Here is a 1,153,433-nt window from a genome sequence, read left to right on the forward strand (position 1 = left end):
ATAAGATGGGTGGTCTAATACTAGGATGCCATACTCTGCTAGAAACCTCTTGACAGACAATGCGGCATGAGCAGGTGCACTGTCTTGATGTGGAACATATGACTTGTTCTTCCACAATTTGGGTCTTTCTTCCTTATTTTCTCATGGAGCTGAGCAAGAACCTCAAGGCAATAATATCGATTAATAGTCTGACATTCAGGAACCCCGTGAAGATACAACATTCTATGACTATCGTCCTCTCGAATAAGCTCAGCCCTTCAAATGCATAGATTGGCACTTAGTTTCTGAATCATAAATGAAAAACCAAGATTTGCCATGTTGTCACTCTTTCCAAGAAATTAGGATAATTTTCAATGGTATTCAAAGTGTCAGTACGAAGTTTTTCAGAAGATGCTTTTTGTTCGCTCTAGAGAATTTTCAACACCAACACCAATTTCACACACACTTTTCTCATGTTAAACTGGTTATGTAAAATGTACCTTATGCATTGTGTCCTACAGTTACAGCAATCAATCAGACATTCAACAGACAGTCAGGCCAAATCAGATTAAGTACATTTTCGATATTTTCTTCTGGTTTTTATGTTTAAGGGTGTCCCAAGCGTGAGTCATCTCCCCATCTCAGCCATCCCCGAAGCACTAGAACTATTCAAACACTCGCAAATGTGATGCGCAGTCTTCAACATACACGTCTTTTAGTGGAAGATTGGTTTCAGTAACAGTTTTTACAAGTCTCATGTGAAAACTTCACAATTCATTGCTCTATTATTACATTTACCGTTTTTCGAGCAAAACATAGTAATGGCTCATAGCTCTTATGCAAAAATAAAGGTCATGGCCACAATGATTTGTCTACAGACGCCAGAAATGGTGCATTAGACTGAGAAGTAACTTCACAGTTACTGGTCATTTATCTTTGGCACCTGCATACCTACTATGTGACAGAACCAGTCCCGTTATATATACTGAGGGAATCAGAAAAATAAAGAAATAGGTAAAAACTTGCCCCAACTGGAATCTAACACCTTATATAAGAGGAGTGCTCAGAAGTTAAGTTTATAAAGCCTGCAGTGAAACCTGTACATTTCATTTCGTACAAAAAACACAGAAAACTGATAGTACATGCACTGGGCTATTTTTTAACAGTCCCCATGCCAGTTTAGGCAATTGTGGAATCGTAGGATGGATTTGAATATACCTTAGTGGTAAAAATCCTATCGTCATGTGATCAGCCACATTGACACAGTGTTCTAATACCTCGTCTGAAACAAATTATTGGTCTCCTAGGTGCACCTTCCAGTAGGGAAAAAGGTGAAAGTTGCTTGTAGCTAGGTCTAGGCTGTAGGGATGGTGGTCAATGAAGTGCCAGAGAAACTGCTTCAAAAGCGTGGTTGTCTGCTTGGCTTTATGAGGCCACACATCTTCATCTTCATGAAGGAAGAATACACAAACAGTGAGATGTCCTGAACATTTCCTGCAAATCACTTCACATAATCATGTCAAGGCCTTGCACCATCAGTCAGCAGTCACTGTCACTGTCTTCCCACTTTCCAAAAACTTCACGAGTATGACACCCAGACTGTCACAAATCATTGTGGCCTTGTGCCTTCCTCGTAGATGATACAACCTTAAATTTCTATGTCTTTTGAGAGGAGGGATTTTCCCCACTCCATTTAGAACCACTTGGACAAGAGGTGTTGTAGTGGATGCATGTTTCATCAGTCATGACAATGCGGTGAAGGAAACCATTTCCTTTCCTGGCAAACAGTTGCACAAGTTGCAGACTTGTCCCAACGCTCTTCTCCTTGTGTTGGACTGTTACAATTTTGTGTAACCCATCGGGAACAATATGACACATACTTCCAAATGACATTCCCATTTCCACAATCAAAAGCCGCAACGTGTCCCCATTGTCTAAAAATCAGTTCCTCCACAAGAACCCATAAAGGAAGTCAACAGGTCCAGTGGATGTTAGCGCAAAAGAGGCTGTCTAGTGATTTACTGTCACAAGCCTTTGAAAATATATAGAAATGTCAAAACAAACGAATGAGGATTCTCAAGCACTATGATCCTCATCAACATTCTTTTCTCTACCACCCACGAAATTTCAACACCACTCCGACAACAAGATGACACGACATTACAGTCTCTCTGTAAACCTCTACCACCTGCCAGTGTATTTCAGCTAAGGGTTAATGTTTCACCCATAGAAATTTAATAACTGATCATCATTCTGACATATCTAGAGAGAGAGAGAGAGAGAGAGAGAGAGAGAGAGAGAGAGAGAAAGAGAGAGAGAGAGAGAGAAGAGAGAGAGAGAGAGAGAGAGTGTGTGTGTTGGGCTTATGGGTGCTCAACGTCGAGGTCATCATCAGCACTCTGACACGCATTAGAAGAAACAAATGGGTACAAATTTAGTAAAATGGAAGCATACATGCAAAAGAGCGGGAAAAGATACAAAATGTTGTATAAGAAAATAAAACTTAAGGAAAACAAAAAAGGAGTGTCAAGCAAGGATGCCACAGGAAATTGTCACTGGCTGGCCATTTACGTAAAATATGGGCGAGCCAGTCATCCTGTGAACAAATTAAGACCCTCTCCCTAAAATCTTGGTAAAAACATTGGACAAGTCACAGAACTTTAACCACATTCATTTGATTATTTCCTAAAAGAGATGGCAGATCTTCCAGCAGGTAAGCCGCAGCCCGCTGGTCAGAAAATAAAATGTGGCGCACAGTGACCTGGACGCCACAAGCACGTATCTAAACAACCAGATTACATTCCAAGTCCATTAAAGGTACATGAGGTTGAATGTAACACTAAATCAAAGCAAAAACTCTGACACAAGTGTCAGTTCAAATATTTTAGAACAAAGCTCAGATTTAAGTAATGTAGGGTCTGAAGGAGTGTAATAGTGATTTATTAAAACTAAAGAATACAGCAGGATGCTGAGTTATCTACAACACACCCTCGCTGCCAGAAGTTGGAGCTACTCAAACTCTCTGGGAAATATTAAACGATGTTAATGCACACTGCAATTAAACTAGTGGAACATTTATGTGACAGATTTCAGTCAAGAACTTCTTATTAACTGAGTGGATTTTAGTTGTTTGGTAGCATCTGGTAATAATTTACATGACATGTAAGATGTTTTCATACGAGCAAGCACAAATAATCTAGTATCGACCTCCACAGAAATGATTAGTTACAGTACGGACAGTCAGATTACAGTAAGATTTGGCTAAACATTTACATTTCAACTATACAGAATGTCTCAGGGTTTTAACTGTTTATGGGAGATAAAAGAGATGAAAAAGGAGATCTGAAATGGTAGATAGGTGCCTCGTGCCTATATTAAGCAAAAAGTGAAGTACGTGGATCAACGGGTCAACTGGCGTACCCAATGATACATGTTGGGGTACGTTTTTTCATGCCATACACGGGAAGAAGTTATAAACATGTAGCATATTACTTCCTGTTTCAATAAATGAAACTATCCTTTAGTTCTACCGATAACTGTTCTTTCCATTTTATTTTCTCTCACTATCCTATCAATAATTCTCAAATAATTACATAAGTACATTAATAATTTACACTTAAGACAATGTCAGTTTGTAGCAAACTAACAGAAGTTTAATATTACTGTAAAGCCAGAAACATGGAGATAAAAAAAGAAGGGAGGTGGCATTACATTACAAACCTGAAGCCAATGTCCGCCATCTTTACTAACCCAAAACATTGGGTTTACTGCAGTCTTAGCCCCATAGTTCACCACAGTGACACTTACCCATGATATCACTCTGTCACATTACTAGAGCAAATACGCATTCAAGAACAGAAAAACATTCAAAATTGCCTTCCTTACACTATGCTATTTATGTTAGCTCTATAAGAAGCATTTGTAATCAGTAGTCTGCTAACGTTCTGGGCTACTTAAAATGGCAAGAGGCCCCGCCATATCTGGTTTCAAAACAACATACAGTGAGTCTGTAGTGCCATCTCCTGTCTTTTTAACCTCCATGGCCAGAAACAATGTACATAACCTATATAGATAGCCTTTTTTACATACAAATCCACCAGTGTGAATGTGGATGTTTGCGTTGCCACATCAAGGAGGCGCAGGATGATAAGTCTAAATGTAGACTAAGTTGGATGACTTGTTAACATCTGATTAGATCCAGGTGAGCTCAGCAAAATCATTAAGATTCACATTACCCCCCCCCCCCCCAACTTCACTGAGTCCTCCCGAAAATACTCAGCACAGTGCGAAATTTCAGTTAGCTTCACAGAGTGGTATTTTTCAGTAGGCACGATATTCTTCAATTCAGCAAAAGGTGGTGTCAGTCAGCATCATTGAAATTTGTTCACAGTATAAAGGAAGTTGACAAGTCCTGCGGCAGCTAGTACAAAATAGTCTACCAATCCATCGTCACAAGCCTTTAAAAAATATTGAATGAATAGGGGGATGAGAATACTCTGTATCTGATATGCAGTCACATAATCCGGGAGTGCCACAAATCTGCTATGGAACAAAATTAGGTCATCATGCAGAATGAATTTAAAGATTTAGTTGATGATGAAAGAGCAAAAAATTACAATATTCGACACGTGGTATTCATTGTTCTGTACATCAAGAAGCATTTTGTGCTAAATTTCAGGTATGGAGCATGTAATGTAATCTGTGGTACGAATAATAAATTTTCAGAAACTGCATTCATTATTACAGTTTCAGTTCCAACCATTTTCATCCGGAATGGAATGCAGGCATCACATTTGAAGTGGACTGCTCACAGTATGACACTGCAAGCTAAGAAAAACTTGTTTCTGATTTAATGGGGATGCATTTCAAAAGAAAATTTCATTGTGGAAGGGAAAAAACTTGGACGAAAAATACTGACAATGTTCCGTACGCTCACTACCGTTAAAGAAACGCAAGGTTTGAAGAATTCATTGTGACCTTGAAAAAATTACAAGGATTTTGAGGTCACTGCCAATCTTACATCTGTTTTCAAACTGTTTATGAGCCATTTGCCTTTTCAGTTGAAAGCAGCCTTGTGCATGTGCACATGGAACTGATTGATCTGCAATTTAATTCCTATTTAAAAGACAAATTTTTTCACATTAAACCAGTTCAAAAGGTGTACGCGATTTTCCCCGGGGGAAGTTTTCACTTCTCCATAATGAGGTTGCAAATAATGTTAAAATATTTTGATTAACGTATTTATATTTGAAAGGCTTTGTTTATAATGAAACTAAGGAAGTCATGATTACATGGCATCCAGATTGCGAAAATTTGTGAAATTACACTGTTTGTCCATACACCAAGTTTGTATTTTATTAAAATTATATTATGTATTCTGCATGCCAAAATAATTAAATAATACTGGAATCTTGTTTAATCTATTATCTATGTTCCGGAGAAATACATATATGAAACCAAATCATACGCAGTGCGACTGGGTGAGAGAGCTATGCACAGAATGTCCTGACGAAAAAGGTATGTCATTGGTTGTTTCCACAAAGCTGAAATACTAAAATTTTGAGGCTTACTCAAAAGTTGCGAATTACAGGAAACCACACAAGTCACAGTGGTACAGTTAATATATCAAATCTGAAACATAAATATGAGATGAGTGTCGAGTTTTGTATGCCAGCCCTAAGGAAGGTTAAAGTTTGTAAAGCATAGCAGTGACTGAAACAAAGAAATCACATTTTCATAAAATATACGCTGTTATATAGGACGGCATGCCTATTGTAAAATAGGGTTACAGGAAATACCGACTGCTTCCATACTGTGGTAGTAGGTGTTAGGATATTTACCAGGGACTTGTACATCCACTTTATAAAATGGGAAAAATCTGGTACGGATCTGTATAAACTGTTTTGTAATACACTGCTCTGAAAACTTAACAGTGAGCGAGATAATGTAACATGACATTAACTACCTGGTGGTGTCTGAAGTCACGTACAGACAGCTGGATGTCACATGGCATGAGATCAGCATTACTGTAGGAAGTGCGGGAATGCAGAAAAACTGTATCAATCAGCAAACAATTACGATGCATTGCAGCGCTTTTCTTAATTGCAAAATGGCCCAGAGAGAACTTTGTGAAAGAGGGTGCAATTGCAACCACATTTAGCAGGACTACAAGGCATGCAATCTCATGCTCCAAAGTGGCATGGTGGCTGCATAGGGGTGGTCTCTTCGTCCAATGATCAGTATGACGTGTTCCAGTGACATCTGCACATCAGCGGTACCATTTGAGATAGTACAGAGAACATAAGCATAAGGAGGACTGTGGTCGTGTAAACTTCTCTCATGAGAGCAGATTCAGATTCAGTCTCAGTAGTGGTTCTGGACATACCCTCAGGAACATGATGCAACTGCAGTGCACCAGCTTGGAGAAGCAGACTATGCCATGACACTGAAGATGACTTCACAAGAAAGAATCTCATTATCTGTCAATTGGGATAGAACCGTCACTCTTTGCTGACAGAGAGATCATGCTATGTCATGCTGAATGAATGAATTATAACTGTTTTTGCAGTGTTCCTTGATCTCCACCAATTGTAACAGAAGCCAAGTGGGACTTCATTCAACGTCAGAAGTTGTTCCAAGACACAGACGAATGCAACATTTCAAAATTACATGTTCATCCATGTAATCTGCCAGACGTTCCACAATCAAATAAGACGATCTCTCTTGCTAAGCAAGATGACTGTTGGTGCATGCACATTGGAAACTGCTGTAGTATTACAATAACATCTTATGCAACTTTACCAGTATGACGACTCTACACAAAGTGAGAAGACAAGGTAAACAAGTAGGGGGTCTTAAGTGATCCGAATCGTGTAACATGAAGTGGCTTGTCACACAGAACTGTAAAGGTGAGGTGATCTAAATAGCGAGAGATCTCACTCTCAATGACTTTCCTCTACAAACAACACAAAACTAACTGTGTCAGATTAGTAAAACATTCCACACTATTTAAGTTTTGCAAACATCAATGAAAAGAAAGCAGTACTCATTAGCGCACACCTGTTCACCAATCTGCTCATGAAAACTGGCTTTTGATTTTAAAGGAACTTCTCCCTTCTTTAAGCACTGCATCATGAAAGTATATATACTTGAATTTAAAATTATGGCAACTTAACAAACTGTCATTCCTGTGATGACTGAACAGTTTGCACCACCCAGCACTACATAATGAGTCTGACAGCCACATTTTATCGCAAGTGCTCACTACTCAGGTGGGAACTGAGAACGAGCACTCTTACTTGTCTAGCTGCCTCCTGCACAGGCCTGATTTAGTGCATGAGAATGAGAAATGAAAATTTAGCTTCTGCCTGCTGAGATGTGTGAAAGAAATACCTGCTACTGACATCTTGTACACACAGCAAGTGTACTATTGGCAGAAAGGCTACAGCAACAGGTTTCAGGTGCTCCCATTATTTTCACTACTACCCGTCTTTCATACTGTGTGTGTCAAGATTAGGAATGTGTGGCCATCAGGAAAATGGAAACTTGCTTTCAACAGGCTGGCATATGGAATGTTAAGAATCCATTATCAAGCAAGTAGTTCAGAACATTTACAAAGGCGGACATAAGTTGAAGTTAGATATAGCAATAATGAAACAAGTGCAGTGGCAGGAAGAACAACACTTCTGATTAGATGAATACAGGGTTATAAATACAAAATCAAATACAAGTAATGGAAGAGTGCGTCTAATGTTGATTAAAAGCAATAGGAATGTGAGTAACCTAATACAGACAACACCGAGTGTGAAAAACTATAAGATAAGAGAAATGAGTCAGGTAGTTATGGGATACATAATTTAATAGTGACTGAAAACTGAAATTCAACACCAGGAAATGGAAGGCAAGGAAAAGTAATTAGAGAACATGAGAAAAGCCATCTTGTGAAATGCATAATTTAGTCATAGCAAAAGCTTGGTTTTAAGAATCGTAAGGCAAGGTTTTATACATGGAAGAGACCTGGATACACCATTAAATTTCAGCCAGGTTATGTACAGGGAATACTGTCTTCAAAACCAGATTCTAAAATGCATAACACTTTCATGGGCAGATGCTGACTTTTGAGCATATATTTTTTGTTTATGAACTGTAGATTAAAACTGAATAAATTGCAAAAAGGTGCAAAATTAAGGAGATGGAACATGGATAAGTTGGAAGAACTAGAGGTTGTAGAGAGTTTCAGAAGGAGCAATAGGCAACACAAAAGATGACAAATGGGTAGCTCTGAGAGATTAAATAATCGAGGAGACAGAATCAAATATGCAGAACAACAATGCCCAATAGAAATCCTTGGATAACACGTGAGATACTGAATTCACAAGAGGAGACAACAAAATAATGGAAAAATGCGACATGAAAAAAGGAATACAAATGACTAAAAATATGACTGACAGAACATGTAAAATGGTTAAGCAGGTGTTGCTCAATGACAAATGTGAAAGCATGCACAACAAGGAGAAAGGAAAATTAAAGAGACTTGCGGAGAAAGAATAAGCAGCTTTATGAATATCAAGCACTCAGATGGCAAGCCAGTATTAGCAAAGAAAGGAAAAAGAAGGTTGAAGGGCTATACAATAGACATAAGCTTCAAGACAGTATTATAGAAAAGCAAGAGGAAAATAACAAGGGACGCGGTGAAGAATTTGACAATGTGGCTAAAGGAAATGGTAAAACTGATAAGACTTATTATGACAAGAAGAAAATTTTTATCTAGTTAGAGGGAAGAGTGCGCAGGAAAAATGGTAGATTGGCACCTAGGCATAGTAAGCAGATTCATAGGGGTGAAAGATAGAGACAAAGAGGCTTGCGGAGGGTAGACAAGCAACAAGAGCTGCATCAGACCAGGTTTTGGACTGAAGATTATGATTATGATAAAAATACAAATCTGCCCAGCAGAGTTAACTGCAGACCTGGGAAAGGGTGGCACCTTGGTCTTCTACATGCCCCAGAAACATGCGGAGAAAATATTAATAGCCTACAGTTCAGTATTGTTATGATGGACCATTGTCCTATATAGCACAACAACTCACCCACACTTTAATTTGAGAGTAGTTCACACGATCACTGTCACAATACTTATTCACAGTGTTATGTATATGATATATTGATTGTGTTAAACGCAACCTCACATGTCGAAAAATTCAGTTTACATGAGAGCAATAAAAATTATTACCTCAATATCAAACAAATGTAAAACTATCATCAATATAATACATTTCACTAATAAATTATTACATGAAAAAAATTGGAAATTATAAATTTCAAGTAATGCATTAAATAAAATTTGACGTACTATGTTGTTGTATGAATGAACTGACATACAAGGTTGCAGTTGAACACCATCAACAAGCTTTCCTGACATTGTCTTCCCATTTGTATGTGTCCGCTTCGCTTTCCTGAAACCACGTTGTCTAATTTGCTACTTTATTCTAGTGCCTATTGAAACCAAGCTCCGTAGACAGAACTACAAGGTGCCCATAAATTATCTTTACAACTTAAACTTTAATAACTATACTAGATGTTAATGAACGGTTTTCAACATGTGGTAAGATAAATCAAAGCTTTTTTTAACCATCCAGGTAATGCAATTTCGACACGAAACTAAACTTGAAAACCTGATAAAATGTCGATGTCTCGGGAGAAACCTTAGTGTGTGGCCTGGTCCATACAGATGACATTTAATACCCCAAATGCAACAAAACTTTCAAACATAGTAGAGGAGGCAACCACCATCCCAAACAACTATTCAGGCTTGGCATACGTCTTTTATGGAAACAGAGTGTTCTCCATAAAAAGAGGGCATGTTTCAGACACCAACATGGAAAACACATGGCAGGCATTTGCAAAGAGTCTGAAAAAAATAATCTATGCATACGGAGGCCAGATAGTTGGAAATGAGATGATCAATGGACAGGACTGTTTGCAGTCGATATGCTAGGTACGACTGAACCAAATAATAACTTCCCGGAAAAAATTTGTTTCTCTGATAAGATGACGTTTCACGTATCCAGTAAACTGAATCATCATAATGTTCGTATAGGGGGTTCACAGCAGCCTCATGTTACACGTGACTTGGAAACACACAGTCCCAAGACATATTTGGTGCAGACTGATGCACAGCTGCCTCATTGATCCATTGTTTTCATTGAGCCTGCTGCCAATGGTGGCGTTTACCTGGGCATGTTACAAGAGCTTGCTGTGCCCCAACTGGGACACCTACAACCTGATGTCATATCCCAGCAGGATGACGCACCACCCCACTGATCCCTAAATATCCATCGATTTCTAGACGACACTAAACTACTGGGTCATCAGTCCCGCCTTATGAGAGGAACAAGTAACAAGATAAAAAGTGAGAAAAAGGGACTTGGCTGCTCAAACTGTGTAAGGAAAACAAAGAGTTTTAGAAGGTGTGACAGTAGTTATAACACGACAGGTAAAAGAAAATAAGAGATGACCCAGGCAGCAACTTGCAGAGGAGGGTATAACACCACAACAAGGTGAGAGGGGAAGAAAGAAACCAGTAGTCACTTAGTGGGAATGGAAAGCAGCGTGTAGTCACTCTGTAGGTATCTGTCACAGGGGGAGGCTCTCACCCCCACAACCACCCCAAACCTGGAAGTGGAAAAATATTATAGGTTAGAGTAAAATCCGATCTCCCTCTGGAAACGCAACCCTCTGGTAGTGGCAGTCACCTCACCCCAAAGCATCTGAGGTAGGCAAGCTGAGAGCATGGCACTTAGAAGGAGAAGTGCCGTTGTTTCTGTTTTCAAGATATCTTTCATAACGGTAGTTCTGGCACCAACTGACAAACAGTGCAGCAGCTGCATGTGGTTGGCTGAAGTACGTTTCTAACAGTGCAACTCATAAGACACATTTAGAATTGTCCCAAGAATTTTAGCGGATGTGAAAAAACTGAACTATTAATGAGAGATATGAGTACCGTTATATATCAGATGCACTCAACTCCAGAATACCAAGTAACTCACTCTTTTAAAATTCCCCTTCATACAAAATATTGACTTTTACGAAACCATTTGCTCAGAAAAGACACATTCTCAAACAGTCATGCTAAAGAGTACATTGGAAGTTTCTCAATATTTAAGGTCCAATGGTTTTGGGTAACAGGAAAAGTCAACCAAGATCCTCCTGAATGTCATTTTGGAATTTTGAGGTCTGTAAGTTCTGACAACCATTCATCAACTTTGGATTTTCTGCAGTTACATATGTTTAGTTTATCACATAGCAGGTTGCATTGTTTAAAAGGTTAATAAAGAAATCAGCTAATGAAGTGCCGCTTTTTCTTTCACACGAAAGAAATGAGCAAAGACCTCTTGTAGCGAGGACTGCGAAGTCATCATGCGAGATTTTCCAAAATTTCCGACAACTAACAGCTATCCATTATACTGGTGAGTCCATATTATCTTTTATCTCCTAGTCCACACTGTATATTTCAGTGCAGATGGCATAATTCAATTATATTGTCTTAATCTGATCAAATATGGCGTTTTCAAATTGTGTAAGACCCAAACAGTACATATATTGAAATGTTCCTCGCCCAGCACCAAGTGCCAGTACAGCCGCTTAGCGGCAGGTCCGCAAAAACTTGTGAAGTGCCTACACTTCTTCATCTAGATGTTATGCTAAGAGCGTGCCGCTGATCGGCCAGGAAGGAGCTCTCAACAAGAATAAGTGCTATTGTCAGTAGACTACTGCAGTTGCAGTGTGCAGGATCCTCCTGACATAGAAGAAACTTGTGGCGAGTCTCGTGTTGCCGATGCACAGTTGGCACAACACAATGGCATCTTTCCGAGGGGCCTGGAAAGATTTATCCCACACTTTGTGGACCTTTTAATTGCTCTCAACTTTTTTTGGATTGTAGTAGCCTGCCATTCTAATTCCCAGAGCCTCAAAATATTGTGTCAAAGTTGTAATCTTACATCTGTGCTCAGCATCTCAACAGTAAGTTGACCAACTGCAGTTGCATCTTTAGCTAAACAGTCGGCAAGTTCATTTCCTGGAATGTCTATGTCCAGATGAAGGTCACTGCCATTCCAGAGCTGTACAGGTCAGCCAGTAGATCCTGGATGTTGGCGACCAAAAGATTTTTGGGATAGTATAGGGTTATGACTTGAGCAACTCATGGAATTGCTAAGTCATGGAATTGCAACAGATCAGATCAGAAAGTTCAACCTGGCCTGGGATTTGAAATACTGCAAGCCACATGTGGCCAACTCTGCGGTGTATACACTGCAGGCACTCAGCGGAGAGTGCTTCTCGTGCCCCCTTGCATGTGTAAAACCATAACTGAATCGGTTATTGACTTTCGATCCATCTGTGTAGATGTAGTGGAGGATTGAAAGAAACGGGGGGAGGGAAGGGGGGGGGGGACTCTAGGAACACAGACTAACAGAGGCTGTGTGTAGGTCCGTCAGTAAAATATCGAGTCAGATCGCAGTTGGTCTTCCCAGTTTTGGGCAATGCACAAACTGTCTCAACTGCTGGATGTGGAACAGAGTTGGGTGACATAGATGGGTAGACATCTGATGAACTGTGACTGTGTAACTTGCCAAGAGCTGCTGCCATCTAACACGCAGTGGTGGTGATACTAGTTTCCACCAGGAGGCTGTCAACAGTGCTTTTACGGAAGGCCCCCGTTCCCAACCACATGCAAGTGTCGTGAACTGGGTCCAGCAGGCTCAGTACAGACAGTGTTACTGACCCATAGGCAACACATCCGTAGTCCAAGCAAGATAATATCAGCGCTTTGTAAAATCCCAGAAGAACTATGTGGGGTTCATGCCCCACGAGGAGTGACTACGGAAACAGAGGGCATTCAGCTTCTTCATGCAAGTTGCCTTGAGCCAGTGGACATGTGGCAGTCCTCAGAAGTTGGCGCTCAGCAGCATGCAGCGATGCAGATGCGTAGTACAGGCGAAGATCATCCGCATACAGTGATAGAGACTGTGGGATCAGCAGTGTAGATAGTGTATGACCTGCTAGGTGGTATTTTATGCCTTCTGTACATCAAAGAACGTAACACTCAGATATTGGCGATGCGCAAAAGCACTACACACTGCGGATTCCAAATGAACCAGGTGATTTATCATGGACCAGAAAGCTCAAAAGCTGCTTAGGAATTGTGATATATGCCCTCCAGCTTCAAGGCACAAAAAGAGACAGCAGTTGACCATTCGTTCGAATAGCTTACACAGCCCATTCGTCAGTGAGATTTTCCTGCAGTTAGTTAAATGTAGGTCCTTTCCAGGTTTCAGGGCAGAAAAATAATATTTTCTCACTATTGACAGGGAAATACTTCCTCCCACCAAATGTGGTTAAAAAGCCCGAGGATATGTTTCATTTTGTCGGCACAAAGATGATTGAGCATTTGGTTGTGACGCAGTGCCAAAGTGCTGCAAAGTCTGTAAAAGGGATGTTATATGATAAGAGAGCCATGTGCATTGAAAGATGGCAGGCGGGACCCAATACAGCATTTCTGGGTCAGGAAACGAGGATGATAATTACTGTGAGTGGACACTTCACTGAAGTGTGTTGTAAAACATTCGCCAAGTATCACGGGGTAAGTGCAGATGTTAACATTGACAAGGATGCCAGGAACCATCGTGGGTGGTGGATGGCCGTAAATGCGGCAGAGTTTAGCCCATGCTCGAGATGATGGGGTGTGAGATCGCATAGTTGACATATATTGCTCCCAACACTCCTGCTTCCTTTTCTTTATCAAAAACTGCGCTTTTGCTCGGAGTCTCTTGAAAGCTATTCTCTTGAAAGCTTCATAGAGGGATGGCACTTGTACCATACAAGCACCCTGCGGTGCTTCCTTACAGCTGTGGCTATGCCTTCAGACCACCATGGCAGTGGCAGTCATCAGGATGAGTCTGAAGAGTAGCTGCTGCAGCATGTGTAATACTGTCAATAGTACCCCGTACTAATTTGTCGATATCTGTCACGACTGGCTGCGTAAGTTCTAGATTGTTGTGAGTGGAAAGGGAAAGAATGATAGGAAAATGGTAACTGTCGCAAAGATTGGCAGGGATGAGCAATTAAATCAAAGGGCAAGACACTCTGGCAGCAAACTGCAAGATCAGTAGCTATAAACATTCCGTGGGCCACATTGAAATGGGTTGGATCTCCAGTGCTAAACAGGCAGACATCCAATTCTGAAAGAATGTGTTCTAGTACCTGGCCTCTGAGATTTAATGTCGCTGCCCCACAAAAGATAATTCAAGTCCCCCTATAAGAGGAAGGAGCGGGGAGCTGTGACACTCATTCGAACAGCTCACGATAATGGAAAGATCCGTCTGGGGGTAGATAAACACTGCATATTGTCATCCAAACTGACAGGTAGACATGTAATGGCCACAGCTTCTACTGCAGTGGTAAGGGGCACATGCTCACTGAAAATATCAGAGCGTATGAGGGTACAAAAACCCCACCAGACGCCCTCAAGACATTTGTGTGATTGTTACAGTATGGTTGGTAGTTTATCTGAGCAGGGAGGTGTGTTGCCCTAAATGGTGTTTGCTGATGGGCTATGCCAATTGCCGAGTAAATAGCCATTTAGCCATTAAATGACAGAGTTCGGTCAGATGGCAAAGTAACCATTACAGTTCCAGTGAAGGAATACTGGAGTCAGGTCTGAGAAAGTGGAGAATGGAAAAGATGGGTGTGATTACTTTGTTACCAGGTCGTGGTTGACCTGATTGTGGGATCCATCATCCAAGTGCACAGGCTAGACCACTGCAGGGCTGGGGAGCGGAACATCCAAAGCCTAAGAAACTAGCTTACCTTTCTGCTTAGCCTTCTTATCCTTCTGTGACTTCGATTTCTGTGAAGATTTCCCATTTTTTCTTCCGAGAGAGAAGAGCGCCATACTTTTCTGCAGCCAGCAGCCTGTGGCTGTTGGTCCTTGTCTTGAGAAGGGGGCCACCCTGACAGGTGTCCTCACCCTGACGCCAGAGAATGACTTGACATCTCTGGCCGCACCAATGGTGTGGCAACCACCAGTACTATAGGTGTAGGGTATGAAGGAGCTGACATTCCCTCCCCCAACTGTGGGGCAAGCCCTGGAATATGACAAAGGCCAGGAGTTTTCGTGCGAGACCTTGTCATTGTGTGGACCGTGACAACAGTTGCAAAATTCAAGGCCACATTAGTCAAATGAAATCTGAAAGACTTTTTCCTTGCACCTTGGTAAGACAGGCAGTCAAGCATTTTATACTCTTGAATTTCCTTCTCCTTCTCGAACATCGAGCATTGCGGTAAACAAGGAGGGTGTGGTTCCGCGGGACAGTTGAACACTGTGGTGGTTGGTCACAAGGACTGCCGTCATGGGATGCTCATCCACATTTTTTGCCCTACATATAACCTCATTAGAACAGCAGGAGGACATGTGCGCGAAACTTTGACACTTAAAACATCTCATTGGAGGATGAAAGTAACACCTGACATCTCACCTATAAATCATGACCTTTACCTTCCCACGTAAAACATTGCCATCGAAGGCTACGATAGAAGCTCCAGTGTCTGCTCTATTATCCTAGGGTCCCATCTGGATGCGGCAAACAAAATGGAATCAAAGCCGTGCCAGATTAGTAGCAGCTCTTCAGCAGTTTGTAGCATTAGGTCCCAATGGAAGGTAACACCTAGAATTCTAGTGAGCTTGTTATGAGGAGCAATGGTGATTGGTGTATCTCCTAACTTCACATAGGCCTGAAGTGCCCATAATTGGTTGGTGTGTAAAGTTTTGATCAGCAAAAATCCGTTTCATATTTTCTCTATTGCTGCAATCTCTCAAAACCGATCATCAATATTTTCAATGAAAAACATTGGCTTCGTCGAATCTTGACGCATGGTCAATAAATCACTGTTCCTGACTGATGAGGTGACCGTTTCATTGTGGATCATCCATCTTGATGCCACTCCTATTGGAGGCTCTCCCTGTGGGCAATACCCCACCAAGGTAAAGGTCGCCTGGCACAGAAGCCATTGCCTGGAGTCCCGGTACCCCGAAGTGGATAGGCACCTATTCCTTGGCTGACACAGGGAGGTCACAGCTGAGGCATCAGCAGTGCAGTCCCTGCATCGTCAGGGGGCTACCATCAAGAGAGTATATGACAACCCCACCACGACAAACTGGCTACTGTCCTGGATTTCAGGTGCAAAGGTAGATCCACTTGATTGGAAAGTGCAAAAAATAACAGCATACAGCGGAGAGGTAATCCACCACAGTACGGCATTCTTCTCCAAACGGCCCGCACTTCAGTAAAATTTGGAAAGCGGAGGTCAAACTCAAAAAGGGGACAAGAATTTAAAAAGCCAAAAAATGTGAGGGAAAAGTGTTAAAAAAGTGAAAGGAGTAAAAGCCTTCAAAATTCCAAAGACCGGTCACAAGACCAAGGTAAAAAACTCTATGCAATAAAGAAGACTCTTATAGTAGCCTCTTATGATGAGCAAGAAAGAACCACGGGTCTATTCTAGCCACCGAAGGGGAATTGTTTTGTAAAGGATTTGGTGTACCAAACCAAGGTTAGAGACCTACAGGACTTCAAGGCTTGCAATCACAATACATATGAACATGTCACTGTGGACATCTTGAACCATATACAGAGAGTAAAACAAAGCTTTGTGTGTTTCCTTTTCGCATGTTGAAAACCATTTGTTAAAATCTAGTACAATTTTAAAGATACTAAAAGTCAAGTTGTAAAGTTAGTTCGTGAATAACCTTTATTTTTGGATTTTCTTGTTACCCTTGAAGCAATAAAGGCTGTAAGTTTTTGAAAAGTTGATACTACTACTAATTGTCCATAGCATCAGAGAAACTGCTGCATAACACATTTATCTATATCTATATATTTGTTGCACTTTGCTACTGCTTCTTTGACACATACTTCAATCCCAGTCCACTCAGCACTGTCCTTTCTGTTGCAATTTCCAGACCAATACAACTTCATTATTTTGTTTGCAAACTTTCAGCTTTTCAATGAGTACAGTGACTTTCTCCTTCTTACCACCAAGAAGATGGCAAGCAGCATTTGAATTTTCCATTATCACCTTGTGTGCCTGCATTGTGAGATATTAACATGAGCAACTCTGAAGTGGTACAAGACTGCACCTAGTCACCGCGTCACGTGATAGCAGTCAGTAAACATTCACCAAAACGAGAGTGCAGTAAACACTGCTAGTATTCATCCAAAGTTATCTACACTGCTGTGGATAGAATGCATATGTGCGTGTGCGTGTGCGCAGGGGGGAGGGGTGGTGGGTAGTGGCACGGAACACACTGGCTGATTTGCTTATGGAGTCATCCCATTCTGTTGCATGCTCTTGTTACTTACGGCACTATTTTTGAGGCACATTTAGTAGGTGATGGCACTACTTCGTAGTCTCAATATAAGTCGTGCACAAATTGAAAACTAAAATATATAGTGTATTATTTCCATACGGCAAAATCTGACACTTTACTGGAGTAAAATTAGAATAAAGTACTCGATTTACCAGTCAGTGGAAAGAGTCAGACAGTGCTGATTTACCGCACATTCTGCTTTTGCTTATCGAGTTCAAAAAGTCAAAATTACATGTACAAAAAAAGGATTACTAAATAAATGCTGACAAAGTAATTGTACACATCCAATGCTGTAAATACCTGGACAACAACACCATCTCCAAGTGTTGCCTGAGAATCAACTTGACTTATCTTAGCATGACAGTCATGAAAATTAAGCTGTTGAATTTTTTGATGGATCTGCTTTTGTCCAATCACAGGTGTCGTTTCTCTATTGGGTGCATCTAGACCGCCATGTACAAAGGAGGAATTATTGTTGTAAAACCTGAAAGAGAAACTGACTTAATAAGAATCCATTCCTCCATATTAAAAGCAAAACACATATTCAAAAGTAACAGCGTCAAGAATGACAAGTGAAACACTTCTTCAAAACTACAGCAACACAAAAAAATCTGTTTACATATCTAAAGCACGTATGAATTACTTCAAATTCTAATACTCTGCCAAATGAAAGATCAAAATTTCCACAGCAATGAGAAGATTTGGTGCTGCACTGTTTGAAAGTAACTTAGTACTAACACACCTGTTGACAGCCATCTAATGTTTATCTACATCTAAATCTATATTCTGCAAACCACTGTGAAGCACATTGCAAAAGGTATACGCCATTGTACCAGTTATTGGGGTTTCCTCCCATTCCATTCGTATATTGAGTTTGGGAAGAATGACTGTTTAAATACCTGTGTGTACTGTAATTAATCCGATGTTGTCCTTACGATCCTTATGCGAGTGATAAGCAGGGATCTTAGTATATTCCTAGAATCATCATTTCAAGCCGCTTCTTGAAATTTTGTAAGTAGGCTTTCTCAGGATAATTTATCCCCAGGAGTCTCTGCCACTTCAATTTCTTCAGTATCTCTGTGAGACACTCCTACGGGTCAAACAAACCTGTGACCATTCACACTGCTCTCCTCCGCACATGGTCAATATCTTCTGTTAGTACTATTTGGTACAGGTCCCAGGTCTCACACACTTGACTGATATTACAAAATAGGTCACCCGAGCGATTTGTAAGCTATCTCATTTGCAGACAGCATTTTCTCAGTACTCTAACAATAAACTGAAGTCTACCTCGTACTTTAACCATGATTGGGCCCATGTGATCATTCCATTTCATATCCCTACAAAGTGTTACATCGAGGTATTTGAGTTGGCTGATCCCAGCAGTGACAAAGTAATATTACAGTCATACGTTACCATGATTTTTTTCTTTCTGTAAAGTGCAAAATTTTACATTTTTGAACATTTAAAGCAAGTTGCCAATCTTTGCACCAATTTAGAATCTTTTTAAAATCAGAAAACGTTTATGCAGTTTCTTTCAGACTGAGCTTCATACAAGGTCTGTCCAAAAAATCCCGGAACTTTGTCCACAATTCCCCCCCCCCCCCTTTCTATACTTACCTTTTACTTATTGTGCATGGCCTCCTTTGAAAGACTCTTCTCAACAATTGATACCCCGGTGCCAGCTCCATTTCCACCGGCAGAAGCAGTCTTGGTACACCTCTTGCGGCATCACAAGGAGCACCATATGTGGATTTTCTTTTATCTTGTCTATCGTTGCATATCTTCGTTCTTTCAACAGGGTTTTCAAATTTGAAAACAAAATAAAGTCCACAGCGGCGTGGTCTGGAGAGATTTCATTTTTTGTGCAACAGTCACACACCAAAAGGGATGAATGCACAGGTGATGCAAGAGCCATGCCTTGCCTCTCCACATTTTGCAGATTAGATGATGAAAGCCGTGAATAGAAAGTTTAGTTACAACATGTCGCTGTTCGAAGTTTGGTGCTGTCCATGAGTGATTCGTCATTGCTTCGGTGCTATAGAACACCGGCCATATTTTTTCTCGTTTGTCCTCCATGATCTTCAGTTGCTTTCCGGAAGCCCTGGTGTGTGGCATCATATATCGAAGTCTGATGTCTTCAATTAGGAATGTGTCTCTCGCTAGCAGGTACATTAGTCTAGATCTTGTTGTCTTTGAGAGACCTAGTGCTCTTTTTAGATAGGTCGATTTTACCTTTTCTAGTGTTTCTAGATTTTTTTCTGTCAGGTGGTCCCATATAACCTCCATCCCATAGGCCAGGATTGGCAAGATTTTTGTGTTGAATAATTTCATGGCTGTTTCTAGACTGAGTAGGCGGATGTTTTTGATGTCCTGTATTGCTATTATTGCTTGGGCTGCACGTTCTGTTGTATTTTTTGTGAATCATTTGGCTGTTGGTTGCAATGTCACTCCTAGGTATTTAAAGTCTGATGAGATTTTTATTTTTTGTCCTCTGATGCTGATTTCCGCATTCTTGGGTGTTTTGCCCCCTTTTCTGAAAATTACCATTTCTGCCTTTGTTATGTTTATGTGTAGTTTGTGTTCACTGCACCATCTGTCTATTTTCTCAATGATTCTCTGCAGCTTCTGTATATCTGTTGAACCTACTGCTATGTCGTCAGCGTATGCATATACATACACATTTTCTTCATTTTCTCCAATTCGGAGTACTTCTTCAGTGGCAAGAATGTACAGCAAAGGGCTCATTGGGTCACCCTGTAAGACTCCGTTCAATTGCAGAATGGGGTTCGAAAAAGAGAGGTTGTCTGATATTATGATTAAGTTGTATTTGAGGATTGACTCGATTCTTGCCCATACGCTATCTTCTCCCATTGTGTTTTCCAGTTTTCGGACTATGAGATCTCTTTCCAATAGGTCAAAGGCTTTGGTAAAGTCTATGAGCACTGTGTAGAACATTTGCTTCTTTTGTAGCGCTTCGTCAATGATGTTTAGAAGAAACCTGACTGTCGTAAGTGTTGATCTTCGAGATCTGAAACCCATTTGTCATTCTGGGAGATGACTGTCCACAGAGGCTTAGATTTTTTGTGTTATCTTTGAAAATATCTTGAATTGAGTATTTTCCAGGGCTATGCCTCTCTACTTGTTTGGGTCCACTGGGTCTCCTCTACCTTTGTAGAGAACTTTTATTGTAGAGTGTCTCCATTGTGTCTGAATTCTTCCAAGCTCCAGGCATTTGTTAAATAGTTTGGTCCATATGTGTTGGAGGGCCTCTTTTGCATCTTTTATATGTTCATTATGTATATTATCGGGTCCTGCTGCTTTCTTGTTCTTCAGTGCTTTTATTACTTCTTTCACATCTTCTTCATTTAGAGGCTCCCATATATTGCCTTTTTCCTTAGTTTGATGTTGTTGCTCTTTCTTTGGGGGTGTTTTGATTCCTCGTTTGTTCAGTTACTTACTGAAGTGGTCTTCCCATTCCTTCAGGTCTATATTTGGTATACGAACCATTTTTCTTGGTCTTGCTGCTATGTATGGGTCTTTCTCTGCTTCATCCGCTTCTCTTTTTGCCTCTCTTTCTATGTATTCTTTTTTCTTCTCTCGTATTAGTTTTTGTAGATCCTCCTCTCTTCTGTGTACAGTTTGTATGTTTCCTCATCATGCTGGTTTCTTTTTAGTCTGTAGAGCATTCTTAGAACAGTGTTCCTTTTGCTGTAGCATTCAGCATCGAACCATCTTTTCGCCCTCCTTGTTTTGGGGATTGTTTGTATCACTGAATTTTTTAGGAGGTCTTCTATTTGGTCTGTCGCTTTTTCAAGGTCTCCTTCTTCTATGAAAGTTTCTATTTATGTTGATTGTTCTTGCTGGTTTGTTAATTTTTCTATATCAATTTTTCTTTGTGTGATTTGGTGGGTCTTTCTTGCTGGCGGTGACGTGACGATATTTATTTTTATCTTCATTGGAATGTGCTTTCGTACAGGAGTAATGGAGTCATGCCATATTGGTTGAATACTTCCTTCTATTTCTCCTCTTGTTAATGCGATATCAATGGTGCTTTTCCCATTGTGGCATATGTATGTAGGTATCTGTCTATCGTTAAGTAGGGTGAAACCACCTTCTCCTAGGGTTTCAACAACTAGTTTTGTTTTATAGTTTTCTGTGTCTATTCTGCAGTTGAGATCGCCTGCAGTAATGGTGGGTTTGCTGTCGCACTGTTTGATGAGTGCGACTATTTCGTCAATTATTTCTACAGCATTTGTGTGCTGTTTAAAATAGGCTGCAATTTAATTTGTGTTTGCTGCTTCTACTAGCATACTACTTTCTTGTTTTATGATTTTTTTGGTGGGCCTTCTCTATATTGGAACCCTTAAGGAACCCAAACTGTGACTTGAAAACTAAATTCTTTGCCGTCAGCTGCTTAACAGGACACTTGAAAACAACCTTTTCAAATATTTTGAAAATCCCGGAAAAAATGAAATTGGATGATAGGTTGTCTGTATCTTTCTATCTCCCTTCCTGTCAAAGAACTTACTTTCAGCATATTTTAGCCAGTCTGGAAATATTCTACTGATAAGAGAGGATTGTACAAATAACTCAACTGAAGTGAACACCCTTTGATGAACTTCGTTGATGTGTTACCATAACCACTAGAAGTTTCTGATTTTTAAGGATTTTATAATGGGTGCTACTTCTTTTGGAGTAGTCATTTCCATTTTATTGAAGTTATTCATAGAGACTGGTCTCAGATATCCCACAGCACTGTTTACTGAACCTGATGACCCCAAACTGTCAGTAACAGAAACGGAACACTTGTTTTAAGAGGTTTGTAACACTACATACACTTGTTACCAATGTCTCATTTATTTTAGAGCTATCTGTTCCTTTTCCTTTCTGGCTTCCTCCTGCCTGTCTTCGCTATATCCCATATAGTCTTTATTTTGTTGCTGAAGAAATTATCTTTTTCTCATAACAAAACTGCTTATGTTTCTGGTTTACTTGCTTCAATATATTGCAGTATTCTTTGTAATGCTAACATCAGAGCTGTTCCTAGATAGTATATACACTTTTGTTTTTTGTCCACATGATACCTTTATACCTCGTGGTTTATTTTTAGACTTCTGTTAGGTTTCAGTTACCTTCAGGGGGAAAACAATTTTCAAATGAGGAAGTAACTTTATTAATGGATGTTTTGTATTTTCCATTTGAATCTGAAGAGACAGCTATCCAGTTCATGTCTTTGAGCAACCTCCTAAAATCCTATACTCAGATTTAATAGATTTTATATCCCAACAAGTTTCAACATTTACTATAAGATGCTACATGTCATGATCAATAGTCCACTTACTATTTGTTTTGTGATATGGCTTTTTTCCCCAAGATTTGTCTACAAAGATATTATCAATGACAAACTCAGAATAATTACATACCCTAGTTGCAAAATTCATGGTAGGTATTAAATTTAATGACAGCGATTCTGATTGCAGTAATGTTTCACTGACGGAGCTTTTCAATAAACCCACATTTGAATCACCAGCAACGACTATTTCTTTGTTTTTCACTGTGAGATGGGACAACCAAGCTTCCAGAATTTCTCATGAAGGACCAAAGTTTCTTGAAGGTGCTCTGTATATACTTACTTTGGCTTTGTGGAAGATCATTTGACCATATTCTACTACAGTCATCACCGAAGGCTTCATGCAGTGCTCTCATGAAAGCCAAATGTGTTTCATTCAGCCTCTCTCTACCTATAGCCTTATGCTACCTATCATGCAGTATCTCTTATTTGGCTATGTGGGACAATTAAGGATGTACCTGATATCCAATCATATAGATATGTAGGAATATTTTATTCTAAATTACCAAGAGCGATGTGGAGCCATTAACCAATTGTAAAGGAAATGCCTTATCTTTTACTGGTCGGTGGGCAAAGACTACAGAAACTGACAGACCATTTACTGGTTAATGCCAACAGCCATGCCATAATGGTAACTCCAGTCCCATCAGATCAGTGAAGTTAAACCTGTTGAGTTTGACTAGCACTTGGATTGATGATTGACTGGGTCTACCAATCCCTGTTGGCAAGTGGGGTGCACTCAGTCCTTTGAAGCCATTGAGGAGCCACTTGATTGAGAAGTAACAGTCGGGAAAGTGGCTTGCTGACCACATGCCCCTCCATACAGCGATGCCCCACAGCTGAGGTTGACACTGTAGTCCGTCAGTACCACTGGGCCTTCCAAGGCCTGTTCAGATGGAGTTTTTACCTTTAGTGGTTAATAATTGGTTCATTTTAATGGAAAGTATTTTCAGTCACATCAGCAAAGCACAGAAAATGTAATGCCACTATCAAAGTGCAATTTGTTTTATTCTGCCTGGGTAGTAGTAGTTCAAAATTGGTACTATGTATCCTTTCAATCTCAATAGGCAAGTAAACAATTATATTTGTATGAGGGTCCAAAACAGGCAAGTCCACAGTTTGTTGTTGCTGAGGTCTTCAGTCCAAAGACCGATTTGATGCTACTCTATCCTGTGCATGCCTTTTCATCTCCAAATAAATACTGCAACTTACATCCTTCGGAATCTGTTTACACAGATACTAACACGGTAACACCATATATAAGGAATCCAATGCAAGATTCTTAAGACACGGGAAAACAAAATAAAGCAGCCATGTGAGAAGACAACAATTTGAGAAAAGCATACGAAGAGGTCTGACAAGTCTTCAAAGTGGATGAAAACAACATGATTTAATAGCAGGTTCCTGAGCCAGTATGATCCTATTGGTAAGCTGACATCTTTAAGATTCAGGAATTCTGTCCAGAAGACACAATTACTCAAATGACGATGGTAATCAGCACTCTGCAATAATGGTGGTGTACAATTTGGCACACCACCTAGTAACATCAATCTGTCACATCTGTATTGCATGTATTTTGAAAGAAACATTAAATATTTAAATACATTTTACTGTTAGAGCATGTATTACCACTGCTGTGTTTACTGCAAATGGCACAGCAGAAATTACATGAAGCCAAACAACAGTGTACAGCATACATTGTTTTATGAAAGAGTAAGAAACAGAATCTTAGTCTAATGGCACATGTCCCATTGCTGGCAGTATAACGAACTACTGGGGCCACTGGTGTGGGAGAAGCTCGTGACAACGTATTTTTTGTCTCTCACCGCACAGAATATATATTACACCCACATATTCAAATATGACAGTGAACAATCTATTAATTTGGTTTCTTTCTGTATGTACATTGTTAACACAATCTGTTTCAATTTTAAATGTGTCTGCTGTCATGTTAAGTCAAAAAATCGGAAAATCTAGGCTGGAACAACAACATGGAAAGGGTAGATTGGCCACAGTCCTTCAGAAAACCTTTACACACACACACACACACACACACACACACACACACACACACACACACACACACACACACACACAGTCTAAAGGCACCACAGTGTCTGGTCTTAGCACCTAGACACAGTGGCCTTGTGTGTAAGAGTTATGCTTGTGTGATACAGTTGTTTGTAAATGTGAGAATTTTCTGCTTCTGAAAAAAATTCGAAAGGTGAAATATTTCACGTATTTTTCTTCATTGTGCCTGTCTGTGAATCAATGCCTCCTCTATATGGCAAGTAGTGAGCTACACTTTCTACCATCTTACAGCTTCTTGTAGTTTTGGGCAAGTTTGCTCTGCAGTTCCTTTCTATCATTCAAACAAACCTCCACTAATCATGATAAGTGTGTAATTCATTTGAACTGGAATGTAAATTTAAATCACGGCGGAGGATTACATGATTTAATGTCCCTCAATTAGTATGCCATAGTGAGCTGTGGCCAGCTGCCATTTCTCTGCCAAAATTTTTCTGGCTGCCAAGTTCTCACTCCTTTCCATACTAGGTAGCACTAGTGGCCTTGCCAACACTACCTCAAAATGCACTAATCATTTCTGACAGAGTTTTCCCTGTCTGAACATTTGTAAACCACACCATTAATTGCTCCTGATTAGTATAAAATGTGTACCCACACTATGACTTCACAAATGAAATGATGTACAGAAACAAAAAAAATACAAAACTGGCTACTCTTTTCAACATCAAGGCAAGGATACCAATAAAATAACTATTTTAATTCCCCAGCTGTACAGAGTCAACAGGGGTACACATGACTTCCTTGATCCCTGTACTGAAAGTAATTACCTAAGCCCCAACATTGGGGGGGGGGGGGGGGGGGGGGAACACTGAAGAGCAAGGCAGAGGGTACTTGGCACAGAGTACCATATATTACGGTGGTTGTAGTGTTCCACTCACATGTAAAGTGTGTGGAGTATGAAAAGAGTTATTGTTTAAACTCTTCTGTGAAAAATGCAAGAACTTAAGATGCGACTTAACTGTGTGTAGCAATTTATACGGAAATGACCTTAACAAAGCCAACAAAAGCAGATATATTTTCACAGCTGCAGAGATTTGAAAAAATGAAACAAAACATTCCCAAGGCTCCGTCTCTTAAGTTATTACCTAAAATTCATGAACTAAATAACCCCTAGCCCTGTGGTCATCATCATTATCCATGCAACAACCTACAATTTAGCTCAATTTACTATGAACAGCATACGCACACTGCAAACTGAAGCCTAAAGAACTCCACTGAGTTCTGAGAAAATAAGCAACAAATGGCATACAACAGAAACACACACACAGTAGGAAACACAACAGAAAGACAGGCACAGAACCTAGCATGCATAACTAACGTGTTAGCCAGCTGTAAACTTGCAATTATTGACTATCTGTAGACCAAACTTGTAGGAACTAAAGAACCAGATACACAGAGCATTAGAAAAGTAACACTCAACTTTTGTATACAGTTTTGTTGATCAGAAACAACACTGAACAGATACGGAAATTGATACGAAATTTTTTAAAACTAGTAATAGCTTGCAACAAAAATTAATACTGGAAGATAACTGCTGTATTCTAAAATCAATAGCCCAAGGAAAAATGTACTAAATGAATACATATCAGCCTTCAATAGAACAACATTATCTGCCACAAAAGAAGAATATTATAAATACCCCCCCTCAAAACACACAAGATTATTATAAATACCCCCCCCCCTCAAAACACACACACACACACACACACACACACACACACACACACACACACACAGAGAGAGAGAGAGAGAGAGAGAGAGAGAGAGAGGGAGAGAGAAAACGGCAGTGAAGCTTTGAACTTTGTGGACCATCCTTCAAGTTAACACACAAAACATAACATATGAAGCACACAACAAATAAATAGCAGACAATCACACTAACACAACCAATTTTTTTGTGACAAAATAAAAATAAAAAAAATCAGATCTTCCATTAACAAAGAAAACAGTGTCTTAACACATTGAAAATGACAGGAAACAAGGGTAGAGAATCAGAAATCATTAGATGAAGTGCCCATTAATTATGTGTATCAACCCTTGCAAAATATGATTCTTAAATGTCTCTTTTTTACATGTATACAAATAACTTAAATTTACTGCAACGAGGTGGTCAGTGGCACAGCAGTCAAGCTGAAATTCTTCATCTACATCTACATCTACATTTATACTCCACAAGCCACCCAACGGTGTGTGGCGGAGGGTACTTTACGTGCCACTGTCATTACCTCCCTTTCCTGTTCCACTCACGTATGGCTCGCGGGAGAATGACTGCCGGAAAGCCTCCGTGCGCGCTCGGATCTCTCTAATTTTACATTCATGATCTCCTCGGGAGGTATAAGTACGGGGAAGCAATACATTCGATACCCCATCCAGAAACGCACCCTCTCGAAACCCCTACACCAAGCTAAACCGCGATGCAGAGTGCCTCTCTTGAAGAGTCTGCCACTTGAGTTTGTTATCCATCTCTGTAACACTATCATGCTTACCAAATAACCCTGTGACGAAACGCGCCGCTCTTCTTTGGATCTTCTCTATCTCCTCTGTCAACCCGACCTGGTACGGATCGATGAGCAATACTCAAGTATAGACAGAACGAGTGTTTTGTAAGCCACCTCCTTTGTTGATGGACTACATTTTCTAAGAACTCTCCCAATGAATCTCAACCTGAAACCCGCCTTACTAACAATTAATTTTATATGATCATTCCACTTCAAATCGTTCCATATGCATACTCCCAGATATTTTACAGAAGTAACTGCTACCAGTGTTTGTTCTGCAATCATAATCCTACAATAAAGGATCCTTCTTTCTATATATTCACAATACATTACATTTGTCTACATTAAGGGTCAGTTGCCACTCCCTGCACCAAGTGCCTATCTGCTGCAGATCATCTTACATTTCGTTGCAATTTTCTAATGCTGCAACTTCTCTTTATACTACAGCATCATCCGCGAAAAGCCGCATGGAACTTCCAACACTATCTACTAGGTCATTTACATATATTGTGAAAAGCAATGGTCCCATAACACCCCTGTGGTACGCCAGAGGTTACTTTAACGTCTGTAGACGTCTCTCCATTGAGAACAACATGCTGCGTTCGGTTTGCTAAAAACTCTTCAATTCAGCCACACAGCTGGTCTGATATTCCGTAGGCTCTTACTTTATTTATCAGGCGACAGTGCGGAACTGCATCGAACACTTTCCGGAAGTCAAGGAAAATGGCAACTACCTGGGAACCTGCATCTAATATTTTCTGTGTCTCATGAACAAATAAAGCGAGTTGGGTCTCACATGATCACTGTTTCCGGAATCCATGTTGATTCCTACAGAGTAGATTCTGGGTTTCCAGAAATGACATGATACACAAGCAAAAAACATGTTCTAAAATTCTACAACAGATCGATGTCAAAGATATAGGCCTATAGCTTTGCGTATCTGCTTGACGATCCTTTTTGAAAACTGGGACTACCTGTGCTCTTTTCCAATCATTTGGAACCTTCCGTTCCTATAGAGACTTATGGTACAAGGCTGTTAGAAAGGAGGCAAGTTCTTTCGCGTACTCTGTGTAGAATCGAACTGGTATCCCGTCAGGTCCAGTGGACTTTCCTCCGTTGAGTGATTTCAGTTGCTTTTCTATTCCTTGGACACTTATTTCAATGTCAGCCATTTTTTTCGTTTGTGCAAGGATTTAGAGAAGGAACTGCAGTGCGGTCTTCCTCTGTGAAACAGCTCTGGAAAAAGATGTTTAGTATTTCAGCTTTACAATGTCATCTTCTGTTTCAATGCCACCATCATCCCAGAGTCCCTGGATATGCTGTTTCGATCCACTTACTGATTCAATGTAAGACCAGAACTTCCTAGGATTTTCTGTCAAGTCAGTACATAGAATTTTACTTTCTAATTCACTGAACGCTTCACGCATAGCCCTCCTTACGCTAACTTTGACATCGTCTAGCTTCTGTTTGTCCGAGAGGTTTTGGCTTCGGTTAAACTTGCAGTGAAGCTCTCTCCGCTTTCGCAGTAGTTTCCTAATTTTGTTGTTGAACCACGGTGGGTTTTTCCCGTCCCTCACAGTTTTACTCGGCACGTACCTGTCTAAAACGCATTTTACGATTGCCTTGAACTTTTTCCATAAACACTCAACATTATCAGTGTCGGAACAGAAATTTTCGTTTTGATCTGTTAGGTAGTCTGAAATCTGCCTCCTATTATTCTTGCTAAACAGATACACCTTCCTCCCTTTTTTTATATTCCTATTTACTTCCATATTCAGGGATGCTGCAACGAGCTTATGATCACTGATTCCCTGTTCTGGGCTTACAGAGTCGAAAAGTTCGGGTCTGTTTGTTATCAGTAGGTCCAAGATGTTATCTACACAAGTCAGTTCTCTGTTTAATTGCTCGAGGTAATTTTCGGATAGTGCTCTCAGTATAATGTCACTCGCTGCTCTGTCCCTACCAGCTGTCATAAACATCTGAGTGTCCCAGTCTATATATGGTAAATTGAAATCTCCACCTAAGACTATAACATGCAGAGGAAATTTATGTGAAATGTATTCCAGATTTTCTCTCAGTTGTTCTGCCACTAATGCTGCTGAGCCGGGAGGTCAGTAAAAGGAGCCAATTATTAACCTAGCGCGGCTGTTGAGTATAACCTCCACCCATAATAATTCACAGGAACTATCCACTTCTATTTCACTACAGGATAAACTATTACTAACAGCGATAAACACGCCACCACCAGTTGCATGCAATCTATTCTTTCTAAACACCGTCTGTGCCTTTGTAAAAATTTTGTCGGAATTTATCTCTGGCTTCAGCCAGCTTTCCGTACCTATAACGATTTCAGCTTCGGTGCTTTCTATCTGCGATTTAAGTTCAACAACGCAGCTTCGACAGTTTACAATTACAATACCGATTGCTGCTTGGTCCCCGCATGTCCTGACTTTGACCCGCACCCTTTGAGGCTATTGCCCTTTCTGTACTTGCCCGAGGCCATCTAACCTAAAAAAACCGCCCAGTCCACGCCACACAGCCGCCCCTGCTACCCATGTAGCCGACTGCTGGGTGTAGTGGACTCTTGACCTATCCAGCGAAACCCGACACCCCACCACCCTATGGTGCAAGTCAATTAATCTGCAGCCCACACAGTCGCAGAAATTGTTACCATAGTATAATACCTTTCAGGCTGAAAAAGTCTGGAGGGGGAGTGTATTATTGATGATGATTACTACTACTACTACTACTACTACTACTACTACTACTACTGCTAGTATTATTATTATTATTATTATTATTATTATTTGGGTTGGGGGGTGATCGACATCATGTTCATCAGTGCCCTGACGAAAAGTCAGCATGCTAATCTCATGGGTGGAGATGAAGGCTGTTCCCAAATGTGCGTAAGTATGCCGCCTTTTCCCACCAATTTAAGGATGAAGCCTGACAGTTCACAAAATTTCACCACCCTGGTAACACTGAAATCGGTATCCGAAAGGATGGTGGGCACGTCTTTTCATCGAGACTGAGGGCTGCCTTAAGATCAGTACAAAGGACACATGTAGTCCCAATATGCTGAACGGAAAGCAGCATGCCACAAACTTCACAAATTGGTGGATCATCCGAGTGGAGGAGGAAGCCATGTGTTAAAGGGCTATGCCCAATGCGCAGTCTGGTAAGCAGAACCTCCTTCCAGCGGTGAGGCTGACATGAAGTCCGTCAAGCCTTTGTAGTTGATTTGCGCAATCGCAGTTTGTTGTCTGTCAGCTGCAACCATTCAGTCTCCCACAGACACATGATGCAACTGTCAGAAAATGAGATGATGGTGTGCAACAGGATGGGACATTGATGGAGAGCACCATCCCAACATGCTTCCTTGGCAGCTATGTCATTGCCCAGTATCCCAATGTGGCCAGGTACCCAGCAAAAGAACACCACCTTGCCACGGTGTTGGAGCCTCTGTAAGGAGTCATGGACAAGCTGAATCAGCGGGTCTACTGCATACATATGGTGAAATGCTTGCAGTGCACTAAGAGACAGAACAGAACAGAAACATTGTACGGTGATGACTGAATCCTCTCCTGTGCCATCAGAATGCATGTAATTCCGCATAATAATTTGTAAACTGTTCCGGGAGATTCACTTTAAAAACTCTATCAGGGAAAACACCAGAACAACCAAGAGCATTCTCTTGCTGGCATCCACCTCCATAAACAACAATAAAACTGTGGTATGTACATAAAATTGACAAAAAGAAAATTGTAAAAACAAAATCTGAAGTACAAGTTTTCTTGTACTGTGTCAAGCTTAAAATCGCCAAATCAAGGCAAGAATGTGTTCCATCCCTCGCTGTGCATTTTAATGCCTAAGAGATCCAGATCTTTGAGACAGTCTGTAGCACGTATCCTGAACGGCTTGGTCATGTGGGGCTGATTCCTGAACCCTCATGGTGGAGCACGTCTTAACATCCTGAGGTAGGAAGGACGGGCCAATCCATAATCATGCTACCATAATCTAAGCGCGATTGAATAAATGCCCGATAAAATTGCAGGAGGCGGAATCTGTCAGCTCCTCATGTTTTTCCACTGAAGCATTTCAAAATATTTAATGACTGGAAGCCCTCTGTTCATTGATCTTTCAGGTGTGGGAGCCAAGTTAATTTCGAGTCAAATAATAAACCCAAAAACCGCACAAGTGTCAGGAAGAGTAAAAGATTGCAAAGTAATCCACAAACAAAGAGCATTTGACAGGGCTCCTGACTGCAGAGGAAATGCCACTGAAAGCAATGGCAAACAATGACACAGGACACTGCCCTGGAGGGCCCCATTCTCCTGAACACAGCAGTCAGACATGGCATCGTCAATGTGATATCAAAACGTTCATGTAGTCCCAATTCATGAAGTTGGCGAAGGAAGTTGTACGCCAAGTAGTGCAACATGCTTTTTTGAGGCCAAAGAACACACAAACCAAATGATTTCGGCATAAGATGGACCCCTGCATCATCGCCACCAGGTAACTTGTCAAAAGGGGAACAGTAGCACCTGAAACTCCAATGGGAGCATCTCAGGTGACCTTGGGATTCTGAGCAGCCAGACGAGGCGACAGTTGACTACGCGTTCAAGAGTCTTACCCATACGACTGGTAAGTGTTACACTTCGGGAACTGTTAGGGGCGCTAAGGTCCCTGCCCGGTTTCCAGAAAGGAATCAATATTGCCTACTTTCAAGTTGTAGGGTACTGTCCACCAAACCAGATCTTATTGAAACAAAACAAGAGCAGTCTTTTCGCTTCAGGGCACAGATGACGAAGTATGGCATAATTGATCTAATCAGGGCCTGGAGCAGTTTCTCTAGCTGCAGACAAAGCTGACTCCAGTTCCCACATGGAGAATGGAAAGCTGTAGACTTCCTCATTATGCGGGAAGAAATTGAGCTTCCTCATCTCTGCAGTCCTACGGAACACGTTAAAAGCAGGAGCTTGTCTGGATGACATAGTAACAGTAAAGACGTGTTCATCTAAAACCTGAGCCATGTCTTCTGGCGTGCCCACCAAGACACCCATTACTTGACAAGGCTGCAGGAAACATGTACTACCATTGCCTGAAATCGGTCTTATTGATTCCCAAACTTGCGCTGTGGAAGTGGACTGATTAATGGAAGTTGTGAATTCCCTCCAGGAAGCCCTCTTCCATTCTTTCATCACTCGCCTTACACGTGCTCTCGCAGATCTGAAAACATGAAGATTTTCTGTCATTGAACAGTGCTTGAAGTTCCGCAAAGCTGTTCATCTAGACCTGATTGCCAATCGACAGTCGTCATTCCACCAAGGTACAGGCCATCTTCTGAGGTGGTCACTAGACCAGGGGATGGACTCTGCAGCAGCCCACTGGGACTCAAGTGATATGGGCCACCATCTTCTGTGCACTATCCTGTTATTCAAAAATAGCCTGTTGACTCTGGTGCAACCGATTTGCCCTTTGTATCATACATCTGTGTGGTCTCCTGTCAGCTATCACGCTAGTCGGCAGACAGATCCACAATGGGAAGTGGTCACTAGAACGTAAATCTGGAGCCAATCCCCACTGAACTGAGTCTGCAACTGCTGGGAACAAAATCAAAGATCAATGGCTGAAAAAAAAACCTGTAGCCGTGGAAAAGTGTGTCATCTGGCCAATGTTCAGAAGGCAGATACTGTAGTACACATCCACCCTGGGCTCGGGCGCCACAGCACAGTTGCGACACCTGAGGATGGGCTTATGAGAGCCTGAAACCAGTCTCAGAATGGACAAGTCACTTAATCGTCCAACCCCTGGAGCAAGTAGTAGCCGAGCCCCACAGCACATTCTGTGCATTGAAGTCTCCCACAAGGAGGAATGTGCACGGGAGTGCCCAGAAGAGGCCTGACAGTGCGTCTGCATCCAAAGCACCATTAGGGGTAAGGTACAGGACAGAAGAGGAGTGCCATCTGCCTGCCAGGCACTCCAACATTAGTCCTGTCTCCATTAGTATCGTCCTTCCAGTATGCGTGGTAGCTCCACAATGCAGGTGTGTCAGTGACTTTATGATGTGTTTCTTGTAAGTAAATGCAGGATGGTTTCTCCTGGACCAGGAGCTGCAATTCTTCCAAATGTGAGCGACATCCATTCAAATTCCACTGCAACCATCAATTTAGGAAGAAACACACAACTCACAGGAATAGCTTCATATTATTATTCAAGCGTCAGCTAGTTCAGGTCTTTCAGCATCTCTGTGATGCTTTCTCCACTAATCAACATATGTCTGCCACCTGTGTTACTAACTACTGGGCCTTCATGGTCATTCTACTTCATAACCTCCACAAACCGTTACACCCTAGTATTTGTACAAGTTGATCAATTCCAACTGTGATTAACTGATATCTCAGTCTTAAAATGTCAAATTTTTGTAGTTTTTGATGTGCACAATTTTACATTTGTGAACATTAAAAGCAAAATGTCAATATTTGTGCCACTTAGAATTCTGTTCAAGATCAGACTGCCTATTTGTGCAGATTTTTTTCAGACAGTACTTCATTACATATCACTGCATCATCCACAAAAGTCTAAGGTTACTATAAATATAGTCTGTCACATCAATTATAGACAATATGGACAGCAAGGTCCCAACAGTTCCTTGAGTGAAACTTTCTGTATACGTCCTCTCCTAACAAATTCTTCCATCCTCTGCTTTTATACATTCCAATGTAGCCTTCATATAGCAACCTACATATCAGTGAGTCGTGTTCTCTGCAGTATGCTCGTCATTAATATCTATTATATTTACTTTCCCTTTTACTCATAGCACAGATCATTGATAATTACAGCCTGTAACAAATTCTTTGCATTTGTCAGAAAGGGTGCTTCCTATGATTGTAGACAGACAGTTTTGTACATTGCCTTAACAAGCTCTATTAATGAAAAATAGACAATATGGCTTATATAATGTACAGCAAGTGTTGCAAAAAATGTACTATTTGCGGAATGTTCATGACTGCAGCCAAAACTTTTCCACGAGTGAATTGTACACATGACCCAAGTTTCAGGATATTAACCGTTTGAAGAAGCAACAAAAAAACAAGGAAAACTGAAAGGAATTTCCATAAAATTAATCAACACCAAAAAGGACTCATAAAAATGTGAATATCATGTTATATCTTGATTGCATACAAGAATATCATACCAGTCATATAAAGAAAGTCCAACAAATTTATCAAGTAGCATGCGAGCTGCAATGTGGGTGAGACATAAAAAGTTGTCCGAGTCAACCAGTATCACACCGGATAAAATGGGCTGAACCGAAAAAGCAGGAAAGCAGCAACAAAGAGGCACACACTGCCTGCTTAATGTAACCTATGACACAACCAGAACTACTACATACGAGACATGGGCTAACATTACAATGGTGACACACAATCCGTAGAATGCCTATCTGTGAACCTCAAAAGAAGCTTAAAATGTACGTGCCCTGTCCACTGCATATTGCAGAAGCCCAGCAAGACTAGTCAACAGAGTGCCATGCGAATCTTTGCAGTTCAGACAATGTCAGAAAGGTGGAAAATTTTAGGAACTGGAGGGAGAGGGGGAAAAGGGGGGGGGGGGTCCACTCCTTTACTTTTATATATTTGAATGACCTTCCACTCAACATTCAGCACGCAAAATTTGTAGTTTTAGCCAGTGAGACTAGTGTTATAATACATCCCATTTGAGAGAAAGCAACTGAAGAGTTGGTAAATTACAATTTCCATATTATTAAGTGGTTCTCTAAAAACTGACTCTTCCAACATTTGGGGGGGGGGGGGGGGGGGGGGAACAACAACAACAACAACAACATTACATTCATTTCTGTACAACAAATAGTCATACCAAAAACAGATGCAGCAAATCATCAGGAAACCGTAAATAAGGTAGAATGCTCCAAATTTTTGGGTGTACACACTGATGATTAACTGGAAGGAGCGTACTACTGAGTTGAAACAATGAAGCTCAGCTTCTTTTGCTCTTCACATAATTGCTTATCTTGGAAATAAACCAATCATCTCCTGACATATTTTGCATATTTCCACTCAATAATGACACACGGAATAATTTTCTGGGTAAATTATTACTTAGGAAAACATACTGATTGTACAAAAGCAAGCAGTAAGAATAATATGCAATTTAACCCCAGATGACATACATACCTTTTTTAGAAGCTAGGCATTTTAACTGTAGTGTCAAAATACATATATTTGCTAATGAAATTCATCAAAAACAATCCACCACAGTTTCAGAAGAGCAGTGCTGCACATATCTACAACACTTGAACGTAAAACGACCTTTATTTGCCCACTGTTAAGCTGTCAGTGCCTCAGAAAGGAGCTCATATGAAGTGACAAAAATCTTTGATCATTTGCCCCAGAACATAAACCATCTTACATATAACCAAGAAAGTTTTAAATGTAATTTAAAATATTTCTCCTGGACAACTACTCCTATTCCACTGATGAATTTTTACTTAAAAACTGGTAGCCAGTAATTGCACAGCTATGACTAGAAATAATGTTTTCATTAATGCTGACACTAGTCATGTACACACATCCTGTAAACACTCATTTCACACCATTTCCATAAAGAATCATTCAAATGCTCTACGGAACGTGTAACTAACACAGTACAGTACTGGCTGACTCAAAAACATTCCCTTGCCTCACCTGCACGGGATCTCACATGCTACTTGATAAATTTGAGGGTTTTTTAACTTCCTTGTAAGAAATCAAAGTATAATTTTGTGTTCACATTTTTATGGGCGCTTTTTAATATTAATTTTATAACGCAACCTTCTTAGTTTTTCCTTGTTTTATGCAGCACCTGAAGATGAGATTTGCATACTGAAACCCATGTCATTACGATATTAGCCAAATCAAGGTTTAATCAAGTACAACAGGAGCGGATTTATTCGTCAAGAAAAATGTTGTAAAAATGGTAAAAATAAAAAATCATGGAAAATGTTTCAAATGTAGTCATTTCTACTGCAACAAACAGATAACTAAAATAAATGAATCATTGTGGGTATTGTTAAGTTCCCATGGACACTTAAAATTTCTCAGTTCCTAGCAAAATACCTGCACTAATCCACATTTCCTTGAGTATTATCATAGGTTCAAAACACACAAGAGACTACTGCTAGCGGAAGAAAAATCATTGAATGACAATATATAATTCAGAAAATAAAAGCTAAGTATTTCGAATGATAGAACACAGCAGTTAGTCATCCTTTTCTTGCAGGTTTCATTTGGCAACAGGGGACTGACGCATTAGAACATGCATTGACACTATAAAATGGTGCAATGATAATGGCTAGGCACTAGCCAAAATCTAGATTTGCCAAACAGAAGCTGCAAGAAAAGGACTACTGAATGCTGTGCTCTATAATTTTAAAGTCGTATCACAGTTACCTAGTGCACCCATGTTCCTAATTGAGGATAACCTGGAAAAGTTAAGTAGCTGCAATTTTGCTTTCAATGTTCAGAGATGTAAAACAACAAAAAACCACAAATGTGGCATCTTATGACCACGACATCAGATACTTACAACTGGGATTGGTCAACTCTTACAAATACTATGGTGTACCAAGCTTATAAAACAAGAAACTGGAAAAGTTAGCAAATATTGTAAATGATTATTTCTCTGGTATTAAGGAGAAGCTGCAGAACACACGTAGTACTCAAAATGACTTACACTGCAAGCACAATGGTGATGTTTCTAACAACAGAGCTTGAAGTTTGGAAGACAGTACGACAATTAAAAAATAAGAAGTCAGTGGGCATACGTGAGATTCCTGTCTGTTCTGAAGGCAAGCGTAGATAGCATACAAGCCCCAATAACAAGCATAATAAATTAATCTTTTAATTCAGGTGTTTTCCCAGAATATCAAGAGAATGCATTAGCTGTGCCCTTGCTAAGGAAAGGTAATGCAGAAAGCAAAGAGAACTACACACCAGTCTCACTGCTGTCTTCATTCTCAAAAATAATTGAGACACTCATGAAAGATGCAGAAGAAGTACAATATTGGCCACTGCAGAATTCACTGGCACTTTAAGCTCTTTATAGGGATAATTGTTTTACAAGCATTTTCTTAAACATATCCAAGGGTTTTTACACTGTTGCTCATAAAATTCTACTGAGCAAACTAGAAGTGCCAAGTAGAAGCAGTAGATAGAATAGTGACAGTGAAAGAGTCGTTCAAGCGTTACTTGGCAAAAAAGGTGCAGAAGGTGGAGATTGTTCACGTCTGCTGATGATAATTTTTAATAAACAATTGTCAGACCAAAAATATATAAACATTAGGGTTCCTTAGGGTAGTGTATTGCATACAATTCTGTTTTTAATACATATCCGTGACTTTCCAGACACTGTAAGACATGGAGAAAAAGCTCTCTTTGCCAATAACAGCAACATCATAGTCATTGTTAAAACATCAGAACTCTTATAACAGATAGCAAACAAAACCCTGAAGAATGTTTACAATTGGGCACCATATAGTACATTAACATTAAACAGAAAGAAAGCGAACAGCCTGCATTTCAGCATAAAAAGAGAAAGCAACTGTGTCACTTTAAGTGTAGATAATTCTACAGATTGTGTAGCAAATACAAATTTTTACGGTCAAACATTGTTAGCTAACACGGTTTAAACAAAAATATTGGCAAACACAATGTAAGCAGCATGCTACATCTTGCGATGTTAGCATCAATTCGTAACAATGTCTTGGAGTGACATACTATGCCTACACACATTCTATTTCTTGGCAATGGGACTCCTTTCGAGAAATTGTAGGCACAAAACATGAACACAGTGTTTAAACTGCGGAAAGGCTCATAACAACAATAACAAAGTAGTGGTTGGGGTCTCACATAATAGCTATTTAAAAAATTAGGTATCCTTACTGCACCAAATGAGTACATACACCATTCTGTGGCATCAGGCAAGATATTAATAAATACTGCACTAATAGTTATATTCATAATCACGGAACAAGAGCTCGTTTGAAATTACATTTACCCTCAAAAAACAAACAAAACACAAGAGTATTTTATATTGGGGATAAAATTGTATAATTTCAAAAGGAAGTGAAAAAGTTTAATGAAATACATTTATTTACGTAGGCAGCTAGAAAGTTCTTCACAAGTAATGCATATCACTGAATTCAAGATTACTTAGAGGACCCAAGAACAGTGGGTAGACATGAAAGAGGCTACTACAGAACCTTGTCACCTGTCCTATCTGCATAGGCTACCAGCCCTATACTCTTAAAGCATAGCATGTATGCTATGTTTTATATTTTGGCCTATTAATTGGCACTGTATTATCTTGAGAAAAACTATATCACTGTGAAACCATCTTTGGATGAATAAAGACAACTAAATCAAAAAAGAAATAAAATCTATACCAGAACATTGCCATGGAAAAGATAAGACTGGTTAATAACAGCACACAAAAACGGGGATTAATCAGTCTTGCACTTAATTTAAAAATAAAATGACCGAGGCAGTAACAGCACCAACCACTGACTAACCAAACTATTTTAATTACAATAGCGTCCACAGCCAAAACAGGTATTCGGAATGGTAACTTCTGCCACATTGATTCGATTAAATATTCCTTAAATTTCCACTGACACCTCCAGTTCACCAGTATATTTGAAAAACGATTTCAATGACAGATTTGTTTAACCTTGCATTGTAATTTTGGCTGTATATAACGTGCCATGACAAAATTCCTATGGTTATGGCATATATCTATTGAACTTTAGTGATGACAACTTTACTCATATCAGAAATTTGACACGAACATGCTTTGAGTCATTTCTTCAACACACACAAGTCAGTCTGCTGCTCTTTCTTTCAGTACTTGCTTACCAGCTGCAAAGCAAGTTAGAAGCAGCACTGCCCTTGCAGTAAATGTTTAAACTCTGCATATGGCTGTATAACAGATGTGGGCAAATAATTATCTTGGAGTCAATAACTACTGATCAACAAGGACATCAATACCTTTTTCACAGTTTTAAACAAGTGAATTTACTCGTAAATTGAGTAAAGTATCTGTAATATCTGGTAAGACTCCAAACAGATTCTTTTGAGCATGGGCTCTCCAAAACAGGTTAAAATCATTTGAGACATCAATATATTCCAGCACAATGATTTAGGCCCTTATGTGGAGTACTGTGAATTGTCCAGAGATAATCATTTGTTAATCACACTACTAACATAACTACTCTGAAGGACAGATCATAGGAAATATAATTTTGGATTTGTTTTTGTGTTTTTCCATTAGAAATAACAGAGTATTGGGTCCTTATAACCTTAATTACAGAGTAGGTGGAAGTCCATTATCAGTCATACAAGATTTGACTATTGTTAATACACTTTCCAAGGTTTTGCCAGGTCATGTGTTTACACATGTCAGGAGATTTGAGTATCACTTTATTTAACAAGGGTTACATTAAGATGATGAATATCTTGTGATGGTATTTTTTACTTGCAGACTATCACAAATATTATATCTTACAGAACAAAGTTCAAGTGAGGATTTTCTTTCCCAATGGTCCCTAAACGATTAGCATATTGTTTGCATAAAATTCCCCACACCGAATGCAGAAATAGCGAGAGTTTAAAAAAATCTTACCCTCTAGTTCTAGATAAATTAGAGACTCAACCTAACCCACAACACTGGCTATTCTACAGATCAATACATCAACACCAGTTAAGATTACCTACTAACACTCGCCAACTTTGCCAAGAAACAAAAACCTATCAACCTTCAACCTAACCAAGACCTCAGGCTAGGTTCCAGATCAGTCCATCAAATCTTACAATCTACTCTCTTTCTGTTAAAACACTATGACATCAATTAAGTGCAACAGAAAAAAAGAAGTGTTCTATGTTATCAGGCAAGTTTTAACATACCATTTATGCCATGTATACAGTGTGTTAGTGACCCTAAATTGTGTTGGCCCTTTTCTTTTCCGGCCAATTCAGAGGAACCATTAAAGCAATCAATACATCCATTTTAAGCATGGGCCAACTGAAGAGAAAAATTATTACAATCTGTCACATTCATCACAATTACTTGTGTTTTAATACTAAAGAGCATTGTCAATAAAATTCTTCTGGGTTTGGGATCGCATTGTCAACTATAAAACTCTGACATTTTGGTGACTATTGCAAGAAACCTTCCTCAGGGTGGATTCTTGCAACAGTTGCCAAGATGTTGGAATAAATACAATACACCCTGAGAAAGGCGTCTTGCAAAAGTCGCCGAAATGACGGAATTTTTAATAGTTGAACATTCGTTCCTACACTCAGAAGAATTTTATTGACTGTGACAATGAACGTGGAAGCCTATGTTTACAATAAAGACAATTGTTCTTGCATATTGCAATCCACAGAAGTACTAAGGCTACATATTAGAAACTTGCTGCTCAGTTAAATCTGAACACTGAGAACAAGGAATTTACAAGTCAACATCTTTAAGTTAGATATTAGAATTTCAGTTTTTGTTTTAATTTAGTATCCTCATACCTACACACCATTTATATAATTCAGTTTTAGCGCAGGAACCAATCTTAATTACAAACAATAATTACATTGTTTGCATTGAAACCGAAAATGAATGATTCAAGACAGTCAATGAGGCAGTAAAACCCAACTACGATCAAACTAAAATGGACTGCACTAATGTCCTCAGAACTATGAAAGTCATTACAGATACTCATCAGTCTAGAACACAGACAACAAAAGTGTTTACAACTCAATGATAACCGTAGTAGAAATTTTTGTAATTATCTGAATATGGGAAATAAAACCACATAATGCCAAATATCTGTAATACATTCAGTGTCGAAAAGTGGTTTTTAAAAGATAAAATTTACTAATAATCAATGTTTTTTCTTTAATTTGCAAGATAAGAACCTTTTTAAATCAAATTACAATTATTTTTGCTTTTTGTCTTCATTTGATTAAATTTATCTTTTCTCACAAAGCTTCATGAAAGCCCCTTCCCTGAACACCAGGAGAAAAAAATATTTAAAAAATATCAAAATCACAAATGACACACAGGATATAAATGAAATGAGACATAATAAACAAGTGCAAAATGTAACGCAACAATGCAGAAACATTATGCACACATGAAACTTGAAGTTTGCAGGAATTTAGGAAAATCAGCAGCCAACTGCAACCAGTTTTGAACCAATGCTCATGCAACTACAGACCGAATGAATTACACAGATGCACTGTTGAAATATTGTTTCTGTGGTGTAGATATATAACTGTTTTGAATTATTGTTCTGCAGAACCAAAACTAATGGAGAGGGAGGATAAAGTCCCAGTAACCAAATAGGTTGCACTTAGTTGGGGATCAGTACCTTTTTAAAAGACAATACTGTGTGGCTAAGGACTAACTATTGTGTTAAGGAACTTACTTTGTTGATGATCAAGCAGCCAGTAAACGTAAAGTTTTTTAAACATCAGACATGAAACCATATCGTGGATGACACTGAAACATGACACTTATCTATTTATTATACACGGTTATGTCTACCTCCCTCCACTCTTCAAACCTCCACAATGTTTCTGCAATTTTTAAGTGGCACAACTACCTACCAAGTTAGTGTGTTTATTTCAAATGGCAAATCTGCTATCAATTAACCAAATATATAATTAGAGAATATAAAGAAGAAAGTCACAGAGGTGAGGGCACTGATCACATGGAAACACATGAGCTTCTGCTTAAAATGTAGCATCAAAAATGTGGTACACACTTCACCTCCAAATACATGAACTGCATTCATCATTTACAAAAGACACCTATTTCAAAGTTTCAATATTACAACAAAAAGGTTACTTTTCCATTCAATACAAAGACTCCAACATTAACAAGATTCTTAATTCAAGTACCAAGGCTTCAGCAGATACATCAGTGCGACATTTATTTAACCCTCAATAACAAAAGATTTGTCACAAAACAAGGATAGATAACCCAGTTTTCTGCGTCCAAATTGCAGTACCGACTACAACTATTTCTGTACCTATCTCTAAACTACACAGTTTGCTAGGTTATCAGTAAATCCACACATTACTGTGATGCACATGTTCAATCGCTAGTTACGAACATGGTTGGAAAACTACAAACAACCAGACGCTGGCACTTCACCCAGTATTATCAATCATTCCCAAGCACAAAATTCTGCGTTTAGCAGTTGCAGAAATACGAAGAAGACGGCATAACCGGATTTATTTTAAGATCTACGTGAAGTCAATGGGTTTACTAGTATGGAAAATGGGTTACTCTCTATTTCATTTAAAATTTAAATGACAGGCACAAATATCTTGAATACGAACAGCTTCTATTTATGGCAAAGCTGTTATTACCTAGTTTAACCACTAGAACCGAAAGTCGTGGATACTGCTTACACTAACCCCAAGAAGTCTTCAATAACAACGTATTCGAGAGATATCTGTGGGTTGACGATTCTTTTGCGCTAACAACCAACAGTTTAGAATGCTTTGTATTGCTGGAACATTATCTTACCTATGAAGATGTGCTGGTGCTTTATTAAGCAATGTGTAGTACTGCCGCACGAACTCACGGCCTACGCATTGAGGACTTGGGGCGGCTTCCATGACCATTTCCCAACTGATGTCTGTGTTCACCGTGCAGTAAACAGAAAACTAAATCACGTAGACGGTTTATACGCCGCAAATACTAATAACTCTGCAAACGGATTCCTGCGAACAAGCACAATGTAAAACATTTGAACTTCTTCGATCATTGAACATATCGCGGCTTACGAATACAGAGGATTTATAACATAATATGACATACAGGTTAACACAAACTGCAAGTCCTTCGAAGCTCGCTATAGTTCCAATTGACTGTTTCTTATGTCAAAGAATAAAACACACCCGACTGCAACAACGTAACCTATCAAACTACTTCGATGGTCAGAGACGGAACAATAGAACGCATGGGCACGGCATGGCGGTTGGCGGGTAAAGAATATATACACAGCACATCAAGGCTTCGTAAAGCGGAGCTTCAAAGAAATACTACTCTCCCTACTGAAAAGTAGCCAGCAAGGCAGTGAAATGGCCGCGTTCAAATTGCTTACCTGAATCACCGAATTGCATATACACTAACACATTTTCATGTTCAGATCAAACGATGTTATAAAAACGCCTATATGGCCACAATTTGATATAAATACTCAACAGCATGTATACCAATCCCTCATCAAAATTATGCTCTCTGATGCTTGTTCATGCACAGATGCGTGCTGGCTTTGCGGTATTGCAACATAAAATGTGGTCCCTGCCCGAGCCGGTGTAGCCCCCGTATAACAGCGCCATCTGCGCGTTATAGTTCGTGTGACATTCAAACCATTTCCAAATATATAATTTAGTTTACTCGATTATGCAGGCCGTACGAGAAGCATACGGCAATTTCCTTGTACTATCATTTCTCCGTTTAAAAGGCCGTGTAATTGCTTACTGTGTATTCTCATTCTTACTTTATGAAGGACCACATGCTTTAATTACCCTCAAGTAGTTTCATTCCATACTTTTATAACATTGCTTCAATTACCCTCATAGTAACGTTTCATTTCATACTTTTACATCAGCAATATACCCAAAGTGCTTCACTACAAATCTTTCCAATTCTTAGACAGCCTTTAAGCAATTTTCAATTTTCTTTCATCACTTTAGAATTTTTTTGAAGTTAATTTTTTAATTTCAGATTGAAGGGAAGGGTAGGGCTTAGGATTGGCAACTAAAAAATGGTCAGCTTTTGTACATAAATTTTCTTTATTCAGACAGTTGCTGTCCATACTCAAAAAGAATTAGACCCATCAAATGACAGGTAACATAAAAAATCTTCCACATAATGAATTAAAATTTGTCCAATTCTAAATGGTGACAACACTGACAATACAAGGGCTATTGTTATGAAATGTTTCGTACAAAGTTCAAATTAAATACATTAACACATCTGGTGTTCTTTTATTAAAAACTGCACTTATACACACAAGTCCATTCACTTTCACACATGCTTTCACTGCACTGCTGCAGAGCTTCTCATGGAATGATGTAAAATGAAGATGAGACCACATACAGGACTAATCTGCTGCTGAAAAAAACAAAAAGAAATTATTAGTACTGAGAATTACAATACAGGCAGTGGTTTAAAAGTTATAATTCAGAAAATGCTTAGGTATGATATAACTACTAATGCAGATATCACTACATCAAAGGCTGACATGAAATTCTAGTATCTTTTCGAATCAAGGTAAAGAGGGAGCAAAATAAACTACCAAACTAAACATTACTGCACTTTTACTTACCAAGACAAACACAAGACACAAGTGTGAGCGAGCGATTTAATAGGGCTGGTGTCTCTGTGTCTGGCGGCTCCCACCCCTCTGCTTCCCACCACTGTAACCACCACCTGTACTGCCTGCAACAATCAAACCCCAAACCTGTTACTTACCCTCCCATATAACCCTGCAATTGAGCTGCACATCAAATCTACACTACAAACAATATTCCCAAAATTTAGAATAGCACACTCAATTGCAAGTTATTGCTCTTAAAATCATACTAAAATGATAAATGTAAAGTACTTATTTCAGATAAAGCAGTAATGTAAACTTGAAGTGGTGCAGGTCACTTAAAGTGTCCATCAGAAACTAAAATATCTAGCATACTGTACAGGAAAACTAAGCCTACATCTGAAAGCGAGCATAACAGGCATTCTAATTTTACTAGCAGAAGTGGGGTGAGTTGCCAGAAGCCACAATAGGCTTTTGCTGACACCAATTTTTTTTTTTGTTGGTAAGTTCACTTTGCATCCCCCTTACCCAGCAACCAAATTATAAAATAAGCATGAAGCTGCTGCTACCCTGACAATTAGATCCAATCCACAAACTTAAATTCTATTGTACCTACTCAAGTCTTTCAGAAGACTACACCAAAAGTAGGTAAAATTTTTCAGGGTCAAGGTAAAACTCCAGCAGCAGCACACTCATGTTAGTTCAAATCTACAAGCAATTTAGGCACATGCTTTGACATTTAAGACATGCACATGAGGCTTGTGCAACTACTAAGCAACTTACCTAACCACTTCACAATTTATTCAGGGTTTCATACTGACAATGATACAACAGCTTTCACTCTCGCCAATCGTGCACCACATTCCACACTCCAAGAATAGTATTAGGTGAAAATATAAGATGAAATGTGAAGGGTTGAAAATGTATAGAAGAAACCAACAATCCAAACAACCAAGCATCCCAACAAGGATGACTTACATGTTATTCCAAACTCACTGATACATACCCAACCTCAGTTTATTAAACAGTAAATATTAATAAAAAGAGCTCAACACCATAACATGTAGCCACTATGTGCAGTCATTAAATCAAAACTGTCGACAACATTTAAAAAATCAAAATTTGCAATCTGAGCTATGTATACGGCTTCTTAGATTGAAAAGTTCCGAATTTTGCATTCAGTCATCTTTTGTTCAACAACTTACATAACATAATAGCATAGTATCATCTTCCATATATTTGTATTGGATCCAAGTTTAATATTTGACAGCACTCTTTACACACCACCACACTGAAGACACACTATCCAGATTTCTAAACAGTTCACATGCCATTTTATGTCCAGCAGTAATCTACTGGCCTATCGTAACAGCTGTTAAGCATTGATATATTTTGAAGCATAAATCCCAAAGGCACTTACACCAAACCCTTTCCAATAAGAGTATTTAAAACTGTTCCTAATGTGAATAGTACAGTTTGCCCAGAGGAGTTTTAACAGCTAACTATTTTAACAGCAATCTGATCCTGCAACTACTTGCATATACTATCTACAAATACCAAGCATAAAAAGCAAATTTCTTGCACAATCCACAACTTTTACGTCGCAAGCTACTGTTAAAACAGTATTAATGCATGAACATTTTACACAAGGTGTGATCGAGGGAGGATTTACTCAAATCAAATCAGTTGTCAATTCTGAATACCTTTCCCACGTCCACCACCTCTTCCACCACTGTATCCGCCATCATAACTATTTCCATATCCTCCGTAGTCTGGAGTGGAAAGAATCACATTAACGACATCTAAGAATTAGACCTTTAAAAATGTCTAGACAAGAAACATTACCGACTGACTTTCCCAAAAGCAAGATGTATTAATTATTGCAAGATTTATGCCACAGCCGTAATCCACAACATGCACCCATACTATGTTTAATGTCTGAAAGTAACTCCAACAGAACTTAATTCCCAAAAGAGCAACAAGCAATATATAACAAGCAGACAAATTTCTGGTAAGAAAGTTACCATAGTTTCCATAGCCAGAATAAGGTGTGTAATCATATCCTCCATATCCACCATAATTTCCGTATCCACTTCCATAATAATCATACCCGCCATATCCTGCAAAAGAGGAGTTTCAAGTAAAATACAGTCACACCTCTGGCTGTTCTGGTTAGAACACCATTATTTGTACCTACCTCCATAGCCTCCTTGGTCATATCCACCGTAACCTCCATAACCTCCCTGGTTACCCCAGCCTTGACTACCATAACCTGGGAAATAAATAGATTTAATTGAAGTCATCAGCAAATACTGCAAATTCAAAGAAGCATAAAACAAGGTAAAGGGGAACATCTAGCTAAAAGAAAAATGGAGTCATCAGCAAGTAAGTAAATCACGGAACTCATCGGTGTCCTAAGGTATATCATCACAACTCCAGCAAAAATTTGAGAAACCACATGTTCCCCTTACCTCCAACCTGAGCTCCCCTACCTCCTCTGCCTCTTCCACGGCCACCTCTTCCGCCTCTGCCGCCACGGACTCCACCCATGCCATCTGGTTTTGGTGTCGCTTTTTTAACATCCACCTAAAAAAATTACAAGAGTGATGTACATTTTCTCAGGTATCTAGCACAAATTTATTCAAGGGCAATTTTCCCACCCTGCCTATCTTAGTAATCAGCCAAACCACAATGAGCGGTAACATTCTTAAGTATACAGTAAAGAACGATTCCCTATACTTTTCAACACAAACTATTGAGTGGCAAATATACAAAGCTAACACCTCAGTACTCAAGGTTTTGAGCACATGTGGTGAGACATTATGTCCTTTTATTACTAGTAGTTCTGAAGTGTCATTAAAGAGTAGTGCACACTTTAAAAAGCCAAAATCAACCTAACCTATAACAGCCTTAGTGTCAGAATAAAAATGTCTTACATTATGCATTTTAAGTTACATGAAATAATGAATATGTACCTCTTTTCCATTTATGCTCTGCTTAGGAGATTTTAACAATTCTTGTACAACTTGTTCAGATTCAAAAGTGATAAAGCAGAAACCTTTTCGCTGGTTCTTTGTCTTGTCAAATGGCATCTCTACCTCTACTATCTGGAAAGGAAACACTGTTTAGAATACTGCAAACAAATACAGTAAAATATTAAACATGGAAACAATAGCTTACTGTTCCATATTGTGCAAAGTAGTTCTTTATGTCATCATCTGACAGCTCTGGAACCAGGCCACCAACAAAAATCTTCCCATGCCTGGCCTTTGCTTTTTTTGGGTCAACTTTTTTGTTATTTATTATGTGGTCCCCTGCACTCAATACCTGCAATGAGAAACAACTTTTCAGGTGTGTACAAAATTTGATACGTAAAACATAGAATAAACAAACATCAGAGGCCAAAGTGACATCACATAAGTCAGTAGCAGAACTGACAATAGTTATCATCATTCACTGAAACAGAATAGTATACAGTTTACATTCATACCTTGTCAATTGATTCTGCCTGTGAGAAAACAATGAAGGCAAACCCTCTTGACCTACCAGTGCTTGGGTCAGTCTTTACATTAATACTCTCAATCTCACCATATGTTTGGAAGTGTTCCCTAAGTTCCTCTGTAAACAAAAAGATGGTTTAGTGAAAATCCAAAGCTATTACACATAATATTGGTTTGGTCATGTACTTACTGTCAGTTGTTTCCCAACTGAGGCCACCAACAAACAGTTTCCTGGAAAGAGAAAAAAAATCAGTATTATGAATTATCAAACAAAAGCATTGTAATGCATGGCATTTACTCTCAAAGGAAAATCTTCGCCATGAACATTAAGTTGTACTTTACTGTGCACCCATTCAACTGCAGCAAACTGAACTGAACTGTAACTAAGTTCGTATGGCATCTGAAAATATTGATAAAATGTCTGTAACAACTTATAATGAAGGCTTGGGTGGCATGGCCGCAAATGCAACAGGTTAACATGAACAATTAAGTGAACTTGCAAATAGTACAGAAAAGATGAGAATGGTCATGTACTTTAATGTGGCCAATCAAACAAAAGCAAACAGCGTTAAGTTTGACCAGTATGGAAATCTGCACTTTACTAGTGACCACAAGAAAGTAACCCAGGAATAAATACCATGGGTCAGCAGGCTGCAGGCAGCAAACTTGCGTCTCGCCTTATGAGCGTGTGTGACCTGGAGGAAAGGAAGGCAGGTTAGTTCACAGAAATCTTCATACATCACGTTAATATCTAACCTGTCTGAGCAAGACTATAGTGAACGAACTACTCCATTGCTGGGAATCCAAATTTCTCAAGAGTCAGGAATCTGTAAGCAGTCTTCTGATCTAACTGTAAAACTAATTACAACATTTGAGCAAGATTTAATTCTCTTGAGAAGCCAACAATTAAGTTACTAGTTTTTCAAAAGCTAGAATCAAAATTAAATCTGAAAAAAAGTAAAATCTGGTTTGATAAATCCATAAGCACAACATAGTTAGCACTAATTTACTCAATTACCAGTTCCAGTATAATTGCACTACATAAGCATCAAAACTTTGAAAGGTAAAAATGTGGAATGTTTATTGATGTGCAATGTTTACATATTTCAGGCTTTACAGTCCAAGACCCATGATAATGCAATGCGTTCAATTTGCAATCTCAACAGGCTGAAAATGTTTTTCACACGAAAGATTTGAAGACCTAAGCAGAAAAACTGTGCTTAATGCAGAATAGCGAAGTCTGCAACCGACAGATATATAGCATAGGGGTACAAACAACAAAGGACTCCAATCTTAACAGGCATCCAATTATCCATTACTGAGCTCACAGTAGAAAAATTACCGTGAGAAGCACGTTTGGAACATGCCAAGAAATTGCGAACTTTTACCAGGTACTCTTACAGCTCGTCATGATACCTAAAAAATTGGAGTTTTACACTTAATTCACCTCGAAATAGTGAAACACTGACCATCACGAAAAAGCTGAAAAATAATCAAGCAATACAAGAGCAGTTAGTTTCTTACAAATGACCTCAACTATACACACACTTAAAACTTAAACTACCATGGATCTTGGAATGAAAGCACGAAATGTAACTGCACAAGTCCTTTATGAGAAATATGAACAAACTTAACACACGTGCGCCACTTTACAATTGCAAAACATGCTGGAACTCGTATCTTAAAGAATTTTTGCAGTTGCTGATATTTATATATATATATTTTTCTTTTACATAAAACTTAACATGATGAAAAGTTACACAATATCCACCCCACATGCATCCTCAAAAGCACCCATGCCGCTCCCTCTCCGAATGTATATTACCAGCTATTTAGAACCATTTCAGCCATGCTCACAAATGCGTGAAGAAAAAAAAAAAAAAAAAAAAAAAAAAAAAAAAACATCCCCGCAAACTCAATTTCCTAGTTCAGCATCCTAAGGAGTGAAAAAACAAAACTTCCAAATGTGCGCGCCAGCTACAACATGGCGCCTCCTTATCCGCAACCGCCATTACAGTTATTCAGCAACGGTAATGAAGTACGCGAGGCCGTCCTGTTCCACTTTTAGTAGTAACGACATAGCAATTACTCTCAAATTCAATTTCATTACACACTGACCTCTTAATTCAATATTTGCCCAACCCCTTCCCGTTGGAACAATAAAACCGAAGTTCAAACCGGAAAATTTCTTACGGCGACAAAAATAAAAAAAAAAAAATCACCTGAAACTTATGAAGAAAAGTTATAAAGATTTAATTGTCATTGAATTACCTGTCGTCGTCTCTTCCTGGTGCTTCCGCGCTACCGCTGTCTGCTGGCGCATCACCACCACCTCCGCCAGCCTCATTTGTTCCTTCTCCTTCACCATTAACTTGTTGCTGTTGCTGCTGTTCGTCAGACTGGAATTTCTGTTCACCACCGTCCTGCTGATACTCTCCATTTCCCATCTCATACTCCTGATTTTCAGCCATCTCTAATCTCTGATCCTCTCACACGTCTTCACTCTACGACCGCTGGAGTTGAAGAGACAAGCAGGAAGGAAAGCGTCGTAGGTCTAGTTATAATGTAGACTCGCCCAAGGCTTGCGTTGCGGTCACGTGTCTACGGCTGTGGCTGTCCAGCGAACCTTACCGAGCTGCCGTGTTCTGTTATGAAGGGTGAAAGTAGGTAACGATTTGCGGGAAAACTGGACCTTAAGGAATATTCCCGCTTAAGAATATCCGAAAAATTAGTTTATCTTTCATTTAGAAAATAGCTAATATTTTTGAAGAGACGACATTGTCTGTGGTTACGGCAAAAAAATGTGAACTCTTCCGCAAAGACACCTATTGTACTATCAAAGATCTTTGACAAATATATTTTAAAGGCTAGGACCACGGTCAAACTTTTGTAGATATCGTTGAAATACTCGAGTATAGCGTAAAATAAAATTACTTTTATAAAAAATAAAAAAGTTGTTTTACAGTGTAATTCGACCGTAAGAGACATCTCACCACTAGAGTATTATCAATAAAAGTTGGGAGTTTAGACTTACGATTTAGCTATTTAAATCATTACAGTATTCTAACAGAATGGGTTTCATCTGAATAAAATCTTTCGATTATAATAAGTGAACAGTTTACAGCTCGTATAATTAAATTGGGAATCTGAAACAAATTCACAGCATCGTACGTAACATAGGGCTTCTCACAATTTGTAAATTAGATGTGGCACCGCATCGTTACGTTTCTGCGGACATCTGGATTTATTGATACATGTGCAGGTTCCACACGGAACAAACTAAGCTTAGACATTATCGTGTGCCCGTTAATTAACTGGATTCACTGATAATTATGAGAAATGACAAATTCGGTTTTTCTTATTTCCACTTCTATAAATACTAGATGAAATGTTTTGCTGGAAAAAATTACTACTATCGAAAAGTGACTTGTTCGTCTAGGTATTTAATGTAATACGCAGATCGACAGCATGCGTCTTTATTTTTTCGGAGACTAAGAGTTTCTCTCTATACAATTAAGACTAGAACTTTCACTTGATCAAATGTGAATACTGAAGACCGTGATTAACAAACAGGTCGCATTTTTACAACAACAAACCAGTTCACAGAAATTATTTTTTTAAGTCATTTGTGTGCTTTACTTTCTCTGACTTGGTTTGTGTTTTTGTATTGTATATTGAACTGTAACAGAGTAATCTCAGATACTAATCGGAGGAAGATAAAATTTCTGATTAAGCACTGAAAATCGACGAGATGACACAGAAAGCAAGCATAATGTCAAGCAAGGTATGCATGTTATCATCAGTTACAATTTTTTTGATAACATAGACCACAGTATTGTTAATCACTTTTCATCACCCACCCAATATATTTTAGAATCAGTTCAAACCCTGAACGTCGTCGGAACACTAATAACTGAGTAACAATTACGATACACATTTGGTTGGAAACAGATTCTGGTTCGGAGCGAACACCAACAATCATCTGTGTACATGTGCACAATAAATTAGCAACGGCTTCTTAAATTGGGTAAACAGAACAGAAAGTCGCCATTCCTAAAGTTAAAAAAAATAAAGGTACCGTATTTTATCAGAGCAGGTAACATTCATTATAGTATGATTTTACGAAAAGGCAATATTCGTTATTTGAACCTTCGCGCGCAATATCTTGGAAAAGTCGACATGATAAGGAACGACTAGTCTTAATTCCGTTGATGCATGTAACGTGATATGGCTCACAACCGAACAGAAGAGAAAGCCCGCAATGCAACAAATTATTGTGAAGCGTGGGAGGTCAGATAAATCTATGCTGCGGTTTGAGGAAACGCACTGCCAGTGTACGTGAATGTTATGCTGCGTGAATGTTATGCTGACTTTACCGTCCTACCCCAAAGCTGACATTTATTTCACAGTCTAAAACCGTAACGGTTGTTGTTGTTGTTGTTGTGGTCTTCAGTCCTGAGACTGGTTTGATGCATCTCTCCCTGTTACTCTATCCTGTGCAAGCCTCTTCATCTCCCAGTACCTACTGCAACCTACATCCTTCTGAATCTGCTTAGTGTATTCATCTCTTGGTCTTCCTTTACGATTTTTACCCTCCACGTTGCCCTCCAATATTAAATTAATGATCCCTTGATGCCTCAGAACATGTCCTACCAATCGATCCCTTCTTCTAGTCAAGTTGTGCCACAAACTTCTCTTCTCCCCAATCCTATTCAATACTTCCTTGACAGTCTAAAACCGTAACGGTAACATCTCGAATTCAAAAAGAACACAGGAAGTGGGTGCAAGCGCTGACAGAATAGTGACAGTATGTCGAGTAATCAGTGTAGAGGTAGTCATTTCGAATATTTGTGCTAAGAGATTATTCACTACCAGTACTTTGTTTACGAGAGTCGGCCGGTGTGGTCGTGCGGTTCTAGACGCTACAGTCTGGAACCGCGCGCCCGCTACGGTCGCAGGTTCGAATCCTGCCTCGGGCATGGATGAGTGTGATGTCCTTACGTTAGTTAGGTTTAAGTAGTTCTAAGTTCTAGGGGACTGATGACCTAAGATGTTGAGTGCCATAGTGCTCAGAGCCATTTGAACCGTTTTTTTGTTTACGAGAGGAGCAAAGACAGCGACTTACACTCTTTTAACACCATTCCACGTTGCAAAGGGAGTCAACCATATGATACAGATATACAAAGTACTTTGAGGAAAAATCCTTACAGTTATTTCACCAATAAAATTACTTTAAAAAATAGTTATTTCAGAAGGTCCCGGTGAACTGATTTCATTGCATGACTGAAAAACATAACAAGAATTAAAGAAATTTCAAATTAAGCAGCAGAATCGAAAACCACGAATAAAATAAATTGCAAGGTCGTTACTTGCATAAATTTGTATCAGGAAGCTGATTAGAAAAATAAAAAATGTACTTATAAAACATCCTCTGTACTTAAAGAAAAAAGTTGTCCACTTTGAGTAATACTTCGTAAAGTAATCAACGGCTTGAAATACCGATGGAGGTCACTTACGAGGAATACACTCATGTTTTGTACGGGTTTCGTGACACTTTCAGATTTTTATCGGCTGATACGATGGATAATACTCCCGAGCAGAGCATGTAACCGGACTAATCTCACATACGTATAAAATAAAACCACTTCCCCTTTTTTTGTACAATCAGTCATCCATCTCTTTTTATTCGGTTCTTCATTCGGTATTGCCCAGCTCCAGATTCTTAATATCTAAATACTGATGGCAACAAGTACCTTCAGTAATGAGTATTAGCTATGTATTGTTTTTACACGCAGTTCTTACGCTCCATTGTGCGCAAGTTACCTAGTTACTTAAGTCGGATACCGTCATATGGATGTCATTTTCCTCTACTAAAGTCTTGACAACTATGTGTAAGACGAGCAGTAGAAACATGTATAATTTCCTGCCACAGAAGGATGTTTAAATGTTACACGGAGAGAGAGAAAAAACAGAACGAAGATATATAAGTAACTGAAGTTATTCCATAAACGTCTTAGCTCGCTGCAGAATTTCAGAACCATCTAGAGACAAATCAGCTAACTGCGAAGATATTAAAACTTAAAACATATTTATACGTCCCAGAATGAGATTTTCACTCTGCATATTTATACGTCTCTAGTGGCTGAACGTTAGTATGCGAACTAATTAATTTTATCTATATGCGAAACGGGAAGCTAAGCCAGAAACGGCAAAGCGACTCAACATAATGCTTCGACGAGAGCGCCCTTCTGCTTCGCTCGCGTAGACTGTACGATATACACAGATTTTTGTTGTTTTTCTTCAGTCGAATTTTTAAGTTGTTCACAAACTGCAAAAATCTATATTTTTCACCCTAATTAAGGCCATAGAAGCAATTTTTGTTAATCATACCTTTTACGTTCTTATGATGTTATTTCGATAGAAACTTTCATTCCTAATACATTTTTCTTTTTATCTACCCGAGAAGTAGTTTCAAAAATACTTTAGTAATTCTTTAAGAATGATATATTTTCAAAACAACTTTCACCCCTCTATTTAACCCCTATAGGAGTTAAATTTTCAAAAATGTTGAAACACGTATTTTATAAAGGCAGCGATAGGCCTCCTTGCAGGAAAATTAACATGTCGGTTGGCACAGCTGTGCACAATGTATATGCAATATATGAAACCCAGTATACCAATAAATGCAATCAAATTGTATCACATTTGATTCAGTACTACAGTATACATAATAAGGTATCAACGATTCAGGTGGTAGAGGGTGGAACTCGGCATAAAGGGAAGTGGGCTCTGTGCGGTATTAGTGTGTGCGTATATGCCTTTACTGCAGATAGAAAACAGGCTCAATTACTGACAATGCGTAGTGTACATAAACCGCGATTGTGAAAGTGCCAAGGGAAAGCAGTTATCATAAGATTACAAAGAAAAAATCAGTCCGTACACGGAAACGAGGCTACCTAATCATAAAATTGTCAAAGAGGTAAACTGTTCGAGTACAGAAATTGATAATTTCATTAGATTGGCTCATGGGCAAAGCGCAAAACATGGGTAAAGTAGAAAATAATCTGGGCTACTTCTGCGTAAAGCAAGGACCACAAACCGTTATTCTTCTCATCTTGTTGCTGATTTAGATTGCCAGTAACTGCCAGACGCGTACGAAAAATTTTATCACATGACAGACGTGTTGCGTTCAAGAAACGACTGCAGAAACCTGCTCTAACACCCAAACATAAACAGGCTAGATTGGAGTGTGCTGAATAACATATGTCATGGACTTCAGAATGGGATGAAGTGATATTCAGTGATGAAAAGAAGTTTAGATGGGAAAGGTGGATTTCAGTATTGTTGGTGTGATCCGAGAACAGAGCAGCAGATAAGAATGAGCAGAAATTTTGTTGGTGGAAGTGTTATGATTTGGGCAGACTTCTGTGCAAAAGATAAATAACGCACACCTCATGCACACGTGACCACCAACTCCGACAGCTCGGGCCAGAAAACCGAGATGCCTGAGTTGGCGGTCACGTGTGCATGAGGTCTACTTGCTGGTGTGAGTGAATGGTGTGTGTTTCTCTTTTTCTGACGAAGGCTGAGGCTGAAAGCTCGTGTGTAAGTGTCTTTTAATTGTGCCTGTCTGCAACTTAGTGTGTTATCATTACGGCAAGTAGACATCTTTCTTTTCCTACATTGCTGATATTCCTATCTGAAGTTTCCACTGTTTGATGTAAATTGAGATGCTAGAGACATAATTGATTAGAATATATAAAGATCTAGGAAAGGAAAATTTAGTATTTCAACAAGATAATGCATGTGTGTATATTTCTGCTACACCCAAAATGTGGTTAAAGGATAAGGATATTGTTATCTTGCCCGGATTTGAAGCCCGTGGAAAACCTTTTGGGAATACTTGCAAGCCGTGTTTATCGCAATGGAGGGCAATTTAGGCTGTATATGAACAGAAAACACCAACACGAAAAGAGCGGGCGACAATTTCAGTGCAAGAGCTACAAACCCTTACAAAATCAATATCGAAGAGAATTTTTGAGGTAGTTAGGAAGAACAGAGGTTGGACAAAGTACTATCAATGCAACAACACAACACAACAGTGAGTGCCTTTAAATCAGTTTCCACCCAGAAAATGCAAACGCCTTCTTTTATTATTCTCGTTATGAAAGAACCCATGTAATTCCGTCATGATAGTTTATGTCTTGTATGTATCTATTACTTTCGTGGAACGCTGCCTTTGATTTCCTCAACTGTATTTCACCCTCTTAAAGGTGGAATTTCAAAAATCCCTTCATAAACAACGTCAACAGCATAAGATCAACACTCTCTCCTAATTTCAAGCTCTCTGGGCTGTCAGTCAGGACATTGCCTTTTATATATATGCTTCTATAAATGTGAGACTGTCCCCGCTATTAGCATATCCATAATGCTACTCGAACTCCATCTTTTATCGTGCCTCCCCCCTCAATGTTGCTCGGGCAAAAGTAATTTTTTATTGTATGTTATGTTATGTAAATTACCATATTTCGACAAATATTCCTTATAGAAAATATTATTTTGGAATACGCGACGTTCTTGAAGGCAGGGAGCTTTCACCAGGCTAATGCTAACTGAAGTACGCTGGATGTTTTATTCATGAATTATATCCATATCCATATCGTTTGTATTTATATTTACAATGGTGAATTTGATTTAATCTCTTCTTTGCATAGGAGGAGATTCATCCAGACATCTGGCGAACGTGCAATAAGATCCGTGCTGCCGTAGCCCAGAAAAACGTCAGCCTGTGGGATATTCTCAGTCCCCTCGACCCGCAGAAGGACTCTTTGGTTTCCGGTCAGTAGTAAATATCATTGTTATATAACTATTTATATTTGTTTCAGTTTTTGGGGAGAAAATCATTTTCATGTGGACATGTCCTTCATTGTTATAATGTTGACCATCCCTCAGGAACTGAAATAGATTCAGACTGTGTACCAACTGAGATTCGAATCCAGACACCTGCTTTCGTGGGATTCCCCTTCCCTATGCAGGTACGCCTCACGAGCGAATTGAAAGCAACAACATGCTGTTCGCCATCCACAATGGAGACAGTGAATAAACTCTTCTTATTACTTAATTGCACAGAAAGTCCGAATACCATGATACACTTTCTCTCCTTCTAGAAAGGCTGTGACACAGGATATTGTAGCGAGAGCCCAGAGAATGTTTCTACAAAGAGTTAGACTAGTCTTGCTACATTTTCCTCGGGGATACTAGTCCATCATGCTTTGTGGGAGAGCCTCTGTAGATTGTGGACACTAGGAGGGACAGCTGCGAAAAGTGTGATTACCGCTTTGAGTATCGATACATCACGTTGTTTTAGACCTGCGGCGCATGCAACTAGTAAATAGTTTAGTCGCTGAATATAACCTGCTCCACATTTGGGGATGCTGTACGTGATGGGATCTTTTCAAAGCTCCCAAGTTTGGTCGAGGTTTCTCTTAATCGCTTTTCTTTTTCGCTGATTCAAGTGGCCAACAAGACATGCTTGTCTGAAGAACATCATTTTCGCTTTTGCCTGTCAGCTTTGTTTCAGTTTCGACTGAAGGGGTCAGCGACAAACGACAGGTTTCGTGCTCACGTACATGTCAAAAATTTAAACATCTTGTGGCATATATAAACATTTCATGTCATAGTCAGCATAGTAGAAGCATTGGGGTCAAACAACACTTCCTTCATGTATGCATAGGCACCAAAGCTTTCACTTAAAGCAGTTGTAAGTTCGTGATGATTGAAATGAAGCTGATAGCTAAAAAGTACCCTCCAAAAAATTTCTGCACGACTTGACGCAAATACCGGGATTGTTTCTTCGAAAAGGGTACGACAGTTTTCCTTCCCTATCCTTCGCCAATCCGAGCTATCGTTCGTCTGTAATTATCTCTTCATCGGTTAAACGTTAAACTATTATCACGTCATCTCAGCGACCGCTGCGTTCTAACTGGAGTGGTATATTATGATCTCGTGGCAGCAGTAAACGGTGAGCACAATTTAACCACTATTCAGTGGGTAACTCTGACCCCGAGGACGCTATGTCACACATTCCTCACGTAAAGGAAGTAGTTAAACTCGTATGCCACCTGAACACTTTACTGTGAATCTTAAAAGTCAGAAGGTCAATGGACGTAACGTAGGGAAGGAATAAAATAGAGGAGCAAGAGTAATTGTCGTTATGAACAGTGAGCACATCAGAGAGTAGGTTCTGTATTTCCCATTGGAGTAAAAAGTAAATCTTTGAGAGAAAGATTCAAAACAAAAAATTTTCCTTATACATAATCCATGGCAGCACACCTTACGCTGGTCAATTAAAAAAGCAGCAGCGCGCGAGGCCAGATGTCACTGTTTATTCATTGGATGGGAAGTCTCTCCGACGATGAACGTGTGACACATGACAATTGCAGAGGTTATTCAGTGTAAGACGATGAGAATAACTGTGTAAGAGTCACCAGTCGCTTGTTCCAGTATCACGAATCTGCTTCTCGTAAAGTCCATGCGACGCCACTTTTGCCATTCACTTTTTACTACAAAAGTCTGAATGGTATACTGTTGCCTAACTTTCTTATAATGTGGTCCTTTCATTTTTCCTTATATTTACTAATGCCGTTCAACACTGGTTTTATTTTTAGCTGTTTGCTAATATCTTCATTACGGAATCTGTTTAACCTAGTACAACCTTTCACGCAGTAAATCTTCTATACTACTGTATAACGACAAATTGTTATTAAATGCTCTTACCAAAAGCCTCGAAAATAAATTGACTGACCTATTTCAAATATTTACTCGATATTCTAATGAACATTCTGACAGACATAGGCTAATGTTTGGGCGGACACAAGCTATTCCCCAAGAAACCTTCCAGCACCGGATTGAACATATGCCTGCGAGAGTGGAAGTTGTCATCAAGACTAAGGGTGGACCAACACCATAATGAATTCCAGCAGTACCGATGGAGAGCGCCACCAACTTGTAAGTCATTTTCAGCCAGGTGTCCGGATACTTTTGATCACATATTGTAGGTTCCATCCCTATTATATCTCTCTCCATGAAGAGCTGCGTGGAAACGACTATGAGAATCGTGTTAACTTCTATACAAGGGCATGAAGACAGAATATTCCAGATCTGTCATGTATCTTGTTTAGTGATGAAGCCACATTTACCAATTATGGCCATGTGACCGCCGAAACATGCACTATTATTGAAAATCCCCTTTGACTTCGTCGGATGGAACGTCGGCGTCCATGAAGTGTAAACATGTGTAGGATAGTGAACCATTAGCTCATAGGCCCTTTATTCATAGACGAAACACAACGGGCACAAGTATCGCAGCCTCTTAACAGACCATCGTCCACGGATGCTAGAAGACGTTCATCTGCAGACTAGGAGGAATCTATGGTACCAAAAGGATGACCGTCCAGCCCAAAGCGCACCAAATACTTCAGTATGTCTTCACGAATTGTTTCCAAATCGTTGGATTGGGCGCATGAGACCTGTACCTTGCCCGGCCCGTTTCCCGGATTCGACGAGTGTAGTGTTTCTGTGGGGAAAGCTGAAAGACGCTGCCTACAAGGACACGTCAACTGCATCCGATGACATGCAACGACGTATTAGTGCAGCCTGCTCAGACATCTCCGCTGAAACGCTAGCTCGTGTGTAGCACTCGTTCCATACCAGACTAGAAGCATGTATTGCCGCTGCCGATGGTCATTTTCAACACAACGTGTAATGGTCAGTTGTCTCGTTTCTGGTCAAAATTCACATAACGAGTGCATGCGTTGTTCTTTAGTGTGCGCTACCACAGATATTGTACAAGTGTCGGTGTGGGAAGGAATTTTCCAAAATATGACACCTCATAAAAGACTCGCACTAGAATCCTACAACAAACACCACTGACATTGCAATTTACCTTACGTTTAGTTCGTTAATATCAATAGGCATTGTTCCACTTAAAAAGTGTATGTTTGCATAAAAATACACTTTCCAAGTATTACTACAGTCTGTTGATTAGCTAACAATACGAGGCCGTGACTACTAATACATTCTGTGAAAACCACACATCAGTAGCACCTTCCACTTCCGCAATATTTGAAGTGCAAGTTTTAGGTGTTTCACCCTGTATATTCTTTCCCATTACGTACATATATTTTTTAAACAAAAAGTGTATGCAGAGCAGTGAACTGGTTTTCTTTTCCCTGCTCGCGATCGGTTTTCACAGAAAACAGGAAAGATGTACTTATCGTTTATCGGCTTTTGATTAGTGTATTACTACGGAATCCGAATTCGCGATGACACTAAAAAAGGCTCAGGGTCAGAGAGAGGGTAGAAGCAGAGACAGACAGGGGGAGGGTTCTGGATTCGCTTGTGCCTTTGTATCTGTGAATAAATTGTCAAGTTTACTTGCACTCATACTTATTTGTTACTTATAAAACAAGTTTTTGGAAACAAAGGAGTTTGGTTGAGAAATCAGCGAACTGTAAAAAATACACACCGACTTCGGAAAGTATATTGCACATGTCATCTCACGCTAAGACCGTTGAGCAACAAGAGTGCTGCATTGTCAGAATAGGATACATGTTCCAGGTTTGCTGCAGAGACAGTTCTGCTGCGGTGTGGATAATAGGTGCATCACAGTGTAGGAATGAAATGGCGCGGCAACTTGAAAAGTACTCCGTAGTTGAAGTAATCGTGACAATACGATCCTTGTGGACAAAATGGCTAATCTGCATTAAGATTCACCTTGAAACTCTGACGATATACGAACCTAATGCAATGTCGCGTCCAACCGTAATGAAATGGTACCAACAATTTGGCTAGGCGGTACTAAGGCCGCACTGACGTGGCTGATGCTGACAGAGATTATCAGACTTGCACCATGCGATTTCCGTATTTTAGACAATCTGAAAGACTTTCTGGATCTGGAGGGGAAGAGATTTTCCAACAATGAGAACGTTCACACGGCGCTTCTCGAATGGCTCATGACTAAGGAGTGAATTTCTATCGTCAAAGATCTGAACGATTGGGAGAACGCCCCGAGCACTGTTTACTTAAACATGGTGACTATGTTGAAAAATGGTGTCATCTATCTGTGTCACTTTGAAGTGTACTGCAGCATTCAGTAAAAGTTATTTGGTCTGCCATAATAGTGTGTAACTTACTGTTTGAAGCCCCCTGCAATTTTAGCTAGCTCTGAGCACTATGGGACTTAACATCTATGGTCATCAGTCCCCTAGAACTTAGAACTACTTAAACCTAACTAACCTAAGGACATCACACAACACCCAGCCATCACGAGGCAGAGAAAATCCCTGACCCCGCCGGGAATCGAACCCGGGAACCCGGGCGTGGGAAGCGAGAACGCTACCGCACGACCACGAGATCCCTGCAATTTTGCTGGCACTTAACTACTATTCATTGAGACGAAAGACGAAATTGGCGAACTACGTAAAGAACGTAAGTCATTCCATAAAAATACCACAAAGCTTAGTGCAGAATGTAAAGTAAATCACTGTGTAAAATCCTTACATCCGACAACCACTAATGTATAACAGAAACATGACTTCGTCATTTATAAGATATAACCAATTACTGATATCACACAGGTTTTATCACACAGGTTTCTGAGCTTGTGCTCCACACTCATATAAACAAGCAGCAGTCCGATCCATGTCAAACAGGATATACATTTTACACTAAATTAACACCTAGTGCAGAAGTAAATAGACACTACAAAAATAGGAATAAACAATAGATAATAACGAAGTTGATAGATGAGCAAACTATTAATAACCAAAATGAGACGAACTGAAATTTCGCTTTCATTCAAAGACAATAATTACGCTGAAGTCACCTCGCTTTTTGATCGTATCATGAACGTAAAAAAAGGAGAGACATGGTTCTTGATACGGTGTGTGGTCACCATGGACGGAAGTGCATGCTTCGCAGCATGTTCCCACGTTGGCCAAAAGGTTAATAACGGGTTCTTGTGGTAGGGCGTTCTATTCCTCCACCAACGCGCTTGATGGTCGTTGGCGCATGTGGAAGTGTTGTAACACGTCTCCCCAACGCATTTTACACGTGCTCGATTGGATTTAAGTCGGAGGAACGGGCAGGCCACTCTATTCGCCGAATATTCTGTCATTTCAAGAGCTCCTACATCTGCGCTCTTCTATGCGGTTGGGAATTGTCATCCATGAACATGAAGTCAGGGCTGAATGCAACACTGAAATGTTGCTCATGATGAAGGAATGCAGTGTCACAATAACATTGACCGGTGAGTAACCGTGTTCAGAGATACGTAGGTCACTATGCTCATGTAAATTATACCTCCCCAAATCATAACATCTGGACCACCAGACAAATCATGTTAGACAATGTTCTTGGAAACACTGCGTACACTCATATGGCAAGAAGTGGGAACCCATAATGCACTCAGGAATGATATGGAACACTATCCAGCGGGCCGCGGTGGCCGAGCGGTTCTAGGCGCTTCAGTCCGGAATCGCGCGACTGCTACGGTCGCAGGTTCGAATTCTGCCTCGGGCATGGATGTGTGTGATGTCTTTAGGTTAGTTAGGTTTAAGTAGTTCTAAGTTCTAGGGGACTAATGACTAGACCGTGGATTTTAGGTAAAAACCTATTTTGTTCCTGAGTTCCTATTTGCATAAAAATTTGTACTTATGCGTTTCATGACTATTTACACTTAATAGCGTTAATTCTTTATTACATCAAGAATTAACGCTATTAAGTGTAAATAGTAATAAGTACAAATTTTTATGCAAATAGGAACTCAGGAACAAAATATTTGCATAAAAATTTGTAATTACGCGTTTCATGACTATTTGCACTTAATAGCGTTAATTCTCGATGTAATAAAGAATTAACGCTATTAAGTGTAAATAGTCATGAAACGCATAAGTACAAATTTACAAAATTAGATGTAATAAAGAGAAGAAAAAGAAATTGGATTGGGCATATATTAAGAAAGAATGACGGACTGATAAAAACAGTTTTAGAAGGTTATGTAGAAGGGAAAAGGAAGCGAGGAAGGAAGAGATTCCAGATACTGGATGACATGATGGACGGTACAACATACAGCAGCCTTAAGAAGGAAGCAATGGATCGCAGAAAATGGAGAGGCAAAGGACCTGCTAATATAGCAGATAACTGATGATGATGAGCGTTAATTCTATAGGACCTAAAAGAGCCTATTTCGATGTTAGTGCCTATTTCGGCTTTAATATCCTAAAAAGTGCCTATTTCATCGTATAAGACAGTGGCTCCAAGTTTTTCCACGCTATACGACAGATGGAAAAAAATATTTTCTGCCCAGCGTGCAGCAAGGTGGCTAGTTGATATGCGCTCATGCTTCGTATTTGCCTAACGCTTCGGTCTTCTTTTATTTTTTTATATCGCTATCCCTGTTAATACCAAATACTCTTTATAGGTGTTTTATTATTCATATGTAAAAACAGATCACGGATCTTTAGGTTAAAACCTATTTTTTTCCTAAGCTCCAATTTGCAGATAAGTTGGTACTTATGCGTTTCATGACCAACTAAACTGAATACCGTTAGTTCTATAGGACCTAAAATTGCGTATTTCGACGTTGACGCCTAATTTTGCCTATTTCGACATCAAAATCCTAAAAAGTATCTATTTCGTTAATCTGACATAGAGTTCTTGTGTTTTCAAAGATTAGAAAAAGGATGTAAACTTAGGGCTTTACGTCTCGTCGAAGGCGAAGGTCGTAAGAGACTGCTTACAATTCCTTTGCTTGCCTTACTACCAACAGCACTCGGCACGGTTGAATGGTCATCTATCCAAGTACGCCCCGAGCGCGACAGTGCTTAACTTCGGTGAGCGAATGGGAACCGGTCAGAGATTTGAGTTACACATTAGAATCGAACGTGGGAGTACTGTTATATCTGAAAATATTTCGTTCGTAGGATTCTGGCCAGCTGTGTATTTTCGCAAAGAAACGGTTTCATAGGCCTTAAGCTGAGCACGGATTAAAAAATCACAGTGTTAATCGTAGACGCCCCCTATAACTAAATTACTGCCCTTCGCGCATTTTCTCGCTGTTGTCTACAGGCAGTCCTATCAAACTACTCAGTTTCATGAAAGGTATTATACGTGAATTTTCCGGTTCGAAAAATAATTTTCCAGTAGTGAGATGTTTTCATCTGAAGCACCGGTAGATTCCATTCGCTTGTCCAGAAGGAGCGGCCATCTGTCAGGTGCCATATGTCCAGCAACGAGTACGGTACTTCCCCTACCGCTCCCATGCACCGCAGTAAAAAAAAAAAAAAAAAAAAAAAAAAAAAAAAAAAAAAAATACAGGTCATCATTCACTTTTTCCCAGCGAAAACAAATCAGTACATTGTGTAGTGACCGACGTGTTAAGTGTTACTGACGTTCTAAGTGCAAAATAAATTCTAATTTCTGTGTGAGAATACTACGCAATGCTGAAAACAACTAGTTCAAAGTCTATTCATATAAGGCAGTGGCTACAAGATTTTCCGCATTATACAACGGATGGGAAAATTATTTTCTGTCAAGCATGCAACAAGGAGGTTAGTTGATGTTTTTCTTAGACTTCTTATTTTCCTGTCACGTAGGATTCTTTTTTATCGCTATACTTAGTAATACGAAATACTGTTTATAGGCCGGCCGGTGTGGCCGTGCGGTTCTAAGCGCTTCAGTTTGGAACCGCGTGACCGCTACGGTCGCAGGTTCGAATCCTGCCTCGGGCATGGATGTGTGTGATGTCCTTAGGTTAGTTAGTAGTTAGTAGTTAGTAGTTCTAAGTATTAGGGGACTGATGACCTGAGAAGTCAAGTCTCATAGTGCTCAGAGCCATTTGAACCATTTTACTCTTTATATGCGATTCTAAACTGCATTTTCCTTTTCTATCGTATTAGGTTTCGAGTGTTAAGAAATCTCACTTAACTCAGCATGCAGGTGGAACCGCACATAAAGCTAATGTTGAACGAAAGTCAAAATTGAAGCAAACTCTTATAACCAATAAATCTGGTGAATCCTCCGAAAAAAACACGTTCTGCAGTGATTTGTTTCATGCACTTGTGGCAGCAAACATCCCTTTTCGGAAACTAGAAAACCCTATTCTCAGAGGTTTTCTTGAGAAGTACTGCCATCATTCTATTCCTGAAGAGTCAACTTTACGTAAGAATTATGTGGATTCAGTTTACAATGCTGCATTGCACAGAATCCGAGAAGATGTTGGAGAATCTTGTATATGAATTTCTGTGGATGAAACTACTGACAGTCTTTGCCGTTACATTGTAAACCTGATTATTGGCAAGCTAGATCCAGATGCTCCATCCAGGGCTCATTTGATTTACTCAAAACAGCTTGCAAAAACTAACCAACAAACAATAGCACAGTCTGTGAACTGGCCTGAAGGAGTTGTGTGCAGCTGCCGACACACTTAGTAGAAAATCCAGCACTTCTGACTGCAGAATTCCTGTCCAACATGTGCCGAAAATGACGTACGCCTCTGTCACATCTGTTGATGTAGAACGTTCTTTTTCAGCGTATAAATTGATTCTGACTGACAAGCGCCACTAGAAAACCTAGAATAGATTTTGGTTATTTATTGTGAAGCCAACTATGGTCAGAATATGTGAAACTACGAATGTATTAATTAAACCATTGCCACTTCTTTTTTTACGGAGATTTTTATCTTGGAGGAACTCAAAAATATTTGGAGCTATGTTCAACATTAATGTTGTAGATTGCTGTGCTCTGTAACTGTGTAAATATACATTCCCCTTGTTTTAATGACTAATAAGATGTTCATACTGTCAACACTGTGTATTTTAATTTATTTTTATTTTCTCTGCATCATTTTTATTAGAGCCTATTTTAGGTTTTATATAGCCTAAATGAACTACTGAAGGAGCCTATTTTAGGTGCCTAAAACACACTTTTTTACGACCTAAAAATCCGTGGTCTACTGATGACCTAAGATTTTAAGTCCCATAGTTCTCAGAGCCATTTGAACCATTTTTGAACACTATCGTTTTGGTGACCCAGGTTTTATAAAGTGAGAAAGTATAATGATGGATGGGCGTACTGGCCTCCATGTGCATCTTTTCAGGAGTGCAGTCGGACTTGAATAAACTTTTATTGACGACAATGCGGAACCGCACCACAGGTGGTGGAGCTCTTGGAACGAGAGGATATTCGGCCTTCTCGTTCCTCCAAATCCTATCGACCACATACAGGATGCGTTGGAGAGACATATTGCAGCACATCCATACGCACCAACGACCATGCAGCAGTTGTGAACCGCGCTGATAGAGGGCAGGAACGCTCTGCCACAGAAACTTTGTGGCCTGCATGGGAGCACGTTGCACAGCACGCGTTGCCGTCCACGATGATCACACTCTCTACTAAGAATCACTTCCCTTCACCTGTAATGCCCAGCAGTGACTTCAGTATAATTATTGTCTTTGAACAAGAGTGTCATTTCCAATCGTCACATTGCGTATTTCTTTCAGTTACCTTCTGTACTATACTATAGCAGTTCTTTTCATCTCTAGTCCAAGTTTCATAGATCTGTGTTGACAGTGACACATTATACGAAAGTTATTTACACCATTCAGTATGTTCTAATAATTACTACACTTATTATCATTTGTATTACTATTATTTGCTGCTCATGTACTATGCGTATTGCAGTGACAATTCATCAAAGATTTTGGGTTAGACAAAAGAACTGTAAAAATATATATATGTTGAACGGGACAAATTTATAAAATCACAACTAATTGAGGAATTTCAATTACATATATTTGTCCTTCCCAAAACTGGTCAGTTCCAACAGTCAACTCGTTTGAGGTTTCTAAAAGCACGTAATACTTTCACTGTAAAAGAAGACTACATCTTTTACCGATCATATACATTATATCGTACGGGTTGCAATAACTGAGGACCTTTCTCAAACACCTATTTGGAATACATGTGCACTATGTTCGTGAGTGACATTGCATATTCTATGTCGTTTATAGTTTCAAAAATGGTTCTAATGGCTCTGAACACTATGGGACTTAACATCTGAGGTCATCAGTCCCCTAGACTTAGAACTACTTAAACCTAACAAACCTAAGGACAGCACCCACATCCATGCCCGTGGCAGGATTCGAACCTGCGACCGTAGCAGCAGCGCGGTGCCGGACTGAAGCGCCTAGAACCTCTCGGCCACAACGGCCGGCTTTATAGTTTCACTGCTCAGTAAACTCTCATACGAAATTTACTTTTTCATTATAGAGAGCTGTACGTAATGTAATTATACTTGATTTCTAACCACAAAGTAACATTGAAATATGGCCTAACCAACTTACTTGTTCGCAGAAGAAAAACTTAATTCTAATAGCTTGCTTTTGAAGATGGAGCTACAGGCTTGGAAATGAATTGTCCACAATAAATTATTTTCTGTCAAGCATGCAACAAGGAGGTTAGTTGATGTTTTTCTTAGACTTCTTATTTTCCTGTCACGTAGGATTCTTTTTTATCGCTATACTTAGTAATACGAAATACTCTTTATAGGCCGGCCGGTGTGGCCAAGCGGTTCTAGGAGCTTCAGTCTAGAACCGTGCGACCGCTACGGTCGCAGGTTCGAATCCTGCTTCGGGCATGGATGTGTGTGATGTCCTTAGGTTAGCTATGTTTAAGTGGTTCTAAGTTCTAGGGGACTGATGACCTCAGGTGTTAAATCCCATAGTGCTCGGAGCCATTTGAACAATTTTTTGAAAGATGAGCTTGCGTTTGAAATAGGAACTTCCTCAGTACATTGTGTCGCAGTTTTTTTTCTGTCCTCCTTTCGTGTGTAGTATTTGATGAAGACACTTAACTGATGATCCGGAAATCATTTAAGATTTTTAACAAGAGAACTGTGTTAGCTTTGATAGGAGAACTGTTTGTTACTAACAGATCCTACACTCAAAGTTTGCGTCTCATATTATACATAGAATAAGGTTTGAAAGAGCGAGAAAACGAGTAATTTTGATGCGAATATGCAGAGAATTTTCCTAAGCGAAGCGCAAGAGTGTCAGTTAGTTTGAGAGAACGCTATAGAAAACACAATAAACGCTAGGACATGCAAAACGTAGCTGTCACCTGATGATGATGGCTTTCATATAAAAAACCAAACTCCTTTTTTTGTAATAATGGCCAACACTACAGCGCGAAAAAGGCGTTTTGTCTATGAACGGAAACTTATGTAGCTGACGCGAAAAATGTCCACTCCAATAAACTTGCGTTCTGGTAGTTTCGTTAGTGATTATGTATAACTAAAGAAGCCACAGTGCCACGAAGTAATAACGTCCAATATAGACCTTGCCAACCTGCGATTTGTATTTGATTGCAGAGTCGGAGTTCTGCAACGCTGTGCGCCAGGCGATTGGGCTGAGTGACCTTGAGGCTGCCCAGGTGGCCGCTCACTTCCGAGCCAACGGCGGTCGCATCCTCTACCGGCAGTTCTGCTCGCTCATACATGGTCAAGGTACCCACTCAGCCGAGGATCAATTCCACATTAACACATACGACTACAAGATTCACAAAAGCACTTTTAAACGCGTCCGTGGCTGCAAAGGACACTGTGGAATGTAAACTCTGTGAAAATTATAGGTAAACATTGGAGTAAGTAGTCTGTTGTTTATCTGTTTATCTTTTCCATTACAACTGATATTAAAAAAGATATATCACGAGTGCATTCATGGTAGTTTCCTTTGCGTGGTGGGAAATAAATAACTATATTTACTAGAATCCACAATTGGCAAGCACGACGTGATAGTGAACACAGAAGAATCACTCCAAACATTATTTCGATTTTACTGCGGCATTTTAACTACGTTTTGTACAACAAACTCATCGTTGAACGACACCAATATGGAAATACCACGTGTGGCGTGAAAATGCCACCTGTCTATCCAAAAAATGTAAAGACGTTGTTTTTTGCAAGTGGAGTCCTAATTTATCACCGCAAATATTACCAACGACATGACAAGTATAATTTCGTTTTGGGATGCCTAGCAAAGTTGCTGCGCTAATTAATTATCGTGTCCAAAACATCATCAGCCTCTCCATACACAGACTTAAAAGCACGTCTTACCGCAGAATTTGACGAATCAGTTATATATTGTCTCAGCTAAATAATTCTCATTCTATAAGATTGCTCCCGTTATTTTCATACTTATCTTTGGTTACTTCAGATATAAAAAAAGTTTTGCATCACCTCAGTTCCCAGAACTCCTGAAGATAGACGTTGACCGTGGATATTGTATCACAGACACAGTCCCTTTGACTGTTCAGGGATGTCACTAAACCCGCTCAAAGACGTAAACAACCATGCATGAGCAGCGACATTAGACGGAGGGGGCCGACAGCCGATCAGTTCCACTCATTCCACTAGGAAGGAGGTACATGGCTCGTGTTGTCTGTAGTTTAATCATGCCTAGACGGTCATGCCTAGACGGTCAATACCGTGGTTCGATCGCGTCTGCATTGTTACTTTGTGCCAGGAAGGGCTCTCACGAGGGGAGTGTCCAGGCGTCATGGAGTGAACCAAAGCGATGTTGTTCGGACATGGGGGAGAGACAGAGAGACAGACACTGTCGCTGACATGTCTCGCTCAGGCCGCCCAAGGGCTACTACTACCTATGGATTATGGCTCGGAGGAACCCTGACAGCAACGCCACCATGTTGAATAATGCTTTTCGTGCAGCCACAGGACGTCATGTTATGACTCAAACTGAGCGCAATAGGCTGCATGATGCGCAGCTTCACTCCCGACGCCCATGGCGAAGTCCATGTTTGCAACCACGACACCATGCAGCGCGGTACAGATGGGCACAACAAAATGCCGAATGGACCGATCAGGATTGGTATCACGTTCTCTTCACCGATGAGTGTCGCATATGCCTTCAACCAGACAATCGTCAAGGCGTGTTTGAAGGCAACCCGGTCACGCTGAACGCCTTAAACACACTGTCCAGCGAGTACAGCAAGGTGGAGGTTCCCTGCTGTTTTGGGGTGGCATTATGTGGGGCCGACGTACATGGAAGGCGCCGTAACGGCTGTACGATACGTGAATGCCATCCTCCGACCGATAGCGCAGCCATATCGGCAGCATATTGGCAAGGCATTCGTCTTCATGTACGACAATTCGCGCCCCCATCGTGCACATCTTGTGAATGACTTCCTTCAGGATAACGACATCGCTCGAGTAGAGTGGCCAGCATGTTCTCCAGACATGAACCCTATCGAACATACCTGGGATAGACTGAAAAGGGTTGTTTATGGACGACCTGACCCACCAACCACTCTGAGGGATCTGCGCCGAATCTCAGTTGAAGAGTGGGACAATCTGGACCAACAGTGCTTTGATGAACTTGTGGATAGTAGGCCACGACGAATACAGACATGCATAAATGCAAGAGGGCGTGCTACTGGGTATCAGAGGTAACGGTGTGTACAGCAATCTGGACCACCACCTCCGAAGGTCTTGCTGTATGGTGGTACAACATGCAATGTGTGGTTTTCATGAGCAATAAAAAGGGCGGAAATGATGTTTGTGTTGATCCCTATTCGCATTTTCTCTACAGGTTCCGGAACTCTCGGAACTGAGATGATGCAAGACATTTTTTGATGAGTGTAGGAATTACTAACCTCTGTGCAGCATATAATGTGTGTCTACACAAACAAGACAAATTATTGTAGAATGTGTAACAATGCAAACAGTAAATTCTCTACAGTCGTTCTGGGCATTCTGATACTGTCTGTGTTGCATATGCTTTCACCAGTTAAATATGTAGTCATTTTGAGAACAGTGCCTTATCTCTGCCCCTCATTTTACTGTAAGCCTGTCTCGACAGAGTAGCGAACGCGAAATAATCTGGCTGGTGAGGCGATGGGCTGTATCAAGAGACAATCAGTGATGTGACATACCAGCCAATACACACACGAATAAAATTTCCCCCATCTGCCTGTAGTCTGTTCTTCGACATTTGTGCTGAACAGATTGCGTTGATTTTAGTATCAGCGGATTTATGCAGACCGCCGGTTTGCCATTGTTGGATTCAGTGCGAGCGACGCATAATATTAACAACCGTTAGAGATACTGTACAGGGTATTCATATTTTTGGAGGGAGATTCAGTAGCAGAGACATGTCCTCATGCAAGGCATGCCCCAACGTTGCTCGAGAACAACTTAAGCGTGTGGTATGGGGCAGATACAAAGAGCCGTTGTTGAACAGAGCGCTTTCTGGCGACCACACAACCTATCGTAGACGATTGCTGAATGGTCTGGGCGACGCTTAAAAACGAAATAAACGGCTGGCAGCGGAAGTTTTGTTAATTTGTTCACTGCAGTTTCATTCTATTAAATATTATAAAAGTTATTTTTGTGGCCTACTGTCCGAAGACTGATTTGATACACTTGTCCACACTAACATATCATGTGAAAGTCCCTGCGACCGACACCAAATGGAACTGTTTATTATTGGTTTGGTGCATAAGTTCGTATCGTTTTTCTATAAGTTTAATAAACACAACAGATACACGTAACAGACTCATCAATAACATGTTCTCCTGCACTATTTACAACAGTCTTCCAACGATGGGGTAACTTTCCGATTCCGCGACTGTAGCAATCACGTGGTTTTGAGGCGAAGGATTCGTCGAGCCATGTTCGGAGCGCGTTTTCATCGGGAAAGGATATTCCTTGAGGGTTGTTCGACAGAAAAATGGTGAAAATCTGAGAGCGCAAGATCAGGTGAATAAGGTGGGTGCAGAATTACTTCCCAACCCAACTCCCGTATAGCATTTTTTGTCAGTCTAGCAGAATGAGGGCGGGCGATATCATGAAGTAGTATTACTTTACCTGCCTTCTTGGTCGTTGTCCTGGATTGCTTCTGCAGGACGTCTCATTTGATGACAATAAATGTCAGCAGTGATGACTGCACGTCGGGGTAGAAATTTGTAGTACACCATACCGTCGCTGTTCCACTAGATGTAGCCGGCCGAAGTGGCCGTGCGGTTAAAGGCGCTGCAGTCTGGAACCGCAAGACCGCTACGGTCGCAGGTTCGAATCCTGCCTCGGGCATGGATGTTTGTGATGTCCTTAGGTTAGTTAGGATTAACTAGTTCTAAGTTCTAGGGGACTAATGACCTCAGCAGTTGAGTCCCATAGTGCTCAGAGCCATTTGAACCATTTTTTTCCACTAGATGCGTAAGATAATCTTTTGTAGGTGCGCGCAGGTCTATGCACGGGGAGCTGCTGCTTATCACAGTTCATCACATTTGCCAGTTCCAGAATATAGTGTCGTGTATCATTGTGGATTAATGCGTTTAAACGATCTGCATCAAACCTCGAAGGCCTTCCTGAACATGGTGCACTGTCATTCATAAAAATTCCATCTTTGTTTGGGAACATGAAGTCCATGAATGTCCTCAAAAGGTCCCCAAGTAGCCGAACACAATCCTTTTTAGTCAATGATCGGTTCATTTGGACCAGAGGATCCAGTCTATTCCGTATAAACACAGCCCACACCAATATGGAACCACCACCAGCTTGCTCAGTGCCTTGTTGGCAACATGGGTCCATGGCATGCGACACACTCCATCACTTCCACTAGCTCTTACCAACTGAAATAGGGTCTCACCTCACCAGGCCACGGTTTTCCAGTCGTCTGAGGTCCAACCGATATGGCCATGAGTCCATAAGAGGCGCTGCAGGCGATATCGTGCTGTTAGCAAAGGCGCTCGCGACGGTCGTCTGCTGCCATAGCCCATTAACGCCAAATTTCGCCGCACTGTCCTATCGGATGCGTTCGTCGTATGTCCTATATTGATTCCTACGGTTATTTCACGCAGTGCTGCTCTTCTGTTGGCGCCGACTACTCTAGCAAACGTCGCTGTTCTTGGTCGTTAAGTGCTGACCGTCCGCCACTGGGTCCTCCGTGGTGAGATGTAACGCCTGAAGTTTGGTGTTCCCGGCGCATTCTTGACTCTGTGGTTCTCTGAATATTGAATTCCCTAACGATATCCGAAATGGAATGCCCGATGCACCTAACTCTAAATACCATTCCGCATTCAAGATGTTAATTCCAGTCGTGCGGCCGTAGTTACGTCGGAAATTTTTCACTTGAATCATCTGAGTACAAATGACAAGTCCGCCCGTGCACTGCCCATTTATACATTATGTGATCAAAAGTATCCGGACACCTGGCTGAAAATGACGTACAAGTTAGTGGTGCCTTCCATCGGTAACGTTGGTATCCAGTGTGGTGTTGGCCCACCCTTGGCCTTGTTGACAGCTTCCACTCTCACAGGCATACGTTCAATTAGGTGCTGGAAGGTTTCCTGGGGAATCGCAGCCCATTCTTCACGAAGTATTGCACTGAGAAGAGGTATCGATGTCGGTCGGTGAGGCCTGGCACGAAGTCGGCTTTCCAAAAGAACCCAAAGGTGTTCTATAGGATTTAGGTCAGAACTCTGTGCAGGCCAGTCGATTGCAGGGATGTTATTGTCGTGTAACCAGTCCGTCACAGGCTGTGCAACGTTGGGAAACAAGAAGGTGCTTAAAACATCAATATAGGCCTGTCCGGTGATAGTGCCACGCAAAACAACAAGAGGTGCAAGCCACCTCCATGAAAAACGCGACCACACCAGAACACCACCGCCTCCGAATTTTGCTGTTGGCACTACACACGCTGGCAGATGAAGTTCATCGGGCATTCGCCATACCCACACCCTACCATCGGATCGCCACATTGTGTACCGTGATTCGTCACTCCACACAACGTTTTTCCACCGCTCAGTCGTCCAATGTTTACGCTCCTTACACCAAGCGAGGCGTCGTTCGGCATTTACCGGTTTGATGTGTGGCTTATGAGCAGCCGCTCGACCATGATATCCAAGTTTTCTCACCTCCCGCCTAGCTGGCATAGTACTTGCAGTGGATCCTGAAGCAGTTTGGCATTCCTGCGTCATGATCTGGATAGATGTCTGCCTATTACATATTACAACACTCTTCAACTGTCGGTGGACTCTGTCAGTCAACAGACGAGGTCGGTCTGTACGCTTTTGTGCTGTACGTGTCGCTTCACGTTTCCATTTCACTATCATATCGGAATCAGTGGGCCTAGAGATGTGTAGGAGTGTAGAAATCTCGCGTACAGACATATGACACACATGACACCCAATCACCTGACCACGTTCGAAGTCCGTGAGTTCCGCAGAGCGCCCCATTTTCCTCTCTCACTATGTCTAATGACTAACGAGGTCGCTGATATTGGGTACTAGGCAGTAGGTGGAAGCACAATGCATCTAATAAGAAAAACTTATATTTTTGGGGGTGTCCGGATACTTTTGATCACATAGTGTACCTTCTGTACGTGATACTACCGCCATCTGTGTATGTGCATATCGCTGTCCCATGACTTTTGTCACGTCGGTGTACATGGGATTCACTAGTCATCCTACACACCTAAGTCGACTACACTGCTACAGAATCGTAGTATGCGCTTACACGACACGCAAAACTTCATCGGATGAAATCGTGTGGAGTATTGGGCATGTGGAGCATGTTGTGACGTACATTTTGGAGAATTTCATACATATAGATGAACGGAAGTTCCTCCATTTTTAACTCAGTTCAGCTTTGTGTGCACAGATCTGTTTGTGTTCTACAAAGAAAGGTACTGAACTCGTAGTAATGCGAAAAAAAAACAGGATCGAAAACACGGCTTTAATGACCATTCTACGAGAAGGTCACTGAGCCGCGGTGCACATACGAATAGGACAATGGTGGGGAAGGAAATTAGCCTTGTTGTCAAAGGACCAATGTTGGAAATCGCCCCAACCGATTAGGGCAACCACGGGAAAAGTAAATCTCTATAGCTGAGCAGTATATTGAGTCCCTCTCCCCCCGAATACGAGTCTAGTGCTTCAGCCACTACGCCATCTCATATACGGTCTGTACGAGAGTGGGCCTCAAATCAACTTCTGGAGTACCACTTCGCGTTTTACATATTTACAGAAATCACGTCAGAGTGATTCACAAAACCACAGCCAGTTCCCTTATACAAATGTCGGTAATAATCCAACATAAATCAATGTAAATCGCGCACTGATGTATGCTCATGGGCATTCCACGGAAGAAATCGGAGGACATTCATTCCTTATATAACACTGTGCATCCTATTAGCCGACATTTTTTTACCTTAACAGCCCCTATGGGAACATTATAGAAATAGATGAACTATATTTGTAGACTACGTTCTGAAAACTGATACTTTCAGTTCTCTAAGTAGAATTTCACTAGATATTATGCAACTTCAAGTCTCTGCTAGTTAGATTTTCCACTCTCCCTGCAGTTAAACACATCTTTGCACATTCTCAAGCCACCTGGGTGTTAAAGCCTGAGCCAGATACTAAATACTTAAGTAGCACATAACACGTACCGCATGACTTGAGTAAGAAACTCCTTTCATAGCAGAGCTACTTTAGCAGTTTCCATTATCCATTCGCAGTTTAGTCTATATGGTCCAACAATAGGTCACCACGCATTGTGAATTTCACGTACGTTGAGAGACGTCACGTGACATCTGCACAAAACCGATCTCCCAACGAATAAAGATGACGTAGAGAAAAAAAGTGTGGTAAAGTGCCCGAGTACAGTTCCAAAGGTCTTGTGTTCGAATTCCTGTTAGTCCCGGCATTTTTATTTGTGACTTATCACTTCTCTCGCTTTTGGAAATGTTTGTTGATGTGAAAAATGCCGAGATGCAGCGTGATAAAAAATGATTGTGTGGCATTGTTGACCGGAATAAACTGTAGCTTCACGGGTAATTGGGTGGGTACGTCTTCTGAAGGTCGGAGAAAGACAAAGGCGTACCACATCTAATAGCACCATACCTAGTAAACCAATGTGGTGCTCAAGCTAAACGTCAGATTGGCGACAGCTTTGCATAAGATTAAAAGCTATTAAAAGCTGTATGCCAGTCATTGCAGCAGACTGACGGGTTTTCGCTAGATGATTCGACGTGTTTTCACTGGGTAATTGGGCGTGTTTATCTTATAGCTGGAGGCTGTGACTGCTGTAGACTAACCTGTAAGTGTTACCAAAATATGGATTCATTTCTGCACTAAAAATGTCGGAGACACACGCTAAATATGTGAAATACTTACTAAAAAAATACACCAACTACATTTAAAAAGAATGAACTAATTCATAATAGAGACTCCCAGCAGACGCTGACGGTCTGTTAACAATTCTTAAGATCAATGGCAACAATTTCTCGTTCTTAACGACTATTGTTTACGTTTCTTACACTATACTACTAATATTACGTCAAATACTATGGAATCAATGTCTTTCTTTATTCTCTCAAAAAAAATTTCCAAATGTAGAAATATTTATCTCCATTTCGCTTTACGTCAGAGAGCAGAACCTGAATGCAACAACGTCGCTTGGAGAATAGTTCACCAAGGAGCCCTCTGCTTCCCCCTTTAGTACCGAGCTGACCCCACGAATAAAATTTAACCGCCAATTCCTTACCGCCATCTTCCTTACTTTTAATAGAAATAGAATCTCTAATATAAGCAGGCTGTTCCTCCTTGGTAATGGAATTTCTTATTTCCCGAGAACACACTCAAGGAAGTCCTTTATCAAGTCATTTGATTGCGAGTGCCCAGTTACTGAAGTGTGATCTGTAATATACCGGCTCAAAATTCTTGCTTTCGTATATACTTTAAAGACAGCGGTTTCTGTGCGAATTCTCTGGAACCAGGGCAAGCAAAACCTTGTAACGAGTTAAAAAATTAAACGTGTATTTTCATTAACTGTTTCAGTGTAAACAAAAACTAGTAGATATGAACTCTAGTGTTCTAAACATAATGTTAAAATTTGGACTCGGAGAAGTCTTGGTTACGTTTCACGTCGATGAACATGAGAAGATTAGTTTGCTATTTTCGTCAGCAGAGGACTGATTTGCGTCATAGGTTCATAACTTATTCTAAAACCCAAAATTTGAATGATATTGGGTTTGCATAATCTGATATGGTTGCAAAAAAACTTCATCGTAAAACTAGAAACTTATCTTCTTAACATTTTCTAAGTGGTCAGAATAGAACATAGCAGCCTACAAGTTACATGCCTCACATTCAATCCAGGTTTGGTTGGACAGCCGTGTTTCTGGTAACACTTTCCACAAGAGTTTACTCTCCAGGGAGTCGAACACCTTTACTATATTCACTGCAGGATGGAAGCATCTTAATTCTTCCACCACTTTGCGCAGTTCTTGAAGCAGACCCGTTACTTGCATAAATTTGCAACAGTTAAATCTTAAGCGCTTCTGTTTTCTTCATATATGCACCAGTATCTGTCACCATGATGCAGAACATTTTCTCATCTTCTTCACTGAGTCATAAAATACATAAAGACTTCGTCAATAACATTGCATTAATATTGTTAAAGCCCAAAGGAAATACGCTACCTTTCATCAAGAAAGGGTTACCGATAATTGTATATCAGTCAGAAAAAAGTAAATTTATATGTCCTCACAGTTTCAACAACACTCGTGTTGTTTATCGGCTCCAGTACGTAATTAACTGTAAGAATCAGATAAGGCATTTCAGGATCACTTTAATTCAAGTTTCCAACAGCCACGTTACAAATTTATCTTCTGTCGGAATCGACGGTCAGTCCTACAGGAAGGCAAACGAGAGTGCCGCCAATGTTCTTCCTGACGCTCTGGTTAACCTGCAAATTGCAAGAAAATGATAAGCATGCAACGTTATAGTTTTGGAATCAGCTCTAAATGAAGTGTATCAAGGTAATTCTTTCTTCTTGCCGAGTTGCTGGGATTCATCATGCCAGGTGCGGTTTTTTGTAAGTGAGTGTTGTGACGATACTGATTAGACACATTGCGTTATGTATTGTATTGACCGGGACTTTCTGGAAGGAGGGCAGGGCAGGTGTTGGCGAAATTCAGCGTTCGCTAAAGCTCCCCGCTGGTGGGACGAGAGACGCGTGGCTACCCACACTCTTGAGGCGGATTGTGGCTGAATAGCTGCGTCTCGAGATGTTCCCCGAATTTTTCGGATGGGCCGCGTGAGGCAGCCGACCGAGAGCTATTTTCTGGTCGGCCGTACCATTATCCACCTTTCTGCTGCGTGCTGGGCTGTTCTTCGTGTGGCTGCTGAAACCCTTGAGAAACGCAATTGGGCGTTTCCTGTATCCATAGCAGAGGGGAAGCCACACCCATATTTTCGCACACAGCGTGAGAAATAAGCGACTTTTCGCACAGTAAACGTGCAGCCAGTAAGGAAAGAGAGTACTGCCTATAGCCAGCTTCTGATTAGTTTACGGCAATACAACAGGAGCGAACGGGAAAATTTAGGCAGGCCCTCCTTGCAGTGTGGTGTGGAAATATAAATTCACGATGTCGTGGTGCGAAATCCTGTGGTTGGTTCCCTCCATGTGTGAGAGCAAAGTAAAGGGGTTGGAGAGCAGACGGGCAGCAGACGGGTTGCTGGGCGGTCCTGTCTGGCACAGCAGAGCGACGTTTACTTCATAGAGTTACGAGCAGTGTCCGGCCCACCCTGACTCTTCTTGTTGCTGACGATGGTCAAGAATAGAAGTTATGCTGCTTGCAGTCTGTGCAGCTCGCAACTCGTCAGTGCCTCCCGCCGGCCTGTGTTGCTATTTGGATGAGAGTTTCTACTACGAAGATCGTGTCCCGAGCTTCGGCGGAATTGCTGCATTTGCGAGCTGCCCAGGCTCTGATAAGTAGTTTGGCCAAGAAGTTAACGGCCTTCCAAATAGCTTTCAGGTGCCTTCTGCTTTCAAATTTTAATTCCGAAATCAGTTTTTAATTTATATTCCCGGAATAATTGGGATTTTTATTGTACTTCATGTTCAGTGGTTTTATCTGGTTGAGAAAAGATCTTGTCAAACTGCCTATTGGCTTCTGTCTCGGGTTCTTCGGCCGACGTTCATCTAATGATTTTTCTGACGTTTCGCCAGCACGAGTGGCTGGCATTGTCAAAGCTTCACCCTCCATTGCCGGTGGTGAACTGGATGCGAGCTCGCGGCCGCAGACTATATGTACAGGGCTATTACAAATGATTGAAGCGATTTCATAAACTCACTGTAGCTCCATTTATTGACATATGGTCACGACACACTACAGATACGTAGAAAAACTCATAAAGTTTTGTTCGGCTGAAGCCGCACTTCAGGTTTCTGCCGCCAGAGCGCTCGAGAGCGCAGTGAGAGAAATGGCGACAGGAGCCGAGAAAGCGTATGTCGTGCTTGAAATGCACTCATATCAGTAAGTCATAACAGTGCAATGACACTTCAGGACGAAGTTCAACAAAGATCCACCAACTGCCAACTCCATTCGGCGATGGTATGCGCAGTTTAAAGCTTCTGGATGCCTCTGTAAGGGGAAATCAACGGGTCGGCCTGCAGTGAGCGAAGAAACGGTTGAACGCGTGCGGGCAAGTTTCACGCGTAACCCGCGGAAGTCGACGAATAAAGCAAGCAGGGAGCTAAACGTACCACAGCCGACGGTTTAGAAAATCTTACGGAAAAGGCTAAAGCAGAAGCCTTACCGTTTACAATTGCTACAAGCCCTGACACCCGATGACAGAGTCAAACGCTTTGAATTTTCGGCGCGGTTGCAACAGCTCATGGAAGAGGATGCGTTCAGTGCGAAACTTGTTTTCAGTGATGAAGCAACATTTTCTCTTAATGGTGAAGTGAACAGACACAATGTGCGAATCTGGCCGGTAGAGAATCCTCACACATTCGTGCAGCAAATTCGCAATTCACCAAAAGTTAACGTGTTTTGTGCAATCTCACGGTTTATAGTTTACGGCCCCTTTTTCTTCTGCGAAAAAAACGTTACAGGACACGTGTATCTGGACATGCTGGAAAATTGGCTCATGCCACAACTGGAGACCGACAGCGCCGACTTCATCTTTCAACAGGATGGTGCTCCACCGCACTTCCATCATGATGTTCGGCATTTCTTAAACAGGAGATTGGAAAACCGGTGGGTCGGTCGTGGTGGAGATCATGATCAGCAATTCATGTCATGGCCTCCACACTCTCCCGACTTAACCCCATGCGATTTCTTTCTGTGGGGTTATGTGAAAGATTCAGTGTTTAAACCTCCTCTACCAAGAAACGTGCCAGAACTGCGAGCTCGCATCAACGATGCTTTCAAACTCATTGATGGGGACATGCTGCGCCGAGTGTGGGAGGAACTTGATTATCGGCTTGATGTCTGCCGAATCACTAAAGGGGCACATATCGAACATTTGTGAATGCCTAAAAAACTTTTTGAGTTTTTGTATGTGTGTGCAAAGCATTGTGAAAATATCTCAAATAATAAAGTTATTGTAGAGCTGTGAAATCGCTTCAATCATTTGTAATAACCCTGTACCTGGCGCGCCAACGTCCGAGGGCTTCTCTGCGGTCATTTCCGGTGCGGTTCTCCTCTTGCTACCTGCGACGGTCGTTCGCTGCAGCACGGGAAGCCAGGATCCGTTTACCTTAAGGCTTTCCTCTTTCTTATTGAAACTGTTCGCGTGTTTTTGTATTTCTACAGCTTCTCTGAACAAGCGCGTGTGATAGTGCTTCTCTACAGCTAGAACTTCCGTGTCGGCGAATTTTATTACGTGGTCGGTCCCATTCAGTGCGTGCTCTGCCACGGCCGATTTCTCCACCTGCCCCAACCTGCAATGTCGCTTGTGCTCTTTGATCCTGGTGTTAATTGATCGTCCAGTCATTCCGACATAAACTTTTTCGCATGTGCATGGTATACGGTATATTCCCGACCTTGCAAGTGGGTCTCTTTTCTCCTTCGCCGATCTAAGACACTCTTTGATCTTCCTTGTCGGTTTGAAAATCGTCTTTACGCCATGTTTGCGCAATGTACGGCCGATTCTGCCCGTCACTCTGGGAATGTATGGCAGAAAGGCCGTACCCGTTCGAGCCGTCCTGCAACTACTTTAATAAGGCGACCCTCCCTTAATTTAAAACAAATATCACCAGGTGGTTTTATCTTTCTGAACTGTGTGCTCACTGTGTCGGTGTTCCACAGTTAACAGGTCATTACTGATTAATCAGGGGAAGATAATTGCCGCATTTCTGGTTTATATAAATATTTTTATTAATTTTTTTATTGATAAATTGAAATTCTTCTGCTTCAGCACGTAGCGGAGAGAGTGTTTGGCTTTTTCAGTATCATTCTGTGGTGTGATAATTTCACAAGGTAGTAATTTCTTGGTGGAATTAATGGTGTTCCGAGTTCGCGAGTGTGGCAAGCAGGCTGCACTGACGTCTGCTGAACTCCGAGCGATCGCAAACGCGTAAAACAAAAAAAGGACAAGAAACTAAGTGGGAGTTCTCAGTGTTAAGTAGATAGCGAATTATTGCTTATGTGCATATATGTCATAAACGAGACATAAAGTGCTTATCTTTTATGATACATTCATTTAAATGATATTCCACTACGTTTTTCTCATTCGCTGCCTTTAAAATGAGCGGGTGGTTCACGTTTCGAAACATCGGCGGTAATCGAGGACGTTACCCGGTTGCATTTCCGTAAGTTATTGGAATACTTACGCTTGTTCCGCATAATTTCTAAGAATTTTTGGTCTAAAATTATCCCGATATTCAATATTTTCTTGTGTGATCGTTGTCGGTTGGAAACGTTTTCTATTTTTTATGTTATTATTGCTTTCTGTCTTTACCATGGCCCTATTTCCATTAAGTTCAGTTACTTTCCTTGTGAGTCTGTCTGATCTCATTCTCTTTTACGACCGCGAAATTGCACTCGATGTTTAATCAATATCACTGTGAATGTTTGTGTAGCATATGACCTCTTGCTTTCTTCTTTTCTCTGAACTGATATTCTAAGGATTGAGGTCACGCAATCTCCTATACCGTTTTCGTTCTCTGTCGTCGATGTTTGGTATCTGCTACCCTGTTCAGAATTACTGTTCATGATGCAGAGAGTCATAATGATTTGGTGATACAATTGCAATATTTCAGCTATGTTTCACTGGAAGTACACATCTTGTTTGAGTCAATATATTTCCAATTTAGCTTTCCTTTCGACTGCATTGTCTGAATTGTTTTAGTGAGATCTTTAAATTTAATAAATTTTTGTTTTCTTTATATTCCAATTGACCAATAAGGATCACGTAACAACTACAGTTACTCTTCTTTCTTTATTATCTATTTTTCCAGTGCTCCTTTATCTTGTCACCATGTTGCCTTTTCCTATCTTCTAACCGTGTCGTTCCCGATTATTTCTTCTGCCTTGAGGGCCTTATAAATTTTGTATTTTTTTAGTAAAAGCTTTTCTTTCTGTTGTTTCTGTTCTTTGATTTTATTTCTTTCTAGTCAGTTTCTTATATTTATGCTATTTCATGCTATTGCTGAATTCTTTGTCCAGAAATACAGGCATATTTGTTTCGTTAGCCTGTTCTCTTTTGTTTGGTAGAGGATTCTCAAGAAGATTGACCATCGATTTGATATTACTTCTGATTTTTGCTAAATAATTTGATAGATGTTCTCATTAGTTTGTATTTTCCAACCATCTGTGGGCTGTGTTTAACTCACTATTTTTGTAGTAATCCTTTTTTCGAGTATTACTACAGGATGATTTACAAAGAAAGAACTGATTTCAGTTGTTTATTACAGACAAACTATCAAAGACAGAAACACATTGCCGGCAGGAGTGGCCGTGCGGTTCTACGCGCTACAGTCTGGAACCGAGCGACCGCTACGGTCGCAGGTTCGAATCCTGCCTCGGGTATGGATGTGTGTGATGTCCTTATGTTAGTTAGGTTTAATTAGTTCTAAGTTCTAGGCGACTGATGACCTCAGAAGTTAAGTCGCATAGTGCTCAGAGCCATTTGAACAGAAACACATTGCGCATATCACTGGATAGAGGATGATTCAAAGATTTATGTTCGCATAGACACTACACCATACACTCAACAAAAGCATCACATCTCACAGTAAACGCTAGCGCTGATGAGTGGACTATCATGTCAGGCGATTCAAACCTTTGTAGTATATTTGTATCAATTCTGATCATGTATTTTTTTGGGCTGTGCCCACAAGGATTAATGGGCCCGCGTGACATGTAATACGGCCTTAACAGATGCGCCCTGCCCGGCGGAGGTGCAACCGCAGTGGGCGGACGCGCAACACGTGAGGGAATTGTCTCAGTGCGAGGAGCGTCGCCTGTGTATGCTGCTGCGAAAGCTGGCTGCCGCGGTCGCAGCGCGCCGTCTCATACTCAGGCCCTACTTCTACGACTACGAGCTAGTGAGTACAGAGATCCGTCTCAGCTTCGACAACTTTTTCTGTCACTGTCCATACTACTGTTGTGTCTACGTCGTGTCTCTTATTGTTTACTTTAACTGCTGCTGTGGGAGAAGAATGTTCTTTAACCACATATGGACGCTTGAATAAAAAGATAGACCATGTCCTCTTCTAATAATAGAATACATTAGAATTTCGTTTTGTTTTATTTTATTTTTTTGTGATGATACATTTAAGAGCGACTTTTGTCGGAATGTGCACAGATCACCATCGATGTTTCGTTGGAGCCAATTGGGCAACCTGTTGATTGCGGCCGTAACTCGGCCGAAAGGTGAATAACATCTCGCTGGCTAGTGGTTCCCGGTGAAAGAAGCGTCTGTTGTGAGCGACATGGTGAAATAGGGAGGACAACTTATCTTCCCGAGCCACGCAGCAAGTGAACCCGTCCGAGGGTCACGTTTACCACGAAGCCTTTGTCATACCTAGACTAGTTATGGAACCATAGTGGCTGCAAAACCTCTGAGGCTATGTGTGAACACCATACGGACGTGCAAAGTGTTTCTTCCCTTTTGTAGAGTGGCATCTGTGGTTTCCGGACGACAACGTTGTCTGAAATTCAGCTGAGATGACCTAGCATGGCAGTGGGTGGCAATGTGGTAGCAGATTGACCAACGGGAGCTCGATTTTTACTGATACAATCAATTAACAGAGCAAGAAGACGAAACGTATGCCTCAGTGCTAGAGGGAATGAGGGGAGCGCAAAAAGTCGGTGTTTCCCTAACTAATGGTCCCTCTAAATGTACCGTCACATTGTTCCGATATGATCAGCATTAGAAAATTATAGTTACGATATAATTTGACTTCCAGAGGTCGCTTTGGCAAAAAAATCCTCACTTTTACTGTAGAGCTACGGCTATTTTGAGGAAACCTTGACCATGTCCTTCAAGCTGCACATCTGAAAAATGAAAGAAAGAATCAAGCAAAGACCTTACATACATGATGTACCCAAACATTATGAAATTACGATTTACTCCTTCTCTACCAGCACTGGAGCTGCTGGTTTACTCACATGTTCATAACTCTCGTCATAATCATTAAATCCATCCTCTGCTGTCAGATTCTGATAGAAGATGGCACAGAGGAGCTATGCAAGGAAGAAGTTTCCTGGAGTTCCGTAGCTTTACAGAGTCTCTCGCTTGCTGTCTCAACTTTCCACAAGCTCATTAGCATTTTTCAGTGTCTCCCTTCGTTCTTGATTTCAAGGATGGTCATCAGTCTTAAATTTATTACGTATTTCACAAGTCTCTTTCTCTGAAGTATGGCAAGACGGATTCAAATCTTCATTTAAACATTTAGTGTAGCCCCATTTCTTAATGGACTGCAGTTCTCCAGCCCATCAAAAGCCCTAAATACAGATCTTTCCGTATGAAGTGATATGGTGAAATAACCCTCTTATCTGGTGAAAAAATAAAGAAGGACAGAAAGCTAAAATTTTACAAAAGTGATGGCTACCCCTAGTGTAATAGTTGAAAGTGAATCTTGAACATAAACTAAGAGAAACGAAAGCTGAATACAATTGACTGAAATGAAATTTTAAGGTAATTTAAAATATGTACACCCGGAGATCAAATACAAAACAATAAGAGACGAACTTAACATATATTGTATTAAAAAAATAAAAAAATCAGAGCAAGGCTGCATGAAATGGATACAACATATCAACAGTATGGGGGAAGACAGGTCAGTTAAACAGTCAACACAATTAGAAACCAAAAAGAAAGAAAAATGTAGGACCACTGAAGAACAGATGGCATCAGTGAAGACGGAACAGGCTGCGGGTCTACTGCATGAAATGAGGAAGAAAAAGATCTCTCGTATCCCACTACCCATAAATTTTAACTTGCACTCGATGGACATGGCTTATTTATATTATTGAACGGGGAGGTCTCACTTAGAAGTACATCGAAACGTTAAAAATTGACGGAGAAATACACACTGTAGTACATCCCCCCCCCCCTTTAAAGATTTCTGTCTTTGCTAGAAAAAGCAACTCCAAAACTCAAAATTGGACGTGGTCTGTTTTTTACTCAAGCACCCACTTTTTTATTTTTTTAATGCATTACAGCGGATTTAGCAGCCTATGCTCTATCTTCAAGCAATGTACAAAGTTTTATTGCTTGTACCTCTCATGAAAATGGAGCGTAGGTTCGGAAAAATGATTTGGTGCAGTAAAAAGCGTAAAATATAGGTTGCGCACTATTTCTTCTTTTCTAATTGTCTTTGGTTAGAAGGTTATGAGCATACTACACTTCAAAGAATTATCGGACGACGTTAGACATCCACGTACCCTGCTGTCGAAATGGGCTATGTTACCACCGATGAAAAGACACCTTGAGTGTTTTAGCCATGTAGAGATGGCTAATTTCCACCCAAATAACTATTAATATGAGAGTGCCACTATTATGCATATTATTGATAAGAGCAACAATAGCACAATGTCTGTACTTTAGAGACAGTTTTCTTTCTAATTCCTGTAACATCCAATGCTCTACGCTATTACCAAAAAATTATTTATTCCTTCCATTCGCTTAATTTAACATATGGTGAATTTTGCTTTTTGTTACAAATGACAGGTTATTTCTCCGGATCGATATTTCGTACCTCATGACTACGTTAAGGGACGCTTTTCAACTGCTGTGAATGGACAATCGTTGGCCAGTGGATCAGCTATTTCATCCATACTGACACCTCTGTTTTCATAAGCTTGCCGAAAACATAGTGCACAGCGCTTCCAGTTTACTTGACAGCTGAACTACATTTACAATACAATGAAAAAAAAAAAACCTGCTTTGTAGCTAGAGACATCTCAGGTTGGGTCACTATCATCACAGTTATAATTTTAAATTTACAGTGACCATCATACCTGTGGTGCGATTGGAATAAGTTTTAGAAGACTAGTACAAATGCCACAATATTCATATCTAGCATTTGATATTTTCTAAATGAAGCTCTCCGTTCTAAATGTACATCATCTGAACCTCTAGGCTGTTTAGTATGTAACATACGGCGATTGTTCGTGAATAGCACTTTGTCCTGTAGTGATAGTTACGTGGAAATTTTACGTTTAAAAGCAGTTTATTGATGAAGTGCATTCGGGTTGCTGTCGTAATTTTACGAATGAAGATACACTCCGTCAGTCCAAAAAGTTTCGAGACTGAATTAATAAAAGATAGAGAATAGTTAAAACGGTGGTTTTAATGCCTCCTCTCCCCCCCCCCCTCCAGCCACCCACTTGAGTACAACACACAGGAAGTTCATAAAGCCACGTGAAACTGTCGAAAAGTCCTTGTTAGGGATATTGTTCAATTCTCTTGTCAGATTGGCGGTTATGTCGTCAAAACGTTGACTCTTCACGTGAATTTACTTTGACGTTTTGTGGTAGGTTCGTTTTGATAACACGAAGTCTCGTCACCCGGAATGCTCCCCCCCCCCCCCCCCCCCCCCCCTCCATATAAGAACAGTCCGCGGAAGAAGTCCACGCATCATTGTTTTTGTTTGATGTCAAGGTTCGCGGCACAGACTTTGCAAACGCTTTTCTCGAATTTAAAACATTCTGGAGAATATCTTGAACACTTGATTTAGAGATGGTTCTCAATTGCAGTATTCACATAACAACGTTGACAAACTACGGTCACACGTTCACTATTTAAAGTTGTCTGCAAGACTGGTCGAATGCAGGACTTAATTCAAGCTGTTACCGTAGTTACTACGTTGAAGTTGGTTGTACGCCGGGGTGTATTATATGGACGTCTGCACGATTACCTCTTAAAAACATCCTCCCATGACTATGATAAAACATATAGACGGCGAACCACATGTTATGATCTCTTCAAGTTAACGAGCTAAAGACTTTCGACTCAGCCTGCGCAGTGAGCCAGAACTGCCACTTCGGTCGATAATGTCCTAACTGTCTTCCAGAATGATGCACAACTTTACGTGATGTTATAAATGCAGACGGCACCTACTTTAAGGACCACGCGTTAAATATCCTTGAACGGGAAAAATGAAAAGTGAGTATATACAGGGAGGCGAGGTGATTCTGTAGATACCATCAAGTGCCAGCTCGATCTGCTTAGGCATAGATTTTATTATTAACTGACAATGAACTTTGCTTTACCAATTTTTTTACTTTTTAATTATTTTATCATTTGTCATAGTTAACACTTTTCCCTGGTATATTCCTTTCATCTTAATTATACAGGGTGGTACATTGATAGTGACCGGGCCAAATATCTCACGAAATAAGCATCAAACGAAAAAACTACAAAGAACGAAACTCGTCTAGCTTGATGGGGGAAACCAGATGGCGCTATGGTTGGCCCGCTAGATGGCGCTGCCATAGGTCAAACGGATATCAACTGCGTGTTTTTTTTAAAACAGGAACCCCCATTTTTTATTACATATTCGTGTAGTACGTAAAGAACTATGAATGTTTTAGTTGGACCACTTTTTTCGATTTGTGATAGATGGCGCTGTAATAGTCACAAACGTAGAAGTACGTGGTATCACGTAACATTCCGCCAGTGCGGACGGTATTTGCTTCGTGATACAGTACCCGTGTTAAAATGGACCGTTTACCAATTGCGGAAAAGGTCGATATCGTGTTGATGTATGGCTATTGTGATCAAAATGCCCAACGGGCGTGTGCTATGTATGCTGCTCGGTATCCTGGACGACATCATCCAAGTGTCCGGACCGTTCGCCGGATAGTTACGTTATTTAAATAACAGGAAGTGTTCAGCCACATGTGAAACGTCGACCACAACCTGCAACAAATGATGATGCCCAAGTAGGTGTTTTAGCTGCTGTCGCGGCTAATCCGCACATCAGTAGCAGACAAATTGCACGAGAATCGGAAATCTCAAAAACGTCGGTGTTGAGAATGCTACATCAACATCGATTGCACCAGTACCATATTTCTATGCACCAGGAATTGCATGGCGACGACTTTGAACGTCGTGTACAGTTCTACCATGAGCACAAGAAAAATTACGGGACGAGGACAGACTTTTTCCGCGCGTTCTATTTAGCAATGAAGCGTCATTCACCAACAGCGGTAACGTAAACCGGCATAATATACACTACTGGGCAACGGAAAATCCACGATGGCTGCGACAAGTGGAAAATCAGCGACCTTGGCGGGTTAATGTATGGTGCGGCATTATGGGAGGAAGGATAATTGGCCCCCATTTTATCGATGACAATCTAAATGGTGCAATATATGCTGATTTCCTACGTAATGTTCTATCGATGTTGCTACAAGATGTTTCACTGCATGACAGAATGGCGATGTACTTCCAACATGATGGATGTCCGGCACGTAGCTCGCGTGCGGTTGAAGCGGTATTGAATAGCATATTTCATGACAGGTGGATTGGTCGTCGAAGCACCATACCATGGCCCGCATGTTCACCAGATCTGACGTCCGAGGATTTCTTTCTGTGGAGGACGTGGAAGGATATTTGCTATCGTGATCCACCGACAAACCTGACACCTTGCGTCAGCACATTGTCAATGCATGTGCGAACGTTACGGAAGGCGAACTACTCGCTGTTGTGAGGAATGTCGTTACACGTATTGCCAAACGCATTGAGGTTGACGGACATCATTTTGAGTATTTATTGCATTAATGTGGTATTTACAGGTAATCACGCTGTAACAGCGTGCGTTCTCAGAAGTGATAAGTTCACAAAGGTACATGTATCAAATTGGAACAACCGGAATAAAATGTTCAAACGTACCTACGTTCTGTATTTTAATTTAAAAAACCTACCTGTTACATACTGTTCGTCTAAAATTGTGAGCCATAAGTTTGTGACTATTACATCGCCATTTATCACAAAGCGAAAAAAAGTGGTCCAATTAAAACATTCATATTTCTTTACGTACTACAAGAATATGTAATAAAAAATGGGAGTTCCTATTTTAAAAAACGCAGTTGATATCCGTTTGACCTATGGCAGCGCCATCTAGCGGGCCAACCATAGCGCCATCTGTTTCCCCCCTTCAAGCTAGACAAGTTTCGTACTTTGTACTTTCTTCGTTTGACGCTTATTTCGTGAGGTATTTGGCCCGGTCATGATCAATGGACCACCCTGTATATATGATGATGGTAGTGTTCGAAACGTCGTTATAAATAAAGAACTATATTAAGTGTACTCACCTCATATGAGACACCACAAAAGAAACTGAAAAATATTCAGGTAACATATTCGCACAGTAGCGAACAAAAGTAATGAGCCCCATTCTTAATTCGTGGCGTTTAGAACTTACCAGATACGTAATGACTGCAAAGTAGACCACGCATGCAAGGTTGTATCTGAAAATTCTTATCTACCGAGTCAAAATAAATTGCAAAATAAGTTAGCTCTCGCTGCTTATTTCGTTTTTACACAATTAGCGTTTAACTTTCGTATTCACCAATTTCAGCATTTGTGTCAGTTAACCTTAATATGCATTATTAAATACTTTCGTACGTATATTTAGTCGTGAAATCTTTCTGTTTGAATTTTATTATAATTCGCTCGACAGTTATGACATACATCTGTTTATAGACCATGAAAATATTTGCTATTAAGTTTGTACGTTCTTTCGACGACAGTAAGTTACAGATACAGTAACTTGACGTAACTGCTTGATGCACATTAAAAGTCAAGAGGAACAAAAAAACGCAGTCTAACATAAGGTTAGGGGAATATGTCAACAATAGACCGAGACCACAACGAATCTCAAGACCACGTGGCGCAATTGTTCCGACAGGATCTTGTCAGTTATGTCCGTCAACCTAACGGAGGAAAAATGTCGTAGGTAAACCTTGGCATGTGGTGATGACAACCCGTTCAGTTGGTGCGAACGCCGCAGTTTAAATCTCGAGGCAGGACACTTTGATGTGTCATGATGTTGACATCACTTCCTGTGCAAATCGACACTTAACTAGTCATACTCCCATGCAAGCAGCGATTACGGTGGTTTCCTGAACTGGCTTTGGAATGTGTAACGACGATGTCTGCCAACAAAGCGACAACACCGGTGAGTGGTATTCATCGGTAGCAAAGGGAAGAATGTTGCTAAGGCTATGACGTAACACAGATGTACTGTGAATGAAAACAGGTTTTGAAATACTTCTCCTAATCTCAGAGTATTCGAAGCAAGGTTGAAGAGAGAAAATTGAAACGTCTGAATTTGTACTCTCTGTTTAACGCTGTAATCAAAATTTCACATCAAACGCGAATTTTTATTAATTGTCATTTGTCCCGTGCTTATCACTTTCACTCAATATATCTGCGAGTTTATTATACTAATTCTACAATTATAAGAAGCGCTAAAACTTAGTACTGTAACCGAAAAAAGGCGTCCCTCTACGTATTATTAAAAATCTGCCCTGACTTACCATTTCCGAGTCATTCAACCATCTTCCCAGTGACGTAGTCATTAATTGTTTGTTATTTTAGGAACAGCGATCGCTCTTGTGCTAATTTTGGTGGTGATACCAGAATTAGTTACAAGTGTTCGTAAAACAGTCATAAACAATTGCCTGAATGGCAATAGTGCGGAAATAAAAGAAAAAGCTACGCCTCACCCTCCTGATTTTATAGTATTGGACTTCATCAACGTTCGCTCATCGTAGTGTGGTTTAGTTGGATATCTGAACGAAATAGTACCTCTCTCAGCTAAATTTTATTGTGTGGTTCTTGACACCACAATTCGATCCAATGCCCGCATCTCGTGGTCGTGCGGCAGCGTTCTCGCTTCCCACGCTCGGGTTCCCGGGTTCGATTCCCGGCGGGGTCAGGGATTTTCTCTGCCTCGTGATGGCTGGGTGTTGTGTGATGTCCTTAGTTTAGTTAGGTTTAAGTAGTTCTAAGTTCTAGGGGACTGATGACCTAGGATGTTAAGTCCCATAGTGCTCAGAGCCATTTGAACCATTTTTTGAATTCGATCCAATCCGACGCAACAGGGTTATTTTTGGATTGCGTCTGCCTTTGGATTCACTAATTCATATTGAAAGTTTTACAATACGCGATTAGCTGTCTGCATATTGTACGTAGGCCATTATGGGAACTCATCTCGGCATCATGTAAATGTATGGGAAACCAACGAACTTGTGGTTCTATATTATTCGACTAATTCTTTAACTTCGAAGTATTTGACTGCGACCCATTTACTTTACCACTAAACAGACTGTTACCTCACCTTATTGAGCATGTATCTTTGCTTTTTTATTTGTTCAAAAAGTAACTGGAATAAAAGAAAAACGAGATGTTTCTGACGTATCCCTGGGTGGTGGACAAGAGTTTGAAATAGGAAACCATGTTCGCGCGCTTTCTCCGTGCCGCAGTAACAGACGAGTAAAATACTTTGCTCGGCTTATCAATGTGTGCAGGGTGAGAGAACACTAACAATCTATTGTCACATTGGTAATGTATAAATTTGTAGCAAACAATCTAACGCAATAACAAAGCTCAGTTGTAACCACTGAAGTAGTACTGGAACAGCAGGCAGCCTTCTATGGCAGAAGACGCACAGGTGTAATGTGGTATGTGGATATTTTACTTGAGTGTACTGTAAGACTGATTTAGGTTACCACGTTAGTTTGATGGTTGAAACTGTAATTACTGCCTGTCACAGTAAATTATTGTCGCCCTTCATGTAGTATTGGCCTAATAGTACAGCACGTTTTTACGTATTTACAATAATTATTCCGTAGCATCAACTGTCTCCTACAAATCTTCAAGGGTCATTTACAAACAAGTTGCGTGTCTGCATTTGAATTTTCTGAACTTTGTCGCAGGCTTGCATGGAAACGATCCAGAGTCAACGGATGTGTTGTTATGGAAAGCATGTGAGGTAACGGGCGAGTTGCAGCGCCCTGGAAATATTCTAAGTTCAGAGTTGGCGGCCTCCTCTCGGGCCGCGCGGCAGGCCGAGCTCGTTAGCAAACACGTGGTGCCAAATGTTTGCCGGACCAGAGGGGTAGCCCCAGCGCATTGCCCAGCCGCGTGGCTGGGAATTCCGCTGTGACGGGGACGGTGCATTGTGTCGATGAATGAGATGCCAGGTTCCTATGAACAGTTGCCAGCGGGCTCGTGCGCATGCGCAGAGCTGAATTCGCGTATGAGCAGTGCCTTCCTCTCGCTTCTGGCTACTTGAAGCGTGGCTGTTTGCCGTATGAGCAGTAGCAGCAAGTAGCCATATGCTACCCGGAAAAATTTTTCCAGCGCGCCCAAGCTGCCAGATTCACGCATGCGCGGAGCAAGCTGAGTTACAGTGGGTGGATACTTCCCCACGTGATCCGTGTATATGTTTCGTGTCTTCGTAATATTGCTGGTCTATTCGTGTGGAATTTAGAGGGTGGTGGGGCATTACGTGACCATGTGCAGCCCTGCGGCATGTTGTTGAGAGGGCGTACAGAGTTGTACTTAGATCAGTAGTTTATCATATCCCACCCAGATGAAGGATGCAAATAAAGAAGCAGTTTTGGCATAATATCATTTAAAAATTAGACTCCACAGCTCAAAGTACCATAACATTTTGCTATGGCGTGACTTTGACAGATCTTTTTTTTTAATTCGTACTCTGCAATATTGTTATGTAGCATTTCCAATCAGATTTACATCTACAAAGCACTGCAAAAACGCTAGTGGGATGGAATACGGATTTCTTGCAAAAAAAAAAAAAAAAAAAAGAAAAGGAAGTAGTTTCTTTTGCAGCTTACATCAGAATAAAGGACAATAAATTTCATGACTATTTCACAATGTGTAAAAAATTAACGATGTTGTCTGTGAGGCAAAGAAACTGACAGTTGTATTCTACTCTAGGAATAAATATAAAGCCATGTGGGGAGTTAAAACGATAAAACACGGTATGCTGCCAGTCTACAATTTAGCATAGAATGGCATTCTATGAATTTAAGATGTAAACACAAATTAAGAAATACCCTCAGGCCTAGAGGAAGTACTAGACACAAGTTCCTTGTGATCGAATAACATTGTTTCACAGAAGGCAGATTTGTAAAATTCTGCTACAGATGTCAATATATTTGAAACAAAATATTTAGTTCAAAACTACTGACCAAATTTGCCTACTTAGTGAGCTTCAGGTCGATGTTTACGTATGTTCGTACGTATGTAGCACTAAGAAGTCTTACAGTGTCATAAAAGGAACGGGACATCAGAGACTACTCCAGCAACATCGTAATTTGGCCAGTGATGCGGCAACTATGTATCCCAGCCCCTACACAACTAAACCAGCCAAAACATTTAATATTTCAACTCTGAGTCAGAGGGTGCATAGTTATTTAAAAGCCCGCAAGCAAATACCTTTAAAATCTATGACCGCATTATAGTTCAAAGAGTTCGTTCTCTGATTTTTGACTTAGCGAAGCGCGTCTTAAAGGCGCCGTTTTTTTTAGATATACATTATACACCACTTCTCAGTATCTTCCTCAGATTCCCGTAGGAATACCATCTTGGCCTGATACATGTGTGGAATGGCAAGTCGTCAGAGGGACACGGCTGTGAGAGGCTCTCGCGCGTATTCCCGACGTTCAAGAATTGAGTATTACATTCCGCAATATGATCATAATATTGCAAAATGATATTTTGTCAACGAAATGTTGATATTACAAGTAGTGCATTCACTTTTCATGGCCATCTTAGGCCTTCCATGGCATACAGCAGAGCCAGGAAACTTCCCCTCGATACAAAGAGTTTGGACAAAGAAAATGTCATATGCCGTTAGAAACTCAACAACCTACAACGGTCACTTAATCGTCTACTTGGGAAGATTTGCTCTCGACCCGTGCGACCCAACTATCCAACACAGCTTTTCTAACACAAGAAACTTGGAAGTTACTACAGCTTTCTTACACTCTCCACACAGTCAAACCAACGTCTGCCTAAATGTTCCATCCTTGTTCTGCTGGAAGCATCCACAAGACATTTGGATAACCACGTGTGGTACTTATCACAATAGAGAACTCAGTATGGGTAACAGTAAGTTTTAAGGCAGAAACTGTCTCCAGGACCTCTCAGATCACAGAATGATTCACGACAGTTTTGAAGACTGTCGGATAGACTGTCAGTGACAGAGCACCTTGTGTTCCTGTTGCTAATAAGGCGAGTACGCCGTTCGTTTGTTACATATATTTTACGAGCTTCCAACAGGAGCGACTTATTTACGGATACCTGTGTAGTTATAGTTCGTGCGTGTTCGAGTGCTTACTAGGCATAACCTTTTATTTTAAGAACTGTGTAGCATATAGTACCGCCGTTGTTATCGACCCTCATATCGTACAGGCTTTTGTTTGTTTTGCTTAATGTAGCCCAGTGTTGGTTGGACCATCACTGCGAGAGCATGTCGAATTCATGCTGCTAATAAGGCGAGTACACCGTTCATTTGTTACATATTTTTACGAGCTTCAAACAGGAGCGACTTTAGTAATGGATAGGAATTGTGATTGCTGTGTACAGATGCGAGCTGAGTTGGTGAGGCCGGCCGAAGTGGCCGTGCGGTTAAAGGCGCTGCAGTCTGGAACCGCAAGACCGCTACGGTCGCAGGTTCGAATCCTGCCTCGGGCATGGATGTTTGTGATGTCCTTAGGTTAGTTAGGTTTAACTAGTTCTAGGGGACTAATGACCTCAGCAGTTGAGTCCCATAGTGCTCAGAGCCATTGATTGAGTTGGTGACCCTTTGCTCACAGCTCCAGGCTGTGTTGGCTTCTGTCACATAGCTTGAGGCTGCTGCCAAGTGGCATCACTGTGGGGGTCAGACGTGGGGATGCGAGGAACGCCGAGCACGTCCCACGTGTCTCCCGATAGGTCCACTGCTGTGGCTGCCCCGGGTACTGCCTGCACTGAGGTTGACCCCACGCCCGCGGTCGAGTGATAGGTCATTGTAAAGTCTGGCAGACAGCGAAACACTTTCCAGGGGCCGATTGTAGGACCTCCCCGGTTCATTTGATGAACAGGTTTCGGGCCTTATCTGTGACTGACGTAGTCTCTAAGACAGATGCAGTCGTCCACCCTGTTTCAGAGGAAGCTTCTCGACCTGCAGGGCCTGGGCATTCACAGAGGGTGAGTTTGCTTGTAGTTGGGAGCTCCAACGTTAGCCGCGTAATGGGGTCCCTTAGGAACATGGCTACCAAGGACGGGTGCAGCCAACTGCAAGTGGCTCATGTCGGTACCAATGACCTGTGTCGCTTTTGATCAGAGGAGATTCTCTATGGTTTCGGGCGGCTAGCGGAAATGGTAAAGACTGGCAGTTCTGCTAGTGAGATTAAGGCGGAGCTCACCATCTGCAGCATCGTGAATAGAACCGACTGTGGTCCTTTGGTGCACAGCCCAGTGGAGAGTCTGAATCAGAGGCTCAGGCAGTTCTGTAACCGTGTAGGGTGCAGATTCCTTGACTTGCGTCAACGGGTGATGGGTTTCAGGGTTCCACTTTACAGGTCAGGAGTCGCTCAAATAGTTATAGGCACAGAAAGCTGGCTAAAGCCGGAATTCAGTTCAGCCGAAATTTTTTCAAACGATCTAACAGTGTTCAGAAAGGATAGATTAAATACAGTTGATGGTGGAGCATTTATTGCTGTCAGAAGTAGTTTACCTTGTAGTGAAATTGAAGCAGATAGTCCCTGCGAAATACACTCCTGGAAATGGAAAAAAGAACACATTGACACCGGTGTGTCAGACCCACCATACTTGCTCCGGACACTGCGAGAGGGCTGTACAAGCAATGATCACACGCACGGCACAGCGGACACACCAGGAACCGCGGTGTTGGCCGTCGAATGGCGCTAGCTGCGCAGCATTTGTGCACCGCCGCCGTCAGTGTCAGCCAGTTTGCCGTGGCATACGGAGCTCCATCGCAGTCTTTAACACTGGTAGCATGCCGCGACAGCGTGGACGTGAACCGTATGTGCAGTTGACGGACTTTGAGCGAGGGCGTATAGTGGGCATGCGGGAGGCCGGGTGGACGTACCGCCGAATTGCTCAACACGTGGGGCGTGAGGTCTCCACAGTACATCGATGTTGTCGCCAGTGGTCGGCGGAAGGTGCACGTTCCCGTCGACCTGGGACCGGACCGCAGCGACGCACGGATGCACGCCAAGACCGTAGGATCCTACGCAGTGCCGTAGGGGACCGCACCGCCACTTCCCAGCAAATTAGGGACACTGTTGCTCCTGGGGTATCGGCGAGGACCATTCGCAACCGTCTCCATGAAGCTGGGCTACGGTCCCGCACACCGTTAGGCCGTCTTCCGCTCACGCCCCAACATCGTGCAGCCCGCCTCCAGTGGTGTCGAGACAGGCGTGAATGGAGGGACGAATGGAGACGTGTCGTCTTCAGCGATGAGAGTCGCTTCTGCCTTGGTGCCAATGATGGTCGTATGCGTGTTTGGCGTCGTGCAGGTGAGCGCCACAATCAGGACTGCATACGACCGAGGCACACAGGGTCAACACCCGGCATCATGGTGTGGGGAGCGATCTCCTACACTGGCCGTACACCACTGGTGATCGTCGAGGGGACACTGAATAGTGCACGGTACATCCAAACCGTCATCGAACCCATCGTTCTACCATTCCTAGACCGGCAAGGAAACTTGCTGTTCCAACAGGACAATGCACGTCCGCATGCATCCCGTGCCACCCAACGTGCTCTAGAAGGTGTAAGTCAACTACCCTGGCCAGCAAGATCTCCGGATCTGTCCCCCATTGAGTATGTTTGGGACTGGATGAATCGTCGTCTCACGCGGTCTGCACGTCCAGCACGAACGCTGGTCCAACTGAGGCGCCAGGTGGAAATGGCATGGCAAGCCGTTCCACAGGACTACATCCAGCATCTCTACGATCGTCTCCATGGGAGAATAGCAGCCTGCATTGCTGCGAAAGGTGGATATACACTGTACTAGTGCCGACATTGTGCATGCTCTGTTGCCTGTGTCTATGTGCCTGTGGTTCTGTCAGTGTGATCATGTGATGTATCTGACCCCAGGAATGTGTCAATAAAGTTTCCCCTTCCTGGGACAATGAATTCACGGTGTTCTTATTTCAATTTCCAGGAGTGTAGTAAGGGTGGATGTTAAACTTGACAATCGGACTAAACTATTAATTGGATTGTTTTACTGACCCCCGACTCAGAATATATAGTTACTGAACAGTTCAAAGAAAACTTGAGTCTCATTTCAAATAGGTACGCCACTCACACAGTTATAGTTGATGGTGACTTCAGTCTATCCTCGATATGCTGGAAAAATTATACGTTTAAAGCCGGCGGCAGGCATAAACCGTCGTCCAAAATTGTACTGCATGCTTTCTCAGAAAATTATTTTGAACAATTAGTTCATGAGCCCACTCGAAGCGTAAATAGTTGCGAGAGCATACTTGATCTCTTAGCAACAAATAATCCTGGACAAAAAGTGAGTATCGTGATGAATACAGGGATTAGCGACCACAAGGCAGTTGCTGACAGGATGAATGCCGCGACACCTATAACCATCAAAAAGAAACGCAAAGTATGTCTATTTAAAAGAAGCTGGTAAAAATGCTCTTGACGTCGTTTTAAGAGACAGTCTTTACCTCTTCCGATCTGGTCATGTAAGCGTAGAAAAGTTGAGGAATGATTTCAAAGAGAGAGTATCGAGAGCAATTGAGAGATATAAACCACTTAAATTAGTAAGTGATGGTACTGATCTCCCATGGTACACAAAACGGGTCAGATCGCTGTTGCAGAAGCAACGAAAAAAGCGTGCCAAATTTAAAAGAACGCAAAATCCGCAAGATTGGCAAAGTGTCGCTGGAGTTCGAAATATAGCGCGTACTTCAATGCGAGATGCTTTCAATAATTTCCAGAACGAAACTCTGTCTCGAAATCTGGCAGTAAACCCAAAGAGATTCTGGTCATACATAAAGCACACCAGTGGCAAAACGCAATTAATACCTTCATTGCGCGATAACAACGTTGAAGTCACTGATGACAGTGCCACTATAGCAGAGTTATTAAACACGGTTTTCCGAAACTCTTTCACCAAAGAAGACGAAGTAAATACTCCTGAATTCCAATCAAAACCAACTGCCAAGATGAGAAACATAGAAGTAGATATCCTCGGTGTAACAAAGCAGCTTAAATCACTTAATAAAGGCAAGGCTTCTGGTCCAGATTGTATACCAGTCAGGTTCCTCTCAGAGTATGCTGATAACAATAGCTCCATATTTAGAAATTATATACAACCGCTTCCTCAAGTCACACCAATACCCAAAAAGGGAAGTAGGGGTAATCCGTTGAATTACAGGCCCGTATCACTAACGTCGATTTGCTGTAGGGTTTTGGAACACATACTGTGTTCGAACATTGTGAAGTACCTCGAAGAAAACGATTTATTGACACATACTCAGCAAGGATTCAGAAAATATCGTTCTTGTGAAACACAACTAGCTCTTTGTACTCATGAAGTAATGAGTGCTATCGACAGAGGATGTCAAATTGATTCTATATTTTTAGATTTCCAGCAGGCTTTCGACACTGTTCCTCACAAGTGTCTTCTAACCAAACTGCGTACCTATGGAATATCTCCTCAGTTGTGCGACTGGATTTGTGGTTTCCTGTCAGAAAGGTCACAGTTCGTTGTAATAGAAGAAAAGTCATCGAGTAAAACATAAATAATATCCGGCGTTCCCCAAGGAAGTGTTATAAGGCCCTCTATTGTTCCTGATCTATATGAAAGACATAGGAGACAATGTGAGTAGTCCTCTTAGATTTTTGCAGATGATGCTGTCATTTACCGTCTTGTTAAGTCATCAGATGACCAAAACGAATTGCAAAATGATTTAGTTAAGATATCTGTATGGTGCGAAAAGCGGCAATTGACCATGAATAAAGAAAAGTGTGAAGTTATTCGCATGAGAACTAAAAGAAATCCGCTAAATTTCGATTACGCGATAAGGCACACAAACATGAAGACTGTGAATTCAACTAAATATTTAGGGATTACAATTATAAATAACCTAAAATGGAATGATCACATCGATAATGTTGTGGGTAGAGCAAACCGAAGACTGCGATTCATTGGCAGAACACGTAGAAGGAGCAACAGATCTACTAAGGACTGCTTACTCCACGCTTTTCCGCCATTTTCTGGAGTATTGCTGTGCAGTTTGGGATCCGCGTCAGGTGGTACTAACGGGTGACATCGAAAAAGTTCAGAGAAGGGCAGCTCGTTTTGTATTATCGCGAAATAGGGGAGATAGTGCCACAGACATTATACGTGAACTGCAGTGGCAATCATTTAAAAAAGGCGTTTTTCGTTGCAACGTGACCTTCTCATGAAATTTCAATCACCAGTTTTCTCCTCCAATTGTGAAAACATTCTGTTGGCACCCACCAACACAGGGAGAAATGATCATCACGATGAAATAAGAGAAATCAGAGCTCGCACAGAAAAATTTTGGTTTTTCCCGCGCGCCGTTCGAGAGTGGAACGGTAGAGAGACAGCTTGAAGGTGGTTCTTTGAACCCTCTGCCAGGCGCTTTATTGTGAATAGCAGAGTAATCACGTAGCTGTAGATGTAGACACTGTCTTCACCAAGATTTGACCTGGAAACAGTATTTCTAAGGAGAGTAGCATTTAAATGTTAAGACTTCACTATATCGTCGACAGGTTACACAGTATCTGATACTCCCTTCTCATTATAAACGCGTTGTGCTTTGGGTAAATCTGAAAGCTACTTTTTACAGTGCTTGGAATGTCTATTAATTAGCACTTTCTATTAATTTATCCAGCACGTATTTGACACCTAATGACAAGTTGTCCGTTATAAATCCAGCAAAGCCAATTTAGTAATATGCCATTCAGAACAGAGATTAAAATTACCTGCTTAATAAGAAAAAAGCATAGCTAAATACCCAGGGACATTACTTAAAATAAAATTAAAATAAGTAGTTCACCAAGCCAACAACATTTCAGGTATATCAGTCGTATTACGGTTTTGTTGTTAATTTTTTTGGTGGTGGTGGTGGTGGTGGTGGTTAGTGTTTAACGTCCCGTCGACAACGAGGTCATTAGAGACGGAGCGCAAGCTCGGGTTAGGGAAGGATTGGGAAGGAAATCGGCCGTGCCCTTTCAAAGGAACCATCTCGGCATTCGCCTGAAACGATTTAGGGAAATCACGGAAAACCTAAATCAGGATGGCCGGAGACGGGATTGAACCGTCGTCCTCCCGAATGCGGAGTTAATTTTTTTGCGCCAGCTGGGAAGAGAATGTTCGGCATATCTTTAAAATTTAATTTCTTTCGCAACTGTCGATACGTAGCCAGTGATGTATGTTTTGAAGAACCGTGTCGTAATACTGCATTCTTTTAAAATCCTTTACAAGATAATGAGTAAAACAAAACAGCAGAAAGAATTGGCACACAGCTTTAACTGGCGGATCAACACTATGCTAGTTGATGAGTAGATATGGAATGCCTACAGGTGTTTGAAGCAATGCTGTTAAACAGTACCTGTAGTATTAATATCGAATTTAACTTCGGTGGTGACAGAAAGCGCGATCATTAGTCGTTGCGACAATAGAATTCCTAGAGAGAGAGAGAGAGAGAGAGAGAGATTTTTTTGGGGGGGGGGGAGGGAGATATAAAGGTGTTCCGAAATTATTCTGGAACTCTGGCCTACTGTCCAACAGCTTAGTGCACTTCGGCTTTTTACAGTGTTTTAAACTGATGTGCGAGAAGTCATGGGATACCTCCTTTTGCCCGGAGTAGTGCAAGAACTCGACGTGGCATGGACTCGGCAAGGCATTGCAGGAACACTGAGCCATGCTGCTCTACAGCCGTCCATAATTGCGAAAGTGTTGCCCCTGCAAGAATTTGTTCACGAAAAGTCTCTCGATTATGGCCCATAAATGTTCGATGGAATTCATGTCGGGCGATCTGGGTGGCCAGATCATTCGCTCGAATTCTTCAGAATGTTCTTCGAACCAATCGCGAACAATTGTGGTCCGATGTTATAGCGCAATGTCATCCATTAAAGTTCCATCGTTGTTTGGGAACACATTGTTTATGAATGGGTGCAAGTGGTCTCCAAGTAGTCGAACGTAACAGTCTCCAGCCAATGACCGGTTCAAAAGAATCAGAAGACCCAATCCACATAAACGTAGCCCACACTGTAATGAAGACACCAACAGCTTGCACAGTGCCTTGTTGACAGTTTGGATCCATGGTTTCGTGGGGTCTACGCCACACTAACTCTACCATCAGCTCTTGCCAAGTGAAATCGGGATTCATCTGACCAGCCATGGTTTTCTAGTAGTCTAGGGTCCAAACGATATGACTACGAGCCCAGGAGATGCGCAGCAGGCAATGTCGTGGTGTTAGCAAAGGCAATCGCGTCGGTCGTCTGCTGCCGTAGCCCACTAATGCCATATTCTGCCGCACGTTCGCCGTACGTCCCGCATTTTCTGTGGTTATTTCACACAGTGTTGCTGTTCTGTCAGCACTGACAACTCTAGGCAAACGCCGCTGCTCTTGGTCGTCAAATGAAGGACGTCGGCCAGTGCGTTGCCCCTGGTAAGAGGCAATGCCTGAAATCTGGTACTCTCAGCACACTCTTGACACTGTGTATCTCAAAATACTGAATTTCCTAACGATTCCCGAAATGGAATGTCACATGCGTCTAGCTCTCATTACCATTCCGCGTTCAAAGTCTGTTAAGTCCCGACGTGCGACCATAATCGCGCCAGAAGTCTTCTCACATTACTGACCTGAGTACAAATGACAGCTCCGCCAGTGCTCTGCCTTTTATACCTTATGTACGCGATACTGTCGCCATCTGTATATGTACATATCGCTATCCCATGACTTTCGTCCCCTCAGTGTATCAATGCGAATGTCGCTCAAGACGAACAATACTTGCAACTTGAAACGAGTCTATCTCAGCTATTTAGGTCAGTTTGCTTATAGTACGGTCATGATTTTCTTTTAAGCTTGGTTTTTAAGATTTGACAATATTTGCCATCGCCGATTTGGTTATAACAAAACACTTAACAAATGGATCTAGGTACCTGAAAATGGCCGAAATTATGCAGTAGAAGACTTGAGGGGTATAGAATCGTTAACAAAAAGCTATTGCAGGAAAATTGGGTATAGATTGCTTTCCATGTGAAATCCAAGTGGAGGGTCTTCTTTGGGATGGAGGTTCTGTTATCTCACAGCAATTCGTGGGCGACATTGTAGCGAGATAATACTGATATTTCCCAGAAATGAATACTGTTGGAGTCACCATAAAAGGCAAGCGTGTTCAGTTATGAAACACCACTCGAATGCAGCACGAAACCAATAGCAAGCAAGCAACTTGCCAGTAATTGTATCACCTGTTGGCTTTTGTCTCTGGATCTTCGGCCGACGTTTGTTTAGTAATTTTTCTGAATGGCATTGTCAAAGAATCAATCTGCATTGTCGGTGAGGGACTGGAGTCGAGCCAGCGACCGGAGATTACTGACACATACCTGTCGCACCAGCGTCTGCCGGCCTTCCCCTGGTCATTACGGCTGTGGTTCTCAGGTATGAACATTCATAAACATGACAACAGTTATAATAAAAATAAAGAAAGTCTTAAGGGAAAACGGATCTTTGATTCCCATGCTGCAACGAACGACCGTTGTAGTTAACCACAGCCGTAATGACCGGGTCAGACGCTGGTCGCGAGCTCTACTCCAGTCCGCCACCATCAGCGGAAGTTAAATCTCTGACAAGCCTGCCACAGTGCTGGCGAAACGTCAGAAAAAAAAACAGTACGCAAACGTCGCCCCAAGTTCCCGAGACGAAAACCGGCAGGCAATACGTCAATTGGTGGCCATAAATCTTCAACAATATTCATCATCATCATCTTGGACAGTTTCCAGCCACTGGCTGGGTCTGTCGGGAACACAAGCCTCTCCATCTTCAACAATATTGCTGCAGTAAATATGTCTCTCCACCTGACGAAACTAATTTGTATTACAAAACTCTCTCTATAATTGGATGCTGCACGTTAGAAATATTTCGATACAATACTGTGATGCTAAAATTTCGCATTTGTGGAATTAATTTCAGGTATGAACGACTTAACTTCAGACTATTAACAACAGTTTGCGTTTCATAAATGTACACAGTATTTTCGCCTTACATTTATGAGTCGTGTAACCACAGAGACTAATGAAATTTTTGTTGTGCTGACGTAATCATTACTACATACTATGTATTAGACAACAATGAGGTCACTTACCTGCTTCTATCTACAAACCTTGCGGAGGGAACTGTTATTATCATGTTGCCGAAGCTCGTGTTGTGACTGTATCTCAGGCCCCTTGACACCTTTCTCGTTCCTATGACCTTATCTTGTATACTACATAACCGTCCACGACGTTATTGTTAAGGTGTTACTTTCTCACCTAGGGCTCTAAGGGAGAAAGGGTTATTAACGTTTAAAATCTTGTCGACGAGGATGTCATTAGGGACGGAAAATGACATGCATGGAGGTTTCGATGCGATAGTAACCAAATACACCAGACAGGGACGTATTGAGCTTTTCAGATTTAAAGACGAAAAGACAAAGGGAAGTTAAAGAGTTTAACCTCCATCAAGATTAAGTTTATTGAGGTGGAGCACTGTGTCGGTGGGACAAAGATGGACAATAATATTGGCTTTAGCTTATTTAAGAGAACCGTCCCGAAATTCGCCTGAAGTCAAAAGTGAAACTACTTAAAACGTGAATTTAGACCCCTCTGCTCCTAATAACTAGGCCGGTGCCGCGCTTTGTTCTCTTCAGGATCGAAGAGCTAAGGCAGAACTCTACGACCAGTTTTAGGATGTTTTCTGAAAACTTGGGAAGAGCATTGTATTCAGCACATGAATTCTCAGAATATAAGATACGTGAGCACGGATATATGATCCACGCATTAGCAGATGTGGGTGACTACGTATGGTCAGCGGCCTACAAGAAACACCGTAGTGAAAATAGGTAACCGAACGATCAGGGCAGATGAGATGGTGGTACCCGTAAAACCACGTAGGTGTTCAATAACACCTAGTAAAAAGTAAATTCGCCCACAACCCGAGGGTTGACTGAAGATAACATTGCTTCATTGTGTGTGGTCCCACTGGATGTAAAACTTGATATTTTCTTACCTTTAGCCGACTGGAAAACCAGCTTAACTGATCAGTTACAGAAGGATCCAGAGTTTGACAGGAAACTCGAAGCAAGATGTAATTAGAAAATTCACGAGGCTATCAAGCCACAACTAGACTATAAAAACTGCCAAAATACGATTCGGACTGTGGATAGTCACGCCCACAATTTGAAACAGCGTACAGCGTGACTGGACTCGTTTCAAAAGCCATCTTTCTCCATCTACCCTGAAAACTGTGGCACCAACTAGATATAACAGTTATCCTGTCTTACCATATGAGGTATGACCTATATTTCGTTTTAACTTGGAAAACTGGAAATTTTTGGTAAGGTCTTATGGGACCAAACTGCTGAGGTCATCGGTCTCTAAGCTTACACACTACTTAATCTAACTTACGCTACGGACGACACACACACCCATTGCCCGAGGAAGACTCGAACCTCTGACTAGGGAAGCCGCGCGGACCGTGACAAGATGCCCCAGACCACTCGGCTACCCCGCGCGGCATGTTTTAATTTCAATTCAATATTTTCTTTAGTCTCAGTTGTTCAAAATGGTTCAAATGGCTCTGAGCACTATGGGACTTAACATCTGTGGTCATCAGTCCCCTAGAACTTAAACCTAACTAACCTAAGGACATCACACACATCCATGCCCGAGGCAGGATTCGAACCTGCGACCGTAGCAGTCGCGCGGTTCCGGACTGAGCGCCTAGAACCGCTAGACCACCGCGGCCGGCAGTCTCAGTTGTAAGAGACAAATTAGCGAAGATACACTATGTGATCAAAAGTATCCGGACACCCCCAAAAGCCGGCCGCTGTGGTCGAGCGATTCTAGGCGCCTCAGTCCGGAGCCACGCGGTTGCTACGGTCGCAGGATCGAATCCTGCCTCGGGTATGGACGTGTGTGATGTCCTTAGGTTAGTTAGGTTTAAGTAGTTCTAAGTCTAGGGGACTGATGACCTCAGTCCCATAGTGCTTAGAGCCATTTGAACAATTTTAAACACCCACAAAAACATGCGTTTTTCATATTAGGTGCATTGTGCTGCTGTCTATTGCCAGGTACTCCACATCAGCGACCTCAGTAGTCATTAGACATCGCGAGAGACCAGAATGGGGCGCTCTGCGGAACTCACGGACTTCGAACGTGGTCAGGTGATTGGATATCACTTGTGTCATACGTCTGTACGCGAGATTTCCACACTCCTAAACATCCACTGGTCCACTTTTTCCGATGTGATACTGAAGTGGGAACGTGAACGGAAACGTACAGCACAAAAGCGCACAGGCCGACCTCGTCTGTTGACTGACAGAGACCACCGACAGCTGAAGAGGGTCGTAATATGTAATAGGCAGACATCTATCCAGACCATCAAACAGGAATTCCAAATTGCATCAGGATCCACTACAAGTACTATGACAGTTAGGCGGGAGGTGAGAAAACTTGGATTTCATGGTCGAGCGGCTGTTCATATGCCACACATCACGCCGGTAAATGCTAGACGACGCCTCGCTTAATGCAAGGAGCGTGAACATTGGACGATTGAACAGTGGAAAAACGTTGTGTGGAGTGACGAATCACCGTACACAATGTGGCGATCCTATGGCAGGGCGTGGGTATGGCGAATGCCCAGTGAACATCATCTGCCAGCGTGTGTAGTGCCAACAATAAAATTCGGAGGCGCTGGTGTTATGGTGTGGTCGTGTTTTTCATGAAGGGGGCTTGCACCCCTTGTTGTTTTGCGTTGCACTATCACAGCACAGGCCTACATTGATGTTTTAAGCACCTTATTGCTTCCCACTGTTGAAGAGCAATTCGTGCATGGTGATTGCATCTTTCAACACTATTGACCACCTGTTCATAATGCACGGCCTGTGGCGGAGTGGTTACACGACAGTAACATCCCTGTAATGGACTGGCATGCACGGAGTCCTGACCTGAATCCTACAGAACAGCTTTGGGATGTTTTGAAGCGCTAACTTTGTGAAAGGCCTCAGCGACCGACATCGATACTTCTCAGTGCTGCACTCCATAAAGAATGGGCTGCCATTGCCCAACAAACCTTCCAGCACCTTCCAGCCTGCGAGGGTGGAAGCTGTCATGAAGGCTAAGGGTAGGCCAACCCCATATTGAATTCCAGCGTTACCGATGGAAGGCGCCACGAACTTTTAAGTCATTTTCAGCCTCATGCCCGGATACTTTTGATCACATAGTGTCTGCCAAAATATAGCGTTTAACGTATTTACTTGAGTAAATGATTTGTTCTTACCTTATTATAAAGTTCACTATCAGTTACAACTATTACAATAGAATATGGCTGTCTTAACAACGATGAGAAAAGAGAGGATGTACTCAAAGTGTTGCTGCATGAATCATCCTCTAGCTGTAACTCCTCATTTCTGCTATTTTTATCACCTGCGATTGTTTTGAGTAAGGAGATTATCTATTACCCATGTAAATATAGGGAAAAAACACCAAAGAAGCCAGTGCATAACTCGTTGCTCCTGTCTTTATGTTTCCCATTTCGCTGGCTACAGCGTTGCTCGCTGTAAGACAGAGTGCACGTAGAACTCGGGATGGCATCACTACAACTTTGTGAAAGAAGATGCCGCACCGAGGAGATTCAAGTAGCTGCGACACATTTCACTCAGCATCCAGTGAAGCTCGTTCAGAAACAGATGTTTGTAAGGAAAATGGCAAACGAAAAATCGTTATATTTTGTAGTGCTTTTATTACACATTTTTCGGTTGTTTTATCTACACGCTTTGAACCCAGTCATTTATAGCTAGTACATTTACAAAGTAATATGTTCAGTCAATTACGCACAGAAATAATACACTGAGATCTGTGTAATTGCTAAGAATGACAGTCGTTTGACGATGATAGCAACACTGAGCACACAATTTCCTGAGAACCATAGTGAAGAAAGTACTTGATCAGATTTTCAAGGACAGAATCTCTCATGTACGTATTCGTAAAAATATCTGCTCAAAAGTGCAAAATATTCCGAAGTAGGAAGTAGTATAACAAAAGACATTTCGTAGGAAGTCCAACAAAATTACATATATGTTCTCCATGAACTGCTGCACGCAAATGACTATTGTATCGTGACATAATTTAAGTGTGAAGTTTGAGAAAGGTTGGTATGTTGGCTAAATTACTCAGTTACTCATGTTATACTACACGATTCTGAGGATCAGGCGCAAAAAAAAAAAAAAAAAATATATATATATATATATCATACACACATTCTTCAAGCTTATTCTCTTTCGCAAACCTGTCAGCGGTTGCGATATTCGGTATGTACACCTTCAACATTACTTAACTGAAAATATGATATTACTAAAAGGACATGGACTAAACGCATAACAGCGTTTAAACTTATGAACGAAAATGATGTTCTTGAATATGAAATTCTTGTTAGCGGCAGAAGAAAGCAGAGCATTTCGGTTACATATCGCTATAAAAACAATATGTCACGAAGAGAGTTTAAACATGGATACAGGGGGAATGCATGTTACAAGGAGTCCAGCCGTCCACCAAAAATATGAGAAACAAGAAGACTTAAACACAAAATTTATCGCAGAATTTTCCATCTTCAGGAAGAATAAGAGGTGAAATGAAAAAGAGTCGAAAGTTCAGTTTACCACAGGAGAGAAAAAATTGACATATTCACATATGAAGCATTCATTTTCTTGTCGTAGTTTTAATTCTTTAAACGTGTTGTACGACATTTTACAACGTGATGGAAAATAATTTTTCTCTAAATGTAAAGAAAATTCCTAGTGCATGATGAGACGGCCAAGAATGTCAAAGCGTTAAATGAGACAATCGCAAGCCCGTCTAACGCGATGAGAGATGCGTAGGCTTGGAGAAATTACGATTTATGAGTACTAGCACATAACAAAACACAAAGCGCAAACAAGTGAATAAATACTTGTTCGATATGTTATAAGAACAGAGATAACTAACATGGAGCATGTGACAAGAAGTTTAGGTCTGTCACATGGATCAGTCTAGCAAAAGTTCAGAGTCGTGCAAGCGTTTCGATCAAGCTAGAAATGGTTATCTTGGGGGTAAAGCTACACAGCTTTCCGCATAGATGAGAGGATGAAATGACATATTTCTTGCACTCGAGAAACGTGAATCCTCGAGAAGATATGGACTGATACTCGATTCTTCATGTCAAAGGATCTGCACGTGAAAGGCCTATGTATGTCCAAATTATGTTCCACGTACTTCATATTACCAGACCTTTCACTTTCTAATTACTTTATTTTCCGAAATATGAAGAAATATTTAGATTCATGGAATAAGCGATAATATGTAATAATAAACCAGGTGGAAAATGTGTTCGTTTGTGAAATGGCGAAAGTAAGCAGAAAATAAAGCGTGTAAGATTGTCAACTTGCAGGTTTTCATCACACTTTTACAATTTTCATCTCCCGATGAACGTGGGAACTTTTCAACTCCTCTCGTATTTCACCTAAAATTGACACAACGGAAATAAAGTGTAACGGGACCTAGCGAGGGTACACAGTTTGGCAGGAGTGCCGCGCACCACTGAGAACGGCAGCGGCTGAGGCGCGGTTCAGGCGCGCGGACTCTGGTGCGGGGGCTGAGAGGCGGCGGTGGGCGACGCGTGCGCCTGCGCGCCGGCCGGCGCCTGCTGCGGAGGCGGCGGCGGGCACATCATGGCGGCGGCGGCGGCCGCGGCGGCGGCGGCCTGCTGGGGCTGCGGCGTGGGCGGCGCCCAGGCGGGCGGGAAGCCGGCAGGGGTGGCGCACTCGTAGTACGCCGGCTGGAAGTGTGGCGCGCCCGCCTCGCTGTACTTGCCCATATCCGCCTCGAACAGCACGTTGTTGATGGCGTGCTGCACGATGGCGCGCGTGCGGTGGTCGAGCGCGCGCAGCTTGTTGGCCACGTGCTCGCCGTAGACGGCGCAATCGTCCCGCGCCAATGCACCCGCCGTCACCGCCGCCTTGAGCAGGCCGCACGCGTCCGCCAGCCGCGTCTCCTCCGACCAGCCGCGCTTGCGCTTCAGCGCCGGCTTCTTGTCGCCGTCCGCCGAGAACCGCTCCAGCACAGCGCTGTCGCCCGCCACCGGGCTATCCTCGCTGTACTCCATCTTCAGAACGTCCGTCGGGATGTCCGGTTCCTCGTCCGTAATGAAGTCCTCTCCCTCGTAGTCACCGTCGTCATCCTGGCAGAAGAATAATATCGAAGAATAACACCAAACAGCAGCACTATTTATTCACTACCTGATACGGCCAGCTATTACAATTATTAAATAAAAAAGTTACATAACATTTCATTAAATACTGTACAAAGCAAAAAAATAACAAGAAAGCCTACAATGAGCAGAACAGACGTTAAATAGCAAACGACCACAGTCACTTTTTCATGACAGACTAAACGTCACTGTTGATGTAGAAATGTCAGATTCGTAAAGGCAAAATACACCGAAGTGACATGTTCGCATGTTATTCAGTCTGTATATAGAGCAAACAATAAAAGAAACCACAGATAAATTTGGAAAAGGGAATAAACGTTCTCGGAGAAGAAATAAAAAATCAAGATTTCCTGATGACATAGTAATTCTATCAGTGACGGTAAGAGTTCAGAAAATCTGTTGAACGCAATGGGCAGTGTTTTGAAAAGATGCCATAAAACGAACATTAAGAAAACTAAAACAGGGATAATCGTACGTAGACGAATTAAAACAGCCGATATTGGTGCAGTTTGATTAGTATATGAGCCTTTAAGGGTGCTATATTAGATCTGCTATTTGGCCATCAAAATAACTGACGTAGATGCGAAAATATCGATGTCAGTTGAAGTTGTTTTCTTTGAGAGCTAAAGGACGATCCTGAGAACTGTTCCAAACCTGTCACCCAGCGGCTGGTACGTACGGTTACCAGCGAAGAAGCAACGACTGTTTTGAGAATCACAACCGGTGTGCACGCTCTCCACGCCGTTATGACGTGCCCCTGTTTGCCATAGACAGGCATAAATGACTTGGCGTACCGATGCAGAAACTTTTTGCACCAGCGTGGTGAGAATATTAATTATGTTGGGTATTACTTCCACACAACGGGGTACTTTCTATCTGACTATGGATAACATTTTGTCACAAGAGTTAATTACTTCTTGAAACACATTCTTAAAATACTTGGTAAACGAAGCCATATGAGACCCTGGTTTACAGAGAGATTTCTATGTGCATTAATATGTCGTATCTACTAGTACGAAAGAAAAGAAACTAAGTTAATGCTCCACCGGCGACAAGGTGCAACACTACGACATTTGGACAAATAGCAGTCCTCTAATCGTCTGAAATGATATAGGGTGATAATCAAAACCAAACTCGCGATAGTCAAACGTGGACTTCAACCCCGTTTCTCCCGAAGACGTTTCCAGTGACTTAACCGCTACGCCATCTGAGCTTAAGTGAGAGCTAAGTCTAGAGGATGAGCTATGAATACAGTATTCATCCCCCTTACTAGAAGTTTCGGAGTTCATTCTAGACCCCACAGCAATCCTTTGCGAATAGATACACTTTTATTGTTATGAGGCTAGTTACTCTCGTGCAATCTTGTAGGAACATACTAGACATAGCGTCTCTATTTCAATCTAACCAGCCAATATCGTTGTTTAATTGTTCAAGCTGCCTCTCTTTTCGTCTCGGAGCTGAGCAGATGCAATTTCCACACCTTCCATCTGGGAGATTGGAGGAGAGCTTACTGCGGATCTGTACGGTATTTGGCGAGCGGAGAGGACTCATTAGTTTATTAGAATGGTAACGGATACAGTAGTAGTGGAAATAATACAAAGGCGGGGTTCACGGAGGTAACAGTACAATGTCTGAACCATAAATGTATCGAATTTACTATGGAAGTAGTACAGGCATATAAGACATAAACAGTCATAGCGGAATTACACAGTTTCTTTCATAACATGAATAACAAAAAACCAGGCGTTTGCATTTCCTGGATGGAAACGGGTATAAGTGCACTCTCCTGTTGTGTTACTGCATTGTTAGTATGTTGTTCAATATTCGGTCTACCTCTTCGGCATTGATTTTGTTAGGCCTTGCAGTAAAATTGTCGCCACTCTGCTCCTGTCGCCCTTTCAGCTCATATACGGTCTCAAATTGCCTTCCATTCCGATAAACAGGCTTGCAAGTGTTCACCAAAGATTTTCCATGCTATTCAAATCCGGGCTACGTGCAGACGAGGGAAAGACATGAAATCTTTATCTTCAAACCACTTATTGTTTGTAGAAGAAACGCACACAGATTCATTGTCTTGTTGAAATATTATACTTCCGTTCCCTAGGTTCTTACACGTTCTAATCAATTCTGTCTCTAACATCTCTGTGTGCAAGATGGAGTTCATTGTTGTGTTCAGCCAAGCAATGTGACTTAACTTCACCACTCAAGTCTGTTCAAATAATAACACTTCCACCATAAAAAATTCTGCTCATTGTTACCTGCTGCTCTGTTCTGTGATCATGTTAATAATATTGAAATCCATCCTGTCCATCTAAATCAAACTTCTTCTCCTCGTAATGAAGATCACTTTATCCCATTCCGAAGATCATGACAGATGTTTTTCACCAAATTCCAATCTCGCCTGTTTATGTTTGGATGTTAGAGCGTGTTTCTGCAGTTATTTCTTGAATGCAAGATGTTTGTCATGAGGAAAAATTTGTCTTACACGTCTGGCAGTTACTGGCAACTGTAAATCAACAACAAGTTGAGAAGAATAATAGTTTGTGGCCCTTTCTATGTCTCAGATAATTTTCTACTTTGCCCATAGTTTCCGTTCTATCCATATCGTGCCCCCACTCTAACGAGATTATCAATCACTGTACTTTGAACAAAAATGGTTCAAATGGCTCTGAGCACTATGGGACTTAACTGCTGAGGTCATCAGTCCCCTAGAACTTAGAACTACTTAAACCTAACTAACCTAAGGACGTGACACATATCCATGCCCGAGGCAGGATTCGAACCTGCGACCGTAGCGGTCGCGCGGTTCCAGACTGTAGCGCCTAGAACCGCTCGGTCATCCCGGCAGGCGTACTTTGAACAGTTCACCTTCTTAGCAATTTGACGATTACAGAGTTCCATTTCATTGTACACACAGATTTTTGAATTTTAATCACATATGATAACTTTTCTCAATCACATAATGATAACTTTTCTCTGCGTAACATTATCACAATCGTGGTTCACGTACACAACTCGCATTATCACTAATGGTGTCTGTTTTCTATCTGCAGTAAAGGCGCATACGCACACACTAAAACCGCACAGAGCCGACTGCCTCTATACCGAATTCCACCCTCTACCGCCGCGCGGGGTAGTCGTTCGGTCTTAGGCGTCTTGTCACTTTTCGCGCGGCTCCCCCCGCGAGTTTCGAGTCCTCCCTCGGGAGTGGGTGTGTGTGTTGACCTTAGCGTAAGTTAAAAGTTAGATTAAGTAGTGCGTAAGCCTAGGGACCGATGACCTCAGCAGTTTGGTCCCATAGTCATAAAAAAAATAATTAAAAAAATACCCTCAACCAACTGAATCGTTGATGTCTTGTTATACACTGTGCTACTGTCAGCAAACGCGGTACCACTTGACTGTATTTGTCGATAGAATGGATTTCATACTGCTGCATATACACTGTGTACATCTGTTCCAACCGACAATGTTAATTTTCCAGCAAATATACTCACTTCCACTACTGATAGGAATCTAAGTACAACTGTTTCTTACAAAATAAAATTAAAAGGTACCCCTTTACAATAGTTGCCTGCAATAAATACCTACGATGTAGATAATTACTTTGCTAACATACAGGTAAGTTCCTATATTCACATTTTTCATAGTTTTTGACGTAGGGCAATAACATAAAAAAATACCACGTTGAAGAAAACGAAGGATGTACTGTATTGGAATACAATCATTGACATTTTTCGAAGACATCGAAGTCGGCATTGACTAGAAATTATTGATTGTGACTATTGCAGTTTCGGCCTTACGGCCATTATCAAGTGATATACTGGAAAAGACTGTGCTTTAGCAGAATGTAAAACCTTTACAATCTTCTGACATGTATTTATATCATCGTCGTGCCTGCACCTTTTGACAGTGTCACTATCTTCAACATACACTGATTAGCCAGAACATTATGGCCACCTACCCAATAGCCGGTATGTCCGCCTTTGGCACTGATAATAGCGGCGACAGGTCGTAGCATGGAAGCAATAATGCCGATGCAGGAAGTTGACATCGCATCTACGCACGCATGTCGCCCAATTCCTGTAATTTCCGGGGAGAGGGGCGATGAGATCTGACCCCACGTTCAACCACATCCCAGAAGTGTTCGATCGGGTTCGGATCTGGCGAGTTGGGGAGAATGACGCTGCTATCGCCTGGACGGGTTTATATCGATAGTAGTTCGGTGGTCATAATTTTCTGGCTGATCAGTATAAAGCCCAACGAAGCATTGGTCCTGTAGCAGTTGGGGCGAAAATATATTCACAATTTTACGCGACAGTGACCTCCAAACATTAAAAATTAATCAGTTGACTGACGTAAAAAAATTGGTATGGCCTACTGAGGACTACATGAAATAAGTTCTCATTTCTTTCTGCTAATTTCTCCTTTCTTTCTTTCTTTCCAGTAGTTTCTCATTCTTTTCCTATGTTGTGTTCTTTCTACTGACCGTATTGCGCCTGCCTTTTTCTATGTTTTCTCTCGGCAGCCTTTGAAATTTTTTACTTTTGAATTGATTTTTTTTTCATATTTCTTCCTCCGTAATTTCCATTTCCCTCATGTTTGACTGACTTCTTTGACCAACGTCACTGTCGTTTTTGGATTCTTGTCAAACAACTAAAAATTCTTTTTGTTATTCTTTTCTCATCTTGTCCTTTAAGGTGTCCATAGTTGAACAGAACTCTTTTCTTGCTCATCGCGTCTAATATACGTTTTATTCTTTCATAAAGTACTTTATACCTTCTTAATTTTCTTTTCCAGTAGTCATATATTGGTCCCATAATTTTTGTATTTTCTTTTCCTTCTTTTCTATTTCAACTAACTGTTTGGCTATACAGCGTGATTTTTTCCACCGTGTACAAACTCTAGGGATTGATCGAAGAGAGGGTACGGAATAAAAAAGGTCCAATGAACTTATGAGCGGAAATGCATGCTAGAGACCATTTATTCAATCATAAATTGTTACAGAACTGCGGTCTAATACTCGCTGTTACCATGCAGCCACAGTTACAGTATGTGCTGAAAATGGTTTCCATGTGCCTCAACGCATACGTGTACGCGCCGTAGCATGTTCTGTCTCACATGTTCACATCGGCCAGGCTGCATCCGAACAGTGTCAAAGGCAGAATGAATACGCTTCTCCGGTGTTTCCACATCTGGAATGTGCTCTGCATACACGATACTTTTGAGATGGCCCCATAACCAAAAATCGTACCGGTTGAGATCCGGTGAACGAGCAGGCTGGACCCTCTCGTCGGATCCATCGACCGGGAAGACACGATTAAAATGCGTCAAGACGTTAAGTGGGCTGGAGCACTATTATGGTAGCAACCACAGAACCCTTCGAATCATCAATGGCACTTCTTCCAGCAGGGGAGGCCAAGTCACCCTCAAGAAACGCCGATAGTTGCAGCCAGAAACGGCGATAGTTGCGGCCTGTTAGGCGACGTGGAAGGTACATTGGTCCCAAAATACGGTCGCCAATTATTCCGGCCCACACATTCCGGCTGCACCGATGCTGATGATGCGCTGTCACCATACCATTGGTGTTCTGTATACAATCTCATAGATGAGTGTTAAGAAAGTTGAAGATAAAACTGCGCGTAAAGGTGGCCTCATCTGTGAGTAGGATGGATGAAACAAATCCCGGAATCACGGTTACCTGGTGAAGAAACCAGTGATAAAACTGCTTCCTATGTGGAAAGTATGCCGTTAGTAAGTCATGCACACGCCTTAAGTGATAAAGGTAGCAACAATTGACACGGAGAACGTTCATCATGGTCGTCTGGCAGGCCAACTGCCTAGTACTCAAAGGCCAACTGCCTAGTACTCAAACGGCGGTCGCTTAACACAGTGTTAATCACATAGTCCTCAAGCCTGGTGTCCGAACATTTCGGGTACGTCCTTCATGATTTCCTACTTCCTGAAACAACCATGTCTCAGACAAACGGCGAAACACTGTTGCGAACATTGAATGCTGTGGTTGTTGTCGGCGGGGATAGGTCTCCTTATGCAACATTGGTGCCCGCGGCCCGTTGCTATTTGCAACACATGTTGGCAAGCTCTCGATATGAATTCGAAACCATTGTGTACAACGTTGCATCACATCCACTACGAGGTGAGTCAGCAAGAGAAGAAGTAAATCGGACACAACATATGCCGTATGAGGAATAGTACCACTCTCTGGAAGGAAACCATGCCTACTGTAACTGCATGGTACAGCGCGTATTAGACTGCAGTCTCAGTAACAAAGTGTGACTGAATAAATGGTCTCTAGCATGGAAACCATGCATTTCCGGACATAAATTATTTAGAATTTTATGTTCCGTAACCTCTCATCGATCAATCCCTAGAGTTTGTACACGGTAGAAAAAATCAACCTGTATTTAATGAAAGGCATTCTGTACCATAAGGCATGACAGTGTTGTCGTTCTTTTGTTTTTACATTTTTATTTCAACTATCACATTAGCGTTGCACAATGCCATTGCCTGCTTCGACCAGCCATTGGTCATCTGCAGGCTGAAGGCAGACGTTGCTAGTGGATACTACTGCGTTGTCACAACGGAAACTGCTTGAAGCATGTGTCTTTATACATGGATCAGAGTAACATAAGTGACTCGCAGCTAAGCCGTTGCAGCTGCAACCAGAGTACGAGGCGAGTCACGCCTTCTCTCCTGTACACAGTTATACTACTTCCCTATCTCAGCTGCCTTTACTAATCAATGTTTGTCCGCCCCTGGTAGCTGAGTGGTCACCACGACGGAATGTCGTACCTAACGGCCCGGGTTCGATTCCCGGCTGGGCCAGAGAGTTTCTCCGCTCTGGGACTGGGTGTTGTGTTGTCCGTATCATCATCATTTCATCCTCATCGACACGTAAGTCGCCGAAGTGGCGTCAACTCGAAAGACTTACACCAGGCGAACTGTCTACCCGACGGGAGGCCCCAGCCACACGGCATAATCAATGTTTTTTCTCAGTGGTGTAGGTTTCTTGTACAAAACTTGTGAAACTGCTTACGAATGCGATAAAACTTTCATGATCCTACAAAGTAAACTCAGTGCTTCATGTTCATGGGGTACGCATGAACGTCCTCACGGTGTAACTGCACAGCTGCTACTGAGGCCATATTGCGCTTGGGGCGAACCGACAACACCAACCGTTCTCATGTTCACTTTGTTATTCTGATCCATGCATGTTCTGAAGATGACCACTGACTAACCAAAAGCAGCAACAGCATTGTGAAATGCTCATGTGACTGTGTAGAAGCAAATATAAAAATAATGATACTCGACTGATAAGGTTAGGGGACCTAATTCTGCCACCGCTCCTAATGTCGACACCCCCCCTTCAAGAATTTCCGGTTTCCACAGTTGGTAACCAACGTTTAGCTGTGCGCGCACATACTTAACTCATTCTATTGCCTTGTTGAGAAAGTACGTTCTATGCAACAGGTTTAACTTCCATGTGCGAGCCGGCCAGAGTGGCCGAGCGGTTCTAGACGCTTCAGTCTGGAACCGCGCGACCGCTGCGGTCGCAGGTTCGAAACCTGCCTCGGGCATGGATGTGTGTGATGTCCTTAGCTTAGTTATGTTTAAGTATATCTAAGTTCTAGGGGACTGATGACCTCAGCTGTTAAGTCCCATAGTGCTCAGAGCCATTTGAACCATTTTTGACAATATGGCAACATACCGAAGATTCTGTAATGTTAAGGATGGGTGGCTCTCTACGATGCCAAAATGCCTAATCATGTGGTTTCCGTCCTGATTAACCCTGCAAACGTCCGAAAACGAGATTCGAACCGACCAATGACGATCATCAAATTATGAAACCCTTCATGATGACGGAGCTAGAATCAGCCATCATATCATCCAATAGAACAGCCCGCGGATCGAATAATAACTGCTACTTCATGATTAATGTCTTGCTATCAAAGGAGAATGATTCTTCGTCATCGTGAAAAGCCTGGAACCTCGCAGTGTTCCAAACTGAGAGCCTTACTAGTCTCTCTCCTTCGTTAGTCTTACAGAGTTGTAAGGCACTATGATAAAGGTTTGGTTCTGCGTTCTGAGTCAAATAGAGAAAGAGGGTTTTATTCCGTGGTAGCTCCAATAAAAGTAACGAACCACCAATATCGGGATCATTGAACATAACCGGTATTGTAGGTTTATCGACCGTGGTGGAACACGTGCTGTGAGAGAACAACGACATAACAAAAGTTGCTTACAGACAGGCACGGAGTGAGATGCAGCCTCTTGCCGTGGAGAAGGGCTACCACGTCTGTTTGTTCAAGGAAGCCATAGAAATTCACGAACATGGCAATGGTTTTAGCAACGAAGATGAAACAACGGGTTCTGTATTCCCGCGCGGCAGCTAACAACTGTTGCAGGTAACAAGGGGAGAAACTCAGCGGTAACAACTAGTCAAAGCCGTCAAGACGTTGGCGCGACAGGTATATGGGGTGTCCCTGGAGGAACGGACACGGTCGACCATTAGGAACAAAAGTGTTTGATGAATACGGGCTGTAAAATACATGTCTTAAGAGCTTTGAGCTTTCAGTAGAGATAACATACTGCCACCTCTCAAAATATGGAAGAAAAGAGCTTGCAGTAGAAGCGATTTGTTTCACAGTATCGAAGATGAAAAAGTGTTCATAGATCTTCAAGTACGCATTTTAGAGCGCATGTTTACTAGAATTTTTGCTTCAAATGATCGTTACTGTCATATCCCTAAATACTGACCATTTCTCCTGGAACACCCTTTGTACAATCTCCCACCGCGCGTTCGAATTCAGCCCTCCACCAGAAATGGAGGGTGAATCTTTACCAATATACCAGCCACTGAGCTGGCAAAACGTCAGAAGGATCATTAAGCAAATGTTGCCCGAAGATCTTGAGACAGAATTCAACAGACAGTCTGTCAAGAAACGGCTACGAAATCTTAATCAATTTTGTAAAATTAACTGCATGGATCTTTTTTAAAATTTAGTATAGCTGCGGAATCCAATGTGTGAACTTTTCATAACTTATAATAGCACATTTATTTGACTTTATAATTATTATTGTATTTACTATCATTAATGTGTCATATACCGTCGCCTAAAGGTTAAATCATAACCTCAGTAGTACATAAAGGCTGTATATTGTAACCTGTCTAATTCGATAAACTTTCTACGACATTTTTCAAAGTATAGAGCCTCAACGTCTAGTGTGAGTTCTTACAGGATCCTGTTGCAAGCTTTGCAAACGAAATAATGTTTTGTTTTATAATTAAATTAAAAACGTGAGTAAATAACGGTCCTTGCGAACTAATAACTTCGGTTTTTCCCAGGATAACTGTAATAAATGCCTTTTGTCTACCTGCTCCTTTGTCAGGAATCTCTAAGTAGAGCAGGGAGACGTTGCAGGGCATGCATTGCTGTCCGTCGTGGTCACACATCCTATTAAGAAACACATCCATCCATTTACAATGTCCCGAGGAAGCATTATGAATCACGGTGACTGCAATGCAATTATTGTCCTTGAATAAAAGTGTCACTTCTGCCCGTCACATTGCATAATTCTTTTAATTACCTTCTGTATTGTACTGTAGGTGTGCTTTCTATACATGTGTGTTCCTCGTTACATCGAGCTATGTTACTTGGCAGTGCCACATCATCCGATAATTACTTTCGCCCTTCAGTTTTGCACAAGGGTGTAGAATAGTTTGCTTGTTTTTAAAGTGGTCCACGGCTGTAGTGTGTGGATTCAAGGACTCAGTCTTGTAACTTTTCCATTGCTGCGAGGCAAATAACAGACAAACAGGATATTTGAGAAGTACAGCAGCTTTTGAAACGCCTCCTACAAGTACATAACGGGAAATAATGCGGTTATGTCAAAAGTTATGTCCTTTGGATTTAACAAAGTGTGATATTGGTTAAAAACAAAATCTCTAGAACAGATGAGATGGATATGAAATCAGGAGCTCTTCAGGAAAACTGTATCAGGTAACATTGTGTCTGAACAGAGATAAATTCAATCGGAGATGTCGTCCACTGGAAGAGAACATTTGGAGATGTTTCTCGATGTACTAGGGAGATTAACTGTAAGATCAGTCAGTAAAAGGATTAACATACTTCCTCACTAGTCCCCGAACCTGTCTAACACATTTACTTCTGGTTGGCAAGTGTTAACAACTGACTGTGATTATTAGAGTGCTAGAAATAAACTCCCGATTAAGTAATATTTCAATGTGCTATGTGTGCGTAACTTGTCTCACACTTGCGCTGTAGGGCTCTTCAACACACACACACACACACACACACACACACACACACACACACACAACCTCAAGGACAGAATCTTAGCTTCAACTTTGCCACTGGCTCCTCTCCTTCCCTTCGAAACCACACAGAAGCTCACCGACAGTGCTAGCACCGCCAAGAGGTAGGATGGAAGGGGGTTTCTGAATTCCCGACGACCTCAGTGTTGTTACAGAGGGTGAACCCTTTACTGTCTGGTATGTGGTGCGTTGATCATATGTGACCATCTGAAACTGTGTAATAAGTTGATGCTTTGAATCGGTTCATGTGGTGTGATTTGACAGTTACCTTACTGACGGATCTGGGTTCGAAAACCGCTCCAGTACACATTCTCAGATTATCTGGGCAACATTTTATTAATAAGTTCCGTTGCTGTGATCTAAAGTGGTATAACATATGAGTGTCGTGTCTTGAGGCAGATGACCGTGTTGGATGAATGCAGTATGTATATCTGGAGGAGGAGGTGATTAGCGATTAACGTCCCATCGACAACGAGGTCATTAGAGATGGAGCACAAGCTCGGATTAGAAAAGGATGGGGAAGGAAATCCGCTGTGCCCTTTCAAAGGAACCATTCTTGCATTTGCCTGCAGCGATTTAGGGAAACCACGGAAAACCTAAATCAGGATGGGTGGACGAGGGTTTGAACCGCGAATCCAGTGTGTTCACTGCGCCACCTCTCTTGTGTGCGTATAGCTGGATCAAGCGATAAGTATGAATAGCGTTGGGGGTGCACTACGTCATGTTTTTTGGAGAAAAGAGGGCCTAATTATTTTTATATTAAAGTCGAAAGAAAAATGGAATACTGACTATAATTATTTACAGTCTGCATTTCCTCTCTGGAGAAGGAATACCAAATAAGTCACTAAGACACACAATACACCTAGATTGGCACGAAAATATCGGATGTCATTAGTCGTTGTCAAAATATAGTGAAATCCGGTAGCGGAGGATAGCCCACTCCTTTAAATTTGTGCCAATGGAACCGCCGAGTTCATCCCCCTCCGACGGGTGGCTCATCAGTGTCACATGTCATCAGCTATACAAGACACTGGGTGGAGGTTTGACTGTAGAACTGTATAGCATCACCTCTCCACCCGTTGCTGACATAATTACGGTGATAATTTTCTTACAACGCGGGGATTCTATCTTGTTACCTCCATGTTCAGCTTCGCTACAAAACAAAAAAAGAAACACAGAAATACAGCGTCCGGGTGCAACCTCGGCTACGGAGGCGGCGTGGTAACAAAGTTGCTGTTGCTGTACCTAACTTGGTTTGACGTTCGTCATAATTTCATAAACTGCCCATATTCACCTCAAAATACATTTAGTGCCTCGTTTTACGCAGATCCGGAGTTAACGCGATTCGTTTGTTTGAGTGCTGCGCACCTCTATTCCCCGCTCCGCCTACACAGTTTCGTGCGGAATCGTTTTATCCACAGAGATGGCTTGATTGATATATCATCGAAACAAAACAGAACTGATTCATTTGCATCAACAAGAAAAGGAAATCATTAACTTTGGAATTTGATCTTAATATTATCAAAGTATTCGATGGAAAAATTAAAATTTGTTAGTTGGCAAAGAAGTTTGATTTACCGGTATCAATAGTCAGAACAATTATAAAAGATAAAGGAAAAATACTTGAAGCTGTGAAAAATGCTTAGTCTTTGAATTCAAGAGTCATTCGTAAACGTCATGGTATTATCGCTCAGGTGAAAACAACGTTAAAATTATGGTGTAATAATCAAGTAAGAATGAAAAATTGTTCTGTTGATCAGAAGACGGTTTGCTCTCAAGCTAAGCTGATTTTTGAGAGACTGAAAGAAGAAGCTGGGGAGGCGGCTAAAGATGAACGCTTAAAGCTAGTAACGGTTGGTGTAGCCGATTCAAAAGTCATTGTAATTGGCATAGAATCGCAAAACGTGGCTAGACAGCAAGCGATGGTGAAGAGAGTGCGTCGCTCTATCCAGAAAAACTCAAGGCAATTTTAGACGGAAGTGGTTATACTAGCCAAACTATATTCACCGTATATGAAACTGATTTGCACTGGAAGAAGATGCATAAAAGGACTTTAAATGCACGTGAAGGGAAAACCTTTCCAGGTTTTAAAGCCACCAAAGATCAATTGATAATGATCGTTGGCGCGAATGCAGCTATGATTGTAGATTCAAATCTCTCTTAGTATATCGCTTAGAAAATCCAAGAGCATGAAAAAATAAATCGAATGCTAGGTTTCCTGTAATCTGGAAGTCGAATGCTAAAGCTTAGGTGACAGCTTCCATTTTTGAGGACTGGTTTGGTCATCACTTCATACCTTAAGTCGAACGTTACTGACAGTTAAAACAAATCCCATTTAACGTGATGTTATTAAACGACATCGCACTAGGACATCCTCCTGTTGCTCTAATTAATTTCGACTCACATGTGACAGTTGTATTTTTGCCACCGAATATGTGTATGCTTCAATCGACTGACCAGGGAGTCATTCTTGTCAGACAAATTTAGAGGTGGGTGGCGATCACTTTCAAGAACTGTTGAATTCACACAATCAGTAGCTGACCATTGATGAGTTTACTGAAATGCGCGAGCGAGAGCAAAACACTGAATAACCTGTTTACAGCTCAATCAGCAGATGAAATGATAGTTGCAGACTTGACGTAAGGCCTCAGTTCAGTTGAAAAAGGGTTTTGATGCGGCCCGCCACGAATTCCTCTGCTGTGCCAATCTCTTCATCTCAGAGCAGCACTTGCAACCTAAGTTCTCAATCACTTGCTGGATATATTCCAGTCTGTATTCCTCTATAGATTTTACTCTCTACAGCTCCCTCTAGTAGCATGAAAGTTATTCCCTGATGTCCAAACAGATGTCATATTATCCTGCCCCTTCTTCTTGTCAGTGTTTTCCACACATTCTTTTCCTCCCCGATTCTGCGTCGAACCACCTCATTCCTCACCTTATCGGTCCAAATTTTCAATACTCGTCTGCAGCGCCACATCTCAAATGATTCGATTCTTTCTGTTCCCACAGACCATGTTGCTGTACTATAAAACGCTGAGCTCCAACCGTACATTCTCAGAAATTTCTGCTTCAAATTAAGGCCTATGTTTGATACCTAGGGTGGTAACATTAAGAGTGCAAGGGGAATTCCATTCTTAAATGCAGAGGAGATAGCGGATGAGAGAGAAGATTTGTCTGATGTGATAGAAGAAGGAACAGGAGTCGATTTAGAGGGGTTAGGAAATCCAGTATTAGAATCAGAATTTAAGAGAGCTTTCGAGGACTTAAGATCAATTACAGCAGAAGGGATGGATAACATTCCACCAGAGTTTCTAAAATCAGCAAGACAACTATTCACGTTGGTGTGTAGAATGTTTGAGTCTGGCGACATACCATCTGACTTTCGGAAAAATATCATCCACACTGTTTCGAAGACTTTAAGAGCTGAGAAGTGCGAGAATTATCGCACAATAATCGCTTAACATCTCATGCATCCAAGTTGCTGACAAGAATAATACACAGAAGAATGGAAAAGAAAATTGGGGATGTGTTAGATGACGATAAGTTTGTCTTTAGGAAAGATAAAGTCATCGGAGAGTGAATTCTGACGTTGCGGTTGATAATGGTAGCAAGACAAAAGGAAAATCAAGACACGTTCATAGGATTTGTGGACCTGAAAAAAAATCGTTCAACATTGTAAAGCGGTGCAAGACGTTCGGAATTCTGAGAAAAATAGGGGTAAGCTATAGGGAGAGACGGGTAATATACAATATGTACAAGAGCCAAGAGCGAATAATAACAGTGAACGCCGGCCGCGGTGGTCTAGCGGTTCTAGGCGCGCAGTCCGGAACCGCGCGACTGCTACGGTCGCAGGTTCGAATACTGCCTCGGGCATGGATGTGTGTGATGTCCTTAGGTTAGTTAGGTTTAAGTAGTTCTAAGTTCTAGGGGACCGATGACCACAGATGTTAAGTCCCATAGTGCTCAGAGCCAATAACAGTGAACGACTACGAACGAAGAGCTCGGATTAGAAAGGCTGTAAGACAGCGATGTAGTCTTTCGCCCCTACTGTTCAATCTATACAGCGAAGAAGCAATGTAGAAATAAAAGAAAGGTTCAGGAGTGGAATCAAAATCCAAGGTGAAATAATATCAATGATACGATTCGCTGATGACATTGCTAACGCGAGTGAAAGTGAAGTATTACAAGATCTGCTAAATGGAATGAGCAGTCTAATGAGTACAGAATATGGACAGAGAGTAAATCTAAGAAAGACGAAAGTAATGAGAAGTAGCAGAAGTGAGAACAGCGAGAAACTTAACATCAGGATTGATAGTCACGAAGTACACTCCTGGAAATGGAAAAAAGAACACATTGACACCGGTGTGTCAGACCCACCATACTTGCTCCGGACACTGCGAAAGGGCTGTACAAGCAATGATCACACGCACGGCACAGCGGACACACCAGGAACCGCGGTGTTGGCCGTCGAATGGCGCTAGCTAGCTGCGCAGCATTTGTGCACCGCCGCCGTCAGTGTCAGCCAGTTTGCCGTGGCATACGGAGCTCCATCGCAGTCTTTAACACTGGTAGCATGCCGCGACAGCGTGGACGTGAACCGTATGTGCAGTTGACGGACTTTGAGCGAGGGCGTATAGTGGGCATGCGGGAGGCCGGGTGGACGTACCGCCGAATTGCTCAACACGTGGGGCGTGAGGTCTCCACAGTACATCGATGTTGTCGCCAGTGGTCGGCGGAAGGTGCACGTGCCCGTCGACCTGGGACCGGACCGCAGCGACGCACGGATGCACGCCAAGACCGTAGGATCCTACGCAGTGCCGTAGGGGACCGCACCGCCACTTCCCAGCAAATTAGGGACACTGTTGCTCCTGGGGTATCGGCGAGGACCATTCGCAACCGTCTCCATGAAGCTGGGCTACGGTCCCGCACACCGTTAGGCCGTCTTCCGCTCACGCCCCAACATCGTGCAGCCCGCCTCCAGTGGTGTCGCGACAGGCGTGAATGGAGGGACGAATGGAGACGTGTCGTCTTCAGCGATGAGAGTCGCTTCTGCCTTGGTGCCAATGATGGTCGTATGCGTGTTTGGCGCCGTCCAGGTGAGCGCCACAATCAGGACTGCATACGACCGAGGCACACAGGGCCAACACCCGGCATCATGGTGTGGGGAGCGATCTCCTACACTGGCCGTACACCACTGGTGATCGTCGAGGGGACACTGAATAGTGCACGGTACATCCAAACCGTCATCGAACCCATCGTTCTACCATTCCTAGACCGGCAAGGGAACTTGCTGTTCCAACAGGACAATGCACGTCCGCATGTATCCCGTGCCACCCAACGTGCTCTAGAAGGTGTAAGTCAACTACCCTGGCCAGCAAGATCTCCGGATCTGTCCCCCACTGAGCATGTTTGGGACTGGATGAAGCATCGTCTCACGCGGTCTGCACGTCCAGCACGAACGCTGGTCCAACTGAGGCGCCAGGTGGAAATGGCATGGCAAGCCGTTCCACAGGACTACATCCAGCATCTCTACGATCGTCTCCATGGGAGAATAGCAGTCTGCATTGCTGCGAAAGGTGGATATACACTGTACTAGTGCCGACATTGTGCATGCTCTGTTGCCTGTGTCTATGTGCCTGTGGTTCTGTCAGTGCGATCATGTGATGTATCTGACCCCAGGAATGTGTCAATAAAGTTTCCCCTTCCTGGGACAATGAATTCACGGTGTTCTTATTTCAATTTCCAGGAGTGTAGATGAAGATACGGAATTTTTCAACCTAGGCAACAAAATTACCAATGACGGACGGAGCAAGAAGGACACCAAAAGCAGACTAGCAATGGCGCAAACGGCGTTCCTGGCCAAGAGAAGTCTACCAGTATCAAACATAAGCCTTAATTTGAGAAAGAAATTTCTGAGTATATACGTTTGAAGCTCAACATTGCATGACAGTGAAACATGGACTGTGGAAAAACCGGAACAGAAGAGAATCGAAGCATTTGAGATATGGTGCTGCAGACGAATGTTGAAAATTAGGTGGACTGACAAGATAAGGAATGAGGAGGTTCTGCGCAGAATCTGAGAGGAAATGGATATATGGAAAACGCTGACAAGGAGAAGGAACAGGATGATAGGACATGTATTAAGACATTAGGGAATGACTACCATGGTCCTAGAGGGAGCTGTAGAGGGCAAGAACTGTAGAGGAAGACAGAAATTGGAATGCGTCCAGTAAATAATCGAGGACATAGGTTGCAAGTGCTACTTTGAGATGGAGAGGTAGGCACAGGAGAGGAATAATTGGTGGCGGGTAGCATCAGACCAATCAGAAGGCTGATGACGCAAAAAAAAAAAAATATTAATACATAGTCCTTAATTTGAAGAAGACTTCTCTTGGCCAGGAATGCCCATTTTGCCAGTGCTAGTCTGCTTTTGATGTCCTTGTTCCATCCGTCATTGGTTACGTTGCTGCCTACGTAGTAGCATTCCTTAACTTTATTTCGTGACCATCAAACCTGATGTTAAGTTTCTCGCTGGCCTCATTCCCGATATTTCTCATTACTTTCACTTTTGATTTACTTTCAATCCTTATTCTGTAGTCGTTAGACCCTTCATACTCTTCAGCAGATCATGTAATTCTTCTTCACTTTCACTGATGATAGCAATGTCTTCAGCGAATTGTGTGATTGTAATTTCACCTTGAATTTTAATTCCACTGCTGAATCATTCTTTTTTTTCCATCATTACTTCTTCGTTGTATAGATTGAACAGTAGGGGCGAAAGACTACATCCCTGTGTTAGTGTGTTACATCATTTTTAATCCGAGCACTTCGTTCTTGGTCTTCCACTCTCATTATTCCCTATTGGCTCTTGTACATGTTGTATATTACCCATCTCTCTCTCTCTCTGTAGCTCACCCTTATTTCCCTCAGAATTTCGAACATCTTGTATCATTTGACATTGTCGAGCGCTTTTTCCGGGTCAACAAATCTTATGGACGTGTCTTGACTTTTCTTTAGTCTCGCTTCCATTATGAACCGAAGCGTCAATTATCTCTCTGGTGCCATTACCTTACAAATTTTAGAGAAAATAGACTCCAATAAATGCTCATTAGTGCTAGAAAACGGGGAATAAAAACTTGATTAGCATGCTACGAGGAAATTTTGTGTGAGAAGAAAAAATTTGGCTCGTCAGGCGACATTGTTTTTATGAAGCTTTCTACGTCACAACGTATTCGGTGTACATTGTTACAATATTGTACCGTAATATAATTTGTTGTATTGTTGAATATTTTATTGTACGTTTTTCTTATAAATTACCTTGTTTTCTTTAATCTCTGGTCCCAAATGAAGACAATTTGTATGTATTAATACGCAAAATTGGACACCGACTTCAGCGAATTCGACCTACACGGTTATCGCTCGGTTCCATCTATGGCGGAAGTCGTGTTACTGTACGAGGTATAGCTTAGCACTTCACGTTAAAAGTATTGTTCATTGAAGTCTAACGATGAATAGACAGAAAAGTAGGTGCTTTCTCGATAGTCAAATTTAAACGAGACTGTGAACTCTAATCAGTTGGTGTAAACTATTTTTGAAAATGTCTTACGAACTAAACAACCAATATAAAGAGAAACGTACGTGGCTGTTATGCACCGCCGTAGCAAATGAGAATCCTACAGAAGAAGTGGAAGAAATAGGCTCTGTGCCAATGGAGAGATGGTACACAAGTAAATTTGTGAATAACGACCACTGACGAACGCGAAAGACGTACATCAACCATATACAGGTGCGCCTTGCAGAAACAAGCATTTATTTTATTTTACTAGATATTTACAGTTTCTAGTAATACTTCATTGCCTTGTGACGATTGCACTAAAAGCGAAACGCGGTTAAGAAATAAAACACTCACATACGCCTTTAATAACTCCTTCTGACGTTCCCGGTACAGAACTAAAGTTGGAAGAGATGAGTACTTGCAACGAGAAGCACAAGTAGATAACCCCTTAAAGCTCCATTGGACGGGCAACGTAGGAGAAAAGGCCGTGAACTTCAATTCTATCTTTCCAACTAGGGCGTACATCTCAACCCGTATCTTTAATTACTGTGCCACATTTTCCGTAAGAAGATCTCTCGTGATTATGGACGAACGTTGATTGGAATGCCCCACGTTTCGTCAGCGCTCTGTTAGTCTCGTTCAGTATCCTTTGCACACAGTTTAGGGTAACGAACGTTGTTGAGCTGCGGTCATTAGTAGTTCCACGTAGCTTGCGCATACTAGCATAACATAATCAGATAAATGCAGTAAAAACTGATGTTTTCACAAGGCAATACACTTGAGCAGGCAGAAACTTAGAGACCTATTCGAACGTCAACCTGGCCCATGACCCCGAGAGTTAATCCTATAAGCAAACTGTCAATCGAAAAGAACAATTATTTTAATGCTATTTCCTGTGCGCACGAAAGAGAAACGATATTGATTTGGGACACTGACACTGATTTGCGGTTTTTAAACGTGAATACTTAAATAGTTTTATGAATTCCATCAAGTGATTTCAAGTCCATGGCCAAAATAAGCCATCTCACTGTTACTCGGAAATCACTGTGCGCTGGTTTACTTTACATATATCCTGCTACTTACTTCTGAAATTACGAGAATCTTTCTTTTCCCCAGATTTACAACTACATTTTATGTTACGGATATGATTTTTGTAGCCTTTGTTTTGTTTTCATAGCCCACTCATAGCGCTTTAGAATGGTTCTAAGACTTTCGATTGGTACTGTAATTATTCTGCATACCGTTGTTCCAAACTGCTTCATTTACAATTGCTGTTTCAATTCTGTGGAATTCTAAGTTTTGGTCTGGGATCAAAACAGCCAAACACGGAGTTCAAATGGTTCAAATGGCTCTGAGCACTATGGGACTTAACATCCGAGGTCATCAGTCCCCTAGAACTCAGAACTACTTAAACCTAACTAACCTAAGAACATCACACACATCCATGCCCGAGGCAGGATTCGAACCTGCGACCGTAGCAAGCGCAGTTTCAGGTTGAAGCGCCTAGAACCGCTCGGCCACACCGGCCCCCGGCCGGCCAAACACGGAGTCTCGTGAACGACTATGCAAAATGGCAACAAAAAAAAAGGCCACAAAAACTAAACGGCAGCAAGCTCATCGTGTGATAAACTGAATGAAAATAGTGGCAACACCAAAAATTAATTTATGTAGAGTAATGAAATTTCGGGAATACATTTGCCAATATATTTGTCAAGGTTTAAGTGATTAACGTTGCAAGATCACAAGTTAATGTAAGCGTGAGATAAGCATTTGCAAATGTGAAATGCTGGTACATTAGTAACCTGTGTAACCGCCAGAATGTTGAATGCAAGCATGCAAATGTGCTTGCATTGTGTTAAGTTGCATAGGTGTCAGATTTCAGTTTGGGGGCGGAGTTCCATCCCTGTTGCATGTGGTTAGTCAATACAGGGGCGACTAATGCAGGCTGTGGATGAGCTGGAGTTGTTATCCGGTGATATCCCATGTGCTCAATTGGAGACAGATCTTGTGATCGAGCAGGCAATGGCCACATGTCGATGCTCTGTAGAGCACGTTCGGTTACAACAGCGTAATGTGGGCGAGCGTTATCTTGTTGGAAAAAAAACTTGGAATGCTGTTCATGAATGGCGGCTCAACATGTCAAATCACCAGACTGACGTACAAATTTGCGATAAGGGTGCGTGGGATAACCACGACAGTGCTCCTGCTGCCATTGCACTCCAGATCACAACTCCATGTGCTGGTTCAGTGTGTGTCGCATACAGAGAGGTTGGTTGCAGACCTTCAACTGGCATCCTCCTTACCAACACATGGCCATCACTGGCACCAAGGTAGAACCAACAGACCTCCACCCCGCCCTCCAATTAGCTCTCGCTTGACACCACTGAAGTCACAAATGGCGGTGGTAATCGATTTGTAACAGTTCGTCGCGACACTGTGGTCCCAACTGCTGCTCAGATTGCTATTGCGGATGCAGTACGATGTGCCAGAGCCATACACCAAACACTATGTCTTCCCTCTCGATAGTGCCACACGGCCGTCCGGAGCCCGGACGTTTTGAGACCGTACATTCTCATGACTACCGCTGCCAGCAGTCATGTACAGCGGCTTCATTTCTGCCAAGGCATTCTGCAACATCGCAGAAGGAACATCTAGCTTCTCGTAGCCTTATTACACGACCTCGTTCAAACGCAGTGAGGTGTTGATAATGACGTCTTTGTCGCCTTAAAGGCATTCTTGACTCACTATGTCCAACCTCAAATCTCAATGGTAACTAACACTTACAACAGTTACAAAAGGTATTTAAAGCAAACCTGATTTGCATCCTCATTGTGGCTCTATTAGGGCTACTCTTATCCGACTGGCGCGAAATTTGAATAGACGTCTTTCAGATGTAGAAACACGCCTACCAATTTTCGTTTATGTCACACAACTCCTCCTTGGTGTTGTGATTTTTTTTTTTTCGTCAGTGCAGAGTTGAATCAAAGTAAATCTTGTTCAATCTATACTTTGGAGCTCCGGAACCGTAACACTGAACTTCTTTAATTCATATACCTGCGATTTTCAGAAATTTACCCCGTTTATTAATGTACATTGTGGCGATTTCAGAATTACTCCAGCAATACAGGGTTCAAATGAACGCAGTACTAAAACTGCTCTTATGAGCGAAGTAGAAGGGAGATTTCATGTGGGCCCGAAGCAGAAGGGAGATTTCATGTGGGCCTCAATGGCTACGGTAGCTGTTAAGCTCATACAGAAATTACAGAAACACTGCAAAGAGACAATTGTCATAGCTTTGAACCTTGCTAGGTATGGAGGATCTCAGTGGTAAAGACACTGCAGTCGTATTCGACAGGAGAGGGGTTCAAATCCCTGTCAGCGAATTGTAATTAAATTTACAGTGGTTTTTCTAAATAAACTGCAGTTGACTGCAGAAACAGTTAGTTTGAATATGCTGCGACCAGTTTCCTTCTCTTTCCTTACTTCATGTTCAACAATCCATGTTTACATAAATGAATGTCCTTAAAGGAAAGAAATTTGACGAACAGATTACCCTAGAAAGAAACGAGCGGAAGTTTCATCATGGGAGTTAGCATAACAACTGGAAAATTCCGGAATAAGGGACATTCGTTTTGGATAAGAACTTTACAGCCTGAAAATAAATTTTACCAGAGAATGGAGCAGAATTTATACTTGCTGAGGACAGAGCTGTCTAGTTAAATTTATCAAAGACGAAGTAAACAGTCAGCAAGCTGGAATGAAAAGAAGTATTGCGTGATCTGATAAATATTAACAGACTGGGTGTTCTCATGAAGAGAACTTACAATCAGACGAGTATTGCGAAGATATAGGTATAATGAATATTTGAATTCCTAGGTCGGATTACATAGACTGGGTAATTTACCTACACTGCGTCCTCGCAGTTCCAGTAGACGAAATAGTTCCGGAGATGGCCAATAAACTCCGTGGCAGACGCTACAAAGGAGGTAATGTTCATGTCGGTTAGGTCTGTTGTTAAAATTTCGAGAGATCATTTGCCAGGTAGGAGCGTACAACGTTTTACTTTATCCAGATACATTTCAAGAACTACTCAGACGAGAAAATCAGAGAAATTTGAATTAGCATGGAGACTTAGAGGCAAGCTTATTTTCGCAACACCCATTCGCGAATGGAACAGGGAAAGGGTGAAATAGCAGTGGTACAACATGTGCCCTCCGCCTCACACCGAAAGGTAGATTGTAGAGCACACACGTAGACGTGAATTTAGATGTAGATCACGTGTTCATAATCTACATTTCGCCAAGGATGACACTTGGGCAACAGGAAACGTGTTTAAATGAAAGCGTTTCACATCAAAGCAATCACTTTAGTTGGGATGATAGAAGGGGAGCAATTTGCTGTATATTGATTATCTAAGATATTTTGAATCCTTAGTGAACTAAATAACAGGATGACGCTTACCGAACTACATGAAATAAAATCGTCATAACTTCTGAAAGGTTTGCGTTAGGACGTTCAAACTGCACGGTTGGCCGCGGAGCATGATGGGAATTAGTATGTGCATGGTTTCTTTTGGCTTAGCGACGAAGCCCACTTTCATTTGGATGCGTTCGTCAATAAGCAAAATTGAAACTTCCTGACAGATTAAAACTGTGTGTTGGAACGAGGCTCGAGCTCGGGAGGAGAGCTTCTGTGAAGTTTGGAGGGTAGAAGACGAGGTACTGGTAGAAGTAAAGCTGTGAGGACGGGGCGTGCGTTGTGCCTGGGTAGCTCAGACGGATGCCGGCACGGTAGCTCAGCATGTTCGGTCAGAGAGCTGGTTGGCCTCTGTAATAAAAAACTGAGTGGAAGGATCAACATACGGACTTGACCGGATGTCATGTGACGTCCGCAACGACCAAACACAACGATAAAAAAAAGAAGACGGTAGAGCACTTCCCCGCGAAAGGCAAAGGTCCGGAGTTCGAGTCTAGGCCGGAATACTGTTCCAATCTGCCAGAAAGTTTCATATCAGCGCACACTTCGCTGCAGAGTCAAAATTTCATTCTGAATAAGCAAAATTGGTGCAGTTGGGAGACTGAGAATCCGCATTTTGCGATCTAGAAGTCTCTTAAACCTCAACGGGTGACTGTGTGGTGTGCAATGTCCTGTCAAGGAATAATCGGTGCGATATTCCTTGTTGGCACGGTGACTACCGAACGGTACGAGAAGGATTTGAAGATGATTTCATCTCCCTTATCCAAAGTGACGCTGATTTCGACAAGATGTGGTTCCTGCAAGACCGAGGTCGACCCCATCGAAGCAGGAGAGTGTTTGATATCTTAGAGGAGCACTTTGGGAACTGCATTCTGGCTCTGCGGTCACGAGAGGCCATGGGCATGGGTCTCGATTGGCCACCATATTCTCTCTCTGGATGTGAACACTTTCGACTCCTTTTTGTGGGGCTATATTAAAGACAAGGTGTACAGCAATAACGCCAAAAAACATTACTGAGCTGAAAACAGCCATTCATGAGGTCATCGACTGCATCGATGTTCCGACACTTCAGCGGGTCATGCAGAATTGCGCGATTCGTCTGCGTCACATCATTGCCAATGATGGCAGGCATATCGAATAGGTGATAACCTGAATCCGAGTATCTGTAGTGACGCTTACATGTTGAATAAAGTGAGTGCACGCCGTAGTTTGTAACTAATTTACGTTTTTGTCATATAGTTCAATAATTGTCACCCTGTACCACATACTGTTCGTTTCATGTTTGCGTCTGCAGTCAGGAAACACAGATGTACAATCTAGCGCTTTCTAAAACATATATACCTATAAAAGTAAAATTTCGATACGACATTCGCAGACTGTTGCAGAAAATATGATTTGTAAATAATGAATGAGAATTTCCCAAAGGAAGAAGGTTAGAGCGCAACTCTTCAAAATCATAAAATGATGCAGCACTAATTGCCGTTGGGATGCCAAATGTTTTAGCAGATACCTTGTTGAAAAAATCATAACGAAATACTGAAGGAATGTAGGTTGTTGTCGTTACGGTGGTCTCCGATCAGAAAACTGGTTTTAGGCTCTCTCCGCCCTAATATATCCTCTTCATCTCCTCATAACTATTGCAGTCTACATTCATTTGAACCTGCTTGGAATTATAAAACCTTTCTCTCTTTCTAATCTTCCAAGCCCCGCCACCACGCCTTGCACCAACCCCCCTCCTCACAAACTTACCTCCATCATCAAATTATTATTTTGTGCATCAAAATGAATCCTACCTGCCTATTCCTCCTTTTAGTGAATTTGTACTGTCAATTTATTTTCTCCTTAAGTCTGCTCAGTACCTGTTTATTAATTATTAGATTCACTCATCTGATCTCCAGCATTTTTCTGTAAGACCACGTTTCAAAAGCTTCTATTCTTTTCTTATCACTTTCAGTAATATTTATCGTCCACCTTTCATTTCTATATAAGGCCATACTCCAGACAAATAACAGGTTGGAGCAAAAGTTCATGGCGTTTTTATTTTGCTGTTGATATTCCGGTTGCTATGGATTTATTTGTTGACTGTCATTTTCATTTGTAGTTAGTTCACTGTTGCTCTTTTAGTTCACATATTGCCATTTGGAGATAGTGGGGCTGTGGACGCTAGAAAATGGGAGTGCCAAATGGAGAAATCAGAATATTTCCAACATATTCTTCTATTTGTCATCAATAGAGGGAGGCGGCCAGAAAAATTTGCGCCGTGTATGGAGATAATAACACTGGACAGTGCAAGGCAAAAAAATGGTTTTCTCGTTTTAAGGAGGCTCATTTTGACATTAGTGGTCCCCCACGTTCATAAAGGCATGGGGACTTCATGAAGATCGTTTAAACGCATTAATCCAGAATGATCCATATCAATGTACTAGAGAACTGGCTGATTTGATGAACTGCGATCATTCCACCATCGTGCGACTTTTGCGTGCAATGGGGAAGATTAAAAAATAGGGTGTACGGGTACAATCACAAAATCACAAAAATCAGAAAGTGGCCATATGTGCATCTCTGCTTGCTCGTCGTCAATTGGGTCATGAACAAAACCAACCATTCCAATCCTATATCGTTACTGGTGACAAGAAATGGCCTCTTTTGGCTAATATAAGGAAAAGAAAGGAATGGTTGGGCAAACAAAGTAGTATATCCACGTAAAAAGGCTTGCGCGCATCCGCAAAAGATAATGTTATGTATCTGGTGGAACAGCGACTATGTGGTGGACTACGAATTGCTTCCCCCAGGTGTAGTCATCACTGCTAGCATTTATTGTCAACGATAAAGGCGTCTTGCAGAAGAAATCCAAGAATAACCACCTGGAAGACTGCGTGAAATGGTGCTTCTCAACGACCGCATTCTGCTAGATTGACAAAAAACACTATTCAGAAATTGGGTTGAGAAGTCATTCCGCACCCACCTGATCTCGCGTCCTTATATTTTCACCTTTTTCTACTCTCTATCGAACAACTTCAAGGAAATTTTCGTTCCGGATGAAAATGCGCTGTGAAAATGACTCGACGAGTTCTTCGCCTCAAAACCCCGTGATTTCTGCAGTCGCGGTACCTAGAAGTTACCACAGTGTTGGCAGACTGTTGTAAATAGTTAAGGAGAATATATTATTGATGACTAGAGTCTCTCTTCTGTGTACCTGTTGTGTTTATTAAACTCATAGAAAAACGCTACGAACATATGCACCAACAAACTATATTTCACATTTGCTAATAGTTAAATTTATACTGCAATATTAAAATGTTTCTCTTTTTCAGTATTTTTTCTCTGCATTGCCAGTCTACATTTTACATCTTCTTTACCTTACTCGTCATCAGTTATTTTGCTGTCCAAATGGAAGAACACTTCTCTCAATTTCAGCGTCTCATTTACTAATCAAAGTCCCCTGATTTAAGTCTGTTACACTCTTTTATCTTTGTTTTATTTTTATTTATGTTCATTTTATAACCTCTTTCCCACACTGTCCTGTTATTGCTACACATATGGTGGAGACCTGGACATACCGAAACTACGAGGAAAGAAGTCTAAAGGAACTGGCAGTATGGGTTTGGAGGAAACTAGAGAGTGTGAGTTGGGAGGATAGCATGGGGAACGAGGAATGTTGAGAAGAGCTGGGGAAAATGGATGGCCTCTTAGACACCAGAAGGAAAAGGAAGAAAAATCTATGCCACGTCTTAAGAAAAGGAACTGGGAAGGAATTGAAAAGATAGAAAAAGGAAAGAGAGGGAGAGGAAGATTGTGATATCAAAACAGTGTAAGGGAGGAAAAGGACAACTATCCAGAACTGAAGAGAGATGCACGGTACAAGGCGAGGTGGCACAGTATCATGCCTGGGGGGGGGGGGGGAGGGGGGCTGCTACAAGGCAGAACCACTACTGATTATGATATTTTCTTTGAGAAGTTCCCAAGGGGTTTTACGCATCGGCAAATCATCCATAGACACTTAGTAAGGGAGTTGTGAAACGCTCCCTTGGGGGGTTGTTCAAAATTTCTTTGTTGAGGGGGCACACACACACCCACTTCCACACTGCAGATAGTTTCTTTTATTTTTGGGAAAATCATATGGGGTCAGATCAGGACAATTTTGTTGGACACAGAAATTTCTAGATTCATGTTTTCGAGCAGTAATCGTCTTTTACTAACCCTGCGAGAAATCGCATTATCGCTATGGAACTAGATGCTGCAGCATTGTCTCTACATCTACATTTACATCTGCATCTAAATCTGCAGGACTACCCTGCAATTCACACTCAAGTGCCTCGCAGAGGAGCCATCGAACCACCTTTAAACTGTTTCTCTACCGTTCACACCCGAACAGCACGCGGAAAAAACTGAGTTAAATCTTTTTGCGCGAGCTCTGATTTTTCTTATTTTGTTACGATGATCATTTCTCTCTATTTAGATGGACGCCAGCAAAATATTGTCTTATTCAGAAGAGAAAGATGATGATTGAAATTTCTGGAACAGATCCAGCCGCAACAAAAAACACCTCTCTTTTAATGATTGCCACCCCAACAGAATAAATTTTTGTCTTTCAAGGGTTTTCGAACCGTTACTATAAATTCACATGCTTCCCACCCTTTCCTGTACACCATTACACTATCAGTGATACGTCAAACAGATTGCTTGCAATTATACCTACATAAAATTTATGTATATGTCTAATAACTGTCACTCTACACCTTTTTTTATTCAAAATGTTGTAGGCTTATTTGCGTTTCTTAATGTGATTACTGTACATGAACAGAGAAGCGTATGTTATAAAAAAGTGTAATTTAACTGAATGATTTTCACATATTTATTATTTTGAATGTGAATAGTATGCGTTGTTTTATTGTTTGGTTAGTGTTTATAAAGCAGATGTTACGCCATTTCGTAATAGGACAGTCAGCTAGAAAGGAAGCTTTATTTTCGGATATCTTCAGCTTCACGCTATTGCTTGACAAAAAGATTTCGACACTCTTGAAAGTGTTTCATGAAGTGTTATGTTGTGTTTCAGTACCTGTGCCAAGCCCGAATCTCGTCCGACACAGAGCGGAATGAAACATCACTGTTTCGATACAAGCACAGGTGGACTGAAACAGCCTTATTTTGAAACAACGATGCAGTTTCTGTGTCTGGCTCGAGATCGAATCTGGTCCGGTTATCCGAGACAGGGTCGGAATGAAACACCACTGTTTCGGAACAGTGAACCACAGCCGTTCCGAAACACTGAAACAGTTCCACGTATCGATACACTGTATCGAAACATAGAAACAGTGGCCAAGTCTAGTGCGTAAGGTCCAACTGTCGAATTCACTGTATCCGTTGTTCCAGAGTCGTAATGGATCGCGCTTGGGAAGTTCTTATTGGATTTGCCTCCAGACACTGTCTGTGCACTTCGTCATCATGTAGTTGGCCAGCGCTGCGCGTACGCCGTCCGATATTTCGACGCAAATGAAAGAAAACACGAACTGAAACAAATTGAATGTTTACAACACACCAAATTACCACGAATTGATATCACTTCAGTCTTTGCAACATCAAAGATTTTATCACCAACTATAACATTGAAATACTGGTTTTATTTGTATTCCTTTCTTTAAGCGCAATATCACTGTTCAGTGCGGAATTTGTTTTTGTTATGTTCCTATATTGTCAAACCCACCGTCGCATTTATTTTACTGGGATTTCCGCGCAAAACTACCATCCTAATTTCTGACTTTTCCGGTGGATTTTCGAAAAATTTTCATTCATACAAGCTTTAACCTGACAATTACGAACACAAAAACAGAAAGAAATCAACAAAATCAGTTGAGCATTTCTTAGGCGTTCTTTCATACATTTACTTTTATTGGTATAGATAAATGTTCAAGTGATGTACATTGCAGAGTTTAATAATGAACAGTGAACAAAAAATAACTGCTGGCTGCCACAATATCGGTGATGAACCTGACTGCCACCAACTTCAGCTCATTATTACGTGCATCATCAAACTACTGGCGCCAATGAAAAACTGTTTGGCTTGAAGCAAAAGGAATTACAGCCAGCCTTTGGGTGTGCTTTTGTCATTGAGTGTCTGAAATTATTTACGGACAAAGCCTCACTACTTGGAAGTGAAAATAAAAGGCGTACGACTATCTAATTTTCGAGTCTCATTTTCACATATTTGTTACGTTACAGCACAGGGATTCATCTTTCGCTTATCGTGCTCAACAGTCAAGTCGACAACATGGTCGCTCCGTATCGGACTTCAAGGCTCATTTGCAAAGATAACGGAGAAGACACTCTAGTTCCACACCCTGATATACAATAGGAATTCGCTTGGCTACATCCAAAACAGCCCTAAACGTCATACTAAGAAATGATTTTGAGCATCGCCTGTTGTGTAATAGAACGCCCAAATCTCAGTCCTGCCGCCTCACATAATGTGACCTGTGATGGTCGGACTCTGACAGGAAACACTTAACAGTATTTAGTCATGTTTCATTCTTAAAAACTACGCGATAGATATTATTTTCCAAGAGCTGTACAATGACCTGAGTTTAGCAGTTGGAGGATATCCTGAACGGTTAAACGATATTCGTAGCCTCCATGATGTTCATAATATGTATATGAATAGTACGTTTCCATGTTTCCGCCTTTCTGGACGATTCCATTTATGGGAAAAATGAACACAGTTTGGTTGGACATCTGCTAACATTATGAAGGCAGTAAAACCCGAAAAATCTCGTCTGTGTGAAATCACTGGGAAATGATTAAAGACAGGTGATGTTAGGGCATAATGCAAACGATGCCTGTGACGTAAACAGCGCGCCATTCAACAGGTCTACAATGGGGAAACTGAGTTAAAAGCCTTCATTGTTATTTTGCTCAAGCCTACTACTAGTCTTTTCCTATGTATTTATACAGTTACAAACCTTTTCTTATTCTCATCACATAGATTGCTTTAGAATAATAATAATAATAATAATAATAATAATAATAACTAAAGATATTCGAAGCAGAATATAAACTGCAGGCTGGCAATAGCAAGAAATGCTTTTCTGAAAACGAGAAATTTATTAACAGGAGATGTAAATTTAAGTGTTAGAAAGTCTTTTCTAAAGATATTTGTCTAGAGTGTAGGTTATGCGGAATGGAAATGTGGACTTCACACGGTGCTGGCAAAAATAGAAGCTTTTGTAATACGGCGCTACAGCAGAACGCTGAAGATCATTGGGTCAGATAACCAATAAGGAGGTACTGAATCGAGTTGAAGAGAAAAGATATTTATGGCACAACTAGACTAAAAAAGGAATAGATTGATAGGGCACATCCTGAGGCATCAACGAATCATTAATTTCGCCAACGTAGAGAACTGCCAGAGGAAGGCCAATACTTACTTAGAGTAAGCAGTTTCAAAGGGAAGTAATTCAAAAAATGGTTCAAATGGCTCTGAGCACTATGGGACTTAACATCTACGGTCATCAGTCCCCTAGAACTCAGAACTCCTTAAACCTAACTAACCTAAGGACGATACAGCGCACACTCCACTGCAGAGTGAAAATCTCATTCTGGTAACCTAAGGACATCACACAACACCCAGTCAGGGAAGTAATTGCGGTGGTTATGCAAAGATTAAGAGGGTTGACCACGAGGATGGAGAACTGCATGAAATGAGTCTTCCGAATGTAGACAATAAGACACAACAATATGGATGTTGGCTGAAATACACTTGCGGTAAACTTTTATGCGACGTCTATGTCTATTGTAGTTTAGTAGAGTAAGGCATACCTGCACTGTATACAATATATTACAGCCTGCGAAAAAAAGAATACTTACGTGCAATTTGTACAGTAAATATAACATTCAGAAAACAGATAGGGCGGCTGTTGTTGGCAGAACTCACCTCAAAGTTGTGCCTGTGGCGGCGAGGCCGGTATCTGTCAAACAGGAATTTGAGACTGTTGAAAGCGAACCACGTGGAGTGATACACCTCCTCCGGGCCGGTGCCCGAGCGCCGCAGCCCCTCCTTCTGTCGTTCTCGGCGGAAGGACGACAGTAGCGAATTCATCTTCTTCTTCACCTCCATGACGTCGCAGTTGAAGAGCTTGGCGATCTCAGCCCAAGCCTCGTTGCGACGGTTGGCCAACTTGTAATAGTTGTGGCTGACGTCCCAAAGAACGGGCCGATCGCGGTAAGCCTCTATCAGCTGCAAAGACAGGTCGTTTGACCACTCCATCTCGACGCGACGCCGCCGAGCGGCTCTCGTCCGATACGTGGCGTGCGTTGTGGAAAGAGAGCTGAGGCGCGGGGCAACGAGCGCTGGCGAGCGCGGGATACCGGCCGAGCTGCGTCCGCCGCGAATGCGAACGAACAACTGAGCTGGTGCGCCGCCGCGGCCGGCGAACGCGTGCGAACAAACACGGACGGCGGCGAAGGGAACTGCGGCCTCGGCGCCCGGGGAGGGGCGCGCACAAACACACACGCGCGCGCACACACACACGCACACACACACACATATAGACGGTCGCAGCTACGCAGGAACACGTGCACACACACACACACACACACACACAAGCGCGCGGACCCGCCACGCACGCTAGCACGCACGCCATCATGCACGTCCGCTCCGCCCTGGCCGTCCCGCACGCACTCACGCGCGCACGCAAGCATGCGTGCACGCACCGCGCCGGGCACTCGTTTTGCTGTGGCCTGAAACGCGAGCATCGATCGTTGTTGCAGGGGGAGAGGGGTAATGGGGGGAGAGGGTGGCCCGCTGGAGCGCAAACTAGAGCTCTCAATTGTGATGTTCGTTCTTCATATAATTATTCGCAATAATCCAACCACATCAGAGACAGGCAACACTTAGCTCACTGCACGAGCGTAACCCACTGCTTGTGAGTTGTAATTCGCTCGAGTTCTGTAGCATCTTCCCTGTCTTTCATTCCATCTGCATACGTAGCCGAATTTAATTTTTTTATTTGCATAATGGATGTGAAGTACATTTTCAGGAATTCCAAACTACGTTTTTGCGTACACCGGCCTCGCACTTAGGACAGGTGGGCATTATATATCCCACTCAGATCATTCTCATTAATGGGTTTAATGCCAGCATGCTGTATCTACCAATATTCATGTTGCATTTGTTTCCCAAATGTAATGGTTTGTCGGACTTAATGGCAGAAGTCAATGCAAGATGGCATATTTTGTTTTTTAAACAGAATGTAACGTCCCGTTGACGGCTAGAGATTCACCAGTAAATAAGCGTTAGACGAACCAAGAGGCATCCTTATTGAGGCCCAATTAAATCACCGACTATCCAGATGTATTGTTTTCATGGGTGCATATAGTGATGCAACCATTTAGTCAGCACGAAAATATTTCGTACTCTAGGGCAGTGGTAGTCAACCTGGTCCCTACCGCCCACTAGTGGGCGTTCCAGCTTTCATGATGGGCGTAAGGGTTTAAAAAAATTCATTAGGTTTTCATAAAATTGTGACACAAAGTATTTGGTAAGTAATTATTATTATTATACGCTTTAACTTACCATAACTCTGCTTTGTAAGGTTTATATCATAAAGTTACTTCCCTACTTTATAAATAACCATTGCTGTGGAACCCGTGGGTGATTAGTTTTTACTATGAACACAGGTACAAAAGCGGGCGGTACGTGAAAAGGATGACTATCCCTGCTCTGGGGATATAGCCATTGTCAAGGTCGTGCGCTATGCTGCACCAGTTCTGTATATGGTTCTTTTCATCCTTAAAAAAAGCATGAGATTCCCCGTTGCTCCACACCTCTTACTGCTTGTTCATCACTCCGTTGTCTGCTATTCTATAAGCAGTGTCGTCTTTGTATACATTTCATTCGCTAGCGGAATGTGTGAAAATTTTGTTTGTATAGGTTGTTGCCTACTGCAGTACGCTACGCCGTTTTATGAACAAAATAAACGGGCGACAGGAATAATTTTTCGATAGTTTAATTAATGACAGGAAAATGGTTAACCTATAGACAAATTTACTGCTATTGCAAGAATTTTCTTCCGTTAAGGCTTACTGGAAGGTACTTCTTACTTCTTTACTAAGTAATTTTTTTATTTATAACGGACACTTTTCAACAACAGTCCCAGTTAAATATTGGTGATGGTCGTTGTGTTATTCACATGATTCCAACAGAAAGATGATCATTCATGCTCTGCTTCTCGTGTTCGTTCCGTCTGCTAATTTAATGGGACGGGAGTAGTCGTAAAGTTTTAGTTACCGCCTCGAGGAAATTAAAATACGTAATCAATTTTCCCCCCCATGAACCATGGACATTGCCGTTGGTGGGGAGGCTTGCGTGCCTCAGCGATACGGATTGCCGTACCGTAGGTGCAACCACAACGGAGGGGTATCTGTTGAGAGGCCAGACAAACGTGTGGTTCCTGAAGAGGGGCAGCAGCCTTTTCAGTAGTTTCTGGGGCAACAGTCTGGATGATTGACTGATCTGGCCTTGTAACAATAACCAAAACGGCCTTGCTGTGCTGGTACTGCGAACGGCTGAAAGCAAGGGGAAACTACGGCCATAATTTCTCCCGATGGCATGCAGCTTCACTGTATGATTAAATGATGATGGCGTCCTCTTGGGTAAAATATTCCGGAGGTAAAATAGTCCCCCATTCGGATCTCCGGGCGGGGACTACTCAAGAGGATGTCGTTATCAGGAGAAAGAAAACTGGCGTTCTACGGATCGGAGCGTGGAATCTCAGATCCCTTAATCGGGCAGGTAGGTTAGAAAATTTAAAAAGGGAAATGGATAGGTTGAAATTAGATATAGTGGGAATCAGTGAAGTTCGGTGGCAGGAGGAACAAGACTTCTGGTCAAGTGACTACAGGTTTATAAACACAAAATCAAATAGGGGTAATGCAGGAGTAGGTTTAATAATGAATAGGAAAATAGGAATGCGGGTAAGCTACTACAAACAGCATAGTGAACGCATTATTGTGGCCAAGATAGATACGAAGCCCACACCTGCTACAGTAGTACAAGTTTATATGCCAACTAGCTCTGCAGATGACGAAGAAATTGAAGAAATGTATGATGAAATAAGAGAAATTATTCAGATAGTGAAGGGTGACGAAAATTTAATAGTCATGGGTGACTGGAATTCGGTAGTAGGAAAAGGGAGAGAAGGAAACGTAGTAGGTGAATATGGATTGGGGCTAAGAAACGAAAGAGGAAGCCGCCTGGTAGAATTTTGCACAGAGCATAACTTAAGCATAGCTAACACTTGGTTCAAGAATCATAAAAGAAGGCTGTATACATGGAAGAAGCCTGGAGATACTGACAGGTTTCAGATAGATTATATAATGGTAAGACAGAGATTTAGGAACAAGGTTTTAAATTGTAAGACATTTCCAGGGGCAGATGTGGACTCTGACCACAATCTATTGGTTATGACCTGTAGATTAAAACTGAAGAAACTGCAAAAAGGTGGGAATTTAAGGAGATGGGACCTGGATAAACTGAAAGAACCAGAGGTTGTACAGAGTTTCAGGGAGAGCGTAAGGGAACAATTGACAGGAATGGGGGAAAGAAATACAGTAGAAGAAGAATGGGTAGCTTTGAGGGATGAAGTAGTGAGGGCAGCAGAGGATCAAGTAGGTAAAAAGACGAGGGCTAGTAGAAATCCTTGGGTAACAGAAGAAATATTGAATTTAACTGATGAAAGGGGAAAATATAAAAATGCAGTAAATGAAGCAGGCAAAAAGGAATACAAACGTCTCAAAAATGAGATCGACAGGAAGTGCAAAATGGCTAAGCAGGGATGGCTAGAGGACAAATGTAAGGATGTAGAGGCTTATCTCACTAGGGGTAAGATAGATACTGCCTACAGGAAAATTAAAGAGACATTTGGAGATAAGAGAACCACTTGTATGAACATCAAGAGCTCAGATGGAAACCCAGTTCTAAGCAAAGAAGGGAAACCAGAAAGGTGGAAGGAGTATATAGAGGGTCTATACAAGGGCGATGTACTCGAGGACAATATTATGGAAATGGAAGAGGATGTAGATGAAGATGAAATGGGAGATACGATACTGCGTGAAGAGTCTGACAGAGCACTGAAAGACCTGAGTCGAAACAAGGTCCCCGGAGTAGACAACATTCCATTGGAACTACTGACAGCCTTGGGAGAGCCAGTCCTGACAAAACTCTACCATCTGGTGAGCAAGATGTTTGAGACAGGCGAAATTCCCTCAGACTTCAAGAAGAATATAATAATTCCAATCCCAAAGAAACCAGGTGTTGACAGATGTGAAAATTACCGAACTATCAGTTTAATAAGTCACAGCTGCAAAATACTAACACGAATTCTTTACAGACGAATGGAAAAACTAGTAGAAGCCGACATCGGGGAAGATCAATTTGGTTTCCGCAGAAATGTTGGAACACGTGAGGCAATACTGTCCCTACGACTTATCTTAGAAGCTAGATTAAGGAAGGGCAAACCTACGTTTCTAGCATTTGTCGACTTAGAGAAAGCTTTTGACAATGTTGACTGGAATACTCTCTTTCAAATCATGACGGTGGCAGGGGTAAAATACAGGGAGCGAAAGGCTATTTACAATTTGTACAGAAACCAGATGGCAGTTATAAGAGTCGAGGGACATGAAAGGGAAGCAGTGGTTGGGAAGGGACTGAGACAGGGTTGTAGTCTCTCCCCGATGTTATTCAATCTGTATATTGAGCAAGCAGTAAAGGAAACAAAAGAAAAATTTGGAGTAGGTATAAAATCCATGGAGAAGAAATAAAAACTTTGAGGTTCGCCGATGACATTGTAATTCTGTCAGAGACAGCAAAGGACTTGGAAGAGCAATTGAACGAAATGGATAGTGTCTTGAAAGGAGGATATAAGATGAACATCAACAAAAGCAAAATGAGGATAATGGAATGTAGTCGAATTAAGTCGAGTGATGCTGAGGGAATTAGATTAGGAAATGAGACACTTAAAGTAGTAAAGGAGTTTTCTTATCTGGGGAGCAAAATAACTGATGATGGTCGAAGCAGAGAGGATGAAAAATGTAGACTGGCAATGGCAAGGAAAGCGTTTCTGAAGAAGAGAAATTTGTTAACATCGAGTATAGATTTAAGTGTCAGGAAGTCATTTCTGAAAGTATTTGTATGGAATGTAGCCATGTATGGAAGTGAAACATGGACGATAAATAGTTTGGACAAGAAGAGCATAGAAGCTTTCGAAATGTGATGCTACAGAAGAATGCTGAAGATTAGACGGGTGGATCACAAAACCAATGAGGAAGTATTGAATAGGATTGGGGAGAAGAGAAGTTTGTGGCACAACTTAACCAGAAGGAGGGATCGGTTGGTAGGACATGTTCTGAGGCATCAAGGGATCACCAATTTAGTATTGGAGGGCAGCGTGGAGGGTAAAAATCGTAGAGGGAGACCAAGAGATGATACACTAAGCAGATTCAGAAGGATGTAGGTTGCAGTAGGTACTGGGAGATGAAGAAGCTTGCACAGGATAGAGTAGCGTGGAGAGCTGCATCAAACCAGTCTCAGGACTGAAGACCACAACAACAACAATCAATTTTTGTTTGCAGTAGACATGGATGTCTGTCGTCCTGGTAAAGACCGAAATTCCCGTCCCAGAGTACCGTAGCACGCCGCAGAGGAGCTCTCCACTGATACCTACATCTACGTCAGTATTCCGCAATCCACCTTATGGCGCTTAGCGGAGGGTACCCCGTACCTATACTAGGCGTTTCCTTTCCTCTTACACTCGCAAATAGAACGAGGAAAAAATATCTTGTCTTCGTGGTCCATACGCACATTATATGTCCGAGGCAAAAGAATCGTTCTGCAATCAACTTCAAATCCGGCTCTATACATGTTCTCAATAGTTTCTCTCGAAAAGAATGAACCTTCCCTGCACGAATTCCCATTTGAGTTTCCGAAGCATCTCCGTTTAACTCTTGCGTGTTGTTCGAATCTACCGATAACAAATCTAGCATCATGCCTCTGAACTGCATTGTTGTCTGCCTTTAATCTGACCTGTTACGGATCCCAAACACTCGAGCAGTACTCAAGAATAGATCGCACTAGGGTCCTACATGTGGCGCCTTTACCGATGAAGCACATTTTCCTAGAATTCTCCCAATAAACCGAAGTCGATCATTCGTCTTTCCTACCACAATTCTCAAATGCCCTTTCCATTTCATATCGCTTTGCATTGTTACGCCCAGGTATTTAAATGACGTGACCGTGTCAAGGGGGACGCCACTAATGCTGTATCCGAACATTACGATATTATTTTTGCTACTCATCCGGATTAACTTCCAGTTTTCTACATTTAGAGCTAAATGCCATTCATCAAAAGAATTAGGAATTTTGTCTAACTCATCTTATCCTCTTACAGTCACTCAACTTCGACAACTTAACGTACACCACACAGCATCATCAGCAAACAACCGCAAATTGCCACTCGCCCTGTCCGCCAAATCATTTATGTGTATAGAGAATAATAGTTGTCCTATAACACTTCCCCCGCTGCACTTCTGACGATACCCTTTTCACCGATGAACACTCGCCTATTCCATAAGGTCGTATCTTCGTTTACAGTCGGCAGTGTAGCACCGTGTCAAATCTTTACAGAAATCTAGAAATATGGAATCTGCCTGTTGATCTTCGCCGAAAGAGTTTCGCAGAAGCGATGCTTTCTAAAACCACGCTGATTCGTGGACATAAGCTTCTAGGTCTCAAGAAAAGTTATTATATTCGAAATGAGAATATGTTCAAGGAACCTGCAGCCTACCGAAGTTAGGAATATTGGTCTGTATTTTTTCGGGTCCGTTCTTTTACCCTTCTTATACAGGGTGAGTCACTAACTATTGCCACCAAGAATAGCTCCGAAAGTATGATAGGAGCTGAAAAGTTTGTGGGACAAATGTTGCATGGGACAACGGAAGCCATAATATGACATTGGTTTTTTGTTGCTAGGTGGGGTGGCTTCAGAGATATGAAAGTCAACTTTTTTTTAATGGGATGCTATACTTTGGTACTTATTTTCTGATAGCGGCTATCGAGACGAATCCTATGATGTGCAACAGTAAGGTCTTTGAAGGTCAACGAAGGTCACAAAAGTGACATGAACGTCCAATTACAGAAGGTGTTTGGAGTGATGACCATTGGTATCAATGCAGTGCTGCAATCTTATCATCATGGATTGACTGGTATTCCTTATCACATCGGCACTTATCGATGCACATGCTCTGACAGTTCTCTGGCATATCCTCAGATGTAACTGGAACATCTTTATAAACAATGTCTTTTACGAATCCCCACAAGAAAAAATCCAGATATATCAAGTCTGGCGAACGAGCCGGCCACGACACATCTCCTCCGCGTCCAATCCAACGATTTGGCAATTGTCCTGCGACTCATTTCTAGCCATCAGCGAAAAATGTGCCGGACACCCATCCTGTTTATATCACATTCTGTTCCTTGTTCCTAAAGGTATTTCTTCCAGTAACAGAATTAATGTTTCTTGCAGGAATGTGGTGCACTTCCTAGCATTAAGATTTTCTTCAATGAAATAGGGGCCTATAATTATGTTCCCCAAAATCCCACACCATACATTCACCGACCATTGTTTTTTTGTGTGCAACTTGCCGCAGCCAACATGGATTTTCAGTCGCCCAGTAATGCATGTTATGCAAATTAACATTTCCGTGGTTCGTGAATATAGCCTCGTCAGTAAATAAAATCAAATTAATAGATGTTCATCCATCTGAATCTGAAGTTGAGCCCATCGGCAGAATACAGTGCGACGCATACAATCCGTACCAGTTAATTCTTGGTGGGAACTGATATGGTAAGGATGATATTTATGGCGATGCAGCACACGAACAACACTACTCTGGCTCATGCCAGATTCCTTTCAGATTTGACGCTAACTAACACAAGAATCTCGAACCACAGGGGCAAGAGTACCAATTTCTGTTTCCTTGTTACTAACTTTCCTTTGCCAGATATGTTTTCGATGCGTTAAAGATCCAGTTGTTCTCAATTTATCATACACATATTTAAATGTACTATGTGTAGGGTGAGTATGTTGAGGATATCTTTCAGGGTATAAGTCTCTAGCTCTCACTGAATTTCGTTGGCATTCTCCGTAAATGAGAAGCATATCGACTTGTTCTTCGAAGGAATACATCATTCACATTTGCTTGATTCGACGATACTAGTCGTACCGTTCTTATTAGTGTTGTATTGCGAAACCGTCGAATGGTGTTTACATGTCAATGGCACGTTGAATGGATACTCCGTATTCGGCGAATATTTACTATTTACACGATTTACGAGAGAGAATTGTAAGAGCATGTGCTTCGACATGCACCGAAGTGGTAAGGAATTCCACTCAATCCATGATAAGAAGATTGCAGCACTGCATTGATACCAATGGTCATCACTTCGAACACCTTCTCTAAATGGGCGTTCTGCCACCTTTGTGACCTTTGTTGACCTTTCAAAGACCTTACTATTACACATCATTGGATTCGTCTCGATATCCGCTATCAGAAAATAAGTACCAAAGTATAGCATCCCATTAAAAAAAAAAAAAGTTGACTTTCATATCTCTGAAGCCACACCACCTCGCAATAAAAACCAATGTCATATTATGGCTCCCGTTTTCCCATGCAACATTTGTTGTCCCACAAACTTTGCAGCTACTATAATACTTTCGGATTTATTCTAGGTGGCAATAGTTAGTGACTCACCCTGAATAAGCGAGTCACCTGCACATTTTTCCAGTCGCTTGGGACTTAGCGCTGGGCGAGAGGTTCGCGATAAATGCAAGCTAAGTGAGGGGCCAATGACGTACTCTTTGAAAAATTGGAATAGCAAGGATAATTTGGTTTCATTAGCAGTGAAAATGTGACAGCTGTGTATGGCTGTTCCAGAGGGCTAAAGAAGTGATCTTAATTGACCTGACGGTGGCGCGATGATTTCAGTGTATACTTGGACTGCAGACACTGCAGACACTTGGACTGCAGACACCTCCTGCATACAAATGTTGAATCGTCCTTTTATGCCTCAATGATGTCGTCAACATGTTTTCAAACTGATAAATGGAATCGCACTGTTGCTCATATCTCACCTAGCTTTTAGGGGATCTGCTGTTCAGTACGTAGTTTTCTCCTTGCCATTCCCATCACACCCATTACTTCCGCAAGGGGATGTAAACTGTATCACCACAGTATATCTACGACATACCAATCTATTACGCACTCAAACCCACAAGAAAGGGTCTCATTTAAGTACAGAATAAGTCTGCAAGCGCCTTGTTGTGCATGTGATTGCTTAGTTTCTCACGGGAGGGTTTATGTATCACCTCCCAGTCACCAGAGCATATCAGTTTCCGAGCTTTCGGTGACTCTCATAGAGACCAACAACAAACGTTAAAAATGTCAGTCAGATTCGTTACAGTTGAAATTCAAAACAAAATTATTTTTATGCTCTTTCTCTATAAGATGGATTCCAGGATTATATCGAGATTGCTGACACTCGAACTAAAAATTAGAGTTGTGTACCTTCTGATGTTCCCATCACTGTCTTCTGTTGCGTGATGTCCTTAGGTTTGTTAGGTTTAAGTAGTTCTAAGTTCTAGGGGACTGATGACCATAGATGTTAAGTCCCATAGTGCTCAGAGCCATAACTGTCTTCTGGTTTGAATTTGTCGATGTCTCGTAGTTCTGAATTTCTGCACCTGAAATGGATTTGTGTTTCGACCGTGGCGGTGCGGACCTATCGGCCTTCGTCACTGCTACAGTCGTGAGTAACACTCGAAATAGAATCCTTAAAAATAATATGAAACTCTCGTAAATGAACAGTAAGAGTTCCTTCCGTAACCCTCTCAGAACTTTGTTCTGTCAACATACAATAACTTCGTATGTACTAGATTTCTTTAACATCGAAAACATCACAAATGTTAACTTCTCCAGCTATCACATAAATGTGTGGCATAAATGAACGTTCTACAAGCTGCTTGGATCACTCGCAGTATTGTAAAGCTGCGGGTATTTGCTCTGGACTATCGCGCTGCTCCAGTCTGGGACGAAGATGCATGGAACGTGCATAAACGCCCACGCAGGTATTTCATCTCGTGGAGTTACTGCGATAGCCACCCCACGTTTAAGACATGCGATGTCCCTCGTTACACAGCAAAAGTAATTAACAAAACCGCGGACAATTGCACTCTCCCAAATATTTAATCTTTATATAGCTTTTAGTTAGTGATCACCATTCGTTGGCCAGGTAGACGGAGGGTTGGTTACACGTGACTCTATCGGAGTGATATGGAACACCACAACAGACAACAGTTCTACGACCTAGCTTTAATACGTATTACGAAAAATGTTACTCTCTTCAGTATCATGAAATGTCTTCAGTTTAATGGGAAAAGAAATCTTATCTCTTGCCACTAATATGAAAATGGAGAAAGCTAAACATCACTGTCTGATTAGGGATATTTTCTTGTCCATTAATAATCAGCTGTTCCACACAGAGGTAGGTAGAAAGCTGGAGACGTGTTAAAGTTGTAAACAATTCATAATGCTTGGCTAGTAGGTCACAGGCCACGATTGTGTGTTGAAATCCGCCAATAATAGGTAAAACATCATTATGCCAAATGACATGACGCTTAAAATACCCAGCTACTCTTCCCGCGAAGTTCGTTAATTATTGTCTCCACTCACAGTAGCATCTTCGTAGTTGAGGAGAACAGTACTGTTCCTGGCTTCAGATGCTGTTTAATGGACATAATTTTTTTAAAAAAACAAGGTCTGAACTATTTACTCATGGTTTATTGACTCTTCCCCATCACTTGAGATAGGAGGTTCGACAATTCACAAAATTTTACCGTTTGTGTTACACTATCGGCTACGATGGTTGACGGGTCTCCAGCGAAGTTACGTACTGGCCTTATGGACCAGACTTGGTAGCATTAGTATCAAGGACGCGGGAAAGAGAAATAATGCAGAATCAATTCAGTTGAAACACTTTTAATGTGCTGCTACGGTACCATTACTTCTACAAAAGAGACTCAATATGTCGCCCGTCAGTGTCCAGAAGAATCTGAAAGTGTAGGATTGCATTCTGCGCAGCAGAAAGAAGCATATCCGTGGGTATTTTGGCTACCTCTCTTGATATGCTGTGCTTCAGATCATCACATGTGTGAATGTTCCCCTGGTAAACCCTATCCTTCAGGTAGCCCCATTACCAGAAATCACAGGGAATGAGATCAGGTGATTGTGCTGGCCAAGCATTTTGAAACGATCGTCTGATAATTCGATCGTTTCCAAATGTGTTCCGGAGAAACAGGTGAATTTCACGAGCGACGTGCGGTGGTGCCCTATCTTGCATGAAAGCTATTGAGTTCAATGCATCTCTCTCCTGTGGGGCGGGCATGACATGCTGACGAAGGATGTCGCAGTAACGCTGGCCATTCACACTGCACGTCTTTAGTCCTTGAGCGCCAGCCTGTTCAAAAAAGAAATAACCAATGATGAATGTAGCCATGAAGCCACACTATACAGTGACACGTTCGCCACACTGAGGAACTTTATGCACAGTGACTGGAGGTGAAGATCCCCACACTCGGCGGTTCTGTGTGTTCACCCCACCCGTCAGAGAAAAATTAGCTTCGTCCATCCATAGGATGGTCCAGGGTCAGGTCTCGTCAACTTCAGACCTTACGTGAAAGTGGAGAGCGAAGTCAACAAATCGTTGTGCGAGCTGTGGAAAATTGATGGTAAGATCGAATGGGAGCAAACTGCTGAGGTCATCGGTTCCTAAGCGTACACACTACTTAACCTAACTTACGTTAAGGACAACACCACCCATGCCCGAGGAAGGACTCGAACTTACGATGGAAGGAGCCGCGCGGACTGCAACAAGACACCTAAAGACCACGCAGCTGCCCCGCGCTGCGCGAACTGTGGTGCGGATCTTGTATGGATATCATTTGAGAATGTTTCGAAGCACCTCCCTTATAGTGAACCACGGGATTTTCAACTGTCGTGACACAGCAAGAGCACTGCTTGACGATCGGGAATTGTGCACAGCGTTGTCTGTCATAGCAACAGCGATTTCATCAACCACCTGTGGTGCAACCGGTCGTCGGCCTCTTCCGGGAGCGACACCCAGTTCTCCAGTTGATTTGAACTTTTTCATCATGCTTCGCACAGCAGGTGGAGAAAGAGGATCCTTCCGTAATCATTGCAGCCGGTGATATTCTCGAAGTACAGCTGCGCATTACTGTTGTTTTGATAACAGAGCTTCACCAGTGATGCCCTGCTTCTTCTGTCCAAGCTCTTGTTGACACGTCAACAAGTGCGCTGCGACTGGTCAGGTGTGTAGACTATGAATCACGATGACTGAGCATGGCACCTGGTGGTCATAGTTGGAACTGGACGGTGGCGCTGTGATGCATGGAAATCAAGCACCCTATACTCTGGACATTAATGCTGCCAAGTTTAGTACTTGGACGGTAACTAGTTTCCGTGTTATAACGTGTTAAATAGGGAAAGTTTAATTATAACTATTCGGTACTTAGAGAATCTAATTGCCGTACGGATCGCATTCGTTGGAAGACTGCCGAAGCTTTCCCAATTCTGCTGCTGATGTGTGCATCATATCTCCGATATTACAGATAAGGCTGCCGACATAACTGGATGTCAGTCAACATCTTGTAGTACCTTTAGTTGTATACTTTGTGGTGTTTCTGCGAGAAGAACGATGTCATCAGCAAAATCCAGATCCTTAATTGTTGTGATTGCTGCGCGCATCTCGGCTTCTGTAATATCACGATTCTCCCATTAGCTCTTGCATTTCTGTCTCATTTTCCAAGTTTTAACCCATCGATTAGCTTGTTCATGCCTTATGGGAAGAAGTTTGCCGTTTTATTCTTTATGTGGACGTTTAAAAAACTGTGCTCTGCAATAAGTTCTCGATCGATAGGGTTGATATCCTTTTGTCATTTCAAGAGGCAGTATTTGGGTCGTCTCTGTCTTTCCGCTCAAACCACTATTTTTTTTTTCTTTTGTTGGTTCTCCAACTGATTATGACTCAAAGTTCTAACTCGGAATATTTTCGTCTAGCTATCATCTTAAGCGTTAGCTTGTTCCCGCTGTTGCTTCATCATTCTTTTTTATCTATAAGATGCCAAATTCAGTCTTGGATACATCGCTCTTTCTGTGTTACTCTCCGTCGTCCAGCTGTCTCTTCAGCTCATGTACTCGCTGAATCCCAGAACTTAAACCATTGCGTTTCATCGTCATCAGGTAGATCTTAAAGTGCTTGCAATCAGTTTTAAGGCTGATTATTAATGCATTTTGTTGCTTAAGTTGTCGGCGTTGCTGCAAATTGACCTTTACTTTCAAGTCCGTTCGGACCAAGAAATGGTCCGACCCAATTATACTCAGCGCGATAGGTTCGGGGATCTCGCTAACGTGACTTCAGTGGGATGTTTATACAAACGTAGTAAATTTCATTTAGAATATTTCCCTCAGGCGTGCGCTGTTGCTTCTAATGTATCATTTTATGTTGAAAGAAACTGATGCAATACAGATTCCACGAACGCCACGAAATGATCTGAGCCGGCCAGTGTGGCCGAGCGGTTCTAGGCGCTTCACTCCGGAACCGCACAGCTGCTACGGTCGCAGGTTCGAATCCTGCCTCGAGTATGAATGTGTGTGATGTCCTTAGGTTAGTTAGGTTTAAGTAGTTCTAAGTTTAGTGGACTAATGACATGTTAAGTTCCATAGTGCTTAGAGCCATTTGAACCATTTTATTTGAATGATCTGAAACGTGAGCATTACTTCCTTATAAACACAATGCATGATCAAAAACCCGCTCATCGTTGCGTACGACTCTTATCGATTGGCTTCGCACACGCATTTGTTTCATAGAATCACGTTCAGTGCAAGCCGAAATGCCACGGTAGGACTTATTCAATTCCCGGAACCCGGTCGAGCTCACTTAACATGCTGAAATGGCACCCTTCAATTTCAACGTAACACTCTGTCGTTTCATGTTTCCATTTCGCTTCGCCGCTCTTTGATTGCCTGCGTTTGGTCGAACACAACATTCTCGGTCACACGGTAGAGAACGCCCATAGGCCTACTCGTACGTGGTTCTACAACATTTGTATATGTAACACAGAATAAGAATAATATGTAACGTTATCAGCAAAAATCTCAAAAAGTTCTTGGCCCATTTACTTCAGATTTTCACACGATACTCTAACAAATGTACGAACTGGTATAGGCTACGTACTTCTAACATATGTGGTACATAAATATATATGTAATACATAGAGGGGAAACGCTGTTATTAAATATCTCGAAAAGTTCTTGACCGGCATTTTTCTTATTTTTACACCATACTTCAACAAAATTTCGGACGGACATAGACAACATATTTTTATAGATACATGGCACATAAAAATATATGTAGTAAGTAAAGGGGAAACGATCTTAGCAAAAGTCTCGAAAAGTTCTCGACCAATTTAATTCAAATGTTAACATTATACTCTAATACACGCTCGGATGGACATAGGCTACATATTTCTTTAATATATGTGGTATACAAATTTATACATAGTATATAAAGGGGAAACATTGTTAGCAAGAAGCTCAAAAAGTTATCGACCGATTTACTTCAGTTTTTACACGATGCTCTATTAAAAATTCAGACGAACGTAAGCTATGTAATTTTTTGAACAATCTATAGAGTTTCCATTAATGCCGACAGGAAGAAAGACAATGCTGTTCTGTGAAAATGTATGGTTTCTTTTCTTTTTCTCAGTCAGTGTTACCTTAGATATCAGGGCATTTAAACCATTAGACAAATTATTTCTTCCCCATATATTCTTTTTGCTTATATATATTTTAGACAAAACAGTGTGCTGTTCTGTTCTCTTCGTAGCAACCAGTTTTAAGAGGAAAGACAAATGATGTATTTATGGCTTATCGATTTATGACTACAATACTACTATAGAATCTGAATCAGGCGAAACTTTGCAATCCTACATACTGAGATATTAATATAATGAGAAACACTGTCATTGACAGTAGACAATAGACCAATAAAAAAGACTCAAGGTTAGAGAGGGTGGGGAGAGGAGATGGATGAAGAAGGAGGGGAGGGGGGAGAAATGGATGGAGAAAGGGGGAAGGAGATGAAGTGAGAAGGGGGATGAGGAGAGAGATTGGGGGAGGGAAGGAGATGGGAAGTGAGAGGCGAAAGGAGGAGGAGATGGACAAAGAAACGGAGGAGAGAAGGAGACGCGCAAAGAGAAGGAAGAGATGGAGGTTAGGACGTACATACAATTCCCTATTTAGCAATTGCGAGCTTTGCCGGGTTCGCTAATAGTTCATATTAACACACGGTGTACTATCAAAAATCATTAAGAGTTCTTTCTCTAGCGTTACTGAAGATATTTTTGCTCTATAATATATAGGTAAAGTCACTCTGAATAAGGTCAGCTTTTAGGTTTCTTGCGCAACGCCCTGTGTGAACAGTAAACACAGTTTTTTCTCACTGCATGTAAAAGGTTATAATTATGTGATTCATACTATTACTGAATTTTGGCTTTCTCAAGCCGTGCTAAGTGTATGTATATGCAAACAACTGAAAAGTGATTTAAAATCAGTTCAGCCATACTGATTCAGACTTGCAGTACCTTAATCGTATGAAAGAGCTATTTGAGTACGTATTAAACGCCTCTAGGTAATCGAATGATTTTTTTCCCCAACCACTCATCGCTGCGGAAGAAGATCTCTGCAGTGTTTTACGCTGTAAACCGAAATAAATAATATATTACAATGACATTGTTTGAATTCTTCATTGGTTAATTGCCATAACCTTAATCTCGACCAAGAAAGCAAATACATAAATAGTGCAAAGTCTGTTCATCAGTCACTAGCAGAAAGTAGAAAAGTATTCTCTTCTGTTTCGTCAATAGAATTCACATTATGGGCGCTAGTTGTGAGATTACGTACCGAATGACCAGAGACTCTTTCTGGATTTTTTATTTGTATTCCATTATAAACTCAAGTGATATTGGTTTAGTGAATAAATGTCATGCTATAAATCTATATGAATGGACACTGATTTCCGGGTGGCTACAAGATTTTCCGATTGACAGAGTTTTCAATGTGGCACAGGATATCTACGTCTACATCCATACTCAACAAATAACTAAAACGTACAAGCGATTCAGACTAATCCATTCGCAGCCGTATATGGAAGGAATAAATGACTCCTAGCATCATTACGCACGTGCCGAGCGAGTTAGCGCAGAAGGCGGGAGGAGTGGGCTCAGAACCCCTCTCAGTCATCCTGACTTAAGTTTCCTTCGGTTTCCTCAAAGTTTTCAGGCAAATACCTTACCTGTCCTTCAAAATACCACAGCTATTTCCTTATTTCATAAGCGTGCAAGTAATCAAAAAATGTGTCTCTAGTGGCCTTGATATACACATCATCATCTTCTTCCTGATGTTACGACATTTCTGTGAACTTTATTATTAGTCAGACATATTTGAGACCACCTGCGTTGCTATATCTTGTACACGCTCCATCCTCCGATATTATGCAAAACTTTATAGCATAAGCCTTAGTAATATTGTATGCATGTGATGTACCTAGGAATATTGACTTGCAGCTGTTTGTGTGCCACAAGTTAGTAGATGTCACTGCATGACCGCGAAATCAAAGGCTACCACTTACTTATCTTTCACTCATGGAAGTACTTGTTAATGTAAAAAATGGCGAGTTGCTCCATGGTTGTGAGTACACGTTAATCTGTAGATCCCCATTTAAATGGATGGGTAAGTCAGGTGTTGACTACGACGTACTCCCTAAAATAGGATCACGCCTAACTTAATTGGAATCCATTGAATACCGGTGGCGTACAGCGGCCGTCGAATACTCAAATGTACAGAAGGCAGCATTCGGTCACAGAATCCGTAACTTATTGTAGATCTAGATTTCGACTATAACAGTCACCACAGGTATATTAAAAGAAGTTTCATATAAGCCTAACCATGTAAGAGCATAAACACGTATTTACGAGACAGAAACTAAACCGACGCCGTTGCTGGTCACACGTTTATGCTCTGACATGGTTATGCCTGTATGACTCTTCTGGTAAAGCACCGATGATGACTATAGTATAATCGAAATCTAGATCTGCAATAAATTACGGATTCTGCACTGACTGCTGTCCTTCTTTACATTTGAAGGATCATGCCTAGTTAAACATTGTGGCGTGCCAACCAACATTCGAAAATCAAATGGTTCTAAACACTATGGGACTTAACATCTGAGGTCATCAGTCCCCTAGACTTAGAACTACTTAAACCTTACTAACCTAAGGACATCACACACAGCCATGCCCGAGGCAGGACTCGAAACTGCGACCGTAGCAGCAGCGTGGTTCCGGACTGAAGCGCCTAGAACCGCTCGGCCACAGCGGCCGGCCAACCAACATTCGGGTTGATAGCAGCTTCACCTTTCACTTATTGGCAGTATTTCACATGACAAAGTATGACAGTATTTAATATTTAAATGATTAACCAATCTAACAATGCTAAAGACTTTACTCATACTGTTGTCTATGTAATTCCAGTCAGTAAAAAATGACCTACAATGATTAATAAAAGAAATAATTTAATGTTACGAATGATGGTGGACGTAACCGATCAATCACGAAAGTGCGTCTTGCGTGGGCAGGCGGGAAATAATAAGAGACTCTAACGGAGTCTAAGACTAACCTTTATGCAAACATGTATGCACTACGAGTAGTTATTCCGTTTAATCAGAAGTAGGTTAAAGATAACGTTTGCCTCAGGAAATGTCTGTACCCAGTCTAATCCTGACTTCGAGATTGTGAATGCGTATAAATTAGCAGTGCTTCAGTTCACCTATAAAAATATTATTACTTCTTTTTTGCTGGTCTTTGAAATCAAACTGGCATGAGTGGCCGAGCGGTTCTAGGCGCTACAGTCTGGAACTGCGCGACCGCTACGGTCGCAGGTTCGAATCCTGCCTCGGGCATGGATGTGTGTGATGTCCTTAGGTTAGTTAGGTTTAAGTAGTTCTAAGTTCTAGGGGACTGATGATCACAGAAGTTAAGTCTCATAGTGCTCAGAGCCATTTGAGCCATTTTTTGAAATCAGAGACCTCCTTTGTTCCATTCTTCTCTGTCCATCGCGGTCCTCCTCCAACTCGTGACTCAAGCTGCTTTGAGGAACTCCTCCATATCTTCAAGTCACACTTTCTTGGGACTTCCTCTCCCCTTCTCCCTTTAAGCTTTCCTATAAACACTTTCTTAGCAATTCGTGTTTCTCGCATTCCCTGTACATGTCCTAACTATCTTATGCTACCACCTGGACTTGACGGTTAAAGATTGTTCCCCCTGGGTTGGCTGGTGTTTGCTGAATTACCCTTCTGTAGTGCTAAGTTAGAGAGTAGCGCAGGGATCTCACCTCCCTGCCGCAGCCCACTCCCCACATGCAACTCTCCTGACAACTCGTGCTCTATTCTGAACTTGTCAAGCGTTGCCTTCATTGTCATTAAGGACAACCTCACTAACATTAACAGCCGTTTCCCTCTTTTTTCCCCCAAATTTTAATAATTCGCCCTCTATGCCATCTTCTACTGCTGTTTTATTACTCTTTAAGTTTTTACTTGCATTCTTCACTTCCTCTAAGTCCGGTGGTTCGACTTCCTGCTCTTTCACATCTGATTCTGTTTCTGGTTCCAAATCCTGTTCCTCCTCTTACACATTCAAGGTTTCCTCCATGTTCCCTCCCCCTTTCCGTCAAATAACTCAGTAAAGTACCCTTACCATCTTCGCAAATATAAATAATCTATTACAATTACATTGTTTGAGTTCTCCGTTAGTTAATTGCCATGACCTTAGTCTTGACAAAAAAAACGAATACATAAATATTGCAAAGTCTGTTTATCTCCAATTACGTTTCCATCCTTATCGAACACTGCTCTCGGCTGGAATCCTCTCTTCCTTCTCTAGGTCTTCCATAGAACTTTCGTATCTCATTATTATCACTCATTTCCTCCAACTGCTCTCTCTCCCTCCTGTCATAATACCTTTTCTTCACTCTGCGTAACTTATCCGCTCTTTTCCTCTTCTCTCGCTGGTCTTCCGCCGCTAGTGTTGTTGTGTTCCTTTGCAGCATTCTTTGTCTCGCTTCATTTCTCTCTTGGATATCCAGTGAGCATTCCTCTTCGAACCATTTCACTGTTCTCTGGTATTCTGTCCTGTCCAGTACTTCTTCCATGGCTGCACTGGTGGCTGTTTTCGGTATCCCCCAATTAGTTCCCCTATCCCCTTTGTTCCATGTACTCTTTCTTTTCTCGATTATCTCTTGTAACTTCTTCGTGTACTGTTCCTGCATTTCTTTAATTTGGAGACTTTCTATATTGTGTTTTACTTTTCCGCTATTCATTTTGATTCTTGCCACATCAATCTTCTGTCTAACAGTAATGATCTGTGTCTCCATCCACTCCAGCTTCCATAATAACTGTTGTGCGCCCTTTATGTATAGTTTCTAGTTCCAAATCCTGTTCCTCCTCTTCCACATTCAAGGTTTCCTCCGTGTTCCCTCCCCCTTTCCGTCAAATAACTCAGTAAAGTACCCTTACCATCTTCGCAAATATAAATAATCTATTACAATGACATTGTTTGAGTTCTCCGTTAGTTAATTGCCATGACCTTAATCTTGACAAAGAAAGCAAATACATCTTTCTCGCAACTACATCTGGCGGTGCCCATGTGCACTTCTTAATGTATTTCCTTGGATGCCATGTACGTTTTATTATCATCTCTTGTCATTGGCGAACTCTGTCAGCCTTATTCCGCTATCATTACTGATTTCATGCATACTTTTTTTTCTTATTGTGTTTCTGTACGGTTCTTCTTGCCTTATTTTTGCATTCAGATCCCCAAGGATCATTTTTGCATCATGCCTTTAAACATTGCGCCGATGTCCTCCTTCGGTTTGAAGTAAAATACATCCTTCTCATATTCATCTGATTCCTCTGCGCAGGCATAGGCGCACATCATTGTAATATTGAAAAATTTTGCCATAACTCTCAAAGAATACAAACTATCGCTAACTGCTTTTAAACTAATTATATTTGCCTTCTTCAGGACATCAAACACATCCATGCCCGAGGCAGGATTCGAACCTGCGACCGTAGCAGCAGCGCGGTTCCGGACTGAATCGCCTAGAACCACTCGGTCACAGCGGCCGGCGAAGAGGGGAAGGCAACGTTTGCTGCTTGCAGCAATGCTGGCACCATTACCCGCGTTTTGTCTTAATACGAAATCAGAACCGGCACTCGCGGAAATACTGCTCGCTTAAGTGAAACTTCCGTCGCATCGGATTGCAAATCACCTTATTTGATGACATATTTATGCTCCAGAGTTTTCCTTACAACTTATGGTAAATAATGAAAAATGAAAGTATATGAATGTACAACTTACGACACTATCAATCGAAAATGAAAAACTGATTTTTGGATCTGTTTGGACAATGCATTTATTATACACAGCACAGCAGTAATGTTTACAAAGTGTAATTAACTTTGTCTGGAACAATTGTCGAAATGATGTTCACTATAATCACTGTCATTTGTGTTTGATTCGAATCGTCATCATCAGCGCTTGGTGATCTTCATCAATAATCATTTCCGTTATTCCATCTCGTGTCCAATACTCTTGCTCCAGCTGCTGCACTTTTCTGCAGTAACCTTGCCAGTCCTGTGCAGTAACTGAAAGGACAGCAACATTAACAAGATTCTACAATCTTTCCTTCGACGTTTCACCAGTGACATTGTTCTCCCTGAAATGGTTTTATTTTGGTCCACGCCTATTCTGTCGGATTTAGATAGCGCTTGTAGGGTGGTAAACGGATTACTCTGTGGCCTTCTTTATTTTAGATAACAGCTCAGCCTCCCTCAATGAGTCATTGCAGTTAATTTGCCTGTCTCGCAAATCACAGATTTGGGTAGAATATTACGATCCACAATATCTGAAAAGTTGCTGCTAACAGTTCCTTGCGTCAATCTTCCTGACAAATTAAAACTGCGTACCAGACCGGGGTCTCAGGTTCGAGTCTCGATCCTGCTCACTGTTTTAGTTTGTCAGGAAATTTCAAACCAGCGCACAGTCCACAGCAGATAGAAAATTCGTTCTAGTTTCTCCCATCTTGCTGCAAGTACTTGCAGAATTTGTCATTCTGTTGAAGTATCTCTCAAACTTGCGGAAGTTGTGTGCTATCAGTGCGAAAATATCACTGTCGAAAAGGTTGCGCTGAAACACATATACCGTTGAAACTCCTAAACCCGTATAATTGGCACCATCAGTTAAGGAAGTGGGAAATGAGTGTACCGGTCAATATGTTTCATCAGAAGGGAAAGTGGACAGGCAGTAAAGAAGTCTTTAAATTTTAGCTATTTTTTAATGTTACCGCAAACAGAAATGCATTACATTTGTGATAAAGGTGGTAAATACTGCATGCAAAGATCGAAGAGTAACTAAAAGGCAATTTCTGATGAGATGTACAATATGGTGTTTTGAGACACTTTGCTCTGTTGTTTCCATTTATCGAATATTTGATTCTACAATAGACAAGATATGTATGAAATCTGCATACATCGTCAACATTTTTAATCTAAATGATTAGTTCATTATAGTTTCTTGATATCGTTAATATGTACTCCTCTAGCACTTTTTCTATTTTTTTATTGTGTTTCGTCACGATTTTTATTTATTAATAATAATGCAGCAACAGTGGCGGCTGCTCTGGTTTTGAAGGAGAACTGCACTTCTGCAATAAGTACTTGCAGCAATTTCCTGAAATAAACTGGCCCCAGTGACTCGAAGCAGTAAACCTGAGTAAGTCTTACTTGTAACGTAAACACCTCTGCACGTGCTTACAGAAGTTACTTGCCAGTGGACGTAATACTTGGGCGTAGTACTTGGCATCTAAGGGCAGCTAGACGTTGGCAGCACTCGGGGACAAATGAGTATCTTTTTAGTATTGAGCCGGACGCGGTGGCCGAGCGGTTCTAGGCACTTCAGTCCGGAACTGCGCTACTGCTACGGTCGCAGGTTCGAATCCTGCCTCGGGCATGGATGTCCGTGCTGTCCTTAGGTTAGTTAGGTTTAAGTAGTTCTAAGTTCTAGGGGACTGATGACCTCAGATGTTGAGTCCCATAGTGCTCAGAGCCATTTGAACATTTTTTTTTTTAAGTAGTGACGATTTCCTCCGCTTCTGGCAGCACTAGCGGAATCGTCAAGTTATCGTGGCTGAACACTACTGTAGCTATGGCCCACAATAATGAGTTCGAGATTGCATGCAGACAGCAAACCAACAATTACTTGCCAGACCATATATGGAACGATTCGTGACGATTTCTTGGTCTTTATAATGTATTGGAGTGACAACAATGACTCTGGGGAAGTAAAAATAATAGCGTAAAAATGCGAAAACGTATAAATGGAAAACGTGAAAGTGGGTTAACTTTGCATGTTAAATCGAAAAAGTGAGCAGTACATAACGTAGAGCCGTGGATAACTTAGAGACGAGAAACATATAAATGCTATTTTACCGTATGTCCAAATATACTATCCAAGTTAGGTTAAAATAAAATGTAATAGCATGAGAAGTAATTGCGATATGTATTGCTGGTATGTTTCTACAGGTGTGGTAACTGAAAATGATTGTTTACACACCTAATACGCCCCAATGTGTGTACCGTTAGTGGCGAGACAGGCATCTAATCTGTATTGCAATTTTTTTTCATGTTTCTTGCAACATTACTGGCGTAACATCGACGGTAGCTGCACGAATGCAATGGTGCAGAGCTGGTGGATCACGAACTTGATTCTTGATAATCGCCACAGAAAAAAAATGTCTGGCCTGCTAGGGGGCCAAGCAAGCGATGGATTACCTCTTTCAATCTAGTGATCTAGGAACTCGTGATCCAATAAATTGCTCACAATGTTCGCAAAATGGCATGGTGTGTTATCCTGTTGAAAGATACGTCACGAGGGAGTTGTGGCACCAGTGTAACATACTTCAGCTCCGCGAGAGAAAGCGCACGTATCACCTTCTGAGGTGGAATCTAAAGTGCCTACTGACGCTCGCTTATGTTAACAAAGCAATTATGGGCTTCTGCACGAAGTACCAAGTAAACACAGAAAGATCTTTATTACGTTTCAAATTACCACATGTTATATTATCATACGTTTAACCCGGACATCCTGTAGTAGCTGGTAGTGTTCTCAGGAGAGACTTTGTATGGCAGATGTTTCTGCATAACCTGAGGAACGAGAACACCTTGAATTACTTTACCTTATGCTGACTGCTGGAGTAACTCTTCTTCTCATTTATGTCGTCTTTCACTGTTGTGTATGATCGCGTCTTTATATTTTTGTGCATTAGTGAATGTACTGACTATTGCAGAAAAGACGTGTATCATACACTGACAGATGTGGTAAAGTGTTACTCCAACAAAGCACCTTCCTGATATTTGTAAAACTTCACGTTACGTTCATCACAAAAATGGTATTAAATCATTGAAGTTTTATTCCATTCGGAATTGATGTCTATCATCAGCATCAGTGTGAGATGTGGCCCCCCACTGATGTGAATGCACTTACATATCCGTTGCAGCATGGAAGCAAACAGCGTCTGGACCACTGAATGTCATCTTTCGGAATTTCTTCGCAAGCTTGAAATACATGTTATGTTAGTTAATGAAGATTGCTGGCAAGAGGTAGGTATAAAAATATGCATCTTTCCATTACATCCCAGAAACGATCTACGGTTGACAAACCAGGAAAAGAGACAGGCCTGTCAAGGATCTGCAAAATCGTCAAGGCGTTTATGGTGTGTGCTGCAGTCTGCGGTCTTGCATTATCGTGCAGGAATATATCATTCGGTACCCTCCTCACGAAAGTTATGAAAGCAGGGTTTACTATTTTTGCCACATACTGGTAAGCAGAATACCTTCCTTGAATAATTACCAAATCAATTGTGTTGTCATATCTAAAATCCCCACAAATAATTATTACACGTTTGGAGGGTGCTGTCTGGAAAATCGTAGTTCCCTATGACCTCTCGCCACGTAATCTGAGGACCATCTGACCGCCACATCACTGAGACCCCTCGCTGTTTACAATAGGACACTGTTGTCCTGAGTCCACCTAGGAATCCTTCGTTCTGCAATCATTGGATTTAACCCGCTGTAACTGCGACTAGTCGGTATAACGCTCCCAAATCTCTCATGCCACTGGAAGACAGCAACAAGCTGCACATGCACATCCTCTGAGCCTGCTGTATTGCGATCTGCAATCTAAGGGTTTCAGTAAAGTATATACAATAGACATTTAGTTCTCACGCCATTCTTCATCTGTAGCTGTGGCTTTTTTTCTATATTGATGAAAAAACTCTCGTAAGGATGAAATTTTAGTCAATATATCGCACAGAGATAGAAATGCTGGAGCATCAGTTTCATCAAGGTGTTCATAGTGTCGTACTTTCCACTCCCGTAAGTGTGTTTATCTAAGTTCCAGAGAAAAGGCTCTTTCTTATTATTGACATTCGAGTCACATCTAGTTCCCTAGAAACAAGCACACTTGACTTTGCAGCGTGGTTAGCAGACAGTTCAGCTATACTATCATTGATTTCGCAATTATTTGATGTGAATTACTGAGAATTTTCCTCTGTTGGATGTACTTCTGAAACTCAGTGTCTACAAATAAGGGGTTACTTTTAGGTAGACGGCGACGTTATGAGAGACCATTTTCCTTGATTAACTTGAAAATGGTAAACAACAATTAGCCCACAGTAGAAAAGTCTTGTGGACGATATAAATGAAAAAAATCATGAGAAGGGGCTTGAGAGCAACCCATCTACTCACAAAGAGGAACTGGAATTTCTACATGCATCGACATCTACATCGATATTCTGCAAATCATATTTAAGTGCCTGGCAGAGGGTTCATAGAATCACCTTCACAATTTTCTCTGTTATTCCATTCTCGTACATCGCGCGGAAAGTTCAAATGGTTCAAATGGCTCTGAGCACTATGGGACTCAACATCTTAGGTCATAAGTCCCCTAGAACTTAGAACTACTTAAACCTAACCAACCTAAGGACATCACACACACCCATGCCCGAGGCAGGATTCGAACCTGCGACCGTAGCAGTCCTGCGGTTCCGGACTGCAGCGCCAGAACCGCTAGACCACCGCGGCCGACCGCGCGGAAAGAACGAACAGCTATATCTTTTCGTACGAGCTCTGATTTCCCTTATTTTATCGTGGTGATCGTTTGTCCGTATGTAGGTCGGCGCCAATAAAATATTTTCGCATTCGAACGAGAAAGTTGGTGATTGGAATTTCGTGAGAAGATTCCGTCGCAACGAAAAGCGCCTTTGTTTTAATGATGTTCACCCCAAATCCTGTATCATTTCAGTGACACTCTCTCCCATATTTCGCGTTTATACAAAAAAGTGCTGCTCTTCTTTGAACTTTTTCGATGTACTCCGTCAATACTATCTGGTAAGGATCCCACACCGCGCAGCAGTATTCTAAAAAAGGACGGGCAAGCGTAGTGTAGGCTGTCTCCTTAGTAGATCTGTTACATCTTACTAAGTGTCCTGCCAATAAAACGCAGTTTTTGGTTAGCCTTACCCACAACATTTTCTATGTGCTCCTTCCATTTTAAGTTGTTCGGAATTGTAATTCGTAGGTATTTAGTTGAATTTACGTCCTTTAGATTTGACTGATTTATCGTGTAACCGAAGTTTAACGGGTTCCATTTAGCACTCATGTGGATGACCTCGCACTTCTCATTATTTAGGGTCAACTGCCAATTTTCGCACCATTCAGATATCTTTTCTAAATCGTTTTGCAATTTTTTTTTAATCTTCTGCTGAATTTATTAGTCGATAAACGATAGCATCATCTGCAAACAACCGAAGACGGCTGCTCAGATTGTCTCTCGAATCGTTTATATAGATAAGGAACAGCAAAATGCCTATAACACTACCTTGGGGAACGCCAGAAATCGCTTCTGTTTTACTAGATGACTTTCCGTCAGTTACTACAAACTGTCACCTCTCTGACAGGAAATTACGAAGCCAGTCACATAACTGAGAAGATATTCCATAAGCACGCAATTTCACTACAAGCCGCTTGTGTGGTACAGTGTCAAAACCCTTCCAGAAACCCAGAAATAAGTAAACAATACACTTAAGAGGCGTACGTGACACATTTTCCCACGGCTGAAGTGTTAGCGATATCGATCGCTTCGGATTGATGGAACACGGTAAGCAGATATAAAATATTTCCTACGTGGCAAGTCCGTTCAGTCTGTATGAGAGAGCCGAGCATGTATAACCGTCAAAGTTTTTGGGCAGCTGACAGAAACGTTTTGGGCGTGTATCATATCTGACTCGGATATTGTAGTAGGCCTACCTTTCTGCAAATACATACTTTTGATTTTTTGTGTGTTCTATAGAAATCTTACAATTTAAATAGCGAAATAAAATAGAGCAATATAAAAGATAGTTTTGTAAGGTTACCACGCGGCCTTAAATGTTTCTAATGTGGCTCATTTAAACTATAAACTATTATAGAAATAATTTCGATTTCTATAATAAAAAATCGAAAAAATCTACGAAAAAGAGTATAAAATTATTTTCATTCCGCAGCCTCTCGAGCAGGTAAAAGGTACTAAGAGATTTTTGCAATATATTAAATTGGGGCATAAGTTGGTAGGATTTTTGTTTTGCGTGTTGGTATACCGATTGCTATGAGTTTATTTATCGATTGTCATTTTTTATTTGTGGTTCACTGTTTGCTATTTGAGTTTACATAGTGAGTGGAGCTGTGGACGCTAGAAAATGGAGGGCCAAGTAGAGAAATCCAAACATTTCCGACATTTTCTTCTGTGCGAGTTCATTAGAGGGGTGGCAGCAACGAAGGCAGCCAGAAACATTTGTACCGTGTATGGGGATAATACCACTGGGCACAGCACGGCAAGAAAAAAGTTTTTTCGTTTTACGAATGGTCGTTTTGAGATTAAAGACTCCAAGTTCAGGAAGACTTTCGGGGTTTGATGAAGAACGCATAAACACATTAATCCACAATGATCCACGTTAATGTACTCGAGAACTGGTAAGTGTAATGGATTGTGATCATTCCACCATTGTGCGACATTTGCATGCAGTTGTGAAGGTTTAGACATCGAGTGTAGGGGTGCTGCATGCTCTAAGCCAAAATCACAAAAATCAGCTGGTGGCCATACGTAAACCATCTGCTTGATCGTCATCAATTGGTTCTGAACAGTGGCCTTTGCTATCCTGTATCATTACTGGTGGCGAGAAATTGCGTCTTTATGGAAAAGAAAGGAATGGTTGAACTCAAACAATGCAGCAACTCCCCGTACGAAGACCTGCGCGCATCCACAAAAGATAAAGTTATGCGTCTCGTGGAACAACCTTCACAATGAAAATGCACTCCTAACATGGCCCGACGAGTTCTTTGCCTCAAAACCCCGTGATTTCTACAGTCGGGGGAGCAGATAGTTCCCCAGCATCGACAGACTGTTGTAAATAGTGAAGGAGAATATATTATTGATGTCTCAGGGCTTTGTTATGTGTATCTATTGTGTTTATTAAACTTATGGAAAAACGCTACGAACGTATGCACGAACCTACACCGAAGCGCCAAAGAAACTGGTATACGCATACGTATTTAAATACAGCGATATGTAAACAGGCAGAATGTGGCGCTGCGGTCGCCAACGCCTATTATAAGACAACAAGTGTATGGCGCAGTTGTTAGACCGCAGTGCCTTTATCTGCCTGTTTACATAGCTCTGTATCTCAATATGCATGCCTATACCAGTTATTTTGTTGCTTCAGTGTATAGAGAAGACACGGTTATTTGCAGAAACATCAGAGCTACAGCTAGGATGCTCAAGAATGTTTATTACAAGTTATTGATGAGTAGGAGCACGTTGTTGCGATGAAAGAACTATCTGCAGCTTTAAGAACTTGAAGTCGAATATCACACAATTCAAAACTGCATTTACGTTGACGACGGAAGCCCGCGTTGTCTGCTTTATAAACTGGGATTTTCGGGTTACGGTACGTCCCGAACAACACCTAACACATCATCTTCTTTAACTCTTGGCTACGGGTTGCATTAACAAAACCACCTTCACCGCCTCTAGAAACATATATTATCTGCATCACTAGCGACGATGTGTGTCGTAATCATTTATTAAGAAGTTCTTAGCCATAGAAAACGGAAACATCCCCGGTTTGATGTGGGCTTTCAAAATGAGAAGCAACACAGTTTTGCATAACGGCATGAATTTAATGTGCAGGCACCGCTATGATCTGCTAGTACGAAAGAGAAACGCTCATCAGTTTCCGCACTGCAGCAACGAACTGTTCAGCGACGATTGAAGTCGACGTCAGTGGCGAGAATTCTAAAAGCTTATTGTACCCCTCCGAGCCCTCGAGAATACTAGTACCACTTCCATATAGTTTTTGATGTTGCGACTGGCGGAAGAAATCTTGTGATTACTTCGACGGATATACTTTGCTTCATTGCCATTTTTGAACATAAATATAAAATTAATAAATAAGTTAATGTCTAACGCAGTCCACACCAAAGTGTTTTGAGATTAGCATTTTATTTTAGGGAATCTGTTACCAACAGCGCTAGGGCGCCTCTCTTTGTGTCCGCTCGGCTTCAGAACTCCCAGGAGAAGAAATATTAGGAGTGCCCTTCTTCATTATTTTAAGACATCTGAAAATGAGACTATGGCAGAGATAAAACTACTCAAGTGAGCGCCAAATTGGCGGCAAGTATCGCAGCAGAAGAAAGGCTTTTCGTTCGCACCAGTTCAGAGCACTATAACAACAAAACCGTTGTACAGCCAGAAAAATCTCCCAAGGAGATAAGTGGCATCAGTTATTAGGAAAAGATTGTGACGCGCATGTTTCCCTGCACATCTCTACAGGATTGGAGTGATAGATCTCCCACGTGCAGCAAACATCAGGAAGACGACGGAGATCTTGGTTAATTCATATTAGAATGTTTTAATAAGCTCCACATTAAAACAAAATGTAGAAAACCTCTAAAATGAAAATTTTCTTGCCAACAAATTTTAAAACATTAACGAATGGTAACGATCTCAGAAGTAACGCTTCAATAGCAAGTTGCCTACAAGAAGAGGACACTAGCACACCAAATAATGAATGTGCCATTTTTGAAATGTATAAAATACCTGTGTAATTATGATTTAATTGTAGGCATTAACCTAAGTAATTTGCTGTAAAAAGGCAATAAAATTAATAAAATGACACAATAATAAAAGATTCGCAGAGATAAAAAGTAAAGACGAAACTATTGCCTAAAGCCACTACACTAAACTGGCAGTATTATATCGCAGCCAGGAAAAGTGTGATATACCACAGAATTATCACCTATTCATCGCTTTTCTTATTTCTACTGCGACATATCTTGATCCTAATTAATGAACATCAGTACCAAAACTGAAATTCACAAAAGCTCAGGAGTAAAGATCCTCAAAATAAGGACTCGTCTCTTTAGCTTAAATATTTTTACAGTTTTTCTAATATCTCCAGAAAGATTTGATCATTCAAGCAAATATAAAAATACATTTTTACATCGTTATGTATTTCTAAACGCTGAATTTCAAATCCAGGACTCTCACTCCTCAGTTGGCTGAACTGTTTGTTATAATGGGATTTCTGAAAGAAACGAGCCAGAGGCATAATTACAGAAACCAGTACCTGTGTTTTAGAAGTATTGTCCCTGGTTGTTGAGACACTTGTCCCACTGTGACTCAAGGCGGTGAATGGCTGACTCATAAAATTCCTGGGACTGCGGTGTTAACCAGTTCCGCATGTACAGCTGGGCGTCGTCGTCCGAGGTGAATCGTTTGCCCCTCAGAACCTTTTTAAGGGGACCAAAAATGGTGTAATTACAGGGACAACAGTGAATGCCAAGCGGTACTCACAAACCTTGATTACTCATCGCGAAGCAATCAAATCAAAACGACCAGGCAATCTCACCCGTGGGGTCATTCTGCTCCGCGACAATGCAAAGCCTCACACAGCCAACACAGCCACGGCCCTCCTGCAGAAATTTAAATGGGAGTTTTGGTCGCCTTAAAAAGGCTCTGAGGTGCAAACGATTCACCTCGGTCGACGACGTCCAGCTGCGCGTGTGGATCTGGTTAACATCGCAGCCCCAGGAATTTTATGAGACAGCCATTCAACGCCTTGTGTCACAGTGGGAGAAGTGTCTCAACAGCCAGGTTCAATACTTTTAACATTCAGGCCCTGGTTTCTGTAATTATGCCTCCGGCTCGCTTCTTTTTGCACGCTCTTATACTCCTATCATTTTCTTCTTTTTACTAATTACTCAAAATATGTCTCACGAAGTATTAGAAAGGCCATTTTTCCGCCAGAATAGGTATTTCAACATGCTGCCGAAGTGCATTGCTGAACTAACATGAATACACCTGGCACAACGGGTACTGGCGTTACCAATTTAATATCAACAAACATCGCCCTCTTGGTCCCTTGGACATCAAGAAGGAGTTGCAAGACATAAACGGAAGTTGGTAGACGTGTTTTTACGTCTGAAAGATGATACCATTCAAACTTCGCACCAGTCGCATAAGAATGGCGCAAGGAGTGCAGATCTGGCATGGTCGTGAACGTTAGTTACCTTAGAGATTGGACGTGGTGAGCTGACGTTATTCAAGAATACCTTTAAGGCGACAAAGACGCAATTATAACTGAATATGAACAAGGTCGTGTAATAGGGCTACGAGAAGCTGAATGTCCCTTCTGCGATATTGCAGAAAGACTTGGCAGGAATGTCGCCACTGTACATGATTGCTGGCATCGGTGGTCACGAGGATATACGGTCCTAGAAGGCCGGTTTCCGGAAGGCCACGTGGCACTACCGAGAGGGAAGACTAAATTGTTCGGCGTATGACTCGCACATCGTACTGCATCCGCAGCAGCAATTTAAGCAGCAGTTTGCACTACAATGACGCAACGAACTGTTACAAATCGTTTCCTTCAAGGACTGCTCAGAGCCAGACTCCATGTAGTGGATATTCCACTGACATCAAACCACCACCATTTGCAGCTTCAGTGGTGTTTTCTGATGAAAGCTGGTTCTGGCTCGGTGCCAGTGATAACCACGTTATGTTCAAAAAGAGGCCAGTTGAGGCCCTGCAACCTCCTGTTTGTGTGCTAGACACACTGGACCTACACCTGGAGCTATGGTCTGGGATGCAATTTTGTGTGTCAGCAGGAGCACTCTCGCGGTTATCCCACGCACCCTGACTGGAAATTTGTACGTCAGTCTGGTCATTCGACCTGTGGGTGTTTTCCAATAGGATAACGCTCGCCTACATGCGCTGTTGTAACCCAATATGCTCTACAGAAAGTGGACATGTTGCTTTGGCCTGCTCGATCTGCAGATCTGTCTCCAATTGAGCAGTTATGGGACATCATCGGACGACAACTCCAGCATCGTCCACAACCAGCATGAACCGTCCCTGAATTGACCGAGAAAATGCAACAGGCATGAGACTCCATCCCTAAAACTGACATCCGTCACCTATCCAACACAATGCATGCACGTTTGCATGCTTGCGTTCAACATACTGGCGGTTAACCGGTTATTAGTGTACCAGCATTTCACATGTGCAATGGCTCATCTCGCGCTTACGTTAATGTATGATCTTGCAGTGTTAATCACTTAGAAATGTTACGTAGACAAATGCATTCCCAAAATTTTACTACTCTACATTAATTATATTTTGGTGTTGCGATCTTTTTCTGTCAGTGTAGATACAGTATACAAGTCGAGGTAGGCATCGAATTTACTCTGTATACACGTAACAAATATACTTACACGTACACTAAGCTTTAAATTTTTTCTAACATGTTATCCTAGAATTATATTAAAAGTAGGATTCATCCCATAGTTTTGGCCATTTTTTGCCGGACGTTTCCTTTGATTGCAAGGGAAACAATAGGAACTGGGAATCCCCTCGGAAATATTCGTAACTACGACCCCCCGCTTCCCGACTACAGCAATGTGTCAGAACTCGAACAGCCCGCTGTGCCTTTAGGAATAGAAGATACAAGAAACTATCAAACACATTTGGCGCTGCTATTTATGGTTTTTGTGTATTTAAGTTATATGAGCATAGCAACAAACTGATATAATATGAAAAACGAAGCGATTGGTTTTACAGTCGCATGCTTTCAACAGACTTTTTACAACAACAGAAAAATGAATGTGGCGATTACTGCGTTGGGTGCTTTCACTCACTCCACGTGAGGATTAGTCGATGAGGTATCTGGCAAACTGTCGGTTTGAGATAACTGAACGGAACGAAGTCGTGGGTTTAACTCGGGTAACCGTCAGGGCCCAGGTATTGGTCTACTCTCATCTATCCATCGACATATGCGCTCAAGCAGACACACTAAGTACGGAAGCGGAATTGTGCGTCCGTCGATGAATTGCTAGTAGTATGTCATACAAGCACTCTGCTACTAGTTGTGCAAGAATGGCCCTTTATTCGTCTCTATAAGCCTGTTTAGCAATGTATGGCGCCCGATAATTGAATATCTCGTTTAACTCTTCAAATAAAGTATTTTCGGATCGATGTTGATGTGAACTGTTCTTCTCATGTGAAGCCTTCACGGGTTGTCAGCCGAGTAGCATCGTCGCTACGAGACGACGATGCTACTCGGCTGACAATCCGTGAAGACTTCATATATGAAATTCGCCGAGAAAGCCTGCACTCGCATATAACTTTTCTTCTTATTTTTTACGTGTAGAACTGTAGCCATTAGTATCGTGCAATATTTTCCATACGCACTTCAATGAGAATATGCGATGTAAAATGATACGTTCTTTACGTATTGCCTATTGCGTTTTGTCTCGAGGTTTTTAGCTGCCGTTTGCTTAACGAGTTTTCTGATATTTTCGAATGGCATGAGTGGCTGGCATTATGAAAGGTTCACTCTCCTTTGAAACGATTCACGCTTTTACTCACATTCATCTTTCGTAATACATCTAGCTCGTCATTAGTATAACATTTTTACCTATTGCATTTTTGAATGCTGCAACTGCCGTGTCTTCTGTAATTTGAGACTCATTTTTACGCTTTTATATACATAGCGTAAATACGTTTAGGTTCACTGATGCACTAAAAGTATTTGTACTATGGATATAAAGCCGGAAAAAAAGAGACTCGAATGACAGACAAAACGGCAGCTGCAGCATTCAGAAATGCAGTCGATAAAAACGTTAGACTGGTAAAGATCTAAATGTATTATGTAAGCTGAAGATGGGGGGAAAGCCTGGAATGCGTCCTTGCACACAAAAAAAAGGCTGGTTGCTATATTCCTTCAAGTAACACAGTCCACATTCACATAGCTTAAACGTCATTGAAATGGAAATGAGCGTTTGGCGTCATTGGCCGGGAGGCCCCTCGCGGGGCAGGTCCGGCCGCCATATCGCAGGTCTTATTACATTCGGCGCCACATTGGGCGACCTGCACGCCGGATGGGGATGAAATGATGATGAACACAACACAACACCCAGTCCCTGAGCGGAGAAAATCTCCGACCCAGCCGGGAATCGAACCCGGGCCCAGAGGACGGCAATCCGTCACGCTGACCACTCAGCTACTGGGGCGGACATTAAACGTCATTAATATTAATCAAATAATATCAGTAGAAATGTTGAATATTTATTCAGTCTTTTCTCTTTTTAATTTATAAAATTCAAGCAGAAGAGTACGTTAATTTCTTGTTTTGCTGTTTCTAGTTGAAACGGCATATTTAAGTCATAATTTTTGTAGCGAACGCTCATATTTCATTTGTAAGAACTCTTCAGCTTTACCTTTTAGTCCAAGAAGTAGAAATGGATGTTTCAAATTCGCTACCAAGCAAGATTGTAGTCAGGCAGAGGAATTCCCAATTGGAAATAAATGGGAGGCGATTACCACTTTTGACATTTCCCTTACAACCATGGAAAACTTCCTGAAAATCTTGGTCGCAATCCAAAGTTTGGAATTACTTTTAATTTATTTTTGGGACAACGTTTGAATCACAGATGCTCATTTTCTACATCTACATCTACATGGATACTCTGCAAATCACATTTAACTGCCTGGCAGAGGGTTCATCGAACCACCTTCACGAGTCTCTATTATTCCAATCTCGTATAGCGCTCGGAAAGAATGAAAACCTATATCTTTCCGTACGAGCTCTGATTTCCCTTATTTTATCGTGGTGATCGTTTGTCCGTATGTAGGTCGGCGCCAATAAAATATTTTCGCATTCGAACGAGAAAGTTGGTGATTGGAATTTCGTGAGAAGATTCCGTCGCAACGAAAAGCGCCTTTGTTTTAATGATGTTCACCCCAAATCCTGTATCATTTCAGTGACACTCTCTCCCATATTTCGCGTTTATACAAAAAAGTGCTGCTCTTCTTTGAACTTTTTCGATGTACTCCGTCAATACTATCTGGTAAGGATCCCACACCGCGCAGCAGTATTCTAAAAAAGGACGGGCAAGCGTAGTGTAGGCTGTCTCCTTAGTAGATCTGTTACATCTTACTAAGTGTCCTGCCAATAAAACGCAGTTTTTGGTTAGCCTTACCCACAACATTTTCTATGTGCACCTTCCATTTTAAGTTGTTCGGAATTGTAATTCGTAGGTATTTAGTTGAATTTACGTCCTTTAGATTTGACTGATTTATCGTGTAACCGAAGTTTAACGGATTCCATTTAGCACTTATGTGGATGACCTCGCGCTTCTCATTATTTAGGGTCAACTGCCTATTTTCGCACCATTCAGATATCTTTTCTAAATCGTTTTGCTATTTTTTTAATCTTCTGCTGAATTTATTAGTCGATAAACGATAGCATCATCTGCAAACAACCGAAGACGGCTGCTCAGATTGTCTCCCGAATCGTTTATATAGATATGGAACAGCAAAATGCCTATAACACTACCTTGGGGAACGCCAGAAATCGCTTCTGTTTTACTCGATGACTTTCCGTCAGTTACTACCAACTGTCACCTCTCTGACAGGAAATTACAAAGCCAATCACTTAACTGAGAAGATATTCCATAAGAACGCAATTTCACTACGAGCCGCTTGTGTGGTACAGTGTCAAAAGCCTTCCGGAATTCCAGAAATACGGAATCGATCTGAAATCCTTTGTCAGTAGTACTCAGCACTTCATGTGAATAAAGAGCTCGTTGTGTTTCACAGGAATGATGTTTTCTAAGCCGATGTTGACTGTATGTCAATAGACCGTTTCCTTCGAGGTAATTTATAATGTTCGAACACAATATATGTTCTAAAATTCTGCTGCATATCGACGTTAACGACATGGGCCTGTAATTTAGTGGATTACTTATACTATCTTTCTTGAATATTGGTGTGACCTGTGCAACTTTCCAGTCTTTGGGTACGGATCTTTCGTCGAGCGAAAAGGAACCTAATTTGTATACAGTCTGGACCAGAAGAATTGCTTTTATTAAGTGATTTGAGTTGCTTCACTACTCCGAGGATATTTACTTCTACGTTACTCATGTTGGCAACTGTTCTCGATTCGAATTCTGAAATATTTACTTCGTTTTCGATTACGAATAAGAAATGTCACTTCGGTTTTCTATAGAATTACGAAGCCTAAGTACTGATAATGTGTAACGACCTGTTTGGTGACAATAACTCCCCTGTAAGAGTCAATAAGAATCCCACAAGGACCGGTAGAATAAATTCCAGCTCGCGACTCGAGAGGGTTTTTAGATAACACCAGCTGATACTATACTTCTTCCAATTCAAAAAAACTACGATACTCTTCAGTATTGCTTTTTAATAAATAATACTATATATAGTGCAGGGAAGGATACTCTTTAGGATCACGTTCAAATTTCGTCGAATGGTTTCTGGCAGTTGCTAGTGGTTCCATCCCGTACACCACAGCAAAAATTGCGGTCGCTCTACACTCCAAAGAGATCAGTACCACTTTCAGTGGGGTTGGAGCCCCAAAATGTCCTTAGAGAAGGTTTGAATGGACGGAAGGGATTGGGAAGGGAGGAGGTTGGGGAGGGTCAGCAGCGTCAAAGGTTGTCAAGAACGTTCAAAATGGTTCAAATGGCTCTGAGCACTATGGGACTTAACATCTATGGTCATCAGTCCCCTAGAGCTTAGAACTACCTAAACCTAACTAAACTAAGGACAGCACACAACACCCAGCCATCACGAGGCAGAGAAAATCCCTGACCCCGCCGGGGTGGGGAGCGAGAACGCTACCGCACGACCACGAGATGCGGGCGTCAAGAACGTCATTTTGTGCACATCACACTGTGAAGCGTCGTTATTGACTGCAAAATGTGTGTCAATAAACGCCCCAAGGGAAGGGGTGGATTCGTAGACGACCTTCACGTCCCTCCTGAAGCCTTTTCGTGTTGATTCTCCGCGACGATGGGTGTGAAAGGTTTTCCTCAGCCGCCCATAAGAAAATCCCATGATTTCAAAGCTGGGCGTAATGGTTCTGACCTCAGTCGCATAGGCATCAATAGATGGGATGGGATGAGATGTGGGTAATGGTGAGGGGGGTGGGGGACTGACGATCATCCCATCGCGTGACAGAAATGGGAATTTGGTGCCAATGTGACCATTATGAGCCCACCTTACACTTCACATGTACTGCACGTGCCGACACCTAGCTATTTGAAGCGCCGCCGAGCCCGAGGGTGACGTCGCAGGGTGCCATGCGTTTTCACCGTTACAGAGGAGGTTTGCAGGCACCTTTCAGCGAGATTTCAAACATCTGCGCAGCAACGGGAGCCAATTGCGGAGTTTCAAAAAAGGGACCTTCAATTCTTTTGAATTCTTTTGTGCAGAGTATTTATGAGATTCAGACAAAATCTGTGCGATTCGTCGGTGCTTGTATACTGAAGGAAAAAAATCGCAACACCAAAAAATAATTAATGTAGATGAATTAAATTTCGGGACAACGTTTGTTTAGGTAACATATTTAACTGCAAGATCACAGCTTAATGTAAGCGCGAGATAAGCCATTGCTAATGCGGAATGCCGGTATATTAATACCCAGTGTACCCGCCAGAATGTTGAATGCGAGCGTGCAAATGTGAATGCACTGTGTTGTACAGAGGCCGGATGTCAGTTTGTGGGATGGAGTTCTTGTTGCACTTGGTCGGTCAATACAGGGACATGCTGTTTGTGCAAGGTGTTGGAGTTGTCGTCCGATGATGTTCCATGTATGCTCGACTGGATACGGATCTGGCGAACGAGCAGGCCAAGCCATCATGTCGAGATAGTGCACGTTGGGTTACAACAGCTATACGTGGGCGATAGTTATTCCCTTGGAAGACACCGCCGGTAATGCTGTTCATGAATGGCAATAGAATAGGTCTAATCACCAGACTGACGACCAGATTTGCCGTCAGGGTGCTGTCATACGAACTCGCACCTCTGACTATAACTCCAGTTGTAGGTCTAGTGTGTCGAGCACGGAGAAAGGTTGGTTGCGTGAAACACGACAGAGCTCTACCCCACCCTCCAATGAGCTCTCGCTTGTCGCCACTGAAGTGGCAAATAGTGGTGGTTTGGGGTCATTCGAATGTACGCTACAGGGCGCCTGGCTCGGAGCTGTCTTGAAGTAATCGATTTGTGACAGTTCGTTATGTCACTGTGGTGCCAACTGCTGCTCAGACTGCTGCTGAAGATGCAGTGCGATGTACCACTCACACGCCGAACACGATTGGCTTCCCGTTCGGTAGGGCCACGTGGCCGTCCGGAGTCCAGTCTTCTTCCGACCGTGCATTCTCGTGATCACCGATGACAGTAATCGTGTATAGTGGCTACATTCCTGCCAAGTCTTTCTAAAATATCGCAGAAGGAACACCGAACTTCTCGTTTTCCTACTACACGACTTCGTTCGAAGTCAGTGATGTGCTGATAATGGCGTCTATGTCGCCTTATGGTCATTCTTGACTAACATCAAGTCACCACGTCCAGTCTCAAAGGTAACCAATGCTCACGACCATTAAAGCGTGTATATAAAGCAAACCTGATTTGCATCCTCATAGTGGCGCTACTAGCTCCACTCTTATATGACTGGTAACGAAGTCTGAATAAGCATTATCTTTCAGATGTAGAAACACGCCAACACGCCCACCAACTTTCGTTTACGTCACACAGCTACTTCTTGGTGCTACGATTTTTTTCTCCGTCAGTGCATAATTAGCGCGGAAACGTTACCGAAGTGATTAACAAACACCAGTTACAGATACCCCTAGAAATACATAGCACGCAGTAAAAAATTTTGTACTTAAAATTCTGAGAAATAGAGATCGAAGGCAAGACAAGGACCCATTATGTTACCCTAAGTAACATCTTGTTTTACGACGACAGTAAAACTGCAAAAAACAAATAAAGCAACTCTTGGCCTATAGAAATGATACCGTAAGTGTTGCTTTCCGAACATCACCCGCAAATAAAATTTAAAAAAATGGGAGGATGAAAGAGGAAATACTGTTTTACTATCTAACCTCTACCACTCATCGTAATGTGTTTTAAGGTGGAGAAACGATGATGCGAGAGACGTAAAATGTAAATATCGTGTAGAACTATTGGCTGGGATTAGGTATATCCCATAGCGCGTGTTCAGGTGCTTGACAGAAAGGTGCCCAATGGTCCCTTCACTTGCGGATGTGAGCGAGTTGTATCGCATATGTATTTTCAGAGTGTAGTATTGTGTTTGTGTTGTATGGTGATTATGAGAGAAGGGAGAAACGAAACCAGGTGTCTGCACATAGCCTTCTACTCTCGAATAGCACCGTTGAGTTTAACGTCCCCATCCGACGGACGGACCGCCATCGACAGTGTCACATGCCCTCACTTCACGAGGCACTGCGGAACACTTTGAAAATGAATCTACAACATCGTTGCAAAGAGTAGATATCAGGAACTTTAAGCCAACACCTCTCCTCCCCTCGCCGGCCAAATACTGGCAGCGAAAATTTCATCCACCACTAGGACTCGAACCGACTTGCCTACGAATCGAACGCCACCGCACGCCTAGGTTTGCAACTTTGGCTACGGGGGCGGGCTGAGTAAATTATTACAATGATAGAAAATATTCGCAAGAAATAAGTTATTTATAAAAACGCTATTTTTATTTTGAGTTTGCATTTGACCAGTTATATCGATACAATGTTACACTAGTGTGTACGAGGTTACTGGCAGTTGAAGTTTCATTTATGTGCAACGGCAAACTGATGCTTCGTTTCCATGGGTTTTGTGAAATGTAGATAACTAACAAGTCAGAAGCTTTCGTTATGCGAAATATATCTGTCCAGATAAGGTTAGTCTTGGGATTTACGCATCTCTTTTTTCTTTTATTAGTTGTCCAGCTACAGATTACCACTACTCGTCATGAGGCCGGTGAATCCCCGTTTTGTTAAGCTCTTACTTCATCCATCTCACAAGAGCCACGTACATGTTACAACAAGAAGGGGCCCAGTTTTAAGACGATGCTTCTGGTAGCTCTATGAAGTTGCAAATGAGTTAGAAATGAACTGGTAGTATTTGTGAGGACAGCTGTTTTTTGGTGTGCAAGAACGTCCTTCGTAAGGATGAAAGACTTCACGTTGTACATTACATACAAAAGTTTCATTTAAGTGCAACGGCAAACTGATGCTTCTTTTTCAAGGGTTTTGTGAAGTGTAGATAACTAACAAGTCAGAAGCTTTCCTTATGCGAAATATATCTGTCCAGATAAGGTTAGTCTTGGGATTTACGCATCTCTTTTTTTCTGTTATTACTTGTCCAGTTACAGATTACCACTAATAGTCATAAGGCCGGTGAATCCCCGTTTTGTTAAGCTCTTACTTCATCCATCTCACAAGAGGCACGTACATGTTACGACAAGAAGGGGTCCAGTTTTAAGACGATGCTTTGATAGCTCTATGAAGTTACAAATGAGTTAGAAATGAACGGGTAGTATTTGTGAGGACAGCTGTTTCTTGGTGTGCAAGAACGTCCTTCGTAAGGATGAAAGACTTCACGTTGTACATTACATACAGTGGTGTGCAGAACTTAAGGACGGAAATAATTTTCGCATGAGGTACCTTTGCCAAGTAACATAGCTCGATGTTGCAGAGCATGCATTATTGTCCGTTGTGATCACGTACCCTGTTAAGAACCGCGTCTCCCTTTTGTAATGTCCAGGGACCATCATAAATAGTGGTTATTAGGGTAGTTATTGTTTTTGAATTAAAGTGTCATTTCTCTCCGTCTCACTGGGTGTTTCCCTCGGTGACCTACTGTACTATATTGTACTAGTTCTTTCCGTTTGCGGTCCAAGCTTCATGGAACTATTTTACTCAGCAGTAAGACATTTTGCGAAACTACACTCAGAATGCATTAAAATTTATGGTGCATCTATTTTTCAGCCACATGTGGTTTTCGAAGGTGCTCGGTGTCAACTGACGAGTGTTGCTCATAGTATGGGTTTTGGTATTTTTTTCTTTTGCTAGATAGTTTGATTACCGAGATGTCTTTGCTGTGTGAACATACACTGACGGAAAAACATCGTAACACCAAAAAATAATTGATGTAAAGTCATGAAATTTCGAGAATGCATTTGTCAGGGTAACATATTTAAGTGATTAACATTACTAGAACACAGATTAATGTAAGCGCGAGGTGAGTCATTGTAAATGTGAAATGCTGGTACATTAATAACCGGTGTACCCGCCACATTGTTGAATGCAAGCATGTACAAGTGCATACATCGTTGGCACATGTCAGTTTTTAGGATGAAGTTCCATATATGTTGCTGCTGGTCGATCAATACAGGGACAGTTAGTACTGGTTGTGGATGATGCTGGAGCTGTCGTCCAATGGTGTCCCATACGTGCTCAATTGGAGACATATCTGGTGAGCGAGCAGGCCAAAGCAACATGTCGACGCTCCGTAGTGCTTGTTGTGTTACGAAAGCGGTATGTGGGCGAGGATTAGCCTGTTGGAAAACACCGCCTGGAATGCTGTTCATGAATGGCAGCACAACGAGTCTAATCGCAAGACTGACGGACAAGTATGCAGGGGGTGCGTGAAATAACTGAAGAGCGCTCCCTCTGTCGTACGAAATTGCATCCCAGACCACAACTCCAGGTGTAGGTCCAGTGCTTCTAGCGCAAAGATGGGTTGATTGCAGGACCTCAAATGGCCTCCTTATAAGCACCACATGGACATCATTGTCACCGAGGCAGAACCAGTATTCATCGAAAAGCACAACAAATCAGCACCCTGACCTCGAATGATCTCTTATTTGAACCGCTGCAGTCGCAAATGGCGGTGGTCTGGTTTCATTGAAATGCACGCTACAGGTCGTCTGGCTGGGAGCAGCCTTTGACGTAACCGATTTGCAACAGTTCGTTCTGTCACTGTGGTGCTAACAGCTGCTGAGCTTGCTGTTGCAGATGCGGAACGATGCACCAGACCCGTACGCCGAACACGATGGTCTTCCCTCTCTGTAGTGCCACGTTGCCGTCGTGAGCTCGGTCTTCTTGCGAATGTACATTCTCGTGACCATCTCTGCCAGTAATCATGAACAGTGGCTATATAGAGGGTGACTATTATCGAACTACATGATAAAAACGTAAATTAGTTACAACTGCGGCGTGCACACACTTTATTCATCATGTACACGTCATTACAGATATTCGGATTTCGGTTATGACATATTCGATATGCCTGCCATCCTTGACGATGATGTGGCGCACACAAATAGCGAAATTATGCATGACCCGCCGAAGTGTAGGAACATGGATGCTGTCGATGACCTCTCCTGTTTTCAGTTCAGCAGTGGTTTTGGGATTATTGCTGCACACTTTTTCTTTAATATAGCCCCACAAAAAGGAGTGACATGTTTTCATATCCGGAGAATATGGCGACCAATCGAGACCCAAGTCAGTGGCCTCTGGGTACCCCAGAGCCAGAATGCGGTCCCCAAAATTGCTCCTTCAGGACATCCAAGAAATCCTGCTTCGATGGGGTCGAGCTCCGTCTTGCATGAACCACATCTTGTTGAAATCAGGGTAACTTTGGATAATGGGGATGAAATCATCTTCAAAACCTTCACGAGTCACTGGGCGGAAGGCGAAAAAGGGAGCACGTACAAGATGCTACCCAGTGCTGATGATAACTATGGCCAGCACGGGATGCTCTCCTGCTGACCCAGCGGTTGGTTTTCCCACGCAGTCCGGACAAGTGCAAAGTGTCATTGGGAGCTCCAATGTTTGACGGATGATGGAGCCCCTCAGGGATATAGCAGACAAGGTGGGAAAGAATGCCAGTGTGCATGCGCTATGTTTGACGGGGGGTTCTTATTCGTGATGTGGAGAAGGCCCTGCCGGCGGCGCTGGGCGCACTGGCTGCATACAGTAGCACATGTCGGCACGAGTGACGCCTACCGCTATGGTTCTGAGGGCATCCTCGGCTCCTTACGGCGGACAGCAGATTTGGTGAAGGTAATTAACATCGCACGCGGGGTGCAGGCTAAGCTGCCTATTTGTAGCATCGTTCCCAAGGTTCATCGCGATTCTCTGGTTTGGATCAGAGTGGATGGTCTAAACCAGCGAGTTTCTCGACCTCCGCTATCGGGTACAGAATTTTAGTGTTCCCCTTAATATGTCAGGCGTGCACTATACGCACGAAGCGGCTATTATGTCTTCAGAGAATGTTCGTCGTCACAGATGAGAGGTAGAAAAGGTTAATATGATTTTAGTAAACTGCAGCGGCATCCAAGGAGAGGCCTCAGAATTAGTACAACTTACTGAAGGTTGTAATGCACAGATAGTACTAGGAACAGAAAGTTGGTTGAAACCGGGCGTTAATGAGAACGAAATCCTAAGTTCAGATCGGAATATTTATCGTAAGGATCGGTTAGACTCAATGGTGGCGGCGTGTTTATTGCAGTAAGGAAATCGATCGAATCTAGCGATGTTATCACGGATTCCGATTGTGAATTAATCTGGGTGAAGTTAAATATTAAAAATCGTTCAAAAATGGTAATCGGGTGCTTTTATAGACCGCATGGGTCAGGAGCTCTAGTGACAGAGCGCTTCAGACAGAACTTGAAGAATACCGTTAATAATTTTCCTGATCGTGCCGTTGTAATAGGGGTGACTTCACCTTGCCAGATATAAATCGCAAGTGTCATGCTATCAAAACTGGTGCCAGAGACAGCGATTCGTGTGACGTTGTTGTGTATGTCCTGTCCGAAAACTACTTTGAGCATATAGTTAGAGAACCAACTCGTCAGGGTAGACCTACTGGCAACAAACCGACCTGAATTTATCGAATCAGTTAACGTACAGGAAGATGTCAATGATCATAAGGCTGTGACAGCATCTATGACAAGAGTCTTACGAATAATATTAAGAAAGGTAGGAATATATACTTGCTTAGCAAGAGTGATAGGATACAAATCTTATAGTATCGGAGCAGTCAACATCAAATACTCGATGGTGAGGACGATGATTTGGAGAACATACAGAAAAAAATCAAAGGCATCGTGCTATATGCCATAGACAGGTATGTTTTGAGTAAGGTCTTAAGGAATGGGAAAGACTCACCATGATTTAACAGCCGTGTTAGAAAACTGCTACGTAAACAAATACAGTATTTCAGATTCAAGAGAAGTCAAAACCTAGCTGATAAAGAAAATCTGAACAAAGTGAAAATGAACGTAAGAAGTGCAGTGAGTGAAGCGTTCAATGACGTTGAAATCAAAACTTTGTCAACCGATCTGAGTACAAACCCTAAGAGGTTTTGGTCGTATTTAAAATCGGTAGATGGGTCAAAATCGTCTACTCATTCACTCAGTGACCGTACTGGCACCGAAACAGAAGATAACAGAGAGAAAGCCGAAATACTGAAGTCGGTCCTGCGAAACTGCTTCACCGTGAAAGATCGTAACACGACCCCTCCTTTCAATCGTCGTACGAACGTCGAGATGGTAGATATTGAGATAACCGATCGCGGAATAGAAAAGCAACTACACTCGCTTAATAGTAAAAGGCGTCAAGACTAGATGAGATACCTATAAAATCATACAAAGATTCTAGCAATGATTTATCGTAGATCGCTTGAGCAACAAAGGGTACCTAGCGACAGGAAGAAAGTGCAGTCCATTCCCGTTTTTAAGAAGGACCATAGAACAGACACACGCAATTATAGACCCATATCGTTGCCGTCAATCTGTTCTAGAATTATGGAATATATTCTTTGCTCAAGAATTATGACGTTTTTGGATACTGAAAATCTCCTCTATAAAGATCAACATGGATTCGCAAACTGGCATCGTGCGAAACTCAGTTCGCTCTGTTCCTCCATGAGATCCACAGCACTCGATACGACGGTGCTCAGGTTGATTCTGTGTTCCTTGACTTCAGGAAGGCATTTGATACTGTTCCGCACTGCCATTTAGTGAAAAAATACTAGCCTATCGAGTATCGGAGCAGAGTTGCGATTGGATTCAAGACTTCCTTGCAGATAGAACTCAACACGTCACTCTTAACGGAATAAAATCGACAGATGTAAAGGTAATTTCCGGAATACCCCAAGGAAGTGTGATAGGATCGTTACTGCTTACAATATATATAAATGATCTAGTAGAAACCATCGGATGCTCTCTAAGGCTGTTCTCAGATGATGCGGTTGTCTGTAATAAAGTAGTAACGCCAGACGATAGTAACGATTTGCAGAATGACCTCCAGGGAATTGATGAATGGTGCAGGCTCTGGCAGCTGATCCTGAACGTATATTTATTAACACGTTGCGCATACATAGGAAAAGAAATCCACTACTGCACAGCTACACTATTGATGACAAACCTCTGGAAACAGTATCTACCGTAAAATATCTAGGGGTAACTATCCGGAGCGACCGTCAATGGAATGGCCACATAAAACAAATAGTGGGGACAGCAGATTCCCGTCTCAGATTCGTAGGAAGAACCTGAAGGAAATTTTATTTATTCCCGAAGGAAGTGATTTACAATACTGTTGTGATTTGAAAACCGTTCATCTGTCCTGCGTGGTAGGGACCAGGTAGGACTGATAGAAGAGATAGAGAGGACTAGGTAGGACTGATAGAAGAGATAGAGAGTGCACTTTCTGCGAAGAGCCGGACAACATATTGCTGCCTTCCTCCCCCCGCCATACACCATTAGGTGGCTTGCGGAGTATGATGTATGTTGTTTTCTCTTTAGCCGATTTTATGTCGTCTCGTTGTCTCTGTAGAGCTGTACCATGGAAAACAAGGAGAGGATGTTGGTTGGTGGTCAGTATCATACACGCAGTTAATAACTGGGTTCTTTATTCACAAATAAAGTTAATTTAAGTTTCCATGTGCTGTGGTACAAGCTCTCTTCTGTATAGTCCACAGAGCCTCAATGCTGTTGCATGTTCACTATAAGGTTGCTTTGTGATGCCTGTCTCTGTACTAGAGGCTAAGTCTGCAGCTCCATCGTGGTGACACGCTGGAGACTCGAACTAACTTTCATAACAGGCTCAGACTAACTAACTGGAATGAACTAACAGAATAACTGGCCCTCCGGTCCGCGCGGCGATCCTAAATACTAGCGGCTGAGAGGGCGTTGGCGGTACGTTTCCAGCGAGTCTTGTCATTGGCCTCTACCGATACTCTCGTAACCTCTATGCCGCTTGGTGTGCTGGCGCCGGCGTACGCCAGCACAATGAAGATGTAGATGCATGGCAGAAAGTAAGTCCCCTAGCAGCAGTTATTAGGATTTCTTCCCATTCCATTCATGTATGGACCATGGGAAAAAATTGCTTGTATGTCTCTGCACGTGCTGTAATTATTCTGTCTTGTCCTCATGATCCGCATGTGAGCGGCGGTACATAGGAAATTGTAGTATATACCTAGAGGCATTAATTTAAACCGATTCTTGAAACTTTGCTAGTAGATAGGGACAGTTTACGTCTATCTTCAAGAGTTTGCCAGCTCACTTTCTTCAGCGTTTCTGTGACACCCTCCCACAGGTCAAGCAAACCTGTGACCATTCGTTCTGCCCGTCTCTGTGTACGTTCAATATGCCTCATTACTCCTATTTGGGCCGGCCGGAGTGGCCGAGCGGTTCTAGGCGCTACAGTCTGGAACCGCGAGACCGCTGCGGTCGCAGGTTCGAATCCTGCCTCGGGCATGGATGTATGTCACGTCCTTAGGTTAGTTAGGTTTAAGTAGTTCTAAGTTCTAGGGGACTGATGACCTCAGAAGTCAAGTCCCGTAGTGCTCAGAGCCATTTGAACCATTTGAACTCCTATTTGGCACGGATCTCACACACCTCGTGAATGCTCTACAATGTGTTGCACGAGTGATTTGTAGACTGGTTGCATGTCCCTGGTGTTATACCGATAAACCGAAGTCTACCACCTGCTTCATCCATGACTGAGCCTATGTGCTCGTTCCATTTCATATCCCTACAAAATGTCACACACAGGTATTTGTATGAGTTGGCCGATTACAACTGTGACTCATTGATGTTATAATCATAGAATACTACGTGTTTTCGTTTCGTGAAGTGCACAATTTTATATTTGTGAACATTTAAAGCAAGTTGCCAATCTTTGCACCACTTTGAAATCTTATAAGATCTGACTAAATATTTGCGCAGCTTCCTTCAAAGAGTACTTCATTGTACATAACTGTATATGTGCAAAAAGTCTGTGGTTACTATTAATCTTGTCCACAAGTTCATTAATACACAATGTAAGACGCGCGGAGTGGCCGCGCGGTTTGAGGCCGCATGACACGGATTGCGCGGCCCCTCCCGCCGGAGGTTCGAGTCCTCCCTCGGGCATGGGTATGTGTGTTGTTCTTAGGATAAGTTAGTTTAAGTAGTGTGTAAGTCTAGGGACCGATGACCCCGGCAGTTTGGTCCCTGAGGAATTCACACACATTTTTGAACACAATGTAAACACCAAGGGTCCCAACGCACTTCCCTACATCTGACGGTGACTCTCCATCCAAGATAACATACTGCATCCTCCCTATCAAATAGTCTTCCATCTAGTCACAAATTTCACTTGATATCATCATACTTTTGACAACGTCGATGTGGTACTGAATCAAATGGTTTTCAGAAATCAAAAATACTTCACTACTTGACTGCTTTGTTCCAAAACGTTCAGTATGTCATGTGTGAAAAATGCGAGTTCGGTTTCACACGGTCGTTGTTTTCAATATCCATGCTAGTTGGCGTGGAGTAGGTCATTCTGTTGAAGATACCTAATTATGTTTGAGCTTAGAATATGTTCCATGATTCTACAGCAAATCGACGTTGGGGATACAGGACGGTAATTTTGTGATCACGTCTACTATCCTTCTTGTAGACGGCTGTGACCTATGCTTTCTTCCAGCTACTGGGCACGGCGTTTTGTTCGACGGATCTATGACAGCCTATAGTTAGAAGAGGGGTTAACTCCGCTGAAAATTCAGTATAGAATCTGAGCATTTCAATTTTTGCTTTGCTACCCTCCATTTCAGTTCCTGCCTCATTCACTAGGGAGTGAACCTAATTTTGGTGCCGTTAACAGCCTTTACATATGACCTGTATTTCTTTGGGTTTTCTGAAAGATCATTTGACAATATTCTGCTATGGTAGTCTTTGAAGGCTTGACGAACTGTTCTCTTGACACCCAAATGCCTTTCATTCAATATTTCTCTATTTTTAGCCTTATGCTTTGTTTTACACCTATTGCGCAGCAGTCTCTGTTTCTTTAGAAGTTTCTTTACAGTGGTTTTATACCAAGGAGGATACCTCCCATTATAAACTGTCCTACTGGATACATATCTATCCAGTGCATGGTCAACTATTCTTTTAAACTTGAGCCATAGTTCCTCTAAATGCTCCTGCCCTGTGCTGAAAGTTCCTCAATGAGATTTGACACTACTGATTTTTTATCTAGTTTACTAAACATATATATCTTTCTGCTTGTTTTAGTTCTCTTTTGTACTTTGGTGAACATTGGTGTCACAATTCCATCATGATCACTGATATCAGTTTGGATGTGGACATCCTCAAAGAGGTCCAGTCTATTTGTTGCCATTACACCTAATATATTTCCACCATGAGTAGGGTTCCGAACTATCTGTTCTAGGTAGTTTTCAGAGGAGACATTTAGTTAAGTTTCACGGGATGTTGTAACACGCCCACCACTAAAAAATCAATAATTTTCCCAATTGATTGTCAAATGATTGGAGTCTCCACCGATGATTACAGGGTTTTCTCTAAAGTTTTCGATTACATCACGAGATCAGTCTGGTCGGCAATAGAAGTATCTAATTACCATTTTATGCTCAACCCTGATACTGAGTCTTACCCAATTAATCTCACATGCAGATTGGGCTGCTTATCATGTGTATATTCCTGACTACATGAACCACACAACTCCAATTCATTTTTACTACAGTAATAATTACGCCTTTACTCGAATCTGCTACCTGAAACAAGTGATTGTTTTTCTGTCTCTCATTGTCATTTTCATAATGTAATCGGCGTGACTCACTGAGCGAGTCTCAATTTTTGACCGGTTTCACATTTAAATTCTATTTCGCACCACCATTAGTCAAAACTGGCAATATTCACTGATTGGAAGCGTTCATCTTTAGACATGCCAGAATCTTAGCTTTGAAAACGATATTTAGTTTACCAAAAGCACTCCAGGTCATAATTGCTCTTCTGTTTATTTCCATAGCTGTCTCCCCAGTCTTTGCTTTAATTGTTCCCCCTCAAAAAAAAAAAAAAAAAAAAAAAAAAAAGTACACTTCAAAGCCAGCCGCGGTGGCCGATCGGTTCTAGGCGCTTCAGTCCGGAACCGCGCGACTGCTACGGTCGCAGGTTCGAATTCTGCCTCGCGCATGAATGTGTGTCATGTCCTTAGGTTAGTTAGTTTTAAGTAGTTCTAAGTTCTAAGGGACTGATGACCTCAGATGTTAAGTCCCATAGTACTCAGAGCCATTTGAACCATTTTTTTTTGCACTTCCAAACTTCTTCCAGGATTGTCTGCAGTACAGTCAAATAGTATTATATCAACCACAGTATGTAATTGCTTCGGATATTTTCGATTAAACTTATTCATTCAATGTCTTCCAACTTTAATTATGTGAAAACGTCCCCTACTGCCACCAAAAGTGGTTTTGGTGATGTGAACTCTTCTCGTCTGACTCTTTTTCCAGTTCTTAATTTCTGATTTTCCCGTTTAAGTTTAATGAAAGATATATGAGTAGCATTGACATGTATATTCTGCAGTATACTCACACTGTTTTCTCTAGGTCTGGTATATAAAGAATTTGTTGAAATCGAGTCAAAGGCTTTCTTAAAATCTAGGAAACCCAGACAATGTAGTAATTCACATCCACTGTTCCGTTCTGTTGTTTATTAATGACTTCCAAATGATTTAATGTGTTATACCCACTTATAAAAAGAGCTTGTTCCTGTGCCCCAGTGAAATCGAAATTTTTTCTGTGCCATTGCTTACAAGTTTAATGTTCTTGTGTTTTAATAAAATAGAATTTTTTTCTTATGTGACTGCGTGTAAGTGTAATGAATGCATTTTACATTAATGAGGGGTGGGCTGGTAGATCTGTATTTATTAATAACTTATCTGTCACCCTTCTGTTGAAATGGAACAATTACAGCGTTTTTTACTTCGTCCAGATCAAATATATCATGTAAAGGCACCTTGCCTTTCTTCATACGCCGAAGGGTTGAAAGAAAGTAATTTGGAATTTTAATTCAACAAACTTAAGATATGTCAAAACAACAGTCTGCTGAGTGTATACCTGTGACGGAATAAAAACTGTACTTAGAGCAGATGGTCAAAAATCTACATATAAGCTACTGAAATTGCAATATATGACGTTGGACTTTGCATTTGAGAGCATTTAATAAAGGCACAACGCAACATGTCATTTTCTCTTAGAAACAGTCAACAGAGAGCCATTGTGTAGACAGAAGTCAGTAGGATGGACTAAGATTTTATTGTAGGAATTCAAAGTTTCTCCCAGAATTGTGGGAACATACGGTCAGAATTAAACCCAAACATCTCCCTTTTAGATGTCAGTCCACTAGCCTTCAGGACAATGTGAGTAGGCTACATTGCAGTTCAGGTAAAGGTGACCATAGAAGTCGATTTTCCATTTCTTTTTGATGCTGTGAAATGTTAAGTATCTCTTTCGTCTGGATACCTAAAATGAGAGCTTGTATATTGTAAAATTGTATTTGTGTTGTTGCGCATGAGCTTAGAATGAAAAGAAGGCAGACAATTAAATTCAGTGGCAGCATATTGCCTCCTATTACTGTATAACAAGATACCATAAAACTTAGCCTTTTAGCCTTCCCGTCCAAACGACTGATCATCGAGTACCTCTATAAGACACTGGGGTATAACCCAGGATATAGATCCAACCTTTTCGTAACTAGGACCCATACACCGTCATTTCTCTTCTTTATGGTCAAGTATTAGTAGCAAAATACAGAATGGGGCAAATAAAAGTGGTTTGGACGAGTGAATACGATTGGACGTGAATGTATGTATACAAAGACCCCCTGAGACGCGCAAACCCCTTACGCCCACCAAATGATCCACATCAGTACAGAGCGTAGTGTGGGCTATGTCAGTGTGAGTGGAGCAATGCGCAAGGGATAAGGGCACTCACAGTGGAGCAGCGGATGTTCATTGTGGTAAGATACTTGACGACGTAGTCGTGGAAGCGATGTAGTCAGCTGTTTACTAAGAAGCTGAGTGGTGTCAAAGAGCCAGCAACGAGTGCCATGCAACGATTAGTCCGAAAATGATGTCAGACAGACCCGCACACCATAAAATGGCACTCCAGTTCACAAGAAAATGTTTCAGAGTCCTACCAAATCAATGTTACGCTTGTCGCAACAATCCGGCATATCACGTGGATCATGCGGACAAATACTCCATCTGGACTTCCACTTGCATCTCTACCAAGTGTCTGTTGTTCAATCATTAAAACCAATATATGCTCCTCAGGGCCTCCAGTTTTGTGAGTGGCTGTTGACTGAGATAACAATGAATGGCTTGGACATGGATCTGTTCTTTATGTCATCTGAAGCCTGGTTTCGCCTGAATGGTTATGTCAACTCACAGAATCATAGGTTCTGGGCAGCAAAGAATCTGCACAAATTCCATTAAACACCATTACATTATCGGAGAGTTGGGATTACTAGGGAAAAAAAAGCACAGCCCCACTCTGCATTGTTGCCAATTTATTCAAGATGCCGGATCCAAGATAGTGGGCATATATGTGGCAAAGTCGCAGTGACGTCATGACAGGAACTTCAAATTTTGGCGGGAAAATAGGTCAATTTTTTCAAATGGTTCAAATGGCTCTGAGCACTATGGGACTTAACATCTGAGGTCATCAGTCCCCTAGAACTTAGAACTACTTAAACCTAACTAACCTAAGGACATCACACACATCCATGCCCCAGGCAGGATTCGAACCTGCGACCGTAGCAGTCACGCGGTTCCAGACTGAAGCGTCTAGAACCGCTCGGCCACCGCGGCCGGCAGGTCAATTGGACTGCCTTCAATAACCTAACCCGCTCCCCTCTCCTCCCCCATCTGGAAATTGGCGGGAAAAGGCCTCTGTTGGTGCTGGGATGCTGGATAGATTGGGCGATATATCTTTATTTTGTATCCACTGTTTATTTAAACAATTTGAGCTGTCACAGACAGTAGGTCCATCCAGTATGTTCACCATGAGGTCCAGAGTCCAACTGACTAGTTCACAACACTGCCACCAGAAGACGCAATCGATCCTCATCTCCACTCTCCCGTGATGTGATCCAAAATGGCGATCTAGGTAAAAAATGGCAGAAGGACTCAACCCACGTGTAGCTGCTGGATGGCGAAGATAGACATCCTAAAAATGACATAAGCACGTGCTATGTACATAGTCCTCGCATCACTAGATGCTTCCCACGAAGTCGGTTGGTCAACCACTGCAGCCAGTGGTCACAAGTCTACTGCCCGTGCACACATGCTGGCCCAATGCGCTACCAGTGCGCCCTCCACGGACAGTGGATTATCAGTGAACTGTTGTACTAAGTCTAGTGAACTGTTGTACTAAGTCTGGCTGGTTCCCCCTGGCATAAAGATATTACTGTTTCCAACATATGTATTTTCGCATGGTTTGCCAAAATATCATACCACTTACGCGATAGTTCTCGATATCAAGCACATACCAGTATGCTACTGACTAGTTGCATAGTCTAATTCCGAAGATAAAGACTGGAACCTATTTCTCTAGAAACTCGAAACTAGTAACTTCTGTCGTCTGTGAAGATCTTTATGCGAAATCTCGAAAAAATGGAAAAAACTGATAGCTCCACTGATTTATTTTTTTATTTTTATTTTATTTTATTTTTTTTATTTTTTATTTATTTATTTTTTTTTTTTTTGCGAATTCCGATGTCAGTGATATAACAGTGAGATGTGGTACTTAGGGAACGGCAGATTTCGATGTGGACGGGGCCTTACTCAGTTACCGTTGGATGCTCAGTTCTTTAAAAAAATCACGTATACTTTATTTGGAACGAATTGCATATAAGTTTGACAATAAGGAACAATTATCAAATTTGACTGTTAACACAATATCTAATTAAAAATTCTTTAGACAGATTGCATTCACGGCTGAAGGCCTTATTAACAAGAAATTCAAATATTTATCGGCTGAAGGCCACAACAGCAGCAATAACTCAAACAAATTAATGGCTGAAAGCCTGGATATCAAGTTTCTTTAAAATCCATAATAACAATCAAAATTTCTTTTTTAAACAATCATCACGATCAGACCAAGGGGAAGTGGTCCTCAGACAGTGCTCCAAGGGTGTTATACTCACTTAAGGATGGCAAGTCAAATCAGTCACAGTTTAAACGCAAGACCAACACTCTCACAAAATGTATCTAACGTCCGATGCCCAATACAACCATGGAATAACCCATGTCAGGCAGACGGGCGGACTACACTCTTGACATCGTAAAACGACAAACATTATACAAGAGAACATGTTCAAACGCAAGAGTAATCCGAGGTAATCACAACAAGTTGCCTCCACGAATCCAGTATGCAGACAATATCACAAACAACTCAAACAATATTAAAACCAGCCACTGTGGACCAACAGGACGAATTACAAGTCGACACAAACACGGAGGAGCCAGAAACGGTCGGCAAACCAAATACACGTCGTCCGCTGAGGCAAGCGACCGAACATCCAACCAATGGTCTTTCCCACTCAGGTCAGGCACGGAAAGGTCCCAGTATGAATCATCGACTGACAACTTATTGCCATGAGGACACTTTGACGAGCGGAGACACGCACACAAGTGAAGGTTGCACTACTGTAATATAACGATCCATTCAACTTAAACTCGCTGAAGCTGGTCCTTGACGTGGTCGTGCACTCTCACGACCACATCCTCCCGTCGGGCAGTGCATGTAGGTCGCCAACGGTCGGGCGAGTACTGGCTGTGCGTACCTCACTGCTTCTCCGTCCCCCCAACTGACCTCCGACACACGACGACCCGGAAATACTAAGGTCGTTCGAAAGATAGCCCACAGTACTGGCTATCGATAAACGCCGCTGCTGCCACTCACGGACAGACAAAGCGAGCAACGTAGTGTTGCCAGTGAATCGAGAGGTCACAATCCGAATTCACGATGCCAACCTGTCAACGGCACAAACAGAAGCCGGAGCACGGCTCAAACAGATTCCAAATCATCCTTCTACTTTACAAAGTCAACTAAGGTGTATCTCATGTCAGAGAATCAGCAAAAATTTGTTCCACTTGTATTTCACCATCTAGATGCACACAATACACACCACAGTCGATGTTCTCTCAACCAAATGAAGACGGGAAATGTGTAGAAGCAGTCAACTGGGCAGTTTACATAGAAGGGAACAACTGTCAAGTGCAATCACACGCCCATATTGAATCTTCTCAAACTTCCACGAAGAACACATGCGATCACGAAGGCTGCCCAACACATACTGAGTATTAGTTCGCTATTCACGCACTTGGAGGGTGACAGGGTTAGGTCAGCTGCATTTTGTATTCCAGCCCATCCAGTTCGAATGGCTCCCACCATAAGATGGAAATGTCAGTCGTTCTGGCCACAGGCTATTGCTGTAACTCACGTTCCCACACCCGAGACAGAATCGTCCTAGGAAACCAGCTACATATATTATATCACCGTACTTACAACTAAATATTACGATTGCAGCCTCAACCTGATAACAGCCGACGATCAGCAAAGTATCAGGAATACCCCTACAGACGGCAGTGGCTCTAGAAATACGAAAATCTGGGGCTATCTTATGATTGGGCATAATTTTCCACATAAATGAATCTTTTGTTTCCCTTGCGACCATTGCAGTTTTCCACGTCAAATCCATACATCCCCTTGCAACAAGACATAGTCATTTTCGTTGCACATGTCGTAACACAGACCACAGTACACAGCCTGCTGATCACAGCAAATCTATCACACATCCCCTACTAACTATAATACTTCGTTAATAATTGAATGCTGGTGATACCAAACAATACTAAGGGAAAGTCCGCGTGTGGATGGACATGTCTCAATTGTTTTTTCTTGTGAGTGGCTCCAGTGTGTCTTAGGAAGAGAGAAGTAATCGTTTTAAAGGCAACCAGCTATTAAAGAAACGCGTTTCCAATGGCTATGTTACTGTCACAAGCGGTCTTATTTCTACTGGCGCACACAAGTATCGCTAACCATATCCATGTTAAAAACTACTCAAGCTTTATAAATTGAGATATGGCATTACCTCTTAATGAAGTGGTTTTCCACACAAATACCGTGACCCTGAATACAGACAGCGATCGCCAGGGTATGTATTAATAGACCAAAAGTACAGGTGCATGTCGTCAGTGGTGCAGTGCTGTAAGCTCGTAACAAAATCACTGAATTTAGGAAGTGATTCGGTTAAGGAAAGTGATACGAAGCTGGTATTTGCAACTCCCTCATGCTGTCACCAGATACTTCTCCAGTATTTGTAACACATTCTACCAGATGTTTCGCAATACATTCCTTGGGTTATGGGCAATGGCTTATTGAGAATGATCAGATACAGTAGATGGTGTGCTATGCAACGAATCACTTTAAAAAAAATGCAAGGGAAGATTGAGGGCATGAGAAATGTGCACTGGCTTTGCAGATCTATAGTGTTATGCTTTCTGGTAGAAAAACTACCTGCGCTTTGGAATCAAGTCTTTCCATTCAAGCACATACCTGCGTTGGATCCTATGAAGATGTCTTGTAATGACTACAGCCACTAGTGAACATTCTCTGTATCATCGTTATTTTGTTCCATCCAACAGAGAATAAAAGACTATGAACTATAAAAATTCTGCTAGCATCATCCGGTAAAGAACATATTTTAACCGTGGATAACCGTGGATAGCTGATGCCAGTGGGAACCAAAATTACTAATGTTGTGTAGGTCGTCAACGCACAATTTTAAACTACGGGAACTTGACGCCACACGCTCTGATTGGCCGCGGGATTGCCCTGTTGCCGGATGCTCTGGGCAACACATGACCACAAATGCTTTGCCTGCCGGAGATCATAACGTATCCAAGGCAGCCCACATGACCGTTGGTAGTGCGCCAGTTTTCCACTCTGGGGCCTGGGGGCGAATCCGCCAGGGTCCTGACACAGCCATTGTAGTTTCATGATAAGACGTACTGGGAACAAACTCGTCAGCAGATGTTGGTCGCCTACAGAAAGTCTTTTACAAATTGCGTGGGCCCTGAAAAGGGCCTTTTTTGTAGCTAGGACACTGTTTACTTAAAGCAGGTGCTTGAATTGGCAACCCTCTGACGCACCACAAACTTGGTAACGTCGAACAGTGTTTTGCCGAACTCTTTCAAAGATTTGTGGTATTGCCTGATGTGATTGGCGGCATGTTAAATGCGATCCATTAATTCCTCTTCGTTTCTAGGTGTTTCGCACACGGGTGGGTTAACTAGAACCTTGAAGAATCCCCACAGGAAAAAGTCCGGTGGTGTGAGGTCTGTTGATCGCGGGGCCCATGTCCTATGAGCACCTTTGCCAATTACCCAGCTGTCGAGAAGTTCATTTAAATATCCGTGCACAGCATGACCGTTATGTGTGAGTGCCCCATCATACTGCAACCACATGTGTAGCCGTATGTCCAGGGGGACATCTTCCAGCAGGCTGGGTAGACTTTCCTGCAAAAAATGAGGGTAATTTGCCCCAGTTAGTTGAGGAGGTAGATGGGCTGGTCTAATCAGATGGTCACCCATAATGCCTGCCCAAACGTTGAGCGAAAATCGTTCCTGGTGTCTGCGGACGTACATGATGTGAAGATTTCCCCTTGCCAGTAATGAACGTTTCGAGTGCTGTAAAGATCATCCCGATGGAAGGTGCACTCTTCAGTAAACAACACAATGGCGGGAAGTCAGGATCGGATGCAAATCGTTGCAGAAACCACCATCAAAGCCCTAGCCTGTGCTCATAATTCGCCACAGGATTTAGGTCTTGGACAGGGTGGAAACTAAATGGATGCTGGCCATCATCGCTCAAAACCACCGAGACTAACCGATGTCATGTCCAACCGATTGAGTACTTGTCGTAGGTGCTTCCTCGAAGTTCTTGAGAACAGTCTCTTCAAATGCAGCATCCCATTGCGTATGAGGTCTTCCAGCATCACCATGATATCCTGCTAATGAGCCTGTTTCGCCAATTCGCCGGTGAATTGCTGTAAACATTCGTGGGTGTAGGTGGTTTCTTGAAGGGTACTGTTCCTCATACAACCGTCAAGCTTCATGTGCTTTACCATTGGCTAGTCGATAAACAAAAACCATATCTCGTTGATCCTCAAACGAATACTGTGCTGCCATGTTTACTGTATGACTAAATCGCAGGTGACATGTGTGTGCTCCGAAGCGAAGCTTACATGTGAATGCCTCTGATTTCGGGTGGAGACAAACAGCAAGACCTATTCGACACGTGTGTGTATCACATTGGGCAGTGATGGGGCGAGGGATGATTGCATGTGTGAACCGACAACCATAGCGCTGCCTGTCAGCTGACGAATGACAACAGAGAAATCCCGTGGCTAATCAGTGCATGTGGCGCCAAATTTCCATAGTTTTAAAATGGTGTGTTGTTGACCTACACAACATTAGTAATTTTGGATCCTGTTGGCATCAGCTATCCAGGGTTAAAATTTCGTGACACAATTCTGTGTGCTGCCATCAAGCATACACACTGACCTCCATTAAATATACAAGTACTGATCCACTTAGTGATCGAAATCGCATGCACAAACCAGTGGGAAGTGTCATCGCGTGTACTGTATAAGGATCATACCCACAGACTGTTGTGTTGTTGTTTGATACATTGTTTTTCTGCTGTAACATGTCCAAGCAGTGTAGTACATAGCTTTGTACACCTCCATACATTTTGTTTTCTCCACCACACCTTCCAGATTTGTGTCAGGTTCTAAACTGACATTAACACGTTTCATTCCATTGGCTGTGATTGAAAGCTGGACATTGCACAGTGTAAGTTATGCCGCTACTCCCACAACATGCACACGGGATTATTTTAAGTAAAAGACAGTGATAACATATGGAAACTGGAAGAGTTTTGCGGCGTTGTGGAGCGATTCCAAACAGCTGTCCGAACGTGATTCACAGCCTCTACGCTTAAACTTATCTTTCACAGTGACAGGGTAACAGATGGCTTAGTGTTCCATTTCAGTTGATTCTTCATATTGTAGTCATGTAATCGATTAGCCTTTCGGTGCTATTTACCCCCGGAAGGTGTTGCCCCTCCTTCAAAACTCTTTCTCCGTCTCAAACAAGCGACGTCAGTCAATCATTTTGTGGTAATCAGTTGTGTATCAGTGGACGGATGAGATGAAAAAGATGCCGTCAATGTACTGTAATAATCATCACAATGGATAGTGTGATCAATTTTAGCAATTTTGTCAGTTTTTCCCTAATTTCAACAGCAACCAATGATGCGGCAGCATGCTTCCCAATTTCTGTATCATCACTAAACTACCCTCACTACTTTGCGAGTACCACATACATGATTATGTATGTAGATGGGTGCCTGCACAGTACGTCGATTCATTGTTAATTCCCGTAGATATACATCAAAGTATACCAGACAGTGATCTACTTATTGCTAGCACTTCGATCATCGTGCGTAATTTACGATTACGATTACGCATCTTTTCCTATATGGATGGAAGTCACAGGGCATTTTAGCAGTCTTAGGATAAAGTTGGAGACTGAAAGATGTCCTCACTGTACATTTGATGAAGGAACAGAGTCCGTAACTGTCGCGCTATACAGCTCTGGAAACCTACAATGTGCACGTACCACAAAGAATCGATGTTTTCTTCAGTGTGAAATGTAGTAGTTTTTTCATTTTACAGTTTGTCATCGTAGTTCATAGTAGAGAAACTTGCAAGTATAATATATGTCATACACTGGAAATATATTTCTTACATTTGAATACTGACAGCATTGCATTCCACACAACTAATAGGTCGGAAACCGCACCACTCTAACATTATAGCGTGTTTTAATTGCAGATCTGTGTAGCCTTAGGAGTCCACGTGTTTATGTTCTCTCTTACCAATACCTTCTTGGCACTGACCCTTGACACCAGAACAATACTTTAGAATCGATAGCGCAGCTGATATACATAAACTGCTTCAAACTCTATCTGGAGCTGCATCATGCATAAAAACCTCACGTTTCTGCTTCTTAATGGTCTGTTATATCATCACCACACATTTATATCTGATACACACCGATAAGAGTTGCTAACCCCCTCAACATGTACGTATCTGGAGACGTCTTGTGCACTTGGACGGGTGCCGCGAGTAAGATTGGTACAGAACAGTAGTTACGGACTCGACTCGCTCTGTTCCTTCATGAGAAGTGGAACATAGTGTTCTGCTTCTGGTCACCTGCAAATTTAATCAGTGGCAGTGTTGCAGGGAGCATTGGTCAAAGATACAATGAGGAGATCTTTCAATCTTTAACTCTATCCTAAGAATGCGGGAATGCTCTGTGACTCCCATCCAAATAGGAAAAGATGGGCAGTCGTAATCATAAATTACGCACTATGATCGAAGTGCTAGAAATATGTAGATCACTGTCTGCTACACTTTGGCATATACGAGGGTCGTCCACATGTAAGTTCCGTTTCTGTTTCTATCTGCGGCAGCGCTACGATCGCAGTTCCGAGCATGCGCGGCAGTTACTCTGACTCAATGAGAAGACATGTACGCCATTTTTAGATCGATGCTGCCGACGTGTGCTTTGTAGTGCTGCTTTATAGTGACAGCCGTAATTTAAAATGCCGCCGCATGTGAAATCAGATCTGTGATTCATTTTCTAAATGCAAAGAAATTTAAACCAAAGGAAATTCATCGGCAAACCTGCGAGGTTTACAGTCAAAATGCTATGAGTGGTTCAATGGTTAGAAGGTGGTTAATGATGAACACTTACAGGAATTTCACTGCGACGCATTTCATCAGCCTCCGTACAGCGCAGACCTCGCGCCTAGCGACTTTGATCTCGTCTTACATCTAAAATCTGTCCTTGGTGGTCAACACTTCATCGATGATGATGAGCTGAAAGAAGATGTTACCACATGGTTGAACACACAGGCGGCAACCTTCTATGAAGAAAGCACACAAAAACTTGTACCACGCTATGTCAAGTGCCCACAAAATTTCGGAAGCTATGTAGAAAAGTAGTTTAACAGTTGTAGATTTTTGTACAATAAATATTTTTTCTGTATCTGTACAATTTTTTTTAATAATCAAATAGAACTTACTTTGTGGACATACAGAGTACGTTCAAAAATTAACAATGAACCGATGTACTGCACAGTCATCTATCTACACTCACAATCTAGTGTATGGTACTCGCAAAGTAGTGGAGGGTTGGTTTAGCAATGATACAGAAACTGGAAAGCATACTGCCGCGTCATCCGTCAGTGTTGAAATTACGGGGAAACTGGTAAAATTGCTAAAATTGATCACACTATCCACTGTGATGCTTATTATAGTACATCAACGATGTCTTTTCCATCCCATCTGTCCACTGGTATGCTGTTGATTACCACATAATGATTGACTGATATCGCCTGTTTGAAACTGAGGAAGAGTCTCGGCAGAGGGGCAACACCATCCAGGGATGGCAAGCATCAAAAGAGTGACCGCTTATATAACCACAATATGAGGAATCAATTGAAATGGAACACCAAGCGATCTGCTATCACATCAGTGTAAAGTAAAGTATAAATGTAGGGGCTATGAATCACCTGTGGACAGCTGTTTGGAAACGCTCGCCAATGCCGCAACACTCTTCCAGTTTCCGTATGTTGCGACTGTCTTTTACTTAAAATCATCCTCTGTGTGTGTGTTTTGGGAGAAGCAGCATAACTTAACACCGCGCAATGTCCAGCTTTCAGTCAGAGCCAATGGTTCAAAGCATGTTAATATCAGGTTAGAACCTGATACAAAACCTTGAAGTCGTGGTGGAGAAAACAAAATGCATGGCAGTGTACAAAGCTGTGTCATATGCTGCTTGGACGTGTTTCAGCAAAAACGAATGTATCACACATCAATGCGCTCTTGCATTGTGGATATGGTCCTCCTTCAGTAGAGGCGATGACATTTCCCACTGGTCTGTGCAGACGACTTCGATCACTGAGTGGATCAATACTTGTATATTTAATGGGGGTTAGTGCTTATGCTCAGTGCCAGCACATACACGGTATTTGTTTTCGACATATATATATATATATATATATATATATATATATATATATATATATATATATATATATATATATATCTGAAGAAAGGTAAGTGGTAAAATCTTATCATGTTCTCTGCCATATGACGTTAGTGGAGTTTTTATAGTTTTTAGTTTTTTATTCTCTACTGGATGGAACAAAATAACGATGATAAAGAGAATGTTTGGGTGACAAACATGAGTGCACGCTGAGGGACACAGATCTCCTACGGACTGCAGTACCGATATGTAGTTTGGAGAGGCACTGCAATGCGACAGAAAAATCCTCGTCTTCTAACAGTTCATGTCCTATCTTTTTGTGCTACTACCTCGTTTTTCGGGAGGAAGCTTCGTTTGGCGTTGCTTCACAGCTGTGTCACTCTGTTATTTCTAATGACAACACTGAGGCATGTTCCACGTGGGAACTCTATTTTTGATAATGATTCTCCACCTAGAAAGTGATATACATAGATACCGCTCTGTCTTCTACTAATATTTATTGTGCTTCTTGGTCATCCATAATGTTCACTAGGCAACCATCATTATGAGTGCTGTTAACAAAAAAATCGTGTTAAACGTTCAAGGCTCAAAACAGTGGGCCATCCTGATTTAGGTTTTCCGTGATTTCCCTAAATCGCTCCAGACAAATGCCAGGATGGGTCATTTGAAAGGGCACGGCCGGCTTCCTTCCCCGTCCTTCCCTAATCCGATGAGACTGATGACCTAGCTGTCTGGTCTCCTCCCACAAACAATCCAGTCCAACCAAACACAATAAATAAGTAACCAGGTAATGATGCTGTTGGCTGGTGTGTCGCTAGGTGCTCTGCCTCTTTCTGGTGCACATCTCCTTATTTTCTCATCGCTCTAAGAATAGTGCAAACAACGCTGTCAGTGGCCTATGAGGCACTGCACGATCGTTTTGTGGAATGATGAGCAACCTTGCATTATGCGGCATTACCTCAGCGCGTGTGCACCTGGCGGATGCCTGAAGAAATTTGTTTACCGAATCTGTTGTGGCGGCAACGAAATTCGGCGGAAGTGGTGTGATGATCAGGAGATGTTCCTTCGAGATTGAGCGCTGATCATTAGCTCTTGACGATGACTAATGAATGTACGCGATTAAGCATTAATTTTAGACAGTAGCATGTGCCCTACACTGTGGCTACACTTGGTAATCAGGTCTTCTCGGTATGTGGTTGACAATGTTACTCAACACAAAACAACCGCTGTTGCATCGTGGTTCGACGAACCCTTCAGAGCCTGTCTGAATCCTACTGCACTTCTATGGAACATAGGTTATAATAGGCGCCCAAGGACAGCTTAAAGCTTTTCAGCTATATGAAATTGATTCTGCATCATAACCAGTTTTACGCACCGTCCATTATCAAGCGATGGATGATACGCAGACAGTATTCGTATCTCATGTAAGAAGCAACGTTCTTCATAGCATCACAATATATTATTTCAGTAGTCTGGACCGTTCACTGTGGTTACACACAATTAGTCAGTACTCTTCTGGTACCCTATATAGCAGTCACAACACTTCTGATGAATGTTCGCAATACACAGCTGCGTCGTCCACTAAGACTTCTGAAGAGAAATTAATGTTGCCTGCCAGGTAATTTATACAGGGTGGCCAAAAACAGTATGGGAAGTTTGTAAGGGTGTTGCATGGGACGTCGTGCTGAGAAATAAATGTCAAGAAAAAAATTCTTTACGTAGCGCTGTTTTCGAGTTATTTAGCAATCAAGTTAGCGAATCAAGTCGTCGCGCACGGAAGTTGAAGCATATGTACGCGCTAAAATGCGATAGCACGTAGATATCTGTGGGTCCATGCGTTACCACTTGTTCAAATGCTCATTACCAGTTAAAATGTGCCATTTTCGAAAGTGATGTATTTTAACTAGGTGAGCAAAGGCTACGTTTGTTCAGTTTGAGGAAACCAAACAGAGAACAAGTTTGGCGACACTGTCTCTGGCAAATTTTCGCAAACGATGACCTGGTTGGGTGACTTCAATCGTAAATAACTTGGAAACGGCACAACGTATTGAATTTTTTTCTTATAAGTTATTTCTCAGCACAGACTCCCCTGCAACACATTTCCAAGCTTTTCAGGCTCTTTCTGACTACCATGTGTATAGAGTGTTCCAGATCAACAGTACAATCCCTTATTACGTAACAAGATGCAACAGAGTTTTTGTTTGGTGAAATGCGTTCTAGGCGTGTCTTATAAGACAGGACTGAATGACGAACCTCAAATTGGTTAAAATCTGCTGGAAACGAAGATACGAAGCCAAGTTGAGATTTTGAAATCATGAGACTGTAATATTAATAGCATTGAACAAAGCTTTCAAAAATGAACGTTTCTGTTGGTAATTTTTTTTCGACATGTTGCACAAATTCGATCACATCATCGAAACAATACGTGCACTGATGAATAAAATAGCTCCTAAACAGAGAAACAGGCATTTCGTTGGATATTATATGGGATTTCTGCTGGTATAATGAGAAGAAGATATTTCCCTTTCACTTCTGATTTTAAATAAACTTACTTGATGCAATTTTTACGCAACGATAAATCGCGTCGAAACAACGGATTCGCCAGTTTTTGGTTAATTGTGAGAAGTATTCAAAAAATTTTCTACTTTGGTCTAACTAAGATGGCATCCGTTATTGTGAAATTTTTGGTGCCACAAAATAAATCTATAGCTGCCAGTGACCTAAATGCTTATGGAATTCCATTTTAAATCCGTCTCTCATAATAGGACGCTGTTGTTACACTGTGCTCTCGAAGCGTCTCCAAGACGAGTTACGCGTGACGATGGTGATAGTCAAGTCACCGGTCCTTCTCTCCCACTCAGTCTCTCGGTAAAATTTTTGATTTGAAATGCACCTGGTCACCATGAAATCTATCTTCCTGGTTCCACGTTAATAACCGATTTACTGGTGAATCTCTTTTCAGCACGTGTAGCAGAAATTCAGAGTGTGATTCAGTGTTTGACTACGTTGAGAAAATTAGGCAAAATATATAATTAGATCATATATGAATCAACAGAGTGCATAGGACCATTAATATTGTCAGTGCACATCAGTGATTTTTCATACAGGGTCAGCAGCGATATAAGATTCTTTGCTGACTACGCTGGAATCTGCGAGGAAGTGTCATAGATGAACAATGATACGGAAATGCGAGAAGACCTGCACAAAATTTGCACCTGGTGCAATGCATAGCAGCTTTTTATAAATGTAGCCAAGTGCAGAGTGATGATGAATAGAGGAGAAAGAAAATGGTAGTATCCAATTATAAAATTAACTGCGAACATCTGGAGATCTTATGTGACGATAACAAGTTCCTACTCATCGCTTTTGAGCTGGTGCATTGTGGCGTGCTATATTTGCTTGTATCGCATTTTACACGAAATTGCGCGGACGCATCGATTTCGAGAAAAGAGGATTGTACCGTAGATCTGGTATACCCTGCACATAGCGAATAATGCGATCCTAATACTTGTGGTTCGCCTGCTCTACTTTCGCTTCGGACGATATCTGCCTATTGAGTTCTGTTTCGTACGGATTCTTCAGTCAATTCATCCAGATAGCTGATCAATTCTCCAGAGTACGAGTTTAGTGTCTTCAACGTAGATGCTGTCTCGATCATATCGGTTTCTGGACCACCATATTTCCTTAACTCATTATTAAGTATCTAAAAAAGGCAGCGCACGTGATATTTCGAGCCACCCGCACCTCAGCTGGTTGTTCCTTCTACGCCGTTTGGCGCCCGTGGCGGTGAGCTGAGAGCCGGCGCGGCTCTCGTCGTGACACGGGGCCGTCAAGACGTAAGCCGACGATGTGCTGACGTCGTCAGTCTTTACTTGGCAGTCGCCCGCTACGCTGGAAGCCAGTTAACAGTACGGAACTGCTCGCTGTTAGTAACGAGCCAGTCGAGTTCCGGTGTGCCGGCCAGCCTGTGGATGGTTTTTAAGGCGGTTTTCCATCTGTTTCGGCGAATGCGGGCTGGTTCCCCTTATTCCGCCTTTGTTACACTATGTCGGCGATTGCTGCGCAAACACTCTTTCCACCTACGCGTACACCAAATTACTCTACCACACAAACATTTGGGGCTACACTCGACTGGGGCCGATCTGCACACCTTGGGTTCGGTGTGGTGGGTGGGTGGACTGCTTTGCCCTGTTCTGGGGTTGTGAACCACTAAGGGCTACCGTGTGACGAAGCCTCTCCATCGTTTCTAGGTCTCCAGTTCAATGCACAATATAATCTTGGTCCTATAAGCATTGCCACAAATAAAAACCTATTAGATTAAAGTTCAGGGAACGTGAAGGCCAGAACATTGGACATTCACAATAATGCATTTCTCTTGAAATGCTTCATTTAAATACACTCCTGGAAATGAAAAAAAGAACACGTTGACACCGGTGTGTCAGACCCACCATACTTGCTCCGGACACTGCGAGAGGGCTGTACAAGCAATGATCACACGCACGGCACAGCGGACACACCAGGAACCGCGGTGTTGGCCGTCGAATGGCGCTAGCTGCGCAGCATTTGTGCACCGCCGCCGTCAGTGTCAGCCAGTTTGCCGTGGCATACGGAGCTCCATCGCAGTCTTTAACACTGGTAGCATGCCGCGACAGCGTGGACGTGAACCGTATGTGCAGTTGACGGACTTTGAGCGAGGGCGTATAGTGGGCATGCGGGAGGCCGGGTGGACGTACCGCCGAATTGCTCAACACGTGGGGCGTGAGGTCTCCACAGTACATCGATGTTGTCGCCAGTGGTCGGCGGAAGGTGCACGTGCCCGTCGACCTGGGACCGGATCGCAGCGACGCACGGATGCACGCCAAGACCGTAGGATCCTACGCAGTGCCGTAGGGGACCGCACTGCCACTTCCCAGCAAATTAGGGACACTGTTGCTCCTGGGGTATCGGCGAGGACCATTCGCAACCGTCTCCATGAAGCTGGGCTACGGTCCCGCACACCGTTAGGCCGTCTTCCGCTCACGCCCCAACATCGTGCAGCCCGCCTCCAGTGGTGTCGCGACAGGCGTGAATGGAGGGACGAATGGAGACGTGTCGTCTTCAGCGATGAGAGTCGCTTCTGCCTTGGTGCCAATGATGGTCGTATGCGTGTTTGGCGCCGTGCAGGTGAGCGCCACAATCAGGACTGCATACGACCGAGGCACACAGGGCCAACACCCGGCATCATGGTGTGGGGAGCGATCTCCTACACTGGCCGTACACCACTGGTGATCGTCGAGGAGACACTGAATATTGCACGGTACATCCAAACCGTCATCGAACCCATCGTTCTACCATTCCTAGACCGGCAAGGGAACTTGCTGTTCCAACAGGACAATGCACGTCCGCATGTATCCCGTGCCACCCAACGTGCTCTAGAAGGTGTAAGTCAACTACCCTGGCCAGCAAGATCTCCGGATCTGTCCCCCATTGAGAATGTTTGGGACTGGATGAAGCGTCGTCTCACGCGGTCTGCACGTCCAGCACGAACGCTGGTCCAACTGAGGCGCCAGGTGGAAATGGCATGGCAAGCCGTTCCACAGGACTACATCCAGCATCTCTACGATCGTATCCATGGGAGAATAGCAGCCTGCATTGCTGCGAAAGATGGATATACACTGTACTAGTGCCGACATTGTGCATGCTCTGTTGCCTGTGTCTATGTGCCTGTGGTTCTGTCAGTGTGATCATGTGATGTATCTGACCCCAGGAATGTGTCAAAGTTTCCCCTTCCTGGGACAATGAATTCACGGTGTTCTTATTTCAATTTCCAGGAGTGTAGTTACGCACATTCATTACAAAGAATGGTGCTGCATTACCATGCTGAAATCATACTGCACCAAACACCAAGTGGAACGTTTTGGAATGCGCCAGGCAAAGTTGGGGTGTTACGAAAAGAATGACCTGTTTCCAAAACTCCGTATTTGTTGAGAAAAACATGCTACAGACATGGGACGAATTGCGAAGCACCCAAAAAATCATAAAGTTTTAGTTATGCTATTATAAATGCTCTATGTGCCCACCAGCAACAGCACAAACAAAATCTAGATGATAACTGAATTCGTCATAAACTTTACACAATGTATATAATTTTACAGAAGTTTTGGCATCTGTTGTTCTATTTGTCACGTCTTCTATGTCACGTGGTAAAAGGAAGGTGAACACTCTTTCCATCACACATCCCCACGAGAAAAATCGGATGGGATCATGTCTAGCGATATTGAGGCCAAGAATGCAGTGCAGTGTCTCGGGATCCCATGCACTCTATCCAGCGTTGAGGCAGAGTGTCATTGAGAAGCTGACATACGTTGCTGTGCCAGTGTGGTGGAGCTCCATCTAGTTAGAAAAGAAGTTATCGGGCTCCTCCTAAAGTTGTTGAAAAAGCCATTGCTGCAGCATTGAAGATACCTCATTCCAGTCGCTGTGTCCTTCCCCAAAAAGAAGGGAGCACACACTTTTCATGGCAAGAAATTTTCTGGAATCCCCATATGTGCACATTATGTCGGTTTACTTCATCTCTGAAAATTAACCATGGTAAAAATTTACCGTCTTCCATGTCCTCTAGCGGAGCATTGCTGAAGTCAACCCTTTTTCTTTTATCACCAGCCTGAAGAGCTTTCACTGACAGCAGTCTATATGGTTTATAGACAAGAAGTCTTAGAACTCGCCGGAAAGTCGTATGAAGCATTGCCAGTCCTCTGCTTTCTCCACAAGTAGACTTTCGTGGACTCTATTCAAACGTTAGCCGAATTTTTTCCATCATGTCATCAGAGGTGTGAGGTCGACCTGGACTCCTACCTTAGCACATGCATCCTGTCTCTTCAAATTGGCGATACCTGCGCAAACCATCTTACTTCTGGCTGTCTGCAAACTGAGAAGACGCATTGACTGACATCTAAAGGCGATTTTCTGAAACTCTAGCCTACGCCCATTCAAACAACACACACTTTTCCTTGCCGGCATGTCCCATGTTTTAGAATTGATACCGCCCAAAATCAGGTAATTCTTTTTCAAACACCCTGTATTGCAAAGTATTGCACGATATAGGTGCGCATTTAACTTGTCTGGCAATAGGTAAAGGCACAAAAGCACTCCTATCATGATTTCAGCCCACAGAGCTATGCCAAAATATGTCTGAAAGCCATGTTCATCAGTGATAAGTTGATTATGTTCTGACCAATAATGGCTGTTGTGGAGGTTGAAAATACTTTCACACATGAAGCTAGATTCCTCAGTCCATACCACGTTATTTATAAAATGTTCGTTATCATCCACTTTGGTGCAGAAGCTATTCACAAAACTGTACTTGTTGAATGCGGTCTTCTGGTGTTGAGTTAACATGTAATGTTGTCTGTCCAGTTCTGCATCATGCAACACTTCAACAACCAGTCTTTGAGATATCTGGAACAGCCTTGCAATATATATATATATATATATATATATATATATATATATATATATATATATATAAAGTGTATACATACATATATATACATATATTATTTTTGAAATATCATACATCGGATGCAGTATTACGAAGAAATCATCAGATTCTGTCTTTATCCGCTTCTGCTCACCTGTACAGTAAATTCCACTCGTATCTGCCTCAAGCCAATGGCTGCCTCACAGTACTCGGGGTTTTCACATGTACATTTAATCTGTTTCTCTTTTGGTTCTGCATTCATGAGCAATCAAAGGTACTGCTCCAAATCATCAATATGTACGCTATGCACATGTAAGAAGTTCACAACATCATTGTATGCAGAGTATATGCTCAGCAACAAATGACTCAGTCTCTCCAACGCAAGGTGCAGTGCAGTATCCAAATCGTATAAGTTCGTGACTGACGTGTGTTGTAAATAAACACACTTGTCTCCAGATTTCACACATAGTGCAGAATCATCATACACAGTTGCAATAGATAGTGTCACACCAGTAAGGTGAATACCACAGGGATGGAGAGTTGTACTATACTCTGTAGTCATCTGCTGATTGATGTAGCGCTCTGCACAACATATTTCATCCCAGTCGACCTCACAAATAGGCACTTTAATACCCTTCGATGCATTTTCAATTTCTATTCTCGCATGCAAGCCCCAATCATGATGCACTTTGTACCCATGTTTACACATTTCATTCCACTGAGAATTAAATTGTATGTAGAACTGAAAAGCATGGATACACTTGATGCCGTCTTATAAAAAAAAAAAATGTTCAAATGTGTGTGAAATCTTATGGGACTTAACTGCTAAGGTCATCAGTCCCTAAGCTTACACACTACTTAACCTAAATTATCCTAAGGACAAACACACACACCCATGCCCAAGGGAGGACTCGAACCTCCACTGGGACCTGCCGCACAGTCCATGACTGCAGCGCCTTAGACGGCTCGGCTAATCCTGTGCGGCCCTTCTTATCCACAGCATCTGCACTCTGTGCCTGCACTAGCACAGGGATGTTCTGCTGAGATGGGTCTCACGTTGATGATCAGTACTGTCCTCCATATTGCTGTTCTTTAGGACCACCACCAGCATTTGATGTGTTGCGAGCACACTGCGTGTCCTCATCACACAAATCAACGAGTGGGACAACATCAACTCCTTGTCCTGCTCCAGCAAGTGGGCTATGTGCACTACAGGATCCCATGTGGTCACTACAGGTTCAGACATGCTGGAGGTTGTTGCTGCCACAGGTCCAGAAGTCGTTGCAGGTCTCAACAAGATGGCAGCTAAGGCTGCAGGCTTGGACACATTGAGGGCTACTATTGAACAAAGATGAGGAAGCATTACATATGGACCAAGACACTGAAAACAACCAATAATAATAATTATAATGCTAACCACAGACAAAGATGTAATATGGGGTACTTACTTTCTTCCTGATCTGCAGGGCTATTTTGGACTGCAACTGCTGTTGATACTTCATGGTTCTTTTTCATCTGCTGTTGCTGCTGGCTCACTGAGCGAGACTGAGGTTACAGTGGTGCTGAGCCTGCCCTATACCCCCTCCTATGACATTAACAGATGCTCTCATACTACTGGCTGAAGTCTAGCACATGACCAGATTCAGGGTCCCTATTGGTACCCGCCATTTTTTCCCCAGACCGCCATCTTGGACTACGTCACAGGAGAGATCACAGCACCCTCCTGTGGTGGTACTGTGTACTAGGTCAGTTGGGTTCTGGACGTCATGGTGAACGCACTGGATGGAGCTACTGCCTATGACAATTCAAATTTTTCAAATAAACAATGCATGTAAAATAAAGACTTATATTCATTCTATGCAGCAGCCCAGCACAGGCTGAGTCCTTTTCCCATCATTTCCAAGGAGGAGGTGGTGGTTGGATGACTTAGGTTAGTGGAGGTATCCCAATTGACTATATTCCCGCCGAACTTTATCTGCTATTTTCTTAGGTTAGTGGAGGTGGCACAGCTGTTACAACACTTGACTCGCATTCAGGAGGATGATGGTTCAAACCCACCTCCAGCCATCCTGATTTAGGTTTTCCGTGATTTCCCTAAATCGTTTCAGGCAAATGCTGGGATGGTTCCTTTGAACGGGTACCTCCGACTTCCTTCCCTAATCCGAGCGAGTGCTCCATCTCTAATAACCTCATTGTTGATGGGACATTAAATACTAATCTCTTACTCCACCTCCAAGTGACCTTTTTTCTGTCAAAATTTGAATTTCCTGCCATTTTCTTGTGGAGGGGGGTGGAGGGGAGAGGAGGGGTATGGGGTTAGGCTAGTGGAGGTAGCCCAACTGACATATTTTCCCGCTAAAATTTGAACTTCCCACCGAGACGTCATTGCGATATTGATACGTCTATCGCCGCCATCTTGGATCCGCCATCTTGAATATATTTGGCAACAGGGCAACGTGAGGCCATGCTCTTTTTGTCCCATTGCTGCCTTTGAGGGTACCGTACGGCATACTCATGAGCAGGCAGCAGCAGCAATTTCGTTGTTGGATGCGCACCCAGCACAAAAAGCATATTGACGTATTCATCTTTTGTGTTCTCCTTCAGGAAGCTGTCCTACAGGAACTTGACAGGACCAGCTATGGTTGTGCATTGCCCAGTTAATAGACACATGCACGCCGTTTAATGGAACCCGCTGTTATGTGATAGGCTTTTGTTGTGTGGCAAAATGATGACTTATTTATAAACGACACGAGTGCTATCGACCAGGGATCTAAAATAATAAGAGACGGAACCTGCCAAGGACTTGAACCATAGCCCCATGGTGGATGTGGGTTTGATGTCCCAGTTATCGTCTGGCGGCTGATACACTAGTGTGGCGTGATAAACGTTGCTTTGTACATCCCGATGTGTTGCGCTATGTGACAGTGTTGCCAGCTCCTCGTTTTCACACATGTGCTTTCAAAGTGCACCTGATTTGATTTTGCTAGATAAACTTTTATCTTGAATCTGGATGAGGAATTGTATGCCGACCTGCAAGTGCAGTATTTTTTCTTCACCCGGTATATTCACATGTTCCCATTACACTGTAGGTTCTGTTCACTGGAGACAGTTGTAACCAGTTAATCCATGAAGGCCAGGCGATCCAGTCACACTGTCAAAAGAGACTAGTTTTGATGTCAGCTCTGTAACTCCCCTTTGACGCGCCTTCCGTGACATAATTCATTTAAACAACGAGTAGTATACGGCTGAGTTCTTAGCCTTGCTGAAATACTCGTATTGTAACGAATTGAGCTGATCTCTGAGCTACTGTTCGCATACGCTGAAATTTATTTATTTTTTTGCAGCTTCCCTAGGAACCCTAGGAAGTGAGCGCTATGGTGATATTAATTTATCGAGTTCTGCGTTGTGAGTTTAACAAATGCACGATGTATTTCCAACAAACAGTATGCATAGTTATGAATTTTCCTTGATAATTTTCACTAGCCATTCTAACGGTATAAATTACTCTTCGGTATCCGGTCAATTCGGAATCAGCACTTAGTTTCCACGAGTTTTCCCTGCACCTTCCAGAATTCGAGTGCAAACTTTTCCAGCCACTGGCGGGGTGGGGTGGGTGGGTGGGGGATTGCTGCCACAATGACAACTGCATTTAACATCGACACATTTGGTGAAGAAGAGAACAAAGTAATCATCCTTTTGGCATTTCGAACATCCGCCATGACTTGTAACAGTGTCGCATGTACCTCCTGTTCTAATTCATTCTTAATCATGTACTTTCCGTTTCCAAATGCCTACAATTTTTTTTTCAAATTTGTAATGTTCGTATGTATGTGATTCAGTGTCACATACTCTTCGGTTTCCTCACCTCCTTCCAATATTCATATTCTATTTGCTCATCTACGCCCAGGCCAGCTTAATTTAGTTTCGAAGATTCCATCGGCATTTCCATTCATTGGTTCTATCTCAGAAGTCAATGCATACCTTGTTTAGCCCTTACTGCAGATTAGTTCATGATCATTCGTTATGGTAAACCTTTCATTTTCCTTCTTCTTTCATACTCAATACACAATACAAGAAGATTTGTCCTCAAGAATTCTGTAGCAAAATCGATTTCCTTCTCTGCTGTCTAACTCATGTTGCGAGGTTCATACCTCAAACCTTCTTCTTCTCCAGCTTATCAATGCCTTTGTTTATCCAGTTGATATCTCTTACTTTTCTCTCGTCCCAGAACCTATCGACTTATGTGTGGAAGGGACCACTCTATCAAAAGGCAGAAAGGAGAACTCTGTTCCGGCGGCTGCTCTTACCAGATTTGTCATCAGGTGTTACTCCTTAGATGAACTGTTGTTACTTTGTCTTGAGAGACTTCCTTTCCTGAAATGTGAAATGTGGGCCACGCTTCATCAGGCTCTGTAACACGTGGGTGGTTCCTCCGATAGCGTTGCTCTCCTGCCGACATGCTCTTAAATTTCAAGGGAAGACGCAAACATGGTAGCCCCACATTACATTAATGTTTGTTTAAAAAGGGTTCTGTACTGTGACTGTCTTAATTTTTTCTTTCTATATTCTGATCAACTTCACTGTTTTCCTTGATGGCAGCATAGACTCTAAATCGCGCATAGTAGACCACACATTTGACGAAAGGGTACTGATACGATAAAAGTTCTGACAGGCTTGCACACAATATTTCTAACTCATACAAAATGCAAATCCTAACATGCCAAGTAAAAATAATCATATTTTGAAGGAGCAACGTCAGCTGCAGCAGAATATCCGTTACAAAATAATTATGATGAAAATCTTCACTGAGATGTATAAGTTATTCGCAGATAATTAATAAATAAGAATAATCTTTGTTCCAACAAAAATTTGTACATAACGCCAGCTCTAACGTATAGACAAAACTTGGCAGCCGCCTACGGCACAAAAATTAGGGCCAAATACAGAAAAATTTGTTTTTCCCGTCCGGTTGCGTTGTTAATCGTTTTGTCTTGTGGTCAGCATATCGTAAAAGTATTACTCACACGGCACGCGAGAACCAGCGATGTACAACTTCACTCTTCTGCTAGAACACGTTGGTTGGTTCATTTGGGGGAGCGGATCAGACAGCGAGGTCATCGGTCCCATCGGATTGGGGTAGGAGGGGGAAGGTTGTAGGGCGTACATTTCAAAGGAACCATCCCGGCATTTCCCCGAAGCGATTTAGGGAAATCACGGAAAACCTAAATCAGGAAGGCCGGACGCTGGTTCGAACCGTCGTCCTCCCGAAAGTGAGTGCAGTGTTTTAACCATTGTGCCACCCCGTTCGGTGCTAGAACAGGGATACGCTGAGGAGCTATGGGCTCCACAATGCCTCTGCAAGGGCTCCACCAAATTAATACCAACCTAAAGGGCAAAGCGCATCAAGTCCTGTCGCACACTAAGAAAAACAACTCCTATAAATATCGTATCAATGTCGGCTTTATAAAAGTTATTTTTTCTTTCAGGGTGCAACGGTCGAAAATGAGGCGACAATCTGCATAATATATCTACAGTAACGCTACGATCAAAAACTACAACCAAAACAATTTAGCTTGTACGAGTAGGTACGTCGCGACTCCATACTCATCAACCGGACACAGTGCTTGTAGTGACGCTTTGCCCCCCCCCCCCCCCCCCCCCAACCGCCCTCCACGCCACCCTTCGACTATGCTTTCTGATCTACAATCACCTCTAACCGACTCGAAGGATTTTGTCGCTTCGCTATCTATGCTTCGTCGCCTGGGGTTATATAAAACCGTACCGTCCAGTTCCTTCTCGAGTTTGCGATTGGAGTCCAATTCGTCATGGCGAATGCGCGCTCCTCTCTCGGTCTGCAGTATATTCGATTCGTCTTTGTTGTTGATTACAGCTATAAAATTCAATATCTTGTGGCAATATTATTATATGTTTGTCATGTTATAAAATTAAACTGTTGATTTTATAAGACAAAATGAGCATTGTCTTAAACGTGTGGCAACAAAATCTTGCATCGAACGTTCATAGGTGGTTTGGCTAGAAAATGCGACATCGACTTCAAAGATTTTCGATCAAGAACGTGAGATTCAAGAAGGAGATGTAACAACTTCAAACGACATGGTTTAAGCGGTAAAATACCTAACGACTCACTAAAGACGACTTTAAAATATGACGAATCTTACATTAATCTCGGAGTTGTTGATTCTACGGCTCACCTCTCTTCCTGTTACGTAGCACGCTACTTCTAAGTAGTTTTGTGGTACCTGCTAAGATGCACAGACATATAGAAATTGTACATCCTGAATGCAAAGACAAGAATGAAGAATTTTGTACACGTAAGAACAGTTATGAAGAAGTCAAAAAACCATGAAGTATGCGACCCAAACGGTGAACGTAAAAGCAACGGAGGCATCGTATTTGGTTAGTTATCACATTACACAAGCGGGCGAAACGGACACTGTCGCTAAGAATTTGATAAAACCATGTATGGCAGACATATTACAATACATGTTAGACGAAAAATCTGCAAAGCATCTCTCTACAGTGACACAGCTTCGTATTAACGATTTCGCAAACTGTATGAAGCAAGTGCTAGTTGGTTGCCTTGAACACAATAAATTCGTCCAATTAATTCATATTGCAAATGAATAAGATGACTAATCTTGCTGGACTGGCCATCTTGCTGATAATTTTTTGATTGCACTCAAACATTCAATCTTAATTGTGCATCGCTATCGACTAGCACTAACGAAAAAGAATTTTCTAACACGATCAACAATTCTTTTGATATAAACCATCTCGACTGCAACCCCATTGTATCGATATTTGTAGAGATGAGCTCTAAGTAAGACCTGTAAAACAGCCGGTACAGTATCATCAGCACAAAGTGAAGCGCCAAACTAGTTCTAGCCATCATATTCCCGTAGACAATTACCGCTATAAGGAACAAGCCACCAAGTCTAAAAAATTTTCTCGATGAAGTGGTAAAAATAATCAGCTACGTTAAACCACCACCTCTTCAGTACCGAATGCCGATTGTTTCCAATATTGTGTGAAGATTATGGAAGGAGATAAAAAAACACTACTGTTCCGCGCCAATGCAAGATGGTTATCTCGAGGTAAGGCCTTAACAAGATTATCAGAACTAATAGCTGAATTACAAGCTTTTATGACTTACATTTCCTTTAAATTAAAAGATCGTTTGAGCGATGTGATTTGATTGTTCGGACAATCTGTTTTGGTAGATAATTAATGGCTCTGAGCACTATGGGACTTAACTTCTGAGGTCATCAGTCTACTAGAACTTAGAACTACTTAAACCTAACTAACCTAAGGACATCACACACATCCATGCCCGAGGCAGGATTCGAACCTGCGACTGCAGAGGTCGCGCGGTTCCAGACTGTAGCGCCTAGAACCTCTCGGCCACTTCGGCCGGCAGATAATTAATGAATTAAATCAATATTCACAAGAAAAACATACAACATTTTCCAATACTAATAACAAAAAAACCACCTTCAAAAAATTATTTTTGGATTGTTGGCAAGAGAGAACAAGAATGATTTTTTTAACAATGAATGTGTTCGTTCGTGAGACATATTTGAAGAATTAATCCAATGGCTCCAAGGTATGCACACATCTTTCGAGACGTATTTTTCTGAAGGACAGAATACTATACTGAAAATAAATTCATTGCTTCAGAATCCTTTAGTAACAATTTTGCAGCAGCTGGAAAGTATGTTAAATGAAACCTATGAATCCTTTTTAGAAATCATATCAGATTCAAGCATAGAATCATTGTGCAAAACACTGTCACTTGATTTTTGGTGCAGGATTCGTGACGAATATCCACAACTTGCCATATAGGCTGTGACTGTTTTCCTCCTATTCCCGACGATATACAAGGGTACATAAAGTCCAGGAACACTTTCAATTATTTATTGTACAAGAACCAAACATTGTACAGATATCATGCGCATGTAATTTTGAAGAGAAGTGTGTGTAGTGAGTGAAGTGCTAAGAAACAACGTGTGTATAATGTGTGCAGTGACTGATAGTGAGAAACGAGTGAATTGTGTGGCATTATATTATTTAATAAGTTATTTGTAAAAAAAAAGGTATTGTATACCAGTAGTAAATCTAATGATAGTCTCTAACTAGACATCTGTAAATGTATCTGTATACGAATTAGCTTATTTTAAATTGGTCTAAACTTGTAAATACTTTGACATACCATATATCCTTGTAAAAAGAGATCTACAGATGAATAAAGCTACTACTACTACTACTACTACTACTACTACTAGTCCTACTACCACACATGGCAAATCGCACTTGAGAAGTACTTGATGCTTTCCAGTGGAAGGTGCTTCATCATCCGCCATACAGGCCGGATCTTGCACACAGTGACTACCATCTGTTTGCAGCGATGAAGACCTGGCTCGTAATGCAACACTTTGACGACGATGAGAAACTGCAGGAAGCGTGACTAACTGGTTGAAGTGTAAGGTGGCAGAAGTTTATGAGAATGGAATTTCAAAGCTTGTGCGTCTTTACGATAAGTGTGTGGAAACTGTGTTGAAAATTAGTGTTTAGATGTCGCTTTCAACTGAATAGAACATCATTTTTCCATATACTTGGCTTTTTTTTAAATACCAAAACATAATCTACATTGTGGATAAGCCATCTTATTTACGAGTGACCTTTCTTCACATGTAATGTACTATTTACACAGTTATAGTTTAATGTGTGACATAAAATTAGGTGATATTTTTTGTCATTCTTTCCACCAAGTTTAATAGATGGTCACTGGAAGTTTTTAAAGATCTCACTAATTACCTTAAATGGGAATGAATTGTTTCTCTTTTAATGTTTAGCACTGGTGTAAGAATCAGAAATTTATTTCTGTTAAAGTGAATGTCTATGGGGAACTTATTTTAGAAAAAAAAGAACAACACATTTCCACCATCACTATATTTAGATTTATTTTTAAAGATCTTACCTAGAGCTTAGGGAAAAACAACTAATGTTTAGTGGAGCAGAGGGAAGGGGTGGGAGGTGGAAACCTCGCATGTTATGTCGCTTGTATATAAGTATGTCCTCGAACTGCCTGTGGCTACTGGTATTTGTTACGACTCTCATTTACACTTGCACTTTTGGAAAAACGTAGACCTTGTAGCGGTTCCACCTGTTTGTTTCATCGGTTGTTGATTGTCCTCGGTGTCGATGTACTGGGTGAAAAATGGGGTGTGGAGGTCAAACACGAATTACTTTAAATGATGTAGCCGACAGATGCACAGCTGCGTTTCACAGTCTTTTACTTTCAGTTTTCACAACCCCCTAATAATACACAGTTATATTTGGCCAGTACACTATTGTTTAAATATTTTGCAGGCAAACCTCCACATACTGCTATAATAGTTTACTGTTGAACATCTACGAGCAAAAAATACATAATCACTAAGTTAACAGTTCTTGACGAATAGAAAGGTATGTAAGGAAACAGACACTGTCAGTGCTTTAACACATGGCCTTTTGGAGTAACACTTATTTCACCGTCAAGTTGATGCATTGTTGTCATTCTAACCAACACAAGTTCCTCATCTGAAACTCGGCTGTGGACTGACTGTCTCGTGAACAAAAATCGGGCCCTTATATATCCTCACAATAATAGGTTCTGAAACTACACATTGTTTAATGTTAAATTTACAGAAATTGCAATTAAAACTCAACTCATTAAATTAACTGAATTCATAGAAAAATTCCGTCTTTTTAACAGTTTCTTCTACTACGAGGGTTAAGCCGAATTATTTGTTTAAATCACGAAATTAACAAAATTAAATCTGGTGTTACATTCTTTAAAACTGAGAGCCAACCTTTCTCTTTTATGGAAATGCAGATGATATTCATGAATGTTAATTGTAATTAGTTACAAGTGAAAAAACGAATTTAAGGAGACAGATGGCAAAACTAGAGGGGAAGTAAAATTTTCCCAGTTTATCTTTGTTTGTACATCAACAATAGAATTTAAGTTATGAAACAGTTACTAATTTCACCCTATAACAAAAGATACTAACTAGGAACAGTCAAAATAAATTAGAAAATCAATTACAAACATAAAACTAAGCACGACATTAGATCTGCTGTTATATTCTTTAAAACTGAGGGCCAACCTTTCTCTTTTATGGAAATGCAGATAATATTCACGTATCTTAATGGTAATTGAAGAAACAGATTTAAGTAGGCAGATGGCAAAACAAGAGGGGAAGCAAAAATATACCAGCTTGCTTCGTCACAACCTGATTGTGAGAAGTGAGAGACAGAACCCCACTTCTGGCGTCTTGAGTTTAGACGCGTGGCATTGGTGTGCCCACTTGGAGATTATGTTCCAAAAGCGTCCACATATCTGTCCACATAACTGGGGTTAATGTGGTTGTGTGGATATGTGGTTGTGTTCGTGCTGGCGAAGACCAAAATATTTTATTTCTTGTCAACCCCTACTCAAAATTTTGTTGTTCGTCCATATCTGCTTTTCCGATTAAACAACCTTCAATTGTAATATGATGTTATTAAGAATGATAACCCAGTAAAAAAAATTTGTGGTAAGTTCTATGGGACCCAACTGCTGAGGTCATCGGTCCCTAGGCTTACACACTACTTAATCTAACTTAAACTAACTTACGCTAAGGATGACATACACACCCATGCCCAAGGGACGACTCGATACCACACGACAAAGTTGAGACCTTTAGAGGGCACCTTTTCAATTAGATACTGATTTCCTACGGGTCCTGCATAGAGCCAAGCGTTCGCGAAGTGTGACGGGCAGGCCAAATAGTGTGGCGTCACACGTTCGTCGCAGAGCCCGCGTTATCTCGCGGGCCCCGACTGAAAGCACTTCACACCGTAATACATCAGCTTTGCCCTCACAATATGACTTTACGCTATCACTAGCACCGATCAGACTGGTACTAGAAAACGCGGCTGCCCTGTGAGGGGAGAATTGTAGACAAACATTTTAGTCTGCTACGAGGTCTCCAGTGCCTAGTGCTACATCGCACAGTGCACCTTCCTCGTAAATTCTCGACAAGGAAATGCGTGACATTACTGGCATTCCACTACCTCACACTCGTTCCAAAGTGACTGCTCCGCAGTTCTCTGACAAGTCACAGCAGGCAGACAAGAGGCTGATCTCGAACCTGGGACACTAGATCCATAGACGCGGCACCACTAGGTGCTTAAACTAAACATATAATCTGCAAACAGCCGTATATTTTGGCAGTTATGAGAACAACTAAGTGATCGGTTTTCTTAATTGCACGGTATTCTTCTAAGATAATCTTAAGTCAAATTAAATTAAAAATTCTTCATTACACAAAATAAACAATTACCTATTCCTCTGAGACGTAAAACGAAAATATATTAATAATATCGCTCATTTTTGCTATACTTATTTAAAACTTAGGACACAGACATAAGAATAACGTTGGTTGACATGTCTCTATATCCTGATGATTGATCTCCTTATTCTTTCTTGTCTTATTTCTCGTGGTTGCATCATTAGCGTGGAAGAGCCTTCTTTAGTTGTCCATTCTCTACTACATTGTTAAAAATTCTAAAAAACCTGGGCCTCACTTGTCTATATTTGTCTGAACACGACCCTAAAAAAGCCGGACACATGACAACCCTGTGTGGATTCGACTACTAGTGACAGCATCAGTTTAAACCGACACGCCTGTTACTGAGAAATGGCGTCAGATGAAAATAAACTCTAAGAAGAAGAAGAAGAAAAAGAAGTAGGAGAAGAGAAAAGAAGCAAAAAATGAAACACACCACGAAGGAATTATCCGGAAATCCTATGGTGTTGCTGGCAAAGGTAGGGTTTGGTAAGCACGAAGACAAGCAGTAGAAACTTTTGCAGTGGCGCATGCGGGAAGTCATCTTGCCGATATGTAAGCCCAGGATGGCTTACCAAGAAGGACAACAAAACGGGGCGCAGAACATGGTCGGCGTACCGCTGTGCTGTAAGGGTGCCCCAGATGACAACTGAAGGGGGTTATGCTATGAAAAGAAATGGCACTCTGGACCATCCTCCTGCTTATCCCAGGTCTGAAATCTTATTGACTGGAGCATAATAATTGTCTTCAGCGATGAGTCTTCCAACTCAGCCCCGACAACTAGCGAAGACGGAAGTGGAGACAGCCCCAGACAGCAGTGGCATACCAGCCTGACGGCCATACGGCTTGACAACCAGGAGTGATGGTCTGTGGCACCATTTCTTCTCATAGCATTACCCCTTTAGTTGTCAGCACAGCGCTACGTGGACGATATTCTACGCTCCATTTTATTGCCCTTCATGGCAAGCCATCCTGGTCTTAAATTGCGACAAAATAATGCTCGCATTCACACGGCATAAGTTTCTACTGCTTGTCTTCCTCACGCTTGCCAAACCCTACCTTGGTCAGCAAGGTCGTCGGATCTCTCCCCATTTGAGAACTGTTGAGCATTACAGGCAGGGCCCTCCAAACAGCTCGGGATTTTTACGACCGAACACACCATTTGGACAGAATTTGGCATGAAATCCCTCAGGCGGACATCCAACAACTTTATCAATCAATGTCAGTAAGTGCTTGCATAAGTAACAGAGATGGACTGATACGTTACTGACTTGCTCAGTTTGTGAAGCACTTTCTCTTGAGTAGATCATCCAATTGTTCTGAAAGTTTAATCATTTGTTTATCTGTACATGTACATCACATCTACTGATTTCTGTCCCATTCGGATAACTCCTTCGTTGTGCGTCGTTTTTTTGTGTCGTAGACTTTTATTATTTATTTATCTTAAAACATTAGAAGGAAAATTGTGTTATATGTACAGGATTGATCAGAACTCATAGAGAAAACTTAACACATCTCACAAGGGAAGGCCTTAGACATGGCCAAACGATTAAGTCATGTTTCACTGATAATGTAGAACTCTAATATTGTCAGAAAAGAAGCTGCGTAGCACCGTGGTGTAGTGGATATGATAATAAACTTGCATGCAGGGTCGTGAGTTCAAAACTTACCTGCACTGTACAATTTTAATTTCTATATTCGGTTCGAGGACATTCTAGAAATATCTACAAATATCAAGAATCATTGTACTGGAATGTTCTGTAGCTGTATATACATCGTATGTGTTCTGGACGGAGGCAGTTCGCTCCGCGCTCTTGTATGTCCAAGTGCTGAATAAACCTTCGTTAAGTAAATTTAGGGTTCGTCATTCATCTACTTATATCTTCCTCTCGTGACATTATTCTGGTGGAGGCGCCGGGTATTGGAACTTGTGATACCGCACATTATCGACGACACATAGGCTCCCATCAGGCCACGACAGAGCCACCGTTTACCTGGCGAGAAACCCGAGTTCGAGCCTTATTCAGCAGATCGCAATCTATCAGAGACAGAAGAAGAGGAGGACGTCACGATGACAGCAACTGTGTGCCACCACATGAGACATCCTTCCGGGTTCTCTGGTGACGATGGCCAAGATCCAAACAAGTGGCTGAAGGTATATGAGCGTATAGCCAAATTTAACAAATGGGATGACACCGTGTGTTTGGCTAACGTATTTTTCTGCTTGGAGGGCACTGTCAAGCAATGGTATGAGAACAACGAGAAGTTCACAAGCTGGGAAGTATTCCATGCGGAATTGCGCGAGTATTTCAGCGACACACAACTACAGACATGCAAGGCTGAAGATAAATTAAAGTGCAGGGCATAGCGTCCAGGAGAAACGACAGCATCCTGCATTCAAGACGTCTTGGAGCTGTGTAAAATAGTGAATCCTCGAATGAAGGAGGAAGATAAGATTGCACATCTCATGAAGGGTGTTACTGAGACATTTATCAAGCTCTACTCCCGAATGAGGTTTCGACAGCAGACGACTTCCTAAAATGGTGCCAGTATACAGACAATGCATCAAAAACGAATTACACGCAAGAAGTTTGAACGGCTTCCAAACGTCGTATCGTTGTCTGTGATGGAGGAAGAAACTGATTTCACAAGTGTTCTTCGTCAGGTAGTGAAAGAGGAAGTTCAGAAGGCACTTGGATTGCATGGCGAGCAAAAAACCAAGACGCTTCAAGAGGTCATAAGGGAAAAAGTGAACCCAATCCCTCGTCCTTCATTTCACTTTAAAACGGTGAAAAAGTCGAGACCCAGGCGAAGTTACGTTCCTACAACGCCGCATGAGGAACCTGTTTGGATACCAAGGAAGACTGATGTCTGGAGAACCCATGATAAGCAACCAGTATGTTTCCACTGCGGACGACTGGAGCATGTGGTGCACTATTGTCGAGAAAGGCGGCGGATATTTGATGACGCCCGCGCCAGAAGACAGAAGACCGTTCTTAGCCGACGCCAACTCCGGGACGATGAAGATGAACACGAAGATGTGGGTGCAGGATGACATAGGTCACCACCCCCGCAAGCTAGCTGCTGGAGAGGACGCTCCCCAACACGGCGATCAAGGTCTCCATCGCCGTTTAGAAGCTCCAGCCGATCACCTAGCCGCCGCAACCTGGAAAACTAAGGGGTGCGACCTTCCTTGGAAGTGAGGCCGACGAAGGGAAAAATCCTCCGCCGTCGATCACCACATAAATGATAGGAAACTACGTCGATATCCTCATGGATGGCCGACCAGCCCAAGCTCTTGTGTACTCTGGAGCATCATATTCAGTTATTTCGGAGAAGTACCGTCGCCAGTTGCAGAAAACCTTATTCGCCGACAAAAAAACATCTCTGCTGAAGGTGGCTAATGGGAAATATGTAAACCTAGAGGAAGGTGTGTCATTCGTGTGGGTATAAGTGGCCATACACAGCCCTTAGAATTCATCGCCTTACAAGACTGTAGTCATGACGTCATTCTCGGATGGGACTTTTTAAAAGCTTCTCAAGCAGTTATAGATTGTGGTCACTCGAAGATTATGCTAGACGAGATTAGATACTGTGGACAGGAAGATGCGCATCCGAGTGTGTGGAGGCTATGTGTGCTGGGTGAAGTGATAATTCCTGCAGTCAGCGCTAGAAAGGTAGATGTCATGTGTCATGCCATGCATCAATCCATGGATCTTGCAGTGGAATGTAAGAGAACCATACCACTGAAGAATAACTTGGTGATCCAGCCTCTGTCGTCTCGTCTAAGAGCGGATTCGGTGAATTATGGACAGTTAGCTGTCGCCGAGAACCGCAGATCCTTCCAAGACGCCTGTGCGTTGCAACCGCTGAGCCGTTAATTGAAGAACAACTGAGCATCATAGAAACCTCCCATGCCGAGTCTGTGGGCGAAATTAGCGCTACCACTACGAGACAAGATCTTCTAGTTCGACTATCACCAGATCCCACTAAGGAACAACAGAAGAAGCTACTTGCCATTCTTCAAGAGTTCTCTGAATGCTTCAATCCACAGGTGTAGAGCAAATTAGACAAATCGACGGTGAAACACCGGATTAGTACTGGAGACCATGAACCAATAAGGCAGAGAGCATACCATGTGTCAGCAACAGAACGTCGAATAATTCGCGACGAGGTAGAGAAAATGATGAACACTGACATCATTCAGCCTTCGCAGAGCCCATGGTCGTCACCCGTGGTTCTCGTCAGGAAGAAGGATGGCAGTTGGCGCTTTTGTGTTGATTACAGGAAGCTTAACAAGATAACTAAAAAGGACGTTTACCCTCATCCACTAATTGACGATACACTAGATTGTCTGAAGGGAGTTAAGTTTTTCTCGACCATGAACATGTACTCGTGATACTGGCAAATAGAAGTAGATGAGGCTGATCGTGAGAAAATTGCATTCATCACCCCAGGGGGCCTGTGTGAGTCTAAGGTAATGCCGTTTGGTTAGTGTAATGGTCCAGCAACTTTTGAACGAATGATGGATAATCTTCTAAGGCACCTGAAGTGGACGATGTGTCTTTGTTATTTAGACGACATTATAGTGTTCTCAGAGACATTTGATGAACACATAAAAAAAGACTGAGGGCCGTTCTTAACTGTCTCCAACAAGTCGGACTGAAACTTAGTTCAAGAAGTTTCTCTTTAGAGCAAAAGAAATCAAAATACTTGGGCACCTTGTGTCAAACGAAGGTGTGCGGCTAGACCCAGAAAAGGTCAGATCTATAACGGAATTTCCTATTCCTAAAAGTATTAGAGAAGTGAGAAGCTTTCTCGGGTTGTGTTCTTATTACCGGCGTTTTATCAAAGACTTTTGTATCAAATCCAGGACACTCCAAGAGTTTAAGAACCAATACTAACTTTATCTGTGGTGGTGCTCAACAAGATTCTTTCGATGTGCTGCGAAAAGCTCTGACAACTAACCCTGTACTTGGTCTGTATGATGAGAGAGCACCTACAGAACTACACACAGATGCCAGTGGGTATGGGATCGGTGCTGTTCTGGTGCAGATTTCGGATGGAAAAGAGAAGGTTATAGCCTATGCTTCTAGGACACTTATAAAAGCCGAGACAAATTACTCAGCTACAGAAACAGAAAGTCTTTATGTGATCTGGGCCATGTGCAGATTTCGACGGTATCCCTATGGAAGGCCATTCACAATTGTTACAGACCATCATTAATTTGGTGGTTGACAGGTCTTAGGGATCCAACAGGACGACTCTCCAGGTGGGCGCCACGTCTTCAAGAGTATGACATTACCATAGTGTACAAAAGTGGAAGAAAACACCAAGATGCCGACTGTCTCTCAAGAAACCATGTGAAAGACCATCAAGACTTTGATGAAAATAGTGACTGTCTCGCTGCACTCCAGGATCTCTCTGCTGAGCAGAAGAAGGACGCCAAGACATCTCAAATTATGCTTGCCTTAAATCAGTAAGAGGATGTGAAAGGACAATTTAAGGTAGGTAATGGATTACTTCGCAAGAAAAACTTTGATCCGTTTGGAAAGAGGTGGCTACCAGTGATTCCTAAACACATGCGCCTAGCTGTTCTACAGAAATTCCATGACACACCTGAGGCCGGACATTTAGGATTTATTAAGACATACGATAGGATCCGCAAGATTTTTCTGGTCAGGTTTATTTAGGAGTGTCCGTCACAGTGTCGCACTGTCGAGAGTGTCAGAGGAGAAAGGCAGTTCCTCAGAAACCACCTGACCGACTCATACCAATTCCACTAGCCGAAATGCCTTTCCAGCGAGTTGGGATTGACCTCCGCGGACGATTTCCAACGTCTGCTAGTGGCTATAGATGGATTATTGTTTGTACTGATTATCTGACGCACTATGCCATTACAAAAGCCGTGAAAACAGCTGAAGCATTCGAGGTAGCCAAATTCATCATGGAACACATTGTATTAAAACACGGTGCCCCAAGGTCGTTAATTACGGATCGAGGGAAAGTTTTTCAATTCAATCTTGTGACAGAGATAAACCATCAGTGCAACATTACTTATCACATGACGACTGCCCACCCTTCGCAAACTAATGGGCTTACTGAACGCCTTAATAACACCTTAGCCGAAATGTTATCAATGTTCGTCATTGTTGAGCAGAGCAACTGGGATGAGATGCTACCTATCGTGACGTTTGCCTACAACACCGCCAAACAAGACACCAGAGGATTTACGCCATTTTTCCTGGTGCATGGGCGAGAGGCGACGACGATGATGGACACTGGTTCCGTTACACCTTGATGACGTGGACGACGACTACATCAGCCAGGTGTTAACCAGAGCTGAGGAAGCTCGGCAGTTAGCTCGACTCCGCACACAGCAAGCTCAAGAAAACGATCGCCGAAGGTATGACGCGAGCCACCGCCGTGTCTACCAGCCTGGTGACCTCGTCTGGATCTTCACTCCTGTTCGGAAGGTTGGTCTCTCTGAGAAGCTCCTCAGGCCCTACTTTGGATCTTATAAGGTTATAAGACAGTTGTCTGATGTTACTTATGAAGTTGAAGATTTCGACCCTGACACAAGACGACGAAAGATCAGAGATACGGTCCACGTCCTTCGAATGAAGCCCTATAAGGATCCTGCAACCCAGAGTAAATTCGAAGCTCCAGCGACACGCAACAAGCGGAAAGGTAACGAAGAACGTAGCAGCAAGGTAAGTTCTAAAACAATTATCGCCAGATCGAACATCAGTTACCGGGAGTCGGAGTATGCAGCACCGATGACTCGTTCCCGGATTAGGAGGACGTAACACCGAGACGTTGTTCTCTTAAGCAGGGAGCAATGTCACAGAAGAAGCTGAGTAGCATCGTGGTGTAGTGGATATGATACTAAACTGTTGAATCGAGGGTCCTGAGTTGAAAACTCATCTGGACTGCACGTTTAATTTCTATATTCGGTTCGAGTACATTCTACAAATATCCACAAATGGCAAGAATCATTGTACTAGAATGTTCTGTAGCTGTATATATACTGTATGTGTTCTGGACGGAGGCAGTTCGCTTCGCGCTCTTGTATGTGCAAGTGCTGAATAAACCTTCGTTAAGTGAAGTTAGGGTTCGTCATTCATCTTTTCTAAGAGAACCACTTTGAAGTTCATAACGCGCAATCTGCTCAAAACTGACGGGATCGATAGAAGATTGAAAACTGAGTATTTTTGGTCGTCTTATATGGGGTCAGCAAAGGCATGTTTTACGAGTAATCAAGAAAAGAAAATTTTATGACTGTCGTTTGTGTACCCGCAAAGATATCAAGGAATGTGTAGCTGGTCGAGCGACCAAGGTAACTGTGGGGAATGGAGGACCTGTGTGTGTTTAGTTCCTAAATGCATTCTGAAGTGTTTTTTTTTCTCTGTATCGAAAGGAGTGGGAATATGAGGATTAACAAGGTAAATAAACCTATAAAGGATAATACAACCTATGTAAATAAATTTCACAAATAACTTGGATTAGTGAAGAATTAAAATTTTAATCCTTGTCGTTTTACAGTTGCTCTTTTCCTCACTATGTTACATGTTCTCACACTCATTCGAACAGCCAGATGGTTGGTACTTATCATATAAACAGTCGATGCAAGTAAGTTATAGTCACAGCTCTAAGAACATTTATTGTACGCAGTCCTCCAGCAACTAAATTGTTACTTCCCAAGATTCGGTGGGAAACATACTTCTCTTACATTTAAACATATTTCTATTTTGGGAATTAATTGTGATATGTAGAACCTATAACATTGCCTGAAAAATCGATGCTAAAACTTGCATATGAATAATGGTTGTTACTGCATCCGTTCAGTAGTGAAACACCGCCAGATTTCCAGAAGCGAAATCAGTTATCCTTTACACGTACGTGCTTTCCATCTATAGCTCATAGGCATTTTGGGAAGTGGGTTCTATCATAACATGCTTTTGCTACATTTATTCAGTCTTCGGTAGTCTTTGCGGTGTATCAATAAGTTGAAATCATTTCCATTATTTGACTCACGCACCTTGTGGTCTTCTGTCCGAAGACTAGTTTGATGCAGTTCTCCCCCCCCCCCCCCCCCCCCTTCCCTGAACACACACTTCACTCCAGCACTAAATTGGTGATCCCTTGATGTCTCAAAATAAATCCTACCAACCGATCTCTTCTTCTAGTCAAACTGTGCCACAAATTTCTTTGCTATCCAGTTCTATTCAGTACTTCCTCATAAGTTACGTAATCTACGCATCTAATCTCTAGCATTCTTCTGTAGCACCACATTTCAAAAGCTTCTATTCTCTTCTTGTCTAAAGTGTTTATCGTCCATGTTTCACTTCAACATATGACTAACTACATACAAGTATTTTTAGGATGGACTTCATAACAATTAAATCTAGTCCTGATGTTAACAGCTTTTTCTTCTTCAGAAACTCTTTTCTTGTCACTGCGAATCTAAATTTTATATACTTTATGCCTCTCCCATTATCAGTTATTTTGCTGCCCAAATAGCAAAACTCATCTACTACTTTCGGTATCTCATTTCTTAAACTAATTCCCTCAGCCTCATCTGATTTAATTCTGCTACATTTCATTACCTTTGTTTAGCTTTTGTTGATGTTAATTTTATATCGTCCTTTCCAGACGTTGTACATCCCGTTTAAGTGCTCTCCCAAGTTCTTTGCTGACTCTGACAGAATTAGAATGCCATCGACAAACCTCAAAGTTTTTATTTCTTCTCTCTGGACTTATTTCCTACTACATTTTCTTTTGGTTTCTGTACTGCTTGCTCAATGTATAGATTGAATAACATCGAGGATAGGCTACAGCCCTGTCTTACCCCGTTCTCAACCACTGCTTCTCTTTCATGCCCCTCGACTCTTATAACTGCCGTCTGGTTTCTGTATCCTTTCGCTCCCTGTATTTTAGCCCTGCAACCTTCAGAATTTCAAAGAGATGATTCCAATCAACATTGTCAAAAGCTTTCTGTAAGTCTACAAATACTAAAACGTGGGTTTGCCTTTTCTTAACGTATCTTATGAGAAGTCGTAGGATATTGCCTCGCATGTTCCTACATTTCTCCGGAATCCAAACTGGTCTTCTCCTAGGTCGCCTTCTACCAGTTTTCCATTCTTCTGCAAGGAATTAGTGTTTTGCACCCATGACTTATTAAACTAATAGTTTGGTAATATTCACACCTGCCAGCATCTGCTTTTCTTTGGAATTGGAATTATTATATTCTTTCTGAAGTCTGAGCGTATTTCGCCTGTTCCACACATCGTGCTCACCAGACGGAAGAGTTTTGTTATGGCTGGCTCCCCAAGGCTATCAGTAATTCAAACGGAATGATGTCTACTCCCCAGGCCTGGTTTCGACTTTTAGCGCTCTTTTAAATTCTTCTCCCTGTATCATATCTCTCACCTAATCTTCATCTACGCTCTCTTCCATTTCTATAATACTGTCCTCAAATTCATCTCCCTTGTATAGACCCTCTATGTGTTCCTTCCACCTTTCAGCTTTCCCGTCTTTGCTTAGAACTGGTTTTCTACCTGAGCTCTTGATATTCATACAGGGGGTTCTCTTTCCCCGAAAGTCCTCTTTAATTTTCCTGTAGGCTGTAACTACATTTCCCCTAGTAATACATCTTCTAAATACTTACATTTGTGTTCGAGACATTCCTGCTTAGCAATTTTGCCCTTCCTGTCAGTTTCATTTTTTAGACGTTTGTATTCCCTTTCATCTCCTTTTTACTGCATTTTTTATATTTTCTCGTTTTATAAGTTAAATTCAGTATTCTTGTGTTATCCAAGGATTTCTTTCTACTTATTTGATCCTCTGTTGCCTTTACTATTTCATCCCTCAAAGCTGTCCATTCGTCTTGTACTGTATTCCTTTCACCTGTTCTTGTCAACAGTTCTTTAATGCATGCATGTCCGAAGGAACAGGCACTGCGACGGCTATAGCCGTTATGAAATACATTAAATTTATTCGCAATTGCGAATACAGACAACCATCAGCTATATAAAGGAATGCCGACAATGAAAATTTGTACCGGAAGGGGACTCGAATTAGGATTTCTCGCTTATCGCGAGAGGTCGTCTTACCATTTTTTCCGCTTATCCCGAGCAGTCGCCTTGCCATTTTTTTAGTCCCCTTAACCATTTTTTTAATGACAAGGCAAATAAAAATCTCTGGTGCTCTAAAATAAATGACGGCCTTCTGCATAAAATTAAAAAAAATATTTCTTGAAAATGTAAATAAATATACTTTTTCGATATCTTTTTTTTTGCAGATCATGTATAATACTAATTTATTAATTTTTTTTCTTGAGATCACATAGGAAGCCCTCCAAGCGAAAAATAATTATGTGTAATTACCATCAATAACAAACAAAATAAAAAAGGAATTATAGAAATTAAAGAAAACACCCTCCTGGAAGAACAGACAAAATGGCATCCGCGTGCCGCCAACTTGTTGGTAGGCGCACTCTGAATCCCAAGGCAGTCGCTCGTCTTCACGAAGAATATTGCATTTGCCGGTACATTGGACCGAGGCCTGGTATTACACAATCTCACTGAAGTCACCTTCTCTTACCTGGGACACCCCAGCTGCAGGGGTGATCGAAAAAGGAACTACTCAAAAAGTTGGCATAGTACTGACGGTATCGCAGATGGTGCACGAGAAAAGTAAAGCGATCTTACGGGAACGTCCAAAAATCAAGAACACTGTTATCACCTTCATGGATCAAATAAGAGATCGAGAGGCCTTTTATCCAGATCACAGCGTTGGTCTTCGGCGTGGGAAATATGTCTCATCTGGGAACAGAAGATATTTCGGTGTAATCGCATGGGGAGCCGTACGTAGAAGAAAGGCAAGCATCTTCTGAAACAGCTGCCACACCTCTACAGAAGATTCCAACATCAGTCGGTGTTCATCCGTGTCAAGCGTGTGACAATGAGGACACAGCGTCGAATCTGTCATTCTTATGGCACGTAGACGAAGTTGTGTCATGTATTTTCCATTAACGACTAGATACCAGGTCGCACGAGCGCTCATGTCGAGGAGGATATGGTGCACAGAACACCGGCATGGATATAGCTGTATTCGATGAAAAAGGTCCTGACATGTGAGAGAGAGGAAGAAATATGGGCTACTGCAACGGGTGCCACTCGAGAGGGAGGGGCCAGTTTGTCACCCAGGCTTCCCGATAACACGGTTCGGCGTTGGGTCCACGATTTAACCATCGTACTTACATAAAGGGCAGGCCTGGACGTTGACAAGGCCGAGGTCTCCATCTCGAGGAAGAAGTGTCAGCGTGTCGTAGCGGACTTTGAAGATAAGACCTGCGCTTATAAAGTAGCCGATCGCCGCCTGAAGTCTGTGTGCCATTGCCTTTGGCATCACTAAAATCTGTGCTAAATGGGGTGGCCGCGAGGCTAGATGAGCGTTAACAAAATCCACCCTTTGTAACCTGTCCAATGCTCTCAGGAGGTTGCCACGAACGATCGTGTGGATAGCTTAAAGCAGCAGTTTATAGTTAAATGAGATCGTGCGCTGTATATCACGCGTGAAGGCGATCCCCAAACATTTGAGCTTGTCCACTAATCGTAATGGAGCCACACTCTCTGCTGGAAGACCTCTACCGACGGCCATAGGACTAGATTTCGTCAGGTTCACACGGCTGGCCGCGGCAGTCCCGTATTGGTTGATCCATGCCAGTGCCTCTCGCACTTCATCCTCCGATAGAACCAAGAACACCACGTCATTTGCATAGGCGCGGCAAATGAAAGCATTTACCCTCATTGTTATCCCTGTCAGCCGGCTTCTCAAACCGTGTAACAATGGCTGAAGGGCGATGGCGAAAAGCAGCATCGACAGCGAACATCCTTGACAGACTGTCCGCGTGACATTAATAGGGCCATCCACACAGCCACTGACCAGCACTCACGACGTGGCACCTTGGAGTAGCCGCAAGACGATATGGATAAACCTGTGGGGAAAAGTCATGACTCACTCTATCAAAGGCGTGGTCGAAGTCCGCTGTCACTAAGGCACCGCGACTGTGGCAGGTCGTGGCCAGGGCTATGACGTCACGGTAATCGCTGAGTGCCGTCTGAATGTTACTGTCTCCACCAAAGCACGTTTGATCCAGAGAGATGACTTGAGGGATGACGCGCCGAAGGCGAGCGGCAAGAATCTGGGTAAAATTCTTGAAGTCACAATTTAATATGGTCAACGGCCGATAATGTCCAACTCTCCGACCTCCCGATGGCTTGGGGACCGGGATAAGCAAGCCTTCTACGAATTCAGGTGGGAGGGGGAGGTCAGGGTTCATCAGTTCTTCATGCATCACAGTTCAGCGTGAGCCCATAATGTCGTGGAATGTGCGGTAAAACTCCAGCGGGATCCCATTGTGCCTTCAAGGCGGTGACGCATAAGAGAAATTATCTTCGCCTTAATCCGTTGAATTTCAACCTGTCGTTGAACAGAGGGGGCATGGTTTGAGAATTCCCGGAGAATTGTGAGATAGTATTCCACGGTATGTCGTTGCCATAACATTTTGTTGCGATCGTAATTCATCATCGAACGACGTAAAGCAGGCTTGGTGCAGTCGATCCACCACTGGAGTGTTGAAAGATACGCTGGAAGGCGTCGCACACAGTTGTTCCACGTCGTTCCTACAACCTGCCTGCATTCCGGATCCTTGAGATGGGCGACATTCAGCTTCCACAGGCCTCGACCGCGCCACACCTTCTGGCTATGGAGCGAAATGGTGCAAATGTAGGCGATATGGTCTGAAAAGGCGGTACGCCATAACTCAGCGTCAAGCGTTGCAGTTACGATTCCTTGGGAAACGTAGACATGGTCAAGACTATTTGCTGAATGGCTGGTGACGTACGTATATCCAGGTCGATCACCATGCATGTGGTCCCAAGCATCGGTGAAGTGCAGTTCATGCACGAGCAGCCTGAGTTCCTGGCATGTGGTGAAATGGGGATGTTGGTCCTTCTGGGATAACACACAATTAAAGTCGCCGCCAAGAATAATATGGTCGTAGCGGCCTATAAACAAAGGAACGACCTGTTCTGAATAGAATCGCGACTGTTCTCGACGCTTGGCCATGGCCGAGGGAGCGTAAACATTGACGACTCAGACACTGTGGAAAGTCACAGCAAGATGCCTAGCCGATGGTAGGTAAATCACGTCGTCTACCTCAACGCCTTCCTTTAAAAGATTAGCTGTCCCACTGCCACCGTCAGCACACGGAGTGAGGTAGGAAACATAGCCATAGATATTAGGAAACGTCGCCAGGCGAACTTCCAGCAAAAGGGCAACATCGAGGTCCGACATCCTCAACATTTGATGGAGAAATTGTAGTTTGACAGGGGTGCCAATGGTGTTTACATTGATGGAGCCAATCCTGTAAGCTTGTCGTGGAATTGGGACTACTGGGACGCTCATGGAGGCACGAAGAGCAGCATCGAACAGGAAAGTTGTCCCAGTAGGCTGCACATCCCCATCCAGTAATCCTGTCGATTAGCAGTCGTGGGTTGGAACAGAAGCATACGCTGCTGTCTCAACATTGGGTTTTTCATCGTCTACATCGACAGACCACGCAAAGGTGCGTGGATGGTGTGCATCTAGTGGAGTACCTGTCGAGTCAGAAGGCGGTTCACGTTGGCTGCGGAAGAGTGATGCTGGCTCAGGTGCTGTTCAACATACATAGGTACAGCGTCTGGTGCACACAAAGATGGTTGTACCTCCGACGGGGTGCAGAATGGTGCTTCCACCACAGAATCGTCCATTGGGGGGAACATCTTGATAGTTGTGATCCTCATCGTCTTGAGACTGCGTCCTGCAGGTGTCAGACGGGGCGATCCGCCATTTCTAGTGGCTCTTCGGCAACTGTTGCTTGCGCACGTGATCTTCAGTATCTGGAGACGCCTGGGGATCCGGATGGTCAGGCACAAAAGCACCGGTAGGCACAACCATGGAATCCAGGGCCCTCCCCTGTCCTAGAGATTGCTCACCACTGCACATGTCGGGAGGAGGAGGCAAGGGCGTCGGTCATCCGCAACAGCCTGAGGCGTTACTGGAGACGATGATGTGACAGTAGTAGGAGCCAGTGGTGATCGCGGTCGGGGGTCATTATGGAGAACTTCGCCAAATGTCAGGGGTAGCGTCGTCGGAGCGGTCGTCGCCGGCAGATCCTCAGGCGGTAACTGTGTGATTCTGCATTGCAGACAGCTGGAACGCAGGTGTCCTTCTTTGCCACTTCCCGAGCATGTCTTCGGCTGGCCATCATAAATAATAATTGCAAGGCAGCCACCAATATATAAGTAGGACGGTACATGTTTGGGTAGCTCAATGCGGATCTGTCGTACTCAAATTCAAATGGCTCTGAGCACTATGGGACTTAACATCTGTGGTCATCAGTCCCCTAGAACTTAGAACTACTTAAACCTAACCAACCTAAGGACATCACACACATCCATGCCCGAGGCAGGATTCGAACCTGCGACCGTAGCGGTCACGCGGTTCCAGACTGAAGCGCCTAGAACCGCACGGCCACACCGGCCGGCCTCTGTCGTACTCCATTTAGAACCGGGTATGTAGTGAACTGAACCTACTTTTGAGCTGTATGACTATCACCTTTCCATATGGGCGGAATGCAGATACTACTACCTCTGAAGGCACCTCATAAGTGAGTTCAAATACACGTATCGTCCGCAGTCCAAATCTCACATGTTCCACAGTTACGTCACCGCTGTGTCCCTCAGAGTGAAGGAACTTAAGACCACTTCGAGTTGCACTTAGAATTTTGTCACATATGTCTTCGTTAACTAATTTCACGTATACCACACTGCTCACTATAGGCAGGTGGATGCCAACAAGATCATTGCAATAAATCTTGACTTCATCTCTGATAAAATGTTCAATTTCCAGTGCTTTTGGTCTGGCATATTCAGGTGCAAAGCTAATCTTCACTGTCGATTTTCTGTGGGCATAAGCCACTCTCTGTCGAAGGAAATATAACGCGCTAAAACGGCAAAACCCGTAAACAACTCATCGAGCGAGCTGCGCGGTGAGGACGTAAACAAGACGTCCGTACCGCTAGCGTGCCGTAAGACGACTACCATTAGGCTATCCGAGCACGATTCACAGCCAGACCTATACTTCCATATGTCATCAACGATGTGTCTACAACCTGCACTCGAACATCCATTATGTATATTCCCGTACAGGAGAGACCTTTTACCTGAAATCGCTTGCTCGGTGTCAGCAGATATATAGGATACTGCAGTGCCTGTGTTGTTCCGAATTTCAAGTCAGTATTGCTTTGGACATGCATTCCAAATTACGATGCAGTGTTCCTTTGGACATGCATGCATGCATCTCCAAAGGAGCGCTGCATCGCATTCAGAATAACACAGGCACTGCAATATCTACTGACGCTGACAAGCGACTTTAAGTAAAATGTCTCGCCTGTACGGGAATATACATAATGCATATACGAGTGCACGCTGTAGACACTTGATTGACGGTGTGTTCCAGCACGGTAACTCAGCGTGTTCCGTCAGACGGTTAGCTACCCTCTGTAATAAAAAAAACTGAATTAATGGATCAACGACGAACTGAGACGGGTGTCTTTCGACGTCCGCCCCGAGCACATACAAAGAACGAAAACGAACAAAATGAGATTTTTAAAAAAATGGTAACGTGACTACTCGCGATAAGCGGAAAATCCGAGTTCGAGTCCTGGTCCGCCACAAATTTTTTTCTGTCGTCTTTCCATTATACAGCTGATGGTTATGCATGTTTGCAATTGTGAATACATTTCATGTATCTGGTTCTTTCAGTTTATCCACGTTACATCCTTAATTCGCTAACTTTTGCAGTTTCTTCAGTTTCCATATACAGTTCATAAACAATAAATTGTCGTCTGAAATCACATCTGCCTCTGGAAATGTCTTACAGTTTCGCGCGACCGCTACGGTCGCAGTTTCGAATCCTGCCTCGGGCATGGATGTGTGTGATGTCCTTAGGTTAGTTAGGTTTAAGTAGTTCTAAGTTCTAGGGGACTGATGACCTCAGAAGTTAAGTCCCATAGTGTTTAGAGCCATTTGAACCATTTCTTACAGTTTAAAATCTGGTTCCGAAATCTCTGTCTTGCCATTATATAATCAATCTGAAATCTTCCAGTGTCTCCAGGTCTCTCCCACACATACAACCTTTTTTCGTGAGTGTTAATCCAGGTGTTAGTGGTGATTAAATTATGCTCTGTGCAAAATTCTACCAGGCGGCTTCGTCTTCATTCCTTTCTCCCAGTCCATATTCACCTATTGTTTTTCCTTCCCTTCCTTTTCCTTCTATCGAATTCCAGTCCCTCATCATTTTTAAATTTTCGTCTCTCTTAACTATGTGAATAATTTCTTTTATCTCATCATACATTTCTTCCATCGCTTCATTATCTGCAGAGCCAGTTCGTAAATAAACCTGTACTACAGTAGTGTTTGTGGGCTTCGTGTCTATCATGGGCACAACAATGCGTTCACCGTGCTGTTCATTGCAGCTTACCTGCGTTCCTATTTTCTTATTCATTAAATAAACCTATGCCTGCATTACCCCTGTCTGATTTCGCATTTATAGCCCTGTGTTCACCTGAGCATAAGTCCTGTTCCTCCTGCCATCTAACTTCACTAAAGCTCACTACATCGAAATGTAACCTATCCATTTCCCTTTTTAAATTTTCTAACCTACTTCCTTGATTACGGGATCTGACGTTCCACGCTCCGATCCGTAGATCGCCAGTTTTGTTTCTCCTGTTAACGACATCCTCCAGAGTAGTCCGAGTGGGGGACTATTTTACCTCCGGAATATTTTACTCAAGATGATGTTATCATCGATTAACCATACAGTAGATCCGTATGCCCTCGGGAAAAATTATGGCCGTAGTTTTCCCTTGCTTTTGGTCGTTCGCAGTAACAGCACAGCAAGGCCGTTTTTGTTGATGTTACAAGGCAAAATCTGCCCATGCAACTACTGAAAAGGTTGCTGCCCATCTTCAGGAACCATAAGTTTGTCTGCTGTGTTTACACCCACGGCACGGCTGTCTGTATGACTGAGGCACGCAAGCCACCCCACCAACGGCAAGGTCCGTGGTTCACGGTGCACCAAGTAAATATTTTAACTTTACTGACTTGAAGCTGTTCCCTGTTGCCAAATAGCTTGAAATAAATTAAGATATCTAATAATAGCTCGCACATACGTCGAATCTGTGCACAACTGAAGACAGTATACTGTATGTATTTTGTTTTTTTCCAGCAACTAAACTACAGAATCGCTGGTAAATCTTGACAACATACTAAAAAAAAGGAATATAATGCTCAGAGAGACGTAAAGTCTGGACATCTTGTAAACAAGCGCAAAATGTACGAGTACTTACATCAGTTGCTTTTCGTTTTGCTTACTGTAAATAAAGGCATACTATCAGTAACGTTTCGTAAGACTTGAAAAAAAATCTGTGGAACTGTCAATTACGGCTGAATCATCAGGTGGAATGGAACCTTCAGAGGAACCACAGCCGGACCAGCACAGCAGTGAGTATAAATAAAAGACTTGTTATGAAGAACATGTTTTGAAATACTGGAAAGTAAAAACAAAGGAGTTGTTTATGAAGACATTTTATGCTGTCTTTGGTATCTTCATTGCAAAAGTCCTACACAAAAATTAGAAGTAAACATGAAATCCCTACAACCAGTTGCTGCCCAAAATACATTATATCATAAAATTTCGAAAAATGTTACCTCAATTCTTCATGTGACCTGCTAAACAGATATTTTACTTTTCTTGCATTTACTACAGAGTGTAGCCAATATTTTGTCCACTGTTTCTCTTGTCGGCAATTTATAAGAAGAGGGCAAACATTCGCAACCATTTCAAATTGCATATATATGTCAACTTTGACGATTAGTAAACCGGCCAAGCGCGCGGACAGTTATCGATCGATTTACAGAAACTAGATGCTCACTGCAGGCCGAGTAAAATAGGCTGATCGAAAAATCGTTCACGCGCTCCTAGCCTTTGTCTTGAAGTAACAGCTCAGTTGGCAGATAACGAAGCGCTGCTGCCAGATGTACATCTGGAGGTGTGTATTTCCTCGTAAAGGTACGATGACTCGACCTCAGCGGCGTCCTTAAGCTCAAAATAATTCAATTGTGCCATTTTCCCTCTGTAACTGATTTTTAAAATCATCAGAATCATTCTCATGGAGTTCGCGAAATAGAGCCATATGTCCATACCGATCAGTCCTCGTGCCATCTTTTTACCCATATTTGCTTCTCTTTGTACTTTTCTTTGTCGAAATAGACATATAGTGCAGCACAAGCAGCTATACGTGTTTTTAACTTTCGTGACATGATGTTCGAAACCGTACTCGCAAATGTAGCACATGACTTTTAGCCTGGTGCGTGAAGAAAACTTTCCGCCTTGGCGAAAATGTTACATTCCACGCAAAAACTTGTCTTTCCTGAAGCGTACACTCCGTGCCCATAGTTTGGCGCGCAGGTTTGGAATGTCCTTCCTTTTTTTTCTCCTCGCTTGCGGTGGTTACAGGCGAAGCGCGCGCTCCAGAGTCTCACTCCGGAATCCAGAGTGCTTCTCCGAATCAGGCAGTTCGTAGCGTGCGGGTAAAGGTATAATTGAATGTGAGTTTGTAACTTGGGCGCTCATGCGGTTTTTGAACATAAACCTTTTAATTCACACGTGCAAGTATTTCCATGTCGTTATTATAAACAACACCGAAAAACATAAATTTCAAACTCAATAAATAAGTAACTGGATATATTCGGAGGGCACCGCTATGGAATAGCTGTTGTGGCGGGTGGAAATTATTTTGAAAACCCTAAGTAACGTAATTGTACACTATAGAAATAAAACAACTTACTATGGAAGAAAAAATATGTTAAAAGAAATGAACGATTAAGACTTGGGCACAATACTGTTGTATTATTGTCTGTCAAGCATGCAGAAGTATGAGAAGGCACTTTTAGTCGCGTTACCTGACGATAAAATTCTTTTGTACTAAGGAAGAAACAACATAATTGTTTGTACCCAAACATGGCAACGAAGCCGATAGCGCTATTCAAATTAAAATTCCAGAATAACGCGTTGTCACGAAAATAGAAAATGATAAAAACAATAATAAAGCTGTCGTTACGGAGAGTACACGTAAATGAGTCAGTTCATTGTGGACGTTGGACACTGCGGCTATGGTTTAAACAGAGAATGATTCGAGCAGGAACAGCAACGAGTCTCTATTTATTGCCTTGAAATCTTTGTTCCAAGAGCCATCTTTAGTGCTGCTGCGGTCTCATCATCGATAACCATGTGCAGTTCGACATCAAAGTTGTGCCGACATAATGTAATCCAGAAGCATTAAGGTGTATGTTCCCGCATTGCCTTGTTACATGACACATCCGTTTTGTTCAAAATCACATTGAAAACTATCTCATGGTAAATTAAATCAAGATTTAGTTCCAGTATCTGGCCAAATTATCCTCCAAAGGAAATCACTTTTCGCGAATTGAAGCATATTTTTTTCTGATTCATACCTCTTTAGAAATGAACGATGAGAGGAAAAACACTCGCTTATGCAAGAAAACATGGAACTTTTATGATAAAAGATGAATGAAATATTGAAAGTTCTGTGATGGCTGCTGAATAGACATCGATTTATCAACGTACGATGCAGAAATTAGAGTACCAAAACTTTCATTAAAATTCGACTGGGATGTTGAATCGATTTGTCGACTATTGGCATTACCGTTGGCTAGTCTCGCAATTATGTTCTGCATGGTCTAAAAATACACACATCTGAAAGTATGGATCGGTCGCAAAGAGCCGAAATGATTGCCAAGGCAGATAAACGGAGTAACCCGGAACCCACTGACAACAAAGCTTTATTTACGTAACAGTGATATAGTTGTGAAGCTAAAACCAGGCCGTCTCAGCGAGGCGACGGTTGTGTTGAATGTTTTACGCTAGGGCACTGCATTGCCCAAGGTCGCCGCGTCCCCTCACCGTACCTACGCGCCTCTCTGGCAGCTCTTCCCTCTCCACACACCCAGCGTCCACGTGGCTGCTGCCTAGACGCTGTGCTACGTTGCCGCGTGTACACACACAGCGCGGAGAGAGGGAAGATACCGTTAGACGTGACAACACGGGTGCGCTGCACTTGGCTGCCTGTCTCGACGCAGTGCTTTAATTCGAGAGCGGCCCTGTATCGCCATAGTGTTTTTTGGTTGCTGTTCAGTATGACTGCTACAACTAAAACTTGTTTGAAGAGATTTATCTCCAATGACAAAAACTTTAAAAGAATGCAAACATGTAAAATGGAAGAGGGTGTCTAAAATAACAAGATGAGAAACGAGGGCGGGAAAGCGATATAATGTTAGTGACCATCTAAACAAACCGTTACAAAAATGTCCGGTTGTCACTAAAGTGTTTCGCACATCAGTCGTGTGTAAACATCCACTTACTGTCACAAAGCAGACGATATGTATGTTCATAATACTTAAACGCTCCTACCTTATAAAATGACAGTTTTATCTATGGTGAGATGGTTTATCAAGCAGACAAATGCGAGGCTTTACGAACTCGTTATTTGTGAGATGAGTATAACAAACGGACATCTTATTGCCGAAGGGAAACGTGTTTGTTACAGGAATGAGGAGCACAGTATAAAATAGTGATGCCACTAACACGCTGTAGCGTGACGAAAGGTAACAAATGGGTTCTATGTACTATTAGTTGAATTTTCTTAATCTCCATTACTTGCACTAAAATTATGTGTTAGTCGATGTTGTATGTATACCCTTTGTAATTTATAGGGAAGAGGAAGTCAAGGACCTATCACCTCCAACGGCTGTTAACAGTCTACGTAACACATATTCAGTCCTTCACTCGCTTGGCAAATAAAAGTTTGTTCATTCGTACCGGTCATTTCTTGGATTTAAGGTTTCCCAGACGTCTGAAATGTTCGCATGACATTGTTTTCAGTCTTAATACAGTAGAGGATTGTTGAATCGGTGATGACCGGACGCTATAAATTAAACAATAACCAATTCTGGACTTAACTCTCTTTTCATACGCTGGCTTTCTTTTTATACGCTGTGCAAGAACGGTACTCAAATAGCGTTGAAAACACTAGTCCACTTTATTAGAGAAGAGGGGGTACAGGAAGTTTCTCAATGCAAAGGCGCTTCACGAAATCGCTTCATACCACCGCTTATCACTGTTCATATAGATATGCCTGATAACTGAGAAATACACACATAGAAATCTCTTGCAAATCACTACGTGAAGCCTATACAGTCTCTATTGTCATAGTGCAACATCAATTTTCAGAGTACGTGATCCACGACACCACAATATCATCTGCGATCTCGATTAGCACGACGATGGGTCTCTTTAGTAGGAATCGCCCTTCAGTAGATACTATCATCTCAATCACGTCTAGATGTTAATATAAGCTGATCTCCAGCAGAACACATTGGTCACGATGTCCAAATATTCTCTAAAGCGCCGGCCGGGGTGGACGAGCGGTTCTAGGCGCTAGTCTGTAACCGCGCGACCGCTACGGTCGCAGGTTCGAATCCTGCCTTGGACATGGATGTGTGTGATGTCCTTAGGTTAGTTAGGTTTAAGTAGTTCTAAGTTCTAGGGGACTGATGACCTCAGAAGTTAAGTCCCGTAGTGCTCAGAGCCATTTGAACCATTCTCTACAGCACAGTATATCCCACTGTTTCACTTGCCTGCCGCTTCTCCACACCGCATTTGACGGCTCTCACTCAGTGACACGTAATTAATGTTAAAAACATTGCTATAGCTCTGAGTGCGGTTCATATGCTAATACGAAGTTTGTTCCAATAATAAAGCAGTTGCGTTTGCTTCGCTGTTTCTTATCACTCAGTAAGTAACGCTTTACCCAAACGTGAACATTCATTTTGTCGTTGAGATACCTGTATATTTTTAGGCGCGATTTCCTGGGAATTGCGTTGGCTAAGGTAGATACTTAGTCATTTACTGGACTTTTTTTAAAAAATCTTCATCTGACATGAGAGCTCTATTTTTAGATTTTGATCCACGTGTCGAAGCATATGACCAGAGAGAGACCTTACGCACTACAGCTTATCATGCTATTAATGTACTTCCCACCATATCATTGTGTGAAAATCTGTCAAAAACATCCCTCTACAACCCTGTATTTTACATCCATCAGTTATTTTTGCAACTTTACGTTATGAAGTATTTTTGTCAGTACTACGAAAGAAAATTTGGAATAGTTTTCTGTCCTAAGCTGCTATACAGTATTTATTACATGCCACACAACCAAAACAAAGTTTATGTTGAATAAAACTCAAGCTCTTTGACTGACCATTCTCAGCAGTGTGTTTTGTGAAAACAATTGTAAATTCTCCAAAACTTCACGCTTATCGACTAGGCGTAGATCAAGAGACCTGTTCTTTTGGGGTGGAGGTTACCGTCACACTCACTTTTAACATGCCACAGGTGCCTATGATTTTAATAATAATAACAGACAAATGTATAAATTGTCTTAAAACAATAATAATAATTTCTTTGGAGCTGTGATTAGCAATTGTTTAACGTAATTTTTAAAAAATGCATTTAAGAGAAATCTGAAAAGAATTACCCGAAAAATGTATTTAAGACGTATATTGTTTAAGACCTATATTATCAAGAAACTGTAATAATTTTTACAATACTATAGCATACAGTGGATTTTCGTTTCTTCTGAAAATGCCACAACTGTGGTGAAACGTGCCTGGGGATTAAACAAAACAAAAAATTTTGAACTTGCAAAAAGATGGATCCTGTTTAATTCATTATTATTTTCTGTTAGCACGGGAAAAAGTCCATTTTGATCATAAGAGTTCAGATTTGGAAGATATTCACTTGTAATCTTAACACTTTTTCACCCTTTCGGAAATATTAAATACGAGGTATTTACATCATAAAAACATATTGTAGAAGAAGGAAGTAAATGACAAATGCTCATTTAGAAAATATTCCAAGAATTCCCCAAATATAAGCATATGTGATAGTAATGAACCAAAGGCAGGAAACATCTCCAGCATATTTCAGCTATGTGTCAATCACGTTGGCTACTCGGCCGGTGTGGACGTGCGGTTCTAAGCGCGTCAGTTTGGAACCGCGTGACCTCTACGGTCGCAGGTTCGAATCCTGCCTCGGGCATGGATGTGTGTGATGTCCTTAGGTTAGTTTGGTTTAAGTAGCTCTAAGTTCTAGGGGACTGATGACCTCAGTAGTTAAGTCCCATAGTGCTCAGAGCCATTTGAACCATTTGAACGTTGGCTACTTGTTCATGTAAAAGGAATGTTGTTGCATTGTCACATATCACGAGTCACATTCTACCAGGGCAGCGCGCGTGCAGTCTTTGTGGAAACGCGTCTATAGTCAAGACATCTTGCAGTTTAATTTGATATGTGCACGAAGAAGCGTTTCTGGGTCATTACTGCGACAGTAACTATACCGGCAGCTTGGATAATTAGCGTGTGTATCACAAACAGAAAAGGGCCAGCACAGCACGTGTCTGTGGATTTGTATGTCGTGAGCAGCAGGGGAAGGGATAAGTGCGACGGAAGGCACGCTGCTGGTAGGCTGGGGGGGGGGGGGGGGGGGGCAGGCTACGCTCGTCTAGTCCATAGGTCGATAATGTTGCAGCGCGGCACGCCTCGCGTTATCGACCCGCGCACTGCACGATGGGAGCAGGGCCACGGAATGGTGGTTAGGCAAAGGCCGTCGGCCCCCTGAGCAGGCAGCGCTTCAAGGCCGCTGCCGTAGGAGAGAGGAGCAAGTTGTACACAAGTGTTCCTCTTCAAAGTGCCGCCAGAGCCGGATGGAGGCGGTAAATACTCCTGGGCTCCCACGCAGTAGAGAACATAGCTGTGCATAGATGGTGTATCCTACATTTGGCTGCACAATGTTTATTGTTTATAGACGAGCAACATCAGGAATACGGGCCGTCTCAGTAGTGACGTGATGAGAAATGTGGGCGACATTTAAGTATTAGGATCAAATACAGAAATGATGAAGGTTCGATGCTTCTGCGAAGCTACCAGGGATTTTGTGGCGTATTTAGGGTGTCCAGCCATCACTATGTATAAAAAAAACATTTCTCATGAAAGGTAGCATATAGAAGAGTGTGTACCGTGTCATATGACATATTACCCTCCTATTTTTTGGCACGATGTTCTTCAGATTTACAGGTCTCGAAAGCACCAGTTCGATCAAAGAGCTTTAATTTGTATATTGTATTTGCGCCGTGACCATTGCTAGGATATCGTAAATCAACACTTCCTCCAGTGAAAGAAAATTTGGCAATCTGTTTAGTAAAATTTCCCACTAATGAAGAGTAACATGCAATAACTATCGGTCCAGCATGGGTAAGTTCGATGCTAAAGAACTGCGTGGGGTTTGTAAATGGTCTTACCAAATGCTAGTGCAGTATTTTGCCTTTGTGATTACTGTAGTGTCAAACTGGATCGAGGACCAGTTGCTATACTGATATCATGATATGTGAGGAAAGTAGTCCTCTTCGTTATATGAAAACCATAAGGATACCTTAGACGCTTTGTTAGTTGTCCAGCATGCAATGAAAACCATAAAAATACCTTAGACCCTATGTTAGTTGTCCAGCATGCACAGAGCAACTAGCTCCAACAGACTTCCTATCGTGGAAATAATAGTTATAATAATAATAATAATAATGTTGAACGGTTTGTAGCGGATCTCACGTACTGGTAACGAAGATGGAATCTAAACTACTCCGAGTAACCTACTTGCTTTTAATGAACATGTCGGTTCAAAATATTAAGCATATTCATTCACATTCTGGTTAAGCTACGTTTTCTAGCGTGCAGATTGAAGCCTACTTTTTAACATGATATACATCGCATTTATAAAAATACATTCCGCTCGATGGACATTTTATCTTATCAATGCTGAAAACTGCTAACGCCCCACCGATGTGTAACATCTGTAATTACTGAATCGTCAACAGCATATTGTTGGGCGTCCAATTATTTCAAATGCTTGCACATTATCCCTGTTTTTATACTGTGTAATACCGAAATAACATTTTAATAGAAAAAAGAAAACAATAAAGTTAGTATTTCGTGCCTTGGACCGCCAGGACATTTAATTTCAATTGTTTCTGGACTGAATACTTGCATACTTTTGTTCTCCGTTAATCATGTAAAATTAATAGTTAAACACACCTATTCGTCCATACATCATACAGAATGATTCAATAGACGTGTCCCATAGGACAAATGGGGTGAATCAGAACCCCACTGCCAACTTTCAAGTGATAATATGGACCAAAAAAGAAAAAAATTCTAGTAAATATGGACTCCGAAATGCATATCTGAAGTGCTTTGAGCGCTTCTTCAATAGATGAAATGTGTTTCACAGTAGCGAAGATGAACAAGTGCTCGTAGCTCTTAACATGCATTTTAGAGCCCGTGTTTACATTTTTTTTTTAATTGGTCCTAATACCACGTCTGAAAAGTTTGTCGATGGAGTTCAGGTTAAACTTTTTTGCCCTTAGGGACATGACTTTGAAATCACCCAGTATATTCAATTTTGTAGAAAACCATGTGCAGAAACTGCAAACTGCTTTACTGGTTATGCAGTTCGCAACCTTACAGATATCATTCTAGAATATAGATGTTCTCGCAAGCTGTAGTCTCCTTTACTAACTTAAGTTATTTAAGCCCATTGCACAACCATGTCGCGTCACTGAAGAAAGACCCGTAATGCAGCGAACCGGTAACCTTGTTACCGGCGATGTGCAACTCGTGGCTTGAGGGTAGAGGGAAATGGGCATTACAAGTCGGCACACTTTCTCATCTCCCGTTACCCGTAACACGTCAGCAGCGGTTATAAACTCTTCCGTCTTCGAGCTTTGTACGCCGTTCTGAAATCCTTCGTTCATGCCATTTCACCTTCCTGGCACGCTGTAGAGCTAAAAGGTCAAAGTTTTGAATCTGAAGAATTAAATTCCACTCCCTGTACGTTCAGCCAAATTTCCGGGTAGCTTGATTTCAAAAATGGTTCAAATGGCTCTGAGCACTATGGGACTCAACTGCTGAGGTCATTAGTCCCCTAGAACTTAGAACTAGTTAAACCTAACTAACCTAAGGACATCACAAACATCCACGCCCGAGGCAGGATTCGAACCTGCGACCGTAGTGGCCTTGCGGTTTCATGCTGCAGCGCCTTTAACCGCACGGCCACTTCGGCCGGAGCTTGATTTCCCTTACTCACTCATAGCGATATATGATCTCGTTCCTTGACGAAAGCAACTACTTAATTTTTCTCGGTTCCATGTCTGAGTATGTCTAATACGTAGACTGCAACGAAGCGTTACAGAAGACTAAGTAATGCTGTAGTACCGTTATATCGACTCACACTAATGCAAAGCTACGAAGCTTGTATGATCATTTTACTCTTTCCTACCGAGGAGAATTATCTTCAGTAAGCTCAATCAAAAACCCGCTTTTCACACAATGTTTGCTCCATGTCTCGTAAGTAACTTCAATTTCAAATAGATTTTTTCATGTATAACAGTCCCATATCAACAACACTAACAAGGCAATCGACCTTTACGTTCTAAATTACTTTTAGTCCCGCCTCATACCACAAGAGTTTACTCAAGTTAGTCTTTGTTCCAAGCGGTCAACAGTGGAGCAGCACGCTTCGTAACATAAGAGATATTTCAAATATTTACAGCCACAAATGTCTATTGTCCTTAAATAATGCATATCGCACAAAATGGAGCCACACAATAGTGTTACCCAAAGTCTTAGATACTTTTTAGTTTGCTGTTCCATTTTTCTCTCTTGCATATTTTCGTTTATTTTTCTTTCTTGTTTAAAATGTTACCCTCAACATCTAATTGTTTATTTTAAAGTTTGGCCATGTTCCTATAGTAAAATTGGCAAGTTTTTGTCACCGCTTAAGGTTTTTTTCAGCATCAGTTCGTAGCGTGAGACACATTATGCTATCTGTTTCTCTGTCAAGAAACGTAGAATTCGGAAAGAATACGCATTCATTTCTTAACTGAATGTGGCAGATATGTTTGAATCAGAGGCCAAGTCATTCCTCTGTCTGGTGAAAATGAACAAGGCAACGCAGCGTTTAAGTCTCATGGCTGCTTTTCCTATAGATGATCCAAATTTATATTTTCCGTGGTTTCCGTAAATTTATTTAGGTCATTGGCGAAACAGTTCACACAGCAAGGTATGACAAATTTCTTTCCTCATAACTGTCCAGATTATTCTCCGCTACGCTGAAGCAACGACATGGCAAACCCTAACTTCCCCTCGTTCGTTTACCTAACAAGAGACTGGGAAGAAATCCAGCCTCTGCCTTTATAGCTTTTTTACCATGTCAATGTACACCTCGAAATCACAGTTTCACCACTATGTTTTTTTATGTGGCCTCTCAATGAAGCAGATCCTGCAAGTTCAACACAAACAGTTTCCGAAGATGTAACCGGAACTACACTTATCACCATTCTCGCCATTGGACATTAAGGCAGTAAGGCGAGATTCACAAGTGCCAAAACATCTTTGAAGAAGAGAACCATTTTCTACAATTATAAAGATGCTGTTGTGTTCGTCAGTCCGAAGACGATTACCAAATCTACTATTCCTTGAAACCTCAGGATGTGTCCAGTCAACTAATTCCTTCTTTCAGTAAAGGTACGCCACAGATTTCTTTTTCTCTCAGTACGTCCCAAGTGCCTCCTCATTACCTGCTCGACCTACTAATCTAATTTTCAACATTCTTCTGTAGCTCCACATTTCAAAAGCTTCTTTTCTCTTCTAGTCGGAACTACTCACTGTTCAAAATCAAATGTTGAAATGTGTGTGAAATCTTATGGGACTTAACTGCTAAGGTCATCAGTCCCTAAGCTTACATACTACTTAACGTAAATTATCCTAAGGACAAACACACACACACCCATGCCCAAGGGAGGACTCGAACCTTCGCCGGGACCAGCCGCACAGTCCATAACTGCAGCGCCTGAGACCGCTCGGCTAATGCCGTGCGGCACTCACTGTTCGTGTTTCACTTCCGAACAAAGTTACACTTCGTACAAATACCTTCAGAAAAGATTTCCAACAACTTAAATTTATATTCGCTGCTAACGAATTTCTGTTTTTCAGGAACGTTTTCTTGCTATTGCTGGTCTGCATTTTATATCGTCTCTACTCGGGACATCATCAGCTATTTTGCTGATCAAATAGCAAAACTCTTCTACTACTTTTAGTGTCCCATTTCCTAATCTGATTCCATCAGCATTGCCTGATTTAATTCGACTACATTTCATTACCATTGTTACCTTTTATTGTTCTTCTTATAACCTTTTCTCAGAAAACCATCCATTCTGTTCAGTTGTTTGTCAAAGTCCTTCGCTGTCTCTCACAGAATTGCAATGTCACTGGCAAACCACAAAGTTTTCTTTTCAGTGAACTTTAATTCCCCTCCCAAATTTCACTTTTCATTTCCATTATTGCTTTCTCAGTGAACAGTGATCAGCGTCGGGGATAGGCTACAACCCTGTCCCACGCCCATCTCAACCACTGCTTCCCTTTCGTGTTCTTTGACTCAGCCGCGCGCTCAGGGCGTCTTGTCACGGTTCGCGCGACTACCCCCGTCGGAGGTTCGAGTTCTCCATCGGGCATGGGTGTGTGTGTTGTCTTTAGTGTAAGTAAGTTAGATTAAGCAGTGCGTAAGCTTTGGGACCGATGACCTCAGCAGTTTGGTCCCATAAGACCTTACCACAAATTTCCGAATTCTTCGACTCTTTTAGCTGCAGTCTGGTTTCTGTACATATTGTAATTAGGCTTTCGCTCTCTATGTTTTACTCCTACTACCTTCAGAATTTTAAAAAGTATATTCCGGCCAGGTCGGCCGGGGTGGCCAAGCGGTTCTAGGCGCTACAGTCTGGAGCCGCGCGACCGCTACGGTTCCAGGTTCGAATCCTGCCTCGGTCATGTGTGTGTGTGATGTCCTTAGGTTGGTTAGGTTAAATGTGGGTCTGCTTTTCTTCAGGCTACTACTAAGATACTGCAAGTCGAGGGTCAGTACTATCTCACGTGAACCTACACTTCTGAGAAACTCAAATTGATCTTTCCCTAAGTAAGCTGCTACAAACCTTTCCATTCTTCTGTAAATAAATATATGGATTAGGAAAGGTAAATACAGCCGTGAAATAAGTTAAAAATAAACTTCTTCATTTTTGTGGCCATGTTGTCTGTAGTTGCTTTACATTTCTTGAGGATATTTTTGTTCTGTCGTTGCAACTACAAAAATGTGTGTTTTATCACCAGAGGCGTTTCGCTTTATTGAGGTAAAGCGTCGTCAGTGGTCTGTAATTAAGTTATTTACATTTTGATATGCTTTAAAATGAAAACAGTTATTTAACGATATGTTGGTTTGTACTTACGGTGATTTTCGCTTGATTCCTCGCTTTCATCGGGAAATGCCCTCTGCTAGCGCATCGTTGACGTTTTCCTTCTTTAGACACTGGTAGTCGTGGTCTAATGTTTAGTTGTTGGCTGGCTGGCTGGCTCTGAGCACTATGGGACTTAACATGTATGGTCATCAGTCCCCTAGAACGTAGAACTACTTAAACCTAACTAACCTAAGGACAGCACACAACACCCAGCCATCACGAGGCAGAGAAAATCCCTGACCCCGCCGGGAATCGAACCCGGGAACCCGGGCGTGGGAAGCGAGAACGCTACCGCACGACCACGAGATGCGGGCATTTAGTTGTTCTGCAGCACGATGCATTTCTGATGGTTTTCACACCACACTTTTTCGCACACCACTGTTTACTGTTTTGTACTATACTCCTAAGTATGTGTTGTGGTTTTGGAAACACTACAAAACACAAATCACAACACATACTTAGCAGTACAACAACAAACAGTAGACAGTGGTGTGCGAAAAAGTGTGGTGTGAAAACCATCAGAAATGCATAGTGCTGCAGAACAACTAAAAATTAGACCACAACTACCAGTGTCTAATGAAGGAAAACATCAACGATGCGCTAGCAGAGGGAATTTCCCGATGTAAGCGAGGAATCAAGCGAAAATCGCCGTAAGTACGAACCAACATATCGTTAAACAACTGTTTTCCATCTTAAAGCAAACGAAAATGTAAACAAGTTGATTACAGACCACTGATGATGCTTTACCTCAATAAAGCGAAACGCGTCTGGTGAACGAAACACGCATTTTTATAGCTGCAACGACAAAACAAAAATACCCTAAAGAAAGCAAAAAAAAAAAATGGCTCTGAGCACTATGGGACTTAACATCTATGGTCATCAGTCCCCTAGAACTTAGAACTACTTAAACCTAACTAACCTAAGGACAGCACACAACACCCAGCCATCACGAGGCAGAGAAAATCCCTGACCCCGCCGGGAATCGAACCCGGGAACCCGGGCGTGGGAAGCGAGAACGCTACCGCATGACCACGAGATGCGGGCCTAAAGAAAACATAAACTACTTACTGCGGTCGTTAAGACACATGAAATTAGAATTAGGAAGTTGCCAATATTACTCGAGCTAACGAAAGGAAAGAGTCAATCTTACAGAAGTGGTCAAAGTCCTTGCCTCCATCACTCGAAAACAACTGATCCCTGTGTTAAAATGGTTCAAATAGCTCTGAGCACTATGCGACTTAACTTCTGAGGTCATCAGTCGCCTAGAACTTAGAACTAATTAAACCTAACTAACCTAAGGATGTCACACACATCCATGCCCAAGGCAGGATTCGAAACTGCGACCGGAGCGGTCGCTCGGTTCCAAACTGTAGCGCCTAGAACCGCACGGCCACTTCGGCCGGTGATCCCTGTGTACAATTGTTTACGCACTCGCTCGCAGATTCCTGTCGCAGCGGGAACCTCACTGCGGATTCAAAAACCTTAAATATTTCACGGGAACGATTCCAAAGAATAACGTCAGGTAATGCAGGCGATGGTCTCTAAATTTTCCGGGCAGGGGTTCTTTCTTTTACTGAATCGCTTCCTGCAGTGGAAGATTAGAGTTCAACGGCCCGACGATGAAGAGAACATTAGAGACGAGCACAGTTCCGGACTGATAGAAGATAACACAGTTAAGCAACAGTTTTGTATTAGAAGCATTTCGGCAGTCGTCTCACGAGATTTAGGGGAGTTACTGAGATCTTAAATTTGAGAAGCCACGCGGATATTTGGACTCTTGTAACTGTCGTGTCATTAATATTCTGCTTGACACAAAATCATGTTGTAATGGGTTCGAGAAATGGAAGGAAGTAGATTAGAATTCAACGTCCCGTCGACAACAAGGTCATTAGAGATGGAGCTCAAGCTCAGATTACGAAAGTATCGGCCGTGCCCTTTTGAAACAGAACATGCCCGCATTTGGCTCAAGCGATTTAGGAAAATCACGGGAAACCGAAATGAGAATATCCGAACCGTCTTCATATTAAACGCGAACCCATTGGTGCTAAACACCGCACCACCTCGCTCGGTGATTCGAAAGAAGGGTGTCCAAATATTATAACTGTTACTCTACATGATGCGTGACAGTGTCCTGGCAAAATATAATTTATCGTCACACTCCCATAGTAACGGACGCTCCATATAAACATGAATTACTTCAATGGGTCATGATTTCCTAGAAACGGGAAGTTGTTTTAATGATCTCAGTAGCTCTACAACTGATGTACTAAACAGTGACACACAGACCATCGCTGATTGGAGAGGTTATTGATAATGTTCGAAGACGCCTGGTGGACTTTCCAAGGAAGCCGCGTCGATTGAGGCAGGAGACAAGCGTTTCATGTGGCACACGTCAGAGAGCTGCGAAGACGTCAGCATTGTGACCATAGAGAGTGCGCATGGTACAAGCATTGCAAGAATCAGATCATGAGAAAGAATGCATTACTGTTGATGATGGTTTCAGGATTTTTTAATACAATGTCCAGACATACTTTCTGTAACTTGGTTTACGGCTGAGGCACGGTTCCATATGTGAGGCTACATCAACATGCAAAACAGCAGATACTGGACTGGTGTAAACCTCCATATCATTCACGAAACACCAGTGCATGATGAAAAGGTAAGTGTGTGGTATCGTTGTCGGCTTCCAGGATTGTTGGCCCCATTTTGTTTGATACGACCGTAGACACTATAGTTTATAAGGGCATCTTCAATACATTTGTGGAGCAGCCGGAAATCATTGAACTTACAAAAAGCTGTTTCCAACAAGATGGGTCAATGTGTGATGAATCTAAGGCTTCCATGCACTACGTAACTTGCTTCTTTGGTGGTCGAATTAAAAAAAAAGTGACCCCCGCGATCACTCACCTAATACTGCCGGATTTTTTCTTGCGGGGGTATCTTAAAAGGCGAGTGTACAAGAATGGACTAAGGGCGACTGCAGAACTCCGTGAGGCCATTACACGCGAAATATGCAACATTGACGAGGGTATTCTTCACAGAACGTCGCGGAATATGATAAAACGAGTACAGTTGTTCATCGGTGCTGGTGGAGGACACTTCCAGCATTTGCTGTGAGGACTTAGTGTTTATGAAAGAGATCTCATACTTATGTATTATCATCCCCCAAAATTGCAACTGTGTCCCATTATTGGTTCAGATGTTACGACTCGTTAAAGCAGTTAAGATTTATTGGACCACACTGTACAATAGCGTCAATGTCATGTAGGAAATGATGTATTCTTTTTTCTGGGGCAGAGTTATTAAATTAACGATTCTCAATATGTCTTTTCATAAAGCATAAAGAGGCGGCGCTTGCTGGTCTGGATGATAGTCTGAAAGCTACACTACTTCCAACTTCCCACATAGCAAGTATAGTATTAAGTGAACGTTGCCTCCTTCGTAATCGTGCGCGCTGAATCACGGTCATTGGTAACGTCTGATGAGAACAGCGACGATAAAAAAAAATCAGAATTAACCCGACAAGGGTTAAGTAACAGTTTCATATCCATTGGTTGTACAGCATTTTATCTAAAATTAAATAGAAATCTCTGACGTGAGGGTGCAGTACCCTTTTCAACTTAATTAACAATCCATATGCTTCAATACACACTCCACATGTTCATCACCGACGTAATTTGCAGTAAGGCTTCTTGTTCATCCAAAACATCCCTTAGTTTTCCTGGGATTAATGCACAGAAAACCTTGTGTGATGTCCAATGAGTTTTTATAACATTCATCGCGGGGATAACGTTCCTCTGTCTTGTGGCGTGAAGAAGGAGATTAACGACAGTTAATTAGCTTTTTACATATACCATTATTAATAGAAATTATTTTAGATGTCAGGAAACGTGTTGTCTCGTCCTCTTACTCACGGAACTAATCTTCGATACTTTGAGACGTGTAAATGAAGGGAGTATCGCCGTGGAACATATAGCGCCCTGCTTGGAACAGTGCCTGCGGTATGGAATACATACAAAAGTAAAAGTAACCCCGCGCTCAGACCCAGAGGGTCGCGCGATACCGACGGGTCTCCGTATCGTCATCTTTCGTGTGGCTTCTCGCGGAATTCGATATATTGGGGGATGGCAGCATATCGCTCTCCCGGCCATTGTCGGTTGGCTTTGGAGTCGCTGTTTCTCATTCAGGTAGCTCCTCCAGGGCATCACGATGCTGACTAGACCCCGTTCTAGTCCTCCTACGAAGGAAAAATCCGTGGCAGTGCTGGGAATTGGAACGCTGGTCCATCACATTTATATACCTTGCGGCGCATGGCTGTCGGCCACACTGACTGCTCAGCTACGGAGGCAGATTATAGAGTACACGTGATTATTTAAAATGATTTCATCTGTAACGTTTTCCAGCAACTGTAGCATCTCCTGAAATTAATTTTAAGGCCATTCTAACAACTACACATCCTTCACCATACTTAACAATTGGAGGAAGACAGACTACGTCTTTACATTTTCCCTGATGATCTCCACCCACTATCGTATGGAGCATTATAGATGTAAAGTCGTCTGATCAAAATAGATGTTTCCATCAACCACGATTAGTTTAGACTTCATGTTCCTTGTATCACTGAAGCAGTCGTTCGTAGTCACCTAGTTACAAGCCTGGCTCTACACCGACTATTTTCCTTATGCAGTTTCCATTGCGCTGGTTGCGTTAATGCTGTGTTTCATGTATGTACAAGTTCCATAGTTACTTTTGTGACAGTGGTTCTTTTACCAGTTATAAAAAGCCTCCTCAATGCACTCGGAGTCGAGGAGTAAGTTTTGTTTTACTTGCAGTACTTTTAGCAGGTGAATTTTCCTCTTGGTCTGTCGGTTCTGCCATGACAAAAGATACGGAGATTCCAGATACTCTCTAGTTCAGCGTTGCGCTGCTTGTCGTCGAGATACTACATTGGCAGGCACCAATGATACGCGTTCGGCGAAAGTCTATACGGGCAGAAATGTAGGCAGATCAATGAATAAGCACAACTATCACAGCCCTGAACACTTACAGCGATTTTGTAGTGAAAGAGGGAAACATCGGTGTGTTCTTGGCATGTCAGAGGTGTGAACACAATGGTGTTTATTGTGAACACTATGCACATTATTACCACCTCGCAAGGACGGGTGCCAACGGAGTGAAGGAAAGTACACCACATAGTTTTAAGCCAAAATAAATCCAAAATGTCTCCCGACCAAAAAGGTCATACGACTTTTCCTTGCTCCTTTAGCAAGAGATCTTGGCATTTCAACGTAAGTTACGGAAGTTACACGAGAAAACTATTTCCATTGCCGTTGGTCAAAACTGGGAATCGTATGTCACATCGAAAGACAATATAACCTTCACATCGAAAAATAATTTAAGTTCACGAGGTTTGTGTTACAAAAGTGGTTTCTGATCTGAAAAACAAGAGAAAACATGACAGAGTGTAACATAGTAACGTATTGCGACTACTACATAATACATTTATCAAATGTATAAAAAGAAACATGTATTAAAGGCCACCGAAGATGCTTCATAAGTAAAAGAAGCGAAAGGATTATGGCAGAAAACAAACTGCCTTTCATTTAGTTGCATAGACGGAACACAACTAAGGAACGATGGAAAACGGAAAAAAGGACATCTGCATCTATATACATATTCCGCAATCCACCATACGATGCGTGGCGGAGGGTACCTCGTACCACAACTAGCATCTTCTTTCCCCGTTCCACTCCCAAACAGAACGAGGGAAAAATGACTGCCTATACGCCTCTGTACGAGCCCTAATCTCTCTTATCTTTGTGGTCTCTCCGCGAAATATAAGTTGGCGACAGTAAAATTGTACTGCAGTCAGCCTCACGTGCAGGTTACTAATTTTACCGGCACGTGTTTGGTTTCGGCAGTTTTCAACGCTCGTAGTTTGAAATCCAATGGATTCACGTCTGTTTTACCGGATTTAATTTCGAGTTAGTAGAAGTATTGTTTTGCCTGTTTCTTTTTTCTTTTCAAGTTTCATTTTTTGAGCTTTATAGTTTTTGATATTTACCCGAGTATAGAGACCAATTTCTGAACCTTATAAAATTCATTTTGCTAGCACTTGGATAGGTGACCATCCGGTGTCCCGAGCGCTGTTGGCAATTGGGGTGTAGTCAGCCCTTGTGAGACAAACTGAGGAGCTACTAGACTGAGAAGTAGCGGCTCCGGTCTCGTAAACTGACAAAACGGCCAGGAGAGCGGTGCGGAGACCACATGCCAGTCCACAACCGCATAGAGGCCTACGGGGAAGACAGGCCGCGGCACGTACGACACGAAGGTAGACTTGCACTCGCCCAGTCTCTCACATCAGCAGACAAACTACGTTTCTACACCCGTTATTTCGTAAGTAGGCTTGTCCGTACAAACGAAAACTGTACCTTCTACTGGAATCCGCTATTATGGAATCTTATTGTTATTAGTCCTATAATGATGGGATGTCCATAGCCCTACTTATAATTTGTTACGGCTGCACTGGCGTACAGTAGAATCAAATCATGCTAAAATAATTATTAGTTGCATAAGGCACCACTTCTTGTATGAAATGAGTACTGTTAAGAAGAAGAGACTAAATGCTATAAACGAGCCGTTATACCATTTATGTCAAGTATTAATCTTAAATTAAATTTTGTTGTAGTACTGTTAATCAATAAGACTTCATAATAACAGATTCCAGTGGAAGATGCTATTCTCGTTAGTACTTGCACACCCAGCAGCGAGTTAACAAGTTTAGAAACGCATTTTGTCTGTGGAGCTGAGCGAGCGAGCGAGTTCAGGACTACTTCCGTGGCGTACGCGCCGCGGCCTGTCTTTCTCGTGGGCCCCGCAACCGCATTCAGTGACGCATGTGGGTGAGGATGAGACGGCGGCCGGTCGGTACAATTGGACCTTCATTGCTTGTTCCGGTGGAGTTTTTATATCATAAAATTCCTTTTAATCTTTTTCGTCATTTTTGAGATTCTGTATGTGTAATACACTAAGGTCCTTAGGGATTATTTTAGCGGAAACAGTTAATAGTCCCGAATTATTTACTTTTAATGTTTATTTTTCCACGAGCTAACTTTAAGGCACTAGCAAGCACATCGTCTGACGATTACCGTAAATGCTGTAACATGACGAAGAGGCTGCCGTGGTTCTAATGCTAGTTGACGTAAAAATAAACGTTCTAAGAAAGGTAAACAACCTTTTCCTGTTGCTTCTGACATAATTATCTCTTATTTACAACACAAGACTATAATGACCAATACGAAAATGTTATTCTGTGTTAATGGTTTTATGTGCTCTTTTCACCACGCGCATATCCCCTGTTGACTGTATGGAAATACGTTCTTGTAAAAGTTACTAATACCTAATTAATTGCTAAATAAAAAATTCTTGTTTGCATTTTCTTTTAGAGAAACAACAAGAGGCTTTGTTATACCTCAATTAACTCAGGAAAAGCTAGTTCGGGGGTCCTACTACGGAACACTAAATTAACAAGTGTGGTACACAATCAGTCACTAACACGTCATAAATGGAAGGGCATGCATGCGGAAGTGGCTTGACCCGATTTCACCTCCGCGAGCCCTACGAGAAGAAGAGGGGGAGGAGGAAGGAGGAGGGGCGTCGCACGTGGCTAATATCGATCTGCAGCTGGGGACAGGGACAGGGTGAAGCTGCGCTCCTGTGTTCCGGCCCGCGCATTCACTGATGCCGCTGCTGCTGCTGCTCCATGAGCGCGCTGCCGAACTAGAGACTGGGGCGGAGCGGGAAGCTCTATCTACCCTTCTCAGTTTGCAATTCACTTCCCTGGCACCATTCTCACTTCAGGTCGGACACTCGCCTTCGCCAATCTGCTCCTGCTGCGCGTTCATTGCCTTCAAAAAGAAACAAAGTTTTTTGCAGATATCAGTATAAATTTCTCATCCCAGCAAGAACAGAGACAAAATGCAATACGTGAGAAAAACCGACTTACAGAATTCTATAAAACTTACACTGATATAGTATAAGCTTCCTTTAAATTTCAAGTAAATATTGCTGCCAGTAAATTCCATTATATTTTGTGCAACAGTAATATGGATATGTAGTTCTGTTCTGGTCGAATGTGAGATGTTATCAGATCATTATTAATTAGTTATATGAGTTATATTACTTTAAAACAAAGCTTTTTTTGTTTTTTTATGACTGCTCGTGTAATACTTTTGCCACCTCTACACGCTAAATAAAATAATTCTTTTTTTGTTATTAGTCTAATGTAATACGACATTCTAACCGCCATCAGGCCAAATTAGTACTTAAGTTAGAATAAAAAATGAAAAAGCAGTTGAAATTGTTTTATTAGAAAAATACAAAATTATAATTCATGAAAATTAATACAGTTTAATAAGGATCATCAATTACGTACAATTTAAAGAACATACTTTACGAAAACATAGAATCACAATTGGGCTTGTATAATGTAGGAATAATTTTCGCCGAGAAAAGGGATTCAATATGAAATTGCTTTATAACAGAAATTTCCATTTTTTTACGCTGCAACGCACGAAATTTCTTAATATTTACAACAGATGCAATCGTCAAAACAGTGTTTGCTCCTTCAGATGTGAGTACATGTCTGAAGGACATTGTAAGGTGCGATACAGACACTATATAAACGCAGACATTCTAACAAGCAGTGATATTAAAAATTACATTCGGCTTACCTCATTCATGAAAAGTGTAACAAATCGAAATATGGCACTCTTCTTGAAAGATCTATGTACACCTGCAGTGACAACACTGGCGGGACCCTGATCTTGCCATGGCGAATCATTAAATAGCCTACAACGAAATTGAGAAACTGCCCCGAAACGGACAAATTTTGAGATGTGACGAATATCGTGCGCCTTGGCGCATTTCACACGTATTTTCCGGTGAAAAAATAAAAATTGCTATTTTTGACTTTTGTCACTTTTATAGTTCAACTGCGGTACATGAAAATCTGTAATTCGTCGTGATCTGAGCGGTCAACACTTGTCTGCGTAGAGCTGATTCCTGTAGAAATGATATTGCTTCCGGGCCTCTGTGGCCGAGCGGTTCTAGGCGCTTCAGTCAGGAACCGCGCTGCTGCCACGGCCGCAGGTTAGAATCCTGCCTCGAGCATGGATGTGTGTGATGTCCTTAGGTTAGTTGGATTTAGGTAGTTCTAAGTCTAGGCGACTGATGACATCAGATGTTAAGTCCCATAGTGCTCAAAGCCATTTGAACCGTTTTTTTCGGGAAGTATCGCCCGGCTTAAGATTATTTCTCGTGGTAATTACAGAGCAACCAGTCTTAAGAGAACTGTCAGTTTCATTGTCATATACTGTTTTGGCATGTCAACAAACATCGAACGAATTCAGAGATCGGGACAGGTCGGAGAAGTTAAATGTTGATAAACCCGTGTGAGACCAAATCTTTCTAATGTTACCTTCGTGCTATTTTCACAAAATACGCATAGATAGACTGCTCTAGGAATGTATGCTGTCGGAATTGTAACAACCATATCATGATACATAATGCCTAGGTATCATGAAAGTAAGACGAGAGAGATTAGGAGCGTACGGAGGGATATAGACAGTAACTTACCCTTCGCTCGATACGCGAAATCAAAAGGATAGAAAATCGCTGGTATTGTTGTGAAGTACCTTCCGCCATGCAAGGTACAGTGACTTGCGGAGTCCGCAGCTTGTGGTCGTGCGGTAGCGTTCTCGCTTCCCGCGCCCTGGTTCCCGGGTTCGATTCCCGGCGGGGTCAGGCATTTTCTCTGCCTCGTGATGACTGGGTATTGTGTGATGTCCTTAGATCCGTTAGGTTTAAGTATTTCTAAGTTCTAGGGGGCTGATGACCATAGATGTTAAGTCCCATAGTGCTCAGAGCCATTTGAACCATTTGACTTGCGGAGAAATATCGCACCCCAGCAAGGACAGCAAGAAAAGTCAAAAATGCAGTACTTCAGTAAAGATGTAAATCTATAATACTACATTGATGTAGTATAAGCTTCCTTTAAATTTCAAGTGAACATTGTTGACAATAAGTTCAATTATTCTAGGAACGTACGCTGTCGTAATTGTAACAACGATATCATTATACATAATGCCTAGGTATCATGAAAGTAAGATAAGAGAGATTAGGAGCGTACGGAGGCATATAGACAGTAACTTACCCTTCGCTCAATACGCGAAATCAAAAGGATAGAAATTCGCTGATATTTTTGTGAAATACCTTCCGCCATGCGAGGTACACTGACTTGCGGAGAAATATCGCACCCCAGCAAGAACAGCAACCGAAGTCAAAAATGTAGTACTTGAGCAAAAAGTTAATTCTATAAGACTACATGTCCGTCCCTGGTAGCTGAGTGGTCAGCGCGACGGTATGTCGTACCTATCGGCCTGGGTTCGATTCTCGGCTGGGTCGGAGATTTTCTCCGCTCAGGGACTGGATGATGTGTTGTCCTTATCATCATCATTTCATCCCCACCGACACGCAAGAATCCGAAGTGGCGTCAACTCGAAAGACTTGCACCAGGCGAACGGTCTACCCGACGGGAGGCCCTAGCCATACGGGATTTCCATTTGCATAAGACTATATCGATGTAGTATAAGCTTCATTTAATTTTCAAGTAAGCATTGTTGACAATAAGTTCCATAATATTTTTCGTACACTATGGAGCACTTCACACTCATTTCTCAGTGATATAAACAAAAACTGCCGTTTTTGACTTGGTTACTTTCCTTGCCGCGATGCCATATGTAGATAATAAAATGGCTCTAAGCACTATGAGACGTGACATCTGAGGTCATTAGTCCCCTAGACTTAGAATTACTTAAACCTAACTAGTCTAAGGACATCACACACAGCCATGCCCGAGGCAGGATTCGAACCTGCGACCGTAGCAGCAGCGCGGTTCCGAACTGAAGTGCCTAGAACTGCTCGGCCACAGCGGCCGGCTGTAGATAATAGTATCAACCCTTCTTCGCTGTGCACTTAACATTGGCGTACGGGGTCTACGTATTAATTTTGGCATAAATATTAGCAACAATAAGAAGTGCAATCTGTTTCCTTGTAACTATAGTGTTTATGCGATCCGGCTGAGTAACCCAGATACGATTTTTGCGTAACTAAGTCAGTAGAGCTCTAGTGGCTGAAGAGCATTGCGATAGTGAATATTCCTTCATTAACATCTAGATATGAGGAAAATTTATTTGTAAGCGTTTAATTTCGTTAGTTTATTTTGACAATCGCTCATGCCAGTTACCGAATTGAAATAGTAGAAGAGTGGATTACTCGCTATCAGTCTTCGTCATTCGGTAAATATTGCTGGTGTGGGATATACTGAGCTCGGAATACGTGGGATATGGACTTGACGTCTGTAGTTTTGACTATATATGGCAGGATGGGATTCGAAACTGCACAACTTTCACGGCTCCTGTCATTGAGTCAACTGGGCACGCCTCACAAATTGTGGCTTATACTCCACCAAGAGTATCAGCATTTGAGAATTCAGTTTCAACCATGTGAACATGTGGTCATAATGAAGATAAGCTCGGCGGTGTTTTCCTGGCTGTAAACGATCCCGTAACATCAGTTCAGTTTGAATTGAATAAAGAAAGTCCAGCGTTAACTCAAGCTTTGGGTCGGAACGTGAATTATAGGGCGATTCAATCTCTGCCTGGTACACGGTTTTAATTTGTGTACAGCGGATACTCGACCGAGAATAAAGTAAGGGAAGATTAGGCTTTAACGTCCCACTGACAAGCAGTTCTTTAGAGTCGCGGCACAAGGTAGGACAGCAGGAGAATGACTATGGTAGTCGGCCATGCCCTGTCAAAGGAATCAGCCCAGTATTTGCCTCAACAAATTTAGGAAAAACCTTATTCTGCATTGCCAGAAGGGGATTTGAACCGTAGTTCACCCGAATACGAGACCTGACTCTTAACCACTGTGCCACCTCTCTCAGAGGGTCTAAAAGACTCATGTCCTTATCTCTAGGTCTCTTTGTACATTTCCAACAACAGTGCCACTTTAAAATAAATGGGGAGAACAAATCCTGTCATTTTATTTCTTTAGTTACTTGTACTTACCTACGTAGGACAGGCTGTTAGAAATCTGAGCCATTGTAGAGTCGAGATCTTTTCAACACATCATGCGATCTGGTAATGGAACAGAGAGAGCTCGAATTTGGAATATTTGGGAGAAGTTTTCCAGTTGCGTTGGAGTCAAGGGAAATCTCGTAAAACCATGCCTAGAACCAACAGAAGGGAACTATTTTTAATTTAATTCTGGGACAATGTTTTCCAGACAAAACTTTGAAAGTTTGTTGTATGTGGGAGTTTATAAGGCATAAAGTGGATGTTTTTCTGGACATGTCCAGTGTACCTACATCACTGTCCACAACAGGCGAAGCGATCTAAGCCGACTGTTGATCGTTGAAAATTGCTTCGAATTCATTTTATTCCAATCCGAGCGTATGCAAAATGTTCATTTGAGTTCGTCCTGCATTTGCTGTAACATTGGCGGCCGGAGTGGCCGTGCGGTTCTAGGCGCTACAGTGTGGAACCGAGCGACCGCTACGGTCGCAGATTCGAATCCTGCCGCGGGCATGGATGTGTGTGATGTCCTTAGGTTAGTTAGGTTTAAGTAGTTCTAAGTTCTAGGGGACTGACGACCTCAGAAGTTAAGTCCCATAGTGCTCAGAGCCATTTGAACCATTTTGCTGTAACATTGTTCGACGTAGAAAGAACTGCCATTTTCGCGTATTAATCCTTTAATTAGCTTATGGCGTTGAAACAGTCGCAGCTAGCAGTTAATATAACCACTAGTAGTACTATGGATTCATTACTTCTAATTTTAAGACGAAACATCTGAAATATTGCTGGCAGAATGCTGAGCTGCGTGTGGGGGGATGGCGCACAACGACAGTCCCCCGAAATAACCCAGGCCGCCGTCCGCCAGCCGGTCACACATCCTGCAAACCCACTGATAAATCACCAGTTCTTTCAGGGGACCGTCTGTTCCAGCGTCACATTACTATCCCCAAAATTATCTCTCTAAATATTTACGCAGCGGCGCGATGTTAGCAACCTCGGCTGAAGATAGCGTTCAAGACAGACGCGTCATCACAGGCAAGTAAATGTATCCTTGTCCATAATTTAAGCGATCTTCGAGATTCCCGAAACAAATCTTGAACAACGTAATCACTGTGGAAGTTAAACCGTGGCGAGACTACGCTGAAGCACACATCATGACAAGCCAGTACCAGAGCGCTTACTCCGCCAGCGATAATCGCTAATTGCTTATTGTTTACGTTTGCTACACAGTATTCCAATCGCCAATCGTTTATCTTTCTTATCCCCCGTCCCCAAACTATCAACTACAGTAGCAACAGACAATTATTACTTGTTAATGACTTAGATATTAAATCTTTAAGCTACGAGTGATTTCCATATAGGTCGTATGTTCATTTTCACATTAGTACTATTTGTAAAAATCAGCGCGTGTAGTATTAGTTCAAAATGGGTCAAATGGCTCTGAGCACTACGCGACTTAACTTCTGAGGTCATCAGTCGCCTAGAACTTAGAACTAATTAAACCTGACTAACCTAAGGACATCACACACATCCATGCCCGAGGCAGGATTCGAACCTGCGACCGTAGCGGTCGCTCGGTTCCCGACTGCAGCGCCTAGAACCACACGGCCACTCCGACCGGCTAGTATTAGTTAAACTAGGTGAATTTAAATTTACTATTTGAAATAACAGGCCATGACACTGAAATGCCATTGAACAAGCGTACTAAAATTCCCCCTCAAACAAAAAGAAAAATGCAAAGGAAAGGAAACCCCGCAATCAAGCCCAGAAGGAAAGACAAAAAGAGAAAACTGTAGTTTAGATTCTCGTAGTGGGAAGCTGTATATACCGTATACCGAAGGAGTTGTGCCTCTATACAGTATAATTCTATGTGTAGGTGTAGACTGGACTGCATTTTGCGTGGAGTTGTTGCTTAGTCACCATTTTCTTATAGTGGAGCTCGTGTGCGAGATCAAAATCGTGCATTTTAACTCGTGTGCTGACGGAGTTATCAATAACTAGTAAGGTAAGAGCTCAATAAAATTACGAGCAACTGGACAGGATTGTTCATATGAGCAGTGCGGATGCGATACTTCAAAAAAAAAAAAAAAAAAAAAAAAAAAAAAAAAAAAAAAAAAAATGTACTCATGAAGAATGTGATATTAATGTTGGTGGGTTAAACAGGTGGAAACTTTGTCGATTAAAGACGTTAAATCTGTAAATGAGTCCGCTTACATGTTATGGCACTTTATTAGTAAAGGTCCGCCCTATTCACATAAATTGCACAATCCACAATTACCGGTTTCGTCCATTGCCATCTTCAGATCATTTACAAACAGGAAAACAGTTGTGTAACAACCTAAGTTCCAGGGTGCACTCAGCCCTTGTGAGGCAAACTGAGGAGCTACTTGATTGAGAAGTACCGGCTCCTGTCTCGGAAACTGACATACGGCCGGGAGAGCGGTGTGCTGGCCACAAGTCCCTCCATACCCGCATCCAGTGACGCCTGTGGGGTGACACGGCGGCCGGTCGGAACCGTCGGTACCGTTGGGCCTTCATGGCCTGTTCGGGAGGAGTTTAGTTTAGTTTAACAACCTAAGTTCAGTTAGCTAAAGGAATTTCTGCAACAGGCCTAGTGAAACACACAAAAAATTACTAACATGATTAACAGCCATACATACCATAAAAAGTTCTGATTTATCCACATCAGTATCTACATACTTATGTACATGTAAGTGCTTGTGATGGCCTGGGTGCGTTCTGTATTTATACGAGTGACTGAGGCCAATAGAAGGCATTAATGCTAGGGTACATGTGTAACCAACATAAAAAATTCAATAGTTATAATGCATTGGGCGCAGTCATTAATTAAATGATTTCATATGGCAAAAAGAGCGTCTGGCAATAAAATATTAATGGACAATATGTGAAAATACACTCTGAAACAAAAAAAAAGACCCACAGTGAAGAAATTATGGGACGGAAGTCGGAGGATGTGGGGTACATTACAGGCAAACAAATCATTAGAATTTCAAAAAAATTGGATGATTTATTTGGGAGAAAGAGATTCACAAATTGAGCAAGTCAACAACGCTTTTGTCTACTTCTGCCCCTTATGCAAGCAGTTATTCGGTTTGGCACTGATTGACAGAGTTGTTGGATGTCCTCCTGAGGGACATCGTGCAAAGTTCTGTCCAATTGGCGCGTCAGATCGTCAAAATCCCGAGCTAGTTGTAGAGCCTTGCCCACAATGCTCCAGACGTTCTCAGTCGCGAGAGATCTGGCGACCTTGATGGCAAGGTAAGGTTTGGAAAGCACGAAGACAAGGAGTAGAGCTCTTGTAGTGTGCTGGCAGCCCGGTGACGTGCAAAGACATGTGAAAAGAAGCCCCGGATAGCGGTGGGACACCAACTTGATTGTCCCCCGCCATACGTCCCGACAGCCGGGAGTGATGTTCTGCGGTGCCATTTCTTTTCATAGCAGAACCTCCTCTATGGTTGTCATCCGCGGCACCCTTACAGAATAGCGTTCGTCGACGATATTCTACGCCCCGGTTGGTTGCGCTTCAAGGGAAGTCATTCTGGGCTTCGAGGGTTTCTACTGCTTGTCTTCATCCTTGCCAAACCCTACCTTGGTCAGTAAGTGCACCAGATTTCTCCCCAACTGAGAACTTTTCGTGCATCATGGGCAGGGCCCTCCAGCTAGCTCGGGATTTTCACGATCTAATGCGCCAATTGGGCAGAATTTGGCTCGATATCCCTTAGTAGGACGTCCAATAAGTCTTGTCAGTTAATGCTAAGCCGAATAACTGCATGCGTAAGGGCCACAGGGGAGCCAAACGCGTTATTGACTTGCTCAATTTGTGAAGCTCTTTCTCTTGACTAAATAACCTAATTTTTCTGAAATTGTAATAATTTGTTTGCACGTGCACGTACATCACATCATTACCCAATCGGGTAATTCCTTCGTGGTTAGTTTTTTTTCTTAGATTGTAAAACACATACTTAAAATCCACATAAAACGAGTCAGAATAAAAAGTTTAAAATTAACATCACATCTGTAAATCGAAACCTTTCAGCATGATAAAACAAACATAACAGGAAATGTAAGATATTGACAAGACAATGAAAATTAAAATCTGCGAGTCGATGACACATTCGGAATGGAATCTTAGTGCCACAGGCTTTGTTTTCCTGTGGTGGAGCTTGCGGGAGAAGGCTCAGTCTCCTTAATGTATTCAGAAACCTACTGGGGTGAGTAGCGTCGCGCGCCGCGTCTGCTTGGTGTGCGGCCTTGTATCCCGACCTCCGGCGGCGAGGATGCGATTTTTATTGGTTTTCCGGCGTGTTTGACAGAAAATACAATTCTGCTAATTAAAAATGTAAATCTATGGAAACTGACATGCAGCGTACGTTAAATTAGCGTATAGTATACAGCATGTTTGGATATGCAAATGATTAGCATTTCAGCGAACCGCACAAAGTTGGTAGGAGTAACGTCATGCACATTCTGTATGCACTGCCCAGTTCCATTGATGTAACCACCCGCCTAAAGTCTGAATAATCACCTTTTGCAGCGCGGACCACTGCGAGAGGTGCTGGAAGCGAATCAGTAAGATTCTGGAAGGTATCTCCAGCGATGTGGAGTCATGCCGGGTCCCGTGACCTGCTGGTCTACGTTTCACCATTGAGGATCTATGGCGCGAACAACCCGGTCGAGGTGGTACCACAGATTCTCGATTGGGTTTAAATCAGGGAAGTTTGCTTGCCAGGGGAGTATAGTAAACACATCCTACTGCTCTTCGAACCACGTAAGTACACTGCGAGCCTCGTGATACGTTACATTGTCCTGCGGGTAGATGTCATTGTGCCGAGGAAAAACAGTGCTTGGAAGTGGGCACGATCCCCAAAGTAGATGCATACTTGTGTTGACTCGTTGTGCCTGCCAGAACGCGAGATCATCCAGGGAACGTTACGAAAACATTCCCCAGACTATAACGCACCCTATTCCGGCCTGACCCTTCCAACGATTGTTGCAGTGTGATTGCTTTCTGTCCAATGGAGCGTTAAACGTGATTCATCTGAAAAGACTACCTGTCGCCACTCAGTCCAGTTGCGGCACTGGCGTGCAGGTTCCAGTCGTCGTCACCGATGAACAGCAGTCGGCAGGGGTGCATGAACTACGCGCCTGCAACCTAGGTTGAACGGTCGTTAGAGGAGACACTGTTGGTAACCCCTTGTTTCATCTTGGCGGTCAGTTACTCAACAGTTGCGCATCTGTTCGCCTGTACACATCTCCGCAGCCGCCGTTCACCCCTGGCATCTATGGCACCACAGTTCCGTCGGACCAGGTTGGGGATAGTGCCATTTTACCATGCACAATATACTTTAACCACGGTGGCACGAAAACAGTTTAGAAGCGTAGCCGTTTCGGAAATGCTTCCATCCTTGCCCCGAAAGCCAGTGATCGCGCCCTTCTGGACTTCAGATAAATCGCTCCATTTCCGCATTACGGCAACGACTGTACTGTAGCCGTCGTTCCCCTGACACTCTTTGTACGCTCTCCACTGCTTACTGTATGTGAGTGGTCATTGCACGTTGATGCTGAACACATGCGGTGATCACATTAATGTGGCTGGACCGTGTATAAAGGAAATATCACAGCGCGGTTTTTATTCAGAAATCGCATTTGAGTGTCGATTGTTTGTGAGGTGATGGTTTTATGCCTCCTTTAAGAAGGAGAAGCGTCTACTAGTACGAGTCGGAATACGACAGCGGCAGGATTGTGACCTATTGTGAAGACCGGTTTATCGTTCAAAAATGGTTTAAATGGTTCTGAGCACTATGGGACTTAACATCTTAGGTCATAAGTCCCCTAGAACTTAGAACTACTTAAACCTAACTAACCTAAGGACATCACACACATCCATGCCCGAGGCAGGATTCGAACCTGCGACCGAAGCGGTCACGCGTCTCCAGACTGAAGCGCCTAGAACCGCACGGCCACACCGGCCGGCGTTTATCGTTCCGCGATATTGCTGCTCCCGTAGCTTAGCATCCCACGACGGGTTCAGAAGGTCCTGGTAACGCCACATAGGGTCCAAACGGCCAAAGAGACTAGCGCCCAATGGGACAGGCCATGCAGGATCGTACAACCAAGTCACATACCTTGAGTCATGAAATGGGTCTTTTTGCAGAAAGACAAATACCCACATAGACGGTACGACGACGTGACACTCAGCACTGCGACTAAGACGTCTGCATCAGTCGTGCAAACAGTGCACAGAAAATCGTAATCATCAGCCCTGGTGGGCACCCGTAAACGAAAGAACGTCGATATTCTGAAAATCTTAAAGTTTTTGTCACAGCAATTCCTTTTCTCAAAATCCAAGACAAACGAAAATAAATAATTACAGAAACTAATAAGAAGGAAACCTGAAATCCAGGAATATTACCGACTGACAGTCTCATAATTAAATGCAGATCTACAAATGAAAATGTATGTGCACTTTGTTGTTGTTGTTTTTGTCCTCATTTCCAATGACGTTTAGCAGATTTCGAATAGCAACTCATAAACCAAATCAGAGTAAACAATTTTTAAACTATTGTTCAGTTTGGCACCAATACACCTTCATGGGAAAAGAAATGTATGTGAACTGGAACGAGCTAGTTGTAAAAGTGACTGCTGCTGATATTCGTCTTGAATCCCTGGCACATCGTTATATGAAAGCGTTTGTATGTTCTTTCGGACATGCCTGGAAGAACAGACACAAACGAGGGATCTGCAGCTGAGATACATATTATGTAAATTGAAGGCAGAGAGAGGAGAAAGGAAAGGGATGGAACTATTAATGTCAGCTTCATCGGAACTTCATGCGGAATCGATTTACATAATAGGTACCACAGCTGTTGATTCCGCGTGGTGTCTTTCCTTTTGGACTTGTTCGGAAGAACAGACACCACCCATTCGTATAATTGATTCGCCTCGATGGGCAATTTATCCAACACCTTCAGAGCGGATGCACCATTACATTCGACCTTCTGCAGGAATCTCAAAGAAGCAGGCATCAAGGACGTGGCCGGGTCGGCCGAGAGGCATATCGAGACAAGCCGTGCAATAATTGCGGAAAATAGTGTGTACGGGTGGCGCAGTGGTTAACAAAACCGTCTAGTCAGCACGAGATCCCGGGTTAGAATCGCGCTTCGGCAAGCATTTTCACTCCTCGCCGCTGATTCCCTCTAAAGTCAGCCGACGTCAATAGTTCCTTCTCTTTCTTTTCCCTTCTGCTCCCTCCACCTGCAATTTACAGACTCCTTTCCTTTCTCTCCCCTCCACCTTCAAGCTGCATAACTTGACACTGCGTGTTTGTGTACTATGAATTGTCGCGAGACCTGTGATAATGTGCGTGCACAGATATCCTAACTAAAGCTGTCATCGACCAGAAGATTGTTTCGTGCACCACAGTGCTTTACAAGGTTTGGTCCAGTTGGGATGATATACCGTTACCTTCCTACAATCTTTGAACTGACTTACCCAGCCAGTTACAGAGGGACCTACAGTTTAAAGTTGATTCTGAACACCGGTGCTACTCGGCACTTCTATACATACAGTTTTTCTCTGCTTCGAAAGACGATCGCGTATCGTAAGGAACAAGGAGAACCGTTACTGCTATAAAAATGATTTTGAATGATAGAATTAATACCACACATGCAAGGGTAATTCTGTAGATAATAAAAAAAATCACTTGCTGCCGAAAAAACAATTAGAAGTTCAAAAATGGCTCTGAGCACTATGGGACTTACCATCTGAGGTCATCAGTCCCCTAGAACTTAGAACTACTTAAACCTAACTAACCTAAGGACATCACACACATCCATGCCCTAGGCAGGATTCGAACCTGCGACCGTAACGGTCGCGCGGTTCCAGACTGAAGCGCCTAGAACCGCTCGGCCACTCTGGCCGGCCAATTAGAAGTAGTAGAAGGATTTCAACAAAGATAATAAACAAAAAAGGAAGGAGAAGATGCGTAAAGCTAACAAATAAGGTCACAACAAACAGAACACGGTACACAGTTAACGGCAACTTTTTTATTTGCACTGGCTCATCTTCAGAAGGACAAACTCTAAAGACGACACGAAGGCATTACCAGATCAGTGACTATTCTAGTATTACTGTTAATAGTTTGAAATCTGTGCTGGAGACTGGATGGTTACCCTCAAATTCTCAGTAGTAGACTCTCTGACACAAACCTTCTTCATACTGTGGAATCTTTCTCCGTGCGACGAAGGGCTGCCACATTTCACTTTTTAGATGTCACACAATCTATTCTGTATGAAATGCATAAATGCAAAAAGAAAATCTTAAAAATGAAAGTCTGTTCTTCACAACTGCCTGAATTTTTAGCTAAGCAGTCAACGTACACCATGTGATCGAAAGTACCGGACACCTGTCTGAAAACGACTTACAAGTTCGTGGCGCCCTCCATCGGTAATGCTGGAATTCAGTACGATGTGGCCCACCCTTGGCCTTGATGACAGCTTCCACTCTCGCAGGCATGCGTTTAATCACGTGCTGGAAAGTTTCTTGGGGAATGGCAGCCCATTCTTCACGGAGTGCTGCTCTGAGGAGAGGTATCGCTGCCGTACGGTGAGGCCTGGCACGAAGTCTGCGTTCCAAAACATCCGAAAGGTGTTCTATGGGATTCAGGTCAGGAATCTGTGCAGGCCAGTCAGTTACAGGGATGTTATTGTCGCGTAACCACTCCGCCACAGGCCGTGCATTATGAACAGGTGCTCAATCGTGTTGAAAGATGGAATCACCATCCCCGAGTTGCTCTTCAACAGTGGGAAGCAAGAAGGTGCTTAACACATAAATGTAGGCCTATGCTGTGATAGTGCCACTCAAAACAACAGGGGGGTGCAAGCACCCTTCATGAAAAACACGACCACACCATAACACCACCGCCTCCGGATTTTACTCTTGGCACTAGATACGTTGGCAGATGACGTTAACCGGGCATTCGCCATACACACACCCTGCCATCGGTTCGCCACATTGTGTACAGTGATTCGTCAATCCACACTAGGTTTTTCCACTGTTCAATCGTCCACGGTTTACGCTCCTGACACCAAGCGAGGCGTCGCTTGGCATTTACCGGCGTGATGTGTGGCTTAATGAGCAGCCGCTCGACCGTGAAATCCAAGCTTTCTCAGCTGCTGCCTAACTATCATAGTACTTGCAGTTTGGAACTGCTTTGTGATGGCCTGGATAGATTTCTCCCTATTACACATTACGACCCTCTTCAACTGTCTGCGGTCTCTGTCAGTCAACAGACGAGGTCAGCCTGTACGCTTTTGTGCTGTACATATCCCTTCACTTGACCTAGGGATGTTTAGGAGTGTGGAAATCTTGCGTACAGACGTATGACACACCCAATCACCTGACCACGATCGAAGTCCGTGAGTTTTGCGGAGCGCCCCATTCTGTTCTCTCACGGTGTGTAATGACTACTGAGGTCACTGATATGGAGTACCTGGCAGTAGGTGGCAGCACAATGCACCTAATATGCAAAACGTATGTTTTTGCGGGTGTCCGGATACTTTTGATCTCATAGTGTATCTGGCTGGCCCGCGAAGAACGGGAATTGGATTCCCAGTACTATCATGGATTTTTCCCTCAGTGGGGTTAATAATCCTTATGAGGCCTATTGAGGAGCTATTTGAACGAGAATTACTAGCTACAAAGATATGAAAGATGGCGACAGCTTAGAGAGCCACCTAGTGACCGTATACTGCTCCATACCGTATCCAACTACTCTGTTGAAATTGATACGACAGCCGGTTACCAACCTCTTCAGGGTCTGTTCGCTGATTTAGTTTTCTTAGTTTATTATTTACATCTAAACAAATTTAATTGGTGTAAACGAATTGACAATAGGTAAAAGCCATATTATAGTTTCTGATAGGGGCCTTTCTCACACTGGTACAGGTGAGAAGAAAGTGATGAATTGTATCATAGAGGTGCTGTGCACCAACTAAGGAATATCCTTCCATTCCTACAACCGTGCACGTAGCTGGGTAAGGTCTTTTCACCACATTTCGTTCTAACTATCATCATACAGGTATATCCAACAGTGTTAGTGATGGGAACAACTGAATGCAAACAGTCGATCCAGTCGGTTGTTGGAAAACAAATGGGGGCTAGTATTCATTCATTGCTTCCAAGTGGTATGGTAGTAACCAAATGAAAACAAGGAAGGAAGGAAGATTAGGGTCTTACGTCCCGTCGACATCGCGGTCGTTAGAGACCGCTGAATGGAAACAGTCGGCGCAATCCGGAGTATTCGGTTCAGAGCAGACACATTCTATCATTCTGTCACTGTTAAGTCATTATTGTTGGACTGCACGCTGCTGTTGCCTGTCGCCCAGCGCAGTCAATTTAGCATTCTTATTGCTAAATTTAGCTTGTTTTCAACTGATGTGGCCTGAAAAAATTCAGAGTAGCATATGACATACATTTTAGCATTTGTTACTGATAAGTCAATGATTGTGTGTTTTTTGTTAAAAATTGCGTAATCAGAACCATTTTAGTTTCCACCGCATGCTCCTTTCTTGTTGACACGTATTGGAGTCTCCTAGACCGCGCTCGTGAACTGCGTACCTGGTTCGTCAGTATAGTACAAAACTTATTCGCAGGAATGTGTCAATTTTAATGATCTTAAGTTTGATGTAATTGTTAGCCGGTGAATGGAGGAAAGTCTTGTGTCATAGATGAAGAAATAGACGAAAAGAATGTCGATTTTGCAATAGCTAGTGATCACAGTTCTGCTCGCGAAGAAGAGGATCATTCAGAGAAACAACTACAGGACACTGGTGAGGGCATCTACTGTTTCTCCAGTAAAACGCTTAATGTGTACTATTTCCACCTATCGAGTGTAATTTCTGTGTTCGTGTTTAGACACTGGACATTAGTTTTATGTGATAATGTACTTGCTGCAGAGATACTAATATTTTTCTCAGAATGTAAAATTTAGTTTTGTAACAGTTGGCTTATGTGTAATATTTAAAAATGCGCCCAAAGGAATACGAATTTGTGTGATGAAAAGTAAAACACCGCAGGCTTCATTCAGAACAATAAAACCAACAAAGAGCATTTAATCAACACTATAATAACTATACAAATAAATGTTACGTAACTTAAAATTTGCTAATGATTTACGCCACAGATCTCGATTTAAACATAGTGGTCCCGGAGACTGCACCTTGTAGCAGACGTTGCTGAAAAGTCATCTGATTAAATAAATGTCTCTGAGCACTACGAGACTTAAGTTCTGAGCTCATCAGTTCCCTACAACTTAGAACTACTTAAACCTAACTAACCTAAGGACATCACACACATCCATGCCCGAGGCAAGATTCGAATCTGCGACTGTAGCGTTGCCGCGGTTCCAGACTGTAGCGCCTAGAACCGCTCGGCCACTCCAGCCGGCAGTAATCAGATTATTTATGTGATATAATAGATTTGTAAACCAATAACAGCGAGTGCCTGACGACATGACAATATGTCCAAGAGATATCACAGAGTAAACCCAAGGAACACTGTAAGGATATTCAACCCAGGGAAGCTGTCTGAAGCAGTAAAATTTGATAGCAATGTTAAAACACTGTTTATAGAAGTTTTTCTGTGACATTCTAAATTTTTAAAAAGTTTTTCTTTATTTGCAACTGTTGTTGAGGCTTTGGTGGGCATTTGTTGACGAATCGCTTGTTGCCTTTTGTCCAGCGATCATCGGCCGACGTTTGTTTAACGATTTTCCTGAAGATTCGCCAGCTCGAATCGGTTGCACTGTCAAAGGTTGACGCTCCTTTGCTGGTGGCGGACTGGTGTCGACCCCCCGGGCGCAGATTATGTGTACCTGGCACGCCGGCGTCTGAGAGCTTTTCCCTGGTCATTATCGCTGTGGTCTCCCCTTATTTCATGCTGCAACAGTCGTTTGCTGCAACTCGGAAATACAGGATGCATTTAGTTGAGGATTTGATCTTTCTTAGAACAGCTCCTGTCATATTTGTTAATTTCTATGGCCTCCGTGGACAAACGGATGTGGTAGCTCTTCTCCCCAGCGAGAAACTGCGCGTCAGAGAATTTTATTGTGGTCGATCACAGCGCATGCTCCGCCACGGCTGATCCTCCACCTGAAAGTTACGTGTGGTTGTTTTGTAACTGGTGGAGTATCCCTTCCTCCTCAGAAAGCATTTCAGGTGTTGTGTCTCACGTCAGAGATGCTGCAGTTCACAACTGGCGGCTATAACAGAGGTGGCGTCCCAAGCAGAGAGCTGTCATTAAGTTCCTTTTGGCGGAAAACCAAAGTATCATAGCTGTATATAGGCGCTTGCAGAATGTCTGCGGAGACCTGACTGTGAACAAAAGGATGGTGAGTCATTGGGCGAGGTGTCCGTCACTATCGCGATGAAATCGCGCAAATCTCCCTCGTGCCAGCTGTCCGCACACAGATGTGACATCTACAGTTCTGGAACGTGCGGACACTCTCAGTCGAGGTGATCGACGCACACCTCGCTGCTCAACTTGACATTTCTGTTGGTAGTGCTGACACACTGGTCCACTACTTTGGGTACCCAAAGGAGTGTGCCCGCCGAGTTCCTCGCCGCCAAACAGAAGACCGTAAGAACAACGAAAAACCATATTTGCGGAATTACTTGCGCGTTACGAGGCTGATCGTGACAATTTTTTGTCGAACATCGTCACAGGCGGTGAACATGGGTTCATCACTTCGGACCAGAAACAAAACGGCAATTCACCGAGTGGCGCCACACTACTAATCCTCCGAAGAACAAGTTCAGCAGTCATATCCTCAGCCAGTAAAGTGATGGCGACGGTCTTATGGGACTCTGAAAGGTAAGGTTATTCTGCTTGATGTCCTCCCTCATGGTGCTACTCTGAAGTATATTGTACTGCCCTCAGGAAACTGAAGAAACGACCTTCAGCGTGTGCGTCGTCACAAAAATGGAAACGATCTTCTCCTTCTACATGACAGCTCAAGGCCTCACACAAGTCTACGCACACGAGAGGAGCTCACAAAACTTCACTGCACTGTTCTTCCGCGTCCACCCAACAGCCCGGATCCGCACCATCCGTTTGGCCCGATGAAGAATGCACTCCGCGGGATGCATTACGTGGATAATGGGGAGATTATTGATGCAGCAACACGTTGATTCTGACGCCGACCAACAGAGTGGTATAATGTGGGCATACAGACCCTCTCAGGAAAGGCGTAAAGCCGTAAAGCCGTCGCATTGAACGGAGGTTATGTTGAAATTAAGTTTTTGAAGACAAGAGGGTAGTGAATAATATCGCGTATTGGACTCCTAAATAAAACGAAGTTGATTTCAGAAAAAAATGTGCTGCATTACTTATTGAACACCCCTTATACGTCAAGCGTCCGTTTAATTGGCATCGTACTACTGTTTCTATGTACGATAGTAGTTCAAATGGCTCTGAGCACTATGGGACTTAACTTCTAAGGTCATTAGTCCCCTAGAACTTAGAACTACTTAAACCTCCATACCCGAGGCAGGATTCGAACCTGCGACCGTAGCGGTCTCGCGGTTCCAGACTGTAGCGCCTAGAACCAGCACGGCCACCCCGGCCGGCTACGATAGTAGTCAACACTATAAATACCTATTATGGTACAGCCCTCTCGTGACATTTACACTTTTCCAAACAGTTTCCTGTGTTTCACAATTGAAACGCTGTAGCATTATTTGTCTTAAATATGTATCTGAAAAAAATGTGAAAGTTTATTCTTTTCATCCTTCTGTCCTGTGTTGAGGACATCAGCAGTGGTTAAATAAGGGAAAAAAGGCTGATGATGAGAAACAACAGAGGTATCTACATGGACGTGAGACACGGAACTACATGTCTCACATTAACTCGACAACGGAATGCGGTAGCGAGTCCACTGTGGGAAAGGAAGAAACTGACATTGCTGTTGAGCTAATTTATAGTGATTTCCACAGCAGTGTGAATGCAGTTACGCCTGCCTCTTACAATTAGAGGGACGAGAGTATACACAAAGCATTCACGTGCCGCCACAGCGCCTCCGCGTGCTGGCTTGCGGCGTAGAGGCGTCACGCATGGACGACTAGCCAAGGCAGCGGTGGCAGCAGTTCAACTGCATTCTGCCCACAGGCCTCTTTGTTTCTCCACTGCCCAGTCTTCCGTCAGGAAACGCTGAGAAATTTCGGAGAAATAGCGTTTCTTCGACAACGCCTGCCGATCTATACTACCTTACGCAGTACCATCGTTGAAACTTTTGTGTTGTAATTTTAGCCGGCCGATGTGGCCGTGCGGTCTAGGCGCTTCAGTCTGGAACCGCGTGACCGCTCCGGTCGCAGGTTCGAATCCTGCCTCGGGCATGGATGTGTGTGATGTCCTTAGGTTAGTTAGGTTTAAGTAGTTCTGAGTTCTAGGGGATTGATGACCACAGCAGTTAAGTCCCATAGTGCTCAGAGCCATTTGAACCATTTTGTTGTACTTTTATAGGAACTTAACGTTTGTGCTGTACCGGTACTCATCATTGTTTGCATCTGTCAATTTGTAAGCATCTGTGCCATCGTCAGCTCTACCCACGCAGCGAACCCAACGCAGGATTAATTTTCCCTGCTGATAACACTATATCAGCGAGGTGCAGCTTACAGTCCCTATGCTCCGCAGCACTTCAGAAAGCCATAAACTGGGTGTTTCACAGTTCCTCCTGCAGGCTTCTAGGGGTTGTAGAACGGAGTTAGTAGATAAAGTGTTGATAAGGAACCTATTTCCGGAAATGTACCGTTTGGATGTAAAATTAGTTTGAAAATTGGATCATGTTCAGATCTTCCGCTTCACGCTACGCACGCAGCAGTGACAATATGTGTGCTCTACAGGAGCCCACGGCGTGGGTAGTGGTTCGAGAACTCGTAGTCGAATTGTCTTCTATGTTCGTCGAGCACCACAGTCAGTCCTCCTAGGTGCGAACATATCAGTTCACCCAGCCGTTTTTGTAGTCGAAGGAGAATCATATGTACTGTACTAATTATAACAAGGACTGACGACTCCACCCTCCTCTTATGTGCGTAACGTGACGGAAGATTTGAAAGTGATGCGATCTTCAGACTTATTTTATACCCAAATGGTTCATAATCCGACGAGCTTTCCTTTTCAAAACTTCCTCAGTTACGTCCCCTCTACAACCCAAGAACCCTGTGACAGGAATTGTGAAACACCGTGGGCAAAATAAAACTGTCCCGGAAAATACAATAAGATGGGTATTTTCTGCTGCATAACAACGCGAGTTTTGTGCATTCACATATGCCGACAGGCTGAACCAAGCCTCGTCTGAAGAAATTAAAATCTGAGGATTTTGAAGGCCTGGTTCCATTTCACTCAGAAATCACCGGCAAAACTAAACACTTGAAAGTTCGTCTCAACGCTTTAACTCTTGCAAATAATAAATTTGTAAGGATACAAATGCAGGACCTTTTTCGATAATATTTCGACACGACGATTTCTTGATTCAAACGTACATAGACTGAGATTTCGTTGGACTTCATTCCAGGTTTTCCTCCACTCGAACAGTGTTTTTTGGTGTCCGAAATCTTTTCAGGTAGTTACTGTTTCGCATCACAAAAGAGCCCGTTTCGCGCCATTTTGCCGCTAAGTTTTACGATGCAGACTTTGCTAGAAGTTTTGCCGAACACTTCTTGTCTCAAACTTTTGCACAAACAGTTCCGCACATATTTTTCACGAATTGTGTTCCGCATAACACTCGACAATGAACAAACGCTGTTATATCGTGAGCACCGTATTGTGTCGCATTCAACTGGTCACTGAACACCTCAGCTCCTGTCACTCGCTCAGTGCTCCTCTCACACACTCCAACATACTGAAGAAAGACACAGCGAAGTAATAATGAGAGATTATAATGGAGAAGAGTCAATACCGCGTCACCCTTATATTTTCGGAGCGAGTTTATGTTCCGCGCCCTGTACATATTGTTGCTGTTGTGCAACATACATTCTTCTGAATCTACTTAGTGTATTCATCTCTTGGTCTCCCTCTACGATTTTTATCCTCCACGCTGCCCTCCAAAACTAAACTGGTGATCGCTGATGCTTCAGAACATGTCCTACCAATCGATCCCTTCTTCTGGTCAAGTTGTGCCATAAATTCCTCTTCTCCCCAATTCTGTTCAGTACCTCCTCATTAGTTTTGTGATCTGCCCATGTAATCTTCAGCATTCTTCTGTAGCGCCATATTTCGAAAGCTTCTATTCCCTTTTTGTCTAAACCATTTATCATCCATGTTTCATATCCATACATGGCTACACTCCATATAAATACTTTCAGAAATGACTTTCTTGACACTTAAATCTATACTCGATGTTAACAAATTTCTCTTCTTCAGAAACACTTTTCTTGCCATTGCCAGTTACATTTTATATCCTCCCTACTTCGACCACCATTCGTTATTTTTCTCCCTAAATAGCAAAACTCATCTACTACTTTTAAGCGTCTCGTTTCCTAATGTAATTCCCTCAGCATCACCCGATTCAATATGACCACATTCTATTGTCCTCGATTTGCTTCTGTTGATGTTCATCTTATATCCTCCTTTCAAGACACTGTCCGTTCCGTTCAAGTGCTCTTCCAGGTCGTTTGCTGTCTCTTGACAGAATTACAATGTCATCGGCGAACCTCAACGTTTTTATTTCTTCTCCATGGATTTTAATTCCAACTCTGAATTTTTCTTTTGTTTCCTTTACTGCTTGCTCAATATACAAATTGAACAACATCGGGATATAGACTACGGCCCTGTCTCACTCCCTTCACTGATGACCATAGCAGTTAAGTCTCATAAGATTTCACACACATATGAACACTCCCTTCCCAACCACTGCTTCCCTTTCATGTCCCTCGACTCTTACAACTGCCATCTGGTTTCTGTACAAATTGTAAATAGCCTTTCGCTCCCTGTATTTTACCCCTGCCACTTTCAGGATTTGAAAGAGAGTATTCCGTTCAACATTGTCAAAAGCTTTCTTAAGTCTACAAATGTTAGAAACGTAGGTTTGCCTTTCCTTAATCTATCTTCTAAGATAAATCGTAGGGACAGTATTACCTCATGTGTTCCAATATTTCTACGAAATCCAAACTGATCTTCCCCGAGGTCGGCTTCTACCAGTTTTTCCATTCGTCTGTAAAGAATTCGCATTAGTATTTTGCAGCCGTGACTTGTTAAACAGATAGTTCGGTAATTTTCACATCTGTCAACACCTGCTTTCTTTGGGATTGGAATTATTATATTCTTCTTGAAGTCTGAGGGTATCTCGCCTGTCTCATACATCTTGCTCACCAGATGGTAGAGTTTTGTCAGGCCTGGCTCTCCCAAGACCGTCAGTAGTTCTAATGGAATGTTGTCTACTCCCGGGGCCTTGTTTCGACATACTTTCAGTGCTCCGTCAAACTCTTCACGCAGTATCAAATCTCCCATTTCATCTTCATCTACATCCTCTTCCATTTCCATAATATTGTCCTCAAGTACATCGCCCTTGTATACACCCTCTATATACTCCATTCGCCTTTCTTCTTTCCCTTCTTTGCTTAGAACTGGGTTTCCATCTGAGCTCTTGATATTCGTACAAGTGGTTCTCTTTTCGCCAAAGGTCTCTTTATTTTCCTGTAGGCAGTATCTATCTTACCCCTACATCCTCACATTTGTCCTCTATCCATCCCTGCTTAGCCATTTTGCACTTCCTGTCGATCTCATTTTTGAGACGTTTGTATTTCTTTTTGCCTGCTTCATTTACTGCATTTTTATATTTTCTCCTTTCATGAATTAGATTCAATATATCTTCTGTTACCCAAGGATTTCTACTAGCCCTCGTCTTTTTACCTACTTGATCCTCTGCTGTCTTCACTATTTCATCCCTCAAAGCTACCCATTCCTCTTCTACTGTACTTCTTTCCTCCATACCTGTCAATCGTTCCATAATGCTCTCCCTGAAACTCTCTACAACCTCTGGTTCTTTCAGTTTATATAGGTCCCATCTCCAGAAATTCCCGCCTTTTTTCAGTTTCTTCAGTTTTAAACTACAGTTCATAAACCAATAGATTGTGGTCAGAATCCACTCTGCCCCTGGAAATTTCTTACAATTTAAGACCTGGTTCCTAAATCTCTGTCTTACCATTATATAATCTATCTGATACCTTTTAGTATCTCCAGGGTTCTTCCATGTATACAACCTTCTTTCATGATTCTTGAACCAAGTGTTATCTATGATTAAGTTGTGTTCTGTGGAAAATATGAAACATCCCCTTAGAAAAATTAATGAATTACTGTGCTGATAAACCCCATACGTTATTTGATTTTCAAACGGCTGAGCAAAACTAAACGTACTCAGACATTTATCTCTTTACTTATTCTGATCATCACTAAATTGACACACAATATTTTTAGCGCAACGCAATCTGACTTTCAATAATCTCTACAGAAGAATGGCCCTGACTAACAATAACCAATACCTTTCATGGATCACTTACCTCACAAAAAACTTCGTTAATCGAACTACTGCAATACAGCGAGCGCCAATACTGCCGGCTAAATAAAAGATTCTAACTACTGAAGGCACTAACTACTGATAGGCATAGTTAGCAAATGAAAGATTTTGATAGAGAACAAACAATGTATTTACCTTAATACTCTTCAAAAGTTTATATATATATATCAGTTCATGACATCCAATATTACAAATGTACTCTTTCTGATGGACACACGTCCAGATCGTCCGCTCTCAAAACTCTGCCACTCACTCCCCGCATCCACCACTACTGGCGGCTCACCTCCAACTGCGCTAGACATGGCCACTGTTTCTATGTTTCGATACAGTGTTTCGATACGTGGAACTGTTTCAATGTTTCGAAACGGCTGTGGTTCACTGTTTCGAAACAGTGGTGTTTCATTCCGCCCCTCTCTCAGATAATCGGACCAGATTCGATCTCGAGCCAGAAACAGAAACTGTATCGTTGATTCAAAATAAGGCTGTTTCAGTCCACCTGTGCTTGGAACGGACTAATTGTATCGAAACAGTGTTTCATTCCGCTCTGTTTCGGACGAGATTTGGGGTCGGTACAGGTGCTGAAACGCAACATACCACTTCATGAAACACTTTCAAGAGTGTCGAAATCTTTTTGACAAGCAGTAGCATGAAGCTTAAGATATCCGAAAATAAAGCTTCGTTTTTAGCTGACTGTCCTGTTCCGAAATGGCGTAACATCTGCTTTATAAACACTAACCAAACAATAAAACAACGCATACTATTCACATTCAAAGTAATAAATATGTGAAAATCATTCAGTTAAATTACGCTTTTTTTATAACATACGCTTCTCTGGTCATGTACAGTAATCATATTAAGAAACGCAAGTAAGCCTACAACATTTTGAATAAAAAAAGGCGCAGAGTGACAGTTATTAGACATATACATAAATTTTATGTAGGTATAATAGCAAGCAATCTGTTTGACATATCACTGATAGTGTAATGGTGAATTGGAAGGGCTGGGAAGCATGATGAATTTATAGTAACGGTTCGAAACATCTTGAAAGACAAAATTTTTTCTTTTATATTTTCTTATTTATTCGAATTATTTGGCGTTACTTGTGAGTCCATAGTCTCTGTGCCTATTATCCACAATGATTCCCTTTGTGTGCATGGAAATTAGCAGGATGGGTATATTACCCACACTAACGGAATGTGGGAATCCCAGTAGCATATCCGTTGTTGCTGCTGTTTGCTCCCACCTCCAGTTCCGTTTGTGGTGGTTCTTCTGCCTTCAGCTATGGTTGTCCTCAGCCCATTGAAGAGTATGAAAGTCACATGACACAAAAGCAGCGCATTTGCTGCATGAAATACGAAAGTGCCAAGACGCCTAAGTGATAGTTTCATACTTTCTGCGACATGATTAGCGCTCTCGCACCTCATTTGTGTTTATATGGACATACTTATACAGTAGACATTCAAAATGATAAAATGTGTAGGTTTATTAGATTACAAAAAACAAACTGATTCACTGTTTCGAAACAGCGTATCGAAACATTACATTGTACTGTTTCATTTGTTTCGAAACAGTTACGTGTTTCAGTTCGCCCATCTCTATTACGCACAATATACATATACACGTTCACAGTAACACTATCAGTAAACCGGCTGCGAGAAAAAACATCCTAAACTGCGCAATGCTATGCGCTGTTCACATCCAACTGCCCAACAATACAATAGCGAATATTCCAACCATGCAAACCAGCCACAGACTGCACACAGCACAGCCAGTGATTTTCGTATAGAGCGCTACGTGGCGTTACCAGCATAAAAACCTAAACAGCCTACTTACAAATTCTACCAGGCGGCTTCCTCTTTCATTTCTTACCCTCATTTCATATTCACCTACTACGTTTCCTTCTCTTCCTTTTCCTACAATCGAATTCCAGTCACCCATCACTATTAAATTTTCGCCTCGCTTCACTATCTGAATAATTTTTTTTTACCTCATCATACATTTCATCAATCTCTTCGTCATCTGCGGAGTTATAGTCTGGGAGACGAGTCTTTGGTATTGACAGCTCGGTAGCGTCTTTCCGTTGCCTAGCGACCGCAGGCAGGCAGCCAATGACGGCCTGACTTTGAGCGGGCAGCAAGGGCCACGTTGCCGCTCTGAAACCCGGTCGCGCGCGCTTATGAAACTTACCAGTGTCTCGCGTGCAGGCGGTGCGGTCGTTGGTCGTTTGTCTGAAGTTGAATTCGCAGTTTATTTCGTTTTTGTTGTTTTTAGTGTTTCTTTGTTTATGTTTCGTTGTAAACAATGTCTAGTGCGGCGGGTAGTACCAGCCCAACACAAGAAGTGAAACGGAGGAAGAAAAGTGTGCTACACACCCAGGCCCGTGAATTCGTGTGCTCTGTGAGGGATTACTTTGAGAAAGAAAAGGACAAAGGTGGGCCCTTAATTCCTGTTGTTCAGGTTGTGAAGAGAACTGCAACAGCATTGAAAATAAGTAAGAACACTGTTGTAAAGATAGGGAAAGAACAGTATAGTGTAGATTGTGACGAGAGTGGCACAACAAAGCAGCGCACACCAGGAAAGAAGCGACCGAGAAATAAGCAGGTGACAGCTTTGGACGATTTTCAGAAAGACGCTATTCGTCGTCATACACTCCTGGAAATGGAAAAAAGAACACATTGACACCGGTGTGTCAGACCCACCATACTTGCTCCGGACACTGCGAGAGGGCTGTACAAGCAATGATCACACGCACGGCACAGCGGACACACCAGGAACCGCGGTGTTGGCCGTCGAATGGCGCTAGCTGCGCAGCATTTGTGCACCGCCCCCGTCAGTGTCAGCCAGTTTGCCGTGGCATACGGAGCTCCATCGCAGTCTTTAACACTGGTAGCATGCCGCGACAGCGTGGACGTGAACCGTATGTGCAGTTGACGGACTTTGAGCGAGGGCGTATAGTGGGCATGCGGGAGGCCGGGTGGACGTACCGCCGAATTGCTCAACACGTGGGGCGTGAGGTCTCCACAGTACATCGATGTTGTCGCCAGTGGTCGGCGGAAGGTGCACGTGCCCGTCGACCTGGGACCGGATCGCAGCGACGCACGGATGCACGCCAAGACCGTAGAATCCTACGCAGTGCCGTAGGGGACCGCACTGCCACTTCCCAGCAAATTGGGGACACTGTTGCTCCTGGGGTATCGGCGAGGACCATTCGCAACCGTCTCCATGAAGCTGGGCTACGGTCCCGCACACCGTTAGGCCGTCTTCCGCTCACGCCCCAACATCGTGCAGCCCGCCTCCAGTGGTGTCGCGACAGGCGTGAATGGAGGGACGAATGGAGACGTGTCGTCTTCAGCGATGAGAGTCGCTTCTGCCTTGGTGCCAATGATGGTCGTATGCGTGTTTGGCGCCGTGCAGGTGAGCGCCACAATCAGGACTGCATACGACCGAGGCACACAGGGCCAACACCCGGCATCATGGTGTGGGGAGCGATCTCCTACACTGGCCGTACACCACTGGTGATCGTTGAGGGGACACTGAATAGTGCACAGTACATCCAAACCGTCATCGAACCCATCGTTCTACCATTCCTAGAGCGGCAAGGGAACTTGCTGTTCCAACAGGACAATGCACGTCCGCATGTATCCCGTGCCACCCAACGTGCTCTAGAAGGTGTAAGTCAACTACCCTGGCCAGCAAGATCTCCGGATCTGTCCCCCAATGAGCGTGTTTGGGACTGGCTGAAGCGTCGTCTCACGCAGTCTGCACGTCCAGCACGAACGCTGGTCCAACTGAGGCGCCAGGTGGAAATGGCATGGCAAGCCGTTCCACAGGACTACATCCAGCATCTCTACGATCGTCTCCATGGGAGAATAGCAGCCTGCATTGCTGCGAAAGGTGGATATACACTGTACTAGTGCCGACATTGTGCATGCTCTGTTGCCTGTGTCTACGTGCCTGTGGTTCTGTCAGTGAGATCATGTGATGTATCTGACCCCAGGAATGTGTCAATAAAGTTTCCCCTTCCTGGGACAATGAATTCACGGTGTTCTTATTTCAGTTTCCAGGAGTGTATATACTGCTATTATAAGAGGAGGGAACATCCCACTCTATCTAAATTACAGGTGTCGCTTCAGAAAGGCGATCTTTTTAAAGGGAGCAAATTTTCATTGCGCACAGTGTTGAAAGACATAGGCTCTAGCTATTCACTGTTTAACGGACGCAAAATATTGATGGAAAGGACAGATGTAGTTGCATGGCGGTGCAGATTTCTGCGCAGGATCATGGGTGTGGAATTCGAAAGTATAGTGTGGTTAGATGAAACTTGGGTCAATGCCAGCCATTCTTTACGTAGAGGCTGGAATGATGGAACGCCCGAGGGGACAATGGCAGTGCCTGTTGGCAAAGGAGGGCGTATTATTGTCTTACATGCAGGAACATCGAAAGGTTTTGTGCCAAACTGCTTGAAAATGTTTCGGTCAAAAAAGACGGGAGATTACCATGAAGAAATGAACAGTGTAGTATTTCAAGAATGGTTCGAGACATCGCTTATGACGAATCTGACAAGTCCATCAGTGATTGTTATGGACAATGCGCCTTATCATTCCGTTGTTCACGATAAGGCACCAACCTTGGCAACAAAAAAAGACGATATCATTCAGTGGTTGAAACGGCGAAAAGTAGATTTCAGAGAAGATTTAAGGAAGGCGCAACTGCTCGAAATTGTGGCACAAAAGAAACCCCAATTTCCAACATATCTAATTGACGAGATTGCTAAAAGGCACGGGCATGAAATCGTTCGGCTTCCTCCATACCACTGTCACTTCAATGCAATTGAAGGAGTGTGGGCACAGATAAAAAATTACATTGCTGCGAACAATAAAAAATTCACGATCTCTGAAGTGGAAACTCTCCTTCCAGCAGCTATCAATAAGTGACAAGCGAGACGTGGGCTAAAATTGTAAACAGCACTGCAAGTGCCATCAGAGAGGCGGCCAAAACCGAAGGGGTTGTGGAAGAATGCATCGAAAATTTTATTATACATCTGGGAGAGAGCAGTGATAGTTCGAGTAGTGCTGAGGAAGACAATGTCAAATCAGATTCTGACAGTGATGTGAGTGGTGTTTTTCCATTACAGTAACTACAACGTATTCAGGAATGTAAGGAGGGAGTTTGCTATCGATCTACAACCAGATCATCATATTGTGAGTACTTTCTTCAGATTATAACTCTTAATACACTGACCAATTATTCTGTAGCTTGTAGTAGAACAAATTAATAATGCTAATACTTAACACCCCCCCATGAACCATGGACCTTGCCGTTGGTGGGGAGGCTTGCGTGCCTCAGCGATACAGATAGCCGTACCGTAGGTGCAACCACAACGGAGGGGTATCTGTTGAGAGGCCAGACAAATGTGTGGTTCCTGAAGAGGGGCAGCAGCCTTTTCAGTAGTTGCAAGGGCGACAGTCTGGATGATTGACTGATCTGGCCTTGTAACAATAACCAAAACGGCCTTGCTGTGCTGGTACTGCGAACGGCTGAAAGCAAGGGGAAACTACAGCCGTAATTTTTCCCAAGGGCATGCAGCTTTACAGTATGATTAAATGATGATGGCGTCCTCTTGGGTAAAATATTCCGGAGGTAAAATAGTCCCCCATTCGGATCTCCGGGCGGGGACTACTCAGGAGGACATCGTTATCAGGAAAAAGACAACTGGCGTTCTACGGATCGGAGCGTGGAATGTCAGATCCCTTAATCGGGCAGGTAGGTTAGAAAATTTAAAAAGGGAAATGGAGAGGTTAAAGTTAGATATAGTGGGAATTAGTGAAGTTTGGTGGCAGGAGGAACAAGACTTCTGGTCAGGTGACTACAGGGTTATAAACACCAAATCAAATAGGGGTAATGCAGGAGTAGGTTTAATAATGAATAGGAAAATAGGAATGCGGGTCAGCTACTACAAACAGCATAGTGAACACATTATTGTGGCCAAGATAGATACGAAGCCCACACCTACTACAGTAGTACAAGTTTATATGCCAACTAGCTCTGCAGATGACGAAGAAATTGAAGAAATGTATGATGAAATAAGAGAAATTATTCAGATAGTGAAGGGAGACGAAAATTTAATAGTCATGGGTGACTGGAATTCGAGTGAAGGAAAAGGGAGAGAAGGAAACGTAGTAGGTGACTATGGATTGGTGCTAAGAAATGAAAGAGGAAGCCGCCTGGTAGAATTTTGCACAGAGCACAACATAATCATAGCTAACAGTTGGTTTAAGAATCATGAAAGAAGGTTGTATACATGGAAGAATCCTGGAGATACTAAAAGGTATCAGATAGATTATATAATGGTAAGACAGAGATTTAGGAAACAGGTTTTAAATTGTAAGACATTTCCAGGGGCAGACGTGGACTCTGACCACAATCTATTGGTTATGACCTGTAGATTAAAACTGAAGAAACTGCAAAAACGTGGGAATTTAAGGAGATGGGACCTGGATAAACTGAAAGAACCAGAGGTTGTACAGAGTTTCAGGGAGGGCATAAGGGAACAATTGACAGGAATGGGGGAAAGAAATACAGTAGAAGAAGAATGGTTAGCTTTGAGGGATGAAGTAGTGAAGGCAGCAGAGGATCAAGTAGGTAAAAGGACGAGGGCTAGTAGAAATCCTTGGGTAACAGAAGAGATATTGAATTTAATTGATGAAAGGAGAACATACAAAAATGCAGTAAATGAAGCAGGCAAAAAGGAATACAAACGTCTCAAAAATGAGATCGACAGGAAGTGCAAAATGGCTAAGCAGGGATGGCTGGAGGACAAATGTAAGGATGTAGAGGCTTATCTCATTAGAGGTAAGATAGATACTGCCTACAGGAAAAGTAATGAGACCTTTGGAGATAAGAGAACCACTTGTATGAATATCAAGAGCTCAGATGGAAACCCAGTTCTAAGCAAAGAAGGAAAAGCAGAAAGGTGGAAGGAGCATATAGAGGGTCTATGCAAGGGCGATGTACTTGAGGACAATATTATGGAAATGGAAGAGGATGTAGATGAAGATGAAATGGGAGATACGATACTGCGTGAAGAGTTTGACAGAGCACTGAAAGACCTGAGTCGAAACAGGGCCCCGGGAGTAGACAACATTCCATTGGAACTACTGATGGCCTTGGGAGAGCCAATCCTGACAAAACTCTACCATCTGGTGAGCAAGATGTATGAAACAGGCGAAATACCCTCAGACTTCAAGAAGAATATAATAATTCCAATCCCAAAGAAAGCAGGTGTTGACAGATGTGAAAATTACCGAACAATCAGTTTAATAAGCCACAGCTGCAGAATACTAACACGAATTCTTTACAGATGAATGGAAAAACTAGCAGAAGCCGACCTCGGGGAAGATCAGTTTGAATTCCGTAGAAACACTGGAACACGTGAGACAATACTCACCTTACGACTTATCTTAGAAGAAAGATTAAGGAAAGGCAAACCTACGTTTCTAGCATTTGTAGACTTAGAGAAATCATTTGACAATGTTGACTGGAATACTCTCTTTCAAATTCTGAAGATGGCAGGGGTAAAATACAGGGAGCGAAAGGCTATTTACAATTTGTACAGAAACCAGATGGCAGTTATAAGAGTCGAGGGACATGAAAGGGAAGCAGTGGTTGGGAAGGGAGTAAGACAGGGTTGTAGCCTCTCCCCGATGTTATTCAATCTGTATATTGAGCAAGCAGTAAAGGAAACAAAAGAAAAATTTGGAGTAGGTATAAAATCCATGGAGAAGAAATAAAAACTTTGAGGTTCGCCGATGACATTGTAATTCTGTCAGAGACAGCAAAGGACTTGGAAGAGCAGTTGGATGGAATGGACAGTGTCTTGAAAGGAGGATATAAGATGAACATCAACAAAAGCAAAACGAGGATAATGGAATGTAGTCGAATTAAGTCGGGTGATGCTGAGGGAATTAGATTAGGAAATGAGTAGTAAAGGAGTTTTGCTATTTGGGGAGCAAAATAACTGATGATGGTCGAAGTAGAGAGGGTATAAAATGTAGACTGGCAATGGCAAGGAAAGCGTTTCTGAAGAAGAGAAATTTGTTAACATCGAGTATAGATTTAAGTGTCAGGAAGTCATTTCTGAAAGTATTTGTATGGAGTGTAGCCATGTATGGAAGTGAAACATGGACAATAAATAGTTCGGACAAGAAGAGAATAGAAGCTTTCGAAATGTGGTGCTACAGAAGAATGCTGAAGATTAGATGGGTATATCACATAATTAATGAGGAAGTATTGAATAGGATTGGGGAGAAGAGAAGTTTGTGCCACAACTTGACCAGAAGAAGGGATCGGTTGGTAGGACATGTTCTGAGGCATCAAGGGATCACCAATTTAGTATTGGAGGGCAGCGTGGAGGGTAAAAATCGTAGAGGGAGACCAAGAGATGAATACACTAAGCAGATTCAGAAGGATGTAGGTTGCAGTAGGTAGTAGGAGATGAAGAGGCTTGCACAGGATAGAGTAGCATGGAGAGCTGCATCAAACCAGTCTCAGGACTGAAGACCACAACAACAACAATACTTAACAATGGAAACCAAAACTGCTAATGTTCAACAACTTGCGAAAATAGTTTTCATTGCAGTTGTGAAGTTTAACAAATAACTTTATTATGTTTCAGCATCTTAGATACTTGTACTAAATAGCTCTTATCAGTTTTCGAGTTAATATATTTCAAGCATCAACTTTAAATAAATTCACGCGTACCAAAACGACTTGTATTTTGTCTCGCTTTTATTTCTGCTGCTAGAGAATGCGTGTAGCAGACAGGGCGCCGCGTGCTGTGAGCCACGTTCGGCAACAGCGCCGTCTGGCCGCCGGAACTGTCAGTACCAATCGCTCGTCTCACGGACTATAGTTGGCATATAAACTTGTACTAGTGTGGTAGGCGTGGGCTTCGTGTCTATCTTGGCCACAATAATGCGTTCACTATGCACCTTACGCCTTATCTTAGAAGAAAGATTAAGGAAAGGCAAACCTACGTTTCTAGCATTTGTGGACTTAGAGAAAGCTTTTCATAATGTTGACTGGAATACTCTCATTCAAATTCTAAAGGTAGCAGGGGTAAAATACAGGGAGCGAAAGGCTATTTACAATTTGTACAGAAACCAGATGGCAGTTATAAGAGTCGAGGGGCATGAAAGGGAAGCAGTGGTTGGGAAGGGAGTGAGACAGGGTTGTAGCCTCTCCCCGATGGTGTTCAATCTGTATTTTGAGCAAGCAGTAAAGGAAACAAAACAAAAATTTGGAGTAGGTATTAAAATCCATGGAGAAGAAATAAAAACTTTGAGGTTCGCCGATGACATTGTAATTCTGTCAGAGACAGCAAAGGACTTGAAAGAGCAGTTGAACGGAATTGACAGTGTCTTGAAAGGAGGGTTTAAGACGAACATCAACAAAAGCAAAACGAGGATAATGGAATGTAGTCGAATTAAGTCGGGTGATGCTGAGGGAATTAGATTAGGAAATGAGACACTTAAAGTAGTAAAGGAGTTTTGCTATTTGGATAGCAAAATAACTGATGATGGTCGAAGTAGAGAGGATATACATTGTAGACTGACAATGGCAAGGAATGCGTTTCTGAAGAAGAAAAATTTGTTAACATCGAGTGTAGATTTAAATGTCAGGAAGTCGTTTCTGAAAGTATTTGTATGGAGTGTAGCCATGTAGGGAAGTGAAACGTGGGCGATAAATAGTTTAGACAAGAAGAGAACAGAAGCTTTCGAAATGTGGTGCCACAAAAGAATGCTGACGATTAGATGGATAGATCACGTAACTAATGAGGAGGTATTGAATAGAATAGGGGAGAAGAGGAGTTTGTGGCACAACTTGACAAGAAGAAGGGACCGGTTGGTAGGGCATGTTCTTAGGCATCAAGGGATCACAAAATGGTTCTGAGCACTATGGGACTTAACTTCTGAGGTCATCAGTCCCCTAGAACTTAGAACTACTTAAACCTAACTAACCTAAGGACATCACACACATCCATGCCCGAGGCAGGATTCGAACCTGCGACTGTAGCGGTCGCGCGGTTCCAGACTGAAGCGCCTAGAACTGATGGGCCACACCGGCCGGCAAGGGATCACAAATTTAGCATTGGGGGGAGGGGCAGCGTGGAGGGTAAAAATCGTATAGGGAGATTGGCTCTGAGCACTGTGGGACTTAACATCTATGGTCATCAGTCCCCTAGAACTTAGAACTACTTAAACGTAACTAACCTAAGGACGTCACACAACACCCAGTCATCACGAGGCAGAGAAAATCCCTGACCCCGACGGGAATCGAACCCGGGAACCCGAGCGCAGGAAGCGAGAACGCTACCGCACGACCACGAGCTGCGGACTTTAGGGAGACCAAGAGATGAATACATTAAGCAGATTCAGAAGGATGTAGGTTGCAGTAAGTACAGGTAGATGAAGAAGCTTGCACAGGATAGAGTACCATGGAGAGCTGCATCAAACTAGTCTCAGGACTGAAGACCACAACAACAACAAGATGCTATTTATAGTAGCTTACCTGCACTCCTATTTTTTATTCATTAGTAAACCTACAGCTGCATTACCACTATTTGATATCGTGTTTATAACCCTGTATTCACCTAACCAGAAGTCTTGTTCCACCTGCCACCGAAATTCACTAATTCCTAGTATATTTAACTTTAACCTATCCATTTTCTTTTTTAAATTTTCTAACCTACCTGCCCGATTAAGGGATCTGACATTCCACCTCACCGGTCCGTAGAACGCCAGTTTTCTTTCTCCTGATAGCGACGTCCTCCTGAGTAGTCCCTGCCCGGCAGTAAAGCTGCACGCCTTTGGGAAAAATTACGGCTGTAGTTTCCCCTTGCTTTCAGCCGTTCGCAGGACCTGCACAGCAAGGCCGTTTTGGTTAGTGTTACAAGGCCAGATCAGTCAATCATCCAGACTGTTGCCCCTGCAACTACTGAAATGCCTGCTGCCCCTCTTCAGGAACCACACGTTGTGGTTGCACCTACGGTACGGCCATCTGTATCGCTGAGGCACGCAAGCCTCCCCACCAACGGCATGGTCCATGGGTCCATGGTTCAGGGGGGGGGGGGGCTGTACATGATATATGCATCTTATTTCTTCCCAGTACTCTTCACTCTCTGCTCCTCTTTGCTTCCGTGATCTTAATTTTAATTCTGATAACAAAGTGAAATGCGCTCCACGACTGTGAATAACTTTAAAAAGGTAAAGAGCAACAACCAGTCATCGTTTCCATTCTAGCTTTATTGCAATAGATTCAGATTTCGGCTAGTAACTACTACAACGCATAACATAGCTTATATCGCTTGTACACATCGGTTGGTGTGTGGCGCCCTCTGTATGAACCACGTAATACACAGCCTTCATAATAAAGCAATTGTGATTTATAATATAACTTAAAACTTGCATAGGAATGAAATAAAATAAAATACGCTGGCACACTTAGCAGTTAATATTAGAAGATATAAAAATGCCAGATTCACTCATTGTGAGCCAATTAAAATCAGATCCATAAAATTTACAAATAGGTAGGAGGCACATGATGTATGCTGTGAGTATTTATTTTATTTTATTCCCATGCAACTTTTAAATATTAGTATAGACCATCATTACTTATCTTTGAAGATTATGAATTACGTAGTTTACATAGACTTTGCCTGGAAAGGCTGCCTTCATTACACAGTAGTCCTTAATGAACTGTGACAAGAGCCTGAACAATAGGTGTAGACGTATTAGAGTATGTATAATAATTCCAAAATACTGATATGTAATTTAGTGTACAAGCGATGTAGGTTATGTTACGAGTTGTAACTTTTGTATACTATGCTCTGTGTACTTCTTGTATTCTTAGCATAGCTAATGGCTAGTTACTACCCGAAATCTGGACCTGCTACAATAAAGCTAGAACGACCGCCTGCTGCTCTTCACCATTTTGAAAGTTCGACTCTAATATACGCCCATTCGAAGCAGATTGTGGCTGATAGGAGCAATTAAATCGATAGAAATCGATTGATAGCGGGCAATAGTGTACTTAATGGGTCTTACATGTCAGTAAATAAGACAATTTCAAAATCAGTTACACGTAACATTTTAGCGAACGTTAATATTAAATGCCACTTCTGATTTCGGGAACAGACTATCGACTATTAGCTGATGTAGGCAAGCCGGCCGGAGTGACGGAGCGGTTCTAGGCGTTACAGACTGGAACTGCGCGACCGCTACAGTATGAGGTTCGAATCCTGCCTCGGGCATGGATGAGTGTAATGTCCTTAGGTTAGTTAGGTTTAAGTCGTCCTAAGTTCTAGGGGACTGATGACCTCAGAAGTTAAGTCCCATAGTGCTCAGAGTCATTTGAACCATTTGATGTAGGCAACGCACAGTGGGTAATCAAAAACACTGGTCGATGATTTTGACTTCTTTCGATTCTCAAATCACATAAAAGATTGTTTCCAACATACACCACGGACAACGTTTTCCCAACGTGGCAGATCATAAACATCTGTTACTTCCTAATTTCAGAGTTTCACCCTCCACTATTGTTTGACTCTGAAATCATCTACGCACCTACCAATATTCAGTTCTGGAATGTTTATATGCGCTTCTCTGTTCCGCGCTTTTGCACTCTGCGCGTTTCGGTGCGTCCTTCGTAGACGCGGGGTGAAGTTTACATACTGTACTAGAATATCGGACTGAACAGAGACTACATATTCCCTTGTTCTTGCATTCCGTGTCGTGATCCTTTTTCTTACTCAGTTACGTTACTCTATCAACGTGTAATATCACATCACTCCCGTATTTCAATAATCATCCGCCACTTACACTAGAATATTTACCATTCACTGTTTATAGCAGGTTTGTCTTCATGCATTGTTAATGGCTGGATTTAATTTTCTGAAGCCAACGAGGTGGAAAAGAATAGAGTGAGGCGGTACAGTGATTAAGACCTTAATATACTTCTTTTCGGGAGGAACCAGGTTTACCGCTCCTCCTGTCATCGAGGTCAGGCTTTCAGCCGCGCGGGATTAGCCGAGGGGTCTCAGGCGCTGCAGTCATGGACTGTGCGGCTGGTCCCGGTGGAGGTTCAAGTCCTCCCTCGGGCATGAGTGATGTGTTTGTCCTTAAGATAATTTAGGTTAAGTAGTGTGTAAGCTTAGGGAGTGATGACCTTAGCAGTTTAGTCCCATAAGATTTCACACACATTTGAACATTTTTTTTAACAGGATTTTATTTTCCTGCATTGGTTCAGGAGTGAGTCGCGTTGTTTCCTTCACCGAGGTTGAGGCCTATTCCTTCTCTCAACTTATCAAACTAAGCTAATGCTCCTTCACAGCTGACATTAATTTCGACGGTCCGTTAAATTCAAATCTTCTTTTTTCTCTTTCTAAACGGCATTCAGGTTTGTGCACCGCAGAATGTGTAGAAATTCACCATCATATCTTTGGACCACTCATATATTTTTTCATGTTTAACTTGTTATTGCGCCTGCGCTGCTCAAAATATTTTCAGCAGTGATTCACATTTTTGAAGTTAACCACGAACACCCTTACCTTTCACACTTCCTCTCAGAGACATTACCTTTCCATGCGAAACCCAAGTGCTTTGCTCTGCTTTCAGACGAATTCTGTAACTAACTTTTAGACAACTTACAGAGCTGGAAATTTGACATGGATCGCATATTGTAAAAGTGATACGAAAACTGATGAAATTAAATGCTCTGTACAGTTGACATACGCCAGGTCGCGTAACGCTGTTCAAAACATAAAATATTTCTGATTGATTATGAATTGTTTTTAGTGAGGCTATGGAGGAAGTGGACTGGATATAAACCTTCTAAATCGCATAAATATTTCGTCCTTAAGGTATCACGACGGCAGCGGCAGCACATCATATAAATAAAGGATTTTACTGAGTCAGTCATTTATTTATTTTATTTTTCCACTACACGTCTCGATGTTTCACACCATCTTCGGGTGGAGAATTGCGGAGTTACATTTACGCAGTAAACTTGTTTTATTTATACAAAATCACATGAGTATCGGTACACGATGCCATTGCAGTAACTTCTTATTCTAAATAAGAAATTATGTCTTCTGATTTCATTCAAACTATTTGACAACATGTAAATGGCAGGAAAATTTTGTTTACCACCGTAATGTGAGAAAAATAATGTAAACGGTAGAAAAGTTTAATTTACCACTGTACTGTGAAAAAAAATGATGTGAATTTAATTCTTTATTGGATTACAGTGTGAGGTTGAAGAGACGTGTACATCAGGGAGTAGAAGATAAAGTAAAAGTCCTTGACGGCGCTATTTGCCTGACTGCAGGTAGAGTGTAGCTGTAGCCTCTTCTCGGCGCGCACTAGAAGGCGGAGGGTGGTGGGTTCGTCGCCTTAGCTGCCTTTTTCCCCAGTACTCATTTGGTAGCAATCCCCTTCTGGGATTGAACCTGGAGCCCCCAGGGCTGGGATCTAATGCTGAACCTGCTGGATTACGATGGTCGTACGTCACAGAGAACACAGTGAAATCCGACAGCTTCTTATAATACTGCTGATTGGCTGTAGCCTGTTTCCATTTACAACATATTCCAAGAATTGCAGTCCCAAGAAAGTAACAGTTATTTTCTATGAACCACACATATCGTTCTGACATATATACTCGCTTGTGTTTTACGAACAATCAGCGCTTAATGTTCTTTCTTCACGTAATCACTTTGCTTCAATTTTGTTGCGATGTGATATGGCACACAGGAAACATTCCATATGTGTATCATTCCGGACATCCCCTAACTATGTACTATTTAAAATAACATATTCATTCCTAGCTGATTATATATGTTTCTTTGCTACTAGGAAGTTTAGGATCCTGTCCAAGCCTTGTTGGTATGATAGATATATTGTCAGATAAAAATAAACCTTCAAGATAAAGTCTGGAAGGTTCTCAAATTTCTAGATTTTATTGATATTAGTTATGACGATAATCACAGCTGTTACAGCTGATACAACGGACACGATTTAACCAAACTGTGTATTTTTCACCTGCAACGAGCTTCAGATGCATAAAATATTCATTATTCTGTATTCTCAAGAAATATACACATTTTGTATCAGACCTCGCATTACAAACAAAAGGAATTTTAAAGCAACGCTGCACTTATTCAAGTCATCCTCCCGACAATCAGTCGATAGCCTAACACAAAGCAGGATTTTTAATGCTGCAACGAAGATAGAAACGACAGCGCAATCGGAATCAGTTGTATCAGTATCTTCTCAGATCTAACTTACGTCTGTTACCTAGAGCTGTAGATAGATGTTCCGCGTTACGTAATGCAAACGTCAGACTCAGTCTAAGATTTATTTTTCGAATGTGTTTCAACTACTGATAAAAAAATGTAGGTTTGGTCTGTCAGCGATAGTCACAGAAAGTGTGTGTTGCTATAACGTGTGTTTATAAACACAAGACTTACGCAATCGCAACTTTCCGAACCCGGCGTTCCAGAAATCTCTTGGGACACACACACAAATTTATATTTAACTGTTGTCACATCCTTGGTTGTATTCAAGCACTACCATTACATGTGAGCTTTCAGCTCAATACATTCTCGGTGGTTGCTTTCGTTAAGAACTGCCGATGTTATTGCATCCCTCGTCTTCATGGGAATTCAAAATCTAAGGAACCGTAGCTGATTGTGATTCTGATTCGAATGAAAAAATATTAAGGTGATTCAAACTACACTTCAAATGGTGGTTGCTCCTACACATACGCGTTTCCAACATTTGTAGCCTGGTTGTAACTATTTAACACAATATTCCTGTAGCATATTTTTTTATCTCAAATTAGTTTCCCTGCCGGCCATATTTAAAAGATTTGCTTACTTCCAAATCGGATGTTATTTTACTGTTAATAAACGTCAATGAAACAAAACCATATTCGCTGTTCCTCCTCCGCAAACCTGCTGCGTTAATTTCAGCGTGTGGTTCCAGAATCTTTGGTTTTCCTCTGAAGAGAGAAGCAGTTATTCGCTTAGATCTTAGTGGACATCTCACAATAGAGAGAGACATGTCACATATGCATTAAAATGTTTCTAAAAATTGTGACTAAACTTTGTATGGAACGTGTCAACGTCATTGAAGTAAATATATTAGAGGCACTGGGAATGTCAGAAAGATAGTATGCAACCCTCAACTATTCCAGCACGCTATCAATAGGTTTCCATACAACTGCCCGAAATACGGCAACGCTGTGTTGGATGCTAGCCGGCTCTGTAAATACAGATTTACTGCCTTCAGCTTGAATGTAGCTCCCGCAGAGCGCCGTAAGACAAAAGTTAGTAATAATAACAAAATAGAAATAGCTACTGGAAGTGCAAGAGTGTGTTTTGAAACATTAATAGATGCTCCTTGAACAAAGTTACACAATATTTTCGTAAGCTAAATGCCGCAGAAAACAACACTCATATTATTGTTTAGCCAACTGTCTAAATTATAGTGCATTAAACGGTCGTCATATTGATGAACTTAATAAGCTGAAAAAGATGCACAGAAGGAAGAGAAGGAATATATGCCACTTCGTATTAGCATATAATTTCGTTTAATGCAGGGTACGTGGTCAATGCTACCATTTACCCGTTTGTCGTCCGCTGCTGCTTACTGTGAAACGGTTGTTCATATTCTCATTCATTATCTTGCCAGGGAAATTTGTGACAATCCAATGGTAGTAGATCAGCCAAAGAAAGAAGCGGTGCGTCAGTGTGGACCGAAAGAAGTGGATTTCTTTGCCGCGCAAAGGGAGGCAAATGGTTCAAATTCCCATTCAGGTTTAGGATTTCTGTGATTTCTCAAAATCAATTAAGGCAAATGTCGGAATTGGATTTTGATAGGACCTCGGTCAATTTTTTCCGTATCATTGTCCAGTCCTGGCTTACACATCTTGATTGTCCAGTACTGGATAGCACGTCTTCTGTAATGATGTCGTCGTCGATTGACCATTAAACTGTAATCTTCCTTACTTCAGCTGATTTGATACCGAAGTTAAAAAATTCTTTCAAGAAGATGGGGGGCCTTACTTGAGATTCTGGAAACGTTTGTTCCAACGGAACGACGTGCTTCGTTAGACGATACCTGGAACTGTGCAAAGAGTTGGGTTGACTGTTCTCCATAAATAACTGATCATTTCGTGGCTTCTTGGTACAACTACTTCGTAATCATACATGAAAAGCACAGTATTGTGGATGTTACGCAGTATTAATTTATTTCGTTAACCGGCTTTCGGCTCATAAGACCTTCATTAGACAGGTGTCGGTAAAATGATACAATACCTGTTAACAACACTACAAACACGTATTAGTAAAAGCAAACATGTTAATATTACAGAAATGCAGAGGACTGACATTGAATGATCGGATTCCTACGTCTCTGCGAGACATAAAGACAACGATAATATTTGTTCTCCTTTGCCTCTACCTTTGGCGCGTCCTGGCTTTCATATGAAAGAAAAACGTTTGACTAGTTTTCCGACAACGACTATGTCGTCACAGACGGAGCACGAGCTCGGATTAGACCAAGGCTGAAGACCTTTTAGACGCAACCATCTGGCCTGCAGTAAGCAGATAATAATGAGCTTTAGTCATAAGAATGTCCGCTTGCTTAGCAGAATGGTAACGTGTTTGCCTATCATGCAGTGGGCCCGGGTTCGATTCTTCGCTTGTCATCATTACCGACGCGCAAGTCGCCCAATTTGGCGTCACTTGAAATAAGACTTGCAACTCTGCGGCCGAACTTCCTCGGACAGGGCGTCCCAGTCAGCAATGCCACACGATTATTTCTTCTTTTTTGTCATAAGAATTAGCTCACGTCATAAGAATGAAAAGCAGACAACCTACCTAATGCAGAAGATGCCGGATGCACACATACATAGTAGAAATCGGAGAGACATAAAACATCAAATAATAACGAATATTCCAAAGCCATGGTGTGATAAAGATAGGAGCAAAAAAGATCAAATATTAGTATAATTGCCCTTTTGTCTCTTGCAGTGACGTAGGAATCCGATCATTCAGTGCACTTTCTCTGGTATAGCGTCGTTACTGTGATTTCATCCTCGTACCGTACTCTCCGTCTGAATAGAGTTGTCGATAGAGAAGGTGAGCCGAGGTCGGTGGCCTCGAGCAGCTGCTGTGGCCCTGTGCGGATGGGGACACTTTATTAGCGTGTGGCAGGCAGCAGGCGGTGTCAATGCTTCCGCGTGACGCAAGCGCGGAATGGGCGCTGACGCACGCCACCTCCGCAGCCTGTCCGCCAAGCTGCGTGACGGACATCTCCGGTTTATCTGACGCAACTTCGAAAAGTAAACACTAACGCCTATCCTGGCTAGTGGTCAAATGCACAGAGCAACGATACGAACACAATGCGGCTTTTTTCCCAGAATACCGTAACATTAGATTGCCAACATGGCAGATGCCACTTTTAATAGAAGCCCAAAGCATTTTTAACATTCGAATTAAGCCCACAAGACATAGTTGACTAGCTTGAGACTGCGCTGAACTCTCTGGAAGTTTCGTCTGCAGTGATGTCTCCATTCCACCTGGTGTACAAGAGATACGAGAGAAGCGAAATACCTTCAGACTTCAAGAATAATTTATTAACTCCATTTCCAAAAACGCGGGTGCTGACATGTGTGTGTATTACCAAGCTGTTAGTATCAAAAGTCATGGTTGCAAGATGCTGACACGAATTATTTACGGAAGAACGGGAAAAACCGGTGGAAGCTAACATCGAGGAACATCAGTTTGAATTCTGCAGAAATATAGGAACGTACTAGGCAGTACTTACCCTGCAATTTAGCTTATAAGGTAAATTATTAAAGAAAGGCAAACATGTTTTTAGTACTTGTAGATTTGGAGAAAGCTTTACACAATATTGACTAGCCTATTCTCTTTGAAATTCTGAATTTATCAGGGATAAAATATGGTGAGAGTAAGATTACCTACAAATTGCACGGAAACCAATTGAAAATAGTGGATAATGCCTTGAAAAGAGGTTATAAGATGCATATAATTAAACGAAACAAGGATAATGTAATGTAATCGAATTAAATCAAGGGAAGTTAAGGAAATTATATTAGGAAATTAGATTCTAGAAGTATTATTACATGGGTTTTGCTAACTGGGCAGCAAAATAACTGATGATGGCCGAAGTAGAGACGATATAAAATGCATACTGACTATTTCAAGAGCAGCATTTCTGCAAAAGAGGAATTTGTTAACATCGAATATCAATTTTTATATTAGGAAGTCTTTTCTGAAGGTATTTGTCTCGAGTGTAGCCTTGTACGGAAGTAAAACTGCTGAAGATTACAAGGGTAGGTCAGATAACTAGCGGGAGGTACTGAATCTAACTGGAGAAGAAAGAGATTTATGGCACAATTTCACAGTTTTTGCTCCTCCTCCACTTACTTAAGACCGGCATCACACTATCGAATTTCTTTGACAAAGCAATTTGATCAAATATTCATCATATTTCTCCGACAAAGATCTTTGATGTGGTGTAAAAAGGGGTATTACATTGTCATTAAATATTTCGTTGTAGTTCCTGCAGAATGGCTGTCATTTTGTAACAGAAGAACCGCATGATATGAACTGAGAAATTTCTATTTTTAATGCTGTTAGTTTCACAGTTTCAAGTCACTAAATGGGACAGTGACTTTTCCAGTACGAATATGAAATGTAGCCGACCCGTGTGGCCGTGCGGTTCTAGGCGCTTCAGTCTGGAACCGCGTGACCGCTACGGTCGCAGGTTCGACTCCTGCCTCGGGCATGGATGTGTGTGATGTCCTTAGGTTAGTTTGGTTTAAGTAGTTCTAAGTCTAAGGGACTGATGACCTCAGATGTTAAGTCCCACAGTGCTCAGAGCCATTTGAACCATTTTTTATGAAATGTAAGTGAACTAATATCCGACTTCGTGCTACTGTTAACACACGATAATAAAATCTGAGTGCAATGTGATGTATGCACTTCACAGTAGCCTATTTGTAACAGTACCGTCAGCAGTTATTCTTTAACATGAGAAATGAATTGAATTGTGACCTGATGTATTTAAGTTCAAAAGGAACTGATTATGAGTTTATCCTTGTGCTTGCCAAGTACTTCCCGTTGCAGTTATTATCGCAAATTTCTTGACAGATTGCAGACTCATTTTAATACATTTAAACTAGGCACGGTTTTTACGTTCTTGAGCATTAGCCGCTGTTTATTCTTATAAAAGACCTTTCGGCCTTGTCCTTGTTTCTGTGCCTTGCGTGTACCTATCAAGTGTCTCTTTCCCGGCTGTAATACACTGGTGTCCAAAATTAAAGCCACAAACTGCTATTTCACCGTCCTGTTCCAAACTCATGATATAATCATACAGCTGTCAACAGATGTCGTTACGATAGCGTTCTACACGGAGATGGCACTCGGATCAACGGACAACTACGCCAGGGCACCTATCAAGCGGGGTAGTGTTTGCCGGGTAGTCCCACGTCCACAATTGCTGTGTAGACAGTCATAGACAGTGCAGTATGGCACAGAGAAGACGCCTACAGACCCTCTGCTGTGAAGTGCCATAGGAAGAATGGAAGCAGTAGAGTCGCAAACTGATGTGGCCCGATGGCTTAATGTGAATCGTTCTGTTGCTTCTCGGATGAGGCGACAGTTTATAGAGACCGAAACTGTATCCCGGAGAGCAGGACAGGGCAGACCACGTGTCACATCAGAAAGAGTGGACCATTATTTTGCTGTAAGGGCACGACGGTACCTCCTTATTACTTCACTGCAACTGGCATCTGACCTCGCAGCATCCTCTGGACGTGTTGCAAACAGTGTACAGAAGGCTTCAACAGAATAGTCTTTATTGTTGGAGACCTGCTGTCTGTTTATCTCGGGCGTGTCCACACAGAAGGGAACGTCTAGAGTGGAGCAGTCAACATGGCACCTGGACGGTCGAATGGTGGACCAATGTTCGTTTCACAGATGAGACCCGATTTGGTCTGGAAAATGACTCTTGACGGATTGGCATCTGGAGGGCACGTAGAACTCTATTTCGGGACCCAAACATTGTGAAAAGAGACCGTTATCGAGGAGGATCCTAATGGTATGGGCAGGGATTATGTTGACCACTCGAACATGTCTTCATGAAATTTTGCAGGTGAATCAGCAAGATTTAACTGCTGTCAGCTACCGTGAGGAGATCTTGGGATGTCGTATGCGGTTATTGCAAAGTACTGTGGGCCCAGACTTTGAATTGATGGACGATAATGCTGGACCTCATAGAACACTGGTGGTTGATGTTGTTTTGGAAACGGAAGATATTGCACGGAAGGCGTGGCCTGCTCGCTCTCCCGATTTGAATCCCATACAGCGTGTCTAGGATGCACTAAGGAGACGGGTTGCATCACGTCAGCATCCACCAACCACTGTCCAAGACTTGTGAGCAGCTCTGCTGAAAGAATGGGCGTTATTGCCCCAACAAGTCCCGTCGTTTTCAGGCCTGTATCGGTGCCAGAGGTCGTCACACCCCATACTGAGTACATTAACCAGTTGTTAGAATGTGTGTGCAAATCCGTCAAGTTGAAAAAAAAGGAACATTTTTGTCTGCATTTATGCATGTTACAGTTGATTACGTTCTGTATTCTTTACGTTGTTTGTACTTCAATATCACTTGTTTATGTGTTTTGTGGCAAAATATAAGCAACCTTGCAAAATTTCCGTTTGTCGCTTTAATTTTGGACACCAGTGTATTTAGTCCTCTAGCATGCCCATCTGTAACGCTTTCCTCTTTACTTGCATATCTTAACCACAGTTAGATTATGTTCCATTACATTTAGCAGAGAACTCAATCCCCATTCATTTTCAACTACCATTGCAGCATCATCTATGAAATGTATTGTGCTATTTTTTTCTCATTGACAAACAACAGTTTTTTGATTACCGTTTCTCTGAACAAATAAACATCAATGATGAAAATCAACTTGCTTTACAGCTTTGCTGGTTTTAACCTTTTATACAAATGTCGGTGCAGACTACTCTAATTCGCCTAAAAGACGAAAAACATTTTATTTCATCCCAGATCATAAAACTCCTTTCCATATTTATAGCGTCACAATAAGCTTCAAAATCAGACCTGCTTAGCATTCTGAATGTGCTGCTCAAATCATATACACAACACACAATAGTTTCGCAGTGTTGTTTATGTACCAACCGCTTGCGGTAAACAGAAGACGATCGATTTGAAGAAAAATCAACATTTTACAACTGTGCTATACTATTATATAGATTTGACAAACCACCTTCGTCAAAGAAATCTGGTAGTGTAATACTGACCGAAGGCTGGCTTTATCCAGTATTTCCCTCTGTATTCCAAAAATTTTATCTCGACAGCCTTCGTTTTTTTTCCTCACTTCTACTAATGAGTTTGAAATTTCTGAAAAGAAAAACTTTGTTCAGCTCTAACCTTTCTGGTAGTACAGCGTCTATTGATGAAACAGGTGCTTCCGGCATGCGCGTCTGTGTGCGGTTACAGCAATCTGTTATTTATGTACAACATGATCGTTACACATCAGGTCTTTCAACATCTTTCATCCGCCCACTCCATGAAACCTCTTAGGCTTATATCTGCCGATCATAAATGTACAGCTTTCATCGCCCATCCGTTCTGCAAGAGATATCGAATTATGACGACATTCTAAGATGTTGGCATTTATGTTGTAAATATTAAGTGTCTGACATATGTCTTCATTTCTTTTTCTGTTCTTCTTTGTCACCTCCACAACTGGTCGAAGGAATCACGTCTCAGAGGCTTGGACTCAGCTTTCGTCGTTTAGTGACGACCCATGGCTCAGCCTGCATTACTTCAGCATTGTTTTCTTACTTTATTTCCTACCGTTCTACTTAATGTGCCACACATTATGTTCATTTTTTATTTTACTGCCAATATTAACTTCTTCAAAAGATGAGAGTGCAACCAAGGAAAGTAAATGAGCTGACCTTTTTAATGGAGTTTGTATAAATAAACAACTTACAGAGGACTTGAGATGGACCACATTCTGTTTTATGCAGCGTTATTTCAAAACATTACTGTTGTATCACTTTACTCAATTCAAACAGAATCCTCTGCAGAATATCTCCATAGTTCGAAACTACCACCTTTTCGTTGACAAACAAAAGTGTCAAGACAAAGCAGTCGATATTTGTCACTGTCCAGACCTGTATGTCTTTGGTTGGCAAAGATGTCAAATAGTTAGCCAATGATCAAGGGCGTCACTATGCGATTCATAATCGCAGTCGCACAACTGAAAAAAAGGATAATTATCATCTTGCAGAAACTACAGTACGTTTTGAGGAAATGTTTTTAAACTGCATAACATTTTCAGTAGCGATATCGACTCTGATAGTAATGTGTTGATTATGAAATGCAGATACTGCGAAAAGATAAAGTCAAAAGACGCAGCCTGTGAAAAACTGAAACACCGAGATTTTGTTGTGAGTCCAAAGGGGATCACTATCTGAAACAGCGGAAAGGAATTCAATTTAAGACGAACTTTAGTTTCGTATGACCAAGTAGTAGGAGTCAGGCAGTTGTAGCCGACCGAGACAGACGCAGCAACAGGGAAGTAACCGCTTTTGTGACATTTAGGAGTTCCTAACCAGGAGCGAATTTTATTATAGCATCTGTGTGCTTTCATCGTTTAGTTTCTTGAGTTTCTGCGTGTAAATTTAATATGTAATAGCCACAGTTCTCACGTTTTCATTTGCATAAGAAAGTTAACCGATTTTGTGACATATTACAAGTTCCTAATCAGTTAGGTTTTTGAATATCTGCGTATTACTAGACATAGTTCGTGCGTTTTCGTCAGGTTCTACAGTAGAGTTGCGCAGCACGTGCCGATAGTCCGTTTATCTGCATAGTTTAGTTTTCCACGGTCTTTAGTATGGATAGGAACTACGATTGTTGTGTGCGAATGCGAGCCGAGTCGGTGACACTTCGCTCTCAGCTTCAGGCTGTGATGGCTTCGGTTACACAGCTTGAGGCTGCAGTGGATGGGCACCACTGTTGTGGGCCAGCCGTGGGGATCCAACAGACGTCCAACACAGTCCTCCGATCGGTCCTCACCGGTGGCCAACCTAGTTACCGCTCGCACTGAGGCTGACGCCTCACCTGTGGTCGAGTGGGAGGTCGCCCCGGGGCGAAGTAGGCACGAAAGACTTCCCAGGCGGCCGCACGTAAGGCCTCCCCCGTCTGCCTGACAAACAAGTTCCAGGTGCTGTCTGTGGCTGACACTGTCGCTGAGCCAGATGCTGTCGCCTGCCCTGTTTCAGAGGAAACCACTCAGCCTGCAAGATCCGGGCAATCGCAGAGGATGGGATTATTGGTAGTTGGGAGCTCCTACGTTACGCGCTATATGGGGCCCCTTAGGGACTTGGCTGACAAGAAGGGTAAGAAAGCCAATGTGCACCCCGTGTGCATACCGGGTGGAGTCATTCCAGATGTGGAAAGGGTCCTTCCGGATGCCATGAAGAGCACAGGGTGCAGCCAACTGCAGGTGGTAACGTCGGTACCAATGATGTGACTCACTTTGGATCAGAAGAAATTCTCTCTGGTTTCGAGCGGCTAACAGAAGTGGTAAAGGCTGCTAGTCTTGCTTGCAAGATGAAGGCAGATCTGACCATTTGCAGCACAGTCGACAGGACCGATTGCGGACCTCTGGTACAGAGCCGAGTGGAGGGTTTGAATCAGAGCCTCAGACAGTTCTGCGACCGTGTAGGCTGCAGATTCCTCGACTTGCGCCGAAGGGTGGTTGGATTTCGGGTTCTGCTGAATAGGTCAGGTGTCCACTATACGCAGGAGGCGGCTACACGGGTAGCAGGGGCTGTGTGGCGTGGACTGGGCGGTTTTTTAGGTTAGAGGGTCTCGGGAAAACACAAGAAGGGCTTCCGTCACAAAGGGTGCAGGCTGAACACAGGATGAACGTAGATACAGGAACCATTGGTATAACAGTTGTAAATTGTCGTAGCTGTGTTGGGAAACTACCAGAGCTCCAAGCGCTAATAGAAAGCACTGATGCTCATATCGTTATAGGCACTGAAAGCTGGCTTAAGCCGGATATAAGCTCAGCCGAAATTTTTGCGAAGAACCTAACGGTGTTCCGAAAGGATAGGCTAAACACGGTTGGTGGTGGCGTGTTTGTTGCTTTCTGAAGTAGTTTAACTTGTCGCGAAATTGAAGTTGATATTCCTGTGAGTTAGTACGGGCAGAGGTCCTTGTTGGCAACCGGAGTAAAATATTAATTTGATTCTTTTACCGACCTCCCAATTCAGATGATACAGTTGCTGAAAGGTTCAAAGAAAACTTGAGTTTGATTTCAAACATGTACCCGACTCATACGATAATAGTTGGTCGTGACTTTAATTTACCCTCGATATGTTGGCGAAAATACATGTTTAGTTCCGGAGGTACGCATAAAATATCATCCTAAAGTGTGCTAAACGGATTCTCTGAAAATTATTTGGCTCTGAGCACTATGGGACTTAACTGCTGAGGTCATCAGTCCCCTAGAACTTAGAACTACTTAACCTAACTAACCTAAGGACATCACACACATCCATACCCGAGGCAGGACTCGAACCTGCGACGGTAGCGGTCGCGCGGTTCCAGACTGTAGCGCCTAGAACCGCTCGGTCACTCTGGCCGGCGAAAATCATTTCGAGCAGTTAGTTCATGAGCCCACGCGAATACTAAACGGTTGTGAAAACACACTTGACCTCTTAGCAACAAATAATCCTTCATTAATAAAGAGCATCAAAACCGATTCAGGGATTGGTGAGCGCCGGCCGGAGTGGCCGTGCGGTTCTAGGCGCTACAGTCTGGAGCCGAGCGACCGCTACGGTCACAGGTTCGAATCCTGCCTCGGGCATGGATGTGTGTGATGTCCTTAGGTTAGTTAGGTTTAATTAGTTCTAAGTTCTAGGCGACTGATGACCTCAGAAGTTAAGTCGCATAGTGCTCAGAGCCATTTGAACCATTTGATTAGTGAGCACAGAGTTGTCGTTGCGAGACTAAATATTGTTACCCCCAAATGCTCCAAAAATAAACGAAAAATATACATATTCAAAAAAAACTGATAAAAATTCACTTGACGCCTTCCTCCGACCCTTCCAAATTAACAATGTAAATGTAGACCAGATATGGCTTGAATTGGAAGAAACAGCATCGACAGCAATTGAGAGGTTTATGTCAAATAAATTAACGAACGACAGAGCTGATCCCCCTTGGTACACAAAATGGGTCAGAACACTGTTGCAGAAACAACGAAAAAAGCATGCTAAATTTAAAAGAAGGCAAAATCTCCAAGATTGGCTTTATTTACAAAAGCTCGAAATTTAGCGCGGACATCAATGTTCGCTTATAACAGTTTCCACAACGAAACTTTATCTCGAAACCTGGCATAAAATCCAAAGAGATTGTGGTCGTATGTAAAGTATGCTAACGGAAAGACACAGTCAATGCCTTCTCTGCGCAATAGCAATACCACCGACGACAGTGCTGCGAAATCAGAGTTACTGAACGTAGCTTCTCGAAATTCTTTCACCAAGGAAGACTAGGTAAATATTCCAGAATTTGAATCAAGAACAGCTGCCAACACGAGTTACATAGAAGTAGACATCTCAGAGTAGTATAGCAGCTTAAGTCACTTAATAGAAGCAAGTCTTCTGGTCCAGACTGTATACCAATTAGGTACCTTACAGAGCATGCAGAGGCAATAACTGTACACTTAATAATCATATACAACCTCTCGCTCGCCGAAAGAGCCGTACCCAAAGGCTGGAAAGTTGCACAGGTCACAGCAATAATCAAGAAAGGTAGTAGGAGCAATGCGCTAAATTACAGGCCCATATCATGAACGTTGATATGCAGCGAGACTTTGGAACATATATTGTGTTCGAACATTATAAATTACCACGAAGAGAACGGTTTATTGACACACAGTCAACACTGATTTAGAAAACATAGCTCTTGTGAAACACAACTATCTCTTTACAAACACGAAGTGTTGAGTACTATTGACAACGGATTTGAAATTGATTCCGTACTTTTAGTTTTCCAAAAGCCGCTTGTAATGAAATTGCGTGCTTACGGAATATCGCCTCAGTTATGTGACTGGATTCGTGATTCCTTGTCAGTGAGGTCACAGTTAGTAGTAGCACGGGAAATCATCGAGTGAAACAGAAGTGATTTCTGACGTTTCCCGAGGTAGTGTCATAGGCGCTCTGCTGTTCCTTATCTATATAAACGACTGAGGACACAATCTAAGCAGCCGTCTTAGGTTGTTTGCAGATGATGCTGTCGTAAATTCATCAAAAGATCAAAACAAACTGCAAAATGATTTAGAAAATATATAAGAATGGTGCGAAAATTGGCAACTGGCCCTAAATAATGGAAATTGTGAGGTCATCCACATGAGTGATAGAAGGAATACGTTAAAGACCGGTTACACGCTAAATTAGCCAAATCTAAAGTCCATAAATTCAACTAAATACCTAGGAATTAACAATTGCGAACAATTAAAATTGGAAAGAACACACAGAAAGTATTGTGGGGAAGGCAAACTAAAGACTGCGTTTTATTGGCAGAACACTAAGAGAATGTAACAGATCTACTAAAGAGACTGGATACATTCTGTTTGTCCGTCCTCTTTTGGAGTACTGCTGCGCAGTCTGCAATCTTTCCAGATAGGATTAACGGAGTACATCGAGAAAGATCAGTAATGCGGCGAAATATAGGCGAGAGAGTGTCATGGACATGATACACGATTTGGGATGGACACCATTAAGACAAAGGTATTTATCGTTGCGGCGGAATCTTCTCACAAAATGTCAATCACAAACTTTCTCCTCCTAATGCGAAAATATTTTGTTGACGCCGGCCTATATAGGGAGAAACGATCATAATAATAAAATAAAGGAAATTATAGAGTTCGTGCGTAAAGATATAGGTATTCGTTTTTTTCCGCGCGTTGTTCAAGAGTGGAGTATTATTGTGAAGGTGTTTCGATGAACCCTCTGCCAGGCACTTAAGTATGATTTGTAGAGTATCGATGTAGATGCAGAAATCATGTTACACGATTCAAAGTTTTTCCCTAGTCTTGTAATCGGATAACATGATACACGATTTTCTTTTTCTTTGTTATTCACGTTAACTTCATCTATTCACATTTAAAGAGAGTTATCATTCAACACAGAGAAAATTCTAAGCGGTTCTGTTTTACTTTACGATTATCAAATACCGACACTTTCCATTATAGCCGTATTCTGCAGAATCCGGTATCTATCGATCTGTTACTGAAAACGGTTGGGTTGTTTGGGGGAGGAGACCAGACAGCGAGGTAATCGGTCTCGTCGGATTAGGGAAGGACGGGGAAGGAAGTCGGCCGTGCCCTTTCAAATGAACCCTCCCGGAATTTGCCTGGAGCGATTTAGGGAAATCACGGAAAACCTAAATCAGAATGACCGGACGCGGGATTGAACCGTCGTCCTCCCAAATGCGAGTCCAATGTGGTAGCTACTGCGCCAGCTCGCTTGGTACACTGAATAAGGTTGCCTTTGCTATTTCCATATTTTTGGAAATACATGTTTCCCCTTCTAGACGATAGATTGCATTCGCACCTTTCCCGTTTGTTTGTTGTTGCATGTTGTAAGTATACGAACTCTTATTTGAGAAGTATACGAGAAGTCAAAGAAGACAACTACTCATTTGACAGAACCCACTTAACCCTTAATGGCGAATTACATTTTGCTTAACAGATTTAAAGAATAACCAATTAGTTGCTGTTTCGCCTACTTAACCTCGTTTAGTTCTGCTGAACACCGACCTGAGTAGGCTTAGATGGTTGAGCAATCGATCAAGCGATAAAAAAAAATCATTTCAACAGTCTAATAAAGGACCGGTATAAATGAATAACTTAGACCATGCGTTACATGTGGAAGGGTCGGCTTATATGTTAACCCACACAGTCTCGTCCGTTACTTTAAGAACGTAGCCCTCGGCCTTCTGAGAAGCCTGCGTCATCTTGTACACACCAACAGGTTGTAAACTCTCCCTTCGTTTTATTTTGGGCAGCTCGGACGTGGATATGGGATCTACATCCACATCTTAAGGCGCTTGGCGGATGCAACCCCATACCACTGCTACTCATTTCCTTTCCTGATCCACTCGCAAAAAGAACTAGGGAAAAACGACTTCTGTATGCCTCCGTATGAGCCCTAATTTCTCATATCTTATACTAGTGGTCCGTACGCGCAACGTATACTGGAGGTAACAGAATCGTTCGGCAGTCAGCTTCAAGTGGCGATTCTCTAAAGCCGGCCAGTGTGGCCGTGCGGTTCTAGGGGCTTCGGTCTGGAACCGCTTGACCGCTACGGTCGCAGGTTCGAATCCTGCCTCGGGCATAGATGTGTGTGATGTCCTTAGGTTAGTTAGGTTTAAGTAGTTCTAAGTTCTAGGGGACTGATGACCACAGATGTTAAGTCCCATAGTGCTCAGAGCCATTTGAACCTTTTTGATTCTCTAAATTTTCTCAAAAAGAACTTCGCTTTCCCTCTAGGGATTCCCATTTGTTTTCCGGAAGCATCTCCGAAACAATTGCTTGTTGTTCGCACCTACCGGTAACAGATCTAGCTGCCCGTCTATGAATTGCTTCGATATCTTCCTTTAATCCAACCTGGTACGAATCCCAAACACTCGAGCAGTACTCAAGAATAGGTCACACTAGTGTCCTATATGCGGCCCCCTTTACAGATGAACCACACTTTCCTATAATCCTGTATCAAGCAGAACAGTACTATTGATGTATCCCAACATTGCAAGTTTGTTGTTTTTCCTTTTTTCCTATTCATCCGCATTGACCCTTTTCTTTTTTTAATTTGGAGTTAGCTGCCATTCATCACGCCAACTAGACATTTTGTCTAAGTTATCTTTTATTTAACGGTACACCACAGCTTCACAGCAAACAACTGCAGACTGCTGCTGACCCTGTCCGCCAAATCATTTATGTATATAGAAAATAACAGCAGTCTTTTCACACTTTCCTGAGGAGCTCCTGATGATATCCTTGTCTCTGACGAACATTCGCTGTCGAAGACAACGTACTGGGTTCTATAACTTAAGAAGTCTTCGAGCTACGCACGTATCTGTGAAACTGTGAAATATGCTCGTACCTTCTTCAACAGGCTGCAGTGGGGCACCGTGTCAGACCCTTTCCGGAAATCTAGAAATATGGATGCTTAACAGAGAACACGCTTCGTTGCTAAACGAATCTGGCCGTGTTGCCTAATACGAAAAGGTATCTTATACTTTACGAATTTAAATTTTCACAAATTTAAGTGGAAAAATGTTGCTTATAAAAGACATTGGTACATACCATTTTACTTCGTTTATTTCCTAGATTAAGCAAAGGCCTTTGATTTTGATATGTAAAACAAGCAGTGGCATGTGCTCAATGAGTCCAGGGTTCCAAAACACTCAGTATCATTATTAAATGGTTTTTATAGTAGTCATACTGCAACCATGAAAATGAACGGTGAATATTCGGAGTTTTTCAATGTGATAAATGGTGTCCGACAAGGCTGTATACACTGAGTTGATAAAAGTCATGGGATACCTCCTAATATAGTGTGGGGCCTCATTTTGCCTGGGGTAGTTCAGCAACTCGACGTGACATGGACTCAGCAAGTCGCTGGAAGCCAATGCACAAATACAGAGCCATGTTGCCTCTATAGCCGTCCATAATTGCGAAAATGTTGCCGGTGCAGGAATTTGTGAACGAACTGACCTACCGATCATTTCCTGTAAGTGTACAATTGGATTCGTGTCGGGCGATTTGGGTGGGCAAACTATTTGCTAGAAATGTCCAGAATGTTCTTCAAACCGATCGCGAAAAGTTGTGGCCTAGTGACGTGGTGCATTGTCATCCAAAAAATGCTTTGAAACATAATAACCATGAAAGGCTGCAAATGGTTTCCAAGCAGTCAAACACCCAAACACCTAGGGTACCCAGTCCATTCCATGTAAACACAGACGACGCTATTATAGACCCACCACCTCCTTGCACATTGCCTTGTTGACAACTTGGGTCCATGGCTTCGTGGGGTGTGGCCCACTCGAACCGCACCATCAACTCTTACCAACTGAAATCGGGACTCATCTGACCAGGCCACTGTTTTCAAATCATCTTGGGTCCAATCGATGTGGTCATGATCCCAGGAGAGTCGCTGCAGGCGAGGTCGTGCTATTAGCAAAGGCTCTCGCGTCAGCCATCTGTCGCCATAGTCCATTAAGGGAGGACGTAGGCAGAATTGGTCAAAAATCATAAAAAAAATTTGCGACCAGATAGATCTGTAGCATGTTAGAAACACTGTCTCCAATTTTCACAGATTAATTCGAACTACCAAAAAAGCTGTCTTCTTTCAGTCACTGCGCAGTGCCATGCCCACTTTTCTAGACGACACTCTTCTTGTTTGCGATGTTTTATTACTTCCTGCTGTGAATCACGAATCTGTTCAAGATTTTTTTTCTATGATTTCCGTTTAAAATGTCAAGATTAGTGGTAAAGTGTTTAAGGGGGTCGTAGGAGAAAATGGACTAGTTTACGTAATCTAACACAGTTTTTGGTGTTTGAAAGATAATAGAACCAAATTTTGCACGTGAGGTAATTACTCGTATGTTATGGGCTACATTCTGGAATTTTTTTCAAATTTTTTTCTCAAAAAATCTGATCATGGCATTGTTGGACATTTTCGTAACACATGCTATCACACAAGGAACATTTTCACAATAAATACTTTACTTACAACTATCATATTGTGGTAGGTAATTGTTAGTAATCAGATAAGCAAACGTTTGGAACAGTTTTTTTAATATCAGTTTTAGAGCTCTTACAATTTATTTTAAAAAATTATGCGTGTGAAACAATTTCAATTTCACAGAAAAGTAAATAATTTTGACAGAAATACACATAGAAAAAATTTGTACTACAGGAAATTGTGTTGTACTATGAACAAAGTCTGCAGAAAATTTCCCTTTTCTATTTCCAACGGTTAAGGGGGAAATGTTCCTTATACATTGAAAAATGAAAGTTCCAGGAAATGCACGTATAAGATTATATAAGGATTTACATCATAAAGTAGTACCTTAATGTTGACCACAGCCATACATTTGGTCTTCTTGCTCTTTGTGTGCCTGATTACTTTCTGTCTGATGTTTCTGGCGTGCCATTATGGCTATATCCTTCTCAGACAATTCAGAAGTGCAACACGCGCAGTAGCTATCTTACCAATAGCTTCTCGGTGAAGCAACCTGCAACAAATCCTAGTCCAGTAAGGGCCCTTATTTATGTAATGTTACCATCATTAAACACCAGATATGCTTCATATGTGGCAATTTTAACAACATTAGATGATCTAAATTTTGTTTTTGGGCATCTCTTCCAAATGAGACTGTTGAAGCTCTCATTCGGGCTTTGTGTTCCACCATGGGTACATTTCTTTAATAAATCTAGATGAGCTAGAAACTGGAACGTTGGCTTTATGGTTTTAAGACTGCTTTAGGAAGACGATGTTTGTGTGAATAGGTTTTGTTTTGTGCTTATATTTGCTCCAGGATATATCACACAATTCATGTACGTACTGGCTTCTCATCAGTTGACAAATTATGAAAAAATATTGCCCACACTGCCTTCTGCATTGTCTTCAAATCTCCAGTGTTTTGCCTTATTGCTTTGCCATTACATATTTGCAAATTAGGTGGATCTCTTCGTCAGTCAGGCGTTGTGGTGCACCCACTGGCTTTCCATCTTTGAGTTTTACACCTTTTTGTTCTGGCTTCGGTTTCAGAAGTCTCCTCTTCTGAATGTGCTCCACACACTCTAGCATTTCAATGCTGCATCCAGTTCCACATGGCTTGCTTTCTACAACAGATCTGAAAGCACTAGGATCTTCATCATCAAGATATTTCACATATCTAACTCCATGCCTCATTTTCCTCTGATGAAATATTAATTTCATTCCTGCTGGCTCCACGTCACCACTAGAACCATCATAATTCTTGCTGCAAATTATTTTGTGTTTTATTTTCCATTGTCTCTCTTCTTCCTTATTGCCTAACGTCTTCCTCTTTGCACAAATAGAGCATATTTGGACATCACCTGCAAATCCAAAACTTTTCCTGTGTCAACACTTATAACTGATGAAGCATCGTGTAGAGAGGTGTGACCCCTTTTTATCCATGCGATATCACATGAAACACATTGATCTATAGAAGGCAAATGGTCATTTACTTCTGTCTAAACGTCTTTTTAAAATAAAACTGCCAGTTTCACTGTTGCTGACAAACTGCTGTTGCATTCAGTTTTTTAAGGCGTTCAGAAGATGATTGTTCAGTGTTGAGTACGAGGCAGACGGAGATGGCATATTCATTATTGCACAAAACAAACTGCTGCCTTTCCCTTCCAACACCAACACATCTCAACCCATAGCAGAATCTTATGTCGGCTTCATACACTCAATTCTTAGCAGTTCATGTTTAGAATTGAATGTAAGTTTGACAGCTGTCACAAAACAAGTGCATATTACACACAGTATCATCTCTGTCATTGCTGCCATACAATCTTAAATATTTATTGCCACAGTTACCATATGCTCACGAATTTCTAATAATACAACACATAATTTCTAAATCAATTATTCTAAAACCACTATTCACTTCGTCTTTAGTGGACTGAAGCTCTGCACCAGTACCAAGTTTCTTCTGTGAACTGCTCGTCGTCTTAGCTTCACAAATATCTTACTCACTTGTAGAAACTGTTCATTCACACGTAAATGGCGAGCTTAGCCACTTTCTTAACGCCGAATCTCGCCTCGCTGTCCTAACGGATACGTTCGTCGTATGTCCCACATTAGTTTCTGCAGTTATTTCACGCAATATTGTTTGTCGATTAGCACTGATAACTCTACGCAAACGCTGCTGCGCTCGGTCATTAAGTGAAGACCGCAATCCACTAGGTTGACCGTGGTGACAGGTAATGCCTTAAATTTAGTATTCTCGGCACATTGAATTCCTAATAATTTGAGAGATGATGTCCCATGCGTCTGGCTCCATCTACAATCCGCGTTCAGAATCTGTTAATTCGAGTCGTGGGGTCATAAGAACATCGGAGACGTTTTTACATGAATCACCTGAGTACAAATGATAGCTCCGCCAATGCACTGCCCTTTTATACCTTTTGTACGCTGCACTACCGCCATCTGTATACGTGCATATCGCAATCGCATGACTTTTGTTACCTCTGCTTTGCAGAGTTTATTATCAGGGAGGCACTTGATGGCTGGGATGATGGTATTTCAGTTGGGGCTGGAAAATCAACAATCTACGCTTTTAGGATACTGCCTTCATTAGAGCGAGTGTCGAAGAACTTAGTGATCCGTTCTCCAGAGTGAAGACTGTTAGCTAAAGTTCGATTTAGAGATAAACAAAAAAGACAAAACCAATAGCTATTAACCGTCAAATTTTAAATGAAATGCAGCTTACAGTTTCCTTGAAGGATCTAGGAGTAGTGAATGATTGTATATATCTTGGGTATCTGATCACTGACACAGGAAAGCGTGATAAAGGAATAAAACGACAAATTGTCCTTGGTCGAACCGCAATGATTAAACTCACTGAGATCTGACAGAACTGGGCAATAGCCAATACAAAGATGTGCTTGTTGGAGTCATTGGTGTTCGCTGCGTTTTTGTACGGCTGTGAGACCTAGACCGCGAAATCTAGTGACAAGAGCTGAACTGAGCATTCGAAATGTATTGTTGGAGGAAGATTGACGTTCACTATGGACAGGAAGAAGAAAAAGTTCTTTCATTCTAGAATTTAGCATTACAAGAAGTTTGTCTTCCCGCGTCAGTCAAAGATACTTCTAGTTTCTTTGGTACAGTTCGAGAAGCGAGGGGGGATAATTCAGAAAAGACCATCCTGCAAGGCAAAATTGAAGGCAGAAGACAACGAGAAAGAGCAGTAAGTATATGACTGGATGAAGCGAAGAAGATTACCAGCCCACCTCTTCACATTATACCGAGCGAGGTGGCGCAGTGGTTAGCTAGCACACTGGACTCGCATTCGGAAAGACGACGGTTCAATCCCGCGTCCGGCCATCCTGATTTAGGTTTTCCGTGATTTCCCTATATCACTTCAGGCAAATGCCGGGATGGTTCCTTTGAAAGGGCACGGCCGATTTCCTTCCCCATCCTTCCTTAACCCGAGCTTGTGCTCCGTCTCTAATGACCTCGTTGTCGATGGGACGTTAAACACTAATCTCCTCATCCTCCTCCTCTTCACATTACACTAAGAAGAGTTGAAGATCGCCGTCGATGGAGACGTCTAGTCGAAGAGCCACTTGCTTAAGAAATGAGCGAGGAAATGAGGTCAGAGCAGTCATCAATCAGTAAACCGACACATGATGATGACCCATTTTGCACGTAACATACTTTCTAACAATGCTTTGCATGCTGAAGTTTGCCGCTGCTCTATTATTTTTCTGAATTAATCTGTCACATAGCTTGTTTTTATAATTGTTCAGAAAATACGTTTCGTCAGTGGCAATTACTGACTATGAATGACGATTCTATTTCGTCCATTGATTTCATATGAAATTATGCATTTCTTCGAAGAATAAACCGAATCATTACTCATCCATATCCTGCCAACGGACTTGGCACTTCAAAACTCATAAGCCACCAGTTTGGCAAACTGTTCAAAATAATTTATGTGCGACGCAACTACAAGCGACTGTTCTGCGCGAAACGTAACGATGACTTCCTCCTTGCATCCTAGCGTTTCACCTGTAAGTATTAGGCATTGTTGAACGTAACAGCAAGACATTGCCCCTCCAGAAAAAGTCGCGCTCATCTCTGAATGTTCCAGAGAACCGACGATGCGTAAGGGGTCGACCAACTACACAATATCATTACCGATATTAGTGCCCCTTATAAGGTTCTTCTAGCAGTTAGTAATTTAGCTGCACTCATTAGAAATTCACATCTTTGGAATACATTTACGTTCAAATGAAAACCGTGGTATTCCATCATTTGTAACTTTATTTGTGCGAATTTCACGAGAAATAACTGGTTTGTCATTGATTTACTTCTAAGTATGAGGATGCGACCGGTTCGTGTTATAGTTCACCAAAATTGAAGAATACACTATTGGACTGTGACTTGTTTATAACTCATTAGATATAAATTTATTGCGCTTATTACTTACATAATACTAACAAGCTGCGCCCTTTCGCCTAAGTAAGATGTGGAATTGGAAGGTTCCGTACATATTCCTTGGTATCCGTAAAAACATCGATTTTATTATGGCATTTATACCCACCGACAGTTCTTCATTGTTAATGCTGTTTTCAGTGAGAATAACAGAATATATTACTGAACTCGTTTTTTAAGGAAATATTACTTCATTACAAGGCTTTTGTATTTAAGTATGCAACAATACTTCTTTAAAGGCAATCTTCTGACAAGGGAAAGTCTGAAAATTCATCCACAAGCCATTGTCCACCAGTCTTTAGTGAAATGTGGTTCTGAGTGTGACGCACAATTTGGGACCTAGTTTTTGAAGTATTTTCGATTACAACACTAGTAAATCGCCATTTTCATAGATCACGATCTCCATGAGCAGACCAGATTTCCGAACGACAGCTATTCCGTTGGAAAAATAGGCGTCGTTGAGGACATTAAGATTATAGTTGAGATTTTGTGAAATATTATGTTTGCAGACAGTTGACATAAGATTTTGTGCTCAGACGTATTTTCTAATTTGCCTTTAGATATCAATAAGTCATTCTAGATTCGTTTCCCTAATGTTATATCAGAACTGATGTCACCCAGATCTCTGACTCCACATTCTAGTTCTAATAATGGCCTTGGGAAATCTTGACGTTGGGCCTCTTTAAGGACCAAGGTCGTCAGGTATTGCTGGAATGAGTTCGTTGGCCGCACGGTCGATGCGAGACGGCCTCTAGAACACAGTAGGTTCGAACTCTGTCTAAAATACAAAATTCATGTTGATGAATACTACCTAGATTTTGCACTTGCTGTTGTTAAGGTTTATTGTATGGCTAAGCGTTACAAAAAGGTTCAAATGGCTCTGAGAACTATGGGACTTAATTGCTGTGGTCAGTCCCCTAGAACTTAGAACTACTTAAACCTATCACATCACTCACATCCATGCCCAAAGCAGGATTCGAACCTGCGACCGTAGAGGTCGCGCGGTTCCAGACTGAGTTTCCTGAGTGGTCTAGACGAAAGTAAACCAGAACAAACAGCAACGATATACTTCCCAGGTATATAAATTTACATTAACCTTTCATGCTAAGTGTCTTCATCTTTTGCCGGCCGGTGTGGCTGAGCGGTTCTAGGCGCTTCAGTCTGGAACCGCGCGACCCCTACAGTCGCAGGTTCGAATCCTGCCTCGGGCATGGTTGTGTGTGATGTCCTTAGGTTAGTTAGGTTTAAGTAGTTCTAAGTTCTAGGGGACTGATGACCTCAGATGTTAAGTCCCATAGTGGTTAGAGCCATTTTTCTTCATCTTTTTGAAGGGAAAGTGTCCTTGACTTTCAGTTAGATGTTTAGTTAAGTAGCTTCAGAAACCACTCACTCTTCGAGCACTAGTTATAGGCAGTTCACAGTATACAGGTAGCACCTGTTCGAGGCTTTTATCAAGTTCTCTGCCACTTTGCCCGAGGACGTGGAAATACGATACGCTATTAGGCGATCCTAGTATAACAAATGAGACAACTACTTCGTCCACAGTCAGGGCAGGACGGTACGGAGAGTTCGCATGTTGGGATCCGTATCGGCCGACATGTGCGCGTTGACTAGAGAAAACACGTGCACGCGCTCCGGACCACCTGCGCTTGTCCCTTCACTGCTGTAATCTATAGCCGTCAGCTGCGGGCTAGACACGCAGCAAGCCGCGTGGCTGCCAGGACTTGAAATAGCAGCCAAACAGCGTGGCGCCCACTCACTACCACTGCCAAGGGCCGCACAACTGTTCCCAGACAGTTCTCTGCACGAACACCGGCGGATGACTCGCACTCTTTTCCACTTCCGGTCACTGATCTTCCAAAAAAAAATTGACAAATAAAAGATATAGCTGTAGTAATTAAAGTCATGGGGAAAATGTTTTTATGAAGAACGTCGCGATTCATTTTCTCCCGCTTGTTGTTGCTGTTAAAAAGACTAGCCAGGTGCACAGCTAGAAAAATAACTGCAGTTTTGGTTTGTTGTATTCCTTTTGGTTACCGTCCTCTGTTATATAGCTGCACTGGAACGTGTTAACAACTAGCTTCCCTCTCACACGATGCCCCTATATACGTAGATACGTAATACGAGTTTAATTTTGACATAGTGAATACAATGTGTAGTAAAAAGTAAAAAATAAACTACTGTTGAACTCGATGCAGCGTCGATTCAGTGAGTTTTCGAATAAGATGATACAGATCTTAGCATGCCTTTTATCTTTGTTTTGCTGAGTTTTATGGTATTTATCCAGTGTTATGTTCTGCCCCTCAGTAATCCGACTGACGAGATGTTCTGTGTTTCTACTACTAGCATACCTTGAAAGATTTAAAGGTTTTGGGAAGTGTGCAAATCGGAGCTTTATCCTGTTGGTAACCAGCATTGCCGTTTTCCACGAACGTCATGTCAACGTAATGTCGGTGTTTCCATATTGCTTGGTAAGGATGATCGGCGATTAAAGCTGATAGCAATGCCATTACATAAGTCTACACTAACAGCCTCAGAAACCACTTCAGTAGTTACATATCTTACCACACTCAACACGATATCTACTGGTGTGACTGAAACGTGGTTCACTTGACATCATACTGTTGACATCGTACATTCGTAAAACCTGTATGCTCCACAGAACGTTGCCACTTGTATATTGGGTGTATTACGTACTGTAACTGGTTTAAAACTGTGTGCGCGCCTTTGTAATATAAAATCTTACAAAACAGTTGTTCACATGCTGCGTGGGTCTATGTTATAATATTACTTTAATATGGATGACTTCATTAAAGCACTTTAGCATGATGGCGCTCGTTTTGGAGATAACCGGTTCGGATCCTAGTGATGGAAGAAATTCACGTAACAAGAATTTAGCCTGCAATGGGTGCGGTGACGATCTAAAAGACTTTATTAGCATGAGCCTCTGTGCTAGGGCTCTAGATTAAGCCCCAAACCTCTCAGCATTATCTGACCAGCGGAAAAAAAACTCCTATCGGAGCGCAAAAAAGGCAAATATGGCCCTCTTTAAAAGGCTCTGACAGAAAAGTGGTGTACCAACTGCCTCATTTTACCTACATCAGCACCTTTAAAAAATTTACCGAAAATTTTGGCTTGCGAACATATTCGCTCTCTTTTTAACATGCAACTCACCTCTCAATCCAACAAGCTCCGCTAACTACAATCCGCTCACACCCACTAGTCCATCGTAATAAGTCGCTCATACTTATCCACTGCCATTTGCCCAATCTCCCTCACTCGTTCAGCTCAACTTACTGTCATTATCTCTTTGTGTCTCACTGTCACTGTCTCCTGTCTCATAGCCATAATCTGTTTCTTTCTGCCCTACTACTACTGTCTTCTCTGACCGCTACTGTCTCCTGCTCTCTCTTAGTGCTACTGTCTCGTTTACTCCTTTGAACTGCTGCTCTCTCTTCACACTGTTACTATCACTATCTTCGATGTTGTCGTCATATTATCACCGGCACTCACCGAGTTCCGCTTTCTCCTTCTCTTTGTTCCTGTCCCACTGGCACTGTCTCCTTCACTCTTTTTCTAGCACTATTCGGTCAGAGTCGACTATGTTCCACTGCTACAGGGCCCCTCTCTTTCTCTCACACTTCCATTGTCTCCTGTATATCACAATCGCTATTTACTATCATCTAGTACTTAATACTTTTCCGTCGCTTTCCAACTGGCGCTGTCTCCTTCTTTCTCAGCGTAATACAGTGTGAATATGTTAGCATGCCAAAATTTTTGGAATTTTTTTTTAACCTGGTGAGGAAGGCAGAATGGGGCAGCTGGAAACCCACTGTTTAGTCAGTCCTTTAAACAGGAGTATATTCGCCTTTCTTGTTCTCCGATAGAAGCATTTTTCCGCTAATTCCCTTCTTTTCCCTGGCACGCCTTTCTTGTTCTCCGATAGAAGCATTTTTCCGCTAATTCCCTTCTTTTCCCTGGCACAGCAGGGCATGTTACTCATTTGGAAAGAACTTCACGGGTCAGTAAAACTTTGATTGTTTACTTTTGTGAAACTGAAATAAAGCAAAACTAATTTCACACCTCAGACTGGTTATTACATTTGCATGTGCTTCAGTACTACAACATGAGGCTCCCAGAGTCGTTCTGATGATATCAGAGACACTTTACAGCACTTTTCCCGTGCTACGTCACTTTATAAACTACGTTTTCGCCTCACTTTGTATTTTATGTGTAAAAGTACGGTAACTTCTAAACTCTATACCTCGGATACGGATAAAGATATCAAGAAAATTTTCAAAGTTGTTCGAGGTCGGGATCGTAGGATTATATCCTTAAAATTTCAGCCATTTGCTGTGCATAGCCGTCTTGGTATCCAAGGCTCAGTTTTGGTTCAAAAAAATGGTAAAATAGCCCTTCTGGGGTTTTCGAAGAAACCGCTCGTGAACTAACGGTGTCTCCATAAGCTCATTAAACCCCACTGTTGGCTACATCAAGTGCAAAAAGAACCAAACGATTTACTCCATTTGTCTAAGTAGGAAGAAGTGTGATTTATTCATACTTTGACCCTGTACTGTTGAATAGTGACGCTAAGATGATCCATCTGCTGGGTATGCGTATTATCCCTAGCCCAAGGGCTATCCAAAACTCTTGAACCTACTTTCTATCACCAAGAGAACCCGAGGTATGCGCGGCGTTTATGAACATATTTGGTAGAGCATGTTGTCGAATGCGTACCCATTAGAGTACGGGGATGTGCACTGTTTCTGGTGATCCTTCAACATGAAGTTCGTCGAAGAATGGAATTTGACGTACTTTTGACGTCGAGGTCGTAAGAGAAGACGTAGAAGTCCGGATTGGACGATGAATGTAATTGGTAATTATATTGTTTAAGGGATCATCACCATTATTTTACACAGGCGATTAAGGGAAACGATGGTGACAGTCGGAAGGAAATAATGGTAACTCCTTGTTGTGTGGTCATCAACAACACAAACACTAATTTCTAAGTGCTCAGATCACAGTAGCGCTTAAAATGCATCATTCATGTGTGTGGACCTGCATATAATTTTCTGGCTAGTATTTCTCGGAAACTGCTTCAGTTTATGAACAGTCCAGTTCATGCGTAGTTCTCTATTTCCATGTTTTGACAAACGGAAATCTGAAGAAACGACGTATGTAAGTAACTTACTACAAGCGTGATGTTTAAGGCTGACAGGTTAGGTTTTTTTCTTTTTTTGCACGCAATGGTAAGTTGTTCTCGGTTTCAGCTAATAGTTCCTTTCTAAGATTAGTTCTTCCTCATCTTTCCCATTTACGGAAATAACCGTTGGTGGTATCACATCCGAGTAAATTGTCAATATCATGCACGAATAAACTGTCAACGTACCATTGCCGCTCAGAGCATAGAAATAAATATATGGTTTCAGTCACTAGATTTTCTACTGCATATAGCTGCAATGAAAGAATAACTCTTGTGATTTTATGTGTAACGTGTTATCGGCTTCGGTGCCGTATCGGAGCCGATATCGGAAAATAGAGATAAGACTTTATGCTCACACACTGATACCATGTAGAGGATAAAAGTGTATCTTTTCCTCATATGACGAATTCATATGCAAAATGGTGGCGTTACTGACCTAGATAGAGAAATACTGTAAACAGAAAGATGGAGCAAAAGGCACGTTCCTATTCTTCTACAAATACTTGAAGAAGAGCCGCCTCACAGCTTTTGCTTCGATTTTCCTCCGTTCTAATGGCGCTAGATTTTAATGCCCTCTTTCATCACTTTTCAGAAGGACAGACTAAGCATTAAAACAAAGAACTATGAATGCAGTATTGATATTTATAAATTCTGAGATACGGCTTTCACCATATTGCTGCGGGCAGTGAAGTAATTGTACACAGGAGGTACCTCATTTCATATGATCTGATTCAACGTTTTGTCCTGTTGTTCTCCTTAATAACTGTGTCAAGACGTGTATGTATTATCGCACTGTTTCGCTGTTTCTTGAAATATAGTTGACATTTACCTGTTAAATGCCAGGTGTGTTACCTGTTAGCAAATTACGCCCTGTCATCAGTTGTTTGAAATGTGAATCTGTTTTTCTTTTATCTTTTAAATACAAGTTGCACTTAAAGAGCTTAATCTTCCATGTTGGATCACATCACTCTCTACATTTACTCGTATGCGCTTAAATATTAGTTTCAGTGTACTGTGATGTGTGTAAGTTGCATATACGTCTTTGTTTCTTAAAATGGCATCAATTGTTCATATTGGAGACTTTTATTAGTGCTGGAATACGATAACTGACTTAAAATACTTTTATGGATTAATACAACGGATAATAGCAAACAAAAGTACATTGCTTTTCCCTCCGCTGTAACGCATGAGAGCTATCATTTGAGAACAAAAAATGGTTCAAATGGCTCTGAGCACTATTGGACTTAACCTCTGAGGTCATCAGTCCCCTAGAACTTAGAACTACTTAAACCTAATAACTTCTGAGGTCATCAGTCCCCTAGAACTTAGAACTACTTAAACCTAACTAACCGAAGAACATCAAGCACATCCATGGCCGAGGCAGGATTCGAACCTGCGACGTAGCGGTCGCGCGGTTCCAGACTGTAGCGCCTAGAACCGCTCGGCCACCACGGCCGGGTATTTGAGAACAGGCCGTATTCTAGTACAACAGTTTTGATCTTGTGCGTCATCATTTTTTCATCGTTTGGTTAAACAAATTCGACCAGAATCAAACTTTTGATCTTCCAAGTTCATCCTTAGACGAGCTAAAGCTATGGTAATATGATAGTGATAGTTCAAGGGAATGTTATAGGATGCAGAAACCAGCCGAATCGTGGGAGGAGAGGGGAAAGCCATTATTCAGTTGCAGAACAATTCTCTTGGAGAGCGATCCACGACGTATTATTTGTGATGGAAGGCAACTGTACGGGTCACTCTTTTTGCCTCTTAGTCATATAATGTTCATAGGATATACCCAAAAAATGCCAAGAGTATGATGGTTGCCTTTTCATTCCCTTTGCAACACAATGTTGTTTGCTTTCTTTGAACATACACCACAAAATTGCAGTTGTTGCAGTGATATGCAGAAAATACCGTGCTACGTTGTCATTTGAAAGTGGACATCAAAGGTGTTCATCCTCTCAAAGAAAAGAAAATGATTCTTCAAGTATTTGGGATCGGATTAAAGGAATGCAGAGGGAGGGGACTGCTTAAAGGACCTTGTTACATTCCAGCAGGAGAATATGTCACTGGAAGATTTCTAGAGTTTACGGAAAGTAGGGTACAGATGGTGTTCTACGGCTCGTGCTATGAGCCTGTGTTAAGGATGGTGGAAACTATTTCTTGGAAGAATTGAGGGTATTCTTTCAGGCGAGAATGCATAATGCAGTCGTGGCCTGCAGTAGCGTTACGTTTCTGGTGGAGTACTTCTTGTTCTGTGAACTGTGTGTTAAGTTCTTTTTATGGTATATTCCTTAGGTACCGGGAGCTAGGAGCGAGAGTTGGGACGTCTAGATATCAGAGCGTCCGCAGGATGTGGGGAGAGAGGCAATCAAAATGGAAGTTCTCGGGGATTGTAAGAGCATCGTAGAAGTAGGATGCTTAGTGGTTTGCTTTGCTCAGGTAGTCAGGAAAAGGATGATTATTGTGGTTGGTTGGATAGCAGGGAGAAGGATTGTAGATGGACAACAAGGTGTTGACGTAGGTTGTCTGTTTGGCGCTGCCGGCATTTGTTTTCATACAGCTCCTCGATCCTTATAACCGGACCATTGCCTTCTATCGAGGCAGTGTAGCACAGTTGCGCTTCGCTCGCTTCCTCTGTCGTCTTCGATGTATTGCTGGTTCTCTTTTACATATGTAGCCTCTGGTGTCGAGGTTTTTTTCCCTGTGCTGCTGTGTAGTGTTCATTCCCGCAGCAGATCCGGTCATCTGATAGTCGGTCTGTAGTAGGCCTAGGCGCCCAGGTCGGCGGTCATTACATTTGGGCGACCGCAGCGACTTGTAGTCCACTGAAACAATCCCGCAGCCGACAGATGCCTATCAGCTCGTGGATCTCGTCTGTGCTGGAGTCCCTGGAAAGGTGCATGGCGAACTTTGAACTCCGTTCTGCAAGGTGTGGAGGCGGCTCACTTGACTATTGGCGGCGTTTCCACACACTGCGGCCGCCTACTCAAGCACAGGCCTGATGATCGCCAAGTACACCATAATGCCATGTGGTGGATACGGCATCGATGACCGGTTGAAGATGGGAATACGGGGCGAGTTTCTTTTCAGTTAATATATGTATGTTACTATTGGTCGGCAGAAAAAAAACCATAACCTGAATTTTTGGTATAAGTAGGTCAAATTCTTATAAGAGAGACTTTCATCTTCGTCATCATTATCAGAGCAACAACAGCCATTTGACATCCACTCGTGGATAACGACCTTCTTCAGATTTCTCTGTCCTTTAACATCTAGAGCTATATGTTGCTCCTACATGTTTTCCTTATAGTCAGCTCAGTTACCCGCAGGTCATTTCTTATTTCTTATAATCCAGCAAAGAACTTTCATTAATTCACGTTGCTGCTTGTCCTATCTATCACCATTACACTTTCATCACAGACATACTTTACATATGTCACTCCACTTCTTTATTGGACATTGTTGTGTCCAGTTTCTACGCGGTAAACTACTAATAAGTATAAAAGAAAATACTCACATGAATGAAATTAGACAAGATTCCTATATACAGGGCATCCCAGGACGACTGGTCAATATTCAGGGATATGACAAGACCACCGATTTCAATCAAAAAACTTCGTATGGACATATGTCCTATTCCGAACGGTTTTCCAGATACAACATATTTAATGTACATTTGTTTTGGAGCTAGTCTGCGCATGTATGTGTCTTACCCACCCAATGTCTTTGACGTTTTATTGTTGATGTTCTCCCAAGAGTGTGCAGCTGCGTTGGAGTTGGCGGTAGGTTATTCGAGCATTGTTGTGAACTGTAAAACAGCTGTAATTGACGTGCACGATAATGCTTAGAGGTGAATGTGTTGAATATAAGCATTTTTCAACTGATGCTCTGTAAAACGCTTGTTGTAACGTTCGCTAACAGTTGTACATGTGTACATTGTACACCTGACGATGTACTAGTTAATACAGCAACAATGTACATTAAATGTGCTCTGTCTCGGAAACCATTTGGTGTAAGGCACATGTGCATAATATGAAGTTCTTTTAATTCAGATTATCGTTCCTGTCTTACGTGTGAGTATTGACCTTTCCTCCTGAGACACCCTGTATACATGAGGAACCACAAACAGAATTTTAATAACTATTCGTTTAACACGATGGCGTAATATAAGTATCCTTGGCAAAAGACTCATCAATGAATTATCACAAAAGGAGAAGGCAACTAAACGGGAAAAATGTCAATACAAAAAGCAACCCTTGAACTATCTAAATACTGCTTGCAAAACAGGTAGTACCTCTTCATTCGGATAAATGGTACATGATCCAGTTGCAAATTGTGTGTTGTAGTTTGTAATCTTCGTTAGTTATGTAAGATGTGACGAGTAAAATTTTGTTTGAGAGAATCTTCGTACACATACTGTATAACTGTACTGGTGACATCCTACACAATATCATTTTTATTTACAGACAACTAAATAGACTTGAACTGGTTGAGTGATGATAGTTGAGCGTTTCAAAAATTCCGGTTTTCCGACTGACAAGATATGGCCCATGAATACCTTGTAGCTCTGTACCTGACTTCTCCTACAAATTGTACATTTACATTGTACAGTGGAGCGCAACGACAAAATATCTTTGCAAGTAAGTACTTTCTCGAAGTTCTTAAATACATTCGATCCATGTTAGTGCAGGAGCTTGTACTCACAAACTATCAAAAGTTAGGGTGGGGGTGCGGGGGAGAGGGGAGAAAAGAAACCATGACTATGCAAACACTTTTTTTAAGTATTCGGACACGTGAGTTATGCCAAAAATTGAACTCGTTTCAGGTTTTCATTTAATGTAGATGTAGAACGTCTTAATTTTTTTCGTGCTTCATACGAGATATAAAGACGGAAGTATCCAAAATACATTCTCGTTACTCCTGTGCTTGATTACGTAACGGTGCTCCAAAACGGAGAGCTGCTGGGAGAGCTTTATAAGGATAGAACGCCATCTGTAACTTGACCTGAATTCCAACACGCTCTGCTGATCACACAAGCGCCTCGTACTTAGGTAAGCCGCTGTAACGGGTGATACTGTCAGGTGTAAACCACGTCCTCACATTTTGAGCTTCTTTTAAACGAAACGAATGTTTTGATCTCACGTACGTTACACGTTTGTTATACGTCGGTAGTAGTGTGTTGGGAATGTAAATTCAGAACAGCAGTATCTTGGAACACTATCATGCTGAAATTATGATTCCCTTGCGGCCACCGAGCAGAACTGTTTCGTAGGTTTCGGTTTCGGTTTTCAGGTTTCATTTAATAAACTTTAAGAAACGAACTGTTTGGATCGAATAGGAACTGCAGCATACAAAACACAGATCGAAAGAGTGCACAACATTACAAGACTACAGATTTATGAGGGCGGTAGTAGATGAGAATTTCAATGAAATGGTACGGCCCAGTGAAGAGAACGAGACTTTTACGATTACTATCCAATAAGACTTAACATTTTACCAAAAGCATCACTAGAAATCGTTCCCAGTCAAAAATAGTGGCACGATTATTTCATAAAAATACTAACTTCTCTCGTCACCCTTTTGGAAATGTGACATGCGCCTATTTACTTAATTAGCAACAGAGGATTACCTAAATATTTTTGTATGTAAGTTTGAAAATCGCCTGAATAAACAAGGGGATTTGAATTTGGGAGGACACAGTTGCGTGTAGATCTCGTCAATTTACATAATCTTTGGTCGAGGCCCACAGTCTGTCGTAGCTCTTCGTTTCTCCTTATAACTTAGCGCACAGCTTTCAACGTGGCCCATTACTATTTCAGTAACCCACGCCAATCACAGCGAAGGTCACTTTTTGGTGAACTCGGGGAAATTTAGTGAGTCATGTCCCTCTGTCAATGTTTCTAGGTGAAGTTATGCATAGCTCTAACGAAACATTTTTCTGGATATAAAGGATGTGATGATATTGTTGGAAAACCAAAAGCGTCTCAAGGTCAACATTTACTTTTTCCAGCTATTCATATTGCCCATTTCATTATTTTAATTAGAACGCTTTTAAAAAACACGAAACCTCTCAGAGATGGGATGTAGATCACGACTGACGGGGCTCATGATGTACCCGGTATCTTTACGTTCCATCAGACTTTCAGGACAGATTACACTGTGTTAAATCTGAATAACCACTGATACCACCAACAAAGAATAAGAAACTCCGTTTATCTCTTTGTATTGCATAACTAGGATGTAGAACGAAGGAAATTTGTTTCATCCTTAATCTTAAAATAACTCAAGGGCTTCGATTTATTTGTACTGACACGTCTGCTCTTATTATTGTATATAAGGATATTTTAGACTATATGAGATGGTTTATAATTAAAGACCATTATAATTAAACCCGCTACGATCAGTGTATCTGCCAGAAGCATGTGTTTTCAGGTGCAGCTTTCAGATTATACCTCTACTGATAACTCTTTGGTCCTGAAAAAGTCTGTTCTATTATTACTTTTATGTGACATTTTAAACATACGCAACAACTCAATGTGGTTTAGACGAGCTTTAGCTGTCTATCGAAAAACGAAACAGGGCTTACTGGACTCCTCAGTTTTTTTTTTCATCAGTCTTCTGGCTGATTTGAGGCGACACGAACTGTTCCCCTGTGCCAACCTTTTCACCTCATACTAGCAATAGCAACCGACGTCCTCAATTATTTTCTGGATGTATTCCAATTTCGGTCTGCCTCTATAGTTTTTACCCTCTATAGCGACCTCTAGCACCATTGAAGCTATTCCCTGATGCCTTAACAGATGTCCTGTCATCCTGTCCTTTCCTCTTGTCCGTATTTTCCATATATTCCTTTCCTCGCCGATTCTTAGGAGAGCCTCTTAATTCCTTACCTTATCAGTCCACATCATTTTCAGCAGTCGTCTGTAGCAGCACATCTCAAATGCTTCCACTCTGTTTCGCTTTCGTTCAGACCATGTTCCACGACCATAAGGTGCTGTGCTCCAAACGTACATTCTCAGGAATTTCTTCCTTAAATTAAGACCTATGTTAGAGACCAGTAGACTTCTCTTGACCAGGAATGCCCTTTCTGTCATTGCTAACCTGCTTTTATGTCCTCCTTGCTTCGTTCATCTTGGATTATTTTGAACCCTAGGTAGCAGAATTCCTAATTCTGATGTTCAGTTTCTCGCTGTTCTCATTTCAGTTACTTCTCATTACTTTCATCTTTCTTCGGTTTATGCTCAGTCCATATTATAGTGCCGCTTAAAACAGTTTCAAATAATGTATTACGCAAAACTCGAGCGTCACCAATTGACTGACGCGAATGAAAACTTAAGTGGGATTACAATTAAATAATTTATGTAGAACTGTCACGAAAACGCGGGTGTACACATGTACAAAGATGCAATGTGAATGAAATTCACATCCACACAGAACATAGTAGTCCATAAAGAGCTAGTATGTTTTATTTTAAATTGAGAATAGTGCAAACTCTCAATTTAGTAATGATTAGGCCTTTCATGTTTTTTGTTTTATTTTCGAAAGCGCGACATTCTGGTGACAAGATAGTTCCATATGCAATGCTAGAATGCACTGTCTTCAGGATGAATTCTTCCGTCGTGTTGTATTTATGTTCTAGACGTGGAATTTAACCAAAGATATAGCATTCAATATCTCAAAATACGCTCTCGTGATTACCACTTTGTTCCGCCACCTCCTTCAATTATCAGAATGATCTCCCACATACCTACTTTTAAAGTTGTAAAATTGCTGTTGAAACACACTGTCTCTCTACAAGCCCCGTAGGGGCTACTGGCTCGCTAATGGGGTTCCCCAAGCAGCAGCGGCTTAGGTCATTAGTATTAAGTGCAGGGTACAAAAGGAGGCTATATTTACCCAACGGCACTACGTATTTTGAAATGCCGAAAGCAGCAAAGGCATTCATGTCTACGTATTTCTGCCGAGCATACACACATTACTCAGAAAATTTCCGTTGTTTATTTTCTAGCACGACAGACTGCTTTCTGAATGACGGTTATGAGTTCAGTGACGTATTAAGACGGAAGACAGGAAATAGTTGTGAGTTCAGTGGTATTACGACGGAAGCTAGGAATGAAGACTAAATGTCTTCCAAACTTGCGTTGCAAATGTTGCTGAAACTATTGATGCTTTCGACTGAAGTTTATAAAACCCTGGGAGGTTCAAAGTGAAAGCGTTTGATTATTTTCAAGATTTAAAGAATAAATCTGCACGCAGTTGCAAATTAACGTTTTTCACCAATTTCCAGACGATCATTGAGTTTAAACAAGGCTCCCTGACTGACCCAGACCCTCTTCTGTCCTTGAAGATCTTGCATGCACTTATTTTTTCCTGTTTATGTTCTTTTCTGTTTACGTAGTTAGATAAAATTTTTCGACTGTTATCAGTCATACTGTGTGATGTGTATGCGGTCTGTCTGCAGCTACAACAAATCGCAATAATTTACTTAGTTCTATCGAAAAACGATCTGTTTTTACGACCCAAACGTATCTTCTTGATCCTTTATTACACATGTTTTCCATACTGAGTATAAAATTGTATTGTAATCCTGACTGCTGATTGTGATACCTGAACAACAGTAGCATTTTTTTTTTTTTTTTTTGGTACAGTTAAATTAATTTCGTGTTAATAATGAATTAAAGTATATGTCTGCCTTTTTGCAAGTACACAAATTATTGTATTGTTTTATCAGTCAAACATTTCACAGTTGTGGCTCCTCAGTCAGTTTTTGCATTGTGTCCCTGAAATACATATATACAAGTTATTTTTGGGTTAAGGAATATGATAGTCAAATTTTGATATCATTTAAATTGTACGTATACATACAATTTGAATGACAAATCAGCTGTACCATATTCCCTAACCTGAAAATAGCCTGTACGTATGTATATCAGAAAAACAGTAAAAAGCCCACTGGGGATGCCACAACTGTGCTGTAACATGTCTGGGCGATAAGACAATAGATTGTGTACTTGCATATTCTGAAAGCATGGGAACTGAGTTGAAAACTCCAATATAATAGTCATTTCATGTTGCTGTTTAGGATTTCTGGCTCCCTAATGACGAAAAGTACATAAGTTGATAAATATGCGACAAAATGTTCGACACTGTGATTGTAGTTGTGGTCGCAATTTGTTCTGGTGCAAATAAGTTCGTGCGCCCGGTATATCTCACGTTTAATGAAGTTTTAACTCTTTGAGACCCAGTGGTTTCCGCCTCAAACCACCATTTTATTTATTTTGTTTTAAAATACCAGTGCCTTTAGCATGAAACCACCGACGCTACGGATACCCTGAACGACGGAGGCTTTGCCATCCGTGGTTAAAACCGGTGTCTTCACTGCCGGCATAAGTATCTTTCGGGTTAGAGATGTTTGGCCAGCGTGCCTTTGAAAGAGGGGACTGGAAATTCCCACAGGACAAAGGGTGACCCTGGGGACTGTAACGTTCGCCGTTCTAATGGCCAATTCCACGAGGCATACCTCTAGCTATCCGCAAAGCTGCCCTGAGATATGTAAACATTCTGAAATACCTGCAATTTGGAACTCAACTGAACCTCTTGTCCTCATAATGACCACACGAACATTAGCTTAGCACGAATGGTATTTTGAGGCTCTTAGTAGAAGATAAAACTTACCCTTTATATAACCATGTCTTAAGAGACCGTATTTAAAATACTCTCCGTAACAATCCCGGAAAATGCGTACTGCGTCTTTATTTCCGTATGCATCAGTTTCGTGCTGTGGTGAAGATTTCAATAAAAAATTGGAGGAAGGAAAGAACCACGAGTCGCAGGACATATATTGAACATTGTTCGTCAAAAAAAAAATCGCACCTTATGGAATTTTCGTAAGAGTGTGTTACATCACATTAAACTCAGAGAAGTATTGTTAGTTATTCTTAAGAAGTTGTTGTTGATAAAGCATTGTTATCCATGGACTGTGTGACTACGATCGCACGAAATGCGTAATAGCCGCGTGTGTTTCCTGCACCACCAGTTTATAAATAATTGGAATCTAATTTCGCTCGATATGTAAGCGAACCACTGTTACAGTTGTCCAGTCTTTGCGTATGTTGATATTCTGCGTTATTTACTTGACATTCGATGAATGACCACTTATCACGTGTCGTAGCAACGTTACACTAGAATGATTTATACAAGGTGCACGACACACATCACTGTCTAACCTCGAGCTTTCCACCGTTTTCCAAAATTAGTTCAGAAGAATTTCCAGTAACCATTCTGACTCGAGTTTTCCATCGTTTTTCATAATCAGCTCATAAGAAAGTGCAGAACGTTCCTCCAAAACTACAAAAGGAATTTTCTTTCCTGATCCCTCCGACTCTACGACCTTGGACTCTGAACTATAATTTTATTTTTTACTATTTCAAATAAAATTAACGATTCGTAGTAATAGTTATGTTTTGCTGGAAGCAGTTTGTTTAACTTAAAGACATTTGTTTTTACTTCATCTGGTCGTCTGATGGAAATTCGTCCTACGTTGACTTTTTGCTTCTTTGCGTATGGCTAGAGTAGGCACTGCAAAACGTTGTGTTGAGCACAAGGAGGACCAGCTCTTACTGATTTCTGACTAGTGAGATCCCATTTGTTCACATATCCGTGCCATTCACAGCATGAGGCTATAAATTTCAAACTCCAAGAGTATGTTTTTTTTTTATCTCTTCACTTCAATTTGGATCAAGTGACAAAATAATGATCGTAGTAAGGCTTCTAATCCTTTTCTTCCCGTATACAAGAAGTCTACGTCATGGCATTTTTTGCCATTCTTATTTTTCTGTTACTGAAGTTAGATGTCAAGTAGGTTTTTAGTTTGTAAAGTCAAATGCTCTTTCCGTTGCAGCGAACCTATCAACAGTTATCACCTTCGTCTTATTTCATACAACTAATCGTCCGTTTTCTTTCACTCTTTCCCCCGTAGTATTGCTATAATATTGTGTAATTATAGTGATGACCTCTGCATTACAAAAACACTGCAAAAGAAATTTACAGACGAGATCTTACACATAAGTGCAGAGGCATCGCTTCGATCGATTAGGAGGGTGATGTGAAGAACATGTTACTAAATATGCGGTAAAATATTATTATACCATTACTATTCCGCCCACTAAGTTGCCTCTCTCGTTCTCAGTAGTCCTGGAACTAGATTCGATCAGCACTATCATGATGGGTGAAATTATGTTCTTTCCATTCGATGATAAGTTCTAACGAAATAGGGTAAAACAAGCACTATAAGTGAGTTACAGTCACTAACCGCTCACTGCAGGAAGACGATGCGCGATGTCTGATGGGAGAAACATAATCGTCCGAAGTCGCAAGACAGTGTACGATTTTGGACCAATAATCACTTTTATAGTGTCGCTGCCAAACTTAATCCAGCGTGCCGTGCAGTGTACATTGGATTTATTGTTAACATCCATGGGCCAACGAGAATAAGGGGCCTCTGGCATTCGAAACAGAGAAACCGAAAAAACAAAGACTAATTAAAGTCGAAAGAAAAAAATTGTAAAAAAATCAGTCAAGTGAATTGTTCCTCTACTTTAAAATAATCAAAGTTGGTGTTGAAAATCTTTCAGAAGTAGAGATATGAGTATCGTTTGCGTACTTTACCCAGTGAAAGAGCAATCCGCAGTAGGTCTCGTACATAATTTAAATGCGTCTATAGAACAAAAGTTAAAAAACGTGAGCAAATGTTGCAGCCAGGACTATGATGGCATTGAGGATTCAAGAAACTTCCGAATTACAGTATATATTGTGTAATTATAGTGATGACCTCTGCATTACAAAAACACTGCAAAAGAAATTTACAGACGAGATCTTACACATAAGTGCAGAGGCATCGCTTCGATCGATTAGGAGGGTGATGTGAAGAACATGTTACTAAATATGCGGTAAAATATTATTATACCATTACTATTCCGCCCACTAAGTTGCCTCTCTCGTTCTCAGTAGTCCTGGAACTAGATTCGTTATAAATTGAAGTATAAACTTCTAAGCAATATCCTCATAGAATCAAAATGTAGGTATTTGCCTGACAACGGAGAGGCGTTTCGTAACGGAGCACAAGCTCGAATTGGGGAAGAATAGAAAGGGAAATCGGCTGTACCCTTCCGAAGGAACCGTCCCGGCATTCGCCTTAAGCGATTTTAGGGAATTTGAACAGCTGTTCTCTCCAATACGAGTACAGTGTTTTACCGGTACATGTATTAGCAAGAAAAAATAAATTGTTTTAGCAACAACACAAAAACTATTTGAAACATAGTAAAAAGTGAAGCAGTAAAGTGAAATCTGCAAAATGAGGAAATTTTTGCTGCTACTTATGAACTGATCAAAGATACTCGCAAAATTGTGGACATTATCAATAAGCTTTTTATTTAATTAGCAGATATATTAAGTCCGAACAATTTCTTAGTGGATAAGTTCCGGTTTCCAACCAAAAACATTACAAAAAAGTTTAATACATTTAAACTCCTGTATCTTTTACGAGTATTAGTCACTGCACGCAGCCGTATTAAAAAAAATAAAAACATATAATTTTCGATAGCAGAGTTTTATAACGTAATGACGTTCAAAATGTTGGCTGAAATGGCTTGGTAAATCGCTGGTGTGTGCGTTTTCAGGCGATAATTGCTCGCGACATTGCTAGCGATGCATCGCTTGTATGAAGGACGTTTTATGAGGTCGTTATCGACAGAACTACTTGTTGTCAGATCAGGGGGGAGGCATGACGTAATAGATCACGTACAAATGATACTCGCGGCTATAAATTACGTATCAGTGAAATGAAACGCACTATTAAGCAACGAGAACTCTAGTGGCAGACCTAGGCTTGCCATACGTCCGGGATTAGCCCGGACACTCCTGGCTTTTAATTGTTGATTCGCCTCCGGCCATCCTGATTTAGGTTTTCCATGATTTCCCTAAATTGCTTCAGGCAAATGTCGGGATGGTTACTTCGAAATGGCACGGCCGATTTCCTTCCCTATCCTTCCCTACTCCGACCTTGTGCCATCTCAAAAATTCAAATGGCTCTGAGCACTATGGGACTTAACTTCTGAGGTCATCAGTCCCCTAGAACTTAGAACTACTTAAACCTAACTAACCTAAGGACATCCCACACATCCATGCCCGAGGCAGGATTCGAACCTGCGACCTTAGTGGTCGCGCAGTCCCAGATTGTAGTGCCTAGAACCGCCCGGCCATGTATCACCTCTCTAATGCCCTCGTTGTCGACGGGACGTAAAACACTAATCTCTCTTGCTCTTTTAAGTGCTGTCCGGGACTTCAAAAATGGCCGGGGTTTGTGACTTTTGTGACTGGAGAGAACTTTTCTTTTACTTTTAGACCCCTTTGTTCGACATCGCGCTTTTAAACATTCTCTTGCGGCCGTGCACGTCTCAGCCGACCCTGGAGCAAGCGGTGACGTCGAAGGAGAGGCATGGCTATTGGCTCTGCCACAACTTTTCAGTTAATTATTTAGCAGAAAACTGGGGCAATGTATTTGTGTTATTTTCGTGTGTAAAGTAACTCGTCTACACATATTCGATCATTCTGTCTCTATTCGTTAATTGTCTCATCTTGTAGCAACAGACAAAAGAAAGCTTGTATTTAATGTTTTTTACAATTTTCTGCCAAATAATTTCTAAGCACTATGAAAGGAAGTAATGATGTTCAGAAACAAAAATTCTACTCAAGCGTAGAAAAGTTTTTTGATTCTTTTATCCAATACTTAGAGTTGTGGGGAACTAGTTTTAATAAAGTTGATAATTTTCAGTGGATAAATTTACGAACTGAAATTGCCAGGTTTCATTTATTTAGGAGAGCACAAGTTGTTAGTGGAATCATAAAAAATTCCATAAATATTGATGGCCAACATACGTTGCTGAACAAGATAATTCAAAAACAAAGGATACGTTGTTGTTCAGTTACTAAAAAAGTACCAGATCTATTGAAGAGAAGTTGGAAGGTGTTTCAAAAGGTTGATATTTCATGTTGCACTATTTCTAAGACGGTTGAAATGGCGATGAGTTTTGCGTAGGGCATAAAATTAAAATAAACAAAACATTTCTGAAAAAAAATCTTGTGTAGTGAAAAATACAAATGAAGAAATAGTTAGATGTTACAGTAAGCTGTTAAGAAAAGTAATTTCCAAAATATACCTTGAGTCGGACCAAAAAGATAAGATAATATGTCCTGGACTGGATCCAAAAAAATATGGTAAACTTAGTCAGGCCAAAGGGGCACTGTATGACTTTGATAGCCAGCTGGCAGCCAGAAGAACCAAGTATCAACATTTTAGGAAGTCGAACTCCACCGACCTCTCGCAAGTCAGCACGGGGACGCGAAAATGTGGACACACTGTATGTACTGAGGATACGAACTGCGCTGACACAAAAACGATAAAGCTGACTCACCCTTTTTAATGATTCGTAAACGGAAACAACGATTTCATATCACATTTGATTTCATCAAAAGGAGACCAATGATTTAAAAGGCAAACGTATAGCTTAATGGATGACATCTGTCTATAATATTTTCGAAATTTGTATAAAAATATATTACTTTTTACGATTTGTGCAGCGAAAATATATGTTTCATGAGACTATGTTGATGCACTTAACTTGTCGAATGTTATCTATACGAGCGAATAGGGAATCTACGTGGTATGGAAACTTCTTATCAGTATGTATAATTTGCAGTATTCTGATTTTCCCGTCATTACAAGGCATATAAAATTCATATTCCTCCAACAGCAACATCTTCAACAAACCGTTATAAACAGTATGGATGACTGGTTTGCAAACTCATAGTACCCTGAACATAATTGCTGTGTCGAAGATCTTCATATTATTAAACACCACACGAAAGTTCGTGTTATGCATTCACAGAAAGGTGATATAGATTTGACAGTTCTGTTTTAGGTGTCAAGGATAGGCAGAAAACAGGTGCTGGTTGATGGCTTACCTTCTGACTGCTATCGTTGCCCAGTGCTGTTACTTGCATTTCATATTTTTCTTAAGATTTTGATAAATGGGGACAGAAACATTTGTCTTGCTGGCCATTCGACTCGTTTGGGGCTCACGCTAGCAACAGCGTGGGGCCTTGTATTGTTGATATTTGTGTTACGTCCCGGTTCGTGCTGTTTTTTCTGAGGATATGCGAGAATTGTTAAATAAACTGTCCAGCCGTAATTGCTTGGGCATAACTGGGTTGTGGCACCCGGGGCAATGAGTCAGGGAATAAGGTGGTCCTGGTGCCCGATGAAAAGAACGGAAAGAAGTAAGGAAACATTAATATGGGAAGGAAAAATGGAACAATCAGTACTATCAGTCAAGACAAGTTTTTCGCTATGTTAAAATAATCAAAGATTGTTTTGGAAATCATTCTGACGTTAAGAGATGAGAAACATTTATCTTGTTCTGGACATCCTGCGGAGGTTAAGATATGAGAAACATTTACATCCAACCAGGTCAAAGATTAATCTCGAACATCAGTTAATTGTATTTATAGAACGAAGGGAATAAGATATGAGTAAGTATTTTGGCCAAGGCTATGACAAAGCATTCAGCATGGGTTGCGTATTCAGTGGCGTGCATAAAGGAACTCATGTCACAATTTGAACCTAGCCCCTAAAGGTGCTACAGAGGCTTCTGAAGAATTAGCGCTATATTTCGAAACAATAAAGAACACGTACAAACTTTTTGGTCGCAGGGTACTACGTTGGTGAGAAACGATATGTGGGCGACGTTTTGTGGAGTTAGGAATGGCCTGCAGGAGGTAGGCAAGAGAGACCCCCAAAACTGTAGAAAAACTCTTGCGGAGATCTGTTGTCTTTGCTGTGCTTAGTTTCGTTTCGTGCGTCGGTAATTCTGGCTGTCTCGTCTTCTTTCGTATATAAAAGCAGATAACAAATGGTTCAAATGGCTCTGAGCACTATGGGACTTAACATCTGAGGTCATCAGTCCTAGAACCTAGAACTACTTAAACCTAACTAACCTAAGGACATCACACACAGCCATGCCCGAGGCAGGATTCGAACATGCGATCGTAGCGGTCGCGCGGTTCCAGACTGAAGCGCCTAGAACCGCACGGCCACCACGGCCGGCTAAAGCAGATAACAGAGTAAACTCAGTGACATCTGCTAAGAAAGTCAGGCTGGGGTGGCTTTAAAGTTTGTCTTTAACCTGATGGCGAAGATCGTATTATAAAGCGAACTGACAACGAGTGTAATCGCTGTTTTGTGCCTGTTCTTCATTTCTGAACACTCCTGGTTTTCGGTTTTCCTTGGCTCGTGAGTGCGACCACGTGGACTGCTGGAAATTTGTTAATAATTCAGCGGTCTTACAACTTGACCCACGCTTATTAACTGAACAACGATCAAGAACTTCGATAATACCTGTTTGAGTTTTCTTCGTTAGTATCGAATATGGATGTAGGCCAGTTTTATTGGCAAAATACTCGACATACCTGCCTTGCAGAACGAGGATGACAAATACGGCATAATTAGATTGGTATTAGGCCAATTTTGGAATAAAATGACAGTTAAACTGAATACAAGTATGTGAAAAATAATTTTTCACAGTAATTATTGTAATACGTAATATTAGTTTCCGACAAAGACAGGTTTTGAAGAGGTCGCGAATATTTCCGGTCGTTTGATTTGGTTTCCTCTCTGAAGCTTCTATAGGGTGGCACATTTATGTGTTGCGAAGTTGTTTTTTTCGGTAAGACGACTTTTCTGTCGGGTATTACATTATTGTAAGCAAATGCGTTTAATATCGTCGGCCACAACTAAGGAATTTTGTTATGCGGCTAATATTTCCATGTAGAATACATTCGCAAAGGCACATTCAACAGTTTTTCGTTTCCGTGATAAGCTAGCTGAAGTATCCTTTGTAAGCAACTAACTGGTGCCTTCCGTTATATTTAAAAGAATGAGTAAAAGTAGATAAACTTCATAGCCTAGAATAACAAAACGTACAGTTGTTATCACATTCTGGCAAAGCAGTGGCATCAGCAATTTTGAATCTTCTCCCAAGCGAATGCAGAAGCAAAGCTGAAGACCTAACTGAATCAGCATCATTTTGTTTTCCATAGCCACAAATGTTAATATTTATGAATTTAAATCTAGCATCAACCCGGTACTGGTAACAAATAGAACATTTTGTTTGTAGTTTTTGAACGTAGAGCCAGATGGGCACAGCAGATAATTCGAATACGTTTCCCGTTTGCAGTTCCTAAACGGCAAGGAAAATCCCAAATATTGTAGTAGTCATGCGTTGTTTTTCTGAATTCATTTGCAATTTTCATTTTAGGCGATTTAACAACTCTGTATATAATTTTTGTTATCTCTCTTAACGATTTTGTCAACAGTTGCAGTTCCAACATGAAAAGAAAACAGTAGACTTCTAAAGCGTACAGATATCTGCAAAACAGTTGGAATTCAGTAAAGAAGATGCATTTATTTCAATTTATCGCATATTTATAAATATGTAGAGTTGTTTTCAAGAGAAACGGGGTAATCTCACAACGTTTTGTTTTTCGGGACATGTAGTTCGAAAAAAATGGAAAAGATTAGTTGATAAACTTAGGACTATCCTTAGATCTATTCCAAATCTAGAACAGCGCATTTCTCAGCACTTAGCTGCACGCTGTTATCAAACTCATTAAAGATAACGTCCAAACCGAACACATAATTGAATCCCCATCCTTGTTTTCTTTTGTTTGCTGTATTCCATATTTGTGTGAAGCTGTAGAGTGCTTAATTTTACGAGATTCCGCGAAGGTAAGACTGCTGATGTCAGCACTGTATCATTACTGTGACGGAATTCGTATTCTTTCTTCATTTAACGAACATAATACGTTCCGTCCATTCCGCCTCTTTCTGATCCAACACACACACACACACACACACACACACACACGCGCGCGCGCGCGCGCGCGCGCGCGCACACGCTTACATCTGTAAACGTATGTGTGACTTGTGATACACTCTCGTCCGACAGTCTTAGCCCAAACGTCAAATTTTCGATTAGTAGATTTGTAATTGGGGCTTTTCGTTTAATTTCAAATGTCTCAAATGATACTGTGCCCACATGACAGTACATTCGTTTGAGGTATCGACAACGAGGGGGTGTTAGGGACCAGTTTCCGGCTAGGAGGCAGGAAATCCACCATGTCATTTTCAAACGACCCTTCCCGCATTCGTCTGAGATGATGTAGAGGAAAGCGCGGAAAATCTAAATCTGGATTGGCGGATGCAATTTTAATTAATACTGAACTCCGCATCACGTCACTCTATTATTCCCAAATGGAGTATGTGTAGAGATGTAATATAAATACGGAAAGGTTGAAGTCCTTAAGTACTATGATGACTCATTTTCCAGAGGAAATCACTTTACAAATGATTTCACATCACTGCTGAAATATAACTTATGCACTGGTTGCTTGAATGGAACTTTGCTGTTCCCTAACTAGAAGACAGCACATGTCAAATGAATCTGCGATAGTGACCGCAGAACTGTCCCATATCACGTACAGTTCTATGCATACAGACTGATTCGTGATTCTTATAATGTTTATTTTTACATGAGTACTCGGAGATAATAAGATAGCCGTTGTCAGCGCAGTCCGTGAAAGAGAAGCCGAGTAAGGTTAAAAACTATGATCGTTGAAACTGTTCTGCTTTCTTTTTCTACATCGAGGCGAGTGTTTATTCGGTGATTTTAGCTTCGTTGCATAGTGTTTCGCATAAAACTTGGTAGCGCAGCAGCGCTAGGTTCCTACGGTAAAGCAAAGGGTGGCTGAAAGGGTAGCACGTGGACCCAACGGCTTTCTCTTCTGCGTGAGTCAACAGCTGACTCAGCAGCCCGCGTAGCGTAGCCGATACCATCGGCCGTTTGGTAATCACGTCAAAGGCTTAGCCTCTGCACAAGCACCCACTCCGGCAACAGCTCACATATTCTTCGAGCGAAGCTAGTGTTAATGTGTGGTGCATCACACTGCAATATGACAGTCAACTGAAGCAGCTGTCATTAGAAACTAATTAATTTTTGATACGTTGGAGAGCTTTGTGACAATTAATGGACTTAACAGTAATGGGGAAAAATTGCACCCGATCATAATTTTGCCGGCGGAACAATTTATTGATAAAAAAAAGGTGAAGATTTCAGTTAAGCCGCTTTCAGTTGTTGATAATGCAGGTAAAACAACAAGCCAGTGTGCTCGTCACCAGACAAGACTAAATAAGAAATTCATTCTAAGGAAGTTTGAGTGCTTGCATTCATTCTCATCGCTGTATGTTGCAGGTGTGGCGTTCATGTTTTTACGCATATAAATTTCTCAGACAAGTTTCAGGGAATAAGGTAGCATGAAAAACTAGAAATTTAAAAATGGAAAGTATACTAGAAAATCAAAAGTTACATTTTAACACAGGACGCTGTTCAGCTGCTTGCCCGAGAGTCAGTTCACACGGATAGGCTTGCGGCCTGACCAGCAGCAGAAAACACTCCAAACAGGTCGAGGCGCTCATTCGCAGGCTGCCAACAACAAACACGATACGTTTCTTGAGTTCACAGGTAGAACCGCCACTTCATAGGAAACTGAGAAAGGCTAAGAAAAAGTAATAATGACCGGTATTCTGAAATGAAAGCAGAAACGACTGAGGTAACACCATTCCTCGCTTAGCCATAGGCTGCAGAGCTGTGTCCGCCATCGTTGAGCTTGGTGAATTATGATAATGATGAATGCACACTTCAATATTATATCTAGTAAGCTATGATTTTCTCAGAGTTGTAAGAGTCTGTTGCTGTTATAGTTCTGAAATCAGTTGCTGGACACACATTGAATTCAATCTCTCAGAGGAATGCGAATTCCATTATGTATGTCTCTGAATTCAGTTTCTTGGGAGTTACCATAAAACAGTTTGGTAAGCGCTGAATTAAACAAATTATATGTAGTATTATCTGCAGTGCCAACATGCTCACCGGGATAGTGACACCGTTGGCCTGACATTCAAACTACGCAGCTTTTCACCTGATATCTAATATTGAGGCCTGATCTATATACGAACTTTGAAATATATACGTGTGTAGTTGCAGAAAGTGTTTTAGGGTACAGTTCATAAGCCTTACGATTTGCTTTGTTGCATTATTTTGTTCGTTTATTACCAGTGTTAGCGTTAGGACACGAGATTTTCCCGCACCACTCCAAGATTACGTCAATCAGAGGGTGTTATGTGCGGCACTGACACTTGAGATTTTTAAACGGGTCTTACGTTATGCTTGGTGATGAGTTCTGGTTATTGATATGATCTGCTTCCGAGAATCAAATGAATTTTCAAATGCGCAGGGCCTATACAGAGTAAAAATTTCTTAGCCTGCCTTTTTGTTATTGATAATCTTCGTTGTTCAAATAAAAATGGCTCTGAGCACTATGGGACTTAACTTCTGTGGTCATCAGTCCCCTAGAACTTAGAACTACTTAAACCTAACTAACCTAAGGACATCACACACATCCATGCCCGAGGCAGGATTCGAACCTGCGACCGTAGCAATCTTCGTTGTTCTTCAGGATTAAAATGCTTATGCTTCGTACATTTCATGTGAGGTTTCACAACTAGTAATCACAACTACAGCTATACCAAATTTCTTACGTTGACGGCTCATGCTTGTAACTTATAAACCACGTGGTTTATACAAATTACCGAAGCGTGAGGCGGAAAGTTTCAGCCTCGGCGGGAACGAACCAATGCAGCCAACAGATAGGTACATCGAACAGATTTCAAGGGTAGCGCATCAAGCTGGGAACAACTTAATGCAGCGTGCTAATTTGCTTGTGGCTACAGTAGAGAAAGTGAAGCTGCAAACAACGATTCCTATTGAAAAATTTCGAGAATAGTTTCAATTTAGTGTACGATAGAAAACCAACAAAGTGTAGCTCTCCGAATAACACAAATTCTGTCAATACGACTAGATCCAAATAATGAAACACTTATGAAACTACACAATCTGCACATTACAAAAACCTGTTCTATTGCAAGAAAACTGATGCCTGGCTTGTTTCTGAACTGAGATTGAGTGAGCCATGTTAAGTGCATACTACTCTGTCTTAGCTGTAAATACAGTTTGTAACGTTTCGGAGTATGCTTTCCTTTCATAATATGATGTTTGCTTTCAGGCTAATAAAATATTTGCGATTCGAATAACGAAAGTCGCCTGAATTTAGTATGCCCCTTTCGAGCATTTTTCATCCACTGTCTTCTTGGGTATAGGGAGCCATTCGAGACTGTCGGTATTTTATCTCCATTCGAGACAGACTCTAGGTCTGTCTATAAAATAGCCTCTGAAGGAGGACCTTACACTTTTTACCTTGCTCAGGAGCGCTTCCAACTGGCTCTCGGCCGACGTGTAGATGCACATTTCGGGTCAAGAGAAAAATATCAAGCATATGCGAAAACTTGACGGAATACCAGCACGAGAAAACAATAGCTTGGCTCCGAACTTCGTTTTGGAAAATATCTTGGCATTGGCATAAACTTGAAAATATCTCTTGTATCTTTTGTTGGTCTGATGACTGTTTTTGCGTTTGTATTTTATTCGCCGGTCGATTTTCGCTTTACGTTTAATCTCTTCACAAGTATGCCGGACTTGCTTTATACTCCATCAAAATCGCAGTCGATGATTAATAGACACTGATACTGTTTCTTCCAAGGTAGACTTACGTGGAAATTCACACCAATATGAAGAATATGGTAAGGTACTGTGCCTTTATTGTGCCAGTACACAATATTTAGGTTTCTTTCTGTTCATTCACGGATGGAACATGGGAAGAATGATTGCTTGTATGCCTCTGAGGAAAAAATCTATTTTGCTAAATTAGTGGTTGTGGATTATAATGGTTTGCAACCAATATGTGTTCAGATGTCTCATTGACATGTAATGAAGGAGGACAGTCTGCATCTAGACAGACCAAGATGTCAGTTGAATAAGACCTGGATAGTTTCTCTGCAGTGGCCATAAACATGTTTTGAGCAATATCAAAGTTCAGCCCCTGTAAGTGAACCTGTTTAAAACAAGAATGTTGAGTGACCAAAATGAACATTAATTATACCCTATTGATAATTTTTTTTCTAGTGATAAAGCAGTGACTTCCTAACTTGCAACACCATGCTACGAAAAAGCTACAATAATTGTAATACTTTAATTTTATTCTTGTACCAGTGTAATCCTTGTACAGTCCACCCAACCTAAAGGGTCAGTGTTGCACTATTGATAATAAATACTGTTTCCCAATTTTATCAGCATCATCTCTCTTGGACAGGTATATGTGGGGTTGAAAATATGTATAGAAGTTGTCCAGGAGACCGACGTATATGATTCTCTAAACAGGTTCTGGGGAGATTTAAATGTCTCCCAGTGAAGATTTTTTTTAATATTCCTGTTTCAGCCTCTTTCTAGTCAAACAAGCCTGTGACAATTCTCACCACTGTGCCCGTGTATACTCAATATCCGTTGTTGATCTGTCCTGTGACTTGAGCGGTATTTGAATGTAGACTGTACAGATATTTTGTACATAGTCTGGTGTGTAGGCAAACTGCAATTTCCCATTATCCTGCGAGTGAAATTAAGCCTCCCTTGTGCTTTACTTACAACTGAGCTCTTATGGCTGTTTTACTTCATATCTCTTCACATTTGTATTCCTACAAATTTGTATGTCATGACATTAACACTGTTGTCCAAAGATAATGCACATTTATTGTTCCATAAAGTAAAAGACAACTTTGCATTTCTCTACTTTAATAGCTAGGTACCAGTCTTTACATCAGACTGATATTTTATTGAGATGTAAATTACTATAATTACAATCAACTTAAGGTAGGGTTCTCACATACAACTGTCCAGAGGAATTCTATGAAGTGTAACTCACATAGGAAAGAGCTTTCGTACGAAACCCTCTTTTGACCAATTATTCACTCTTTTTCATTCATTTGGAACCTTTAACAATTTGGATTAACAGAAGATTAGATTAGTACTTGTTCCATAGATCATGAATACGACACTTCATAATGATGTGGAACGTGTCAGGTTAATAAAAGGTGTCTATACAAGATATTACATTACACAAAATATTACATGACACTTAATATTTTTAATTTTTTTGTGGGAGTTGGGGAAATTATCCACTTACTACATTCAAAAATTCATCTAATTAGTAGAAGGAGTTGCCATTAAGAAATTCTTTTAATTTCCTTTTAAATGCTATATGGCTATCTGTCAGACTTTTGATGCTATTAGGTAAGTGACCAAAGACTTTTGTAGCAGCATAATTTACCCCCTTCTGAGCCAAAGTTAGATTTAACCTTGAGTAGTGAAGATTATCCTTTCTCCTAGTGTTGTAGCCATGTACACTGCTATTACTTTTGAATTCGTTCGAATTGTTAATAACAAATTTCATAAGTGAATATATATATTGTGAGACTACAGTGAAGATCTCTAGCTCTTTAAATAAGTGTCTGCAGGATGATCTTGGATGAGCTCCAGCAATTATTCTGATTACACGCTTTTGTGCAATGAACACTCTTTTACTCAATGATGAGTTACCCCAGAATATGATGCCATAAAGAAGCAGAGAATGAAAATAGGCATGGTATGCAAATTTACTCAGATGTATATTGCAAAAATTTGCAATTACCTTAATAGCATAAGTAGCTGAACTCAAACGTTTCAGCAGATCCTCAGTGTGTTTTTTCTAGTTCAACCCCTCATCAACGCATACACCTAGAAATTTTGAATATTCTACCTTAGCTACTGATTTCTGATCGAAGTCTATATTTATTAATGGTGTCATTCCATTTACTGCATGTAACTGTATATAATGTGTTTTGTCAAAGTTTAGTGAGAGCCCATTTGCAGAGAACCACTTAATGATTTTCTGAAAAACATCGTTTACAATTTCACCAGTTAACTCTTGTCTCTTGGGTGTGATAGCTATACTTATATCATCGGCAAAAAGTACCAGCTTTGCATCTTTGTGAGTATAGAATGGTAAGTCATTTATATATATTAAGAACAGCTGAGGACCCAAGACCGAACCTTGCGGCGCCCCATTCTTGATTGTTCCCCAGTCTGAGAAATCACCAGTTTTTTGCATTTTGTGTGAACTGCTTACTTCAACTTACTGCACTCTTCCAATTAGGTATGATTTAAACCATTTGAACATTGTCCCATTCATACCACAGTACTTGAACTTATCTAGAAGTATTCCATGATTTACACAATCAAAAGCCTTTGATAGATCACAAAAAATCCCAACAGGTGATTTCCGGTTACTCAGAGCATTTAATATTTCATTAGTGAAAGTATATATAGCATTTCCCATTGAAAAACCCTTCTTTAAACCAAACTGACGTTTTGTTAAAACTTTATTTTTACAAAGGTGTGAAGCTACTCTACAATACATTACTTTTTCAAGAATTTTGGATAAGGCAGTCAGATGAGAGATTGGACGATAGTTGTTGACATCAGACATATCCCCTTTTTTATGCAGTGGTTTAACAATGGCAAACTTCAGTCTATCTGGGAAAATACCCTGCTTCAGAGAGCTATTACATATGTGGCTAAGAATCCCACTTATTTCTTGAGAACAAGCTTTTATTATCCTGCTGGAAATGCCATCAATTCCATGTGAGCTTTTATTCTTGAGAGAGTTTATTATCTTCCTAAATTCAGAAGGAGAGGTGGGTGGAATTTCAATTGTATCAAATGGGGTGGGTAAGGCCTCTTCCATTAACTGCCTTGCTTCTCCTAATGAATATTTAGATCCTATTTTCTCTACAACATTTAAAAAATGATCATTCAAAATGTTTTCGACTTCCGGCTTATTGTTTATCAAGTTTCCATTCGCTTGATGGTGATGCCGTCATCCTGTACTCTTGGTTGCCCTGCCTCCCTTGTAATAATATTCCAAAGAGTTAGAAAGTATTCAAAGAAGATCTGTACAGCTTTGTTTAGTTAGTGTAAGAGGATCACAGAGATGTTCAGTGAACTACAATATGAGACACTGCAAGAACGATGATGTGTGTCTCAAACAACCTTATTCATAAAATGTTGAGAGCCCACATGCTAAACCAAGTCAAGAAGTATAATATTTCCTCCAACAGGCATGTCATATAATGATCACAATGCTAAAATTACAGAAATTTGTACTCTTGTTGGGGTTACCAACAATTTTTCTACTAGTGTATCATTTGTGAATGGATTAGGAAAGGGTGAAAATGATGGTACAATATCCATCATCCACCATACTCCATACAGTGGCATATAGAGTACATGTCCACTAAGTCTTTAATGTCCATGATGGACAATAGGTATCCTACTGGACTTTCTTGGGGTGCACCAGAAGTTACTTCAGTGCCTCCAGATCACTCTCCATCCATGATAATGAGCTGCTTCCTGTATGTCAAGAAACAATTGCATACCTTATTGCATATTCCATTGGAACATATATTCTTTAGAAGGCATTGGTGTGTTCTCAGGCAATAGGTTTCTGAATGCCTAGGAACTATGAAACAACCTGATTGCAGTACTTCAGTGTTTCGACTTACGATGTGAAATGTGAACAGTGTGAGTTCACTTGATCAGTTCTTTTCTAATTTCTAAGAAGACAGTTATTTTGTTCCAGTAAGGTCATTATGTTTGAACTCAGAATATGTTCCAGGATTATACTACAGATACATGTGACTAGTATGAGATGGTTGTCTTGTGGATCAGTATTACTTATTTTTTTGTAAATGGGTGTACGACTAGTGCTCCTTGGCAGTCACAGGAAGAATTTCTTTGGTCAATGAATTTGTGTTGAATTATGTTCATAAGAGTATCTCATTCACTTGCAAAATCTGTAATGCATGTAACAGATATTCCATCCGGCAGTAGATACTTATTAAGTTTTAGCAATTTAAACTTCTTTTAAACACCATTAATTCTGGTTTTGATAACCATGTCACTGATCTTTACAGTGATGCAGTTACTGAATGGTGACAACATTTACTTGATGTTCATTTGTTCAAGAACATTTGAAAACAGAATTCAACATTCAGCCTTGTTTAACTATTTTCTGTTTCAATTCCTGTCTCATCCACAAGTGTCTTGACAATGACTTCTGTGCCACAGACAGCCTTAACACGTGACTAAAATTTCTTGTGGTTTTGGGGCTGGTCCAGCAGTAACATTTTGCAGAGGTTATTATTAACAGCTTCATGCATTACCCTTCTGGTACGCAAGCTCATTTCAGTTAACATCTGTCTACCTGTGCTTGCTTTGCTTTGTGCTGTTAGTGCTTTTTTCTCATGAAGCTTTATGATATAATCTGTATCTGACAGGGGCTCCTATTATCTTCAATTGTTCTTTTAAGTATATGTCGTACCAGAGCTTGGTTGACTATCCACTTGAACTTGAGATACAAAATCCCTGTTTCCTCAGTTTGCTAGACTCAGACTTTTCTTTCTCTTATGTTTATTTATTTATTTATATTTATTTATTTATTCATCCGTGGAACAATAAATATTGTAAATGTTAAACTGTAGGCCCTGCCATAACTGAGTGGGTAAGTCCATTTGAAGCTTGGAGGAAGGCAATGGCATACCACCTCCAATAGAACCTTTCCTGGGAAAGCACTCGTGTTATAAAGATAAACGCATGTTATACATTTTACAGAACATGTAGACTCCTCTGCTAACTTATCCAGCCTTTTATATTGTGGTGCCTACTTCTGTTACAACTGCATCTTCATCATTGGTGTTAATCTCTGTGTGAACATAATCAAATGGTTTGAGTCTAGTATACTTCCATAATGGCTAAATTATTAATGCTTCTTATATTTATATGCAGTCCTCACTCTATCAGCAGTGCTGGTAACTGGCTATGGCATGTAATGCACCCATATACCATTTAGTGGAACATATACAGTTCTCAACTTTGTGGTGCAAGTGTAGGATATGACAGCCCAGCTCAATGTAATTTCAAACTGTTGTAGGCCTACTTCAAGATGCATTGCAGAAAGGTTGAATAGGAAAAGGAAATGGCAAAGAGGAGAATGACACTGGGAATCAGCAACACAAGCTGATTGGAAGTGGACAAAACTAAAGGAATAGAAGAGAATGAACAGCAAAAGTAGAACCACATTGCAAAATTACACCATCTTTTGACTTCCACAGTGATGTATTTGCTCTGGAGTATAATAGATTTATCCATTGATGTGCAAAAGCTTAAGAGAGTATCTTTCAACTGAGTCAGTGGGGAATAATGCCTTAGTTTTGAGTAGACCAGGAGTGAAGCAGTTTGCGTGCTTCCTCATTAATAGAAAGACCTCAGACATTCATCTTCATGCAAATACTTTGAACAGAAATTAATGTTTTCAGCACTTTTCAAGCCAAAATCATGTAAGTGAACTTTACAAATTGTGATGTCAGATAAGATTCATATAAAAGAGGTATATTAAAATGATGTGCATGTATTGCCAGTGTTACAATTATAAAAGGGTTGTAACAATAATGGTAAGAGGTTTCCTGCCAGTATATAACTAAAATATGATGACAAACAGATAGAAGAAGCTGACAATATTAAATTCCATGAATTACAGCTCAATAATAAATTCAACTGGGAGGAGCATAGCACAGAACTGTTGAAGTGCCTAGACAACTCTCTGTCAGCAATGTGAATATTGTCAAGATGTAAGTGGTATAAAAATAAAGAACTTAGTTGCTTTCCATTATGTAATATGGGATTATTTTTTTGTGGTAACTCTTCAAACCAAGCTAAAGTTCTCAGATTCAAAAACATGTAATAAGGATTATTTGTGGTGTTAACTCAAGAACATCCTGCAGAACCCTGTTGAGGTAATTAGGGATATTAACTAATGCTTCCCAATGTATTTATTCCTTACTGAAATTTGTCATTGAAATATGTCTCTTTTTTCTGACCAACAGCTCATTTCATGAAATTAATACTAGAAATAAGAGTAATCTTCACATAGCTTTAAAGTCATTTACTTTGGTCTAAGAAAGGTGCCCATTATTCAGGAAGACATCTTTTCAATAACTTGTCAGCAGCCATAAAAAGTTGAACTGCTAATAAAGTTCAGTTTAAGAAGAACGTAAAGAATTTGCTTGTAGCCAACTCCTTCTACTCCACAGTGAGCTTCTTAGTAGAACATATATATAAAATAAGTGTTATAAAATGGATTTTCTGTTTGATGATGCATGGCTGCAATAGCTTAAGAATTATTATAGGCACATGAGTGTATTGAACATTTGGATGTTTTGTGACAAGTTTAAATGAAAATATGTTTAAGACTTGTTTTACCTACTGCACATCCATGACTACCAATTCTACTGTGATCTTTGGAAAATACATTAGCATACTTATTTTCTTTGCAAACATTTATTGTATACTCTTGATTTTCTGACATGTTCTACATCCTGAAGGATCTCCTTACTATGGATCTATTGGAATAAAAAGTACTTCTAATTTAATTTAATGGCACTAATCAAAGAGTTAGAACTGTCTAGTATTTTCATCCAAGTAACAAAGGATTTTGGTACATAAATGTGCCTGATTGTTGATATAGCTACTCTTGTAATGTACTGATAATCAGATACTTTGGTGATAGATAACATAAATGATGTGCAGTACATGGCTTTCAAAAATATACTTGCTGAATATATTTAATTTTTGTACCACTGAAAAGATGAGAGAGACAGATGCTAGTGTCAGTGGCAATGAGAAACAGCTAAGTTCGCTTACTTGGTATTCTGCACTTGGTATCTGATGTGGCACTCTGTGTACATGTTCTTTCTACTGAAAAATATCTTCCAGATGTATGTCAAATAATGAACATCAGACTGAAGTAATGAATATACTATTTCTTCGTGTTTATTTATAATTAAAGTCACTGTCTGATCATCAGCTTTGCCACAAGCAATGATTTCAACCTACAAGCCAGGTGGGCACTTACATTCAGACACTATATGACATGATTTACTAGCGGCAGCTTAATACACTATTTAGATGATAAATGTACTTTTTTGGTGGCTAAATCTCGCAGCGGTTAACATTTTGATAATTGAATATGAACCAACTGACTGACAGCAACAAATAAATGGATTAATTGATTACTTGATTTTTGCAAAATGAGTAATAGCTTCTGATTGATTTATATAAAGTACATATACACTGATAAACCAGAACATTATGACCTCTACCCACCAGGACATTGGATGCCACCTGTTGGCATTGCAGGCATGTGACACACTAACAAAAGTACGTAAGCAGAGTAGACTTAGATGAGGGATCATCCTAGCAAAGATATTGGTTGCAAATGAGGAAATCTATTGAGATATATGACTTTGACAAAGGGCAGGTTATTATTATGCAGAGCCTATGAGCGAGTATCTCAAAAATGGTGAAGCTGGTTGAATGTTCACGTGTTACTATTGTGAGCATTACTGAAAGAGGTAGAAAGACAGTGAAACTACCACTAGGTGCTAAATGTTGGATGCCCACTACTCTTCACAGAATGTGGGGTTTGGAAGCTTTTCTGCTCTGTAAAGTAGGATGGATGGTGATCTGTAGCATCTCTGCTGAGAGAACACAATGCTGATGTATGCATAAATATTTAGGAGTACATTGTTCATCCAAAATTGTTGAACATGGAGCTCCGCAGCAGTCCACCCCTATGTGTTCACATGTTGACCCAGTGACATCGTATATTAGTACTGCAGTGGGCACGAGGTCACCACGATTCAACCATTGATCAGTGGAAATATGAAAGCTCTTTGAGTGAATCACATTTTTTTTACACTAGGTAGAAGGTTGTCTTCACAAACACCATTATTGAGGTGAATGGCAGCTCAAAACTAGTAGTGTGCTGTGGACGCAGGCTGGTGGGAGCAGTTGTTTGCTGTGGAACACATTCTCCTGCAATTGTGTGGAAGCTGTGGTAGTAATTGAAGACACGGTGACAGCTGCAAACCACTTGCATCCTGTCATGGTAATGTCTTCCCTGATGGCAAATTCATCTTCCAGCAGTATAACTGTTTGCATCTCAGAGCCAGAAACATGCTATAGTGGTTTGAAAAGCATGATAGTGAACTCATATTGATGTCTTGGCAACCAAATTTGTCTGATGTAAATCCTATGGAACCAATCTGGGTCGCTGTGAGACGTTGTCATCATGTACACAAATCAGTGGTCCTTTATTTTCTTGAATTACATGACCTGTGCATAGACATCTACTGCTGCATACCTCCACAAACCTACCAACCAACTGGTGAATTCTTGATATGCAGAATTACTGATGTTTTTCATTCCAAAGACGAACAAATATGCTATAACCGGGTGATCATAATTTTTTGTCACATCAGTGAACATTTTAATAGCTGAAGAAGGACTGCCTCAATCACTGATCTGCACACCTACTTGTAGCTGTACGTAAGATTGAAAATTAAAATTTGTCATTATATTTTTTATATTAACATAAAAGATAGCAAAATTAGACTAACTTTTATTCTTTGCCAAAACAGAAATTCTGTTAACTATGAGTTGTACAACCAGAAAAAATGTAAAATTAAAATTCATATATTATAAAAATGATTTTTACTTATGCAGTGATTCCAAACCCAACCAAAAAGTTTCTAGAAGGTGAACTTTTCAATGCTGAATGATTAACAAACTAGTAAATATATCTAAAAACAAAGATGATGTGACTTACCAAACGAAAGTGCTGGCAGGTCGATAGACACACAAACAAACAAAAACATACACACAAAATTCAAGCTTTCACAACAAACGGTTGCTTCATCAGTAAAGAGGGAAGGAGAGGGAAAGACGAAAGGATGTGGGTTTTAAGGGAGAGGGTAAGGAGTCATTCCAATCCCGGGAGCGGAAAGACTTACCTTAGGGGGAAAAAAGGACAGGTATACACTCCCCAAACTCTTTGCCTTTACAAATGTCTGCTTGTGTCTGTGTATGTACGGATGGATATGTGTGTGTGTGCGAGTGTATACCTGTTTGGGGACCCAAACTCTTTGCCTTTACAAATGTCTGGTTGTGTCTGTGTATGTACGGATGGATATGTGTGTGTGTGCGAGTGTATACCTGTCCTTTTTCCCCCTAAGGTAAGTCTTTCCGCTCCCGGGATTGGAATGATCCTTACCCTCTCCCTTAAAACCCACATCCTTTCGTCTTTCCCTCTCCTTCCCTCTTTCCTGATGAAGCAACCGTTTGTTGCAAAAGCTTGAATTTTGTGTGTATGTTTGTGTTTGTTTGTGTGTCTATCGACCTGCCAGCACTTTCGTTTGGTAAGTCACATCATCTTTGTTTTTAGATATATTTTTCCCACGTGGAATGTTTCCCTCTATTATATTCATAACAAACTAGTAAGTTATTCTAGTAAAAATAGGCCTTTTTGGAATCAGAAAAATCTGGGTTATAAAACTGTGCTACTGAATTTTGGAAAGATTTGAGTTTTTTGCAGCATGTGATTTTTGAATATGAATAACTGTTGAAGTAGGAAGTGTTTGGAAAATGTAAAATGTTTGTTGAAAAGAGGAGAAAGAAGACCTTTAAAGTAGCTGCATCAATTAAGAAACATTAAATTATTGATATTTCCCTAGAAAAAATATTTCCAGGTGAGCTAACTAATGTGTTATCATTATTGATAGAGAAACTATACACTTAATAACAAAGTTGTGCTTGGGTGGCTTGGTCAGTGGAAGTGGGCTTGATGACAGGTCATGAATTGTGCTTCGGCGGCTGGATCAATGGGAACGACAGGTCATGTGTTGTGCTTGAATGGCTGGGTCGGTGGAAGTAGGCTGTGAAGGCCTGTTATGAGATGTGATTAGGTGTCTTGTTCAGTGGGAGGGGGCTTCAAGGGCAGGTCATGAGTTCTTGGATAGCTTGGGTGGTGGCAGCAGGGACTGAGGGCAGGTCATGAGTTGTGCTTGGATGGTTTGGTCGGTTGAGTGGGCTCTGAGACTGAGATATGAGTTGTGCTTGGATGACTTTGTCAGTGGTAGCGGGCTGTGAGGGTGAGTTATGAGTTGTGTTTTTATGGCTTGGTTGGTGGGAATGGGTTCTGAGAGCAGGTCATGTGTAGTGCTCCATGGCTTGGTTGCTAGGAGTATTGCCCACAAGGGAGAAGATTCCAGCATTGAATCCCAGTCCATTGTAGTTTTAATCTGCTAGGAAGTTTCAAAACAATGCATGCTCCACTGCATAGTGAAAAATTGATTCTGGAAATCAGTGGGTAGATTCTTCATCTCAGCCAAGTTGTGGTGGACTTAATACTGTGGTTTGAGAGATCTGATTGCTTCAGAAAAATAATGGAATAGTGTGAAATGATGAATGAATTAAAGTAATCAACAGTGAGATATTCATAAAATCTGTTTGTTGTGGAGTATATTCCCACAAAAGTCTCTAAGTGGGAACTTTTGACCTATGCTAATTTAAATGTTCTTGCATAATGTTCAGTGAAAAACAAATGATATCTGCTTGAAATTTTACTACCTCTACCATGAAATCATCACTTAAGACTATTAAGCCCCAGTGAAACTTAGACCATTAGCCTTTGACTTGAAACTGCTGCACATTATTTAAAACTTAATACAGACTATGCAATAGCTACAATGGTTCTTATAAAGGAATGTTTGCATTTTTATTAGACATTAAATATTATTTACATCTAGGGAAAATATGCTTTTGACACCACATTTCAAGAAGTTCTCTATTGTATGGTTATGTTTGTCTTACAAGTAGGTGGACACACTTCTTAATGTGGCATTATTGGAATCAGTAATTACAAATCTTCTGCAGAATAATAATCAGTTTACTTTCCTGTTGATGTAGCCATTGTTCTGAGATAGTGCAACAGCTCATGCAGCTTTTATAACTTGTAGGTTTTGTGTGATTAGTTTGTTACATTTGTGATTAGATATCACATATGTCTTAGATGCTGGTTTGAACTTTTATGTGGATGTGAGACAACATAAAATAAGTTTTATAGAAGTTGTCATTTCACTACTAAGAAGCAATACTTATTCTCATTTCTACAGAAAAGATCACAAGGTGCAAAAGTAGCTCAACAGTTTCAGTAGTAAAAAAGAAGGGAAAATTGTTAAACAGAATGAATTTTTCACTCTGCAATAGAGCATGCACTAATACAAAACTTCTGACAGATTAAAACTGTTTGCTGGACCAATATTTGAACTCAGTACCTTAGCCTTTCGTAGGCAAGTGTTCCCACCAACTGAGCTACCTGAGTATGACTCATGACCTATCCTCACAGCTTTACTTCCCAACTTCTCAAAAGTTCTGCAAAATTTGTGGGACTAGCACTCCTGGAAGAAAGGATATTGTGGTGATGTGGCTTAGCCACTGCCTGGGGGATGTTTCCATAGTGAAATTTTGACTCTGCATCAGAATGTGTGCTGATATGAAACTTCCTGGCAGATTAAAACTGTGTGCTGGACCGAGACTGAACTTAAGACCTTTGCCTTCTATGGGCAAGTGTTCTACCAACTGAAGTACCCAAGCACAACTCACAGCCCATCCTCACAGCTTTACTTCTGCCAATGCTTCATGTCCTACCTTCCAAATTTCGCAGAAGCTCTGCTGCAAAACTTGCATGACTAGCACTCCTGGAAGAAATAATATTGTGGAGATGTGTCTTAGCTTCAGCCTGAGGGATATTTCCAGAGTAAAATTTTCATTCTGCTGCAAAGTGTGCACTGATGTGAAACTTCCTGGCAGATTAAAACTGTGTGTTGGACTGAAACTTGAACTTGGGATTTTGCCTTTCACTTCATCTGGCACACAGTTTTAATCTACCACTGCAGAGTAAAAAATTCATTGTGGACACATTCCCCAAGCTGTGCCTAAGCAATGTCTGTACAAAATTCTTTGTTCCAGGAATGCTAGTTCTACAAGTTTCGCAGGAGGACTCCTGCGAAGTTTGGAGTGTAAGAGATGAGGTTCTGGCAGTAGTAAAGCTGTAAGAGCATCTTGTGAGTTGTACTCAGGTAGATCAGCTGGTAGAGCACTTACCCACAAACGGCAGAGGTCCCAAGTTTAAGTCTTGGTCCAGCACACACTTTTAATCTACCAGGAAATTTCGTTAACCAAATAATGGCCAGCCTTGAAAATATGGTGCATGAAAAATTTTTGTGTTTTGGAAAGGAAAATTGCACACAAAACCAACGGAAGCTGTCTCTGATTTATTAGACAATTTGAGATCTGTTACAGAACACTACAGGAGCAGTACAAGCTGTCTTAGGATAAGAAATTCAATCCAAGTCCAGTTCATGCAGCATCAGAGATCTACCAGTAACAACTACAGCCTGAAATACAAACTCAATAACACAAATGACTACTCCAGTTGGTGCTCACTTCATTCATTACCGAGCGAGGTGTTGCGCAGTGGTTAGACACTGGACTCGCATTCGGGAGGACGACGGTTCAATCCCGCATCCGGGCATCCTGATTTAGGTTTTCCGTGATTTCCCGAAATCGCTCCAGGCAAATTCCGGGATGGTTCCTTTCAAAGGGCACGGCCGACTTCCTTCCCCGTCCTTCCCTCATCCGATGAGACCGATGACCTCACTGTCTGGTCTCCTTCCCCCCAAAAACCACCACCAACCACCATCATTCATTGCATGGCAGCTGATTCAGAGTGACCATGGAATAGTTTATATTAGGGAGTCTGACATGATCTTGTCAGACAGTGCTCTAGATGGCAAGCTCCATCAATGTCCATGGGAATTGCTGTGGATGGCTGGGGTAGGAGGAGGCTCAATGGAAGTGGTACAAGTTGCCCCAGGTTGGAGGGTCAACCAGGAGTGGAGAAACAGGCAGCTGCTAATGGGGATGTTGGAAGAGAAGTTGATTTCGATAGCTCTGCAGAATTCTGCAGATGGAAGCTGTGGAATGTATTGTGGACCAATGGTAGATGGCTATCACCCCATGGATAGTGTCCAAATTTGTGGGCCTACCTTAAGGCAAGAGGCCTCAATGATGATGTGCACAGGTAGCGGATGCAACATGTTTGAGTGATTGTGTTGAGGGTAGCCATGAAGCTGCTCCGCTGAGTTGCGGCCTTTGATCAGGGTGGCCCTGTAAATTGGTGGAAGACCATAGAACATTAGTTGTGGCATTAGATGTCATTTCCTCACAAGTGACAGCTGTGACATGATCTTCCATTGGCTGAATTCAGTAACCCAAAACACTCAAGGATGGTTTAATGAAAGATAACATGCGCAGACTGCACTTTAGTCCTTTTGCTGCCAGTCCTAGGTTTGAAGTTGTGGAGATGTTCTTCTGGAGTTGCATATGTAACAAAGATGTCACAGAGGTATACGGCACAGTTCAGAATACCTTGCGGTAATTGATTCATAAAATGCTGGAATATGGCAGCGGCTGAAGAGATCTCGGAAGGTTACTAATTATAATGGTGGAGCCCATATGCCATATTGAGCACTAGTTAAGCTTATGATGCTGCATCCTAGGGAAATCAAAAATACTTCTGTGACCACAGTTTTACTGAATAATGTGCCGTGGCCTAACTCTGCAAGGAGTTCATTCCAAGTTGATAGTTGATAAGTGTTCACATCAGCTTGTGCATTTATCATTACTTTAAAATCACCACAAATTCCTAAGGCCCTCTTTAAGTTTGTGTATTGTAAACTGTGGAGTGACCCATTCACTATAGGGGATAGGTGTTAACACACTTTATTGGCGAGTCTGTCAAGTTCTGTTTTAAGGGTGTCCTTTCAAGCCAAGGGCACTGAGCAAACTTTGAAAAGTAGGAGGCAGCTGTCTTCTTGAAAGTGACCTGATCTCTAAAATAAATTGCCTTCTATAATCCATCTGAGGAAATTTCAACATATATATCATAGAGACTCTTTATGATAGTGCAAAACTCTCAGGACTGTGGGGTGTGTACTCTTTTTCATGAAATGTAAATTTAAAAGCATGAAAGGAGTTGATCCCAACAACATTATTCACCTTAGAATCAGCTACTACAAGAATATTTGCCAGACAACTAACTTGATTATGAGCTGATAAATCTGGAAGTTTTCCTAGCAAGGGCACATGACTGCAAGGGTTTGTCTCAGCTGCCAGCAAGGGTGGTGACCCTAAACATATGAGTGAGTGCTGCAGCAAGGACACAGAAGCACTTGTGTCAAGGAGAAACTTCGCTGAGCATTTGCCTATGAATATTTCTATGTACATTAGCTGGGTTGCATTTTCAGAAGTCTGCACTTCCATGGACTTATCACTCACTTGGATGACTTCCAGAGATTGGGACATATTTGTACTGGAACTGCTACGACATGCATGCTGCAAGTGTTTCTTTTTGCCACACCTCTGTCATGTTATGTGAAGACAAAGGCATGAGCTATGTGCCTGGACAGTGACATAGGCTTGAATTATTTGCATTACTTCCCTCACAGAAAGACCAGATTTCTTTAATATATGGCTTCTCACTTCCGAGTTGGAGGTAAGATGCACAATACCAACGCTGATTTGAGAGTGCACATAGTTCTGCCTGCACAAACATTTAAAATTGCATTTTCTGCTTAATCCCTGCAGGCCAACAACACAGTCTCTATAACACTGATTGGGAACCTTTTTCTGCTGCGAAAACTCTAACCTAGCTCCAATAACATGCATCTTTATCAATAAGTGTTCTTGCAATAATGACAATATTCCAGGCAACTTAATTTCCAGCACATTTGTTAACAGCTCTAGTTTCTGTTTTAGATGATACAGTTCATGATTTTCTGAAAATAACAGTGGAACGTTGCCTTTTATCTGCCAGCAAGTAAGCTGTGAAATATAACTATGGTCTTTGGTGGTAAGCATCCCACCCTTCACTTTGTGCTTTAAATGGTGGATAAATGATAAACAATGGTGGCATGGAAGTTGTAACTGTCACATTTGCTAATGCTTGCAATGCCTGTAAGATTGTAGCTATTAGCTCATGATAACCCTGCATTGTTTCCATTAGAAGTTGTTGGAGTTTCTTGATGACTGAAAAAACCACACTATTGCTTAATTACAAAAATGTTTAAGGGCTGATTTGCTTGCATCACATGTCCCGAGTCATCACCAATTTCTGAAAGGTGGGTTCTGCCCAAAACCAACAAAAACAAACTCTGATTTATTAGACAGATTAAGATATGTTACAGAACACTTCTAGAGCAGCATAAGCTGTCTTAGAATAAGCAATACAATTGAAGTCCAATTTATGCTGCATCAGAGTTTTACCAGTAAGAAAAAGAGTCTGAAATACAAACACCATAACCAAACCCCCTAAGCCAAATGATGCACACTTCAGTGGTCAAATTACGATTGACTCAGACAGGCCACGGACTGGTTTATATGTACAAGTCTGGTGTGTTCTTGTCAAAGGGTGGTGTTGATGCCATCTGGGTAGGGGCACCACAAGGATTGACAGTAATGTGGCACTGGTTAATCAGTTTCCACGTTGAATTCAGGTGGCACCACTAAATAATCTAATGCCGAATTTCTATTGAAGATAAATAATGGTAAGCTTTAAGGTTCATGTAACACTTGCACATTCCAGTGTTCCTGTAAATATACAGTTATTCAAACTGATCTAGCACTGATTTAAAAAAAAATGTTTGTATTGAGGTAAGGTATTTTATGATTATCTTTATGGAAACCGTGACTTAAAAAGTTTTTTTGTTGCAGTGACCTCGAGCAACATGGCTGCCAGACTAACAGAAAAGGCATTTTGCGATGCAGTTCTGCAAGAACTATTCTGCAACCGCAGTGTGTCAGAAATTCAGGACCATATTAACGAGACTGCCAATCAATTTACTAGTGGGTACAGAAGATGAGGGGAACAGGAAGTCTTCATAATGGAAAATGCAGTGTTCAGCCATCAGTGTTGAGGAACAGGTTGAATGGATCATGGATATGTTCCTTAGAAATTCGCTAAGATCAATGTTTCATGCAAGTCACGAGCTAGGATTTCCACATCTAACTGTTTGGAGAGAGCTGAGAAAATGCTTGCAAATGAAACCATATCAGATTCATTTGCTTCAAGCCATTACACATGGTGAGAAACATTTGTTGAAACAATTTTCCATTGATGTGCAGCACTTAATAAAGAGAACAATTTCACACACAGTTTGATTTTCAATGATGGGGTAATCTTTCACCTTAAAAGTAAACTAGCACAATGTGTTAATAAGGGCAGCTGAAAATCCCCACATTGCTACTGAACGTTTCTGTGGACCCCCAAAGTTTAATGTAACATGTTTTGTGCCTTGTCAAAGCAAAATGTGTATGGACCCTTCTTCTTTGCAAGGGCAAAGATCAATGGACAGTCTTACATGCTGCAAGTACAAGAGGACAGTGATAATTTAGTTTTTGAACATGATGGTGCTCTACAACATTTTCACAACAATGTTTGTGAGTTCTCAGACACTGAGCTACGTACCAACATGATGCTGGTAATTTGCAGATGCTGGCATGGCCCCTACATACACTGGCATTACACAGTGTGATTTTTACCTGTGGGCTAACATCAAAGACACTGATTTCATGCCTCCATTTCCTCAAATTCTTTTATGAGCAAGTATCAGGGCAGCTGTGACTGATGTCAATGCGCACACTTTGGGGCAAGTGTGGGCCGAGTTGGTCTATGGACTGGATGTGTGCTATGTGACTAACAGTGAAAATAACATAAAAAGCTTGTAGAATTGCTGTTTTCATACATCTAATCATATAACGTTTTATCTCAATACAAACATTTTTTACAGTCGCTTGTAAGTGCCTAGATCATTTTGAATAATCCAGTGTGATAGTTTGGACGCTATGGGAATTTTTTGTAGATGTTTACTTGAGTTGTAGATGAAATAATATTTACCAAAACCAGTTGGTGAAGATCATATCACGATTTTTTAACGGCATATTTACACTCTTAGAACTAATTGTAATATCCTCCACACTTTATTTTTCCTAGGGGGGGACTTCCATCTGCTGTTTTTTTGTGGTTTTTAACATATATTCTGGTTGATTACCTCAGACAGATGCACATTCTAATAATTTAATGTAAATCTGTTGTAGGTGGCAAAGAATTCTGGCACTGTCACACTCAATCATTTTTCGAGAGTACTTTCTTTTGTTGGACTGCGCATTGCTTCAGAGGAGTTTCTTCTACTACTTAAGAAGTTCTTGAAAAGTGGGTATACAGTGAATTACATTGCATTTGTTAATGCAATTGAAAATATCATCCTAGACCTTGAGAAACATGGAGAGCTTGAAGCATTAGGGGTGAGTCATTATAAAACAAAAGTTTTGTGAAATATCTAGTATAGTTCATAGTAAATATATATTTGTTATGTGATGGGAGAGCCAGTAAACCACCTGAGAAGAATATTGCTCATTCAGTGATGGCAATTTTCACATGTATAATGTACAAAATATCTGCTGTAATTACAAGGTAGCTCAGAAAAGTAAACTGGACTGTTATATGCAGTTTGTGTGCCACACATGTAACAAGTTAGTACAGGAGATGTCATCCACTGCAAACACACTCAGGTCAGCTGTCTACATCTACATCTACACTTACACTCTGCAAACCACCGTGAAGTGCAAGGCAGAGGTATTTTCCATTGTAGAAACTATTTCCATGATGGCAACATATGAATTGGGTGGTTGATAGGTGGAGAAAGAGACAGCAGGTGCATAAGATTGCACTTGAGTTCATTTTGACTGCAGGCAGGGGGAGTAGGGAGAGTTGTGTGGAGTACAATATGTTGCAGAGGAGTGGGTTGGGAGGGGAGATAGACCAGAGGAAGAGGGAGACTTTGGGGGATAGGATTTGAGTGCTGGTTGAGTGAAGTTAGGATCATGAGGCAGGGGTTGATGCAGGTGTGGAACTGGGGGTAGTGGAGATTGTGGTCATGAGGATTATGGGATAGAAGGATGTGTTACAGGGACAACTTGCATCTATGTAGTTAAGATAAGCTGGAGCCAAATATTGCGGGTTGTGAAGCAGCCATTGAAATCAAGCATGTTGTGCTTAGCAGAATGTCATGCCACTGTGTGATCATCCCTGCTCTTGGCCACTGTTCGGTTGTGGCCATTAATTTGGGTGGACAGCTGGTCATGTCCATGCAAAATACTATGGAAGAATAACAGCAGAGCTATTCCATGACATGCCTTCTTTTTCAGATGGCCATGCCTCGAATAGGGGAGGGTCAGCCATGACAAGACTGGAACAGGACATGCTGTGTGGTACAGATTTTGCAACTGGATCTTCCATAAGGTTGTGATCCACATAACTTTAGAGTTAGTGGGAGTAAGTGTGGCATAAGAATGGACTAGGATATTGCATATTGTCTGGGCCATGGAATATCACATTGGGGAGTGTGGGATGGATGTTTTTGATTTCTGGGCATGATGTTAAATAGTCGAAGTCCTTGTGAAGGATACAGTTCAGATGTTTCGATCTAGGATGATACTGGGTGATGAGGTAGGTGCTCTGTAGCAGCTGGTTTTGAGAGTGGGGGATGGGAGTGCGGATGGGCTTCTGAGCACCACATGCTTGATTTTAAAGGCAGCTTCAGTGCCATCTGGGTCCTTCTCCACCACACTAGCTTCCCCACATGCACCTCTCTCCCTGCCCCATGACCCTAACTTCACTCATCCAACACTGGACACTTACTCTAAACAATCTCTCTCTTCCTCTGTTTTATCTCCATCTCCCCAACTTCTCTTTCATAAATTGTGTGCTAAGCACAACTCTGCTTTCCTGTGGTCAGAAAAAACTTACTGATGTCACATTGTGAGGCTCTTCTTCCCAGCTATGTACCAATTTTGTTTCCTTCTTGCTCCCCTACTGTTTCTCTCCTTGTCCACTCCACCTGACATAAACTCTCACCCCAGTCAAGCTAAACTGCTGGCTCAAAAATAGGCAGAGCATTGTAGCTGTACTCAATGAGTTGCCAAATTAAACCACAGAAATTTCAAAGATGAATATAGGTTTAAGAAAGGTAAAAGGAAAATTAAGGAATACAACAATATAAATCACTTAGGGAAGAAATGGCTATGGGAAAAACATGAACAAATAAAAAAGGAAGTGGTTGCCAGGAGGCCAGATTCAGGACACAGGAATATAAGAGAAAAGCTGTCAACATCAAGAGTTCCACTGTTACAATGTAGAATAAAGAGGAGGTGCATAGGAAGAATACATTGAGGTCCTCTGCAAGAAGAAAACATCTGATAATGTGACAGAAGATGAAACTGCTGTTGATTTGGAGGAGGTATACTGATGTACAAAACATATTGGACCATGTCCATTATGTCCATTATAATTATCCGGGCTGTTATGCCGTGGTCGGTTGATGAATTCTGTGTTGATTCCCTACGTTCCCAGAATTCATCAACCGACCACGGCATAACATCCCGGATAATTGTAATGGACATGATATTTCTGGCCGTGAAAGTCTACATTTTAGTATATTGGACCATACATAAGAAGAACAACAAGGGTAAGGTGCAGAAAGTAACTGGAAGAAATATGCAGTGAGATGAACAGAGATGACACTTTTATTCAAAGTCACTTCAATCTGTGCAGTTGACAACCACTGGATGGTCATTGGTGCTTGTGGACGTGCTGCAATACATCCGTCCAATGCATCCCACACATGCTTGATGGGATATAAACCAGGGAAATGGGCAGGCCTATAATTTGCCAAATATCCTCTTGCTTTGGAGCTTCTCCCTCTGCACTGTTTGATGTGGTTGTGCCTCGTTATCCATAAAAATGAAATCAGGGCTGGATGCAGTCCTGAAAAGATGCACATGGGGAAGGAGTACAGTATCACAATAATACTGACTGGTGAGTGTACCGTGTCCAAACATTTGGAGGTCAATACACTAATGCAACATAATTCCTTTTCACACCATTACTCATGGGTCTCCAAAATGATCATGTTTGACAACGTTCTTGGATGCATTACGTGTTCCCACCTCTTGCCCTAAGAGGCTACATCCAGCATTGTTGAACATAATCATTTTCATGGTACAGGTGTTATGGATTGGTGGGGCATGATGTTGCATTGGTGTACAGCATGTCTACATGCATCAACAACGAAGCAGCAGTTGCCAGCCACGCTGATGGAAGAATGGAACACTCTTCCACAAGAAGTCCTTGCCAACCTTGTGACGAGCATGGGAGCACATTTGCATTGCTATCTGTGATGGTCACACACCCTCTTAAGAACCATGTCCCACCTTTTGTAATGTCCAGGCGACCATAATAAATTATGGTGACTTCAGACTAATTATTGTCTGTGAAGAAAAATTCATATCCGTTCATCTCATTGCATTTTTTTTCCAGTTATCTTTTGTGCTATAATGTAGCAGTTCTTACTGTGTATGGTCCAAGTTTCATCATTCGAAAGTTACTTTCATCTGTAAGTTTGACATACCAGTGGATATTATCATCCATAATTTACAAAACTTCTACTGTTACCTCTCTGTGAAACTGTAATCTTTACATACAAAAGCATACCATTAAGTGAAGGTAAACTGTTTGTCTGGTATACAGTACAAGAAACACTTTGAATTTTTAAGCCATATATATTTGACATGTACACATTGTAATCAGGGTCTTATTTTGACTTTACATATTTGAAATATGTACCTTGTAGAAAGTAAATGCTAAATATTAGCCGCAAAAAAATGCTACATATAGCCATATGGTATAACACTAGAACTGTACTTACATTGAAACATTTGTTGATATAGCATATAAGGGTACGAGAAGATTAATGATAAAGTACACTATTGTAAAGCAGCAATTTAAGATCAATTAAATATTAACATGAAATTAATCTGATGTAAAAATCCTTGCAGAAATCAGCCCAGTATCCTGGACGCTATCTGTCAGCTGAGATGCCAAAATTACCACGACCTGAGTTGGGAAAAGTTAGCTACCCTGCCCAAGTAAGTCGCATTTTACCTTACATTTATTAGAAAATAAATTGATTAATTTTTAATAAAAACAACAGTTTTTGCACACACCTTCTTGTTTGGGAAAGGAAAACATGTTTCAGAGTTTTTAAGAAGTATGTCCTGTGAATTGCATTGAATGAACAGCAGTTTCATTACTCCTATAACTTTTAAGTAGTTTTGCAGAGGATACTGAAATGAACTATCTTTACTGAGGAAAATTCATCTGACCCACAACAGAAAATTAGTTCCATATTAGGTGAATAAAACCCAGGCACAACATAGACAGTAAACATGCATTTTACAATCAAATTTTTGCGTAGGGTAGTGGTGGTAAAAACCACAAGTTCATAATTTGTAGCACTACATGCACAACAAACAGTTGTGGTGTCCAGAGTCCACAGGCAGAGGCAAGTCAGATAACAGCAACTGAGGAAGAGACTGCTGTAATGCAACCTTTTACTTGCGCACTACAGGAACTGATGTGATGGGTCTATGATATCAGTCACTTTCTGCTGCAGATATCCTTGTCAGATGTGCAGTGTTACACATATCGATTTTCTGATTCATCCATTTGCACGTCCAGTGGGGCTACTAAAGAGAGGACCAGATGGCCCCAATTTGATCAGGTTAAATAAGTAAAGAAACTGCAGAGGAACTAAAAATTTACTTGATGTCAAAGAGAATGGGATAAGAACTAGGATGAGTATGCAGAACTGGAAAGGAAGTATAGACAGAGTCAGGACAAGGACTAGTAGGGAGTGAAGACAGAATAGGGATGGGAAAAACCAGCTGGTTAAAAATGATACCAGTATTGTAGTTCTGAATAACTGATATGTTTCGATATTTGTTTGTCCTTGGCTATGACAGGCATTTTTTCTAATTTTTTACTAATAACTGAGAAAAAAACTAAAATATCAATTAGCCGTAGCAGCAGTGCTGAATTTTTTTGTTTTAAATAAACCTATTTTAAAAAAGGAATAATTTTTTTTCTTAAAATTGGCATTGATTTGAAATAAGCAAAGCAATCAGTGCTATTTTCATAACAATGCCAACAGAAACAGAACATATGGCATAAGTATTGGTACAGCACTGTTGAGGCAGTAAGGTCCCTATTGTTGTGTGTTGTGGCTTAAGGTACCCATTTTTGTGCAGTGGGCAAGACTTGTCCCCTCTTGGCCTCTATGGTAGTTTCTTGCTGTTGTTACTGGACATCCATTATATTGCACAATGGCACTAACCGTAGTCTGCAAATGTTTTTATGAAGTGACGTAGCAATGAACTAAAAAGCTTCATTTGCTTTTGAGATTAAAGATTTGTCTGCCATTCCTATGAAAAAATACAAGAGGAAGAAAATTATGGTAACAGTAAAAAATTAAGAACTTAACAACAATTCATACTCAGCCTACAGTAAATGTACAGATTAGCTGATGTGCTGCATGTGTCTAGATAATATGCTTTCGTCTGCTTGAAGACCTTAAAAATCGACAAATTAATATGAAAAGCAGAGTTCTTTGATGTCAGTTTTCACTCTGTAGCACTGACCGTTGGTAATGCCCAAATAGTGGTATGGTCTATGTTTAAAACATGATTTTTGAGCAGAGTTTCAAAAAGTTGGGACCTTTAGGAGAATATTGGTGAATTTTTTTACAGTATTCAACCACTTCCCACTTTTTGAGAAAAGCAGTGAATGCTGGACAGAGTAATTTTTTTATTTGTCTATTTCATTTAATGTTTTCATTCTGAGTATCTTGAAACTGAGAGAGTCAAAATTTTTCAGTCTTTGTTTGATTATACACTTATTACAGGAAATAACTGGAACAAAAAACCAAAAATCAGTTATTTCAGAAACCGGTTATTTTGAGCAGTTTTAACAGTCAGTTAAACTGGCATTAAAAAAAACCTGTATCATTGAAAACCAATTGTTTCAGTGATAACCACTATCCCTAATACAGAACATTTTGAAGACTGATGTATGTGTTGTCAAGTGCTAGTTTCCATGTGAGCATTTCAGAGATGTTAGCATTGGAGCAAGGCTCATATGGCATTGGTTGAAGTTCATAACTTTGTGCTGAGCAGCTTATTCTGCATCTGAATTGCGATAAACTTCATCAACTGCTGCACAATACATTTTGTGAACTTTCGTAACTTTATATGTAATCAAACACTAACTCTTCATGTATTAAGAAGCAAAGATATATGCTGAGATGACAAAAATAATGGGGTAGTGATGTTCACGCATACAGGTGGTGGTGGTACAGGGTACACAAGGTATAAAAGGGCAGTGCATTGGCAGAGCTATCATTTATACTGAGATGACTTGTGAAGAGTTTTCCGATGTGATTATGGCCACTCGACAGGAATTAACAGACTTCGAATGTGGAATAGTAGTTGGAGCTACACTGAAGCACCAAAGAAACTGATATAGGCATGTGTATTCAGATACAGAGATAGTAACAGGAAGAATATGGTGCTGCAGTCGGCAACGCCTAAATGAGACAAGAAGTGTCTGGTGCAGCTGTTAGATTGGTTGGTGCTGCTACAACGGCAGGTTATCAACGGGGTGTTATAGTCGGTGCACGAGCGATGGGACACAGCATCTCCGAGGTAGCGATGAAGTGGGAATTTTCCTATATGACCATTTCACAAGTGTACCGCGAATATCAGGGATCCAACAAAGCATCAAATCTCCAACATTGCTGTGTCCGGAAAAAGATCCTGCAAGAATGGGACCAATCATGACTGAAGAGAATCATTCAGTGTGACAGAAGTGCAACCCTTCTGCAAATTGCTGCAGATTTCAATGCTGGGCCATCTACAAGTGTCAGTGTGCCAACCATTCGATGAAACATCATCAATATGGGCTTTTGGAGCCGAAGGCCCACTTGTGTATCCTTGATGACTGCATGACATAAATCTTTACGCCTCACCTGGGCCCATCAACACTGACATTGGACTGTTGATGGCTGAAAATATGTTGCCTGGTTGGATGAGTCTCATTTCCAAATTGTATCAAGGGGATGGACTTGTACAGGTACGGAGACTATCTCATGAAGCTATGGACCCTGCATGTCATCAACTGTTCAAGCTGGTGGAGGCTCTGTAATGGTGTGGGGCGTGTGCAGTTGGAGTGATATGGGACCCCTAATACGTCTAGATACTACTCTGACAGATGACACGTATGTAAGCATCCTGTCTGATTACCTCCATCAATTCACATCAATTGTGCATTCGGGTGGGCTTGAACAATGCCAGCAGGACAATGTGACACTCCATACATCCAGAATTGCTACAGTGTGGCCCCAGGAACCATCTTCTGAGTTTGAACTCTTCTGCTGGCCACCAAACACCCCAGACATGAACATTATTGAGCATATCTGTGATTCCTTGCTATGTGCTGTTCAGAAGAGATCTCCACCCCCTTGTACTCTTACAGGTTTATGGACAGCCCTGCAGGATTCGTGGTGTCAATTCCCTCCAGTACTACTTCAGACATTAGTCGAGTGCAAGCCATGTCATGTTGTGACACTTCTGCGTGCTTGCAGGGGTCCTACACAATATTAGGGAGGTGTATCTGTTTCTTTGGCTCTTCAATGTAGATGCATGGGACATTCCATTTCAGAAATTTTTAGGGAATTTAATATTCTGAGATCCACAGTATCAAGAATGTGCCAAGAATACCAAATTTCAGGCACTATCACTTGCCATGGACAACACAGTGGCTGATGGCCTTCACTTAACAACTTAAAGCAGCAGCGTTTGCATAGAGTCATCATGGTCAACAGACATGTAGCACTGCGTGAAATAACCACGGAAGTCAATGTGGGGTGTATGTTGAACTTATCCATTAGGACAGTGTGGAAAAATTTGGCATAATGGGTTATGGCAGCAGATGACCAATGCAAGAGCCTTTGCTAACAGCACAACTTTGCCTGCAGTGGCTCTCTTGGGCTCAGAACTATATTGGTTGGATCCTAGATGATTGAAGAACTGTGGTCTTGTCAGATGAGTCCAGATTTCTGCTCGTGAGAGCTGATGATAGGGTTCGTGTGTGGCACAGACCGCACGAAACCATGGACCCATGTTATCAACAATACACTGTGTAAGATGATGGTGGCTCAATAATAGTGTGGGCTGTGTTTACATGGAATTGACTGAGTTTTCTCATCCAACTGAATTGACCATTAACTGGAAATGGTTATGTTTGGCTATTGGAGACAGTTTGCAGCCATTCCTGGACTTCATGGTACTGTTTGGAGATGTCAAGAAGACCTACATAAAAGTCTCTGAGGGCATATTTCTCTTTTGTGGTGGACCCACAATTACCATTTTTAATTGACTTCTGACCTCTCCTGTAGCAGCGACTGCATAACAAAATGAACGATGCTAGAGGGTGAATCATAGAAGATGAAGATATGCTCTCACTGACTTTTTTGTAGTTTTTTTTTTTTTTTTGATATCTACAGTTTAGTACTAGATACAATGATGTAGCTCTTATGGTTTACATAGTGTGTTGCAAGAATGTGTGCTGGCAGCAATTTTTTTTACTTCATATTCGTATTTAAATGATTTTGAATGGTTGTATCAACATTAAATATGGCTTAAATTGATCAGAATAATGAAGAAGTTAAAGAAACGTCGTTTCAATAGATCCAGAAGTTTTCATGTGGTCTCGGGATAGATATGAATGAGTAGTTAAGATTTTATTTGTAGGAATTAAATGTATTTACATAGACACTCTATAACATGCAGAGTGACGCATCGAATGACACCTGTTGACAAAGTACAATATTAAAGTAGTTAAGAGGGAATTTAATAAGGGAACAGATGAACATAGCCACATACATATTGTAGAGGACAGGGGGTTATTTTTAGGAAATATGGTGCGAAATTGTGATTTAGTGTGTTTCAGTGCACGATGCGCCAGCCTCACGGCAGACGGCGGACGAAGGCTGGCTGGCGCGTTATGCAGGTGGCACAGTTTTGCATCGAGTGTCGGTATGTGTGTATGTGTGCAGCAGTCATCAACAGCCAGAACACAGCATTAGCAGAATCATGCAGGTGCGGGCCGCATGTGGCATGGTTGCGTTAGCCAACTCATCGAGAACCTTCTAATAAACATGCCGCCACGTAACTGGCAGATTCAGCAGCGGTCTGCATTATTTAAGGGCATCAGAGGTGGGCGTTGGCATTCAGTTTGTCTGATTGGGTGTTCGGTCGCTGTCATGTCGTCGTCATCAGTGATGCTGTCCCTGAGGACCGGCCGGCGGAGGACGTTGCCCGCTGATGCACTGGCGACTCCCGGCGTCGTCACGAGCCACAGCGTCTGCAGGAGGCACGCTGGGCCAGGCCTCGTGTTGCTAATCTCCTACCGCCTGCACAGCCGCTGACCGAGCACAGCTTCGCGTTTCCCGGGGCTGCGTGCATCAGCACGTATACACCACGACACGAGCGGTGGGGCTGAGCTACCGGTAAATGTATTGGAAGAACCAACAATAAAGAGGAAGATTACTAAAAACAGCCACCTTCTTCTACTCAGGCACGCCCTACAACCCCGACCATGCCACCTGCTCCGGCCATCCTATTACAATATGTAGCCTGCCAAAATCATATTACAAACCATTCATTGGCGTTACTGTATTCAGGTAAAAATATGTAAAAATGAAAAGTTTTTAATTTGTTGTAACATTGGTTAAAATGCTTTAATAAAAATATGTTCTTGTAGAAAGTACATTAAACAGTGTCTTTAACATGTGATTTATTTTTATTCTAAAAATCCTGAGTAGTAATCAGGAGGACAGATGGAAAGAAACAGACAGACAAAAAGTCTCCTTGAAAGTAGATTAACCATTGTGATGAATCCTTAAAAAACTGACATTTTATTGATATGTTATATACATTAAATGTCACTGAACTTTTCCTTACTTTGCACATGAAAGGCAACATTGTTTGCACCTTCCTTTGAACCATATGAACATGTAACTTTTCAGTCTCTTGATTTATATGATCACTAAGCGAATTCTTATTGGTGACCTTGACCCCAGAAATTATTAACTTATTGCTGGCACGTTTGTTTTGACTTTTCGATATGTCACTTAACATATTCATTGTAAAAGTTTTGATACATCTTCATGTTGAACACAATAATATGAGCTTTACATACAGTGTAGAATGCGATGACTGATTCATGGACTGATTGACACACGCTGATATTGACTGGCATGGCAGAGAACTCCCTGAATGAAATCTGACACTTCTGTGGAACTTGTTTCAAATCAGGGAATCTCGGGCAAGCATGCAAGTAAATGATTCAGTTCAGTTCAGAGATGCCATAAAGACTGATGGATGTTTTAATATTGTGTATGCTCATGATTAATTTTATAAAACAAAATGTTTCCTGTTATAATTGATGTACAGGGTGAGTCACTAACTATTGCCACCTAAAATAACTCCAAAAATATGATAGTAACTGAAAAGTTTGTGGGACAAATGTTGCATGGGCAATGGGGGCCATAATATGACATTGGTTTTTTGTTGCTAGGTGGGGTCGCATCAGAGATATGAAGATCAACTTTGTTTTTTTAAATGGGATGCTACAGTTTGGTACTTATTTTCAGATAGCGGCTATCAAGATGAATCCAGTGAAGGTATCAGTAAGATCTTTGTAGGTCAAGAGAGGTCAAAAAGATGGCATGGAAGTCCATTTACAGAAGGTGTTCGAAGTGATGACCATTGGTATCAATACAGTGCCGCAATATTCTTATCATGGCTTGAGTGATATTCCTTATCATTTTGGCAGTTATTGAAGCACATGCTCCAACAATTCTCTCTCGTATATTGTGCAAATAGTAAATATTTGCCGAATACAGAATATCCATCTAACGTGCAGTTGACATGTAAACACAATTTGACAATTTTGCAATACAACACTAATAGGAATGATGCATTCCTTTGCAGAACAAGTCGATATGCTTCTCGTTTATGGAGAAGGCCAATGAAATTCAGTGAGAGCTAGAGACTTATACCCTGAAAGATATCCTTAACATACTCACCCTACACATAGTACATTTAAATACGTATATGATAAATTGAGAACAACTGGATCTTTAACGCATCAAAAACATGTCTGGCAAAGGAAAATTAGTAACAAGGAAACAGAATTTGGTACTCTTGCCGCTATGGTTTGAGACCCTTTGTTAGTTCACGTAAGATTGTAAGGGGATCTGGCATGAGTCAGAGTAGTGTTGTTCATGTTCTCGATCACCATAAATATCATCCTTACCATATCAGTCTCCACCAACAAATAACTGGTATGGATTGATGCGTTGCATTGAATTCTGCCGATGGCTCAGTTTCAGATTCACAGGGATGACACATTTGTTAATTTGATTTTATTTACTGATGAGGCTACATTCATGAGCCATGGAAATGTTGATTTGCATAACATGCTTCATTGGGCAACTGAAAATCCATGTTGGCTGCGGCAAGTTGCACACCAAAAAACCGTGATCAGTGAATGTATGGTGTGGGATTCTGGACAAAATTATAGGCCCCTGTTTCATCGAAGGAAATCTTAATGCAAGAAACATTAACTCTGTTACAGGAAGAAATACCTTTACGAACAAGGAAAAGAGTGTGATATGAAAAAGATGGGTGTCCGGCACATTTTTCTCTGATTGCTAGAAATGAGTTGCAGAGACAATTTCTGAATCGTTGGATTGGACATTCTTGTGGGGATTGGTAAAAAATATTGTTTATAGAGACATTCCAACTACACCTCAAGACATGCGAGAGAGAATTGTCAGAGCATGTGCTTTGATAAGTGCCGAGGTGATAAGGAATACCACTCAATCCATTACAAGAAGTTTGCAGCACTGCATTGATACCCTGTGCACCAGTGCGATAAACTCCCAAGACCAAGAACATTCCAGTGAAAAAGGGAATGATATCATTGAAGAAAATGCTGTCTTAGTTACAGCGAGTGTAAATGTGCAGTGCCTCAGAACAAAACTTGATACATTATCCCTGTTTGTTTATGAAGTGAGACCTGATGTATTATGTATATGTGAACACTGGCTAGCCCAACCACAAGCAGAATACTAGAGAAACGTTGAATATTTAGAAATGGTGAATGCATGGTGTAGAGAAACTACTATCCATGGTGGTGTGGCTGTGTATGTAAATAGCGAACTCAGTGCCAATAAAATTGACTTAAGTAAATGTTGTGTAGATATAGACCTAGAATTAGCTGCTTTGGGACTGTCAGGTGCCAGCTTAATTGTTGTTTCTGTCTACCATTCCCCAGATGGAAATTTTGAAAATTTCCTCAACCAGGTGGAAAGCTGTCTGTGTCACCTAGTGCACTTAGGGACAAAAATTGTTTTATATGGAGACTTCAACATTCATATTGGAGGAGGTAATGATAAAGAAAGAGCTTTCATGAACTTAGTAAGCAGCTATGGGCTATTCGTAGGAAACTCTCTACCAACAAGAGGAGCTATTTGTCTTGACACAATTCTGACAAACCTAAATAGTTGGGACTACAAAGTAAGTGTGGTGGACCCTCTACTAGCAGCTCACCATGCAGTAATCATGATGTTATGGACAAATTCGGTAAGTACACAACAAATTCCCAGCTGGCATTCAAATTATGTATTCAGAAATAGAGTTATTACAAAGAAAAGCTTAGATGATTTCAAAACTACAGTGTCTTCTATAGATTGGCACCAAATAATTGATGAATTGCCACCAAATTCTGCATTCAATCACATTTTCCAGACCCTTAAAGTGAAATTTGATGAATATTTCCCATTAAAACCAAAGAGATATTCAAATGCTAAATCAAAATGTAGACAAAAAACTAACAAAGTAAAGAGGTGGTATACTCCTAGAATAGCCAAAATAAAATGTATTGTCCAAATACTAAATGACAAGGTCAAAGCTGGTAAAGATATAGATATTAAGGATATACTGTACTCTAGTTATTTACAGACCAAAAGGATCTACAGAAAGGAAGTAGAAAAAGCAAAGAAGGAAAGCAATGCCAGATTTATTGAAGCTCACAATCCTTGTAAAGCAACATGGGACCTGGTTAATGAGCACAGGAAAAAGCCCACCTCTTGCTCTAATTCTTGCGGTCCAGATGAGTTTAATGACTATTTTATAAAAATAGTGGAAAACACAGTAGACGAAATCCCTGACTTGGGAATAGATCCTGCAGCTGCTGTGAAATTTGAGAATAAATGCAGCATTGTAATGTGGAAGAGAGTGTATCCAAAAGAACTAATAAAAATGGTAAAAAGCTACAAATCTTCAGGGAGCCCTGATATTTATGGCATGTCCTGTACTATGTTAAAAACTATAATCAGTGAAATTGCACAGCCATTAGCAGTGGTAATAAATAAAAGACTCCGTGCAGGGGAATTTCCAGACTTCCTGAAAGTAGCACACACAGTGCCTGTTTACAAAAAGGCAGTCCATATGAAGTGTCAAGCTACAGGCCCATATCTATAATACCAGTAATAGCGAAGGTGATGGAATCGATAATGAAAGAACAACTATTAAGCTACTTTGAAGGAAATAGTCTCTTTTATGATGCGCAACATGGCTTTCGGAAGGGCAGGTCAACAACAACAGCTGTACTTGCCTTAGTTACAAACATAAGTCAGGATTTTGAAGACTAGAGTCTATAGCACTAGTACTCTGTGACCTTAATAAGGCAATTGACTGCATCCCACATAAGGCCCTGCTCAGTAAGATAAAAACATGTGGTATAGGGGGATCTGTCCTGCAAACTCTTGAATCCTACCTGAGAAACATACGACAGATTGTCTCCGTGCAAGGAGCTGATTCAGGTGAGCAGGAGCTACAGCATGGTGTGCCACAGGGATCGGTAATAGGGCCCCTGCTGTTCCTTATCTTCATAAATGACATAGGCTCCAATCGGCACACCTTGCAGTTTGCGGATGATACAACCTTGTTCTCAAAAGGAGAGAATGTTGAACAGGCAGTCCAACAAGCAGAAGTCTTGTTCAGTGAAGCTAAGGCCTGGTTTACCATGAACAAAATGAAAATTAATGAAGAAAAAACTCAGAGGATGATATGCAGCCTCAGCAGTACTGGAGCTTTGGGTAACCCAACAGATGTTAAACTTCTGGGCTTTCTCATTGATACCAAATTGACCTGGCAACAGCACACCAAACATGTATGTTCCAAACTTCACTTTACAGAAGTTCTTCTGTGAACCTTGCAGAACTAGCACTCCTGAAAGAAAGGATATTGCGGAGACATGGCTTAGCCACAGCCTGGGGGATGTTTCCAGAATGAGATTTTCATTCTGCAGCAGAGTGTGCGCTGATATGAAATTTCCTGGAAGATTAAAACTGTGTGCCGGACCGAGACTCGAACTCAGGACCTTTGCCTTTCGTGGGCAAGTGCTCTACTAAGGTTCGCAGGAGAGCTTCTGTAAAGTTTGGAAGGTAGGAGACAAGGTACTGGCAGAAGTAAAGCTGTGAGGACAGGGTGTAAGTCGTGGTTGGGTAGCTCAGATGGTAGAGCACTTGCCCGCAAAAGGCATAGGTCCTGAGTTTGAGTCTCGGTCCGGCACACAGTTTTAATCTGACAGGAAGTTTCAAGTTTTGGAAAGGACCATATGCAGTCTTAGAAGTGTTGTTGCCAGTTACTCTTAAGCTCCAACTGCCCTTTCGTTCAATTGTCGTTCATGTCAATCATGTAAAGCCTTTTCTGGGTAGATTTCCTGTAGTATCACAAGATGACGAGGCCGACTGAGAGGCAGACCTGCTGTTCTCAAATGCAGGAAGCGAGAATCGCGAGGTCGTAGTCCAGACTTAGAGGCTGAGGCTGAGGCATCGCCACGTTCTGAGCGATCCTGTTCCAGACACCCCTGAATTCTGCGTAAACATGTGTAGTGTGTGAGAGTGCAATGTGTATGTTTATTTCAGCAATGTGCTTATGTGAATGTGTTGTGAAAATTTAGTATTGAAGCTATTGCACGAGTGCACAAGTGAAACTAAACCTTTTATTCCACAGGTTACCACAAGAAATTCATTTATTCTATGTTTATTGTTAACTCTAGTATTTAGAACAAATTAACCATGTTCATTTTTATTCTAATGCTTGCTATGATAGCGATTCTACTAATGGTGTAGTAATAGTACCACAGAGTACAGGTGTTTTTCTTGAACCATGATCAGACATGGTAGTTTCAACAAGTAATACAAAACTTGCCCTCAAGTACAATTTGAGTGAAATCCAGCAACAGTTCAATTCTGTAAAGACGCAATTGACCTAATTCGTTCTGTTAAGGGTAATGGCACAATTTTGGAAATGGGTACATCTTGGTATAATAACTGGATCATAGCCAAAATGCAGGTAGAGTCTACATTTGCTAATTATGAACAAGAGATTTACTGTTTTTTAAAGCTTTTGCCACACAAAACTTTAAATTAGTCATAAACATGCCTGGTTTGATTTTGGAGGGAATATCCTTCGTATTGTATTTGGTACTTTAACTAGTTGAGAACTACTGGAAGTTAAAGGCAAAATATTAGCTCTTGAACAACAGTTCAGTACAGATTCAACTAACCTCTCTAATGAAATTATCGTATTAAAGAATATGCAAAAAACCCTTACTAACCACACAGTTTTCATTGAACAGATTGTAAGGCAATTTATCTGACATTTCCACATAATTCGTAATGAAATGAATGCAAATATCCAAGAACTATTCCAAGGATTAAATGCTGTGAGTGCACACTTAGATTTAAACACTCTTTTGTTAAGGATTACTGATAGTTTATCAAATGCTAGAATTGATGCCCTTAACTTAAGACCAGCCTTAGAAAGTAGTTCAAATGATTGTTTGAGCAGTGTACTACTACATCCAGAACAATTTTTACAGATCCTACTATCAGCTGAACAAAAGCTAGATGCTACATATACTATGATTTATCTTGTTAACTCTTACAATTTATATGCTTACTATAAGTTAACCACCACACACTCCTTAATGACTCAAGATGAATTAACTGTTTCTATCCCCGTTGCTAGATCAAAGCATAATTTTGAAATGTATAAGATTTATACTTACCCTGTGAAATGGAGACAGGCAAGTATTCATGTAAAGTATATACTGAATTATGATCTACTGATCAGCAAGGATTGAAGATATTTTGTGTTCCTAAATGAAAATGATTTGGATATGTGTAAATGTAGTCATAAGTTAATTTGCCCTGAATCAGCAGTATTCGTAGACAGTAGAGTGTACAGCTGTAAGGAAGAATTGTTGAATCATCCCCCAAGAGATGATTTCCCTAGAATTTTAACGCATCTTTTATCATACATTCCATAAACGATGTTCTGAAGGTATAATTTTCTCATTTACCTCCACCGTTGATGTCACATTTACATGTAAAAACTATGATACACCTGAGCTACCCTTTACACTAAAATTGAACAATAGTGGATTAATCTTGAATGCCACACATTGTGATTTATCATGTGAACTACTTGATATGCCTAGTGTATTGCCAACTACATTTCATGCAACTGGACATTTGCCATTAACTAGAATGTTATCTGTTTATTACAGTGATTCATATGTATTAACATATGGAAAGCATTCCTTATCAAGTTTTTCTGAAGACAATAATTTAATTAAGGACATGCATGAAAATGTAATCTCTTCAAATAATGAGTTAAATTTCATTGAAGCAGCAAATAGAATTAAGTCCTTCAATTCATCCAGTAATGTTAATGCATACTTGATTGTCAGTATTGTGTTTTTATTGCATTTATTAATTTGTCTTTTGTAAACAGCATTTGTCATGTATGAAATTGTCATCTTGAAGGCACACTTCTCTGTACCGAACGTTACTGTGTCTGCAAACGAAATACATGTTGCAATGCCTTCTGATGCCACAAATGGTGAAATAGATTCATAAAGCCCAGGAGGTCATTTTGAGCCACCTATGATTGCTCTTTTTCTCTAGGGAGTGTGATGTAAGGGTCTATGGGTTGCACACAGCCATACAGTATGGACATGTGTTCGCCAGCTGGCCTGTCTGGAATGCTTACAATTTGCTTGGTCAGTAGACTAGTGTCCGGCTGCACTGTGACGAGAGTACGCCACTGGCCACCGTCCGCAGTGCACAGTATTAACTAGTACAGCCTCTGGCGTGAATATGTATCTTTTCTTGGCTCACAATGGAGCCTTTCGGTATGACCATGATTAGCCGGTGTTAGGATGTCAGACACAGTGATGATGGGTGCGCATAGCATACGTGTTTTATAATCCTCCTTTGTTAATAAAACTGTTTAAACTTACCTCTCATGTTCGAGTATTGCCATACCTCAAGGACCCTGCTTACAAATTCTGACAAAATATTCATGTAATCATCATGCGGGGGAACAACAAACACTACCCCCTTATATGAATAAATTTTGTGAAACATGATAATTTCCCATTCATTCGTCAGTGGACCAGGCAGAAGAAAAGAAGTTAAGTAACATTCTACATGAATCGTTACATTTAGTGGAGTTGAGCTGCAATCGATGTTTGAAATGTGGAAATATGTTTAACAAGTGACTGTTTCAGGTGAATGTAAGATGAATGCCAAGCATAAACTGTCTCGAAAAATTTTCTGCTATGGACACACAGAACGAATGGATGTTGCCACATGGAAAGAGTTGGTGTAGATAAAAAGGACTAAATTCTCGAACAGCACCGTCAACCATCAGATGAGTAACAGTTTATCTTTTTAATTAAATAGTTTTGTGACAATGACAAACATTTATGTGGGAAGTTTTTATATTTTGTAATTTACCATGGCCGATAATGACCAAGTAAAAATGAGTGAGGAACCAATGGAAAACACTTTGGACCTAGGAGCAACTATCAATGAACTGTCGCCCAGTAGTAATCAAAGCATAGATCGAAGCTTTGGTGGAGAGGGTTTTAGTGAAAATGTCGCCACAAGTACTTCAGTTGCACAGGTAAGAGTAGGCGGTGATGATTTGTTAATGTTATTAATGCAGCGTATGAAAGAAGTAAAGGAACAGATGAGGCAAGAAGCGAAGGAACAGATGGGACAGATTAGGCAAGAAGCAAAGGAACAGATGGGACAGATTAGGAAAGAAGTGAAGGAACAGATGGGACAGATTAGGCAGGATACTAGTAAGATAAGGGAAATCTAGGATGGTTTGGCAGCACTAAGAATTACTGTTTATACAGGACAGGGTGGACTCAATACTTGTGTAGGAGCAGTAGAGGTAAGGTTAGAGATATTAGAAACTAATTTCACACAAGAGTTGTCCAAAAACGAGGAGAGATTCGAAAAACTATATAAACATGTAGAAGTAGAAAATTCTAAACTTAAAGTAGAGGTTGTTCAGACTAGGAGAATCTTAGAAGAAAAAGTAGGAACTTACAAAAGGAACTCTGAGTTAAAATTTACAGACATTACCAATCAAATAAGTAATGTAGAACTGAAGTGTTATGAAAAATAGATTTGTGTAAAAATAATATTTTAGATTTAAGTAGGAAAGTTGTAGAACTATGAGAGGGTGTAGCTCAAAGAACTAACTTTTATTAGCAATATTAATTGTTTATGGGGTGGCATATCTTTAAAATGCTTTCCAGGAGATGGTAATTGCATCCTGCTGATTTTTTACAGCATTGTCAAGATAATTTTAGTAATGACATGACAGACAATGTTAAAATTAAATTTGTTAAGAGATTTTTGGATGGAGAAGTAATCTCATGGGTCAATCAGAATATTAATTGTACCATGTCATATGACAAATTTGAAAGCAAGTTCTTAAATAAGTTTTGGTCAGAATCTGAGCAAGCTGGGATTAAGAGTGAGTTTTTGAATGGTCGAATGTACAGGGAAGGTGAAGTGTTTTTGTGAAAACCAATTGAGGAAATTAGTACACTTAGACAAACCTTTTGATGAACTAATACAAATAGAGAGAAAAAAGGAGATTACCGAAAAGAGTACAGTGGGAGTTGATTTATGAACCAGACGACTCCGTACATCAGTTCTTGAGTTATGTAGATAAGTTGGATAGAGCCTTTGAGAGAAATGAGAGGTTAAGTAATGGCAGATTTGGCATTCAACCACCTGGGGGGTGGAATCAGAGCAGGAATCAAGGTAGGAGTGACAATGAAAATCAGAATAATAATAGTGGTTACAATAGAAGTGATAATAGATGGATCAACCATAGAAATGGGAATGGAAACAGAGGATATGACAATGGGGAGAGACCTTGGGAGAATAATAACAGACAATTGGATGATCACCAATCAAGACCAGGCAATTTAAACCAACAGATGCCTCATTGAGAGCCTCTCAGTTTGGGGTGAGAGATAAGTACTGAAATCAGGCTAAACATTACCGGCCTAGAAAAATTGAAAATAATTACAAAAGACAGAGTAATCAAAGATATTAGAGTGGAAATGACAGAACTAATGTAAGAAGAGCACATCATATTAGCAAATTACTGTTTGACAGTAAATTCTGGAAAAGTGTGAATGAAAGTGTGGAAGATAGAAGTATTAGCATCTGTAAGAATGTCGAAGAAACTATTTCAAGTCTATATAATCAGTGTGGTGAAGTTTGTGAAGAAAATGTTGGTTCTGATGGTAATCTCGATGAGTTTGGGTGAAGTAAATTAATGGAGGAAGAATCTATCACTGTTAAGCACTTAAGTGATGATAATTGTACTGGTGTACTTGTCAACAATTCTGATGATCATTGTAAAGATGTTGTAGAAGTATGTAGTATTGGAGATGGTAGTGTGTGTGGTAATGTTGATAGTGAAAGTGTGAGTAGTAATGATGAATGGGAGGAAGAATTAGATGGCATGGTGTGAAGAATATGAGAACCAGATTGTACCAATGGAAATTGGGAAGGTATTATCAGATATGGAACATGTGAATAGACATTACGATTTAGATGTGATGCTAGAAACTTTATGGGATACTTACAAGGGTTATAGTGACAGCAACAGGGTAAAAAGGGTCATCAAGATTATTTGTGAAGAATTGCATTCCATCTGGGAAGGTAGAACCAATCAGCAGGCTTACAGTGAGATCAGTTCCAGGAAAAGTAGACAGTGTGTAAAAGAGGAATATAACATCAAGCAATCATCTGATGTAGCTCTAAGTAAAATTCAGATAAGTAAGAGAAATTGCACAGGAAAAAATGGTATAAACAACTTGGACTTTAGAGAGATTGAGGATGATTTGTTGCATGAAGATGAGGAAAGCAAGAAGGAAAAAGTTTTAGGTTGCACGTATATACATATAGAAGTTGCAATTTATGGAGTTTGCCTATTAGACTCAGGTAGTCCTGTTTTGTGCCATTTATGAAAAATTTAGAGACCAGATAAGACATAGTGCTGACTTTGAAGAATATCCTGTTATTGGAATCAAAATTAAGGGAGCAACTGGTAGGCATGAGAAAGTTGTAAACAGGCAAGCCTTAATATCTTTCACCATTAATGATGTACAGTAAAACCAAGGATGTTTTGTAGTACCTGAACTCAATGAAAAAATTTGTTCGGAATGAATTGGATACAAGGAGTAAATGCAGATTTTGACTGGAATAACAAAAGGTTAAGGCTTACCAACCCAAGACAGATGTAACACATGTGACTGAACTAAGCATCCAAAATTGCATAGAGAACAATTTTCAAATCACTCGATTTGTGCAAATGAAAAGATTGATGTTAATGCGTAAGACAATGAAGAAGAATGTAGTGAAGATAAGTATGCTGAATTAGTGGCCACCAAACTAAAAGAAGCTGTAAGTCTAGACAAAGAACAGACAGATCAATTACATAGTTTGTTGTGGGAATACAAAGATGTGTTTAATGAGAAACCTGGTAAAGTGAAAAACTATGAATGTAGACTTAAACTAAAACCTCATTGACCATTTTTCATCAAACCATATGGAGTACCCATCTTAAAAAGAAAAGCTTTGGAGGAAGAACAACAAAAGATGGAAGAGTGGGAAGTAATTGAAAGGTGCAATAGTGCATACAGTAACCCGTTGGTGGTAGTTTCCAAAAGTGATGGTGGAGTAAGACTAGTGCTCGATTCAAGACATTTAAACAAATACCTTGAGAGGGAAACTGATCACCCTGAGAACATAGAAGAGTTATTACATAAGTCTGAACATATAAAATACGTGTCTATTTTAGACGTAACAGCTCGTTTCCATCAGGTACCATTGGAGATTTGGTGTAGAAAATATACTGCATTTTTGTATGGAGGAAGATGTTATTGCTATTGTGTTGTACCATTTGGACTTAATGTATCAGTTGCAGAGTTTACCCGAGCATTGGATTTTGTTGTAGGAAAAGAACTGTGAAGCAAACTAATCCTTTATGTTGATGACATACTTGTAAAAGGAAAGAGTTGGGAAGAACACAGACATTTGTTGGGTGAAGTGTGTGTTACAGATTGAGACAGGGAGGGATGTCATTAAAACTAGGGAAGAATAAATTAGGTGTTAGAGAGCTCAAATTTTTAGGCCATACCATCTGAGAAGAAGGAATCTTGCCTGATGAAGAAAAACTTGAGGCCGTTGCAAAATTTCCTGCACCCAAGACTAAGAAACAACTTAAATGATCCTAAGGAATTTGTGGCTGCTACTGGAAGTTTGTCAGCAGTCAATCTTTAAATGAACCATGTTTGAACAACTTGTTGTAGAAGAACACCATTTGGGTATGGGACAAGGATTGTCAGGAAGCATTCGATAACATCAAGAAACAGATGGGCAATAGTAAAATGTTATACAGACCTTATCCTACAGAGCCATTTTGCATTATGACTGACAGCAGTGACTAAGGACTGGGAGCTCATTTATGCCAAGAAAATATTGTAGATGGTGTGATGGAGCATAGATCAATAGCTTTTGCAAGTAGAACTTTGCAAAAACATGAGAAGTCATATACTGTCACTGAAAAAGAATTATTAGTGGAAAGGAAAGAGAAGAAATAGTCAAGAAAGTAATGGAACAACAGGGGAAACTGAGTAAAAACAAACATGATAAGAAGTTGAAACCTACAAATTTTAAAATCGATGATGTGGTTCTGGTGAAAACATATGAAAAATCCAAGGCTATAAGTAATGAATTAAAGAAATTTTTTGACATCTTTAGTGGTCCATTCAAAATTCAGACTATGCCACACCCAAATGCATACAGGTTAGTGTATCCAAAGTCTGGAAGGTTCTTTGGTCTATGTGACATTACTGAACTGAAACCCTATAAGCAAGTGTCAAACAATAAGAAAAAATAACTCATCTTTGTGTCAAGTGCGTGGTGAGCACTAGGTCTATGAGCTATGTAGCATTCTATTTTCTTCTTTTCGGTTTCAGATGCTACATATTTTACTCATCTATAAACCTGTAATGAAGTTATCTCTTACTGAAAATACTATCCAATTCTCTGTATTATAAGTTTTCTGTATGTAATATGACTCTTGAGTAACGTTATTTGTGGAATAATTTGAAAATATAACTGTGTGCTAAATTTGACTTTCCTACAATGCTGATTGACCAGTTATTGTAGTTATACTCTGTAGAGCATGTATTTGATTTGCGGGTGCTGCTTTGAGAATTACAGGCATGCTCATGATTTTGTGAATTTGCTAATGAGATGAACAAATGGACAATGGTAAAGATGTACATGTGTTACTAAATGGACAAGTTGCAGTGTGCCAAAATACATTTTGTGAAAAGTTTGTTATTACAAGATGGTGTGATGATGAGCAGTCTGTGAGTTTGTTTCATATGATAAATAGTTAAATGAGATCTGGGGAGTCAAATATACTGTATAGTGGAATATTATGAAATATTAATCAAAAAGAAAGGATACTTATATAGTTCATTTTTGGTTCATTGACTTTAATCTGTATATATCTAAATCTTTACACTTTAGAGATGCTTAATTTTGTGTGACTTTGTTTGTAAATATGTTAATAGTATAGGGTAATATGTGAATGCTTTCCTCATGTGACCTTAATTGTAGCCTACATGAGTACCTTGAGTAATGAGTTCATCTCTGTTCCTACCTAGAGAACTGTATCCAAGATCCTTACCTGACCTGGAAGCAAAAATTAAAAATCTGTGAAACTAATAGTGGACTGTGCTATTGTAGTGTAGAGACTGCCATAAAAAGAGGGGTTGCAGACACAAGATGGACAGCTCAAAAGGACAGATGATTGTGAGCTGCCAATTCCTTAAGATGTGCAATGTGAACCAGTGACAGGAGTGACAGCTAAGAAAAGAAAACGTTTTTGATTTTTGAATTGCTTGTATGTATTTAGCAGCCATTCATACAAGTAATACTTGTAAGAGTGACTGGGTGGAGGGTGTGTGTATAATGGTACAGCCTTCCCCAGGACTCATGAAATGTCTGATACCACCGTTTTATATATGCATCCGGATAGTTATCGTAATTCAGTGCTCCCTAAGGCCTTCTATGTGTGTATATATAATCATTCTGTCCTATTTGACAAAAAAAAAAACAACTTGATATTCATTGCAAAGGCATGTGGACTCTACCGGAAGGACGTGTTGTCATAATTATCGGTGGATTGTTGTCATTGATAAAATTATGTACATATACTAAATTAAGTAACTACTCAAGAAATTGAAGTAATAAGTCCTTAGAAATAAATAACTAGGGACTGCAGAGATGTTAGCATGAAAAATCAATGCTTCTAATTAACAAAATTGTAATCTAAAAATCCAGTAACCTTAGACCTCACTATCTTGAGAAACAGCTTAAAAGTTATTACCAAGCGATGTATTTTCATTTGTTATTGGAAATGGAAATGTCGTGTGGCTAGGGCCTCCCGTCGGGTAGACCGTTATTGATTTTTATGTCTTCCTCTGTAATTAATATTCTTTGTAATTACATTTCTAATTAACTCTCCAATTGTTTACATCTCACAGTTTTCCATTTTCCAGAATTTGAGGCCTTATTTATATATTCTATGTATTTAATCTGATAAAGCAAGAGCTATGGACTACCATTACATGTTAGTAACCAAATCCAAACTGTAATTAATTATGTAACTAAAATAATATGAGAGACATTATTGTAACTAAAGTTCAGAATGATTTTCTTATGGAAAACTAAAGATATTACTATAAAAGATTGTCATTGAATATTGTATTTTATACCTTATTCAGCTGTAATATCAGTTTCTTTACATTTTGTAAATTTTAATTGTGACATCAAAATTGTACAAAATTTATAATACTTTATTTTGGAAGCTATTGTTAAAATTCTATATAAAGTGATACTTTTGGAAGTCAAAGAGATCAGTGAAGTCTGTCCATGTTTTGTTTTCATGACGAGTGCAGTTCGGATGTCAATTAATGTGAATAAATTTTGCGAAGCATGAAAATTTCCCATTCATTCGTCAATTGACCAGGCAGAAGAAACTTATGTAACATTCTACATGAATCATTACAGGTTCTCGGTTAAGGGAATATCATCTCAAGATTGGAAAAAGGGATGATTAACAGAAGCCTTTGACTCCAGCTACCAGCCCACTCCCTATAAATGATATTTTGCTGTGCCCCTCAATCCCCCTTTTTAGCTCATATAATTAATTGATATTCCCTTAGGAACAGACATCTGGAAGAGCATACTTTCTAGGAACAGACATCTGGAAGAGCATACTTTCTAATTTGACTTGCTCGTTTTGGAAAGTTGGTTCAGCAATATTTTTTCAAGAAATACTTGTAATCTGTATTTGACATTCAATAAAATCTATGTAGTCAGCATTCTGCTAGAAATGATCTCTGCATAATTCTTGGCAGAAGCTAATATGCATTGGACAAGATTTATTATCATAAGATTTCTTAATCATAGTTGAGACACTAAATACAATTGTGCTACGGCACCTTAGGATATCACTTGGAACACATTTTTACTTCTACTGCTGTGCAGCTGTTTTTCTTTCTGTGGTTATTTTGAAATGCAGGGTGGCTATAATTAAAGTTTTATTACTTGAATCAGTGTTGAAGGTGAAATATTTACCATGTGGGTCCTCAGCTTCATAGAAATTTGATTGTTCAGACTGTATGCAGCAGGATTTGCATTGTTAGTAGTGTTAGTGTCATGACATGCCATTACTGGTGTAGCGGCATCAGGTTGAAACACTAGCATCAGTGTGTATTACGACTGCAAACAGTTAACATGGGTCTGCACAAGGTGAGCAGGGCCTTACTCGTATAGCTGATTTCCAAAATAACAGCAGTAGTGCTGCTGCTCTTCATGATATTTCAATGTATTAAAGGAATATGGAGCGGTCCTCTTTCTACACCAGGGTGTTTTGGAAGTTTGAATTAGCTGGCACTTGCTCCTGGCAGAGGCTGACAGCCAATTGCATCTCAAATTGTTGAAGAAGCTACTGTTACAAAGATTGAGACTGCTGGACACAATGTGTGATCTTCAAGCCATGCACAAGCTGCATCGCGATAGCTCAACATTACATGGGCAACTGAGTATTACATGTTCCACCATTGTTTTGGGCTGCAGTAGAGCAACCTCTAGGGCAGTTCCAGGCTGTCATAGAGGCAGATGGTAATCACACTGAACAACATTTGTAACACGGAACATAAACATTGGTACACAATTAACAAGTGTTACTCTCTCATTTGGAAATTAAATGTGTTTCTTTCATTGGTTTATTCATTGTTTCTCTTCCCCATATCCTTATCAATGTTACCACAAAGATTCATTGTTCTGCAATCACTTGTTTGTCAGGGGTTCCCTGTCAAGTAATAAAAGTTTAACTATAAGCACCCAGTATTAACAAACATTTACAGAGTCCCACTATAAATTTTCAAGACATTGATTGTCAATTGAGAAATGTTTTGCTGCACTTGTTGACAACTTGATTGAGATTCATATTACTGGTATCATGGACTAGAAATAACTGCATAATTCGTCATTACTGTATTTTATTGGAAGAAGGAAAGAGGAAAGAAAAGGGGAAAGGAAGATTAAAATTTAACATATATTGATGCCACAATTATTACAATGAAAGCGCAAGCTTGAAATGGACAAGGAGAAAGAAGTTAGACATAACATATTTAAAGGAACCGCCCTGGCATGCATCTGAAGTTGTTTAGGATACCATAGAAAAGTCAAAACATTAATGGCCAAACAGAAATGTTAAGTATGGTCCTCCTGAATATCAGTTGAGTGTATTAACCATTGCAGTACCTTACTCAATGGTTTATATGGATTGACCTGTAAGCTTGAAGAACTCAGTGGGTAAGTATTTTTACTGCATTAGTGAAAGTGAAACTGCCCTATACAGCCAACCTATATCATCAGGTTTAATAAACTTTTATTTGGTTAAAACATGTTCTTATACTTTAAAATTGTAGCTGTTTTAGCTTCTACATTCATATGTATATTGTACACATTATTTTTATGGGAAATTACACAAATCAAAAAAAGTTCTACATTGCCCCACTTCCCAGAACTCCTGAAGATAGACGTTGACTGTGGATGTTATATCACAGACACAGTCCCTCTGACTCTTCAGAGATGTCACTAAACCCGCCCAAAGATGTAAACAACCATGCACGAGCAGTGCCTATTAGGTAGAGGGGCTCCGACGTTGATCAGTTCCAGTCATTCCACGAGCAAGGAGGTACATGGCTCGTCTTGTCTGTAGTTCAACCATACCTAGACGGTCAATACCATGGTTTGATCATGTCCGCATTGTTACTTTGTGCCAGGAAGGTCTCTCAACAAGGGAAGTGTCCAGGCATCTCAGAGGGAACCAAAGCGATATTGTTCGGACACGGAGCAGATACAGAGCAACAGGAACTGTTGATAATATGCCTCGCTCAGGCCACCCAAGGGCTATTACTGCAGTGGGTGGCTGCTACCTACGGATTATGGCTCGGAGGGACCCTGACAGCAACGCCACCATGTTGAATAATGCTTTTTGTGCTGCCACAACACATCATGTTACAACTCAAACTGTGCACAATAGGCTGTATGATGCGCAAATTCACTCCCAACGTCCATGTGAGGTCCATCTTAGCAACCACAACACCATGCAGTGTGGTACGGATGGGCACAACAACATGCCAAATGGACTGTTCAGTATTGGAATCATGTTCTCTTCACTGATGAGTTGTCGTATATGCCTTCAACCAGACAATTGTTGGAGATGTGTTTGAAGGCAACACACTCAGGCTGAACACCTTAGACCTACTGTCCAGTGAGTGCAGCAAGGTGGAGGTTCCCTACTGTTTTGGGGTGGCATTATGTGGGGCCGCTGGTGGTCATGGAAGGCACCATAACGGTTGTACGATATGTGAATGCCATCCTCCGACTGATAGTACAACCGTATAGGCAGCATATTGGCGAGGCATTCGTCTTCATGGATGACAATTTGCACCTCCCATCATGCACATCTTGTGAACGACTCCCTTCAGGATAACAGCATCACTTGACTAGAGTGGCCAGCATGTTCTCCAGACATGAACCCTATCAAACATGCCTGGGATAGATTTAAAAGTGCTGTTTAAGGATGGCTTGACCCACCAACCACTCTGAGGGATCTATGCTGAATCGCCGTTGAGGAGTGGGACAATTGGACCAACAGTGCCTGAACGAACTTGTGGGTAGTATGCCACGATGAATACAGGCATGCATCAGTGCAAGCGGATGTGCTACTGGGTATTAGAGTTACCACTGAGTACAGCGATCTGGACCACCACCTCTGAAGATTTTGCTGTATGGTGGTACAACAATGCGATGCAATGTGTGGTTTTCATGAGCAATAAAAAGGGCGGAAATGATGTTTATGTTGATCTCTGTTCCAATTTTCTGTACAAGTTCCAGAACACTCAAGACCAAGGCGATGCAAAACTTTTTTTGATGTGTGTATTTGTTTATGTACTGTTATTTAAGAGATATAGTTCATATGTTTTGAGCTGTTTAGGGTAGAGAGGCTAATTATATGTGGATCAAATGTGCGTGATGCATTAATGCTCTGTTAATCTGATACACTATACAACAGAAGTGTAACTTTTGTATGATGTTTTACACTTGTCTAGGCAAATGCCAAGCTGGGTCTCTATCTCTGCCTTAGAAAACAACATGCAGACAGTTCAAAATGAATTGACAGAGAATTAAGTTATCACAATTCGTTATATCTCAATGTGGTAACTGACATTTGGATTGAAAGATAGCACATCCCACAGTAGAATTGAATAAAAACAGTTGCCTAAATGTGGATGGGTGCTTACTTATTGTTAGAGGATGCTGCTGCTTATGGAGCAGAGATTGAAAAGAAAGAAAAAGGAAACTGACTTACAATGTATCAAGGTTTGGGCATGTTACTGTGGACTTTATATACACTGATCAGCCAGAACATTATGATTACCAATTTACTATTGATGTAAACCTGTACTGGTGATTGCAGCATCACCTGGCATGGAATGGCTGCTAGTCCAGCATGCACGTGGTGCATGTGGTATCAGTGAGCTAGCTGTCCGTGTGTAGAATGGGGAAGGCACAGGCTAAGTTTAACTGAGGACAGATTGTGATGGCCCAGAGGCTCAGCATGAGCATTTCAGAAACTGCACAACTTGTCAGATATTAGAGGAATGCTGTGATGAGTGTCTTCAACAGGTAGCAAAACCAAGGTGAAACAACGTCCAGACATTGTGGGGCCAGTCAGCTACCTCTCATAACAGATGTCATTCATTGTAGGCTGGGCAGTCTGGTAAAACAGGACAGGCAGCAAACTGTGGTGAAACTAACATTAGGCTAATGCTGGACACACAGTGAACCAAACACTTGTAATGCTGGGCCTCTGCAGCCAAAGATCTCCACATGTGCCAATGTTAATGCCACGACATCAGCAACTATGACTGAAATGGGCACATGATCATCGGCACTGGCTGTTGGCACTGTGGTAGAGCATTGCATGATTTAAGGAATCCTGATACCTTTTCCGTCATGCCAATGGGAAGGTGAGAACCTGTTGTGTTCCAGATGAACAACTCCTTGACACCTGTACTGCAGGATGGAGACAAGCTGGCAGCATCTCTAGTATGCTCTGAAGGATGGATATAGTAGTGCTCGTGCAAGGCACTGTGATGGCCAAGGAGTATCGTACACTGATTGTAGACCACATACACCCCCTCATGGCGATCATGTTTCCTGATAGCAGTGGCATTTTTCAATAAGATAATGAACCATGTTTCTAGGCCAGGGGTGTGATGGAGTAGTAGTAGTAGTAGTAGTAGCTTTATTCATCCGTAGATCTCTTTTTACAAGGATATAGGACATGTCAAAGTATTTACAAGTTTAGATCAATTTAAAATAACTAATTCATATACACATATATTTACAGACTTCTAGTTAGAGACAATAATTAGATTAACTCCTGATATACAATACTTTTTTTACAAATAACTTATTAAATAATGTAATGCCACACTGTTCACTCATATCTCACTATCAGCCACTGCACACACTATACACACATTGTTTCATAACACTTCACACACACAAAAAAAAAAAAAAAAAAAAAAAAAAAAAAAAAAAAAAAAAAAAAAAAAAAAAAAACACCTGGTAATCTGTGGGCCATTTTCTGTCTGTACCACAACTTCCCATTTGCTATTCTGACAATATTCTGAAAAACTGAGTCAGCATCCCTCCATAATGAGTGAGATGTTGAGCTCAGAGAGAGGAAGAGGTTTTAGTATTGTGCAATGCATAGCTTGGGGGTAAGTATTTCTTGAAAGGAAAAAAAAGTGAAGGTGTTACGTGGAATGTTGGATATTTTATAATCATTATTATTATTATTAGTATTATTTATTTGTATAACATTTTTTATAAAACCCCTATTCTGTTTTAGCTAAGTAATCCTTCAATGTATAAAATGTATTGCATAACAGGTACTTTTTAGCTGTCTTTCTAAACAAGTGTATTTTTGCAATTTTTTTAATCTCATTTGGTAATTTATTCTACAGTTTTATTCCTTGGTATAAAATGCTGTTAAGAGGTTTATGTTTATTTTTTCTTGGTAAATGTAAGTTAAGTCTATCTCTTGTTACATGGTCATGGACAGAACTGTTTGTTCAGTAATTACCAATGTTATTTTTGGTGTGTACAACTGACTGGTAAATTTATCCACATGGAGCAGTTAAAATCCCCAGTGTTCTGAACAGATCTTTATAACGAGCTCGACTGGTATTTTTTGTTATTATTCTTATGGCTCTTTTCTGGAGTTTGAAAATTGTGTTCATATTTTGAAAATTGTGTTCATATTTTGTGCATTTGTTCACCAAAAAAGAACGCCATAGCTAAGAATTGAGTGTACATATGCATAATATGTAACTAAAAGACACTGCATGACACTGATGATAGGATTCTAAGGGCATAACATGCTGATGACATTCTGTTGGCAAATACCTTTGTGTGTTGACACCACTTCAACTGAGAATCAATATACATTCCTAGAAATTTTGCATTTGTTACACAGTCTGTAGAGATGCCATCTACATTTAATTTAACATTGTAATTTTTCCTCTTCAAATTGAAATTAATTTTGATTTGAGGAACACAGTGGTGAATTCCAATTGGTGTGCGACCCTCCTCCTCCCCCCTCCTGCCCCCCCCCCTCCCAACTCACTAGATCTGAACCTGGTCAAATAAATCTGGGATGTGGTTGAAAATGGCATCAGTTTATTGCCCCCCTCTCCAGAATTTATGGCTAGACGTACTGGCCATTAGGTATGGGGTCATAATGTTCTGGCTGATCAATGTGTGTGTGTGTGTGTGTGTGTGTGTGTGAAGTCTATGTATCCAAAAGATATAACATTGTTCCAGCTACTCACGAGCAGTATGAACCAGCAATCCTTTAATATTTGATATTCATCACAGGCAACACACACTGCATTGACAACCTACCCACCAGATGAAAGTGCAGATCAGCTAGTCAGACGGTTGCAGCATCATGTATTGAGTGAAGGAATTCGAACTCATGAAGTTTTCACAGACAAGGATCCTCATAAAACTGGTCGTGTGACACGAGAACAATTTCGATGTGCTCTGGATATGCTGGGAGTTGCAGGAACACAACGGCTATTTATGTCTGAGACTGAGATCCATTCACTAGCTGATGCTTATAAAGATCCAGATAATGAGTCATACATTTGCTGGGATAGATTTGTGAATGATATTGATAAAGGTTAGTAGAATGTTATGTGCATACACTTTTTGCTACTTGTTCTGACATGTCTTTCAAAGTATTTGTGTAGCCTGTCATATCACACTTATGGTACGATTTTTTAAATTTTTTATGACTGTTATTAAAGATGTCTTACTATTTATAGACTAATATATCTAAAAACAAAGATGATGTGACTTACCAAATGAAAGTGCTGGCAGGTTGATAGACACACCAACAAACACAAATATACACAAAAAATTCAAGCTTTCGCAACCAACGGTTGCTTCATCAGGAAAGAGGGAAGAAGAGGGAAAGACGAAAGGATATGGGTTTTAAGGGAGAGGGTAAGGAGTCATTCCAATCCCGGGAGCGGAAAGACTTACCTTAGGGGGAAGAAAGGACAGGTATACACTCGCACACACACACATATCCATCCGTGCATACACAGACACAAGCAGGCATTTGTAAAGGCAAAGAGTTTGGGCAGAGATGTCAGTCGAGGCAGAAGTACAGAGGCAAAGATGTTGTTGAAAGACAGGTGAGGTATGAGCGGCAGCAACTTGAAATTAGCGGAGGTTGAGGGCTGGCGGATAACGAGAAGAGAGGATATACTGAAGGGCAAGTTCCCATCTCCGGAGTTCTGACAGGTTGGTGTTAGTGGGAAGTATCCAGATAACCCGGACGGTGTAACACTGTGCCAAGATGTGCCGCCGCTCATACCTCACCTGTCTTTCAACAACATCTTTGCCTCTGTACTTCTGCCTCGACTGGCATCTCTGCCCAAACTCTTTGCCTTTACAAATGTCTGCTTTTGTCTGTGTATGTGCGGATGGATATGTGTGTGTGTGCGAGGGTATACCTGTCCTTTTTTCCCCATAAGGTAAGTCTTTCTGCTCCTGGGATTGGAATGACTCCTTACCCTCTCCCTTAAAACGCACATCCTTTCGTCTTTCCCTCTCCTTCCCTCTTTCCTGATGAAGCACCTGTTGGTTGCGAAAGCTTGAATTTTTTGTGTATGTTTGTGTTTGTTTGTGTGTCTATCGACTTGCCAGCACTTTCGTTTGGTAAGTCACATCATCTTTGTTTTTAGATATATTTTTCCCACGTGGAATGTTTCCATCTATTATATTCATATTTATGGACTAATTTTGATTTTTCATTCTTTGAGTACATTATGTACAACGAATGTAATTCTAATGTAATAGTTAAAACAATACAAAATTAAGTGAGTGTCTTAGCCCAATAGAGATGAAACAGGCTTTACTATGCATGTGGAACAAGATCTGGGATGAAAGCTGCTTCTGGGATGCATAGTGGGAAAATGGGATACTGGAAGAGGACCACCACAAATAATAAATATTAGGCTGGGCTCTTTACTGTAGAGGAATTACTTCTTATGAAGACTAACAATGATTAAAATTCCATGGGGAACACTATTCTGTTGAGGGAATTTGTCTGTTTATGTGTTATGGACTCAGTACTGAAAGTAGTAATACTTAATGATAAAGGACCACAGCAGTATGAAGAAACATACACAAAATTTCCATTGTGTAGTTAGTGGATGATGTTTTGTCTCCTGGCCATATCCTTTCTGTAGCCTTATGCTTTGTTTTATACCTGTTATGCAGTAGCCTCTCTTTCTTTAAGAGTTTCTTTATGATGACTGTATACTGTGGAGGGTCCTTTCCATTATGAACTGTTACACTGCATTCATATCTATCCAGTACATGGTCAACTGTTCTTTTAAACTTGAGCCACAGTTCCTCTACATTGTTCTGTACTGAACTTTAACTTTCAAGTTCCTCATTGAGATATGACACTATAGCTTCTTTATCTACTTTACTGCGTGCAGCTCATGGTGTAATGTTTAACGTCACTGCTTCAATGTCATAGGGTCCTGGGTCGTGGGTTTGCTTCCCAGCCGAGTCAGAGATTTTCTTTGCTCAAGGACTGGGTATTTGCATTGTTTTAATCATTTCATCTCACCATCATCCTAAGATGTGCAAGTTGCCAAAGTGGCACCAAATAGAAAGACTTGCACCAGATGGCCCAACAATCCCAGACATGGTCTCCTGGCGAATGGAAATGTCCATAATACAATAATACCATATGATCATTTCATTTCATCTAGTTTAGTGAACGTGTAAATATTTCTACTTGGTTTAGTTGCCTTTGTAGTTCAGTAATCATTGTTACTGCAGCTGCCCCAAGGCCACTAATATCAGTTTTGATGTGGGCATCTTTGAAGAAGCCTGATTTATTAGTTGCCATTGCATCTAATATACTTCTAACGTAAGTGGGGTTCTAAATCATCTGTTCTATGTCGTTTTCAGAGAAGACATTTAGTAATGTTTCACTTGATATCTGGACACGGCCACAGAACTGCATTTATCCCAATTGATTGTTCTGTGATTAAAGTCTCCTCTGATAATTACAGTATGATTGCAGAACTATTCCTTTCTCCACTCCATTTTAGTTTTCTATATCTTTAATTCTGACATGTCTATGCCACTTCCCCCAACCCAACACCCAACCCCCAACTCCCCTGCACATCTACCATATACAAAGCTCTTAGCTTTCCTCTCTTACTAATACATGCATGATGTTTAGTCAGTAATCTCTTGTCTTGCCTATTACCCTATTTTCCACTTTTAAGCACTCAGGTTTTCAAATCTCGTCTGTCCCAACAGTCAGTCTTTCCTTCTCATCCCATCCGATAATTCTCTGCTGACCTGGGATTCTGGGCAATTTTTCTGAACTCTCCCCATGTCCTAGACCACACCAATTCTTTTCCTTCATCCCTCTACCTTTACACACTGCAAGTCACTGCACAATGAACCATGGTGGGTATTTCATGCAAATATTAGTGATTTTTTGTCCTATTCAATTCACTTATGCCCTAAAGACTTAAACTCTCTAATCTTATTCTCATGATCCCTGTCTTATTCTCATGATTCCTACATGACATACACAATCAGGGCAGCAGATTGGCTGGACGGACTTTCTCTAAATCAAGGTTTTATGAGAACTGCGGAGCCTTTCTGCCAAATATTCTGATTATGTTCCCTAGCATTTCTATTACACTTTCATATTGGCTATACTGATTTCTTATGATCCTATAGTGCATCTGTGAATATATTTTATATCTCTTGTCATAGTTTCTAGATTAGGACTCTAAATCCTGGAACTTGAAATTGAAAACCCCCAATATTCAAACACAAAATAAAAGACTACATCATTAGTCATTTTTTCTACAATTTATTGAAATATTTGCCTCAAGGATGTAAATTTTACCTAACTCTAATATTTTTTATTAGGCAGTTATTGTCTTTGCATGTATATAAATAGCTGGTAGTGATCAGCATAAAGTTATATAATGAGTATTAGTTTGTTTTTCCAATGCATAAACAGCTCATAGTATGTTGTGAAATCAGAGAAGTACTGTAGTAGGAACTTCTGACACAGAATGTAACAGCATCACCAAATGTAACGGGCAGAGGTTTCCCAAGTGATCTATTATTTCCAGCTACAGTGCCCCCATTCCTCTCAGTCTGCATCACTGGGTCCTGCAATGCTGCGGACACCACTTCGCTGTTTGTGAAATAGCTTGGCACGGTATGGCTGCCTCAGCAACCCGTGCAACGCCCTGCTGTGTGTCGGCCTTGTATGGCCGCAGAGTTGTGTGGAAGTCAGGATGTGCTGGCAGCCGACTCAGTGGCCTTCGCCCCTGCCACTTCAGCAGCGCCTGCTGCAAGGCGACCCACGCCACGCGTCCTTGACGGTGTGATTTGGGTCATGGCGACAACAAGCGCCTATGATCTGGCAGCTGAATCTGTGGCCCTTGCCCTGGATGTCTTCGGTGCGTACTGGGAGTCAAGACAACTGCTCGCAGTAGCAAGCCATGGAGTGGCCCGCTGCTGGCTGTCTACGGGCCCCACGTCAGCCTCAGAGGGTCGGACAAGCAGTCTGCCATGGACTGGAATGCTGGTGCTCCATCTGCTGCTGTGTGTAGCCGGTGGTGTGACATGCCCTGCTGTCCAGGAGAGCTGCCACACTTGAATGCTTTGTTAGTGAACCAGCAACTATTTAGATGCAGCTGTGTGCCTCTGTTTTGCTAAATGCGGTGCTCCACTTCACATACTCATAAGACTTAGGTTGACCAGTGGGCCCCTTCTGCCTGTGACTTGCGCCATGCAAACCACTTCGTGTACTTTTTCTGGTGGTTCTACACCCCTGGGGCCTCTATTTTAATTTGCAACTGCCGATGAGTGTAAATCACTGTAAACAGGCCTGTGTCTGGCTGTAACTTGGGCACTCAGAAATATTGCACCAAAACTGACTTTTCCTATCCCAAATGGTAGTGCCGCTACATTCCCCCCTTCAGAAAGACACGGTCCCCGGGTTGACTTTTAACTAACTCTTAACTTGTTTGGATCAGCACCTATGACATATTTCCTTCCTTTTAGAAAACTTAAATGTGTTCTAGTGCCCTTTAAAACGCATGACATGAAACAAAACGTAAAAATTCCTTAGTGGATGACCACTGCTCGATCAACCCCTTACCTGCTCATCTCACGCCCTCGGTATCCAATCCACTGGGACGTGGACTACCCTTGGTTCCCTCTTGCAATTGGCTCTCCACCTGATCAGAATGTAACCAACACACAACAAAGTTAAGGCTGCGAAGACACTTGGCACAGAGTTGCTCACAATGATCATTATTTGCTGTTGCCTTTCCCTATAATGAGTGACATGTTGCTAAGCTGTTCGGCTGATATGTGCCCCTCTTGCTCTAAAATGAACTGGTTTGTGGATCTCAACAGACCTGGCACCAGAGTTTGATTTAACAAGGTCAGATTCTGCCTTGGCAAAAACTCTAAAGTGGCTTCTGGACAGTACAGCTGTGGCTGCATAACATTCAATTGCGTGACTCCTGAAATTGACGCTGGCAGGTGGAAGGTTGATCCTATTATGTTACACGCTGTTCCATTGATTAAAATTCCCCTCCCCTCAAGCTCTGTATGTTTCACTTCTGCAAGTACTCCCTGCTGAAAACAACTTGCTACTACTACCAAATTCTCGTAGGTCGAGTAGATCCAATGCATCCTGACCCGTTGCAAGCTCAATTTTGGATCCATGATGTCCCTGGGACAGTCTATTCCTTTCCTCCTGGCTAAAAACAACTGCACTGTGCACATGTCCGGATTGGTGCTTACCATCCTGGCTGGACATACCATTATGTTCCCTCTTGGAAAAGACTGATGCATAACAAGAAAACAGAAAAAACCTACAAATACTCTACTACCTTCTGGATCGTAAAGTGTATGGTACTTCATGCTGTACTCTTATCTTCCTGATTTTCTCTGTGCTTAGCACCTCTCTTCACTCTCTCTTTCTTCCTCTTTTCTTCCTGTGACATGCCTGGAATCACACCCGGATAACCCTTAAATGGCTGCAACTACCCAATGTGTACTATCATTGTTCTAGTTGGCAGCTGAAGCTTAACATTAATAGGGGATGTGGTTTCAACTACTTGGTATGGCCCTTGATACCTCATGATGAACTTCTTCCTTTTCTTTTTTTGTGTATAGGGGCTGGATAGCATTACCCATTGCCCTACTCTATACTGCAGTAAACTTCCTTTCCACTTCACTGCTTCTTCCTGCCTTTCCAAAGCCTTTGTATTTGCCTTTTGTACCCATTTACAAACATCGCAAATTGTTCTCTCGAATTGACATATAGATTCACCTGTCCTTCCTTTCTGAAGCTTCACTAAATCAAATGGTGATGGCATTTTTCACCCATAAACTACCTCATATGGAGACAAGCGGTATTTGTATGGATTTTTTCATTGTATGTGCAGGCAATATGCTTCAAATACTTGTCCCACTGATGGTGATGAGAATAATCCACATAAAAACTCAGCATCTTCCCGATTGTTCTTTGTACCCATTCTGTCCTCCTGTTGGCCTGTGGATGCAACGCGCTCATCCTCACCTTCTTTACAGTCATTAATTTACACAGTTCCTTCATTAAATCCAACATGAAGTTGGTCCCTTGGTCAGTAATTATTGTCTCTGGTACACCAAATATCAAAATCTAGTTTCTTGCGCAACCATTGCTGCCTGTTGATTTGGAATAGGCACCATCTCCACATACCTCAAAAAATGGTCTATTATTGTCAGAACGAATCTGCTCCCTGTCGGTGTTCGCCTGAAAGGTCCTAAGACATCACTCCCCAACATAGAAAATGGACATGTCGCTTCCAGCTATCGTTGTAGTTGTATCTGTTTCTGACTCAACTCTTCTCTCTGCGCATATGGTATACAGTTCTTGACATACTGATCCACATCTACTTTCCTACCTCTCCACCAATACCTCTTCCCCACTCTTCTATTCGTCGCTCTACACCCTGCATGACCAGATAAGACATGATCATGTGCTTCCTTTAAAACTTCATCCTTCAGCTTCGCTGGCTCTACTACCCTTGGTCCTAACTTCATTTCCCTCACAGAAGACTGTCGTACATATTAAATTGTGGCTGTGTCTGATACAATTTATAATTATTGTCAGTGTTCTGCAATTCTTGCCATACTGCTAGGTCACAACCTATGACTTCTACTTTTGACACCTTTCTACTCAATGCATCCACATTACTGTGCGTCATCCCAGGCTTGTGCACCACCTCGTGGTCGAATTCACTAAGCCTCATAGCCCATCTAGTGAGTCTAGTGGATGGATCCTTCAACCCCACCAACCACTTCAATGCAGTATGATCTGTCACTACCCAAAATCTTCTCCCACATGAATAACATTTAAAATATGTGATTCCATAGATTGTGCTAAGTATTTCCCTCTCTTTTGTTGAGTAATTCCTCTCTGCTGTGTTCAACTGCCTAGATGCATAGGCTACAGGATTTTCTTTCTCATCAATTTCCTGACTAAGAACACACCCGAATGCTTGATTCGGTGCATTGCATGCTAGTATAAACTCCTTTTCAAAATCTGGAAACACAAGAACTGGACTGGATGTTAACACTTCTTTCAGTTTGTCAAACGCTTGTTGACACTCTTCTGTCCACTCAAATTTCACACCCTTCCATAACAATCACGTCAATGGCTGTGCTAAATCTGCAAAACCCTTCATGAACTTTTGATAGAAATTGCATATTCCAATGAATGACTGCACTTCCTTAACTGTTTTCGATTCCAAAAATCCCCTACAGCCTGTACCAACCTCGGATCTGTCCGCACTCCATCCTTACTGGTAATATGATCCAAATATTTTACTTCTCCTAATGCAAAATGACACTTCTCCAGGCTCAACAGCAAACGAGTTGCTCATAACCTCATAAAGACTTCCCTTACTGCTGTCTATGCTGCTCCATATTACTTGAAAATACTATAATGTCATCCAAATAGACAAGACACTGCCGTGGTTTCAAATCCCTCAAGACACTGTCTAGCAACCTCTGAAATGTTGCTGGAGTGTTTTTCAAACCGAGTGGCATTCTGATGTACTGGTAATGGCCTCCAGGAGTAGAGAATGCAGTTTTTGGACGATTCTCTGGAGCCACCTCTAACTGATGATAACCACTTGTCAAATCCATCATAGAAAAGTACTGGCACTGTCCTGAGTGGTCCAAAGTCTCTGATATGTTTAGAATGGGGTATGCATCTGTTACTGTCTTCTTATTGAGGTATCGGTAGTCACAACAGAACCTGTATTTCTTAGTTCCATACAGAGATTTTTTAGGCACAACGACAATGCCCAATCCCCAGCAACTATTGCTATGCTCTATAATACCGTCCACAAGCTGCTGATAAATGAAATCCTCCACAATTGGCTGCAAATACTTTGCTATTCTGTATGGTTTATGGTAAACAGGTGCTTCATTCCCCGTTGGTATCCTCTGTTGAACTAATGGAGTTGCAGGTAACAGCCCTTGCGGAAAAAACAAATCCTTAAATTCCCACAATAATTATTCCATATGCTCTCTTTCTCCTCCTTTATATGCTTTATTTTGTCATGCAATGCAGTTCTATTGGCAGTTAGTGGTTGATCACTTCGCCTACCTCTCGAACACCAGTCTTTGTCATCTGGCACATCCATATTTTCCACTAAAACTCCTTTTCTCAAATTCGTGTCTACAGCGTTAAAATTATCCATGTTCCTGGGAACTACTCGACCATCATCTCCCTCTTATATGCGTACAATACTGCATTTCACAAAACAATCCAATGGACCCAAAACTTCATTATCCTCCAATGGTTCAATAACACATACTGTACCCACTGGTAGATTCGACTCCACACTCACCCAAAGCGACTTCCTGGTGCCACCAGACACACACTCATGCGAATTAAGCCTTAACGCTAATGTACGTGGTTCAATTGGTTTGTTCATTACATTGAATGACCCTCACAACAGCTCTGCATCAACAACAGTTTCCACTAGCTGAAATAACATTCCGCCAAGTTCCACAGTTCATTGTCCAAGGTCAATTTTGGCATGATTTGATGCAAGAAATCTACTGCTAGGATCATGTCGTAGCCCTTGCTTACCCATGGTGCTACCTCCATGCATTCATCAAATTGGACTTTCCCTATGCGAATGTTAACTGTCACTGACCACAAAGGAATCACCTCCTTATCCCCCACTCCACGCAACCTATAACGTGGTGGGTCTAACTTCCTTCATCCCATTAAACTCTTAGTAGCTACTGACACTTGCGCCCCTGAGTCCAACAAAATCTTAAATGTTTTAGTTCCTATGGATCCTAGCACTGAGCATTCCACCTCTGCATATGTATTTGTAGCACTGAAGTTAAACAGGAGCTCCCTTTGGGTCTTGGGCCCCCTCTGCCATTTAACGAGTGTCCACCTCTACTAACTAACTCCACTTCTCCATCCTCCACACTGCTGATCCCCCCCCCCCCCCTCCCCTCCCCCTTCCTCTATTCCTCGGTGACTGGCTACATTGCCTCTGCACATGTCCCATATGACCACACTTATATATAATATTTTATACCCGCTGTAAACCCTGTTTGTCTATCACGTACCCCCATTGCCACATCTATTTCCTCACATTGGATTGCCAGCTGAATGGCCGATTACAAATCTTTCGGAGTCCCTTCATGCACTTTCCACTATATATGCACCAGTAACCCCCTCAAAAATACATCAAGTGCCTTATCTTATTCTGTCTGCAAATTTCTCTACCATCTCCCCCCGTTTCTTCGTCATTGTACTCAACCTCTCCCTAAAGCACTGAGCGCTATTCTGTTTTTTGTACCTTTGTAGAAGCCCCTCCTTCAACAGCTTAAACTGTCCTGCCTTCCTTAAGGCCTCAGAACACCTTACATATGTCTTTGCTTCACCTGTTAATCTAATCTTGGCTACATGTAACAACTGTTCATCTGACCAACCATTCATCACAGCTGAAGTTTCCGGGTCCTCCACAAACAAACGCACATCGTCAGGTGCCTTGCCAGAAAATGGAATAATCAAACTCGCGGCAGCTGGATCAGTCTCCTGCTGTGGCGTCCTAGGTAACAACGACTGATCTGATGCAGTTTCCCGCTCATTTCTAGATGTTAATTCACTCCTCAACTGCATATTGTCCGCTGTCAACTGTGCTACCTTTTCCAACAGAATCCATATCGCTTATGGTTCTGACACACCTCGCGTTCCTGACTCTGCCATTGTGTTGCTTTCGTTCCCCGTTAGTCCCAAAACGAAACAATTAAGTACAAAAATAACCCGACTCACTACACTTCAGTATCATCATACTCAGTAACATTGTACTCAAACTAATACAAAAGTAATTAAATACCACGAGGAAAAAAAAAGAATAATAAATCTTACTGCCCCAAATACACTGACACTTACTCTGACAGCAAAAAATACTACGCCCATGCAAAATATCTACAGTGGCCTGCCATGTGCCATACTCAAAAACACAAAAAAGAAAGAAAATGTCCAACACTCAAAAGAAAACTGGTCAAAACTCACTACATCTTGTGGCTGTAATGTAGGCAGTGGGCTCGAACATTGTACTGTACAGACAATGTCCGCTATTCTGACACAAATTTTAGTGGGAACTTCTGATGCCGAATGTAACAACATCACCAAATGTAGCGGGAGGAGGTAGGAGGCACCGTATTAAGACTCGTCTGAGTTTTCCAAGTGATTTATTATTTCCAGCTACAGTGCCCTCATTTCTCTTGGTCTGCTTCACTGGGTCCTGCAATGCTGAGGACACCACTTTGCTGTCTGCAAAACGGCTTGGTGCGGAATGGCTGCCTCAGCGACCCGTACAATGCCCCACTGTGTGTCGGCCTTGTACAGCCGTAGAGTTGCGTCGATGTCAGGATGGGCCGGCAGCCGACTCAGAGGCCTTCGCCTCTGCCTCCTCAGTGCCGCCCGCTGCAAGGCAACCCGCGCCGTGTGTCCTCGCTGGCATGAGTTGGATCGCGGCAACAACAAGCGCCCGCAATCTGGCAGCTGAATTTGCGGCCCTTGCTCTGGATGTCTCCAGTGTGTGTTGGGAGCCAAGACGGCTGCCTGCAGTAGCGAGTTGTGGAGTGTCCCACTGCTGGCTGGCTACAGACCCCGCGTTTGGCCTCAGAGGGCAAACCAGTGACCTGCCATGGAATGGAACACTGGCGCCCCATCTACTGCTGTGTGTAGCCCTTGGTGTGACAAGCTCTGTGTCCAGGAGAGCTGCCAAACTTGAATGCTTTGTTAGTGAACCAGCACCTATTTATATGCAGCTCTGCACCTCTGTTTTGCTAAACGCGCCACTCCGTGTCACATACTCATAACGCTTAGGTTGGCCAGTGGGCTGCTTCTGCCTGTGAATTGCACCATGCAAACCACTGCGTGTACTTTTTCTGGCGGTTATACGCCCCTGTAGATTCTATTTACTTCAGTGAGTGTAACTCACTGTAAACAGGCCTGCACATGGTTGTAACTTGTGCGCTCAGAAATATTGCACCAAAACTAACTTTTCCTATCCCAAATGGTAGTGCCGCTACAGTACTAATGTACATGTTAGTGAGCATTAAGAGAATTTGCCATGGTGGTTCCCAACGTCTAATACAAATGGTGATTTCGTGCAGCTGGTTTTACCCTTGAAGCAACAGTATTAATAATTTACCATTTGGTGAACTGATAAAGATTGGCTTTCACAGACCTGCACCCTGAACATTGTGATGAATCTTGCTACTGGCAGATGATCAACACCCATACTCATCATGTTGATCCCAGGCACCAAGGTTCAGAAGTACTCAGGCCTGGCCTGAGAGTGCTGTAGCACAGCTGTGCCAAGGTTGCGTATTGTTTGTGTGTCTCACATAACTCTTCAGGCCCAGGAAGAATAATACAAGATGGGTATTGTCTTATGAAATTTCATTCTATGACCGTGCACCTAAGGCTTATTAAGTATTTATTGAGCAGTTTCTTTTATTATCTCCCACATTCTTTCATTTCTGACATGTTTTAATGTGGAAATGCAACAACTTCTTTGTCAAAAATCCATCTCAAAGTACATCAGTTTATTTTTCCCTTTTTTGGTTTGCCCATATTTCAACATCATTTATGGTGATACTCTCAATGATTGGCTTGTACATGTAGTCCTTTGTTTTCTTTTAATTTTGTCACTCCATACCAAGGAGTTAAGTTGACCAGTTGCTCATTTATCTTGCCCAAACTTCTTTGTAATGTCTTGAGTTCCATTGGTTCTGAAAGTGATGCCCAAATATTTAAATGTATAGATATTTTTAATCTTGCTGAATTCTTTATCAAATTTGGTTGATTTGCGTGAGGAGGTCGTTGGTCCCATCAGGTTAGGGAAGGATGGGGAAGGAAGTTGGCCATGCCCTTTCAAAGGAACCATCACGGCATTTGCTTGAAGTGATTTAGAGAAATTGTGGGAAACCTAAATCAGGATGACTGGACGCGGGTTTGAACTGTTGTCCCCCTGAATGTGAGTTCAGTGTTGCTAACTACTGTGTCATCTTGCTCGGTCTGATACCAAAGTTCATTTTCACACACTACTCTGTATTCCATCATTTTAGTGTTTGTCACAACCCAGTTTGAGTATTTTTCATGCAGTTTCCTGAACATACAACTGTAGTCATCATTGTCTTCTACAATCAGGACCTGGTCTTCTTGTTCTGCAGGGAATCTCATTGGATAACATTTCCTCTTCCAATTTTGCAAATCATCTTCTAAGTATACTTTAAATAAAGTCGGCACTAATAAGCCCATTTTCTTAGATCCTTACATATGGAGAAATCTTGGGAAATTTTGTTACCTACTTTAACTGTACTGTTGTGACCTTCATTCAAATTTCATCTTGCCTGGACATACCTATTACCAATACCAAAATTCTGCATTGCTACCCACATATTAGTAGGACTGTATCATATATCTTCTGCAGATCAATAAATGTCAAGTGATCCATCATTTCCCTTTAAAGCAACTTTTCAGTGAGGCATTTAAGAGTGAATATGACATCTATATGTGAGTGTCCTGCTGTAAACCCTTTTTGCTCCTCTGATGCCATATTTGTGCTTCCTGTACAATCAGCGTATAGCAGAAATAGTGCAGGTCTTCTGTAATTTGCGTGATTTCGTCAGCTTTCTTTTTAAACATAGATAAAATAATTACTTTTTTCAATTCATTTGGTGTTTCCTCACTATATAAACATTGTGTATTAAATATGTCCACCAGAATTTCTAAAAACTCTTAGGGAGCAGTCTTTGAAGTTCCACAAGTACATTCCCCGAGCTTGTAGCTTTCTCATTTTTCATTTGTTTTAGAGCTTTACTTATATCTAATGACTGCACTAGTCTTTGTTGTTTGGTTTCTGTTGAGTTTGCTGGATGGTTTTCATAACTGGCTGTGAATACTGCCCTATTTTCCGTTATGAGATTTTCATAATACGTTTCCCACTCCTCCACAGCTACAGGACCCATTCTTGCAATTATTTTGTATTTGCACTTCTTTAATTACCATCCACACTTTATTTATTTCTCTTCCTGTTACTTATTCTTGTTACTTATTCTTAGCTTTTGTTACTATTTTCTGTGTTTGTTGTTATATATTAATTTGTCTTAAACTGTTTTGTGTATTTAACTACCAGGTGTACAACTTTGCTTCCGCTGTTTTTTCCCCATCATTTGTGGCAATGCAACAAATTGATTACACAGGTATCATTCAAAGTATTTTCCATTGCTGGCCACTACTTTCTCCCATCTTTCAGGCAGTGTATGAATCCCGAAATTGTTCATCTTTTGAAGCAATCCATGAATCGATCCAATTCTGCTATGACTAAGAAATGATCTGAGCCACATTCTGGGCCACACATGATGCCAATGTCTGAGATTTTTCAATTCCATTTCTGTCTAACATTAATATAATCGGTGATTGATTTTAGGTTACGTGTGGGTTGGGTCCGCGTATATTTGATATACCTTTGTGAGAAAGAAAATAGTTATCGGTGTCTATAACTACAAGGACACATTTTTAATACATTAATATTTTGCTCGCACCTTTAAAATGAACACTGCTCTTTGCTGTGTAGATAACTGAAACTCAGACGTGATAGTATTATAAATAGTATTAAATGGATAGTAATAGTGTATTGTTACTATAATGAACAGATTAAGTTTCTGTGAGTTTCTTCTTTTGTTAATATATTCTTTGAATCATTCCACATGTCTAAAAATTCTCTTCTTGATAGTGTGGGAATTGTGTTCCTCACTGAACATAACAAGTGGAAGCTGTGGTTTTGCTTGGTATGAGAGTAAAATGGATGGGTAAAGCCTGGAAACAATGTTACAAAAAGACATTCCGATACTAAGCAATTCCTTTATTGGAACTTTACAGGTGCAATTAATTGTAGAACTCATTTACAAAGGTAAGTAGCCACAAAAGTGTCTATGAACAAAAAGTCTCAGCTGAGTAGATCTGGTAATCCCCAGCACTTGTGAAGGTGTTATGAGTACACATGAGGGGTGCCCACTGTCTGTGTCTGGAATCAGTTTAGACAGTTTTTTTAAGACAGCATGAGAAACATTGATAAAGTTCTTGAAATTGGTAAATGGCATTAATTTAACGCAATGATTAAGGAAATTTGCTATACAAATGAATGGACTTGGAGGAACCATAAATGTATGTAATCTAACACAGTGATCCAAGCAAAATACAGTTACAAATAAATAAACTTGAGGTATTGTGGGTGAAACTAACCTGACATAGTGATCAAAGCAAAGTACAATATATATAAATAAATAAACTTGAGGTATGTGAAGCTAATCTAATGCACTGACTGCAGCAAATACAAAATAGAAATAAATGAACTTGAGGTACCGTTGGTGAAACTAATCTAACACAGCTGGGGATTTCAGTCTTTAATGTCCATATGTGTAGTGCTGCAGTGGTTTGGACATAGTTCACAAAAAGACGTTAGATCTAGCGCAACTCACTGTAATTTAATGCTGAAAACATGAGACTGTGTTGCAGGCGCTGAATAACGTTTTCCTGAAGTGTGGTATTAGTCTTCCCTACCAGTTCTCCATAGGCATCATGGGAGCCTCCAATGCTGTTTGCTTTATAGATACACAAAACCGACTCACTATTGATGTCTTCATGGGTAGTGTGCCTATCTTGTAGCACTACAGCAAGCCATTAAGTTCTGATAATGAAATACCTTGAACATAAGCTTAAGACCTAAGGAACATTAAATCACTACATTTGTTGTGTGGACAGTTTGGCTTTGGTGTGGGAAGTGCCATGAGTTGGGGATGCTTCCTGCAGCATGGTTTAGGGAAGAACCCAGTGTACTGTGGCAAAGAGACGTTTGGCAGAGAGAACTTTTTTCTCAGATGCAGGTTTTTTGCAGAGCAAAGTATTGTTTGCAGAAGTGTGAGATTGTCTGCTAGAGCAGATGGCTGGTGGGCATGATTGTGTAGTAGTGTATTGCCACACAGTTCCTCCTTGTGTGGGGAGGAGAGGATGGGTTGCAGGAAGCACCGATTGTTGGAGGGCCATGGGTGGCGGCATAGTGTCAGCAGGGCTGGAGCCACTGTTGATGGTGGAGCGGCGGCATTGTATGCAATGGCCTCGAGGCATCATATTGCAAGCTTGGCGCAGGGTTAACACCCTGCTGTGCCACAAACTGGGATGCACCTTGGTCGGCAGTCGTAGTCAGGCATGCTGCAATATATGGTTGGGAGGGGGTGTGCAGGGGTGGGCGGGGGTGGGGAGGAGGGGTCTTGGTGGAGGGCACAGTGGCATGCTTGTGCTCGTACAGGTCATTCACAGCAAGTGGCACACAATGTGTCCTGTACAGTTGGCATAATGTGCCAGTGCCATAGGCACCCACTGCTGGTGCCTCTTGTTGGTGGACTGGGTCATGCATTGTGACAGAGGCATCTGGTGACATTACAGAGGTGGTGAAAGATGCCTCAGTGTCAAATGGTGTTGGTGCCTCACAACTCAGGGGGGCACCAGAGGGTGGTCCTGCAGAAGCGGAGAGGCAGTGGGTGTTGTGGACGACTGCTGGGACAGGTTGTGGTGTGAACGGCAAGGTGGTGTCGGCTCACATGCCCCAAACACTACCTGCTGGGTCAGCAGCATCAGCTAGGGTACTGTTTTTGTTACTCGTTGCCACCTTAGTTTCAATGGTTGGCGGCATGCAAGGTCTAGAATAGTTGAGCCTGTATCTTGGCTTCAGTTGATTAGTGGACACTGTGGTGGCAGCACCACGGAGACATACAGAAAAAGTCTTCTTCATGTGCTTGGGCACAAGGTGTTGGCCTGTGCACTGCGTATGGAGTGTTGACTGACTGGTGTCCAACTGGAACATGACCACCAGCCGTGTGCGGAAGTCTCGAGGCACAAAGGACTGGTGCTCACTGTGGTGTTGTGGTGGCACCAGGCATAGGTACACCATGCAGTTGTGCAGCTGCTGCACAAAGGCCAGTACACAGATGGTGGCTAGCTGTGGCTGGTGCTCAATGAAGTCTCCTAACACAGTGAGTGGCTGCCTGTACACAACTTCAGTGGTGGAAACACCAACATTGGTTTTGTGGAACTCCTGCAAACCTAGAACTGGGCAGTAATGCGGCATAGCAAGTTAAGGATTGACAGGTAAGGGCAGCTTTTAGGGTCAGGTGGAATCTTTCTACCATGCCATTAGTGCCAAGGTGGTAACTAGTCATAAAATGGATGAACATACTGCTGGTTTTGGTGAGTGTTTTAAACAGGCAAGACGTGAACTGTTGTCTGTTTTCTGTCATCACATGGCGGGGCATGCAAAATGTGAGACCCAGGCATCATGAAAGCGTTGGTCACTGTATCTGCTGTGATGTTAGCCAGCAAGAAGGCTTCCGCAATATAGTGAATCTGTTGATCATGGCGAGAATGTGCTGGTGGCCTTTTGACAAAGGAAGGGGACCTGCAGCATCAGTGGGAAAAATTATGGTCCACCAGGGGAAAGCAGCGCTAGGGGCATGCGCGTGATGGTCTAAATTAGAGGCACTTGCTGGCACGGGAGGCAGGTGTGGATCTAGTTGGTGCAGTCCCACTGGATAACATGCCAGACAAAAAAGTCTTGCATGTTCCATTTGAAATCGAGGCTGGTATTTGCATTGCTGTGCAGTCTTAGCAGCTCGGAATCAGCTACCTTGGAAGTGGCCAGGGAAGTGTATTTGAGGGGCCTGGTGAGGGAGCAGGAGCAGCTGAAGTAGTTGGCAATGATATTCTTGATGTCTGCCATATGCCATATGTTGATTGTCAAAGTCACTATGTATTCCTGCTGACGGGAATGTCCAGTATATCTTAAATTCTTCTTCAATTCTATTTTATATTATTCTGTTCCTCAATTTCCAAGTACATTAGAGCATTGGTTATTTGAACTAATTGGGTGACTTGGGTATTAAAAAAACTAGTTTATTCAGATAATCGAACTGTATAGTTTTATTTGCGTTTACTTATAAAAACTAGACATATTTATAATAACATGAATCTCCTTTATTACTATTAAGTCAACCAGCCTAGTACGCAAAAAACATGTAATACATATGCATTTTGCATCTACAGTGTATATGTATAGAATTAAGGCTTAAAAACTCTTTAATTTTGGTCTGTCTAAGCAATTCTACTTGCTTATGAGCAGCTAAGTCACACACTTTTTTCAGGGCAGATATCTGATATTCATCACTTTCATGCTGAACTTCAAACCATCACAAGCCAGTTTCTAAACATATAAATCTTCAAAAGCAGAAGGCACATTTTCATCTTAATTTTTGGGACCACTAGTTAAGATGCTGGTAGCATCAGCTTTATCAGTGATGAGGTTTACAATATTACTGTCCTGCGTGATTTGGTATCCTGTTGACACTTATCCCTCTTGAACACCTTCTTCATGGCAATTGAGTTCTTTTAGCATACTGAGCATTTCAGACATATCATTCTGTTTGTCATTTTCAATTAGACATCAAGAAATTTCTGCTGTACCCAAAATTTTATTCCATGTTTTTTTCCCAAATTCTCTTCCTTTTCAATACCTCATCTTACTCTCATCATGTAGTAAGCATCCTTCAAATCACTATTTTTATGATTTCATGACAGACTTTCTTCTCCCTCGTCTTCTATTTCTAACAATAACTTACATAACAGTTCTTTTCTGCAATACCATTTAAAAGTCGCAATAACTCTTTGATCTGTGAGCTGTAATAAGGAGGTTATGTTAGTTGGAAGAAATATCACTTTTATAAACTTGTCTGTTTCGTTTCAGGTATCACTTGATGAATGAGTTGGTGCACTGTCAAGGAGCAGCAGTTTTTTCTCCTTTCTACCATTCTTTAAATGATGAGCTTATACAAAGTGTACAAAACCTCCAAAAACCATTCGGTGAAAACCATACTATCCATGAAAGCACTCTGTTGTGAATGCAAACAATAGGCATTGCAGACATATTAACGTATTTGGAAAAAAAAAAAAAATACAGTTTCTTACTTCTACCAATGATGAGCGTAGGCAATCAGTGACTACCAGTAGCAGCAGCACAGTGTAAAACCGTAATACAATCCATGGTCATTTTAGCATTGCAGCTGCTAATTCATGGTGTTTAACAAGATTTTTTTGGCAAAGGTTTCAGCAGCATTGTTAATGTTTTACAATTTACAACCTTAGAGGATTGTCATTAAATCAAATTGCCTTTTCAGAAAGAATGGGACCAGAGATAAGTTTTTCTTGTGATCTTTTTTGTGCAAACCAGTTGCAAACAGAAGCATCTAGGTCTGTTTTTGTGGCAAGCTTCATAGTTTCATGACTTGTCGATGCATCAGTAAAATCAAGCTTATATATAAAATTTGTAATGCTTTTGTGTGTGTGTCTATAGACACACACAATCATGCTCATAAATTAAGGATAATTGCAGAATGTGGTGCCACACAACGTGGCACTACACGAAACTGGCACTAATAGCATAGGCACATAGGGAACACACACAACACAGATCTGTAAGTCCACGGTATTAGTGATAAGTTGAAAAAACCATCTCGAAACATATGCTACAAAATGCCACTGTTCCCTGCATATGTACTCCGACATCAATATGGGATATCATCACCATGCACACGTACACAGGCCTCAAAATGGATTGGCATACTCTGGATCAGGTGGTCGAGCAGCTGCTGGGGTATAGCCTCCCATTCTTGCACCAGTGCCTGTCGGAGCTCCTAAAGTGTCATAGGGGTTTGAAGATGTGCAGTGATATGTTGACCGAGAGCATCCCAGATGTGCTCGATGGGGTTTAGATCTGGAGAACAGGCAGGCCACTCCATCTTCTGTTTCAAGGTACTCCTCCATGACGGCAGCTCGCTGGGGCCGTGTGTTATCATCCATCAGAAGGAAGGTGGGACCCACTGCACCCCTGAAAAGGCGGACATACTGGTGCAAAATGATGTCCCGATGCACCTGACCTGTTACAGTTCCTCTGTCAAAGACATGCAGGGGTGTACGTGCACTAACCATAACCCCACCCCACACCATCAAACCACGACCTCCATACAGGTCCCTTTCAAGGACATTAAGGGGTTGGTATCTGGTTCCTGGTTCATGCCAGATGAAAACCCGATGAGAATCATAGTTCAGACTGTACCTGAACTCATCCATGAACATAAACTGGGTCCACTGTTTCAGTGATCATGTACTGTGTTCTTGACACCAGGCTTTATGGGCTCTCCTGTGACCAGGTGTCAGTGGAATGCACCTTGCATGTCTCCGGGTGAATAAACCATGTCTGTTCAGTTGTCTGTAGACAACTGTTCCAGTGGCTGCGGTAAGGTCCCGAGCAAGGCTACCTGCAGTACTCCATGGCCGTCTGTGGGCACTGATGGTGAGATATCAGTCTTCTTGTGCTGTTGTACACTGTGAATGTCCCGTACTGTAGCACCTGGACAAGTTTTCTGTCTGCTGGAATCGTTGCCATAATCTTGAGATCACACTTTGTGGCACACGGAGGGCCCATGCTATGACCTGCTGTGTTTGACCAGCCTCCAGTTGCCCTAGTATTCTACCCCTCATAACGTCATCAGTATGTGTTCTTTGCCATTTTCAACACATAGTCACCATTAGCATGTCTGAAAATGGTTGCACACTTACTCAGTGCACTGTAATCTGACATGCACCAACACACACACCTCTGCGTATGTGGACTGCTGCCAGCGCCACTGTGCAACGACCACAGGTCAAATGCACCACATGGTCATACCCTGACATGATTTAAACACGCAAACTGCCCACCAGAGTCTTGTTTCACCATGTATCAGCATTATCCTTACTTTATGAGCATGAGTGTATATATATAATCGGCTTACTCGCCTTGTACTCATTAGTTACCTTGGTTGCAGATTCACCTTTCTCTGACCTTTGTAAATTTACTTTGCTTGCTAAAGTTAACACAAGTGGTCATAAAAGAGCAAACAGAACACAAATGATTACTGTTATCGGCAATTTGGCAATGATGCAGGTGGGCAGGGGGGAGGAAGGGGCAACACATAGTGGAGGGAGGGCAGCATGTGCAACTAGCGAGCAAGTGACAGTTTGGCTAAGTGGTCATTCAGCTGATCAACATCCGGATACTCGATACTGTACTTTATGGCAAAGAGCCTTTACAAATGTCTGCTTGTGTCTGTGTATGTACGGATGGATATGTGTGTGTGTGCGAGTGTATACCTGTCCTTTTTTCCCCCTTAGGTAAGTCTTTCCGCTCCCGGGATTGGAATGACTCCTTACCCTCGCCCTTAAAACCCACATCCTTTTGTCTTTCCCTCTACTTCCCTTTTTCCTGACAAAGCAACCATTGGTTGCGAAAGCTAGAATTTTGTGTGTATGTATGTGTTTGTTTGTGTTTCTATCGACCTGCCAGCGCTTTCGTATGGTAAGTCACATCATCTTTGTTTTTAAATAAAAGTGAAATTGGTTATATTTTTTCAAACAATAAAGAAGTTAGACAGGGTTGACAGTCCTAAATCTTAAGATCAGCATCCTAGAAGTGAAGATTGTTGAGGCTGGTGCTTATGATAACTAGATACATGTGAAAATACAAACAAACAATTTAGAATGAAAGAGCATTGTAACAGACTGTTACTGACCATTTCATGTGCAGTTTTTTAGGTTAAATTATTTACTTCTGTATTTCTGAAATTATTTAATCTTGAATAATCTCCTTTGCCTAGGATATTGTTAATGCTAACACACATGATACTTTAATGCCCTAAAATTCATCTATAGTGTCTCATTGGAGAAAACAGAATATGTTTGTGATATTTCTGTTATGGGTATGCCAGTTATTGCCACTCTATAGGTATTCTATTGCCAACATTTTCAGGTATTGTCATCCATGTTATGTGCAGACTGTGGCATGTTGTGTACTATGAGGTCAATAATGAAGTGAAATTATAAGTTCAAAATTCAAGTGGTAAACTTTTTACAAGTGCATGTAACATAAAATTAAAGTTGATAGTGTTACTCAAATTTAATCTGGCAACAAAAATACTTGTCTGATTATCTGATGTTGTCCTCCATCATGATTTTGGATTTTTATCAACAGTTCACTGCCTGGAGGAATCCCATGTGCAAACTGGTTCTATATAAGGCAGATGACACTAGGCATATAATGAACCTTTTGATATTTATTACACTTTAATTCTTTGCACAAAACAGAGCGAAGTAGAGATTGACAGAACTTTGGAAAATAATAAAATTATGATTGCTAGTGAATGGGTCCTAACCAAAGTCCGATGTACGTACAAACACAGTGGTAGAGAAAAATAGAGATTTGATGTTGGACTTGTTAAATAAGTTAATTTAAAATTACAAATTTTGAGCTTTCTTTACTTTGCACAGATACATTTAAATTTAGCACATATGACATTTTCTTTATTGTGAAATACAAGTTTCTTGCATGAAAATTGATTTTTCCAGTTGATAAATATCATAAAAAATATAACGTTCATTAATTTTTACAGTTACAGACTGTGTTTTGCTGCTAACAAATAGGCAGCTTTCTGTTAATACATACTTGATTTTTTGTAGAACAATAAGAGAACAAAGAAAAGGTGTGTCTAATACTTGTTTACAATGTTATTTTTGAACTTGAATGTGGCAGTTTTTGTGCTGAAAAATATAATTTGGTTGAGGTACCATGTAATCTGAGTTTCAAAAATATACCAAATCTCATATTGTGACAGTTATTAATAGGCTGTAAAGTGCACTTCATGATGTGTAACTTGATCCATCATATTACAAGTTGTGCCAACTACAGTTGCACTGTACATGTATGTCTAAATGATGATCTCTTTATGTGATATATATGCTGCTGCATTACTGATGATGTTATACATCAAGATTTTCCCCCCTAATTTAGTATTTACAGTTCATGGGCTCGAAAAATTTCCCTGCTTGCGTGTGGAGGTGCCTCCAAATGGCGTTCGTGATGTTCCACGGAGGGGCGCTGTACAGCCTGGGACACCTCTTCCTAAACTTTGTCAGGATGCACTGGATAATATTAAAATCCAACTCAAAGAACTCAGTTGTCAGCTCCGTCCTGGATTCAGCAACTACGACAAGTGAGTGCTATGCTGCATTTTGAGGACATGCCTTGTGACCCTGTAAACATTCCATGATATTTCAAAAATAATTCTCATTTATGAGTTGATACTGTTAATAACTTCTTGATTTTTGTATATCTACATTTTATTTTTCTTTTGGCATAGAGGAGGATGTTGTACTTCTAAAGTGGGGATGGAATCATTATAAATAAAATGTAATGGAAAAGGTCTTGAAATCCTTGAGAGGGAGAGGGAGAGGGAGAGGGAGAGAGAGAGAGAGAGAGAGAGAGAGAGAGAGAGACATGGAGAATGAAAGTGAGAGTGAGAATAAAAGTCCTCTTAAAGTAACACTCAAATTTTTATTTTGGGAGCCATAGAACCCATATAAATTTTGTTATTGCTGATTCATAGAAATGCCTTTTGTAATACCAAACTAAATACTCTTAAGTACCAGTTGCATAGTTCTGCTGTACATTGATTTTTTGTCACAATTTAGAGTGACAACTATATGTTACAGGCTATCTTGTACATTACTACACACACCTGTACAAACTGTAAGTAATATTAATTTATTTCATATGTTTTTTGATTAAAGTTCTGCATTTCAACAACACCAGGTCATAGAATAGATGACAGTACATCCAGAACTTATTCACAAAAAAGAATAAAAATCTTAAAAGAATGAACTATGCAATTCTAGAATAAAAATTTAACTGAAAACTACAACAATGCTTGTATTATGGATCATCAGCTACTTGACACTGACTGCTGCATAAAGGCTTCCAACAAGACTGTCATGAATTATAATCTTCAAATATGACATCCACATTGCTTTTGTATGCTTTCTAAAATCACCAAACCAATATCCATTGTGTCATTGCTTTGGTATTTCTGTATGTCTTCACATCCACTGAAACTTCCATCCACCATATTCCATCCATTTGCCTGGCATCTTACCACTGCTCCCATCTTTTTCATTTTCATTATGGTTATAATTGTTTTTCACTCAAGTCTGTCTTTTGATTTATTTCTTTGTTTTCCTGCCTCTCGCAGTATTCCCATCTGTTGTGTCCATCACTGCAATGAGGCATATGAATACACTAGAACATATCAGACACTATAGAATGAGTAAAACATAAATGAATTTATTTACAGTACAGTATATACATTCTTGAGCATATATAACTTGGTACCATGGAGAATCTCCACAGGCTATCTCACTGTTCCACTTAGTACTCGTTTAAAATATTCACCAGCAGTTGGAGTAGCATAGTGCCGTGCTAGGTTCATAAATTTCTCACTGGTCGCATGCTAGGTAAAAGATCTCCTTACATTGTCATCCATATGCTTAGCATGATCCGAGAGTAGTCTGTTGATTTTCTGGGCTGTTTTAAGGGTTGCTCTGTTAAGTTATTTAATTCATTGTTGAAGTTTATCTGTGCTAGAGGCAAACAGCATATGGTTGCCAGCAAAACAAAGGTATTTAGGGTGTGTTCAATTAATAACTATTCCTTTGTTATCTCATTTGAAGGTTCTGAAAACTTCCTCTAACACTGCTAAGAATAGTTCTGGTGATGTGAAATCTCTTTGCCTGACTCCATGCATATGTCATTAAAAAAATTTAATGAGCAGAGAAAGGAGAATGTATTGGTCATTTCCTATTTGTTGGAATCATCCCATAACTAGCCAGGACTGATTTTTGCAAAACCATGGAAAATACAAATTAGGGTGGCTGGATCAGGTAAATGATACTATATTCTCTTTACAGGAACAGTTTTCCTACTTTTCATTCCATTTTAGTGCACAACAAAGTTGAAGAGACACATCTACTTTGCAATAAAATGCTTCCTCATTTAATAATCAAATCAAATAGCTGCTCTTCATTACCTATTGCTAGCTTGATATCTGCGTGACTACACAGATGTTTATCATGTAACAGTAGTTATTTAAGTGATGTAGGAATGGATGGAAGCCTGGTTACAGTTAACAATACTATTTGTCAAGCTGTTAACAGAAACTAGTTCAGATAATTTGATGATTTGCCAGAGTGACTAATAAGATGTATAATTTTACTTTGAATTCACAGGAATTCCTGATTTCTAACTTTATGTCAGTGGGCAGCTTATTGAAGATCTTTTAACTAAGCAGGATCCACAGTAAACCCTACATATGGTGGCAGTATTAACATTTTTTGTCTCATGTTGTGGTTGCATAAATCTAATTCTACTGGAACTAGATCATTGAACTGGTAATGTTGTTCCTTTGAAAGAAGTCAGAGATGTAATGTGATGTCAATGTAAGAACACTCAGATGTTTAAATATGTTCCTACATCAGGAATGAAAGCAGGCAAGCCACACAGAGTGGCTGTGTAGTTAGAGGTGCCATGTCATGAATCGCTCAGTCCCTCTCGCCGGAGGTTCGAGTCCTCCCTCAGGCATGGGTGTGTGTGTTGTGCTTAGTGTAAGTTAGTTTAAGTAGTGTGTAAGCCTAGAGACCAAGGACCTCAGCAGGTTGGTCCCTTAGAAATTCACACACACGTGAACACATTTGAAAGTAGGCAAAGTAAAGAGGTGTCATTGCTCTGTGGAGCATACTTCTATTATTACAAAGATAACTACAGTCAGCTTCTGTAGGAGTCACTTTTAATCAGCCCTCATTCCCAGAAATTTTGTGTCTTCTGCAGCACTGATCAAGCCACCATTTTAAAGGAGATGAATATCAGCATGGATACAACAATGTGTAGGGTACTGTATCTGCTCTATTTTATTGCTATTAAGAATAATCTTGTTGCTTGTTAACCATGAGCTTCTACCAGAAGTATAAATGCCTGTTGGTTAGGAATAAGAATCATCATCCCCAGTATAAGTGCTGTATTATTATGATTATATATTCTTCATTTTGTTCCTCTTCTTCTTCTTCTTCTTCTTCTATTGTTGAGGCCTGCTAAAGATTGCATTCCAATTTCAATTCTTTGCAGTCTTTTCTGTCTCTTCCTTTTTGTCCAGTAAAGTATTATTCTCTCACTGTGCTGCTCTTTATTCTCCTCAGTCAACTTTGAATCTGTTTCATTTTTTTCCCTGTTTTGGAAGCCTTCTGTTTAGGGTGTCCCACATAAAATTGGTATGCCTCATGCCTGAGAGTCAAGTAACAGTGAGCTAACTGAAAAAGTAAATAATAGTAACCTTAAAAAACATATACACTACTGGCCATTAAAATTGCTACACCATGAAGATGACATGCTACAGATGCGAAATTTAACCAACAGGAAGAAGATGCTGTGATATGCAAATGATTAGCTTATCAGAGCGTTCACACAATGTTGGCACTGGTGGCGACACCTACATCGTGCTGACATGAGGAAAGTTTCCAGCTGATTTCTCATACACAAACAGCAGTTGACCGGCATTGCCTGGTGAAATGTTGTTGTGATGCCTCGTGTAAGGAGGAGAAATGCGTACCATCACGTTTCCGACTTTGATAAAGGTCGGATTGTAGCCTATCGCGATTGCAGTTTATCATATCACAACATTGCTGCTCGCATTGGTTGATATCCAGTGACTGTTGGCAGAATATGGAATCAGTGGGTTCAGGAGGGTAATACGGAACGCCGTGATGGATCCCAACGGCCTTGTATCACTAGCAGTCGAGATGACAGGCATCTTATCCGCATGGCTGTAACGGATCATGCAGCCACGTCTCAATCCCTGAGTCAACAGATGGGGATGTTTGCAAGACGACAACCATCTGCACGAACAGTTCGACAATGTTTGCAGCAGCATGGACTATCAGCTCAGAGACCATGGCTGCGGTTACCCTTGACGCTACATCACAGACAGGAGTGCCTGGGATGGTGTACTCAACGGTGAGCCTGGGTGCATGAATGTCAAAACGTCATTTTTTTCGATGAATCCAGGTTCTGTTTACAGCATCATGATGGTTGCATCCGTGTTTGGCAACATCGCGATGAACGCACATTGGAAGTGTGTATGTCATCGCCGTACTGGCGTATCACCCGGCGTCATGGTATGGGGTGCCATCGGTTACAAGTCTCGGTTACCTCTTGTTCGCATTGACGGCACTTTAAACAGTGGACATTACATTTCAGATGTGTTACAACCTGTGGCTCTACCCTTCATTTGATCCCTGCAAAACCCTACATTTCAGCAGCATAATACATGACCGCGTGGTGCAGGTCCTGTATGGGCCTTTCTGGATGCAGAAAATGTCCAACTGCTGCCCTGGCCAGCACATTCTCCAGATCTCTCACCAATTGAAAACGTCTGGTCAATGGTGGCCGAGCAGCTGGCTCGTCACAATACGCCAGTCTCTACTCGTGATGAACTGTGGTATCGTGTTGAAGCTGCATGGGCAGCTGTACCTGTACATGCCATCCCAGCTCTGTTTGACTCAATGCCCAGGCATATCAAGGCTGTTATTATGGGCAGAGGTGGTTGTTCTGGGTACTGATTTCTCAGGATCTATGCACCCAAATTGCGTGAAAATGTAATCACATGTCAGTTCTAGTATAATATATTTGTTCAATGAATACCCGTTTATCATCTGCATTTCTTCTTGGTGTAGCAATTTTAATGGCCAGTAGTGTAGTTACCTGTTTATAAGAGATGGTGAAAGTGGTGATCATTGGTATCCAGGCATTGCTGACTTCGTGTGGTGATGTTACCAGCAACACGCTGTAATTATGCAGGTGTGATTTTGTTAATTTCTCTAGGAATGTTCCATTTCAGATCATTTATTATGCAAGAATTGTCGGCATACACTTTTATTTTTAGTGCGCCCCATAAATAAAAATCAAGTGATGTTGAGTATGGAGGTCCTTGTTCATCAGAGACCTCTACTGTCAAGTCCACAGTGTGATGTAGGCCATACTTTAGTTGGATGTGTGAGTGATTGCTGTGTCTTGTTGGAATACTGTATATAACTTACCTGTGTCTGTTAATTGTGCACAGAAAGAGTCAAAGATCTCTACAGATCTGGCACTGTTTAAAATGTAATTGAAAATGAGTTGTTGTGATCTTCGGGCCACAGACTAGTTTGATGCAGCTCTCCATGCTACTATAACCTGGGCAAGCTTCTTCATCTCTGAGTAACTACTGCAACCTACATCCTTCCGAATCTGCTTACTGTATCCATCTCTTGGTCTCCCTCTATGATTTTTACCCTCTATGCTTCCCTCCAGCGCTAAATTGGTGATCCCTTGATGCCTCAGAACATGTCCTACCGATCAATCCCTTCTTCTAGTCAAGTTGTGCCACAAATTCCTCTTCTCCTCAATTCTGTTCAGTACCTCCTCATTAGTTACATGATCTACCCATCTAATCTGAAGCACCACATTTCAAAAGCTTCTATTCTCTTCTTGTCTAAACTATTTATCGTCCATGTTTCACTTCCATACATGGCTGCACTCCATACAAATACTTTCAGAAAAGACTTCCTGACACTTAAATCTATACTCGATGTTAACAAATTTCTCTTCTTCAGATATGCGTTCCTTACCGAGCCAGTCTGTATTTTATATCCTCTCTACATTGACATTATCAGTTATTTTGCTCCACAGATAGCAAAACTCATCTACTACTTGCCTCACATGTTTCAACATTTCTACGGAATCCAAACTGATCTCCCTTAGGTCGTCTTCTACCAGTTTTTCCATTCATCTTATAGAATTTGTGTTAGCATTTTGCAGCCATGACTCATTAAACTGATAGTTTGGTAATTTTCACACCTGTCAACACAAGCTTTTTTTGGGATTGGAATTGTTATGTTCTTCTTGAAGTCTGAGGGTATTTCACCCGTCTTATACATGTTGCTCACCAGATGGTAGAGTTTTGTCAAGGTTGGCTGTTCCAAGGCTATCAGCAGTTCTAATGGAATGTTGTCTACACCCAGGGACTTTTTTTGATTTAGCTCTCTCAGTGCTCTGTCAAATTCTTCACACAGTGTCATGTCTCCCATTTCATCTTCATCTATGTCCTTTTCCATTTACATAATATTGTCATCAAGTACATCACCCTTGTATAGATCCTTTATATACTCCTTCCACCTTAATGCTTTCTCTTCTTCACTTAAGACTGGCTTTCCATCTGCACTCTTGATATTCAAACAGCTGGTTCTGTTTCTTCCAAAGGTCTGTTTAATTTTCCTGTAGGCAGTATCTATATTACCTCTAGTGATACATGCCTCTACATCATTACAGTTGTCCTCTAGCCATCCTTGCTTAGCCATTTTGCACTTCCTGTCAATCTCATTTTTGAGACCTTTGTATTCCTTTTCTCCTGCTTCATTTACTGCATTTTAATATTTTCTCCTTTCATCGATTAAATTCAATATCTGTTACCCAGTGTTTTCTACTAGCCCTTGTCTTTCTACGTACTCGATCATCTGCTCCCTTCACTATTTCATCTCTCAAAGCTACCCATTCATCATCTACTGTGTTTCTTTCTGCTGTATTTGTCAATCGTTCCCTAATGCTCTCTCTGAAACTCTCTACATCATCTGGTTCTTTCAGTTTATCCAGGTTCCATCTTCTCAAGTTCCTACCTTTTTGAAATTTCTTCAGTTTTAGTCTACAGTTCATAAGCAATAAATTGTGTTCAGTGTCCACAACTGCCTCTGGAAATATCTTACAGTTTAAAACCTGTTTCCTAAATCTCTGTCTTACCATTATATAATCTATCTGAAATCTTACAGTGTCTCCAGGTCTCTTCCATGTATACAACCTTCTTTTGTGATTATTAAACCAAGTGTTAGCTATGATTAAGTTATGCTACCAGGCAGCTTTCTCTTTCATTTCTTACCCCCGAGTCAGTATTCACCTACTATTTTTCCTTCTCTTCCTTTGCCTACTATCGAATTCCAGTCTCCCATGACTATTAAATTTTCATCTCCATTAACTATCTGAATAATTTCTTTTATCACATCACACATTTCTTCAATCTCTTTGTCATCTGTGCAGTTAGTTGGCATATAAACTTGTACTACTGTTGTAGATGTGGGCTTCATGTCTATCTTGGCTACAATAATATGTTCACTATGCTGTTCGTAGTATCTTATCTGTGCTCCTATTTTTTATTCATTATTAAACCTACTCCTGTATTACCCTTTTCTGATTTTGTATGTATAACTCCGTATTCACTTGACTTATTGACCAGAAGTCTTGTTCTTCTTGCCACTGAACTTCACTAATTCCCACTACATCTAACTTCAACTATCCATTTCACGTTTTAAATTTTCTGACCTAACTGCCTGATTAAGAGACCTGACATTCCACTCTCTATCCGTAGAATGCCAGTTTTCTTTCTCCTGATAATGATGTCTTCCTGAGTAGTCCCTGCCTGGAGATCTGAATGGGGGACTGTTTTACCTCTGGAATATTTTATACGAGAGGATACGATTATCATTTAACCCGACAGTAAAGCTGCATGCCCCTGGGAAAAATTACGGCTGTAGTTTCCCTTTGCTTTCCAGCTATTCAAAGTACCAGCACAGCAAGACCGTTTTGGTTCATGTTACAAGACCAGATCACTCAATCCTCCAGACTGTTGCCCCTGCAGCTACTGAAAAGGCTACTGCCCCTCTTTAGGAACCACATGTTTCCCTGGCCCTTCAAAAGATACTCCTCTGTTGTGGTTGCACCTAAGGAACAGCTATCTGTATTGTTGAGGCATGCAAGCTTCCCCACAAACAGCAAAGTCCATGGTTCATTGGGGAGGGCGGGGGGGGGGGAGGGGGGCAAAAATGCACTTGGGGTCAATAATACACGTGCTGGACAATGCACACCAAACACCTATCTCCTCTGAGTCAAGAGGTTCTTCATGCAGAATATGTGTGTTGTCCTGCAACAAGTATCTGCAATTCTGGTAGTGTACATAATCTGAAAAAGAAGCTAGGCCTCATCTGATATGAAGTAAAGCAAGGATCCAAGTAAGCATTAGTATTTGATGTTAACAGCAAGTTACAATAATGAACTCTTTTCTCCCGATCCTCAAATTTCAACTCTTGCACCACTCACACAATAGGCTTTTAATTTTGCGTCTTTCAGTATACAATGACAAAATATATGTGATATGTCAACCTGCTGCAATAACCTCCTTATTGACTTGCAGAGACTTCTTGTAAATGTCCATGCAAATTCTTTCTGTAGTTGCAGGGGTCCTCACTGTTGGTCGCCTATTTCTCTGCACATTCTGAACTGATCCTACAGCCCTCCATTTCTTGTGCAGCTCTTGAATTGTGCTGGTCATGGACAATTTCCTGCCAGGATACTTCCCTTGATACATTTCTTTACATTCCTTGATGGAGCCAGTCTATGTAACACTCAACAATAGCAATTCGCTGTTCTAATGCAAACCACCCCATTTCGGTAACAACTCAACAGTACAAGCTTCTCACACCAACTGATGCACGAACACAGAGCTGCACTCAACTTTCAGATAAAATGTAATCCAGTCGATTTTCAAGACAGTGTTGCCAACTGACAAATAGTTCAAATAGAGATGATTAACTGATGTGTGAGGGGTACCCATTTTCTTTGGGACACTCTGTTTAACACTTTTGTTCTAAATTGTCCCTTTCTGTAATTTCTTTTTTTCTTAGAAACCTATCCTCTTTTGAATCCAGTTGGTTGTTGACTTCTTTTGCCAAGGCTAATTGAAGAACTATTTGATTTATTTGTCGTCATCTATTTTATACAAATGGTTGAAGAATATCAGTCTCCTCCCGTTTTTATTCTTTCTGTTATATTTTCATTATCCTCTCATATCTCAGAAGGTTATTGCTTTTGTGGACTCCATATTTCCTGTACACATCTCCTTTCCAATATTCATTTTTTCCTTTAACTTTTGATTCAGTATAAGGCATTCAGTTACGTGTGGGCATATACTCTGATACAATAAGCTTCCTTTCAACATAAGACAAGAAATCCAGCCTGATTCAAAATGAAGTTGAAAAGATAACTCTCTAGTCACTATGCGTACAAATGATCTGAATAGCTATTTTATAGAACTGAAAATTTTTATGAGCAATATGGCAAATAACAAAGTTCACCATAAAGCTGCATGACTGATAGTAGTGTAATTCTAAACGGGTCTTCGTTGTTACTGACATAGGTAACTATCTTCTTTGAAAAATGTCAGTGTAATCAAGTAATTATTAAGATAAAAATAGAAAATAAACAACAGCTTTTTAAAATAACTGAGGAAGTAACTGTTGTTTCGAGTAATGGCTTTTCTTCCAATATATTTGGCTAAATTTGGCTGTCATAAGCAGAAATAGAATGGAGCAGTGTGTTTATTGTTAATACTGTGTACAGATTAGGTCTCTATTATTTGCTTGTCTTTTGTTAATGTGTGCACTGACTTTTTCTGCACTCTGAAGGTTCTTTTCCATGATGGGATCTGTTGAATACAATAAATGTATGGATGAACTGATGTGTAGGGTTTATTTCAGGTTTCTTGGAAAATAATTTTTTATTGTAAACATCCTTCATGATAGTATTGGATTTTTCCATCTTGCGTATCCTTTCCTCTGCATCAGAGGCGGAGTTGTATTAAAAAATTTTGTTCGCGACACCAGACACAACTATGCTGAACACTGGAGTATTGCCATCCTCTGATTTATATCATCCACTGAGAACACCCAAGGTGCCCTCATCCAAAAGAACATGCATTTAACACATACATATGATAATCTCTGACCACAATTTATTGATTATGAACTGTAGATTAAAACTGAAGAAACTGCAAAAAAGGTAGTAATTTAAGGAGATGAGACCTGGATGAACTGAAAAAACCAGAGGTTGTAGAGAGTTCCAGAGAGAGCCTTAGGGAATGATTGATAGGAACAGGGGAAAGAAATACAGTAGAAGAATGGGTAGCTTTGAGAGATGAAATAGAGAAGGCAGTAGAAGATCAAGTGGGTAAAAAGATGAAGGCTAGTAGAAAACCTTGAGTAACTGAAGAGATTAAATTTAATTGATAAAAGTAGAAAATATAAAATTGCAGTAAATGAAGCAGGTGAAAAGGAATACAAATGTCTCAGAAATGAGATTGACAGGAAGTGCAAAATGGTCAAGCAAGGATGGCTAGAGGGCAAATGCAAGGATGTGGAGGCAGGTATCACTAGGGGTAAGGTAGGTACCGCCTACAGGAGGATTAAAGAGATCTTTGGAGAAAAGAGAAACACCTGCAGGAATATCAAGGGCTCAGATTGAAAACCAGTCCTAAGCAAAGAAGGCAAAGCAGAAGGGTGGAAGGAGTATACAGAGAGTCTATACAAGGGCAATGTAGTAGAGGGCAATATTATGGAATTTGAAGAGGATGTAAATGAAGTTTGAAATGGGAGATATGATACTGCATGAAGAATTTGACAGAGCACTGAAAGTCCTAAGTTGAAACATGGCCCTGGCAGCAGTCAACATTCCATTAGAACTACTGATAACTGTGGGAGAGCCAGCCATTACAAACTCTACCATCTGGTGAGCAAGGTATATGAGACAGGTGAAATATCCTCAGACGTAAAGCAGAATATACTAATTCCAATCCCAAAGAAATTAGGTGTTCAAAGACGTGAAAATTACCAAAGTATCAGTTAAATAAACCACAACTGCAAAATACTAACACAAATTTTTTACAGACAAATGGAAAAACTGGTAGATGCCAATCTCTGGGAGGATCAGTTTGGATTCGGTTGAAATGTTGGAACATGAGAGGCAATACTGACCATACGACTTATCTTAGGAGGTAGATTAAGGAATGGCAAACCTACATTTCTAACATTTGTACACTTGGAGGAAGCTTTTGACAATATTGACTGGAATACTCTTTTTAAAATTCTGAAGGTGGCCTGCGTAAAATACAGGGAGCAAAAGGCTATTTACAATTTGTACAGAAACAAGATGGCAGTTACAAGAGTTGAGGGACATGAAAGGGAAGTAGTGGTTGACAAGGGTGTGAGACAGAGTTGAAGCCTATCCCCAATGTTATAAAATATAAAAACCTTGAGGTTTGCCGATGGCATCGTAATTCCGTCAGAGACAGCAAAGGACCTGGAAGAGCACTTGAACAGAATGGACAGTGCCTTGAAAGGAAGATATAAGATGAACACCAATAAAAGCAAAACAAGAATAATGGAATGCGGCTGAGTGAAAACAGGTGATGCTGAGAGAATTAGATTAGGAAATGAGACACTTAAAGTAGTAGGTGTGTTTTGCTACTTGGATAGCAAAATAACTTATGATGGTCAAAGTAGAGAGGATATAAAATATAGACTGGCAATGGCAAGGAAAGCGTTTCTGAAGAAGAGAAATTTGTTAACATTGAGTATAGATTTAAGTGTCAGGAAGTCATTTCTGAAAGTATTTGTATGGAGTGTAGCCATGAATGGAAGTGAAACACGGACGATAAATAGTTTAGACAAGAAGAGAATAGAAGCTTTCGAAATTTGGTGCTACAGAAGAATGTTGAAGATTGATGGGTATATCATGTAACTAATGAATAGAATTGGGGAGAAGAGGAAATTGTAGCACAACCTGACTAAAAGATGGGACAGGTTGGTAGGAGACATTCTGAGGCACCAAGGGATCACCAATTTAGTATTGTACGGAATCGTGGAGGGTAAAAATTGTAGAGGTAGACCAAGAGATGAATACACTAAACAGATTCAGAAGGATGTAGGTTGTAGTAGGTACACAGAGATGAAGTAGCTTGCGCAGGATAGAGTAGCATGGAGAGCTGCATCAAACCAGTCTCTGGACTGAAGACCACAACAAAAACAATGTTATATTTATTACAAATAAGTTTTTGCTTCCTTAAGTATGATTGCCTGTATCTGTCTCAATGATTATTATGCACTAATCTGATTCATTTTTATGATATTATAATGGTATTTCAAATAGTGGAAAATCCAGGATGGAATATGACGATATTATGGAAAGATTGTTGCTACTCACCATATAGTGAAGATGCTGAGTTGCAGATAGGCCCAACAAATGGACCGTCAGAAACTAAGCTTTTGGCCAACAAGGCCTTTACCAGAAATAGACAACACAACAACACAAACACACACACACACACACACACACACACACACACACACACACACACATGCAAACACTACTTACACACACATGACACAGTCTCTGGTTGCTGAGACTAGACTGCAAGGACCAGCACATGATGGGAGAAGCGACCGGGAGTTGGGAGTAAGGAGAAAACTGGGGAGGGGAGGGGGAGGGATAGCAGGGTAGGGGTGGGGGGTGGTAAAGTGCTGCTTATGGAAGCATACAGGAACAAGGTAAATAGAAAGTAGGGCAGCTAGGTACAGTCGGGACACCCCTCCCCAGCCTCCTCCTTACACCCAACAGCCGGTTGCTTCTCGCATCGTGTGCTGGTGCTCACAGTGTAGCCCCAGAAGTCAGAGACTGTGGTCATGTGTGTGTGAGTGGCATTTGTGTCAGTGGGTATGTGTCTGTGTTGTCTATTTTCGATGAAGGCCTTGTTGGCCAAAAGTTTACTTTCTGACAGTCTTTTCATGGTGCCTGTCTGTGACTCTGTACCTCTGCAATATGATGGGTATCAACTATCCTTTCATAATATTGTTATAATGGTATTTTTAATCCATGGGCTTTTATTTTTGGGCATGACTATTTTTCTGTGCGAGTGGAAAGTGAAATCTGAAGTAATAATGGTTGGTCTATCTGTAACTGCAAACCTTTCATGTACAAAATGAGGCTGAAGCACATTATTCCAGTTTTCTTTCTGCCAGTGATTGAGGAAACTGGGAATATTATTATTTTTTTTCCAGTGTATCCATTGTAGAATATTCTTGTCAATATAGTTTCTGGACTACAGAGTGAGATTTATTGTTGGTGGTTTATCATGTTATCATGAAGTGATAGTACATGTATTATAAGGATGTTCTGGTCTGAGGAGCCTACATGTATTGCACCCACAGAACAGTTTAACTTGTTTGCTACTTATTAAAGATACCTAGCAATATGTGAGGCTACACTAGTAGGTTACATCACTTTTCCATCAAGTAATGAGTACACTAGGTTTAAAACTGTGATTATTCATAATGTTCATTAAGAAAACTGAAGGTAAATCTTTCATGTATTATAATCTTTCTAAGTCCTATTTTTGACTGTTTTGAGCTTGGCAGCTGTAGCATACAGACTGACGATCTAGACTTGGATCATGCCAGCTCACTGCCCCTGCCGTCTCAGCAGTGGAGCTGTACTTGTGTGCAGCAGGGCCATGTTCAACACCAGAAGGATGCAGAAGGAGCATATAAGTCAGTGTTAAGCATTAGACAGTCAGTCATCAGGACCTCTTGAAGATAGCAACAAGTCAGTTTGCTAAAATGTCATGCCATTTGGATGATGCAATCCACCTCAATATTTAAGAACATTTCAAAATAATAATTTGCCATGAAAGCCAAAAATCATACAAAAATTACCTCTATGGGGTTAAGATGATCAACAAAGTGGAGAAGTTAGGTAAACTTCAGAATTGACTGGAATGTCTCCTGGCCTTCTTTGTCACCCTGCTGAAATAACCAAATCAAACTATCTTTTGTGAAATATAACAACAAAAATAATCAATTATTGATAATGTAATATAAATGAATAAATAAAAAATGTACTCACCAAGTGGAGGCAGGGAAACGCACACACAAAAGATTTAACTTTTACAAGTGGCTCCTTCTTCTGGCAGAAGAGTTGAAGGGAAAGTAAGAGCTGTGAAGGGAAAGGACTGGACAGGTTTAAGGAAAGTAGTACAGTTTAGAAAAGTCACCCAGTGTCAGGGGAGACTTACTGAATGACATGAGAAAGAAAGACTGAGTGTTGGGGACTGCACCAGATAAGGTTTGAAAACGTGAGAGCTTAAAGGTGGAAGACAGAGTACTATGCAAGACAGAGATTACTACTAAAACATCATGCATGAGTTAATAAGAGTGAAAAGCTAAGTGCACTGTATGTAACAGAGGTGGGAGGAGGAATGCCGAAAAATAGACGAGTCAGAAAATGAAAATGTAGGACACTAAAACAGAGTGAAGAAAAGAGTAGTTACTGTGAATAAATGCTGAGACAGGAAGAATTAATATAAATTAAGGCCAGGTGGGTGACGAAAACCAAGGACATGTTATAGTGCTAGTTCACACCTGTGGAGTTCTGAGAAACTAGTGTCTGGGGAAAGAATCCAGATGGCATGTGTGGTGAAACAGGTACTGAGGTCATGACTGTCACATTGTACAGCATGCTCTGCAACAGCATATTGTGTGTAGCATATATACACCCTCTGCCTCTACCTATGCCTATTCATCCTGACTGATTACTGGGTGATAGTCATGCCATGTAGCAGAGATACTGAGTTGCACATGGCACAACAAAAAGATTAACACAATTATAGCTTTCGGCCATTAAGGCCTTTGTCAACAATAGACACACATACACTCATGCACATGTACACACTCATGCACATGCACACACTCATGGAAATGGAACTCGTGCACATGTCTGCAGTCTCAGGCAACTGAAACCACACTGCGAGCAGCAGCACCAGTGCATGATGGGAGCGGCAACAGGGTGGGGGTAAGGAGTAGGCTGGGGTGGGGATGGGAAGGGATAGTATGTTGGGGGTGTCAGACAGTGAAGTGCTGCAGAGATGGAGGGTAGGAGAGGTGGCATGGGGTGAGGGGGGGGGGGGGGGGGGGGGGAGGAGCGGAAAGGAGAGAATAAAAAGAAATTGAAAGATTGGATGTGGGTGTGAAATGACAGCTGTGTAGTGCTGGAACAGGAAAAGGAAGGGGGCTGGATGTGTGAGGACAGTGGCTAATGAAGGTTGAGGACAGAAGGGTTACAGGAATGTAAGATGTATTGCAGGGAAAGTTCGCACCTGAGCAATTCAGAAAAGCTGGTGTTGGTGGGAAGGATCTGTATGGCACAGGCTGTGAAGCAGTCATTGAAATGAGGGATATCATGTTTGGCAGTGTGTTCAGCAACAGGGTGGTCCACTTGTTTCTTGGTCACAGTTTGTCGGTGGTCATTCATGTGGACAGACAGCTTGTTGGTTGTCATGTCTTCTCTCCATCCGCAAAATTCTCCTGCTATGTAATCCCCAGTTCCTGGAACCCATAACACACATTCAAACTCTTGCCCTGCAGGAATTTGAGCAACATGCACAATGCCACCTCAAAAAGCTGTCCATCCTGCTAACTTCCTACTCTCGCTTCGGAGTACCAATGTCCACCACCACTACAACAACCTCCAAACCTCCCCCACATCCCCTCACAGGTGACAAACTCTTTCTCATAGACCTACTACACTTACCCCACCCTCCAAAACTCCCTCCCACCACCACATAGAATCCAGAACCTAAACAGACCCGGAACAGTCATGAACCTTGAAGCCATAGTCCGACAGAAATATCAGTCCTTTCCAAAGGCCTCACCTTTTGCCCCATTCCCAAATTCAATCATGCAGGACTTGTTAAAGACCTTCTCTCCTTCTCCCGGTCCTTTCAGTGGAAACACGTTTTTGCCACCAACCCGACCAATCAGACCATGTTTTTGCCACCAACCTGACCAGTCAGACCCAACCAAAGACCAATACTGAACCTTACCTTACTCAGTTGAGTCTTCTATCCAACCGTGGTCCGCCCCCAATGTCCCCTAACCATCCCTTATTAACTTTCCAGAATTTCTTAACCTTGAACTTTGCCTTGCCATAATTTCCCAAATCCCTCAACATGCAAACTAACCTTACATCTGCAGAAAGAACTGCAGTCCACTATCTAAAAACTGATCACAACCTTATAATCCTACTTGTGGACAAAGGCTCCACCACCACTGTTTGGAACTGCAAGGATTATCTGGCGGAAAGACTTCGTCAGCTGTCAGATACTTCCACCTACAAACCTTGCCACAGTGACCCCATTCCAGTAGTCCAGCAGGATCTCCAGTCGCTACTCAAATCCTTAGGCCCATCCTAAAACCTCTCCCCAGAGTCCATCTCTCTTCTTACCTCTACCACTCCCCACACTCCTACCTTTTACAAACTTCCTAAAGTCCATAAACCCAACCAACCAGGACGGCCCATTGTGGCCGGTTACTATGCCCCCCCCCCTCCCCCACCCCCGAACCCCGGAACCTACCCTCCTATATAAAAGATACCAACCATTTCTTCCACAGACTCTCCACAGCTCCTGTCCCCTTAACACACAGTGCCCTGCTCGTCACTATTGATGCCACCTCCCTGTACACTAACATTCCTAATGCCCATGGCCTTACTGCTATTGAACACTACCTTTCCAAACACACTATGGATTCCAAACCAGCAATCTCCTTCCTAGTCGCCATGACCACCTATATCCTCATCCACAATTACTTTTCCTTTGAAGGCATTACTACAAACAATCTGGGGTACGGGGTATGGCTATGGGCACCTGCATGGCACCATCCTATGCCAACCTATTCATGATGGGCCATCTAGAGGAGTCCTAAAAACTGAGAATCCTAAACCCCTCACTTAGTTCAGATTCATTGACGGTATCTTTGCTGTCTGAATCGAAGGTGAGGACACCCTTTCCACATTCCTCCAGAACCCCAACAACTTCTCTCCCATTTGCTTCACCTGGTCCTACTCAACCCAACAATCCACCTTCCTTGATGTTGACCTCCAGCTCAGAGATGGCTACATCAATACCTCCATCCATATCAAACCTACTAACTACAAGAAATACCTACACTTCAACAGCTGCCACACATTCGATACCACGAAGTCCCTTTTGTACAGCCTAGCCACTCATGGTCATCGCATCTGTAGTGACGAGCAGTCCCTTTTGGAATATACCGAGGGTTTCAGTGAAGCCTTCACTTACTGTAACTATCCTTCCAACCTTGTACAAAAACAAATATGCCATGCCTTATCTTTCCAGTCTCCCACCACCTCCCAAAGTCCCACAGTCAAGCCACAGAGGAACATTCCCCTTGTAACTCAGTACCATCCAGGACTGGAGCAACTGAATTAAATTCTCTGCCAGGGTCTCGACTACCTCTTGTCGTGCCCTGAAATGAGAAATATCCTGCCCACTTTCCTTCCCACCCCTCCCACAGCGGTATTCCATTGTCCACCAAACCTACACAATATACGCGTCCATCCTTACACAACCCTTGCTCCCAATCCCTTACCTCATGGTCAAGCCCCTGTAATAGACCTAGATGCAAGACCTGTCCTGTACATCTTCCTATCACCACCTACTCCTGTCCGGTCACTAACATTGCCTATCCTATCAAGTTCGGGGCTACCTGTGAAACCAGTCACATGTTTTACAAGCCAAGCTGCAACCACTGTGCTGCATTCTATGTAGGCATGACAGCTAACAAGCTGTCTGTCCGCATGAATGACCACCGACAAACAGTGGCCAAGAAACAAGTGGACCACCGTGTTGCTGAACACACTGCCAAACATGATATCTCTCATTTCAATGACTGCTTCACAGCCTGTGTCATATGGATCCTTCCCACCAACACCAGCTTTTCTGCATTGCTTAGGTGGGAAGTTTCTCTGCAATACATCCTACATTCCCATAACTCTCCAGTCCTCAACCTTTGTTAGCCACTGTCCTCACCCATCCAGCTCCCTCCCTGCTCCCATTCCAGCACTACATAGCTGTCATTTCACCACCACACCAATTATTTCAATTTCTTTTTATTCTCTTCTTTCTGCTTCTTCCCCCCTCTCCCCCTCCCCCCCTCCCACCTTGCCACCTTCTCTCCTGCCCTCCGTCTAAACTGTAGCACTTCACTGTCTGCCACCCCGACCATACTATCCCCTTTCCCTCCCCGCCCCAGTCTCCTCCTTATCCCCTCAGTTGCCACTCCCATCACACACTGTTGCTGCTGCTTGCAGTGTGGTTTCAGTTGCCTGAGACTGCAGACGTTTGTGCAAGTTGCATTTGCATGAGTGTGTGTGTGCGTGTGCGTGAGTGTATGTGTGTCTGTTGCTGACAAAGACCTTAATGGCTGAAAGTTATAATTGTGTGAATCTTTTTGTTGTGCCATTTGCGACTCGCTATCTCCGCTATATGGTGAGAACAACTTTCCATTATTGTTACATTCCATCCTGGATTTTCCATTGTTTGAAAACATCAAAATATATTCCAGTATGTAAAAAAGGTGAGAAAGGTGATGTAAATAACTACAGACCCATCGCAATTACATTCAGAAATAAGAGGTCAAAGACAACTGCTATTTGTGAGTGCATCATTTCCATCCTAAACATTATGGACAAAGAAACAGGAATCAATAGGACCATTTATTGACCTGTCAAAAGCTTTTGACATGGTCGATCATGAAAGTCTGCTATCAAAGCTTGTAAGATATGGTATTCGAGGTCTGTCCAGCAACTGGATCAGTTCCTTCCTGACTAATTGTAAGCAGACAGGGTGCACAAGCACATAAATATCAAACTAAAAATTGTATGCGAACACTTATCTGACTGTAAACAAACTAAATGCGGTGTACCCCAAGGATCAGTTCCTTCTGTACGTAAATGATCCAAATTTAAATGCTGATGCACATAAAACAATCATATTTGCAGATGGCACCACAAATCTACTAAAAGGAGACAGCAATGAACAGTTAGAGCAGTCAGTATCCATGTACACAAAACAACTTAACAGCTGGGCTCAGAATAATCAGCTTATAATGAGCAGTTAAAAAGCCATTGCACTAAAATTCCACAGTGCTCCCGACAAGGACATGTTTATTCCATCAGTTTCTATCAGTAATGAGCTAGTTGGTAACAGTACCAAAACCAAATTCTTAGGGATTTGGCTGTAGAGCAACATAAAATAGAATAAGCATATTGAATATCTCAGTGCAAAACTGAACAAAACATGTTACCTTCTTTGCTCACTAAAATCATGCTGTAGTGAGAAAACATTAATGAATGCATATTGTGCCTACTTTCGTTCTTGTCTTAGATATTGGGTCACTTTTTGGGAAACACTAAAAGAGCTAAGAGCACTTTTAAACTACAAAAAGGGCCACCAGAATCTTGTTTGTGTGCAAGCCTAGAGACTCTTGTAAACCTTTGTTTAAGAAATCTGGTATTCCTTTATTACAATGTGTATAAATTATGGAAACCCTTTTATTCTTTAAAACAAATGTAATATATAAAGACTGCAGACTGTAAAAAAACTGTAATGTACATGATCACTTTACCAGACAAAATAGAAACTTACATATAACCAAAATCAGCACAGCTCTGTGCCAAGAAGGTACTTTTCACATGGGAGTTAAGCTTTATAACAAATTTCCTGAAAACATAAAAGGTATTACTGAGGTTAAGCCTTTGGAAAATCTGTAAAGTCATATTTACAGCCTCACTGCTTTTACTCCATTGAGGAATATTCAAATTTATGAAGTGTGTTATATAAATACTTAATGTATAAAGTGTATTATTGTAACCTTAAATAAGTATGCCTAGAAATGACTTTCAGTTGTTTACTTATAACTTTACTTGTCCAATGTTTTCTGCACAAGCTGCTTTGTAGACAGCAGGACCAATAATTACAATAAAAATACAAGTAATAATATAAAAACAGAAAAATCAAGAGGCAAAGACACAATAGATAGTGAAGTAAGTTTATTTAACCAATAGCTGTATAATTAGGAAATTGACTAGGTAGTGGTGCTATTTTGTGGGAGAGCACTGTTGACAAAAAGGGGTTGCCCAGTGTTTGCTAGTAAAATCAGGGAAAAGCGAAATTTTCTTATCTGAATATTTGAAGTAACAAGTTACTTTGATGAAAGGTGGGCATTTTTGGAATCAGAAAAATCGTGGCTGCAAAATTGTGGTACTAAATTTTGAAAATAATCAGAACTTAAATTGGAACACTATAGAACATGAACATTTTAATTATGAATAGTTTTTGAAATATAAAGTTGTCGGAAAAAAATAAGATATTTGTTGGAAAGAGGAGAATGAAGTCTTTCAAATAAACTGTACCAATTTAGAAATAAACAACTAGTTGCTCTCAGGAAATGTCACCATCAAATGGTTTGCATCTATAGTAAATCATGACTTATTTTAAAGATAAAATGTTTTAGATGAGTAACTAATAATATTATCATCACTAATTGAGAAATTACACAGTGAATGATATAGTTTAATAATCACTATTTAAATAAGAAATTAAATATTTTGAGTAACTAATGTTATGTGCAAACAACAGACACTCCAAGTTGGAACATCAACAATAATAGGAGAAGGATAGAGTCTTATTACTGTAAAGATGATCTGTTGAGTCTGGCTTGCACAAAGGGACAATGAAAAGACTGTTACACATCGTAACTTTCAGCCAAAGCCTTCTTCAGCAAATAAAACACACATGCATTCACACAATCGAGCACATCTCATGCACACATATCTGGTATCACCAGCAGCTCCAACTGGAACGCGACTGTCATGTGAAAAGCAATCTGGACTGGGGTGGGGAAGGGGGAGGGATAGGGCAGGGTATATGAGGTACTATCCAAAATTTTTGGGACTGGTGCTGCCATCTGTTGAAAACCTTATCTCTGGACTAATAATCACCATCACCCTCGAAGTAGTTCCCATCTGTACGTACACACTGGTTCCAGCGCTTCTGCCACTGGTCAAACTTTTCTGGAAGTCCTTTTCTTTGGGGGTGTTTATCACTGCCAGCGTTGCTTCTTGAATCCTCTGTAGAGAGTCAAACCATGGCCTTTCAACTTGAGTTTCAGTTTTGGGAATAGTGCGAAGTTGCAAGGTGCCAAATCTGGTGAGTACAGTGGGTGGGGTACAACCACTGTGTTGTTTTCTGCAAAAAAGGTCCTGGTGAGCAAGGACGTGTGACAGGGCGCATTGTCGTGATGCAGCAGCCAGTTCCCTTGATGCCAAAGTTCAGGCCGTGATCGATGCACGTTTTCATGGAGCCGTCGCAAAACATCACAGTAGTACACGGAATTCACTGTTTGGTTGCGTGGCATGAATTCTTTGTGAACAATTCCCTTGGTACCAAAGAAAATGATGATCATGCCCTTCACTTTGTTCTTCACCTGTCTTGCTTTTTTGGGTCTTGGAGAGCCCAGGTTCTTCCACTGGGACGATTGTTGCTTTGTCTCTGGGTCATAACTGTAAATCCAGCTCTTGTCGCTGGTGATAACCTGTGACAAGAAGGTCGGATCATCAGATACGGTCTGACGAAGGTCCATGCACACTTCAACATGCTGTGCTTTCTGATTAGCAGTCAAGATCCTTGGCACAAATTTTGCGGCAACACGAAACATGCCCAATTCTTCAGTCAACATTCATTGACATGTCTCATAACCAATACCCACTTCATCCGCAAGGTCTTGAATGGTTCGATGTCGATCCGCATGAACCAGTTGTTGCAGTTTGGCAACAATGTCTGGCACTGTGCGGCTAATGGGCCTTCCAGTGTGAGCATAATCTTCGACGTCTGTATGGCCGGCCCTGAACCAAGCATGCCACTCAAACACACGCATACGGCTCATGCTCTGTGCTCCGAACACTTGTTGAATCATTGCAAGGGTCTCCTTTTGCACTTTTCCCGAGATTTGCACAGCATGTGATACTCGCACGCTGTTTTGTTCGCGGACCATCATAAAATCACCACACACCAGACACAGAGTATTAAGGAAATCACTGCCGCCAGGGGCTCAGCATTCAGGTGCTGGGTTCGGGCTTGGTGGCCCCGGGGTTCCTGAGCTGGGGACTGGTAAACGCTGTCAGTTCCCTGTCATCATAACCTCTGGGCATACTTCAGCGAGCGCCGTGCAACGCGGCAGTGGAACATTGTGTGTCTCAGGGAATGGGGATCTTGGCTTGACCACCCGGATCATGAGCATGGAATAAACCTCTATAAACAAACCCTCAATCTCAAAGAGTCCTGTGCGCTGATGAGATGCATGGCTGTTGAGGTGGAACAGTCGTTAGCAGGCAACCTCTGGGGTACCTGGCGCACTTCAGTTGTATAAGTCTTACCTAGGCATGCGGGGCTCTGTCTAGATGGACTTCTAGTTCCCTAGCTGCTCGTGGGACCGAGATGGATCCTTTGAAAGTCTCTTTTCCTCCTCCCAGTGAAAGGGTGGGCCGCTGGAAGGTTCTAACACCCAGTCTCTCAAGAGGGCTCGTGCAGTCAGTCCGACTGACTCCGGTACTTCTTTGACAAGTAAAGTCTTTGGTAACAGAATGCATTCTGGTAATCAGAACGTGTTTCTCATTGTCAAATGGAAGGAGGGTAGTTTCGAGAATGTTTTGTCCTTCTATATACAAAAGGGTTTGGAGGGAATTTGTGGCTCCTTAAAATCAGTGAAGCGCTTGCGTAATGGGATCTTGCTAGTGGAAACTTCCACTTCACAGCAAGCAACTAACCTTCAATCTGCAAAATGCCTTGGGGAGTATGCTGCAGACACTGAACTGCACAGCACCTTGAATTATAGCAAAGGTGTTGTGACATACTGGGATCTAGTTGACATTCCCAGGGAAGAACTGCAACATGAGTGGGCTCCGGAAAGTATCGTTGATGTACAACATATCATGAAGAAGGTTGATGGCAATCTTGTCAAATCCGAGTCCTTTATTCTGATGTTTAATAGCACGAAACTTCCTGAAAATGTTAAAGCTGGCTTCCTTTGCCTTAGTGGTGAGGCCTTATTTCCTGACCCCAATGCACTGTTTTAAATGCCAGTGTTTTGGGCATACCACCTTATGGTGTAATGGCGAAGCGACTTGTGGTGACTGCGGTAAGGCTGCTCATGAAGGAGTTGATTGCTCATCTCCAGCCGAATGTATCAATTGCTCTGGGAACCACCCTGTATGGAGCAGGGATTGCTGAATATTTTTGGAGGAACGCAAATTCCAGGAAATAAAAACAACCAAACATATCTCCTGTGGTGAGGCCAAAAAGATCAACAAGTCAATGCACCCTCCCACACTTGCTGCGTCTTTTGCATCCATGGTTCAGAAGCGTACTCCAAAAGCCGATGCCTCTATGCAGACAGAGGTGGTGAGTGTTGGCACTAACATCTGCAGATGTCAGTGCATTTGCAACACAGCCATTGTTTCAGAGCCTGTAGCCCCTACTCGAACGGCAGACAAAGGTACAGTGGTGAAGTTGGGCCAGCCCCTGGCGCCTCCAACAGCTGAGGCTGTTCTGAAGCCCAGTACGGCCATTACCACTCCCACGTCGGCTCCCTCAAAGCCCACCAAACCGCAGAAAGCTTCTATACAGCAGCAACAGTGGGTCAAATCACGTGGTAAACCGTCTAACCATGCAGATGTCGTTTTATGTGAGGCTTCATCTGACTCTTCCCCAGAGCTGATGAAGTACAACGTATGTCTGGGGCAATCATCTCGCCCCACGCCTGCCTGTACACCTGCTGCAGTCTCCCCACCCAGTCGGAGAGACAGGATGAAAGTGCTACCCCCGTCATAGATTGCTCCCATACTTCAGTGGAACTTGTAGGGGTTCAGGACGCATGTGGAGGAACCTCGTCTACTCTCTCAGGGTAGACCACTGTATCTGTGTCTCTAGGAGACTTATTTCCATCCATCATACTCCCCTGAGATGCGAGGTTATACACTCCACAAAATGGACGACCTGCGTGGAGAGAGAGCTAGAGGAGGCGTAGGTATTTTCGTCAGGACGGACTACCACTCCTTGCCTCTCTAGCTTACGATGACTTTACAGGCCATCGCTGTGTCCGTGCACATGTGTCATCCATTGACTGTACGCTCGCTTTACTTGCCCCCACATGATGCATTTGATGAAGGGGCCCTCACCGACTGTCTTACACAGCTCCCCCAGCCATTCATTATTTGCTGTAATTTTAATGCCCACAATGTGCTTTGGGGCTCTGCAATTACCTGTCCCAGGGGTAGAGCAATAGAGAGGCTTCTCCTGTCATCCTGTGCCTACTTGCTCAATGGAGGACAGAGCACTCACGTCTGCACAGCGACTGGGTTGTTCTCTGACATTGATCTCTTGCTTTGCTCTCCAGCTTTTGATGCCAGTGCTCAATGGGAAGTGGTCACTGACTCGAACGGCAGTGATCACTTCCCAATCTGGATTCACCTGCCAGATGCCGTGGGCCCCGAAAGGAGACCATCAAGATGGGTGCTCAGTGGGGCTGACTGGACACTTTATAGCCAGTTGCCCCAGTTCGAACACTGTGCGAATGTTGAGGCATGGGTGGATCATATTACCAAAATGGTCCACCATGTTGCTGAAGCATCCATTTCACAGTCCACAGGCCACCGGAAGAGGCAACCTGTCCCTTGGTGGAGTGCTGAATGCCACTCTGCAATCAGGACCAGGCGTGCGGCTCTGTGTCAGTTCCAGTGTCGGCCGACTGCTGAGAATCTTGCAGCCTTTAGGGTGGCGAGGGCAAAATGTCAGTGCATTATTTGAGACAGCAACAAGAGGTCATGGCAACAGTTCCTGAACACTATTAATCGCTCCACCAAAAGTTCCATTGTGTGGGAGACCATCAGGAGAATTTCTGGGAGAGTAGCGAGGTGCCCCATGCCTTCTGTAATGACTAACGGCACTCTCCACCCAGATCCGCAAGACATTGCCCAGACTATAGCAAGGTATTTTGCCATGGTTACTGCAACAACCAGTCAGGATCCAGGTTTCTAGCGCTATAGAGCGGCTGTTGAGAGGTGTAGCCTAGACTTCCAGTCCACCTCTCATGAAGTTTACAACTGCCCATTTTCTATGTGGGAGCTGGATTCTGCATTGTCTGCAGCTCGTGACACATCCTCCGGTCACGACAGGATCCATTACAGTATGCTATGGCACCTCACAAGGTGCAACAAAGAAATCCTCCTCGCACTTTTTAGTGCCATTTGGGTGTCAGGTCACTTTTGGCACTTTTGGTACTCGTGGCATGAGGCAGTTTTAATTCCTTTTTTAAAAGCTGGGAAAGACCACATGAGCCCAAGTAGCTACCCTAGTGTTGCCCTCGCTAGTTGCATGGGAAAGACCTTCGAGCGGATGGTCAACCGCCACCTTGTCTGGATGTTAGAATCCCGGCAACTCCTTAGTTGCTTTCAGTGTGGGTTCAGGAGGTTTCGTTCCACCTTTGATAACCTTGCCATCGTGGAGGCGGCTATACAACAAGCTTTCCTATGCTGTCGTCACCTTCTAGGTGTATTTTTTGACATCGAGAAGGCGTACAATACCACTTGGAGGTGTCTCATCCTGGAGCAGCTTCACGAATGGGGTTTTCATGGTTGTCTTCCTCTTTTTATTTAGTCTTTCCTCTCGCCACGATGTTCTAGATACCGAATTGGTGACGCCCTGTCTGACTGCTTTGAGCAGGAGAACAGTGTCCCTCAGGGTAGTGTTTTAAGTGTGACTGTCTTTGCCATTGCTATTAATAGCATTACCTCCATAGTGAAAAGTCCTGTCCAGTGTTCCTTGTTTGTGGATGATTTCTCTTTGTTTTGCTCTTCTTCAAGCCTTGCGACAACAACGTGTCAGTTGCAACTTACTCTTAGACGTTTGGATGACTGGGCTCAGAAGAGTGGTTTTAAGTTTTCCACTGAGAAGTCCGTGTGTGTTCTTTTTCACCGTTCTCGTTCGATTTTAACCTTTCCTGAGTTGAGAATAAGGGATACTGTCCTTGCTTTTAAAGACACGGTGAGATTTTTGGGGCTCATTTTTGACTTGAAGCTTATGTGGTTACCTCATCTTAAAGACCTGAAACGATGGTCGCTTAAGGCTTTAAGTGTTTTAAAATGTCTTAGCCACAATACATGGGGAGCCGACAGGACTTGTCTGCTCCAGTTTTACAGGGCGTTTGTGCAATCTTGGCTCGGTTATGGGTGCACTGTGTATGGGTCTGCAAGGCCTTCTTACTTAAAGATGTTGGATGTTGTGCGCCATGAAGGGCTTCGGTTGGCCACTGGGCATTCAGAACTAGCCCTCTACCAAGCCTCTGTGCAGAGGCTGGTGAACCGCCACTTCATATGCGGCGGCGGCTACTTACTGTGCGCCAGGCATATAAAACTTTGTCCACACCATACACACCTGCATACCATACCATTGCTCAGCTTCCTCTGGCACAGCTATTTCATAATTGGCAATGAACAACGCGGCCCTATGGGATTCATGCACAGGATTGCCTCTCTGCGATGGATACGGCTGGTCTTCATGTTTCCAGTCGTGGTTGGAGCAGATTTCCACCTAGGCTCCTCCAGAGACCCAAACTTATTTTAGAATTGATTAATTTTAAGAAAGATAGTACACCAGATTTTACATTCCAATCTCAGTTTTTTAACATTTTAGATGCGCATCACAGTTTTACCATTGTTTACACGGTTGGCTCCAAACAGGAGAATTTCCTTGGCTGTTCTGTAGTGTTCCCTGATCATGTTACCTGGATTCGCCTCCCTGAAGAATATACTGTTTTCGCAGCAGAGCTCCATGCGATCCTGAAGGCACTGGAGCGGATGAATCATGTTCGGAGCAATCGATTTCTCCTCCGCTCTGATTCTCTTAGTGCCTTATAATCATTGCAGAATCTGTACCCAACTGAGGAGATGGTCCAGCTGATATATGACCAACTGTACTGGCTCCAATGGCGGGGTAAGGAGGTGTCCTTCTGCTGGGTTCCTGGTCTTGTAGGAATATGGGGCAATGAAAAGGCTGATCGGGCTGCCAAGGAGACCTGCAGAGAGCAGGATGTGGTCCAGTCTCCTGTTCCCTTGCAGTCTGTCATTTCTGCACTCCACAAGAAGTGCATGGAGTTGTGGGAGGAAGAATGGCTGGCGGTGACGGCCAATAAACTGCAGTTGGTGAAGTCATCAACTCGGCTGTGGCATACCTCCTACCGGGTGCTCAGGCGGGAAGAAGTGACCCTCACACATCTTTGGATTGGGCACTGTTCTCTCACACATAGCTTTATATTATGGCGGGAGGATCCCTTGTTTTGTGATGCTTGTAGTGTGCACATCTCTGTCCGGCACATTTTAACAGACTGCATTTTATACCGTGATGCCAGGGCAGAAGCACAAGTTGATGGGGAACTGCCCTGTGTTTTAGCTAATGATGAGACGTGTGTGTCTAGGGTTTTAAAGTTTTGTGATGTGTCTGGACTCTGGCCTAAACTTTTAGGCTGGAGGTTTTAGTTTATTGCACAGTGGCTGGCTCCTCCCTTTTTCCTTGCGGTCAGCCAGCCACTACCATCTGCTGTATTGCTTTAGCTCCCTCTACCACTTTCTTCCTGGGTTGTCCATGTTTTACTGCTGATGGCATGCTTCATCCCACGCTTCAGTGTGGGTAGGAACATATTTTTCCAAGCTTTTTTCCTTTGTTTTACATTCTGTTTTATCTTATAGTTCTGATTCTTTTCTTGACACCCGTCTCAATCTGTTACTGAGCGGGCACTGAAGACCTCGCCGTCATGCACCCTTAAAACCCTCTCCACCCATCCATAAGGAAATCACTATGGACACGCAACATGTCCTCCCAGCTGAATGCCACTCCGCACGCTGACTCATCAGATATGCAGCTCTCACCACCTAGCAGTGCAAAGATCTACTACTCCTACTCTCCAGATGGCAGCACCAGTCCCAAAAATTTTGGATTCCACATCGTAGGTGAGGGGAGAGAAGAGAGCTGTCTTGTGGGGCGTGCACGGAGTAGAGACTGTCAGGTGTAGTGTCGGGAGGTGAGGTGTGGGGGAAAGAGTGGGGAACAGAAAACGAAAGGAGTAGGGAAGGAGAAAGGATGGGCCATTACATTTGCAGAGGGTGACACACAAAGAGGGTGAGGGAATATGAAAAGTGTGGAAGTGATAGGATGAGGGGGTGGAAACTATTGGGTGGAGGGTGTCGGGCAGTAGGTTACCTTAGGTAGATCACAGGATAATTTTGGGAGTGGAGAACATGTTATCAGGATAAAAAAAATGGTAGTGGAGGGAAGGATCCAGACGGCCTGGGTTGTGAAGCAACCATTGAAATCAAGCATGTTATGTTCAGCTGCATATCGTGCAACAGGGTGGTCTACTTTGCTCCTGGCTACAGTTTGGTGGTGGGCATTCATTTTGTTGGATGGTTGGTTGACAGTCAATGATTGCAGCAGAGCTGGTGTAGAGCATGGCTGCTTTCAAGTTTTCCTGACCTATGATGGAGTAAGATAAGCCTGTAACAGGACTAGGATAGGAAATGTTGGGTGGCTGGATTGCACAGGTCTTGCACATGGGTCTTCTATGGGGGTATGATCCCTGTGGCAAGAGATTGGGAGTGGCAAAGGGATGGACTAGAATGTAGTGAGGTTGGCTGGATGATGGAGCACCTCTTTAGGAGTTCTGGGAAGGATCTTGGGTAGGATGTCCCGCGCTTCAGGGTATGACAATAGATAATCAAACCCTAATGAAGAATGTGGTTCAGTTGTTCTTGTCTTGAGGTGGTACTGGGTGATGACAGGGATAGTCTTTTGCAGCTGGCTCTTAAATGTGATCGGAAGAGTGGGATGTGTTTGGGGAATGGCACAGGAAACCTGTTTATGGACTAGGTCTTGGAATAGTGCCACTCTGTTAAGGCCTTGGTGAGACCTTCAACTTACTGAAAAAGGGAATTCTTGTCACTGCAGATGTGCGTTTCCTGGGTCAAAAGGCTGTATGGGAGCAATTTTGTGGTCAGAGGTGTGGATGGAGCCATTAGAGAGGAGGAGGTAAACATCCAGGAAGATGGCATGCTGGTTTGGGGAGGACAAGGTGAAGCAGCTGGGATACAAGGTGTTTAAGTTGTGAAGGAATGAGGATAGGTTCTGTTGGTCCTGAGTCCAGATCATGAAGATATCATCAGAACTTACCAGAGGTTTTGGGTTTTGGGATGCTAGGAACGCTGTCCTTTCCTCTGCTGAAAGGTTGCTGTTCTTAGAAGGGACTTGGAGAAGGATGATGGAGACTAATTGGAGGTAAGGAACTCCTGATTCTTGGAAGGTGACCAATGGGAGGGGGGGGGGGGAGGTGACTGGGGAGGGGCCAGGAGATGGTGACGAGGGATTGGTTAGGTGAGGTGGGCTGTAGGTATGAACTGAGAGAGGCAGGGTTCAGTGTTGGAATTAGGATGGCTTTTTCATACCATAAAATTTCAGGTGTGCAGCCTCATAAATTTCCCTTGTTCTTGTGATATTTTGGCTGTATACCATCCAGCCATCTTCAGAGTGAGCTGAGGTGACCAATGCTCCAGCACTTTTTAAACTCACATGCTAGCCACTGTGCATGCAGTTACAGAAACACAAGGTGCCAGAGACGTTGATTGGCAGCAAAGAGGTACAACATATTCATGAAATTAGATCTGTGGCTACACAGTTGATCGGCACAGTGATATCAATGTAGCACTGTGATGTCTTTGTGAGTTTATTACAGAAAGTGCTGGATACTCTGATTTGTCCTAGCTGAGGCTGCTATCTCTATTAATTAAATTTATCATCAATCGAATTTCAATTGCTTCTTTCACTACTGAGTCCCAGAAAGGTTAAGTCGAGAATGCCTAGTGTAAATACAGTGTTCTGACACCACCAATTTTTTAGGTTGTAAGAGCCAGGTGTACCTGCAATGCTCTGTTCATCTCTCATGAACTGTACGTGTCATCTGTCCAATGTCTGAATGGCCACACTCACAGAGGATCTTATAAACCCCAGGCTTCCAAAGCACCAAATCACCTTTAACAGAACTCAGGAGTGCTGCTGTCTTTGATGAAGGATGAAAAATGACTTTCACTTTGTGTTTGCTGATGATCTGTACTAGTTTTGATGACAGGCTTCCCACATATTGCAGAAAAATCATGGATTTAAAACTTTCTGTGTCATCTTCTGCATTCCTTATGCCGACTCCTTGGTTTCATTCATAGTGCCATATGTATCTGCTGTAGAGAATATCCACTGGCTTCAAAAATTGTTCTCAAGTGGAAAAGCTCACCCTCAAGACTGCTCTTGTCAGCAGTGATGTGTGCTCTGTGTACCAGAGTTCTGAGGACACACATCATCTCCGAAGGATGGTGGCAGCTGTTTGCATGTAAATATAAATCCGTATGGGCTGGTTTCAAATATACTTAATGTCCCAAAGTGCCATCATCTTTGTGTCATGGTTCTAGACCAACGGAAAGTACCCTGTCAGTTTTCATGAATGAGTTTGCGAATATTAAAATATGGGGCATAAATAGTTGTATCTTTTGATTGCATTGACTTAGAGGCTTCAGTGTTTCACACTGTGGAGGGACCATGGGCCTCAGTGTGTGACACAAATTTTAACTTGATACATGTACCTGTTCCAGAGAAAAAGGGTTTTTAACAGTCGGATGGACAGACAAACAAACGGGGGCAACAAAGTGGTTCTGTAAGGGTTCTGTTTTTACTAAAAAATAACTAAAAGTATTATAGTTATTCACATAAGTTTGTACTAAAAAAAATAAAAGAAGGTTCCAGGAGCAGAATTTTAGTATTTGAGTCGTCATGCTGCATTTTTTGAAATCATTCTCCCGTAAAATGTACTCATATGGAATTATCCCCCCCCCCCCCCCCCCCCCCACTCCCACCCCCCTTCTCCACTCCGGTGGTTTTCATTTGCTGTTTTTTAATATTTTATTTTTGTTTCATGTACATAAAGTCACAGGAAAAATATAGTATAAAATATAATCATGTACATGACAATGAGTTCTTAATTGTTTGAACTAATATGCAAATACAGTATTGTGCCAAATATAGTAACATTATTGATTGATTGTGCTATACATAAATATTGTGTTATTTCTCCAAAGTGGTGATTCCCAACCTTACTGAGACAATTACTCATGGATGAGAGTTGATACCCTCAACAAAATTGTACATTTAAATGAACAAGTTGTGAAAAAAGTAACACATTTTTTGTAGTGACAAATGACAATAATACTTACAATTAGTTAATGTGCAAAGAAATAAAACTCACCTATTTGTGTGGTTTTTATTAAACTAAGAAATAATGACTCAATGAGACAATTGGTACTGCTTATTTTTAGTAATCCTTTTTTTTGGCCTTGGTGTCGAGTGATACATATGGTAGGTTAAGCTGAAATTTCATTATGTCCCTAACTTTTCTTTTCATTGCTATCATAACAGATCATCCATTTTCATATATGTAAGTGGTGGTAAATTAAACTGGTGTTCTCAAGACATTTTTCTATAGTTTCTAGTGAGATACGAAATCCAAGACATTGCTTTTTGGTTGGAATTTCACTGTCTGAAAATATCCCTTTATTTATTATAATAGTCTTAGACTTCACACAATTATTTGTTGATAAAAATCAGGAAAATAGTTGCTAATATAATTTACTACTGATAACAAGTGATGAAAACATCTGGGGTGCTTTTAGTACACCACATTGGTTATCAAAAAGGAGTTTCCAGTGTTTCTAAAATATAAAGTCCATTCATATTAACAATTTTTGCAAACAGCAGTGAGTGTTGACTGTAATGGAAATTATTCAAAATCTGAGAGCTGTTCATTGATCATTGGAGAGGTGAATGACAGGAATTACTAGAACAGACAGGCAGACAAATTGATTTGGTTCAGACTGGAATCAAAGACATAATTATGACCATAATGAAAATGACCTGGAGATGGGTGGGATAATTAGATGGGGGAACGGATTGAAGATGAACTGAGGAAATCCTTTGCTAAATTCCAACAGACAAGAGATGTCTGAGATGAAGACCTAATTGGATGTGTGTAGGTTATTAATAAAGACAGTAAACATTATCAATATATACAAACAGGAAGTGTAGCATGTAACCAAATTTTACTTGTGAGTATGCAGTATAATATCAAGAATACATGATTAAATTTTTAGGTAATTTGGGGGTATGCAAGATGTGAAATTTAGTGCACAGAGCTGCCACCTCTTGCACCAACAACAGCTCTAACCCCGCTGGTCATTGTGAAAGTCAGTCGGGACTCCACTGTCCACATGTGGTCTTGTGTTATCCTGGCGAAGGAGACCTCAAAGCAAGGGCACACTCACTGGTCTTAACATGTCAGAAATGTTACACTTGCTGTTCAAAATGTCAGCTATGCAAATTAGAGGTGATCGTGGTGTAAACCCAGTGGCATTCCATAGCATCTCACCTGGTACTGAACCTGCTTGATTATGACAAATGTAATCTGGCAATATTTGTTCTTCTCAGAGTCTCCACACATGGGTATGTCCATCATGATGATGAATGTGTAACTGGGACTTGTGTGCCACTCCTGTGTTCAGTACCATCATTAGACAGACTATTGTTGATGCACCTCTCTGCTGCAGTGTCAAGGGAAGTGGCAACAGTTGTCACCGTGCTGACAGTCTGTGGTACTGCAGAAATTGTTGCATGGTGTGTGTGTGGATACTTGTCTCACTGCAAACAAGCCTATTTTCAGAATCTAGGTATGTGACAGTGTGTGAAAGAACAATATGTCTGTCCTCTCATGCTCTCTTCATTGAGAGTCCACTGAGATCCTGCCGTGCATTCACTATGGCCTCCAGAATTCATTGACTACACACTCACATGACAACAGTGGGATCCCAAACAGTGTTATTAGCAATATGATGTAACAAGAAACCACAGTCATGATCGTTCTACGTTCAGCCGCTGTTGGCTTCCCAAACATGTTGGTAAACTTTTCTCCTACTAGCACAATTTTATATATAAAAAAGTGTGACTTTATGAGTCATGTACCCAATCTTTACTCTCATATGGAATGTGGACGTGTTACTTTTACCTTTTTTGCGAGTTGCAATGAAATGGTAATCATTTGCATATTCAAGCAATTACTATGCTTTTTGCTGGTTTTATGGCTGTTGGATGCTGTCTTCATGGTGTTGCAGTTGTAATGATCTGCAGTGTATTGGTTTCTAGTGAAATGGTATAAGACATATTAATTTTTAAGGACTGCTTAAGAGACGTTACTAAATCTTAATTGAACACTTTTTGTTTTTTAGCCTCAGAAAAATTAATTCCCAAGCTGGGAACCACTTCTCTAATGAGACTGTTCACTTATTTTCTTACAAGTTTCCTTAACTTTGCAATCTGTATCTTAAATACTCTCTTCTGCTGTTATTACAGACGCAGGTGTGGTCATGTTAGTCCAGAACAATTTCGACAAGCCTTGCAAGTGGCTGGACTGGATGTTCCTGGAGATCAGCAAACTTGCTTACTGCAGTACTTTAGTGATGACATGGGATTCAATTATCAATCCTTTCTTCAAGCTGTTGAACCTCTGGATAATCCACCATTGGTTTGTAGCATTTCTCAATACTCAGTAATAACTGAAGGCTTTATGATTCATGTCATCATCTGAAACTACAAACATTAGAAAGCAAAGAGTTAAACTGATTATTGGGACTGTCACATCAATTAAGCTTGGCTTATCAGACAGTTGCAACTATTTGTTCCAAAGGACTGATATTTTATGTTTTTCACTATTATAGAGTGTGTCAGTCCTACTTCATGGTAAGGAAAACATATCACTTTATCCTCATCATTTTCTTCTGATTAATTTTTTTTGGCAGTTTATCTCTTCACTTTGCAACAAATTCAGAGTGACAGTAAATGATTTACTGGGCCAGGAAAATTGGCTACATAATGTTTTCAAATTATCTAATGGGAGGTGGTGGCTCAGATTTAGAAACAATTTTAAATGACATATGCTAATGATAAATGTAGAGTAGTGAATAGAATCATATACAGAAAATTTTCAATAATTAGCATGAAAGTGAAAAGTTGTTACTGTGTGTTTATGTAAAATTTCAATATACCAACAGAATAATTGGAATGAAGTGTAGAAGAGTAACCTCAATGATTAATTTTGAGGTCAAATAAAGGGACAGACTTACCTGTGTGATAGGTAAATAACAAACAAATTGTCATCAGAGGACTGAAAAATGTGTTTCATTTGCAAAACGATTATTTAAAAATGTTTGTTCTAATGCATGTTACATTTCAAGTCAGTGACGAGAAAGATGCTCTGGAAGTGTTGTGTGCAGCCAATGAAAATGTAGTTGTGAGGGATTTGTTTCACTGAAAAATATGTTTGTGGTTTTGTGTTGGTAAACATTGAAATAAATGAACAAAAAAACCTCATTTATTTAATATGGAATTGGTAGTGGAAAATGAGAGGTAAAACATAAAGCACATTTGCTAGCTATTGACTTAGTTTCTATGCCTGATCCCAATTAACTATAATTTTTTTGGTGACAAAATCATCCTTCTAGGCCTGTCAGACTCACTATAATCTAATTAAAATTACTTTATTGTTGACACTTCATGTGTTGGAGCTGGTTTCCTCCAGTCAGAGTGCTCAACGTCACACCCAAACTGTTCGACATTACCAAGCTGCCACAACAATTAATTAGTTCACTTGCTGATCCCTGTCTGCCTCTCTTTTTTGATGTGTTTGGATCTTGAGTTATAGGTCTGGCCCTTCCCTTTTATTTTGTATTTCACTACACTAGCATGTTTCATATACAGAGCTAATCAAACGCTACTGAATCCTTCAACACAAGATGTGATTCAACATCACATATACAGTTCTTACGAGGGTCATTGTGAAAGTATGCCTCCTATTTTTTGTGATGACTTTAGATGTCCATGCCAGATGTTGTTGGTGTAGTGCTAATGCTTGATCCTTCCTCTTTCATTTGGAGGTTGTTCTGCTTTTCTGCAGTAGGAGGCGCCAGCAGAGGAATGTTCCAAAATGGAGTCTGATACGGATGTGTGTATAAAACAGTGATGCGTGGTTGAATTCCTCACTACTGAAGAAATTGCTGTGATTGAAATTCATCGACACGTGCTAAAGGTGTATGGAGACGATACAGTAGATGTGAGCAATGTGAGGCGATGGGTACGGTGGTGAATAGGGTGTGCATGACAAGCCACAGCCTGGTTGACCTGCACAGCTGTCATCCCTAGCAATAAAGGCCATCTTGACCAACTCATCCATGCTGATTGGCGGATAATGACCACAGAATTGTGTGCAAAGCTGAATGTCAGTTGTAATGTCTTGGAAACAATGTTGGAACATCTTTGTTATCAGATAGTCTGTGCGAGATGGGTCCTGCAGATGCTTACACAAGAACAAAAAACTCACCGAACGGAAATTTGTCAGGACCTGCTGGACTAATACAAAGCTGAAGGTGACAATTTTCTGAATAGTATTGTCACCAGAGGTGAGACATGATGTCGCCCTACGAGCTGGAATCTGAAAGACAGTCCATTTAGTGGCAACATGTGAATTATCCATTGAAGAAGAATTTCAAGATGCAACTGTCTGCAGGCAAAGTGATGAGCACAGACTTCTGGGGTAGCCAGGGTGTGGGTCTTTTGGATGTCCTGGAGTCTGGAGAAACTGTCAATTCAGCACACTACAAGACAACACTGACTAAGCTGAAAGCCTGAATTTCCAGGTAAGGCCAGAGAAAAAGCCCAGCTTTCACCAGAAACTTGTTAATGCCAGGCCCCACACCAGTTTTGCGACCACGCAATTCATTGCAAAATTCGGCTGGACTATCTTACCACATCCACCGTCCAGTCCCGATTTAGCACCTTCAAACTTCCATCTCTTTGGGCCTCAGAAAAATGGACTATGTGGCAAACATTTTCAAAACTCAGATGTTGTTATCAAAGCTGTAAGGAAATGGTTAGCCTCAGCTGGTTCCAATTTTTACAAGTGCGGCATGCAGACTCTGTTTCGTCATTGGCAAGAATGCAGTGAATGGTGGTGACTATGTGGAAAAATGACAGCCTGTAGCTGAAATATTGCTCTATTTAGCTGTGCTGTTGTGCTTTATGTATTTCCTGCAGTTTCTATGAATAAAAATAGGAGGCATTACTTTCAGAACAACCCTCATATAATCACAGGGATTAGCCTACTTATATAAGCTTCACATGAAATTGTGTGAAGCTGAATTTTTGAAGGCTAAATCATAAATATAACAACCTTTCTCAATGTAGTGGTGTGGCACAGTTGTTTGTGTATTAACTTTATGTGTAGAAGGTCATAGGTTCAAATCTCATCAAACACAGAGAAATTTTTTTCTGAATCTTAATCAAAAGACTTTGGTTGTTATTTTTATTCAATTAATTTATGTAAATGTTACTTTTTATTTCTAGTACTTTGCTGTATCATTTTCAAAATGCTGTATCATTTTCAAAATCAAATTGACATTTTTATTTGCTCTTATTTTTCTTCCTATCATTTTTTATTCGTTTGGAATCTAGTTGTCACATATAATCTTCAACCAGTGCCAACCAGGGCTAATCCTAGTTGGTTACACAATAAATCATGTGGCCAGTGTGAGGATAGTTTCAGTTATCCACTGACTATGAGAAATTACAGTTTTCTTTTAGTGCTGAAACTGAAAATTTTCTGTCTTCACTTTGCTCATAGTGGTTAGCTTTAATCACAGTGAACAAAGCCATCATAATTTTTATTCTGCAGAAAATCATTAATTGCTGTTTTCTTGGATAAATTGCATGACATCATTTGGTTAGGTTAGGACATGAGTTTAAATTCAGGGCTACAAGACATGGTGTGTACAGCAGTTCATCATTGGTCACTTAAAAATCAGCGGTCAACAGAGCATCGGCCATTTCCATCCATCACACCTTGTGGTGGCCACGTGCAATGTTGCTCTGTTTTACACATTAACAGCATTTGTGAAGTATCCACTGTGTTTGTTTGTCACCTATAACTGAGTGGTACCCAGCAGTGGTTGTGCAACACTGTATCAGAAAGTGACAGATGCCAACTGTCAAGTAATTTTAGTCAGACTATAGAAAGTAGTAATGCCTCCCTTTTGAATTTTTGCCCTTTTTACAGCAATTTGGCTAAGTTTCACTTATATCTAATCAATCTCTGTACAAGTGCCAGATGAGAATTTTGTGGTGACTTTGTGACAAGTCATTGGCCCAACCTTGATCCAAGACTCTGACTGGATTTTGCGTTGTTCAGATATCAAGTTCATATTGCTTATATTTATGTAGCATACAGAATGGTATTTTGAAGTAAACAATTTTTTTCAGTACTCTCATGTCCTTCCATGATTTTGCTGTTCCTGCTTACCAATGCTGATTTTACAGTTGCACAGCTGTGTACAAGGTCAAACAACTATTGTGACTGGCCAGCCAGGGTGGCCGAGTGGTTCTAGGTGCTACAGTCTGGAACCACGTGACCGCTATGGTCGCGGGTTCGACTCCTGCCTCGGGCATGGATATGTGTGATGTCCTTAGGTTAGTTAGGTTTAAGTAGTTCTAAGTTCTAGGGGCTGATGACCTCCAAAGTTAAGTCCCATAGTGCTCAGAACCATTTGAACCAAGTATTGTGACTGTATCTATGAATGATACACTGCTCCACCACTGAAAAGGCATTGATCAATCATCATTTTTTGTTATTGTGACTTTTTTCTACGAATGCTACACTGCTCCACCACTGAAAATACATTGATCAATTAACATTTTATGCCCATTTTCATATCTGCCATACTTTAAATTCACATTGCTTCTCAACAGCTATCCGTTAGATCATGATCATACAGTGCTTGTACATATGAAATGGGATATGTCACTGTGATGAAGTGATGGTGGGCGATTTATGAAATGATGAATGAATTTGGTAATGACAGAAACAAGGTGGCATAATTTTTGAACTGCATTTTAGGTAAAGTAAGTCTATGTTGACACACAATAACTGTTATTTGATTGTACCAGAATTTGATTACATATTGCAGTTATCTGTAACTAGCATTAAAATTAGTGACACTCACTCAACAGCAAAACAATTAGGCCATTGTAAAGAATACAGCAGAAAAGTTGGACCATTTTGCAATATTCTAGAATGAGGAAGTGTGTCATTGATACAAGAAATGCAAGATATCTGATGCTTGCTCTATAACTGCCCGTTCCCTGTGTTTTAAGGATTGCTTATTTGAATGGCTGCCAAAGGGCAGTCCAGAATTTCTGGTGACAATGAGACAGATTAGAGACTTGTCTGAATGTTTGAGCTACAGCAACAGCATCTGGATGCTGAAATATATGAATCACAGAGGCTATAGAACTTTTAAGGGTGCATTTATAAGGGTTCACAATCTACTGCTCTGGTATAACTGTTTAATGGTGATAACTAATAGTGAAAGTCCCATGGTACATACATTTTTAAAAATCATGTATCTTCATCTTTTGCATGTTTTGCATGTTTTGGAATGAAAATTAGTGCCAGAAAATTACCTGCTATGAGTGTATGGATTCTTTTGTTCAAATAGATGACTTTCACATCTATTTGTTGCAGTGAAATGTTTTGGGTTGAGGAATGGTAATATGAAAATGCTTAGTTCAAATCTCCATGCTCTTATCATTTCAACATATGAATTTAATTGAAATACAGTGAGGCTCAGAGAACCATAAGGGCCTAAGTACACTTATTGATTTTGAGATTGTGGCATGAATGCATGCTCCTGACATCTGTTGATCTCGGGGTGAACGAGTTTTATCTATATCTGTTGCCCCACAATGTATATATGATCATTCACGAAAAGTTGTTTCACCAGTTTCTCGGATATCCGGTTCCAAAGCCCAAAGCACAAAGCACAATTTCAGTGCTCTGCATTGCTCAGTTGTTATCTAGGGTTGACAACATAATTTAGTGTCTACATTGTGTTTGTAGTGGTAATAGTTTATAGTTGGAAGTGTACTGGCAGTGTTATCTGAACCTCAAGCCCACACATGTGCTTAATGGAAATGATGATAATGAAGACCATGAGGTGTTGGAATCGGTGTGTGTGTGTGTGTGTGTGTGTGTGTGTGTGTGTGTGTGTGTGTGTTGGGGGTGCATTTAATATTGGATCTTTATGTTGTGATTCTAGTTTCAAATTAATTACAAATTTTAAAATGTCAAAAAACACTATAGATATTAATTAATACTTCATCACATAAAGTGGGTACATTATTTTTTTTGTAGGAAGTGTAGGATGTTGAGACTTGGTTAAAAAACAATTCAGACCTCTGCGACAGGTGGTTTGTCTATAAATTTGATTTCCACAAACAACTATTTTTCTCAGAAGTTTGTTTCTGTGCTTTGAGCCCTCAAATGATGGCAAAATTTAGGAGATTATTTAGCCAAATTATCATTTTAGCATGACAGTGATGAATTAAGTTGGACCTACTGCAAACTGAGTATGCTATAACTCAAACATTTCTTCTTCAGTAAATAGCAAAAGAGGAAAATGGTGAAACCAGTAAAAATTGTGATTCACTGTCCTCCCAGTTGCTAGTGTTGTTAAACAAAATATTGCATGAAAATGCACTATTATATGCCTCCTGATCATATCCATCACATGTGCTGAACTGTTATTTCACTAAAATGTTTACACAGAATCTAGTATGATGCCAGTCCTTGAAATGCAGTTCTACCAATCCTTCTATGGCATAAAGTCTCCAATTTATTGAGGGGTTTGTAATATTAATCCTGTTTTGTCATACACAATGTAGGCATTGGACACAAAGTCTGGAACACTTTATATCTTGTGGTGAACCTGTGATTATTTACAAACAAATTAATAATGGATTATAAGCATAGACAAACCAATAAATGCACTGCTGGATGTCATTGACCTTATTACTTCATCTCAATTAGTGACCTCCAATTAACCATAGTATGCCCATAGTGCTGATTGCAGATGGATGGCTATAACTGAGGTCTAGCAAAAAGATTTATTGTATCAATTTTTCTTCACTGTGATGCTTATAATGACAAAGATGTTTGAAACAATTATCTTTGACCTTCGACTGTGATGCTTATAATGTCAGACGTGTTTGAAACAATTACCTTTGACAGTCCAATGTGCACCTTGCTGCATCTGCACTTGATTCAGCAAACATCTGCAGTACACAGGTAAAGTGGCTTGCCATGCATTTGTTGGCACGTCTCTGCCAGATTTTTGTGTTTTTAAGTTTCCTGCATCCACACAACAGCAATTAAGTGACAGTATTATTTATTCTCAAAAAATGGTTCAAATGGCTCTGAGCACTACGGGACTTAACTTCTGAGGTCATCAGTCCCCTAGAACTTAGAACTACTTAAACCTAACTAACCTAAGGACATCACACACATCCATGCCCATGGCAGGATTCGAACCTGCGACCATAGCGGTCGCGCATTTCCAGACTGTAGCACCTAGAGCTGCTCGGCCACCCCAGCCGGCATTTATTCTCAAAAGCTAGGCAAGTTGACATTAAGGACGACTAAAGGAATGGAAGTTGCACCTGTATTGGGAACTGTGTATTAAGCATTACTCCTTGTGTTGGTTGTAACCTCACTATGCGATGAGTCTACACATAGACCTGAGCTCTGGACCCAATAAATGCATGGTATTCAGACAGCTTGAAGTACGTTACATATGTTGCTGTTGTAGCTGTTTCCAGCACACAGGATTAAGTTTTAATTTTGCTTAAAATTTGATGTTGGATACACATGTGTTAGAATGGTTCATATCCTTGATATTGATACCTGACAGTTAGTGAAACAGCCATTCACTTTCTTTTATTATAATACATATAATAACTTAAGTTCAGAAACAGATTACACAAACACTACATGAAAATCACCTTCTCTTGGACCAAGTGTGAACCCATGACCTCCATGTTACTGCCTTAGTTCCATCTGCAACAGTGGCAACAGTGGTGTTTATTTGGTATCTACCTTTAAAAGAAATTGGCATTGAACATGTTCCTGTTATACTTGCTGATCCCTTTTCCTAACTGCTGGCATTTATCAATTTTACAGTACAGCCATCAACTATTTATGCAAATTCAGGCTAATATCTTAACAAGTAGTTAAACTAAGTGGCATGGTGTTTTAAATATGTCTTCCTTTTTGCTTTGTCACTACTGGTGCTCCTCTTGACAGAAAGAGGTTTACTTCCTTTCCAGGCATGAGTATAAGAGCAATGAGCAGATGTACACATCACAGGTAGTCAGTTGCAATGGCTTGCAGGGAATGTTCAGTTTGAGGATAGAGTCATCACTCTTATTGAAGAAGGCAGATTTTCTATTAGAGATGGTAACATGAGGTACAATGTGCAAAGAGATGTTGGAGGAATAATGTAAAAGAGGCACTACCGATGGAGCTGTAGACTCAGACAGGTAGAAACTGGTCACATACCAGGAGGACAGAGAGCTTGTGTGTAACAGCCAACAGCTTCTGTTTCTAAGTGCAAAACAGTTTCAGCTGGAGACCAACTTTGCTGGTTCAAGTGACAGAGATCACTGTAGGCTTTGAGAAACTGGACTGTAGACTCAAAGAGCTGTCATGAAACAGGAACTCAGTGAGAAAAGTGTTTTATATTGAGTGGAATTTGTGCAGCTCTATCTGAATGTGGTATAGGACAATGTAATTTTTAGTATGAGAAAGTGTTTTTCATGAGCAGTGGTTTACAGGCTACAAAGAACTAGACTTCTTGAGGAATATGTTATGATGGCAGGAAGAAGTGGGTGGCTGTCATTTCTTGTCAGTGTTGAGTATCTGCTACAGGAGCTGGAGTATTTCATAGAATTGAGGAAATTCTTGGTAGTATACAGCACATTCACATATTGAAGAATATGTTCAAGTTCTGAGAATGTGTTATTGTCAGTACAAATGCTCTATGCTGAAGGAGAATTAACGTTACAGGAAGATCATTCTCCATGGCATAAGTTTTCATGCATTCAGCAACACCTGTCCAATATGAGTATCAATATCATGTACTGGCTGCCATGGGCTGCTCATATGAATCCAGAGGAGACTATGTCAGTTGAGATTACACAAACATTGTCAAAAGCCTGTTCATGTAATAAAGCAGCTTCAGCTGATGCCCTTTGAAACTGTATCCTTGGGCCTGGGAGGAGTTACCTGTACTGTCAGTTAGATTAGATTAGATTAGATTAGATTAATACTAGTTCCATGGATCATGAATACGATATTTCGTAATGATGTGGAACGAGTCGAATTTTCCAATACATGACATAATTAGGTTAATTTAACAACATACTTAAGTTAATATAACAACTTTATTTTTTTGTGTTTTTTTGTTTTTCTTTATTTTTTATTTTTATTTTTTTTTATTTTTTTATTTTTTTAATATTTTTGTTTTTTTTTTCTTTTTTTTCTTAATTTATATCTAAAAATTCCTCTATGGAGTAGAAGGAGTTGTCATTCAGAAATTCTTTTAATTTCTTCTTAAATACTTGTTGGTTATCTGTCAGACTTTTGATACTATTTGGTAAGTGACCAAAGACTTTAGTGCCAGTATAATTCACCCCTTTCTGTGCCAAAGTTAGATTTAATCTTGAATAGTGAAGATCGTCCTTTCTCCTAGTATTGTAGTTATGCACACTGCTATTACTTTTGAATTGGGTTTGGTTGTTAATAACAAATTTCATAAGAGAGTATATATACTGAGAAGCTACTGTGAATATCCCTAGATCCTTAAATAAATGTCTGCAGGATGATCTTGGGTGGACTCCAGCTATTATTCTGATTACACGCTTTTGTGCAATAAATACTTTATTCCTCAGTGATGAATTACCCCAAAATATGATGCCATATGAAAGCAATGAGTGAAAATAGGCGTAGTAAGCTAATTTACTAAGATGTTTATCACCAAAATTTGCAATGACCCTTATTGCATAAGTAGCTGAACTCAAACATTTCAGCAGATCATCAATGTGTTTCTTCCAATTTAATCTCTCATCAATGGACATACCTAAAAATTTGGAATATTCTACCTTAGCTATATGCTTCTGATTAAGGTCTATATTTATTAATGGCGTCATACCATTCACTGTACGGAACTGTATGTACTGTGTCTTATCAAAATTCAGTGAGAGTCCGTTTACAAGGAACCACTTAGTAATTTTCTGAAAGACAGTATTGACAACTTCATCAGTTAATTCTTGTTTCTCAGGTGTGATTACTATACTTGTATCATCAGCGAAGAGAACTAACATTGCCTCTTCATGAGCATAGAATGGCAAGTCATTAATATATAATAAGAACAACAAAGGACCCAAGACTGACCCTTGTGGAACCCCATTCTTGATAGTTCCCCAGTTTGAGGAATGTGCTGATCTTTGCATGTTACGAGAACTACTTATTTCAACTTTCTGCACTCTTCCAGTTAGGTACGAATTAAACCATTTGTGCACTGTCCCACTCATGCCACAATACTTGAGCTTGTCTAGCAGAATTTCATGATTTACACAATCAAAAGCCTTTGAGAGATCACAAAAAATCCCAATGGGTGGTGTTCACGTTATTCAGCTCATTCAAAATTTGGTGAAAGCATATATGGCATTTTCTGTTGAAAAACCTTTCTGGAAACCAGATTTTATAATCAACATCTCTTAGATTTGATGCCAAGATACATTATTGAAGTTTGAAATAGTGAGGGATTCTAGACAAGACATTAGAGACCTGGAAACATTTTATTTTCCTTACTTGTTCTTTTATTCAATTTCCTATCATTGAGAGTCAGGGAGGAACTCTAGGCAATGGAGAAATATCAAACCTGAGATATTAATATGTGTGTTAGTTTTCATTTAAATTACCTTCATAATTGAAATAAGTTTCATTTTAATTACATTTCTCATTCATTTGCCCCCTGTCTCAATATAAGAGTAGAAAATTACAAGGAGTTTTTAAATGCTTTTTCTGTTACTTTGATTTCATATCATTCTTCCCCTCCATCCATTGCTTCCTTCTTTATTCTGCCAAAAATATGTAGAAGATTCCTTGTATTATTTATTCCGCTTTGATTTCCCTTCCATCTTCTCTTTATTTTCCTCACTTCCTTTTTCTCTATAACACCCTCCCCTTCTTTGCCTTTTTACTCTATCCTCCCAAAAGTAATAAATATCAAGCAGTTTTAGTTTAAATTATGTATGTATTTTTTTCAATATCTCTCTCCTCCTTCTCCTCTCGCTCTCTCTCTCTCTCTCTCTCTCTCTCTCTCTCTCTCTCTCTCTAACACACACACACACACACACACACACACACACATACTGAGGAGTCAAGGATATGTCATAGCATGCAGAGAGACACAAAACACATAAATTACTTTTGGTAGTGTATCGATCTCTAGGATAGAAATTTTAGACTTATGAGGATTGGACAAGCATTGTTATCTCTTTGTACCATTCACCAGATGGTAATTTTGAAAACTTTATTGCACAGATGGAGAACTGTTTATCTTACATTGCATGCATTAAGTATAAAACTGGATTGTGTGGTGACTTTGACACGCGTATAGGTGATGCGAGTAGTAGAGAGAAAGTCTTCATGAGCTTAATAAGCAGCTAAGGGCTGTTTGTAGCAAAGCAATGTCTGTCTAGACACAGTTATCACTAACCTCAATATTTCATCCTGCAGGCAAATCACAGGAAGGGAAAAAAATTATTAAAGGGAAGATATGGTGTACACCTGAGATAGATAGATTAAAAGCCATTGTATTAATTTTCAGTGATCATATGAAAAAGGGAGTGGAGGATGCAAAGAAGAAACAGTGTAGATGAACCAACGATTGCAGATCACAGTATGTTAGTAATGGAAATCAGCATGAACAGTAAGAGTAAATTGCAACCAAGCACATGGCATTCAAGCTACAAATTCAGTAGAAGGGTTATCAAAGAAAATAGAAAAAATGACCTTAAAGCAGCACTGTCTGATGTGAACTGGCAGCAGAAAATTGCAGAAATGGGAGCCAGTGACTCATTTGAATATCTGTTCCAGACCTTGAAAACAAAATTTGATGACATGTTCCCAATAATTCTCAAGAAGTATCCTGCAGGCAAATCACAGGAAGGGAAAAAAAATTATTAAAGGGAAGATATGGTGTACACCTGAGATAGATAGATTAAAAGCCATTGTATTAATTTTCAGTGATCATATGAAAAAGGGAGTGGAGGATGCAAAGAAGAAACACAATGACAAATTTATTAAAGAGGCTCATAATCCATGTCAAGCAGCTTGGGATCTGGTAAATGAGCACAGAAAGAAGCCTACTCTGCCTTAAATCCCTGTAGTCCTGATGCCTTCATCAGTACTTCAAAAGAATAGTAAGAAATACTGTAAATATAAACTGTTGCACTATTAAAAAAATGCACCCTAAGGACATTGTAAAAAAACTAAATACACATAAACATTCAGAAAGTGCAGATGTGTATGACATGTATCACACAGTCTGAAGAAGATTATTCCAGAGATTGTTCAACAACTAGTCATACTAATCAATAAATGTTAATTCTTTGATGTCTTCCCAGAATTCCTGAAACTGGCGTGGACAGTACTGGTCTACAAAAAAGGTGACCCATGCAAAGTGTCCAATTTCAGACCAATTGCCACAATCCTCAGTCTAGCCAAAGTTATGGAGTCTGTAATGAAACAGCAGCTATAAAATTACTCTGAAGACAATAAACTCTTTTGCCGGCTGGAGTGGCCGAGCAGCTCTAGGCGCTTCAGTCTGGAACCGCGTGACAGCTACGGTCGCAGGTTCGAATCCTGCCTCGGGCATGGATGTGTGTGATGTCCTTAGCTTAGTTAGATTTAAGTAGTTCTAAGTTCTAGGGGACTGATGACCTCAGATGTTGAGTCCCATAGTGCTCAGAGCCAATAAACTCTTTTAGGACAAACAGGATAGTTTTTGCAAGGAAAGTTGATGGTTAAAGCAGCAGGAGGCAGGAAAGTAAGGCAAGGGTTTCAAGACAGGAAAGTGTGGCACTGACACTCTATGACCTCAGCAAGGCATTTCACTGCATCTCCCACAAAATATTGCTTAGTAAATTAAAGTGCTATGGTACTGGAAGTATTGTGCTGGCTACTCTTCAATCCTATCTTGCAAACCAAAAGCAGGTAGTATCAGTTCACGGTGCAACCTCCTAAGAACAAAACTGGAGCATGGCGTAACCCAGAGGTCCATCATAGGACCTATGCTGTTCCCTATTTATGTAAATGCTGTGGGTTGTAGCAACCAAATGTTACAGTTTGCTGGTGATACCACTCTTTTTGCAAAAGGTAAAACTGCTGCACAAGCTTTGCAAGCAACAAATATGCTCTTTGAAAACATCAAAGAATGGTTCATAGACAATAAAATGAAAATGAATGAAGAAAAAACACAATATCTGTTATGCAGCCTTAACAATGTTGGATACCATGATAATATGGAGGCCGTCAGCTGCGGGGATTCATGATTAACAGCAAACTATCAATGAATGAGCACACAGTGTATGTGTGGTCCAAGCTCTCCTGTGCGTTGTTGCAAGGATGTATTAATGCTACAGAATCACTGCATCAAGCAGAAGACTGGAGCAGTGCAAGCCTATATTCACCTGGTTAGGAATAAAGAGAGTCTTCAGGTAATATATATTTTTATGCCTCGTCAGTGTAAAAGAAAACCAAAGGGTTTTCAGCATGAGGCAGTACATACAAAATAGTGACACCCACAACAAGAGGAACATTGCTATACCAAACTATCGACTGTCTGGAACAAAAGATAGTTTTCCAATGGTTTCTTTAAAAATGTTCAGCTCATTGCCCCGAGAAGTGCAATCCTTGCCACCAGGGCCATTCAAAACGAAAATTTGCACTGGACATGGGAGAGTACACATTGTACTCCATTGGAGAATTCTTCAATAGTGACCAAAGTGAATGTACAAAATAATACTGTTTCATCTTTCATATATGTATTGTGAATATTTTTCTTTATGAAGCATCGTAAATAACTCATATGTATGTATATTATCTTGACTCAGTCTGTCCAGTCATGACTGGTAAATGATGCAGATCTAGTAAAAAAGTAATGTTTTGAGTCTGGAAAGACTGCAAGAAGTTTCTGTGCTCACACATGGTGTTTCATCAGCAGTTTCCAACTTCGGAAGGCAAGTGTTGCAATTTAATGTAGAGGTATGAGACTTTACAGAGGCAGCTTCTGATAGAGAGGGCTGATTTTGGTTCAAAATACGTTGTGCGAAGACTTAGAAGAAACTATTGTTATTAGTCAGGTAGCATTATTGTGTAAATAACTAGTTGTCAAGAGCTTAAAAAGAGAATGAACTATATTGTTTATGTGAAAACTGAAGTGTTTAATTTTCTGTGACTGTTAGAACGTTTTTGTTTTTAACATTGGTCCTGAGAATTTTTCTTTGCTGAGATGTCTAATGACATTGCAGTGTGTGAGTTGGGAGTTAAGTGGAGGCTGCTAGTGACTTATGTTTCTTGTTTGGTGGTCTTAATTTGTAACATAGCTGAATGTAATAAAATTCATACAAAATTACTAGTAGTATACATGTGAACTCCGCCATAGCTGGTCCCAAGCCCGGTTGAAAAAGGAGGAGGGGGAGGAGTAACACCTCATAAAAAAACCTTGGTTCACCTGGCCCGGGTGATAGTACCTCATGAGGGCCCCTTGCCAGGGACACGGTGAAGACCTCAACGGCAGTGAAGGCGGAGATGAAGATCATCGGTACGGCGGAACTGGTGGAAGAGGCAACCTTGCTTTTTGGGATACTATAAAAGCTATCGTCCAAGGTTATTTGGACAAAGGGCACGACGGTTCCACAGGTTAGTGGCGGTAACCCTACAGCGTCTGTTCCACATGTTAGTGGCGGCTGATCTATAAAACTCAGAAGTGGAACTCTGAGCTTAGCCAGACCGAAATCTCAATTTAAGTCACAAACCCAGTCCAATTAAATCAACATGGATACAGCACCTTCAAAGACAAATTACCCCAGTGGGTCAAATCCCATGGTTGAAAAACCGCAAGTGGTCTATTCGGATTCTGGGGAGACCACAGAAGTGTGCATGGAGGTAAATCGGAGTACCTCAAAATCCCGTAATAACAAAAGCAAACCAAAATCTAGAATTTGGCTAATGACATTTAATGTACATTCTCTCTTAAAAATGGGAAAACTAAAAAACATCCTGGACAAATCCAGAGAACCTAAAATCAAAATTATTGCATTTCAGGAATCGCAATATACAGATGAAAATCCTTTTGATTCGGAAGGATACAGGATATACAAAGGAAAACCTGGAAAATGAGCCATGGCAAATTGTCCACAATTTGGAACTGGATTTATAGTAGATACATCAATACATGATTCAGTCGCAACTTTCAAATCTTACTCGGGTCGGCTCTCCACAATGACAATAAAATCAGCTAATAAGATATACACCCTAATCAACGGACATGCACCAACTAACATCACTAACAAAAACAAAATAGAAGAAGTAGAAGAATTCTGGAACCAATTAGATAATATTCTCCAAAAAATCCCAAATAACCATGTCAAAATCCTTATGGGCGATTTCAATGCACAAATCGGTAAAGAAAAGAAATATCGATATTGGGTAGGTAAATGGTCAGGGCATACACAGACCAACCGGAATGGCATGCGACTCATTGAAATCTGCAAAAACCATGACCTATTTTTCAAATCAACATTTTTCAAGAAAAGAGCCTCGAAAACGAAAACTTGGATCTCACCTAATCCATTACTAGGTGAATATCAGTTGGATCATGTAATGACCTCCCGCGTAAATACAGTAGAAATCATGAAACTTAAAGTCCTTAATGGACTAGACCTAGATTCTGACCATTACCCAACAAAATTCTCCCTAGATGTCATTCCAGAAAAAAGAAAATTCACTAAGAAATCTCCACACCGTAAATATGATGTACAAAAGATAAATGGCAATGAACAATTTACAAAAGAAACGCAAAATTTAAAACCACAAAATTGGCAACAACTGCAAGCAGGCCTTTTAAATTCAGCTGAAACTGTAGCACCGCAAACAAGAATGCGTAAACACCCATGGTGGACAGATGAATGTGACCAACTGATAAATCTCAGACAACAGGCGTGGCAAATTGGTTGTGCAACAAAAATCAAAAGACCCTTGAAGATCTCAAAGATACCAGGATAACAGTCACAAAAGCAATACGAACAGTCCGTAAACAACACGAAGACAAAAAATTGCAAGACATAGAAAATGATTTCAAGAAAAACAGTTCCCGAAATTTCTACAGAGTATTCAAACAAAAATTAACAAAGTACTCTCCTCCATCACTCCAGTTCAAAAATGACCGTGGGGAAATTGCTCATACCAACACCAAAAACTGTGAAATTCTTGCAAAATACTTTTATAAATTACTGAATTGTGAAAAGCCTGCAGAAAAATTTGAGTTCCATCATACACAACGAAACCCAGACTCAAAGCCACCAAGTTTACAAGAGATTAAAGAGATAATTCAGTCACTGAAAAATAACAAAGCATCAGGAGAAGACCAAATCATTGCAGAATTATGGAAAAATGCAGGAGAAAATCTTATTGCAAAACTCAAAGAAATTATACATGAAATCTGGAAAACTGAAAAAAATCCCCACAGATTGGAAGACTGCAATCATACATCCTCTGTACAAAAAAGGAAGTAAAACAGACCCCAACAACTATCGTGGAATCTCTTTATTGTCAATAACATACAAAATTCGGTCTAAAGCCCTACTAAACCGCGCAGAACCTCAGCTGGATTCAAAACTAGGCGAATACCAAGGTGGGTTCAGAAAAGGTTGATCTTGCATAGAACAAATCCTTAACTTGAAAAACTCAATGAAATATTTACATAGTACTTCAAACAAAAGTTATGTCATCACGTTTGTCAACTTTAAAAAAGCATATGACAGTATAGACCGAGAATCCCTTTTTGAAGTATTAGCAGAATTTGGACTAGATCAAAAGACAACAAACATCATAAAAGAAACACTCACGGAGACCAAATCCAAAGTAAAATTTATGGGAGAATTGAGCACAGAATTTGAAATAGACACAGGAGTACGACAAGGGGATGTACTGTCCCCAGTGCTCTTCAATTGTGCTCTTGAAAAAGTTGGTAGAGAATGGAAAAAAGCAGGTGCACCAGCACACAGACTGGGACCAAGACATAAGGGCAAAGAATTAGACTGTTTAGCATTTGCTGATGACATGGCACTGATCGCACAAGACATTACCGATGCACAGAAACAGCTAGAATTATTACAAGAACAGGCAGCTAAAATAGGATTACAAATTTCAAAATTTATGACTGACGTCAAAGATGCACCTTCTGACCTCAAAATTGGTAATAACTACATCTCTCGAGTAAAAGAATTTAAATATTTAGGTGAATGGATTGCAGAAAATTGTAATGAAAAGAAATCTTGTCAGATCAAGAGTCCAGAAAGTGGAGACGGCGTTTCAGTTAACAAAAAACATCTACAACAAAAAGAGTCTCTCGTGGAACTGCAAGATATGACACTATACAACAGTAATTAGACCCGAAGCTCTCTACGCATCTGAGACACTAAACCTTCAACACAGAACACTAAAAGAGGAATTAGAAGTGAAAGAATGTAAGATAATGAAGAAAATCCTAGGACCAAGAACTAAAGATGGGGTACATTATTCAAAACCCAATGCAGAAATATATAAAAATATCTCCAAAATAACAGACACAATGCGCATGAGAAGAATCCAACTCATGGGGCACTTAGAAAGAATGGACTCAAACAGGTTAACGCACAAAATCCATACATTTTTAAAGAACAAAACTACAAGACCGAACTGGCATAAACAGACGGAAAAAGACCTGAGAGAATTAGGGTCTCCAAATCTACATGATAGAAATAAAATCAGAAAAATCACAAACACACGGGGTTTTGAGGAAGAAGAGAGAAAAACTAGCTGACATACATGGTCTACGCAACGAAAGCTAGTCCATTCGTTGTTTATGAAGGAATACTGGGCGAAAAGGAAGGCCAACAAATGTTGATTACGTGTGGTACTAAGTGATCCATCCACGAAGAAGAAGGAAGAAAAGTATAAATGTGGTGACATCTGATCTACTGGGTCAGGATGAGGCTGGTGATGCATGTCTAAGCTATCCTGTTAATACCCAGATGATGAGTGTTGCTTCAGATCTGCCAATAAATAATGGCATAATTGCGTCATGTAGTAGGACTGCACACATATTGCACAAGGACTTTGTTGACACTTATCGTCACAACCACAAGCTGCAAAATTAAGAAAACATTTGTTGCTACATGTATCAGGGTTTTGTTTGTCACATAGAAACAAATAAACATAGGAAACTAACAGACACAGTGGACTTACTTTGGAACCTAAATATTTAATATGTTCTACTCTCTTACAATATAAAACAGTGCCATTGGATTTTTTGTCTTTCTAATGACTTTGCCTAGTTTGTCCAACATGATTACAACTCTAGGATAATAAATCTCAATATATGTTTTTGTGCTGTTACATTATATTTCCCCCCATGAACCATGGACCTTACCGTTGGTGGGGAGGCTTGTGTGCATCAGCGACACAGATAGCCGTACCGTAGGTGCAACCACAATGGAGGGGTATCTGTTGAGATGCCAGACAAATGTGTGGTTCTTGAAGAGGGGCAGCAGCCTTTTCAGTAGTTGCAGGGGCAACAGTCTGGATGAATGACGAATGTGGCCTTGCAACATTAACCAAAATGGCCTTGCTGTGCTGGTACTGTGAGCATCTGAAAGTAAGGGGAAACTACAGGTGTAATTTTTCTCGAGGGCATACAGCTTTAGTGTCTGCTTAAATGATGATAGCATCCTCTTGGATAAAATATTCCGGAGGTAAAATAGTCCTCCATTTGGATATCCAGGAGGATGTCATTATCAGGAGAAAGAAACTGGCATTCTATGGATCAGAGAGTGGAATGTCAGATCCCTTAATCAGGCAGGTAGGTTAGAAAATTTAAAAAGGGAAATGGATGGGTTAAAGTTAGCTGTAGTGGGAATTAGTGAAGTTCAGTGGCAGGCGGAACAAGACTTCTGGTCAGGTGAATATGGGGTTATATATACAAAATAAAATAGGGGTAATGTAGGAGTATGTGTAATAATGAATAAAAAATAGGAGGACAGATAAGTTACTACAAACAGCATAGTGAAAACATTATTGTAGCCAAGATACACATGAAGCCCATGCCTTCCACAGTAGTACAAGTTTATATGCCAACTAGCTCTGCAGATGATGAAGAGATTGAAGAAATGTATGATGTGATAAAAGAAATTATTCAGATAGTTAATGGAGATGAAAATTTAATAGTCTTGGGGGACTGGAATTTGATAGCAGGGAAAAGAAGAGAAGGAAAAGTAATAGATGAATACGGATGGGGGTAAGGAATGAAAGAGGAAGCCGCCTGGTAGAATTTTGCGCAGAGCATAACGTAACTTGGTAATTGTGAAAGAAGTTTATATATGTAGAAGAGGCCTGGAGACACTGGAAGATTTCAGATTGATTGTATAATGGTAAGATAGAGATTTAGGAACCAGGTATTAATTGTAAGACATTTCCAGGGGCAGATGTGGATTCTGACCACTGAAGAAACTGCAAAAAAGTAGGAATATAAGGAGATGGGACCTGGATAAATTGAAAGAACCAGAGGTTGTAGAGAGTTTCAGAGAGAGCATTAGGGAGCGATTGACAAATACAGGGGAAAGAAATACAGTAGAAGAAGAATGAGTAACTTTGAGAGATGAAATAGTGAAGGCAGCAGTAGGTTCAAGTAGGTGAAAAGACGAGGGCCAGTAGAAATCCTTGGTTAACAGAAGAGACACTGAATTTACTTGCTGAAAGGAGAAAATATACAAACTCAGTAAATGAAGCAGATGAAAAGGAATACAAACATCTCAAAAGTGAGATTGACAGGAAGTGCAGAAAGGCTAAGCAAGAATGACTAGAGGACAAATGTAAGTAGGTAGAGTCATATATCACTAGGGGTAAGATAGATACTGCCTACAGGAAAATTAAAGAGATCTTTGGAGAAAAGAAAACCACCTGTATGAATATCAAAAGATGGAAAACCAGTCCCAAGCAAAGACGGAAAAGCAGAAAGATGGAAGTGGTATATAGAGGGTCTATACAAGGGCAATGTACTGGTAACAACATATTGACACATAACTTGTTCAATTTAAATGTACATCAGCTGATTTAACATGACTCATCAACAAGTTATCTAACATCAAACAATCTGCAAATATAAGATTTAAACCTTTCCCAAAATTTTAATGCTTGGAAAATGTTATTACAAAACACAGAAAATTACCAGACTAGTCACTGTATTTAAGCCTTACATAACCTTATGGGCACAATGGCTTACAGGAAATAACATCACAGACTTATAGCAATATCTGCCCACTACATCACTGTCTTACGTGACCTTGTGTGCCACAATGATTCACAGAACCAACTCATATAGTTAAATGGTAAATATTACCCACAATGGCGCTTGCGTTATAATCTTACATAGCACACTGATTTACCAAGACAATGGAATTAATGCCAAGTACAGTCTGGTCCAGAATAACGAGTGCCCTACCACTGATTAAACTACTCAGAATCAGTAATGAACTGTTTTACAAGGCAAGCACATTCAGTTCAGACAAGTTAACAAGACAGTGCCTCCATTTGAATTTTACCACAGAAATCCATCAATATTCGTAGGCCAGACGGTGATTCGAAAGGGATTGATAACAAGTTACCGCACTGTTGGCGGTTGGCACTAAATCCCTGGCGTGCGATAGATGTGTGGGCCAGAAATCCCATTGCAACAGTACCCACAGAACTCTTTCTAAAACCACACTGTAAAATGATGTCAAAGGGGTTACCAAAACAGTTTAACACTCAACAGTAATGAGAAAAAAGACCACATAGGGCAGTTACATTTAACCTTGAATTATTCCTAGCTGTGGTTAAGGTTAAGATTGAACTAATTTTAATCCAACAGGTAAACAGTGGTGTCACAGTAGACTTAAACTTTACTTGACTAGTGTGACAATTTGGGCATTCCTTAACTGACATAAGTTCAGTAACAAACTGAAATGCAATTTAAAGACACTCAAGTAAGGGTATTGTGAAACACTTCATCAACAATTTAAGCAAACATGCCCACATAGGCACTCCAGTTCATACGTAAATCAACCAGGGCAGAAGTAATTATTTCGACACCCAATGTGGGAACACTCACTGCTCAGCAGCGCAAGCCAGAATACACCAGAAAGAAGTCTCGCTGTAACTCCACCAGATGAAGAGGCACCGAACTAACAGCTCACCTTTAACAATATTAATCCAAATGCTGCTAATAAGGTAATAGCCAGAATAACACCAGCCCGTAGCCACAGTGTGAGGAAGGTTGAACTGGTAAACAGAACGTACAACAGCGAGTCACTGCAGCACCTCCAGTTCCGCTACTTGGCCGGCCACAGTGCAACTGCCACACTCACACCACTTGCTGATGTGACTTCCGCGATCTTCCAGCGACGCTCCGCCCAGGCCCGCTTGTCTCTCTCTCTCTGCTCGAGACTCCCTTTTGGCTTCCCACACGGAATCCCAGAGGGCGCACCAACCCACGCACCGCAAAGCGAATCGAAAGAGATCGAACACACTACACTAGAGCTACATTAGAGCTACTGATAGCCTTGAGAGAGCCAGCCATGACAAAACTCTACCATCTGGTGAACAAGATGTATGAGACAGGCAAAATACCCTCAGATTTCAATAAGAATATAATAATTCCAATCCCAAAGAAAGCATGTGTTGACAGGTGTGAAAATCACCGAACGTACAACAGTGAGTCACTGCAGCACCTCCAGTTCCGCTACTTGGCCGGCCACAGTGCAACTGCCACACTCGCACCACTTGCTGATGTGACTTCCGCGATCTTCCAGCGACGCTCCGCCCAGGCCCGCTTGTCTCTCTCTCTGCTCGAGACTCCCTTTTGGCTTCCCACACGGAATCCCAGAGGGCGCACCAACCCACGCACCGCAAAGCGAATCGAAAGAGATCGAACACACTACACTAGAACAATCAAATCGCAGGAGCACACGGCACAAAGATGAGATGGGAGATATGATACTGCCTGAAGAATTTGACAGAGCACTGAAAGACCTAAGTCAAAAAAAGGCTCCAGGAACAGACAACATTCAATTAGAGCTACTGATAGCCTTGAGAGAGCCAGCCATGACAAAACTCTACCATCTGGTGAACAAGATGTATGAGACAGGCAAAATACCCTCAGATTTCAATAAGAATATAATAATTCCAATCCCAAAGAAAGCATGTGTTGACAGGTGTGAAAATCACCGAACTATCAGTTTAATGAGTCATGGCTGCAAAACACTAACATGAATTCTTTACAGAGGAATGGGATACCTGGTAGAAGCCAGACATGGGTTAGATCAGTTTGGATTCGGTAGAAATGTTGGAACATGCAAGGCAATACTGATGGTATGACTTATCTTAGAAGATAGATTAAGGAAAGGCAAACCTACATTTCTAGAATTTGTAGACTTCGAAAAAGCTTTTGACAATGTTGAATGGAATATTCTCTTTAAGATTCTGAAGGTGAGAGCAAAAGGCTCTTTTCCCCTTTCTTGAATAGAGGCTTAACATCTGCATATTTTAGCCAGTCGGGAAATGTCCCAGTTATAATTGACTGGTTACACAAGTAATTTAGAATTGTACTAAACTCACAAGAACATGCCTTAATTAACTTTGTTGATATTTCATCTTAACCACTAGAATGCTTTGTTTTTAAAGATTTTATTATGGAAGTTATTTCTTTTGGTGAAGTGAGCGACATATTCATGTACCTGAAGCTATTTGTAAAGGCTAGTTTCAGATATTCAAGGGCACTATTTACTGATCCTGACAATCCCATTCTATCACTAACGGATATAAAGTACTTGTTAAATAGATTTGCCACACTATGCCCATCGGTTACTAATGTGTCATCTACCCTTAATGCTATTTGCTCCCATTCCTTTCTAGTTCTGTCAGTCTCCTCTTTCACTATATCCCATATTGTTTTTATTTTGTTTCCTGACATTGTTATCTTCTTCTCATAGTGCAATTATTTAGATGTATGAATTACTTTCTGTAATATTTTACAGTATTCCTTGTATTTAGCTAATTCATCAGCATTGGAGCTATTCTTGGTCGACAGATACATTTTCCTTTTTGTCTTACAGGAAATCTTTATTCCTTGTGTAATCCATGGTTTTATTATAGACTTCTGTTTAATTTGAGTAACTTTTAGAGGAAAACAGTTTTCAAACATGGTACTGACATTGTTCATGAATGTGTTATATTTTTCATTCATGTAATGAGCACTATAGACATCTTTCCAGTTCATATCTTTGAGCAGTTTTCTAAAACACTCAATTTTTGGTTGATTGACTACTCTCCTGTACTTAGATTTAGCAGTCTTGATAATCTGCTTAGAATTTACATCTAAAAGAAGTAGCTGCATGTCATGATCTGATAGTCCATTTATTACAGGTTTTATGATATGATTTTGTTCCCTTGATTTGTCTATAAAAATGTTATCAATGGCTGTTCTTGAGGATTTAGTGATCCTAGTTTGAAAGTTTACAGTGTGAGTTAGATTGAAAGATAACATTACTAACTGCAGTAAATGTTTACTGGAAGATTGCATTAGAAAATCGGTATTAAAGTCACCAGCAATCAAAATTTCTTTGTTTCTTCCTGTTAAATAAACCAAAAGAGCTTCTAGATGACTTATGAATTGATTATAATTTCCTGCAGGTGCTCAGTAAATAGTTACTATTATATAGGATTTGTTACGGAACTCTACTTCTGTTGCACATGCTTCTAGATGCTGCTCTTAACAGAAGTTATTAATGTCAGTGTTCTTGAATTTATGGCAGTTTTTAATAAATGTGGCAATTCCTCCACCATCCATATCTACTCTGCAGAAGTAGGAAGCTAGCTTAAATCCTGAAATGTCTAACGTATCTATACCAGTGGTCACTTGATGTTCAGTGGGGCAGATTATGTCAATTTGGTTTGATGAATTCATTTCATCAATACAGAGGAGTAGTTCATCAACTTTATTTCTGAATCCCGGAATGTTCTGGCGTAATAAAGATAACTGATACTGCATACTAATGAGATTATAACTGCTTTGGTGAAGATGAACTGGCAGTTTCTGATTACTTTCTATTAAACATTGTTTAAATGGAGGCTGTATGCTAAAATCTGACTCCTGTTCAACTGTTTTCTCAAACTGAGTGTGTCTACCAATCTCTCTGAAAACTCGTTTTCTTTCCCCCTTCCCTATCTTAAAAAAGGCATTCCTCTGACACCTGTGACCACTGGTATTTTACCACTTGTGACAGTCCCCCCTTAAGTTTTCTGCAATCAACCCAGACAGTTTTCCCTTCCCTTTCCTATTGAGGTGAAGGCCATGTCTAGTGTAGTCCCACCTATCGATAGCATCCACAGGAATCAAACCAATATGGGACCCTATACCTGTCCTAAGCGGCCACTCCAACTCTAAGTTCACCCTTCCGGCGGAAGAGTTCAAATGAGGCCGATCATGACGTCTCAACACAGACACAAATCCCACACTTCTATGCTTCGTTGCTGATGCCACCTTCACCAGGTCACTCTCTATGGAATATTCAGAGTCTCTGTCAATGCTATTTCCCAAACCACCCACTATAACCACGGCATCCTCCTTTGTGAAATCCTTGCAGAAAGAACCTACATCCTCTGTTACCTGACCCAGATCTGCACTAGGTTTGAAAAAGTTTGTGACCTGGTACTCTGGACCTAGATTTTCCTGCAGTAGTTGGCCAACACCTCTACCATGGGAACTACATAACAACAGAACTTTCTTTCCCTTTACAAATTTCCCTACCTTTTTCAAGTCCTTGAAAGCTTGTTGTGCCCTTTCTACAGCTTCAGCTACATGAGGCTCATCCGATTCTGACTGAGGCAACAGGTCAAATCTATTTTCAAGATTTATGACAAAGCTGTCATGCTCTCCTTTGCCTGTTCCCCCTATTACCTGTACCCACTCCCCACCTCTGTTCACCCTCCTCCCTCTTTAACCTGTCCAGATCCTCCCTTGCCTTGTCTAAGTCAGCTTGAAGAGCTGCAATTTTCCCTTCGTGTTCCAGTATTTTCCTATCTCTACTGCAGATCCTACAATATCACTGGTGAGCCTCATTTATGTCCACATTTACCACGCCACTACATTCGCCCCAATGAAAGAACCTACAGCACCCATCAGACCACACCCCAGAACTAACGATCCTACAGCAGCAAGATAGCAATGTCAGGGAACAAAATAAAAACAATATGGGATATAGTGAAAGAGGAGACTGACAGAACTAGAAAGCAACGGGAGCAAATAGCATTAAGGGTAGATGACACATTAGTAACCGATGGGCATAATGTGGCAAATCTATTTAACAAGTACTTTATATCTGTTACTGATAGAATGGGATTGTCAGGATCAGTAAATAATGCCTCTGAATATCTGAAACTAGCCTTTACAAATAGCTTCAGGTACATGAATATATCACTCACTTCACCAAAAGAAATAACTTCCATAATAAAAACTTTAAAAACAAAGCATTCTGGTGGTTACGATGAAATATCAACAAAGTTAATTAAGGCATGTTCTTGTGAGTTTAGTACAATTCCAAGTTACTTGTGTAACCAGTCAATTATAACAGGGACATTTCCCGACTGGCTAAAATATGCAGATGTTAAGCCTCTATTCAAGAAAGGGAAAAGAGATGCCGCTAAACTACAGACCGATTTCACTTTTGCCAGCATTCTCAAAAATTTTAGAAAAAGTAATGTACAGGCAGCTTCTCAACCATCTGACCACAAATAACATATTATCAAGAACACAGTTTGGATTTCTGAAGGATTCTGATATCAAGAAGTCTATTTACACCTACAGTGAAAATGTACTTAATTCATTAAATAACAAATTACAAGCAGCAGGTATTTTCTGTGATTTGTCAAAGGCATTTGATTGTGTGAACCACAACATCGTTTTAAATAAATTAGAATTCTATGGTGTCACGGGCAGTGCTACAAAATGGTTCAAGTCATACCTCGCTAAAAGGAAACAAAGGGTGTCGGTGCAAGGGACTAGTGAATTAAGTCATCAGTCATCATCAGAATGGGAAGAAATATCATGTGGTGTCCCACAAGGATCCATCTTAGGGCCATTGCATTTTCTTGTGTACATTAATGATCTCTCATCAGTTACACTGCCAGAAGCAGAGTTTGTTTTGTTTGCAAATGACACAAGTATTGCAATAAATAGTATGTCGAGTGCAGTTCTAGAAAGATCTGCTAATGATATTTTCATGGATATTAATAAATGGTTTAAAGCCAACTCACTGACATTAAACTGTGAAAAGACTCACTGTGTGCAATTCAGAACCTGTAAGAGGTTTCCACCCAGCATATGCATAAAGTATGAAGAAGAGCAGGTAGAAGAGGTAGACAGCCTTAAATTCCTGGGATTACAACTCGATAATAAATTCAGTTGGGAGGAGCACACCACAGAACTGCAGAAACACCTTAACAAATCTATATTTGCAATTAGAGTGTTAGCAGACATAGGTGACATAAAAATGAAAAAGCTTGCATACTTTGCCTACCTCCATTCCATTATGTCATATGGTATAATATTTTGGGGTAACTCTTCAAGACAAACAAAAGTTTTCAGAGTCCAAAAGCATATAATACGTATTATTTATGGAGTAAATTCGCTGACGTCCTGTAGAAACCTCTTCAAAGAACTGGGTATACTAACTACTGCGTCTCAGTATATTTACTCCTTAATGAAATCTGTCCTAAATAATATATCTCTTTTTTCCAACAAACAGCTCAGTTCATACATACAATACCAGGAACAAAAATGATCTCCACAACGTCTTAAAAGCACTTACTTTAGTTCAAAAAGGGGTCCACTACTCAGGAACACTCATCTTCAATAATTTGCCAGCAAACATAAAAAAATTTAGTTACAAATAAAGATCAGTTTAAAAGGAGCCTGAAAGACTTACTAGTGGCCAACTCCTTCTACTCCATTGATGAATTTTTTAATAGAAACAAATGATGTATTGTATATACTCATACTATTAGTATTGTTATTTCAGCTAAAAAAAATTATGACATGTTCCGCATCCATGAGGATCTCCTAAGCACAATCTATGGAATGAAAAACTAATCTAATCTAATAGCTCCTGGGACTGTATTAAGTTATGGTGCTGAATGTACATCAGTGGGAAGGAACCAAACAATGAAGTTTTGACCTGTAGCTGTTGGTGAAAGGAGATTTTCATTGATAAAGACATGCCTTAGATCAAAACTTTCTCCAAAACAGTTGTGCGGACTGTCAAATTTTGCCATTGAAAGTGATATGTTGAAGTCGATAGTTTCAGATTCTATTTTGAAACATCTTTCTAAGTTAAAGTTTGAAAAATTTCATTACAATGTTTTTATTCAACAAAAAATGCTTGGTATATATACTGAGTAACTGTAGAAATTATTCATGACTTTATTGATAGAATATTTCTCTTTTGAATAGTACACCAATTTGTGTTATGATTCTCAGTAGCTTTCATAAAAATTTTGACCATGATTATTAGTTGTCAACTATTTTCATACCAAATTTTAAAAAGTAACTACTGACTGGTGAGTTTTGTTCATGTGTAACATACAAATTACACTGTTAAATACTTTCTTATGATTAATACCTTAGTATAACAGTAGACGATATTTTCCATTTCTGTCCCAGATTTCCAGTAAATAAAAAATGAATATTTCTAAATTATAGAATGAAAAAGCTCCGTTATTAAATGAAAAACTAACAGAAATTTTATATTTTCTTTTTTTACACTCACTGTAGGATGTTGTTATTGAAACTGGAATTTTTTGCTTTCACCAAAAACTTTTGAAGATCGCAGGAATTATCTTAAATGGAAGTAAATTGTTTATTCTTTTAATATTTAGCACTGGAAAATTATTTCTGTTACAGAGGAATATCTCTGCAATAAATGAATTATTTGAGAAAATCAGCAAACCAGTTGCAGATATAAAGGTTTTTTTTAACAACTGTGACTTTGGTTTCAACAATTGTAAAATTGTCTTCTTCAGAAGCATATGGACCTATTGAGGAAATTTTTTACATCAAAGTCAAAAAGAATTATCATGTTTTAAAAGACGTACCCAACCAGTCCCTTTTTGATATAACATGGTGATTGAAATTTACACTCAATCTGTTAGCTACGCACAATACAACTAATATCTGAGATGGAGGGGGTCTTTCTGTGTGTGTGTATGTGTGTGTGTGTGTGTGTGTGTGTGTTCTTTCTTATTTGAGATGCTATTTCTCTCCAGTCAGTGTTTCTCAATTTAAAATGACATGTAAAGTAACAGGCAAATGTTACCTCTTGTCCAGTAACACTGAAATGGGCTGAGACAAGCCTGCTGGTAATCTCATTGTGGTAATGTCTTCCTTTCTGGGTGCCTTGTGAACTACTGACTTCTATAAGGGACCGTGGTTGCTCCAAGACATAGGAGTAATATTTTGGACTGTTATTTATAAATTTTGTATAGACTGAGGAATAAAATAATTATTCAAGATAATGATACCATCTTACTTAAAGGCTTTCCAATAATCTCGGCAAAAAAGATTTGTGTGTGAAAAACGCAGTAGCCACACTTAATCCTGTTGAACACATTTCCTTTAAAATATGAGTCCTGTTGCTATTTAGCACAGTTTTATATTTTTTTGTGAATTTTTACTTATTCTTTTGTTTTTGTTTAGTATGAGAAATATTTGGAACAAGTGAAAAGAATTAATGCTCCGAGACCAGGAAGAAAACCTTCCTCTCAGGAGACAAACATAGTTGAAATAATGGCAAAAATGAAATCAAAGGTATGTTTATTTCAGAGTTTGATCTGTTTTTACGTAATGTAGATAGTGAGATGATAAATCTGCTCGGAATTTTTGCACAACTTTTCTTGCAAGGAGGTGTGTTTTGTAACTACTGAATTTATTTAGCCCTAATTCCTATGTATCTGATGCCAAAAGTTCTTTTTAATTTATTTATAATATGTCATTGATGAACTGGATAGTAAGCTTTAATGACATAGTGATCGCAGAATATGAATTCAGAATTGATTCCTCTGTCACCCTCTCTATCTAAAGTGGAAGTCATTGTTTGATTTGTAAATGTCAACTACATTAGCATGGTATCATCTAACAATGGAAAATCCAGGATGGAATAACAATAATGTGGAAAGGCTAGCTTGCTTCTCACCACATCGGGGAGGCATTGAGTCCTGGACAGGTAAATGAAAAAGAATTCTATAAATATTCAGCTATTGGCCTAAGCCCTTTGTCTGACATAGAAAAAACACACATTCACAAAAGCACAACTCGCACACACGTGGCCACTGTTGTCTGCAGGTATTAAAGAGTAAGATTTGGAAAGTTCTTTTCTGTTTCACACTTTCAATGTACTCGTGTGTGTGAGTTGCATTTGTTGTGTGTGTGTGTGTGTCATCTATTTTTGGCAAATGCCTTATCTGTGACAGTCTTTTTGTTGTGCCTATCTGGAACTCAGCATCTCCACTATATGGTGAGTAGCAACTTTCTTTTTGATAATGTTGTCAATGTAACTCATCTCCTGAAGAGCATCGAAAGTTAATAGAAAAGAATAAATGTTACCTATAAGTCTTTTAAAAGCTGTCACCTATTTATTCATGTTTTTTTGAAAAAACCCTATTTTGATTACTGACCAGCTGAGATTTTGTTAAGTACTGTCAAAATTTTGTGACATGTACCAGAATATAAACTCTCATTCTTCATAAATGCCGTAACTACAATATCTCATGTGCGTATTTATAGTAGTGCTCTAACCAGAAAGTTTCTATTCTTAAATTATTATCTGAGGATTATGAAGGTATATATGAGTTGGAGACATGCTTCTGGAAGTAGAAAGAAAAAAATGTGTTGTTGGGAGGGCATTACAGTTGAGTGTGTAGGGCTACTCTTATTCACAGTCTATATATACACAATCCAGAGGGTAATGTTGGAAGTTCCTTGAGGTTGTTTGCCTACATATAGAGAAGGTGCAACTGTATAAAGTTGCCACAAAATGCAGAAATATCTACAGAAGATTAATGCTTTGTGCAGGATCTGTAGTTATCCTTGCTCTTAATGTAAACAATTATAATGTGTTCTATGCAGACAGGTAGAAAGACTCATTATTGTTAGGTTATATGAATGGCTTTCAATAATTGGAAATCTGAACAGTTAAAAAATGTCTAGGAGTATACATCCATAGTGGGACAAAGCTGTAAAACTAAGGGCAGAAAAAGCAGATTCCTGTTTGAGATTTTTCAGAAGATTTTGATTGATTCTTGAACATTGTTCTTCAGTCTGTGACAATTAGCAGATAAGATTAATGGAAGAGAGAGAGAGAGAGAGAGAGAGAGAGAGAGAGAGAGAGAGAGAGAGAGAGAGGAAAAAGATCCAAAGAAGAGCATCAAGTCTCATCACAGGTGCCTTTAGTAAACATCATGGAAATGCTCACCCAACACTGGTGACAGAAACTACAAGAGAGGCAATCTGTATTTCAGGAGGTTTACTCCTAAAGGTTTGAGACCATATGCTCCATTAACAGCATCATAGATATTTGGGTGTATGGGGAGTTTTATCCAGAGTTATTCTATTTGCACATCATTTAGGAATGAACACGAGAGGAGAAAACTATTGTGATACTTGAAGAACCATCTGCCTTACACAATAATGTGACCTGAGTAATATAGATGTAAACATCAAAAGAAATGGGAGTTAAAAATAAGAAAAAGAAAGTAAGAACACTTCAACATGTTAGTTCATGTAATACCAGCCTAGTCAAGGATGTGCCTAGCATTGTAAGAAAGTGAAATATATGTTACGATGAATTAAAAAATCTCTATGAGAGTAAGATCTGTCTCCTGGAAAACAAGACTGTTTGACATTGATATAAGAGGAGGAGGAATTAGTGTTTAATGTCCCGTTGACAAGAAGGTCATTAGAGATGGAGCACAAGTTTGGATTAGGGAAGGATGGGGAGGGAAATTGGCCATGCCCTTTCAAAGGAACCATCCTGGCATTTGCCTGAAGCAGTTTAGGGAAATCATGGAAAACCCAAATCAGGATAACGGGATGCAGGTTTGAAATGTTGTCCTCCTGAATGCGAGTCCAGTGTGCTAACCACTGTGCCACCTCACTTGGTATTGATATAGGAATTCTAGGGTATTTTTATTAGTATTGGAAACCATAACCACTAATAATGATATTATGGAAGTATTAACTGTTAATGATACACTGGGGGAAGGTGAAATAAATTTGGTGCAGTCCCAAATCAAGGCTTTATGATTTTAAAAATATTTGCAGCCCATACTTTCACAGGTAGTGGTGATGTTGTCTAGTAGGAGAAGGTTATTGACCCACATCATGTCAATGATTGTCACGGAGTACCTCTTGGAGCTGGCTGCAGATGGTGATAGACACTGCATGAGCAGAACAAGTGGTAATTATGGTTGCTCATTCCATCCGTGTTATGACAGGACACCATTGTTTCTCACCTAGGCCAAGGAAACGGTATGGGTTCAGGCTCGGACATGTGGTAATCCAGGTTACCATTGCAACAGCCTGATCCCTGCACTTTGCTTTGTTGCTTATGTTCCAGACCCCAGAAGCTGCAGGCAATTTGTGGCAACCAAACTTGATTAAGTGCCAGGGCAAAGACATCCGTCATGTCAGCATAGCCTTTCTAAAGCTTCTTACCTCAGAACACAGTGGCAGCTTTCTGTTCACTTGGTCATAGATTTGAGCTCCCAACTCAATAGACAGTGGTGCAGCATGCCTCCCCTCTTTGGAAGATTGGGTGTACTGGATCACAAACTGATATTATTTCTGGAAATTACTTACAACAAAACTTACATTTTTACACTGGGAATCAGACTAGCACATGTAGTCAAGCATGGTCGGTGCAACCCATCACTGCACAACATATCAGAATAATTGTATGGCCTTCTCATGAGGGTAAGTAATGACTTCTAATGTAGCTGCCAGCTCTTTTGCACCTTACTTAGGCTGACAAGAAATTGCTTTAGTGGCAGCAGTGTAGAGCTTAACTGCCAATGCACTATATGGTGAATGGCCTTCTGTACTTCTGCCAACTTGACTCTTGACTTGGGTATCACCTACATTTTTGGTTAATGTTTGTGAAAGTCTCACTACAGCAAACCTAATGTTAAGCAGGTCTAACCAGGCCTATGTTGTGCCTAAATCCTGATTCACCTTTTTGGTGGCCATTTTCACATAACCAGCTGTGACCATTGTTAAGCCTCTTAGCATTCTGGTATAGTTCATTACTGCTTACTCTAGCTTCCTTAGTAGCATTATATGCCATTCTGTTGGAGCCTTAGTATGTTTTGCCTCTCTCCTTCCAATTGCTACACTACCTATGTATATGTGATCAGTGTTTGCAGTGATAAATATCATCTTCAATAATCTGCTTCCTACTATGATGCATCCCATGGGTCAATACTTTCCTCAATGATGCCGTGATGTAATTGGTGTTAATGAATTCTTCCTCTACTAGCTGTAGGTGATGGGGTACCCTATATTGTTTAAGGTACATAGGTGATTGACTCCCAGTTGGGATCCTATATTGTGTCACCTGGGTTGCTGCTTATGTGCTATGTGGATTTAACAAGTCCTGAAATTTGATCAGTAATTTCTCCAGTGCTGCTGTTTCTGATCCTTATAAATGCTCTGCACTTACATGTAATACACACTGTTGGTTTGCTTGTGGCTAGGGTCTGAACTTGTACTATCTAGATCATTTTCATATAGAATATTTATATTGGTGACCAATAATCCCTTAAATTAATTTACATCTTTGGTCCCAAAATTATCAACACAGATGGGCACTACTTGCTCACCATCTATTCCCCGTATATGTGGAATACTCCTGCACACGAAACATTGCGCTTTATATAGCTTATCAATTCCTCTCAATGGTTCTACCACACATAATACATTTACTTGTAGTTCTGTTCCCACAGTCACGCAATGCTGTTTCCTTGTTTCTTGTGGTACTTTATCAAGCAAATCGATTCTTACTGATTTTTCACACAAATTGATCCTTAATGATCTTGCACACAGTTTATTGGTTTGTCTTATATGAGAGATGAACCATGTGGCAGCACATCAAGGACAACAGTTTCTCCGAGCTGGAGCAATGTTGCCTTCAGTTGTACCATGCATTGTACAACGTCAGTTGTAGCATGATGCTTATAGATGAAATCTAGCCCTAGGATCATGCAGTACCCTCCACTTAAAGGGCAATCCTTCTAAATCTGAGCTACTTCAATGGATCATAATGTCCCTCCCAAAAGCTATAGAAATGAGAAAATTAATTTAATGATCTCAGTTGTCTTGGGAGAATCAGAAGTACTGCTCATTGTTTGCAGGTTGATCTTTGTTTCTGCTCATAAGGTATTCAGTGTGTGCAATTTTCCATCAAAGTCAACAATTTTATCAATTGTAAGGAAGCTGGACACAGCTGGTGTATTAAACAGTGACAGTGGTAAACATAGACAGTCACTGAGTGCAGAGGTTATTGATAATGTCCGAAGACACTTGGGAAGCTCTCCAAGGAAATGGTTGTGTCGATTGAGCCAGGAGACAGGCATTTCGTACAGCACATTTCAAAAAGCTGTGAAGTAATTGGCACTGTGATCATACAGAGTGCACATGAGGCAAAGATTGCAAGAAAGAGATCATGAGAAAAGAATGCGTTACTGCTGATGGTTTCAGAAGTTTTTCATTCAGTGTCCAGACATTCTCTCCGTAATGTGGTTTAGAGATGAGGTGTGGTTCTATTTGTCAGGTTACATTCACACATAAAACAGCAGATGCTGGGCTGGTGTAAATCCCCAAATCATCCACAAAAAACCACTGCAAGTTGAAGAAGTTGGAGTGTGTGTTGTTGTCAGCTTCCAGAACTGTTGGCTCCATTTTCTTTGATATGACTGTAGTCAGTACATACTATATGGTCAACTTTGATACATCTATGGAGCAGCTGAATGACACTGAACTTAGGGAAGATTATTTCCAACAAGGTAGAACGATGTGTCACACATCTAACACTTCCATGCTACTTGAAACCAGTTTCTTTGGTGTCCGAAGAATCTCAAAACATTTGTGGTCCCCCCCCCAATCATCTGACCTATCCCCTCTCACCCCTCCCCCCCCACCCCCTCCTGATTTTAAAAGCAGAATGTACAAGAGCAGACCGCAGACAACTGCAGAACTCCATGAGGCCTTTACACTTGAAATAAGTAACAGTGAGAAGGATACAGTCACACAATGTCGCGGAATATGGTGAAATGAGTACAGTTCTGCATTGATGCTGGTGGAGGGCACTTCCAGCATTTGCTGTGAGGACTTTGTATGTACTTCTTTGTCATGAGATCCAGACTTGCCACAAGCACATCAGTACCAACGTTTAATAAAAATTTATGTTCCCCACCATCTACTATACCAAGCAAGCAACGTTCCACCTCTACATATATTTTTGTAACATTGCCCCTCAGCAGACTTGGAGATCTTGTTGCTGTTTATCTGTTAATTATTTACTGTCTGTTCTTTCCATTATGTTCTTTACCTCCGTAGTGTCACTCTTGATGTCCCACTTTCCCTCATTTTTTACATTGTGGTTGACATCCCTCCCTTCATGTGTGATTCTTCCATCCACAATGATAGCCCTTCATGTCAGCAGAAAAGACTTTCTTTTATCACTGACAGCCATTACTCTATCTATCTCCTCCATGCTGTAGGTATGCCTATAGTGTCAGCCGTGTCTTTTGGAAATTTTGTGTGTACCCTTCTTGGCACATTGTTTTGACACATAGTAATGCATCCAACACCCTTTGATCCACTTCCCATAGAATGATCCTATTTATTTCATCATTATCTATCAATTGAAAGATATCTGCACCAATATTCCATATCCTATCTACAAAATTCTCAACAGGTTTATTTTGCACCTGTGACACTTTGTTTGGTTCTTATAGTATCTGCAGCTATTTAGACTCCTATATTGCTGTGCCAGACCTTTCTTGAGTTCATCAACTGACTGAACATTCCTTTGGTCCTCATGGTACATAACATAAGTTTTCACATCTTCTGTGAAGTGCAACTTGATCATCTGCAACGTCTGTTCATCTTTTCAAAATCCAAGCCTTGCAGCTGTTAGCAAGCTATCTATAAAGACTAGTGTATCCTTCCCTAACTTGCCCTAAAAAGAAGTAACTAGGCTTGTAACACTAGTTGAATCTAAGGTGGGAATGGTCAAATTGGACGAGGTTCTGTCCTCTCTTAGAGCAGCCAACTTATTATGTAGTTCTGTATTATCTGCTCTCAATTGAGATATCTGATCCAGAAAAGATTTTACTACCTCCTGAGTGGTAACCCTGTGTTTTTGATCCAATTGTTATCAAGTCTTTATCCATTACACAAAAAACAAAATGGGAACATCGGAAGTACAGTTAACTGTAATACTACTGTAACATTACACAGTCCTTGCACCTAATCTTGCATATTCCCAACACTGTCTAGTGTAGAGCCTTTATCTAGAGCATGTCAGGCTTGGATGTGTGTTAATCCACATCACCAATGTGACAACCTGACCCCTGCATTTTGCTGTTCTAACTATATTCTAGACCCCAAAAGCTGCAGGCAATAGGGCTATTATGACGAGACTTCCTCAAGTGCCAGCGGAGCCTTCCATCATGTCAGCACAACCTCTTTACAGCTTATTGCATCAGTATTCAGTGACAGCTTTCTGTTTACTTTGCCACAGATCACAGCCATCAAGATGAAAGGCAGTGGTGTAACAGCTAGAAGAAGAGAGGAAAAGCTTGAAGATTAGTGCAATTTTCTGATATTTTAACTATGCCTGTGTACCACATTTATTTGTGTGCAGAAGAATGCTTGCCTGTCTTCAATTTTTCATTATTATTTCCACACTGGAAAAGCCTTCTTAGAGAAGCATAATTTGGTTTCAGTACTATCAGACATACAAGCATACTTAAGGGAGTAGCAAAATTAGTTCTTTCAGCTACTTAACAAGGATGATTTTGTAATTAGTACATTAATAGACCTGTCCAAGACCATTAACACAGATGTTCATGACACAAATTTGAAGCATAGGGGAAAGAGGAGAATACAAATTCAATTATATCTGTAAAATACACTACAATGGCCAAAAATGTAATGAAGGGAGCAGGTGAATGAAAACAAGTGATCCAGTTTGCTGAGAAACAACTGGTTCTTTCAGTTGTAGCTTTAGGTGTCTGTTGAATTATTAATTCATTCTTTTGAGTGATACTAGTTTGTGAGAGCAACCAACTGAATACATTCAGTTCAGTCAGTTGTAGTTTTACATTTGGCACGATTATTATTCATTCATTCATTTCTTTCAAGTGAAACCAGTTTGTGGGAGCAATGAAATGAAAACAGTTGACACAGTCCATAGTAGATTTGCATATTGATTGACTTACTTTTTTTTTGTTTTTCAAATGAAACTAGTCAAAAGTTCTGCAAGTTGCACCATGTATTCTTTCTTTCAGCTAAAACCACTCTTTAGTGTGTTAGTTGATGGAGATAATTATCTATTCATTCTTTTGAGGGAAGGCAGTCTATCATACTTTCATTGTTATCCCAAATGTCATCTCAGGGGGTATGTCAAAGTTAAAATAAGGATTATTTATATCATTTACTTATGTACTCAATAGACTAATTAATATTTTCATCATTTGAAATAGGCTAGTATACTGCTGTGGATTAAGTTGTTCTAAATGTAATTAATACATAACTAATCAAGTACATGTACATGTATTGTTGGCACTACAAAACTTGACATAAAAATTGCCTTAGAAAAACACGAAGAAGAAGGAAAATGCCACATTTTAGTGGCTGTTTGCATTATGTTTTACTGGAAAAGTGTGGTAATGTCTAGTAATTAAGAAAACATTTGAATCTAGCCCTTAAACATGTATTCAGCTATATATTTTTGTGGAAGTTAAAAATATATTGTGCAGAAAATTATGTTATCAGCTACATACATAAAAATCAAGCCCATTCACACAAAACTATTTGCATTTCACAGCTTTTGAAAAGTAGTTTTAATCACATTCACACATGGGTACTTCAATCTAACATTTAGTGTTTCTTTAGCCATCATTGTAAACAACTGTAACCACATTCACACCCTCTGGACAGCTGTGAGTGACAACTGGAGTCACCTGACCCTCTGTGCATTCAGTTCTCAGTGAAAACATCTAATCACATTGGTTTGTAAAATCATTATTGTTAACTGCAATCTATATCATCAGTCATCACTTTTACTGTCATTCTGGTATTTGCTTTTTATTGATTGCCAGTAAGTAGCTTTTAGACCCATTTTTTCCATGCTTATGAATAGGGATTTAATCAATAGTGAACACTGTGTATGCATCAAAATGTCAAAACCTCAGTGCTGAGGGAATGAAGGAAATCAAACAACTGGATAAAAAGTGGTGCTCAAGATAAATTCAGTGTGATATACAATGTCTGCAAGATGATTCATACTCTAAAACTATATTAATTAAAGAGATTCAAAGAAAGTTAACAAATGATGATAACTGTTTCTCTTAAGAAATGAAAAAAAAAAAAAACCAGAAATGACAGTATATACTTTAAAAGCAAGTGATTAAGCCAAACAAATTAAAAAATGGTTTTTATATCATTTCTGTTCATGTCATCTCAGCAAATACCAAAAGAAAATGATTAGTGATGGTTGCAAACCAGCAGGAACAGACTCAGACCTTCAATAAATTTAAATCACAAATTAATTGTTCATTTATTTTAACTTAAATTTATAATTTACAATTGCATCAGTTATTAACCTATGAAAATCAAGCAAAAATCCATATTTAGAGAATCTTTTAAGAATGCCAAACTTAGAGGCAGTTAGGGAAGTTCTCCTAATTTAAATCAGTGCTCATATCTGGTTTTACAGGTGGGTGTCACTCCAGCATATTCAAGTATGGCAGGAAATACACTCTGTATCAATAACTAATTACAAAGATAGTTAGACATAATTCTATCAAGCAAGCACAAGATTGTGATATTCGTCTAGAAACACCATCATAGCCAGCAGAATACCTACATTTTAGGAACTTGATCAATTTTGTAATCCTCCTAGGAGCTTTATTTTGCAACTAATGTGTGTTGATGGCATTTGTAGTGTCTGCACAAATCAATCTAATGTATCTGTGTCTGACTGTTTTCAAGTGGGTGCAATGTTTGTTGCTGTTGTGAAGAAGTACTCAATGAATTTAGTCACAAAAGATTTGAAAGTGTCACCATCTCTACCAGAGGTATTTTCTGGGGGCTGAATTTTATTTGGTTTGTCCCTCCTCCCATTTTATAAAATGTTCCGTATATATTGTCATAAAAATGCAGCATCCTCAAGGACTAGATTGTTTAGGTGACAAGTGAGGTGACAGCTAGTTCATCATTGTAGACTTGTATGACAACAAATTCAGACCAAATGAAAAAGGTCATAGCAAAAGTGCCCAGTTAGTTGCATCAATACATGGTGTACCTCCCATTGGTGGCTACACAGGTGTGTATTCTTGCACACAAATGGTCATAAAGTTGCCAGATGGCATCCTCCGATAGATTGCCCCAAGTACCTTGAGCATTTTGTTGGAATTCAACAAAGGTTCTTCGGGGCCTCGGGCAATGATTAGGCTTCTGCTTTATCATGTCCTAAATGTGTTCAGTTGGAGAGGAATCTGGTCATCTTGCTGAGCAGTGCAGATGTTGTACACCACGAAGAGCTTGTTGCATCACAGCAGCCATATGTGCACATGCAATGAAATGCATAAAAAGCACATCACCTTCCTGTCAAAGAAATGGCAATAGCACCAGCATGGCAGCCTGTGCAATGTAACGAGCACTGGATACTTTACCTTGCAGAAACACCAGATGTGACTGGTGAGTTGTAACTGATGCCCCCACCATGTTATGAAGCCTGGGAGGGAACATGTGTGTCATTTGTGAATGTGCTCTGGAGTACGCAACTCACCAGGTCTGCACCATACATGTCTACATCCATCACTCACATACAGACAGAACTTGCTCTCATCACTGAAGATAATAGAGCACCAGTCCACTCTCTGGTCAGCTCTTTTATGAAACAAGGGTAACTATGCTCAGTGGTGTTGTATAAGAGGTAGCGTGGCCAGAGGTACCACATGATCATAATTCTGCTTCAGACAGACTGTTCTCAGTGGTCTCTGATGACACAGCAAGTGCAACAGGTGCTCAGATTTCATACTGTGTAGACATCCAGAACCTGGTCTACAGGTCTGGAGACGTTCCCCCGACTACTGTTGAAAGTGGTGACACACAATTGACACATTGTGCCCAACATGTGCAGAAATCCATTGATATGTCCACCTTGCTTCCTGCAGGCCCATAACATGACCTGTTCAAATGGCTGGAGCTGTTCAGTGGGAGTACGTACTTGTGAGTGGGGCATGGCTGTACATTAGAGTGAATGTTGCATACTCTGTTCACCTATAAACACAGCACAGTTACTGTCTGTAAAGTAAAAACCATGGAGGTAGAATAAGGGGAGATGTCGCTACAGACTTACGCTGTACGTTGTTTTGAAGCCAATGGGTGGGGCCTGCCGCCATCTTGGATCCCCCAAAACATTAGCAGACAAGTGTTTACAATTCTTTCGTGTTCGTTATTTCTGTCGTGTGCACGCGATATTTATTTTATATAGTAAATGTTACACTGTTTTAGTGAACAACACAGCATAATGAATGCAACTTCAATCGTTTTTCTGGTCTTAAATGCATATTCGATGCAGTAATACGACACCAAAATATGAAGCTTCTGGCCTCAGTACGGAAACTTATAGGTGTTCATTCTTTCCGTGCGCTATACGAGATTCAAATAATAGAGAATTGTGAAGGTGGCTCGATGAACCCTCTGCCAGGCACTTGAATGTGATTTGCTGAGTATCCATGTAGATGTAGATGTATATGTGCGATTAAAAGACTTATTGAAGTCTGGTACTGTCCTCACTTTTCTGGATTATCAAAACAATTCATATTAAACCAGAAAACATGCCTTAGGGTGTGCTTAAGTCAGGAAATATATGGGGCAGAGCACCTGACTGCTTATTCTTCTAGGAAACTGAATAAAACAGAAAAGAATTACTCAACCACAGGAAAAGAGAGGCCTAGCCTGAGTTGCGGTATCACATATTTCTGTTGTTAGCTATATAGTAGGCACTTCAAAGTTATAATAGATCATGCAGCATTAAAATGGCTGCTGGGTCTTAAAGATCCAACTAGCTGCTTGAAACAATGGGATTTATGTCTTAGTGAGTATGATTTAGAAACTCCATCCCAAGAAAATGCATAGTAATGCTGGCTTACTGAATCATAGAGGGACTACACAAATCGTGTTGGCATTTCTACAGATGAGCGACCAAAGGCTGTGGCCACTGGCAAAGACTTTTAGTAGTTCATGACACAAGCTGAGTTTTGAGGTGATGAAAAGAGTGTTGTGCAAAGAAAATGCGGATGGCTTATAGTTGTGGTGGTGCGTTTACATGATAAGGTGTTAAGGTGGGCCCATGGTTCTATCTTAGCAGGTGTGAATGTTATTGAACTACCAGAAAATGCATTCTGAAGAATTATTGGTAGGAAAAGTGCAAGCAGGACATGTAACAATATGTGAAAAGCAGCATACAATGTGTTTCAAAGGATGAACTTAATCATCAGTGAACTTCATTCCATATTATTAACAGAGGCCAATAAACCATTCCAAATGATTGGTATAGCTATTCCTGGACCCTCTGCACAGACAGCAACACGGGATCAGTATATTTTGGCTATAAATGATCACTTCTCATGTTATTTATTTGACTGCTGTGCAGAATCGACAAGTGGAGATGGGAGTTCAGGCAATGGTTAACTGTTGTATTCTGAAGTTTGGCACATTGGGCTGTGATAACTGATTAGAATACTAATTTTGTGTCTGAGCTAATGAAACTGTTGTGTTGACTTTTACGGATTCGGAAGATCTGGACGAGTGCATTACATAGACAGGTGAATAGAAGGACTGAACGAGTGCACAGAACCATAAAGAAAATGTTAAGTTCTTGCATGAATAGTCACTGTAGTGACTGGAATCTTCTGCTACTGTCTGCTTAGCAGTCTATTACTCAACAGTACATAAAAGTAGGGGACTATCACTGTATGAGTATGTTTATGGGCAAGGGATGCCTTCCTGTTTGGAACTGTGTAAATTCTTGGAGTAATTTTGCTAAATGGAATCTTCTGCTACTGTCTGCTGTAGCAGTCTATTACTCAACAGTACATAAAAGTAGGGGACTATCACTGTATGAGTATGTTTATGGCCAAGGGATGCCTTCCTGTTTGGAACTGTGTAAATTCTTGGGGTAATTTTGCTAAAAGGTTGATGGGCACATGATGTCAGGGTTAACAACCACATACAAAAGCTATAGAGCAGCAGAAAAAAAAAAAAAAAGAGAGAGAGAGAGAGAGAGAGAGAGAGAGAGAGAGAGAGAGAAAACCAGGGCAGGGGCCTTATCAGGTGATTGAAATGATCTTTCTGGCCAATGTGAAGTTACAACATTGGACTTACACCACTGTGGTGCATGTGGGATGAGTCCCACTATTTGATGGTTCCTGGGAAGCTCTGCCGCAGGTACCGATGACTTCCTCAAAAAAATGAGGGGGGGGGGGGGGGGGAGGAGGAGGAAAGTTGAAGGGGAGAAAGATAAGATCCAACAGTTTGAATGAATTGTCGTTGTGGTTGCTTCAACTTAATCATCACATGGTGGTCCATTATAGTATGTAAAGTGATGATAGTAAAACTTCATATGTTTGATTTAGTCTGGTAGGGAACATCAGTGTTACAAATAGTTTTTTGGGCAATCCAGAAAATTGGTTGCCATTGCGCATGAAGAAAGGAAGGAAGGAAGGAAGGCTGATTAAGAGTTTAACATCCCATCAATAGTATGGTCATTAGAAATGGAGCACAAGCTCGGATTATGAAAGGATGGGATGGATATCAGCTGTGCCCTTTTTGAAGGACCTATCTTGACATTTGTTAGTAATGATCTAGGGAAAATCACAGAAAATGTAAATCTGGATGGCCGGATAGGGATTTTAACCATCGTCGTCATGAATGTGAGTCTGGTGTGCTAACCACTGTGTCAGCTTGCTTGGTAGTGTGCATGTAGATAGCTTGTATGGGCAAAGGGATGCCAGAGGCCACCTGTTAGGTTTTCAGGAAGGAATATGTGCTGTACAGCAGAGTCAGTTCCACAGAGGCTCTGGATCTGTGTATGCAGCTGAAGGAAGGCTGTAGTGCTGCAGGCAGACACAGTGTTGAAAGGAGACACTTATTGAGAAGCTGTTATTTAGGGAACCTTTGCCATTGTTTTAAATATAAGTGGTGCAATGTAGGACCCATGGAAATGGCAAGATGCTGCTGCATTGAAAATGGGTCTTGTTATTGTACAAACAAACGGCAATAGAACCTTGAGTATCCATGATGACTGTTGGCACTGATCGTATCCTTGTTGCAGTATTTTGAGACTATGGTATTATATTTATTAAAGAAGGGGGTGGAGATCTCTTCTGAACAGCATGTTGCAAGACATCCCAGATATGCTCAATAATGCTCTTTGAAATGAGACTTGTCTGACCAGGCAACATGTTTCCAGTCATCAACAGTCCAATGTTGGTGTTGTTGGGCCCAGATGAGGCATAAAACTTTGTGTCGTGAAGTTGTCAGGGGAACACGAGTGGGCCTTCATTTCTGAAAGCCCATATTGATTATGTTTCGTTGAATGGTTCACATGCTAACACTTGTTGATTGCCCAGCATTGAAATCCTCAGCAATTTGTGGAAGGGTTGTACTTTGTCATGCTGAACGATTCTCTACCATCATTGTTGATCCTGTTCTTGCAGGATCTTTTTCAGGCCACAGCAATGTTGGAGATTTGATGTTTTGCTGGATTCTTGAGATTCATGATATACTCGTGAAACGGCCATATGGGAAAATCCCCACTTCATCATTACCTCAGAGATGCTGTGTTCAATTGCTCATGTGCTGACTATAATGACCATGTTCAAACTCACTTAAATCTTGATAACCTGCCATTTTAGCAGCAGTAACTGATCTAACAACTGTGCCAGACACTTGTTGTCTTATATAGCCATTGCCAACTGCAGTGCTGTTTTCTGCCTGTTTCCATACGTCTGTGTTTGAATACACATGCCTATACCAGTTTCATTGACACCTCTTTGTATATAACAGATTTATGTACTTTTCATTTCATGTAAAGAGTGCTATGTGATCCACTCCAAGTCGTTGGCAACGGGAGGGGGGTGCTCCCTGAAGAAATTTGTACATTTTAAAGTGCATGACGTCCCACTAGCCACATCTGACAGGATGTCCCATGCATTATTTTCTGCCTTGGAGTTGCCTCAGTTTTGGGCCCACTGAGTCACAGTATGCCTTCCAAACTAATACATGTTATCTCAGGGATATGCAAGCTCACTCTGTTGCATGCAGGGAAACTCATGTTATGAGTGTCCTCAGCAAATGAAAATGAATATTTCCAAAGAATAGGCTCAAGATGGCTCCTCTTGATGGCAGACCCAGTAAATGTCATCTGCACATGCTACAACCAGAGACGGTGACACATAATGGTTAGAACCACAAGGACATGGCCTAATAATAAATGGGATCCATTGTGATATATCTGGTCCCTCTTGTTGGCTGCCTGCCACCAATACCAGAAAGACATCCTGAAATACCTCATATTCACTATTCTACCTTCTCAGTCTTCATTTTGAAAATTTTACCTGGGCACTTTCCCAGCTCAACACTTCTTTCCTCTGTGGACCAAATGTTACCCACTCAGATGAGAGATTTTGATGGAGCAACTACTTGGGAATATAGGATAATAATACTACATTGAATATCAGCACTGACTCACCACATGATGAACCTCCATGTCAGTCCCATTTTGCTAATAACAGATGCTGTATGTTGCTATCTCAGGCATAGATTCAACGCATCCTATCTCTACAGACCTTCCACCTGCAGCCCTATACCAATAGTTCTGCCACTTACGAGGAAGTGATGGGAACTAGCTTATCTGTTAAGTTGTGAATGTACTTCTGTAAATAATGTGAGTCCAAGACTCGATAAAATGTTCCTGAACTGAACTGTGAAATGTCAAAGGGCCAAATTCATCTAAGAGATGAATAGTGGAATGGTGTGAGTCAAAGTCAAGGGCTCATTGCTGTTAGAGTACCACTTGCCACAGCATGCTAGTGGAGCATTAGGCAGCCACCCACTTAGGAGCTACAGCATGTATGTGCAGTTGACGACCAATGAAGGTACTGTAACCGGAGATGCTTTGGCATGTGGCATGTATGACATACACGATGGCCACTCAATAATGTACCCTCACTGGCACATACAAATACTGGCCATCGAGCCAGGTGGGGCATTGAATCAGCAGATCATTGAGTGAGTGGGTGTCTGTTAAAGGGTTGGCTTCTGTCCTGAGGCCTCCATCACTCACTTGACATCCTGATAGGACCACCTGCCTGGAAGTTCAGCAGCAGCAAATGACTTTCAAATAATTAGCTAACATGTAGAAGAAGGAAATATATTGTAGGAGCATGTGTCTAGAAACAATTTATTTTCATGTTACAGCTAATTTTCTATAACTCTTCATTAAACATTAAACATGTGAAACACTCAGGAACAGAGCATACATGAAACTTTTTCTTATTTGAAATTATAAAAATATCCACTTTCAGCAGTGATACAAGCACCAGCCTGCCTTTGCACTGAATAGTAGATACACTGGTGTATTCCAGGAGTATTGAATGTAGTCCTTCAAAATATGGACACAAAAACTTACTGCATCTTGCACTGCAATTATGTGTATGTTGAGATAATATATACTGACAAACAGGAACATAAAGTAGGCCAGTCCACAGGTGATAATGTTTATGTGCATATAGGTGAATCAACTCTCATCACACTAGGCAATATGTTATGCTATTCTGCAATCACAGTAATGCATATTTTAATGCTAGCTTTTGTCAACAAACTTTTCTCATTGGCAGCACTTTCTTGAATTCAAAGCAAAGGGAGGCTGTTCTGAAATGTAAGGATACAAATAGTAGAAAATACATAAACTATTTTGGCAACAATAGGAAGTAATTGTTGGTAATCTGACTTTTTTTCTATCTGCAGGTTGTCAAAAATCGGATGAGAATTATAGAATTTTTGAGGAACTTTGATCGCCACAATCAACAATGTATCTCAAAGGCAAACTTTGCTCGGGGTTTGGATCCATTAGGATTGCAACTTACTCCAACAGAAGTTGAAACACTTGCTGAAGTGTGAGTACAAAAATGAATAAAACAAATTTCCAGCATAAAGTGTATGTTTGTCTGCTACAAAGGTGTATTTAAATGTAAGCCATAAGGGATCATTCAGCTGAAGACTTGCTAGCAATTTAAAATAGTATTTAGTCATAAAAAATTTTATTTGTTAACTAAACTGGACATATTACTGAGCATAAGAGGAAAGCAATTAAATCATTGTCATACACACTGTGAAATCTGAATCTCATAATTGGATGATCTGAGAGGAAACTATCACAAAGATTGGTTTCTCATGACAGTATTTGTTTTCATCCACTGTTTAGCAATAGAAACATTACCACAACCATTTCAAGAAAATGTTATACTGTCAGTGTTTCCATCACCATGATAAAATGAATGTGTGACAATTCTGTTTGATTCGATGAGTTCAATGACATAATGATAACTTTATCTCTGAAATTTACTGAAACACTGTGAAGACTCTATCATATTGGATAATATCAGTATTTATTATTGCCATTATTTAGTTAACTGAACTGATAATGTTTCTGAGTATTTTATAAAGTAGTCTCAAAACTGAAAGGTTTAATGCAATATTTTTGTTGTCAGACACTTGAAGCATATCATCAACACACTAATGAAAAGAAATGCAATCACTATCATCTGGTCCTGTACAAAAACTATTGAGAAGCAAGTGAACTCCACCTTAATCTGCTGCTTGTAGTGTTTCTGGCTTCATCAAAAAATGTGTTGACATTGCTTGTACTGTGTATCAGACATACAGGGTATACATAAAGTCAGGGACCACTTTCAATTATTTATTGCACAAGAACCAAACATTGTACAGATATCATACATATGTCATTTTGAAGAGAAACTCAGAAAGTTTTTTTTCATGTATACTGCCACAGTGTAGTTTGGTAATTTGCTGATAGTCACCTCTAGTCACAAACATGGCGAGTCCAGGTGCAGAGGGAGCTTTCAGTGTGTTGGAGTTCGACAAAAACAAATGTGCTATAGCTGTTCAACGGATGTTTAGAACCAAGTACGGTAAGAAGCCACCAACAAGGAAGGCCATATACCTCTGGCACAACAAATTAATTACGACGGGTTGCTTGTGCCTGGCAAAGAGAAGCGGATGTCTCAGTGTGTGTGTGTGTGTGTGTGTGTGTGTGTGTGTGTGTCACACATCCTGTGAACTCAAAATGGCTCCAATGACAGTGTGAAAAGTCGTGCAACAGAAGCTGTCTATGAAACCATTCAAATTGGAGCTAGTGCAGAAGCTTAATGATGACAACAAAAAAAAAGCGTTTTGAGTTTTGTTCGTAATTGCAACAACTGAATGAGGATGGGGATGGCACTGTTGATCGCTTAATTTTTTGCAACGAAGCCACTTTTCACACTAATGGGAAATTGAACAGGCCTAGTTGTCGAACCTGGGGTACAAAGCAGTCACACAAATGCATTGAATTTGTGCGTAATTGCCCAAAGGTAAAAGTTTTTTGTGCCTTGTCACATCAAAAACTGTACAGGCCATTCTTCTTTGTCAAGAGCACAGTCACTGGATATTCCTACTCTTGGACATGTTGCAGAAACCATTGATGTCTCAGATGCAATCGGACTCTCCATTAATCTTACAGCAGGATGGGGCTCCACCCGATTTTCATTGTGAAGTTTGTGGGTACCTGAACATGAGCTGCTGCATCGATGTATTGGCTGTGCTACAGAATGGGACAGCTGTTTAATGAAATAGACTCCCCACTCACCAGATCTCACTCCGTGTGACTTTTTTTCTGTGGGGACACATTAAAGATCTGGTGTATGTACCACCTCTACCACGGGATGTAGCATAGCTCCGGGAGAGAACACAGGAAGAGACTGCCACAGTAGATGATGCTATGCTGGGACGGGTATGGCAAGAATTCGATTACCGTATTGATGTCTGCTGTGTCACTCATGGCTGGCATATTGAATGTTTGTGAAAAAAACTTTCAGAGTTTCTCTTCAAAACGCAATATTTATGAGATCTGTTCAATGTTTAGTTCTTGTGCAATAAATAATTGAAAGTGTTTCCAGACTTTATGTACACCCTGTATAATATCTGTGTCTTTTTATGCATTACTGTTGCTTCAAGCATCTTATGCTGCATTATGTCCAAAGATGTATGCCAAGTAATACATTAATGTTGTAAATATAAAAAAATCTGAATATTACATTACAATATGGATTGGAGAAATATGCATAGTATTTATATTTAACAGCCATAAAATAAAAGCCCACTGAGGATGCTGCAACTGCAGTGAAACATGTATGGGATAAAAAACAAAATTGTGTTTTGCTAAAGGTGGACCCCATCCAGAAACATATGTATTGTTAAAGCAAACATGGACAAAAGAGCTTCAGTTCCAAGATGATTATGCATAGTATATGTTGTGTGATTTATGAACATCTGTTGAGGTGTAGAACAAATCACACATTTAGTTTGATAAGGAAGAGAGTTTAAAAGTACACAAAATAAACATTGTACAGTTAATATCACACATTAGTACTTTTTCTGTGAGTGTTCTTATGACTAATGACTGTGAGTATTAAACTTAATCATGTGCAGAAGAAAGTGAAATCATGAAACAGGTTGATAATGGGCATCATGCTGGGGTCTGAACTTCCACAAATGTTTAAAAACAAACTTAGAGATTACCTTATTAGTCACTCCTGCAATTTATCTGAATACTTATGCTAAAGAAAGTAAATTTTGTGTAACTCTAATATTTATATTAGATATATGCTAATTTTGCCAGTAAATGTACAGCTGATAATAGTATGCTAATAAATGCTTTGTTTGAAGTATTTGCCAATAACAGCTGAGTAGTGTTGAAGGAAGAGTGATGGCTTTTTTCAAAGTAGTTTTTTTCTACTAACATACATATATACAGAAATCTACTAGTAATTACCATAATTATCAGTTTAAATAGAATAGTACTAGTCATAAAATGTTGTGCTTGCTTCTGCCTATTAATATGTAATTGGACTTGTTCCACATCTCTTCATGATGGGATTAACAGAACACAATGTGTGAATGAGTGAGTTATTGCAAGATTCTCCCTTAATTCTGAAGTGAATGAAATATACGCTTACTAAGTATTTCTTAATTTTTTGTGACTGTATTTGTATTTGTTTTTCACCAAGAATGATAATTAATTGTACAGGAAGTCACCCATATTAATTAGATTATTGCAGTATTTTCTCAGTGATTGACTTTGTAAATGGATGGTTTCATTGCACTGAGTATAACAATTGTATAAAGTTCCCTGACCAAGATATAAATCTCATAACTTTTAAGGAAGTCTCTTTTTTTCAAAATTTTTGTTTATTAATCATAATAGCACTGTTATCAACAAAGTTAGTAATGGAACTAATGCTTAATTCATTTGAGCCCAAAAGACCAATTATTTATGTTATTATTTATCAATTTTGTAGAAAGTGGCTAAAACCCAAAGTTGACAGTAGAGAGATTTTTGGCATAAATATAAGTGAACATATATATTTAAAGGAGAGGCTAATGGGACATGGATTTTGTGTATTCATCACAATAGACAAGAAACTCAAATCTACTGAGATAAAAATTCAAGCACTCTATATCATTTGGGTAAAACTTAATATCAAGGGTGGTTGTAATCTTAAAGTTAGGTCCTTCTATCAGCCAACAGACGAACTCCCAGAAAAAGAGAAACCTTTGATCAGTTCCCCAATCATACAATTATTATTGGAGAAGACTTGTTGTTGGAATAATAACAGTTTTGTAAATGGTAATTATCTTATCAGTGCAAAGGCGAATGATGTAGATGTTTAGAGTCAGTGGTGTTAGGAAACAGCTGAAATTGCTGAAATTGAACATTCTATTCCAAAGTTTGAAACTTAGTTGGCTCCTCTCTTAACTGTACTGGGTCATGTATCCCTCACACATATAGCTGTGCCCATTGGTTGGAAGAAAGGAAAGGTCACACCTATAACAAGGATAGATAAAAAATCTACTCACCAAGCAGCAGCAGAACACACTGTTGTGATTGGCAAGCTTTTGGAGCCAATGGCTCTTCCTTTAGGCAAAAGGGTTGAAGGGGAAGGAAGAAGGATCAAGGAAAAGGACTGGAGAGGTCCGGGAAAGGGGGCACATTTTGGGAAAGTCATGTAGAACTGCGGGTCAGGTGAGACTTACTGTGAGGGATGAGATAGCACAAACAGATAAGTGTCCAAGGAATAGAAAAGCAACTGGAATCACTCAACAGAGGAAAGTCCACTGGACCTGACGGGATACCAATTCGATTCTACACAGAGTACGCGAAAGAACTTGCCCCCCTTCTAACAGCCATGTACCGCAAGTCTCTAGAGGAACGGAAGGTTCCAAATGATTGGAAAAGAGCACAGGTAGTCCCAGTCTTCAAGAAGGGTCGTCGAGCAGATGCGCAAAACTATAGACCTATATCTCTGACGTCGATCTGTTGTAGAATTTTAGAACATGTTTTTTGCTCGAGTATCATGTCGTTTTTGGAAACCCAGAATCTACTATGTAGGAATCAACATGGATTCCGGAAACAGCGATCGTGTGATACCCAACTCACTTTATTTGTTCATGAGACCCAGAAAATATTAGATACAGGCTCCCAGGTAGATGCTATTTTTCTTGACTTCCGGAAGGCGTTCGATACAGTTCTGCACTGTCACCTGATAAACAAAGTAAGAGCCTACGGAATATCAGACCAGCTGTGTGGCTGGATTGAAGAGTTTTTAGCAAACAGAACACAGCATGTTGTTATCAATGGAGAGACGTCTACAGACGTTAAAGTAACCTCTGGTGTGCCACAGGGGAGTGTTATGGGACCATTGCTTTTCACAATATATATAAATGACCTAGTAGATAGTGTCGGAAGTCCCATGTGGCTTTTCACAGATGATGCTGTAGTATACAGGGAAGTTGCAGCATTAGAAAATTGAAGCGAAATGCAGGAAGATCTGCAGCGGATAGGCACTTGGTGCAGGGAGTGGCAACTGACCCTTAACATAGACAAATGTAATGTATTGCGAATACATAGAAAGAAGGATCCTTTATTGTATGATTATATGATAGCGGAACAAACACTGGTAGCAGTTACTTCTGTAAAATATCTGGGAGTATGCGTACGGAATGATTTGAAGTGGAATGATCATATAAAATTAATTGTTGGTAAGGCGGGTACCATGTTGAGATTCATTGGGAGAGTCCTTAGAAAATGTAGTCCATCAACAAAGGAGGTGGCTTACAAAGCACTCGTATGACCTATACTTGAGTATTGCTCATCAGTGTGGGATCCGTACCAGATTGGGTTGACAGAGGAGATAGAGAAGATCCAAAGAAGAGCGGCGCGTTTCGTCACAGGGTTATTTGGTAACCGTGATAGCGTTACGGAGATGTTTAACAAACTCAAGTGGCAGACTCTGCAAGAGAGGCGCTCTGCATCGCGGTGTAGCTTGCTCGCCAGGTTTCGAGAGGGTGCGTTTCTGGATGAGGTATCGAATATATTGCTTCCCCCTACTTATACCTCCCGAGGAGATCACGAATGTAAAATTAGAGAGATTAGAGCGCGCACGGAGGCTTTCAGACAGTCGTTCTTCCCGCGAACCATACGCGACTGGAACAGGAAAGGGAGGTAATGACAGTGGCACGTAAAGTGCCCTCCGCCACACACCGTTGGGTGGCTTGCGGAGTATAAATGTAGATGTAGACAGAGTGACCTCCTCCATGCCAAACAACATGTATTCTATAAACATTGGTCATATGAAATCCAACTCACACCTGGGTCAAGACAAAAACATTTTATTTAGCCCCACACCAATGCTAATTAATGAAATAATGATCGTATGGTGTACAAAACAAAATTTGTGTCATGGCAAGGAGAAGACAGCATGATATGTTGGATGGAGAATCATTGACAGATGTAGAAGTAACTTCAGGAATACCCAAGGGAAGGATGTTGGGACCCTTGCTATTATGTTGTGTATTAATGAGCTGGAATACAATGTTAATAGTAACCTCGAACATTTTGTAGGTGACACAGTTATCTCTAATGAAGTAGGATATAAAATAAGGTTTGCAGATATCCAGTCAGTCCTTGCTAAGATTTCTGTGTGGTGCAAAGATTATCAATTTGTCTTTGATGTATAGAAATGTAAAATGACACACTTCACAGAATGCAGATACACAGTATCCTATAATGAAAATATTAATAAGTTACAGTCAAAATCAATTTGCATCTAACAGTTTGTGAGGATATGACACAGAATGATCACTGTAGGTAAAACAGGTGGCATGTTTTGGTTCATTGGTAAGATACTGGGCAAAAGCAGTCTACAAAGTGGACTGCCTACAAAATAGAAGTTCGATAAGGGCTACGAGTGTTGGGTGTTTTCCCTTTGGTTGACACAGTGCATCGCTTATGACACTTAGTGAGAACCTAGTGGTGCAAGTTCAGTTAGTCTTTGGTACCTGTGGAACTCACTCATGTTCTATGCGCATGATGTTGTGTAAATGTTTGCAAGGTATGAAATAAATTTTGTTTTTAATCAGCAATTCTGAGTGCAACCATTACTGTGGTTGAAATACCCAAAAATTGGTGACCCTGAGAAGAAAAATGGACGCTAAAAAGCAAAAAATTCCAAGTGAACCAACAGTGTCTACAACAGCAGACAATGTTATGTGAAGACAGCAGTTATAACAGCACCATGGAGCCAGCCACAAAGAAAATAGCGGTTTTAAATTCCAAGCAAATTCAGATAGTAACGGACAAATATTTCCACAAAGCCCATGATATTCCATGCCAGTGACAAACATTCTTTTGTTGCTTTTAGTGTCCCATGCATACTGTGAAGTAAATCAGAAATCTTGCCATATTTACCACAGCAACAAGAATTATGGATTCATTTGCTGAAAGTTCCTTTTGCTGCATATAGATTTTTATGTGGTGAAATGCAATTTTTATTGACAAATATCACCCTAGACTCTCAAGCACTGGTTTTAGTGTCAGACATTATTAAAAATCTCAAAACCACTCTAGTAAAAAGGGTCTACATGTTCCAGGATAACACAATCAACACAAGTGAACCAATGAGCAAATGGATGATAAAGCACTGTCCAATTATTGGTGTCACATTTGTGCTACTGTTGATAAGTTGGAAATGATAAACACAATATTACATCATAACTGACTTAACCAACTGCTGTAGAAATTGCAGACAAGACCCACCACATGCTTCAACACAAAAAAATATGTACAGTGACACTATTCCAAGATGATGTCACCGTGGCTGCAGCCACTGCTGTTAGGGAATACCAACTAATACTTTTGAGCAACTCTAGACTTTGCAACACAGCCTGGACTCATTCAAATAACAGATTACCATGAAGGAAGACAAGAGGTCACCTTGCTGCAGTTCCACTGCTTCAGCCCCTGTGACGATAAAAAACAGTATGTTAAGCAATGCTCATCCATGTACTTGCATCACAGCTGCTTTAGTGCATGGGCTATGATGTGTGTCACACCTTGCATTTACCCAAATTAAAATGGTGTGGTGGGCTCTAAGAAAGCTTTTAAGTGCCTACTGGCCAACACACACCACACCACTGGCAGCACTGATGATAACAACGACATACTTGCCACTGTGCCAGCTGTTAAAACAAAGTGTCAACCATGGTTTTTAATGAGTGGTTGTTAGCAAACAACAAGAAACATGGGAACTGCACCCCAAATGGTCAGCCTAACTCACAAACCAAGCTAGTGTTTTTTAAGGTTCCTAACAACCATATATAAGTGAAAAACAATTGCCTCATATATATCTGGTGGACTGTGGTTCCAATATGAACGTCTAACCAACAAAATAAAGAGACTGAGAGGTGCACATGGCTTAACACAGCTAAAAGTTCACATATTTCCACTTACAGTGAATGTAAAACTACACTGGACCTGGGTTTCCATTGGCCATTGGAATGGAATTTTGCGCTGGCAGATAAATCTGAACCAATATAAGCTGCCAATTTCTTACATCATTAAGGATTGGAAATCAAACCTACATGCAGCACAGCTTTAGATAGGGACTGAAATAAATATGGGCCAGTGGTATGGTTTAAAGAAAAAAAATAATGTAGAAGACCTTTCGCAGATAAAGAATGACTGCTGTATTTTGAAATACGGTAGGATGCCGAGGGGTGTGCCAGATAAGAGCAATGTCCGTGGAAGCATCAGAGGCTCATGCAGTCTTTACCAGCTCTTGATCAGCCCACAAAGGGGTGTACAGTAAAGGTAAAGTGCCAACCTTAATAGTAAGAGAAGAGAAGCACTTTAATTACCACTGATGTGAGTGATTAAAATATTCAGTGTCTCAAGTTCTGATTATAGTTGGAAAGTGGTAATAGAGAATTTGGAATCATACCGTCTGAGCAACTTAATAATTTTGGCCTCCACCATTCACGAGTTCGAAGACAAGTGAAACTAGAAAATTTCAGTCACAGTTGATGAAAGTTCAAATAATAACTTAGCTGCTCCATATGATGAGGTACTCAACTCTGATATCCTTGGGGGTTGTTGCTTCAGAAAGTTCTCAATCCTTGCTTCGCATGTGTATTCAAATACAGAGATATGTAAACAGCAGAATACAGCGCTGTGGTCAGCAATGCCTATATAAGACATCAAGTATCTGGCCCAGTTGATAGATCAGTTACTGCTGTTACAGTGGCAGGTTTTCAAGATTTAAGTAAATTTGATGTTGTGTTATAGCCAGTGCATGAGTGATTGGAAACACCATCTCTGAGGTAATGATGAAGTAGGGATTTTCCCGTATGACCGTTTCACGAGTATACCGTGGATATCAGGAATCCGGTAAAACATCCAATCTCCAACATCAATGCAGCCGTAAAAAGATCCTGTAAGAACAGACCAATGATGATGAAGAGAATTATTCAACATGACAGAAGTGCAACCTTTCTGCAAATTGCTGCAGATTTCAGTGCTGGGCCATCAACAAGTGTCAGCGTGTGAACCTTCAATGAAACATCATTGATATGGGCTTTCAGAGCTATACGGTTGATGACCACACAACACAAAGCTTTATGCCTCGCCTGAGTCTGACAACACCGACTTTGGATTATTGAGGGTGGAAACATGTTGCCTGGTTGGATGAGTCTTGCTTCAAATTGTATCAAGCAGATGGACCTGTACGGGTATGGAGACAACCTCATTAATCCACAGACCCTGCATGTCAGTAGGGGACCATTCAAGCTGGTGGAGACTCTGTAATGGTGTGAGGTATGTGGAGTTGGAGTGATATGGGACCCCTGATATGCCTAGATATGACTCTGACAGGTGACACATACCTAAGCACCCTGTCTGATCACCTGCATCCATTCATGTCCAATGTGCATTCCAATAGACTGGACAATTTCAGCAGGACAATGTGACACCCCACATGTCCAGAATTGCTAGAGAGTTGTTCCAGGAGTTCCTTCCCACCAACCCCCCCCCCCTCCCCCCCCCCCCCCCCCCCCCCCAGACATGAACATTAGTGAGCATATCTGGGCTGCCTTGCAATGTGCTGTTGAGAAGAGATCTCCACCCCCTTGTATTCTTATGGATTTATGGACAACCCTGCATAATTCATGGTGTTAATTCCCTCCAGCACTACTTCAGACATTAGTTAAGTCCAAGCCATGTCGTGTTGCGGCACTTCTGCATGCTCGCTGGAGCCTTACCCGATATTAGGCAGGATTCTTCAGTGTACACTGGCCATCTGTGAGCCTTCGAAAGATTCTCACACAAACAACTTCTGAAAGTCAATAATGCAGCAGACAGACCTTGTGGCTCATGTGCCACTTCCTTTTATGTAAAACAAAACAATTGATTATATCACTGAATTTGAGATTTACAAAATAACAATTAAAAGTCATGTGAGATAATTTTGATTACATGTATCAAAAAATGGGCCACATATTGCCCCATGAGTTCTGATATATAATTAGGAAAAGCTTACATAGTTCCAAGCATAATTCCAAAGAATATGAAGTACAATAATATAAATTATATTTCAGTCAACTACTTTGAATAATATTTCTACCAGTATTTCAATTTGCCCTCAAACAGAGCTACCATTTTAGATGATCATAATGAATAAACATTGTAGCTTTTCAGAAATAGGAGACAGGCAAATTTTCAAGAATATGTGATGTAACATGACTGCTCTGTTTATATCACAAAATTTTAGAGTTGTATTATCAATGAACAGCTTATTCACCTTAGTTGCTAATATAAATTGAGTTGTATATTAATGTGAAATTTAATTCGATATAATAAACTCATTTGTACCAATTTTTTGAAGGACTGTTTACTACTGTAACTGAGTATAGACATTAAAGTACAAAGTCCAGAAAGTTAAAAATTCTAGCTTAAGTGATGTCACCTCTTGAGAGGATGCAGACGTGAGGAAGGAAAGGAATTTCAGATAAGCATGGGAAGGTAGTCCTATTTCAGTACCCCCACTTCCCAAAGACACGTTACTAATCAAAAGTTAGTGAAACGCTGTTCTACAATCCTGAAGATGGAATGTAGACAATTTAGAAAAGAATTACAGTCCAGTACCCAGAAGTATACTATCAAATATAGGTGTAACACCAAAAATAGTGAGATACAGGTAGTGTCAAGCACCAAAAACATTAAGTCGTTAAATTATATAAGAGGAATGATGGGTAATATGCATAACACCCAAAACATATGAAATTATGAAGGCATAGCCTTAATAGTGTGTAACACTTTAGAAACAAACAATAAAAATTTACAGTGTAACATAGGATTCCTGTCTAAGTAATACACGATACATTTTTACATTCAGTTTGAAATTTTATTTTCCTACGTAAGTTATTTCTTCTGATGGGATCTCCATCCTTTACAGTCCAGTATGGTATTTTGGGTAACACTGTCTTTTAAATACCTGTAACCACACACTTTATAAGTTTCCATTCTAATGGATGACATCTCATACGATAAACAAAAGTTTCTGTCATTTGTGTTCATTTACTACAATGATTTTCTATTTAACTCATTTTCACTTCAGACTGTAGTTCTTGAAATGGGCCATTTCACCACAGAACTAGACAAAACATGTAGTAGAAATAATATGTAAGTAATAGTATCAAGATAATCATAATCATCATCATATTACATATCATATTACATCCTAACATTGGATAGTTTTTCTCCTCCTGTATGTACAGAATTTCAAATGTAATAGAAAGGTCTAATATGAAAGCAAATAAGTAGATCAGCATCGCCCTCACGACAGTCCAAACAGGAAATTCCTGTGTGACAAAATGCCTACTTAGCCTGAAAACTCTGTAACATCTGAAGTGTGACTCTAAGCCAACAATACATGTAAGTGTAAGATCAAAAATCATATGTAATGACAGAGTATAAAGTGTTTAGTTCGGAATTATCATCTTTGTGTTACATGAGTACAGTCTCAATGTATGTATAATCATCTTCAATCTGCATCACAGGATACACAACATCGCAGCGTCATCTTGAAGCTTCATGCAAAATATATGCTTTTAAAAGAAAACCTGTGTGTTGAGGCAGTATACTTAAATTTAAATTACAAATTTTCATATAGTACTTTGCATCCAGTAAGTTCATATATATTTCGGTATGAAAAATGTGAGTTACTTGACCTAATCTTGGCCAAGTGTGTTATTAAATTTGTATGTAATTAATCATTTACTTAGTTAAACAAGAAAAATCATCATATAGGGTATTTATAAAATATATGAAACTTAAAGTACTAGCACTTGTCTAAATGGGTTGTGGAAAATCAGATAAATATATACAATTCAAAGATAATCAAATTGCAGATTTGCTTCTTGGAACATTCCTGAAATCTCAGGTTGAATTAAATATATGACACAGGCAATGAGAAGGCTTTCAGTGAAAAAAACATATGCATATGGAAAAGTGGCAAACCGGTTGGGTGATCATTACATGGATGACATAGTATAAAGATAGAAGAAAACTTATGGCATGTTAGGAATGAAGAAAAAGAGAAGATAGATTCCCCATATTTCCCTGAATATCCCCCCCTCCCGTGTCAATGAACAATGAAGGTGATACCCAGATGTAGGTGTTGCCATACAGTAACAAACAATAGCATAAAAACAAACTAGAATAATAGGACAGTGTAAAATAAGATAGACATGGTAATACAGCATGAAAATTAAACAATCCAACCCTAACATGCTACTGAAAATTGAAAACAAACTTAAATAATCTATGTGTTTACATAAATAGAAAACCAAAATTCTAGACATCAAAATAGTAAGGTGGGACATACAGTTCCAGACCATACCACAATCATAATACATAGCATAAGATACAAACAGGAAAGTCAAAAGTCCGCAGCTCGTGGTTGTGCGGTAGCGTTCTCGCTTCCCACGCCCGGGTTCCCGGGTTCGATTCCCGGCGGGGTCAGGGATTTTCTCTGCCTCGTGATGACTGGGTGTTGTGTGCTGTCCTTAGGTTAGTTAGGTTTAAGTAGTTCTAAGTTCTAGGGGACTGATGACCATAGATGTTAAGTCCCATAGTGCTCAGAGCCATTTGAACCATTTTTTGAAAGTCAAAATTACACAAGGTACCAAGAGTCAAGTAGGAAAAAAGCATATACATATGTATATGGAACAATCAGTTCCACATATCATCATCAGTTCATTTGAAGAATCTCACATTAAACACAAGCTCAAAATCCTGTCTCCCCAGATCACATTTCTACTATACAGAACAGGAGTGGTAAATGACACCCAAGGTTCATCGATCACACATATTGTGTTTGAAATTTCAAGGACTTCCCACTTAAAAAAGCCAGAAACAAGGAGAAATTCAAGCAAGACAAGAGTACCATCATATACAAGAAAACAAAAAAGAGCTAAGTATATATAAGTGTCTGATCCAATGGAATTAAACATCATGTATAATTGATGAAGTTCATAGAATAATGGGCAAATATTAATAAATAATGTCAGTAAAGAGTGAAATGTAATGCAATTAAGTAAATTATCTGTTGTCACATTAGGGCAAAACAGAAATCAAATATGTAAATTATCTGCTGTCACACTCAGACAAAACAGAAGGCTGCAAAGCATAAAGGTCAAGTCAAAGAATACTTAGGCAATGTCTGTTGTCACTCTAGGACAATGCAGAAATTCAATTCAATTCAATTCAATTTATTATCATTCTTTTTATCATATACATGATATAGGAATTGTCACATAGAAAGAGAGAGAGAGAGAGAGAGAGAGAGCATGATTTATATTTTTAACAATTAAGGGAAATAACAATTTCTTAGTTACAGTTCAGCATTTTCTTAATTACACTTTACATATTTTGTCTTCTTTTTACATGCAAGATGAAAAAAATTACAAGATTTACACAAAAAAATCCATTAATGGGAAATAACATTTTCTCAGTTACACTTTAAGATTTTCTTAATCACACTTTACATAATTTGTCTTCTTTTTACATGCAAGTCGAAAAAAAGAAGGTTTATACAGAAAAATCAAAAGATGAGCAGTATCTGTTTAGATAGCAAAGAAATTAATCAACATGATAGAAACTCTGACTTTATAGTAGACTCTTTAATTCTTTTTAAATACTGGTATATGTAAGTTTTGTATGCTTTTTATTTCTTTTGGTAAGGCATTGAACTTTATTTTGGATAGATAAATCACACTATTTTGGTACAGGGCTTTTGAATGTATGTTTCTATGGAAATCATGCCTGTTTCTGGTTTGAAAAAAAGTTGGAAAAAAAGAATGTTTATACAGAAAAATCAAAAGATGAGATCTATCTGTTTGAAAAAAAAGTTGAAAGAAAAAGGTTTATACAGAAAAATCAAAAGATGAGCGCTATCTGTTTAGATAGCAAAGAAATTAATCAACATTATAGAAACTCTGACCTAATAGTAGCCTCTTTAATTCTTTTTTAATACTTGTATATGTAAGTTTTGTATGCTTTTTATTTCTTTTGGTAAGGCACTGAACATTATTTTGGGTAGATAAATCACGCTATTTTGGTACAGGGCTTTTGAATGTATGTTTCTATGGAAATCATGCCTGTTTCTGGTTTGATAGTTGTGTACTTCACTGTTTAGAGAAGAGAATTCTTGATTTGACCTCAGGAAACATATTGATTCATAGATGAATAAACTAGGGAGGGTCAAAGTTTTTAACTCCTTAAAGAGTCCTCTACATGGAACTCTGCAGGCAACGCCCTTCAGAATACGAATAGGTCTCTTTTGGAGCTTAAAACAGCTATTTGTGAGACCAGTATTCCCACAAAATATAATACCATATCTTAGATTACTATATATGCAAGAGTAGTTGGCACATAGTACTGTTTCAAAATTGCAGTTCTCTTCAACTTTTCTTAATATATAACAGTATTTACTAAGTTTTTTATTCAATAGTTCAACACGTTTTTCCCATCTTAAGTTATTGTCCAGCCATACACCTAAAACTTTTGTAAAAGAAGTTTGTTCAATTAAACTTTTCCCAATCTCTACACTTATGTTACTTTTTACTTAGTTCCTTATATGCCTAAAATTCATCCAAGTGGTTTTTTTGTCATTTATAATTAAGTAATTGTCCTTGAACCATGCAACTGCCTCATTTGTTGTTGGAATTATTTTTTCTTGTAGGTCAGCTTCACTAATTTCCTTGATAAAAAGACTTGTACCATCTGAAAAAAGTACTGATTCTGCTCTGATTAGATGGTTAGGAAAGTCATTAATAAAAACTAAGAAGAGCAGAGGGCCTAAAACAGAACCCTGGGGTACGCCACAGGTGACTTTCTAATATGTTGAGTAATATTTTGTGCCATTGTGTATTATTTCAACACTTTTGCCATTATGTATTATTTCAACACTTTGAAATATGTTGCACAGATACAATTGAAACCAGTTATATGCTTTTCCACGGACTCCATAGCAATGCAGTTTCTCTAGCAAAATATCATGGCTGATGAGGTCAAATGCCTTGGATAGATCAAAAAATATTCCACAGTTTTAGTCTTCATTATCCACTGCAGTTAAAACCTGTTCCAAGAAGTGATATACAGCTATTTCTGTAGACCTGTTTTTCCTGTACCCCTTCTGTGCATTGGTTAGAATTTTGCATTTTCTTAGGAAACTCAACAGTCTCTCATACAAAATCCTCTCAATTACTTTAGCAAAACCTGACACTTGTGACAATGGTCTATAATTTTGTATGGTATATGGACAGTCTTTTTTATAAAGTGGCTTTATTATTGATTTTTTAAGTACAGAAGGGAACTCATCAGTTTTAAATGATGTATTAATAATATCTCAGTTTAGTAAATTATCTGTTGTCACACTAGGACAATGTAGAAAGTAATTAACTAAATTTTTCTGTTCTCACACTATGACAATGCAGAAAACAATTAAGTAAATTATCTGTTGCCACAATAGGACAAAACAGAGGGCAAGTTTGGTAAATCATCTATTGTCACACTAGGACAAAACAGAGCAATGCAAAGCATGAAGGCCAAATCAGAGAACACCCTACAGAACACTCAGCAGAGTGATGGAATCAATCATAGAACAATATCATTAACTTCATATCTTCACCATAAGAATTCAATAGAATGGCCGAATCCCAGTAAACAAAGCATAATTGCATCAAAATCTGTAGAATAATAAGTATGGTGTATTACCTCCTTCTCAAAGCATTGTCCAATAAGTGTAAGGTGTAATGTAAGACATTCTCTATGAAACTGTATCAAGTGTGTCATGACTGTCAATATAAGCATCTTTGCTATATGGTGAGTAGCAACTTTCCTTTTCACAGTATTGTTACATAAGCATCATAATAGTCCTCAGAATCACAGTACTCATGTATGTGAAAAGCATAAAGGCATATTAGTGAAAAAGCATAATAATCATGTGTCAATCATAAGCATTAGCAAATCATAAGTATCATGAGTATCTCTCAGGAGCATTATATTCATCAGTGACTGTGTAACATGCAAAAAGTAAGCTCAGTTATCCAATCCTCCACAGTTCCACTGAAAATCCATAGTATCAAGCATCATAAGGAAAGATTTGTGTAATCTTGTGTAAAAGGCATGTGGTATTGATGTAAAACTGTAGAAGCAAATACCACGTTAGCTGCACACCTACCTCTTGCCACATGCACAATGCACAAAGAATGTACATCCCCCTGAGGGTACAAGTCAATGATGATTGTAAAGTTTCAGCTGTACAATATTTCTCAGATTTGATTTTGGGTAAATAAGTTGATAGGCATTAGGACGTGGTATCTCAGAAATTTCAAAAGGTCCAATGTATATATCAAAAAATTTCTTAATCTCTTTGTTTATTGCATCGTACTTCTTGTGGCTTTTGGTTAATACTTGGTCACCAACTTTGTACTGTGTTACTTTAAAATCTTTATCATGCCTTAACTTTTTGTTTTTATAATAGGCTTCCATATTTTCCCTCACAGTATTCTCTCTCTCTAATCAGGTGAGAGTTCAGAGCATGCAAAAGGTCTGCAGGCTTCTTATTGTAATGGCTTTCATATGGATAAAACCCAGTTGTGGTGTGTTGTAAATGGTTGAGGATATCCTCTAACTGTTTTATGTAAGAATATTAGTTAGTGTGATCCTTAGCACAATAAGTCTACAAAGGTGTCCAGTGTCTCTCATGTGTCCCTCTACTGGATTGCAAGAAGGTGAAGAGACTGAAATGTATATACATTTGATACTCTTATCCATAACAAACTGCTTCCAGACATTGGATATAAATTGACTGTCTTAGTCATATGGGATTGCTTTTGGTTCACTTACATTGGTGAAGTAATCATTGACAAAATATTGAATTATCTCATGACTAGTGGCTTTTTTCAATGGATACAGCTTAACTAATTTAGTGAACAAATCAACACCTACAAACACATCAGATTACCCCTCTCTTGAAAGAGGAAGTTAACCATAGAAATTGACTCCAATGAGCTCAGACATACCTTTAGGAATGGTGCTGTGTAGCAATCCTTTATGACTTTTATTTATTTATATATTTGATTTTTCATCTTTACCCTCTGACATCTGTCACAAGATGCAGTATAAGACTTCACTCTTCTAGAGATATTTCTAAAATAAACATTCTCCTGCAACTTCTGGGTGCACTTCATACTGCCACAATGTCCAAAACTTTCATGTACAAACTTACTAAATAAATCAATGTGTTGTTTAGGCCAGCATAATTTCCACTGATGAGAATCGGGTCTGTGTCTTTCAAACAAATCCCCTTGTGTACCTGGTAGTATTGTGCAACTTTCTCATACCACTTTTTTCTAGTAAGCTCTTTACTAACTTAAGATCTTCATCTGATTTTGATGTCTCCTCACTCTTCACATTTCTTTACTATTTCTATTTCACTTTTTACACCTTTGATAAATATGATTCTGAAGTTCGTTATCATCCTGTACTCCAAAATTTTCCTGCTTGTTTCCTATTGACAATCTAGATAGAGTGTCTGCAACACAGTTGTGCTCAGTCTTAATATGTAAAGTATTATAAACAAACTGTTGCAAGAATAAAGACCGATGTGTTATCTTGTTATGATAAACTTTTCCTTTTGCTGGGATAAATAAGCAACTAAACCTAGGCACTATCATCAGTTATAAGGCAAAATGGTCATTGACCTTCTTCTTCTGTGCTGGATGCACACGCATTGCCCGAACTCTTACGGGACTCGGTAAGATTGTCTGCTGTGAGTAATGAGTGTAATGGGCAGGGGCACTAAGAATTAAGTTGAGAATGTGGGTCTCATGGGGAGTGTGCAAGGGATAAATCCCTGCAGTCGCATTATTCTCTGTGCCCTCGGTGGCTCAGATGGATAGAGCTTCTGCCATGTAAGCAGGAGATCCCGGTCGAGGCACAGAGTTTCAACTGCCCCGTTGATGTGTATGAAGGACTGTCGACAGCTTAGGGGTCTTGATTTAATTATCATTTCATTCTAAGAGAGCTGCTTGGTCACTGATGGTATCTGTTCTTTCAGACATGTTTGAAAGAACATATAAATTAAAGTAGTTGTAACATATTCTGTACTTGAGAGAATGACTTAGTTTAGCAACTTATGCTCTATGTGTTATAACAGCGATTGCAAGTACTGGCACTGTTAAGGCTGCTTATTTTGGCTATTTTCATACATTGTTGTCATATGGCATAATATTTTGGCGAGATCAACCAGCGGCAAATAAAGTATTTGTCACTCAGAAAAGAGCAGTCTGAATTCTAAGTGGAGTGAGTAGAAATCATTCATGCAGAAATCTTTTTAAAACACACAGAATATTAACAGTGACCTCATAACATATCCTATCACTTATGTCCTTTTTAGTTAAGAGCCTACTCATTCACAAAACCAACAGTAACTATCATGACTGTGACACAATATCAAAACATGACTTGCATGTGGATGGAAAAAACTTGAGCCTAGCACAGAAAGATGTACACTACTCAAGCAAAAAGGTGTTTAATGCACTTTCTATGGACATTAAAAATCTTACTAGTGTAGCATCACAATTTAAAAGTAAATTAAAAGAATATCTTCTGGAGCACTCTTTTTACTCTTTTGATTAGTTCTTTGACATAAACACTTCTACATTGTAAGTCAGATATGCCACATTGACTTGTAATATTTGATGTTACCACTTTGTAACTGAACATGATGCCCTATGTCAGAATAACAATGTACTTCACTTCTAGAAAAGTTATAACTTAATATGGAATAATTGTAATTTATTATTGTGTTGTTTTATACCTCTGTTTTACTTTAGGATGTGCCTAAGCTTGCAATCATTAACATATTTTGTTCCTTTACATATATTGTAATTTGTTACTATTAACATCTATAAGTAGGCTGCTGTTCTCGTGTATAGTTATGACTCGTCCCACATCCATACAGTTCTCTTGTATATTGGATCTACAGAACATGACTAAATAAATAAATAAATAAACTAATGTTGATTGGAACAAATTGATCCTTCTGAGAATTATCACTGGCCCGGTCATCATCAATTACTTCGACATAAACCATACCATACAGCTCTTTTAAATTAAGTGTGTCAGCTTCAGCTTCAACCACTAACTCATTAGTGCAAACACCACTCACCTGGGTGTCACACACTTCCACCACTACTGACTCAGGATAAGCATCCCCTCCCCATCACAATTATCTACAACAGTCTCCTGCTCGGGGTACATTAAAATACTAAGGAGCTACAGTACATTTTTTACCACTATACATTTGTTTAGTTATAACATTTCAAAACTTTCTTTAAAAATTAGTTGCATTAACACTCTCATTATCACAGTCCTCTTGATCTGAATTTGTTATTGCCTGGTCATGAAAATTATTTACCTCCTCCACCTGACAGGCACCAACTGAAGATATAAACAGTGTTCCTGGTTCTGGTTACTATGGTTTCTGTTCTGACTCTTACTATTATGATTCCTGTTATTATTATTACTGTTATTATAAGTATTATGGTTCCTTCTTTTACCATTCTGCCTATTTTGCTGGTTATCTTGAGATGACCCCAATTACAATTGTTGTTTCTGTGGTAATGTGAGTTATAACCCTGTCATCTTCCTCAAAAGCCTTGTCAAGTTTATCAAAATGTTTAAAAAAATCAGGACTGCAAACAAGGCCCCAATGAGTTCTCACTGGTATTTGCCTTTTCAAGGTGTCAATAAGAATAAGATCATCAAAAGGTTTGTCCAGGTGAGCTAGCTTACATAACTGTTTCTCACAAAATTCTCGTATCAAGAGATTACCTGGTCTGTACCTACTACCATTCAAAAATGCTCTTTTGATGCCTGCCTGTTTACTTTCGGACCAGAATTTATTCAAGAACATCTGTTTGAATTCATTAAATGTTATGTCTGGCTTTGTGTTTTGATTAGCCCATAATAACACTTCACCATCAAGGAATTGTTTGGCTAGTTTAATTTTTGCAGAATCAGGCTAGTTCGGAGGAAAACTATCTTTACATTGCCATAGGTAGTCCACTGGGCGTATTTTAAAATCCCCAGGGAGGTATTTAAGTGATAAATTGTTTCAAAATGGTACAAAATTTTTGCCAATTAGAGAATATGACATATTTGTTTCAACATCACTTAATCGGATGTCAACCTATTGTAAATTTTTAGACAAAATCTCACTTTTATTATTAACACTGGTAGTATGGCTATGAATCTGATCATTATTTAGTTTTAGTTTCTGTTCAATGAATCCACTTTCCTGCTCTATATATTTGTGCATAATTTTAAATTCATAGTTCCTTCTACCTAACTCAACTTGAATAACATCTTCAGTGTTCTCCACATTTAACTGTATATGATTGAGCTTATTATTTACTGATTGAATTTCAAGGGCAGTCAACTCATGTAATTGACTAATTTTTGAAAGGGAGTTTTCTACTCATTCCAGTGTAGCTTGAATTTTCCTTTCCATTATTTCAGATTAATAATACTCTTTTGTAGGTCATTGTTTTGATTGTAAGTTCATTTTTGAAATCATTATTCTGACTTGTAAGCTTGTGATCCAAGAACTGAAATTATCTTTCTAATAAATCTGATGCCTATTTATTTGGAGAACTCGTAAGAAAGATGATGCCTCAGATGACTGTGGTAGATTCAGTGTTGATGACTGAGGACACTGAGTATACGAGTATATGAAACATGTCCAGTAGTATCAAGATTTCCTGTGTGCTTGCTGTAACAGTCATATGACAAAAGAAAGTTGAAAAAAGATAGTCTGAGGAAAAGTAATTTAAAACTTAAAAAATTGTACTCATCTAAAATTTGGCCCAACGGTGCCACACCTTACTTTCTGTCTCATCCCAATTGTTGTTCAATAATCGATTGTCACACATCACATTTAGACTCTGAAATGTAGTGCAGAACTTAGTACACAGACTTCCATGTATCTGAGCTCAGCGACGCCATATTAAAATGCCACCCTTCATAGTGACAAGAGGGAAGCACTTTAATTATCACTGACACTGAGGGAGAAAATGTGGTATCTCAAGTTGAGACTATAGCTGGAAAGTGGTAATAGTGAGTTCTCAATTGTTCCATTGGAGCAACTCAATAATTTGGGCCTCCACCATTCACAAGCATGAAGATGAGTGAAACTAGAAAATTTCAATAACAGCTAATGAAAGTTCATATAATAACTTATATACAATGGCCATCTGACAGCCTCCGAAAGACTCTCACACAAACAGCTTCTGAAAGACAATAATGCAGACAGATGGACCTCGTGCCTCATGCGGTGCTTCCTTTTACACAAAATAAATAATTGAATACATTATTGAATTTGAGATTTACAAAATGACAATTAAGTCATGAGATAATTTTGGTTACATGTATAAAAAAATAGGCCATGTATTGCCCTATGAGTTCTGATATATAATTAGGAAAAGTTTATATGGTTTCACACATAACTCCAAAGAATATGAAATACAATAATATAAATATTTTAGTTAATTACAACCCAATTACTTTCAATAAAATATTACTAACAGTATTTCGGTTTGTTCTCAAGTAGAGGTATCATTTTAGATGATCATTATGAATAAACATCGTAACTTTTCACAAATAGGGGAGATGTAAATTTCCAAGAATATGTGGCACAACATGACTTCACAATTCATATCACAGAATTTTGAAGCTGGATTATTAAGGAATAGCTTATTCCCATTAGTTGCTAATATAAATTGGGTAGTATATTAATGTGAAATTTAATCTGAGATATTGAACTCATTTGTACCAGCTTTTTTGGGCCGTTTGCTACTGGAACTGCATACAGACATAACAGTATAAAGTCCAAAAAGTTTAAAATTCAAGCTGAAGTGTCCTTTCCAGAGGATGCTGACATGAGGAAGGAAAGGAATTTCAGATAAGGATGGGAAGGTAGCCCCATTTCAATGGCTGGAAGAAACCTGCTTGGTACATCACAACAACAGAGGGGATGATGTTACACTTAATGAAGACACTCCATTTTCATGTCTAGCTCAAAAATTTGAGGGTGCCCCAGTTGAAGGTGCCGCTCAGGGAAGTCATGCGGCACTTACTGTTGTAGCTCCTCCGACATCTAGTTCTCGATGTGTGGCCTAGAAAAGGACAGTGATGAGTGCATAGTTGGATATAGTATGCTGAATTGTGGATAAGTAGGAAGGAAAGGCTCAGGTGATGTAGTGGGCAGAGAAGGATGTGGGGAAGTAGAGGAATAGTGCATGGCGACACTGCAAGGAGTGTCCTAGAGCATAATCAGGGACAGAAGTGGTTGGATCACCCTACCACATGTGGAGTCAGTTTTATTGATGGATCACCATCCTGTCACCCACATCCAAGATCAAAACACAGCAGCACCTGTTGCTGTCGTACAACCACTGGGGTCCGCTTGTCGTGACATCCAAAACCCATTGCTCATCCTCAGGTGCGTGGAGATGGCAGAGCAGGTGATGCAACTGGCATTGGCAGCAGATGGTGCAGGAGCATGTGCGACTGATGCCTGGTGGCCATGGAGGAGCTCCCCTGGACTGTACTCCGTAATCAGTGAACTCAAAAAAAGGGTTAATGAATTGTCCATAGGTGATGCGATGACATATTTCTTCATCTGGATTTTGCGAGTGTGAACAAGTCTCTCAGCTTCCCCTGTGGATTGGATGGGGAGAATTGGTGAAGTGATACTTTGAATGCCATACTGCTGGCAGAAAGCATCAAAAAGCTGTGCCCTGAATTGGGACTTGCCTTCTACAGTAGGAAATTATATGATAACAACTAAAGCCTTTTATGGCAAAAATTCTGGACTTCCATGCTGGTGGAATGGCAGTTAGCAATGTAAGGAAATCAGGCATATGCATCGATGACTATCAACAAGTGGTGTTCAGAAAGTGGCCGGCAAAACTGAAATGAATCATTTCTGTAGGCTGCGAGTGCAGTGGCTAGAGCAAGAAGGGCTGGTGAGGTGCTGCCTGCCATACTTCACATTCACAACAATTTCGGATTAGTCGCTAGATTGCCTGTTGATTTCAGGCCAGTAGACATAGCACCTGGCTAGCATCTTGGTACAAGGCCACCCCAATGTCTAGACATGAAATATCCAGTCAAAGGGATTCTGGAAGGAGCACCCATGCAGACATTTGGTCTGTTTGTGACAATATGACACCACCCACAAGAATGACTCTATGATGGAGGCAAAAATAGTGCTGTAGATTGTTAGACTATCCGGTCCTACCATCCCTGTAGGTATATAACAATGTACTTGCTGCAGGAATGTATCCTTGCCCATGGAACCTGGTATTTGGGATCCGATGATGGAAAAGTGGTCCATGGCTTGTTGGGCCTCATTGTCTAAGTGGGAATAAAGGATTCCACCTTGATAGAAGGCTGGATCAGGGCTCATCGGAAGGTGCAACAGGGCATCAGCATTAACATGCTCGATAGTGTTTTGTAAATGTATCTGATCACTATATCTGCTGAGAAAAAGATGCGATCACTGGAGCTGTGGGCTATTTGATTCAGCAGCTTAGTGTCCAGGCTGAATAGAGATATCAAAAGCTTAGGATCAGTGATTAAGTGGAACTTGGCTGCATAGAGATGAACATGGAACTTTTTTCTGGAAAAAGTGATCAAGAGCACTTCCTTTTCTAATCTGGGAGTAGTGTTGAGTGTTTTGGAATCATAAGCAATTGGCTGTTCAGATCTGTCATTGTTACGGTGCACTCAGACGGTGCCCAGTCTCTGTTCAGATGCATCAGCAGTCACTGCCAGCTGCTTCCATGGCTGGAAAGTGCTGAGTCAGGGCGCAAAGAGTAAGACCTGTTTGAGAATGTTGGAATGGCCATCCACATTCTGCTGACCGAGAAATTGCAATAAGTGATTTTGCTGAGGAAAAATTTCTGCTTCTTCAAGTTGATTGGGCATGGGAGTGCAGTGAAGGCTTCCACTTGCATCTTCATAGGATGAAAGCCATCTTGAGAACTGACCTGGCTGCAATAATCCACGGACAGTTGAAAGAATTTGGTCTCGGAAACTGACATACAGCCAGGAGAGCGGTGTGCTGGCCACATGCCCCTCCATATACTCATCCAGCGACGCTTATGAGCCGAGACTGACATGGCAGCTGGTCAGTACTGTTGGGCCTTCATGGCCTGTTTGGGAGGAGTTTAGTTTTTTTAGTTGAAAGAATTTGGAGTTGCCAAAATTACATGTGATGCTGGTGGCGTGTAGAGTTTAGAACAGTTTCCAAAGGTTCCTTAAGTGTTGCTCTATTGTGGCCCCAGTGAAAAAAATAGTAGGTAAATAATTAATGTATCCCATAAACATCTGTTTGAGAAACTGTTCGAAAAGGGCAAGGCATTACATGCTGAAAACCAAATGTTTAAACATATAAAGGCTGTGTGGGGTGTTGACATCCAATACGTTTTGTGACTTTTTGTCAAAGGGCAACTGCAAATAAGCTTTGGCCATGTCAGTTTTTGAAAAATACTGCCCACTCAAGAGTGGCCAAAGAGTTCTTCTGGCTTTGGAATTGCATGAGCGTCAATTTACGACTGTGTTTACTGTGACTTTAAAATCACAACATAATTGAGCTTTTCCTGAAGGTTTCTTCATGATCACCAATGGTGTTGCCCACTCACTGACAGAAATGGGCTCAATGGCATCGAGATTCATCAATCTGTCCAGCTTTGTCTTTTACTGAGTCATTCAGTGTTAAGGGTAAGGCCCATGGATGAAAGAAATGAGGGCATGCTGCTTCCTTTATTGTGATATGTGTTGTGAAGTTTGTTGCTTTGCTTGACGCCTCTGGAAAAAACGTCAGTGCTCTAATGCCTTAAAAGATATCTGGTCGAAGGTGAAGTTCACTGAATTGTCGATGACAAGGTTCACTGAATTGTTGAAAACGAAACCAAAAACGGAAAAGGTGTCTAAGCAGAGAAGGTTTGCCGCTGTGTACCACGGGGAAGGTGAGGTACCATATGATATTCTTGTAAAAGTAAATTTAACTTTGATCAGAATCTGCTGCTTGCCACTAGGTGGTGAATAGTTGGTTTAAGCGATGGTGCACCATACTGGAAGTACATGGAAAGTTCAGCAAGGAAGTAGATTCTCCAGTACCCACCTGTAGTTGCATGTCTTTCTTGCACATTATAAGCATAGTAAACAATTTCTTTGGTGCCATCAATGTGTTTTGAAAGTCTGAAGTGAGTACATTCATATCCATTTAGTTCTGCTGAGGGGAGTGCAGGGATGAGGAAGCTCAACATATAGAAACAAGATGTCCAACTTGATTACAAGTGATGCATTGTGCCTACTTGTCTGGGCAGTCATCCTGAAAATGCTTAAAATGCTTGTGGAAACAGTGGGGCATGGTGGAAGTCTGCACGTGTTGAGGAGCTGATACTGTACCCCTTGATTGTGAGGTCGAGGCAGAATGTGTTGATGGCTGTGTAAGGTACAGTGATGCAACTGAGATAGCCTCACATGTGCAGATGTCAGCCTCACCTTCCAGTGGTGCACCCTGTTACCACAGATGACCACCAAGTACTGGCAGTGTAACCAAATCATGCAAAGGGCACTGTAGGAAATGACATTCCCTCACCACCTATAACACCTTGATTGGGAGCAAGTGCCAAGCATTAGAAGTGGCAGGCCCACCATGGCGGTCAGCTGTTGTAGGCTACTAACCCACAACTGCTTATAATCAACATATTAAAGAAACTAAGAGGAGCAGATGGACAGACCTAACAACAATAACATTTGGCATGAAGAAGGAAATGCTTATCAGACTCTGGAATTTTTGAACCTTATGCCAAGCTGGGAAACTATCACAACCCAGAGCAGTAGCAGAGAGATATAGATTTAACATCCTGGGAGTAAATGAAGTGAGATGGAATGAATTTGGAGAAATGAAGACGTTGAGTGGGCATACATTTCTGTATTCTGGAAAATGAAATAGTAATGATCCACACATGGAAGGAATGGGATTGTTCTTAAGTAAAAGAACAAAGAATAGCTTGATAAACTGGAAACCTATGTCTTCAAGAATTCTTCTGGCGAGATTCAAGGGAAGAATGGAGAAAGGTCTCCTTGGTGCAGTGTTATGTGCCAGCTGAAGAAGACAGTGAAGAGTCTAAAGCTAACTTCTACATGGAACTTCAGAAAATAGCACAGAACATGAACAGTAAAGATATTTTAACTACAATGGGTGATTTTATTGCAAAGGTGAGTGTAGACAATATTAGACTGGAACACGTGATGGGATGACATGGAGTACTAACAAGAATAATGATGGAGAGCTTTTCAAGGATTTCTGTCCCAATAATTATCTAATTATTAGTGGCAGAGTCATCCCTCATAAAGAATGTCATAAAATATCAAGGGCACTTTTAGAAGAAATTGGAGAAAATTCCTCACAGTCATCAGAAACTGAAAGGGAGCAGACACAGTTGGCAAGCACCATCTTATGATTGTACATATTCACATCAAGTTAGTCTCTATGAGGAAATGTTTCTACGCACAAAAGTAGAGATTTAATATTGGAAAGTTGAAAAATGAAAGTAGCAGTGAAGAGTTTAACCAAGAACTGAGAAACTGTTTTGATGGCCTGTGTGTGAACCAAGAAGAGGACGTCAATGAACACTGGGAGAAGGTGAAAAGAGCCTTTACAGGTACAGCGGAGACAATTGTTGGCTTCAGCAATCCAAGAAGAAGGGAATGGATGTCAGAAACAACATGCGATTGTTTTAAACAATTGAGACAGTTACAGCTAACACTGAACAGTAGCAAGTCATGGCTCCAGAAGATAAAATAACTGGAAGAATATAAAACTAAAGACATGGCAGTTCAAAAGACAGTGAAGTCAGGTTGCAGGAAGTGGGTCTCAGAATTGGCTGAGAAGACAGAGAACAGCAGGTACTGGCAATGTGAAGGAGCTCTATGATGTCATAGGACCCTCTCCCAAAAGTAAGTTGCCTTCAGTTGACCTGTAAGGAGCAAACAAGAACATCTTGTCAACAATGATGCATGACTTTCAAGATGATGGGAGCACTTTAGAGGTGCTTAAAAGAGATGATGGGGGAGAGCCTGAACAAGAAAGAGAACCCAAAGACGAAGGCAACCTTGAAATGGTAGAAAATATAATTAGCTCAGAGCTACTTTCATAGTAAGAGATCAAGACAGCTAATGAATGGAAAGGCCCTAGTAGCAGATAATATTGTACCAAAACTTTTGACCACTGACCTAGACACAGCCACTGATATTCTTCACCCTGTAGATCTGGAATTTGGAGAGTGTACAACAGGGGAGGAGAGAAGCATTTCTCATCAACTTGCCCAAAAACAGATATCAGCAGCTGCCACAATTAGTGGTGCTGCAGATAATCCTTAGTAAAATCAAGATGCAAGTTGAAATGAGCAAGCCAGTTGTAGAAGTAACCATTCTTTAACAGGTCAGATAAATATGCTCAGAGTCATTATCAAACAATCAAAATAAATCATCACTAGTCTTTACATTCTTTTTATAGAGTTAAAAAGGCCTTCAGTTCCCTTAAAAGAAGTCCTATATGGGAATATTTAAAAAAGAACATGATACTGGAGGAGTTAGTAAAGGTTATCAGAGAGACTTACCATAACTAGCCAAGCTGAGCCACCCATGAGGGTAAAATTACAGAACCCTTTCCAGTTAAGTCTGAAGTTCACCAAGGATGTGTTTTATCTCCAACTATCTTTTACTGTGCTAAATGAAGTGATATGGAAAATGCTGGAGAAGATGAAGAGAGGGATACAGTGGGGACTGCTGGGGTTATTTGAAGATCTGGATTTTGCCAATGACATCTGCCTCCTCTCACAGAACCATGGTGACATGAAAGGAAAACTGCAGGACCTTGAACGTGAAGCCAAGATTGCTGGACTGAAAGTGAATACTGCTAAGATGAATATAATGAAAATCAGTACAAGAGATACGTGAAACCCAAAAGTGAACAGTGGGGATGCTGAAAAGGTAAATGAATCCACATACCTTGGGAGTGTATTTACTGAAGATGGAGGAGCAACTGTCAATGTTAGATCAAGAATCTAAAAGGCAAATAGGGCTTCATCCAGCTGCATCCATGATGACAAGAGAGATTTCTATAACTACTGAACTATGAATGTTTAGAACAAATGTGAAAGCAGTGCCATTATACATTTTGAAACTTGGAAGGTTACTTCTACAGTCACCAAGAGTTTGCAAACCTTCCTCAGTACATGTAATAGGAAAATCCTAAAAATATTTTGGCCAAATCTGATGTATAAGGAAGACCTTTGGAATCTTACCAGAGAAGAACTTATCACCTTCCAAATCAAGAGAATGCAGTGGAGGTTGATTAGACACACCCTCCAAAAAACCAGGATGCTGTAGAGAGGTAAGTTCTCCACTGAACCCACAGGATAGGAGGAAATGATGAAGACCAAAGACATCATAGAGGAGGAAAATGCAGAAAGGGGCCAAGAGGGAGGGGAAAATGTCTGAAAAGTTGAAGATCCTCCATCGAAATAGACTGCGCTGTCAAAGTCCTATGTTCTGCACAAGAGCAACAGGAAATAAGCCAAGCAAACCTGTTGAGGGGAGTGCCAGAATGAGGAGGCTCAACATAGGGAAGTGAGATATCCATCTCTATTACAAGTGACTAATTTTGCTCACCTGTCTGGGCAGTCATCCTGGGCATGCTTGCGAAAACAATCTGGGCACGACATGAGTATGTGCCTGTTGAGGGGCCAAGACATTGTCTCTAGTTTGTGAGATGGATATTTTAAATGATTGCTGGATGCTTGGGAGGCTTTGATGGACTGAGCCAAAATCAAGACTGTCTCCAATGTGGAGTCATCAAATTGTATAGCTTTTTGATGTACTTCCTTGTTTAGGGCCATACGAATAATAGTTTCCCAAATCATAAGCTCCATATATGATTCCGTAGCTTTGGGAGTAATGAAAAGGCACTTTGTACTGAGCCCATGTTGTTCAGCCGCACAGGCATGGTACGACTGGTTGGGCTGGTAGAATTCCACTTGTGACAATATAACATAGCAATGCTGGTGTAAGTGGACAGTCTTGGAGAGCACACATTTCATCAAAATTGAGCTGGGCCAGTTTAGTACAAGGGGGGCAGGCCTGCAAAGCAGCTGATATGTTTGGGGCAGAATACAAGACAAAAAGAGTGATTTAAGAGTTTCAGGGTCTGTTCATTAAATGTGGTGAAATGCTGCCAGAGAGACTCCTCATATGCATCTCTTTTTTGCTGATTCTTCATAGGGAGATAATGGTGGCAGATGTGTAACAATGTGTTTGGGAAGTGATTTGGCCATGAGGGCTTCCTAGCACTTCTGCCCTTTCAACTGCTGTTGCAAGAATTATTGAAAAATGGCCTCTGTTACAAACCTGATGGCAGCTGATGCCTGCTCTGGTTCTATGTTCACACAATGTAACACTAGTGGCAACTTCTAACATAAATAATAGTGTGCCATGTCAGTCAGTGGACATACGTTAGAGTTCAAGTTCAATACGAGTGTCACATACATAGCACACAGTCCAAAGGAACAAGTAACAAGAGTAATCCAGTATAGTAGCAAATAGTTTTGTATGTATAAATGGTCCATGCACAGGGCTAAGCTGCTAGAGGCGGCAGCCACATAAATAGACAGCTGTAGTGAAGCTTGATGCAGATGGTACTAGAGGAGTGCCTGCACAGACCTCTTGCATGGCAGATTTGCAGCGGGCCTCTCTCTGGTGCCTCAGCCCTGTGGTAGCAGAGGTGGTGATACAGACAAGTCCCAACAGTGACTGATCAGCAGCAGTGATAGATGGCTTTGAATGCCTAGTGAAATGGGAACTTATGGTGAGGGGAGAAACAGTACAGCAGTTTAAAGAGGTGTCTCTAGCAGTATAAAATAAAATTGCTGTGGTGTGATGTTTCTTGCCATAGTCCTACACCATTCATGTCCATTGCTTATTGTAAGCTAGTGTTTGACTCAGTGCACAACCTTGCACACCCTAGAGTGAAGAGCACAATTAAGCTGATCATGCCAGATACATTTGACTAAGTATGAAAAAGGATTCTTCCTCATGGACTAAATTGTGTTATCATGCCAGACAGCCAAAGTTGGTTGTCGCATGCACAAACCAATAGGCCAATTTCTGGAAGTGACACAGTGTTTCTGACACATCCACTCTGACCTGTTGGGCCTGCTGTTCTCTGAAGGATTGGAATATATTTCCATGGCATTTACATGGTACACACATTGGGGCAAAGGTACTCCAATCATGGACATTTCCTTAGAAACAATGGCCAGGACATTTTTGATTATGTGGATTGCCCAGTTCAGTGCCTAGTAAACATCACAACAGGTCAAGGACAGCAGTTCAAGTCTGCCTTATTTCTCAAACTCCCTAAATTATGTGTATTTCAACACCATCACACCACTAGTTACTACCAAGCCAACAGTGGGGTAGTAGAGTGTTGGCACAGGGTGCTCCGAGATGCACTTTTGTGCCATGATATGACCTGGATGACAGCTTTATCACTAGTGTTACTTGGTCACCACACTGCAGTTGAGCAAGGCATTAGTGTGTCAGCAGTTTAGATGTACTATGGAGGGACATGGTAGCATACAATAGAGTTTTTTGTACCCCAAAAGTCCCACAATGCACTCAAAATGCCAAATTCTGCAAAAATTTGAAAGTGAAATCTCCAACGTTTGGCCTGCAGTGGCATCCTGCTACAGATTTGCAGTGGTGCCTCTCTCTGGTTCCTGTATTCAACTGCTGCTTCATAAGGATTTGAAGAAGAGTGCACTTGTTAAGTCAAGGACAGTTGCTGTCCACTCGCCACTGCAACCTCCTTAGCCTGGCCCTTTCCAAGTTCTGAAGCATGACAAACATGCTACACTAGCCTTATACAACTTAAACCTATGATTGTAGCACTCTAAAAGGTAAATGTAGCTTAACTGTTACATTTCAGAAATGTAGCAAACTCAGGACTGATGTCCTCCATCGCCAGATGTAGTGAGCGAGGTTTACAAGCTATCCATTTCAGCAGTGCCTACACCTACATAATAAGAGCCTCCAGTTGCACCTTGCAAGGACTCTGCCAAGGAATCATGACCGCCTATGCCAGGTTATACGAGGGCTGGATGTAAAGTTCGACACCAGTTTCCCCACAGTCCCAGAGCCCCACTCTACCATCATGGAGGGGGAGAGGGAGTGAAAAGGGGGGTGCTGGTAGAAGTACAACATGTGCTTTGAGCATAGTGTGTTCTGTTTGGTTGACACAGTGGATCACTGTTAGCACCAAGTTACACCAGTTCAGTTATTCTCTGGTACTACTGGAATTTACTCACATTCTAGACGTGAATTAATGATGTATAAATTTTTGCAAGTTATGAAATAAATTTTGTAATTATTTAGCAATTACAAGTGCATGTTATTTATTGTGGTTGACGTAGTCACAGTCTCATACGACTTACCCTCAAATATTGCTCAAGTCTGTGAGATCAATATGAAATATGATTATGAATACTGAAATATACAAAGGACACCACAAATGGTCACATTTGTTTGATTCATGGGAGATCATAATAGAAGGGCCGAAAAACTTGAACTGGCAGATGCTTGAAGATGGATGTCAACCATCCTGCAAAAGCTTACTAAGTTTCAAGAATTAGATTAAGTGAGGTAGCTAAAAATACCAACCCTGAATATTGCTCCCAAAGTGGGACAACAAGGACAAGATTAGACTAATTAGAGCACTCACATAGGCATTTAAGTAGTAATTCATCCCCTCAGTTCGTATGTGAATGGAAGGGAAAGACAATTCAACATGTAGTACAATGGGAAGTAGCCTTTGACATGCACATCACATTTGTTTGCAGAGTTGGCATCAGTGCGTGCGTGTGTGTGTGTGTGTGTGTGTGTGTGTGTGTGTGTGTGTGTATGTTTGTGTGTGTGTGTGTGTGTGTGTGTGTGTGTGTGGGTGGGTGGGTGGGTGGGTAGGTGCACGCGTGTGCATGCATGCTCAACTTAGAAGTGGCAGATTATCCTAATGATTTGATTTGATTTGATTTTGGCAGGGAAGCTAAAACAGCTTTGGTCTGATCTGCCACTGCCTGCACTGAAACCAAGTTTATTGTGTGGTATCACTCCCTGTATAGCTAATAAGTCCAACCAATGCCTTTAAATAGTGCAAGGAGTCCCTTCACCAGTTCTTTGTTAGACACAATTTCTTCAGGTCTAGTTGTCCCAAAATTTCTGTGTCTCTTGCTCTCCAATGCTGTGCATTCGAAGATTAGGTGTGATGCAGTTTCTTCACTCTCATCACAGATTCTACACTTAGGGTCTTCTTCTGTTATACCCATTGTACATAAGTGTTTTTTGAAATTCCCATGGCTGATCATCAGTCCAGCTGTGAGTTTAATCTCTTTCCTATTCAAGCCCAGGATAAAAGAGTTTCTCTTAAAACATGGCTTTGGCATCATTACCTTGCCATATTTTTGTTTATAGACCTTGGTCCAGTATTCTACATGCTTTCTTCTGAGCCACTTCCATAGTTCTAGTTTGATCATAGCCTTGGTGATTGTCAGGACAGGTTCCAGTCCAATGAGTGGAGTCTTTGCCCCCATCCTGGCCAATCTGTCAGCTTGTTGAATGCCACTGATCACTGAGTGGCCAAGGACCCACACTAGGTTTACCCTATTGCTTCCCCCTAGCTCCACCAGAACCCTGTGGCATTCTGCAACAATCTTATATCTTGTTGCAGGAGCTGCCAATGATTTCAGGGCTTCCTGCCTGTCTGAATAGATGTCAATGCTATAGTCCTTGTAGCACCTACACACATTCTCCTCCATACACGCCCTGTTTGCAGTGATTTTGGCTTGGAATACCAAGGCCAGTTTTCCTAGAAAGATGATGCCCTCCAGTCTTGGCTGAACCCCGTACACCCTGGCCCCAGCACCTTGTTCTGATTTTGACCCATCAGTGAACCAGACAATATCCCCTGTACAGTGTCGACTGTTTTTTCCCACTGCTCCCTGCTTCCAATTATTATATTATAAGGCTTGTTGTAGCAGTTGGGAATTATTATGTAATCGGCCAGCATTTCCCCAACCATTCCTACATTTACCTCACTCACCATTTTAGTGTGTGATTCTGTATATCCTAATGAGATCTAGTTTTTACCAGTTTTGAGTCTGTATCCAATAACTGCTGCCCCCATCTTGACCCAAAGGTGTAATGGAGGCATGTACAGCAATGTTTCCATTCCTGTGGTTGGTGTGTTGCCAATTCTCCCTGTTATGGCTAAGCAGGCCGGTCTCTTCACCTTAGCGAGCTCCTTAGTTGCAACCTGCTGTTTTACCTTCTTCCACCACACTATGGAGATCCTAGGTCTAGCCACTGTGGTGTATATCCAGTGCATACCTCTGGGGCTTAGGCCCAAGTTTTTGCCACAGGCTCTCCTGGTACTCACTAGAATACCTTTCACCTTGTAGCAGATGCTCTTAATGTGCAGGGTCCATGTTAGTTTCTCATCTAAGGTTACCCCTAGATATTTGACTACCCCCTTCACAGGTAGAGTTTCATCGGAAAGCTTTAGATTCCAACTTGGGTGGTGATATGCTTCTTTGTGAATGGTACCACAACAGACAACAGTCTTCTTAAATCCTGTTTCCTGCACCAATCTTGCACAATGTCCAGTGCACCTTGTGCCATATTCCTGAGTGTGTCAGTAAATTTGCCAAGTACTACTATTACGAGGTCATCTGTGTATCCTTGGCAATAGCATTGTATGGAATTTAGTTCCTCAATGAGTTTCTTCACCACTATATTCCACAATAAAGGGTACAAAAGTCCTCCTTGTGGCTAACCTCTAGTGGTGTTAATTACCATCTTTTCATTCATTCATCATGGTGGCCTCTACCTTCCTTCCACTAAACATGGCCCTAGTCTACCTACATTTAATGGTCCCTAGGTCATGCAACTCTGCTGCCCTAACCATGGAATCAAAGGTTGTGTTACTAAAAGCCCCCTCAATGTCCAGGAAGATGCAGAGGGCTACTTCCTGAAAGTGAAGTGCTTTCTCCACCTTCCCAATGAGTTGGTGGAGGGCTGTCTCATATGATTTATCTGGTTGATATGCATGTTGGTTTGAATGCAGAGGAACCCTAGTTAGCCTCCTCTCCCCAACATGTTTCCAATGTTTTAAGAACGAAGGAGGATGGACTGATTGGTCTCATATCCTTGGCCTTGGTATGATCAGTTCTCCATGGCTTTGGAATAAAGACAACCTTCACTGCCCTCCAGACATAGGGAATGATTCCTGCTGTTAGGGTAACCCTGAATAGCCTTCATAGGACTCTTATAAGATTCTGTCCTGCTTGTTGCAAGACAGGTGGAAAGATTCCATCTGGGCCAGGTGACTTGAACAGCGGAATGTTCTCACCACCCATTGGATTTTACTGAAGTCGACACACTCCTTGGCTGATTCCCAGTCTTCTCTTTGAATGTCTGAGAACCATTGTCTCTCAGGGATTGCGTTCTGGTCTGTGTTATCTGCCAGAGCATATTGAGGGAAGTGAGTTTCAAGGAGCAATTCCAGCGTCTCATGTGCTGTCTTTGTATATTCTCCATCTTCCTTCCTCAACGTACCTCCTGGATTAGTTGGTACCCTAGTGAGGATTTTGTGAAGTCTGGCTTGAGCAGCCGTGCCCTCCATTTCCTCCAAAGGAGGAGGAGAGCTGTCTTCTTAAGGAAGGTATGCTGAGGCCAAAACAATTTCCCTCGTCATACCTTCCTCATGTTGCTGCATCCTGATGGTCACCAGGTCCTTGGAACAGAAATTCATCATTGTCATGAAAGAAATTCCATTTCTCACATAAATGCATGTTCTGGAGTTTCTCAGATTTCTAGCATAAATCAATTTATCTCCAGTACCATCAAGGCCCGATACATCCCCTTTATATAAGTAGGGTTCTTGTATCAGGGCCTCGTCCACTTCCTGTCTCCCCAGGTGATGGCTCAGGGCAGCAGTGGCCCAAGTCTCCATCTTGCTGCCATTATTGCTTTTGATGTCTTTGATTATCGTGACGGCAACCTGTGAGAACCCTAAAAACAATTTCAGGTCTTTCTCTCGCATCACATTCAGGGACTTCCCTCAGACCTCTACCACCAGGGTTCGTGCTTCCGGTACAGCATTCTGGTTGATTACTCTCCAATCCTCTGTCGAAACTTTTGGCATCTGGACCCGTATTATGGGGATACCATGGGCATCTTGTCCTTGAGCCATTCCACCATATGCAGCCCCTCACAGACAAAAATGAGGGCACTGTGGATAGACCCTCCTGAATTTGGGTCCTGGACATTCCCCCCCCCCCCCCCCCTCCCCCCCAATCTTTTCAAAGAGGTCCATCTGCATGAGCTCCTACTGCAGCAAGGTGATGGTTACCAGTGGACAGCCTTCTTGGATAACGGCCATCCTAAAAACTGATACTGCAGTACTATAGGTCTGTTTCCCTATTTCTTGCCTTGGCTTTTTCTGGACTTGCTTATCCCGAGAGGAGGGAGTATTAGATTCCTCCCTTATCCTCTTGTTACCTGTCTTTGACGTTGAGGGGCTCTGCATATCCCCTTCAACCTGAGACAATTTTTTCTTGGGGGTCTTGGGCTCAAGCCCTTTTAATTCCCTCAGCTTTTGTTTGGGAAGCCAGTCTTTTCCTTCCTTTTGTTTCTGTTCCCTGAGAAGTATCCTCCTCTGGGCCCCAGACAGGGATTTAATCTTGACGTGGTCCAACTTCTCAGTTACAGTTTCCACTTCTTGCTCAGGTCTAGATCCTTATTCAGTAGTGGGAGTGCATTTCATCGGTCCTGACCCCGAAGTTTGGGTGGCTGAGATCTCAGTTTGTTTTAAATTATTTTCATCAGTCTTGTTCATCTTGGTCCCACGAGATTTGGGGATTTACATGGTCCACACCATGGAAACCCCATGTGGTGTAAAGCTATTTTACTCAGGGAGGTTGTCTGGTATCCCTGAGGCTCTGTTTGCAATGCATCTTCCCATGTGCCACTTACCCTTCGTCATGGATTGCTTCACACCTTAGGTTGGGGAAGTGAGTTGGACAAGGGCTAGGAGTGGATAAGGAAGAGAGGACATTGTGGGACACTCTTAGTCTGATCCATCAGCTAAGGCCTTTCCAGCAGTAGGTCCTCTACCTTCAGCATAGCCCTCAGCTTCACACGGATACTGAAGCCTCTCCACCCACATGGACAGTGCTTCATCAAGGTGGTATGGGAACAGGGAGGGGGCTGGATGGGTGAGGATAGTGACTAACAAAGGTTGAGGCCAGGAGGGTTAAAAGGAGTGTAGGAAGTAACAAAGGTTGAGGCCAGGAGGGTTAGAGGAGCGTAGTATTGCAGGGAAAGTTCCCACCTGTGCAGTTCAGAAAAGCTGGTGTTGGTGGGAAGGATCCATATGGCACAGGCTGTGAAGCAGTCATTGAGATGAGGGGTACCATGTTTGGCAGCATGTTCAGCCGTAGGGTGGTCCACTTGTTTTTTGGCCACAGTTTGTCAGTGGCCGTTCATGCGGACAGACAGCTTGTTGGTTGTCATGTCTACATAGACTGCAGCACAGTGGCTGCAGCTTAGCTTGTAGATCACATGACTGGTTTCACAGGTAGCCCTGCCATTGATGTGATAGGTAATGTTAGTGACCGGACTGGAGTAGGAGGTGGTAGGAGGATGTATGGGACAAGTTTTGCATCTAGGTCTATTGGAGGGGTATGAGACATGAGGTAAGGGACTGGGAGCAGGGGTTGTGTAAGGATGGATGAGTATATCGTGTAGGTTCGGTGGACGGTGGAGTACTACGGTAGGAGGGGTGGGAAGGATAGTGGGTAGGACATTTCTCATTTCAGGGCACGATGGGAGGTAATCGAAACCCTGGTGGAGAATGTAATTCATTGTCTGCCACTCCCACCATACTATCCCTCCCCCTCCCCACCCCAACCTCCTCCTTACCCCCACCCAGTCACCACTCCCGTCATGCACTGATGCTGCTGCTTGCACTGTAGTTTCAGCTCTGTGAGACTGCAGATGTGTGTGCTAGTTGCGCTTGCATGAGTGTCTGTGTGTGCATGTGTGTATGTGTGTCTACTGCTGACAAAGGCCTTAATGGCCGAAAGCTATGTTTGTGTGAATCTTTTTATTGTGCCTATCGTGGCTCAGAATCTCCGCTATATGGTGAGTAGCAACTTTTCTTCTCTCATATTGTTACATTCCGTCCTGGATTTTCCATTGTTTGACTTTGTTTCAACAATATTGAGATCAAGCCACGAATTAATAACTGTATCAGTATACCATTCCGTTAGTAAAAACAAAGAATTATCTGCAGAAAGTCATGAAAAGTTGCTAATAATGCCCTTAAAGTATAAAAATTGTGCCGGACGGAGTGGCTGACCCACCAGGCTTGAACCATGCCTGGATAACATAAACTGCAACTTTCAGCTAAATAAAACTGAATATGGTACTGCAAACCTTGGAATTTCATATCATGCAGGGCTCTGGCATAGATGCCCCCTGAACAACAGAACAGACAGTTCTTCAATTGAACAAGGAAGGGTAATCAGATGTATCAGTGAACATAAATTGAATTAGTTAAAGACCAATTTAAACCATTTAAATTGGCTACAGCACTCTTAATAATATATCTGACAATGAAACAACATGGAAATTTTTAAATTATTAGTAGGAAATCTTGACTCATGCTGTCCCAAATATCGCAAAAAACATAAAAAGCAGAACCAGTGTAATAAACCTCAAAAATTGAGGGAGTAGCACACTCCCAACCCAAGCAAACACAGGGAAGAAATGATGGTGCTCTATGACAAATTGTGTCTAAGTCAAGCTGAGAGAAAACTTACATAGCAATTGTACATGTCAGAAATTAGAGCAGCCAAGAGAAAAGCTAGTGACAACTGTATATTCAACTCAAAAAACTAAAGTAGCATGGAAATTTATTAAAAGAAACACAACAACATCCCTAACCAACTAGTCACCTTAAATGCGCAGTTTATCAGTTTTAAGTAGAACTCTCAATGTAGATGTAAATAAATTGAAGTTTTGCTCCCATGTGTAGATAGAAAGCCACCTGACAACTTCTGCTGGTGTCATATATCTTACAGATAAGAACATGAAACAGTTGCCAAACTTAGCAACACAAAAGCAGAGATTTCTATGGGCTCTTAAATTATGTAATCTTATATGCTATATACAGAGTGTAACAGGTATTAGTGCTGATATTTTGTATGTTGTACCTTAATATAGCCACACATTAGTGTGTTGGTTGTTTTTTATCTGTATCAAACAGTCTTCCCCCAAACACACCACAAGCTTTACAATCTGATGTTTTCTGCATGGCTGTGCACCACTAAGCAGACTAGGCCTATTGGTATAGACTAACCATTTTGCATCCAGGAGTCCACACTTCAACGCCCAGAGGAAAATAAGTATTAATAGCTCACTTTTGCCACATGTACTTGGAGGTACTAACCATTTCAAAAACACAGAAATAGTAATAGCTATGACATAAATGACATAATTCAGTACACTGTTCTGTCACAGACACAAATGTCTACATTTATACTCATTACACTCTGTACATTATAAATGAGAAAGTGTATGAGTGTGTGCGAGTCAGTATGTTTGTTACTGTTTCATGCTGGAACAGTTGTACAGATTTGGATGAAATCTGGAATGGTGATAGCTTTTGCACTGAATTAACACATAGGATACTTTATATCCTGAAAAAATTACTGTTCTCAAGGGATGGTCAATATGACCACTGTTACAGTGTGACTAATCGCCATCCATGAAAGTTAACTATCAAATGAATGCATTGAGTTTAGCATACATATTAGTTTTTAACCATTTTAACAAATGAAATAAGTATGTACATAAATCCAGGACAACAGAAATATACCTATAGGATAATATCATCACCATACCCCATAACAGTTTAAAGTATGCACAAGAAAATATTTCACGCCATGTAGTATGTTGTTGAAGTTTATTGAATTGTAATACTATCAGGATTTTTGAATGCTGAATTAGCTTTTCTGTTTGGATTTGAATGATGTGTAGTTTCTTTGATGTTTCATTTGTTTCTAGGATCTCAATAGTTTGCTTTTTGGGCACTGACTTGGCTTTTCTGTTTTGATTTGAATGCTTTATAGTTTCTTTGGTGATTTCATTTGTTTTTAGGAACATATAGTTGAGAATTGTGGAAGTGTATCAGATTGTGGTATTATCAAGATTCTTGAACATTTTTTTAGATTTTATGTCTGGATTAGAATGAGTCATAGTTTCTTTGGTTGTAGATCGCAGATGCTTTATCTCTTTTGTTGACCTGGCTTATTTCTGAGATTTTCGCATTTCAAAGAGGTTTATGCTTGTATATTTATTACATACTTCTTGGCTTAATTATATTGTTTTAGCATTAGTTTAATTAGTTACTCAGGTCAGGTTGTTTACGTGGGTAATCTTTTGACATCAGTTCTTTAGGTATAAATTTTAAAATTTATGATGACTCTCAAATGCAAACCAAATTTTTTATAGAGCTCACAAAGAGCTTAAGATATTAAGACTGCTAGACAGCAAGAATCATCAATTCATGCCATAAAGTGGAGAACTGAGCAGACAATGTGTCAGGCAAATGCTTGAGCAGCTAAAACCTCGGTGCAGGCTGATGCTCTATATCAACACAATGCTGACCGCATTGCATCCGACATCTTGCAGAGACACCAGAGCAGTTTGATGCTCAATGACAGGATGCTGCAGAATGCATGGCCTCCCTGAATGCCTCTGAGACATCTGAGGAGGCGATTCCTCAATGCTAACGACACGCACAACTTGTGGCCTATCACCATGCCTGTGAGACAGCTGAAGAGTTGGTTTCTGAGCATCAAGAGAATGCAAAACACTTAGCCTCTCTGCATACTTCTGAGACAGCCAAGGAGGTGGTTTCTCAGGATCAAGGGAACGCTGAACACACGGCTCTTCTGCGTGCTCAGCAGGCCCGCCTTCTTAGCATACCTCTCAAACACTGTAGGAGGTAGCTTCTCGGTGTCAAAAAAATGTGTGGGATCTCTGTGTTCCTCTAAGCCTGTAGGAAAGATGGCTTCTTGATGTCAACAAGCATGCTCTGTAACAGTCAAAGAGGCAGATACATACTGACTCACTGTTGCTCAACAACAAGCTGAATGTCTGCAAATATTTGTGAGGAATACCTGAGAACTTTTTAAAAAATATCCTGCATGATCACAATGTAGTGGAGCATGAGTTTAAAATGGTTGTTGAGAACATGTCCAATGAGAGCTGCTAGGTGTTAATCCATGTGGACTATGTGCTGCACTTGGTGCTGTTCTTAAAAGAGAAATTGTGGCTAAACCAAATCAATGAAGTGATATAAGCAGAGCCGCCAGACTACTTTGAGGACAATAAGCTACATGCCACAGTCTAGGGGCATAATCTACAGTCCTTGTGGGGCACTGAACCCTGCATCCGCATGCTTGAAGGACAGGAAATCCACCAGAAAAGATACTTAGGTGCTGTTATAACAGACCCAAATGAATGAGAATTGGTATCTGTTGTATGGATACAGAGCACGCAAGGAATGGGGATGTATGATCAGAACCGAAGTGAGAGGTACCATGCAAGACATAATGGACAACAGCTGGTTGGTTCCGTACTCACTGCTCCCTTCCAAAATTTTTTATGCTCACATTAGTGTGAAGTGTTGTAAGTGTCCAGGCAATTAAATACATTTGTAAGTACTTAAACAAAGGTAGTGGCCAGGCGATATTTATTGTGATGCAGCAGGGATACACTAATATTGACCCTAGAGACAAAATTCAGATATTTAGAGCAGGTCAATATGTGAGTACTGAGGAAGGGACATGGTAGATTTTTGGGCTTGCCACTTCCCAAGATGCAGCTGACAGTGACACATCTTGTGGTGTACCTTCCCAATCGTGACTGCATTTAATTCATGTGCAATTGAGTAGTGACACCACCCATGGCCACCCTCACCATGTTTTTCCATCTGTGCCAATGGATGACTTTTCTGTACATAGAAGTTCCAAAATATTAACCATGGAATATGTCACAGAAGGAACTTGAAGCAGTGTGTGCAGGGTACCTCCATTAAAGGCCGACTTGGTGTAAAGGTGTCAGATGCCGTGGGCAGAATTTGCACCATGTGCATAACACATTTTGGGTTTTACTGTGTATGGTTGCTGCTGATCCTTGTCAGGGGCCCCATCAGTTTTCAGGCCTTCTAAACAGATGTTCAACAGGAGAAAGCTATGTTCCAGGAAGCTTGTGAAGTGATGGGGCTTTTGGAAGATGACAGCCACTGAAACACTACAATGGAGGATGCTGCATTGGCCGGTCAGTGGCCAAGTTGAGAGAGCTCTTCACTGTCATGTTGAGCATGTGTGGACTCTCAAACCCCCTGAAACTTTCAGATAAATATAAAAACATGTTATCAAAAAAGATCGCACACAAGTACCAAGGGAAAAGCTCAGGCTGCTGACAACATACAAATAAATGAAGAGCTGAAACTTACTGAGGAGGACAAAGTTTTCTCAGTGGAGGGAAAATGGCTGTGTGATTTAAGCATGTCCATCCCACAATGAACAGAAGAGTTTTCCACTGATTTACCGAGGGAGCTCAGTTACAACACCATAGCCTTCGGGGCTCAAGTTACCCAAACTGAGCCGCAGTTATTAAGAGAGCAAAGGAAAGTTTTTAATATAATTATGAATCTCATGAAGAGTGGAGGAAATGGTCTTTATTTCTTGGATGCACCTGGGTCACTGGCAAGATACTCCTGTTGAATTTGCTTCTGGTGTGGTTGCACAAGGAGACGAATGTCACACTAGTTGTTGTGTCCTCTGGGATAATTGTGACCTTGCTCAGTGGAGGAAGAACTGCCCACTTGGTGTTCAAACTTCTGCTGAACCTTGCAAGTGAGGAAATACCCACTTGCAACATAAGCAACAGCAGTGGTTGTGGTGCTATGTCGTAGCAGTGCAAATTGATCATGTGGAATGGATGGTCCATGTCACACAAATGTTCAATCAAGGTTCTCAGTCACAACTTGCAAGAGGTGTGTGGTAACCAAATGTTGAGGGTGGAGTGGTCGTCTTGCTCATAGGTGACTTCCGACAGACTCTGCCAGTCATTGAGTGAGGCACTATGGCAGATGAGATCATTGCATACCTCAAGTTTTCACCAGAGAGGGCAAAGGTGGAAAGATAGCACCTTTCATCTAATATGAGAGTCCAGCTCTACAATGACTGAGAGTCTGGGATCTTTGCTCAAGATCCCCTTGAGATTGGTGAGGGTTGCATGGCTATGGATACAGGAAGCCTAATAAAATTTGAAAGCTTCTTCTGCAATCTTGTAAGGTCAGAAGGTAACCAAATTAATGAGGTTTTTGTGAGCTAACAACAAATCTTGAGCACAGGGAGAGCTTATGTGGAAGACAATTGTGAAGCCTAAGGACGAATTGGTGGGAGACATCAATAAAAAATTATGTATCAAGTACCTGTGATGATACAACTATGTACCATGTAGAGTTTCTAAACTGATTAGAGCATCAGGGATGCTGTCCCACAAGTTGGAGCTGAAGCTTGTCGTACTGATTTGTAACCTGGATGCTCCAAGATTGTGCAGTGGTACCAGGCTACACATCATGGAGATGAAAAGGCACATCATGAAGGCCACCATCATAACTGGCAGAGCCAGAGGAAAGAAAGCATTGATACCACAAATTCCTATCATCCCAACAAACCTGTCTTACCAGTTCAAATGCTTGCAGTTGCTTTGAAAGTGGCGTTCTCAATCACTATAAATAATAGTCAAGGACAAACATTAAAAGTGGCAGGTATTCATCTGGGCCCTCCATGTTCTTCACAGTGACAGCTCTATATTTGCTGCTTGTATTGATTGGGAGCCAGAAATCTCTACATATATCCAGAGAACAACAAATCTTTGAATGTTGTTCACACAGAGATGTATTGCAGTAGATTTCTGACTCTTCCATATACACCAAGACAATTATGATCTTTTCTTTGCTAAGCATGTCAAAATGGCCATGAAATTATTTACTCCCATTTCTGGCACAGTTTGTAATTTGATACTTGGTCACATAAAAATTTTTATGTGAAGTAAAGAACTGAGTTTTCAGCTTTTCCCATCATTTCAAAATTTGGTGGGTGGTCCTCCCCACTCCCTCTCTATGTGGGACAGTTTTATGGGCTGCAAGACTTCTAAGAGACGACTTTTGTGATGGCGCATACTGCATAAGCATGTATAGTGAGTTTCAGCATTAACTTTTTTCTTTTTATAAATGACCATTTAACCGAGGGTAATACCATAGTGTGCTGCTAGTAAACAACATAAAGGAAGAAATTTTACTGCCATGAACCAAAATCATCAACCAGATTTTTCAGGAGAAAATCTTTCCAGGTTGTCAAACAATTATTATTGTAGCACCTATCCATAAGAAAGGTGACAAATCATCCTGTCATAATGATTGTCCCATCTTATTCATACCAACAACATAAAAAATAATAGAATATTGTATGCACTGACAGATGAACCAGCATTTTGAGCAAATTAACCTACTTACTTCCTCACAGTACAGTTTGAGCTGAGACCATTATCACAAAAATATATGATTATTTTGAAAGTAAGGAAACAACCTGTGCAACTCTGAATTTGAGAAAAGCTTTTGGTACTGTCTCCCATCATTTATTCATCAAAAAACTCTAGCACCAAAGAGCTGGAGAGAATGCTCTTCACCATATGGAGTCTTTCCTAAGCAACAGAGAACATTTAGAAACTACTAGCAGTCAAAGATCAGGCTGCGTACCTGTTACAAAAGGAGTCCTACTGGGCTCAAATTTGGCCCTTTCCTGTTAATTGTATAAATATAAATGGTTTACTCTCATTCTTGCCATTTGAGGCAGTATTGTATGGAGATGATACAACTCTAATTACACAAGCTGATGATCTAGATGAGCTGTGGCATAACATAAAGTAGCAATAGACGGATCTACTAATTGGTTCCAGGCAAATTGATTACCAATTAATGATAGTAAAACTAAGCATGTTGTTTTCAATTCAAGTATCTGCAATGAAGATTACAAAATAAATAAATTGTTATGGGAATGGGATATGATTATCGGCTGAATGCAATAACTATCCCCATTAAATTCCACATAGAGATATATTTCGCAGTAAGTCTATATATGTGTACACAGCTTGCGAAACTGAACAGAACTAAAAACTAACATGGAGGTTTGGCAGATCAATAAGAGTCCAAGATGGTATTAATCATAGTTGATACGACCTATTGGCACCATAGAACCCCCTACCCCCCCACCCCTCCCCCCACCCCCCCACCCCTCCCCCCCTCAGTACGGAGTACCACTTGCGAGGCTTGAGTGGAGGTCATGTCGGCGTTGGTAGTAGTCTTGCGAGGCGGCAGGCGCACAACTGGGATTTCCATCTCGGTCAAGGCAGAGTGCAGAGGCAGAGTGATTGGCAGCAGGTCCACCTTGTAGTCAGTCAACCAGAGGGGGGCAAATGATGTGTCGGCAAGCCTGAGAGCAGGCGTGAGGAACGGCCTGTGGTGTGATGCAGGTGTGCCTGCCCCAAATGCTGATTGAGCCGTCCGAGGGGATGAACGTGCAAATTTCTGATGGGTTGCACTCGTGGGGGAGGAACAGGCTATGCACTACACTGACATTTAACTGCCCGTTGGAGGGCAAGGCCACGGTTTCTGTTAGGAGCGTGAGCACACGGTCATCGAAGGTGATGATTGACACATTGTCCATGCAGTGTGGTGGCAAGTTGCAGCACAGGTTGAATGTGGGAGAGCGAGTCTCCGCAGTCAATGAAGTGGTGGCAAAGCCCACACATAGGGTGGATGGTTACGTGCCTGGGAAACATGCGAATGTCGATGATGAATCATGGGTTGGGGAAAACAGCACCGTGGGATCAGACAAAGTATTTTCAGGCTCCATCTTGGAAAAGTCATCAGGAGGGTTCGAATGAGATGGCAAAGGGGTGTCAGAGTCCATGAAAGCAGGTTTGAGCTTGTGCAATGAAACAATTTGAGGACAATCTTTAACCATAATGTCGAACGTTGTCTTGTCCTGCTGGAGTACTTTAAAGGGGCCGAGATAGGGCGATTGCAGGGATTGTCTAATGGAATCATCCCTGAGCATATCATGGGAGCAAGTGTTGAGTGCAGTTGGCACGTAAGTGTTCGGCAGGGAATGGCTAACAGGCGGGTGTCACCAAGCTGTTTGATGTAAGTGCGCATGCGACTCATGAAATCTGGGGAGGGGGGAAAATCCTTGGGTGCTTGAGGCAGAATAAGTTCCCTTGGTAGGACTGGGTTCTCCCCAAAAACTAATTCAGAGATGGTTCCCTGTAAGTCTGGTTTAAATGTCGAACAGAGACCAAGTATCACCCATGGAAGCACCTCAGACCAGAGGCAGTCATGGCACCTGAGGGCAGTTTTGAGGGTGTGGTGCCACCGTTCAACTAACCCGTTGCTTTGCAGGTGGTAGGCTGCTGAATGAATTTTTTTAGTGCCGCAGATGTTACATAAAATGGTAACAGGACAGACTCAAACTGCTGATCTTGATCGCTGGTGATGGTGGTCGGGCAACCGAGCCTGGCAATCTGTGAGGAGAAGAAACCCACGGCCATGGTTTCAGCAGTGATGTTGGGTAAAGGAACAGCTTCCATCCACCCAGCAAGACATGGTGTCGATTGTGGACGGAATATATCTGTGGCCCTCTGATGGTGGTAGTGGACTGATAAGGTCGATATATACATGACGAAATCGTCCTTGCGGAATGTCGAACTTGCCTAGTGGAGGAGTGGTGTGGTGGCTGATTTTGTTGAGTTGACAGGGGATGCAGCTGCATGCCCAGGTCTGACTGCCTCATTTAATATTTTTCTAAATGAAATGCTCGGATACGAGCTGTGTAGTGGCATGGACACCAGGGTGAGCGAGGTTTTGCAAGGCATCGAAGGCTTGCTGGCGCAGTGTGGACGGGAGCAACAGCCGCAGGGTGCCAGTAGAAGAATCGCACCACACCTTGTCCAAACTGCTGGGGAACTTGGCTTTGGTAAACACAAGAAATGTTTGAGGATCTGTGAGGAGAGCTTGAGATTCCTCATTGGAGCCCTGGAGAGCAGCCAGGTTGGATAAGTTGATGATGCACTAGACAGTATTGATCCGCAAGAAAAAATCAGCGGAGATGTTTTTTGTGCCTTTGAAGTAGCGAACATCTATAGTGAATTGAGAGGCTAAATCAAAGTGGCGGAAATGTCGAGGGGGTGGGTCCTCAGGAGGGTTGCAGAAAGCGTGTGCTAGTGGTTTGTGATCAGTGAGGATGAAGAAAGAGTGGCCCTCGACATTGGGGCGAAAGTGTTTGACGGCTTCATCGACCGCCAGAAGTTCCCTATCAAAAGTGGAATATTTCTTCTGAGCTGTAGACAGTTTTTTAAAGAAGAAATGAAGGGGAGAAACCGTGTTGCCCTTGCGTTGCTGTAGCACTGCCCTCCCCGCGATGTCTCTGGTGTCCATAGTGATAAACAACTTGGCTGACGGGTCGGGGTGGGTGAGTGTCACAGTGTGAGTTAAGGAAGTTTTTAGAGCCTGGAAGACCTCCACCATAAGTTCAGTCCAGCGAACTGGTTTATGGCCTGAAGTCTGTTTGCCCGACAGAGAGTCTGTCAGCGGGGCCTGCACGGCGGTGGCACAAGGCACATGCCGACAGTAGTAATTTATTGTACCCAAGAAACGTCAGAGTACTTTGTAAGTAGCTGGAGGAAACAGTGACGTGATGGCCTGCAAGCAGGATTTGGGATCCTGTATTCCATCTGTGGAGATGGTGTAACCCAAAAATGTGATAGAGGACTGGTGCAATTGGAATTTGTCCTTGTTGACCTCAACGCTGTCGGAGTTCAAGGTCTGGAGGAGATTGTATAAATGATTTTCGTGTTCCTCAGCTGAGTTGCTGAAAATGAGTATGTCATCCAGATATGCAAAGCAAAACTGAAACTGCCATAAGATTGAGTCGATGAAATGTAGTCATGTTTGTGCCACAAAACAGCATGAAGTTGTATTGGAACGAACTGAGCGGCGTGATAATAGCTGTCTTTGGAATGTCTTCTGGTGCTACGGGAATCTGCTGATAGGCACTTTACAGTCAATCACACTGAAGATTGTGGTGCCCAATAACATATGAGTGAAATTGTTTATGTTCAGCACGGGGTAATTGTCCATGATGGTATGAGCGTTTAAGTGTCTGTAATCAACGCACATTCGAAAAGAACTGTTGTGTTTGAGGAAGATGTGAATCGGTGAAGACCAGTTGCTGTCCAACGGTTGTAGAATACCTGCCTCCAAAAGTTCGTTAATTTGCTGCTGGGCCGCGTGCAACTTAATGGGGTTGAGGAGTCTAACCTTGTGCCTAATAGGAGGGCCAGCAGGGGCAATTATCTTGTGTGTCATTCTATCAGTGATGGAAGAGACTGAGAACTTTGCACGAGACTGAGTAATGTTCTGATGTGAAATTTTTGGATGAGTGGGGTGCCATGAGGCGTAACCGTTAGTGCAGTTGGGAAAAGGCAGCATGAAAGTCACATTCCCATTACGTGAGCATGACGTGCGCTTGTTTGGAGAGGTCGGCTCTGCACGCAGCATGGAGTGGTTCAGGGCGTGCAGCGACTGTCTGCTGTGAGCCTTGCCTTGGGTAACCAGCGTGGGCGAGAGAGGCGTTGGCGTTGCGCGGGAAACAGCAATGGTCACTGAGTCACGTGGTTGGTGCGCAAGAGAGGGGTAATGTTTATCAATGTGTGGGGCACCTGTCTGCACGGTGGGCATGGTCAATTTGTGCGCGCGACTGTCATTAGAAGCACTGTTTGAAACACATGGCACTGAATGTGGATAGCATGTCGGGGGTGCGGTGTCTACCAGACACAAATCGTCACACGCAATTAATGTTTTTGGACTAACCTGCTGAGTGTCTGAGTTGGTGTCTGCTGGAGAAACAAGGTTAGGTGGCTGCACTGTGGACTGCAGTTTCAGCAGCGAGGTACGAGCTCGTCGTAAGTGTGTGCTATTCGTTGTTTCAGCTCGTTGTTTTCCCAGCGGAGTTGTGCCACCTACTGATATTCTGTGCAGTAGGTTAGTGACGCAGGTCACAATGTCGGCTGTGAGGGTGGAGCACTCGCATACCAACTCACATGTCGCGAGAGAAATGAACATGGAACATAAGTGCGGGAGCACAGTATCTGAGTGTTTGTGGGATGGTGTAGCACCAAGCCCTGTACCACATTCGGAGAGATTATGTAATGGGACAAAAAATCCATACCAAGAATTGGTTCATCGATGTCAGCAATGTAGAAATTTCACAGAAAACACAGAGAAGGAGACAGGTGCACTGTAACTTTGACAGAGCCTGAGGTTTGTAATGTTGATGCATTGACAGCTCGCAGAAGTGACCTCGTCAGGGAAAAGACAGGGGGAGCCATTGATGTAGGTATGATAGACATGTCAGCACCAGTGTCGACTAGGAAAACAAGCTGTGACAAAATGTCAGTCATGTATAAACGATCACTCGGCTGGGTGGACGAGTGGATATAGTGCAATGTAACGTGACACCTGTGAGGTTCCCTGCAGGACTCGGTGTCTTTTAGGTCCTGTGTTCGGCTTAGGTGCTGGCAAGGTGACTGGCACTTCATAGCATTATCGCCGAAAACCTTGTAGTACCAGGAGTACTGTTGAGGTGAATGTGGTGGTGGTGGTGACTGTGGCAGTGGAGAAGGTTTGTCCTTATCAATTTGTTATGGTGTGTATACTGGCACATATGGTGTGTGGGCGATCCTGGAATGTTCGGATGGTGGAGAGAGCAAGGGGATACTACCAGGTGGTGTAGAAAGTACGAATGTGGATTGATTTCTGCCTCTTCCAGCAGACGGCTGGTAAACAGGAGCAGTTGTGCCAACCAGCGGTTAGTGGTGAGCTGGTTGGTGTTGTCGTAGCAATGCATACAGCTGGTCTGCAATGTGAAGACGAGAGCTGATTGACTTGAAGGAGTGTGGTAGCAAGTGAATCTGTAGGTGGGTAGGCAATTTGGCGGACCATACTGCCCACAGAGTGACGTCCGGCATTGTCTGCTCACTCACGAGCAACCAAAGGTGGTGCCAGAGTTGTGATGGAGTTTGGTCTCCCAGGTGTTCCTCATACAAGATCGTGATGATTAATTCTTGTGGTGAGCAGGTGAGTCAGTCCATGATCGTTTTCTTCATGAACTCGTACTTCAGGGGAGGTGGTGGTGAGAGGAGTAGATCGCAAATTAAGTCTGAGTGATCATGGAGGTGCGTGATTAGACATATGAATTTAGAGTTGTCGTCGGAAACATGATGCAACTTGAAAAGATGCTCAACAAGTGCAAACCATGATACAGGGTTGTCCTTGTATAAAGGAGGCAGCTTCGGCAGATGACCAGGGGAGGGGATGAAGGTGGCTTTGGTTTCCCTTGGAAAACCGGCTGGTCCGTGGTAGGAGAGGCCGTACAGCAGACTGGCACAGTAGGCATTGATGTGTTACTGGCAAGCACATCCATAGCAATGGCGGGTTGCATTGTCCTTGGTGTGTCGCGAAAACATGAGATGGCTGGCACAGTCGGTATCATGGGAACGAGCGGTTGCACAATACGTGTGGCAGTCCCGTAAACTGGACCGGAGATTACAGGTACTGAATTGAATTGACCCACCCTGGACGTAACTTAAAAGGCCGGCATGGCAGACACAGGCAGTGCTGTTGGAGAGGCGAGCGGCTGAAACTGGGGCCCCCAAAGGGTGTGTGGGGAGGGGGAGGGGGGGGGGGGGGGGTCGGTAACTCGAATGACCAGAGTTTAAGTTCTTCTTAAGTGAGAATGGAGAATTGTGCGCACTAAAATGTTCTTGATTAGTTTGCCAATGGGGCAAAACTGGAACAGGTCGTGGTTGATCATGGCCGGGTGCATTTTGCAATAATGGCGGTGCTGCATTTGGCATGACAGTAACTCTTGTTATGGTCCATTGAGAGTCAAAGTATGTGTGCGAATGTAGATCACTTTGAGCATTATACGATCGATAAGTAGGTACACAGTTATGAATATTATTCACTTCACACTTCACATGTTGGCGAGCACAGTCCGGCGATAGGGAACCTGAGTCCATTTAACTGGTGAAATTGTGAATGATGTTTTTCAGAAAATCATTAAGTGGCTCTCTGCAGATGGGCTCTCATTAAACTTTGACAAAACACAGTACATACAGTTCCACACAGTAAATGGAATGACACCATTAATAAATATAGACTTCGATCAGAAATCAGTTGCTACGGTAGAATATTTAAAATTTCTAGGTGTATGCATTGATGAGGGGTTGAAATGGAAAAAAACACACTGAAGATCTCCTGTAACGTTTGACTTCAGCTACTTATGCTATTAGGGTCATTGCAAATTTTGGCAATATACATTACAGTAAATTAGCTTACCATGCCTATTTTCATTCTCTGCTTTCGTATGGCATCATATTCTGGGGTGACTCATCATTGAGTAAAAGAGTGTTCATTGCACAAAAGCGTGTAATCAGAATAATTGCTGGAGCTCATCCAAGATCATCCTGGAGACACTTATTTAAAGAGCTAGAGATTATCACTGTAGCCTCACAATATATATATCCACTTATGAAATTTGTTATTAACAATCCGAATGAATTCATAAGTAATAGCAGTGTACATGGCTACAACACTAGGAGAATGATCTTCACTACTCAATGTTAAATCTAACATTGGCTCAGAAGGGGGCAAATTATGCTGCCACAAAAGTCTTTGGTCACTTACCTAATAGCATCAAAAATCTGACAGATAGCCATATAGCATTTAAAAGGAAATTAAAAGAATTTCTTAACGGCAACTCCTTCTACTCACTAGATGAATTTTTGGGTATAGTAAGTGGATAATTTCCCCAAGCACAAAAAAAAAAGTGTCATGTAATGGCAATGTAATATCATCTATAGACACCTTTTATTAACCTGACATGTTCCACATCATTACAAAGTGTCGTATTCATGATCTACCGAACAAGAACTAATCTAAGCTAATCTAATTGTTTGTGTTAGCAGCGTAGCACTCAACCGTTGTAGAGCGACAAAGCTTGAAGTTAATGTGGCTGGAGATCGCGAATCCCTGTGAATTAATGTAGAACTGGTCATTGGCGAAGGAATGAAGACGTACGGCCAACGTTGTTGTGCTTCCAAATCTTCGAACAAAGCGTTGGGTGAGGTAGCCATGGCATCGTGCGCATAGCCTGTTGATTTACAACACCCGGCGCAGAAGTCACCAGTATGAGAACGGGATAAGATTATCGGTTGAATGCGATAACTATCCCCATTCCAGATAGAGTAAGTCATATATGTGTACACAGCTTGCGATACAGAACAGAACTAAAAACTAACATGGTGGCTCGGCAGAGCAATAAGAGTCCAAAGATGGTGTTAATCGTGGTCAATATGACCTATTGACACCACACTGTCATGCTGTAGACGGGAAACTCAGCTGGCTGATTAACATGGAAAAATTGTGTTCCAGACTGTCTTGACTGATTTAGCTATTGTACAAATTGAAGCATAATGTAACCAAAACCCTATTAGTAGACACATATTTTAGATTTTTTCAGTCCCTTATTATATGTGGAACTGTTCTGTGGGGTAAATGCCCAGCCTCAAAAATTGTTTTCAAGTGGCAAAAAAGGTTATTAGATATGTAACAGCACGTACCCCCAAGAGAATATTACTTCCAAAAGCTTAATGTTATTACAGGTCCTAGTCTCTGTATACGTATAGGGCCTTCTCAGTATCAAAGATAATTTGAAAAATTTAATCTTAGGCTGTCAATAGATGAACTCAGCACAAGAACTGGATAACTGATTGATTTGCCATGAAATAGGCTAACTAAGGTTCATTACAGCCACATTTTTCAACAGACTTCCAAGAACAGCCCATTCTGTTCCCTATAGTACATTTAAAATTGTTTTAGTCCAGTGGTTTAAGAAAGGAGCATACTGATCAGTGAAAGAGTATGAAGAATCAAGGTTAAGTAACAAAGTTCTGACTACTTACTATCATACCCCGTTGTATCACTAGAGAATACCAGCAAATACAAATAATCTACAGTATTTCAAATAGTTTGTTAACAGTTTCCTGCATATATAATTCTGACATTATATCATGAAATGCTACGCACTCTTTCATTTAGATTTATACATAAAAATTTCAACCAATAACATGTAAATGATCGAAGGTGAATAAATAAATAAATACATAATGTAGTGATGTTTAAAACATCATCCAGTGTCAAGTGATGCATGCTACTGTGATGTTTAAAGACTGAAGTTCAGCTTCCATTTGCAGCCATTTATGGGATTCATTTTCCCGAAAAATGGTGGAATTTTTGTGAATTGCAGTGTGCTATGTCAGAGCATCCTGGCCAAATTGATTGAATTATTTGGCTGCCCCAATTGCCTGACATGAATCCCATTAAACATTTATGGGACATAATCAAGAGGTCAGTTTGTGCATAAAATTCTGCACTGGCAACACTTTTGCAATTACAGATGACTATAGAAGCAGTGTGGCTCAGTATTCCTGAAAGGTCTTCCAACAAGTTATTGAGTCCATGCCACACCGAGTTGCTGCACTACACCATGCAGAGAGAGGTCCAACATATTATTAGGATGTATCCTATGACTTTTGTCACCTCGTTATATATCCTGCAGAATTCTCATGAACTTTTTAAGAAACTGTACATTGCACACATAATTGAGTGTCTGTTCTCATGAGGAGATTTTGTATTAACTCACAGCCTGTCTACAATATTAGGAAAATAATAAATTACTACTCGTCTTAAAGATGACCTTTGAGTTGCAGACAGGATTCAGTCATGGGTGCATGAGGTGTGTTTGTTTGTGCGAATGTGTGTGTGCTTTTTTTGCCGAAGAGGGCTTTGGCCAAAAGCTATAATGCATAACAGTCTTTTAGTTGTGACTGTCTGGAACTCAACATCATCTTTATGGTGAGTAGCAATCTATCCTTTTCCTAATATTGTTGCTATTCCAGCCAGAGGTTCCATTGTTTGGTTTTGGCTCACAGTATGTCTGTCATTGATATTGCCATATAAATGCGTTGTTGAATTGTGGTTTATTAGTCTCATAACATACATAGTCAAAATCATTTGATTCAGGTACAGGAGGCACATAAAAAGCTTGGTAAAATTTACCGTAATCATAGAAAGCTGATGTTTACATACAGCATCATAATAATAATACAATTTTGTTTTATATATGCAAAAGGCAGAGATAATAATAATAATAATAATAAACCCCGTGGAGGCCCGGGAAAAGAATAGGCCTCCGGTATGTTCTGCCAGTCGTAAAAGGCGACGAAAAGAACAAACCACTAATAGGGCTAACCCCCCTTTTAGTGTGATTAGTTGGTTCAGGACAGAACTAATGAAGCCTCGGACAAGCGCTGTCATGGTCGGGGACGACGCTTGAACCCTATGCCCGCCCACAATGGTAATGACACTGCTAGCCATACGGAAAATGATTTGTATCCAAATAGAGGTGTTTTGCAGGATATGCTTCCTGCAACCACTCTAGAAGGAAAACAAAGACAGAGGATGAGATGGTCAGATGAAGTTAACCAACACCTCACGTTCTGTTAGTACCAAGCAACAAACTTAGGAACCAACACAACTGGATACAGATCACAAGTAAACACAAAATTTATTACCAGATACCCAGAATTAAAATTTTTAACGGAACAATGACTAGCTGATCAGATCCGTGTAATAATAAAAAATAACAGGATACCCCAGTCAGAATTAGAAAACATCAAACAACAAGTACAACAAATACTGGAACAAAATAATGTGCAATCAGAAGAAGAAGAAGAAAATACAGTAATGGACTCAAACATCCACGAGCAAACAAACAAAGAACACCACACATCAATTAAACAACCAGAGGGAAACAAAATCTTAAGACGGCCACCAGAACAAACACAAATAGGACATGAAGTGACACACATGTTAGATATAGAAGAAAAATTTCAGCTAACATATATAGAATACAAAGACACAAATACAGACATTAGACCATTCTTGCATAGACCACCAAATAACCCACAAGTTGAAACAACAATAACAACTATCAACACAATCATACGCAACAAAATAAATGAGAATACAACTATGGAAGAGTTACAACTACTGGTTTATATAGGAGCACTCACTACACTAAATATACACACTAGGCAGAGATCAGAACAAACCAACACACAGAAGAAACCCATAAAGCCAGCATGGCAACACAGGCTACAGATCAGAATAGAAAAACTGAGAAAAGACATTGGACAGCTAACACAATTTATAAGAAGTGAAATATCAGACAAAAAACGACAAAGCTTGGGTAAAACCTCACAAAAAGAAGCAATAGAGCAATTAGATGAAAAGAAGCAGAAATTACAAGCATTGGCCAAATGACTTAGAAGATACAAAAAAAGTGAAAATAGAAGGAAACAAAACCAAACATTCAACACAAACCAAAAGAAATTTTATCAGACAATAGATAACACGCACATTAAAATAGACAACCCACCAAACATAACAGGCATGGAACACTTCTGGAGCAACATATTGTCAAACCCGGTACAACATAACAGACATGCACGGTGGATACAAGCAGAAACAGACACATACAAGATGATACCACAAATGCCCGAAGCAACAATTTTGCAACATGAAGTCACCCAAGCAATTAATTCTACTCACAATTGGAAAGCCCCCTGGAAAAGATAAAATAGCAAATTTCTGGCTAAAGAAGTTCACCTCAACACATTCACATCTAACTAAATTATTTAACATATCTAAAAACACAGATGATGTGACTTACCGAACAAAAGTGCTGGCATGTCGATAGACACACAAACAAACACAAACATACACATGAAATTCAAGCTTTCGCAACAAACTGTTGCCTCATCAGGAAAGAGGGAAGGAGAGGGAAAGACAAAAGGATGTGGGTTTTAAGGGAGAGGGTAAGGAGTCATTCCAATCCCGGGAGTGGAAAGACTTACCTTAGGGGGAAATAAGGGGTATACACTCGCGCACACACACACATATCCATCCTACATTGCAGACCCATACACATTCCCTGATACACTTACACATGAAATAACTTATCTGAAACCTAAAGATCAAGCAGACACAGCAAACCCAGCAAAATATTGCCCCATAACATGCCTACCAACAATATACAAAATATTAACTTCAGTCATTACACAGAAATTAATGACACATACAACACAGAACAAAATTATAAATGGACAAAAAGGCTGTTGCAAAGGAGCACGAGGATGTAAAGAGCAACTGATAATAGATGCAGAGGTGACATATCAAGCTAAAACTAAACAAAGGTCACTACACTATGCATACATTGATTACCAGAAAGCTTTTGATAGTGTACCCCACTCATGGTTACTACAAATATTGGAAATATACAAAGTAGATCCTAATTTGATACAGTTCCTAAACATAGTAATGAAAAACTGGAAAACCACACTTAATATCCAAACAAATTCAAATAATATCACATCACAGCCGATACAGATTAAGTGTGGAATATACCAAGGAGACTCATTAAGTCCTTTCTGGTTCTGCCTTGCTCTGAACCCACTATCCAACATGCTAAATAATACAAATTATGGATAAAATATCACTGGAACATACCAACACAAAATCACACATTTGCTATACATGGATGATCTAAAATTACTAGCAGCAACAAATCAGCAACTCAACCAATTACTAAAGATAACAGAAGTATTCAGCAGCTTTTGGAACAAACAAATGTAAGAAAAATAGCATAGTCAAGGGGAAACACACTAAACAAGATGATTACACATTTGATAACCACAGCGACTGCATAGAAACAATGGAAAAAACAGATGCCTATAAATATCTAGGATACAGACAAAAATAAGAATAGATAATACAAATATTAAAGAAGAACTAAAAGAAAAATATAGACAAAGACTAACAAAAATACTGAAAACAGAAGTGACAGCAAGAAACAAGACAAAAGCTATAAATAGCTATGCTATACCAATATTGACCTACTCATTTGGAGTAGTGAAATGGAGTAACACAGACCCAGAAGCACTCAATACGCTTACACGATCACAATGCCACAAATATAGAATACATCACATACATTCAGCAACAGAAAGATTCACATTAAGCAGAGAGGAAGGAGGAAGGGGATTTATCGACATAAAAAACCTACATTATGGACGGGTAGACAATTTAAGAAAATTCTTTATAGAATGAGCAGAAACTAGCAAAATACATAAAGCAATCACTCATATAAATACGTCGGCTACACCATTGCAATTTCATAACCACTTCTACAACCCTTTAGATCACATAACATGAGCAGATATGAAGAGAGTAAATTGAAAAAAGAAAACACTACATGGCAAGCACCCATATCATCTAACACAGCCACACATCAATCAAGACGCATCCAACACATGGCTAAGAAAAGGCTATATATACAGTGAGACAGAAGGATTCTTGATTGCAATACAGGATCAAACAATAAACACCAGATATTACAGCAAACATATTATTAAAGATCCCAATACCACAACAGATAAATGCAGACTTTGCAAACAACAAATAGAAACAGTAGATCACATCACAAGCGGATGTACAATACTAGCAAATATAGAATACCCCAGAAGACATGACAATGTAGCAAAAATTATACATCAACAACTTGCCATACAATATAAACTAATAAAACAACAGATTCCCACATAGAAGTATGCACCACAAAATGTACTGGAGAATGATGAATACAAATTATACTGGAACAGAACCATTATAATAGATAAAACAACACATAACAAACCTGACATCATACTCACCAATAAAAAGAAGAAATTAACACAACTAATCAAAGTATCCATACCCAATACAACAAATATACAGAAGAAAACAGGAGAAAAAATTGAAAAATACAACCAACTGGCTGAGGAAGTCAAAGACATGTGGCATCAGGATAAAGTTGACATCATACCAATTATACTATCAACTACAGGAGTCATACCACACAATATCCACCAGTACATCAACGCAATACAGCTACATCCAAATGTATATATACAACTACAGAAATCTGTAATTATTGCTACATGTTCAATTACCCGAAAGTTCCTAAATGCAATGTAACATATACCGTACAGTTAAAAGGAAGTCACGCTTGATCAAGGTCCATGTCACTTTCCATTTTTAACCAGACATAATGTCTGAGAAAGGAAAGAAGTAATAATAATAATAGTATCTAAAAATCTAACACTAAATTACCCTAGCTCAAATTACCATGGCATGCTCTAAAAATCATTATCGAATAGTACCATTTCTCTCCCAGAATCTGATGGCTTATTTTTAGGATCTCTGGCTTAGCATTAAATATGTTTTTGTCCATTAATTTGTTAAATATTGTCATCCACATATAATGTGGAGCTCATTCATATAATTTCAATTTTTGTGTGGGAAGCATAAAATTATTTTTATTTCTTGTGTTGTATGTATGGTTAAAATGATTTTCCTCAAATAATTTTTGCCTGCTGTGTAGGAAGATAATAATTTCATAAATGTATATGGAGGGTACAGTTAGGATTTGCAATTGTCGAAATAATGGGCAACAAGATTCTGTTTTCTGTGTGGTACACAGGTATCTGACAATTTTTTTCTGAAGTCTCAGTATACGAGATACTCTACTTTGAATTCCCGGGAAGATTATGCTATATGTAATTACAGATTCAAAATAACTATGTTATGCTGTCTTTTGTGTACTCATGTAGACTTTGTAAGTATCTGCATTGCAAATGCAAAACCGCTTAGTTTATTTGATAAGGAGTCAATATGTGTGTTCCAATTCGAGTGCTTGTTCACATTTAGTCCTAGGAATTTGACAGTGTCAACTTCTTCCATAAGTTGATATTGCATTGTATGTTAAGCTCCGCACGTTTTGAGTGTTTGGTTTGGAAATGTACCCTATGGGTTTTTGCAATGTTCAGTTTCAACCCATTTAACTGGAACCAGTTTTCTAGGGTATCCAGTGTGCTCACAATGAAGCTTGGAATTTTTTCTGCATCACCATCTTCAATTAAAACAGAAGTATCATCTGCAAACAGAACTGACGGGGAACTGATATTTGTGGATAACTCATTTACATAGAATAGGAACAAGATTGGCCCCAAAATTGTGCCTTGAGGCACACCTTGTGATACAGTACACCACTTCGCAAAATAATTCACCTCATTTGAAATGATAGTTACCCTTTGTTTTTTGTTCTGTATGTTTGATGTAAGCCATTTGAGAGTATTGGCCTGAATCCTATATTTATCTAATTTGTAGATAAGCAATGCATGGTTTACAGAGTCAAAAGCTTTATTAAGATCACAGAAAATACCAGTAACTTTACTCCTCTGGTAGAGGGCTTTGCATATCTTTTCAATAAAGTTATTTATTGCATCCAGGGTGTTTTTCCTGGTTGGAATCCAAATTGATTATTTATAATAATATCATTTTTAACAATAAAATTTTGTATCTGGTTTGCAGCTACTATCTCAAACACTTTAAACAAGATCGGAAAAACAGATATAGGATGATAGCTTCACATGTCTTCCCTTGACCCTTTCTTGAACAGAGGCCTGACTTCGGCATACTTCAACACATCATGAAAGCATCCTTGTTCAAAAGATTGATTAATTATTTTGGTTCTGGAGGTGCTATTATGTGATACACTGCTTTAGTCACTTGAGTTGGTATCCCATCCCACCCAGCTGAGTTTTTATTTTTTAATGATACTATAGTATTTTCCACGTTTTATTGAGACTTTTTTAAAATCTGTGAGATACTCTGCTCCTTGCTGGAGTCCAAAGGGGTTTACTTTACCCTGATACTCTACTATATCAACATCAGACTTTGCCACATTTATGAAGAATTCATTTTAACACTCCGATATTTGAGCTGGGTTTACAATAAGGCTATCATTTACTTTAATTGTAGATATTTCATTTCTATTAATTCTAACACCTAACTTTGAATTGACAACAGACCATACTGCCTTTGTTTTACTTTTATGTTGTGAAATGAACTTGAGGGGGAAGTTCGGGTTGGTTACACCAAACAACACCCAATAAGCAGTAGTTCATTTATTCACCTAAACACATGCAAAGCTCACAAAAAACTGAACATGGCAGAACAGCCCAGAGACAATGTTCTGAGTCCAAAGACAATGGTAAGAGTCCAAAGATGAACACATATCGGTGCTGGTGTCGACCTCATCGGCACTTTATAGCTGCCCCCCCCTCTCCCCCCACAGTACAGAGTACTCTTGAGAGGCCAGTAGGAGGGGGGGGAGTGACTGAGACGTCGACAGGGGTTGTCCACGGGAGTCAGACCATGGGGTCAGCTCGACAGCGTCGTCGGGGAGCGGTGTGGGTAGATGTCGTGAAGCAAGGTTCGGCCACCGAACCTGGAAGTCGTTGAAGCGAGACGGGCGTCGTACTGGGCCCACTGGTCATGTGGCAACAGGTAGGCCAGCGGTTTGCGGGTGGAATGGAGCAACGACGACGATGTCTCCAGTGGGCGTCGCAAACACACGAAGCATGTCCAGGTCGATGTCGGGCGGGAGGGGAACACATTTCACCAGGTGGCAGGGAATGGCGGAGGATGTGTCATGAGCACTGGATGTAGAGAAACACACGATGAACAGTGTATAATCGTGAATCGCGCAGTATTATTGAGATGTCATGGATTATGTCAGGGAGGACAGGCACAAACACCTCAAGCAAGGGCACGTTCAAGATTGGGGGCGGGGGGGGGGGGGGGGGGTTGTGAGGAACCTCGACAGGGCGAGGCAGGCGACGGTGTGGTCGTGGTGTTCGGAGCCACTCGGCGGATCCAACGGGAGCTGAGGCAGCAAAGTGTCCCAGGGGTCAATGCGACAAGATGGCCGCTGGCCCGAAGCAGTGGCACCTTGGTTGGGTGAGCTCGTGAGCCTTTAGTGAGTCCATTGTCCAAGGGCGCGGCCTGTGGCAGCACGGTTGTGGGCAAAACACTTGGCATGAGTGCACTGTTTTTGTTGTCAGTGGTGGTCGCACAGTGGCGCGCAGGAGCCGAAGTTGCATAGTTTGATGTGCTGTCCGCGAGGGGCGGGGTAGGAACTGTCAGTTCGGCAACACGTGATGCTCGTCGAGGATGCGCACTTGTGTCCGGCCGAGTGTCAAACTCTGCCGTGTTAGGAGGGTGTGGCCCTGCGGAACTGTCAGTGCATGTTATGGCAGTCTTGATAGCACAGTTGCGAGGGGTAGCGGGAGGTAAACACACGGAGGCTCGATTGCTGGGACTGCAAGCAGATTCGGCACACTTACTGATCTTGCTTTGTCCTTGCTTTAGTGTCTGTAATTCCTTTGCTGCATCGGAGAGTTGGAACTGTGTTTTGTGGAGCCGGAGGGAGAGCTTGAAGTTTTCCTTGCGTAGGCGAGCGACGTGTTCAAGCTTGACAAGGCACTTGTGCGTGGTTTCTTGTAACGTCATCGACAGAGATGAGCATGTATGGATGAGATGATCCTGGACTGATGTGTCATGGGGGGCGGTGGGGAGGGGGAGGGGGTGGCTTGATGGAGCACAGGGGAAGTGAGTCTTGGACAGATGATGAAACACGGTGTTTCACACTAGGTCTGGTGAAAGTTTGTGGTGTCGCAAGAAGCCAATGCCTAGTATAGGTTCGTCAGTTTCGCACACTAAAAAAGTCCACTCAAGTTTGCAATTTGCGCAGAGTGAGACGACGTGGGAAGTTGAACCTGAGCATTCTAGATTAGTTGAATTCACAGCTTTCAGTGAAATATGATGAGGGCGGATGTTCGACGACGCTAGGGATGCAGGCAGCAGCGAAACATCGGTGTCTGTGTCCACTAGGAAAAGGTATCCCGACGAAATGTCTTTCATGTAAAGTCGTCCGCAATTATCCGGTCATTCCCGGACAGAATGGAGCACTGGAGGGTGCCTGTCATGTTGTGCGCAGGAGGCGGCACCTGAACCTACCTGTGATTGGCGTTTGGGAAGTAGCAGGGTGGACTGCAGTTCCATGCCACCTCACCAAACCGTGTGTGGAAGTAACAGTACGGGTAGTGCAGTTGCATTTCCTGTGGAAAGTTCGTTGCTACTGGTGGTGGCCGAGGTTCGGTTGCAGGAGGGGGCGTGACTGTGGGCGGACCTGGTGACGTCCTAGTCGCTTGTTTACTGCTTCCCGGAGCGAGCGGAAGGGTCTGCACAGTATGGCCCTGGCTGCGTCCGGCCGCAGGGCGATGAGCCTGAACCTGAGACTTGTCAGGTAGGCAGTGGCTGGCGAAATAGAGCAGTGATGCATCGTGTAGCTTGTCAGCAATTGTCATTCTTTGCTCGAGAGGTTCAGGAGACCTCTGAGCCAGAGCAAAGCGGATATGAGGAGATAGTTTATCTGACCAGATGGCGAGGAAAGCTGTGTCAGAGAATAGATTGGCGCTGACCAGGGCACTTAGCTGTCTCCAGAGCTGGGAAGGTTTGTCGTTGCCTAGTTGCTCGGCGTGGAGCACTTGCCATATTGCTGCCTCAGTTGAGCATGCAAGGCGACGTAGAACTGTACTGTCTTTTTGGCTAGAGTGTACTGGGTAGATGAGTCCGGGGCATCGACCAGGTCAGCAATCAAGTCCTCCTGGTCGTTCAGTTGGGTGATGAGGCAAAGAAACCTAGTTGACTCATTGAGTTTGTAATGGTCGAACACTTCATCCAGAATTTTGAACCAGGTTGTAGCTCTGTCGGGATTAAACGGCGGCAGCATTGGTAAGCATTGTAGAATGTTCGGAAGAACAGGTTGAGTTGAGTTCATCGTGGCACTGCCTGAATCGAGCTGTTGTTGCAATAGTATTCCAGGAGAGTGTGTCTCCAAGGGATGTGGCAACGATGGCTCTTCGGGTGGTAGTGTGAAAGTGACACATTGTGGTTGAGTGTAATCTGTCGTGACGCAGAAGGCCGACGCGGGTGAGACACCGTAATGTGTTGATTGTGGTTGCGGAAGCTCAACACGTTGTGGGTGTGTTCGGATTGATGCATCGCAGAAGACTGACATGGATGAGGCACCGAGATGTGCCAAGAACGGTAGCAAAAGCTCGACTGGAGCAGGCACAGGGGCGACAGGTGAGAAAAAGTTGAAAGTTTGAGAATGCGTGTTAGTCTGTGGAAACCTCAACATATGACCAGAGCTGGGGCCACCTGTGTTGCAGGGAGGCTGTGGTGGTGTGGGCTGTCCAGAAGCACAGTGTGGGAAATGATGTCAAACATGGGACGGGGTGTGTGAATGTTCACTGTTCATAGTCACTCCACTCAAAATGGTGTGTGGATAAGGTGAATGTCGTGGCACAAAACACTGAGGCATAGCAGTGGGATGGAGGTGGGGGTCAGGCACAGATAACAAGTTGCAGCACAAGGTATCGAAGTAGGAAGGCATGTGCTGATGCTGAACCGAGGCAGGCACGGGCGTGGTCAGATACTGAGGAGGTTGACCTGTGGACGAAGCAGTTCCGGCCATGTGGCAGGTATGTGCATGGTACTGTACGGATTTTGGTGTGGCAAATCGTTGTCCTGGTGGTAGTAGGTTGTCTGATGAAGCATTTGCAGAAATCGGCATTGGTCCCGCACTACACAGAGATCTATAATAGGTAACTGCACAGTTGATGTGGGAGGGCACATGTGGCGGGAACAAAGGCGTTTGATAGCTGGAGTCATGCACACTTCTAACCTCACTTATTGTTGCAGGCTCGAAAACGTCCAGTGAAATCGTCACGTGAGAGGCATCATGTTGCAGTCCTGGTGGGTGTACATTGCCTGCAACACGATGCATGTTGATCACAAAATCCGGCGTTAAGTGCTGGGCTGAAGTCATTGTTGGAATGCTGTGTTGATGTAATACATGTGAGAATAACCGACACAGATCTCGCGGACACAGTAAAATGGCAAAAATGGAAGACGTTACAATTTGGGGCACCAGTGAGGGGGAAGTTCGGGTTGGTTACACCAAACAACACCCATTTAGCAGTAGTTCATTTATTCACCTAACAACTTGTAAGGCTCACAAAAAACTGAACATGGCGGAACAGCCCAAAGACAATGCTCCGAGTCCAAAGATGATGCTCAGAGTCGACCTCATCGGTGCCACAAACTTATTGTTTGCTATTTGTTTAGCTGCTTTCACAACTTTTTTGAAGGTAGCTTTATAACATCTAACAGTCAGTAAAATACCTGTTTTTATTATATTTCAGTTCATTATGTTGTTGCCTCTTCCTAGAACTAGAAATTTTTATACCCAGAGTTATCCATTTAACTTTACCAGTGATTTTGTTACATGTGGTTCTAAGTGAAAAAGTTTCATTAAACACCCCAAGAAAACTGCTTAAAATTTGTCAAAGTTACTACTACTTGAAATACAGCTGTCATAAAGCCATTCAGCCACTCTTAACTTATTTTTAAATACAGTTAAAGTTTTTTCATTGAAGTTCCTTTTCATAGAGCTTCTGTTACATGGAATTTCTTTGTTAATTTTTGGTAGTTCTATGAATACTGCAGAGTGGTCAGAGATTCCTAGATCTAAGCAGAATTTATGGACATCTTCAAATACATAGTTGGTTAGGATATTATCAATGCAGGTGGCTGACTGTGCATTTACCCTGGTGGCTTGCTTAGAGTTTACTTTGAAACCTAAACTTTTTACTATGTCAGTGAATTTGGACACATCGTTGCTTTCACCTAGGACATTAATGTTGAAGCCAGCAGCTATTACAACCTTTTTTCCTTTTCCTTTGTTTAGATTTTCAAGGAGGCACTGAAATTTGGCCAGAAAAGCTTCAATTCCAGCTTTCTCTGGTACTCTGTAAATAGAAACTACTGTGATATTTTGGTCCTTTAACTCGATACAGAAGCCCTCGAATATACTAGGTGACTTGGCCCTGCATATGGTTTAAAAAGACTGATGATCTTGTACTCTGCCCCAATCTTATATGGCAGCTAAGAGTTGGCTGTGGTACTACCTTGCATGAATGGATAAGTGATTTAAATAACTTCTAATGTTGAATCACATGATCAGGTTGGGGAGTCTAAAATCTATCCTGTGACATGTTTCCTACTCCATGTATCCCTGAACATCTGTTACACTAGTGGATTTTTTTTAAAAAACTCATAATTGGATTCTAAAGTTTCAATTGGTTCTATTCAGAATATTTATCACCTTATTGTAAATCACCATTTCTATTGGTTTTGGAAAGACAAAACAGAAATTGACTAAGAATTTTGTATTTTCTGTTTAACACTTTTCTTTCATTCTGCTTTGAAAGACACCAAATTCACTTACACAGTTAACTACTGCAAGCAGATGTTGAGAAATACTTTCTACACACTTGTTATGGTTCTGATAGTTAGTCTGTCTTGTCCTTCACTGACAGTTTTAATGAGTTTTCTTATTTCTTTGTTACCAGTAGGAGAAAGCACATTCCATACTCAGAGTGACAATTCTTGAAACTGCAATGAAGTATTTTGTCATCCATGGTTTACAAAATCAAGAAAAATAATTATTAGAGTTTTTTGTGTTTCATGTAGTCTTTTTAGGATTTCTATTGTGATTGAAAGTGAAATTTCTGTAGTATCTTGTCAATGTGCGGCAAAATTTTACCATATTTCTGATGCAGCAGTTAATGTTATTTGCGTGTTGTAACTGTATAGCTACAGTATAGTGTCTGGTTTCATTTAACTACTTTTTATAATAATAATGTTAATTTTGGAAGGCTGTTTTAGATGGTGGTGGTGGTGGTTAGTGTTTAACGTCCCGTCGACAACGAGGTCATTAGAGACGGAGCGCAAGCTCGGATTAGGGAAGGATTGGGAAGGAAATCGACCGTGCCCTTTCAAAGGAACCATCCCGGCATTTGCCTGAAACGATTTAGGGAAATCACGGAAAACCTAAATCAGGATGGCCGGAGATGGGATTGAACCGTCGTCCTCCCGAATGCGAGTCCAGTGTGCTAACCACTGCGCCACCTCGCTCGGTGGCTGTTTTAGTTTGGGTTTTATATAGTAATCTTTCGTTTTTGCTTATCCACTTAACCATAAGTCTTCTCTTGCAAATGTTATATTAGTACTTGCACAATTATTTTTAGTTATATATTTTACACTATTAACATATGTGATGTCAAAACAGTAATAAAAATCAGTGGTAAGTGCCACATGTAAAATATTTACAACTTGCAGATACTGATGTTATCACCATGCACAAATTTTTACTTATATATCTTTCTGCTGTTAGTGAAGCCCATGAGTGCAGCTGAAACTGAACTGCATGGTGATCAGAGATTGTAGACCTTAGGATGATTGTGTTGTGGAAAAAGAATCATTAGTTGTTTTATTATCTATGAATTGCTGTTCGTGTCCCTAGTTGGCTTGTTTATTATTGGAGTAATGCTGAAAATTTAGAATCAAATGTATGCTAACTCACTCGTATTGGTATCATTTAGCAACACATCAGTATTTATGGCCTTGTAATGACAATATTTATGCAGATTATTCAATAGGTTGTACATTATCTGTAAATACCAATGTTTGCTAAGTATTTGTAATTATTCCAGCACTTTAAAATTATTGCTACATTGTTGAACTCCTTCACGACTGAAGTTATACCATTATAATTTTTTTCAGTTTACAGTAAAGTGGCAATGTTAAAAAGGAGGCAGCTCACTGAGACTTGACGATGAGAGGGACCCACCCTTACAACAAGCTAATGATGAAGCATATTCCACTCCATGATAGGCTGATTGATACAGGGATCGGTTTTCATAATTACATGAAGAGACAGTCTCAGTTGCATAGTTATTGTTATTGCAAATAACAGATTCCACCTGATTAAGACTTCCTCAGATTTTTCTAAAAGAAAAGAGAAAGCAAGGATATGATTATTTAACATTCAAAATTAAAGAGTGTTGCTCTAAGCTGCACTAAATTTATAAAAAAAAATTAAAAGGTTTTTAAAAAACAAATTAACACTCATGACAGGCCATCAAAGCAATGCATATCACTGAATAGTAGGGCGGTTAGTTATTTATTGGTTGATTCAGGGGAGGGGACCAGCTTCACGGTCATCGGTCCCAGCAGATTAGGGAAGGATGAGGATGGAAGTTATCCATGCCCTTTCTAAGGAACCATCCCTTATTTGCCTATCAGGATGGCTGGCTTTGGATTGGAACCATCATCCTTCCGAATGCAAGTCCAGTGTGCTAACCACTGTGTCACCTTATTCGTTCGTGTGGGTACTCAGAACAATGGTAACAACCATCAAAAGGAAGAACTTTTGATCAAGATACACTGGAACAAAACCAAGTGTACAAACTTAGAAAGGATAAAAATCAGGGCAAAATTTATGAAGACAAAAATAGAAGGGGGTGGAGGGACGGTCACAGGCAGGTAAAATAATAGAAATTTCCTTGAAATAGTTGTAGCTTCTAGGTGAAGTGGAGTGTAGAGAGCATATATATCAAATGTATCAGGAGAACAAGTTAGTAAATGGAGTAATAGATCACTATTATTACAGCACATAATATAAAAATTCAAAATGCATAAAAATTAAAAGAATATAAAAAACAAGAAGTACTGTAGAATCAAGTGTTGCCATAACAACAACGAGGTATCCCAAAAGGTTACAGTATAACCAAAATACCCAGATGCCTGACCTTCTCTGTTCAATAAATGTCCAATGTATGATGCATCACATTCACTGAAGTTAATAATTTGTAGTTTTATATATTTAGATCCTTGCTTTTCCTTTTCTTTAAGAAAAATCTGAGTAATCAGATGAAACAAGTTATTTCTAATAAAAATAGGTTTGCAACTGAGACTGTCTCTTTATACATTGAAGTGCTAAAGAAACTGGTATAGTCATGTCTACTCAGATACAGAGATATGTAAACAGGCAGAATACGGCACTGCAGTCTCTAACACCTAAATAAGACAACAAGTGTCTGACATAGTTCTTAGATTTGTTACTGCTGCTACAATAGCAGGTTATCAAGACTAAAGTGAGTTTGAACATGGTGTCATAGTCAGTGCACGAGCAATGGGACACAGCATTTCCATCATAGTGATGAAATGGGGATTTTCCCATATGACCATTTCACAAGTGTACCATGAATATCAGGAATCAAGTAAAACGTCAAATCTCCAACATCACTGCGGCTGGAAAAACATCCTACAAGAAAGGGACAAATGATGACTGAAGAGAATAATTCAACGTGAAAGAAGTGCAACCCTTCTCCAAATCGCTCCAGATTTCAATGCTGGGCCCTCAAAAGATGTCAGCATGCAAACCATTCAATGAAACATCATCAACATGGGCTTTTGGAGCCGAAGGCCCACTCATATAATCTTGATGACTGCATGACACGAAGTTTTACGCAATGCCTGGGCCCGTCAACACTGACATTGAACTGTTGATGACTGGAAACATGTTGTGCAGTTGGACAAGCTCATTTCAAATGGTATCGAGTGTATGGACGTGTATGGGTATGGAGACAACCTCACGTACCCTGCATGTCAGCAGGGGACTGTTCAAGCTGGTGGCAGCTCTGTAATGGTGTGGGGTGTGTGCAGTTGGAGTGGATGTACATAAGCATTCTGTAATGGTGTTGGGTGTGTGCAGTTGGAGGGATATGGAACCCCTGATACGTCTAGATATAACTCTGACAGGTGACACATACATAAGCATTCTGTCTGTTCACCTGCATCCATTCATGTCCACTGTGCATTCCGAAAGAGTTGGGCAATTCCCACTGGACAATGCGACACCCCATGCATCCAGAATTGCTACAGAGTGGCTCCAGGAACCCTCTTCTGATTTAAACACTTCTGCTGGCCATTGAACTCCACAGATATGAATATTATTGAGCAAATTTGGGATGCCTTGCAACATGTTGTTCAGAAAAGATCTCCACCCCCTCATGCTCTTACAGATTTATGGAGAGCCCTGCAGGATTCATGGTGTCAATTCCCTCCAGCACTACTTCAGACATTAGTCGAGTCTATACCACATGGTGTTGCGGAACTTCAGTGTGCTCATGGGGTCCCTACGTGATGTTAGGCAGGAGTACTAATTTCCTTGGCTCTTCAGTGTATAAGCTAATGATGATTTATTGTATTATTAGGCACAAACAAAATTATTGAGGACAAGTGTGCAAGTGGAAAAATGCCATCTAGGGTTTGAGTGGCCTACCTCTCCTTTACAATCTTCCTGATCTATATTTATTCCCTTCCTACTTATAAATGTATCTGTCAACAGTCAAATTTCATCTCTTCAAGGTAAGTACTGGGCAGCCATTTTGACCCTTTGTAGTTTTATGTTTTTATCAAGTGAATTTTTCTTTTGATATAAATAGTAATTATGCCATCAAAGTATCATTGTTCAGTTACGACTAGCACATCAGGTTTATTAGTTTCTATGTAGGTCATTGTAGTTATTTCTGAGGCACATTTCCTCTTCATGTAACAACCGATATTTGTATGTGACACTCCTGTTAACGTATATAAAGTGTTCACTCTTTAAAATCAGGCAAGGGAATATTGTGCAGTGTCAGTAAGTAAGTGTCATGCAAAGACGTTTTCAAACATTGTGGAATTTTTACATTCACCCATTATCATTTGTTCTCAGTAATTGTGTTTGTGCATAGTAATAAAATAAATTACATCTTCAAATAATTGTTGTATCTGTTTAGTGTTCAGTGTGATGTTCAGTGTTCTGGCAAAAATATCATGAACAAGTCATTCAGAGTAATAAGACAGTGAACTGGGAATCTCTAGAAACTTATTCTTAAGTTAAAGGACTTCATTTCGTAAATCATATGAGACTCCTGTTAGTATTCTTTTTTTAATGTTCTTTGTAAATAAAAGATAATTACTTTTATTGTGCAAATGTATAAGTTCATCCATAAACACACAACTAGAAAAACAGTTTTTGAATTATATATGTGTGGTCTGTTCTTTTGGACACAATTTTGATCTCGCAGTCATTATGAATCAATACACAAAGGAATTAGTGGCCTTAGCTGTCAGTGGGTATTGGTTTAAGGCAATGGGGAAGGTTGAAAACTTGTGCCGAACTGAGATTTGAACGCAATTCTCCTGCTTGCTAGGCATATGTGCTGACCATTGCACCATCTGAACACAGGTGCTGTTGCGACTGCACGGACTATCCTTGCAGTGCCTGAAAGAACAGGCACTACATATATTTATGGTTAGGACTGCCAGTTGATCACTTCAGTGAGGATTCACACCATGCTCGAACTCTTATGGGAATTGGCAAAGTGCTGTGAGTAATGAGGATAGTGGGCAGAGGGGGGGCTTCATTAGTAATGTGTGAATAAGTTGAGAATTTGGGTCTGATGGGAGGCATGTTAAGGCAGTGTGTGCAGTTGTGATCACCACTGTGTCCCAGTGGCACACTGGTCGGTGCATGTGAATAGTAAGCAGGAGACCCAGGTTCAGGTCTCATTGTGGCACATATTTTCAACTTTTCCCATTGATTTAAATCAATGCCAACTGGCAGCTAATGTCACTAATTCTTTTGTGTCTTAATTTTTGAATTGTAGGATTCTAAATGCAGCAGATGCATCTCAGTCCCTATTAAATTACTTCTTTTAATAATTTTAAAAGTTTATAATTAGAAACATTTATTTGTGGCCACTTTAAATAAAAAGAATAAAAAGGTGTTCTTGACAGATTCTGAATAATAATAATTGTCATTAATGGTGAATAAATGAAGATAACACAACATTCAGCTGCAATTATAACAGCTACTTCACTAATTTATTCTCAGTTTACTTCCCATCCATTCTAAACGATAATTTAGTTTTGCAAAGAGAACTAATTAATGGAACTTACCATTAATATTTTGACATTTAGTTAATTTTTTGAGTACTAACAGTTATTTCTGTGAGCAACTACGTGAGTGGTGTAAACAGTAATTTTCAATTAGAAATCAACATGCTTGTATGTTTTGTTCTTTAAATAAGAGCCTTTCAAATGTATATAGTGACTGTCTTTTGCACAAGAAGTTGCAGTTGTTTCTTATTTATGTTGGAATACCCTTCCACAGATTTGCAAGCCCTAAGCAACCAGGATTTGTAGAGTATCTTCGTCTGGTTGAAGCAGTTGAAGAAGCTGTTACACAGGCAGGACTTCAAAGAGCACCTACAATTACTCCAATACAGCATCTGGCAATTAATGATGGTGATCACAATTTCCTAAATTTTGAGGAACGGCAGATGGTTATACGTGTTCTTGAGCGGCTGGCAAGGCATAACGAATACAACTTTATTTCAGCTTTTAAGGTAATTCACCAAAGGTTGATAAACTCTATAGTCTTGTAACTGAAATATTAATGATTAAATGCCCACATCTGAGAATGTTTTGGGTGTGACAATTCACTGGATTTATGTTACTGTCTCATAACTTTGCTCATATTTTACTTGGAAACCTTTGCTCCATATAAATATCCAAGTAATTTAGAAAGAATGGAACCTCCATGTTAGAATATCAACAATGTAAGGAAAAAAAACAGATCACTACTCACTGTAATGATGACACACTGAACTGCAGACAGGCACAACGAAACGAAACACCCACATACACACACACACACACACACACACACACACACACACACACACACACACACACACATTAATTCACAAAAGCAGAATGGAATGCAACTGTCATGTTGAACAGAAGCAGCTGTCTGAAGGGGACAGGAAAGGGGAAGTGCTAAAAGGGTGCAGGTGCTGGGAGAGGGAAGTGCTGTCTGGTGGTGTGAGCAGGAACTAGAAGGAGGCATGACAAGACTGCCACCAGGCACAGTGTTGGGAGGCTGTGGAGTAGAAAGTGGGGAGAGGGAGAGGGGGGAGGAAAATGGGGAGCGGAAAAGGAGAGGACCAGGGAAAGGGAACGACAGGTGGGTGTGGGTGTGTTGTAAGTGGGTGGAACTCTGAGGGGTGAGGGGATATCAGGATGAAGACAATGATAGGCCAGAGGTGCTGAAACTGTTGAGTGGAGGCTGTGGTGTCAGTAGGTTTTCTTAGGTTGAGGCAGGGATAGTTTTGAAGTGGGGTATTTATTGTTATGATAACTCCCATCTACGCAGTTCAGGAAACTGGATTCTGCAGTCCACCAGCACCTTTTCGGAACAGCACAGACAGGAGTTATCCTTAAGGTACTTTCTCTGATCCTGAAATCATCCCAGCCTCAACCTAAGGTAACTTACTACCCCACATCCTCCACCCAACAGTTTCCACCTCTTCTGCCCTATCACCTCCTTCCTGTTCGTAACCCCTCGCCACTTTGTGTTCCACTCTCTGCCAATGCACCGACCCATAAATCCCCTTCCCTGCTCCTCTCCTTTTCCAGTCCTAGACCCCTTCCCTCTCCCTAACTTGCCTGCTTCACAGCCTCCCGATGCTGCACCAGCTGACAGTCTTGTCATGTCTCCTTCTAGTCCCTGCTTGCTCTCCCAGGCTGTGCTCTTTACTCCCTTACCTGTGCCCTCCTATCCCTTCCCCTTCCCTAACCTCTCCAGATTACTGCTTCCATTCAACATGACAGTTGCATGTTGGTCTGTGCTACCAGAGATGTCAGTCATGTGCGCGTGAGGTGTGCTTGCATGTTTCAATGAATGCGTGTGTGTGTGTTTCCTTTTCTGATGAAGGCTTTGCCTGAAAGCTAAATGTTTAACAGTCTTTCTGTTGTGCCTGCCTGCAACTCAACATGTCACCTTTAAGGTCAGTAGCAATCTGTCTTTTTCCTTTTTTTGTTAATTTGTAAAGAAGTGGTTTATTTCTATTCAAAATTAATGTAAAAATCCAGTACTAATAATATCCATGACAGAAATGTAGTTGTCAGTGATACAGAAACCAATGTTTTTGGAATGCCAAACATAAAAATAAGAAAAATAAAATAATTACATACAGTAAGGTTTAATGTATAATGGTTGAAAATATGAAAATTTTATCTGAATTATAGACCAATGAAGAGGAAATGATTACACAATAATGCTGGACTATCAATCAAGGTTGAATGTCTGAACTGTTATTAATAGTAGGATGTTGGTAATTGGTAGTTTGAAGATGGTCCTTAAACTCAAAGGAAATAGATTTGAAAGATAACAAAATGAAGAGGAGAGAAAAGTAAAACAAAAAAATATGGGAGCCAGGTGAAGGGAGACATAACAAGAAAAGGGGGAGAGGGGGATATAACAATTATACATAATACAGAAAATAGAAAAAGAAAGTACATATGAGAAAAAGAGAGGGGTGGGGGAAGAATTGTGAAGAAAAATTTGGTAGTAAGGAAAAAAAGATCACACATTCAATGAGACTGTACAAACAATGTACTATGGATAGTTAGTTACCATTGCCTGGGTTTGGAAGCACTAAGGGTAGGAGGAAGGATATATATGACACAAAAGGTGAAACAAGTTTCTGATCCCAGCTGATGCGTTGCACTACTTAAAGACTCTCCATATCGTTATTATCAATTGATGTGAAAGATCATCCATACTGCAGTGCTTCATTGCTGAAAAAATTTCATTTTTAAAATGTTTGAAACCAGATTTAGTGAAGCATAAACTTCATGCAGTTCTTTCTGGACGAAATTTTATAAAGCAATGTAAATCTTTCTTTGAACTTTTTTCTTCATTTATGGAAAAATATAACATGCATGTTGCTTTTACAGTCCCTCACCATGAAATTCGTTAAAAATTTTTGCATATGTACTCATTTCAACACGAACAGCTCAAAACGAGATGAACACAGCAGAAAGCAATTAATAAAACTCTGTTCTCAAAAGTTCCCCCTGAGAAACACATGACTTCAGCAGCAAGCACGCTGAAGCTTTTGGCATACTATTTGAGAAAAGGAGGTCGTCAGCAGCAAGCACACTGAAGCTTTTGGCATACTTTTTGAGAAAAGGAGGTCATAGATCAGTTTGGAACGTGCCAAAAGGAAGTTCAGTGACAGGCGTATCATTACATACTGTTATTGGTAGGTAGCAAGGCAGTAACAAGCATATGTGAGATGAAAGGGTGCACACACAAATTTTAGGTAGTCTGTGAAATATTAATTTCTTTTTATCTTCATTTTCCTTTTACGATGAAGGTGATTCTAGCCCGCTGAACACCTCACATTTTTTCCCTATTTAACATGATGGTGAGCAAGGAAAAAACAATAGAAACTTCATCTCTGGAAGGAGGAAACAGTAAAAGAAAACATTTGGATGAGAGTCTATTTCCAGAAGTGGAAAGTGTCCTACTGAAGTGGTTTAAGGAAGCTTGCACAGTGAACATTCCAGTTGATGGCACAGCGATTCGTGCTAAAGCTACATAAGCCAGGAATTGAAGATTTCAAGGCATCTGATGGTTGGATCAAAAGGTTTACAAGCTGACATGATTTAGTTTATAAATGTGTTTGAGGTGAGGCTGGAAGCATGAATATGGAAACTGTTGAGTCATGGAAAAATACTCTTCCGTCATTGAGAGGTATAGTTCCAATGAAATTTTTAACGCAGACAAAACAGGCCTATTGTTTTATCCTCTGCTTGACAAAACCCTTGAGTTCAGAGGAGAGAAATGCCATGGCAGAAAATTTGGCAAAGAGTGGCTAACTGCTCTGTTATGTTGCAATGGAAGTAGAACAGAAAAGTTGGTGTCACTGGTTATTGGCAATGCAAATATGCATTAAATACGAATGCAAGGGTAACAGGAAGTACAGGGTGTACATAAGGTCCGGGAACACTTTCAATTATTTATTGCATAAGAACTAAATATTGTACAGATGTCATACATATTGCATTTTGAAGAGAAACTCTGAAAGTTTTTTTTACAAAGATTCTATATGCGAACCATGAGTGACCCGGCAGACATCTATATGGTAATCAAATTCTTGCCATACCCATCCCAGCATGGCATAGTCGACTGTGGCTGTTGCTTCCCATATTCTCTCCCGGAGCTCTCCTACATCACGTGGTAGAGGCTGTACGTATACCAGATATTTAATGTGTCCCCACAGAAAAAATATCACATGGAGTGAGATCTGGTGTTCGGGGAGGCCATTTCATGAAACAGCTGTCCCCTTCTGTAGCATGGCTGATCCATTGGTGCTGCTCCAATTTGAATGGTTTCATAGACAGCTTCTGTCACAGGAGTTTCCACATTGTCATTGGAGCCATTTTGAGTTCATGGGATGTACAACACACAGATTTCTTTGGACTCCTTATGAATGTCTCTCATACGTGCTCCACATTCACTTCACTCACACTGGGACATCCACTTCTCTTGCCGGGCACAAGCAACCCATCATAACAAATTTGTTGCGCCAGTGGTAAATGGCCTTCCTTGTTGGTGGCTTCTTACTGTACTTGGTTCTAAACATCTGTTGAACAGCTGTAGCACACTTGTTTTTCTTGAACTCCAACACACAGAAAGCTTGCTCTGCACCTGAACTTGCCATGTTTGCGACTAGCGCTGACTACTGGCAAATTACTAAACTACCCTGTGGCGGTATACATGGAAAAAAAACCTAAAAGGGTTGCTCTTCAGAATGACATATGTATGATATCTGTATAATGTTTGGTTCTTGTGCAATAAATAATTGAAAGTGTTCCCGGGCTTTATGTACTCCATGTATATTTGAAGAATATTTGCCTGCCTGGGATGCTTGGGTGTCATAAGCAGAAAAATCATCCTCTTTATTTACCAGGCCACTCAACCAAGGCATTATAAAATGCCTGAAACAAAAATACAGAAGAATTATTTTACAGGAAAGGCTGACCTGTCTTGAGTGTACAACAAGAAAAGTGACGATCTTGGATGCTACACATTCTGTGAGAAATGTGTAGTAATCTATGCAAGGAAGCACAATATCAAACTGTTTTCAGATGGCTGCCCTTAATCAGATAATGGTACTTACAGGAGAGATCACGTCAGAAAACAATGAAATCACAGAAGAAGACATCATGTCAGAAAACTATGAAATTGCAGCTGAACTCTGGCAGCAGATAATGGGGCAAGGTGAAAATTCCACATGGCTTAGCTTCACTGCTTATGTTGAGTATGATAAAGGTGTTGCCATTTGTCAGTCCAGGACAACTGGCAAAGTTTTGCAGGAGCAAATGACAGAGAAACAAGAAATTGAGGACACAGATGAAACAGCACCTTTGCCAGTTCCTACAATGTCGAAAACCATGGATGCAACTAAACATTTCATGTTAAGCTTTTCAGTTGATGAAGAAGTGTTGAATGCATTAACAAAGATTAATGATATGATATTAAAATTAAGACAGAAGAAAAAAGCAACAATTGATATGTTCTTCAAACGCCTTTGAAGATAGGATTACGTAGTGTAGTGTGGTTAGGTTAATACATACAGTATGCCTATAGTTTTAGCAATGACAGTCTATATTGTCTTTAGTAGTTCACTAATGGGAAAAAGTGAAATGAATGATTTTCCTTTCAATTAAGAACATCTCTGTAAACCCTACCTTTGTGAATAAATAATATCATCACACGTCAGGTTTGTATTGTTTTGTTCTTTATTTATTCAAATTGTTTTAGGTGGTGGTGTCCCTCTATTAACCAGTTACTTTATTTATACATAGTGTTATGTTTTATGAGTTACATACAAGTATTGGAATTGTTATCCACAGTAAAATTGAAATTAGAGGTTAATGTGATTAACATGTACTGTACACACTGGTACATATTCCATATAAAAAATCAACTCAATTTGAAATTAAATGGTGATCTGAGTCTGTAAGATATGTCCTAAAATATGGGTTCATATTTTGAAGGCTAGAAGCTATGTTATTGCATCACATGATATACCTGTATACCATTTGGCTCTTGGCTTAAGTGTACATGTGTGGACTTCGGCAGCTTGAAATTGCCAATGTTGCTGTATTTAAAATATTTTTGTTTCTTGTATACTAATGCATAATTTTGAATTTCTGGGTGTGATATTTCAAATGTATTCTCAAAAAGGTGTGTTTAGAATTACAGTTTACTGATACAGCATGTCAGAAAGTGCGACATTATGAGATCAGATATTACACTAAAATTTTCACCACCAGAAAAAATCAAATCATACCAAAATACGTATTTCCCACTTATGATGTTCAAAATTTGTGTTACTTTCAGAAGTACTTATGAGATTCCAATGTATTAACAGTATATGTAGTGTATGTGATCTGAGGAAGCAGTGTGATTTCTATTATTTATTCAGAAACAAACCAGTTGATCATTTTTATTGCATTTCAGCATACTTATTGTTAATACTAATGTCTTTTTTCAGGACTGGGATCCTACAAACATTGGGACAATATCAAAAGAGCAGCTATTCAAAGTTTTTTCAGTACTGGGAATTGCTTCATCATTTTCTGGTCAAGAAATTGACATTCTAACCAAGTGTTTTGGTGTTGAACGTGGCCTCCGATTAGAAGTTGACTACAGAGCACTGTGTCATGTGCTTGACATTTTACATAATACGAGCAGAGCACATGCCGCCTAAGAACTCTAGAGAAGTTAGCATTCATTGATTTAAGCTATGATCCATCATTTTCAGTGCTTAATCTTCAGTGTAAAATACATGTTATGCCAATGATTACTTTTTTATTTCAATAAAGTACAGGGGTTGTTATTTCCAGATAATCATATAATACATCTGTGATAAGTATGATTACATAATTTGCTATGGTATTTATAACCTTATTTATTCATTTATTTTTGTTAGTTTGTGCACTTACACAAAACATTTCTTGAAATGTTACCAGTTTATTGGAAAAGTTGATATTTTATTGCATAAAATTACAATGTGAAAGATTATTATAGGTGTAAGCTTCAACACTAATGAGTGGAAAAGCTAACAACAAATAAAAACTGTAAATACTTTCATAAACAATGTACTGTGGAAGTGACAGTTTCTGTCTTAGCAAGAGTGACTGTTGGAAGTTAGTAAGTCATTAATAATGTAATGAGTATCAACAGTTATGGCTATGGAGCATAGGTGCTAAAAGCGAAGTTGCTCTGTTAATATGGGTAAATGATTTGATAAAGCAAAAAGAGAAGTTCTGGCAGTTAGCAATGAAATATGTTTTTGGGTCAGGAAGATGACAGTTCACCACCAGTATTGTCATGTAGCAACCGAAATTTAGTCCAAATCTGAAAGCAGGGTTGGTAGTGAAGTACAACATGAAGCATAGAAAGTGTGTTTATCATGAAGACCAATGCACAGTCAGAACGGAATGAAACTATCTCGTGGACAAAGAGTGCTGCTACTTATAGAAACTTTGAATAATAAAAAAAAATAAAATTAGAAGAACCTTCCAGAAATGTCGGATTAGAAATCATGACCTGCAACACACCAGTCAGTGACACAAAGCCTTATGCCACACTGCATACAGCATAGCTTGCAGCATTCCTCTGTCTCCTGAAGAAAGTGCAACCTGCTGCTTCAGAAGGTCTCACTGGAGCAGACTGCAGCACCCTGGATCTGTAGGTAGTCAGTGGTCCCCTATATGGCAGTGCTAGTGGATCGTAGTGTCTGGCCATGATATCACATCCTCTTCACTATGATGAGCATTGAATGTAGCCCTTCCTGTCGAAATTTCACAATTGTCAAGTGGATCTTCAGTTTCATTGAACCTCCCATCATCAATCTGTTCCTCTGGACTGTAGTAGGTCCATATGGAGGATATCAGCAAAGTCTCTGTGCTTTCATTTTCTTGATAAAGTATCATCGTGCTCAGCTTTGTATGTGACATCCAGCAAGTGATGAAGGATACAATACAGCCCAGAGTAGCATTTTAGTAACTTTCTGACAGTTCTCTTTTTCTGTACAAGCATAAAAATCCATGTAAAGCCTCCTGGACTGTATCTCACTGTCTGTTGCTTTGTATTACAGTGCTCTTGGTCTGTTTCCTTGCTGTTCATGGTATGTATGTGAGCTAGCTATCTTGCTTCTTTGGTCTTAGTTATGAGTGTTTCATGTAGTAATCCTGAATATATCCAGTTGAAGTGAGGACAGTGCACCCATCCTCATTTTGGTCTCATGATTGTGGAGTAGAAAGAACAGTAAGAAATCTATAATATTTTGCTTCACTGAGTTATATGAGGAAGTAATAAGTTTCCTTTAATTTATGTCTATGGTCACAATCTTTTCTGTTTAATAGATTACCGGTTTTGGTCTTTAATGACCATCATCAGATCTGTCTCATAAAATCAAAGTCCTAATGCACTGCAGCCATAGTGGCATAGTCAACTGTTACATGCGGAATCAGCACCAGCATCGTCAAATACATACAAATCACATCACATGCTCAAGTCATGTTGTCAGTAAAACTACTGTTTAAAACAGTTTAATAAGTCATGATTGCAAATTACTAATGCAAATGATTTACAAAAAGTGGAAAAACTGGTAGAAACCGACCTCAGGGAAGATCAGTTTGGTACATGGAAGGCAATACTGACCCAACAATTTCTCTTAAGAGATAGGTTAAGGAACAACAAATCTACATTCATAGCATTTGTAGACTTAGACAAAGCTTCTGACAATGTTGACTGGAATACACTCTTTGAAATTCTGAAGGAAGTAGGGGTAAGACTATTTATTGCTTACAGAAATCATATGGCAGTTGTAGGAGTTGAGAGTCCGAAAGGAAAGCACTGGTTGAGAAGAGAGCGAGACATATTTGTAGCTTACCTCAAATTTGTTGACATCCAAGATAGATTTGAGGGCTAGGAAGTCTTTTTTGAAGGTATTTGTCTCAAGTGTACTCTTGTATGGAAGTGAAACGTGGTCAATAAACTGACCAGACAAGAAGAAAATGGAAGCTTTTGAAATGTGAAGATTAGATGGATAGATCATGTAACTAATAAGGAATTACTGAGTAGAACTGGGTATAAAATAAATTTGTGGCACAACTTGATTAAAAGAAGAGATAGAACACATTTTGAGACATCAAGGAATAGTCAGTTTAGTGTTGGAGAAAAGATTAAACACTGTAGAGAGAGACGAAGAGATGAATTTTGTAGACAGGTTCAAAAGGATGTAGGTTGCAGCAGTAGTTGTTTAGAGATGAAGAGGTGGCTTGTACAGGATAGCATGAATAGCTGCATCAAACCAATCTTCTGACTGAAGACACAGTTCCAGCAATAATAACACTAACAACAATACTAGTCTTGAGTGGAAATCTTTTCCTGGATTGGAGATTATTGAACAGGTCTTCTGTACTTCAAAGTGATGTCTTTTGCAAGAAACCATGCAGTTTTTGGAGCTTTGGCAGTTAGCATAGCTTAGATGGTAGCAGGTAAGGTAGTCATTGCTGACAATTGCTATCCACCAACTCCCATCTGCTAACATCAGGAATTCCCAATGGGTCATTATCTGTTTGATAGAATGGTATTGCTGCAGGTGAAATTGGTAGCAGATGCCCCAGTGGTAATTGTGACACATGCTTCCAATTGCTGGAATTCCTTGCAGCAGCTCACATAGTATATAAAGGACTGGTAGAGACCTAGTCAGTGATACCTTCGTCTGATTCTGTCTTGAGCCTTCACAAATTTGATGAGATTTTGGGTCATTGTGGAAATACTTCAGGATGAGATGACAAGCTACCATTTCCACCCGACAGATCATGCTTCTTCTTATAAGATGTTCTGTTTATGAAATGGAATTCTGTTCCTCATTGTGCAAGGCTTCTATGGTTTTCAGCAATGCTGGATCTTCTCTCTGTTCAGCAGCAACGTCATTTAATGCAGCGATAACTAGGATTTCATCCATGCTGCTGTGTTAAACTACTGGGTTCCTTGAAAGCCAGTCAACATCCTTGTGTATGCATCCTTTTGTTATATCACTGTGACTTTTTATTCCTGAAGCCCCAGTGCCCATGTCACCAGTCAACCTGACAAATCCTTCAGCCTAGTCAGCCAGTATAGAGCATGATGATGTGTCACAGAAGAAAATGGTTTGCAAAGAAAGATAAATGGCAGGAATGTGTTGATGACCCAACAGCTGCAAAGCAGTCTTTCTCAGTTGTTGAGTAGTTCCTCTTGCACTTGGAGAATACCCTGGAAGCATAAACTGTTACCTTTTCATCACCTTTCTGAATGTGTTTTAGAACTGCACCTATCAAATAACCTCTAACATTGACCTTGGCATTCTTGCCATACAATGCAAATAGGCCATGCAAATGGAAAATAAGTTACACCACATAGATGGAAACAGACACGACAAGTACAATGGCTCAGGAGTGTATAAAATAAGTTACAATAATTGTGATAAGTGTTATATAGGACTAGCAGGAAATTCACGAAAAGGCTTAGAGAACACTCCTGTGATGGAAATGATAGCATGTTGATGACACACTTACAAATTCAGAAGCATACATTAGGCCAGATAAGTGAAATCATGGAGGTATTAACTGTTTTTTGTCATTTTTCAAGAATGAGTAGTGTGATGTGTGCTGACTGTGGGGTCTTTTCTACGGTCACTGGGTCACACCTTGCCTTGTATCTGGTGTGCTGGCAGAGCTCCCACTGGTGCATATCAAATGACCTACCACAGGGAGCAAGTTGCTGCTGCTTCCACAAGATGGAGCTACTTTCCAAAATATTTGAATTTTTTTTATTCTTTGTAATATATTTTATAAGTGCAAAAAATTTGAAATATTGTTGTACTATATTTTAGTTAGAAAGGCACAGCTTTTTGTTTATCAGATGCACGTTATTATAACAGCAAATACTTCTTTTGTAAAGGTAACATCAAATTTATATAAGAAATATGTTTGATACTAAAGTTCATCCTGCTGTTATGTAGATATAGTTGTGTAGCAGATTTATTGTATACTTGTTGTTAGTTTGAACTCGATGTGGGGTAATTGACACTATCTGAGGGGCAAATTTGACAAGTATGGAATTATACTCATTTAAATCTGATTTTATAATTTGACTCTGAATTTTCATAGTTGAAGATTCTTATAAATGTGAAGAGATTATAATTGACTAAAAGTTATATATTTGAAAAGTTTTTTAACCAAGCTGTTAGTTGACTCCCTGATTAGACATGGGTTTTAGTACTGACACAGAACATTATTATAAGTTATAAGATTTTGCTGAATGTACTTATCAAAATATTTTTAACCTTTTAATTTACTATTTTTATGTTCCTTTCATTTTAATTTCAGATATCTGGTGATGTTCATAATAAAGAAATTTTAATAAGCAATCTAGATGGTTTTATTCACAAAATACAATGCTAACACTGGAGAAGATGTGAATGCTTCCTCAAGGATGAGGACTTGTACCTTATTCCAGTAAAATTTGGTGTTTCCCAGCAGTAGTTTTTGCAATTGACTTTCCTTGGTATGGAAGTCCTTTATACAAACATCAAAAAACGTTTTGAATCACCCTGGTTCTCAGAACTCCTGAAGATAGACGTTGATTGTGGATATTGTATCACAGGCACAGCCCCTCTGACTGTTCAGAAATGTCACTAAACCTGCCCAAAGATGTAAACAACCATGCACGAGCAGCGCCTATTAGACAGAGGGGATGCGACAGCTGATCAGTCCCACACATTCTACCAGGAAGGAGGTACACAGCCCGTGTTGTCTGTAGTTCAACCATGCCTAGACGGTCAATACTGTGGTTTGACCATGTCTGCATTGGTACTTTATGCCAGGAAGGGCTCTCAACAATAGAAGTATCCAGGCATCTGGGAGTGAACCAAAGTGATATTGTTCAGACATGGAGGAGATACAGGGTACAGGAACTGTCAGCATGCGTTGCTCAGGCCACCCCAGGGTTACTACTGTGGTGGATGACCACTGCCTACAGATTATAGGAACCCTGACATCAATGCCACCATGTTGAATAGTGCTTTTTGTGCAGCCACAGGACGTTGTGTTACGACTCAAACTGTGCGCAATAGGCTGCATGATGTGCAACTTCACTCCCGACGTCCATGGCAAGGTCCATGTTTGCAACCACAACACCATGCAGTGCAGTACAAATGGGCCCAACAACATGCCAAATGGACTGCTCAGGACTGGCATCACGTTCTCTTTACTGATGAGTGTCACATATGCCTTCAACCAGACAATCATCGGAGATGTGTTTGAACGCCTTAGCCACACTGTCCAGCAAGTGCAGCAAGGTGGAGGTTCCCTGCTGTTTTGGGGTGGCATTATGTGGGGCTGACATATGCCGTTGGTGGTAATGGAAGGTGCCGTAATGGCTGTGTGGTACGCGAATGCCATCCTCTGACTGACAGTGCAACCATATCAGCAGCATATTGCTGAGGCATTCATCTTCATGGATGACAATTTGTGTCCCCATCATGCACATCTTGTGAATGACTTCCTTCAGGATAATGACATCACTTGACTAGATTGGCCAGCATGTTCTCCTGACATGAACCTTATCAAACATGCCTGGGATAGATTGAAAAGGGCTGTTTGTTGGACGACGTGACTCACCAACCTCTCTGAGTGATCTATGCTGAATTACTGTTGAGGAGTGGGACAAACTGGACCAACAGTGCCTTGATGAACTTGTGGATAGCATGCCATGACGAAACAGGCATGCATCAATGCAAGAGGACATGCTACTGGGTATTAGAGGTACTGATGTGTACAGCAATCTGGACCACCACCTCTGAAGGTCTTGCTGTATGGTGGTACAACATGCAATGTATGGTTTCCATGAGCAACAAAAATGGTGGAAATGATATTTATGTTGAGCTCTGTTCCAATTTTCTGTACAGGTTCCGGAACTCTTGGAACTGAGGTCATGCAAAACATTTTTTGATGTGTGTAAATTCTTGGTAATTCAAGCACATTCTGAAAAAACTTCTCATATCATGAATGTGGTGAGGAGTAGGAAAATCTGTTGCTGCTCTTATTGTCTCTGGTTTGGGATTGATGCCATAACCATTCAACCAATGTCCCAAGATTTTAATTTCTTGGGGACCAAAGAGGCGCTTTCTCAGATTCAGGCAGAGTTGTCAAGTGGCTTAGATGTTCTTCAAATGTCATCGAAAAAATATTAAAAAACCCAGCAGTGTAATTCAGAAAGCACAGAGAATTGTCCATTTAAGGTATCAAAACAGGTTGTCCTTCATAGACTCAAGGGTACCTGGAGTATTTCATATTACAAATATCATAACTTTGAAATTTAGAAGCCATTAGGAATTATGAAGGCTGCCTCCTTCCAGTCAGCCTCATCAGTCTTGATTTTCCAGCAGCCTGTCTGCATGTCTATGGTTGAGAAATACTTTGCTCCTCTCAAGTAGTCTAGACTGTCATCAGTGCATGGCAGTGGGTAGAAATCTTTTTTCATGATTTTGTTTTGTTATCAGTAGCCATCTTTCTTTTTCACAAGAATCACAAGAAAGGACCAAAGGCTCTCTGAAGATTCAATAATGTCATCTTGCAGTATCTTCTCCACTTCCTCCTGAATTATTTGTCATTCAGCTGGTGACACCCAGTATGAGTGTTGTCTTAAATGGTGGATCATCCCACCTGTTGTTACGGTGTTTTGCCGTGAGCTGATTGGTCTGTTTTTTCTTCACTCTGGATTTGAAAGCATCTGAAAATTGCTGTAGAATGGCTAACAAGTGACAACATTGTTCCTCAGTCAGGATGGATCCTATTGCAGTTTGATAGTAGCTTCCTCTGCTGTGTTAACTGTAATGGTAGTGGGGAATGGTTCTCCATTGACGACATTAAGCTGCCCTTCCTGAATTGGTTTTGACATCCCTGGACACATACCTTTATGGATGAATTGTGGCTGCATATGACAGTTAGTGATCCAAAGTATTCCTTGACCTACTACAATGTTTATGATTGTTGCTACATTCAGAGTTCTTTTGTGAGCCTGGGTATCTTTTGGCAGTTGACAAAAATTTCACAGCTTAACTGAGCATCTGATTTGATGACTGGAACTCATCTCATTGATGACTATGGGATAACCGTGTCTTCAATGACAAACAACTGTCAAGCGCAATCTTTGTTTTGTTTAAACGTTGAAATAGCTTCGTCAGTCTGGAACTGGGATATTTCACAGACGATGACTGTTTGTGATGCTAGCAAGAACTCCCATAAGAGAATAACATTATGAATTCTGTAATGGCTTTATCAGTGCAGTGGTGTCATAAATAGCAAACAGTCAAGTACAAAGTCACATAATATGATGATCATCAGAAACAGAGCAACATCGCTTCATACACAGCTATCATATCAAAACACTATTTGTTATACTGAAGTTTCCTCTTGTTCACAAGATAACTACTTGTATACAATCTTTCCTAATACACACTACTGTGCCAGTTCTAATTTAAAATGCCAGACAACAATAGTAAATTATACAACCAGTAATCCCAAGTGCTGTGCACCAACTAATTGTGCTCCACTTCTCTGCCAATCAAAGATCACTGTAATGCAAACAAACTCATTCTACTCACATGATTCTGGGTCCTCTGATTTCAAAACATAGCAAATAGATGAAACACAAATTGAGATTAATCATCAAACCATGCAACTAATCACGAGACTTAATAATTCAACTGCACAACATTTATATTATCAGTCACCTTATGCCTCTAGTTCAAATCCATCACTTGAAAGAAAATGATAGGTACGCTAACAAAAATGAAAGCATGTAACATCCCATAACATGGAGTACACCCTTTCTTCGTACTTCTGCTTGTGCACATAAGAACTTTCTTATGAGGCATTGTTGGTACACCATTCACTGTCCTTTGTGGTAAGATGGGAGTACCTCTTCAGCACTTGCGCTTTAGTTCACGTGGCCCCTGTTGGTATGCAGCTGACGGTGTCACATAACTGGCCATAGGACAACACTCCTGATCTGCCACTGGCTGCTGATTGTAGGCCCTAAGCATTTGCAGAGTCATGCCCAGTGCCCAGGATAAGGTCTGCCTCCTTGCACCTTTGCAGTTAGCTCTCCTCTCATCAAAGATAATGAGTCAAAACAGTTTGCACCTATGTGTCCTCAGTGATTAAAATATTCTGACTAATACTTTGGGCACAAATCCTTAGGTTGCCCTGGGCCTGAGGGATGTATCCTTATTTACCTTATTTCTCTTCAAATCAAAATCTTGTTGCCTTAGCATTGCTGCTTAATTGGGTCCATACACGGGTTCATGGAATTTCTCTCTGTCTGTTAGGATGCATCACTATTGAAATGATGACTTTTGCGTAGTATTTCTCAATGTTTTGACATGCTCTTTTCCACACATAATTTTTGTTTTTGCTGACTCCAGCTTCACAGTGTTTGTATGTACAACACTAATGATTCAAGACAATTTTTTTTCTCCCTGCATCTCCCTGGACCTTGCATGTGTCCATACTACCATGAGATCACTCACTTTATATGTGACTGGAAGCTCTAATCGACTGTAAGTTGCCTTCTTTCTAGCACCTGTCTTCATCAAATTCTCAGTTACCATCTTTATTTTCCATTCACACAGCAAGTTCTCATCAGGTAAATCTTGTAACACTCCCTGAAGATATTTTCTAGCTCGCAGTTCATCAGTATCTTTATTAGTGTGAATCTCTTTGACTCATGAGGCATATTGTTTATCACCTTCTCCAACCCATCAATATAATCGCACCAGCATTTATGTTTGTGGCTGCAATATGCATGACACATGTGGTTTATCTCTTTCATCACACTGGCTATTTGGTTCAATGCCATTCTGTATATTCACTCTAAGTGGTTCCTCTTAGCATGTCTTTCCATATTTTTGACAAGAACAGTGTTATTTTGTTTTATTATTCACTTAGGTGCACACACTTTGTCAAAATAGTCCTTCTCTACCCTCTCTGCCATTAGCCTGCTATTTGCTTGACTTGATGGATGAAATCTTATGTACTTAGAGAACAATCTGTTTACTACTAAAACTTGTGTGGCTGTTGCTGTTGACATTGGTTAGGGGGTCTAGGAGATCCAACATGCAATGTTTTTCAACCTGGCAGGAATTGTTGGGGCATATAACCTTTCATGTCTTTTACATTTTAGTATCATACAACCTTTGTGCTTGAGAGTAGCAGTTTCCGTCTTTTGACACAAGTCCCACGTTATACGTACCTTCCATATTCTCTGGACCATATTGTTGAAGATACATCCCTTGCACAGTGTTTCATGCATTTCTCTGCACGTTAATGAGCATTCCTCAGCTGCACATAAAAGTTTTTCTATTATATTCTCCAGTAGGCCTATGCAGAATCTCCAATCTGTCCTGTCCACATGACTTTGCCTGTATAGTATTCCCTTATATATGAGGTGCATCTAGAAAGTAAGTTTCCCTATTTTTTAAAAACAAAGACAACATAGTTACACGAAGAACTTTATTGGCAGGAGGTACAGCCATGTTTGAGTTATTTTTCAACATAGTCACCGAAAGAACTGAGAAACTTGTCATATTGTGGGATCAGTTTTTGTATTCCTGTGTCTTAGAAGTCTGCCACCTGTGAATGGAACCATTGTGTGACAGTCGTCTTCAGGTCTTTGTCATTGTGAGAATGCTGGCTGGAGGACAGGAATTTCTTGAGGTGCAAGATAAGATGGAATTTGCTGGGCGTAAGATCAGAACTGTATGCTGGGTGATTAAACAGCTACCAGCTGAACTTCTGAAAAACAGTTGCTGTGCCCCAGGCTGCATGAGGAGGAGAACTGTCATGGAGAAGCACAACACCTGTAGTAAGGATTCCACACCCCTTATTCTGAATGGCATGTAGCAGTTTCACATTTTTTCACAAATAAAGGTCAGCATTCACTGTTTTACCTTCAGGCAGGAAGTAAGTGAGCAGAATACCCCTCCTGTCCTAGAATACCATGCACATCACTTTCTGCTCCAACACAGTCTGTTTGAATTTCATCTTGACTGGGGATCCATTGTGATGCCAGTGCATTGACTGCTGCTTGGTTTCCAGGCTCAAGAGAGAAATCCACATCTCATCACCCATGACAATCCTGTTGAGGAACTTGTCATCATCATTATGATATTGCTGCAGAAATGTCAGTGCTGCTCTAAGTGTTTCGTTTTATGCTCAGGGTCAGGTTTTTTAGCAGCTACCTGCACACAGTTTCTTGAAAAGCAAGTGCCTGGTGACAATTTCATGCAACAAGGATCATGATATCTGCAGAAAATGGCTCCTGAGCTCCATAATCATGAAGTGATGGTTCTCCAGGATGCACTGCCGCACCAGCTCAACCAGGTGAACATTGATGAGGGATGGTCACTCACTGAGCTCTTCATCATGGGCACTTTGCAGACCTTCAGAAAAAAATCTACACCAATGATGCATCATCTGTTTGCCCATGTTGTTCTGGCCATAGACCTGACAGAGCTGGTGATGAATTTCGATGAGCGCTATGTTTTATGCATGCAGGAACCTTATCTCTGACCAAACCTTGCGGCGGCAGGAGAACGAGTAAGACATGCCATTTTGGGACACTGCTACCATGGTACTTGCATCATGCGGGATGTGTCTGGCCGGCATTTGATTGCCACATCATAGATCTGAATCAACATTGGGAAACTTACTTTCTGGGTGTGTCTCATATTAAATAAAACATTCAGAATTTTTTTGCCTTAGACATTCATATTTTCTTTTAATCAGTAACACACAATCATCTGCATTCTGCTCAGAGTGAATGTTTTTTCACAGCTTAAGCACAAAATGTTGTTGTTCCACACCTCTCACTATGATAATCTGTACTCCTTGTACTTGTGGTCCAACAGCATCTTCCTATCCTAGACCTATTGGTATCCTAAAAAGTGATCACTTATTGTATTCTCTGAGCTTGGCATGTAAAGAAAGTCAAAGTCAAAAATTCTTGTAACGTAAGCATCCAGCATGCTAGATGGCTGTGGCATAATTTTCTATTCGCCTAAAAGGTTTCTGTTTTGTAGTCAGTAACTACTTTAATTCTTTGACCTACCAAGTAGTATCTAAAATTCAAGAAGCCAAACACAATTGCTGATGCTTCTTTTTTGGTGACTTTTCTTTCCCATTTTGATAGTGAGCGACTGGTAAAAAGCTACTGTTTTGATTACTTTTCACTGCTCCTTTTCTTGCACTTGACAAAGATGAATGCTAATCTGAGCTGCAACAGCCTCAATAGACCTCTTGTTTTAAATGTGGTTGGGATAGGACGGCTATCTTGCTTAAATTCTGATTTATTTCATCAAAACCTCTTTTGTACTCCTGTGTCCACTGCCAAACACTTTGTTTCTCTAGTAATCCTTGTAAGCTTTTGTTATTTAATCCTTGATCCCTATGAAACACTTGTAAAGTGAGTGCAATTGTTTCTTGCATTCAGGCATAGGAAAATGTGGAATTGCTTTCATATTGTCCAACGTAGGAGCAATATAATCCTGTGTTGTAATGCAGTCAAGAAATTTTATGCTCCTATCATGAATTTGGATTTCAGCAAAGTCACAGTCACCCCAGATTTCATGAAACAATTAATACTTATGCAGTTGGTTTCAACTGCTACTCCCATGTCCTTGAACCAATTTATATGAAATCGATGTATACTATGATTTTACCAAGCAGATGATCCTGTAAAATGTTATCTAGCATTCTGATGAAAGCAACCCTGACACACTCAGCCCAAATGGTAGCATCTAAGATAAATGCAGTGTCCTGACATGATTCTTTATGCAACTGAATTTTATAATAACCTGCCATCAGGTCTAGGCTGCTGATTACTATAGCCCTATTGAATTTCTGCAAGAGCTAATCAAGAGACTCTGGACAGTACAATACTGGTTATAAAATATGATTTACTTTCCTTGCATCTAACATGATTCTTACTTCTCTGCTTCCTTTTATCCACTATAAACAACAACCGGTAAACTGACTGGTAGATCTCTCTGTGATTCCCAGTTTAAGTATCCTCTGTATTTCTCCCTCTATTGCAGCTTTCTTGACTGGCAGTATCAGGTACAGTTTTGTAAAATAGAGTTGATGTAGCTTTATCTTTATTTTATATGGTGCTGCTTTCTGAAAAATACTCATACTTCCTTATACTCCATGAGTAGCGTGGCTAATTTATTTTTCATTGTGCTACTGGTACCTTCCATTTCCTCAATTTTCTGGCTGATTTCCCTTTCTTCGGTAGTGTTTTCTTCATTTTTGAGATGCTGTCTCAAGCTGCAGTATAAATACAGAGTTCATTTGTGCCTGCTTCGATTAATCTTCTTCTATCGTGACACAGTAAGTCCTTGTAAATGCTGCAGTATTTTCTGTAAGCTTCTTCTCTTTAAACACAACAGTTTGCATCTTGTGCTGTTCCAAATTCTTATGGCATTTCCTCCAAAATTAATCTCCACTTGACATTCCGTCATCCAATCTGCACCTAATACACAATCCAGCTACAAGTTTGGTGCTACTATAGCCTCCATAGTAGACATTTCACCCTCTGTTGTAATACCCAATAACACTTACCGTAGCCTGCGGTTTTGCATTCATTTACAGGAAAACTCACTAACTTGTCCCAGATCAGGTCTCTGCTAGAATGCAATCTTCTCTTCCCCTCATTCTTCATACCTTTGACATGTGTCTTTGTTCTGTGATATTTCACTCTGTATCTTCTGCCGCACCAATAAGTGCCACCATATCCCTGCATTCATAGTGTCTGTGTTCCTTACAAGGCTGCTGGTGATGCCCATTTTTGCAGTCATGCCAGTTGTAGTCTTGTTCCTGACTGTTCATTTCTGCCTCCTGCGAACTCTGATACTGACTGTTTTTCACCTACTTCATGTTCTGGTGGATGCGCATTTCCTGTTTGATTTGCTCAATTGCCTTTAGCTCCCTTTTAACATACTCCTGTATAATTTTTCCGGTTTTAGCATTTTTATGTGTGATTTCTTTCTTCTTTCATTGTGTTTTCATCTTGCCCACACAGTTTGTCACACTGTGCGCCTGTTTATGTCGCAGATAATCAATCCTGGTCATACTGATATGCTGCATTTGTGCTTGCTTTCTACTCTCATGCTTTCTTCCCTAGATGCTTCCCCGTTTGCTCTGATCTCCTCCCTAATGATGGGGATAGTTTTAGATTGCTCTCATAATACCTCTTCCAATTTGGAAATTTTATTTGGTTGTTTGCCCATACTTCCTCACATTTTGTCAAACATCCTTTCATTAACTTGACAAGTTCCATCTGCCCTTTCACGGCCATTGTAAGTTCTTACTTCTGTTCCTCCTTTTTCTGTTACACCTGCTGTTGTACCTCCTTTTCCCCTTCTCTTCTTTTATGCTGGGCATCCCTTTTCATCAATTCCTCCTGTTTAGTGCCTGAAACACATTTGCTATCTCTGATTCACTAATAAATGTTTCTTCCCTTGTTGTCCTTCACATGTCCTGAACAAGGCCTGCTGGTGCATTTTAATTTCGCAAAGTCTAAAAATCCAAAGTATGTATCTCTCCTCTTGCTCCACTTTGTTTTCCTCCTGTCCATTATTTACCTCTTGAAATAGTTTGTTTCTGCCATATTGTTGGTTTGCAATGGTTCTAGCTGAATGTATGTAAAATATGGTTTCAATGCAACCTGCTTCTGATCGTCACACATAAATCCCCAAGAGAAAGTAAGATAGTTGAGAACAAATACACTACTGTATTGCTTCATGTAATGCTTACTTTTTGTCATTTTGAGCTGCTGTTGTGTGGTGTGGCATGCTCTGTGACTTTGAAGGCTGCTCCCTTGTGTTCTTGTAGTTCCTCCTGTTGTCTGCGAATATATTACATTTCTTTGAAATACTGTTCAAAAATTCCATTCCATTCCAACTGTGTTGTTCACTGCACTGCCCCCCTGCTTGACAGTGGGTTCTTTTGTCATAGCGATTTTAATTTTAACAATGTTCTCAACTTATCATGCCTTGTGTACTTTTTCACTCACAGCAGCCACATGTGACAACATGCTTTAATTCTTCAGTGTTGACATTCTGCGTTGCTACACAGGCTGAAAAATGGGTTGTGGAATTACAACACTGACTACTTTAAATGATGTAGCTGACATTTGTGTTTTTCACAGTACTTTACTATCACTGTTCATAACCCCCCAATAATACACAGTTATATGGCGAGTGCACTACTGTTTAGCTTTCGATAAGCCTTATCAATAGGTTGCAGACAAACATCCACATACTGCTACATACTGCTACTGTTGAACATCTATGAGCAGTAGAAACCTAGCCACAAAGTTCACAGTTCTTGAAGAATAGAAAGGTATATATGGATCACACTGTCATTGTTTTAACATATGGCCTAATTGTGTAACATTTCACAAATCTTGCTTACTCTATCCACACACATTACTCCAGGCATCTATGTTTAAAGTTGTAATTCCTTAATATTAGAAAAGGCTGTACCATGGCACACTTCTATAAGTAGATAGTTATCTCAATATACTGACTGAACTGAACACAAACACTTCTGTTATACCACAATTAATATTAAGACCTATTATTCAACATGGTTTTTACTATTTCCTCTGCTGCTGCACCAAATTATACTAATTTCACACATGAGCTGATTACTTCAGATGTTAATTATCCTTCACATTTGCTGACACCTTTCATTTTCACTGCACAAAATCACATGAAAGTAGAAGACAGAATAAGTCTGATTCACTTATAAACTACAGACAGGATAGGAGAAGAGTTTGACTGCCTCAAGAAACATGAAAAATGAGACAGCTGGGATAAGCATTATCGCCACATAATGAATCCAGCACAGAGTGTTGAACCCGCTACTTGTTATTTACACATGAAATTAGTCTCAAATGTTACTTCAACGCTGAGATTTTGAATCACGAAGAAATTGCACTCCACCAGCTGTCCTGCCAATCCCACAGTTAATAGTATCTCTTGTTTCACACTCTTTAATAGCTTACCAGTAGTACCAATAATTTTTAATCTAGAAACATGCATCACTACTATAATCTCTGTGTTCTTAATAGATTCAAAAAAATTCCTGTAAAATGCCATTCAGATCACTACCGCTGTCCAGTAAACACTTAACATGTATGCCTTGTACACCTGCTGTTATTACAGGTAGACACACTTCCTTTTCACTTAACATGTGATCTTCTTCACACAATAAATCCTCATGTATCTTTTCCCTGGAAAAACTATCATCCTACTTACCAAACTGATTATCAGACCCACTATCACTTTCTCTGTGCTTTAGATTTTGTAGTTCTTTCATCCTTTTCTCTATTTTAGCCAATTTTGAATCTACTTTTTCATTTACTTTTCCACTAATGCACACTTGATGTCTACTTCCATTTCTAAATAATTTTTAATCTGATCAATTTTGTCCTCAAGTTTAACCCTATTTTCAGCACATTGTATCTCGGAAACCTCCACCGTCCTACTATTGTCATCACAAAGCTTCTTTCTCTCTTCCACACATTTATGACTTAATGTTAATTTCTCATTAGTATTATCACACTCTTTTACTACCATATCAAAACTTCTTATTTAATTCTGAAAGATTAGCGCTAACTACCTGAATCTCCTTTTTAATTTATTTCTTCAGTTCATTCTTTAAGCTAACCATGTCACTTCTAATGCTATTGGTTTTCTTTTCCACCATGCTAATGTCTGTTTGCATACTACTAATGTCTTCTTTCATACTACTAATGTCTTCTTTCGTACACATACTACTCATAATTTGCCTTAACATTGCTTCCAATTTTCTGTAACCACTACCGTCCTGCAAATCAGTCCTGCTTAGGTCTTTCTGTTCATGTAACAACTTAACCTCTACAGCTTTGTTGTGAAGCACATCACTCCCTTGTTTCCATTGTTTCCCATTGCACTGTCTTGTTCATTAAGGCCACTCATATCTCTTAATACAAAACAGCTTTTGATATGAAATTACTTTATTCTCATTTGCTCTTCTCCTGCTGCTCAGCTGATCTGGTTGTCATCTTGATTTGTTGTGTGCTGCAAGTTGTAAATCTCTCGGTGAGGCATCTTGTTAATTCCGGTTAGCTATGTTCACCTGCATGCTGATTGGCTGCTTCTCTACTCAGTGGCTGCTTCTATAGAACCCGCTCACTGATTGGCTGCTGTTATACTGTGGCCACGAAACCCATGTGCTGATTGGTTGTTGCACCACTGCACTGTAAACCACTGTTGAGTTCACTGTTCAAAATTCACGAGTCTTCATTTATTGTGTCTACATACAATATTCCTCACCCAAGGCAACACATGTGACTAAGTTCCCAGCTTTATTTCTTTGCTGATTGTTGTCAGTGTTGACATACTGCGTGGCTACACTGGCTGAAAAATGGGTTGTGGAGGTATGACACTTGACTATTTTAAATGATGTAGCCGACAGGTGCACATTTGTGTTTCACAAAACTTTACTTTCACTCTTCACAACCCCCCCCCCCCCCCCCCAATAATACACAGTTATATGGGCAATGCACTATTGTTTAACTTTTGATAAGCCTTATTAATAGGTTGCAGGTGAACATCCACATACTGCTACAATAGTTAACTGTTGAACATCTATGAGCAGTAGAAACCTAACCACAAAGTTCACTGTTCTTGAAGAATAGAAAGGTACCTATGGATCAGACACTGTCATTGTTTTAACACACGGCCTAATTTGTAACACTTATTTCACAGCTAAGCTGAAGCATTGTTGTTGTTCTAACCAACACAGGTTTCTCGTCTGAAACTTGGCCATGGACTGTCTTGGCACCAAAAACTGGGCCCTTATATATCCTCACAATAATAGGTACTGAAACTCCACATTGTTTGATGTTTAATTTACAGAAATTGCAATTACAACTTAACTCATTAAACTAACTGAATACAAGGAAAAATTTGTTCTTTTTGACAGTTTCTTCTACTAGAAGGGTTAAGCTGAATTATTTGTTTAAATCATGAAATTAACATATATAGTTATACAAACAATACTTCTGACAAAACTGTTAATTTCTTTGCTAATGTTTTTTGAATAGAGCCAAATAGATACTTTAAGATTACTAATATTTCATCTTCCAAATGTTTATAATTATTATAGAATTTATATTTGTTTATAAGTCAACAATAGAATTCAAGTTACAAAACAATTACTGATTTCACCCTATAACAAAAGATACTAAGTAGTCATAACCAAAATGAATTAGAAAATCAATTACACACATAAAACTAAGCACCAAATTAGATCTGGTGTTATATTCTTTAAGACTAAAGGCCAACCTTTCTCTTTTATGAAAATGCTGATTATCTCGCGTATGTTAATGGTAACTAGTTCAAAAATGAATTTTAAGCAGGCAAATGGCAAAACAAGAGGGGAAGTAAAAATATTGTAGCTTGCTTTGACACACACATGTAAGGACTTTATCAGTGCAGGGGATTCCCAAATACCGATTGGTCAAGTACAAAGTTGTACAATTTGCCTGAAAAAAATAAATAATTCTGTACTTGCAGCAATTTTATAAAAACACTACTTATTATACTGAAGTTTGCTCTTTCTCACAAGGTAAGAACACTTGTATAACCTTTTTCCTAAAACAAGCATTGTATCAATTTGCGTTTTAAGTATCAGGCAACAATAGCAAATTATATGTCCAGCAGTCCTAAGAGTCACATGCCAACTAATTGCTCTCCGCTACTCTGCCAATCAAGAACTGTAAAGCAAATGTACTTTACACTACATTCTGATAGCTATACTTGCAACCAGAGACCATTGCAAAGAAGGGATACTGTACACTATAGTCTGCTAGTTATCTTGCAGTATATGTTCTTGTCTGTTGGACATGTTTCTCATTTGTGATTTTCATCACAATTAATATCATATCATGATATAAAGTCTTCTTCAGATGGTGACAATAAGCAATTGACATTACAGGAAAGGAAGCCCTGGCTCAACTAGCACCCAGATGGGCTGGAAGTCAATGATAACATCAATGATATTTCCTGTTATTCATGAAGGATTTTCACCTTTGGCAGCCTCACTTCCATAGATGGTCACTTTTGCTTAGTTTTCCTGAATTTTGTGACTAGGTGAGCAGCTTGTATCTCTGTACAGCAATGAGGAACAGCTGCGGTGTGTTGGGGAGATATCTTATCCAGCGTATGGTGGTGGGTTTCTTCCTATAGGTTGACTATTATCATCTGATATTTGGATTTAAGAAACTTGGAGACTTCTAAGACACATAATAAATGAACTGACAAAGATCACTGCACAGCTTAGTATCACTGCTAATCAAGTAGCGTATCAGTTACTGCTGAATGGGAAGGCAACACAGAAATTACCATAACCAAAACTGCAAAGAAAGTAGCAAGAGGAGAGTACTGACATCATCAGCATGGAAGAATTAAAGAGGACTATGAAACAGAGCAAAAATGAAAAATCTTCTGGCTTAGATGATTTACAAACTGCAAATTAAACATTTTGGCTTGTCTGAGCAGAAGCCCAAGGTGGAACTTACCAAGTGATTGCTTCGCTGAAACCTGGCAATGAAGGAAGTAATCCAAAGAAAGACAGTCCAGTAGCACTACTACTGCATTGCAGGAAAGATTGATTTCAACTCACCTATCATCTGTAATTGACACTTACTTTGCAGGTCAGCAATCTGGATTTCAGCCTGATAAATGCTGTACTGGGCAGCTGCTAAATTGTGTACAGATTATAGAAGATGGGTTTTGAGCTTGTAAGGTGACAGAAGTGTTATGTGTTGACTTACCAGCAGCCTATGATACTGTCAATCACCAGTTACTGCTATCCAAGGTCTACAATCTGACCAGGGATTTTAGTCTATCTAGGCCCATCACGATTCTTTTGCAGAATAACAGGTTCTTCATGGACTTCCAAGAACAGCAAAACCAATGTAGATTATAGATAAAGAGCCTCCCACAGGGAAGTGTTTTGGCTCCAAGTCTGTTCACGAATGTTCACCCCATAGCATAGCTGAAACTGATTGGATCACAGTGGGGTAGTTAATCTCAGCATTGGTGCTATGATATTCTATGGTAGAGAATGCAAATCCTGTATGGTATAATTCAACACATGCTAAGCAAGTTGACAGAGCTCTCAATTACACCTGCAGAATCATAACAGATTGCTTGAAATTCATTGCAGTTGAAAGGCTTTACCAACTCTCAGAAATAGCACCATATCCTATTTGAAGAGAAATAATTGTACACTATGTGATCAAAAGTATTCGGACACACCCAAAAGCATATGTTTTTCACATTAGGTTCATTGTGCTGCCACCTACTCCATATCAGCGACCTCAGTAGTCATTAGACATCATGAGAGAGCAGAATGGGGTGCTATGTGGAACTCACAGAGTTCGAATGTAGTCAGGTGATTGGGTGTCACTTGTGTCATACATCTGTACGTGAGAATTCTACAATCCTAAAATTCCCTAGGTCCACTGTTTCTGATGTGATAGTAAATTGGAAATGTGAAGGGACACATACAGCACAAAAGTGTACAGGCAACCTTGTGTGTTGATTGACAGAGACTGACAACAGTTGAAGAGGGTCATAATGTGTAACAGGCAGACATCTACACAGACCATCACACAGGAATTCCAAACTGCATCAGGATCCACTGAAAGTGCTATGACAACTAGCTCATAAGCCACACATCATACCGGTAAATGCCAAATGATGCCTGGCTTGGTGTAAAGAACAGACGCTTGAACATTGGAGAAACATTGTGTGGAGTGACGAATCATGGTACACAATGTGGCGATCCGATGGCAGGGTTTGGATACGGCAAATGCTTGGTGAACGTCATCTGCCAGCTTGTGTAGTGCCAACAGTAAAATTGGGAGGTGGTGGTGCTATGGTGTCATCATGTTTTTCATGGAGAGGGCTTGCACCCCTTGTTGTTTCGTGTGGCACTGTCACAGTGCAGCCCACTGTTGAAGAGCAGTTCAGGGATGGCAACTGCATCTTTCAACAGGATTGAGCACCTGTTCATAATGCTCGACCTGTGGTGGAGTGGCTGCATGACAATAACATCCCTGTAATGGAATGGCCTGCACAGGGTCCTGACGTGAATCCTGTAGAACACCTTTGGGATGTTTTGGAACACTGACTTTTTGCCAGGCATTACCAACCAACATCGATACCTCTCCTCAGTGCAGCATTCTGTGAAGAATGGACTGCCATTCCCCAAAAAACCTTCCAGCACCTGACTGAATGTACGCCTGAGATATTGGAAGCTGTCATCAAGGCTAAGGGTGGGCCAACACCATATTGGATTTCAGCATTACTAATGGAGGTTACCACGAAATTGTGAGTCATTTTCAGCCAGGTGTCTGGATACTTTTGATCACATAGTGTAAATGAAGAAAGAAAGGCAGTGGAGCAGGGGAATTAATTGTATCAGTAATGACTGACATCCAGTAGGAGTTTCTTTAGAAAATCAATGGCACTTAGAACTACTGCTGAAAAAGTTAGGTTGCAGCTATGGTGGGCTATGACCTACTTGCCCTGGGCTGGAAAACAGTTTCAGGAACTTTTCGTTTTGGCTATGATGAGAAATGCATAAGTTGGAAGTCCCTGAACAGGCTGAGATCTGGTGTTGGCAGATCAAACGTTAATTCGGCAAGATGGGCCTACACTGACCAAAATTACATTCAGAGTGACTGTGGAGAAGACCAGACTGTTTGTCATATGCTTTAATGAAGACTGTGTCCAGCCTCATGCACAGAAGATGAACTTCATCAAGGAACAGGAAATGCATTGAAAATGGTCAAGTTTTTGAGCAAAAGTAACAGTCATAATGGTGTATAATATGTATGTTTCTGATTCAAGAATATAATAATAATAAACATCTGACAATGATTGACATGAATAGAACTGTTGATGGTTGATATCTAGCAGCATAACAGTAATCAAAATCTCATATTCTTTCACTACAGTAACTTACAATTTGTGCAGAGCTCCACAGTGATAACATATGGGCATGTTTTCCGCTATCCTCCATATGTCTGTTCTTCTGCAGGGTATTGTACTTGGTGGAGGAGTTGGTTGTACCCATGTTGGTCAGGTGGTGGGGTTTCAGTTCATGGATGCCACATAAGTCTGAGTTGGCCGAGTCCATTCTTCCCAGCTCATTTGACTGGTGGTGGAGATTGGTGGTGAAGACTGATACACATCTTCTTCAACATTCTCTGTTACTTCTTAATGTATGGGGTTGATATTAATGCCTCGTATCTCTTGCTTTCTTGGTTTGACAGTTCTGGCTGAAATAAAATTCTGTACCTTTTTTCTTACATCTCGTGAATAAGAGAAAGGTAAAGTCTTGGCATTCAGTCCTAAAGCATCGACTGCCCACTGATCAGCGCACTGCCGTGAAATAGCATCAAGTAGGCAATGACGCATGTGCCAATCAAAATAGTGGGCAGTGACACACCTCCAGCAAGACAGAGTTCCGCACCCCCTGTCAACACTGACTTAACCAGCTGTCCAATGCTGGTTGACCCCAGTTCAATTGAAGACTTCAAGAGCATCAAAACTGAGTAATAGGAAAATGATACTTAGCATGTGTTCTGTGAGCAGTAGTAGAGAGTAAAAGTAATTGCATAAGAGGCACAGGAAGCCACTTCATAACAAGAAGTTAAGTTATGTTTCTTTCCTTTTTAGAAATAAAAATTATGTACAGACCACTTTGGATTCCTGCCACCAACCATTGTAACTTCTTTCCTTCCTTGTTTGTGTTGGTGGTGACTCCCACAGTAACCAACACAACATATGGCACCTCAGAATCCAGAACCAATGCTGCCTTTGCTCTTCGCTGCCTTGTCACAGTGTGTTACTAATATTTCTCTATTTTATATCAGTGGGGCATTGCCACTAATTGTGTTCTTTCTTGCAGACTAGCTGCAACACTTCCACTATTTGTATATTTGCCCTGCTTCTAATTGTTTTGTTGCAGCATTTCTCTCATTACAATGGCCTCTAACCCAGCCTCTACACCACCTGTGCTATACTGATCCTCTTTGCCATCGGTCCACCAAGGAAATGCAAAACTGTATGTACAAAACAGTTAGCTTGTCAGCTGTGTATCTGGCCAGGCATGGACACCCACAATGAACAGGTGACATCATAATCTCGTGATTGTGCTGAAACTATATGTCTTTCTGCAAACGTTTCCAGCATGGCTAAAGACTATCACCATGGCAAAGAGCGCATATTGACTTTTCTGGTCCCTTTTGGAACACTCGATGGCTTATAGTTGTGGACTCTTTTAGCAAATATCTGTTTGCTGTGCCCATGAAATTGACTGTGTCATGTAGCATCATTCAGGCTTTGTCATCTGCTTTGTATTTGGAAGGTTTGCCTGAAGTGTTGGTTACAGAAAATGGAACACCGTATTCGGCTAAGGATTTTGAACAGTTTTGTACAGCCAATGGTATCATTCACCTTACCAGTGCCCCAGGTCATCCTCAGTCAAATGGAGAAACTGAATGTTTTGTGTGTGTAAACAGATGAATAAACTATGTCCCTGCCAGACATGGGAGCAGGCACTGCTGCTCTTCCTCACAAAATACCACTCCCAGCTCCATGACGGTCTGTTGCCAGCAGAGCTGCTACATGGTCAGTGCCACAACACACTGCTCCAGTTGCTGTACCATCTGCAGCACACTGTGCCTCTCATGATCCACAAGTATCGCTTTGTGCCATAAGGATTCTATTCTTTTCAGAGTATTTGTTCACACCAGGCACTGGGAGAGAGGAACTTTTCTTTGAAATTTGGGCACTTGCATGCATTTAATTCAATGTCCTGCTGGGGTGCTGTGCTGCCATTAGAACCAGATTCTTGCTTGTCAATTTCAAGATTCTTCCACATTTTCTCTCCCCAGATTTGCACCCTACTGGGGTCTTGTGTCCGAGGCAGCCGCCTCTGGGTGCCTCTTTGGTGGCACCTGCCTTTACCACTGCAGCAGGTCTGTTTCCCAGCACTTGTCTTGCCTGCCACCAAGAACATGGCACCATCGTCATCATCGTTGCTGCTGTCATTGCCACCTTCTCTGTTTTTCATTGGACCTGCCCAGGAAGAGGGTGGGCACCTTTTTGGGGGATTTCTGACCTATTTTCCCATCAGCACAAAGGATGGATGTTGGGGCGCTGCCAGGGGCTCGACATCGGTCCCAGTTGTGGCTCCTGGCTCCTCACCCCATTCAGCATACTGCCTACTCTCCTGTTGTAATATGGCTCCCAAAATGACAACAGCACAGCATTGGAGGGGAGGGGGTTGTAATTTGCAGTCCTAAAGCATTAACTGTGCACTAACCAGTGCAGTGCCATGAAACAGCATCAAGAAGGCACTGACCCATGTGCTGCTGGAAAGAGCCAGCAGCGCCACACCTCCAGGAAGACAGAGTTTAGTGCCCCCTGTCAACACTCACTTAACCAGCCGCCCATCACTGGTCAGCCTCAGTTTGGCTGCAGACTTCAAGAGCATCATTACCAAATAATAGGAAAATGATACTTAGCCTGTGTTGTGCGAGTAGTAGAAAGTAATGGCACATAAGGGGCACAGGAAGCCACTTCATAACAAGTAGTTAAATAACATTTCTTTCCCTTATAGAAACACAGACTTCCATTAGTTTGATAGTGTTATGTACAGGTCATTTTGTATTCCTGCTACCAGCTGTCACAACTTTTTTCCTTCCTTGTTTGTGTTGATGTTGACTCCCACAGTTGCCTACACAACACATAGAAGTCCTCCACAGCTGTAATAAGGGTCACTTTCAGGATTCAATCATACTCTTGCATCCGACTCTTTTCTGTTGCAGTTTCCTGATACATTGGCAGCACTTGATAAATTGTTTGGTTGCTGTGTCATCCTTTACCACAAGAGCTTGGTAAATGTCTTTTACCACTCCTTTCATCAGATGTGAGGTTTTGGATTCACAATATGGCATAGAGCCAAAACATTTGTTGTTGTTTCTCCATTTCAATGGGGCTTGTTCTTCAACTGTTCTTCCACTAAGTGGATTTGCTACTGATTGATGCCAAATGATTTCCTTAGTTCAGCCTGGAACTTGACATAGCTATGGAGCTACTCTTCATGACTTACTGGCGTTTCAGCATCTGTTGATCTCCTGAATATAAGGACCATGGGAATTTGCTGGTATTCTGGTTCCTGTCCATGTAGGTGATGGCTTTAATGTTGCCTAAATGGAGCCTTGGTGATGTAGATGTTTTTAAATACCTGATGACTCACCAAACAGTGTCACATCATAACCAGAATCAAGTACAGATCATAAAGAAGGGCAATCATTGAAGTAAACAGCTTACAAAGAGACTGCATGACAATCAGATTTTTGTAATTTTTTATATTTATGGTACGTGAAGTTCAGAACTCAAATATCAATTGCCCAAAGCACCATATACAACTCTCTGAGTGTCTCTGGTAAAGCTGATTTCTTGACAGGCAGCATGGCTCTGTGATAGATTGCTCAGCTGCCAAGTTGGCCACCTGGTTACAATTCTTGGCCAATGCAAAATTTTAAACAAAAGTCCATGTTCTTTGAGCATTTCCATGAAGCCTAAAGATGGAAAAATGTTGGTACTGATCAAGACTGACAATCACTGGTTCGAGTCTCATTTCCATTTCTCTCTCTCTCTATCTCTCTTTCTCTCTCCTTGTCTCCCCCTCTCCCATTTAAATGAATACCTACGTCATTTAAATCTGAAAATCCAGTTTTCATTGCAAATATAAATTCTTAATTACTGATCTTTTATAAAATATTGTTAATAAAGATCATTTACATTTTAAAAAACACAAATAAAATTTTTCTTAATCTTTATGTGTGTTACTCTTCATGGAAATGCTCATAGAACAGACACTTTTGCTTACAAATTTACCACAGCCAGGAACAAAACCCAGGCCACCCATGAGATGGGCAGGCACTCTACAACAGAGCCAGACTACCTGTTACTGATCAGTGTTACTTCAAGATATTAAAGACATCCAGAAAACTACATACGTGGTTTTCTTGAGAATTTTTGAGTGTTGCATCGCCGTATTTTGGTTTGATCAATATTTAAAATCTAAACTTCACGTGCCATTTATATAAAAAAATCACACAAACTGTTTGTTGTGTGGTCTCCTTGTTAACACTGACAATGCATTTATTATTAACTCCAGCATACAGTCAGAACAGAATTGCCTTCTGGGCAGAGAGTGGTGGTTTTTATACAAACATCAAATATTGAAGGGTACACGAACATTACAGACATAGTAAATTTCAAGAACCTTTCAGAAATTATAGATACTAAATAACATAACTGCCGATGGTTGTGTTTCAACTGGCAACAAACAACGTGACAGCCAACAATGCTAACTGCTACACCAAACTGAATGCAGGAAGATCTGCAGCGAATAGGCACTTGGTGCAGGGAGTGGCAACTGGCCCTTAACATAGACAAATGTAATGTATTGCGAATAAATAGAAAGAAGGATCCTTTATTGTATGATTATATGATAGCGGAACAAACACAGGTAGCAGTTACTTCTGTAAAATATCTGGGAGTATGCTGCGAAACGATTTGAAATGGAATGATCATATAAAATTAATTGCTGGTAAGGCGGGTGCCAGGTTGAGATTCATTGGGAGAGTCCTTAGAAAATGTAGTCCATCAACAAAGGAAGTGACTTACAAAACACCCGTTTGACCTAGTCTTGAGTATCGCTCATCAGTGTGGGATCCGTACCAGGTCGGGTTGACAGAGGAGATAGAGAAGATCCAAAGAAAAGCGGCGCGTTTCATCACAGGGTTATTTGGTAAGCGTGATAGCATTACGGAGATGTTTAGCAAACTCAAGTGGCAGACTGTGCAAGAGAGGCGCTCTGCATCGTGGTGTAGCTTGCTGTCCAGGTTTCGAGAGGGTGCGTTTCTGGATGAGGTATCGAATATGTTGCTTCCCCTACTTATACCTCCAGAGGAGATCACAAATGTAAAATTAGAGAGATTCGAGCGTGCACAGAGGCTTTCCGGCAGCCGTTCTTCCCGCGAACCATACGTGACTGGAACAGGAAAGGGAGGTAATGACAGTGGTATGTAAAGTACCCTCCGCCTCACACCGTTGGGTGGCTTGCGGAGTATAAACGTAGATGTACACACATTTCAGGGTATATGATGTCATAAACGCTGAGTTCCATGAAAAACTGCCACATTATGCATGACGTTTGAATTTATTACATCTTTGCTACCAAATCTATTTGCAACACATTTTGCAAACAGGATCCACATATGTCGCTGACTATGCCTATTGAAGTACATCATTGTACAGTGTGTCTCATGAAAGACGCCCGGGAGGGGTCCACGGGTTGCCGCGACCGCATCCGCCGGTCGTCATCGCTCCTATCTCCCGGACACCAATCTGTCGGTAGTCGGCTGCGCGCACGCGTCTTCTGAGTTACGCATACACAGTGTTGCCATCTGATTAACTTATGCTTATCTTTATTTACACTAGTTGCTGAAAATAATGTCCTTCCGTTGTAAGAACAGCCTGACATCATCTGAAGACGTTAACAAACACTTGACGAATGTCGGCTGCCGAAACTGGGGAGATGACTAATCGAACCCTGCTTTCCAACTCTTCGAGCATATGGGGATTGATTGCATACACCTTATTTTTTAACATTCCTAAAGATAAAAATCACACGGATTCAGATCTGGAGAACAAGGAGGTCTATCAACTATCCTATCATCAAAACACTTCGTATTGCTGTTACAGAAGCATTGGCGATATATCTACATCTACATTGATACTCCGCAAGCCACCCAACGGTGGTCTTGCATTGACCTACATGAAATAACCTACATCTTTTCATTAAGTGTTAGTTCTCGAAAACAAAGGATGACATACATTGTTCACATACCTGTCAGAATGTATTGTTTCGTGGAAAAAGATTGGCCCAACAATTCACTTCCACTAATTGCACACCAAACTCTTGTTTTCACGGTATGCAGAAGTTATTGACGTAATTCATGAGGATTTTCGGAGCTACGACGTCGATTGTTCTGACAATTTACGTGCTCTGACATATGCAGCCATGCTTCATCAGAAAGAAAGCACCTCAGGATCAACTTCCCCATCTTGTACACTCTATAACAGCCAGTTGCAATAACTACGGCAAGCAACAGTACCTGAATTCCTCAGCTGATGCACTACTGTTATTTTGTATGGTTTCAATTTCAGTTTTCGCACGAACATAAAATTGGCTGACATCGAAATAAGTGTCCAAGGAATAGAAAAGCAACTGAAATCACTCAACAGAGGAAAGTCCACTGGACATGACGGGATACCAATTCGATTCTACACAGAATACGCGAAAGAACTTGCCCCCCTTGTAAAAGCCGTGTACTGCAAGTCTCTAGAGGAACGGAAGGTTCCAAATGATTGGAAAAGAACGCAGGTAGTTCCAGTTTTCAAGAATGGTCGTCGAGCAGATGCGCAAAACTATAGGCCTATATCTCTGACATCGATCTGTTGTAGAATTTTAGAACATGTTTCTTGCTCTGGAAACCCAGAATCTACTCTGTAAGAATCAACATGGATTCCGGAAATAGCGATCGTGTGAGACCCAACTCGCTTTATTTGTTCACGAGACCCAGAAAATATTAGGTGCAGGCTCCCAGGTAGATGCCATTTTCCTTGACTTCCGGAAGGCGTTCGATACAGTTCCGCACTGTCGTCTGGTAAACAAAGTAAGAGCTTACGGAATATCGGACCAGCTGTGTGGCTGTATTAAAGAGTTTTTAGCAAACAGAGCACAGCATGTTGTTCTTAATGAAGAGACGTCTACAGACGTTAAAGTAACCTCTGGCGTGCCACAGGGGAGTGTTCTGGGAGCATTGCTTTTCACAATATACAGGGTGTTACAAAAAGGTACGGCCAAACTTTTAGGAAACACTCCTCACACACAAATAAATAAAAGATGTTATGTGGACATGTGTCCGGAAACGCTTAATTTCCGTGTTAGAGCTCATTTTAGTTTCGTCAGTATGTTCTTCCACCTACGCTCAATGGAGCACGTTATCATGATTTCATACGAGATACTCTACCTGTGCTGCTAGAACATGTGTCTTTACAAGTACGACACAACATGTGGTTCATGCACGATGGAGCTCCTACACATTTCAGTCGAAGTGTTCGTACGCTTCTCAACAACAGATTCGGTGACCGATGGATTGGTAGAGGCGGACCAATTCCATGGTCTCCACGCTCTCCTGACCACAACCCTCTTGACTTTCATTTATGGGGCATTTGAAAGCTCTTGTCTACGCAACCCCGGTACCAAATGTAGAGACTCTTCGTGCTCGTATTGTGGACGGCTGTGATACAATACGCCATTCTCCAGGGCTGTATCAGCGCATCAGGGATTCCATGCGACGGAGGGTGGATGCATGTATCCTCGCTAACGGAGGACATTTTGAACATTTCCTGTAACAAAGTGTTTGAAGTCACGCTGGTACGTTCTGTTGCCGTGTGTTTCCATTCCATGATTAATGTGATTTGAAGAGAAGTAATAAAATGAGCTCTAACATGGAAAGTAAGCGTTTCCGGACACATGTCTACATAACATATTTTCTTTCTTTGTGTGTGAGGAATGTTTCCTGAAAGTTTGGCCGTACCTTTTTGTAACACCCTGTACATAAATGACCTAATAGAGAGTGTCGGAAGTTCCATGCGGCTTTTCGTGGATGATGCTGTAGAATACAGAGAAGTTGCTGCATTAGAAAATTGCAGCGAAATGCAGGAAGATCTGCAGCGGATAGGCACTTGGTGCAGGGAGTGGCAACTGACCCTTAACATAGACAAATGTAATGTATTGCGAATACATAGAAAGAAGGATCCTTTATTGTATGATTATACGATAGCGGAACGAACACTGGTAGCAATTACTTCTGTAAAATATCTGGGAGTATGCGTACGAAACGATTTGAAGTGGAATGATCATATAAAATTAATTGTTGGTAAGGCGGGTGCCAGGTTGAGATTCATTGGGGGGGGGGGGGGGGGGGGCTTAGAAAATGTAGTCCATCAACAAAGGAGGTGACTTACAAAACACTCGTTCGACCTATACTTGAGTATTGCTCATCAGTGTGGGATCCGTACCAGGTCGGGTGACAAAGGAGATAGAGAAGATCCAAAGAAAAGCGGCGCGTTTTGTCACGGGGTTATTTGGTAAGCGTGATAGCGTTACGGAGATGTTTAGCAAACTCAAGTGGCAGACTGTGCAAGAGAGGCGCTCTGCATCGCGGTGTAGCTTGCTGTCCAGGTTTCGAGAGGGTGCGTTTCTGGATGAGGTATCGAATATATTGCTTCCCCCTACTCATACCTCCCGAGGAGATAACGAATTCAAAATTAGAGTGATTCGAACGCGCACGGAGGCTTTCCGGCAGTCGTTCTTCCCGCGATCCATACGCTACTGGAACAGGAAAGGGAGGTAATGACAGTGACACGTAAAGTACCATCCGCCACACACCGTTGGGTGTCTTGCGGAGTATAAATGTAAATGTAGATGTCTATAAGCAGATGCTCTTAAAACACCAGTCTGAGATGCCAAACGGCGCAGAGATTTTCTCGAACTTCTTTGCAAGGCCTCCCCTGTCTCGTCTAATTTAATTTCTGTTAAAACACTAGGTTCTCTAGGCCTTCGGTGTAACACAGTTTCAGCCTCGTGAAATTTCTTCACTATTCTGCATATCGTGGAAATATTTGGAACATATACACCAGGAAATTTTAGTATGATTCAAATGGCTCTGAGCACTATGGGACTTAACATCTATGGTCATCAGTCCCCTAGAACTTAGAACTACTTGAACCTAACTAACCTGAGGACATCACACACATCCATGCCCGAGGCAGGATTCGAACCTGCGACCGTAGCAGTCGCGCGGCTCCGGACTGAGCGCCTAGAACCGCTAGACCACCGCGGCCGGCTTTTAGTATGAATTCGACCCTACATTACACATAAGAATCTATTTTTCCATAGTTCAACACCAGAAACACTCGTTGATCTTTCCTGTACGCCATACCGAATGGAAAATCGACAGGAAACTCAAAACAAAACACCCGAACACTCAGTCGCACAATATAGAAGACACGTGTAGCAACAATATCTGAAGCTATTAAACTTGACAAAAAACTCATTAGAAAGCACCACTACACTCAGTCGCCAGCGTAGGGGTCACGCGTAAAGTGTTGGTATCCGAGAAATACGCATAGCGTCAACCGGCAGACGCAGCGGCAGCAGGCGGCAAACGCGCCGCGCGATCCGCGGTCCCCTCCCGGGCGTCTTTCATGAGACACTCTGTGTTATCCACATACGCCGCTGGATGTGCCTACAGAGTGTGCTGGTGTTTTCTTATGACACACAGATCAGGAGACGTGACCTCATAAACACTTACATGTGTGAAAAAATGCCGCAGTGTGCATAAAGTTTTAATACATTTATTCATTACTACTAGGACACTCCTACTGTTGAGCCAACTTCCGGAAATCCCTGATACCTGGCAGCGCTGTTGAAAGCTTTTAACCGAGAAATGCAAACGCCTGTAGGCGAAAACAGTAACCACTATAGAGCTATGAAGAGACGTTGGCATAGAGATGTTTACAAAATCGCATTGTAGACTCGCGATGCAGCTTCGCTCACAGTGAGTGTACAGAAACTGTCCGGACTGCATTTATACATTTGTACGTTACGAATAGTTCTTTGCATGACTGTTTCGTTAGTTCGAAGGTGTTTTCACAAATACATGGGTCCGTAGCTCGTGGTCTAGTGGCTAGCGTTGGTTGCTACCTCTGGATCACGGGGTCGCGGGTTGAGGATTGTCTCTGCCCAGGAACTGGGTGTTTGTGTTGTTCTTATAATATCATGATCATCATTCGTGTCAGTGGCTTGATTGGACTGTGTAAGAAACTGGGACTTTGTAGGGCGCTGATGACCTCGCAGTTGAGCGCCCCACAAACGAAACATCACGAATGCATGAAAACGAAATTTGTTCGATACTGGTATTGAACTACAAACACAATTAATTTTTTGTATTTGTTTCAAACAGAAAATTGGCGAAATGAACATCTGGGCAATGCTGGGTTTGTCAGCTAGTTTGTTGATAGGCAAGATATGATTTGCCAAGTCAAAGGCTTTTGTTGGATTGCAGAAGATGCCTGCAACTTTACTCCTCTGATCTAATGCTTTGCTTACCTTTTTAGTAAACCTGTTCAGTGGTACAGTATGTCTTTTCGTTTTTGAAATTAGTTACTTAGAATAATATCACTTTTCCAAGAACATTTTTAGTCTCTATTACAGACACTTTCTCCAATACTTTCGATAGGAATTGAAAATATAGTTTCCCCTGTCTTCCCTTGACCTAATTCTTGAACGGAAGTCTAACGTCCTCATACTTCAACACATTACAAAAGAAACTCTGTTCAAAAGTTTTGTTGATTATTTGAGTTAGTAGAGGTTCTGTTAGGCGATATATTGCTTTAAAAGCATTTTAATGAATATATCATTATTACAACCAGCAGAGTTTTTTTTAATGACAGTGTAGCATTTTCCACATCTCTATCATTTCTTATGAATACCGTACATTATTCAGCATTATGGTGAAGTCCCGTATACTCTGCTACATCTATATCTTCCTTCACTACATTTATGTAAAACCATATAACACTGTGATATATCAGCTGGGTTTAGAGTAAGGACGTCATCTAGTTTAATCCTAAATATTTCGTGAGTTCTAACTGTAGCTCGTAACGAATTGCCAGTTGGCTTCTGTCTCGGGTTCTTCGGCCGACGTTTGTATAATGATTTTTCTGACGTTTTGACAGCATGATAGGCTGGCATTGTCAAAGCTTAATCCTCCATTGCTGGTGGTGGACTGAAGTTGACCCCACGGCCGCAGGTTATATGTACCTGGCACGCTAGCGTTCAAGGGCTTTTCCGTGGTCATTCCCAGTGCGGTCCTCCTCTTGCTGCAGCAGAGGAATCCAGGATCCGTTACCCTTGAGGTTTTCTTCTTTCTTGTTGAAGCTATTCTCATGTTTGTGTATTTCTATAGCTTCTCTGAACAAGCGGATTTAATAGCTCTTCTCTACAGCCAGAAATTTCGTCTCGGGGAATTTTACTATGTGATCGGCCTCACATAACGGCCTCTGCTACAGCCGATTTACTGCAATGGCGCTTATGTTCTATGATCCTGGTGTTGATTGATCTTCTAGTCATTCCAACACACAGTTTTCCGCATGTGCCTGATATGCCGTTGTTGTTGTTGTGGTCTTCAGTCCAGGGACTGGTTTGATGCAGCTCTCCATGCTACTCTATCCTATGCAAGCTTCTTCATCTCCCAGTATCTACTGCAACCTACATCCTTCAGAATCTGTTTAGTGTATTCATCTCTTGGTCTTCCTCTACGATTTTTACCCTCCACGTTGCCCTCCAATACTAAATTGGTGATCCCTTGATGCCTCAGAACATGTCCTACCAACCGATCCCTTCTTCTAGTCAAGTTGTGCCACAAATTCCTCTTCTCCTCAATTCTATTCAATACCTCCTCATCGTTTATGCGATCTACCCATCTAATCTTCAGCATTCTTCTGTAGCACCACATTTCGAAAGCTTCTATTCTCTTCTTATCTAAACTATTTATCGTCCACGTTTCACTTCCATACATGGATACACGACATACAAATACTTTCAAAAACGACTTCCTGACACTTAATTCTATACTCGATGTTAACAAATTTCTCTTGTTCAGAAACGCTTTCCTTGCCATTGCCAGTCTACATTTCATATCCTCTCTACTTCGACCATCATCAGTTATTGTGCTCCCCAAATAGCAAAACTCATGTACTAAGTACTTTTAAGTGTCTCATTTCCTAATCTAATTCCTTCAGCATCACCTGATTTAATTCGACTACATTCCATTATCCCCGTTTTTCTTTTGTTGATGTTCATCTTACATCCTCCTTTCAAGGCACTGTCCATTCCGTTCAACTGCTCTCCCAGGTCCTTTGCCGTATCTGACAGAATTACAGTGTCATCGGCAAACCTCCGAGTTTTTATTTCTTCTCCATGGATTTTAATATTCATACAAGTGATTCTCTTTTCTTCAAAGGCCTATTTAATTTTCCTGTAGACAGTATCTATCTTAGCCGGCCGATGTGGCCGAGCGGTTCTAGGCGCTACAGTCTGGAACCGCGCGACCGCAGCGGTCGCAGGTTCGAATCCTGCCTCGGGCATGGATGTGTGTGATGTCCTTAGGTTAGTTAGGTTTAAGTAGTTCTAAGATCTAGGGGACTGATGACCTCAGAAATTAAGTCCCATAGTGCTCAGAGCCATTTGAACCAGTATCTATCTTACCCCTAGTGATATATGCCTCTACATCCTTACATTTGTCCTCTAGCCATCCTGCTTACCCAGTTTGCGCTTCATGTCGATCTCATTTTTGAGATGTTTGTATTCCTTTTTGCCTGCTTCATTTACTGCATTTTTATATTTTCTCCTTTCATCAATTAAATTCAACATATCTTCCGTTACTCAAGGATTTGTACTAGACCTCGTCTTTTTACCTACTTCATCCTCTGCTCTCTTCACTATTTCATTCCTCAAAGCTACCCATTCTTCTTCTACTGTATTTCTTTCCCCCATTCCTGTCAATTATTCCCTTATGCTCTCCCTGAAACTCTCTACAACCTCTGGTTCTTTCAGTTTATCCAGGTCCCATCTCCTTAAATTCCCTCTTTTTTGCAGTTTCTTCAGTTTTAATCTACAGTTCACAACCAATAGATTGTGGTCAGAGTCCACATCTGCCCCTGGAAATGTCTTACGATTTAAAACCTGGTTCCTAAATCTCTGTCTTACCATAATCTATCTGCGGTATATTTGCGATATTGCGAATGGGTCCCTTTTCTCCTTTGCCGATTTGAGACGCCCTTTGATTTTTATCGGTTTAAAAATAGTCTTTACGCCGTGTTTGCGCAACATACGGCCGATTCTGTCTGTCACTCTGGTAATGTGTGGCAGAAAGGCCATATCCTACATTTCTTTTTCCGATGTGTCACTACGCCTGACTCTGTTACACTTCTTATGCAACTTGTGGAGTACACATTGCTCGTCGTAAAGCTTTCCAGGTGTTGCATCTTGTATCTGAGGTGGTGCGGCTCACATATAATCTTGGTCCCGTTACGAGCATATTAATTAGGTCTCTTTTCTGGCTTGGGTGGTGATCAGACAGTTGGTGCAGGTATTGGACCAAACGAAATCCTGGTCAGCTTTGATGTTGTTTCTTTGTTTAACAAAGTGCCACTCAATGAATCTCTGGAGAACATTAGTTCCATTTACCCCCAAGACATCACCAATCCCTTTCATGCATGTCTCACCATGAACTGTTTCACGTGGAATGGAAACTTTTACTAACAGCTGAAAGGCGTTGCCATGAGCAGTCCTCTTAGTCTAGTGGAGGCTAACTTCTTCATGGACCACTTCGAAGTACAGGCACTGGACTTGACAATCTGTAAACCTAAGGTGTGGTACAGATACGTCGATGATACCTTCGTTGTGTGGAGCCATGATGTGGAACAGCATGGTGACTTCCTAAGACACCTGAACGGCCTCCATGTCAACATAAAATTTACTATGGAAGTGGAAAAGGACGAACAGCTACCTTTTCTAGACGTACTGGTCACAAGGAATGGTGAAAACCTGGTACACAGGATGGATCGAAAACTGACACACATGGACCGATATCTGCACAAACTGTCAGATCAGCATCAGAGTCAGAAAAGAGGCATGATTAATACACTCGTAACGCAAACGAGACGAATATGTGAGCCGCATCACTTCAGATACGAGATGCAACACCTGGAAAGCGTTATGAGGAGCAATAGGTACTCTATCAGTCATATAAGAAGTGTAACAGAGTCAAACATTCGCCGAAGTGACACATTGGAAAAAGAAATGTCAGGTACGGCCTTTCAGCCATACATTCCCAGAGTGATGAACAGAATCGATCGTATGTTATGCAGACACGTCGTAAAGACTATTGATAAACCGATAAAGAAGATCAAAGGGTGTCTCAGATCGACAAAGTAGAAAAGGGAACCACTCGAAATGTGGGGAATATACAGCATACCATGCACATGCGGAAAACTGTATGTTGGAATGACTAGTAGATCAATCAACACCAGGGCCACAGAACGTAAGCGCCGTTGCAGGTTGGGGCAGGTGGAGAAATTGGCCGTGATAGAGCTCGCATTGTGTGAGGCCGATCACATAGTAAACTTTCCCGACACGGAAATTCTGGTTATAGACAAGAGCTTGTAACCTCCCCCTCACTTATCGACCTTAATGACAGTGAAAAATTAAACCGCGTGTACCTAATCGAAATTTGGGAAAAGCAATCGTCACCGAAGTTAATTTGTCGGTAAAGAGGGAGGAAAGGGTTACATCTAAATGAAAGGAAAAATGCAAATGAAACTGGTGGAAATTAATTTTGAAAAGGGGTAAAGTTAATAAAGAAAGTAAATGTGCGGCCGTTACGTTAACAATTAACTAGCGGTAATTAGATATTTGAGATTCGGGGGAAATTACGGTCGCCAGTGCTAAGGACAATTACTATAGTAACTGAAAAAGAAAGGTTATTACACATATAATTAGCACTAGAAGCGTGGCAACTGAAGGTTGACACGTGTAGTGTGAAAACTGAAAGTTTGTCAGAAGTAATAAATTTCGCTACACTCTGACTTAATTTAGCAAAAGAATTAATAAAACTGGAAAATCTAAAGTTAATTTAGTGACTGAAGTTAATAGTGAGCTTTCTTACTGAAGCACATCGAAATTCAGTAAAATACGGTTAGTCTTGGACTACCTCAACAATCATTTCAAAAGCTACTTGAATCTACGCAATTTAGAAATAAGAGATTTAACTTTGAACTTGAATTAAATGATTCTGAACAATTAACAATAGTAAAATTTAGTACTTACCAAGCTGAGGTGCAGTCGCAGGTAAGCTAAAATACGGTAACAAAACCCGCACTCTTAATTTGTGCTTGTGTAATCTAAATTTTGTAGCCAGCTATGAATACTTTAACTGAACTTTGAAATTGAAGCAGTGAAATCGAATGATGCTGGCGTTTGAATTTCAACGATAGTCGGGTTCATTCCGGAAAAGGAAGGGACCCTGCTTGGTAATACAATTGGGACAATGAGCAACAAAGGTTCATGCTACGTTGCTGTAATTTAGTTATGAAAATGGAACAGTTTGAAAAGCTGAGGTCTGCCATACAGTTCTAAAACTTTACGTGCTTCCAGTCTTCCTTGTTGGTTGATTTTAGGTTTGAAGCCGTCGATCGAGGAGGTCGCTGTTGCAGAAGCTGGATGTTGGCGCGCCTTCTTCTCGACACGGTCACCAGGCGAAACAGGCTCTTGATGTGCGCCAGCTAATGCTTCCCGTCCGCGACACCGTGTCAGAAACTATCATAGCAAGTCGAGCGCAATTACATGCTGCCCAACCCCGAAAGCGCGGCAACTCGCGTGAGCGTCACACAACACACCTGCTCCACTGCACCACCCCAGCCAGACTCTCCCTCTGCCCGCGCTCCACGCGACAGAGTTAACACTACCAAAGATCCTAAACACTTTGGTTCTCCACACGACTTATCGATGTATTCGTTCGATAGCATAGTTTTCCCTAGGCCAGACCCAGCGTATAAATACAAATAATATTCACAAAACAAACCAACATAAATATATATATATATATATATATATATATATATATATATATATATATATATATATATACACAAACAGTAAAACAATTACAATATATAAAGACAGAAATGTTATATCTTCAGGTAACAAAATAAGGAAAATAAATTTTTAGTGCAGCAGATGGAAATAGGAGGATATGCATTTCCGGCGTTACAAGCTACCAAATCCGCTTGTTCTGAGAAGCTATAAAATACACAAACATGAGAATAGCTTCAACAAGAAAGAAAAAAAAACCTCAAGGTGAGCGGATCCTGGATTCCCCTGCTGCAGCAAAAGGGGAACTGCACGAGGAATGACCACGGAACAGCCCTTGAACGCTCCGGCCGCGGGATCGATTTTAGTCGACCACCAGCAATGGAGGGTGAAACTTTGACAATGCCAGCCACTCATGCTGGCGAAACGTCAGACAAATCATGAGACAAACGTCTTCCAAAGGACCCGAGACAGAAGGCAGCAGGCAGTTTGTAAACAAGTGTTCACGAAATCCTCAACTATTTTGGCTTAGTCCTAATACAGAAATGACAACGGACCATTTATATTGTAAAATGGAATTACTGTTTACCATTTGCTTGGCTGCCTTCACAAATCTCTTATTCCTAAATAAGGTTGATTTTTTTTGTCATTGAAGTTTCTTTTCGTACAGCTTTTGCTACATGAAATTTCACTTTTATAATTTTCGGTAGTTCAATGGATAATATAGATGGTCAGAGACTCACACATAAAAGCAAAATTTATAAACATTTCCAAGAAAATAATTATTTAAAATATAATCAATATAAGTCGGTGATTTTACGTTTACTCTAGTGGTCTGCCGTGCGGGATTAGCCGAGCGGTCTACGGCGCTGCAGTCATGGACTGTGCGGCTGGTCACGGCGGAGGTTCGAGTCCTCCCTCGGACATGGGTGTGTGTGTGTTTGTCCTTAGGATAATTTATGTTAAGTGGTGTGTAAGCTTAGGGACTGATGACCTTAGCAGTTAAGTGCCATAAAATTTCACACACATTTGAACATTTTTTTCTAGTGGTCTGGGTGAAGTTTGCTTTTTTCTAGTGGTCTGAGTGAAGTTTGCTTTGAACCCATGTCTTTTCATTATGCCATTGAATTTGGACGTACAACGTAAAATTGCTTTCGACTATGACATTAATATTGAAGTCGGCAGACATTACGTACAATATTTATCCTTTTTTCTTTATTGAGTCTGTCGAGCAGACTCTGAAGTTAAACCAGAATGGCTCCAATTGTTGCTCTCTTTGGTACTCTGCAACTATCAGCTGTAATGACATTCAGGTCCCTTAACTCAACACAGCAGCTTTCAACTATTCAGTCAAATAATTCAGATCATTTTTTATTTGGCATCTTGGAACCGCGCGACCGCTACGGTCGTAGGTTCGAATCCTGTCTCGGGCATGGATGTGTGTGACGTCATTAGGTTAGTTAGTGTTAAGTAGTTCTAAGTTCTAGGGGACTGATGACCTCAGAAGTTAAGTCCCATAGTGCTCAGAGCCATCTGAACCAATTTATTTGGCATCTGATATTAGAATGAAGAGGTATGCATGAGGCTAGTTTCTCTTGCCTACAAAAGATGTTGGATACATCGAAATTTTTGATTGTATTAACAGTTTTAATGTTAACATTCGTAAGTCAACGTTCATTGAGACAAATAAGTTCGATATTTTTGCGTTTAAAGAGTAAATTATTATTTGTGGACTTCGTAAGTTTTATTACACTTAAGAGTCAAAGAAACTGGTACACCTGTCTAATATCGAGTAGGCCCCCCGCGAGCACGCAGAAGTGCCGCAACACGACGTGGCATGTACTCGACTAATGTCTGAAGTAGTGCTGGAGGGAAACTGACACCATGAATCCTGCAGAGCTGTCCATAAATCCGTAAGAGTACAAGGAGGTGGGGATCTCTTCTGAAGAGCACGTTGCAAGGCACCCCAGATATGCTCAACAATGTCCATGTACGGTGAGCTTGGTGGGTAGCGGAAGTGTGTGTTCCTGGAGCAACTCTGTAGTAATTCTGGATGCGCGGGGTGTCGCACTGCCCTGCTAGCATTGCCCAAGCCCGTCGGAAAGCACAGTGGACATGAATGGATTTGGGTGATCAGACAGGATGCTTACGTACGTGTCACCTGCCAGAGTCGTTTCTAGAATATCATGGGTTCCGTATAATTCCAACTCCACACTCCCCGCACCATTACAGAGCCTCCAGCAGCTTGAACAGCCCCTGCTGACATGCAGGGGTTCATGAGGTTGTCTCCATACCCTTACATGTCCATCCGCTCGATACAATTTGAAACGAGACTCGTCCGACCAGGCAACATGTTTCCCAGCATCAATAGTCCAATGTCGGTGTTAACGGGCCCAGTCGAGGCGTAAAGCTTTGTGTCGTGCAATCATCAAGGGTACACGAGTGGGCTTTCGGCTCCGAAAACCCATATCGATGATGTTTCGTTGAATGGTTCGCGCGCTGACACTTGTTGATGGCCCAGCATTGAAATCTGCAGCAATTTGCGGAAGGATTGCACTTCGGTCACGTTGAACGATTCTCATCAGTCAACGTTGGCCCCGTTCTTGCAGGACCTTTTTCCGGCCGCAGCGATGTCAGAGATTTGATGTTTTACCGGATTCCTGATATTCACGGTACACTCGTGAAATGGTCGTACGGGAAAATCCCCACTTCATTGCTACCTCGGACGTAGTGTGTCCCATAATTCGTGCGCCGACCATAACACAACGTCCAAACTCATTTAAATCTTGATAACCTGCCACTGTAGCAGCAGTAACCGATGTAACAACTGCGCCAAACACTTGTTTTTTTATATAGGCGTTGCCGACCGCAGCGCCGTATTCTGCCCGTTTACATTCCTCTGTATTTGAATACGCATGCCTATACCAGTTTCTTTGGAGCTTCAGTGTATAAAGGTCAGTACAGTGAAGTGTGGTTACTCTTCGCCTACATGGGTAACTCTGCTCCAACTCTGTAAAAAGATCTGCCAAGCACCTATTCTAAGAAATATTTTAAAACTGTTTCGGTTCTGCCCAACACTAGACAGCAACTGCTACCTCATATGTTTGAGCCGTTCTGCCGCTCACTATCTTGGATATTTTCTTCTAACGAAATTTGTGCTATAGAAAACGACATTCACTTATATGTATAAATTAGTTATTGTCTAAATCACAGCCCCAAAGTCTAATCAACACATAATTCATCACTGTACCACTGAAAGTAGAAGTGAAGGTATTTTCTGGGAAAATTGGCCGCGCGGAGTGGCCGCGCCGTTGGAGGCGCTATGTCACTAACTGCGTGGTTTCTCCCGCCGGTGGTTCGAGTCCTCCCTCGGGCATGGACGTGTGTCTGTTGTCCTTAGCGTAAGATAGTTTAAGTTAGTTTAAAGCGGTGTGCAAGTCTAGGGACCGATGACCTCAGCAGTTTGATCTCTTATGAATTCACACACATCTGAACATCTGGGAAAATTGGAGCGACTTTGCACAACTGACAAATTCAGCTTACAATGAATCTTATTAGGTTGAAAATGAGTACTGCTGGTAGATTAATGGTGATGCAGTATGGTACGAATCTAAACAGAAGCTGGTAACTTAGTGATATACAAGGTACAGCACCGAAAATCTGTATAAAATGCTTGGATTCCACAAGAAATGGAACACTTGCTTCAAATGTTACAAAATGCTTTTAAACTAGTGCCAGTCACTACACCAGTCACAGTAATGCGACCTCCTGTCAGAAGCATTAATACTCGCCTTTTGCAGTGTGGACCGTTGCGAGACGTGCAGGAAGAGGATCAGTGAGGTACTGGAAGGTACGGATAGGGATATGAATCCCTGCAGACTCCAGTTCTGTGGTCAGCTGCACTAGGTTTCTCGTCTGAGGACCTACGGTGTGAACAGCCCAACTGACGTAGTTCCAAAGATTCTCAATTTGGTTTAAAACCAGTGAGTTTGGTGGCCAGGGGATGCTGGCGCTCTTTGAACCACACACGTACACAGTGAGCTATGTGACACATAGAACTGTCCTGCTGGTAGACGCCTTGGTGCCGAGGAAAAACAAACTGTACGCAGGTGTGGACATGGTCCAGAAGGATACTTGTGTTGATCCATTGTGCCTTATGGATGCGGCCATGCAGGAAATACCACAGAAACGTTCTGCAGACCATAATGCTTTCCCCTCTGGTCTGGACCCTTCTGACAATAATTGCAAGGGGTTTCTTTTCAGACGGTTATCTGTCCAGTAAAGCATAAAACATCATTCCTTTTATCGCTGCCGCACACACGTCGTGGCCGCTAGGGTTGAATTCTTCCAATGCAAGGAACAGCCCCATCAGTTTTATTGTGCGTAGACGGCATCTCTTCACGGCCGTAGTCGCAAGTGCCATTTCGTAACGTCCAAGTCAATAGAGTCGTATACGGACGTCATGGTTTGCTATGTTGTAATACGCTCCGCCCTGGATAAGGACGCCTAGCAACGGGTCATCCAAATAGGGAACCCTTCCCTCGATGAGATATTGTCCATTGCTCAGTTGTATGAGATCCCACATGAGCCGTGGTATATATTGGTGTTTTGAAGAGAGCGCCGCAGCGCGTAGTGTGAAGTAGTCGCCCTCCGCTTCTGGCGGTGGCGCCGCTGTGACAATCGCAGCTTTGGTGTCTCCCTCTGGTGGGAAAGGGGGAAAGGTTGCCTGTTCACTCGCATTTAAGGAGCGCTATAAGCTCACCAGTCGGTGAGTCGATCAGTCTGGGTGAGTCTGGAGTCAGTCTGGGGTCAGTCTCTCGTCCCCAGCTTGCTAATCTGTCTCTCGTCCGAATTTGTGGCGCAGTGAGAGAACTCAACGAGTGGTCGCCGGGTCGGGGGCTTAGTTCCTGCGTCCGAGTCTGCGCGTTAGGCCGCCAGTCTGCTCGAGTTGCTCAGGCAACGGTCATTGGCGGTTGGATCGATCGGCTGTGGGTCGCGCACTGAGACATAAGATGACTTGTCCACCTAGAGCGTCGGCGCATGTGAGGTCACCACGTGAGTCCAGTGGGCCGCGCCGTATAGCGAGGGGTAGTGGCTTCGCGGCCGACGCGAGAGCGACGACATCGGTCTGGCCGGTGCGAGCTGCGACGCCTTGAGACGGGAGACCGGCAAGCCTTCCCACGTCCGTTGAAGCGGCTGGCAGCGGACGGTTCGGGAGAGCGTTTTGGGGGTGCTGCGCCAGGTCTTCGCCAGAAATCGTAGTCTATTAGAAGTTAAGTGATTGGTGATATGTTGTTTCATTTACTTGTAAAATTCTACTTGTTTTCTTGGTGAGGTCATCAGCCGGTTTGTTTTGGGGTCGTCCCACCAATCTTCACCGTTTGCCCACCCGCGGGAAGGTGGTTATTTATGAATTGGGTGGTCCGTTTTTTTCCCCTTGTGGAGTAGGGGCGGGTTAGAGCAACCTGCGGTTCGGGTTGTTCGGTAATCTTCCTATCAATCTGCCGTACGTTAATGGCTGCCTCTGTCATGTTTGTAGGATTCGGTGTGTTAACGAATTTATTGCTTGAATTGTAAGGGCCTAATTCCTGAAATATGTTTTTATCTTGCCTATCATCTTGAGAGGCTGTATATGTGTACTGTAGGGCATGTTTTGCCATCCTTGTATAATTTTATGTAAGACTGCATTTCATGGGCTTTTATTTAAATGATCATTTTAGTATATAAAGTTGCCACCCTTCCACCGCAAGACTTTCGTTAGAAGTTAAAATCAAGTTGCACCTTCGGTGGCAAGTTAATCTTTTAATTTTAGTGTTTTGTATGATTTCCATCCTTCCTACGGGGTGCATAGTTTCTGTGCTTGTGTGAATTGGTATAACTTTTACTTTAAGGTAATCTCGTGTGTTGCAGATTTGCACCTGTGTAGTCTTTCAGAAGTTGTTGTGAGCGGTCGTGACTACGGCCGTGTCAAAAGGGAGTGGCAAGGTTCTCAGCCCCGAAAGCTCATACACTCAAAAAATTCGTACTTTCTACCTCTGAGTAAATTTTTAACTTGATATTTAGAGGGTGCTTTCTGCTTATAATTTTAAATCTGTTTCTTTAAAAAAAAAGCTTTTAGGAATAAAATTCCCATTTGTTAAAAGCAATTTCATTTTGATTTCATCCGTTACTCCCTGGCAACTACTTCGACGCTCACATAGTGTGATTAAATGTGTTAATGTTCTTGATGAATCGCTAGTTAATGAAGTAAATTCTTAAGAAAAGGTTTTGAAAGTAAATTCACGGTTCACCACACGCTGCTGGTCGGCAGTTGGAAGCATGATGCGACGTCGCGGCAGTGCAGTATAGACCAGTTGCATCCACCTGCGTCCGGGGATGACGACATAGTGACGGTGCAAGCTGGATGAGGAGTCCAAGCGTATCACGGTTCTTTATATGCCTTTCAGCCTGTATGAGTGCTGATGGTTAATGTTTAGTGTGGCAAGTGGCCTTGCAGTTTTTGAACGCTATCTGGAAGAGGTCACGTCCACCATTCTGCATTGTTTCAGCTACCTGGACGACATTGTCTTTACTGGACTTACTAAGAGCGACCAGGTGCACAATCTCCGAGCCCTTTTTGGAAAACTCTGGGCTGTGGATCTGTGTTGCCATTGTAAATTTTTCCAATCGTCTCTTGAGTATGAGAGCCACACCATATCACGGCAGGGTGTCAAACATTTGGAAGGCTCTTCAAGGCTCTTACGGACAGCTGAATCCCCCGTCATTGCGTGAACTGCAGGCTTTCTTAGAGAAAACTGCTTATTAAGACTGGTTCATTCCTGGGACGTCCACTATTGCACGCATTCTTTACCTTCTTCTCCACAGGGATGCTTCCTTCGGCTGGTCTCCAATGTACAACCAGGCCTTTCCCATGTTGAAAGATGACCTCAGATTAGCACTTGTAAGTAGGCTGTTTAGGTTTTTTTATTGGTAACGCCACCTCTGTATGAAAATCACTGGCTGTGCTGTGTGCAGTCTGTGGCTGCTTTGCATTGTTGTAATACTCGCCATTGTAGTGTTGGGCAGCGGCAGCTGGATGTGAACAGCGCGTAGCGTTGCGCAGTTGGAGGTGAGCCGCCAGCAGTGGTGGATGTGGAGAGAGAGATGGCGGAGTTTTGAAATTTGTCATGAACTGCTATATTTATATATGATGATATCAAGGTAAATACATTGTTTGTTCTCTATTAATATCTTTCATTTGCTAACTATCCCTATCAGTAGTTAGTGCCTTCCATAGTTTGAATCTTTTATTTAGCTGGCAGTAGTGGCGATCGCTGTATTGCAGTAGCTTGAGCAGCGAAGATTTTTGTGAGGTAAGTGATATGTGAAAGGTATAGTTTAATATCAGTCAGGGCCATTCTTTTGTAGGGAATTTTGAAAGTCAGATTGCGTTGCGCTAACAAAATATTGTGCGTCAGTTTAAGCACAGTCTCGTGCAGAATTGTTCAAAGGGGACGTTTCACACTGTGTATAGCTACTTTTGATCCTGTGGACGCCTTGCACTACAGCATGGAGGCAATCCTCATCCATCGGAATGCAGACAGCTCAGAACAGCGACTGGCTTTTGGATCCAGACTTCTCAGTCCACCACAAGTCAAGTGCTAAAGGTCGAGAAGAGGCTCTGGCGATTGTGTATGCAGTCACCAAATTTCATTTGTTTTTGTGTGGCATCAAATGACAACTCATTACGGACCACAAGTCATTGGTTTCATAATTCAGTATGTCCACCTGGGTCTCTGATAAGACAGCCCACAGGTTGCAATGATGGGCCTTGTTCCTCTCCAAATACTATTTTGACATCCATTTTCACCACACAGGCCTGTTGTCCTGGACCCTGTGTTTGATCGAGAGTAGCTCATCTGTTTTCATTTGGATGTCGTCTCTGGCCAAGCCTACCTCATCCAACAGGGTTGGTCACCTTGTCCTCAGGGCCACGCTTCCAATCTGCTTCGTAAGTACTTTGTCTTGTATACCACTGTCTCTCGGTCTTCGACAGGGTTCTCCTCCTCTCCATGGATGACATGGCTCCCAAGGTGGTCACTCTGTAGTTTGTGGGGGGAGGTCATACAACTGTTGCTTGGGGGACGCTGGGGTGTTTCCTTTCAAAGCCTTAGCTTGCAGAAATATGTACTGGCCCAGAATTGGGCGGGAGATGGAACATTTGGTTGCTGCCTGCACGGAGGCAGCTACTCAACACGTGGCTCTCAGCACTTCGTTTTCCCCACTGTTTCTAGCAACCCAATCGTGAACGCGTCCTTGTGGATTTTGGGGGACTGTTTCTGATGTGTTTTGGCTCATTGTCATTGACACATTTTTGCGTATTCCATGTGTGGTCCTGTGCTCCTTGGCCACTGAAAAAGATACCATTCAGGCTCTTTCAAAAATATTTCCTGTGTAAGGTCTCCAAGCTACTCTCGTTTCTGACTACAGACCTCACTTCCTGTCCCACGTATTTAGTGATTTCTGTGTGTGTTCTGGCATTTTCCACGTACAGTCACCTCCATTTCGCCCTCAAACTAACAGGGAGGCTGAGTGCATGGTTCACACCTTTAGACCCTGATGAAGAAATATCTGCAGACCTTTCCCGCAGAGGGGTGCTACAGTCTATTCTGAGGACCTACTGGACGACTCCAATCAGTCCCCGTAGCCCTGCCAATCTTTTCCAGGGGCGCCAGCCATGGACGCTGCTCCAACTCCTGCCTCCGGGTTCTCACCAACTGTCGTGTTCCATTGTACCGCACTTTCCGCCAGGGATGGCAATTTGGGCTGGTGATTTTGATCAGCATCCCTGCTGGTTAGTGACAAACATTGTGCATCGCAGAAGTCACCGTGTCTACACTCTCTGGACAGGAGACCTGGAGCTCCAGAACTATCAAAAGCAGCTCTGAGTCCATCAACCCACCCTGGGTACTCCACTGCATTTGCCAGTGCCCTAGTCGCTGAGTGCTGTCTACTTACTGGTGTGCCAGCCTCAGTTTCGACCTGCGTCAGTGTCACCTGATGAGAGTGTGATGTTACAGACTCCATGTCTCCTGTGTGGCCTCAGCCTGCGCCAGAGTCGCCCCCAGCTTCCCACCACCACTGTACATCACTACAGATCCCACTCTGGAGGGTCCATCGCCGGTTCTGTCGTCTTGTGCTCTCACAGTAGTGTTACTTAAACATCGATAGCTGACACACACGATATTATCAATAGTTTTTTTTAAAACGATTGATATATCGATTAACGATCGACTGTTTTGTGCAAGTATTTCAAATGAAAAAATCTTTCTCAGAATGTTACTTGATTAAAGACAAGAATGCAAGATATGCAAATTTTGTTTTATAAAAATATGGTGTTTAAGTTCTTCTCCTTTGGTCTGTTGCGTTTTTTATTAATTATTTCTCCTGCCTTGGAGAAAACCGTCTCAGCAGGAACTGAAGTCACTGGACAGCTCAAATATTTAGTGACCATTACGTGCAATATATTATTAGATTTTATCCAATATTCTAATACACAAGCATGTTTATATATTACAGGTTTTTCAAATATTGAAGTAGGTCAATTATGGAATTTCAGACTGCTGTAACGACATCGAAATTTAAAAAAAGTAGATCATCCGATTTCAAACTGGTAAACATATCAGCAGACGCATTATCACTGCTCATGGATGCTTCTGTTTCAGGTACTATTCTTGTGTTACTTTCTGGAGTAAATGTGCAACGTTGTCTGCCTTTTGAAACGTTCTGAAGCCAAGTTTTTTTAAACCTAGGATCTAATAACGTCGCAAGCATATAAACAGTCCGCGTGTTAAATGGTTTCAGTCTTTCATTGACTGATTTAATCAAGCAATCCAGAACACTTCGTGCTTCATTAGTTGTTAAGGTTCTTTCCAAGTCTGACTAGTTTGGAGAAACACCTCGTATAAGAAATATAATTAAGGAAGCAGTGACTTAAGACTTCCCGAAGATTGTTGTAGTTGGTTCTTCAAAAGGTTCAGGGGGACCTATGATCTCTTGTGTAGCTAAATGATTTACTGTTGTGAGGGAAGGCGGCGCCTTTGAACTTTCGTTGATCGAGTTGCTCCATCGAGTCGGCACCTCTTGTATCAGTTATCAGTTTCAGACCTTTTTTTTTTTTTTTTTTTTTTTTTTTGCTCTTCTTGAGTAATGCGCAGTTTGTCACTGGCTAGTGTAGAATTGTGAAAGAAAGTCACAATAGCCTTTGTTTTCAATAAAATTTCAGGAAGGATTTCGGCAGTTTGTTTTATAATTGCAGCGTTGTCTGTAACCACTACTGCTGTGTTATCACGAATATTATATTCTAGTAAGATTTGATTGATGACCTGAAGAAATGTAAAGTTAAAATAAGCTGCCAATATGTTTGAAATTTTGTATAATATTCACAAAAAATTATTTTTTCAGTCTCTTGGTGTGTGAAAAATTATCTTCATGTTTAAAAAAATAACTCTCATAAAAATTGGGCCAATATATTACTTGTTGATGATAAGTTGAACTTCAGCATCTTAGAAGCATGGGGATAGAAGAAAAAGGAGAAGAAGAAGAAGAAGAAGGTGAGTCAGGTCATCACGAGGAATAAGGATGCGAGAGGGGAGATATTTCTGGTCTGCTACGCAGTGCTGCCACATTAGGTGTTTGCTTGCTGATGCACTGTAACAGATCTGGTATAAACTGCACAAGGAGTAAAAAGATATAATGAAAGCGCACTGAAGAGATTAGTGGATTTCCTCAGCAGAGTTGTCAATGAATACAAAATATTAGGACCATCGCTCTGCTATAGTGGTACAGCTGCGACATAGCTGAGATGGGCAGCAATCATGATCTTAATGCAGGCGACATAAAGTGTGCAGCTTGTTGAAGTTTTCTTGAGAGTTTTGCCGTTCGCTGATGGAAGCACAGGGAGCGGTATAAAGAGCACAATAGTGATGAAGGGTGTGGAAAGGTGCGGGGAGAGACAGTATTGCCTGCACCTTTACCCATCTTCACCTAAAGACCAAGAGCAGCGGTCTTTGCGCAGTGTTGTCAGTGGTAACAGACAAGCAACACTGTGTGAAAAAACTGCAGAAAACAATGGTGAACGTACAACGAACGTATCCGTTAGGCCAGTGCGGCGAAATTTGGCGTTTATAGGCTATGACAGCAGACAACCAACGCGAGTGACATTGCTAACAGCCTCTCCCGGGCTCCTGACAACATCGGTTGGACCCTAGACGACTGGAAAACCGTGGCTTGATCAGATGAGTCCTTATTCCAGTTCGTAAGAGTTAATGATAGGGTTCGAGTGTGGTTCAGACCCACGAAGCCATGGGACCAAGTTGTCAACAAGCCACTGTGCAAGCTGGTGGTGGCCCCATAATGGTGTGATCCGTGTTTACATGGGATGTACTGGGTCCTCTGGTCCAACTGAACCGATCACTGACTGGGAGTGTTAGTGTGCGGCTACTTGGAGGCTATTTGCAGACATCAATGGACTTTATGTTCCCAAACAACGATCGAATTTCTTTAGGAGGCATCTCACTTTTGTCACCTCAGTGCTTCTACTCTGGAAAAATGATAATAGCTACCGGATTTCCACTGCGACAATCGGTTTCTTGCACCCATGTAAAAGCACAATCGTTTTCGAGATGCGCTTGGTTGTTAGGTTATATCTTATTTTTTAATTTTTTTGGCTAATGTTTTCGTGCAATGAAGAAGAACTAGAAATATTAGACTTGGCATAAACTGTCTACCTCTGATATTTACCTGAAGCAGCTATTGTGCTGACCAATTCAGAAACCGGAACAGATGATTTCCGGACATAATTTATGTAAAGGAACTAACGATCGGAAAACCGATATTTGACCAGTCTAGCAAAAACTCTCCAGGAATCAAAATATAAACACTATAGCGATAACGGTTTCCGAAATTCGGATTTCGTATTCTGAATATGTGTCGCAGGTAAATGCCGTGATTACAGGCCACGATAAGGCTCACGTTCGAATTCTGTGCTCTGATCGACAATATAAAGGTGTTTTTCTATTTTTTTGATCCACTTACCTTCTGACTACTTTGTGCGGCACCCCACGAATTCCTCTCCTGCGCCAACCTATTCCTTTCAGAGTAGCATGCCATGTCACTGATTGCGCGGCCCCTCCCGCCGAAGATTCGAGTCCTTCCTCGGGCATGGGTGTGTGTGTTATTTTTAGCGTAAGTTAGTTTAAGTAGTGTGTAAGACTAGGGACCGATGATCTCAGCAGTTTGGTCCCTTAGAAATTCACACACATTTAAACATTTTTTTCAGAGTAACACTTGTGCGATACGTCATCAATTATTTGCTGGTATATATTCCATTCTGTCTTCTCCTACATTTTTTGCCGTCTACAGCTCCTTCTAGTATCATGGAAGTTATTCCTTGATGCCTTAAGACATGTCCTACCATCCTATCCCTCATTCTTGAAAGTGTTTTCACATGTTCCTTTCTTCACAGATTTTGTGAAGAACTTCCTCGTTCCATAACTTATCAGTCCACTAGATTTTTAGCATTCTTCAGTAGTACCCCATCTCAAACCCTTCTGTTCTCTTCTGTTCCGGTTTTCCCATTTTATTTCATGTTTCATTACAATGGTGTGCTCCAAACGCATATTCTCAGAAATTTCTCCCTCAAACTAAGGCTTCTCCTGGCCAGGAATGCCCCTTTTGCCAGTGCTTGTCTGCTTTTATGTTCTCCTAGCTTCTTCCGTCATGGGTTATTTTGTTTCAAAGGTAGCAGAATTCGTTAACTTCGCCTACTTTCTGATAACCAACATTGATGTTAAGTTTCTCGCTCTTCTCATTCCTGTCAATTTCATTCAACAGATCCCCTAATTCTTCTTCACTGAGGACAGCAATGTCATCAGTGAAGCATATCATTCATATGGTTTCATTTCAAATTTTAATTCGATCCTTGAAACGTTCTTTTATTTCCGTCATTGCTTCTCCGATGCATAGATAGAACAGTCACGTTCCTTGCATCAATGTCTGACTGACCAATATCTGTGACTGCCCTTTTTAGAGACCCAATCCTATTCAACTGAACTGCCTACTGTGGTATTTCTTATGGCAGTATCCACATCCTCAGCGAATTTCAGACGAGTCTCATCATTTCCCATTACCTCAGTATCCCACTTTCTTCCAAGCTGATTCTTTCGTACGTTTCTCTTAAACTCCAGTCTACTCTTCATTATCATTAAATTATGTTCCGAGTCTACAAGGGACAGGGAAGATAATGTGAACAGTGATGGTAATGGGATGGTTGTGTTTGACGGTCAACAACCCAGGTATGGCACGTGCCGTCAGGACTGTGCGTGTCCAGTGCGGACTAGGCATCAGTGCAGGTTGTTTAGAGTAGTGGACACTTCGTATTTGCATTCAGAGCCCGATGTCGACGTGCAATGAAAGACCTAAAACGAGTTCCAAAGAGGACAGATTGTGGGGATCCGATTAGCTGGAGCATCAGTAACCAAGACAGCCAACTTACTGGATGTTTCAAGGGCAACTGTTTCAACAGTCATGACAGCTTACACAAAACATGGAAAGACATCATCGTGTAAATGTAATAGTCGGCGCAAATCAAAACTTATTGATGGAAGTCGTCGTACGCTAACACGAATTAAGTCAAAACAGCACAAAACAACGGCGGCTAAAGTGATTGCAGAGCTCAATAGCCATCTTCGAGACCCCGTATCTATCGACACTATACGCCGAAAACACCATAATGCGAATATTCATGGACGAGCTGCTATACCGAAACCATTAGTGACGGCAACCAACGCAAAGAAGCGTAAAACATGGTGTCAGGAGCATAAATCCCGGACGTCTGATCACTGGAAGCACGTCATTTGGTCCGATGAGTCAACGTTTTCGTTATTTCCAGCATCGTACCTAGTTCACGCCTGGAGAACGCCAAAAGAAGCCTACAATCCCGGTTGCTTGATTTTAACGGTTAAGCATGGAGGTGGAAGTGTGATGGTATGGGCAGCCATATCATGCTATTCCGCTGGTCCCATCGTTGCTCTCAAGGGCCTTCTCACAGCCAACGATTATGTGAACATTTTAGGTGATCAGATGCACCCCATGATTCAAATCTTATTCCCCGACAATTATGCGATATTTCAGGACGGTAATGCACCCATTCACACAGCCAGCACAGTACAATTGTGGTATGAGGAACATGCAACTGAACTGCAGCGTCTTCCCTGGCCAGCACAGTCCCCGGACTTGAACATTATCGAACCCTTGTGGGCGGCATTGGAGCGCAGACTCCGGAGTAGATTTCCGCCTCCCTGTCACTGCAGGAGTTAGAAGAGGTTCTGATCGAAGAGTGGCATAACGTTCCACTGGAGACTATACAATTCTTATATGCCAGTATTCCAAGAGGAACCGCAGTTATATTACGGTAAAATGGGGGTCCAACCCCCAAATTCATAAACCATTCTCAAGTAAGTACAGGTGTTCACATTATTTTGCATATCCCCTGTATATCTGCTCCTGAATACGCCTTGTAATCCAATATTTGATTTCTGAATCTCTCTCTGATCATCAGGGATCGATCGTATATATAATGTTGTGTGGAATACAAACCAAAGACTGCTATTTATTGGCAGAACACTTAGAAAATGTAGCAGGTTTACTAAAGAGACTGTTTACGTCATGTATGACTGTCCTCTTCTGGATTACTGCTGTGCGGAATGGGATCCACATCAGACAGGATTGACGGAGGAAATTGAAACAGATCAAAGAAGGGCAGCTCGTTTTGTATTACCTCGAAGTAGAGGAGAGAGTGCCACGGATATGATACACGAATTAAGGTAACAGTCATTAAAACAAAGGACTTTCTCCTGAAAAATCAACCACTAATTTTCTACTCAGAGTGTTAAAACATTTTGTTGGGGCCCACGTACATATGGATAAATGATCATCATAATAAAATAACAGAAATCAGAGCTCGCCCGGAAAGATTTAAGTGTTCGTTTTTCCCGCACGCTGTTCGATAGTGGACCGGTAGCGAAGTAGCTTATAGAAGGTTCGACGAACCCTCTGCCAGGCACTTGATTGTGAATTGCAGAGTAACCGCGTGGATGTAGATGATGTAATCTAACTGAAATGTTTCCGTACCTCCCGGCCTTTTCCAAGTACATCTTCTCCTCTTATGATTCTCGAACAAAGTTTTCGCTATTACCATCTTAAATTTATTCAGAACTTAACTGGTCTTTCTCCTCCCTCATACCTACGGGCTAGCCCATATTCTCTCGTAACCCTCTCTCGTATTTCTTCCTGAACAAATGCGCTCCAATCTCCTATAATTACTAGTTTTTCATTTCCTTTTGCATACTGACTTACCCGTTCAATATCCTCATACACTTTCTCTATTTCTTCGTCTTATGCTTGTGACATCAGTATGTATACCTCAACTATCTCCGTCGCCGTTGGTTTGTTGCCAAATTCGATAAGAACAACTGTGTCACTGAACTGTTCACAGTAGCTCACTGTCTGCCCTACTTTCTTATTCACAATGAATCGTTCTCACGCTGAACCACATTCTTATGCTGGTGATGTTATCTCATAGTTGTCTGACAAGAAATTGTTGTCTTTCCTCCATTTCACTTTGATGATCCCCATTATATCTAGATTGAACTTTGCGTTTCCTTTTCCAGATTTCGTAGCTTTTCTGCTACGTTCATACTTCTGACATTCCATGCTCCGAGTCGTAGAATGTTATCCCTTCGTTGGTTATTCCACTTTTAATCGTGGTCACCTCCAGCTTTGCATTCCACTCCCGGAGATCCGAAAAGGGGATTAATCTGGAATGCCGGCCGAAGTGGCCGTGCGGTTAAAGGCGCTGCAGTCTGGAACCGCAAGACCGCTACGGTCGCAGGTTCGAATCCTGCCTCGGGCATGGATGTTTGTGATGTCCTTAGGTTAGTTAGGTTTAACTAGTTCTAAGTTCTAGGGGACTAATGACCTCAGCAGTTGAGTCCCATAGTGCTCAGAGCCATTTGAACCATTAATCTGGAATATTCTGTCAATGGACAGATCATAATGACACTTTTCAGTTACGGATGACTTGTCTCATGGATACAGATTAAGTGTCTTTAATGTAATGGTTTCCCTTGCCTTCTGCATCCTCATGGCGTATAACATTGATGATTCTTCCGCCTTTTTGGGGCGGGCCGAGAGAGTGCCCCGAAGCTCCGTCCGCTCCTCCGCCCTCTTTGACAAGGTCATTGGCAGAATGAGGCTGACTTCTTATTCCGGAAGACTTCGGCTGCGACTACTGATGATTTTTTTCAAATTTTGAATAGTGGCTGGGTTCGAATCCAGGACTCATGACGTTTTGATTACTAATTAAATACGCTACCCCTGGACCACGTGTCCGCAGGGTTGATAAAGGCATATTAATTCTGGCTGCACTAGAGCTTCCAACTGCTATTTTTTATTGATTGTTTTGAAATGTATTTTCTTCTACGAAAACACGTAAGGTCTCCGGTAGTGTTGTGCTGTATGAAATGGCGAAAACAATCATGGCTCCGCGGGTCACACGAAATGGTTTCGCCGGCCGCATGCAGACTGTGCACGTTCACTATTTAGAGTCTGGACAGTATTATTCACGAAAGTTCATAATGATTGTGAACTCATTCCAGATATTTATTTCCTATGTTAATATCTGCTCATTGTTTACAATTTGGTTTGCCTCTCATTCAGTTACATTCAGGTCATTGGTACTACACACAAATCGCAAAAGATTTATTATGGTGCAATGAACTAGCTATACAGCCAGGCAGAACCCCTGTTTCATAGAGTTTGAGCATTCGTCTTCATTTCAGTTCTGCAAACTTCATCTCCATAACTTAACGGTTACCATTTCTTACTGCCACTCAAAGTACCAGGTTTAGATCCCTGGCCGTAGCTGAGGGGACTGGAACAACTAAATGAAGCTGATGAAGTAGCGGGAGCTCCGTTTATCGTGGCGATGAGGATGGTGAAGGGCCAGTGCCTGGTGCAACGTGTTCTCTTTTACAGTCCGAATAAGAGACAGTTATTCACCACAGAAAATACCTCGAGATCTACTTAGAACAAAGTAAGAAAATTAAAGCTTTTTGTAGGTGACAGTTTACGGCTGTCAGGTATTTGAACGAAAGCATTTTGAGGCACCATCTGCAAATATACTGCTTTATTCTCAACTCGTTTCAGTTATAGCAACTTTCATCACGAACGAAAAGCTGTACATCATTTCTGATCAATCGATGTACAGATTTTCCTCGGTGATAATGATTGCTAGGTCTGAAACCGGTGGAGATTGAAATTGTAATGTACAGCTGGAGGCTCAAATGCTTTTCTTTTAAAAAAGAAGAATGTGATCTATGAATTAGTACACATAATGTTCAATAAACACAGTTAATATCACTGGGGAAGTATGCATGTGTAGATACATTTAAAAATAAACAGAAATAGGTGAATGCTACAAACTTGAGCGTAACTCTCCAACAAGTTTGCTGAGACTCAGTTGCAGAATGCCTGAATGTGGAAGTCTGAAAATAGATTTTGTGAATGCTGTCAGAAGAGCTACTGAAAATATTCTGAGATTTAGAACTGCTATTCCCGATGAGAAAGAAATAGATATCTGCAGTCCCGTAATCAGATGCACAGAAGCAGAATAGACCTTATGGATTCGGGACTGGATATGGCATCTGGGCGGCATTGTCTTCCTCTGTAGTTGCGACTCTGATTACAATAATTTGTGACTTGTTTTCTTCGTGATTTTTTTCCTCGCAGTTTTCTGGAAACTTCAGAGTTCGTTTCTCATTGCAGGACGCCTTACCTTAACTTTTTATACATCAATGGAAATGAATGTGGAACGCATATGTTTGAGAGGAATTAGATGTAAACAAACTAGTTTATTACGAATTTCGTACGTGTAAAAGATATAAAAAACAAAGAAGTTATGACGTGAAACATGTAATCGCTCGTCAATCGAGCTTTCTTGTTTGACAACACACTGTAAGATTTGAATCGCTGGTAATTACGAGAATAATAAGCGTAAATAGTGGTTAGGCCCACAACGGACAGGTCATATCTGTACGTGTTGGTGGCGCAGTACTGTATTTGTTTTGTCTCTGACGTCATCGTAGCAGTGTAGGTTCATGTGCGTAATTTTTACGAATGAGCTTCAGTAAAGCTATAAACTGGTGTAGCGCGGAAACGCTGTTAGCTGTCGCAATTGATTCCGTCGTCATTTTGAGGAGCGTGAGGAGCCCTACTACAACCCAAAGTGAGATAGTAAAAATATTACCCTGATGTAAGTGAAAGTCGATGTTAAATTGAATATTACAAAATAATGGAAGGTTTAACTACAGTACGCTCGGTATTATAGAAAACACAAGTGAAAGGAAAGCTCGCGTGGAAAGGAATAAGCCGGGGAAGTCCAGTAACGAATGAATGCGAGAATTTAGGTAACGTCGAAAAGGAAAGGAGATAACGGGGCAAAGCGATTACGTAGCTCACCCAATGGGCATAGAGCTACCAGAGACAGTCCAAATATGTGGTATATCTAATCTATAACAATTATACTACTCTGTGTAACCACCATATTAAAGAGATTGATAATTAAATTACATATTATACGAAACACTTTTAATGATTTATGGCGCGTGTACCCATATTTTTTTTGTTTTGTGATTTCGCTTGATGTAAACTTTGAACTTATTTTCAAAACACTACAGTTTATGGATCTGACCCAATTAGAACCATATACTTTGTCAACATGATGGAAGCCCAAGATTGAACAATGTTATTGGTACTCATGGAGAGATACGTACTGCCGGATTGTAGAACGTGAAGTAAAGAGTCACAAAATCTGGGATCTCACAATCATCGATCAATATTTTTTTCCTATTTTTGCATCGTGTCTCTAGCTTTGTTTATGATTTTTAGTTTTCATAAAAAAACACTTTTTACTGTACGCATATTCAGCATTCCAAAGCATTCACTGAATACAGGAAATTAAAAGTTATTTGTCATACAGTAGTGTCAGTCGCTCAGAACGCATGTATTCGTCGCGGAAACAAGTACGGTTAGCATGTACGGCGAAGGCGTTATGCAGTCGGTTGACTTTTTTATGGAATGTCTTATTCTCGTTCGTAGCAGAAGAACTCCACATTACTCCAGTTAAGTGGCCAATCAACGGCAATAACAGCTCATCTTAGGAAACAAATATCACTTTGCCTCTGAAATGCCCAATGTGCGTTCCAGAGAGTGACATTATGTTGTTAGGCGGGTGTTATTTCGAGAAAAACTAAAGGCCGTTAATGACTGTACTAGGGCTCTGTTTGCAGGTACCAATATCTTTAATAGGTGTGTCTCGAAAAGCGATACAGCTGCGGAAAAGCTCAGGGAGCACTTTGCAGCCTCAAATGGAGAGTTTGTCTTTGTTCTAAAAACATCTTGCTCGATTCTTTGAATTGCCTGCGGTCCACGTGACTTAGAACAATACCTTAAATAACGAAAGGAACGCGCAGTCTCTTGTGCTGACGTTTCAGGAACGGAGACAGCCGACACAGAAGCAGAAGGGTGCCCAACATCTGGGAGAGGTACGTCACGAATCTGGACGGCTCAGACTCGACGCTTTCTTTCTTGAACCCCTGCCCCCCCCCCTCCCGTTCCCCCTGTTCCACCGCTCTCCAGCGGTCTCTAGGAGTTGTAGCTCTTAACCTGCGCGAATCGTCTTTGCCACATTTGGTTCAGTAAGGCACAGTTGATGACTATCAATTATAATTAATAATGTAGTCATAGCACATGTAATTCTGAGATCAAATGTAAGTTTTTACTTTAACTGTAGAGAAGTAACACCAGACAAAGAGTGTTATATGTCAAAAAATAACTACCGAGCAATGTTTAGCGTGGAAAAGTTATGTCTGAGACTGGAAATGTGCATTAGATAACTTTTGTGAACTACTGTCTTAATAAGAGAGAAACCCAGTAATTGAGAGGGCTCCTGACTTCTCTACTTGTCATTCGACGGTGAGATGTTCTTGTTTCCAACATCTTCATCGTGCTTTCGATAGTCAATGCCGAGTACTCAAATATCGCAAAGAAGAACAAGACATGTTGCTATTGCGAAGTGGTTTGCAGTGGTAGTCCTAGACAACAGAATGGAAACACTTGTTGGTCGTACTCGTAAAAGTTCTCATGTGAGTTTAGTCCCTGCTTATGTTCGCCTCCTGTTGCATTTTGCTACGGAAATTCTTACAACGGCTGTCAGTAATTGCACAAGATTGAAGGTTGCTTTAGAAGATGTGTTATAAAAAATTTCAATATACAATTTCACAGTTTATTTTTCCGTCATCTCTAAAAAGTGATTGTGCAATTAATAAGAGGAAAAAATAGTTTCAAAATAAATTGTCATGGAAACACAGAAGTTGTTACGTTTGTAATGCTTTTATTATTATTGATTGAAAAGCGCACAAAAGAGAAATTACAAATTACAAATGAATATTGCAGAGCAAGTTTTATAATTGAGGTCTTCCTCATTTTGCAGTTTTGAGCGTGGTATCTCCCACAATGTTTCTTACACAAATCACAGACATAGTCTTCGTGCGGCTGGTGAAATATCTTGTTTTGGCAGAGTATTGAGGGTAATGAAATTTCTTCTTAGAAGCTACACCAGCATTGGACTCGCATTGATGTACGGAACCTTTAAAAGTTTTTCACGTTTGTGCCCTGTGTACCAGACTCATAATTTTTACGTTTCTTTTTTTCTTCTGGTATGTCTAAACGTATATTTTATACTTACATGTTAATATTGCCGTTTTATAATGTGCGCCGTACGATAAATAAACAAATAAATAAATAAAACCAAACAGTGACTGATGCAGCTTTACTTGCTTATACGTCTAGATATGTTAGAACCTTGCTGACATTTAATCTTCTGTAAGCAAAGCTATATGAAATAAGTTTTAAACAATTATAAAGAATCAACGGTTGTTGTGAGAAGCAAACTTTTAAAAATCCTGGCATCACCCAGGAGTTCTGAACTATGGTAGGACGAATATATTATTTTCGGATTAATATTAAGAAACATGACGGCGTGCTGAAAACTAATGACTTTTTATGTGAAAACTCTCAAAACTTTTTAAATAAAACGAACGTTATAGGCATTCTACATGTTCATTCTTCGCAGTTAGCTATTTGCACCCCTCTGCCACTAGATGGCTCCGAATTGTAGTGTATAACATGGCGGTGTGTAAAATAACTACGTCTGTACATGAGAAACAGCGTGCTGTAATCGAGTCTCGAATTCGAAGAGTTTGTCCCAATATGGAGCACCCTCGCCTTCAGCGTGACAACGCAAGACCACACCGAACGCTGTGATATCTGCAACAATCCGACGCCATCCGCCGTACGGTCCCGACTTGCCCCCATCCGATTTTCATCTGTTTCTAAAACTTAAAGATCACCTTCGGGGACTTCACTTTGATGGCGATGAAGCGGTGCAAGAAGAAGTGAGTTTATGGTTCCGTCAAGTCAACATTCTAAGGTGACTGTAAGCCACTGGGAGAAATGTGTTCGTCCCCACTGTGACTACGTTGAGAAATAAATGTATAGACACGAAGAGTAAATATGTAGAATGTTAATAAAGTTTTTCTTATTTGAAAGAGCTTTAAGAGCTATCGCATAAAATATTCGAAGACATTAGTTTTCAGCACGACCTCGTACGTTTGGAACTATGGATATGTTCTGACTGGCTGGAAGAGACATGTAACTTCTGAAGGAGATTCCGATCAGCAGGAAATCACATAATTCTCGTGGACTTAGAAATATTAGCCGTCCAAGTTTATATACGGAGCAGCTCAGTTTAAGTATACTTCATAATGTTATTCATTTCTTCCCGTATTATGCCAGTTCTTTCTTCTCTGTATCTCAGAATTCCATTTGTTATGTGTTTTACAAACTCTTTCAGTGTTTAATATTACTGTTATTGCTCGCTTTCATTCAATTCAGTAATAATTTCAGTACTCTTACAGTTGTCTAAGCTATTCCTTTTTTTATTAAGCGTTTTATTTATTCTTGTATTACCTTTTCTTGACTTTCACTTCGCTCTCTATCCGGCGCTAAGTTGGAATGTCAAACTGATCTTCGATACAGGCAGTGGGCAGCACATACTGATGATACAAAACATTACGACCAACTGCTGAACAACGTCTTGGTTCCTCTTTGGTGACACAGTACAGCAGCGATCCTGCGGGTCATGGTATCGACAAGTCACTGATAGATTTCCGGAGGAATTCGTCAGCAGATGTCTATGCACAGCTCACGCAGTTCCCGTAAATTACGGGCCTGTGGTTCGTGGGCGCGTGACAGATGTGTTCCATCGGGTTCAGATCAGGCGAATTTGGTGACGAAGACTTTAACTTGAGTTCATTTCATTCTAGGACGAGTCTGGACTTGTGCCACAGACTTATTCTAATGAAAGACGCCATCGCCCACGGGAAAGACATCAGTCAGGAAGGGATGCAGGTGGCCTGTTATAATGTTCAAGTAGTCCATAGCTCTCATGGTATAATACCGATCCCATTGGCCAACGTCCGCGGAGCAGTGCATGTTTCGAGCAACCGTTGGCCTGGCTGATGGTGTATCCAGATCCGGCATCGACCTAGCGTAACAAGAAACGTGATTAATCCGTGATATTTGAAAGAGAACACGCGATTCAGTGAATATGGGCTTGAAGTCTTAAAAACTTTGCTTTAAAATCATTGAATTAAGTTTCTACAGTCGCGCGATCTTTAATGAGCAGAGTCTTGAAGTCGTAATAACAGTAAGTTAAAACGGAAAAATTAGCTTATTTCTACCAAGTATCAACGAGCCTGCCGCTGATCACTTAGAGTCTCACCTGAGGAGGTGGCATGCTGTATAGAAGTCCTTCTCACGACATAGTGGAGATCTTGCTATTACTGGCTGGGACGGAATTGCTCTCTGGAGCTCGAGCGCCAAGCTAATAGCTGCCTCGCGGACGGATACGTGCTGGCCATTTTAGGCACTTAACATGGCGGATGCATGAAGAGGCGCAGTTTACCAACGACCTGTATCGTCGGCATGTATGCCACCAGGAGACCTGGCAGGAGTGATACTGACAATTTTTTTCTGGGCTAGTCACGAGTATTTATGCTTTCAGCACGTGCCCCTACAGCCATCTGACAACCGTAATGTCAATTATGACGATACGAATGTAAGGATAACACAAAACCCAGTTCCCAAGCGGAGAAAAATCTCTGACCATGCCGATAATCAAACCCATACCCCCTTGGTTAGCACTCTGCGGCGCTGTCCGTGCAGCTATCCAGCTGAGCAGGCGCTGGAGTTCTCGGGTTGTGAAGTTCCACGTCTTCTGCACTCTGGGGGTTGAGCTAGCTGCAACCTGCACAACGAATACGTTGTGCGTGATGCCTTCAGCTCTTCCGCTTAGGTCGCTCCTTGTCAGTAGCCGGCCGTTGTGGCCGAGCGGTTCTAGGCGCTTCAGTCCGGAACCGTGCTGCTGCTATGGTCGCAGGTTCTAATCCTGCCTTGGGCATGGGTGTGTGTGATGTTCTTAGGTTAGTTAGGTTTTAGTAGTTCTAAGTCTAGGGGACTGATGACCTCAGATGTTAAGTTCCATAGTGCTCAGAGCCATCTGAACAAGCCCCTTGTCGGCATCGTTTATGTCAGTGGATTTTCCTATTTGCGGTTAGTATCATTGCTGGAATGATTTCCCATGGTCTGCCTGGCTTATGCACTTTCCTTACTGAGCCATGTAAGCAGGCTGCGTTCAGTCTCGCTGTCGTCAGTGGTGATAATGTTTTGGCTAATCAGTGTATATTAGCAACACAAGGACAACAAGGACGCTACAACTGCGAAACCACATTGTTTGATCAGCAAACGGGGCTTTGGTATACTACAATTTTGTAGGTTAACATACCAGTTGACAAAGAGATTGTGAAATACAAGTAGTTGTTTTCTTTGAGACTGTCACTGCACAATCACTGCAACCGTTGGTACTGCTTGCTGCTAGCTCAGAGTGGGTTTGGAAACTGCACCTCTTAAAGTAGGAGCCATCATGGAACACCATTCGGCGGACAGCGACTCGCTGCTGGGTCCCGGCGCCACCCTGCGGCGGCTGATGGGTCTCTGGCAGCCGCGAGGCCGGTCCGCCCGCGTTCTCAACCGACTGCTCGCCGGTATGACGCTCACGTGCATCACGTTCCTGGTGCTGTGTGCCTCTCTCAAACTGTACATGGACCCTCCAGAAGACCTCGAGCAGATCGCGCTGTGTACCCTCGTTGCTACTGTCGGCGCTGGATTTATCATCAGGGTAATCTTGACAATCTATTCTTCATTTACGCCTTCATGTTATTTACAGATACTGCATGTACTGGGTGACTTTTCGATGTGTAAAGAAAATAATATGCAGACGAAAACTTGTCTTCCATTGATATATTTGTCGAACTGTTTAATCGATTCTTGCATGACAGCACACACTACCAATGTACTCCAAAAAGCCTCGTCGAAAATCCGAAATTTTTGATGCTTTTATCTCGCGTTCAGTTGATCACAGAGATCAAGGGTCAAGTGTTTTGTACAGCCCTTGGTCTAGCGATCAGTCGTATACCTATCGGAAGAATTAGCATACCGTAGTTATACTACATTACAGTGCTAAAATTTGAACTATACGTACTTCCTGCAGCCCAGGCAAATTGAGCAAATCTGTAGTTCTTTTGCATTAGATGTGGTCTGGGATCTACCTAAGGCTGATTATAAAAACACCAATTTTTAGTGGGCTGTTCCTGTGAAGACCCAGAAAACCGTGATTTTTAGGTACGAAAAACAGCAATTCAGGGAATGGCTAATTCTATAGTTCCTATTCATGGGAGATCTTCGAAATTCTTATCATGATCTTCTCGGGGAACTTAGAAATTTTTTTCGGTTCCATTGTTCGTTACCGCGATGCAGAGGTTAAAAATACTGTACTTATGTACGTAAAATATCCACTAATATCCGGTCTGAGGCGTAACTGTAGTTTTTCTGATGCTGTGAAAATATGGGACACTGCAAGGGTCCTGAGGTCACCAAATTATACTTTTAGTCATCGTTTCCTCAGCAATAAAACTGTATGATGCGCTGTCTCTTTACGAGTATAATGGTTACTTCACGCCTACACAAATATCGCCAAAGTTGTACTGTAATGAGAAAAAATTGGCCTAAAAAGTGTCTTAACATGCCTGAAGAGAACTTAAAATGATTGCCCAAAATTACGTAAAACTGGAAAGACTGCAAATTCAGTAAAATACTTGTAACAACGTATTTACTCTTTTAAGATACAAATCACAAGGTGGATGTTTTAGGTGAATTGAGCTCATTCAGCAAAGGAAAAAATGTAACGTGAACGATTTTGTATTAACCTTACATTATGTGTGCTTGTTTGTTGTTGATATGTGTCAAAGTATGTAATTGTGTCGATGTATATAAATACACTGTCAAAACTCTACTGACCTATAGGATTCGTTTTATGTAAACAGCACACGCTGATGTAGCGGGAAAAAGAAGAGAAGCAGTGGAGAAATGCTCCTGTCGGAGCGCAGAAAAGGTGAATATGATCTGTTTTAAAAGACACTGACAGAAAAGTGGGGAACCAATTGCCTCTTTCTCATTCCTCCTGCCTCTCCAAAATTTTTGGCATGTGAAATATATTCTCAAGTTTTTGTCTGAAAGAGAGTAGCAGATAGACAGTGACGTTGGAAGAGATGGGAAACAGTGCCAGTGGGAGAAGAGAAACTGATGGCGGAAGAGAGAAAGTGGCAGCGAGAGAGCAAGAGAGACCGATGAAGGCCGTAGCAGTCGGATCCAAAGAGGGATGCGATACTGGTGGTCAATGACAGTCGCAGAAGAAGAGAAAGAACGATGGTTGCAGGTACAACCAGTGGGAGCAATAGGAAGGAGGAAGCAAGCTAGCGTTTAACGCCAATAGAGACGGAGCACAAGCTAGGATTGTGGCAAGAATGGGGAAGAAAATCGGACGTACCCTTTGAAAGAAGCCATCCCAGCAATTGCCTGGAGCGATTTAGGAAAACCATGGAAAACCTAATTTTGGCTGGCTGGACGCGGTTTTGAGCCATCGAAATTCGAAATGCGAGTCCAGTGTGCTATCCACTGCTCCACCTCGCTCGGTAGAAGTAAAAGAGAGAGGAGACATTGGGAATGAAAACTACAGGTGAGTGGAGACTAGGGGACTAGGGGTATGTACCATAACAGACTGGCAAATACATCTGTAAAGGGGAGAGCGCATTTTGGACCGAATTTGAAACGTGTGGCAACAGGGAAAAATAGCTTGGGTCCCCCAGAATATTTGAACTGCCCAAGTATGGTGGAGACAGCGGTAGCGGGAAAGAGAAGGAGACATCGTGAGTTAGAGAGGACACAGTGGGTACGCGGTATGCCGTAAATCAATGGGAGATTCAGGAAGCAGTGGGAGAAAAACATATATGAACAGTGGCAGTGACAGCGAGGTGCTGAGTATGAAGTTTTAACTACAAGAAGAGACTGGGCAAAAATATTCATAATGTTCAGCGTTAAAAGAGCGCGACTATGTTCAAACGCCAAAACTTTTGTTGAGGAAAGGGAATGAGGACTAAGACAGCCGGTTCCCCACTTTTCTGTCAGACTCCTTTAAAGCAGAACATATTCGCCTTTTTTGTGCTTCGACAGGAGAATTTTTCTACAAGTCAATAAAGACAATAAAGAGCAAACATGTGTAAATGTCAGAACAAGCAATCACACAAGAGACTTCCAGGTTCCTGTTGACAATACAAGGAAGGTATGCAGAAAGCCAAGGCTATAGGAAATTCGTTGTTTCTAAAGATGCATCGCTCTTTCTCTTGGATCACCAAAGAAACTTCTTGTGGATTTTGCGACCAATTTCTAGACTATTTTATAAGTAATTTATAATATTATACTGTATTCCTTCCAAAGTAACTGGATTATGTTCTAAAAAAGGACTTTATCTAGGACGAATGAAAGCGCTAAGACTTCTAATTCAGAAATGGAACATTTCCTTTCAAGAGGTGACAAGTACCGAGATGCATATGCAACCAGGCTCCTCTTAACCTGATGCATTTACAACAACACTGCTGTAACCCGTGAGAATGATGCACTAGTCTGATAAATAAACGGTTTGGCAAAATCTGGAACGGGAATTGCTGGTGTATTACCTAACGCTTACTCAGTATTTTCAAAAGTCAGCTCTTGTAACTCAGGCCATTGGAACATGCAGCCTGTCTTCCACCACCCATTAAACAGTACTGCCATCTGTGCGAAGTTTAGATCAACGTACAATAAAAAAATCCACGCCAGTAAATTTAGCAGTCCCATAACAGCCTTTCACTGGAGGAAAGTCAGCGATAGTCGGTGTGTGAGACTGCCCTATTTGCACATCCCATCCAGAAAGATATTTCTCACTGTGCCAAATTAATCTTGAGTGACAGCACAGTTAATCCAACCTCCCACAAATGCTGTAATACCCCGTAGTACGCTGGACGTCTTCCCCAAATGTTTTACAGAATACTTCGTCATCTAAGTGAATTATACAAAAATTTAAACTTTATTGAACCAGTAAGTAAGAATGCTATGTATGCTCTGGATTCAAAATGACATTTGACCGTTTGGTTGCCTGCATTCAGGGGTAGGGCCAATCACCCTTGACTTTTAACCTTGACCTTGACCATGTGACGTCTAGCACCCACTTTCCAACCAATCACAGTGAATTATTAAAGTGAGGTTTGTAAATGGTGCTAGATGTATAGTAAAAATTAGGTAACCGCAATTTGAAAGTAAAAAGATATGCATTATTTCTGTGAAATTCTAATGTATTTACATACCTACGGTGTAATAATTAAAATAATATGTAAAAATGGTGTCGAGGTAGATTATTTATGTGTAGATATACACCAGAAAAATGTGATGCATGGGGCAGAAGACAGCTAATTTTTTACCGTTTCACTGTAACATGAGGCAATTTGTTACAATTGTACTGTGATTTGGGCGGTTTCTAAGAATTTTTGTTACTATTTATGATAATCTACATATTTTGTATTTCAGAAGATGACTTTGTAAAGTAATCGAAAGTGGGTATTTGGATGACTCTGAAAAATGGTTGAACTAATGTGAGTCTCGTTTTATACCTACATAAGCTTTAAGATGACTGAGATAGCTAGTGTCTTGTGAAGTTTCTTATTGTATAGTTTTCAGTGTGATGGCTAAGTCTGAACTTAAAGAAAGGATGGCAAACAAGTGCACAACTCCAAAACATTTGCGGCAATCTATGAAAATTTCATGAAATGTCTTATATTTATGAGACATGGTCTTAGTTGTTTGGAGAAACCAATTATGGCGCCTTTAATAAACTTTCTTTATAAATTTCAAAGAGCTGTTTACAAACAGTTTTATATGTAATCCACTGAAACGAGTTGTAAGTGTCTGCAGAAACACCTCCTTGTCATTAGAACAACTAAGTTCCATAGTTTTCCTGCTGCAACGTTATGGCACCTTTCAGAATAATTTGTTTCACAATATTTAGAACGATTAGGTTCATTAAACGTCATGGAAAAACGTCAGTGTTTAGCAGTGAGTATGAGGGCAGTCTGCCACAATTTTACTGTAACATGGGGTATATGAATTAGCAGATGATTCTGTCACTTGCATTTGTGTGCAGTCCTATAGACATAAAAACTAGCTGCCCAACTGGATTGAATGTGATAAATGCAGAGTTTATTGCAAAGTAAACAGTTAACATTCAAATAATATTGCAGGGTGAAAAATTGTGGTAATGCGAAAGATAAGAACAGAGAGAAATAAAAGTTTATCAATAAATGTGTTTCCATTCATTTTATAAATCATTCATTCTTATAATGTCACAGATATTCAGTCATTTTTCAGGTACACACTTCCAGTGGGCCATTACATTTTCAGACGATTAATGTATAAAACGTTTCATTTAAATATTCAATCAACAAAACAAGTATAATAAATAGAGAGAAACTTTAGAGTTTTAATGCATGACGTTGACTTTCTAATAGTTTACCATATGGGGTTATCGATCCCATAATGAAGTGGTGTAGTAAGAATATGGACCTAGTTAAACATTGCCAAGAAGCGCTACCAGAAGTCAATCACATGAGCTATATGTATATATATATATCTTGGCATTACTTTTATCGATCCCATAATGAAGTGGTGTAGTAAGAATATGGACCTAGTTAAACATTGCCAAGAAGCGCTACCAGAAGTCAATCACATGAACTATATATATATATATATATATATATATATATATATATATATATATATATATATATATATATATATCGTGGCAATTTTATATCATAAGATTGGCGCAGAGCATGTCTTCCTCTCTCTATTTTCGGTAATATGCCTGCTTCTTACACATGAATACCATAATGCCTACTCACTAGCACATACTCTCTTCTGCTGTTCCACGTCTTCCTCAGCCATTTCTAGAAAAGAGACGATCTATTTGTAATATCAGAGTGGGATTCTTAAACCACTAATTCATGTAAAATGTATATACTTAAAACCCTCCTACTTCTTAAGTCAGAAAGATAACTAGTGCACTGTCTACATTCAATAGCATCATGTCCAAACCGTCCACCCTTCGAACAAGACACCTGGGGATGTCTGGCGCACGGTGAACTGTGTCGCAAAAAGTTGTGTTGAGTACACCCAAGTGAGCGCAAACAGCTTTACATTTCGCTATTGTGTCTTTTGAATATGTTTAAATAAACGACTGAATCTTCTTTTACAAACTGAACTTTAAAGCCTATTCTCCAGCTCAGATGACGAGGCATCGTCAGTAGCTCACTGTATTGACTATCTAAGGAACCACCATGAAACTTGTGTACATGAACCATTATTACAATTGAGCATCACATAAATGGAAGTTTTTCAGCACATACATTTATTTGCGTAATAAAAGAGCAGAATTCTTAGAGACTACAAGTAACTGATAAACAAAATTTATGTACAGGTTTTTGGTATTAGTAAATGTTGTACTTACATTTTTGTGAGGACGGCAACTGTGATGGTCACAGTGTCTCTGAAGGTTGAGCATCATCTTAGCGAGTCTTTACACTGTTATAGCATACCACGATGCTGACTCAGCACGCAAAAATGTGATTCCTAAGAAAAACTGTGATTAGTAAAGCATTACTTATCAGGAGAAAGGCATTAGTCATCAGGTTTCCTATCTTATTCTGAGCTTTTCCCCTAGTTACATGAGCTCCCTAAGAGAGAGAGAGGTAATCCGCAAATTGAACCACTTGTGGATATGTGAATTGAATCCCTTAGTGGGAAACAGATAAACTGGACGTCGCTTCTCTGTGCCGCAACTTTGCTTTAAAATTTTTATAGAAAGAATAATTTTTCATATATTAAAACGCACATAATAATTCAAGGTAGTAGCACGTATGTTGTGATTGACAGTAATATAAGCGTCCCCAACACTCGGCGTGGTTTTGCCTATCTCGCAGCCTCGTTTGGGCACATGTTTGGTTGTTAGCTGCAAACTGTATATGCAAAACTGGTTCAATTACTCGACCGATTTTTCAATTCTTCTGCGGAAGTGAATACGACCCTTCACCATCTGTTCCCATAACCAAATGTCAGCTGTTCGTTGCGCAAAATCCCCTGCGGTAACTACAGGAAGCATTTCCGAATTCCAAAAATTACTTTATTATTTTCGCCGGACTTTGTAAAGTCAGTATTAAAATCAAAGCATCTCAAAACGATCCAGCAAGAAGAACAACGTTCTCATTATTTCACTGTCATGTGAATCATTGCACAGTTGGTTACGTTTTAACAGCTGTATCTACCATAATGAAATCAAACTGACAGTGAATTGTATTTTGTGGGCAATCACATCTTCAAACACATTGTAGCTTCAGGTGTTTTAACACGGTGTGCACATTTCCTTCTAAGCTCCGCTCCGATTCATTTCCAGTCTTCTGCATCCATTTTATATTTAAGTGAAACATAAAAAATGGATAAGATTAGTTTACAAAATGATCACCTCATGGTTTTATTTGACAGCTATGTATACAGGTAAGATTTACCTTCGGGTCCGGTTCATTCCACCCTTCAATCTGTCTGACAGTGCGCTGAGAGGCATGTTAAAGTTTCAGCTGCATTTTTAATCGATGACTCTCCAGCTGGTTTCACCTTTGTGGAATCTTCGCAGGCCTTTTAGTTCGCTTTGTCTTCCTTAAATATTTGCTGACCATCTGAAACGACATAAAGAAAACTGATATTATTAGGGCATGCCATTCCCCCAAAATTGATTTCATTGAACAACAGGTCCTTAGGTTAGTTAGGTTTAAATGGTTCTAAGTTCTAGGTGACTGATGACTTCAGATGTTAAGTCCCATAGTGCTCAGAGCCATTTGAACCATTTGGACATGCAGCAGCTGCAACGGGAAATCAGCAGAGGGAGAAGAAGAACATCTTGCTAGGCTGAACTTTGCGGAGATTATCGTTGCTGTTGTCATGGGCTTGAGTCTAAGTGAAGTAATACTATATATAGTTATAACGAGCCATCTATGAAGCATGTTAAAATCAGTGATAATAAACTAGAATGTGTTTGTGAGGATTCAGCTTTAAAATTCGAATATGTACTGGTGCATAGACAGTCATGATGAAATCAAAAATCCCTAACAGTTTCTTGCTAGATATCTTCCGGTTTTCACCAAAAAAGTGCTGAAGCTGAATCAGTCAGTTAAGACAAACGTCTAATTTCTGTGTAAGTTCCCACTGACCTAGCTAAGTGCGATTAGGGAAATGCATATGCACACCATGGACGTGAGTCTATCACCCTCTGATGACATTAGTGAATGGTATTTAGTCCGTGTCACAGAGTGACTTGCGACCTTTTCAAAAAACTGGAATCTTTCCAAGTTCACGATATATTATAAGAAATTATGAAAATTTGCGTTAACGTAAATATAAATAGAGCATTTTACGCAGGTACGCACAGAACACTGCCAAAAGTTCTTGCAGAGAAGGAAGTTGTAAAAGTCTATTCAAAGGACGAGGATTATTGCTCCAAGTGGTGAGGTGTGTCTGGTGTGTATCCAGCAAATAAGTGTGAGCTACAGCTCTAAATATCTTCATTATTTAGATGTATTAAACTTTGCAGGTATTTCATTTCCTACTGAACTGAATCATGTGGGTGTATTTGAGAAAAATATGTAAATTGATCTGTTGATGTCTACGGCGTACTCTGAGCAAGAGTGGATGGTTATAGGAGGGACGGAGAAGGAAGACGAAAAAAACAAGTTTCAAGTTGTTCCAATGCACTTGGCGAGAAATTATAAACATGAGAAGCATGTGAATCTCTTAATGCTGCCTGTCGCAAACACAGAAATTTACCATTTCTGCTACGTTAATACCTTACGAAGCTCACACGGAGTAGAATCACTGTCCATAGTAGTCCCATTGCGGTATGTAAATGATGTTTATGATACTTCCATTCTAAAGAGAAGTTAGCTGCATATTTAGTTGATTATTCACAGTTCACAGCAGTCAAAAATATCATGCCTCACACTGAGAAACAGTTCATAAAAATCTAGTTGCATAACAAGGAATTATCTCTACCATTTGTCATTGGTGCAGATATCGAATGCTTGCTGCACCTATCAGTGACGAGATTCTGCACATAAAGTGTGTAGTATAGCTTTCTATGTGCACTACAGTTGTAGTGACGAATATTCAGAGTTTAAGCTGTACCAAGGTGCATGGAACGGTTTATTAAACAGCTGTAGCAGAATGCCGAGCGTATAAAAAGTTACTTGTTGCGGAACAAGCAGATGATTACTGGCGCCGAAGAGGAAGAAGCGTTTCACATAGAAGAAATCTGGAATGAATTCTACTCAAAAATAAATGTGAAGCACAGGGGTCATTGTCATCCTACAGGCAGATTTCATGGAGCCGAGCACGAAATCTGTAATTTAAATTATAGCCTAACTTTAGAGTGCCTGTTGTGTTTCACAATCGAACACATTGTGACTCACATTTTATAATCATGAATATCTGAGAACGAGTGGAAGAAACAGCTAAAATAAATCCTGGCCATGTTCCTGTGATAGCGGAGAATATGAAAAAATACATAACATTTACTAAATCTATTGTGGTGGGTTACCATAATGACATAAATTTCAACTTTCTGGCATACTATCTGAAAAAAAAATCATCTTAAAGTTAATGTCCAAGCAGTTAAAAATAACAAGCAGTTATTTTACTGATAGTGAACAGTTTTATTTAATCAATAAGAAAGGCATTTTCCCCTTTTGATTGAAAAACAGTTTTCACCGATTGAGGAGTTCAAAAGCATACTGACAGGTGAAACAACAGTTAAAAAAAAGGATTATCAAGAAGTGTGGAGCCTAGTAAATGCAATACCTCGGTAGATTACTCTGACTTATATTTTAAAATCGATATCTTGCTTCTGACCGGTGTGTCTGATAACTTCCACGTACTCTGCCTTAGAACATATGAACAAGATCCTCCGTATTATGTAAGCTCACTTGGCTTGGCATGGAAGACATTATTGAAAACCACTAAAGAAATTTTGCAGCTTGTTACTGACATTGAGTAATTACAGTCTGCTGAGTGCGCCATCAGAGGTGGTGTTGTTCATTGTTTCCACAGCCATGCTGTTTCGAACAATAAATACATGGCTGAGTACGATGAAAATAAGGATGAATTGTTTGTTATATTCCTCACTGTTAACAGTCGGTACGGAGTGTACCTACCATACTCTGATATTGCGTCTACACATGTCGAACATTTTCATGTAATGAGCATACCTCATGAGTCAGAGATAGGCTATATTTTAGAAGTAGGTCTTGTGGACCCAGAAAAATTGTGCCACCTTCTAGGATCAATATGCCAGGTGTTCCAAAGAAATTCATTTCCGCATTATATGGTCAGAAAAATTATATGATTCACTATAGAAATATAAACAATGTCTTAAAAATAATCTTATTCTACGAAAAATTCACTTTATATTGTCAGTCTGCCAATCAAACTGAATGAAACCGTATATAGACATTAATGCTGAAAATATGTTTGAGTGCAAAAAAGAATTTCGAAAACAATTTCTTCAAACTCATGAATAATGGTGTTTTCTCCAAAATTAAGCAAAATGTGAGAAAAACGAGCGATGTGAACTGATAAGTTGGGAAGGCTGACATGGAGCAGCTGCATCAGTCACAAAACCAAGTTTCCAGCATAGCCTCATATTTAAAGAAATTTTGGTTGCAATTGATTTCAGTAGATTTAATATTGTTTTCGATAAACCTGTAGCTATAGGAATGTCCGTTTTAGATATTTGCAAGACACTGCTTGAAGATTTTCATTATGACAATATATCGAAGAAATTTGGCCCAAAACTGTGAAAATGTGTAATACAAATATAAATGGTTTAACACATCATGTAAGCACATAAAATGTTTTCGAAGTTATTAAAAAGGATGTGCAACACATCCTCTTAACCTGATGACAACATTTACAGCACCCCACACTTCAACAAAAAGAGAGTTGGTTTAATCATAGATGAATCGTCAGGGGAGCTAATTACTGATTCATAAGGCTGAGACTGTATGCTCTGAAGACTAAGACACAATGTGTAATGCTTAGAGCAAAAGGTGTGAAATGTTCGTCAACAAAAGACCATAGCATTGAAGATTATTGGGAATATTTGCTAAATGATTTTGAAAAATCTATTGTGCAGTACATGTTGTTTCCACTATTAGACAACATAAATTTGCTTTATTCGCACACGATGATAAACGTTTCATACATCGTTGTAAGGTCAATACAATGCTTTGGGGTCAATATCGTATGAAGATGATGATAATGATAATTGTAAGGAATGTAAAACCTGTAAAATTATAAATAATGTAAAGTTTAAGTAACTTAAATAGCTGTGAATTGTAGATTGCGTCTTGAAGTGAATATTACCTTTATGACAGAAATTTAGCGTTCCGTCATAATTAGCTTGTACTGCACACACCTGAAAAACGTAAATAATATAAACTGTAGGTTGTAACTTGAGGTTAATACCACGTTTATGATGGAAATTTATTGTTCCATCCTAAATGCTGAATGTAAATACACCGGATGCAAAAAAAACCTTGCTTACAAAAATGTAAATAACATAAATACCAGGAACATGTAAATTGTGTACCTGTCAATGAAAATTTAGCGACCCATCATAATTTCGTTGTATGTAAAAAAACATTGAATATAAATACGTGATATGTAAAAACATTGTACATATTGCATGCATTATTGATAATACATTTTATAGGATGTGTGTTTTTGTTTCTTTTTTCCTTCCATTTCTCTGTAGTTTGTTTGTATCATGCAACATAATGAGAGTGAGTGGCACTTAACACAACCAATTGTACTGTATGTATGTTTTCAGGAAGGCTGAAATGTGAGGATATAGCTCCTCACCCTACATTGGACTCTTCTCTTCCATGCAGAAAATTTCACTGCAAAGACGTCCTTAACATGTGTATTGCATGTGTATGTATGTACATATGTGTGTACTTGCATATATATATATATATATATATATATATATATATATATATATATATATATATATATATGTGTGTGTGTGTGTGTGTGTGTGTGTGTGTGCCACTGACTAAAAAGCTCGTGAGCCTAGCCTGTTTACTCTTTCTCTGGAGAAAGAAAGACAGAAAAAGTTGAGGTATTTTGTGGGATGAAATGTGATGACGAAATGTGGAATTTAAATGATGAGACAGTGCAGAGAGAAATATGTTGCATTACTGCTGGACAGTTTGTAACAGTTTTGAGGCAATTTTTTACAATTTTTCTGTCCATTATTGTCCACTGAGCTTCATTTTCCACAGATTTAACATTTGCAGTGTTGTGTGTGTGTGTGTGTGTGTGTGTGTGTGTGTGTGTGTGTGTGAGAGAGAGAGAGAGAGAGAGACAGAGAGAGAGAGAGAGAGAGAGAGGGAGAGGGAGAGAGGGGGGGAGAAGAAAATATTACTTAGTATAAGAGAGAGAATGGGTGTAAGCATTCACTTGAGCACTGCAGTGATAATGACCTGACACAAGTCGAAATCTGATCTGCGTTGTGACTATAAATGTCATATTAAAGCAACTTAATTCACGACTGATTGCTGTTCTATCTAACCCAATATAACCACAGTCGTTGCGTGCACCCACCCCATGGAGGGCAACCTGATGGAGATTGGGTACTGTTTGAAAAAAGATAAATTCTTCCAGCTATGAGGCCATAAAAAGAAGAAAAAATATCGCATGTTTAGCTATGATTAATTTAACAATTAAATATGTCTCCAAGCCTACGAGAGATAAACAAAGAAGGAACAACTTTGTAAATTGGAAAGGAAATCAATTATATAGATCGAGAAAGGGAACCAAAAGGAGATTATGAGCTGTAACACTGGAAGGAATGAGAATGCAGCAAGTAAATAGATCTAAAAGACGAGAAGGGATAATGTGAGCATGACTTGTATTAAATTGGGGTCAGGTCAAGTGATATTTGGCTTTACGGACAATATTTTACCTATAAGGCTTCTAACTGGTTTCTTTTACAATAATCACTTTGTAATAATAAGAAATTCTCTTTAAGGGGTCTCAGGAGATAGTTATCTGGAGGAGGATTGATGGTAATTTTTGAAAGATTTTATCCTTGTGTAAGGTGGGGATCAAGGATAATATTGAAGGGAACTGGTGACCTCTCACTCTTAGGACTTGGCGGAATTGTTTAAATGTGATGTAGACTACGTTACAGGATGTATCACCAGAGATGTATTATATTGAAAGACAATGAACCTTATGAAGCCGTGATGTGTTATAAATTTCCTTTTTCAGGTATTTTGATGAGATGAGACCAGGGAATTTGAACGTGTTTTGGTTGTCATGTATAATTGCATGAGGTCGTGGTTTTCCACCTGGGAAAGAAGAAACGTAGTGGGACTTCACTTAGATAGACTAAGGTTTCTCGTTGCACGCAGGGTATTGGTCACTAAAAGCGATAGCAGCTGAAAAAAAGAAAATAGAACTGCATGTTGAATAGTTTGTTTGGCGTTGGATATGGTGCTAGGAACGACACAGAAAATATCGATCGGTGGTATGATTAGCAATTGAACCACAGTCATGGTGTTTCTGTTCCTTTCCCTTCTGTTATCCCGCTTATACTTTTGTAGAATGGGACAATTTTTATAACTCAACATATCATACATGCTTATTTAGTTTTGACACTTGTTGTAGCTGCAAATAATTATGGACAGAAAAGAAAAGAATAACATCAACATAAATAGATCAACTCTGTTACGTTGAAATATTTAAAGATCGTCAAAATGTTAACTCTTTTCTCACTTCATTCAAAATGGTAAGGATTTGTGTTTTCCTATTATGAATAGATACTGTACTAATCCTTTAGTTATTTTGACATTACCTGTGAACAACATGTGTATGTACGAATATATGGGAATTGCGCATTGAGGTGCCAAGACACATGAACAACGGTGACAGGTGAGTCAAACAACAGTGAGATGTCATGGGGCACCAAACAAGCTGCGGATGACTGTTCATGGCATGAACTGGTAGGCTGGGCAAGGGCCGTAACCTAACAGGATTTTCTTTCGTGGTGCCAGCATTGCCCCTCCAGACGCAAGAGGCCATGCACGGCTCCAGTGCCTTTAAGAAGAGGGCCACGTGATAGGATGCATGGGAATTCCTTTTCTGTCGGGAGAGGTTGCTGACCAGATTAGGGCCCCACACAGTCGTTCTGAAGAAGGCCGTCACCTGACCCTGAGCAGCGGGACATTCCTCACCAGTCGGCGCCACAAAATCCGAAGGGGCAAAAGCTTTTTCCATCCCAGACTGTATCAACTACAGAGACGCTCCGCATTCAGGGGGACTGGAGGCTTCTTCTGGCATGTAAACTGCCCTAGCAAACTAGTTTGTTGCTAAGGCAAGGCGCAAAAGGATTACCCACGGTGTCTAAGCAGTGGACAAACATTCTCCACAATCCGGCGTGAACAGCATGAGGTTACGTAAGAGGCCCATTAAACTGTACCGCTTTTACTGTAGTACTAGTGCGATGCACCGGAACAACAGATGAGAAATGTTGCGACAGCGTTACCTCCAAATGACCGTTGAGACACTTGGTTCTCCACAGAGTAATTGCAGAGACCATGGTCAGCTTGTTACAATTCATGCTGCAGACTGCAAAAAATCATTTGTGCTCTGAAACAAAGAATCCAGACTCAAAAGTTCGTCCATTTTGTGTGATTCTGCCCCCAATAAACACTAACATCTAATTTCGTGCGATTAAACTTTTGCTAAAAATGCAGCCAAGAATAAATTTACTCTTTGTGGGAGTGTAACTGCCTAGAGAGTGGACAGGCTTAGGACATGGACAACCGATCAAGTTTATTACATGATACCGCAAAAAAACAACCTAATGCGATGCACTGCGAAAGTTTTCAAAATTGTTTTTGCGATTTACGTTCTTCTTTTATACATGATTTCATGTTTCTTAAGATGAAAAAGTTGCATACAGGCAAAAATTTTTGACCTGCACCCGTTCACTGTTTTGATGCTTCCATCATGACACTGTTTTTTATGTTTTCTCTTCTGATACGTATGTTTTGATGGATTTTTTTTACAGAGATAAGGTTTTGATGCTTCAACAGATGGTTTCAAGAACGTACTAGCAATTTTTCACGCAGTGTATTTTGTGCCTCGTTAGAAGGGCAGTCCTACCGTTATGTTGTGGACACAATAACAGCTAAAATCTCATAATCAGGTTTAGATAAAGGACGTTATTTGCTATTTACACATTGTTTCACGCAGAAAACTGCTTTTATGGTATGTGGAAGCAAACACTTTACTTTTAATAACATATGTACATTAAGTAAATGTTAAGAAATGTCAGCGGCACGTAAACAACAGTATAGACCTCTATCCTTCACTGATGTTTTGAGTAGATCTGTCATCTTATTGTGCATTTTGATTGTTCTTGTGAAGGATTTGTATGGAGTATATGTGAATGTTCTTGTGTATATTTTCCACTTTAAATATCGTGATTGTGTTCCCCATACGACTTATCGCTGCTTCACATATGTATTTGGTTGTATCTTGCTCATGACTGTTGTATTCTGAAGTGGCTTTGCTATATTGTATTTATACCCCGTGCCGCCAGAACATGCACGAGTGGGTGCGTGAATATTAATGTGGTTTTTATATGAGTCACCCGTTTTTCCACACTTCTCCTTCCTGTTGCAACGTCTAAATAAGACGACGGAAACGGCTGACAATGCTCCTGTATAATTTAAAGGCAGTCAAATGGAAACGAGTCATATGGGACAAAGTAAGTAAACTGTTATTTCAAAGGTTATCGACATAGGTGTTAATACATACGTCCCACTGCGAGACAAGACGGTCAGTGCCTTCACCGAGAATTGTATATGGTTGCCTACAGAACCATGGATGTACCCAGGCACGCATCTCTTCGTCCAAGGCAAATCGACGGCCGCGTAATCAGGGCATCAAAAATACGGAAATCGCATGGGGAGAGATCGGGACTGTATGGAGGTATGGAGGATGTAGATGGGCTTCGCAGTGAAACTTTTGCACCAACCTCGTCAACATGTGGGCGAGTCCACATTTGTTTCGGACGAAGAAGTGAACGCCTAGATTCTCAACCGCAAATGTTTTTCCATGAAGGCATTGACCATCTCGTAGCAAAGCGGAATAAATATATTAAAATTTACGGCGATTACTGTTGAAGTAATAAACAGCTTAGTTACTTTTTTCCACCTGTTTCTCATTAATTTGATTGCTCCTCATGGTTGGTGAGGCATCCCTGCTCGAAGGAATTTCGGGTTATAAAACGCGTAGCCGAATACTGGACCAACACGTTTCATAAGACGAGAAATAGAGTAAACCTCCATTTGCTTTAAAAGAGTAAAATATGAGAAATAGTGGTACGCTTATCTGCTCCTTTCTTGCTATTAATAGTAACAGAAGCTATAGCAATGTGCTAGCAACTGTCTTAAGGCCGTCAGTTTGGCAAAGGGAATACGCACGGTCGATATCTTCGCCTCCGTGAACAGACATGGAGATCACTGGCCAGAGTTCAAGCAGGTTTAGTTGCAGAACCTGGCGATGGGTGACGTGTTCTGCGGTTTCCGTTAGGTTTTGGCATGATGTGTGTTTGGGAGAGATGCGTCACAAGAAAAAAACTGGTACTCTATCCTCGCCGCTGGTCAGAGCAAGACCAGTCGGTTAAATTTTTTCTGCTGCAGTGAGAGTGACCGCAGGGGTACGATGCTGTTGGAACGCTGAGGTTAGTTGGGGTGTAAGTGACGATTTTGCAGTCTCTTCTTATTAAATTTGTTTGAACAGTGCTTTACGTTATTTCCGAAGTTTCGTGATTTTTAATTCTTTAAATGCTTCGACGTCTCTTTGCGATTTCCAAAACGTGTGGCTAGATGGGTCTTTGTTAAGTATTGTGCATTAAAACAGGTTCTTACAATGCTTGTTCTTTGACATATTGGTTAAATAATGTTTCTCCAGTCTTTCGGATAAATAACAAATGTAATTTTCGCAGTTAGAGCAACTTCTCTTTATGATTCCTTGTACATGGTACCAGTCAGTGCTTCGTATGGATCATGGTGTCATACAAACCCCCACGTGCTTCTTTGTCTTGTATATATTTGCTTGAATATCGTTCGTTCTGCCATCTCCATAGTTTTCGAATGTGATTTTTATAATTAAATTAACATTTCTTCGTTGCATGCACGTGGTACCAGACAGTGTTTCACATAGCTCATATTGTCAAATAGATCCCCACAGTGCTTTCTTCTTAACTTAAATAGATTAGGTACTGATCTTATATTATTCCCGACAATTTGTATGTGTAATTTCTCAGTCATTATTGAGGTTTATTGTCGATCGACGCACGTGGTATTAGGCACGCCTTTGAATTAGGTGCGGATTTTTCGATAAGGCCCTATTATTCTTCTTTTGTGTCTGAGCTTCGTGTATATAATGCTGTAATGTCACTCCCGGCAACTTGTGAATGAAATTCATGTGATTTAATTGTATATCCTTCGTGAGTTCAGCTATGCCGGATCATGCTAGCCAAACTTACATGTGTAGCTTACCCCCCATTCTCTTGCACGTTTTCATTATACACATGTTGTTGCTGTTGTGGTCTTCAGTCCTGAGACTGGTTTGATGCACCTCTCCATGCTACTCTATCCTGTGCAAGGTTCTTCATCTACCAGTACTTACTGCAACCCACATCCTTCTGAATCTGCTTAGTGTATTCATCTCTTGGTCTCCCTCTACGATTTTTACCCTCCACGCTGCCCTCCAATGCTAAATTTCTGATACCCTGATGCCTCAGAACATGTCCTACCAACCGGTCCATTCTTCCTGTCAAGTTGTGCCACAAAATCCTCCCCAATTCTATTCAATACCTCCTCATTAGTTATGTGTTCTACCCATATAATCTTCAGGATTCATCTGTAGCACCACATTTCGAAGGCTTCTATTCTCTTCTTGTCCAAACTATTTATCATCCACGTTTCACTTCCATACATGGCTACACTCCATACAAATACTTTCAGAAACGACTTCCTGACACTTAAATCTATACTCGATGTTAACAAATTTCTCTTCCTCAGAAACGCTTTCCTTGCCATTGACAGTTTACATTTTATATACTCTCTACTTCGACCATCGTCAGTTATTTTGCTCCCCAAATGCCAAACTCTTTTCACTACTTTCAGTGTCTCATTTCCTAATCTAATTCCCTCAGCATCACCCGACTTAATTCGACTACATTCCATTACCCTCGTTTTGCTTTTGTTGATGTTCATCTTAAATCCTCCTTTCAATACACTGTCCATTCCGTTCAACTGCTCTACCAGGTTCATGTTGTCTCTGACAGAATTACAATGTCATCGGCGAACCTCAAAGTTTTTATTTCTGCTCCATGGATTTTAATACCTACTCCGAATTTTTCTTTTGTTTCCTTTACTGCTTGCTCAATATACAGATTGAATAACATCGGGGACGGGCTACAACCCTGTCTCACTCCCTTCCCAACCACTGCTTCCCTTTCGTGCTCCTGGACTCTTATAACTGCCATCTGGTTTCTGTACAAATTGTAAATAGCCTTTCGCTCCCTGTACTTTACCCCTGCCACCTTCAGAATTTGAAATAGAGTATTCCAGTCAACATTGTCAAAAGATTTCTCTAAGTCTGCAAATGCTAGACATGTAGGTTTGCCTTTCCTTAATTTATTTTCTAAGATAAGTCGTAGGGTCAGTATTGCCTCACGTGTTCCAACATTTCTACGGAATCCATACTGATCTTCCCCGAGGTCGGCTTCTACCAGTTTTTCCATTCGTCTTTAAAGAATTCGCGTTAGTATTTTGCAGCTGTGACTTATTAAACTGACAGTTCAGTAATTTTCACATCTGTCAACACCTGCTGTCTTTGGGATTGGAATTATTATATTCTTCTTGAAGTCTGAGAGTATTTCACCTGTCTCATACATCTTGTTCACCAGATGATAGAGTTTTGTCAGGACTGGCTCTCCCAAGGCCGTCAGTAGTTCCAGTGTCTACTCCCGGGGCCTTGTTTCGACTCAGGTCTTTCATTGCTCTGTCAAACTCTTCACGCAATATCGTATCTCCCATTTCATTTTCATCTACATCCTGTTCCATTCCCATAATATTGTCCTCAAGTACATTGCCCTTGTATAGACCCTCTATATACTCCTTCCTCCTTTGTGCTTTCCCTTCTTTGCTTAGAACTGGGTTTCCATCTGAGCTCTTGATATTCATACAAGTGGCTCTCTTTTCTCCAAAGGTCTCTTTAATTTTCCTGTAGGCAGTATCTATCTTATCCCTAGTGATATGTGCCTCTACATCCTTACATTTGTCCTCTAGCCATGCCTGCTTAGCCTTTTTGCACTTCCTGTCGATCTCATTTTTGAGACGTTTGTATTCCTTTTTGCCTGCTTCATTTACTGCATTTTCATATTTTCTCCTTTCTTCAATTAAATTCAAAATATCTTCTGTTACCCAAGGATTTCTACTAGCCCTCGTCTTTTTACCTACTTGATCCTCTGCTGCCTTCACTACTTCATCCCTCATCTTCTTCTACTGTCTTTCTTTCCCCCATTCCTGTCAATTGTTCCCTTATGCTCTCTCTGAAACTCTGTACAACCTCTGGTTTAGTCAGTTTATCCACGTCCCATCTCCTTAAATTCCCACCTTTCTGCAGTTTCTTCAGTTTTAATCTGCAGTTCATAACCAATAGATTGTGATCAGAGTCCACATCTGCCCCTAGAAATGTCTTACAATTTAAAACCTGGTTCCTAAATCTCTGTCTTACCATTATATAACCTATCTGATACCTTTTAGTATCTCCAGGATTCTTCCATGTTTACAACCTTATTTTATGATTCTTGAACCAAGTGTTAACTATGATTAAGTTATGCTGTGTGCAAAATTCTACCAGACGGCTTCCTCTTTCATTTCTTACCAGCAATCCATATTCACCCACTATGATCCCTTCTCTCCCTTTTCCTACTCTCGAATTCCAGTCTCCCATAACTATTAAATTTTCGTCTCCCTTCACTACCTGAATAATTTCTTTTATCTCATCATACATTTCATCAATTTCTTCATCATCTGCAAAGCTAGTTGGTATATAAACTTGTACTACTGTAGTTGGCATGGGCATCGTATCTATCTTGGCCACAATAATGCGTTCACTATGCTGTTTGTAGTAGCTTACTCGCACTCTTATTTTTTTATTCATTATTAAACCTACTCCTGCATTACCCCTATTTGATTTTGTATTTATAACCCTGTATTCACCTGACCAAAAGTCTTGTTCCTCCTGCCACCGAACGTCACTAATTCCCACTATATCTAACTTTAACCTATCCATTTTCCTTTTTAAATTTTCTTACCTGCCTGCCCGATTAAGGGATCTGACATTCCACGCTCTGATCCGTGGAATGCCAGTTTTCTTTCTCCTGATAATGACGTCCTCGTGAGTAGCCCCCGCCCGGAGATCCGAATGGGGGACTTTTTACATCCGGAATATTTTACCCAAGAGGACGCCATCATCATTTAACCATACAGTAAAGCTGCATGCCCTCGGGAAAAATTATACACATACACATATACACATAGTTCAGTTAAATCAGCCATTTCCTACAGGTACGTTGGTCGACTAGGCATTGAACGACATTGTCGTCATCTGGGTCCTCCTGTCCCACATAAGGGATGATTAGTTTAACTGACAGTAAAAAGTATGATGCATGTCCCCAATTTCTTAACTGATCCTAATGAATAAACTGAATATGTTTAGGGACTGACCGGCTATTCTTGTACATCAGGAAGTATTATCAAAAACAGATGTTCTTTGTAGCCACCTATTAGAATAGCAGTAGAACGAACGTGTTCTTCTTGGTATCTTGCGGAGAATAGAGACCGGTTCAGACTTTCCAAACGGCCTCTTGCCTAAAATGGTGAAAAAATACACACTCACTTCCCATGCCCACTTGCAAAGTTTTTTAACCCTGCTGCTGTGTGTTACAATCAGAGGTAGTGGTGTTGTTGTTGTTGCAGGAGTGGCCTCACTTCCGCGCGTGTTCTCTGCTCGTAGGCGGTGCTCTTCATGGCACAAGGCGGCACACTGCGGCAGACACTGAGGCTGCTGGAGGACACCAGGCTACAGTTCTGCAATGGAGACAACAATGAACTGATGCGACGCCGGTACCAGACACTTTCAAACAACATTTACTACTACTGTCAGGTTAGAACAACTGCACCTGCAGCCTCACTCAAGCTGTTACTCTTTTCGTATAGCGTTTCCTGTTTGTCTACCATCAATTTTTAAAAATTGAAAGTACCCAGACAAGCACGTACAATACTAAAAGTAATACGAGTATAGTTGATCTGGTAGTAACACTGTGTACCCTAATTAAAACGTTCATGTCACAACCATTTCGCTCGCTTTTATTTTTCAATATAAGGAGTTTGAGAATAAGAATGTTTACTGAACTGCTCGAATGACCGATAAATCATGACTGTTGTCTATTGAGGGTTTCGTACGTAAGGTGGTGTTGTATGAAATATGTTTCGAACTGTCTTTTACAACAGGTGTTAGACAGAGCGAGTAAAATGGAAGACTAACCAAGAATTTTACAGAGGTCAAACGTATGATGTACGTTTAACTCGGTATCTGTTATAGAAGCAAGCTTATTACTTGGAGTACCACGCATCAAAAATTTTTCGAGAATGAGAGCCTGTCAGATCATCGACTAAGAGTAATAGAAGTAGCGAGTCGCTTTTCACTAACTTTGAAGAAGAATGTCGGGAAGTCCCAGTCCAGTTGCCGACCGGAGAGACCGAACGGTTCTAGGCGCTACAGTCTGGAACCGCACGACCGCTACGATCGCAGGTTCGAATCCCGCCTCGGGCATGGATGTGCGTGATGTCCTTAGGTTAGTTAGGTTTAAGTAGTTCTAAGTTCTAGGGGACTAATGACCTCAGAAGTTAAGTCCCATAGTGCTCAGAGCCATTTGAATAATTTTTTCCAGTCCAGTTATGACAATGTAAGACGCAGATGAGCTGATTCAACAGCTTGCAAAAACTCTCATGAAGATATGTCCTATGTGAGAGAGAGGAGTTCCTATGAGACCAAACTGCTGAGGCTATCGGTCCCTAGGCTTACAGAGTACTTAATCTAACTGAAACTAACTTACGCTATGGACAAAACACACACTCCCATGCCCGAGGGAGGACTCGAACCTCCGACGGCCGGAGCTGAGCGAACCGTGGCAATGCGCCCTGGACCACGCGGCTATACAGCGCGGCATGTCCTATGGGACCCGCCCTCTGGGATTTTGGTGCAACGCCGAAACCCCACATTAAAGGAGACGTAATTGTGTGCTGAGAAAGACAGAATACGGGGCATAACACAATGTAGTCGCTTGTCAGTCACGTTTAGCCGATCTAGCGCTATGCGATGTTTTCCTTTGGAGCTTCACCAAGGATAGTGTGTACGTGCCGCCGCTACCAGCAGACCTCCCTGAATTAAGAAACCGGATTGAAGCAGCTGTCGTTACAATCACTGAAGACGCATCAATGTTCGGGAAGAACTCGGCTATATACTTGATGTGTGCCGTGTGACAAATAGTGCTCACACTGAACATTTATAAGGTTCTTGGTGAAACTGTTTGAGTTGCTCTTTCATTTGATATATCATTTATAACTGTAAGTTTAATATAATAAATATTATAAAGCGTTAAAACACCGATATTAATTTATAAACACCCTGTGTATACGTATTTCCGACATGACTCTCAACAACTTAGTCTACTTCAGCTGCGCTTCATGAATGCATCTGCACTGTAAAATCGGCCTGGCATTCCATGTAACTATATCATGTATGTGTAACACCTATATGTGAATTGATTGTCACCAAACGAACTCTATTAGTGCAGCTTTAATATGGCTGATTTGAAAATGAACTTGCTAGTTCGAAATTAGTCGCCAGCATAAGAAAACTCATCTGTGATGGAATTAAAGTAAAGAATAAAGAACTTATAGGAATATATGTATCACAACGGCCAGCTAATAGTGGCGGTGTATTTATTGCCGTAAAGAACTCCATATTATCTAGTGACGATTTGATAGATTCAGAACCTGAAATAATCTAGGTGAGGATAAGCATCAAAGAGGCTCTAAATGGTAATAACATGTTTTTATATGCCACCCGAGAAGTAGAGACGGAACGCTTCAACAAAACTTGAAATTTTCTTAAAAAATTATTAATTTTACTGATAGTTTCTATTTATTGATTTTGCATTGGCAATTGATCCGCTTGGGTTGTTTTAAATGTTGTTTGAGCAGTTGAGTCTATTGCAAATATTGAATACAAACAGAAGTTAATCTGATTGCGTGATTTCCAAGAATGTGTACTGAATCGCTTAATAAAGCAAACCGCATTCTACCCAAGTTCCCTTCAAAAATCGTCACATTCTATTTCATATTACTTTACGTCTCCGATATGCTATCTGACAGAAGCTGAACTGATTTCTGGTCGTAAAAGGAAGTCCTTAGAAATCTGAAATGTAGTTTTTTCTTTCACTCTTCTGGCTTACCTGCGGCAATGAATAACGCTCGAGCAACTGCTCTCTGGAAACTGCTGCAGCTAGGCTCGTATCATTTACAGGCGACAAACTACTACAGGTCAACTTTGTGCGCAATGAATCCATGTATATGAATTTTAAATTGCAACTGTGAAGTTTTATCTAGTGAATAAAGAAGACTGGGAAATGGATGATGACGTCGTAAATTACGTTAATACTGATTCCTTTACAAGGTCTATTGGCAAATTTAGAAAAGTCGCTTTACAAAAGTATTCTTCATTATAATCAAGATTTCCAAGGGACTGAAAAACAACGAAAATACTTAAAAGTTGTTTGTTCGGGAAAGTTCGCAGTTGAAGCAAAGACAACTAATTATTATCTTACTATAAATTTTTCGTCAAACCAATCAAAAAATCTTTCTCTCTCGCAGAAGAGATATAAAAAACCATATTAGAACATCAGTTTCCTCAATAAAAATAGAAATCCATCATTTTTACTATGCTGCTCTCCCGGTCGTAGATCGCTTCACGATTACAGGATGAGGAATCGCTGTCCCTGCTAGCAGAATCCGTGAGGAGCGGCCGACACAGAGATGTTACTGCAGACGCGTAGTGTCGCAGGTGACATTGCGCGGTGTCGTGTGCACCCAAGTCATAAGACAAGCTGAAGTGAACAAATATTAACACCCCTTTCAACATTGCGAGCAAGTTTCCTGATATACTGTTTTAGCAATAGAAGGATACTTCATTTTGCCAACTATAGAACGAGAGTTATGCGAATACAACTGGCGCTAGAGTTAGGGATTCGTATGTCATTGTTCTGTAAGTTTTTCCCAAAAAAATACTTCAAGCAGACATTTGGGTAACCAGATCGAGAGCATAACATCCTAGGACAGGTTACTAGCACAGAAAAACGTTTCGAAGCATCTAACATAGAGCAGGGAACCATTGACCATAACGTAATTATAACATCAGTGACTACAGATGTTACAAGGAATGTTCGGGAAGGCAGGAGAATATTTATGATTAGCAGAAGCAACAGGAAACTGCGTTGACAAACGGCTTGCTACCACTACTTCTTTCAGCTTATAAAATGGCACTCTCATTCTCGAAAGATTAGTGTTGCTTTGGTACTCTAAGCTATACGCCTGATTTTCTACGACATCCTAAGTTAAACGCACATAAAACATTTTTACCCTCTGTTAAATTTTTCGTAAGTATAGTATCCGAGCAGGCAACATCAAATATTCCGCTCTGAGGACGAATATGTGGCGGATGATAAAATTCAAAATTGTACAGCGTGCCTTAGACTCATATGTGTCTAGCAACATTTTAAGAGATCGAAAACAGCCAAAATGGTTCAGTAAAAGAGTCAGAAAATCGCTACGAGAGGAAAAAGAGTTTCATCGCAGGTTTTAGCGAAGCCAAAGTCTAGTTGTCACACAAAAGGTGAAAGACGCCAAAATGAGAGCAAGAAGAGCTTTCAGGGAAAAATTTAACCGGTCCGAGTAAAAATTCTGAGATTTTGGTCATGCATAAAGTCAATAAGCTAATGGAAATCAGCTATTCAGTTGCTCAGTGGCCATGCTGGTAACAAAATGGAAGATGAAATAGAAAAGACGAAATACCGAATTCGGTGTTCTAAAATAGTATCACCCGTTGAAATTGTAATACGTTTCCTCCTAGAAACAAATGATAAGTGATAAGTGATCGCACAATCAAAAAACCGAAATAAAATCACTGAACAGTTTAAGGCTACTCTGGTTTAGATACCTGTGAGATTCTATATCAGTTACATAAAAGAAGTTGTTCCCTTTTCTACAGCTGCTTATCGTAGCTCATGCAAGAAAGGGAGGCTATCAATGGCTGGAAGAAAGCATAGCTCATTCTTGTTTACATACTGAGCCATCATGTAGATGCACTTAATAACAGATCAACGTCGATGAGCCCACACATAATGACCTGCTTAGCAGTGTGCTGACCCACGTGTGGAACGCAATACAGCAGTGATACTGCATGGCGTGATTTCGACAAGTCCTTGGTAGGTTTCCAGAGATATGTAGCACCAGTCACCTAAGCACGTGTCATGCCATTCTAGTAAATTAAGAGCGGTGGTTTGTCGAAACGGAGATGGAGCCCGAAACCACCCCAGACGTATTCCACTGAGTAAAGATTATGCTCATCTAGTGGCCAAGACACCAGCATGAATAATCTATCATGTTCTCTAAACCACAGTACCATGACTGTGACCCAACACATAGATTATCTTGCTCGAAGAATCCCTCAGCATCAGGGAAGACATCAAGTATGAAGAGATGCAGTTGATCCACAACAATGTTAACATAGACTACAGCTTTCAGGTAGCGGTCGAAGGTTTGAGACCCCGTGACAGTGATAGCAGCAATGTCAAGGGTATGTCGTTGCCTTTACCACAGCCTCAAGCTTGGCCCAGTTGTCCTATGACGAACGACTGGCCCCAGGGTGGGGGTGGGGTGGGGGGGGGGGAGGTGTAAATACAGCTGTTAGGAAGCTAATTATATGGAAGAGGGAGTTCTGCCACGTTCTTCCTTGACACGGGAGCTCCTTGATGGGCGATCAGTGTCGAAGGACTTGGTCATTGCCTTGCGGAAGTACGTCAGAGAGCAGAGGCAGCTTGATACTGAGGGTGCTGTGTTAGCATTAGTGGTTGACATTGGTGCTCAGTGCGTGGAATGTGCTGCAGCCGCAGACGATGTTTGATTCATTACTTCTATTAGGTAATACAATGTATGATGTTTCACTAAGAACTCATAATTGGATAAATAAAAATCTTTTAATCTTGCAAATGCTGTTTCACAACCTGGAGGCAGTTGAATTTTCACTCCCTCCTTTAACAACTGTGTGACGCGATTTACGACTTCAGTGAACTTCAGAATGAAATTTATGTAAAAATTAATTTGGCCTAAAAGTGACTGCAATTTCTTTTCTGTGGTGGGTGTCGGGAAGTTTCTCTTGGCTTTAACAAGCCGTGAGTATGAGCAAACACAATACTGACTGCTAGTCCGCCGGATTAGCTGAGTGGTAACGTGCTCGCCTCCCATACAAGCGGGCCTGGGTTCGATTCCTGGCCGGGTTGGAGATTTACTCCGCTCGTGGACTGGGTGTTATGGTGTCCTCATGATCATTTCATCGTCACCGACACGTAAGTCGCCCAATGTGGTGTCACCTGAAATAAGACTTGCAACCTGGCGGCCGAACTTCCCCGGCCTCCTGACTAACGATGCCACACGATCATTTCATTTTTTAATGACTGATAATAATGCCCAAGTAATGAAGTTTTCGGAATACGAAACGGCAGTTTTACAAGCTGAGTGTTAGTTATGCTGCATGTAGGTGATGAAATGCATCACAATAGTGTACTATGTCTCCTGGATAACTATGGGGAGCACTGAACCGTGAATTTACTTTCAAAACCTTTTGTTAAGAATTTTCTTTATTTACTAGCAATTCATAAAGAACATTAGCACATTTAATCACACTATGTGAGCGTGGAAGTAGCTGCCAGTAGGTAACCGATGAAAACAAATCAAATTTCTTTCAACAAATGAAAATTTTATTCCTAAAAGCCTTTCTTTTATTTCTTTTGAAACAGATTTAAAACTATAATCAGAAAGCACCCTCTAAATATCAAGTTACAATTTATTCAGAGGCAGAAAGAACAAATTTTTGACAGTATGAGCTTTCGGGCTGAGAACCTTGCCGCTCCATTTTGACACGGCCGTAGTCACGACAGCTCACAACAACCTCTGAAAGACTACACTGGTGCAAATCTGCAACACACCAGATTACTTTAAACTAAAAATTTTAACAACTCACACAAGCACGTAAACTATGCACCCCGGAGGAGGGATGGATATGGTACAAAACACTAACATTAAAAGATTAACTTTCCACCGAAGGTGCAACTTGATTAAAAAAAAAAAAAACTCTTACGGTGGAAGAGTGGCAACTTTATATACTAAAATAACCATTTACATAAAAACGCATGAAATGCAGTCTTACATAAAATATACAAGGTTAACCAAACATGCTCTGCATTACACATATACCGCCTCTCAAGATGATAGGCAAGATAAAAACATATTTCATAAATTCGGCAGTTACACTTCAAGCAGTAAATTCGTTAACACCGAATCCGACAAACATGACAGTGGCAGCAATTAACGTACGGCAGACCGAGAGACCGACAGACAGACACTAACTGCCTAACAACTGCGGACGAGAGACAGACGAGCGAGCTGGGGACGAGAGACTGACCACGAAAACAAGTAGAATTTAACAAGTAAATGAAACAACATATCAGCAATCACTTAACTTCTAATAAACTGCAGTTTCTGGCGAAGACCTGGCGCAGCACCCGCAAAACGCTCTCCCGAACCGTCCGCTGCCAGACGCTTCAACGGCCGCACGAAGGTTCACCGATCTCCCGTCTCACGGCGTCGCAGCTCGCACCGGCCAGACCGATGTCTTGGGTTGACTCCTGTTGCTCGCGTGTCGGCCGCTTAGCCACTACCCTTCGCTATACGGCGTGGCCCACTGGATCCTCGTGGCGACCTCACGTGCGCCGACGCTCAAGACGGACAAGTCATCTTGTGTCTCAATGCGCGACCGACCAACCGATCGATCCAACCGCCAATGATCATTGCCTGAACAAACTCGAGCAAACTGGCGGCCTAACACATACTAGCACTCCAGACGACAGACAGACACTGACTGCCCCACACTGACCGGGCTGACCAACTAACCAGACTCGCCGCCTCGCGAGCTCATAGCGCCCTTTAAATGCACGTGAGCAGGCCACCTTTCCCCTTTCCCACCAGAGGGAGACACCTAAGCTGCGATTGCCACAGCGGCGCCATCGCCAGAAACGGAGGGCGACTGCTTCACACAACGCGCTGCGGCGCGCTCTTCAAAACAGCAATTTTTTCCACGGCTCAAGCACAATAACATCGTCTAAGTATATTATACATTTATTTGATTTTAACCTTCTAATACCATGTCTAATAGGTATTGCAAGGTTGCTGGCACGTTTTTTAACCCGAGTGGGAGGCGACCGTAGTGGTGGCGACCATACAGAACTGTTTATGCAGTTTTCAGTCGATCTTCGTCCAACTGCTCAGCTGGGTGGTAACGTGCTCGCCTCTCATGCCAGCGGGCCTGTTTGATTCCCGGCCAGGTTGGAGATTTTCTCTGCTCGGGGCTGGGTGTTGTGTCGTCCTCAACATCATTTAATCCTCATCACCGCCGCTCAAATTGCCCAATCTGGCATCGAATGGAATAAGACTTACACTTGGCGGCCGAAATTCCCCGAATAGGGGCCTCCAGGACAACGATGCTATACGCTCATTTCATTTCCATTTCAGTCGATCTCCTAATTCTACACCTAACTGATGATTATCACTTGATGGATCTATTGTTATAAATTTACAACATTGGCCTAAATTATATAAGGTCTCTGTTTTATTAGGTGAGGGGTAGGTCTCTGTGACTGTCCATTGGTTCAAATACTGGTACTCACTATGAAGCCTATATATTTTACTGACATCTCAAGAGTTCATTGGTACAGTTACAGCAGTTGCTTTCTATGATCCCATCATGAAGTTACCGATACACATGGTCTTCCATCACAGGCTGTAAATGTTGTGGATCTAGGTAAGGTTTCTTATACTCAGGCGGTTCATTTGCAGTAGGAAAACTATGTTGAGTTGCAGTTATTTAAATGTTCTGGGATATTATGCCGTGGTTGAATGGATTTCATCTTAAAACCCAACGTTTCGTCTCCATCTGCAGAGGAGTTTTCAAATGGGATTGTAGCTTTGTGAATGTCCGATGCACACCTGGCTAGCTAGCGAGCCAGGATCTGAATCAGGCAGTCAAAGAAGCTATGAAGCCCTTGAAAATATCCTCTACAGTTCGGGACGAAGGACTGGATTTCAATGTGAAATCCATTCGACCACACCATAATTGCCGGGAACATTTAACTAATTGTGACATCTTTGGCCACGAAAGTTTACGTTTTACAATATGTTGAGTTAGTGCCGTGACAGGCAGTGGTCTAGGAGGAGTAAATAACTCAGTTTTTTTCTTCTAACAAACTCCCCATGTTCTCCTTACCACATCACTGGAAATGTGTTACTTTCCCTTCAGCACAGCTAAACTGACAGACTGTCCTGGTGTCATGTAGACTGGTTTTAAATCTCTGTTCAATTCATCCTCGTCCATCACTTCTAAGTTGACTGTCAGAAGACCATGTGGTAGTTTTACTTGTTTGGAACTAAAGTTATCTAGATTGGTGGGCACAACACGGCTTCTGCTGACTTCTTGTACACAAGACAAACTATGTCGTATAAAACAGTGTGCTTGATCCAGTACTTGTTATCTGTCAAGATCTCAGCCACAGACAAAGAATTAATCAGAAAATCTGTTACTACATCAGACCAGATCACTTTATACATATATTTTGGTATCATATCCAATAAGGTGGTGTCAATGGACTGCGTACACAGTTTATATGGCCACCTCTGGCATTAGGGCGATCCTTGTGACAGTGTGTTCCGGCTATAAAACCGAGATGAAATGATGTTCCATTCAGCTCTACTATACAACATTCAGATTCAACTTTTGCATGATATTAAATCAAGAAATTTAAGCCAAATATGTTTTCATAGCTATTGATGGCTGTAGGGATTACTTCTACTCTCCTGCCCCCCCCCCCTCCCCCCCATCTGGAATTCAAAATTGAGTTAGTTAAAATTTCCCTCACTTACCCTGTTTAACCCCCAACATGATAGATTCAGTTTTACATTACCAAGTACGCTGCTACTTGATACGGATACTTGTGATCCCAGATCTATAAGATTGCACAATTTTCCTCTCAGGGAGCTGGTCAGAAAAAAGTCTGGCACTGATTCCGCATGGATGCCCTATGCTTTCTCTTACTGGGAGTGTTGTACAGTGGCGTTATCGCCCCTTGCCTCATTTAATGGTGCGGTGCAGGGTCCACCCTGTGACCAACTTTCCAGTTCCTACGAACGCTTGTTCACACGATTTTGTTCAGGGTGCCCTAACTGCTTACTTGTTTGACATTGTTGTTTACTACAGTGACACTTAATGTGAACTGTATGAACACATTTACAACAAATAATACCTGTATTCAATATTAATTTCATTCCCCAGGGGTCTGGCGACGATATCAGCTTCTTTTAATGCTGTTGCAGCGGGTGCTGCTTCAGGAATCCACGTGTGCCTAAGTGACACATGAGATGTAGTTTTCGCAAAAATGAATCAAGTACTGTCTACTAGGTTGCCTGTAATATTGCCTTATTGGAGCTTTCTTCCTTAGTCAGATCATTTGTGGTAATATTACTCTTCTTAACGTGGGCTACAAAGCTTTCCACTAATTCTCCCTCCTTCTTAGTACTGTGTTACGCTGCTCACGGCAGTACCTTCTTGCATTTTTCCTCTTATTCTCTGGTAGAGAATAAATCACCACGCCAAGCCATCCAGAACCCCATCACATTTGGTGGTAGAACTAACTTCTGAAGACCTGGGTGTATGGCCAATGTACAGACAACAGAGGCTACCCTACAATATAAGTAAGTACCGACTGTAGTTTTTTCCTATCCTTCCTTCAGCTGATTTACCGAAAAACATGGTTACCTGCAAAGCAATGTTAGCATCAAGGACAGTCTACGTTGCCAGTACATACGAATCTTCAGTAGTTAGTTCTGTCACCAAATGTGACGGAGTGTCGGGATGGCCTTGAGTGGCGATTGGTTCTCTACCGCAAATGGATGTGGGTGCAACAGAAGGATGCAGCCCTTGGATATCAATGCATTTTATTATTGATCTCTGAAACCTAGCAAGTGCGAAAAATACCCCACCACAGTGTCTTATGACGCAATTGCCGTCCTTATCAGCAGTGGCACGTACTGAGTGGCTACTGGTGCTGCACCAGGGGCTGTGGAGGCCTCGTGTGACTGAGACCACAGCAGACACGATTGCGGCGTCTACTGTTGTCCTGCGGAAGTTGACCAAGCGACGGTAGGGCGAGCTAGTGCCCAAACTCTGCATCAGAAGGTGGATGGCTATGGCTGGCTTCCTCATGGCCCAGCACTGTAGGGTACGAGAGAGCTTACTTCAAGCAAAAATGGTTCAAATGGCTCTGAGCACTATGGGACTAAACTGCTGAGGTCATTAGTCCCCTAGAACTTAGAACTAGTTAAACCTAACTAACCTAAGGACATCACAAACATCCATGCCCGAGGCAGGATTCGAACCTGCGACGGTAGCGGTCTTGCGGTTCCAGACTGCAGCGCCTTTAACCACACGGCCACTTCGGCCGGCTTACTTCAAGCCCTGGAACGTGGTAAGGTGGCTTGGACCTGGCGAGTACAGCTGCAATGGTGGCAGAGTGTAGGCTGGGTGGTCAGGCAGTAGTCGAGAGTTCGAGACCCAGTGAAGGTGTAGACCGCTGCGTCATAGGTACGTCATTATCTTCACAGCAGCGACTGACAAAACTGTGTTGACATGGATTGTTGGCTGCGGCGGACAGTGCCTGAACCGTGCGTTGCGACTACAGGCACTGTTTGATTCATTACAGTATTATGTTCATTTGAAACAGTATGTTTGGTTTCATTACGTGACGCCTACTCTTTTGAAACAGTTCCTCTGTGCTGAATATTGAAGTATAAATTGCTACAGTCAGGAGCTTACAACTAAACATCTTGTTTAACTTATTTTTTATGTGTATATGTTTTCAATAAGATATGGATGTGCTAATGCTGTTTTGGTAGTGAGTCTGTCATGGCTTCACGTCTTCTGCATTCAAGGCAATTTCACGCAGAAGTATTGTGTGAAAGACTGTGTTGACATTCAGTGTCGTTTCATAGCGGTCAGTGGTTATATTTGTGTGTAAAATGTTGCACTGTGCTCGGTTGAACAGTGTCCTAACTAGTGATTAGGCAGTAGAAGTACCTGGTCGATGGCATTCGTTATTGAATTATAAGCCTACTTGGAGGCTGATTTTATTCGAAAGCATGTTCCCGTTCTGCATAATTTATTCTGTAAACACGCTATCGGCATAGACAGCTCTTAGTAGATCGGACTCTGTAATCTGACTGTTAGATGACGTTTCGTGGAGCTGTTCCGCTATATGTATCGGTTGTAAGGCTAGGCAACCATGTTATAATGTTCTAACGTAATGCGATCACCACCATTGCACATTGTAATTGTTCCCTGGTAAAAGAGTATGAGAAATTATTCCAAAGTCCTGAACCTGCAAATTTGGAACGAAAATCCAAAGATTTGTTGAATCTGATACGAGGCAAAAATTGAGTTCAAAGTAGTAATCATGGGGAAAAGACATGACAACTTATCTGGTACTTTACGTAAAAAACTTAAAAGTCAGACTTGTATGAGAAACTCTAGAACAAAGGTTGATAATGAAAGCTAAAGTCGGTTCTAATGTTTCAGCAGTTTTTGTGAGCCAGTTACTGGGGTTGTTAACAATCTATGAGTAGAAGGGAATCCTACAAAAATATGGGAGAGGGGTGGAAAGATTTGAAAGAGTTGAAAGATAAAATGGAATTTGGGCTAAAAGATATTACATTACATTTATCGTTTTCCATGGATCCCTTGGAGAGGAGTCTCTGGGATGTGGAAAGACTCACAGATTTTTTTTTTTTTTTTTTTGAGGAAACTCTGAACAAATTAGAAGAGAGTGGACAAACAACTGAAAAACTGAATTTTAATTTGTAAGAAAACTATGATAATAAAAATTAGCGTGTTGGAGGAAACATTGATAAAGAATTGTAATATTTTACAATGGAAGTAAATGAAGTAGTTGAAGGGATAAAGTAGGCATCAGGGACAACCAGTCAGAATTATAAATTTCATTAAAAGGAAGAAAATAAATCCTGTGTATTACTTAAAAGCCCCAGTTTCTCTAGAAAAGAAAGAAAGATAATGGGGTCAATATTTTTTTTTGAACATCTGATCCCTTGTGGAGAGAAAATGGAAGAATTGGGGTACACTAGGACAGGGGTGGTAGCGTGATTAGGGAACTCGAGGAAGAAAGTACAGGGAATTGAGTAGCAATGAGGTCACAAGAAGTAGCTGTAGCGGAGAACTATTTATCTAACTTCGAGTTTAACCCAAAGGGAACTTTACATCTTGCAGCTTTTATTAATGAGTTATGCGGCTGATTCATAATATTTTTCATTTGCATTAGGGGTTGAAAATCCATGAAGTCAATATCGCACACGATGATCTATTTTTACAAAATAACAATCTCTGTTACATAATGATACAAATACTGACTGGTCAGCTTCTAAGATGTAGCGGCATAACGCCCTTCTTTTGTGACCATCGTTCAATTACATTGGCCACGAACGATGAAAAGCTGTTTTTAATTCTATCATCTACGGATGGTGTCATTTTAAGAAAGATTATAAGGATATGTGAAGCTGTAATGGTACCAACACTAATCAAAAATGTTTTATGATTTGAAGATGGCTACATTGTTATTCGAAGCTAGAAATCAATCCAAATGAAGAAGATTTCACGTGGGATCTTGACTTCGTGGGGTTCCAGTCCCAAACATAAATAAAAAACGACAACAGTTCACGTATCACCTGATTAACAATGTTAAAAAACTTTATTCATAAAAGACTAATAAAAAACTTAGAAAAACAAGCGCTCTATTGAAGGTACAGAAGAGCAAATGTACGAGAGACGTACCAGGTTCGTAAGAATCTGTGAAAGGATTTTTAAAGGAGTATTGATACGAAGAGAAACAGAGCGTAAAATTCATTTACTGGTTTACTTGTCAGAGGAACAATATCAGAAAGTACGTAAGACCTATAAAACTCGTCAAAACAGTAATTAATAGTCTGCGTAGGAATCAGTAGTCGAATCCAGTAGAGAGCAGTCAGCTTGCAGTAGCGTGTTACAAGGATGTCTCAACCGCCTTCGCCTGAACGACCTGTGTGTGGATGATGACCTGACTCGAACGTCAGTAATGGAAATTCATAACTTGCAGTTTAAGATGATTTTGCGTCTTGTTCTTACATGTGGTTGTCATTACCCCTAGCAAATGTAGTGGAACCTAGTGCTGCTAACTCAGTAGCTGTTTTGGTATATTTTAGTTATTGTTTTTTGTCATAAAGTGATGTGGCCGTCGTAGAGTGAGCTATCACTCACTTCTGTTGTCAAGTTCTTTATATGTGCGTTCGCAGAGCTAGCAGTATGTTGGCAGAACGTCCTTGCAATTTCTCGACATCCTTCTTTCAGTCGCCGTGCTAGCAGGTGCAGTTCTCGCTATCAATAGTCCAGAGTATGGTAGAGTGCCAGTCTCAAAAGTCCTGTCCTGAATTCTTTGCAGCTGTATGATGTGGGTTTCGGCCGCATTGCCCCAAGCAAATGTTGCATACTTGACGAGAGGGTTGAGGCATTTATAGACAGCGATACCGACATGGGTGAGCATGGTACAATGTGGATTAGGAACTGGATATAGGTCCCTGAGTCGTCTAAGGGCCACACCTCATACTTCTACTGACGCCACGTTAGATGTCTGTCCAGTTTGACGCCAAGGTATCAGGAAGGTGACACCGTGTTGACGGGTGTTACTCTGACGGTGACGAGAGGCAGAGCTGCTGTTCCCGCCCAGTTAGTAATGATGATGGCCTGTGGTTTGAACGCTAGCCTTCATTTTGTCGCCCAGGCGCCGAGTTGATTTATCGTCGTCTGAAGTCGCCGTCGCAGTATTTGTGCATTGAGGCCCTTGGTGCACAAGTCTGTGACATAAGCGGACAAGGCCAGCTTCGCCCATGCTTTTGTGGACATATCTGGTGTATACAACGTATAGAGGATCGTGCCAAGCACCGATCCTTGCTGTACACTGACGGTGACGGGACGATATGTTGACATACCGTCGGCAGCAGGTACGTGGAAGGTACGTCAATTCACATAGTTGTGCACTAGTCTCGCGTTTGGTGTTGGGGTTCAGCGTGTTAGTAATTTGTACACAAGTTCGACATGCCACACTGAGTCCAAACAATTCGTGGTAGTCGAAGGCCTCCATTGTAACCTCCGCCAAACACAGTAGCCGATTATAGAATACCCTTTTCAGAACACGAACTGGACGACTGGTAAAATGTTTTCTGCTTCCATATGATCGAGAAGGTGTCGCAGGAAGAGACGCTCGAATACCATGGACACTCCATAGAGTACGCTTATCAGTCGACAATTTTTCGGGGAGCGGGTTTCTATTCCAGGTTTGAAGATGGCTACGATCTCTGTGCGCTTCCGCAGTTCAGGGAAGTTGTCAGTTCTCATTACTGCGTTGAAAACGGCCGTCAAGTGCTGGCGGTAGCAGGTGGGAAGCATGGCGTTGCAGATGAGGTCCGCCTTCCTTGGTGCGAAGCGCTGATGCTGACAGCGGACCTCTTCAGCAGTAGCTGACCTTAAGTCTTCCTTGTCTACGTGTTCTCCCAGGAATCATGACAGCATTTCGTGAGCCAGACTGACATGTGCTTGGTCCACTGGATCGTCGAATGGCTGGAAATTATTTGCATTGGGCTCGCTGAGCAATCCGTGTTGTTTTGTCGAGTAAGCGACTTATCTCTTTCCCGACGAAGCCGTCGCTGACTCTTAGAGTGGAAACTCTATTGGCGTATTTCTCGGTGCATGTGGTTGAGAAGACGCTAATTTGTGGGATTTCTAACGATCTGCCATTTACAACAAATCCTATTGTCTTCGGTAATTTCGGCATGAAGCTGGGGTGGCAGTCGACGTGTATGCAGTTGCTGATGTGCCTCTTCCGGCGGAGAGGACTGCGTCCAAGACGCTGCATGAAGAACGTTGCAGTGCTGTATAAACTCCTTCCTCTGATGGCTCAGAAAAAATTGCGACATTCGCCGAGAGATGTTCTTGAAATAGTTCTCAACTGGTGTTCTTCGTGTCAATGCCTCTCTTTGGGATGAAGTTGGTTAATTATGTGGGGAGGAAGATGAAATTTGTATCTTTGTAATTCATTAGCAGAGGAAAATCTAGAAGAAGACAGTAAATAGAGGTGAAGAAACTGAATGCTGTTAGGAAAAAAAACTGAAGATTCACATGTACGAGGGTTGCCCACAAAGTAATGCACGGCATTTTTTTTCTCAGTCGAAAACAATGCTACGAATGCGAAACGTTACGTATGTATTATTCGAAGTCTTCTGAGTGAGCGCGCCAAGTTTCCGTACCTTCCGACAGATAGCGTAGCTGCAGGATAGTTTCAAAATGGCGACTGCAGGTGATGTACATTACAAGTAAAGTACCATCACTGAATTTCACACTGCAGAGAAATAAACTGTGGGGAATATTCACAAACGCTTGTGCAAAGTCTAGGAGCATCTGCTGTCGACAGAAGTACAGTTTGTCGCTGGGCGCGGAGGATGAGGTCACCAGTAGGCCGTTCGGCGGAGCTCCACGATTTGCAACAGTCGAGGATACCATCCACGGCTGTCACACTTGACATGTTGCAGCGAGCTGATGTTGTCATTTTCGAGGACAGGTGCATTACGACTCTGCAGTTGGCGCTGCATGTGTCAATCAGCAAAGGAAATGTGGATGCAATTATCCGCACTCTTGGATAGGTCAGGGATTGGTACCGACAGGGGATACACTCCCTTGTTTCGCGCTGGAGGAGGGCCACAGAACGGGATGGAGATTATGTGGAAAAATAGGGTATGTAGAAAAAAATCCCTTGGTTTGGTGTGTGTAATTCTCATTATGTTCAGTAAAGAACTGTTAAAGGAAAAGAATGCGGTGCACTACTTTCTGGGCAACCCTCGTACAAAGAATGAATAATGAGTGGACACAAGACCTGCTGTGCAAAGAAGTTGTTGAAGGAAATGAAGTATGTTGTACACCAATTAGCATTGGTAGAGATATACTGGGTAAAGTTTAAAGATCTGACAGATTGTCAAAATAAAATTAGTACTACATCTGAGAAATATTAGAGATATATGAGTAGCTCAACTAGCACCCATATATATATTCAGGATCACTGATGCACGCCCATGCGATGGCACTCTACTCGGAGGTAAGCTGGCTTGAACCCTGGTAGTAGAAAAGTTTCACTGCTAGTATGTAAAATATGTGAAATAGATGGGTAGAAAATACTGTGCCATACGCCTTGTTTGTGTTACCAGTCAGCGATTTGAGCTGAAGGCAAATGTGGTTAAAAATGTTGGTTATCAAAAGAACTGAAGCTAGAAGGGAATTCAGAAAGCTCAGTAAGAATATAAACAGCTAAGAAATCGAGGATGGAAACTGGAGGTTAGAACAACAAACTTGAGTAGTAAAGGAGGCAATAAATTCCAAAATACTATATCATGGACGATGATAAACTATTCATAAAGACTGATGGGACTATAAATATTGGTTCAAGGAACACATAAATAAGAACATTTATTATGTTAATTTATGGTCATAAGTTAACAAAGGAATCCAACGAAAAACTTAAAGTGATAGTTTATTTTGATGAGAGATATCAGAAGATTAAAGTTATTAGTAAGACTTGTTTTCCTGGGAAAAGTGTTACGATTTTACTGTCAGCAGATCTCTATAAACATTTGCCAAAATGTAAAGGGGAATGTAGTTCTATTTATATAGGGCTTCGACTGCTTTAAATATATAAAGAATGAAAGTTGGGATGCTGTATGTGCTCAAATGAAGATGGAATGTTTTGAGCAACACATTACATTCACAAAAGGGATAAAGGAAGACCAAGAGAAAGTAAAGATCTACATTATCAGATAACGGCCCACCGTTTAAATCTAAAATATGGAGGGAGTGTGTGGCGGCACATCATATATTTCATCCTTTGATTTTACCAGTAATCTCACTGAGAGATGCATATGTGAAGCAGGATACTTATCTAGAAGTTACTGTAACAATAAACACAGTATCAAGTATGAAACATGTACTGAATGAGGTCAAATATGAGCGGCCGCACATGAAGTTACAAGGGAGGAAATTATATCTTATCTACCAAAGATAGGTAAGAAGCTAGAGCGTGAAGTTGAATACTTGAAGAAGGTGTCGGAAATTAATACTTCAGGTAGAGAAAAGAGACGTGATAAAATTTTAACAGTTCTGTAATAAACATGGATGCTTTGGTTTTTATTTAAATTTCATATAAAATTCAAAGAGACAAATTCAGGGAAGGAGGTTAAACACATTACGATGAATATTTGTGTCGCTGAGGCTAAAAAAGACTGAGATTAAGAAATACAAATGGATCCTGAGACACAAGAGAATACATTATAGAAATGGGTAGAAACACTAAAGAGGTGGAGGAGGTAAGAATAGGAAATGGGAACCAGGGAAGCAATAAACCATTTCGCTCGTTCATGTAGATTAGTGTAGGATTTGCTCATCTAGATATTAAATGTGAACTGAATATACTTGTATTTTGGTCCTATGCCTTACTTTGAGGACGAGGTATGAATAGGTGGAATGAGTGAAATAGTGAATAAGTATTTTGGGGATTAGCCACCATTTATGAAAAGTCAATAACATAAGGCTGAAAAATTTGAAAAAAATTAGTGTACGGAATATACATAAAGTAATTAACAAAATTAAATAGAAGAAAAAATGAAAAAAGTGAGTCGTAAATAAAGATGGGAAGAGAAATCACTGTATTTTTTACCAGAGTATACTGATTTAAATCACGAAATGTCCCGTTTGATGACACAGCCCATACTGAGTTATCTAAGCCTGCTTAGCAGTTGTGTTGATGCTAAAGCGTTTTCATGCTCTGCAGAATCTATTTTGTGAACGTGTTAGTGGTGAGAGCAAACTCAGGACTGTGAGTGTCATTTCACTACACACCTTCATAAGCAGTCTTTGGCAAAAAATGTAGGGTGGCTTGCGTAACACAGATGTAGATTATAATTCATGATTATTATAACAGTGTCCTACAGATAGCATAAATAATAATCATAATAATAACAATAATAATAAATATTAAATAAATTCAATACTCATGATGATACTTGAAAAAATTACATTTCAGCCCCCTGAACGGGGCTGGAATCTTTTCTCTTTATAACCCGGTTTCATTGCCATACAGTAGTACTAGAGTACCCATCACTTTATAGACAAGAAATGAATTTTTTTGCAATAAGTGAGGAAATAGAATAACGTAACCGAAACTTGAAGGAACATCTGGAGCGAATGGAGAGACAAGGATTCCTAAGATGTAATTGTAAAACAAACCAAAAGGAAAGAGGGACATGGGACAGCCAGTTAAAAGAGGAAACTGAGTCCAAAACAATTCAAAAGGCCTAATGTGTGAAAGGCAGTAGAAGAAGAAGAAGAAGAAGAAGAAGAAGAAGAAGAAGTAGATGATAAAGAAGACTAATGCTGCTTTCATTCCTTCAATAAGATCTACAACTATAAAAACTGATTTCTCGACACTTTTGTCATTATTTCAAAAGTATTTCTCTGACATACCACCATACTATGCTACCACGAATGCCTTTGGAATTAATGATTTTTCACTTTTAGATCGGCGGTTTTGACAGATATGGGGTACAACGAATGTAACTTCCTAATAGTTCTTAATTTCGGGGTGGCTTTTACTGACAATCACTAAATAACCCAATCATGAGCCACAATCCAGTCAAAGCTTCAATATGACAGTTCCCTTCTGTTTTTTAATATATAGTAATAGACTGTTGCCCACATCGTTCAAATACTCGGGGTCGATACAATAAGGCGTGCATTCCGCTGCATAGTGGAACATCAAGAGCGGCTTAAAACTTGACCTGACGTTCTGCAGAAGATGAACAAAAGTTATTGTTAGGTCCAGGACGGATTAAACAGTCCAGTACTATATCAGTCACGTGTTTATGACCACCGTTACGTATGGATGTTTCTTCCGAAGAGCCCTCCCAGAACTGCGATGACGTGTCTTCTTTGTCTGGGCAGATGGTGGCAGTGCCGGCGGTGACTGCCTGGGCCGTGTGTCCGCTGCTGTCCCGCATCGTCACGAAGACCGACCAAGAGGAGATGGGGGCTCAGTGGCAGCTGCCGGTGCCCGTCTGGCTTCCAGCTGACATCTACGCTTCACCAACATTCGAGTTCTTGTATGTCGTCCAATCTTTCTGTGTTCTGGTTGCAACCGAGTCCTGTCTCAGCATAGACATCTTCTTTGTTCATATGATGCTGATGGTGGCAGCCGAGTTAGAAGTTCTGAATGACAACCTTTGTGCAATGGAACACATTCATTTCCAAAGCTTGACAACTGAGGGAGAAGGATTTATTTCTGGACGTAAAAGAAAAGACCGACAATTATCATTATTTACCAGTGGCCAGTCCCTTGGTGAGCAGACATTGACAGAGAAAGCTGCACATGAGTGGCTTCATCAACAACTGGTCAAGAATGTGCTTCATCATCAGGCAATCCTAAGGTTAGCAGTGCAGATATCATGTGTAACAGACTCTGTTGAAGTTCTCATAATCTTTTCCTTTCACTTTTGCTTCTGATTGCTCATTTTGTTGTGTGTACTAAACCAAAACGAAAAAAATGATAACCACTTTTTAGTTCCTTTGTGTGAGGGGACTGCCTCTGAGACTAAATAATAGCTTGTATTCTTGTTTACCATATCCATTGCCACAAGGAACATATGGAACTCTGAGCCAATTACTGCCATGAAATAAATTCCAGAGAACTTACATCACATGATAAACAAAACACAGGAACATTAAGGGAGCAACCAAATTCTAAAAACCTGTAATGACCAAACTAAAAGCTTCAGTAGAAATATTACTTTTATCATGTAGTGCATAAATATGCCTGACACTGGAAATCTTAAGGTGATGATTAAGATAAACATACATTAAGTAAATACAAACTTAAGTCTGATTTGTGATCAACTCACAATAAAACTCATAGAAGAGGTTCTATAATATGATAATTTATTTGAGTGTATATGTTGACTCACAACGCTAGTTAACTGTATATAAAATATTATATAGCACAAAAAGAGTTAATATGAGCAAACACAAAAAATAAAACGATTTTATCAAATTTCATGGAACTTTCCATAAAAAGATTTACATACCTTACTGATACTTGAAAATTTGCTTAGAGCTTCAGATGTGGAGACAGATGTCTTAATTTCGGCAAAATCAATGGTATATTACAAGATTGTAGTTTAAATAAGGATTCAGCTCCCAAAAATTACAATGAGTAATGCAAAGCCTACATTCTCTTTAATTTAGATAAGATAATTATCATCTTGTACAGTGCTACCACACATATCATAACTCTTCTTTAGGTGCAACACACTCGCAACTAACTCGTTCCTGACTAACTCTAAACAAAACATGCACTTAAATGGTTGTGTGGTATGTACTGCTGCAGTTACATATTTTACATTGATTATTGTCTGTCTTGTACGTGTATTTTACATAATTAGAGTTTTAAAAGATAAAACTACTTTGTATTTACACAGTGTTTCGAAAAAGGTTTTAAGAGTTAAGAAATTACAAGATCTACAAAACATAGGGCTCTCTCCCTGAGACCCACTTTGTTTAACAAATTTTATATAACCTTTTTTAAAATGTCAAGGACTATCTGATGACATAAATCAAACCAAGTGTGACTATTTTTTCACAAAGAAATAAAACAAACCAGATTTACATACTTAAATGGGAAATCATACTACAAAAAAGCTGTCCAAAATATAAAGCTTTGTTCGTAAATGCAAAAACAAAATTACATTTACGCAGTAAAGTGAAAATTCATAAGCGCCTTAAAACGTTTTACTGCATTGTAAATCTTTATATATCAATTTTTACAAAACATCTTTGTAACGTTATGGTAGTGGTTGGTTGTTTTGGGGGAAGAGACCAAACTGCGAGGTCATCGGTCTCACCGGATTAGGGATGGACGGGGAAGGAAGTCGGCCGTGCCCTTTCCGAGGAACCATCCCGGCATTTGCCTGGAGTGATTTAGGGAAATCACGGAAAACCTAAATCAGGATGGCCGGACGCGGGATTGAACCGTCGTCCTCCCGAATGCGAGTCCAGTGTGCTAACCACTGCGCCACCTCGCTCGGTATTATGGTAGTCCCAGATAAATCGTGTAACTGTAATATGTGTTTTGAAGGTCAATTTCACTAGAAACAATATCATACAGAAAAAATTACTGCTTATTTATAATATTAATATTGTACATAATTTTATGATCCTTTTTTGTAACAAAAACCTTAGTTTACTTTGTTATGTAGTGCGTTTCTTTTAGTCATTTATTGCATGCTTAACTGTGAAAATAAAAAGAAACTTGAACAGTTAGCCCAGTGTTTCGCTGATGCAAGTCGAACACGCGCAGTGCTCGTTGCTTTAACAAAATAGTGATTAAATTATGCTTGTAGTAGGCCACTGCGCACAAAGACATCACCGCCACAGTGAAAGGAATCAATTGGGATTAAAACCGGTTATATTTGTTTTTTAATGAGTCACTAGCCAGGACAAGGCGTAGGACACGTAAAAGGCTTTCAAAAACAGAGTCAAGACTAAATGAAGTTAACAACTATTTATTTGCTCTAATTATTAACATAAATCACAATGAGATTAACCGAGAGAAAAGTTCTCTGTAGTTCAAATTAAATTGCAAAATGACACTGGCACAGTGGTAGGTACCAAAATCTGTGGAACACTGTACGAGGCTGGCCCAACAAGATCTGCTTATCTGGCAGGTCACTTAATCAGAGTCTACTTTACAATAAGAATCCACAAATATAACCAACATAAGGAACACAAGTCCAGTGGAAAAGTAAGGAAGTAATGAACTGCATAGAATGTGGATCGTGCTACCGCAACTGCGCTAGTTACAATCCCTTATACAGGCACCGTGCCCCGACAAGCCCCAGTAGCGGCCAGAGCTGACGCCGTCTCTATGGGCTAACTTCACGACACTCATCTCTTTGCTCTCTACAAACTCTATACTCTGTTGCCAATGGATCGGGCGGAAATTGATGCTAGGTTCATGGAAAAGCAGGGAAATAGCGCGGAACTTTGTTTTGGTACAAATTACATTTTTGAACACGAAGTTGGGACTCGGCTGGAGCAGTGTCTTCATGATTGGTCAACTTACAATTTTGTCCAAGGCGACGCAGTACTATTGGCTGAACCACATTTTTATAATGAACGCTACAGACTGTGCCACAATGGCAAGTTTGTGCCGCGGCGTCTGAGGGTTTGAAGTCACGCAGAAAAAAAAGGAAAAGAAAAAGATAAAAGAGTTTCAGCGATTGTCTTTCTGCCGACAAGTGAGGCTATAGAGATACTTCCGACAGCACGACACCTACTATGGCTGCCGTCTCAGATGCACTGCTCCAGTACACTCACTAGCTAACTGCGAATTATCTGCAGAAAACAAGATAATATTGCCTAGCGATATGTGATAGTAAAGTCACATTGTGACAGTAACAACACAAACTGTTTAACTGACCGCGCTGAGTAGCGATACTTCAATTTTTGTAATTGCGTATTTCATAAGCGTTAGTGTCGCCTGATCCTAGTAGGACACAGTAGTTTAGCCAGTTTTACCTATTGCTATTGCCTCAGTTCTTAAGACTAGCAGACGAAACAGTTATAGCTAGTTTTAACTCTTTAGGTTTTATTAGATTCACTTAATGGTAAAATATTCATACGGCATGTATACGGCTCACTGTTGAAAGTACAATGTAGTCAGTAACAACCATCTCATCTGTCCCTGTAAAATGCATGAATGCTTAGAGGGAAGGGCTACTTGTTACTGGGAGCTGCAGTGTTCTGTGGATAAAGGAACACCTCAGAGAAATACAATTCTGATGTTTAAAATGTTACACAATGACATCGGCACGCAACGAATGTCAAAGTGGAATGAATATTCAAATGGTTAGCAGTTTAGTGCAAGTGTCCAAAATAAGCAAGAGTAGTATCATTTACACTCTGCATATAAACAGGAAAGATTACGCAGCCTGCTCATCATTCAGAACTCGAATTTGAATGTTTCTGTTTGTGAGAAGCTTATGTCAGGCCTCCTGTACGAAGGAGAAACGTCCACCAGTGTTTGTCGGAATTCGACAGCAGCACCGTGGCCTTTCGAGATTGAGTGTTGAGGTCTGTCTTTGAGGTCTTCAACGAGATAACGCAAGACCGCAAGTTGCTCGTGCTGATCTCTTTACAGAGAGTTTTGATTGTTGCCTTGGCCAGCACGTTATCCATCTTTATCACCTTCTAATGAATTACGGATTGTAACTGAAGTAGCATGGAATGAGGTACCTGTGCCCGTCATTTGACTCGATGACAATCGGGATTAGAGCAGTTACTGCCAGAGCAACTAAATTTCTCACGCTGTGTACAGCATATCCCCTAGAACTTTAATCTACATCTACATCTACATCTACATGACTACTCTGCAATTCACATTTAAATGCTTGGCAGAGGGTTCATCGAACCACAATTATACTATCTCTCTACCATTCCACTCCCGAACTGCGCACGGGAAAAACGAACACCTAAGCCTTTCTGTTCGAACTCTGGTTTCTCTCATTTTATTTTGATGATCATTCCTACCTATGTAGGTTGGGCTCAACAAAATATTTTCGCATTCGGAAGAGAAAGGTTGGTGACTGAAATTTCGTAAATAGATCTCGCCGCGACGGAAAACGTCTTTGCTTTAATGACTTCCATCCCAACTCGCGTATCATATCTGCCACACTCTCTCCCCTATTACGTGATAATACAAAACGAGCTGCCCTTTTTTGCATCCTTTCGATGTCCTCCGTCAATCCCTCCTGGTTAGGATCCTACACCGCGCAGCAATATTCTAACAGGGGACGAACGAGTGTAGTGTAAGCTGTCTCTTTAGTGGACTTGTTGCATCTTCTAAGTGTCCTGCCAATGAAACGCAACCTTTGGCTCGCCTTCCCCGCAATATTATCTATGTGGTCTTTCCAACTGAAGTTGTTCGTGATTTTAACACCAAGGTACTTAGTTGAATTGACAGCCTTGAGAATTTTACTATTTATCGAGTAATCGAATTCCAACGGATTTCTTTTGGAACTCATGTGGATCACCTCACACTTTTCGTTATTTAGCGTCAACTGCCACCTGCCACACCATACAGCAATCTTTTCTAAATCGCTTTGCAGCTGATACTGGTCTTCGGATGACCTTACTAGACGGTAAATTACAGCATCATCTGCGAACAACCTAAGAGAACTGCTCAGATTGTCACCCATTTCATTTATATAGATCATGAACAGCAGAGGTCCCAGGACGCTTCCCTGGGGAACACCTGATATCACTTCAGTTTTACTCGATGATTTGCCGTCTATTACTACGAACTGCGACCTTCCTGACAGGAAGTCACGAATCCAGACGCACAACTGAGACGATACCCCATAGGCCCGCAGCTTGATTAGAAGTCACTTGTGAGGAACGGCGTCAAAAGCTTTCCGGAAATCCAGAAATACGGAATCAACCTGAGATCCCCTGTCGATAGTGGCCATTACTTCGTGCGAATAAAGAGCTAGCTGCGTTGCACAAGAACGATGTTTTCTGAAACCATGCTGATTACGTATAAATAGATCATTCCCTTCGAGGTGATTCATAATACAGTACATGCTCCAAAACCCTACTGCAAACCGACGTCAATGATATAGGTCTGTAGTTCGATGGATTACTCCTACTACCCTTCTTAAACACTGGTGCGACCTGCGCAATTTTCCAATCTGTAGGTACAGATCTATCGGTGAGCGAGCGGTTGTATATGATTGCTAAGTAAGGAGCTATTGTATCAGCGTAATCTAAAAGGAACCTAATCGGTATACAATCTGGACCTGAAGACTTGCCCGTATCAAGCGATTTGAGTTGCTTCGCAACCCCTAAGGTATCTACTTCTAAGAAACTCTTGCTAGCAGCTGTTCGTGTTTCAAATTCTGGAATATTCCATTCGTCTTCCCTGGTGGAGGAATTTCGGAAAACTGCGTTCAATAACTCCGCTTTAGCGGCACAGTCGTCGGTAACAGTACCATCGGCACTGCGCGTTCTTCCTACCATATATTCGCACTATTTGCTATCCTACCCAACGTTGCAGTTTTAATCCCAAGCTGTGAACTTGTCTTCCCTTAGAGTGCTTGTGATGCTGATAACATGCAACATACACGCTTGTGGGACAGTTACGAGAGAAACAAAGGCTATGCCTCAAATGGCAGAGAATGACTAACAACAGTTGACTTTGAGCACAGGATTTGTAATATGGCCGTAACTGTGTTCCTAGGCGAGGGCAAGAGAATAGTTTGTATCTTACAAAAATGGGAATAAAAGGACTACTGGTAACAGAAGTAAAAATACAAAAGTAAATACTCCATGTCCCTCCATAATTACACATTATAAAAAGAAATGGAAGTAGTTGAGTATGCGTGCAAACTAAAGTCATTGCTCAAAGCTGATTCTAAGTGGTGGCACAGATATTGATATTGCATGCAACAATAAATATATCGTTTATTGTAATTTGTACAAAAAAGTCTGTGCTACAGTTTAGAAGACAAGTTGCAGAACAATTGATGTCCAAGACGTATTTGGAAAATGGAATGAGATCACATAAAGTAAGTTTACACATATTATCAAGATAGAGTCCCAGAGTCATGAAAGAAGCTAAGAAGAGTAAGAGGAACAACTTCTCTCTGCCTGAGGATGTTGCGGCACATCTACGTACGCCATAAAATAGTGTATTAGCGATAACATAGCTCCGCAATATTTACCAGCAATATAGCCACATATTTTAATTGCAGGCACATGTTCGGCTAAATTGCCGTCTACTGTTTCCGGCAATGTCTGCAGCAATACATTTCTGCATCGGTAATATTCACAGGAGCCACACAAGGACCGCGGAATGGAGGAAAGCGACCTAACAAAAGCGAGAGCGGCTCTCGTGCATTTTCTTTCCACAAGCGAAAAAGTTAGCAAGAAGAGTAGAAATCGGACTTCATTGGATCCTTTTTTTAAGTGAGCGAACTCCTTACAAAACTTTAACTCGTGAACTGTTGCTGAATTCATACCTTTTATAAAATGCTGAAACATTTTCTGAAATATCCTTTAAAAGGAATTCGTCCGGGAGTTGTTAAGACCAGTACCAATGTGAAAGACTGTAGTCTCGTTATATTTGCGATCGCCCTTTAGTTGTACCGGTGAATCATACAGCTGTTCGACATACCTATTAAAATTACAAATTTCATCGATATACCTCTTGGTACCAGACGTTTCATTAAAGAAATTCATTAGACTGATATGAAATAACAATACAATATTTATGATAATACTTTCTTGTGATTCAGCAGTAACGGTTCACCAGTAAAGTGAAAGAGCTATGAATTTCATCAATGAAATACATCTACGGCAAGAGTTATGGTATGCGAAAAGTAATGTGTACAAACAAAAAAGTGTTGGAACGTTGTGAGGATGTTCTTTTTCAGGTTCAGTCTCTGTATATATTACGTACTTTCTGTGTACTCGAAACAACCTCGACAATGTGTGGACGGTCTCCCCTTGCGATTTCCATATTTCTGATGACCTGAAACAGATATTCGTTGCCCTCGATTTGCTTCGGATGAAGAGGTACACGAGCCCACGGTTGTACGGAAGTATTATCAGTTACGGGTATTACTTTTGAAATACTTGTTTTCCATCTATGTCGTTTTCGAACCTTCCTGGCAGATGAAAACTGTGTGCCGGACCGAGACTCGAACTCGGGATCTTTACCTTTCGCGGGCAAGTGCCCTACCATTTCATTTGATTTGCCCTTATACGATGTCCATTCATATTAACATGACCACCTGTCAGAAATCTAAATAACAACCTTTTGCAGTACGGACCACTGCGCGACGTACAGTAACAGAGTCAGTCAGGTACTGGAAGGTACAGATAGCGGTGTGGGGCCATGCCGACTTCGGTGCTGCGACTAGCTGCGCTAGGTTTCTCGGTTGAGGTTCCATGGCGCGAACAGCCCAATCGAGATGGTCGCACCTATTCTCGATTGGATTTAAATCCGAGGACTTTGGTGAGCGCGGGAGTATGTTAAACGCATCCTGGAACTCTTAGTACCACGAATCTGTACTGTGAACCGTATGACACTTTGCATTGTCATACTGGCGGATGCCATCGTGTCGAGGAAAAACGAGAGGAAAAACGAAGTGCATCTAGGTGTGGACATTGTTCCCGAGGATAGATACATACTTCCGTTGATCCATTGTGCCATCCAGAATGACAAGATAACCCAGCGAATGCCCTCCAGCCTGGACCCTTCCGACGGTTGGTGCAGGGTGCTGTACTCCATACAAGCAATGGCCATGTGTCCGATGGATCACAAAACATGATTAATCTGAAAAGACTGCCTCCGCCACTCAGCGGACGGCCAGTTGCGACACTGGCGTGCAAGTTCCAGCCTTCGTCGGCTATGAACAGCAGTCAACAAGAGTGCACGAACCAGGCGCCTACTGCGGAGGCCCACACGCATCAACGTTCGAAGAACGGTAGTTGAGAACACACTGCTGGTAGCCCCTTGTTTCACTTAGGCAGACAGGTACTCAACGGTTGCACGTCTGTTCTCCCGTAACCATCTCTGCAGCCGTCGTTCACTCGCGTCATCTACTCCCACAGTTGCTTCGGCGCCAGTTTTCGATAGCGCCTTTTTGTCATGCACGGTATACTTTAACCACGGCGGCACGCGAACAGCTTACAGAGTTACCCATTTCGCAAATGCTTCCATCAGTGACCCGAAAGTCAGTGATCATGCCCTTTTTGACCTCAGATAAATCGCTCCGTTTCAGCATTATGACAACAACCTCCCTGTTTCCTTCGTCCCCCCCCCACCCCCCCCCCCCCCCTTCGCAACGCTTTATATGTCCTCCACTGCTAGTTTTGCCATGTACCGTCTGCAACTGTTATTACTTGTTGACTTTGAACGTAGGCAGTGGTTACATTAATATGACGGGACCGAGTAGTTTCCAGATTAAAAAACATATTGATGAAAGAAGAAAAGTAAATTCTCCAAAGTGAATATTATGGAGGAATGCATCTATGCAGAATTATGTTACAAAACGTAATATAAAATTGTTGGTAAAGCTGCAAAAGGAGAGTTGATAGTCCTGAAGAGTAATAAAAACTGTGAAATATTCCCGTGTTACATCGGCAGCAGTTGGAATGAAACTCACATAAATTCAAACCAATACGATTTCTAAATTGGAACGATAAACACTGGAAAATTTGACTGTTTAGCAGAAGTGGTCAAAATTATACTGCATCACCAAAAGCTCTTAATGACTTCCCCTTCTTATTTAAAAATGGCGACCTCTGTGGCCGAGCGGTTCTAGGCGCTTCAGTCTGGAACCGCGCGACCGCTACGATCGCAGGTTCGAATCCTGCCTCGGGCATGGATGTCTGTGACGTTCTTAGGTTAGTTAGGTTTAAGTAGTTCTAAGTTCTAGGGGAGTGATGACCTCAGATGTTAAGTCCCATTGTCCTCAGAGCCATTTGAACCATTTAAAATTTTTTTTTGCTAATGACTATATGCTAAGAGCATAACATGAAACAAAGTGGCATGTAATGCCTAATAGAACAGAAAGAATTTAATTTAAGAAAGTCTTATTTCTAACCTGTTGCTCGTTTTGTTATAGATCTGTCTCCCTGTTGCAGTCAGCAATGAATGTGTCTATATTCAGTCTCTTATTCGTCAACATGGCAAACCTATGTTCAAGCTTGTTTGTCGCCAGCATAGTAAGTAGATTCTTCTGTACTTTAGTCATAAAAATTAAAAGTGATGTATTTTTGAGCTTATTGTTATACTAGCTTGTAAAATAATGTGCAAAGTGGTTGAAAGATTGGAGTCGAATTCAGGAGGAGTAGGCAAAAAGTTCAGTCCACTGCCCTCCTGACATGTGTATAACTTACAGTCATACATTACACCAAATATCTTCGAAATCGTAAATTATTTAGTAGCTCCAAACACAAATTCTAGGTAGAAAATTTAAACAACGGGTTGTTGCGGTGCGGATGGAATACAGCGACGCGAAGCAATTTTGGGACACAATGACTAACTTATCGTCTCAAAGGCATGCTGCAAAACACCCCACACCTTACGACACGTGAGGCAAGACTCCGGTAACGCAACATCGCGTCACTCAGGTGTGTTTGCCACCTCCGCAGCAAAACAGCAGGGAAACATCAGTGTGCGAGGGTACTACTAATAGCGAACGGTTCAGTGAAGAGTTGGGCGATAGAGTGCTGCAGACCTAGGTGTCGGGCCAGACAGTCTCCTTCAGGTAGCCGCCGGCCGCACCCCTTGGGGTCCGAGGTTCGACGCCACCAGGGTGCCCTTGGAATCCTGTGAAACCTTCGTCTTGCTACCGATGGTTCTAGTCTTGTGACACGGCAAATTACTCTACTAAAAGATACCATCGCCGTCGTCGAAGACATCAAGCATGAAGTGATGAAGGTGATCCACAATAACATTAATGTAGTTCACTACCGTTACGGTGCTTTTGATTTCTATCAACTATCCCACGGAGGCCCGGGGAAATGTCCAATGTAGCATATAGACCAGCAGCGCTCTACGTACGTGGCACGGTGACTGTTTGGAAAGCCATTCGCATGGATGACGGCGCATCGAGACGCGACGATGGACCTGATATAACATGAAAGGTGATTCATCAGACTAAGCGACAAGTTCCCAGTTTTCCACTGGCCAGACTCATTATAAATAATCCGGTAGAGTTCAGAAGAAGTAATGTAATCCGAGATTACGATATTATAGAAAAAAAACTGCCTTCCTTTGCTATTCATTTAACTCAGAAAGCCGTGAATAATGTTGCTACTAAAATCTTTGATCATTTACCAAAAGATGTTGAATATCTCGCAGATAGCAAAGCTAAATTTGACATAAGCTGCAAAATTTCCTTCTCAGTAAATCCTTTTGTTGGGTATTCTGCTCGTCTTTTTATTATACACTTGTAGCTTATTTTATGCGAAAGTGTTACATACTTACTTGTGTTTTTAAACTAGATACTGTATTTTATTACATGAACTGATATGTAAACGGCCAGCATGTGATAATATTTAAATACCAAGTAGATTAACATTCTGTAAACTAACTCGTTGCACCTTATTACGGTATCGTGCAAAGTGACTCATGATACTAACTAATTAACTAACGGATGAAGTCAGAAGAAGGGTACTACAGAGACAGCGACGTTGCGCAAAGCAAGAAGAATGGTGATCGAAACGTGACTACGCTATCAGAAAACGATCCAAACGTATCTGAACTTTAGGTGAAGACTGATAATAATTGGCTAATAACTATTTTGTGTGATACAGACACCTTCGTATAACACTACTTCTTTATTGTGACTAAATGAGAGTACAATGTTCGTCCTTGGTACACTGGTGTAGAAGGTGTGCAGAAATCATCTAAGTGCAAAATCGGTGCATTTTACACGCAAAAACAACAGTTTTCTTTCCAAAGCTCATTAAATAATTAATGATTTCCCCTGTCATCACCATCATTCGTCGGATACGTAGACTTTGGGCGACACGTAACGTTAACAAGTGTCACCATCTTTTGGTGAGCGTTTAATACCTGTAAATTGTTTGATACTCAAAAATTTTATATCAAGGTGAGTACTTTTTTTGGGGGCACCAGAGAATCCAATAATACGTTTTTCCATCCAACTTAAGGGCAGAATTATTGGGTCTTGTGCTCGTTTTGTAGTAGTTCTATTACAGCCTATGAAATAAAACAACTTTTTGTAGCAGGTAACACTGCAAAATATGACAAAACAGTGTCGGCGTTATTGTGGTTATTACATTGATACATTTTGTTTACCTCACAGATATTCTCGATTTGTGTCAAATCTTAACGTGTTTGAATATTTTACGTGCTTCACATGAAATCAGCACCCAAAAATACGCAAAAAATGTTTTACCTTTAAGGAAAAAAATTTCGTCGTTATCCAGTGGACTTAAATAATATAACAGCGACAGAAAGCGAAGTTCAGAGGACAGTGACTACTAAATGTTTTGTTTAAAAAGTCGTGCAAGCTATCTTTATTGGAGTAGAGAACCAAAACTTAAGTATTTTACTTTCTGAGTCATCAGTCTTCTCAGAAATTCCTCTCCTGTGCCAATTTTTTCATCTCAGAGTAGTACTTGTAACCTACGTCCTCAATTATTTGCTGAACGTATTCAAATCTCTGTCTTCCTCTACAATTTTAGCCCTGTACACATCCTCTCTAGTATCGTTGAAGTTATTCCGTGATCTCTTAACAGATGTCCTACCATCCTGTCGCTACTTCTTGTCGGTATTTTCCATACATTCCTTTCCTCGCCGATACTCCCGAGAACCTCCTCATTCCTTACCTTGTCAGTCCATCTAACTTTACAATCTTCCGTAACACAACATCTCTTATGTTTCCATTCTCTTCTTTTCCGGTTTCTCCACAGTCCATGTTTCATTACCATACAATGCTGTGCTCCAAAGGTACATTCTCAGAAATTTCTTCCTCAAATTAAGGCCGATGTTTGATAGTAGTAGACTTCTCTTGGTTAGAAATGTCCTTTTAGCCAGTGCTACTCTGGCTTTTATGTCCTTGGTCCGTCCGTCATGGATTATTTTGCTGCCCAGGTAGCGGAATTCCTTAGCTTCGTCTGTTACTTGATAACCAGTTCTATTGTTAGATTTCTCGCTGTTCTTATTTCTGCTACTTCTCAAAACTTTCGTCTTTCTTCGATTTACCCTCATTCTACATTCTGTACTCACTGCACTGATTACTCCATTCAATAGATCCTGTAATTCTTCTTCGCTTTCACTGAGGCTAGAAAATTCATTAGCAGATGTTCTCATTGATATGCTTTCATCTTGAATTTTAATCTCTCTCTTTGGCCCTTTCTTTTATTTCCGTCATTGCTGCTTCGATGAATAGATTGAACAGTAGGGGCGAATGACTTATGTTTTTTTACACAGTTATCTATAGAAAAATTGAGGAATTAGTTATGATCCCAGTTGGGAGTGTTGTTAGAAATTTAGTGCGGCAAGAGGGTTGTTCTCCAAATACAGGCTTGGGGGCGCTGGCGATCGGAAAGCGGGTGTTCCATTGCTGCCCGCACCGGGAGTAGATAGGCAGTCGCAGCAGAGCACAGAGCGGCAGTATGTTACAGTAGGCTAGCGAGTGAGTGTCGGTCTATTACGAGCCTCGTAATGTGCGGAGAAATTTTTAAGTCATCTTGAGAGAGATTGTCCGCCGCACGTGGTCTCGCGTTAGCGCTCTCACTTCCCGAGCACGGGCCCCCGGCTTCGATTCCTGGCGGAGTCAGGGATTTGCACCTGCCCTGAGATGACTGGATGTTGTTGTGTCGGTCGTCTTCACCATCATCATTCATCCCCATTACCGTCGGAGGAAGGCAATGGCAAACCACCTCCATTAGGACCTTGCGTAGTACGGCGGTGCGGGTCCCCGCATCGTTCATCTACGGTCTGTCGAGAAGCATGAGAGTTCATTTTTTGAGAGGGATTGCCACCATACTTGATTCGCACTGTATAAAACTGACCTTTGTAGTTAAAATTAGAGTCTGTTCTGGCTTAACGAGCTTTATTGTGGCACTGGTACTAAAAGACCGCGTGGCGAGCAAAGCATCAAACTTTCCATTTTCACACCTTTGATAGGCCTGACTGTTATTTCATAGACATACAGTTTATAGAACGGTGAATAGGATTTGGATTCTGAACTGGGGAAAGAAAACAGTTTAACTGAAATGTTAACATCTTGTGCTTGTGATACAAAGGAGTTCTGAATATACGAGTTCTTTCTTGAAACCTTGCTTAAACGAATTCAGGAGCTACTTCCTCAAGACTCACAGAATCAAATAAGATTTTTCTTAGCTATGAAGGGCTGAAAATGTAGTCAAGCGGGGTGCAGACTGATTTCAGGTTACCTATCACAGGAATTTACAAGCTCTTGTTGCACGCTGGGTAAAATATTAGTATAAAACTGAATAGACTAAAACGAATTTCTAGCCATCCACCCCATTGGTGTTATAGTGTAAAAGAACCAAAAATTTCAGGAGAATCTGTAGGCGTAGTTTAAAATTACTTATTCGCTGTTCAGAAAAATGTAGCACCACAGGTAATGCAATCCCACTGTGAATGCTCTTCTCGGGCATGGGGAGAGTTAAATGGTGATCTAAAGCAAGTAGAAATCGTCCTGAATGCTGTCAATAGACTGGAAAGTACTGCGAATGTGTGTACTTGGTGGGCTGTAATAGACACCATAGGTAGATCAAGTGCTATCCTTCACCCAGACACCGACTCATCTCCGGGAAGTGTTGGATCACCTTATGCACTCCACGTGTTTGCCTGAGGGACGCATCCAACATACTGAAGAGGCTGTTTTGGGAGTAATTAAGGGACTGCATCTAGCTGAAGTTTGTTGATGGACACTGGTGCCTGTTGTCTGGTATCAAAGTTAATATTCTGATCATTCATAGAGAGTAGTTATGTGTCGACTGAACCCGAGAATTCGAAGGCTGTGTGACAAACTAGGCTGTTACGACTTAAGCTTACGAGAATGGGTTGAGAATTGTAGTGCCCGAAATGACTCAGCAGTACACTACACATCCGAGACTGTGACTGTGTCTGGGTCGAACACAATAGATTTTTAGATTATGTTTTCTTCGTCCAGATATGATAGCATTAGGAGACATCGGAGTGTCGGTATAAGATTAAAAGAAGTGTCACCTATTCATGATATTATTAGGCTGGTTTTTGTTTTCCATGTTAGTATTCCGGTTGCTGTGAGTTTATTTATCTACTTCTACATCTACACAGATACTCTGCATATCACTCTCAAGTGTCTGGCAGAGGGCTCATCGAACCATCTTGAAAATAATTCTCTATTATTCAGTCTCGAACAACCCGCGGGAAAGTCGAACAGCTATATCTCTCCGTGCGACCTCTGGTTTCCCTTATTTTGTTATGATGATCGTCTCTCCCTATGTAGGTCGGCGTCAACAAATATTTTCACATAGGGAGGAGCAAGCTGATGACTAAAATTTCGTGCGAAGATTCCGCTGCAACGAGAAACGCCTTTGTTTTGACGATGTCCACTCCAAATCCTGTATCATGTCAGTGAAACTGGCACTGACATGACAATCTCACCTCTGTTTCGCTGTAATACAAAACGTGCTGCTCTTCTTTGAATTTTCTCCATGTACTCCGTTAATCGTATCTGTTAAGGATCCCAGATCACATAGCAGTACTCCAAAAAAGGATGGACAAGTGTAGTATACACAGTCTCTTTAGTAGATCTGTTACGTTTTCTAAGAGTTCTGCCAATAATACGCAGACTTTGGTTTCCCTCACCCACAATATTTTATATGCGCTATTTCCATTTTTAGTTGTTCATAATTATAATTCCTAGGCATTTAGTTGAGTTTATGCCCTTTACGTTTGACTGATTTATCGTGTAAGCGAAGTTTAACGGATCCCTTTTGGGACTCATGTGGATGAGCTCACACTTTTCATTACTTAGGACCAGTTTCTTATTTTCGCACCATACAGGTATCTTTTCTAAATCGTTATGCAATTTGTTTAGATTTCCTGATGACTTCACTAGACGATAAACGACAGCATCATCTGCAAACACCTATATCATTTATATAGATAAGAAGCAGCACAGGGCCTATAACACTACTTTGGTGAACGCCAGAAATCACTTCTATTTTAGTCGATGACTTTCCGTCACTTACTGTGAAATGTGATCTCTGTGACAGGAAGTCACGAATCTAGTCACATAATTCAGACGATATTCCATACGCACGCAATTTCACTACAAGCCGCTTGTGTGATACAGTGTCAAAAGCCTTCTGGAAAGCTAGAAATACGGAATCAATTTGAAATCCGTTGTCAACAGCATTCAACACTTCGTGTTGTATTTCACAAGAATGATGTTTTCTAAATTTGTGTTGACTGTGTGTCAATAGACCGTCCTGTTGGAAGTAATTCATAATGTTTGAACACAATATGTGTTCTAAAATCCTGCTGCATATCGATGTTAATGATATGGGCCTGTAATTTAGTAGATAACTCTACTATCTTTCTTGAATATTAGTGTGACATGTGAAAATTTCCAGTCTAGGTTACGGATCTTTCGTCGTGCGAGCGGTTGTATATGATTGTTAAGTATGGAGCAATTGCATCAGCTCTGAAAATAACCTAATTGGTACACAGTCTGGACCGGAAGACTTGCTTTTATTAAGTGATTTAAGTTGCTTCACTACTCCGAGGGTATCTGCTTATAAGTTACTCGTGTTGGCAGCGGTTCTTCATTCGAATTCTGGAATATTTACCTCACCTTCTTTGGTGAAGGAATTTAGGAAGGCTGTGTTTAATAACTCTGATTTGGCAGCACTGTCGTCAATAGTACTTCCATTTCTATCTCGTAGAGAAGGCATTGATTGTGTCTTGCCGCTAGCATACTTTACATACGACCAGAATCTCTTTGCATTTTCTGCCAGATTCGAGAAAAGTTTCGTAGTGCAAACTATGTAAGCATCTCGCACTGAGTCCGCGATTTATTTCGAGCTTCTGTAAAAGATCGCCAATGTTTGAGGTTTTGCCTTCGTTTAAATATGATATGCCCTTTTCGTTGTTTCTGCAACAATGTACTGCCCCGTTTTGTGTGCCTAGGGGGATCAGCTGCGTCGTTTGTTAATTTATTTGATATAAATCTCTCAATTGCTGTTGATACAGTTTCTTTGAATTCAAGCCAGATCTGATCTACACGTACAATTTTGGTATGGAAGAAGCTGGGATGTCTCGCAGGAAGGCGTCAAGTGAATTTTTATGTGATGTTTTGAATAGGTATATTTTTCGTTTATTTTTGGAGGGTTTGGGGACTACAGTATTCAATCTTGCTATGACAATCTAATCCCTGTATCCGTTTTGATGCTCCTTATTATCTCAGGATTATTTGTTTCGTCAGAGAATGCGTTTAGAAAAATTTCAGATGATGTTCTATGCGTACCTCCGAATTTAAACGTGTATTTTCGCCAACATACTGAGGGTAAATTAAAGCCACCATCAACTGTAATTGTGTGAGTCGAGTACAAGTTTGAAATAAAACTCAAGTTTTCTTTGAACATTTCAGCAATGGTGTCATCTGAGTTCGAAGGTCGGTAAAGGATCCAATTATTATTTTATTCCGGTTGCCAGTAACGACCTCTGTCCATAATAACTTGCAAGAATTATGTACTTCAATTTCGCTATAAGATAAACAACTTCCAAAACGAACAAACACGCCACCATCAACTGTGGTTAGTCTATCTTTTCGGATCACCGTTAGGATCTTCGGAAAAATTTCGACTGAACTTATCTCGGGCTTTAGTCGGCTTTCAGTGTCTATAACGCTTTGAGCATTAGTGCTTTCTATTAGCACTTGGAGCTCTGGTACTTTCCCAATACAGCTACAAGAATGTACAACTGTTATAACGATGAAACTTCCTGGCAGATTAAAACTGTGTGTCCGACCGAGACTCGAACTCGGGACCTTTGCCTTTCGCGGGCAAGTGCTCTACCAAAGCACTTGCCCGCGAAAGGCAAAGGTCCCGAGTTCGAGTCTCGGTTGGGCACACAGTTTTAATCTGCCAGGAAGTTTCATATCAGCGCACACTCCGCTGCAGAGTGAAAATCTCATTCTGTTATAACGATGGTTCATGTATCTACGTTCTTCCTGTGTTCAACCTACGCCCTTTGAGACTGAACCCCTTTTTGTGTTTTCCCGAGACGTTCTAACCTAAAAATTTGACCAGTCCACTACACCTAGCCGTTGCTACCCATGTAGCCGCCTCCTGCGTATAGTGGACACCTGCCCCATTTAGCCGAATCCGAAACCCCATCACCCTGTGGCGCAAGTCGAGGAATCTGCAGTCTACACGCACGGTTGCAGAGCCGTGTGAATCTCTGATTTAGTGTCAGCCACAGACAGCAGATGGAACCTCTTTGTGAGACTAACTGGGGAGGCCTGACGTGAGGCCGACTGAGAAGTCTTTCGCTGCGTGCCACTCGCCGAGGCGACCTTCCACTCGGCTATGGGTGAGCGGCCAATCTCAGAGCTAGCAGTAACTGGGCTGGCCACCGGTGTGGACCGATCGGCGGGCTCAGACGTGCTGGACGTCCGTACGACCCTCTCGGTCGGCCCACAACAGTGATGCCCATCCACTGCAGCTTCAAGCCGCGTAACGTAAGCCAGCGCAGCCTGTAGCTGAAAGAGAAGTGTCCCCAACTTGGCTACCATTCGCACATAGCAATCACAGTCCCTATCCATAGTAAAGGTCGGAAAAACTACATTACACACACACAAAGACAATCGACACGTGCTACGAAACTCCTGTAGACACGGAGGAAAACGCAATACTGTGTCTAATAAATTAGATTAACACGCAAAGATTCAAAAACTGAAGTACCAAAGCACTCAGGTGAGACTCAATAATTCTCTCCTGATTAGGAACTTGTAGTATGTCACAAAATCGGTTTGTTTTCCGCTGCAAACGAAAACACGAGAACTGTGTCTATCAAATATTAAATTAACACGCAGAAACTCGAGAAACTAAACTACCAAAGCTCACAGATGAAAGTATGGTACTCGCTCCTGGTTAGGAACTCGTAAAATGTCACAAAATCGGTTCCTTCTCTGTTGCTGCTTGTGTATTGGCCGCCTGCTGCTGCCTGACTAGCTGACTGTCGATTGTCATTTTTTATTTCTAGTTCGCTGTTGCTGTTTGATTTAACGTATTGTGATTTTGTCATTTGGAGATGGTGAATGGAGCTCTGGAAGCTAGAAAATAGAGTTCCAAGTGTAGAAATCGAAACATTTCCGACATCTTCTGTTTGAGTTAGTAGAGGGGTGACAGTAGCGGAGGCAGTCAAAAACATTTGCGCCGAGTGAGGGGATATGCCACTAGATAGAGCACGGCAAGAACGTAAATTTTCTCGCTTTGAGGACGATCGTTTTGACGTTAGAGACTCTCCATGTTCAGAAAGACCTTCGGGGTTTACGAAGATCGTTTAAACGTACAAGGGTTGTTTTTTAAGTAAGGGCCGTTCGCGCGTATAGTCCCGTAGTTCGCGCGGACGCCGCAACAAGCCACCGCGGCACTTGCCGGCATCCTTCCCGTTCACACTGATGCAAGTTGCAGCTTTGTAGCTGACGTGTACGCATCGCTGTGCTACTTTATAATGTTTACGATTATTGAATCGCCCGCCGCGTGTGAGATACGGTCAGTGATACGTTTTATGACCGCGAGAAGCCTATCAGCTGCAGAAATTCATCGTCAGTTAACAGAAGTTCATGGCTTGAATGCAGTGAGTGAAGGTAAGGTGCGTCAATGGGTTAGAGAGTTTAAAAATGGCCGTCAAAACGTCCATGACGAAGAACGCTCAGGCCGGCGCTCTGTGATCACTGATGATTTGATGGCTGCAGCCGAAACAAAGATTCGTGAGGACAGAAGATTCACAATTTCCACTCTTTCTTTGGAATTTCCACAAGTTTCAAGATCGGTTTTGTACCAAATTGTGTGTGAAAACCTAAACTTTAAGAAACTGTGTTCTCGGTGGGTACCCAAACTCCTCACAGAGGACCACAAAGGGAAGAGATTTGCCACTTCATTGGACTTTTTGATTCGTTACGAGGAAGAAGGGGATGACATGTTGAGTCAAATTGTCACTGGAGATGAAACATGGGTATCCCATATCACTCCCAAAAGCAAGCGACAATCGATGGAATGGCGACACACAACCTCACCCGTCAAAGTCAAAGCCAAACAGACGCTGTCAAAGCGCAAGATTATGGCAACTGTGTTCTGGGACCGGCGCGGTGTTTTGCTAGAGGACTTTATGCCACGAGGAACGACAATCAACTCAGATGCCTACTGTGCAACTCTAAAGAAGCTCCGCAGAGCGATTCAAAACAAAAGGCGCGGCATGCTGACAAAAGGAGTTTTGCTCCTGCACCATAACGCTAGGCCTCACACCTCTCAAAAGACTCGGGATTTGATTGATTCTTTTGGCTGGGAAGTTTTGGACCATGCACCATACAGCCCCGACCTTGCTCCTAGCGATTTTCACCTTTTCCGGTATCTGAAACACTATCTTGGCGGGCAGCCCTGCAATGACGACGATGAAGTGAAAGCGGCCGTGAACTCTTGGCTGTCGGAGCAGGCGGCCGAATTCTTTGAAGAGGGAATTAAAAACTTAGTTGTACGATATGACAAGTGCTTAAATAAACAAGACAACTATGTAGAAATATAGGTAAAAGTGTGTAGAATCAGAAAATAAAAGTTTTTTTACAAAAGTATTTGTATCTTTTTTTAAAAATAAAAACGGCCCTTACTTAAAAAACAACCCTCGTATTAATCCACAACAATGCATGCCAGTGTATCCTAGAACTGGCAAATGTAATGAACTGTGATATTTTCACCATTGTGCTACATCTGCGTGCAGTGGGAAACGTTCAAGAATCGCTTATATGGGTACAGAAAGCTCTAAGCCAGAATCACGAAAATCAGTGGGTGGTCGCATGTGGATCTCTGCTTGTACGCATGTATGTATTAAACCGGGGACCTAGAAACGACGGAGAGGCTTCATCCCGCCATAGCCTTCAGTGGTTCACAGCCCCACAACAGACCACATCAGACCAGCCACCCTAACGCCGCCCCACACCGAATCCACGGTTATTGTGCGGTTCGGCCCCACCGTGGACCCCCCCTGGAAACGTCTCATACCAGATGAGTGTAACCCCAAATGTTTGCGTAGTAGAGTAAGTATGGTGTCCTCGTACATGGAATCGGTGTTTGCACAGCAATCGCCGACACTAAATGATGCGGAATAAGGGGAACCAGCCGGCATTCGCCGAGGTAGATGGAAAACCGCCTTAAAAACCATCCACAGGCTGGCCGGCACACCGGACCGCGACACGAATCCGTCGGTCGGATTCGTGTCGGGGACCGTCACGCCTTCCCGCTCGGGAAGCAGCGCGTTAAACTGCGCGGCGAGCGGGCTGGCACGTCTCTGCTTCCAAGTCACCTATTGAGCCGTGAAAACACTGACCATTCCTATCCTGTATCGTTACTTGTGAGAGAAATAGTGTTCTTATACTAACATAAGGAAAAGAAAGGATTGGCTGAGACCACACCAAGCAGCAACTCCCAGTACAAACACCTGCACAAATCCACAAAACATAATGTTATGCATCTTGTGGAACAGCGACGTTGTGATATATTACGAATTGCTTCCCCGAGGTGTAACTATCACTGACGCTTAATGCCAACGACTGAGACATCTGGCAGACGCAATCCAAGAACAACGACCAAGAAGACTGCGTGATGTGACGGCACTCCACTATAACGCCCGCCCGCATTATTCTAAACTGACAGAAAACTCTGTACCGGAGTTGGGTTGGGAAGTCATTCCGTACACAACATGCGCTCTCAGATTTCCGTCTTCTCCACTCGTTATCGAACAACCGTCAAAGATGTTTCTTACCGGACGCCCCGCGGAATAGAAAAGTTACCCCAATGTTGGCGCACTGTTGTAAATAGTGAAGGAGAATATATTATTGGCGACAAGTCTCTGTTATGTGTGTCTGTTCTTTTTATTAAACTTACGGAAAAACGGTACGAACTTATGCATCAAACCAATACTAGTCCTAGTGATCAACGGACGATGCGTTCACAACAACGTGCCAGAGTTTGAAGCATCTAAGGATCAGTGGAGTTCGCGTAATACTAAGTATATAAATACACGAAGTTAATAGCACTGAAATTACTGGAGTAAATGTAAGTTTATATCGAAAGGATAATAGAGTTGATACGTTCATCGTAATAGACAGGGAACTCAAAGCCATCAAAATAGAAATTGAAGCTGTATGAGAAAATGTTCTTGCAAGACTCAGTCTCAAGGGTGGGCAGGCTCATCCCCAGATGTAACCGAGAATTTTATAGAAAAGCTCGGGTTTCTACTGAATTTTGTCCACCCTGTCGTACCATCATCAGTGGAGGAGAATATAATCATCCAACAATCGATTCGGGTAGCTATAGTTTTGTAAATGGTGATTGTGGAAACATGTGCTACGGAAGAATACTAAAAGCTTCATCTGGTTATTACTTAGAATTCATACTTCGCTGGAACGCTGTATGGGGGAAAACACGGTGCAACAAAATTAAAGGATTTATTTCGTAATTCTCTCCCATTCCAGTGCATAAATTTAGCTCAAAGATGCCTACAGCCTTCCCCTGTAATTGTGCTAGAGCCGTGGCGCCCTCGGACTCGGCGACTCTTCAGACAGCAGGGTGTCCACACACGCAGGAAACAGCAGTTCATGACAGCTGGAAGGTGGTCTAATGATGTCACATTGCTACAAAATTTCACCACAATTCCGTCAAGGCTACCATTCACGTGCCTTGTCGCATAATAGGAAAGTCGTCACACTAACTCTTACCGAAATTTCGCCCCTTCTTTCAGTGATGGAGTTCAGGACCGCGAAGGCCAGTGTTGAAATCATAGTCTTTTTCTTTGGGTGGGTGGCTGAGGAAAATATTTCAGACACATTGCGTCAATGAAATCATCTCTTTCGCTTGAGGTGAAGATTTCCACACATTCCACCGTCGAAGACGACAGTTCGCAGTGCAACGGGCAATAGGGTGACACTATTGACAACGTGTGACAGAGATGCCACTCCCTGGGCGTTTCAGTCCTGCTCTAAGTGTATTGTGGGGCTGCAAGCACATTGCTCGTGATCTGACCTCTTTGGAGTGTAGTACGACCGCAATTTTTGCTCTGCTGCATAGCTTCGAATCGTTAGTGATTGTCAAATGAACAATACGTCGTAAAAAGCATGAGATCCGATGATGACAGTGTAACTCTGTCTAACAGGTCACCCAGTAAAATGCTTTTTTCAGCGATCGTGGCTTGTTAAGTTTTCGTCAGTGTTAAAAGCCATGCGACGAAATCTGAAAGTGATCGGAAGCAACAAAGGGTTCATATGCTTTTTTAACTCTCCTTTTTCGCGCCATCCTGTGGCTTGATCACGGGAAAGAGTCCCTCTAAGAACCCCCCCCCCCCCCCCCCCCCCCCGCCCCTCGCTGCCACTTCGACATCCCACTGGTGGTGCTTGCCTGCCTTCACTTCAGGCGCTGGAACAGCCGCAGGGCAGAATGTGTGTCGGTGTTTCTGACAGGTACATAAATAACGTGTTCAACCAAGGTGTGTGGATGGCACCGAGGGGGTTGCCGAACCGGTGGGGGTGGTTTTAGACGTCCCTGTGCCGTTACATTCACGCACATCTGATTATGTTGCACCCCACACCTCCCACTCCCAATGATAAGACCATAGTAAGGCGCGGAAAAGGAGAAGTGACAAAGTATAAAAACGTATTTCTGCTTCGAATCACGGTCAGATTTCGTCGTATGGTTTTCAACGATCTCTAGTGATTCCACTATGTCTACCGGAACGAAAATTGCAGCCCCACGATGTCCTTAGACTAGCGTTGAAACGCCTATGAAATGGCAGCATTTTCGAACTTGTCAAGAACGTCATTTTGATGCTCATCGCAATGTAAACAGTCGTTTTTGACCACGAAATGTGTAAGAAACAACGCCCAAAGCGAAGGGCTGGGTTCATCGACGCCCTTTATACCACCCCCTGAGGCGTTTTCGTATCGATTCTGAGCAGCAGTATGTCTAAAATGTTTTCCGCCGCAACTCATACAAAAATGATATCAAAGCTGGTTCTCATGGATATGAACTCCGAGGGGTCGAAAGAAGACGTAAGAGGGGATTTGACGACCATGCGACACGTGGCCTTGGACAGTACTGTGGTGAAAATTGATGCCAATGTGACATCATTAGACCACCATTAGATCACCTGACAATTCACATGTACTTCTGTGCTGTGGACTTTTTTATTTATTTTTTTGTAAGTGTCGACAGCTTTCTGTTTGAAGGGTGGCGTCGCAGGACGCCAGGCTTTTACACCATTACAGTGGAAGGTTGTAGGCATCTTTGAGCCATATTTCACACTTACGCGTCTGAACAGAAGACAATTACAGGATTTGCAAAAACTGATCCTTTAATTCTAGTACGTAGTATATATTGGGCATAATGAAGAGAAATTACGTTGGTCTCTTTGAGGAAGTCCGTGGTAAAACTGGTATCAGTGACCATGAAGCAGTAGCAGCAGAAATGATTACCGAAGTACAAAGAACAACTCAAACAGGTGAAAAGGTTAAGATGTTTAGTAGTCTGGATAAAGAATCAGTCGTTTTACATCTCAGAGAGAGGAACAAAACATTTAACTTTGGACAGGTACATGTAAAAGAACTGTGGCTCAGTATTAGATTAATGGCTGACCAAGGGACTGTGTAGATACGTACATAGCAGACCAGTTCATGATGAGATGGACTCTCCATCGTACATAGTCTCTGTAAAGAAATTTCTAAAGGAACAGAGACTGCTGATCAATATTTGTACAACGAATCTTTGGATTATAGATAGACATACTAAATGAAACACGTTTGGCTATGAAAAGAGCACGCAGCTCGTCGTCTTGGACGGAAACTCATCGACAGTTGTAGACGTTATTTCAGGTGTGCGCCTGAAAAGTGTTTTGCGACGTTTTCTTTTCATGTTGTACACATATGTACCGTCTGACAGATGTTGTTATTAACGGTAACCCCAGAGTTTTTGCACAAATGCCGTCATTTATAGCGCAGCAATGTCTGAAAAGCATGCACAAATATTTAGTCAGATCTTGATAAGATTTCAAATGGTGCAAAGGCTGGAAACTTTCTTTAAATATTCACGAATGTAAAACTGTGCAATTCACTAAACGAAAAAAACGCTGTGATTACAAGTCAGGAAGTCACAGTGGACAGACCATACAAATATCTTGGTCTCTGGGAAATTGCAGTCTACCAGAAAGGAGATTGCCCACAAAGAACCCTTACGATCCATTCTAGAATTACGTTCGAGTGTAGGACTAACTCTGGATACTGGACGACTACAACTAAAGGCAGTAAGAAGGTCGAAGGTTTGTTTGACCCTCGGACAAAAGCCACGGAAGAGCTGAAAAGCTTGAACTGGCAGACACTTGACGATGACGCCACCTGTCCTGCGAAAGCCCATCTATAACGTTTCGAACACCAAAGTTAAATGAGCAATCTAGGAATGTACTACAGTCTCCTACGCTTCACTGTTATAAGTACCGCGAAGACAATTAGACATAGCCCACGTACAGCGTTCAGTTCTCATTCTGCATCAGCTTCATACTCGACTCGAACAGGAAGAAACCTTAATGTGTGATACAAAAGCCCCCCCCCCCTCTGCCATGCACTTCACTATAGTTTCTAGAGTATCGACGTAGTTATAGAACTGATGGTAGAAACCAGACGCTAAGTATTCATTTCTTCGTACTTTACAGAAAGGCCGTTGCACGTTTTACTTTAAAGTATATGTTATGGTAGCTACTATCTATATTAGAAAGTTGCCAAGCATGGATGCCTACTCTTTCCATATTGTCTGTACACTCATTAAATAACTGCTTTCGTTGGGTCACCTACAAAACAGAAGCTACTCTAAGTTTCTATTTTCTACGGTAACTAAATATTACTTCTGGAATTTATTGGAATGTATTTAGTGATAATTTTAACACTTTCCTTTACACAGCTGTTGCAGAAAGAAGGAAATGTAGGAAAAGCGCTGAATGCACTTTTCACAATACCTGCTCAGGTGTACGAAACTACCATTTACTGCATTTACGGACACATCATGACCGACCAGGTAAGTGTCGAAGCACGTTTAGTATTGTGTGTTTTCGTTTTATTTTCGATATGTGGACAAGTCTTAAATAATGTTTCCTCTGCGGTGAGTACAGAGCTCAAAGCGGGGGGAGGGGGGGGGGAGTACGGGCGCGGAGGGGGAGGCAGGGTGCGTTGAGAGGGGGCAGGAAGGTTGTGGAAGGAGATAGTGGAGGAGGAGAAAGAGGAGAGAGTCTGCGACTGTTCTTTTATCTGTTGAAGTGCTTTAGCAGTAATGCAATTGTCTTTGCTGCTCTTGCCCGACGGATGCATAATAGTCTTCATCGACTTACGTCTTCCATTCAGCAAGGGTCATTTAGGATAAGTTTGTCATAAGTTTAAAATGATTGACAAGAACAGCTATCTGCCTTTATCTACATTGAACGCATACCTTCTGTCAGTTGCAATTTTTTTGGGTGTAATGTTCCGCCTACCCTTACTGTCGAAAGTCGTTGAATGTTTTGTTGAAGACTAGCTACAGGAAATGTGAATAATCACTTCAGACGTACGTACGTGCATCATACCCAGAGATTAAATACACACATAGAGATCAAGCCCTCAACACATCAGTTAAAGAAAAATTTCCTTAATATTTAAAATAATATATTTTCTCAGAGCTATCCCGTCTTTAAGGTAGCAGGAAACTTCATGAAAACTGTAAAAATGTTTTGTGAAAAACCACACTGCTTCATTAAACCCCAAGAAAATAACGAAAATTCTTCGTTAACATTGAGTAAATTAGACTTAATAACTCCATTTGCTTCGTGGATATCACACAGACGGAACACAATAACAACAAAAATGTCTCGAAAAATGACCTACTCAAGAAAAATAAAGTCAGAGTCTAAAATCAACATCCCCTGTAAAAATTACAAGTACAGTCAAGTCTCAATCACGAAAAATAATTTAAGTTCAGCATGTCGATTCATCTGACAAGATCATAGTTGACGACGAGCATATGTCTGAAAATATTCTGCACTATCAAAAACTTCCGTGTATAACATGCATTAAAGTGCATCCGAGGCAAAATGAAGAGCGACATAAAGTCTGTTACCAGACATTTCGAGATCGATCGCTATTTTTTATTTTTTATTTTTTTTTCAGTATGGCTCATTGAGATTTGGCCCAAACTGGGGCTCGCAAATAGTAGATTTCCCAGGTGGAAATATTTGGGAGGTAACTACTTTTTATCTCGTGATTAGAATCTATCCCACACCATGGAAAGAAGCATAGTCCGATCTATAACTAAGAACGAGAAACATATAATCATCTTGTGGTTAACAACCAATCAGTATCTTACCCGCTGTATCCAAAGATCTGAAATATATTCTTTATGACAAAATCACTGAATACTGTACTTATGCAGATTCAACGTATATACAAATATTACTCCAGCTTATATAAACAACATAGCACAAACATCGTATTAATGAAACTAACTACTCATGTGGAATATGCCAATGGACAACCGCGAGGCCATAATATTGACATAACTAGACTTCAACAAAGTATCTGAGGCCATCGACTTAGATTATTTCTCATAAAAATGCGACAGATAAAATTTTCAGATGGTGCGCTGAGGCGATTGCAAAGCTTCTTAAAAAGCAGGCAGCAATGTGTCGTCCCTGGGAATGAAAAATTCATTCTGAAAGCATGTTCTCTCAGGAGTGCCAGAAGGGTCCTGGGCTCACTGTTGTTTACCTTGTCAATGACTTCTCATCGTTTTTGTCCTCCTGTAAATGCATTTTCTATGGCGACCGTCTCCAACATTACCCAAGTTCCAGAGCTAGAGAAATCAATATTACGATCGTCCACATAAATGGTGATCTGTCTTCAGCGGTAAGATGGCCGCAAAACCTGTGGCTTAAAGTAACTGCCAAAGAGCCCCAAGTAATCTTAGTGTCCCACCAGAAATTAACAAGTTCTGAATTGCGCGAACAGTTGCGCGCTACAATTATTCTTCTCGACGGCATTCCAATACCTTATCAAGAAACACTGACTAATGCTTGTGTAACTTTCGATGAGCATCCCATCTGGTCATAAGATACGTTCACTACATGCAGGAAGACTTCTGATAGCCTGGGCGACTTTGAAAAGTTTCGTGACATATTTCCACAGAGTGTGAAACGTAAACTTGTGCGATCACTCACTCTAGCAACCTCCACCTTGCCATTTAAGTCAGAATGGCAGCAGTAGTGAAAACACTACACGGTTAGAACTAGCCACAAATGTTTATCTGCATTACATCCGTAACATCACTCTATTTGACCGCAGACCATTCTAGGTTGATACGTGTTGAGACAGTGCTCAACAGGCAATATTTAACAGGGAGGCCACACCCAATGCCTCAATACGTATTACCAAAAATCAGAGGCTGTAAGAAGCGGTTCCTTCGCTTACTTATCAGTTGATTTGAGTCTCTGGCCGCGCGTACTTACATCTAGGCCTTTGGCATCGACCGCAGAGCTCCGTTCAAAATACAGAATACAGCATCTCAGATGGCACCTGAAACGGGCCAGTGTTAGCCAGAAGAAACACATAGTATACTGGCACAGGCATTTCCTAGAACAAGTAGCGGGTCTCGAAACCAAATCAGTCAGTACAGCAGCACAGTGCACATCAACGTCAAAATGCAACATCACCATAACAGAGAGGGTAGCAAACCAGAATCATACAAATCAAACAAGCACATTCTATCTTCGAACTGGTCCCGCAGAACTCGTCTAGACCCGCGGAATTTGTATTAAATGAGAGCACAAAACAGGTCAGTCTCCAATCAGCATCGCACTGTAGGTGAACGAAAGACAGAAATCGTGGAGACGTGGCTACCCGTACAAAGTATGTGGGTAACACAGCACAGTCCAAATGCTATATCGACGCCAGATTTCCTGTCCGGCGGGATATTTCACGTGCAGTGAGTTGTCATTCACCGTCTGCTCGTGTTGCAACTATCCACCACCATGTGGCGTGCGGCAGCTGACCTCTTCGCGCTGGCACTATAGGAAAACAGACTGCCAGTCTGCCACGCCGGACAACATCTCGTCGGCCAGCAATGACCTCCGCCTCACAGCACACGCGATCGCCACACACCCCGCGCTGGTTTCTTTTTCTGATCCCCACGCTTGGCCAGATAAACGACTCCTAGCCAGAGAGGTCGCACACAGAGTCTGGAGGAAGTATGGCCAACTTAGGGGGCTAGTGCCAGCCTAGGCTCACAGTGCCGTTTACGGTAGACCGCATTGCTGTACAATCCACAATCGCTGATTACGTGGGAATGAGACTGACAGACGTTTGAAAAGGGAATACAATTCCAGCAAATGAAATTCGTTGTGGTGGAGGATCCAGTCAGGTAATACGTCTTCTTCCCATTCATTTGCATTGCCTTCATTTGTTGGACACTATTCCTCTTGACTGTTGGGTAAAATGTCATATGCTCCTACGTTATCACACTTTCCACTCTTGATACGGAAAGCTGTGAACACCTTTTCCTTATGGATGTTTACAATAAATACATTTTTTAAAGTCTTCTTTGCTGAACGGAAACTCCTCTTACAGACAGCGAACGAATGATGACGCTCATGAAATCGAACTATAAAAAAATGATATTGCTCCGAGGGGGCGCTGCGTTTGTGCATCATTGGCTGAGATGTCAGTGGTCTGTAGCCCCACAGCGATTGGCAGACAGCACGGTTACGTCGAGGGTCGTGTGGCAAAAACGTAGCATCGTTGGCCACTGGGGTAGGCGGGTGGGGGGGAGGTGAGGGTTGGAAGGGGGAAACGGGCAGGTGGTGACAGGAGGGGAGGAGGGAATTCCAGGAAATCACTGATATCGCGATTTCCAGGAAAGCTGACTTTTCCACAGTGCCAAACGGGTGTCCCCATTTCATAAGATCTCTTTGCTATTTTGACTGTGTTCTTTTGAAATGCCGAAAACACTTCCTGGGCCAGTTTTATTCTGGCCAACCTATATTAACAACAGACAGCGCCGTGACTGATCATACAGTGTTTGCATACCTTAACCGATCCACCATTCTGTAATATCATTTACACAGTCGTTGATGGAGTCACACGTAATTAAATCTGTTTCAGAGCGAGAGGCTGATGTACTCCGCCTTCAGCTGTGGGTGGGCCAACAATGATGCTCGTTTCAAAAGCAGTCTGATTATCTTCATGAAGGTGGCTGCGCGCCCGATAGTAATCACGGTGGGCAAGACGTGCACACTGTCCAAGCAGATGCTGCTGCAGGTGAGTTGTCGTAGATATACTGAAAACTGCAAAATCATTTCTATCCTCAATGCTTGTTGTTCTTGCAGTAGAACGTGATGCAGACCATCAGTGGACGAACATACGCCTAGTGTATAACGTGAGAAGTATACAGTAGCGCCAGGAAGCGTTTGTTCCTATAACAGTGAAACGATTCATCTACTGAAACGGTTTCTACTCAAATAGATATCTGACTGCTTACTGTTAGATGGTTACCAATTAACAAAGTCACAGAAATTTACTGTCAGTCGTTCATTGAATAAACCCAATAAGACACTTTGTTTTAAATGTTCGTTTCTGAAACATTTCGTGGTTAATCTCTTGAAATGGGTACGTATTTAAATATATATGTAACGAGCGGACTACAGTCTCTATACGTTCGGGAAGATCGTAAAAGCAATTTAGGAACATTGTGCATACGAGATATCTCGAAACTCATCAAGAGCACGCAGATGACTTGCCGCTGCATAGATAAATCTGAAAACAGTGAACTGAAATAATTTATGTTAAATTTCCTAAAACTCTTCAAGTACTTCAGGTCCTCGTAACAGTTATCATCGTGTACTTACATGAGCGTTCTCGAAGTTCTCTGGGTTACGGAAATCGGTGTGGTTGTTTCGTATTGACGTTAGCGTCAAAACCCAGTGTTTTTCATGTTTCTTGTCATGTGAGTCACGAAATGATCGCAATAAATTTTTTGCTTTCTTCACAGGTTTTGAACGGAACGTATGGTTTACTGAATATGCTCTACAGCATGCACTGAAGCAAAGGAAACGGCACCGAAGAGGCATACTTGAGGAAAACTCTTAATTCGCTACACCTAAAAGAAGAAAAACAGCACAAACATATTTGAATGTTAATTGTACATGTTAACTGTAAAGCCTCTGTTGATAGTGTACCAATCAACCATTGTTTCATGAAGTTTCCATAAAAATATCTCACGATTTTTGAATTAAAATGAACTCTAAGCTTATGAAATATAAGCTTATAATTTCATATGTGGAATATATCTAAGCGTTTTTCATATGTACCAGATCCATTAGTATACCCTCACTACCTGTAGATAAAATGAATAAGACATCTAACCTAATCTTGATTTCACGAAACATCAAAATATTAATATTTCATACTGACACCATGAAAAAAAAAAAAATTAAATTTGCTGTTCAGATGGTTGAAATGCCTCTGAGCACTATGAGACTTAACATCTGAGGCCATCAGTCCCCTAGACTTAGAACTACTTAAACCTAACTAACCTAATGACATCACACACATCCATGCCAAAGGCAGGATTCGAACCTGCGACCGTAGCGGTCGCGCGGTTCCAGACTGAAGCGCCTAGAACCGCTAGGCCACACCGGCCGGCAAATTTTCTGTGTTGTAGAGATTTCTATTACAGTATGTGTGCTTCTTTGGTTTGCAAAATAAAGATGTAGATGTTAAATATAAACCAGAGAAGCGAAGACTATAATAAGTGAAACTTCATGCAATAGATGACGTCAGTGGTTTTACATGTGGCGACTGTGGAACACTTCGACCTTTGACTTCAGGTTACCTATATACAAGGAAAGAATTAGCATTGGAAAATGCACAGATGCGACAGTTAATCAGGATGGTTGAAATGAATCTGAGCACTATGAGACTTAACATCTGAGGCCATCAGTCCCCTAGACTTAGAACTACTTAAACCTAACTAACCTAATGACATCACACACATCCATGCCCCAGGTAGGCATGCTACACGCTATGATAATCAGGATGGGTTTGCCGATGGCTCACCAATCTTCACTAAAATAAATTGAGTGCTCAGGTAGTTGACTTGACGGAATGATAATATCTGGTGAATTTTGCATAGAATATAATTTTACTTAAGACACTGCTTTAAATTTCCATAGTGCATCACACAGTAGTACATGAGCTTCTTTAGAACTCCCGGCGTGTTCATGCTAGGTGGTGGTACAGTTTTCTCTGGAGATCAGAGTGAAGTTCCTGTAAGTATTGTGGGTACTCAAGATCCACTTGTAAATTATATCCTACGTTTGAATTGTCAGGCCACTTATTACATCAAAGCTGTCGACGAACATCCGTACACAGTCAGAGACAGGAAGGTACTGCATCATGGACCATCTGTACAGACTTTTAACATCAAGGTATATAATGAAAGACTCATTCTTATTTTCTTCACAGACAGTCATGTACCTGCTGTTTGCAAGTGCTTGTCTACATTAGCTGTGAAAAATACCATCTCTGATGCCACGCTTAACAAAATGTAATTGTTCGACATTGGTAATAGGCTGCAGTAATTTTTAGTCATTTTAGCAGACGATCGCACACCAAACTAGGTGAAGTAACGTAATGAGCAGGATCCAATTCGTAAGTCTTAAGACAAGGACCACGAAAGTCTTCGAACACATCGGGAAGCAGTAGCACATCAATCGTCAAATATAAATCGGAATTAACTAGGTTAAATCTCAGTTATGAGAAGAATACGATCTCGTTATCTTCAGTTTATAGCATTTCAGTTATGATGTGCACTTTTTAAGGGAGCACATCAAGAAATTTAGGCTATCGGTGTATCAGAAATTTATATTACAGTACTGATCGAGGTGCCTTACTACAATATTTTAAGATTAGTATTTCTCCATATTCTGCAGCAGAACAGAAACGTGACCTAGATTTAATTTAACTTCTTCATCACTATCTGGTGTCTTTATACAGCAAATGATGGTGATCAAGAAATTCTCGTCATGGTTGCTAAGATTGTTTAATACGAGAGGCCTGTAGTTTACATTGCAACGGGGTTGTGCTGCATTTCAGTAAATACCGGTGAGATGACAGTGGTCTCTGTTTTATATCTCCTTCCTTAAACACTCCTCTGCAGTTTGACAAATTTTAGTTGAGTGAAATGCTAATTTTTCTTCATGGCTCATGTTCTGCCTTTTTTTTTTAAATAAACCTATTTGTGATCTTAAATACTGCACGGAGTGGTTCAGTGAACATTCCTGCTATCGCTACCTCTATATAAGTTAAAATCAGTCATAGCTGCAGTGTTTGTAATAGGCAATGGTTTATGCAGATGTACTGATTGGTTAACCAACCATAGTCAGTGCTATTACTACAACTAGCAATTGGTTTTAATATGCATTCTATAACGGCATAAATTACGAACGGTTGATTCAGTTTGTTACTGAACTTGCTAAATCTTACCTACTCATTCTTGCCGCTAGGCATGACAGTGGTCACTTGTTTAAACAGTGCACAGTCAGTTTCCTGAGAATGAAAATTACACGGACATCGGTAGCATAATACGGTAGTATACTACTGTTTGTGAGCTTCTACAAGTTTTAAATGCAACAGAAACGACATATATCTGTATTTGCAACATGCTACATCAATAAACTCACGTGTTTCTCATGACGGAGCTTTGTGACATGTAGCAGACGACTCAAAATTTTTTGTCATTTCTATGTCTTCCGCAGTCATTCACACTTAACCTGAATATTGCCTGTCATAGACGCTGACAGAGACATCTTCGTTCTAATATCTACACATGCTTCCTACGCGGAGAAAGTGTTTGCGCAGCAATCGCCGACACAGTGTAACAGAGGCGGAATAAGGGGGACGAGTCCGCATTCGCCGAGGCAGATGGAAAACCGCCTTAAAAACCATCCACAGGCTGGCCGGCACACAGGACCTCGACCCAAGTCCGCCGGGCGGATTCGTTTTGGAGACCGCGCGACTAGCTGGGCGGGCTAGTTTTGTGTGTACACCTGCATATAATTCCTTATTTTAATTTACATTAACTCTCAGCACAGCTATACTGAGCAAAAAATATTATTCTTTCGAAGCCCCATAATTGTCTCCCTTCGAGACACGTAAGTTTCAGTTTTGGGTCAAAGGTGCCTACAAACTTTCTCTGTAATGGTGCAAAAGCTCGACACCCTGCGACGTCACACTTGGGCTCGGCGATATTTCGTACAGCAAGGTGTGGGCGCATGTGAAAGAAAAGATCACATGTCAGAAGCTCACATGAAATGTAAGGTGGCTTATTGAGGCCACAGTGGCGCCCAATTTCACCATAATTCCGCCCAGAGTCAACGTTTACGTGTCATAAGGCGGGAAGGTCGTCACCTCTCCTCTTATGCACATTTCAGTCTTTCTTTTCACGGCTCTGCGATGGAGGTTTGAAGCGTGGCGCTTAGTATTGACATCACGCAATTTTCTTATGGGTGGCCGAGGAAAACATTCCAGACGCATGGTCGCCCAGAATCGACACGGAAAGCCCCAAGGCGGTGTCCTATAGAGCGTCAATGAAACCACCCCTTCCCTTGGGTCGTTAATTCCCACACATTGTGTGCTATGAGTGACAGGTCGACCTTCTTCACAAGTTTGGATACTGCTGACACCCTCCGGACGATTCAACCATACACTTGGGACATCATGGAGCTGTAACTACACTGAACGTGATCTGGCCACTTTGAAGTGTAGTGTGACCGCAAGTTTCGGGAAGGAACCTCTAGGGACCTTTCCAAACTATTCGATGTAATCTGAACCTAACTGAAGCAGGAAGGAATGTTTATGCTTTTTCAGACCTCTTCTTTCGCACCTCACCGCGCGGGATTAGCCGAGCAGTCTAGGGCGCTACAGTCTGTGCGGCTGGTCCCGGCGGCGATTAGAGTCCTCCCTCGGGCATGGGTGTGTGTGTTTGTCCTTAGGATAATTTTGGTTGAGTAGTGTATAAGCTTAGGGACTGATGACCTTAGCAATTAAGTCCCATAAGATTTCACGCACATTAACATTTCGCACCTCATGTGATGACAGAGGTGTGCAACATTGGCAGGTGCGTGAGTAAAACGGGAAAGAGTTCCTCTTAGGCCACTCATTTCGGAAACAGCCTAGGTACAACCCACGCACTTTGTTGAGCATTTTACAAATGTACCTTTCAGGGAATTGGTTCAAATGGCTCTAAGCACTATCGGACTTAAACATCTGAGGTCATCAGGCCGCTAGACCTAGAACTAAGTAAACCTAACTAACCTGAGGACATCACACACATCCATGCCCGTGCCCGAGGTAGGGTTCGAACCTGCGACACTAGCAGCCGCGTGTTTCCGGACTGAAGCGCCTAGAACCGCTCGGTCACAGCGGCCAGCCCTCTCAGGGAACTTGACATTCATTCAGCTGAGTGGTGCCTCATGGCTCTTCAAGTGCCTGATGTCAGGCAACTGTTTCTAATGGGTGTCGAAGGATTGCCTGCGGAATGTGTGGGAATAAAAGCCCCAAACGTACTGGAGGTTTCATTGACGCCATTCATGCCGCACCTTAGGCCCTTTCGCGTCGATTCTGAGCGGGATGTGTCTGAAACGTTTTCTTTGGCCAAACAGAAGATAACCGTGTGATTTACCGCTTGGGGTCGCGGTTCTGAACTGCATCGTATGGGCGTTCAAAAGAAGGGGGAAATATGTGTAAAAGTGGCTGTGATGACTTTCTGATCGTGTGAGAAATTTAAGGTGGCCTTGTGTAGAACAGAAATTTCGTGGCAATGTGACATCATTAACCCAACCTACACCTCACATGAACTTGTGAGCTGTAGCCATTTTTTCGCACGTATCTACACCTTGCAGGTTGAAGCGTGGCTGAGGCAGATGTTGACGTCCCAGAGTCAGGGTACTATGCTCTGGCACTATCACAGAGGTCGCTTGTAGGCAATGGGAAACAATTATGGTGTTTCGAAAAAGTGACTTTTTATTTCACTGTGTATTTCCTCGAATGCCTATCTGGAATCTCTCTTGAAACGTCTCAAGTTTCTTTAAATGGTTATAAATAACAATAGCCTATCACCAATCGTCAGTAATTTCAAATGGCATTAAACCTGAATTCTTGGTGGTGAGGTACATTTGTTTTAATTCACCTACCTTCGAGAAAAGAAAGTTACAGACTAGTGAATCATTGATTTTAAGAGATTGGTTAACTTAATAAACCCTGTTCACGAAAATGAGGAAACAAACATCCAAGAAAAATACAACACCAAGATAACCTAATTTAATGCGTTTTCTTACCAGTTCAGCCATTATTGCTAATACGATAAAGTTCGAGAGTCAGCAACAATAATCAGTGACGTTCAGTCTGCTGAGAGACTTAGGTCTTCTTCTTCAGTCAGGTACTAGCCATTGCAGATTGTTCCCCGCTCAATGATCGACCGGATGTATTATCGACAGTCACTGCTGCTTGCCGACTCTGCAACTCTGAATGAGAAAAAAACGATCCTCAGAAAAGACAACATAGTTGGATTCATTAATACAGCAAGATATAAGAATTGCCTTCAGTAATAAAGAGAAGACGCTTTGTAGACGATATGCGTAATCGGAATCTGTTTGGGATTCTTCTTCTTTTTTTTTTTTTTAAATGCCTCACGTATCGAATTTTGGGTTATTTTGACGACAATATGCAGTTCTTCGGTCGCTGCTCTGGTTGGGTGTTATAGAGACGACACTAACTGCAGATTTTGTAACACTTAATTAGGAAAACGCGTGCCTTAGTTACATTAAGTAAGTAGTAGGTGAAAATATATAAAACTGGTAATAGGAATAAACACTCTACGATAAAAAACTACGCACCACGTGGGTATTATCCGAATGGGGCAGAAATCGGTAGACGTGATGTACAGGTGAAAACAAACAAATGCTTACAGTTAAAAAAAAGGATGATTTGTTTAAAAGAAAGAGTTTCACAAAGTGAGGAAGTCAATAACGCGATGGCACATCTCTGGTTCTTACACAAGCTGTTATTCGGCTTGGGATTGATTGATGTTGGATGTCCATCTGATGGATATCGTGCCAAATTCTGTCGCACTGGGCGGTTAGATCGCCGAAATACCGAGCTGGTTGGAGGACCCTGCCCACAATGCTCCAAACGTCTCAATTGGGGAGAGATCGTGCGACCTAGCTGGTCAATGTATGGTTTGGCAAACACGAAGACAAGCAGTATAAACTCTCCTCATGTGCAGACGGGCATTATCTTTGCTTAAATTTAAGCTCAGAATGGTTTGCCACGAAGGGCAACAAAACTTGCCGTAGAGTATCGTCGACGTACCGCTGCGCTGTAAGGGTGTCGCGGATGGCAACCAAAGGTGGGTCCTGCCGTGAATGTAAACGACGCCCCAGACCACCACTCCTGCTTGTCGGGCCGTATGGCGGGCGACAGTCAGCTTGCTATCACTACTATCCGGGTCATCTCCAGATGTATCTTCGCTGGTCAACAGTGCTCAGTTCGAAGAGGGACTCATCTCTGAAGGAAGTACTACTCCACTCAATGAGATTCCAGGCCGAAGACTTTTCTGGATACGCTCCAGACAGCGGTAGGGCAGCAACCTGACTGTCGCCCGCCATACGGCCCGACAAGCGTGAGTGATGAGGAGCCACGTAACGAAATAGAATGGTTTAGAGAAACATCAAGAATTATGTAGTCAAGCATCATTTATGTAATTAAGCTACATCCATACTATGATTGTTGATTATGATAAAAAATTAATTATTAAGACATTCAAAACAAGATCAGAAAACGTATGTACATAACACCAATTTGTGCAGTAGTTCCAGTAGTTTGAATACTTTTGAACATGACACGAATTTACACAAATCTCTATTGAAACGCAGGATCAATCGGCATTCACGAAAACGTGTTGCATGCTAATAAGGAAAAATAGGAAACATTTCCCATAACCCCACAACGTCAGAAGACTGTAGCGTAATGCAGTTGAAACTGAACGTAAAGATTCTGAAGACGTAAACGCAAGGATATAGCAGTTTTTATCTTATAAGGACGAAAAGACAGTTTTGGAGTGTTGTACTAGACTTTATTGCAGTCTCGAGTCTGCATGCCAAGACATTTCACTCTTTCACTGCTGCAAACTCGCTTTCCAGAAAGTGAAACCGAAGAATTTTATTTTAGTGATAAATAAATAAACGTCGTGTGACTAGGGCCTCCCGTCGGGTAGACCGTTCGCCGTGTGCAAGTCTTTCGATTTTACGCCACGTCGGCGACTTGCACGTCGATGCGGATGAAATGATGAACAACACAACACCCAGTCCCTGAGAGGAGAAAATCTCCGACCCAGCCGGGAATCGATCCCCGGCCATGGGTTGACATTCCGTCGCGCTGACCACTCGGTTACCGAGGGCGGACATTTTCATCATGAAATCTAGTAAGATGTATAGCTTTGTACTACCCTGTTAAGAGACCATCATTATCCCACCCTCTAAAATGGTTTTAACTGGTTTTCGGTGAATAAAATTACTATCATTTTCCTTCTCTACAATAATATCCATGATGCATTCAGATGTTGATGCTGGGTGCTTGTTGAGTGAAAAATAAGAACTCATTTGCATTTTGAGTATCGTACTGGGCAGACCCAGAAAGTCGCTGTAATCATGGCCGAGACATTGGTTTCTCCAGTATTATGACGCGATACGATACTCAGAAAACTCTTATGCCAACCGATTCTGGCCGCGCAAGCGTGCATAATTATGTTAGGTAGTATGTTCCTACCAATCCAGCTTCAAGAATGCTCTCCAGACATCTGCGTTTTTAAGTTGTCACACCTCAGTAGACGTCACATGCAGACTGCAGGCTTCAAAAAGACAGCTATAACGAGATATCTCAAGTGATATATGTGGTGCTCTGTAGAAACAGAGCATTCTCACCGCATTTAAGTCTCGTAAGGTGTTCCACTGGCACTATATCCACTGAATCTGAGAATCTTCGATTGAATAATCAATCGTCTTGTTATTAAAGAAACAAATACCGCCTAGGTTCTGCGATGGGGTCGAGAATTTTCAGTCGAATTAGGCAAATTCGACTCTGCGGAGACGAAAGAGAATCGTTCGCATTCGGCTATTGATTTGATGATTTTTAAAGTGAGAAGTTACTGCGATATTAAACTGTAGACAACAAGTATTATTTGTAGCTTATGTGGATGAATAGCAATGTGTAACCACTGCTAGACCACATTTTTAAAATCAAGTAATTTCAGTTAACAAAACTCGCGTGTTGACGATGGGATGCTGCAGATGTCGTCGATGTCCAAGCAAGTATATGAAGTGCTGCAGCAGCTACAGAGCATCAGCGAGCTAGGACATGGACATCGTACCTGTGGTCTAGGTGTTGCGTCTGTGAGCAGTAATCAAAATATCCTGAGTCCCAGATTCAAATCTAGCCACCACTCAAATTCTGAATAAAAATCATCAGCCATGGCGGCTGTCGACTTCTAGTATAAGAAGTCACCCTCGTTCTGTGAAAGGCCTTGTTAAAGAGGATAGAGGAGCGGGCAGAGGTTCAGGGCACTCTCTTTCCCTTGTGTTGGGAGTTACCTGTAAAAGATGGATAAATCAGCAATCTAAGGGATGAGGATGCGGAAGGCAATGGAAACCACTGTATGAAAGACATAAGGTATATCCACAGGAAGTATGCCCTGTAATTGGAAAAGTGTTATGATGAACTCTCTATTGACAAAAGATTCTACATTACTCTCGCGTTCAGCTGTCTGGGAGGGGAGAACATGAGAAACACATGGGATAACCAGCGAAAACGTACATCCTACGAGTCGGAGCGTGGAATGACAGAAGACTGAACGTGACAGGAAAATTAGAAAACCTGAAAATCAAAATACTAAGGCTTAACCTAAATACAGAGGGCGACAATGGACTGAAATGGAAGAAACACAAGGATGGGAAGATAAAGTACTGTACATGAGGACACCGAACGGATAATTCGGTATACAAAATCTAATAGTCACGGGGGACTGGAAAGCGGTTGAAGGGGAAAGAGTAGAAGAAAGGGTTACAGCAGGATAAGGGCTTGGCAGCAGGAAAGAAAGAGGAGAAAGACTGATTGAGTTCTGTGACAAATATCTAGCAATCGCGAATACAAGGCTTAAGAATCACAAGAGCAGGAAGTAACTTTGAAAAGGCCTGGGGATACGTGAAGATTCCAGCTGGAATACATCTACATCTACATCTACATTGATACTCCGCAAGCCACCCAACGGTGTGTGGCGGAGGGCACTTTACGTGCCACTGTCATTACCTCCCTTTCCTGTTCCAGTCGCGTATGGTTCGCGGGAAGAACGACTGTCTGAAAGCCTCCGTGCGCGCTCTAATCTCTCTAATTTTACATTCGTGATCTCCTCGGGAGGTATAAGTAGGGGGAAGCAATATATTCGATACCTCATCCAGAAACGCACCCTCTCGAAACCTGGCGAGCAATCTACACCGCGATGCAGAGCGCCTCTCTTGCAGAGTCTGCCACTTGAGTTTATTAAACATCTCCGTAACGCTTTCACGGTTACCAAATAACCCTGTGACGAAACGCGCCGCTCTTATTTGGATCTTCTCTATCTCATCATGGTCAGACAGACCTTCCGAAATCACATATAGGTTTGTTTGGCATACCCAGGAGAAAATATAGACCCAGATCACAATTTAGTAATGATGAAGGTTAGACTGAAGCTTCAGAGAATCGTATAGAAGAATTAGGGTGAAAGGAAGTGGGACAGTGAACTACTGAGGAATAATGTGACGTGTCGGAAATTTGGTATAGATTTGGATATTGCAGTAGACAGTTCAGTTGGAGGGGAGTGGACATCTCTAAAAGGTGCAATCACCGGTGTTGGAAAGAGAAACATTGGTACTTGGCAAGTCACTGTGAAGAAACCTAGGGTAACAGAAGAAAAACTTCAACTGACAGACGAAAGAACGAAGTACAAAATATTCAGGCAAAGACAGGAATATAGTAATATAAATCACTCGAGAACAGCATGAAAAATAAGTCAAAACAGCCTTCTGTGAAATTAAACTGAGAGAAGAAAAGTTACTGTCTCGCCCATTTTTCGCATACAGAAAATTATTAAAGTTTCCTTACAACCTTGTAACACCAATATCGATTTTAAGTAGGTTATACTATGCAACTGTGTGTATGTAACTATGAAGTGCTTGTTCTTTGCTAATGAAGGTCATTGAATTGTCAGATGGAGAGATGAAATTTGTTATATAAGTATTGCAAAAAACTGAAGGATACTTAAAAATAATGGAATTTTATAATATATGTCTGCTCATAAAAGAATGCTGATTCATAATTAGGGAATTTGTATTGTGCAGTATAAAAGATGTAGGGAACCCCCTCCGCTACGGGAGTGGCTTGGCGCACGGTGAGAGGTGGTTTTGGCTGTTGAGCTGGGCGGCTACTGGGTGACCACGCTACGCAGTCAGTGGCTAGCCGTTGTACAGCTAACATCGAGGGGCCAAGTGAGGCATTTGAAAGCCAGTTTATATTGAAATTTCCTCGGATGTGGTTTCGGCTGTCATATGGCGCTAAAACGAGGATAATACGTCGCCAAGAAGACTTCATAAAGAGCATTCAACATCAAGAGCGTGATACCAGATAGCCGCCACATGCTTGCCACCACTATTGCACCACTGCCCCGCCAACTTCAGGAACTCAGATATGTATCATAGTTTGAACCAGTATATTTGTGTGAATGTTTTTCATTAATAATCCCAGTGGTATAATTTTAACTGATTATGAAACCAATGCAGGGTCCCATCCTAAATGTACAGAAACCGAGTATCCTGTTTCTAACTAATTAATGGTTTGCTTCTGTACTAAATGTGCTGACGTTCAGTGCCAAAGTGTGTAGTGTTATCGTAAAAATACCTGCTTCACAGGTAATGGATAAGGCACACAAATTGAACCTATATGAAAAGTAATATTGCTTTGATTACTACTGTGAACTATTTTTTGAAGTTAATTGAACTTAATATTTGAATTACTTGCTTTAAAGTATGAACATATAAACTATTTCAAGTGGGGTTAGAAAACAATATTGGCAAATTGCATTTTGTTTCTGAAATTGTCACAGAATTTGCCTGTAAAGACAGTTTCAGTTTAACTGCCCCCACTACATTCTTTCCTATTATAAGAACGATAAACTAAACACTGCTTTTGCTAAAGAAATCTGAAGCATTTCCATAAAAGTGTGAGTATAAAAAATGTCTTTGTAATGTTTTTAACTTCATTTGTGGTGTCTGTATGTTAGTTAAACCAGGAATCTGGTAATGCCCAATTTTAGTCTCGTGAGGTCTTTAGTAACATCTTATTGCTCAGTTAGCTATTGATTGCAACAGTAAGTAATATTACGATGAGTGAAATAACTTTTAAAATTCCGATGATTGCTGATTTGTGTAAATACTAACTACTGCTACCCACTACTCAGTTCGTCTGGTAGTCGTGTGTATTCGTTGCACTATTCAAAATGAGTATTAATGAAAGTTAATTTAGTAGCTCATAATAAATTTTCTTGAAACATAGTGTTTCAAATTATGATACCCAATTAGGCTGGCGACCGTTTATTATTTCATTTGTATGAATGTCAATACTAGTATTACCTCCAAAGTAAAGTCTTTCAGTTTTCTATTAATTGCCACTTATACGAAATTACTGTTCGATACCTTCTGTCTATTAGGTAAATACACGGTCAAAACACTAAAAATCCTCTCAGAGGGTAACACAATCTGTGAGCATAGCGTTATATTTGCGACAAACTTTCAACCCGCGTGTTATACGTGGCTTGCCTATGACAGGACTAAAAATTCAGTTACTAGGGAAATATTGTGTTATACGTGGCGCCGCGTTCCAGGACTTTCGTTAGTTTTACTTATAAGTACAGTTCAGAAAGTAAATATCATAAAAACAATAGTAAGACAACTATTGAATGTCCAGCGGCACGAACGTGCAATACATCATGCAAAGTAGTTAACAGAAAGTTTCCCAAGTATTTGGAAGTTAAAATATAAAATAGTGAGAAATTAAAAACTTCTGGAGGAAGCTCTGGCATTTGTGGTTGGTACTTGGAACCTGTCCTGAGACTGACTTCACTTGTGAGTAGTTTAGACTGGGGAGCCTTTGGTGAAGTTCTTACTGTACCGACAGTGTGACTTCAAACGTCTCGGACTACTAATTTTCTGAGGGCACACTTATTTGTTTTTGGTTTACCAGTTTTGACGTTTGGTATCCTTGTACGCTTTGTTGCATAAGTGAGCCAAATTGGTCCTTGGTACGATCAGCGAATGGGTGTGTCACACACTGAAATCTACCGTGATTTCAGGGCTCTGGTGGAGAGTAAATTGCGATCCGTCTGCCTGCTCGCTAGACCGTGAGATTTTTGCATTTCTTTCGTGGCTGCGATCGATTCACAGGTGCCGCCCCCACGTCTCACCTCCGCCACACACATCTCGCCAGCTGCAAGCTACATAGCCGCACGAAGTAAACTTTGTAACGTACTGCGCTCCGGTATTGTCAGGGCGTACAGATCTCAATCGCCACTTGCTCTCAGCTGCAACTATGTAGAGAAACTTCAGTAGATTTGATCAGTCAAAGTCTGCTCAGCGTCAGATCAATTCAGCTTGTGTTATCCACATTTTTAGGCCCAGAGTACTTGACTCACTGTTCACCTCGTTAAACTGTCTCTGCCACCCAGGATCCACCCAGTGTAGTCTTAAATCACCTTTTAGTTGTTTATGGTATTCAATCAATTACTTTTTTAGGATAATTTATCTCTGTTTCGGGAAAATAAATGTTGTTAGTACACTAAATTTTGCCTACATTCTCAATCATTTAAATAGTTCCATTAGAATTACCTTTCAAAACGCAAGGGTGAAAATATTAACAGCGCATTGAAAATTCCACTGTTACACTCAGAGGAGAGAGTGGGTAGGGGGCCTCTATGAGGGTGAGGAACTGTTTGATAACGTGATAGAAGAAGAAGTTGGAGTCGATATGGAAGAGATAGGGGATCCAGTATTACAATCTGAATTTAAAAGAAGTTTCGAAAACTTGAGATTATATAAGGCAGAAAGGATATATAACACTCCAGCTGAATTTTTATAATCATTTGGAGAAAGTGGCAACAAAACGACTATTCACTTTGGTGTGCTGAATGTTCGAGAGAGGCAACACACCATCATACTTCCGAAAAATATTGTCCACCGATTCCGAAGGTAGTAAGAGCCGACAAATGTAAGAGTTATCGCTCAATATTCTTAACAGTTCATACATCCGAGTTGCTGACAAGAGTAACGTACAGAAGAATGGAAACAGAAAATTGAGGATCAGTTACATGATGATCAGTTTGGCTGCAGGAAAGGTAAAGGAAGGCACTCTATGGGGGTGAAACAGGGAATGGAAATTTTTAAGGAAATATTTCATTTTGCAAGCATTTTTGAAGCTATAGCTATGAAAATTTCTGTTTGGCTTCTCTGTTAGAAATAAAACATATGTCTGTCACTGTTTCGGAAATTCAACCCATAAGGGTGTAAAATAGGGGGTAAAACGTTTTACGAAAATATTTCATTATGAAAGAATTTCTAAAGCTAAATCTCTGAAGATTGGGGTTTGGATTCTTGGTTAGAAATGAAAAACTACATGTTTCACTGTTTTTGGAAATTCAGTACATAAGATGGTGAAACAGGGTTAGATTTTTCACTGACTCATTGTCACCAACTTCATTCCACTTAGGATAAAAGCTTGAAGTTTGGAAAGGGTATGGTTCTTATACTGTGGGCACCATTTTAGAGGGTTTTGTCCGAAATTCCTCTCCTAAGGTGGTGGAACAGGGGCTGAAAGGTTTTTGAAAGTATGTCGCTATTAAGGGAATTTTGAAGCTAGTTTCTCAGTCAGAAAATAAAAATCTCGTTTTCAGCATTTTTGGAAGTCCAACCACTATGGGGGTAAAACAGTGAGTGAAAAATTTTTTTGAAAATAAATAGCTAATAAACAACTACTAAAGGTTTTTAAGGCTATGTCTATGACAACTGGTGTTTTACTTCTAAGAAATAAAGAAATGCGTTTTTCAATGATTCTGGAAACTTAGTCCCTAAGGCTGTGCAATAGGGGATGAAAACTTTTAAGAAAATATTTCGTTAAATTAAAAAAATTAAAGGTAAATTTAAGAAAATTGGTATTTCACTTCTCAGTTAGATATAAGGAAATATTTTTTAGGGGATGAAAGTTGCTATGGAAAGATCTCCACAAGAACGCAAAGGCATGATGAACGAAGACTTTGGACATTCTTACAAGGCCTTAATCAGCATCAAAAACTTTGAAGTTGTTGAGATTTACCTATGATTATAAGGCATTAATTAGTGTGAAAACCTTAGATGATGTTGCAATTTGTGAACAACATAAAAATTCGTTTAAATAAAAACAAAAAGAAAATCTATGCAGGCCATACAGTCTACGCAAGTGCAGCAGTGGTTGCTAAGCTAGTGAGGATACAAGGAAACATTTAGGAATATATAAACCAAACAAAAAAATGAAAAATAAAAGGAAGTAGGAGAAAATGGAAGGCTAATGTAGGCCACATAGGTGGAGAAAGATGTCGTGGTTAATGCATTGGAAGAAAAATGTAGGAACGCCACTCAAGAGATGGAGTACAGGCAATGTACCTAACACATGAAGTGCAAAAGGTCATCTTTTGAATAATTATTTTGCTTGAGTTGTTTTTCTTACAGTTATATGAATAGGCTGTTAGTCTGTGACACTGATGATTTTAAGGAACTCTTAGGAATATAAATATGAAAATTTATTGTTTTTATAAGAAAATAAAACGTTTTTTAACCATAAAAATTTATAAAAATTGGTATTCCAGTTTAGCTGCCAATTTATTATGCTAGTTTCTTTAATGTTAGTTTCATTTTCACATAATTTGAGGTTTATTAGTTATTTAAATTACTGACAGTAATACATCTTTCTTCAAATAAATTTTTATGTGATGAAGGTAGATTTACCATACTTCTAAATCGAATCAGATTGAGATGACTCACTTCTCGTTCAAGGAAAGAATTATTGATTAATACCAATACTTCTTGGACAGATGCCAAATGTTATGCTGATCTACAACCCTTCATCCACTCATCACCCTAATCTTTAACTTTGCAAAAAGGCCTATAACGAAAAATATTTAGGATAATGTTGAAATTATACTGTCTGAAATCTTTATTATGATTACAATCTGTAATAAGTGCTGTTTGTAGATGATAATTAAAAAGATAAGAAATGAAGAGAGAAGGGTATATGACCAGAACTATTATGGGGAAATCCATACTAAAACAGAGATATTTTTCTCATACAGTAATTATGAGGGCTATCCACAAAGTACATTACGTTTTGGAATTAAAAATAAATAAATAAAGTATTGGAATCTTTTTTGTTATATACAGATGAAAGCCACACTTAAATACTACTTTTCTACATAGTTGCCATTTAAATTAAGGCACTTATCGTAGTGTTTAATTCCTAAACGTAATGTACTTTGTGGATAGCCCAAGTATTTTCTCCAGTAGGATGGTGTCATTGAATGTAGAAATTATTGAGGCAATAAGTACAATAACAATTTTTGTGCATAAGATTAAAGTAATTTTACTTCATTATCAATCAAGCTTTTTGATCGAAAGTAAAAAAAACAACTATACATAATATGAGTAATTTAAAATCTTGATGTTGCGAATTATTTTTGTGATGTTCTTATATCCTGTACAACTTCTGCAAAAGCCAATACTCATATATAGACATTTAGTTGTGCTCATATACAGACATTTAATTGTGAGTAAAGCAATTGCCCATTGCACATTTGTCAAAGTGCTCAATTCCACATACAGAACAGTCATGCTGGTGTTCCATGTAAGATTCAGATACTTTCTTAAAAATATCGCTGAATGAACATTTTGCTGCATATAAGACAACTCTGATATAGTAAATAAGATGTGTAATTTCTTGCACGTGGTGAATACAAGCCACAAAATTCACATTTTACTTCTTTTTGTTACTGGGTTTTAAACACACAGTTTCAGTGACATGGTTCAACACCAGATTAGTGAACCTTTCTTTTTCATTGTAATAACTGCAGGTCGCTGCCTTAGTCCAAAGCTTAACAAATGGTAAAACCTCACGAAATTCATTTGTATTTACTCTCTAGCTCCCTTTAAAGGGCAAAGAATGCAACTCTCACGTAAATGCTGTCTGATTGCAGTACACTATTTCAGTTAGTTAACTTTGGTAACGTATTTGTTGGGGTGTTATAGTTTAGCTCAAGACTGTTTTTAATTTTATTATTTTGGCATAAGTTGGTTGCTCGTGATGGCTCAACACTTCATCTTCTTTCTCAAATACCAGTAAAGACTGAGCATGAAGTCATGTAGAAGAGTAACTGCAATAACTAACTGTGATAGGTTCTCAGATACATATAAGTTTTGAGATAAACTATATATAGCAAAACTTGAGATAAAGCAATATTAAGACAGCTATTTCATAAATAACACAAAATTCGTCCTTGCATTGTGAAAGAAATATATCTGCATTTGTGCATTACCAGATCATAAATGTCAGTTCTAATCAGCCTTGAATGAGAACAAGGACAATATCACTTTTCAGGTCACAGTATTAAGTGTATGAAGCCATCTGCCTCGTCACAGGATGATTACACATAGAAGTCTTGGTGCTATCTGGGAACAGGTGCAGATTTCCTATGTATTTGCTGGTCTGCCAACTGACCATGCTGTTGCTAAGTTTCCAGGAGTGTCTGGGTTGTATATCATGCATCTATGAACACATTAAAGAGAAACAGATAAACAAAATATAAAAATCGTTTCCTGCATTGGTGCACAAACACTGCTTAATACTTGCCACTCTACAAATCATTTCTTACCTGGACTCAAACACCTGTTCACAAATAAAAGTTTATAATGTAACCCCACAAATGTAACAGGATAATCTTTGTTCATCAATTACATGTAAACAGCATTCAGTAGCTTCAAATCCAAGATGATAGCTTGATGAGAATTTATTCACTAAGTGTCAAATATTATGATAATGAGATGCTGCCAATAATTAAATATAGTCCAGTGACTGAAGACAACAGAACCCAGTGACCTATGAAGAGCATCAACAATAGGAAAAAGGTAATTTCAACATTCATAATCTTGTAGTATAGTAATAAATAATTATAGTTACAATATTACGAGTTCATGCTAAACTTCCTCTGAAATCAGCTAAAAAAACATATATACTTAAAAATTCATTTCAAAAAACAAAGTTATTCCTCATGGTAATTCAGTTTAAACAAATTTTGTAAGCAGTCTCTTAAATGTTTCTTCATGAAATAAATCTCATCACTAAACTACTGTAAGGAGAGTGATTTCAGTTGTAATTATGAATGAGTTAATATTAAGTGCTAAACCTATTATATTAATTGTCAAGTTTTGTAATATAATAAGTGAATGGGTTTTACCACAAATTTTGTCAAAGTTATTAAAATTGGAAGTATGTGAGTGAATTACTGCTGATTTAAGGATTATTAATAAATTTTAGCTATTAGTATATAAAAATATAAATTTATACATGTTAATGGTCCTTTCTTGCCTAATAATGTTGATAATTAGTTCACTGCAACTGTATTTGCTGCTAATCTAATGTTACCAGCAAATTTTCATTTTATCAAGTAATCTTATAAAATATACTAGTGTAAAGGTTGTATCTTCAGTTACAGCATTTGCTAGTATTAAAATGAAATTGAATATTATTACAAAACATGACTTGTAACAACGTTTTGAATCACTATGTACAATTATTTTTACTGTATTTCAAACAGTATTAGACTATAGTGCTGCTAATTAGAATACTGAAGGGATTAATAATAATCCTAAAATAGTCTAGTTAAAGAGGCATACTACAGACTGCACCTGATGGATCGAATGTTGAGAATAAGTTTATTATTGTTTCCATGTTTTATTCTTTTGTGTAATCTGTGAATAGGTCTTGGTCTAAATGAAAAAGTATTTTATTGAATAAAGTAAATACAATAAAAATATTGCAGAATAAGACTATCATATGAGAGGCGATATCTGAATTATTTAGAATTTATTTTCTTCTTGATAGTGGATATTCATTTATTATTTTTTTGTTGAAGATGACATAACATTTAGTCATTTGATATGCAAGGTATACTAATTTTAATAGCTGATGGTTAATATTTGAGTGCTGCATTGTTAACTAAATCCTTAGAGAATACCTAACTGATAATTGTTTTAAGTGTATTTTTTGCTGCACAAATTTATGAACAACCTAAAATCATTTATTGGAAAATCCTTTGTTTGATGATCTGGATGTTGCATCTATCTTAAATTGTAATACAGTAGCTGTTCATGAATATTTTGATGTGCCAGTTAAGTACTATTGTATTTACAGATAAAATCTGTCAATGTAGTGTATGGTATTCATCAATTGTTACATCCGTTTCAGACATTATGTAAAGGTACACAAAATGTCTCTTTCTAGATTTCACTTCAGTTTGTTGTAAGTGTGCATTCCAACAGGCTGGCTTCATCAGAAAATTAACTGAGAGAATTGGTACAGCATATTACATTGGCTACTGTATGATTGCAATGCGTACAAGTGCAAAAGAACCAACTACATAGAGTGGTAAATGGAGCAATATAGTATTGAAAATTTCTGTGTATAATTACAGACCTCAAAGACTTATTGTCATTCCTTGCATGTCATTTAATGTTCAAAGAGGTACAAAATATATATACCTATAACTTCAGTATTATAGCTGAGCAGCTGTTTTACCTATAATTATTGTATAAACAGTGTCACATAGTTGTTTATTTAATTATAGTGATGGCAGAGCAGTGTAAATCAATATGATGGCTGGTAGGGACATTAAGATAGCAAATTTTGGACAGTGTAAGAGATAATAGTTTAACTGTAATTAATTACCATTGTTTCAGGTTGTGCCTTAGTTCTATAACCCAACTTAGATATATAATCACGATTGACAATTATATAACTATGATTATAACCTGTGATAACAGTAATAAATTTCAATAAAATTGTGATGTCATAGTCAAAAAACGATAATTGCGCCATCAATGGTGCAGCTCTAGCTTGAAATGACAATCACATTGTCATAAGCTTTTAATAAAATTCCAAACCTCTATTTGTAGTGCTCAAGTCATCTGTCCTAATCTAATATACTCTTGAATTGAATAGAATTTCTGAATGTATGTTCTGCTGGAAGTTTATTTTGCCATTCTGTTGATCTACTTATATTGGCTCTCTGTAACTGCACATTGGTGACTACTCTTTCTTGTACAATAATAATGAACATAATAATGTGAAGAAATGAAATTATAGATCATATGCTTATAACTATTTCATGGTGGATCAGTATTTGGGGTATCTGTGTAACATTGAGGTATACCTTCTAATCCTAAGATGTGTTGAAGGAACAATGATAAATTTACTGCAATGAATATAACTGTAATTTGGATTTCTAACCATGTGAAAATCATAATAAACTTTGTAATAAAGTCCACCACTGAAAAGTAGCTCCTACAATTGCAAATCCTGCCTTTACTCGTATAAATAACTTGTTGTGGGGGTGTACAACTACATTGTAAGTACATATTTATATGTGCCTTGATGGCAAAATAATATCTTGTGTGCTTGCAGTTACTCTTCTGAACTCTTGTGAGGCTCAACTGAATAGCTGCAAGCAAATAGGGTGTAATAGACAGAGGGATTTGGGGATTTGGATTGAACAGGAAATGTGTGCTCGGATGGCCATAGCAGCTGAGGCAACCATTCAAGAGAAGTGGGGTATCAGGGTTTGGATTCCAGTCCAGCTCAGACTTTTGAATGTCGCCTTTGCATTAAATGCAATGCACATATACAGTTGAGTTCTGGAAATTTCTCTTACTTTGTAAATGTTAAATAAAATAAAGATGGGAGAGGAACTTACTAATCCTGTGCATGCTAGACCTTTGATTGTAAATTGTGGATTGAACTTAAATTTTGTTCTCTAATGATTTATTAATTAAGTAAGAATCTTCATTCCCATTAATATAATTATAGTTCCTGATATAAATTAATTTTTGTAAGTGAATGATGTGCTCATTCAATAAATACTATGATTTCAATTGATAATACAGCTTAAATTACTCCTAATGCTCCAAGTGATTGAATTTTCCTTTTTTTTAGCAAAAAATCTGCAATAATTCCAACTCTTAATATAATTAAAATGTTTAACAATGTGTGACCAAAAGAAAAATAAATGTTAACATAAAATGGCATGACCCTTTCATGCTGGATCAAAGAAGAATATATTTATATTTCTATCAGTTAATAATATGGTAATAGCACATGCCAGTACAGGTATGCAAAGAACAGCAGAGACTGTAATTACAAGTGGTAAAATAAGTAATGTTTTATGATTATATATTACTTCAGTTTCTTAATGCAGGGTACTAGATTCAACATTTTGATTAAGGACATTGTCATGATAGCACCTCTGCTATTGCTTAATTATCAAGTATTAAGGCACTTCACAGTTATCTGAACATGTCAGTGCACTGTAAAGTGAATGCTCCCATTCAACATTTGCTGACTATCTAGTAGCGCAGAATCACCACTCAACGAACATAGAAACAGATTTAAAAATTCTTAAAACTTGTTACACGCTACACTAAAAATTAACTATAGAGGAAAATTATTATCACATCCAAAAACCAACTGACCAAAGAAAGAAAGTAGTAAAAGAATACATATCACTGTACAAAAAAAGCCTCTTTGTGACAACAAAAGAACAATGTAACCCATCCCTTCCCATGCTCCACACCACTGACCCCATCTGTCTCTCCGTAACACCCTCCCTCCTTCCCACCCTCTCTCTCTGTTTCTCTCTTCGTCTCTCTCTCTCTCTCTATCTCTCTCTCTCTCTCTCTCTCTCTCACACACACACACACACACACACATCACACATATATAGAAGCTAAACATCACCGACGTTAATAACACTTCAAATTCGTGCACATATTCCAAACAAGGACGCCATGCAACAAGTGAGCAGAACATAGCCATAACAACAAGTGAAATGCAAACTCTGTGCTTGGATGACAAATCATTCCAAATGCGAGTGCAACGCTAAAACTGAAAGGAATATGCGTATTAACATGAAACAAGTAAGGGGAAAAAACACCACAACATAAAAAACTAAGTAACACGCTAAATAACCCAACTTAAGCGATTCATAGTAGTGAAAAAAAGTAAGCGTTTTGTCGTTTGACAATCTGTAGATTCTATGATAAAGTTACTGGCATGCACAAGAAATAGCGTTTAATGAGGCAGCGGTACATAAACAAGTGTATGTACCCACATTATTTAGAAATTCCATTTAAAACCAAAATCTGTAGCCACACTGTGAATGAAAAACTTACAACGCCTCAACTCAGTGATGTATGTCTCAGATTTACACTGTATACAAACTAATGTAAAATATTTGTCACTTGTTAATCACTCCTTTTGCGAATGTAAATACTCTTGACCCTAAAGTTCATGTGACCCATAATATAGGTTAATATGTAACAATAATTATTCAGAAAGAAAATAAAGGTAAAACTGCTGAAACACGTTTGGATGAAAACATAATTATGGAACTGTGGAATTCTTCTCCAGGATTTACTTTATTATATTTCACATGATTGGCCAGATTCGAACTTACAGGCCATTCTTAAGTGCTATTTTCAAAAGAATAGACCACAAATTCAGAGAGTTTAAGCTTTTTTCACTAACAAACAAAACTATTACAAGTAAGACACCCCAAAAATCCGTATTTACAGGTACGGACGAACTACTTTTCTTTTTTCTTTATTGTCATTTCATTCTCCTCGCCCCATACAGCCAGGAGGCTGTCAGCAGTATAACATTCAGCTCTTCAAAGAGGAGCTTTAAAAATATAAACAAAGGCGAAGCAAGTATGATTAACAGACGAGAAGTTTACAGATGGTTTTAAAAAGGCACACTATTTTGTTTGAAATGTTTTCGAGGTATTGGTGCGTGACGTATCTACATTTGTCTTATCCTAAGATTTCTAGGTTCACTAGTGAAATTTATTTTTGGAAGTAAAAAATTCAACTTTCAAAAATACGAAAGTCAGAATTGGATTTCAGACTAAAAACACTATTAAAAATACCGTTTGGCACACATTTAACGAGACAGATTCAGTGACAGTATCTGGGCTGTACAAGAATGAACTGCGACAGTTGTGAAAATGGAGAGGCTGTATAGAACAAACAAGTAGGAGTTTATGACTCGGTTCAAAGAACACAAAACCTAATGAAAACACATCATCCACTTTCGCACCTCTGCAATAATAAGCACACCGCTTTAGATATTAATAAATTCCTCAAATTTTGCACCCTGAGAAGGGGATGAAGATAAATATTGTAGAAGACAAATTGTTTCAAAAACTACCTTACCACTTAACGAACAGACTGATCGGTGAAGCACACAGTTTATGGAAAACTTATATCTACGTTCCAAATATTAGAGAGAAATAGAACTATAATTAAATGCTGTTTGTTCTGATATTGTTAAATTAAGGCCTTGCTTCTCAGTTTCATGTTCATTAATGAAATCTGGATGTGCATTTCACATATATCAATCATGATACTGAAACCAGGTGCTGCGTTTCTTTTCTGCGTATACACGTTTGTTCCCAGTACACGCTCCCCCACCCTCCCCCTCCCCAGGCCCCACACTCACTCATAGCAGTGCCGAAACCTGGCTCAAAAGACTCCTTTTTTTGCGACCTAGGGCTGCTATTGCTGTTAATTTTACTTTGTAAACTGTCGCTAACCACACAGCCATGTTTAAAACTTTAAAACCTCTATTATGTCCCACAAATGTTCGATGAGATTCATATTGGGCGATATGGCTGCCCAGATTATAAGCTCGAATTGTCCGGAATGTATTGTCATACATAAATATTCCGTCGCTGAATGTCTGAAAATGGTCTCCAGGTAACCGAACATAACCATTTCCAGTTAATGATCGATTCAGTTGCACCAAAGGAATCAGTCCGTTCCACGAAAGCACAGTCCTCACCACTATGGAGCCACCAAGAAGTTTCACAGTGCCTTGTTGACAAATTGGGTCAATGGGTGTGTGGAGGCTGTACTACACTGAATCCTACCACCAGCTCTTACCAACTGAAATCTGGACTCATCTGACCAGGCCATGGTTCTTCAGTAGTCTAGGGTGGAATCGATATGGCCACTAACCCCCGAAACGCGCTGCAAGCGACGTCGTGCTATTAGCAAAGGCACTCGCGCCACACATCTGCTGCCACAGCCCATTAACGCCAAATTTCACTGCACGGATACGTTCGTCGTACGTCCCACAATGATTTCTGCCGTTATTTGACGCAGTGTTGCTTGTGAGTTAGCTAAGTGACTACTCTATGCTAAGGCCGCTGTTCTCGGTCGTTAAGTGATGGAGTCAGCTACTGCGTTGTCAGTGGTGAGAGATAATGCCTGAAATATGGTATTCTCAGGACACTCTTGACACTGTGGAGATCGCTGAGCCGTGCACAGCTCGTGTTCATGCCATTTATGGTTCGTCATCTTCTATTACGGTACTGCTGTCTCGTTTTCTGATTCCATTTACTGGCGTCACTAACTTCCTGCCTTACTTGCCTGTGAGCAGCAGCAGCAGCGCATATCAATAAGTGCACAGTCGTACCATCTCTGGAGCGACCGAGAGTATTTCCGGGTCGTCGTGTGTCTGGCAGTCAGTTCGGGACGGACCAGCAGTGCCGTCAGGATGCAGCAGCAGTGAAGTCGGGGACGGTGCGCCGGTGGGGCATCCGAAAGCCAGTGCTCGTCGACCGCTGGCGACGCACATTAACTGTCCGACGGATGGAGATCGGAGCGAGACGACCGTTGGTTGGTCGTTCGGTTGGTCGTCTCATCGGCCGACGTATATTTGGTCCTTTCTCCGTTTCCAGGCCTGGGAGTTGGTCGGCTGGCGTGGAGCAGCGAGGAAATCTCTGCGGCGCGTGGTTTGGCCGAGGCCGCTGGCGGCGTCCACGCGCGATCAGAGTGTGTGGTGCTGTTCCCATTGCTACGAGATCCGTGGCTCACCGATCCTGGACACGAAAGTTGAGTTTTGACTTAATCTACCAGCAAGTCGCGACTTTTCACATTGTGTCGTTTGGATTTCGTTGGGGCATTCCTGCGAGCAACAATGTGTGCTCTCAAGTTGGCAAATTTTAGCCACCCTCCGGTGGAGTTTAACTGTACTTGGTTATTTTGAATTGAAGTGCAGCAGTGGAGTCTTCTGCCTTGTGGCCGTTGACGTTCCGGTTACCTGCCCCGACCATTGAAGTAAATTCAGACAGTGTATTTTCCTCATCGTGTTGTCGCTGTCCAGCACGGTGTGTAGTTTGACAGCTCAGTGTATGATTGCTAGTGGGCGCCGATACCTTCTACGTTGTTCTGTTGAACTCCCTGTTGTGTGCTGGTCGAGTGGAGCGGAAGTTATCTTGTCGGTGGGTCCGTTGACTGTCTGTCGGTTGGGTTGTCGTCGGATCAAGAATGGTTGGGCCGACTTCCTGTCTCACCTAAGCGAGCGTTAGTGTCTGAATTCCAGGCCGACCCTCGGAAACTTCTGAGCGCCGTTGGGTGTGTTATATCCTAGCCAGTAATGCCACCTGAGCCCGCTGCCAAAAGGTTGGCAGCATCAAAGTCCGGACGCCGTCCGCATAAGCAGCGCCAGCGAGACAGGAAATCGCCGCAAGTCTGCGCGCGCCACCGCTGGCTTCTGGCTTCTTAAGCGCTGGAGTCGCGAGCGCTAGGACAGTTCTGTATTCGCCGCTCAGTTGTATACTCGCCCTAAGTGTGTTCTTGCTCATCCTCGTGAACGTTGCCCGTTGAGAAACGCGGTTTGTCACTTTTGTCAAAGGAAAGGACACATCCAGACTGTTTGTTTGCGTAAACGCAAGAACAATTCTAGTGCTGCCCAGCCCGTGGATATTCATGTTCTTCAAAGCCAGCCCGCCCAGAAGGTCGCGTTTAAAGACTCTTCCACGGTTCGTGTGGGTAATAAACTTGTTCGCAATAAGCCACCCACCCAGCCCTCTGCTATGCGACCCAAGCGTAATTCAAACGCTGTAAAAAGTAATGTACAGACTGCAAGTGAAGCGGGAGTTGTTGTTCCACCCGCCCAACCCACGAGTTGTCGTAAGCAGCGAACACGCGCTAAACGCGCTGATTTTGTGTCTTCCGCCTCCACTGCACCGATCCAGAGACAGTGTAATAAACTATTTGTGAAGCTACGCATCCAGGATAAGACCTTCAATTTTCAATTAGACACTGGTGCGTCTGTGACTCTCATAAATAGTGCTACGTATGCGGCTATCGGCCGCCCTAAACTTTCAGCGGCAAAACATTCTTTGGCTACTTATAGTGGAGAACAAATTCCTGTGTTAGGTGTATGTAGCGTGCCAGCCACATTCCGTGGCAATACAAAAACAGTTTCATTCACAGTGCTCCGCGCTACAGACAGTGTAAACATTTTCGGTTTAGACTGTTTTGACTTGTTTGGCCTGTCTATCCAAGACAATGTGTTGCAAATTAATTCTATTGTTGTTCCTAAAGACAGCATAACCGATTTGTGTAAACGATACAGTGACATATTTAAAGACGAACTAGGCTGTGCTGCGAACTTTGCCGCTCATATTACGTTAAAAGATAATGCTCAGCCTCGATTTTTTCGTGCTCGTCCAGTGCCTCACGCCCTCCGGGCATCTGTAGCAGATGAACTTCGTCGTTGGCAAAACAACGGTGTTATTCAACCCGTTTCAGCGAGCCAGTGGGCTTCTCCCTTAGTTATTATAAAGAAACCGTCTGGCAAGTTACGTTTGTGTGCTGATTTTAAGTCGACAGTTAATCCTCAGACTGTCATTGATTCTTTTCCTTTGCCTAGACCGGACGAGCTGATGGATAAGTTAGGGGAAGCTCGTTTCTTTTCCAAAATTGATCTCCGTGAAGCATATTTGCAATTGCCCCTCGACGAGCAATCACAACAGTATTTTGTCATAAACACGTCGTTGGGGTTGTTCCGTTTTCTGCGTTTGCCTTTTGGTTGTGCGTCAGCTCCAGCTGTTTTTCAGCGTTTTTTGTCACAACTTCTGGCTAATGTGCCATCGTGTTGCAACTATTTAGACGATATTGTTGTGTCCGGTCGGACGCCTACTGAACATTTCCGTAATTTGGAGTGTTTGTTTAAAGTGTTGTCTCAGGCAGGCCTACGTTGCAACATCGATAAATGTTCATTTTTCCTTACGGAGATGGAGTATCTGGGACATGTTATTAATGCTCAAGGCATTCATCCCTCCCAGTCACATTTAGCAGCTATTCGTGATTTGCCCGCCCCTCGCACTCTGCATGAATTGCAAGCAGTTCTTGGCAAATTGACATATTATATTAGGTTTATACCTAATGCATCACAGATTGCTGCACCGTTGCATCGTCTCCGCCGTAAGAATGTTCCGTTTGTGTGGTCAGCTGATTGCCAATCAGCCTTTCAGCAGCTTAAAGAGGCTTTATTGAATGATCGTTGTCTGGTCCATTACGACCCTAACAAGCCTCTGGTGTTAGCTTGTGATGCCTCTTCTTTCGGCCTCGGTGCTGTGTTGTCTCACCGAGTCGGTAACACCGAACGTCCTATTGCGTTCGCATCTAAATTGCTAAACAAAGCTCAGTGTAATTATAGCCAATTGGACAAGGAAGCGTTGGCTATTGTGTTCGGTGTCACAAAATTCCATCACTACCTCTATGGTAGACCATTTTATTTAGTAACAGATCACAAGCCCCTGACGTCACTGTTTCATCCGTCTAAACCAGTTCCTCAGCGGACAGCTCAGAGACTACAACGTTGGGCCCTTTTGTTATCACAATACCAGTATGAGGTACTGTATCGCCCTACAGCTCAGCATGCAAACGCTGACGCGCTTTCTAGATTGCCGATTGCTGCGGATGATGTCTTCGATTCCTCTGACGACTCTTGCCATCAGATTGACGCCGATGAGCATCAATCCCTCCGGGATTTTCCGATTGATTATCGTCAGGTGGCACGTGAGACAGCTACGGATCCTCATCTGAGTTTACTATTACGTTTTGTTCAACGTGGTTGGCCGTCCAAGGCAAACGACATATCGGATCCTGTGGTTCGTCGCTATTATCCGGAACGTCATCTGTTGTCTGTTTCGCACGGAGTTTTGATGTTACGCACCGAGAATGACCAGCTTCGTGTAGTGGTTCCCCAAGTGCTCCAATCCAAGGTCCTCGACTTGTTGCATCAAGGTCATTGGGGAGTGGTCCGCACCAAGCAGCTTGCCCGCCGTCATTGTACATGGATCGGCATTGATAAGCAGATTACGCAGATGTCTACAGATTGTTCGACGTGTGCCGAACACCAAGCTGCTCCGCCTCAACACTATTTTGAGTGGGCACGCCCTGCCGGTCCCTGGCAGCGAGTACATATTGATTTCGCTGGTCCATATTGGAATTCTCGTTGGCTCATCGTGATAGATGCATTTAGTAATTTTCCGTTTGTTGTGCCCATGCAGTCTACAACGTCTGCCCAAACTATACAGGCGTTGACTTCAATTTTTTGTATTGAGGGTCTTCCAGAAGTTTTAGTGTCTGACAATGGTCCACAATTTACCTCTGCCGAATTTGAAAGTTTTTGTTCTGCCAATGGCATTCGCCATGTTCTTACTCCGCCGTTCCACCCTCAATCGAATGGTGCAGCGGAACGTTTTGTACGCACATTCAAGGATCATATGGACCGCCTTCGTGCTACGCACTCTCGTCAGCAGGCCCTCATCACGTTCCTGTCGTCGTACCGGACCACGCCACGCGACGGCCCTTCGCCTGCGGAGCTTCTCCACGGCCGTCGTCATCGCACCCTACTACGGTTGTTGCACCCCCCGGATCGACCCGCCGCTTCTGAGCATCGCACGCGCTTTCAGCGCAACGACGCCGTTTTTTTCAGAGTTTATCACGGTCGCCGTCGTTGGGAACGTGGTACCGTGATAAGTGTCCAGGGTCGCGGTTTTTATACTGTTCAAGGTGCTACTGGGGTGCACAGGAGGCATCAGAACCAGTTGCGCCGCGCTGGCCGCCCGGATTCTGCCGCTCGTTCTTTGTCCACAGATTTGGTCCGCGGCGGGTTCCAGCCGCGCCTTCCGACTTCGCTGCCGCCCTCAGGGCAGCAGCAGCAGCCGTCGCCGCTACCGCGCCGACAGCCCGTCCCGTTGATGCCTCCCGCGCAGCTTCATCCGGGAGCGCCCCAGGTGGCCGCTCCGGCGCCTGCGGTCCCTCTTCAGTCGCCACCGCCTTCGGAGCTGATGGACGTCGACCCCTCAGCCGGGCCGCCTTCCCAGGCGGTGGCTGTGCAGCCTGTCCTGCAGCCGCTTTCCTTGGGCACCCCCAAGGAGTCTGACACCGCAGCGCCTTGTCCGGCGCCCACTCAGCAGCCGTCGACGCAGCGTCAGGAGACGCTGCCTCTCTTCGTGGGTCCCGACGCCCCGTCGCGTCCAGTACCAGAAGCTGCGCCCGTGGTCACAGGCGTGCACCCTGACCTCGGTTTTCAGTCGGTGTTTCCCGAGGCCCCGCGCAGCCAATGCTGGGGTGCGGACCGGGGACTGCCACCGACAACAGTCTCCGCCCCGGTCTCTTCTGCTACGCCTGCGGCCAGACCCCTCCCCCGCCGTCGACGCTCGCCACGTCATTATTCAACGACGGTGCGGCGATTTGGGGGGGAGGAGTGTTATATCCTAGCCAGTAATACCACCCGAGCCCGCTGCCAAAAGGTTGGCAGCATCAAAGCCCGGACGCCGTCCGCATAAGCAGCGCCAGAGAGACAGGAAATCGCCGCAAGTCTGCGCGCGCCACCGCTGGCTTCTGGCTTCTTAAGCGCTGGAGTCGCGAGCGCTAGGACAGTTCTGTATTCGCCGCTCAGTTGTATACTCGCCACCGAATTGTGTACTTGCTAGTCAGTTGTGTGTTCATCGCAGCAGAGTTGTTGTTTGTCGTCAGCCGACGCTGACCTAGCCGCTCCGACTCGAACTAGACAGATTTCTGTAGACACGGAGTTCACTACTGTGTTACTGTATCTTCGTTAATAAAGATAAGTACCGACTTTTATTTAATCAGAGTGTTTGGGTTTTCATCTTTCTGTTCACTGTTCCAGCGGACCGGTCGGCCCGCTATTAAAAGTGTGGCGGTGACTTCGTAAGCCGTTTCTACAGCGAATTGCTTGTCGCTACGAACGCCGCCACAAAACTATTCTCGCCATTCTTCTCGTGATGCATCAAAAGCACGGAAGGGTGGTGCTGCCTGTGCTTGTTCCTTTTGTGGTGGAGGATTAGCCGCTTGTTTGGCGATTGCTTCCACCAGACTTTGTATTTGCTGACTCTGTAACAAGATCAACTGTTGTAATTCGGCAGACATAGTGAACACAAATTAAACCAGCCCCCAAAATTTTATCGCTATAATTAGTATAACCAGAAACAAGTTGAACCAGCCCTGCACACGAGTTCGGAAGTCCTCGTCGCCAGTTTTGTGCCGGCGTTCGTAGCGACAAGCAATTCGCTGTAGAAACGGCTTACGAAGTCACCGCCACACTTTTAATAGCGGGCCGACCGGTCCGCTGGAACAGTGAACAGAAAGATGAAAACCCAAACACTCTGATTAAATAAAAGTCGGTACTTATCTTTATTAACGAAGATACAGTAACACAGTAGTGAACTCCGTGTCTACAGAAATCTGTCTAGTTCGAGTCGGAGCGGCTAGGTCAGCGTCGGCTGACGACAAACAACAACTCTGCTGCGATGAACACACAACTGACTAGCAAGTACACAATTCGGTGGCGAGTATACAACTGAGCGGCGAATACAGAACTGTCCTAGCGCTCGCGACTCCAGCGCTTAAGAAGCCAGAAGCCAGCGGTGGCGCGCGCAGACTTGCGGCGATTTGCTGTCTCGCTGGCGCTGCTTATGCGGACGGCGTCCGGACTTTGATGCTGCCAACCTTTTGGCAGCGGGCTCGGGTGGCATTACTGGCTAGGATATAACAGGGTGTACTGCCTTTTCTTATTTGTTCTTGTTGTTTGTATTTGTATGGCTTCTAGCCGATTTTTAAATTAAGGTTGTTTTGCCCTTAAGGCGTAATACTGTTTGGGCCTTCAGCATAATTTAAAGAACTGTTTTAAGTAAGGCCTTTGGCCTTTTAAAAAACTTAAGCGATGGGCCTTCAGCCAATTTTGAAGTTAAAGTTGTTTTGCTGTTAAGGTGTCAGATTGTTTGGGCCTTCACCCTAATTAAAGAACTGTTTTAAGGTAAGGCGTTTTGCCTCTTAAATTTCTGATTCTGGTTTCAGTTATTGGCTTTCAGCCGATTTTAAATTAAGTGGTCTTGCCCTTAAGGCATGAGATTGTATGGCGTATTCAGCCGGTTATTAAGTTCTTAAATTAATGCTGTTTTTTTTTTTAAATTTCTTAGTTCTTGTAGTGTTGGTCAAATAAATAAAGTTGTGTGTTCGAGTATAACTGACAGCCGCTTATTTTGGCCCCTTTCCACAGTTTAAACTACCTCTCCTGTCCTGCGGGCTTAGCAGGGAGTCTCAACCGCAGTATTGAATTCCGTAATGATTTCCGAAATGGAATGTCCCATGCGTCTAGCTCCAGGTATCATTCTGCATTCAAAGTCTGTTAAGTTCCGTCGATCGTCATAACCACGTCGGAAAACCTTTTAACATGAATGACCTGAGCGCAAATGATATCTCGGCGAATGCGCTGCCCCTCTATACCTTGTCTACGTGAGGCTGCTGCCATCTGCATATGTGCACACAGCTATACCACGACTTTTGTCTCCTCAAGTGTATATTGCATTGCCAAGTAAGTTCTACACTTCGTCACTTCCTTGCTGTTGCAAACTAGTTTTGTCTCGTATAATGGTCGATTTTTATTTAACCGTATGCTTCACCTGGCAGTGTTGTACATTACAAATGCGTATCAAGCTTTTGAATGTTAAGTTTTATTCGTGCAAGTATGATGTTTATATTTAATTTCAATAATGTCATTTCCGTATATTTCGTCTACGAAATCATCATATGGTAATTAGGCATGCCTATCCCTTTGGTCGCCGTTAACAACTTTAGGAGGATAATGCTTGGATGGTGAAGTGATCGTTGTCTATCGTACTTAGTATTGTCAGTTAAGTTCTGATTCTTGTCTTTTTCCTGCTATTGTAAACTCCTAGGAGTCGTCAGACGAATTTTCTCCGGTGTTTGAACAGATATTTGCAATTTCTGTTTCTGCATATTGCATGCATTCAGCCCAAACAAATGGTGGTCATCACATCTTCCATGCGAACTCGCAGTGCCTACGGAAGCGTCGGTTTGTTTCCCGTTAGAAACAAAATGATTTTTAAAGAGGAATTTTACGTGTTCTCTAGGTAGAGCGGTCGCAGGTTAGCCTAGTGCGGTATTTGTTTTATCGATATGTGTTGGGAGGGTCAGTAAAACCAGTCAGTACTCCAGCACAGACATCACTACCCTGTCCCGCGCCGGCTGCTACCGCCAAGCACGCAGTTACTGAGTCGCTGCTGGGTTGCTGCTTATTATTCGTCTCCTTGCTGTACGTGTTAATACATATCGATAAAATATATATCGGACTATACTAATTTGGGAGTGTTCTATCGAATGAGCTAACAAAATTCCGATTTGAAAAGTATTTTGTTTGTAATGGGACACAAACCGAGGCTTTCTGTTGACACTGGACGTCGCATGAAAGATGCGACGGGCAGTAACTGTTTCGGCTGACTCCAGCCAAACTGTGGAAAAACAAAATTGGAAATATCTGCGGAAAGACCAGAGAAAATGTGGCTGACGACTCGTAGGAGAGACACCCGGTATATATACAAAGAGGTGACGAAATCGTGGGAAAGTCATATGAACATACAGAGATGGCGGTAGTATCGCTAGACAAGGTATAAAAGGGCAGTCCATGGGCGGGGCTGTCATCTGTACTCAGGAGATTCATGTGCAAAGGTTTCCGACGTGATTACGGCCGCAAGACTGGAATTAACAGACTCTGAACACGGAGTGACAGTTGAAGCTAGACTCATGAGACATTCTATTTCGGAAATGCTTAGGGAATTCGATACAGTAGAGCCCGGGTAGTTCGAGTCCTGGTATTCCGAGGTTCAATGTAATTCGAGATGGTCTTTAAATTTTAGGTAAAACAAGGTTAGACACCCGTTTTCATTAGTTGTCCGCATGTTGCGTTTTAAGCACTTCCGACTGTTTTACATTTTGAAGTTTCTTTCAATATTCTATATACAACGTTGGTAAAACTGTCCCACGTAGGGTTTCCTTTCATAATGCACAGAAATAACCTTGGCCTCAGACTCCTAATGCATTTCTATTACGAGTGGACAGCTAACATTAGATTTCGAGGAGTGCGCTTCCCCTTTGTCCACCCTTCATTAATTGGGACCGCCTGACAATCAGTTGTATGTGCATACCACCATTACTGTTAACCGCCGACAGCGGTGGCCACGCGGTTCTAGGCGCTGCAGTCCGGAACCGCGCGACTGCTACGGTAGCAGGTTAGAATCCTGCCTCGGGCATGGATGTGTGTCATGTCCTTGGGTTAGTTAGGTTTAAGTAGTTCTAAGTTCTAGGGGACTGATGACCTCAGATGTTAAGTCCCATAGTGCTCAGAACCATTTACTGTTAACCTACAGTATTTTTGCACTTACTCAGCCGGCCGCGGTAGCCGAGCGGTTCTAGGCGCTTCAGTCCGAAACCGCGCGACTATTACGGTCGCAGGTTCGAATCCTGCCTCGGGCATGGATATGTGTCATGTCCTGAGGTTGGTTAGGTTTACGTAATTCTAAGTTCTAGGGGACTGATGACCTCAGATGTTAAGTCCTATAGTGCTCAGAGCCATTTGAACCATTTTTTTGCTAAGGAATGAAATAAACAGGAAGTGCAGGTAAGCTAAGACGAAATGGTTGCATGAATAGTGTGAAGAAATCGAAAAAGAAAAGATTGTTGGAAAAACTGACGTAGCATACAGGAAACTCAAAACAACCTTCGGTAACATTAAAAGCACTGGTGGTAACTTTGAGAGTGTGAGGCGTATTCCACTGTTAAATGCAGAGGAGAGAGCAGATTAGTCGAAAGAATACATTAAAGGCCTCTATGAGGTGCTAAATTTGTCTGACGTTATAGAAGAAGAAACAGGAGTCGATTTAGAAGCGATAGTGGATCTAGTATTAGAATGAGAATTTAAGAGAGTTTTGGAGGCCTTAAGACCAAATAGGGTAGTAGGGATAGATAACATTCCATCAGAGTTTCTAAAATCAGCAATACGACTATTCACGTTGGTGTATAAAATGTATGAGTCTGGCGACATACCATATGACTTTCGCAAAAATATCCACATAATTACGAAGACTGCAAGAGCTGACAAGTGCGAGAATTACCGCACAATTAGCTTAACAGCTCATGCATCCAAATTTCTGACAAGAATAATGTACAGAAGAATGGAAAAGAAAACGGAGTATGTGTTAGATGACGATTGATTTGGCTTTAGGAAAGGGAAAAGGCACCAGAGAGGCAATTATGACGTTGCGAGACTAAAGAAAATTCAAGACACATTCATAGGACTTGTCGGCCTGGAAAAAGTGTTCGACAGTGTAAAATGGTGCAAGACGTTCGAAATTCTGGGAAAAATAGGGATAAGCTATATGAAAGGACGGGGAATGTACAATATGTACAAGAGCCAAGAGGGAATAATAAGAGTGGACGACCAAGAATGAAGAGCTCGGATTAAAAAGGGTGTAAGACAGGGATGTAGTCTTCCGCGCCTTCTGTTCAATCTGTACATCGAAGAAGCAATGATGGTTGGTTGGTTTTGGGGAAGGAGACCAGACAGCGTGGTCATCGGTCTCATCGGATTAGGGAAGTATGGGGAAGGAAGTCGGCCGTGCCCTTTCAGAGGAAACATCCCGGCATTTTCCTGGAGTGATTTAGGGAAATCACAAGCAATGATGGAAATAAAAGAAAGATTCAGGAGTGGAATCAACATTCAAGGTGAAAGGATATCAGTGATACGATTTGCTGATGAAAATGAAGAAGAATTACATGATCTACTTAACGGAATCAACAGTGTAACGAGTACAGAATGTGAACTGAGAGTAAATCGAAGAAAGACGAAAATAATGAGAAGAATCAGAAATTAGAACAGTGAGAAACTGAGAGATAAAGGTCGCGATGTAGATGAAGTAAAGGGATTCTCCTAGCAGGGCAACAAATTAACCAATGGCGGACGGAGTAAGGACGACACCAGAAGGAGACTAGCACTTGCAAAAAGCGCATTCCTGGCCAAGAAAAGTCTACAAGTATCAAACATAGTCCTTAATTTGAGGAACAAATCTCCGAGAATGTACGTTTGGAGCACAACATTGTATGGCAGAGAAACATGGAATGTGGGAAAACCGGAACACAAGAGAAGCATTTGAGATGTGGTGCTTCAGACGAATGTTGAAAATTAGGTGGAGTGATAAGGTAAGAAATGAGGAGGTTCTGCGCAGAATCGGAGAGGAAAGGAATACGTGGGAAACACCGACAAGGAGAAGGGACGGGATGATATAGCATCTGTTAAGACATCAGGCAGTGACTTCCGTGGTATTAGAGGGAGCTGTAGAGGGGAAAAGTCTGTGTAGGAAGACAGATTGGAATACGTCCAGCAAATAATGGAGGACGCAGATTGCAAGTCCCGCTCTGTAATGAAGAGGTTGGCACAGGAGAGGAATTCGTGTGGGCCGCACCTGGATCAGTCAGAAGACTGATGACTCAAAAAAAAGTCTAAATAACTAAACAGCACACATTTAACAACGCTGGCTGGCCATTGTTGTATGCACTGCAAAAATTGGAAATTTGTGGTAAGATCTTATGGTCCCGAGACCGCGCGGCGTATGCACTGTAATTGGCTGTGTAGTAACATTTGTACTGTTGTGAGCTCATGTGTGTCACACTAATTTTCAAATACATGTACTGTTCATATGTATGTGTTTCTTAACGTTTTATTTCATACATTACAATGAGTGGTAGGGGTAAGAGAAAATTTGTGCCACTGAAAACGAAAATGGAGATTCTGAAAAGACTAAACAGAGGAGAAATATTGAAAAAGAACTTTCTAGTGCGTGTGGGGTCGGCGAAGTGACAGTTGGAGATTGGCACAGAAACAGAGACAAAATTGAGAATTTTTCATCGTTAAAGTGATCTGTTTCGTCAGTTGAAAGGTAGTCAATGAAGAAATGAGTGAAACTTGGTTTGTTTGATTTACTCAACAAAGACAAAAAGGTCCAATTCTGCAAGAGAAAGCTGTATTTTTTAGAAATGAGTTAAAGGAAGATGAAGACGATTTTACTGCAAATTCAGGACCGTTGGATAGGTGGAAGTAGTTATACGGCGTAAGGCAGCTTGAAATTTGCGGTGAGAAACTTTCTACGGATTTTCATACTGTTACACAATTTTGTATGAAATTAAGAAGAATTATGCAGGAAGAAAATCTTATTCCTGATCAGCTGTGTAACTATGATGAAACAGGGCTAAATTGTAAAATGCCTCCACCTAAAACACTGGACTCAAAAGATGAAAAGGCTGCCCCAGTCGCTTTTTAAAAAAAAAAAAAAAAAAAAAAAAAAAAAAAAAAAAAAAAAAAAAAAGAGAAGAGAAGTTCGTGCATCGAATGCAAGTGGCGACAAGAAAGTGAAGCTGCTGGCAATAGAGAAGTCTGCTAAGCCTAGAGCTTCAAAAAATATCACTGCTTCTGCTTCTGCACATGTCCAGTAATCACTAACACGGAGGGTTTGGCAGCGCTAAATGTGGCATCGCGTTTTCTCGAGCAGCATGTGGAAGCTACTCCAACTGACACCGTGCTTCTTAGAAGATCGCGTGACATTGTTGCTAACAAACGAGGTTCTGTTTTAAAACAAAGGACTAGGACAGTTTCTTTTAAATGTAACTTATCTTTTTGTAGCTCGGAAATGTGTGCCCATGCAAGTACATACAACTCAAGTATGTATTGTCGTTTATTAATTTTTTAGTCATTACTGCTCGCATTAAACATTTATTCATGATGTACTCATTGATTTAGTGATATTTCCGTATCATCCGAGTTTTTGGTAATTCGAGGTAGCCTTAAGCCCCAATTACCGGGGCTCTATTCCGATCTCCACAGTGTCAAGAGCGTGCCGACAATCCCAGATTTCAGGCATTACCTCTCACCAAGGACGACACAGTGGCCGACGTCCATCACTTAACGACCGAGAACAGCGGCGTTTCCGTAGAGATCTCAGTGCTAACAGAGAGCCGTGCGGGATTAGCCGAGCGGCCTTAGGCGCTGCAGTCATAGACTGTGCGGCTGGTCCCGGTGGAGGTTCGAATCCTCCCTCGGGCATGGGTGTGTGTGTTTGTCCTTAGGATAATTTAGGTTAAGTAGTCTGTAAGCTTAGGGACTGATGGCCTTAGCAGTTAAGTCCCATAAGATTTCACACACATTCGAACATTCGCTAACAGACAAGCGACTCTGCGAGAAGTAACCGCAGAAGTCGATATGGGACGTACTCTTCCCGCCATCTTAACTGACACTGCAGACACATTTACCATTTTATACTCACTATTCACACTAAGCCCGTTTGTTAAATTGCCACTACATATGCAGATCTGTTATAAAATACGTCTCCGATATACGTATCGATTTGTCAATCCACCGACATATAATATTGTATCTTGATTCCTGCGCGGACAGCTCTGAAAGTTTGTTGGTAAGAAACTGAGAACACACCGTGTCTAGAGATGTGCCAATATATCATACAATGACAGTTCCTGTGTTCCATAAGCATTACATTTTAAACTTGAGGCATGTATGCTCGTGCTGTCGGATCTACCATGTCCGCTGCTTATATTCGGATATATTACGACATGTCGGTATCTTTAAGTAGGAATTTTTAGGGTGCTCTATTTAAAATATTTTCCTCTTTCAGTAAACCAAACGTAAACTTTGTATTTGTGATCTGTTCTTTTGTAGATAGCACCTGAGCGTGATATGTTAACTCTAAAATAACCAGTTGTTCGAAACACAATAAAGTACTGTTTATCTAATAAACCGCATCGAAAATTGATTCTGTACCTGCTAAAGCAGTGCAAAAATTGCTTGATCTACTGGTGCTCCTCAATGATAGTGGTGGCCAAAAGGGTCATGTCGTATTTCATGGGATTAATGATATTGGTAGAATAAATATTATACTATTTATCCATGTGAATCCTGTATTAAGTGCTCAAAATATTAATGGTACTGATTAATTACCAATTCGACCAATTATAACAAATACTTCAAATGTATATAATATGATAATTATATAATAGATTTTATCACCTCCACTTAGAGCAGCATTTCTCAACCTTTTGGTATTTGCGAGCTAATTTGCGATTATAATTCTCATTTGTTACAAACCCAGATCAGATAGCCATCGATTGCTGTCTGTGTTAGAGATAACGCACTAAAACCTGATGCATTCCCTCATGGCCGCAGCAGCCTGTGACGACGTGGGAGGGGGAATGTCTTCTTGCTTCTCTTCCAGTGCTGACAACTCACAGGCGTGTGTGCCTTGTACTGATCAACTGCAATGCCAAAAATTACATAAATAAATAAAATGGGTTCATGAATGTACATTACAAAGACAAGCATCTTCAAAAGTGGCACTTATTTGTATCAATCTGTACTACACAATAAGCAGACACAATGCGCAGGTGACAAAATTTCGATGTGATCCTAACGTCCCCGCGTCACTTCTGCTTTTGCAGACTCACAATCCTCGTGCATATACTGGTTACCAGCAGTATTGCAATGCACATTCATGAGTATTAATTCAGACGAAATTTCCAAGCCGAAACTCACCTTTTCTAGCCAGGCGTTGACAGTGACTATAGTGCCACATAGATTCGAACGCTGACGTTGGCAGCAGTGGGAGTATGACCGTATTCGATAAGAAAAATTAAATTCCGAATGTTTCCGATATGTAACGATCAATATTTGGAGGCACTCAGCTACCGCTCGCGAGGAATCACTGCCGCCAGAGACAGAGAAAACTTCAAACGCCGACCGTATCGGACATTGTCGCGGCTTCCACTTATCCTCGAGCAGTCTGGAACGGCTACACGACTACGACGTAAACGTGTATAAATGCTGCTGCTCGTTCAATTCCAGCGAGTCTCACTCCTGTCGATTCTTCTATCGCTATCGAATCTACCGTGAATATGTATATAGTGTTGAGTTGCGTGTCAACCACACTTCACAATATTAAATCTTGTCGGCAGTAGTTTTATACAGAATCATGGATAAATATGTAAGTGGACATAAGCGACCATTAGACGACAGGGAAGCACCAAAAAGTGCGCAGACTAGCACAGTTCTGTATGTGAAATAAAGAAAATATTCTCAAGAATACTTAAATGCTGGATTATCGGCACTGAAGTAAATTAATAACAAGGACACAGTGTGTCGTCTGATCAAAACTTTTTGCAGTTAACAGTATGAAACATAATAAACTTAAGCGAAATTTGGAAACTCTTCACAGTGAGTCTGTTTACATACCCCGAGAATTCTCCTAGTTAAAATTATTTGAAGAAAATCTGTTTTAAAAAATAACTTAATCTGTGAATGAAAAAGCTTTAATCGCATTTTACAAATTTTCATATAAAATAGCAAGATATAAAAGGCCTCACACCATCCGTGAAGAGCTTTTTTTGCCAGTTGCAATTCTTCCAAACAACTGTAGATCAGAGTTACTATTGTCCGTAGAATTGGTGATATAGTTTGAGATCTACAGCTTCAGCTTTTCAGGAAGTTGTCTTCAGTTCAATTTAATGAAGCACTGTATAGCAATAAAGATGCTCAATTTATTGCCTACGTTCAGTTTTGTGACAATATGACGGCAGTAGAAGAACTACTTTTCTGCAAGCCAGTAGAATTGAAAACAACAGCATTCGCGTTATTTACTATCTTAAATCATATTATAAATGAAGTAAACGTAGACGGAAAAAATTGTTTTGGAATATTCATCGGTGGTGCTCGTTCAGTGTCTGGAAGATTCCTTAGTGTGCAAGTACTTGTGAAGCAAAAATATCCACAGTGTGCCTGAACACACTGCATGATTGCCAGAGATGTTCTGGCTTCCAAAGAAATTAGTTGTTTGGATACCTTGCTAATGATAGTTGTAGCCAAAGTAAATTGTATAAAAATGCGACCAATAAAATCAACAATGTTTTCTGCTTTTTATAAAGATGTCGGTGCAGCGTTATAATTTTAATGCCATTGGATTCTGCACGATGATCATCTACTCGTGTTCACTGCGTAAACCATTGTTTTCTTCGCCTTCGCTCTGGCAAGTGGCTTCTACAAGGCACTAGCGTCCGGGCGCGACGGGCCTCCCTCAGGGACATTCCTGCCATTAGGGCGACACCAGGCAGCCGCCTAAATTTTAGTGGCGGCAAAGGGTGAAAAATTGAGTAAATGAGGAGAAAATTGTTTTCAAAAGCTTATGAAACATTCTGGACTTTGACGAATGTGGAGGCTAATAAAAATGAGATTTATTTCTCATTCTAAAATATTTCAGCTAAAACAGAAACAACATCACGATTACCCAGATGACCTAGTTTGATGCTTCGGCACATCCCCCATCAGGGTAGCATAATTTCTATATTCGAGGAAAAATTCTTTCGCACAAGAAAGTAGTTCCACACATTTGTTAGTCCGTTTGTTTCCAATAATATAAAATAAGTGATTGATGTCAAATTTGGTTGCATGGGTATATTCAACTGAGTTCTAGTTTATAATGCTCAGCACATTCCAGCTGTTTCGGTTAGTTTAGGAAATTTCAAAAACTGAGGACAGAAAATAAGGCACTGAGGACATTTGTTCTCCTGAATCAGTTTTAAAGGAATTGAGGACAAAGCATGAAAACTGAGGACGATTCCTAGGAAATAAAGACGTCTGGACACCTTCGTTTAATGATTAAAAGTACAATAGTAAATTTGCATTGTTGTGCCGCTGGATGTTGGTGATGGTGGAGGGGGTGGATATCAGGGAGACTGATAGGAGTAAAAAAAGAAGGGGCATCGTTTTTCATTTCTCGCCTAAGTCGGCAAAACACCGGGCAGCAACCCTGGCCTCCCTTATTCTATCTAGCTTGTGATAAGCTGAGCCTCTCGAGACGTCAGGTTAGCGGATTAGAGTAACGTGTGGCTTTTATGTTCAGAGACGTGTTACGTCGTGCGACCCAAGTTGCTTATCCTCGTTGGCATCGGAAGAGAGCCAACGAGCGAATCTTCATGTGCTCACTTCTTGTAAGACATTAGCCTTCAGATCGACTACTACTTTATCTTTTGTCCAATAGGTTCTTGAATAGCAGCGTTGTAGAGACATGTGATCAGTACGTCTTTCACTGGTGTTACTGCTGGCTCCTACACAGCCACAGATGCCATAAGTTCATTACGACCATCTACGACACACGCAAGAACATGCTCCTATTTTTACAGTATCGCCTCAAGCGTGTGTGCTTCTGCTAAAGAGAATCTTCAAACACGTGCTTTCCCCGCACTGACCTGTGAACAGCGGCTGTCGATTTAAAAAAATAGTCCCTGCAGGGTTCTGGATTTAACACTGTGAGGTGAATCCTTATTTTTTACAAATATTACTGGGTGGACCGGATACCACCACTATCAGATCCAGACTCAGAGATTATGATGCAAAGTTCAGTGTCATGCCGAAGCAGGGAGCGTTGGCAGTCGATGATCCACTTCGGCACATATTTTAACCGACAGTGACACTGAACTCTATTTTTTAAGTAATAAGCTGGGATCTGAGGATGGCGATAGTGGAAGAATATTATGAACCAATGTCATTCATACAGATAAAAATTGTTAAGCGATCTGATCCAAATCAAGGTAAAAAAAAATGTTTAGCGCAGGAAGGCTACACTGTCAAAACCTGAATATCTTACTGGCTGCACTTGTAAACGTAGGCTTCCGTGGCCATTGTCACAGTCAATAAAATTCTTCTGGGTTTGAGGCCGCATTGTCAACTATAAAATTCCGACGTTTCGCCGAGTGCAACAGTCGCCGAAACGCTGGAATTTTAAAGTTGAAAATGCGGCCTCAAACCCAGAAGAATTTTATTGACTGTGGCTGCACTTGTTTCCAACTTCGTACTTTGAGGATATTAAATAAGTACCTAATAAATTACAATTTAACCTGTTTTTCGATTTTACTTATCACATTGTTAGGAATTAGAATGAAATATACAAAGTAGTTGAGTGCAAGAAACTGCCTACTCAATATTTTTAACGCAAAATTTCGTTTAATAAAGAAAAGTGCAATAAAGATAATCTTTTATGACCATGGAGAGAAGAACATTTATATGTACGAGTCAGTATTACTGTAACTGATTAAAAAAGCAACGAATGCAGCACAAAGGGTCGGAGAGAAAGTTTGTTGTTCTACAACAAATAGCTTAGCGATTGCTTAAGTTAAACGTTCCTGATATAACAATACCTATATTTGAAGTTCACCCAGGTTTTTCAGACAACTGCTGAGAAACTGGTGGAAAGACATCGCTACCAGAATAAGGGACGCTTCTGTAGGTTCCCATGCGTGGAACTCCGTGTGTCCCACGGCAAACGGTGAACAAAGTGAGAGCCGAACTAGTTAGTAGTCGTGTCTATCACTGTGTTTAAATGGGGCACCGGAAACCATATTATGTAAACTAATTTTCCCAATACCCCTTCGGGTACGCAAACACTCTAGTCTCGATTCTGGAAATGCGACTCTAGATGCGGCATTTGCATTTCAACAGTCAAATTTCGCTCCCGTGGAAACATTTGTTTTTGAAACGTGCTTGCGTTGTCAGGTTACTTCTTGTTATTACAGGTCTACATCTATATCTACATCTACATGGATACTCTGCAAAACACATTTAAGTGCCTGGTAGAGGGTTCATCGAACCACCTGCACAATTCTCTATTATTCCAATCTCGCATAGCGCGCGGAAAGGACGAACACCCATGTCTTTCCGCAAGAGCTCTGAATTCCCTTATTTTATCATTTCTCCCTACGTAGGTCGGTGTGAACAAAATATTTTCGCATTCTGAGGAGAAAGTTGGTGATTGGAATTTCATGAGAAGATTCCGTCGCAACGAAAAACGCATTTCTTTTAATGATGTCCAGCCCAAATCCTGTATCATTTCTGGTATCTCTCTCATATTTCGCGATAATACAAAACGTGCTGCCCGTCTTTGAACTTTTTCGATGTACTCCGTCAGTCCTATCTGGTAAGGATCCCACACCGCACAGCAGTATTCTAAAAGAGGGCGGCCAAGCGTAGTGGTTCAAATGGCTCTGAGCACTATGGGACTCAACTGCTGAGGTCATTAGTCCCCTAGAACTTAGAACTAGTTAAACCTAACTAACCTAAGGACATCACAAACATCCATGCCCGAGGCAGGATTCGAACCTGTGACCGTAGCGGTCTTGCGGTTCCAGACTGCAGCGCCTTTAACCGCACGGCCACTTCGAAGCGTAGTGTAGGCAGTCTTCTTACTATATCTGTTGCATTTTCTAGGTGTTCTGCAGATAAGGTGCAGTCTTTGGTTAGCCTTTCCTACAAAATTTTCTGTGTGTTCCTTCCAATTTAAGTTGTGTATAATTGTAATACCTAGGTATTTAGTTGAATTTACGGCTTTTAGATTAGACTGATTTATCGTGTAACCGAAGTTTAACGAGTTCCTTTTAGCGCTCACGTGGACAACCTCACACTTTTCGTTACTTAGAGTCAACTGCCACCATTCAGATATCGTTTCTAAATCGTTTTGCAGTATGTTTTGATCTTCTGATGACTTTATTATCGACAACGTTATCTGCAAACAACCAAAGACGGCTGCTCAGATTGTCTCCAAAATCATTTATGTAGATAAGGAACAGCAAATGGCCTATAACACCACCTTGGGGAACGCCAGAAATCGCTTCGGTTTTACTAGATGACTTTCCGTCAATTACTGCAAACTGTGTCCTCTCTGACAGGAAATCACAAATCCAGTCACATAACTGAGACGATATTCCATAAGCACGCATTTTCACTACAACCCGCTTGTGTGGTACAGTGTCGAAAGCCTTCCGGAAATCCAGAAATACGGAATCGACCTGAAATCCCTTGTCAATAGCACTCAACACTTCATGTGAATAGTGAGCTAGTTGTGTCAATAGACAGTGTTCTTCGAGGTAATTCATAATGTTTGAATACAATATATGTTCCAAAATCCTGCTGCATATCGACGTTAACGATATGGGCCTGTAATTTAGTGGATTACTCCTACTACCTTTCTGGAATATTGGTGTGGCCTATGGAACTTCCCAGTCTTTGGGTACGGATCTTTCGTCGAGCTAACGGTTGCATATGATTGTTAAGTATGGAGCTAATGCATCAGCATACTCCGATAGGAACCTAATTGGTATACAGTCTGGACCAGAAGACTTGCTTTTATTAAGTGATTTAAGTTGGTTCACTCCTCCGAGGATATTTTTAGTTCTACGTTACTCTTGTTGGCAGCTGTTCTAGATTCGAATTCTGGAATATTTACTTCGTCTGCTTTTGTGAAGGAATTTCGGAGGGCTGTGTTTAGTAACTCTGCTTTGGCAGCACTGTCTTCGATAGTGTGGTGTCACCGCCAGACACCACACTTGCTAGGTGGTAGCTTTAAATCGGCCGCGGTCCATTAGTACATGTCGGACCCGCGTGTCGCCACTGTCAGGGATCGCAGACCGAGCGCCACCACAAGGCAGGTCTCGAGATACGGAATAGCACTCGCCCCAGTTGTACGGACGAGTAGCTAGCGACTACACTGACGAAGCCTCGCTCCTTTGCCGAGCAGATAGTTAGAATAGCCTTCAGCTAAGTCAATGGCTACGATCTAGCAAGGCGCCATTAGCCTTACATAGCTTATATCTACAGAGTCTCACTTGTATCGCCACAATCTCCAGATGTACCACAAGGATGGATTAAAGTTAAGTATTCCAGCAGCTACGTACTTTTCTTTATAGCATTCATTACGTATCCTGTTTCAGACCTCACGCCATCCAGCTTTAGCTTAGCGCGTGCCTTTCGGCTTCCTCTCATTGTGTCTAGGCTGTCTTGTCTAGGCACAACAGATAGTATCTCCACTGCTATCGCGCAGAGAAAGCATTGATTGTTTCTTGCCGCTTACATACTTCACATGCGGCCAGAACCTCTTTGGATTTTCTGCCAGGTTTCGAGACAAAGTTTCGTTGTGAAAACTGTTATAAGCATCTCGCATTGAAGTCGGCGCTAAATTTCGAACTCCTGTAACCGATCTCCAATCTAGGGGATTTTGCGTCTGTTTAAATTTGGCATGTCTGTATCGTTGTTTCTGCAACAGTGTTCTAACCCGTTTTGTGTACCAAGGAGGATCAGCTCCATCGTTTGTTAATTTATTTGGTATATATCTCTCAATTGATGCCGATACCATTTCTTTGAATTCAAGCCACATCTGGTTTACACTTATAATATTAATTTTGAATGAGTGGAGATTATCTCTCAGGAAGGCGTTAAGTGCATTTTTACCTGCTTTTTTGAATAGATATATTCTTCGCTTATTTTTGGAGGATTTGGGGATTACAATATTTAGTCTCGCTACGACAACTTCGTGTTCAATAATCCCTGTATCGGTTTTGATGCTCGTTATTAACTCGGGATTATTTGTTGATAAGAGGTCAAGTGTGTTTTCAAAACTGGTTACTATTCGTGTGGACTCATGAACTAACTGCTCGAAATAATTTTCAGAGAATGCGTTTAGCACAATATCGAATGATATTTTATGCGTACCTCCGGAATTAAACATGTATTTTCGCCAACATATCGAGGGTAAATTAAAGTCACCACCAACTAATATCGTACGAGTCGGGGACGTGTTTGAAATCAAACTCAAGTTTTCTTTGAACCTTTCAGCAACTGTATCATCTGAATTGGGAGGTCGGTAATAGTATCCTATTATTATTTTATTCCGTTTGCAAACAATGACCTCTGCTCATACTAACTCACAGGCACTATCTACTTCAATTTCACGACAAGTTAAACTACTTCTAACAGCATCAAACATGCCATCGCCAACCGTGTTTAGCCTATGCTTTCGGAACACCGTTAGGTTCTTCGCAATAATTTCGGCTGAGCTTATATCCGGCTCTAGCCAGCTTTCAGTGCCTTTTTTTTGGGTTAATCTGTTTGTGCAGCGAAGTATAAGTAAAAAAATCAGTATGAGGACATTCACCTGAAGAGAAACAGCCGTTGTGCTAAATAAACAATAACCCGAACAGATTATTATCAGACGTCATTTGTGTAAGACAACTTGCTATCGGAAAACCGATATTTGAACGGTCTAGCAAAACCGCTTCAGGTGTGAACAGGGCAGAACATATGACTTTTTTCCTCTTAATTTCTTTCGTGACAGTTTTCTAAAAAATTCAGTGTTCGCCTTTCATCGCAGGAATTCTTTTGTTTTGCTATAATATGAATGGATGTGAGTACGAATTTCGTAGGTTATGTATGATGGACGTTAAATGCAAACATATTTTTTATGTGTTTTGGCTTGATGTAAACTATGAACTTATTTTAAGACGAGGCACTTTTTGATTATGATCCAATTAAAACTGTGTACTTTATTGAATTGATGGAAGCAAGAGAGTTAACAATGTTATTGGTACTCGTAGTGATACGCGCAACGTTACACTGTAGCGTATGGAGCAGCAAGGCACAACATTTGGGATCTCGCAATCGTCGAGCACTAGTTTTTTTTTCTTTTTTACTTCGAGTCTCAGTGCTTTGGTTACCACATGTAGCTGTGTCACAGGAACATTACTTATTTCTCTTTATAATCGACAATATAAACCGTTCACTGAATCCAGGAAAGTAAATGTTGGTGGACATACAGTATCGCCACTCGCCCAGAACGCATACATTCTTCGTGGAGAGAAGTACGCTTAGAACGTACCTCGATGGCGTTATTTAGTCTGCTGATTTTTTTATGGAACGGCTTATTCTCGTTCGTAAAGGGAGTCCTCGTTTCTCTAGTTAAGTGGCCAATCAACAACAGTAACAGCTAACCTTAGGAAGCAAGTATCAATTTCGTGTGAAATGTTTAATGTGCGCTCCGTCGCGTGGCACTGGATTAGACAGATGATGCCAGCATCTATAAGTGATGTGTCTCGGAAATTTTCCAGTAAACGATACAGCTTTGGAAAAGCTCAGGGTATACTTTACAGACTCAAATGAAGAGTTTGGCTTTGCTCTAGAAGAACCTTGTTTGTTTCCTTGAACTGCACACGGTCCACGTGACTGAAAAAAATACCTTTAATAACGGAAGGGGCGCACAGTCTCTCGTGCTGGTGTTTCAGGACCGGAGACAGCCGACGTAGAAGCAGAAGGGTGCTCACCAGTGACCAGGAGAGGTACGTCACGAGTCAGACCCGCCGCTTTCTCGCCGGACCATCCGCGTCTCTGCGGATCTGTAGTACTCACCTGGGTGGACCATTCTTCCCAGATTCGCCTTCAATAAGGCACATAAGTAAAACGGTGACTATAAATTATGACTCATATTGTTATAGCGGCATATGAAATTCCGAAAATAAATGTTTTTCCTTTAACTGCAGAGGAATAACATCAGACAAAAATTGCTACATGTCAAATATTAACCAACCCTCAATATTTAGTTTGGAAAAGTAGATAAATTTATGAACTATAGTCTTAATGAGACAGGAAACCAACACTTGTAATTAAAGACGTGCTAAATTACCCTACTTGTCGCTAAGCTTATTATGACACAAGTATAGAAAATGCCCCAGTTCCAGCGTCTTCTTCGTATTCTCGATTACCAATGACGAGTATTCGAATATCTCATTCGGGACCAACACCTCCCACTTCTTTTATAAATTGTTTCGTACTCAGCTCTAGAGAACAGAAAGAGTGCAGCTCTTCATCGTACTCGTAAAGCCGCAGGTGGTGGCCGCGTGGTCTAGGGCACCTTGCCACCGTTCGCGCGGCTGCCCCCGTCGGAGGTTCGAGTCCTCCCTCGAGAATGGATGTGTGTGTTGTCCTTAGCGTAAGTTAGTTTTAGCTAGATTAAGTAATATGTATGCCTAGCGACCGACGGCCTCAGCTGTTTGGTTCCATAAGAACTTACCACAAATTCAAATTCGAATACTCGTAAAAGTTCTCGTATTATGTGTTTATTTATATTCGGCACTGGCTGCACTTAACCACGGGAATCCTTACAATCGTTGTCATTGGCTGAACAAAACTGAACGTTGCTCTAGAAGATGTATTAAAAATAATTGTCGCTGGAAGAAACTGACTTCACAGTTGCGCTAACACGACCATATACAGTTTCACAATATACTTCTTCATCATCTCATAAAAGCGATTGTGCAGATCATAAGAGAACTAAATATTTAGAAATAATTTAACAGATTCTCATAGAAGCATTGAAGATATTCAGTCTGCAGTGATAGTCTAGCATCAAGTTCTCAAACACGTTAGATCTACATTCAAACAGATAAAACCGTAATTTTTTCAGAACGAATAGAAGTCGATACAATTGTAAACATTACTTGCAACGTGAACGTCCTTAAATTACATCAGACGTTATGAAGAGAAAAGAAGAACCTCCCCCCCCCCCCCATATGATTGACGTAACGAGCGAGGGCGGAGGGGCATACCTAATGGTAAGAAGCGCCGTCAAACAATACTAACAAAACCACATTGTCACGTCTATTGTCTGCCAAATTCAAATAGAAATTGTAGCATCATCGAATAAACCATCCCAAAATCACTCAGATCAGGGACAGAAACGGAAGAACGCAGAATGGCTTACTTTTATCTCAGTAGCTGTATAACAGAAGAAATATTTCAGTAGATCGTCGAAAGGAGGAAGTACAACAGTATCCAGAGAAATTCAGTAATACAGAAATACAAGTCACTTACGAATGAAATAAATCGGAAGCTAAGGAGAAATGACTGCATGAAAAATGTGATGAAATAGAAAAAGAAATGACTTTCGGAAAGACTTACTCAGAAAAGTCAAGACAACCCTTGATGAGATCAAAAGCAAAGGTGGTAACATTAATAGCGCAATGGGAGTTCCAATGTTAAATGCAGAGGAGACAGCGGATTGGTGGGAACAGTACATTAAAGGTCTCTAGGAGGGGACCATTTGTCTGATGTGACAAAAGAAGAAACAGGAGTCGTTTTAGAACAGATAGGGAACCCAGCATTAGAATCAGAATGTAAGAGAGCTGTGGAAGACTTACGACCATATAAGGCAGGAGGCAGAATTTCTAAAATCTTAGGGGGAAGCGGCAACAAAATGACTATTCACGGTGGTGTGTAGAATGTATGAGTCTGGCGATGTACCACACAATTCCAAAGAATACAAGAGCCGATAAGTGCGAGAATTATCACACACAGTTTAACAGCTCACGCATCCAAGATTATGGCAAGAATAACGTACAGAAGGATGGAAAAGAAAATTGAGGATGTGTTAGATGACGATTAATTTGGCTTTAGGAAAGGGAAAAGCCACCAGAGAGACAATTATAACGTTGCTGTTAATAATGGAAGCAAGACTAAAGAAAATTCAACGTAATGTAAAATGGTGCAAGATATTCGAAATAGTGAGGAAAATAGGGGTGAACTACAGAAAAATACAAGTGATGCACAAGATGTAGAAGAACCAACAGGGAACAATAAGAGTGGGCGACCAAGAACGAAGTTCTCGGATTAAAAAGATTGTAAGTCTGGGATGGAGTCATTCGCCGCTATTGTTCAGTCTATACATCGATGAGGCATTGACGGAAGTAAAAGAAAGGTACAAGAGAGGAATTAAAATCCGAGGTGAAACGATACCAATAATAAGATACACTGATGACGTTGTTAAACTTACTGGAAATGAAGAAGAATTATAGGATCTATTAAATGAAATTAACAGACGAATGAGTACAGAATATGGACTGAGAGTAAATCGAAGGAATACCAAAGTAATGAGAAGTCGCCGAAATGAGAAACTTAACATCACGATTGGGAACCATGGAGTAGCCAAAGTTAAGGTATTCTGCTATCTAGCAGAAAAATAACTCATGATGGATGGAGGAAAGAGGCCATAAAAAAGAGACTAGCAATGAGAAAAGGGCAAGAGAAGTCTATTAGTATCAAACATAGGTCTTAATTTGAGGAAGAAAATCTGAGAATATACGTTTGGAGCACAGCATTGTGTGGTAGTGAAAAATCGCAAAAAAAGAGAATCGTGGAATTTGAGATGTGGTGCTACAGAAGAATGTTGAAGGTTAAGTGGACTGATAAGGTACGGAATGTGGAGGCTCTGCGAAGAACTGCCAAGGAAAGGAATATATGGAAAGTGTCAGGAAGGAAGTGCAGGATGATAGGACTTGTATTAATACACCAGGGAATAAATTCCGTGTATTAGAGGGAGCTGTCAGAGGGTAAAATCTGTAGTGGAAGACGGAGACTGGAATACATCTCCAGCAAATAAATGAAGACGCAGGTAGCATGTGCTACTATGACGCAAGAGAGGCATGCGTGGCGGGCCGCATCTAAGCAGTTAGAAGGCGATGAAAAAAAAAGAATATTGCGGCATTAGGCGATGGATGTAACCACATATCAATGGGAGCTCATTAGCAGTAGTCCTTACTACAAGTTCCTGTTCTTACATGGTACGAGAACGTGACTAACGTTTTAAATGTTTGTGTGTGTGTGAATCAAGCATCGCCAATCAATTTATAATTTTTACGCTTGTTTATCGTCGCATACCGGTTTCAAGCCAGTCAACATTATCTTCAGGTAGCCAAATTCCTTTTCTCTTTATATCACGTGCCATCGGGCTTGGCTAGCAATTGGATGCGTGAACGTCCACTTTGCTGTTGGCAAGCGGGGTGCTCTCAGCTCTTGTGAGGTAAATTGAGGAGCTACTTGACTGGGAAGTAGCGGCTACCGTTCACGAAAACTAACAACGTCTGGGAATGCGGTGTGCTGACCTGACGCCCGTCCATATCCGCAACCAGTGACGTATATAGCCTGTGAATGACACGGCGGTCAGTCAGTATCGTAATGGTCTTCCGCGACCTGTTCGGACGTAGTTCAGTCGCTTAGTGTATGCCGTTTTGTGATTTATTGCCCGAAATCAACAACATTGTGTTGTAATTACGGCCAGTATTCGTTGAATTCAGCTTCATATATATAATGCACACATAAAGTGGAAAAAGTATCTGTGGCACAGTCCTGTGACAGGGCTATTTTGGCCCGACTCTAGGTGGAGCACAACATTTCTCCGCCGCGGCTCTAGGACGGGGCGTGTGGCGAGCCCAACATACCAGCAGCCATTCGATAGCGAACTGACTGGGCCTGTGGCCTTCATGGGACAAAGAATGTCCCGCCTCCCTCCCCCTATACGCGACTGAACCCGGAACACCCAGAGCCGGAGTCCACTAATCAACCCGAAAGACCACCGCTGCCTCAACTGCATACACGCTATTTCTGTGCGAAGCTGCAGTGTAGCCAGGGTGTGGTCTCTCAGAAGGGTTATAAAGTACACATAACAATCTGTAATTGCGTTTCAGTTAATATGGTGCAAGTCAAAGTACAACCTTAACTGTCTCATCCGAAAAACAACGATATTCATACATACTGACCGACCGCCGTGTCATCCGCAGGCTATAGACGTCAATGGTTGCGGATATGGAGGGGCGTGAGGTCAGCACACCCTACTCCCAGCCGTTGTCAGTTTTCGTGAACCAGAGCCGATACTTCCCAGTCAAGTAACTCCTCAATTTACCTGACAAGTGTTGAGTGCATTCCACTTCACAACAGCAAAGTGGACGGTCACCCATCCAAGTGCTAGCCAAGCCCGACAGCACTTAACTTCGGTGATCTTACGGGAACCCGTGTTACCAATGCGGCGAGGCCGTTGACGCACTGAGACCTGATACAAAATAAAAGAGAACTGTTCCAATAAACTAAGTTTATATATCAGATTATTCGGACTAGTTTGAAACCGATTATGGAACGAAAGTGAAATATAAAAACCACACAGTGAACTAACGAAACTCGCAGTTGTTATGTGGAAACTTCGGTAGCATCATGTCACCCAGAACACAAAACAAGACAAAAACCGACAGAGCTTAAAAATTAACTCTACTCGCGCCACAATATGAAATGAATGTTTACCATGAAATATCTCAAGGAAGCTACTGATGCATCGAATCCAGAAAAGGCTTCTTGTTTTGGCAGTATTCATCTGAAATTTCATATTCACGAAAGATTAAAAGTAAGAAAAATAACTGGCTGAGTTCCTTGCAAACCGGTTGTAAATTGTAAACCTTCCCCCAGATTTGTAACGAAAAAGTTATTTCTCTCCTAAAACGTGGTAGACCCGTCCTTGAGCAGGTGTTTACAGCCCAGATAGGCTACAGACGTAATGCCAACTACAGTGAGCACGTACTTCCAACCACAAACATTCTGGGGTGGGATATAACGAAATATTTGAAGGTGTTGATTGGTTGGTTGGTTATTATGGGGGGAGTGGACCAAACGTCGAGGTCATTTGTCCCACAGGATTAGGGAAGGATGGGGAAGTAAGTCGATTGTGCCATTTCAATGGAACCATCCCGGAATTTGCCTGAAGCGATTTAGGGAAATCAAGGAACAACTAAATTAGAATAGCCGGACGCGAGTTTGAACTGTCGTACTCCCGAATGCGTATATTTGTACGTGTCGTTGTTGCTTTAATACAGCCGATAAGGACGGATTTACAGCCAAACTAAACTACAGCTAGGCTAATAAAGAGATGATAATTGACAGAAGCTTCCAGATGACTCTCAATGAAAGAAAGGAAATATCACAAGTATTGTCATGAATTCACTGCTATTTCAGCCACCTACTTCATATACAAGGTGGTCAGAAACGGTCTGAAAAGCCTGTAAGGGTGTTGCAGGGTAAGATATGCTTTGAAATAACTGTAAAGAAAAAATTCGAAACGTTATGCCGTATCCGAGTTACTTGGCATTGAAATTAGCCTATAAGGCCGCTGAGCGCTCAGTGGCCAACCAAAGGCGGTGTCGCCGAACGTGTTCTTCGTTTTCCTAAAACCTAACAAGGGAACGATACAAATATTGGGTATTCGACGGTAATAAGGACAGAACCCGTGCCACAGGCTGAGCGATCTTGTGCGCTAACGCCTTCGCTATGCGAACAAGTGACTTTAATTGTATATGGTGGGTTGCTCGAATTTGCCCCCGCAGCAGCGTAACTGGCTAACTTCAATGCTACTTAAGTTATAAACGGCACAACGTATCGATTGTTTTCTTATTTCTCAGCACATCCTACCTTGTAACACCCTTACAAGCTTTCGAGACAATCTCAGACCACCCTTTATATCACACATCATAAAGGAAACCAACTTGAAGACAATATTACGGAAAGGGAACAGGAAGTGGGTGAGGAGAGAGGAAGGATACAATACTCAGAGAGAATATGACACGTCAAAGAAAGCTCTAATTGGAACAAAGCACCAGTAGTAAATGACATTCCTACAGAATTATTAAGATTCTTTAGAGAAATGACCACGACAAAACTATTCAACCTGGTATGCAAGATATATGAAACAGACAAAATAGCGTCATTCTTACACGAGGCAAACTGATCTACACTTGTCTTAGGTCAGAGACTGAAGAAAGGCAAAACTGCTTTTATAACATTTCTTGTCTGCGCCACACAATTAAAAGATCACTTATTCTAAAACCCCGGATACCAACTCATTGCGACCCAAGTTTGAAATTTGTCTTAATGATGCGTACGGCTTTCCATTGCTGCTCCGGATCACGTCCAAATTTTGTCGAAGGTGTTGAATGGTCCCTGGTGGTTCCAACGAGTGCACGGGAGCAAAACTTGCAGTCGCACTGTTCTCCAAAGAGGTCAGATCACGTTTAATGAGAGTGTAGCCCCACAATGCCCTTAGAGGAGTGTTGAACTGTCCGGCGGTGTCAGCAGCGTTAAAGATTGTCAACGCGCTGCGTGCTGTCGTTTTTGATCACCAAAAGTGTGGGAAAACACCCAAGGAAAAGGGTTGGTTTCACTGATGTCCTTTATGTCAGCCCATGAGATTTTAGTGCCAATTCTGAGCGGCGGTGTTCCTGGAATGTTTTCCTCGGCCACTCATGAGAAAACCGCGTGATTTCAACTTCGTCCGTCGCGGTTCTGACCTCCATCACAGCGACGTCAAATGAATGGGTGAAATGTGGTTAAGAGGGGCTGGGACGACATTCCCATCGTGTAACACGTCCACGGTGGCGTTGGGCAGAATTGTGGAGAAGTTTGGAACCAATGCGACATCATTAACGCACCTTGTACGTCTTGTGAACCTCCTAGGTGTGGCCTTTTTTCCACAGTTGTCGACACCTTGCTGTCTCAAGCGTTATCGAACCCGAGGCTGACATGGCAGGGCGCCACGCTTTTGTACCCTTACAGAGGAAGATTGTCCACACCTTTAAGTCAAATTTCAAACTTCAGCGTCGCAATTGGTGGAAATTATGTTTTTGAAAACGTTACCCTTTAATTCTGTTGTGCAGTATAGATTTAGAGAAAGCCTTTGCACTGATAACAGGAATACATATTTGGAAATTCTGAAGATAACAAGGATAAAATAAGGGCAGTGAAAGGTTATGTACAACTTTCGCAGAAACCTGAATGCAGTTGCCGCGCGGGATTAGCCGAGCGGTCTACGGCGCTACAGTCATGGACTGTGCGGCTGGTCCCGGCGGAGGTACGAGTCCTCCTTCGGGCATGGGTGTGTGTGTTTGTCCTTAGGATAATTTAGGTGAAGTAGTGTGTAAGCTTAGGGACTGATGACCTTAGCAGTTAAGTCCCATAAGATTTCACACACATTTTGAACAGAATGCAGTTGCAAGTGTCGAAGGACATGACAAGAAGCAGTAGTTAAGAAGGGACTGCTACAGGGTACATTTTTATTTCCATATCAGAGGATTAAAATCTGATGATTTTGGTGGTTATGCTGTTTCGAAAGGTCGACAAATGATTCGGTTTGCTCCTGGGAGAAGGTGCTACAGATTGTTGAAGAAGCTACTGTAGCCACGGCTGAGAATAATGGAGGCAATGTGCGATCTTCAAGCAGCGCACGAGTCGTGTCACAACAGTGGACATTCCATGGTCCACCGTTCAAAAAGTGCTGGGAACAATACTTGTGAAATGGTATCCGGATGAACTCCACATTATTCACCACGTGATGCAGACATTCGACTAGACTTTGCTCTCACGTTTCTTGCAAGGGATGAAATTGACGGAAAGGGCCTTGGAATATTTCGTGGGGCGATAAAGCACACTTTACCCTCACTGGGGCAGTGAACAGTCAGAACTGTCGCACTTGGGAGTCATCACCGCCAACGAACGTTCCTGAAGTTGTCCTGCACAGCGAACGCATCACCGTGTGATGTGACTCCACGGAACAGTTAATGATTTGTCCATTTTTCTTTGAAGAACTCGAATCCCCAAGACCAAGGACATGCAGCGTGAACGTCTCATGTTATTGTGGTCTGCTTTGCCAACATGTGATCCTTGTTGTGCGTGACACGTGCTTTGTACTCAACTGTTTTGATGTACGATGGACTTCCACCTCACATTGTTCATGAGGTAACTAGGTTTCTCCATAACACATATGGAGAGAAACTGAATCATTGGCCGATTGTTCGAAGTGCGTAATCGCCAAGATCACCAGTTTTGAACCCTCTCATGTGGACATTAAAATGTGTTTCTTGGAATGGTTTATTCGTTATTTCTCTTCCGCATGTCCTTACAAATGTTTCCATTAAGTTTTATTGTCCTACGAGCACTCGTTTTTGTGGGGGTACTTTGAAGAATGACAGTTTAATTATAACCGGCTCTGTTTCTCTCTAGAAGATCGTCTACAAGGATAGTGTCTTAAAAAGAGACAATAAGACGAATATCAGCAAAACTAAAAAGAAAAGCGGTATGGAATGTAGCTGAATTAAATAAGGTAATGGTTAGGGAATTATATGAAGAAATGAGACAGCAAAAGTAGTATATGAGTCTTGGTATTTCGTCAGCAAAGTAACTGATGATCGCCATAAGCATCAGCATCCTGAAAAGAGAGAACTGTTAACAACGGATATAAATTTATATGTTACGAAGCCTTTTCTGGCGTGTATACGTGTACAGAAGAGAAGAGTTCCGAAGTTTTTGAAATGTGGTACTACAGCAGAATGTTGAAGATAAGATAGGAAATCGAATAACTAACGAGAAAGGACTAAATAAAACTGGCAAAAAGAAATTTATGACGCAAGTTGACTAAAACAAGAAAAACTCGTAATCGATCCAAATAGAGAAGATTTCATTTACGGTATTGATTTCAGAGGTTTTCGATCCTTAACGCCGCGCGGACTCAGGCGCTTTGTCACGGTCCGTGCGGCTTCCCCAATCGGAGGTTCGAGTCCTTCCTCGGGCATGGGTGTGTGTGTGTTGTCCATAGCGTATGTTAGGTTAAGTAGTGTATAGGCTTAGGGACCAATGACCTCAGTAGTTTGGCTCCATAAGACCTTACCACAAATTTACAATTTCCGATCCTTAACATAAACATGTAAAAAAATTCGTTAGAGGAAAGGCGGAGCCAGTAGAACATCTTTGCCGACGGCCTTACCAGGTGTATTTACAGGAGGAACCCCTGCACGGGACAGAACTAATGCGCAAGGATTGAATTAGACTAAGCAGTATCCGAAGCCGTTTCGGAAGATGTGTGGGTACTTAAATAGGGGGCTTGGTTCAGACACCTTCCTGCAACTGGATGCGCCCCATTAAACTTTCAGCCACAATGTGAAGGATTATGCGTTTTAGTGATATCGAGAGCGATGAAATGACGTCTTAGAAGTTACGCCAATAGCTTCTGAAGTAGAATCGCCTCTCCGTACGAATATTTTGAAAGTGTTTCGTTGTTTGAACTCTGTGTTCCAGTCTTACACATTTTTATATTCATTTTTTTCTTCTGACGTGTTAAAATATTCATTTTATACGTGTATATTTATATTGCCGTTTTTTAATAAATGCCATACGATACACAGTGACTGGAGTGGCTTTGCTAACGTACGCGACTGGGTTTGTTGGAACCATAATGACATTTCATCTCCTGTAAGCAATGGCATCTGAAATGAGTTTTAAACTTTTATAAAAATCGACGACTGATTTCACAAGAAAACTTTTAAAAGCCCTACCATCCCCAGGATTGTTATTTTATGATGGAACTAATATATAACTTTCGGATTAACCCAAGCAAATAAGTTTAAAACAGTGAGATCAGGATAGACTCACGCAAGTGTCGTTCAGTTAGAAATGTCAACGGCACTAATTTATTTATGAGACGGTTACTTTTGTTTGTCAGTATTCTTCATCATCTTATCCATCTCTTCCTGTACTGCACCAGTTCTTTCTAATCTGTATCTCAGAATTCCGTGTAAAATCCGTTTTACAAAGTCTTTATTTGCTTGCCATTACAATTATTGCCCTCTTTCATTCTGTTCTGTAACAACTTATGTACTTTTGCAGTTGCCTTGCTAAACTATTACTTTTTTTGTTAAGCATTTTATTTATACTTACATCGCTCTTTCGTGCAATTCACTTCTCCAATTCCCTATCTGGCAGTATCAGTATGTTGAACTGATGCCCGATGCAGGCTGTGGACAGCGTACACTGACGAGTCAAAGCATTACGAGTAACTGCTGAATAGTGTGTATGTCCAGCTTTGGTCAAGGGATGCAGTAGTACGTGCCATTGACCCTACAAGTCGTTGGTAGTGCCAAATGTCTACGCACATGTCACTCAATTCTCGTGAATTACGCGTGGGTGGTTAATGAGCGGGGAGTTGGCGCCCAGTAGTGCTCCAGTTGTGTTCCATTGGATTCAGATCAGGGGAACTTGGTGGCCAAGACTTCAGCTTGAGTTCACCATCATGTTCCGCAAACCACTTAGCCCGTTTCTAGCATCGTGACTTGGACAGTTACGCTGTTGGGAGATGCTTTCGCTGTCTGGGATGACATCAGGCATGAAGGGGTAGAGGTGGTCTGTAGTAATGTTAATTAGGTCCACAGCTGTCATGTCATGGTGCCTTCGGCTACTACCATAGGTTAAATTGGAAACCCTGGTGGATGTGCCCAACAGTATAGTACTAACATCATCGGTCTCTGTCCATGAAGCAGTGCACGTTTGTTCGCGTGGATGATGGCGTATCCGAACACTACCATCGGACCTGGTGTACCAAGAAACGTGATTAATCCAATCATTTTCCACGCTCCACTCTCGATAATCCTGTGCCGACAGCAGTCGTAACTGACGATGTAGATGGGACAAAATTGAAGCATGCTGGGTTGGTCTGCTGCACAGATCCGTATTCAACAACGCCCGCTCAACGGTCTGCTCCGAAGCACCACCACTGTGCTCTGTTGTCAGATCGGACTCTGTTCACCGCCTACTCTGCTTTACAAAGCGGGAAGCCTCCGTCCTCCACTGTGATGAGGCATGGACGTCCAACACTTTGTTTCAGCTCGTGGTCCCACCGACCTTCAATCATTTTCCATAGACGGTCGCGACAGTAGTGCTCCGACAGACGACCTAGTTCTCCGTTTCTGAGACGCTTGTTTCCAAGCGCCGGCCTGGGTGGCCGAGCGGTTCCAGGCGCTACAGTCTGGAACTGCGCGACCGCTTTGTCGCACGTTCGAATCCAGCCTGGGGCATGGCTGTGTGTGATGTCCTTAGGTTAGTTAGGTTTAAGTAGTCGTAAGTTCTAGGGGACTGATGACCTCAGAAGTTAAGTCCCATAGTGCTCAGAGCCATTTGAACCATTTTTTGTTCTCAAGCGACGGGCGACAAACTGCCCTTAGTCAGAATAGCTTACGTCAGTGGAGTTCCCTGTCTGCTGGCGCTAAAATGATCCCCATTAGTGTCTGCTCTCTTACCGAATCATGTGCTCTGTGCTCTGTAGGGCATGAGGCTACATTTTTCTTTTTTGTGATATCTTATGGGACTTAACTGCTAAGGTCATCAGTCCCTACGCTTACACACTACTTAACCTAACGACGAACACACACTCCCATGCCTGAGGGAGGATTCGAACCTCCACCGGGACCATCCACACAGTAGGCTACATTTAATTTCACAGTAAGTAGTGGTCATCTCGTTCATCAGTGATCATTAGCGAAATCCAAGGAAAACACGGATGCTACAACAGTGAAACCACAATGCTTTGGTTAACACAGAGCATGTAGGTGCACTACACATTTATGGCCTAAGAAATTCGTTGACAAAGAGGGTGTGAGGTATATGACGTAGGTGACGCCTTCGAGATTGTCACCGCTCAGTCATTGAGACTCTGTATGCTACTTGCTCCTAGCGCTTAGTGGCTGTGATGACTGCGCGTCCCACAGCGGGAACCAGTATGGAACATCCCTCTGGGGACAGCGACTGGCTGGTGCGCCCCGGCGCCACCCTGCGGCGGCTGATGGGTCTCTGGCGGCCTCGAGGCCGGGCCGCCCGCCTCCTCAACCGACTGCTTGCCGGAATGACGCTCGCCTGCATCGCCTTCCTGGTGCTGTGTGTGACTCTCAAGCTGATTGCGGACCCTCCAGAAGAGCTGGAGCAGATCGCACTGTGCAGCCTCGTCGCTACTATCGGCGTTGGATTTTTCGTCAAGGTAAACTATACAGACCACTTTTTTATTTATGCACGTGACTTACTGCGTGTAATACGTTGGGAGAAAGGAACTGGTTATCGCTACCGTGTGGAGAGAATTCTGATTGCTGGTACAAATACATGATTAGATGTGATTAAACCCACTTCTGAGGGATAGCTTTTGAGATCGTGATACAAGGTGGTCAGTGGTATCAGTTGACACTGTCAGATGTCGTTTGTCACCTTCTTTGTGACTGGTTGTTTGAATCTGTGCCCTATTAATTTTTTTAGGTGTTTTGTGTAAGCATTGATTTACTGAGCCGTGTGCGACATGTGTTGATGCCGTTCATAGCTTGGCATCTTGTAATAGCGATAGTGGCGTCTCGTTTTCTTAGCGTGTTCACTGGCGGCACTAAGTCTGCTCGCCTTGTCTGTCCGTGAGTGGTAGCAGCAGCACTTATCGATAGTCCGTACTGTGGTACCATCTTTGGAGCAGCCTCTTGTATTCCCGGGTCGTCGTGTGTCGAGGTAGTTGAGCTGGGACGGAGCAGCAGTGAGGGTCGGACAGCCAGTACTTGCCCGACCGCTGGCGATAAACATCATGCACTGTCTGACGGAAGAATGTGGCCGCAAGAGTGCACGGCCACGTCAAGGACGGGATTCAGCGAGTTTTAGTTGAATGGGCCGTGATATTCGAGTAGTGCAACTTTCACCTGTGTGAAACTTCCTGGTAGATTAAAACTGTGTGCCGAACCGAGACTCGAACTCGGGACCTTTGCCTTTCGCGGGCAAGTGCTCTACCACCTGAGCTACCCAAGCACGACTCACGACCCGTGGATAAGCCATGTCTCCGCAATATCCTTTCTTCCGGGAGTGCTAGTTCTGCAAGGTTCGCGGAAGAGCTTCTGTGAAGTTTGGAGGGTAGGAAACGAGGTCCTGGTAGAAATGAAGATGTGAGGACGGGTTGTGAGTCGTGCTTGTGTAGCTCAGGTGGTAGAGCAGTAGAGCACTTGCCCGCGAAAGGCAAAGGTCCCGAGCTCGAATCTCGGTCTGGCGCACAGTTTTAATCTGCCAGGAAGTTTCATATCAGCGCACACTCCGCTGCAGAGTGAAAATCTCATTCTGGTTTCACCTGTGTGTGTGCGTGTGTGCGTCCGTCGCAGTGCCCTCATGGCAATAAGCTGTCAGTTGACGATTTATACTGGGATCTTTTCCGTGCCTGACGTGAGTGGGGACGACCGTTGGTTGGTCATTTCGTCGGTCGTCACAGCGGATGACGTACGTTTGGTTTTCTGGCTTCTCTGTGTTTGTGCCGACTTATAATTCGTCCGCGTTGTTGCACAGTGACTGGTTTTAGTATTGTGAGTTGTTGGTGGAATTGTTTTCCCGCTTCTGTGTATATCTTGTGGTTTTGAATGAGCAGTTATTTTAATGCTGTCTGCGTACTGGATTTGGTGAGTAGTTGCGAACGGACATCAGTTCGGCTTCGGATGGAGCAGCGAGGAGGTCTGCAGCGCAAGGGCAGGCTGGGACTGCTGGTGGCGTGCAGGCACTGTCGGACAGAGGGGCTGTAGCCTACCACCGTAGCCAGGACGTTTGAAGTTGAGTGAACCATATCCAGTACTGAAACCTCCGCTGTTGGAGATCTCGCCATTGTTCGCGTGTTGCTACTCCCAGGGTCGGTGAGACCAACCGCAACAAGTGGCTCTGTCAGGTTGGTGGAAGCTATTAGTCCCTTCTACTCCTTTATCTTAGTTTGGATTTAGTATTATTCTTATTAGGGAAGTGCAACCAGCGGTATTGGTATAATCGACGAACCTCTTGACATTGTACAGTTGTTTACTGTGCTCGCTCCCCGTGAAGAGACGGGTCTTTTCTATTATTATTATTATTATTTGCTATTTTGTATTTATGTCGATCCGCAGTTGGGATCGAGTTAGTTGTTCTTTTGGAATGTGTATAATTGTTTCGTGTTGGTGAGTACAGTAAATTGTTTTCGGACTTGTGTTTTCCGCATTTCTATTCTGCTAGCGTAGGTACTTCAGTTGCTACAGTTGACATCGAACACAGGCGGTGCTTACAATAATGTGAGTGGACCGGATGCTTTTACTAATCACCAAATAAAATTTTACTTTTTTATGATTACTATTTGAGGCACACTCTTTGATACCTTGAGAGTGTGCGTTTGATACACATCCTCCCTTTATGAAACTCAGCCACTATTTGCTTTGAAGCGGCTACATACCTCTGTATTTTTCCTATACTCCCTCATCTTATTTTCATGATCCCTACGAGAGACTACCATAGTAAAACCGGAACTGTTTCGCAGTCTTCCTCTAAGGCCGATTTTCAAAATTCGCTGAATGTCCTATATCTACCAAAGACCCCCTTTTCAGTTCTCCGAACATTTGTGTTATACTTTCATATCGGGTACACCGACTTGTTGTGATTCTGACCGTGCATCGTGAACTTCTTGGATGTCGGCTTCAGTCTAATTCATAAGTGCACCAACGTCTGGGGCAATACTCTAATGTTGAGGATACTAGCGTTTGGTGTGCGGTTACGTTTACAGATGCCACTCACGTTCGCGGAATCTTACCAACAAATACGATTCTTCATTCATATTCCTCGCTATTAATTTTGTGTGTTTCTCATTTTTCGTATTGCTTCTTAGTGCTACAGCTGTCTGACACTACTCTGCAAGATGGCAACTTTTGACAACAGAGAGGCGTGTGCGGCAAGCTGTGTGACGGAATACCCAGTATTGCAGCGAGTGTGGAGACAAGAGTGCTTACTGAACATATTTTTTACTATTCTCATAAAATACTCCAACGAGTGCGGCCCAGGAGACAGTCGAGGATGATATTAGCGGGAGACGTCCCCAGTAGAATAAGTCGAGAGTATCCGTTTCACGTACGTCCCCCCTTAAGAGTCCGATACTATTGGCTACGAAGCAGCTACCAACTTACGATCTACATACTTTTGTATTCTCCATAATCCCTCTGATCTTATTTTCATGATCCTCAGTGGCTGGCGGCTGGCAGCAACGCCGCACTTGATGATGCGAGTCAGTTGTCAGCTAGATGGCGCAGCGAGGCTTGGCTGCTGAGGTAGCGTGCGCAGCATGCGGCCTTAGGCAGCTGGCAGGAAGATGTAGGCGTGCAGAGCTGAAACTTTGACGCTCAGAGACCGCCTTGAGTTTTACGTGATGGCAGCCAAAGGGCAGCCTTTGTCTCGGGAGATCCAGTTTGAAGTCTGGAATCGTTAAAGCTGGCAGACAGCTCGTTGATCAGTGGTTTCACCTAGTTGTTGATGCTATTCGACGAGGCTGTAGTAGTTTAGCCACGTATTCGACCGATGACTGCCTTTGAGCCTGCACCAGTTGATTGAATGCTGCTACTGGTTGAGCTGGCAACACTTATCCTTGCTCCAGTTGGGTGTTTTATGACAGGAGCTGGGAAACTGGTGAGTGAACCTCAGCTCAGTGACTGGCTGGCGGCGACTGGCACTGGCAAGTGCCCCAGAGGCTAGGAGACCCTCAGATCGACTCGGACCATCTGAAAGTGGCTGCCCCTTGTAGCAGGTCCTGTCAGAACGGTGATGCAGAGACATCACTTTGAAAGCCGAAACTGTGAGTCATCAGTTTTATCTTACATAGATGATCAATATTTATACGCATCAAAGCAGATATTTTTTGGTGTTATTGATGCAGATTTCACACACACTACACGCCGAAGTGTCGCTGGTTTGGTAGGGATAGGTGACCTCAAGGGACCCTGCATTGGTTAATGACAGAGGCTTGCCATTTATATATTTTGATTAATGTAAGTATCAAACTAAATATTTACAAGTAAAAAATCTATAACGAATATGACCAGTTATCAGTTTACTGAAGTCTTACATAGTGGCCATTTTTCCCAACCTAACGAGGTAAAGTGGGCACTGTCGACGTACATACTCTGAAAGTGGACTGCAACCCTCTTTCAGCTGAGGTCTTCCATGGTGTCTTTCTTTAAGTGCAAACGCTTTTCTGTTCTTGGACTGAATGTTCTACGGTTTTATCCGCATTGCAAACGTGATGAGCAGGATGAAACCGGTTTCCTTGCACTGCTTCAAGGATATCAAAAAGCCTGTCATTGCTGGCCTTTTTACAAAATAGTCCTCTTTCTATTGAGGTAGGTTTTCCGAGATTAATATTAGGATGATGTCAGTGCCTGCCGACTCTTTGATAAACCGGAGTTAATTGTAAATGCATAAAATACACCGAAGTGCCAAAGAAACTTGTATAGGCATGCATATTCAAATGCAGAGATATATAAACGGGTAGAATACCACGCTTCGGTCGGCAACGCCTATATAACACAACAAGTGTCTGGTTCAGTTGTTAGGTCGGCTACTGCACTTACAATGGTAGTTTATAAGGATTTAAAGGAGTTTCAACGTATTGTTGTAGTCAGGGCAGGAGCGATGGGGCATAGCATCTCCGAGGTAGCGATAAGGCGAGGATTTTCCCTTACGACCATTTCGCGAGTATTCCCTGAATATCAGGGATCTGGTAAAACATCAAATCTCCGATATCGCTGCGGCTGGAAAACTACCCTGCAAGAACGGGATCAACGTCGACTGAAGAGAATCGTTCAACGTGACATAAGTGCAACCCTTCAGCAAATTGTTGCAGATTTCGATGCTGGGCCATCAACAAGTGTCAGCGTGCGAAAAATTAAACGAAACAACATCGATATGGGGTTTCGGAGCCGAAGGCCCACTCGTGTACCCTTTCGACTGCACGACACAGTTTTTCGCCTCGCCTGGGCTCGTCAACACTGTCACTGGGTCTTTGATGACTGGAAACATATTGGCTGGTCGGGTGAGTGTCGTTTCAAATTGTATCGAGCGGATGAACGTGTGAAGGTATGGAGACAACCTCATTAATCCATGGACCCTGCATGTCAACAGGGGACTGTTCAAGCTGATGAAGGCTCTTTAATGGTGTGGGGCGTGTGCAGTTGGAGTGATATTGGACCCCTGATACGTTTAGATACGGCTCTGACAAGGTGACACGTACAAAAGAACCCTGTCCGATTACCTGCATCCATTCACATCCATCGTGAACTCAGATGGACTTGGGCAAATTCCAGCAGGAGAATGCGACACCCCACACGTCCAGAATTGCTACAGGTAGACTCCAGGAACACTTTACTGAGTTTAAACACTTCCGCTGGCTACCAAACTCCCCAGATATGAATATTATTGAGCATATCTGGGATGCCTTGCAACGTGCTGTTCAGAAGTGATCCCCAAGCCTTCGTACTCTTACTGATTTACGGACAGGGTTGCAGGATTAATTGTGTCAGTTCCCTCCAGCACTACTTCAGACATTAGTCGAGTCCATGCTAGGTCGTGTTGCGGCGCTTCTGCTTGTTAGTGCGGGCCCTACACGACATTAGGTAGGTGTACCTGTTTCTTTGGCTCTTCAGTGTAGCTTTTCCATTCCAGAACCGTAATCAAGTAGTTTTACTTCTTGTTCTTTGTTGAACACACTCCATAAGCTTTCCATAATATTTTTGCCACTTGCTAGAATTTTTTTTCGTAAAGCCGCCTGGGCAGCATTTTCCATGGCTATCTAAACTGACTGGATCGCAGAAAGATCTGGCATCTGTAACGAAAAGCATGTTCTGGCGACTTTTAGTCAGGTGGAAGTTTTGAGTCATAGAATTTTAAGTGTTGGTCCGGCTAGTGAGGCCAAGGTGAGGGTAAGTGGCTTAGGCCGTCACGTTAAGCCGAGCGGTCGCCACCAAGCAGGCGCGCAGAGGTCGCAAATTGGTCACTTTCCACAGTCAGCATGAGTTCAGGCAAGTGGTTAAATTTCAGCAAGCATGGTCTGGTGTGTGTGAGCGGATCCAAGGTAACGACGCTTACAAACATGGCAGAATATGACTATTTCGAAATATTTCGAAATTGATTAGTAATTCACATAAGCATATTCACAGCACTAAATGGTGTGTATTAAGACATTAATAGTACGAATATCACGAAAACATATTTTAGGTAATCACAGTAAAGGAATAATCCTAAAAAACATTAAAATCTAATAACTATTAAATGATTCTTGAGATCTTCACAATCAACGTATTGGACGATAGCTTAGAGCACTAGTTATCATCTCTGAATGCCACACATTTGTACATATTTTGTTTTTTGAATTACTACGTTTTTATACATTTTTAAGTATGTAGATGAGTCAGATCATCATGTTCTCCTTCCATACTTCATTCTCCTCGACGATGTAACATATGTGTGGGTTAGTACTTGGTTTCTAGTTTATTTCATTAAATATTAATTTGGCCTGTATTAAAGACATTCACCATATGAAGGTGGTAATTTGCGTATAAGGTTTGCTACCATCCTACAATGTAAAAAGGCGCATCTCTTGAGCAGGCTAACATTATTGTTTTACATTTTCCTTTTCTGTCATTTATCATTAGTACACATGTGAAAAATTCAGATTTAATTAATATGCTTAATCTTTTAGATTACAGTGTGTATGGTTGGAGGGTGACTGGAAGAGAAGAATCTTTAATTTAGCTCTTGGTTCAAATGGCTCGGAGAACTATGGGTCGAAGCTTAACTGCACTTGAGAATTTTTATAATTTTACTACGTGTGTAAATGGCATAATTGTAGAATCGCAATTTTTACCAGTTTCTGTGTTTGACTGAATGAACAAACCAATTCATTCAACTTAAACTCTTTAGTGTTACCTACATCAGTTATTAAGTAGAATTTAACTCTCCTTTTATTATTTTCATTATTATTATTCTATTACATTGCAACTTGTTTTTGTATAAAAAACCGCGTTACATACGTATGGTTGGACAACTAACTGAAGGCTCACAGGTTACAATTATTTTCGCAGCGAGTTTAGCTGCTGGGCATGAAAGCAAACCCTACAACGATAACAAGCCACAGTGCTAAATAGAACCCACATCGCCCATCTGGGTCTAGTGCTTAATCTCAGTGGCTCTGAGCACTATGGGACTTAACATCTGAGGCCATCAGTCCCCTAGAACTTAGAACTACTTAAACCTAACTAACCTAAGGACATCACATGCATCCATTCCTGAGGCAGGATTCGAATCTGCGACCGTAGCGGTCGCGCGGTTCCAGACTGAAGCGCCTAGAACCGCTCGGCCACACCGGCCGGCGCTTAATCCCATCTCAGGGGTTTATTTACTGTAAAGCATTAGCGCTGTAAGTCTCATGTGCTCCCATATTTTTCCTCTTGTATATTAATCGCTTATGTTTACGACTGTGGTTTCAAGTCCTCCGGCTTGTTTGTCATTGTATTAAGATCCGAACTAAGGATCGCCACTTGGTAGGGTCAATTCCCAGTGACTTGTTGATAAGAGTTGTTGCCTGACTGCAGAGTTTGCATCTGAGGATCAAGACGCGCTTATTTTTTCTGAGTGTTTACACAGGTGTCCAAGGATCCAAGGCATCAGCAACAAGCGGAAATATTTGTTTAATAACTTCGTTTCGAATTATCTGTAGCCAGCTTCTATGGAAGCATTCTCCGCTAATTCTTTCTTATGTCTAACTTCCGCTAGGCGTTTACTACTTTTCTGCTTGGATGCCACCTACAATTGCCACACAATGTCTAAAGTGACTTACTGACGGCCGACAGTTACAAACATCCGGTGTCCAGTGGCAGGCTTATGCCAGCGACACTGTTTACAAGCTGGGTTATTTTGGGAATCAGCCTTATGCAAACACAGTTTATTTTTATATTTCATCACACATGTTTCGACACCAATGTGTCGTCTTCTGTGCGTTAAATTTTTATTTTCAGTAAAGTATAACCGGCCAGTGTGGCCGAGCGGTTCTAGGCCCTTCAGTCTGGAACCGCGCGACCGCTACGGTCGCAGGTTCGAATCCTGCCTCGGGAAAGGATGTGTGTGATGTCCTTAGGTTAGTTAGGTTTAAGTAGTTCTAAGTTCTAGGGGACTGATGACCTCAGATGTTAAGTCCCATAGTGCTCAGAGCCATTTGAACCATTTTTTGTGAATTATAATATCCCATTTGTAATAATTTAACTACTGTAGGCCTAAGAAATAAAATATTTGCAATTTGCTTCGTTTTGTTTGGACATTTACCTTAAAATTTCATCGCTAATGGAACTGTATTATTAGACATCGATTTTAGTGATCGTTTTCGTCATTTTTTTTTGACAGTGTGTCATCTGCAAACTAGCCATGAAGGAAAATTATTGCGTATTTGTGGAGAGCTGTTTCGAGGTTAGAGGTTATGTATGTTTATGTACTTACATTTTCCGTCCTGTTTCGTGTCCTTGGTTGGTGTCTCAATTAGCTACTATTTATTGCACTGCTTTCACTCAGTTCTTCATGAATTTGCGCTCACTACTTCACCCCACATGCACTTACTGTTTACCTCCAGGCTCGGCAAGAAATGTTTCAGTACTGGCAAGGCGATCTTCGCAAGTGGTTTAACCCTGTTGCTGTGTATTACAATCACAGGTGCTGTTGGTGTTTTTAGAGAAGCAGCGCTACTTTTGCACGTGTCCTCTGCTGCTAGGCGGCGCTCTTCATGGGTCAGGGTGGCACGCTGCGTCACACGGTGCGACTGCTCGCAGGCGCCAGGCTCCACTTCAGCCGTGGAGACAATGAACTGACACGCCGCCGGTACCTCAAGCTGTCAAACAACGTTCACTTTTACGGTCAGGTAAGTCTAAGAAACACAACGGGAACCTCTGCTAAAGCACAGCGTGGTTTTCTACTCGAAACGCGAGCCCTGTGTTCACTACCAGTTTCTTAAAATTTGAAGTGTTTACAAACAAATACAGAAAAGAATGATAAGTAAAACTGAAAATAATGAAGTTGATGTGGTAGTACGAGGGTCGTCCAATAAGTAATTCAACACATCATTTCCTAGGACCATTTCGATTACAAATGCGGAATTTGTTGTGGGAGATCGTGGAATATTACCGCTTCAGCTTCTATAGTTTCATTAAGTTTCAATAGGCGCTTGCACTCTATGTAGACTTATAAATGGCGTCTGTAGCAGGGGTGCGTTCCAAGCACAGCGCTGTCGTTGAGTTTCTTTTGGCGAAAAACCAGAGCATCCCAAATATTCATAGGTGCTCGAAGAATGTCTACAAAGACCTGGCAGTGAATGAAAGCACGTTGGGCGAGGTGTCTATCGTCATCGCAACAAGGTCGCTCAAACCTGTCCGATGTTCCACGAGCCTGCCGGCATGCGATCACACTCGTTCTAGCTGATCGACGGATCGCAGTGAAACACTTTGCACCTTAACCGGGCGTTTGTGTTGACCCCATACAAGTCTGAGTACCCGGTAGGAGCTCACGAATCTTCTTTAGACTGTTCTTACTTACCCCTCCTACAGGCCCTTCTCGCAACTTCCAGTTACCATTTGCTTGGTCCAATGAGGAGTGCACTCCGTGGGTAGGAGTATGTGGATAACGGGGAGGTTATTGATGCAGCAAGACGTTGACTTCGACGTGGGTCCGGTTCTATGCGCTCCAGTCTGGAACCGCGCGACCCCTACGGTCGCAGGTTCGAATCCTGCCTCGGGCATGGATGTGTGTGATGTCCTTAGGTTAGTTAAGTTTAAGTAGTTCTAAGTTCTAGGGGACTGATGACCTCAGATGTTAAGTCCCATAGTGCTCAGAGCCATTTGAACAATTTTTGAACTCCGACGTGGACCAAATACACTCCCAGGAAGATGGTGTAAGGCTGTCACACTGAACGGAGATTATGTCGAAGCATAGAGTTTTGTAGCCAGAAAGAGTAGGAAGCAATATGATGTATTGGAGAGGGAGGTTTGATGTATGTTTATCACGGGATCTGTTACAGAATGGGAGTAGCAAGAAACTCAACAACTTCGGGTCCGAGAGTGTGCCACATCATCAAAAAAGAAATAATGGCAGTAAGTCGCATTTCGCTGATGTTTAACACAGAATTTCGAAGAAGAATACCTAGAAGTCTCACACTAACGACCGAAACCTAAGAGGTACCCTAACTGAACATCTTGCAGAAACTCTGTAAAGGCACTATATCTTATGGCATTCATCCAGACCCGCTTTTGGGGATGTAGAACCTATATCGTAATCCACCATCACGGAAAACGTTGATATAGCAAATAAGACGGAATATCAAGCGCAATACCACGTCACAACGTTGCAACGTTTACTTGTGGAAGATACTGAAGCACTACTCAGATACTATCTGAATTCTGTCCCCAGTTAGAGTCAAATGTGTGTCCGTCATTTATAGCGAACTGTGATAAAATCTGATGCAGTAACGTGATGAGAAATGTGTCTTGGTGACGAGAGAAGTGAGAGGCTGACACTCGGTCTCGGTACATATGCTGTCGCTCTAGAAGAACACCAGAGGTTGCTCCGAATTAGGGCTGGCGCTTATCGCTGAAACAATCGGTTTTCGGTTATACCTTTTTTCCCACATCAGTATCACCTGACCGTTAAAACTTCTCAAAATGATAGGTTTCTGAAATACCCGATTTTATGTTTTTTAATTCTATTAATTTTCGAAATAAATGTAGAAATCGTACATAGATTTTGAATTTCTCAGTTTCCAGACACGTTGTTCTTGTGGTCTTCAGTCCAAAGACTGGCTTGATGCAGCTCTCCATGCTACTCCGTCGTGTGCAAGCCTCTTTGTCCCCGAGTAACCACTGCAATCTACATCCTTCTGAATCTGCTTCCTGCATTCATCTCTTGGTCTCCCTCTAATATTGTTACTCTCCACTTTTCCCCTAGTACCAAACTGGTGATATCTTGATGCCTCAGAACGTGTCCTACCAACCTATCCCTTCTTCTAGTCAAGTTGTGCCAGAAATTCCTCCTCTCTCTCTTTCTAATGAGTACTTCCTCATTAGTTGCGTAATATACCCATCTAATCTTCAGCATTCTTCTGTTGCACCACGTTTCAAAATCTTCTACTCTCTTCTTACCAAAACAGTTTATCGTCCATGTTTTACATCTATACATGGCTACACTCCGTGCAGATACTTCCAGAAAAGACTTCCAGACACTCAAATCTATATTCGATATTAACAAACTTCTCTTCTTCAGAAATGCTTTCCTTGCCATCGCCAGTCTACATTTTGTATCCTCTCTACTTCGACCATTCTTAGTTATTTTTCTGCCCAAATAGCAAAACTCATCTACTACTTTAAGTGTCTCATTTCCTAATCTAATTCCCTCAACATCGCCTGATTTAATTCGACTAAGTTTCGGATAAGTAGAAACAAAATACTAAATTAAATAGGCAAGTATAACTTACTGTCCACCGTTGCTGCTTTTGTCGAAAAGTGATAAGTGGTTGAACACCACAAAAAGTCAGCACTATTCTCCTATTGGTTCTAAGTTTTTGGAATTCTGTGCAAAAATTGATTGTAATCGGGAAGCATACAACCATTTCGGAATTGCGAATAATCATTGATAAACGGTGAAAAGCGAGTTTGAAGAGGTCTGTTCTTTTTTCGTGTTAATGTGTCCGTTTTCCGTTTTCAAGGGCTAGAAGCAATTAAAGGGATATTATGTAAACCCAGGCAGCAGCACAGTTACATTCTGTTTTTATTGTTTACTACGAATGAAGTTTTGTTAAGTTTTTAATGTATTACTGTCACCATAATTTTCTTCACCTTTTATTATTTAATATAAATGGCAGACAGCTTTTTAAACTTTTAAACAAATAAAGTTTTGTACTTCGCCTCGTAAAATAATTTCCAGAGTAAGTTTGGTGCCATTCTGCAATACGATGGATGTCCGGCAATGACGCCGGAAGCTACCGATTAGACGATGGATGGAGGGAGGGGATAGTCTTGCACACCGTACGAACACGCGCACCTTAAGCCACGACACACGGGTAACAGGGACATACTGTCTTAGCAGTGTTGTGGCAGTTCTTAGGCAATACGTCTGTTACTTCATTCTGTCGGCACTGTTATTAAAATAAGACTGATGGCTTTTCCCATTTTCTGTAATTGCACATTATTTCAAACCAATGTCAGTTTTACAAATGAAAATAACTAAAAACGAAAGAAAGTTATCACTGGTGCTATGACTAATTGATTTTTCATTTTTTTATTCGGTTATTGGTAAAAACTAAAACACACTTTCAATAAAATTTTTCTGGGTTTGTGACCGCATTGTTTTTACATATAAAACTACATCTACATCTACATCCATACTCCGCAAACCACCTGACGGTGTGTGGCGGAGGGTACCTTGAGTACCTCTATCGGTTCTCCCTTCTATTCCATTCTCGTATTGTTCGTGGAAAGAAGGATTGTCGGTAGGCCTCTGTGTGGGCTCTAATCTCTCTGATTTTATCCTCATGGTCTCTTCGCGAGATATACGTAGGAGGGAGCAATATACTGCTTGACTCTTCGGTGAAGGTATGTTCTCGAAACTTTGACAAAAGACCGTACCGAGCTACTGAGCGTCTCTCCTGCAGAGTCTTCCACTGGAGTTTATCTATAATCTCCGTGACGCTTTCGCGATTACTAAATGATCCTGTAACGAAGCGCGCTGCTCTCCGTTGGATCTTCTCTATATCTTCTATCAACCCTATCTGGTACGGATCCCACACTGCTGAGCAGTATTCAAGCAGTGGGCGAACAAGCGTACTGTAACCTACTTCCTTTGTTTTCGGATTGCATTTCCTTAGGATTCTTCCAATGAATCTCAGTCTGGCATCTGCTTTACCGACGATCAACACTATATGATCATTCCATTTTAAATCACTCCTAATGCGTACTCCCAGATAATTTATGGTATTAACTGCTTCCAGTTGCTGACCTGCTATTTTGTAGCTAAATGATAAAGGATCTATCTTTCTGTGTATTCGCAGCACATTACACTTGTCTACATTGAGATTCAATTGCCATTTCCTGCACCATGCGTCAATTCACTGCAGATCCTCCTGCCTACGGTTCAATCCCTGTTGCAAGCCACCTTCTTCAGGGTATTTTTGTTTAAACACCCTGAAGAAGGTCGCTTGCAACAGAGACAGAAAAGTCGGTAGTTTTATATGTATTGACAATGCCGTCATAAACCCAGAAAAATTTTATTGAATGTGACAGTGGTCACGGAAGCCTACGTTTATATAAAACACACTAGTTATAAAGGGTATCAAACAAATACCGATAGAACCGCTTATTTAGAAGTAAAATACCGTTACCTGTTTTAACAGGTCGGTTTTCCCATACCTACTCGGAATGTTCCATGTAAATGTTACATACCCTTGATCTATGAGACACTGTATAGAAGCTTTCTATTCAGACAATAAAAATGGAAAGCAATCAGGTGATTAGAAACAGTATGCCTTCAGCTCGCCTACTCTCGTCGACTGAGTGGTAAACTGAACTGAACTGGTAAAAAAACATGGCTCACAACCGTAAAAATTTATCTTGTTTGGTGAGACGTGCATGATGCTATCATAAACGCTATCAAGTAGGTAACATTCTGCAATTCACATTAATGTGCCTGGCTGATGTTTCTTCGAACCACTTCTGTTGTGTGGTGAACATATCGGGGGACAGCGGCAACCAACTACGTAGCTGAATTCTCAATGTTTCAGTATAACGGTTTACTGATTGTCTCAGAAGATCCTCTCTATCATGTGTGAAGAACAATGCGATGAACGTAAGCTGCTGTTTACGCCAGTGCGATCATTCAGCAGACAGTTATTGCCCTTCTACGGACTGCGGTTTCGACTCACAAATGGAAAAAGTTTAAAATCAATAATTGTGAAAATACATCCAGTAACATAATGCAGTGTTTACAGACACACATACATATGCGAGATTTTTTAAAATACGTAAACCGTATTGCAGGCCGGAGTGGCCGAGCGGTTCTAGGCGCTTCAGTCCGGAACCGCGTGACCGCTACGGTCGCTGGTTCGAATCCTGCCTCGGGCATGGATGTGTATGACGTCCTTGAGTTTAAGTAGTTCTAAGTATAGGGGACTGATGACATCAGATGTTAAGTCCCATAGTGCTTAGAGCATTTTGAACCATTTGAAATACTCTGACAGTTGAACCGAAGGCTAGAGCGCTACGCAACGACGCATTGTGTAGGGTGGCGGGTGGGTTTCAGAGATCCACACTTACTGAGAAAGGTGCAAGATTGTTTCAATAGTGTTATCCAATCAGCGGCTTTATTATTAATGTTTCTTCATTTCTTACGAATTCTTTTTTATTTGATAACAAACATTTTGAAGTATGAATCGCGGAACTACATTCTTTCCGCCAGCAACAAGTTGTGTAGTGTTCATATATCAGATGTAAGAGATTTAAAACAGATGTAATAATTCTGTATACTTCACAAGGAGTAGACTTCTTTTAAAACGCGTTGCGTTTTAACATTTGCCGGGAGGTCTCTTCCGAGATTTGGAGGAGTCTCTGCTGGTGGTAATAGATACAGCCACTCAAGTCGCCACGAGGGAATGTGCCGGGTGCAAAGGCCATACTCAGTTCATACTGACGGCTATCTGGATTGGTGGGGAAACCCCGCACGGCTTATAATTTGCAGTGTCGTACCCAGAGCCGATCGTGGTCCTCCGATTAAGGCTCGAGTGGAACGTCTAAACCAGAGACTCAGTCGATTCTACAACGATTTTTCTTGCGGATCTTTCGACTTGCGCTATCGGGTGGAAAACTGTAGCGCTCGCGTCTATGTGTCAGGCGTGCATTACGCGATGTGTGGTGTGCAGATGGCGAAGTCCTGCATCTCGGTAATGAGTTACCTTCTGTATTCGGAGAAAGATCAGTCACTTTATTCTTACAACGAAAGTTCGTGAGTTCGAACACTGGTATCAACCATTCGCGTACATAACTGCGCGTCTTACAACAAGAGGCATATGAATGCTCACTTATTCAAGGTCTAAGAGACGAACTTTGGTAACGCGAAGAAACAAATTGTCGAAGTAATAGGACCAAAAATACACGTATTTCTAGGTCGTGACATCCTGCTATGCTCTCTTGTAGTTCAAAAATGGCTCTGAGCACTATGGGACTAAACATCTATGGTCATCAGTCCTCTAGAACTACTTAAACCTAACTCACACAGGGACAGCACATAACACCCAGTCATCACGAGGCAGAGAAAATCCCTGACCCCGCCGGGAATCGAACCCGGGAACCCGGGCGCTGGAAGTGAGAACGCTTCCGCACGACCACGTGCTGTTTACTCTTGTAGTTAAAATAATTGTGCTGTCTGAAAACACCCTTTTCCTACTGGTGTTAGAGTGTTTCCCAGGTATTTAGCCTTCAGTGAAGTGGTTAAAGCTAAGCGGAACGGAACAGCATGCACATTTGACAAAAGCTACTTCGTCGCTTCTCCATTCAAGCAGTCCAGTATCTGACGCCGCCTAGTTACATTTTCAAACGGTGATATTGATATGTCAATGTCATAAACTGCATATTGGCAAACATATTGAGTCGGTGCAGGAAGTTCATTTTATAGTACAGAGTGAAATCTGATGATAAAATGAGGATTGTGTAACATTACTCGTCGTTTTTCACATTGTACTCTTACAAAATCAACGATCCTTCTCGTGTAGAGCTTATGTTGTCCAGAGAAGTCCACATCAAGAGTCTAGAAACATTTCCTTATCTTCGAAATGTTTTTGATCTTATTGCATGGATATTTTGTTACTTCGCGTTACCAAAGATTCTCTCTCAAACATTGACCAGGTGATCATTCAAATGCCTCTCATAGTGAGACGCGCAGTTTTTAATGTGGGTGGCTCTTGCCATTGTTTCTGAGTTGAGTGATTTATATTCCAACCACATTTCCGTGCGGTTCTGAACGTTAGAAGAGGACGTTTATCCTTGTGGATCATTAAGAGAAAATGTTAATGTGATATTAATAAAGCGAAGAGGCATAAGCAGTGAAGTCGCAGGCCAGTGAAACCGGAAGTGAACAACAGCACCGTCCTAAATTCAAATCGGATTGTCTATATCGCAAGGATAAGATTGATGTCAGTGGTGGAGGGGTACATGGTACGCAAAACAGATCAGAACACCGTTGCAGAAACAATGAAAAAATCGTGCCAAATTTAAACGAACGCAAACTCTTAGAGATTGAAGATACTTTACAGAAACTCGAAATTCAATGCGGACTTCATTGCGAGATGCTTCTAATAGTTTCCACAACGAAACTTTGTCTCTAAACCTGGCAGAAATCCCAAAGAGATCCTGGTCATATGTCAAGTATGCTAGCGGCAAGACGGAATCAGTGCCTTCTCTGCGCGATAGCGATGGAAATACTATCGATGAAAGTGCTGATAACACAGCTTTCTGAATTCCCTTCACCAAAGAAGACGAAGAAAATATTTCAAATATCGATCAGCTGTCAACATGACTAAATTATAAGTAGATATCCTCAGAGTAGTCAAGCAACTTAAATCACTTAATAAAAGCAAGTCTCCCGTTTCAGATAGTATACCAGTTAGGTTCCTTTCAGAGTATGCTGATGCAATAGCTCCACACTTAACAATCATAGACAACTGCTCGCTCGACGATAGATACGTACGCAGAGACTGGAAAGTTGTACAGCTCACACAAATATTCATGAAAGGCAGTGGGAGTAATCCAATAAATTACTGGTCCACATCATTAACATCGATATGCAGCACGGTTTTGGAACTTATATTGTGTTCGTATATTATGAATTAACTCGAAAAGAACGGAATATTGACACATAGTCAACACGAATTTAGAAAACATTTTTCTTGTGAAACACAATTAGCTCGTTACTCACACGAAGTGTTGAGTATAATCGACAAGGTATTTCAAATAGATTCGTATTTCTAGATTTCCGGAAGGCTTATGACACCGTGTTTTAAAAGCGGCTTGTAATCAAATTGCGTTGTTATGGAATATCGTCTCATTTATGAGAGTAGATTCGTGATTTCCTGTCATAGATGCTACAGGTCGTAGTAATTGACGGAAAGCCATAGAGTAAAACAGAAGAGGTTTCTGACGCTCCCCAAGTTAATGGTATAGATCCTCTGCTGTTCCTTATCTGTTGTTGTTGTGGTCTTGAGTCCAGAGGATGGTTTGATGCAGCTCTCCATGCTACTCTATCCTGTGCAAACTTCTTCATCTCCCAGTACCTACTGCAACCTACATCCTTCTGAATCTGCTTAGTGTATTCATCTCTCGGTCTCCCTCTACGATTTTTACCCTCCACGTTGCCATCCAGTACTAAATCGGTGATCCCTTGATGCCCCAGAACATGTCCTACCAACAGATTCCTTCTTCTAGTCAAGTTGTGCCACAAATTTCTCTTCTCCCCAATTCTGTTCAATACCTCCTCATTAACTAATGTGATCTACCCGTCTAATCTTCAGCATTCTTCTAGTTCCTTATCTACAGAAACGATTTAGGAAACAATCTGAGCAGCCATCTTAGATTGCTTGCAGATGATACTGTCCTTTAACGTTTAGTAAAGTCATCAGATGATAAAAACCAGTTGCAAACAGATTTACATAAGATACATGGTGTGAAAATTGACCCTAAGCAACGAAAAGTGTGCGGTCATCTATACGAATGTTAAAAGCATTCCGTTAAACTTAGGTTACACGATACAACAATCAACCATGAAGGTCGTAAATTGAACTAAATACCTAGGAATTACGATTACGAACAACTTAAATTGGAAAGAACACGTAGCAAATATTTTGGGGAAGGCGAACCAGAGACTGCGCTTTATTGACAGAACAGTTAGAAGATGCAACAGATCTGCTAAAGAGACTGCCTACACTAGGCTTGCCCGTCCTCTTCTGGAGTAGTGCTGCGCGGTGTGTTGCCGCATCAATAACCGTCCCACCACCCACCCATTGCTTCCTGCGGAGTGCTTACTTCGTTGGGTGGAACAGATGGAGGTCGGAAGACGCGAAATCCGGGCAGTAGGATGTATGAGGATGAACAGTACAATGAAATTTTGTGAGCTCCTCTCGGGTGCGCAGACTTGTTGGAGGTCTTGCGTTGTCATGGAGAAGGATACTTGAGTTTTGTGGCGATGGATATGGTGAAATCGATTTTTCAGTTTTCCGAGGATAGCACAACATACTTCAGAGTTAATCGTTGCACCATGAGGGAGAACATTAAACAGAATAACCCCTTCAGAGTCCCACAAGACCGTCGCCAACATTTTAAAGACTGAGAGTACGCCTTTGAACTTCTTCTTCAGAGGAGAGGTTGTATAGCACCACTCCATGGAGTGCAAATTTGTTTCCAGCTGGAAGTGAAGAACCCATGATTCAGCGCCTGTGACGATGTTCGACAAACGACTGTCACGATCAGCCTTGTAACTCGCAGGCAATTCAGACAGATGGTCCTGCGTTGCTCTTTATGGTTTTCTGTTAGGCGACGAGGAACAAGCGAGAACACACCATTGAGTGCCTCAGCTGGTGGACGAGTGTGTCAGCACTACGAACAGAGACGAGGTGTTTGATTTTAATCTGTCGATGCCGCCCTCTGTAGCCGAACGGTTCTAGGCGCTTCAGTCCGGAACCGCTGCTGCTGCTACCGTCGCAGGTTTGAATCCTGCCTCGGGCATGGATGTGCGTGATGTCCTTAGGTTAGTTAGGTTTAAGTAGTTCGAAGTCTAGGTGACTGATGACCTCAGATGTTAAGTCCCGTAGTGCTCAGAGCCATTTTTTAAATCTGTCGATCACCTCGAATGAGAGAGTTCGCACGTTCCAGCACAGCAGGAGTCACAGCTGTGTGCGGCCGGCCGGCATTCGAGAGGTCGGAAAGGTTTGTGGAACCTTGTTGTGATGATGACAGATGCCTTGTCCAACGACACGGCGTGCTTTTGTTGACTGCGAAGTCACTGAAGTCGTTCTCCAAGCGCCTGTGAATATCTGCGATACAGTGGTTTTCCGCCAAGAAAGACTCAATCAATGACAACTCTGTCTTGAAACTAACTTCCGTTGCAGACGACATTTTGAAGCCTAGGTATAGCGCCGACACGTATGGGAACTTAATGAACTTAATGAAACCATAGGAGCTGATGTGGGAATATTCCACGATGTCCCATTACAAATTCTGTTTTATTTGGAGAGAAACTGGCCGAGAAAAAATTGCCTTGCTTTACTTGTTGAATTCCCCCCCCCCCCCCCCTCCACACCCTCGTACTTCCACCGACAATAGTACTTCCCTCACTCCACGCGCGATTGGGAAGGAATTTGAGAAAGTGTGACACTGTGATTTCTCAAAGGGATAGGTTTATAGACCGTTCCTAATCAGCCAGCAGCGCTATCTAGTGATAATGAGTGCAAGGAGAAAATTTGAGTGGCTCGTTTTCCCCCCTATCACCAAAGCATTTCCGCAGCGCTGGAATGAACAATTGCCTGCTGGTAATTGCAGTGCTGTAGCCGCTATACTGTAGGTCAGACTGTAGTTATACCAACCCGTTTCTGATACGATAACGTGCCAGCGATCTCAGCTGCATTTTCAGTCAGTCTCTGACGAATGGAGTAGTTGGCAAAAGAACGATGCAACCCACTAGAGCGAATTTTGAATTACTTAATGTTATACACTACTGGCCATTAAAATTGCTACACCAAGAAGAAATGCAGATGATAAACGAGTTTTCATTGAACAAATATATTATACTAGAACTGACATGTGATTGCATTTTCCCACAATTTGGGTGCACAGATTCTGAGAAATCAGTACCCAGAACAACCACCTCTGGCCGTAATAACGGCCTTGATACGTCTGGGCATTGAGTCAAACAGAGCTTGGACTGCGTGTACAAGTACAGCTGCTCATGCAGCTTCAACACGATACCACAGTTCATCAAGAGTAGTGACTGGCGTATTGTGACGAGCCAGTTGCTCGGCCACCATTGACCAGACGTTTTCAATTGGTGAGAGATCTGGAGAATGTGCTAGCCAGGGCAGCAGTCGAACATTTTCTGTATCCAGAAAGGCCCGTACAGGACCTGCCACATGCGGTCGTGCATTATCCTGCTGAAATGTAGGGTTTCGCAGGGATCGAATGAAGGGTAGAGCCACGGGTCGTAACACATCTGAAATGTAACGTCCACTGTTCAAAGCACCGTCAGTGTGAACAAGAGGTGACCGAGACGTGTAACCAATGGCACCCCATACCATCACGCCGAGTGATACGCCAGTATGGCGATGACGAATACACGCTTCCAATGTGCGTTCACCGCAATGTCGCCAAACACGGATGCGACCGTCATGATGCTGCAAACAGAACCTGGATTCATCGGAAAAAATGACGTTTTGCCATTCGTGCACCCAGGTTCGTCGTTGAGTACACCATCGCAGCCGCTCCTGTCTGTGATGCAGCTTCAAGGGTAACCGCAGCCATGGTCTCCGAGCTGATAGTCCATGCTGCTGCAAATGTCGTCGACCAGTTCGTGCAGATTGTTTTTGTCTTGCAAACGTCCCCATCTGTTGACTCACGGATCGAGACGTGGCTGCACGATCCGTTACGGCGATGCGCATAAGATGCCTGTCATCTCGACTGCTAGTGATACGAGGCCATTGGGTTTTAGCACGGCGTTCCGTATTACCTTCCTGAACCCACCGATTCCATATTCTGCTAACAGTCATTGGATCTCGACCAACGCGAGCAGCAATGTCGCGATAGGATAAACCACAATCGCGATAGGCTACAATCCGACCTTTATCAAAGTCGGAAATGTGATGGTACGCATTTCTCCTCCTTACACAAGGCATCACAACAATTTTTCACCAGGCAACGCCGGTCAACCGCTGTTTGTGTATGAGAAATCGTCTGGAAACTTTCCTCATGTCAGCACGTCGCAGGTGTCTCCACCGACGCCAACCTTGTGTGAATGCTCTGAAAAGCTAATTATTTGCATATCACAGCATCTTCTTCCTGTCTGTTAAATTTCGCGTGTCGTGGTGTAGCAATTTTAATGGCCAGTAGTGTAATAAACTAGGGCTTGATAAGGATACCGACAAATACAGCATCAATGGTGTTTGTAAAATAAAATGCGGGTGTTGTGAAATTTTTTATATTTGCCACACGGGTAGAGAATTTAGGACAAGGTTTAGGGAGCGGCAACAGTGTCTTTGGTTGCCACCTAGCAGTGCCACAGGTCGTACGCCACCAAGCGCCAACTTGTTCTCCTAAGCGGGAACGGCTGCCAGCCACTTCACTCTGCTGTTAGTAGCACAATTTTTTATGTGGAATCTAATTTTGCTCTGTGGAATTGTAAAATGTATGTCGCTTCTGACGTGACTTGCCAATTTTTGTCAAAGTTGTATGTTTACTTTGTTTCAAGTATTTTAAATGTCTTGTTGTTATATGGTGATGTAGTATAGGGGCTCCATTTATACACGTGTGTTATTTTGCAAGATTGTGAAAAGATATATTGATCACCAGGTAATCTGAAGATGGGCAGAGACCGAAACGCTTAATGAACAAAAAGAAGGGTCCAGAGACATCCTGTGACTATTATTTCGCCACAAATCAGCTGTTTTTAAGCCATTTTTATCCTTTGATTACAATGGTCAGATACCTCTACCATGACTTTCTGTCACGAGAATATATCCGATATTGTGAATATTAGTAAATTTTTCAGGAGCCATACCCCTCCATGTTTCAGAAGTACTCGCTAACATACAAAAAAATGGTTCAAATGGCTCTGAGCACTATGGGACTTAACATCTATGGTCATCAGTCCCCTAGAACTTAGAACTACTTAAACCTAACTAACCTAAGGACAGCACACAACACCGAGTCATCACGAGGCAGAGAAAATCCCTGACCCCGCCGGGAATCGAACCCGGGAACCCGGGCGCGGGAAGCGAGAACGCTACCGCACGACCACGAGATGCGGGCGCCAACATATACTATAAGATAATTTAGAGAGTACAGATGCAGATGTTGATTACTGTGACTGTGTGTTACAGGTAACATTCATTCAACATGAAGTACAATCACGAAATTCGTCTTTCAGTATTTCTGTTATTATTTAAAACGTATGTCTCCACCTATGAGATGAAGGTGCTGCGAATATATATGTGACTGCTGGTTTTTCACTCGCACATCGGCTGACAGTTTTGCTGTCAGTTTGCTACAGTAACTGATAGATAAACGTCACGATGAATGGAACTTCCTATCGGTTCCGAACTGCTCGCCGGATTCTGAGGACAATGCTGCACCAGTGAATAACCTGACTAAATGTTAAACGATGGAGTCAAAGTTTCAATGTGCCAGCACACTTCTTATGCTTTTTTTAAATATCCAGCTGTAGGTGGACTGTCGCCCATGTGGGTCAAGATATCCGGGGTAGGATCAACATATGTACATTCCGCTGCATTGAGAAAGACTCATTATGGTCATCAAGAAAGGGTGCCTGGTTTGTAAACACCAGGGGAAATCTTGAAAAATTTGTCAAGTTTCCTAATAGTGTAGCTCAAAGAATAAGAATTGTAAGCCCATGTAAGGCTTACCATCTTTTAACAGATCTTTTGGGAGAAATTTGTTATACGAATCAACGAATCATAGCTTTCGGTCTCACACCTTTTTTCCGAATTGTATTTTGTGTTGCAACTGAAGTATAGCTTATTAATGATATATGTTCATTTTAGGTACACGTATCTTGAAGTATAAGGAAAGTAGAGGCTTGTTTTTTTTTTTGAAATTTCTTTACGCTGTTGTATTTAACGTGGACGTTTAAGAAGATGTTACCGTCATAAAACATGATTCAAATTTTTTCATTAGTGATTATCAAAAACTTCAGTAAGTAATTCATAGATTTGCTTTAAAAGCTATTTAATTTCCAAATTTAAGTTATAAGAATTGTCTACTTTTTAGTTAAGTACATTTTAAGGTAGTATACACAATTTAAATCCTGTGTCTTGAGTAGTTTTTAAGAAATGTGTACCATAACATCACAAAAGTGAACATCCAGAAAATTCATGTTAAAGCTTGTTTCCGTATCTACCCTGCGTAACACTAATGCATCTTGTTTTTGGTGTTGATCTCTTTCCTTTTTTTTACACTTCACTTATTCTTGCTTCTTCTGAGGTTTACAACACTGATTTCTTTGCTTCGGATACTCTCCTACGATCAATGGCAATTAAAGTTCTTTGCATATGTAGTCCACCCATCAATTACATAACCTTAAACTTCGACACTCCACTGTCACTGAAACATAGCAGATCATCCAGATATCTATTTTCAGAATACTAAGTCCCACCAGAATAGTTTTCATTTCTGCTCCACTATACATTTACTAAAATTCTCATTTGGATTTTGTGTCCCGCCATATAATTACTTCTCTGATAACATTGTATCACTAGGACGTTAGCGACTAAAAAGTCATAAAAAAGAAACAAGTGAGAACAAACCACTCTTTTTAACAGAAGTGTCTGCGTGACATAGGTGTGTCGTCATGTGTGCAGACACTTTTGAGTTCTAATCTTGCGGCTTTCTACGGTACTATTTCCTTGAAGTAAACTCTTTCTTGTTCAGAAAACTACAGAGAGTTTATTAAGACAAAAATTTGAATTTTTTTACGCTTATTCGGATACTGTTCCCCTCGAAGCCCGATCAGGCACTCTACAGAAGACGAGCAAGGGTTATGACTTGAACCAGGAGGAGTTGAACAGTTGAACAGCTAATAGTTGAGGTGTTCCATAGTTTGTGACCACGCTCATGTATAGATTTTGCTTCTGAACTCTCCACGCAGAACTACGATAACGTAGTATCTTTGCTCGTGCAGATGGTGGCGGTGCCGGCGATGATCGGCTGGGTCCTCTGTCCGCTGCTGTCCCGCAGCGTCGCGAAGGCAGACCAGGGGCTGCAGGAGGCTCAGAGGCAGCTCCCGGCGCCGGTGTGGCTCCCGGTCGACGCCTACGCGTCGCCCACTTACGAGATCCTGTATGTCGCCCAGTCCTTCTGTGTTCTCGTCACAGCTGAGTCGTGCGTCAGTATAAACCTCTTCTTTGTCCATATGATGCTGATGGTTGCAGCTGAACTGGAAGTTCTGAATGACAACCTATCTGCCTTGGAAAATATTAACTTGAAAACACGAAGAACAGAGAGAGAGGGACTTGATTCAAGGTATAAAATAAATGGCAGAGGATTTGCAATACTTAACGGTGGGCAGTGTCTTGATGAACACGCACTGACAGAGAACGCTGCACATGAGTGGCTTCATCGACAACTGGTGAGGAACGTGATACATCATTAGGCAATCATAAGGTTAGCATTGCAGAAATAATTCACATCAGAAGAACGTCTCATTGTCTTTTCACTTTCGCTTCTCATTGGCCATGTTTTTCTGAGCACCCAACCTACAGCAATAATTGCTTTGTTGTTTGTTTTTTTATGTGAGGACTGTATGAGAATAAATAGCAGGCTGCCATGATAACACATGCACCTCTATACCAGTTACAGGCACAGTAACCAGTTGTAGAGAACTTGTTGTCACTTAACAAGCAACACACAAAGTTTTAAGCAGACGCCTTTCAAAAAATTACCACAGATCAGACTAAAAGTTGCAGAAATAATAGTAATTTCAATGAGAGTATATCAGTAGGCTGTACACTGGCAACCTTCACATGATAATTGAGGTGAGCATGTACTGCCAAATATGAAATGAAGTATTTGGCTAAAGATTGTACCTTTCTTAACTTCTAATGAGTCCACAATAAAGCTGATGTAAAGCTGTTCTAGAATAACTGACACCGTAGTGCATATTATCACAGCCAACATTAATTAATTGTATGTAAAATATTCTCCAGTATGAAAGGAGTTACAATGAAGTTTATACCAAAAATAAGACTATTTCACAAAATTATACGTAATCGTCCCGTAAGAAATTTACTTATCTTGTTGATAGTTGAAGATGTAATTGCAGTTTCAGAAGAAATATATTATATTGAAAGTTTTTATTTAAATAAGGATTAGACTACCAAAAATGCGCTGAATGACACACTGACACTGTTTCTATTCTCTTTAAGTTACATGTGATATTATCGTCATTAGTGCATTACCGTCGCTGATTTCGCCACGAACCAAGTCTACACATAACAAAACTGTTCAAGTGCAACTAACTTCCCATTAACTCGCTACCGACTTGCTTTTAATAAACCCTATGCTTAAATTAATGGGTGGTACACAGTGACACATCTAGACAATTTACACTGATTATTTTGTGTGTGGTATAAGAATTTACCATAATTAGGCTTCTACAAGATAATAAATAATTCTGTATTAGCACAGTGTTTGCAACAGTTTTAATCTGCCAGGAAGTTTCATATGTAGAATGAATTTCTTATGTTTTAAATCGGACCAGATTATGATGATATGTTCCCAAATATATTAAACAAATCACTTTTATCTAGATACAGTTTTATTAGAACAAAAATGTCCTGTACCTCAAAAGTTCTCAGTCAAAGTATACAAATATTTTGATAACTTAGTTGCCCCATGAAATGAATTAGTGTGTCCTTAACCTTTATAGAAAGCACATTCAGATAATTAACCGCTCTAGTTGTAGACAGTTTTATTGGTTCAAAATCCAATAAAAACTTTACCAGTACACGTCTGCAACATAGTGTAAAACTTTCTTTCTGTGATATAAGATACAAAATATTTGCTAGTTTCTAAAATATACTTTCCAAAATAAATCAACTAGCTGTAATATTTGTTCTGAAGTGAAGTTTATTAAGAATAAGATCAGTCCACCAGAAGAACTGCTATTTTACGACATTAATATAGTACCTAATTTATCGATTCTTTTTGTATGTAAGGTGCTGAGGGGGTAGAGGGCTTTCCTGGGTACTCAAAGATTATTGATTCTACACTACTGGCCATTAAAACTGCTACATTAAGAAGACAAATATATTCATTGGACAAATATATTATACTAGAACTGACATGTGGTTACATTTTCACGCAATTTGGGTATATAGATCCTAAGAAATCAGTACCCAGAGCAACCACCTCTGGCAGTAATAACGGCCTTGATACGCCTGGGCAATGAGTCAGAGCTTGGATGGCGTGTACAGGTACAGTTGCCCATGCAGCTTCAACACGATACCACAGTTCATCAAGAGTAGTGACTGGCGTATTGTGACGAGCCAGTTGCTCGGCCACCATTGACCAGACGTTTTCAATTGGTGAGAGATCTGGAGAATGTGCTGGCCAGGGCAGCAGTCGAACATTTTCTGTATCCAGAAAGGTCCGTATTGGACCTGCAACATGCGGTCTTGCATTATCCTGCTGAAATGTAGGGTTTCGCAGGGATCGAATGAAGGGTAGAGCCACGGGTCGTAACACATCTGAAATGTAACGTCCACTGTTCAAAGCACCGTCAGTGTGAACAAGAGGTGACCGAGACGTGTAACCAATGGAACCCCATACCATCACGCCGAGTGATACGCCAGTATGGCGATGACGAATACACGCTTCCAATGTGCGTTCACCGCAATGTCGCCAAACACGGATGCGACCGTCATGATGCTGCAAACAGAACCTGGATTCATCGGAAAAAATGACGTTTTGCCATTCGTGCACCCAGGTTCGTCGTTGAGTACACCATCGCAGCCGCTCCTGTCTGTGATGCAGCGTCAAGGGGAACCGCAGCCACGGTCTCCGAGCTGATAATCCATGCTGCTGCAAACGCCGTCGACTGTTCGTGCAGATGGTTGTTGTCTTGCAAACGTCCCCACCTGTTGGCTCAGGGATCGAGACGTGGCTGCACGATCCGTTACAGTCATGCGGATAAGATGCCTGTCATCTCGACTACTAGTGATACGAGGCCATTGGGTTTTAGCACGGCGTTCCGTATTACCTTCCTGAACCCACCGATTCCATATTCTGCTAACAGTCATTGGATCTCGACCAACGCGAGCAGCAATGTCGCGATAGGATAAACTACAATCGCGATAGGCTACAATCCGACCTTTATCAAAGCCGGAAACGTGATGGTACACATTTTTCTTCCTTACACGAGGCATCACGACAACGTTTCACCAGGCGACGCCGGTCAACTGCTGTTTGTGTATGAGAAATCTGTTGGAAACTTTCCTCATGTCAGCACGTTGTAGATGTCGCCACCGGCGCCAACCTTGTGTGAATGATCTGAAAAGCTAATTATTTGCATATCACAGCATCTTCTTCCTGTCGGTTAAATTTCGCGTCTGTAGCACGTCATCTTCGTGGTGTAGCAATTTTAATGGTCTGTAGTGTAATTCAGATGAAACGTTCGGCAGCAGAGGCTCTCTATTCTAATCCCTTAATGTGTGAAATGGATATCTAGTTTAGTTAGGCCTAGGTATAACTCCGACTGCATCCACACCTACACGACTCTGTACGACAACTCCGGAATTTACAGTTAAGTGCCTGGCAGAGGGATCATTGAACCACTTTCACTATATTTCTCTACCATTCCACTCTCGAACAGCATGCGGGGAAAAACGAACATACAAATATTTTCAGGCGACTTCTGATTTCTCTTATTTTATTACAAAGATAATTTCTCCCTATATAGGTGAATGTCAAAACAAATATTTTCGCGTTCAGGGGATCGAAATTTCGTGAAAAGATCTCGCCGCAGCGAAAACTCTTCGTTTTAATCATTGCCACCCCAACTTGCCTATCATTTCCGAGATACTCTATCCGCTACTTCGCGGTAATATGAAACGGACAGACAACCTTTGAACTTTTTTGGTGTCCTTCACCAATCCTATCTAGTACGGATCACACATCGCACAGCAATATGCAGCAAATAATTGTGTTTGAACGATATTAGCGATTATGATCTATATTTCAGTGCCTTAATTATCCATGAAATTTTCGATACTATTTGTTAAAAGTAAGGGAACTGCTATTTAGTTTTCCCTTCAGTCCTCTTTTTCTTCTTCTTCTAGCTTCGTAGCTAGATGTTTTTGTCATCTTGTATCTTGAATTGTGAAATAATAACCTTATCTACTTATTTATGATTTTACTTTGGTAGCGGTGTGCATAATCATACATGCAAGTAAGATTAAAATTTTTTATTTTTTTGGTCTTTTAAATTGGTTGGAAGTAGTGGATTTGTTAACACAACGATCATGAGCCGTAAGTGCACTATAGTTTTTTTCTCGTTTCCAACATTTGTAAGTCGAACCTGCACTGTATGTTTTTAACGAAGTCCTTGGGTCGCTAAACTCGTTGCTTTCCAGCGACGACCTAGGGGCTAGAAGCTATGTTTTAACGAGAAGGAATTCGAGCGAATGATTTGGTCACCCCGATCGCCCGACATTAATCCCATCGAATATTTATAGGACATAATTGAGAGGTGAGTTCGTGAACGAAATCCTGCACTGACAATACTTTCGCAATTATGGGGGGCTATAGAGGCAGCGTGGCTCAGTCACTGGGCTTAGTCTTTAATTCAGAGGATATACCGTATGTTATGGTTAAAATGGGGGCTATATCAGCAGTAAATTCTATATAGAATGTGATAGTGTCTGTATTACGTGGTGTTATTATTATAAACAATGAGTGGTAGTGTTCCTATTCCTCTTTCATACTTTTGTCCGTTATGTGACATTTTATTTATTGTGTGTGCAGTTTTTCGAAATACTGCTAGATTATTGATTTGAGGTCGTTTTGATGTAACATTTGTTGTCAGTTTTTTGTCAGTGTCTGAATTTTGTTTCCTGTTCCTCTTCTTATTGTTACTCGCAGGAATCTTATTTGTTTCTGTACTTCCCTTTTAAAATTTTATTTTGTATAGTTTTTATTTATGCCCATATGAAAGTTCACATTCTCTGCTGGATCGTTTATCCTACATTGTCGAGAAATGTGTACCAGTATATGCATCTACATATATACTACAAAGGGTATAGTGTTACCATGTTGAAAGACAACGTCACGGATACAGGGCACAGGCACCGGCCTTGACACCTCACAAAGGTAACGCCAGTTATACCTTGTGTACGCGATACTGCTGCCGTCTGTAGATGTGTTATCACTATCCCATGATTTTTGTCACCTCAGTGTAATGTCAGCATGGCATGTGAGGCACAATTATAATTGACCAGGACATACAGCAACAACTTTTTTCAAGTTCAGAAGTTGACGGTCTTAACAGTTGAAACCGGTCGTCAGGAATAAATAGTGTTGAACTCGATCTTGGCTATTAAACTTTCTTCATAAAAAATAATCCAGTCACCCCTCCGCAGAGCAGCATCAACACCTCACAAATCCCAGGAGCTGATGTATAAAGGGTGGAATGTCAGGTATGCAACCGTGTGTATCTGGGAGGGACGCCCCTCCCTCCCCCTCCCCCCCACCCCCCCTTTCCGGCCCGGAGGGTTTGGTACTGGCAGAAGCTTCAAATACGATATAAAGAATGCATAATGAACTGCAAAGTAAGAGACCAGACATTCAACTTTTTCAGAACACCAACGAATTGGTGACATTGGAACGACACATGAACGTCATAAGAATGAACGACCTTAATTAAAACGCGCTCTCCATTAGGATACAGAATAACTACGTCTTTCTAAAAGCATTTGCACTAATGAAGAAGTAATAAAGAAACAAATAAATATAACTTGTATCTCATAAATCTGGTTAGCGAGCGCAGTAGTAACAAATTGAAATATCTGTAATCAGCAAAGACACCACGCTATATAAATTTATTGCCGCAAGCACCTTGTTCTATAGACCGGACGCTAATAGAAATCTATATACTCGCTGAAACTTATACTAAATACCGACATACTCAGTAAAGTACACACACACACCTTGTTGTTGCTGAATCCGAAATAATTGTTTCTCCTCCTCTCTGCCTTTCCTTTGCGCCTTTTCGTTTTCGACCTAAATCGAGCACACTTCCTTCACACACACACACACACACACACACACACACACACACACACACACGCACACACACACACACACACACACACACAATCAAGCACACAATCAAGCACACATCTATGAGCAACAAAAGGAAATTTAGCAGTGGATTTATACTACAACACAGGAAGGGCTCCACAGACTCTTACAATAATAATCAACATCATTATTAACAAAGAAGCAGAAAATAAACATTTGCATTCTTACTGGTGACGCGTGAAGTACGAAAGTTTTGAAGCGTGGGAAAAAATTTCTATCTACAAACGCTTCTATGTCAGCACAGATACAAAGAAAAGACTGCATAATGTCTTAGATGCGTGTTGAATTAACAAGGTTTAAAAGCCCGATGAAAATGTGCACCAGTTGACCAATGTCAAAAATAAATGTCTAAAAATTGTTCGAAATGAAGTTGTCATGTCTTCATAGTATGTTTAAGAGCTAAATTATCTGTTATTGGACATTGGAGATGCTCCAAAACTGAAAGAGGGCAAAAGGTTATGACAGTAATTAAATAGCCTTTTAGTTAGTCGCAGAAGTTGCTCCCATATAAAAAAAGCTTAAGATTAATGAGGTGCTAACAGACACAAAATACGTTTCTTTATTTGAATTTAGTGTCTTTCGGTAAAGATGTCAGTTGTGATAAGAGAATTTATTCTGTTTTTTGTAATCTGGAGAAATAAAGACTGGTCTTACTGAAGAATCCATTTACGCTTGCGGCTTATATTGCAGTGCTCTAGTGGTAATTTGAGGACAGAAGCACTAGATTTCAGAATCCCACGATCTGCAGATGTAGGCTCCGCTTGATTAAACATAACAATAATGTGCTGAAATATAATGGTAAAGTTATTTGTCTGATTGAATGCCCTGTTTATTTTTTCGTTTTTCTTTAAGCTGTAATGTACATATGTAACTTTTACTACTGTATAGAGTACTTTTGTAAGTCTTTTTGTCTTTACTTTTCCTTTTGTTCTTCTTGCTGTAGGCCTTAAAGGCCCGATAAGGCAATAAATGATGATGATGATGATGATGAAAGTTATTTGTCTGAGTGCGAACTCATATTTAAGAGAAATTAGTGCCACGGCCAGTATCTGCTGGGTGATGCCTCGGGATGTAGCGGCGGCGGAGAAACCGGCTCGAGAAACAGCGTCCAGGGCTCGAAAGAAGTTCACATCCGCTCGATATGTCGGTGGGGTCTCATCTGAGATGTACCCTGAGGTCCTGCCTGTGGCTGTCAACGTGCAGTCATATTCAGGTTGTGGCGTAAGTGGGCACCAATGACGCCCATTGCTTGGGTTCTGAAGCCATCCTCAGTTCGTACAGATGGCTGGTGGAGGTGATGAGTACTGCTAGCTTCGCTCGCAGAGCGAAAGCAAAGCTTACAGTTTGCAGTATTTCAGGTTGAAAAACAGTCTGGCTTGTAAAGTTATTTGTTTCAATAACGCGTTTCACCCGTTTGGGTAATCATGAGATTGTGTAAAAATAACTGGATGTGATGATGCCCAAAAAAGGTGTAACATGTTATTGAAACAAATAAATTTGCAGCCCAGAGTGTTTTACAACCTGAAACAATTCCAAACAGTTGCTGCACCAGCCAGAATCTTATAAATTCTAATCTGCAATATTATATCAAGAACTGATCGGGGTTCTATGGTTTGGAGCCGTGTGGAGGGTCTCAGTCAGAGGCTCCGTCAATTCTGTGAAGGAGTTTCTGTAGATTTCTTGATCTGCGTTATGAGATGGATGAGATGGAGAACAGTAGGATTCCCCTTGATAGGTCAGGAGTGCAGTACACAGAGGAAGCGACCACTCGGGAAGCAGAGTACTTGTGGAGTGCACGTAGAGTTGTTTTATTTGTTTAAAAGTGTTGGCTATAGGCTGACATCCTCTGATGAACGCTCGCCTGTCGGTACGCAGAGAGTGAAATCATATCGTGTACAAAGCAAAGACAATTTGAGTGTCAAATCGGAAGTAAGTTACCGAAGCATTCGTAACAAATTCACTGAATTTACCACCTTCCACGAGGACTGTCACGCTCAATCTGTGCTCGGAACAGAGAGTTGTATGAACCCGAAGTGGAAAGCGCCGAAATATATAAAGTGTATTGGAAAGAGAGCTTAGAAGCCACAAGAGGAGGAGTGTTCATTGCAGTCGACGAAAATATTGTGTGTATCGCGTCTGACTGTGACGTTACCGCCTGCCGGAGTGACCGAGCGGTTCTAGGCGCTTCAGTCTGGAACCGCGCGTCTGCTACGGTCGCAGGTTCGAATCCTGCCTCGGGCATGGATGTGTGTGATGTCCTTAGGTTAGTTAGGTTTAAGTATTTCTAAGTTCTAGGGGACTGATGACCAAAGATGTTGAGTCCCATAGTGCTCAGAGCCATTTGAACCATTTTGTGACGTTATCTGGACGCGAGAAACCAGCTTAAGTGAACCGAAGTTAACCATCAGATGTTTTTACCGGCCACCTGATTCCGTTGTAACAACTGTACAATCATTCAAAGCAAGTCTATGCTCAGCAGCACTGATGTACTCCTATCATGTAGTATTAGTTGGAGGCGACTTTATCCTATCGAGTATAGGCTAGGGTGTCTATGCATTCATTGTAGGCAGTGTGGAGAGGCAGTCTTGTGAAAGAGTTCTGAGCACATTTTCCGAAAACAATCTTGAGCAGTTCTTCGACAATCTATATGCAGTTGAAATTTTTTACACCTTGTAGCTACAAACAGCCCTCTTATCGACAGTGTCAACACAAAGACAGGGACTAGCGATTATGATTTCATCACAGTCACAATGGATAGTAAGATAAAAACACGTCAAGAGGACGAGAAGCATGCTTATGCTGGGACGAGCAGATAAGTTGTTAAAATTCTGTTTAGGCACTGAAGAGGCGTCATATATGATGTCTTTGTATACGGATCCACAGTCTCAACGTATTGTCCAAGTGATGTAATCATTTTAATTACCGTAGGCTGTCAGTTTTATTCCTGTAATGCACCCTCCACCCTCTATAGAAATTACATGTGTATGATTTTGATATTGGTGATGTATGTGTCACATTAAAAAAAAAAAAAAAAAGAGAGAGAGAGAGAGAGAGAGAGAGAGAGAGATTTACAGACGGGAAGCAACAAGAGTATGGCTGTAGGAATGTTACACACTGAAAATAGAACACTCGAAATAGTTTTTTAGAAGTAACGATGACATTTACTTACTCTGTCTCCTTTTTTTTCAACGGTAGTTATGAAAGGAAACAAATTAAGAAAAGTATTAACTTGAATCGCAATAAAAAAGCACACAAATCACAAATAGTTAGAGAATAATTTCTCGCTACTGTATTTTGATTAACACTGCATATTTGCTTAATCTTTTGCACGTTCTCCTACATATTGAGGTGGTGCAGTGGTTGTCATAATGGACTGGTTTTCGCGATAATCAGGTTTCAAATCCCTGTGTGGTAATCTAGGATTTGGAGTTTCTGAATCACTTGAAGAAATTTCTTCAGCCATCTCGAACTCAGCTAGTTCGTTCTTAACGACATCGTTGTCCACGAGGCCCTACTCTCTAACACATCAGTATCCCAGGTACTTCCTCAATCTGGAGTTCACATCGTACACATTTCTGGTGATCATATATAATGCACATTTCTGTAATTACTGTACAATTATTCGTGTACTTTCATGTACTTAACGTTTCGTACTAAGTTCATTCCACACACAAGTGTGTCCACGTTCTAAGTTTTCGAAACGTTTTTTGTTTGCTTACAAAAATATGATTTTCAGATTAAATAGAAAAGAAAACTGATGATAGGTGTCAGATTATTTACAAAAATGAGAATGTTAAAGGGAATGGTTGTCTGGCAGTAAGGTATTACAAAAAATAATACATGGATATAAAAAGTGTGGATAAAACTACAAAAGGAGCCGCTGATTGCTCTGGAAGGTAATAAAAACTGTGAAACACTTTCGTATTGCGTTGATATTAGACTGAAACTCAAAACAATAAAATTCCAGCATAGAAAGGACACACACTGGAAAATTTGGCTGTTTATTGGAGGTTCCCAAAATTATACCAGTCATTAAAAATCGTCAAAAACTTGTTTTCTATATAATTTTATGTATTTCAGATATAATACGTAACAAAATTACACATTTTGTGTAATACTTGACCGAAAGTTTACTATAAGAAAGCTATAACACTAATTTGTTGCTCATTTTGTTATAGATCTGTGGCCCTTTTGCAGTCTTCAATGAATGTGTCTATATTCATTCTCTTATTCATCAACATGGCAAACCTGTGCTCTAGCTTGTTCGTCGCCGCCGTAGTAAGTATTTTTCCATTTTACTTATAAAAGTAAACGTGACGTAGATTTCGTTATAAGATGGGTGGATCGAAAACAAGACTCCCTGTAAATTGCACAATACGTTTTTGCCCAAATTTTCGTAGCCGAACTGAGAGGGGAGATGGACGAATCGGGCATTAAATTGACCAGCGTGGGATCTAGTTTTGGAAAAAAATTTAACTGCTAGAAAGTAATCAGGATAACGAAGAAAAACTTAATTAACAGCTTGAGGGAAAATGGAAATATATCGTGCACAGCTGCTGCTAGCTATATAAACGAAGTTTCAAATTCATCTTTTCAGGGCCTAGACACTTTGCATAATAATCTGTGCTGGTATAGTATTTGATTTTAAGATGGCTACCTTCGAATGAAGTACTAAATATAGGCCACTGCAGTAAAGTAGACATCAGTAAGACAAATGAGATATCAAAAAGTTTATCTCTTAAAGTCTAGTTATTTTCCGCAGAAAAAGCTACAGCTGTGTGATATTTAACTGCAAAATGGTTTCGAAGTAAGTACTAAATTCATGACGATTAGGGAACAGAAGGTCTTAGGAAAGTAGATGACTGTCAATAAGATAATGCTTTCTGAACAAACCTCAAAAATAAAAAAAAGGTTGAAGAAATCTGTCAGATGTTTTGAGACACGGTTTTTCTGAAAGTAAGAAATAAAATAGATTAGAGAAACATTCAGTTTGCCAATTTTAGACGAATCATTTAACAGAGTATTTGACCTACTTCTCTCAATTTTTGTGCTTATTGTTATACTAGCTTTTAGAATGGAGGACCAATGAGTGGTTAAGGGACTGGAACGAATCCAGGGGGAGCGGTATGCGTTTTGTGTCCGTCGGTCTCCTGATATATTTATACCACACGGACACGCATAACACTAAGTAATTCAAAATGATATATTATTCGGTGATACCAAATACAAATTCTCGAAAGAAAATTATTAAATTTGTGGGGTATATAAAATTTATTGAGTCTGAAGTGAGAACTCACTCCCAATGACGTATAGAAATACTGCAGAAATAATCAACTGGGTTGAATAGAGTTATACGAGGATGTTTTCGATCACAACTTAATGCTGAGTATTGAAATTCAAATCTTACTCCCGGAAAAAGAAGAAAGAGCGGACGTCACCTGGGAGAATACATGGGGCTGTTCAGATGTCTAATCCGAAACGGTTTACTTCCCCTCCGTTCATCTGTTGAGTGTGACTGTAATTAGTATAGTGTGGTGTCATGTTTGTGTTGGATAACGAGAGAAGTGTAAAGATGGAATCCTGTACCACTACTCCTCTAGGACAGAACTAACGAGTCGGCCTGGTTTAACGTGTGCATCCGACAAATGGATCATCATCAATATACTCGCTCACTTCATAAGCCATTGCAGAGAGGTTTAGAAGCTAGTAGAGAACATTCATGCAAAGTATTGCGATCAGGAACATTAGCCACGATATGACCTTCACTTCCCGCTCAAATAATGGCGGTGGAAGTTTCCTTCACCACCAGTAATCGAAGCGAGTACCTCCAAGTCGAGCGCTGCTGCACAGACGTCCTTTAAAGTCCTATGCTATGGAAGCTCTTTTGTTATCAAACAGAAGGTGAAAAGAAAACACAAATAACAAAAGTCTGTAAGAGAGAGACTACAGAAAAAGAAACACAAAACAATACAGAAAAGCATCTCATAGGGAGTATTTCTAAAATCCCGTAATGAAGCCCAACAACGTGAAGAGATTATTTGAGAGATGATGATTTGAATAGGAACACATGTATGTACCCATTCACTGCTATAGAAACGCACATGAAAAACAGTGTGTTCCACTTACTTAAATCTGGTGGGTGAAAATGTGACTGTAATTTCCTGTGTCTGTCTCTTAATAACTAATAACTACGTTTGTAACAAATTACTTACTGTCACGAGTGATAATCGCTGTTGTTTTGGTTGTTCAGGGTGGCCAGAAGCAGTATGAAAAGCTTGTAAGCTTTTGCAGGGGAGGTTGTGCTGGCAAATAGCTGTTAAGAAAAAATTTCGATACGTTGCTCCATTCACGAGTTATTTAGCATTGAAGTTAGCCAACCAGATTGTCGCGCGCGCAAATTCAAGCAGTCTGCCAGAGACAGTGTCACCAAACGTGTTCATCATATGGTTTCCTCAAACCGAACAGGCGTGCATTTTGCTCACCTTGCTTGAAAAGGCACATTTTAAATGGTAATGAGCATTTCAACAAGTGGTAGCTCGCGTGCCCACAGACGTCGGAGCATTATTGCATTTCAACGCGTGAAAGTGCTTGAATTTGTGCGCGCCACGACCATAGTGGCTAACTCCAACGCTAAATAACACGGCTCAAGGTATCGATTTTTTTCTTGACAAGTATTTATTAGCATACCTCCCCTGAAACACCTTTACAAGCCTTTCAGGCTCTTTCTGATCGCCCTGTAGATGTGGGATTGTGGAAGTGTCTAATGCAAAGATTATTCATTTTGAAAACATTCATAGTTCGTAAATGAAAGTGCGTAGAACAGGAGTACTATGAAAGCGATTTAACCTGGTAGTTATATACCACGGGAGTTGTCCGAGTGACAGCACATCAAGCAGTTCTGAGGAGGTAATCGCCTTGCCTAATGAGTGTTATTTCTGAGGAAGCCAATACAATAATGTCTTTCAAGAACGTCAACATGAATAGGTGAACGACGTACGCAACTGCGGTGTTAAGTGGGAACTTGCAGTTTTATTCGCAAGAGTATAGTTGCAGAATGTTTGGACTATCTAGTTCCTTTGCTGTATGAATGTGTGACATTCATAGCTATTTGGATTAATTTCTTTTGATAAATAATCTACTTTCCACATATTTCACTACAAGAGAGGTAAGAGTTTTGTTGATGAAACATCGGGATACGGAGAACAAGCCTGTTACAGCAGAAATGTATTGCAACATTTGACATTCCATCAAGTGCGACGAATTTGGTAAAAGCATGGTACTTAATTGTTTGCGACAGGTTTGCATGTGTTGGCCAAAGCTACGAGAACCCCTGTATTTCAAATGGGTGATACGAACAAACCATTCCTCTCCAGATATTAGTGCGAGTATTATATTGGCATTGCTTGATTCACATTTTCCAGGTCAATTGACCTCTGTTTTCCAACCCACCCTGTAGAGTTTTCCCCGTTGATTAAATACACAGGTCGTCAGTGTACTATAAAACTGTTACTTTAGGTGACAGAGTGTCATGCGGGTCGTATGTAAACATACTGACGGAAACGGAAAGTGTTCACCATGGAGATCGGTCCCATACTTATCAGTGTTTTGGGAGGTGTTTATCACAGAACGGATATTAAACGACTAAACCTTGATTCCGTACAGAACTGATATCCACCATCAAGATCAGTGTTAAATGTGACCGCCAACAGCTGCGAACACGCTCTTATGTTTATTATGGCTTGGGAGCTGACAGCCTCTGAATGTCATCTTGAGGAATTTCTTACCATTTCTCAAACACTTGCTACGTCATTTCATGAAGATTCCCAGATGTAGGCTAGCATCAAAGTGCACTTCATCCTATCGCAACCCGGTGATGCTCTTTGGGTACAGATCAGAGGAACGAGCAGGCCAGTCTAGGACTCGTACATACCTCAAAGCGATTGTGATGTGAACTGCAGTGTGAGAGTTTGCATTATCCTGCTGGAATATGTCATTTGGTGCTCTGCTCACGAAGGTTGTGACAACAGGGTTTACCGTTCTTTCCACAAGTTGGCGAGTATTCAGTCTCCTATCAAAGATTACCAAATCAGTAGAATGTTGTCATATTCGGCATCTCACCACGCCATGACTCTGGTTTTGGAGAAGTATGGATCTCGAGAAGAGCTGCTCCCTGTGATCTTTTACCAGGTTGTCTACGGACAGGTTGACGTCGATCTGACCGCCACAAACAGACGGGTGGTTTGTCGCTGAGCACCACCGTATTCCCCTCAATATATCAGATGACTCTGCCTCTTCACCGTGCATGCGTCTGTGGTCTTGGTTGGTGTCAACGGTAAACGACGCATGGCAGTCTGAAATCTCAACTCAGTTTCCAGTAATCAGTTCCCCACTGTTTGTGATGACACTCTGCCTGTAATGCCAGGATGCAAGCTGTCGTCATCACTCTATTCGTCGGAGCGAGTCGAACAATGAGACGATCTTCTCGCGGGGTAGTCTTTCTGGAAGGACCAGTGCGTGATGGTCGCAGCCCTCCCCCTGCCCTCCCCCTCCCGTTGTGTTGAGTCCATCTTTTCACCACTTGTTCTGCAGCCATTCTATTACAGGTGACTGTCTACGGGATCTGTCTGTACAATGTGAGTACACAGAGTGTGTCAGACATCAGTGTGATGCTCCCATGCCACCTTTGTTAACGTCCAAATGATAGTGGTAAGCTACAAGTACATGCACACTGAGTTGACGAAAGTCTTGGGGTAGCGACATGCATATATACGGATGGCTGTAGTTGCGCGTACACAAGGAATAATAGGGTAGTGCATTGATGGAGCTGTCATTTATACTCAAGTGGTTCATGTGAAAAGGTTTTCGACGTGATTATGGCCTCACGACGGGAATTAACAGACTCTGAACGCGGAATGGTACTTAGAGCTAGATGCATGGGATATTCCATTTCGGAAATCGTTAGGGTATGTAATATTTAGAGATCAACAGTGTCAAGAGTGCGCGGAGAAAACCAATTTTCAAGCATTGTGTTTCGTGTATTGAACCGGGGACGTGGAAACGACGGAGAGGCTTCGTGTCGTTGTAGCCCTCAGTCGTTGACAACCTCACAACAGGCTACAGCAGTCCACCCACCTCACCGTCACCCCACACTGAATCCGGAGTTATCGTACAATACAGCCCCCCCCCCCCCCCTCCCCCAGTGGACTCCCGCCCCACCGCCCGGAAACGCCTCATACCAGACGAGTGAAACCCCCATGTTTGCTTGTTATAATAATTATGGTGTATGCATACGTGGAGACAGTGTCTGAGCAGCAAACGCTGACTTAGTGTAACTGAGGCGGAATAAGTGGAACCAGTCCACATTCACCGAGGCCAATGGAAAACCGCCTTAAAAACCATCCACAGGCGCCCGGCACACCGGATGTCGACACTAACCCGCCGGGCGGATTCGTGCCGGGGACTGGCACACCTTCCCGTTCGGGAAGCAGCGCGTTAGAACGCGCGGCTAGCCAGGCGGGCAATTCAAGCATTACTTTTCACCATCGACAAACCAGTAACCGACGGCGTTCACATAACGACCACGAGCAGTTGCGTTGGCGTAAGTTGTATAACATACAGGCAACACTGCGTGAAATAACCACAGTCATCAATGTGGGATGCCAGCCGAAGTGGCCGAGCGGTTCTAGGCGCTAAAGTCTGGAACCGCGCAACCGATACGGTCGCAGGTTCGAATCCTGCCTCGGGCATGGATGTGTGTGATGTCCTTAGGTTAGTTAGGTTTAAGTAGTTCTAAGTTCTAGGAGACTCATGACCTCAGAAGTTAAGTTCCATAGTGCTCAGAGCCAGTTGAACCATCAATGTGTGATATACGACGACCGTATCCGTTAGGACAGAGCGGAGATATCTGTGGTTAATGGCTATGGCAGGAGATGTCCGGCGCGTGTGTCTTTGCTAACAGCACGACATCGCCTTCGGTGCCACTCTTGGGCTCGTGACCATATCATTTGGACCCTTGACAACGGGAAAATTGTGGCGTTGTTAAATGAGTCCCGATTTCAGTTGGTTAGAGCCGATGGTCTGGTTTGAATTTGGTGCAGAACCCACAAGCCAACAAGGCAGTGTGCAAGCTGGTTGTGGCCCAATAATCATTGTCTGGAAACGGTGATGTTCGACTGCATCGCGATCATCTGCTGTCATTCTCGGACTTCATTTTCCCAAACAATGATATCACGTCACTGGGCCGCAACTATTCACGATTGATTCAAAGGACATTCTCGACAATTCTAGCGAATGATTTGGCGACCCAGATCGCCCGACATGAATCATATCAAACATTTATGGGACGCAAACGAGAGATCAGTTCGTGCACAAAATCTTGCACCGGCTACACTTTTGCAATTATGAACTGATATACAAGCAGCATGGCTCAGTATTTCTGCAGAGAACTTCCAACGATTTGTTGAGTCTATTACATGTCAAGTTACTGCATTATGCCGGAAAAAAGCAGGTCCGACATGATGTTAGGTGGTATCTCATGAGATTTGTCACCTCAGTGTATGCTAGGCGCGAATAGCGATCTCCATTTGAAAAATTCTGTTAATGTGGCCAAATATATTCGAACCATACCTGGTATGTGGGAAAATGGATCTTTTCTGTGCTGAAAACATTGCAAATCACCTCGCATAAGGATGAAATTCTCATCAACACATGCCACGGTTATGGAAACACTGGAGTATCAGTTTGGTAGTTTTCGGTCAAACTGTACGAGGAGTAACACCTCACTTTTCCGTCAGTGGATGTTCAAGAGAAGGCTTCTTCACGAATATATTTCCCCTCTTTATTACCAGTGGCCTACGTGAATGCAGGTGAAGCAGTGGCAACGATGCTTGTTGGCGCAAACGGCCACGGCACTAGAGTCAGGATGGCTACATAATTCTGTCCATGACTTCCAGCTACTCATTAACTCTCTTCTTCCATGTCTCGCAGCGTTACGCGCTGCGAAAGGCAGTTATTCAGGCCTTTGGCAGAGGGTCGCATTAATATGACTGGACAGTATAGCTGTATAGATGAAGAGACTGAGAAAATGTATGATGAGATAAAATAAAATAAATTATTCAACACAACAAGGAAGGCAAAAATTTAACGATGATTGAGTGTGTGTGTCTGCGTATGGTGGTGGAGGTGTGGGGAGGCTTGGAGGTGTTGGGGGTTGGGGCAGGGGATGGAATTCGACACTAGGAAAATGATGAGAAGTAAGTTTAGTAGGAGAACAGGGAATAGGTGAAGAGAGTGGGAGGGGAAGCTTTATAGCGGAATTTTACAAAAACATATATTAATCATTCCTAATAATTGGTTTAAAAACAAGGACAGTGAAATAGTGAAGGCAGTAGAGGAACAACTAACAGGAAGCGGAAAGACATGGTCCAATAGAAATATTTTGGTAATGCATGAGATTTTGTCCTTAACTAATGAAAGGCGAAAACATAAAAAGACAATAAAGGCAAAGAGGGAATAGTTACGTTTAAGAAGTGGGGCGGGTAATAAGAGCAAAACTGCAAATCAAGAGTGTCTAGAGGGTAAATATAAAGCTGTAGAGGCATGCAACAGTATGGGAGTGATAGGCGCCGAATATAATAAAATTAAAGAGAACGTAGAAGAGTTAATATAAAGGACTGGAGATGAAAATGAATGTTATAGGAAGTGACGAAGAAGTGGCTGAATATATTCGGGAGATGCCATACAGTGAGCGCAGTGTTTGATGGAACACTGAAAGACCTCAGCAGAAAAAAGGTGTCTGGAGTAGATGACTCTCAATCATAATTATTAAGATCCTTGGGAGAAAGAACTTTTGGTATGCAGGATATATGAGACAAGCGAAATATCCTCAAACTTTAAGATTAATGTAGCAGTGTCAGTACCAATGAAAGCAGGTGTTGACAGGTGCGTGTGTTGCCGAGCCATCTATTTAACAAGTCTTGGTTGCAAAATATTAATCCGCATTATTTATGGATGAATATAAAGGCTAGTAGAAGCCCATTTAAGGATGAAACATTTGGAATCCAGAGAAATGTACTTACCGCACCACTAACGCAGATTTTAAAAAAAGGCAACAACCTTTATAATATCTAAATGTTAACGAAAAGCTTTTAACGATCTTGAATAATGATATCAGGGACAAAAACCAGGAACTCATAGGCTATCCACAGAAACGAGACTGTAGTTGCAAGATCAGAAGGACAAGAAAAAGAGGCAGTACTTGAGAAACGAGTCAGACGGGTATGTAGCCTATTAGCCCGTCCTCCATGTTATTCAATTTGAGCAGGCAGTACAGGAAACCAAGGAGAAATTTGTAGTAGGAATTCAAGTTCAGGAATAAGAATTAAAAACACTGTAATTCTGTCAGAGACAGCAAAATACGTGGAAGATCACTTGTATGGAACAGATAGTGTTTTTAAAACAGATTGTAAGAGGGACATTGAAAAAAAGCAAAACAAGAATAATATAATGCAGCTCAATTCACTCATTTGATGTTCAAGGAATTAGATTAGTAAATGAAAGACTAAAGGCAATGGTCAAGTTTTACTATTTAGGCAGTAAAATAGCTGACTTTCACAGAAGTAAAGAAAATGTAACCAAAAGACTACAGCATCATCAGCAAATAGTCGTAGACTGCTGCTTACCCTACCCGTCAGATCATTGACATTCTTGTGTTATTAAACTAAATATTATTTTCTGTTATGTGAACTCAACAGTAAATGGTCAGCATTGAGTCCTATTTAAATACGAATTAGATTAATATTTTGTAAACTAATTTGTTTTTGTAATTACAGTACATCTTGCAAAGTGGTACCTGAAATATACAGGGTGTTACAAAAAGGTACGGCCAAACTTTCAGGAAACATTCCTCACACACAAGTAAAGAAAAGATATTATGTGGACATGTGTCCGGGAACGCTTAATTTCCATGTTAGAGCTCATGTTAGTTTCGTCAGTATGTACTGTACTTCCTCGATTCTGATGATCAAATTGTAAATTTTCACAATCAACATGTGTGGGCTGACGAGAATCCGCACGCAATTGTGCAATCACGTCATCAACACAGATTTTCTGTGAACGTTTGGGGAGGCATTGTTGGTGATGTCTTGATTGGGCCCCATGTTCTTCCACCTACGCTCACGCGCAATGCAGCACGTTATCATAATTTCATACGGGATACTCTACCCGTGCTGCTAGAATTTGTGCCTTTGCAAGTACGACAAAACATGTGGTTCATGCACGATGGAGCTCCTGCACATTTCAGTCGAAGTGTTCGTACGCTTCTCAACAACAGATTCAGTGACCGATGGATTGGTAGAGGCGGACCAATTCCATGGCCCCCACGCGCTCCTGACCTCAACCCTCTTGACTTTCATTTGTGGGGGCATTTGAAAGCTCCTGTCTACGCAACCCCGGTACCAAATTTAGAGACTCTTCGTGCTCGTATTGTGGACGGCTGGGATACAATACGCCATTCTCCAGGGCTGCACCAGCGCATCAGGGATTCCATGCGACGGAGGGTGGATGCATTTATCCTCGCTAACGGAGGACATTTTGAACATCTCCTGTAATAAAGTGTTTGAAGTCATGCTGGTACGTTCTGTTGCTGTGTGTTTCCATTCCATGATTAATGTGATTTGAAGAGAAGTAATAAAATAAGCTCTAACATGGAAAGTATGCGTTTCCGGACTCATGTCCAAATAATATATTTTCTTTCTTTGTGTGCGAGGAATGTTTCCTGAAAGTTTGGCCGTAATTTTCTGTAACACCCTGTATAATTGACCAACTTAGAGATGAAATCTGATAAGATCCCGTGAGTGACAATGGCGTTGCATAAAGTAAGTAAATCGAATCTGAAAGTGTGTCTATCACACGTGAAAGCGATCGAAACATTTCAGGATACCACATCAGGACTGAAAATCTTTGATTAATAGCAGTTTGGTACTCTAAGGCCATCTTCAGCTAACATTAATTTACAATTTGCATTGTCTTTAGTGGGATAAACTGACGTTGGTGTTCATATTTGGTGCGCTACTTCAGAAGGTATCACGAGAGCTAAGTCGGAAATCCAAGCAGAGTGAAAATTCGTTCTGGGAAGAATCAGTACTGAGAGAATTTTTCTTAAAAAAGAAAAAGAAAGGCTAGTACCAGTCGCAATGTTGCCCCATGTAGCCGTACTGTGTTGACTCGGGCACGGGATGATTTATTTGTTGTTTAAAAGCTGCTGGAGATCATCATCGGTGTGTATGTCTCGACGTCTCGTCAAACTTTCTGAAAAGGCTACTTCAGCTGTTATTAAGGGAATAGGAACAGGATACTTCTGGCCATGGACGTCCGTAGAAAGTTATCCAGCGGGGAACCAAGACTCTAAAATTGCTATTTTTGGTGTAATTTCAAGATGTTCCTTACAAGAAGTAAATTTTACAGATGACGCACGACACTGATCACACTCCAGGGAATTCTGGAAGTGTTTGGGAATTCGGTGATGAATGCAAAAAAAAAAAAAAAAAAAAAAGAAACAAAAAAAAAAAAAAACCAGCTCTGAGTACACCATATTCCAGGAAAGAGACGGGGGAGGGGGCAAGTGACGCTTCCCTTTCCTCCCCACCCTGGCCCTCATCCCCACCATTCTTGCGGACGCCTGTGGATCCAACTATAGATTGCTGGCGGACATTGGAACGAACAATGCCTATTCACGGGTCAAAGTTGGTACTGACTCATTCCAGCGATTGGCCGAGATAATCGATAAGACGAATCAGACTCTCGCTATATCAACGAAACTATATGCAGCGTTTTCTCTAGAACTGACTGTAGATATCTGTTTTTGAGTCGAGTGGAATCCCTTCAATTCGAGACTAGGGTGCCGGCTTCGGTGGCCGAGCGGTTCTAGGCACTTCAGTCCGGAACCGCGCGAATTCTACGGTCGCAGGTTCGAATTCTGCCTCGGGCATGGATGTGTGTGATGTCCTTATGTTGGTTAGGTTTAAGTAGTTCTAAGTTCTAGGGGACTGATGACCACAGATGTTAAGTTCCATACTGCTCAGAGCCATTTGAACCATTCGAGACTAGAAAGGTTCCGTGACTAGCTAGACTACTATTTCTGAAACTTACCCGTAAGTTGTGAATACCGTAGTGTCCCGTAAATGTTTTAGAGGCATACTACACATCGGAAGCTGCATCTGTGTGTGAGATCCACAAAAACGTTTTTAGACAATGTGATTCTCCACACAGTTCAGATAAAGACAGATTTAGGAGACTATGCAGTTCTAGTACAAGATTCAAAGAACTGCTCTCAAAAAATATTCTATTAGTTATCACTCTAGTTATCACTACTAGTTTGAGGCTGCTCACAAATAACTCTCTTGTGCAAACCTCTTCGTCTCAGAATAGGTGTTGCTCTTACACGTTCCACTGGCATACAATTCTGTGCTTGGAAAGTAAATTATCAGAAATTTCTTATTCAAATTAAGGCTGTATTTGACACCAGTAAACTTCTTTTGTACCTCTTTGCCTGTGCTAGTCTGATTTTTGTGTTCTCCTTGATTCGTCTCTCACACCTTAATTTGCTTCTAAGGTTGCGTCTATTTCGTCTTAAGTTTATTGCTAATCACATTTCTGACACTCTTAAATACACTCTCCTTTTTCCAATTTATTCTCCCTCCACATTCAGTACTCATTAGACTGTTCATTCCATTCATCAGGTCCTGCAATTCTCCTTTGGTTTCATTAACGATACAAATGTCACCAGCAAATCATTTCGTCCAGAATTTTTAGTCCTACTCCTCAACTTTTCCTTTATTTCCGCATTTTTTTTTTTTTTTTGATGTGACCCTTGGACAATAGTGTCAAAAGGATCCATTCCCATCTTACATCCTTTTTAGTCCAAGCACTTTGTCCTTGCTCTTCCACTCTTGTTGTTCCTCCTCAGTTCTTGTACATAATATATACTGCCAGATTTTTGCTATAGTCATTCCTATTTTTCTCTGAATCTCGAACATTTTGCTCCATTTTCCGTTGTCGGACGCCTTCTGTAGGTCGACAAATCCAACGTAAGTGTCTTGATTTTCCTTAAGTTGTGCTTCCACTATCAAACGCAACGTCAGAATTACCTCTCTGGTGCCTTCACCTTTTATAAACCAGACTCATCGTCATTAACAGATCGTCTATTTTCTTTTCCATTCTTCTGTATGTTAATCTTGTCAATATTTTGGATGAACGAAACGTTGAGCCGATTGTAAGATGGTTCCAGCAATTAACCGCCCATGCTATCTTTGGCAGCTGATGAATGATACTCTACGAAGGGGTCTTGATTCTTCTTGCATCTTGTTTCCATTTCAACGGGCCTACGTCAGAAATGCCTCTCTGCTCCCTTTATTTTTCCTAAAGCATTAACGCCTTCTAATAGTTCCTCATTTTTCTTTTCCATTCTTCTGCATTGAAAGTCTGATGGTACGTCTCCAGTCAGATATTCTACACACTATCTTGAATATTTGTTTGGTTACCAATTACCCCATTGATTTTAGAAATTAAGTAGGGTTGTTACCTATTTCCTCTGCATTATTTCATCCCACGCCTTCTAAATCCCTGCTAAACTCTGACTAATACTGTATCTCCCATGTCTTCCTGTAACATGTCATCAATCAAACAGTACTCTCACACACAGAGGACTTCAGTGTACTCTTACCACGTAGCCGGTCTCTCCTATGCTTTTGAAAACGGAATTACAATTGCAATTTTAGTTTTGATAACTTCTTTTTTTATTTCAGCGAAGGTTCTTCGACAATACCATAGGATGAATCAGCACTTTCGACGACCATTTTGTTTTAGATTTCTTCACGTTTTTGCTGCAGTCATTTCACTTTGGCTTCAGTGCAGTTTATATTTCTTTCATTACTAAGTGACTTATATGGCTGTATTTCTGTCTTTCCCTCAGTACTTTGCACTCGCTTCTTTAGTCGACCAATTGAAGTATTTCTTCTTTTATCCGTGGTTTGTTAGCAGTTTTCTCCATTACACCTACGAATGTCTGTCCAACCTCTATGATTCGGAGTTTTAGATCGCAGTATATAGCCTGTAATGCATATAGCGGTATTAATTATCGCAATATCTACGGCCTTAGCGAACTTCAAACGCATTTCATTATTTCTCAGCAATTAGTATCCTACTTCTTTCACTTGTTTCAGACGATTCTCTCAAGCTGCATCCTACTCTTCATAATCACTAAATTGTGATCCTATTCTGTATCTGCTCCTAGATACGCCTTACAGTCTAATAGCTGACTTCGTAATCTCTGTCTGAACATAATATAATCCAGCTGGGATCCTGTCGTGTCTCCGAACCTTTAACAAGTAATCCTTTTCATCTTTTGATATATGATCGTTGTGCTCGCTGTTCCTAAGTAAATTTTTTTGCAGAACCCAATAGGTCTTTCTCCTCTCTCACTCCTGCTACCAAGCCTACATAATCGCGTAAATCTTTCTTCTATTTCTTTTTCTACTACGACATTCCATTTCCTCTTGTTTATTTGATTATTATCTCCCATTACGTGCTGATGCCCTATTTACTTTCTCTCTCTCTACATTCTCTACTTGTGGCGGCAGCATGTACGGCTGAACTATTGTTGCTATCGTCGGTTTGCTGGTGCTGTTTTGCTGCCTGAGGACATTCATATCAGTGATGGGTTCATAATATATCACTTACTGCCTTACTTTCTTATTCGTAACGAATCCTTCTGTTGTTAGAGTATTTTCTGCAGCTGAATTCATCTGATCAGAAATCTATATCTCCTTTCTATTTCACTTCACTGACCCCGATTATATCTAGACTGATCCTATCCATTCCTCTTTTCAAACTTTCTAGCTTCTCTACCGTATTAAAACTTTTGCTGTCCCATGCTCAGACTCGTAGAATGTTAACATTTCGTTGGCTGTTGCATCTTTTTCTCATGGTTGCTTCGGCGTTGCAGACCTCCGCATCTTTGGCCAATCGAGAAATCATAAAGACGCTCTCAATTGTAAATCATATATCTTGTGGATACAGATTATATGTCATTAACGCAGGGTTTCCTTTGCCTTCAGATGTTGATCATTGCTGGTTCTTTCGCCTTTTAGGGACGGTTCCGTACCACAAGGGCAAGAGGTTTTCCTGAAAATCTCCCCGCTACTGTGCCCTTCTTTGACAATGACGTTGGCAGAACGAGGGTTACTACTCATATAGGAAGTCTTCGACCGCAATTACTGATGGTTAACATGCAAAATTTAAGAATTGCCTGTATTTTTAATTTATTTTCGTTTCTACGTTAGTAATAGTCTTGAAAACAGTAGCACGATGACGCGCACGTTGACGACGCCCATAGCGCTGCCTGTATCTTTGGTCATGGCAACGGTCGGTTTATTTTTACTGTTGTAAAAACAGCTCGTGCTGCTGCTGAGTTGGAGAGTTTTGATTCACGTTCCGTGATGGCTTATCTCACCTACCATACTGATGAGGTAGCTAACAAAGATTTTGGCAGATCTCGTTATTATTATGATAAGGCCACGATTCTCCGTGCGCATAGCAGACGAAGAGTAAAGAGTACTGAAAGTGTTTTCATTTGGTTTAAGGAGCATGGGTGTTGTGAAAATGCAACTGTAACTGGTGACTGTGCTGTTTATCATCATCAATAAAGGTGATCTTCATGTCTTAAAAGAAAACACATTGATCTTGCCAAAAGACGAGAAGTGATTCATCTTGGTGTTGCAGTTCTCTGGGTTGTCCCCGGACAGTAACAGTAACCTTGATGAGTCCCAGTAGCTCCGAAAGGCTCGGCGTTTTGTCGTACTAGGGTGATCAGCTACTGAAGAATTTGCAACAATGGGCTCATGTTTGATGTACTTTGAAGAACAATGGAGGTCATATTATACTTGGTGCACAAAGCCGACAACCTAAAATTGATAGCATTCAGATTTTTGAAACGAATGTCATTGTGTATCTAAAGGGAAAATGGAGGTGGTGTAGTCGTCGTACTGGTAGTAAACAAGCAAGTTAAATCAATCGGTACAGAAATTGAAGCTGCAAGTGAAATTCTCTGGACAAGACGCAATATCAAGAGAGCACATAAACTAATAACTGAATACTTCTGTCGACCACCAGACTCGCCCCAGATGTAACTGAAAATTTCAAGTCATAAATACATTTATTCCACAATTATACTGTCATTATTGGAGGACACTAATGATTGTGTAATTACATGACATAGTTACATGTTTTAAGGGATGTGTGAAATAATACTAAATACTTTCTCTGAAAACTATTTACACCAGATATTTTTGACGAACACTCACGTGGGAAATACATTAGATATAAAGGCAAGAAATGAAGGCTTGACACCTTTAAGGATGTCTGCACTGAAACAGATGTCAGTGACCTTGAAACAGTTGCAGCAACAATGGTTTTTAAAGTGAAAAGTGCAACTTAAACAGCTACAAAGATTTAAATGCTCAGTAAACTAGACAAAACGGCAGGCGTTTCATATAGGAAGGGGGACGTCAGGTCACTTAGCAGTGGAAAGGAGCATGTAGCATAACTGTGGCGCAAGCTTGGAAGAATATTTGACGAAACGCTGGATACATACGCACGCACCAGAACGGTTCACGACTGGAGAGACCTTCCATGGTATTCAGTCTCTGTAAACAAATTTCCAAAGAGACCCTGAATACTGAACAGTTGTGTGAAACAAATCATATGACTATATAAAGAGAGAAACTATTTGAAATATATTTGATTGTCAGAAACGCTAAACTTGAATCCTTCAATGACTGTAACAGAAGAATCTTCTAGAAAAATTTCGTTCAAAACACAAAGAATTTCTAATCATAAGTGTAGGCTGTTAGCAGCACGAAACTTAATGGCCATACACTTACGGATGACTTGGGAACTAAAACTGAGGGTAGCAAAGCAAAAGCAGAAATGCTAAACTCCGTTTTCAAACGTTTCTTGATTAAAGAGGAGCCAGGATTATTGATCCAGTCTTATCCTCGCACCATAGCATAGTTGAATGTCTTACATGTAGATACTAGTGTCAACGGCGGTGAGAAATGGATGAGATCGCAAAAACTGAATAGCTCCAAGGCGTGACGGAATCCATGTCAGATTATAAACGGAAAAGAAGAAGAAAAAAACAACACATACGTATAGAAGGGTGGGGGAAATGACGCACAAAACTAACCTCGAATAGCTTAGAAATCAGTCGGTAGTAGAATCTTATAACGTCACGATAAAGGATGACAGCCAAAAACAGTTGCAGGATAAAAATGTATTAAAATTTCTTGACCAAGGTTTCGGTACATATAAATATACCTTCATCAGAAGTAAAAAATCTGAAATTACATCATGTAATGGAGATTAATAAAACAATTATGCCAAAGGCGTCGTCAATTGTTTTATTAATCTCCATTACATGATGTAATTTCAGATTTTTTACTTCTGATGAAGGTATATTTATATGTACCGAAACCTTGGTTAATAAATTTTTATCCTGCAACTGTTTTTGGCTGTCATCCTTTATCGTGAAGAAATTCAACAGTTGCTGTTGCAGCCATGTTTAAAATCTTGAGAGTCCTATAATATACTCTCATCTCAAACATAATGAGGCTTCTCGAACAGAATTACGTTGTCCATGTCAACCAGTTTGGATCCACAACCGACTCGCACTTTACTCTCATGAGTCATGAAAACTATGGATGAAGGCAGTCGGATAGATGTTTCATTTCTTGACGTCCGAGAAAAATATGGCTCAGTACCGCACTAACGCTTGTTAATGGCCGTACGATCATATGGGGTGTATAACAAAATTTGTGACTGGGTTCAGCATTTCTTGGCAGAGAGGACGCATCACGTTATGCTGGATGGAGAATCATAGACAAATATAGAAATTTTTTCAGGCGTGTCTCTGGGAAATTTGTTGGAACGCTTGATGTTCATGCTGTATATTAATGATTATTTTTGTATTATTTATTTACACGTCTAGTTCCGTAGGACCAAATCGAGGAGCAAGTCTCCAAGGTCATGGAACATGTCAGTACATGAAATTACAACAATAACACATAAAATAACACATAAAATAAAATGTTTATGAACCCAGAAAAAGTCAAGGCATAAGTTTAAGCAAACGCAATCAACAATATTGCATGAGAATTAGCTTAATTTCTCAAGGAATTCCTCAACAGAATAGAAGGAGTGACTTGTGAGGAAGCTCTTTAGTTTCGATTTGAAAGCTCTTGGATTACTGCCAAGATTTTTGAATTCTTGTGGTAGCTTATTGAAAATGGATGCAACAATATACTGCACATTTTTCTACACAAGAGTTAAGGAAGTGCGATCCAAATACAGATCGGATTTCTGCCGAGTATTAACTGAGTGAAAGCTGCTAATTCTTGGGAATAAGCTGATATTGTTAACGAGAGACGACAGTAAATAAGATATATATTTACAGGCCAACGTCAAAATACCCAGACTAGTGAATAGGGGTAGCAAGAGGTTCGCGAACTTACACCACTTATTGCACGAACTTCCCGTTTCTGAGACAAAAGTATCCTTTTACCCTACGGCATAAGCGAATGAAAATAAGCAAAGTGGACTAATTTTCGTGTCGAACGATCACTTACTTCAGATACCGTTCGAATAGTAAAAATGGCAGCATTAAGTCTTTGAACAAGATCCTGAACGTGGGCTTTGCACGACAGCTTGCTACCTATCTGAACACCTAGAAATTTGAACTGCTCAGTTTCACTAGTCATATGCACATTCTGTGAAATTGTTGAATTGTGTGTTAGAAACCATAAAAACTGAGTCTTATTGTGATTCAGCGTTAGTTTATTTTCTACAAGCCATGAACTTATGACATGAACTGCACTATTTGAAATCGAGCCAATGTTCCACACAACATTATTTACTACCCAAATAGTGTCATCAGAAAATTACCCACAATTTATATAAATAAGGAACAGGAGTGGCCCCAACACTAGTCCATGGATCATCCCCCATTTGACCATATCCCACTAAGTCCCCAGATCACAGCCATTTTAAAGAATAACGGCAGAGATATTGCAGATGATGCAGTTATCAATGATACAGTACGGTCTGAAAACTCCATGAGATATTGATAAAATTTCAGAATGGTTCAAAGAGTAGCAACTTTATTTAAATGTTCAGAAATATAAAACTGCACAATTCACCAAACAAAGAAATGTAATATCCTGTGACTACAATATCAAAGAGTCATAAATGAAGTCAGTTATATCATACAAGTACCTTGGCGTAACAATTTATGGTCATAAGAAATGGAATGATTGATCAAACTTTCATTTATAGGTAAATTAGATGGTACTTTGGTTCATTAGTAGGTCGCTCGATAAATACAGTCGACCTAAAAAGGAAACTACTGACAAAACTTTCGTGGGATCCATTCTGAAATACAGATCAAATGTGTAGGGCCTATACTAAATTGGAATAATGGAGGATATAGAACGGATAGAAGCAGTGTCTGCACAATAGTGATAGGTTTGTGTGAAGGGCGAAATGGCGTCATGGAACTGTCGATCATCTGAACTGGAAAGACGCTTGAGGATAGACGCCACCTATCCAGTGAAAGCCTACATATAAAGTTAAAAGAAACGAGTATTAAGTCAATGTCCTGTTATGTACTGCAGTCCCCTATGTTTCGCTACCGAACACACAGCCATTTCAGCTTGCATTCTGCCCACGCTCCATACTTGTTTGGGCCGGAAGAAACACTGGTACGTGGTACACAGTGTTAGTCCTTGCTATCATGCACTTCGCAGGGGTTTGGACAGTATGGATGTAGTTGTAGAAATGATGACAGATGCGATATCAGAAACCAGACGCGAAGTAGTCATTTGTTCAGACTTGACGGTAACGCTTGATGTGTTAAACGTTTGGCGTTTTTACTGCTGGCTTTAAGGGACGCATTGCGGTATCCATATTTCAGAAAGTTGTAAAAGTCTGTAACGACCACACAGCTCTATTTTTGAATACCGTGTACTTTTATTGTCTCTTAAGGATGGGTGGTCGCGCCTGCTATACTACATGACCTTACTACAATACTGAGTGGCTATCGTAGCTTCTAGCTACGAACTCTCAAAGAGTAATAAAATTTACATTTACAGAACAGCTTTTACTCAGATCGAACTTCTTTTGATGTTAATCTCACGTAAATCTGATTACTATTACGGCAATCATAGTTATTCCGGAGCATTTAATGGAAATTTATGGGGGTAGTTCTATGTAGGAATAACGTTTAACACTTTAGTTCACACTCACCTTAATCATCATTTTTGTAATTAGATTTTCTCACTAAGATTTTCTCAGTATTTGCAACTGATCTGGGAACCAGTGCAAACTCGCCTTCACTATTTTACTTCTGAAAAGGAATAATTACGGCTTCTAAATCCTGCCACCAGAAAACCTGAAGGGACGAATTTTGAAAATAGTTTTATTCATTGAACCTGAAATAGCTAATAAAGTTATCTTTCAATAACTGTAACTGAATGGTACTTAACTTCGGTACACTGTCACATGTGGCACTTGATATACAACACCTAACAGAATGCAATCCAATTAACTTCCGGTACGAGATTTAACCAACGTAGTCCATGGCTGTCACTGCTCAATTTGGCTGCTATTCACACTCTTGACGAAGAGTAGGACGCTCAGACAGGTGTGGCGTCGAAGCGGAAAGTGGTCCGAATTTGTGAGCGCCATCTTGGGGCTGCTGCTAGAGCTCGGAAGTCCCGGGCGAATGGTTGTGCATGTGTGGCGTGACCTTTCGTGGAATTCGTTATGTACCCTTGAGCCTGGTTCGCAACAGAACCTTACTCAAGCACTGCTTGCTGCCTACTATCTCCACTCAACCTGCTGCAAATTTGTTCCAAAGAAAAAGTGTACCAAAAAACGGAAGAGAGAAGGCCACCTGCTAACCATATAACGATGCTCTCTGCTGGGCCAGAGTACCGCGCATTTTTGCGAAAGGAAAGGCAATCCAGAGACGGAATCGAAAATGGAAAAAAGGTGGCATTTAAAAGGCATGATGGCTTCCCCATTACGGTAGTTGATAACACCCTTTGCTTTATAACAAGCTATTCCTTTATCAAAAAGAGATCAGACGTTCACAAGAATGAGTTTTGCAAAGTCATATGTGTACAACATTCTAATGAAGTACAGAACTGCTAATTGTAAAATAATTATGTAATTCAATATCAAATACAATGAAATAATCATTAATAAAATATACACTAATGGCCATTGATATTGCTACACCACGAAGATGACGTACTACAGACGCGAAATTTAACCGACAGGAAGAAGATGCTGTGATATGCAAATGATTAGCTTTTCAGAGCATTCACACAAGGTTGGCGGCGGTGGCGACACCTACAACATGTTGACATGAGGAAAGTTTCCAAGAGATTTCTCATACACAAACAGCAGTTAACCGGCGTTGCCTGGTGAAACGTTGTTGTGATGCCTCGTGTAAAGAGGAGAAATGCGTTCCATCACGTTACCGACTTTGATAAAGGTCGGATTGTAGCCTATCGCGATTGCGGTTTATCGTATCGCCACATTGCTGCTCGCGTTGGTCGAGATCCAATGACTGTTAGCAGAATATGGAATAGGTGGGTTCAGGAGGGTAATACCGAACGCCGTGATGGATCCCAACGGCCTCATATCACTAGCAGTCGAGATGACAGGCATCTTATCCGCATGGCTGTAACGGATTGTGCAGTCAACGGATGGGGACGTTTGCAAGGCAACATCCATCTGCACGAACGGTTCGACGGCGTTTGCAGCAGCATGGACTATCAGCTCGGAGACCATGGCTGCGGTTACCCTTGACACTACATCACAGACAGGAGCGCCTTCGATGGTGTACTCAACGACGAACCTGGGTGCACGAATGGCAAAACGTCATTTTCTCGGATGAATCCAGGTTCTGTTTACAGCATCATGATGGTCGCATCCGTGTTTGGCGACATCGCGGTGTATTCGTCATCGCCATACTGGCGTATTACCCGGCGTGATGGTATGGGGTGCCATTGGTTACACGTCTCAGTCACCATTTGTTCGCATTGACGGAACTTTGGACAGTGGACGTTACATTTTTAGATGTGTTACGACCCGTGGCTCTACCCTTCATTCGATTCCTGCGAAATCCTACATTCAGCAGGACAATGCACGACCGCATGTTGCAGGTCCTGTACGGTCCTTTCTGGAAATGTTTGACTGCTGCCCTGGCCAGAACATTCTCCACATCTCTCACCAATTGAAAACGTCTGTTCAATGGTGGCCGAGCAACTATCTCGTCACAATATGCCAGTCAGTACTCTTGTTGAACTATGGTATCGTGTTGAAGCTGCATGGGCAGCTGTACCTGTACACGCCATCCAAGCTCTGTTTGACTCAATGCCTAGGCGTATCAAGGCCGTTATTACGGCCAGATGTGGTTGTTCTGGGTACTGGTTTCTTAGGACCTATGCACCCAAATTGCGTGAAAATGTAATCAAATGTCAGTTCTAGTACAATATATTTTCCATTAAATACCCGTTTATCATCTGCATTTCTTCTTGGTGTAGCAATTTTAATGGCCAGTAGTGTATATGTTACTGACAATTCAGCAAGAAAAAGTAAGTGCAACGTTTTTCTGTTACAAATTACCAAGTACAACCCCTACTTTTGGATGTTGTACAGTTTTATTCAATTCATTATGTAAACTACTTTAATCAGTGTTATACAGAACAGAAGCTAAATTAACTTTCTGTTATTTAAGGTAAACTACCCTCTATTTTTCTTACCAATTGGAACTGTTTGCTGAATTCTTAATATGTTTCTTTCTATAGCTGTTGCAGAGAGATGGAAACATTGGAAAAGCCATAAATGCGCTTTTCTCAATACCTGGTCTTCTGTACGAAACTACAATTTACTGCGTATTTGCTCACATCATGTCCGATCAGGTAAGCGACCAAGTACATGTAGAATTATTTGTTTTGTCGGTAATTTGTGGACATGCCAAACGTAATGTCTCGTCTCCAATTTGCCTACTGTGCGCAGAGTGTGGAGAGAGAGGGAGGGGGTGGAAGAAGACAGGGTGGTCTGTGACTATTATATTTAACATTATTCATTATTTTATTTAATGAAATTGTTAAGCAGTTATTTAATTATCTTCAATGTTCGTGCTCGACAGGAGCAATAACACTCTTTGTCGACTTAATAGCGTCTATATAACGGGGGTAGTTTAGTAGAAGATTGTAATAATTTTAAAATTAGTGAGTGGAACCATTATCTGCGTTTATCTGCCTTAAAATATAGCCTGCCGGCCATTTCAATTTTTTTAGCTGAAATTTTTAGTGTGCAGCTGCAGTTGAAACTCAGCGAATATTTTGTTGAAGGCTAGTTACAGTAAATCTGAACAACCGTTACAGAAATACGCTAATTATATGCAGATATTAAACACACACATGGAGGTCAGTCAAGCGCTATGGACATAGTTCTTATTCGTTCACGAGCATTTGCCTACATATTCAACACATCTTTCCTCAGAGCAGTTGCATGTTTATTGCAGTAGGAATCTGCATGAAAGCTGTAAAACGCTTTTCGTGATAATCCACAATGCTTCATCAAAATTAGAAAAAAATAACGATAATTCCTCGTTAACGTAGACTAAATTAGACTTAATAACTCCATTAGTTCTTTGAATATTACGCAGTAGGAAGTACTTTCTCAAGAAGTAACCCTAACTAGAAAAATAAAGAGAGAGTCTAAAATTTTAGCTCCCAGTGAAAATTACGAATACAGTAGAGACTGTACCATAAAAACGAAATTAATTTCAATATGGTGATCCATTCGTCAAGATCATAGTCAATGACGCGCACATGTACGAAAATATTCAAACTGCTGTGCGGTATCAAAATATTCTGTATATTGCACTACATTAAATTGCGTCCGAGGCAGAACGAATAGCAAAAAGAGCAACACAACGTCTATAGCCAAACATTGCAAGATCGAGCCCTGCGTTCATTTTCAGTACGACTGTTTGAACTTTGTCCTAAATTAGGCACAGGCCGGCCGTAGTGGCCGAGCGGTTCTAGGCGCTTCAGTCTGGAACCGCGCGACTACTACGGTCGCAGGTTCGAATCCTGCCTCGGGCATGGATGTGTGTGTCGTCCTTAGGTTAGTTAGGTTTAAGTAGTTCTAAGTTCTAGGGGACTGATGACCTCAGGTGTTAAGTCCCATAGTGTTCACAACCATTTGAACCATTTTTGAACCCAAATTAGGATTCGATTTTTTTCAGGCAACAAACACTGGGGCTCCCAGTTGGGAGTGGTTGGCATGAAAGGAATTTTTCCCTCATGAATGGAACATATTCCACTCCATGGAAAGAAGCGTAGTCCAATCTTTCCCTTTGTGATTACCAGCCGATCAGTGTCTTACGCCGGCCGCGGTGGTCTCGCGATTCTAGGCGCGCAGTCCGGAACCGCGCGACTGCTACGGTCGCAGGTTCGAATTCTGCCTCGGGCATGGATGTGTGTGATGTCCTTAGGTTAGTTAGGTTTAAGTAGTTCTAAGTTCTAGGGGACTGATGACCACAGCTGTTAAGTCCCATAGTGCTCAGAGCCATTTGAACCATTTTTTTCAGTGCCTTACCCGTTGTATCCAGAGTTCAGGTATATGTTGTTTACGGCTAAACTACTGAATACTTAAGCAAATTCAAAGTACATGACAAATATTACCCCAACATTCATAAACATCATAGGACGAACACTGTATTAATTAAGGTTACTGATCATCTGAAATACACATGAAGAGTTGTGAGGCCACAGTATTGACACTATTAGACGTGAACAAAGTATTTGTGGTCGTCAAGTTTAACGTACTGCTCATTAAAATGCAACAGCAGAAATTTTAAGATATTACGCTGAACTGATGGTCGCCGGCAATGAAAAGTCGTCTTGGATGGACACTCTCCAGTGATTACCAGAGGGATCAGTTCTGAGCTCACTACTGTTTATCTTGTCACTGACACGTCATAGATTGCGCTCTCTAAAAACCCGTTAATGCGCACAATCTCGTGCATAGCCCAAAAGCCAGACCTGAAGAAATCAATACTTCGATCGTCCACAAAAATGATGATCTGCCTTCAGTGGTAAGATGGGTGCAAAACTAAAACTAAATGCCAAAATGTCACAAGTAATTTTAGCATCCCATCAGAAAATATTAAGTTTCGCGTACAGCTTGCCCCTCTCCTTCTCGTCAGCATTTCAATACTTTATCAGAAAACAGTGAAGAGCCTTTTTGTAACTCTAGATGAGCATCTCTTATGGTCAGAAAATGCAGTCGCCATTTACGGGAAGAATTCCGACTGCCTCTAAAGCCTTGAAGCTTTTCGGAATATACGAGGGTTGTTCGGAAAGTAAGGAACGATAGGTCACGAAATGGAAACCACAACAGCGAAAATCAAAACTTTTTTCTTTGCATGTTTATCTACACCTTCCAGGTACTTCTCTACGTAGTCACCGCTCCGACTTAGACATTTGTCGGAGCGTTATACCAAATTTCCAACATCACCGTCATAGAAGGCAGCCGCCCGTGCTTTTCGATAACTCTCTACGCTGGTCTACAGCGCGTAGCCTGCGCTCAAGTGTTGTCTTCATATCCAACGCTTCATGTGAACAGAGATGATACTCAGGAAGAGCCAATTAGGCCTGTATTGTGGGTGACCGAACACTTCCCATAGAAAAGGCTGCAGGAGCGTCTTCACTGCCCCTGCAGAGTGCGGCTGAGAATTGTCATGAAGAAGGAAGTGTGTGGCAGTTGTGTTACGCGGGCTGCATTCATTAAGGCGAAGCATCTCTGTGGGCCTTCCTTCTTGACGGGAGACATCGTTGTTCTAGGCACCTTTACTCGCTCACAGTGCGCTCACAACTGAAAAGAGCGTCATGATGCGATCGACGTGCATACTAGAGACAGTGCCCAAAACGTCTGTGAAAAGCCTCGTCGAATTTTCACAGTGGTTTCCATTTCGCGTCCGATCGTTCCTCACTTTCCGAATAGCCCTCGTACAGGTGTTTCAACAAGATGTGATACGTGAAGTTGTGCTATCACTTATTCTGCCGATCCTCCACTATTGCGATCTATTCCAACATGGCATCAGTAGTGCAAACACTAGACGGTTAGAACTGAACACGAATGCTACTCAGTTTAATATCTGCAACGTCCGTCTGCTTGACCATATCGCTGCTTAATACGCCAAATTAGGTTGGTTGCGACCAAATACATTACTTGACTTTATTGGCTTCACAGTGCACGTGCACACCGCTACCTGTCATCAGAGATGAAGGGCCTGTCATCTCATCATAATCCAAACACAAGATCTCGCATATCTAATACTCTACCTGTGTACATCCATGAAACAGGAACATTTGCGAAGTCCTTCACCGTTGCTGCTGTGCGCCTCCGTAATAGGCCACCCAGTACTCTGCGCGCAGTCAGAGTCCCTGTCGCTTTTACGTAGTAGCTGAAGCCGTTCCTTCGTTCACCCTCATAACGTTGCCGCATAAGTCGACGTATATGTCCAGTTTCCCTCTTCCAAATTGTAAAACAAATGCTCCTATCTTAACCCATTTAAGCTTCTTTTTCTTTTCATTTCTCAAGCAGTCACGTAACTTCTTTTTCGTCTTCCCTCATTAATCGTGTTTTATCGCGTTACTCTTTCTATCCTCTGTCACCCCTAAGCTCATGTCAATTGCTGCTGGACCTCATAGCTCAAATCCAGCTTCCTGTACCTTGTTTCTGTTGTTATACACACGAAGGAATAAAAACCGTGTTTATTTTTTTCTGTTTCTGTATTACAGTAATTGCTGAATATTTTATAGCGTTGCATATTTCTTGTATCTTATAACATGATGTCGAAGTTAATGTAATGCAAAATATAAGGGCGACCAGGACGTTTCCTTTGGAAGGGCATCCCGTCCAGAATCTGTATGCCAATCAGGCAAAATTGCCGCGAGCATTGAGATAATCACCTCACTGAGGCACCAAGTTAAATATACCCGTCTGGTAACACACAGCGCTCTGCTGTGATAAATAAGTCCGTAACTGCCTGCCGAGCATCCGTGTCCGAAATGAACTGTCGGCCCTTCAACGCCCTTCTTAAGGGACCGAAGGCTTGATAATCGCATGGAGAGAGAGGTGGGTGGTCGAGTGCCTCGCTCTTGAGATGGCGTAACTTCTGGGCTACGATATTTGCGGCACGGGGACGTGCGTCATCATGGAGCAGCAGCAGCAGCAGCAGCAGCGCCCCTTGTCGCAGTTAGCCCGCACGTTTCGCCTTAATTACGCTCTTATACATCCGCAGTCGAAGTCGCGCTGAGTTAAATACACACTGCCTAACGCCCTGAAATAAAAACTTATTTGCAGAATGTCTGGTTGATTGTAGGATAGACTGATGGCCCAAACCTTGACACGTGATATAAACAAATAAATAACTAAATGAACAAAAAATTGCGATTTACGGTAGAATTTGTCTTACACTCAACAGAATCCTTCTGAAAACTGCGATCGAGATATAAGATCAGGTTTAATTTAGTTTCTCGGACACTACGAAGTCAAAAACATGAAGGTGTAGACTGCTAACGTTCACGAATCTTTTAATAGGTATAGGAGAATACGGCCGGAGGCTTACTGGGTATGTGGTGCAATGTATCTCATCAATGTGATAGGGCACCACTGCTGAAGTCTATAACCTATCTGCTATATTTCCACACCAAAAAAATTCGTTTAACTGCTGCGAAACGTATGAAACATCCCCTTAGGAAAATGTGAATGACTGTGCTAGTAAACCTCTTACGTTATTTGATTTTCAAACAGCTGAGCACACATGTCAGTTCTAGTACAATATATTTGTTCAATGAAAGCCCGTTTATCATCTGCATTTCTTCTTGGTGTAGGAATTTTAATGGCCAGTAGTGTATATATATACATATGACATCCATCTTTACAAATTTCCTTTTTCTGGCGAACACACGTCCAGATCGTCCGCTTATAGCAACCTCTCAAAACTCTGCCATCGCACTCTCCACATCCACCACTGCTGGCGGCTCACCTCCAACTGCGCAACGCTATGCGCTGTTCCCATCCAACTGCCCATCATTACATAAGCGAATACTCCAACAGTGAGTCCAACTAGCCACAGACTGCACACAGCACAGTCAGTGATTTTCATAAAGAGCGCTACGTGGTGTTACCAACATAAGAACCTAAACAGCCTACTTACACTTATAACGCGTTTCATTTTTGAAGTCCGCTCTTCAAATCCCTTCTGTCCAATAGGGACCACGTCAGCGGTTTCTGGCCATAGTCAAAAATTCATCAAACAGTTAGAAAATCATATTAAATCAATTCTAACTACATAGTTTAGTATTAGGTGTTATGTCACAACATTTTCTGCATAGAGTTCATCTTCCACTGGAGACGTGAAGAGAGAACCAGGACAGCTTAAAAATCATGACTGAATAAGTTTAATAACTTAGAGTTACCTCCTCCTATATGCTCTGAGAAATTTTAGAAAAAATTAGCTATGCCTAGAGTCTTAAATTAGCATGTCTTCAATTTGGCACCGCTTGATATTAGTTTCTTCTCTATACCATCCTATAAACTGAGTTTTGTACCATCTCTTGTATTTTTTTCTAGACATACCTTTACAAGAGGCGGCAAAAATTTAAAAAATTCAATGATTCCTAAAATAAAAGTGAGAGATTAATTCTGCGTGAAATGGCGAGTTTTTCTGGTGAAATTGTATCTAGAAGCAAAGCGTTTAGGAAGAAGAGCTAGTTTTGAGAAAGAAGCAATGGTTAATAAGGGTGTACGAGAAGGCAACTCGCTTTATCTTTAGGGGTTTTAACCTGTTCGTGTAACAAAATGCAGTGACGATGATCATAAGACAATAAGGCATGGAGATGAATGGTAAAAAAGCACCTTGCATAATTTTCGATGATGATGTTGTAATACTGGCTGACTGTCCTGCAGATCGGATGCTCAAGATTTTCTCTTCAGCCCTCGAAGAAAGTAAGCTGAAAATGAATCTCTTATAGCTTGATCACAGTGCAAACATAAATTTGTGTACATCCAAAGATAAGCAAGTAACGATACCTGCAAGATGTCTTTACGTAGATTGACAGATGCAGTTAGCCAGTCAAAAAGATAAGTGGTTTTGTCAGTAACGTGTAAGAAAAACGAAAAAGGCATTTGGAAATGACTACATATGGAAACCAAAATATTGCTGAAACAATTGTTATATGCTACTGAATAATGGGCAATGGATGCTACGACACTACCAACTGGGAATAAAATTCACCAGTAAATAACGGATCGATACGGAAAGTAAGACGATTGTGTTATAAGAAAAAAAAATGGTTAGAGATATCTACTTGAGAAGAAAATTTAATTTCGTCGCTTTTCCAGGCATGAACATGGAATAGAGAGACGTTCTTATGTCGAAAGTAAAAAGAAGTGTCCATAAAAATCCAGGAAGAATTCTACTGTATCTTGGAATTTGTAACATACATGGACCTTAAATTAGATGGAAATGTCTCACCCTTGGGGGGGGTAGAAGGAGAGCAGAGCTTTGCGGGCACAATTGACTTCACAGGTGAAGACAGTGCAGGTAAGTCGGTACCTGCCGTAGTTAAACTGCGACGTTCTGACAGCACTGCCTTACGACAGCCTGTTTTATGTTAACCATAACAGAAACACCGTTTATATCCGTTTGCAGACATCCGTTTGCAGACAGCAGGATGACCTAATAGAATACCAATTCTTCCTCTGTCCACGTAAATTAACGTTCCAATTTACGAGAAATGCTAAGCATACAGCATCTGCAGCAGCATATGAAAGATCTGAAACTACGATAACGAATTCTTGCTGTTTGGGCCAGACATCACACGTTTTGAAATCGGGTGACTATACGGCAAGTGAACACAGCCTTTCTGAGGACTATAGCAGTGATGTTAGACTGGTTACTGTCACTTTATCGTCTAATAAAGCATTACAATGCGGTACGCAGATCAAGAGCTTCGAGTAAACAGATTTTCAATTTTTTCTTGGAAAAGCTGGCGCTTATAGAACACAGAAGTCTAGATTGTTATGTTTGCTATGTGTATGTATAGGCATTCTTGTTTAAGTAATGTTCATGTTTTTATGAGAGGCGGGTCGAAAGAAAAACGTAAATAACGAAATGAGTGTTGGAGGAAATGGAACAAGAGAAGTCAGACTATCGGAAGCAACAGAGGAAGTTTCGTTTCAAATGGAATCTGAGTTAGATCCTCTTTTTAAATAATTAACGCTTTCGGCTCATCGTGTGGACGAGATTCAGATTATCGATCATTACGTAGCGTAAAAAACTTTGGTTTTTATTATCAGTGTCAGTTAAATGACAGATAGCAAGGAGGTGACAGTGCTAAACTCAGCATACTCACAAATGAGAAGGATTTTTATAACATATATTCGCCTGACCAGCATTACAACAACATTGACAATTATGAACAGTTAGATTCTTCAGAAAAATAGTATTTTCATTAACACGGAATTATTTTTCCTTCCTCCAAAAGAGGCAATATAAGAGCAACAATAAAGTTATTAATGAATCACACAATCAGAATGACATTTAAAGTTATTCTTTTAAAGATTTAAGGAAAATTTTAAATTTTAGACACAAATTGTGAGACAATCAATGTTAATAGAATTAACAAATTTTATAACAATTTTCCGTTATTCAGTAGATGAGTTAATAACACATCCAGTTCATACATAAATAATAAAAGCCTTAAAAGTATTAAATCACAACTAAAAGAGCTTAAAAGAAATATACTTGGTTAATAATCAAGTGTTGATCCAGGGTGACAGCTTGAGCTTTGCCCGAACATCGTTCCGTCCCTTCATTTAACTCAGATTAGGTACTCTGAAAAATTAAAACTACACAGCCACAAGGTAACAGGAATGAATTACAGATCGCACGCCTAAAGATCTCATAAGGCCGTTTCAGACCTTAACTGCGAGCAGTATATGTCTTTAGATTTCATATCTGTAATCTTAAATTTAAAAAAAAAGGTGGCAATTTAACACATGGATATTTTAAAAGGAACAGACAATTCAAAAGAAGGAAACACTCTACTTAAAAAGATTAATTATTTTTATACGCAGCTATGACTGTACAAAATAGTAGCTGGGCAAGGTATTGCTTTCTTCTCGTGACCATAGAAATGACTCTAAACATGTTTTGGTAACTCGGAAAGCTGATCTACGTCGAGGACTAAGACAAAACTAGACAGCATTGTATGCGAGATCCCATATTAATTTTCTGTAACAAGGCTCTACTCAAGAAATAGATTTCGCTAAACGCAAGCAGTACTTTAGTCACACGTAACAAAAGGTTCTCATCGTTTTCTTTCTGCACCGCTTCTTGCGTGAATAGCAAATAGTGACAGCAAGCCTCTACAAACTAAAGCAGCAGAGATAGGAAACGTGCTGACTCTCGAGATGCAATTCGCGACCACGAAGGCAGGGGAAAGCAGAAATTCTTTGAGTGCTGTAGGCACACTTTTTACAAGAATAAAGGAGAAAAGAAAAGTTTTTACCACAAGCACAAAACATGTATGATCACGAGTCCGCCCATGCTACTCTCCTGTCTCGTATTCTTTTTCGAACGTCACTTCATTTGAGACGCCAATCTCAGGCTTCACTAACACGCTATCAGACAGCTGTTTGGCTGTCCTCCCACATCTAAGATTGTGTATTAGGTTCACCAGCCTCACTAATTATTCAAAACCGCATGAGGCAAGGACTATACTTATATGCTTTTCTTAAGCCTCAGTGTAATGGAAACATGAAGTTCTGCGACTCGTTCGTTGGATTTGTGAAATACAGGTAGGCGATCAGTAAGGGAATATCAGACACAAACAGTAAATACAAACACCTAAAGCAAGTAAAAGGATAGCTAAGTAATGAGAAGATCACGGATGAATAGAAATGGAACAACAAAATATAGCTTATTCCGCCTCAATTCAATGAATTTCATGTCCAGTTAGCAAAAAGTAGTTAGCCAGATTTTTGCCACGGTCACAAACATAATCGAAACAAGGGAAACAAACACTCGTGAGCGAAAACAGTAAGCCGATACGCTTAATAGCTTATTTGTCCACTTCTGGAATGTAGTACCGGCGATGAACGTGGCATGGGTTCCACAAGTCCGTGGAAAGATTTGGGAAGTATGTGGCACCAGGTGCCTACGCACGGGGCACTCATTTATAGGTCGTTCGTAAGTGGGTGCGGAGCAGACGACCGATTGCGTCGAAGATGTGTTCCATCTGGTTCAGTGGAGGCGAATTTGGTGACCAAGACATCAAAGAGAGTTTACTATCATGCTCCTGAAACCACAAAAACACGATTCTGGCTTTGTGACACGGACAATTTTCTGCTGGAAGATGTCATCTGCATCGGGGAAGACAAACATGAAGGGATGGAGGTGGAGCATAATGAAGTTCACGTAGTCCACAGCAGACATGTTGCCTTTGATTACTATTATAGATGCCACTGATGAGATGTATATTCCCCTCAGAACAATACTATTCTCACCGGCCTGCGTCCGCGGCGTGCTTCGACCTGGTGTTTCTCGCGTATGACAAGAAACATGGTTATTCCCACGATGCGACACGAGTCCACTGCTCCATGGTCCAATCTGATTGATCCGATGTCCAATGCATTTGCAGCTGACGATGTCGCTATGTGGACTATGTCATATGAGAACATCGGTCCATGTGTTGCGGAACCTGATATTCAACAATGTACGCTTGGCGTGCTCCGTAACAATTGTGCCCTTAACAGCGTTGTAATATGTCGTTAGAACTGCCACAGACTGCCACGTATCCCGCTTCACATGGCGGGCATGCCTCCGAACACATTTACGATGTGGCGTGGATGTCGCACCACGTCGTCTATTAGTGGTTTACAGTCCTGCAGCCACTTTGCATAAATACTCACGATAGTAGCACGCGTTCAGCCTACCAGCTTCTCCGTTTCTGGCATGCTCTTACAACACCAATAACTTCCAATTCGTCTCGCCTCTGTAAAAAGTGTCAAAGGGACTCGGAAAACGGTGCACTCATTTATGTAATGCGGAAATGGAGCTTTTTATCGGAGGTCCGAAAGGGCTTGATCATTGGCTTTCGGGCCAAGGGTGGAAGAAATTCGAAACGGCTAAATCTCTAAACTGTTCACGTGCTGGCGTGGCTAGAGTATAGCGTGCATGGCTAAATGACGTTATCCAAAACCGGAGGCAATTGTGGTGGACCACGGACCGTAGATGGCAGGGGTGGGCGACGGCTGCGGAGATGTGTATGGGCGAATAGACGTGCAACTGATGAGCAATTGTGCACCCAGATGAACCGAGGGGCTACCAACACTATTTCCTCAAAGACCGTTCAGCGAACGTTGCTGCGTATGGGCTGTGCAGCAGGTGCCTGGTTCAAGCCCTCATGCCGAGTGCTGTTCATCGGCGACGAAGAATGGAATTTGCACGAGTACTGCAACTGGACTGCCACCAAATACCGCAACTGGATGGCCACTGAGTGGCGACACGTAGGCTTCTCAGATGAATCACGTTTTATGCTTCGTCGGACAGTTGCCGACTTCGGGGTATGCGGTATGAAACATCTGAAAGCAAACACCCTGCTACATTCGTCGGAGACATTCAGGCTGGAGGAGAGAGCGTTATTTTTGTAGCATTCCGCGGGTGATCTTGTCATTCTATAAGGCACAAAGGATCAGCAAAATATGCATCTATCCTTGGGGTAGATGTCTATTCCTACTTATAGTTCGTTTTTTCCTCGGCACAATGGCATCTACCAGCAGGACAATGCAACGTGTTACTCAGCTCGACAAGCACCAGGATGAGTTTATTGTACTTCCCTGGCCCCCAAACTCCCTGGATGATGTGTGGGACAACCTCGATCGGGCTGTTCGCGCCCTGGATCCTCAACCGAGAAAGTTAACGCATCTGTCTAATAATAGAATCGGAATGGCTCCGTATCCCTGTTGGTACCTTCCAGAACCTCAATCACTTTCTTCCTGCACATCTCGCAGCAGGCCGAGCTGCAAACGGTGATTATTCAGGCTCTTAAAAGGTGGTCACGTTAATGTGACTGGACAGTGTACTTTCTTGTCTGCGTCACGTGCCCACAAAAAACGCATTGTTTTGACTCCTCAGTACACTTAAGCTATACTGCGTTCTTCTCCAGAAAATAGCGCTTCCTCCCAGTGACGCCCATGTTATTCAGACCGGTCGGTGGCTGGTCGGAGCTCAGTCCTACGCCTGTTCATCACTGTACCCGCGACATGCCCCATTCCCCTGCTACCACGTTCTCCAGCATCGTCGTGACGAGACGTTAAATAGTAATCTCTTCCTCCTTCCTCCAGCGCCGGCCGCTGTGGTCTCGCGGTTCTAGGCGCTCAGTCCGGAACCGCGTGACTGCTACGGTCGCGGGTTCGAATCCTGCCTCGGGCATGGATGTGTGTGATGTCCTTAGGTTAGTTAGGTTTAAGTAGTGCTCAGAGCCATTTGAACCATTTGAATCCTTCCTCCAGCGTCGCTTTTAGCGCCTCTTGTCTAATTACATGTCTTCTGTCCCCATTATCTTCTTGCACCTTTCATTAATAAAGACGTGATATGATTCCATGTAGTTAACCCTTCAGTTTCACTATCCCAACGTTGTTGGTAAGAATCCTCTACATTTGCAACACTTTAACATACACGTGTTGAGCCACACCGCAGCAATCTCCTTGTTTTGATCCTCTCGATAGCGAATTTTTCGTGATGCCATTAAAACACGGGAGCTGCTGCCGATGTATTATTAAGGCCAACAGCAACCACATTTCAGTTGCTCAGACGCATTAAGTTGCCATACAGTATTGACTGGAACTGAAGTAAATTCCCGTAACGCAGCTTAGCTGAGAGTTGATGGGGACTTTTGCGTAAAAGGAAATAAAACTAAACTCGGCCCGAGCAAGCGATGGAGGCCCAACGGTACCGACCGACTTCCGTGTCATCCTCTGCCCACAGATGACACTGGATGCGGATGTGGAGGCGCATGTGGTCAGCACACCGTCCTCCCACCTGTATGTCAGTTTACGAGACCGGAGCCGCTACTTCTCAATCAAGTTGCTCCTCAGTTTGCCTCACAAGGGCTGAGTGCACCCCTCTTGCCAAAAGCGCTCGCCAGACCGGTGGTCACCCATCCTAACGCTATTCCTGCCCGACAGGTGATCTGACGAGAAACGGTGTTAGCACTGCGGCAAGGCCGTTGGCGTAAAAGGAAATGCCTATCTAAAATGACCATTCCATCGCGTAGCTACTTCTCGCCAATCGTTCCCTTGCGCATTTCACAGATGACAATTAGATGCATTAAAATGAGGTATTAAGCATTCACTCCTAAAAATCAAAAGATATCTGCACAGATTTTTTTCTAAATTATTATGACAACGAGTCACAATTTACAGTAATATCATTTTTAAACATAATCACTCAGCTTTTCAATGCACTAGGTCTGTCTCTGCACGAGCTTTTCCACGTCTCCCTGAAAAAAAGTTTTTCCCTGAGCAGCAAGCCACCTCTTCACCCGAGATTAATCGCCTGCCTCGTAAGCCATCTTTCGCTGTACCAAAGAAGTGGAAATCCAACGAGATTGTGCAGGATGATCAAAGACCTGGTGTTACATATTCTTAAGACTTTGAACGTCATGAGGGGTGATATAAGGACAATCGTAAGCTTCCAAAAAAAGAAAAAAAATGTGGCATATGTTTGGAGTTGTAGTCATCAAGTTGGTGGAAAGCATTTCACTGTAACGTTGACTGTTGAGTGTTGACCCCTTTTCCAGGCAATGTTCCAGAATTGAACCTTGTGCATCCTAAAAAAATTGAGCAACAATTTTCCTGCAGAGAATTGCCTCCTGAATTTCGTATCGGCTGCAGACCTGGAGTGATTCAAGCTTTAACTCTCTGCTCTCAACAGAGTGATAAACCAGTATTTTATCTCCAGTGATGATACCTTCAAAAATATTTCACCTTCGTCAGCGTGACGATTCAGTACGTGCTGGCAGATTCTGACACGATTCTGCTTGCTCTCTTGATTGGTTTATTCTGTGACCCGTCTTGTACAGACTTTACGAAAGTTGAGCCTGTTATGGATGGTGTCCTATGCAGAACCATAATTGTACGTCTGGTCTGGAACTACTTCAACAGTCACTGGACGGTTATACAAAATCATGTCACAGATTTTCTCGTATCGCCATAAAAGAAGACATACAGGTTTTCAGAGAGCTATTCCTTATCGGTGCAGAGAGGGAGTGGAGCAGCCATGTTCAATTCATAAGAGCGCAGGGTAAAAAGCTAAAACCTGAAAAAAATAAGAAAATGGTGTCATCTAGCGGCTGTTAAGCGCATTTAACTAATGCCAACCTAAAGACGATTAGAACGACAACGTAGACACTTAAGGACTTACACTCAACTGACTGCTTTAGTTTCTTATGATCTCTTTATTATTTAGACTAAGTTGTTTCAAAATGACGAAAATACTTTCCCGTTCAGTTTTATTTTGGCCATCCTATATACATTAGACATCGCCGGGAACTGCCCACACAGCGTGTGCACACCTTAACCGAACGCAGCACTCTGTAATATATTTGCACAGTTATTGATGTGGGTAACTGGTGTTCCAAACCTGTTTCAGAGCGAGAGGCTGATGTACTCCGCCTTCTGCTGCGGCTGGGTCAACAACGACGCACGATTCAAACGCAGCCTGGGCATCTTCATGATGATGACAGTACGACCGATCGTAATCACGGTGGGCAAGACGTGCACGCTGTCCAAGCAGATGCTGTTGCCGGTGAGTGAGACACAAGTAAGGCGTTATCACAGATATGACGAAAACTACAATTTCACTGTTATCCTCAACTATAGCCGTTGTTGTGATGGAGCACGATGCGTGTCATCGATGCAAGAAGAGAGGCCGAGCGTGGTATGCCAGATGTAAAGATTGTACGTTAGTACTGGGGGACATATGTTCTTGCAACAGCGAAACGATTCATGTCCTGACATGGTTCCTGCTCAAAGCTGTATCTGCCTGCATTAATTGGCCACCAAAAAGACAGAAATTAACACAGTACAGTACTGTCATTCATTCATTGAGCAAACCTGGTGTTTTAAATGTTTATCCCTTCAAAAGTGCAACGGTTCACCTTTGGAAATGGATGTGAGGTCTGTACACGATCGAGAAGATCGTAAACAGAATTTAGGAACACATTGTGTTTCAAATCTTTCGAAACTGATGAAGAGTACACAGATGAATTATCAATGTACAGAAAAATTTTAAAAAAAAGTTGAAACTTCCTGGCAGATTAAAACTGTGTGCCGGACCGAGACTCGAACTCGGGACCAGCTGTGAGGACAGTGCGTGAGTCGTGCTTGGGTAGCTCAGTTGGTAGAGCACTTGCCCGCGAAAGGCGAAGGTCCCGAGTTCGAGTCTCGGTCCGGCACACTGTTTTAATCTGCCAGGAAGTTTCATATCAGCGCACACTCCACTGCAGAGTGAAAACCTCATTCTGAAAAAAACAAGTTAGTCGAAATGGTTCATTTTAAACTTCCTAAATCACTCCAGTATTTCAAATGAATTTATCTGTCCCCACTAAAGAGCGTGCACGACGCTTGCCCGTCCTCTATTAGAGTTTTGCTCTCCGGTATGGGATCCTTACCAGATTGGATTGACGGAAACGTCGAAAAATTTCAAAGAAGGGTAGTTCGTTTTGTATTATTGTGGAATAGGGGAGAGAATGTCACTTACTTGATACGCGAATTAGGATGGCAGTCATTAAAACAAAGGCGTTTTTCGTCGCGTAGAGATCTTCCTACGAAATTTCAGTTTATTTTCCTCCGAACACTAAAATATTTTGTTTAGATACATCTTCATAGGGGGAACTCATCATTCCAATAAAATAAGAGGAATCAGAGTTCACACAGAAACATTTAAGCGTTCGTTTTTTCCGTGTGCTGTTAGAGGGTGGAACGCTAGAGCAGCAGTATCAAAGTGATTCAGTGAATCCACTGTAGAGATGTCATATAGATGTAATTAGTTATCGAGATTCTCTTGGTTACTTATTGTGATTGTTGTAACTTTTATTTCGCAAGGACCTTGGAGAAAGTTATAACCCGATGTTTTTGAGATTACTTTTCGTGTGAATCGTCAAGTAGTGGCAATAGACATATATATTTTGCTTTGTTCACAGGTCTTGAACGGAACGTACGGCTTATTGAACATGCTCTACTACATGCATAGAAGCAAATGAAACGTCACCGAAGAGGCAGACCTGAAGACCACACTGAATGTCCTACACGTTTTAATAACACGGCAGAAACAACTGTACTACCAAAATTTAAGTGTTTCCTGAAAATGTAAAGCAGAGCTCTGTTGATAAAATATCAGTCAACAGTCATTTCATGAACTCTCCATGAAAATCATTTACGACTTTTGATTTAATATGAAATAAATTTATGTATTATTTTGATATGTATTAAATCCGCGAGTATACCCACACTGTGTCTGTCTTTGGAGCGAATAATGTACTTAATCTAATCTTGAGCCGGCCGGAGTGGCTGTGCGGTTCTGGGCGCTACAGTCTGGAGCCGAGCGTCCGCTACGGTCGCAGGTTCGAATCCTGCCTCGGGAATGGATGTGTGTGATGTCCTTAGGTTAGTTAGGTTTAATTAGTTCTTAGTTCTAAGCGACTGATGACCTCAGAAGTTAAGTCGCATAGTGCTCAGAGCCATTTGAACCATTTTGAGCCAATCTAATCTTGCATTTTCACAAAATTGTTCAAAATATTAATGTTTCATGCTGGCACTTTGCAAGACTTAATTAGAAAGTTATGTCACAGAGATTTCTGTTACATTATGTCGACGCCTTTGGTTTGCAAATAAATGTGTAGATACTTAATATAATCCGGAGTAGCGATGAGTGTAATAACAGAAACTTCATGCATCGGATCACCACTATATGCAAACTTTTACCTTCAAGTTTCACAGTACGGCGATTGAGGATCTTACTTAAAAGAATTAAATAAATGATAATCTTTTCTAGTATTACGAAAAGCTCACTCGTCTTTAAGATAATTGAATCCATGTTACATAAAGTTGTGTTTCTATGAGAGTATAAACAGTATTAACACCTTATGAATACATACCTGTACGGTAGGAAGTTACGCAAGCAAGCATATCGTGTACTTTAGTTCGGAGTGGAGAAAGCTCAGACGAAATTCGAACACAGCAGTGTCAATCTGGGTGTAGTGTGCGCTTTGTTCTACAGCGTGGCTCTGCCGAGTGCGTATCAAAGGGAAGAAGAGTGTGAAACGACGCTTGAGAGTTACACATGAATTACACGTATTGATAAAGGATAAAATTTTATGCACAGCATTTCAACACGTAGCTCTACAACACCAACGAATAATTGACGGAATGGTCTCGGTAAAACTATATTACTGGTCTTGTTTTTAAGTACAAAGAAAATAATTGGGACTAATGTTGATTATTAAGATACAGTAATGTCGAAAGCATCATAAAGCTAATATGTCTCAAAATAACTGTAAGCAATAGCAACAGAAATGCTCGGGATAGCTGAAAACTTCTTTCTGTATTTTCAGCATATCGCTGTGAACACATTTAGAAAGAAATGGTCGATTTATAGCTGCGAAGACAAAAAAGAGGAGTTATTATAAAATATTGTTGGACATTTCATGCAAGATTGCTACTATGGGAAAAAAATCACTGAAAGTAGTAATGGAGCAGCAGTTAGGTCAGGCCACGCATTCCATTACAGACTGACAAACAGAATTCCTACTGCAACTTCAGCCTATTGTTCTGTTCACCAAAGGAATTCAGAACTATTCCAAGACAAGTTAAACATCACAGAATGCAGTTTTCTTATCCCTTTGAATAGTTTTATTGCTTTTTGCCCAAATAAACGAACAGAATGCCCACTGTATATAAATGAGAGAAGAAATGATTGCCTAAAAGCGCCTACCACGCGAGAGAGATACAGTTGTACGAATATTGTAACAACCCATTTACATTTTTCAAGTAAGTTTAGTCATGCAGAAAGGAATGAGATGAAAAAAGTTATGCGACAGCTCGCAGGTTCGACATCACGATGAAAATTACCATTTTCTGCTTTCTTCTGCTAGCTTTTACAGTTTATTTTAAATTCTTATTCACGTATTCGATGTATTTCAATTTAGAGCACACCGCGTGATCTCCCATGTAACAAAAGTTAAAGAATCGGAAGGAAAGTTGAGGATGAAACTGTGTGGGTTTTGAAGAATACGGGAAAAAGTGATTTCTGACGGAAGTTTGAATCAGTAGTTAAATATCGTAGCTTAACTTTGTAATTGACTTAAAAACAGAAACAGAAATATAATAATGTGTGTTAGTTTTACAACTCTTAAGTATTACCAATTATTAACAATTTAACAGACGTTTGAGTCCTCCATGGGGCATGTGTGTGCGTGTGTGTGTTGTCCTGTTGAGTTAGATTAAGTAGTGTGTAATTGTCATCACTAGCAAAGAGAGTGCTGTTGTGTGGCGAAAGAGTGTGTATGACTGGATGGATTTTGTTATATTAAAGAACTTCAAATTAGTAAGTATATAAAACGATGTGAACCTATTCTATTTCTGCAGACTGACATTCAGCAGAAAAAGCTTAAAAAATAAGAGAAGTTCAATTGCGGCAGCTGGAACAGAAACCCTAGTTCCTTGATTTACCCTTCGGCGGTTACAGCAAAATGTACAGAAGAAGAGGAATTAATTAACTGTGAGACTAAGTCTCATTTAAAAACATTCATACATAGTTCAGAAAAGCGGATTACGAACCATATGTGCTACTTTAAATTTTGGAATCCCAGAAAAGCTGAAGTAAAACAGAAAGATTGACAATCAGTAGTTCTGCATTCCGGCTGACTGGGTCGAATAGGTAAAGATCAGGCATCAGACAAGAAATGACTTTCTTGCTCATATGACGCGTTACGGTATTTATCCATCATCATACATCCAGGAGCGATTGCTTGTGTTTGAGAGAGAAACATTCACAGTTTGCAGTAGTCGCTCCTGGATAGCTGATGATGGATAAATTCCAAAAGACGTCACAATAAAGTCATTACTTCCCTGATGGCTGACTTTTACTTTTGCGACCCAGTCAGCCTGAACGCAGAACTACTGATTATTATAATAATGGTCGAATGCCTTCTTCCTGACTTCATGTTACATTTACAAAAAGATCGATATAGATGTGTCGTCACTGTTATTTGCATGTATGGTCGTCTTCCCTGGCTAGCTTAAGCTGGTAAATCTAAGACTATGTGGATACAGGAACAAAATTCGATGAACTTGCAGCTTACTATCATTTCAACAGTGAATATCCGTATCAGGATCTCAAAGCCCTTATAACAAAAGATTCACCGGAAATGATTATGGAGTATTTTAAAATATACAAGGGCTGTCCAGAAAGTAAGTTACGATTGATCGCGAAATGAAAATCACAGTGAAAATCAGAAATGTTTCATTTGTGACAGTTAGCTACACCTTTCAGCTACTTCTCTACGTAGTCGCCGTTCTGACTCAGACATTCGTCGTAGCGTTGTACCAACTATCCAATACCCTCATCATAGAAGGCAGCCGCCAGTGCTTTCCGCCAATTCTCTACGCTGGCCTAAAGCTCGTTGTCTGTGCCAAAATGTTGTCTTCATAGCCAGCGGTTCGTTTGAGCAGAGATGAAACTCAGTGGGAGACAATTACGGGCTGTATTGTGGGTAACCAAACATTTCTAATTGAAACGATGCAGGAACATCTTCATTGCCCCTGCAGAATGAGGCTGAGAATTGTCTTGAAGAAGAAACCGCACGACAGTTATGTAATGTTGGTTGCATAGCTTCAGGGGAAAATTCTCACCAGGCCCTCGTACTTGGCGGGAGACATTATTTTCTATAACGTCTTTACGCGCTCACTAAGAGCTCAGGAATGAAAAGAGTGACATAATTCTACCTAGAGTCATACTAGAGACACTGCCCAACACATCTTTGCAAAGCTTTATCGGATTTTCATAGTCGTTTCCATTTCGCGACCGATCGTCACTTACTTTCTGGACAGCCCTCGTATTTTATTCCTAAAATTTAGAGCTGCTTACAAGATTTCAAATTCCGAAGTTGTCGAGTATTCCTTACATCAGCTGCCATAATGTCTTCGTGACGTACAGCTTTACTTTACTGACAGTCTGTTCCATGTGTCTGTGAGGCTCAAAATCTCTTTCAGAATATGTACGTACCTTTGTTAAACTTACACAAACCCATCGGCTGAAGACAAGTAATGCTTAAATGCCTTTTAATCGTATAACAAAGTTATTATTCGCATTAATGAATAACAGAATTAAATACGCATCCCTTCTTACGAATAGTATCCCGTTCAGAAAAGGTGACGGTAGCCATTTACCATCGCGCAACGGTATTGGATGTGGCGACATATGAAAATGAAACCTAAATTATTGTTCAGACCATTAGAAATAATAGAGGCATGTGTTTTAATTAACATATTTGGTGAAGTGTTAGTGAAGTGTTGCGCGGGAAAGGCGTTTCGCTTTGCAAAATTTCATTCTAAAAGATTGCTAAACTTAGGGAGTTATCACCTCTCTCGAGTAGTTTGGCAGCTAGTTTGTATCATGAATCATAAAAATTTGGCAACCTTCCATATTTCATGCAGACTGGCAGGAGCGGAGAATCCACTGGACATGTTGTGGGGACTTGCTGTATGTGTACCTATGATGCGTCTTCACAGAAGGTAACGTGTAGAGTGGAGTCGTACATGCCTCCTGGACAGTCGAACAGCGGGCCAATATTCTTTTCACAGATGAGCCCCGATTTGGTCTGGAGAGTGATTCTCGACGGATTGGGATCGAAATACGATTCTGAGACCCGAACATTGTGGGAAGGACCCTAATGGTAGGGCAGGCATTTTGTTGACCACTCGAACAGCTCTTCATGAAATTGTACGGGTGAATCGAAAAGGTTAACTGCTGTCCGTATCGTGACGAGGTCTTGGGACCTTATGTACAGTCGTTGCGAGGTGCTGTGCTCCCAGACGTCATAATGGTGGACTATAGAGAACGAGTGTTCGGAAACGGAAGATACTGCACGCATGGCGTGGTCTGCTCGCTCTTCCGATTTGAATCCCATAAAGCATGTCTAAGATGCATTATGGAGGCGGGTTGCATCACATCAGCACCCACAAACATCTCTCGAAGATTTGCGAGCAGCTCCGCGGGAAGAATGGGCATTGTTGCCTCAACATGACATTGATGACCTTAGTCACAGTATGCTCCGTCGTTGTCAGGCCTGTGTTTCTGCCAGAGGTGATCACGCCCCGTAGTGAGCACATTAACCAGTTGTCGCAATGTGTGTGCAGATCTGTTAAGACGTAAGAAACGAAGAACATTTTCGTCTACTGTTGTGTATGTTGCAGTAATTTACGTTCTGTAATTTTTACGTTGTTTCTACTGCTTGTACTGTTTTGTGTGCAAAATAATCGCAACCTTGTGTACAGGGAGGGCCGATACTGAATGGATTTATTAGTATAAAGTTTGATTTTTATTTTTTCACGTTATGTTCGTCAGTGCCTTCTGCCTGGCGGTAAGCTGCAGCGTCTCAGTCACGTTGCCTAGAACCGGATAGAATCACCCCGAAACTCACGTCTTGAACTATCAGCAGCTAAACTCACATGTTGCTGACGAGGTAACGCTACCGAACTACGCGTCTTACGATCTAACCGAGGCTTTGAGGTGGTCAAGTGGGGGTGGAACCGCGGCCGGCTGCCGAGAGCGGACATGCCGTTCGCTTTCTTCTGCTGGCAGCTTCCAAACCGATCAGACGCCCTCCCCACCTGCTTCTCTTGGGCGGCTGCCCATTCAGTCTCGGCGGCTTCTCCAGGCCTGCCTTTCTTTACGGCATTAAAACTTCATACAGTTTAAACTATGTTTTATTTTTCACCTCAACGGGTGCCTACTGCATTCCCCTCCTGACCAGTCCTGACGCATTAACAGTTGCAAAATTTCCATTTGTTGATTTAATTTTGGACACCAATGTACAACAGCTTTGAGAGGCTATCCTTAACACGTCTGAGCTAATTTAAATATCTCCACATAGTTTCAAAGTTATATGACTGGTTACTGAAAACAAAAGTCCTTGCTTCTAAAAGTGACAGGCATCAAATATTACGGTTTAATGTTCTGTAGATGACAGAGCACAAGCTCAGATAGAATAAGTACGAAGAAGATAACTATTCGTTTCTCAAAGGAACCATTCCGATAATTGTCTTAAAATATTTGGAAAACAATGCAAAACCAAAATGGTAATGTTCAGACGGTGAATCGCATTCCATTCTTCCAGACTGGGAATCATATGCATTATCTATTGCACTGCCTCTCTCAGTACATAGTGTTAACTTTGGACGAAGCTTCTGGTTTTGTTTTAGCACTGTAGCGATTACATGATAATTAATTGTGTGGGCCTGGTACATTTTTCTGGAAGTGGCTAGTACTCGATTTTTCGCCAGAAGAGAGTGTGTCAGGAGGGCTTGGTGGTCCTTAGGGTCGGCAGCAGGGTTTTCACGGTGTCTTAAAGGCAGGGAACGAGAGCCTCCTGGGTAACAGTTTTTGCTGAAATGGCCCAGTCTCTCGGAATGCTTATTGTGGACAGTCCCTGGTGCTAATCCGCTAGCCATATGCATGGATGCTACCGGTTATCCCAGATTTCCCATGAGGTGTTTGGTGGCGAAACTTGCCTTCCTTTATGCGTATGAGAAAGAGGGCCTCTTAGCGGCGCTTCCCTGGCACGTGAAAGTTCGTTGCTTTTCATAATTATGGCCTGTCCAATCCAAAGTAACGTCTCTGCAACTAGACGCAGTGCGGTCGTTGCTGAACATTGCAGAGAGACTGCTCTAAACCAGTACCAACATCATGAATCGTAATCATGCTTTTTGCTGATTTTGATTCCTACAGTCTTCCAATTAAACCCGAGTCGCGCTGTGTTTGGAGTCATTGTATTTTTGTAGGCTACAAGTTTCAGAATAGTACCCTGTGTTCCTTATTGTCAGTTGTTCAGTTGATTAGATTTTTTTAAAAAAAGTTTTGTATTCTCAGTGTGACTTAAATTTCCCTATGGTTAGGCAGCCCTAACATAATAAACCAGCACCATTTATTGGACGTTTGCTTCATTGTAACGACTTTACAATGTGTGTAGTGGCCAAGCACTATTTTTAAAGATGTAAGAGACACGAAGATGTAACGAGTGTCAAATTCTCAGGCTTTATAGCAGAAGTAGCTGGCGCAAAAGCTATTAAACCATATTTATATCTCTTCCAGGTTTGTTAATTGTGTCACTATTTATGTAAACAGTGTCTTGCGATCCACGTAGGAATTTTTGGCATACTCAGCATATACAGATGCACTACACTAGTGTATTGCAAATCGTATTTCTTTAAAACAAAACGGACGTAATTTTCAAACTGTATATAATCTACTGGGCCAACGGCCTTGCCGCAGTGGTAAGTCCGGTTCTCGTCAGACCACCGGAGTTAAGTGCTGTCGGACTTGGCTAGCACTTGGATGAGTCACAATCCGAGTCTGTCGAGCGCTGTTGGCAAGCGGTGTACACTCAGCCCTTGTGGGGCCAATTGAGGAGGTACTTGATTGAGGAGTGGCGGCTGTGGTCGCGAAAACAGACAACGGCCGGGAGAGCGGTGTGCTGACCACATGCCCCTTCATATACGCATCCAGTGACGCCTGTCGGTTGAGGTTGACACGGCAGCCGGTCGGTATCGTTGGGCTTTCCGAGACTGTGCGGGCGGAATTTAGTTTTTATATAATCTACTGGCGTACTTACAAGCGCTTTTTTCATTACCAGCCTCTACTCCCAACTACGTGATAAGTAAGGTTGTTAGCAAAGAACTGTAGTAGAAATTGTGATACAATGTTGGTACATCATACATGAAGTGTTTTCTGCAGTATCATTGGTAACGGGTAGTCGAAAGTCGTAAAATAGTGCTATAAAAACTTCTAGAAACAAATATTTCGTTACTGTTGAATGAAGGACTCTCGAAACAATCTTGGCAACAGGTGGGTCGGCCCTCATGTTGCCAGGGTTCTTTCGACTATGGTGCAGTAGCTTCACTGGGAACCTTTACGCAGCGACCATACAGTCCTAGCCTCTCCCCATACGATTTCAACATTTTTGGAGCCCTGAAGAAAAAACACTCGAGGACGTTCATTTGCTTCAGATGAAGAGGAGCATGCCTGGGTGCAGTCGTGGTTCCATAGTCACCTGCAACCGCTTTTCCATGAAGGCATTGACTACCTTGTCTCACAGCGAGATGAGTGAATAAATAGCTATGGCAATGATTTTGGGTGAAATAACGAACAGTTTACGAACTTTTTTTTCTATCTACCGTGTATTCTTTAGACTACCACTTGTAGAGCATACAGGCCTCAGTACCCCACAGTGTGTGATGTATGCAGGTCTGTGCCCCTGATGTTCGACCACCACACTTACGCGCGTATTTCGCAGGCCAGGTACAACCCCTGCCTCGTACAGCAGGTCGGTTGGCAATAGAAGAGTCGCTGAAACCTCCTGCAGCCGCCACAGCATGTGAGGGACAAGCCGCGCCGGTACACAGCGTCCGCGTGATCATATGTCCACGTGAAGCCACGCCTGTAGTCTTCTGCGGACTCTTAATTAGGTGGCCCCTGCGCTACAGTCCAGGGCTAAAACAAATGAGGACGATCAGCTACCGAGAAAACCAGTGGATGCCTCTACTGTCTGACCACCGTGACCTTTTGTGACTTCGAGGTGACTATTTCTGCTCTTTAGTTCAGGAGAAGCTAATTCTGAGCAACGGCACATTGAAGACTTTTCACAAATAAGTTAGTCTTTATTACGTTTTGTTATAAATAATGTCAGTTCACGACATATCGGTATCAAAAAGCCCGCATATATTTTTAAGATAAATCGTGTGATTCAAATATAGCATAGTGCTATGAGTGACGCAGCAGAGAAGCAGAAAGCAATACGTTCGCATCCGATCGTTTTCTTAAGTCTTTTGTTCATTGCTGAAGTATTCCATGTTATTCGATGTACGATCACGTTCCAGCGTAAGCTAGAACTTTGGATTTGCTACAGATCGGTATCACCACAACCAAAATTTCCAGGGGTAGGGGTGGGGGATCAAATACCATATCCAGGCCCTTTTAATGCAGGACAGTTACGCTTATATTGGGACGTCCAGTTTTGTACGCATTGCAGTCCATTTTAACATGTTTTTTTCAACAATGGCATTCGTTTCGAGTTGTAAGCTTTCCGAGCGCATTTTCAAAGTATATACATACATATTCTATAGAAAAGAAACATTTCGGAAATCTGAACGATTTACACTTTGGAACGAAAAGAGGCTAGTGTGTGGTGTTTGACACCCTCCCTATGAAATCTTCGTTGTGATGACAGACTGATTTTTAGCATAGCGAGATGATATTTTGGTTTCAGTTGATCAAGGCAACGAATATGAACACTGAATAAATATGGTGATAGCAGACTGATCTGCAGCGTAACCTAATGTTTACGTTCACGCTATATTCAACACATTTTTTCATAATTGAAGAACCTTTCGTCATAAAAACTGAAACTGAGAGGTAAATTCAGAGAACCTACATTAGATAGCGGACAAGCCTAAGGCAAATTTTGATGCCTACTATGTGGATATATGCGCTAGGAAATCGCGATGTATTCAGCCAATTTTTGTGAAAAGGAACAATATAAATGTCACTGCTGTTCCTCTCATGCTGCTCGTCGCACAACAGTGTAATCTTTTGGTTTTTAACGAGACTGATGTCAGAATATCTTACAGTTATTCCTGAGAGAGAGCGCTCGTATGTAAATAGCAAGGAATATTCCAAAACACACTTTTATTAAATCGATACGATATTCCGTGAATCTTTTCCACATGCAAAAGTGGAAAAAAGTTGTACACAGTTGGACGCGAACCTACTAACTGTCGTTTCTGAACTGCATGACTCATCGCAGTATGGTCTGCATGAGTGTCACTAAAGTTGACATTAAAATTTATCTTAATAAAAAGTGAAGGCTTTTTAACGTCGTTAAGTGACATTTCATTCTAACAAATCGTAGAAAAAGAATAATATGTTTGCGAGAGCGCTGTTACCTCTAACTGACTTCTCCAGAGCTAAACAGCAGAAATGGGCACCCTGGACTTGCGTAGGACCATGGCAGCGCGACCATACAGACATCTATCGGTTTGCTCGGTACCTGAGCGTCCCCAGCTCTAGATCTGTTCCTCCGCTCCTCTAGAGCCAATCACTTTCCGGGCTCCGACCGACCGTCATCCGCCACGATTCCTTGCTACAGGCACAACGCCTGCCGCTCTTGCTGCCCATCGAAAGATGTCGTAGCACCATCGCTGCCAGCTGCATTCGGTGCTGGACTTCCGTCAGGCGCTCCCAAAACTGCCACTTCGTAGGCTCCTCATACGACTGTCCACCAGCATACCGCCTCGTTGGGCTATGACGTTAGGGCACCTTGTTGCTCATTAACTGACTGCCGACGAACACCCGTCCTCTTGGAACTGTGTAGCTGCTTATCCTGCCTGCTCCTCGCGACTTCGACGTTCATGGACTTCGTGCTAGTGAGAACCTCTTAGACATAATCAAATATAGACATTTCAGTTGTTATCGAGTGCAAATTGTCCTCAGAAGCTATACTTAGTTTAGTGTATTAATGAACAAACCTTTGTTCTTGCAATGCGTGTATTTCAGTTACTGTCAGTTAACCACTCGGTCAAAGATACTTCACAGGGCGCACACGTTGTCCATCACAGGTGCTGCATCCAGGACTGAGATGGTGGCTCCGACCCTTGTAGGACACCGGCGACTACAATGTATCGTACTCCAAGACTATCCACAAACACTTGGGCCAGCCGTACGAAAGAACGTTACGTTGTGATGCGAGATAATACACGGTTCCACTTTCTACTAACAAAGAAGCCCTTGGCTTCATTAATTAAATTGTCAGCCGTCCGCTGTGACCGAGCGGTTCTAGGCGCTTCAGTCAGGAGCCGCGCTGCTGCTACGGTCGCAGGTTCGAATCCTGCCTCGGGCATGGATGTGTGTGATGTCCTTAGGTTAGTCAGGTTGAAGTAGTTCTAAGTCTAGGGGACTGATGACCTCAGATGTTAAGTCCCATAGTGCTTAGATCCATTTGAACTACTCTTGAATTAAATTGTCTGCCAAACCAGTTTCAGTTTCCCCCTTATAAACACTGTTTCAAGAAAACCGGAAGTACCTGCAACTGTCATAATCTCGTCTCGTTGAAAGAACTTTCCGCTACCGTCGATTTTTCAGGCTATTGTCGCCTCTTTGCGACGACTATGTTCCACGTATCTGTCCTGGATTGTGTGGATCGAACGGTCAATGTAAACTTTCCCACGCTGTCACGGAATTTGGTATATAACAGGCTTCCTGAGACCCAAATCATCTTCTACAAAGTCGAGTTGTGCGATTATCTTGGCAGGTGGGTAGAATGGTACGAGTGTACTCTTAATACTAAACCTCAAATCAGCCCCAGCATAAGGAATAAACGCCACAGATCTATAATCCCCTTCGTGCACCTCCAGTAATTGTACGAACTTAATAGATACACAAATCTCCTTCTCGGAGGAGCCATTTTTCTTAAACACCTCCGCCAAGTGTACAGCTTCCTGTATCACATTGTCCGTGTGGGAAGTAGCGTACGTTCTGCGTACCAGATTCCTTAGGATGACACTGCGTTGGTACGGTGGGTGACAACTACTTTCATGTAGACATCGATCACCGTGTGTCGGCATTTGGCAGCTATGAGAGAAAAAATGCTACTCAACGACATTCCTTGACAGAATATTCCCCTTGCATACGTTATCTTTGGTAGAACAGACAAACGGAAAAGGTACCCTTATACCTGAGAGTTCGTAATTTGGGTGCGCCCACTCACAACCTAGAGGAGTACTCCGCCCATTTGTAGGAGAGTGTGAACACCATATCTCCAATCGCTGGATTTTACTCAACGGCTGAAGTCCTTGAAGCTGGAACGTTCGGATTTATTTGTGAGTACTCATATGGTATCACTATTCATTCGAGTCCCTCTGGAAGAGCTTTGCTTTTGATTAGTGAAAAACAGGATGAAGAGTTGGTGAAGCTTTGTCTTCAAGTGCTGACGTCCATGTATTTTTCACTTAATGGCAATAATTTTCAACAGAAAGATGAAGTGACCACAGGCAAAAAAAAAAAAAAAAAAAAAAAAAAAAGGTTCAAATGGTTCAGAGCACTATGGGACTTAACATCTGTGGTCATCAGTCCCTAGAACTTAGAACTACTTAAACCTAACTAACCTAAGGACATCACACACATCTATGCCCGAGGCAGGATTCGAACCTGCGACCGTAGCAGTCACGCGGTTCCTGACTGCGCGCCTAGAACCACTAGACCACCGCGGCCGGCGACCACAGGCAGCCCTCGATTGCTTGCAATTGTCAAAAACCGACACATACCGATCGATACCTGCAGGCAAAGAGTTACCATCCAAGTGGGAACTAATTACATGTGGGGTCCCACAAGGTTCCATTTTGGGGCCCTTACTTTTTCATGTGTATATCAATAACCTTTCATCAGTAACATTACCAGATGACAAGTTCGTTTTGTTTGCCGATGATACAAACATTGCAATAAATAGCAAATCAATTGTAGTCTTAGAAAGATCAGCTAATAAAATATTTGTGGACATTAAGCACTGGTTCCTAGCCAATTCTTTGTCACTAAACTTTGAAAAAACACACTACATGCAGTTCAGAACTTTAAGGTGTGTCCCACGAGTATATGTCTAACATACGATGACAAGAAGATAGAAGAAGTGGACAGTGTTAAATTCTTGGGATTACAGGTTGATAATAAATTCAACTGGGAGGGGCACACCACAGAACTGCTGAAGCCTCTTAACAAATCTCTATTTGCAATGCGAATTGTGTCAGACATAGGAGATATAAAAATGAAAACCTGGCATACTATGCTTACTTTCATTCCATAATGTCATATGGGACTATTTTTTGGGGTAATTCATCAAGCAAAGCTGAAGTTTTCTGGGCACAAAAACATGCAGTAACAGTTATATGTGGTGTGAACTCAAGAACATCTTGCAGAAGCCTGTTTAGGGAACTAGGGATACTAAATACTGCTTCCAAATATATTTATTCCTTAATGAAATTTGTCATTAAAATATATATCCCTTTTTCAAACCAACAGCTCAATTCATGGAATCAATACTAGAAATAAGAATAATATTCACAAGGATTTAAAGTCACTTAGTCTTGTACAAAAAGGTGTGCATTATTCAGGAACAAACATTTTCAATAACTTGCCAGCAGCCATAAAAAGCTTAACAACCAATGAAATTCAGTTTAAGAGAAGCCTAAAGGATTTATTGGTAGCCAGCTCCTTCTACTCCATTGATGAATTTCTCAGTAAAACCAAATGATTTGTAAATATATAAGTGCAATATAACTGCTGCACAATTTCAGCACAGTAATGTGTTCATTATATATATATATATATATATATATATATATATATATATATATATATATTACATGTTTATTACCTTATAAATAAATAAAAAACTTTTTTATTTTTAATTCAGTGACTTAGTATTTAAAAATGACTCTTTCATACAGTGTTCATTAAAAAATGACGATCATTCCACTTGGGACCTGTGGAATGGTACATAAGCTTATTTGTTTGAGTTGTGAATATTTGTCATGTATTGTTGTTTTTCTGACATGTTCTACATCCATGAGGCCCTCCTCACTACGGATCAATTGGAATGAAAGTAAATCTAGTCTAATCTAATCTAATCTACCAACGCAGTCGTTAAGACAGTTCTGCGCAGAGCTTATGCTATTTCCGACGCCTATAGCCGAACACAGGAACTTGAACTCTTCGCGGTCGTATTTAAGGGCAATGGGTGTTCCGAGAAGCAGATTCGTCTGTCTACGGAGTTTGCAACATCCCTGGAGGTGTATGAAGAGGGCCATAGAGATGTGGCCTTTAGTAGTTGTACTGGAGGCATTTATTTTAAGATTTGAAGAATCTGAAGAAGATTTAGCACTGTGCGTTCTCTCCACCTGCCAAGATTACTGCACTACTTGGCTCCGTCAACGATGATTTGAGACCTAGAAACCTAGCATATACAAAATTCCGTTTAATTGTGGGAACTGGTGTATGCAGTTCTCTCCAAAGCAATGGGCATACAAAGAGACTTATAAATGAGACAATAGTTTTAAAAGTTAAGACTTTGATTATATTTCAGTGCACAGAGTACAGTTGGGCACTTCCTAGAGTGGGAGAACTGGTTCCCAGGCAGTCAGAGGGTCATGGCGGGTGTTGTTCTGTAGCGAATCATCAGGACAGGGACGAATGAAACGTCATAATTCACAGAGGGCTGCGATTAGAGAGAGCTTCTGTCTCTTGTCCGACGCTATGTATGTGTCCCCCAGTTAACACGAGGTGTACTTTACAACAAATATTATAAAGCAAAATTTTTTACTCAAGTAAGTGTAGCATTTCAGATGGTTTTGGAGTTGTTTCAGTGGAAAAGGTATTGACGGTGGGAATTCAATGGGCACTGACTCCAAAGTGTGGTGTATTCTCATTGTAAAGGAAGCACTTCTTAAGTATTTGGATAATAATAGGAAAGCAGATACAATTGTGTCTCTGTAACACTTGCGCAACTAAAATTAGCCCAGATCCTTGGGAAGACTTTACACAACATTAGGGCCTCTAATGCTAGGGTGAAAGTCTGCAGAATTCTCTAGGCCTGGTATTATGAATTTGTGAATTTATTTTTGTATCAAAAATGGTGGGCTCTTAACTGGTTAATTCCCTTGTCTAAATGGATGCATTGTCATTAACATGCGTTTGTCATGCGACAGCCTAAGTCGCATCCCACTAACATTATTAATTAATACGATGTCAAGTGGTGCAAAACTGAAGTAAAAACTCTGCGAGTAACCAAAAACAATTGAGCGGAACGCTGGTTGTCGCGACAGAAAAATAACTAGCGAATATACTTGTTTGTTTTTGTTGCAATCGTTTGGTCATACAGTTTTATGGAAGAATATGATGATAAAATAGTTGTTTTGTACCATGTCAATTTTCGCGGTATTCTGGCACTTAAGCGTAATCAGACGATAAAAACTTTGAGCTTATGCCTGTAGTTGTGGTTTGAAACTCTAGACTTACTGCCAAAGTCGTACTTGCAGAGAATTGGTTAATCGATTGTTTCAGCTGATCAATATGACAAAGGGAGCTTACAGTAATTCGAAGCTGGAGGATGCGGGCGAAGCTTGAGCGAAACGTCAGATGGTGAAACTAGATTTAATGATGTAGAAGATGTAATATACCAAAGTCTACAATGTGTCGTCATTTGAAGAGTATAAATAAAACGTTAAAATTTGGAAACATACTGGTATGACAGCAGAGATGGAAGACGAATTAGCACAGCATGTAATTAATTTATAGTCTAGTGTCTTCGGAATAACTATTACTGAATTAAAGCCACTTTCCTACCAACTTGCTAAGAAACGTCATCTACCACATCGCTTCACTAAAGAAAAAAGATAATCGTTAAAACGTGGTGTTACAGGTTTATGAAATATCACCTTTCTTCGTCTTTGCGAGTTCCCGAAGCAATGTAGATGACACGAAGGAAGGCGTTTAATAAAGAGCATGTTAATGAGTTTTTTTTATAAATATTAGGCAATATTAGATGAATATAAGTTTAATGCTGACCAAATATGTAACGTGGATGAGACCACATCATCCACACTTCACAACCAAATCATTTGTTATTACGTGACAACAGAGGGCAGTTACAAGCGGAGAAAGGGGTTTTATGACGACGTGTATGTGTAATAAATGCGGCAGGCGAATTCATACAACAGATGTTAATGTTTAAGTGCAGCTAAACGAATGCTCTCTTAAAAAGGGGAGCTCCTCCAAACACAGCATTTGGATGCTTAATGAATGAAAAACATCAGAACTGTTTGTCCGATGGCTACAACATTTTTATAAACTGTACGAAAATTGAAAAAAAAGGATCAGAAACAAATTTTGTATTTACTGGATTGACATAAACAACACAAAATATTTAGAGACAATTCAGCTGGCTAGTGATTATGGTATAATAATACTATCATTTGCTGCTCACACGACACATCGTCTGCAGCCGTTGGACAAACACACTAAAAATCAGCCACACTCCAGGAGCATCTTCGTGGCTACGTTCAGATCCCGACAGTGTCATAAAACAAGGTAACATTGCAGAACTCCTGGGTAACTCTTACTCCATATTAGTTTGTATGGACATAAGGCAACAGGCATTTCGTCATGTCATAGAAATGTCGTCAAAGTAGAAGACTTTATAGCCACTATTGTACATGTTGTTGGTGCGTCACACCTAGAATTGGCTGATGGAACTGAAGCACCAATGCGAAAATCTGCAAGGCTGCCTAAAGTTTTGATTTACTGGGTAGGCCTGTACGAAACTTCTTGTCGTTTTTCAACAGACAGCTTACTGAAAGTTTTTACAGTGGAAGGCAGAATTTAATACTACAGCAAGCTCATGTTGCAGTGATTTATATTCTGTATATATCACAATTCCTCAGAAACCGAATTCTATTATTAGCAACAAATATTAAAGAGGAATTCAATGCAGTGTGATGTTCTTGGAGTACCATCTGCATTATATTCAACTACCAGATTTATTCAAATTTCCACTACCTGCCCCTGCATATAACGAATTTACGTGATGTAAACGAGCTAACATGGGGGGAGAGAGAGGGGGTGGGGGTCGTCAGATCAAGAAAGAGAATCACAATAAACTAAGCTCTCCATCATTAAAACTAGTCTCTTTTAAGAACTTAAACAAAATAAAAACTCACTCTCGAATAGGGAGCAAAGTTATTCCTGTGAATTCTTGATAACCATTTCTTGCTGATTGCTTCGTCCACCAGAAATTTAAATACAATAACTTTTGGCCCCGTCGAAATTTCTTCTAGAATTAAACACCGAACAAAGTAAACAGAAACAAACCACGTTCAATCACGTAGTAATTACACTATTACTCACAAGAACGAGCTCAGTAACGATAAACAGCGTGCAGTGCGAATGTCTATAAGCTTCTGTTGACAACGTACGACGCCATATTGTGATGTCACGCACTACGTGCAACGGCTTTCCTTTTTAGCAAGTGCTGCTACAATTCGTATCAGCTGTAGAAACACGACGTGTATCACTGACAAGAGAAGAAAACGAAACAGATGTCTAATCTCCTCTCTCAGCAATGCTGGACGAACAGCTTCTTGCAAGCTTGCAGGAAAGCCAGCAATATGTAGGTTTATCCCTCTAACAAAGGCGTCAGTAACTGTCAATTCTGCCACCTCACGAGGGGCATTTCCAAGCCCAGAGTATAGGTGCAAAATGAAATCGGATGTATATGGTCGGCAAAAGCTTCAAAATCTAACTCGTCCATTGTTGAAGAATTGGCAGTCTGTCACGACAGAAACTCTCTTTCTGTGCACTGCCGGCACTTTTCAGAGACCCCCACTGATTCAGCGTACTTTTGAGCTTGTCCTGAAAAATAGAAATGTATCACGCTCAACGGAAACTGACCGGGTTGCAAACAAGTTCCGTTGACGTCGTGATCATCCTATAGGCATGTCGTCACATTCTCAGAGGCCATGCCTCAAAACCGACAAAAAAAAAAAATGGCTTTGGGTAAACGTTCTATTACCATGGGCTGCAGTAGAAAGGAAGGGCCACCAACGACCTCCACAGCATCCAAACAGATGGCACTGCTTGGATTGTGAGCAGGTGTTCGTGCAGCTCAAAATTTTTAATAGACAGACCACTATCTGCCTTTGCACGCCTTTGAGTAGATCACCACTGGTCGCCTCCGTTTCACTCTTTATTTGCAATCACATAGTAGGAATTCTGTTAATGTAGAAATCAAAACAAAACTTAATTACATTTCACAAAAACAATACAACAAGACAAAGAAAGTATGCCACCTCCTGGTTGAAGCACATGAAAATAAATAATTCTGTTCTCTTCTCCGACGATGACATGTTGTTGACGTTCTCAGTTGGCAGCTGTGCGGCTGGTCCCGGCGGAGGTTCGAGTCCTCCCTCGGGCATGGGTGTGTGTGTTTGCCCTTAGGATACTTTAGGTTAAGTAGTGTGTAAGCTTAGGGACTGGTGACCCTAGCAGTTAAGTCCCATAAGATTCCACACACATTTGAACATTTTTTTCAGTTGGTAGGCTGATGGTTAGAAAATATTGCTTAGCGATTCATCCAATAGATATGTCATGTATAGATGGCGTCGAGATGGATGCAATGCTGATGCACTTGTGACAAATACAGGACTTACATTATTATTACGACAGTGTGCAATCTAGACCACAGTTCAAGGAGTTGCTACTCTTTATTTTATTTAGCGTATGGCTTACTTGGATCAACTAATAACATAAAATCAAGTACAGATATCTACGTCAGTGTTAATGTGATGATGATGTACAGTTACAAAACATACTGCTAAATACATATACATATCTATAATTTTACAGTTTAAACACAAACAACTATATACATATTTAGGATTTATTATGATATCTGACAATTAGAACTACATTGTAATATCTAGGCCATTGATCCAGACCAGCGCCGTGTCTGCAGCTTGGATCTGATCTTAGTGGGCAGGTGGTTGCAATGTGTCAGATAGTCTGGCGAGGTTCATCACAGTCGCAGGACGATGATTCTGCAAATCCCCATTTGTAAAGTGCATCCTGACAGGCACCATGTGAAGTTCTTATTCTATTAAGTGTCTTCCATACGTGGCGAGGCAGTTCCATTTCTGGCATGATGTCAGTAGGATCGATGACGTGGGGGCCAAGGACTTGCATTGTGGACTCCCAGTAGTCCCTCCATATGTCACTTGTATTGAAATTTTCTTCATGTATTTGAGGGGGAGGGGGGGGGGGGGAAACAATTTCCACGAACAATACGAGACTGGAATAGAAGGGAGAACCGATAGAGGTACTCAAGGTACCCTCCGCCACACATCGTCAGGTGGCTTGCGGAGTATGGATGTAGATGTAGATGTAGATGAATATGACACAGGACAGGAAACCAGGGAACTGGAGTACTTCTTAAGCTACCACTGATTATTCTCATAGTTTCCTTCTGCTTGACGTCGACTTTTTTTGTGTGACAGCTATTTAGCCAAGCCGGGGAGCAGTATTCAGCAACGGAATACACCAGGCTAAGAGCTGAAGAGCTGAAGTTCTAAGTGTGTATGCGTTTGCACCCCAGGTTGTGCCGCATAATTTGTGGATTACGTTGTTCCTAGTAAACGTCGGCTGCGGTGTTCTCCAAGTGCCTTTTACACGACAGCGTTCTATCCAGTCTGATGCCCAGGTATTTCGGGCGTGGATTGTAGCGTAGGAGGTGGTTGTTAAAATATACTGCTGGCTGCTTATTTGCTTGTCCATTGTTGAGGTGGAAACTGGACACTTCACTTTTATTCATGTTAGGAGTAAGTCTCCAGTCAGCAAAGTCTTTGCCCACCAGAGAGGTCCTCTGTGAGTATACTGCTGGCCTCTTCTATGTTTTTACTGCACGTAGCTAGTGCTAGGTCGTCAGTATAACCGTATTTCTTGCATCTTGTTTGAGACCTATCAGAGATATATAGATTGAAAAGAGTAGGTTCGAGCACCGATCCTTGGGGTAGGCCATTATTTAGTTTCCTTATTTTGCTCTGGCTTTCTCCCACGACTATTTGAAAAGGACGGTCACAATGCATTTTATTTATTAAGAACACTATTTGGATGCATGGTATTTTACTCAGAAGTATGAAAAGAAGGCCCACTCTCCAAACTGTATCATAGGCCGCAGTTAAGTCGACAAAAAGAGCAGTGGTTTTTAGTTGAAGTTCATATCCACTTCTATATGCGTTGTGAGGCTTAATGCTTGGTCAGCACAGCTGCCTGTTCCACTGGGACACTTTCCAATATAACAGGGCCTAATCTGTTTAGAAGCGCCCTTTCTATCAATTTGTAGCATGCGCTAAGAAGTCCAATAGGTCGGTAGCTCTCTGGCAGGTTCATCGGTTTATTTGGTTTTAATACTGAGATAATTTTGGCTCTTTTTAGATTGTGCGGGAGATAACCTGTTGATAAGATGTTTGAGTAAAATTTAGCCAGCCACATCTTTGTATGTTTGCCACAGTTTTTGAGAAATTGTGGATGTATCCACCGAGGGGCCTTGCCAGATTTGGTGTCATCTAATGCTCTGTTTATTTCTGTTACGGTGAAAGGTCTCGAGTATTCTGGATGAGCTTCTGTTGATCGACGAAGAGTTTTTAGCTGCTTTTTCATATTTTTCCTGTGCTGCTTCATGCTGGGAGCCCTGGAGAGTTTTACAATTCGTGCGGCGATTTCGTTGGCTGTTACCTCTGGTATTTCCCTGGTGGGAGTATTAGTGCTACCTAGTTTCCTCAAGAGGCTCCAAGCTTTCCTGCTAGATCTTTTAAAATCTGTATTGCTAGTGGTTTCTTCCCATTCCTTACGACAAGTCGGTTGAGAAGCTCGTCTGCTACCTCCGGCTATACACCGTTCTGGAACTCCTGATACAGCTCTTCAGTTTCACAGTTCCAACCAGGGATATATTCCTTACGGAAGCCACGTGTTACAAACCTCTTTGCTATGGAGATGACAGGTCTTGCAAACCGGTCCTAGTTAGAGCCTTTGGGAGATATCCGCTTGACAATCTCATCTAACTGTGCTGCAAATTTGTCCCAATCTGCTTTCTTCAGGTTCCATCTGGATCTGGGAGTGGAATGAATAACTGTAATTTTTATGCCAACCTCAAGTATGATAGGGTGATGTTGTGTATGTGGGAAGTCGTTCAATACCCTCCTTGAAACTGTCACTGGGCGGTTTTGGGTGTCCTGTGTAACAAAGCATAGGTCTGGGTTCGTTTCCGAGTTCCATGTCACCGATCTAAAAGTTCCCCTGTCTTTTGCACTGAAAATTAAGCTGAGATTATGGGAATTGCCAAGTTTGAAAGTTGTTCAACGTTTTGATCTGTTGTTCTATCGCCCGCATATATAGCTGGGTGTGGATGGACAACAACATCCTTTGGGGCCATTGTACTTGCGGTGGCTTATATATGTTAACAAAAGTTATATCGGATATTTTGGTAGTTAATTGGTGGATATCGCCATCTGTGTTTGACTGTACTAGTTGGGCGTTTACGATGTTGTTCCGGACATACGAGTAGGTCGCGACACCATATGATCGATGGTGGTTCATACCCATGGATTTTACCCCTATAGTGTTGCTGGTTTCGGTTTCTATATGAGTTTCCTGGACCAAGGCCATGTCAATAGTTTCTTCTAGCAGGAACATCGAGATGTATTCACTCTTGGCTCTGCCAAGTCCCTCAACATTTAGTTGGCAGATATGGGGTTATTTTCCTGAGGTTCTGTGTCATTTGGGCCTGATAAGGACCTAGACTTAATGGTCTTCTTGGATCCATGTATGTTAGCCAGGAGATCAAAGATATAGTCTGGCTGCCGAAAATCGCTCTAGTTCATTTAGTGTTAGCCAGGGTGCACGAGCAATATTCTACTGCGGACGCGAGCTAGTTTACACCAGCTGCTGCTAATTGGTGCTGCATTCGTTGAGAAATATTTAGGTTGATGTGTCACAAATTTTTAAAATCCAAGATCACAGTTGCGTGAAATTTAAATGTGAGGTGATGGTGACGAGAAGTTTAAAGATTTTAGCAATAATTAAAATGAAACAGTCAGTCATAGTATAGTATTCTACTGGCTATTAAACAATATTTTATTAACCATTAAAATAAAGGAGCCAAATGATACGTAGCTATTATGTTCGAATGAATCCAGATCATCTAATTTTTTTTTTGTTATGTTCAAAAATATTCAGACAGCTTGAATTATTTATCAAAATACATAAAGATATTCACAATTATACGGAGTGGAGAAAAATTGCGTCAAGAAATTTTAACCCTTGATAGCTGATCCAGTAGGAACCAAAATTACTAATTCTGTGTAGGTGGACAACGCACCAATTTTAAACTACGGAAACTTGGCGCCAAGCGCTCCGATTGTCCGTGGGACAGCCCTGTTGCCGGATGCTCTGGACAACGCATGGCCGCGGCTGCTTCGCCTGCCGCAGATCGCGATGTACCCAAGGCGGCGCGCACGATCGGTGGAGGCGCGCCAGCCTCCCACTCTGGGGTCCCGGGGGCGAATCCACTGTAGTTTCATGATACGAAGTACCGGGAACAAACCTGTCAACAGCTGTTAGTTCGTATACAGAAAGTCTTGTACAAATTGTTTCAGCCCTGAGAAGAGCCTTTTTTGTAGTTAGGACATTGTTTATTTGAAGCAGGTGCCCAAACTAGCGACCCTCTGACGCTCTCTGATCTCTTTCAGAGATTCCTGGAATTGTCCTGATGTGATTGGCGGCATGTTGAATTCCTCTTCGTTTCTGTGTGGTTCGTGTCTGGATGGGTGAACTAGAACCTTGAAGAATCCACACAGGAAATAGTCCGGTGACCTGAGGTCTGGTGATCGTGGCAGCCGTGTCCTACGAGCAGCTTTGCCAACTACTCGGCCGTCGAAGATTTCATTTAAATATCCGCGCACAGCACGACCGTTACGTGCGGGCGCCACATCATGTTGCAACCTCATGCGTAGCCGTATGTCCTGGGGAACATCTTCCAGCAGGCCAGGTAAATTTTCTTACAAAAAGTGAATTTGCCCCGGTAAGTTGAGGAGGTAGACGGACCGGCCCAGTCATATAGTCACCCACAACGCCTGCCCAAATGTTGAGCGAAAATCGTTCCTGGTGTCCGTAGATGTACGTGACGTGAGTATTTCCCCTTGCCCAATAATGCACGTTTAGAGTGTTGTAAAGGTCATCCCCATGGAAGGTGCACTCATCGGTAAACAACACAATGGCGAGGAAGTCGGGATCTCGTACAGCACGTCGCAGAAACCACCGGCAAATACCTAGCCTGTGTTCATAATGCACCACAGGATTTAGATCTTGGACAGGGTGGAAACTAAATGGATACTGGCCGTCATCCCTCAAAACCTCCCAGACTAACCGATGAGCGACCCCCATGTCGTGTCCAACCGTTTGAGTACTTGTCGTAGATGCTTCCTCGAAGCACTCGAGAATAGTCTCTTCAAATGAAGCATCCCATCGTGTTCGAGGTCTTACAGCATCACCATGATATCCCGCTAACGAGCCTGTTTCGCCAAGTCGCCGGCCAATTGCTGTAAACGTTTGCGAGTGTGGGCGGCGGCTTGCCGGGTACCGTTCCTCATGCAACCGTCGAGTTTCATGCGCATTACCGTCGGCTAGTCCATAAAAAAAACTATATCTCGTTGTTCTTCAAACGAGTACTGTGTCGCCAAGCTTACTGTCTGGCTAAATTGCAGGTGACGTGTGTGTGCTCTGAAGCGAATCTTGTGTGTGAATGCCTCTGACGCGAGGTGGGGCAAACAGCAAGACCTATCCGACACGTGTGCGTATCACTTTGGGGCAGTGACGGGGCGAGGGACGTTTGTGTGTGTGAACCGACGACCATACTGCTGCCCGTCAATTCTTTTGAATTATTTTAGCACTTTCCTATACACAAATATTTATGCAGTTTCTGTCTGTTGCGTACAGGAGCATTGCAGAGTAATAGTTAGGAGACGTTAGAAAATATTTTTAAAATCTCAGCCGGATACTAGAAAATTGATTTTTGATGATTCATAGGAAGATTAATAAATTTCTATTTTCTGTTCTCTATAAGAAAACTGACATGTCCGATAGTATGAGGTTTCAAAAAGTGTTTGAATACTGACATGTCGGAATAAGAGTTTTCATAATACAAGTTGTACGAATACACATCAGATTTTATGATAATGATAGTAAAATTTCACTAGATTGCATTTCAATTTTTGGAGAAAAAGTATAGGTGTCAACAATATTGTCAGAGATGGAGCTCTACGCATCTCCATACATCTTTCTCCGGGCTAATAAAAACTAATTACAGCTTTTTATAAGAAAACATTCAGTGTGAACATTGTGCTTTCGAGATATCACACTTTCCTCTCTACATGAGAAAGCATGTTTCATCATTGTATTTGGGTCTTTGGACATGTTTACATTGATATTTTGTGTAACACAAAGATCTCCTTACGTACTACGAATGTATGCCTTATAACTGATACAATTCATTAAACATCTCCTCATAACGTCTTCATCCCTCCTAGAACGGTACTCGGTCGAAAAAAATTGGTTCAAATGGCTCTGAGCACTATGCGACTTAACCTCTGAGGTCATCAGTCGCCTAGAACTTAGAACTAATTAAACCTAACTAACCTAAGGACAGCACACACATCCATGCCCGAGGCAGGATTCGAACCTGCGACCGTAGCGGGCGCTCGGCTCCAGACTGCAGCGCCCAGAACCGCACGGCCACTCCGGCCGGCTGGTACTCGGTCGGTTTACTTGTCTTTGACCATCTGTCTTTGGCACAGATAAAGGGTAGGGAGGACTTCCACTTAACTGTTACACCCCTCGGGTTGCTACCCTGTTTGTCTTTCCCAACCCCATTTCCGAAAACCTCATCTGTCATTACCTTCTTCACATCTAACCTGACTGTCCCAAAGGAAATGGCACGGTTTATTACATATAAAACAAGTTACACCATCTCGCACGAGTTGGCTACTCTCAAGAAATTAAGGAGAGGAGATTCTGGGCAATGTACCCATTTTCTCGGCGATCGTCCTACTTTGACCGGCAAAATTAAAGTTCTCTGTATCCGACACAAAAGGAAACTACCGAGTTTATTAGCAAAGCCAACTGCGAACGATCTTCCAGCAGTGTCTCTTCAAGAATATTATCAATGAACTGATTTTCACTGACCTCAGTACATAATGCCAATTGGGTCTGTCTAATGTTCTCAGTATACAAAAGTCACAAAGGTTTCTTGTTGACCCTGTAACCGAAAATAGGGTTTGTTCATTAGTTCATTTCTCAACCTATCTAACAAACCATGGTGATTAATTGTACCACTCAAAACACTCAAGGTACATTCTTTTCACACAACCTGATCAATTATACTATCCAACCGATCATTAATTAATAGGTAAATGATCTGAGGAATTACAAGATCAGGAATCTCGAAAGCATTAGGCTGCTGTTGTAATTAAACAGACAAATACAAGATTTGTACAATTTGATCACATGTTTCCATTGATAATTTAGTAATCTCTAGCATAAAGTATTAGTTCAATGATTGAAATGCTTTCATATCTCTATAAGACGTCCCTTTCTGGGAAATGCAGTTACATTCACCATCATTTTCTACCCTTATCCGACCGTCAGAAATTTCTTCCCACCATAATAGATTAGCCCAATGTTTGAATTTCGTAATCTTGTCTTGCAGCTCTTAGATTTTTCTACACACTACTTCATATCAGTATTAATATTATGAAAATCCTGTACCCAGTCACCTAACTGTTCGAGACGAGACTGCAGCCGAAATACCTGGGATCGTGAAAGGTGACTCTCCTGAAACAGTTCGACATAGTTTTGCTCACTGATGAGAGACTAGAGCCAAACAATGATGACTTGACCTACTTCAACGAGGTTAGTGAGGCTGAGCTGCAGCTGGCAGTTCAGTGCACCGTGGAGACACCGCGCCATCTCACTAACAGTGCCTTCGACCACGTGGTTCGTCATTTGCAATTCATATTCTAACTGGTCTTCTTCAGATGTCCAATCCTGACCATATCTCTTAGGCCCAAGATTAAGAACAGAATCATGTGTGAACAAAAACAGTTGAACAGTATGCAGCGTGCAAAGAAAGCTATATTTGACTTTTTATGCCTTTCCTGGTGTGACAACTCAGTCACCGCCGCACCCATACTCTGCTGCCATTGTAAAGAAATGGCAAGCAATGAGTTGGGAATCGTAAGATTCCAGGCCACAAAAAACATGACATATCACACAGAAAAGGTACATTAATTTTATTTAATAAGTTGCGCAAACTGTTGTTATGAATTTGTTTGGAAAGTGTAAAAAGTTGACAGACTCAGATTAATATACTTATTTATAACAATCCAAGACAGATAAGCAATAAATATTTAATGTTTCAAATCTAGCCAAAATTTATTTAATATTTCAAAACACGACAATGTGTAGAGTTTCGCCTCACTCTGCTTATTCTGTGTAACGAAAAATTCTATAAACCATGGTATGAATTCAGGTACTACTAGAACAGACATAAAAACATTTCAGTTAACAATTATTGCAGAATAATACATCAAGCATAGCCCGCTAGTATACTCTAACAGCCTTGGCACTTTCTCAGATCAAATGTGGCTGGGCGTGTCCGTGGGATATGCAACTTCTCGTGCACATACCGACTATTCTCCAGTCCGTTACTTGGCTATGTCCAGGCACGCCTGGGCTGTGGAATTGTTAGTGCAAATATCACATGGGCTTCTGTCAAACAGGTGTTGTGAAGAATTACTGGTCTCCTCAGTGTCCGGTGCGGGAGCCTGCTCGGCGGCAAGGTTGTCAGGTGGGACGTCTGCACTGTCCGTAGGTGTTTGGGAAGGTAGGACGTGCCGATCGGAAGGATCGGGCGACGGACTGGACGAAACTGTGGACGTGGCAAGAGCCGCTGAGTAAGTGACCGGTAGGGCGGTCGTCGTGGATGTGACTCACGCTTCCGACAACGGGAGCTGCGCGACACGTCGTTGAATGCATTCAGACCGTAGGTGGCCTTCTTTCCCGCAACCGGAACAGGTCCGAGGTTGGCCGTCGTACATTATAATGGCACGGCAGCCTCCGATACGTAGATAGGAAGGCACGTGTTTCTGCAACTCGATGCGGACCTGTCGAACACCGTTTAAAACGGGATTGGTTTGAAATTGTACCCATCGTTTGGCAACATGTTCCAGAACGTTGCCGTAGGGACGGAACGCCTCGATGACGACGTCTGCAGGTAGTTCGAACGGCGGTTCGAAGATCCTTATCGTTCGTGTGTCGAGACCTGCGTGATCGACGGTAACGGGTCTGACGTTGCCGTCGGAATGACAGAAGCGAAGTCCACGTTTTGCCTCTTGAAGCACCTTGTCGCACGCCGCATCGTTGATCATTTTGACATTGACGGTACTGCTAACTATGGACAAGTGGATACCATTTAGATCCGTTGGTGGTATTTTAACTTCATCACGAATAAATCGTTCTACCTCCAGAGCGACGTCGGAACAAAAGTTGAAACGTAATGTCTTCTTCCGATAGTTGTGCGCCATGGTGGTCTAGAAGGAAAACGGCACTTACAGCGGCCGAAGTAAACACAAACACACGGTGCGCGCCTCTCCCTCAGCGCTCTGGCGCGTGACCGCCTCGCAGCACTGTCGGCGGCAGACTGCGCTCTCGGCTACCCTGGCGGGTAAGAATAGCGACACTAAAGCTGCTTAAAGACAATTGTCACATTCGCAAGAAAAGTTTGGATTTTACTTCTTCAAGAGGTACAATAAATGTCCCTGTGCCATGTGACAGACACTGCTTGTACTCGGATAACCATCCTGCAGTTATCGGTGTTAAACCATTGAGAACGAGCTCATCTACATCGCCGTTAAGTCGGCATGGTGGAGAGCGCGCATGACACGTGGCGGGACGCGAAGGAGGCAGCTGCTTAGCTACATAGGCAAAGGGATCGTACCACTCTTTCGAGTTCACGTATAAGCTTAACACGAATTAGGTTGTTCATTCCACAATGGGATTCTATGCTGTGTCTAACCCTAGAGATGCACAGTAATCGTCACCTACACGAGGCAAAACGTCTGTGCACACCTGGAAATGTTTTGCCCCACCTAAAAACTCAATATTTGTGAGTTTAGCGAATGCAAAAGAATGGTTCAAATGGCTCTGAGCACTATGGGACTTAACTTCTGATGTCATCAGTCCCCTAGAACTTAGAACTACTTAAACCTAGCTAACCTAAGGACATCACACATATCCATGCCCGAGGCAGGATTCGAACCTGCGACCGTAGCGGTCGCGCGGTTCCAGACTGTATAGCGAATGCATGTCACTTCCATCTAGTACAAATAGGTTCAAACTCTCCACAGACACCTGTGAACCTTTATTCAGTAAAAACTTACATTCTTTTCCACCCATTAAATTAATTTAGCAAAATTCCGCCTCCGCACATGTTTTAGCTGTACTAAAATTTACAGGGAGCCTCGCTGGGGCTCTACTCGCCCACATCTACACTGTGGCTGAAAGCAGTAGCATCGTATGTGGTCTGATCGTCCATAATAGTAACACCTGACTTGCACAGAAAATATTCCCCTTTTTCCCACCACACTCTATTTCTTCCAACGCTGTTACCATTTCTATGGCTCCAGCCCGTTTTTCGTAGATCCGCGAGGGAAATCTCCACAAAAATGCATCAAACGCTCTTTGTTCTTCCTCTTGCAGTAGTATCACAGCTTTCCGTCAAATAACAGGTACTGACATGAAGTTTTCTAACCCTGTCTACGAAATTTCCGACGGACTATCTCTGTATTTGTGAAGCATTGTTCGATGATTCCCTGTAATATGTACAACTATTCTTCCTTCAGTAATGCTGCACCAAGCCTGTCCCAAGAACTTCAAATTTTTGAGCATTTCTCAGCTACCCGTGATTGGTCACATCTCCCGTCAAACGTAGTTTGGCTATATACAAGTGTCCATTCAACCAACATCCCACATTCGAGGCCATCAACAACAAGATGTTTATATAATATGACACATCCTCTCCCGCTTCACCCACAAAAAGAGAAACTGGGCCAGCGGTACTAGCTCGAGGATGGTTACCGACATACTGGACGAGAATCTATTCTTCATTAATGGATCTAAATGCTTACACGCGTCCGTATTGTGTTCCTGCATCTCTGCCACTGGATTCAGCAAAGTATGAACCGTGTCCAGAGTGGTAATACTCTTAAAATCGTAGGGAGCTACGATATGGGCGTGATAAGATGCTGGATGTACAGAAAATAATCTTTAAAAACTTATTTATTAAAACGGCAGTTTGTATAATAGTACAGAGAAGTTTTAAAAACTCGATAACATTAGAAAACTTCCTCAGAGGTGCTAACTGAAACTCAGTAGATTTTTTTCCTTCTTCTTACAAAAACATGATACAAAAGCACCAATACAGTACACTTTAATAATAAAAGAAACTTTTAAAATAACAGAATATACAAGATAACAGATACTCCTGCATTAGCTTTAAGATAAAGGAAGGTGAGCTTTAGTAAATCAACAAGTAGAATTAAGCAAGAACGAATAAAAAATAGTAGACCTGAAACGCATGTATTAACTCAGACCTGGTATCAGATATGAGCTCGATACACGTACCGAACGATTCCTCAATTCAGTACAGGTTCTAAAACACACAGACAAAAATTACATTAAATTTACTTAAGTGACAAACAGCCCATGGCAGAGATGGTGAGGGCAGACAACTGATTCCTTTCGACTGACAAGTAGTGGAAAGGAACTGCCCACATTGTCCCCACTCCGCCCGGGAAGGTTCCTTTTCAAATAATAATAAAAAAAGATAGCATCTTTGATTGCTAATCAAAACGTCCTCGGTCCTGGGTTTGCAACCCTCCACTGCTTAAATTTTGATTAATAATCACCACTGGCTGCCAAAGACTTCCGGCATCAGAAGTCTCTTTCATTCTGCCAACGGCCTTGTCAAAGAGTGCGGAGGGGCGGACAGAGGTTCAGGGCATTCTCTTGTTCTTGGGGTGCAAACTGCCCCTAAGGCGGAAGAATCAATAATGACCAACTGCATGAGGATGCAGAAGGCAATAGAAACCACCGCATTAAAGACACATAACTAAAATGACATAACGTGTATCTACAGGACATATGGCCTGTAATTGAGAAAGTGTCATGATGATCTCTTCATTAGCAAAAGATTCCGCAACAGTCCCCCTTTCGGATCTCCGGGAGGGGGCTACCAAAGGGGAGGTGACCATGAGAACATACTGCTGCAACTGTAGCACGCGCCTAATAAGGGAGACTGGTTTGGTCCCAATGGCCATTTTCATGTACTTCATTTACATAAATAAAACGACAGAACATAATTCACAAAGAACCAATATCAAATGCCTATTAGGACTACTACAAGCAAAAAGTCTTACGCTAGGAAATAGTTTCACATTTCATTCATACGCTCCAGTTTCTCAAGTGTGAGATAGAAAAATATCTTCCTCGTTCTAACAGACAATCTTGTCATCCCTAATTCTACTACTATTGCTGCCATTGTCAAAACTTATCCTACAGATAACTTCACTAGCCCTACCAGAATGACAGGTACAGTTATCCCGCGTTTAGTCTGACAAAAAATTTTCTTTCAAATTTCATTTTCTTGGATACACCAAGAAGATAATATGTAATCTTTCTTACCCGTTATTCCTGTTAGTCGCTTATTTCCACTCTGGAAATCTGAATCTATGGATTTCTGTAATAACTGTAACAACGCTAATCATTTGCACACCCAGTCAACTACATAAACAAACAGCGACTGTCTTTCACTCGTTCGGGTTTATTCGGCTCAGCTTGTATAGCTCCGTCCCGTTTTGTCCGCGGGAAACTTTTTTATTTCTAGATGCGACGGGGATTCCCCTGGCAGAGACGTCATGTGCACTACGCACCCATTCAGAAATCAACTTTACTTCTTTGTCTACCTGTCCTCCTCATTATTTTCTGGTTTGTACCCGACCCTTAGAGTCTTACTCGGTCGGCTCTTTTTGGTCGTAAATACAGGCAGTAGTACTGTACCAAGACACTAGTTGTCGTTCGAAAATTTGTCTCACTATTATATTGCCTTTCCTTTCTGGTTTGAAAGACAGGGTAATTATTGGTGTACTTTAGCTGGATCTTGTGGTTCCGGCGAGTGAGTTCTCTTGTAATAAGTGTTCACAAGTAATGTTTTAAGACGTTCCTCCACAGCGGTCTTAATAACTGACAATCAGTTTAACCTTGAAAAAAATCACAGCCAACCGTCACCACGGCTTTAGTCAGTTGTCAGAAGGGACAGATTGTGGTCCAGTCGCACCTTGGTTGCCGACTGAAATCAAGAGGTTGGTTGCTTTGAAGTAAGTCTTACCATTGTCATACTGTTTGCTAATCTGTTCAACCTTTATGCACAGGTGCACATCTTAACCCCGAACCTTTCGAAATACAGCTTTCAAATTAAACGTTAAGTAATTTGTTTTGAGTAATTGAATCATTCTTGTCATCAATGGTGCTTATATAGTTTTCATGTGCTGCAGAAGAGCATATAATACGACAGAGTGTGTCCAGCGCTACCGCTGTTTCACCCGATAACGGGCGGGCTGCAGGTCCGGCCGTCTTGTAATCGTTGTCATATTGTTTGCTGTTTTGCAATACAGCACTTCAAATTTCTTTTGCAAATATTAAAAGGTTATTCAACTTAAGGTATAAGGTCAAAATAATTCTGCAAATTTATTCATTTTGTTAAAGAAACTTTTATGGTTAAATGATTCGATTTTCTGTAAAACACAGTTCATATATTGTTAAAAAAACAGGTTGTGTGAAAAGAAACTTATATTTTTGGGTCCTCCCTTCCACATTTTCCTTAATTCCATTAAGTACCACGTATCAGAGAACTTTGTGGACGTGCCACTGAAGTAAATTATTTTGTTGAAATTGTACTAGTTTCGGTAGAGTTGTTGTTGTTGTGGTCTTCAGTCCTGAGACTGATTTGATGCTGCTCTCCGTGCTAATCTATCCTGTGCAAGCTTCTTCATCTCCCAATACGTACTGCAGCCTACATCCTTGTGAATTTTTTTAGTGTATTCATCTCTTGGCCTCCCTCTACGATTTTTACCCTCCACGCTGCCCTCCAATACTAAGTTGGTGATCCCTTGATGCCTCAGAACATGTCCTACCAACCGATCCCTTCTTCTTGTCAAGTTGTGCCACAAACTCCTCTTCTTCCCAATCCTATTCAATACCTCCTCATTAGTTATGTGATCTACGCATCTAATCTTCAGCATTCTTCTGTAGCACCACATTTCAAAAGCTTCTATTCTCTTCTTGTCCAAACTATTTATCGTCCATGTTTCACATCCATACATGGCTACACTCCATACAAATACTTTCAGAAACGACTTCCTGACACTAAAATCTATACTCGATGTTAACAAATTTCTCTTCTTCAGAAACGCTTTCCTTGCCATTGCCAGTCTACATTTTATATCCTCTCTACTTCGACCATCATCAATTATTTTGCTCCCCAAATAGCAAAATTCCTTTACTACTTTAAGTGTCTCATTTCCTAATCTAATTCCCTCAGCATCACCCGAGTTAATTCGACTACATTCCATTATCCTCGTCTTGCTTTTGTTGATGTTCATCTTATATCCTCCTTTCAAGACACTGTCCATTCCGTTCAACTGCTCTTCCAGGTCCTTTGCTGTCTCTGACAGAATTACAATGTCATCGGCGAACCTCAAAGTTTTTACTTCTTCTCCATGGATTTTAATACATACTCCGAATTTTTCTTTTGTTTCTTTTACTGCTTGCTCAATATGCAGATTGAATAACATCGGAGAGAGGCTACAACCCTGTCTCACTCCCTTCCCAACCACTGCGTCCCTTTCATGTACCTTGACTCTTATAACTGCCATCTGGTTTCTGTACAAATTGTAAATAGACCGTGGCTGCGGTTACCCTTGACGCTACATCACAGACAGTAGCGCCTGCGATGGTGTACTCAACGACGAACCTGGGTGCAGGAATGGCAAAACGTCATTTTTTCGGATGAATCATGATGGTCGCATCCGTGTTTGGGGACATCGCGGTGAACGCACATTGGAAGCGTGTATTCGTCATCTCCATACTGGCGTATCACCCGGCGTCACTACTGTTGATGAACTGTGGTATCGTGTTGAAGCTGCATGGGCAGCTGTACCTGTACACTCCATCGAAGCTCTGTTCGACTCAATGCCCAGGCGTATCAAGACCGTTATTACGGCCAGAGGTGGTTGTTCTGGGTACTGATTTCTCAGGATCTATTCACCCAAATTGCGTGAGAATGTAATGACATGTTAGTTTTAGTATAATATATTTGTCTAATGAATACCCGTTTATCATCTGCATTTCTTCTTGGTGTAGCAATTTTAATGGCCAGTAGTGTAGAAAACAGAACTCAAGTTCAATGTTCGAGGATCAATGTCCACACAACTAAAGTAGAAAGTTTCTCCTACACGTTGCCGAAGATTCGCCTACATGGTAAAGCCTATCGTGGAAGGCAGAGGAACAGAAGCCGCGGATGATCGATGTTAGGGTTCAACCTGGAATTCGAAGTAAGTCCTTGAGGCGACGATTCTTCTGGGTTCTAAGCGCTTGCAGTTGTCGGAGGTGATGGCTCGGACGACGATACCAGCTTCTGGGAGGACGTGCAGCGTGGCGTGGTGGCTGGGTGTGGCAGTCGGCGGTCCTGCGTGGCATCAGCGAGTGCGATGATACCGTACAGTGAGCAGCCGGTGCGGTCCGTGTGGCGGCCGGGGGCATAACTGGTGCATCACGTCCGGCGGCGGCCAAAATAGTCTCCCGTGTAAGGATGCCCACATGGCACCGAGAGGACACGTGACATAGCACAGGGAAATGGTATTCTGTCTGCAGCACTCTCCGTTTGCAACAGGCAAGCTGCCTGTCGGCGAGGTTGCCGCATCAGGACGCTGTGGCAGCTATATACTGTATTCAGTACCATGATTCTCTATTTAGCCGGCCGTTGTGGCCGAGCGGTTCTAGGCGCTTCAGTCCGGAACCGCGATGCAGTCGCAGGTTCGAATCCTGCCTCGGGCATGGATGTGTGTGATGTCCTTAGGTTAGTTAGGTTTAAGTAGTTCTAAGTCTAGGGGACTGATGACCTCAGATATTAAGTCCCATAGTGCGCAGAGCCATTTGAACCATTGTCTATTTACAACAATCTTCGTGTTGAGGCAGGGCTGTACCTGACGCGCAAAGCGCACACACTAGTGAGGTAGCCGAACTACGCAGGGGGCAGTACTGCATACGCTATAGATATCAATAAACTAAGTCAACACAAGTAAAAATTACTGTAAATGAGCTGGAATATTATCCTGCGCAAGCTGTAGCGAGTGTTTCCTGGTTATTATTGTCTTTTTATCTGCTTGCGATATTTTGAGTTGTCATAGTATGTTTGAGCAGCTATTTCTCCAAATTTTCTTCTCGCAAAACGTTTAAGTGTGGAGAAGTAGGATACCGTGATGGATATCCTTGCCAGAGAACTGCGTAGCAGCAGGAACTAGCTGACGAGTCTTAGCTTCTGGAACTATCTGTAGCCTCCAGCCCTTTTCGGTGGACATGACTATTTCGTGCAGTACAGAGCTGTGACCAGAAATACGCGAACTTGAATTATAAATTTCTTTAAAGTCAGTACCGCAGTTAGACTGTTGTTTATTTACAGCGATACATTTACACTTACACAATCATGATTTCGGCTTCTGAGTTCCATTATTAAGTGTTTTAAGTGATATACATTGCCTAAGATGGCATAATATCGTATTGGTAGGCTTTGTCATAATTATCGAAAATGACTGTGAGCACTATGGGACTTAACATCTAAGGTCATCAGTCCCCTATAACATAGAACTACTTAAGCGTAACTAACCTAAGGACATCACACACATCCATGCCCGAGGCAGGATTCGAACCTACGACCGTAGCGGTCGCGCGGTTCCGGACTGAAGCGCCTAGAACCGCTCGGACATACTGGCCGGCCATAAATATCGACTCTTAGACAAAATTTGTCTAATAGTGTATTTTAATACGACAGTATGCCATCTTAGGCAATGTATAACACTTAAAACACTTGATAATGGCACTTTCGAGCCGAAATCATGATTGTGTAAGTCTGAATGTAACACTGAAAATAAACAATAGCCTAATGGCGGTGCCGACTTTAAAGAAATATATTATGATTGTGGCCCCGCATTATGAAAAAATTATTGAGTTATAAACTGTTTAGTAATGCACTGAGGAAAATATTTCGTTTGAATAGGAATACTGAATCGTCTGTGGCTCTTTTGGAGTGCATGAACTTTAAAATCTGTCAGTATTATAGAAGGAATGCGTGTGATACAGTTAAGCGTGAAGATGAATAAACAAAGTTAAGGGAAGTTATCTTTTGCTGTAGAGAAACATCACAATCTTATCCGATTGATTTAGTTGTAAGTAAAAAATACAGTTAGACCAAGTGCAGTTAGCCTATAGTTTGGTTTGCTATGCAGTTGTGGCTGAAGTAAGTCTCTCGCAGCATAGTCCTACAAGCAACCAAGAGGGTCATGGTCAGATCACTAAAAATTACCGGGTGAGATCTTACGATGACGAAAACAGTTACGACCCTTCGGGTTACATGAAATCGTTTCGCTGGCTGCATACAGCTGGTGGACCGCAGGGTGACGACCACTGATCCCCCACACAGGACACATGCCTCTATTTGTGACCAGCGGCAACAATCTGGAACATGATAAACGACACGTAGATTTTTATCTTGAAGTCCAAAATTGCACCAAGCTCAAGTGTGGGAACGTTAATTTGCGAAGAAATAAAAATAAAATGCGTATGGAGCCAACTATGTCTTTCTGAAGCACCGAAATGTAAAATAACAGTCACCATTTCTCTGCTCCTTCTCTTCGTTGTTGAATAGTTGATATACTGTGAACACCGTATTGGTTCTCAGTCTCATACAGGATGGCGAGAAACAGTTTGAAAAGCTTGTAAAGGTGTTGCAGATAAGGTTGTGCCGAGAAATAATTGTAAAGAAAAAAATTCTAAACGTTGCGTAGTTTCCGATTTAATTGGCATTGACATCAGCCAGTCAGGTCGTTGTGCACGCAAATCAAGCACCTGCGCGCGCTAAAATCAGTTAATGTACAGACATATGTGGGCCCCACAAACGCTCATTATCAGTTGAAATGTGCCTTTTTCGGAAGTGATAAATTTGAGCTAGGTGAGTAAACGCTACGTTAGTTCGGTTTGAGGAAACAAAACGAAGAACATGTTTGCGGACACTGCCTCTGGCACACTGCTTGAACTGGCACACGCGACTGCCTGACTGGATAACTTCAATGCTAATTAAATTGGAAATGGCGCAACTTATCGAATCTTTTTCTTTTCAGTCATTTCTCAGGGCAACCTACCTTGCAACATCCTTACAAGCTTTTCAGACTGACCACCCCGTACAATCTTTGCGAGTAACCACAAAGCAGATACCAGTCTGCAATTATTCTCTGATGCCGCAGTGTAAGCTGCTTTAAGCTACGGAAGTTCTTTTTCCGCTGCTGTTCAAATGCGTGTAGAAGTCAGGGCCGTACCGAGATGGTGGTGACATAGGCCCTTACTAAGGGCCTTCACGCAGGCACGAAGGGAACATAAAAATGACGAGAAAAAGAAAAGGAAGAAAAAGATGAAACTTTCCCCCGTCCCGCGACTCCAAATGCACGAGGTTGTCACTGTGTCCTTCCGTCGAAGCAGCAGAATGAAACAGCGACTGCCAACGTGGTTAAGGGGGAAACAATGGGCTCGTTTCAGACAGCTGTGGCCTACACAGTCCGCTCATGTTCCACAATGGAGTTCTCGCTATTGCTTCCCTGTGGTACTGTGCAATCTCAAATGTCGGCCAGCAAAGGTGTTTCCTGATTCTAAAATTGCCCACAACATACAAATGAAATGGGTGTAGTGCACCGAGATAATAAAAGAAATTGTCGCCAAAGTAGAAACAGGTATGTTGTAGTGGATGAAGTTAGAACAACGATCTTTCTAGTGCTGTTCGATGAAAGTTCAGATATTAGGTTAAATAAACCACTGTGTGTTGTGTCAGGTATACCTCTACAGTTTCGGGTGGGATCAGATCACAACTTCTACAACTCATCGGTTTAGACCCTGTAGATTGTTCTGCAAGTAAACTCTACATAGCTTTTAAAGAATGTTTCCCTGCAAATGCCATACCATTAACGAATATTGTAGGCGTTTAGTGTGATGGTGCCAATGAAATGATCACGGCGTTTTAGAGATTCTTTTGTTTCTCTTCATAACCATGACGCAAATTGTGTATTCCTAATAAGCTACTGAAACCAGCAGCTACAAGACAGCTAGCAAAGCACCAATTCGTATGCTGCGTAATTGATAAATGGTCTCCGTTACAGTGCTTTTTTAATGTAGCTGCATTTGGCGATAAACTAAAAAGTGGTTATTTCGTCTTTACACCGAAGCTTACCTCTTGCTTCTAGATATGCTCTTAATTTTGTCAGGGTTTCAATGCCATTTTTCAGAGTCGGAAGATTCTTATTCACTGCCTGGCAGAAAATTTTGTCAAACTTCTTAAATAAATCGGCCATAACTATTTGTCAGTAAGAGCAGTGCAAGAAAGTGATATACTTAATCCATGGTGTCCTTGAATCTTCCTTTCACTTTGCGTATTACTTTGCAGAAGCAGCTACCTGCTTCTGGAATTGACAAAATCAGAAAGTATTGTTTGGAATTTTATGTGACTTCTACTGAAGAAATACAGAGACGCTTTCCAATTGGGGATACAATGTATAAAGAAATGAAATTTTGTGCTCTACCTTAGCAGTCAGGAAGGATAGGTCTGAGTTTACGGATTACGACATTTAACTAATGATTTCAGTAAATCTGTCAATGGAAACAATGCGTCTGTTCAGTGGCGACTTTTGCCACATTTTTCGGTGAATAGAAGGCAAGAAATTTAATGCCAATGGAGACACTGAAATGTGGCACTTTACTGATGTATTGAAGTTTTCTGACTTAGGAAAATTCGCAGAATTGGTACTAGCATTGCCGGCCGCTGTGGCCCAGCGGTTCTAGGCGCTTCAGTCCGGAGCCGCGCTGCTGCTACGGTCGCAGGTTCGAATCCTGTCTCGGGCATGGATGTGTGTGATGTCTTTGGGTTTAAGTAGTTCTAAGTCTAGGGGACTGATGACCTCAGATGTTAAGTCCCATAGTGCTTAGAGCCATTTGAACCATTTTGGTACTAGCATTGCATCATTCAAACGCGGAATCATAAATAATTTTTTCAGCAGTGGGTGATATAAAGGACAAAGAAGAATCGCATAGGTGGCGAGGCTCTCGGTACAGTTGCAGTCGCACGGTCTGCCTTACAGGCCGCGGGACTGGCCTGCTGTTCGTTTAAGGTCACCAACACCCATCTGAAACTTCGCGATTCAGACGCCCTGTATTGATAAAATGAAGAAACTATCCAAATCATTTTACACCTTGTACAGTTGAGGCTGCCCACAAGAACCCTTTGTGTCCTATATTAAATTTAGTGGGTGCAATTTACGTAGGTTCAGTATTTTAGATATTTTTATAGGCCTATAATTGGTCAGTTTCCTTCTTACAGGATTTCTAAAACAAATTTGAATGTGGGAAAAATGTTGGTTTCGTGGGAAACTGTTCGCTTATTTCAGGGAAACATGAGATAAAGTATCTGACAACAGTGATCAATAATCTGCGGTCGCGTCGAGTTGGGCTGAGACGATATGCGTGTCGGCACTGCCCGGATGTACTTGCTGACTTGCTCCCGATACGAATCCGCGCGCCGCGGATTGCTCGCATTAGGGTTCAGTATGAAACGATCAATATCGTAATGCGGCATGCGCGATATTACTAAACCGACTGTACTTAAAAGTTTTTCATATGAGTAACGTTTTCAGAAAAAAAATCGTACAGTTCGTGACTTGCTAACAATAAGTATTCACAAATAAGCTGGTCGTTATCCGCTTCCTCAAAACTGTCAGTGAGTGAAATAAATATATTGTTAACTTATTGGAGTGGAGGGATGTGCCGGCATCGTCGTAAATACAGCATCACTTATCCATCCGTGTTATAACCCGCTGCTGAATTTAAAGACGCCAAATGGATGTGCGATCTTTCTTTCCTGGTAAATATGACATCTCAGTTGAACTCACCAAGGGAAAAATCAGCTCATAAGTACTATGTATTACTATATGAAGACATTCGAAAGAAAATATAGAAATTCCGAACTACGAATAAAAAACAATTTCAATCTTTTGTATTCCCTACCCGAATGTAATACTGGAGTCAAAGAGCAATACTTCTTGGGCAATTATGAAAGCTTCAATATATTTTCAAATCCACTACAGTAAGTACATGAAATTTCCAAGTGTCAAATCTTGACAGATGAAATGACATTCATCTACATCTACATAGGTACTCAGCAAGACACCATACTGTGCGTGGGGGAGGGTACCCTGTACCAGTACTAGTCTTTTTCTTTCCCGTTACACTCGCAAACAGAGCGAGGGAAAAACGACTATCTATATGCCTCCGTATCAGCCCTAATTTTTCGAATCTTATCTTCATGATCCTTGCGCGCAAAGTATGTTGCCGGTAGTAGAATCTTTCGGCAGTCTACTTCAAATGCCAGTTCTCTAAATTTTCTCAATAGTGTTTCTCGAAAAGAACGTCGCCCTCTCGTTCTGGCCAGAGCATGAATTAAGTGTCCTGCGTCACATAGGCATAACATTTTAAATATGTAACTTTGTGCACGTGCATTTGTTAATTACTATTCACAAAAGTTTACAGGGATCGTGAATTCATTTCAGGAATTTATTTTCTGTGTAAACATCACTCCATTGTGAACATAATTGCAGTATTTATCTTTCAGTTAAGTTCTTTCTCTTTTTTCTTTTTTCTTTTTATTTACTTATTTATTTATTTATTTATTTATTTTGTTGCTACAGAAGAATCACAATAGATCGTAACAGTACCACGAATAAGCTGTACAGCCATGCGGAAACAGTACTTCATAAAATTCTATTATGCATTTCGATATCAGTACTGTGATTTGGTCATAGCTCCACCTCCAAGACTGAATGGTCGCTATTTCTGACTGCCACACAGAGGCCCCTATTTTGATCCCTGGAGATTGATGAGACGACAGGAACACTGTTGGAACAAACTAAAAGCTAGAGAAGTTGCAGGAGCTCCATTTATCGTTAAAGTTTTTGGGATGAATAATTCAATCTAATTTCTTTTGCTGGCGGAATAAGTGACAGCTATTCACCACAGAACATACTTTCAGATCTACGTATAACAAAATGAAAAAATTTTGATCTACTTATTTAGTACTCTTGATGTTCAATAAATACAGTGACTGTTGCTTCTAGAATATGATTAAATAGCTCAGTCAATGTTCTCGTTTACAAATAAATACATCAATGTTGCGTGTGTGAGTTTGTTCTCCGGTAAGTTTGCCGATATTTAGACGCAGAATCCCCGGCAGAGTGAAGATGACGCAAAGTAGAACCTGCGAAAGTAGTCTAAAATGCTTCTGAAAATCTTCACGATTTACATTTGTCATATCGTACGAGAAATAAATGTATATCTGGCTTCCTGTGGAAAGACCCGTGGAAACTAGAGAGACCTTATGGATTCGAGAGTGGATGCAATATCTGGACCACCTATCTTCCTCTGTAGTTCGCAAGTGTGATTGCTGTTTGTGACTTCTTTTCCTCTAGTGTTCTGTTTTACTTGCAGGACAAGTTTATCGCGCTTCTATAGCGAGAATGGAAGTGAATAAGAAATTCATACGTGTGAGAGATATTAAACACGAACAAAGAAATTTTATTTTGCCTTTACGCTTGGTATGAACTACGAAATTATTGTAAGTCGGGGAACTTTATCGAGGTGATCGAATAAGACCTTAGTGAAAGGATGAAAGCCAACGACTGAACATCATTGTTGGCGTGCGTAAATTACATGAAACGTTGATTTATTTCGCTGCAGTTCACATTATCATGAGTTTCACCAATCACCGAGAGATATTTTATTGCATTGTATTTGTATGTTTTTACGCAGTACCAATTTTTATTTTCTTTGATACGTAGAACTGCAAAACGCTCACTGACACCAGCAAATAAAATTTTACTGGACACACTGCATTGCCACTCGCCCTGAACGAATTCATTCTCCCTGAAGACGAGAACACGTTGCATGTCCGGCAAAGGAGTTGTGTAGCCGGCTGAATTTTTTAAGGTCAGTATTATTCTCTTCCATAATGAAAGAACTCCACATTGCTCTAGTTAAGTGGGCAATCAACGACAATAGCAGCTTACCTTGGGAAATAAATGTCAGTTCGCTTCTTGAAAGCCTAATATGTGTTCCATCGGGTGATATTATATTGTTAGCTGGGCGTTATTCCGCAAGGAGGGAAGACCAATGATGACCGTACTAGAGCTCTGTTTTCCAGTACCAGTATCTTTAATTGATGTGTCTCGGAAATTTTCCATCAAGTGATAGAGCTTCGGAAAAGCTCGGGTATGCTTTGCAGCCTCAAATGAAGCGTTTGCCTTTGTTCTTCATCCTTTCTTTAAACTGCCTGTGGTCCACGTGACTGAGAACTACTCCTTAAATAATGAAAGCTGCCCGCAGTCTCTCGCTGGCGTGTCAGGAGCGCAGAAGCAGAAGCAGGAGGGTGCACACGAGACACGAGAGGTACGTTACGAGTCAGCCCGGCCCACACTCGCGCCTGCTGTCCGGCCCCTACAGCTCCCTGCGACTTACAGTACTCATGTGGGCGAATCTTTCTTGCGATCTTCTGCTTCAGTAAGACACACGAATAAAACCGATGTCTGTCAATTACGATTCATAAAGTTGTCGTGACTTCTGTAATTCTGAGATCACTTGTAAGTTCTCACTTCAAATAAAGGGAAATAACATCAGATAAAAATTGCAGTATGTCAAAAAATAACCAACGAACAATGTTTAATTTGAAAAGTAATTTTTGACATCGGAAAAATATATTAGATAACTTTTGCGAACTACTGTATCAAGGGGAGAGGAAACTTGTAATTAAAGCAATACCAAATCTCTCTGTTTGTCATTAACCTTATTATCATTCAAGAGTAGAGAATTTCTCGCTTCCAGAATCAGTATTGAATATTCGACTACCTTAATCCAGAGTAAGATCTCCCGTTACCGTTATCGATTGATTCGTACTGGCAATTCTCGAGTACAGAACAAATACAGCTATTAGTCGTACTCGTAATGGTTCTCGCGTGTGTGATCGCTTATGTTCGGTTTCCGCTGAACTTTACGAAGGAAATTCTTTCAAAGGCTGTCAGCAGTTGTGCAAAATTGAACGTTACTTTACAATGTGAGCTAAAATAAGTTCAGTTGGATAACTCACCCTTAAGCTTTACATTATCACAACCTTATACAATTTTATAATATACTTCTCCATCTTCCCTAAAAATTCTCATAGAAACGCTGAAGCTGTTTAGATTGCACTGCTAGAGTCAGGTTCTCCAAAATCTTAGATCTAAATTTTAACAAATGAAATCATACTTCTTTTTCACAGACAAAGGTGGACAAAGATGTAGACTCAAAACTACCGTTATCAAGGACGCCCATACGACAGTTTGTAGAGGGGGGCATGAGGTAATTTTAATGTTTTGGAAGACGAATGGCGAGTTGTAAGTAGCCATAGAACGGTTCCAGATCCGACTCTTTTGAGAACCTGCGTAATACCAACTTCATTTTATTGAAAGAAAAACTACTGATTATGTTATTTTTTTCCTTTCGCTGAGAGTTAGTGGAAAGGGGGGGAGGGAGGTGGCGGCCCCTTTTGCCCACGGGTATGGGGGCTCTTGCTAGCAGCATGATCCCGCAAATCACGTCACAGATTCGGAAGGGAACAGAGTAAGGAAGGATGAGAGTGCACTGTTCAAATGGTTCAAATGGCTCTGAGCACTACGCGACTTAACTTCTGAGGTCATCAGTCGCCTAGAACTTAGATCTAATTAAACCCAACTAACCTAAGGACATCACACACATCCATGCCCGAGGCAGGATCCGAACCTGCGACCGTAGCGGTCACGTGGTTCCAGACTGAAGCGCCTAGAACCGCACGGCCACACCGGCCGGCAGAGTGCACTGTCTAATGTGATAAGACGTGAGAAGGAGCAAACAGGACAGGAATGCGTGCCGTCACAAAATCTTTAAGAAGAAGAAGAAGAAGAAGAACAAAAGAACACGTTATTACGTCTAATGTCCACCTACTCATTTTAAACAGAGATGGTAGCAATTTGAGTAAGTGACGCAAGCATCCCAAAATCAGTCAGATCAGGGGAAGAACGTGCTTCATGGAGGCCTGTTATTTGTGAAAGAGTGCATACACAAGGCCTACCTGTATATGCTTATACACTGAGAACATAGAATGGCATACTTTATTTTGGCAGATGCGTTGCTTAGCGTATGAGCGGCATTGGGCGATGCATGCGACCGTTAATACGCTGAGGTTCGGAAACCGCGTGAATGGAAAGTATAACGCTCTTTACCAGTCTTTCTAAATACTTCAGTTTCTCATTTCACAGGGTGTGCTATGTGAATGATAATTTCGATGTGATATGTATGAATAAAGCTTAAGTAAGATATGTGTAATAATTATATTTGTAATCTGCTTCAAGCCAGTGAAGTTGAACTTCAGGTTAAAACATTTCTTTCCTCATTCGGTAAAAAACGGAATTCTCCGTATGTCTGTCTCTCCGACTATTAAGACCCCTTTTGCTCAGGAATAGGTCGACTTGTCAAGGGGAAATACATGTCAGATATAACACTACGGTTCTGTATTGTGTAACCAGAAGATACGGTATTTTTTGATAGTCGCAAACACATTCATGAAAACCTATATGGGACTTCCGATTGACCCAGAATCACGAAATTTGGGAAGAAGCTAGGGTTCATATTAAAAGTAAAGAAAAAATACTAAAACTGTTAATTTGTTGTTAATCACACTAAGAATATTTTTTCCACTATAAACTTACATAGCATTCGTAATCTGTCAAAAATTTCTCGAGCTACTATAAAGATTCTCATCTAGTTTTCAGCAGCAGGTAGAGTGTTTCACGAGGAAGGTTTCTGTAAAGGTTTCGTGCTAACTGTCTGAGCTACAAGGAAATGAAGTGCGCTGTCGCTGTGAAGACGATGCCTTTGTCATCCAGCAGTGGTGGGCGTATGGACGCGCGACTACCGCTGACACTCCGTGGCTCCATGCCTTTGACACTTACTGCATCTGTAAGTAAAGCATTATTGGTAATACGTAGATGCAGTACTACAATTCCGTTGTTTAGGATGAGGTTCCCATAAAATATCCATTGAAGCATTCCACAACAACACTAGCCCTATGGCCGGCTGTACTGTTTTCTTCTTTGGAGATTTCCGTCCGATCTTACAGCAACAGCAACAGGGACGAGAGTAGACGAAATTAACGTTTCTGCAATTTCCATAACTCCAAATCCATAAAGTAACTGAAAACCTACAGTAGCGATTGCGAATCACACACAAAATTTAAACTCAATATTAATGCCTTCTCGAAAGCCTTGGATTTCCCGGGATCCATATCTTGTTAATGTCGATATCGATAATAGCGAAAATTTCGAGATTCTCTATTGCTGCGATGGATGAGCTACCTAAAAATTTAACTACGCTCTATCAGGACATGAAGGCCCAACGGAATCGACCGGCCGCCGTTTCATTTTCAGCCCAAAGGCGTCACTGCATGCTGACATGGAGGGGCATGTGGCCAGCACATCGCCCTCCCGGCCATATGTCAGTTAACGAGACCGGAGCATCTACTTTTCAATCTAGTACTTCCTCAGGTTCTCTCACTAGGGCTGAGTGCAACCTGTTTGACGAGAGGGCTCGGCAGACCAGATGGTCACCCATCAAAGTGCTAATCCAGCCCGACAGCGCTTAACTTCGGTGATCTGACAGAAACCAGAGTTACCACTGTGGCAAGCTTCCCATAGATATGGTCACAAGAACAGGTTATGGTATCAAGAGACAAGCATATATACACCAGGGTTATTCTGAAAGTAAGGAACGATCGGTCGCGAAATGGAAAATACAGTGAAAATCTGTTGAAGCTTTGCACAGATGAATAGGGCACTGTGTCGAGTACACCCGTCGATCGCATCATGTTGCCCTTGTCAGTTCTGAGCTCACAGTGAGAACCTAAAGATGGCGAGAAATTAGCGTCTCTTGCCGAGTATGAGGGCCTGGCGAAAGATTTCGCCTGAAGCTATGCAATCCACATAACATAACTGTCATGTGTTTCTTCTACAGGACAATTCTCGGCCGCACTCTGCAGGGGCAATGAAGACGTTCCTGCAGCGTTTTCAATGGGAGGTGTTTGATCACCCACAACACAGCCTGTACTTGGCTATCCCTGAGGTTCACCTCTGGTCAAATGAACCGCTGGCTATGAAGACAATATTTGACACAGACAATGAGATGCAGTCCAGAGTAGAAAATTGTCGAAACGCACTGGCAGCCGTCTCGTATAACGAGGACATTAAAAAGTTGGTACAACGCTACGACAGATGTCTAAGTCTGAGTGGCGACTGTGTAGAGAAGTAGTTGAAAGGTGTAGCTAACTGTAGCAAATAAAACACTTTTGATTTTCACTGTGGTTTCCATTTCGCGACCTAGCGTTCCTTACTTTCCGAATAGTTCTCGTATGATAATGATGATGTTGGATTCAACTAATACTGATCGCAATTTCATCACTACATTTTCAATTTCAGTCAACATAAATGGCTTCTATAAGTGACACCTGATACGCAAGCACAACGAACTGTAGTAGTAGGCTAAGCAGATACATCAGAAAATGATTTGGACTGGGTTAAAACCGATTATGGAACGAAAGTTAAATGGAGAGCAGAAATAGATAACGTTCTCAGTGCCAAATACGAAAAAAACAGTGTATCTCTGTACATGACTGATTAGCATGTAGAAAACTGAAAAGGCACTCTCATACCATTGAATTACGTTCCACATATCGTCAGTGCAAAAACTAATGAAACAAATTTTGAAATAAATACTTTGTTAAGAAGTTCTAAATACCCTACCAGGAAACTGGTTGATTCTAAGTGGCAATAAGAAAGTTTTTGCCAGCTGATTCTTGCAAAGGCGAAAACAGCAAGGTTCCGATACGTTTAATAATGCGATCTATTTACACAAATAACAGTTCAGATTTGAGAGCTTGTTCTTGTTTATATTACATTTGTTGTTGTTTATTTTAAGTGTAGATTGATCTTTTTCAACAACTAACGTAAACAGCAAGAAACGTAATGTAAATGCGACCGAACTGTTTGAAGACTAAAATGTCGGTTCGAAGCGAGTAACGACGTCATTTGTGTAAGTAAATAGCATTATGAAGTACGTGGTCTTTTGTTTTCGTCTTTGCAAGACTCTACTTACACGTTGTATCAGTTTCCCACATAAAGATAGGAAGAAAATCTTTGTTCAAGATATCACTGTTACTGGGACACTACGTGTAATTTATGGTAATACGAAGTAGAGAAATACAGCATTACCTTTTTAACTAGCAGTACTGTAGTCGACAGAAACCACTTCTTATACCTTTTACGTTTAGAATCTCCGGAGGGAATTACAGTTTAGCACAAAGAACATGCGCCATCTACCAACGCTTGTTGGAAAGACTTTCTTCATTGTTTGGCTCCTACTTCAAGTTTCGAGACATGCAACAGTGTACCAAGCTGGCAGCATTACTAGAGAGGCGTTTCATGAAAAAATGGCACTTAGTACGTCTCCCATTTCCACACTTCACGCTAACGAGATTATCGATTGAATTGTGGAAACTTCTATAGCAACTAACGATCGAGAACACAAAACAAAAAAATAAAAACTAGCAGAGGTTCGCAATATGCTAAAGAAAGTTTTCTATAGGAAATATAGATAAAGTCGCTCATTCGTCAATTTCAGAAAAGCCTTCAGTGTTTGATGGTATTAACCCAGAATGTCAGGTACAGTATATTAGGTGGGTATTTTTTAAATGAAATTTCCACCATTTGACTGTATAGATTGTTTAATTCTATTGTACAATCATGATTTCGGCATTTGGACATTTTCAAGTGCCACAATTTTGGCTATGGTCGGACTTCTATAAATGAAATCATTATCGAAATATATTAAACTTCGTTATATAACGCAGGTGTCACAGCATAAAAGCGTCAACATATACACGAAGTGTCTGACAGAAATAAAACAAACATGTGTGACATACACTGAATAAAATGGTCGCCAAAAACAGTCGTTACAAGTGAAGCACCATCATCTCAAGCCACAGTGTGCCTTAGGACAATGGTGCTTGCACATCTAAAGACTGTTCTTGGTGACCATTTTACGGCACAATTATTCAGTGCATGCCACACATGTCTGTTTCATTTCTGCCACACACTTCGTGGAAATGTGCTGACACCTGCATTATATGACCAACTTAAATATATTTCGAGAATGATTTCGTTTATGGAAGTCTGATGATGCCCAAAATTGTGAGACTTGAAAATAGCGAAAGCTTGAAATCATGATAGTACAGTCAAATGACGGAACTTTCATTTAAAGAGCATTACGTGACTATGACCCTAAACCATGGCCAAACTGCCGATAGTTAGAAAGATCGAATTTGTATGAGGAAGTGTTAAATCAAATGAGAGAAGAAAGAAATTTATGGAACAACTTGACTAAAAGAAGGAAGTGGTTGATAGTTCTATCATCCTGTGGGATTAATGAGTAGTTAGTTTGATAAGGGAGGTTCAAAAATACTAGAGGGAGATCAACACTAGACTACATTACACAGTGCCAAATGGCTGTATGTTGCAGTAACTAAGCAGAGCTGAAGAGGTTTGTACAGGACAGACGAGCGCGAAGAGTTGTATGAGAGAAGCCTTCAGTCTGAAGACAACAACAACGTATCTGACATACTAGAAACGTAAAGCCAATTCTGCTACCGTCTTGACAGAGCTACATCCAAATTTCGTAAAAAAAATGTCGAAATTGAGCGTACCTTGACTAATGACTGAACAGCTTTGAACGAGAGTTTATAAAAAAAAGGCTTATATTACATATGGTAAGAAACACTGAAATTTTCATTTTCATTACAGAATGGCTAACCATGAACGCATGTATGACGAATTTCAACCAACATGTAACATCCAGTTCATTAAGCCCATCTACCACTCAGAAAAGACTTTATCCAAAAGCCCATCATGCAAGCAGAAACATTCAGGCAGAACAACTATAGGCTATTAAAGGAATGGCGCAAGGGATGGAATATGGAGAATCTCATCTACTCGTATTGTATTGAATTGTATGTTAACCGGGGACCTAGAAACGACGGAGAGGCTCCGTCCCCACCGCAGCCGCAGTGGTCCACAACCCCAGGACGACTACCGCAGTCCACTTCACCCCTCCGCCGCCCCACAGCGAACCTAGGGTTATTGTGTGGTTCGACCCCCGGTGGACCCCCAGGGAACGTCTCACACCAGACGAGTGTAACCCCTATGTTTGCGTGGTAGAGTAATGGTGGTGTATGCGTACGTGGAGAACTTGTTTGAGCAGCAATAGCCGACATAGTGTAACTGAGCAGAATAAGGTGAACCAGCCCGCATTCACCGAGGCAGATGGAAAACCGCCTAAGAACCATCCACAGACTGGACGGGTCACCGGACCTCGACACAAATCCGCCGGACGGATTCGTGCCGGGGACCAGGCGTTCCTTCCCGCTCGGAAAACCGTGCTTTAGACCGCACGGCCAACCGGGCGGGCTTCATCTACTCGTACAAAATGTATCTAAAGAAGAAGCTTTTTCACCAGCGTCAGAAATATCCCACAGGGACTGAGTCAGACTGAAAAGAATACGAACTTGTTAGGGAAGATGTGCAGATACACAATTTTGACAATGTTTAGACAACATCACTAAATTTGACGTACTTCAAAGAATTATTAGTTACCCTTATTGTGGGGGAAAGTGCGAGCATATGAGCGGACTGGAATGGCTTCTTTTCAGCTTCATCAGAAGTACTGCACTGGGCTCACCTTTGCTTATGAATACTTTAAAAGATTTTCTGTACACTTTTACGTGTTTTCTTTTTACTTCTGACGTTTCTAAATATTTATGTTTATATATTTATATTTATTGTTTTGTCATGTATGCCATACGATAAATAAAACCACATGCTGACTGATGCGGCCTTATATACATATACCTCTCGATTTGTTGGAACTCTCCAGCAATGCCTACTCCAAACAAAGGCATCTGAAGTGGTTTTCAAACTCTTACAAGGCATCAAAACGTTTTACAATAAAACTTTGTAAAAATCCCACCATCTCACTGCATATTGTCTTACGGTGGAAAGAAATAACATTTGCAGATTAGTACTAACAAGTGACTTCGAAGCAATGGAAACGTTAAGACGGGCAGGAAGAGATGTGTAATCTCTCGTGGCCATTATGATCGGGATAAAATCACGTAAATGTTTTGGAGCAAGAAAGATCAGCCACTTTAATTGATTGACTTTTGGGACAACTTCCTTTCTTTTTAGGCATGCCTCATGATCTTCTTCATTTTTACGGGCATTGCGCCAGTTCCCCAATCGCTGTATCTCAGAATTTCCTGTGTGGTGCATGTTACAAAGTCTCTCTTTGTTTGTCACGAGAATTATTATCCTCTGCAAATCTATTCAGTAGCAATTTAAGTGTTCTTGCAGTTTTCTGACTTATCTGATCCATTTTTTAAATCGTTTTACTTATACTTTTATCCCTTGTTATCGCCTCTCAGTTCTTCAATTTTCCCTCTGTCCAATAATGAATGGGAAGTTTAGTCCGCTGCTCGGCATAATACGAGCAATAATAATTTTGTGTGATCCACTGGCCTGGTGTCGGTCTTTCAATTGGACGCCACGTCGACGGCTTGCTTGCCCCATTACTCCAGTTATCCAACTGGGGAAAGGGGACCTACAGTTTAACTGGAAATCCGAACCACTTGTTATTTCTGGCGACTCCTCACATCACTGGGCAGTATACACTGGTGAGCTAAGACTTTTGACCCCCTATTTAGTAGGGTGCTGGTCCTCCTTTGGAATAGAATACAACTGTGCTTCTACGTCATACGGTTTCGACAATTCCTTAGTAGCTTTCCGAAGGTAGGCTAAGTCGCACCAGATGTCTAAGCACTCGTCACTGATGTCCCATAAACTGCGGGCCGGTGCTTTGTGGGTGTGCAAATTGCGCCTCGTAGTGTCCAAGATGTGTTCCATTGGGTTCAGATCAGGCAAATTTAGTGACACTAACCAGAGTTCACTGTCATTCTCCTCAAACCACGGTGACTTTGTCAAATGGACAGTTATCCTGCTGGAAAGTACCAACGTTGTCCTGGAACACATCAAGCATAAATTGATAGAAGTGACCTGCAATAATGTTCATGTAGCCCTTGCTTGTCATGATGTCTTCACTACCACAGGTCTCATAGAAACAAAGGTGAGTGTTCCCCATAGCACAATACTGCCCCAATGGCCTCGGTCCGTGGCGTTAAGCATGATTCGAGCAGCGTTTCCATGGACAACGGCACAGCCGGACACGACCATCGAGTTGATGTAACAGGAAACTTGATTCGTTAGACCAGGCTATACATTTCCAATCCCAATGGCACCATCCCAATTGCAATAGTAATTCCCAATTGGCTGCTGGGAATACAGAGGTGTCGTCTGCTGCGGAGGCCCAGGTTCAACCAAACATGCGCTCCGCGCTGGGTTGCCGCGCAGTCTCACGCACCTTGCCACGGTTCGCGCGGTTCATGTCCTCCCTCGGGCATGGGTGTGTGTGTGTGTGTTGTCCTTAGCGTAAGTTAGTTTAAATTAGATTAAGTAGTGTTTAAGCCTAGGGACCGATGACCTTAAAACAAATTTCCAAATTTTCGACAATGTGCGCTGAACGGGGCACCAGAAACATTAATGCCTGCATCTGCATTGTACTCTGTCGTTAGATCTGCCACACATTGCCGTCTATTCTGCTTCTCCGGACGAGGAAGCCTACGACTACTTCATTCTGTGATGAGGAGTAGGCCTACTCCTGCAGTTCCTTGTGACCTAATTGGGCATCACCGTCCTTCACTCTCCATAGATGCTCACAGCTGTAGCACGTGGGCAGCTAAACAGATTTGCCGTTTCCGTGGTGCTTGTTCCCAGCCGTCGGGCAATAAGTATCTGTCTTTGGCCAAAGTTGCTCATGTCAGCAGATAGCTCGCGTCCACTGCCTGTATCGTCGCTGGAGTGAGTCCTCATTCGTTTACGCCGCACTTATACAGGGTGGTCCATTGATAGTGACCGGGCCAAATATCTCACGAAATAAGCAACAAACGAAAAAACTACAAAGAGGAAACTCTTCTAGCTTGAAGGGGGAAACCAGATGGCGCTATGGTTGGTCCACTAGACGGCGCTGCCATAGGTCAAACGGATATCAACTGCGTTTTTTAAAATAGGAACCCCCACTTTTTATTACGTATTCATGTAGTACGTAAAAAAATGTGAATGTTTTAGTTGGACCACTTTTTTCGCTTTGTGATAGACGGCGCTGTAATAGTTGCAAACGTATAAGTACGTGGTATCACGCAACATTCCGCCAGTCCGGACGGTATTTGCTTCGTGATACATTATGCGTGTTAAAAAGAACCGTTTACCAATTGCGGAAAAGGTCGATATCGTGTTGATGTATGGCTATTGTGATAAAAATGCCCAACGGACGTGTGCTATGTATGCTGCTCGGTATCATGGACGACAATCGTCCAAGTGTCCGGATAGTTACGTTATTTAAGGAGACAGGAAGTGTTCAGCCACATGTGAAACGTCAACCACGACCTGCAACAAACGATGATGGCCAAGTAGGTGTTTTAGCTGCTGTCGCGGCTAATCCGCACATCAGTAGCAGACAAATTGCGCGAGAATCGGGAATCTCAAAAACGTCGGTGTTGAGAATGCTACATCAACAACGATTGCACCCGTACCATATTTCTATGCAACAGGAATTGAATGGCGACGTCTTTGAACGTCGTGTACAGTTCTGCCACTGGGCACAAGAGAAGCTACGGGACGATGACAGATTTTTGGCACGCGTTCTATTTACCGACGAAGCGTCATTCACCAACAGCGGTAACGTAAACCGGCATTATGTGCACTATTGGGTAACGGAAAATCCACGATGGCTGCGACAAGTGGAACATCATCGACCTTGGTAGGTTAATGTATGGTGCGGCATTATGGAAGGAAGGATAATTGGCCCCCATTTTATCGATGGCAATCGAAATGGTGCAATGTACGCTGATTTCCTATGTAATGTTCTACCGATGTTACTACAAGATGTTTCACTGCATGACAGAATGGCGATGTACTTCCAACATGATGGATGTCCAGCACATAGCTCGCATGCGGTTGAAGCGGTATTGAATAGCATATTTCATGACAGGTGGATTGGTCGTCGAAGCACCATACCATGGCCCGCACGTTCATCGGATCTGTCCCGGGATTTTTTTCTGTGGGGAAAGTTGAAGGATATTTGCTATTGTGATCCACCGACAACGCCTGACAACATGCGTCAGCGCATTGTCAATGCATGAGCTAACATTACGGAAGGCGAACTACTCACTGTTGAGAGGAATGTCGTTACACGTATTGCCAAATGCACTCAGGTTGACGGACATCCTTTTGAGCATTTATTGCATGCGTTCTCAGAAATGACAAGTTCACAAAGGTACATGTATCACATTAGAACAACCGAAATAAAATGTTCAAACATACCTACGTTCTGTATTTTAATTTAAAAAACCTACCTGTTACCAACTGTTCGTCTAAAATTGTGAGCCATATGTTTGTGACTATTACAGCGCCATCTAACACAAAGCGAAAAATGTGGTCCAACTAAAACAATCATATTTCTTTACGTACTACACTAATATGTTATAAAAATGGGGGTTCCTATTTAAAAAAAAAACGCAGTTGATACGCGTTTGACCTATGGCAGCGCCATCTAGCGGGCCAACCATAGCGCCATCTGGTTTCCCCCTTCAAGCTAGACAAGTTTCGTTCTTTGTAGTTTTTTCGTTTGACGCTTATTTCGTGAGATATTTGGCCCGGTCACGATCAATGGAGCACCCTGTGTATTGTACTTACAGAATCAAAAGTGGGTATTTAATCTGGTAGTATGCAGTGGTCATAATGTTGCGGTTCATCATTGTGTATTAAGAATACTAAAGAACCACACGTATGTTGCGACTGCGAAAACGCGTTGTTCGTTCAGCGAATAGTGCGTGGCGAACTGCATTTTTATAGACTGAGTAGCCAGCTGACAAAGAAATAGCGGACTAGGTAATCCCTTCGAGAGTGTCATTGCGCAACCATTGAGAGTCTGGACACCGCTAGATAATAGTGGCTTTGAAGACCGCACATTCCACAGCAGGAGCCAGCATGGAGCACCCACCGGCGGACAGCGACTCGTTGGTGGTGCCCGGGTCGACCCTGCGGATGCTGCTGGGTCTGTGGCAGCCGCGGTGCGCGGCCCCCGGCACGCTGAGCACAGCGCTCGCCTTCGTGACGCTCGCCTCCACCTCGTTCCTGGCGCTGTGTGCGGCCCTCAAGCTGTGCGCCGACCCTCCGCAGGAGCTCGAGCAGATCACGCTGTGCGGCCTCGTCGCATCCGCCTGTGTTGGATATTCCTTCAAGGTATAGTTCACTGTCCATTCTCCAGATATGTGGTCGTGACTTCCATTCACGGTATACCTACAAGGTTACTTTGCGTACCGTACAAAAACACCACTAGTAGAAACAAGATACAATTTGCTGTCGAAAACTCCTCTTTCAGTTCGATCACTAGTTAACGTGAAAGATATTTTGGCTGTAGGAACAGGCAGCTGCATTGCAATGTCAGTAGGCTTTTTGGTTCATACTGACGATATTTAATGGATACAGAAAGAAAGTTAAGCCTCATTCGCCTGTCGACGCTCACCAAACCACGATACAGCGAACGACGGGGTACGTAAGGCGTTTTCAAAGTTACTACCCTGTTTTCCCTCGGTTCGCTACTGAAATTTATCGTCCACCAGTGAGTTCTGTTTGGACGAAGTAAAAACGCAAACTCCGACCACAGGCCATAGTGGTCCCATCGGAACTGGCCGACCGCCGTATCACCCTCCGTCAGTGGCGTCATTGGATGCGGTATGGAGGAGCACGCGGTTTCACGACGTACAGCCGCTACTACTCTGTCAAGCAGCCCCTCAACTGGCTTCACGAAGCTTGGTACACCCAGTCCCAGTCCTCCCACCAAGGATGAATCTCTGTCTGTACCGGGAATCGAACACGGGTTGTCCGCATGGCAGTCAGTTGCACTAACAATTCGGTCGCGGAGCCGGACTTAGACGAAGTACCACAAAGAATTTTTTTTTTTTTTCTTGTGAATTGGTTTTACCATCGTCTGACTTGTTCTTAGTGAACTAGGGAAAAGCAGTGACAGCCCTGTACATATTGATTTGCGTGAAAAATGGTATATACCTTTTCGTTTACGTTGAGGCTTACCTGCACATCGTCTGATTCGCAGTAGTCGTAGAAAAGGGACCCAATATTCTTCATTAATGTTAGTACAGCCAGTGCAACTAATTTAATGCATTTTCTTCATCACAACTTAGGAAACTGTTTCATTCATTTAAAATATAGTCAGTGGTCTGAAAGTTACAAATATTTTACAGTTTGGTTATAGATGCAAAAAAGAAAGTTTACTTGACAAAGAACCATAGTTTCATTTTCTTACCTAACCACACACACACACACACACACACACACACACACACGCGCGCGAGCGCGCGCGCGCACACACACACTGAGAGAGAGAGAGAGAGAGAGAGAGAGAGAGAGGTGTGTGTGGGGGGGGGGGGGGGATAAATATATTTAAAAATAACTATATATTTACCGCCAAATCAGCTACATGATTAAACATTCTGTATCTGCAAGTACTTCCGGCAAAACATCATCATATGGCAAGCCAAAAAGTCTAGTAAACACGGACTCTAAAATGCATAACTTAAGAGTTATGAGCCCTACTTCATTTCCAATATTCTGAAACAAATCTCTTCTACTGCAAAGTTTTGGCTTTCCATATTTTGACAGGTGGTGCTGGGGATTAAATTAAGAAAAATATGTCCGCATTAAAGCATCTAGAAACGTTTGAAGCAAAAAAAGTCTAGTAAACATAGGCTCTGAAGTCCGTCCCTTAGAGCTATGAGCACGTTCAACTTGGCTGCTGCGAAACACGTGTTCTCTACCGGAAAAGTGCTCATAGCTCTTAAGTTAAGCATTTTAGAGCCCATGTTTACTGCACATTTTTGATTCCAATGCTCCTTCCTGTCATATCCTTGCATATCCTGGGGCACCCTGTGTATAATGTAATTTTAAAACTTGATGCAAGATACGTCTACGTCTACACACATACTACGCAAGGCACCCTACAAAGCCGAAAGGACGTTACTTCGCACCAGTATCAACGATTTCCTAACACATTTCATTCACGTACGAGAGCGTGGAAGAAAGGAACCAACCCGTAAATTCGCGACGTAATGTTTGGAAATAGAACGCCTCTTACATGCAGAGCAAATAGGATGCCTCTTACAAACAAAGCTTAAGACTCAATTTCAAAAAAAATATCTATAGCAGCCCTTGCTACACTAACTGATGTTAATGTATTGAAGAATATAGATAGGTGTGCTACTGCTTCTATTAGATTTCACCAGGGCAGTGAGAAACTCAGAATGAAAAGAGAAGCCAGGAAAGTGGTTACATGTCAACCAAACTACACTGCCAGAAAAAATTAGTACGCCGTTTGAGACGTTTCCATTTCACTAAAGATTTATTGTTGCAACAGTCGATATGGTGTGGCCTCCATGGGTGGCAACGTAGGCGCTGACTCTGGTATCCAGTCATTTGTACAGATGGCGAATACTGTCCTGGGATACGTTAAGCCGCGCCTACTGGACCTGTTGACGTAGTTCTGTAAAAGTTGTTGGCTGACGAGTTGCACGACTTACTTCTCGTCCCGTCATATCCCACATGTGCTCGTTTGGAGACAAGTCCGCAGATAGTGCTGGCCAGGGAAGTTGCTGCAAGCCTTTCAGGGCACGTCAAGTTTCACAAGCAGCCTGTAATGTCTGAAAGAAGAGATACCATCTTCCTATAGATAAGGCTTACCGTCCAATGGTCTTCTTCGGTGCGGAACACTCACGTTCGTCAAATCTTACGGGAATTGGTAGATTGACTGCCGCGCGTGATGAGTATAGTGGGCAGGGGAACTGCAAATGTAGTGTGTGGACAGTAAGTTGGAAGTGTGGGTCTCACGGGTAGGGTGCCAGAGATAAGCCCCTGCAGTCACACTATCCTCTGTGTCCTCGATGGCTCAGTCAGATAGACCGTCTGCCATGTAAGCGGGAGATCTCGGCTTCGAGTCCCGGTCGAGGCACATATTTTCAATTGTCCTCGTTGGTATTTATCAACGCCCGTAAGCAGCTAATGGTCTGGACTTCATTGTAATTTCATTCTTTGAGAGCTGCAAATCACTAATATCCGAAAGAACAGATACCATCTTCATATATCTGTTTGTGATGGTCAGATCGACACCAACGTGTCTGTAGATGGCACTGTGAAAGGTCAGAGGACATCGCAGTTTTCGAGACTCACACACCGACTCCAGGAATCACGATGTGATGGCTACTGGATATGAGAACAGGACTGGTTTGCTAATTGTTGAAGGAAGAATGAATTTTTGTTGTTTTTTCGCACCCTTAATGGCCATGGTACCAAATGATATATTCCAGTAACGAAACAAGACCCCACACCACAAGCCTCTTGAGGAATGTACTGACCCTTGACTGAACTGCATAGTCATTTGATTTGTCAACCACAGAACATCTAGGGGATGCGATGGGAAGATGTATACTTTCATACCAGACTTCACCCACCATACTCCGTGAACTGACACAGCATGTGTTTTAAGCATTCATTCGATGTCATAACTAAACGAAGAATGTATTCGTGTCCGTGGAGGTCACACCTCACAGTGATGTAGACAACAGACATCAGTTTCGAAAGGAATGAAAGTATATTCATTTAACATTACGTGATGCACAAAACGTTCAAACAACCGGCTGCTGGTTCATGGTGTAACACTTTCTATTTCCATCAACGTATATAATTGGTTGTGTTAAAATTTACAATTATTCTATCGCTGCGTGTATCTGTCTACAGCACTTAATACCCTGTATTGTGTGACTGTCGTCTGTCCATTTCTACTTTCTGGCTTAAGTCTGGGTGGCATATTTTGACGGGTACAAAAATGGGGGGCCGGCCGCTGTGGCCGTGCGGTTCTGGCGCTGCAGTCCGGAACCGCGGGACTGCTACGGTCGCAGGTTCGAATCCTGCCTCGGGCATGTGTGTGTGTGTGTGATGTCCTTAGGTTAGTTAGGTTTAAGTAGTTCTAAGTTTTAGGGGACTGATGACCACAGCTGTTAAGTCCCATAGTGCTCAGAGCCATTTGAACCATTTGGAACGCCCCTTCTTATTTTTGAATTTGCCAGCAGATGGGGAAACCTGGTAGCGTTGTACAAATTTCTTTACATTCTAATGCCATGTGACACAGGTCAGTGACCTACCCACATCACAAGGCCTGCCTCCTTATCAATGACATCACCACTCTTACCAGCCATGTTATCAGACTTATCACTGATATCACCTTTCTCATGTCACAAGCCAGGCCACCACTCCTTACTGTTACCCTTCGCGTGCCGCCTCAAACCCAACCATTCAAAATCCAAGATCTCGGAACTTGCACTGTTTTACTTTTTAACACCTTCCACTCACCTCGCTTCCCCTCTCCTTCAATCATAGCATAGTACTTTACAGACTATTAAAATGATACAGTCAATTACAATGCAGCGGTCTTGGCGCTCAAAAGTATCTGAAAGCTCCCATTTTTTTGTCTGCTATATTAAAAAATAATTAATCAAAAATTAAATTACTGGAAATATTTTTGACCACGCCTGCTAGAGAAATCATTTTTCGAATATTGAAACAAGCCTGCCAACTTGCGTATATGTCTCACAACTTCTTCTTGGTGTTGTGATCTTTTTTTCTCGTCAGCATATGTTTCTGTACCACGAAAAGCACGTCAGTTACAAAAGAGGGTTAATTTATAGCAAATGATGATTTACTATCATTTCTTTTACAGGCGGTTTTCAGTGTAGATCAAGCTCTGAGAATACTTGGTAACGATGAATACAATAACGATATCGAGGATGACAGCAGTCAGATTTCACTAAGAGCCCTTTCCGTCCCCACCCCCAAATGCATGTCTCGATGCGACTGATGAGGATTCAAGTGATCAAAATAATGAAAATTTATATAATTTAGGGGGAAGTCAAGTGATAACTGAAACAGAAGTAGAAATAGTTATTGAAAGTGAACGTACTGGAAGGATGGAAGCAAGAAGAGAAAAGGCAGGAAAAGGCAGACAGGATGATAATGGTATACAAACACGAAGAAAATGTATCATGAAGAGAAATGTGATCTTACAGACTGCAGTAATGAATGGTCTCAACATTATGTTCCCAACAATTGAAGGCTATCGTAAATACAAAGACAGAAAAAAAATCGGAACACCAAGAAAGAGCTATGCGACATGAAAGTAAGGTGGTAGGCGTGTTTCTATATCTGAAACATCATGTCTATTCAGATTTCAAGCCACTCGCATAAGAATCGCGCTATTTGTGGCACTATGAAGATGAAAATTACGTTTGCTTTAAATACATACTGTTACGGTCGTGCCGGCCGCGGTGGTCTAGCGGTTCAGGCGCTCAGTCCGGAACCGCGCGACTGCTACGGTCGCAGGTTCGAATCCTGCCTCGGGCATGGATGTGTGTGATGTCCTTAGGTTAGTTAGGTTTAAGTAGTTCTAAGTTCTAGGGGACTGATGACCTCAGATGTTAAGTCCCATAGTGCTCAGAGCCATTTGAACCATTTTTTGTTACGGTCGTGAGCCTAAGTTGTCTTTGGGATGTTACTCAATAATGGATTTAAGGCAACACTAAGTTTGGACGAGGTTGTGTAGCAGGACTACGGAAAGCTGAATGTTCCGATACTGCGGAAAGACATGGTACGAATGTAGTGACTGTACAGGAATCCTGTCAGCGGTGATCACGAGGATGTAGACCAGTGAGAGCACCAGGCTCCGGACAGACACGTGGCACTACCAAGAGGTAAGACCGTCGTGTTCAGCATATGGTTGTGACGCATCGTACTGCATCTCCAGCAGCAATCTGAGCAGCATTTGGCACCACAGTGTCAAAAACAACTGTCAAAAATCGATTATTTCAGGGACAACACCGAGTCAGATGCGCTGTAGCGTGTAATCCACTGACTCTAAAAGCACCTTGCAACTTCAGTGGCGTCAAGCGGGAGTTCATTGGGGGGCAGAGTGGAGGTCGGCTGTGTTTTGTGATGAAAGCTGGTTCTGCCTCTGTGCTAGTGATGGGTTTGTGTTGGTTAGAAGCAGGTCAGTAGAGGTTCTGCAACCAACCTGACTGCGTCCTAGACTCACTGGACCTACGCCTAGAGTTATGGTCTGGTGTGTGAATTCGTATGACAGCAGGAGCATTGTTGTGGTTATCTCACGCAACCTGAATGCAAAACTGTATGTCCATCTGGTGATTCGACTTGTTGTGCTGCTATTCATGAACTACATTCCAGGAGTGGTTTCCGACAGGATAACGGTCGACCACATAACCGCTGCTGTAATCCAGCATGCTCTATAGAGTATCGACATGTTGCCTTGCCCTATGCGATCACCAGATCTGTCTCCAATCTAGCACATACGGAACATCATTGGACGACAGTCATCCGTAACCAGCAGTTACCGTCCCTGTATTGATCGACCAAGTGCAACAGGCACGGAACTCCATCCAAAAATCCGACATCCTACAATTGTACCACACAATACATGCACACTTGCTTGCTTGCATTCAACAGTGCGGCAGTTACCCCAGTTTTTAATGTACCAGAGTTTCACATTTGCAATGGCTTCTCTCGCACTTACATTACCGGAGGTGGAAATTGGTGTTTAACGTCCCATCGATAACGAGGTCATTAAAAAGGGAGCACAAGCTCGGATTAGGGAAGGATGAAGAAGTAAATCGGCCTTTCAAAGGAACCATCCCGGTATTTGCCTGGAACGATTTAGGGAAATCACGGAAAACCTAAATCAGGATGGCTGGAGACGGGTTTGAACCGTCGTTCTCCCGAATGCTAGAGCAGAGCTTACATTAGCCTGTAATCTTGCTATGTTAAGCACTGAAATGTTATACAAACGTATTCCTAAAAATTCGTTACTGTACATTCATTATTTTGCGGTGTTGCTATTTTTTTCTGTCAGTGTGTTTTGGTCTTGTTTTGATGATGATATGATTGAGACGATTACCACATTCACAAACGAATATGTTGCAAACATAATAGATTGGGAGATTGATTTCAATTAAAAGGAGGCTATTTATTACAATTATTTACTTAGCAGTTATACTGAAATACTGAGGCGGATATGTACTAGGAAACAATAATCTCGTTACTTGGGATAACACAGTCGAATTCATAATGTCCAACTTACAGTTATGTGATTTGACAAGGTTAACGAACAATTGCAGGGAAGTGCAAAAAATGGTTCAAATGGCTCTGAGCACTATGGGACTTAGCTGCTAAGGTCATCAGTCCCCTAGAACTTAGATCTACTTAAACCTAACTAACCTAAGTTCATCACACACATCTATGTCCGAGGCAGGATGCGAACCTGCGACCATAGCGGTTGCGCGGTTCCAGACTGTAGCGCCTAGAACCGCTCGGCCACTCCGGCCGTCAGGGAAGTGCAACCAGTGAAGGAAAACGTAGCGTTGATGAAACAACTATAGCTTAATTTGGTAAGTATAGATGCAAACAGTTCTCAGGGGAAAACCAATACAATACGGCTACAAAATTTGAACTGGAGCTACAAGGACTAGACAAATTGCATGGTGGATCCTCATCAAAGTACGAGCATTACCCTACCGGAGAACTACAAACACTTGGTCTTAGGAGCGAGTGTTGTTCTGCAGTATACTGATGTGTTATTGAATTTGGGGAAATACTCCTATCATCTGCTTTTTGATAATTACTTGATATCATTTCCCTTCCTTACTGAATTACATGATAAAGGCCTTCAGGATACAGAGCAAATCAGAGAAAAAACGAATCTCGAAATGTGACCTATTAGACAGTAAGTAGATGGATAAATCTGATCAGGGAACCATTCAATTAAAAAGCGACAAGTCTAGGAATGCAATAGTTGAAAGATGGAATGACAACAGTATGGATATCTGTAAAGTCACTACACACACTAAAGCGATTTTCGCAGAGTAAGAAGAAATGCATAGGTATCGAACAGCCTCTAATGATTCAGCTTTACAGTGAAAACATTGATGGAGTTGATCGGGCTGACCAAAGCATAAGCCTCTACAGGACATTCATCAGAGGGAGAAAATGGTACTTCAGTTTGACAGCGCATTGCACTGACGCAGCGGAACAAAATGGATGAAAATTACATAGGCTTGAAAGTAAAGAGTAACTGGATCATCTTGACTTTCGTGGCCATGTTGTAGCTTTGTCCTGTAAACAAATGCCCACGCATGCAAACCTAAGGGGAGGCCATCAGGACACGGCACCAGGACTCCAGTAACGACAGAACAGATCACTCGGTGATTGGCCTACGCAAACATTCTGCAGCCTCAGACATACAAAAACCACGGCAAGGGGTGTAAAATGTGATGTTGGCTTGAATGTGAATCATAAAACGGTAGTGTTTAAACATGTTTTTACTCTGTTTATACTACTATCAACTTTGAAATGTCACAAATTTCACCGTATTCATCGCAAATAATACGTGGTGCACTATGTGATCCAAACTATCCGGACACATCCAAAAACATACGTTTCTCATATTAGGTGCATTGTGCTGCCGCCTACTACCAGGTACTCCATATCAGCTTCCTCGTCATTAGACATCGTGAGAGAGCAGAATGAAGCGCTCTGCGGAACATATGGACTTCGAAAGCGGTCAGATGATTGGGTGTCACATGTGTAATACGTCTGTACGCGAGATTTACACACTCCTAAACATCCCTAGGTCCATTGTTCCCGATGAGATAGTGAAGTGGAAACGTGAAGGAAGACGTACAGTACAAAAGCGTACAGGCCGACCTCGTCTGTTGACTGACAGAGACTGCCGACAGTTGAAGAGGGTCGTAATGTGTAATAGGCAGACATCTATCCAGACCATCACACAGGAATTCCATACTGCATCAGGATCCACTTCAAGTACTATGACAGTTATGCAAGAGGTGAGAAAACTTGGATTTCATGATCGAGCGGATGCTCATAAGCCACACATCACGGCGGTAAATGGCAAACGACACCTCACTTGGTGTTAGGACGTAAACATTGGACGATTGAACAGTGGAAAAACGTTGTATGGAGTGACGAATCACGGCACACAATGTGGCGATCCGATGGCAGGCTGTGGGTATGGCGAATACCTGGTGAACGTCATCTGCCAGGGTGTGTAGTGCCAACAGTAAAATTCGGTGGCGGTGGTGTTACGGTGTGGTCGTGTTTTCCATGGAGCGAGCATGCACCCCTTGTTGTTTTGCATGAGACTATCACAGCACAGGTCTACACTGATGTTTTAAGCGCCAAAAATACTAGGCTGTATCGGAAATCTAATAGTGTATTCCAATCTCAAAAGAGATTCATAATAAGACACCTTTGTTGCATGCTCTAGGTCCAGCCAAGGTAAGTTCACAGGTGCTACTTTGGTTCTAGCTGTCTGATATATATATATATATATATATATATATATATATATATATATACACTCCTGGAAATGGAAAAAAGAACACATTGACACCGGTGTGTCAGACCCACCATACTTGCTCCGGACACTGCGAGAGGGCTGTACAAGCAATGATCACACGTACGGCACAGCGGACACACCAGGAACCGCGGTGTTGGCCGTCGAATGGCGCTAGCTGCGCAGCATTTGTGCACCGCCGCCGTCAGTGTCAGCCAGTTTGCCGTGGCATACGGAGCTCCATCGCAGTCTTTAACACTGGTAGCATGCTGCGACAGCGTGGACGTGAACCGTATGTGCAGTTGACGGACTTTGAGCGAGGGCGTATAGTGGGCATGCGGGAGGCCGGGTGGACGTACCGCCGAATTGCTCAACACATGGGGCGTGAGGTCTCCACAGTACATCGATGTTGTCGCCAGTGGTCGGCGGAAGGTGCACGTGCCCGTCGACCTGGGACCGGACCGCAGCGACGCACGGATGCACGCCAAGACCATAGGATCCTACGCAGTGCCGTAAGGGACCGCACCGCCACTTCCCAGCAAATTAGGGACACTGTTGCTCCTGGGGTATCGGCGAGGACCATTCGCAACCGTCTCCATGAAGCTGGGCTACGGTCCCGCACACCGTTAGGCCGTCTTCCGCTCACGCCCCAACATCGTGCAGCCCGCCTCCAGTGGTGTCGCGACAGGCGTGAATGGAGGGACGAATGGAGACGTGTCGTCTTCAGCGATGAGTGTCGCTTCTGCCTTGGTGCCAATGATGGTCGTATGCGTGTTTGGCGCCGTGCAGGTGAGCGCCACAATCAGGACTGTATACGACCGAGGCACACAGGGCCAACACCCGGCATCATGGTGTAGGGAGCGATCTCCTACACTGGCCGTACACCACTGGTGATCGTCGAGGGGACACTGAATAGTGCACGGTACATCCAAACCGTCATTGAACCCATCGTTCTACCATTCCTAGACCGGCAAGGGAACTTACTGTTCCAACAGGACACTGCACGTCCGCATGTATCCCGTGCCACCCAACGTGCTCTGGAAGTTGTAAGTCAACTACCCTGGCCAGCAAGATCTCCGGATCTGTCCCCCATTGAGCATGTTTGGGACTGGATGAAGCGTCGTCTCACGCGGTCTGCACGTCCAGCACGAACGCTGGTCCAACTGAGGCGCCAGGTGGAAATGGCATGGCAAGCCGTTCCACAGGACTACATCCAGCAGCTCTACGATCGTCTCCATGGGAGAATAGCAGCCTGCATTGCTGCGAAAGGTGGATATACACTGTACTAGTGTCGACATTGTGCATGCTCTGTTGCGTGTGTCTATGTGCCTGTGGTTCTGTCAGTGTGATCATGTGATGTATCTGACCCCAGGAATGTGTCAATAAAGTTTCCCCTTCCTGGGACAATGATTTCACGGTGTTCTTATTTCAATATATACACTCCTGGAAATTGGTCCTCGCCGATACCCCAGGAGCAACAGTGTCCCTAATTTGCTGGGAAGTGGCGGTGCGTTCCCCTACGGCACTGCGTAGGATCCTACGGTCTTGGCGTGCATCCGTGCGTCGCTGCGGTCCGGTCCCAGGTCGACGGGCACGTGCACCTTCCGCCGACCACTGGCGACAACATCGATGTACTGTGGAGACCTCACGCCCCACGTGTTGAGCAATTCGGCGGTACGTCCACCCGGCCTCCCGCATGCCCACTATACGCCCTCGCTCAAAGTCCGTCAACTGCACATACGGTTCACGTCCACGCTGTCGCGGCATGCTACCAGTGTTAAAGACTGCGATGGAGCTCCGTATGCCACGGCAAACTGGCTGACACTGACGGCGGTGGTGCACAAATGCTGCGCAGCTAGCGCCATTCGACGGCCAACACCGCGGTTCCTGGTGTGTCCGCTGTGCCGTGCGTGTGATCATTGCTTGTACAGCCCTCTCGCAGTGTCCGGAGCAAGTATGGTGGGTCTGACACACCGGTGTCAATGTGTTCTTTTTTCCATTTCCAGGAGTGTATATATATGTGAATTATTTTCTGCTTGGATGATTTAATGATCTTGTGAACTCTAAGGCAACAATTACAGAATAGAGGATACATCATTAACATACTGCTAGGTGCTGTAGTCAGAAACCTAACACATGTTCAATTTACTTTATTACCTTCATAAATCAGTACTCACTGTGCAGTACCGAGTTGTCCACAATGCAAGCTGATCTCCCTTTCTGTTGCACTCAATTACAGAAGTACACGTGTGTGCTAACCTATCTGTTAGATTTCACTCTGTTTTTCTGGGGATGAGAATTATGCACTTCCAGAGCTTAGTTACCACTACTTATAAGAGTAGTCTTTGCTTTTTTTCACAACACTCATCTTTCAATGGTAAACAGCAAATGGTAATCTTTGAGCTAGCTCTTCTTGAAGATATCTCGCTTCTCATTTGGAAACCTTTACCTACAGCTGTTTATATTGCTATTTTTTCGTTTCCCATTACATGTTACCCGATACACATTTGCACTATTACACCATTACACAGTTGCATCATTACAGCACAACCTGGTACCTCTTAGCCATTATCTGTTACCCAAAACACTCTTACACCATTACCCTATTTCACCATTACTCTGTCAAAAGTTGCCCATAATGCCAATATCTGTTTCCCATTAACCTCTGCCAGTCACACCCTTAGACCATTACAACATTACACAATTACACTAGCATATGTTTGCCTATACCCCATTACTCCGCTACCACGTTACCTCATTACACTGTTATCCCATTCCCCCAACTGAAGCAATTACAGAGTTACACTGTTACACTATACTACTGTTACCCATTTACTAATATGCTTTTATGTTGTATATAAGTTAGCCTTTTACCAATATCGCATTGTACTGTATTGTACTGTATGGAACTGGGGACCTAGAAACTAGGGAGAGGCTTCCTCCCCGCCGTAGCCCTCAGTGGTACACCGCCACAGCAGGCTACAGCAGTCCACTCACCCCGCCGCCACCCCACACCGAACCCACGGTTGTTATTCGGTTCGGCCCCCAGTGGACCAACCCGGAACGTTTCACATCAGACGAGTGTAACCCCAATGTTTGCGTGGTAGAGTAATTATGGTGTACGTGTATGTGGAGAAAGTGTTTACGCAGCAATCGCCAACATAGTGTAACTGAGGCGGAATAAGGGGAACCAGCGCGCATTCGCCGCAGGACATGGAAAACCGCCTTAAAAACCATCCACAGACTAGCCGGCACACCGCCGGACGGATTCGTGCTGGGGACCAGGATGCCTTCCCACCCGGAAAGCAGTGCGTTAGACCGCTCGGCTAACTGGGCGGACAATACCCCGTTACATTATTTTATTCATTACCCATTACACTGTGGCCCCACTACCTCATTACCCTGTCAGCCCATTACATTGTTATCATGTACAAAGTTATGCTGTTACATTGTTACCTGTTGCCAGGTTACGCTGGAAAATGGACGCCAGTACCTGACATCCTCGGTAGCTGACACCCATAACAGCTGACAACCACAGTAGCTGATAACCTCAGTAGCTGAAACATCACATAGCATGTGCTAGAAAATTTTACAAAGTTCCCAGCACAACTCTAATGTGCAAAATTTATGTCAAATATCTAGTTGAAAGACAGTTTCTAATGTGTGACCATATGATTTAGCATTGTCATCGGAAGACGAAAAAATTTTGTTGGAGGTAACGTAAGTACCCTAGAAAGGTGTCAGTATAATGTTTGACAGACTCTGAAAGTGAGTGGTTGACAACATAGAAACGCTCGTATCAAATCTACACAAATGTGTATTACAACTGCACTGTAATGTTTGGTATTATATCAGCAGAAGATGGCAAACATTTTATTCTGCGAAGTAAAGTCCAGCATGGAATCGCTTTAATGTCTGACTGACTTTGAAAGCGTAGCAACCCCCGTTTCACACAAAGCATAACAATCCTCCTTTCATACCTAGACGAATTTTCACTGCTACTGTCCTATATCCTGTCCACCTAAATGTCATGTACATAGATTCCACTGGGTGACAGCAGACGATGACAAACATTTTGAACTGCAAGCTGAAGTTAATATACTAACTTGGGGTCACTATAATGTTTGGATGTCCTTAATATCGGCTTTGGAGACGAGTTTCTGATGAACTGATACATGGGAATAACATTGTTTGCTTTTATAAACCTCGTCAACGACTGCATTTTAAACCTGTAAGCTAGATCACCAATAGTGCCCACGTGCAATTTGCAGAGCAGCTTGTGTGCCATACAGAATTACGCCGAGCCAAGAGTCAAACGCATTGGATGCCGGTAGAACAAGACTTGTTGGAACAAGCAAAACACCCGGTTACTGGGTTCACTCTTAGCAATGCGTGCCTTGGGGCACATGACTAGTTTCGTAGAATATTTAGATTGTGAAACTGATTAATTTGAGGTTTCATTGTGCCTTAAACCATCTGATACAGAAATCAAAGTTTGCATCTAAAGAAGTCCTGCTTTACGTAATTTTGTCTTTAAAATGATCCTTCTCAATATATTGCAAAAAATTCAGAACATTCAGATGTTTTTGAGCACAGGTAAGATAACTACATCGTGATCGACTGTTTCATTTAAATGGTCTGCAAAACACATTTAGCCGTGGAAATACTACAGATCACACACTTTAAGTAAATTAGGAGAAATTCTTCTAAAAGTCGCACAAAAAACAGGCTTCAGAGCATTTCGATGATTTTGAACATGGTCAAAAATACTACAAGTTAATCCTGTAGTAATTTCTTGAGTAAATATGTTTTAGAATAGCGCACAGAGTACATGTAACGTACAGATACTTCTGAGTACCAAGTTAGCTGCACTATTATTAACTTTTTCATTTTAATGAACTGTACATTACTGTGTTCTGATTTTAATATTTATTTCGAATTTTTTAAGGGTTCCACTAGCACAACTGGCTTACTTCCACCATCTTAGACAGTGATTGGCTGGGGAGAGTTAGGGTGTGGAGGTAGGGCTGAGAGAGGAGAAGAGGTGCTTTTCTTATGGGTGACGATAATTAGGTCATTGATAATTCCGATGAAGTCACTGACAAGGTTTTTTTTTAAGAAAACAGAGAGGTCCAATCTGTAGATTAATGTTGCTCCTTGGTAGCTGCGCTACTGGTCCTTTAGCCGAAAATGTTGGTGTGACAGGATTGTATCTCTTAATACACACATCAAAAAAAGTTTTGCAACACCCCTATTCCCGGAACTCCTGAAGATAGACGTTGACTGTGGGTATTGTATCACAGACACAGTCCCTTTGACTGTTCAGAGATGTCACCAAACCAACCCAAAGATGTAAATCACCATGCATGAGCAGTGCCTATTAGACGGAGGGGGTCCGTCAGCCGATCAGTTCCAGTCATTGCACTTGGAAGGAGTTACACGGCTCGTGTTGTCTATAGTTTAACCATGCCTAGACGGTCAATACCGCAGTTCGATCGCGTCCGCATTATTACTTTGTGCCAGGAAGAGCTATCAACAAGGGAAGTGTCCAGGCGCCTAGGAGTGAACCAAAGCGAAGTTGTTCTGACGTGGAGGAGATACAAAGAGGCAGGAACTGTCGATGACATGTATCACTCAGGCCGCACAAGGGCTCCTACTGCAGTAGATCAGCGCGACCTACGGATTATGGCGCGGAGGAACCCTGACAGCCACGCCACCATGTTGAATAATGCTTTTCGTGCAGCCACATGATGTCGTGTTACGACTGAAACTATGCGCAATAGGCTGCATGATGCGCAACTTCACTCCCGACGTCCATGGCACGGTCCATCTTTGCAACCAAGACACCAAGGAGCGTGGTACAGATGGGCCCAACAACATGCCGAATGGCCACCTCAGGATTGGTATCACGTTCTCTTCACCGATGAGTGTTGCATATGCCTTTAACCAGACAATCGTCGGAGACGTGTTTGGAGGCACCCCGATCATTCTGAACGCCTGAGACACACTGTCCAGCGAGTGCAGCAAGGTGGAGGTTCTCCTCTGTTTTGTGGTGGCATTATGTGGGGCCGACGTACGCCGCTGGTGGTCATGGAAGGCGCCGTAACGGCTGTACGATACGCAAATACCATCCTCCGACCCACAGTGCAACCATATCGGCAGCATCTGGGCGAGGCATTCGTCCATGGAGACAATTCGCCCCCATCGTGCACATCTTGTGAATGACTTCCTTCGGGATTACGACATCGCATGACTAGAGTGGCCAGTATGTTCTCCAGACATGAACCCTATCGAACATGTCTGGGATAGATTGAAAATGGCTGTTTATGGACGACGTGACCCACCAACCACACTGAGGGATCTTCGGAGGATCACCTTTGAGGGGTGGGAAAATCTGGACCAACAGTGCCTTGATGAACTTTTGGACAGTATGCCAAGTCGACTACAGTCATGCATCAATGCAAGAGGACGTGCTACTGGGTATTAGAGGTACCGGTGTGTACAGCAGTCTGGACCACCACCTCTGAAGGTCTCGCTGTATGGTCTTACAACATGCAATGAGTGGTTTTCATGAGCAATAAAAAGGGCGGAAATGATGTTTACGTTGATCTATATTCCAATTTCGTGTACAGGTTCCGGAACTCTCGGAACCGAGGTGAAGCAAAACATTTTTTGATGTGTGTAAATAGAGAAGTCCAGTAATTTTTTGCAAATGTTCTAACGAAATCACTTCGTATATTTATTTACGGAGATTGATTCCTATCGGTAAAGACCAGGCCTCGTTACAGCTCTCCTTGCACTAGCATTTGACGGATAGCTTTGAATTATATTCCGCCAAAAGGATGTGAAACATGAATTAATTGGCACACAAAGTAATTTTTCCTGAAGGAGATCAAAAAGTTGTCTAACTAGGCACACGGAACGACGATAATATCCGTTAAGGTATCGTAAAATAAACATGTCTTTGTTGTGAGCAAAAATTGGTCTACAATTTAGAGATAATCTACTCTTCTGATCTATTTATTACCTATTTATGGATGCTTGTGGATCGAAAACTTACATACACAATAACTTTTGAAATACATTATTTCCAGCAAAACTAATGAATAGAAAGTGTTCATAACAGTGAATTGCATAATCTGAATAAATAGGTTTCACAGGGGATATCAGTTTCCATTAGTATGTAAATTCATGTAACGAGTGCTTAGATAACAGATTCTGTCATCAAAATTTATGGGAAGAATAACAGCATGTAAAGAAAACTTAGTATACATCCTAGCTATTGTAATTAGTAGCATAAAAAACAAAGTAGTATGGTTGGGTCCAAACATTATGTAATCCCGTTTTGAAGAAAAGAGGCGATTAAATGGGAAATAAGAAAAGGGATTTCCAAGGAGACCTGTGTATGTGGGTAAATTTATACACGATTACAAATAAGGACTGTTATGTAAGTGGCTGGGATTGGTGACGTTCTCCTGTAATCCAGCGACTTAGAGGCCACATGTGGTGGATGGAATGATGGTGGGAGTACTTTTTCACAGCATCCTGTGTTGATCTGGCGTCCGCATTGAGATCGCCATCAGTGTTGCAGCTTGAGAGGAGTCTTGGGTAATCAGGTTAGGTAGGGAGTGACGCACTGGGTCAGGGAGGAACTGAGCCGGAGAAGGCCTCGTGGTGATTAGCATAGGGATAGCGTCGCGATACAAGGAAACCTATCTGTAGATTTATGTTGCCTCTCGGTAGCTGCGCCACTGGTCCTTTAGCTGAAAATGTCCGTTACAGAAAAAAAGAAGTCCAGTAGTTCCTTTGAAATGTTCACACGGAATCGCTGTGCATATTTATTTACGAAGTTTGATTCCTGTCGCTTAAGGTCAGGTCTCATTACAGGTCAAAAATGTTTATGCATATCTCCTCGCAGTCACATGTTCTGGGTATTACCTTTATATACCAATGCTGGTTTCTCCTGCCGGTTACAAAACGAATACAATCTCTGTAGACCTTTCTCATCGAATCCAGCTCTGTCCGCCTTCCTACAGCATTCGTGCCGGCCTATGTGGTGATACCATCTATTCAATGTTCCGACATCTGAAAGCTGCAAGTATCCTGTGTCCAGTTGACAGTTCGGCCTTTGACCCTATTGAACTCCTCGTTCCCCAAGAAAGTTTTCGGTCTTGACTAGATGATTTTCACAAGTGACTTAACCTGTTGCTATGTATTAGCAATGTTCGTGGTATTGTTTTTGTTGTTACAGAATTTGCCTTACTTCAGCGTGTGTTCTCTCCTCACAGGCGGGGCTCTTCGTTGCCCAGGGCGGCACGCTGCGTCACACGGTGCGACTGCTGGCAGACACCAGGCTACGGTTCTGCAGTGGAGATAGCAGTGAATTTATACGGCGCCGGTACCAGAACCATTCAAACATCATTTACTACCTCTGTCAGGTTAGAATATCAAACAGACCTGCAGCCTCAGGTAAAAATAACTGTGATTCTTCACAAGTAATGAGTACTCTATATCTGCAATCAGTTCTTAAATACTGCACGTGTATTAAACAAGGACAGAAAAGGGGATTAAATAACACCAACAGTAACACAGTTGATAAGGTAGTACTACTGTGTATCCTAACTAAGACCTGAACGTCACAGTCATGCCGTCTGGTTTTATTGTTTGATTTGAAGTGGTTCAGAGTAACAGTGGGTACAGAGTTGCTCGAATGACAGATAAATCGTGACTGCTGTCTGTTGGTCGTGTGGTATGTTAGATGCTGTTCTATCTATCTTCCATTTTCTTCTATTCTAGCTTCGTCTTCTATCCACGTATCTTGTTCTTCTTTTAACTTTTCTGTCCATTTATCTTGTCTATCTGCGTTCTATCTTCTTCTTCCATCCGTCCATGCATTTATAATCTGAAGTCTACACCCACAGTTTTGTCTGTATGTTTGGGTTATTTCCAGGAAGATAGTTGTATTCATGACTTTTGTCTTTAAAATGATCATATTCTAGAACTACATCGATTTCATTACAATGAAACGTCTGGAAAAATCCATCTTCTCATGCAGATTACTCTTCCACCATCTAAATCATTCTGATATGAACATATCAATAAAAGTATTGAGTGATGCCAGCATGCACTGTTTTAGAATGAATAAAACGTAAAGAACTGTGTACATGCAAATGACTGTTTCAGGACAAAAAGGTACACAAACTTCAACTCTTTCTCGTTATGCACCAAATTTGTAGGTAACAGACACCAGATCTGAACTATTACCGATGTACCTGTTTCACTCTATCAACATAATACTTAATTTTAAAGTGTCAGTTATAACTAACATTTCTATATTTAGGGAAATATGATGGTTCTAAGGGAACACACGCTTACGTCATGGCACGAGTTCGATGCATTACTCTGACCTCTCGTTCATTTGATTTAATCATATTCGTTATAGTCATCATTACTTTGTCTACCTGAAATTCAAATAGTGGCAAAGTTATTACGTGTTTACAACATTACAAGCTTCAATTTCATCTATCGATGAATATTTTAGCTGATTTGGTTTGCGAGTAGTTTTACTTAAAATTAATGTTAATAGGTTGTGTTACTCGTAAACTAGAGGTCTTACAGCGGCGTCCAGAGCTACAGTGGGTTCGTGAATTTCAGATGCACAATTTGACATCCTCACGTATTTTTTTGTATTTCTTATGTATTTCCGCGTTAATTTCGATGACTTGAAAGCACCACTTGGTCAACAGCGTGCGTGTGTGTCCCATCTTCTGGATTTTACCAGTCGTTACCTGCCACTGCACACCGTTTGTGTATGTGCTAGCCACGCCTAACCAGGCGATCACGCTATTACACTCGCTCCGTCGTACATAGCCGAGATGCAGACAGTCCTGTAATGTCACAGCACGTTTCACTTCTCGTAAATGCGTACGATCATGAATGCTATTACATAACCATATAGGGAACGGAAGGATCATATCACTTCAAAATGTAAGTACCTGTCAGCAAAGCAGCTGGTGGCATGTAGGTGTGGCAACTCTCACATCCAATTAACTTCCAGACCTCATCTAGCGTACAGTTTATACAATTGCTACCACTGGCTCTTAAAACAAAGATGAGGACTCCGTGTAGCAATGGGCTGTATAGGGTGATTTTTGGTGATCCACACTTACTGACAATTGTGGAACATCCTTTGCTTCCTGGTTTCTATATTGCTATCCTGTCAGTGTTCTGTTATTGAATTTGATTAATTCCCCACTAAAGCTTTTACTGTAAAGTAAAAACTGCAAAACATGACTCGTCAAATCCACTCCTTTCCTGCAGCAATGTATTTCTGTGCACTGCACACATTTTAACTTTACTAAAATTTCCATCCGTTTTTCCCTAGTTGCTACGTCAGTTGCGCTTTGTCATATAGGTAACAAAAATTCCACTTTTTGGAACCGAATTTCTTTAACGCAATAAACGTGCTTCACCTGTTTATGAAAGACATCCTCAGTGCGCTATAATAAAAGGAAAATAATTTAATTATACTAACTTTGATACGAGTTCTGTAGTGATTGTTTTATATCAGTTTCTATTTACGACTATATAGTTTGCTTTTTTACATTTACATTTATAACATGTTCTATTCATGCGTCAGATTTATTCTTATGTATTTATTAGGTACACAGGATACAAGTTTCTTCTAACTAATATGTCACATTTGAACACTTCCCTGCACATGACCTATTCTGTAGCACACTACAAGTGTTCTTGCTCACATGATTTAGGGCTGACTGAGAGATCATGAGAGTTTAGAGGACAACAGTGGAGTGGAATGTTGGGTTGGGGCACGCTTCAGTGACCTTACACGTTCATTGTACCTAAAGTTAAAATTTCTTGTAGTCATCCTAATATACTGAGAGTCACACTTATTACATGTTCATTCCTGTATTCCTGAACTGTTTCAGTAACATTTTCCTTCTACCACAGTCTTTATTTTCTTCTTCATTGCGCTACTTGTCTTGAATATATGTTAATTTTATTTTTTGAAGATGTTAATAATCTTGTGTGTACGTTGATTGTGGTATGTTATGGTGTATTACTTTATGTTGAGGGATATGTTTCTGACATGAACAGCATTGTGATTACTGTCACATGTTGTCTGAGCTGTTTTTAATTTTGTTGTGTTCTGTTAGTATTTTCTTTTTAATGTTGCCATCTAGTCTGTATGCTTTGTATACCGTCTTGCTGTTGTGTCCACTGGTTTGTGCTATGTTGACTGTCATGTTTAGTTCCTCTTGATAGTTCTTTTTGTTTAGAGGTGTTTTACACAGTCTGTATACCGTATACCTGATACCTGTCATTGTATGAGACTGTGGGTAGTTTACTTCCTTGTGTATTATATGTGTTTATCTGTTTCCTTTCTTAAAGTGTTGAAACTGTGTCTGCTGTTAGATTTTGTGATTTTTGACATCTCTTTTATTTATGTTTCCAAGTAGAACTGTATGTTTTGGTGTATCTTATTTAATTGTCTGTGTAAACTGTTTGTATCTTCTTGTGGTTCATCCATGAGGAAAACGATATCATCTACATATCTGTGACAGTGTTGGTTCAAATGGCTCTGAGCACTATGGGACTTAACATCTGAGGTCATCAGTCCCCTATAACGTAGAACTACTTAAACCTAATTAACCTAAGAACATCACACACATCCATGCCCGAGGCAGGATTCGAACCTGCGACAGTAGCAGCCGCGCGGTTCCAGACTGAAGCGCCTAGAACCGCTCGGACACTCCGGCCGGCGTGACAGTGTAATATTTCATATTTTTCGTTCCAGTTATCCCTTACGAGGTCTATTTTCAATGTCATTCATTATGATGTTTGCTAGTGCGTGTGAAAATGGCTTCCTGTTGGCAGGCTGTCCTTCAGTAGGTAGAATGAACTGTTAAACTGAAAGTAGGTTTGTTCAATTATTACTTCTCAGATTTGCATCACTTCTTCTTTAGGGGCGTTTGAAACTACTAGATTTCCTGTCAGTTGTTCTGCGATTACGTTAGCTGTGTCAAGCAGGATTGAATTATACAAGTCATTCCTTCAAAGAATATGAGTTTTGTGGACGACAGGATTTCTGTAGCTTACATTTTTAGGATTAATTCTAATGAGTTTTTATACTTCTGTTGTTCTCTAGCTTGAAATGTTTACTCAAGTATTTGTGTGTAAGCTTTACTATGTGGTATGTGGGAACACTCTTCATGTTAATAACTGATCTGATACGAATATCGTCTTTACGTTCTAAGCTGGCTTCTGAGCAAAAGTGCTACCGGATACTTTTGTACTAAGTTTTCATTCTGCGTTTTTGTACATTTTTAACAACATTTAATGTGTTTTTGAATTTTTTTTGAGACCTGTTGATTGGATAACATTCGAGTTCTTCAAGTAATATGTTTGTTAGAGGCAGTAGATTAAGTTCTAAAAGACAGGATTTTTCTTAACTTTATGACAAAGCAGAAAAGTCCTATTTTAGTTCAAGAGCAGATGTAAGAGCTCTGTGCGTTTGATAAGGAGCAGAATTCTTTCCATGTGCTTGGGTTTTTAATATTTGAAGGGAAGTTTTGTCTGAGATGTGCAAGCGTTTCTGATGTTAGCTATAGAATCCAACCACTCATGCTGCAAAGACAGAATCCTTATGTTTGGGTTCAGAGGGCATACATAGTTCTTACAAGCTGTTGGCAGGACTGGTGGAGACAGCCAGCTTCACAAGTGGTGTGAAAGAACGGCTCACAATTTTTAAAATCCTACCCAGAGTCGATAGTGGTCCTGTAATTAGGAGCTGAGTGAAATGTCTAAACCAGAGGCTCACACAAATCTGCTAGGATTTCGGATGCAGATTTCTTCTCTTCTGCTATCGGGTGGGGTTGTAGGGCTCCACTCAATAAATCGATCATGCACAACACAAAGGAAGCGGCAGAGGTCGTTTGATGCGTACATATGGATTTTGTAAGTTAAAGGTAACCATCCGCAGGGGCAATGATAAATTACTTGCTGTAATCGAAGAAAGATTAATCTGTTTATTCTTAGAAAGGCACGATTATCATTGTAGATTGGTAAGAGAAAATGTTTGTACTGTATTATCAGACAGCAGTAGCACTTGTGGTAGGTCCTATATTTGGCCTCGCTTATTGAAGGTAACAATGACGACAAAATATTGGGGCTAGTTACTACAGGTTCCGAGTTATAAAATAATCTTGGTGAAGGTAAGCGTCAAAGGCGACTCCAAATGACAGTAAGATGCTTTCTTACATCTTCTACTTCAGGACGTGTAGAGGCAGAGAGCTTCACTGAAAATTTGTATATTATTGTGAACGAGTTTCCTGGCCATGCTGTTGTTGTAGGAGGACACTTCATTTTACCAGCTATAGAACGAGTCATATGATCAAAACTGGTGCCAGAATTAGATTCGTCTAAGATTGTTCTGGACTTAAAAAAAGTTTCAAGAAGGCACTTAAATAACCATATCTTGAGAACAGCGCCATATATCTTGTTACAAACAGGGCAAAGCTTTTTGAAACAGTTAATATAGAGCAGGGAACCAGTGACCATGAGGCAGGTACAGCATCAATGACTGTCTGCGTACTGAGGAACGTTAGGAAAGGAAAAAAAATAGTTTTTTAGGAAAAGTAACGAGAAACAAGGATCTGTGCTACTCAGTGAAAAACTTATTCCTACTATTATTTGTCTTATTTGATGAGTTGGCAGGCTCTCACTCTCGAAACAATTTTATGGCATGATACACCTTGTTTTGTAACGGATCCTGAGTTAAAAGCACATCAAACATTTCACCTCTGTCAAACCCTTCATAAATAGAATAACTGAACAGTCAACATCATATATACAGCACTGAGAACAAAGACGTGGAACACAAATGGATATAATTTAAAATCACTGTACAACGCATTATTTCCTAGCATTGTTTTAAGAGATGGGAAAGACGTGCCTTAATTCAACTTGAGTGTTAAGAAGTCGCTATGAAAGGGAGGAGAGCTTCGTCACATATTTAATCGAAGTCGAAAGTAACGAAAAATGAAAGATGCCAAAATAAGCATAAGGAGAACAATGTGAGAAGCGTTCAACTGATATAATTGGAGGCATTGTCTGTATGCAATCTGTAAGCACATCGAAGTCATCTGTTCAGTCGTTCAGCGATGTTGTTGGTACTCTGATGGAAATGACATAGAAAAACCAAGATACTGAAGCAGTATATGCAGTGGGACTTCTTGCTCCTAGGTTATAAGCTTAGTGCCGTACCGTTCCTGAGATAGCAAGCATGCAGACTGTCTACATGCAGTAGGAAGGTTATGGTGAGGAGAACATGTACGCCATCCCAAAAACTGAAAGAGCCAAAGAGTATGCACCCTAGAGTTGCCATCCTGCTCCACAAGTTCGATTTTGACTGTTGATCTGCCAGCTTTATTCTTGTAGTTTGTTCCATGTATCCCACTTGGCGTCATAATCGCGGAAGTTCGATCACTGACTGCTGTTCACCTTCTTTGTTCCCATAGCTCTTTTTTTGTACCCCAGAGATGCCACCTTAGTCTGCTAGTACGCTCTCTGACTCCTTGCTCCACCATCCTTGTTCTCGTAGTTTGACACTTGGTAGCCAAGGATGTTACAACAGAAGTTACGCCTATGTAACCCAAAGCCGCCATCCATCTCGCTCTATCAGTTCTATCTATGACTGCCTGTTCAGCTGTCAATTTTTCTCGTATTTGATCTCTCACCCCGATAGATGTTGCAATCGTTGTTCGATCTCAGACCATCTGCCCCACTATCTTTGATCTTGTAGTTCTATATGTGACTCCTAGTCCGCCATGTTTGTCCCCACATTTTAGTAAATGTATTCAAGGAATTTACAGTGCATAAACTGGCGAGCCTCTGTCATCTAGCTTTCAAGGTTGTGCAGGCACCCATCCTCATTGCACGTAGCTCACTTTATTATCAAGTATTAAGCGCTTGCCTATTTTGCCGATAATGATAATTTACGTTACGTTATAGCGGAAACTATATGTAGGTTAGATCGAATTATACGAGACTGAACAGTTGTTTTATTGGCATAATTGAATACCTAATCTAAAGTGCTAAATGGATCAATGATCATCTCAGATTTTTCTTTCAAGGTTGCCCCCAACTCATCTTAATTTGGCTAGAAGTGATCCATCAAACGCCTGAGTCGATCAATGTAAGAGCCAATTAGAGTCTGCCTAAATGGTTCTAAAACCCACATAATGCTGTACGCTGCACTTCCGTCATACGTGAAACTCTCTGCAGAAGACTCACCTGCTAGAGTCCAGTGACCAGGTTTCAGCATATGATAAGATCGGAGCCTGCCTCTTTGCTAGATTTACTGAGTTAGGTGTAGCTTTCTTTTAATTTCTGTTTTAGGCTTTTCTGAGGTTATGGTCCACTGGTGGTTCAATAAACGAACCCCCATCAACTCACGTTTCTTATAAGAAGCTTTTTGTAAATGCATCATGTTCTACATATTATGTCTGACGTTATAGGCCGGCTTTATATTTCCTGTACATCTTGGGTCGCTCGTGGTTGCCATACCGGGGAAGGCTGTAACATTTACAGATTGGAAGTGTGGTTCCAGAGCTCTCAAAAACGTTTACTGGCTGTATTTCTTTACATATCAATATCAACTACCAAATAATACAGAACCGTCAAGTGATGATTAAAATCTTTGGTGAAGTGACTGGCAATAACAAGTAGAGCAGTAGCGATCTGTAATATTAAAGTAAGTAATTTGTAATTCATTTAATGGTTTATCTATGTGGTAAACTCTCCGGGTTCGTCTTTGTACATTACGACGTTAAGGAGAAACTACCGTTCCTCCTAGACGGAAATGGCAATGACACAGGACGAATAGTACTGAAAAAGAGAATGAGCAAGGAAGCACTAAAAACCTTTTCGAGAAAATTTAAATTCAGTGGCTGTACCATATAAAAATTGCTCTACCGAAGGATGAGCTGCCTGGAGACCAGGACATCGCGCATGATTTGGTTGGAATTTTTAAGAAAATGGAGATGGATATTTACTAATATCACTCCACGGCTTTTGTGTGAAAGAACAGTACCAAAGAAATGGCTGCACAGGCCGCCACCTGTCGGAGGAATTACTGGGTGCGCTTTATAGCCTATATATTCGGAATTAAAATTTTACACCTTTGTAATTATCCATTCACGGTACAGCTCTCATGGCCTACCTGCCGGAGCAGGACTGTGTTTCAAGTCAGTAGAGATTAGCACCAACAGATAACCGTTGGAAGCCATGCTTTGCAAGCAGTGCCTGCATCGCCCCAGTGGAAAGTGTAGGGAAGGAGTCACATGTAGTTCTCGTCTGGAGAATGTGAGTAGATTATGGATTCCAGATTTGGCTCACTCTCTTGTTTTAGCTGGCGGACCAACAACATGCACTTCCCTTCACGCTTCTCTCCCTATTTTCTTCGGAATCGGGTTCACTGCAGCCGACCGCGATCCCTACCGCAAATAGTTTGTGGCTTGTTCGCCGTCCCTTGGCATGCCCCTTGTATTCTGTGTACTGGAATAAAAGATGAAGTTAGTTACTAATTCCTGCTGATTATTTGCAGACCATACAGATGCTCACCTTTTTCCACACGCTGACCAAATTCCAACACTCAGCTCACCCTCTCACTGAACAATTCTGGCGTCAGTGAAGTGGGATCTCTCACCTGATGGTCTGTAAGGAAAACATATTTTCATGGTTCTGTGTTCACTCTCATGCTTCAGCACTACATGCTACGCTCGCAAGCAGTAGTGAGGTCCCATTAAAGTTTCACAGGAACAGATAAATGCTCTTACTTTAGGAAGTATGAGTTGTAGGAGAAGACGGAGTGCAGGCACAACAGTCGGTGTCAAAAAATGATTACCGTGTCCAGGCTACCATTAAGGCGCCTATGGAACCTCAGGCTTTCGCTGCTCGACCCCCACAGTCTAATATAATCATTATATTTCCAGTAGCTGCATTCATTCCCTCCTTTTCGGGAAAATCCATGGAGGATGTATCCAGCTTTTTGCAGAGTGTATGAGATTCTGATCACATGTACACACAGTCAGACGAGTTTCAGCTGCACGTGGTGTGCTTAAATCTATCAGGTGGTGCAAGCACCCATGTGGAATCGGTAAACACGTTAAGGAACGCAGGAAGTTATCCTAGGGGTGAGAGAGCAATATTGAGACACAGTAAATGTGAGTTAGTATTGGGATAAGTTGTTTACCTTTAGGTAGCGACAGGGAAGAGATTTTTAAGTTTCTGTAAATTCACAAAAAAATGGTTCAAATGGCTCTGAGCACTATGGGACTCAACATCTTAGGTCATAAGTCCCCTAGAACTTAGAACTACTTAAACCTAACTAACCTAAGGATATCACACACACCCATGCCGAGGCAGGATTCGAACCTGCGACCGTAGCAGTCGCGCGGTTCCGGACTGCAGAGCCAGAACCGCACTGCCACCGCGGCCGGCTGTAAATTCACAATTCCATGCCATACATTTTCCTTGTGGTAAGATGAAACGTGAAAATACGTCTTGCTGGAAGAGGTTGAACAGCGAGTGGTTGATGTTTTTAGCCAGGACATCATCCCTCCACTAGGGTATGAAGTCAAAGTCGAGTCACCTTCATCTTTGCATTCGGCAGTTTGTCTTGTACTACTAGGCAAAGAGATTGAGCAATTTGTTCCATACCTTCACACAATAATGACCTCCACTACGTTTTCATGACTGAAACAAATTGTAAATCAGGTGGTATCACCGAAAGCTATCAGACTCTTGCTATCCACATTGTAGAGTAATTGATCACTTTGACATTAACTGACCCTGGTCTCGAGATGGATCAAATTTCGGCGAGATGATTCCCACAATTTTAGAGTCAAGGAAAGACCCTAATCATGGAAAGCCTAAAGTAGCCAGAGCAGTTAACCCTCCACACTCCCGATAAGACTAGGTAAACCGAATGTGGCTCATAAGAGGTGCAAACGTGATTGTGGTAGAATCGGGAGGAGCGGTGTGAAAGTTTTCACTGAATAGGCACTCAAGCGAGTTTAGTGTTTTTGATAAAGAAAACGGGAAATCACCAAGTAGAATTGATAATTAATTGGAGGAAATAAATTTTTCATATAGAGTAATTATGAAAGAGGACACAATTTTGATGTCATTCTGGGGAGCGATTTTCTGCGCCATTTTGAAGCTGTCGTTGTCTACAGATCATAGACCGTATGCTGGACAACACGAAAAGGTGAAAAAAGGCCTATTTCTCGAATTTCCGCTGAACCACATCTTGGTGTTAAAAGTCAATGCACCTGAAACGATACGTGGCAGTACAGGAAGAGTTCTCTGGATGAAAAATTTGAGATCGTGACAGAACTACCTTTCTGCTGGATCCACTTGGAGAGTGAAACTGAAGATCTGCCCCAAGTTCAAGCCGACCAAAACCTTAGAAAGGCTGAAACTGTGAATGGGAAAAAGTGTGCGCCAGTTTGTCTGGGTAATATTAAAATAAGAGATGTTATGATCCCATGTGGGACTATATGGTCAGTATACAAGAGGTAAGTGATGATGAACAATCTCCAGCAGGGGGAATGCAGTTACAGAGAAATGTGAAATGCGCAACTTGTTGCTAACGCTAGAAGCCTCCACGTCCACCAGCAATGGGTTCAATTGCGTGAGAAAATGTCACATTTATCACAGTGAGAGAGAAGCCTTTAGTATCCAGTATCAGAGGAATTTGCTTGGCTGCTGAAGAAAGGCAATACTTGCCAACCACAAACTCAACATATCAGTAGGTTCTGACAGGGAATGCTAGACTGTGTAACAGTCCTATTAAGTCCTTTATCATTTACAATATGTTCTAGAAGAGAGGTCTCGTCAACAGTTAACGATGGAGTCATTCAGCCATCCTCTAGTCCCTGGACTTCACCTGTAGTAATAGTACTCAAGAAGTCACTAAATGGTGAGAGAATCTATCGTCTCTCTGTTGACATGATCAATGAACAAAGTGACCTCATATGATACATATCTGCTACTTTGTGTAGACGACAACTTAGATAGGTTGAGGAACTGCAAGTACTTCACTTCGCTAGATTATTAAATCAGGCTGTCACCAGGTTCCTATTGTTCCTAAGACAGGCCAAAAACAGCATTTGTCATACTTTCAGTAATGTATAAATTTCTTAGGATGCTTTCTGGTCTGAGGAACTTGTCTGCAATATTTCAGCAGCCTGCAGATCTGTTACTTTGAAGACTGAATCCAAGCATGTGTTTTCTATATTTGGATGACATAATTTTTTTATGGACAATACAATAAAATGCTGAATGGCTGACAAACATCTTGTCAGGACTGCAAGTGATACACCCAAGTTTGAAGGTAAAACAATTGTTTTCCACAGATTGTCAGGTACAATACCTGGGCCACATTAAAAGTTCAGTTGGATTGAAACCAGAATCACAATAAAAGAAGGACACTTACTATCAATGATACATGAAAGACTATACTACTCTCACCAAACTAGAGACTATGCTATTAGAAACGGATGTCTTTTGAGTGGACCACAAAATACATGACAGCAATACCGTAGATTAAGGATATTTTGATGAGATATCTCTTCTTAATCTGTCCACATTTTGAAAGGCTGTGTATTTTATCTTGTGATGCCAGTGATATTGCTGTAGTGTTTTCATTGGTATTCTGGGTGAATTTCTTTAAATATTACCCACATGTGATAGGTGATTTTCCGTAATTATTGATCATGTGGCCTTACTGTGACTATTGAATCTAAAGGATTCAAGTAGTTGCTTGATGACATGGGCTTTCAAATCAAGTGAATATGACTGTGAAATGCAGCATAAATGAGGAAGAATGCATCAGAACACAGATGCATTGAGTAGGAAGGCTTGTGTATTCCTAGCAGATGAGATACTGGTTGCTGAGTTGTTGGAAACATTTGAGCAAGATGCAGATCGCCAACGATAAGTGGCTCAGAATTCTATATCGAAAGATAGTGTCCTGTATTGCAAAAGTCACCTTGGAAACTGACTGGTGATACCACAGGGGCTTCAGTGCTTTGTCATCGTGTAGTGTAATGATAGTATCCATGCTGTCACTGTGAGAAGAGTGCCACTAATGCTTTGAGTTGTGATGCATTACTGGCGGAACGGCTGCCAGTTCAAACCAGACTTTGACTCTCGCTACAAACTTTGCCTGGGGCTTCCAGGCCTTTTGATGTTGTAGCTTTAGACATTATGGTATGCTTTCCACAGATGAAACAGAAAAACAAATATATTGCGTCAGTTATAGAACATTCTTCACACTACTTAGTTTGCGTATCGGTTGCTGACTTATGGCTGAGACGGTATCACTTATTTAGTATTGCCCTTTCAGGAGCCCCAATGCCTTCCTGAAGGGTCAGGAAATAAATTTTATGTGTGCTTGATATACCCAAGCGTTCAAGCTTAAAAATAAAAAATGTGTAGTGCAAACCCCCGCCCTCCATCTTAAGGGCAGATGTAGGGCAAAATTGCGAAAAATACAATTTTTTATTGCGTAATCTATTAGACTGGTACTTTAAGAATAACATTGAGAAGTTTCATAATCAATTATGGCTAGAAATGTGTTTTAAAAAAGTGCCTGTAACTGCCATGCACCCTCTTTCTATGCTGTGATACACACCTTCTCTACGCTATAAATTTTCTATGCGTTAATTTTTCGTTCACACAATCGAAACGAACTGCGGATGAGTCTAGGTGGCTGTAAGAAAGATTACCTTTGCTTGTTTCCTTGTTTACAAGGTGTTTTTTTTAATAACACGTACTACAAACTTATTTCAGTTTTTATTTTTGGGTATGTCAACCTGTTTTGCTCCAAATGGGTTGTAACAGTGGACGCATATTCGAAAAAGTGATGAAATGCGAATTTCACGTGTAAAAGGTACAGGAAACTTAAATAACAGTGTTATAGATACTGCTCCTAAGTGTGAAGAACAGTTTTCGACGAAGTCACTGAGTTAATCGAAGAAGAAAATTAGAGAAGGAATTGATGATCCTGTGTACAGTGCCAAAGACTAGTTTTCCAGTGGATTTAGGCTAACTGTCTTTGAAGTACTTGCACATGTGATTAATGTTTCATGTGCATGTGGTAATTGTGGGTCCAAGGGCCTTAGACAGTATGATGACAGTGACAGAGTTGGCGTTGAAAGAACTCTATATATTTTTATGTAAAGTTTGTAAATATGATGTATAGTTCAAGACTTCCACTCTCCATGGGAAGATGTATGAGGCGAATACAAGATTGTGTTACACCATGAGATGATTAGATGTAAGCAGAAAGGCAACAATTTGTTTCGTGACTTGAAGAACACGCCTGCACCAGTGACTAGATTTAGTGATTACAATGCAATACTCCTCAGGAGTGCTCTCAAAGTTGAGTGCAAGGAGAACATGAAAGTAGCTTTTGAGGAAGCTATAAATATTAACAATGAAGGGGAAGAACGACTGATCTGCGTGTCTCTTGTGATGGAATACAGAGGAAGAGGGACCATATGTCACTTTAAGGTGATCATCTGTCATTAGTGTTGTTACAGAGAAAATCTTAGACTTCTAAGTAATGAGCATATATTAATCTAGGTGTCACACAAGAAAGGACAACGATGGCAGTGAAGAAGAAAAGTGGTAGCACAAACAGAAGAACGTACGTAGCGTAAATTAGCATGGGTCAAATGGTGGGATGGAAGCAGCTGGGATGAAACTAATATTTCGAAGCTCAGTTGAACAAAATGGTGCTAGGTATGTGAAGTATCTAGGTGATGGCGATTTCAGTGCTTTTAAGACCGTTTTAGAGAGCAATCCTTATGGTTTACGAAGTAAAACCGAAAAACTAGAATGTTTCGGGCATGTTCAAAAGCGAATGGGAGGTAGACTTCTCAGACTGAATAAAGAAATGAAAGGCAAGAAATTAGAAGATGGAAAGCCACTTGGAGGTGTTTACAGGCTGACAGACATGTAAATTCACACTTTACAATTATTCTATGGAAACGCTATCAGGGATCTTACGTAGTGTGTAAACAATGCCACAAGCCGTGTGGCCAATATTCGTCCACAAACATTACACAAATGATAATACTCAGCATTCGCTTTGTGACATATCGTGGTGCAAATATCTTCAGGCAGAAGCAAGTGGAAAGGCATACATCCACAAACATGGTTTCCACTTGCTGTTTTAATTGCTATAAAACTAACTTACAGGTACCTAGCCAATCTTGAACTGCTGAAAAAATGTGTGCATGGGAAAACATAAAATTAAAATGAGAGCTACAATCACCTTATATGGATGCATTGTTCAAAAACAGTATTTGTGTCCTCAATTATTGTGAATACAGCTGCATGTGATGCATGTCTAGTGTTCAGTAGGGGAAATGTAGGTCGAGTTAAGTGCCTGCAGACTAGGCTTCCATCCAGGAGTATTCACACTGTAGATACTTAGAAGTACTGCTGAAGTGCGACAGAACAGAGCTCAGGCTGCAGAAGAAAAAATGCAGAAGTGGCTAGGCAAAGGAGGCAGGGGAAGAGATCACTCCAGGAAGACGAGAAAGAGAATAAAGATTAATGATACTGACAGCGTTAGTCACTAGAGGTATAGCAAGATTGTCAAAACTGAAATAAAAACATTAAATGCGAATTTCTGTAAACAGATTTTTTTGAGCTGTAATGTACCTTTCCTCAGGAACTATGAAAGCTATCATCCTGATAGTTGGCATAGTTCTTAAGAATTACTAAATAATGTTGTGAAGCACTTTCCATTATCCTTTCTCTACTTTAAAATTTGAGAAAAATAGAGCAGTCCCGGATAACACAAAACTGAAAAATTAATTTCGAAGCATCTATGACCATACAAAAGTACGTTGCACACGTTTTATTAGCCTCTTATAAAGATGCAAACTGTGAAATTCCGGTTTTATTGCTTGATTAGTTTACGAGGAAAGATATATTATAGTAACCAATGGTAATTAAAAATTCAAATCCTTATAAAATGTATATCGAAACTCATTTTCAAACAAAAATTCCATAAAATTTCAAGCACTATGTTGTACATAACAGTCTCAAGTTTTACTGTTTCAACTGTAATATTTTTGGAGATGTATATGTTTAAGTACAAGGGCGTACTTTTCCCTGTGTCTGTCCTAGCTAATGACATCGTGTAACAGCTTCATAAGATAATTTTAGGAACGTCATCGTACGATGTGAACAAGACATATAATGACTGTGACAGATGTTAGCCATACATCTTGTTCACTCTCAACTGCTGAATCGACAAATCAACAGGGCACACACCCTGTGAGATGGTAATCAGGTGACCAAGGAGTTCTTCATTTCAATCATACAAATTACTGCCAAGAGTTGATTCATGCGAGGTAAAGCGCCTGGCTGAAGACTTTAAATGATTTAGTGACAAGTACAGTAGAGTAGTCTCAAAGTCACTGCAAAACAGGTAAAGAGGAGGAGCAAAGGTGCAGTGTTGCTGCCAGCCCAGCAAAGTGTCGTTATCTTGTTGTAAAACACAGTGCTCAAAAAGGGAAAACAAAAAATAATTCTCTTCATCTCACAAAGGGCCATCTAAATTGTGAGTCTGACATCTACAGTCAACTCTGAGATACAGTTGGCAGATCACAAAATAACTGTGGACATGTATTGGCTAAAGACCTATCATGGACAATCAGGGCTGTCCCACCTATGATTGTCGTGAACCCACCGTGTGTCAGACCTAGAACTCTAAAGAGTGTACAGAGGTGGAGAAATCCTCTGCATCTATCAACACACAGATACGCCTTACATTCCAAACAGTCCTATGCCCTCCAGTCATGAGACTTGGTATGGTATACTTCAATTGTTTTCTCGAACTACCTATAAATTTCAGTCAATAAATGCAAAGTCCAAGCCATGCAGGACATTTAATCGCACGTAAACTGAGGGCTGTATGTAGACAGCAAGAAGGTGGTACTTATGTGACGTCTCCCTCCAGCCATAACGGCTGACTGTAAAATGGACAGCCTGGTCAGGCTGACATGTGTGGACTGCCACTCGAAATATGGAGCTTGCCTTTCTGTTGCATTCGAGCTGTTCATGTGGAAACATCGTGGCACTGAGTGATATGTAGTCAGGTTTGAAGCTTCACAACTTTACTTTTGCTTCGTCCAGTCTTCATAGAGCTATTACATAAATGCATACAGGTGACACACAAGACAATACTTACATTTGAAAATATTGCGTTTAGCCAATTTAATTTGAGAGTTTTATGTATTTAAACACAATTACTGAAGTATAATTGTTTTTGATAATTAATCTGGAAGAGTGATAACTACAGAGTTTACCCCAATTTAACCAACAATGCTATTTACGAAAAACCAATGTTTTATGAGATTCGAAAAACTATAAACAGCGAGTCTGAGACTATAGAATCTTCTTGTTGTTATTCATTTGGTTACCACTACCGCCAGAGATTGATTAACACTTCAACCTTTGGTCTTCTGTTGAATCACAATACAGATAAATGGATTTTATCATTCAGTAATAGGCCCTTCATTGTGTAAGGCAACTCAGTAAAGTAAATGTGTTAAAATTTGGAACTGAACACTGGTTCACTGTGTGAGGAAGTTGTTGAACTGGAGTGTTCTAGATCCAAGAATTTTTGACGGAAAATTGTAGGACAGAGAAGACCATAGTGAGATTCACAGTGCCATGTGCTTTATGGCGTCTAGTCACACACCATATCACGTACTTCTACGATAAGTGTGTGGAGCCTCGCTTGATGTGCCAGTGTTCATTAGCTGCGTGCTACTAACTGTGGAGATACAGGCCAACTGTATATTCATAAGTAACATGTACATTCTCTCTGTCCTAAGACTCCTGACGTCAATTGTACGTCAAATGTATGGGTCTACAATAGAGTGCAGTATTATCATTTTGTTGAAACGCGCTGCGAAGAAGCATGTTGCCTTCTCCTACATATCTCCTCTTATATCTTGAGTGCGTGCACATTCAGCATGCCATAAATGCAGACATTCTGTTTGGCCGCTATTTTCCCTTATCTCACTAGCTCCCCCAACTGCTGCAACCAATCAAGCAACCATTATACTTCAACACCTTTCATCCTCCACTTTTAAGCATGTTTTATAGCCGCTTTCCCTACACCTACTAACTTCTCTAACTGAGATGGATCTCCACGATAAATCATCAAAAATGCCGAAAAACACTGTTGGCTATCTGCTATGATCACTATATCATATGGTTGTCAATGAGAATGGAAAACTTTGTTATGGTTGTGCTGTTTCACTTTTTGGTGATGAGCACCACCAGATATGTATACTGACTGTTATGCTGCTAGCTCTGCATCCTCATCGCTACTGCTTCTATTTGGGGTAACTGTGTACATCTTGTACAGTAGAAACAAATTCATTTTTAGTATCTCTATTTTTTGAATAAAACTGAAGTATGGATATTTCAAGTGAGGCTGGGACCACAGAATTACATGAATTTCCAGCTTGTTACCAGTAAACGAGCGTTTTATAAAGATAACTATGTGGGAATTACTATTTTTTCCTTACAGAATCTTGTGCAGTGAGAAAATTGGAATTCAAAGTTTGTGTGCACAGTGCAATTTACTGGCATACCTTGCCTACTTATGTGTGAAGTAACGAGTGTTACTCGTACCATGAAATATTGTACTTCACTGTTAATGTGTTACAACCATGGTTATGCAAAGGATTTGTAAACATTGTTCTTCTGACGTATAGGTACTTTGCCAGCAGCTGTAATCTACATATATTGTCGAACAAAGTAAATGAAGCATCTCAACTCTGTTCTGCTCCTAAAATGCAGCATCAATAATGGCTAAAGTCTCCATACCTGATGCTTTTGTTAGGTTCTGAATGAAACTCAGATGGTTGATGCTCTGTATGTGAAACCATGAGCAACAGACAACATGATACAGTTCATCGAGGAAAGACGTAAGTACAAAAATGTTCAGCGAAATTCACGAATACAGAAATAAAATTTGCTGAGAAATGAAATAAATAGAAATTGGAGGGAAGCTAAAACGAAATGGTTGCATGAAAAATGTGAAGAAATCAAAAAAGAAATGATTGTCGGAAGGACTCAGCAAAACAACATTTTGTAATATTAAAAGCAAGGGTTGTAACATAAAGAGTGCAACGGGAATCACACTGTTAAATGTAGAGGAGAGAGCAGATAGGTGGAAAAAGTACATTGAAGGTTTCTATGAGGGCGAATATTTGTCTTATGTGATAGAACAAGCAGGAGACGATTTAGAATAGATAGGGGATCCAGTATTAGGATTTAAGAGAGATTTGGAGGTCTTAAACTCAAATGATGCAGATGATGATGATGATGATGATGATGATGATGATAATGATGATGTTTGGTTTGTGGGGGGCTCGACTGCAAGGTTATCAGCGCCCGTGCAAAATCCCATATTTTTCTCAGTCCTATCTTGCCAATTTTATGACTGATGATGAAATGACGAGGACAACACAAACACCCAGTCCCAGACTGGAAGAGCTGACAAGTGCGAGGCTATCGTACAAGCAGCTTAACAGCTCGTGCATTCAAGTTGCTGACAAGAATGGAAAAGAAAATTGATGATGTATTAGATGACGAACAGTTTGGCTTTACGAAGGGTAAAGACACCAGAGAGACAATTCTGACATTGCGGTTCATTATGGCAGGAAGGCTAAAGAAAAATCAATACTCGTTCATAGGATTTGTCGATCTGTAAAAAGCGTTTCGACAATGTAGAATAATACAAGATGTTCGAAATTCTGAGAAAAATAGCGATAAGCTACGGGGAGAGACGGGTAAAATACAATATGTATAAGAGCCAACAGCGAATAATAAGGGTGGACGACCAAAAACGAAGTCGTGGGATAAAAAAGAGTGTAAGACAGGGGTGAAGTCTTTCAACCCTACTATTCAATCTGTACATCGAAGTAGATATGATGGAAGTGAAAGGAAGGTTCGGGATTGGGATTAAATTTCAAGGTGAAAGGATATCAATGAAAGATTCGTTGATGACATTGCTATCCTGAGTTAAAGGGAAGAAGAATTACATGACACACTGAATGGAATGAACAGTCTAATGACTACAGAGTATGGACTGAGAGTAAATCGAAGGAAGGCGAAAGTAATGAGAAGTAGCAGAAATGAGAACAGCGAGAAACTTATCATTAGGGTTTAAGGTCATGAAGTAGGTGAAATTAAGCAATTATTCTACTTAGGCAACAAAATAACCAGTGACGGACGGAGCAAGGAGGACATCAAAAGAAGTCTAGCACTTGCAAAAAGGGCATTCCTGGCCAAGAAAAGTCTGCTAGTATCAAACATGGGCCTTAATTGAAGGAAGAAATTTCTGGGAATGTACATTGTATGGAACTGAAGCATATGGACTGTGAGAAAACCGGAAGAGAACAGAATCAGAGATGTGGTGCTACAGAAGAAAGTTGATAATCTGGTGTATTGATAAGGTAAGAAATGAAGAAAATCTATGGACAATCGGTAAGGAAAGCAATATAAGGAAAATAACGCCAAATACTTTTTTGTAGTGTAGAGGATGATGCTTTATCGTATTCCTCTCTAACACAGTGTTTGGCGAAGTGATCATTACTTAAAAACTTCTAAGAAACGTCAGGTGCTGATAGTTTATTGTACCCACGATTCCTTCAACGTTATTTACAACTTTTTCATCAAAATTTAAAGCGTTTTACTTGCAACATAGTGAGGTACTAACTAAAAACCGTAGTATGTAGTAAGTAAACAAACCATTTTACAGTTTGCTAAGAAATACTTTGAAATACGCAAATCGAAAGTAAATTAAGGATTTAGTTGTAGATATGGTTGTAAGTTCAGATCTTTTTTTCTAGAATCGCGCTACAGTATGATTGCAGCCCTGCATGGTTACACACGTGTGTTGGGGTTCGTATCGGTTACAATAGCTATATCGAAATCAGAAAACCTGCCAAAGTGGCAGGCTGCAGTCGTAACTTACGCTGAGCCTTGATCACTGGACCCGGGTGGGTGATGCATCACTTTTAGTAAAATTAAGATGAATGAAAAGTGACCTTAAAAAAAAAAAATCCAACAGAACTGTTGAGAGATTTAGCACTTTAGACTAGGTATTAGATTATGTAGATAAATCAACTGTTCGGTATATAATTCCATAAAAAGACATACAGTACGCACTATAAAGAGATTTAAATTGACATAATCGCAAAAGGCGCTAAACACTGCGTATTCGATAGCAGTGTGCAAAGTAGCATGGGGATGGAAGCCACATGACTCTCGATAGCTAGGCGATGTCTACAGGGTATCACAAACCGAAGTAAAAGAACAGTGGCGGCGGAGCAGAAAGTCAGAGACGAAAGTGTCGTTTTTACATCTGTGGTGTATGAGACCAACTACGAGAATAAGACTGCTGAGCAGTCGGTCAGAGATCGAACTATCATGGAGCTAGCAGCAGGGTACATAGAGCAAACTTCTCTTGTAACGTCTTATGAGATTCTGTCAATGAGCTACGTGATGTGAGGTTAATGGTGGCAGAGGAGGGGACACATACGTACGTTACTAGATTGGCAAAGGCGTATCATTTAATAAAGCCAGACGTTTAATAAGGTAAGATGGCGGCGTCAAGAAGCTTGTGTATGCTACTACTACTATTGTCTGATACAAAAAAGCGTTGTAAGCTTTACGAAGCGGTCTAAATTAGTTCCGCATGCGAGAAAATACTTGCGTACTAGTTGAGTTTAACACATAAGATGGAGAATCGTGTTATGAGAAGCACATCGACTTACATATATATACGTCATCACACAATTTTACGTGCAGGACATAGACTCCAAACCAAAATTATTGTGTTAAAATACAGTTGAAATTTTGTAGGGGAAAGTCGGGAAAGAGTACGCACTTAGTATTTTATCGCTCATACCTAGTATATGAGAAGGTTAATACAAGCTTTTCTGATAACAAATTATTGCTGGTTTATTTGTGAACAACATACATCAGTTACAGCTGCCTAACTTTCAAATTCTGCTCGTTCGTAGTCTTAGCCGCATCGTCCGGTAAGAGTACGCGACATGTAGTCAAAGAGTATGGACTAACATAAACCACAAGAAAATTAACCACGTCCTTCATAACCTGAGCTTTCTTCATGCCGACATCACGATTAATCCAATCACACTTCATCCAGCCTTCCGTGATAGGCTCTTTGTAGATTTCAGCACGCCATGGGTAATTCAAAACATCAGATCCCTCCTTAGATTTGGATCTGCTTGTTCCTGAAGATGATGGCCCGGTTAAGTTCAGATTAGCCCTAGGGATTCTGTGGTATTCGTTACTGGTATTTTGTTTCTTCTTGGTTTTGTCTGGCTTAGCTTGTTTCTCTAACAATGCATTTTTGTAGGAGACCTAAGGAAAATCACAGATTTTTTTGCTATTTTCTTCTTTATTTAGGGTCGATTATATTTTGACAGAGGATAAATATTGGATAAGCCTACACCTGTTCGTGCATCAGTACTCTGAACTTCACTTGTGTAACGTTCTTGGCTTTTTCCTGGTGACGGCACAGACAAATTTTCTGTCATCGAGGAGCAGCGTTTGTGGAACGCCTTTGCCTTCTTGAATTGTTGTAAATTCGTCTCTCTCAGGGATTTCTGATTGAGCAAAGTCTTCTGCTGTGAAGATATCCGAATGGAACGGGAGGATTTCTCAGCTGTTTGGATTGCGGCTACGTTGGAACATGCAACTCGAAACAAACCACTCACATCTGTCTTCTGCGTATGGGTCTTCCTGTTCTGTTTTGTGTGTGTGTGTATGGGGGGGGGGGGGGGGTTAAGAGACGCGCGTAGTCTTTCTAACCATCTTGCAGCGTACTTGACCAATGCGCCAAACAGTTCAAAATAAATGTCACACTGCTTGGCTTCCGTGTTTGTTTCTAGTGCATACTACTTACGATGTACAACTTAAAGATTATGTAATTTTAAACTGAAAATTATTTTTACCTGCTATAACCAATAAATCTGGACGAGCTCTTCAAGATTACATGTGATGGCGTCGCCATGGAAGCGACAACTGTATGTAGTTTTTCGTTCTCGGTCGGTGCCGCCAGTATAGATAAAATAACACTGCTAACTCCTACTGGACATGTACTCTTACCCGACCTTTCCCGACTAGATTTATTAAAACCCTTAAAATACACAAACTGTTTAAACATTATCGTATTTGAGATACGAAAAACTGTAATGAAATTATTTAGGCTTGTATACAGCACAATGGCAAAAATACCTAAGATGGTTCTAGTTATGCTTGCACTGAGACATGTTCCTTCCTTTGTTTCTTCCATATGCTGTACAAAATATTACAGCCAAACACGCCATATACATTGAACACTACGTCAAAACCCGAAAGATAACGTTGTTATATCAGTTTTCCGCATATCTTACGACGGTTTTATCAGTAAATAAACAGCTGTTCACACGTCCTTTGCGCTTGCCACCATATTCTTAAGCACTGGCTACGGTGACACAAGTGACCTTCTGTACAGTATTTGCAGCAGTGATCTCTATACCATCTGGATCTTGAACTTCAGTTATCTGATCGTGCCAGCCGTACTTGCTCATACCTCGTTTCTTGCTAAACTACAACATAGCTGCTAGGAAAGCCACAAACAACGAAAAGAATATACGTTTCGATGCCGCTCCCACACCAGCCTATTACATCACATGCTGACATAAAGTTCAAAACAAAAAATCAGTCTGCATTTCTTTGTTACGTACAGACAGATGGAAATTTGTATGCCAAACTACATCATGGCGGACGATGCGAAGCACATGGATCTGGAGCCACTCTGCAGTTCTGTACTCAAGGATCAGACTTTTATATCCAGGTCGTATAGAGATCACTGATTGCCATTCCAGTAATATGTGTCTGTGAAGCAGCAGTTTTGATACATAGAAGGTAGTGTGAGAACAAATATGGTGAAGCAGAGGCCAGAGAATAAACTACGAGAACAAAAATAGTGGAGCAGGTGTTCAAAAATTGTATTAGCAGAGCTAAGATGGTGGCTCAGGCGTACATGACGACGGGATCTTCCATTGCTTATTGAAGAATAACACTAGGTTGCGATTGGGAGAGCAAAAACTGCGCTTACATGTGCAAGTGTGTGTTTGTGTCTGTCTGTGTGTGTGTGTGTGTGTGTGTGTGTGTGTTTTCTCCTACTCAGAGCTTTGCTGTTTACCGAGTCCGCTGTTCTAAAATAGCTTCATTCCATAAAACTGAAATATGTTTCCTCGTTTCAACCGTTACTCAAACGTCAAAAGAGAAGATGTTAAGTGACCGCAAAATAATAAAAAAAATTAAATAAGGAACAAAAATCATTTAGCAGTCTAAGGCTGCTCTGATTGAGATACTTTCCGTTTCTAATAGGTGTTTAGCGTGTCTGGCTTACGTAAAGGAGTGTATCAACGATTGCAAGAAAGTGCAGGTTACTTCTGTTTTCAGACTCAATCATCATATACACGGACCTAAAAACAGACTAAGAATTGCTTAGTAGTGTGCTGATCCACATCTGGAACGCAATACAACACCAATTCTGCTTGCAGGTATTCGACAATTCCTTGGTAGGTTTCTGAAGATGTGTAGCATTAAGCATCTATGCATTTCCGGCAAAATGCGGGCTGTGGTTTGTGCTTGTAGAGATAGAGCCCGATAGCTTTCGAGACGTGTTCCATTGCGTTCAGAGACATTAGTGTAAGTTCAGTGTAATGCTCCGTAAACAACTGTAGCACGACCCTGGGACTGTAATACGGAGAGATAGCCTGTTGGAAGGTGCCCTCGATCAAGCGTAAGAGGAAGCAAATGAGCCTCAGTAAGGTTCTCGTAGACCTCAGCTCTCATGGCATCTTTGGTTACTGCTACAGATCCCATGGATGTCAAACACAACATAATACTGCTTCAGCAAGCCTACGTTCGTAGCGTGGTAAATGTTTTGATCAACATTCGCCTGAACGACGGGGTTTCCTGATATGACCTTCGACCTGGTGTAATAAGAAATGTCATTCATTTCCGTTGAGCCAAGGTCTAATCTCCGTGATCTCTTGCGCCTACAGTTTCGTCATCATGAGAACATATGTCGCCGCCTATCCTTACATACATAGAACACAAGTCAGCAACCTTCACGCTCTGTAATATAGCGTTGATGTCCAGTACTTTGTAGCCTGCTTGTATTTTCACCGGACTTCACGCTCTTTCCATATGGGCTCACGACAGCAGCACACGAAGAGCCAGCCAGTTTCTCCACTTACAACATGCTAGTTCAGAGACTATGGGTCGCAACGGGCGATCCGACTATAATTATCTGTCATTGTTATTTCAATGAATGTTGTAAAATCCTTGTTATCCAAGATCGCATATAGCAAAATAGATAATTAGTTTACACCGTTTCGGCATATTCGGATCTGACAGATGTGGAGGGATACAAAATGGGAATAGCATTCAACATTAATGGTATTTACAAAATATTTTAACAAAGTTAGCGATCAGTGTGTCCCAGAATACAAAAATCAATGTCTAAGATAATAGCCTGATAACAACGCAATGGAATTCGCTGTCAAAAAATAACGTAAAAATCAATATAGAAGCAGTATAATATAAGTCTGTATAAGCCATAATTGACAAGATAATATCGTAAAAGTAGCATGAGAAGCATTATACTAAATGCATAGCTTCGAACTCGACCATATAAGATGAGCATACTCGTATAGTATTATAAGAATAGACAAGCACTATTCCGAGGACGTAAATTTAAAGACGAGCTTTTTCTTTAGGGCAAATACTATCACTGTAAGGCAGTCTTTTGGTTTGAATGTAGCCTCTTTGTTGATAAGAGCGTTAGATCAGGTACTGTGGGCAGAGGTAACTGCTTGAATAACTATACGTGATACTGGTCGGTTAACTGCTGCTGAGTACTGAGGACAGTACAGTCGTTAATCCAATGGCGTGTTTCGGCTTCATGAAAAGGATTACAAGTCGAACAATGAAGAAGTTGCAATTGATATAAAACAGAATTCACATTTTTGGGGCTCATTATATCCGCATAAGGGACAGGAAACGCAGTGAAAACGAACCTATTCAAAATTCTCCGTTTATACATAAAAAGTAATTGAATCATCTATTTAGTTCTGTTGGTTTTATTGGAAATATGTCAGGGGACATGCTTCCAATGATCCTTCTTTAACTGGTCTGTCGTGGGCAAAAGTCCGATTTTGGGGAGAAAATTGTCTCAGAAGTTTGAGCGCTAGGCAGGCATTGGCACAAGATGAGACAATCACTCTCATATCAACGAACGTTTCTGTCTGGAAACATATAGTAGTAAGTACTGTACTTGTGTTGAATTGTTTCAAAATTTTGGAGAAAATAAGGACGAGCAAAGAACAATTGCTCTTAGTAGTAGAACCCTTAGATGGTTTGAAAGAAACTATAGAATAACTGGAAGAAAAATACTTCTTATCACGTTCCCTTCAGACGCTCAAAAGCTACGTGTTGGGAGCATCCTGATCATAGAACATCTTTTAAGAAATCTCATCTACTGATAGCAAATTAACAAGATTGTCCCTATTGCTCAGTAGTTTGGCAGATTAAAAAGAACAAAACATACTTTTGGAGGCACAATACTGATTTTAGAGCGTTACATTTCTTCGAGAAGTGTCAGCTGCTGCACTGAAGATTAACTTGATGAGCACTATTACCCAAACAGTCTGAATTTAAATGTGAGTTATTTGAAAGGGATAGAAAATATAGTGCAATATACTTTGTGAAGGTTACCATTAGGGAATTTACCCAGTAATGAGTTGTTATAGGGTTACAGGATTAACAATTTTGTACATCAAACGAAGTAAATCTGGAAGGGAAATGCAAAATATCTATAAGAATCTGAACAAGGACCAAAGTGAAGAAGAAATAAGTAAAATGTTAGGTAAAACTTGGGTATGAAAGAAGATAATAAAAATTGTATGTTATATGATGAAGTACTATTCCAAAGTAGTATTGAAAACATACGTTATTTGAGAGTGTGTTAGATCAACACACAGATAGGAGCATTGGTTATGTTAATTTAAGTTATTGTAATGAGAGGACAAACAAATTCGAAGAAAAACGTAAAGAGAGAAAGAGTAGAAGTAGACACAAATATTTTTATAATTTTATTCTATGTCTTACATTGAGAACAAGGTGAGTGAATAGGTGGAATGAGTGAATTAGTGAATAAATGTTTTCGGGACTATCTACCATTTATGAAACTTAATAACATAGGTTTGGAAAACTTGGGAAAATAGTACATAGTATTAACGTATGTTAACTCGAAAAAATCAGGTAGAGGAAGAAAAAGGAGGCATTGATAAAGATAGGAAGAGAAAGCACTGAATCTATTATCAGAATAAATTTCGTTAAATCGTGAAATAGTCTGTTTCAGTCCATATTGAGTTATAAGCCTATTTAGTAACAGGATTACGTACAAAAATATTTTCAGGTTCTGCAAAATCTGTTTTGTAGACATATTAGTGGTATAGGGGACTCTCAGTAGAGCAAACTCAGGATTGTGAGGGTTAGACGAAGTCTCCAGGCTCCATTGCACTTCATGCTACCGGAAGTACTCCGTGCCTTACACTGTAAGATGGCTTACGCAATACAGATGTAGATTATAACTTAAGGTTATTAAAACTTTATGCTACAGTTAGCGTAATTAATAACAACAGTTGATAGATTCAACGCTCATGCTACTCACATTCATTCATCGTGATCTATAACCACAAAACTGGTAATTAATGAGTTATCACTTTTTGTTCAATTCATTCCTAACAGCAACTGACAAAAATAAGTTGTGATAAATGTAACTTACTAACAGTTAACAACCATGTGCCAGCTTTTATGGGCAATGCTATATCACTAAATAACCGAACCAAATATCACAATACACCCCAAGTTGTAATCTCTCAGCACCCCACTTCTACTTTTTTAATACGGAGTGATAGGTTGTTGCCCATGTATGTTAAATACAAGTGTCGATTCAACAGAGCGTGTTGTTGTTGTTGTGGTCTTCAGTCTGGTTTGATGCAGCTCTCCATGCTACTCTATCCTGTGCAAGCTTCTTCATCTCCGAGTAACTACTACAATCTATATACTTCTGAATCGGCTTAATGTATTCATCTCTTTGTCTCCCTCTAAAATTTTTGCCTTCCAAGCTTCCCTTCAATAATAGATTGGTAATCCCTTGATGCCTTAGAACGTGTCCTACTTACAGATCCCTTCTACTACCCAAGTTGTGCTACAAACTCCTGTCAATTCTATTCAGTACCTCCTCATTAGTTACGGGACCTACCCATCTAATCTTCAGCATTGTTCTGTAGCACCACACTTCGAAAGCTTCTATTCTTTTCTTGTCTAAACTTGTTATCACCCGTGTTTCACTTCCATACATGGCTACGCTCCTTTGCGATATGTAGTTAAATATTATGACAGTCAAGTCCGTTTAAAACTGGACCTGACTTTCCCCAGGAGATAAAAGACTGTTTTAGTTCAGGAGGAGCTGAACAGTTTACGAGTAAATCGTTCAAGTGTTCCACAGTCTCCTGACCAAACTTCTGTATAGATCTTACTTCCAAACAGTCCTCCAAGAATTGCGATGACATGGTTTTCTCGTTTGCACAGATGGTGACGGTGCCGGCGACGATTGGCTGGGTCCTCTGCCCCGTGCTGTCCCGCGCCGTCACAAAGCCGGACAACGAGCACCAGGAAGCCCACCGGCAGCTGCCGTTGCCCGTGTGGCTCCCAGTCGACGTCTACGCGTCTCCCACGTACGAGTTCCTGTACGTCGTCCAGTCCTTCTGCACCCTGGTCGCAGCTCAGTCCTGCCTCAGTGTAGACAGCTTCTTTGTTCATATGATGTTGATGGTGGCCGCCGAGTTGGAAGTTTTGAACTGCAACCTTTCTGCCATGGAACACACCAATTCGACGAGAACTGAGGGAGAGCGATTTTTTTCTGGACATGAACGAAATGGCGAACGATTGGCAGTACTTGACAGCGGCAAAGTGGTTGATCAACATACATTGCCAAAGAGCACTGCATACGGGTGGCTTCATCGACAGTTGCTGAAGAACGTGCTTCACCATCAGGCAATCCTAAGGTTAGCATTGCAAATATCATGCACAACAGACTCTACAGACCTCCTCATTGTCTTTTCTTTTCATTTTCGCTTCTGATTCCACATGTTTCTGTGAGGCCCCAAACTAAGGCTATAAGCAGCTATCAGCTCCATTAGTTTAGGGGACTGTTTCTGAGAGTAAATACTATATAATTGTCTGCCATATCCTTGGTCACAGGGAACAAGTGCACCTCTATGCAAATTGCAGACATAAAACCAACTGTAGAGAACTTACCGTCAAATAACAAACAACACACCGAAGCATAAGCAAGTATCCAATACCCGAATGAAGAAGTATTTGAAGAAAATAACTCTCAAATCTTTTGTGAAATAATTTGTCTAAAAGTAAAAACAAAACAGATGAGAGAAACATTTTAGACGCTTTTAAATTCTGCTCGAGACGTTTTGCAATAAGTGAAGCACATCACATATTTCTTCAGCATATTTTGTTTCTTAATTTTAGACTAATCATTTCACAAAAAATTGTCGTTTCTTTCAACCTTTTTTATTTTCAAGTTAGAAAGGAAGAAATATAGTATAAGGTTAAATAACAACTACTTTGTTTTCGTTTTTTTACTTGTACTTGTTATTGAGCCTTAAATGTGCAACTTTTCTACCAAGAAGTAACGGAAGAATCCATAAATAAGACGTGAAGTATAGTATATTTAAATCTCGATTAGTATCATATTATTAATAAGAGTTCATATAGATCAACAGAAAGCAAAGTTATTTCAAATTACATTGTAATTTGATATTACTTTTATATTTTCAACACAAAAGAAAGAATTCCACAACTTTAACACCAGTCTAACGTTTTATATGCAAAATTTCTAGGCCCATTCACATAACTAGGAGCAGCTGTTCATGAAATATTTAAGTTTTTCCTCAAATTTCTAATTTTTCAACTATCCTACCTAATTTCAAGCATATAAATATTTTATTTTATTAATTTATTTATTTTTTGCAAAATCAAACGTCATACTGGTCAGTTTGATACCCCATTTTTCCGTTTTACACTCTTCGTTTGGCTATTAAAGTTCGGATGACAATTTTCTCTCAACTCCCTAGTTTAAAAAATTTTTGACTATTAACTTCACTGTTTTCAAGCAGTTAAAACTATTTTGCAAAGCTAGACTTCATTCTGGTTAATTTGGTAAGCAAATTGTCCATTTGAGATTCCTCAGGTGTCTATGAAAATTCAATCAAATATCCATAGTGTAATTTCCCTTAATGAAGCAGATTACTTTCAAGCAAATAGTTTCTCACTTTGGTGGATTTGATGCTCCATTTGCCATTTTCCCTGTTTTCATTTGGGTATGGAAATTCTGAAAATATCCGTTTTGTAATTTCTAGGAAGCCTTTAGTTTGCTCTGCTTCAACGTTTCATCAAAAATTACTACTTACTGAACTGAAAGCTGCAGAAGTAACATTATTCTCAGCATGAGTATTTACGAATCGTCATTAAATACGCAAGCTTTAGGTGATAAATGACTGAACATAAATCAGGTAATTCTATACTGATAATAAAATGGTGTAACGGGTGTAGGAGGTTTAGGATTCGTAATGAATAGGAAGGTAGGGCGAAGAGGGAGTTCTTGTGAACAGTTCTGTGATAGGGGTGTTCTTGTCAAAATTGACTGCTAATCAATACCAACAAAGGTAGTTCACGTATACGTGCCGACGTCGCAAGCTGAAGATGAAGAGAGAGAGAAAGCATATGAGGATACTGAAAGGGTAATGCAATACGTAAAGGGAGATGAAAATCTAATAGCTATGGGGGACTGGAATTCAGTTGTAGAGGAAGGAGCAGAAGAAAAGATTACAGGAGATTTTGGGCTTGGGACAAGGAATGAGAGAGGAGAAAGATTAATTGAGTTCTGTAATAAACTTCATCTAGTAATGGCGAATACTCTTTCAAGAATCACAAGAGGAGGAAATATACTTGGAAAGGGCCGGGGAATAAGGGAAGATCTCATTTATGTTACGTCATGGTTAGACAGAGATTCCGAAATCAGATACTGGATTGTAAGGTGTACCCAGAAGTAGATATAGTCTCAGATCACAATGTAGAAGTGATGAAGAGTAGGCTGAAGTTTAAGAGATTAGTCAGGACGAATCAATATGCAAGGAAGTGGGATACGGAACTACTAAAGGATGACGAGACATGCTTAAAGTTCTCTAAGGCTGTAGATACAGCAATAAGGAATAGCTCAGTAGCCAGTACATGTTAAGAGGAATGGACATCCCTAAAATTAGCAATCACAGAAGTTGGAAAGAAAAGCATGGGTACAAAGAAGGTAACTGCGAAGAAACCATGGTGAACAGAAGAAATACTTCAATTGATCGATGAAAGGAGGCAGTACAAAAATGTTCCGGGAAACTCAGGAATACAAAAATACAAGTCGCTGAGGAATGAAATAAATAGGAAGTGCAAGGAAGCTAAGACGAAATAGCTGCATAAAAAATGTGAAGAAATCGAAAAAGAAATGATTGTCGGAAGGACTGACACAGCATACAAGAAAGTCAAAAGCACCTTCGGTGACACTAAAAGCAAGGGTGGTAACATTAAGAGTGGAATAGGAACTCCACTGTTAAATGCAAATGAGAGAGCAGATAGGAGGAAACAGTACACCGAAGGCCTCTATGAGAGGGAAGAGTTGTTTGATGTAATAGAAGAAGAAACAGGAGTCGATTTAGAAGAGGGAGAGGATTCAGTATTAGAATCAGAGTTTAAAAGTGCTTTGGAGGACTTAAGATCAAATAAGGTAGAAGGGACAGAAAACATTCCATCAAAATTTCTACAATCAGTGATGGAAGTGGCAACAAAACGACTGTTCACGTCGGTGTGTAGAATGTATGAGTCTGGCGACATACCATCTGACTTTCGGAACAGCATCATCCACAAAATTCCGAAGAGGGCAAGAGCTGACAAATGCGAGAATTATGGCACAATCAGCTTAACAGCTCATGCATCCAAGTTGCTTGCAATAATACTATAGAGAAGAATGAAAAAGAAAATTGAGTATGCGCCAGATGACGATCATTCAGGCTTTAGGAAAGGTAAAGGCGCGAGAGAGGCAATTCTGACTTTGCGGTTAATAATGGAAGCAAGACTAAAGAAAAATCAAGACACGTTCATAGGATTTGTCGACCTGGAAAAAGCGTTCTACAATGTAAAATGGTGCAAGATGTTCGAAATTCTGAAAAAAGTAGGGGTAAGCTACAGGGAGAGACGGGTCATATACAATATGTACAGCAGCCAAGTGGGAATAATAAGAGTGGACGACCAAGAACGAAGTGCTAGTATTAAAAATGGTGTAAGATAAGGATGTAGCCTTTCGCCCCTACTGTCCAATCTGTACATCGAGGAAGCAGTGATGGAAATAAAGGAAAAGTTCAGGAAAAGAATTAAAATTCAAGATGAAAGGATATCAATGATACGATTCACTGATGACATAGCTATCCTGAGTGAAAGTGGAGAAGAACTACCTGACGTGCTGAATGAAATGAACAGTCTAAAGGGTGGACTGAGAGTAAATCGAAGAAAGACGAAAATAATATATTTGATGACGAGAGAACTTCGTGACTTGCAACAAACTTAACTCATAGGTTCAAATCCTTACCAAACTTTTTCTCGCTGACAACCGCCGCAAAATTATGAAAGGAGAAAAATCTATCGCTTACTGTATTTTCGCTGTTCACGCAGTAAAAGAGTCGCATCATTCATGCCGTCGATTAAAACACATCTTATATACACCATGACCTTCAATAGAAGTGTTTTCTTCGTCAAAACCGGTTTTCGGGTTTTATAACCCATCACCAGTGGCATCCAACACAAACAACAGTATGTGCATTGATTTTTACAAAATGATAACAGTACATATATAGAAGTCATATAAGTCTACTTACATTATGCACTTCTATAGCGATGACATGCTTATCAGTTAACACGACAGGATCTGAAAATAAAATAGTACACAGTTTGTCATGTAGAGTAAACATGGAACTCGCAGGTCAAGGAGTCTACATTACCTAGCTTTTGTTATTTCCAAGATGATATTTATATTGTCTGTGACACATATTCACATAATTATGAAAATTACAATTTTTGACAGTGGTATCTGAAGGCAGAATATACAAAAGATATGATACTGCAAAATAATGCAACATATCACTTCAAATGGGACAATTTTTCATTTCCAGGACATAAACTTAAAACCAAAATTATTCAGTTAAAACAGTGTTGAAATTTTGATGCCTATATATATATATATTTCTGTAACCCTTTTTGTTTATTAAGTGCGTTGTCTGGCTGTTTTGCCGTATGTATGTACATATACCAATTTCTTCTAGAATACATAATAAACTTTGATTCAAGAGTAGGCATATATCATTCAACAGTAGGCCAATAACTTCCATTACTCTTAACTGACAGTAAAACTGATATAAAGTGTTTCTACACTAACATACTTGAGAGTATGTGATCACTCTCAACGCTAGTAAACTGTACATAAGACATTCTCTAATATCAAAGGAATTACTTGAGCAGAATACAAAAAATAAGAGTAGTTCATAAAATTTTACTTTTACGGAGAAGAGTGCTTTACCTGCTGCAAAACACGCGGTATATTGCAAAGCCGTAATTTTAATAATTGTAGGACCCCCAGAATTACCCTCGTTCTCTCTAATTCGTAAGAAGTCTTATGAATCTTTGCAGTTTACCAATACCAGTTTTGTCAAAAAACAAGTTGATACATATCACATCTCTTCTTCAAGAGCAACTGACTCAGAACCAGCTCGCTAATAAACCATTTAAAAAACCTGCCCTTAAATAACCTTTTGATACATAGTGACAACTTCAGGTATTTTACATTGTTTTTTGTCTGGTACGTACATTTCACTTAACTGTGATTATTACAAGATGGTTTTATATTGGAGCAATGTTTAGCAATCGGGTTTAAATGTTAAGAAATAGCAAAAGTCTTACAAAACACAAGTTTCTCGCCTGAGAATAGGTTTGGTTAAAAAATTTCATTTAACATTTAGAAAGTAGGAAGGAGTATCTGATCTTACAAATCTTACCACAGTGCAACCATTTGACCACAAACACTGGAAAATATCACAATTACTTAGTAAAATGAAAACCCGTATTATAACTGAAGCAACTCTTTGTGAGCGTCTTCATGATATTTTATTTAAAATATCCTCATCTCAATACCTTTGGCATGTCAAGTGGCGGTGCAGTTTGTAGCTTTCCTCTGGTATAAACAGAGTGAGCAGCTGAGAGCGTTCGCATTTCATAATAAACTTGTCTGCTAATTGGCCGGCCGTTTGTCCGTGCGGTTCTAGGCGCTTCATTCTGGAACCGCGTGACCGCTATGGTCGCAGGTTCGAATCCTGCCTCGGGCATGAATGTGTGTGATGTCCTTAGATTAGTTAGGTTTAAGTAGTTCTAAGTTCTATGGGACTGATGACCGCAGATGTTAAGTCCCATAGTTCTCAGAGCCATTTGAACCATTTGTCAGCTAAATGTCTAATTTAGTTGTACATGCACACAGTCCATTAAGTTTTGCTACTGCTTTGAGTCCCACACTCGTATTTAGAATGCCTCAGTGCCTGTTCCATTGTACCTGTCCTTTCCTTTCCGTTCTGGAGTAATAAAACGATATGTGCAGTTATGAATTCCACGTTAATAACCGTAGCAGATAGAGTAGGTTGTTACTGTGACAGTATGGCCAACTTTAATAGATGCTTGGTGGGAAGCTAAGAGGTTTGTGTTTGCCTTTACCGAGCCTTTAGTATAAGTTGGCACAATGCGGTAGGCTGGTCACTTTCGTGGGAAGGTTAAATCCTGGTGCCTTTAGGGCAGCTCGCCACTGTTCGCTGGTACCTTCGTAAGATCGGTTGCTCGTAAGAACCTCTCCTCAATAGTTTGGTTAAAATTTGAAGTCGTATAAATTTTCGGTCTAACTGAAGTCCTAACACTTTTCTCTTATACACTGATGTGACAAAAGTTATGAGGTACCTCGTGAAACCCAGTCGGACCTCCTTTCGCCCGGCGTAGTGCAGCTACTCGACGTGGCAGGGACTCAACAAGTCGTTGGAAGTCCCCAGCATAAATATTGAGCCAAGCTGCCTCTATAGCTGTCCATAATTGTGAAAGTCTTGTCGGTGCAGGATTTTTAGCATGAACTGATCTCTCGATTACGTCCCATAAACGTTCGATAGGATTCATGTCTGGCGATCTGGCTGGCGAAACAGATTATCTCGAATTGTCCAGAATGTTCTCCTGACCAGTCGCTAACAACTGCGGTCAGGTGACCCGGCGCATTTTATTCCATAAAAATTCCATAGTTTTTTGGCAACACGAAGTCCGTAAATGGCTGCAAATGGGCTCCAAGTAGCCGAACATAACCATTTCCAGTCAATGATCGGTTCAGTAGGGCCAGAGGATCCACTCCATTACATGTAAACACAGTCTACACCATTATGGACCTGCCACCAGCTTGTACAATGGCTTGTTGACAAATAGGATCCATGATTTCGTGGTGTCTCCACTCACTTGAGCCGTACCATAAGTTCTTATCAACAGAAATCGGAACTTATTCGACCAGGGCACGATTTCCCAGTCGTCTAGTGTCCAACCGATATGATTACGAACTCGGGGCAAGTGCTGCACGTGATTTCGCTCAGTTATCAAAGGCTCTCGCGTCGGTCGTCTGTCGCCATAGCCAATTAACGCCAAATTTCGCCGCACTGTCCTAAAGTACACTTCCGTCGTAGGTCTCACATTGATTTCTACGGTTATTTCAAGCAGTGTTGCTTGTCTATTAGTACTGACAACTCCCACAAACACCACTGTTCTCGGCTTTAAGTGAATGCCGTCGGACACTGCGTCATCCTTAGTGAGAGTTAATGCCTGAAATTTGGTGTTCTTGGCACGCTATTGACACTGTGGATCTCGGAATATTGAGTATTCAATTCCCATTCATCCAGCTCCAATTATTATTACGCTTTCAGAGTCTGTCAAATCCCGTCGGACGGACATAATCACTTCGGGAACTTTTTCACATGAAGCACCTGAGTGTGAATGACAGATCCGCCAATACGCTGCCCCTTTGCGCGTTGTGTTCTAAATAATACCGCCATCTGTATACGTGCATATCGCTAGCCATGATTTTTGGCACCTCAGCCTAGCTTTATAGTCAACTAGTTGCTGAGGTGACATTTATTTTAATGTCGCGAAAGTAAGTGCATTGAAATTTATGGGATTTCCTAAGCCTTTGTTTGATTTCACTAGTCAACTGAACACATGGAGGTGAGATTTCAACAAGCTTCTGTTTTTCGAAGAGCGACATGCGTGTGCATAATACGTATCTCTGTGATTTTGCCACTGATTTTTCAATTCCTTTTATTCCGCGCCTCCCCTGTTCGGCACTTGTTTTGTTCATTACCATCGCGTTTTAGTTTAAGACCCATCAGCTCTCGCTTCTTGTTACGTTTCTGATAAATTCTATCCAGTTTCGATCCATTTATCCTGAAATTGCTACTTGTTCGTTACTTGCTTTGTTCATTAACATGACGTGTTAGTGTTCCGGTTTAAAAGCCCTTTTGTACTGTAACTTTCGACATCTTTTTCCTATACTGTGGATTTAAATTAAATGTCTTTTTCAGGTTATGTTTTGATCTTCGATTGTGTATTTTGATGGTAACTTTACATATTAATTCCACGTGCTAAAATCGAGGGAGCAGCAGCTCTTTGTTAGCGACGTGTGGTCATGGTGAATGATCTTTGCTATTTTTCTTTTCTCCTCATAGTAAATCTCATAAATTGGTTCTGAGTGTTACGTGCGTGTATTTAACCCATCCTTTGATTATCCCCGTTTCATAAGCCACGATTTTAGTAGCGGATTCAGACCATGGTTTAAGATTTATCATGGATGGAACTTGGTATATATCAGCACCGATAAAATTTTTTGTGTTCACAAGCGCTTTAATTCAGATAACGTAGTCAATAAATGTTCATTTTACCCGTAATTATATACAAGTTTTGGATAAATGAAATTCATTCCACGCCCAAACCATCTCAGATCCAGGGCATGTCCCACAGCGCTTCCTTACGCAATAATTAAATAAAGGTAACTGTTCATTATGAACTATGCTTTTTTAAATTAGCCCATGGTTAAATAGTTTGGATCTTACATTCTTAAATACGCCATCTAGCCAGACCACATATTGTTCAGGGTGCAGCCGCAATCTTTAAACGAGCAATTTTTCGCAAAGAACGCCAACTAGCGTAGAGCAGCTATCACTCTATTTTTCTCTTTAGTATTACAATACTTTACAACCAGCGTAGCAGGCTTTTACACATATTGTAACATAGCTGTCTGTTCTGTTAATAGTTCTCTGTTTTAATACACAGATAATCTGACAACTCAGTTGTGCCATAAAACATGTCAGTTCCTTGTAAACCTTTATACTGTATATCAAATTTTACAGTCACGTTTACATCGTTGTTTGAAATTTTCGTACTGAGATATAAAAAAAGAAATATTTACTGATTTACAAAATATAGTGCCCAAAATAAATCACGTAACCATAACATATGTTTTAAAGTTAATTGTTTGAGAATGAGGTCATACAGTATATGTACTGCGTATTTATAATGTTAATATTGTACACAGTTTTACGATTTTTTTTCAGCAAATACCTTAGTGTACATAGTGCAGTGCTTTTCGTTCAGTCGTTTTATTGCTTTCTTCTGTATAAAAGTGAACAGTAACTGTTTACTTGAAGGTCTGAACATTGATGTTTTCATATTTGCATGCGTATTTCACGAGCGTTAGTGTCTCCTGATCCTAGTAATGCACGGAAGTCCATAATTATAGATCTATATCTTTGACAACGGTTTGTTGCTTAATCCTTGACCACATTCAGAGTTCGAATATATCAAATTTCCTTGGTCAGAAAAGCTTCTCACGTGGTATACTACAAACCATGGATGGAGGGCAGCAGGCAGGTTCCATATTCGTAAACTTCCGGGAGGCGTTTGACATCATGCCGCACTGAGACTGTTGACGAAGCTCCGAGCATGCGGATTAGGTTCTTGGATACGCTATGTGATCAAAAATATCCGGACACCTCCAAAAACAAACGTTTTTTATATTAGGTGCATTGTGCTACCACCTACTGCCTACTGCTATATCAGCGACATCAGTAGTCACTACACATCGTGAGAGACCAGAATGCAGCGCTCCGCGGAGCTCACGGACTTGATGGTCAGGTGATTGGGTGTCCCTTGTGTCATACGTCTATACGCGAGATTTCCACACTCCTAAACATCCCTAGGTCCATTGTTTCCGATGTGATAGTGGAGTGGAAATTTAGAGGGACACGTACAGTACAAAAGCGTATAGACCGACCTCGTCTGTTGACTGACAGAGACCGCCGACAGTTGGAGAAGGTCGTAATGTGTAATAGGCAGACATCTATCCAGAGCATCACACAAGAATTCCAAGCTGCATCAGAATCCACTGCAAGTACGAGGGCAGTTCAATAAGTAATGCAACACATTTTTTTTCTCGGCCAATTTTGGTTGAAAAAACCGGAAATTTCTTGTGGAATATTTTCAAACATTCCCGCTTCGTCTCGTATAGTTTCATTGACTTCCGACAGGTGGCAGCGCTGTACGGAGCTGATAAATTGGCGTCTGTAACGGATGTGCGTTGCAAACAACGGGCAGTGATCGAGTTTCTTTTGGCGGAAAACCAGGGCATCTCAGATATTCATAGGCGCTTGCAGAATGTCTACGGTGATCTGGCAGTGGACAAAAGCACGGTGAGTCGTTGGGCAAAGCATGTGTCATCATCGCCGCAAGGTCAAGCAAGACTGTCTGATCTCCCGCGTGCGGGCCGGCCGTGCACAGCTGTGACTCCTGCAATGGCGGAGCGTGGGAACACACTCTTTCGAGATGATCGACGGATCACCATCAAACAACTCAGTGCTCAACTTGACATCTCTGTTGGTAGTGCTGTCACAATTGTTCACCAGTTGGGATGTTCAAAGGTTTGTTCCCGCTGGGTCCCTCGTTGTCTAACCGAACACCATAAAGAGCAAAGGAGAACCATCTGTGCGGAATTGCTTGCTCGTCATGTGGCTGAGGGTGACAATTTCTTGTCAAAGATTGTTACAGGCGATGAAACATGGGTTCATCACTTCGAACCTGAAACAAAACGGCAATCAATGGAGTGGCGCCACACCCACTCCCCTACCAAGAAAAAGTTTAAAGCCGTACCCTCAGCCAGTAAAGTCATGGTTACAGTCTTCTGGGACGCTGAAGGGGTTATTCTGTTCGATGTCCTTCCCCATGGTCAAACGATCAACTCTGAAGTGTATTGTGCTACTTTTCAAAAATTGAAGAAACGACTTCAGCGTGTTCGTAGGCACAAAAATCTGAACGAACTTCTCCTTCTTCATGACAACGCAAGACCTCACACAAGTCTTCGCACCCGAGAGGAGCTCACAAAACTTCAGTGGACTGTTCTTCCTCATGCACCCTACAGCCCCGAACTCGCGCCGTCGGATTTCCATATGTTTGGCCCAATGAAGGACGCAATCCGTGGGAGGCACTACGCGGATGATGAAGAAGTTATTGATGCAGTACGACGTTGGCTCCGACATCGACCAGTGGAATGGTACCGTGCAGGCATACAGGCCCTCATTTCAAGGTGGCGTAAGGCCGTAGCATTGAATGGACATTACGTTGAAAAATAGTGTTGTGTAGCTAAAAGATTGGGGAATAACCTGGTGTATTTCAATGCTGAATAAAACAACCCCTGTTTCAGAAAAAAAATTTGTTGTATTACTTATTGAACTGCCCTCGTACTATGACAGTTAGGCGGGAGGTGAGAAAATTTGGATTTCATGACCGAGCGGATGCTCATAAGCCACACATCACGGCGGTAAATGCCAAACGACGCCTCACTTGGTGTAAGGAGCATAAACAGTGGACGACTGAACAGTGGAAAAACATTGTGTGGAGTGACGAATCACGGTACACCATGTGGCGATCCGATGACAAGCTGTGGGTATGGCGAATACCCGGTGAACGTCATCTGCCAGCGTGTGTAGTGTTAACAGTAAATATCGGAAGCGCTTGTGTTATGGTGTGGTCGTGTTTCTCATGCAGGGGGCTTGCACCCCATGTTGTTTTGCGTGGCGCTATCACAGCAGGGGCCTACATTGATGTTTTAAGCACCTACTTGCTTCCGAATATTGAAGAGCAATTCGGGGATGGCGACTGCATGTTTCAACACGATCGAGCACCTGTTCACAATGCACGGCCTGTGGCGGAGTGGTTACACGACAATAACATCCCTGTAATGGACTGGCCTGACCTGAATCCTATAGAACACCTTTGGGATGTTTTGCGACGCCGAATTCGTGCCAGGCCTCACCGATCGACATCGGTACCTCTCCTCAGTGCAGCACTCCGTGAAGAGTGGGCTGCCATTATCCGAGACACCTTCCAACACCTGATTGAACGTATGAATACAGAGTGTCATCAAGGATAAGGGTGGGCCAACACCATGTTGAATCCCAGCATTGCCGATATAGGGCACCACGATCTTGTAAGTCATTTTGAGCCAGGTGTCCGAATATTTTTGGTCACATAGTGCATGTGAATGGCTCGAAAATTTTTTAAGAGATAGAACCTAGTAGGTTGTCCTCGACCGTGAATGTTCATCAGAGGTAAGGGTATCGTCAGGAGTGCCCTGGGAAGTGTGATAAGACCAGTCTTATTCTCTACATACATGAATAAACTGACAGAGTGAGCAGTAATTTACGGCTGTTCTCTGATAACACTGGGCTGTACGGGAAGGTGTCGTCGTTGAATGACTGTAGGAGGATACTAGAAGACTTAGGCACAATTTCTAATGGGTGTGATGAATAGCAGCGAGCTCTGAATGTAGAAAAAAGATGTAAGTAAATGCGTACGAATAGGAAAACCAATGCTGTAACGTTGTAATACAGCATTAACAGTGTGCGAGAATTCTTTGAAAGTGTTCTTCATCTGTGAAGGAGACGGCGTGTAGAAAGGTAGTGCGATCCATTTCTGAGTATTACTTGAGTGTTTGGGTTGTTCGCCAGGTCTGATTCACAAAGATATCGATGCAGTTCAGAGGCGAGCGGCTAGATTTGTTACCGGTAGGTAAGATCAGCAAGCAAGTATTACGGAGATACTTCGTGAACTCAAATATTGTGCCAGATACATTTGGGAAGTGGGGAAAGACTGGGTAAAAGAAATTCATACACATCACCGAGAGCTAGTTCTAGCATCATAAGCAAAACGCGGAGAAAGGGGAGAATATCTTCCTGCCTCAGGATGTTAGTCTAAGGCATACAGGAGCGAAATAAGTAGCGTGAAAAGCTGCTGATGTTTTGAAGTGAATACAGAATCACGAGATCGTATAAAACGTACCATATGTAACATTTTATTATTTTTGAATGACAACAGCTTAAACGATATTTCATCCTACAAAACGTACTGTCTGTATGTTTTTTGTTGCTACCACCGTCAGTAAAACAAACAATTTTCCTGAGTTATCACAATAATTATATTTAGAAAGGACTCTGAAGGCGCTTCAGGCTTTTTTTCACAACATAAGAAAAGTGTAAATATGCGAATCCAGTATTCAATGTTTTACCCACTTAGCTAATAATATATCAAAATGTTTATTCCTTTACTAATCTCATAGCTTGGCCAGGATCGTGTTATAGGTGGCCAACAGAATTCCTATTCTTATGAGTTCATTCGCACAGCGTAATTGTTTAAATACGGTACCGAAAAGTATCCCACGTGTCGAAAATTGAGTAACGTTGTCAGGAAAAGTGGTGTTGTTACATATCCGCACACCATTAAAAAGTTCTTACCATAAATAAAACTAAATTAAGAACACAGTGATGCGTTTTCAGAACACACTGTTACCAGCTCCATCTTTGTGCAATGAACAGTTTATAAGTTTGCGCGCGTTTAGTGAAATATGTTACGACCGCGTTACGAGCGGCATCTGGAACTCCTCTCCACGACTCCACGTGTTCCCGTTTCAATAGAGTATACTTCCTCTGGCGCGAACAGAGGGATAACGAGAGTCCTGCTTCGCATGTGCGAGTTGCACGTGGGATAGGAAAGGGGTAGAAATGATGCTGTTGGACAATCTACCCTTCGCCAAAAGCTGAGACGTGTGTGGATGCATGTACTGGCACAGATTTGTGGACGATGTAAGATACACGATCTGCCAAAGGAAATAACTACTTTCATATGGCCATAAATATAATCGATCTGGGCTTAAGAATAACGAAATGGAACAGCAAACAAAATTTTGATAGAAGACGGACTGTAAGAAATGTAATAATAAAAAATAAAATGTAGCTTCAAAACTAGGAAGAATAAATATAAACAGTGCCACACAGTTCTATTGGTAACGGAAATAACAGTCATGTGGTACAGAGACACTGTCGTATTCTACACTGAATTTGCAGATGATTGAGCTCCATATTTAACCATAATGTACAACACATCCCTTGAGCGAAAGATTGTGAGCAGTGATTGGGAAGGAAAACCACAGGCCGCAGCTGCATGCAACAAGGGTAACAGAAGTGACCCGCACAGCTGATGTCCGTTCTCATTGGCTTCCAACTGTGACAGAGTGTCAGAACATATTCTGAGCTCAAACATGATGTAGTTTCTCGAACAGAATATCGAGTTCCATGACAACCAGCGTGGATTCCGAAACAATTGCTTTTCTCATGTGACATCCTGCAAGCCATGAGGAAAAACAGGTAGCTACAGTATTTTCTGACATCTGAAAAAATTTAACTAGATGCCACGCCAACTTTGAATAATAAAAGTACGATTATATGGTACATCCAACAACGGGTGGACAGTTATCGACAATAGTAGAAGCAACTTCAAGCATGCCCCAGGGACATTTATTGTTCGTGTTGTATATTATTGAGATAACTGACAAGATTACTATCAGCCTGTATGTTATGTGTTTATTAACAATGAAGTACTGCTCCCAAAAACGCTGCAGAAATTTTTAGTAAGTGAAACCAGGGCTGGTAGTTAGCCTTAACTGTACAGCAATGTAAAATTGTGTACTTAATAAAACGAAAAAAATATAACATCCTATGAATACATTATCAGTGATTCACAATTGGAATTAGTCAACTTGAACAATTAGCAGGGCCAGTAAAATAAAAACGAGACAGATGGAAAAACGCAATTAAATTGTTTATTTCAAAAGCAGTCTCCATAACTGTTAATAGGTTTATCCCATTGTGAGACAAGAAGACCGACCCACATGTTGGCACTGGTTGTTCCACTATGAGGCAGAAGTTTCGCTGGGAAGCCCTTACACATCCTACGTACAGTCCCGATAGGTCCCCGTGCGATTTCCATATTTCTGGAGCCCTGAAGAAAGACATTTGCGCCCATAGATTTGCTTCGGAGAAGGAGGTGCACGCCTGGATAAGATCACATTTCCATAGGCAACAGAAAACATTTTTCCATGAGGGCAGCGACCGCCTTGTCTTCCAATGAGATAAATGTATCAACAGTTATGGCGATTACTTTTGAAATAACGAATACGTTACTCACTCTTTAGGGTTCCGTACCTCAGTCGGTATGAACGTAACCCTCATAGAATGACTCTGCTGTCTGTCTGTCTGTCCCTCTGTCTGTCTGTCCCTCTGTTAACACCCCTTTTTTTCGGGACAGGTCTATCGTCTTTTGGCAGTATGAAAACTTTAAGTTTTTAAGGCAATTCATTCAAAAGATACGGCTATTTACGTCACATACATTGATACTCGGAAGTTCACTCCTCATAACCTATAGGGTGCTCCCGTTTGATCTAGAATCATAAAATTTAGCAGGAAGCAAGACTTAATAGTTCACGTAAAGGAAAAAACAGAAGACTGTTAATTTATAACTACAGCACAAAAATTAAATCGTGTCCTTTTTTTTTCAGTCAGTCGTCTGACTGGTTTGATGGGGCCCCCCACAAATTCCTCTTCTGTTCCAACCTCTTCATCTCAGAGTACCGCTTGCAACCTATGTCCTTATGTCCTCAATTATTTGCTGGATGTATTCCAGTCTCTGTCTTCCTCTACATTTTTTACCCTCTGCGGCTCCCTCGTCTCTCTAGTACAGCGGAAGTTATTCGCTAATGTTTTAACAGTTGTCCTATCATCGTGTCCCTTCTTCTTGTCAGTGTTTTCCATATATTCCTCTCCTCTACTATTCTGCGCAGAATCTCCTCATTCCTTACCGTGTCAGTCCACCTGATTTTCAACATTCTTCTGTAGCACCACGTCTCAAATGTTCGATTCTCTTCTGTTCCGGTTTTTCCACAGTCCACGTTTCACTAACATACAATGCTGAGCTCAAAACGTAGATTCTCGGATATTTATTCCTTAAATGAAGGTCTGTGTTCCATACTTCTCTTGGCCAGTAATGCCTTTTTTGCCAGTGCTCGTCTGATTTCTTATGTTCTCATTGCTCCCTCCGTCATGAGTTAGTTTGCTGCGCGGGTAGTAGAATCCCTTAACTTCATCTACATTGTGAACTTCAATCCTCATGTTAAGTTTCCAGCTGTTCTCATTTCTGTTACTTCTTATTACTTCGTCTTTCTTCGATTTACTCTCAATCCATATTCTGTACTGCGTAGATTGTTCATTCCAGTCTGCAGATCCTGCAATTCTTCTTCACTTTCAGTGAGGATAGCAATGTCATCAGCGAATCTTAACATTGATATTCTTTCGTCTTGAATTTTGATTCCATTGTTGAACCATTCCTTTATTTCCCTCATTGATTCTTCGATGTATAGATTGATCAGTAGCGCAAAAGGCTACATCCCTGTCTTACACCCTTTTTAATCCAAGCACTTCTAGTTCTACTATTCCCTCTTGGCTCCTGTTCATGTTTATATTACCCGTCTCTCCCTATAGTTTACCACTTTTTTCTTTATAATTTGAACATCTTGTACCATTTGACACTATTGAACGCTTTATCCAGCTCGAAAAAATCCTATGAACGTGTCTTGATTATTCTTTAATCTTTCTTCCATATCAGCCGCAACGGCTACCTCTCTGGTGCCCTTAGTTTCCCTAAAGCCAAACTGCCCCTCATGCATCACATCCTCAGTTTTCATATTTCAGGTATGAAGTAGAAATGTATGTCAAATGGTTGAGGTTTACGGTCTTTTGCGGTGTAATTAATTTAAGCTTCTAAGTAATGGGGTCAAAAGATACGGGTATAACACCTTTTGTTGTTTGTTGTTGTGGTCTTCAGTCCAGAGACTGGTTTGATGCAGCTCTCCATGCTACTCTATCCTGTGCAAGCTTCTTCATCTCCCAGTACCTACTGCAACCTACATCCTTCTGAATCTGCTTAGTGTATTCATCTCTTGGTCTTCCTCTACGATTTTTACCCTCCACGCTGCCCTCCAATACCAACCCCCCAATACCAATATCGTGATCCCTTGATGCCTCAGAACATATCCTACTCAACTGATCACTTCTTCGAGTGTGTGCCACAAATTCCTCTTCTCCCCAATTCAATTTCGTACCTCCTCATTAGTTACGTGATCTACCCATTTAATCTTCAGCATTCTTCGGTAGCACCACATTTCTAAAACTTCTGTTCTCTTCTTGTCTAAACTTTTTATCGTACGTGTTTCGCATCCGTACAAGGCTACACTCTGTACAAATACTTTTAGAAAAGATTTCCTGAAACTTAAATCTATACTCTATGTTAATAAATTTCTCTTCTTCAGAAAGGCTTTTCTTGCCATTGCCAGTCTACATTTTATATCCTCTCTACTTCGACCATCATCAGTTATTTTGCTCCTCACATAGCAAAACTCATCTACTATTTTGACTGTCTCATTTCCTAATCTAATTCCCTCAGCACCACCTCATTTAATTAGATTATTTTCCATTATACTTGGTTTGTTTTTGTTGATGTTCATCTTATATCCTCCTTTGAAGACACTGTCCATTCCGTTCAACTGCTCTTCCAGGTCCTTTGCTGTGTCTGACAGAATTACACTGTCATCCGCAAACCTCAAACTTTTTATTTCTTCTCCATGGATTTTAAATCCTACTCCGAATTTTTCTTTTGTTTCCTTTACTGCTTGCCAATATATAGATTGAATAACATCGGGGGTAGGCTACAATCCTGTCTCACTCCCTTCCCAACCACTGCTTCCATTTCATGCCCCTCGACATTTCGATACTCGTGAATTCATTCATCAAATCCTGTAGATGAACTATCTATACAGAAGCAAGATTTGGTGGTGTAGCGGTACAGCTAGTGCCTGAAAACCGAGGGTTACGGATACGTTCGTTGTACGTCGCACACTGATTTCCGTTATTGTTTCACGATGTGTTGCTTGTCTATTAGCAAAGACAGCCGTACACAAACGTCGCCCCTCTCGCTTGTTACGTGAAGGCTGCCAGCCACTACGTTGCCCGTGGCGAGAGGCAGTGCATGAAATTTGGTATTCTCGTCACACTCTGAACACTGTAGATCTAATATTATTCAATGCGCTAATGATTTCCGAAATGGAATGTCTCATGGGTCTAGCTCCAACTACCATTCCGCGTTCAAAGTCTGTTAATTCCCGTCGGGCGGCCCTAATCACGTCAGAAACCTTTTGACATGAATCGCCTGAGTAAAAATGAAAGCTCTACCAACGCACTGCCCCTTTATACCCCGTGTGTGCGATACTATCGCCATCTGTATGTGTGAATATAGCTATCCCACGACTTTTGTCATCTCTGAATACAAGGTATACAGAACATCAAATACAATCCAGTCACTCTACTCACAGCAACATAAGAACCTGACAGTAGCAGATAGGTACAGACTTATTTATGTAATTCTACGTACATGTGGGTGACTGGCATAAATTTCAAAATAAAAGACAAGGAATACGTAATAAAATGGAAATTTGCGTTGTGGTGGAAAAGGAGAAATTCGTTTACGTTTCTGTGGCGACGAACAGGATGAAGTCGTTTCTTCAGTTTCCTGAGGGTACCATAATACACTTCAGAGTTGCTCGTTGCTCCATGAGAGATGACAACAAACAGAACAACCGCTTCAGAGCCCCAGGAAACCTTCGCCATTTACTTTACCGGCTGATGGTGCGTCTTTCAACCTTTTCTATGTGAGTACCCCAACTGGTGGCTGAGTGTGCCAGCGCTATCATCGGAAACGCCAGTGATCCGTCGACATCTCGAATGAGAGTGTAACAGTGCAGGTGTCACAGCCATGTGCGGACGGCCAGCTTTGTGCGAGCTTGTTGCGATTATAAAAGACGCCTCGTCAAATGTCTCTTCGTGCTTCTGACACTGCCAAGTTTCCGGAGACGTTCTGGAAGCTGCTATGAATGTCTGTGGTGCTCTGATTTTTCGCAATAAGAAATACCCGAACAGAGCAGAGTGAAAATACTACTCTATTCAGATTTTCTGCCCCACACACCTTGTTTTAGATTCCAGACGCTGAAAGAAATCTACATACTGGAACATGCATAAAAATCAACATAGCGAAGAATCTGTAAAAATGGGCACAAGCATAAGTATGGAAGTACGGTCACCCCTCCCTAAAGGGGTGTGAGGGATGCTGCAGCCTGGTGCCCTGGAATGTAACTGGAGCTGCTTATTGGTACAATGCAGCAGCGAGCAGCTGGAACCTTTCTAGTAGTTAGGATGCAACATTGGTTGTAGTGTTTGTTCTGGACTAAAGACCTTTGGCGGGTATGTCAAATACTTTCCTTTTTTTTGTACTTGTGTTTAGTTTAAAGCAATTTCTCAGTGACATCCGGAAAACGAAATCCAAAGCTATTTATATAGATACGTTTTTACTCACCCATGTCTGTAGACTGCATTCGATAGTAGCCATCTTACTTCGGTAGTGTTAGTTTAAATATGGGCCCCAATGTAAAGATCACAATATTCCCAGGGGCCCTCAAACCCAGATTCTCCGTTCGCCATATCTTCTGTCCCCAGTATTAAGAATAGAATCACCACCCGGGAACGCCACGCATCAAGTGCTAGTCTCGGGAACGTGGTACAAGTGTCACTTGACAAAGTCGTTTGATAGAAGGGCTTCAAAGAAGAGGCCGTTGAATTTTACCGGGGTTGGAAACCGGCTAGAGAACAGCGTTGAAAGGCCAAACGCCTCCAGAAAAAGAAAATTCAATCCACGAAATGAACAGATTCTTCATTAGACTCGTGCGATCCTCACCTAGTGGACAGGGATGAATTACCTGGAAATCATAATCGATGAGGATACATCTGACACGAACTATGCAACCCGCATCTTCCGTGATGAAAAATTCTCTCACTCACACTGCGCCGGAACTAAAAGAGTGATTTACATTTGCAATTTCTGAAAATGTTTCTTGATTTGATGTTCATTTAAAATGTTTGTACCCAGGTAGCTCTTAGTAGACTGGTATACCGTTTTGTATCACGTTATCCTGTTTTATTAAGACACATTAAAAGATTTTTTGTGACGGTTTTGGGAAGGGTCCATATTTCCTCCCCATTTTAAAGACATTGTTCGACCTTTCCTCCCCCCCATGAACCATGGGCATTGCCGTTGGTGGGGAGGCTTGCGTGCCTCAGCGATACAGATAGCCGTAGCGTAGGTACAACCACAACGGAGGGGTATCTGTTGAGAGGCCAGACAAACGTGTGGTTCCTGAAGAGGGGCAGCAGCCTTTTCAGTAGTTGCAAGGGCAACAGTCTGGATGATTGACTGATATGGCCTTGTAACAATAACCAAAACGGCGTTGCTGTGCTGGTACTGCGAACGGCTGAAAGCAAGGGCAAACTACGGCCGTAATTTTTCCCGAGGGCATGCAGCTTTACTGTATGATCAAATGATGATGGCGACCTCTTCGGTAAAATATTCCGGAGGTAAAATAGTCCCCCATTCGGATCTCTGGGTGGGGACTACTCAAGAGGATGTCGTTATCAGGAGAAAGAAAACTGGCGTTCTACGGATCGGAGCGTGGAATGTCAGATCCCTTAATCGGGCAGGTAGGTTAGAAAATTTAAAAAGGGAAATGGATAGGTTAAAGTTAGATATAGTGGGAATTAGTGAAGTTCGGTGGCAAGAGGAACAAGACTTCTGGTCAGGTGACTACAGGGTTATAAACACAAAGTCAAATAGGGGTAATGCAGGAGTAGGTTTAATAATGAATAGGAAAATAGGAATGCGGGTCAGCTACTACAAACAGCATAGTGAACGCATTATTGTGGCCAAGATAGATACGAAGCCCACACCTACTACAGTCGTGCAAGTTTATATGCCAACTAGCTCTCCAGATGACGATGAAATTGAAGAAATGTATGATGAAATAAAAGAAATTATTCAGATAGTGAAGGGAGACGAAAATTTAATAGTTATGGGTGACTGGAATTCGAGTGTAGGAAAAGGGAGAGAAGGAAACGTAGTAGGTGAATATTGATTGGGGCTAAGAAATGAAAGAGGAAGCCGCCTGGTAGAATTTTGCACAGAGCACAACTTAATCATAGCTAACACTTGGTTTAAGAATCATGATAGAAGGTTGTATACATGGAAGAACCCTGGAGATACTAAAAGGTATCTATTGGTTATGACTTGTAGATTAAAACTGAAGAAACTGCAAAAAGGTGGGAATTTAAGGAGATGGGACCTGGATAAACTGAAAGAACCAGAGGTTGTACGGAGTTTCAGGGAGAGCATAAGAGAACAATCGACAGGAATGGGGGAAAGAAATACAGTAGAAGAATAATGGGTAGCTTTGAGGGATGAAGTAGTGAAGGCAGCAGAGGATCAAGTAGGTAAAAAGACGAGGGCTAGTAGAAATCCTTGGGTAACAGAAGAAATATTGAATTTAATTGATGAAAGGAGAAAATATAATAATGCAGTAAATGAAGCAGGCAAAAAGAAATACAAACGTTTCAAAAATGAGATCGACAGGAAGTGCAAAATGGCTAATCAGGGATGGCTAGAGGACAAATGTAAGGATGTAGAGGCTTATCTCACTAGGGGTAAGATAGATACTGCCTACAGGAAAATTAAAGTGACCTTTGGAGATAAGAGAAACACTTGTATGAACATCAAGAACTCAGATGGAAACCCAATTCTAAGCAAAGAAGGGAAAGCAGAAAGGTGGAAGGAGTATATAGAGGATCTATACAAGGGCGATGCACTTGAGGACAATATTATGGAAATGGAAGAGGATGTAGATGAAGATGAAATGGGAGATAAGATACTGCGTGAAGAGTTTGACAGAGCACTGAAAGACCTGAGTCGAAACAAGGCCCCCGGAGTAGACAATATTCCATTGGAACTACTGACGGCCTTGGGAGAGCCAGTCCTGACAAAACTCTACCATCTGGTGAGCAAGATGTATGAAACAGGCGAAATACCCTCAGACTTCAAGAAGAATATAATAATTCCAATCCCAAAGAAAGCAGGTGTTGACGGTTGTGAAAATTACCGAACAATCAGTTTAATAAGCGACAGCTGCAAAATACTAACACGAATTCTTTACAGTCGAATGGAAAAACTAGTAGATGCCGACCTCGGGGAAGATCAGTTTGGATTCCGTAGAAATACTGGAACACGGGAGGCAATACTGACCTTACGACTTATCTTAGAAGAAAGATTAAGGAAAGGCAAACCTACGATTCTAGCATTTGTAGACTTGGAGAAAGCTTTTGACAGTGTTGACTGGAATACTCTCTTTCAAATTCTAAAGGTGGCAAGGGTAAAATACAGGGAGCGTAAGGCTATTTACAATTTATACAGAAACCAGATGGCAGTTATAAGAGGCGAGGCACATGAAAGGGAAGCAGTGGTTGGGAAGGGTGTAAGACTGGGTTGTAGCCTCTCCCCGATGTTATTCAATCTGTATATTGAGCAAGCAGTAAAGGAAACAAAAGAAAAATTCGGAGTAGGTATTAAAATTCATGGAGAAGAAATAAAAACTTTGAGGTTCGCGAATGACATTGTAATTCTGTCAGAGACAGCAAAGGACTTGGAAGAGCAGTTGAACGGAGTGGATGGTGTCTTGAAGGGAGGATATAAGATGAACATCAACAAAAGCAAAACGAGGATAATGGAATGTAGTCGAATTAAGTCGGGTGATGTTGAGGGTATTAGATTAGGAAATGAGACACTTAAAGTAGTAAAAGAGTTTTGCTACTTGGGGAGCTAAATAACTGATGATGGTCGAGGTAGAGAGGATATAAAATGTAGACTGGCAATGGCAAGGAAAGCGTTTCTGAAGAAGAGAAATTTGTTAACATCGAGTGTAGATTTAAGTGTCAGGAAGTCATTTCTGAAAGTATTTGTATGGAGTATAGCCATGTATGTAAGTGAAACATGGACGGTGAATAGTTTGGACAAGAAGAGAATAGAAGCTTTCGAAATGTGGTGCTACAGAAGAATGCTGAAGATTAGATGGGTACATCACATAACTAATGAGGAGGTATTGAATAGAATTGGGGAGAAGAGGAGTTTGTGGCACAACTTGACGGGAAGAAGGGACCGGTTGGTAGGACATGTTCTGAGGTATCAAGGGATCACAAATTTAGCATTGGAGGGCAGCGTGGAGGGTAAAAATCGTAGGGGGAGACCAAGAGATGAGTACACTAAGCAGATTCAGAAGGATGTAGGTTGCAGTAGGTACTGGAAGATGAAGAAGCTTGCACAGGATAGAGTAGCATGGAGAGCTGCATCAAACCAGTCTCGGGACTGAAGACCACAACAACATTCGACCTTTATGTGAAACTTGGTTTTTAAATAGAAATAATCGATATTAATCATTGTTTTGACTCCTATCATTTAGCAAACTTGTTACAGTCGTTAATGAAGTTCAAAAATTTGGAAGTTTTCCACAAGAAAGCAAGTGTAAGTAAGAAACAAGAAAATGTTGACCATATTTACATCTACTCCTATTCTCATTAAATCACACAACCCACCCACCCTCCCACCCTCCCACCCACCCACCAACACACACACACACACAAACAAATAAACAAACAGCCAGCTACGACCAACAAAAGGAAATTGAGCTGTGCAGTGGTTACACAACACAAAAAAGACTTCACGAAGTCACATCATAATAGTCAGCATCATTATTGGCAATGTAATAGAAAAGAAGCATTCGCATTCGTACGGGGATAATTTTGAAATCTGAAAGAAAAATCGTAGCAGTTCTGCCTCAGCACCGATGTAAAGAAAAGACTACAAAATTTTTACACGTGCGTTGAATTTGAAGGTTTAAAAATTCATGAAAATCTCCACCAATATGTGTAACCTTTAAAAACTGGCCCAGATCATGAACAGTTCAGTAAAAATTATCACAAATTCAGTTGTCAGTTCGCTAGCGTATCTTTTAACACAAAACGAAAACTTGCAGAAACATTCTCTTAGTAGCAGCAGAATCTTAAAACTGACTTTATCGAATGTTCTTTTGATAGAGATGTAATTGCTGATAACTGAATTTGTTCTGTTCGATATAAAGTTGAAAAATAAAGCTGACCTTACTGAAGATATCATTCACGCAGAATGGGTTATACTGTGGTACATTGGTGCCAAATTGTGGACAGAAACATAAAGCAGGAAATTGTACTTAAAAATAAAATGGTGTGGGAAAGATGACTGACTTTCTAGAGTGCGAAATCATACGAGGGCGTGCTGAAGAGTAATGCCTACGAACCTTTTTTATGTAAAAGCCCGTCAAGCTTTTTTTAAAAAACAACCCTGATTAATATTCTACATCTTTGTTCATAATATATACATTTTTATTTCTCACCGTAGCCACCCTAGAAACGAACGCATTCCTTCCAACGAGAGCTTGTTGATACCGTCACTGTGGAATGTTTGTTGACAGAGCCACAATATCATTTCTGCTAGCGCCTCATCATCACTGTCAATGTGAAGTTCTCGAAAGTGTTGTTTAACTTTTGGAAACAGATGAAAATCGGATGGGAGCAAGTCGGGACTATATGAAGGATGAGCGGTGACGGTGAAACTGATGTGTCGGATTGTTACATATGTCAAATCTCTTCCGTTTCATGTAAGCACTGGGCATTCGACGCACCAACCATGTGCACAGTTTTCTGTAATTTTAAACATTTTTATTGGCTGAGATCCAGCAACCGAGCGTTACAGGATGTGTGTATAGCCACCTCTGTGGCACAAAATGATTGTCAAATTGATCGTGATTTCGACGACACTAAGGCGGTCTTCATCAGAATAACAATTACATAGGATTACATGTAAACACACCATGGATGAAAAACATCTGAGCAAAAATTCTCTCGTTATTCTTATGACAATTTCTATTTGACGAGAGCATTTTTTCTCAGATGTTTTTCATTCATGGTGTGATTACATGTAATACTATGTAATTTTTATTCTGATGAAGACGGCCTTCGTGCTGTCGAAACCATGGTCAATTTGACAATAATTTTGTGCAAGCGAGGTTGCTGTACACACGTTCTGCAGTACAGTGTTTGGTACTGCAGCTCTGCAATAACGGCCTGTACACGTTCTGGCGAGGCGCCACGCTCACCTGAAAGCTGTGTCTGACTCATCCGACGATTTCCTCTGACGAGTACGTCAACTCTGTTCTAACGAGTCTCATCTGTTGCCGTACGCGGTCATCCACTCGGAGACCTATCATACATTTTGAGGTGTTAACACCACCGTTTTCTACATTGAGAGCACGAACAACGCAATGCCGCACATCACTGGTGTCGACACAACCAACGGTCACCGTACACAGCTTTCATTCTACTACGAGTTGCAGTTGAAGGTCCGTTTTCTGCGGTCACAAACTCGATTACAGCAAGCTGTTTCTCAGGCACTGACACTGTTACGTTAGACGGTGTCATGTTACACGCTACAATCCAGGACCCCCTAGCGACAGACGGTTGCAACTTGCGTCAGCGAACAGGGAAAGTCGACCGTGTAATACGCATGACATGTAATACCTCAACCGATATTGAGGACGGAATAAAAAATTCGCAGGTATTACTTTTCACTACGCCCTCGTATTCAAGGTAAATCAGTTTAACACTGATTTGTCGTTCTTTAAAGAGCAGTAAGAATGGGTGGTGTACTGAGTTTTCCCGCTATATCTTGCCACTTGTGACGTTACTGTTCTTATAGCTCATCTGAATATCAATATGAACATGTAAGCTTAGCAGCCAGTGACATTGGTGAGTACTGAGAATAAGTAATACTGCACATCTGAGCTATGGCCAACTCGAGAACATTTTTTCCTCGCACGTAACATCTGGAGTAACCCTACCCCCCCTCACCCCCTCACCCCTCTTTCCCACCATGCTCCATTGTCATTAGTTGCCTTTCCTTCAGCTTTTATTTATTTTACTCATATCATAAACACAAGAAACCGCTATGACGCTGAGTGGTAGTGTTAACGCTTTTCACGCGATGGACTCGGTTTTTTTAAGCCGGTTATAGCACCAATTTAAACTTACACAGCATTCACTGAAATTGCATCAGATGAAGACATTTGGACCGAGCAACATGACATTTATTATTTACTTACCGATAAATGTCAAAGCAAAACTCTGTTATTATAAATACGTTACCTTGGATCTTGGGGAATACGATGCGTGGATGATACGTCACAGGCATACGTCGCCGTTGAGGTAGGACACACGGTCTAAACTAGAATGATCGAGCACCGCCTGTGCCTTGGCTTCCAAGATCACTTGACCTCAGTCTTCGGGGTTTTTCTGTCCAAGACCTCTAAAAAGAGGAGAACTGCAGCAACAACCGAGCAGTACTGCAAAATTTAGGAGATGATCCGAGGTTGTTTTGAAAGACTTCGGAACTGCTAGCAGAGACGCGTATAATATTGACTTTAAATGTGAGTACGCACGTATAGTAAATTGTGTATCGTGCTGAAGTACAATTATCTTGATTGTATTTTCTGTTAAGGTAAGCTCTGGGCGAACTTTGAGCCAAATCGCATCGGGGCTTGACCTTAAGGTATACGTTTAAAATACAGTTACAATAAGCGGGAAAGTATTTGATGACTCGCGAACTCGTAATCACATACTCGCAGTTATTTCCACAACGACTAGTTTGCAGACCTGCGCTCATTGGAGCGTTTCTGCTTCTTTATCGTATACAGTGACCTGTGTTAGTATTCGCTACTAATTATGATACTCGCTGCTTTACGACAGGTACCTCTGGCATCCCTCTAAGCATGGTGTTGCAAGAGGCCGATAGTGTCGCATGGGGTTAAACTGGCTCTGGTGTGGTAGCAATGGATGAGCCTTAGCACCGCGTTTAAGGCCACAGGCACTCGGATTCGGTCAGCAGAGTGATGGCAAGCTGTTGTGGTACGGTAGCGAGAAATGACTTTGATGTGTTCGTCTGCTGCTGATAAGAAAATCGTTGGTGAGAGATGTCTGAAGGATTAATGAAACTGCTAATCAGCAGCAGAGCAGTGGCATATAGCGTTTAGTGAAGTCGAGTTATAGTGGAAAAAACCGACACCAACAATAAATACATTAAAATTCTTGGTTGATCTGGGGAAGGGAACAAAACAGGGAGATCATATATTAAATGTATTCGCAGTTCCGAATATGGACTACCATCTGTTGTATAATGAAATGACGACAGTGAAAATGTATGTCGGACCGGGATTCCCCGCTTTTCTCCTTACCATTAGACCATACGAGCGGGACTCACTGCCAGACAGCATACGACCATGTGTCGTATACTCTGTGTCTACAACCTGTACTCGGGCATCCATTAAGTATACTTCCACACAAGGAGGAACCATTTTAACTGAAAGTCGTTTGCCCGGAGTCGGCGGACAAATACGACATTGCAGTGCCTGTGCTATTCCGAATTACGATGCAAAATTCCTTTGAACATGCATGCATATCAGAAGGTACTTTACTTCGTAATTCGAAATGACACAAGTACTTCAATATCGTAATAATGTGTCGTTATTATTAATCGGAAACCTATTGTAAGACGATTGAATCTGTTTCTCGATTCGTACTGCATCTTAGTTTGGGACAAGAGAGAGATAGAGAAAGAGAGAGAGAGAGAAAGAAGAGACGTTTAAGCCGGCAAGCAACGAGACTATAACGGTTACCGGTTCAGTTCAGCTTAGTTAATCTTCAACAACACTCAAAAGAAATAGTTTCCTAGAAATAAGTACGGCAATTATTTTATCTTTCTTTTCATTTCAATGGTAGTTCCAGAAGAGGACCGTTCGAACAGGGCGATTGAGATATTCAGCTTATCTCGCAGTGTAAGAACACACAAATCACGAATTGATGAAAACAGAAACTGTTTCTCGCTACTGTATTTTGTTTCCCTTGCTTAATATCTCGCACATTTTCCAACAGATTGAGATGGTACATTCGCGGAGATATTGCATTTGTTTTCGCGTCCAGCAGGGTTCGAATCCGTGTGTCCTCATGCCGGATTTGTAGTTTCTGGATCATTTGAGGCAGTTGCTGAAATAGTTCTTAGAACAGGGACACGTCTTATTCCTTTCTTCAAACATCTCGAACTCAGATATTCCGTTCCTAACGGCACCATTGTCCACGAGACACTACTTTCGAACGCATCATCTCTGCGGTCTCAGGTTCACATCATAAATAATTCTGGAAGTCAAACATCTTGTCATATCTACATTTATAATCATTTGTGTATTGTCATGTACTTAACATGTGATAAAAAGTTCATTTCACGTACATATGGGCCCATGTACCAATTTTTCGAAATGTTACTGTGTTTCTTTGCAAGATCATAGTTCGCAGATTTAAAAAAATGATGAAAGGAAGCAGTAAATTCATCAAAATGAAAATTATGAAGTGAACGTGTATCTCTGCAACAAGGCGGTACGGAAAGTAATATGTCGCCATAAAAATTGTGGGTTAAACTAGAAAAGGTGCAATTGGTAGTCCAAATACTCTTGTGTTATATTAGAGTTAGTTAGAAGAGTAATATTTCAACGTTGAAAGTATGGACATTGCAAAACTTGGTTATTGGAGGTGTCGGACATTATATCTCACGATCATAAGTATTACCCTACTATTTAATAACTGTTTTCCCAACAATTTTTATGTAGTCTGCTTACAACATGAAACAATATTACGTGTAAGGTTTAGTGGGCATCAGAGATTTTAATACAAAAAGTTCATAGTTTTCATCTTTTGCTAATTTTGTTACAGATCTGTGTCCCTCTTACAGTCAGCAATGAGTGTGTCCATATTCACTCTTCTGTTCATCAACATGGGAACCCTATGCCCCAGCTTGTTTGTCGTTGCCGTAGTAAGTATATACTTTTACTTTTTCTTTCTGAAAAATAAACATGGCGTATTTATTAGCTTTTTGTTACACTAGCTTTTAAAACGCAGCACAAAGTGGTTCAGAGATTGGAATTGTGTTCAGCGAGATAAGCAAAAGTATACAATCTGTGACAGCTGTCCCCATGGTGCATTTATACTAAGCGTGGTTTTGTGTAAGTATCGTTTAGAAATAAAAACAAAACAACTAGACTTTTCTTAGCAATTTTATTTTTACTTGAAAGCCTGTACTTCAGTATACTTTTCTAAATAATTCCCACCAATATTAAGGCACTTGTCGTATCACCCAGCCATCTCTCCTCGTAGAAATGTCTCCTAATTAGGCAACAGCTGCATAAAGCACACTTCTTGACATTTGAGGAAACTCACCCTCACTTTTTACTCAACTTTCTGTACCAAATAGTTTATAATGGCTGAACGCCCCCAACTTCGTTCCTCAACTTGCACATTCGTTCAGCCGTCTGTGAATACTCCCACTCATTTCCGTACCATCCTGTCGCTCTGAATATTTACTCCATTCTCTTTCGCGGTCTGATCGTGAATTTTAATCCGCTTTCATATCATTAGCACTAAGGAAACTAATAACAGCTCTTATATCACAATGGTCGGGTTTCGCAATCAAGGCTTTCAGATACTCACAGACAAACGTAAATACAGCGAATATTGATGAGAATCATGCATTGGTATATTTTCATTTCAGAACGGTACACGCTTCGTACCACGGAGACACAGATAACACTAAATACATTCAACATTAGTAATTAACTGGTAATACAAAACACAGATTCTCTAAAGAAAACTGAAACCGGTGGCTATGTAAAATTTATGTTGAGTGATGTGAGGGTTCACTGGGGATGACATTTAGGTATAGTTAGGAAAAAAGCTGTTGCGTTAAATAGAGTTATACCAGTACGTCTCCTACCACAACTTACTCATGTGTCATCGTTTACATGAAAACATTTCTCTTGGAAAAAGAAAGAAAGACCAACATCGTACTTTCGCATGGCAGACTCTGAGGCGTTGTTCAGCTGCCTAATCAGGAACAGTTTACTTTCTCCACACACAATGACCTCTTTCTTCGCGGTGTGTGAAAATTATGTCTCAAATGTGTCTGACGAGAGTAGCACGAACTCTGTCCACAAGCCCTAGAGGGGCCAGTTGGTTCCGGCCATCCACCGTGTCATCCTCTGCCAGTGGGGTCATTGGGTGTGGTATGGAGAAGCGTGGGGCCAGCAAACTCCTCTATCGGTCGTAATCAATTTCTGTGGCCTGAAGCCGCTACTAGTCAGTCAAGCAACTATCAGTTGTCATTACGATGCTGAGTGCAACCAATTCTAGTCCTCCCACCAATGAAAAAGTCCTGATAGTACCAGGAATCGAAGACGGACCCTCCAAATGGTAGTGAGCTGCGCTGACCACTAAGTTACAAAGGCTGACATCTGTTGAGTGTAGATGACCGTAAATGGGGCGTGTATAGTGTGATATATGTTTGTGTTGTGTATGATGAGAGAGGGGTGAAGGTGAAACGCTGTGCTGGCACATAGGCTACACCACTAGAATAGCGCTGAAGAGACCGCTGTGTTTAACGTCCCCAGCTGATGGAAGGATCATCAAGAGTCTTACAGTTCAGGGATCATTGTGGGGAAGTTTGGAATTTAGGGGAGGACGTCCATGCAAAGTCCATCGTCAGAAACATTAGGCCGTGACTGCAACCTCTTTCCGGTCATTTCCAGATTCGAATCGAGTACGACGAAGTTGAAAACTGCTGCGCAGACGCACAGACGTGCTTTAACGTTACGTATACCTTTTGGAGCTCATGTTTCAGAAACATTTTTCTCTTTTTTTGGGCCATACTATCACCTCTAAAAGTTTGTGGTTGGAGTTGTGGTTCACCCCGCACATTCCTCCTGTACTCTCAAAACTTACCGGCTGCAAGATATAACAAAACCGCACAAAGATATTTCTATAAGTGCAAAAAGTGGGACTGACAGAACGTGCAAAATGACAAAGCAGGATTGGCTAGAGGTGAAATGCAAAACTATAGAAGCACGTAGGGATATGATAAAGGTAGACGCCGAATATAGGAAAACTGAAGAAACATCATCATCAGGTGGTAAGATGATAATCAAGTACCAAGCAAACAATAGAAGATTCTAATGGTTCAGATGGCTCTGAGCACTATGCAACTTAACTTCTGAGGTCATCAGTCGCCTAGAACTTAGAGCTAATTAAACCTAACTAACCTAAGGACATCACACACATCCATGCCCGAGGCAGGATTCGAACCTGCGACCGTAGCGGTCGCTCGGTTCCAGACTGTAGCGCCTAGAACCGCACGGCCACTCCGGCCGGCAAACAATGGAAGACCTAAGGGTAGAAAGAAGAAAATAAATGACTAATATAAAGGACAGAAATTGTAAAAGAATTTTATGGATAGGGAAGAGGAATTGGTTGGAGGTATTTAGGAGGTATGGTACTGTGAATAGAATGTGACAGAGCACTGAAAGACCTAAGTAGAAGCAAGACACCTAGAGTAAATGACTTTTACTCATAATGAATAATATCCGTCAGAGAAACAAGCGTGACAAAACCGTACCATCCGGTATCCACCCTATATGAGAAAAGCGAAATACCCCCAAAGTTCAAGGTGAAGTTAACAGTCTCGATGCCAAAGAACGCAGGTGCTGACAATTGTATTAAGGAACTATCTGTTTAACAGGCCTTGGTTACAAGACAGTTACAATGGTAATTATTTACACGCGAATGAAAAGACTCGTAGAAACCGACCTGGGGAAGAATAGTTTGGGTTCCAGAAATATGTATGAACGTGCTTGGCAATACCCAATCCATTACTTAAAATGCAGACTGAAAAAAGACAAATTAAAAATTATAATATCTGTAAATTAAGAAACAGTTTTTGATAATGTTGAGTGGGTTACACTCTTGGAAATTATGAAGTTATCATGGATTAAAAAACAGAAAGTGAAAAATCATCTACAGAAACCAGACAGCAGTTGTAAGAGCTGACGGACGAAAAAGAGAGGCAGTAATTGAGGAACGAGTCAGACATGTTTGTAGCCTATTAGTCTTCCTCCACGTTATGCAGTTTGTACATTGATCATACCCTTTAACCAAGGAGAAATTTGGTGAAGCAATTAAAGATCACGAAGAAGAAACATAAATTTCTTTTTACCAATGATATCGTAATTCTATCACAGACAAGAAAGGACATGGAAAATCAATTGAATGGAACCGCCATTGATTTTAAAATAGAATACAAGATGGATATTAATAAAAGGAAAAAAAGTAGCAGAATTCAATCATGTGATATCAAGGGAATTAGATTAGGAAACGAAACACAAAAAGCATCATATGAGTGTTACTATTTCAGCAGCAAAAAGCTGACTTTAACAGAAGTAAAGATGGTGTAAATTGAAGTAAAGTTTTTCTTTCAAAAAGGACAAAAATATCAAAATCTAATATCTAAACTAGTTTTTGGGAACGTGGCCTTATATGGAAGTTAAATGGTGACCAAAAACAGACCAGACAAGGAAAGAATAGAAGCGTCTGCAACGCGGAGCTAGAGAAAATGGTGTAAAGGTGGGCACAGGTCTAATTATGGGCACCCCTCACGAAGAGATGGGAAGTGCTGCAGTCTGGCGACCAGGGCTGAGAACGGTGCCTGTTGTTGATAGACGGTAGCAGTGGACAGTTGGAAGCATTGTTTTAAGCAGTGTAGCTAAAGCGTCAGTTATTGTGTGAATTGGTGTTCGTTCACGACTGCAGACGTTTGGCAGGTATCTGAAATGGTTTTCTTTTTGTATCCTTCTGAATAGTTTAAAACAATTTCTCAGTGATATCCGGAATAACGGAATCCTAAGCTACTTTTAGAAGCACGTTTTACGTTACACACGCTTCTAGGTTAGACGTGATAGTGGCCATGTTGCTTAAGAATGGTTGGTGTAAATATGGACCCATTGGGTTGGTGTAAAAATGGGATCCTATTTACGGAGCGCCCATAATTACATTATTTCTTCTCTTAAAGAGTGTAAAACATTTAAATAATTTTATGGGGATATAGCTGGTCGAATTTTGTTTGGATATCATATATACAATCTACACAGCAACAAATAAAGGAATAGAATTTTCTAATTGCGATAATAGACCCTAGTGCTTTTTTTCGTCCTTGCAGAATGCCGAGAACGAAGATGCACTGAGAATGTAAGAACCAGAGGCATCAGTGGGATAAATCTCAGACGGTTTGTGCCATAGCAGCTGTGTAAGCAATGGAGGCTTCCGTGAAAGTTGCAGCAAGAACATTCAAAGTGCCTCGTACTGCTTCACAGAGATTACGTAAACTTGATAAAATCCCTGAGCAAGCAATGCAAGAGACAAAGCTTAGAAGGAAACCGATTTTAAATGCAGACCTCGAAAAATAGTTTCTTATCTCCTTGAGGTGGAGAAAAATTCTTTGGTTGCACTTTGGCGGATCTGAGAAGAATGACAATTTTACTTGCCCGGAGAAATTGTTTGACAACCATTTTCAAAGGAGGAGAAGCGGACGAGCTTGGGCTGACCTTTTTCTTGAGAGACACAAGGACGAACTGTCAATTCGCAAACCTTGTGCAACTTTATATGCCAGAGCCTTAGGCTTCAATAAAAAGAATGTGATGATTTTCTTTGACTTATTGGTAACGCTTTCAATAAACACTCATATCTAGCAGACCGAGGGTATAGCGTGGACGAGACAGGCATGTCGTTTGGCCAAAGCAAAATTCCAAAAGTGATAGGGGTGAAAGGGAAGAAACAAATTGTAGCTCTAACATCTGCAGAAAGAGGGGCTACAATCACAGTTATCGAATGTATGAGCGCTTCGGGACATTGGGTCCCGGCAATGGTACTTCTCCCTAGAAACAATATGACCCAAGTTCTAATGAGAGGTAGAAATTGATAGAGCCCATCCTTCAGAATGGGTTCAAAACAATTTATTCATCGAATGGCTTGTTCGCTTCATCGAGAAAACATGTCCGACTGAACAAAGGCCTGTTCTCCTGAACTTGGATGGTCATTATAGCCACGTTCGAAATCCAGATCTGATTGACTTGACGAAAGAATACCACGTGACTATCATCTCACTTCCTCCACATTGCACCCACAAACTGCAGCCTCTAGATAAGACGTTCGTGGGACCTCTTCAAACGTACTACAGCGAGGCAGTAAGAGTGTGGTTGCATCACAATGGGCGTCCTCTAACACATTACGACGTCATGGAGGTTTTTGGCCAAGCCTACCTTCGTACCGAATCAGCTGAGACACCAATAACTGGGCTGTACTCTATGAGCCGTTACATCTTCACCGACGCTGATTTCATAGCTGCTGAGTTGGTTGCAGGAAAATCTTGCTCCACAGTGGAACATAGACTTTATGTTTCTGAATCACATGTTCCTCTACTTGCTACCTCTGGACCATCGACATCATCTACTTCTTCTTCGAGTTATCCTGATGTACAGTCACATCAAGCTCTAGCTGTGACAGTTTATGCAATTTCACCATTCGACATATCTCCTGTCCCCAAGATTATGAAGAGAACCACAACGCGGGTACGGAAAGCAGCAACCGCCTGCCACTTCAATGAACCGCCGTAAAAAGATCACTTGACAAAGTCGCTTGACGAAAGTGCTGTCAAGAAAAGGTTGCTGAGAGGCAAAATCTAAAGGCCTTCAAAAAAAGAAAATTTGTTCCACAGAACTATCTGATTCATCATCCGATTCTTCAGGTTCCTGCAGCCCTCACCTTGTGGGCAGTGATAATGACCTTGATGTGAACGAAGGGGTACACTAGACTCAAGCGAAAGCTCTAATTTAGATAGCTGAATTTGTTAATAATTCAAATTGCATAAAATAATAGTACAACAATACAATGGTCGAATATTGTAATTATGTACATGCAGGTTTTACTATGCTATACCTAACTTCTACTAACAGTTTTGACATGTGTATGTAAGATGTGCTTTGTAAGTGAATTTTTTACACTTAATACGGATTTTTGTTATCAGTTTTTTCACACAGATGACATCTGCCTCCTGGAACGATTTTCTTCCGATTGGTGTCTCAGACTCTTAGAACATATTCTGAGCTGACACATAGTAAAGTGTCTGGAACAGAATTACCTCCTCCAAGCCAACAATCCTGGTTCCACAACCCAAGTCACACTTTCCTCACAGGACGTCCTGTAAGCTAGGGATCAAAGCAGTCACGTAGGTGTAGTATTTTTAGAGTTCCGAAAAGGATTTAATAGAGGAACATACCCAAGCTTATTAACGGAAGTACAATAATTTGGGTTTTCTAAGTAAATGTGTGACTGGACTGAACATTTATTGGTGGGAAGAACGGCGTATGTTATCTTGGATTGAGAACTGTGAACAAATGTAGACGTTTCTTCAGGCTTGTGTAAGGGTAGCGTGTTTAGAACCTTTGCTATTCATGTTGTATATTAATGACCTGGCGGACTCTATTAATCGTAACCTCAACGTTCTGTAAATGATTTGACCATGATGAAGTATTGTACGAAAGAAACTGCATAAATATTCAATCAATTCTCGGAAAGATTTCAAAGTGGTGCAAAGACTGATAATTTTCCTTAAACGTACGATAACCTAAAATAGTGCTATATTTATATGTATTTACATTACTATTTGTTTCTGGCCTCAACGACAGGCTTATTTTTTCGCTTATCAAAGAGCGACGGGTGCTGTGTTAAAGAGCTTCATTGTTATGACGTGTGTCTTAGCGGTTGTATGCGCTTGGTAGCAGGCCGCACTGGCTTGGTGTGTGTTTGTTGTGTAGAATGTTCGATCATGACTTATATTTTGTATGGAACTGTTGGTGTATTAGTGGTCTCTAATTCCTATTCTATTTATGGTTCTAACTGGAACGTATTTGCGTATAAATTTCATATTTTCTTTCATACAGCTGTTGCAGAGAGATGGAAATATAGGAAAAGCGATGAATGCACTTTTCTCAATACCTGATCTCCTCTACGAAACTGTAATTTTCTGCATTTATGCGCACATCATGACCGACCAGGTAAGTGACTAATTGTATGTTTTACCATTGCTCTGCGAAAATGTCTTATTTAATTTTTCCTTTACAATGAGCTTAGAGCACGTAAAGGGAGAAGAAGGAAGGATACATAGGGAGAGGATAGGGGGGTTCTGCGCCTGTTATCTTTAACATTGTTCTTTATTTTATCTGTTGAAATTGTTTATCATTTATTTAATTGCCTTCATTGCTCGAGAATGACAGATGCAAGAATCTTTATCGATTTGATGGTTCGACACGTTATGGGTAGATTTGAATAACTTTGTGGCAATTTTAAAAGTATAGGCAAGGAATTTAGATGTGCTTCTCTGTCTTAAAAGTATAGCTTGCTGGCCATTTCAGTTTTTTTAACCGAAATGTTTCGCGTACAGCTGTTGTCGAATGTCACTGAATATTTTGTTGAAGGGTAGCTACAGTAGACACGAACAATCATTACACAAGTATGTTCAGTATGTACACAGATTAAACACAAACATAGAGATCAAGTCCTATACACTTAGTTTTTATCAATTCACGAAAGTTGCCTGCACAATCAGTAGAACATTTTCCTCAGAAGAATCCCATCTGTATGACAATAGAAATCTGCATGAAAACTGTAAAACATTTTTCGTGAAAGTCGATGTCTCATCCATACTGGAAACATAACAAAAATTTCTCGTTAGCGTCGAATAATTAGACTTAATAACTACATTCTATATGAGGATAATATGCAGGTGGAACACAATAACGACAAAATACCTTTTCAAGGAGAACTTTAACTAGAAAAACAGAGTGTAAAATATTTATCCTAAGTGAGCATTACGAGTACAGTTGACTCTCTGCTATGAAAAAGAACAGAATATAAGTTTAACGTGCTGAGTCATTCCATAGGACCATACCCTTGCCTTTCAGTACGACTGAGATTTGGTCTAAATTACAGCTCGACTGTTTTCAGCGAAGAAGCTGTGGGGTTCTTAACTGAAAATATTTTTGGGAGGTAGTAAATTGTTTTCTCGTGAACGGAACAAATCTGACTGCATGGAAAAGGATTGCCCGACCTTTCGCTAAGATCGAAAACCCCAATTACATTGTGATTACCGATGAATCACCGTCTTACCCGCTGTATCCAAAGCCCTATATTATATTGTTTAGGGCCAAATTACTGAATACTGACACAAATTCAGCTTACGTAACATATATTAGTTCGACTTTGATAAAAGTAGTAACACAAACACCGTATTATCTAAGGTAACTAACTGAGGCAACGATACTAATACTAGTAGACTCCAGCAAAGTTTTCCAGACCGTCAAATTTGACGTACTGCTTAAAAAAATGCGACAGCTAAAATATTCAGGTTGTATGCTGAAGCAGTTACAGAGCTTCTCGAAAAACAGACACCAACGAGTTGTCTCTGGAAATGAAAAGTTCTGCTGAAAACATGTTCTTTTAAGAGTGCCAAAGTTATCAGTTTCTTTGTCAATGACATCTCATCGCATCTGTCCTCCTGCAGGTATCATGTCCATGTCGACGATCTTCAGTGTTACCCAAGTGGTAGACATGAAAGAATCAATACTACTATCTTCCACTTGAATGACGATCTGTCTTCAGTTGTAAGGTGGGCTCAATATCTGGGACTTAAACGAAATGCAAAAAAGTCTCAAGTAATTTTAGAATCCCACCAGAAATTAATAAGTTATGAATTCCGCTTACAATTGCCTCCTATTCTTCCCGACAGTATTTGAAAGAACTTATCAAAAACATTAAAGAATCTGCGTGACCTTCTCAACAGGGCAGAAAACACGGCCACCTTATGCAGAGATAATTCCGACTGCCTCTATGTGCTTGAAAAATTTCGGAACATATGTCCATGGGGTGTGGAACGCAAACTTCTGCAATCACTCGATCTACCGAAGCTCCAGTTAATCCAACACGGAACGAGTGAGAACTAACAATGAATGTTTGTCTGCGCTGTCCATCTGTTTCACCCAGTCAGTGCTTCAAATGCCCAGTTAGGTCGCCGCAGTCAGACGACCTACGTGACTGTCGAACCCTGTGCTTACTTCATCGGTGCTCGGTGCACAAGAACACTAGTGCTTTGTATCGGAGATTAAGTAATTCAACACAAGGCCTCACTTATCTAGTACTCTAGGCGTGTCCAACTATAGAACAACATTCTTTTGTGTTGCTGCTGTCCGTCTCTGGAATAAGACGCTCTCTGCTCACAATTAAACGGTCTGTTACTTTTAAGAAGTGAAACACTTCTTTCTGTCTCTTCCATAAAGTTTCCGGTAATACCACTGTAGGATCACTTTTCATTCCATTAAATGTATTCTCCCAGCTATGTTGCTTGGTCTTTTAATTTATGATACGTAGAAAGTCTGATTGGTAGTATCAGGTTAAATAAACCAATAAATAAATAAAAGGTTACGAGTTACGGTATTTACCTTGCACCCAAAGGAATCCTTCCGAAATCTGTTATTGGAATCGAGAGATGGGGCTTGTTTTTATTTAAATTCTGCGACAATACGAACAAAATAAAAAAAATTAACCTATAGAGTTTGCGTGTGTATATGTATCTTACGTGTTGTTACTCCATATCTGCTACAGTGTATCTCATTTGTGTGATAGAGCACCATCGCTATGCTGTCTTCATTTGTACATTTGAAAATTGTGTTTGCAAGCTCAGGAACTTATATCACATCTAATTTTCGAATTGCACTATTCAGCTGCCTTCTGCCCAGTACGGAGCACGTCTGCGGCTTCTAGTCATAACTACACACTATCGGTCAAAGGAATTCGGACACCTCTATGTAAGGCGGTATTGATCAACAGATGTCACAAGAAGGTAACCCACCTGTATAAAAGAAGGTGGGTGCATTGTGTTGTCAATAGAGAATCGGTTTCGGCAAACTTAGTCGTTCGGTAGAGCTCAGTGACTTCGATTTGAGCTAGTCACTGGACGTTACCTGAGTAACAAATCCATCAGGGACATTTCAACCCTTTTAAATCTGCCAAGTCAACTGTTGGTGATGTGACTATGAAATGGAAATGCGAAAGAACAAACAGTGTAAAATAAAAATGCCTTGTAGCTAGGGCCTCTCGTCGGGTAGACCGTTCACCTGGTGCAAGTCTTTCGAGTTGACGCCACTTCGGCGACTTGCGTGTCGATGGGGATGAATTGATGATGATGAGGACAACACAACACCCAGTCCCTGAGCGGAGAGAATCCCCGACCCAGCCGGGAATCGATCCCGGGCCGTTAGGTATGACATTCCGTCACGCTGACCACTTTATTTTTTTTATCTCAGTTTGTTCGTTATTGTTCGTTGCATGTGTCCGGGGCGGACGTCCATGACACCTGTTCAGGTTCATCGTTGATCTGTTCACTCAGTTTTTTTTAGTACAGAGAGCAACTAACCCTCTGACCGAACACGCTGAGCTACCGTGCCGGAAACCACTCAGCTACCAGGGGCGGACAACAAACACAGTTAAACTTAGTCTAAGCATATCTCACGTGCTGACACAAAGGGACCGTCAAGCATTGGAGAGGTCGGTTGTAAAAAGTCGGATGAAACCAGCGGAAGGAATCACTTGTGAGTCCCATAGTGCCATACCGCCAGCTAGCACGACGAGTGTGCGTAGGGGAGTTGGAAAGAATGGGTTACAAAGGTCGAGCATCACGTCATAAGCCGCAAATCCCTGTAGTGATCGCCAAGCAACGCTCGAGGTGATGTAAGGAGCTCCATCACAGGACAGTTTATGACTGGAAACGAGTGATTTGGAGTGATGAATCACGCTGTACCCTGTAGCAATCCGGTAGAAGTGTCTGGGTTTGGCGAACACCGGGGTGACCAACCCCATGATGTGTGGGGCCAACAGTAAAGTTCGGAAGAGCTATTCTTAGGGTATGGAGGTGTCTCTCCTGGTTGCCCTGTGGTCCCCTTACAGCTCTTAAGAAAACGCTATATGCGAAAGGATATGAATACATTTAAAGCATTGTGTGCTGCGTACAATAGAGGAACAATTCAGAGACGATGCTTGTATCAGCACGAATGCACCCTGTTATAAAGCAGCAATTTTGAGGCAATATTTTGGGATAATTGCATTCCTGAAATGGAGAGACCCGCCCAGATTCATCTTTTGGATGAGTTAGATCGGCGGCTTCACTGCACAACCCAGCTTCCAAAAAAAGTTTCGGTTCTTAAGGAGAAATGGGCTACCATTCCTCCATGCCCATTCACACACTCACTGAAAGTGTCCCCAGCAGAATTACAGCCGTCATAAAGGCGAAGGGACCGCTAGTTTTGATCAGATAGTGTAGTTCGCTAAGCGACTAGAAAATCCCATAAAATCAATTCTAAGTATGCAATTTGGTGTCGGCTGTTACGAGACAACGATCTCCGCAAGGGTGTCACCTTTCGGTGAAGACAGGAAACAGGATTACTAGACATTGCAAACTGTGACTGAGTAATTTTAAGATCAGGTTACCCTCCATTCAGAGGCTGCTGCATGCAGCGACTGTTATATTGACTTGTAAATAATAGATTTCAGCTGTCAGTCGTCTTTTCGAAATTTTATTGGTAGATCTAGATTTCAGCTAGAAACTGGCCATTCTCAATGTACCATCAGTTTTGATCAACGTATGTAATGCCTGTTGGTCGGGCTTCATTCACAGTTCATTGAATATTCAATTTTCACTTATGATTACGAAATATTCTCCTGCAGATTGGACCCTCAAGACTTTCCCTTCAATCCTCAAAGAAAGGAAGCTGAAAATGTATCTGGGCTAGCTGAAGAAAATACTGATGAACCTAATGCAAACACATCTCTATAAGCCCATCTTTATATAGGATACGGGTGGTTGCTGACCTTGACTCTTCAATATAGAAGTCGAATCAAAACACCATCAGCCGTTTAAATTTCCAGTTGTTATTTTATTTGAGTAACTAATTTAAACGCTACATTACGCCATCTTCAGGCCTCCTGAGCTACGTGTAAGAACAATCCCACCACTGGTCCAGCCTTCAGTGGCTGGTACCCGCAGATTTCTTCTCAACATAACGATCCCTTCGATCCACTGAATGCTCTCACCTATTTTGAATGGACCAGAGGTGAGATTCCTCGCACATGTCGGTCAGGGGACTTGAAGAAAGCGTAATGCAGTGATGAAACTGGTTACTCGAATAAAATAACTGGAAATTTAGACAACTGGACTTGTTTGGATTCGACATTTTATAGTGCAATCGTAGGTATGTGTAAGGCCAAAATTAAGCAAGTAAATGTACCTATGTGATATCATTACAGAAGATGGCATATGAATTCATGCAGTCTAAAAGGTAAGGGTTTCTGTTAGTAAAGCGAAAGGAAAGATTGAAAGATTATTGAGAAAACACCGTATTTACATATAAACCAAACACTGCTAAAACGATTGTCTGAAGTTCATTTAACATTCCACTGAATGTATCTATCCAAGACTTACTAGTGAATTTTATCCCCAGCCAATACTGTCATTCCGTCTACATTCACTAGTAAATTCACTAGTAAATCTTGGACAGACACGAAAAAGTAAGACGATAATGTTGGTAGAAAACTATGGAAACAGATTGCGACTTGAGAATAAAATTAATTTTGGTCACTTCTTGAGTCAATATGTAATAGTGAAAAGTTCTTATGTCGAAAAGGAAGACAGATGTACACAAACTTCCTGGACGAGTTTGAGAGTATCGTGGTCGTTGTAACATACATGAACCTTAAAGCAGTGGGATATTTCTCTTCCACGGAGAGAAGAAGCACAAAAAGAATTTTGCATCCACAGTTAACTGTTCTGGTGTGTGTTATGGGTGGCTGACGGAAATCCTGTTCGGAGAAGATAAAACTATAATTTATTCTTAAGACTTCATTCGCACGGCATAATCGTTTAAATACAGTACCAAAAAGTATCCCAAGTGTCGAAAATTCAGTAACATCGTCAGGAAAAGCGGTTTTGTTATATATCCGCACACCATTAAAAGTTCTTGCCATAAATAAAACTAAATTAAGAACACAGTGCCGCGTTTTCAGAACACATTTTTACCAGCTCCATCTTTGTGCAGTGAACAATTTATATGTTGGCGCGCGTTTAATGAAATATGTTACGACCGCGTTGCGTTGCGTTGCGGCATCTGGTAACTCCTCTCCACGCCTCCCTGTGTTCTCGTTTCAACAGAGTATACTCCCTCTGGCACGAACGTAGACATAACGAGAGTCCTACTTCCCATGTGAGAGTTGCGCGTGGGATAGGAAAGGGGTAGAAATGATGCTGTTGGACAATGTACCTTTCGCCAAACGTTGAGACGTATGTAGATGCATGTGCTGGTACAGATTTGTGGACGATGTAAGATAAATGATCTACCAAAGGAAAAAAAATTACCTTCATATGGCCATAAATACAATCGGTCTATGCTTAAGAATAAGGAAAGGGAACAGCAAACAAAATTTTGATAGAAGACGGATTGCAACAAATGGAATAATAAAAAATAAAATGTAGCTTCAAAACTACGAAGAAGAAATATAAATAGTGCCTTAAAGAGCTTTTGGTAACGGAAATAACAATCATGTGATACAGAGACACTGTCGTATTCTATACTGAATTTACAGCTGATTGAGCTCCAGTTTTAATCATAATCAACACATCCATTGAGCCAAAGATTGTAACCAATGATTGGGAAAGAAAACCGCAGCTCGCAGCTGCCTGCAACAAGAGTAACAGAGGTGACCCGCAATGCTGCGTGTTTCAAGTTGAGTATAATAGAAAAACTGTTTCATGTCCATTCGTAGACAGTAGAATTATAAATAAATATAAAAGACCACTGTCTAGCACCTTACTCACGTACAACTAATATGGGAAAGGAAGGAGTTACGCTTATTGAGACGGAACACAGGATAAAAAACACTGAGCCAAGTAGATTTTGTAGTGAGCGACAAACAGATGTGTGTGCTGGTGAATTAATACTGAAAAATAAGCCACTGTAATTGTGAGTTTATTTAAATTCCCAGTTGCAAATTTTTAACTGTTTGTGAGGAATTTGGATGCCTTAACGTGCTGTCTGTCAGAGAACACCAAGCAGTTGACAGTCTGCAGCAATATCAGTGTAAAGTTTTTAAAAGATTCCGACAGCGAAAACGACCTGAAAACCTGAATCATATAATTTAATCTCAGCAATTAACTTTCTGTACAGATTTAGGAACTCTCGGAACCGAGGTGATGCAAAACATTTTTTGATGTGTTTATTTTACGTAGCCATTTTTATCGTCTATCAAAATATATAGACGTAGTGGCTCGCGTAAATACTAACATGTTTTATGTTGCTTCTTGTAAACGTTGCCATTTGTAGAAAAGAAACTCGGTCTCGTCGGGTACTGCTATTCTTAAATAATTTTTATATTTTTATGAAAGGTGGTTACCAGGAAAAAAGTAAATAACGAAATAAATGTGTAGATAATGTAATTACAAAAGTCAGACAAGCCCAACCGGACAAGAAGCTGCCGAGATACCAGTTGCTTATAATGGAGCCTGAGTTTGAGCCCCGTTAGAAATAACTAAGGTTTAGGCTCTTCGCCTGGGTTGCAGTTCGTATCCGATTATCAGCGAGAGAAAAAAGGAAAAAAAAGTATAGATTTTTTACTAACATTATCAGTGCAATGAGTTTTGTCTTATGGAAAAAGGAGATGAAAGTGATTTCATTCCACATGCAATTGACTGGTTGCAGGATATCTAAAGATAGTTCGCAGATCGTGGTAAAGTGGTTAGCGTCGCTGTGTTTAGATGCCGGATTCCGTGGATAGATTCCCAGCCGGCTCGGAGGTTTTCTTTGCTGGTTTCTGGACTTTTGTATTGTTCTAATCGCTTCATCCACCTTCATCATAGAGATGCGCAAATCGCCGAATTCGCATTAGTTGGAAAGACTTGCACCAGCAGCCAAGCAACCCCAGACGTGGTCTCACGGCCAATAACGCCATACCATCACAGACAAACATACAGGAACAGTTACATATCCTGAGAATTCAGGCTTGCCCATTGAACGACAAGTCCGGAAAGAAGGAGGAGAAAAGCGCATGTGGTCATGCACCTGAGCATGCTACTCTCGTAACGTGCCTTTCCTTTCCCAAGCTCGTACTTGTTCTCGAACATATTACCCGTGCGCATAATAGTGACCGACCATATACCGTTTACCCATCTTAACGAAGCACAACACTCTGTAATGTCGTCCGTACAGTCGTTCCTGTGCGTAACAGAAGTAACAAACCCGTTTCAGAGTGAGAGGCTGATGTACTCCGCCTTCAGCTGCGGCTGGGTCAACAGTGACGCTCGCTCCAAACGCAGCCTGGGCATCTTCATGACGGTGACTGTGCGCCCGATAGTGATCACGGTGGGCAAGACGTGCACACTGTCCAAGCAGATGTTGATCCAGGTGAGCGAAACCGATGTAAAGTGTAGTGAAAACAGTAAAATCACTCCTGTAGCCAATAGTAAACTGTCTTGTACTGGAGCGAGGTGCAGGACAGCCGTGGGAGAAGGTATGCAGATCGTGTTACGTGACACGTAAATACTGTACGTTCGCACTGGGGAACATTTGTTGTTGTAACAGTGAAACGAGTTGCCTTGTAACATTTCTTTTACCGAAATCGGCACCTAATTGCGTTAATTAGTCTACTAGGAAAACAGTAATTAATAGTTACAGTAAATGACTGACAGTCATTCACAGAATAAACCAGTAAAACACACTGTTTTAAATGTTTGTTCCTGTAACAGTGAAAATGTCCATCTTTTGAAGTGGGTATCAGTATATATTCAGCGGACTGCAGTCTCTACACGTTCTAGCAGATCAGGAATTTAGGAACATCTTGTGTATGTAATCTTTCGAAACTGATCAAGAGCAAGTATATGAATTGCTGATGTATAGACAAATATTATAAAAAGTGAACTAAAATTATTTACTCCAAATTTTCTAAAACCTCTCCAGCGTGTCAAGAGCACTAATTAGCGCCATTGTGTTTTTACGTGAGGGTTCTCGAGGTTTTTGGCTTGCAGAGTGTATGTGGCTGCTGTAACTTTTGTTCTGTGAGAAGAAAGTGAGCACTTAATCTTTTTTTAGGCTTCTTGTCATGTGAGTCGCGAAGTGATTTCATTATGTTTATATTTTTGTTTTCTTCGCAGGTCTTGAATGGAGCGTACGGCTTACTGAATTTGCTCTACTATCTACATAGCAGCAACTGAAACGGCACCAGAGAGGCAGACCTGAAGAACGCAATGAATGTGCTACACACAGAAAAACCACCAGAAACAACTGTAGTGTGAAAATTTAAATGTTTACTGTAAATGTGAAACAAGCCTGTGTTGATAGTATACCAGTCAACCGTTGTTCCATGAAGTATCCATAAAGATCACTTACGTCTTATTAGTTAATGTGATATCCAAGAAAATGAATTCATAACTGAAATATATGTATGTATTATTTTTATATGTGGGAAACGGACCAGTATACCCTCACTATCTGTCAATCGAACGGAAGAAGTGTCCAATCTAGTCTTGCCCTACACGAAGTTGTTCCAAATTTTAATGTTTCATGTCGGCGTTATTCGGAACTTAATTAGAAATACGTATGTTGTGGCGATTTATATTACAGTATGCGTGAGTCTCCGGATTGCAAATAAACATATAGATATTAAATCTAAATCGTAGAAGCGACGACTAAATAGCTGAAACGTCATGCATCAAAGCTCCAAGCTACCCAACAGCAGAGGTGTGTTCCACTATCTCTAAACTTTTACCATCAACTTCCACAATATCGCGGCTGAGCGTCTTCTGTAAACTTAAAAGAACTAAGTAAATCATAATCTTTTGTAGTATTATGAAAAACTTGATCACATTTAAGATAAATAACTGACTACTAGATACATAGGTTTGTGTTATCATGACGCTATAAACAGTATTAACATCTTATGAAAGCATAACTGTAGTGCAGTCCTGTAGGAAGTTACAGAACTAAACTCAACGTGTTCTGTAGTTTTGAGTGGAGAAAGTTCAGAGGAAACATGAACGTAGCAGTGCGCTTTGTTCTGCAGCATGGACCTGCCGAGCTCACTACCGAAGGGGAGAAGTGTGTGAAACAACGCTTGAGACTTGCACCTAAATTACGCATCACGACATACGGTACAATCCTGTGCACAGCATTTAAACACGCAGCTCTTCAACAGTAATTAGTAACTACATAATACTGATAATAAAACTATTTTTAAGTACAATGAAAATAATTTGGGAGTAGTGTTGACTATTACGATGTAGCAGTGTTGACAAGCATTACAAGACGTAGCCTTCCTCAAAACCGCTAACTTAAAGTAATTTTTTTAGGTCATCAGTCTTCTGACTGGTTTGATGCGACCCGCCGAATTCCTCTCCTGTGACAACCTCTTCATCTCAGAGTAGCACATGAACCTACGTCCTCACTTACTTTCTGTATGTATTCTAATCTCTGTCGTCCTCTACAGTTTTTGCCCTCTACAGCTCCCTCTAGTACCTTGGAAGTCATTCCCTCATGTCTTAACAGATGTACTATCACCCTGTCCCTCTTTCTTATCAGTTTTTTCCATGATGTTCCTTTCCTCTCAGATGCTGCACACAAACTCCTCATTCCTTACATTATCAGTCCATCTAATTTTCAACATTCGTCTGTAGCACCACATCTCAAATGCTTCGATTATCTTCCGTTTCGCCGCGCGGGATTAGCCGAGCAGTCTAGGCACTGCAATCATGGATTGTGTGGCTGATCCCGGCGGAGGTTCGAGTCCTCCCTCGGGCATGGGTGTGTGTGTTTGTCCTTAGGATAATTTAGGTTAAGTAGTGTGTAAGCTTAGGGACTCATGACCTTAGCAGTTAAGTCTAATAAGATTTGAACACATTTGAACATTTATCTTCCGTTTCGGTTTTCCCACAGTCCATGTTTCACTACTATAAAATGCTCTACTCCGCAAGTAATTTATCAGAAATTTCTTCCTCAATTTAAGATCGATATTTGATATTAGTCGACTTCTCTTGGCCAGGAATGCCCTCTTTGCCATTGCTAGTCTGCTTTTGATGTCCTCCTTGCTCCGTCCGTCATTGGTTATTTTACTGCATAGGTAGTAGAATTCCTTAACTTCATCTACTTCATGACCATCAATCCCGGTGTTAAGTTTCTCGCTGTTTTCATTTCTGCTACTCCTCATTATCTTCGTCTTTCTTCGATTTACTGTCAATCCGTACTCTGTACTCATTAGGCTGTTCATTCCATTCAGCAGATCATATAATTCTTCTTCACTTTCACTGAAGATAGGAATGTCATCAGCGAATCGTACCATTGATATTCTTTCACCTTGACTTTAATTCCGCTCCTGAACCGTCCTTTTATTTCCATCATTGCTTCCTCAATGTACAGACTGAACAGTAGTGGCGAAAAGCTACATCCTTGTCTTACACCCTTTTTAATACGAGTACTTCGTTCTTGGTCGTTCACTCTTATTATTCCCTCTTGTATGTTGTACATATTGCACGTGACCCGTCTCTCCCTATAGATTACCCCTACTTTTTTAGTAATTTCGAACATCTTGCATCATTTTACATTGTCGAACGCTTTTTCCAGGTCGACAAACCCTATGAACGTGTCTTGATTTTCCTTTAGTTTTGCTTCCATTATTAACCGCAAAGTCAGAATTGCCTCTCTCGTGCCTTTACCTTTCCTAAAGCCTAACTGATCGTCATCTAGTGCATCCTCAATTTCCTTTTCCATTCTATTGTATATTTTTCTTGTAAGCAGCTTAGATGCATGAGCTATTAAGCTGATTGTACGATAATTCTCACACTTGCCAGCTGTCGCCGTCTTCGGTATTGTGTGGATGATGCTTTTTCGAAAGTCAGATGGTATGTCGCCAGACTCATACATTCTACACACCAACGTGAACAGCCGTTTTGTTGCCACATCCCCAAATGATTTGAGAAATTCTGATGGAATATTATCTATCTCTTCTGCATTATTTGATCTTAAGTCCTCCAAAGCTACATTCTGATTCTAATACTGGGCACCTATCACTTCTATATCGATTCCAGTTTCTTCTTCTATCACATCAGACAAATATTCCCCCTCATAGACGCTTTCAATGTATTCTATTCACCTATCCGCTCTCTCCTCTGCATTTAACAGTGGAATTCCCGTTGCACTCTTAATGTTACCACCCTTGCTTTTAATGTTACCGAAGCTTGTTTTGACTTTCCTGTATGCTGAGTCCTTCCGACAATCATTTCTTTTCCGATGCCTTCACATTTTTCCTGCAACCATTTCGTCTTAGTTTCCCTGCACTTCCTATTTATTTCGTTCCCAGCTACTTGAATTTCTGTATTCCTGAGTTTCTCGGAACATTTTTGTACTTTCTCCTTTCGTCGATCAATTGAAGTATTTATTCTGTTACCCTAGGTTTCTTCGCAGTTACTTTCTTTGTACGTATGTTTTCCTTCCCATCTTCTGTGACTGCCCTTTTTAGAGATGTCCATTCCTCTTCAACTGTACTGCCTACTGAGCTACTCCTTATTGCTGTTCTATAGCCTTAGATAACTTCAACCGTATCTCGTCATGCCTTAGTAGTTCCGTATCCAACTTCTTTGCGTATTGATTATTCCTGACTAGTGTCTTGAACTTCAGCATATTTTTCATCACTACTATCTTGTGATCTGAGTCTATATCTGCACCTGGGTACGCCTTACAATCCAGTATCTGATTTCGGAATCACTGTCTGACTATGATGTAATGTAACTGAAATCTTTCTGTATCACCCGGCCTTTTCCAAGTATACCTCCCGCTCTTGTGATTCTTCAAAGATTATTTGCTGTTACTAGATGAAACTTGTTACAGAACTCAATTAGTCTTTCTCCTCGCTCATTCCTTGTCCCAAGCTAATATTCTTATGTAACCTTTTCTTCTACTCCTTCTCCTACAACTACATTCCAGTACCCCATGACTATTAGATTTGCACCCCTCCTTTACATATTACCCTTTCAGTGTCTTCATATGCAGCTTGCGACGTCGGCATGTATACCTGAACTATCGTTGTCGGTGTTGGTTTACTGTCGATTCTGATAAGGACGACCCTGTCACTGAATTGTTCACAGAAACACACTCTCTGCCCTACCTTCCTATTCATTACGAATCCTATTCCTGTTATACCGGTCTCTGCTGCTGTTGATATTACCCTATAATCAGCTGTCTTCTTTCCACTCCATTTTACTGATCCCTACTATATCCACATTGAGCCTTTGCATTTCCATTTTCAGACTTTCTAGTGTCCCTACCGTTCAAGCTTCTGACAGTCCACGCCCCGACTCGTAGAACGTCATCCTTCCGTTGATTATTCAGTCTTTTTCTCTTAAACTAATAGTAGCATAAATACTCGGGGAGAGAAGATGCAAGTGAGTCATGGAGATTTCCTGAGCTACGACTTATCTAAATAACACATCTCTTAACTGACGTTTGTTCGTTTCAGCGCAAGTGGGAGGTTTACAGGAAGGACATGAACTGCTCACGGAACACAGGAAATTATGTTGAATTTGAGACGTGAAGCTTCATACAGATCATGCGTATGTGCTCACATTAATAGAACATGGCCTGATTCGTCAGTTGACAACAGGATAGTGAATAAAAATTTGACTGGAAATAAGAAACTTAAATTTCATGTGATGTATTCTGCATAAAACTGAGAACTTACTCTCTTCTCCTTTCAGCATCTTGACAGTGACGTAATTATAAAGACTAATGATTGTTGCGTGACAAGAAACAGGAGACACTATACAATATTGTAGTACATCTCATAGAAGATTATAAGCTTAGGTGTAAAAGAGAAGTAAAAATTGTAGTGGAACACAAATTAGGTCGGGCCACTATAAAGGATTCCATTGCACACTGAAAAATAAAATTCCTTCTCTAACTGATGTCTACTATTCGCCAGACAATTTCGGTTCTACCCCAAACCAACTTAAACATCGCAGAACATCGTTTTCTTCTCCATCTGAAATCTTATTGCTTTTTCCCCAAGGAAACGGAAAGAAAAAGAAATGATTTCCTAAAGTATCTACAACGAGACAGAATTTTGTGTATCAAAGTTATTTTTTCTGATGAGAAATGAAAAGAAGGTCATACCACTCCTTATAGGTTCGAAATCACGATGGAAGTTAACAGTTTCTGTTCTCTTCTCTTTGCTTTTACTGTATTTTCTTCGTTCTTAGCTACTTGTTGTATGATATATTTCAGTTTAGAGCTCACCCCATCGTCTATCGTGTAACAAAAGTTGCTGAATCCAAAGAAATGTTGAGGGAGAAACTCAATTTATTCCCAAGAATACGATAAAATTCATTTACTGAGAGAAGTATTTTGAATAAATAGTTAAACATCCTAGGTATATCACTGCAGTTAGTGTGTTAGTTTTATAACTCTTAAATATTAATAATTATGATCAGCATAAAAAGTACTTCTAGGAACGCGGATTTATGTGTTTAGAGGAATATTGTGGTCCATTTCCTCTTAACTGACTTCTTAACTGATATCACACCAGCGCAACCGCATGTCTCAGGGGATGTGTGGCAGAATACTGTGCAAGATTTGATGGAGTTTATTATACTGTAGAACTTCAGACGGCGTACTGAGTACTTTTGATGCGATATGAACGTGTTCTGACCTTCTCCCCAAACAGACACTGAGCTGAAAAAAGATATAGGCGCTTAAGAAAGTAAGTAAATACACCTAATAAAATTAAGAAAAAGAGCCACCTGTGGCAGCTGGATCAGGAATCCGAGTTCCCTGAATTACTCTTCCGCCGTTACAGCAAAAGTGTAGGCACACACGGATTAATTAAATACAAGACAATGTCTTATTTAAAAACAGTGCTTTTCGAAATACCAGAAAAATGGAGTAAAACAGTAAGAGTGAAAACAGCTGTATCGTAACGACTATTTACGTGTAAGACAGTCTTCTCTGGGTGATCTAGGTTCATGACATTTCTGCGAGAACCTGTGGAATACCGAAAAAACGGAAAACGTAATTCAGGAAAAAACCTGATGTATTTTTAGCGTGCTATAATTTCAGCAGTGAATCTCTGTGTCATAGTATTAAAGCACACATATCATAAGATTCACCGTAAATGATTATGGTATACTTTAAAACATATATTATTCTTAAAATTTACATTTCAGATTCAGAAGTTGTTGACTATCCATAACTCATCCGTCGTAATGATTTTTGTAGCTCAAGTTTTGCTTTACGGATCGTCTCTTCTAACCTCTCTATCAGGCTCAAAACTCTGTCAGAATAGGTACATACCTTTATTCCACATACACAAACCTATCTAGAGACGTCAAATAGCGAAAAATAACGGTTATGTCCTACGCTTCATCAGCTTGTATAATAACGCTGAAATGGTAGGAAACATGGATCTGGGGGTAGTAACACGCTAAGCAAAAAATTGAAAGATCTTGAACAACATTTATTTGATCATCAGCATTTCAGCATTGACAAAATGGGGAATAAAAAAAACCACAAAGCATTTAACGGGTATGAGTATGAAAATGATAATTAAACTGTAACAGAATAACTTTAACAACATTTAAACAATAAAAAAACAAATTTTAAGGAGTTGAAACATACACATTTGAGTATTGTTTAGGCTCTGCTCTGCAAAGCTGATTTAGTCTCCGCTCTGCTTGAATTTGATCCAGATATCGCTTGGTCCCTTCATTCAGCTCATTAAGTAAACTAAACCATACGCGAGGTAAAATTCAAACACATAGCTACAAGATGAAAACAACATAAATAATTATAAGGTCCGTTCAGATTTTAACTGTGAGCCAGTAATGTTTAAGAAAGGTGGCAATGTTATGTATTAGTATTAAAGATAGAATAAGACACTCAAAGGTTATACTGATCCACAAAGGTAAATGTCGTTAGTAAATGTCGTTAGTCAAACCTGGACATAATCAAACACGAGAACCCAAACTCGGTCTTTACAGCAATTCCTCTCCCAAAGAACAAGAGCTACGACTGGGACTACAGTCACAAGTAAAAGAAGGTATTCCCCATTTTTCTTTCTACTCCAGTCCTTGACTATATAGTAGGGTATAGTATAGCTCAGCACCCGAAAAGTAAAGCGGTAGCAATTACAAATGTGTCGACTGCAATGACACCAACACAGCGATGACAAAGGCAAAGGGCAATGGTAGTTCTTCAAATACGGAAGGCACACTTTCCACAGCCATCCACAACAAGAAAATGTGGACCTCGGTCCTTGGTGACCAACCCAAGAACAGCAGGCAAACACACAGACCAAGAGGGAGCCTGTATTAGGTTAAATCAGCTCTCAGGTACATCCTGAGATGCTTTCTGCGTGAAGCGCCTCTGGACATCTCTGTGAGTCGCTCTGGCGCGAGTGACGTCATGGCGAAGGAGTCCGTTGCGCAAGACCGCGGTTGTCTGGCTACCTCTCACGGGATGCCACCGAACCCGCCGCTAGGCTACGAAGTGCAGAGAGGTGTAATGAACAGAAGGCCCGATTTTAACACAAGAGCAACCAAATTCCGTCCCCACCCCGCTCTCCCACCCCGCACATTATGGGACAATTTTGAGTAATATGTAGTTTTCAGTTCAGCAGCTTCTTCATATGTTCTCTCATTTTTCTTGGTAGCTCTGACCTGGATGAGAAAACATACTGGGGATATAACCTTGATGACAACTTGCAGACCAACAAAGCTGTCGAGCATCTTGGCTGAAATCTTTTGAGTGTCCTTACCATATGCCTAAATATTTTCTAGAAAGACTACGTCACCGCCATTTAACAAAACAGGACGCCTCTCCCTGTGATACCTTGCAGACTCCACAATGTAGTTCAATTTGTCAATTTACTTCTAAGAAATGAGAGCGAATTTTCTTCGCAAGAAGGTCATTTATCGATCACAGATTAAATATATTACGTTAATTACTAGGATACATAAACATCAGCTTAATTGTTGTTGCCCTATGAGTTTCATGATTGCGGTATCAAAGGCAAAATTTACCCATCTGATAGAATGATTTACATTGAGATTGAATATGAAAAATAATAAGCTCCAGTTTCAGATTATGGTTGACTCGTTCGACATTGATGGCTGCATTTAATAATATGTAGTCTGGTATGAAAAACTGCATTATTAAAGCAAAATTTCTTAAATTCCCGTGATGAAAAGGTGGGTGCGTTGTCGCTTAGTAAAAACTAGGGCAGCCCAAAGACAGAACATATTTTTTCCTGGTGCAGGTAAAAAACGGTTCAAATGGCTCTGAGCACTGTGGGAGTTAACATCTGACGTCATCAGTCCCCTAGAACTTAGAACTACTTAAACCTAACTAACCTAAGGACATCACACACATCCATGCCCGAGGCAGGATTCGAACCTGCGGCCATAGCGGTCGCGCGGTTCCAGACTGAAGCCCCTAGAACCGTTCGGCCACAGCGGACGGCCCTGCCGCAGGGCAGCAGGACTTGTTGACATAGATTTCCTCGGAAGTAACCAAACAAAACTAGTAAATGCGTCAACCACAACAAAAACGTGCCTAATACCGCTCTTAAAGAGGCGCCAGGTAATTGATGAAAAGCTTATCCATGGGCTCCTCCTCTCAGCTGGAATGAAAGAAACCTTAACGGGAATTCAACAAACGCTTAGCTATCCTACAGTCCTGGCGCTGAGCAACTAATTTCCTTTCTTGTTGAATAAAAACTGCTGCAGCTGACCGATTTCGTGATTTAACTTACATCATCAGGTGCAAATCTGAATAAAAAGAAGAAAGACGTCGTTAATAATACTACGCAAGGCCATAGCACAGAGGAAAAAAGTGGCCACTAGATTGGACACTTACACAGTAGTGGTCAAGCCTCTTTTACAGTCCGATCCCAGACCTTTCACCAAAATTTGAGAAATTTCGCAAATAGCGGTACTCATGTATTAAAACGTGGCAATGAGACTGGGACGGTGTGAACAAATGAGACGAGGGAAAAGTTATGAAAACCACCAGAAAGATGGGGTGAGGGCGGGGAGGGGGCTGGGGAAAGCCGAAACATATGGTAAACTGTACCTCGGCTGACGCCGCACTGGGACGGAACGCTGCGACTGCCACACACGAAGTGACAGGATACCGTAATATAGGTCCCGAGGGAAGCGGTGTATATGTTAAAGCATAAATAGCATCAGGTCGTCAGATGTTAACATCACCTGTGGTGATTGCCAATTTAAGAATATAGGCCAAACTGGAAGACCCTTTGAAGTTAGGTTAGTGGAACATATTTTTGCTTCAGCTTCCAGTTCTTCCTTGAGTCCACATTTATCCGAAACGGGCCACTTAGTTACCAATATTACATCTAGTCTTACAATTTAGCATACGGAACGCAAGGGTGGCGTTGTTAATATATAGGAAGAGCTAGAGCTATTTCATGTTTAAGAAAATCTTCAAACCAAACACTTAATTCTCAATTAAGTTATAAGGCCATTTCGGATAACTTTGATTACTTAAATGTGTAGCTTTTTTCTTTCGTCTCCTCCCTCTTACCTCCTCTTCTTTGATGCACTTACTAGAGCTGTTCTCCTTTTTGAAAAATGTTTAAAAATTTGTTTTCAGTTCCTGAAATACTTTAAAAATTGTAAGATTTTTAAAGATTTTTAAAATTCTAAGTATTATGTTTATCGGTGGCCCAAAATAGGTTCTAGGCTTTTATCCCCATGCCTTGAATCATCCACTTGACATTTGCTACCTTCATTAATGTGTTTATTTTTGTAATCCCGATTCCCAACCGTTTGCTTAAAGTCTATGGCATGTATTTATACGCTTCGCTCGAAGCCTGATACCCTGTTGGTTCATGTATGGCAGTCACAACGTTCCGTTGCAGCGTGGCTTTAGCTGAGGTACTGCTACCCTATACCTCGTCTTTTTCCCCCTCCCTCCTGTTTCTTGTGTTTTTAATAATGTTTTCTCTCGTTCCAGTTGTTCGTAATCCATGAATACCGCTTTTTGCTCAAAACTTAGTGGAGGGGTTGGGATCAGACTGTAAAAGTGGTTTGAGGACTGTGATGTAAGTATTCAGCATTGCAGACACTTTTTATCACTGTGATACGGTCTTTATGTAAAGCTGTGTATGTTCTCTTTTGTCTTTTTATTCAGATTTGCACCTGATGATGTAATTTAAATTACGAAACCGGTCGTGCCTTTAATAATAGATTTACAAAAGCTGCAGCGGTTTTTATACAATACCCAAAAGTTTGTCTGCGTATGTCCGTCAAATAAATTGATTTCTTAATGTCGGAGTTCAGACTCCCCCAGGTTACGGTAGTGCAGCTGCTATGTTGTTAAGAAGAACGATGCAGTGCTCCGTCGGACACGGGTGCATGCAGCTGCAGTATCGTGTTTATGCGTCGATACCGGGCAGCGACTTTCAATTAAAATGTCCTCCCCTGTACGGGAACTACATAATGTATGTACGAATACAGGTTCTGACGCAGGACCAAAGTTTGGGTCTGGCCGTGAGTCGTGCACCAGGTAGCTAAAGCGGTTAAGGCGATCTCTCGCTTAAAGCGGGAAATCCTGGTTCGAGTCCCTGTCCGACACAAATTTTCATGGTCGTCATTCCTTTACACAGCTGATGGTTGTTCGTATTCGCATCTGCTATTACATTTCATACATTCAACAAATTAGATGATTCCTAATTTTCGTGATTGTTTTGTATGTAACCAAATGTCACCAGGACAAGGATTGATGAAAATACTTGGAGACAGCTGGAACCAGTTCTTTAGGAAGACAAATCTTGAATCAACCATCATAGAGGGTACGGGAACACTAAAGATCTTTGTTAACAAAGCCAACGGCCTCGCCGCAGTGGTAACACCGGTTCCCGTCAGGTCAGTGAAGTTAAGCGCTGTCGGGCTAGGCTAGCATTTACGTGACTGACCGTCCGGTTTGTTGAGCGCTGTTGACAAGAGGGGTGCACTCAGCTCTTGTAAGGCAAACTGAGGAGCTACTTGATTGAGAAGTAGCGGCTCCGGTTTCGTAAACTGACAACCGGCCAGGAGAGCGGTGTGCTGGCACATGCCCCTCCATATTCCCTTCCAGCGTCCTCTTCCAGTGATGCCTGTGGACCGTCCTCTTCCAGTGATGCCTGTGGACCAAGGATAACACGGTGGCCGGTACGTACCGTTGGGCCTTCATGGCCTATTCGGACGGAGTTTTTTAGTTTTTCTTTGTGAATAGAAAAGCCCGAAATCTGTTGACAATCGCTAAGTCGATTTTTCATGTTTATTATCTGAGCATCTTGATTCTGTCTTTCCCGCAAGTCACCAAATAAGGACTGTGTTTCACTCTCGACAGTAGAAAGACTCGCAGCTCCCTGTCAGGCTTGTGATGGTTTGGTTATTTACGCTTCACACTGAAATATAATAGTAAGAGCATGATACGATATGATTGCTGGTACCCCCACAAAGGTCCAACTTGATAGAAAGCAGAAATCCTGACAATCCAGAATGAGATCTTATCAGTTTTAAGGAGCCTGGCCAACACCGATTTCAGTGCCTGGTTTGTGTTGTGTTGTGGTCTTCAGTCCTGAGACTGGTTTGATGCAGCTCTCCATGCTACTCTATCCTGTGCAAGCTGCTTCATCTCCCAGTACGTACTGCAACCTATATCCTTCTGAATCTGCTTAGTGTATTCATCTCTTGGTCTCCCTCTACGAATTTTACCCTCCCCTCCGCTCTTCAAAACTAAATGGGTGATCCCTTGATGCCTCAGAACGTGTCCTACCAACCGATCCCTTCACCTAGTCAAGTTGTGCCACAAAATACCTCCTTATTAGTTACGTGATCTACCCGTCAAATCTTCAGCATTCTTCTGTAGCACCACATTTCGAAAGCTTCTATTCTTTTCTCGTCTAAACTAGTTATCGTCCATATTTCACATACATACATGGCTACACTCCATTCGAACACTTTCAGAAAAGACTTCCTGATGCTTAGATCTATACTCGATGTTAACAAATTTCTCTGCTTCAAAAACGCTTTTCTTGTCATTGCCAGTCTGTATTTTATATTTTCTCTACTCCGACCATCATCAGTTATTTTGATCCCCAAATAACAAAACTCCTTTACTACTTTAAGTGTATAATTTTCTGATCTAATACCCTCAGTATCACTTGACTTCATTCGGCTACATTCCACTATCCTCGTTTTGCTTTTGTTGATTTTCATCTTATATCCTCCTTTGAAGACACTGTCCATTCAGTTCAACTGCCCTTCCAGGTCCTTTTCTCCATGGATCTTAATTCCTAGTCCAAATTTTTCTTTTGTTTCCTTTACTGCTTGCTCAATATACAGATTGCATAACATCGGGGATAAGCTACAACTCCGTCTCAGTCTCTTCCCAACCACTGCTTCCCTCTCATGCCTTTCGACTCTTATAACTGCCATGTGGTATCTGCACAAATCGTAAATAGCCTTTCGCTCTCTGCGTTTGATACCTGCCACCTTCAGAATTTGAAAGAGAGTATTCCAATCAACATTGACAAAACCCTTCCCTAAATCTACAAATGTTAGAAACGTAGGTTTCCTAGGTTTGCCTTTCCTTAACCTATCTTCTAAGGTAAGTTGTAGCTTCAGTATTGCCTCACGTGCTACAACATTTCTACTGAATTCAAACTGTTCCTCCGTGAGGTCGGCTTCTAAGAGTTTTTCCATTCGTCTGTAAAGAATTAGTGCTAGTATTTTGCAGCCGTGACTTATTAAACTGACAGTTCGGAATTTTAACGCCTGTCAACACCTGCTTTCTTTGCGATTGGAATTATTATATTATTCCTAAAGTCTGAGGGCATTTCGCCTGTCTCATACATCTTGCTCACCAGATGGTAGAGTTTTGTCAGGGCTAGCTCTCCCAAGGCTACCAGCAGCTCTAATGGAATGTTGTCTGCTCCTAGGACCTTGTTTATACTTAGGTTTTTCAGTGCTCTGTCAAATTTTTCACGCAGTATCATATCTCCCATTTAATCGTCATCTAAGTCCTCTTTCATTTCCATAATATCGCCCTCAAGTACATCGCCTTTGTATAGACCTTCTATAAACTCCTTCCACCTTCCTGCTTTCCCTTCTTTGCTGCCGCCCTGGGTAGCCACATGGTCTAGAGCGTCTTGTCACGGTTCGTGCGGCTACCACTGTCAGTGGTTCGAGTCCTCCCTCGGGCATGGGTGTGTATGTTGTCCTTAGCGTAAGTTAGTTAGATTAAGTAGCGTATAAGTTTAGGGACCGATGACCTCAGCAGTTTGGTCCCATACAACCTTATCACAAATTTCCAATTTTTTTCCTTCTTTGATTGGAACTGGTTCTCCAACTGAGCTCTTGATCTTAATGACGGTGGTTCTTTTTCTCAAGAGGTTTCTCTAATTTTTCTGTAGGCGCTGTCTATCTTACCCTCTACATCGTTACATCTGTCCTCTAGCCATCCCTGATTACCCATTTTATACCTCCTGTAGATCTCAGACGTTTGTATTCCTTTTTGCCTACTTTATTTACTGAATTTTTATATTTTCTCCTTTCATCAATTAAGTTCAATATCTCTTCTATTACCCAAGGATTTTAAATTGCCCTCGTCTTTTTCATCTACTTGATCCTCTGCTGCCCTTACAATTTCATCTTTCAAAGCTACCCGTTATTCTTCCACTGTATTTCTTTCGCCCATTCTTGTCAATCGTTCGCTAATGCTTTCTCTGAAACTCTCTACAATCTCTGTTTCTTTCAGTTTGTCCATATCTCATCTCCTTAATTTCCCACCTTTTCGCAGTTTCTTCAGTTTTAATCTACAGTTCATAACCAATAGATTGTGGTCAGAGTCCACATCTGTCCCTGGAAATGTCTTACAATTTAAGACCTGATTCCTAAATCTCTGTCTTACCAGTATATAATCTATCTGAAACCTTCCAGTGTCTCCAGCCTCGACCACGTATACGAACTTCTTTCATGGTTTTTAAACGAAGTGTTAGCTATGATTAAGTTATGCTCTCTCTTTCATTCCTTATCCCCATTCCATATTCTCCTACAACTTTTCCTTCTCTTCATTTGCCTAATATCGAATTCCAGTCCCCCATGAATATTAAATTTTCGTCTCCTTCTATTATATGAATAATTTATTTTATCTCGTCATGCATTTCTTCAGTCTCTTCGTCGTCTGCGGAGCTAGTTGCCATATAAACTTGTACTACTGTGGTAGGCGTAAGTTTCGAGTCTATATTGGCTGCAATTATGCGTTCACTACGCTGTTCTTTGTAGCTTACCCGCGCTCCTATTTTTTTTATTCATGACTAAACCGACTCTTGCATTAATCCGATTTGATTTTGTATTTATGCCCTGTGTTCACCTGACCAGAAGTCTTATTCCTCTTGCCACCGAAATTCACTAATTCCTACTACATTTAACTTTAACCTATCCATTTCCCTTATTAAATTTTCTAACCTAGCTACCCAGTTAACGGATTGAGTGCCAAATAGGAGGAACAAAGTTAGAACAGGTGGACGGTTTCAAGTACTTAGGATGCATATTCTCACAGGATGGCAACATAGTGAAAGAACTGGAAGCGAGGTGTAGCAAAGCTAATGCAGTGAGCGCTCAGCTACGATCTACTCTCTTCTGCAAGAAGGAAGTCAGTACGAAGACTAAGTTATCTGTGCACCGTTCAATCTTTCGACCAACTTTGTTGTATGGGAGCGAAAGCTGGGTGGATTCAGGTTACCTTATCAACAAGGTTGAGGTTACGGATATGAAAGTAGCTAGGATGATTGCAGGTACTAGTAGATGGGAACAATGGCAGGAGGGTGTCCACAATGAGGAAATCAAGAAAAACTGGGAATGAACTCTATAGATGTAGCAGTCAGGGCAAACAGGCTTAGATGGTGGGGCCATGTTACACGCATGGGAGAAGTAAGGTTACCCAAGAGACTCATGGATTCAGCAGTAGAGGGTAGGAGGAGTCGGGGTAGACCGAGGAGAAGGTACCTGGATTCGGTTAAGAGTGATTTTGAAGTAATAGGTTTAACATCAGAAGAGGCACCAATGTTAGCATTGAATAGGGGATCATGGAGGAATTGTATAAGGGGGCTATGCTCCAGATTGAACGCTGAAAGGCATAATCAGTCTTAAATGATGATGATGATGATGATGAGCTACCCAGTTAAGGAATGTGAGATTCCATGCTCCGATCCGTACAACGCCAGTTTTGTTTCTTCTGATAACGATGTCCTCCAGAGTAGTCCCCGCCCGGAGATTCGAATGGGGGACTATTTTATCTCCGGAATATTTTACCCAAGAGGACGCCATCATCATTTAACCATACAGTAAGACTGAATGCCCTCAGGAAAAATTACCGCTGTAGTTTCCTCTTGCTTTCAACCGTTCGCAGTACCAGCACAGCAAGGCTGTTTTGGTTTATGTTACGAGGCCACATCAGTCAGTTATCCAGACCGGTGCCCCTGCAACTACTGAAAAGGCTGCTGCCCCTCTTCAGGAACCACACGTTTGTCTGGCATCTCTACAGATACCCCTCCGATATGGTTGCAGCTAAGGTACGGCTTTCTGCATCGATGAGGCACGCATAGGCGACCGGCTTTCGTTCACTATTATGCTCCTGAAGTAACACCGCGGTTATCCAGGTATTAGATGCATCAGTTTGAAGAACAAACTCGTCCACAAAATGAGGAACAGTCAAGACCAGCAATCACAAGGAGGTTGTTGAGGTTCAGTCCACGGCAATTTTTTTCCTTTCAAAAGCAATTGATTAAAGGTGCGACCAGCTGGACAAAATAAGAACTAATTTTCCTAAAAAAATTTCGCCATTCCTATAAATCTAGCCACACCTTTCTTATTCTTAGGAGGAAGAAATTGATTGATAGTGCGATCCTGATCAGTCGTGACGCCATCAGCTGAGACAATGTGCCACCAAAGAGGAGACTTTGCTAACAGGATAAGTTAGACGGATGTATAGTTAACATGACTTCTCGTAAATGGGACAAAACTTGACCAAGATGATCAGAAAAGTTTCACTGTTCATACAGATAACTGCAAACGCGTCTAAACTTAAGTACACCTAAAACAAATGCAGTAGGTGTTTCAAAACAGCCGCCGCAGTTGGACAAACCTAGGGAAATCGTTGTAATGGAACAAATTCTAGTACGTGCTAATGGGGTAGATTGGATCAAATTCAGTTTTCGTACCATAGACCCAAAAATGATACGATTCTCTTGGGTGTGAAACAGCCCAACGGAACCTAATGGTAGGTGTGATTAAGATTAAGAATGGAAAAATACTAGGATCCAGCAAACCAAGTGAAATAGTTGTGGAGACTAAGGGGACCAATTCCGAAACTGCCTTTTGATTCAGAGTCAATAACTTTCAACCATTAAATTTTGGAATTAGGAAAATAAGCGATGCGTACAGTGGGGGAACCCACGACCTAATCATCACATCAGCCGAAAGTTGATCTATGTTCTTATGTAGTTCGTTCACTGTAGGAGAAGACGATCGATAGAGAACTCGATGAACAGGAATTTGATCTGTACGCTGAATTTGACACAACATTTTGTTCATGACCCCTAACTTGAAGGTAATTTCATAGGGAAATTGATCAAGTAATTTAAGGAATTGCTGAACTTTTAATTCGTTCAGATGAACCACATTAAAAAGGGACGACTTTATCCTGTACGTCACAAACAGCCTGAATATAATAATGATTACACAACAAGTATCTTCTGTCGGCTGAATTAAAAAGACAACTGTTTACACATGTAATCTAAAATGCACCCTGTCTTCTTTATGAAATCGCAGCAATGCAGTGTAACAGTGGACAGCCCCTTGCCAACAGTAAAACCTGCTGGCTGGTTTCCCCTCCCACAGCCAGGAGTTCCCCACTGACCATGCGGTATTGCTTGAAAACTAATTTGAAGGGAGGAAATTTAGGTGCATTCTTACAATACGAGTACCATTGATAAGCAGAGAAATTTTTCTTCCTGAGTACAGCCAGACACATGCCGGATTATGGTTTAACATGGCGCAAACAAGGGGAAAATCCAACCCCAGTACAGTCTTTATCTTATTAGAGTCTTTCTTTGACCAACTATTATTCCTACCATGTGCTACCAACCAATGGCGTGAAATATTTTTGATCTTGACTCATGCTAACTGGCAGTTGTGTTCTAGGTGACCTAACTGATTGCAGTGGAAACAAGCTCTACTATCGGATGAAATCTGTCTTCCCTTGTCAGATGATTTGTTATAATATTAAATACACTCCTGGAAATTGAAATAAGAACACCGTGAATTCATTGTCCCAGGAAGGGGAAACTTTATTGACACATTCCTGGGGTCAGATACATCACATGATCACACTGACAGAACCACAGGCACATAGACACAGGCAACAGAGCATGCACAATGTCGGCACTAGTACAGTGTATATCCACCTTTCGCAGCAATGCAGGCTGCTATTCTCCCATGGAGACGATCGTAGAGATGCTGGATGTAGTCCTGTGGAACGGCTTGCCATGCCATTTCCACCTGGCGCCTCAGTTGGACCAGCGTTCGTGCTGGACGTGCAGACCGCGTGAGACGACGCTTCATCCAGTCCCAAACATGCTCAATGGGGGACAGATCCGGAGATCTTGCTGGCCAGGGTAGTTGACTTACACCTTCTAGAGCACGTTGGGTGGCACGGGATACATGCGGACGTGCATTGTCCTGTTGGAACAGCAAGTTCCCTTGCCGGTCTAGGAATGGTAGAACGATGGGTTCGATGACAATTTGGATGTACCGTGCACTATTCAGTGTCCCTTCGACGATCACCAGTGGTGTACGGCCAATGTAGGAGATCGCTCCCCACACCATGATGCCGGGTGTTGGCCCTGTGTTCCTCGGTCGTATGCAGTCCTGATTGTGGCGCTCACCTGCACGGCGCCAAACACGCATACGACCATCATTGGCACCAAGGCAGAAGCGACTCTCATCGCTGAAGACGACACGTCTCCATTCGTCCCTCCATTCACGGCTGTCGCGACACCACTGGAGGCGGGCTGCACGATGTTGGGGCGTGAGCGGAAGACGGCCTAACGGTGTGCGGGACCGTAGCCCAGCTTCATGGAGACGGTTGCGAATGGTCCTCGCCGATACCTCAGGAGCAACAGTGTCCCTAATTTGCTGGGAAGTGGCGGTGCGGTCCCCTACGGCACTGCGTAGGATCCTACGGTCTTGGCGTGCATCCGTGCGTCGCTGCGGTCCGGTCCCAGGTCGACGGGCACGTGCACCTTCCGCCGACCACTGGCGACAACATCGATGTACTGTGGAGACCTCACGCCCCACGTGTTGAGCAATTCGGCGGTACGTCCACCCGGCCTCCCGCATGCCCACTATACGCCCTCGCTCAAAGTCCGTCAACTGCACATACGGTTCACGTCCACGCTGTCGCGGCAAGCTACCAGTGTTAAAGACTGCGATGGAGCTCCGTATGCCACGGCAAACTGGCTGACACTGACGGCGGCGGTGCACAAATGCTGCGCAGCTAGCGCCATTCGACGGCCAACACCGCGGTTCCTGGTGTGTCCGCTGTGCCGTGCGTGTGATCATTGCTTGTACAGCCCTCTCACAGTGTCCGGAGCAAGTATGGTGGGTCTGACACACCGGTGTAAATGTGTTCTTTTTTCCATTTCCAGGAGTGTATTTCCTGTTCAGTGACGTTAAGGCAAAGAGTTAACATGGCCATCCGAATATCCTCAGTCTACTAGGCAGATGACTTATCACGATTTTGAACCTGATAAAAATGTTGATTGGCCAAATCATTTTAACCCTATTTGATAAATTATCGTAAAGGAATGTCAACCAAAAACTCACCCTTACCACCGGCTTCAACTATAATTCTGCTTAATCTGCCATACGTTACTGAGTAAACAATTGGAAATATTACCGAACGGTCAATTTGAAGACTCTTGGCCCTATTTCCTAACCAAACAGTTAACTACAAAAGGTCTATAATTTCTCAAGTTCTTTCAGTCAACAGTTTATTCATGTGTTGGAATGTTAGCTAAGGCGGATTATTTAATTTCTTCAAATGCTTCAGTCTCCACCCACAGCCTTCATCTGTGATTCCAAGCTCGTAACGCGTAGTAGCTGTTTCAGGAAGAAAAGTTACGAGCACCATTTTATCCAGACTGCTGATATGATGCCAATTTAATAACGTAGTACTAAGTTGTAACTGAATGATTTTATTGCAAAATTGTTCAGTAGCAGTGGCTTAATTGAGGTCCATGTCCACTGTTCGTAAGAGCTGAACATGATTACACAAGTTATTTAAATTTGTCTGGATCATAAGATCTGTGAATATGAAGATGAAGGTATCTGCAACAAGTCAATGTTCGCCTGCGTAGCAGAAGGAAAACTATTGGATGCAGCACAGGGGCACCTACTTTATCAATGCTGTCAGCTGTGACACAGCGTTGGTGGTCCAATTCACTGCGTAAATGCTGGCTTTACTCTGTAAATTTTCCTCCTGTGCATCAGTCGTGTATAGCCAACACGTACAGGAGATGGTTTTTGTTGAAATTCAGTATAACCAAGATAGCTCACTTGTCCATGCCAACGCCGCCTTACAGTAACCTACAACAAAAACAACATGCATTATACTTTGACCACCAAAAAACCATCCTTTTTCCTTACCAAAGTAATTCTTTTTACGCCACACGCTATCCAAAACCACACTCTGCTGCGAATGAAATTGTGTATGCTAATTGCAGAAGCATGCTGGGTCAGCAACCCAGAGGTCCATACATGAGAACAACGATCTGCTACCAATGAAATGGTAGGGAGCATGAAGCTGGGAGGAGCAAAGATGCTGATCCAAAAATTATGAGACTTCAAACAACAATTATTTGCCTCAATGGCATTTTAAAATAGACAAAGTGAATAAATAAAGACACCATAAAACATTTAAAGAGATACCACAATGAGAATGGTAATTCATGTTATTAAATTCTTAAATAAATTTTTAAAGTTCTCTATACGTAAGTCTTTGAAGTGACAAACAATAAGAGAATCACCCACAACAAAAAATTTCTCTGTTTGGATCATTGTTAAATGATGATAATAAAAAACTGATTGTAGTTAATCAATTCTTGGGTCAAGAATTGACGACAGTTAATAAAAAGTTGAGAGTAGATTAGGAAAAAAAAGTTACATAAAAAAGTAACAGATATTTATAATGAGATGCAGGACTAATACAGTAAATTTAAAGAAGGATGTAGGGAATCACTACAAGTACAACAGTCTGAATTCAAGTGCATTTTTAAGACACATTGCCAACAGATAGAAGCTGACGCATAAATATACAGGTCTGAGTCAAGCCACAACATGAGACAGTGAAACGAGCTCTAATGCACAGTGCAGTGGCGAATAACGAGGTTGTTCATGTGGAAAATGCACGTGAACAAGCCGGCCGGATTGGCCAAGCGGTTCTTAGCGCTTCACTCCAGAACCGCGCTGCTCCAACGGTGGCAGGTTTGAATCCTGTCTCGGGCATGGATGTGTGTGGTGTCCTTAGGTTAGTTAGGTTTAAGTAGTTCTACGTTCTAGGGGACTGATGACCACGGTAGTTGAGTCCCATAGTGCTCAGAATCATTTGAACCATGTGAACAAATTAAAATTCTGTCATTAAAATAGTTTCGTATGAGCAACAACAATACCGCAATTCAAAATGAAAGGCACAGAAATCACAAAAACAATGTAGAATGTTAGTATTTGAAATATAACACACACCAGCTGATACAAACTGAATACGACAAGAAGTAGAAAAGCCCAAGTAAGAAAATCGAGGCACACGCTGTACGAACATTACCGTCAATAACATTCTCAGTCATGGACAATTTAAGGAATTTGACCCACACAGTCAATTACATCCAATTGAGTTCATGAAACAATTTGGAGTTGCTTCCGCACGAATTCAGAATGAGTAAGAAAAAATTGGTATTTGTATCAACACATGAGTTACTATAACGTGGGCGATGTACTTGAGGACAATATTATAGAAATGGAAGAGAATGTAGATGAAGATGAAATGGGAGATGCGATACTGCGTGAAAAGTTTGACAGAGCACTGAAAGACCTGAGCCGAAACAAGGCCCCAGGAGTAGACAACATTCCATTAGAACTACTGACGGCCTTGGGAGAGCCAGTCCTGACAAAACTCTACCATCTGGTGAGGAAGATGTATGAGACAGACGAAGTACCCTCAGACTTCAAGAAGAATATAATAATTCCAATCCCAAAGAAAGCAGGTGTTGAAAGATGTGAAAATTACCGAACTATCAGTTTAATAAGTTACAGCTGCAAAATACTAACGCGAATTCTGTACAGACAAATGGAAAAACTGGTAGAAGCCGACCTCGGGGAAGATCAGTTTGGATTCCGTAGAAATGTTGGAACACGTGAGGCAATACTGACCTTACGACTTATCTTAGAAGAAAGATTAAGGAAAGGCAAACCTACGTTTCTAGCATTTGTAGACTTAGAGAAAGCTTTTGACAATGTTGACTGGAATACTCTCTTCCAAATTCTAAAGGTGGCAGGCTATTTACAATTTGTACAGAAACCAGATTGCAGTTATAAGAGTCGAGGGGCATGAAAGGGAAGCAGTGGTTGGGAAGGGAGTGAGACAGGATTGTAGCCTCTCCCCGATGTTATTCAATCTGTATATTGAGCAAGCAGTAAAGGAAACAAAAGAAAAATTCGGAGTAGGTATTAAAATCCATGGTGAAGAAATAAAAACCTTGAGGTTCGCCGATGACATTGTAATTCTGTCAGAGGCAGCAAAGGACTTGGAAGAGCAGTTGAACGGAATGGACATTGTCTTGAAAGGAGGATATAAGATGAACATCGACAAAAGCAAAACGAGGATAATGGAATGTAGTCGAATTAAGTCGGGTGATGCTGAGGGATTAGATTAGGAAACGAGACACTTAAAGTAGTAAAGGAGTTTTGCTATTTTGGGAGCAAAATAACTGATGATGGTCGAAGTAGAGAAGATATAAAATGTGGACTGGCAATGACAAGGAAAGCGTTTCTGAAGAAGAGAAATTTGTTAACATCGAATATAGATTTAAGTGTCAGGAAGTCGTTTCCGAAAGTATTTGTATGGAGTGTATGCAAGTGAAACATGGACGATAAATAGTTTGGACAGGAAAAGAACAGAAGCTTTCGAAATGTGGTGCTATAGAAGAATGCTGAAGATTAGATGGGTGGATCACATAACTAATGAGGAAGTATTGAATAGGATTGGGGAGAAGAGAAGTTTGTGGCACAACTTGACCAGAAGAAGGGATCGGTTGGTAGGACATGTTCTGAGGCATCAAGGGATCACAAATTTAGCATTGGAGGGCAGCGTGGAGGGTTAAAATCATAGAGGGAGACCAAGAGATGAATACACTAAGCAGATTCAGAAGGATGTAGGTTGCAGTAGGTACTGGGAGATGAAGAAACTTGCACAGGATAGGGTAGCATGGAGAGCTGCATCAAACCAGTCTCAGGACCGAAGACCACAACAACAAGGGGAAAACCGTTTGTCTCATCAGTATGATACATTTGCTGATTTCGAAAATGTTTTCTTCCGCAAGTATTGGTCGCGAGAAAAGCAAGAAAGCATCAAAGAAAAATTGTTTACGATGCACAACTGTGTTCGAATCAAAGGATCAACGCCCATCTTTCTTCAGAAATACTGGGACCAAAACAATTCTTCCATTAATGACGATGGTGTAATTATTGTATTGATAAAGTGTTTGCCATGAAAACGCATTTAGCTTACCGAACCTTTTATGATTTCGACGGTTAGCTGTCACTGACCGTTTATAAGAGATTGTCGATGACGGTGTACTGTATGAATCCGATAAAGGCACAACACATCGCAATCAATGTTTTTTGCGACTCGAAGCACCGCAGGAAATTAATTTTGTGCACCCACCGTTGTGTCAAATAGACCATGATACAATGATGCATGAAGAGCTGACCACTCACAGAATTACGTGAAGAATAATTATCTCTTTAGAAATGATGAGAAGACGAGAGATGATTTTAATTGATAGAACCAACGGTTTGTACTAGATGAAAGATTTCGCTATCTTTCGCCTTTCTGTGACACGGACGCCAGATAACGACAAAACGAGCGGACTCCGGTAAACTAAATGTAGCTCCGTACGACACTCATTCCGAAATATACGAACAATTTAATAATTTAATGTGTTATTTCCAAAGATCAAAAATGATCAAATGTGATATGAAAGACATCAAAGCTGAAATACTAAGGGAAGAACTACAAACTGCAGATGACACTTTGATTTCAGTGACTGAACTGAGTGTAAATACAGCCATAAGAGATTAAAGGAACTGCAATATCCAGGAATTTGTGTGAACAGCTTCCCGAAGCAGAAGAGAATTCTATACTCCCGTTAAAAAATATGCATATGGTCACAGAAAATGGTCATAGAAGTCATGCTATTCCTAGGCAAATGCTCATTAGGTCGAAGATTTTTAGAAAGGTATTTTGATTCTACTGTTTTGATTTTTGAAGCTTTATTTATGGCTAGATTTTTGGTGAAGATTGGTTGACTGAAAGACGTTATGGAATTGATTTTAGAAGAGAAAGTTTAAGCACTTGTGACAAATATGAAGAACTGGAACTTAATTTCGTTGGATTCGTGAAAGAAGAAGAAGCCTCTGCAGTTATAGGAATTACAAAGAAGATAGACGATGGGAAAGAAACGCTATTTTACAAGAAGGGTAATATGTGTAGGGCGAAAGGAGAAAATTATGAAGCAATATAAAAAATCCAGGGAAAGTGGGTTTGAGTAATTTCTTACATCGTGTAGAAAAGAACTGTAGGAATTCTTAAGTACTGGATACAATTTCATCTTAACTGGCTCATGTTGTCACACCTTAATTTTACAGACTTATTGTAAAATACTTCTCTCTGCATATGTAAGAATTCCATACGCACAAAGAAGTATTTTACAATAAGCCTGTCAAATTAAGGTGTGATCACGTGAGCCAGTTAAGATGAAATAGTATCCAGTACATCTAGTTAGAAAAAAAGCTGTGGAAAAGGAAATTAATCGTATAAAAGCGAATGACATAACTGAGAGATCGGACATCGAATATTGCAATCCGATATGTACGGTAATAAGAAGTTTCGCTGAGAATAATTTTGGATGTCCGAACTACTGATTGGGTCACTCTGCCACAGTGAGATCAGCCATAAAATCCAGCAGAGCATTTGCAGAAATGTAATGGAACCTGTAACCACTTACTAATGTAATAAATTCGCTGTCACTTCAGACGGATGCCATTCCGTTTAAACACTTAATCCGCACCATTTACTGGAGCTCTGGTCGAGATTATTGGAGAGAAGCTTCTGCAGACAGTAACAGTCTACATAGATGATATTTTTGTTGCATCTATTTCGTGGGAAGAGCACACAGATATGCTGAATAAAGTCCTCACTACATTAAATCAGCTGCAGTCGACCTTAATCTAGAAAATGAGGATTCAAAAGGAAGAAAATACAATTGTTAGGGCTTGTCATCTTGCAGCAAGATGTGAACCAAAACTGAAGAAGGAGCTCAAAATTTTTCGGTACCAGTCAGTAAAAAGCAATTTCAGTCATGTCTAGGCATCTGTATGTACTACTGAAGCTCCATTAGAAGATATTGCCTGTCATCACCTGCTTTACTGCAATTGATTAAGAACAATTATACGTGGTTATGGGGACCGATCAAAAGCAAGTGATTGAGGAGATCAAGAAGCAACTCTTAGAAGTTCTGCAATAGGAAGATTTTAGCAAATCAGTTTATCTTCGGACATACGTGAATGAAGTTATTAGCATCGGGACCCATTTATATCAAACAATCATTAAAAATAGTCACGAACAACATCGCACGATAGTATTTGAGAATATTGTTTTGTGAATGTGAGAAAACGCTCACGACTGTTTGGGGCTTTGGCCAGTTCCGCTAGTTTCCAGCTGGACGACACACTATGGCATCGGCAGATCATCAAGCATTATCCTTACTAGTTCAATGCAAATTGATGGATAATCATCTAGCTAGGCGGGCCCCCGCTTTACAGGAATTTGGCTCGGAAATCCATTGCATTCCTGGCGGAACGAATGTTGTATCTAATTCATTGTCACATCTTCCACAAAATTTAGAAGATGTTTCTACAGAGACAACATGTGTGAGAAAGATCAAGACGGCAGTCTATCTTAATAAAGCGTTAAGTGTCTGTAAGACGATTGAGCCTATTTTAACACGAATTAGTAGGATATTACTGACTTTTGACTTCGAAAAGCTCTGTATTTACTTCATTTCCGGTATCATTCGCAAGTATGATGAAAATGTGGCATTTCATAGATGAAACTATGTATTCACAACAACAAAAAATATGTCGGCAGAAAACAAAAGTGACATTATGAAACTGGCAGTACCGTAAGGTTTTCGCTCTGACATTAAGTGTTACTGTAGGTAGCAAGACGCATTTTCCTCGAGCGTTATCTTAGGATTCCCTTACTGAATTTGTATCTGCCTCCTTGTAGCTCAGCTACAAAAGAATTAAAAATCTGGCTTTTAGCAAGTCTCGAAAGGCGAACGAAAGCAGCTTGAACCTGGTAGGCAAGCATGTTACATGGGAACTGTTTTTTTCCTAAAGTGGGAAGACATCCTTTTGTGGTTGAATTGTTGGCAAATATCAGTCAGACGTGTGCCGTTGGTCTAAGCGTCTCAGTATGCTGAATTTGTACCACTGATTTTTCTACGGGTTTTTTCTGTCCCAAATAGAGAATTGAAGTCTCCCATTAGTATTTTCACGTCATCTTGGTGAATTTTGCTCATAGTATTTTCGAGTGTGTTCAAGAATCTTTCGACATTTTCGGTGTTTTTCTTATTTTCGATGTTGGTGGGGGGGCATGTGCATTGATGAGTATATATTTTTTACTGGGGCTCTGAATGAGCATAGTCATAAGTCGATTGCTGATCGGTGTGGTTTCTTTGACAGAGTTGATGATAGATCTGTGTTCGAGAAAAACAATGCCTTTCACTAACTTTTGTTGTACACTCCTGGAAATGGAAAAAAGAACACATTGACACCGGTGTGTCAGACCCACCATACTTGCTCCGGACACTGCGAGAGGGCTGTACAAGCAATGATCACACGCACGGCACAGCGGACACACCAGGAACCGCGGTGTTGGCCGTCGAATGGCGCTAGCTGCGCAGCATTTGTGCACCGCCGCCGTCAGTGTCAGCCAGTTTGCCGTGGCATACGGAGCTCCATCGCAGTCTTTAACACTGGTAGCATGCCGCGACAGCGTGGACGTGAACCGTATGTGCAGTTGACGGACTTTGAGCGAGGGCGTGTAGTGGGCATGCGGGAGGCCGGGTGGACGTACCGCCGAATTGCTCAACACGTGGGGCGTGAGGTCTCCACAGTACATCGATGTTGTCGCCAGTTGTCGGCGGAAGTTGCACGTGCCCGTCGACCTGGGACCGGACCGCAGCGACGCACGGATGCACGCCAAGACCGTAGGATCCTACGCAGTGCCGTAGGGGACCGCACCGCCACTTCCCAGCAAATTAGGGACACTGTTGCTCCTGGGGTATCGGCGAGGACCATTCGCAACCGTCTCCATGAAGCTGGGCTACGGTCCCGCACACCGTTAGGCCGTCTTCCGCTCACGCCCCAACATCGTGCAGCCCGCCTCCAGTGGTGTCGCGACAGGCGTGAATGGATGGACGAATGGAGACGTGTCGTCTTCAGCGATGAGAGTCGCTTCTGCCTTGGTGCCAATGATGGTCGTATGCGTGTTTGGCGCCGTGCAGGTGAGCGCCACAATCAGGACTGCATACGACCGAGGCACACAGGGCCAACACCCGGCATCATGGTGTGGGGAGCGATCTCCTACACTGGCCGTACACCACTGGTGATCGTCGAGGGGACACTGAATAGTGCACAGTACATCCAAACCGTCATCGAACCCATCGTTCTACCATTCCTAGACCGGCAAGGGAACTTGCTGTTCCAACAGGACAATGCACGTCCGCATGTATCCCGTGCCACCCAACGTGCTCTAGAAGGTGTAAGTCAACTACCCTGGCCAGCAAGATCTCCGGATCTGTCCCCCATTGAGCATGTTTGGGACTGGATGAAGCGTCGTCTCACGCGGTCTGCACGTCCAGCACGAACGCTGGTCCAACTGAGGCGCCAGGTGGAAATGGCATGGCAAGCCGTTCCACAGGACTACATCCAGCATCTCTACGATCGTCTCCATGGGAGAATAGCAGCCTGCATTGCTGCGAAAGGTGGATATACACTGTACTAGTGCCGACATTGTGCATGCTCTGTTGCCTGTGTCTATGTGCCTGTGGTTCTGTCAGTGTGATCATGTGATGTATCTGACCCCAGGAATGTGTCAATAAAGTTTCCCCTTCCTGGGACAATGAATTCACGGTGTTCTTATTTCAATTTCCAGGAGTGTATTTTGCTCTTAAAGATCCAATGGTGTCCGTAATGCAAGGTTTCACTGTCAGTTAGTCGTGGTTCTTGAAGAGCTAGGATGTGAGTTTCTTGTTGGTCGATTTCTTTTGTGAGATTATTTACTTTTCGTGCTTGGATCAATGTATCGATGTTTAGTTTTCAAATGCATGTTTTCTGTTGTCATTAGCAAATCCGATATGGTGCATCTTCCCACCACTGAAATAGATGTGCATTGTTCAAAAAATGGTTCAAATGGCTCTGAGCACTATGGGACTCAACTGCTGAGGTCATTAGTCCCCTAGAACTTAGAACTAGTTAAACCTAACTAACCTAAGGACTTCACACACATCCATGCCCGAGGCAGGATTCGAACCTGCGACCGTAGCGGTCTCGCGGTTCCAGACTGCAGCGCCAGAACCGCGCGGCCACTTCGGCCGGCGTGCATTGTTCGATTAAGTATTTCCATCACATAAATAGGGGTTATAATTACGTTACATTGCTGCTAGTAGACATATTTCTCACTTTTTCTTAGACAGTTGCTACCTGTTACTCCATCATAGGAATTTATGTGCGCAGCATTGTTACAATACAGGCGTTCAAATTATCCGATTTCTGTAATTTCATTTCGATACCAGATCGTTCTAATCGGATTCAGCCAGTCAGGCTTAATGTGGATATCCGAATACGACTCTCATCATTTGATAGACTGGGTAAACCACATTCTTAATCGGACGGTTTAGTCTAGATCACTTATTTATGACAGGGCCTGAATTCTTAAACACTGTGGAAAATAGTAATACAATGTGCTTATTACAAATGTTGTTGTTGTTGTTGTTGTGGTCTTCAGTCCTGAGACTGGTTTGATGCAGCTCTCCATGCTACTCTATCCTGTGCAAGCTTTTTCATCTCCCAGTACCTGTTGCAACCTACATCCTTCTGAATCTGCTTAGTGTATTCATCTCTTGGTCTCCCTCTACGATTTTTACCCTCCACGCTGCCCTCCAACACTAAATTGGTGATCCCTTGATGCCTCAGAACATGTCCTACCAACCGATCCCTTCTTCTGGTCAAGTTGTGCCACAAACTTCTCTTCTCCCCAATCCTATTCAATACTTCCTCATTAGTTATGTGATCTACCCATCTAATCTTCAGCATTCTTCTGTAGCACCACATTTCGAAAGCTTCTATTCTCTTCTTGTCCAAACTATTTATCGTCCATGTTTCACTTCCGTACATGGCTACACTCCATACAAATACTTTCAGAAATGACTTCCTGACACTTAAATCAATACTGGATGTTAACAAATTTCTCTTCTTCAGAAACGCCTTCCTTGCCATTGCCAGCCTACATTTTATATCCTCTCTACTTCGACCATCATCAGTTATTTTGCTCCCCAAATAGCAAAACTCCTTTACTACTTTAAGTGCCTCATTTCCTAATCTAATTCCCTCAGCATCACCCGACTTAATTAGACTACATTCCATTATCCTTGTTTTGCTTTTGTTGATGTTCATCTTATATCCTCCTTTCAAGACACTGTCCATTCCATTCAACTGCTCTTCCAAGTCCTTTGCTGTCTCTGACAGAATTACAATGTCATCGGCGAACCTCAAAGTTTTTATTTCTTCTCCATGAATTTTAATACCTACCCCGAATTTTTCTTTTGTTTCCTTTACTGCTTGCTCAATATACAGATTGAACAACATCGGGGAGAGGCTACAACCCTGTCTTACTCCCTTCCCAACCACTGCTTCCCTTTCATGTCCCTCGACTCTTATAACTGCCATCTGGTTTCTGTACAAATTGTAAATAGCCTTTCGCTCCCTGTATTTTACCCCTGCCACCTTCAGAATTTGAAAGAGAGTATTCCCGTCAACATTGTCAAAAGCTTTCTCTAAGTCTACAAATGCTAGAAACGTAGGTTTGCCTTTCCTTAATCTTTCTTCTAAGATAAGTCGTAAGGTCAGTATTGCCTCACGTGTTCCAGTGTTTCTACGGAATCCAAACTGATCTTCCCCGAGGTTGGCTTCTACTAGTTTTTCCATTCGTCTGTAAAGAATTCGTGTTAGTATTTTGCAGCTGTGGCTTATTAAACTGATTGTTCGGTAATTTTCACATCTGTCAACACCTGCTTTCTTTGGGATTGGAATTATTATATTCTTCTTGAAGTCTGAGGGTATTTCGCCTGTTTCATACATCTTGCTCACACAAATTACAAATTATTACAAATACGTTACTTAAATATAAATATATGAACGAACGAGATAGCAGTTTATTTACAGGAGGAGAGCCCCATCCATCACAGCAGAGCACTGCGAGATTGGTTTCAGGGCCAAGAGAGGATAAATCTGTTGCGTTTGTTCCACGATCACCGAACATCAACCAGATAGAGAATATGTGGGCAGAGGTAACAAGGTCATTGCCTTGTGGACCTACAAATGCAAGCGATCTTTGGACGAATATAGAAAACGTATGTTGGGAAGTAAACCATAACGCTACACTGTCGACGACTTAATGAAATCAATGCCCCTACACCTTCGAGAAATCTTACGTAATAATCGTGGGTGGGTTGGTTACTAGAAGTATACTCGTCCACAAAACCCATGTGGACAATTATCTGATAGTCGGTCAAGCTTTGTTTTGTCGCAGCTCTTTAGATACAAGGCCATTTACTTTCAGTCTCCTCCTTACAATTCTTGCAATGCAAGGTAATTGAAAAATCTCATCCACTCGACGCCAACTGAAGAATTGACTGGTGCATGTGTTGTTCAACTCACAGTAGTTGTCACCCTCACTGGAATCAATGTGTGTGTGTGTGTGTGTTTTCGTGTTCACGCACAATCTGAATCAATACTATTAACGTTTGAGAGACAACCAACAATAAATATTTCATCAAATATGACAGTAAAGTATTTTAATGCGATGGGGAGTTATAAACTGAACTTTTACCCAACCCACGACCTGCATATTACGTTAAGTAAGATGAATTAACTCTATAGTATCTTTAGCAGAGACAGTGCGATCTTGTTGTCGAGGCTCGCGACAAGTGCAGCGATTAGCAGCGCCCAATGACGCCGCGATTTGTTAATGTTGGCTGAGCGTGGACACTGCAGCAGACGCTTCGCCATAAACAGAAAGAAATCACCTTGGCTCTGACTGCAGTGAGCGGATATCACTGCCTGCGTGTTCTTATAGTAACCAACGTGAGACTCTACTCACAGGTGCCATGGAGCAATTGCAACGGGTATCATGTCATTAGTCATCAGAATATTAACCAGTGATGAAATGTTCACTCTATTTGAATCCCAAGAAAATAGGAACCTTCTCACAAAGGAATGTGAGGTGATATCAAAATTTATCCAACATACAAAAAGTAACTGCAGGGCTTTCATGTATGCAGTAGTAGCACACAAGGAAATATTATGTCTTGGAAGCGTATATTTCATTTCCTCTTCTCATATTAACGCCAGCCGCGGTGGCTGTGCGGTTCTAGGCGCTGCAGTCCGGAACCGCGGGACTGCTACGGTCGCAGGTTCGAATCCTGCTTCGGGCATGGATGTGTGTGATGTCCTTAGGTTAGTTAGGTTTAAGTAGTTCTCAGTTCTAGGGGACTGATGACCTAAGATGTTAAGTCGCATAGTGCTCAGAGCCATTTGAACCATTTAATCCATATTAACGCCCTTGTTTTAGTATGAAGTGAGAAAATAAACACGAAAAACTAAAGTTCGTGAGAATCATATCAGTCATTTCCTCTTCTCATATGTTAACTTTTGTTTTAGTATAAAGTAAAAAAAAAATAATAAACAGTTTAAATTTGTGAAGCATAATATGACAGCAGATTCTTATCGTAGGCGCTATCGGAAACGCAAAAAGCAGGGAGCTGTCCATTCTTTGGTGCAACAGTCTGCCTCCTTTCATGCATTGCTCCCGCTAGGAGATTCTTATTTAAGGACTTGTGGGCATCAAGTTCTTCAGCAGAACAAGTCTTATGTTATTGTGCTAATTACGGTATGGAAAAAATACAACAAAGACGATTTCCCATAAAGCAGTGGGGATATTTGCACATGTCTGTATTCAGCAATGACTGCCAGCTGCCACAACACTTCACAGAATCCATGCGGTAGGCAACACAATTGTGCGTGCACTTCAGACTTCGTTCAGTAAGACGTCAGGAGATGGATGGAAACGTCAAATTAACGTCGCTTTCCGAGTCGTATTCAATCCAGAATGAGGTGTTATTAAGGTAGTTGAGCGTTCTAGCAATTACACTTTTATAATTCCCATATCAGTATTCCGATAGCCAAAAGAAACCGTTAGTGTGAAACTATAGGGAACTGCATTAATATCAAACTGCAAGATCTTGAGACAATACGTGGACTCCTCTCTTCGCTGGGCGACCTATTACTGTTATTTAGGATTCTCTCCGTCCTAGGCGTAATGCAAATGGAACTTCAGAGGCGCTTTCCGCTATTCTTGAAAAACATCAGCAACTTGTAATCACTGCGAGTTACAACTGCGTGATGATATGGTTCAGGTTGTCAGAAGTTGTGGTGGTGTTATGCTGTCAAACTGATTACAGTAACGTTAATGGTCGCCCACATAATTTAGCGCTGACTACCTACTTAAGTAAAGATAGTGTCGTGGCGTCGTCGCTTCTCTTTATTTGGCCTCAGCTTGAGTAATCCGATTTAACGAACATAGTACTCCATTCGAGGGCTGCTAATAATACAGTATGACTACAGAGATCATCGTGCGGGTATTACATTAATTCTACAATTAATTTGCTTCACAAATATTACCCTCAGCTATGCAGCTATAATGACTCATTACACAGGTACTCTATGTTGCACTTGGTTAAGGGATCAGTTCGCTGCAATCCTGCTTCTACTGTTCGTAAATACTTGTATACTTCAGAAATGGTTCAAATGGCTCTAAGCGCTATGGTGTAACCTCTCCACAAAATATTGAAAAATGATTTAGTAACCAGGAACCAAATGTAACCTCCGCACAAAAAATGAAAATGTAAATGAGCCAAGTGTAACCTCCCACAGAGTTATAATTAAATGAATTTTTCTAATATTGTAACCTCTGAACAAAATTGGCTCGCATTTATGCTCTGTGTGTAGAAATCCATTCACATTTAATGTTCCCCAAAATTCTTTTCTCATTTAATGTCAAGTTCGAAACAGAAAAATTCCTGAACACCAAAATAATAAAAAAGTTTAGTAACCTGATAAATTTTGTGAGGACAGCAGCGCTGGCCTTCGGCCCTGTATTCTGAATAAAAAAAAGCAAAAATTCTTACCTCAATAAAAACCGCAATTATATCTGATCTTAAGTTGGAATTTTTCGACACAGCTTCGTGCAATGCTGGCGTATATTTTTTTTGATTATTGGAAGGAATGATAATGCATTGGAAATATTCTTTAAATTGAAATGAATTCTTTTCTTTAAAGGAGTTACTTTATATTATAAAAATTATTATTGGGGCTTTTTTGGGAACAAATTAAATTACAATTAACATACATTATTAAATATGCGCAAGGCTGCTTCTTTACCTTCTACAACAATACTCATCCTCCAGAGTCCCGACCAGAGCAGACTGCCGGCACGCGCCGACTCCTGTCGACTACAGCTTACTAGCACGGACTGACGACTACTACCGAACTGACTACTACTACTGTCGACTCACGCAGTCAAGCGCAGACTAGCAACAACTAACGATAAACTACTCTCTGGTCAGAGATTCTGTCATGCCTCGCCCATCGCCGGCAATGTATACGTCTTTCATAACCCTCCACTAGGGGGGGGGGGGGGGGGGCAAAAATTTGGCAGCGATAGCGATGGTGAGTCAATTGGACTTGCCATGAGCAACAAATTTTTCTTAACTATGTTTACAATCACAGAATATATACATATATATGAATTTTTAGCGCAGAACATGAAATAAAATATAGTGCACATGCACTGAGTATACAACATATCAAGTATACACAATGAGTACAAATCATATTAACAAATGGCAAAAGTGCACACGCATTGTAAAACTCTTTAGCATTTTTACAACAAATAAACATAATGACAACAAATCATATTGACAAATGACATAAGTGCACACGCACTGTAGTTCAGAACATATCGGCAAATCACAAAAATGTATATGCAATGAATAAACATAATGAGTACAAATCATATTGACAAATGATATAAAGTGCACACGCACTGTAGTTCAGAACATATCAGGAAATCACAAAATGTATAGGCAATGAGTACAAATCATGTTAACAAATGACAAAAAGTGCACACGCACTGTAGTTCACAACATATCACCAAAGGAGTTACTTTATATTATAAAAATTATTATTGGGGCTTTTTTGGGAACAAATTAAATTACAATTAACATACATTATTAAATATGCGCAAGGCTGCTTCTTTACCTTCTACAACAATACTCATCCTCCAGAGTCCCGACCAGAGCAGACTGCCGGCACGCGCCGACTCCTGTCGACTACAGCTTACTAGCACGGACTGACGACTACTACCGAACTGACTACTACTACTGTCGACTCACGCAGTCAAGCGCAGACTAGCAACAACTAACGATAAACTACTCTCTGGTCAGAGATTCTGTCATGCCTCGCCCATCGCCGGCAATGTATACGTCTTTCATAACCCTCCACTAGGGGGGGGGGGGGGGGGCAAAAATTTGGCAGCGATAGCGATGGTGAGTCAATTGGACTTGCCATGAGCAACAAATTTTTCTTAACTATGTTTACAATCACAGAATATATACATATATATGAATTTTTAGCGCAGAACATGAAATAAAATATAGTGCACATGCACTGAGTATACAACATATCAAGTATACACAATGAGTACAAATCATATTAACAAATGGCAAAAGTGCACACGCATTGTAAAACTCTTTAGCATTTTTACAACAAATAAACATAATGACAACAAATCATATTGACAAATGACATAAGTGCACACGCACTGTAGTTCAGAACATATCGGCAAATCACAAAAATGTATATGCAATGAATAAACATAATGAGTACAAATCATATTGACAAATGATATAAAGTGCACACGCACTGTAGTTCAGAACATATCAGGAAATCACAAAATGTATAGGCAATGAGTACAAATCATGTTAACAAATGACAAAAAGTGCACACGCACTGTAGTTCACAACATATCACCAAATCACAAAATGTATATGCAATGAATACAAATCATGTTAACAAAATGACAAAAGTGCACACGCACTGTATATACCTTTTTTTTTTTTTTTTACTATGTTACAAGAATTAGGATAGGAAAGGGAAGGATTGCATCATGGTTGTAGCACTTTAGGTTGCACGCAGCTGCACTAAAAGTCCATATCTTTCTACAGAAGCACAACACCAAGTGAGACAATCTGAAGTTCTTTTCCCTGAAGTATTAATCAGTGTAGCCAAGACACAGAAATGTCGTAGTAATATTCCATGTTATCATTTTGGTAGTACATTAGGTACACCAAACAGTGGGACCATAACATCTCCATCGCTGAAGGTGGTGGACAGCATGTCATGTCAACACCACGTTCTTGTAAGGTACACCAACGTAGAATTAGTGCAAAAACCAAATATGGTGCTCCATGATCATGAGGATACACAGGACAAACGGATATTGCAGTAATTTCTGGTAATTAGGTCAGAAGGTGAAGGACATTAAGTCACATACTAGTCCTCATTGAGAATTACACTAGTCTAACAACTGATTTGAGTAATTGGTGGCACTCATCGCCCAGTTACTGAACATTTCTGTACCATATATGAAGTATTACAGAATAATGTTCATAAATCATCTGATTACAGTGAACATTGGCACTCATTGGCCAGTTACAAACCATCAGAAGTCATCATTAAAAACAGGAGCTAATGAATGGCATACTATTAACATAATTCACTTAATTATAGTAATCATTGGCACTCATTGGTCAGTTACTAAACATATAGCAAGTATTGAATAGTACAAACCTTTTTCATCATTCAAGTGACATACAACATATTTAAAATAATTATTGGCACTCATTGGTCAGTTACTAAACATATAGCAAGTATTGAATAGTACAAAACATTTTCCATCATTCAAGTGACATATGCCATAGTGAAAATGTAACATACTGTAACTATTACTCAGGGTCTGTGGTTAGAAAACATTACGCAGAACTCATCATTCAAGTGACATACGACATAGTGAAAATGTAACATACTGTAACTATTACTCAAGGTCTGTGGTTAGAAAACATTACTCAGTATTACTCAGAACTGATTATTCAAGTGACATAGGACATATTCAAAATGTAACATACTGTAATTATTAAACATAGTCTGTGGTTAGAAAACATTATTCAGAACTCATCAGTCAAGTTACATAGGACATAGTGAAAATGTAACACACTGTAACTATTATTCAACGTCTGTGATTAGAGAACATTACGCGGAACTCATCATTCAAGTGACATAGGACATAGTGAAAGTATAACATACTGTAAGTATTATTCAACGTCTGTGACTAGAAAACATCATTCAATATTACTTAGAACTCTCTTAAACTGGTAGCATTATTTGGGACAGGTAATACATTTTTTTTTTGTGCTAGCAATGAATTGCGTCGGGATCAATAATTAATAACTGGGGCATAACAATATTTGCTTTTGAGTTATTGCTGCAAATGAAGATGTGTAACGTCATTCGTCATGAGTCAGCTGTAGCAAGGTTATGAAACAAGTAGAGTATATGTGATCACATTCATGAATGACACACGTTCAATGATTAACTGCTTATAGCGTATTAATTTCATGAATAGCTTCTCCTACAAAAATACAAAATGGATTATTAAGCTGAAAGAAGAAACGCATATTATGCTGAAAAGCAGTGAACTTCGAATTAGCAGGTAGTGAAATGTGTATAAAATATATATGTTCTCTAGCTGTCCTTTCCAAAACTTTCAGTCATCATACCATGCGACATAAGACATACTGTCAAAACGAACTGCAACAAATACTTCAATATCTACATAGCATAAATACATAAACTTCAACATTATCCTCATCTACAAAGAAAAACTTCATTATCCATATCATCATAACTCCATTATTATCATCACCTGTAAAGAAAAACTTCATTATCCATATTAACATATTCTTCATCATTATTCATCACCATTCATTATCATCTGTAAAAAAGTCACTTCATTATTCATTATACAACTATTCCTTATTTCTAACATATTTCATCACTAAAACTAAGATGTGTAGTTCTGTCTGACAGCCTGCATCAATCGCCTTGTATTCTGAAAGAAAAAAATTACTTAAGACTCCTATCATACGATGTGTATAGTATATTCTCGTAAATGCCTGTTAATTCTGATCCATTTACTCTTTGTGATTAGATATTGCATCTTCTTTCGTTCATTATGAAAGTGAAATTCCATTTCTGTTTAATTTATTTCTTTTACACGTTATTTCTTTCCGAAAATGATGAACAAAGATTAATGTCTTGCATTTAAATCATATACCCATTAAATACAAACTGGTTTCTAGTGATATAATTGAGCATACAGCATAGCATGACGGAAAGCGTAATATGTCAAAAATACAGACAGTGTACAGGTGTAATCATGTACATTACAACGTAGCAGCAAAAAAAAAAAAAAAAAAAAAAAAAAAAAAAAAAAAAAAAAAAAAAAAAATTAAAATAGTCACGATGTTGAGATATCATAAGGCAAAATGTCAAAGTCAACTGGTGTTTGTTATATCTTGAATATTTCATAGTGCGTACAGACAAAACAGGAAAACAATCATACATACATGATAAACGGAAAATGTGCACAGTCTGATGTGTAACGACAAGAAAAAGCGACCTGTTAATCTTACCTTGCCGGGCACTTGCCAAGAAAAAATACGATAATCATCAGTAAGTAGTCACATAAATATAATTGCATAAGTGGTCATGAAATATGTAAGTTCATCTGGAAAAATATGCACGGTCTGATGTGTAACGACAAGAAGAGCGACCTGCTAACCTTACCTTGCCGGGCACTTGCCAAGAATAATACGATAATCATCAGTAAGTGTTCATGTGAATATAATTGCATAAGTGGTCATAATAAAAAATTAGGAAATGGCATTACAGTGTGATAAATCATAAAGTATGTTCATTCAATAAAGGGTTTGATGTTGGTGACGTGGTGATTGCCCTTGCTTTTTCTGGTTCTCAAAGTTTCGACGTGTACTACATTGGGGTGAGGAATGCTGCGAATTCGATATGGACCTGCGTATAGAAGCTCAAATTTGCTGCATCTACTCTTTCCTCTGTTGGATAAATAGTGTGTACGTACTAATATCTTCTGTCCAATGTGAAAGTCACGGCGTGTACAAACCTGTTTTTGCTGTCTTCTCCGGCGCTCTGCGGCACGTTTGATGTTGTTCAGCGCAATGTCAATTATTTCATGGTGTCGTAGTCGACGAGATGTAGGAAAGGTTACTAATTCTTTAATTTCGTTAGGTGGTTCAACATTTTTCAGTATAACAGACGGAGATAGCATAGTAGATTCATTTGGTATGGAATTAATTACATCCTGGAATGAGAGTATGTGTGTGTCCCAATCAATATGTCTTTTATGGCAGTATATTCTATAAAATTTACCGATTTCTTTCATTAATCGTTCACAAGGGTTCGAAGAAGCATGGTACCTGGATATATAGATCGGAGAAATGTTTCTAGCTCGTAACATACGTGTCCATATAGCAGATCGAAACTGTGATCCATTGTCGGAAATTACTTTCAATACATGCCCTACATGAAATAGAAAATGTTTCACAAATGCTTTCGAAACAGTTTTAGCATTAGTTTTGTGTAACGGAGTGAAGGTAACAAATTTTGAAGTGAGTTCAACAGCGACAAAGATGTAGCAAAAACCTCTATTAGTTCTGGGAATCGGACCAAAAATGTCTACAGCGGCCATATGTCTCAATTTAACAGGTACAATGGGATGTAATGCAGGAACATGTGAAGTCGTGTATGATTTAGCTTTTTGGCAGATTTTACATGACGCTAAAACTCGTCGTATACGTTTCTCCATGTTGGTAAAATAACAGTTCTCTCTCAGTATAAGAAAACATTTTCTGGCTCCGTAATGTGCGTAACTTAAATGAGTATACCAGATTAATTTGTTAACAAGCTCGTCAAGAATACATAATAACCAATTGTTGCTGTCAGGGTGAGAGCGGCGAAACAGAATATTATTGCGTACAGTGTAATGGTTTCTAATGGTAACATTATTCCTGTCTTGCCAAAGGTGTTTAATCTCTTCCCATACGTTGTCTTTACTCTGCTCCTGTGCTATGTCTCGTAATGACGACGAAATGAAATTTTCAAATGCAACTTGTTGAATGTACATGACGCTGAAATTTGCTTTACAGAAGTTGGTTGCGATGTCTTGCTGATTGTTGTTAAGAGAACGGGATAGTGCGTCGGCTACAATATTTGGTGTGCCGGGAATGTGAACAATTGTAAAATTAAATTCCTGCAAATAAAGTTTCCATCTGCTTAATCTGTCGTAAGTAAATTTAGCCGAAAGTAAAAACTGTATAGCTGTATGGTCTGTGTAAACGGTGGTATGTCTTCCATAAAGGAAATGCCGAAATCTCGTAAATGCCCAGACAACACATAATGTTTCAAGTTCAGTAACAGAATAATTACGTTCAGCAGGTGACAGACTGCGACTCGCAAAGGCGATGTTTTTAATTACTGTAGAACCATGTTCTTCAATTTCCTGAAAAATATGTACGATAAAGCGGTGTTAGAACTGTCGGTGCTAATGGAAAAATTTCTAGTAAGATCTGGGTGTGATAACAGTGGTGTATTCAACAAAGCATGTTTCAGGTTCAAAAATTCAGAATTTGCCTGCTTATCCCAGGTCCAAATAGTGTTTTTACCTGTCAAATGACATAACCTAGGGGTGTCTAAAGCAGAGTAATGAATAAATTTACGAAAAAAGTTAATTAAACCCAAAAAGCTGCGTAGTTGTTTCTTCGTCGTAGGAACAGTAATGTCACGTAAAGCTTGAAGTTTTTCCGGGTCAGGCGCAATGCCTTCTGCTGAAATTACATGTCCAAGAAATTTTATAGAAGTTTTGCCAAAGTGCGATTTACTGAGATTAACTGTGAGTCCTTGTGCACGAAAAGTTTGCAACAGTTGTTCAAGAATCAGATTGTGTTCAAACCAGTTAGCTTCTGCAATAAGAATGACGTCTACGTACGTCGGAAGTATTGTATTCAAACCGCGAATAACTGCTGCTGAAGAAATAGTTAAACCGAACGGTAATTTACAAAATTGATAATAGTCACCAAAACAGAGAAATGCTGTGTACTTTCTGCAGTTCGGATGGAGTTGAATTTGCCAAAATCCCGATTTCAAATCTAATGTGGAATAAATAGCAGTACCATGAAATTTCTGTAGAAGTTCTTCTAGTGTCTGTGGGCGATCCGTTTCATTAATAATAATGTCGTTGATGTGCCGCGAATCAAGTACGAGGCGAAGTGAACCATTCTTTTTCTTAACAATATGTAGCGGGTTTATGTACGGACTAACTGCCGGTTCAATAATTCCTTGGTCAAGCATAGCTTGCAATTCTTTCTTAACTTGTTCTCTATGAATATATGGAATGGGATAATGTTTGGCTTTAAATGTGTCGTGCTGTTTAACTTGAAATTCATACATGAAACCGGACATAGTACCAGGAACGTTGTCAAAAACTGGAGCTTGCTGTAAAAGAATTTTGCGTAGTTGCGAGCGTTCGTCGTCTATATTTGCACTGCTCTGTTTAACTTTATCAGAAGTCACCTGTATAACGTCATAGTCGGCTTCGTCTGGAGTATTATAGTTGTGTACGTACGTATCTGTGAACAATGTGGAATGACAATCTAAGTTACGTGATGCGGAAATGACCTCTATACGATTAATTGTTTGTTCTTCTGCAGATAAGGAGTGCTGAAATTCTAAAGCCAGTTGTACATTTTCATCCTTTAACATTAAATAGGAATTTTGGAAGTCAATAATTGCGTCGTGTTGTACCAGAAAATTCGTACCTAAAATAACGTCTGTCGTCAGTAAGGGAACAATCCCAAAATTTGAGTGAAAAGTATGACCTGCAATACAAAATGATAAATGTGTCTGTAATTTTACATTTACTCCTTTACTAGATACTGCTCCTTTTACTTTCGTTTTTCCTAATGGTAACGTAGGATAGGTATTCTCTTTGTTACACTCGTTGAAAGTTTCTTCATTTATAACTTACATAGGCGATCCTGAATCGATTACTGCTGAAAATTTCGATGATCCAATTTTAACTTCGATGACAGGGTGTGAAATGGTTTTTTGAACAATTGGTCTTTCCTGCAAAAGAGAGTCTCGGATGTCGTCAAAAGTAATAACATTTTCGTGAACAAGATTCTGTGTCTCTGAAGTATTGCTTACGTTGCTGGAAGGTGCAACCTGTACTGTATGTAGTCAAATTCTATCTGACGTGTTATTATTTTCAAGAGGATGCTGTGGCATTTCGACTATTCGAACTGTTCTGTTATTTCTTCCAGACGTATTACGTTCTGGATGATACCTACCGTCTGGTTCATTCATGATAATATGTTGTTGCTGATCTTCTTGCTGCTCATAAGATCGACTGTTATTAAATGTACGCTGAAAATTGTGCTCATTATTTTTACGTGTGTCATGATAGTCATTTCTATACGGCGCATTGCGATAGGAATTGAAATAGTGTGTTTTCTGTACGTACTGATTCCCTTGTTGCTGTGCGTTACTATTTGTTGGAGCTGATGCTATATGTGTACGCGGCGAAACATTAAAGCTTCGTTGACCTTGTACATCACATTGTTGGTTAGGTATGCTAACCGGTTGGTTTTGTTGCTGTTGTTGGGAAAAACGTCTATTGTTACCAATATGTGGTACCTCTTGCTGATAATTTTGTCGATACTGATAATTAAAATTTTGTCTGTTATTAAAGTTCTGGTGGTTGTCGTTCCTGAAGCGTCTATTAGCTTTGCTATTGAAATTGCGTGGCTGATCGTAATTGCTGTATATTTGTTGACCTTGGTTATTATATGAAAAATTTTTGTTTATAAAGGAATAATCCGATTGCTGCACTTCCAAAAGCTGTAACAGATCTCTGAATGCCGAAATATTCTCTTTCTGCTGACCCATTAAAGGTGACACTTAGTGATTGTGGTAGTTTAGAAATACATTATTGAATAAGAGCAGATTCACTGTATGGTTCACTTAAGTACTGGTTTTGTTGGACCATATGTTCAAAAAATTGCGTGACACTGGGAAAATTTGAGTTCTCATAATTCGGTAAACTAATTAGTTGATCCTTAATTCCGCGCTGTGTCGTCTTCGACCAGTACGCTGACAGAAAAGCATTCTGAAATTCTTCTACCGAGTAGGATTGTCTCGCGATCGGTCTCATACAAGTTGCCGGTTCGCCTTCCAAAAAACTGCAAATAAATTCAAGTTTGTGCGTTACAGGCCAAGTCGGTGGAAAAGCAAAGCTAAATTGTTGTATCCAATCCAAGGGGTGAATCTGTGTTCTGTCATTTTTAAATACTTTAAATTTTCTCACTGATAGAAAATGTTTGTAATCAAAATTATCGTCTCTGTATGTCTGAACAGGTTAAGGATTGTATGAGAATCTATTTGTCTGTGATTGATCGGAATCTAGGTCACGTACTCTGTGTAAATTACCCAAATTATACTGGCTGTGTGAGTGTGAGAAATGTTCGGAATGTGCCGTATGCTGTGACGTGTTATTAACTGAAATATTTTTTATCTCTGTCACTTCTTGCTGTAAAGTTAACAATTTTCTACGTAATGTATTATCTCACTGATTGTCTGCTGTAAATTTTGGAATTCAGGTGTTTGATTAAACGAAATCGGTGAAGTATCGTCTGATTTGCTGTCATTATTACTTTCGATAACATCAATACGACTAGCCAATTCATCATATTTTTCAGTCAGTATTTTTACCTGTTCATCGTTTTTAGTGTCACAAGCATTAATTTGTTTTTGTATTTTACTTGTGGTTTCGTTCAATTTTTTAACGTCAGCTTTGATGACTTCGGGATCCTGAATTAGTTCTAATTGTTCAAGTCTGTCGGTCACTGTCTGAAAGTCTACTGTGTGTGTGTCTGTTTTTGTTTTAAGATCGGAAATTTCATCACACAATTCGGTGTTCAACTGTTTGATAGTATTAATTTCGTCTGATACTGTAGCAATATTGTTGTCTACGTATGTTTTTGCTTTCGTAAACAATTTACGTTTATCTTCCTGTCTCTGTGCGGTAATTGTTTCCATGACTTGTCGCTTTACTTTATTCTGTTCCTGTATAAATTTACAGAAACGCGTATCACTGTTTTGTAGGTGATGATTAAAACGTTCGTCAATTTGACTGTTCTGTTGGTCGAATTTCGCGTCTACTTTTGCATCCAGTGTGCGCGAAAGTTCTGCTGTCATTAATTTAAACTCCTCGCGTAACTGTGTTGTGTTTTCAGAGCATTGTTTAGCGACTGCACTAATTTCGTGTCCAAGTGATTCTGTTGTGGCTGCTTGCATATCCCTTAATTCTTGAGCAACAGATCTAATTTCTTCACTACTTTTCCTAGCACAAGTCTCAATTTCCTCACGTAATTGTTCCTTAGTATCATGACACTGAGCGGCAACGGCTCTAATCTGTTCAGTAAGCTGTCTGGAATTGTTGTCTAATTTTTCATTAAGGTTGTCATGTTCTTCATTAAGTTGTTTGAAATTTTCATTAAGGTTGTCTTGATTTTCATTAAGTTGTTTGTTCTGTTCACTAAGTTGTATGAAGTTGTCGTCTTGTTTTTCATTCACCTGTTTGAAATTTTCATTAATGTTGTTTTGTTTTTCACTCTGTTGTTTGAAATTTTCACCAAAATGTTGTTTGAGATTCTCGTTAAGTTGTATCATTAATGCTATGACTCGATCCATGCCAAAATTAGCTACTGTATTCTCTGTGCTGTGTGATGGTGTTTGTCCATTTGTCACGTTTTCTGTAACCATTTGGTCATTCTGTAATTCTTGAAAGGGTTTGCCAAACGGATGTGCACTGTCAGTCACTAAATCGGAATTAAATAAATCTGCTGTACTTTGAGTACACTGTTTATTTTCGTTAGAAAAATTTATCTGTTCACAATTCAAATTTTGCAAATCGGGTGTGTTAAACTGGGCAGCGTTCACTGTAACAGAACGTGCCGCGTCATCAATTGTCGTTAACTTAACAGAGGACACAATTGAATTTGTTTGTTCATCACTAGGATCAAAATCAACATTAGTGGTCGGTACGCACTGATTGTCTACAATCAGGGGATTATCATCATTACAATGAGTGTCGCAAATACTATCGGTCAAATTATTTGAGTCTGCTATTTCACTCATTACACATCGCGATGTACTGTTAACAGTTTTTCGCGGCATTTTTCACAAATCAAAATTATTCACAAATAAAACAAAGACAATGCAAAATGCAACAAACAAAAATACAACAAAGAGCAACAAATTGCCGATGATCTGTGAAACAAAAAGTGACGAATTAGTAAATGCGCTGCGCCAGATGCAAACTCCATTTAAGTAAATAAGAGCAGATATATGACTACTTCTCAGAAGATTCACAAAGAAATACGATCCTGGCCGGATGTCGCCAAGTGTAACCTCCCCACAAAACATTGAAAAATGATTTAGTAACCAGGAACCAAATGTAACCTCCGCCCAAAAAATGAAAATGTAAATGAGCCAAGTGTAACCTCCCACAGAATTATAATTAAATGAATTTTTCTAATATTGTAACCTCTGAACAAAATTGGCTCGCATTTATGCTCTGTGTGTAGAAATCCATTCACATTTAATGTTCCCACAAAATTCTTTTCTCATTTAATGTCAAGTTCGAAACAGAAAAATTCCTAAACACCAAAATAATAGAAAAGTTTAGTAACCTGATAATTTTTATGAGGACAGCAGCGCTGGTCTTCGGCCCTGTATTCTGAATAAAAAAAGCAAAAATTCTTACCTCAATAAAAACCGCAATTATATCTGATCTTAAGTTGGAATTTTTCGACACAGCTTCGTGCAATGCTGGCGTATATTTTTTTTTGATTATTGGAAGGAATGATAATGCATTGGAAATATTCTTTAAATCGAAATGAATGCTTTTCTTTAAAGGAGTTACTTTATATTATAAAAATTATTATTGGGGCTTTTTTTTGGAACAAATTAAATTACAACTAACATACATTATTAAATATGCGCAAGGCTGCTTCTTTACCTTCTACAACAATACTCATCCTCCAGAGTCCCGACCAGAGCAGACTGCCGGCACGCGCCGACTCCTGTCGACTACAGCTTACTAGCACGGACTGACGACTACTACCGAACTGACTACTACTACTGTCGACTCGCGCAGTCAAGCGCAGACTAGCAACAACTAACGATAACTACTCTCTGGTCAGAGTTTCTGTCATGCCTCGCCCATCGCCGGCAATGTATACGTCTTTCAATGGGACTTAACTTCTGAGGTCATCAGTTCACTAGAACTTAGAACTACTTAAACCTAACTAACCTAATGACATCAGACACATCCATGCCCGAGACAGGATTCGAACCTGCGACCGTAGCGGTCGCGCGGTTCCAGGCTGTAGCGCCTAGAACTGCTCGGCCACCCCGGCTGGCATTCTTGTATACTGACCATTCGTTATTTGACTAAATATGAACTACAATCTGATTCGCATATATATATATATATATATATATATATATATATATATATATATATATATATATATATGACAGGGGCTAGCGCAGGCACAAAGCAATGACTAAGGGTTGGATGCCGTTGAAGTCCCGTTACACTGATGGCAAGACAAATGTTCGCAAATCACCTCTATTGCCTCAAAAAACAATTGCATCTTAAATATCGAAGGACCGACGTCCACACTGTCACAGCGCGTTGAAATACAGCAAAGACGGTAGATGAATATTTGTGACCGACTGGACTTCGAACCTGGACCTCCTGCCTACTAGACAGACATGCTGATCACTGCACTATTATTTTATTTAAAAACGTTTGAGAAGACTTTAAGCACTAGGTAGGCGGAGGCAAAGAGGGCAGGGGTCGAAGATCCGAGGCCTGGCCTCAATGCCTCCCCCATACCTGTCACTGAGCAGCTGCATTATTCCCATGTATTCCATGTTTGCACCCATATATGCCTTTAAATTGTGGAACAAAATTGAAGTAGTAATTAAGGTAAAACAAATTACAGATTGCCGCCTCCAATGGCATGCGTTCCTTGTAGTACATAACTTATAACAGTGAAAAGGGTGACTGAAAAATACACAAAAAACATTCATTCAGAAATATATTCACAATTTAAGTTATTATGCACTGGATGCATATGAGGTCTGTAAGGAAGCCACATATTTTTCAAGAAATGAAAAAAATATCGGAGCCAGAGGGGTTTTACCAAATTAGAACAGTTCTGATTTTAGAACCAACGTAAAAGGATATTCCAGGAATAAAAAAAGTGAAAGAATAGTATTCTGCTTCTAATAAAAAAAACTGTCCACCTCTTCGTAGCCCACATAAAGCAACAGATAAAAATATTTGAAACCGTTCCTTATATTTGTTATTCTTCTTCGGAGTAAAGTGTTCTTCTGCAATATAAAACATGTACTCTTCTAAGTTCTACGTTTTGTTTGTTACGACGTAAAACACAAACTGTCCCAGAAGCCACGAATAACTGTTATTCTTTGCGGACGGGTAACATTTCCAGTCGGGTTGTAAAGCTTCAGTCATCGGTATACGACTTTCTGCGGTTCTGTTGATAGTGCTGATTTCTTCCTAGTCCAGTTCCAAATTCTGATTCTGTTTTCACATATGAAGATCTGCGCTACAGTTTCTACAAGCCGACATTTGTCACAGTATGAAGATGGTCTCAATTTGATTTTCCATAATCGTTCCGCTGAGGGTATGGTTTCCTTTACAACGTCGCACCATACGGCACTGACTCTAGTTGGTAGAATTTTATTGTTGGTATTTTTCCAGACGTTCCTCCAGCTTTTTGTAGGTTAATTTACCGGAATTGGTTTGTGAAGACGATGTCTGGTAAGATAATCATAGACGGTTCTAGTGTTGGTTTGTGCTGGTGGAAGTCTTATACAGCTCCAATCGCCATAGTACTTTCGGATGTAATATAGGCTGGCATGCTACATTAACAGGAGCGTTCCTATCCCCAGGATCTAACGAGAGGAACAGGAGTTTCGTTATTCCTGTCTCAGTGGCATGTATTAGTTTAAAAGCACGTCTTTAATTCCAAGTCCTCCGTTTTGCATCTGCAAAGTCGCCGTGTGGAAGCATGCTTTGAAGATATTTTGTTTCCACACATACCAAGAGGCTACAGCTAATATTTTATGTGCAGTGACCTGCAGTATCGGTAAGACTGCTGCGACATGATATATTTTGCCAAGTATGTATGTATTTATAAACTGAACTTTCTGCAGTCTAACGATCGCATGTCATGGTCCTTCAACAAGGTTCCGATGACATTAAGTTTCCGCTCCCTATTGTTCGTGGCCATGCGCTTGGGATTCGCCCTTAACCACAATCCGAGATGGAGTCTCTCTTCAGTTATATCTAACCAGTGCGCACCTGTTGCACTGTAGTAAGAACCGAGATGCAGGTTCATTTGGCTACAAGAATGCGTATGTTCCTCCAGCATGACGGGGCTCCTGCACATTGTAGTCGTCAGGTGACACATTATCCAAACCTAACATTTCCCGGAAGTTGGATCATTAGATATGGGCATTTCTCTGCTCCTTCTCTTCGTTGTTGAATAGTTGATATACTGTGAACACCGTATTGGTTCTCAGTCTCATACAGGATGGCGAGAAACAGTTTGAAAAGCTTGTAAAGGTGTTGCAGATAAGGTTGTGCCGAGAAATAATTGTAAAGAAAAAAATTCTAAACGTTGCGTAGTTTCCGATTTAATTGGCATTGACATCAGCCAGTCAGGTCGTTGTGCACGCAAATTCAAGCACCTGCGCGCGCTAAAATCAGTTAATGTACAGACATATGTGGGCCCCACAAACGCTCATTATCAGTTGAAATATGCCTTCTTCGGAAGTGATAAATTTGAGCTAGGTGAGTAAACGCTACGTTTGTTCGGTTTGAGGAAACAAAACGAAGAACATGTTTGCGGACAGTGCCTCTGGCACACTGCTTGAACTGGCGCACGCGACTGCCTGACTGGATAACTTCAATGCTAATTAAATCGGAAATGGCGCAACTTATCGAATCGTTTTCTTTTCAGTCATTTCTCAGGGCAACCTACCTTGCAACATCCTTACAAGCTTTTCAGACTGACCACCCCGTACAATCTTTGGGAGTAACCACAAAGCAGATACCAGTCTGCAATTATTCTCTGATGCCGCAGTGTAAGCTGCTTTAAGCTACGGAAGTTCTTTTTCCGCTGCTGTTCAAATGCGTGTAGAAGTCGGGGCCGTACCGAGATGGTGGTGACATAGGCCCTTACTAAGGGCCTTCACGCAGGCACGGAGGGAACATAAAAATGACGAGAAAAAGAAAAGGAAGAAAAAGATGAAACTTTCCCCCGTCCCGCGACTCCAAATGCACTAGGTTGTCACTGTGTCCTTCCGTCGAAGCAGCAGAATGAAACAGCGACTGCTAACGTGGTTAAGGGGGAAACAATGGGCTCTTTTCAGACAGCTGTGGCCTACACAGTCCGCTCATGTTCCACAATGGAGTTCTCGCTATTGCTTCCCTGTGGTACTGTGCAATCTCAAATGTCGGCCAGCAAAGGTGTTTCCTGATTCTAAAATTGCCCACAACATACAAATGAAATGGGTGTAGTGCACCGAGATCATAAAAGAAATTGTCGCCAAAGTAGAAACAGGTATGTTGTAGTGGATGAAGTTAGAACAACGATCTTTCTAGTGCTGTTCGATGAAAGTTCAGATATTAGGTTAAATAAACTACTGTGTGTTCTGTCAGTTTGGGGTGGGATCAGATCACAACTTCTACAACTCATCGGTTTAGACCCTGTAGATTGTTCTGCAGGTAAACTCTACATAGCTTTTAAAGAATGTTTCCCTGCAAATGCCATACCATTAACGAATATTGTAGGCGTTTAGTGTGATGGTGCCAATGAAATGATCACAGATACATTTTTTCTGGAATTGACAAAATCAGAAAGTATTGTTTGGAATTTTATGTGACTTCTACTGAAGAAATACAGAGACGCTTTCCAATTGGGGATACAATGTATAAAGAAATGAAATTTTGTGCTCTACCTTAGCAGTCAGGAAGGATAGGTCTGAGTTTACGGACTACGACATTTAACTAATGATTTCAGTAAATCTGTCAATGGAAACAATGCGTCTGTTCAGTGGCGACTTTTGCCACATTTTTCGGTGAATAGAAGGCAAGAAATTTAATGCCAATGGAGACACATGAAATGTGGCACTTTACTGATGTATTGAAGTTTTCTGACTTAGGAAAATTCGCAGAATTGGTACTAGCATTGCCGGCCGCTGTGGCCCAGCGGTTCTAGGCGCTTCAGTCCGGAGCCGCGCTGCTGCTACGGTCGCAGGTTCGAATCCTGTCTCGGGCATGGATGTGTGTGATGTCTTTGGGTTTAAGTAGTTCTAAGTCTAGGGGACTGATGACCTCAGATGTTAAGTCCCATAGTGCTTAGAGCCATTTGAACCATTTTGGTACTAGCATTGCATCATTCAAACGCGGAATCATAAATAATTTTTTCAGCAGTGGGTGATATAAAGGACAAAGAAGAATCGCATAGGTGGCGAGGCTCTCGGTACAGTTGCAGTCGCACGGTCTGCCTTACAGGCCGCGGGACTGGCCTGCTGTTCGTTTAAGGTCACCAACACCCATCTGAAACTTCGCGATTCAGACGCCCTGTATTAATAAAATGAAGAAACTATCCAAATCATTTTACACCTTGTACAGTTGAGGCTGCCCACAAGAACCCTTTGTGTCCTATATCAAATTTAGTGGGTGCAATTTACGTAGGTTCAGTATTTTAGATATTTTTATAGGCCTATAATTGATCAGTTTCCTTCTTGCAGGATTTCTAAAACAAATTTGAATGTGGGAAAAATGTTGGTTTCGTGGGAAACTGTTCGCTTATTTCAGGGAAACATGAGATAAAGTATCTGACAACAGTGATCAATAATCTGCGGTCGCGTCGAGTTGGGCTGAGACGATATGCGTGTCGGCACTGCCCGGATGTACTTGCTGACTTGCTCCCGATACGAATCCGCGCGCCGCGGATTGCTCGCATTAGGGTTCAGTATGAAACGATCAGTATCGTAATGCGGCATGCGCGATATTACTAAACCGACTGTACTTAAAAGTTTTTCATATGAGTAACGTTTTCAGAAAAAAAATCGTACAGTTCGTGACTTGCTAACAATAAGTATTCACAAATAAGCTGGTCGTTATCCGCTTCCTCAAAACTGTCAGTGAGTGAAATAAATATATAGTTAACTTATTAGAGTGGAGGGATGTGCCGGCATCGTCGTAAATACAGCATCACTTATCCATCCGTGTTATAACCCGCTGCTGAATTTAAAGACGCCAAATGGATGTGCGATCTTTCTTTCCTGGTAAGTATGACATCTCAGTTGAACTCACCAAGGGAAAAATCAGCTCATAAGTACTATGTATTACTATATGAAGACATTCGAAAGAAAATAAAGAAATTCCGAACTACGAATAAAAAACAATTTCAATCTTTTGTCTTCCCTACCCTAATGTAATACTGGAGTCAAAGAGCAATACTTCTAGGGCAATTATGAAAGCTTCAATATATTTTCAAATCCACTACAGTAAGTACACGAAATTTCCAAGTGTCAAATCTTGACAGATGAAATGACATTCATCTACATCTACATAGGTACTCAGCAAGACACCGTACGGTGCGTGGGCGAGGGTACTCTGTACCAGTACTAGTCTTTTTCTTTCCCGTTACACTCGCAAACAGAGCGAGGGAAAAACGACTATCTATATGCCTCCGTATCAGCCCTAATTTTTGAATCTTATCTTCATGATCCTTACGCGCAAAGTATGTTGCCGGTAGTAGAATCTTTCGACAGTCTACTTCAAATGCCAGTTCTCTAAATTTTCTCAATAGTGTTTCTCGAAAAGAACGTCGCCCTCTCGTTCTGGCCAAAGCAAGAATTAAGTGTCCTGCGTCACATAGGCATAACATTTTAAATATGTAACTTTGTGCACGTGCAGTTGTTAATTACTATTCACAAAAGTTTACAGGGATCGTGAATTCATTTCAGGAATTTATTTCTGAGTAAACATCACTCCATTGTGAACATAATTGCAGTATTTATCTTTCAGTTAAGTTCTTTCTCTTTTTTTCTTTTATTTCTTTTTTCATTTTTATTTTTATATATTTATTTTTTTGCTGCTACAGAAGAATCACAATAAATCGTAACAGTACCACGAATAAGCTATACAGCCATGCGGAAACACTACTTCATAAAATTCTATTATGCATTTCGATTTCAATACTGTGATTTGGTCATAGCTCCACCTCCAAGACTGAATGGTCGCTATTTCTGACTGCCACACAGAGGCCCCGATTTTGATCCCCGGAGATTGATGAGACGACAGGAACACTGTTGGAACAAACTAAAAGCTAGAGAAGTTGCAGGAGCTCCATTTATCGTTAATGTTTTTAGGATGAATAATTCAATGTAATTTCTTTTGCTGGCGGAATAAGTGACAGCTATTCACCACAGAATATACTTTCAGATCCACGTATAAAAAAATGAAAAAATTGCGATCTTCTTATTTAGTACTGTTGATGTTCAATAAATACAGTGAATGTTGCTTCTAGAATATGATTAAATAGCTCAGTCAATGTTCTCGTTTACAAATAAATAGATCAAAGTTACGTGTGTGAGTTTGTTCTCCGGTAAGTTTGCCGATATTTAGACGCAGAATCCCCGGCAGAGTGAAGATGACGCAAAGTAAAACCTGCGAAAGTAGTCTTAAATGCTTCTGAAAATCTTCACGATTTACATTTGCCATATCGTACGAGAAATAAATGTATATCTGGCTTCCTGTGGAAAGACCCGTGGAAACTAGAGAGACCTTATGGATTCGAGAGTGGATGCAATATTTGGACCACCTATCTTCCTCTGCAGTTCGCAAGTGTGATTGCTGTTTGTGACTTCTTTTCCTCTAGTGTTCTGTTTTATTTGCAGGACACGTTTATCGCGCTTCTATAGCGAGAATGGAAGTGAATAAGAAATTCATACGTATGAGAGATATTAAATACGCACAAAGAAATTTTATTTTGCCTTTACGCTTGGTATGAACTACGAAATTATATTAAGTCGGGGAACTTTATGGAGCTGATCGAATAAGACCTTAGTGAAAGGATGAAAGCCAACGACTGAACATCATTGTTGGCGTGCGTAAATTACATGAAACGTTGATTTATTTCGCTGCAGTTCACATTATCATGAGTTTCACCAATCACTGAGAGATATTTTATTGTATTGTATTTGTGTGTTTTGATTACCATTTCTCGTTTTTACGCAGTACCAATTTTTATTTTCTTTGATACGTATTCAGAACTGCAAAGCGCTCACTGAAACCAGCAAACAAAAATTTTACTGGACACACTGCATTGCCACTCGCCCTGAACGAATTCATTCTCCCTGAAGACGAGAACACGTTGCATGTCCGGCGAAGGAGCTGTGTAGCCGGCTGAATTTTTTATGGTCAGTATTATTCTCTTCCATAATGAAAGAACTCCACATTGCTCTAGTTAAGTGGGCAATCAACGACAATAGCAGCTTACCTTGGGAAATAAATATCAGTTCGCTTCTTGAAAGCCTAATGTGTGTTCCATCGGGTGACATTATATTGTTAGCTGGGCGTTATTCCGCAAGGAGGGAAGACCATTGATGACCGTACTAGAGCTCTGTTTTCCAGTACCAGTATCTTTAATTGATGTGTCTCGGAAATTTTCCATCAAGTGATAGAGCTTCGGAAAAGCTCGGGTATGCTTTGCAGCCTCAAATGAAGCGTTTGCCTTTGTTCTTCATCGTTTCTTTGATCTGCCTGTGGTCCACGTGACTGAGAACTACTCCTTAAATAATGAAAGCTGCGCGCAGTCTCTCGCTGGCGTGTCAGTACCGCAGAAGCAGAAGCAGGAGGGTGCACACGAGACACGAGAGGTACGTTACGAGTCAGCCCGGCCCACACTCGCGCCTGCTGTCCGGCCCCTACAGCTCCCTGCGACTTACAGTACTCATGTGGGCGAATCTTTCTTGCGATCTTCTGCTTCAGTAAGACACACGAATAAAACCGATGTCTGTCAATTACGATTCATAAAGTTGTCGTGACTTCTGTAATTCTGAGATCACTTGTAAGTTCTCACTTTAAATGAAGGGAAATAACATCAGATAAAAATTGCAGTATGTCAGAAAATAACCAACGAACAATGTTTAATTTGAAAAGTAATCTTTGACATCGGAAAAATATATTAGATAAATTTTGCGAACTACTGTATCAAGGGGAGAGGAAACTTGTAATTAAAGCAATACCAAATCTCTCTGTTTGTCATTAACCTTATTATCATTCAAGAGTAGAGAATTTCTCGCTTCCAGAATCAGTATTGAATATTCGACTACCTTAATCCAGAGTAAGACCTCCCGTTACAGTTATCGATTGATTCGTACTGGCAATTCTCGAGTACAGAACAAATACAGCTACTAGTCGTACTCGTAAAGGTTCTCGCGTGTGTGATCGCTTCGGTTTCCGCTGAACTTTACGAAGGAAATTCTTTCAAAGGCTGTCAGCAGTTGTGCAAAATTGAACGTTACTTTACAATGTGAGCTACAATAAGTTCAGTTGGATAACTCACCCTTAAGCTTTACATTATCACAACCTTATACAATTTTATAATATACTTCTCCATCTTCCCTAAAAATTCTCATAGAAACGGTGAAGCTGTTTAGATTGCAGTGCTAGAGTCAGGTTCTCCAAAATCTTAGATCTAAATTTTAACAAATGAAATCATACTTCTTTTTCACAGACAAAGGTGGACAAAGATGTTGACTCAAAACTAGAGGGGGGCATGAAGTATTTTTAATATTTTGGAAGACGAATGGCGAGTTGTAAGTAGCCATAGAACGGTTCCAGTTCCGACTCTTTTGTAAACCTGCGTAATAACAACTTCATTTTATTGAAAGAAAAACTACTGATTATGTTATTTTTTTCCTTTCCCTGAGAGTTAGTGGAAAGGGGGGGAGGGAGGTAGCGGCCCCTTTTGCCCACTTGTATGCGGGCTCTTGCTAGCAGCATGATCCCGCAAATCACGTCACAGATTAGGAAGAGAACAGAGTAAGGAAGGATGAGAGTGCATGTGATAAGACGTGAGAAGGAGCAAACAGGACAGGAATGCGCGCCGTCACAAAATCTTTAACAAGAAGAAGAAAAGAACGCGTTATTACGTCTAATGTCCACCTACTCATTTTAAACAGAAATGGTAGCAATTTGAGTAAGTGACGCAAGCATCCCAAAATCAGTCAGATCAGGGGAAGAATGTGCTTCACGAAGACCTGTTATTTGTGAAAGAATGCATACACAAGGACTACCTGCATATGCTTATACACTGAGAACATAGAATGGCATACCTTATTTTGGCAGATGCGTTGCTTAGCGTATGAGCGGCACTGGGCGATGCATGCGACCGTTAATACGCTGAGGTTCGGAAACCGCGTGAATGGAAAGTATAACGCTCTTTACCAGTCTTTCTAAATACTTCAGTTTCTCATTTCACAGGGTGTGCTATGTGAATGATAAATTCGATGTGATATGTATGAATAAAGCTTAAGTAAGAAATGTGTAATAATTATATTTGTAATCGGCTTCAAGCCAGTGAAGTTGAACTTCAGGTTAAAACATTTTTTTCCTCATTCGGTAAAAAACGAAATTCTCCGTATGTCTGTCTCTCCGACTATTAAGACCCCTTTTGCTCAGGAATAGGTCGACTTGTCAAGGTGAAATATATGTCAGATATAACACTACGGTTCTGTATTGTGTAACCAGAAGATACGGTATTTTTTGATAGTCGCAAACACATTCATGAAAACCTATATGGGACTTCCGATTGACCTAGAATCACGAAATTTGAGAAGAAGTTAGGGTCCATATTAAAAGTAATGGAAAAAATACTAAAACTTTTAATTTGTTGTTAATCACATTAAGAATATTTTTTCCACTATGAAATTACATAGCATTCGTAATCTGTCAAAAATTTCTCGAGCTACTATAAAGATTCTCATCTACTTTTCAGCAGCAGGTAGTGTTTCACGAGGAAGGTTTCTGTAAAGGTTTCGTGCTAACTGTCTGAGCTAAAAGGAAATGAAGTGCGCTGTCGCTGTGAAGACGATGCCTTTGTCATCCAGCAGTGGTGGGCGTATGGACGCACGACTACCGCTGACACTCCATGGCTCCATGCCTTTGACACGTACTGCATCTGTAAGTAAAGCATTATTGGTAATACGTAGATGCAGCACTACAATTCCATTGTTTAGGATGAGGTTCCCATAAAATATCCATTGAAGCATTCCACAACAACACTAGCCCTATGGCCGGCTGTACTGTTTTCTTCTCTGGAGATTTCCGTCTGATCTTACAGCAACAGCAATAGGGACGGGATTAGACGAAATTAACGTTTCTGCAATTTCCATAACTCCAAATCCATAAAATAACTGAAAACCTACAGTAGCGATTGCGAATCACACAAAAAATTTAAACTCAATATTAATACCTTCTCGAAAGCCTTGAAATTCCCGGGATCCATATCTTGTTAATGTCAATATCGATAATAGCGAAAATTGTCGAGATTCTCCATTGCTGCGATGGATGAGCTACCTAAAAATTTAACTACGCTTTAGCAGGACGTGAAGGCCCAACGGAATCGACCGGCCGCCGTATCATTTTCAGCCCAAAGGCGTCACTGCATGCTGATATGGAGGGGCATGTGGCCAGCACATCGCCCTCCCGGCCATATGTCAGTTTACGAGACCGGAGCATCTACTTTTCAATCTAGTACTTCCTCAGGTTCTCTCACTAGGGCTGAGTGCAACCTGCTAGACGAGAGGGCTCAGCAGACCAGATGGTCACCCATCAAAGTGCTAATCCAGCCCGACAGCGCTTAACTTCGGTGATCTGACAGAAACCAGAGTTACCACTGTGGCAAGCTTCCCATAGATATGGTCACAAGAACAGGTTATGGTATCAAGAGACAAGCATATATACACGAGGGTTATTCTGAAAGTAAGGAACGATCGGTTGCGAAATGGAAAATACAGTGAAAATATGTTGAAGCTTTGCACAGATGCATTGGGCACTGTGTCGAGAACACCCGTCGATCGCATCATGTTGCCCTTGTCAGTTCTGAGCTCACAGTGAGAACGTAAAGATGGCGAGAAATTAGCGTCTCTCGCCGAGTATGAGGGCCTGGCGAAAGATTTCGCCTGAAGCTATGCCATCCACATAACATAACTGTCATGCGGTTTCTTCTACAGGACAATTCTCGGCCGCACTCTGCAGGGGCAATGAAGACGTTCCTGCAGCGTTTCAATGGGAGGTGTTTGATCACCCACAACACAGCCTGTACTTGGCTATCCCTGAGGTTCATCTCTGCTCAAATGAACCGATGGCTATGAAGACAATATTTGGCACAGACGATGAGATGCAGTCCAGAGTAGAAAATTGTCGAAACGCAGTGGCAACCGTCTCCTATAATGAGGACATTGAAAAGTTGGTACAACGCTACGACAGATGTCTAAGTCTGAGCGGCGACTGTGTAGAGAAGTAGTTGAAAGGTGTAGCTAACTGCAGCAAAGAAAACACTTTTGATTTCATACTTTTGGTTTCCATTTCGCGACCTAGCGTTCCTTACTTTCAGAATAGTCCTGGTATGATAATGATGATGTTGCATTCAACTAATGCTGATTGCAATTTCATCACTACATTTTCAATTTCAGTCAACATAAATGGCTTCAATAAGTGACACCTGATACGCAAGCACAACGAACTGTAGTAGTAGGCTAAGCAGATACATCAGAAAATGATTTGGACTGGGTTAAAACCGATTATGGAACAAAAGTTAAATGGAGAGCAGAAATAGATAACGTTCTCAGTGCCAAATATAAAAAAAACAGTGTATCTCTGTACATGACTGATTAGCATGTAGAAAACTGAAAAGGCACTCTCATACCATTGAATTACGTTCCACATAACGTCAGTGCAAAAACTAATGAAACAAATTTTGAAATAAATACTTTGTTAAGAAGTTCTAAATACCCTACCAGGAATCTGGTTGATTCTAAGTGGCAATAAGAAAGTTTTTGCCAGCTGATTCTTGCAAAGGCGAAAACAGCAAGGTTCCGATACGTTTAATAATGCGATCTATTTACACAAATAACAGTTTAGATTTGAGAGCTTGTTCTTGTTTATATTACATTTGTTGTTGTTTATTTTAAGTGTAGATTGATCTTTTTCAACAACTAACGTAAACAGCAAGAAACGTAATGTAAATGTGACCGAACTGTTTGAAGACTAAAATGACGGTTCGAAACGAGTAACGACGTCATTTGTGTAAGTAAATAGCATTATGCAGTACGTGGTTTTTTGTTTTCGTCTTTGCAAGACTCTACTTACACGTTGTATCAGTTTTCCACATAACGATAGGAAGAAAATCTTTGTTCAAGATATCACTGTTACTGGGACACTACGTGTTATTTATGGTAATACGAAGTAGAGAAATACAGCATTACCTTTTTAACTAGCAGAACTGTAGTCGACAGAAACCACTTCTTATACCTTTTACGTTTAGAATCTCCGGAGGGAATTACAGTTTAGCACAAAGACCATGCGCCATCTACCAACGCTTGTTGGAAAGACTTTCTTCATTGTTTGGCTCCTACTTCAAGTTTCGAGACATGCAACAGTGTACCAAGCTGGCAGCATTACTGGAGAGGCGTTTCATGAAAAAATGGCACTTAGTACGTCTCCCATTTCCACACTTCACGCTAACGAGATTATCGATTGAATTGTGGAAACTTCTATAGCAACTAACGATCGAGAACACAAAACAAAAAAATAAAAACCAGCAGAGGTTCACAATATGCTAAAGAAAGTTTTCTATAGGAAATATAGATGAAGTCGCTCATTCGTCAATTACAGAAAAGCCTTCAGTGTTTGATGGTATTAACCCAGAAAGTCAGGTACAGAATATTAGGTGGGTATTTTTTAAATGAAATTTCCACCATTTGACTGTATAGATTGTTTAATTCTATTGTATAATCATGATTTCGGCATTTGGACATTTTCAAGTGCCACAATTTTGGCTATGATCGGACTTCTATAAATGAAATCATTATCGAAATATATTAAACTTCGTTATTTAACGCATGTGTCACGGCATAAAAGCGTCAACATATACACGAAGTGTCTGACAGAAATAAAACAAACATGTGTGACATACACTGAATAAAATGGTCGCCAAAAACAGTCGTTACATGTGAAGCACCATCGTCTCAAGCCACAGTGTGCCTTAGGACAATGGTACTTGCACATCTAAAGACTTCTTGGCGACCATTTTACGGCACAATTATTCAGTGCATGCCACACATGTCTGTTTTATTTCTGCCACACACTTCGTGGAAATGTGCTGACACCTGCATTATATGACCAACTTAAATATATTTCGCGAATGATTTCGTTTATGGAAGTCTGATGATGCCCAAAATTGTGAGACTTGAAAATAGCGAAAGCTTGAAATCATGATAGTACAGTCAAATGACGGAACTTTCATTTAAAGAGCATTACGTGACTATGACCCTAAACCATGGCCAAACTGCCGATAATTAGAAAGATCGAATTCGTATTAGGAAGTGTTAAATCAAATGAGAGAAGAAAGAAATTTATGGAACAACTTGACTAAAAGAAGGAATTGATTGATAGTTCTATCATCCTGTGGGATTAATGAATAGTTAGTTTGATAAAAGAGGTGCAAAAATACTAGAGGGAGATCAAGACCAGACTACATTACACAGTGTCAAATGGCTGTATGTTGCAGTAATTAAGCAGAGCTGAAGAGGTTTGTACAGGACAGACGAGCGCGAAGAGTTGTATGAGAACAGCCTTCAGTCTGAAGACAACAACAACATATCTGACATACTAGAAACGTAAAGCCAATTCTTCTACCGGCTTGAAAGAGCTACATCCAAATTTCGTAAAAAAAATGTCGAAATTGAGCATACCTCGACTAATGACTGAACAGCTTTGAACGAGAGTTTATAAATAAAGGCGTATATTACATATGGTAAGAAACACTGAAATTTTCATCTTCATTACAGAATGGCTAACCATGAACGCATGTATGACGAATTTCAACCAACATGTAACATCCAGTTCATTAAGCCCATCTACCACTCAGAAAAGACTTTATCCAAAAGACCATCATGGAAGCAGAAACATTCAGGCAGAACGACTATAGCCTATTAAAGGAATGGCGCAAGGGATGGAAAATCTAGAATCTCATCTACTCGTATTGTATTGTATTGTATGTTAACCGGGGACCTAGAAACGACGGATAGGCTCAATCCCCACCGCAGCCGCAGTGGTCCACAACCCCAGGACGACTACCGCAGTCCACTTCACCCCTCCGCCGCCCCACACCGAACCTAGGGTTATTGTGTGGTTCGATCCCCGGTGAACCCTTCAGGGAAACGTCTCACACCAGACGAGTGTAACCCCTATGTTTGCATGGTAGAGTAATGGTGGTGTACGCGTACGTGGAGAACTTGTTTGCGCAGCAATAGCCGACATAGTGTAACTGAGGCGGAATAAGGTGAACAAGCCCGCATTCGCCGAGGCAGATGGAAAACCGCCTAAAAACCATCCACAGACTGGCTGGTTCACCGGACCTCGACACAAATCCGCCGGACGGATTCGTGCCGGGGACCAGGCGTTCCTTCCCGCCCGGAAAACCGTGCGTTAGACCGCACGGCCAACCGGTCGGGCTTCATCTACTCGTACAAAATGTATCTAAAGGAGAAGCTTTTTCGCCAGCGTCAGGAATATCCCACAGGGACTGAGTCAGACTGAAAAGAATACGAACTTGTTACGGAAGATGTGCAGATACACATTTTTGACAATGTCTAGACAACCTCACTAAATTTGACGTACTTCAAAGCATTATTAGTTACCCTTATTGTTGGGGAAAGTGCGAGCATATGAGCGGACTGGAATGGCTTCTTTTCAGCTTCATCAGAGGTACTGCACTGGGCTCACCTTTGCTTTGAATACTTTCAAAGATTTTCTGTACACTTTTACGTGTGTTCTGTTTACTTCTGACGTTTCTAAATATTTATGTTTATATATTTATATTTATTGTTTTGTCATGTATGCCATACGACAAATAAAACCACATGCTGACTGATGCGGCCCTATATACATATACCTCTCGATTTGTTGGAACTCTCCAGCAATGCCTGCTCCAAACAAAGGCATCTGAAATGGTTTTCAAACTCTTACAATGCATCAAAACGTTTTACAATAAAACTTTGTAAAAATCCCACCATCTCACTCCATATTGTCTTACGGTGGAAAGAAATAACATTTGCAGATTAATACTAACATGTGACTTCGAACCAATGGAAACGTTTTGACGGGCAGGAAGAGATGTGTAATCTCTCGTGGCCATTATGATCGGGACAAAATCACGTAAATGTTTTGGAGCAAGAAAGATTAGCCACTTTAATTGATTGACTTTTGGGACAACTTCCTTTCTTTTTAGGCATGCCTCATGATCTTCTTCATTTTTACGCGCATTGCGCCAGTTCCCCAACCGCTGTATCTCAGAATTTCCTGTGTGGTGCATGTTACAAAGTCTTTCTTTGTTTGCCACGAGAATTATTATCCTCTGCAAATCTATTCAGTAGCAATTTAAGTGTTCTTGCAGTTTTCTGACTTATGTTATCCATTTTTTAAATCGTTTTACTTATACTTTTATCCCTTGTTACCGCCTCTCAGTTCTTCAATTTTCCCTCTGTCCAATAATGAATGGGAAGTTTAGTCTGCTGCTCGGTATGATACGAGCAGTAATAATTTCTTGTGATCCACTGGCCTGGTGTCGGTCTTTCAATTGGACGCTACGTCGACGGCTTGCTTGCCCCATTACTCCAGTTATCCAACTGGGGAAAGGGGACCTACAGTTTAACTGGAAATCTGAACCACTTGTTATTTCTGGCGACTCCTCACATCACTGGGCAGTACACACTGGTGAGCTAAGACTATTGACCCCCTATTTAGTAGGGTGCTGGTCCTCCTTTGGAATAGAATACAACTGTGCTTCTACGTCATACGGTTTCGACAATTCCTTAGTAGATTTCCGAAGGTAGGCTATGTCGCACCAGATGTCTAAGCACTCGTCACTGATGTCCCATAAACTGCGGGCCGGTGCTTTGTGGGCGTGGAAATTGCGCCTCGTAGTGTCCAAGATGTGTTCCATTGGGTTCAGATCAGGCGAATTTAGTGACACTAACCAGAGTTCACCGTCATTCTCCTCAAACCACGGTGACTTTGTCAAATGGACAGTTATCCTGCTGGAAAATACCAACGTTGTCCTGGAACACATCAAGCATAAATTGATAGAAGTGACCTGCAATAATGTTCATGTAGCCCGTGCTTGTCATGATGTCGTCACTACCACAGGTCTCATAGAAACAAAAGTGAGTGTTACCCATAGCACAATACTGCCCCAATGGCCTCAGTCCGTGGCGCTAAGCATGATTCGAGCAGCGTTTCCATGGACAACGGCACATCCGGACACGACCATCGAGTTGATGTAACAAGAAACTTGATTCGTTAGACCAGGCTATACATTTCCAATCCCAGTGACACCATCCCAATTGCAATAGTAATTCCGAATTGGCTGCTGGGAATACAGAGGTGTCTCTGCTGCGGAGGCCCAGGTTCAACCAAAAATGCGCTCCGCGCTGGGTTGCCACGCGGTCTCACGCACCTTGCCACGGTTCGCGCGGTTCGTGTCCTCCCTCGGGCATGGGTGTGTGTGTGTTGTCCTTAGCGTAAGTTAGTTTAAATTAGATTAAGTAGTGTGTAAGCCTAGGGACCGATGAGATCACTACAAATTTCCAAATTTTCTACAATGTGCGCTGAACGGGGCACCAGAAACATTAATGCCTTCATTTGCATTGTACTCTGTCGTTAGATCTGCCACACATTGCCGTCTATTCTGCTTCTCCGGACGAGGAAGCCTACGACCACTTCATTCTGTGATGAGGAGTAGGCCTACGCCTGCAGTTCCTTGTGACCTAATTGGGCATCACCGTCCTTCACTCTCCATAGATGCTCACAACTGTAGCACGTGGACCGCTAAACAGATTTGCCGTTTCCGTGGTGCTTGTTCCCAGCCGTCGGGCAATAATTATCTGTCTTTGGCCAAAGTTGCTCATGTCAGCAGATAGCTCGCGTCCACTGCCTGTATCGTCGCTGGAGTGAGTCCTCATTCGTTTACGCCGCATTTATACAGGGTGGTCCATTGATAGTGACCGGGCCAAATATCTCACGAAATAAGCAACAAAAGAAAAAACTACAAAGAAGAAACTCGTCTAGCTTGAAGGGGGAAACCAGATGGGGCTATGGTTGGTCCACTAGACGGCGGATAACAACTGCGTTTTTTAAAATAGGAACCCCCATTTTTTATTACGTATTCATGTAGTACGTAAAAAAATGTGAATGTTTTAGTTGGACCACTTTTTTCGCTTTGTGATAGATGGCGCTGTAATAGTTGCAAACGTATAAGCACGTGGTATCACGCAACATTCCGCCAGTGCGGACGATATTTGCTTCGTGATACATTATGCGTGTTAAAAAGGTCGATATTGTGTTGATGTATGGCTATTGTGATAAAAATGCTCAACGGACGTGTGCTATGTATGCTGCTCGGTATCATAGACGACATCGTCCAAGTGTCCGGACCGTTCGCCGGATAGTTACGTTATTTAAGGAAACAGGAAGTGTACAGCCACATGTGAAACGTCAACCACGACCTGCAACAAACGATGATGGCCAAGTAGGTGTTTTAGCTGCTGTCGCGGCTAATCCGCACATCAGTAGCAGACAAATTGCGCGAGAATCGGGAATCTCAAAAACGTCGGTGTTGAGAATGCTACATCAACAACGATTGCACCCGTACCATATTTCTATGCAACAGGAATTGAATGGCGACGTCTTTGAACGTCGTGTACAGTTCTGCCACTGGGCACAAGAGAAATTACGGGACGATGACAGATTTTTGGCATGCGTTCTATTTAGCGACGAAGGGTCATTCACCAACAGCGGTAACGTAAACCGGCATTATGTGCACTATTGGGTAACGGAAAATCCACGATGGCTGCGACAAGTGGAACATCATCGACCTTGGTGGGTTAATGTATGGTGCGGCATTATGGGAGGAAGGATAATTGGCCCCCATTTTATCGATGGCAATCGAAATGGTGCAATGTACGCTCATTTCCTATGCAATATTCTACCGATGTTACTACAAGATGTTTCACTGCATGACAGAATGGCGATGTACTTCCAACATGATGGATGTCCAGCACATAGCTCGCGCGCGGTTGAAGCGGTATTGAATAGCATATTTCATGATAGGTGGATTGGTAGTCGAAGCACCATACCATGGCCCGCACGTTCATCGGATCTGTCCCTGGATTTCTTTCTGTGGGGAAGGTTGAAGGATATTTGCTATCGTGATCCACCGACAACGCCTGACAACATGCGTCAGCGCATTGTCAATGCATGTGCTAACATCACGGAAGGCGAACTACTCACTGTTGAGAGGAATGTCGCTACACGTATTGCCAAATGCACTCAGGTTGACGGACATCCTTTTGAGCATTTATTGCATTAATGTGGTATTTACAGGTAATCACGCTGTAACAGCATGCGTTCTCAGAAATGACAAGTTCACAAAGGTACGTGTATCACATTGGAACAACCGAAATAAAATGTTCAAACATACCTACGTTCTGTATTTAAATTTAAAAAAACCTAACTGTTACCAACTGTTCGTCTAAAATTGTGAGCCATATGTTTGTGACTATTACAGCGCCATCTAACACAAAGCGTAAAAAGTGGTCCAACTAAAACAATCATATTTCTTTACGTACTACAATAATATGTTATAAAAATGGGGGTTCCTATTTTAAAAAAACGCAGTTGATATGCGTTTGACCTATGGCAGCGCCATCTAGCGGGCCAATCATAGCGCCATCTGGTTTCCCCCTTCAAGCTAGACAAGTTTCGTTCTTTGTAGTTTTTTCGTTTGACGCTTATTTCGTGAGATATTTGGCCCGGTCACGATCAATGGAGCACCCTGTATATTGTACTTACCGAATCAAAAGTGGGTATTGAATCTGGTAGTATGCAGTGGTCATAATGTTGCGGTTCATCATTGCGTATTAAGAATACTAAAGAACCACACGTACGTTGCGACTGCGAAAACGCGTTGTTCGTTCAGCGAATAGTGCGTGGGGAACTGTATCTTTATAGACTAAGTAGCCAGCTGACAAAGAAATAGCGGACTAGGTAATCCCTTCGAGAGTGTCATTGCACAACCATTGAGAGTCTGGACACCGCTAGCTAATAGCGGCTTTGAAAACCGCACATTCCACAGCAGGAGCCAGCATGGAGCATCCGCCGGCGGACAGCGACTCGTTGGTGGTGCCCGGGTCGACCCTGCGGATGCTGCTGGGTCTGTGGCAGCCGCGGGGCGCGGCCCCCAGCACGCTGAGCAGAGTGCTCCCGTGCGTGACGCTCGCCTCCATCACGTTCCTGGCGCTGTGTGTGGCCCTCAAGCTGTGCGCCGACCCTCCGGAGGAGCTCGAGCAGATCACGCTGTGCGGCCTCGTCGGATCCGCCTGTGTTGGATATTTTTTCAAGGTATAGTTCACTGTCCATTCTCCAGATATGTGGTCGTGACTTCCATTCACGGTATACCTACAAGGTTACTTTACGTACCGTACAAAAACACCAGCAGTAGAAACAAGATACAATTTGCTGTCGAAAACTCCTCTTTCAGTTTGATCACTAGTTAACGTGAAAGATATTTTGGCTGTAGGAACAGGCAGCTGCATTGGAATGTCAGTAGGCTTTTTGGTTCATACTGACGATATTTAATGGATACAGAAAGAAAGTTAAGCCTCTTTCGCCTGTCGACGCTCACCAAACCACGATACAGCGAACGACGGGGTAGGTAAGGCGTTTTCAAAGTTACTACCCTGTTTTCCCTCGGTTCGCTACTGAGATTTATCGTCCACCAGTGTGTTCTGTTTGGACGAAGTAAAAACGCAAACTCCGACCACAGGCCATAGTGGTCCCATCGGAACTGGCCGACCGCCGTATCACCCTCCGTCAGTGGCGTCATTGGATGCGGTACGGAGGAGCACGCGGTTTCACGACGTACAGCCGCTACTACTCTGTCAAGCAGCCCCTCAACTGGCTTCACGAAGCTTGGTACACCCAGTCCCAGTCCTCCCACCAAGGATGAATCTCTGTCTGTACCGGGAATCGAACACGGGTTGTCCGCATGGCAGTCAGTTGCACTGACCATTCGGTCGCGGAGCCGGACTTAGACGAAGTACCACAACGAAATTTTTATTTTATTTTTTTTTTTTTCTTGTGAATTGGTTTTACCATCGTCTGACTTGTTCTTAGTGAACTAGGGAAAAGCAGTGACAGCCCTGTACATATTGATTTGCGTGAAAAATGGTATATACCTTTTCGTTTACGTTGAGGCTTACCTGCACATCGTCTGATTCGCAGTAGTCGTCGAAAAGGGACGCAATATTCTTCATTAATATTAATACAGCCAGTGCAACTAATTTAATGCATTTTCTTCATCACAACTTAGGAAACTGTTTCATTCATTTAAAACATAGTTAGTGGTCTGAAAGTTACAAATATTTTACAGTTTGGTTGTAGATGAAAAAAAGAAAGTTTACTTGACAAAGAACCATAGTTTCGTTTTCTTACCTAACCACACACACACACACACACACACACACACACACACACACACACACACACACGCGCGCGCGCGCGCGCGCACGCGCGCACACACACTGATGAGAGAGAGAGAGTGAGAGTGAGGTGTGTGTGTGTGTGGGGGGGATAAATATATTTAAAAATAACTGCAAGTACTTCCGGCAAAACATCATCATATGGCAGAAGTGAACTGGTTATACTTTTCATTACGAGACAGCACCAGAAATAGCCGTTCAAACATAAAATACGGTTTCGTGATATACAGGGTGCCCCAGAAAAATGGTCAGCATTCGGAAATATGACAGGAACGATCATTCGAAGCCAAAAAGCCTAGTAAACACGGACTCTAAAATGCATAACTTAAGAGTTATGAGCCCTACTTCATTTCCAATATTCTGAAACAAATCTCTTCTACTGCAAAGTTTTGGCTTTCCATATTTTGACAGGTGGTGCTGGGGATTAAATTAAGGAAAATATGTCCGCATTAAAGCATCTAGAAACATTCGAAGCAAAAAAGTCTACTAAACACGGGCTCTGAAGTCCGTCCCTTAGAGCTATGAGCACGTTCAACTTGGCTGCTGCGAAACACGTGTTCTCTACCGGAAAAGTGCTCATAGCTCTTAAGTTAAGCATTTTAGAGCCCATGTTTACTGCACATTTTTGATTCGAATGCTCCTTCCTGTCATATCCTTGGATATCCTGGGCCACCCTGTGTATAATGTAATTTTAAAACTTGATGCAAGATACGTCTACGTCTACACACATACTACGCAAGGCGCCCTACAAAGCCGAAAGGACGTTACTTCGCACCAGTATCAACGATTTCCTAACACATTTCATTCACGTACGAGAGCGTGGAAGAATGGAACCAACCCGTAAATTCGCGACGTAATGTTTGGAAATAGAATTCCTCTTACAAACAGAGCAAATAGGATGCCTCTTACAAACAAAGCTTAAGACTCAATTTCAACAAAATATCTATAGCAGCCCTTGCTACACTAACTGATGTTAATGTATTGAAGAATATAGACAGGTGTGCTACTGCTTCTATTAGATTTCACCAGGGCAGTGAGAAACTCAGAATGAAAAGAGAAGCCAGGAAAGTGGTTACATGTCAACCAAACTATACTGCCGGAAAAAATTAGTACTCCTGTTTGGAGGTTTCCATTTCACTCAAGATTTATTGTTGCAACAGTCCATATGGAGCATATGAAATGATTACTTTTATGGAACACAGACGGTTCTGAGGTACCAGGTATCGACCCCTGCTCAAACAAAATATTAGTATGCGGTGTGGCCTCCATAGGTGGCAACGCAGGCGCTGACTCTGGTATCCAGTCATTTGTACAGATGGCGAATACTGTCCTGGGATACGTTAAGCCGCGCCTACTGGACCTGTTGACGTAGTTCTGTAAAAGTTGTTGGCTGACGAGTTGCACGACTTACTTCTCGTCCCGTCATATCCCACATGTGCTCGTTTGGAGACAAGTCCGCAGATAGTGCTGGCCAGGGAAGTTGCTGCAAGCCTTTCAGGGCACGTCAAGTTTCACAAGCAGCCTGTAATGTCTGAAAGAAGAGATACCATCTTCCTATAGATAAGGCTTACCGTCCAATGGTCTTCTTCGGTGCGGATGCACTCACGTTCGTCAAATCTTACGGGAATTGGTAGATTGACTGCCGCGCGTGATGAGTATAGTGGGCAGGGGAACTGCAAATGTAGTGCGTGGACAGTAAGTTGGAAGTGTGGGTCTCACGGGTAGGGTGCCAGAGATAAGCCCCTGCAGTCACACTATCCTCTGTGTCCTCGATGGCTCAGTCAGATAGACCGTCTGCCATGTAAGCAGGAGATCTCGGCTTCGAGTCCCGGTCGAGGCACATATTTTCAATTGTCCTCGTTGGTATTTATCAACGCCTGTAAGCAGCTAATGGTCTGGACTTCATTGTAATTTCATTCTTTGAGAGCTGAAAATCACTAATGTCCGAAAGAACAGATACCATCTTCATATATCTGTTTGTGATGGTCAGATCGACACCAACATGTCTGTAGATGGCACTGTGAAAGGTCAGAGGCCATGGCGGTTTTCGAGACACACACCGACTCCAGGAATCACGATGTGATGGCTACTGGATACGAGAACAGGACTGGTTTGCTAATTGTTGAAGGAAGAATGAATTTTTGTTGTTTTCTCTTACCCTTAATGGCCATGGTACCAAATGATATATTCCAGTAACGAAACAAGACCCCACACCACAAGCCTCTTGAGGAATGTACTGACCCGTGACTGAGCTGCCTAGTCATTTGGTTTGTCAACCACAGAACATCTAGGGGATGCGATGGTAAGATGTATACTTTCATACCAGACTTCACCCACCATACTACTTGAACTGACACAGTTTGTGTTTTAAGCGTGGCGAGAACCTTAAGATGATCTTTTCAAATTGTTTCATTCGATGTCATAACTATACGAAGAATGTATTCGTGTCCGTGGAGGTCACACCTCACAGTGATGTAGACAACAGACATCAGTTTCGAGAGGAATGAAAGTATATTCATTTAACGTTACGTGATGCGGAAAACGTTCAAGCAACTGACTGCTGGTTCATGGTGTAACACTTTCCATTTCCATCAACGTATATAATTGGTTGTGTTAAAATTTACAATTATTCTATCGCTGCGTGTATCTGTCTACAGCACTTAATACCCTGTATTGTGTGACTGTCGTCTGTCCATTTCTGCTTTCTGGCTTAAGTCTGAGTGGCATATTTTCACTGCTACAAAAATGGGGGGCCGGCCGCTGTGGCCGTGCGGTTCTGGCGCTGCAGTCCGGAACCGCGGGACTGCTACGGTCGCAGGTTCGAATCCTGCCTCGGGCATGTGTGTGTGTGATGTCCTTAGGTTAGTTAGGTTTAAGTAGTTCTAAGTTCTAGGGGACTGATGACCACAGCTGTTAAGTCCCATAGTGCTCAGAGCCATTTGAACCATTTGGAACGCCCCTTCTTATTTTTGAATTTGCCAGCAGATGAGGAAACCTGGTAGCGTTGTATAAATTTCTTTACATTCTAATGCCATGTGACACAGGTCAGTGACCTACCCACATCACAAGGCCTGCCTCCTTATCAATGACATCACCACTCTTACCAGCCATGTTATCAGACTTATCACTGATATCACCTTTCTCATGTCACAAGCCAGGCAACCACTCCTTACTGTTACCCTTCGCGTGCCGCCTCAAACCCAACAATTCAAAATCCAAGATCTCGGAACTTGCGCTGTTTTACTTTTTAACACCTTCCACTCACCTCGCTTCCCCTCTCCTTCAATCACAGCATAGTACTTTACAGACTATTAAAGTGAAACAGTCAATTACAATGCAGCGATCTTGGCGCTCAAAAGTATCCCATTTTTTTGTCTGGTATATTAAAAAATAATTAATCAAAAATCAAATTACTGGAAATATTTTTGACCACGCTTGCTAGAGAAATCATTTTCAGAATATTGAAACAAGCCTGCCAACTTTCGTATATGACTCACAACTTCTTCTGGGTGTTGTGATTTTTTTTTTCGTCAGCATATGTTTCTGTGCCACGAAAAGCACGTCAGTCACAAAAGAGGGTTAATTTATAGCAAATGATGATTTACTATTATTTCTTTTACAGGCGGTTTTCAGTGTAGATCAAGCTCTGAGAATACTTGGTAACGATAAATACAATAACGATATCGAGTATGACAGCAGTCAGATTTCACTAAGAGTCCTTTCCGTTCCCACCCCCCAATACATGTCTCGATGCGACTGATGAGGATTCAAGCGATCAAAATAATGAAAATTTATATAATTTAGGGGGAAGTCAAGTGATGACTGAAACAGAAGTAGAAATAGTTATTGAAAGTGAACGTACTGGAAGGATGGAAATAAGAAGAGAAAAGGCAGGAAAAGGCAGACAGGATGATAATGGTATACAAACAGGAAGAAAATGTATCATGAAGAGAAATGTGATCTTACAAACTGCAGTAATGAATGGTCTCAACATTATGTTCCCAACAATTGAAGGCTATCGTAAATACAAAGACAGAAAAAGAATCGGAACACCAAGAAAGAGCTATGCGACATAAACGTAAGGTGGTAGGCGTGTTTCTATATCTGAAACATCATGTCTATTCAGATTTCAAGCCACTCGCATGAGAATCGCGCTATTAGTGGCACTATGAAGATGAAAATTACATTTGCTTTAAATACATACTGTAACGGTGGACTTCGAAAGCGGTCAGATGATTGGGTGTCACATGTGTCATACGTCTGTACGCGAGATTTCCACACTCCTAAACATCCCTAGGTCCATTGTTTCCGATGTGATAGTGGAGTGGAAATGTAAAGGGACACGTACAGTACAAAAGCGTATAGACCGACCTCGTCTGTTGACTGACAGAGACCGCCGACAGTTGGAGAAGGTCGTAATGTGTAATAGGCAGACATCTATCCAGAGCATCACACAAGAATTCCAAGCTGCATCAGAATCCACTGCAAGTACTATGACAGTTAGGCGGGAGGTGAGAAAATTTGGATTTCATGACCGAGCGGATGCTCATATGCCACACATCACGACGGTAAATGCCAAACGACGCCTCACTTGGTGTAAGGAGCATAAACATTGGACGACTGAACAGTGGAAAAACATTGTGTGGAGTGACGAATCACGGTACACCATGTGGCGATCCGATGACAGGCTGTGGGTATGGCGAATACCCGGTGAACGTCATATGCCAGCGTGTGTAGTGTTAACAGTAAATATCGGAAGCGGTTGTGTTATGGTGTGGTCGTGTTTCTCATGCAGGGGGCTTGCACCCCATGTTGTTTTGCGTGGCGCTATCACAGCAGAGGCCTACATTGATGTTTTAAGCACCTACTTGCTTCCCAATATTGAAGAGCAATTCGGGGATGGCGATTTCATGTTTCAACACGATCGAGCACCTGTTCATAATGCATGGCCTGTGGCGAAGTGGTTACACGACAGTGAAATCCATGTAATGGACTGGTCTGGACAGAGACTTGACCTGACTCTTATAAAACATCTTTGGGATGTTTTGGGACGCCGACTTCGTGCCAGGTCTCACCGATCAATATCGGTTGAGAGGATAGTGAGGTTAGAACATGGTGTTCGATTTCTTTTAGTGAATCTGAATCTTTTATTTGTAGGTTTAATTATCCATACTACATTTTAATCAACCTGTGTTTATTTGAAATATAATTACTTATAAATCCGCTGTTTACAGTTTTATATCAGTATATTCGTTATCATTCTTTGCATTAAGACACTAGAGGGTGCTATGGCACATGGGCGCCATCTAGTTGAAATTGGCATCTCGCTTCAGGATCCAAAAATACTAGGCTGTATCGGAAAATCGGAAATCTAATAGTGTATTCCAATCTCACAAGACATTCATAATAAGACACTTTTGTTGCATGCTCTAGGTCCAGCCAAGGTAAGTTCACAGATGCTACTTTGGTTCTAGCTGTCTGATATATCTGTGAATTATTTTCTGCTTGGATGATTTAATGATTTGTGAACTCCAAGGCAACAATTACAGAATAGAGGATACATCATTAAAATACTGCTAGGTGCTGTAGTCAAAAACCTAACACATGTTCAATTTACTTTATTACCTTCATAAATCAGTACTCACTGTGCAGTACCGAGTTGTCCACAATGCAAGCTGATCTCCCTTTCTGTTGCACTGAATTACAGAAGTACACGTGTGTGCTAACCTATCTATTAGATTTCACTCTGTTTTTCTGGGGATGAGAATTATGCACTTCCAAAGCTTAGTTACCACTACTTATAGGAGTAGTCTTTGCTTTTTTTCACAACACAAATCTTTGAATGGTAAACAGCAAATGGTAATCTTTGAGCTTGCTCTTCATGAAGATATGTCGCTTCTCATTTGGAAACCTTTACCTACAGCTGTTTATATTGCTACTTTTTCGTTTCTCATTACATGTTACACGATACACATTTGCACTATTACACCATTACACAGTTGCATCATTACAGCACAACCTGGTACCTCTTAGCCATTATCAGTTACCCAATACACTCTTACACCATTACCCTATTACACCATTACTCTGTCAAAAGTTGCCCATAATGCCAATATCTGTTTCCCATTAACCACTGCCCGTCACACCCTTAGACCATTACAACATTACACCATTACACTAGCATATGTTTGCCTATACCCCATTACTCCGCTACCACGTTACCTCATTGCACTGTTATCCCATTGCCGGCCGAAGTGGCCGTGCGGTTAAAGGCGCTGCAGTCTGGAACCGCAAGACCACTACGGTCGGAGGTTCGAATCCTGCCTCGGCCATGGATGTTTGTGATGTCCTTAGGTTAGTTAGGTTTAACTAGTTCTAAGTTCTAGGGGACTAATGACCTCAGCAGTTGAGTCCCATAGTGCTGAGAGCCATTTTTTGTTATCCCATTCCCCCAACTGAAGCAATTGCAGAGTTACACTGTTACACTATAATACCGTTACCCATTTACTAATATGCTTTTATGTTGTATATAAGTTAGCCTTTTACCAATACCCCATTGTACTGTATGGAACAGGGGACCTAGAAACTAGGGAGAGGCTTGCTCCCCGCCGTAGCCCTCAGTGGTACACACCCACATCAGGCTACAGCAGTCCACTCACCCCATCGCCACCCCACACCGAACCAGAGTTGTTATTCGGTTCGGCCCCCAGTGGACCAACCTCGAACGTTTCACATCAGACGAGTGTAACCCCAATGTTTGCGTGGTAGAGTAATTATGGTGTACGTGTATGTGGAGAAAGTGTTTACGTAGCAATCGCCAACATAGTGTAACTGAGGCGGAATAAGGGAAACCAGCGCGCATTCGCCGCAGGACATGGAAAACCGCCTTAAAAACCATCCACAGACTGGCCGGCACACCGCCGGACGGATTCGTGCTGGGGACCAGCATGCCTTCCCACCCGGAAAGCAGTGCGTTAGACCGCTCGGCTAACTGGGCGGGCAATACCCCGTTACACTATTTTATTCATTACCCATTACACTGTGGCCCCACTACCTCATTACCCTGTCAGCCCATTACATTGTTATCATGTACAAAGTTATGCTGTTACATTGTTACCTGTTGCCAGGTTACGCTGGAAAATGGACGCCAGTAGCTGACATCCTCAGTAGCTGACACCCATAACAGCTGACAACCACAGTAGCTGATAACCTCAGTAGCTGACACATCACATAGCATGTGATAGAAAATTGTACAAAGTTCCCAGCACAACTATAATGTGCAAAACTTATGTCAAATATCCAGTTGAAAGACAGTTTCTAATGTGTGACCATATGATTTAGCATTGTCATCGGAAGACGAAAAAATTTTGTTGGAAGGTAACGTAAGTACCCCAGCAAGGTGTCAGTATAATGTTTGACAGACTCTGAAAGTGAGTGGTTGACAACATAGAAACGCTCGTATCAAATCTACACAAATGTGTATTACAACTGCACTGTAATGTTTGGTATTACATCAGCAGAAGATGGCAAACATTTTATTCTGCGAAGTAAAGTCCAGCATGGAATCGCTTTAATGTCTGACTGACTTTGAAAGCGTAGCAACCCCCGTTTCACACAAAGCATAACAATCCTCCTTTCATACCTAGACGAATTTTCACTGCTACTGTCCTATATGCTGTTCCATCTAAGTGTCATGTACATAGATTCCACTGGGTGACAGCAGACGATTTCAAACATTTTGAACTGCAAGATGAAGTTAATACACTAACTTGGGGTCACTATAATGTTTGGTTGTCCTTAATATCGGCTTTGGAGACGAGTTTCTGATGAACTGATACATGGGAATAACATTGTTTGCTTTTATAAACCTCGTCAACGACTGCATTTTAAACCTGTAAGTTAGATCACCAATAGCGCCCACGTGCAATTTGCAGAGCAGCTTGTGTGCCATACAGAATTACGCCGAGCCAAGAGTCAAACACATTGGATGCCGGTAGAACAAGACTTGTTGGAACAAGCAAAACACCCGGTCACTGGGTTCACTCTTAGCAATGCGTGCCTTGGGGCACATGACAAGCTTCGTAGAATATTTAGATTGTGAAACTGATTAATTTGAGGTTTCATTGTGCCTTAAACCATCTGACACAGAAATCAAAGTTTGCATCTAAAGAAGTCCTGCTTTACGTAATTGTTTGGGTAGATCCTTCTCAATATATTGCAAAAAATTCAGAACATTCAGATGTTTTTGAGCACAGCTAAGATGACTACATCGTGATCGACTGCTTCATTTAAATGGTCTGCAAAACACATTTAGCCGTGGAAATACTACAGATCACACACTTTAAGTTAATTAGGAGAAATTCTTCTAAAAGTAGCACAAAAAACAGGCTTCAGAGCATTTCGATGATTTTGAACATGGTCAAAAATACTACAAGTTAATCCTGTAGCAAATTCTTGAGTAAATATGTTTTAGAATAGCGCACAGAGTACATGTAACGTACAGATACTTTTGAGTACCAAGTTAGCTGCACTATTATTAACTTTTTCATTTTAATGAACTGTACACTACTGTGTTCTGATTTTAATATTTATTTTGAATTTTTTAAGGGTTCCACTAGCACAACTGGCTTACTTCCACCATCTTAGACAGTGATTGGCTGGGGAGAGTTAGGATGTGGAGGTAGGGTTGAGAGAGGAGAAGAGGTGCTTTTCTTATGGGTGACGATAATTAGGTCATTGATAATTCCGATGAAGTCACTGACAAGGTTTTTTTTTAACAAAAGAAAAACAGAGAGGTCCAACCTGTAGATTAATGTTGCTCCTTAGTAGCTGCGCTACTGGTCCTTTAGCCGAAAATGTTGGTGTGACAGGATTGTATCTCTTAATACACACATCAAAAAAGTTTTGCAACACCCCTATTCCCGGAACTCCTGAAGATAGACGTTGACTGTGGGTATTGTATCACAGACACAGTCCCTTTGACTGTTCAGAGATGTCACCAAACCAACCCAAAGATGTAAATCACCATGCATGAGCAGTGCCTATTAGACGGAGGGGGTCCGTCAGCCGATCAGTTCCAGTCATTGCACTTGGAAGGAGTTACACGGCTCGTGTTGTCTGTAGTTTAACCATGCCTAGACGGTCAATACCGCAGTTGGATCGCGTCCGCATTATTACTTTGTGCCAGGAAGAGCTCTCAACAAGGGAAGTGTCCAGGCACCTCGGAGTGAACCAAAGCGAAGTTGTTCTGACGTGGAGGAGATACAAAGAGGCAGGAACTGTCGATGACATGTATCACTCAGGCCGCACAAGGGCTCCTACTGCAGTGGATGAGCGCGACCTACGGATTATGGCTCGGAGAAACCCTGACAGCCACGCCACCATGTTGAATAATGCTTTTCGTGCAGCCACATGACGTCGTGTTACGACTGAAAATATGCGCAATAGGCTGCATGATGCGCAACTTCACTCCCGACGTCCATGGCGAGATCCATCTTTGCAACCACGACACCAAGGAGCGTGGTACAGATGGGCCCAACAACATGCCGAATGGCCACCTCAGGATTGGTATCACGTTCTCTTCACCGATGAGTGTTGCATATGCCTTTAACCAGACAATCGTCGGAGACGTGTTTGGAGGCAACCCGGTCATTCTGAACGCCTGAGTCACACTGTCCAGCGAGTGCAGCAAGGTGGAGGTTCCCCGCTGTTTTGTGGTGGCATTATGTAGGGCCGACGTACGCCGCTGGTGGTCACGGAAGGCGTTGTAACAGCTGTACGATACGCGAATACCATCCTCCGACCCATAGTGCAACCATATCGGCAACATCTTGGCGAGGCATTCGTCTCAAGGAGACAATTCGCCCCCATGGTGCACATCTTGTGAATGACTTCCTTCAGGATAACGACATCGCTTGACTAGAGTGGCCAGCATGTTCTCCAGACATGAACCCTATCGAACATGCCTGGGATAGATTGAAAATGGCTGTTTATGGACGACGTGACCCACCAACCACACTGAGGGATCTTCGGCGGATCACCTTTGAGGGGTGGGAAAATCTGGACCAACAGTGCCTTGATGAACTTTTGGACAGTATGCCAAGTCGACTACAGTCATGCATCAATGCAAGAGGACGTGCTACTGGGTATTAGAGGTACCGGTGTGTACAGCAGTCTGGACCATCACCTGTGAAGGTCTCGCTGTATGGTCTTACAACATGCAATGAGTGGTTTTCATGAGCAATAAAAAGGGCGGAAATGATGTTTACGTTGATCTCTATTCCAATTTCGTGTACAGGTTCCGGAACTCTCGGAACCGAGGTGAAGCAAAACATTTTTTGATGTGTGTAAATAAAAAGAGAAGTCCAGTAATTTTTTGCAAATGTTCTAACGAAATCACTTCGTATATTTATTTACGGAGATTGATTCCTATCGGTAAAGACCAGGCCTCGATACAGCTCTCCTTGCACTAGCATTTGACGGATAGCTTTGAATTATATTCCGCCAAAAGGATGTGAAACATGAATTAATTGGCACACAAAGTAATTTTTCCTGAAGGAGATCAAAACGTTGTCTACTAGGCACACGGAACGACGATACTAGTCCGTTAAGGTATCGTAAAATAAACATGTCTTTGCTGCGAGCAAAAATTGGTCTACAATTTAGAGATAATCTACTCTTCTGATCTATTTAGTAGCTCACTAGTTGTTATGGATGCTTGTAGATCGAAAACTTACATACACAATAACTTTCGAAATACATTATTTCCAGCAAAACTAATTAATAGAAAGAGTTCGTAACAGTGAATTGCATCATCTGAATAAATAGGTTTCACAGGGGATATCAGTTTCCATTAGTATGTAAATACATGTAACGAGTGCTTAGGTAACGGATTCTGTCATCAAAATTTGTGGGAAGAATAACAGCATGTAAAGAAAACTTAGTATACATCCTAGCTATTGTAATTAGTAGCATAAAAAACGAAGTAGTATGGTTGGGTCCAAACATTATGTAATCCCGTTTTGAAGAAAAGAGGCGATTAAATGGGAAATAAGAAAAGTGATTTCCAAGGAGACCTGTGTATGTGGGTAAATTTGTACACGATTACAAATAAGGACTGTTATGTAAGTGGCTGGGATTGGTGACGTTCTCCTGTAATCCAGCGACTTAGAGGCCACATGTGGTGGATGGAATGATGGTGGGAGTACTTTTTCACAGCATCCTGTGTTGATCTGGCGTCCGCATTGAGATCGCCATCAGTGTTGCCGCTTGAGAGGAGTCTTGGGTAATCAGGTTAGGTAGGGAGTGACGCACTGGGTCAGGGAGGAACTGAGCCGGAGAAGGCCTCGTGGTGATTAGCATAGGGATAGCGTCGTGATACAAGGAAACCTGTCTGTAGATTTATGTTGCCTCTCGGTAGCTGCGCCACTGGTCCTTTAGATGAAAATGTCCGTTACAGAGAAAAATAAGTCCAGTAGTTCCTTTGAAATGTTCACACGGAATCGCTGTGCATATTTATTTACGGGGTTTGATTCCTGTCGCTTAAGGTCAAGTCTCATTACAGGTCAAAAATGTTTATGCATATCTCCTCACAGTCACATGTTCTGGGTATTACCTTTATATACTAATGCTGGTTTCTCCTGCCGGTTACAAAACGAATACAATCTCTGTAGACCTTTCTCATTGAATCCAGCTCTGTCCGCCTTCTTACAGCATTCGTGCCGGCCTATGTGGTGATACCATCTATTCAATGTTCCGACATCTGAAAGCTGCAAGTATCCTGTGTCCAGTTGACAGTTCGGCCTTTGACGCTATTGAACTCCTCGTTCCCCAAGAAAGTTTTCGGTCTTGACTAGATGATTTTCACAAGTGACTTAACCTGTTGCTATGTATTAGCAATGTTCGTGGTATTGTTTTTGTTGTTACAGAATTTGCCTTACTTCAGCGTGTGTTCTCTCCTCACAGGCGGGGCTCTTCGTTGCCCAGGGCGGCACGCTGCGTCACACGGTGCGACTGCTGGCAGACACCAGGCTACGGTTCTGCAGTGGAGATAGCAGTGAATTTATACGGCGCCGGTACCAGAACCATTCAAACATCATTTACTACCTCTGTCAGGTTAGAATATCAAACAGACCTGCAGCCTCAGGTAAAAATAACTGTGATTCTTCACAAGTAATGAGTACTCTATATCTACAATCAGTTCTTAAAAACTGAACGTGTATTAAACAAGGACAGAAAAGGGGATTAAATAACACTAACAGTAACACAGTTGATAAGGTAGTACTACTGTGTATCCTAACTAAGACCTGAACGTCACAGTCATGCCGTCTGGTTTTACTGTTTGATTTGAAGTGGTTCAGAGTAACAGTGGGTACAGAGTTGCTCGAATGACAGATAAATCGCGACTGCTGTCTGTTGGTCGTGTGGTATGTTAGATGCTGTTCTATCTATCTTCCATTTTCTTCTATTCTAGCTTCGTCTTCTATCCACGTATCCTGTTCTTCTTTTAACTTTTCTGTCCATTTAACTTGTCTATCTGCGCTCTATCGTCTTCTTCCATCCGTCCATACATTTATAAACTGAAGTCTACACCCACAGTTTTTTCTGTATGTTCGGGTTATTTCTAGGAAGATAGTTGTATTCATGACTTTTGTCTTTAAAATGATCATATTCTAGAACTACATCGATTTCATTGCAATGAAACATCTGGAAAAAACCATCTTCTCACGCAGATTACTCTTCCACCATCTAAATCATTCTGATATGAACATAATAGCACTTATCAATAAAAGTATTGAGTGATGCCAGCATGCACTGTTTTAAAATGAATAAAACGTAAAGAACTGTATACATGCAAATGACTGTTTCAGGACAAAAAGGTACACAAACTTCAACTCTTTCTCGTTATGCACCAAATTTGTAGGTAACAGACACCAGATCTGAACTATTACCGATGTACCTGATTCACTCTATCAATACAATACTTAATTTTAAAATGTCAGTTATAACTTACATTTCTATATTTAGGGAAATATGAAGGTTATAAGGAAACACACGCTTACGTCATGGTACGAGTTCGATGCATTACTTTGACCTCTGGTTCATTTGATTTAATCATATTAGTTATAGTCATCATTACTTTGTCTACCTGAAATTCAAATAGTGGCAAAGTTATTACGTGTTTACAGCATTACAAGCTTCAATTTCATCTGTCGACGAATATTTTAGCTGATTTGGTTTGCGAGTAGTTTTACTTAAAATTAATGTTAATAGGCTGTGTTACTCGCAAACTAGAGGTCTTACAGCGGCGTCCAGAGCTACAGTGGGTTCGTGAATTTCAGATGCACAATTTGACATCCTCACGTATTTTGAGGTTCTAATACATTCTATTTTTTTTGTATTTCTTATTATATCCGCGTTAATTTCGATGACTGGAAAGCACCACTTGGTCAACAGCGTGCGTGTCTGTCCCACCTTCTGGGTTTTACCAGTCGTTACCTGCCACTGCACACCGTTTGTGTACGTGCTAGCCATGCCTAACCAGGCGAACACGCTATTACACTCGCTCCGCCGTACATAGCCAAGATGCAGACAGTCCTGTAATGTCACAGCACGTTTCACTTCTCGTAAATGCGTACGATCATGAATGCTATTACACAACAATATAGGGAACTGAAGGATCATATCACTTCAAAATGTAAGTACGTGTCAGCAAAGCAGCTGGTGGCATGTAGGTGTGACAACTCTAACATCCAATTAAGTTTCAGACCTCATCTAGTGTACAGTTTATACAATTGCTACCACTGGCTCTTAAAACAAAGATGAGGACTCCGTGTAGCAATGGACTGTGTAGGGTGATTTTTGGTGATCCACACTTACTGACAATTGTGGAACATCCTTTGCTTCCTGGTTTCTATATTGCTATCCTGTCAGTGTTCTGTTATTGAATTTGATTAATTCCCCTCTAAAGCTTTTACTGTAAAGTAAAAACTGCAAAACATGACTCGTCAAACCCACTCCTTTCCTGCAGCAATGTATTTCTGTGCACTGCACACATTTTAAAGTTACTAACATTTCCATCCGTTTTTCCCTAGTTGCTACGTCAGTTACACTTTATCCTATACGTAACATAAATTCCACTTTTTGGAACCGAATTTCTTTAACGCAACAAACGTGCTTCACCTGTTTATGAAAGACATCTTCAGTGCGCTCTAATAAAAGGAAAATAATTTAATTATACTAACTTTGATACGAGTTCTGTAGTGATTGTTTTATATCTGTTTCTATTTACGTCTATATAGTTTTCTTTTTTACATTTACATTTATAACATGTTCTATTCATGCATCAGATTTATTCTTATGTATTTATGAGGTACACAGGATACAAGTTTCTTCCAATTGATATGTCACATTTGAACACTTCCCTGCACAAGACCTATTCTGTAGCACACTACAAGTGTTCTTGCTCACATGATTTAGGGCTAACTGAGAGATCATGAGAGTTTAGAGGACAACAGTGGAGTGGAATGTTGGGTTGGGGCACGCTTCAGTGACCTTACACGTTCATTGTACCTAAAGTTAAAATTTCTTGTAGTCATCCTAATATACTGAGAGTCACACCTATTACATGTTAATTCCTGTATTCCTGAACTGTTTCAGAAAAATTTTCCTTCTATCACAGTCTTTATTTTCTTCTCCACTGTGCTACTTGTCTTGAATATATGTTAATTTTATTTTTTGAAGATGTTAATAATCTTGTGTGTACGTTGATTGTGGTATGTTATGGTGTATTACTTTATGTTGAGGGATATGTTTCTGGCATGAACAGCATTGTGATTACTGTCACATGTTGTCTGAGCTGTTTTTAATTTTGTTGTGTTCTGTTTGTATTTTACTTTTAATGTTGTCATCTAGTCTGTATGCTTTGTATACCGTCTTGCTGTTGTGTCCGTTGGTTTGTGCTATGTTGACTGTTATGTTTAGTTCCTCTTGATAGTTCTTTTTGTTTAGAGGTGTTTTACACAGTCTGTATACCGTATGCCTGATACCTGTCATTGTCTGAGACTGTGGGTAGTTTAATTCCTTGTGTATTATATGTGTTTATCTGTTTCCCTTCCTAAAGTGAGCCGGCCGAAGTGGCCGTGCGATTAAAGGTGCTGCAGTCTGGAACCGCAAGACCGCTACGGTCGCAGGTTCGAATCCTGCCTCGGGCATGGATGTTTGTGATGTCCTTAGGTTAGTTAGGTTTAACTAGTTCTAAGTTCTAGGGGACTAATGACCTCAGCAGTTGAGTCCCATAGTGCTCAGAGCCATTTGAACCATTTTTTTCCTAAAGTGTTGAAACTGTGTCTGTTGTTAGATTTTGCGATTTATGACATCTCTTTTATTTCTGTTTCCAAATAGTACTGTATGTTTTGGTGTATCTTATTTAATTGTCTGTGTAAACTGTTTGTATCTTCTTGTGGTTCATCCATGAGGAAAACGATATCATCTACATATCTGTGACAGTGTTGGTTCAAATGGCTCTGAGCACTATGGGACTTAACATCTGAAATCATCAGTCCCCTATAACTTAAAACTACTTAAACCTAACTAACCTAAGAACATCACACATATCCATGCCCGAGGCAGGATTCGAACCTGCGACCGTAGCAGCAGCGCGTTCCAGACTGTAGCGCCTAGAACCGCTCGGCCACTCAGGCCGGCGTGACAGTGTAATATTTCGTTCCAGTTATCCCCTACGAGGTCTATTTTCAATGTCATTCATTATGACGTTAGCTAGTGTGTGTGAAAATGGCTTCCTGTTGGCAGGCTGTCCTTCAGTAGATAGAATGAACTGTTAAATTGAAAGTAGGTTTGTTCAATTGTTACTTCTCAGATTTGTATCAGTTCTTCTTTAGGGGTGTTTGAAACTTTTAGGTTTCCTGTCAGTTGTTCTGTGATCACGTTAGCTGTGTCAAACAGGATGGAATTATACAAGTCATTCCTTCAAAGAATTCTGTAGCTTACATTTTTAGGAATAATTCTAAAGAGTTTTTATACTTCTGTTGTTCTCTAGCTTGAAATGTTTACTCAAGTATTTGTGTGTAAGCTTTACTATGTGGTATGTGGGAACACTCTTCATGTTAATAACTGATCTGATATGAATATCGTCTTTACGTTCTGAGCTGGCTTCTGAGCAAAAGTGCTACCGGATACTTTTGTACTGTTTTCATTCTGCGTTTTTGTACATTTTTAACAACATTTAATGTGTTTTTGAATTTTGTTTGAAACCTGTTGATTGGATAACATTCGAGTTCTTCAAGTAATATGTTTGTTACAGGCAGTAGATTAAGTTCTAAAAGACAGGATTTTTCTTAACTTTATGACAAAGCAGAAAAGTCCTATTTTAATTCAAGAGCAGATGTAAGAGCTCTGTGCGTTTGATAAGGAGCAGAATTCTTTCCATGTGCTTGGGTTTTTAATACATGACGGGAAGTTTTGTCTGAGATTTGCAAGCGTTTCTGATGTTAGCTATAGAATCCAACCACTCATGCTGCAAAGACAGAATCCTAATGTTTGGGTTCAGAGGGCATACATAGTTCTTACAAGCTGTTGGCAGGACTGGTAGAGACAGCCAGCTTCACAAGTTGTGTGAAAGAATGGCTCACAATTTGTAAAATACTACCCAGAGTCGATAGTGGTCCTGTAATTAGGAGCTGAGTGAAATGTCTAAACCAGAGGCTCACACAAATCTGCTATTATTTCGGGTGCAGATTTCTTCTCTTCTGCTATCGGGTGGGGTTGTAGGGCTCCACTCAATAAATTGATCATGCACAACACAAAGGAAGCGGCAGAGGTGGTTTGATGCGTACATATGGATTTTGTAAGTTAAAGGTAACCATCCGCAGGGTCAATGATAAATTACTTGCTGTAATCGAAGAAAGATTAATCTGTTTATTCTTAGAAAGGCACGATTATCATTGTAGATTGGTAAGAGAAAATGTTTGTACTGTATTATCAGACAGCAGTAGCACTTGTGGTAGGTCCTATATATTTGGCCTCGCTTATTAAAGGTAACAATGACGACAAAGTATTGCGGCCAGTTACTACAGGTTCCGAGTTATAAAATAATCTTGGTGAAGGTAAGCGTCAAAGGCAACTCCAAATGACAGTGAGATGCTTTCTTACATCTTCTAGTACAGGACGTGTAGAGGCAGAGAGCTTGACTGAAAATCTGTATATTATTGTGAACGAGTTTCCTACCATGCTGTTGTTGTAGGCGGACACTTCATTTTACCAGCTATAGAACGAGTCATGTGATCAAAACAGGTGCCAGAATTAGATTCGTCTAAGATTGTTCTGGACTTTAAAAAATGTTTCAAGAAGGCACTTAAATAACCATATCTTGAGAACAGCGCCATATACCTTGTTACAAACAGGCCAAAGCTTTTTGAAACAGTTAATATAGAGCAGGGATCCAGTGACCATGAGGCAGGTACAGCATCAATGACTGTCTGTGTACTGAGGAGCGTTAGGAAAGGAAAAAAAATAGTTTTTTTAGGAAAAGTAACGAGAAACAAGGATCTGTGTTACTCAGTGAAAACTTATTCCTACTATTATTTCTCTTATTTGATGAGTTGGCAGGCTCTCACTCTCGAAACAATTTTATGGCATGATACACCTTGTTTTGTAACGGATCCTGAGTTAAAAGCACATCAAACATTTCACCTCTGTCAAACCCTTCATAAATAGAATAACTGAACAGTCAACATCATATATACAGCACTGAGAACAAAGACGTGGAATACAAATGGATATAATTTAAAATCACTGTACAACGTGCTTTAGGTCCATTATTTCCTAGCATTGTTTTAAGAGATGGGAAAGACGTGCCTTAATTCAACTTGAGTGTTAAGAAGTCGCTATGAAAGGGAAGAGAGCTTCGTCACTTATTTAATCGAAGTGGAAAGTAACAAAAAATGAAAGATGCCAAAATAAGCATATGGAGAACAATGTGAGAAGCGTTCAACTGATATAATTCGAGGCATTGTCTGTATGTAATCTGTAAGCACATCGAAGTCATCTGTTCAGTCGCTCAGCGATGTTGTTGGTACTCTGATGGAAATGACATAGAAAAACCGAAATACTGAAGCAGTATATGCAGTGGGACTTCTTGCTCCTAGGTTATAAGCCTGAGATAGCAAGCACGCAGACTGTCTACATGCAGTAGCAAGGTTATGGTGAGGAGAACATGTACGCCATCCCAAAAACTGAAAGAGCCAAAGAGTATGCAGCCTAGAGTCGCCATCCTGCTCCACAAGTTCGATTCTGACTGTTGATCTGCCAGCTTTATTCTTGTAGTTTGTTCGATGTATCCCACTTGGCGTCATAATCGCGGAAGTTCGATCACTGACTGCTGTTCACCTCCTTTGTTCCCATAGCTCTTTTTTTGTACCCCAGAGATGCCACCTTAGTCTGCTAGTACGCTCTCTGACTCCATGCTCCACCATCCTTGTTCTCGTAGTTTGACACTTGGAAGCCAAGGATGTTACAACAGAAGTTACGCCTATGTAGCCCAAAGCCACCATCCATCTCGCTCTATCAGTTCTATCTATGACTGCCTGTTCAGCTGTCAATTTTTCTCGTATTTGATCTCTCACCCCGCAAGATGTTGCAATCGTTGTTCGATCTCAGACCATCTGCCCCACTATCTTTGATCTTGTAGTTCTATATGTGACTCCTAGTCCGCCATGTTTGTCCCCACATTTTAGTAAATGTATTCAAGGAATTTACAGTGTATAAACTGGCGAGCCTCTGTCATCTAGCTTTCAAGGTCGTGCAGGCACCCATCTTCATTGCACGTAGCTCACCTTATTATCAAGTATTAAGCGTTTGCCTATTTTGCCGATAATGATAATTTACGTTACATTAGCGGAAACTATATGTAGGTTAGATCTAATTATACGAGACTGAACTGTTGTTTTATTGGCATAATTGAATACCTAATCTAAAGTGCTAAATGGATCAATGATCATCTCAGATTTTTTTTCACGGTTGCCCCCAACTCATCTTAATTTGGCTAGAAGTGATCCATCAAACGCCTGAGTCTGATGATCAGTGTAAGAACCAATTAGAGTCTGCCTAAATGGTTCTAAAACCCACATAATGCTGTACGCTGCACTTCCGTCATACCTGAAACTCTCTGCAGAAGACTCACCTGCTAGAGTCCAGTGACCAGGGTTCAGCATATGATAAGATTGGAGCCTGCCACTTTGCTAGATTTACTGAGTTAGGAGTAGCTTTCTTTTAATTTCGGTTTTAGGCTTTTCTGAGGTTATGGTCCACTGGTGGTTCAATAAACGAACCCCCATCAAGTCACGTTTCTTATAAGAAGCTTTTTGTAAATGCATCATGTTCTACATATTACGTCTGACGTTATAGGCCGGCTTTATATTTCCCGTACATCTTGGGTCGCTCGTGGTTGCCATACAGGGGAAGGCTGTAACATTTACAGATTGGAAGTGTGGTTCCAGGGCTCTCAGAAACGTTTACTGGCTGTATTTCTTTACATATCAATTTCAACTACCAAATAATACAGAACCGTCAAGTGATGATTAAAATCTTTGGTGAAGTGACTGGCAATAACAACTAGAGCAGTAGCGATCTGTAATATTAAAGTAAGTAATTTGTAATTCATTTAATGCTTTATCTATGTGGTAAACTCTCCGGGCTCGTCTTTGTACATTACGACGTTAAGGAGAAACTACCGTTCCTCCTAGACGGGAATGGCAATGACACAGGAAGAATAGTACTGAAAAAGAGAATGAGCAAGGAAGCACTAAAAACCTTTTCGAGAAAATTTAAATTCAGTGGCTGTACCATATAAAAATTGCTCTACCGAAGGATGAGCTGCCTGGAGACCAGGACATCGCGCATGATTTGGTTGGAATTTTTAAGAAAATGGAGATGGATATTTACTAATATCACTCCACGGCTTTTGTGTGAAAGAACAGTACCAAAGAAATGGCTGCACAGGCCGCCACCTGTCGGAGGAATTACTGGGTGCGCTTTATAGCCTATATATTCGGAATTAAAATTTTCCACCTTTGTAATTATCCATTCACGGTACTGCTCTCATGGCCTACCTGCCGGAGCAGGACTGTGTTTCAAGTCAGTAGAGATTAGCACCAACAGATAACCGTTGGAAGCCATGCTTTACAAGCAGTGCCTGCATCGCCCCAGTGGAAAGTGTAGGGAAGGAGTCACAAGTAGTCCTCGTCTGGAGAATGTGAGTAGATTATGGATTCCAGATTTGGCTCACTCTCTTGTTTTAGCTGGCGGACCAACAACATGCACTTCCCTTCACGCTTCTCTCCCTATTTTCTTCGGAATCGGGTTCATTGCAGCCGGCCGCGATCGTTACCGCAAATAGTTTGTGGCTTGTTCGCCGTCCCTTGGCATGCCCCTTGTATTCTGTATACTGGAATAAAAGATGAAGTTATTTACTAATTCCTGCTGATTATTTGCGGACCATACAGATGCTCACCTTTTTCCACACGCTGACCAAATTCCAACACTCAGCTCACCCTCTCACTGAACAATTCTGGCGTCAGTGAAGTGGGATCTCTCATCTGATGGTCTGTAAAGAAAACATATTTTTATGGTTGTGTGTTCACTCTCAGCTTCAGCACTACATGCTACGCTCGCAAGCAGTAGTGAGGTCCCATTAAAGTTTCACAGGAACAGATAAATGCTCTTACTTTAGGAAGTATGAGTTGTAGGAGCAGACGGAGTGCAGGCATAACAGTCGGTGTCAAAAAAATGATTACTGTGTCCAGGCTACCATTAAGGCACCTATGGAACCTCAGGCTTTCGATGCTCGAGCCCCACAGTCTAATATAATCATTATTTTTCCAGTAGCTGCATTCATTCCTTCCTTTTCGGGAAAATCCATGGAGGATGTATCCAGCTTTTTGCAGAATGTAGGAGATTTTGATCACATGTACACACAGTCAGACGAGTTTCAGCTGCACGTGGTGTGCTTAAATCTATCAGGTGGTGCAAGCACCCATGTGGAATCGGTAAACACGTTAAGGAACGCAGGAAGTGTTCCTAGGGTGAGAGAGCAATATTGAGACACAGTAAATGTGACTTAGTACTGGGATAAGTTTTTTACCTTTAGGTAGCGACAGGGAGAAGATTTTGAATTTTCTGTAAATTCACAATTCCATGCCATACACTTACCTTGTGGTAAGATGAAACGTGAAAATACGTCTTGCTGGAAGAGGTTGAACAGCGAGTGGTTGATGTATTTAGCCAGGACATCATCCCTCCACTAGGGTATGAAGTCAAAGTCGAGTCACCTTCATCTTTGCATTCGGCAGTTTGTCTTGTACTACTAGGCAAAGAGATTGAGCAATTTGTTCCATACCTTCACACAATAATGACCTCCACTACGTTTTCATGACTGAAACAAATTGTAAATCAGGTGGTATCACCGAAAGCTATCAGACTCTTGCTATCCACATTGTAGAGTAATTGATCACTTTGACATTAACTGACCCTGGTATCGACATGGATCAAATTTCGGCGAGATGATTCCCACAATTTTAGAGTCTATGAAAGACCCTAATCATGGAAAGCCTAAAGTAGCCAGAGCAGTTAACCCTCCACACTCCCGATAAGACTAGGTAAACCGAATGTGGCTCATAAGAGGTGCAAACGTGATTGTGGTAGAATCGGGAGGAGCAGTGTGAAAGTTTTCACTGAATAGGCACTCAAGCGAGTTTAGTGTTTTTGATAAAGAAAACGGGAAATCACCAAGTAGAATTGATAATTAATTGGAAGAAATAAATTTTTCAAATGGAGTAATTATAAAAGAGGACACAATTTTGATGTCATTCTGTGGAGCGATTTTCTGCGCCATTTTGAAGCTGTCGTTGTCTACAGATCATAGACCGTATGCTGGACAACACGAAAAGGTGAAAAAAAGACCTATTTCTCGAATTTCCGCTGAACCACATCTTGGTGTTGAAAGTCAATGCACCTGAAACGATACGTGGCAGTACAGGAAGAGTTCTCTGGATGAAAAATTTGAGATCGTGACAGAACTACATTTCTGCTGGATCCACTTGGAGAGTGAAACTGAAGATCTGCCCCAAGTTCAAGCCGACCAGGACCTTAGAAAGGCTGAAACTGTGAATGGGAAAAAGTGTGCGCCAGTTTGTCTGGTTAATATTAAAGTAAGAGATGTTATGATCCTATGTGGGACTATATGGTCAGTATACAAGAGGTAAGTGATGGTGAACAATCTCCAGCAGTGCAAATGCAGTTACAGAGAAATGTGAAATGCGCAACTTGTTGCTAACGCTAGAAGCCTCCACGTTCACCAGCATTGGGTTCAATTGCGTGAGAAAATGTCACATTTATCACAGTGAGAGAGAAGCCTTTAGTATCCAGTATCAGAGGAATTTGCTTGGCTGCTGGAAGAAAGGCAATACTTACCAACCACAAACTCAACATATCAGTAGGTTCGGACAGGGAATGCTAGACTGTGCAACAGTCCTATTAAGTCCTTTATCATTTACAATATGTTCTAGAAGAGAGGTCTCGTCAACAGTTAACGATGGAATCATTCAGCCACCCTCTAGTCCCTGGACTTCACCTGTAGTAATAGTACTCAAGAAGTCACTAAATGGTGAGAGAATCTATTGTCTCTCTGTTGACATGATCAATGAACAAAGTGACCTCACATGATACATATCTGCTACTTTGTGTAGACGACAACTTGGATAGGTTGAGGAACTACAAGTACTTCACTTCGCTAGATGATTAAATCAGGCTGTCACTAGGTTCCTATTGTTCCTAAGACAGGCCAAAAACAGCATTTGTCATACTTTCAGTAATGTATAAATTTCTTAGGATGCTTTCTGGTCTGAGGAACATGTCTGCAATATTTCAGCAGCCTGCAGATCTGTTACTTTGAGGACTGAACCCAAGCATGTGTTTACTATATTTGGCTGACATGATTTTTTTAAGGACAATACAATAAAATGCTGAATGGCTGAAACACATCTTGTCAAGACTGCAAGTGATACACCCAAGTTTGAAGGTAAAACAATTGTTTTCCACAGATTGTCAGGTACAATACCTGGGCCACATTAAAAGTTCAGTTGGATTGAAACCAGAACCACAATAAAAGAAGGACACTTACTATCAATGACCCATGAAAGACTATACTATTATCACCAAACTAGAGACTATGCTATTAGAAACGGATGTCTTTTGAGTGGACCACAAAATAAATGACAGCAATACAGTATATTAAGGATATTTTGATGAGATATCTCTTCTTAATCTGTCCACATTTTGAAAGGCTGTGTATTTTATCTTGTGATGCCAGTGATATTGCTGCAGTGTTATCATTGGTATTCTGGGTGAATTTCTTTAAATATTACCCACAGGTGATAGGTGATTTTCCGTAATTATTGATTATGTGGCCTTACTGTGACTATTGAATCTAAAGGATTCAAGTAGTTGCTTGATGACAAGGGCTTTCAAATCAAGTGAATATGACTGTGAAGTGCAGCATAAATGAGGAAGAATGCATCAGAACACAGATGCATTGAGTAGGAAGGCTTGTGTAATCCTAGCAGATGAGATACTGGTTGCTGAGTTGTTGGAAACATTTGAGCAAGATGCAGATCGCCAACGATAAGTTTCATAATCAATTATGGCTAGAAATGTGTTTTAAAAAAGTGCCTGTGACTGCCATGCACCCTCTTTCTATGCTGTGATACACACCTTCTCTACGCTATAAATTTTCTATGCGTTAATTTTTCGTTCACACAATCGAAACGAACTGCGGATGAGTCTAGGAGGCTGTAAGAAAGATTATCTTTGCTTGTTTCCTTGTTTACAAGGTGTTTTTTTAATAACACGTACTACAAACTTATTTCAGTTTTTATTTTTGGGTATGTCAACCTGTTTTGCTCCAAATGGGTTGTAACAGTGGACGCATATTCGAAAAAGTGATGAAATGCGAATTTCACGTGTAAAAGGTACAGGAAATTTAAATAACAGTGTTATAGATACTGCTCCTAAGTGTGAAGAACAGTTTTCGACGAAGTCACTGAGTTAATCGAAGAAGAAAATTAGAGAAGGAATTGATGATGCTGTGTACAGTGCCAAAGACTAGTTTTCCAGTGGATTTAGGTTAACTGCCTTTGAAGTACTTGCACATGTGATTAATGTTTCATGTGCATGTGATAATTGTGGGTCCAAGGGCCTTAGACAGTATGATGACAGTGACAGAGTTGGCATTGAAAGAACTGTACATATTTTATATAAAGTTTGTAAATATGATGTACAGTTCAAGACTTCCACTCTCCATGGGAAGATGTATGAGGTGAATACAAGATTGTGTTACACCATGAGATGATTAGGTGTAAGCAGAAAGGCAACAATTTGTTTCGTGACTTGAAGAACACGCCTGCACCAGTGGCTAGATCTAGTGATTACAATGCAATACTCTTCAGCAGTGCTCTCAAAGTTGAGTGCAAGGAGAACATGAAAGTAGATTTTGAGGAAGTTATAAATATTAACAATGATGGGGAAGAAGGACTGATCTGCTTGTCTCTTGTGATGGAATACAGAGGAAGAGGGACCATATGTCACTTTAAGGTGATCATCTGTCATTAGTGTGGTTACAGAGAAAGTCTTAGACTTCTAAGTAATGAGCATATATTAAACTAGGTGTCACACAAGAATGGACAACGATGGCAGTAAAGAAGAAAAGTGGTAGCAGAAACAGAAGAACGTACGTAGCATAAATTAGCATGGGTCAAATGGTGGGATGGAAGCAGCTGGGATGAAACTAATATTTCGAAGCTCAGTTGAACAAAATGGTGCTAGGTATGTGAAGTATCTAGGTGATGGCGATTCCAGTGCTTTTAAGACCGTTTTAGAGAGCAATCCTTATGGTTTACGAAGTAAAACCGAAAAACTAGAATGTTTCGGGCATGTTCAAAAGCGAATGGGAGGTAGACTTCTCAGACTGAAGAAAGAAATGAAAGGCAAGAAATTAGAAGATGGAAAGCCACTGGGAGGTGTTAACAGACTGACAGACAAGTAAATTCACACTTTACAATTATTCTATGGAAACGCTATCAGGGATCTTACGTAGTGTGTAAACAATGCCACAAGCTGTGTGGCCAATATTCGTCCACAAACATTCCACAAATGATAATACTCAGCATTCGCTTTGTGACATATCGTGGTGCAAATATCTTCAGGCAGAAGCAAGTGGAAAGGCATACATCCACAAACATGGTTTCCACTTGCTGTTTTAATTGTTATAAAACTAACTAACAGGTACCTAGCCAATCTTGAACTGCTGAAAAAATGTGTGCATGGGAAAACATAAAATTAAAATGAGAGCTACAATCACCTTATATGGATGCGTTGTTCAAAAACAGTATTTGTGTCCTCAATTATTGTGAATACAGCTGCATGTGATGCATGTCTAGTGTTCAGTAGGGGAAATGTAGGTCGAGTTAAGTGCCTGCAGACTAGGCTTCCATCCAGGTGTATTCACACTGTAGATACTCAGAAGCACTGCTGAAGTGCGACAGAACAGAGCTCAGGCTGCAGAAGAAAAAATGCAGAAGTGGCTAGGCAAAGGAGGGAGGGGAAGAGATCACTCCAGGAAGATGAGTAAGTGAATAAAGATTAATGATACTGACAGCATTAGTCGCTAGAGGTATAGCAAGATTGTCAAAATTGAAATAAAAACATTAAATGCGAATTTCTGTAAACAGATTTTTTGAGCTGTAATGTACCTTTCCTCAGGAACTATGAAAGCTATCATCCTGATAGTTGGCATAGTTCTTAAGAATTACTAAATTATGTTGTGAAGCACTTTCCATTATCCTTTCCCTGAGAAAAGTTCTACTTTAAAATTTGAAAAAAATAGAGCAGTCCCAGATAACACAAAACTGAAAAATTAATTTCGAAGCATCTATGACCATAGAAAAGTATGTTGCACACGTTTTGTTAGCCTCTTATAAAGATGCAAACTGTGAAATTCCGGTTTTATTGCTTGGTTAGTTTACGAGGAAAGATATATTATAGTAACCAATGGTAATTAAAAATTCAAATCCTTATAAAATGTATATCGAAACTCATTTTCAAACAAAAATTTCATAAAATTTCAAGCACTATGTTGTACATAAAAGTCTCAAGTGTTACTGTTTCAGCTGTAATATTTTTGGAGATATATGTGTTTAAGTACAAGGGCGTATTTTGCCCTGTGTCTGTCCTAGCTAATGACATCGTGTAACAGCTTCATGAGATAATTTTAGGAACGTCATCGTATGATGTGAACAAGACATATAATGACAGGGACAGATGTTAGCCATACATCTTGTTCACTCACAACTGCTGAATCGACAAATCAGAAGGGCACACACCCTGTGAGATGGTAATCAGGTGACCAAGGAGTTCTTCATTTCAATCATACAAATTACTGCCAAGAGTTGATTCATGCGAGGTAAAGCGCCTGGCTGAAGACTTTAAATGATTTAGTGACAGGTACAGTAGAGTAGTCTTAAAGTCACTGCAAAACAGGTAAAGAGGAGGAGCAAAGGTGCAGTGTTACTGCCAGCCCAGCAAAGTGTCATTATCTTGTTGTAAAACACAGTGCTCAAAAAGGGAAAACAAAAAATAATTCTCTTCATCTCACAAAGGGCCATCTAAATTGTGAGTCTGACAACTGCAGTCAACTCTGAGATACAGTTGGCAGATCACAAAATAACTGTGGACATGTATTGGCTAAAGACCTATCATGGACAATCAGGGCTGTCCCACCTGTGATTGTCGTGAACCAACCGTGTGTCAGACCTAGAACTCTAGAGAGTGTACAGAGGTGGAGAAATCCTCTGCATCTATCAACACACAGATACGCCTTACATTCCAAACAGTCCTATGCCCTCCAGTCATGAGACTTTGTATGGTATACTTCAATTGTTTTCTCGAACTACCAATAAATTTCAGTCAATAAATGCAAAGTCCAAGCCATGCAGGACATTTAGTCGCACGTGAACTGAGGACTGTATGTAGACAGCTAGAAGGTGGTACTTATGTGACGTCTCCCTCCAGCCATAACGGCTGACTGTAAAATGGACAGCCTGGTCAGGCTGACATGTGTGGACTGCCTCTCGAAATACGTTGCATTCGAGCTGTTCATGTGGAAACATCGTGACACTGAGTGATATGTAGTCAGGTTTGAAGCTTCACAACTTTACTTTTGCTTCGTACAGTCTTCATAGAGCTATTACATAACTGCATACACGTGACACGCAAGACAATACTTACATCTGAATATATTGCGTTTAGCCAATTTAATTTGAGATTTTTAATTATTTAAACACAATTCTTGAGGTATAATTGTTTTTGATAATTAATCTGGAAGAGTGATAATTACAGAGTTTACCCCAATTTAACAAACGATGTTATTTACGGAAAAACAATGTTTTATGAGATTCGAAAAACTATAAACAGCGAGTCTGAGACTATAGAATCTCCTTGTTGTTATTAATTTAGTTACCACTACCGCCAGATATTGATTAACTCTTCAACCTTTGGTCTTCTGTTGAATCACAATACAGATAAATGGATTTTATCATTCAGTAATAGGCCCTACATTGTGTAAGGCAACTCAGTAAAGTAAATGTGTTAAAATTTGGAACTGAACACTGGTTCACTGTGTGAGGAAGTTGTTGAACTGGAGTGTTCAAGATCCAAGAATTTTTGACGGAAAATTGTAGGGCAGAGAAGACTATAGTGAGATTCACAGTGCCATGTGCTTTATGGCGTCTAGTCACACACCATATCACGTACTTCTACGATAAGTGTGTGGAGCCTCGCTTGATGTGCCAGTGTTCATTAGCTGCGTGGTACTAACTGTGGAGATACAGGCCAACTGTATATTCATAAGTAACATGTACATTCTCTCTGTCCTAAGACTCCTGACGTCAATTGTACGTCAAATGTATGGGTCTACAATAGAGTGCAGTATTATCATTTTGTTGAAACGCGCTGCGAAGAAGCATGTTGCCTTCTCCTACATCTCTCCTCTTATATCTTGAGTGCGTGCACATTCAGCATGCCATAAATGCAGACATTCTGTTTGGCCGCTATTTTCCCTTATCTCACTAGCTCCCCTAACTGCTGCAACCAATCAAGCAACCATTATACTTCAATGATGTCATGAACACCTTCCATCCTCCACTTTTAAGCATGTTTTATAGCCGCTTTCCCTACACCTACTAACTTCTCTAACTGAGATGGATCTCCACGATAAATCATCAAAAATGCCGAAAAACACTGTTGGCTATCTGCTATGATCACTATATCATATGGTTGTCAATGAGAATGGAAAACTTTGTTATGGTTGTGCTGTCTCACTTTTTGGTGATGAGCACTACCAGAAATGTATACTGACTGTAATGCTGCTAGCTCTGCATCCTCATCGCTACTGCTTCTATTTGGGGTAACTGTGTACATCTTGTACAGTAGAAACAAATTAATTTTTATTATCTCTATTTTTTGAAGAAAACTGAAGTATGAATATTTCAAGTGAGGCTGGGACCACAGAATTACATGAATTTCCAGCTTGTTACCAGTAAACGAGCGTTTTATAAAGATAACTATGTGGGAATTATTATTTTTTCCTTACAGAATCTTGTGCAGTGAGAAAATTGGAATTCAAAGTTTGTGTGCACAGTGCAATTTATAGGCATATCTTGCCTACTTATGTGTTAAGTAACGAGTGTTACTTGACAATCCACTCGTACCATGAAATATTGTACTTCACTGTTAATGTGTTACAACCATGGTTATGCAAAGGATTTGTAAACATTGTTCTTCTGACGTATAGGTACTTTGCCAGCAGCTGTAATCTACATATATTGTAGAATAAAGTAAATGAAGCATCTCAGCTCTGTTCTGCTCCTAAAATACAGCATCAATAATGGCTAAAGTCTCCATACCTGATGCTTTTGTTAGGTTCTGAATGAAACTCAGATGGTTGATGCTCTGTATGTGAAACCATGAGCAACAGACGACATGCTACAGTTCATTGAGGAAAGAAGTAAGTAAAAAAATGTTCAGCGAAATTCACGAATACAGAAATAAAATTTACTGAGAAATGAAATAAATAGAAATTGCAGGGAAGCTAAAACGAAATGGTTGCATGACAAATGTGAAGAAATCAAAAAAGAAATGATTGTCGGAAGGACTCAGGAAAACAACCTTTTGTAATATTATAAGCAAGGGTTGTAACATAAAGGGTGCAACGGGAATCACACTGTTAAATGTAGAGGAGAGAGCAGATAGGTGGAAAAAGTACATTGAAGGTTTCTATGAGGGCGAATATTTGTCTTATGTGATAGAACAAGCAGGAGACGATTTAGAATAGATAGGGGATCCAGTATTAGGATTTAAGAGAGATTTGGAGGTCTTAAGATCAAATGAGGCAGATGATGATGATGATGATGATGATAATGACGATGTTTGGTTTGTGTGGGGCTCGACTGCAAGGTTATCAGCGCCCGTGCAAAATCCCATATTTTTCTCAGTCCTATCTTGCCAATTTAATGAATGATGATGAAATGACGAGGACAACACAAACACCCAGTCCCAGACTGGAAGAGCTGACAAGTGCGAGGTTATCGTACAAGCAGCTTAACAGCTCGTGCATTCAAGTTGCAGACAAGAATGGAAAAGAAAATTGATGATGTTAATACATATGACGAACAGTTTGGCTTTACGAAGGGTAAAGACACCAGAGAGACAATTATGACGTTGCGGTTCATTATGGCAGGAAGGCTAAAGAAAAATCAAGACTCGTTCATAAGATTTGTCGATCTGTATAAAGCGTTTCGACAATGTAGAATAATACAAGATGTTCGAAATTCTGAGAAAAATAGCGGTAAGCTACGGGGAGAGACGGGTAAAATACAATATGTATAAGAGCCAACAGCGAATAATAAGGGTGGACGACCAAAAACGAAGTCATGGGATAAAAAAGGGTGTATGACAGGGGTGAAGTCTTTCAACCCTACTGTACAATCTGTATATCGAAGTAGATATGATGGAAGTGGAAGGAAGGTTCGGGATTGGGATTAAATTTCAAGGTGAAAGGATATTGTGGGGGCGGCGGATAAGTTTTGTAAAAAGAAATCAAATTAATTGCTGGATAAATGCTTGCGTGTTGAATCAGTTTCTGGCTTTCAGGATGTTGTTAATGCTGTCTTTCGCCGTTCTCAACACTGGCTCTCTATTTACTTTTTGGCACCCAGAAAGTGATTTAATAAAACATGGAACCAGTAATTAGAGATCCTAGTGCCCACTTTATCTGAGAATGTTATTATAGCTGCAGCCTATAGCTCTGAGGAATTAGGTGATTGTCCGGGATTTCTAATCAAAAACGGTTTTCCAAAATAGTTGAGTATATTCTGAAATTCACTGATAAAAACCACAAGTATCCCTACAACCTAACTAACAGAGCAGTTCAGAGTCTAATGCGCTGATGCAACTATAAATGTCCGAATTAAATGTTAAAAAGAATGCTCGCCATAATTTGATGAAAATATTTCATCAAACGCCACGCTAAATATTTGGTAGAATGTCTGTCCCGCGACGGCACATGAAAATACGACAATACGCAAACTGAAGCTAGATAATGAAAATCATTCCAGAATTAACACTTCACATGAAATGTTTTCATGGTTCCGCGTATCTCTAGTAACTTAATACGGCACCCGAGGCTGTTTGTAGCAGTGACACTGATGCGACGCGGCTCCCGACACAGATGGCGTGTCATTCAGCGTCTGGAGAGAACTGGGGCCTTGCTTCCTCGCGCAGCGTTCTTATATATAAAGCTGCGGTGCGGACGGCTAAGGGAACGCCTGATCTTTTCGGCTCTCCCGACTAGCCGCTGGGCTAGTAACGCACCACTTCAAGTTACATAATAATTTATAGCTTCTTTTGCTTATGGCCGATGAAGCTCTTAATTTAAACGTGCATTCAGCACGTAGGTAAGTATTGATAATAAAATTTTGACGTGGCTAAGTTAAATATTTTGGGCGAGAGAATTAATTAAATTACACTGCACGCAGTAGATGAGCTCTGAACTGGCCCTTTTGAGATCCGCTATCGCTATAATTTTATAGGTATTCAAAAGAAACTTTACACATCTTCATAGCCATAGCGGACCTCCAACCTATTTAAATCTAAACATCCTAGCCTTATTTATTAGCCTACTTAATCTATCTTGCTTCCTTCAGTTTTGAGATGAAAACCAGAAAATCATGAATTTCCACTAAAATCTTAAGTTGTGAAATCCAAAGTACTATTTTTATTAAATCATTATGAAAGATGAATCTAAATATAAATTTTGAAGTCTCTAGCTCTTTTCTGTTGCGCCAATGATTTTTTCAGAAAAACGTCCAAATTTCGAAAATGACTTAAGTTAACGAACTGATATTCAACACACATTAATTTAGTATTATTCCTGACATGCTAGAAAAGTTTTAGGTCATTTGCTTGATTTTTAAGGTATTGGGCAACATTTATGACGTCAGAGCTAGTTACAGCAGACTGGCTGGTACACAATGGAAACTGATGTGAATTTGCTACAGTGTGAGTAGGCTGCTTCCCTACAATATCAATGAAAGATTCGCTGATGACATTGCTATCCTGAGTTAAAGGGAAGAAGAATTACAAGACACACTGAATGGAATGAACAGTCTAACGACTATAGAATATGGACTGAGAGTAAATCGAAGAAAGGCGAAAGTAATGAGAAGTAGCAGAAACGATAACAGCGAGAAACTTATCATTAGGATTTAAGGTCATGAAGTAGGTGAAATTAAGCAATTATTCTACTTAGGCAGCAAAATAACCGGTGACAGACGGGGCAAGGAGGGCATCAAAAGAAGTCTAGCACTTGCAAAAAGGGCATTCCTGGCCAATAAAAGTCTGCTAGTATCAAACATAGGCATTAATTGAAGGAAGAAATTTCTGGGAATGTACATTGTATGGAAGTGAAGCATGTGGGCTGTGAGAAAACCAGAAGATAACAGAAACAGAGATGTGGTGCTACAGAAGAAAGTTGATAAACTGGTGTATTGATAAGGTAAGAAATGAAGAAAATCTATGGACAATCGGTAAGGAAAGCAATATAAGGAAAATAACGCCAATTACATTTTTGTAGTGTAGAACATGATGCTTTATCGTATTCCTCTCTAACACAGTGTTTGGCGAAGTGATCATTACTTAAAAACTTCTATGAAACGTCAGGTGCTGATAGGATATTGTACCCACCATTCCTTTTTCATCAAAATTTAAAGCGTTTTACTTGCAACATAGTGAGGTACTAACTAAAAGCAGTAGTATGTAGTAAGTAAACAAACCATTTTACAATTTGCTAAGAAATACTTTGAAATACGCAAATCGAAAGTAAATTAAGGATTTAGTTGTAGATATGGTTGTAAGTTCAGATCTTTTTTTCTAGCATCGCGCTACAGTATGATTGCAATCCTGCATGGTTACACACGTGTGTTGGGGTTCGTATCGGTTACAACAGCTATATCGAAATCAGAAAACCTGCCAAAGTGGCAGGCTGCAGTCGTAACTTACGCTGAGCCTTGATCACTGGACCCGGGCGAGTGATGCATCACTTTTAGTAAAATTAAGATGAATGAAAAGTGATCTTAAAAAAAAAAATCCAACAGAACTGTTGAGAGATTTAGCACTTAAGAATAGGTATTAGATTATGTAGATAAATCAACTGTTTGGTATATAATTCGATAAAAAGACATACAGTACGTACTATAAAGAGATTTAAATTGACATAATCGCAAAAGACGCTAAACATTTCGTATTCGATAGCAGTGTGCACAGTAGCATGGGGATGGAAGCCACATGACTCTCGATAGCTAGACGATGTCCTAAGGGTATCACAAACCGAAGTAAACGAACAGTGGCGGCGGAGCAGGAGGTCAGAGACGAAAGTATCGTTTTTACATCTGTGGTGTATGAGACCAACTACGAGAATAAGACTGCTGAGCAGTCGGTCAGAGATCGAACTATCATGGAGCTAGCAGCAGGGTACATAGAGCAAACTTCTCTTGTAACGTCTTATGAGATTCTGTCAATGAGCTACGAGATGTGAGGTTAATGGTGGCAGAGGAGGGGACACAGACATACGTTACTAGATTGGCAAAGGCGTATCATTTAATAAAGCCAGACGTTTAATAAGGTAAGATGGCGGCGTCAAGAAGCTTGTGTATGCTACTACTACTATTGTCTGATACAAAAAAGCGTTGTAAGCTTTACGAAGCCGTCTAAATTAGTTCCGCATGCGAGAAAATACTTGCGTACTAGTTGAGTTTAACACATAAGATGTAGAATCGTGTTATGAGAAGCACATCGACTTATATATACGTCATCACACAATTTTACGTGCAGGACATAGACTCCAAACCAAAATTATTGTGTTAAAATACAGTTGAAATTTTGTAGGGGAAAGTCGGGAAAGAGTACGCGCTTAGTATTTTATCGCTCATACCTAGTATATGAGAAGGTTAATACAAGCTTTTCTGATAACAAATTATTGCTGGTTTATTTGTGAACAACATACATCAGTTACAGCTGCCTAACTTTCAAATTCTGCTCGTTCGTAGTCTTAGCCGCATCGTCCGGTAAGAGTAGGCGACATGTAGTCAAAGAGTATGGACTAACATAAACCACAAGAAAATTAACCACGTCCTTCATAACCTGAGCTTTCTTCATGCCGACATCACGATTAATCCAATCACACTTCATCCAGCCTTCCGTGATAGGCTCTTTGTAGACTTCACCACGCCCTGGGTAATTCAGAACATCAGATCCTTCCTTAGATTTGAACCTGCTTGTTCCTGAAGATGATGGCCCGGTTAAGTTCAGATTAGCCCTAGGGATTCTGTGGTATTCGTTACTGGTATTTTGTTTCTTCTTGGTTTTGTCTGGCTTAGCTTGTTTCTCTAACAATGCATTTTTGTAGGAGACCTAGAGAAAATCACAGATTTTTTTGCTATTTTCTTCTTTATTTAGGGTCGATTATATTTTGACAGAGGATAAATATTGGATAAGCCTACACCTGTTCGTGCATCAGTACTCTGAACTTCACTTGTGTAACGTTCTTGGCTTTTTCCTGGTGACTGCACAGACAAATTTTCTGTCATCGAGGAGCAGCGTTTGTGGAACGCCTTTGCCTTCTTGAATTGTTGTAAATTCGTCTCTCTCAGGGATTTCTGATTGAGCAAAGTCTTCTGCTGTGAAGATATCCGAATGGAACGGGAGGATTTCTCAGCTGTTTGGATTGCGGCTACGCTGGAACATGCAACTCGAAACAAACCACTCACATCTGTCTTCTGCGTATGGGTCTTCCTGTTTTGTGTGTGTGTGTATGTGGGGGGGGGGGTTAAGAGACGCGCGTAGTCTTTCTAACCATCTTGCAGCGTACTTGACCAATGCGCCAAACAGTTCAAAATAAATGTCACACTGCTTGGCTTCCGTGTTTGTTTCTAGTGCATACTACTTACGATGTACAACTTAAAGATTATGTAAGTTTAAACTGAAAATTATATTTACCTGCTATAACCAATAAATCTGGACGAGCTCTTCAAGATTACATGTGATGGCGTCGCCGTGGAAGCGACAACTGTATGTAGTTTTTCGTTCTCGGTCGGTGCCGCCAGTATAGATAAAATGTCACTGCTAACTCCTACTGGACATGTACTCTTACCCGACCTTTCCCGACTAGATTTATTAAAACCCTTAAAATACACAAACTGTTTAAACATTATCGTATCTGAGATACGAAAAACTTTAATGAAATTATTTAGGCTTGTATACAGCACAATGGCAAAAATACCTAAGATGTTTCTAGTTATGCTTGCACTGAGACGTGTTCCTTTCCTTGTATCTTCCATATGCTGTACAAAATATTACAGCCAAACACGCCATATACACTGAACACTACGTCAAAACCCTAGAGATAACGTTGTTATATCAGTTTTCCGCATATCTTACGACGGTTTTATCAGTAAATAAACAGCTGTTCACACGTCCTTTGCGCTTGCCACCATATTCTTAAGCACTGGCTTCGGTGACACAAGTGACCTTCTGTACAGTATTTGCAGCGGTGATCTCTATACCATCTGGATCTTGAACTTCAGTTATCTGATTGTGCCAGCCGTAGTTGCTCATATCTCGTTTCTTGCTAAACTACAACATAGCTGCTAGGAAAGTCACAAACACGAAAAGAAAATACGTTTCGATTCCGCTCCCGCACCAGCCTATTACATCACATGCTGACATAAAGTTCAAAACAAAAAATCAGTCTGCATTTCTTTGTTACGTACAGACAGATGGAAATTTGTATGCCAAACTACATCATGGCGGACGATGCGAAGCACATGGATCTGGAGCCACTCTGCAGTTCTGTACTCAAGGATCTGACTTTTACATCCAGGTCGTATAGAGATCACTGATTGCCATTCCAGTAATATGTGTCTGTGAAGCAGCAGTTTTGATACATAGAAGGTAGTGTGAGAACAAATATGGTGAAGCAGAGGCCAGAGAATAAACTACGAGAACAAAAATAGTGGAGCAGGTGTTCAAAAATTGTATTAGCAGAGCTAAGATGGTGGCTCAGACGTACATGACGACGGGATCTTCCATTGCTTATTGAAGAATAACACTAGGTTGCGATTGGGAGAGCAAAAACTGCGCTTGCATGTGCACGTGTGTGTTTGTGTGTGTGTGTGTGTGTGTGTGTGTGCGTGTGTGTGTTTTCTCCTACTCAGAGCTTTGCTGTTTACCGAGTCCGCTGTTTTAAAATAGCTTCATTCCATAAAACTGAAATATGTTTCCTCGTTTCAACCGTTACTCAAACGTCAAAAGAGAAGATGTTAAGTGACCGCAAAATAATAAAAAAAATTAAATAAGAAACAAAACTCATTTAGCAGTCTAAGGCTGCTCTGATTGAGATACTTTCCCTTTCTAACAGGTGTTTAGCGTGTCTGGCTTACGTAAAGGAGTGTATCAACGATTGCAAGAAAGTGCAGGTTACTTCTGTTTTCAGACTCAATCATCATATACACGGACCTAAAAACAGACTAAGAATTGCTTAGTAGTGTGCTGATCCACATCTGGAACGCAATACAGCGCCAATTCTGCTTGCAGGTATTCGACAATTCCTTGGTAGGTTTCTGAAGATGTGTAGCATTAAGCGTCTATGCATTTCCGGCAAAATGCGGGCTGTGGTTTGTGCTTGTAGAGATAGAGCCCGATAGCTTTCGAGACGTGTTCCATTGCGTTCAGAGACATTAGTGTAAGTTCAGTGTAATGCTCCGTAAACAACTGTAGCACGACCCTGGGACTGTAGTACGGAGAGATAGCCTGTTGGAAAGTGCCCTCGATCAAGCATAAAAGGAAGCAAATGAGCCTCAGTAAGGTTCTCGTAGACCTCAGCTCTCATGGCATCTTTGGTTACTGCTACAGATCCCATGGATGTCAAACACAACATAATACTGCTTCAGCAAGCCTACGTTCGTAGCGTGGTAAACGTTTTGATCAACATTCGCCTGAACGACGGCGTATCCTGATATGACCTTCGACCTGGTGTAACAAGAAATGTCATTCATTTCCGTTGAGCCATGGTCTAATCTCCGTGATCTCTTGTGCCTACAGTTTCGTCATCATGAGAACATATGTCGCCGCCTATCCTTACATACGTAGATCACAAGTCAGCAACCTTCACGCTCTGTAATATAGCGTCGATGTCCAGTACTTTGTAGCCTGCTTGTGTTTTCACTGGACTTCACGCTCTTTGCATATGGGCTCACGACAGCAGCACACGAAGAGCCAGTCAGTTTCTCCACTTACAACATGCTAGTTCTGAGACTATGGGTCGCAACGGGCGATCCGACTATAATTACCTGTCATTGTTATTTCAACGAATGTTGTGAAATCCTTGTTATCCAAGATCGCATATAGCAAAATAGATAATTAGTTTACACCGTTTCGGTATATTCGGATCTGACAGATGTGGAGGGATACAAAATGGGAATAGCATTTAACATCAATGGTATTTACAAAATATTTTAACAAAGTTAGCGATCAGTGTGTCCCAGAATATAAAAATCAATGTCTAAGATAATAGTCTGATAACAACGCAATGGATCAGCTGTCAAAAAATAACGTAAAAATCAATATAGAAGCAGCATAATATAAGTCTGTATAAGCCATAATTGACAAGATAATATCGTAAAAGTAGCATGAGAAGCATTATACTAAATGCACAGCTTCGAATTCTACCATATAAGATGAGCATACTCGTATAGTATTATAAGAATAGACAAGCGCTATTCCGAGGACGTAAATTTAAAGACGAGCTTTTTCTTTAGGACAAATATTATCACTGTAAGGCAGTCTTTTGGTTTGAATGTAGCCTCTTTGTTGATAAGAGCGTTAGATCAGGTACTGGGGGCAGAGGTAACTGCTTGAATAACTATACGTGATACTGGTCGGTTAACTGCTGCTGAGTATTGAGGACAGCACAGTCGTTAATCCAATGGCGTGTTTCGGCTTCATGAAAAGGATTACAAGTCGAACAATGAAGAAGTTGCAATTTATATAAAACAGAATTCACGTTTTTGGGGCTCATTATACCCGCATAAGAGACAGGAAACGCAGTTAATACGAACCTATTCAAAATTCTCCATTTATACATAAAAAGTATTTGAATCATCTATTTAGTTCTGTTGGTTTTAGTGGAAATATGTCACGGACATGCTTCCAACGATCCTTCTTTAACTGGTCTGTCGTGGGCAAAAGTCCGATTTTGGGGAGAAAATTGTCTCAGAAGTTTGAGCGCTAGGCAGGCATTGGCACAATATGAGACAATCACTCTCATATCAACGAACGTTTCTGTCTGGAAACATATAGTAGTAAGTACTGTACTGGTGTTGAATTGTTTCAAAATTTTGGAGAAAATAAGGACGAGCAAAGAACAATTGCTCTTAGTAGTAGAACCCTTAGATGGTTTGAAAGAAACTATAGAATAACTGGAAGAGAAATACTTCTTATCACCAGTTCCTTTCAGACGCTCAAAACCTACGTGTTGGGAGCATCCTGATCGTAGAACATCTTTTAAGAAATCTCATCTACTGATAGCACATTAACAAGATTGTCCCTATTGCTCAGTAGTTTGGCAGATTAAAAAGAACAAAACATACTTTTGGAGGCACAATACTGATTTTAGAGCGTTACATTTCTTCGAGAAGTGTCAGCTGCTGCACTATAGATTAACTTGATGAGCACTATTACCCAAACAGTCTGAATTTAAATGTGAGTTATTTGAAAGGGATAGAAAATATAGTGCAATATACTTTGTGAAGGTTACCATTAGGGAATTTACCCAGTAATGAGTTGTTATGGGGTTACAGGATTAAAAATTTTGTACATCAAACGAAGTAAATCTGGAAGGGAAATGCAAAATATCTATAAGAATCTGAACAAGGACAAAAAGTGAAGAAGAAATAAGTAAAATGTTAGGTAAAACTTGGCTATGAAAGAAGATAATAAAAATTGTATGTTATATGATGAAGTACTATTCCAAAGTAGTATAGAAAACATACGTTATTTGAGAGTGTGTTGGATCAACACACAGATAGGAGCATTGGTTATGTTAATTTAAGTTATTGTAATGAGAGGACAAACAAATTCGAAGAAAAACGTAAAGAGAGAAAGTTTAGAAGTGGACACAAATATTTTTATAATTTTATTCTATGTCTTACATTGAGAACAAGGTGAGTGAGTAGGTGGATTGAGTGAATCAGTGAATAAATGTTTTCAGGACTATCTACCATTTATGAAACTTAATAACATAGGTTTGGAAAACTTGGGAAAATAGTACATAGTATTAACGTATGTTAACTTGAAAAAATCAGGTAGAGGAAGAAAAAGGAGGCATTGATAAAGTTAGGAAGAGAAAGCCCTGAATCTATTATCAGAATAAATTTCGTTAAATCGTGAAACAGTCTGTTTCAGTTCATATTGAGTTATAAGCCTATTTAGTAGCAGGATTACGTACAAAAATATTTTCTGTTATGCAAAATCTGTTTTGTAGACATGTTAGTGGTAAAGGGGACTCTCAGTAGAGCAAACTCAGGATTGTGAGGGTTAGACGAAGTCTGCAGGCTCCATTGCACTTCATGCTACCGGAAGTACTCCGTGCCTTACACTGTAAGATGGCTTACGCAATACAGATGAAGATTATAACTTAAGGTTATTAAAACTATATGCTACAGTTAGCGTAATTAATAACAACAGATGATAGATTCAACGCTCATGCTACTCACATTCATTCATCGTGATCTATAACCACAAAACTGGTAATTAATGAGTTATCACTTTTCGTTCAATTCATTCCTAACAGCAACTGACAAAAATAAGTTGTGATAAATGTAAGTTACTAACAGTTAACAACCATGTGCCAGCTTTTATGGGCAATGCTATATCACTAAATAACCGAACCAAATATCACAATACACCCCAAGTTGTAATCTCTCAGCACCCCACTTCTACTTTTTTTAATACGGAGTGATAGGTTGTTGCCCATGTATGTTAAATACAAATGGTCGATTCAACAGAGCGTGTTGTTGTTGTTGTGGTCTTCAGTCTGGTTTGATGCAGCTCTCCATGCTACTCTATCCTGTGCAAGCTTCTTCATCTCCGAGTAGCTACTACAACCTATATACTTCTGAATATGCTTAATGTATTCATCTCTTTGTCTCCCTCTAAAATTTTTGCCTTCCAAGCTTCCCTTCAATACTAGATTGGTAATCCCTTGATGCCTCAGAACGTGTCCTACCTACCGATCCCTTCTTCTACCCAAGTTGTGCTACAAACTCCTCTTCCGTCAATTCTATTCAGTACCTCCTCATTAGTAATGGGACCTACCCATCTAATCTTCAGCATTATTCTGTAGCACCACATTTCGAAAGCTTCTATTCTTTTCTTGTCTAAACTTGTTATCGTCCGTGTTTCACTTCCATACATGGCTACGTTCCTTTGCGATATGTAGTTAAATGTTATGACAGTCAAGTGCGTTTAAAACTGGACCTGACTTTCCCCAGGAGATAAAAGACTGTTTTAGTTAAGGAGGAGCTGAACAGTTTACGAGTAAATGGTTCAAGTGTTCCACAGTTTTCTGACCAAACTCCTGTATAGATCTTACTTCCAAACAGTCCTCCAGGAATTGCAATGACATGGTATTCTCGTTTGCGCAGATGGTGGCGGTGCCGGCGGCGATTGGCTGGGTCCTCTGTCCTGTGCTGTCCCGCGCCGTCACAAAGACCGACAAGGAGCACCAGGAAGCCCACCGGCAGCTGCCGTTGCCCGTCTGGCTCCCAGTCGACGTCTACGCGTCTCCCACGTACGAGTTCCTGTACGTCGTCCAGTCCTTCTGCTCCCTGGTCACATCTCAGTCCTGCCTCAGTGTAGACAGCTTCTTTGTTCATATGATGTTGATGGTGGCCGCCGAGTTGGAAGTTCTGAACTGCAACCTTTCTGGCATGGAACACACCAATTCGACGAGAACTGAGGGAGAGCGATTTTTTTCTGGACATGAACGAAATGGCGAACGATTGGCAGTACTTGACAGCGGCCAAGTGGTTGATCAACATACATTGCCAAAGAACACTGCACACGGGTGGCTTCATCGACAGTTGCTGAAGAACGTGCTTCACCATCAGGCAATCCTAAGGTTAGCATTGCAAATATCATGCACAACAGACTCTACAGACCTCCTCATTGTCTTTTCTTTTCATTTTCGCTTCTGATTCCACATGTTTCTGTGAGGCCCCAAACTAAGGCTATAAGCAGCTATCGGCTCCATTAGTTTAGGGGACTGTTTCTGAGAGTAAATACTATATAATTGTCTGCCATATCCTTTGACACAGGGAACAAATGCACCTCTATGCAAATTACAGACATAAAACCAACTGTAGAGAACTTACCGTCAAATAACAAACAACACACCGAAGCATAAGCAAGTATCCAATACCCGAATGAAGAAGTATTTGAAGAAAATAACTCTCAAATCTTTTGTGAAATAATTTGTCTAAAAGTAAAAAACAAAACAGACAAGAGAAACATTTTAGACGCCTTTAAATTCTGCTCGAGACGTTTTGCAATAAGTGAAGCACATCAAAAATTTCTTCAGCATATTTTGTTTCTTAATTTTAGACAAATCATTTCACAAAAAATTGCCGTTTCTTTCAACCTTTTTTATTTTCAAGTTAGAAAGGAAGAAATATAGTATAAGGTTAAATAACAACTACTTTGTTTTCGTTCTTTTACTTGTACTTGTTTTTGGGCCTTAAATGTGCAACTTTTCTACCAAGAAGTAACGGAAGAATCCATAAATAAGACGTGAAGTATAGTATATTTAAATCTCGATTAGTATTACATTATTAATAAGAGTACGTATAGATCAACATAAAGCTAAGTTATTTCAAATTACATTGTAATTTGATATTACTTTTATATTTTCAACACAAAAGAAAGAATTCCACAATTTTAACACCAGTCTAACGTTTTATATGCAAAATTTCTAGGCCCATTCACATAACTAGGAGCAGCTGTTCATGAAATATTTAAATTTTTCCTCAAATTTCTAATTTTTCAATAATCCTACCTAATTTCAAGCATTTAAATATTTTGTTTTATTAATTTATTTATTTTTTGCAAAATCAAACGTCATACTGGTCAGTTTGATACCCCATTTTTCCGTTTTACACTCTTCGTTTGGCTATTAAAGTCCGGATGACAATTTTCTCTCAACTCGCTAGTTTGAAAAATTATTGACAATTAACTTCACTACTTACAAGCATTTAAAACTATTTTGCAAAGCTAGACTTCATTCTGGTTAATTTGATAAGCAAATTGTCCATTTGAGATTCCTCAGGTGTCTATGAAAATTCAATCAAATATCCATAGTGTAATTTCCCTTAATGAAGCAGATTACTTTCAAGCAAATAGTTTCATAGTTTCTCACTTTGGTGGATGTGATGCTCCATTTACCATTATCCCTGTCTTCATTTGGCTATGGAAATTCTGAAAATATCCGTTTTGTAATTTCTAGGAAGCCTTTAGTTCGCTCTGCTTCAACGTTTCATCAAAAATTACTACTAACTGAACTGAAAGCTGCAGAAGTAACATTACTCTCAGCATGAGTATTTACGAATCGTCATTAAATACGCAAGCTTTAGGTGATAACTGACTGAACATAAATCAGGCAATTCTATACTGATAATAAAATGGTGTAACGGGTGTAGGAGGTGTAGGATTCGTAATGAATAGGAAGGTAGGGCGAAGAGGGAGTTCGTGTGAACAGTTCTGTGATAGGGGTGTTCTTGTCAAAATTGACTGCTAATCAATACCTACAAAGGTAGTTCACGTATACGTGCCAACGTCGCAAGCTGAAGATGAAGAGATAGAGAGAGCATATGAGGATACTGAAAGGGTAATACAATACATAAAGGGAGATGAAAATCTAATAGCCATGGGGGACTGGAATGCAGTTGTAGAGGAAGGAGCAGAAGAAAAGATTACAGGAGATTATGGGCTTGGGACAAGGAATGAGAGAGGAGAAAGATTAATTGAGTTCTGTAATAAACTTCAACTAGTAATGGCGAATACTCTGTTTAAGAATCACAAGAGGAGGAAATATACTTGGAAAGGGCCGGGGAATATGGGAAGATCTCATTTATGTTACGTCATGTTTAGACAGAGATTCCGAAATCAGATACTGGATTGTAAGGTGTACCCAGAAGTAGATATAGTCTCAGATCACAATGTAGAAGTGATGAAGAGTAGGCTGAAGTTTGAGAGATTAGTCAGGACGAATCAATACGCAAAGAAGTGGGATACGGAACTACTAAAGGATGACGAGATATGCTTAAAGTTCTCTAAGGCTGTAGATACAGCAATAAGGAATAGCTCAGTAGCCAGCACATATTAAAAGGAATGGACATCCCTAAAATGAGCAATCACAGAAGATGGAAAGAAAAATATGGGTACAAAGAAGGTAACTACGAAGAAACCATGGTGAACAGAAGAAATACTTCAATTGATCGATGAAAGGAGGAAGTACAAAAATGTTCCGGGAAACTCAGGAATACAAAAATACAAGTCGCTGAGGAATGAAATAAATAGGAAGTGCAAGGAAGCTAAGACGAAATAGCTCCATGAAAAATGTGAAGAAATCGAAAAAGAGATGATTGTCGGAAGGACTGACACAGCATACAAGAAAGTCAAAAACACCTTCGGTGACACTAAAAGCAAGGGTGGTAACATTAAGAGTGGAATAGGAACTCCACTGTTAAATGCAAATGAGAGAGCAGATAGGAGGAAACAGTACACCGAAGGCCTCTATGAGAGGGAAGAGTTGTTTGATGTGATAGAAGAAGAAACAGGAGTCGATTTAGAAGAGGGAGGGGATTCAGTATTAGAATCAGAGTTTAAAAGTGCTTTGGAGGACTTAAGACCAAATAAGGTAGAAGGTGCAGAAAACATTCCATCAAAATTTCTACAATCAGCGATGGAAGTGGCAACAAAACGACTGTTCACGTCGGTGTGTAGAATGTATGAGTCTGGCGACATACCATCTGACTTTCGGAACAGCATCATCCACAAAATTCCGAAGAGGGCAAGAGCTGACAAATGCGAGAATTATGGCACAATCAGCTTAACAGCTCATGCATCCAAGTTGCTTGCAATAATAATATACAGAAGAATGGAAAAGAAAATTGAGGATGCGCCAGATGACGATCATTTAGGCTTTAGGAAAGGTAAAGGCGCGAGAGAGGCAATTCTGACTTTGCGGTTAATAATGGAAGCAAGACTAAAGAAAAATCAAGACACGTTCATAGGATTTGTCGACCTGGAAAAAGCGTTCTACAATGTAAAATGGTGCAAGATGTTCGAAATTCTGAAAAAAGTAGGGATAAGCTACAGGGAGAGACGTGTCATATACAATATGTACAGCAGCCAAGAGGGAATAATAAGAGTGGACGACCAAGAACGAAGTGCTAGTATTAAAAATAGTGTAAGATAAGGATGTAGCCTTTCGCCCCTACTGTCCAATCTGTACATCGAGGAAGCAGTGATGGAAATAAAGGTAAAGTTCAGGAATAGAATTAAAATTCAAGGTGAAAGGATATCAATGATACGATTCACTGATGACATTGCTATCCTGAGTGAAAGTGGAGAAGAACTACCTGATGTGCTGAATGAAATGAACAGTCTAAAGGGTGGACTGAGAGTAAATCGAAGAAAGACGAAAACAATAGATTTGATGACGAGAGAACTTCGTGACTTGCAACAAACTTAACTCATAGGTTCAAATCCTTACCAAACTTTTTCTCGCTGACAACCGCCGCAAAATTATGAAAGGAGAAAAAATCTATCGCTTACTGTATTTTCGCTGTTCACGCAGTAAAAGGGTCGCATCATTCATGCCGTCTATTAAAACACATCTTATATACACCATGACCATCAGTAGAAGTGTTTTCCTCGTCAAAACCGGTTTTCGGGTTTAAAACCCATCACCAGTGGCATCCAACACAAACAACAGTATGTGCATTGATTTTTACAAAATGATAACAGTACATATGTAGAAGTCATATAAGTCTACTTACATTATGCACTTCTATAGCAATGACATGCTTGTCAGTTAATACGACAGGATCTGAAAATAAAATAGTACACAGTTTGTCATGTAGAGTAAACATGGAACTCGCAGGTCAAGGAGTCTACATTACCTAGCTTTTGTTATTTCCAAGATGATATTTATATTGTCTGTGACATGTATTCACATAATTATGAAAATTACCATTTTTGACAGTGGTATCTGAAGGCAGAATATACAAAAGACATGATACCGCAAAATAATGCAACATATCACTTCAAATGAGACAATTTTTCATTTCCAGGACATAAACTTAAAACCAAAATTATTCAGTTAAAACAATGTTGAAATTTTGATGCCTATATACATCTTTTTCTGTAACCCTTTTTGTTTATTAAGTACGTTGTCTGGCTGTTTTGCCATATGTATGTACATATATCAATTTCCTCTAGAATACATAATAAACTTTGATTCAAGAGTAGGCCTATATCATTCAACAGAGGCCAATAACTTCCGTTACTTTTAACTGACAGTAAAACTCATATAAAGTGTTTCTACACTAACATACTTGAGAGTATGTGATCACTCTCAACGCTAGTAAACTGTACATAAGACATTCTCTAATATCAAAGGAATTACTTGAGCAGAATACAAAAAATAAAAGTAGTTCATAAAATTTTACTTTTACGGAGAAGAGTGCTTTACCTGCTGCAAAACACGCGGTATATTACAAAGCCGTAATTTTAATAATTGTAGGACCCCCAGAATTGCCCTCGTTCTCTCTAATTCGTAAGAAGTTTTATGATTCTTTGCAGTTTACCAATACTAATTTCGTCAAAAAACAAGTTGATACATATCACAACTCATCTTCAAGAGCAACTGACTCAGAACCAGCTCGCTAATAAACCATTTAAAAAATCTGCCCTTAAATAACCTTTTGATACATAGTGACAACTTTAGGTATTCTACATTGTTTTTTGTCTGGTACGTACATTTCACATAACTGGGATTATTACAAGATGGTTTTATATTGGAACAATGTTTAGCAATCGGGTTTAAATGCTAAGAAATCGCAAAAGTCTTACAAAACACAAGTTTCTCGCCATGAGAATAGGTTTGGTTAAAAAATTTCATTTAACATTTAGAAAGTAGGAAGGAGTATCTGATCTTGCAAATCTTACCACAGTGCAACCATTTGACCACAAACACTGGAAAATATCACAATTACTTAGTAAAATGAAAACCCGTATTATAACTGAAGCAACTCTTTGTGAGCGTCTTCATGATATTTTATTTAAAATAACCTCATCTCAATACTTTTGGCATGTCAAGTTGCGGTGCAGTTTGTAGCTTTCCTCTGGTATAAACAGAGTGAGCAGCTGAGAGCGTTCGCATTTCATAATAACCTTGTCTGCTAATTGGCCAGCCGTGTGGCCGAGCGGTTCTAGGCGCTTCATTCTGGAACCGCGTGACCGCTACGGTCGCAGGTTCGCATCCTGCCTCGGGCATGGATGTGTGTGATGTCCTTAGATTAGTTAGGTTTAAGTAGTTCTAAGTTCTAGGGGACTGATGACCGCAGATGTTAAGTCCCATAGTTCTCAGAGCCATTTGAACCATTTGTCAGCTAAATGTCTAATTTAGTTGTACATGCACACAGTCCATTAAGTTTCGCTACTGCGTTGAGTCCCACACTCGTGTTTAGAATGCCTCAGTGCCTGTTCCATTGTACCTGTCCTTTCCTTTCCGTCCTGGAGTAATAAAACGATATGTGCAGTTATGAATTCCACGTTAATAACCGTAGCAGATAGAGTAGGTTGTTACTGTGACAGTATGGCCAACTTTAATAGATGCTTGGTGGGAAGCTAAGAGGTTTGTGTTTGCCTTTACCGAGCCTTTAGTATAAGTTGGCACAATGCGGTAGGCTGGTCACTTTCGTGGGAAGGTTAAATCCTGGTTCCTTTAGGGCAGCTCGCCACTGTTCGCTGGTACCTTCGTAAGATCGGTTGCTCGTAAGAACCTCTCCTCAATAGTTTGGTTAAAATTTGAAGTCGTATAAATTTTCGGTCTAACTGAAGTCCTAACACTTTTCTCTTATACACTGATGTGACAAAAGTTATGAGGTACCTCGTAAAACCATGTCGGACCTCCTTTCGCCCGGCATCGCGCAGCAACTCGACGTGGCAGGAACTCAACAAGTCGTTGGAAGTCCCCAGCATAAATATTGAGCCAAGCTGCCTCTATAGCTGTCCATAATTGTGAAAGTCTTGTCGGTGCAGGATTTTTAGCATCAACTGATCTCTCGATTATGTCCCATAAACTTTCGATAGGATTCATGTCTGGCGATCTGGCTGGCGAAACAGATTATCTCGAATTGTCCAGAATGTTCTCCTGACCAGTCGCTAACAACTGCGGTCAGGTGACCCGGCGCATTTTATTCCATAAAAATTCCATAGTTTTTAGGCAACACGAAGTCCGTAAATGACTGCAAATGGGCTCCAAGTAGCCGAACATGACCATTTCCAGTCAATTATCGGTTCAGTAGGGCCAGAGGACGCACTCCATTACATGTAAACACAGTCTACACCATTATGGACCTGCCACCAGCTTGTACAATGGCTTGTTGATAAATAGGATCCATGACTTCGTGGTGTCTCCACGCACTTGAGCCGTACCATAAGTTCTTATCAACCGAAATCGGAACTTATTCGACCAGGGCACGATTTCCCAGTCGTTTAGTGTCCAACCGATACGATTACGAACTCGGGGCAAGTGCTGCACGTGATTTCGCTCAGTTATCAAAGGCTCTCGCGTCGGTCGTCTGTCGCCATAGCCAATTAACGCCAAATTTCGCCGCACTGTCCTAAAGTATACTTCCGTCGTACGTCTCACATTGATTTATACGGTTATTTCAAGCAGTGTTGCTTGTCTATTAGCACTGACAACTCCCGCAAACACCACTGTTCTCGGCTTTAAGTGAATGCCGTCGGACACTGCGTCATCTTTAGGGAGAGTTAATGCCTGAAATTTGGTGTTCTTGGCACGCTATTGACACTGTGGATCTCGGAGTATTGAGTATTCAATTCCCATTCATCCAGCTCCAATTATTATTACGCGTTCAGAGTCTGTCAAATCCCGTCGGACGGACATAATCACTTCGGGAACTTTTTCACATGAAGCACCTGAGTGTGAATGACAGATCCGCCAATACGCTGCCCCTTTGCGCGTTGTGTTCTAAATAATACCGCCATCTGTATACGTGCATATCGCTAGCCATGATTTTTGGCACCTCAGCCTAGCTTTATAGTCAACTAGTTGCTGAGGTGACATTTATTTTAATGTCGCGAAAGTAAATGCATTGAAATTTATGGGATTTCCTAAGCCTTTGTTTGATTTCACTAGTCAACTGAACACATGGAGGTGAGATTTCAACAAGCTTCTGTTTTTCGAAGAGCGACATGCGTGTGCATAATACGTATCTCTGTGATTTTGCCACTGATTTTTCAATTCGTTTTATTCCGCGTCTCCCCTGTTCGGCACTTGTTTTGTTCATTACCATCGCGTTTTAGTTTAAGACCCATCAGCTCTCGCTTCTTGTTACGTTTCTGATAAATTCAATCCAGTTTCGATCCATTTATCCTGAAATTGCTACTTGTTCGTTACTTGCTTTGTTCATTAACATGACGTGTTAGTGTTCCGGTTTAAAAGCCCTTTTGTACTGTAACTTTCGACATCTTTTCCTATATTGTGGATTTAAATTAAATTTCTTTCTGAGGTTATGTTTTGATCTTCGTTTGTGTATTTTGATGGTAACTTTACATATTAATTCCACGTGCTAAAATCGAGGGAGCAGCAGCTCTTTGTTAGCGACGTGTGGCCATGCTGAATGATCTTTGCTATTTTTCTTTTCTCCTCATAGTAAATCTCATAAATTGGTTCTGAGTGTTACGTGCGTGTATTTAACCCATCCTTTGATTATCCCCGTTTCATAAACCACGATTTTAGTAGTGGATTCAGACCATGGTTTAAGATTTATCATGCATGGAACTTGGTATATATCAGCACCGATAAAATTTTTTATGTTCACAAGCGCTTTAATTCAGATAACGGAATCAATAAATGTTCATTTTACCCGTAATTATATACAAGTTTTGGATAAATGAAATTCATTCCACGCCCAAACCATCTCAGATCCAAGGCATGTCCCACAGCGCTTCCTTACGCAATAATTAAATACAGGTAACTGTTCATCATGAACTATGATTATTTAAATTAGTCCATGGTTAAATAGGTTGGATCTTACATTCTTAAATACGCTATCAAGCCAGAGCACATATTGTTCAATCTTTAAATGAGCTAATTTTCGCAAAGAACGCCAACTAGCGTAGAGCAGCTATCACTCTATTTTCTCTTTAGTATTACAATACTTTACAACCAGCGTAGCAGCCTTTTACACATATTGTAACATAGCTGTCTGTTCTGTTAATAGTTCCCTGTTTTAATACACAGATAATCTGACAACTCAGTTGTGCCATAAAACATGTCAGTTCCTTGTAAACCTTTATATATCAAATTTTACAGTCACGTTTACATCGTTGTTTGAAATTTTCGTACTGAGATATAAAAAAAGAAATATTTACTGACTTACAAAATATAGTGCCCAAAATAAATCACGTAACAATAACATATGTTTTAAACTTAATTGTTTGAGAATGAGGTCATACAGTAAATGTACTGCGTATTTATAATGTTAATATTGTACACAATTTTACGATTTTTTTCAGCAAATACCTTAGTGTACATAGTGCAGTGCTTTTCGTTCAGTCGTTTTATTGCTTTCTTCTGTATAAAAGTAAACAGTAACTGTTTACTTGAAGTTCTGAACACTGATGTTTTCATATTTGCATGCGTATTTCACGAGCGTTAGTGTCTCCTGATCCTAGTAATGCACGGAATTCCATAATTATATATCTATATCTTTGACAACGGTTTGTTGCTTAATCCTTGACCACATTCAGAGTTAGAATATAACAAATTTCCTTGGTCAGAAAAGCTTCTCACGTGGTATACTACAAACCATGGATGGAGGGCAGCAGGCAGGTTCCATATTCGTAAACTTCCGGGAGGCGTTTGACATCATGCCGCACTGAGACTGTTGACGAAGCTCCGAGCATGCGGATTAGGTTCTTGGATACGCTATGTGATCAAAAGTATCCGGACACCTCCAAAAACAAACGTTCTTCGTATTAGGTGCATTATGCTACCACCTACTGCCTACTGCCATATCAGCGACATCAGTAATCGCTACACATCGTGAGAGACCAGAATGCGGCGCTCCGCGGAACTCACGGTCTTGGTGGTCAGGTGATTGGGTGTCACTTGTGTCGTACGTCTATACGCGAGATTTGCACACTCATAAACATCCCTAGGTCCATTGTTTCCGATGTGATAGTGGAGTGGAAATGTAAAGGCACACGTACAGTACAAAGCGTATAGGCCGGCCTCGTCTGTTGACTGACAGAGACAGCCGACAGTTGGAGAGGGTCGTAATGTGTAATAGTCAGACATCTATCCAGACCATCACACAAGAATTCCAAGCTGCATCAGAATCCACTGCAAGTACTATGACAGTTAGGCGGGAGGTGAGAAAATTTGGATTTCATGATCGAGCGGATGCTCATAAACCACACATCACGCCGGAAAATGCCAAACGATACCTCACTTGGTGTAAGGACGTAAACAATGGACGACTGAACAGTGAAAAAACATTGTGTGGAGTGACGAATTACGGTACACCATGTGGCGATCCGATGACAGGCTGTGGGTATGGCGAATACCCGGTGAACGTCATCTGCCAGCGTGTGTAGTGTCAACAGTAAATATCGGAAGCGTTTGTGTTATGGTGTGGTCGTGTTTCTCATGCAGGGGGCTTGCACCCCATGTTGTTTTGCGTGGCGCTATCACAGCAGAGGCCTACATTGATGTTTTAAGCACCTACTTGCTTCCCAATATTGAAGAGCAATTCGGGGGATGGCGACTGCATGTTTCAACACGATCGAGCACCTGTTCACAATGCACGGCCTGTGGCGGAGTGGTTACACGACAATAACATCCCTGTAATGGACTGGCCTGCAGAGTCCTGACCTGAATCCTATAGAACACCTTTGGGATGTTTTGGGACGCCGAATTCGTGCCAGGCCTCACCGATCGACATCGGTACCTCTCCTCAGTGCAGCACTCCGTGAAGAGTGGGCTGCCATTATCCGAGGCACCTTCCAACACCTGATGGAACGTATGAATACAGAGTGTCATCAAGGATAAGGGTGGACCAACACCATGTTGAATCCCAGCATTGCCGATATAGGGCACCACGATCTTGTAAGTCATTTTCAGCCAGGTGTCCGGATATTTTTGGTCACATAGTGCATGTGAATGGCTCGAAGATTTTTTAAGAGATAGAACCTAGTAGGTTGTCTTCGACCGTGAATGGTAAGGGTATCGCCAGGAGTGCCCTGGGAAGTGTGATAAGACCAGTCTTATTCTCTACATACATGAATAAACTGACAGAGTGAGCAGTAATTTACGGCTGTTCTCTGATAACACTGGGCTGTACGGGAAGGTGTCGTCGTTGAATGACTGTAGGAGGATACTAGAAGACTTAGGCACAATTTCTAGTGGGTGTGATGAATATCAGCGAGCTCTAAATGTAGAAAAAAGATGTAAGTAAATGCGTACGAATAGGAAAACCAATGCTGTAACGTTGGAATACAGCATTAATAGTGTGCGAGAATTCTTTGAAAGTGTTCTTTATCTGTGAAGGAGACGGCGTGTAGAAAGGTAGTGCGATCCATTCCTTACTTGAGTGTTTGGGTTGTTCGCCAGGTCTGATTCAGAAAGAAATCGATGCAGTTCAGAGGCGTGCGGCTAGATTTGTTACCGGTAGGTAAGATCAGCAAGCAAGTATTACGAAGATACTTCGTGAACTCAAATATTGTGCGAGATGCATTTGGGAAGTGGGGAAAGACTGCGTAAAAGAAATTCATACACATCACCGAGAGTTAGTTCTAGCATCATAAGCAAAACGAGGAGGAAGGGGAGAATATCTTTCTGTCTCAGGATGTTAGTCTAAGGCATACAGGAGCGAAATAAGTAGCGTGAAAAGCTGCTGATGTTTTGAAGTGAATACAGAATCCGAGATCGTACAATACGTACCATTTGTAACATTTTATATTTTTGAATGACAACAGCTTAAACGATATTTCATCCTAAAAAACGTACTGTCTGTATGTTTTTTGTTGCTACCACCGTCTGTACAACAAACAATTCTCCTGAGTTATCACAATAATTATATTTAGAAAGGACTCTGAAGGCGCTCCAGGCCTTTTTTCACAACATAAGTAAAGTGTAAATATGCGAATCCAGTATTCAATTTTTTACCCACTTAGCTAATAATATCTCAAAATGTGTATTCCTTTACTAATCTCATAGCTTGGCCAGGATCGTGTTATAGGTGGCCGACAGAATTCCTATTCTTTAGACTTCATTCGCACAGCGTAATTGTTTAAATACGGTACCGAAAAGTATCCCACGTGTCGAAAATTCAGTAACGTCGTCAGGAAAAGTGGTGTTGTTACATATTCGCACACCATTAAAAAGTTCCTGCCATAAATAAAACTAAATTAAGAACACAGTGATGCGTTTTCAGAACACATTGTTACCAGCTCCATCTTCGTGCAATGAACAGTTTATAAGTTTGCGCGCGTTTAGTGGAATATGTAACGACCGCGTTGTGTGCGGCATCTGGAACTCCTCTCCACGACTCCATGTGTTCCCGTTTCAATAGAGTATACTTCCTCTGGCGCGAACAGAGGGATAACGAGAGTCCTGCTTCGCATGTGCGAGTTGCACGTGGGATAGGAAAGGGGTAGAAATGATGCTGTTGGACAATCTACCCTTCGCCAAAAGCTGAGACGTATGTGGATGCATGTACTGGTACAGATTTGTGGACGATGTAAGATACACGATCTGCCAAAGGAAATAACTACTTTCATATGGCCATAAATCTAATCGATCTGGGCTTAAGAATAACGAAATGGAACAGCAAAGAAAATTTTGATAGAAGACGGATTCTAAGAAATGTAATAATAAAAAATGAAATGTAGCTTCAAAACTAGGGAGAATAAATATAAACAGTGCCACACAGTTCTATTGGTAACGGAAATAACGGTCATGTGGTACAGAGACACTGTCGTATTCTACACTGAATTTGCGGATGATTGAGCTCCAGATTTAACCATAATGTACAACACATCCCTTGAGCGAAAGATTGTGAGCAGTGATTGGGAAGGAAAACCACAGGCCGCAGCTGCATGCAACAAGGGTAACAGAAGTGATCCGCACAGCTGACGTCCGGTCTCATTGACTTCCAACTGTGACAGAATGTCAGAACATATTCTGAGCTCAAACATGATGAAGTTTCTCGAACAGAATATCGAGTTCCATGACAACCAGCGTGGATTCCGAAACAATTGCTTTTCTCATGTGACATCGTGCAAGCCATGAGGAAAAACAGGTAGCTACAGTATTTTCCGACATCTGAAAACATTTAACTAGATGCAACGCCAAATTTGAATAATAAAAGTACGATTATATGGTACATCCAACAACGGGTGGACAGTCATCGACAATAGTAGAAGCAACTTCAAGCATGCCCCAGGGACATTTATTGTTCGTACTGTATATTATTGACATAACTGACAAGATTAATATCAACCTGTATGTTATGTGTTTATTAACAATGAAGTACTGTTCCCAAAAGAGCTGCAGAAATTTTTAGTAAGTGAAACCAGGACTGGTAGTTAGCCTTAACTGTACAGCAATGTAAAATTGTGTACTTAATAAAACGAAAAAAATATAACATCCTATGAATACATTATCAGTGATTCACAATTGGAATTAGTCAACTCGAACAATTAGAAGGGCCAGTAAAATAAAAACGAGATAGATGGAAAAACGCAATTAAATTGTTTATTTCAAAAGCAGTCTCCATAACTGTTAATAGGTTTATCCCATTGTGAGACAAGAAGACCGACCCACATGTTGGCACTGGTTGTTCCACTATGAGGCAGAAGTTTCGCTGGGAAGCCGTTACACATCCTGCATACAGTCCCGGTAGGTCCCCATGCGATTTCCATATTTGTGGAGCCCTGAAGAAAGACATTTGCGCCCATAGATTTGCTTCGGAGAAGGAGGTGCACGCCTGGATAAGATCACATTTCCATAGGCAACAGAAAACATTTTTCCATGAGGGCAGCGACCGCCTTGTCTTCCAATGAGATAAATGTATTAGCAGTTATGGCGATTACTTTTGAAATAACGAATAGTTTACTCACCCTTTAGGGTTCCGTATCTCAGTCGGTATGAAAGGAACCCTCATAGAATGACTCTGTTGCCTGTCTGTCTGTCCCTCTGCTGTCTGTCCCTCTGTTAACACCCCTTTTCTTTCGGGACAGGTCTATCGTCTCTTGGCAGTATGAAAACTTTAAGGTTTTAAGGCAATTCATTGAAAAGATACGGCTATTTGTGTCACATACATTGATACTCGGAAGCTCACTCCTCATAACCTATTGGGTGCTCCCGTTTGATCTAGAATCCTCTTCTGTGCCAACCTCTTCATCTCAGAGTACCGCTTGCAACCTATGTCCTTATGTCCTCAATTATTTGCTGGATGTATTCCAGTCTCTGTCTTCCTCTACATTTTTTACCCTCTGCGGCTCCCTCGTCTCTCTAGTACAGCGGAAGTTATTCACTAATGTTTCAACAGTTGTTCTATCATCGTGTCCCTTCTTCTTGTCAGTGTTTTCCATATATTCCTCTCCTCTACTATTCTGCGCAGAATCTCCTCATTCCTTACCGTGTCAGTCCACCTGATTTTCAACATTCTTCTGTAGCACCACTTCTCAAATGTTTCGATTCTCTTCTGTTCCGGTTTTCCCTCAGTCCACTTTCACTAACATACAATGCTGAGCTCAAAACGTAGATTCTAGGATATTTATTCCTTAAATGAAGGTCTATGTTCCATACTTCTCTTGGCCAGTAATGCCTTTTTTGCCAGTGCACGTCTGATTTCTTATGTTCTCATTGCTCCCTCCGTCATGAGTTAGTTTGCTGCGCAGGTAGTAGAATCCCTTAACTTCATCTACGTTGTGAACTTCAATCCTCATGTTAAGTTTCTAGCTGTTCTTATTTCTGTTACTTCTTATTACTTTCGTCTTTCTTCGATTTACTCTCAATCCATATTCTGTACTGCGTAGATTGTTCATTCCAGTCTGCAGATCCTGCAATTCTTCTTCACTTTCAGTGAGGATAGCAATGTCATCAGCGAATCTTAACATTGATATTCTTTCGTCTTGAATTTTAATTCCACTGTTGAACCATTCCTTTATTTCCATCATTGATTCTTCGATGTATAGATTGAACAGTAGCGCAAAAGGCTACATCCCTGTCTTACACCCTTTTTAATCCAAGCACTTCTAGTTCTACTATTCCCTCTTGGCTCCTGTTCATGTTTATATTACCCGTCTCTCCCTATAGTTTACCACTTTTTTCTTCATAATTTGAACATCTTGTACCATTTGACACTATCGAACGCTTTTTCCAGCTCGAAAAAATCCTATGAATGTGTCTTGATTATTCATTAATCTTTCTTCCATATCAGCCGCAACGGCTACCTCTCTGGTGCCCTTAGCTTCCCTAAAGCCAAACTGCCCCTCATGCATCACATCCTCAGTTTTCATATTTCAGGTCTCAAGTAGAAATGTATGTCAAATGGTTGAGGTTTACCGCCTTTTGCGGTGTAATTAATTTAAGCTTCTAAGTTAATGGGGTCAAAAGATACGGGTATAACACCTTTTGTTGTTTGTTGTTGTGGTCTTCAGTCCAGAGACTGGTTTGATGCAGCTCTCCATGCTACTCTATCCTGCGCAAGCTTCTTCATCTCCCAGTACCTACTGCAACCTACATCCTTCTGAATCTGCTTAGTGTATTCATCTCTTGGTCTTCCTCTACGATTTTTACCCTCCACGCTGCCCTCTAATACCAACCCTCCAATACCAATCTCGTGATCCCTTGATGCCTCAGAACATATCCTACTCAACTGATCACGTCTTCGAGTGTGTGCCACAAATTCCTCTTCTCCCCAATTCAATTTCGTACCTCCTCATTAGTTACGTGATCTACCCATTTAATCTTCAGCATTCTTCTGTAGCACCACATTTCTAAAGCTTCTGTTCTCTTCTTGTCTAAACTTTTTATCGTACGTGTTTCGCATCCGTACAAGGCTACACTCCGTACAAATACTTTTAGAAAAGATTTCCTGAAACTTAAATCTATACTCTATGTTAATAAATTTCTCTTCTTCAGAAAGGCTTTTCTTGCCATTGCCAGTCTACATTTTATATCCTCTCTACTTCGACCATCATCAGTTATTTTGCTCCTCACATAGCAAAACTCATCTACTATTTTGACTGTCTCATTTCCTAATCTAATTCCCTCAGCACCACCTCATTTAATTAGATTATTTTCCATTATACTTGTTTTGTTTTTGTTGATGTTCATCTTATATCCTCCTTTGAAGACACTGTCCATTCCGTTCAACTGCCCTTCCAGGTCCTTTGCTGTGTCTGACAGAATTACACTGTCATCCGCAAACCTCAAACTTTTTATTTCTTCTCCATGGATTTTAAATCCTACTCCGAATTTTTCTTTTGTTTCCTTTACTGCTTGCCAATATATAGATTGAATAACATCGGGGGTAGGCTACAATCCTGTCTCACTCCCTTCCCAACCACTGCTTCCATTTCATGCCCCTCGACATTTCGATACTCGTGAATTCATTCATCAAATCCTGTAGATGAACTGCCTATACAGAAGCAAGACTTGGTGGTGTAGCGGTACAGCTAGTGCCTGAAAACCGAGGGTTACGGATACGTTCGTTGTACGTCGCACACTGATTTCCGTTATTGTTTCACGATGTGTTGCTTGTCTATTAGCAAAGACAGCCGTACACAAACGTCGCTCCTCTCGCTTGTTACGTGAAGGCTGCCAGCCACTACGTTGCCCGTGGCGAGAGGCAGTGCATGAAATTTGGTATTCTCGTCACACTCTGGACACTGTAGATCTAGTATTATTCAATTCGCTAATGATTTCCGAAATGGAATGTCCCATTGGTCTAGCTCCAACTACCATTCCGCGTTCAAAGTCTGTTAATTCCCGTCGGGCGGCCCTAGTCACGTCAGAAACCTTTCGACATGAATCGCCTGAGTAAAAATGAAAGCTCTACCAACGCACTGCCCCTTTATACCCGGTGTGTGCGATACTATCGCCATCTGTATGTGTGAATATAGCTATCCCACGACTTTTGTCATCTCTGAATACAAGGTATACAGAACATCAAATACAATCCAGTCACTCTACTCACAGCAACATTAGAACCTGACAGTAGCAGATAGGTACAGACTTATTTATGTAATTCTACGTACATGTGGGTGACTGGCATAAATTTCAAAATAAAAGACAAGGAATACGTAATAAAATGGAAATTTGGGTTGTGGTGGAAAAGGAGAAATTCGTTTACGTTTCTGTGGCGACGAACAGGATGAAGTCGTTTCTTCAGTTTCCTGAGGGTACCATAATACACTTCAGAGTTGCTCGTTGCTCCATGAGAGATGACAACAAACAGAACAACCGCTTCAGAGCCCCAGGAAACCTTCGCCATTACTTTACCGGCTGATGGTGCTTCTTTCAACCTTTTCTATGTGAGTACCCCAACTGGTGGCTGAGTGTGCCAGCGCTATCATCGGAAACGCCAGTGATCCGTCGACATCTCGAATGAGAGTGTAACAGTGCAGGTGTCACAGCCATGTGCGGACGGCCAGCTTTGTGCGAGCTTGTTGTGATTATAAAAGACGCCTCGTAAAATGTCTCTTCGTGCTTCTGTTCACTGCCAAGTTTCCGGAGACGTTCTGGAAGCTGCTATGAATGTCTGTGGAGCTATGATTTTTCGCAATAAGAAATACCCGACTCAGAGCAGAGTGAAAATACTACGCTATTCAGATTTTCTGCCCCACACACCTTGTTTTAGAATCCAGACGCTGAAAGAAATCTACATACTGGAACATGCATAAAAATCAACATAGCGAAGAATCTGTAAAAATGGGCACAGGCATAAGTATGGAAGTACGGTCACCCCTCCCTAAAGGGGTGTGAGGGATGCTGCAGCCTGGTGCCCTGGAATGTAACTTGAGCTGCTTATTGGTACAATGCAGCAGCGAGCAGCTGCAACCTTTCTAGTAGTTAGGATGCAACATTGGTTGTAGTGTTTGTTCTGGACTAAAGACCTTTGGCGGGTATGTCAAATACTTTCCTTTTTTTTTGTACTTGTGTTTAGTTTAAAGCAATTTCTCAGTGACATCCGGAAAACGAAATCCAAAGCTATTTATATAGATACGTTTTTACTCACCCATGTCTGTAGACTGCATTCGATAGTAGCCATCTTACTTCGGTAGTGTTAGTTTAAATATGGGCCCCAATGTAAAGATCACAATATTCCCAGGGGCCCTCAAACCCAGATTCTCCGTTCGCGCCGGCCAGGGTGGCCGTGCGGCTCTAGGCGCTACACTCTGGAACCGCGTGACCGATACGGTCGCAGGTTCGAATCCTGCCTCGGGCATGGATGTGTGTGGTGTCCTTAGGTTAGTTAGGTTTAAGTAGTTCTAAGTTCTAGGGGACTGATGACCTTAGAAGTTAAGTCCCATAGAGCTCAGAGCCATTTGAACCATTTTTTTTCTCCGTTCGCCATATTTCTGTTCCCAGTATTAAGAATAGAATCACCACCCGGGAACGCCACGCATCAAGTGCTAGTCTCGGGAACGTGGTACAAGTGTCACTTGACAAAGTCGTTTGATAGAAGGGCTTCAAAGAAGGGGCCGTTGAATTTTACCGGGGTTGGAAGCCGGCTAGAGAGCAGCGTTGGAAGGCCAAACGCCTCCAGAAAAAGAAAATTCAATCCACGAAATGAAAAGATTCTTCATTAGACTCGTGCGATCCTCACCTAGTGGACAGGGATGAATGACCTGGACATCATAATCGATGAGGATACATCTGACACGAACTATGCAACCCGCATCTTCCGTGATGAAAAATTCTCTCACTTAACGCTGCGCCGGGACTAAAAGTGTGATTTACATTTGCAATTTCTGTAAATGTTTCTTGATTTGATGTTCGTTTAAAATGTTTGTGCCCAGGTAGCTCTTAGTAGACTGGTATACCGTTTTGTATCACGTTATCCTGTTTTATTAAGACACTTTAAAAGATTTTTTGTGACGGTTTTGGGAAGGGTCCATATTTCCTCCCCATTTTAAAGACATTATTCGACATTTATGTGAAACTTGGTTTTTAAATAGAAATAATCGATATTAATCACTGTTTTAACTCCTATCATTTAGCAAACTTGTTACAGTCGTTAATTAAGTTCAAAAATTTAGAAGTTTTCCACAAGAAAGCAAGTGTAAGTAAGAAACAAGAAAATGTTGACCATATTTACATCTACTCTTATTCTCATTAAATCACACAACCCACCCACCCACCCACCCTCCCACCCTGCCACACACACACACACACACACACACACACACACACACACACAGACACACACACACTCTTAGACACACAAACAAATAAACAAACAGCCAGCTACGACCAACAAAAGGAAATTGAGCCGTGCAGTGGTAACACAACACAAAAAAGACTTCACGAAGTCACATCATAATAGTCAGCATCATTATTGGCAATGTAATAGAAAATAAGCATTCGCATTCGTACCGGGATAATTTTGAAATCTGAAAGAAAAATCGTAGCAGCTCTACCTCAGCACCGATGTAAAGAAAAGACAGCAAAATTTTTACACGTGCGTTGAATTTGAAGGTTTAAAAATTCGATGAAAATCTCCACCAATATGTGTAACCTTTAAAAACTGGCCCAGATCATGAACAGTTCAGTAAAAATTATCACAAATTCAGTTGTCAGTTCGCTAGCGTATCTTTTAACACAAATCGAAAGCTTGAAAAAGAATTCTCTTAGTAAGCAGTAGAATCTTAAAACTGATTTTAACGAATGTTCTTTCGATAGAGATGTAATTGCTGATAACTGAATTTGTTCTGTTCGATATAAAGTTGAAAAATAAAGCTGATCTTACTGAAGATATCATTCACGCAGAATGGGTTATACTGTGGTACATTGGTGCCAAATTGTGGACAGAAACATAAAGCAGGAAACTGTACTTAAAAATAAAATGGTGTGGGAGAGAAGACTGACTTTCTAGTGTGCGAAATCATACGAGGGCGTGCTGAAGAGTAATGCCTACGAACCTTTTTTATGTAAAAGCCCGTCAAGCTTTTTTTAAAAAACAACCCTGATTAATATTCTACATCTTTGTTCATAATATATACATTTTTATTTCTCAACGTAGCCACCCTAGAAACGAACGCATTCCTTCTAACGAGAGCTTGTTGATACCGTCACTGTGGAATGTTTGTTGACAGAGCCACAATATCATTTCTGCTAGCGCCTCATCATCACTGTCAAAGTGAAGCCCTCGAAAGTGTTGTTTAACTTTTGGAAACAGATGAAAATCGGATGGGAGCAAGTCGGGACTATATGAAGGATGAGCGGTGACGGTGAAACTGATGTGTCGGATTGTTACATATGTCAAATCTCTTCCGTTTCATGTAAGCACTGGGCATTCGACGCACCAACCATGTGCACAGTTTTCTGTAATTTTAAACATTTTTATTGGCTGAGATCCAGCAACCGAGCGTTACAGGATGTGTGTATAGCCACCTCTGTGGCACAAAATGATTGTCAAATTGATCGTGATTTCGACGACACTAAGGCGGTCTTCATCAGAATAACAATTACATAGGATTACATGTAAACACACCATGGATGAAAAACATCTGAGCAAAAATTCTCTCGTTATTCTTATGACAATTTCTATTTGACGAGAGCATTTTTTCTCAGATGTTTTTCATTCATGGTGTGATTACATGTAATACTATGTAATTTTTATTCTGATGAAGACGGCCTTCGTGCTGTCGAAACCATGGTCAATTTGACAATAATTTTGTGCAAGCGAGGTTGCTGTACACACGTTCTGCAGTACAGTGTTTGGTACTGCAGCTCTGCAATAACGGCCTGTACACGTTCTGGCGAGGCGCCACGCTCACCTGAAAGCTGTGTCTGACTCATCCGACGATTTCCTCTGACGAGTACGTCAACTCTGTTCTAACGAGTCTCATCTGTTGCCGTACGCGGTCATCCACTCGGAGACCTATCATACATTTTGAGGTGTTAACACCACCGTTTTCTACATTGAGAGCACGAACAACGCAATGCCGCACATCACTGGTGTCGACACAACCAACGGTCACCGTACACAGCTTTCATTCTACTACGAGTTGCAGTTGAAGGTCCGTTTTCTGCGGTCACAAACTCGATTACAGCAAGCTGTTTCTCAGGCACTGACACTGTTACGTTAGACGGTGTCATGTTACACGCTACAATCCAGGACCCCCTAGCGACAGACGGTTGCAACTTGCGTCAGCGAACAGGGAAAGTCGACCGTGTAATACGCATGACATGTAATACCTCAACCGATATTGAGGACGGAATAAAAAATTCGCAGGTATTACTTTTCACTACGCCCTCGTATTCAAGGTAAATCAGTTTAACACTGATTTGTCGTTCTTTAAAGAGCAGTAAGAATGGGTGGTGTACTGAGTTTTCCCGCTATATCTTGCCACTTGTGACGTTACTGTTCTTATAGCTCATCTGAATATCAATATGAACATGTAAGCTTAGCAGCCAGTGACATTGGTGAGTTCTGAGAATAAGTAATACTGCACATCTGAGCTATGGCCAACTCGAGAACATTTTTTCCTCGCACGTAACATCTGGAGTAACCCTACCCCCCCCCCCCCCCCCCCCTCTTTCCCACCATGCTCCATCTGTTTTAGTTGCCTTTCCTTCAACTTTTATTTATTTTACTCATATCATAAACATAAGAAACCGCTATGACGCTGAATGGTAGTGTTAACGCTTTTCACGCGATGGGCTCTGGTTTTTTAAGCCGGTCATAGCACCAATTTAAACTTACACAGCATTCACTGAAATTGCATCAGATGAAGACATTTGGACCGAGCAACATGACATTTATTATTTACTTACCGATAAATGTCAAAGCAAAACTCTGTTATTATAAATACGTTACCTTGGATCTTGGGGAACACGATGCGTGCATGATACGTCACAGGCATACGTCGCCGTTGAGGTAGGACATACGGACTAAACTAGAATGATCGAGCACAGCCTGTGCCTTGGCCTCCAAGATCACTTGACCTCAGTCTTCCGGGGTTTTCTGTCCAAGACCTCTAAAAAGAGGAGAACTGGAGCAACAACCGAGCAGTACTGCAAAATTTAGGAGATGATCCGAGGTTGTTTTGAAAGACTTCGGAACTGCTATCAGAGATGTGTATAATATTGACTCTAAATGTGAGTACGCACGTATAGTAAATTGTGTATCGTGCTGAAGTAATATTATCTTTATTGTATTTTCTGTTAAGGTAAGCTCTTGGTGAACTTTGAGCCAAATCGCATCGGGGCTTAACCTTAGGGTATACATTTAAAATAGAGTTACAATAAGCGGGAAAGTATTTGATGACTCGCGAACTCGTAATCACATATTCGCAGTTATTTCCACAACGACTAGTTTGCAGACCTGCGCTCATTGGAGCGTTTCTGCTTCTTTTATCGTATACAGTGACCTGTGTTAGTATTCGCTACTAATTATGATACTCGCTGTTTTACGACAGGTACCTCTGGCATCCCTCTAAGCATGGTGTTGCAAGAGGCCGATAGTGTCGCATGGGCTTAAACTGGCTCTGCTGTGGTAGCAATGGATGAGCCTTAGCACCGCGTTTAGGGCCACAGGCACTCGGATTCGGTCAGCAGAGTGATGGCAAGCTGTCGTGGTACGGTTACGAGAAATGACTTTGATATGATTCGTCTGCTGCTGATAAGAAAATCGTTGGTGAGAGATGTCTGAAGGATTAATGAAACTGCTAATCAGCAGCAGAGCAGTGGCATATAGCGTTTAGTGAAGTCGAGTTATAGTGGACAAAAACCGACACCAACAATAAATACATCAAAATTGTTGGTTGATCTGGGGAAGGGAACCAAACAGGGAGATCATATATTAAATGTATTCGCAGTTCCGAATATGGACTACCATCTGTTGTATAATGAAATGACGACAGTGAAAATGTATGTCGGACCGGGATTCCCCGCTTTTCTCCTTACCATTAGACCATACGAGCGGGACTCATTGCCAGACAGCATACGACCATGTGTCGTATACTCTGTGTCTACAACCTGTACTCGGGCATCCATTAAGTATACTCCCACACAAGGAGGAACCATTTTAACTGAAAGTCGTTTGCCCGGAGTCGGCGGGCAAATACGACATTGCAGTGCCTGTGCTATTCCGAATTACGACGCAAAATTCCTTTGAACATGCATGCATATCAGAAGGTACTTTCTTCGTAATTCGAAATGACACAAGTACTTCAATATCGTAATAATGTGTCGTTATTATTAATCGGAAACCTATTGTAAGACGATTGAATCTGTTTCTCGATTCGTACTGCATCTTAGTTTGGGACAAGAGAGAGATAGAGAAAGAGAGAGAGAGAGAGAGAGAGAGAGAGAGAGAGAGAAAGAAGAGACGTTTAAGCCGGCAACCAACGAGACTATAACGGTTACCAGTTCAGTTCAGCTTAGTTAATCTTCAACAACACTCAAAAGAAATAGTTTTCTAGAAATAAGTACGGCAATTATTTTCTGTTTCTTTTCATTTCAATGGTAGTTCCAAAAGAGGACCGTTCGATCAGGGCGATTGAGATATTCAGCTTATCTCGCAGTATAAGAACACACAACTCACGAATTGATGAAAACAGAAACTGTTTCTCGCTACTGTATTTTGTTTCCCTTGCTTAATATCTTGCACATTTTCCAGCAGAGTGAGATGGTACATTCGCTGAGATACTGCATTTGTTTTCGCGTCCACCAGGGTTCGAATCCGTGTGTCCTCATGCCGGATTTATAGTTTCTGGATCATTTGAGGCAGTTGCTGAAATAGTTCTTAGAACAGGGACACGGCTTATTCCTTTCTTCAAACATCTCGAACTCAGCTATTCCGTTCCTAACGGCACCATTGTCCACGAGACACTACTCTCGATTGCATCATCTCTGCGGTCTCAGGTTCACATCATAAATAATTCTGGCCGTCAAACATCTTGTCATATCTACATTTATAATCATTTGTGTATTGTCATGTACTTAACATGTGATAGAAAGTTCATTTCACGTACATATGGGCCCATGTACCAATTTTTCGAAATGTTACTGTATTTCTTTGCAAGATCATAGTTCGCAGAATTAAAAAAATGATGAAAGGAAGTAGTAAATTCATCAAAATGGAAATTATGAAGTGAACGTGTATCTCTGCAACAAGGCGGTACGAAAAGTAATATGTCGCCATAAAAATTGTGGGTTAAACTAGAAAAGGTGCAATTGGTAGTCCAAATACTCTTATGTTATATTATAGTTAGAAGAGTAATATTTCAACGTTGAAAGTATGGACATTGCAAAACTTGGTTATTGGAGGTATCTCACGATCAAAAGTATTACCCTACTATTGAATAACTGTTTTCCCTACAATTTTTATGTAGTCTGCATACAACATGAAACAATATTACGTGTAAGGTTTAGTGGGCATCAGAGATTTTAATACAAAAAGTTCATAGTTTTCATCTTTTGCTAATTTTGTTACAGAACTGTGTCCCTCTTACAGTCAGCAATGAGTGTGTCCATATTCAGTCTTCTGTTCATTAACATGGCAACCCTATGCTCCAGCTTGTTTGTCGCTGCCGTAGTAAGTATATCCTTTTACTTTTTCTTTCTGAAAAATAAACATGGCGTATTTATTAGCTTGTTGTTACACTAGCTTTTAAAACGCATTACAAAGTGGTTCAGAGATTGGAATTGTGTTCAGCGAGATAAGCAAAAGTATATAATGTGTGGCAGCTGTCCCCATGGTGCATTTATACTAAGCGTGGTTTTGTGTAAGTATCGTTTAGAAATAAAATCAAAACAACTAGACTTTTCTTAGCAATTTTATTTTTACTTGAAAGCCTGTACTTCAGTACACTTTTCTAAATAATTCCCACCAATATTAAGGCACTTGTCGTATCAACAGCCATCTCTCCTCGTAGAAATGTCTCCTAATTATGCAACAGCTGCATAAAGCACACTTCTTGATATTTGAGGAAACTCTCCCTCACTTTTTACTCAACTTTCTGTACCAAATCGTTTATAATGACTGAACGCCCCCAACTTCGTTTCTCAACTTGCACATTCGTTCAGCCGTCTGTAAATGCTCTCACTCATTTCCGTACCATCCTGTCGCTCAGAATATTTACTCCATTCTCTTTCGCGGTCTGACGGTGAATTTTAATCCGCTTTCATATCAATAGCACTAAGGAAACTAATAACAGCTCTTATATCACAATGGTCGGGTTTCGCAATCAAGGCATTTCAGATACTCACAGACAAACGTAAACACAGCGAATATTGATAAGAATCATGCATTGGTATATTTTCATTTCAGAACGGTACACGCTTCGTATCACGGAGACACAGATAACTAAATACATTCAACATTAGTAATTAACTTGTAATATAAAACACAGATTCTCTAAAGAAAACTGAAACCGGTGGCTATGTAAAATTTATGTTGAGTGATGTGAGGGTTCACTGGGGATGACATTTAGGTATAGTTAGGAAAAAAGCTATTGGGTTAAATAGAGTTATACCAGTACGTCTCCGACCACAACGTATTCATGTGTCATCATCTACATGAAAATATTTCTCTTAGAAAAAGAAAGAAAGAGCGACATCGTACTTTCGCATGGCAGACTCTGAGGGGTTGTTCAGCTGTCTAATCAGGAACAGTTTACTTTCTCCACACACAATGACCTCTTTCTTCGCGGTGTGTGAAAATTATGTCTCAAATGTGTCTGACGAGTGTAGCACGAACTCTGTCCACAAGCCCTAGAGGGGCCAGTTGGTTCCGACCGTCCACCGGGTCATCCTCTGCCAGTGGGGTCATTGGGTGTGGTATGGAGAAGCGCGGTCCAGCAAACTCCTCTCTCGGTCGTTATCAATTTCTGTGGTCTGAAGCCACTACTAGTCAGTCAAGCAACTATCAGTTGTCATCACGATGCTGAGTGCAACCAATTCTAGTCCTCCCACCAATGAAAAGTCCTGACAGTACCAGAAATCGAAGACGGACCATCCAAATGGTAGTGAGCTGCGCTGACGACTAAGTTACGAAGGCTGACATCTGTTGAGCGTAGATGACCGTAAATAGGGCGTGTGTAGTGTGATGATATGTTTGTGTTGTGTATGATGAGAGAGGGGTGAAGGTGAAACGCTGTGCTGGCACATAGGCTACACCACTAGAATAGCGCTGAAGAGACCACTGTGTTTAACGTCCCCAGCTGATGGAAGGATCATCAAGAGTGTTACAGTTCAGGGATCATTGTGGGGAAGTTTGGAATTTAGGGGAGGACGTCCATGCAAAGCCCATCGTCAGAAACATTAGGCCGTGACTGCATCCTCTTTCCGGTCATTTCCGGATTCGAACCGAGTACTACCAAGTTGAAAACTACTGCGCAGACGCACAGACGTGCTTTAACGTTAGATATACCTTTTGGAGCTCATGTTTCATAAACATTTTTCTCTTTTTTTGGACCATACTATCACCTCTAAAAGTTTGTTGTTGGAGTTGTGGTTCACCCCACACATTCCTCCTGTACTCTCAAAACTTACCCGCTGCAAGATTAGATTAGATTAGATTAATACAAGTTCCATGGATCATGAATACGATATTTCGTAATGATGTGGAACGAGTCGAATTTTCCAATACATGACATAATTAGGTTAATTTAACAACATACTTAAGTTAATATAACAATTTTATTTTTTTTTGTGTTTTTTTATTTTTATTTTTTTATTTTTTTAATATTTTTTTCTTAATTTATATCTAAAAATTCCTCTATGGAGTAGAAGGAGTTGTCATTCAGAAATTCTTTTAATTTCTTCTTAAATACTTGTTGGTTATCTGTCAGACTTTTGATACTATTTGGTAAGTGACCAAAGACTTTAGTGCCAGTATAATTCACCCCTTTCTGTGCCAAAGTTAGATTTAATCTTGAATAGTGAAGATCGTCCTTTCTCCTAGTATTGTAGTTATGCACACTGCTATTACTTTTGAATTGGGTTTGGTTGTTAATAACAAATTTCATAAGAGAGTATATATACTGGGAAGCTACTGTGAATATCCCTAGATCCTTAAATAAATGTCTGCAGGATGATCTTGGGTGGACTCCAGCTATTATTCTGATTACACGCTTCTGTGCAATAAATACTTTATTCCTCAGTGATGAATTACCCCAAAATATGATGCCATATGAAAGCAATGAGTGAAAATAGGCGTAGTAAGCTAATTTACTAAGATGTTTATCACCAAAATTTGCAATGACCCTTATTGCATAAGTAGCTGAACTCAAACGTTTCAGCAGATCATCAATGTGTTTCTTCCAATTTAATCTCTCATCAATGGACATACCTAAAAATTTGGAATATTCTACCTTAGCTATATGCTTCTGATTAAGGTCTATATTTATTAATGGCGTCATACCATTCACTGTACGGAACTGTATGTACTGTGTCTTATCAAAATTCAGTGAGAGTCCATTTACAAGGAACCACTTAGTAATTTTCTGAAAGACAGTATTGACAATTTCATCAGTTAATTCTTGTTTCTCAGGTGTGATTACTATACTTGTATCATCAGCAAAGAGAACTAACTTTGCCTCTTCATGAATATAGAATGGCAAGTCATTAATATATAATAAGAACAACAAAGGACCCAAGACTGACCCTTGTGGAACCCCATTCTTGATAGTTCCCCAGTTTGAGGAATGTGCTGATCTTTGCATGTTACGAGAACTACTTATTTCAACTTTCTGCACTCTTCCAGTTAGGTATGAATTAAACCATTTGTGCACTGTCCCACTCATGCCACAATACTTGAGCTTGTCTAGCAGAATTTCATGATTTACACAATCAAAAGCCTTTGAGAGATCACAAAAAATCGCAATGGGAGGTGTTCGGTTATTCAGATCATTCAAAATTTGACTGGTGAAAGCATATATGGCATTTTCTGTTGAAAAACCTTTCTGGAAACCAAACTGACATTTTGTTAGTACTTCATTTTTACAGATATGTGAAGCTACTCTTGAATACATTACTTTCTCAAAAATTTTGGATAAAGCTGTTAGAAGGGAGATTGGACGGTAATTGTCGACATCAGATCTATCCCCCTTTTTATGCAAAGGTATAACAGTAGCATATTTCAGTCTATCAGGGAAAATGCCCTGTTCCAGAGAACTATTACACAGATGGCTGAGAATCTTACTTATCTGTTGAGAACAAGCTTTTAGTATTTTGCTGGAAATGCCATCAATTCCATGTGAGTTTTTGCTTTTAAGCAAGTTTATTATTTTCCTAATTTCAGAGGGAGAAGTGGCTGAGATTTCAATTGTATCAAATTGCATAGGTATGGCCTCTTCCATTAACAGCCTAGCATCATCTAATGAACACCTGGATCCTACTATATCCACAACATTTAGAAAATGATTATTAAAAATATTTTCAACTTCTGACTTTTTGTTCGTAAAGTTTTCATTCAATTTGATGGTAATACTGTCTTCCTCTGCTCTTGGTTGACCTGTTTCTCTTTTAATAATATTCCAAATTGTTTTAATTTTATTATCAGAGTTGCTGATTTCAGACATGATACACATACTCCTGGATTTTTTAATAACTTTTCTTAATATAACACAGTAGTTTTTATAATTTTTGATAGCTTCTGGGTCACTACTCTTTCTTGCTGTGAGATACATTTCCCTTTTCCGGTTACAAGATATTTTTATACCCTTAGTAAGCCATAGTTTGTTACAAGGTTTCTTACGAGTATATTTAACTATTTTGTTGGGGAAGCAGTTTTCAAATGCATTTACAAAAATGTCATGAAATAAATTATATTTTAAATTGGCATCAGGTTCACGGTACACCTCATCCCAGTCTAACTGCTGTAGGCTTTCCCTGAAATTTGCAATTGTTAAATCGTTGACTGAACGTACTACTTTGGAGGACTGTTTAGTATTGCTGAATGGAGCTATGTCATATATTGTAACTAGCTGTGCACCATGATCAGAAAGACCATTCTCAACAGGCTGAGCATTTATCTGGTTAAACTTATCTTGGTCTATAAAGAAGTTATCTATCAGTGAGCTGCTATCCTTCTCCACCCGAGTAGGAAAATCAATAACGGGTGTCAAATTGAAAGAACCGAGTAATACTTCAAGGTCATTTTTCCTATTACCCTCTTTCAGAGAATCTACATTGAAGTCCCCACAAATAATAATTTGCTTCCCCCTGTCTGACAGATAGCACAACAAGTAGTCCAAATTTTTCAGAAATAGATGAAAATTTCCTGATGGGGACCTATATACAGTTACAATTATAAATGTGCCTTTATTTAATTTAAGCTCACAGGCACATGCTTCTATATGTTTCTCTACACAAAACTTTTTTGTTTCTATGCTTTTTGCACAATGATAACTTTTGACATATATGGCAACTCCTCCTTTCTCCATATTTTCTCTCATTACATGTGCAGAGAGCTTATAACCACTTACATTTACCTTATCCATATCAGTAACAATGTGATGCTCAGACAGGCATAGTATATCTATTCCATTCTCAGCTTCTAAATCTTCTAAACAAACCAGAAGCTCATCTACTTTATTCTTTAAACTCCCAATATTTTGATGAAATATACTTATATATAACAAAATCGTACAAAGAACTCATCATAGTAATATCATATGCAAAAACTCGTGCTGTGGGGTAGCTGCTTGCCATATTTCTATAAGTACAAAAAGTGGGACCGACAGAACGTGCAAAATGACAAAGAAGGATTGGCTAGAGGTGAAATGCAAAACTATAGAAGCACGTAGGGACATGAGAAAGGTAGACGCCGAATATAGGAAAACTGAAGAAACATCATCATCAGGAGGTAAGATGATAATCAAGTACCAAGCAAACAATGGAAGATTCTAATGGTTCAAATGGCTCTGAGCACCATGCAACTTAACTTCTGAGGTCATCAGTCGCCTAGAACTTAGAACTAATTAAACCTAACTAACCTAAGGACATCACACACATCATAACCTGAGGCAGGATTCGAACCTGGGACTGTAGCGGTCGCTCGGTTCCAGACTGTAGTGCCTTGAACCGCACGGCCACTCCGGCCGGCAAACAATGGAAGACCTAAGGGTAGAAAAAAGAACATGAATGACTAATATAAAGGACAGAAATTGTAAAAGAATTTTATGGATGGGGAAGAAGAATTGGTTGGAGGTATTTAGAAGGTATGGTACTGTGAATAGAATGTGACAGAGCACTGAAAGACCTAAGTAGAAGCAAGACACCTAGAGTAAATGACTTTTACTCATGATGAATAATATCCGTCAGAGAAACAAGCGTGACAAAACCGTACCATCCGGTATCCACCCTATATGAGAAAAGCGAAATACCCCCAAAAGTTCAAGGTGAAGTTAACAGTCTCGATGACAAAGAACGCAGGTGCTGACAAATGTATTAAGGAACTATCTGTTTAACAGGTCTTGGTTACAAACAATTACAATGGTAATTATTTACACGTGAATGAAAAGACTCGTAGAAACCGACCTGGGGAAGAACAGTTTGGGTTCCAGAAATATGTATGAACGTGCTAGGCAATACCCAATCCATTACTTAAAATGCAGACTGAAAATTGACAAATGTAAATTAAGACTCAGTTTTTGATAATGTTGAGTGGGATACACTCTTGGAAATTATGAAGTTATCATGGATTAAAAAACAGAAAGTGAAAAATCATCTACAGAAACCAGACAGCAGTTGTAAGAGCTGACGGACGAAAAAGAGAGGCAGTAATTGAGGAACGAGTCAGACATGTTTGTAGCCTATTAGCCTTCCTCCACGTTATGCAGTTTGTACGTTGAGCATACCCTTTAACCAAGGAGAAATTTGGTGAAGCAATTAAGGATCACGAAGAAGAAACATGAACTTCTTTTTACCAATGATATCGTAATTCTATCACAGACAAGAAAGGACATGGAAAATCAATTGAATGGAACGGCCATTGATTTTAAAATAGAATACAAGATGGATATTAATAAAAGGAAAAAAGTAGTAGAATTCAATCATGTGATATCAAGCGAATTAGATTAGGAAACCAAACACAAAAAGCATCATATGAGTATTACTATTTCAGCAACAAAAAGCTGACTTTAACAGAAGTAAAGATGGTGTAAATTGAAGTAAAGTTTTTCTTTAAAAAAGGACAAAAATATCAAAATCTAATATCTAAACTAGTTTTTGGGAACGTGGCCTTATATGGAAGTTAAATGGTGACCAAAAACAGACCAGACAAGGAAAGAATAGAAGCGTCTGCACCGCGGAGCTAGAGAAAATGGTGTAAAGGTGGGCACAGGTCTAATTATGGGCACCCCTCACGAAGAGATGGGACCAGGGCTGCGAACGGTGCCTGTTGTTGATAGACGGTAGCAGTGGACAGTTGGAAGCATTGTTTTAAGCAGTGTAGCTAAAGAGTCGGTAATTGTGTAAATTGGTGTTTGTTCACGACTGAAGACGTTTGGCAGGTATCTAAAATGGTTTTCTTTTTGTATCCTTCTGAATAGTTTAAAACAATTTCTCAGTGATATCCGGAATAACAGAATCCTAAGCTACTTTTAGAAGCACGTTTTACATTACACACGCTTCTAGGTTAGACGTGATAGTGGCCATGTTGCATAAGAATGGTTGGTGTAAATATGGACCCACTGGGTTGGTGTAAAAGTGGGATCCTATTTACGGAGGGCCCGTAATTACATTATCTCTTCTCTTAAAGAGTGTAAAACATTTAAATAATTTTATGGGGATATGGTTGGTCGAATTTTGTTTGGATATCATATATACAATCTACACAGCAACAAATAAAGGAATAGAATTTTCAAATTGCGATAATAGACCCCAGTGCTTTTTTTCGTCCTTGCAGAATGCCGAGAACGAAGATGCACTGAGAATGTAAGAACCAGAGGCATCAGTGGGATAAATCTCAGACGGTTTGTGCCATAGCAGCTGTGTAAGCAATGGAGGCTTCCGTGAAAGGTGCAGCAAGAACATTCAGAGTGCCTCGTACTGCTTCACAAAGATAACGTGAACTTGATAAAATCCCTGAGCAAGCAATGCAAGAGACAAAGCTTAGAAGGAAACCGATTTTAAATGCAGACCTCGAAAAATTGTTTCTTATCTCCTTGAGGTGGAGAAAAATTCTTTGGTTGAACTTTGGCGGATCTGAGAAGAATGACATTTTTACTTGCCCGGAGAAATTGTTTGACAACCCTTTTCAAAGGAGGAGAAGCGGACGAGCTTGGGCTGACCTTTTTCTTGAGAGACACAAGGATGAACTGTCAATTCGCAAACCTTGTGCAACTTTATATGCCAGAGCCTTAGGCTTCAATAAAAAGAATGTGATGATTTTCTTTGACTTATTGGTAACGCTTTCAATAAACACTCATATCTAGCAGACCGAGGGTATAGCGTGGACGAGACAGGCATGTCGTTTGGCCAAAGCAAAATTCCAAAAGTGATAGGGGTGAAAGGGAAGAAACAGATTGTAGCTCTAACATCTGCAGAAAGAGGGGCTACAATCACAGTTATCGAATGTATGAGCGCTTCGGGACATTGGGTCCCGGCAATGATACTTCTCCCTAGAAAAAATATGACCCAAGTGCTAATGAGAGGTAGAAGTTGGTAGAGCCGATCCCTCAGAATGGGTTCAAAACAATTTATTCATCGAATAGCTTGTTCGCTTCATCGAGAAAACATGTCCGACTGAACAAAGGCCTGTTCTGAACTTGGATGGTCATTATAGCCACGTTCGAAATCCAGATCTGATTGACTTGACGAAAGAATACCACGTGACTATCATCTCACTTCCTCCACATTGCACCCACAAACTGCAGCCTCTAGATAAGACGTTCATGGGACCTCTTCAAACGTACTACAGCGAGGCAGTAAGAGTGTGGTTGCATCACAATGGGCGTCCTCTAACACATTACGACGTCATGGAGGTTTTTGGCCAAGCCTGCCTTCGTACCGAATCAGCTGAGACACCAATAAACGGATTCAAAGTAACTGGGCTGTACACTATGAGCCTTTACATCTTCACCGACGCTGATTTCATAGCTGCTGAGTTGGTTGCAGGAAAATCTTGCTCCACAGTGGAACATAGACTTAATGTTTCTGAATCACATTCTCCTCTACTTGCTACCTCTGGACCATCGACATCATCTACTTCTTCTTCGAGTTATCCTGATGTACAGTCACATCAAGCTCTAGCTGTGACAGTTTATGCAATTTCACCATTCGACATATCTCCTGTCCCCAAGATTACGAAGAGAACTACAACGCGGGTACGGAAAGCAGCAACCGCCTGCCACTTCAATGAACCGCCGTAAAAAGATCACTTGACAAAGTCGCTTGACGAAAGTGCTGTCAAGAAAAGGTTGTTGAGAGGCAAAATCTAAAGGCCTTCAAAAAAAGAAAATTTGTTCCACAGAACTATCTGATTCATCATCGGATTCTTCAGGTTCCTGCAGCCCTCACCTTGTGGGCAGTGATAATGACCTTGATGTGAACGAAGGGGTACACTAGACTCAAGCGAAAGCTCTAATTTAGATAGCTGAATTTATTAACCATTCAAATTGCATAAAATAATAGTACAACAATACAGTGGTCGAATATTGTAATTATGTACATGCAGGTTTTACTATACTATACCTAACTTCTACTACCAGTTTTGACATGTGTATGTAAGATGTGCTTTGTAAGTGAATTTTTTACACTTAATACGGATTTTTGCTAGCAGTTTTTTCACACAGATGACATCTGCCTCCTGGAACGATTTTCTTCCGATGTGTGTCTCAGACTTTTAGAACATATTCTGAGCTGACACATGGTAAAGTGTCTGGAACAGAATTACCTCCTCCAAGCCAACAATCCTGGGTCCACAACCCAAGTCATACTTTCCTCACAGGACGTCCTGTAAGCTAGGGATCAAAGCAGTCGCGTAGGTGTAGTATTTTTAGAGTTCCGAAAAGGATTTAATAGAGGAACATACCCAAGCTACGGAAGTACAGTCATTTGGGTTTTCTAAGTATATGTGTGACTGGACTGAGCATTTATTGGTGGGAAGAACGGCGTATGTTATCTTGGATTGAGAACTGTGAACAAATGTAGACGTTTCTTCAGGCTTGTGTAAGGGAAGTGTGTTTAGGACCTTTACTATTCATGTTGTGTATTAATGACCTGGAGGACTCTATTAATCGTAACCTCAGACGTTCTGAAAATGATTTGACCCATGATGAAGTATTGTCCGAAAGAAGCTGCATAAATATTCAATCAATTTTCGGAAAGATTTGAAAGTGGTGCAAAGACTGATAATTTTCCTTAAACGTACGATAATCTAAAATAGTGCTATATTAATATGTATTTACATTACTATTTGTTTCTGGCCTCAACGGCAGGCTAATTTTTTCGCTTATCAAAGAGCGACGGGTGCTGTGTTAAAGAGCTTCACTGTTATGACGGGTGTCTTAGCGGTTGTATGCGTTTGGTAGCAGGCCGCACTGGCTTGCTGTGTGTTTGTTGTGTAGAATGTTCGATCATGACTTATACTGTGTATGGAACTGTTGGTGTATTAGTGGTCTCTAATTCCTATTCTATTTATGGTTCTAACTGGAACGTATTTTCGTATAAATTTCATATTTTCTTTCATACAGCTGTTGCAGAGAGATGGAAATATAGGAAAAGCGATGAATGCACTTTTCTCAATACCTGGTCTCCTCTACGAAACTATAATTTTCTGCATTTATGCGCACATCATGACCGACCAGGTAAGTGACTAATTGTATGTTTTACCATTGCTCTGCGAAAATGTCTTATTTAATTTTTCCTTTACAATGAGCTTAGTGCACGTAAAGAGAGAAGAAGGAAGGATACATATGGTGGTTCTCCGCCTGTTATCTTTAACATTATTCATTATTTTATCTGTTGAAATTGTTTATCATTTATTCAATTGCCTTCATTGCTCGAGAATGACAGATGCAAGAATCTTTATCGATTTGATTATTCGACGCGTTATGGGTAGATTTGAATAACTTTGTGACAATTTTAAAAGTATAGGCAAGGAATTTAGATGTGTTTCTCTGTCTTAAAAGTATAGCTTGCTGGCCATTTCAGTTTTTTTAACCGAAATGTTTCGCGTACAGCTGTTGTCGAGTGTCACTGAATATTTTGTTGAAGGTTAGCTACAGTAAACACGAACAATCATTACACAAGTATCTTCAGTACGTACACAGATTAAGCACAATCATAGAGATCAAGACCTATACACTTAGTTTTTATCAATTCACGAAAGTTGCCTGCACAATCAGTAGAACATTTTCCTCAGAAGAATCCCATCTGTATGACAATAGAAATCTGCATGAAAACTGTAAAACATTTTTCGTGAAAGTCGATGTCTCATCCATACTGGAAAAATAACAAAAATTTCTCGTTAGCGTCGAATAATTAGACTTAATAACTACATTCTATATGAGGATAATATGCAGGTGGAACACAATAACGACAAAATACCTTCTCAAGGAGAACTTTAACTAGAAAAACAGAGTGTAAAATATTTATCCTAAGTGAGCATTACGAGTACAGTTGACTCTCTGCTATGAAAAAGAACAGAATATAAGTTTAACGTGCTGAGTCATTCCATAGGACCATACCCTTGCCTTTCAGTACGACTGAGATTTGGTCTAAATTACAGCTCGACTGTTTTCAGCCAAGAAGCTGTGGGGTTCTTAACTGAAAATATTTTTGGGAGGTAGTAAATTGTTTTCTCGTGAACGGAACAAATCTGACTGCATGGAAAAGGATTGCCCGACCTTTCGCTAAGATCGAAAACCCACAATTACATTGTGATTACCGATGAATCACCGTCTTACCCGCTGTATCCAAAGCCCTATATTATATTGTTTAGGGCCAAATTACTGAATACTGACACAAATTCAGCTTACGTAACATATATTAGTTCGACTTTGATAAAAGTAGTAACACAAACACCGTATTAACTAAGGTAACTAACTGAGGCAACGATACTAATACTAGTAGACTCCATCAAAGTTTTCCAGACCGTCAAATTTGACGTACTGCTTAAAAAAATGCGACAGCTAAAATATTCAGGTTGTATGCTGAAGCAGTTACAGAGCTTCTCGAAAAACAGACACCAACGAGTTGTCTCTGGAAATGAAAAGTTCTGCTGAAAACATGTTCTTTTAAGAGTGCCAAAGTTATCAGTTTCTTTGTCAATGACATCTCATCGCATCTGTCCTCCTGCAGGTATCATGTCCATGTCGACGATCTTCAGTGTTACCCAAGTGGTTGACATGAAATAATCAATACTTCTATCTTCCACTTGAATGACGATCTGTCTTCAGTTGTAAGGTGGGCTCAATATCTGGGACTTAAACGAAATGCAAAAAAGTCTCAAGTAATTTTAGAATCCCACCAGAAATTAATAAGTTATGAATTCCGCTTACAATTGCCTCCTATTCTTCGTGACAGTATTTGAAAGAACTTATCAAAAACATTAAAGAATCTGCGTGGCCTTCTCAACAGGGCAGAAAACACGGCCACCTTATGCAGAGATAATTCCGACTGCCTCTATGTGCTTGAAAAATTTCGGAACATATTTCCATGGGGTGTGGAACGCAAACTTCTGCAATCACTCGATCTACCGAAGCTCTAGTTAATCCAACACGGAACGAGTGAGAACTAACAATGAATGCTTGTCTGCGCTGTCCATCTGTTTCACCCAGTCAGTGCTTCAAATGCCCAGTTAGGTCGCCGCAGTCAGACGACCTACGTTACTGTCGAACCCTGTGCTTACTTCATCGGTGCTCGGTGCACAAGAACACTAGTGCTTTGTATCAGAGATTAAGTAATTCAACACAAGGCCTCACTTATCTAGTACTCTAGCTGTGTCCAACTATAAAACAACATTCTTTTGTGTTGCTGCTGTCCGTCTCTGGAATAAGACGCTCTCTGCTCACAATTAAACGGTCTGTTACTTTTAAGAAGTGAAACACTTCTTTCTGTCTCTTCCATAAAGTTTCCGGAAATACCACTTGTAGCATCACTTTTCCTTCCATTAAATGTATTCTCCCAGCTATGTTGCTTGGTCTTTTAATTTATGATACGTAGAAAGTCTGATTAGTAGTATCAGGTTAAATAAACCAATAAATAAGTAAAAGGTTACGAGTTACGGTATTTACCTTGTACCCAAAAGAATCCTTCCGAAATCTGTTATTGGAATCGAGAGATGGGGCTTGTTTTTATTTAACTTCTGCGACAATACGAACAAAATAAAAAAAATTAACCTATAGAGTTTGCGTGTGTATATGTATCTTACGTGTTGTTACTCCATATCTGCTACAGTGTATCTCATTAGTGTGATAGAGCACCATCGCTATGCTGTCTTCATTTGTACATTTGAAAATTGTGTTTGCCAGCTCAGGAACTTATATCACATCTAATTTTCGAATTGCGCTATTCAGCTGCCTTCTGCCCAGTACGGAGCACGTCTGCGGCTTCTATTCATAACTACACACTATCGGTCAAAAGAACTCGGACACCTCTATGTAAATCGGTATTGATCAACAGATGTCACAAGAAGGTAACTCATCTGTATAAAAGAAGGTGGGTGTATTGTGTTGTGAACAGAGAATCGGTGTCGGCAAACTTAGTCGTTCGGTAGAGCTCAGTGACATCGATTTGAACTAGTCACTGGACGTTACCTGAGTAACAAATCCATCAGGGACATTTCAACCCTTTTAAATCTGCCAAGTCAACTGTTGGTGATGTGACTATGAAATGGAAATGAGAAAGAACAAACACTGTAAAATAAAAATGCCGTGTAGGCTCAAATGGCTCTGAGCACTATGGGACTCAACTGCTGAGGTCATTAGTCCCCTAGAACTTAGAACTAGTTAAACCTAACTAACCTAAGGACATCACAAACACCCATGCCCGAGGCAGGATTCGAACCTGCGACCGTAGCGGTCTTGCGGTTCCAGACTGCAGCGCCTTTAACCGCACGGCCACTTCGGCCGCTAATGCCGTGTAGCTAGGGCTTCTCGCCGGGTAGACCGTTCACCTGGTGCAAGTCTTTCGACTTGACGCCACTTCGGCGACTTGCGTGTCGATGGAGATGAATTGATGATGATGAGGACAACACAACACCCAGCGGAGAGAATCCCCGACCCAGCCGGGAAACGATCCCGGGCCGTTAGGTATGACATTCCGTCACGCTGACCACTTTATTTTTTTATCTCAGTTTGTTCGTTATTGTTCGTTGCATGTGTCCGGGGCGGACGTCCATGACACCTGTTCAGGTTCATCGTTGATCTGTTCACTCAGTTTTTTTTGTTGCAGAGAGCAACTAACCCTCTGACCGAACACGCTGAGCTACAGTGCCGGCAACCACTCAGCTACCAGGGGCGGACAACAAACACAGTTAAACTTAGTCTAAGCACATCTCACGTGTTGACACAAAGGGACCGTCAAGCACTGGAGAAGTCGGTTGTAAAAAGTCGGATGAAACCAGCGGAAGGAATCACTTGTGAGTCCCATAGTGCCATATCGCCAGCTAGCACTACGAGTGTGCGTAGGGGAATTGGAAAGAATGGGTTACAAAGGTCGAGCATCACGTCATAAGCCGCAAATCCCTGTAGTGATCGCCAAGCAACGCTCGAGGTGATGTAAGGAGCTCCATCACAGGACAGTTTATGACTGGAAACGAGTGATTTGGAGTGATGAATCACGCTGTACCTTGTAGCAATCCGGTGGAAGTGTCTGGGTTTGGCGAACACCGGGGTGACCAACTCCATGATGTGTGGGGCCAACAGTAAAGTTCAGAAGCGCTATTCTTAGGGTATGGAGGTGTCTCTCCTGGTTGCCCTGTGGTCCCCTTACAGCGCTTAAGAAAACGCTATATGCGAAAGGATATGAATACATTTAAAGCATTGTGTGCTGCGTACAATAGAGGAACAGTTCAGAGACGATGCTTGTATCAGCACGAATGCACCCTGTTATAAAGCAGCAATTTTGAGGCAATGTTTTGGGATAATTGCATTCCTGAAATGGAGAGACCCGCCCAGATTCATCTTTTGGATGAGTTAGATCGGCGGCTTCGCTGCACAACCCAGCGTCCAAAAAAAGTTTCGGTTCTTAAGGAGAAATGGGCTACCATTCCTCCACGCCCATTCACACACTCACTGAAAGTGTCCCCAGCAGAATTACAGCCGTCATAAAGGCGAAGGGACCGCTAGTTTTGATCAGATAGTGTAGTTCGCTAAGCGACTAGAAAATCCCGTAAAATCAATTCTAAGTATGCAATTTGGTGTCGGCTGTTACGAGACAACGATCTCCGCAAGGGTGTCACCTTTCGGTGAAGACAGGAAAAAGGATTACTAGACATTGCAAACTGTGGCTGAATAATTTTAAGATCAGGTTACCCTCCATTCAGAGGCTGCTGCATGCAGCGACTGCTATTGACTTGTAAATAATAGATTTCAGCTGTCAGTCGTCCTTTCGAAATTTTATTGGCAGATCTAGATTTCAGCTAGAAACTGGCCATTCTCAATGCACCATCATTTTTGATCAACGTATGTAATGCCTGTTGGTCGGGCTTCATTCACAGTTCATTGAATATTCAATTTTCACTTATGATTACGAAATATTCTCCTGCAGATTGGACCCTCAAGACTTTCAATTCAATCCTCAAAGAAAGGAAGCTGAAAATGTATCTGGGCTAGCTGAAGAAAATACTGTTGAACCTAATGCAAACACATCTCTATAACCCCATCTTTATACAGGATACGGGTGGTTGCTGACCTTGACTTTTCAATATAGAAGTCGAATCAAAACACCCTCAGCCGTTTAAATTTCCAGTTGTTATTTTATTTGAGTAACTAATTTAAACGCTGCATTACGCCATTTTCAGGTCTCCTGGGCAACGTGTAAGAAGAATCCCACCACTGGTCCAACCTTCAGTGGCTGGTATCCGTACATTTCTTCGCAACACAGCGATCCCTTCGATCCACTGAATGCTCGCACCTATTTTGAATGGACCAGAGGTGAGATTCCTCGCACATGTCGGTCAGGGGACTTGAAGAAAGCGTAATACAGTGATGAAACTGGTTACTCGAATAAAATAACTGGAAATTTAGACAACTGGACGTGTTTTGATTCGACATTTTATAGTGCAAACGTAAGTATGCGTAAGGCCAAAATTAAGCAAAGCAAATGTACCAATGTGATATCATTACAGAAGATGGCATATGAATTCATGCATTCTAAAAGGTAAGGGTTTCTGTTAGTAAAGCGAAAGGAAAGATTGAAAGAGTATTGAGAAAACACCGTATTTACATATAAACCAAACACTGCTAAAACGATTGTCTGAAGTTCATTTAACATTCCACTGAATGTATCTGTCCAAGATTTACTAGTGAATTTTATCCCCAGCCAATACTGTCATTCCGTCTACATTTAGACGGAATGACAGTATTGGCTGGGGATAAAATTCACTAGTAAATCTTGGACAGACACGAAAAAGTAAGACGATAATGTTGGTAGAAAACTATGGAAACAGATTCCGACTTGAGAATAAAATTAATTTTGGTCACTTCTCGAGTCAATATGTAATAGTGAAAAGTTCTTATGTCGAAAAGGAAGACAGATGTACATAAACTTCCTGGAAGAATTTGAGAGTATCGTGGTCGTTGTAACATACATTTCTCTTCCACGGAGAGTAGAAGCAGAAAAAGAATTATGCATACACAGTTGACTGTTCTGGTGTGTGTTGCGGGTGGCTGACAGAAATCCTGTTCGGAGAAGATAAAACTATAATTTGCTCTTAAGACTTCATTCGCACAGCATAATCGTTTAAATACAGTACCAAAAAGTATCCCAAGTGTCGAAAATTCAGTAACATCGTCAGGGAAAGCGGTTTTGTTATATATCCGCACACCATTAAAAGTTCTTGCCATAAATAAAACTAAATTAAGAACACAGCGCCGCATTTCAGAACACATTTTTACAAGCTCCATCTTTGTGCAGTGAACAATTTATATGTTGGCGCGCGTTTAATGAAATATGTTACGACCGCGTTTCGGCATCTGGTAACTCCTCTCCACGCCTCCTTGTGCTCTCGTTTCAACAGAGTATACTCCCTCTGGCACGAACGTAGGCATAACGAGAGTCCTACTTCCCATGTGAGAGTTGCGCGTGGGATAGGAGAGAGGTAGAAGTGATGCTGTTGGACAATGTACCTTTCGCCAAACGCTGAGACGAATGTAGATGCATGTGCTGGTACAGATTTGTGGACGATGTAAGATAAATGATCTACCAAAGGAAAAAAATTATCTTCATATGGCCATAAATACAATCGGTCTATGCTTAAGAATAAGGAAAGGGAACACCAAACAAAATTTTGATAGAAGACGGATTGCAACAAATGGAATAATAAAAAATAAAATGTAGCTTCAAAACTACGAAGAAGAAATATAAATAGTGCCTTAAAGAGCTTTTGGTAACGGAAATAACAATCATGTGATACAGAGACACTGTCGTATTCTATACTGAATTTACAGCTGATTGAGCTCCAGTTTTAATCATAATCAACACATCCATTGAGCCAAAGATTGTAACCAATGATTGGGAAAGAAAACCGCAGCTCGCAGCTGCCTGCAACAAGAGTAACAGAGGTGACCCGCAATGCTGCGTGTTTCAAGTTGAGTATAATAGAAAAACTGTTTCATGTCCATTCGTAGACAGTAGAATTATAAATAAATATAAAAGACCACTCTCTAGCACCTTACTCACGTACAACTAATATGGGAAAGGAAGGAGTTACGCTTATTGAGACGGAACACAGGATAAAAAACACTGAGCCAAGTAGATTTTGTAGTGAGCGACAAACAGATGTGTGTGCTGGTGAATTAATACTGAAAAATAAGCCACTGTAATTGTGAGTTTATTTAAATTCCCAGTTCCAAATTTTTAACTGTTTGTGAGGAATTTGGATGCCTTAACGTGCTGTCTGTCAGAGAGCACCAAGCAGTTGACAGTCTGCAGCAATATCAGTGTAAAGTTTTTAAAAGATTCCGACAGCGAAAACGACCTGAAAACCTGAATCATATAATTTAATTTCTGCAATTAACTTTCTGTACAGATTTCGGAACTCTCGGAACCGAGGTGATGCAAAACATTTATTGATGTGTTTAAGTTACGTAGCCATTTTTATCGTCTATCAAAATATATAGACGTAGTGGCTCGCGTAAATACTAACATGTTTTATGTTGCTTCTTGTAAACGTTGCCATTTGTAGAAAAGAAACTCGGTCTCGTCGGGTACTGCTATTCTTAAATAATTTTTATATTTTTATGAAAGGTGGTTACCAGGAAAAAAGTAAATAACGAAATAAATGTGTAGATAATGTAATTACAAAAGTCAGACAAGCCCAACCGGACAAGAAGCTGCCGAGATACCAGTTGCTTATAATGGAGCCTGAGTTTGAGCCCCGTTAGAAATAACTAAGGTTTAGGCTCTTCGCCTGGGTTGCAGTTCGTATCCGATTATCAGCGAGAGAAAAAAGGAAAAAAAGTATAGATTTTTTACTAACATTATCACTTCAATGAGTTTTGTCTTATGGAAAAAGGAGATGAAAGTGATTTCATTCCACATGCAATTGACTGGTTGCAGGATATCTAAAGATAGTTCGCAGATCGTGGTAAAGTGGTTAGCGTCGGTGTGTTTAGATGCCGGATTCCGTGGATAGATTCCCAGCCGGCTCGGAGGTTTTCTTTGCTGGTTTCTGGACTTTTGTATTGTTCTAATCGCTTCATCCACCTTCATCATAGAGATGCGCAAATCGCCGAATTCGCATTAGTTGGAAAGACTTGCACCAGCAGCCAAGCAACCCCAGACGTGGTCTCACGGCCAATAATGCCATACCATCACAGACAAACATACAGGAACAGTTACATATCCTGAGAATTCAGGCTTGCCCATTGAACGACAAGTCCGGAAAGAAGGAGGAAAAAAGCGCATGTGGTCATGCACCTGAGCATGCTACTCTCGTAACGTGCCTTTCCTTTCCCAAGCTCGTACTTGTTCTCGAACATATTACCCGTGCGCATAATAGTGACCGACCATGTAGCGTTTACCCATCTTAACGAAGCACAACACTCTGTAATGTCGTCCGTACAGTCGTTCCTGTGCGTAACAGAAGTAACAAACCCGTTTCAGAGTGAGAGGCTGATGTACTCCGCCTTCAGCTGCGGCTGGGTCAACAGTGACGCTCGCTTCAAACGCAGCCTGGGCATCTTCATGATGGTGACTGTGCGACCGATAGTGATCACGGTGGGCAAGACGTGCACACTGTCCAAGCAGATGTTGATCCAGGTGAGCGAAACCGATGTAAAGTGTAGTGAAAACAGTAAAATCACTCCTGTAGCCAATAGTAAACTGTCTTGTACTGGAGCGTGGTGCGGGACAGCCGTGGGAGAAGGTATGCAGATCGTGTTACGTGACACGTAAATACTGTACGTTCGCACTGGGGAACATTTGTTGTTGTAACAGTGAAACGAGTTGCCTTGTAACATTTCTTTTACCGAAATCGGTACCTAATTGCGATAATTAGTCTACTAGGAAAACAGTAATTAATAGTCACAATAAATGACTGACAGTCATTCACAGAATAAACCAGTAAAACACACTGTTTTAAATGTTTGTTCCTGTAACAGTGAAAAGGTCCATCTTTTAAAGTGGTGTTCCTGTAACAGTGAAAAGGTCCAACTTTTGAAGTGGGTTCATATTCATATCAGTATGTAATCAGCGGACTCCAGGCTCTACTCGTTCGAGCAGATCAGGAATTTAGGAACATGTTGTGTATGTAATCTTTCGAAACTGATCAAGAGCAAGTATATGAATTGCTGATGTATAGACAAATGTTATAAAAAGTGAACTAAAATTATTTACTCCAAATTTTCTAAAACCGTTCCAGCATGTCAAGAGCACTAATTAGCGCCATTGTGTTTTTACGTGAGGGTTCCCGAGATTTTTAGCTTGCAGTGTGTATGTGGTTGCTGTAACTTTTGTTCTGTAAGAAGAAAGTGAGCACCAAATCTTTTTTAGGCCTATTGTCATGTGACTCGCGAAGTGATTTCATTATGTTTATATTTTTGTTTTCTTCGCAGGTCTTGAATGGAGCGTACGGCTTACTGAATTTGCTCTACTATCTACATAGCAGCAACTGAAACGGCACCAGAGAGGCAGACCTGAAGAACGCAATGAATGTGCTACACACAGAAAAACCACCAGAAACAACTGTAGTGTGAAAATTTAATGTTTACTGTAAATGTGAAACAAGCCTGTGTTGATAGTATACCAGTCAACCGTTGTTCCATGAAGTATCCATAAAGATCACTTACGTCTTATTAGTTAATGTGATATCCAAGCAAATGAATTCATAACTGAAATATATGTATGCATTATTTTTATATGTGGGAAACGGACCAGTATACCCTCGCTATATGTCAATGGAACTGAAGAAGTGTCCAATCTAGTCTTGCCCTACACGAAGTTGTTCAAAATATTAATGTTTCATGCCGGCGTTATGCAGAACATAGGTATGTTGTGGCGATTTATATTACAGTATGCGTGAGTCTCCGGATTGCAAATAAACATATAGATACTAAATCTAAATCGTAGAAGCGATGACTAAATAGCTGAAACATGATGCATCGAAGCACCTCGCTACCCAACAGCAGAAGTGTATTCCACTATCTCTAAACGTTTACCATCAACTTCCACAATATCGCGGCTGAGCGTCTTCTGTAAACTTAAAAGAACTAAGTAAATCATAATCTTTTGTAGTATTATGAAAAACTTGATCACACTTAAGATAAATAACTGACTACTAGATACATAGGTTTTTGTTATCATGACGCCATAAACAGTATTAACATCTTATGAAAGCATAATTGTAGTGCAGTCCTGTAGGAAGTTACAGAACTAAACTCAACGTGTTCTGTAGTTTTGAGTGGAGAAAGTTCAGAGGAAACATGAACGTAGCAGTGCGCTTTGTTCTGCAGCATGGACCTGCCGAGCTCACTACCGAAGGGGAGAAGTGTGTGAAACAACGCTTGAGACTTGCACCTAAATTACGCTTCACGACATTCGGTACAATCCTGTGCACAGCATTTAAATATGCAGCTCTCCAACAGCAATTAGTAACTGATAGAATTTTGATAATAAAACTATTTTTTAAGTACAATGAAAATAATTTGGGAGTAGTGTTGACTATTACGATGTAGCAATGTTGACAAGTATTACGAGACGTAGCCTTTCTAAAAACTGTTAACTTAAAGTAATTTTCTTTTTTGGTCATCAGTCTTCTGACTGGTTTGATGCGGCCCGCCACGAACTCCTCTCCTGTGCTAACCTCTTCATGTCAGAGTGGCACTTGCACCCTACGTCCTCAATTATTTTCAGTATGTATTCCAAGCTCTGTCTTCCTGTACAGTTTTTGCCCTCTACAGCTGTCTCTAGTACTATGGAAGTCATTCCATCATGTCTTAACAGATGTCCTATCATCCTGTCCCTTCTTCTTATCTGTGTTTTCCACATGTTCCTTTCCTCTCAGATTCTGCACAGAACCTCCTCATTCCTTACATTATCAGTCCATCTAATTTTCAACATTCGTCTGTAGCACCACATCTCAAATGCCTCGATTATCTTCCGTTTCGCCGCGCGGGATTAGCCGAGCAGTCTAGGCACTGCAGTCATGGAATGTGTGGCTGATCCCGGCGGAGGTTCGAATCCGCCCTCGGCACGGGTGTGTGTGTTTGTCCTTAGGATAATTTAGGTTAAGTAATGTGCAAGCTTAGGGACTGATGACCTTAGCAGTTAAATCCCATAAGATTTGAACACATTTGGACATTTATCCTCCGTTTCGGTTTTCCCACAGTCCATGTTTCACTACTATACAATGCTCTACTCCACAAGTAATTTATCAGAAATTTCTTCCTCAAATTAAGACCGATATTTGATATTAGTAGACGTCTCTTGGCCAGGAATGCCATTTTTGCCATTGCTAGTCTGCTTTTGATGTCCTCCTTGCTCCGTCCGTCATTGGTTATTTTACTGCATAGGTAGTAGAATTCCTTAACTTCATCTACTTCATGACCATCAATCCCGGTGTTAAGTTTCTCGCTGTTTCCATTTCTGCTACTTCTCATTATCTTCGTCTTTCTTCGATTTACTGTCAATCCGTACTCTGTACTCATTAGGCTGTTCATTCCATTCAGCAGATCAAGTAATTCTTCTTCACTTTCACTGAAGTTAGGAATGTCATCAGCGAATCGTACCATTGATATTCTTTCACCTTGACTTTAATTCCGCTCCTGAACCGTCCTTTTATTTCCATCATTGCTTCCTCAATGTACAGACTGAACAGTAGTGGCGAAAAGCTACATCCTTGTCTTACACCCCTTTTAATACGAGTACTTCGTTCTTGGTCGTTCACTCTTATTATTCCCTCTTGGTTGTTGTACATATTGCACATGACCCGTCTCTCCCTATAGCTTACCCCTACTTTTTTAGTAATTTCGAACATCTTGCATCATTTTACATTGTCGAACGCTTTTTCCAGGTCGACAAACCCTATGAACGTGTCTTGATTTTTCTTTAGTTTTGCTTCCATTAACACCGCAAAGTCAGAATTGCCTCTCTCGTGCCTTTACCTTTCCTAAAGCCTAGCTGATCGTCATCTAGTGCATCCTCAATTTCCTTTTCCATTCTTCTGTATATTTTTCTTGTAAGCAGCTTAGATGCATGAGCTATTAAGCTGATTGTGCGATAATTCTCACACTTGCCAGCTGTCGCCGTCTTCGGTATTGTGTGGATGATGCTTTTTCGAAAGTCAGATGGTATGTCGCCAGACTCATACATTCTACACACCAACGTGAACAGCCGTTTTGTTGCCACATCCCCAAATGATTTGAGAAACTCTGATGGAATATTATCTATCTCTTTTGCCTTATTTGATCTTAAGTCCTCCAAAGCTAAATTCTGATTCTAATACTGGGTCACCTATCTCTTCTATATCGATTCCAGTTTCTTCTTCTATCACATCAGACAAATATTCCCCCTCATAGAGGCTTTGAATGTATTCTATTCACCTATCCGCTCTCTCCTCTGCATTTAACAGTGGAATTCCCGTTGCACTCTTAATATTACCACCCTTGCTTTTTATGTTACCGAAGCTTGTTTTGTCTTTCCTGTATGCTGAGTCCTTCCGACAATCATTTCTTTTTCGATGCCTTCACATTTTTCCTGCAGCCATTTCGTCTTAGTTTCCCTGCACTTCCTATTTATTTCGTTCCTCAGCTACTTGAATTTCTGTATTCCTGAGTTTCTCGGAACATTTTTGTACTTCCTCCTTTCGTCGATCAATTGAAGTATTTATTCTGTTACCCTAGGTTTCTTCGCAGTTACTTTCTTTGTACGTATGTTTTCCTTCCCATCTTCTGTGACTGCCCTTTTTAGAGATGTCCATTCCTCTTCAACTGTACTGCCTACTGAGCTACTCCTTATTGCTGTCCTATAGCCTTAGATAACTTCAACCGTATCTCGTCATGCCTTAGTACTTCCGTATCCAACTTCTTTGCGTATTGATTATTCCTGACTAATGTCTTGAACTTCAGCATACTTTTCATCACTACTATCTTGTGATCTGAGTCTATATTTGCTCCTGGGTACACCTTACAATCCAGTATCTGGATTCGGAATCACTGTCTGGCTATGATGTAATCTAACTGAAATCTCTCTGTATCACCCGGACTTTTCCAAGTATACCTCCCCCTCTTGTGATTCTTGAAAGATTATTTGCTGTTACTAGATGAAACTTGTTACAGAACTCAATTAGTCTTTCTCCTCGCTCATTCCTTGTCCCAAGATAATATTCTTATGTAACCTTTTCTTCTACTCCTTCCCCTACAACTACATTCCAGTACCCCATGACTATTAGATTTGCATCCCTCCTTTACATACTATATTACCCTTTCAGTGTCTTCATACACTTTGTCCATCTCTTCATATGCAGCTTGCGACGTCGGCATGTATACCTGAACTATCGTTGTCGGTGTTGGTTTGCTGTCGATTCTGATAAGGACGACCCTGTCACTGAACTGTTCACAGAAACACACTCTCTGCCCTACCTTCCTATTCATTACGAATCCTGCTCCTGTTATACCGGTCTCTGCTGCTGTTGATATTACCCTATAATCAGCTGTCTTCTTTCCACTCCATTTTACTGATCCCTACTATATCCACATTGAGCCTTTGCATTTCCATTTTCAGACTTTCTAGTGTCCCTACCGTTCAAGCTTCTGACAGTCCACGCCCCGACTCGTAGAACGTTATCCTTCCGTTGATTATTCAGTCTTTTTCTCTTAAAGTAATAGTAGCATAAATACTCGGGGAGAGAAGATGCAAGTGAGTGATGGAGATTTCCTGAGCTACGACTTATCTAAATAACACATCCCTTAACTGACGTTTGTTCGTTCCAGCGCAAGTGGGAGGTTTACAGGAAGGACATGCACTGCTCACGGAACACAGGAAATTATGTTGAATTTGAGAAGTGAAGCTTCATACAGATCATGCGTATGAGCTCACATTAATAGAACATGGCCTGATTCGTCAGTTGACAACGGGGTAGTGAATAAAAATTTGACTGGAAATAAGAAACTTAAATTTCATGTGATGTATACTGCATAAAACTGAGAACTTACTCTCTTCTCCTTTCGGCATCTTGACAGTGACATAATTATAAAGAATAATGATTGTTGCGTGAAAAGAAACAGGAGACACTATACAATATTGTAGTACATCTCATAGAAGATTATAAGCTTAGGTGTAAAAGAAAAGTAAAAATTGTAGTGGAACACAAATTAGGTCAGGTCACTATAAAGGATTCCATTGCACACTGAAAAATAAAATTCCTTCTCTAACTGATGTCTACTATTCGCCAGAGAATTTCGGTTCTACCCCAAATCAACTTAAACATCGCAGAACATCGTTTTCCTCTCCATCTGAAATCTTATTGCTTTTTCCCCAAGGAAACGGAAAGAAGAAGAAATGATTTCCTAAAGTATCTATAACGAGACAGAATTTTGTGTATCAAAGTTATTTTTTCTGATGAGAAATGAAAAGTAGAAGGTCATACCACTCCTTATAGGTTCGAAATCACGATGGAAGTTAACAGTTTCTGTTCTCTCCTCTTTGCTTTTACTGTATTTTCTTCGTTCTTAGCGACTTGTTGTATGATATATTTCAGTTTAGAGCTCACCCCATCGTCTATCGTGTAACAAAAGTTGCTGAATCCAAAGAAATGTTGAGGGAGAATCTCAGTTTATTCTCAAGAGTACGATAAAAATCATTCACTGAGAGAAGTATTTTGAATAAATAGTTAAACATGCTAGGTATAACACTGCAGTTAGTGTGTTAGTTTTATAACTCTTAAATATTAATAATTATGATCAGCATAAAAAGTACTTCTAGGAACGCGGATTTATGTGTTTAGAGGAATATTGTGGTCCATTTCCTCTTAACTGACTTCTTAACTGATATCACACCAGCGCAACCGCATGTTTCAGGAGATGTGTGGCAGAATACTGTGCAAGATTTGATGGAGTTTACTATACTGTAGAACTTCAGACGGCGTACTGAGTACTTTTGATGCGATATGAACGTGTTCTCACCTTCTTCCCAAACAGACACTGAGATTTAGGCGCTTAAGAAAGTAAGTAAATACACCTAATAAAATAAAAAAAGAGTCACCTGTGGCAGCTGGATCAGGAATCCGAGTTCCCTGAATTACTCTTCCGCTGTTACAGCAAAAGTGTAGGAACACACGGATTAATTAAATACAAGACAATGTCTTATTTAAAAACAGTGCTTTTCGAAATACCAGAAAAATGGAGTAAAACAGTAAGAGTGAAAACAGCTGTATCGTAACGGCTATTTACGTGTATGACAGTCTTCTCTGGGTGATCTACGTTCATGACATTTCAGCGAGAACCTGTGGTATACCGAGAAAACGGACAACGTAATTCAGGAAAAAACCTGATGTATTTTTAGCGTGCTATAATTTGAGCAATGAATCTCTGTGTCATAGTATTAAAGCACACATATCATAAGATTCACCGTAAATGATTATGGTATACTTTAAATAATCATTTACGGTGAATCTTATGATTATGGTATACTTTAAAAACGGCTGAAAGCAAGGGGAAACTACAGCCGTAATTTGTCCCGAGGACATGCAGCTTTACTGTATGATCAAATGATGATGGTGTCCTCTTGGGTAAAATATTCCGGAAGTAAAATAGTCCCCCATTCGGATCTCCGGGCGGGGACTACTCAAGAGGACGTCGTTATCAGGAGAAAGAAAACTGGCATTCTACGGATCGGAGCGTGGAATGTCAGATCCCTTAATCGGGCAGGTAGGTTAGAAAATTTAAAAAGGGAAATGGATAGGTTAAAGTTAGATATAGTGGGAATTAGTGAAGTTCGGTGGCAGGAGGAACAAGACTTTTGGTCAGGTGCATACAGGGTTATAAATACAAAATCAAATAGGGGTAATGCAGGAGTAGGTTTAATAATGAATAAAAAAATAGGAGTGCGGGTTAGCTACTACAAACAGCATAGTGAACGCATTATTGTGGCCAAGATAGACACAAAGCCCATGAATACTACAGTAGTACAAGTTTATATGCCAACTAGCTCTGCAGATGATGAAGAAATTGATGACATGTATGACGAGATAAAAGAAATTATTCAGGTAGTGAAGGGAGACGAAAATTTAATAGTCATGGGTGACTGGAATTCGTCAGTAGGAAAAGGGAGAGAAGGAAACATAGCAGGTGAATATGGATTGGGGGGAAGAAATGAAAGAGGAAGCCGCCTTGTAGAATTTTGCACAGAGCATAACTTAATCATAGCTAACACTTGGTTCAAGAATCATGAAAGAAGGTTGTATACCTGGAAGAATCCTGGAGATACTAAAAGGTATCAGATAGATTACATAATGGTAAGACAGAGATTTAGGAACCAGGTTTTAAATTGTAAGACATTTCCAGGGGCAGATGTGGATTCTGACCACAATCTATTGGTTATGAGCTGTAGATTGAAACTGAAGAAACTGCAAAAAGGGAGGAATTTAAGGAGATGGGACCTGGATAAACTGAAAGAACCAGAGGTTGTACAGAGTTTCAGGGAGAGCATAAGGGAACAATTGACAGGAATGGGGGAAAGAAATACAGTAGAAGAAGAATGGGTAGCTCTGAGGGATGAAGTAGTGAAGGCAGCAGAGGATCAAGTAGGTAAAAAGACGAGGGCTAATACAAATCCTTGGGTAACAGAAGAAATATTGAATTTAATTGATGAAAGGAGAAAATATAAAAATGCAGTAAATGAAGCAGGCAAAAAGGAATACAAACGTCTCAAAAATGAGATCGACAGGAAGTGCAAAATGGCTAAGCAGGGATGGCTAGAGGACAAATGTAAGGATGTAGAGGCTTGTCTCACTAGGGGTAAGATAGATACTGCCTACAGGAAAATTAAAGAGACCTTTGGAGAGAAGAGAACCACTTGTATGAATATCAAGAGCTCAGATGGCAACCCAGTTCTAAGCAAAGAAGGGAAGGCAGAAAGGTGGAAGGAGTATATAGACGGTTTATACAAGGGCGATGTACTTGAGGACAATATTATGGAAATGGAAGAGGATGTAGATGAAGATGAAATGGGAGATAAGATACTGCGTGAAGAGTTTGACAGAGCACTGAAAGACCTGAGTCGAAACAAGGCCCCGGGAGTAGACAACATTCCATTAGAACTACTGATGGCCTTGGGAGAGCCAGTCATGACAAATCTCTACCATCTGGTGAGCAAGATGTATGAGACAGGCGAAATACCCACAGACTTCAAGAAGAATATAATAATTCCAATCCCAAAGAAAGCAGGTGTTGACAGATGTGAAAATTACCGAACTATCAGTTTAATAAGTCACAGCTGCAAAATACTAACGCGAATTCTTTACAGACGAATGGAAAAACTGGTAGAAGCGGACCTCGGGGAAGATCAGTTTGGATTCCGTAGAAATGTTGGAACACGTGAGGCAATACTAACCTTACGACTTATCTTAGAAGAAAGATTAAGAAAAGGCAAACCTACGTTTCTAGCATTTGTAGACTTAGAGAAAGCTTTTGACAACGTTAACTGGAATGCTCTCTTTCAAATTCTGAAGGTGGCAGGGGTAAAATACAGGGAGCGAAAGGCTATTTACAATTTGTACAGAAACCAGATGGTAGTTATAAGAGTCGAGGGGCATGAAAGGGAAGCAGTGATTGGGAAAGGAGTGAGACAGGGTTGTAGCCTCTCCCCGATGTTATTCAATCTCTATATCGAGCAAGCAGTAAAGGAAACAAAAGAAAAATTCGGAGTAGGTATTAAAATTCATGGAGAAGAAGTAAAATCTTTGAGGTACGCCGATGACATTGTAATCCTGTCAGAGACAGCAAAGGACTTGGAAGAGCAGTTGAACGGAATGGACAGTGTCTTGAAAGGAGGATATAAGATGAACATCAACAAAAGCAAAACGAGGATAATGGAATGTAGTCAAATTAAATCGGGTGATGCTGAGTGGATTAGATTAGGAAATGAGACACTTAAAGTAGTAAAGGAGTTTTGCTATTTAGGGAGTAAAATAACTGATGATGGTTGAAGTAGAGAGGATATAAAATGTAGACAGGCAATGGCAAGGAAATCGTTTCTGAAGAAGAGAAATTTGTTAACATCGAGTATAGATTTAAGTGTCAGGAAGTCGTTTCTGAAAGTATTTGTATGGAGTGTAGCCATGTATGGAAGTGAAACATGGACGATAACCAGTTTGGACAAGAAGAGAATAGAAGCTTTCGGAATGTGGTGCTACAGAAGAATGCTGAAGATAAGGTGGGTAGATCACGTAAGTAATGAGGAGGTATTGAATAGGATTGGGGAGAAGAGAAGTTTGTGGCACAACATCACTACAAGAAGGGATCGGTTGGTAGGACATATTTTGAGGCATCAAGGGATCACAAATTTAGCATTGGAGGGCAGCGTGGAGGGTAAAAATGGTAGATGGAGATCAATACACTAAGCAGATTCAGAAGGATGTAGGTTGCAGTAGGTACTGGAAGATGAAGAAGCTTGCACAGGATAGAGTAGCATGGAGAGCTGCATCAAACCAGTCTCAGGACTGAAGACCACAACAACAAACAACATACTTTAAAATATATATTATTCTTAAAATTTACATTCAGATTCAGAAGTTGTTGACTATCCATAACTCATCCGTCATAATGATTTTTGTAGCTAAAGTTTTGCTTTACGGATCGTTTCTTCTAACCTCTCTATCAGGCTCAAAACTCTGTCAGAATAGGCACATACCTTTATTCCACATACACAAACCCATCTAGAGACGTCAAATAGCGAAAAATAACGGTTATGTCCTACGCTTCATCAGCTTGTATAATAACGCTGAAATGTTAGGAAACGTTGATCTGGGGGTAGTAGCACGCCAAGCAAAACATTGAAAGATCTTGAACAACATTTATTTGATCATCAGCATTGCAGCATTTACAAAATGAGTATGAAAATGATAATTAAACTGTAACAGAATAACTTTAGCAACATTTAAACAATACAAAAACAAATTTCAAGGAGATGAAACATGCACATTTGAGTATTGTTTAGGCTCTGCTCTGCAAAAGCTTATTTAGTCTCTGCTCTGCTTGAATTTGGTCCAGATATCGCTTGGTCCCATCATTCAGCTCATTAGGTAAACTAAACCATACGCGAGGTAAAATTCAAACACATAGCTAAAAGTGAAAACAACATAAATAAATATAATGTCCGTTCAGGTTTTAACTGTGAGTAAGTAATGTTTAAGAAAGGTGGCAATGTTATGTATTAATATTAAAGATAGAATAAGACACTCAAAGGTTATACTGATCCACAAAAGGTAAATGTTGTTAGTAAATGTCGTTAGTCAAAGCTGGACATAATCAAACACGAGAACCCAAACTCGGTCTTTACAGAAATTCCTCTCTCAAAGAACAAGAGCTACGACTGGGACTACAGTCACAAGTAAAAGAAGGTATTCCCCATTTTTCTTTCTACTCCAGTCCTTGACTATATAGTAAAGTATAGTATAGCTCAGCACCCGAAAAGTAAAGCGGTAGCAATGACACCAACCCAGCGATGACAAAGGCAAAGGGCAATGGTAGTTCTTCAAATACGGAAGGCACACTTTCCACAGCCATCCACAACAAGAAAATGTGGACCTCGGTCCTTGGTGACCAACTCAAGAACAGCAGGCAAACACACAGACCAAGAGGGAGCCTGTATTAGGTTAAATCAGCTCTCAGGTACATCCTGAGATGCTTTCTGTGTGAAGCGTCTCTGGACATCTCTGTGAGTCGCTCTGGCGCGAGTGACGTCATGGCGAAGGAGTCCGTTGCGCAAGACCGCGGTTGTCTGGCTACCTCTCACGGGATGCCATCGAACCCGCCGCTAGGCTACGAAGTGCAGAGAGGTGTAATGAACAGAAGGCCCGATTTTAACACAAGCGCAACCAAATTCCGTCCCCACCCCGCTCTCCCACCCCGCACATTATGGGACAATTTTAAGTAATATGTAGTTTTCAGTTCAGCAGCTTCTTCATGTGTTCTCTCATTTTTCTTGGTAGCTCTGACCTGGATGAGAAAACATACTGGGGATATAACCTTGATGACAACTTGCAGACCAACAAAGCTGTCGAGCATCTTGGCTGAAATCTTTTGAGTGTCCTTACCATATGCCTAAATATTTTCTAGAAAGACTACGTCACCGCCATTTAACAAAACAGGACGCCTCTCCCTGTGATACCTTGCAGACTCCACAATGTAGTTCAATTTGTCAATTTACTTTTAAGAAATGAGAGCGAATTTTCTTCGCAAGAAGGTCATTTATCGATCACAGATTAAATATATTGCGTTAATTACTAGGATACATAAACATCAGCTTAATTGTTGTTGTCCTATGAGTTTCATGATTGCGGTATCAAAGGCAAAATTTACCCATCTGATAGAATGATTTACATTGAGATTGAATATGAAAAATAATAAGCTCCAGTTTCAGATTATGGTTGACTCGTTCGACATTGATGGCTGCATTTAATAATATGTAGTCTGGTATGAAAAACTGCATTATTAAAGCAAAATTTCTTAAATTCCCGTGATGAAAAGGTGGGTGCGTTGTCGCTTAGTAGAAACTAGGGCGCCCAAAGACAGAACATATTTTTTCCTGGTGCAGGTAAAAAACGGTTCAAATGGCTCTGACCACTGTGGGAGTTAACATCTGACGTCATCAGTCCCCTAGAACTTAGAACTACTTAAACCTAACTAACCTAAGGACATCACACACATCCATGCCCGAGGCAGGATTCGAACCTGCGGCCATAGCGGTCGCGCGGTTCCAGACTGAAGCGCCTAGAACCGTTCGGCCACAGCGGACGGCCCTGCTGCAGGGCAGTAGGACTTGTTGACATAGATTTCCTCGGAAGTAACCAAACAAAACTAGTAAATGCGTCAACCACAACAAAAACGTGCCTAATACCGCTCTTTGTACGGGGAAGAGGCGCCAGGTAATTGATGAAAAGCTTATCCATGGGCTCCTCCTCTCAGCTGGAATGAAAGAAACCTTAACGGGAATTCAACAAACGCTTAGCTATCCTACAGTCCTGATGCTGAGCAACTAATTTCCTTTCTTGCTGAATAAAAACTGCTGCAGCTGACCGATTTCGTAATTTAACTTACATCATCAGGTGCAAATCTGAATAAAAAGAAGAAAGATGTCGTTAATAATACTACGCAAGGCCATAGCACAGAGGAAAAAAGTGGCCACTAGATTGGACACTTACACTGTAGTGGTCAAGCCTCTTTTACAGTCCGATCCCAGACCTTTCACCAAAATTTGAGAAATTTCGCAAAAAGCGGTACTCATGTATTAAAACGTGGCAATGAAACTGGGACGGTGTGAACAAATGAGACGAGGGAAAAGTTATGAGAAACACCAGAAAGATGGGGTGAGAGCGGGGAGGGGGCTGGGGAAAGCCGAAACATATGGTAAACTGTACCTCGGCTGACGCCGCACTGGGACGGAACGCTGCGACTGCCACACACGAAGTGACAGGATACCGTAATATAGGTCCCGAGGGAAGCGGTGTATATGCTAAAGCATAAATAGCATCAGGTCGTCAGATGTTAACATCACCTGTGGTGATTGCCAATTTAAGAATATAGGCCAAACTGGAAGACCCTTTGAAGTTAGGTTAATGGAACATATTTTTGCTTCAGCTTCCAGTTCTTCCTTGAGTCCACACTTATCCGAAACGGGTCACTTAGTTACCAATATTACATCTGGTTTTACAATTTAGCATACGGAACGCAAGGGTGGCGTTATTAATATATAGGAAGAGCTAGAGCTGTTTCATGTTTAAGAAAATCTTCAAACAAAACACTTAATTCACAATTAAGTTATAAGGCCATTTCGGATAACTTTGATTACTTAAATGTGTAGCTTTTTTCTTTCGTCTCCTCCCTCTTACCTCCTCTTCTTTGATGCACTTACTAGAGCTGTTCTCCTTTTTGAAAAATGTTTAAAAATTTGTTTTCAGTTCCTGAAATACTTTAAAAATTGTAAGTATTTTAAAGATTTTTAAAATTCTAAGTATTATGTTTATCGGTGGCCCAAAATAGGTTTTAGGCTTTTATCCCCATGCCTGTGTTTTTGTAATCCCGATTCCCAACCGTTTGCTTAAAGTCTATGGCATGTATTTATACGCTTCGCTCGAAGCCTGATACCCTGTTGGTTCATGTATGGCGGTCACAACGTTCCGTTGCAGCGTGGCTTTAGCTGAGGTACTGCTACCCTATACCTCGTCTTTTTCCCCCTCCCTCCTGTTTCTTGCGTTTTTAATAATGTTTTCTCTCGTTCCAGTTGTTCGTAATCCATGAATACCGCTTTTTGCTCAAAACTTAGTGGAGGGGTTGGGATCAGACTGTAAAAGTGGTTTGAGGACTGTGATGTAAGTATTCAGCATTGCAGACACTTTTTATCACTGTGATACGGTCTTTATGTAAAGCTGTGTATGTTCTCTTTTGTCTTTTTATTCAGATTTGCACCTGATGATGTAATTTAAATTACGAAACCGGTCGTGCCTTTAATAATAGATTTACAAAAGCTGCAGCGGTTTTTATACAATACCCAAAAGTTTGTCTGCGTATGTCCGTCAAATAAATAGATTTCTTAATGTCGGAGTTCAGACTCCCCCAGGTTACGGTAGTGCAGCTGCTATGTTGTTAAGAAGAACGATGCAGTGCTCCGTTGGACACGGGTGCATGCAGCTGACATACGGCCAGGAGAGCGGTGTGCTGGCACATGCCCCTCCATATTCCCTTCCAGCGTCCTCTTCCAGAGATGCCTGTGGACCAAGGATAACACGGTGGCCGGTACGTACCGTTGGGCCTTCATGGCCTATTCGGACGGAGTTTTTTAGTTTTTCTTTGTGAATAGAAAAGCCCGAAATCTGTTGACAATCGCTAAGTCGATTTTTCATGTTTATTATCTGAGCATCTTGATTCTGTCTTTCCCGAAAGTCACCAAATAAGCACTGTGTTTCACTCTCGACAGTAGAAAGAGTCGCAGCTCCCTGTCAGGCTTGTGATGGTTTGGTTATTTACGCTTCACACTGAAATATAATAGTAAGAGCATGATACGATATGATTGCTGGTAACCCCACGAAGGTCCAACTTGATGGAAAGCAGAAATCCTGACAATCCAGAGTGAGATCTTATCAGTTTTAAGGAGCCTGGCCAACACCGATTTCAGTGCCTGGTTTGTGTTGTGTTGTGGTCTTCAGTCCTGAGACTGGTTTGATGCAGCTCTCCATGCTACTCTATCCTGTGCAAGCTGCTTCATCTCCCAGTACGTACTGCAACCTATATCCTTCTGAATCTGCTTAGTGTATTCATCTCTTGGTCTCCCTCTACGAATTTTACCCTCCCCTCCGCTCTTCAAAACTAAATGGGTGATCCCTTGATGCCTCAGAACATGTCCTACCAACCGATCTCTTCACCTAGCCAAGTTGTGCCACAAAATACCTCCTTATTAGTTACGTGATCTACCCATCTAATCTTCAGCATTCTTCTGTAGCACCACATTTCGAAAGCTTCTATTCTCTTATCGTCTAAACTAGTTATCGTCCATGTTTCACATACATACCTGTCTACACTCCATACAAAAACACTTTCAGAAAAGACTTCCTGACGCTTAGATCTATACTCGATGTTAACAAATTTCTCCGCTTCAAAAACGCTTTTCTTGTCATTGCCAGTCTGTATTTTATATTTTCTCTAATCCGACCATCATCAGTTATTTTGATACCCAAATAACAAAACTTCTTTACTGCTTTAAGTGTATAATTTCCTGATCTAATACCCTCAGTATCACTTGACTTCATTCGACTACATTCCACTATCCTCGTTTTGCTTTTGTTGTTTTTCATCTTATATCCTCCTTTGAAGACACTGTCCATTCAGTTCAACTGCCCTTCCAGGTCCTTTGCTGTCTCTGACAGAATTACAATGTCATCGGCAAACCTCATAGCTTTTATATCTTCTCCATGGATTTTAATTCCTAGTCTAAATTTTTCTTTTGTTTTCTTTACTGCTTGCTCAATATACAGATTGCATAACATCGGGGATAAGCTACAACTCTGTCTCAGTCTCTTCCCAACCACTGCTTCCCTCTCATGCCTTTCGACTCTTATAACTGCCATGTGGTATCTGTACAAATCGTAAATAGCCTTTCGCTCTCTGTGTTTGATCCCTGCCACCTTCAGAATTTGAAAGAGAGTATTTCAATCAACATTGACAAAAGCCTTCCCTAAATCTACAAATGTTAGTAACGTAGGTTTACTAGGTTTGCCTTTCCTTAACCTATCTTCTAAGGTAAGTTGTAGCGTCAGTATTGCCTCACGTGCTACAACATTTCTACTGAACTCAAACTGTTCCTCCGTGAGGTCGGCTTCTAAGAGTTTTTCCATTCGTGTGTAAAGAATTAGTGCTAGTATTTTGCAGCTGTGACTTATTAAACTGACAGTTCGGAGTTTTAACGCCTGTCAACACCTGCTTTCTTTCCGATTGGAGTTATTATATTATTCTTAAAGTCTGAGGGTATTTCGCCTGTCTCATACATCTTGCTCACCAGATGGTAGAGTTTTGTCAGGGCTAGCTCTCCCAAGGCTACCAGCAGCTCTAATGGAATGTTGTCTGCTCCTAGGACCTTGTTTATACTTAGGTTTTTCAGTGCTCTGTCAAATTTTTCACGCAGTGTCATATCTCCCATTTAATCTTCATCTACGTCCTCTTCCATTTCCATAATATCGCCCTCAAGTACATCGCCTTTGCATAGACCTTCTATAAACTCCTTCCACCTTCCTGCTTTCCCTTCTTTGCTGCCACCCTGGGTAGCCACATGGTCTAGAGCGTCTTGTCACGGTTCGTGCGGCTACCACTGTCGGAGGTTCGAGTCCTCCCTCGGGCATGGGTGTGTATGTTGTCCTTAGCGTTAGTTTAAGATAGATTAAGTAGCGTATAAGCTTAGGGACCGATGACCTTAGCAGTTTGGTTCCATAAAACCTTACCACAAATTTCCAATTTTTTTCCTTCTTTGATTGGAACTGGTTCTCCAACTGAGCTCTTGATCTTCATGACGGTGGTTCTTTTTTCAAGAGGTTTATCTAATTTTTCTGTAGGCGCTGTCTGTCTTACCCTCTACATCGTTACATCTGTCCTCTAGCCATCCCTGATTAGCCATTTTATACCTCCTGTAGATCTCAGACGTTTGTATTCCTTTTTGCCTACTTCATTTACTGCATTTTTATATTTTCTCCTTCCATCAATTAAGTTCAATATCTCTTCTGTTACCCAAGGATTTATACTAGCCCTCGTCTTTTCATCTACTTGATCCTCTGCTGCCTTTACAATTTCATCTTTCAAAGCTACCCGTTATTCTTCTACTGTATTTCTTTCGCCCATTCTTGTCAATCGTTCGCTAATGCTTTCTCTGAAACTCTCAACAATCTCTGTTTCTTTCAGTTTATCCATATCTCATCTCCTTAATTTCCCACCTTTTCGCAGTTTCTTCAGTTTTAATCCACAGCTCATAACCAATAGATTGTGGTCAGAGTCCACATCTGTCCCTGGAAATGTCTTACAATTTAAAACCTGGTTCTTAAAACTCTGTCTTACCAGTATATAATCTATCTGAAACCTTCCAGTGTCTCCAGCCTCGATCACGTATACAAACTTCTTACATGGTTTTTAAACGAAGTGTTAGCTATGATTAAGTTATGCTCTCTCTTTCATTCCTTATCCCCATTCCATATTCTCCTACAACTTTTCCTTCTCTTCATTTGCCTACTATCGAATTCCAGTCCCCCATGAATATTAAATTTTCGTCTCCTTTTATTATATGAATAATTTATTTTATCTCGTCATGCATTTCTTCAGTCTCTTCGTCGTCTGCGGAGCTAGTTGCCATATAAACTTGTACTACTGTGGTAGCCGTAAGTTTCGAGTCTATATTGTCTGCAATTATGCGTTCACTACGCTGTTCTTTGTGGCTTACCCGCGCTCCTATTTTTTTTATTCATGACTAAACCGACTCTTGCATTAATCCGATTTGATTTTGTATTTATGGCCCTGTGTTCACCTGACCAGAAGTCTTATTCCTCTTGCCACCGAAATTCACTAATTCCTACTACATTTAAAATCTAGCCACACCTTTCTTCTTCTTAGGAGGAAGAAATTGATTGATAGTGCGATCCTGATCAGTCGTGACGCCATCAGCTGAGACAATGTGCCACCAAAAAGGAGACTTACTAACAGGATAAGTTAGAAGGATGTATAGTTAACATGACTTCTCGTAAATGGGACAAAACTTGACCAAGATGATCAGTTGGACAAACCTATGGAAATCGTTGTAATGGAACAAATTCTAGTATGTGCTAATGGGGTAGATTGGATCAAATTCAGTTTTCGTACCATAGACCCAAAAATGATACGATTCTCTTGGGTGTGAAACCTCCCAACGGAACCTAATGGTAGGTGTGTTTAAGATTAAGAATGGAAAAATACTGGGATCCAGCAAACCAAGTGAAATAGTTGTGGAGACTAAGGGGACCAATTCCGAAACTGACTTTTGATTCAGAGCCAATAACTTTCAACCATTGGATTTTGGCATTAGGAAAATAAGCGATGCATCCAGTGGGGGAACCCACGACCTAATCATCACATCAGCCGAAAGTTGATCTACGTTCTTATGTAGTTCGTTCATTGTAGGAGAAGACGATCGATAGAGAACTCGATGAACAGGAATTTGATCTGTACGCTGAATTTGACACAACATTTTGTTCATGACCCCTAACTTGAAGGTAATTTCATCGGAAAATTGATCAAGTAATTTAAGGAATTGCTGAACTTTTAATTCGTTCAGATGAACCACATTAAAAGGGACGACTTTATCCTGTACGTTACAAACAGCCTGAATATAATAATAATTACACAACAAGTATCTTCTGTCGGCTGAATTAAAAAGAAAGCTGTTTACACATGTAATCTAAAATGCACCCTGTCTTCTTTATGAAATCGCAGCAATGCAGTGTAACAGTGGACAGCCCCTTGCCAACAGTAAAACCTGCTGGCTGGCTTCCCCTCCCACAGCCAGGAGTTCCCCACTGACCATGCGGTATTGCTTGAAAACTAATTTGAAGGGAGGAAATTTAGGTGCATTCTTACAATACGAGTACCATTGATAAGCAGAGAAATATTGTTTCCTGAGTACAGCAAGACACATGCCGGATTATGGTTTAACATAGCGCAAACAAGGGGAAAATCCAACCCCAGTACAGTCTTTATCTTATTAGAGTTTTTCTTTGACCAACTATTATTCCTACCATGTGCTACCAACCAATGGCGTGAAATATTTTTAATCTTGACTCATGCTAACTGAGAGTTGTGTTCTAGGTGACCTAACTGATTGCAGTGGAAACAAGCTCTACTATCGGATGAAATTTGTCTTCCCTTGTCAGATGATTTGTTATAATATTAAATATTTCCTGTTCAGTGACGTTAAGGCAAAGAGTTAACATGGCCATCCGAACATCCTCAGTCTACTAGGCAGATGACTTATCACGATTTTGAACCTGATAAAAATGTTGATTGGCCAAATCATTTTAACCCTATTTGATAAATTATCGTAAAGGAATGTCAACCAAAAACTCACCCTTACCACCGGCTTCAACTATAATTCTGCTTAATTTGAAGACTCTTGGCCCTATTTCCTAACCAAACAGTTAACTACAAAAGGTATATAATTTCTCAAGTTCTTTCAGTCAACAGTTTATTCATGTGTTGGAATGTTAGCTAAGGCGGATTATTTAATTTCTTCAAATGCTTCAATCTCCACCCACAGCCTTCATCTGTGATTCCAAGCTCGTAACGCGTAGTAGCTGTTTCAGGAAGAAAAGTTACGAGCACCATTTTATCCAGACTGCTGATATGATGCCAATTTAATAACGTAGTACTAAGATGTAACTGAATGATTTTATTGCAAAATTGTTCAGTAGCAGTGGCTTCATTGAGGTCCATGTCCACTGTTTGTAAGAGCTGAACATGATTACACAAGTTATTTAAATTTGTCTGGATCATAAGATCTGTGAATATGAAGATGAAGGTATCTGCAACAAGTCAATGTTCGCCTGCGTAGCAGAAGGAAAACTATTGGATGCAGCACAGGGGCACCTACTTTATCAATGTTGTCAGCTGTGACACAGCGTTGGTGGTCCAATTCACTGCGTAAATGCTGGCTTTACTCTGTAAATTTGCTGCTGTGCATCAGTCGTGTATAGCCAACACGTACAGGAGATGGTTTTTGTTGAAATTCAGTATAACCAATATAGCTCACTTGTCCATGCCAACGCCGCTTTACAGTAATCTACAACAAAAACAACATGCATTATAATTTGACCACCAAAAAACTATCCTTTTTCCTTACCAAAGTAATTCTTTCTACGCCACACGCTATCCAAAACCACAATCTGCTGCGAATGAAATTGTGTACGCTAATTGCAGAAGCATACTGGGCCAGCAACCCAGAGGTCCATACATGAGAACAACGATCTGCTACCAATGAAATGGTAGGGAGCATGAAGCTGGGAGGAGCAAAGATGCTGATCCAAAAATTATGAGACTTCAAACAACAATTATTTGGCTCAATGGCATTTTAAAATAGACAAAGTGAATAAATAAAGCCACCATAAAACATTTAAAGAGATACCACAATGAGAATGGTAATTCATGTTATCAAATTCTTAAATAAATTTTTAAAGTTCTCTATACGTAAGTCTTTGAAGTGACAAACAATAAGAGAATCACCCACAACAAAAAATTTCTCTATTTGGATCATTGTTAAATAATGATAATAAAAAACTGATTGCAGTTAATCAATTCTTGGGTCAAGAATTGACGACAGTTAATAAAAAGTTGAGAGTAGATTAGGAAAAAAAAGTTACATAAAAAAGTAACAGATATTTATAATGAGATGCAGGACTAATACAGTAAATTTAAAGAAGGATGTAGGGAATCACTATAAGTACAACAGTCTGAATTCAAGTGCATTTTTAAGACACATTGCCAACAGATAGAAGCTGACGCATAAATATACAGGCCTGAGCCAAGCCACAACATGAGACAGTGAAACGAGCTCTAATGCGCAGTGGAGTGGCGAATAACGAGGTTGTTCATGTGGAAAATGCATGTGAACAAGCCAGCCGGATCGGCCAAGCGGTTCTGGGCGCTTCACTCCAGAACCGCGCTGCTTCAACGGTAGCAGGTTTGAATCCTGCCTCGGGCATGGATGTGTGTGGTGTCCTTAGGTTAGTTAGGTTTAAGTAGTTCTGTGTTCTAGGGGACTGATGACCACGGTAGTTGAGTTCCATAGTGCTCAGAACCATTTGAACCATGTGAACAAATTAAAATTCTGTCATTAAAATAGTTTCGTATGAGCAACAAAAATACCGCAATTCAAAATGAAAGGCACAGAAATCACAAAAAGAATGTAGAATGTTAGTATTTGAAACATAACACACACCAGCTGATACAAACTGAATACGACAAGAAGCAGAAAACCCAAGTAAGGAAATCGAGACACACGCTGTACGAACATTACCGTCATGAACATTCTCAGTCATGGACAATTTAAGGAATTTGACCCACACAGTCAATTACATCCAACTGAGTTCATGAAACAATTTGGAGTTGCTTCCGCACGAATTCAGAATGAGTAAGAAAAAATTGGTATTTGCATCAACACATGAGTTAAAAATTGGTATTTGTATCAACACATGAGTTACTTTAACGTGGCCGATGTACTTGAGGACAATATTATAGAAATGGAAGAGAATGTAGATGAAGATGAAATTGGAGATGCGATACTGCGTGAAGAGTTTGACAGAGCACTGAAAGACCTGAGCCGAAACAAGGCCCCGGGAGTAGACAACATTCCATTAGAACTACTGACATCCTTGGGAGAGCCAGTCCTGACAAAACTCTACCATCTGGTGAGGAAGATGTATGAGACAGGCGAAGTACCCTCAGACTTCAAGAAGAATATAATAATTCCAATCCCAAAGAAAGCAGGTGTTGAAAGATGTGAAAATTACCAAACTATCAGTTTAATAAGTTACAGCTGCAAAATACTAACGCGAATTCTTTACAGACGAATGGAAAAACTGGTAGAAGCCGACCTCGGGGAAGATCAGTTTGGATTCCGTAGAAATGTTGGAACACGTGAGGCAATACTGACCTTACGACTTATCTTAGAAGAAAGATTAAGGAAAGGCAAACCTACGATTCTAGCATTTGTAGACTTAGAGAAAGCTCTTGACAATGTTGATTGGAATACTCTCTTCCAAATTCTAAAGGTGGCAGGGGTAAAATACAGGGAGCGAAAGGCTATTTACAATTTGTACAGAAACCAGATGGCAGTTATAAGAGTCGAGGGGCATGAAAGGGAAGCAGTGGTTGGGAAGGGAGTGAGACAGGATTGTAGCCTCTCCCCGATGTTATTCAATTTGTATATTGAGCAAGCAGTAAAGGAAACAAAAGAAAAATTCGGAGTAGGTATTAAAATCCATGGAGAAGAAATAAAAACCTTGAGGTTCGTCGATGGCATTGTAATTCTGTCAGAGACAGCAAAGGACTTTGAAGAGCAGTTGAATGGAATGGACATTGTCTTGAAAGGAGATATAAGATGAACATCGACAAAAGCAAAACGAGGATAATGGAATGTAGTCAAATTAAATCGGGTGATGCTGAGGGAATTAGATTAGGAAACGAGACACTTAAAGTAGTAAAGGAGTTTTGCTATTTGTGGAGCAAAATAACTGATGATGGTCGAAGTAGAGAAGATATAAAATGGGGACTGGCAATGGCAAGGAAAGCGTTTCTGAAGAAGAGAAATTTGTTAACATCGAGTATGATTTAAGTGTCAGGAAGTCGTTTCTGAAACTATTTGTATGGAGTGTAGCCATGTATGGAAGTGAACCATGGACGATAAATAGTTTGGATAGGAAGAGAATAGAAGCTTTCGAAATGTGGTGCTACAGAAGAATGCTGAAAATTAGATGGGTAGATCACATAACTAATGAGGGGGTATTGAATAGAATTGGGGAGAAGAGGAGTTTATGGCACAACTTGACGAGAAGAAGGGACCGTTGGTAGGACATGTTCTGAGGCATCAAGGGATCACAAATTTAACATTGGAGGGCAGCGTGGAGGGTAAAAATCATAGAGAGAGATCAAGAGATGAATACACTAAACAGATTCAGAAGGATGTAGGTTGCAGTAGGTACTGGGAGATGAAGAAACTTGCACAGGATAGGGTAGCATGGAGAGCTGCATCAAACCAGTCTCAGGACTGAAGACCACAACAACAACAGGAAAACCGTTTGTCTCATCAGTATGATACATTTGCTGATTTCGAAAATGTTTTCTTCCGCAAGTATTGGTCGCGAGAAAAGCAAGAAAGCATCAAAGAAAAATTGTTTACGATGCACAACTGTGATCGAATCAAAGGATCAACGCTCATCTTTCTTCAGAAATACTGGGACCAAAACAATTCTTCCATTAGTGACGATGGTGTAATTATTGTATTGATAAAGTGTTTGCCATGAAAACGCAGTTAGCTTAACGTACGTTGGATGATTTCGACGGTTACCTGTCACTGACCGTTTATAAGAGATTGTCGATGACGGTGTACTGTATGAATCCGATAAAGGCACAACACATCGCAATCAATGTTTTTTGCGACTCGAAGCACCACAGCAAGTTAATTTTGTGCACCCACCATTGTGTCAAATAGACCGTGATACAATGATGCATGAAGAGCTGACCACTCACACAATTACGTGAAGAATAATTATCTCTTTAGAAATGATGAGAAGAGGGGAGATGATGTTAACTGATAGAACCAACGGTTTGTACTAGATGAAAGATTTCGCTATCTTTCGCCTCTCTGTGACACGGACGCCAGATAACGACAAAACAAGCGGACTCCGGTAAACTAAATGTAGCTCCGTACGACACTCATTCCGAAATATTCGAACAATTTAATAATTTAATGTGTTATTTCTAAAGATACAAAAATGATCAAATGTGATATGAAAGACATCAAAGCTGAAATACTAAGGGAAGAACTACAAACTGCAGATGACACTTTGATTTCAGTGACTGAACTGAGTGTAAATACAGCCATCAGAGATTAAAGGTACTGCAATATCCAGGAATTTGTGTGAACAGCTTCCCGAAGCAGAAGAGAATTCTATACTCCCGTTAAAAAATATGCATATGGTCACAGAAAATGGTCATAGAAGTCGTGCTATTCCTGGGCAGATGCTGATTAGGTCGAATATTTTTAGAAATATATTTTGATTCTACTGTTTTGATTTTTGAAGCTTTATTTATGGCTAGATTTTTGGTGATGATTGGTTGACTGAAAGACGTTATGGAATTGATTTTAGAAGAGAATGTTTAAGCACTTGTGATAAATATGAAGAACTGGAACTTAATTTCGTCGTATTCGTGAAAGAAGAAGAAGCCTCTGCAGTTATAGGAATTACAAAGAAGATAGACGATGGGAAAGAAACGCCATTTTACAAGAAGGATAATATGTGTAGGGCGAAAGAAGAAAATTATGAAGCAATATAAAAAATCCAGGGAAAGTGGCTTTGAGTAATTTCTTACATCGTGTAGAAAAGAACTGTAGGAATTCTTAAGTACTGGATACAATTTCATCTTAACTGGCTCATGTTATCACACCTTAATTTTACAGACTTATTGTAAAATACTTCTCTCTGCATATGTAAGAATTCCATATGCACAAAGAAGTATTTTACAATAAGCCTGTCAAATTAAGGTGTGATCACGTGAGCCAGTTAAGATGAAATAGTATCCAGTACTTCTAGTTAGAAAAAAAGCTGTGGGAAGGAAATTAATCGTATAAAAGCGAATGGCATAACTGAGAGATCGGACATCGAATATTGCAATCCGATATGTACTGTAATAAAAAGTTTGGCTGAGAATAATTTTGGATGTCCGAACTACTGATTGGGTCACTCTGCCACAGTGAGATCAGCCATAAAATCCAACAGAGCATTTGCAGAAATGTAATGGAACCTGTAACCACTTACTAATGTAATAAATTCCCTGCCACTTCAGACGGATGCCATTCCGTTTAAACATTTAATCCGCACCATTTATTGGAGCTCTGGTCGAGATTATTGGAGAGAAGCTTCTGCAGACAGTAACAGTCTACATAGATGATATTTTTGTTGCATTTATTTCGTGGGAAGAGCACACAGATATGCTGAATAAAGTCCTCACTACATTAAATCAGCTGCAGTCGACCTTAATCTAGAAAAATGAGGATTCAAAAGGAAGAAAATACAATTTTTAGGGCTTGTCATCTTGCAGCAAGATGTGAACCAGAACTGAAGAAGGAGCTCCAAATTTTTCGGTACCAGTCAGTAAAAAGCAATTTCAGTCATGTCTAGGCATCTGTATGTGTGGTGTCACCGCCAGTCACCACACTTGCTAGGTGGTAGCTTTAAATCGGCCGCGGTCCACTAGTACATGTCGGACCCGCGTGTCGCCACTGTGTGATCGCAGACCAAGCGCCACCACAAGGCAGGTCTCGAGATACAGAATATCACTCGCCCCAGTTGTACGGACGACATTGCTAGCGACTAGACTGACGAAGCATCGCTCATTAGCCGAGCAGATAGTTAGAATAGCCTTCAGCTAAGTCCATGGCCACGACCTAGCAAGGCGCCATTAGCCTTACATAGCAATTGATAATTATCGTCTAAAGCATGTCTCAACAAGAACGATGTATACAACAAGGATGGATTAAAGTTAAGTATTCCAAAAGCAACGTACTTTTCTTTAGAGCATTCATTGAGCGTCCTGTTTCAGACTTCCCGATATTCCATGTGAGATTATGGCTTGCATATCGGCCCCCTCAAAATAACACTGTGTCGGCACTTCTGTCGACACATCACATGGCGACGAGTCAACGGAAAGGGTCTTGTTCTTTTTAATTGCTTACATTTACTTGTGTCATGGCTTCGCCAGATGTACTGTCCGAATTTTATCGCTTGCAGAATCAGCAGACGCAGGCGTTATTGGAAGCCCTTGGACAGCTCGTCCAGGGTCAACGAGCACTGCAAACCGATGCGGCAGCCGCCGCTTCACCGCTACTGCAGCCACAACTCGCAGTTGCACCGCCTTTTAGGCCCTACGACCCAGCTCAGGAAACATGGACCGAGTGGTCACGCCAGTTTGGATTTCATCTCGCCGCCTACAGAATTCAAGGTAACGAGCGGCAGCCTCATTTATTGTCGTGTGTAGGGGTGCAAACGTACCGTGTGATAGTGAAATTATTTCCCCGACGCGACGTAGCAACTCTGTCCTACGATGAAATTTTGTCGGCATTGGACGCCTATTTCAAAGAAACAGTCAATGTCGTTGCAAAAAGGTATACTTTCTTTCGTACAAAACGTACGGCCAGTCAAACTAATAGGGAGTGGGTTGCAACATTGCAAGGCCTTACAAGGGATTGTGCTTTTGAGTGTGAATGTGGACTCCCTTATTCAGATACAATGGTGCGTGATGCAATTGCACAGAACGTTTCTGATGTTCGCATACGGGAGCAAATTTTGAAACTAGTTAATCCCTCCCTTCAACAAGTGATAGACATATTGGATAGACAAGACACACTTGACTGTGCTCAGGAATCTTTTGAAACTTCGCCAGCCGTGTGTAACATCAACCGGCCTGCTGGACACGCTGCGCGGCCCGGTAGCCTGCCCTCGCGCACTTCGACGCAGCTGCCGCCGCGCTCTAAACCAGGCGTGCCGGGCCAGCCCACAAATGCAGTGAAATCATGCCCGCGGTGTGCTACTAGACATTCACGTGAACATTGCCCGTCTACCAAGCTATTTGCTTTTTCTGTAATAAGAAAGGACATGTTCAAAATGTTTGCCAGAAAAAGCTCAGATCAGACAATCACAATCATTCCAGGCCCTTTGCTTCGCGCCGGAAT

General features: G+C 41.2%; 5 protein-coding genes across 14 annotated transcripts in view; 3 read left to right on the forward strand and 2 right to left on the reverse strand.

Moving 5' to 3' along the window:
• The window catches only part of LOC124605589 (ras GTPase-activating protein-binding protein 1), a 146,378-nt gene extending 102,713 nt beyond the window's left edge, over positions 1 to 43,665 (reverse strand). The window contains exons 1-3 of one of the 3 annotated variants that reach the window (XM_047137387.1): positions 43,506 to 43,665; positions 42,926 to 43,122; positions 17,699 to 17,882 (exon numbers count right to left, since the gene is read on the reverse strand). In XM_047137387.1, the coding sequence (XP_046993343.1) occupies positions 17,699 to 17,882; positions 42,926 to 43,023 (282 nt within the window). In that variant the 5' untranslated portion in view covers positions 43,024 to 43,122; positions 43,506 to 43,665. Of the gene's footprint in view, positions 1 to 17,698; positions 17,883 to 42,925; positions 43,123 to 43,219; positions 43,392 to 43,505 lie in introns of those variants that run through there. The other 2 variants (XM_047137396.1, XM_047137380.1) reach the window with 2 other exon arrangements.
• Positions 43,666 to 44,180: 515 nt separating this feature from the next.
• Positions 44,181 to 50,761, reverse strand: LOC124605607 (RNA-binding protein squid). 8 transcript variants are annotated; one of them, XM_047137417.1, is made up of 11 exons: positions 50,495 to 50,761; positions 48,414 to 48,454; positions 48,214 to 48,341; positions 47,904 to 48,050; positions 47,699 to 47,830; positions 47,195 to 47,309; positions 46,921 to 46,995; positions 46,748 to 46,843; positions 46,427 to 46,495; positions 44,736 to 44,848; positions 44,181 to 44,518 (listed from the first exon to the last, which is right to left on the reverse strand). In XM_047137417.1, the coding sequence occupies exons 1-10, from the start codon at positions 50,692 to 50,694 to the stop codon at positions 44,772 to 44,774; spliced, it is 1,080 nt and encodes a 359-aa protein (XP_046993373.1). In that variant the 5' UTR covers positions 50,695 to 50,761; the 3' UTR covers positions 44,181 to 44,518; positions 44,736 to 44,771. The 8 variants fall into 8 exon arrangements, with proteins under 8 accessions (XP_046993373.1, XP_046993363.1, XP_046993382.1 ...); XM_047137407.1 differs by having other exon boundaries at positions 44,181 to 44,521; XM_047137426.1 differs by having other exon boundaries at positions 44,181 to 44,521; positions 47,216 to 47,309; positions 50,495 to 50,760.
• A 27,396-nt stretch (positions 50,762 to 78,157) lies between these two features.
• LOC124572183 lies at positions 78,158 to 570,625 on the forward strand. The gene is made up of 12 exons (XM_047131123.1): positions 78,158 to 78,164; positions 83,473 to 83,639; positions 361,638 to 361,844; positions 365,436 to 365,525; positions 370,434 to 370,625; positions 392,501 to 392,807; positions 414,736 to 414,937; positions 448,082 to 448,253; positions 476,725 to 476,835; positions 493,348 to 493,496; positions 564,088 to 564,322; positions 570,329 to 570,625. Exons 1-12 carry the CDS (start codon positions 78,158 to 78,160, stop codon positions 570,542 to 570,544), a joined length of 2,055 nt encoding a protein of 684 aa, XP_046987079.1. The 3' UTR covers positions 570,545 to 570,625.
• A 316,436-nt stretch (positions 570,626 to 887,061) lies between these two features.
• LOC124572341 (odorant receptor Or1-like) lies at positions 887,062 to 977,788 on the forward strand. Its single transcript, XM_047131130.1, has 7 exons — positions 887,062 to 887,316; positions 904,846 to 904,995; positions 932,372 to 932,847; positions 961,168 to 961,267; positions 968,274 to 968,387; positions 976,677 to 976,832; positions 977,579 to 977,788. The coding sequence occupies exons 1-7, from the start codon at positions 887,062 to 887,064 to the stop codon at positions 977,636 to 977,638; spliced, it is 1,311 nt and encodes a 436-aa protein (XP_046987086.1). The 3' UTR covers positions 977,639 to 977,788.
• Positions 977,789 to 1,041,968: 64,180 nt separating this feature from the next.
• LOC124572507 (odorant receptor Or1-like) lies at positions 1,041,969 to 1,127,948 on the forward strand. Its single transcript, XM_047131131.1, has 7 exons — positions 1,041,969 to 1,042,223; positions 1,055,327 to 1,055,476; positions 1,083,745 to 1,084,220; positions 1,108,092 to 1,108,191; positions 1,118,297 to 1,118,410; positions 1,126,875 to 1,127,030; positions 1,127,825 to 1,127,948. Exons 1-7 carry the CDS (start codon positions 1,041,969 to 1,041,971, stop codon positions 1,127,882 to 1,127,884), a joined length of 1,311 nt encoding a protein of 436 aa, XP_046987087.1. The 3' UTR covers positions 1,127,885 to 1,127,948.
• The last annotated feature ends 25,485 nt before the right edge of the window (positions 1,127,949 to 1,153,433 follow it).

The sequence above is a fragment of the Schistocerca americana genome, chromosome 1, assembly GCF_021461395.2.
Source record: "Schistocerca americana isolate TAMUIC-IGC-003095 chromosome 1, iqSchAmer2.1, whole genome shotgun sequence".
In the NCBI taxonomy this organism is placed as follows: domain Eukaryota; kingdom Metazoa; phylum Arthropoda; class Insecta; order Orthoptera; family Acrididae; genus Schistocerca; species Schistocerca americana.

Coding starts and splice junctions, on each gene's coding strand:
- LOC124605607 (XM_047137417.1), bottom strand. CDS start 50,694: ATGGCTGAAAATCAGGAGTATGAGATGGGAAATGGAGAGTATCAGCAG. Junction 48,455..50,494: donor CCAGGAAGAGACGACGACAG/GTAATTCAATGA, acceptor TTCTCTTTCCAG/GAAACTGTTTGTTGGTGGCC. Junction 47,310..47,698: donor AGAGCATAAATGGAAAAGAG/GTACATATTCAT, acceptor TAATTTTTTTAG/GTGGATGTTAAAAAAGCGAC.
- LOC124572183 (XM_047131123.1), top strand. Junction 370,626..392,500: donor GTGGCATGGTTGCGTTAGCC/AACTCATCGAGA, acceptor TATTCATCACAG/GCAACACACACTGCATTGAC. Junction 448,254..476,724: donor CTCTGGATAATCCACCATTG/GTTTGTAGCATT, acceptor GTTTTTGTTTAG/TATGAGAAATATTTGGAACA.
- LOC124572341 (XM_047131130.1), top strand. CDS start 887,062: ATGGAGCACCCACCGGCGGACAGCGACTCGTTGGTGGTGCCCGGGTCG. Junction 904,996..932,371: donor TCATTTACTACCTCTGTCAG/GTTAGAATATCA, acceptor TCGTTTGCACAG/ATGGTGACGGTGCCGGCGAC. Junction 961,268..968,273: donor GCTTGTTTGTCGTTGCCGTA/GTAAGTATATAC, acceptor TCTTTCATACAG/CTGTTGCAGAGAGATGGAAA.
- LOC124572507 (XM_047131131.1), top strand. CDS start 1,041,969: ATGGAGCATCCGCCGGCGGACAGCGACTCGTTGGTGGTGCCCGGGTCG. Junction 1,118,411..1,126,874: donor CGCACATCATGACCGACCAG/GTAAGTGACTAA, acceptor AACCCGTTTCAG/AGTGAGAGGCTGATGTACTC. Junction 1,127,031..1,127,824: donor CCAAGCAGATGTTGATCCAG/GTGAGCGAAACC, acceptor TTTTCTTCGCAG/GTCTTGAATGGAGCGTACGG.